At 47.7% G+C, this 1,153,433-nt stretch overlaps 2 protein-coding genes and 1 pseudogene across 11 annotated transcripts in view; 2 read left to right on the top strand and 1 right to left on the bottom strand.

The window, feature by feature from the left end:
• The window catches only part of ERC1 (ELKS/RAB6-interacting/CAST family member 1), a 2,866,486-nt gene extending 2,474,882 nt beyond the window's left edge, over window positions 1-391,604 (bottom strand). For 4 of the 8 annotated variants that reach the window (XM_069628613.1, XM_069628618.1, XM_069628615.1 and 1 more), the window contains exons 1-3: window positions 391,151-391,604; window positions 150,296-151,112; window positions 28,870-29,286 (exon numbers count right to left, since the gene is read on the bottom strand). In XM_069628613.1, the coding sequence (XP_069484714.1) occupies window positions 28,870-29,286; window positions 150,296-150,964 (1,086 nt within the window). In that variant the 5' untranslated portion in view covers window positions 150,965-151,112; window positions 391,151-391,604. The remainder of the gene's footprint in view (window positions 1-28,869; window positions 29,287-150,295; window positions 151,113-391,150) is intronic. The other 4 variants (XM_069628616.1, XM_069628617.1, XM_069628620.1 and 1 more) reach the window with 2 other exon arrangements.
• Window positions 391,605-394,738: 3,134 nt separating this feature from the next.
• Window positions 394,739-394,884, top strand: LOC138514893 (5.8S ribosomal RNA; annotated as a pseudogene).
• Window positions 394,885-511,068: 116,184 nt separating this feature from the next.
• Window positions 511,069-1,143,761, top strand: RAD52 (RAD52 homolog, DNA repair protein). 3 transcript variants are annotated; one of them, XM_069628612.1, is made up of 12 exons: window positions 511,069-511,138; window positions 659,071-659,176; window positions 688,013-688,114; window positions 826,029-826,122; window positions 901,164-901,231; window positions 949,559-949,677; window positions 954,676-954,751; window positions 970,464-970,681; window positions 974,752-974,915; window positions 1,074,886-1,074,978; window positions 1,105,443-1,105,688; window positions 1,141,801-1,143,761. In XM_069628612.1, the coding sequence occupies exons 2-12, from the start codon at window positions 659,090-659,092 to the stop codon at window positions 1,141,866-1,141,868; spliced, it is 1,335 nt and encodes a 444-aa protein (XP_069484713.1). In that variant the 5' UTR covers window positions 511,069-511,138; window positions 659,071-659,089; the 3' UTR covers window positions 1,141,869-1,143,761. The 3 variants fall into 3 exon arrangements, with proteins under 3 accessions (XP_069484713.1, XP_069484711.1, XP_069484712.1); XM_069628610.1 differs by having other exon boundaries at window positions 1,074,880-1,074,978; XM_069628611.1 differs by having other exon boundaries at window positions 511,096-511,138; window positions 659,078-659,176; window positions 1,074,880-1,074,978.
• Window positions 1,143,762-1,153,433: the final 9,672 nt, after the last annotated feature.

The following is a 1,153,433-nucleotide window of genomic DNA, read 5'->3' as shown; positions in this document are numbered from 1 at the left end:
GCCATGAGCCTCGCTCTCCACAGTCAGCATGGAGGGCGTGGCATGCTTGGCATGTCTGGACAGTGTTAGTGCATTTGTGGAATGCAGCCCACGATTGCAATGAGCAATCTTCTGAGGCCGTTTGTAAGACCCAGCAGAGCCAAGAACCAACAGTGAGGGAGACCTAGATGGTCCCTCATGTGCGAGTTCTTCAGGGACAGTAAATGTACCCTCTCCCAGGCCGCCGAAGTCTCCCCCTCATCAGTGCCTTAGGACTGTTTGGTCCGAGGACTCTGCCTCCATAGCACTTGCTGTTGACAGCTTCTCCTATTCCATTGAGCCTTAGGATTACATTTCAGACATGCTAGACATTTATCTTCGTCGTGGTCTCTACGAAGCATTCATTACATACTCCACGAGTGTCTTGTGCTCTATACTTGTTTTTGAAGGCAGGGCAACATTTAAAAAAGGCATTATGGTGTTGTGTATGTTGCCAGTGCTGCTAGATGAAATTTGAGGGGGATTAATACCAACCCAAAGCACACTAAGTACAGCAGGTAAGTGACAATGATGAACAAACGACAGGACTGATTTTACATGTCTTGCACCATATACGAAATCTATTCCATATGTTAAGCCAACAGGCTCTGGCATGGTATCCAGTAATATGGTCGCCGAAAAAGGGCAGTTTTTACCAAAAATCGTGGCAAAAAGGACGTGATGTAACCTGGTAAAAGTGTTTCCATTATACCACACAAGGGGAGCAGGGGTTGTGAGGATGTCCCCTGTCACCCTTGTGCAGTATAATGGGTTCGGAGGTTGCAGGGGTGTCCCCTGCATCTATTAAATGGATTGCGAGGGCCACACCACAGCCTCTTTGCCACGATTCTTTTAAAAAACAACTGTCGACCACATCCCAGTCTACTGACTGGGATGCGTTCTCGTCTGGTACTCTAAGAAATGTATTCATTCCATCACCTTGTGCAGGTGATGAGGATACCACAACAGACATGTAGTACGCAAAAATCACTAAACAGTCATCCATAGAGTGTTGCTTAGAAACCATGGCTGTGGGTATCTGGACACACAAAGCGTGGTATTTTGTGTTTATGCTAGTTACAAGTATGTAGCTTTGCAACTCAACACCATTTGAAGATCTTTTAGTGTATAAGCAAAAAGAGGGGTGGCAGGGGCGCTACTCTGGGTCCCAGCTGCAATCTGTTCCACAGTCCAAAGGTCATCTCCTTCCAGCGCGCTTTCATGCCTTAGTAATCATCAGGGAGGCTGACTGGATTCAGGTGTTTATGTTTAATAATTTATAACATACACCGAGGTACCTAAAGGCTTAAGGGTGCAGACAAAACAAACACCATGAATACAAACCAATTATACAAGTAACAAAAACAAACAACAAGGTATATAGAACATCCAAAGGAGAAGAACAGGCCAACGCCACAGAAAGAATGATGGACTAAAAGATCAATTATACATACAAATAGCGGCATATGTAAGAGACTCCCTTAACACCAAGGTACGTCAGAGAATCTGATTACAACTAGAGGACCCTCTGGAGAGATATTTACACAATCTTAAGAATGCAGGTAAAGTACTAGACCCACAGCCGACTAGGACACAAACATTATTAGATTGCGAACACCAGTCTTTTAGGTACAACCTACAGAGGATCTTCAAGTCAGATAATCTAACCACACCTGGCCCAGTTCTTTGTCTTAGCCAGGCTAAGACCTTGTAGCACAAGGCTTCTCTCAGCTCCGGACCATCAACCTTACAGATATTAGTGGTGATAACAAAGTTTCTCATCCATAACAAAGTCATGTATACAAGCATCATCTACTTTAGGCATTTGACGCTTTCTTAGACACAGGTTCTGTGAGGATCCCAACTTCAGAATGGCATTCACCAATCTAGGTTGTTTAGTCACTTTTTGACGCAATTTCTGAGCGAATACAGGGAGGGAGGAAAGTGATTCCGGTGCAGGACCAATAGTGTCCATATTTGGAAGTTTCAATCCTTTTGTTAATAGCCATAATAGGCCTAATCGGTGCTGAAAGCTCTCTACAGGGTTGAATCTCTCTGGGAAGTACCACCACTCTTGTTTTGTTTGCACATCTACCTGGAGACTGGGGCTCCAGAGGGGCTGCACCTGGGCTACTCTTGCCTAACTTTGGAGTGCCATACTGATTTTAACTCCCTCCCCCTCCCCACTGAGGGATAACATTGAAAATGGGGGAAGAGTTGGATCCTGGCTGGCTCTACACTACAGTTACCAGAGTTCCCTGCTCCCACTGCCTGGTACATACCAGAGGGCTTCTACAATGCACACCTGCATTCAATCAGCCTCCTTGAAGCTTGCTGAGGCATGAAAGCGCGCTAGGAGGAGAACATCTTTGGACTGTTTGAGCTTCCTGCAGCTGGGACCCAGAGTAGCGCCCCTACAACCCCTCTTGTTTTGTTTGCACATCTTTTAGTGTATATGTGTTTAGGTTTATTTATTTCAGCTAATTCAAATAAAACAAAAAAAAACGTGTTTATTTCCCACTTCTGGTCGAGCACCAATAGCCTCCAATCAAGGGGTTTGGCTCGGTAGTTTTATTTATTTTTCGCATTTGTTATACGCACAAACCCGGGGGTGTCACAGCGTAGGTTACAGAAGGCTTGAAAATCTGGTTACAGAAGAAAGTAAGAGTTGCAGGACAAAAACTGATGAAGCAATACATTTGAGAGCATAGCAAGATAAAGTAAGCTTAGATCACTATTTGCAGTCGGCTGAATATTTTCAGTTCATACTTCCTGAGGGTTGACTAGATGGGCAGTCCGAAGGTGAGTTGGGTTATTAGAATTTGTTAAACAACCAGGTTTTTAATTGACTACTAGTTGACTACCTTTGGCACTTGTACCTGTATAAAAATGTCTTGCTGAATACACCTATGCCAGATCTGCTGAGCAACATGTGACGAAGTCCAAGAATGCCTTCTGCCCTGTTCATTGATGGATGTTTTCAGTCATGAGACGAACACCCATGCCTTATTAGAGTTTGGAAGCTGCAAAAAACTTGTTTTGCTACCAACTGTGCCGGATGAGGAGCAGTTTTGTCTGCTGTGGAGACCACTTGACTATTCACGTCTGGCAGGCAGCTCTCCAACCAAACATTGACACGTCTGTTGTAAAGACGATTTGCACATGCAGATTCACAAATGGATGACCCTTTAACATATTTGTAGGTGTCCAATAATTCAGAGCATGGAGAATCTTTAGCGACGTAACCACTAGATCCTCCAATCACCTGTCAATTCGGACTATTGCACTATATGCCGTTTTTGTGGAGGGCGGATTTGTAGCCGTGCACGTGGTATGAGGAAGATGCAGGTTGCCATCATCATGAAGAGATTCAGGATACTGAGCACTGTCATGGATTGTTGTGGCGAATAAAAAACTTGTGCCTGTACATTTTCCCGTCAAGGCCACGACTAATGCCTTGTTCAATTCAGTCTCCCATTTAATTTTTAAACCCACTGGTGTGCTATATTTACCTTTCGGTGGTGGGGAACATTGTTATCCTGTGCCACTACTGGGGTACCATGGGAGGGAAAATAAGAAGGAAGGGCATTGTTTGGAGGAAACACCTTTGGTAGGTGACCCTTTATCACATCACGTGCCTCCATATTGGGTCTGTTGGAAAGCGCCCTTTGGGGAAGTCTGAGATTGCAGTACCTGTGTGTTGAGTAAATTGAACACACAGGTGAGATGAGGCAGACACGTTTTGGGTTTGACTTTGTTATGTTATGGTATGCAAGCAGTCATAGACCAGCTTTGGGAATAAGGGAGACCTCCTGGACTAAACATTCAAGAGTGTCAAACTATGTCTCTGCCTTCTTCAGAGCTTCGTCTACTTGCTTCCCGAATAAACAGTGTTCCTTAAGAGTTTAGTTGAGCAGGATAGCTTGGGTTTCTGGTTTGAAAACCATGCAGCACAAACGGGCAAATCAATTGTTTACAGCTGCCTTACCAGTTTACCTTCCCCACGTTCTCTTCAGCATTGAGGCAGCTTTTTATAACAACTTTGATGCCAATTGACCCTCCCTGATTATACACTGCACTTGGCTGCAATGGCCTGAGGCATGTCTTTCACTAGTGCTTGAAAATAATTTCACTGCACACTGTGGTAACACGCAACACAGACTGTGGAATTCACAATTCCTAGGGTCTATGACACAGTTGTAGCCATCTTGTTACCAATATGATATAGATTCTTACTCAGTTTGGCGGGCCAGGGGTAAGGCTGGTGCACCACACCTCTTCCTGGCAGTGATAACCAAGGAATATGGTACAATTGCACCTTAACATCATTTGTTTTGGACTTCCAAGATGCCCGCCGACGCAGGGAGACGTGTGTGAGTCTCGCTCCTGCCAGGCTGATAATTAAGCACTTCAAAAAGCATTGATCCCTGAGTTCCAGAAAGACTACACAGCACCCGTAAGCCTCCCAGTTCACCAGACATCTCAGGACACGAGTAGGTGCCCGTGAGCGGCTCCCCAACGCAGTGGCAACGGAGAGGAACACCCCTCCCCCTACCGGAGTAGCAATTCACCGGTGCGCGGTGCGGCAGGGTTAGGAGGGAGGCCCAGACAGGACCTGCGGGAGCGGAAGACACGGCCCGCCAGGTCGCTGGAGCCGAGGGCACATTAACGTGACAGCGGACCGAGGGGAAATTCAGCGCAAGTCCGGCTGACGCCTGCAGGGCAGACAAAGCTGCACTACTAAACCCGGAGATCCCCTGCCCCCCCCCCGCCGGCCGAGGCGCAGGCCGCGCCGCAGAGAGGAGAGGCCGCGGGTGCGGTGTACCCGATCGGGGGGCCCGGCAAGCGGCTCAAAAAGAGAAGAACCCCGGCAGACCTCGATCGGGGGCGGGGAGGACTCTGCTCGCTCCCTGGTGCCGTGGAGCCAGTGAACGAGGCAGCAGGCGAGGGGACCCGGTCGCAGCCCCGGAGCGGGAGAGAGCGCAGGGACTGTAACCAGAGGCTCACTGGGAGCAGCAGTTGAGAGGCCTCCTCCTGCCCCCTCCCCCCCACACTTCCACCTCTCCCACTGCAGAAGAGACTCGTTAGGCCAGGCAGGCCCGGAACCAGCTGGGGGAAGACTCCCCATACCTCTCTGCATACTGAACCTTACAGTGGGGAAGGGGGAACAGGAGTGGTGGAGTACTCTCTCCCATTACCAGCAAAGTGGGCTCACAAGCTGGCAGTTCCTTCAGAGGAGGGAAGGTACCTGCCCAACAAAGAACAAATACAGCGAATCCATACCAAGAAGTAATGTCAAAAGGGCACCACCCTCCATAATAGAAAGTGAGTCGCAGAGGCAAAGTCACAAAGGCATACACCTAACTACAAAGAGTCTACCACTGGGGGGGGCAATGTCTAAAGCAAAGGGAAAAGGGGGCACATCCCAATCAAACCCACAAGCGGCCAAACTAGATTCAAGCATTCTACAAATGTGGGCATCAGACACCCCAGTGCCCACCAGGGGAAGGACACAGGAAGACTCCACAGCAGAAGACATCCCTCCCAAACCAAGCAATCAACCCCCGTCGAAGGAAGACATGCACGCCTGGTTCGTGGAACTGCAGGACAAATTCATGTCAACGGTACAGGACCAATTTGCTACAATGAGAAACAACATGAAGCAAGCTGTCCACGAGATAAAAATAGACGTAGCCAAATTAGAAGAGAGGACAGATACCCTGGAAAAAAATGTCCAAACGTGGAAGATGAAGCATTACAGACAAGCGAAACACAAGAACAATTAGTGTGATTAACCCACAACCTGGAAATCCAATGTGAAGACCTGGAAAATAGGTCCCGCAGATCTAACATCCGCATTAAAAATATGCCTGAGACAGCGTTGGATAGAGATCTCAAGAACGCGGTACAAGAAGTGTTTAGAGACATAATTGAGGCACAGGAAGTGGATGACATAGGAATAGACCGAGTCCATAGAGTGGGTCCGAAACGCACAGGAGCCCCTGGGGAAAGACCCAGGGACGTGCTAGTTGCTGTATCCTCATGCCCACAGAAAGAGAACATACTAAGGAGGGCAAGGCAATTGGATCAAATAAGGATGAATGGGGTAAACATCCAGTTGTATCAAGACCTGACAGCAGCGACACTTCTAAAAAGGAGAGAAATGGCCCCACTCATCAGGGAACTGGTCACAAAAGAAATAAGGTACAAGTGGACTTTCCCATTCGGCCTGCTATTCGAGTGGGAGGGCAAGCAAAGGAGGGTGACAACCTGCGAAGAGGGACTTCATATAATGGACTTGCAGATAGAGGAAGCAGCATGCAGGAATACGAAGGCAAGGGGGGGAAATGCCAAAAAGGCCGAGAGGGTGGGTGGAGGCTCGGCAGAGAAAAAGACGAAATGAAAAGCGGGGTACCAAGCTGGCAACAGTGGAATAGGGCACATGCCAAAGTAAGGTGACGCCAAGGAACAGCCACCATCTGCTGATCCTGGAGAGGCACTCAAAACACTCTTGGAACGAGATCGGAGACAACTCCTCCCACGGCCCAGCCAGGGATCAGGAACAAACACACTAAGGTCCGAGGAAGATGCAGGGTCTAGGACTGTACACGAGTACACTGAGGGCAAGGAGCGATCGGCGCAACGCCATAGCTACCATAGGGACCTGGGCCCTCCGCGGGATCAAAGTTGGGTTATTGTTAAATTGTTGGGGGGGAGTTAGGGAGTTCGGGGGGAGGGTGGGCATCGCCGGAGGAGAGAAGGGACCTCAGCATCTGGGCGCAATTTGTTTCCAATTTGGGCCAGAAACATGGGTAAGACCAGAATACTTACACTAAATGTAAGGGGCCTGAACTCTCCCGTGAAGAGGAAAAAAATAGAGAATATGATTAGGAGGGAGAAAGCGTACATTCTGTTACTCCAGGAAACACACATTAAATAACAGGATAGGGGGGGAGGATTGGTCTTAGAGGGTACAAGGTATTGGTAGAATCTAATGCAGAGGGGAAAAGAGCGGGGGTAATGATAGCAATAAAGGGGGGACAAGACGCAACTCTCTTAGACAAGCAGACCGACAAGGACGGGAGATTTGCATTTGCCAATATCATCCTAGACAGCACCAAACTAACACTAGCATCAATATATGCGCCGAACACGGGTCAAGTTGGATTCCTGCGGGATACAATGGGGAGATTGGAAGGGTTTGCGAAGGGAGAGATAATCATGGGGGGCGATTTGAACATGGCATGGCATGGCATCCACAGTTACATCGGAGTGCAGGGGGGGGGGGCAAAACCAGGGTGCTCCATCCAACCATCTCAAACAAAAAATGGATCAAATGGCGCTTTGCGACGCATGGAGGGAGCTGAAGGGTCAAAACAATGGCTTTACATACTACTCGCACGTTCATAATACGGTGTCGAAAATCGACTACTTCTGGGTGTCGGTGGGGCTGTTAGGCAAGGTCCAGGGGGTAGAACTAGGTCCCATAACTTTGTCAGATCACGCCCCGCTATAGCTAGACATACTGACCCCAGGAAAAGGAGGGGGGCTATGCGGCTGGAAGCTCCCGCGGGACCTTTTGATGGACACGGTCATGGGAGAGGCATTAAAGGAGAAAATAGTTGAATACTTTGAGCAAAACGATACGGGCGACATCCCAATGGGAACAGTATGAGAGGCGTTCAAGGCAGTACTCAGGGGACATATGATCGCCTTAAAGGCCAGCAGGGACAAACAGAGGTATGTTTGGGAAAGAGCTTGAAAATAAACTGACAGACATCCGAGAGGAACTATTGACTCACCCCACCAGAAATCTCAAGAAGGCGCTCAGGCACACGCAGGGACAACTAGAACTCCTCCGAAACAAAAAAGCGGAGAAATCCCTCCTATACCTAAGGCAAAGATATTATATAAAGGCCAACAAAGCGGACAGATATCTAGCAAGGCAGTTATCTACAAAGCAAAAATCTATGACCATTCTAAACATCAAAAACACACAGGAAGAGACCCTTACACGCTCCAAGGACATCGGGGAGACATTCAAGGCATTCTACCAAACATTATACGCAACAGAGCACCCAAACGAGGTCGAACAGAATGTCTTCTTACAGTCCCTCCCCATTCCAAAAATATCTGAAGAAGCCAAACTCGCACTGGAAACCCAGATCACGGAGGAAGAAGTGAAGAAAGCAATAGCAGACCTCCCAAACAACAAGGCACCTGGTCCGGACGGCTACACAGCCCCCTTCTATAAAAAATATGCGGACATCCTCACCCCAATTCTAACGAGACTGCTGAATTCTTTCAAGGAAAGCGCAAATGTAACCCCATCCATGAATGAAGCAAAGGTCCTGGTGTTCCATAAACCGGGTAAGGACCCCTCCCTCCCCGGCTCGTTTAGACCCATAGCACTGATTAACCTGGACTCTAAGATTTACATGAAAATTCGGGCTACTAGACTCTCCCCATTGCTCCCCTCTCTAATCAACCCTGATCAATCAGGCTTTATCCCGGGCAGGCAAACTCACGATAACCTTAGAAGGGTAATCCATCTAATAGAGAAAATAGGCATTACACACATGCCAGCAATTCTACTGTCACTTGATGCCGAAAAGGCTTTTGACCGGGTGGAATGGTCTATTCCATTTAAAACCCTGGAACACATGGGATTCGGAAACCACTACATAAACATGATCAAGGCCAACTACAACTCCCCTTCGATAAGAATAGCAGTAAATGGGGAAGTCACAGAAAGGGTACCGATCACCAGGGGAACTAAACAAGGCTACCCGCTTTCCCCCCTCCTTTATGCTATTTTTTCTGGAACCACTGCTAATCAAATTAAGGGAATCAATCCACATCAAGGGGATAGAAATGGCAGGCAGACAGCACAAGGTCATAGCCTATGCAGACGATATGCTTCTGGCACTCGAGGACCCGAGGAAGACACTGCCTGAGACATTGCAAGTGCTGAAGGCATTTGGGAAAATCTCTGGCCTAAAATAAATAGGAATAAATCGGAAATCCTCCTCTTGGAAGGGGGTAGGGGGGCTATGGAGAGGGAGGCGGGTCGGTTAGGCCTGAAGTTAGCGGAAGAAGGAATCAAATATTTGGGGATAACAATCACACACAGGGTGCACTCTCTATATAAATGGAACTACCCCCCATTACTAACTAGAGTGAAAACAGACCTAGAAAGATGGTGGCGCTAATGATTTCATGGTGGGGAAGAATTCAATCAGTGAAAATGAACACTCTTCCCAAATTGTTGTACTATTTCCACGCTCTCCCGATTTCAATCCCCAACTCGTTCTTCAAGGCGCAATATAAGTCCGTTTCGTCATTCATCTGGAACAGGAAACCCCAAAGGGTTGCAAGAGCCGTCCTCACGACACATCAGAGAGGGGGGACTTTCACTTCCCCACTTCAAACATTACTACCAAGCGGCGCAACTGTGGGTGCTGAAAGAATGGTTGGGGGGTGACCAACAAACAATCTGGGTAACCCAAGACAGGGCGGTAGCGAGAACCCCACTAGAGGATATGCTATGGAAACTCAAGCAACACAGACACCCACATTTCCGCATTAGTGAGATTATGAAATCCACACTGAACGCCTGGGACGAACAAACTAGAAAGGGTACCATGACCACACCTACAGCCCCATTCACGCCTATATCTAGGAACCCCCAATTCCAGCCCGGACAAGAGTAAGGAGCTTTCGAGAAATGGGAAGATGCAGGATGCAGAAAAATAGGGGAAATGTTTCAAGACAACGTAGTAAGAACATTCGCAGAATGCAAAAGGCTGTGGAATCTCTCTACAGCGGATAGGTACAAATATGAACAACTTAAACACTGGATATCAACGCCTGAAATAGCACGGGCAGCCACGAGGGATCTGACCACCTTCGAAAAATTCTTCCTAACCAACTCCGGTGACAAGAAATTAGTCTCCACACTCTACAACTTCATCAACACACAAGAAAAGAAAATAAAGTGGGCCTACATGAAACAATGGGAAAGAACATTGGGGGAGGAAATCCCAATGCACCAATGACAATCGCTTTGGGCGGATATCCCTAAATCAACACGAGCAGTGCAGACTAGGGAAATGTGGATAAAAATAGTGACCCAATGGCACTGCACACCAGAAAGGCTCAACACTATGTACCCCCTAGCGTCAGACTGATGCTGGAGAGGTTGCCCCGAAGACGGCACCTGGAGGCATATATGGTGGGACTGTCAATGGGTCAAAGGATTCTGGAAAGAAATGATATTGGAAATTAAAAAGATGTTCCCTGATGCGGACCAGCTGGGAGAGAAAGTGTCGTCGTGTGGATGGAAAGAGCAACTGGCCAGGAGATACAGTAAAGCACAATGGTGCAGTTTCATGGGCCTGGTCATAGCGGCCTGGGCAACAATTGCACAGAACTGGAAGAAGCGCGAAGCACCACTAATATTCACATGGCTGCAGAAGATCTGGTCTCAAATGGCCATGGAAAAGATAACGCACCTAATACAGGGCTCGAGCGGATTCTTCATGAAGGAATGGGGTGGGGGGAGGGGGGGTTTAGAATACCTGCAATCGGACTATATGGAACAATGGTGCCCGCACAACATTAAACTCACAGACATATTTGTCTCATAATTGGTCCCGTGAACTAAAAGAACAATAAGCTACTCTTCCGGAGAGGGGGTGGGTGGGGTAGGGTGGGGATGGGGGTTGAGGTTTATGAAACTGCATAATGTTTATATTGTAAATCAATAAAAACAAGTTAAAAAAAATTGTTTTAGGGGAAGGCCTGTATTACTAAAGTTCATGAACAGCTAGTAGCTGGCATTTTAAGAGTGACATGGATGTGTCACTTCAGAGATTTCACCAACGGTATACAATGCCCTACCACTGGTTATGGTAGGATATGATATATGGCATTTATAACGCGCCTATACACAAGTGTTTCAAGGCGCGATGAGGTAAGCGAGAGGGAACAAAGGGAAGACAAATAAACAATCTTACTAGGCCAGGAGACATTGAGATCGCCCTAGTGCAGGATGGGGGGGGGGGGGGGGGGTTAAGTGCGGGGGTAGTGGTTGGGGGCAGTGCAATACATAGGATCAACTGTAAAGAGTAAAATAATAAGGCAATAGGTAAAACTGTGGGCAGCTAGTGGCAAGTGCAGGAGTAAGTGCAGACCTCCATTGTCAAGGGCTGGTGAGGCTGTAGGGATACAGAAACAGACCCCAAGTGTAGGGGCTGCCAGGGAGGCAATGCAGGTATGCAGCTGGCGGGGTAGGGGACCTGGGCCAGAAATCAGAGGGTAGCCAGGTGACCAGCGCAGTTTCAGTCAGGAGTTCAGCAGAGGAGACGAGGAGAGAAAGCAGAATCAAAGAGGAAGGTCTTGAGGTGCTTCCGGAACCGGAGATGGTTCTCCTAAAGTTTCAAGGTGGAAGGAAGGCCGCTCCATGGGGGGGTGGGTCCCAGCCGAAGAAAGCTCTACCACCAACTCGTTGCTTGGAGAAGCGACTGACCCTGAGGGAGTTGGAGGCGGATGAGCAAAGAGCTCAAGAGGGAAGATATTTAGGAAGAGAGAGTTGGAGGTAGTGAGGCCCCAGGCCCCAGAAGGCCTTGTGGACAATGCAGAGGGTTTTGAACTTCATCCTCGCAGCCACTGGGAGCCAGTGCAGAGATTTCAGTCCTGGAGAGATACGATCCCTGGGCTTGAGGCCAAGGACAAGTCTTGCAGTCCTGTTCTGGATGAGTTGCAGAGGGCGGGGAATAGAAGCAGGCAGATTTAGAAAGAGGCTTTTGCAGTAGTCCAGCCTAGAGAGAACCAGAGCTCTGGAGACCTTGAGCTTCTGGGGGAAGGAGAGGAAAGGAAGAATACCTCTGAGGAGGTGCAGCTGGTAATTTGACTTCTTAGAGACGTCAGAGATGTGAGGAGAGAAGGAGAGAGTGGAGTCGAAGATGACCCTGAAGTTTTTAGCCTCACACAGGTGGGAGAAGGAAGGTTACTCTAACATACCCAACATTACACTTTTCCGTCTGCTGGACCTCAGTTATAATCCCAAATATAGCAGCAGTTCACCCCCCCCCTCCGCCACCCCCTTTCAATAGAGCAATGATCATCTGCTGGGGGAATTGGAGGTAGGAAGTTTGGTATATCTGGGTAGTCTATTGGCCAATTTATAGACTCCTCTCTATCCAGGGGTTCTTCCCCCTCTCCCTCGAAGTCCTCCTTGTGGTCATCCTAGTGTTTTACATACACCATTCATTGAGGACTTGGCCAAAGGCATTTTTTCAAAGTCTTTATTTTCTTTCTTTTTTGAGACTTACCTAGAAGGATACCTTTTGCTATAGTCTCCTGGAGATATTGCGTTGGTGTACTAGGTATAAAAGGCATTGATTAAGGCACTTCCTCCCCCTCAGAGTAACTTTCTTACAGGTCTTCAATGTGTCAAAGGTTGCTTTAGAACATCAAGCCGTTAACAAGGATATCTGTGCCTATGAGTAATGTCTCTCTTTAGAGTGTTTGGAGGCAGAGGATGTCTTGGTGGAACCCTTGTTCCCTTCCACCTCCCAAAATGTTGTCATTGGGTCTATCCGGGTTCAAGTGGCTTCGACGCTGTTTGCAAGGCTATTTTTCCTTAGCGTGTGAGTGCTCTTGGCCCCTTTGTCCAAAACTTTCAGGCACGTTTTTGACACTGAGCTATTTAGTATTTGTGTTTTATAAGTTTGATGTCTTTGGCACGTGTTTTAATGCACAAGGTGAGCACTTTAAGACTTGCTGCTGATCAGCACCATGTTATGAGCCGCCATCTTTAGGCGTCGACCAGGAGGACCTGGCGGTATGTTTGTTTACAGTTCCTTCAATGCTGGAGTTTTGCTTTACATTATACGCCTATAAGGTTTGCCATGCTTGATGATTTATGCGTGTCTGCAGGGAGCAGGATCATGTTCAATATGAGTGGTCTCCTGAGCACATCTTTTGGACCATGTAGAGCTAGGGACCAACTGCAAAGGACCCCAAGATGATCTATCATCTGGTTGAGGCTCTTTGGGGTCCTTAAAGTTACCCACTGCCTTGCTATCAACATCAACCACATGCCTAGAATCCTTGGATGGGCGGAGGCTTTTGCCGCATTTGCCACCTAATATTTCCCTATCTGTGCCTTCAGAGACTTAGGTTTCAATGTAAAACATGCCTGTCACTTATCTTCTGCATGGTGTAGGGACACGCATCTATTGCACGGACGGTCTATGAATATCTTGGGCCAAGTCTTAGTCTGCAAAACTTAAAGGGAGAATTGTCCATGGGTTGAAGTGAGCCTGGGAAGTTCAGAGAAAATGTCAGTGGCAGGAAGGCAGTCTCACTAGGGTTTGATATCCACTCCCCTCCTCGTCAGTGTACTCAGTACTCATGGGGCAGTCTCCAGTTTTAGCCACTGCTGGTAACCTTGGCATAGTTATTCATTATAAAAACCATGAACTTGGCGAGAAGAGCCATCAATTTTGCACGTTGATTGTCACTCTCGCGACCACACCAATGCCGAAAACACGTTTTATTTTTAAGTTAATGTGTGGCGCATCATGGGTGCACACATGGGATAGGGATAGTGTTGCAACACCACCCATGTGAACGCTCCTTTACTTCGGAAGTAAACCACTTAATACTATGCACCAACCACTATGAGGCAGCCGTTTGCTCAAGGGTTGTGCAATGCGAGGGTTCAGAGTTAAGGTGATGTAACTTACAACACTTGCTGACTTTCAAGGATTTGTCTCTTTAACACCTTAACAACACTGAAGTTTCCCAGAATTTCAAGAGTTTTGTTACGCTGTATTCTCACACCTGTAGTAGGAACGTTTTTTCTTTTCATTTCACAAATTTCATATTCAATGTTATCTGTATGTTTCGAAGCTATTCACTGTGGGGTTTCCACCCATTACATGGCAGTGGTCTACTATACGTTGCCCAGTGGCTACTTTGTGGTGATGGTCCAGATGTGAATATGCACGATAATTGGCATGTTTAAGTAGACATTTTGAAAAGTGCTGGAGTGATCTACCCCCTTGTTCTTCAAAGATTTTCTCGTGGATTATCTAGAGAGAATGATACTTTTCAGTTACGACAAGAATTCATCTCGCGATAAATCGCAACCATGGAAAAAATGTCTGCCCAATCGCGCAAGATTCTCGCAAATATATCAGTGATACTCGTGAAATGTAAACATTTTAAAAAGCAGCATACAAATAAAGTACATCAAGCCCTGCACGTACTCTCACTTCACAAATTATACTCGTTCTCCCACCTCACACCCAATGACCTTCCTGGCAAATAGCTGCTTGCCCACTAATGACAAAATTCAAACACTGCTACTCAAAAAGAAAACCAAATTCTTGTGAGAAAATCACTAATACTAGTGAAAAGTTAAAAACAAAAAGGGAAAGAAAAACTATTCATATTACCCCACAAACTATCAAACTTTCCAATTGCTGCTGTTTCACCCTCCGAAAATCCACCATGAAAGCAAACATCCCTTGAGCTCCTCCGAATGTTTTAAAAAGGTTGAAATGTTATGTTCGAGAATGCTCGCCAGAACGTCTTGAATTGGTAATTAAAAAAAGATATTTTCATTTTTACAAAGCCTCAGTTGCTGCATTGCATCATGGAAGATGTATAAAAGATGTCGGTGTTGCACACCCATCAGACCAACAAAATGAACATTTACACTGCTTGTGTCGCTCCTGTAAAAACATGAAGCAAATCCATCCAACGGTTTAGCCTCTGTCTGTTAAATGGCTGTACATGTTCCCTTTCGGAAAACTAGTGCAATAGTAAAAAAAAAACTAAAACCCACATTTCTGGCTCTATAACCTCTGAACTTTTGGAAGCATTACCACCAAACACTCGTTTTTGCACTTCGGTCAAATAACGTTTTGGAAGAATCTCATACAGATGTGTCAAACGAATCAGAATGTATTAGTCATAGGCTCGAGAGCCCAAGCAAGATGGCTGCAGGCTGACAGAGCTCCTGCAAGAGAATGCATAAACCGTCACTCTATATCCCTTTGGAACGCTCCAATCGCTTAAACGTGATGGAATAAATGGATCGCAACAACCAGAGATTACGAAGACGAAACATGAAGAATAAACGAACACGAGAACCAGCATAAAGAAGCTTGTCACGAATGGAGGAAATACTGCGACAAACCCTGCCTCCCGACAACGAAGACACGCAGCAGCGCACTGGAGACCCTCGCGCATCAGGCAGATATGATAGTTTATTTATATAGCGCCTATACACAATGGGTTTCAAAGCGCTTCAAAGCAAGGGAGGGAACAAGGTAAAATGCAACGACATTCTTACAGGCCATTCTTACAGGCCATGAACAGTAAGGATGTGAAATTAACTATCGTACTCTGCCTGACAACATTTCAGATAGTGCAAGAGCTAAGACATAGATAAGGATGGAAGGGGGAGAGTAGGAAGGAAATGGAAACAGACAGGCGACGACGTACTAGGCCTGATGACATTTCTGGTAGAGCTGGAGAAAAACAAAAAACAAAAAGGTGAGGGAGAGGGGTGCAGAAAAGGAGGGGAGGAACAAAACAAGCGACTATCATAGTAGGCCTGACCGCCATTTCAGATAGTGCTGAAGAGGGCGGGGGGGGGGGGGAACAAGTAATGAGGAGTGGGGGGAGGGACAAGTAAAGGGAGAGGGGCGAGACATACGAGGTTACTTTTATACTAGGTCCAGGGACAATTCTGATACAGAAAGTGCAGAGAAGAAAGCATGGGTAAGAGGGAGGAGATAGGAAAAGGGAGAAAGGGAGCAGTAGGAGAGAACAGAGAGTAAGCAGTCAAAAAGAGTGGAGCAGCAAGAGGAGAGAACGACTATAATTGCAGAAGTCAGTAGTAACACATTATGTTGCAAGCCAGGATACAAGATGAAGATGGGAACAGCATGAATCAGGGCCACCATGAGTACAAGATGCAAAGGAAGTCCAGCATGAGAGTTGAGAAAGGGCGACGCACCGTGAATTCCATAAAAGTCAAATCCAGCATTGGCCACAAGACGGTGAAGGTGAAACCAGAATGCATCAGGACAGACTCCTGTAGAAGTAGGCTGGAGGAGGGTGGGGGGTAGGGTAGAAGAATCAAGCAAAACAGGCAACGTATGAAAGCAACCATCTACGGGGAAAGGACCTGATCGTCCGACCCCAGAACGCATTATACAGACTGAGCCCAGATAATCCCTTGCAACTGACAATTAAGTGAACCGGCCCGTAGAGCACCTCTTACATGCGAGGGGGGCGCGACACCCGCCTCCACACGAACACTAATGCCTGAGCCGGACAGCTCAGGATGGAAGCACGAAAAAGTGTCCCTCAGGGAGCAGCCTGTGCCTGGGATCCACCGGGCATTGTTTAGGCGAACCCCGCCTCCTGACAACAAAGACAAGCAGCAGAGCGCTGGACCAACCCGCGCACCAACGATGAACTCAGGCTACCATCAGCAGGGGAAGACCCGACCCCCCAAACGCAGTATGCAGAATGTAACCCCGTCACCCTTCCGCCACTGACAACCAGGTGAACTGGCCCGTGGAGCACCTCTCCCTTGTGGGGCAGGGAGTGCAAGACATTTGAAGCTGCACTGACCCCATCGCCGGAGCCGGCCAACTCATGAAAACGGTGGTAGTCCAAACAACCCAGTAGGACCGCCCTGCCCGGCGCAAGTACAAGTAAGTCAGCAGCGCAGTGGGGAGCATGAACTACGCAACAGCTGGCCGGCCACACTATCGTGATTCCTAAGACGCGGAAAGGGACTAACCCAATACCAAGAAACTGCTGGTATATACAAAAGGGATCACAGTATCCCCAGGGACACACTGCGAACTGAAGTGGGGCCTCCATATGCAGTAATCAGGGAACCCAGAGGGACGCAGGGAGATTAACAAAGTTACTCACCGTAGTGACTACCGTACTCCTAGTCCATAGTCCCCTTTCCTCCATACTTTGTTTGACATTCCGTCCTTCGGGACGGGACCAGAGCACTTTTGTTAAAAAGCATCAAAATTGAATTTTTGTGTCCTCTTTTTACACAGGGTACGGCATGCGGCTGTAACCCCGCCCTCCTGAGCTCTGCCCCACGCATCACCCTTCAGTTCTTTTATATTGCCCGGTCTGCGACCATTTAAGCAATAATAGAGGATACTTTTTAGAGGCGACAGCGGGCGGGCGTATGGAGGAAAGGGGACTATGGACTAGGAGTAAGGTAGTCACTATGGTGAGTAACTTGGATATAATCCTACGTCCCGTCCCCTTTCCTCCATACTTGTGGGAGACTCCAAAGCACTCCTCATAGGTAATACTGGTGGCTGGAACCTCCTTACTGAAAAAGGTTTTTAAGAACAGCCTGACCGAATTGAGCATCGGCCCTGGAGCTCAGGTCCAAGCAGTAAAGCTTACAAAAAGATGATTGGGAAGCCACACGTAGCTGCCTTGGCAATGATCTCCCATGGTACATATTTTTGGAAGACAACAGCAGCCGCTTTGCCACGTACAAGATGGGCATGAATGCCCTTGGAAGGTTGAAGGCCCTGAATGGTATACGCTTCTGAAATACAGGAGGCAATCCATCGGGAGATATTAGCCTTTGAAGCAGGTTTTCCTTTCGGGTCTCCGAATCTAACAGAGTTGGGAGGAGCTCCCGAGTTCAGTTGTTCTGTCCAGATAGAACTTCAGAGCTCGTCTGACATCTAAATTACTCTCTCGGCATCTGAGGCTGGGTTTGGAAAAAAGACAGGTAATGAGATAGATTGATTCAAATGTAAATCAGTCACCACTTTGGGGAGGAAAGAAGGATGAGTGCAGAGCACAACCTTATCCTTATGGAAGGTAAGGAGCATATGTTCCACGGACAAAGCTTGAAGCTTGCTTACTCGCCTTGCCGAAGTCACTGCAATCAAAAAGGCAACCTTCCATGAAAGGTACTTTAAATCCGCCATAGCCATGGGTTCAAATGGTTTATGGCATAAGGCGGTCAGAACCACATTTAAATCCCACTTTGGATGAGGATTGCGTACAGGTGGAAAAAGATGCAATAAACCTGCGAAATGCCTTTTAATGACTGGGTTCTTCAAAGAAAAGGAACAGCTGTTGGTGGACAGGGTAGGCGGCAATAGCAGACAAGCGAGTCCTACAAGACAAGACATGAATGCCCGAAGCTGCCGGATGAGAAATGAACGAAAGGACAGTGTCAATCATAGCATGTCTGGGGTCCAGCTGCTTAGCTAAACACCAGTGACAAAAACAGAGCCACTTGCTCCTATAATGCGATCTCGTAGAGGGCTTCCTGGCCGCTTGGATAATGCGCATATTGTCCTCGAACAGGTTAAACTGAGCTAAGGATTTGAATTCAGGCACCAGGCCACCAAGATGAATGACTGTGGGGATGGGTGACACATCTGCTGTTCGCACTGGTGAAGCAGGTTGGGAATCAACGGCAGTCTGATCGGAGGACAAAATCGACAGATGCTGAAGTTCCGAGAAACAAAATCTGGCAAGCCACCAAGGAGCTATGAACAGGAGAATGCAATTGGATGTATTCCTGAGCTTGCAGAGTGACGGATGAATCAGAGGAAGAGGCAGGAAGGCATAAGCCTTCATGTTGTGCCACGGAATCTCGAGAGCATCCCCTAGAGAGGAGGCACAGAGACCATTCCTGGATGCATAGCGAGGAAGTTTCCTGTTTGTAGCAGTCGCAAAGAGGTCCACTTCTGCAGTGCCCCCTTGGCAAAAGATGGTGGAGAGGACCTCCATGTTCAGTTCCCACTCGTAGCTGGCCACTGTCTGTCGGCTGAGCGAGTCTGCAGTCGCATTGAATGGCCCCGGAATGTGTACCGCCAGTACCCTAATGCCGTGCTGGATGGCCCATTCCCAAACCTGAATGGCAAGGTCCACAAGAGGTGGTGACTTGGTACCACCCTGCTTGTTCTTATAAAACATCGACACCAAATTGTCCGTGCGAACGCGGACCACCCGGTTCGTGATGGATGGTTGGAAAGCCTTCAGTGCCAGAAATACAGCCACGAGCTCCAAATAATTTATATGAAACTGCCTGTCCTGCGGCATCCATAGATCGAAAACCTGGAGGTGATCCAGCGTCTCACCCCACTCCAAAAGGGAGGAGTCTGTGGTAATCATCACTTGTGGGCAGGACTCCTGAAAGGAGGCCCCCACTGTTAGATTGTTGGTCGAAGACCACAATAGAAGGCCCGTCATCATGCAGGATGGAACTGGGATCATCTTGGAATCTGAGTCCGAAGCCTGACACTAAGAGCTCCCAAGAGCCAGCTACGTACGTCTCATCTTGAGACGCGCAAGAGGAAGAGCTAGTACGCACGAGGCCATGAGGCCCAGAAGCATGTGGAACCACCAAGTCGTCATGTGCTCTGACTGGATGAAGAGCCGACACGTGACGAACCGATCCGCAATCCTGTCCGCCGTCAAATACACCCTGGAGTCGATCTGTGTTCCAACGGAAACCCAGGAAGATCAGGTCTTGGGAGACCGCCATGGAAGATTTCCACCAGTTCACCGACGGCTCAAGACTGAACAGGAGCTGGAGGAGAGACTGGAGATTGCTCAAAGCCATCCATGGACAAGGGCTGCGTAGGAGCCAGTCGTCCAAATACAGATTATACATTAACACTCTGTAGCCGAAGGAAAACTGCGATGACCGACATCTTCGTAAAGACACGCGGCGCTGAGCTGAGGTGAAAAGGGAGCACAAGGAACTGGAAGTGCTCCCCTCCCAGGGAGAACTGCAAATATTTTCGATGCGGCCGTCATATCAGGATGTGTATATTCTCACCCTGAAGGTCCACAACACTGTGCCAGTCACCCTTCCGAAGAGAGGACTTTATTTGGCAAGGTGTGATCATCTTCAATTTCTCTTGGGGAAGAGAAAAGTTGAACTGGGAAAGGTTGAGGATGGTGCGTAGGCCAGCCTGGTTGAGTTTGGACACTGAACAGTCAAGAGTAGAAGCCCTCCCCTTGCTCCCAAAGAGGAACAGGTTCCACCGCCTGAGGTCTAGAAGCTTCTGAACATCGGCTCTGAGGAAGGGTGTCCCGATCTGTTGGGAGGATTGAAGGGTGGGGTAGGGCGGAGGGCAAGCGAAAGCCCCGCCCAAACGATTGACAAAACCCACCGATCATCGGTGATGGTCTGCCACGCCTCCAGATGAGAAAAAACAAAAGAAGAAATCCAATATGGATAGCCACGTCCCCTGCACACTTTCTAGACGGCCAAGATAGGCCTTTTGAACATTTTTTGTAAATTTTTTGCAATACAATATTGATAACTTTCAATCAATTCTGTAGAAAATGTCCATAAATGATTCAGTTGAAACTCTGTTTTATAAAAAACAATTTTTGCTTTTTTTTTGTCTTTTGGTGAGCCCAACACGTTTCGAGTATAAAAAACTCTTCGTCAGGGGTGGCATTTTTCAACAAATTAAAGTCTACAAAAGAAAATACATATATACTTCAATTAGTTAGAACTTAAAGCAGTTTTTACACAATTTTGAAAAACATCATCTAAACTGTGTGCATTCTGATAATTCCCTTGCCAGATAATTTTTTTTGCCATTTAGACGAACACCAGAAAGCACACCCAATAATCTATGGGACTAATAACATTGTTTTTAATTGTTCGTTATGTGCCTAACTCTTTTTTTTACATACCTTCTGATCGTGATTTACATCACCTAGTCTTTACAAATACTGTTCAACTTCATGACCATCCTTAGCACTCAATTCTTTTATGGCTCAAATCCAACCCGGTCCCCTAAAACGTATTTACTTGGTTTGTTTACGTCTTGGTGCGCGTGCCCGGGTGACATCACGCTTTTCGTGACGTTGCACGCACTTGCGCGCGATGACCTCACAGCCTCTTTTCAGTATATAAACAGGGACGCCGAGTGAATACATCACTCTGGTGCGGTTCCCGATCGTACTCGGACTACTCCTGGACGCAGATGGATACTGAACTTGTAAGTTCCTTTTGAGTTAGAAGCTGGACCCTCTCGTTTGCACTTATTATTCCGCTCAGCTGATTTAATAACCGCTTGGTTATACCATTATCCCATTTAGATATCCATACCCATCAAGGCTTCACCAAAGTCTTCTTTCCATGAGATGCACTACATAGTGTCCGCTTGACACCTGGATCAGCTCTGCTAATCTTGGACCACTCCATGAGCCTAATATATGTTCCTGGGTAAGATGGTTGCCCATTTTTTTACATTCCGAATGCTACTATTTGACCCACCTCTCCTAGCCTGTTTCTCTCATCACTTCCTCCGTATACTCACAGTTGCTTAAAATATTATACCACGTTCTCCAATTCTGTGTACCACAACTATGGATACATAAGGCACATTACCCCACATTCGAAATTTAACAAGAAACTATATGCCCATACTAGACTTAGGTCATTTGCATATCAACCTTAATTGTTGATTTTTGACGAAATCCTATAGCTTGTAGCCCTGTGGGAGATGGATTTAAAATAAGTACTGAAAAATGGGATGTTGCCCTATAGACTAGGCTGACTGCCTTGTAAACAATTTATCTGTTAAAATTGATCTAAAAGTTTGATATGATGTTTTTCAAAATTGTGTAAAAACTGCTTTAAGTTCAAACTAATTGAAGTATATATGTATTTTCTTTTGTAGACTTTAATTTGTTGAAAAATGCCGCCCCTGATGAAGAGTTTTTTATACTCGAAACGCGTTGGGCTCACCAAAAGACAAATAAAAAGCAAAAATTGTTTTTTATAAAACAGTCAACTGAATCATTTATGGACATTTTTTTGTACAGAATTGATTCAAAGTTATCAATATTGTATTTAAAATAATTTACAAAAAATGTTCAAAGGCCCATCTTGGCCGTCTAGAAAGTGTGCAGGGGACGTGGCTATCCATATTGGATTTCTTCTTTGTTTTTTGTATATAACCAGCCTAGGTACCAAGGCTGTGTTTTTCTCCCCCGCACCTCGAATTATTTACTAAAGATTACCATTCTGTTTAAACCTAACTAAATTACATTCAAATTGGTGTGCAAGTGTACTTACCTGTGTTGGTTTACGCCTCCAGATGAGACCAGATTCGTCCTCCCACTGGAGGCTCGTGCGACAGACAAATATTTTGCAGATTTGTCGGCAGGGAGACTACCTGTTCCTGAAGAGGAGGCTGAAGGCCACGAGAAAAAACAACCACATTGTTGTTTGATGGGTGCCACTAACCGGAGGGTCAGTTCTGCACGCCCAGCGGTCCTGAAGCCTTCTCAAGCCAGAGAAGGATCGAGACTGAGACCCCGACCTCCGGGTATAAGGGGCCTTCGCTGGGACCTTTGCCAGGACCGACAAGGATTTGGCAATTTGGGTACTCGCCAAACTGCCTTTGTGGGTTCATCAACCATAGAAGAATTAAACAACTCCTTTCCGTCGAAGGGAAGTTCCAGAACTTTATCTTGCAACTCTTTTGAAAACTTCATCGCATGGAGCCATGCCTGGCAGGAGGTGTCAATTCCCACCATCAGGCCTCGAGCTGAATTATCCACATGATGTGCCGCAGCCTCCAGGATATCCTGTGCCAAAACCCTAGCATCTGACAAACCAGCCTTGAAGTCGTCTAGCCTATCCGTAGGAATGCACTCCTGGAAATCAGCCACCTCCTTCCACAGCTTCATATTAGCTGCCACCAGAATCGGCTCAGTATTTGCTTGCCGAAGTTGCAGTGCTGAGTTGGCAAAGATTTTTTTTGCCCAAGGAGTCCAGAATTTTGTCTTCCTTGGAGAGAATCGGAGCTGCAGCTGTAGAGGTTGCAGAGGCTGGCTTGGATTGAAGCGTGGCCACGCTACCACCATCGAGGAAGGGAGCGGACAAGACGCCAAGGCTATCTCCTCGGAGGTGTGAAGCCTGTATTGGGCGTTGTTTCTTTTATTTATATGCAGCCCAGTGTGAGGCTTATCTCAGACTTTACGGGCCTCAGCCAAAACATCCTTCTGGAGGAACAGGCCGGTACGCTCTTGTGGTGACAAGATAAACGCTCCTGAAAGCACCCCTTCCTGCGGAACGGGGGCCTCAGGTACTGGAATGTCAAGGAGGGCAATCATATCCAGAACCGGGTCATGGAATGCTCAGAGCGGGGCTGCTAATCGCTATCCTGATCTACGTGAGGGTCATCCAGCGAATCGGGAGCAGACGGTTGTACCGCCGCAGGTTTTAAAGTGCTATCCCGTTCTACTGGTGTCTTCTCTATGGGAGACAACAGGGTAGGGAGGAAGAGCTGGAGGCGGACCAAGAAGAAGAGGTGGGACCACCGCAGGGGCTGCTGGAGCCACTGGGGTGAAAGGTGGAGCCAGAGGTTCAGGGTAGATTTCTTTGAAAAAAAACCTAAAGTACTCTTTTATAGGGTCAGAATGCATGAGACTCTGAAATTTCCCAAAAAATACATCCTGTGATTAAGCTTTAGGCACTGGGGTAGGCAGAGGCCTCTCATTTGGGGCATACCCCACGATCGAAATGAGGATGGTTGCCAGGAGGGCCCTCCACCAATTGGGTCCGCTTAGACCAAAGGAGCAGAAGTAGGGGAAAGCGAGACAGCGGGATCTGAGCACGCCAGTCATAAAAGGGCGGAACGGATTTTAACATTCCACCGGAGGTGAAAAAGGCTGCTCAGCCCCAAAATTAAGATTCCCAGCACCCGCCGTCGAGAACGTAGGTGTAAGGGAAGAATCCAAAATGGCCACCGTGGACCATGAGGGGTGGGCCGCCATTTTATCGATACCTGAAGAGAACTGCGTTACATGTACAGCTGAGGCAATCTTCTCCACATGCTGGTCAGGGGACTTATGTAACATTTTAGCCTTGACACAAGGATCCTCGGCCGAGCCGGTACTAGGTGGTCTCGGATGTTTGCTTGACATCTTGGAGGTGGCCCCAACATTAGCCTCCAAAGGAGGAATCTCGGCAGAGCTGGTAACAGGAGTTACGGTTCATGACCGCCCTCTTTGCCCCCTGGACAGAACCAGTATCACCGCGATGAGCGTGGGAAAACTGAGGAATCACCCTCACAGACAAGACCTTAGGGACAGTTCTCTCGGTTTTGTCGGTACAGACCTTAGCCTCAAGAAGAGGAACCTCGGGTTTCGTCCCGGTATGTGTAGCTCCCTCGTGAGGAGTCTCAAGCCGTGGCTTGGTACAGAAAGCTCCAGAAAAGGAGGCCTCAGGGCATACCCCAGTGTCTGTGTGGAAAGCTCCAGAAAAGGCCTCGGAGCGAACCCTGGTGTCCAAAGCCTCAGACGAACTGGGCCAACGTTTAGCACCCAACAGGTGAACCTCTGAACGTGTTCCGGTCTTGGCAGGTCCGTCGTGGGAACCCTCAGAGAAAACACTGGTATGCCTATTAGGCCTGCGAGGCACCTCAGGCGAAATCCTGGTGGTAGAGCTACTGGAGCCCATCCCGGACCGAGAAGACCCCGGAAAGGAGTCCCCCGGCTGGGGCTCCCAAAAAATAAGGAACTTACCACACATCTTTTCTTTGATGAAAAGCTGAAGATGAGGCGGAGGAACGCGATGAAACATTTCCTCCCACCGAAGAAGACAACGCTGGAGTGTCCGGACAGAGAGGGAATCGCAGTAGAAGCACGAATATCAGTGATGGTCTGGCCCGAGACACTCCAACCAGAGAGAATGGGGATTCCGCCCTAGCGAAGCGACGTTCGCATGATGAACAGGACACAAATCCCAGACGCTACGACATAGACAGAGGACTAAGCGGCCGCAGAACCGGAGCAGGAGAGAAGGACAACGGGAACAAAAACTCCCGAAGATGCAAGTGCGCCCAGTCCCGACCGCGCAGAGAAAAGGACTGAAGGGCGATGCTTGGGGCGGAGCTCAGGAGGACAGGGTTACGGCCGCATTTGGTACCCCAAGTAAAAAGAGAAGGACACACATTTCAATTTTGATGCTTTGTAATCGAAAGTGCTCCGGTCCTATCCCGAAGGATGGAATGTCCCACAAGTATGGAGGAAAAGGGACGGGACGTAGGAGTAATGTGTTTCCTTATAAAACAGTGGAAGGTTCTCCTCGGACATAGGTGGCAAACATGTGTGCCTGCATTTTACTTTTTCCAAAAATGGTGAATGTTAGCTTAACAAATATATAGACAAAAGTATTTCCCACCTTTGCAAATGAGTAACGCAACTGCTCATTGTGGAATTTGGCTCTTCATATTTACTTATATGAATTACATGGTAAAAACATTTCAAACACCAAATAAAATCCTGAACACCTTAATAATCTATGCTTTGTCTCCATCCTTTGAGTGTTTCAAGGAAGCAAAGAGAATCTACTGCTATTTGTAATATAATTTACACTACTACACCCAATTCATGGTGTGAAAGCAATAGCAGCCATGCAAAGAGAAATAAAGTCCAACACACATACGAACGCATCAGCCATTTCCTAAAAGCACCCAGACCACTCAGCCATATCACAGCTTTCCTGCATCAGTGTGTTTAAATAGTCTAATATGGTGACAGAGAGCCTTGATTTACATTAATCGTTCAGTAAAGTCAATTGACATTTGATTAGTCTACTTTTCCCGCGACATGCATGCAACAGGCCATTCAGTTTCTCTTTAGATGGGGTTGTGACCATTGCATTTATACCACTGGAATAACAGAGCAAAATCTTCAAACCATTCTTCAAAGCTATTTTTAGCTGGTTAATATACATTGTTCATACTGATGATCAAAGTATCAGAGCCAATGGATTAAACTGCGTCTTTTGCCAGCTCAGAGCTATTCGGTTTCCTGGGCTGGTAAAGTACGGTAGCTCCAAAATTCTCTGTCTTCAATATGGAGCGCCTCAAAGCTGTCCTTGCTCTTCTTTTGTACATACACTACCCTCATCGGCTCTCAATCTTTACCATTTCTATGCTGATCACCCAGATTTTTCTTCCCTTCTTTTTGCTTTCTGACTTACTTCACTGTACTCCCTCCATCAGCCTCATCGTTATTCATCCTTGGATGAATACCCATTTTCTTCACTTCAACCCTGCCAAAGGTAAGGTACTACTTTTTCCTTCTGTCCCTCTCCCAATGCCTTACCCTCAGCACTTCTTTCTCTTGATGTGCTTGTAATCTTGGCACCACCTTTGAGTATACTCTCGTCTTTTACTAAAGTGCATGCTCCTGTTGCTTTCACCACTATTTGTAAAGATTGCCCTGTTCTTTCCTTTAATGCTGCTAAACTCCTTATCACTTATTTCTTCACGACTTGACTATTCTACTCTCCTAATAAGACTTCCAGTTTACCAACTCGCTCCACTTTGTTCGGTCTGCAATTTCACTCTGCAAGCTCTTTTTACACCTCTCTAAATTCTCTTTGCAAACTCTTGGCTTCCCTTTGACTCCTTTCTCCTTTGCACTGTACATTAATGTATTAACAGGCTCAATTCACTAGCTTTCTTCTCTGCACTGCAACCAAAGACCTGCTCAATCAGTGCACTCACTCCGAATGCATCTTCGCTGTTACCAAACCCCTTATGGTCAAGCCTGCTCTCACTTTCAACTCCTAAGCACTGGAATAAGTTGCTTCTGTCCATCAGGTGTTCCCCATCTTTTTCAGTCTTTCGTTCTAGTGTTCAAAGTTGCTTCCCTTCTTCTTGGTTATAATTCTTTTTATTATCCTTGAATTTTCCTTGTGACATTTCTTTGCACACCTAATGAAGATTGGGCAGCATTTTGGCTAAACTGCTATATAAATTCAATACAATACCAATGGAAATGTTAGTAATTATTTCTAGAAATCATCCATGGCACAAGTCACAATATAAAACAGAATATCATTACAGAAATAACCCAATGTGGGTATTTATAATAAACACAAAATGTAGCAGTCTTCAACCTCATTTCCTGACATGATTAACTTTACTTTGTCTGCAAAACCATAATCTAAGACATAATTCTGGATGGAAATTAGACTTCTGGCCAGACAAGGAGGCACACATCTTTACCTAGGTGTTCCAATATTTTCCCACAGCAACAAGTATAACTGCAAATATTGGAACTTAACATTCCCAAAATGCATAAAACCATGCATCTTCTTCAGAATGCTACCATTACATTATTATTTCTCACTGGACAGTTAAGCATCTCTTATTCATTCAAATTTGTTTTGATAGCAAAGGGGTTAGCACGCCAGAATGCGTTGGGTGGAACAGGTAGCTAGAGAATGGATCAGAAAAGCGAAAGGATGGGTTTCAAGAAAAGAGGCCTACAAACAGAAGTAAGGCAGATGAAACTGCCTTGACTCAGTTTTGAAAATGAGGTGATGTGGTGGATCCGGATGTCCTTTTTGTACCTTGCTTCAGTGAAAATAAAGACGAGACTCTGATTTTAAAGGTATGCGTTTTGCTCTCACTCAAGAGTCGATGACTCAAAAGAGCAAGGGTGCAGCAGTCTACCATTCAGGCCCGAATAAGTACACAGCCCTTGCAAAGATGTGTTATGAAGATGTCAGCTGGGGCAGTGTTGGCCAACTGGATAAAAAGGCCAAGTTTTAGTGCAAAAGGAGACTATGGGTACTCCATTTCAGGACTTTCTAAACTGAGTGGAGACCTCAGCTTTGACAGGGTTGTAGCTCTGAGACAGAGTTGGTCCTGGGATCAAAAGGCCCTGTTTTCAGTTTGAGTGACGGAGGATGATGCGCCAAACCACAAACTGATTTAGATGGGCAGATCGGGAACAGAGTAACAGAGGTTTCACATAAAGAGGTAGGGCGACTAATGGGGAATATGAAAACACTGGTAATATTTTAACACAGAAAATATCAATCCGCAAAATCACCACAGTTGGTGCTCTATGACATTCCCAGAACTAATAGCTAAAGGGAATACAAATTTAAATAATGCTGATAATTCAGATCAGTAACATCCGTGCATCAGTTTCCCTAACCACTTGTACGAGTTTTATTTAATCTTGAGAACATGTGAATGTTATGCCGATATGTTGCTTTTTTGGTATTTTTAGTAGAAATAACATATCTTACAACAATCTATATAAAATAAGAACAAGCTTATTTATTAGGTACAGAACTATATATATATTTATTTTTTTTAAAGAGGGGATCGGGATCCTATTTTGTGATCAGTAGAGAGGAGATTTATATGAGTACTGAGAGGCAGTGCTCCTGCCAAAACACTCAGTTCATAGTCTTCCACATTCTGGTGCCAATGACGACTAAACCATCCCCCTTAATCTAATACTGCACACTTCTACTGTACTTGAACTGAAAATTGACCCACTAATTTTTCCATTTCTTTGTCTCCAAAACTGCAGTCGGGGTGTGTTAAGACTGCACACATGATACGCTTCCTCAATATAAAAGCAAATCTAGTCTACGATGGTTGCCATTTTTGGTCTTGGATTATGGGGTGGGTATGAATTAATAGGCTAGGTTAGCTTTCTAACTGTGCACAGCAGTTTGATACTTTCTGCAGATAATATACAAAACACATCCCTCAAAGATTTAAAAGCAGGCAAGGCGCACTCAAAACGATAGGTCTTCAACATCAGTTTAAAATAAATAAAGCAACTCAGTTGAAATAAAGGAATTCAAGGTTCTTCACGGTGGCAGAAACAAAGCGTTCATCTCTGCGTACAAATACTTGCAACTGCAAACTAAGCACCGTCCTATTTCAAACCATTGTCAGAATTTCAAGGAATATGGGATTTGAGGCCAGTTTTGCATACAATGGAAAGATAAGAACTAACCTCTCTAAGCATATTGCTTTCCTTCTCCTTTTGATCGAGCAAGCTCTCCAGGTGGTGGACGTGCATTTCAGCCTCTGCCAGGCGCCTGGTCCTCTCATGGTCTTCCTCTGTGGCCTTGGATGACAGTCCTTTGCTCTGCAACATCTCAAGTAGCTTTTTGATGGACTCGTCCCGAGCATTCAACGTCTGTTTCTGTGTCTCAATGCGTAGCTCCATCTCTTCTAGTGTTTTCCGCAGCAGGAAGAGCTCCTTAGCCTGGCGCTCATGCTCAGCATGAAGCCTTTGGAAATTCTCCTCTGTGAGGTCAGCCACAAAGGGCTCATTAGTCCTGCTGTTACTGTCCTGTTGAAAGAGCTGGTTCAAGTCCCGCTGTATCCGCAGCTCATCCTGTAGCGCCTGAATGGTCATCTGCAAGTGCTGCAATCAAAGGGGAAAAATATTAACTTACTTTACTCTAGGACAACAGTATAAAAAATAAAAGAATCTGACAGTAATACACTGGGAGGGCATATTTCAGACCCCATTCACTAAATATACGCCCAAAAATCCTAACGCTAAATGTAAACTTCAAATATGCAGGTTGACTGGATTCACATTCTCTGTATCACAGGCAAAGTCTGAAGACCGCACTAGAGCATGACTTCTTTCGACTTTGTTTAGATGGATAGGTCTATATGCAAATAAACAGTATTTAAATGGATCAAGTCAGAGACAATATAAATATGCAAATATGAAATCACACAATACCCCAATAAAAGTGACAGAAGAAAATGCCAAGATTGTGGCATCAACACACTGACCATTCGCCCGGTATTGCCACTTCTCCTCAAGCGGAAGCCCTTTCCCATGAGGCTAATGAGCCGCTACCCAATAGTCCCTCCAGGGGAGGTTTAATGAAGGAGGACCTCATGGGGAGGGACTCCCCCTCTGGGGATAAGGACGATCACACGAGATACAGCCTGTTGACCAACGTCACACCCCAACCTTCCCTAACGGCCCCCTCCATGCCAAACAACTTGCTTGAGAATAGACCCATGCATTGCTGTAGTGTAGGAGTGACAACAGAAAGTACCAGGATGAAGAAGAGCACAGAAGACTAGAGGATTACTGACTGTGCTAGTACTGGTACGAGGTGGCAGAGGATGCATGAAGATCAATCCATCAAGAACAAAAAAGGACTTTGATAGTCTGCCAGGGCGGGACTGGCCACATCGTATAAGAAAAGAAGGACTAGAGACTTTGTTAAGCCCAGCCGGGAGAGGCAGCAGGTGTAGAACCAGTCCAGTGCAGGAGTTTCAAATCCTGTCGGCCCGGGGATGCCGAAGCAGAGGACGCTGCAAACCGCTGAAGGAGTTCCTCCTGGGTACAGCTGAAACGAACCCGAACAATAAGCAGGAAATGAGCAGAGCAGACCAGTAGATTGTGGAGGCTCTGCAGTGCTGAGGAAACAGAAGAGAGACGCACACCAGTCCCAGGAAGCCCCGGTGGTGTACCGAAGTCCCAAAGAAGGCAACGGGAGGTACAAGAGTCGCAGAGGCGACACAGGGGTTGAAGAGAGGCTTGAACGGCTTTCTGCCTGCCCAGTTGTAACAGTCAAACTATTGGGGAGGGTGGACCGAGCATCTGAGCAGATGTTCCTCGTGGCAGTGGCAGCAACCACCCTAATGACCACCAGAGAAGGGTCTGGGACCCAGACATAAATGTACCAAGCAACTGAGGAAAGCATCCTCGTCACAATGCCAGGGAAAAGTCCACTGAGGTCCCGAGAAGGACTTGGGACTTTGCTAATTCCACAAGAAGGGGGTGAAAGAAATATTAAGTGAAGAGATACGGAGTGAAGCCAGGGGCAGGGAGTCATTCCCCCTGGATTTGTGTCAACTATATTAGAGAAGGTGAATCAATACCAGGAGAAGGAAGACATTCTTCTGGCCCTGAAAGTGGAAGAAACCGAAAGCCTTTTTGATCAAGAGACACCAGGGGAAAGGAGTCTTTCCCCTTGACTTTGGTGTGAACTATATTGAAGTGTGGGAACCAATACCAGGATAAGGGAGTCATTCTCCTAGTTCCGAAAGGTGACCGGTGCAAAGGTTTGTTGGGACCACACCACGGGAAGGGAGTCAATTCGCCTGGCATCCTTTTGCCAAAGAACAATTCTGGGAATACCACCCAAACACCAGGAGAAGGAAGTCACTCTCCTGGGGAAATAACTGTTGAATTATTCTTTAGATACAGTGTGAGGGATAGAAGTAAGTTGTGACACAGGACGGTGGAGTTTGATTTCGACTGACATTATGACAGATCCTTTAGTATTGGTTTGAGGCAGGAAAACCCCTCTTAGAAGATGGGGATAGTGAGTGTTTTCCTTTCTTGATGAATAAAAAGTTTTGCCAATCAGAATGCCACACTTGTGTCAGCATCCTTCTTCAACACCCTGACAACACATACTGAGAACTTACTATGTACATCAGTGATATGTATTGAGAAAATGTGCTTCTACAATTAAGTGCACCATACCAACCCATAATTAGCAGCAATGTTTTGAATCTATCCAGGAGATCGATAGGATTACAAGAAATCCCATAAGCCTCCTCATTCCTAACAAAATATCCCTTTGAAAAGGTGATCACAGGTTATGTCAATCTGCTGTTAGGGATCATCGGGAGTGTAAGAGTAAAGTGCTGTTTAAATGGTGAACAGTTCACTGCTAAAACAGTATGTACTGCAATTGCTGGGAATGCATGAATCTTGGGTAGTAGAGTAGCGCGCCAATCAGCACAAGGCATACATCCACTTTTGCTACAACAAGTACTGAAAGCATTCAAACTCTGCTTTTAGGGGTGGCAAATGATCCTTTTAATGTCAACTCTGGTGTGATGTCCGGCCCTTTATGATAGGCATGGAGCAGACGGACGATTGACTAAACACTTAGGCAGTATAGGTTTTACTGGATGAAAGAACCATTGGTAGGCTTTCTCGCTCCCTTTTATTACCTTGGTCATATGGGCCATCAGGGATACGCTCTCCCGTGTTCCAAGGTCATCTGACCATCACATCCCTCACCAACTCAGATAACAAACACAACTAACTGATTTAACTAGGTAATGTTTTCCAGTCGATCAGCTGGCACCAACTCTCTTACTGTCCCTTCTCCTCTCATCTTCCCAGCCCGCTTGCTCGTAGATGGATCCCATGCAGTATAAATCCATGCAGTAGCGTGGATGGAGCTAGTCGCTGCCGGAGTGAGTAGCGGCTGCTTCATTCCCTCCTCGGGGTGTTTTCCATCTTGGGAGCTGTCGGCTCTTCTCAACTCGGTGTGAGTTTGCAGTGTCTGTCCAGGCGACTTTGCCATGCTGTCCGACTGGGGCTCTTGATCTGGTGGTGTGCGTGTAGTTGGTGTCGGTAGGTTCTCCGGGGCTTCCTCCCAAGTGGTTGCTGGTATTCGTTTGAAATGGGATGCATTCTGTGTCACAAGCTTGGGTCCTCAGGATGCCCTCACCATTCCATGATTCTTGTGGGTGACGATCCACGCTTTTGATTCCTATGGGAGAGCCATCTTCCTGGGAGGGACGCAGTTCTTGACTAATGCTGTGTCTCCCCACTTGTAGCTGGCTGGGCATTGCACGCCTTGCTCTACTCTCCCTTAGGTTGTGTTCCTGTCGTCGCTCGACTCGCTCTCTGTCCACCTGTGGTGGCCTCCAGGGGTGGATAGGGACTCCAAACATGAATGTTGCTGGGCTAAGGTGGAGGAGTGCAGGGTTTGCCTGTATGATCAGAGGAAAACTGTAGAGCTCCAAAATCCAAGGTCGGTCTTTGTGTTTGGCTATCCGCACTACTTTGTTGATAGAGGACATGAACCTTTGAGCGTCCCAGTTAGACTGGGGCCAGTATGGCGTGATGTGATTGTGTCGTAGTACCATGTTGTCGACACCTTGAGTTCTCTGCTCCCAACGGCGGGCCATTGTCACTCTTAATTGAGGATGGCATACCGTGAATGCGAACATCTTTTTCAGTGCTGTTACAGTGGCCGTGCAAGTGGATCTCAAAGGCTTCACTTCTGGGTATCTCGTAAATTTGCCCACGAGGAGATATGTATCGTTTACAATGGTACAAAAGTCTATGCTGACTGTGTCCCATCTCTGTTCACTCTGGGGTGGACTGGCACTTGCGCTTGGTTCCGGGGGCCCTACACAGTGAGCTGCTTGGCATGACGTGCAGGTCTCCAGCAGTGCGATGACCTTTTGCTGAATCTGTGGCATCCACACCCTTGATTTGAGGAATGCTCGTGTTTTTTACTATCCCCTGGTGGCATTCATGCGCTAGCTGGAGTGCTCCGATTTGCAAGCTGACGGGTAATAAAATGCGGTGCCCTTTTAGTATTAGCCCTTCGGGTGACACCGACAGTTCGTGCCTGATTCCGAAAAGGCTCTGCATCAGTTCTTGAGCTTGTGGGGTACGTTGGGCCACCGCTGTGAGGTAGTTCTTCCATTCTCCTGTTAGTATGGCCTCTTTTGTGATCTGGACACAGGTGTCCTTGTCAGTTTCCGTTATTTCGTGCAAGTGCATCGCTTTGGGCTGGGCACAGGCTATTATGTGACAGACATGTTCTTCCGTTTCTTTCACAGCCTCTCACTCCGTCACATTAGCCAGTAAAAAAAAAAAAAAATTTGCATTTATATAGCGCTACGTACCCTCAGGTATCGGAGTGCTGCTTATTATTACCCACGGTGTGTGGTGCTCATTTATCGACCTCGGAAGGATGAAAGGCTGAGTTTGGCCCTGCCGGGATTCAAACCTGCGTTAACAAGCTCTGCACGGATGTCAAAGCGAGCGCTCTAATCGCTGTGCCACTGGACCGGCTTAGGTGTCACAACAGAAAATCAGCCGGTATGTCTACCCCTGCTCGGTATTGCTCTTCCATGTCAAATTGCTGAAGCTGGAGCATCCAGCGTTCCATTCTTGTTGGTGGGTGAGGCGCGGATCCCTTGGATATGGGCAGCAGTGACTTGTGGTCTGTTTGCACCTTGATTGGGTGCCCTATGAAGTAGACATGGAAGTGTCGGCTTCCCCACAGTATGGCTAGTGCTTTTTTTTCAAAGTGTGCGAAGTTCCTTTCTGTCAGTGTGAGGGCCCACTGGCAAATGCAATGGGGTGTATGGTCCCGTGTCAATCTTTTTGCGTCAGCACTGCTCCGAACACGACCGGGCTAGCGTCTACTAGCCGTTCGGTCTTGCAGGACGTATCAAATAAAAACATTCTGGCGTCTCCGGACAGTGAGTCTTATTCGTTGGAATGCCGCCTTGTGTGTCTTGTTCCACTCCCACACGATTTTCGTCTTGGTGAGTTACCGCAGGGATGTGGCTGTGGTGGCCAGGTCAGGGATGAACCTTCCACAATAGGTCACCATCCCGAGGAAGCTGAGGACCTCTGTAGCGCTGGTTGCCGCTCAGACCTTTTTGATGTCCGCCACCTTGCTTGGGTCAGGGATAATCTCTCGTTGAAGACCTACCCGAAGAAGCGGATTGTCGGCTTTACAAATTCACACTTCTATGACTGTAGGGTGAGCCCTGAGTCTTCAAGTCGCTGGAGTACCGCTGCCAGTCATGTTCTTTGTCAGGTTTCCCGTAATCCAGAATGTCGTCTCTCACATTTGTGACCCCAGGCAGATCTTGAACCAACTTCCTTATCTTGTGCTGGAAGACTTACTCCCCGGATGAGATCCCGAAGTTGAGTCCGCGGTATATTTGTAGTCCCAATGGTACTCTCCGGTCTCTGACAGCTCTTGGCTCCACAGTGGGGTCATTGTGCAGCTTGACTGTACGTCCCTTTAGGCATCAAATTCCCTGGAATAATTTCTCGTGCTTTTCCAGTAATCGGTCAATATCTCGTGTGTGTATAGCAAAGGTGACGTGAATGAGCTTCAGTTTCTCTGCTGTTGGGCAGCTGAGTAGCGTTTCAATCCCTGCATCTACTATGTATATGCGTGTTCTGCAGTTTTCTTCCCCATATACGAGTCTCGTTTGGAAGGAACATCTCACAGGTAGCTGTTTCTTACACCCGCAGGCGAAGTTCTTCATATTTGTTGGCCGGCATGACATTCACTGACCCTCTGCATCGTCTACAAGGCTTTCTGGGGCCTGGGACCGCACTACCTCCAAGCTCTCTTCCTAAACATCTCCCTTCTCGAGCTCTCCACTCATCCACCTCGAACTCTGAGGGTTGTCGCCTTTCCAAGCAGAGAGTTTGGGGCAGATCCCTTTCTTCGGCTGGGGCCACCTTCTGGAACAGCCTCCCTGCTTAGCTCAAACTTGAGCAGAGCCACCTCAGGTTCTGGAAGCAACTCAAGACCTTCCTCTTCGCTTCCGGTTTCTCTCTTCCTATCCCATGCTGATGACTCGGTCCTCGCACTGGTCTCCTGGCCACCCTCTGCACTTGGGCCCAGGTCCCTGCATGTCCAGTTGCACCTCACACTGCTTCTTGGCTCCCACAGCACTTGAGGTCTGTACCTGTAACCCTAAAGTCCCCTCTCTCTGCACTTATGAGCCACCCATTGGCTGCCCTTTCTATTACCTGCACTTCTCCCCCCAGCCCCTGCTTGGCACTTCTCCTCCCCCACTTCCCTGAACGTGTGAGATCTGAACGGCAAAAGGCCCAGTAAGATCATTGTATTGTCCTCCTTCTGTTTCCCCCTCCTTGTCTTGTCGCGCCTAGAAACACTGGTGTACAGGCACGTTATAAATGCCATATCATACCGTGGTCCCGGTGTCCATCATCATCATCATCTTCAATGGTGTCTCGTCTGCCATCACTACACAAGTGCGGTGTGACTTGTGCTCCGTGTACCGTTTCCTCTTAATGGTTTGACTGTTGAGATCATGTGCATTCTTGCTCTCCTCGTTCTCTTATGTTGGGGTGTCTGGTCTGGGGAGAAGTCCCTGCTCGACTGTTCACCCTCACAGTTGCTTTCGTCGTCCTCAGCGTCTACTGCTCATGCTCGTAATCACAGTCCGATGTATGTCCTTGTTGATTGTCACTGTGGTTGGGGTTCCTGTTGGCGGGCCAGTGTCTGGGGGTATCTCTGGTGTGTATCTCTCCTCCACTTCCTGGACGTGTCAGGCGTTTGCAGCTCCTTTGGTCCTCAGACACACTGCTGAAAAATGGTTCAATTTCCTGCATTTGTGGCATGTGGTTCTACATGGCTCTTATGTGGTTGTCCTCCGCACCACGGGCAGTTTCCAGGTTTCCCAAGTGCTAGCTTCTCCCTTATCGGAAGACGTTGATGGTGGTCATGCTGTTCCCTGGTTTTCTGTGTCGAGCCACATGCTCGTCGGTTCTTTCTCTCTGGCATCCCATGCCGAGGATTTGTTTGAAGGGTAGGTGTGTCTCAGGTAGTATTGTTCTGCTGAGCTTTTCCGAAAATAAGCCATGGATGACCTGTTGCCGGACGGCAAAATTCTTCATCCAGGAAGTTGCACCCAAATTGCCTTCTCCGAGAGGCGGCTGTGAAAGTAGTTGATGTTCTCATTTGGTTGCTGTTGTGCCTGGCTCATCTTGAATCGCTTGAAGTTTGGACTCTGTTGTGGGTGGACTTTCCTTGTCAACACCATTTTTGCCATGTCGTAATCGTCTTTGGTGCCCCTGTTCAGTAGTGCATTGAAAGATCACAGTGCCATCTTGCCTAGGATAAGCATCAACAATGTCCGCTATTCTTCTGGGTTTAGGACTTTCCTCCATATCATGCCGAGTTCGAATTGCTGAATCCAGAGTTCGCAGCAGAGTGCCGCTCTGTGCCCAAATGGTTCAAACTGCTTCAGGAACGTGCCTTGGATTCTGTCCAGCCAGGTGCTGGTTTCAGGGTTCTGTCCTTGGCCTTGGGCTCTGGCTGGGGACGCAGCTGGGTCAGACGCCATGTTGTCTGTCTGCCTTTCGGTCTGCAACGCTTGCTGAATGAAGTGTCTGTCCTGTGCTCGTCACCCTGCTTTTGGGTGAGGACTAGAGTGAGGTACCCTGGCGTGGTTGCTTTCTTTAGTTATCGCTGCAGCGTCGCACCTTTAGCTCTTGCGTGGTACTCGAAGTGTCCCCTGCAGTGTCCGCGAGGTGCCTGGTCCCTCAGGCTGCTGCTCACGTGCAGGTCAGCAGGGCTTTCTCTGTGTGGGTGGCAGCGCGATGTCGCCCGGAGTAGTGCCGAGTCTGTGCGACTTTGTTCTGGCAGGGTGGTGTTTCCCCTTTCTGCTTGTGCAGGAGGGATTTTTTCTTTTCCCTGTTGGCCATTCCTTCTGCCTTGCTAGGGTGACACAGCCCTTAACTGGCAGGCCCTTTGTTTACAGGCAGGCACTGCAAAGGGATTGGGTGAGATTGGGGCGTGGCTTGGTGCTTCCGCCCGTACTGACACCAGCACTCGTTCCGCATTGCGTCTTCGTTGATGCCTGTTCAGCCCAATGTCTGTGCTTGTAGTATGTGTTAGAGACAAATTTGCATGGATGGTGGCACGTCAAGCTCCAGTCAGCAGCTGCGAGTGCACCGTGTACTGCCGGTATTGGCATGGTGTCGGGTGTCTTCCCCCTCGTTCCTCTCTTGCACCGCAGCCGCACGGTGGCGTGTACTGTCAATGTTGCAGTGAGCGGGTGGTTACAGCATTCACGTCGGCGGGTGCATGCTCACACCGCCTCATCGCCATTGTAATGTCCGGACCTTTATCACGGGCCACAGAGCTGAGGGACGAATGACTAGACACTTAAGCAGTACAGGTTTTACTGAAGGAAAGAACCTTTGGCAGGCTTTCTCACTCCCTTTTATTACCTTGATCACATGGGCAAAAACGGCCATGCTCTCCCATGTTCCAAGGTCACCCGACCATCACATCTGGCTTAGATGTTTCTGCCACTTCAGTACAACCAGAATAAACCCTAAGTTCCCCAAGGTCTGTGTCTGGTACAAGAGGAGATGTATCCCATGCTCCCTTATTTCAACAGCCAAGCATGCATGTCCAAGTTTGGCAGGGGTCTGTTGAGGTGCAAGCTAAAAAGACTGGCACCACTTTTGTGGCAGAAGGACTGATGTTATTACGGTGTGACAAAACCCTGGGTCCCGCCACTGCGCCCAATGGGGAGCCCCTTCCCATGAGGTCAGGGTGGTGAGGTCGCTAACCGACAGTCCCCTGGAGTGGTACTCAGCGGGTGGATCTCATGGGGAGGGAAGTCCTCCAAGGGACCAGGAATGAAAGCCTAGGGAGAACGCAGTATTCACCCCCTCCATTACTGTCCCCTCTGTGATTGGACCCCACTCAGACCCCTCTTGTCCCCCACACCTCTATGTTCTTTAGTAGAGTAGATAACTTCATTAATCATACTGGGACTAGGGAGAGCAAGGCTTACCCAGGTAGAATACAAAGCATCACTGACACAAATAACAGGAAAAGAGACAAAAGTCAGCCGTTGAACCAACATACGCAGTACAGCTTACTAAAGGCAACCTCAATGATAAAAAGCAAGAAAGGACTGCATATTTTGTCAAGCTAGCCCTGGAGAGGAATCAGATGTCGGTACCGTGGCGAGGGACCCAGAGGAAAGAAGCAGAGACGCTGTGTAGGAGGAAAGAGTCTCTCCGGGAGATCCATACCACAGAGACCTGGCAGGTGGCAGGGAGAGAGAACCTGACCGGCGAAGCCTAAAGCGAAAAGGCGGGCAGCGGAGGATGCTAGAGAGACTAATGCTGCGGGGATGCCTAAGACAGGACACTGAATGCAGTAGTAGCACAGGAGCCGCGCTCTACTCCCAGCTTAGCTTGGAGCGTAGCCCCGAACAATGCTTTGCAAAGGTAGGGAAAAGATTCCGGACAGCTACTGGGTCACAGAGGAAGCTAAATAGATTAAAAGGGCACACACAAACACCGCGAGAGGTGAAAAGGGAGCACAGAAGAACTATACAGTTTGAAACCAACTTTGCAAAATATCCTATGTGGAATGGTACCTGGCAGGAGAGTATACCAGGTCTGTTCAATAGGAAAGTGATTGAAGCAGGGGGAGAGAGTCTGGGACCCACGGGAAGCCCCGATAGCACAACATGCCTGGTTCTGGGACCCATATGAAACCGGGCGAAGCCAGCAAAACAAGTACACAAGGGTCAAGGACCCGCACCAACGCGAAGAAACACAATCAATGGGTTGGGGCCCCAAATAGTCAGGGAGATCCCAAGAGAATATTGAGGGGTCTGGGACCCACAGAAGGGAAAAACCAACAGCAGAACAAGTCGGGGAGATCCCTCTGGGCTGGTTTGAGATATACGGTCCAATTAGAAGAGAAAGAAAGGAGCAAGTAACAAGAACAAGGTGTCAGGGACCCTTTGCCTAAGAGAGAAACACTTTTTGGAACTCTAAAATGTACAAATAAATCTGGCAGGATAGTGAACGAGACTTGATGCCACATTAGTGATCTAGGAACATTTGGAAATTGTGTTTAGTGAACAAGAGGTCCACAATGTAGCCTAGCAGGATAGTGAATCAGACTTGGCACTACATTGATGACATGGAGATATTTGGACATTGTGTTTTTTGTGAGCAGAAAGGCTACAGTCAGGCTGGCATAATAGTGAACCAGACCTGATGCTACGTTAAAGAGCTAAAGAAAGGACAGGGGAAGAGGCTCCCTTCTGACATTTGGGAGCTGTGTTTTTCTTTATCTGTGAAAGGACATTCAAGAAAAGAGCTTTTAAGTTAAAGATTAATTCACAAGGTTTTCCTATCAAGACTTCAAAATTTGAGTGTGTACCCAGAACGAGAAGTTCCTCCTTCTTGATCAAGAAGAGACCCAGTTTTCCTTAGTTACTTTAGAGTGTAAGGGACGAAAATAGGTTTTGGACACAGAACTGTGGACATTTTACTTTACGGACATCCTGACAGAGTCCTTAGAATTTCTGTTGCGGTGTGGCAACCCCTCCTAGTAATACAGCAAGATCGTTTTTTTACCTTTTAAAAATACAAGTCTTTGCCAACGAACATACCAGCACTGTGTCAGACTCTTACTTCTGCACCCTTACAATGGGGGTGGGGTTGCAGCCCTCACAAGTAGGTATGGGGCAAAGCCATGCTCAATTCCCCACGTTATAGAACCAGGCTGTTTCTCTGCCCAGCATACCCCACTGTATCTCCCACCCCTACAACGTTTGTGTCCTATGGTTTTAATGATGTAAGAATGATGATGGCAAAAGTGGAGATGATGAAAGTGGGGGTGAAGATGAATGCAATAGAAGTGATGGCCAGGACAGACTACATCCCCTTTTAAAAACTCACTGTTTTACAGCAAGAAACACAGATATTGCATCCAAACCAAGCAGTGACTCAGAGTAAGGGTTAGAGGGACAAAACGCCTGAAAAGGCACCTATCACAATCCTGCATAGGCAGATAATGTAAACCACCACAAGGAACTCACTCTCAACACTCTTTGCAACAATTTAGCGATCCCAAGATAGCAATGATGTACAACAATCAACGGCAGCACCTAACAGGCCATCACAGCAACCATTACCACCTCTAGCACATGCGTGCCTTGCAGAGTGCCATGTTCCCTCTTCTGCCTTTATTCAACAGCCACAGTGAATTGTGCCAAATCCAAGGTATCCGTCCCTTCCCCCCCAGAGGGGAGCCACCGCCTTTGAGTCTAGGGAGGTGAGCCCGCTGCACAAGACCCTCCCTAGGGTCTGGCCAGGTTGAACCACACTGGAAGTGACTTCCCCTTAGGGGACAAGGGCTCTCATTCCCACGAGGACCTCTAGACCACCCACAGTATCAGCATATATGTGACTGCCTTCCATAAAGAAGATCTCTTTAAGAAGAGCTCTGTGTATAACTGGCACGAGTGGATCAGAGGAAAAGGAGTGTACAGTGCGGTGGGGAAGCATCCTGACGTAATCACACCTTGGAGAGGTGGGCCAGGAGGAAGCTGGTTAACCCCAGACAGTTTGAAAAGCGAGGAACGCCAGCTCAAGACACCGGAGGCCCAGGTGAATCAGACAATGGAGAAGCCGCTGTGAGGACATGGAGAGAAAACCTGTCTGATGTGGTGGCGTGACCACGACCATCCCATGGTGAGCCAAACGCACATCTAGCAACACTGAGACCATTGCAGCAGGGAGCACGGTCAACTCCCACCCACTAGCATCCCTCGACCACAGCAGCTGACAGTCACAAGGAACGGAACGTTGGAGAAACCAGAGACCAAGAAAGTGAAGCAGATTACCCGAGCGAGTGCCGAACCCTGCAAAGTCACTCTGGAAAAACAAAGGTACAGGGATGAACAGGAGAGGCAGGAGGCTGCCGGGGCAATCTATTGTTAAGAGAGGAACACGTGAAAGGACTGAGGGTGACACTAACAGTAAACCCAAATAAGTCGCTATATGAGGAACAAATAAAGCGCTTTACAAACAAGGCTGAGTGGGAAACAGAGGAACAGTGGAAACAAATAACCTGGGAAGAGCGAAACAACCACAAGAGCTCAGTGTTAATGAGTGCTGAAGACACTGCATATACAAGTGTAATACGAATTATGATTTGAAACTGCCAAATAAATTGAATAAGCGCCAGAAGCTAGTAGACAAAACCCAGGAGAGGGGGATCCTTACAAAGATAAAATCTTACAAAACCTAAGAAAGGTTGGATCTCAAGAACGTGAGAAACCTGAAAGCAAAGTAAAGACTGAGATAGTATCAGGAGAATCGTTATAAGCATAACACTAAAAAGAGTAAAAGATCGATGAACAGTTGGGATGAGTTACAAGAGCTCATGAAGCAAACACCAAGAGTATCAGAGAAGATCAGTATAAGCAACATATTCCTAAAAGATATTTTTGACAATACATGGAGCCAAGATAAATACCCTGAAAGAAAACTGCAGTCAAGAAGGCACAAAGGGAATCAACCAGGAGATGACATTCTTTTAGCCAACTTTGGTTGTTTGCATTAGTGGCAGGGTCAGGCAGAGTTAGGTTTAGGACTAAGGACATTCACTTTGGATTTCCTGATGACAGATTAGCACCTTTAGTTACTTTACAAAGGCAGGCAACCCCTCTATAAATAGGGGAAAATAGGTATTTTCTTTATAATTTCATTAAAAAGAAAGTCAATATGTCCAGAGTGGGTCAGACTCCACCTTCCGATCGGCCACAGAGTCCACAGCATATCTACAGGGTGAAATTTGTAGTGGGTCCAGAGCAGCATCTTGCCACCTGAACTCTGCGCAGAAAGGTTTTCTCCCATGGGGAGGCAGGGGCACATCGGGGCACATTATTGCTGTAGCATATGAAGGGCCATCATGCACAAGACTGCAACCAACAAATGACATGGCATACCCCAGGAACCAACAAAAGCTTGGCAGCATGCTGATACTGCCCTGCATTTTTAACCCAGGCTTGGAGGTGTGTCATTCCTTCAGCAAAGTGGTGTCTGCCAGCTTCACCAACAGCACCCAAACACAAAGTAGTGGTAAAGGAAAAATGTCTATGCACCAACTCAGAAGCAGCAAGCCATTTAAGCTTAGTCAGAAATACCATCATAACTTCCACATGGCCAGCTGCTCAATGCTAAATTGGCAATAGACTTTGGACCATACACCTTTGTTGAAAACAAAGGTTTCAGAGATCAGGTGACAAGTGCTGAATTCCACTGGGAACTTCCCTGCAAGGCTGTATGCAGTGGCATAACAAAATGTGAGGACCCCCTGCAAGCCCTGCTGAGGGGGGACTCCCCCTACGCTACACAAAGAAACAAAGGGCATGCAACAGACACCAGGGGCCGGCCTGGGCTGCCAGGCATGTGCAAACTACTGTGCTGCTGACGGGAGGTGTTGAGCATTGCACTAGATGAAAGCTGCATTTTTTTAAAAAATCAAACCCTGAATCTTTCAGTTAGTGTAGGAACAATTGGGTGTCAACATCTGTCCCCTGGTGCCCAAAAGTGGCATCCTTCATTGTGCGCAAACCAGTAAAATCATTAAGAGCATGCTAAGGCAGCGGTTTGGTGCCAGGAGGGTGGGCAGATTCCTGAGGACGCACTGGCATTGTAAACCATTCCAAATGTCAGTGGTAGCAGATGAACATTTTTAGTGGCGGGGCATTAACATCTCCTACAAATTAGTGTGAATGACTGAGCGTAGTGAGGAAGCCCTAGTAGTGTAGTAGGTCTGGGGGCGGTTCTCTTGGTTAAACATTTTTTAAATAGCCCATTTTATGGTAACGCTTTTGAAGAAAATGTGGTAAAAAGTTATATTGCATTGTGTTCTGTAGGTTAACATGAAAAGTAGATACTATTTTAACAGCACATGGGAGTATTTTACAAAATGTTCATGACGCCCATGTCCACAAAATGCTCTAGCATTTCCACTTTAAGTCACTTTTATGAAGCTGCAGCCACAATATATCTATGCAAATAACGGACATTGTAAATATCTTTCATATATCTGGAGACAAAATCTATGCCAGTAATGAACATTGTAAATACATTTCATGATGCTATGTCGACTGTAAATTACTCCCATGAATGAGCAGCCACCAACTATGCCAGTGTGGACTGCAAAATCACTTTCATGAACATGCAGAATACAATATATGCTGTTATGGGAACTGTAAATCTTCCATGAAGCTGCAAACACACTCTGCAAGTAACCGCCAATAAAAATCACTTATTTTTTTCAAACTCCTGATAAAAACAGCCAACAGGGCCTTTTAACCTTTTTGTTGAAATGGGCCCCTGATCATCAGTTGGGACCCGTGCAGCTAGGCCATGCTGGCAAACTTATGACCAAATAACATGCCACTTTAATTCAGGACATTAAATCTGCACTTTGCCATCACCTCCCTTGAGCTTCTTGAAGTATCAAGCAACGTTCTTATCACCTAGTTGCCTTTTCACTCGGGTTTCCTGTACATTAAGACCCTGCTGTCAGAAATCAATGAAAAGCTTTTCAGGGGACATTTTTTGCATTTCAGCTCCCAGCTGGCTGCCTGTTACTCCCAAACCATCTCGAGCAGGTAGACTGTTTTTCACCAATGATTAATCAAACACCAATCAAGTGCAATATATATGCGGATGACCTGGTGCTGACTGATATAACACAAATAGGTCTTCAGCGCCTTCTTACAAGTCTGCAGGAATATATGATAGCAAACAAGCTGATAATAAAACACAGCGAAAACAAAAATATCGGTGGGAAACCTGAATTCAAGGAAAGATAAAGCCTTTAGATGGAAAGTTGTGGACATCCAAATCGCCTCTGTCAACTCGATAAGATACTTGGGCATCGAATTTAACAACTCTATTTGTGAACAGCACTGGGTCAAAGAATTAAAAGCAAAAACACTGATGCTTGCACGAAAAGCTGCGAAAATTAATAGGCAATTTGGAAAGTTTTCGCTGGAACCGGTCTTAAGATTTTATCTTCAAAAAGCAGTGCCAGTCATAACGTTCAGCACCGAGGCAGGGTGGAATATAGGTGAAGAAATCTGGCAAATGTGAGAAGGCCTCTTTTGGCGTTATGTATTAAAGCTGCCACAATCAACATCAATAACGATATTGCGTCATGAACTATCTTTAAACTCAATACATGGTAGAGTGGTGTGGAAATCTATCATGTCAATGCGCAAGATGGCCTTGAAGGCTCCAGCACCAGCCTACCAAATCTTCGCCAACAAGTATGACCCCAGTGATAATCTACTCAACTTGTGGTTTAGTAAGCTATTGTCATTCTTGGAAGCTGCAGACATAAGCAACTGAGAGATCATAAATCGCCCGCAATGTGCTAAAAAGAAATTTGATAATTGGGCATGTATGGTGAATCAAGAAAATCGTCAAAAAATTGAATCAATAAAATCTATGAAATGGGCCGCAAAAAAATTGAACAAGCAATCACGCTATCTTATGCTTTGTCCATCTCGGCATCATCATGACCAATTTCTCAGGTTGCTGCTAAACATTCTAAAAAAAAAAGAAATACCTTGGCAAAGGAATGATAAATCCATAAAAGATAACCTCTGCCGCTTTTGTGGAGAATGCACTGAAACCTTAAGACACCTGATCACTGAATGCATCCAGCTAGCAAATCAACGCTCTTTACATCTTGGAAAGTTTTCCCCTGTAGATAACAACATGGCTGAGTGGTGGATAAGCTGTATTTCTGGACATAACACCAAACTCGTCTGTGCACTCGTAAACTATCTGGATATGATTTTGGCAGTGGTTGTTTAATGCAGTATATCATTGGTAAATCTATAATTCTTACTGAATCTTTGAGCTGGGCAGTTCCTGGTGTGAAGCAACTAGAGAGTGAATGTAGGAAATAGGACTTGCCTCTAATTGTTATAAATGTATGTATGATGAACCTCTTGTTTTGAAACAAAAGTTGTGCCTTGTGCATAAACTGTAGTGTATTTCAAATAAAAAATAAAAGAAATGTTTTAAAAAAGTTACTTTATAATCGGCAGCTACTAACTGTCCCTTGCTGCATTCTTTTGACTATTGGAATAAGCATCAGACACGTGCCTCTGTTCTTTTACAGCAGTAGAGAAGGGACCCCCACCCCCAAGGCTATGATATAGCTTACACGTAGACCACTAGAATTCAAACCATGACAGAAATTTAAACGGGGCCAAACTAAGCAGTTCCCTGATTTGTGGGCCTAATAGGGCAACAGGGAGACAACACTATATGAACCCCTCAATCCATACCGCTCCATTGATCTATTATTCAAGACTTCAGAGACCTGATTTAACCATAGGAAGTTTTCTAATTTATCAAGAAAAACAAAGATAGCCTTATGTATATGCGGCTGTGCAGGCGTACGCGTGCACACACACACACACTCTTAGTATTTATTCACATGCATAGCTTTCTAGATCCAGACACATTTGTTTTGCTGATGTTAATTTAGCTGCTTATTGGTGACAGAAATTGTCAAATCAGTGGCAGCTGAGAACTACGAGAGCTTACAACCAGGAAGGTGAGAAGACAGGTTCTGCAAGATTAAGTGCTGCATCCCTTCCCAATATTCATTGGCACATTACAAAGCTACACAGAGAAAGAGGCACCGTTATTACCAGGGTACAAGTCAGGATCATGTCGGTGGACTGCATCTGCCCACTATTTTCAGTAATAAAAAAAATAAAATTCTGCCCATACTTAAAAAGCTGTGTGGCGGGATTCGAACCCAGGTTGTGCGGCTGGGAGGCCAGACACTTAGTGACTCGACCACTCGTACTGCTCATCATGGCTTGTAAAATGTCTTATATTGATATTTTGCACAAAGGACATGTTTTATTCTCCTTCGGAGAGGAGATGCTTTGTTACGGATTCTTTGACAAAAAAAAAAAAGGTATGCACCTTTTATACCTAGCCACAAATGTTATGGGGACATCTGTTCTCTTGGCAAATGCTTGTTTGTCCTGTACGCTTTCTGTAGTTGTGAAAGACAAACTGAAAGAAATGTGCATATTGCACTTTGGGATACATTTAGTTCCCATTGCGTGCAGCACAGTTCTCAGACTTATTTGTTTTTGGGTCTGACAGGAGGAAAAGACCTCTTGTAAAAAAAAGAAACTGCACTATAAAGTTTGATGTAACAGGTTTTCAAACACCAAAACTCAGGTCTTAAGCGTGCACATATATCAAATCTCACATGCACACACTGAAACACATTCAAACACTTGCACATTCTAGAAATACTTTTATACTTAGCGGTGCTCTTCACTTTTACACTATGGTGTTCCTGGTCTCTGGTCTGGGGCCTGGGCAAGCAATGACAGTGTCAGCTGTCAGGCGTGTTACCCTGATTCTCCTGTCGGCCAGCGCATGGGCGGGCCTTGCAACCAAAAGTACGTACAACACTGCTAAGTGAAAGAAAAGTGTGAGCTTTGCACTGCAAAAAAAAAAACCTGAAAAGGTGCATGTAGAGCCTGTGCAAAGCTTGTGCTTTTTTCAGTTTAAGGCAGCGCAGAGCTCGAGCCCTAACTTTGCTTGGGCCCCCTCTCGAGTACAGGACCTGCGGGGCCCCCGCACCGGTGGGATGCAAGGGATCCTGTTACGCCAATGGCTGTATGCTCATTGCATGAGGCAGTAGGTTCTTGCAATGAGAAAGACCTTTGACAGGTCAGAAGGTGGGAAAGTCTACTTCGCTAAGGCTATGTGGACAACTGGGCAAAGCACCGATTACATAGCTATAACCGATGTTCGGGAGCAAGGAAAGTCGTTTGAGCAGCTGCACGTTGTCCACCAACAACCCACTTGTGTATGCAAGGTTTTGATGCCGTGAGCCACACAGCAGCAGACATTGGGGGTAAAGTGGAGGAGGTTGTGGAAGAGTGGGAAAAACGTCAGCAGCTAGCATTGTGCTAGGTGGTAGAGAATGCTTCCAGTGTCATTGCTGCACTTAGTTCGGGAACACATGTGCCATGCTTTGCACATGTTCTCCACCTTATGGAGGCACGTTTTCATCACAGATTGCTCCCCTGTCTGATATTCATTCTGTGGCACACAAGAACCACTCTCATTTCAGCCAGTCATACTTTGCTTCGACACTGTCAACCACGCCATCCTCAAAGAGATTAGAAGGACTAGGGATAACAGCGCCTGCCCTACTATGGATCAAATCCTTCCTAACAAACAGAACAGAAACAATATGGATGAAACCTTGTAAATCCAAACCCAGAGACTCCACGTGCGGAGTACCACAAGGATCATCCTTCTCCCCGCTTCTATTCAACATCTACATGTACCTACTAATCAAACTCATCAAAAAACACGGCCTCACATGCTACAACTACGCAGACGATACTCAAATAATCTTCACCATACAAGACACCCGAGAAGAAAACACCACACTAGAGAACTGCCTTTGTGACATTCAACTGGATGAACCTCAACCATCTCAAAATCAACCCAGGCAAAACAGAGATAATGATTGTTTCAAAAAAGGGAGGAGACATCAACTACATCCCCTGGCCAAGAGAGCTCGGCAGCACACCAGAACCATCATCAACTGTAAAAAACCTAGGGGTCCTCATGGATGATAACCTCACTCTGGAGCCACAAGTAAACTCGGTAATCAAGAAATGTTTCTTCCACCTGCGAGCAGCAAAAACGATCCTACCGTTCCTGTCATTCACCAACAAAACACTTTCCATCATCGCTCTGATCATGTCCAGAGTGGACTATGCCAACAGTCTATACCTGGGCATACCCGAACGACTTGTAAAAAAACTGTAACGCATACAAAATGCAGCAGCCAGACTCCTTCTCAAGCTACCCAGAAGAGAACACATCACACCTGCGCTAAAAATACTACACTGGCTACCACTGAAATAGCGAATAAAGTTCAGGGCCATGTGCATCACGCACAGAGCAATACACAAACAAGGCGCAGAATTCCTAAGCGACAAACTACGCCTACACCAACCGACAAGAACACTAAGATCAAGCACTGACATACACCTGGAACCAAAACCCTACCACAGAAAAAAACTCGGAGGATCGTCTTTCTCTCACCAGGCACCCAAAACCTGGAATGACCTACCCAAGAACATACGGAATACAACAAACCACCAAGCATTCAGAAAACTCCTCAAATCATGGCTCTTCAAGGCATAACCACAACGGAGACGCACTAGAATGCCCAGACATCAAAAATATGATGGAAATAACTCCAACCTCGACCACTCTCAAATCAGACAAACACTCAAACCAAAGAACCAACCACTCGACAGAGCATAAAACATCAGGGAAAATAGCCACAAAGGAAGGCTGCAGAGACTGACCACATACGTAGACCCACACAAAAGCCCAATTGACTCCCCCACTGGTACATACCGGACGAACATAATCAGACCGACAGACGCATCTAGATAGACGTTGGCCTGCGTCGCATCTGGCATCGATTGAAGATTAACATGCCGGCACTTAGAAAAAACGTGAATGCTAACATGTGCCACACCTAGAGTTGTGAATAGCGGCCTATGTGGCGCTCGGATGGAGTTGTGAATGTTAGCATGCCCACAACTGGACGGGTCTCTGGACACTGACCTGCGCTGCATCTGGGTGGGAGTGTTAGTGTTGGCATGACCACGCCAGGATGGAGTGCTGGGCGCTGGCCTGCGCCGCGTCTGGATGGGAATGTGGAGGCCGACAGGTGCCGCACTCGGACAGAGCTGTGAATGTCAGCATGGTAAAGGTCAGGTAACCCACTGACCAATATAAGCTCAAACTCTGCATACTTATCTCACTCAAAAAACTCAACCATCTCTCGCACAACAAGCCGCACGCACTACACAACACTGCAACAACACATAAGCCGGAACAACAGCACACGCGGACTGACTCTGATCCGATACCCGCACCAAAGCTCAGCACCCGGTCTATACCGAGTTGATGCTGCCAACAAAACACCACTCCTCTCACTATCCTACTCCCTTCTTCACCTTACTAACCCATCCCACCTTTATCGTTTACAGATCCGCCGGAGCGCCTGGGGGCCAATTCCGTTGGTGGCAGTGCGCGGTACAAATACCTTTAACATTTAACATTTGCTAGAAATGCTTACAGTGTGTTGTCGGTGCAGCATAAACTCCCACACCACAAGCTAAAAATGTTAGTTTCCACCGGCTGAAATTCAGGTTTGCATATGCTTAACCAGTTGTGTGAGCAAAGCAATACTGTGAGTGACTAAAGTCAGTCGAGCATTGGATGGGGCCTCCTTCACCTGGACTCAGTCACAGCGCATTCATAATACCTGCTGTTTGCTAGGGTCCATTGAGGAAGCCACAGAGTGTGAACCAAAGCTTGTGTGACTGAGTGAGGTACTTCGATTGGTGTACTTGGTCGAAATAAACCAGTTAAAAAGACCAAAGGAACATGATAATACAGGCAAGTCAGATAGTACACAGCTTGTGAAAGAATGGCGGGCAATCTTTCAGAAGGACATAGGTAAAAACACATTAAAGAAAATGTGCAGTGTGTTACCGTGTTGCTGGGAAATTCTCTTTGACTTGTTGCCAGACTGAGGATTGCAGTCTTTCTACAATCACTGGCGCAGAGCGTGTTGCAGTGGGACAGTGGACGGTTGCACTCACAAATTCCAAATAGTGAGTAGTTGCCTGCCAGTTGACCGCTCTTAGTCACCTGCCATTACAACAGTTTGGTTGTTTACAGGCTGCTTGTGGAGCTCTAGGTCTTGCATTGCTTTGTTTGCTTATTTCCAACATAAACAGCTCTTTTTCCCCACTCGCACGTAAAGTGAAGGGGGGTGACTGCGGGCCTTGAGCCTTTGAACCCCCCTAGGGATAGATTGGGGATACTTTCTATATTGATAGAAGAAACAGAGTTTGTATAGGGAGACGACCACAATCTAGCTCGTGGCTGAGGAATTTCCCGGCTAGTGACCGTTTATTCAGGCTGGTGAGGAGGGGGGGTTACTAAGCAAAAACTCTTCACTCATTACAGCAATCGGAATTGGACGCTTCTGTGGCCGCGTCGTTTGCACTGGAATTACCTCTCCCAGCCTCCCCTGTACAAGGTTCTTTGGCCTCGGTTGCTGTAGAGTCGCATCCTGATGCAGGGCAACAAGCGGTTGTGGAAATGGCGGCTATTCCTACACTCCCAAAACATTTCTTAAAAAAGGGAACAAATTTGATAAACTCGTACTTTGCAAAATTGCAGAAGAATAACACCCGATTGCCAAACCCCCTCCACATCAGGGGTTTTGAAGGAACAAATGATTACACTTACAGACCCACAAACAGATGGAAACAGCTGTCTGTTGATCTCGTATCCTGTGAGGACACTGAAGCGGAAGTCCATGGCATGGATAAAGACTTATTTTTCAACATTCCTCCGATATTCTCGGAAGCTCAAGAAACTGATTCAGAGACCGACTCATCCATTACCTCTTATGAGCTAACCCCTGCCCGGCACAGCAACGGAGGTTAACTCTGGCAATTAAAACCTTCGATCACTCTGCACTTGGGGCATCGGACCCTATGTTATTGAAACTAATTCAGGCCCGGAGCTCATAACTATCTTTGAGAATATACAGAGAGGCTCCCATTCGCATGCAGTACTGCTTGATTTAATTTGGGGAAAATTACAAAATCTGTCTGTAACTTAAACTGCTGAGAATCCTACCCAAACCCCTTAGGAGGGCATGAGGTATCCTTGGATAAGCCTCAAGTTGCTCCGGTTTAGGTATTTATTGATAATGACCCCCAAACGGCTATTCTTAAGAAGGTACAGATGGTGAATTCAGGGGGGGCTGATGAAGCATGTTTAAAGGCTGCCCAGAATAAAGCTTAGCCATCTCTCAATCCAAAGGCAAAACCAAAAGTAAATATGGCACAAAAAAAAAAAAAAAAAAAATCTTGAGTGCTCAAAAATCCCGAATTCTATCTCCAAGGCTTTCTTTAAAATCAGTTACCCTCCCTCCGGGGAGACCACCGATGATAAACCCTTTGGGAAATCATGTTAGCATTTTGACGCAAGTAGGGATAACCCAGACATCAGACCCAACCCCTTGAAACTCCCAAAGCTATTGGCAGTGGGATTCCCCTTGTAAATATTAAGATTAGCAGCACTAAATCTGCAGTGCAAACATCTTTTCCTAAGGATAAACCAAAACAGTGCAACTTATCCACCCCCAACGCAGCAGATTATCCCTTGAGGGAGAAGGTAGGAACTACAAGGATAATTTGACAATGGGCTCCTTGAGAAATCACTTGAATGGTGCACATTCGATCTCTCCCCACCCCCTGTAACGTTGTGTAGGGCGTGGGAATTGGGAAAGCAAGACAATATGCCCCACAGGACTGGCAGGGGCTTGAAAGACACCCAAGCAGAACTTTATTGTGTAAACAAATGCTGGACATGGACCGTTGCCACACCCAACCCGTCACTAGACTTTTTATCCACGTTTCATCCAAACCGCAGAGGCCCCTTTTTACAAACTGACCATCAACTACTAGCTACCCATTTTGACACTGTGCATAACCTTGCTTTGCAAAATGATGTGCAGCAAGGCTTAGCGCCTGCTCAGCAGGCACAAGGACAGATAGACGCAGGAGGAGTGCAGATACAAACATTGAAAATTATATAAGGGTCTTGGCCTTGAAGAAATTAGGACATACCAAGGGATATTCTGAAAAGCTAATACAGCCGAAAGCCGCCTATCCCCAGGTTGCACCACAGCATAGGCATAGGGCACTAGCCATGTTCCTTTCATCTGGCTGCACACCGCCTTTAGCGAGCTGTGACAGCTGGATCTCAATTTAGATCTCTCTATATTTACAGCTAATAGGCAGGCCGTTTATCACATCGCTAGCATTAATATTGGCAGGCATTATGGGAACACAGGGCGCTGCTGCTGCCATGAAATTAGGCATGTCCATAGCATCCAATAATTATCAAATGGTTGAGAGCATATTTCTACCCTTATTGAAAGGAGAGTCTGCAAGGTTAGAAGTTCATAGAAAATTGTCCCAGTTAAATGAGCAAGAAAAAAGGGGGAGCAATTTGGGGACATGGTGGCATCTACTTATCAATCATTAGGCAGGGATCAGCTAGGCAGGAGACCTGCAGAGACACAGAACAAGGCAAACAAAGATAGTAAGCCAGACAAGGAGACACCACGAAGGGAAACCCTCAAAAGTGCAGGAATCGTTTCAAGGTAAAAAGGGTGGTAAACCACAGACAGCTTTCACCAACAGAGGAAGAGAGATACCCAGATCATAAGCCAAAGAATGGGAAAGCTACAGGAAATAGAGATGCCCCGCAGTGGCAAGGCACTCACATGGGTAGACGATCTTGGGGTAAGCCTAGGGGGCAGTCCCATTTTAGACCAACCAACTATGATTTCATAGTCAGAAAACACATGAAAAGCCCACAAAAGTATGGAACTGATGAGGGTTCCTCTTTTTCCTCACAGGCAAGGACGCCAGACCGTTCTAAAACTGAGGGGGAAGGACGTGAAAGTTGAGAAAAAACACACAGCAGCCCTACAAGTTTCACAGAATGCAGAGTCCACGCCCTCATCGAATTACTCCTAGGACTACGTGACACACTGATTGGATAGAGTTCCTGTTAGACCATGGGTATCGTATGTCTATATTTTAATTCAGCGACAAGGCACTGTTGGAGCATATAAAGGCACACAGAAGGAACAAGTTGCCTACCTGTAACTGCTGTTCTCCAGCATGGATCTGGCATGGATTCACATGCTCATGAATATAAGAATACATAGCAGTACATACATGCACAACCAACGGGAGGTAGCAAAGGCTCAACATTAAGCATTACATCAACAACTCAACATTAAGCAATTCTTACCTCCTCACAAGGCTCACCTTAGGCAAACAGGTTGAGCAGCACTGCTTGGCCGACCCTGGACTCCTCCATGGAATCCCGGTCGACACAGTAGAATCTCGTGAATGTGTGCGTCGACCTCCACGTAGCAGCCCTGCAGATGTCCAGCAGGGGCACACCAGACAAGAACGCCGTGGTAGCAGCGAAAGCTCTGGTCGAATGGGCTCTCGGACGGCCAGGCAACGGCCGGTTTGCCAACCGATGACAGTGCATGATGCAGCCGGAGAGCCATCTGGAAATGGAAGCCTTCGAGAGAGCCTTCCCTTGGTTCACAGGTCCAAAGTTCACAAACAGCTGTGATGTCTTCCGAAGGGTCTTTGTGCGGTCCACGTAGAACTTCAGCGCTCTAGCGACATCCAGCGAGTGCAAAGTCCTCTCGGCCGGCGACTAAGGCGACGGGAAGAAAACAGGAAACACCAAGGGCTCGTTGAGGTGGAAGTCCGATGGCACCTTGGGCATAAAGGAGGGGTGCGTCCTCAGCACCACTCTCGTGTCGTGAAAAGTCAAGTATGGAGGCTTGCAGGATAGGGCCTGGATCTCTCCCACTCGTCGTGTGGAGGTGATGGCCACAAGAAACGCAGTCTTCCACGACAGGAACTTCAACGGTGCCGAATGCAGGGGCTCGAATGGCGCCCCCATGAGCCTGGTCAGCACCACGTTGAGCTCCCACGCAGGGGCCTTCACCGGCAGGAACGATCGGAACAGTCCCTTCATAAATTCCTTCACCAGGCGATGGGACCACAAGGACGCCTGTCCTGTGGTTCTGTTGTATCGGGAGATCGCAGCCAGATGTATCTTGATGGAGGCGTGAGCCAGTCCAGCCTTGGCCAGCGACAGTAGGTACGGCAGCACTTGAGGGGCCGTAATCCATAGAGGGTTAATCTTCTGTGCACGGCACCAGACAGAGAACCCCTTCCACTTATGTCCGTAGTACTTGAGAGTTGAGAACGCACTGGCCTTTGCAAGAACCTCTCTGCAGTCAGCCGGGATATCGTACCATCCAAACTCTAATGCTGCAGGAGCCAGGCCTGCAAGTTCAGCGACTCCAGGTTGTGATGAAGTATGGCGCTTCCTTCTCTGGAGAGAAGATCCGCGTCCGTCGGCAGCTTGACTGGTGGGGACGCTGACAAGTCTAGAAGGTCTGGGAACCATATCTGCCTCGGCCACGCCGGTGCGATGAGGATCATCCTGCACCGGGACCTCTTGAGCTGGTTGAAGAGTCGGAGCAGCAACGGCAACAGATAGAACGCATATAGGAACAGGCCATCCCAGGGGAACGAGAAAGCATCGCCCATGCTCCTCGGCTGGAGAAACCTGCTGGCGAACCTCTGGCACTTGGAGTTCGTCGCTGTCGTGAACAGGTCGATCTGTGGTTTTCCCCATCGTCAGAAGAGTCGATCCACTTGATCCTGACGTAGTTCCCACTCGTGGCACGAGCGCAGCTCCCTGCTGAGTGAGTCGGCGATGGTGTTCTTTATCCCTGCCAGATGAAAGGGCACCAGAAACATCCCTTGGGCAACGGCCCAATGCCACAGATCCTGGGCTTCCTTGGAGAGGGCTAGAGATCTGGTTCCTTCCTGCTTCCGGATGTAGATCATCGTGGTGGTGTTGTCGGTGAAGATTCTCACCACCTTGCCCTTGAGGGACGGGAGAAAAGACCCGAGGGCCCAGAACACTGCACGAAACTCCAGGATGTTTATGTGGAGTGGCTTCTCCTCCGGGAGCCAAAGTCCTCTCGCGTGAAGTTCTCCGGTGTGTGCTCCCCACCCTTCCAGGGAGGCATCCGTCGTCACCGTTATCTGGTGAGATGTGGTCTGAAAGTCTGTGCCCGCCTTCAGATGAGCGCGGGTGCCCCACCACTGGATCGCTCGTCGGAAGGTCTCGTTGAGCGGGATCCGTTCCTCGAAGCTGCCCGTCGCTTGGATCCAGTGGACGTCGAGGAACACTTGCAGAGGGCGCATCCGAAGCCTGCACAGGCGCACAAGATATATGCAGGAGGACATCCCGAGGAGGGACTTGATGGACCCCACTCTGGCCACATCCGTGGCCAGCAGACGCTGCACCTTGCCCAGGATGGCCTTCGTCCTTTCCTCTGACGGCGAGGCCAGGCGCGCCACTGTGTCGAGCTTGGCTCCCAGAAACAGTGCGACTTGCGACGGGACCAGGTGGGATTTGGGAAAGTTGATGGAGAATCCCAGGTCTGTGAGCAGCTGGATGGTCTTCGCTGTGTGATCTACGGCGAGCTCCCTTGTCCTTGCTCGGATGAGCCAGTCGTCCAGGTAAGGCTAGATGTGGATCCTCTGCAGGTGCACCCGCGCCACCACCGGTGCGAGGCACTTGGTGAACACCCTGGGTGCCGACTTCAATCCGAACGGGAGGGCCTTGAACCGGTAGTGCCGTCCTTGGACCACGATCCCGAGGAACTTTTAGTGTCCTTTTAGATTGGGGATGTGGAAGTATGCATCCTCCAAATCCAACGACAACAGGAAATCGCCCTCCTCCAGCTGTCTGAGCATGTGCTGGAGGGTGACCATCCGGAACTTCTGTGCCTTGATGTATTTGTTCAGTCGTCGCAGGTCCAGGATGGGGCGCCATCCTCCTGTCTTCTTTTTCACGAGGAAGTACCTTGAGTACTTCCTCGTGAGCCCTGGAGCCTCTTCGGGACAAGCTCGATGGCACCTTTTTTGAGCATCGCCCTTACCTCCAATAGCAGTTGAGAGACGTGATTTTCCTTCCTGGCCACGGGTGGAATGCGGGGGCACTTTTTTAGAAATTCGAGGGCGTGCCCCTGGGCCAGGGTGTCCGGCATCCAATGGTCGGTGTAGATGGACTCCCACTTGCTGATGAACTTCGCCAGCCGGCCTCCCACCAGGATGCTCCGGTGGGGGCCTGACACCGCTGTCGATTCAATCTTGCTTGGAGGACGCCTTGCCGCCTTGGCCTCCCTGGCGACGACGGCGGGGTCCACCCGACTTGCCTCGTCCTCTATAGGCTTCCTGCGACGAGGAGCGGGCCACTTGGCGGTACGTAGAGGAGCCACTGCCGAATCCATTGGAGGCACCTTGCTTGCCTCCGGTGCTACGAAAGGACGGCTTTCGTTGCGGGAGAACGCCTAGGGACTTAGCCGTCTCCGTGTCCGCCTTGATGGCTTGGAGGGACTCATCCACTGTTTTCCAAACAGATTGTTCCCGTCGAACGGCATGTCCAAAACCTTAGCTTGTACGTCCTGGCGGATATTCGTCACCTTGAGCCACCCTCGTCTAAGGCAAACGCTTTTGCCTAGCTGACGGAAACCGGTGTCGGCAATGTCCGTTGCCACCGTAATGGAGTGGTCCAACGCCACTTCGCCTTCTTGCAAGCTCTCCAGGGCTTCGGCAATCTTGTCATCCAGTAGGAAGTCCAACAGGGGGGCGATCTTTTACCATAACTCCCTGTCGTAGCGGGCCATGATCGCGAGGGCGTTGGCCGCCTTAATCGTTGTTGCCGCCGACGAGATAACTCGTCGTCCCATTGCGACCAGCTTCTTTCCTTCGCTGTCCGGCGGGGAAGTTGAAGCTGAGGCCGATGCCCTCCCCGCTTTCTTCTTGGCCGCCGCTGAAACGACCAAGTCAGGGGTCAGTTGCGCCCTAGGTCACAAAGGGGCCGCGTCGGGGACCCGGTACTTCTCGTACCGATCCATCTTGGCAGGTGTCGTAGACGGGTTCTTGAGAAGGGTGAGACCCTCGTCCCAGATGTCATCCAGCAGAGGCACGGCGAGGACCGTTTTCCTCTTGGCCTCGCACCGTTGGTAAAGGAAACCTTCCTTCTTCTCTTCAGGGCAGAGCTGAAAAAGCTTGGATGCCCTGGCGATCTTTGCATGGAAGAACAAGTTACTTCTTACCTTGTAACGTTCTTTCGATGGGATGTTCCTCTGACGTATTCCTTATCTTTGATAGATCATCTCCTAGGTTGCTGGCCTCGGAAACATTTTTCAGTAGAGGGTGCTGTCCCTTGACTGCCTCTGTATCGGTGCCAACATCATCACGAGTATAAAAAGACTCACGCAGCGTCCGTTGCTCAGTTCCGTTTGGACATTAACAGTTGTTTTACATGAATTGGTTATTGACCTTGAAGGAGCGTAAGCTGCAACCACAAGGGGAGTATTACTGCGGGGATGGATGGGAGGGGCGATAAGGAATACGTCGGAGGAACATCCCATCGAAAGAACGTTACAAGGTAAGAAGTAACTTGTTCTTCGAAGGGATTGTGTCCTCCGACGTATTCCTTATCTTTGATAGACTCCCATAGCAGTGGTGTGTAATTGGAGGTGGGAGTAAAAACGCCATGTTTCCTTCTAGGAATGAACAGAATGTAATACGGCTTTGCCAAACCTAGTCTCTTGACTAGAGGAGGAATCCAGGTTATAAAATCTTGTGAAGGTATGTGCAGACGACCATGTGGCAGCCGCACATATGTCTCGAACCGGAACCCCTCTTTGGAGGGCCGAGGAGGCTGCGATACCCCTGGTTGAATCAGCCCTAAGATTTTGAGGAGGCTCTTTCCCTGCTAGTTTGTAACATTCCAGAATGGCCAAAAAAACCCATCTGGAAATGGTTTGTTTTGTTATCAGTAGTCCCAATTTGTGCCCCAAGTAACCTACGAACAGTTAGGTCTGCTTGCCTAATCCTAGCAAGTCTGCTGATGTAAAAGCTTAAAGCCCGCCTTGGGTCCAGCCTATGTAGCCTTTCTTCCTCTTTCCCCCGATGGGGAGGCAGATAGAATGAAGGTAAGGTAATTTTCTGAGTGATGTGGAATTCAGAAACCGCCTTAGGGAGGAAATTAGGCTCCACCTGTAGGACAACTTTGTCTTTATGAAAAATTGTATGAGGGGGTTTACAAGATAGAGCTTGTAATTCACTCACCCTTCTAGCAGATGTTAAAGCCACTAATAAGACAGTTTTAAGGGTGAGAAATCTTAGCGAACAAGAGTGGAGTGGTTCGAAAGGAGTACACATCAGGAAATTTAAGACTAAATTTAAGTCCCATAAAGGAACCTGGAACGGTCTTGGAGGGTAGACATTAGTTAATCCCTTTAGAAATTGTACTACTAAGGGTAATTTGAAATACGATGGCTCCTCTGCAGTGCGCTTGAAGATCGATAGCGCTGCGAGATAGCCCTTGATGGTGCCAACTTGAAGGCCTGAATTTGCCATGTAGAGTAGAAAAGATAACACCGTTGGTGTACCACATGAGAAGGGGGTCGATATTCTCTTCTCTACACGAGCTGCACAATTTGTTCCAACGGCAGCAGTATAAACACTTAGTTGCTGGCCTTCTGGACGAAAGCAACACCTCCATGACGTCATCAGGGAGGTCCCAATCCTTATATCTCAACCTTTCAGAAGCCAAGCGTGAAGGTTGAGGGTTCTCATGTCTGGATGGAGAACCTGACCTCCCTTCTGTGAGAGACGATTCTCCTTGAGTGGAAGACTAATTGGAGGGCAGATGGACATGTCCAGAAGGTCCGGGTACCAAGTTCTCCTGGCCCAGTCTGGGGCAATTAGGATCATGGTGCTCCGGAATCTTCTCAACCTCCTGATCATTTGAGGAATGACAGGGACTGGTAGAAACGCTTACAGGAGTGGAAACTCCCAGTCCACTACGAACGCGTCCCCTAGAGCTCCTCTCGGGGGAAATTCCCTTGAACAAAACAGATCACACTTCCTGTTACTGGTGGCAAACAGATCCACTTGAGGGGTTCCCCAAAGGGCGAAGATCTCCTGAAGGACTTCCTGAGCTAGTTCCCACTCGTGGGAGACTGTGCCCTACATGCTCAGAGCGTCCGCCGTCAAGTTCTTCTCTCCGGCTAGGTGAACTGCTGATAGAGAGATTCCTTCTTGAATTGCCCAAAACCAGAGCAGCATTGCCTCTCTGCACAGTGGCAGTGATCCTAGGCCTCCTCTTTTGTTGAGGTAGTGCATGGCCACTGTGTTGTCCGTCATTATCAGGACATTTTTCCCCTGTACAGATGGCAGAAAAGCCTTCAGCGCTAGTCTGATTGCTCTCAGCAATAACAGGTTGATATGTAGTCTGGACTCTGATGGAGACCAATGACCGCTGATGGTCAAGTCGTTGGTATGGGCCCCCGCCCCCGTGAGTGAGGCATCGGTGACTACTGTTATCTCCGGCCATGGTTGCCAAAACAGGTTCCTTCAAGATGTATTCCTGGCAGGCCCACCACTGAAGGTCTCGAGCTACTTTGTCTGGAACCTGAAGGAGGTCTGTCATTCTCCCTGAGAATTGCGACCACTGAGTTCTCAGTGCCCACTGAAGCGATCTCATTCTCAGGCGAGCCTCTGGCACAAGGAAGATGCAGGATGCCATGAGGCCTAGCAACCTCAAAAAGTCGAAGGCTGGGAGACGTTGGGCATTTTGAAACTTGGTGACCATCTGCAGAATATCTTGAGCCCTCACCTCTGGTGGCGAGGCTTTTCCCAGGGAAGTGTCCAGGACCGCTCCAATGAACTGGAGTCTCTGTGATGGTATCATCTGTGACTTCTTTAAATTGAGGGAGAAGCCCAGTTTGTGAAGGAAGTGGCACACATAATCCAGCTGAATCTGAGCTTGTTCCAGAGATACAGCTCTGATCAGCCAATCGTCCAGGTAGGGGTAGACGTGAATTCCTTCTCTCCTTAGACTTGCAGCCACTACCGACATTAGCTTGGTGAAGACCCTCGGGCGGAGGTCAGCCCAAATGGCAGAACTCGAAATTGATAATGAGAGCCGCCAATTGCGAACCTCAGGCATTTCCTGTGTTTGAGATGGATTGGCACATGGAAATAAGCATCCTGGGAGGTCCAGAGATACCAGCCAGTCCTGGAGCTGGAGGGCCTGAAGGATCTGAGAGAGAGTTACCATCTTGAACTTGTCCTTCCTGAGGAACTTGTTCAATTCTCGTAAGTCCAAGATAGGTCTCAGTCCTCAGTCTTTCTTCGGTATGAGAAAGTAGGGGGGGGGGGGGGGGGGGGGGGGGGAGTACCAGCCCTTGTTCCTCTCCGCTACAGGTACCGGTTCTATGGCACCTTTCTCTAGCAGGTCTACAATTTCCTGCAAGAGGAGCGGATCTGGAACTTTCAGAGAGCTGTTCCCCAGTGGATGACTCTGAGGGATGCGTAGAAAAGGCAGGCAGTAACCTTGGGCAACTGTCTCTAAGGCCCAAGCATCTGACGTAATAGCCTGCCATTCTGTCAGATGTGGAGTTAACCTGCCCCATACTGGTGTTTTGTGAGGAGAGTCCTCAGAGCGGTTTGGAGGCGGCTGATGCAGATGCCGAGGGTAAAGAGGCACCTGCTGCTGCTGCGGTGGCTTTTGTATTTTTAGCCCGTCCACCTCGGGTACATTTTTTCTGACCCCTTTGAACCGGCTGTCCTCTGCCTCTTCCAAATGCGGAATAGAAGCAAAAGGACTTACCTCTCCAAGAGGTCCCTGAGGGGCGATATGGTGTCTGACGGATTGCAGCTCCCAGGGATTTTGCTGCTGCCTTTGATGTTTGTAGTTTTTCTAAACTGTCATCTGCCTTCTTACCAAACAAAGAAGAACCGTCAAAGGGCATATTCAAGAGTATGCTTCGCACATCTGGAGCAAAACCAGACTTTCGCAACCAAGCAAATCTCTGGGTTGTTGTACTTGCCGCCATGGCCTGCTGATGCCTTCAGCAGAATCGATGCCAGTTTGAAGGGATTCGCACATAGCATCTTTACCATCCTTGATGATGTTTAGGAACGCTTCCCTTTCTTCTCCTTCCGGGAGGCAGTCAGCCGCTGATTAAGCACACTCCCAAAGTATGTGGCTGAACCTTGCGAGCGTACAAGTAGCATTGATGGATTTCAACGCCCTGCTACATGCAGAAAATACTTTTTTGGCCATAGAGTCATATCTCTCATCATCCCTGTCCTGTGGAACAGTAGGGTAAGCCGATTTACTACCTGATGAAGTAGCTGCCTGAACAACCAGACTCTCCGGAGTTGGGTGTTTGGATAAATATTCAGGGTCAGCAGAAGACACCCTATATTTAGCTGATCATTTTTTGTTAACCGCTGGGATTACCTCAGGTGTTTCCCAGTTTGCCAATATTCTCCTTTGTAATGCCGCATTAAATGGCACCACAGGATCTTCCTGTGGACCTTTGACCAAGATGTCTGTGAGGTCGTCTTGCTGAAGAGCAGGTGAGGGTCTGGGCCACCCCATAAACTCTATTATCCTTGCCATCAAGGTTCTATAAGGGGTTTCAGCATGTTCCCCTGGGTCTGGTCTGGCAAATTCCACTTCTGGGGAAGTGTCCAACCCACTTGCTTCCTGTAAGGATTCTTGGAGGTCTTTCAACCTACCTTCCTCAGAGGTAGGTTCCTCTAGTACAGGAGTTGCAGATCCCTGCAAGTCAAAAGGTCTTTCCTGATCCGAATCCTCCCCTTCTTCATAAATAGATGCTAAGACTCTGGAGTGATCAGGTCTTGAAAATGGTATAAATCCCATTTCCAGAGCAGAAGGGGCCAAATTCGTCATGATTGGCTGAGAAAACTTATACGTCGTCGATGCCGACGTTAAAGGCTTTAAAGCCATCGAAAAAGGAGTTGAGAAAGGTGGTAGAGGCCTCGAACTCGAGAGTATCGGAATTCTACTCGAGGTTGTCGTCGACATTCTCGTGATCGAGGCTCTGGGTATGGCCACTGGCTGTGAGGTGGCCGTGGGTTTGTCCTTTCTTGACGTCGGCGTCAACTCGACTGACCTGTGCGTCGAAGAACCCTTCGATAACGGCGTCGAAGACGCCGATCTATGCGTCAAAGGGATCTTCGACGACGGCGTTGACGACGAAGACGCGACTTTGCCTTTACTCGAGGGTTTGTGACGCTCTCGAGTAGCTTCTTTCGCCGGGTGCTGTGACTCGCAGCGTTTTGATTTTTTGGGTCTTTCACCCAGGGTATCACCCTCAGCAGTCTTCAAGGGGGTCGAGGCCGCTTTCTCGAAGACGCCAAGCATCTTTTTCCTGAATTACCCCCACTCAGCTGGGTTTTGTGGGGCAGGAGACCATTTATGGGGAAGAGGAAGACGAGGAAGGGGATCTTCGAGATCTAAGCATTCAAAAAAGAGACGTCGAAGAGTGATGAGAACTGCTTCGAGACCTAGAACGAGAATGTCTTTTGTGATGGCGAGGAGACGAATGTCTCGACTCTGCCGAGGAAACTTTCGAAGAAGTTTTAACTGCCTTACCTCTCTCAAGATTCCCCTTACGCTCCTTCAAGGCTTTCGCCGTCATGGACATGCAGTCCTCGCACTCCGAACAATGGTGCTCGATTCCCAGGCACCACAAACAGATCCTGTGAGGTTCCGTCAACGACATTTTCTTTCCAGTCTCGACATTTTTTGAAGCCTGACCGTGGAGTCGTCGTTTCGGGTGAGGAAGCCATCGAGTATGAGTCGGTATTCACGAGGAATAATGAAGTATATTTGACTGAAGAACTGAGCAACGATATTCCGAGGCCCCACGAAGCGTGGAAAAATGGAACTGAGCAACAGACGCTGCGCTAGTCTATTTATACGCCTGATGACATTGGCGCCGATACAGAGGCCGTTGAGGGACATCGGCTCGAGGGATGTCGACGCGCAGCGCCCTCTACTGAATTATTCTTTGAGGCCAGCAAGCTGGGCGATGATCTATCAAAGATAAGGAATACGTAGGAGGACACAATCCCTTCGAAAGATCCGATCTCGTCGGGCGGGGAGGCCCGGGCTGGGGCGATGGGAGCTCCGTCCCGTCGTCACCGCCGTCGTCGTCGGTACCCATCGTGGCCGTGTCCGTTCCCGTGTCATCCCCAGGGACGGGGGACGTGGGCAAAGGTTGAGTAGGCCGCGAGGGCATAAAAAGGCAGGGCTGGATGGATCCGTCTTCTCTTGTTCGGGGGGCTTCCCACTGGACCTGGCTCTGGCTCCTCCGTCGAGCCTGGTTCCGGATCCTCCGTCGGTGGTAAGGGCAATCTCGTCTTTATCTCCGAACATAAGGAATGTATCACCAACAAAATGGCCACTGAGTTATCCTGCGGCTCCGGAAGCTACGGGTGACTAGGCCCCTCGCCAGTGCCGCCGTCATTCTCGTCATCACCCTCGTCGGGATCCCTCACGTGGGAACGGGCCTCTTCGGCGCCCTCGTCGAGGGCCTCTAAGACTTCTACCAGCTCCTCCTCCGATGCTGTGTCTGTGTCCAGAATGGCCACCGCCCCCCCCTCTTTTTCCGCTGGGGTCTTCACGGGGGTCTTTTCGATGGGTCTGAAAGAGGCTTCCCTCCGCGGAGGCAGGGTGACTCTGGGCCCCGAGGTCGCCTCCACAGGCTGCGCCAGGGCCGCCGCTACTTCCTCAATAGAGGCCTTGGCCGGGTGAATCAAGGCCTTTACCACCTTGTGTGGGCGTGTGGCCTTCACCTTGGGGGGAGGGTCACCGCCTCGCTCCCCCTTGGCTGGATCCTTCGAGCTCGAACGGGGCCTCTCCAGAAGCTTTGCCGGGTTCTCGGCCTTCCTCTTCCCTGAGCCAGAGCGTTGGCTCGTGGTTGATGGCGCTGGAGAGGGTGCGCCCTGCCTGGCAGCCGAGGAGCCCGACCGTTCGGCGCGCCCGGTGCCTGTAGACTCGTGGTGCTTTGCCTTCTGTTGGGCCCCCGTCGCCGGGGCGCCCTCATAGGACTTAGAAGACCGCTCAGACTTCTTCTCACCTGACGGGCTCTTTCCTTCCAGCCAGTTGAGAGACGAAGGCGTCGGTCCCTGATGGTCCGTTCCGACATGTTCCTGCAAAACGCACAGTCCTTCTCCACGTGCGTTTTGTCCTCATGAAGGCAGTAGAGACATTTCGAGTGCTCGTCCTCCTTGAACACATTCTGCAGTTGGCATCCAGGGCAAACCCTGAACAGCTTTCCAGGCGTTGAGCTTCCTTTCTCCTGGGCCATGTTCGGGTAGGCCGCAGAAACTTCTGGACTCCTACAAGAAGCGTAACTCGACGAAATCTTCACCCTTGAGGGGCGTAGAAAAATCCGACATGGATCCCCGTTACTCGGATGTAGAGACGGTGGAGCTTGAATTTGAAATTCTCCTTGAAAAAGTGCAAAAGCGCAGCAAAAGCTCGAGAGCTAAACACGAGGACTCCCAACACTTGAGCGTGCGGTAAAAATCGGAGGATGGCTGCCAGAGGCGGGATTTAGGGAAAGGGGAGTCATTGGCTGGGGGCAGTATGACCCAGAGACCAGTGATTGGTTACTACTGAGAAAGACAGATCGGAAACGAAACTGATACTGATTTTTTTCTTTACCGAGGATTCCCGGCCTGACGACGGGGAATATTCATGAGAATCTGAATCCATGCCAGACCCCATGCTGGAGAAATGCAAAAATAACTACACCCACTGGGCAGACATTAGCAAATAATGAAATTTATTTTGTAACCATGCAGCTGGAAGGTGAACATCCAAAAGAGATAGAGGCACTGTTTTGGTCACAGTTGCATATCCAATATAAAGGACTTTCAGCATTTCAAGACTGCCCACCATTTTATGTGAGATAAATACCAAGAGGTGAAGAGTAGTGATGCCTGCCTTTTCAAAAGAAGTGAGTGGGGAACTCGTGCAGAAATATGCACAAGACTTGGCAGCACTGGCAACAGTGCAGCTGTTTAAAATCATGCAGGCATGATCTGGAATATCGAGCGCATGTGATTCCAGTACTGAAACCACCCCCCACTGCATATACAGTATCCAGTCAAGCCACAAGCAGTTGCCCACATGTAAACCATAGTGTACCAACTAATGGACCGGGGGGTCATTCTAAAGCAAGCCCACATAACAGTCCAGTGCTCCCGGTTGTAAAGCCTGATGGTACTTATAGTTTTATTGTGGATTTTAGAATTTTGAATGCACATTGTAAGACGGGCAGTCCAAAACCAGCACGGTTCTGGACTTCTAGCCTATTAACAGAGATGCAAATATAAAACAAAACTTGATCTAGGCAATGGGTATTTCACACAACCCTGGAGTGTCGAAAGCCAGAAATGCACTGTATTCACTTTTAAACCAAAGCATTTCCAATTCACTAGAATAATGCAGGGGTATACGAATTTGTCAGCACATTCTCAAGTAGAATACAGAGTTTGCTTGGAGGCATTCCTAACTGTTGGCAATATGTAGATGATATTTACATCATCCATGAGAATCTCAATGAACACTTGCAATAAGTAGATGTAGTCATTCACACATTGGCTGCAAAAGGGTACCTGATTAACTTCAAGAAATCAAGAATAGCTCACAGTGACGTTACCTTCTTAGGATTCACTATTTCAGATGAAGGCAGAGGCTTATCGGCATATTATCTTGAGAAGTGTGCCAGGATACGACCTTCTAACACAGACAATTGCAGGCAATTTAAGGGCTTTTGAATTTTGGCAGATCTTGTGTCTAATTTTGCGGAGTCAGTAGAGGAGGAGATTTATATTGAGTACTGAGAGGCAGTGCTCCTGCCAAAACACTCAGTTCATGGTCTTCCACATTCTGGTGCCAATGACGACTAAACCATCCCCCTTAATCTAATGCTGCACACTTCTAGTCTACTTGAACTGAAAATTGACCCACTAATTTTTCCAAGTCTTTGTCTCCAAAACTGCATTCGGGGTGTGTTAAGACTGCACACATGATATGCTTCCTCAATATAAAAGCACATCTAGTCTACAATGGTTGCCATTTTTGGTCTTGGATTATGGGGTGGCTATGAATTAATAGGCTAGGTTAGCTTTCTAACTGTGCACAGCAGTTTGATACTTTCTGCAGATAATATACAAAACACATCCCTCAAAGATTTTAAGCAGGCAAGGCGCACTCAAAACGATAGGTCTTCAACATCAGTTTAAAATAAATAAAGCAACTCAGTTGAAATCAAGGAATGCATTCAAGGTTCTTTAAGGTGGCAGAAACAAAGCGTCCATCTCTGCGTACAAATACTTGCAACTGCAAACTAAGCACTGTCCTATTTCAAACCATTGCCGGAATTTCAAGGAATATGGGATTTGAGGCCAGTTTTGCATACAATGGAAAGATAAGAACTAACCTCTCTAAGCATATTGCTTTCCTTCTCCTTTTGATCGAGCAAGCTCTCCAGGTGGTGGACGTGCATTTCAGCCTCTGCCAGGCGCCTGGTCCTCTCATGGTCTTCCTCTGTGGCCTTGGATGACAGTCCTTTGCTCTGCAACATCTCAAGTAGCTTTTTGATGGACTCGTCCCGAGCATTCAACGTCTGTTTCTGTGTCTCAATGCGTAGCTCCATCTCTTCTAGTGTTTTCCGCAGCAGGAAGAGCGCCTTAGCCTGGCGCTCATGCTCAGCATGAAGCCTTTGGAAATTCTCCTCTGTAAGGTCAGCCAAAAAGGGCTCATTAGTCCTGCTGCTAATGTCCTGTTGAAAGAGGTAATCCTTTTGGAGGAATAGGCCAGTGCGCTCTTGCGTCGACAGTAAAAGCTCCAGACAGAACTCCTTCATGTGGAGCCAGAGGCTCAGCTATTGGGATGACTAGCAACGCCATCATATCCACAACCCGGTAGTGAAAGACTCCAATAGAGCTGTGCGGGTCGTCTCTGTCCTGGTCCGCTTGGTCCTCATCCAGTGCGGCAGATTGACTGCACCACGGGAGTCTTTAGCACAGGTGACAGTGGAGGCAGTGGGGGTGGGGGTCTCACTGGTAGTGGTTTAGGCGACACAACCAGGACCTGCAGAGGAAGTACCGGAGAAGGGGCAGTTCAGGTGGCTTGGGATACATTTCCTTGAATAAATACTTCACATATGCCTTCATTTGGATGAAAGTACTTAAGCGGCTGAAACTTGCCAAAAGACACATCCTCAGAAGAAGATCTAGGTGCTGTAGTGGGTAGAGGCCGCTCGGAAGGGGCATACCTCCAGGATCACAAACAGGACGGTTGCCAGGATGGCCCTCCACCAACTGGGTCCACGTAAACCAAGGGAGCGGACGTAGGAGGATGCAAGACTGTGTGTGGCAGCGGAGACTGAGCACGCCAATCCATTGGAGAGCAGAACAGGTTCTTATCCATGAATCGTGGAAAAGGCTGCTCAGCCCCAAAAAGAGGCCCCTCCGTACCAGCTGTTGTGAATGTTGGTGTGAGAGGTAGACAAAATGGCCACCGTAGACCGTGGGGGTTGGGCTGCCATTTTGTTAACGCCCGAGGTGAACTGCGTCGCAGGTGTCAGCGAGGCCGTGGTCACCACAGGGGTATCGGAGGACTTATGTTCCATTTTAGCCTTGTGACAAGGAAGCTCGGCAGAGCCGGTGCTAGCAGATCTAGAGTGCTTTTGCAAGCCCTTAGAGACTGCTGATGTATTAACCCCCAGTGAGAGAACCTTGGCAGAGCCAGTGTTGAACCAGCATCTTTGCCCCCTCAGCAGGATTGGTTCTACCACTGGCCTGAGTGTGGGAAGGCTTAGAGTCACCCCCTGCAGCCAGAGCCCTCGAGGGGCCCCTCAATCTTGCTGGTCTTAGACTTAGCCCCAAGATGAGGATCCTCTGGGGTTCCCTGGGATGTTTAGTCATCTTAACAGGAACCTCAAGCCGAGACTAGACAGTTCCAGATTTGGAAACCTCGGGACTGAACTGACAGCAGCCCCAGAAATACTGGGCCCAACTTTAGCCCCCAAAAGGGGAACCTCGGATGAAGATCTGGTCCTGGCAGCCCCTTTGCAGGGTACCTCGGAGGGCAGTACGGAGCGCTGGTTAGATGCCTTCCGGGACACCTCAGGGAGATCCCTGGTAATAGAGCCACTTGAGCCTCTCCCGGACCCCAAAGACGCCAGGAGGGAGTCCCCTGGCCGGGGTGCCCTAAAAAGGAACAAACTTACCGGTTGCTGCATTTTTTTCTTCAATAAACTGCTGTAAATGTGGTGGGGGAATCCGATGGAACACCTGGACGCAGAGGGAGTTGCAGTAGAAGCACAAGGCCCACCGGCATAGACGTAAGAAAGATGACCGTGGAACCGGAGCAGGTAATGTAGGACAAGCGAATAAAAAGAAAAATATTCCCTAAGATGCAAGTGTGTCGACCCCGAGCGCGCAGAGAAAAGGACTGAAGGGCGATGCGTGGGGGGGGGCGCAGTAAGGTGGGGCTGTGGTCACGTGCGTTGGCCCCGCGTAAAAATAAAAGGATAAAAAAGTTAAAAAAATGTTTTCCCAATACATTTTTATTAACCATTTGTAATTCATACAACAAAGAGCAATACCCGGAAGAAAAAAAAAAACACAAACCAACACAGAATCCCCGAAAACCCCATTAACCCACCCCCCCCCCCCCCCCACAGATTCTACAGGTTCTCTAAGCAGCCATGTTCAACAAATAGGAAAACGAAAATAAGCTGCACAGTTCAACCAAGAAGGTCCGATTCATCTTGAGGACTAACTATGCCCAACAGCTCCATCGCCCTGGGGCACCAGGCCCGGCGAGCTCCCGCCTTTAAGAAGGACAACAGGGCGGCCCATTCCGCATGAAACCTCAAGTGCATTCCCTGAAACGCGTAGGTGAGCCACTCCATTGCCACCAAAGATCACAGTTTAGCCACCCACTCGTGTTCTTGAGGCGGGTCCTTCGTATTTCACTTCCTGGCCAGGACCATTGCCGCCGACATCATTATCACATATAGTTTGCGGTCGGCCTTGGTGGACAGTGTGGCAAGTATTCCACCTAGACCCACTATGTCACACCCCCCTACTCCATCCCGCAAAGGACCCAACACCCGAGTTATCGCCTGCCGGACCAAGGACCAAAAAGCAGCCAGTCTCGGGCACTCCCACCAAATGTGAGCCCAGGATCCCACTTCACCACACTCCCTCCAGGAGACCGCCGAGTGCATGGGGTACATCTTGTTTAACTTAAGGGGGGTAAGGTGCCATCTAAGCAGAAGCTTCAGCCACATCTCCCGGATTTGGATAGACCTAGCGAGCTTCGGGATTTGGGACCACAGGCTAAGCCACTCCTGCTCCCCTATCCCAGTCCCTATATTAGACTCCCATTTACTCATACAGGACCTAGAGTGTAGAAGCTCCTCCCTTTTTATAAGCTTATAAATGGACGACATCACCGCCCTGTCCCCCGAGTTTGTATCTAAATACTTTTCAAATTGGGTAAGAGGGCGCGAACCCTGACGTTTCACTGATGGATGGGAGATCCAGTGCCTGAACTGGAGGTATGAGAATCGCTGTTGCTCGCCGACACCAAAATCTTGCTTGCATTGCTCGAAGCTTTTCACCTCGCCCCCGACGAGCAAGTCTCGCAGCATCCTACAGCCCCCTGAGAACCATGGCTTGAAACTCGGCGCGGGGGCGACAGCCGGAGTGAATTGCGGGTTTCCATGCAGGGGAGAATACAGAGAAGGGAAGGTAGTGATCTGAGCCCTACGGACTTCCTGATCCCATGCGTTCCCGGTCGCCGATATTATAGCGCTACAATACATTCTGTGTGGCCTGTCATGCTTCGGTAACCACAAGACACCCTCCATATCTGCACCCACCACCGCTCTATCCATTGGTCTCCAGACTTTGCCCCTGTCGTCCCTCTGCCAGTCCCTAATTACCCTAAGTTGCACAGCTAAATAATAGACTCGAAAGTCTGGCTGCCCTTCACCCCCCCCCCCCCCCCCTTTTAGGCAAGGCTTTCATAATGGGACCCGCCACCCTCGGATGCTTTCCACTCCAACCAAACCGACTGGTTATTTTTTGCAAATCCCTAAAAGTTAATTTTTTAATGCTATTGAAAAGTGCTTCGGTCTCGTCTCGAAGGACAGAATGTCCCACAATTTTGGAGGAAAGGGGACTGGACGTAGGAGTAGGTCTATTCCAACCATAAGGCCCCAAGCAGAAGGATCTACATGATGGGGCGTGGCCTCCAGCAAGTCTTGAGCCAAGACTCTGGCATCGGCTAGGCCCTCTTTAAAATCATCCAACCTGTCTTGTGGGCAACAATCCTGAAATTCGGAAAGCTCCTTCCGCAGCTTGAGATTCGCTGCAGCTAGGGTGACTTCAGCATTCGCCTGTCGCAGCTGGAGACCTAAACTGGAAAACCTTTTTTCCAAAATGCTATCAAGGATTTTGTCCTCCTTGGACAGGACCTGAGAGGCAGCCATGGAGGATGTTGAGAACGACTTGGACTGCAGCGTAGCTGCTGCCACTACCATTGATGAAGGGAGCGGACATGCAGTCAAGGGTTTGTCCTCTACGAGTGTAGCTTGTAGCGTGCGTCTATTTTTCTATTTATATGCCGCCCGGAATGAGGTTTTTCGGGCTTCAGCAAGCACATCACTTTGAAGAAAATTGCCTGTGCACTCCTGTGCACTAAGAGTTAACGCTCCAGACAGAATACCCTCTTGTGGAGCCAGAGGCTCGGGTATTGGAATATCCAGCAACCCCATCATATCCAAGAAACGGTAATGGAAAGCTCTGACACAGTGGGGCAGGTCTTCGCTATCCTGGTCCGCGTGTTCTTCATCAGTTGTGGCGGGAACAGAAAACTGATCTGCGATACTTCAGACCCTCAGGAACTTTTATTTAAGCCAACAGAGCCTTAAGCACTGGTGACAGTGGAGGAATTGGTGGCAGTGCAGGAGTGGGATTCACAGGAAGAGGAGGAGGCACTACAGAAACCTGCTGAGGAGTAGGTGGAGCAGGCTGCGGCTTGAAAGGCTTAGGATAAATTTCTTTGAACAGATCCTTAAAAGTAAGCCTTCATCGGTTCAGAGTGCAGGAGGGCCTGGAATTCACCAAAGAACACGTACTCAGAGGAAGGTCTAGGCAGAGGAGTAGGTAGAGGCCACTTTGTAGGGGCATAACACCAAGATTGTAACGAGGATGGTTGCCAAGATTGCCCTGCTCCAGCAGGATCCACATAACCTAAGGGAGCGGGCGCATGAGTAAGCAAGACTGCTTGTGGCAGTGGAAACCTTGCACGCCAGTCTGTTGGAGGGCAAAAAGGGTTTCTATTGTCCATGTTTTGCAGAAAATGCTGCTCGGCCCGAAGGCAGGCCCCTCTTTACCAGACTTCCTGAACGTTGGTGTGGAAGAGCTAGTCAAAATACCCACCTCAGACCCCGCGGGTTGAACCACCATTTTTTGTCACTGCCCGAAGTGATCTGCATCAAAGATTTCAGTGAGGCCATTGACGCGACAGGAATTACAGCGGTTTTTGGACTAGCCGGTATTAGCAGACCGGGAGCGCTTTTCAGACCTTTTGGTTTCTGCTGAAGAATTAGCCCTTAGTGAGGGATACTGGGCAGGGCTGGTGCTTGAATACTTAAGGCCTTTGCCCCATCAGAAGGAGCAGTATGACCATAAGATTCATTGTGATGAAACTTAGGGTCACGCCCGGTAGCCAGTGCTCCTAATAAGGTGCTCGTCGATGAGGTGGTCTTTGAAATAGCCCCTATCCACGGATCTTCAGGTTTTAACACAGTATTTATAGTCACTTGACAGGAAATCTCGGGACTAGGCTCTGTACGTTTAGTCCCAGACTGGGAAACGTCGGGAATAATCCCTGTTGCAGCAGCCCCAGAAGCGCTGGGCTTAGTCTTAGCCCCTAGATGGGGAACCTCGGAGGAAAAAACAGTCTTTATAGCCCCCTGGCAGGAAGCCTTGGAGAAAACTCCAGAATCCAAATTAGACCCCTTTTGGGACACCTCAGGGAGAACCCTGGTACAAGAGTCCCACTTGGACCCCTCCCAGAACCAGAAGACCCCGGGAAGGAGTCCCCTGTCCGGGGTGCCCTAAAATGAAGGAACTTAACAGTTGTTTCCTTTTTTCGTCGATGTACTGCTGTAAATGTGAAGGAGGAAGCCGCTGGAACACCTCCCAGTTGACGGGCTTATGCTGGAGTGCCCAGACAGTCCCACCAATGTTCCAGGCCCAAGCACTCCAGACAGAGTACCTCATGAGTTGGACTGTAGCCCTTAAATGCGACTAACTGTATTACCTCTGCATTTAAGGGCTGGCCCTAACACGAGTTGGGCGGTAAATGGGTTGTTTTACCTCCAGCTTTTTTCTGGAGATGAAAATCCCATTTACCGCCCTGTTTTACCGCCGGCTGTATTAGCACACGGTATTATCGCTAATATTCCCCGTTGGAGCCAATGGACCCAATGGGGAATGGGGATTTACAATTAACGGCCAACCCTGTGATTTGGCAGGAATACCACCGGACCGGTGGGTGCCAAAGCTATTACAGTGGGGCAGTATTACAGTCGGGATACCACCCAACTCGTGATGAGGCCCAGAGAGAATGGGGATCCGCCCTCATGAAACGACATTCGCACGAAGAACAGGACACGAATCCCTGACGCTCCGGCATAGACGGAGAAGACCGTGGAACCGGAGCAGGAAGATGAAGGACCAGTGGGAAAAAAGAAGAAAATCCCCACGGTGCAAATGCTTCCAACCCTGAGCACGTGGAGAAACGGACTGAAGGGCACTGCACAAGGCGGAGCTCAGGATGGCAGGGCTGTTGAACCAGACGAGAAATCATCCAATACAGTGATGGCTAGAACATCAGTTCATTCCTACTGACCCTAAATCAGCTACCTTTTTTCTGTTGAAGCCCATATTTAACACTACACTTACGATTATCTACAAGTTTATTTTCTTGCTAATGTAATGGAGTTTGCATTTGCTCCTTGGCCGATGGACTTTCGAGAATCAACTAAAGCTAGGATCCTATTCAGGTGGGTTTCCACCCCTCTTGGAACATGGGATCTGTCCTGGTGCCTGCCAGGAATGACCGCCGCCTCCCTGCTGGTGTCCAAAGCGTCTACGCTCTCATTTTAGTAGATCAGTCAGGAGGGTATGACCCACCAACCATTCCATAATCCACAGAGGTTTACTGCATTGGAGTGGCCATCCTTGGTTGGTCTGCTCCTTTTTGGAGTACCTTAAACCTAGAAAGGCACCTTTCTTTTCTACTTCCTTCAGCCATTGCTTTGGGGGGCCTTGGTGTTCTGAACTTTTACGTCTCCCATTTATTATCAATCTTTCTCCTTCCAAGTCTTATCCATGCTCATGCTTTTCATTTCTTTTCTTATGCTGGGGAAACCTAGATCATAATCGGTCGGCACTGGGTGACTACATAGCATCCTATCGGTCTACACTCTAGGCAGAGAAGATAGAGGTGATGGTAGAGCTCTGCAGAACTCCATTTCGGCTTTCTGAGATCGGTGCTCTACCCTCTGGTGCCTGTTGTGAACAACCTTGGTTTCAAAAACTTCAGATTGGGGCAATGACTAGTAATTTTCTTTGTGCTTATAACCCTTAATAACATGGTTGCTTTTCTTCACACTGAACTCGATTACTGTGTCCACTTTTCTCTATGCGGCCCTGGCCTTTGGAAATGCACTGCCTGGGAATGCCCAAGTACCTAATTTGGTGTCTCCAGATAGTAGAGAAAGCCATGGCTAGATTGGCTATTTTTGGACTCTGGTGTCCACAGAGCATCCCCCTATCTTTGTGAAATGATCTCTTGACAGTGCTCTCAAAACAGGTCTCTTTCCATGCTAGGGAAAGCTTGCTTTTTTCCACTTATTAGGAACCGCATTTTGTGTGTGTGTGTGCAACTAGCGCCGTGTCACTAGGTGACAGAGCGCTATATAAAACCCTCAAACAATATCTTGTACTGAAAGTCTTAAATAGACAGGGGTTCAACATTTTACAGATAAAAAGGTAACAGATTGTTCAAGGATTGGAGTTCGTATGTAAACCCATCAGTTTTTTTGGCCGGAAAAAAAAGCAAGCATTAGGAGTACAGCTACAGTTTACATTCTTTTATAACATACAATGATAAAGAAGATAAAGGGTGCAGGAAAATATGCTAAACAATCCAGTTCTAAAACGAACAAAAACATTACTAAATCAAAATCTTTCCTTGGACCCATATGCTTTTTTTTACTATCTTGAAACACACGATCTTGAGCTCCCCAGGTGGCAATTTCTGATCTCCGATGCCTGTCCGTGGGCAGACATGTCTGCTGGACCAACCGTGCCAGGGAAATGCAGCCCAAGCATGAAGAGAACATGGAGCCTTTCTGCCACTGGCTGGCAAGCAAATCAAAAGCAAACCGTGCCTCGAGCGCCGATATTCTGACACTCCTCCACGCTCCGCATGCCCGACTGCCTTCTGTCAGATCAATATTGACAGGAACCCGGTTCACTTTTCGCTCAACGCTTGGGGGCTAGCATGAGCCTTCAGAAAGGAACGCATTTAATATGAGCGCAACACGTGGGTCAGACTTTCCGATTTCTAAATGTCAGCACTAAAAAAAATAAAACAATCGTCGCCGTTAATACGTTAAAACATCCGTTTTAAAAAAAAATCAAAAAAATTATTATCCCAGCAGAGCAGTAATTTGATAGCATGAGCAGATTCAATTCCCTGCAATAGTTCACAGCTAAGGGTTTTAGACCCGTGTGATTCTCGTGTAGGCTTGGACACTTTCCTTTTTCAAATGGACTGGTGCAGCTTCTAATTGTTGGCAGCGAGAGTGAGGAGATAATCCATGCACACCAGCCACCTCAAATGTAAAACTTGCTGCTGCCAAATCCCCAAATGGAGTCCATTTTGTGCATTTCTCCTGGCAGACGATTGCTGGAGAACAAGCTGTTCGGTTTCACTCCATTCAGGTGGTATTCAATTCCACTGGTCAGTTCGTCTCGACTGTGCGGACCCTTTCCTCAACTCATGGGGCAGTGCTGTGCTATAGGTTTGTAGCTAGCGAGGGCCAAGCATGGGATGCAAGAGAAAGGGTAGGTATTGAGTGATGCGACAGAGACCGGATTAGTGACACTTCGAAATCAAAAGCAGAGTCGCTGAGCGGAGTTGGTGGCTGGATACAAAAGAAATCAGGTGGTTCTGCTATGATGTGCGGAAACAAGTAAGGGATACTCCTGGGGCTCTTCTCCTATGTGAGGAAGGAGCACCCCCATATGACATGTGCTCCTTCATTTTATGGTTTCCAGTTTCTCTGATCTTCCTCTCAAGAGGGAGAACGCATGGGGTTAGCCCCTGGCAAATTTCTGGCACCAGGAAACTGGGACTAAGGCTGCACAGGCTGACTTGTAGTTCAGGAGAGAGCAGTAGACAAGGTCTGTTTCGATGGCAGGGGACTCAAACATTTTATACAGACACTTAATGGTACATCTAGGTCCACAGAGGGGACGGATATGAGTGGAATCACAAAGCATTCCCTCATTCAAGTAGGTCCACAGGGGGGTTGCAGTTTTAAGTAGACCATCAAAGCATCCCAGTCAGTGGTGTGCTTTGTTGATGGTGTGGGTCCAGCAGCACCTTCAGTTTCCCAGTTTTCCTTTATTTTATGTGTGTATCATGATTGGTTCTCAGATTATAGTTTTGCCAACTGCCTCATAGCTCCCTATACTTTGCCAGACTGCCTCACTGGTGCTGAAATTATATTAAGCATTTTTCTCTGATAAAGCGCCACACAGTTGCTCGATGTACAGTCTTGTGAAGGTCTGTGTTTAGGCGCTACACAAATGCGGATTCCAAAAGGAACGCAACAGGGTCCACTCAAGTGTTTCCCTCTTACCAGGGAAGACCGACATAGAAAGACATACGACAGAGGCTGAGCAGCTCACAGCTAGACTAGAATCCATGGCATATCAGAGTTTTTGATAGGTATGGGGTCCCTTTTACAGGTTTTAGTGTTGCTATAGCATTGCACACGTACATTTTAATAGTGTTCAGTATGTGAGTTCTAAATTGATGGTTGCCCACCTGAACCGGCAGAATACAGGCTCAATATATTTTAGAGAGCAGCTAAGAGAGACAGTTTATTGCAATGCAACGCAAGGACAAACCACAAAATCCCTCATACCTTCAAGCAGCAATCTAACCTCCACTGTGCAAGACCTTCACATTTATAGTAAGCCAATCAGCAACGAATTAAAGCAAACTTTGGGAGGACACCAGGAGGCGCGTGGATGCACGACTCCTGAACGTGTTCCTCCGTCACCCAGGCCCCTAAAAAGTAAGTGCACCCCCACTTATGGCCCCCAATGTGGCGACAGTGCCAGATATGGACGGCTGAACTGAAGATAGACCGAAGCCTGGAGGAAATTGGTGTGGGAGAACCAAAGAACCAGCCCTCTGTTTAAAAACAGTGAAAGTGCAAGGTGAAGGCCCTGAGCGGCCACTGCCCGCTGAGGGCAGAGATGTTAGAGGGAGAGCCCAACCAGCCCGACGTTGAAGCGGTTGTTCCAGCTACCGCCCCCTCTCAGGATCGCACGTATTTAAAGTGTGGAGGGAGACTATGTGCCCCTCTAGCCTATGGGGGATCGGTGGTGCACCGCTCCCTGTTGTTGCGGCCACACTGTAGGGTCCTGGCCCAGCCTTGGAGACCCCTGGAGAAGAGAGGAGACCATTGGCAGCCCGGCCTGGGCATTGGTACGGGGAGGTGTGGTCCGTCCACGCCGGGAAGTGGAGAGGAGCCACTGCGGCGGTCGGCAGCTCCCGGTACCAGTAGTACGGGCTGCTGTGGATGAGCCCGGGCCCCAGTGACTGAGGAGGCTGCCTGATGGGGACTGGAGAGCGCTGCCTGAAAGGTGAGGGCCCCCTCTTTAGTGCCAGCCCATAAGAGTTGCTGGTGAAGTCGGGGAGGTGGGGGGAGGGAGACAAAAGCACCCAGGAGCGGTGACTCACCCAGAGCCCGGAATCCGGCAGGGGAAGTGACCCGCAGACACTCCGGGCTGAGCAGCAACTCCTGAGGGAGTCTTGAACGGGAGGCGAGGACCCCAGGACTGGGGTGTGTCCCTGTGCTCCAGGACCTGGACAAGGGTACGAGGTGACAAAGGAGACAGATTCTGTCCTTGTGCTCTTGGCCCCATTACGACCTCTGAGGTTAGGAGGCAGCAGACTGGGGTAGAAGGAATCCCTGAAATCTGTGGTAGTGGCCAACTGGGTCTACATTGGGCAAGGGGCCGTAGTGAATGTGTGTGGACCCCGAACTCAGGGAGTGTGCTCACCTGCTCAAGCCTCGCCACAGAGGACGCAAGACCCATGGGGAAAGGGTCTGGTGGATTCCTAAGGGTGTGGACATCATCCTAGACACTTATTCAGCCCAGCATACCCCAACAGGCCCTGAGGAACCAGTCTGGAGAAAACCCACCCCCAACTGCTACGTGCTCCGGGGACGCCGGGCAACTTTCTGCCGTTTTTTTTTTTTTACAGGGGTGGTCAACCCGTGGGATGCCTACTCCAGGGTGGTGCTCCACCTAGGTACGGTGTTGTATTTGTATTTATTTTTGTTATGCGCCGTAGCCCACAGGCATCAGGACGCGAACATAAAGACAGAGGACTACGAGTAAGACAGGACGGGAACGTATGATCTAGCTCAAGATATTAGGTAACTTTATTTAAAGAGCAATGTTTTTAATTTCTTTTTGAAAATCTGAAAGTTGGTTTCTAGTCAGAGCGTGGTTGGCAGGCTATTTCATTTTATGGATGCTTTAGCTGGAAAAGAGCATCCCATTCCATTCACTTTCTTTGTCCGGGTGACCTTAACTAGACCTTGGTTTTTTGATCTCGGGGATCTTCCTGGTTCGTACAAGGATATTTGTTCCCTTAGATATGTAGGGGCAGAGCCATAGAGGCAGTGATGGACGATTGAGGCCACTTTGAATGTAATACGGTCATCTACCGCCGGCCAATGTAAGGCTTTCCGGTCTTCTGTAATGTGATTGTGTCGGAGTTTCTTTTTTATAGCTCTCACTGCGTCATTCTGAATGAGTTGACACTGGTCGATGCAACCCTTGCTTGTTCCCAATAGCAGGGCATTACCATAGTCCAGTCTTGAGAGGATAACGGCTCTAGCAATGGTTGTGCTGTTTTCTTCATTTAAGAAGGGTCTTATGTGCCTGAGTAGTTTATGGTAATATCTCCAGTTCCTGTATGGAACCCAGATCACGGTTGACTGAATTTGCATAAGGAAAGCAACAAAGAGAAGGCGATGGCAGCAGGTGGCGAGGACTCAAAGACAACGAAGGACATCGCCTCGCTAATGGAGGAAATCCGGGGCATGCGGGCTGACATTGGTGGAAAAGTTGACAAGATCAACATTAGACTTCATAATAATAATAATAATAATAATTTAGCATTTATATAGCGTTACGAACCCTCAGGTATCTGAGCGCTGCTTATTATTACCCACGGTGTGTTGTGCTCATTTATCGACCTCGGAAGGATGAAAGGCTGAGTTTGGCCCTGCCGGGATTCAAACCTGCGTCAGCAGGCTCTGCAAAGATGTCAACACGAGCGCTCTACTCGCTGTGCTATCAGACCGGCTTGATAAAATGGAGGGGAGGTTACAAGAGGTGGAACACAACCAATTCACCCTGAATACCATGGCGTTCTCAAATGGACTCAAGGATGGGCGACAGAGAAGGGAAGCTGAGGTGGTGTTAAAGACGGACGATTTTAAGAATCGCGAGAGAAGAAACAACCTCTGGTTCTTTTTGGGTGTTGGAAAAGGAGGGTGAGACCGAAAGGGATCTCAGGAGAAATCACAAAACTCCTCTTAGAGGACGACTCACTTGACAAAACGAAAACTGAAAGCGTCCATAGGGCCGGTGGTCCGTCCGGAGGTCCGAAATCAGAGACACTGAGGCTGCCTAAGGGAACCTTATGTACGGTGTGAACCCCTGGGGCACCTCAGAGGAAAAAGGCGAGCACAGTCTGTATTTTATGGAGTGCAAACGTGCTAAAAGGTTCGGTCTGGGGTTAAAAAAGTTTACAAAATGTTTGGTTGGTACTGTGTTGGAGTTTGGAGGGCTGGGGTGGGGACATCCGATTTTGAGGTGCACAGAGCTGAGGCCTGAGTTTCGGGTTTGTTTGGTGGTTCAGACTCGCCTAGTGATGGTAACTGGGATGGACTTGGGGGGAGTGGGGAGGGAGAGGTAGGGTAGGGGCAAAGGTGTAATGGGGGTTAGGTTAGGTGTGATGGTTCTTGTTATGTTCACCAGGGTAACTGAGCTTTTACCGATCAGAGGGGCTCACTTTTTCCCTGGAGATTCACGTTAGGCATAGGACTTGCTAATGGCTGTGAAAGGTGGAGCCGGAAAGGGTGACAGTCTATGGATGTACGCTGAATGTTAAGGGGCTCAACTCCCCCACAAAGAGGTCTCTGGTTGCCAGAGTTTTTTTTAAAATTTGTTTTATTATTTTCCACAAAAAAACACAAACAAAACCATAACACTCCTTAATCATATGACATATCAATTAGTCACATCTTCGTAACATGCCATAACCCCTACTCGCTCGGCCCACCCAGTTCCTCCCGCACCCTCCCGTCTCCCACTCTCCGGTTTGCCTGCATTCCATTCATACTAACTCCTTCTTGGATTCCGACTGGTGTGATAACACCACATGCGCTCACTCAGGTCCATTCGATCCAACGTCTTCAGTGGGCGCCTTGGCAAACAAAGTTAGTAATAAGCCTTCCCATTCTCCAATTCCTCCGGAGACCTCTACATAGTCTTGCTGCGCCGTGTCTTTCCATGCACGGTTTCTGCCCCTCGCAACATGTGCAGGTCCCTCCATCACTCCTCTATGCTTGGGCCTTTGGCCGATTTCCATGATATAGCTATCCTGCGTTTAGCCAGAATACATGCCAGGTCTTAACTTAGCGACATGACCGCGGCCCCTGGGGCGTGAAAAACAGCCCAGCAAACATACACCCGGAGAAAGCACATCCAGTTCTACCCCCCCTCTCCGTAAGCTATCTGGCAACTCCCACCAGTAAAGTTCTGCCACTGGGCATGCCCAAAACATATGCAACATTCCAGCTTCCATTGCATTACAACTCTGGCATCTTTGTTTCGGTCGCCCTAGGAAATCTAGAAATCGCTGGGGAGTCATGTATGCTATATACGTAATGAACAGTTGTATGAGCTGCAATCTTGCGTTTCTCGACACCTTCTTTTGGTACCCAGTACCCTCCCCTACTGTGCATCAGCAAAGGAGACTCCCAGATCCGATCCCATTTACTCCTGATCACTAGAGGGGAAGCCGACCCATTGGTCAGCAGGACATCATATATTCGTGAGATTGTATGCCCTCCCTCAGCCACATCATACAGGACGTCCACTATCAAGCGTTTCTCCATCAGTGCACTATATGCTAGCCATCGGGGTGTTATCTACCTCTCCATGGCACCATGTAGCATGTATGGGCCTGTGTTTATATTGGTCTGCATTGCCATATCTGGGAAGGGTACGAAACCCGTGTCCTGCAACACATTCCCTATGGTGGCCACCCCACTGGTTTCCCAATATCGCCATATACCCTTAAGCGCCTGTGGTTAGACGACATCACTGAAATCAAAGGAGTTTGTACCGATATTGGGTCCGTCCGTCCCATCAGTGCCATGGCTCTATCCCACACGCTTACCCCCAAAGATACTAAGTGCGACCTGTGGTGGCCCCCTAAATTTCGCCATCCACAATAACTCTTAAATAAACCCACAACTCTGTAGTTTGCAGCATCGGTGTGTCCGGGGTGGGTTGTTCGGCCAACCAATCCACTACAAATTGCATTTGCCCAGCTACGTAATATAATTCGAAGTGTGGGACTAATACCTCCTTCCTCATGCCGTCTTTATAGAAGCGCCAGCACTTTTCTACTTCGCCCGTTCTGCCACAGGAAGCCCCTGCTAACACTCCAGTTTTCTGAAAAAGGGTCTAGAGGTATGAAGAATGGGACTTCACAAAAAAATCTAATAGTCTAGGCAATACCACCATCTTCAACATGGCTGCCCTCCCAATGATTGACAGTGGCAATTTCATCCAAAACTTCATGGAGTTCTTGATAACCTGCAGTGCCTGTAGCATGCTCTGTGCATGCTCCTCTGCCAGATCATGATACACATTTACCCCCAAGTACCTAAACGTGCGCTCATTCCACTGGCTGGCCAACACTGGCAGCGCCCCTCGCTTTGTTTTGCGCAATCCTGCAATCGGAAATAATGCGGATTTGTCCATACTTCTAGCAATCCCGACAGGTTCTCAAAAAGGGTCTTCGCCTCAAGCAACAGTTCCAAATTGTCCTCTGGATTCTGTATATACAATAAAGTATCATACATGTACATGGATATCAGGTGTCTAGCCCCATCTATTTCAATACCGGTGTCCCTGTATTCTGTTCTGAGGTACTGAGCAATCGGCTCCATTGCAAGGACATAACGCAGTGGTGATAGGGGGCAGACCTGCCTAGTGCCTTTACCCAGCTCCCACCCGTTTTAACCTTAGCCATCGGATTAGTGTACACTAGTTGGACCCACTTGATATATGCCGGCCCGAATCTCAGCCTACGCAAAACTGCATAAAGCCACTCCCAGCTCAGTGAATCAAACGCTTTTACTGCCCCAAACATGGCTATGGCACACAGGGTGTCCCAAGACGCTGTCCTGTCTATTACGTGGTGCAATCTCCTCAGGTTCCAAGCCATATTGCATTAGCTTATGTATCACTCTTCATCTTAGATGCCAGTATGGACGTCAATATCTTATTATCTTGATTTAACATCAAGAGATGTAGATAGGAACCACAATCCGTCAGGTTTTTTCCAGGTTTCAGTTGAGGTATTATAATAAATTCCCTCCGACTTAGTGGGAGCAGCCCTGCCTCATAAGAATCTTTGAATGTATTGAGCAGATGGAGGGCCAATTCTTGTACATAATCCTTTATAGAATTCCCTGTGTAGCCCATCTGACCCTGGGGTCTTACATGTCGGCAAACCCCTAATCATGCATTCAATATCTTCCAGAGTAATGGGCTCTTCCAGGTAATCTGTCTTCGAGTCAATCCGGGGAGCTCCATCTCATTCAACACTTCCGTTAAGTGGGTGCCTATGACAGAGGCGCCCCTGCTGGTATAGTGGGTGGTAGAATTCTCTGAACGCCTCATTAACCCCCTTCTGAGTATGGCATCATTTACCCTGCCCCAAGTCTATCGAATGTATGGGTCTCCTCTCTTCATTCTTATATAGCCATGCTAGAAACCAGCCCGGTTTATCCCCCTCCCTATGTTGCTTCTTGGTGTGCTCGGCAAAACTGTGCTTACCCAGTCTCTCCCAACATTCCATGCATTTTGACTTCAGTTCCCTAGTTTTCTCGTTGCAGTCTGGGCAATGCACCCGTGTCTGCTCCACTTCCCTCAATTCTTCCTCAGCAGAAGTCAATTCACCGATTATGGATGCCTGGAGCCCTCTCGACCATGCCATAGCGGCCCCCCTAACCACCACCTTTAGTGCTTCCCAGAAGGTGCCAGCTCGCGGTACGCTGCCTAGGTTATGTTCTATGTAATCCCCTATACAATTTCGAATGCGTGGGTATTGGGACCCTATGGGGCACGTATTGCCATTTTAATCTAGGTAGGGCACGGTCCGACAATACTCTTTCATACTGGGCATGTGTGATTTGATTAACCTGTTCTTTCAACAAAGAAGTAATCTATCTTTGTGTGTACTGCATGTGGCGCAGAGAAATGAGAGTAGTGTTTGACCTTTGGGTGGAGAACTCTCCAAGCGTCTAATGTGAAAGAATCTAGAAGCGTCACTAGAGTCCTAGCGGGAGGAGCGGGCCTGGTATATTTGGCATCTGACCTGTCCAAGAAAGGATTTAGCATGCAATTGAAGTCTCCTCCCCATATTATGTAACTGTCCCTGTAGGGAGCTAATCGTGGGTATAAGGTCTGGAAAAACATAGCAGTGTTATTGTTAGGAGCATATGTGTTAACTAAACATGTATCTACCTGTTCCAAGAGGCCTTGTACTAGCACCATCCTGCCCTCATTATCCGTCCTGGTATGCGTAACTTTAAAGGGTACAGAAGGTGCTATCCAAATCAATACTGCTTGTGTGTAAGCCGAAATGCATGCCCCTTCCATTTACTCATTAATAGTCCCTGCTTAATGGTCCCTGTTTTTCAGCCGTGAGGAGTTTCCTGGAGGAAGGCGATAACCACCTTCCTTCTTATGAGATATGTAAATACTCTCTTGACATATGCATTCAGCCCCCTCATATTCCAGGTGAGCACCGTTAGGGTTCCTGCCATTTGCTCCTGTTCCCCTTCGATCGGCCACCCTCACACGCATCCACCTCCGACCACTTAGCGCTCCATCACAAAATTCTGTGCTTTTCACCCCATTCAACATACATGCAGGCAACCCGTTACCCCCACCCCCAGAACTTCCCAACATCCCCTACTGGAAACAACTATCTAGCTTTGTTGCCCTTGCTCAGGCTTGTCTGCCTCCCGCACCCCTTCACCCCCCCGCCCAAGCTATCCAGCCTGGGGCTAGTGCACAACAACTGGGCACAAAAACAAGTGCCCCAATCAACAACAAAAAAAAACAGTTGACGGGCGTGGCGGGCGCAGCCATGGGTATCCGCTCCTCCTCGTTATTACTTAGCATAGCTGCCCCAACGCCCCCGCCATGTACAGGATCTCCTTTTCCAAGCGTCTAGGACATCTGCTTGGTACCAAGCCCACGCTCCGAGCCCTCTGCAACAGGATATCCGACTTTCGTCAGTTAGACTAGGCTCTCCCATGTACAGTCCCACTACCAAAGTATCTCATTGATCTCCCACCTCCGGTTGGGTCATGCTTTCTTTGCGTCTTCCTCGATCATCTTCTCCCCCCTTTTCACCCATTTCAATCTTCTCTCCGTCCATCCATGATTGTGCATCTTCCGGGAGATCGAAAAACCACAACCTGTTTTTATATATAACCTTAAGTCGTGCAGGATACGTCAACATATAGTCTTGACTACTGTAAATTGTGCCCTGCTTTTCTGCACTTGAAACGTGTAGTCTAGATAGACTGCCAGGTCAGCAGAGGCTCTCTTCAATTCTCCTCCTTGTCTGGAATACACCAAGATCTTTTCACAGTCCTTATAATTCAGAACCTTAGCAAATAATCGGTCTCTAGGGCGCTCCCAGAGGGGGCCGCCTAGTTGGCACCCTCTCGATGGTGAAGCCCTGCGTAAAGTTCCCAGGCCCAATCTCTTGGAGCAGCAGATTTTCCACATATGCCGTCGTGTCCACTCCTTCGCCTTCAGGCAGGCCTAGTATGCAAATGTTATTCCTCCGGGCCCGTCCCTCCGCATCTTCCACTCTTGTCTCCAGTAGCCCAACCTTTTGTTGCAGAACGTGGACTTGCAAATGTGCATCTCGCCGCCCCCAGTATTCTCCTTCACTTGTATCTCCAGCGTAGTAGTACGCTGTTAGGTTCTGCACATCCTGGCGCAACAGGCACACGTCCAATTGCACCGCTGCTATTTGCGTTCCCAGCGCAGCTTTCGAATCTGCTATAGCCAGCATCACTTGATTGTGCATGTCTTTGGGGCCCTCTTCAGTCTCCTGGGCTGATTCCATTTTCCCTTTTGGATCTTGCTGCTTGGGTGTAGTAAACTTGTCAATGGGTGGCTGGTTTGTCCTGGCCTTACTTGACTTGGGCGGCATTGATATCGCCTTCTTCTGCCGCAACTACTTTTGGCTCCTGATGGAGTGCCTACCACATAGGCGCAACAGGCACCACACAGCGGGGTTCCCCCCTGGTCCTGCCACTGCCCGGTCCGGGGTGCTGTAAAATGTCTCCCAGTAGTTCTTATCTTGATGCCTAGTCGCGCTGTCCAGTCAAAGTTTCGAAACAATAGTTTCGAATGCCAAAAGTTCTGACACAAAAGTGCCGAAAAAAAAGTTTCAAATGTATTTTTTTTATATTAAAGGGCTTATTGTAATTTCATATTGTAAAATAAGTGTTAAAAAAAAATTAAAACAAATTTGAAAGTCCCCCACCTCTTTCCCCCCAACACTTTTGTGTTGGAACTTTTGGCATTTGAAACTATTGTTAGAAACTATCACTAGGAACCCTAGTCGCACCTTGTATTGTGCCTGTGTCCCAGTCAATCAAGGGCCCTCGCTTACGATCCCCTCAGCGGCCCAGGTCCTACAATGCCTCTACGGACTTCCCAGCAGTTCTACTTGTAGGTGCTTTTGTCACCTTACTTCTTAGACACTGTCCCTTTAATCAGGGGCCGATGTGCAGTTACTGAGGCCCTTGCTTCGGCAAGCTCAGGTCAGGCCAGGCCAGGCTTGGTGAGAGCACAGGTTCCTTCTTTCCCTCGAGCCAAGTTTCACCCCTGCCTCCATGTGTGGCTCGTCACACCGGCCAACCTCTCTTCACTTTCACAGGCGCTGCAGGCTTAGCGCTGCAAGGGGTCACGTTCTTATTTACCCCACACAGTGCGGGTTTGTGCGCTCACTTCCTTGACTCCTGACACCCCCTGCAGCCCATCTTCCTTCGTTTGATCCCTGGAGAGTTCCCTCAATACAGTGCTCCCTTATGGTTTCCTTTCCAGCTCTGGCTCCAGCAACCATATCGTTGCAGTGGCCATTTCCCGTCAGCCTCTCGGCTCTGTGTCCAAAGCACAGTTTGTATGCAGCAATAACAGGACCTAAATGCCCCCACTCAGCTCTGGACCACTCTTCCCAGCCACGTGCCCATTCACCTTTGCCTCACTTACTGTGTCCCGGCCGGCGAATCAGCGTATTTCTCTGCACTCAGCCCCGGCGTAGACTTCTGGCTCCTTGTGTGCAGCGGCCGACTCACGCTTCGGTATGCAGCCCTCCGTTATTCCTCCTTTGCGGGGAAAGCCACACACCCCAGGGGGGATGCAGGCCTTGCCTTGCAGCAGCCGCGTCGTGCAAGGGTGCAGGTGGTTCGCCACAGACTACCTGCTCACGCTCCATCCTCACTGGGTCTCACATGGGCTGCAGCTCTTCCTCTCCACCGCTCAAAGCCCAGCAACAGTTAGAGAGCTCATCCACCAATTGTCCCTCACTTGGACTTTCCGACGTCGTCCCTCACTTGGGCACACCCAACCTTCGAATCCTCTTGGGCACTTCTCTCAGCTCTGCTACTTTCTTTGTCCTGCGGGCACCATCTTCATTTCAGATGCCTCGCTGTCCTCTGCATTCCGTATCAAATATCTTTTCAGCAGGCAACCCGGCGCTCTCAGTCTCTTCGCTCCGTGCAGCCAAGTCGTTCATGCTCTGATTCCCACCATTCGTAGGCGATATCTGCAGCTTATATGTAGTTTGTTTGGTGGATCTTTCAGGATCTGGCGGGTGCCTTCTATAAAGCCGACCCACTCCATCGGCCGCAAGCCTCGCTCCCTTGGTTGCCAGAGAGTTTAAAAGATCAGGGATTGATGTCCTATCCCTACAGGAAACTATATATCAGAGGGGCAATGAACAAAAGATCCCCTCTGGCCTTATTGGGGGTGAACACTGGGGGTCAGGAATCTTTAGAGGGGTAGGGATTCTGATACGGAAAGGGCTATAGATGGAAGTGACAAAGAAATGGTCCGATGCGGAGGGGAGGGGAGGGCCCTGTTGATCTCAGGCCTGATCAAGAAAATAAGGGTTACCTTTGCAATGATATATGCCCCGAACCAGGGTCAGAAGAGATTCCTGCAAAGAACCTTAGAGAAAATAATGGGAGAGGGTCAGGGGCATGTTATACTTGCCGGTGACTTCAATGTCAGAATGGAGGTGAATCCGAACAGGCCAGCCAGACATGAAGGAGAAGGGGAACCTCAGAAACAGGGTGATAATAATAATAATGCAGAGTTTAGAACGGCCATGGAGCTCTATGGGCTGAGGGACATATGGCGGCACTTTCACCCACAGGCGAGGGGATTCACTTTTTATTCCACCCCACATGGTACTCCCACGAGAATAGACAATCTGTATATATCAAGGGACCTATGCGAAGTGACAAGGGACTCGGGGATTCACCCGATCTCATAGTCAGACCACGATATGGTGTCTAGACATAAATTGGGAGGGATTGTGCCCCAGAAACTCCAAGTGGAGATATAATTAATTGTTGTGGAAGGACCCGTGTTTTGAAAAAATGAATGAATAGAATCAGACTTTTTTTGCCATCAATGATTTGGGTGAGGTGAGAAAGGTTATGGTATGGGATGCAGCAAAGGCCACATGGAGGAGCCTGTTGATTGGTGATGGGGCCCGCAACAAAAGGGAACGCATGCTCAGAGAAAGGGCTAAGGGAAAAAATAGGAGCCATAGAAAGGCTCACTGAGTCACCCACAGATAGGAAGGACCGATTTTGGAAGACAGACGCCAGAGAGAGGAGGTAATATTGCTGGAAGATAGTCAATAACCAACAGTTTCTTAAACAGATATTTTATGAGAAAGGAGATAAGGCTGACTCTTCTAGCCACGATATTACGTGGACCACAGGCCAAGAGATGGGTCACAGAGGTTGAGGGAGTGGGGGCAGGAGTGGGCACGGCAGAAGGGATCCAGGAAGATTTCACCTCATTCTACAAGGTTCTATATAGGAGTGAAGGGAAGGCTCCCACGGGTGAGAAAAGGAAGGACCCACCTCCCTTCTCTACTGGGGGGCAAATCAGGGCCTTGGATGCCCCAATTACAAGGGGGGAAATTAACGCTATAGAGCGCTTCTGGCTTGGGAAGGCACCGGGTGATGGCGGTTTCACCCTGGGATTCTATAAAACCTTCTCGACGGTCCTGCTTCCCTTCTTGATGTTACTGTAACAATATTATGGAGACAGGAAGAGCACCGAACTCTTTGTCCAAGCCCTCACTGCGGTGATACCCACAAAGGGCAGGGACCCTAGATCATGTGGCTCTTTCGCCCAATTTCACTTCTACACAGATGCCAAGATGTATTCTAGGGTCCTAGGGGCAAGATTGGAGGTTCATTTACCGAAATTGGTTCACTCTGACCAAGTGGGATTTGTGGGGGGTTAGGGGGGCATCAGGGAAAGGACACCATGAGAAAGACATTGCATTTGATAAACGAGGCCCAAGGGATGCAGGGGGACCGCACTCTTCACTTTGGATGCGGAGAAGGCTTTTGACAGGGTGGAATGGGATTTCCTAGAAGCGGTCGTCACTAAAATCGGGCTTGGCAAGAGATTTCTGCTTGGAATTATGGCAATTTACTCCTGTGTTTCGGTTAATGGGTGATACTCAAGGTGGTTTTTCCTGGGGAGGGGGGACGACGCAGGTTTGCCCACTTTCCCCTGCTGTTTTAGTGCTTTCACTGGAACCCCTTGCTCATGGAGCGAGACGGGACACGCAGGTGGAGGGGGTTGTGGTTGGAGGGAAGACTTACAAATTGGGCCTGTATGCAAATTACATGCTACTCCATGTGGTGAACCCGCTGACCTTGGTCCCTGCCGCAGGTGTGATTGAGGAATATGGTTGTATGGCGGGGTTCAAAATAAACACAGTGAAATCGGTCCTTTTCCCATTGGATAAAAGCAGGGACGGAGATGAGGGGGGATTCTCATTTCTGGGCATGAAGGTCAGCCTAGGAACACTGCAGTATCTGGGCATCAATGTCACAAGAGAATTAAAATGGCCTATATGAGGCAAATCCCCCCCCCCCCCCGATGACTGGAGTTGAGAAAGACCTAGGGAAATGGAACAAGCTGACCTTCTCTTGGATGGGGCGACTGAACGCGATTAAAATGGTTGTTCTCCCCAAGATTCTCCATCTGTTACAGATGCTCCCCATACGGATCCCAGACTCCTACTTCAAAGCAACCAGGGGTACTCTCTCACGATTCCTCTGGCAGGGGAAGAAACCCAGGGTCTCCAACATGACATTGAGTCTCCCAAAGAACAGTGGGGGGACTCCCGGACATACATTTGTGTTATAAAACCACTCATCTTAGGGTCCTAATCCCCCATCTCAGACTGCGGAAAGACTTCAACCACAACCTGTGGCCAGCCACGTTTGGCGATGGCAATGGGTTCCCAGGTCGAAGCTACTGCGTAGGATAAGGGAGCGCCCCATTCTGGGCACCATTTGGGGCATTTAGCGACAGAGAATGGGACTGGCTGGTGTTACAACTTGGCCATCCCCACTGGGTCATCTTTCGGTCCTGGGGATCAGGGACGCTATCCCAAATCTGGAGAGGTTCCAAACCTGCTATGAAGTGGGTCTGGAAACGGTAGGACAGTTGTGGAGAGACTGCAGCTTCATTACAATAAAGGAGTTGGATGAGGCATTGGCCTAGAGTCGCTCTCCATCTTCTCATGCCTACAGTTGAAGGGGTGATGATGAGGGAGGCCTGGAAAGCAATTACAGAGGGAACTTACACCCTTCGCGAATATCTTAGACACCGGGTCGGGTTCCAAGGGATTCATTGGTGCATTATATAGATCTTTAGTGGAGATGAAAAGGGGATTGTCAGACAGGTGAGGCAGCGCTGGAAGGGGGGTCTCAGGGTGAAGCTTTCCCCTCGGAATTGGGAGAGGATGTGGAAGTGGCCTCCCGCGCATCCATTTCCTGCCAGTACAAACTGCATGCTATGAAACTCTTGCACAGGTGGCAGGATGACCCGGTCAGGCTTTCTAAGATGGTCCAAAGTGTGAGCCCATGTGCTGTCATGATTGTGGATCGAGAGCAGACTACTGGCATATGTGGTGGGGATGTGAGGTGGTCCAGTCCTACTATGATGAGGTCCCTAGTTGGATTAAGGGCCTGGGTGGGATTACGAGGGGGAAAACGATGCTGATACTATTTGGCCTGCAAGAGCAGGAAGGAGAATACAAATCACTACAATGGTATGACACTAGTACATAGATGATGCAGAACACAGTTTTAGAGAATGAGTCACTAGTCACGTGTGTTTCAAGCAACCTCAGCTACAGACAGTACCATGACAAAGTTTTTAAACTGAGTTATCCTTTTAAGTAGATATGTACGTGTTCCTTTGCCCAACACCTAACGTGTGGATTAATTGTGGCTACGGTCATGTCTCATCGCTTGTTCGCTTTGCAGCAAAAAGGTGTGTAACGTTGCCAATGACTCACTGCAAAGTTCCCTCCATCGCAGAACACCATCTGTGAGCTTGATTCTTGCTGTGCCATCCTTTCACTCGGAACTTCGCTCCTTCCCATCACGCATTAGTATGCAATAAAAACCTTACATTTATACGAGTGCCAGCCTTACAGGGTTCTCGGCTACCAAATGGCTTTGTTTGCATTACACGTTCATATTGTTTTGGTCCGTTCAATAATGGGAATTACAAAACCAACCTACACCGTGCCCAAAAAGGGATGGGGGAAAAGTCACGCCTCCAACGATGGAAAAATGAATGGTTAGTACAAGCAAGGGTAAAACACAAATGTGATTTCCAATTTCTGGTATTCGGGGTGAGCTTCCAATGGTCAGGTATGCAAGTGTTTTTCTTTGGAGAGGAAGCACATGCCGGCTTTCCAAGACCTGCAAACCTCGGTCTGGCGCCCGCCCTTCTAGACTAAAGGTAATGGTGACAGTCTTCACCTTTACACAGGTGGAAGCTGCAGAGTGCTTGAAGGGCTTACTTTTTTTTTTTTTAAAGTATTATCTGAGGTAGTGGGTAGTCTTGTGAGATCCCTGGTCGGTGGGTTGTCCACACTGCCATGAAGCCGTGTTATGCTGCTATTTTGGAGCTGAAGTGGGAGGGGTTCATTTATAGGAGTAACCTTGTTCAAAATAGCATTGTTATGCTACAGTTCTCGCACTTCTCCCCCTTTCTCTTCAACCTGTAAAAGGAGCAGACATCCGTGCTGGTTTTAAAGAGAATGCGTATACGTTTTTGCTCATAGAAAATATTACTTTCCTTAAAAACACAAAATGCTACATATGTTAAATTAAAAGATGTGTGAAAACATTTTACAAAGAGTCAGGATTGCGCAAGTGTTCCCATTTTAAATACAATAAGAGTATATTTGAAATTAAAAAGTAAACGGGTCTGAAAAGGCAACTAGACCGAGTGAGCACAGCCAGTCGCGAGCACCACTGGTTATCAACTAGGGGGGGCCTATTGCCACAATAGGTCACTGCAGTGTTGCGTTTCGCGCAACTCATGTATGTCCCTCAGAACGCACACTCTTGAAAGTTCACAACTCTAATTTGAGCCGTAGCTTGTGAGGAACTGACCCCGCGACATGCTACACATGCATCCAAACCATTATTAATGAAGCTGCCATTACTTTGATCTTACCACTTTGGTTCTGTTCGTCTCCATGTGCCTTAACCTGATAAATTAAAATATCGATTTTTTACTGCAAGGTAGAAAACCTCGAATTTATAACAATGCATTTTAGCTAAATTAAATGCGGGGGGGACCCTGCAGGCTCACATCCCTCCACTTTAATAAATACCCCAACCCCCTCACCAGCCCCCGCCCAATCTATTTTTTCATCTAAATTAGTTTTCTTCAATTTTAGGCTTTCTACCTTCCAGTAATGAGCCTGCAATACTTTGTAGTGATACCCCTTAAACTGTTTCAGACTCTGCCTCAGCTACAGCTCCAACTCTGTCACTGTTCTCGTTTCCTTCTCAACTACATAGCCTCTCTTGGCACAACTAGTGTTTTCTGCTCCACACAGAGCAAGGATCCTCTCGGTGGCACCTGCCACCAGGCTAGTAAGTAGCTCTATATGCCGACCCCCTCCTTACATTCCTAGCTCGTTCTGGGCACCCCTATTCTTCCCTGCTTGGGGATGACGAACATCCTACAAAGATGATAATTGCCTGCACAAAGGACTACAAGCAAAGGACTTGAAACAAATGGCTCCTCGTGCTTTCGTTATGGGAGGTGTAGCCTTGATCTATAGAAGGTAATTCCTAACTCTGTGATATTGCACCAAAGTGTTAGCCCTAGTCTCACCCTTGAATCAATGCCCCATGTCCTGAATTCGTTGCCATTTATATTGTCTAGCCGTTTGTCCCAGCAGCAACTCTTTCGCCTCACCCGAGGCTTAGATTGCCTCCTGCTTTGGGCTGTGGCACCTTCCTGACATTCTTACTCACGTTGGACCTAAGCAGTTTCACTGTTTGATTATAAGTAACGTGCAGTGCACACTGGCCAACTATTAATGCAGGCCTTACTCACTGTACATATGTTGATCTTTAAACGGTCACCCAAAAAAGCAGGTCTTTTTATACCCATTATTGGACTAACTGGAAATATGCATGGATGGAATAATGTATTCACTTTTGAAGAATTAGAGACTTCATCATATAGTGGAGTGAAGAGATTTGAAAATAAACATCCCAATTCATTTTCCAATCAAAGAGGAAAAAAAAAAGCTTTATCAACTCCCGGCCTAAATTGACACCTGCACGAAAGAGGGATCTACTGTGTATATGACATCCGACTTAATACACACTTAAATATGGAAAATAGTTTAGCTGGTAGGTCGTTTCCTTTGACAAGCTTCCTATGTTGGATAGGCAGAGAACAAACATTACCCGGTTTCAACAATAGATCCTCTCCAAGTTGGGTGATGGCTCGGTCCATCAATCTGAACCTTGTTACCAGACGTCAGGAGCACGGGAAAACCAACGAAAGGACAAGATGCTCCCAGTTCACCGATTCTTCAAATAATTTACTGGCAATACATCAATAAACTAGTCGTCTTCAAGACCCTGCTTGCCTCATCCACACTGACACCAAATGGATAGCCCAAGAATTCCTTGGCCATAAAGCGTTACAGCCCCCTGGCCGATGACTAAAACTAAGAAAGCATCACCTCTTCCGAACACACTGCAGTTGAAAAGGACAGCTCTTGGAGCTCACAACGGGGCTCTGGCTAAGTGTGCCGTGTGCACTGGGGGATGGTTGGTCTAGAAGTACTTGGAGAATACATATCCCTGAGTTAGTCGTCCAAAGGGGAGGCCAGGAAAGTTTGCCTGTGGTGACCACACTGACTGTCTGCCCACCTAAAGTATGAATGGTGTGCGTGTGAACCCTTAACTGGTGAACTGCTGAGCTTCAATCCTTAAAACACTGAGAAGGGCATGAAAGATGCTGCTGCATCTTACCCAGACGGCAAAGCTCTGCTCTTCCAGCGACCAGAGGGAACCAATTCCGGTGAACCCTCCCCATGATCATGTGAGACCAGTCCGATCATGTCATCTGCTTAGCGTTTGTGCTCCACTGGCAATGCCCGTTTTGCCCTTCACAGGAGAGGGAGCATCATTTTCCTCAAAGGCACCGCCTTGGCAGTTTCAAGACATCGTCGTCTGGAATAAATAAATTGTTCCACTCCTCTGGCATAGGGCTTTCAGGTGGGTTGCCCCACAGCTTTTGAACTGTACAGCAACCATTGCAGACATGACTTGGGGCAATATACTGCAAAGTGCCAATGATATTGTACAATGCCTTAAATGTCCAGGAGATGATCTTTGACGTCCTCAACTTCATCTGGTATCTTTGGTGCATTTCTTTGGCTTTTGAGTCTCCAGCTGCAGACCCCTACACTTCTGATGACAACCCCAACTTGTGCAGGTGCTGAATCTGGACACCACTTTGCAAACTCAACACACTGTCAAAGTATCTTCTTTGGGGTCCACTAATTCCAACGTTGTTCTTGGTTCAATTCTTCCAAGGCAGGCATGGGGTCTTCAGTTGCAGATCCTCAATCTCTGGCATTGAACAGTGTGACATGTGCTGACGCTACTTCTGTCCCTCACTCTGCAATCACGAAGTGGCGCTACTAGGACTGATCTTTAGTGTCTGGACCATCTCCTTGGGGCCCTCCTCAAGGTCTTCATTTTGTTTCCCTGACACGGAGGGCTCCGACTGCAGATCACGAGTCTTCACCCATAGGGTAACACTGGAGTCAGACATGGCTGCAGCCTGCTCAACTGAACAATGCACTGCTATTCTGAATGCTATTTCTGGAAGCTTTTTAGGGATAGCCCATCTATTACGCTTAGAATTATATGAAGGTAGCCCATCTATTGCACTTAGAGGTTTAAAGTCACCAAAGGAATTGCACAGAGAAGACACATGCAGGTAGCCGTGTACTGCATTCAGAAGATTGCTGATGGTAACCGGTCTATAGCAATTAGACATGTATAGGCACTTCCAGCCTAGAAGGTATAAGATGACAGACTGTTAATAGCACTTGACTATTTGTGAAGACAGCCTGTCTATTGTGCTTATAAGATGCATTAGGAAAGCCTGCCCATTGCACTTAGCTTTGGTACTGCACCTACCAGATGCCCTACCTAGACTGTGAGACAAATAGTCTACCATGCTTAGAAGATGCATTATGATAGTGGGTTCATGATGCTTACAAGACCTATTATGGCAATCCGGCTAGTGCACCTAAAGTATCCTTTCAAACAGACAACCTGATCAAACAGAGGTGACAAAAACAAAGCTCCATCTGAGCCTCAAGGTACGTATAAACACACAACTTCGGTGGACATCTCCCGCATACATGGCTACCCACACATGAGGATCGAGCAACAACTTACGACAAATTCGGTCTAGATGGGCACAATGTTTTTGCCTCCTTAAACCAGATCAAGACTCAACACCTCTGCCATCAGAATAAAGGGACAACCTACGACAAACATTTGGCCCAGATGGACACAAAGTCTCTTGCACTCACGCACTCTCCTGACCTCCCTCAGCACCCGCCCACATGCCTGATCTCTTGGGTTGCTTATTGGAGCCCAGCCAGCCCACCCAATTCCTTATTTTGGCCAAGTGCATACACGCATTCCAAACCCTTTCTGTGAATGTTCCCATACTCTGGACTTCGGTCCCCGAGGACGTTCCCACCACAGGCCCATTGAGACCTTAATAGGAAAAGGTGCTATATAAAAATTACTATTACATATACCTTAATGCAGTATGGATAAAAATGGCTAATACAGAATGTCCCTAAGGAGCAAAAACATGAGAGAGAATAGAAAAAGTGAGATGGGGAGAGAAGCATGGTGATTATCCAACTCAAGTTTGGTTATCTATAAAAATACAGATTTGAGAAGCATGCTACTCGTATGGGGAGAATGGAAGTAGTAATAGTAGAAAATAAATTATTTAAAACAAATCAATGGTGGGTACTGGTAAGGTACGTCTGTCACAGGGATGAAGGGATTTCGATGTAGGCAGGCTTATTTAGGAGAATAGCATCAGATTTCTTCCAAATCTTTCGGTGGGGATCTTTGAGTGAGCCCATTATATGCTAATTCTACGCAATTGTGTGCGACACACCCATGCCAAACGGTGATATGTGGTGTGCCTACATCCTTCCAGTTGCGCTCTCCAAGACCTGCTATAGTCCTCCTGCTGATATGTACTAAGGCAGTTTCTTATAATTCTAGTCCTGTTAGAAATCTCTTGCTTCAAGTCCAAATTATCTGGACAGAGGTTTTGCTTCTGGGTGCTGCAGACATCCCTATTCGAGAGCACTTGGTTCACAAGACTCTCTCAAGTTTTGGCAGAGTGCCTTATGAGAAGGGAAGGCCATTCCTCCTCTCTAAGCAAAAAGCTTATATCAAGGCAAGACCAGTGCTTAACACCACCTCCTAGTCAATGGGGTATTAGGAACTACTGCTGTAATAACTGTTCAAACCAGTACAGTTTACTTGCAGCTCTGCAAAGATTTAGGTATTCTCACTCTTGAGTGGAAATAAAGGAGTTCAGAACAAAGTAAGCAAAACATTGAAATTTCAAAAATAACGAGAACAAAAAATCTTCAAAGTCTTTACATTTGCCTTGGAGACTGTTGTATAGGTTAAAGGAGGAAGTGGGGCCAGTGGGCTGTCACAGGCAAACGCGTGTCATTGTTGCTACTCTACCTTTGCACCCAAAATACTAACTAGACCATTCTGAGAAGAGTGGGTTAAAGGGACCAAAAGGTTAGACATTCCAACATCAATAGGGAGCAGCAAAGAAGCAATATCGACACAAGAGCGCCCCCACGCCAAATCCCTAAAGCCAATGAACACATGAAGCATGTAATTGGTAGTGCCACAATATGAGCACCAAGCTGGAGTTACAAACTTCATCTTCACTGCTGCTGATAGGATAAGTAGGCAGCCCCATTTGCGGCACCAACAACTTCTAAGGATGGTCTCCATGTGCTTTGAGCACCTGAAAGAAGGCAACAAGGGCTGCATCTGGTAAAGACAAGCATCGCAGAACAGAAGAGCAGGCCAGTAGGAGTGAAGGACCAGTAAGCTGCAGCAGGATATGAAAGTCCACGGGAACGAAGGCAGAGCCTCCCGAGGGGGTGCCAAGCTGGCTAATGTTGAACAGTACGCAGAACGCTTGCCAGAAAACACGTAAGGAACTTAGCCCAAGGCAGCAATCCTCCTCGGGGTAGCACGGAAGGAAGACACTTAGTGTAGGGGACAAGCAGCTGACAGAGCCCAGTGTAAGACAGTAGGAGCCATGATCAGCCAGGGGCTATACTCCTGTAGGCCTGGCACAGAACAGAGTAAGCAGGATTTGCTCCCATTTTCCCTCCCGCCCGAGTCTTCCGTGGTGATGCCACACAGACTGCTCAGGCTGGAGGGTGCACGCTATGGGTAGTGGAGTAGGTCTTCACCCTGAAGCAGTACATCTTCAGACCAATGGCACAGTGAGGTCAACCCACTAATCGCCAACAGAGATGTGCTCTGAAATGTCACTGGCATATTATCAGGTTGCATATGCAGGATTGCATCCCTCCCCCCTTATGCTGAGATCATGACAAGAAAGATGCACCTGCCCAAACATGAGTTGGTCACTTTGGGGTTGCACGGGGGAGATGGTGGGGGGGCGTGTAGGAAGCACAAAAGGTGAACGGGTTGCTTCTGACCAGGCATCCACAAGGGAAGAAACACCACCCCAGACATTCCCTCTTACCAAACTAGACTTAATGAAGGGTAGAATACCGTGAAGAAGGTTATCAGACTCAAGACTGAAGAGGAAATGCAGATACCCACAGGGGGGAATAATTAAATCCATAGGCAAAATAAAGCAACAAGTGGTGACTGAGGGAAAGTCTAGGAAGTGAACACGCAATACAAGACCTGCATTATAAGCTTCATCGCAAAAATTATCTTGACACCAAGGCGGGAGAAAAGCTGCAGGCCCTTTAAAATCCCCATTGGTGCAATTCCTTGGGTGCAGCAACTCTTCAGCAATGTTGCACTTGACCTGCATCCTGCTGATTTAGCCTTGGGCAAGGTAGAGTGCCCCTACTCCCTCCACCTCCAGAAGGGGTAAAAGGCAGATACCCTGTGATGTCATACGCAATTCCACTATCAAATATAGAACCTATCCAAACTATGTCCTTGCAGATTCTACAATGCATAAATCTTGGTTTCATTCATAAAAACAATTTCATCATAAAATGCTAAACAGGAATTGGTACACTCACAAAAAACAGCAATATGTCTTCTGCTAAGCAGAATGTGCATCTCCTCTAGATAAGTGTGACGTACACTAGGAACATATCAAAACAATGTAAAACACAAAGGTTCTCGACAAAAGGTTGCACAACAGTATTGAACGCAGGTTATTGTGGAAATTACAAGTTACCACCGTAGTGGCCAACCTAGTCCTAGTCCATAGGCCCCTTTCCTCCATACTGCATGGGGCGTCCCTGGCTAAAGATGGGAACGAAACCTTTTTCACACAAAAAAGCCTTTCCCCATTAAATGCATCTCTGCGCGGGGCGTGGTAACAGGAGCATGCAGTCCCTTGACTATGCCCTCCGGCACCACACCTAAATCCCATTTTACGCATCTGCCAGATTATTTCTGCCCACTACTTTTTTTTTTAGCAAAATGGATTGGGGGTTGTATGGAGGAAGGAGGACTACAGACTAAGAGTATGTTAGTCGCTACAGTGAGTAACTTGTAATTACTCCTACATTCCATCCCCTTTGCTCCATACTGCATGGGCGATTATCATTGATTAGTAGCCCTTAGGAAGGGGAAGAGGTCTATAAACTTAAGAGAACAGATTATTTAGCACTGCTTGCCAAAGGCTGCGTCTGAGCGTGCACTGCTGTCTAGACAATAATGGTTGCAGAAGGGAGAGCGGGTAACCCTGTAGCCGCCCTGCTGATGGTCTGCAAAGGCACATGCCTTTGGAATGCCACTATGCATGAAGATATTCAGGTAATTCCTTGTTTTGCCCTGTGTATGTCTCCTGAATGGCTGTCATCATCCGCCTTACTATTGAAGTGTTAAAAGCCTGGCAGCCCGGTTTTGACACGCGAAATATAACGAACAATGTGTCTGATTCGCGAAAACCCTTAGTCCTGTCAAGATGGAACTTCTAGGCACTTTTGACATCCAAACAATGCAAGACCTTTTCTGCCTCCAACTGTGGATTGGGAATGAAAGCCAGTAGGACAATGTCCACATTCAGATGAAAGGAAGATGCCACATTCGGTAAGAACTGTTGTGCCAATAACCACACCAGCATAGTTTAAGTGGTTTATTGGCAAGTTGCAAGATATAGGTAAAAGACCCCCAACCTGCACAGCAGCCCACATCAACTGATTAACTTTGAGCAACAACAACAGGATGGAGGTTCCAACTCCAGAACACTCTGACATAATATGCTCAGCCTGGCACCAAGCATTCTACAAGACATAGCTTACAATATGATGAATACAACAAGCATTTACATAACACACCCCCCTCCCTTAACAAAACAAAATAACTAAACAAGATTTACATAAGTATTTTCTGATTGATTTGAAAAATATTATGATGAAACCTTAATGTGGAACAATACAGTACACATATACATTTCCCTTACCTTTTCACTTTCGCAACTCTAGACAAGTTCCATACTTGCCCGCTCTCCAATCTTACGGCATTATCGAATACCTGAGTGACCCTTACCGGATCTGAACACAGGGGATCACCTTTCTTAGGTATCACAGCTCTCCTTATCCTAATGAGATCCCCTACTTCGACCTTGGTTATTTTTATAGGAAACATCTCATTCACCCCTTTTACCCATCTGTCTTCTCAGGCATCCATCCTTTTTCTCACATCATCCACAATAATATCAGTCTCTCTTGCCCTACCCAGCCAAGCAGGCGATAATAATGTGTTACTTCTGCGACCTCTCATAAGTTCGAAAGGACTAACTCCAGTTTCTATACACGGCGCCATCCGCAAAGCATACAATCATTCCTTCACTGCCACCTTCTTATCGCAGCCACATGCACTTGCATCTCTGATGGCGTCCATTATGGATCGATTAACTCTTTCAATCATACCATTACCTTGTGGGTAGTATAGCGCAGATCTTTTGTGCTTTATCCCACACTTTAATAGATATTCTTCAAATAATCTTCCAGCAAATTGTAGACCGTTATCTGTAAGCAAACTCCTCGGTAGTCCCTCCCTCTCAAAAACACTTGACAAAAAATACACGACATGCTGACATGTTATTTCTCTTAGTATTTTAAATTCAGTCCATCTCGAAAATGTGTCTACCAAAGCAAGAATAAATATTCCTCGCCCCATTCCTAGATCAACCGGTTCCAAAATATCTATTGCTATATCTTGCCACACACCCCTGGGTGGCTGAACCTTCGTCATGGGCTGAGAGACAGCTGACAAATGTTTTCCCGACTTAATACAATCAACACAATCTCCAACCATTTTCTCAATTTCGCAATCTAGGCCTGGCCACCAGTAATCCGCTTTAATCATTTCTTTAGTTTTGTACACACCTATATGACCTTGATGTGCAATCCTTACTAGCCTTTCCCTCAAACACCACGGAACAACCAACTTGTCCCAACGATACACTAACCCATCCTTTACAGACAATTCGAACCTCACTTCCCATAAAGCTCTTTCTTCACCAGACAGCAACCTCTTCTCCGGCCATTCCCCCTTAACAAAATTCACTACCCGTTTCCACATTTCATCAGACAAACACTTGTGTCCACTCATCCTTCTGTAAAATACCTTCCACAGTTGCAAATACCATATTTCCCATCTCAACATGCATCTCTCCCGCTTCACCATTATCCTCTTCCATCCTCACTCTAGATGCATGATCAGCCTGTACATTTTCTTTACCTGGAACAACTTCTATAATGAATTTGTGACATTGTAACCTGGTCACCCAACAAGCAACCCTTCTTGACACTTTACCCAAGCCCTTGGTTTGAAATATAGCCTTCAGAGGTTTATGGTCAGTTCTCAGCGTAAATTCTTGTCCCCACACAAAGTTTCTAAGCTTCTCTATACCCCAATGACATGCCAGGGCTTCTTTCTCTAGGACCGAATAGTTGAGCTCCGCATCTTTTAACATGCATGAAGCATGTAACACAAATACTTCACTTCCATCCGCTTCCAATTGTGACATAATGACCCCTATACCTGTACCACTAGCATCCACAGCAAGAATAGTTCTTCTAGTGTCAAACATAGCTAAGGGCTTTGCCATGTCTATTTTCTCTTTAATACTACAAAACTCCTGCTCACACTTTTCACTCCACACAAATTCTGCTCCTTTCTTCAAGATTGCCCTTAAATTGGTCACACTATCAGCGTAGTGTTCTACAAAACGGTGGTAAAATTCAATTGTTCCCAAGAACGATCTCAACTCCGCTTTATTCTTCGGTGGTCGCATTTTCACAATACCGTCCACCAAATTTCTTTTAGGCCTCAAACCATCCTCTGAAATTTCATGACCCAAATATTCTACCACACTGGTTGAGAAAACACATTTTTCACCTCACAACGTTATACCTCTTGTCTTGAAGATATTTAACACAATCTCAACTCTTTCTTTCAATTCCTCCTCACTCCTCCCGCAGATCGGAACGTCATCCTGAAAACACCATACTCCACTTAGATTTTTTAATAATTTATCCATGACCTTTTGGAAAACGGAGGACACTGAAATCAGTCCAAAGGGCATGCGGCGAAACTGGTAAATTCCCTCATATGTAATGAAAGCGGTGAGTTTTCTAGATTCCACATCCAAATTTATCTGATAAGCGCTCGCCATATCTAATTTGGCGAAGAACTTTGTATTACCAATATGGCTTAAGAGTTCTCCCACATTTGGAAGGGGGTGTCGATCAGCTACCACACAACGATTAAATTCTCTCAAGTCGACACACACTCTCAAATCACCATTTGCTTTTTTCACCACTACAACTGGGGAAATCCATTCGACAGCTTTGGCAGGTTCAATTATACCTTCTTCTAATTTGCACAATTCTTCACGCACCGCACTGCGCATTGATAGAGGCAAGAGCCTGAGTTTAGCTGCAACCGGCACACTTCCCTCTTTTATCACTATTTTGTGCACCATCCCTTTGAGACATCCTACACCTTTACTAAAAACTTCAGGATATTTTGCAATCATGTTATGGTCCTTGAGGGCACTCTTCTCGAATACAGACGTATTGGCTACATTCAAAACCTGTTCTTTACTATTGGGATCAAGTTTGATACACAACCCCCTCTGCTCTCTCCACCCAAGTAAAGTCTCAGCCTTTTTGGTAACCTACATTTTCCCATGAGTTACCCTACCCTTGAACTTAAATTGAGCCTTACAACATCCTAGTACCTCAATTCTACTTCCATTGTACCCTCCGGTATTCTCATCAGAAGGGATCAGATCCTCCATGCATCCCCCCAATTATGTTTTCATAAACCATCTTAGACATCAGGGTGATTTTCGAACAAGAATCAGCCAACAGCTTCACTCGATGTCCATTGACTTCCACCCAAGCAGAAGGGTGTTCGCACTCATCATACCCAGAACATTGTACCATATTTACTGTAACAATTTCATTTTCTGACATTTCTTCTTCTTCTGATGAGACTGCATCATTTTCGTCAACCAACATTGTACCTTTTCCACCACCTATGCGGTAATTCTTGCAGCAATTTTCAAAATGACCCCACCTCTTGCAAATGCTGCAGTTGACACGTCTTCCGGGACAAAGGGGAGACGTGGACAAATGTCATGAACTACCACAACGAAAACACAATCTATCATCCCTCTTGACACTTCCTTGCATACCATCCTTCTGAGGCTGTTTAGTACCCAGATCACCCCCACTACCTTTACTTTGATTATGGTTGTACTGCTTAACTGGTTTAGCTTTATGTCTCTTTTTCTCTTTCATATCATCTTTCTTTTTGTCACCCACTCTTAAAACTTCTGTGGATTGGACCGATTTAGTTACATTGACAGATAGCTTAGCGACACATTTCAAAGTATGTCCTATTCTCTTGGCCATACCAATTACTTCCTCTAAATTGGGATCATCTTTGAGCCACACCTCCTCACGGATTTTGTCATTAGAACAGTGTAGCATAAATTGGTCCCTTATGTGTTCATCTAACGTCCCACCAAATTTACAATTCAGCGACAAAATGGTATCTCTCAAGTACGGTGCTTACTTTGGTTTCAAAGTGCTTATCTAACTTAGCCAGTGCCACATCAAAAATCACTTGCTCCATCTTCCAAATCTAGTTCTGCAGCATCAGGAAGGGTATCGTAGATTCTCTGGCCTTCATATCCAAGAAAGTGCATCAGCATAGCCACCTTACGTTCCACGGACATGCCATTCCCGCATGTGGCTTTAACATAATGCAAGAATCCCTTTTTCCAGGGAGCCCACTTGATTCTAAGTGGACCTGGTGCGGGCATGAATACTTGCGGGCCAGGTACTCCTGATAGAGCCATTTCCTTGACAGTAGTGAAGTGGCTGCTACTTTCACTGTTCCCTTGGATGCTTTTAAGTAATATCCACTAGGAAGTAATAGTCAAATAAGTGGAAATGTCGCTTTTCACTTTTTCTCAACAGGATAATGTCTGTAATGTGAGAAATGACACATGCAGCACTCGACACAAACAAAAAAAAACGTTTCCTTTTTCTCACCTGTGATTCAGAAACTGTTGCTCTGAATGTCTCTATATGCAGCTTCACAGTTCGCTCGCGTTCGCACTGCCTTCCCGTTAGGGCCCTGGGCGGGTGTTTCAGCACGACGCCTTCCTAGGCTCAACAACAAGCATCTTTTGGAATAAGGAGCAGCTAAACACTTGGGCGTGCTTCCCAAACACCGCTTCCGGATCGCATTGACTAGTGAATGCGTCTGACACAGGCGGCGGCGGTCACGTGACTCCGTTCACGTGACTGTCAGAGAGAAGAGAGAGGCGGGGGCAATCACTCCCTCTCAACCCAATTAGGCCCTCCCGTACCGAAAACAGCACGACTACATTTGTAAGTCGTTACGGTCCACTCCTCCCTCGAAGCAGGGAGAGAAAGGATCCGATCCTTTTCGGCTCTCCGTCTGAGGGCTTGGCTGTCTGGTCGCTGCCGCAGATGCGATCAGGACTGCTTCAGCTTTCCGACTGAAGGTCTGGGCGTCTGCAGGTCGCGGCCTCCCGACCACGCTTCGGTGCGGAAAAGTCACTCGCTCGGGGGGGGGGGGGCCGGGGTGGACAGCTCACCTCCTTCTCGCACGGCGACTTGAAAACAAAACGAGCGACACAGCTGCTATCTTCAACGGTAGGCGGTACGCACTCCTCGCCTTCTGATCGGGGGTCCTGGGGACTCAAACTGATCCCAGATGGGTGATTCTGACGTTACCATCCCATCCTCGTCGCCAATGTTGTGCCAATAACCACACCAGCATAGTTTCTTAAGTGGTTTATTGGCAAGTTGCAAGATATAGGTAAAAGACCCCCAACCTGCACAGCAGCTCACATCAACTGATTAACTTTGAGCAACAACAACAGGATGGAGGTTTCAACTCCAGAACACTCTGACATAATATGCTCAGCCTGGCACCAAGCATTCTACAAGACATAGCTTACAATATGATGAATACAACAAGCATTTACATAACAAGAACGTTGGGTGAGCATGGAGCACAACCTTGTCTCTATGGAATGTGGTGTAAGGTTTCAAGGCAATCAGGGGCCTGAATCTCACGACCATGCGCTCCAATGTGAACCCCACTATGAAGGCGGTCTTAATGGTGACCAGTCTTATGTCTGTCGTTGCCATGGGCTCAAATGGTTTCTGCACCAGCGCCCCCAGTACCACACTGAGGTCCCAAACTGGGTGCAGACACTTCACAGGAGGATATAATCTGGTTAAACCCGTAAGGACCACCGGGTTGGAAGGGGGAAACGACATACTGTCAGGTTGCTGTAAGCCTCCGTGGCTGCCAGGTACGTACGGCACATGTTGACCTGCACTCCTGACTCCGCAAGGTGTGCTGAAAATGTAACATGACCGAGGGTGCAGGCCATAGGGTCTATGTCTCTGTCCCTCGCCCAGTGACAAAACCTAGTCCATTTGCTCCTATATTGACTCCTAGTGGAGTCATTTCTTGCCTTCTGCATAATCGTCAAATGTTCCTGGGACAACTGCAGGTGCTGCAGAGTTACGTTCTCAGGAACCAGGCTGCTAGGGCTAATTTATCTGGAGCCCATTGAACCCTCCCCCGCCACTCCCCGCTGAGTCAGTCGGTGAAGTCCCTTGACTGGAAGAGGAATGGGCCCCTATACAGCCAGCCTCACAAGCTCCAAATAGCAAGGTCTGGCTGGCCACTACAGTGTAATCAAAATAAGCTGTAGTCCCTGAGCCTCCCTGACCTTGCAGGTGACCTTGTGAATCAGCAGAGTCAGTGGGAACGCATATGCCCACAGACTGTCCCATTGCAATTGTAGTGCGTCTCCCAGCGATTCTCTGCCCCTGCTCATCCAGGAAGCGAACCAATGGCACCACCTGTTCAGCTCTATGGCAAAAAGGACTACCTCCGGATGGGCCCAAGTCTGAAAGATCTCCAATCAGGAACTGTGAGCATAGCTGGCACTCATAGTTGTCCACACCCAGCCTGCCGAGTCAGTCCAACTCTACAGTGGACTCTCCCGGCACGTCGATCGCTGACAGACTGCTATTGTGTGCTATGGCCTACTCCCGAATCAGGGCGGTATGACGGCACAGGGGAGGTGACCTGGTACGCCCCTTGCTGGTAGCACATGCACATGGAGCTGTGCACCTGAATGCAGATTACGCTGTCCTTGACCACATGTAGAAACGCCCGCAGCGCTAGCTGTATGGCCATCAGCTCGAGCAGGTTGATATGGTGTGCCTTGTCCTCAGCTGACCGCATCCGCGCACATAGTGGACGCCCAGGTTGCCCCCCCAACCCTACCGAGAGAAGTCGGTTGTGATAGGACATACCAACCGTTAGATTCCCTTCCTGCCTCCACTACAGCAAGTCCTGATGGAGTTATGCCGGAATGGAGATAGTCTCTACCTGGGAATCAGTTTCCCGGTTCCAGGAGGCTGCTAGGTGCAACTGGATCCTCATCTTGAGCCTCGTATGCGTAACAGTCAGCAGACATTGGTGTCCCGATCTGAGGGAGGAGCAGAGAGATGAGTGGGGCTGGGGGAAAGAGGGAGGCGAAATCCCTGGGAGACCACCAAGATAATCCTGCCTGCCCCCCACTGGACAACTGTGTACCTTGATGCAAACTTCATTGCGTCTATCCATCCGAGGCAGGTGCCTGGGAGGGGACTGGTAAAAAACATTGTTTGAGGTCCTTTGTTGTTTAAGACTGTGCAGGCTGGGGTACCTGTCCGGTTGGGTGTGTTCTAAACTCCGGAAACCCCGGAACATCCTCTCCTTGTCAGACCGTGCCTGACCCTGCCCGTAAGACTTTGCAGCTGATTTAGCCAGTGACTTGCAAGCTGTTCTTTTTCTTGTTCAACTCGACTGTCAAGGAATGGAACAAATCCCCACCGTCGGAGGGGAGATCCAGGATGCATTCCTGGACATCTGGGCTGAACATGGTGGCTCTCAGCCAAGCCAACCTTCGCATATCAGTTGCAATGCATATGGCTCTGCCCGCCGTGTCTATATGGGCCACGGTGGACTCCATTATGTCCTATGCCACCAATTTGACCTCAGCTAATCCAGACTTGAAGGCCGCCTGCTTGTGTCCTGTCAGATCTGGAAGCAACTCAGTAATTTCCTTTCAGAGCCTTTGATTGGCTGTGGCCAGCATCACATCCGCGTTTGCCTGCATCAGGTAAAGCCCTGCGTTTGAATAGATCTTTTTTCCGTAGGCATCCAAAACATGTTCCTCTTTACCCAGCAGAGCTGAAGTTGTGGTGGTAGACGTGGAAGCCTGCAGTTTGGCATACATTGATGTCGTCACTATGACCGAGGAATGCGGACCAATAGCAGCAGGGTATCTGCCTGCGCCTGCAGGAATTTTCCATCAACGCGCTTGCTGCCGAGTTGCGTGCAGTAGGCCTTGACCCATCCTTTCTTGGCTAGTGCCTCTAGGTCCTTTTGCAAAGTAATGCCCAACCTGGTGGATGACCCAGTTACTCAGCGAGGCCTGCCAACCTGTCATGGAAGGCCCAGGCTGAAGTGTCAGCATCATCATCATCCTTGTCTTTGTCAGCCTGATCCATAGCCACCTGTCCTCTGGAGAGGGGGTTTGCAATTCCGTTCCACGCTGTCTCCCGGTGGGGGTCACAGGCAGTATCTCAAGGAACTGTGGCATGGGAAGTGGCAGAGACTGGACCGGAAGGGTGGGTTGCGCCAGTGCTAGTCTCGGCTTGAGTAGCACAGAGGAGACCGAGTGAACACCGGGGACCAGGGGCTTCACCGGAGTAGGCGCAGACGCAGGCTGCAGCAGTACCGGGACCAAAGATTGAGTCGGTGCAGGCGGCACTGGAGGAATCATTTCCTTCATTATGCCGTTCAAAATGGCTGCCATTTGTGGAGACTTCATTAGCGTCATGAATTTGTCAAAGAAGCACTGCTTGCATGCAAGAGTGGCACGCTCTTGAGGCACCAGTGTCAAAGGGGTGGCTGGGGAGCAGGCTGAGATCTGCCCATGCCATGCCTGGACTGCGTATATCTTGCCTTGGTGTAGCGCACCAACAAGGATGGAACCAGGTAGGCTGTACACCATAGCATCTGGGGCGTATGCATGCGTGAGCATTCTACTCATAGAGCAAACTCTTGTCTGGGTGCTGGAGGCACGACCCCCTGACAGCCTTCTCGCTGGGCAGGGCGTGCCTTGGTGCGCAGCACCATTTTGTCTTGGACTGGCAAGCACAGGAACTGTGCGTCTACTGAGGTACTTGCACGTGCCTCCACAGGTTTGCCTTCAAGCGTAGGTTCAGGCCCCATCTGTACCTCAGGTGTAGACCAGGGAGGCTTACTGCCCTCGGTCATAGACCCGTTAGTGCTCCTGCATGTAGGTGCCTCCTCAGGCATAGACCCAGTATCGGAGCTAAGCCCCTCAGGAGATTTCCCGGTATGGGAGCCCTTGGGCCCCTCGGTCCTGGGTCCAGGAGAATCCTTGGGTCCCTTGGTTGGTAGATCGGTAGCTCTGTGCAATCCCTCCCACTCAGGGTCTTCCCAGGGAAGGAATCGCCCTTGCAGGGTGCTTTCGGGAAGGGTTTACTTACTTTTGGCCTTGATTTCCTGTGTATGTACTCCTTGAGGTGTTCAGGAAGGGGGCGGGGGGAGGAGGGACCTGGAGAAGAGCTCCCTCCACCTCACGAGACGGTTCTCAAGTGACCAAGGTGTAAGTGTGTCACACAACGAACAGTCCTCGCAGCCGTGATCTTGGCCGAGGTACAGCAGTCACAGCATGCGCGGGTCCGACAACGGAAAGGATCGTTTGCAGGTGGGGCACCTACTGATGTCCACCGGGGCCGACATGCCGGAGGACGGTGTAGAAAGGTAATGGAAAACATAAAATAATTACAAATAAACACTGGATCCCAGGGGAAGGTCAAGCATCTGGAATTAGGAGGAAAAAGGCCTCAACCACCAGCTCAGGTCTGCCCCCCGTCACCACGGAAAAGAGGACTGCGGTGTGGCGCCAGAGGGCGGAGTCAGGGCAGCGCATGCTCCTGATACCACCCCCATGCTCAGATACATTAACAGGGGAAAGGCTTTGTGTGAGAAGGCTTCCGTTCCCAGCCCTAGTAAGAGACGCCCCATGCAGTAAACGAGGAAAGGGGACGAGACGTAGGAGTATGAAATACATAACTGTGGTGTTTGAACATATCCTTGGAATTGATTCCATATAGAGGAGATGGAAAAAGTGACTCACTGTAGTGACCAACTTACTCCTAGTGCAAAGTCCCTTTTCCTCCATACTTGTGGGATATTCCGCCCTTTGGGACAGGACCAGAGCACTTTTTGGTAGTAGCCAAAAAACATTGTCTTTATTTTTATGCGGCGCCAGCACGCGTATGGCTCTAGCCCCGCCTTCCTGAGCCCTGCCCAGCATTTTCGCCCTTCAGTCCTTTTCTATCACCAAGGTCGGTAGACATAAAAGCAATTAAAAGGGAGCATTTTATAGGGGATGGTGGGCGTATGGAGGAGAGGTGACTAAGAGTATGTTAGCCACAATGGCAACTTTCTTACTCCTACATCCCGTCGCCTTTTCTCCATACTGCTGGGAGATTTGCATGTATAAACAATGGGTGGTTGGATTAAACTCCCATAATTAAAGAGGTTTCCTGAGGAACGCTTGACCAAACGGAGCAGCAGCTCTAGAGCCGAAGAGGAGACAATGTTTCTAGAATGCTGAAAGGAAGGCCCAAGTAGCCGCCTTGGTGATTGTTTTCCAAGGAACATACTCTTGGAAAGCCACAGAGGACGTTTTACCCCACAATAGATATATGATATGGCATTCATAACGCGCCTATACACAAGTGTTTCAAGGCGCGACGAGGCAAGAGATGGGGAACAGAGGGAAGACAGACAGCGATCTTACAAGGCCAAGTGTCATTCAGATTGCTCAAGTGCAAAGGAAGGGGGAGGAAGAAAAGTGCAGGGGGTCCGGGGGGAAGTGCAGTGCAAGGGATAATAGAATAACAAGATAAATAAACAGCCAGCAGGTGGCGAGTGCTGGGTGAGTGCAGACATAAGTGCTAGTTGGGGGACTGTAGGGATACAGAAAACAGTCCCCAGGTGCAGGGGTTGCCAGGGAGGCAGTGCAGGCGTGCATCTGACAGGGCTAGGGCCCGAGATCAGATGGTTGGCCAGGTAACCTGCAGTCTCAGTAACAGCCAGGACTTTAGCAGGGGAGGCCTCGGAGGCCTTTGATCCTTTGTTTGCATTTCCGAATGTCACGAAAAGATGAGAAGAGGTTCTAAAGTCCTTTGTCCTATCAAGATAGAACTTCTGACATCAAGACTGTGTAGAATCCGCTGTGCATCGGACAAGGGGTGCGGAAAAAAAACGGTCAAGGTGACGATTGGTTAATATGAAATGCCAAAACAATTTTAGTAAGGAAAGATGGGGGTGTGTGCGAAGCACCACTCTTGCCCTATGGAAGGACAAAGGGTTCTTCAATGCAGAGGGCCTGCAGCTCACCAGTCCTTGTTGCTGAAGTGATGGCAAAGAGTAAGGCCACCTTCCAGGTGAGCAATTTTAAGTCCACCGTTACCATGGGCTCAAACGGCTTATGGCAGAGGGCGTTGAGCAGCACATTGAGGTCCATATTCGCTTGGAGAGGATTGACGGGATGAAAGATGTAGAAGACCTGTGAAATTACATTTATGACTGGGTTTCAGATTGAAAAAAAAAAGAATCCGTATTGAGCATACCCCGATAGCAGATAGGCATGGATGGCACGACTGCATGTGAATACACGTGGATCTAAGGTCTGAGATAAAGGAGAAGAGACAATCCACTGAAACTTGACAAGGATGGATCAGTTTCTCTAAGCACCAGTGACGGAAGAAGACCCCTTTGCTTTTGTACTGTGCCCACAAAGGGGTTCTGCACTGCCTGGATAACGTGCATACTATCATTGGAAAGGTTTAACTGTGCTGACCGAATTTCAGGAACCAGGCTGCTAAGTTGAGAGATTGTGTGGAGGGGTGCCACACTCTGAAAACCAACACCTGGCTGGTGTAAGGACATATATAGCATTTCTTTTTGCCAGTATAACATATAACATTGTTGGTGGCATGCAAAGTACAGGATTTACAACACAGCCAGGCCCAACTTGAAAATTTCAGATATTCAGAGCACACATAGAAAAACTTAATGTGCTGCCAGGTTCAAATAATCAAGTGCACGATGTATTTTGGATACTTCATGTATGGATATTGCATTATAATATATAACATTATTAACATTACTAAAATGCAAATTCTAACTTTTCTAACATTAAAATGCATTCTTCTATGCAAAATGAGGTGAAACCATGTTTTGGTGGCACTACAGAGATTCATTTTAAATGCACACTGGCGTTTTCTTCAGTTTGTGAAGAGCAGAAAAAACGCAGGCAGCAGGAAACACAGTAAAACAGTAACAGGGAGGCCTAAAGCTTTCATTTTTCTGAAAATGAGGGCTGATACAGAGCACATTTTTTTTACTATGATTGGTGGAAATTATAGACAGACGAGCCACGCCAATAAGGGGATGGATAGGGAACAAGTTACTTACCTGTAACTGTTGTTCTCCAGCATGGGGTCTGGCATGGATTCACATGCTCATGAATATTCCCCGTCGTCAGGCTGGGAATCCTCGGTAAAGAAAAAATCAGTATCAGTTTCGTTTCTGATCTGTCTTTCGTAGTAGTAACCAATCACTGATCTCTGCGTCATACTGACCACAGCCAATGACTGCCCTCTACCTAAGCCCCGCCTCTGGCAGCCATCTTCAGATTTGGTAGCACGTGAAGTGGCAGTATGACCAAGTGAAGAGCCGCAGAGGGGTAGGCGGGAGGGTTCGCATGTGAATCCATGCCAGACCCATGCTGGAGAACAACAGTTACAGGTAAGTAACTTGTTCCTTCTCCAGCATGGGGTCTGGCATGGATTCACATGCTCATGAATAAAAAATACATAGCAGTACACACATGCACAACCACTGGAGGTGGCAAAGGCTCAACATTAAGCATTACATCAACTCAACATTAAGCAATTCTTGCCTCCTCACCAGGCTCACCTTAGGCGAACAGGTTGCGCAGCACTGCTTGGCCGACCCTGGACTCCTCCCTGGAATCCCGATCGACGCAGTAGAATTTCGTGAAGGTGTGCGTCGACCTCCACGTAGCAGCCCTGCAGATGTCCAGCAAGGGCACACCAGATAGGAACGCTGTGGTAGCTGCGATCACTATGGTGGAATGGGCTCTCGGACGGCCAGGCAGCGGTCGGTTTGCCAACCGATGACAGTACATGATACAGCCGGAGAGCCATCTGGAAATGGAGGCCTTCGAGAGCCTTCCACTGATTGACAGGTCCAAAGTTCACAAAAAGTTGTGACGTCTTCCGAAAACACTTCGTGCGGTCCACGTAGAACTTCAGCGCTCTAGCCACATCCAGCGAGTGCAAAGTCCTTTCAGCCGGCGACGGGAAGAAAACAGGCAACACCAAGGGTTCGTTGAGGTGGAAGTCCGACGGTACCTTGGGCATGAAGGAGGGGTGCGTCCTGAGCACTACCCTTGTGTCATGAAAAGTCAAGTACGGGGGCTTGCAGGAAAGGGCCTGGATCCCTCCCACCCGTCGTGTGGAGGTGATGGCCACAAGAAATGCTGTTTTCCACGACAAGAACTTCAACGGAGCCGAGTGCAGAGGCTCGAACGGAGGTCCTATGAGCTTGGTCAGCACGACGTTGAGCTCCCACGCCAGGGCCGGAGCCTTCACCGGAGGGAACGATCTGAAAAGTCCCTTCATGAATTCTTTCACCAGACGATGAGACCACAAAGACGTCCGCCCCGTGGATCTGGTGTATCGGGAGATCGCAGCAAGATGAATCTTGATGGACGCGTGCGCCAGTCCAGCCCTGGCCAGCGTCAGAAGGTACGGCAGTACCTGGGGAGCCTTAATCCATAGAGGGTTAATCTTCTGTGCGTGGCACCAGACAGAGAACCTCTTCCATTTGTGTCCATAGCATTTAAGAGTTGAGGACGCCCTGGCCTTTGCAAGAACCTCTCTGCAGTCGGCCGGTATGTCGTAGCCTCCAAACTCTAACGCTGCAGGAGCCAGGCCTGCAAGTTCAGCGACTTCGGGTCGTGATGGAGGATGGCGCCTCCTTCCCTGGAGAGAAGATCCGCGTCCACTGGTAGCTTGATTGACGGGGACGCTGACAAGTCCAGAAGGTCCGGGAACCATATCTGTCTCGGCCACGCAGGTGCGACGAGGATCATCCTGCACCGTGACCTCTTGAGCTGGTTGATGAGCCGGATCAGCAACGGCAATGGAGGGAACGCGCATAGAAACAGGCCCTCCCAGGGGAACGAGAAAGCATCGCCCATGCTCCTCAGCTGGGGAAACCTGCTGGCGAACCTCCGGCACTTGGAGTTTGTCGCCGTCGCGAACAGATCGATCTGGGGTGTGCCCCACCGTCGGAAGAGGCGGTCCACTAGATCCTGTCGTAGTTCCCCACTCGTGACACGAGCGCAGCTCTCTGCTGAGCGAGTCGGCGATGGTGTTTTTTATCCCTGCCAGATGAAACGGCACCAGAAACATCCCTTGGGTGACGGCCCAACGCCACAGATCCTGCGCCTCCTTGGACAGGGCTGGGGATCTGGTACCGCCTTGCTTCCTGATGTAGAACATGGTGGTGGTGTTGTCGGTGAAGATCCTCACCACCTTGCCCTTGAGGGACGGAAGAAAGGACCCGAGGGCTCAAAACACTGCACGGAGCTCCAGGACGTTGATATGGAGGGACTTCTCCGTCGGAAGCCAAAGGCCTCTCGCATGCAGATTTTCGGTGTGCGCTCCTCACCCTTCCAGGGAGGCATCCGTGGTCACTGTCTCCTGGTGGCCGGGGGTCTGGAAGTCCTTGCCCGCCGTCAGATGTGCGCGGGTGCCCCACCACCGGATCGCTCGTCGGAAACTCTCGTCGAGTGTGATCCTCTCCTCAAAGCTGCCCGTCGTCTGGATGCAGCGCGCGTCCAGGAACTCCTGCAACAGGCGCATCCGGAGCCTGCACAGGCGGATGAGATAAATGCAAAAAGACATCATTCCGAGGAGGGACTTGATGGACCTCACCCTGGCCGCGTCCGCCACCAGCATCCGCTGCACCTTGCCCAAGATGGCCCTCGTCCTTTCCTCCGACGGAGAGGCCAGAAGCGACACTGTCGAGCTTCGCTCCCAGAAACAGTGCGTCTTGCGCGGGCACCAGGTGGGACTTGGCGTAGTTTATGGAGAATCCCAGGTCCATGAGTAGTTGGACGGTCCTTGCCGTGTGCTCCACGGCGAGCTCCTTTGTCTTTCCTCGGATGAGCCAGTCGTCCAGGTAGGGGTAGATGTGGATCCCCTCTCGGCGCAGCTGCGCCGCCACCGGTGCGAGGCACTTGGTGAACACCCTGGGTGCCGACCTCAATCCGAAGGGAAGGGCTCTGAACTGGTAGTGACGCCCTTGGACCACGAACCTGAGAAACTTTCGGTGTCCCTTTAGGATGGGAATATGGAAGTAGGCATCCTCCAAATCCAACGACGACAGGAAATCGCCCTCCTCCAGTTGACCCAGGACGTGTTGGAGGGTGACCATCCGGAACTTCTGTGCCTTGATGAATTTGTTCAGTCGTCGTAGGTCCAGGATGGGACGCCATCCTCCCGTCTTCTTCTTCACGAGGAAGTATCTTGAGTAAACTCCGCAGCCCCGAAGCCTCTTTGGGACGAGCTCGATGGCGCCCTTCTCGAGCATCGCCTTTACCTCCAAGAGAAGTTGAGGGACGTGATGTTCTCTCCTGGCCACAGGGGGGGACGCGCGGGCACCTCTTTAGAAACTCGAGCGCGTGACCCTGAGCCAGGGCGTCCAGCACCCAACGGTCGGTGGAGATGGACTCCCACGCGCTGACGAAGCTCGCCAGCCGGCCTCCCACTGGGGTGCTTCGGTGGGGGCCCAACCCCACGGCCGGTTCAGTCCTGCTTCGACGAGGCTTTGCCGCCTTGTCCTCCTTGGCGACGACGGCGGGGTCCACCTGACTTGCCTCGTCCCCTGTAAGCTTCCTGGGACGACAAACGGGCCGCTTGACGGTAGGTGGAAAATCCGCCGCTGGAACCTTTGGAGGCACCCCGTTTGCCTCCGCCGCTCCGAAAGGGCGGCCGCCGTTGCTGGAGAACCCCAAGAGCCCGGGCCGTCTCCGTGTCCGCCTTGATGGCTTGAAGGGAATCGTCCACTGTTTTCCCAAACAGGTTGTTTCCGTCGAACGGCATGTCCAAGACTCTGGTCTGCACGTCCTGACGGAAGTCAGTAGCCTTGAGCCATCCACGCCGCCTAAGGCACACGCCATTGCCCAACTGGCGAAATCCAGTGTCAGCGATGTCCGTCGCAATCGTAATGGCGTGGTCCGACGCCACCTCTCCTTCCTGCAAGATCTCTAGGGCTTCCGCCCTCTTGTCTGGTAGGAAGTCCAGCAGGGGGGCCAGTTTGTACCACAACTCCCTGTCGTAGCGGGCTACGATAGCCAAGGCGTTGGCCGCCTTAATCGTTGTCACTGCCGACGAGATGACTCTGCGTCCCATCGTGTCTAATTTCTTTCCCTCGCCGTCCGGCGGGGAGGTTGGCGTAGAGGCCGCGCCCCCCCCGCTTTCTTCCTGGCCGCCGCAGAGACGACCGAGTCCGGGGTCGGCTGTGCCCAAAGGCACAAGGGGGCCGCGTCCGGGACCCGGTACTTCTTCTCATACCGATCCCTTCTAGCCGGCGTCGTGGATGGGTTCTTGAGGAGGGCGAGGCCCTCATCCCAAATATCGTCTAGTAGAGGTACAGCGAGGACCGTCTTCCTCTTGGTCTCGCGCCGTTGATAAAGGAAACTTTCCTTCTTCTTCTCTTCCGGGCAGAGCTGGAAAAGCTCGGATATCCTGGCGATCATGGAGTGAAACGATCCAATCTCGTCGGGCGTGGAAGCCCGGGTGGGAGGTGACGACGGGAGATCCTCGTCGTAAACCTTGTCGTCTGTACCCGTCGCGGCCGTGTCAGTCCCCGTATCATCCCCACGTGTCATGGACGGGGAGGAGGGCTGAGCAGGGCGCGATGGCTGAAAAGGAGGTGGAGGATGAATCCTTCTTCTCTTAGGGGGAGGGCTCCCAGAAGGGCCTGGTTCCGGGTCCCCCGTCGGGAGCGGTTCCTCCGTTGGTGGTAACGGCAGTCTCGTCCTTATCTCCGAGCATAAGGACTGTATAGCCAACAAAATGGCCGCCGAATTGTCTTGCGGCACTGGTTGAGGGAGTTCCAACGGGCGATCAGGAGCCCCGTCGGCACCCTCAACGCCCTCGTCGTCTTCCACGTCAGGGTCCCTCCCGACAGGATGGCCTTCTTCCACGCCAGAGCCGTGGCCTAAGACTTCGATCAGCTCCTCCTCAGAGGTTGAGGCCGAGTCCACGACGACCTCCTGCCCCCCCTTTTTCTTCTCCGTCGGAGGTTTCACGGGGGTCCTGTCGATGGGCATGAAAGAGGACTCCCTCCGCGGTGGCAGGGAGATTCTGGGCCCCGGGGTCGCCACCACTGGTGTAGCCTCCACAGGCTGAGCCAGGGCCGCCGCGACTGTCTCGATAGAGGCCTTGGCCGGATGGATCAAGGCTTTCACCACCTTAGGTGCGCTCACCGCCTTCTCCTTGCGCTCACCACCTCGCTCCCCCTCCGATGGGGCCTTCGAGCACGATCGGGGTCTCTCCAGGAGTTTTGCCGGGTGCTCGGCCTTCCTCTTACCCGAGCCAGAGCGTTGGCTCGTGGTTGATGGCGCCGGGGAGGATGCGCCCTGCCTGGCGCCCGTAGAGCCCGACCGTACGGCACTCCCGGTGCCAACGGACTCGCGGTGCTTGGCCTTCTGTTGGACCCCCGTCGCCGGGGCGCCCTCAAAGGTCTTAGAAGACCGCTCGGACTTCTTTCCTTCCAGCCAGTTGGTGAGACGTTGATGGCGGTCCTTCATGGTCCGCTCCGACATATTGCCGCAAAACGCACAGTTCTTCTCCATGTGCGTCTTGTCCTCATGCAGGCAGTAAAGGCAAAGGGAGTGTTCGTCCTCCTTAAAGACATTCTGAAGCTGGCATCCAGGGCAGACCTTGAACAGCTTTCCGGGCGTCGAGCTTCCCTTCTCCTGGGTCATGCTCGAGAAGGGCCTGAGAAACTTCTGGAATCCTCCAAAAGCGTGCTCGACGAAATCTTCACCCTTGAGGGGCATAGACGAATCCGACACGGGTCCCCGTGGATCGGATGAAGAAACGGTGGAGCTTGAGGCTCTTTTGACCGAAAAAAGAGAAATTTTTCTGAGAAAAAACGCGAAAAAAAGCACTAACGCTCGAGAGCAATAGCACGAGGATCCCAACACTTGAACGTGCGGTAAAAATCTGAAGATGGCTGCCAGAGGCGGGGCTTAGGTAGAGGGCAGTCATTGGCTGTGCTCAGTATGACGCAGAGATCAGTGATTGGTTACTACTACGAAAGACAGATCAGAAACGAAACTGATACTGATTTTTTCTTTACCGAGGATTCCCAGCCTGACGACGGGGAATATTCATGAGCATGTGAATCCATGCCAGACCCCATGCTGGAGAAGAGTTTTTTTAGTAACAAGAAATGAGAAAAGCAGTTAGTTCATGCTGGGCTGAGAAGACTGACGAAGATTCCGAGGGGTAGAGCGCTAGCTATGGGACATTGATAAGCTGCCGCTCACCACACAAGATTGTTGAAGAATTTCGCGCGGACACTGGGTCTGCAATTGCGAACATAGCAAGGTCGTGTGGGGGACTTCAAAGAAATACCAATCTTGGTAAGATAAGTGCTAAGTGTGGACCATGTGAAATGCCGTATGTGTGACTAAGATTTATTGCAGTGTAGGGAAGTTAGGAAATCATTGCATGTTTATTTTTCTTCAATTTCAGAATGTGTGAACATTAATCCATGTTTCAAAAATACCTGCTTGTTCTGTTTTATTCTCTTGTATTACAGATGGTGCTGTAATTTAACTCATGGCAAGACTTGGTGACTTGTAAATAAGAAAATACTTTTTGTATTTATAGAAACCAATGGGATTTTGTGTCATTCATGCATCTGTTTATTTACATACGTGATGTATAAAGGGGAGGCTCATATCAGTGCAGTAGTGCATTCGCCAGTTTACCAAAGCAAGTAAAATAGCAAACAAGAAAAAGCTAGCAATAAACAGTTATAAAGCAGTGGTTTGTGTGCAGTGTGATGAATGTTTCCTTCCTTGCATGCTGAGGGGAAGGCGTCTGAACTGATACATAGATTACTGGATGTACCTAAGCCAGTAATGTCTTATGGCACATAGATTACTGGATGTACATAAGCCAGTAGTACCAGCCACAAACTGTAGGTGGCGCTCTGAATAAAATCATTGGGTTCTGACGGTGCACAAGTCTGGGGTTCTCTGCAGACAGCTAAGAGGTATTCTAATAGAAAGGAAAGGTTTGTTTTATGTGGGGTTATAGTATAAAAAGAAAACCATGCTCACCGCTATACCACAGGTATAAATACCGCAAAACAAGATACCACTAAAATTACCACCACTAAAATTACCACCAATATAAGCTAACAAGTTATGGTCACTAAAATAGTGTGATACCAAACCCAATATAAATGCAAGACTAATTTACCACCAAATTACTGCCAATATTTTAACGGTAAGAAAATACTGCCAAATCCCGAATTTACCCCAATGAAACAAGTTCTCTTACACTGGCCACCAAGGTGTTCTAAATTAAAAAGTTAATCACCGTAGTGACTAGAGTTCTTATAGTCCATAGTCCCCTTTCCTCCATCCTTGTGGGGCGTCCCCCAACATGAGGATGGTACCAGAACCTTTGGCAGCGAAAAACTGAGCTTCCCCTTTAAATTTAGTATAGCGTGCCGGGGGCAGAGGGGGGTAGACGCCCCAGAGAGGCCCCGCTCTCCGGAGCCTCACCACAGTCCTCTTTGAACACATCGGACACTTAGATACCTGGCTACTCTTAGTACATATTAGCCCTTGGCATACTAGTGGGGGAAGGTGGGTGGGATGTATGGAGGAAAGGGGACTATGGACTATGAGTCACTAGGGTGAGTAACTTTAATTACTCACACGTTCCGTCCCCTTTCATCCATACTTGTGTGTGATTCCACTGAACAAGAACATAGAGTGGAGCGGTAATAACCTGCCTCATATCTTAGATGGAGCAAAACGTTTCTTCAGAACCGCCTGACCAAACTCTGTATGGCGCCTGGAACTGGTGTCCACTGAGTAGTGCTTACACGACGGAGTGGTCCAAATAGACGCCTTGATGATATCCAGCATGAAGAAGCAAGTCTCTGAAACTCGACAGATGTGGCCTTGCCTCTGACCGCATGGGCATGAATCCCCTCAGGTACAGGTTTGCCCATGGCTGTGTACGCCTCAGAGATAGCCTGAACCAGCCTAAACCAGCTATCCAACTTCTTGTGCATCTGGGCGTTGGCCCTGGGCTTCTCCCAGACCTTTCCTGCCACCTGCAGAACATTGTCTGGAGAGGGATGCCAGACCGGATCGTGGTGCGCTTCCCCAAGACCTCTGCTAGCACTACTTGGGTGCTTCTTCAGGCAGAGGGACCCCAAAGAATTCTGCCAGGCCCTGAATGCGGTCATCAAAGGCCTTACCGGATGCCAAGGGTTCATCGTCCTGGGCATCCTCGTCCTCATCGTCACCCCCTCCCAAACCCTGCCCCTTTTTCACAGACTTTGGGGAATCCGGGCCCTGGGACACAGAGGCTAGTGGGGTCCCCCTAAATCCAGAGCCGCAGATAGGTCCAACGGATGTTGAGGGGGAGGCATTGGAGGTACTGGGGTCAGAACAACTGGTAGGGCCTGGACCGGAGGAGGAACCAGTACTGGAACCGGCAGTGCTCGAGAAACGGGAGTGCTCGAGAAACGGGAGGAGTACAAAGAGGAGGAAGCCGGGGGTGGCACTACCAGTAGGATAACGTCTACAATGTCCTTTCACGAGCCCCTTCATCAGAGGGGAATGCATGAGGAAGAGTTAGAAGAAGTGGTCCTCGCAAGTCACTGGGTCCCTGCCCTCAGAGTCTGTGCTCCAGTCCCATTCTGAAAAGACGGAATATCCTACAAGTATGGAGGAAAGGGGACGGAAGTGGGAGTAACAGTTACTTACTAAAAAGGTCTTTGGAAGGCATATACCTTTAATATTGGTACATGATATTGTTACTTATTAAATACATGATAAACCAACTTGCTAAAAAGGGGACATGTCAGCAGCTTTTACTGTTTGAATGGGTGTCCTAGACATGGGTGACCTAGACAATATCATTAAGTAGGTCAAAGGCTACACTTGTCGTAATTGAACTGTGCCCCGGTGACTGCTCTGGCTATTGATGCAAGGTGACTTGCCTGGAAAAATTAACATATTTCCTTAGAAAAAAAAACTAGTATAGTAACTAAAAGCTTACTATAGAGTTTACAGGAGCAGTCTAATATGAGTGAAAGTAAACCAAAGGATATTGCTTTAGGTAAAACCAACAGTGTCTGTACATTTAAAAAGGAGGCTAAAGGGAGGGGCACCTGATTAATGGCTGCAGTACCATGGAGAGTTGGGCTCAGGCACCTTTCAGACTTAACCAATTATTCATTCTGATAGTCCTCAACCACTCAACTCCTCTTTCTGGGAGACTTCAACATCCACCTTGATGCCTCCTGCCCCCTCCACCCCCTGGACTCTTTTGCGACCTCCGCGACTCTCTCTCACTCTCTATTCTCCCGTCTGGGCCGACTCATTCTGCAGGGCACACTCTTGATGCTCTGATCTCTTCCGACCGTCCCCTCTCTGTCCCTCTCTCCAATCCTCTCTCCTGGAGTGATCACTTTCTCCTATTCTCCCACCTCACCTTCCCTACCCCTCAGGCAAAGCCACCTTCATCACTGCCACCCTCCTTCTCGGTCATCCGACCCATGAAGCGCATGTCGGTTGAGGCTTTCGCCGCCACCTTCTCGCCTCCCCTCCCCCTTCGGCTGACTCCCACCCTGACACAGCCCCCTCCACTCTCCACTCTGCTATATCTGATACTCTTGATATCCTGGCCCCTGTCATGAGAATCTGCCTGAAGCCCAAAGCCAAATATAATTCCCTGTATTACTCGGATCTCGTCACCCTAAAACGCAAGTGCAGGGGGGCAGAGAGGAAATGGCGTGCTTCATGTTCGACAAAACTGGTCTGCCGCCTGCTCCAAAGGGAGCAGCCCTGGTCAGGAAGAGAGCCCTTATCCAAGTCCGCATCCATGCGGCATCTAACAATTCGGCCGAACTCTTTAAAATCGGCAAGGAGTTGGCCAACCCTGCTGCGGTCTCTACCTCTCCTGTCCCCTCCCAGGCCCTCTGCACAGCACTGGCCTCTCACTTCATTTCAAAAACTCAGGACATCCTGTCCTCACCCTCCTCCTATCACCTCTCCCCCTCTATTCCCTGCTCTTCCTCTGTCCCTTCTGCAGCCACCCCTCCTCCCTCTTTCTCCGTCTTTCCCCTTTTTTCTGCTGACAAAGTTTCCAGACAAGTCTGATCTATGAAAGTCTCGTCAAAACAGGTCCACCCCTGTTTCTCCAAAACCATCAAGGACCAAATCGACTCCCTGGCTCCTGCCCTGGCTGACTTCTGCAATCACTCCCTCGCCTCTGGAGTCTTCCTATCCCCCCTTAAGCACTCCCTTGTGCACCCTCTTCTTAAGAAACCCTCTTCCGACCCCTCCTGCCCGGCTAACTATCGCCCAATCTCCATCACTCTCTTCCTGGGCAAGCTCCTGGAGAAACTGGCCATCTCCCAGCTTAATCTCCATGCTGAATCTGTTGGCAGTCTTCATGACCATCAGTCTGGCTTCAGAGCTACCAGAAGCACAGAAACCGCTCTCCTGAACATCCGTGAGGACCTGCTCTCGAACCTTGACTCGAACACTCTGTGTGCTCTCATTTTACTCAATCTCTCTTCTGCCTTTGATACAGTCAACCATGCCATCCTGCTCAACCGTCTCCGTGATAACCTGTGTATCACTGGTCAGGCACTGGCATCGCTGACCTCTTTCCTCTCCAATCGACCCTCCCAGGTCCAACTGGGGTCCTTCCTCTCTGACATCTTTTTCTCTACCTGTGGTGTCCCCCAGGGATCTAACCTCTCTCCCTGGCTGTTCAACAAGTATCTGGCACTCCTTACCCACCGCATCGCCGCTCTCTGCCCTAACTTTCAGTGCTATGCGGATGATACCCAGCTCATTTTCAGGCTACCCTCGGCCTCCTCTTCTCCTTCCCTCATCTCAGACTGTCTTTCTGCTATCCAGGAATGGTGCGCCGACAATGACCTTTGCCTTAATGCCAGTAAGACTGAGATTCTACTCATCAGCACACCCACTCCGTCCTTCCATGCAGCTCTCTGGCCGGCCTCTCTTGGCCCTCTTCCTGCTCCTACCTGCAAGGCAAAAAACCTCGACTCCACCAACTCCTTCTCTCCTCACATATCCAACGACTCTAAGAAGTCACACTACCAGTTGCATCTCCTCAGAGGTATCCTTCCTTTCCTCTCCTTCCCCCAGAAGCTCACTATCTCCAGAGCCCTGATTCTCTCGAAGCTCGACTACTGTAACAGCCTCTATCTAAATCTGCCTGCCTCAACTCTCCGCCCTCTGCAACTCATCCAGAACAGGACTGCGAGACTTGACCTTGGCCTCAAGCCCAGGGACCATATCTCTCCAGGACTGAAATCGCTACACTGGCTCCCAGTGGCTGCAAGGATTAAGTTCAAAACCCTCTGCATTGTCTACAAGGCCTTCTGGGGCCTGGGGCCAAAGTTCCTTCAACTGCCTGTTCCTAAATTTCTTCCTTCTTAAGCTCTTCGCTCATCCGCCTCCAACTCCCTCAGGGTCAGCCGCTTCTCCAAGCAACGAGTTGGGGGTGGATCTCTGTCCGCAGCAGGGGCCTCCCTCTGGAACAGCCTTCCTGCTTCCCTGAAACTTGAGGAGAACCATCTCCGGTTCCGGAAGCACCTCAAAACCTTCCTCTTTGCTTCGGCTTTCTCTCCCCCTCTCCCCTGCTAATTTACTGAAACTGCACTGAATCTGCAACTGGGCCACTCACCGATCTTGGTCCTTGGCCCAGCCACTCTCCCCTGCACTGCCTCCCTGGCAACCCCTGCACTGCGGGACTGTCTATGTATCCCTACAGCCCCCCTTCCCAGCACTTTTCTGCACTTACCTTGCACTTGCCACCAGCTGGCCCTTATTATTTTATCTTCCCCTCTCCCTTTCCCCCTTGCACTTTTCCCTTCCCCTCTACCCATGCACTTGCGCGATCTGAATGACACCTGGCTTAGTAGGATCGTTGTCTGTCTCCCCTTGCCCCCCCCCCTGCCTCGTCGCGCCTTGAAACACTTGTGTATAGGCGCGTTACAAATGCCATATCAAGTCATATATCATCATTTGAAACTGGGCTGTGAATAATCTGCAGAACAGCAGTAACCCACTCCCAAATCTAACATGCGGTTGTGAGCGGAGAGGACGGACGGATTCATGGAGGCTACAGCAAACTATTTAATAAAGTTCAATCACCAAAAAATGAATGGCAACACTGATGTGACAACTGGACTATAACTAAGCGAAACAATGGCAAAGCTTTATCACACGCTTTGGCCATAAAATGCAGTTCCAGCATAATCTGATGGTCTAGAGTGGCAATGCTGGTGGATGAATCAAGCACATTACGAAGTTTATCAAGATGTTAGAGTAGTTGTGTAATCTCATGTCCCAACCTGGGAGGAAAACTGAAGCTCATACATTTTAATAAAATATTGAAGCGGACTGGTTACTGTTATTTCCAAAAACATTGCTAAGAAAACAAATTGCAATTAGCCGATAAATAGCAGACATATCCAGATCCACAGAGTGGCTTTTGTGTAGTAGGTGGGTAATACAAGGAAGATGCAAGTATCCTTTTGGGTCCTCTTACTAAGGGAAAGAAATACAATCTTTAATGAGGACGAATATCTCCTTAATTTAAAAAAAAAATGTATTCTTGGTTTAAACACGAATGTGGTTTTTACAAGATAAATCAAGCAGACTTTTGTTTAATTCCCTGCCTCGTTTGGGTTTTCTTTGTCTTTATCTCCTTAATGCATTTTTTTTATCATAGGAGTGGGGTAGGGATTTTCTGGGAAGGTGGTTAGATTACTTTTGGGAATCTTATCCCTCATTATATCTTTGGTTACTTTATGGACATTAAAGATAGGAAATTGGAATTCCTTTATGCAGTGTTGACACTACAACTTAAGTGAGATAGGATAGCATTATTTAAGAAGGTGTATTTGTGTTTGGAAAGCGTTAGATGTTTTATTGCCATCACAAATGTTAATTGTGTTGCCTAGAGAAATGCATATTTCACGCATCCAATCCATAGTAACTGTCCTTGAAGGTGAAGTATTGGGGTCTGTTTGAGATGTCTTAGGATATAGAAGATATATTTGTATTTATTACTGTCAACACCAAATTAATTATAATAGATTTGTTTGCTTTCATTATTGGAAATATCCACTGCAGTCTGGTTTCGCAGTGTAAGATTTTGTTCTGCAATATTCTCTTATTAATCCATGATCTTTGTGCTTTTGTCATGCAAGGGAGGATGATCAGGAGGTACTGAGTACACCAAAACATATCCGCAGTTTTCTAGCCCCATTTCATTCAAGGGGGCTAAAGTAACCCATTTCCAAACACATACCTTAGATTAACACTCTAGGAGTAACACTGAAACGGTTGACTGTTCAGGAAGGCCTTCCATACAAGGGGCAGAAAATGTGATCATTTTGCAGTGTTTTTTTTTTTTTTAGGAAGATGTCGAGGAGGGAGGAGAGGAAGGTGAAAGCAAAGATACTATTGCAAAATGAATACACTAATGGTCCGATCAATTTAGTGACGTTGATGAATCCTGCAAGAAGCATATTTTTTTCAAAGTAAGGAGTGTGGTCGGGGAGGGGAGTGGTCTAATAATCCTTCAAAGCTCAATATTTTCCTGTGGTAATCAGGATGTATACATGTGTCTTAAGGTGCTTGAATCTCACTGTCTCTATCTGGTAGACTAAATAAGTGATAAATGGGTAATTCATATTAACTGCTCAGAGGATCATGTCAGCCAGGATGAGTTAATGTTCAGACATAGCAGCCAGAGGAAGGAGCATCTCACTAATTTCCACTGAAAAATCAATTGTCTGTACATAAGGAGTATGAGTTTTATTTTGGCGTCATTTTGAGTAGGTCTATGATAATGTGGTGGATGTTAAGTATGCGCTTAGACAATCAACATGAAAAGGCAAATAAACAGGAGGGGTAAGCAGCAATCTTGAGGGCTGTGACAGATCAATTAGATAAGTTCCTGCTATAAGAAGGATTTCAATATTGTTATCTAACACGAAATCCTTAGAATCTGCTGCATTAAAATCTAATCTAACATTGGTCACGGATCATTTTAAACATTTATTTTGCTATATAGTACAAGGCTTTTTTTATTTGGTGCTTTATAAATGGACACCGATGACTGGAGAATACTAGGTCAATGCATTTGAGTTGAACTTCAATTGTATCAAGGTGGATTTTATCTAGAGTTGTTTACGAAAGGCTTTATAAAAAATGATTTCACAGAGTAAGCTCTCGTTTCAAATAGACCAAGGGTTGCGCCATGTCCATTCTGTATATTCTACGGAGACATGTCCAGTACCTATGATATGTAACCTAATATTAGATGTATGCACTATAGTCTGTGGTCTTAGCAACTGATGGAAGAGGTGCGACACCAGCTAAAAGGGACCCATAGCAAGCAAATGTCCTCTTGAGGGTCCTGAAGTAAAAAAAGGCAGCCTTCCTGGCCAACCCTCAGCCGGTTTCCAGAGGGAGCAGGAGCTCTCTCTGCATCAGCAGTACCAGCATGGACCCTCGCCACTGGAGCAATGAAAATGCTCACTCTTCCGCTCTGCCCTAAGGCATCCAGCTTGAGGTAAGGGCAGATTTACCTAAGCGTGCCCACACTGCAATATTCTTCGAACGAAACCTCCCGGAGGAGACTACAGCTGATTCACAATGATTCACAGCCTGCACCTAAAATGGCCACCTGCGCCTCTACCAAAAGAAGCGTCATGTCCCCTAGCAACGCAACGGGGATTTAAATCCCTCCTTCTCAAATCCCTCTTCCCGCCGGCAGGCGGAAGCCGGCCCGCATCCGGCAAGGTCCGCATTGATAAGGCCCTGTTGTGCGCCTGTTATGCGCTTGAATGTGCACCGTTTCCATCGTCGACGACCGTACAAGGTATGAACTCTAGCCCCACATTGACTCTTTGTCCTGCTTCTTGCGCCCGCTCCTCCAATGTACTATCGCACTCAAGATTGTGAACTGGCTAGTCACCTCAGCCCACTGTCTCCCTACCAAACCACTCACTTCCTAGCTGCAAACTATAACAATTAATGTGCAGATACGAACACCCCTCCTCTTGTCCAGGCACCCTTTTGCCCACACTGCAACCTGGACTACAAGGCTAACCAGCGAACTATTCACCCAGCTCCCATCCGACTCCAGCGAAACCGCCCCTACCAGCCCGTGCAACTAGATACTATCAACCTGTGTATAACCAGATAGTTGCCCTCTTAACCCAATACGGGCATATATATTCAACTGTCTTATGCCTGCCTATGCGTATTACTACCTACCCATGCAATCTTGATACTAGCCTACATGTGCAATTGTTACTAGCCTTATTCTAGCCTACATGTACAATTGATACTAGCCTACATATGCAATTGATACAAGCTGTGCAATTGATACTAGCCTATTCTAGCCTACATGTGCAATTGACACTAGCCTACATGTGCAATTGACACTAGCCTACCTGTGCAATTGATACTAGCCATATTCTAGCCTACATGTGCAATTGATACTAGCCTACATGTGCAATTGATACTAGCCTACTCTAGCCTACACGTGCAATTGATACTAGCCTACCTGTGCAATTGACACTAGCCTACCTGTGCAATTGATACTAGCCATATTCTAGCCTACCTGTGCAATTGATACTAGCCTACCTGTGCAATTGACACTAGCCTATCCTAGCCTACATGTGCAATTGATACTAGCCTACCTGTGCAATTGATATTAGCCCTAGCTATACCGCCTTTAATATCAACAACAATCTCATCAAGGTGATGCCGGTGATCAAGACACTAGGCTTCTATCTTGACGCCACTCTCTCCCTCAAGAAACAAGTCAATTCACTTGCATCCTCAACAGCTTACACCTGCAAGCGCATCCAAGCATGTAGACCATTCCTCTCTACCTCAAGTTGCATCACCTTGGCCAATGCCCTCGTAATGTCTATACTAGACTATTGTAATGCCCTCTACTCGGGTGCCAATAAATATGTCACTGACAAAATTCAAAGAATGCAAAATAATGCCCTAAGAGCAGTGCTGAATATCCCCATGAGAGAACACATCTCTGATGCTAGAAGAGAGGTTCATTGGTTAAAGATGGACAGAATTCTCTTTAAAACAGTCTCCCTTACCTCCAAATGTTTTAACAACCTAGCTCCACCCTACCTTGCCGAAAGGATAAACGGAAGATCTTCCACTCGTCCAACGAGAGCAGCCAATGCCCACACTCTTGAGAAGCCTAGATTTAAACGTGTCACAGCTGGTGGATCTATCTTCCCAGTTATTGCATCACAAACTTAGAATGCACTACTGCATGACCTCAGAAAGGAACAACCGTATCCTAAATTTAGACTTAATGTACTTAAATGGCTACGAACGAATGACCGTTAGCTTACCCTATCGGTACCTTGCACTGATTTCTTTATGTCTCTAACCTTGCCTCCTTATGTACCATGCCACTGTAACCAACCTGGCAGCAACTCTTTTCCATCTGTTTTGTGTGTATATGTGTATATATATATATATATATATATATATATATATATATATATATATATATATATATATATATTTTTTTTTTTTTTTTTTGTCTTGACCTACTGCGCCCGGCTACCCAAGGGTTTGGCGCACAATACCAAATAAACAAACAAACAAATCAGGAGCAAACAGACTTCACACTTATGGTAGCATTATGCATGAAGTTGTTCTAACACACAAGAGCAACAGAGAATGCTGAGAAATAGATTTTTTTGACCCAGCGAGAGCTCACTGAAGCAGATTAATGTACTGTGGATGAAAATATTAGATGTGCCCACAAGTCCGAAGCAGGGGTGTGGCTAGGTCTGCAAAAGATCTGGGGCTGCACTAATGCCGGGATTGTCGGGACTCAGGGCTAGCTAGACTTTTGGTTGTAGACCCTGAGATTCTATCCCGGGCTACAACCAAAAGACCCGGGGCTATAGCCCTCTAAGCCCCCCTCACCCCCAGAGCAACGCCTCTGGTCAGAGACCCTCAAAGTTACGTGGATTGCATAAGTTTAAGACACGAAAGGCCAACAGTACACATTTTAAGGTGTGATGCACGGTTTAGTGAATAGCTGCTAGGCCAAGTACAGTTGCGTACATGTTTTCACATACAGTGCAAGTTAAATGGTTTTTATTCATTAAAACAGCACATTATTTAAAATATATACCAGTATTCATGTAGTACTATTTAAACAACTATGTAACCTTATAGCCCATTTGAAGTGTAAATGACAGACCAGCTATAAATCTCACAATTATTTTGGCAAGCAGCTCAAATCAATAGTCATTCTGACATGGAACATGGAGCTTGATGAGAACTCCATAAGCTTTGCACTTAAGGAAGTCATTTAAGCAGAATTTCACCACAGAGTGAGCGAACATGTGTCAGCAACAGGGGAAGCTGTGAAATCTCGTATTTTTCAGCAAGTTTCCCACAGACCTACCTGTTAAACAAATTACTGAAATGTAATTTCAGGAACCTAGCGATCAGAGTACATGAATTGACTGAGGCAGTATTTGAGAGTCAAAGCAATCTCAGATTCTGAAGCATGCAAACAACCCATAGATGTTATGTATTGTTATCCTGGAAGCCCCAGGACCCAAATCTAATAATCAGTTGTGATCAAACTGGCTGGCTGATGCACAATCGCACAAACCCAGCTACATTTACTATTGAGGTAGAAAAATCATAAAACAGGATAATTTGCCAACGGAGGAAGAATCTGGAAGACTAAAGTGGACTAAACCTACGTATAAGTCGGTTTCAAACGATCAGGATGGCTGTAATAATTAAGGGGGCAATTACTTCAGTGAGGGAGAGAGAAGGGTAGAATAACTGTAGCAGGGATAGAGCATGTTCTTTGTTGCCCATTATCTTTGAGAAACGGTCCCCGACCCTAACCAAGTACTCTTATTGAGAATCTAACTATCGCAGGATGAAATCTAAACAGTCAATTTTAATGTTTGGATTAACCAATTTTCTATTATGTTTTCAAGTTGTACAATTTTAAAAGCTTTCAGTTGATGGGTACTCTTACTTTGGCTGTCCAGCGTTGCAAGATCCCAATGGTCGAAAAGAGTTCACTCACTTCAATTACGAATAGGTTTAGGATTATGGCGACAATAGGTAATCCTGCCAATTGTAATATGTGGATATATCACTTACTGACAAAAGTGACTTTTGTGAGGCAAGACAATAGCTACTCAATAACAATTGTTTACTTTCTTCCAGATGGAGAAGGAATTGGTAAACTGACTTCAGTCCACTTTCTGGATTTCCCACGTCTGGCAATTGGCTGAAAACATTTCAGGGATTTGATGGTTTTTAGAACTGTCTCTGGGTTGGAAACTGACCAACTGACACATTTTTACTTTGTTACTGATGCTCAGCAAGAAGAAAGGGGATAAGTATTTTTGGCTCACAATGGAATAACCACATTACTGCAATTCTTGACACTTCTAGAAGTTCTGAGTTGATGGCAGCATGCACAGGCATTACAATAAAGGCAGCAGGCAAACATTCAAGTTGCAAGCTACTAAGCAGCCATAAAAAGTCACTTGCCACCTAAATTCAATATACACACAGGGCACACCATTTGTTACTTGCCAAAAGTAAAATATCACTAGCCAAGTCTGATCCATGTAAAGGAGACTGAAACATGGAAAACATGTTGCATCCTAGAGAAGTAATGTTGTGAGGGGTTTGGAAAAAAAAATATTTAAATCATTAATGGTCATATCTCTGAAAATTAGTGGTTTGAAACAAAAGTAAGAAAAGTTAATTCCTTACTGGAAGGCTATTGAACCTTTGAACAGTTAAGTCTGAGCAGGTTATCAAACTGAAGCTGAAATGTAGAAATGATAGAATAACAAGTTACTTACCCCTGGTAACGTACTTTCAACTGGATGTTCCTCCCACGTATTCCTCATCTTTTGATATTCCGATCTTCATCTTTCCTGCTTTGGAACAAAATAATTCCACACCAGAGGGCACTGCGCTCGATGTCGCAGTGTTGATGTCCCTCGAGGGTGTCGACGTCAACAGTAGTACAAATAGCTTGAGCCGCACCCGTTGGCTTCAGTTCTGTTTTTTCGTCCCATCAAACAAGGGATTGACCAGGCGTACCCCAAGACCACAAGATCTCAGAAAGAGCAGAGTGCAAAACACGTAAATTATACAGCGGGTAGGCTGTGAGGGGCGATGAGGAATATGTGAGAGGAACATCCAGTTGAAAGAACGCTACCAGGGGTAAGTAACATGTTCTTCGAATGGATTGTGTCCCCCCACGTATTCCTCATCTTTTGATAGACTCCAAAGCAGTGTTTACATTTTTGGAGGAGGGAGTACAAATTAATTTAGTCATGGACTGTATGAAGAATGGCCTTTGCCAAAAGACCATCTTGAGACGCGGTCAAGTCTAAACAGGAGTGCTTTACAAATGTATGCATAGTCGTCCCATCAAACAAGGGATTGACCAGGCGTACCCCAAGACCACAAGATCTCAGAAAGAGCAGAGTGCAAAACACGTAAATTATACAGCGGGTAGGCTGTGAGGGGCGATGAGGAATATGTGAGAGGAACATCCAGTTGAAAGAACGCTACCAGGGGTAAGTAACATGTTCTTCGAATGGATTGTGTCCCCCCACGTATTCCTCATCTTTTGATAGACTCCAAAGCAGTGTTTACATTTTTGGAGGAGGGAGTACAAATTAATTTAGTCATGGACTGTATGAAGAATGGCCTTTGCCAAAAGACCATCTTGAGACGCGGTCAAGTCTAAACAGGAGTGCTTTACAAATGTATGCATAGACGACCAGGTGGCCGCTGCACAGATATCTTTCACCGGAACACCCCTTTGCAGAGCCACAGAAGTTGCCATGCCCCTAGTTGAATGAGCCCTTAGCCCATCTGGAGGTTCTTTACCCGCCAGTCTGTAACATTCTCCAATTGCTAAAATTATCCATCTGGATATAGTCGGTTTAGTAACTGAGAGGGCCAATTTATGGCCGGTATACCAAATGAAGAGTTGATCATCTTGTCGAAATTTAGCAAGTCTTGAAATCTAAAAGCTTAGAGCCCTTTTTGGGTCTAGCCTGTGAAGCCTTTCTTCCTCCTTGCCTGCATGACGGGGGGGGGGGGGATAAAACGTTGGTAGTGTTATCTTCTGCAACAAATGGAAGTCAGACTACCGAGGCTTAAAAAAGACTAACTCACTGTAACTCACTCAACCTGCGGGCTGAAGTTAAAGCCACTAGTAGAACTGTTTTCAATGGAAGGAGCCTTAGAGGACATGAATGTAATGGCTCGAATGGAATGCATGTGAGAAATTGTAATACCAAATTTAAATCCCAAACCGGCACATGAAATGGGACTGGAGGGTACACGTTAGTGTGACCCTTTAGAAATTGCACAATCAAGGGTATCTTGAAATACGCAACCTCTTCAGGAGGAGCGCTTAAAAATGAAAAGCTCAACCAGGTATCCTTTTATTGTTCCAATGCTAAGCACCAGATTGGCTAAATGTAACAGGAAAGAAAGCACCATAGGTGTGCTACATAGGAAAGGGTCCACATTCTTATCCTTGCACCAATTACTGAACTTATTCCAACGGCACTGGTATAAGGATTTGGTTGCTGGCCTTCTGCCCAAGATCTCCATTACTTCGTCCAGGAGGTCCCAATCCTTATATCTCGGCCTCTCAGAAGCCATGCGTGAAGGCTGAGTGTCTTGACCTCTAGATGGAGAACCCAACCTTCCTCTTGCAAGAGAAGATTCTCTCTTTGTGGAAGACGTATTGGAGGGCAGATGGACATGTCCAGAAGGTCCGGGTACAGCGTCCTCCTGGCCCAATCCGGAGCAATTAGGATCATGGATTTCCTGAACTTTCTCAACCTGATCACGTGAGGAATGACGGGGATTGGAGAAACGGGTAGAGAAGCAGAAATTCCCAGTCCACTACGAACGCGTCCCCTAGAGCTCCTCTCGGAGGAAATTCCCTTGAACAATATCTTTCGCACTTCCTATTGACCTCAGTTGCAAACAGATCCACTTGAAGGGTTCCCCAAAGGGTGATCTCTTGAAGGACTTCCTGAGCTAGTTCCCACTCGTGGGAGACTGTACTCTGCCTGCTCAAAGCGTCCACCGCCGTGTGCCGCTCTCCGGCTAGGTGAACTGCCGACTGCTTCCTTCTTGAATTGCCCAGAACCAGAGCCACATTGCCTCTGCACAGTGGTAGTGACCCTACACCTCCTCTCTTGTTGAGGTAGTACATGGCCACTGTGTTGTCCGTCATTATCAGGACATTCTTTCCCCGTACAAATGGCAGGAAGGCCTTCAGCGCTAGTCTGATTGCCCTTCGCTCCAAGAGGTTGATGTGTAGTTTTGACTCCAATGGAGACCAACGACCGCTGATCGTCAGTTTGTTGGTGTGGGCTCACCACCCCGTGAGTGAGGCATTCGTCACTACCGTTATCTCCGGCCATGGTTGCCAAAAAGTTTGTCCCTTCAGAATGTGGTCCTCGCAAGCCCACCAAATCAGGTCTTGAACAACTCTGTCCGAACTTGCAGTAGATCTGACATATTCCCTGAAAATTGGGACCACTGAGTCCTGAGGGCCCATTGAAGGGATCTCATTCTCAACCGGGCTTCTGGCACTAGAAAAATGCAGGATGCTATGAGGCCGAGCAACCTCAGAAAATAAAAGGCCGGCAGATGCTGGGCATTTTGGAATTTTGTTACCATCTGCAGAATAGGTCGAGCTCTCACCTAGGGAGGCAATGCTTTCCCAGAGGAAGTATCCAGGACTGCGCTGATGAATTGGAGTCTTTGGAATGGTATCATATGGGACTTCTTGTAATTGAGGGAGAAGAACAGTCTGTGTAGGGAGTTGCAGGTGATTCAGAGATTTTCCTGGGCCTGTTCGGGGGATCGAGCACTGATCAACCAATCATCCAGGTAGGGGTAGACGTGAACCCCCGCTCCTCTCCGGAGACTCGCTGCCACTACCGCCATCAGTTTGTTGAAAACCCTCGGGCGGAGGTCAGCCTGAATGGCAGAACTCGAAACAAATGAGAACCGCAAACCTCAGTTACTTTCTGTGCTTGAGATGGGTTGGCATATGAAAGTGCTGTCACAATGACTGCCCCCACACATCAGGAGCGGACCAGTCCGCCCAGAGTATTAGCACCCATGGGGACCTGTAAGGCCACAAGGGATTTTTTAAGGGCTTCTTGAAAACAGTCGTGGCGCCGTTGGCGCCAGGCTCATATTGCCTCATTCAGGCAAACCAGGTCATCTTGTGGAGAGAACATGTACAGGCCACCTTGAGGCCTTTTTGAAGGGATTACTTTATTCAAGGGACTATTTCTTTGGGTGTGGTACTGAGACTACTTTACCTGGGAACTACTTTTGAGTGGCTATTTAAACCACGCCCAGAGAACAGAACACGCTTCGCGTTATTCTGCACTCCTGCAGCGTAACGCTCACCGTGCCTGCAGCGCCAGTATCCAGTCCTCAGCCACGCCCGTCTTGTTCTTCGCGATCCGAACCTGCAAATGGGAAAAAGAAAGCAGATTAGAACAGGAGCCTTCCATTTGTCATTGCAAGCATCCGGGAGTCGCCGCACCCGCAGAAAAGGAATACCAGTTTCCGCGCTATACAGCCAGCATCAGCGCCGCAGGATACTCACTGATACTCATTTCATCCATGCGATCCAGCGAGACACTCTGACGGGATCGCCGTCCGGGACATCCGCATCTGCAAAAAGATAAGAAAAGTTAAGAGGTGAGCTGCGCCTCGCTAAAAAGACATTTAGACCTCGCATCATCAGATACTTACCGAGGTAATACTCACTCTAGGTCCGGCGAGTTTCCACCATACGTTCTTCGCTCCAAGGGAACGCCGCACCTGCAGAATAAAGAGAGGACAATTGATTAATCACATTAATGAACAACATCGCATACTAAGACTGTTTTTTTATTGCACATACCGAATCTTACCTTGGCGCTACCTCGTTTCTTTCGAAGAAGAGACACCTGTCTTGGGCAATCTACAAGAGGAAGAAACAAAGAAAAGGCACAAGAGTGAACAATAAGACAACTTGAACTCTAAAGCATTACATGCTACCTTGGACTAGCATAAGACTTACCTTTGAGTCATTGTTGTCCGGAACTCTGCCATAAAATTACAGGATCAGTGAAGTTAACTGGATCCCCAAGTTCAACGTACCCCTGCATTCCGACGCAGGATGGAGAGCCCATCCTTCTTAACAATAAGGTGAGACATATAAGGGGGAACACCAGGTGGTTACGGAAGCAGAAGTCAAAACCCCCTTCCACCGGTCAACTAATTTTCCATTTTTACCACTCTAGGAAAATCCTCCTACATGCCAGACAGACAAAACTCAGTGGGCAAGCGCAATCACTCATCACTACACTACGAGTCGCATTGGTGGAGACCGTTTCAGTCCAGCTTCGCTCGGCGCCCCAGTGGAACCCAGGTGAGCGTAACAAGTAAGCATCCTGAGGGTCCAATGATACCAACCAGTCTTGGAGTTGGAGAGCCTGAAGGATCTGAGAAAGGGTTACCATCTTGAACTTGTCCTTCCTGAGGAACTTGTTCAAGTTTCTTAAGTCCAAGATGGGTCTCAATCCTGTCCTTCTTGGGCAGGAGAAAGTAGGGGGAATACTAACCCTTGTTCCTCTCCGCTACAGGTACATGTTCTACTGCACCTTTCTCTAGCAGGGTTAAAGTTTCCTGCACAAGGAGCGGATCTGGAATTTTGACAGAGTTGGCTCCTGATGGATGATCTTGAGGCCTTATTTGAAAAGGAAGGCAGTAACCTTGGGCTACGGTTTCCAGTGCCCAAGCATCTGAAGTAATGCCCTGCCATTTGTTCAGATGTTGATAGATTCTGCCTTCCACCAGGGTCTTGTGGGTCAAGGCCTCAGAGTGGTTTAGAAGCGGCTGCAGCAGCAGCTGAGGGTAAAGATGCCACTGCTGTGGCCGATTTAGCACCCCTTCCTAGTCCACCACGAGGGAATCTTTTCTGTCCCCTTTGTCCAGTCTGTCCGCTTCCCTTTCCAAATGAGGAATAGAAATTGTTTGTTTATTGAATTTATATAGCGCTTTAAGCCAAAGTGCTTTACAATATAACAGGTACAAAGTGAGAGAAGCATATTTACAAACATGAACAGGCCATTAGAACAATAAGTAGAACTATTTACAAGGGGGGGTAGAAGGGTAGAAGAGGGGGTAGGTGATAGGAGTTACGGTGTAGGATTTGAGGTAGGGTGAGAGGGAGGGAGGGGGGAGGTAAGGGGGGAAGATAAGGGTGAGTGGTCTGGTGTCCTCATTGACCTTAAGTAATATTTGTTACCAATTTAAGGTCATGGGGAAGTGAAAAGGATGACCCCTCCAGGAAGATGAACCTGAATAGGGTTGTTGTTAAGGTTGACCTATTGAGGCGCTAAGTGATTTAGCCGCCGCCTTGGTAGTCTGCAGCTTCTCCAGAATCGTATCCGCCTTCCTGCCGAACAACCTCGAGCCGCCAAAGGGCATCTTTGCTTTAGTGGTACCATTCATCATGATAGACCTCTTCCCCGCCCCCCCAATTAGCGTTTTAAAATCCCTTAAAGCCTTCAGTGTCTGCTGTAAGGATACCCCTATCACAACCAGCTTTTTAAAATCCAAGATTATGGGTTTTGGCAAATGGAAGAAACATTTTTCTTTTTTTTCTCCCCTAGAAGTCAGAGTTCAAGAAAGTTGAAGAGGTAGTGTATGGAGTGATACAAATTGATGAACAACTGAAAAGGGAAAGTGCATTCTCCTTTGAAAGAAGGGTGGACATGACCAGCAACACTAAAGGCTACGCAAAGGCCCCTATTTTTTTTTTTAAAGAAATGTTTTCTTAGATCACGCTTCATGTGTACTTGAGACCAAGCGCGGGACCGAGAATCAAACCTATGCTACTCAATGTAGACTTGTTTCCAAGAGAAGCACACAGATATTCTTCCGGAGGCATACAACATTAAAGTCCTTGCATTCCCTATGTGGATAGAATCGTGTTCCCCAATATTCATAATTTATGTATCTCAGGGGGAAAGGGGGACTGGCAAAGGCACCATTTACTACCAGATGATGTTACAACTCTAACTTTACTAGGCATTTCTACTAAAAACAAGCTAGTCGAGGGTGTGGTAAGATGGTGGGCCGTGTGGACGAACCCTGAGACAACTAGGTCTCCCACCAAGCAGGTAATGGCCAATATACGTCCTTGGTGGGTGATTTGGCTACACCCAGATGACAGGGGATTAATTATGCAAAAAAGTGATGCTTTGCTAGTGTTCAGATTGAGGTTGCAGAAACCTTAAGCAGGCGACAGGAGGAAACTAAGATGGCAACCGCTATCACAGTAGCGAGCGTCCCCTAGAACAAGAGGAGGCCTACTAGTGGTAAGGTCAGAAATAAAAACAAGTGACAACACAGACTAGGTGGATGTAAAGGAAATGAGTCGCACTAGCGCAGAGACTCACGGAGTGGAGGTGCCACTCAGCAGAGATTGTTAGGGTCAACAGGTAAAAACAGGCCGTGGACCTTGAGAGCGGCACTGCACCAACAAGCTCTGAGAAGCTGGTGCATTTTGACCCCCGATCCAGAAAGCAGGGTAAGATAAGCCATGCGAGCATCGCGTGGAGAAGCTCCCGTGCAGTGCGCGCTGGAGTGTGCAGAGCCAGAACGCGAGAAAAATCAGAGGCTGTCACTTAATAACGGAGTGACCATAAGGGGCGCCTAAAGTACAATTTCTCCAAAAAAGCAAGCAGATACATCAAATTTTAGTAAAAGGAAACAATGACACCAGATACTGGGACTGTATAGGCATGTGTTAAAACACGCACTTTCAGAGGGAGCCAGGAAGATGTTGCAGAAAAGCAATACAGTCTTCAATTAGCAGGTTTCAAAGCACTAAAGCAAGGCAGACAATTCATTGATTCAAAGATCTTGAGTGATTTTAGCAGTCTCTTTTAGGAGTGCCAGTCAAATTCTGACCTGCAATCTTTGGAGAGTTAATATTGATATATGCTGCTGACGAAAAGTCAAATGTCCTTAAAAAAATAAGTAAAAAAAATAAGAGGCCAAACATCGGACAAGTGAGGCGGGGACACCAAACATCTGACACCGAATGGGAAGCTGAACTACATCACATGGACGAGGTAGGCAGTGGTTGGTCACATGGCAGGTGGCAGACCAGTCATTCTGAAGCACAAGAATGGAGCAAAAAGAACCAGTCTAGAATGCCATTTCCAATGTGATACACTCATCAAACCGAGAAATACATTAATTGGCATATACCGGTGACATTTTGACCCAGGACTTACTGGTACAAACAATACTAGTTTTGAAAGAGTAAATGTGGGAAAGTCAAATCTGAAACTACTAAATGCACTATCTGAAAATAAAAAGGAGATCGCTTGCTTGAAAACACAAATTGACCTGGTAGAAATGGCTGTCGCAGTGATTGAAGATAAAATGCTAAAGATGACAGATGAAACAAAGGAGCTTAAATACAGAACTGCGACAATGCAAAACAAAAATGAAATGAGGTCCTAGAAAATGACAGATCGCGCCCTCAAAGCAGGAAAGCAACACAAATATACGCCAGGGCTGCAAAGAGATAGTGTAGTAAAATTGCATGATTTCCTAACCAGGGAGGCTAGCCTCAAAGATCCTCAACAGAGGCAAATAACTGAATTCAGGACTATGAAACCGATTAGAAAACAACTCCCAATAACGTAGGCACAAATGGACATACCCACACCATGCTCCCATTTAAACTGGACAAGAAAGTTGGAACCGTTTTTACAGCCATTGAAAGGGCCTGGGTACCAAACCTTTCTGAGCAGTTTTCAACTCTCGACAATGAAAAAAACAAATGGCTATTCAAAACTCTGGCAACCAAAGTTGTCAAGAGGCACAAAGACGGCAGTACCCCTGGATGGTAACAGCGAAGACAAGTGGGCAAAAGAGCAAGTGAAGAAAGGGGAAAAGGCAGAACATAGAACCTTTTTCTCAGTTTATGTGCATACTGAGATATTTGAAGCAGACTATGTTAAGCACGGAAGTGCTTAGTACCAAAGCCTGTCCTGAGCAGACCAATACGGTCTGAAAATGTTATTACTGAGGAGTTCCAACTAGAGTGATCAACAGTGAATTAACCGTAAAGTCAGAAACTTTGCTAAGTTATTTCTATTGTTAACTATTGTATTTATTTAAATAGCGCCGCAGCCTGCAGGCATCAGGGCGCATTAAATTGAGACTATGGTTTAGGTGCTCTTGTTCAGAAGGGAATTTCCATAGCATTTTGGTGCTGGACTGACCATGTGGGCGGGACAAAGACTGATATGCAAATGGATATTTCCAATCTGTGAACAGTACAATGAGCTAAAGTGTGGCTGCAGACTCTAGAGTGGGTACCTTCCCAAAGAACAGGCCATTTTTGTCGTGTTGGTTCTCATAGAGGGGCACCGAGGACTAATTTCTTGTTTAGGTACACCCTGAACGTACAGAAGGATTTCAGACTTTATAGCACGTTTATTTGAACAGGAGGGTCTTCAATATTTTTCTAAATTGCAAGTAGTTTGGTTCTAGCCTTAGGTGGGCAGGAAGTTCATTCCATTGGGACGCTGCTTTGATGGGAAAGGCCCGGCCAAGTCCATTTGCCCTTTTTGGTTGTGTGGCTTTCACCAGCCCTTGGGTTTTTCATCTTGGTCAGAGCTAGGTTCATATGGGGTGATTTGTTTGTTTTAGATAGGTGATGGACGAAGGACAGGGATTTAAAGATAATGCGGTCTTCCAATGCCAACCAGTGCAGGGACCTTCTCTCCTCAGTGATGTGTTGCCTTCTGCATTTACGGCTAGCCCCCGATCATCAATGTGTTCCCATAATCCAGTCTGGACAGGATTGTGGCTCTGGCGATGATAGCACCATTTTGTTTGCTCAGTAGGAGCTGGATTTGTCTAAGCAGTCTCCGATGGTTTTGGCAAGATTGTTTGAGGTGTGTAACATGAGCGTAGACATATGATGCTCTAATTATTCTGGCAATGTGGTGAATCTAGGGGAGAAAGGCGTAGTGAAATGATTTAACAAGATGATTCCCCTTCTGAGGAAGCTATATGAATAGGCAGGAGGAAGATGTTGAATCCGTCGTGCCAGAGTGAAGACATGAATTATGTCATTGCAGTGAAAGAATGTGGAGATGGCAGAAAGGGGTGCAAGGAGTAAAAGGTTTAAGTGGGTGTTGAAAGAATGATCAACATTATTCAATACAGAATGGTTGATGATGGGCTCGATATGAGCAGTACAGCAGGTGCAGAGGGTAGACAAAGTAGGATGAAACCTAAAAGGGACACATGCTGGGGTGCAAGATACGGTCCGTAAATGTGAGGTGGCTTAATCCACACAAAGTTCACAGGTACATAATTCAAATTGCAAGTGAATACAGCATCACTTCAAGGAACCCATCTGATGATGGAAGACCAGATACGTTTCAAACCAAAATCACACTTTACAGTTTTACCCCTCCAAAAGAATGAAAAAAGCAGGGTAGCTCTCTTGATAAACAAGAATTTTCCCTTTATATAGGAAGGTAAAAATGATAAGGAGGGGAGATTTATAATGCTACAAGTGGATTTGGACAACCAACTATATTCAGTAGCGATTTTACAATCGCTAAACTAAGGCTGGGTTCTTCCTCATTTTCTGGAGGAACCTCAGCTTTTTGGAGAGAACACTCTTATTAGCAGGACATTTTAACTAAGCAAATAATTAAGCTATGGATAGTTTGAAACAAAGAGCAAACTGGGATGGAGGAAGTTTCCAAAAATTAAAATTAAAGGCAAAACTAGAGATGCCCAACTTAGTTGACATATGTGAACATACCCTCCTCATGATAAATTACTAGTTACTGACCGTAGTGATTAACAGTCTTAGTCCTTAGTCCACTTTCCTCCATACTGCATGGGCGTCCCTCGCTAGGGACAGGAGATGGAACCTTTTTCACCAGAAAAACCTTCTTCCCCTTTAAATTTAGAGGCACGCAGGGGCATGGCCCTGGGACCATGCGCTCACCTTACTCTGGCCACCGGCACCCCTCCTAAGTCTCCATTGACGTGTCGACAATATTTAACATTGCCTAATGACACCAGTATGATTAGGGGAGGAGGATGGGACGTATGGAGGAAAGGGGACAAAGAGTAAGTTAGTCACTACAGTGAGTAACTAGTAATTACTCTTACATCCTGTCCCCTTTCCTCCATACTGCATGGGTGATTACAACTGAATGTAGCCCCACGGTGGAGAATATACCTTCCTTATGCAAATAGGTTCCTTAGAACCGCCTGTCCGAAGGTCGAGTCTGACTTGGAGCCGACGTCCAAACAGTAATGCCTACAGAAAGCCAAAGGGGTGGCCTAGGTGGCCGCCCTGCTGATGACCTGCCACGGAACCTGCCGTTGGAATGCAATGGCCTTTGCCTTGGCTCGGACAGCGTGAGCATGCATGTTAGCTGGCAGTGGCTTGTGCTGCCCCTCGTAGGCTTCCCCGATGGCTGCAACCATCCACCGTGCAAAAGAGGCCTTGGATGCTTGATAACCGGGCTGTGGATCCCCCGAAGGTGACAAACAAAGGTAAGCCTATTCACTCATTTAGATGGAAAGCAGAGGGTACTTTAGGTAGGAACGCAGGGTGAGTCTGCAGGACTACCTTATCCCTGTGGAAAGTGGTATAGGGTTCTGAGGCCACTAGAGCCTGGATTTCACTGACTCTGCGAGCGGAGGCGAGGCCCACTAACAGAGCTGTTTTAATGGTGACCAGCCTGACGGTCGTGGACGCCATTGGCTTGAAGGGTTTGTGTGCCAAAGCGCCCAACACCACATTGAGGTCCCACACTGGGTGTGGCTTCTTGATGGGCGGGTAGAGCCTGGACAGGCCCACCAAATGTTTCTCGACTATCGGGTTGGAAGGGGAGAAACCTCCTCCTCCGAATTTCTGTAGGCACCTATGACTGCCAGATACGTGCAGCATGTGCCCACTTGTTCGCCCGAGTACGCAAGGTGTGCCGAGAAGGAGAGCACATCATCCAGCGTGCACGTAAGGGGGTCGATTTCCTTAGAGTCCGCCCAATGACAGAGCCTAGTCCATTTACCCTTGTATTGGCTCCTGGTAGCCTTGCTCCTGGCGCCCTGAATGATCTCCAAAGAAATGTTTTAAGGAGGGATGACCATGAGGAAACTAAAAGGTGGACAGAGCATAAATCCAGTATACGAACAGGGAATGAAAGAGCTCTGGTAGCATTACACTTTGTACACAAGAGACGACATTCCATTAATTACAACTTGTTATCTTAGAACAGGTGACGTTTCCAAGAAGAGGGTGTAATCTATGAGGACTACTAGCAAGAAGAGAGATTTTCTGTGATAAGTAAAATGGATGTTTTGCAACTGAGAGGAGTCAATATTGAATGGGGCTTATCTTGATACCTTTGAATAAGTTTGAGATTTAGGATGATGGTTTTTAAACAATGATATTGACGTAGTTACACCAATAGATTCAAATAATACAGCTACTGACTTAGTTCCCAGTCTAATGGATTTAATCATAGAATTTACTTAAGTATTTGAACATATGTGAATCATTCTAGCATATATATAATTATTGACTGGATTAAGGGATTTTAATAACACCGTTCAGTGATTGCTAATGACAGAAAACTTCAATATGGTGGCATGATAGGCACGATGCATGGAGGACGTCATACATCACACTGTTTTGGATTGCATATACACAGCGCTTTACCTAGTAATTTGAAACACACAGGATCTGTTTATGAAGATATTCGATTGACCTAGTTGGGTGAAAGATAATTGGTGTGGGGAGAGAATGCTTAAACACAAATGATCATTAGAAAGAAGAACAAGTTACTTACCAACTCATAACGTTCTTTCGACTGGAGGTTCCTACAACATATTCCACATCTTTGACATGTAATGTCCACAGCTGTGCACTTCAGAAACTTTTTCGGCAGAGAGCGTCCTGCGTCGATGACGTCAGGTCGATGTTCTTCGAAGGACTCCGTCGAGGGCAACGTCACTGGATGTTATAAATAGGATGCACGGCGCCCGTAGCCTCAGTTTATGTTTTTTTCCCCCAGAACGTGTGGCACCAGTCTCATGCCTGCTGGACTGCACATAGCCTTGCGGAAATGTAAGCTGCAATTGCATAGGAAATTCTCCAGAGGGGCAGGCTGGGAGGACAATGTGGAATACGTTAGAGGAACATCCAGTTGAAAGAACGTTACCAGTTGGTAAGTAACTTGTTCTTCGAATGGATTGTGTCCTCCAACGTATTCCACATCTTTAACAGACTCCCAAAGCAGTACCAGAAAATGGAGAGGGGAATAAAGAAACACCTTACCAATGGCCATATCCGGACCATGGATTGTATTCAGGGAGTAATGCTTAACAAAAGGTGTGGAGCGAAGCCCATGTAGCGGCATCACAAATATTCTGAATATTTGTGATGCCGCTACATAGGAACACCCTGCTGAAGGGCGGTGGAAGTAGCCACGCCCCTAGCGGAATGAGCTTGCAACCCCTCAGGAGGGTCCTTACCCGCCAAACGCTAACATTCCGTAATGGTGAGGATAATCCACCTGGAAAAGGTCTGTTTGGTAACAGCATGGCCCAATCAGTGTCCAGCATATCCTACAAAGAGATGATTGTCCACTCAGTCCCTGGACATCCTAGAAATGTAAAAGCTCGGAGCTCTCCTAGGATCCAACCTATGGAGTCACTCCTCTTCCTTATCAGGATGAGGAGGTGGTTAAAAAGAAGGAAGAACCACCTTCTGACTCAAATGAAATTCAGATACTACCTTAGATAGAAAGGACGGACGTACCCCAAGTACTACCCTGTCCTTGTGGAACACAGTAAAGGATGGCTTAGAGGAAAGTGCCTGCAATTAACTCTGCAAGCGGAAGTAACCGCGACAAAGAACACTGTTTTGAAGGACAATAACCTCAAAGGACAAGCGTGCAAAGGTTCAAACGGAGCACCCATGAGAAATTTGAAAACCAGATTTAAATCCCAAACCGGCAACTGGAAAGGGCACGGCAGGAACACATTAGTCAGTCCTTTAAGAAATTGAGAAATCAAAAGGAATCTTAAAGTAAGAACATTCTTCTGACGAGCACTTAAATATAGACAGCGCCACCAGGTAACCCTTAATGGTACCTACTTGAAGGCCCCTGTGGGCCAAAGAAAGTGAAAAAGACAAAATCATAGGAATGGAGCACTGAAAAGTATCCACATTGTGACCTCTGCACCAGTTGCAGAACTTACGCCAACGGTACAGGAATTTTGTTGCAGGCCTCCTGGCTGAAAGCAACACCTCTATCACGTCATCAGGGAGTTCCCAATCCTTATACCTCAACCTTTCAGATACCAACCTGGACACCCCACCCCCCCCTTCCTTGAGAGAGAAGGGAGGAGGAGAAGGGAGGAGGAGAAGGGAGGAGGAGAAGGGAGGAGGAGAAGGGAGGAGGAGAAGGGAGGAGAAGGGAGGAGGAGAAGGGAGGAGGAGAAGGGAGGAGGAGAAGGGAGGAGGAGAAGGGAGGAGGAGAAGGGAGGAGGTGAAGGGAGGAGGTGAAGGGAGGAGGTGAAGGGAGGAGGTGAAGGGAGGAGGTGAAGGGAGGAGGTGGGAGGAGAAGGGAGGAGAAGGGAGGAGAAGGGAGGAGAAGGGAGACAGCGCACGCAAGGCCAGATCCTCTCGGTAGGGAAGACTGCGTGGAGGGCAGATAGACATTTCTAGAAGGTCCGGGTACAACGCTCTCCTGGCCCAATCCAGAGCAATGAGGATCATGTGGGAACCGAACCTCCGCAACACTTGAGGAATGACGGGGACTGGAGGAAATGCGTACAGCAGTGGGAATGACCAATCCACTACAAACACATCTCCTAAGGCTCCTCTTGGAGGAAATTCCCTCGAGCAGAATCTCTCGCACTTCCGGTTGACACTGGTGGCAAAGAGATCCACTTGCGGGCTCTCCAATGGGCGAAGATCTCCTGAAGGACTTCCTGAGCTAACTCCCACTCGTGAGATATCGTGCTCTGACTGCTCAGAGCGTCCGCCACCGCATTTTCATCTCCGGCCAGATGAACTGCCAAGACCGAAATTCCCTGCTGGATGGCCCAGAACCAGAGCTGCATTGCCTCTCTGCACAACGGGAGTGACCCTACCCACATCCCTTTTTGTTGAGGTAATGCATGGCCACTGTGTTGTCTGTCATGATCAGGACACTCTTGGTCGGAATGAGCTCCCCATCCTGTGAGGGAAGCATCGGTCACTACAGTCACCTCCGGCCATGGTTACCAAAACGGCTCCCCCTTCATCAGGTTCCCTTCGTTGGCCCACCACAGAATATCCTGGGAGACCGTGAATGGAATCTGAACGGGATCCGACATCTTGCCTGAGAACTGCGACCACTGCATCTTGAGGAACCATTGCAGGAATCTCATCCTCAGCCTGGCCTCTGGCACCAGAAAAATGCAGGATGTCATGAGGTAGAGCAACCTTAAGAATTTGAAAGCTGGGAGACCCTGGGCATGCTGAAACTTGTCCACCATCTGCACAATGCGATGAGCCCTCACCTTGGGAGGTGAGCACTTCCAATGACGTGTCTAATACAGCCCCGATGTACTGGAGCGTTTGGGAACGTGTCAGATGTGACTTCTTGAAATTGAGGGAGAAGCCCAGCCTGTGGAGGGAGCGGCAGGTGCAACTGAGGTGATCCAATGCTTGCTCGGGAGAGTGCATCCGGATCCACCAGTCGTCCAGGTAGGGGTAGACGTGAATCCGCCCCCCCTCGCCTGAGGTACGCTGCCACCACCACCATTAGCTTGATGAAGAGACCCTCGGGCGGAGGTCAATCCGAATGGCATGACCCAAAACTGAAAGTGCTAGTCTCCAGCCACAAACCTCGGGTACTTTCTGTGCTTGGGATGAATCAGCACATGAAAGTAAGCATCCTGTAGGTCCAGAGACACCAACCAGTCCTGAAGTTGAAGGGCCTGGAGGACTTGAGAAAGAGTAACCATCTTGAACTTGTCCTTCCTGAGAAGTTTGTTCAACCAACGCAAGTCCAAGATGGGTCTCAATACCCAGTCTTTCTTTGGGATCAAAAAGTAAGGGGAATACCATCCCTTGTTCCTCTCCGCTACAGGCACCAGTTCTATAGCGCCTTTCTCCAGCAGGGTTAAGATTTCCTGCGCAAGGAGCGGATCTGGAAGCTTCAAAGAGTTTCCCCAGTGGATTGTCGTGAGGCCGCTTTAGGGAGGGAAGGCAGTAGCCGTGGGCCATCGTATCCAGAAGCCACGCATCCAAAGTAATGGCTTGCCACTCTTCGAGATGCTGAGAAAGCTGGCCCCCAACTGGCAATGGGGCATGGCCTCATGACTGTTTTGGAGCGGCTGCAGCAGTGTCTGAAGGCAAAGAGGCAGCTGCCTGAGCGGCTTTGGCACCTCCACCTCCCCGACCACCACTGGTACGTTTTCGCTGGCCCCTTTGACTGGCGGCCCCTCTCATTCTACCAAAGGAGGAGTAGTAACTAAAAGAACATCCCCTCCACTGCTGTCCCCTAGGACGAAAAGGCGGAGGTTGGAGCACAGCAGCGCTTAAAGATTTTGCTGCAGCTTTCGAGGTCTGCAACCTCTCAAGGCTCTCGTCAGCCTTGTTGCCAAACAAATGTGTGCCATCAAAGGGCATATTCAGAAGACGGGCTTGACATCCAGAGCAAACCCCGACTTCTGCAACCACGCAAACCTGAGTATAGCGGTGCTCGCAGCCATGAACCGGCTAACCCTGTCAGCCGTATCCAAACCCGACTGAAGGTATTTGCACATGGCATCCTTGCCGTCTTGCACGAGAGCAAGGAATCCATCCCTTTCTTCCCCCTTGGGAATATGCTCAGCCGCTAAAGAAACAGTTCCACAGACTGTGTGAGAACCTTGCTAGGGCACAAGTGGAGCTGGCCGATTTCAATGCCATGCTCCCCGCAGAAAATACCTTCCGAGCCCATCCATCGAAGCGTTTGTCGTCCATATCAGGAGGGATGGTAGGGTACGCCGACTGCCGCGAGGTGGCCATTGCCACCTGAACCACAAAACTCTCGGGAGTGGGTTGAGTGCATAAATAGCTGGGGTCGCTAACGGAAGGGCGGTACTTTTTTGTCAAAGATTTATTAGCAGCCGGAAGGGATTCCTGTGACTGCCAAGCAGCTGCCACCCTTTTCTGTAAGGTGAGATGAAACGGTAATACCGGGTCAGAGGACGGACCTTGATCTAAAATGTCCGTTAGATCATCCTGCACAAAGTCTTCATGAGGACTGGACCAGCCCAGATACTCCGAGACCCTAGTTATGAGCCGCCTGTATGAAGACTCAGCATGAGCCCCAGGCTCAGGCGTACCAAATTCCACTTCCGGAGAAGTGTCCAATCCACTGGCATCATGAAGGGTTTGCCTCAACTCCTCCAATTGACTGTCTGCACAGCACCGACCGAGTCAACGCCGGCTTCAAGCCCTTAGCAGATTGCAGCAGTCTCGCTGGAGACGAGGACCGAGACCTGGAAGCACGTCTCTTGCAACTATCCAAAGCCTTGTCCGAACGGGACCTTGAAGGTTCCCTGTGCGAATCGCGTCACGGCCCCGAGCCCGGAGGCGTGCGAGCCACGATACGAGACCGTTCCTTGCCGGCTTTGTTAGAAGGTGCAACCGAAACTGTGCCCTGCGATTGAAATATCGCTAACATTTGCTCCTTAAAGGCAGCCCATTTCTCCTGAGTCGGGGACTTTGTCGGGCATGCCACTTTCCTCGCAGCACCATCCTCCGAGGACAACGGGGAAGGCGACTGGTGATGGCGCTTCCGAGAATGCCACGACGAGGAAGGAGAATCGCGGGAACCACTCCGGGACCGAGAACCCCGGGCATCCTCCCAACGCGGAGAGTCGCCCCTTGAATCATCGGTGGACACCCCTTTTGTTTTCGATTTAGAAGTACGGGACTTACTGGGTTTAGAACCCCTATCTACATGGAGCTTCCCCTTACGCTCCTGTAAGGCCTTGGCAGTCAGCGACTGGCATTTTTAACAGTCGGTGTCGCGACTCTCGCCCAAGTACCACAAACAAATGCGATGCGGGTCGGTGATCGACATTTTCGACTTGCAGTCCCGACAAGTCTTGAAGCCAGACCGCGGATTCGGAGGAGTCGTAGAAAAAGACATCACTGCGATGAAACGCGAGTTCTTGAAGCAAACAGGTTTGAGGAAAAAACAGAACTGAGGCTACGGGCACTGTGTGTCCTATTTATAACATCCGGTGATGTTGCACTCAAAGGAGGCCTTCGAGGGACATCAACTCGACATCATCGACGCAGGACGCCCTCTGCCGAAAATGGTTCCGAAGTGCACAGCTGTGGACACTACATGTCAAAGATGTGGAATACGTTGGACACAATGCATTCGAACCCTATTTTTAATATTATAATTGCATAGGATAGAAATAAATTATACCGAGGCAAAATGTATATAACAAGGACATATTGAAACAAAGAATACATACATATTTCAAAGATTAGGTTAAGTCATGCATTTTACATGTCACTTGAATGAATAATTCTATAGGCTATGATCTGGAATGCTACATAGATTCATTGTATATTATTCCAGCACATGTCCTGGTGACATGAGAAAAAAGCCACTACAAGCTTTAGAAGAGGTTAATGAGCTTTCATTATAATTGAATTAACACAAATCTAAGGAATCTCTCTAAAAGGCCTTAGGTTATTTTATAGGAAAACAGATCAGAGGGTCTCCTGATGAAGGATAATGTACCCGAAACATGTAGATTTTAGAAGATATTTCTGCCAACGGCTTTGATCTGTCAAGGACCGCACAAAATGGATTGAATTTTCATGTAGCTGTGTATTATCTAAAAAGATCAATTTATGTTGATGAAAACTGTGTACATGAAAAGAAGGTTTTTTGATAAACTATTTCATACCGGCAAATTGTAGGTAAAAAAAATAAAATAATGGATGTATGTATTTTGACAGAAAATTTTGGAGAAGTATTTGAAATTATGCGTTTACAGTGTTTTTTTTTTAATGTTCTGTATTATAAGAACTTTATATTAGCAAGTTTAGAGTGGTTAATACAGTTGGGCAGCGTCTTAACCAGATTGGACTGTGATGTGGATCCCCATAGGTTAATATGGGGTTTGATATGTTCCAGTATAGTTATCTGAGTAGCCAACCGATCTCATCCAGGCACACCAAAAGTGGACTGAATTTAAGTAGAGAAAGTGTATTAGTTCAGGAGAACTAGAGGGAGTCTGCACCCTACTCTTAATAGTACTGTTTTACTGGGCCACAATGGGTATAGACTCATTGGTTGTAGGTCGTTTTTTACATTTTACAAGTGAATTGACAAATAGGATGCTAGGTATCTTACTCAACTACTTTATTGCTAATATCAGGACCTGTATGTTGCTTGACTATCCATTTTTGAATGCTCAGATGTCATCTCTACAAGGGAACAAATGTATGTAAATACTAACCAAGAGTGAGAACATTATTATTGTGTTTCTATTTGGGAGTATAAAAGACACTATGTTGCAAGTGGAAACCCTTATTTGGATCAAAACTGTGGATACATCCAGGAGGTAGAACCACCACAATAGTGCTGTCCAATAGTAAGCCTGTCAGGTGCTCAGGTAGTAGTTTCTCTTGCACTGAAGCTCAAAAGACCCAACTTTTTCCAGAGCCTTCCTTTGGGTACAGCTTTCTCTGCCACAAAAAACCTGCCATAGGTGGACCTTTAGACAACATTTGGGGTGGACGTTAGGCTATGGCATGCACGGTATGGTGTAAATCATGATGAAAGGGGTACTCTTGCACCCAAATTAAAATGGAAACTATCCAGTTTCTCCTTTGCAAATCCTAAAACCGATCTGGACCAAGGACCTGGCATGCTTTAGACGCTGCAAAAAAATTCTAATTTTTCCATTGATAGAAACATCTGGACATTGACCATCTACATCATCTGAAATTAGACTAACCCTTACATACCTTAGCAATAAGCTTCAAAGATCCCTAGTAGCAATGATAGGCAATGTTGTCCAGCTATGAAAGGACAACGATAGGTACCATCTTTGTATCTTGTAGGTGAATCCTGCTTCCCAATTAATGCCTGAAACCCAGGATCATCTTTTATTTCTTGATGATCAAATCTTTATTTCAATCCCTTCGTGGTCAAAGAAACACCAAAACCCAACAAGCTTCAAATGTAACCAGTCAGTGCTCCAGATAAGATCTGGAAGTGGGAGTATTATACTCCATATTTGTTTTTAAGTTGGGAGAAAATATGATTTTTAGGGAGTAAAAATGTAATTCCAATTCCCAATGAGAGTATTTTATAAGAGTAAAAACATGTTTTAATTGAAATACTGAAAGTATTTTGTAATATTTATTCCTTTGCACCAAGCTATTTGTGCACATTATAAGATACATGTTTACTTCTAACAATCAGGCAGTTAAAATTGTATTTCTTCCGTAGCACTACATGTACTACTGGTCCAAACATATCCAAGGAGCTGTGAAGGTGAAAGCCGGGGCACACGATTCTACTGTCTTAACTATTTTTTGTTTGGAGTATTTGTACTCCCTATTTTTATTTTTTAGGACTACTTGCCAATTGTTAGGGAGTAAATGTGGTACACCACTTATCTGTAGGGCTGGAAACAGTACTTTTACTGTATTCCCGCTTCTCTTCCTATAAAGCATCAGCCATTAAAGCTAAAGGGAATTGGAATTTGGCTGTGACTGCCACAGAAAACAAAATAATTGTTGATTGCATAGCACTGTTAGTATTTCTATGACAGCCACTTTGCAAAGTGACTAAACATTTGCCAAGCCAGTCAAACGGAAGTGCTAACTTCACCAAAAGTGATCAAGCAAAACAGTTTAAGGAACAAATATTCCATGAAACATTCCTGTTGTAACAAAAAAGGTTAATCTCAGCAGAAGCAGACACATCTGGGCAGATTTATTATCTGCCATACACAGTCCTTCATTAAAGTCCTTCTCCCCAGTAAGAGGTAAACATTCACCTACTAGCAACATCATGCTGCTTCATAAAGAAGTTCTCACATGTTGGTATTTCAACAAAGGGTGTGTCTAATATGCTGACCACAATGTAACCGTTCAAGCGCCTGGATGCCCCAGGGCCAGGCGGTGCTTTACAACTAATAAACTAAACTTAACATGTGCTTTGTAATCACCTTATTAACATTCATGATAAAGTTTCTGCTTAAACCTTGCAATCATGCACAACTTAAAAAGTGAAGAGTGTTGTAAATGAACTTCAGGATGGAGGACTTTAGAAAAACTCTGCTTGCCAAGAAAACTATTGTGTCTCGGCAACCAGATAAAAAAAATAAAAAAATTTAAAAAAGACAGTCAGCTAAAATGACAACGAAATGATATTCAATGCTCCAAATCCAGAAAAGGAAATCTCGCAAAACGTATTAATAGCTCCAACCATCCTGATCCAGTCTAAAGTATTAAACAAGCTATTATCTCAAGCACTCACCTGGTTCTCATCTTGAACAACTCGATATTGCTCCTTCCAGATGGTTATTTTGGAGGCTTCGTCCTTGCGTAATGCACGCTCCTTTTTCAACTCAGGACTCCAGAAAGTTTTAATGCTATTCATAGAAGAGCTAAGTTTACTTTCTTTTACCTCCACATCTCTACGTAGAAAGTCATTCTCTCGAAGCACTTCCTTCAGCTGAGACTGCAGGTCCATGATGGTGTTATCCCTTGCCTGGCGAAGGGAGTGGGGCACAGTAGAAGCCATGCTTACAGGTGGAAGGTGGTGTTCACCAAATGCAATCGTATCGCTAGCAACTCCGCTACTCGCAATATTGGGGCTGCTCCCCATGGCAGTCGTTCTAACCCCATAAGGTAGTCTTCCTCCTGACCGCCCAAGGGTCATGGTGCTTTTTGGGGTTTCCACTCCTATGTTTTCATGGTCACTCAGGTACATGGGGCCGGATGTGGCATAAGCTGCATTTAAGGATTGTATGTTTTCCATAGAAAGGGTTTTGCCGCTTCCACCTCCTACTCCACTTCCACCACTCCCACCAGTGCTATTGGTCCGGCGGTGCCCCAAGCGCGGAGATCGTGGCAGCCTTGGTGAACGTCCAGGACTCTGACTACTTGGTTCCACCTTACCCACTGATCGAGCACTTCCGTACATGACTTAAATGTTGTGTATGGTGGGGGTAGGTTCGAGAAAGCTGGGTGGGTCTTCCTGTGCAGTTTTGTTAAATGGCGTTATGGTTTTTGACAGCTCAAAACAATGCTAGCACTTTCCATCTTGTTGTTCTCATCATTGCTCGTTTTACCTGCAAGTAGTAAAGGGGAGAACAATTATTAGATTTTCAATAGCTGCCGAGCTGTCAATCCATTTTTCATTAGCCACTCCCCAGCAATCATTTGAATATGGCCACTTTAACACCATCTTTTAGGGAGGAAATACCACATTTATCTTATTTCATAGAAAGATTCCTAAATTGTTGAAAATACAAACGTTATGCTTTTGCCATCAGCATAGATTTCATTATCATAAGGGGACAGCTTTATCATCAATTGGGGAGCTATAGTTTTCATATTCAAGATATTTTGACTGTGAGCAGACAAGACCAATTGAGGTTTTTAAAGACAAGTTAAGCTAGATTAAAGGATTACAATTCTAAATCATGTTTGGAGTTCTAAAACAAAAAGTAATGAAAACGGATTTATCAAAGTCAATATACGCAGCGTTGGTTGTAATGTTCTTGGTTTACAATGCTCGGAACATGTTTGCAGTATGTACAGCAGTCACAGTCCATCTAGGCCAGCCCTCATAAAATCAAGAAGTCTGAAATTTGCGCTTTCCATTCTGCATTGCACAGAATCCTCAATCTACGTTAAAATAACATACAAAAGGTACTTCAATGTGTAACTGGGTTTTACAGAACATACCAGACATGCAACAGATTCTCGGGTCACCATGAGCAAAGGTATTGCTAACCTCTAGCAAATTGGTGGTAAGCCAGGCAGGCATCTCATTGATTTATCAAATGCTTGGATCAAGTCTAGTTTGAAGGTCACATCTGTCCTGGCATATAGGGCAGAAGTGTACACCTCGGAGAGACACAGTTGCAACCCTTCTCATTTTACTACAGGTAATATGTGATATATTCTAAACAAAAACAGTGGATGTTAAAATCACCCAGGGTCAATTACTTCTGCGTATACAAAAAGCTATTCCATCAGACAATTTAGAAATCAAATTTGAGCAATTCAGGAATGATGAAAGAGGAATCTTCGGCAATAGATTTCACACAAAAAAAAAATAGATGGCGGGACATGTTATGTTCCAATTGCGCACCTCGGATTGTAAGTTTATTATTGTGGAAGATCACATAGAAATGAAAGTTATCACAACATGGGAAGGGGCAGGTCTGTGAGCAACTTGACGAAAGAAAACAAGGCATTGCTATTTTTCCTTAAATCCCAGCATACTCTTGATTAGGACATCCCGACTGTATTACCACCAGATGATGCTGGTTGCCACCACGCTAGAATGCGCAGATGCAATAAAACCACAGACTCTGAACAATTTGTCAGGTCCCGGTTCAGTGGGACAACGCCACTGACTCAGTGCCAATGGATCCTGCTGGTATAGACTGGTTTCCACAATAGAACTGTTCATCTACACCAGAGTCCGAGGCAGAGCGCAATGCTGCTCGCCTAAGTACGCTGTCACTGGAAATTCATCACAGTTGCCATGTTTTACCGAGTCAGGTGATTCCTTTGGACATGCACATACATGATGGACAAATCCCAGCAGACAATGGGAGTAATTGTTCTAGACAAGGCAGCAAAAGTGGACAGGAAGGCCGGTAAATGTAGTAGGGTCAGCTGTTGTAAACGCACAAAAGGAGCTTATCTGGATGGTTGGGCGGGTAAGTTGGGAACGGGTTAATTAATGCTAGGAGGCGGTCTGTCTTGAAAGACCGAACTGTAATAAAAAGAAATTAAAAAACGCTTTTATACAAATCGCCTCGCGCTTGGTTGCAAGCTTGCATTTAGAGCCCATCACGGAACTGGCAGCAAATCTACCTTCTATATCGCAACACATAGCACAAGTTTCTGAAGGAATGAAGTTCAAACCACAAACAGCCAAAAAAAGAATGCAGTGTTATTTAAATAAACAAAAAATGGTCTAACACGCAGGTTTCACACATTTTTGAAGCAAACTCATCCACAAAAATACACCTTGGACATATCCCATTTCCCTCTAAAAAGCAATTCTGGGTTAAAACCAACCATTGAATTCCTTATTGTAAATCGTAGGGAACCTAAAGAAAAGCTCCCTGTAACGTTTGTAATAAATGAATAAGAAGTTACTCACCGTAGTGACCATTGTAAAATCCCCTTTCCTCCACACTTTTAGGACATTCCTTCCTATGGGGCAGCACAGGACATTTTGGCAGCACCATGCAAAAACAAAATAGGAGTACTTTGCCCAGCCAAAAGCCTGTGCCTCCCGTAGCCTTTTCAAACCACATAAGTCAGCTACGGACTGAAAGCTAAAGCATTTTAGGGGGATGGTGTGGAGGAAAGGAGACTTTGGACTACGACTACAGTCACTATGGTGAATAACTTGCTTATTCCTACATTTCCTCCACACTTCTTGGAGAGTCACACGCACCTACTGGTGGAAAGTCCCGTTCCCATTTTAACTGAAGAAGTTCCTAAGGAATGCCTGTCCAAATTTAGCATCCACCCTCTTAATCATGTCAAGACAATAGTGCTTGAAGAAGGCCAACAAAGAAGCCCAGGTGGCAGCTTTTGCAGGGGAGTATGAGGGGATGTGCGTTTGAAACGCAACCAAAACCGCCTTGGCTTTGACTAGGTGAGCATGAAGACCTTTAGGCTGTGGTAATTTCTGCAAAGTGTAGCTCTCCTAGATGCATCCCACAATCCAGGATGAAATAGTCACCTTAGAGGCAGAATAACTCTTATTTGTACCCCAAAAGGTTACAGATAACAGGATTGTCTTAGGTCTTTGGGTCCTCTCCAAATAAAACCTTATGGTCCTAATGACCAACAAATGAAGCACACATTCAGGCTCAGAGTCCTGGTTCGGCAAAAATACTCCAAGTGATCTGATTAATATGGAACTCCAACACTACCTTCGGGAAGAAGGATGGACGACTGCAAAGAACCTCAAATCAAAAGGCTGTAACCAATTCATCAGCAGATAAGCGTCTGAAGTGCGCTAACCCTTTTGGCAGACATAACAGCCACCGGGAAGGCGGTTTTCCAGGAAACCAGTCCCAGGCCAGATGTCGCCATTGATTGAATTGTCCTGTGACATATAGTGGTGACAAGCACATTCAGGTCCCATTTGAGATGCAGAGGCTTGACTGTGGGTAGTAACATCAATATGTTACTTTTCCACTGGATTCAAGATCGTGAAACATTGCTCATATGAACTGAGGTATGGGCCTACAGCTGATTGATACATTTTTCAAGTTCAGGCTCGAAATAAAGGTAAGCACATTCTCCTATGAGGCAGTGAGAGGAATGTGTTTATTCAATGTCCAGGGGAAAAAGCTAAGCCACTTACTTTTGTATTGGGTTTTAGTCCAATTTTTCCTGCCATCTTAAGAATTTGCAGGTTATCCTCTGAATGCCCCAAATGGCCTATGGACTTGACCTCAGGTACCATGCTGCCAAGTAAATCTATCCTGGGGACAGGGGGGGGGGCTGGATCTTACACAACCAAGTCCCGTAGATCTGGAAGGAAGTTGGGGGGACTTCCTGGATGGGGTCACAGATTTCAGAACCAGAACCGGGCAGGCCACCAAAGGGGCGCAAAAAATTAGGGAGCAGGACTCTGCTTCCCGCAACCTCCAAAGGGCTTGATTATTCAGTGGTAGGAGGAGAAGAGGTATAGGCAGCATTCCCTCCCATTGGATCCCCAGAGCATTTGCTAGAGAATCGGCTTCCTATCCCTCTCTGGATGCATAGGCAGGACACAATTTGTTAAATATAGTGGCAAAAAGATCCCCTTGAGCAATCCCACACATGGTGAATGGGGGCGAGACCACCTGGTGATGCAATTTCCACTCGTGATTGGCTTTCGTTAGGTGGCTCAAATGATCCGCTTCTGTGCTCACAGCCCCCAGTAGATGAAGCATGTGTGGCCATATCCCATGATGGAGTTCTCATTCCCGTATCTGCAAGGTTAGAAGGATGCCCCGAGGCGATATGGTTCCCTCTAGATCATTTATGTAGAACATCAAAAATGAGTTGTCTATTCTTATGGAGACAGACTTGTTCTGCATATTGGGCAGGAAAGTGGCTTCCGGGTCAAAGAAATTCATGGAGGTGTCCGGTCTTCCGTTGACCCTATGTCAAATATCTGTGGATCATGCACGTTTGCCCACCATCAGGGAGGAATCCATAGTGTGAACAGCCCGAGGAGAGGGGTCCCAGAAAGGAACACCTTGTATCAGATTTTGGGGATTGGACCACCAAATTAAATTCCAGATGGAACTCCTAAGGAATCTGTATTTGTGCGATTGAAGATCTGGTGCTTGAGACGAAGACTGTCTCAGCACAAATTGAGCTCTGTGCATCTTTAATCTGGCAAGAACTGCCTGTACACACAACACCAGAGACGCAGCAGTCTCTAAAACCACCAGATGACCTGATGTAACTGTAAATACATTGTCCATTTAAATGTAAATATTTTTGTACTGCAACTGTAAGTAATGTGCCCAGATGCCTCCGGGCTCGGCGCGCTATATAAATACAATACAATACCAGGTGCTTGTGCTGTCAGAGCTAAGAAACCAGCAGTAAAGGAGGATTTTTCTAAGTTTACAAATAGGTGAACACCACCCCAAACCCCCGGCCTTGTAGTGCCCAGTCCTCCCTACACAGAACTGGAGATGTGGAGGAAGTTGGCTCAGAAAACATGGTTGCACCAACTCTTTGTGTGTAAAGTGTTTTTCTAAACAGAGGCTAGGTGGTTGATCCCTTTCCTCCGTTGGCTCCCTCTGCGCCTTCAGCAGGACTTTCTTAAATTCTGGAAGCTCCTCAAGAGTTTCCTCATTACCTCCTCCTTCCCTTCTTCTCGTCTCTGCTATTCCCACAGTTGATGTGATTGGTGTTTGGGGCCCTTATGCATCATCGGGGCCCCTGACCTCCCACACCTATTCGGCTTAGCTTCTGTCTATCCTCAGCACTAGCCTTGGCACACCCTCCACCCTGGAGGTTCATACTTCCACCCAACGTTGCCCCTGGCCATGTAGCAATCAATAACCCAAGCACTTAATCTATGGCTCACACATGAGCCTAGACTCCCCAGCACTTACGCCCTCTGCCCTCATCCTTGCTGCACTTACACATTCTGAATACTCACAAGGCATAATAGGTTTGTCCTTCCACCTTTTCCCTCCTCTACTCCTTTATTAAATATTGTGTTTAGTAATTTATTTCACTCCCTTGTTCGCTCCCCTCGCCCTGTGGGTACTTTGAAACTGTATTTTACTTGCTGTATAAGCACCTAACAAGCAAACAAATAAAATAACCAACGAAGATGACCGAGGCCAAGATGCAAAGGTTACTTTTTCAGACTGCAGCAGCTTGTACCTGAAGTCAATCATTTCATTTGTTGCCTTTCTAGAATGAGGGTTTGCCCAAAATTCTCTCATCTGAGCCAAGACATCTTTTTGCAAATCTAAACCAAATCTTTCCTATGTTTTTATGCAGAGAGCCCCTGAGAGAACTTCCACCACGTTTGGTGGAGGCTCCGGAATAGGATCTCAAGAAACCCCATAAGGTCCACGAGCCTATTCTGAAAGGCTCGCCGAAGAAGGAATCTCCTCCTCGCCTTTCATTGGCTGCCCGTCAGGGACTGTGGGATCTCCTGTGGGGGCCACTTTATCCGTTGCAGTATTTGGAAAGGGTGGTCGTGGATCCGGTGGCACTTCAGGTGCTCTAGGCAGCTGAGGAGGTAAAGCAGTCAGGAGGCTTCATTGGTTTCTGTGGTGTTGGTATAAGGTCTCAAAAGAGACCCATGAAGCACTCCTTCATAGGATCAGAGTACATTAGTGCCTGAAACCTGGTGAAGGCGTTTTCGAAATGCTTGCCGAGTCTTCCCTTGACATCCACGGGTCCACTTAGTATAGCAGAGATAATGTGGAAGGGAGCAACAGAGATGGTGGCATGGACAGTGCTGAACAGTCTACCCTAGGCGCAAAAACATTGCGCCCCAGAGTAGCGCTAGGCATGGACTTTGGGTGCGTCTCCATAGAGGAAACTGCTGAAGAGTTGGGAGCCTTGGCTGACGAGGAAAACTGTTCCATTCCAAGTGGTAGCAAGGCCGCAATAATTCCAATTGCGTCAGCTCAGGGCGTGGGCTGTGACTTTGATGCCGATTGGTTACGAGCCTTTGACTAAACCGTAGCAAAATTAGCCGTGGAGGTGGGAACCTCGGCTGTGCCGGTGATCGATTTAATGTTCACTGAGGGAGCCTTTGGAGAAGTCTGTAGTTGTAGCCCCTTTACAGTGAACTTCGGCAATGCCCATAATTCACGTAGACCTTAGGGGTGACACTGGTGATTTTAGCCTCCAAAAGGGGGAACCAATGTCTGGAAGGTGTGTGGATTAGCCTCTGAGCAGGGAACCACTACGGGAATCTGAAACGGTCTCCAATTTGGCAGTCTTGGGACGAGCCCAGTCAGCGCTACGACATAAGTGGAGGCTTCTGAGACCGACTGAGGAGAAACCTCTAGTCTGGGGTATCCTGTAAAAGGTTTGCTTACCGGTCAAAGCTTCTTCTCCTTGAGAAAATCTTAAATGTGCTTCGGCACTGGATGTCAAAAGATCTCCTCCCAATGTAGGAGCCATCCAGCGAGAGTGAGACTGGAATGTGTGTCACAAAAGTAGCACACGTCCCCACCTTTGGTCAGGTCTTAGGCACTAAGAGTGAATGAGGGTCCTACACGGTTTAGTTTCAACTTCAAGAAAGATCAGAAACAAAGCCTTTTGTTCACGGCACAGACAGTAAGAAAATGGCAATGCCAGAGACGAGGGGATAGAAATTAAGGAAAAAAAAAACCTGCAGAAACAAACTCACCGGTCCCACACGCACCAAAAACTGACCGCACAGAGAAATGGACTGAAGGCGGGGCCCAAAGGCATGGTGAAGCAGTGCCTGTGGCTGTGCATGGACCAGGCCCACCTAAAAACAAAAAGGACAAACATTTTTTGAAGGGTGCTACAAAAGGCTCCAGTTCAATCCCGTTGGACAGAATGTTCCAGAAGTAAGGAGGAAAGGGGACGGAACGTACGGATATATGAATTATTTTTGAATGCCTTTTCTTATAAAAAAAATTAATTAAATCATTAAGATCTCTTAGTACACTGGATGATTGCGAGGTGCACGCCAGATTTGTCATTATAAACTAAGGCCCTTTTCTTTTTATCCAAACTTTTCAGATAGGATGGTCAGAGAAACATTAATGGAGATATTGTCATTACTTACATTCTCAAAGTTACAACATTTCAACTCTGATCAACTCTGAACGGGATGGCTAACATTAAAGAGCACAATGTAGAATCAAACTTTGGTCTAGAAGAAATATCTTTAAGAGAAGCAAACAAAGAATAAAAACCATTGTACAAACAGATGTTTGGGGATTTTGTTAAAGTGTGCGAACTTTTCTTCAGTGGAAGTAAATTCATATCTTTGGTTTCAGGTTATTTAAAAACACATTTGTATTTTAACCAGAGTAACAGTTGTGGCAACCAGTTAAGCTACATCCAATTAAAGAGATGAACTAGTTACTTACCAATTGGTAACATTCTTTCGAATGGATGTTCCTCCAACGTATTCCACATCTTCGACATGTAATGTCCACAGCTGTGCTGCTTCGGAATATTTTCCAGAAGAGGGCGTCCTGCGTCGAAAGCCTCCGTCGAGGGTGACATCACCAGATGTTATAAATAGAACACACAGCGCCCCTAGCCTCAGTTTATGTTTTTCCCTCCATAATGTGTAACATGCTCGTACACAACGACTGCTTGACTGCACCTAGCCTTGCGGGAACGCAAGCTGCAATAGCATAGGAAATTCTTCAGAGGGGTAGGCTGGGAGGGCGATGTGGAATACGCTGGAGGAACATCCAGTCGAAAGAATGTTACCAGTTGGTAAGTAACTAGTTCTTCGAATGGATTGTGTCCTCCAACGTATTCCGCACCTATGACAGACTCCCAAAGCAGTATCAGTGAATGGAGGAGGCAAAAGAATAATAAAGTTACTCACCGTAGTGACTACCTTACTCCTAGTCCGCAGTCCCATTTCCTCATACTTATGGGACATTCCGTCCTGTGGCAGGGTACCGGAGCACTTTTGTAAAAAAGCATCACATTTTCCAAAAATGTGTCCCGCACATGGCCATAACCTCGCCCTCCTTAGCTCCACCCAGCGCATCGCCCATCAGTCCTTTTCTATCGCCAGGTCTGAGACCTTTAAGCAATAACAGAGGAAACTTATTAGAGGGGATGGCGGGCAGGCGTATGGAGGAAAGGGGACTATGGACTACGAGTAAGGTAGTCACTATGGTGAATAACTTTATTATACTCCTACGTCCCGTCCCCTTTCCTCCATACTTATGGGAGATTCCCATGCACTCCTCACAGGAATTACAGGAGGATGGAAAATCCTTACTGAAACAGGTTCCTAAGCAGAGCTTGATCGAACTGAGCATCAGTCCTGGAGCTCAGGTCCAGACAGCAATGCTTACAAAAAGCTGATGGGGAGGCCCACGTAGTGGCTTTTGCAATGGTCTCCCAGGGAACATATTTTTGGAAGGCAACGGGCCCACACAAGATGAGCATGAATTCCCTTTGGGGCCCGAAGATCCGGAATGGTATAAGCCTCAAAAATACAGGCAGCAATCCACCGGGAGATGGTTGCTTTCGAGGCTGGCTTTCCTTGCAGATTTCCGAAGGTCACAAAAAGCTTCTAAGAGTTCCTACGCTCAGATGTTCTGTCCAGATAGAACTTAAGGGCTCTTCTAACATCTAGGCAGTGCAGAACCCTTTCGGCCTCTGAGGCCGGGTCTGGAAAAAAGACAGGCAATGAAATTGATTCAAATGAAAATCAGAGACCACCTTTGGATGAAAGGGGGGATTCGTCCGCAGGACAACTTTATCCTTATGAAAAGTAAGGAAAGGATGCTCTACCGACAAGGCCTGAAGCTCACTTACACGTCTTACCGAAGTCACAGCAATCAAAAAGGACACTTTCCACGGAAAGTACTTAAAATCGACAGTAGCCATAGGCTCAAAAGGCTTACGACACAGGGCCGTAAGGACCACATTCAGATCCCAACTTGGATGCAGGCTGCCAACAGGAGGATAAAGATGTAATAGACCCGCAAAGTGTCTTTTTATGACCGGATTAGTCAGTGAAAAAGAGCAGTGGACAGGTAAGCAGCCGACAAATAAGTCCTGCAAGATAAGACATGAATGCCCGATTCCGCCAGATGTGAGACAAACGACAGGACCATGTCGATAGTAGCCTCCCTGGGGTCCAGTTGCCTAGCTTAACACCAGTGGCAGAACCGTAGCCATTTACTCCTATACTGAGGTTTAAGGTTTCCTGGCCGCCTGAATAAAGAGCATGTTATCCGCAGACAAATTGAAACGCCTTTAAAGATCTGAACTCAGGCACCAGGCCGCCAAGTTGAACGATTGTGGGGAGGGGTGCCACAACTGCTGATCGCTCTGGTGAAGCAGATCAGAACCAACAGAAGCATGAGCAGCGGGCACACCGATAGATGCTGAGGCTCCAAAAACCAAAACCTGGCCAGCCACCAAGGGGCTATGAACAGGAGGGAGCAATTCACTGTGTTCCTTAGCTCGCACAGCGCCTGATTCATCAGAGGAAAAGGCGGAAAAGCGTAGGCCCTCATGTTGTGCCATGGAATTTTGAGAGCATCTCCCAGAGAGGAGGCTCCGAGGCCGTTCCTGGGGGAAGCTTCCTGTTTGTCGATGTCACAAAGAGGTCCACTTCTGGAGTGCCCCAACAGCGAAAAATATCCAAGAGGATCTCCATGTTCAGTTCCCACTCGTATCTGACCACTGCTCGTCAGCTAAGGGCATCTGCAGTGATATTCAGCAGGCCCGGGATGTGTACTAATCTGAACGGCAAGATCCACAAAAGGAGACCTGGTACCCCCCTGTTTGCGTATATAGAACATGGACACCGCATTGTCCGTGCGGACACGGACCACCTTGTTGACAATGCCTGGTTTGAATGCTTTCAGCACCAGGAATATCGTCAGGAGCTCCAGATAATTTATATGAAGCTGTGTGTCCTGTGGCGACCAAAGATCGAAAACCTGAATATGATCCAACGTCGCACCCCAACCCAGAAGGGAGGAATCCGTTGTGACAGTAAATAGTGGGCAAGGTGGAAAGGAGCGCCCACCGACAGATTGCTGAGACGACCACCACAAGAGGTCCGTCCTCATGAAAAGTGGAACCGGTATCATTTTGGAATCTGGATCCACTGCTTGAAGCTATGAGCGCCGAAGAGCCACCTGCGTCCGCCTCATCTTGAGATGAGAAAGAGCCAGCACACACAAAGCCATGAGGCCCAGAAGCCTCTGGAACCACCAGGCCGACATGCTCTCCGGCTGGATAAACACCTGACACGTTGCCAACAGATTCCCCATTCTTTCCCCAGTCAGGTACACTCTGCAATTGATCGTGTTCCAATGAAAACCCAGGAAAATCAAGTCCTGAGAGACCGTCAGGGAGGATTTCCGCCAGTTCACCGACAGCCGAAGGTGAAGGTGAAACAGGAGCTGGAGGAGAGACTGAAGGTTTGCTCGAGGCTTTCAGTGGACAAGGACTGCGCAGCAGCCAGTCCAAATACGGATACACATGGATACCCTGTAGCCGAAGAAAAGCTGCGATGACCGACATCTTCATAAAGACATGCAGTGCCGAGCTGAGACCAAACGGGAGCACGCGAAACTGCAAATTCTCGTCCCCCATAGAAAACCACAGGTATTTCCGATGCGGACTCCAATTGAGGATATGCATATACGCATCCTGAAGGTCCACCACGCTGTGCCAATCGCCCTTCTGTAAAGAGGACTTTATCTGACCGGACGTGATCATCTTGAATTTCCCTTGGAGAAGAGAAAGGTTCAACTGGGAAAGGTCTAGGATGGTGCGCAGGCCAGTGTGCTTGGGTTTGGGCACCGTAAACAGACGGGAGTAGAAGCCCTCCCCTCACTCCCCTAGAGCAACGGGTTCCACCGCCTTGAGATCCAGAAGCTTCTGGACTTCGGCTCTGAGGGGGGGGCGTTCCCGACTGCTGGAATGGAGATTGATGGGTGGGGTAGGGAGAAGGGGTAAGTGGAAGCCCGCCTGAGCAATGGGCAAGACCCACCGATCCTCGGTGATGGTCCGCCACACCTCTCAGTGAGACGCAATGCGCCCTCCAACTGGGGTCTCGCGCGAGCGTGAAAATCATTTAGCGGACTTCTCGGCAGAGAGACCACTTGATCCTGAAGAGGAAGCAGAGGACCGAGAGGAATAATTGGCCTCGCTGCTGTTTCCGACGAGAGTTCCCAGATGGAGGATCGACCCTGCTTGTCCTCAGATCCAGAAACCCTCGAAAACCAGAGGACCGAGGCCGAGATTACGTTCTTTGAGCTTTGAACGGCGGCTTCACCAACACAGACAGGGACAGGGACTTGGCTGTTTGAGTGCTGTCTTAGTCAGCTCCACATCCGTTGATGAGTGGAACAGCTCCTTGCCGTCAAACGGCAGGTCCAGAACCTTATCCTGGACTTCCTTAGAAAACTTTGTGGCATGAAGCCAAGCCGGACGAGAGGTGTCAACACCAAGCATGAGGCCCCAAGCCGAGGTGTCAAGATGATGGCCGTGGCCTCGCGCATATCCTGCGCCAGAAACCTGGCATCCGACAAGCCACCTTTAAAATCATCCAGCTTGTCCGCAGGAATGAACTCCTCAAATTCAGATAGACCTTTCCACATTTTCATATTTGCTGCTGCTAAGATAAGCACTGCGTTCGCCTGGCGCAACTGCAGGGCAGAAATAGCAAAGATCTTTCTCCCCAAGGAGTCAAGCAACTTGTACTCCTTGGACAGAACCTGAGCTGCCGCTGTAGAAGACGCGGAAGCCAGTCTGGATTGTAGCGTGGCTGCCGCCACCAATGGAGGAAGGGAGCGGGCAAGACGCTAAGGCTACCTCTTCCGAAGTGTGCATCCTATAACGAGCATCAATCTACTTGTTAACGTGAAGTCCAGAGTGTGGCTTATCCCAGACCTTGAGGACCTTGGCCAAAACGTCCCTCTGGAGGAACAACTCGGTACGCTCCTGAGGTGCCTCTTGGGGAGCGGATGCCTCAGGCACTGGTACATCCAGAAGAGATGTCCAGAACCCGGTCATGGAACGCTCTAACAGAGCGGGGCTGGCCCTCGCTACCCTGATCCCCCTGCATGTCATCCGACGCGACCGGATCAACCAGCATCACATCTGGCTCTGCCAAAGACTTGTCTGTTGGAAACAAGGGGGCAGGGGCGGAAGGATTGGAGGTGGGCCAACCGGTAGAAGGGGAACAGCTGCCGGATCCACCGGTGCCACGGCTGGAACCATCAGCACAGGAGTAGGCGCTGGAGAGCAGATTTCCCTAAAAAGACCTCTGAAATATTTCTTCATGGGGTCAGAGTGCATGAACCTCTGAAACTTCCCAAAAAAGGAATCCTCCGCCTAATGCTTAGGCATTGGAGTGGGGAGAGGCCGCTCGTGAGAGGGGTAACTCCAAGGCCGTAATGGAGAGGGCTGCCAAGAAGGACTGCCTTAAGCCGTATCAACATACATCAAGGGGGCCGATGTAGCAGGCAGCAAGACCGTGTGCGGTAATGGCATCCGAGCATTCCAGTCATAATCTGGAAGAAACTGATTCACCCCAGGAACTCGGTGTTCACCTAAAAACACATTCCCAGCACCCAATGCTGATGGCGTAGGTGTAAGGGAGGAATCCAAAATGGCCACCGTAGTTCGCACGGGAACGGGCGCCATTTTGTCAGCACCTGAAGATAACTGCGTCACATGTGTGAGTAAGGCAAGAGTCTCCACAGACGGGTCAGAGGCCTTGACTTTAGCCTTGACACAAGGAACCTCAGCAGAGTTGGTACTGTGTGGCCTAAGATGTTTCTGAGACATATTAACCAAATTAGCCTCTAGAAGAGGAAACTCGGCAGAGCCGGTAACAGAGGATTTACGGTCAGGGACCTCACTCTGTGCCCCCCTCAACAGAACCGGTATCACTGCAAAGACGGGAACGTTGAGGAATCCACCTCACAGACAAGACCTTGACAGGTCTCTCAGTTCCGTCGGTCACCTTAGCCTCTGAAAGAGGAACCTCGGAACAGAGTCCGGTAGCAGCTCCCTCAAGAGAGGCCTCAAACCTTGGTTCGGTACAGAAAGCCTCTACAGAGGCCTAAGGGCGAACGCCGGTGTCTGTATGGGAAGCTCCAGACAAGGAGACCTCGAAGCAAGCTCCGGTACCCACCACCTCAGTAGAACTGGGCTGTCGATTAGCACCCACGGGAGGGGCCTCGGATTGTAATCCGGTGTTGGCAGGCCCCTTACGGAAGCCCTCGGAGAAAACCCTGGTATCTTTTTTAGGCCTGGAAGGCAAGTCAGGGGGCACCCCGGTAATAGAGCTTATGAAGCCCCTCCTGCACCGGGAAGGAGTCCCCCGGGTTGGGGTGCCCTAAAAACTAAAGAACTTACCGGGCATTTCTTTTCGTCGATGAAACTCTGAAAGTGCGGAGGAGGAGCGCACTGAAACAACTCCTCCCACCGCTCCAGACGACCTTGAAGTGCCCTGACCAAGAGGGAATTGCAGTAAAAACACGAATCCCACCGATGATCCAGATCCAAACACTCGAAACAAAGAGGATCGGGATCCGCCCTAGCGAAGCGTCGCTCGCAAGAAGAACAAGAAGGAAATTTGAATTGAACCGGCATAGACGGACTACTACGCGACCGCCAAACCGGAGCAGGAGATAAGGACACTGGAAGGAAAAAAATCGTCCAAAGATGCAAGTGCGTCCAGCCCCGACCGCACGGAGAAAAGGACTGATGGGCGATGTGCTGGGCAGAGCTAAGGAGGGCGGGGTTACTGCCACGTGCGGTACCCCGCGTAAAAAGAGAAGGACACATTTTTGGAAAATGTTATGTTTTTTTTTTTTTTTTTACAAAAGTGCTCCGGTCCCGTCCCACAGGACGGAATGTCCCCTAAGTATGTAGGAAAGGGGACGGGACAGAGTATTTAGAATACCCAATCAGATGGCAGAATAAAGCACCGCTTTACCAAAGGCCATATCCTGACCATGGAGCGTATCCAGGGAGTAATGCTTGACAAAGGTGTGGATAGAAGACCACGTTGCTGCGTCACAAATATTCTTAATAGGAATCCCATCTTTAGGGCAGTGGATGTAGCCATGCCCCTAGTGGAGTGGGCTCTCAACCCCTCCGCAGGGTCCTTTCTCACCAATCTGTAACATTCAGTAATGGTGAGGATAATCCACCTGGACAAGGTCTGTTTAGTAACAGCCTGGCCCAATCGGTGTCCAGTGTATCCCATAAAAAGCTGGTTGTCCACTCTGACCCTGGACATCCTAGAGATCTAAAAGCTCAAAGCTCTCCTAGGGTCCAACCTAGGAATTCTCCTCCTCCTTACCAGGATGAGGGGGGAGGATAGAAAGCAGGAAACTTTCTGGCTCAGCTGAAACTCAGACACTACCTTAGGTAGGAAGGATGGACGTGCCCCTCAGTACAGCCCTATCCTTGTGGAACACAGTAAAGGGTGGCTTAGATGAAAGTGCCTACAATTCACTCACTCTGCGAGCAGATGTAAATGCAACCAAGAAAACCGTCTTGAAAGACAACAATCTCAAAGGACAAGAGTGCAGAGGTTCAAACGGAGCACCCATCAGGAATTTCAAGACCAAATTCAGATCCCAAACCGGCACCTGAAATGGGGGATGGCGGGAACACATTCATGAGCCCTTTTAGAAATTGGGAAATCAAAGGAATCTTAAAATAAGAACATTCTTCAGACGAGCGCTTGAAAATAGACGGCGCCACCAGGTAACCTTTAATGGTACCCACTGGAAGACCCCTGTGGGCCAAAGAAAGCAAAAAAGAAAGAACCATCGGAATGGATCACTGAAAAGGATCGATATTGTTTCCTCTGCACTAATCGCAAAACTTGGGGCAATGGTACAGGGTTTTGGTGTCCGGCCGCCTGGCCAAAAGCAGCACGATATACATATCATGAGGATCACGTGGTATCCGAACCTCTGCAACCGCCTTAGGACCTGAGGAATGATGGGGACCAGAGGAAACACGTACAGAAGTGGGCATGACCAATCCACGACCAATGCGTCCCCTAAGGCTCCTCTCAGAGGAAATTCCCTTGAGCTAAATCTTTTGCACTTCCGGTTGCCACTGGTCACGAACAGATCCACTCGAGGGGTTCCCCAAAGGGCGAAGATCTCCAGAAGGACTTCCTGAGCCAACTCCCACTCGTGGGAGACCATGCTCTGCCTGCTCAGACCGCCGACCGCCGCATTCTCCTCTCCGGCTAGATGAACTGTCAAGTGAGATTCCATGTTGTATCACCCAGAACCAGAGCTGCATCGCCTCCCAGCATAGCTGGAGTGACCCTACTCCCCCCTTTTGTGTTGAGGTAATGCATGGCCACTGTGTTGTCCGTCATGATCAGGACACTTCACCCGCACAGTCTTCAGAAAAGCCTTCAGGGCCTGCCTGATGGCCCTCAGCTCCAACAGGTTGATGTGGAGTTTGGACTCTGACAGAGACCAACGACTGCTGGTGCTCAGATCGTTGGCATGAGCTCCCCATCCTGTGAGGGAAGCGTCCGTCACCACTGTCACCTCCGGCCACAGTTGCCAAAACAGCTCACCCTTCATCAAATTCCCTTTGCAGGCCCACCACAGAAGATCCTGCAAGACCGAGAGTGGAATCTGAACGGGATCAGACATCTTGCCTGCGAATTGCGACCACTGCATCATGAGAACCCATTGAAGGGATCTCATTCTCACTCTGGCCTTAGGCACCAGAAAAATGCAGGATGCCATGAGTCCGAGCAACCTTAAGAATTCAAAAGCCGGAAGACTCTGGGCACATTGAAATATGTTGAACATCTGTACAATGTGCTGAGCCCTCACCTTGGGAGGCGAGCACTTCCAAGGACGTGTCCAACACAGCCCGATGTACTGGAGCTGTTGGGAAGGTATCATATGCGACTTCTTGAAATTGAGGGAGAAGCTCAGCTTTTGAAGCGAGTGGCAGGTGAGGTTGAGATGATCCAAAGCTTGTTCGGGAAAACGCGGCCAGACCTACCAATCATCCAGGTAGGGGTAGACGTGAACCCTCCCTCTCCCGGGATACGCTGCACCCCTACCATTAGCTTGGTGAAGACTTTCGGGCGGAGGTCAATCCAAGTGGCAGGACCAGAAACTGAAAGTGCAAGTTAGCAGCTGCAAACCTCAGGTATTTTCTGTGCTTTGGATGAATCGGCACATGAAAATAAGCATCCGTGTAGGTCCAGAGACACCAGCCAATCCTGAAGTCGCAGGGCCTGAAGGACCTGAGAAAGAGTGACCATCTTGAACTTGTTCTTCTTGAGGAACTTGTACAACCAACACAAGTCCAAGATGGGTCTCAGTCACCAGTCTTTCTTTGGAATAAATAAATATGGGGAATACCATCCCGTGTTCCTCTCCGCCACAGGCACCAGTTCTATAGCGCCTTTCTCCGGCAGGGTCAAGACTTCCTGCACAAGGAGCGGTTCCAGAAGCTTCAAAGAGATTCCCCGGTGGACTGTCTTGAGCCGCCGTAGGAAGCGAAGGCAGTAGCCGTGGGCTATTGTATCCAGAACCCACGCATCCAAAGTAATAGCTCGCCATTCTTCGAGATGCTGAGACAGTCTGCCCCCAACCGGCAAACAATGGAACATGGCTTCATAGCTTTTTTGGAGCAGAGGCTGCTGCTTGAGCGGCTTTGGCACCTCTAGTACCCAGTCCACCACAGGTACCTTTATGGTGACCCCTTTGATTAGTGGCTCCTCTTGTTCTACCAAAAGAGGAGTAGTAACGAAAAGGAACCCCCCCCTCCACTGTTATCCCCTAGGACGAAAAGGCAGAGGTTGACACAGCTGCGCCCAAAGATATAGCAGCAGCTTTTGAGGTCTGCAACCTCTCAAGGCTCTCGTCAGCCTTGCTGCCAAACAAATGAGAGCCATCAAAGGGCATGTTCAGAAGACTGGCTTGCACATCCGGAGCAAAACCCGACTTCCGCAACCACGCAAACCTGCGTATCACGGTGCTCGCAACCATCGACCGGCTAACACTATCCGCCTTGTCCAACTCAGACTTAAGGGATTCACACATGGCATCCTTGCCATCCTGCACAAGAGCAAGGAACCCATCCCTTTCTTCCACCTCGGGAATATGCTCAGCCGCTAGAGGCACAATTCCACAAAGTGTGTGAAAATCTTGCCAAGGCACAGGTGGAGTTGGCCAACTTCAGTGCCATACTCCCAGCAGAAAATACCTTGCATGCCCAACTACCGAAGCGCTTGTCCTCCCTATCGGGAGGGATGGTAGGGTTAGCCGCCTGCCTCGAGGTGGCCATAGCCGCCTCAACCACCAAACTCTCCGGAGTGGGGTGAGTGGATAGGTAGCTGGGGTCGCTACCGGATGGGCGCTATTTCTTAGTCAACAACTTGTTGACCCCCGGAAGAGATTTCAGGGTCTGCCAAGTAGCCGCCACCCTTTTTTGCAATGCCAAATGAAAAGGCAACACTGGGTCAGTGGACGGACCCTGATCCAAAACATCAGTCAGGTCATCCTGATCGAATGCAACCGGAGGACCGGACCACCCGAGAAACTCTGAAACTCTCGACATCAACCTCCTATAGGAGTATTCAGCATGAGCACCAGGCTCTGGCCTACCAAACTCCAGCTCAGGAGATGTGTCAAGGCCACTGGCATCATGCAACGATTGACGCAACTTGTCCAACTGACTGTCTTCAGAAAAGACCATGTCAGGAGCCTCATGAGTTTCAACATGCTCCAACTCCATATCTGACCTCTCCTCATCCTCATAAATATCATGCAGAGAATGAAAGAACTCCTTCCTAGGGACAGGAGTGTCCCGGGAGTCCACTACAGGCCTCAAAGTCTTGGATAAAGCCTTTCTCAGAGGATCCACAGTACCAGAGGCCTCCCCTGGCAAATTCCGGCCAAATTGCCCCAAAGGAGTCAAGGGCGCAGATGGCTTCGGCGTCGACAAAGGCTGGATCGAAGGCAAATCTCTGACAGCCGCACTCGACGGACACGGCGCTGACGCCAACGTCGAGCCATTTCCAGATTTCTGAGGCTTCACTGGGGACGAAGACCGAGACCTGGATCTGGCACGTCTCTGGTGATCCACCAGAGCCTTGTCCGAACGGTCTGAGACAGCTCCCGATGTTTATCGTGCCGAGTGCCTGGGTCCGAAGGCATGCAAGCATCGGACCGAGAACATTCCCTGCCAGCTTCTACCGAAGGCACAGACGGAACTGTGCCCTGGGATTGAAAAATTTGCCAGCATTTGCTCCCTGAATGCCTCCCATTCCTCAGGAGTCGAGGGTTTGGTGGGACAAGCCACTTTCCTTGCGGAGCCATCATCCGACGAGGACGGGGAAGTCGACCAGTGATGCCGCTTCTGAGAGTGCCGAGATGAGGAGAACGAGTGGCGAGACCCACTCTGGGACCGAGATCCCCGGAATTCCTTCCAACCAGGAGTCACCCCTCGAATCATCGGTGGAAATACCCATAGGTTTTTGGGATTTACAAGGTTTAGAAACCCGACCTACGTGCAACTTCCCCTTACGCTCCTGCAAGGCCTTGGCAGTCAACGACTGGCACTCCGAGCAGTCGTCGGTATCATGACTTTCACCCAGACACCACAAGCAGATGCGTTACGGCTCCGTAATCAATATTTTGGATTTACAGTCCTGGCATGTCTTAAACCCAGACTGCAGTGTCGGATGGGTAGAAGATGAAGACATTTTCTTCGAAGAAGATAACATGAGGTGCGCCGTGTTCTCGAAGCAAACACGTTTGCGGAAAAAACAGAACTGAGGCTAGGGGCACCGTGCGTCCTATTTATAACATCCAGTGACGTCACCCTCGACGGAGGCCTTCGAGGTACATCGACCCAACGCCATCGACGCAGGACGCCCTCTGCCGAAAACATTTCCGAAGCAGCACAGCTGTGGACATTACATGTCAAAGATGTGGAATACGTTGGAGGTCACAATCCATTCGAAGGTGACTGACCTCAATGAAGCAGCAATAGAGAGGTACTTGGGAAAGCGCTTATAATGATCGCATTCAACGTTTTTGTCCTATGCGTAGTCCTGGATAAAGGCAGAGCTTGTGAGCAAGCAAAAAAACAGGCTGCCACGCGAACTCTGGTCGCGTGGCCCAAAGGGCTATCCCTTCACCACGAGTCCCGTTTAAAGAGCATGGCCATCTTAAATGCACAGGACGCGTTTGCCTCCTTCACAGGACAGCTAGTCATACGAATGCCATCCTAATACAGCAAACATACCCTTTTCAGAAGAATTATTCGACTGAAAAGGGTTTATTTGCTGTATTAGAATGGCACTCATAGGACTGGCTGTCGTGTGAACAACTATGTGTTCCAATTCTCTGCTCCAAGAGTAGTAACAAGCGCAAACTCTAAAGAGGGGACTTGTGCTTTATTATTGCTGGCAGAGCATTGAATTATAGATCGCTTACACTGTATCTGGACACAAAATGGGAACCTCCTAGTATTTTAAAAGCAGGACGTTGCTGCTTATTTTACATAGGAACTTATTTTTTTTAAATGTGTATATATATTTATTATGGACAATATTTTTAAACGTTAAATATTTTTATATAACTTCCCCTTTGACTAGCATTTTAAAAAGGACTTATTATTAGCCAGCAATATCCACTGCACTAGCAGCGTTTAAGCGTGCACCGACATCTTGGGCAAGCCCTCCACCCCCTTCTATTAAACCATTGTTTCACACAGGGAAATTAATCTAACCAACCACCCACCAATAATCCATCACAATTCTGTAAAAATAAATTGTATTTTAGCCACGAGCTGACCACCTTACCTACAGGCTAATTTCCCATTCTAGGTAAGGAAGGCATGGATGGTGACTGGAGGAGAATAACCACTGGCTGTAAATGCAGGGGGAGTTGGTCCTGGCAAAGGGGTAAGGGATTTTGGGTGGCTGTTGTACCAGTGGTTGGCTCTGTCCTACAAATAAAACGAACAGAAGGAGGCATGAAGGGAGCCAGCAACCCAGATCTAACGATGACAAGCAGATGTTTGCAAAGGGGCCTTCCAGACAGCATAAATTAGTTGGCGTGGTATAGCAACCTGTGGATCAAGAACCAGATTTGGAACGGACAGAAAGGGGCAGTGGACAAAGACTTAAAGCAAGGCAAGAAGAAATAAGACAGTCAAATGCGGTTGCATTGGGGACAATGAATGCAGTCCAAAAACAATGTTTTGCATGCATTGTGTTAATTCTTATGGCTGTAGGCTATAGAACATTTTAGCATACTATCCAAATGGAGTCAGCAATGGCGTGGTGGGGTGTTTGTGCAAGTCATCTCAATTTAAGCCCCTAGTAAGCACAGGGCGGATGCCGGTAGATACTACTGGTATAAAGGGTCCAAATTGGCAGATTGATTGTTCTGCAGGTTTGTGTTTAGACCGATGCAGCCGTCCACCCAACATGCTGATACTGTATCCTATAAAGTAAACAAGGGCAAGAGGCCTCCAAGTACTGTAACAAAGACGAAATGGAGAGTTAAAAATACCAGACAGGCCAGGGGCATGTAGAAGTAGAAAAGGGGGGCAGACAGACCAGGGTAAGGTGGGCTAAAGGGCAGAAGGGTTCTAACAACCTGGGAGGTTACTGCGCTGGAGAAGAAACGGAGACCTACTACGTATCGAGAAGACAAGGTAGTATACATGAGGCTGCTTTGACTATTTTGAGGGAAATAGTGGGAGGAGGGGTGGTTGGGAGAAGGTGTTCCAACCTTCCTAGTTGTGAATTTTGTGCAGCAGGGTATTTAGCATTTGTGTATTGGAATAAGGCAAGGGGCTAGGGGCATAGCCAGAAAGGTATGCAACAGCACCTAAAACAGAGGAAATAGTATAAGGACTATGATGGGCAGAGAAGTAAGCATACAGGTATGCAACGTCCAATTTGGGCAAAGAGGATTGGCGTAATGCTAGTAGCTAACACAGCCACAAAATGCATACATCCAGAGTTGAGAGCAGGGGTGCATCAATGCTAAAGACAAGTTGTATTGTGATTCTGATTTGGGAAAATCCTTACTACTCGATAGGCTTATTAAAGGATGTATGTGTTTAGCAGATAATTGTTTCAAATTGGTTTCCTCTCAGGTGAAGGCAGACTTAAAATCAATTTTGACCATATCGCATCATGTCTTGAACTCTGAGAAAAACCTCATGTCCAAGTCCTGGAAGTATTTTCAGGACAAAATTACCACCAAGCTTAATAAGTGTAATAGTCTGTGATTTCAGAGTATGGCTTGAACATGGAGAAATCTGTTAAGAGACACCATTTGTTCAAAACAGAAAAATGCTGCCAAACACCCCCAAGCACTACCGGTGGCACATTTGGTCACTGATAAAGTGAATAGTTTTTGTAAAAACTGACTCAACTTTGGAGAATCCTAATAATTATTCACAAATCACATTGGGTATGTCTGCATGTTTGCATTGCATCGTAATGCCGGCAGTGAAGGTTGCTTCTACTCATACAGCCATTATAAGAAATGAGTCTCCACAGTCTACCAACATTGTATCTCCCGCTATTGCTAAAAAAAGTAGAGAACAAAAGTAGAGATGTGTCTGGCTGGTATGACTGGGTCTGTGGAAACCAGCCCTCCAAAAAGGCTCATTTACAAAATCTGCGTCTAAGAAAGTCCTATATGACACTGCCTAAGGATGGTTCTTTCAGAGACCCGGTCACAGACCATAGGAAATTCATAATCACCAATGTTAAAGAGCCATGTCAGAGAGAACGAAGGGAAGCATTACGAAATAAAGTACTGCCATGGCTTTGTCCAGGAACAGGTCCAGGGGTAGTTAAATTCCGATTTGAAGTTTCTATGTAGAGTAAACATTGATGACTGGTGTACCCTAAAAAACAGGGACTGCGTTTTGTGGGGTGTGGAACCAGTAATCTCCCTGGGTTTTTAAGTATTTGTAAATATCGTCCCATGGGTTCCTCGAATCTAAGACTTGCAGTTTGATACTTGACCTTTGTTAACTGATTTGTAATGCTGGCCAAACCCGGAGGTAGCTGGGCGCCAAAGCATATGAAAACAAGTATACATTAGGCTTAAGTTACATTATTACAGTTGATGTATCAAGTTGCATAGTTATATCGATGCGAGATAGACACAGGTATGTACAAAAAATGTTACAAGATGTGAAAATCAAGAACATGGAATTGGATTCGAGATCTAAGATGCATAACCTGAGACTCATTAGTCTTCCTGAGAATGTGACAAAAGATAATCAGATAGAAGATGTTTTATTACGAGTCCTCTCTGACGCTTATGGCCATGGGGTGTTACTCCCTAAGGATTTGGACTTTGCCTTCAGAGTTGGGAAGCCTATTACCAATAGACCCAGACAAATCCTATTGGTTTTTACAAAGACACGTGCAAGAGAAAGAGTATTAAAGGCTGACCATGAAAAAGGTCTTACTTTTTAAGAAAAATCACAAATTGCCATATTCCCAGATTACCCAAAGGAAATGGTAGAAAAAAGGAAGGCAGTCACGGACGCTAAGAAACAAGCAAGAGATAAAAACTTAAGGCACCATTGGTCAAGTCAGCAATTTCTAAACTTCATTTATCAGAAGGGATTAGGTCCACAGAAAACCCAGAGGAAGCCCTAGATTGGATTAAACATAGTGCGGCACAGAGGATGTAACTACACACACGTTCCGTACTGTTTATAGTGAGAAGTGTGAGGCAGTTTCTGTTTGATTGAGTTTCAATTTAGCTGACTGGAGAGTTATAGGATGTTATGAGTGTTTGTGGGTACGTAACTTACACTTTTACACATTAGAATTCAAACAAACATTAGTTATAATTGGGTAAAATGGCGCACAGTAACGGTCGTGCTTATGTTCGAACTTCTTTTAAGGTTTAAGTTTTCCCCTTGTTCGATCTCCCAACGTAGTGTTCGATTGTATGTTGCTGCAGGGCATCTACCATGCAAATTGAAGGTGCCTTCCTCTAAAGGTTGTGGAACGTTAGATTTAGGAAATGGGTTGTGTGAATTTGGGGAATTGCGATTGTTGAAGCACAATGCATAGTCCTTCATTAATAGATTCCTGTCCCAGACCGATGTCTCCAGCCTACTGCCGCTGAATCCCGCCACATGCCTGTACCTGGCCAACAGTGCTCAGGTTCTTATCTGCAAGTGGAATCGCATCAACCATTCAGTGCAGTGCATCAGAGCACAGTCACTTCTGGTATGCGCCTCAACCTGTGATTAGTCATATAATATCTTAAACAAATTTTAAGAACAGGGGAGGTTTGGCATCCTTAACTTGTTTTGTAATACATATACAGTAATATTTAACAATACAGATCATAAGATATTTGTCTAATACAACGCAAGGTGAATACTAACCAGTACCTAGACTATGGAACACATATGCAATAACACTATGCATGCTGAACTGCTTATATGCAATCGAAGTGCAGTTTCTATGGATACTGTACAGTTAGGGACAAACATATACAACAATGTTTTTCACCCGTAATGCACACACTTATGTGCTCTGAAGCACCCTGTAAATTTACATTATTAAAGGGCATGAGGGATTAATCGTCGGGAACATTGTTGCTGTACCGTTAGCTGCAGCAATGTGATTAAGGAGCTGCTTTAAGCGTATGATCGCACAAGTGACAGTTTGAAAGTTGACTATGACAAGTTTGTGGGGCAGGTTTCTCATATATAAGGGGAATTTATGGGTACAGGGAACGGAGAGCTTAACAACTGTTCAATTTGCAACTGTTAGGTTGCTAGCTCCTCGGTTTTGTTCCAAGGTGTGGTAGGACTTAAGTTATTGTTTTTTTGTTATTTCTTACTTGATTGTGTTCAATTTGTCAGCAGTGTTCAATCCACTGTTCTTGCAAGCCATTCACGAAATGGCAGGCTCTGTATTAAGTGACGCTGACTGTAAAAATTGTGTCATGGAATGTGAATGGATTGACTAACCCGATAGAGAAAAAAGGTGCTTTCAAATCTGCAGCATTTGAAGACTGATATTGCATTGTTACAAGAGACATGTTTGGTTGAAAGAGGAGCAGAAGAATTATGCAAAGGTTGGGTTGGTCAAGTCTTTCATTCCTCTTATTCGACAGCATCATGTGGTGTTTTGATTTTAATAAAGACATTTTTTCCAGGAACAGTATTAAATTCAAAAGCAGATAAGGAGGGTCATTTGATTTCTATATCCATGGGTGTTCAGAATATTGAAATGACAATATGTAATGTTTATGCTCCAATTATGAACAGTGATCCTTTTTTTAGTAAAGTGGGTCGACATTTGCTCGACACAAAAGCGGAAAACGTTTTGGGAGGCGATTTTAATGTTACCCTTGACCCTGTTATGGATAGGAGTAGCCTGAGGCTTAGAGATGGCAAGAACAAAGATAGCGATACGTTAGGTCTGCTCATGAAAGACTATGGTCTACCAGATGTTTGGAGATTGGAACACCCCACAGACGGGGAACATACTTTCCATTCTGGGGCACATGAAAATTACTCCGATAATATCATGACTTCTGGAAGGGTGACAGAGCATTTTAAGAAATGTAGTATTGAGAGTACAATAATTTTGGATCATGCACCCATTACATTTAGTTTTGCTCTGAATTTTGCAATGGACAGAACACAGACTTGGAGAATGAATACTGCAATCCTAAAGGATGATGTTATGAGGGAGGCTTTGATTAAGGAAGCGCTGGAATATGTCACACATAATTTAAATGGTGAGGTGGAACTTGACACGATATGGGAAGGTTTCAAGTGTGTGATGAGGGGAGTAGTTGTGTGACTATCAGCGATTCAGAAGAAAGAAAAAGATAAAGAGCGGCTAACCCGGAGCACGAATGTGAAGTATTTGGAAAAGGAAGTTATGAGTTCACCAGATGCTGGGAAAAAACAAACTTTAAAGAATTAAATATGATTGAAACAAAAACTTGAGTGAAAAAGCTGAACGTGCTCCTTTTAGAGTAAGATGTAATTATTATGAGTGTGAGGAGAGGTGTGGTTGATTACTGGCACATCGTTTGCATGTGCGAGCGATTGAAAGACCGAGGATGTGTGACCTATACCCCTCAGGAAATTAATGAAGTCTTCAGAGAATATGAAAATCTGTATAGCGAGATGCAGCTTTCAAATTCTACACAGATTGAAGAATTTCTAGTGAGTCAGTTGCTAGAATGCCTATCTGTGGAGGAAAATGTGAAATTGGAAAGGGAGATCACGATGGATGAGATTAGAAGTCTGTGTTTGGCTTGAATGTAGGGAGATGTCCAGAACCAGACGGTTTGCCTGTTGAATTTGACAGAGAACTGCCCTTGGAAATGATGGGTTTGCTTAAGGATACTTTAAGGAATTGTAGAGACAAAGGCAGGCTACCTCCCACACTTCGACATGCTGTAATTCCATTAATTTTAAAACCTGGAAGACCCCCACTGAATCCAGGCAGTTTCAGACCAATCAGTCTGATTAACTCAAATTGTAAAATTCTTTCAAAGATCCTGGCATATCTGATAGAGCGTGTATTGACTAAGCTAGTTCACCCAACTCAAGCTGGCTTTATAAAAAGGTAGAGTATCAGCAACAAACACGAGGAAACTTATTGACAATATCAGAATCTAAAATATAGGGAATGGAATCAGTGGCCTTAGGCCTTCGATCAAGTACGGTGGGAGTTTCTATTTAAGACAATGGAAAGAATTACTTTTGGTCCTGAATTCATCAACTGGGTGAAATTGCTCTACTCTAATCCATCTGCAGAGGTGACAATTAATGGCAAGAATTTAACAAAATTCGAATTACATCATGGGACAAGAGAGGGTTGTCCATCGTCACCCTTGCTTTTTGTGATCTCCTTGGAACCGTTGGCAGTGGCCATTAGATCAGAAGAGAGGATTGCAAGAGTTAAATAGAATTACACAGAAACCTTGAAAACTACAAAATGAATTGGTCCAATGCCTTGCAGTGCTCAGATTTATGTAATGGTTCTTTGCTGAAAGACCTGGTTTTCAAGTGGTGCACAGAGAAAATGAAATACTTGGGTATATGGATTACAAAAGACTTAAAAGATATGATGAAGGTGAACCTGAGGTTGTCATTGGATAAACTGGTGCAGATTTTCAACGCTGGGATTCTTTAAATTTGTCAATCGGTGGAAGGGTAAATGCAATCCAAATGACAACGGCACCTAAAATGTATGTCATGAGTATGATTCCACTTCCTATTCAAAGGTCTTTGCTAAAAAAAAAAGCTAGACAGTATGATCCAATCCTTCCTTTGGGAGCATAAAAAGCCAAGATTGAAGTTGTGGAAATTGCAACTCCAGAATGAGAAAGGGGGTTCGAGTATCCCTAATTTTGAAAGATATGAGATTAATGGGCTGTTGCCGAGTCTGGATTGTCTGGCCAGTTACACCCATCAGCTGTCATGTAGACGACTAGAAAATGTTTGGGCAAGAAGTCTACATTGACTGACTTATTGAGATTAACCTGGCCTGGAATAGCCTCTCCCTCAATATGTCTCCAGGATTGATGGGGTCTTTGTCAATTTGGTTTTATTCTGCGATCAAAATCGACAAGAAAACATTATTCTGGCCTGACTGGTTTCTGGCCAGGATTGAGATAATCGATATCTATTTGGAGAGGGGTCATTGCTATCTTTTCAAGGATTAAAGGCAAAATTCAGCATTGGAATTTGTCGATATGGAGACCACAGGAAACTCAAGACTACTGTGAACCTGGAAAAACTAGATTCCACTGATCTGTTGAACTAGATGAAAGCCATAGGAGGTCAGGAACATTTGGCTTCAAAAGGTGTATCATTTTCTACATGCAAATTCAAAAAGGAAATGACAAGCTGTTACAATCCTGGTCATTATATCTGGAGGAAGAGAGGACACCTCAGCGTTGGGAAGCATTATGCAAATATATCCCAAGAATGTCCATAAACATTGGTGAAATAGCAGGGCAAGTAAACATTTTAAACAGTTTTCTGGACACCAGGCCGCTTATATAATCAAGGCCTGAGTTCAACTGATGCATGCTGGGGTTGTAGTCACTCGAGAAGCAGTCTTGAACATATGCTTTGGGAGTGCCGCAGAGTAAGAACATGGTGGTCTGGGGTTGTGGAAGTGATGAACAAGGTACTGGATGACCAAAGAGAATTTAGTTTTGAAACAATGATTCTGTGAGAAGATTCAGATATTTGGGGTTGGGGGTGGGATCTGCCGTATCAACAAGTGTCTTGAATGTTGAAGGCATCGTTGGCAGCAAAAAAGTGAATCCTGCACAGCTGAAAATCTACTGATGCACGGAGGAAAGACTTGTGGATGCCAGAAATGTACTAAATCTGCAATGTTGAAAGAGTTATGTTGAACATGCAAAAAAAGGAAAGTTGATTGATAAACTCTTCTTAAATATGGTTTGAAAACCTCAGAAGCCAAGTTACACTAGAGTCCATTCCAAGAAATTAAGATAAGTCTGCAATTTATATTGATGTTTTAATTATATTGTTTTTACATTGCATTTTTTTACATTTATTTCATGTCTTATGATGTATGCTGAATTTATTATTGGTCTTTCCCCTTTGTTTTTTAATTTTTTTAGATCATATAATTATATTTACTGTTTTTGCTTTCAATGGTCTTAGCTTTCGTGACGGTATATCGAAGAAAATATATAAATATTAAATACAGTTGGGGGTGGGAAGGAACCTACTATGCCTTGTGAGTTTCAGAACGTGCAAGTGCAGAAGGGTGGGAGAACGGGAGATGTGCTGGCGTGCTCATGGGAGAGCAACAGGTGAAGTGCAATCTAAGGTAAGTGTGAGCCTTCAGGGTGGAGGGTGAGCCGTGGCAAGTGCCAAGGATAGACAGAAGCTGGGGCGATTCGGTGTGGGAGGTCAGGACCCCCGAGGATGCATAAGGGCCCTGAACACCAAACAAGCAAGCAGGGGAGAGAGGGAGGGAAGGAGGAGGTAAAGAGGAAAGTCTTGAGGAGCTTCCGGAATTTAAGAAAGTCAAGCCCAAGAGGAAGAGGGAGGGGGAGGGGGAAGCTGTTCCAAAGAAGGGAGCCAGCTGAGGAAAGCGACCGACCTCCTGCCCTCTAAAACGCTTTACACACAAATAGTTGGTGCCAGAGGAGCGCAGAGCTCTATAGGGGGAATATTAGCAAGAGTTTCAGATAATGTGGTCCCTAGCCCCAGACTGCCTTGTGGATGATAGAGGGATTTGAATTTAATCTGTGATGCAACAGGGAGCCAGTGAAGACTTTTTAGGGCAGGAGAGGTTTGGTCCCTGGACTTGAGGCCAAAAATAAGTCTTGCTGCCCTATTCTAGATTAGCTGGCGGAGGCCATTGCAATCGTCAAGCCTAGAGAGAACCAGGGCTCGGGTAACATTGAGCTTCTGAGGGAAGGTGAGAAAACGTAGAATTCCTTTGAGAAGGAAGAGCTGAAGGTGGAACGTCTTGGCAATGTCCTGAGTGTGAGGGAGGAAGGAGAGAGAGGATTCGAATATGACTCTGGGGTTTCTGGCTTCAGAAGAGGGAGCCACCGGACAGTCCATGGAAGAAGGCCAGAGAGAGGTGAAGAAGTTGGGAGCAGGTGTCCCAATGGGAAGGATCTCTGTTTTGCTGGCATTGAGGCAGGGGGTTCGGCGTACATTCATCACCCGTTTTTTTTTCCGCTGCACTTTTTGCCGAAAGAAGTCTGCTGAAAAAAAAACGAAAAGAATGGGGCGTGGGGATATCTAAGGAGTAGGGTGGGGTGGGGTGGTGTATAGGGAATAAATAATAGGGGAAGGGGGACCGCCCCCAAATAAAATACAAATCTAATGGTTTTTTTCAGCAAAACATTTTCAGCAAAAAGTGCTGCGAAAAGAAAACGGGCGACGAATGAACATAGAACCGAGGCAGAGATCATCGGAACTGCACCAGGCCTGGCTGCCAGAAAGGCAGTCAGGGATGATGCAAGGTGCAAGAGGGTCAGCAGGAAGTTTGAAGAAGAGTTGTGTGTCGTCAGTGTAACACTGGAAGTTGGGGGAGAAAGATAAGATGAGGAGTGCCAGCTGAGTAAGGTAGATATTAAAGAGCCAAGACGAGAGGATAGAGCCCTTGGTGGAGAAGGAAGTCGGAGATGAGAAGGTGCCCAGGATGACGTGGGAAGAGCGAACAGTTAGGAAGGAGGTCAGCCAGTCCAGTTCCCGTTCTGAGATACCAAGGCTGTCGTGGAGCCTTTGCATGAAGATGGAGTGGTTGACCATGTCAAATGCAGAGGAGAGATCAAAAAGGAGGAGGACAGCAGGCGAGTTGGAAGGGAGTAGTTTCTTACCTGTAACTCCATTTCTCCAGCATTGGTATCTTTCATGGATTCACATGCTTAGAATATTCCCCGTCGTCAGACTGGGAACCCTCGGTACACATATATATAGTCATTTCCAATAGGAAAAACTTCTGCCCTATCCCCGTCTGCGTCCTCTACGGGGCCGCCCACGTACGCCCCGTTGGACGTGATGGTATATAAGCCCCGCCCCCGCGGGTCCCTTCAGATTTCGACCCCTCCAAGATAACGGGGGGAAAACTTGCTTACATACCAATCTTCCACATTGCAGTCCGGGGAGGCCGGAGGGCGCATGTGAATCCATGAAAGATACCAATGCTGGAGAAATGGAGTTACAGGTAAGAAACTACTCCCTTCTCCAGCATTGGATCTTTCATGGATTCACATGCTTAGAATAGATTGTAAAGCAGTAACATCAAGAAGGAGGTGAGAGTGCAATGTAACTTACATTCGTAGAGACACCCCCAAACACTACCGTTTACACCATGTATGTAAGCAACAACTTATTATACTGATACGAAACGGATTTCCGCCATACAATGCAATGTCATATGACTCAGTATGCACCCCTTGCGCACATATCTACCCAACCACTTATGTTTAGGTCAATAAACTATGCACATTCATGTATACACTCTGAAAAACCAGCTGAGGCCAAATAATAATAGGCAGCATTCTTCTTGAAACTTTGGCTTACCTCATTGAAAAAGGTGGCGAAGCACTGCCCTTCCCATTTGTACCTCATCCGCGTGCTGCTTTTCCAGGCAGTAGTGGCGCGTAAACGTGTGCGGAACAGACCATGCCGCCGCCTGGCAGATGTCCGTCAGCGGAATTCCTGCCCATAGAGCCACGGAGGAAGATGTCGATCTCGTGGAATGAGCTCTGGGACGATGTAGTAGAGGTCTCCCGGCCTTGGAATGACACAGGGTAATCGCCGAGGAGACCCAGCGAGCCAGACCTTGTTTGGAGATAGCCTTACCCCTAGCCGAGGGGCCGTAGGCGACGAATAGCTGTCTGGTGGCTCTGATATCTTGCGTTTTTTGCAGGTAAAATTTTAGCGCCCTTTTGACGTCCAGAGTGTGAAGAGCCTTCTCCGCCGTCGACGAAGGAGATGCAAAGAAAGTAGGGAGTACCAGGGTCGAGTGCTTATGATAGACCGACGGTACTTTTGGGATGAATGAAGGGTTAGTTGATAAAATAACTTTGTCCTTAAAGAACCTCAGATATGGAGGGTCTATGACCAGTGCCTGTAGTTCCGACATTCTTCTAGCCGAAGTGATGGCAACTAGGAACGCGAGTTTCCAAGATAGAAATTGTAGAGATGAAGAGGACATTGGCTCAAAGGGAGGCTTCATTAAGGCAGCTAGAACCGTGTTCAGACTCCACGACGGTGGGAACCGTTTTTCCGGAGGGAAGGTTCTAAACAGACCCTTCATGAAATGCTTCACTAGCCTGTCACTGAATAGTGGAGGGGACTGTCTTCTTCTGGTAAATCTCGAAACAGCCGCCAGGTGTACTTTGATTGACGATGATGACAGTCCGCTTTCCGCAAGATGAAGAAGATACGGGAGGATTTGCTCCGGAGTTACTTCCAAAGGTTGTATATTTTGTTGTGTTTGACACCATATACAGAACCTTTTCCATTTGCTTACATATGATTTGTTCGTGGACGGGGCTCTGGCCGCCTGCAGAATCCTTCGGCAATCAGTCGAGACTTTTAGGTTCCCGAACTCCGAGAAGTCAGGAGCCATGCAGTTAAGTTCAGGCTGTCCGGATTGTGGTGCCACACGGTCCCCTCGTCCCTGGACAGGAGGTTCGGTACTTTCCTGAATGGTATCGGCTGATCCAGCGACAGATGAAGGAGGTCTGAGAACCATGGTTGCCTCGGCCAGCGCGGGGCCACTAGGATGACCCGGCAATTGTACCTGTGGATCCCCTGGATCGTCCTCCGTATGAGGGGAAATGGAGGGAAGGCGTAGAGGAACTTGCCTGTCCACGGAAACGAGAACGCTTCCCCCAGGGAGCCTGTTTGGGGCCATCTGCTCGCGAACTGAGCACATTTTCGGTTTCTTTCCGTGGCGAAGAGATCGATCGACGGGGTCCCCCATCTTTCGAAGATTTCCCCGAGTTGAGTGGAGTCCAGCTCCCACTCGTGTATTTGTGACATAGTCCTGCTCAGGGAATCCGCCTGTAAGTTCTTCGCTCCCGGTAGGTGGTATGCCACTAGGGAGATGTGGTGTTTTAAAGCCCAATGCCAGATCTTTTGAGCTTCCTTCGAGAGGGTCCTGGATCTGGTGCCACCCTGTTTTATCAGGTAGAACATAGCTGTCGTATTGTCCGTGAGCACTCTTACTTTTGACCCCTTGATGTGTGGGAGGAAAGATTTCAGGGCCCATCTCACCGCCCTTAGCTCCAGGACGTTGATATGTAGGCGAGATTCGGTCGACGACCACCTGCCTTGGGTTTGGTGACGTGACATGTGTGCTCCCCAGCCCGACAGAGAGGCGTCTGTAATGATGGTGTTCTGAAATTCCGGCTCCTGCAGGGGGACCCCTCTGTCCAGGTTGCGCGCCACTTTCCACCATCGGATGGCTTTGATAACTCGTTCGTCGTCGACTATTATCTTGTCCGACCAGCGGCCTGTGGCCTGCTTCCATCTGTCTGATAGGAACTCCTGTAGAGGTCTCATGAACAACCGGCAGTTCGCGACTAGGTGGATGCACGATGCCATGGAGCCGAGGAGAGCCGCATATTTTCTTACTGACAACCTTCTCTGTAAACGAAGTTGGCTTGTCAGGTGTTTGATCTTCAACAACCTTTCCAGGGATGGTTTCACTAGTCCCGTGTGGGTGTCGAATTGAGCACCTAGGAACTTCAAGCTCTTCGAGGGCTTTAGTGAAGACTTTTCGTAGTTCACTGCAAATCCCAGACACTGTAGCAGTCGCAAGGTGGTCAATAGGCTGTCGTTGGTCGACGCTGGGGAGGATCCCCTCACGAGCCAGTCGTCGAGGTACGGGTAAACGTGATGCCCTTCCTTCCGCAGCCAGGCTGCTACGGGTGCTAGGCACTTTGTAAAGGTTCTTGGGGAGGACTTCAGGCCGAAAGGGAGCACAGTAAATTGGTAGTGTGTTTGGCCGACTAGGAACCTCAGGAACCTCCTGTGGTGAGTGCGCACCGGAATGTGAAAATACGCATCTTGGAGGTCCAGAGACGCCAGGAAATCGTTCTTTTGGACCGATCTGATTACCTCCTGTAGAGTAAGCATCTTGAACTTTTGACTCAGCAGGGTTTTGTTGAGGTCCCGTAGGTCGAGGATGGGGCGCCACTTCCCGTTTGGTTTCTTTACTACGAAGCAGCGTGAGTAAACCCCTAAGCCTCTCTGTGAAGCAGGGACCAACTCGATGGCGCCTTTTTTTAGCATGAGCGCAACCTCTCGACGCAAGACGCTTAGGTGTGGTTGAGACAGGCGTATCGGTGGACGTCTTGGAGGTCTGGATTTGAATCTTAGGGAATGTCCCAGTCTCACCGTGTCCAGAACCCACCGATCCGTCGTAATTGACTCCCATTCCTCGACGCAACTTGACACTCTCCCTCCTAGAACGTCATTGTTGATCTTTTTGTTTTCCCGTCGACGACGAGTAAGTGGGACGTCTCTTAGAGGCCTGGAAATTTCTGCGTCGGGTCGAGGACTGTGAGGCGCGTCTATAGCCTTGGGACGGATATGAAGACCTCCCGAATGCTCTATCCCTGGATCCCGCAAATCGTGCGTTTCCCGTAGCTCCTCTAAAGGGGCGAAAGGAACGAAAGGGCTTACCGCTTTGGAGAGAGCCCAGCGAGCGCGCCGTCTCAGAGTCCTCCTTCATTCCTTTCAAGGCCTCATCCACCTTTTCGCCAAACAGGTGGTCACCTTCGAAAGGCATGTCGACGACCTTATATTGCACCTCGGGTCTAAAGTTGGTGCACTTGAGCCAGGCCTGGCGTCGTAGAACCACTCCGTTGTTAATTTGTTTGAACCCCGAGTCTGCCAGGTCCACCGCTATATTGATAGCATGGTTCGAGGCTTCTTCTCCTTCACGAACCAGGGACATAGCTGATTTTCTGTGTTCTTCTGGGAGGTGGTCCAAAATGGGTGCCAGTCTGTGCCACATCTCCCTGTCATACCTGGCCATGATTGCCAGGGAGTTCGCTGCTTTCACACTGACAGGATCTTCTTACCGAAAGCGTCTTGGCGTCTAGCTTCGGAGTCCGGCGGGGTAGAGCACTTATGCTGGGCCTTTGCCTTTCTCGTCGCCGCCGCCGATACCACCGAGTCAGGCGTGGGTTGCGCAGAGAGGCATTTTGGCGTCGAATCTGGAACTTTAAATTTTTTCTCTACGCGGCCTTTGACCGCAGGTTCCGAGAATGGATGCCGCATGGTTTGGACGCCCTCTTTCCATACGTGGTCCAGTATCGGTATCGAAAAAACGGAACGCCTATTCTTGCCCATGTGGTCAAAGAGGAAGCAGTCCTTCTTTTCTTCTTGTTGGGTCAAACCGAACTCCTTGCAGGCTTTTTCCATCATGGAATGGAAGGCCCCTATGTCATCCGGTGGAGATGGGTGAATGGGACTTTTCGGAGGATCCACCTCCACATCCGAAACCCATGACGGGTCTCTCGACGGCGAGAGGGAGATATTAGAAGCTGACCCCTGTTCAGAGAGGGAGTCCGAGAGCTCACCTTCTTCCTGGACTGTTGGAGCAGTTGGGCCCACGACCGATCTAGTCGGGCGGTGTGAAGGTCCGGGCTCGTCGACGAGGGGAGTCGTCGGAACAGGCGGGAGCCTTTCGTCCAGGGACTTCAAGAGCGAGTGTAAGGAGGAAAGTACCTCCATGGAGAGAGTAGCCTGGGCGTTTGGAGGCTGGGTGAAAACTTGAGAGCAGGTTGCACCAGAAGGAAATCTGGGCCGTAGCCCCAGGTCTTCCGGGCTCACTATTCTGAAGCCGTCGTCTTCTTTGGAGGCGATCGAAACTGCCTGTTCTTGTAGCAGTGTGTCAGGTAGCCCCATGTCGAACGTTTCTGGCCTCCAGGCCTGGAACTCCGTCGACGAGGGAATCGTCGTCGACGATGAGCCCGTTTGAAAGGCGGGGGACTGTGACGGAGTGGGCACTTGGATCGTCGCCGTCGTCGTCGTCGACGGAGGGCCTGCAGGTGGCTTAGGCGGTCCCGCCTTCGCGGAGCTCTCCCTGCGTTTATCCGCCTCTCTACTCGTAGCTGATCTTTTCTGATCGCTCGAGGAGGATTTTGGCCTGTCCTTATCTTTCTTCGACGAAGAAGAAGAGGAAGATGATTTCTTCGTCGATTCTTTCGATGAGGCCTTAGAGGAATGACTTCGAGGCACGTCCTTCTCCGTAGGTCGTGATTTTTTGGCCGGAGGTTCCGACGGATGTGAGCGTCGGGAGGCTTCTGATGTTTTCGCTGAGGCGATACTGCGCACCGATCCTACCTCCGACTGAGGGTACGCTCCAGCGCCGTCGTTCAGCCACGAGACCAGTCGCCGATTCCGGTCCTTCAGGGTTTTTTGGGAAAACCCCTTGCAGATATCACATTGGTCCACCGAGTGGTGGGGGTGAAGGCAGTAGATGCAGTCAAGATGGCCATCCCCTTCATAAACCTTCTTTAGACCGCACGTGGCACACGGGCGGAAAAGAGGCTTACCCGACATTATTGCCAGACCAACTAACAAAACTCGTAGGAGTTGGAAGCGGACCAAACAGACAAACTCGCAGGAGTTAGAAACAATCGATAAGTATTTGAAGAAAATACACGAGGAGATCCCACTATCTTTGGAGACGGTTGAAATCTGAAGGGACCCGCGGGGGCGGGGCTTATATACCATCACGTCCAACGGGGCGTACGTGGGCGGCCCCGTAGAGGACGCAGACGGGGATAGGGCAGAAGTTTTTCCTATTGGAAATGACTATATATATGTGTACCGAGGGTTCCCAGTCTGACGACGGGGAATATTCTAAGCATGTGAATCCATGAAAGATCCAATGCTGGAGAATCCAGGGATGCAAGCAGTTCTTCACGGGTGTTCAGAAGAGCAGTTTCCGTGCCTCTGGATGCTCAGAATCCAGATTGATGGTCGTGGATACCACCAACAAGTTCAGTGTGAGTTGAGTTGGGACAGGGTCAATTTGTCCAGCAGTTTTCCCAACAGGGGGTGATGGAGATAGCACGGTAATTGGCTGGACAGGTAGGGTCTGCTGATGTTTTTTTTTAAGCAGGGGGCACACAAGGGAGTGCTTGAGGGAGGAGGGGAAAGAACCAGTAGCAAAGGAGTGACTACAGAGATCAGCAAGTGAGGGGCAAGAAAGGCAATGTTTTCGTTAATGGTTCTAGATGAGCAAGGGGAAACCTGTTTGGAAGAGACCTTCATGGAGCGGACAACTCTGGCGACTTCCTCCGGTAAGACAAGGGCGAAGGAGGAGGAGGAGGAGGGTGAGTGGCCAAAGGAGGCAAGGGGGGTGAATGATAGCTTGGGAGATTGAGTGACAAAGCTGTTCAGAATTTCCTGAGTTTTGGTGGTGAAGTGAGTGGCGAGTGCGTTCGAAGGAATAGGGGAGGAGGATACTGCGAAAGGTTGGCTAGTTCCCTGCAGATTCTGTACAGTTCAGCCGTGTTGTTGGAAGCGCCAAATACCTGTACTTTTATTGGCACAGATAGAGAGTCTTATTGCCTTTGGAGCAGGCGGCAAGCCAGTTTATCAGAGAATGAGCCTGAGGTTTGCCACTTCCGTTCTGTAGCTCTGCACTTTCGTTTTAGGTCTGCAAGTTCGGAGTCGTACCAAGTGTTGCGCTTAGAGGCAGGTTTCAAGTGGATTTTCATGACTGGGGCAAGAATGTCAAGGGTCTTGGTAATGGACAGATGGAAGTGGTAGAGTCCGAGTTGGGGGGGCTAAAGGTGGAAATGAAAGCAGCAGCTGACACTCGTTTCATCGGACGGATATTTGTGTATGAAGTTGGCAGGGCTTTTGGAGGAGTGGTCACAGGCCATAGGGAATCAGGTGGAAGGAGAGACGAGTGTTCAGACCAAGAGAGGGGTGACCAGGAGAGATGAGAGAGGGAGGTCCGAGTGGATGAGGGTATCCAGAGTGTGTCCAGCAGAGTGGGTTAAACCAGAAGGGAAAATGGAGAGGGATAGAGAGGTCAATGAAATAAAAGAGTGAATGCTGTGCCAGGAGAGTCCAATTGGAAGTTAAAGGCACCCAGGAGCAGCAGGTTGGAGGTGGTTGAGTGTAAGGAGAAACAGAAATCAGCCAATTCAGAGAGGAACAGGGAGGTAGCTTCTGGAGGGCGGTAAATGGTAGCAATGTTCAGGGTGGCGGAGGGAGAGAACCAATTTGCATACCAGGCTCTCAAAGTAAGAGTAGAGCCGAGTGGGTAAAATGGAAGAAGGAACCCACTCATGGAAGATTAAGGCACCCCGCCCCCAGCATGGTGAGGTCAAGGCTTGGAAATGATCTTCAAGCAGTCAGGTCTGAGGGAGTCAAAAGCAGTGACTGAGATGGCATTGAACCATGTCTCCTTAAGAGCGAGACGGTCAAGGTCAGTGTCTTCAAGAAGGTGGCAGATGTCAGCAGGGTGTTTGTTGGCTGAGCGGGCGTTAAGAGTCGCCAGGTGGAGACGATCTATGCCTTTGAAGGTTTTCTGAGGTGGAGTACAGGGACATGGTACTTCAGTCAGAGGTGGGGGAAGTAGGAGGAGAGGCAGGAGAAGGAAGTGAGTTAATGAGGGATGGCAGGAGCCGGTCAAAGAGAAGGCGGTTGAACAGAGGACCCTGAACCAGGACAGTGCCAGTGTGGTAGACATTAACGATGCAGCGTGATGAGAAGAAGCCTGCCAAGAGGACTTCCCACTTGGTGCCCCATTAATGAGAGGATGAGAAAGGGGAGAGAGTAGAGATTAGAGGTCCATAGGTCTGGAGAGGGGACAGAGAAGAGGATATCAGTGAAGATGTCTCTGGATGATGCACGGACATAGGTGTCTGCGACGGGAAGGGCAGGATTTACATCCAGGATGACTTTTTTGTGCTTTTTTCTCCAGATTTTGAGAGACAGTGTAGTTAGAAAAGATTGGAGAGGTGGAGAGTGCCAGCTCAGCGTCAGAGGATAGATGCGAGAAGGGAAGAGAAAGAAAAGGGGGCTGCAATGCAGAGTCCTGGCCCTAACTCGCAGGCGGCCTAGTAGTTAAGGAGGGCACAATACAAATGCAGAGCAATAGGTGGGGTGCAGGAATAATTTATTTTAAAAGGAATGCACTGCAGTACAAAGGATGCAAGATGTGAAAGCACACCCACCTAAATTCGAGTTTAAAAAAAGGAATACAATGCAGTGTACACAAGGATCCGAGCGGTAAGGAGAAAATAAAATAAAACATGAGATGTATTTATCAAATGTAGAACACAGGGTGCAGTGTTGTAAAGAGAGGGTCCAAGGAGAGGCAGAATAGGACTGGAAAAGTTACAGTTCTAGGAGATAGCTGGAGGAGGCAATCAAAGTTCAGCCATCACTCACGTTTTTCTACAAAAGGGGGGCCATGGTCCAAGTTCAGGAGCAAGACGTGCAGAGTAGGCTGCTGCATTGTTTGTGGGGCGGCAATAAGGTGGGGGCCCATCCAAGCATTGACAGGCTCAGACAGGAGCCTTAAATTAGGGCCTTCAGTTGTGAGCAGTCTTTCCAGCCTGCAGTCTTGTGATTGGCTGGTTTTGCAGGGAGACCAGCCAATCAGGTCTTGCCCTGGTGTCGAAGAGGCACTCCGGTACCTGTTTATTGCAGAAAGCTCAGGCATGTTCGAAGGGGTGATTAGCCACAGCACAATGGATGCCCCCACTGAGCCACAAAGGCCCCCCCCAGGTTGGAGTTGGTACAGCGGGCGCAAACAGAACCAATCCCCGCGTGCAATGGTTTCAGTGCACAAAAAGCACTCGGAAAGGTCTTCTGTGAGTGCCGCCCCAATAAAGCAACACAGTTAAGATCAATAAAGCCCTTCAGGAATTACCTTGCTGGGCACTCAGGGAATTCACACCATCTTTGTGTGCAGGCCACGAGAGTAGGCTCCTGTCGGTGTTCTTTGCTCCAGATGGGGAGAGATTTTAAAGCCAAATGGGCCACATTGATTGGTGTAAGCGAAGCCTACCTTAATCACCAGAAAAGGTAATGAGGTGAAAACATGTGATACTAAGTCCCACCCATATTCCTGTCTGTTGTGGATCAAAGCGTCTCTCTGGTTAATAGAGCTCTATGTGGTTCCTGATTAAAGTGGCAGGTCTCCCTTGAAGCTGCAGCGAGACTCTCTGGTTCCTGCAAAATACATTTTCGTTCCTTATGAAAGTGGTCCCCCTGCGGGGTGTACTACTGTATACACGTAGTCCTCGACTTGACAGTTCACTGCAGTCAATACTGAGGGAGGGAGCTAGGTTCAGGTTGGCACAGTTGCATATGAAAGGTTGTTGGGGTTTCCGGTCTGCTTTGTTAACCTCTACTTCAAACAGGCCCACATGGGGCCTGTGTGCACACTATTCATATGATAATTGCTGCCACCAGCTGCAGGGCCCAACAAAAGAACAGCGTGGATCCATGGAGCCTTTGTTAGTTAATCAGGCTGGCCATCGATTGTGGGTGGGGTGTGGAGGTTTGGTCCTCCCCCTTCTGGAGATGCATCGTGTACTCCTGCTGTCAGATCCCAACTAAATATGTCAGAGCGTACTGTGCATAGCTGTGTCCACCCAGAGCAACCAGGTTTATGAGTTTGCTGTCCTGTGAGCATAGGAAAATGTGTGTGGTTTAGACCCACACATTTTCCAGAGGTTGATCTACCATCATTCAATTTCATTAAGCATATTTAAAAAAAGCCCAGGCGAGTGCAGACCCACTGTGCAGATGGTCAAATTCCTCACACCATTTCCAAATCCAAACCGCTAAGAGTACTAGAGGCAACCGAGTTGTCCATCCTGATACAGTTTTGTTGTGGATATTGGGTTGAAAAGCGTTCAAGGCAAGAAAAAAACAAAACAAATGAAGAAACAAATAAATAAATAAGCAAACAAACAATCGCCTGAAGTTAAGGTAGTTGATAGTTGATGATGACCTTTGTCCATGGGGAGGCCACGAGTCAAACACCTCCAAATGGCTCAACATTGCTTTCCAGCCGCAGAAAGAGGAGTAGTTTAACGTGACCTGTGGGGACGGATATACAAATGGAGTTCCTACTGGAAGATTGGTGAAGTCCGACCACCAGAGGTCAGCTGCCATTTCCAGAGAGAAAAATTAATTGAGAGTCCGAGTCGGTCATCTGGGACAAGGCCTATCTGAGCGTTAATTGGGTACATCTCATCTTCAACCTCGCTAATATGCAGGATGCCATAAGGCCCAGAAGCCTCTGTCAGGATTGTGGGGGCTTGCTATTGTGGCAGTAGCCATCAAGGGCGTGCTAATAAGCCCTGGCGTTGCGTCTCTTTAGGCCCCTGGACTACATAACCCAGAAGTCTGGGTGCCCATGTACAGTGCCATATGGGCTTATAGGGCCCGTCTCCGCCCGTGCTAGGTGGTGGTGATTGACAGGCAGAGTCAAGGGCGGAGGCGGACACACGAGAATCCCGATTTCCCCAGACTGCGGCCGTGAACTTAATGCAACCCAGATACTGCAGTGATCACTTGGGCAGCAAGGCCGTGCCGGCAGGCTGCGTAGCTGAACACCATTAGGCGGTGACTTGACACCAGCAGGCGAACGCAGTCAGACTGCTTTCCTGAGCTGCGACGGTGATCCATTCCAGCTCCAGCCGTGGCGGTGAACCCTACGGCACACAATCGGGCTGAGTCAACGCTGCACATTCGCACGGGAAGCCCCACAAGGCGACCGGGCTTCAGTTAAGTAACTCGAGAGCTGAATGAAAGAATTGCACAGTTTCAGGAGGAGATAAATGGAGTGTTTGCCACATACTACGAGACATTTTCAAGAGGAGACAGGGTGCCAAACCGACATTGGTGATGCTCTGTCACAGATTACATTACGAAAATTCGATGGAACACACAGGGAAATGGCTAGACGCCCATTGTCAGTAGAACTACAGGAGGTCATAGGAGCATAACCAACTGGTAAAACCCCGGGAGCAGATGGATTACCCAGTGAGTTTTATAAAGAATACTTTCAGCGCTCAAAATATTGGAAATACTGGAAGAAGCCTATGGGTTGGGAGTGCTGCCACAGAGCCTACGGGAATCCATCATTGTACCAATAATAAAGCGAGGAAAGCCTCCATTGGAGTGCAGATCTTACAGACCCATCTCAATGGTGAACACAGACTGCAAAATCCTCACGGCAGTACTGGCCAATAGACTGAAAGCAGTTATAGGCCTGTTGATCCTCTCGGAACAAACCGGGTATGTCACCGAGCAGGAGTACCTCAGAGAACCTTAAACGACTGCATTACATTATAGATGGCACTAATCATATGCGTGAGGACTGCACGGTCACCTCTTTAGATGAAATAAATGCTTTTTATTCAGTCAGATGGGAATGGTTGTATGAAGCGCCAATACGTTTTGGTATTGGTCCGGGCTTCCTAAGATGGGTGCGATTGCTATACACTAGACCAGTAGCGATAGTGCGAACGGGGAGATATATTTCCAAGAGTTGGGAACTGTGAAGAGGGACGAACCAAGGATGCCCACTGTCTCCCATGTTGTACATTTTAGCGCTTGAGCCGCTTGCAGCGTTCTTGAGACAGGAATACGGGGACGCAGAGATCAAGATACGGGGGGAAATCAGTCATGTCATCTCGCTGTACGCGGCCGACATTCTGCTTTATATAAGCCAGCCAAACGTCAACCTTCCATATGAGCTGGATGTTCCAGACAGGTTTGCAGAGCTGTCAAGAATCAGAATTAGTCAGGAAAAATCCTGCTTGGTCCCGCTGGGAGACATGAAAGTTCAGGGGAGACCAGCTACCAGAATTGGAGAGGTGGAGGAATCTGCAGACGTTCAGGTACCTAGGGGTAAACATCTGGCATGACGTTACTACGGAGCATGAACAGAACACACAAAAGCCGCTGGATGGGTTTGAGAGATCCATGCTTTTTTGGACAAAGCTGACGTTATGGATGGCTAGCAGAGCAGCCTTGATGAAGATGGCAGTGTTGCCCTGATTACTATATCATTTGGTGAACATCCCATATAATATACCAAGAAAGTTCTTCCGGCGAGTAGAAGAGATAACCAGGTAGTTCTTGTGGGGAGGTAAGAGGAACAGAATAGCACTGAAAACGCTGCAGGGGGACTACATAAGAAGTGGGGATTAGGCTGACAAATTTCAAATTATATTATGTGGCAGGACTACTACAGTTTGTGGTGAACTGGTTGGCGAACGAGATTTTGCTGGAAACGCAGCTCCTGCCACCCTGGGCGGAACCCCACTACTAAAATGAAGTACTATGGATCGAGGGTGCGGATCTCCCAAGATTACTGCAACTTTTAATACATCAGAAGAAGTTATGGCACAGAGTTTGGAAGCTCCTGGGAGAGACTCTTTCTCCACACACATTCCCTTAGAAGCGATAATAGGAGCACACCCGGAAAGGATTAGGAATATCAGACTGTGCTGGGAGGAAAATGGGGTGGCCCCAGTAGGAGACTTGATGACACTGGTGCAAGATAGCAGCATTTGGGCGAGACAATTTTTGGCTCATATGTGCCTGGTACAGACGATCACAGAAACATGGCCCAGAACTATATCGGGGATCGGGGATAATCAGGCATTAGGAAATCTGTATAATATGTTAGAAGGGGGTCATGTGGTATTACGACTCAACTATTCCTGAGCCAGTGTGGGATGGCCCGGGACATAGGAGCGGCATCTAGGGTACAAGCGAGCTGAGAAGCAGACTTGGGGATGGAATTCACCAATGAGGAATGGGCAAGAGTCCTCCTATACGAAAAGAAGGTTTCTAGGAATGCCAGATTTAAACTGGTGCAATTATACTTGACACACCGCACATATATGGTACTGCACAGGATATTGAAGTTCAAAGTAGCCGGTAGGCAGGGATGCCCAAGATGGGACAGTGAGGGACCAGGATTATTGCACATGTTCCCATCATGCCCAGTGGTTACTAGGCTTTGGGGACTAATTGTGAAGTGGCCAGGGGTGGGTTGGAGATGCAGGGTTAGTCCCCTGAAAACTGCTTGCAGGGCATGTTCCCCCTTGGACGGAGGAGAGGTAGAGACCACAACTCGGTGCATCTATCAAAAATGAAGGACCTTATCTGTGTGCTGTTGAAGCGCAGGATAGCCATGGCATGGACGTGGGAGGCGGGCCCTAGCATAGATGCATGGTGTAGAGATTTGCAGAAATGGACAGTAGCAGAGACTTTGGTCCGACACCGGGAGGTATACAGGGGGCTAAGAGACGAGTGATGATGTGGCATCCTTGAATTAGCTGACCATGGCAATGTTTGGCGCCATACCTAGTAAACAACACGGAGGGGAAAGTTGAGGGGGGACAGTTAGGTGAATAAGTGAGTGAAGTGTACGGGGAGGCCCCTTGAGAGCAATTTGCGAACTCCGACTTGACCCTGATAGCAGAGGCCTTCTGGGCATGCCAGTGGTGATAACCTATAGGCATGGCCACCCCACCGGCCAGACGACGATCTGAAGAGACTAAACTTGCAGTGGAACTGGGCACAAGATCATAATGGAGATACTATATGTATTGCAAAAGTGCCTGTGTGGCCTTGGATCACTTTAGGAATACACACTACAGGCAGTCTAAGGGTAATGAGGTCACTGATTGAAAAGCGACCTCTTGCGAACTGGAGCTATTGCTGAGAGACTGAAAAACACTTAATGTATTTGATGCACCCTGAGGGGAGGGGGGATGCCGGGATGGGTGGCTATGCAGGGCTTGGAAGGATTCTTATTTCTGTTATGCTAAAAACAACTAAAAAAAGAAAAAGAACTGCACAGTTTATGAGTATATTATGTGCAAAGTTTTGGTCGCGTAACTCGCATTGTTTGTCCTTGTGCCCATATTCTGTTGTCTTCATTTCATGCTGTCATTTGTGCTCATCATTTCATGTGTTGTCATGTTCATGTTGCTTGTACTCCGAAACCCATGTCTCATGCCATATTTGTTTGGGGCAATTGCCCGAGTTCAGATTGGAGTTCAGGACTCAACAAATATCGAGATGCTTAGGTCAGGGGGTAAACTGTTATGTGTGAAGGTAGAGTCAGCAGGGAAAACAGGTTGCAGGTGGAACAGAATAGGTTACGCAGGAATGATGCAGGAGAGTGTGTATGTGTGCGTAGTCACAATTAAGAGTGGCAACATGTACAGAGATGTTTCCCTAAACTCCCTGACCCTATCCAATTACGTACACGAACACTCTTTCTGGTTTCCCTTAAACCCCCATAACTAGCCACAACCTCTCCCTAATCCCCCCCCCCCCGCCCTCCCCATTGGCTGCTGGGGGGCACCTGTAACTAAAAAAAACAGAACCCCGTCTCAACCAAGGTTGGAGGAGTCGGCCCATTCGGCTTCTGTGGTTCGGGAGGGGGGGGGGCGTCGATATGCCTCCCTGGGTTGTGACAAACACGAGTGCGATAGGTCCCTCATTCAGTTGCTGGTTAGAAAAACCCTGGCATGGACTGCGTTCCATCAAAACCCCAAGAAGATCAGGTCCTGTGAGACAGTCATTGACTATTTTTGCCAGTTCATCCCAGCCTGAATAGCAGCTGGAGTAGTAAGTGCATGTGAGAAGCTGCTGTATGAGGACAGTGACTGAGGAGCCAGTCGTCCAAATATGGATAGACGTGAACTCCTTGAAGCCTGAGAAATGCTGTAATCACAGCCATCACCTTCGTGAAAACTCAGCGGCAAGCTGAGGCGAAAGGGAGAACTCGGCACTGAAAACGTTTGCCCCCTAGCGAAAAACGAAGGCATTTGTGGTGCTGGAGTCAAGTGAGCATATGTAGGTATGCATCTTGAAGATCCAACACAGAGCCAATCATCCTTCGCAAGGGAGGTTCAGATTTGCGAGGGCATGATCATCTTGAATCTTTCTTTGGGAATGTGCAGATTAAATTGGACACGTCTAAAATAGGTGCACAGGCCAGCATGGTTGGATTTTGGCACTATATAAATGCGGGAGTAGAAACCCACACCCTCTTCCGCAGGAAGGACTTTCTCTACCACCCTCAAGCACAGAAGCTTCGGAACCTTGGTGTGGTGAGAGGGAGATCCTGTCTGTTGCAGTGGAGGATGGGATGGAGAATTGGTGGCAGGGGAAGGCGGAAACCTGAACGGGCTACCGACAGCATCCACAGATCTTTGGTGATGATCCGCCACACATCCAGGTATAAGGAAGGTATAAGGAGAGGCTTCCCCTCCTTCCCCCACCAGATTCGTAAGGAACCATTCCAAACATGAAATTGGTATTTTTGTCAGAGGAGGGTGCAATAATCCTAGAGGTAGGTAGAGGCTGCTGACTGGGAGAAAAAACAGCCTCTGGGTTTCGGCACTTCGCCTAGGGCTGCTTAGGGTACTGTCCGACTGATGCATTTTTCAATCTTGGTAACCCAGAACAGGACCAAGATCGATAATCAATCTTTTGAGGGTAAGAGGACTTTGCAGCCAGCTACATTGTTAGGACAGAAAAGACTGATGTTAAGGTGCTTGCCTTGGTTTTTCGCTAACTCGTCGTCAGTAGAACTGTGGAAAAGGTCTTTACCTTCGCGCCTTGAAACACTTGTGTATAGGCGCGTTATGAATGCCATATCATACCATCGAAAGAAGGTCTAGAACCTTCTCCTGCACCTCTTTTGTAAATTTGGTTGCGTGCAACCACGCCTGCAGGGTAACGTCAATGCCCAACATAAGCCCTCAGGCAGAAATATCCATGTGATGTGCCGTGGATTCAAATATGTGCTGAACTAGGACTCTAGCGTCTGACAAGCTGGACTTGAAGTCATCAAGTCTGTTCTGAGGGATTAACTGTTTGAATTCTAACAGTTCCCTCCATAGCTTTAGATTAGCTGCCACTAGCACTACCTCAGTATTTGCCTGATGAAGCTGTAGGCCAGATTTGGCAGAGACTTTCTACCCCACCACCTCCAAGGCTTCCTCTTCCTTTGAGAGCACCTGTGCTGCAGAGGAAGAAGTAGCTGAGGACTTGGAGTGTAGAGACGGAAGAGGACATGTGGATACGGGAAAATCTTCAGATGCTGGCAATCTGTACCAGGCGTCCATTTTTTTGTTTACGTGGTGGACTGTGAGTGGCTTCTTCCACATACTGCAGGCTTCTGCCAAAAAGTATTTTGAAGAAAGAGACATTAACGTAAGAACCCCCAACAACACTCAGATTTGCTGCGCGGAAGGGGAGGTTCAGGAGTTGAATGTCCAAGAACAGCATAAGATTCAAGACCCAATCATGAAAGGCTTTGACTGAAGACAGAGCATTGTCGTCTTCATCAAGCCCCTCTGGTGTAGCCATTTTGGTGACATTATCATTAGGCGGTGAAGAGCATAGAGCAGGAGACGCAGTAAAGGCAGAGCTTCCGTTGGAGGTGGTGGTAGAGACTCCTGAGGTTTGGGGACAATTTCCCTGAAGAGGTCCTTAAAGTATGCCCTCCTTGGATTAGAGTGCATTAGGTTTTGGAAAAGGCAAAAGTGCTTCCTCTGAAGATGGTCTTGGCCATGGTGACAGAACTGGTCTATCAAACGGGCTGCGATGCCATGACTCTGTTGAGACTGGCTGCCGAGAAGGACCTCTGAAGTATGGATCCACGTAGTGTAATGGAGCGGATGCAGGAGGCAGTGATATAGTTGGTGGATGGGGCATTGTCAGAGTATACAGCAAATTTGTATGAAAAGGATTTGAGCCCCTGGATCGAGGTGGCAATAAATTGGGCCTGGCATCTGTACCCGTTGCCATTAGAGGTGCAGACAAAATCGAAGAAGCCCCTCCACCCCCTCCCCCATCCCCCCCCACTCCCTCCCCCGCCCCTCCTCCCCCCAGGGCCCTACAAAATGGTGAACACTAGTGATGCTGGCTGAGCCACCATTTTGAGTCCTTCTGAGGTAACCTGCATCACAGGTTTGTCAGAGGCCATGGTTGTTTTGGCTGCTTCAACAGGACCTTCAAGCAATGGTTTAGCCCTTTTTGCGGGATCCTCAGCAGAGCCGGTGGGTAAGGACTTTGGATGTTTGTCTGTCCTGTGCGCCTCTTCAGGCTGGCCGATACAATGTTTAGCTCCTTTGAGGGGAAACCGAGGTTAATTCGGTCGTATTAGCCCCAGGATGGGGATCCTCAGCCTTGCTGGAAGTTTTAGCCCCTTTGCAAGGAACCTCAAAAGTGACCCCGGTACGTTTAGCCCCCTGTGGGGGAACCTCGGAGTGCGCACCGGTACCAGTTAAGACCTTGAATGAGGTACTCAGGGCGAGCCCTGGTAATGCTAGAGTCAGTCTGACCCTTCCCAGAACCGGATGACCTCGGGAAGAACTCCCCCAGGCAGGGTGCCCTAAAAAGTAAAGGCGTTTTCTTTTTTCATCTTTGAAACTCCGAAGATGGGTTAGAGAACAAGTGAAAGAACTCCTCTGTAATGCTTACCTTAACCTCTGCGGGAACACCACTTCTGACAACTACTTCTACTCTTCTCAGGGTGCGTAGTTCTCTCCCTACTGCTACTGTTCTTCAATTCTAAGGAATATACAAGAAGCTTGTCACCCTATGCTCTACTGAGAATAAGGATTAGGACTTCTATATCTATTACACCACCCCTACCCTCCTTACCTCAATTTTTGTTATAATGAGCTCTCCATCCTGCTTCTACGCAGGGGCGCATGTTCTGTAGATGGAAGCTTCTGGGAAGGGCTGGGATTCCTACTGTGCAAGGAACAACAGCAACAACAATTGAGGGGATGCTGAAAACTCCCAGCAAGGTTGCTATGCTAGAGAATAGGGAACAATCTCCACAAAATGCTGGAAGACGTATACAAACCATCTCTCTATTCACTAATGAAATAAACCTAAGTACCTAAAAACGAAAATATAACATTTTAGAGTCTGAAGAGATTGAAGTCATCTCTATTACTCTGCGAAAGGAGCAATGCTGTTACCCAAAGAATTGAATACATTAAAATCCTCTACTATGTATACACACGCACACAACTATATGCAATGAAATGTGACTGGGTGTTCATTTGCTGTAGTGAAAGAAAATGAAAACTCTCTAATAATGACTTTTCTAAAGCAACACTGACAGAAACCATGCGCGCACTTATTTTACATGGGATTGAAATTCCTCACACACTAACTCCAAAGCACACACGCGCTCAACTAAACGTGCCAAAATGAAAAAATAAACGTTCCAGAAATAACCCTACGCACTCTTCCGCCGAGGAAATGTTACAATAACCAAATGATAACTGAAAGCAATACTTGCAGTGCGCCTTCAGAGAGATACTAAGTATCCAAACGAATTCGAGCCTGAGAGCGCTGGAACTCTTCACAACGTACGTGACAGGGAAACTACGGAATGGGTCACGGAAAACTAATGCTCAATGGAATTTGGAAAACAATAGGAGAAGGCAGGGAATACTGAACTATGGATTTTCTTTTTCTGAGAGAAATAATTCTGTGGAATTCTGAAGTGACAGACGAACCGCGGTAAGCGTCCTCTGCAATAGCAGAAAAAGACACAAAGCGTGGGTAAGCAAAGGGGAGGGGTTTAAGTAGTCGAAGGGCAGCAACAACTAAACTGCACCACTGTACTCAGGAAGATGCAACCCAGCGGACATGTTGTGCGAGTCTTCAGTAGTCCATCAAGTTCTATCTGCCCTTTGACCAGGCATGGTATGCCATCAACCAGGAAACCTTTGGTACAATTCTAAGTGGAAAACCAGAGGTCATGACATCCTCCCACCCGACGAGCCTTCGTTCGAGCGCGCGCGCCGAGAGGAAGTAAGGAACAAGTTACTTACCTGTAACTGTTGTTCTCCAGCATGGGTCTGGCATGGATTCACATGCTCATGAATATTACCCGTCGTCAGACTGGGAATCCTCGGTAAAGAAAAAATCAGTATCAGTTTCGTTTCTGATCGGTCTTTCGTAGTAGTAACCAATCACTGATCTCTGCGTCATACTGACCACAGCCAATGACTGCCCTCTACCTAAGCCCCGCCTCTGGCAGCCATCTTCAGATTTGGTAGCACGTGAAGTGGCAGTATGACCAAGTGAAGAGCCGCAGAGGGGTAGGCGGGAGGGTTCGCATGTGAATCCATGCCAGACCCATGCTGGAGAACAACAGTTACACGTAAGAAACTTGTTCCTTCTCCAGCATGGGGTCTGGCATGGATTCACATGCTCATGAATAAAGAATACATAGCAGTACACACATGCACAACCACGGGAGGTGGCAAAGGCTCAACATTAAGCATTACATCAAACTCAATATTAAGCAATTCTTACCTCCTCACCAGGCTCACCTTAGGCGAACAGGTTGCGCAGCACTGCTTGGCCGACCCTGGACTCCTCCCTGGAATCCCGATCGACGCAGTAGAATTTCGTGAAGGTGTGCGTCGACCTCCACGTAGCAGCCCTGCAGATGTCCAGCAAGCGCACACCAGATAGGAACGCAGTGGTAGCTGCGATCGCTCTGGTGGAATGGGCTCTCGGACGGCCAGGCAGCGGTCGGTTTGCCAACCGATGACAGTACATGATACAGCCGGAGAGCCATCTGGAAATGGAAGCCTTCGAGAGAGCCTTCCCCTGATTGACAGGTCCAAAGTTCACAAAGAGTTGCAACGTGTTCCGAAAACACTTCGTGCGGTCCACGTAGAACTTCAGCGCTCTAGCCACATCCAGCGAGTGCAAAGTCCTTTCAGCCGGCGACGAAGGCGACGGGAAGAAAACAGGCAACACCAAGGGTTCGTTGAGGTGGAAGTCCGACGGCACCTTGGGCATGAAGGAGGGGTGCGTCCTGAGCACTACCCTCGTGTCGTGAAAATTCAAGTACGGGGCCTTGCAGGAAAGGGCCTGGATCTCTCCCACCCATCGTGCGGAGGTGATGGCCACAAGAAACGGTGTTTTCCACGACAAGAACTTCAACGGAGCCGAGTGCAGAGGCTCGAACGGAGGTCCCATGAGCTTGGTCAGCACCGAGCTCCCACGCCGGGGCCGGAGCCTTCACCGGCGGGAACGATCTGAACAGTCCCTTCATGAACTCTTTCACCAGACGATGAGACCACAAAGACGGCCGCCATGTGGTTCTGGTATATCAGGAGATCGCAGCAAGATGAATCTTGATGGACGCGTGCGCCAGTCCAGCTTTGGCCAGCGTCAGTAGGTACGGCGGTACTTGGGGAGCCGTAATCCGTAGAGGGTTAATCTTCTGTGCGTGGCACCAGACAGAGAACCTCTTCCATTTGTGTCCGTAGCATTTAAGAGTTGAGGACGCCCTGGCCTTTGCAAGAACCTCTCTGCAGTCGGCCGGTATGTCGTATCCTCCAAACTCTAACGCTGCAGGAGCCAGGCCTGCAAGTTCAGCGACTTCGGGTCGTGATGGAGGATGGCGCCTCCTTCCCTGGAGAGAAGATCTGCGTCCACTGGCAGCTTGATTGACGGGGACGCTGACAAGTCCAGAAGGTCCGGGAACCATATCTGCCTCGGCCACGCAGGTGCGACGAGGATCATCATGCACCGTGACCTCTTGAGCTGGTTGATTAGCCGGATCAGCAATGGCAATGGAGGGAACGCGTATAGAAACAGTCCCTCCCAGGGGAACGAGAAAGCATCGCCCATGCTCCTCGGCTGGGAAAACCTGCTGGCGAACCTCCGGCACTTGGAGTTCGTCGCCGTCGCGAACAGATTGATCTGGGGTGTGCCCCACCGTCGGAAGAGGCGGTCCACTAGATCCTGTCGTAGTTCCCACTCGTGGCACGAGCGCAGCTCCCTGCTGAGTGAGTCGGCGATGGTGTTTTTTATCCCTGCCAGATGAAACGGCACCAGAAACATCCCTTGGGCGACGGCCCAATGCCACAGATCCTGCGCCTCCATGGACAGGGCTGGGGACCTGGTTCCGCCCTGTTTCCTGATGTAGAACATGGTGGTGGTGTTGTCGGTGAAGATCCTCACCACCTTGCCCCTGAGGGACGGAAGAAAGGACCTGAGGGCCCAAAACACTGCACGGAGCTCCAGGACGTTGATATGGAGGGACTTCTCCGTCGGGAGCCAAAGGCCTCTTGCGTGCAGATTTTCGGTGTGCGCTCCCCACCCTTCCAGGGAGGCATCCGTGGTCACTGTCTCCTGGTGGCCGGGGGTCTGGAAGTCCATGCCCGCCGTCAGATGTGTGCGGGTGCCCCACCACCGGATCGCTCGTCGTAAACTCTCGTCGAGTGTGATCCTCTCCTCGAAGCTGCCCGTCGTCTGGATCCAGCGCGCGTCCAGGAACTCCTGCAACGGGCGCATCCGGAGTCTGCACAGGCGGATGAGGTAAATGCAAGAAGACATCATTCCGAGGAGGGACTTGATGGACCTCACTCTGGCCGCGTCCGCAACCAGCATCCGCTGCACCTTGCCCAAGATGGCCCTCGTCCTTTCCTCCGACGGAGAGGCCAGAAGCGACACTGTGTCGAGCTTCGCTCCCAGAAACAGTGGCCCTCATTACGACCCTGGCGGATTTTTTCCGCCATCGACGGACTTTCCGGCCATGGCGTAAAGTCCGTTTACGCCATGGCGGATGGTGGACTTACCGCCCCATTCCGAGGTCGGCGGGGCAGTAAGTCCCCATTGACCCATTTACCCTTCCCCATTCCCATTTCGGCCCCATAGGGTATAATGGGAGTGGGGAAGGAGTTAATTACGCCACCGTAAATTACGGTGGCGTAATTAACACCAAGGTCCCATAGCGCCATGGATTTTTACGCCCGCAAAAAGCGGGCGGAAAAATGACCATGGCGCTATGGGAACTCGTAGTTGGCGGTAAGGGGTCGGCGCAGCTAACGCTGGCGCAAACCCCTTACCGCCAGGGTCCTAATGAGGCCCAGTGCGTCTTGCGCGGGCACCAGGTGGGACTTGGCGTAGTTTTTGGAGAATCCCAGGTCCGTGAGAAGTTGGACGGTCCTTGCCGTGTGCTCCACGGCGAGCTCCTTTGTCTTCGCTCGGATGAGCCAGTCATCCAGGTAGGGGTAGACGTGGATCCCCTCTCGGCGCAGCTGCGCCGCCACCGGTGCGAGGCACTTGGTGAACACCCTGGGTGCCGACCTCAGTCCGAAGGGAAGGGCTCTGAACTGGTAGGGACGCCCTTGGACCACGAACCTGAGAAACCTTCGGTGTCCCTTTAGGATGGGAATATGGAAGTAGGCATCCTCCAAATCCAACGACGACAGGAAATTGCCCTCCTCCAGCTGACCCAGAACGTGTTGGAGGGTGACCATCCGGAACTTCTGTGCCTTGATGAATTTGTTCAGTCGTCGTAGGTCCAGGATGGGACGCCATCCTCCCGTCTTCTTCTTCACGAGGAAGTATCTTGAGTAAACTCCGGAGCCCCGAAGCCTCTTTGGGACGAGCTCGATGGCGCCCTTCTTGAGCATCGCCTTTACCTCCAAGAGAAGTTGAGGGACCTGATGTTCTTTCCTACCCACAGGGGGGACGCACGGGCACCTCTTTAGAAACTCGAGCGCGTGACCCTGAGCTAGGGCGTCCAGCACCCAACGGTCGGTCGGTGGAGATGGACTCCCACACGCTGACGAAGCTCGCCAGCCGGCCTCCCACCGGGGTGCTTCGGTGGGGGCCCGCTCCCACGGCCGGTTCAGTCCTGCTTCGACGAGGCTTTGCCGCCTTGTCCTCCTTGGCGACGACGGTGGGGTCCGCCTGACTTGCCTCGTCCTTTGAAAGCTTCCTGCGACGAACGGGCCGCTTGATGGTAGGTGGAAAATCCACCGCCGGAACCTTTGGAGGCACCCTGTTTGCCTCCGCCGCTCCGAAAGGGCGGCCGCCGTTGCTGGAGAACCCCAAGAGCCCGGGCCGTCTCCGTGTCTGCCTTGATGGCTTGAAGGGAATCGTCCACTGTTTTCCCAAACAGGTTGTTTCAGTCGAACGGCATGTCCAAGACTCTGGTCTGCACGTCCTGACGGAAGTCAGTAGCCTTGAGTCATCCACACCGCCTAAGGCACACGCCGTTGCCCAACTGGCGAAATCCAGTGTCAGCGATGTCCCTCGCAATCGTAATGGCGTGGTCCGACGCCACCTCTCCTTCCTGCAAGATCTCTAGGGCTTCTGCCCTCTTGTCGTCCGGTAGGAGGTCCAGCAGGGGGGCCAGTTTGTACCACAACTCCCTGTCGTAGCGGGCTACGATAACCAAGGCGTTGGCCGCCTTAATCGTCGTCGCTGCAGACGAGATGACTCTGCGTCCCATCGTATCTAATTTCTTTCCCTCGCCGTCCGGCGGGGAGGTCGACGTAGAGGCCGCACCCCCCCCCGCTTTCTTCCTGGCCGCCGCGGAGACGACCGAGTCCGGGGTCGGCTGTGCCCGAAGGCACAAGGGGGCCGCGTCCGGGACCCGGTACTTCTTCTCGTACCGATCCCTTCTAGCCGGCGTCGTGGATGGGTTCTTGAGGAGGGCGAGGCCCTCATCCCAAATATCGTCCAGTAGAGGTACAGAGAGGACCGTCTTCCTCTTGGCCTCGCGCCGTTGATAAAGGAAACCTACCTTCTTCTCTTCCGGGCAGAGCTGGAAAAGCTTGGATGCCCTGGCGATCATGGAGTGAAACGATCCAATCTCGTCGGGCGGGGAAGCCCGGGTGGGAGGTGACGACGGCAGATCCTTGTCGTAAACCTCGTCGTCCGTACCCGTCGCGGCCGTGTCAGTCCCCGTATCATCCCCACGAGTCGTGGACGGGGAGGAGGGCTGAACAGGGCGCGATAGCTGAAAAGGAGGTGGAGGATGAATTCTTCTCTTAGGGGGAGGGCTCCCAGAAGGGCCTGGCTCCGGGTCCACCGTCGGGAGCGGTTCCTCCGCTGATGGTAACGGCAGTCTCTTCCTTATCTCCGAGCATAAGGACTGTATAGCCAACAAAATGGCCGCCGAGTTGTCTTGCGGCACTGGTTGAGGGGAGTCCGACGGGCGGTCAGGGGCCCCGTCGGCAGCCTCGACGTTATCGTCGTCTCCTACGTCGGGGTCCCTCCCGACGGGCTGGTCTTCTTCCACACCAACGCCGTGGCTTAAGACTTCAATCAGCTCTTCCTCAGAGGTTGAGGCCGAATCCACGATGACCTCCTGCCCCCCCTTTTTCTTCTCCGTCGGAGGTTTCACGGGGGTCCTGTCGATGGGCATAAAAGAGGACTCCCTCTGCGGTGGCAGGGAGACTCTGAGCCCCGAGGTCGCCACCACTGGTGTAGCCTCCACAGGCTGAGCCAGGGCCGCCGCGACTGTCTCGATAGAGGCCTTGGCCGGATGGATTAAGGCTTTCACCACCTTAGGTGCGCTCACCGCCTTCTCCTTGGGGGGAGGGTCACTGCTTCGCTCCCACTCCGATGGGGCCTTCGAGCTCGACCGGGGTCTCTCCAGGAGCTTCGCCGGGTGCTCGGCCTTCCTCTTACCCGAACCAGAGCATTGGCTTGTGGTTGATGGCGCCGGGGAGGATGCGCCCTGCCTGGCGCCCGTAGAGCCCGACCGTTCGGCACTCCCGGTGCCAGCGGACTCGCGATGCTTGGCCTTGTGTTGGACCCCCGTCGCCGGGGCATCCTCAAAGTTCTTAGAAGACCGCTCGAACAACTTCTTCTCGCCTGACGGGCTCTTCCCTTCCAGCCAGTTGGCGAGACGTTGATGGCGGTCCTTCATGGTCCGCTCCGACATATTGCCGCAAAACGCACAGTCCTTCTCCACGTGCGTCTTGTCCTCATGTAGGCAGTAAAGACAAAGGGAGTGTTCGTCCTCCTTAAAGACATTCTGAAGCTGGCATCCAGGGCAGACCCTGAACAGCTTTCCGGGCGTCGAGCTTCCCTTCTCCTGGGCCCTGTCCGAGATGGGCCTGAGAAACTTCTGGAGTCCTCCAAAAGCGTGGCTCGACGAAATCTTCACCCTTGAGGTGCGTAGACGAATCCGACACGGGTCCCCGTTGATCGGATGAAGAAACGGTGGAGCTTGAGGCTCTTTTGACTGAAAAATAGAAGTTTTTTGAGAAAAAACGTGAAAAAATAGCACTAACGCTCGAGAGCAATAGCACGAGGATCCCAACACTTGAACGTGCGGTAAAAATCTGAAGATGGCTGCCAGAGGCAGGGCTTAGGTAGAGGGCAGTCATTGGCTGTGGTCAGTATGACGCAGAGATCAGTGATTGGTTACTACTACGAAAGACAGATCAGAAACAAAACTGATACTGATTTTTTCTTTACCGAGGATTCCCAGCCTGACGACGGGGAATATTCATGAGCATGTGAATCCATGCCAGACCCCATGCTGGAGAACAGTAGAAACACGAGTCACAACAATGGTCCGGGCCAAGGCACTCTAGGCAAAGAATGTGAGGGTCTGCAACCACATAATGACATCCGCAGGAAGAACAGAAGGCGAAACCCTTATTTTCCGGCACAGGCAGAGGAAAGAACTGACTGCAGTACCGAGGCAGGAAGAGTAATAAACAGCAAAGCGGGAAGAAAAAAAACCTGCAATGCCAAGTGTGCCCGACTTCGAGGAGAAAAGGGCTGTAGGGCAATGCTCCGGATGGGGCTCAGGAAGGCGGGGCTAAAGCCACACACACTGGCTCTGCGTGAAAATAAAAAAATTGACAATATTTTTTTCTTTTGATAGCATCAAAAAGTGCTCTGTTCCCATCCCTACGATGGAATATTCCACACTCATGGAGGAAAGGAGACGGGATCTAGGAGTAAATGGATTTACAGTCTGGAATGTACAAAGGAAATGCTGCTTGGATTCCGAGATGCTCTATGTGCCACAGCTATGCCACCACTTCTTCCTCTTTTGCGGTTTGCCTGTATGAATTTTAAGGTGGTTGGGTGGAATTTGTGTGCAACTACTTTGTAATCGTCGGTTCACTTCCATGACAAATGATAAATTGGTGCATCCTTCACTGAGGATCTTGTGGATCTCCCTGCAGTGTTTGGACACGGAAGAGGATGTTAAGGCTGCAGTGTATCTGTGTGTTGATTCTCCTTCTTGCTAGCATGTTTGCCGGCAGGCTTCGCTTACCCCTTATGTTACTCTGTAAATCCTGGATATCGTCTGAGGGTGCATCCTCTGCTAGTCCAGGCTCATCGTTGAGGAGTTTAAGCAGGTTGCATGAAGTGGCAGCGATTCTTAAGAGTGTCTGAGTAAAAAGATTGCAGCAATTGAGGCATTAATGGTGGCGCCCAATACAGTAACTGTACGTTGTCAGGTTAAGCATGCAGCCTGCTATGGAAGACATAGGGCTAATGCCGACAGGCCTATGGCCCATGCTCAAATTGGAGAAGTGCTACTTTGCGTGAAAGCAGGATTCTCTTATTGGAACAAGTGTTGGATGCAAAACTTAAACTAATAACCGCAGAAAATGTCTATAAGCGACCTTCCTTTACATTCTTTTAGCCTGTCTGTATCAGAGAACCATATAAATAAAAGGGACAGTCCTGCCAAAATAGACCTCCCTGCACTTTTGTAATGCACCACAAGCAACGCCCGACAAGTTTCAGCCTCAGGAGTCTTTATCAGAGAGGTGGCGCTTTGTACCGTAGGAACAGCGAGCTTGGAACTCAGGTCTGGGCATAACCCTGAAATATAAGTGTTTGGGCACTTCCTGAATGAAAATAAATGTGATGATTAAATGCTCTGACTCATAACTGCCGGCGATTGCTCTGGGCAGCATTCCAGTCCTGTAGGCTGTCTGTGCAATACAGAGCGACAAAAATGATATGCGAAACACGATCTTGCTTATTTTTCACTTTGAAGATGCCAACAAAACACCCAGATGCACGTATAGCCCGAAAAATACAAACAGAACGAAACTAAATTTCAGAAAAAAATGAAAACTGAAGCTAAAACTGTCGAGACCAATAACATCTTTGCAGCTAGCGGTTTCCTAAAGTGCAGGTAATTCGCTTAGGAATGCAAGTCAGGCATTCCAGACAGTTACAGCACTGGCAAGGAAAGCTCCATTTCTGGTCATGTATTTCACCTGGGGTCTTCCAGCCACAACACACATCAGCGCTGTCTATCAGCCCGCCTATCTATGCATTACAGAATGTGAAGCCCACATGTAAATCAGACTTCCATTTCATCCATTGGGATGCGACCCAGGCTGCTATGGATATGTGCTTTCCCTTTCTGTAATAGGCACAGGCTAGAAAACGATGGAATGGAGGGGCTGCCCAAAGCAAGGGCCATTACTTCTTGATTCAAAACGCAACATCCACCTACTTGTAACAAAAAATTGCAGTTAGCTGCTGTGACTGCGAGAATGGTATACACAAGACAGCCAGAGAGGCGAGAGAGAATGAGACCTGAGACAAGGGAGAAAGAGCGGAGGGAGGTCAGCAATTGGGGGGTCAGCAAGAGCGAGAAGACAGCGAGAGAGATGAGAGCAGCAAGAGAAGAAGTTAGTTACCCCAGTAACGTTTTTTCAACTAGATGTTTCTCCCACATATTCCTAATCTTTGACCTGTAATGTCCAGCTTCAGCTGCTTCGGAAAAAGAAATTTGGCAGAGGGCGCTGTGTGTCGATGGCGTAGAGTCTATGTCCCTCAAAGGCCTCTGTAGGGGGTGATGTAATCAAAGGGCATATATAGCACGCACAGCGCCCATTGGCCTCAGTTCTGTTTTTTCTCCTCTTGCAGCAGGGATACCCATAAATACAGGCGTGACCGTACTTGGCTTTGTTGGATCAGAAGCTGTAATAGCACGGGAAATTCTACTGGGGGGTAGGTTGGGAGGGTGATGAGAAATAACTTGAGTGTAACATCCAGTCGAAAGAACTTTACCAGTGGTAAATAGCTTGTTCTTCGAATGGATTGTGTCCTCCCCCGTATTCCTCATCTTTGACAGACTCCCAAAGCAGTATTATGTTTGGAGGAGGATGTAGAATTACAATTTATACATTTTCACAGACAGAGAAAAGTACTGCTTTGCCAAAAGCTGCATACTGACCATGGGAAGAATCCAGGCAATAATGTTTAGTGAACGTGTGGATGGAAGGCCACGTTGCAGCATCACAGATATTTCTAATTGGAACACCACTTTGAAGGGCTGTAGATGTAGCCATGCCACTGGTGGAATGAGCTCGCAAACCTTCAGGAGGGTCTTTCCCTGCCAGCCTGTAGAATTCTGATATTGCCAGAATGATCCACCTAGATAAGGTCGGTTTGGTAACTGCCTGGCCTAGTTTGTTTTTCTGTATATTGTATTGTTTGTTTATTTGTAGAGCGCACCTGGCCGTTAATATTAGGTTACAGTTACATAAATATCTTATAATTACATACAGATTATCAGTTACAATTGAAGTTATGTTAATAATAACAAGGAGAGACAGCTCGAGGCATCGCTGAGCGGTGGAGCCAGGTCATTCAGAGGTAAAGTGTCAGCAGTCGTTAGAGAGTAGTCAGAGTTTAGCATTGGTTTTGAACACGTGAAAGGAGGGAGTGGCTCTTAGAGAATCCGGGATAGAGTTCCATATTTGAGCTGCCCATACTGGGAAACTTGAGCCTCCAGATCATTTCAGAATGACGTTGGGGATTCTGATACTGTTGGTTTGGGCCTTTCTGATGGGGCGTCCCGATATATGCTTAGTGAATTTTTCTGAGAGATATACGGGTGCTTTATTATCGAGACAGTTGTGTGTAATGTTCAGGGTTTTAAGTTTGATTCGGTCATTGGTGGCCAGCCAGTTGGCAGCTCTTCTTTGGTCAGATGTGTTGTCCTTTAGGAATGCCTAATGCTGTTCTAAGGGCGTTGTTTTGCAGGGTTTGGAGTTTATTAGTATTGTGTTTACTGGTGCCCAAATAAAGTGCGTTGCAATAGTCTAGTTTGGATAGGATAAGGGCACGTGCAATGGTAATGCAACTGTCTGTAGACAGAAAAGGTTTGCAGCATGAATTAGTTTGCAAGTGTAACTGGTTGCTGACGCTGTGGTGTTTACTTGGTTGTCAAGGTTGAGAGCTGAGTCTAAGTAGAATCCTAAGGTTTTAACTTCCTTAGCTACATTGATTTTGATACAGTCAATGGTTATAGATGTGTACATGTGGGATAGTTTGTTTAGTTTATTGGTGGAACCAATGATTAAAAGCTTGGTTTTATCGTCGTTAAGACATAGGCCATGTGTGGCCATCCAGGTTTGAATGATTTGGTTTATGAGGTTGGTGTCTTTGTCATAGTCTCCTTGGATTGGGATAAGGATCTGGGTGTCGTCAGCATAATTAGTTAATGAGACACCCAGTTTGTCCAAGATATCGAAGAGTGGCTTTGCAAAAATATTATACAAAGTAGGGGAGACACATGACCCCTGAGGAACACCACAGGTGATGGGGACTGGGTCAGCAGCTGATGTGGGCGAGAAGACTCTTATGGTTCTGTTATTCAGGAATTAATTTATCCATGCAGTGGCCTTAGTAGAGAAGTTGACAGCCGATTTGATATGGTTACATAATACTTTGTGACCTACCAAGTCAAAAGCGGCTGATAGACTAGGAGAAGAAGAATGGAGTTGTCTCCTCTATCTTTCCGCTCATCTAGTTGGTTTTTGAGATCAAGGAGAGCCGCCTCGGTTCCGTGTCTTGGTCTGAATCCAGATTGTCTTGTGCCCAGTAGGTTATTAATCTCCAAGTAGGATTGGATCTGTAGATAGGCTGCTTTATCTAAGATTTTAAGGAGGAACGGAACTGTCGTTATGGGCCTGTAGTTCGTTGGGACATTAGGGTCTAGATTGGCTTTTTTAAGAGTGGTAATATACAGGCATCTTTAAGGTTGGTGGGCACGGAGCATGATTTAAAGGAGGAGTTGATAAAGGAGGTGACGAACGGGGCTAGTTCTTGTGCAGCTTCTTTGATAGTTGGTGCTGGACAGGTGTTGCCAAGACAACAAGGTTTAAGAGATGTAATGATGTTCTTAGCTTCTACAATGGAGATGGCTCTGAAGTTAAATTGGTTAAGTGGTTTAGTTTGATTGACGGCAAGTTCCTGTAGGATGGCTTCTTGAGTAGAGAGCGATGTTGTGAAAGGGATACTTCTTTAGCTGATATTTTGTTTTATAGCATGGTGATTTTATTGCATAGGGCATTTTGAATGTTGGTGCACCAGACTTTATCTTTGGTGCAGGAGTCTACAGGTGCGATAGGGGATTCTAATTCTCTGAGATTGGAGAAGATTTCCCTAGTGCTGGAGTTTGCTTTTTTGATTCTGTCATTAAAGGTTTCTTTTTTTGCCTGAATGATTCGTTTCTTGTAATTGTTAGTGAGGGCAGTGAGGAGATTTTTATTCTGCAGAGAAGGGTTTTTTTTTCCAGCAGGCTTCCGCTTGTCTTTTTTCTTTACGTAGGGCTTTAAGGCTTGGGGTGAACCACGTGTTGAGATGAGCAAGAGGTTTAGATTTGCTTAGTTTCAACGGTGCAATGGCATCTATAGCTAAGTTGATGGTGGTGTTGTACAAGTCAACCAAATCATTTGGATTAGTGATCAAATTGGAATGATTAGTGATAGGCTGAATCAGAGGGATGAGATTCGTAACTGTTATATTCTTTTTGCATTGGGTGAGGGCTGGAGGTGCCGGTAGTTTGGTTGTCTTAGATTGAGTTAAGTCTGAGATGGTCAGCCAGATCAGGTAATGATCGGTCCATATGCACGGTTCGATAGCCGTTATATGGGAGGCGCAGTTGATATCTGCCACCCAATCCAGTGTAAGACTTTGGCATGCGTGCGGCTGTTATTCCGGATGGTGAGGCCTGCTTCCAATATTGTGTTGGCTAGGATAGAGGCATTGGTGTCTTTAGGGTCATTATGGCACAGATTAAAGTTGCCAAGTAGGATGATTTGTGTCCCCGGTTTGGCATTAGTGTTAAGAAGGATTGTTATGTCTTCTTCAAAGGTGCCTAGTGGGCCTGTAAATATCCGATGTAAAGCTGATTGATTCGTTATTTGAACATTCTCGAAATGTAAAAGCTTAGCGCTCTTCTAGGATATAATCTATGAAGTCTTTTCTCCTCCTTACCAGGGTGAGGTGGGGGATAGAAGGTAGAATAATTGTATAACTCAAATGAAAATCCAAAATGATTTTGGGCAAAAAAGAAGATGGTAAAAGGTGGCTTGGATGACAGTGCCTGCAACTCGCTCACTCTACGGGCTGAGCTACCAAAATGATGGTTTTAAAAGTTATTAACCTTAGAGGACGTGTGCAGGGGTCCAAAGGGTGCACACATTTGGAATTTTAAAAACAGATTTAGGTCCCAAACTGGAACCCGGAAAGAAGACGGAGAGTACACATTAGTGAGCCTTTCCAGAAACAGAGTCACCAGTGCGATTTTGAAATAGGAAGATTCCTCTGACGAGCGCTTAAAAAGGGACAGAGCTGCCAAATAGCCTTTAATGGTACCAATCTGGAGCCCCAGATTGGCCAAGGATAGAAGGAAGGATAACACATCTGGTGTTTTACACAGAAAAGGATCTACAGTCTTCTCTCGCACCAGTTGCAAAACTTATTCCAACGCCACAAAGATTTTGTTGCGGTCCTTCTGGCCGAAAGCAAGACCTTCATAACGTCATCCGGGAGGTTCCAATCCTTATATCTTAGCCTTTCAGAAACGAAGCGTGAAGATTGAGAGTGTTGACCTCTGCAAGGAGAACCCAACCCTCCTCTTGCGAGAGAAGATCCTCTCTGTGGAAGACTTATTGGAGGACAGATGGACATGTCCAGAAGGTCCGGGGTACCATGTCCTCCCGGCCCAATCCGGGGCAATTAGGATCATGCGTTTCCCAAACGTTCCCAACCTCCTGATTACATGAGGAATGACAGGGACTGGAGATAACGCATACAGGAGCGGAAATTCCCAGTCCACTATGCACAAGTCTCTTAGAGTTCCTCTTGGGGGAAAGTCCCTTGAGCAATAGCTTTCGCACTTCCAATTGATGTCGGTTGCGAACTGATCTACTTGTGGGGTTCCCCAAAGGGTGAAGATCTATTGAAGAACTTCCTGAGCTAGTTCCCACTTGTTGGAGACTGATCTGCCTGCTCAGAGTGTCTGCCGCTGTGTTCTACTTTCCGGCTAGGTGAGCTCCCGATGGGGAGATTCCTTCTTGAATTGCCCAGTACCAGAACTGCATTGCCCTGCTGCACAGTGGAAGTGACCCTAAACCTCTTGTTGAGGTAGTACATGGCCACTGTGTTGTCTGTCATTATCAGGACATTCTTTCCCCGTACAGAGGGCAAAAAAGACATCAGTGCCAGTCTGATTGCTCTCAGCTCCAAAAGATTGATGTGTAGTTTGGACTCCGATGGAGATAAACGACCGCCGACTGTCAGATCGTTGGCGTGGACTCCCCACCCCATGAGTGAGGCCTCTGTCACTACCGTAATCTCCGGCCATGGTTGCCAAAAAGGTTCCCCCTTCGTAACATTTTCCTCACAGTACCACCACAGATAATACTGTGGGACCCTGGTTGGAATCTGAACTCGGTCCGACATCTTTCCTGAGAATTGGGGCCATTGTCTTTTTGGAGCCCATTGGAGGGATCTCATTCTCAAGCGGGCCTCTGGCACCAGAAAAATGCAGGATGCCATGAGGCAGAGCAACCTCAAAAGAACTGAAGGCCGGAAGACTCTGGGCACCCTTCTAACCACATGAAGAATGTCTTGAGGCCTCACCTCGGATGGCGAGCTCTTTCCCAAGGATGTATCTACCACAGCTCTGATGTACTGGAGCTTTTGGGAAGATGTCATATGGGACTTCTTGTAATTGAGGGAGAAGCCCAGTCTATGAAGAGAGTGGCAGGCGACTGAGATGATGCAGGACTTGTTCAGGAGAACGCACCCCGATCACCCAATTGTCCAGGTAGGGGTAGACAGGAATTCCCCCCCATTCCCCCTTTCCCGAGATTCGCTGCCACTACCGCCATCGGTTGGTGAGAACCCTCTGGGCGGAGGTCCGTCCAAATGGCAGGACTCAAAATTGTTCGAGAACCACCAACTGCGAAGTTCACGTATTTTCTGTGCATGAGATGAATTGGCACAAGAAAATAAGCATCCTGAATGTCCAATAACACCAACCAATCATGGAGTTGGAGGGCCTGAAGGATCTGAGAAAGTGTGACCATCTTGAACTTGCCCTTCCTGAGGAACTTGTTCAAGTATCTAAAGTCTAAGATGTGTCTCAGTCCTCCGTCCTTGTTGGGCATCAAAAAATATGGGGAGTACCATCTCTTGTTCCTCTCTGCTGCAGGCACTGTTTCTATAGCACCTTTCTCTAGCAGGGTTAAAATTTCCTGCACAAGGAGCAGATCCAGAATCCTCAAAGAGCGGTTCACCAGTGGATTGTTCTGAGGTCTTATAAAAGGAAGGAAGTAACCATGGGCTATGGATTCCAAAGCCCAAGCATCCCCCCCACTGGTGAACTGTGACTCAAGACCTCAAGTGGTTTTGTGGTGGCTGCGGCAGTGGCTGTTGGTAAGGATGTCCCTGCTTGAGTGGGCTTTGCACCTCTCCCTCGTCCACCACAAGGAAATCTTCTCTGGCCTCTTTGACTGGTCATTCCTCTCGCCCTTCCAACTGAGTAGTAGCGAAAAGATCTACCCCTCCAAGGATGGCCACTAGGACGAAAAGGCTGAGATTGCCCAAGAGCAACGCCTAAAGATTTGGCTGCTGCCTTTGAGGTCTGAAACTTCTGAAGGCTCTCGTCGGCCTTGTTGAAAGAAACACGAGACCCGTCAAACGGCATTTTGAGGAGTGTGGATTGCACATCCGGCACAAATCCGACTTCAACCACACAAATCTGCATATTACGGTGCTTGTTGCTATGGCTCTGCTGATGCGGTCAGCAGAATACACACCCAATTGAAGAGACTCACACATAGTTCCTTGCCGTCTCTAACAATAGCCAAGAACCAGTCTCTCTCCTCCCCCTCAGGAATGTGCTCTGCCGCCATGGAAATACTGTCCCATAGAGTGAATAAACATTTTGCAAGGGGACACATGGTGTTGGCTGATTTAAGAGCCATGCTCCCTGCAGAAATTACTTTTCTTGCCCATCCATCTACTCTCTTTTCATCCCTATCTGAAAGGACAGTTGGATAAGCTGCCTGCTTGGAAGTTGCGGTAGCTGACTGCATCACCAGTCACTCTAGAGTGGGGTGCTTAGACAGGTAGTCGGGGTCACTACTGGAAGGGCGGTATTTCTTGGTCAGGCTTTTTTGTTTACTGTCGGAGGCATCTCCCAATTTGACGCCACCCTTTTTTTGGAAAGCGATATGAAATGGTAAAATAGGATCCATTTGCAGACCCTTAGCAAAGATGTCAGCCAGATCATCCTGTTCAAAGGGAAGGGGAGGCCATCTCCACCCCATACAGTCTACAACTTTAGACATTAGCTGTCTATATGAAGCGTCTGCGCGCTCACCAGCTTCAGGTCTACCACAATCCAGCTTTGGTGAGGTGCCTACCCCACTGGCCGTTTTTAAATTGCCAAAGATATTTCAATCTAGACTCTTTCGAAATAAAGCCCTACGGCACATTTGGTGTACCAAATTGAAGACCAAAAGGCGCATCATTGTCTGATGGCTCATTTTCCTCATAAATTGAGGGGAGAGATTTGAAATAATCTTTCCTTGGCAAAGGAATATAGTTCTTGTCTGGGATAGGAATCAAAGGCTTAATTATCTGAACTCTATGCTCAAGGAGTTGTTGAAATCTTTTTCAGCTTCGATGGTGCCATTGGTTTAGCACGGTTGATGTTGACGGTACGGCTGGTGTAGAGGGCGCAGCCGGTGATGGCACAGCTGGTGTCAATTTGACCGCCAATGTCGAGGGCGTAGCGGGCGTCGAGGGCGCAGCTGGCATCGATGTCCTCGACTTAAGTATGGACTTATGGCTCTAAGGATCCTTCGATGACCTGTCATCGCGTCGAGGCCTCGACAGCCCTCGCTGAGGATCTGGCCTTCGTCCTGGGCTCGAGGGCACGCAGGATTTTGCTCGAGCCCTTTTGTTACCAGCTTCTTTGGAAGGCCTGGTAGGAGCCTGGCTTGCCAAATGTTTTTGAAATATTTTTAGAATTTCAGATCTAAATGCTTCCCATTCGGCAGGTGTGGAGCTTTTCGTGGGACAAGATACCCTTTCAGGGGAGGTGTCCGACGAAGTCTAAGAAGGCTACCTGTGGTGCCTCTTTTTCGACAATGAGGAGGAGGGTTGGGAGCCACTGTTCGATCTTGATCTTTTAACATTCTTCCTTCGAGGAGAGTCGCCCCTCTGCTCGTCGGATGAAGGCTTCTTCGACAGGTTAGTCGATGGGGATTTTACCGACCGCCAATTTCCCCTTTTGCTCCTTAAGAGCGTTTCCAGGCATTAACAGGCACTTCGAGCAGGCCAAGGTCTTCTGCTCCACCCTGAGACATCACAAACTCACTCGGTGTGGGTCGGTTAACGACATCTTAGAATCACAATCTCAACACTTCTTGAACCCAGGCTTCGGGGTACTAGGTGTTGAGGAAGAATACATTATTGCGAAGAACAAAGGAAGCGCTCCGTAGTTTCTCGAAGCATTAGCTTATGCAGAAAAACGGAACTGAAGCCAACGGGAGCTGCACTTGCTAAACATGCCTTTGATGACATCCTTGAGATGGAGGCCCTCGAGGGACATTAAATTGACTGCATCGATGCACAGCGCCCTCTGCCGAAAACAAATTCTGAAGCAGCTGAAGCTGGATTTCGTATATGAAAGATGAGGAATACGTGGGATGACGATCCATTTGAAGCATCTTTCACCCTCAGACGAAGCTAAGTCTGGCAAATCCTGGGGCTGCCACAGATATTTTTCCTCCTTCTCGCATTACTGTAGAGGGGTATGCATAGCTATGTGCGGTACTGTTCATGTTTATTTTTTTTTAACTTATATTGTGCCGGAGCTCACAGGCATCAGGGGGGCCTGTGGGGTTCTGCTTCTCTGACATGGTGAGGGACACAGAGGGGAGGGCATTAATCCGCTCTATGGTGGTGCAAGGTCAAGGTTTTACATGGCAACTACTAAGGCCCCAACGTTGATGCATTACAGTTTATCTAAACACATTTTAGGAGATATCCAAAAAATTTAATCTGGGCTGGCAACGTCAATGCGGTTAGGAGTTCCGACCTAGACAGGGTGGGGGGGGGGTGCCAGATCAATCCCTCAAGCAACACTTAAACTCTAACAGTTTTGCGCGTCACTGGGGAACTTGTGGACATTTGGAGAGATCACCACCGGCAGCAGAGGGGGTATACGTTCAGATCTATGGTGCCTCACAGCGTCTAGACTGGACTATATATTGCAAAATATATTGGGGGCAACCAGACGTGGACTCCCTGCTCACTGTGCTCAGAGTGGCACAGCTTCACCTCACTAATGAGGCCCACAAGGCTGAAGCACGTGTATGGGGTTGCTGTTGGTACTCTTGTTCAGAGAGGAATTGCCATAGCATTTCGGTGCTGGACTGCCCATGTGGGAGGGACAAAGCCGATATGCAATCTCAGAACAGGTTATCATGCCATGTTCTTTCTGGAGAGGAGCGTCTGCTACCTTTTTTGGCATATATATTGGTTTTCGCTTAGGGGAATCAGGTGGGTGTCAGACTGTAGTATACATGCGCATACATTATCAAATCATGCACCAGTAGTTGTACCATGGTTATTCCTGGCAGGAGGCGAGGCAGTAATGCTGTTTTTTTTTTTAAAGAATGTGTGCCTCACTGACAAGGCATTTCATGAAGGTATCTAGGAGCAGATGCTTAATTATTTCTGGGAAAACAAAGGGACGGTGACCTCTAGCTCTGTACTGTGGGAGGCCTTTAAATGTGCGATTCGAGAGGTTTGTATTGCCAAGGAAGCGGGGATTCTTAGGACTATACGGGCTGAGCTGGCCGATAGTGTGTCTCTCCTGGGAGACATGTAGTCAGAGGAGGGGTTTCTTAACGATCCTGGGTTGCAGGCGAGATTCTATACTGAGCTGGGGTGGTTCAGAAAGATAGCGGAGAGGGAGATAAAGTTTTTACACATACGTACGGCGGTGCAGTGCGACAGGCCTGGTAGGCTGCTGGTGCATGCAGTAAGGGTGGAGACATCAGGATCCAACATTTCTGCCATTCGGTCCACTGCTGGGACCCTCCTCCGATATTGACGAGGAAATCTCTGGGGCTCTCGTAGACTATTACAGAATGCTGTACTCATCCAAAACCTCGCCAAGCACATCTGGCGTGGACGATTTCTATTCGCAGGTCGGATTGTACTGGCTGTCACAAGAGGAAAGGGACTTGTTGGGCAGCCCGCTTTCTTCGCAGGAGATTGATGTCGCCATTAAGTCCCCTCCTTCATGTAAAGCACCGGGCCCAGACGGGTTCTCTGCTGATTTTTATAAGGAGTTTGCCACAATTCTGGTTCCTCACATGCTGAACGTGAATCAGCAGGCGTTAATGGATGTGAGTCTACCTATATCGATGCGTGTGGCTGTTAACTTACTTTTGAAGCCTGGTCATATAGACCGACTTCTCTTATAAACCTGAACAAAATACTGGCAAGGGTTCCCGCCACTTGAGTTTGGGCAATATTCTGGGCTTAATATTAACCCTGGAAAATCAGTGCTGTTCCCCTTGACTGACTGGCGAGGTATCGTGGGGGTTTAAACTTCCAGTGACATGAGAACAATACTCGTTATCTAGGGTGGTGATTGCGCGATCTCCCGAGTTGCTGTATCAAGAGAATTATATTGTGAAACATACTCAAGCGGAGTCAACTCTTGAAAGGTGGAGGCATCTTCTGTTGTACGGTCAGATATATTTGATTAAAATTGTAATCCTCCCTAGATTTCTGTATACTTTCCTAAAGGTGCCGATAGCGGTTCACTCGACTTTTTTCAAGAAAGTGAAGTCATTGGTCTCTGGATTTATACGACAGGGTAAACCAACCATGAATACGCTGGAGCAAGTTGGTGGCATCATTGGACAGGGGCGGGTTGTCGCTTCCGGATATGGAATCTTATTGGACTGCTGCAAAGCATCATTCATCGCCTATTGGTATGACCCTAGGCCTGACAGGTCGCATGTCCAGATTGAAAAGGCACTCGCATCACCTGCACTCTTGCATGCAGTGAGAATGACCTCCCTGCGATGCGTGAATAAGGCCAAAGACATGGTTGAGATTACCTGCAAAACCTGGTGCACATTGAGGGTTGGTCATGGCAGAAAGTGTTGTGTACCCAACCCCCTCCTACCGGTTATACGTGTTACCCGGGATCCCACTGACTAGTGAGGTGGTTTATGTAAAATGCATGGCTAAAATGGGCGTCGCTTGCTGGCAGGATGTCGTTCCTGGGGGGCAATTACTCACGATTGATGTTCAGAAACTGGGGTGGCACCTCAGCATCAGCATTGGTTGTGTGCTTGTACTTCAGATTACATAATGTGCTGAAAGAATGGTTTCCCTCCTTTCCTACGGCGCCCTCTACTGCCCCCATTTTGCATGGAGTGATCAGGGCTGGAAGGTTGGTATCTGGGCTGTATGCATAAGTAGATGCTGGGCCGATGACTCCCATGAGAAATGGGAAAATTCCCTTGGTATCCCGGTCCCCGATGACACTTGGCATTACTTCTGTGCCAAAAGAAAAAAGGTTGCATTGAATGGTGGATTCAAGCGGATTCACTTCCTTGGAGTGAAATAAAACGGGTGCAGGGAGCGAGAAAGAGGGGTAACGAGGGGGGAACGAGAGAGAGAAAGCGAAAGCGAAAACAAGCCCTAGAGAGAGGGCAAGCAAAACACACAACCCCTAAAGATAGAAAGCGAAACACACAAGCCCTAGATAAAGAGAACCACACAATCCCTAGAGAGAAAGAGAACCACTCAAGCCCTAGAGAGGGAGAAAGAGAAACACACAAGGCCTAGAGAGAGAAAGAGCAACACACAAGCCCTCGAGAGAAAGAGCAACACACATGCCTTAGAGAAAGCACAAGAGAACGAAATAACGAGAGAGAGGCCAGGCCCTTAACAACGAGAGAGAGAGAGAAGCTCAAGATACAAACGGAAACGAGAATCACACAGACACGAGAATCACACAGACGGTTTACATATTTATTTATTTTAATATATTTTTGTGTGGATCTATGACCATCTCCCTTCTCTGTCATCTAAAAAGCACCACCCTCCCGACTCCAGGGTTAGGATATACAGCAGATTTCACCCCACAATCTCAGTTCTTCCTTGTACTAGGTGTGAAGACCTAAAGGTCAGGTTACCTTCTCTAGCCGATTTCCCCAAGGGACTACCTAACTTTTCCTCCACTGTCCAGGGGTTACTGCTCTGAAGTGGTCATTGGAATGTGCCATACGTCTGCCCAATTCAGTCTCTTCTCTCTCACAAACCAAATCCTCTCACATTCACATCCTGATGGTCTTTCCTCACTACTCTCCTCCCATGTTGACCCACCTTCCTCGGTCTACTCCATTCTCCTTCCTTTGCCATCCCTCCAAAGTCCCGCACGCCTTTTCGAAAACCTGCCTCCACTCTGATAACTCCACAGCACTCTGCTACACTGTACAACACAACTACCTGCCAGCCGCCTCCTAAACAAGCTTGTTTCACTCATACAATCACTCCACATACACTTCCTTTCTTCTAACCACACTTTCATGCACTCAACGCAGTATCACATGCACTCACTAATCAATACCATCTCAAGAAATCCCCTCCACATGCCAATGCTCCTTCCTTCCTCCTGCTGATCTCTTGGTTTGCAACATCCTCCTCCAACCTCACCTGAACAACCCATACATCCTGTATCCTGCTGTCCTATTTATGCACCTCCTCCCTCCATTGGACTACTTGCCCAGGCCAATCTTTCGCCGCCAGAGAGGTGATAGAAACAGCCCAATTTAGAAATTGCGGGTTAAGCCCACCAACTTTCATTGCATGGTTCTGCTGCGGAATAGAGATGGCTGCCCAGGAAGCTGATTGTCCCAGTTCATGTTAGGGGGCTGTAGTAGTGTCTCCCGAAGGAATGCTTTTTTGGGGGGTTTTCTCTCCCCCAGGTTATTCCCCTGGTGGTCTATTGGCTCTGCTGCTGGCGGATTGTACCGTAGCTGCCGCACATGCAATTTAACGCCGGGTCCCTCCCTCCTTCCCCCCTCTCTCTCTCTCTCTCTCCCTCTCTCTCTCTCTCCCTCCCTCCCTCCCTCCCTCCCTCCCTCCCTCCCGCCTCCCGCAAAATCGACTAGATTGAGGGGGACCCTGGATGTTTCTCCTCTCCAGGCTCGATTTGGACATTCCTTGACTCTTGCAGATAGCGTGGGCTAGAAGGAGGTGGTTGTGCTCCTGGTACAGTTGGTCCTTATTCATTTCAGGCATGCAGACTCTAGAAAAGAGTATGACAAGCATTTGTTTCCGAGGCATGGCATGAGATAAAGCAGTATTGCGCAAGTGGAGAGGCAGGGAGAGAAAGTGGGTCAACTCAACTGCCACCGTATTCAGGGTTAGGACTGGACTGCTCCCTGGTAGGCCACCACCTGCACAGAGGGGTTCGTATTCTCTCTTGACATGGCCATGGTACTGTCCTGGGCAGAGAGAGACACAGACGTGTGTGTGCTGAAGGAAATAGGACTGGCTTGGCTGAAGTGACTGTAGTTGCTCACACATTCCTCAATCTGTGATTCCATAACTCAATACAGTGATGGAATAGTTAGACTGCCTAAAAATACTAAATCAGACCATTCAGCTTATTGCGATTTTATGTTCTAATAAAAAAAACGTTACATTTACAAATGTGCTGCAAAATGTTTGAAAGGATACTAAAAATAAGCAAAATATGGTCTACCCATCTACCACATATTATAATTAATCCATCAACAACTTCATGCCAATTTATGATATCCAGTGTCCACAACGGAGTGTTAGAACAGGTCTGTTCTTCAATATACAACCAACACAGACTGTAGCGTACTTCATCCATTTAGCACAGCGAAGCAAGGGATTGAAATCAAAGAAAAATGTCACTTTCCAAGATGAATCATTGTGCAAGCGTGTGCAGCTAGAACAAAGCTGAATTGTATAGCAAACGCATGCACTGGAAGCGGCTCGAAAACGGACATTGTGCAATTTTGAACTCTGGCCTAGGCAAAGCTCTCCAATTGATTTCATTCCACCACATTGTGCCATCAGTATAAAATGAACTCCGAACAAAACTGGTTTCAAGACATACGATAACCCAAAAAGGAAAGCAAGAACGATTACGGTTATGCAATGTAGTATGCCATTATGATAGAACCAAAATAACAAATGTTATATTTACAAACCCATTCTTTAAAAAGATAAAGGGCCACCTCAAGAAGTCGCAAAACAATATTTCGGCTGGGATCCGAGGAGTGCATGTTGCACCCTAATACGTGTGAGAAACTAAGGAACCGTTAAAAGGCGGTGTGAACAATGCTCCATTATGTTACTGTTTTTATCCTTTGCTTTATAACCTACAGTGGTGATTTGCCAATCAGAAAAAGGAAATTCTAAGGGGAATCTGAGAGGATGGGGTAACTAAAGCAGCAGCTGAATATACAAGTCATTAGACAATAGACATGGCTTGAAAGAGAAACATGTATCAACACGTATCTAATTAATCAATAGTCAAAAAGATACAACAAAAAACGTATGAACAGAAAGCTAATTATAATAGAGCAACACATGTGGCAATCCGAACAGATTATCTTAGTATGTGCAAATGTCTGCTCCAGAGATATGCTTGTAAGGTGAAGGGCATAACTGACCATCCAACATGGCTAAAGCGGTTCATGTATATGTGGCAGAGATCCTGCATAACACGAAGCACCCATTTACCACCATCAGAAGAGGTGTGGCCCTGCAGATAGTCACTATTCCAGTCCAGGAATCACCAAATCTCGATATACTCTTCCGCTCATAAAGTGTAAAAAAGTACTCTGTCAAAAGGAGGAAGGCTCGTTTTAACAAAGCAGAGGTTTCCATCCAGCATTCATCCAATTGTAAATATCTCAAAGCATTGAAGCTTAAACTCTGCCACAGCACGGTCGACATGTGGAAAGAGTAGTGCAACGGGGAGACATGTGCTCCGAGCCATGGTAGGGGCCGACATTAAGGCCATCTAAAACCCTGCCCGGGACACTTGGTCACTTAACTCCATCTGTTACCTGAACTGGTACAGACTAGAAACCTCTTAATGAAGAGCGTGGTACTGGGAGGTTTCTTTTCCCCCCTACAGACATTCTAGGAAATTTTATGACGGAAATTGTTGACTGCAACATGCATGAAAAAGCCATGACCGTATCCAGTGATAGGGTCGCCGTGAAAAAAACCGTGGCAAAAAAAGGTACATCTTTAAATTTTTTTGTGCACTTTTCATATATATATATATTTGCAGGCACCATATCACATACAACCGCCATGACATCCTTTTGTATGGGGATGCCAGATTTCACGTTAGACCATGAGATCAGCCGCCCTGCCAACACCCTAATCTCCACCAGTGGGCTCTCTGGTATGGGGTTGTCTAGGAATTACAGTAATCCTATTACTCCAAAAAAAAAAAACTTCTCTGGGTCACTGTCTGCGTCCCCCAAATCTGCAGAGTCGCTGGTGGCGGCCTAAGAACCATGGTGGGGCACAGTGGAGGGGGGGCTACATAAGAGCCGGCGGCAAGGGGGGGCCAGAGGTGCTTGCCCACTTATGTAATCATATCACAAATCACAGTCAATCAATGAAACAGTAATCATGAAACACATCCAATAAAGCATTAAATGGATTCTCACCCAAAAGGATTTTGACAACATTGTTCGAAATCTATAAAGGGAATTAAGAAGAAGTCACAAAAACTCAGTATGACCATTATTCAATAAAACAAATTCACCCTGATTGAACACCAAGATGGGACAGTGGCTACATAGGTTTCAAAGTAACTAAGGTAGCTCCTTTCTGGCTTCCCAACGTCTTCCACAGGACATCAATTTCTATGGTCGAACCGCTGCTCACAGTTTGTTGGATTCTGAATTGTTTAACACTGTATTGCACTTCGCCTCGCTGGTGTGTATGAAAGGGATATGATCACCAGTCAAGTCATCCAAATTTAGTATGTGTGGCAGGTGCATTGCAACAGCTCTTCAAAAAAAAATAAGGCCTATAAGAACTATTAAAATCTCTCTAATTTGCCATGGTTGGGTTAATTAATGGCTCAACCTTAGAGTGTGTTGGGGAGGAGCTAGTGCCTAGGCCAGCGCCTTTCCGTCCCCCCACCCACCCAGCGCTTTACAATTAGGCAAGACTAAATGAAGATAGTGTTTAAATATAAGGTGCATATAACCATTAGTTGAATACACTTGTAAATGTTATTCTGTTATTCTATGTAGTTTTAAAATCTCAAAACACGGTGAATGCAGCCTGTGCTTAAAACAGACTACAGGCATTGCCTGGTGTCGGCTAGATCTGGCAGAGCACACAAAGTGGCTGAGCAGCCGTTGCCTGTCCATCAAAACACCCAGGCAGGCTGGGGCTCATATACACAATGTAACAGTATGGAAACCCAATGTTTTAAGGAGAATTACTGGATCAGATGAAATAGGAGTATATTCAGTAAAGTGTTGAGAGTATGGCAGGAAGGTGTGTTTATATATAAATGTTTATAATCTAGCAAATAATGATGAACAGGAGCTACAATGTAGTCCTGCATAGGCAGCAGTATGTTGTTTGTAACCTGGCCATGCAAGAAGGAAGACTGCAGCATCCCTTGTAAGGCAAGAACAGTTTTGGATGACCTATGCCAGTATCCAGTAACCAAGTTGAACAGTATATAATGCGCCTGCTTAGCATCAGTATGGGGGAACCGGCCACGGAAAAAGGACAGAATGCTGGTGGGGAGGGGGGGGGGGGGGGGCTGGGGGGTAGGCCAGAGTTCTTTGCTCCCCATCCTCATTTTTTTTTTACAGATTAAATGGTTACCCTTGAAAGACAAGACTCTTGGCCTCAATTGCCTAGAGGGATGAACGTTAATCTGGTGCGAGCGTGATAAGGGGTTCCCCAATATATTTAAGGGGTACCCCTGTAAGTATGGGCTACCTTTCAGTGGTGACCCCGACGTGACCTCAGTCTTGCCCCATACTTTGCGAAGCCCAGGCCACGTCACCAGGGAGAAGACACGCCCATCTACAGAGATCGGTCCCGAAATCAAAAACCCCCATGTATATTGAGCAACTTTAGTAGGAGCCATTTTAAAAAGAAATCCTCCCTGTTCAATGAAGCAGGGCGTGGCTCCAGAAAGACAGGCCAGCTCCGTAACGGAGGAAATTCGAGTGAACAACGCCCATGTGAGTATACTCCTGCAAGTGATATCAACATGGGAACATTAGTGTATGATATGGTGATGTGAATGATACTATGGTGATATGGAGGATGTACGAGGTCAAAGGAATAGATGGAATAGGACTTTTTGGTGATGTATGATGGAATAGGACTTTTGGTGATGCATTATGGAATAAGATTTCAGGTGATGCGTTAAGGATTAGATTGGATAGAAGGTGGGTTATATAATGAAATTGACACGTATTTCTGTTTTCCTACTTTTTATAATGGAAAAGGGAACCTCTGCATATAAAAAACTGCGACGAAAGGGATCTTCAGCATATAAAATATTGAGATGAAAGGGAGCCTCAGATTAAAAGGACTGGGAGGTAAGGGATCCTCAGCCATTACAGGTTGAGAAGGTAGTACCATGCATTTTTCTTTTATGACTATAAAAGCAATAAGTAGTATTACAAAGGATATAAGGAAAACCAGTAGTGGCTCGTTATAAGGAAAGGGCCTGGATTTCAGCAAATTATTTTTGTATATTTTCTCTTGCTGTCTTTTGTGGTTAAAAAAAGGAAGTAAGGTGGATTTGTCGCTGTGTGTGTGTGAATGTGTGAAATCAAAGCGGAAAATGTGTGAAATCAAAGTGGAAAAAGTGTAAAGGGGTGGGGAAAAAAGTGGGTTCATCTATATCTTTGTGTAAAAAGCTGAAGCATGCAATAGGGTCTAAGTGAAGTATTAGGGACGTGCGCAACATTATGGAGGAAGAAACTCCAATTAAACACATGCAGAGGGTTCTGCCACTGTATTGTGACAGAATAAATAAACAATGGATAGTAGAAACAAAGGAAGGGGGGACGTCCTGCTCCTGGCCAGAGCAGGGCTCCAATAATAGAAACATGCTAGAAAAAATGTCCATCTTTTTATCTGCAAATATAAAGGGAACAAGTCCCAAAAAATAAAAGATGTTAGATCACTGGGAATTATTCAAGGTTATGGAAGATCAGGAAGGTGAAAAAGAGATCCAATGTAAGGGGATATACCCCGTAACGCCTAAACCTGCAGTAGGGTATACAAACCCAAGCCTCCAGGAGAGAGGGTCAATAGGATTATCAGGATTAGCAACTAGGGTGGGGGACTAAAGAGCTTTTGCGCCTCCATATAGCCCATCCACAAGCGCGGATATGCCCCTATCATTGGTGTACCAAGAGGGTCCACAACGAGTTAAGAGCATTGCGGGAAAGGTTAGTCAGGTTACAAGAACCTGAACAAGTATCACCAGAAATAAGGGTACGAGTGCAGAAGAACAAGTTACTTACAAACTGTAACGTTCTTTCGACTGGATGTTCCTCCCACTTATTCCTCATCTTAGATCTTCGATACCTTGTCTCCCAACTCTGCTGGTTCAGAAACATTTTTCACCAGAGGGCGCTGTGCTCGGAGCCGCAGAGTTGAAGTCCCTTGAGGGCCGCCATAGAGCTTCAACGTCATCTGCAGTATAAAGGGCTTGAGCCGCGCCCGTTACCTCAGTTCTGTTTTTAAGGTGTTAATGGTCGCATCAGTTGATCAGGCTTTCATAGTCCCTTTGCTCTTAAGGAAGTTCAAGTGCAACTGGCGTGAACTGTACGGAGGTGTAGGTTGAGAGGGTCGATGAGTAATACGTGGGAAGAACCTTACAGTTGGTAAGTAACTTGTTCTTCAAATGGATTGTCTCCTCCCACGTATTCTTCATCTTAGATAGGCTCCCAAAGCAGTAAGAATTTGGAGGCGGGAGTACCAGAAATTTCCATCATGGACTGAATGAAGGACGGCTTTTGCAAATAAGCCGCCTTGATATGGTGTAGAGTCCAAGCAGTAATGCTTCACAAAAGTGTGCATTTACGACCAGGTGGCCGCAGCACAAAGATCCTGCACCGGAACACCCCTCTGAAGAGCCATAGAAGTTGCCATGCCCATGGTTGAATGAGCTCTTAGCCCATCTGGAGCCTCTTTCCCAACCAATTTGTAGCACTCTGAGATTGCTATAATTATCCATCTGGCTAGAGTTTGCTTAGACACTCCAAGGCCCAATTTGTGTCCTGTATATCCAACAAATAGTTGGTCACATTGTCGTAAATTTGTCAGTGTAGAAATATAGAAACAGAGCCCTTTTTGGGTCCAGTCTGTGCAATCTCTCCTCCTCTTTACTTACATGTGGAGGAGGGTAAAAAGAAGGTAAGGTAATCTTCTGTGACAGGTGGAAATCAGAAACTATTTTAGGTAAGAAGGACGGTTCGACCTTTAGAATTACCTTGTCCCTATGGAAAATGGTGAGAGGAGGTTTACAAGAGTGCCTGCAACTCACTCAACCTGCGGGCTGATGTTATAGCCACTAGCAAAATTGTTTTCAAAGTGAGAAGCCTTAACGGGCAAGAATGTAGAGGCTCAAAAGGGGCACACATTAGACATTTTAAAACTAAATTTACATCCCAGGTAGGAACCTGAAAAGGCGTTGGAGGGTACACATTTGTCAGTTCTTTTAGAAACTGGGTAACTAAAGGCATTTTAAAATAAGAAACCTCTTCCGAGGAGCGCTTAAAGATAGATAGTGCTGCTAAGTATCCTTTAATAGTGCCAACTTGGAGCCCCAAATTGACCAAGTGTAAAAGGAAAGACAGTACTGTCGGAGTATTACATAAGAATGGGTCCACATTCTTATCCCTGCACCAGATACTGAACCTGTTCCAACAACACCGATACAGAGATTTTGTTGCTGGCCCCCTGGCCGAAAGCAAAATCTCCATTACGTCATCAGGGAGGTCCAAATCCTTATATCTCAGCCTCTCAGAAACCATGCGTGAAGGCTGAATGTCTTGACCTATGGATGGAGAACCCAACCTTCCTCTTGCGAGAGAAGATCCTCTCTTTGTGGAAGACGTATTGGAGGGCAGATGGACATGTCCAGAAGGTCCGGGTACCATGTCCTCCTGGCCCAATCCGGGGCAATTAGGATCATGGTTTTCCTGAACTTTCTCAACCTCCCGATTACATGAGGAATCACAGGGACTGGAGGAAACTTTTATAGGAGTGGAAATACTGCATCCCCTAGAGCTCCTCTTGGGGGAAATTCTCTTGAGCAGTACAGTTCGCACTTCCTGTTGACACTGGTCGCGAACAGATCTACTTGAGGGGTTCCCCAAAGGGCGAAGATCTCTTGAAGGACTTCCTAAGCTAGTTCCCACTCGTGAGAGACTGTGCTCTGCCTGCTCAGAGCATCCGCCGCCGTGATCTGCTCCCCGGCTAGGTGAACTGCTGACAGAGAGATTCCTTCTTGCATTGCCCAGAACCAGAGCTGCATGGCCTCCATGCACGGTGGTAGTTAACCTACGCCTCCTCTTTTGTTGAGGTAGTACATGGCCACTATGATGGCTTCAGCGCTAGTCTGATTGCACTCCGCTCCAAAAGGCGGATGTGTAGTTTGGACTCCGATGGAGACCAAATTGATTGTCAGATCGTTGGTGTGGTCTCCCCACACCGTGATTGAGGCGTCCGTCACTACCGTTACCTCCGGCGATGGTTGCCAAAAAAGGTTCTCCCTTGAGGATATTTTCCTTGCAAGCCCACCATAGAAGATCTTGAGCCACTCTGGCCGGGACTTGCGGAAGATCTGACATCTCCCCCACAAAAATTGGGACCATTGAGTCCTGCGGGCCCATTGAAGGGATCTCATCCTCAATCTTGCCTCTGGCACCAGAAAAATGCAGGATGCCATGAGGCTTAGCAACCTTAGAAAATCGAAGGCCGGCAGATGTTGGGCATTTTTAAACTTAGTTACCATCTGCAGAATGTGGTGAGCTCTCTCCTCAGGAGGCGAGGCTTTCCCTGAGGAAGTATCCAGGACTGCTCCGATGAATTGGAGTCTTCGGCTTGGAATCATTTGTGGCTTCTTGTAATTGAGGGAGAAGCCCAGTCTGTGTAAGAAGTGGCAGGTCATGGCCAGATGTTCCTGGGCTCATTCGGATGAACTTGCCCCGATTCGCCAATAGTCCAAGTAAGGGTAGACGTGAATCCCCCCCCTCTCCTGAGACTCGCTGACACTTCCGCCATCAGCTTGGTGAAAACCCTTGGGGCGGAGGTCAGCCCAAATGGCAGATCCAGAAACTGATAGTGAGAACCGCCACCACAAACCTCAGATACTTTCTGTGCTTGAGATGGATTGGCACATGAAAGTAAGCATCCTGACGGTCCAACGAAACCAGCCAGTCCTGAAGCTGTAGAGCCTGAAGGATCTGAGAAAGGGTCACCATCTTGAACTTGTCCTTCCTGAGGAATTTCTCAATCCTCAGTCCTTTTTGGGAATGAGGAAATACAGAGAGTACCAACCGTTGTTCATCTCCGCTACAGGTACATGTTCTATTGCACCTTTCTCTAGCAGGGTTGAAATCTCCTGCATAAGGAGCAGGTCTGGAATTTTGACAGAATTGGCTCCCGGTGGATGATCTTGAGGTCTTTGTTGAAAAGGAAGGCAGTAACCAGGGGTCACCATCTCTAGCCCCCAGGCATCTGACGTAACGCCCCACCATTCGTTCAGATACAGAGTGATCCTGCCTCCCACCAGGGTCTTGTGGGTGAAGACCTCAGAGTGGCTTTGCAGTGGTGGAGGAAGTAGCCGCTGCTAGGGCTGATCTAGCGCCTTTCCCTCTCCCACCACGAAAGAGTTTTTTCTGATGGCCTCTTTGACTGGCCTGTCCCCTCCCTCTTCCAAAAGAAGAGTAGAAACGAAAGGGGCGGCTCCTCCAGGAAGATGACCCTGCGTAGGAGTGTCACTGAGGCTGTCTTATAGCGACGCTGGGTGATTTCGCTGCCGCTTTCTAAGTCTGCAGCTTCTCCAAGCTCTCGTCCGCCTTGCTGACAAAAAGCCTCAAGCCGTCAAAGGGCATATTGAGTAATCTGGACTGCACATCAGTTGCAAAGCCAGATTCTCAGCCATGCAAATCTGCGTAGGACCGCGCTAGATGCCACGGACCTGCTTCCACTATCAGCATTGTCCAATCCTGACTGGAGGCATTCCTCCATAGCCTCTTTTCCATCTTTCACTATCGCCAGGAAACCATTTCGTTCCTCACCCTCCGGGAAGTGTTCAGCCGCTGATGTCATACAGTCCCACAGGGTGTATGCAAATCTTGCCAAAATGCAAGTTACATTTGTGGATTTAAGGGCCATGCTGCCCGAAGAGAAGACTTTCTGGGCTCCAGCATAGACTTTTTTGTCATCCCCGTCAGGTGGTATTGAAGGATAAACTGACTGCATATTGGAGGTTGAAGCCTGTACCACCAAGCTCTCTGGTGAGGGATGCTCAGATAGGTGCTCAGGATCCGATGAGGATGGCCTGTACTTTCCCACAAACTTTTTATTATCTGCTTGCCCAGAATCTGGGGTATTCCAAGTTGCCATCACCCTCTTTTGCAGTGCCTTATGAGGTCCCTCATTAAGTATGTCGGTCATATCGTCCTGATCGAAATTTGGGGAAGCTGTTTTCCATCCCATGAAGTCATTGACTCTTCCCATTGAATTTCTTTACCCAGGGTTTGCATGATCTGCAGGGTCTGGTCTCTCATACTCTACTTCAGGGGAAGTATCTAGGCCACTGGCTGACTAAACAGTCATATAGATCAGCCATTTTAGAATTTAGATCTACTAGTTCCTCAAGAACCTCTTTGGTTCCAGATTTAACCCCAGCTGAAATAACATCTTCTTCAGAGGACTGTTCCTCAAAGATAGAGGACATAAATCTGAAAAATTCTTGCCCGAGTTGAGGCTGGAAGATTTTTTCTGGTAAAGGGGGTGGCATTGACCTAGTTTTAGACATATGCGTCGATTTTGGCATTGGGATTAAAGAATGCCCCGACAAAGGCATCGATGGTATGGACGATGGCTTTGACATTTTCAAAGGAAGCTTCAACGTCGTCGAGGGAGGCCTTGACACTGTTGTGGAAGGTATCGACGCCATCTTCGATGGCGGCCTTGACGCTGTCATCGAAGGCTGCGTCGAGTCGATATCCGACTTCGACTTTGATGTCGACGCCATTTTGACCTCCGTTGCCCCCGATTTATGCACCAGTTGTTTTATTCTTTTTTCATGAGGTGCCGGAGAACTTTCCTCCGATTACACCCTCGACTTTTTGTCGGATCTCGCGTGTTTAGTTTTTGATAGGAAATAACCCTTCTCTCAGACGAAGAGGAGGAAGAAGAACTATGATGTTGTTCCTTCAATTTTATTTGGACGAAGACAAGGAGGATTTCCTCGAGCAACTCTTGGACCTCGATCTCCTCGACCCGTGTCGAGACTTTCCACTAGACCATCCTGAATCTCTTTGTCTTTTCGAAGACTTATTAGATCCCTCCCCCCTCCCCCATTGCCAGCTTACCTTTCAGTTCCTTAAGAGCCTTAATGGACATAGCCTGACAGGAACAGGAACCACATTCGTCGACCCAATGGTCAGGGCTCAAACACCAAAGGCAATTGCGATGAGGGTCAGTAATCGACATTTTTCTACCACAATTCAGAAATCTTTTAAAACCAGTCTTGGGTGTGGTTGGAGTTGATGACGAGGTCATTTCGTCGAAGAAAAACTGATGCGCCATTTTGTGACACAAAGCAGTGCTCGGAAAAACGGAACTGAGGTAACGGCCGCGGCTCAAGCCCTTTATACTGCGGATGACGTCGATGGCGGCCCTCAAGGGACTTCAACTCCACGACTACGAGCACAGCGCCCTCTGGTGAAAATTTTTTCCGAAGCAGCAGAGCTGGGAGACAAGATATCTAAGATGAGGAATACATGGGAGGACACGATCCATTCGAAAATAGGGGATTGGAAGTCAGGAGATTTTTTGGTTAGATTCAACCATGGGGCAATAAGAAATGTTTGCGTTGAAAAAGATGATGGGCAGAGGGTATGGACGGTCCTGGGACAAGAAGTAGAACAAGCAAGGGATAATGGAGGAGAAGATCAAGGTGGTAGAAATAATGAAGAGGCAGGGCAAGAAGGAAATCAAGGAGAGGAGGTGGCAAGAAACCTGTCCCTGCCACAAGAGGCAGTGAGGAGGGACAGACCAAGAAATAGACCAGATTTAATGGTGGTAGTACAAGATCAGAAGAAAAAAGTGGTAGAAGACAAAATAGATATGCAGATGTCTCATACATAAATGAGTAGGGATAACGCAGTATGTGCCATGGTCTTAAATGGTCAAACATAATTTGATGAAAGCTCTCCCCCATCTTATAGCCGGAGCTAGTAAATGGATCTATGAATATGAAGAACAAAAAGCAGGGGTAGCCTTAGCACTAGGAGATCAAGAGTCTACTGGTCACCATAGCTCGGGATCAGGCAGGGGACATATGGGCAAGGGCGCGGTACTCTGGGGTAAGTCTTTCAGATAATGAACATGATGGAGCAGCCTTTAATGAGGTAAGGGCAAGTGTATGGTATGCCCTACGAAGGATGTACCCAGATACCCCACACTTACATTCTTTAATGCAGTGCACAATGGGTGATGATGAGGACCCAGTGAGGTGTATTCTTAAGTTACAGGAAATGTGGAGAGTTGAGACAGTACCATTTTTCTATTTTATCGTAAAGAGGGGATTACCAGAGAGGTCCAGAATGTACTAGATAAAATTGTGGGAATTGAAGCCAAACGGTGGGCAGAGATACAACGTATAATAGTCCATCAATGTAAGAGAATCAAGGAGCGGGACAGGAAGACAGCCCAGAAGCAGCAAATCGACGAGGCAAAACTAGTGGAAAAGAAACTAAGTAAGGTTGTCGTCTAAGCACCAGTGATGGCACCGGCTCAGTGGGGAAAAGACAGGAGACACTCAACAAATTGGGAATGCCACAATTTCAGCACTATGGGGTGAAGGAGGACAGGGACAATGGGGTGGGGTGGGGTGGGGGACAATGCCTCAACCCACAGTGGCAGTATGAAGGAGCACCAAGGGGAAAAGGAGGATTTTGAGGAACAAGAGCAGGAGGCTTTGGGAGGATAGGGCCTCGGGGAAGAGGACTGGGAACATCACAGTGCTGGTATTGCAGGAAATGGGGCATTTCGCAAGGGAATGCAGGAACAGGCCTGGGATGGGATTTAATTATGGGCCGTCACCTCCAAGTCAGGCATTCCAAGGGCCTCAAGGAATGGGACAACAGCAATTTGGGGGAGGGGATACAAATCAGTTCCCTTATGGGACTGACGGGCAAGGGCAACATGGGCAACAACTACAGCAGGGTGAGGGAACACAGTTTAACAGTATGGCCGGGGGAACAAGTGCCCCATTCCAAGGGGTTGCAATGGCGGGGCAGCCCTTTTTAGTCCCCGGGACAAATACATATTCTGATTAGGACAGCCCACAGAGAGCACTCGCATGTCCAATCCTATTGATAACCGCACACCCTGAAAAGGAGCCCTTGGTGGAGGAGGAAATGGGAAACAAGCAATTTATATTTATGGTAGATTCAGGTGCAACTAAATCATGCATCATGGAGGGGAACTTTCCATTATCAGGTAAATCTCTTTACATGCAGGGATTTTCTCTGGGGCTATTTCTACGGTTCCATACACCGCGGAGCTGGAGATAAAGTGGGAGGGGAGGTAGTACGAGCCCCCTTGCTATTTTCAGAGAGTTCCCCTGTGAACTTGTTGGGTAGGGATCTGCTCAGTAAACTAAATATAACTATATCATTTACACATCAAGGAGTTGTGTGTTCCAATCCAGGGATGTGTGTAGCTCGAGCAATGGTAATAATCAATGCAATAGCATTATTAGTAAGGACTTCCAAGATGGCCACCGAGCAGGGAAGACTTGCGTGAGGGGGCCCTCCCAAGCTGCAGACAACCGGCAGGGTGACACCGCTTCCTTCCTCAGGAGACGAGCCAGAGGGCGTACCAAGGCAGACTAATGCACGGGGAGCCGTGAGTCCGGGAGAAGCGGAGGGCTCGACCCAAGCGCATCCACGAGCAGGCACCCGCCCGTGGCATGCAGGAGTCCCGCACCCAAGGAGCAGCCCAGGGCAAGGAGAAACACCCACGGAGGCAACAGAGGACCCGGGAAAACATTGGCAGCCAGGCCCCAAGAGAAGCCCTAGCGACAGAGGAGACGATCCCAACAAAACGCCCAGGAGGGGGGAGAGAGGAGCGCACGAAATTGGAAACACAACGTAGCGAGGTAACATCCTAACCCCCCTAGGAGGACTAGCAGGCGAAGCACAGGCCGGGGCCCAAGACTGCAAAAAGAGGGGACGCGAGGCCCACGGGGGAACCAGACCCCACCCCCCTGCAACAACTGCCACACGCAGCAAACGGGCCCGAGTAATATTGGAGCCAGAGGAGCGGCGGACGACCCAGCCAGCGGGCCCAGAGCCCAACGAAGCAATGGAACAGGCCCCACAGAGGGGAGAAAGAGCAGGCCAGCTCCAGATGCGCACAAGAGCGCCAACCCACGATCCTCATACGGGACCATTAGAGGTGAGGAGGCACGTATAAGGGCTCCCCCGGGGGAATGACACGCCAGGAGAAATATATACACTGCATCAGAGAGGGCCTCTGGGACAACATAGCAGAATGCAACCTCCCGGACCCACCCGAAGCGCCATAAGGGGACAAGAGAAGGGACCCACCAGCTTAGAAGGCCCCCAGAACTCCCCAGGAAGAAAGTATAAGAGACATAGCACCCGAGAGAGCCCCCCCGGGACTCCAAAGATGGGAGTAACCTCCCAGACCCCCCAGAAGCGGCACATGGGAACAGGAGAAGGGGCACACCACCATTGAAGGCCCCCCCGGACCCTTCGCCCTGGAAGAAGGCACAAGAGAACCGGGGAAACCAAAGGAAACAAGCAAAAGGGGGGACGGAGAGGATCAGCACACATGCCACAACAAAAGGCGTAAAAATAAGCAGAGTGCGCGGAACACACTGGTCACCCCCCCCTCAAGAGAACAGGTCGGAGGGTCACAGACGGCATAACAAGAGGCGCAACTTGGAGGAGGAGTACGCAAACAATCACCACAACATACCAGACCCAAATTAAGGGTGCAGGGACAACTAACATGTTTCACAGGCCACGTTCAGGGCCGGGATAGCACACATGTCCAAATCCAGGGGCCAGCAGTCACAGGCTACAAACACAAAAGGGAAACAGGACCAGAATCTGGGACAAGTGTGGGGAGCGGACCCGCAAGGGATCCCAAAAACCTCAACCCAAAAGGACAAGGAAGAGAACGCACACGTGGCGAAAGAAAGAGCTGACACGACCACCAAAGAAGATATGAGAGATTGGTTTAAGGAGTTCCAAGAACAATTTATGGCCTCCATGCATACACAATTCGAGACAACGAATGGTGAGATGAAACAAGTCGTTCAAGAACTGAAAGTGGATGTAGGAAAACTGGAAGAGAGGACCGACATCCTAGAGAGAACAGTGATGAGGAAGCGCAACACTACGAGGAAATTCAAGAACGCCTGGCCAGAATATCCCACAACCTAGAGATACAATGCAAGGACCTAGAAAACAGGTCCCACAGATCAAATATAAGAATTAAAAATATGGTCGAGTTGATTGAAGAAAAAGACCTCAAAACCGGAGTTCAACAGGTAATTCAGAGACATTGTGGAGGAGGAAGAACAAACGGAGAAACGCATAGAGTGGGCCTGCGCCTCTCAGAAGAACCAGGAACTCGCCCTAGAGATGTGCTAGTCGCAATGACTTCGTACACACAGAAAGAGCAGATACTACGGAAAGCGAGGACGATGGAACAGATAAGGATGAATGGGGTAAATATACACCTTTTTCAGGACTTGGCACAAACAAGCGCAGGGAAATGGCACCAATCACAAAAGAATTTATAGCAAGACAAATCCGATATAAATGGACGTTCCCATTCGGCCTTCTATTTACATGGCAGTGCAACCAACAGAGAGTCACCACATGCGAGGAAGGGATGCGAATCATGAACATACAAGAAGCTGCAGGGGGGGGGGAAACAGCCTGTCCTAGAGAATCCACACTAGGACAGAGAGCCCCGAGAGGATCGCAAACTATAAACTTCAAAGATAAGCACCCCTCCAAGAACCAGGAAACCAAGTAGACACCACCCTAGATGTGAGGAGAAAAACAGGAAGGAATCCACCGGAAAACCGATGCAAAAACCTAAAAGACGTAGAAGTGACCGACGGCAAACACAGAGACGGAGAGAGCTGGGAATCGTAAAAGTATTTCCAGAGACCTTTAAGTGGGGTTGAGTACTCCCCACAACCTAGTTTATTTATTTATCTGAATTTGTTGAGCGTGCAGCAGCCCGGAGGCATCGTGGTGCTGGTTACAGACAGATTACTTAGTTACATAGGTGATAACAATTGCAGTGCATTAGTATTTACAAAGAGGAGGAAATAACCGGGCATAGATGGGGATGTGGCAGAACATACAGGGGGTCAAATGAAGAGGAAGGTTTTGAGTTTTTTGCGGAAGGTGAGGATAGAGTTTCCTGATCTGATGTCTGTGGGTAGTGTATTGCATAGCTTTGGGGCGAAATAGGGGAAGCCAAGTCCTCCCCTTTGGATCTGTAGATGTGGGGAGTGAGTAGTTAATTGGAGTGATGGGTCCTGATCGGTCTGGAGTGCGCAGGTTTGGCTATGGTTTGCGTCAAATATGAAGGTGCTGTGAGGCTTAGACATTTATGTGTGAGTGTGAGGATCTTGAAACTGATGCGTTCTTTGACAGGGAGCCAGTGCACTGCCTGTCTAGCCTTGGAGATACATTCTCTTTTAGAAAGGCTTAGTGTGGCTCTGAGCGCATTATTTTGGGTAATTTGAAGTCTTTTGAGGTTGATTTTAGATGTACTTGCTAGAAGGGCATTGCAGTAGTCCAGTTTAGCCCAGATAGTTGCTCTGGCTATGGTAAGGCAGTTGGGCTTGGACAAGTATGGTTTTACTGCATTTATGAGTTTGGTTGTGTGGGCTGAGGAAGAGGGGATGGCGCTAACCTGTCTCGACATGGACAGTGTGGAGTCTAAATAAACGCCTAGGGTCTTAACTGAGGCGGATACATGGATGATGGTGTTAATGGTGAAGTTAGAGTACAAATTGTCTAGTTTGGCTAATGTCGTTTTTAGGATGATGATGATGACGATTGTTGATGATTGATGATGATGATGATGATTTCGGTCTTGTCCCCGTTAAGGCAGAGGCCGTTGGCTGCCATCCAAGCCTGGATGGTGGAGTATATTGTGTGACGTGCTTCTGCGTCTCTGGTGTATGAGTCAGTAAGAGGTAGAAGTACTTGGGTATCATCAGCGTAATTTGTGTACGGGATACCTAGGGCGTCAAGCTTGTCGAAGAGGGGCTTTGTGAAGTTGTAGAGGGTGGGTGCAGTGCATGATCCCTATGGGTTTCCACAGTGGATAGTGGTTGGGGCAGCACTAGCTATGTCTGAGAACACTTTCACTGCCCTGCCTTCTAAGACGGAAGTGACCCAAAGTGATGCTTCACTGGAGAAGTTGGCTGAGTGGGTAAGGTGTGAGGTAAGCGTCTTGTGATCTACAAGATCGAAAGCAGCTCAGAGGCCTAGGAGTAGCAGTAGGGCTGGCTTGCCCTTGTCCATGATTTAGTTATCTGGCTTTTTAAGTCTACCAGTGCTGTTTCCGTGCCATGTCCTTTGCGAAACCCTGACTGCCTTTCTCCGGGAATGGAGTGGGTTTCAAGGAATTGTTGAATTTGGCAGTGATCGGCTTTGTCCAGGACTTTGAGGAGGAAAGGCACTGTAGTTATGAGTCTGTAGTTATTTGGTTGGGCGGGGTTAAGGGTGGGCTTTTTTTAGAAGGGGGCAAACCCATGCTTCTTTGAGGCTGTCGGGGATAGTTCCTGTTCCGAAGGAGACATTAATGAATGCTGTTACAAGTGGGGAAAGAATGTCCGCACAGTCCTTGATGAGTTTTTGGGGACAGATGTCTCCTTTACACAGAGGATTTAAGATTTCTGAGGAGATTAGTGACTTCCAGTTCTGTGATGTCATTAAACGCAAAGAGTGGTTTGGTGTTAGTTGAGGGGGAAGAGGGGACTGGTTTGTAGGTCCTGGAGTTTTTGATGAGGCTTTGCGATGACCCTGAATTTTATTTTGTAGGAGTGCAATTTTGTTTAGCATGGCAGTTTGGATACCTGTGCACCAGGCTTCGTCTTTGATGATCCCATCCGGTGTGTTAGGTGGCGAGATGAGTTCTTTGAAGATAGCAAAGATTTCTTTGGAATGAGATTTTGCATTAGTAATACGTACATTGAAGGATTTAGCTTTGGCTTTAGTAATGGCATCTTTATACTGGCGGGAGATTTGGTTGAAGCAGTTTTTTCTGTTATCGCTAGGGTGAGCTATGCAGTTTTTTTGCACCTCCCTTTTGCTGGAGCGTAGGGACTGTAATTCATCAGTGAACCAGGAGTTCATGTGTAGGTTTTTTTTTTTTACCTTTTTTGGATTCAAGTGGCGCAATGGAGTTGATAGCTTTGGATAGCGCATCACTGTAGATGTCCGCTAGAGTGTTTGGGTCATTGGAGAAGGGTGGTGCTAGAGCTGGGATGTTAAGATGTGGGCGAAGGCTGTCCTCTAAGTTTTTCGGAGCTTCTTACTTGAGCTGGAGGGGCTAGGGTAAGGATTTTAGTGCTGGAGGAAGTTGGTAAACTGAACTCGATACAATAGTGATTGGTCCAAGGCAGCACTGAGTTAGCGGTAATGGAGGAGTGGCAGCTGTGGTGGGCGACCCAGTCTAGGGTGCAGCCTTTGGTATGTGTGGGGCCGGAGACTATTTGTGTGAAACTCAGATCATTTAGTTCCTTGGTGAGGGTAATGGCAGCTTTATCTTTAGGGTCATTAGAACCGAGGTTTAAGTCTCCAAGAAGTAAGGTCTTGATGGATCCTTTGAATTTGTCACTGAGTAGATGCAGGAAGTGACCCTGAAAATCTGATGGGAGGCCAGGGGGGCGGTAGAAGATGTGAATGTTGATGTTACTATTAGGGGATATTGCAAGTTTGACAGATAGAATGTCTGAGTTGCTGTCCCAGGGGTGATTAACGGGTCTAAGTGAGAGTGTTTCTTTGGAGATGAAAGCTCCTCCGCCTCCTATGCGTGCTGGTCTGTCTTGTCTGTGGATGGTGTAGCCTGGCGGGAGTGCGAGAGCAACAGAGGGACCTGATGCGTCGTGTAGCCAGGTTTCAGTGATAGCCAATATGTCCAGGTTAAGGGTGTCTAAGAGATCATAGATTTCTAGTGCATGCGCCGAGAGAGATCGTACATTAAGAAGGGTGCATTTCATGAGTGGTGTAGGAGAGCATTTGGTCTTGGAGGAGGTATGGCGGTTGGCAGTTTTCACGGTTATGGGTGGAGGGGGTGGATGGGTCTAGATGGCTGAGGTGAGGGTGAACTTATAAGTGTGGGTGTATGTTGAATGTGTGGAGAGCTAATGAAGGTAGTGTGTGATCCTAGATGTAGATTACGGGATGTAGTAGTTGTGGGGTGGCAGCTGATTACTAGTGGAAGGGTGCGAGTTCTAAGTCTAGTGCGTCTGAGGTGAAGTGCGCAGGGGGAGGCTTTATGTGAGTGGGTAGGTTTGAGTGTGTGAAGGAGCGTGGCATGGGTGCAGGTGGGTGGAGAGCACAGATTGTGAGTGGAAGGAGAGGTGTGATGAGAGGTGGTGGTGGGGGAGTGCAGGTGATGTTGGTGTGAGTCTTTATGGGGTAGTGAACGGACAGTGAGGACGAGAGCAAGTATAGAAATTATGGTGTATGATAGAGAGCAAGCGAACCTGTGGAGGATCTGCATGACTCGAGTGGAGGTGTAGAAAGAAAATGGTGAACAGAGTGGTGCGGTTAGATATGTAGGAGAGTGTGGGAAGATACAAGAACAGTATGGTCGGTAACACTTTTCAGCAGTAAATCTTATACCAACGTAATCCACAATTGTGTGACTGTAGGCCAGGTAATCGTGGAGCGGCCAATCAGTTGCTAAGCAGCATAGTGGCAACAATAAAAATCACGGGATATGGGCACCGCCATTTTGACTTCCTCATGGCGCTCGTAGCCCGCAGTTGCAGTGGGCTGGTTAATGAGGAAGTCGGGTGGGCAGAGCAAGTGAAGGTTAGCACTGATAATGTGCAAAGGGAAGCATAGAGAGCTTCAAACTTACCCCCAAAGCTACGGAGGGTGACGCAGACTCAGCTGATCCTCCTGGATTCGGCGCATGCAGCAGCAGGGGCTTCTGCCCTCGGTGGCTGCGACGGTGGAATGGACAGGCAATGACAGGCGCGCTGTCCTTTGTGGTGGTCCTTCGTGGGTGGACCTCGGCTCTTGCCTTCCGGTGCTAGTGGAGGCCAGATGTAGGCGAGGTAATCATGGAGCGGCCAACGATCAAGGGGGAATGTTGGGGGAAAGTTGGGAAGGAGGGAGGGAGGGGAGGAAAGTTATGGGACAATGATAAGAGGGAGAAGGGAAAACCACCAGCTTCCACGACCATCACTGCAAACCAACCCGAAAGAGATACGAAAGATATGAGGTACACAGGACAGGATGGGGCTGAAAATATTAACACATTATGTCAGAGGACTAAACTCCCAGGTCAAAAGAAAAAAAAGTGGAACACTTTCTACAGAAGGAGAAGTATGACATAATAATGCTTCAGGAAACACATATAAAGAAACAAGGAAAAGAGAAGCTTCACTTGGAAGGATATAACCAGATACTACAAGCCAACAACGGGGAGAAGAAAAAAGGGAGTCCTGATTGCATTTGCCAACTCACTCAATGTGCAAATTCAAGAAACATTATCAGACAAACAAGGACCATATTTATTTACGAAAATACAGATCCAGGACCGCCCACTGACACTTGCAACAATATATGCCCCAAATACAGGCCAGGACGTATTCATAAACAACACTATAAACAAATTAGAAAACTTCACCAAAGAGGACGTAATATTAGCCAGAGATTTCAACCTGCTGTGGAACCCCATGGAAGACCACTCAAATCCCAAGCATTCACAACAGGGGATCCCGACACAATCCCTAAAAAATACTATGCAAAAACTGGCACTAGAAGATGTATGGCTGAGAATCAGAGGCTCGACCCCGGGATACACATCATTCTCTTGTAAACGGCACAAGTTCTAGAAAATACTGAATATGGGCATCGGTGAGCCCGCTAGGAGAGATTGAGAATGCGGAGGTGGCCCCCATATCGCTATCAGACCATGCCCCCCTATGGATGACACATCCCACTCTCCGCAAACAACCTAGCGATGGATCTTACCAAGAGAAATCATACAAGATCCCGTCATGCGAAAGACAATTGGAGAACAGATAGCCATAACAACAGACCAGAAATGACAAAAACCACAATAGCCTTCAAGGTGGTATTACAGGGACAGATAATAACGCTTAATGCACAGAAGGATAGACGATCCAGAAAATGGGAAAATTAACTAGAAAACAACCTAGCAGAGATAAGAGAGGAAATGTCCAACAACCACTCCCTAAAATTAAAGAGAGCCTATCAGCACGTACAGGGTCAGCTATAAGCCATCCGAACCAAAAGAGGAGAGAATCAACCGATTCATCTGAAACACTGGTACACAATGAAAGCAAATAAAGCGGACAAACTCCTGGCAAGACAAATAAAAGGGAAACAGCAAAGTCAAACAGTAAAGGCACTGAAAGACAAATGCGATCAGATGAAAACGCAAATCGAAAGACATAAAAGAAATATTTAGAGACTATTACCAAAGACTATATACATCAGACAAACCAAAGGAAGAGGAACAGACACCCTACCCGAGAGATATAACACTCCCAACCATAACACTAGAGGAGAAACAATTACTTGACGAACCAATAACAATGGAAGAGGTAACAAGAGCAATCAGAGAACTACCGAAAAACAAAGCTCCAGGACCGGACGGCTACACGGCTGCATTTTATAAAGCCTACGCGGGATACCCCTCTCCTATATTAACAGACCTCTTTAATACCTTCAGAGACACAGCCAACATTACAAACTCGATGACCGAAGCAAAGGTACTGGTCTTCCACAAGAAAGGGAAAGACCCGGAGAGCCCGAGCTCATTTCGTCCCATAGCATTAATAAATCTAGGTGCCAAACTCTATACTAAAATACTAGCCAACAGACTTACACCGCTACTCCCCAAGACGATACATCAGGAACAATCAGGATTAATCTCTAACAGAACAACACATGACAACATCAGACGAATCACACATCCGATTGAAAAGGTGGGCATCACCAACACCCCAGCAGCAATATTAGCGATAGATGCGGAAAAGGCATTCAACCGAGTGGAATGGTCAATGTTGTTCGACACAATGGGGAAAATGGGCATGGGTGAAAGATATATCAACATGATACGCGCCAACTACAAGGCACCCACGGCCAGGATCGCAGTGAATGGAGAACTATCAGATACAATCAGAATTGAAAGAGGCACAAAACAGGGGTGCCCCCTCTCCTCGCTCCTGTACGCAATCTTCCTGGAGCCACTGCTAGCGGAAATCAGAGAAACACCCAACATTAAAGGCATAGCTATGGGAGGGATATCACATAAAACAGCGGCATATGCGGACGACATGATGACGACCCTGGCGGACCCGGTAAGAACATTACCCATCCTCATGCAAGAAATAGATTAATTTGGATCCATCTCAGGATTGAATTGAAAATAAATAGGCAAAAATCAATGGTAATAGTCCTGGTGGGAGACAAAATAGAAATCCACAAGCGGGCAGAGGAACTACACCGGAGGGTAGAGGAAGAAGGGGTAAAATACCTCTGCGTCACCATGACCCGCAAGATCAAAGGTTTCTACGCAGGGAACTATCCAAACCTTCTAGAACAGGTGAAAAGTGACCTGGAAAGTTGGAAACCACTTTCAATTACATGGTGGGGCAGAATAACAGTCATCAAAATGACAATCTTACACAGATTGCTTTACTACTTCCAGGCGCTCCTCATCCGGATCCCATCCACGTTTTTCAAAACACTCACCAAAATGATATCTAAATACATATGGCAGAACAAAACACAGACTCTCAAAGCTAGCGCTTACGACACAAAAATCAATGGGAGGCATGGCACTCCCTCACTTTCGGAAATATGAGGCAGCCCAGCTGCGGGTTTTGAAGGAATGGACCCCAAATACATCAGAAAAACTATGGGAAACACAGGACAGGGCAGTGGCAAGAACAAACCTGCTGCATTTACTCTGGCTAAGCTCGAAACATAGAAACCCGAATGTTCGGATAAGCGAAATCATGAGCACCACCTTGGAAGTATAGAATAATGCAACCAAAAAAGAGACACTGACAAAAGACCCGGACCCCTTCATGCCTTTATTCGAGAACCCAGAATTCCCACCAGGCACGGAGATAGGAGCATTCCAGAGATGGCTAGAAGCGGATTGCACAAAAGGTGGGGGAAATGTACGTAGGCCAGCGCATCAGAACGTACATAGAATGCAGCAAACTCCTCAGCCTCACAGAAAAGGACAGATTCAAATATGAACAATTCCATCACTGGCAATCCACCCCAAGAATACACTACCCCATTCGAATCATATATCATGACATAGCCAGGGACAAAGAAAATTGGCTCAACCATGTATAAATTCCTAAACGCCCAAACAAAAGAAACAAAATGGCATTATATGAAGAGATGGGAAACAACACTAGGAAGAGAAATCACGAGAGAACAGTGGACCTATATCTGGCAGATCATCCCAAAATGGACGAAGGCGATACAGACAAGAGAAGCATGGACACAAATAATGATCCAATGGCACTACACTCCGGAAAGGATACACAGTATGTAAAACACCACACAAAATACATGCTGGAGGGGCTGTAACGCGGTGGGCAACCGGAGACCTATGGTGGGACTGCCCAAAATTACAAAACTTCTGGACGGAGGTAAAGGCCCAAATATAGGAAATGTTTAAAAGGCACAGAAGACCTAGCAGAAGAGGTATGCATGTGCAGTATGTGGGATCCCAGGGATAGGACAATGACAAAAACACAAACGAGAAATTTCATGGGTCTCCTTACAGCCACCAGGCTAGCTATAGCCCAAAAATGGAAGCAGAAGTCGCCTCTGTCCAATCTGGAATGGTTGCAGAGAGTATGGTCATATATATCGATGGAGCGCATCACATATAACATACAGGGGCCCGCCAAAACTTCATATCTGACTGGGGGATGGAGATAGAATACCTACAAAGTGACTACATGTTGCAGTGGTGGCCACATCGAATACGAATTTTGGACATGTTTACATGATGAGACAAGGACTCTAAGGGCGCACCATTGGAACTTGAAGAACGTAACTGCCGTTGCGGGGGGTGGGGAGGGGAGAAGGGACGATGTCAAAAGTCCCAATGTTTAGGTTTATGAAAATGCAAATAAAAAACATGTTTATAAAACTTTTTTTTTTTAAAAAAGGTATTAGTAAAACGAATGCCTCCAATTGCGACAAAGTGTTAGCAAGTGCCTACAGATTTTATTTTCCAACCCATTGTGCCACCCGAGATGGTGGCAGGGACAATATGGTCATTCGATTTATAAGGACAAGTAGTATCAGACAAAAGAGTAGTCCTGATCGAACAGACCAGGACGGGTGCGAGTGGCGCATAATATTATGTATAGACCCGACAGTACAATTAAAAGGAAATGACGGATAAGGAGTTATTTGAGGACGGTGAGCAAAATGGGGAGATTATTTTGGGAAACTGCATCCCCTGTGATAGCATGAAGCAGTATAGGAAGGTACAGTGCCGCGCGATGGCAGTGGTGACCCAGATGTTTTTATTGTTTTGAGGAGGACATGCGATATGTGCCAGCACAATTACGGACTGTTAATCCACATGATGTTGGGTTACTGAGAGATGCGACCACAGTACAAGATTACATGAAGTAAGGTGCTGAGCACAATCATGCAGTATGAGTAATCGGTTGGTATGTAGTGAAAAGGAGGGATTCTGTTGCATTATTGCAATTGCTGGCTCACAAACGGTACACGACAGATAAAAAGAAGCTATAATACAGCCAACAGGAGGTACTATACTTGGGACAACTCATTTTTGCAATGGGGTAAAAAGATTACCAGATAGGGCGGCAGCAGTATGCGCCGCCACTAGGCCCAGTACTGTAAACGAAATGTAGCAGTTTTTTGGGCTTAGATAATGTTAAGACGGATTTCTGAACTCTGACCTGGCGGGCAGAGGTTCAGAAGGCCAGCCTAGTTTCTTCGAACAGGGTATCTTTCTGGACAAACCAGACCAATCGGCAGTCAAGAGTAGGTCTCAGGAGGGGTGAGGGTGACAAAGACCTCAACGAGCACACAGAGTATATATATATTCTCTCTTTAGCTATCATCAGGGAATCACCCGTACAACAGGGTCAACTACAACTAGGACTCAATTGTGACTACCTCACACTTAAAATTAACCTGTCTCACACTTGCACCATCAGTATGCACATTGTATACCGACCTCCCGGCTCCTGCGCTGACATCTAAGACTCTCTCGCCCATGCCTTATCAGAAAATATCAAAAGAACCTCCCAAATCATCCTCCTGGGCGATCTCAACTTGGGCCTAAACGACCCTAAAGATCCTCATGCCAAAGCCCTTAACAAAGCCCTTACAACCCTTGGCTTTGCACCCACCATCTCTGAACCTACGCACATCAAAGGACGTACGCTGGATTGGATCAACCAGCACAATTGCTCCATTCTGGTTACTGACAATATCCCCCCTCCCATGGTCCGACCACCACTATATCCAGTTCAACCTCACCGCTAAGCGAAAGCACACCGTCCCAAACACCCCTTGCCGAGCGGCATTCGCCAGGAGCTCACGTAAACTTACAGTACAAAACCTGGTGCCATTTCTAATGACTCCCGAGCTTCAGACGCCCTCCTCCAGCAATCCTGATATCCTCGCTAGCACCTTCAAAAACATTATCACCAATGCTATAGACACCATTGCTCCCCTGACCCTCAAGAAAGCCAAGAAAATCAAGCACTCCAACACTTGATTCTCCAATGAGCTGCTCAAACAACGCTCAGAAAAACACTCCGCCCTCTCTACCTGGAAAGCTAACCCCTCAGATTCTAACAAGGAGGCCTTCAAAACCATCTCCAAGTCATACAAAAAAAATGTCATCAAAGCCAAGGCATTCTCATTTAACTCTAGGATTAATGTAACGCTCACCTGATTCCCGCAGAGGCGCCGGTCTTGACTGGGTGAATGCCGTATCTTCAAAGGTGATGTGTAACACACGGTTGGCTCTTTGGGCTGGACCTCTGTGCACTGTATGTCTGACTCGAAGAGTAAGATGTCTGCAGATAGAAAATATGGGATTAATGAACTGGGGTTATTGGGTGCCTCTCTCCTCTTCCCCTTCTCTTCTCCTGTAGAACCCCAAAGGTTAACGCCCTCACCTTAGGTAAGTGAACGCCGAGCTCTCCATCTGCCTCGGGGCAGGGTGCCGTAACCAGTTTCTTCACTGGATAAGGGTGCAGGCCTCTTGACCTCAGAGGACTGCTGTCCGTCGTTAACTGCACGAACGGCAAGTTCTGGGCACTTCAAATGTCTTAAAAGTCTTTTGTAATGATATCTCTTGTTTTGCAGGGTTCCGGCGATGGCGGATGGCGGGCTGATGAGAGTTGAGGATCGAACCCGCGTGAGGAATAGAAGCGCCTGGAAGCACGTAAGTAAGCGCTTGTAGCCTGCTTCACGATGTGCACTAACTGTCCCTTTTATCTTGCAGGTACAAGTTCGGAGCTTTAGAGAAGCTGAAGGGTGCTGGAATACCCACTGGATTCGGCGTGGGAAGGAGTAATGGCACGTGAGTAATAAAGTTGCCCAATGTCTTTAAACGCACCTTCTTTTGTCTTTCAGATGCGGGATGCAGCGCCGAAGGCCTCCGGAGCGTGCGAAGAGCTGGTAAGCTTTTGTCTTTCAGATGCCGGAATGCAGTGCGAAGACCTCCGGAGCATGCGAAGAGTAGGTAAGCCTTTGTCTTTCAGATGCCGGAATGCAGCGCGAGGGGTTGGTGACAGCCGATGGACCAGGTAAGAGATGCGCTGCCACTGAAGACCGTAGTGCTAACCTGTTCTTTCTTTGTCTTTACAGGTGCTGCTGAAGACTGGATTCCAGGATGGTAAGCCTTTGTTCCCTTAGGCCCAGGATCAGAAGCAGAAGACACGATGAGCGTTCTGCTGCAGAGAATGCAGAATAACGCAAAGCAAGATTCATCCATCGGGTGTGGTTTAAATAGCCTCCTGTAGTGCTTAGGTGTCTCCTTCCACAGCCACGCCTAGGTAAGAAAAGAGTTCCTGCTTTCCAGAAGAGTTCCAGTGTTCTGAACCTAGGGAGTGGCTCCTCCCCCACCCAACAGGAAAAGTAGTCCCAAACAGAAGAGGATCAGGGGTTCAACTGGCAGGTAAGTAAGCAGCATGGTCTGCTGCAGGTAAGTCCACCCAAGCATTATGAGCCCGGCGCTTCCAGCGCTGGGACTGGGCATCTTTATGAGCCTGGTGCCACTGGCGCCAGGACAGGGTCCAAAAGGTCCCAATTGGGACTGGCTGGCACTCGGAACCGGGGTTATGGGTCTGCTTCCAAGGGAGTCGGGCAAGTCCTGATCTTTTGGAAGCAGAGATCATGACAATTAATGACGCCAAATCCAACTCCAAAGAAATATTCTGTATCTTCAGAGAATTAGAAAAACCCTCCACCCCCCCCGCCACACTCCCACACTCATTAAGGATGCAGACTGGTGCAACAGCATTCAGTCAGCTATGCTAGACAAGCTCAACACACTTCAATCCAAAATCACTGGCCACCAAAAAGTGCTTGAAAAGCTAATGGCTAGCCAACACAGCGAATCGCCCACACCACCTGCGTAGAATCTCCCTCCCCCCTTCGAATTCAAAGACATCACGGAATCGGAAGTCATCACCCTGCTCAAATCCATTAAACCTTCCAACTGCAAAGGTGATGCCTGTCCAGCCCAACTCATCAAAGACTCTGCACCTACATTGGCTCCTTTTCTCACTGCCTTTATTAACGCCTCCTTCAGGACAGGTCTTGTTCCCAAAGATCTCAAAGAAGCCTGGGTACGCCCATTAATAAAAAAAGCCCTCTCTCGATCCCACCATTCCCGGGACCTACAGGCCCATCACCACGGTCCCATTCCTGTAGAAAATTCTCAACAAGGCTGCATATGTGCAAGTACAAAAGTACCTGGAAGAAAACCAACTCTTAGGCCTACGGCAATCAGGCTTCCGCCCACGACATGGCACTGAATCAGCCCTCCTCGATTTAAAGAACCAAACGAATGACGAGAGATGTAGGCAAACCTGCACTCCTCCTGCTACTTGACCTAGCAGCTTTCGACCTGGTTGACCCCAACATCCTGTGCCGTCACCTTGCCTCTGCAGCTAACTTCTCCCCTAAAGCATGCGACTGGATTACCTCCTTTCTACAAGACAGGGCTATGAAAGTCTTTTCTGAATTAGCCTCTGCCACCCCCAACATCCTCAAATGTTGAGTCCCACAAGGATCATGCATTGCACCAACACTTTATAACCTCTTCACAAGGCCACTGTTTAGCCTCCTGGATTCCTTGGGCATCTCATACACCAATTATGCGGATGATACGCAGGTGTTAATCACTCACAGGTGACTACAAAACTGATATGTCTAAACTCACTGCCATTTACTCAACCATCCAATCCTGGATGGCTGACAACTGGCTCTGCTTAAACAGTAAAAAAAGGAACTCCTACTTATCGGTTCACCCACCACTCTGGGTAACCTCAGTCAGGAATACTCCTCCTTCACTATCGACAACACACCCATCAAGGTATCTGACCATGTCAAAACACTTGGCGTATACCTGGAATCGAACCTCACCATGGACAGACAAGTGAATGCTATCTCCACCTCCTCAGCCTACTACGCCAAAATCATGAATGCTTCTAGACCATTCCTCTCCCAACAGAACTGTCTCACAATAGCCAGAGCCATTATAGGCTCCAGACTAGACTATTGCAACGCCCTACTATGCGGGACGTCATGCAAGAACCTCTCAAAACTACAACTAGCGCAAAATAATGCCCCGAGAGCAGCCACGGGGACCTCCAGGAAAGAGCATATCTCCGATATCAGGAGACAGGTCCACTGGCTCCCAGTTAAACAGAGAATCATTTTTAAAACTCTCTCCTTGGCACACAAATGCCTCCATGATGGTGCCCCTCCGTACCTTGTACAGAGGATGGTCACACACACTTCCACAAGACCTCTTAGGGAAGGCTACTCCAACCTTATCCTTGTGCCCAAAACCAAAAAGGCTTGTGCAGGAGGATCCAGCTTCCCCACGATTGCTGCCACACAATGGAATGCCCTCCCACCGAACCGAAGAATGATTCAATCCCATACAGCCTTCCGTAAAGCACTCAAAACACAACTATTCATGTAACTAATCAGCTGTTTTTCCTGTGATACATAAACTGTATTAGTAATGTCAGTCTTGTAATGAGTAATGTATGAAGACTAACTGTGACCAAGAGACCTCGCGGTCACATGTAACCTGGCCTATTGAAACTGCATGTAAAAATTCTTGTAACAAGCGCCACGATGCCTCTGGGCTGTAGGTGCGCTCTACAAATGAAATAAATAATATATATCAAAAATACAAATACATTTATTCCAATGCAATTCAAAACAAAGTAACAAAATCACAGCTATACTAACAAATACAATCCGATCTATACACATATATACAAGACCAATGTGGTCTAAAGGATGACTGCACCAAGTGGGTCCAAAACCGAAACAGGGAAGGAAGCAAGCAGTGCGAATAGTCTTTAGGCCCTTCTGCATCAAACACAGTCCTAACTGAAAGGCAGTCCAATCCCTAAAATGAGGGGAGCCTAATGCTCAAATATACTTGCGAAGCTGGCGCACGCGGTAGTTCAAATGGACAAAGCAGGGTCTTTTGTAGGGGCTGTAGCAGCCCAGGAAGGTACGTGAGGTGATGCCGAATAGGTTCCCACTATTCGAGGAGGGCCTCCACTTGAGGGCACAGTTGATTCCAAGAGTTGGGAATAGTTTGCACTAGCAGTGGAAAGGAGAAGATTCCTCAGGGGCCACTCGTGCGTAAAATTGGATGGATGCGCTAGGGGCCACCGGTTAGGGTTGCAATTACTCACAGACACCCGGCGCACTCCAGACCAAACTCCGGCAGTCGAGTCCACTTCGGTTGCAGGTTCAAATGCGGCAATCTCACGGCTCTGCAGCTTTCAGCGATGAAGATAACACGTTAATTCCCCTACGGGACTGTGGCGATTTCTCTGCTCCTGCTGGATCAGGCCAGTTCCGCTGTAGCAGGCATCAGGGCACAGAGGACCACAGCTGCAATGAACTTGCAAAGTTCGTCACCACGGCTGGGCGACACGATAACCGCGTGTGCTCCGGTTCGGACGCACTCCCTTTACTCCAGACCTGGGAACGCCAAGTGTACGAAATTCGATGTGAGTGCTCTGAACACGAAGCTTGCAATGTACCAAGTTACAATAGCCTCCTGGAAATGGCAGCTGTATCAGGGCAAAAATCCGGTGCAACCTGGTCAGCCCACTGGTTGGCCCAGGGACACTTCCGAAAAGGCTTACTTGCAGGATTTGATGAAGGTGCAGAGAATAGTTGGTCCCAAAAGTTCCAATGGGTAGAAGAGCCTTTGCAGACTTTCTAGGACAACCAGATGCAGAGGGTCCCACGGGACGACAGCGGGCTCAGGGTGCCAAACCTTCCAGCAGGTCACCAGCGGTTCCTCGACTCGGCTTCTTAGTTTCAGGATACTTGGATCCTACTTTTAGTCACTTGAAAGAAAATCTCGAGACTAGGCTCGGTAAGTCTAGTCCCAGTCAGAAAAATCTCAGGAATCACCTCAGTTCAAGCAGCCCCAGAAGCATTGGGCTTAGTCTTAGTTCCCAGATGGGGAACCTCGGAGGAAAATCTAGTCTTTGTGGTCCCATTTGATTTTCTGTGATGGTATGCCACCCCTCAAGATGAGACGATATACGTCCTCCAACCAGAGTCTTGTGTGACCAAAGTAAAACATAATTTGGATGATTTATCGGCGGCAAGACCTCCTGTTCGAGAAGAGGAGGCCGATGAAAGAGAAAAAACATACACTTTGCCTTTTGCTGCTCGCGTTGAGGTGCACCAAAGGAACCTTCTGCCCAGTGTGCAAGACACTCCTGGAACCCTCTAAAATCTGAGAAGGACCTTGTCTGGGTCACCAACCTCTGCATATAAGCCGCCTTAGCTGGGGGTTTTGCAAGGACCGACAGATTTAGCCATTTGCATGCTTGCCTTTGTTTTATTGAGTTCCTAATCGGTGGAGGAGTGGAACAGCTCTTTACCTTCGAAGGGAAGGTAGAGAACTTTGTCCTGAACCTCTTTCGAGAATTTTGTAGCGCGAAGACACGCTTGACGGGAAAGGTCTACCCCAACCATAAGACCCCGAACAGAAGTATCCACATGATGGGCCGTGACCTCCAACAGGTCCTGAGCCAGAACTCTAGGCATCAGATAAGCCCTCTTTAAAATATTCCAGTCCTGTGGGATACATTCCTGAAATTCAGAAAGCTCCTTCCACAGCAGATGAATATCCGGTCCCGACAGCCCCTTGACAGGGGGCCTCGGAGAAAACTCTGGAATCCAGGTTATATCCCATTCAGTACACCTCAGGGAGAAACCTGGTACCAGAGCCACTTGGGCCCCTCCCAGAACCACAAGACCCTGGGAAGGAGCCCCCTGGCCAGGCACTTCCTTTTTCGATTATTAACTGCTGTAAATGTGGAGGAGGAAGCCGTTGGACACCTCCTCCCACCGGACAAGTCTATGCTGCAGTGCCCGGACGGAGAGGGAGTCACAGTAGAAGCAAGAGTCCCACCAATGTTCCGAGCCCAAGCACTCCAGACAGACAATAGGGATCCGCCCTCGCGAAACGACATTCACACAAAGAACAGGACACGAACCCCAGACACTACGGCATAGACAGAGGAAAGAAGACCGTGGAACCGGAGCAGGAAGATGAAGGACAAGGGAACAAAAAAAGAAAATTCCCTACAATGCAAGTGCAAAGGGTGAGGGATGAGGTGCAGGGCGGAGCTCAGGAACGTGGGCTAAGGTCACTTGCAGTGGCCCTGCGTAAAAATAAAAGGACAACGTTATTTTTGATGCTTCAAAAGTGCTCTGGTCACATCCCGATGGACGGAATGTCCCACAAGTATGGAGGAAAGGGGACGGGACATAGGCATATGGAGGAAAGGGGATCGGACATAGGCATATATTGAATTCCTTCTTTATATTTTCTGTTTCCAGGAGCAGAGTTAGCCTAAATATTTGGGTTAGTCGCCATCAGTGCTTCATTAATTCCATCTGTGAGGAGTTTGCACTGCAAATGCAATTGAAGGTTCCAGTTCTATGTGGGTGATGCTCCCACTGCTGTGGTTATGCTGTTCGTATTATATGCAAGAGGAGCTTGGATAGCTGAGCACATGCTGGGCATGCTATTTGTGCCAACACCCTTAATTAAGCTGTTCAGTGGGGGTGCTTCCCCCTGCTCCATCCCATGCAGTTTTTTCTCTATGTGAGAGGATCTACTACTGTTGTGACCCGCAACTTACCTGTTCTATATGTGGTAATCTTGAACGGTTGGGTCCCATGACATACCAATTCTATGTGAGGAAATCATAATGTACTGAGGGTCATGGCATACTTTTGCCATATTAGGAAGGGAGTGTGCACTCCTGAACCCTATATTACACCCGTTCCATGCGAGGGAGCTGCTACTGCAGGGACCCATTCCTTATCTGTTCAACTTGTGGGAATATTCTACCCTTGCTTTACCTGCCACTCATCCACTCTGCCTGTTGTACATGATGAAAGCTTGCATTGCTGTTGTCCTGGTTCGCCTTGCCGGTTTGTGTGAGGGAAGGCTGCATGGCTCATACTCAAGCTGACTGGTTATGCTTGAGCGAGCGATAAAAAGATTATACTACTTTTGTGCCTACGTTTTGCATGCAAAAGAAGCTCAAACCATTAGGGCTCATTATTTCCATCAGCAGGAGGGTGCTTGTGCTACTGTGCACTGTGTTTTATCTTTTAATTGCGAGAAACCTACTTTTCGATTACAAAGACGACGACTGCTGCATGATGATGATTTAAAATACACATTTTACATTTTTCCCCCGCGTCTGCTGGATGTCGCACACTTTTTGCTCTTGCAAAGAAGAAAGCCTCTTTTACTCCCTTGAAATAGCATTTTGTCTCAACGTTTAGAAACTGGGAGTAAAATACTCACACCTCAAAAACCTATCTGGAGCATTGGCCACACCATATGCACCTTAGGCAACCATTTATTCTAAATATATCTATGGGATGGGCACTGTTAGAGTGTGCCGTCTCTGCTGTTAGAAGCCAGGGGTTGTAGATGCAGCTGCTGCCCACATTCTGTAATGTGCTTAGTGCCATGTGTGGAATACTTGGAATGCTAATATTGTGTCTGCTGTCAGGAGTCGTCCAAGTACACTTATCCCCCTAGATTGAATGGACTGGCAGAATGCAGTTGCATTTGCCCTGCTTCCACCAAACGGTGGTACACTCTGGTGTTAAATCTCATGACCTGTCCGTGTTTCAGCCAGTCCGATAGTCCGAAACAATGCACTAACTCTTCCATGAGCCATAGAATGGATTACTGCATGTTCGCATTCTCTGCTTCCTTTCCAGAGGGCGGAAAATAATTCATAGAAACGTTATCCCACTTAACCTAGGGCAGGGAACATAAAACCACATCTATGCACCACATTTTTACCACATTGTTTTAAGCTAGATGCTAGCTTAAAACAGCTCCGATGGGAGCAATTGTGCCCCCGCTCTGCATCAGCCCACATCCATTACTACAAACTGGCAGCAAGAGAAGAAAAGCTACTGTTGCTAAAAAGTCGAGTATCCATCTGCAAGAAATGTAGATAGAACGTTTGGATCCTAGATTAGATATTAGCAGGTTTCATTAACGATCTGTAAGCAGAAATCCAAACAACTTGGGTGAATTGATTTCACACTATCAGAGATAGAGGATCTTTCACAAAGGCTACTTTGTGAGAAGTTAAAGAAAATATACGCATGTCACAAAGCAGACAGATATTGTCAGTTGAACTTTTAGAGAATATCCACTTAAATGAAGCTGTGACAGGGACCGGCTACTCCAAATTTCAGGAGTAGCCAATGGTTTAGTCGTGAATATGCGCTCCAGTGGATGAAAACTAACATTTGGTACTTCACTTCAGCTTATAGGCTTCTTAGTGATATAAAGACATTTATTGGTGACACAGCAAGTAATCTGATTAGGAATCAATCGTCGGGAAGGAAGACATTTGAGTTTGTATGTTACACACATGATATGTATGATGTTTAAGTAATATAACTGTACACATCTTTAGAGCCCTGAAGAAAAGACTTTGCCCGAAACATTTGTTGATTCAAGGAAGGTTCAAGGAAATAAGCAAACATTTATGATTACATTCTAATCATAAATTCATTTATTTACTTGTCTTCAGTTTTGAAATACAGGATTTTCTTAGAATAGGGTTGAACACATTGTTCAAACCTAATCACCTTTAATTTGTCTAATTTATGGGATACGAGGGAAGTAGCCCGCACTCTAGGTTTTTCTGCGACACCTGAAATCGTAGACATCTGTGGGCTACATTGACCCACTGAACAGAATTTCTCCATAACCAAGCTGCGCTTCAGCAGAAACAGCAAAATGGCTGCGCTGGATCCCGTGAGCACCATGGCCTCAAAACTGCGTTTTGCAGTGACAAAAAGATGGCTGCACTGTTTTGCCAAGCGCCATTGGGAAAGATGGAACAGGAAGCACACAGAGAAAGGCTACTAGGGTATGTTCTTGTTTATCTTAAAGAAATGGAGTGAAAAAGCAGCACAGCTCTGCTGCAAGCCCAAACTTCCCATTGAAAAAGGGAATGTCGCCTCTAAAATCATTGCCGCTCTGATGCAATTTTTCCCTGTTTTCACCAAACTGATTTTATCAAAAAGACCCCGTCACGCCCAGCCATATTCACATTGTGCTCCATCAGAAAAGAGCCTTATTCCTGAATGACAGGCTGTGCCAGCCAAACCTGAAAAAATCAACAAAAGTTTTCCTTCAGCTTCATGGGAAACACTTAAATTGTGCTACAATATGTCAAAAATCACTGCTGGAAAAGAAAATCAGAGCTTTCTGTGCACATGTCAATTTCATGGAGACCTTTGTTTGGTACAGACTGTTGTGTAAAACAAGCTGGCTACAGCTACAGAACCATATTGGAACTGCAGATGCAAAAACCGAATTTGAACGGAATAGGCCCGCTATCACCACATGTGTCAAAATGGGCCTTTGCAAACTAAAGAAGAAAATGTCTGTTGGAAGGTACTAATCTTGAACAAAAACTTCTCCCTGCCTAGCAATGTGAAAGGGGATTGTGCTGTGAAAATGCATGTGAGATGGTTCTATTCAGCAGGTTTTCTTCCAATTCAAAGCAAAAATAAATACAATTAGATCAAACTACAGTGGCTGCATGGGGGGGGGGGTCAGCCCAAAAACAGGTTTCTGCTGAGAGGATACCAGAAACAAAAGGCCCCTCACAGTAGATACGGGCACACAAGTGATAATTACTAGGTTGGACAGACTGTTGTCTGTGCTCCAGCCTTGTATAAAAGAATTCTAGGACACCAAAGTGTGAAGTGAAGTATCACACCTATTCGTGACTTCCACCAGAAGCTTCAAAGGAAATCATTGTGACAACCCTGGGGTGAGGAGGTAGCCTTGGAAATGAGTGCCCATATATGGAGAACAACACTGACATTTGCCTCCAAGGACTGTTATTAATGAAAATGTTAAGACTTTTATCTTTGCCGCAGGACTTGGCAAAAATGTGAAAATGTAGCAGTTTAAATGAGATTTGTGGACTTTAATTTAAGACATTGTAGCTTGGGAATAGAAAGGGCAGAGAATTGGGTATTATAAGACAAGTATCCATGATGGCATTGCAAATTTTATACTTACATGCCTAATGATAATCCACACCCATGGATACATTTATATCATTTTAAGCAATTTAATTCTCACTGAGAAGCACGAAAAACTGGTAGAAGGGCAAAACAATATCTCACAGATGGCCGAGTTGGACTGGAATGGTCTGCATAAAATATGTAACCTTTTCATGTAATTTGTTAAGATACTTCAACTGTATAAATGTACCATTTGTGGCAAAATTGTATTTTAGCTAAAGTAACTGTGGGAGGTTTTGAACATTATAAAACACGCACCATAAATCTGGCATTCTGCCCTTGAAATCCAACCAGCTGAGATTGAGGCGGGGACTAACACCCCTGACCAATCCATTGGTTTAGAGGCATGTTTAGCTAAGCCTGCCCAGCCATATACTTCATGATGTCACTGTGCATTATAAATAAGAGTCCATGACAGAGCTCCACACCGACACGCTCTCCTGAATTTCCTGCGCTGGCGTTCCTGATCTCCATTCATCTTGCTGAGTCCAGATTTTCCCTACAAGGCAAAAAAATTGCTGATGCTACTCCAGCAAGTCCATTGATCTAGAAAAAAACCACCAATATCCCATTAACAAAAAGGGGAACGCAGCGGTACCTTTTGCATCCTGAAATCAGACCGGCTTGCAGCCCAATAACTGCATGCCTGCTGCAATCCTGCCATCGAGCTGTCCATAGCGTCCGGTGACCAGACCTTGCCCAGCTGTCTTTTGCCAGGAGAGTCTGCTACCTGGTGACCTGAGACCAGAACCTGTTCACTGTCCAAAAATACCAAAAACTGGACTGCGAATGTAATCCCCACCCCACAGAAACAAATAGCTTACCTTGCTTTGCCTTGCCTTGCCCTTATCCCACTCTCTAAGCAGTAATATTTATACCCTGGTAACTGGTTGAAACTGTTAGAATAATCAGTTTACCTGTCCTTGACTTTCTAAAGTGCTAGCGCCATCTCTATTAATATTGTCTTGTGTGAATCCTAAACCCTTAGTCATATTTTGAGCGATCAGACTAGTTTCCACTTAGGGTTGGACGCTGGGCTGATAAGGTTGAAGTTGTGAATCAACCTTGGATCTTACTGTGTCCCCCTTTGGCAGTGTAGTCTAAATAGTCCAGTTTAAAGTAAACCTGTTCTTGTCTCAACTGATACTTTCCAATTTCACAGCTTCATTTTACTCAAATTGACCTTTCTATCTTGCACATCTCATCCAGTTTTTTAGCTAGAGACCTCCTTTCACTTTTGTCTTGCCTCTGTGATATATATCTTTCCCCCAGCCCAAAAGCCGCACTCCCAATCAGAGTATTTCACCCGTTTTTATTAAAAACCGCTTGGGTAATTTAAAGCGGGAATTAAGAAAATTGCAAGTTTTCCAACGTGTCATTTGGCTGCAGCATGCTCTAAACTTTCCACTCATTTTAGATTTGTATGCCTTTTGCTGATCCATTGCCTTGCGATTGCCAGTGATATAACATACATGCTATTGTGATAAAACCTATGTATATTATAATTTAACCACACATTAATTATTTGTAAAATGTGAGTGTTATTTTAGGTCTTTGCTAAGGGTTTAAAGTCTTTGCCTCTTATTCTGTGAGTCGGATTTTGTTCTGTTGATTCCGTTCTGCCTCCTATCCCCGACTACCTGCTGCTTCTTTCTATCCACTCAGAATTCGATTATGTGTGGGTTGAGGGAACATTGGAGGGGGAAAGCTTAACTTAGGTGCTATCTATCCTAATCCCAAAAGTGCTCCTTTTCACGTGTGCTTTATATATGTTCTATGACAAGGTTAACCAAGTGCATTGCTTCCATTTTCATCGTAAATATCACCCTATTGGTGATTGCTGCCCCATATTAAAAATGGTATGATTTCTTTTGAATTTGAAAAATAAATATTGTATTTTCACCAACTGGCCTGGTTCGTGGTCCATTGTGACCCGGGGTATTTGAAAAAGGGGGTGTGATACGAGTTGTGTACCATCTCAAATTGAATTTGCATGAAATAAAGAGAAAGGCATATCAATTGAGCGCTACCATCCTAGGCTGAGACCAAGGTGTGTGTCGCCTGATTGACATTCTTTACACATCTAGCAACCAGCGCATTTGTTTGGCAAACCAATTTCTTTTGTTTTCCTTTTAATAAACAAGTGTTTCTATTCAAAAGAACATTGGTAAATTGGTAGTTAGCCAAGCCTTTTTTCATGTACAGTTCATAACCATTCCATATTTCTACCTGTCCTCTCCGTAAAAGGCATCAGTACATTCCCAAACCAGGTGAAATATGCCTTAAGCGGGGGGGCGTGGCCAACCGCCATGTGAGGAAGCCGTACCTTGGAGGAGCTCGGTGTAATATGCTCAATGATCCGCCGCCAACTAAAGATACAGATTGCAAAAACGCTTGAAAATAGTCTCATCGGACCGTGAATGCCCGGGGAACTTGCAGCTGCGGCTTGGAGCGGCTACGTTCCCTCATTTCGACACTGCGACGCATGAGAGGGGAGAGACGCCGAGGCTGGAAAATGACGGCCACATAGATATCCGCCGCTCTGTGGATACCAGCGGCCTGAATCGAGCCGCCACCAGACCCGGGGAGCCCGGCCTTTGCCGCGAGGAGCGGGTGTCGAGAGAACCGAGGGAGGAGCGTGGAGCCAGCCCAGCGCTCCCCTGATCGCCCAGCACCCCGGGACGGGGCTCCGGGAGGCGTTTCGGAGCGACTGAGAGGCCCGGAGGCGGGAAGAGCCGCTTGCGCTGGCCGGGATGCCCCGCCACTGGATGACCCGGCGGCGTCCCCCGCTGAGCGCCGCGGCTCTACAACAAGGTCCCTGACCAATAGCAGGAGGAGACAGCGGAACGACTGAAGAAGGGCGGTAAGGAGTCGGAGGGGAGGAGCGGAGATATCTATCCCCCCAGCTTCCAAAACCGAGAGCCCTGCCCCTCACGGCCCCCGGACCCGTAGGGCCTGGCACCAGGAGGCGGAGCGGTGCGCTGGCGTGGGACGCCAATAGGGACCAGCGTGGTGGGCCCCAGCATAAACAGTGGCCTACACAGAGTATGGGCTCCCCCGGTGACCGGAGCGGGGCGACCAGCTAAACGGAAACAAACGTGAACCCCTGGGGTGCCGAACCTTGGGCGCTACCTGGCGGCTGCCCCGGGCTGAAGCGGAGGGACAAGACACCGCGACAAACCATACCCCAGATAAGACACCAGCCGAACTAGGCATCGGTGGGCCGTTTCCCCCGGACTTGATACCCAAGCTTAACCCCTGAACGTCTCCTTAAACCAGCCTGCAGAGGCCTCCGCGCCACAAGCGCCCTCACGCCCCGGCTTTGCCTCGGATCGCCCCAACCCCCTGCAGCAGCCCTTAAGGATAGTGGGCAACGCACTCGGCCATATAACGCAACGCTGCGCTCCCACGAGACAGATCACCCCGACTACCACCCAGGGCCAACAGAGTACTCGGCAGGCCGCCACACCACTTAAGCCATGTCGGTTAAAAACGCCAGAGGCAAACATAGACAGACCACTATGGAATCCTTTGCCGCCTCTGGGGCACCCGGCCCGGACGCCACCCACGCCAGCAATGAGGCACCAAATGCAGAAGCGCCTGAACCATCGAATTCGCAACTTCTGGAGGCCATCATGACACTCCAGAAAACCATGGAAAATAAGATAGACGCTGTGGCCATAGACTTGAATCTGCTACGGCAAGATGTGCGATCCATTGCCAATAGAACAGACATCCTAGAAACCCAAATAAAGGAACACTATGAGTCCAAAGCTAAGCTCTCAAAGGAAGTGGACGTCCTTGTACAGAAGGTAAAGAACCTCGAAGATAGAGCCGAGGAGGCAGAGGGAAGGGCCCGCAGGAACAACATCAGAATCATCGGCCTACCCGAGGGAATCAAAGGCAATGACCCCACGAACTACGTCGAAAACCTACTTCTACACGAGATTGGCGCGGGGAAGCTGTCTCAAGGCTTTACTATTGAGAGAGCCCACCGATCCCTAGCCAGACGGCCACCACCTGGAAATCCGCCCATGCCCATAATAACCAAAGTACTGAATTACAAAGACAGGGAAGCAATCCTGGCCTTCTCCAGGCTGGGCGGTTCCATACAGAGAGACTCCGCCAAGGTCACCATCTACCCCGACTACACCCTACAGGTCCAAAGAAGCAGGGCTATGTTCAACCACACCAAAGCCAGACTAAAAAATGCAGGATTACGATACATGCTCCTATATCCGGCCAGATTAAAGGTCCTTCACAACAACAAAGCCCATTTATTCGATACTCCCGCTGAAGCGACCGAATGGATGGACAGAGCACAGATCCCTGATTGGGAACCGAAACAGCCCAAGCCTAAACCGCCCGATTCATGTGATCGCTCATACCATCCCCAAGCAGCATCTAGCACATACTCAGAACTACTAGATAAAGAGCGGCAACCCAGATGCAACCGGAGCCACACTGACCACGGAAATACTTTGCACTTGTTACAATCAGGAGGTGAAGCCACACCCCCCCCTAGAACTCTCTCTTTTTTGGCTAATTACCCGCCCGTAGGGCACCTAGGGACTTAGGTCCATGGGGCGGAAACGGGAATGTCAGAACGGGGGATACCCCGCTAGACGAGTTATGTTACAAGTTCAGTTAACAGTTAATGTTTATGGGGACAAAGAAGATCAAGACCAACGAATACACCGCAAACCACTAAAACACGCAAAGACGTCAATGGAACTGACCAGATTCACTCGCCACATGACAGGCCGCCGAACCAAGAGCCAGGCCACGCCGGGCAGCCCACCCAGGTACTCTCACCCACACCACATTCATGGCTAATGCGATTAGAGTAATGACATGGAATGTTAGAGGGTTGAACAGTTATATTAAGCAACACAGAGTCTACACCTTCCTTAAACGCCACAAGATAGGCATTGCCTTATTACAAGAGACCCACCTGAACGCACAGAAATTAGCAGCGCTGGCTGGGGTGTGGAGGGGGACCCTAATAGGCACCAAGTACTCCAGCTACGCCAGGGGGGTGCTAATATGGATAGCCCCTAACATTCCCATCAAGGTGACGCACACTAACATCGATGACGAAGGTAGAATGGTCCAGATACGTTGCACCATAGAAGGCAAGGAACTATGCTTGGTCAACACTTATGCCCCCAACCACGACGCCACGGTCTTCTTTAGATCATTGTATACCCGACTGAGCCCAAGCCGAAATGGCACGGTTATATGGGGGGGGGGTGATCACAATTGTACTCTAGATCCATGCATGGATAGATCAGACAGTAAACATTCTCAGCCCTCCCCGCCCGCAAAAATATTAAAGGCCCTTACACAACAATATGCCCTATGCGACCTCTGGAGAGCACAGCACGCCGAAGGTAGAGCCTACTCCTTTTATTCACCACTGCATGCAGTACACACTAGAATAGATAGCATACTGGTTAGCGATGAACACCTAGACGCGTTTGAAGACACTCAATACCTGGCTAGAGTGCTGTCGGACCACTCCCCTCTGATGACCACATGGTCCCTAACTGCGCCCAGACCTCCTATACCCACATGGAGGCTCCGGAGTGAAGCGTTACTAGACAAGGCATTCTGTGAACCAATAGGGCAATGCACATCCGCCTACTGGCAAATAAATATAGACAGTGTCCAGCACATCAACACTGCCTGGGAGGCATACAAAGTAGTGATAAGGGGGGACATGATAGCCGCTGCAGGGGGCGCCCAAAAATCCATCACTTCCCAGATGACGCGTGCAGAAGACGAGCTACAACACCTAGAGGCTGCAGCCTCATCGGACCACGCCCAAATATGCAGAGCAGTCGAACTAAAGCAGGCCTGCCTGCTGCACTGGGAGGCGCTCAGGAGGCTCAGCTATGCCAAACACATTGAAAGAAGCCATGCCCTAGGCGACAAACCTGGGAAGTTGCTAGCGTGGCTATATAAACGAGAGGCCCCTAGACAACCCATCTGCCAAATCCAGGATGCAGCAGGGCTAGACACATACTCACAAATGGATATCAACCGCACTTTTGCAGAATACAACCAGAAGCTCTATACTGACCCCTCACCCCCCACTGACATGGCAATAGAGGATGTGTTAGACATCATTAGGCTACCACACCTCGAGGAACAAATGGCAGTGTCCCTGGAAGGCCCTGTCACCCCCGAGGAGGTAGCGACCGCCATCAGATCGCTGCCCTCCGGGAAAGCACCGGGACTAGACGGACTCCCAGGAGAGTTCTATATGACCTACGAAGATACACAGGCCCTGTTATTGTCCTAGGTGTTCAATGAGGTGTATGAATTAGGCCACCTCCCGGACACCATGAGAGAAGCAACCATCATCCCACTGTTAAAGCCCAACAGGGATGCCACAGACTGTGGGTCATACAGGCCCTTGTCCCTATTAAATGTGGACAGCAAGATTCTGACGGCAATACTGGCCATGAGGTTGCGCAGAGCCATTCCGATCCTAATCCACCAAGACCAGACAGGGTACGTGCCAGGCAGAACCATCACGGAAAACTTGCGTAAACTACACCATGTCATTTACAGTACCGAGGGTAGACAAGAGAAATGCGCAGTGGCGTCTCTAGACGCCTCAAAAGCGTTTGACTCGGTTCGCTGGAGGTGGCTTCTAGCTACCTTGTCCAAAATGGGGATGGGGTCTAGCTTTATTAAATGGGTTACACTCATTTACACTAACCCAGAGGCCAGAGTGCGCACCAACAAAATTTATTCGGACAAATGGAGGTTATCCCGAGGTACTAGACAAGGTTGCCCTCTGTCCCCCATGTTATACATCCTCGCCATCGAATCTGTTGCAGCATACCTCAGACAGGAATATGGAGACGTAGGCATCGAGATAGACGGTGTATCCCATTTGCTCTCTATGTACGCAGACGATATGCTCCTCTATCTGAAGAACCCTGAACACACACTGCCCTACATTCTAGAGACCCTGGAGGGGTTTCACAGAGTCACTGGCATTCACATCAACCATAGCAAATCCTGCTTGTTCCCCCTGGCGGCCTTGAGCGGGCTTGAAGCCAACAAGCTCCCTACACTAGAATTGAAATGGGAACCCACCTCCTTTAAATACCTGGGCATCATGATCCACAGAGACCCTAAGACGGAGCACATCCTTAACACAGTCAGGGCAAAGGAAGGCCTAGCGAAATCAATGAACTTTTGGGGCAGGCTGCCGCTTTCGGTGGCTGGCAGGGTGGGGCTGCTCAAGATGGTAGCATTACCCAGGCTTCTTTACCATTTTACCAACGTGCCATACAACATCCCACATCAATTCTTTAATGACCTACATAAGCTCTGCAGAAAATTCCTGTGGCAAGAAGGAAGGCACAGAGTGGCCCTGGGCACGATGCAAAGACCCTATGACAAGGGAGGCCGGAGGGTCCCCAACTTTGAACTTTACTATTTGGCCGGACAGCTAAAACACGTGATCCAGTGGATGGCGGATGGCGCTTCTACAGACACCCGCCTGCTGCAGCCAAGCATCGCCCAATCGCTACTGAGAGACCTGCTGTGGGTCGAGCCATGCCAAAAACACCAATACCCATACTTAGTCCAACTTGGAACTCAGATCTGGAAAAGAGCCAGCAAATCCATGAGCCTCAAGGACCCCTACTCCCCACAGATCCCGATAGCTGCACTCATGGTAAACAGACCGGGGAGTCGGAAAATAATAAGAGACACATGGGAGCTGTGCGGCGTTGCCACCCTGGGGGACCTAGTGGATGACCAAGGCATCCTGACATTTGCCGAACTGCAGGAAATCTCTGGATTACACATGGGTCAATTCCTTCTGCACAATGCTGTAGTGAAGAGGGTTGCTGCCCGCTGGCCATCTGTAGAAAACTTGGACACAGGACATGAAAGGATGGAGAGCCTCCTGTCGTGGGTGGAAGGGGGCCACGAGACCTCCAGGGTTTACGAAACGTTGCTAGACAGTACTACCCAGCACAGCCTCAAGTGCAAGGCAAAGTGGGAAACGGAACTTGGACAGCAATTTGAAGACGCTGAGTGGGAATCCATTACAAGATACCACAAAAAGGTATCTAGAAACGCCAGATTTCAGCTTATACAGTTCTACATAACGAACAGAGCATACCTCACCCCAGCAATCATTTCCAGATTCACTGAAGCCAACAGCAGGGGATGCCCCAAGTGTAACGAACCCCACGCAGATATGACCCACATGTTCTGGGGGTGCCCCGCAATACAAACCTTTTTGACACTAATCAAAACCAAAGTGGCTGAGGCTGACGTCACCCTGGAGGTGCATACGCCCACAGCATGCATTCTGGGAAGATACCCCAGGAACCGGAAGAATAAGCCACTAAATAAGCTAAAAGACCTAATGTACATACTTACAAAACTACGCATCGCTATGTGTTGGAAACGCCCCCAGGCCCCGTGCTTAGTAACATGGTGGGAAGACCTCCGGAGATGGAAACAGGCCGAAACAGGGGCCTGTGAGTACGCCCGAAGCCAGCAAAGACTGGACACCTCTGTCGACCTACTCTAATGGGTGGAGCTCACGGTGACGCTATTCAGCCCTAAGATGGTGGACTCATCGAGTGAAAGTATGATCACTGTGGAATAAAGCAGAAAAGGACCTTGCGGTGCAGAGCGAAATTGTCTTGCAAGTTGGGAGGGAGGGAGGGCGGTACGGGGAGGGAGGGGTGGTTCAAAAGGTGTTGTATGCGGCCAGTTCAAGGCCCTGCTCGTTGTATATTTAACTAAATGTAATAAACAAATACAAAAAAAAAAATATATATGCCTTAAGCAGACACTGAAAGAATTAAAGAGAAACAGCAGAGGTTTACAAGGGTAATGCTGTGCAACACAAATGGAGTCTTTCCTCTTCTTCGCCATGTAAGAAGGAACAAGCCAATCTTAGGTATGTGGCAGATTTCTAGCAGCAAATCAGGGTTGCATGGTGCATGTGGTCCAACCATTTCACAGTCAATGTGAATCAGAAAAGAAATCCTAAACGCAACAAATATGTTTAACATAGTACTCTTGTTTTGAGATATGCTTTTGCAATATCACTTTGTCAACATTTGCTTCTACCGCCTGTGACTAATTACGAGGGATCCTCTCCTGCCTCTCCTTTACACACGGTACCCTCACAATCATCTCCTTAGTATCATCAAGAATAGACTACGCAAACAGCCTCTGCATTGGAATGCCAGAACGGCTCGCTTAAAAATAAAAAAAAATAAAAGACTAAATCGAAGAGACCACACCAGCCCTGAGAAGTCTACACTAGCATGCAGTAAAAAAACACTAAAAAAACAAACACACACAAACACACAACATTAACTCACAGCCCTCTTCATCGCTCACAAATCATTACACAGACAAGGAACCAAAATCCTCCAAGCCAAAATCAACCGCTACCAACCAGGAAGAAACCCAAGAACAAGCAACAACCTCCAAATTGGAGAAGCTGCATTCTCCAGTCTAATAGCTAATCTATGGAAGGCAATCCTGAAGGAAAGGAGAATGACAGAAAATCACCCGACCTGTAGAAAATGACTGAAAACCTGGCTATTCAACAAAGATCAAAACAAGCACCTCCCACAATATCAATGCGAACCCAAGACAAGTACGGATCCTGCAACCAACAATAAAACAACTGCACTGTACTAACCACCCCTGCTCCTCACTCCTCTCCAGCATAACCCTCTGTGCACCATATTTCCCCTCCCCCACCCCTTCTCTTCCTCTCAATGCCCTTCATATTGCACACATTCCTATCTGTACTCCGTGTTTCTCTTGCTCCCTGCATTTCTTCTCTGTGCCACGCACTTTGAGCTCTTGTGAGGAGCAACAATGTGTAGCGCGAAGCTTGCAAAGACATCAATTGCACCATTTCAGGAATTCACCACACAACTAATGATCCTAAATGATTTAACAAAGAATTGACTAACATGTTTTCGCTATTCTGGAAGGGTCACTCACAATTAGTCTACGCAGCTGGTTCTAGTATCAACCTCCCCCACCTTTGCAGGTCACATTCGGAGTGCTTCGGCAGTTTATACCATCAACAATTCTCCACTTCTATAGGATGGCACGAGAGCACCTCCACGCCAGTACTGTAATGGCACCCAGGCATAGCAAGGTTTCATTGTTAGAGAATGCCACCACCTGTGAAACTGAAAATCGTCAAAGCTTGGACATGTGAGGCACAACTTAAACCCAACCAGAAGAAACAGTCTACCCTTTCTCTTCTGCAAAATCTGCTAGTTCAATGTGGATTTGGGTTATCAACAAATTAATGGTACTCATGTTTTTATTATACCTGTGTTAATCCTTTCTCCTCCCACTAACTTTAATGAGGCTTTCCGTTCTCCATGCCCCCGTTACCTCCTACATGACCCCACAATAAATAAACACTATTTCTAGTTTTTGTGGCAAACCAGAAGACTCCTACCAGGGGACACAGTTCTTAACTTAAAAGAAAACACCTATCTGTGCCTACTGCTAAAAGGGGATACCCTTCCTAAGAAACCTAAAACTAAGGTAGCCCTACCACTAGAGTAAAACAAACAAAATAAAGAAACAGGTTTTCATCCTGGGGTTGTGTCAACTCCCATCATGCCCCCTCAGCGTCAGACAATCTTCAAAATAAATGTTCCTCCCAGGACACTGTTCCTGGCCTTGGTCACTGCCACAGTGCTCAGAAACAGAAAATCCAGATCTTTCTCAGTTCCTCGGATGAAAATGTACAAAGTCACTCAGTCCTTACGAAATTCAATGCATGTAAGTTCTCAATACTTTTATCCTGTGGGAATTGTGGGATAGTCAACACATTTCCCTCCAACAATGTCTTATCTTGAAGCCCACTTCGCTCCTTTGAGATTTCCCACTCCGGACTAGCATGGGCGTCACACTTTGCACTTCAATATCAAAGTTCTGTAGCATCTCAATATCATCAGTTCCTGCGTCCATCTGGAACTCCTCACCTCTGCCGTAGGCTATGTTCAGACTACCTGCCCCCTGGACCGCTCTTGTAGCTTTCTGGCAGAGATTGTGTCTCTTTCGCTTGTTGGGACTTGGCAATCTGCTTCTTGAGACTTTCTACACTTGTACCTTGTTTTATCTAATTTGGGACTCTCTACTCCCCGATTCAGACGGCTTCCAGACAGGGTTTGCCTCCCCTTCTCTAGGGACTTGCAAATATTCTCTTACCTTTCTCTACTTTACAAGTACAAGAATAAGTGAAGAATACACAGCCTACTCATCCCAGTACAGTAATGTGTCCCCAAATATTCGTCACTTATTCTTGTACTGGGACGAGTAGGCTGTGTCCCCAAGTATTCTTCACTTATTTTTCTACTACCTGCTTGGTTGCCCCCACATTCGCTGGCACAGAGATGATTATTCTTGTTATTCTCTTCGTTTATATTTCTTAATTCCTTATCATGGGTATTTCGGCCTTTGGAATTCAAGAGTAATCCGTTGGTGTCCCGGTGTCCCAATCAGCTTATTCAGTGAGACAAGTTGGTTTTACATGTTCATTAATTCCGACATCCCTCCCGGGTCTGCCGCCATCCCAGTTACCTTCTCTCCAGGGGTTTGGCGTCGACAGGATGGAAATTCTTCTCCTTGTAAGGTTGGTTTTGCAGTCTTCTCCAACCCTCTTGCTCTCTAGACACTCGCTCCATGTAGTTCTGGTCGTGAAGGTCTCGGTACTGTTCACGGACGGCACTGTCCACCCTTCTTGGGTTGCGCCACCACTCATGACATGCTATCTGGGGTATTGGGGTTTTCTTCCCCTTCCTCCTCCTGGTTCCAGCTCCCTCAGTACTTCCTCCGTATACCAGCTGGTTGCTTTCACTGGGCACAAGACTTCCTTGCTTCGCTCTGCATATCCTACAACACAGGTTTGAAAATCCCATGCTTCTCCCTCCTGGTGTGTACTCTCTTGAAAAGAGTGCTCCTCATCTTTTTAAGCAGCTTAGTTGGGCCATCCCCAGCAGAGGATCATAGTCCTCTTTCAATGTCCATGAAGTATTATTCATCACTCTACTATTCTTACTCTTCACAGTATTATACATTTTCAATGGTGGAGTCATCAGCATTACTCCTCTATTATTCTTCTTCACAGTATGATAGATTTTCATTTGAGTGCTAGAAGGTATCTGGTCTTTCCATCGAAACCCTTTCCAACGAAAACTTTGCATCAAATGTACATTCTTTTGCATCAAATGCATACATGGATTGGGTAAAGGGTTAATTTTCTTTGGGGTGGGGGCCCAAGGATAAAAAACTGCGTTTGGGGGGACCCCTCCAAAAAATGCAAAAAATGCAAATACATTTGATGGAAAATTTTCATTGGAAAGGGTTTTGATGGAAACCCTTTCGATGGAAAGTACATAAACCGTGCTAGAAGTGTCACAATAGCAAACAGTGGTTTGTTCAAGTTAGATTACCAGAGGCCCGGATGGTGTGAGGGGCTCACGATAGAGGGTTAGGGATTGACGGAACGGAAGTCCTTGTCCTCAAGAAGGAAGTTTCTCTGTGTGAGGTCCCGCCTCCCCGAGGGGGGGGAATATTGCATTGCGGGATCACCTCACTAGCCTCACAAGGAAGGGCTCCAGTCTGGGGAGAAGCAACAAAATTCTGCGATTCTTCACAAGGCCCATGCAGACGATCCCACTTCCGTTAGGTAACTATAGGGAGATCTACAATAAGGTTGGATATGGTGCATCACCTCCTCCTTCCCACCCAGCGATGTCCCCAAAAATAGGGGATTCTAATGGAACATTCTACCTTAATCAGAAGTCATAATATGTGCCCAAATGCAAATTTATAGAAAGATGTTTTCATTTGTCTTGTGGGAAACCGATGTTTGCAAGACAAAAAAGTCAGACCAAAGGTCTTTCAGCTGACACATGCCCTACTGCAGTTAAAACACATTGGTATCTGCAACTCCCTAGAGGCTTTGCTACCAACTTTCGAGAAACGTATCATCACTCCTATAGAAAAGGAGGTAAAAGACTGATATTCCTCCCGAGTATACATCTGTACACTATTTGCACCTACATCTTCAGCTCTTCTAACCAATTAATAGCCTACTCTGGCGCTCACACACACTCATTCGCTATGACCAAGCACAAAGTAAAAAATTAAACAATCTTATAACGTCTGGCAGGGTTTATAGTGATTTTCGAATGCCACATTTTCAAAATGCTATTTTTTCGACCGAAAATTGCCTAATATTTTTTATTTTTTCGAATGCTTTTTTTAATTTGATTTTTTTAAATGGGGGGTTCCCCCCAACGTCCTGTTTTTTTTATTTTATTGACACCTTTTTTTACTAACGAAAAAAACAAAATTTTTTAAAAAAAACATTCCGCATCGTTTGACAAAATGGCATTTCGAAAATATGTTTTAGAAAAATTGACTGGGTACCATCTAGCAGGCCTTTCCATTAGGGTATTTATTAAGTGCGGATCTAGCTTGGGGAAGCAGAGTTCTGTTTAAGTCAATGGGGAGGGCACAGTGAGGAAAGCAGAGATAGAGGAGGGTGGAGCCAACAACCGGGGTAGGGCAGGCATTTAGGCAGCAAGAGAGCTACAAGCAACTACGAGAGAAAACAGGAGGGAGCAGATCACCCAGTATCAGGTTAGGTGGTGGGTGGAGTGTGTGTGGACCTAGGTGTTAGGGAGGAGCCATTCATTGAAGATGATAGTTTTGAAGTCCTTATTGAAATGTAGAAGGGTCGAGTCTGGTGTTCACAGAGAGGAGGTTCTAAGAGATTGGGGCATAGACAGAGGAGTCCTGCCTTCTGGTTCTTTCCTTCCTGCACCAGAGTTCGAGTCTGCACATGTCTAATTCTGGTGGAAGGAACCGTTAATGGTTTGTAAAGGACATTTAACACAATCCTGGCACAGTGACTTGCCATAACATTTGCAGAGCTCAAATTCAACAGATATAATATTGGATACATTTATAACTAAGTTTAAATTTAAAAATGTGGAGGTTAGCATTTGTTTAGAAACATGCAAATAAGCATGTACATCAGAAAAAGAAGAGGGAGAAAGGCTACGACAGTTACAACTTCCAAAGAGTCAATTCTAGCAGAAGGAAACACTTTAATTCCACTGGCTACCTGGAAGCAGGACTGTCATACATCATACCTGCTAGAATATGACCGCGGTCATCCTGGTTAAAAGCCCAAAGTACGACTTCCATCCATTTTTGGCAACTTGGAAGACCAAAGATAAGGTAAATGTGTTCGACATGATCATATCATGGCCAAGGTGGCCAATTACTACTCAAACTCTTTATCCTTCCCTCTAAGGATTCCCCAAATAGGACCTTACACCCAAAAAGAGACTGGGCACACCCTTCTTTACCAACAGCCTTGATTACTTCTGGGAAACATGTGTTCTTCTGAATTGGATCTACCCAGGATTTAAAAGCTATGCAGAGAGTCTGTAACCGGTTAGGTTTGCTAAATTGGGCACTGTAGAGCAACGTGAATAACAAAAGTGAAGATAGTATAAGGTGCACTTTATCAGATAGCAACGTCTTGTGAAAGCATCAAGTTTCTGGATTCAACTAGATGCTCTTATTTTCTTCCGATACATCGGCCCCCGCTTACCGGTCTAGGATGGAGGCTACTTGTGCTAAACCTGGTATTACCTAGCGCTGCGTCAGTCACACTGGTAATGCTGAGGACACACTCCAGTGCAGAGATTAACTACCAGCAACTGACTCCTGTCGCAGTATAGTTGGAGTAACAGGGATGAGAGGCCCAGTGGTCCATGGGAAGGGGAATGGTGTGTGAGAGAGTATTAGACTAGACAGGCTTCTGAGGAGGCGGAGGGGTGGGGGGGGTCAACATCTGTGGCCTGTAACCGAGTAGGGCACAGCATGAAACAGAATGTCGATATATTTTTGATATTGGGGACTGGTACACAGTAAGACACTAATGTTGAATGTATATGAGGTAAAAGCACTAACACATCTTTCACGCTCTAGGTCCTCTCTGGTCCTCTATTTGGAAAAAGGTTAAATATCTATCTGTCAACGTCTGCTAATATTTGCCAAACTATCTTTTTCTTTACGCATAGAGCTTACATGTTATCCAAGTCAAGCGCAACAGAAGATGGGAAATGTTAGTCAGGTCGTGTACAAATTGGCTCATTTTAGCACGTTTTTTTGAATGTGTATACATGAACGCATTTTGGTTACAAGTATAGCAGTCGCTCCATCGTATTTTCAAAGTGTTTACTCCTCTATCACTATCCAATATTTTACTAGGTTGCCTTTCTCTAAATGTAAATGATAGTAACAACTCCATTATTTATGATCTGTTTATTATATTAGCTATTAGGTTAATAACCACTAACTGAAAACAAGTTAGTAAAATTAGTATTAATGGTTGGTGGAATAACCGCTGTAGCATCCATAGACTACAAAAATGTGGCAACACACCTGGTCTCTTAGCAAAATATTAAATTAAATGGCATTTTTTTACTATTGACAAAGTTACTCACTGTAGTGACTACCTTACTCCTATTCCATAGTCCCCTTTCCTCTATACTTGTGGGACATTCCATCCTTCGGGACGGAACCGGAGCACTTTAAAGCATCAAAAAATGTGTTCTTTTATTTTTACGCTGGGCCACCGCACGTGACCATAGCCCCGCTTTCCTGATCTCTGCCCAGTGCATCGCCCTTCAGTCCTTTTCTATCGCCAGGTGCAGGACAATTTAGCAATAATAGAGGATACTTATTAGAGGGGAGGGCGGGTGTATGGAGGAAAGGGGACTATAAACTAGGAGTAAGGTAGTCACTATGGTGAGTAACTTTGTAATACTCCTACGTCATGTCCCCTTCCTCCATATTTGTGGGGGATTCCCAAGCACCGACCATAGGTATTTACGGACAGATGGACATTGCCCTTATTGGAACACATTCTTAAGAACTGCCTGGCCTAATTGGGCATCAGCCCAGGAGCTCAGGTCAAGACCGTAATGTCTGCAAAAGGCCGATGGGGAGGCCCACGTAGCCGCCTTGGCAATAGACCCCCAAGGGATGTATTTTTGGAAGGCAACAGCAGCCACTTTCTCACGGAGCAGATGTGCATGAATGCCCTTTGGTGGTTGAAGGCCATGAATCTTGTAGGCCTCGGAAATACATGAAGCTATCCAACGGGAGATTGACGCTTTCGAGGCCGATTTCCCTTTTGATACACCAAACTTAACAGAGTTGTGAAGAACTTTCAAGTTCGCTCGTTCTGTCGAGGTAAAACTTCAGAGCATATCTGATGTCTAAGTTGTGCAAAACCCTCTCAGCATTGGAGAGCGGATTTGGGAAAAAGATCGGTAAAGCTATTGACTGGTTTAAATGGAATTCAGAAACCACTTTAGGAAGGAAGGACGGAAGGAAGGGCGAGTGCGGAGTACAACCTTATCAGTACAAAGTTAGGAACGGATGTTCCACAGAAAGAGCTTGAAGCTCATTTCGTCGTCTGGCAGATGTTACTGCAATCAAAAAGGCCACCTTCCAAGAAAGGTACTTGAGCTCGGTAGTGGCCATAGGTTCAAAAGGCCTATGACAAAGCAGTGAGGACCACATTCATATCCCATTTGGGGTGAGGGGACCAAACCGGCGGAAAACAATGAAGACCTGCAAAGTGTCTTTTGAGGACTGGATTAGCCATTGAAAAAGAATAACTGTCTGTAGACAGGTATGCCACAATGGCGGATGAATATGTCCTGCATGATAAGACATGGATGCCAGAGGCTGCAAGATCAGGGTCAAAAGACAAGACATTGTCAGTAGAAGCATGCCTTGGATCACGCCGTTTGGCTAGACACCAATGGTAAAAACTGAGCCACTTGCTCCTGTACTGAGCTCTCAGAGGGCTTTCATGCCGCTTGAAATATACGCATGTTGTCCTCAGAGAGGTTGAACTGCACTAATGATCGGAACTCAGGCACCAGGCAGGGTGTCACAACAGGTGATTGCTCTGGTGAATAGGGTCGGGAATCTGCTGCAACCTGATCGGATAGGACACAGACAGGTTCTGCAGCTCCGAAAACCAGAACCTGGCTGGCCACCAAGGAGCTATGAAGAGGAGTGTGCAGTTCGATGCAATCCTGAGTTTCCAGAGTGACTGATGAATCAGTGGAAAAGTAGGGAAAGCGCAAGCTTTCATGTTGTCCCACTGGATCTCGAGGGCGTCCAAGGAAGACACTCAAGAGCCCGTCCCCGGAAGCACAAAGAGGAAGTTTCCTGTTTGGTGATGTTGCAAAGAGGTCCAGCGCTGGAGTACCCCATTGCTGGAAGATCTTGGTGAGAACATCAGTGTTCATCTCCCACTCATAACTCGTCACAGATTGGCGGCTGAGGAAGTCTGCAGCCACATTGACATTACCCGGAATGTGCACAGCTTGAAGCCTAAGATTGTGTTGGATAGCCCAATTTAAAATTTGGATAGCAAGGTCCACCAGGAGGGGAGACTTGGTGCCCCCCTGTTTGTTGATGTAGAACATTGCTACGGAATTGTCCGTGCGAATTCGAACCACACTGTTGGTGATAGAGGGTTGAAAAGCATTGAGCGCCAGAAAAACTGCCAGGTAATCGATATGGAACCGCCTGTCCTCAGGGGTTCAGAAGTCGTACACCACGAGGTGACCCAGTGTCGCGCTCCACCCCAGAATGGAGGAGTCTGTAGTAACCGTTGCTTGTGGGCAGGACTCCTGGAAGGAGGTCCCCACTGAAAGGTTGCTGGCGGATGGCCACCATTGAAGATCCTCCGTCATGCAGGATGGGACTGGAATCATCTTGGATTCCAGTTCTGTAGCTTGGGAGCAGCAGCTCCGAAGAGCAAGCTGAGTGCGCCTCATTTTCAGGCGTGCAAGAGGTAGAGCTAACACGCCAGAGGCCAGGTGGCCCAGGAGTCTCTGGAACCACCAAGCCGACCTGTGGGAGGACTGCAGGAAGAGCTGGAACGAGGTCGAAAGGTTTGCAATTCTGGCCTCCATCAAGAACACTCTGTTACTAACGGTATCCCAAAGGAAACCCAGAAAGATCAGGTCTTGATGATTTCCACCAGTTCACCGACAGCCCAAGATGGAACAGGAGCTGAAGGAGTGACTGAAGATTGTCCGTAGTGGCCTGTGCACAAGGACTGCACAGGAGCCAATCGTCCAAATATGGATCTAAATGAACCCCCTGCAGTCTGAGGAATGCTGCAATGACCAGCATCTTCGTAAATACATGCATTGCCGAGCTGAGACCAAATGGAAGCACGCGATACTGGAAGATTTCCGTTCCCGCAGAGACCCGCAGATATTTTGTATGCGGGCTCCAGATTAGAATATGCATCCTGAAGGTCTACCACCCTGAGTCAAATCGCATTTCCGGAGCAAGAACTTTATCTGGCAGGGCGTAATCATCTTGAATTTATCTTGGGGTAGAAAGAGATTGAACTTTGAGAGGTCGAAGATAGTATGCAGGCCAGCCTGGTTGGGTTTGGGCACTATAAACAGACTGAGTAACAGCCCTCCCCTTGCTCTCGCAAGGGAACAGTTTCCACTGCTCTGAGGTCTAGATGTTTCTGTACCTCGGATCTGATGGAGGGCGATCCAGTCTGCTGGAGAGGAGGGTGAGGGGGTGGGGTAGGGTAGGGGCCCGCAGAAGCCCGCCCGGGCAACTGACAAAACCCATTGGTCTTCTGTGATGGTCCGCCACGCCTCCATACAAGACATTCATCCTCCCTCCGGAGTCTCACGTGACCGATGGAAAATATCATTTAGATGTTTTATCGGTGGAGAGACCACCCGTTGCTGAAGAGGAGGCTGTTGGGCGAGAGAAAAACTGGCCACCTTGCCATTGCCTTTTCCGGCAGGGGCCACCAGCTGGAGCTTCTGTGCGGCGCACAGAGGTCCTGAAAGCCTCTGAAACCAGAGAAGGATCTTCTTTGAGTCCCTGACCTTTGAGAAGAAGGTGCCTTTGCTGGGGTTTTCGCAAGGACTGACAATGACTTGGCAGTTTGAGTGCCTTCCTTGGTCTTTGCGAGTTCCTCATCTGTGGAGGAGTGGAACAGTTCTTTACCCTCGCACCGGAGATCAAGCACCTTGTCCTGAACTTCCTTCGAAAAATTCATAGCATGCAGCCACACTTGGCGGGAGATGTCTACTCGGACCATAAGGCGTCAAGCGGATGTATCTAAATGATGGGCTGCAGCCTCAAGTAGATCCTGCGCCAGAACCCCAGCATCGGATAAGCAGCCCTTAAAGTCTTTGAGCCCATCAGTAGGAATACATCCCTGAAACTCGGCGAGCTCCTTCCACAGTTTGACATTAGCAGCCACTAGGATAAGTTCGGTATTAGCCTGACGCAGCTGAAGAGCCAAATTGGAAAACCCCTTTTTCCCCAATGGCATCAAGAAGCTTGTCCTCTTTGGAATGGATCTGAGACGCTGCCGTGGAGGATGTAGAGGCCGGCTTCGACTGGAGTGTAGCTTTTGCCACCACTGTCGATGAGGGGAGTGGACATGCAGACAAGGATATGCCCTCAGACGCGTGTAGCTGGTAGCGAGTGTCAATTTTTTTGTTTAGGTGTTGCCCGGAATGAGGTTTTTCCCCAGACCTTACGGGCCTCGGCCAGGACGTCCTTCTGAAGGAACAGGCCAGTGTGCTCCTGTATCGACAGAGTGAAGGTTCCAGAAAGTAGCCCCTCTTGTGGAGCCGGAGGCTCGAGTATTGGGATGTCTAGAAATACCATCATATCCACAAAACGGTTGTGAAAGGCTCTAACAGAGCGGGGCGGGTCATCGCTGTCCTGGTCCTCATCCAATGAGGCGGGAGCAGAAGTCTGATCCGCTGCAGGTGGCGCCTCAGGCCTCGAAGGCACGGTTGACTGGGCGACCAAAGTCTTTTCCACAGGGAAAGTGGAGGCAGAGGAGGAGGCCTCACAGAAGTGAAGGAGGTGACACTACCGGGACCTGCATAGGGATTGCCGGAGCAGGGGCCGGCTCAGGCGGATTAGGATACATTTCCTTAAATAAATCCTTAAAGTGCGCCTTCATGGGATCAGAAGGCATAAGACAAAGGTCTAGGCTCTGGAGTTGGTAGAGGCCACTCGGAAGGGGCATAAACCCAGGATCCCAAAGAGCATGGTTGCCAGAGTGATCCCCCCACCAACTGGATCCACGTAAATCAAAGGCACAGACGTAGGAGGGAGCAAGACTGTATGCAGCAGCAGAGTCTGAGCACGCCAATCCATTGGAGGGTGGAACAGGTTCTTATTACCCATAAAACGTGCAAAAGGCTGCTCTGCCCCAAAAACAGGCCCCTCAGCACCAGCAGTGGTGAACGTTGGAGTAAGAGAGGTAGTCAAAATGGCCACCGTGGATCGCAGGGGCTGGACCTCCATTTACACATGAGAACTGGGTCACAGGTGTAAGTGAGGCTGTGGTCACCACACGGGAGTCAGGGGTCTTATGTTCCATTTTAGCCTTGTGACAAGGAACCTCGGCAGAGCCGGTGCTAGCAGATCTAGAGTGTTTCTGAGACACCTTAGAGACTGCTGATGAATTGGCCCCAAGTGAGGGAACCTTGGCGGAGGATCGGTTCCACCACAGGTCTGAGTGTGGGAAGGCTTAGAGCAAGGTTGTCCAACATACGGCCCGCGGGCCACAATGCAGCTCTCCAAGCCATTTCAAGTGGCCCACGAGGCTGTACAGACAACATTGAACAAATAAAGAAATACACCGGGCCATGGTGGAGGACTGTTACTGCCTCTGGTGCCCCCTAAAAGGGGGGAGAGGGCACCAGAGGCAGTAACAGGCCATGCCCGGTTTATTTATTTATTTGCTCAATGTTTGTCGGGTCCGTGGACCCGATTAATTTATTTATTTCTGCAAATATCGGGTCCAAGGACCCGACAAACATTGAACAAATAAATAAATAAAGCAGGCCGTGGCGGAGGACTGTTACTGCCTCTGCCACGGCCCGGTTTATTTATTTGTTCAATGTTTGTCGGGTCCGTGGACCCAAATTAATCGGGTCCACGGACCGGACAAACATTGAACAAATAAATAAATAAACCGGGCTGTGGTCTGTAACTGCCTCTGGTGCCCCCAGCACCAGAGGCAGTTACAGGCCACGGCCCAGTTTCAGGGGCGCAGAGTATGCGGGTGCTCCGGCCCCCCAGGCCGGAGAGAAGAGACGCAGTATGGATGGTCCTTTGTTCCATCCATACTGTGTGTCTCTCTGGCGGCCCGGGTAAAAGCCGGGTAAAAAACAATGTTTAAAAATTGTGGGACGGATGCAAAGCAAGATGCTCTTGTTTTGCATCTGTCCCTCAATTTCTAAAAATCGTTTTGGTTCGGGTATACTTCTACATCTGTGTGCACGGATGTAGAAGTACACCCAACCCAAAACGATTTTTAGAAATGGAGTCACAGATGCAAAGCAAGTCTGTCCCTCAATTTCTAAAAATCGTTTTGGGTTGGATGTATTTGTACATCTGTGCACCCCGCTTGGCAAGAGGGGTGCACAGATGTAGAAGTACACCCAACCCAAAACGATTTTTAGAAATGGAGGCACAGATGCAAAGCAAGTCTGTCCTCCAATTTCTAAAAAATCGTTTTGGGTTGGGTGTATTTGTACATCTGTGCACCCCTCTTGGCAAGAGGGGTGCACGGATGTAGAGGTACGCCCAACCCAAAACGATTTTTACAAATGGAGGCACAGATGCAAAGCAAGTCTGTCCCCCAATTTCTAAAAAATCGTTTGGGTTGGGTGTATTTGTACATCTGTGCCCCCTGCTTGGCAAGAGGGGTGCACGGATGTAGAAGTACACCCAACCCAAAACGATTTTTAGAAATGGAGGCACAGATGCAAAGCAAGTCTGTCCCCCAATTTCTAAAAAATCGTTTTGGGTTGGGTGTAGTTGTACATCTGTGCACCCCTCTTGGCAAGAGGGGTGCACGGATGTAGAGGTACACCCAACCCAAAACGATTTTTAGAAATGGAGGCACAGATGCAAAGCAAGTCTGTCCCCCAATTTCTAAAAAATCGTTTTGGGTTGGGTGTATTTGTACATCTGTGCACCCCTCTTGGTAAGAGGGGTGCACCGATGTAGAGGTATAATGTACCCAGCGGGATCAAACCTGTGTTGCTCCTGAGCTATCCTCCCGAGACTCCGAAGATCTGAAGTACATTTAATGATACAGAACCAGAACTATTGAGCAAGTCTAACATCATCTTCATCATCATCATCAGAATAAATCAACACTGTTGTGGTTATACAAGAGCTAATATATTTAAAGGGATGGAATTACTCCGAATGTAGCAGCACTATTCAATAACCCAAAGTGCTTAAGCATAGTTAATGTGAAAATATGACACTTCTCACCATTGGGACAGTACTGCCTTGGACAGAGTTTCACAGTGAAGAAGTGAGCAAGTGATCCGGGGTCTGCAGCCCACACACACGCATGGCATTCCTATGCACCCACTTGCGCGAATTGCACCAAATTAGTGAGATTGTGCTCCAAGGCACACGCACAGTCTTTGCTCTGAGGTTTGACACACTCACAGGATGGGATGGCATTTCGTTCTCCTATCCTAGTTGTGTTGCTCTGCCTTTTGAGGGCTACTACAACCTGGATGATTATAGAGGGGTGGAGTAGGGGCAGTATTGGCCTACTGGGATGCAACTGGAAGGCTTAAACCTCCTTCTTACTTGCCTTTAGTATATGCAATACATGCTAGCCAATGTTTCCACTGTTCTGCACCCCCCCGTCCCCCTCGCACCAAGTTGGCGACTATGTGCAAATGCGGTCATATAAGTGCTGGTTATGTCACTTCCTATATTTGGGCACCACCCGGGAAATTCATAAGTCGGCTCCCCTGCCCGATTTATTTATTCAATGTTTGTCGGGTCCGTGGACACAATTAATTGATTTCTGCAATGTTGGGTCCGACCAATAAACCGGGCCGTGGCGGAGGACTTTTACTGCCTCAGGTGCCCCCTGGAATTGGATTATGCTTCTTTCATTACCACAGAAGTAATGAATGTGTATTACAGAGATAAGCTGGCATATGTATTGGGCACACTGCACATGCTCAGGCAGCATCAATCATGCTTTGTAGAGGACAATGCTGGCCTAAATTGGTAACAGCCAGCACAGACATGTTGCTACAGAGGCATATTTTGGGCACAACCAGCATGTCAATGTGTTACATCAGTGACAGTGCTGTCTTACACTGCGGACACATTGATCATTAAGATGTGTTGTGTTCTACAATGTTCTTGTCTGCTGTTAGTGACATGGAATTTACATGTTCCCCTTTAGAACTGATTGTAAACGTATGGCTTCTTGGTCACTTTTCCTGCTGTAAAATGCACAATTTCAGCCCCATATTTGGAAAAAAAATCTTATGGGGGGGACCCCCCCAAACCCTCCCTATATTGTTATAGCTCCCTCGCTACGCTCGGTCGCACCCACTATTTCCGAGAAATATCAACACATACACACTGGAAGAAATCACAAGAAACTAACCTTTCATCACTGCCCCCGACACCAAAAGCTATCTTTGGGACTGCATGGCTATGCTTTTGATGCTATTGTGTGAAAGGTCTCACACCATCGCTTTTGAATATACTGCTTTGGGACAGGGTGTTCACTTTTGGCTCGCCGGCCCTTCGGGTGACAAAAAGTGAATGCTTCGGCCCCACATTCAAAAAGGTTGGACAAGCGTGGCTTAGAGTCACCCCCTGAAGCCAGAACCCTTGAAGGGGGCCCCTCAATCTTGTTGCTCTTAGATATAGCCCCAAGAAGGGGAACATCAGGGATAACCCTGGTACATTTAGTCACCTTGAGAGGACCACGAGCCGAGACTTGGTACACTTCGTTGCAGATGTGGAAACCTCTGGGCTGACCCCGGTGACAACAGCCCCAGAAGTACTGGGCCCAACTTTAGCCCCCAAAAGGGGAACCTCAGAAGATTTGGTTTTGGCAGACCCTTTGCAGGGGTCCTCGCAGGAAACTCTGAAGTGCTGGTTAGATTCCTTTCGGGACACCTCAGAGAGATCACTGGTAGCAGAGCCGCTTGAGCGCCTCCTAGACCCAGAAGACCACGGGAAAGAGTCCCCTGGCCGGGGTGCCCTAGAAAGAAACAAACTTGCCGGCTATTTCCTTTTTTCTTCAATGAAATGTGGTAGAGGAACACGTTGAAACACCTCTTCCCACCTGGCAGGACGACGCTAGAGTGCCCGGACGGAGAGGGAGTGGCAGTGGAAGCACGATTCCCAACAGTGTTCCGGGCCTCAGCACTCCAGGCAAAGAGTGCAGATCAGCCCTCGCGAAACAACATTTGCACGATGAACAGAACACAAATCCCAGACACTCTGGCATACACGGAGGAAAGATGACCGTGGAACTGGAGCAGGAATGAAGGACAAGGGAACAAAAAGAAAAATATTCCGTGATGAAAGTGCGTCCGACCCCAACCGCACAGAGAAAAGGACTGAAGGGCGATGTGCGGGGTGGAGCTCAGAAAGGCGAGGCTATGGTCACGTGCGATGGCCCCGCGTAAAAATAAAAGAAGCACAACATTTTGATGCTTTAAAGTGCTCCAGTCCCGTCCCGAAGGACGGAATGTCCCACAAGTATAGAGGAAAGAGGACGGGACGTAGGAGTATTATTTTATTATACATCTGCGAATTGAAGCTTTTTAGATTAATGTACATTGGCCTGTATCCACCTACATGAATTTCTCCCTTCACTATCTGTGAACCTCCCTGTAAGGAACTCATGGTGGCAACAGTAAAGACAGACAAGTGATCACAGTTCAAGGGTGTTTATTAAACTGTAAATCCAGGGTGGGAGAACGCCTTACCTAAAACTAAATCTAAGATGGGGCCAAGCTTCGACCATCAAATGAAAATAAGGCAGTCCATGTGGCATCGTGGCAAAATAAAAGGGCCTATACCAAGAAAACCCAATTGCCAATCCTTACACTAAATACAAAAAGAAGTTTGGGATAATGGTCTCAATAAAGGAAAAAGTGTTCACAAATAATAAGTCCGGATGTGATTGCCATCCCCACGTTTTGAACTCGGGACAAGGTGGATCTCCTGAGCACAGCACACTCGAGCCTTCCCAGCACTAGTTGACAGTTCCGATGCTTAAGTCTCTTTTCAATAAAAGTCTCTGCGCAATCACAAACACAAAAGGTCTGTTATATATATATATATATATATACACACACACACACATGACTTTTCACCACTGGATCTCCCTCGGCTGGGATCAGCCCCAACTGACAAGGGGGACAATTCACTTCCCCTGGTCTTCCAATACTTCTTGCATTCACAAATCTTAATGTCTTTTTAAACAGGTCTTCAGGCTTTGCCCCTGGTTGTCGGCTTCCCACTGCCGGGTTCACTCTCGCCAACTTTTATAGGCAGTTCACTGTATTTCGGGGACATTAGACTTTGTCCTCTCGTGTTAGCATCCCTCCACGGGTTCACTCTTGGCAACCTTTACAACACACAGTTCATACACTAGTTTCACCACACAGGACTCCTCTCCCTTTCCTTCATCAACATCAATACCTGTCAGTCAAAGACTTCACAAGTCTTAATGTCTTTTCAAACAATGCTTTGTGGACATATCTCCGTCGGGTTCATTCTTGTCACACTGTTCATAAGACTTCAGACTTCACCATGCGAGATTCGTTCCCTTAGCTTTCACAATCTGTCGGTCAAAGACTTTTATCCAGTACAGAGGATTTTACTAAACCCCTGTATGACCGTTTTGACCTCACTTTTTCTCTTCCCAATGCTTTCTGGTTATGGTAGTCTCTACCATCAGGTAATCACCCATAGTCTCCTGCATGAGCACCCACATGGTGCCAGATGCACCTGTTGCGGGGGCTTTCCCCCCCTTCCATCAATAGTGTATTTAACCTTTTAAAAGTTCAATTTAGCTGTTGGCTACTTTTCGTTCAACACAGTTCGGTTTCTTATCGACTCTCCCCTCGACTCACGGCTGTGAGGAACCGCCTTCCTTTCTTCTCTTTCAAGGTAGGTACCACCGAGACAAGTGTCTCCCCAGCCTGGTACTCAGCGGAGGAGGGTCTCGTATACCGTTGGCATCTGCTGCAATACACGCTGGCTATTGTTTACGGTCTTATGTTCCCATCTGCAGAGGTTTCACTGGCCTTGGTAGGAAAGGGCAAGGTCGCTTCTCTCCTTGTCACCCTCTCGGTATGCGCAGTCTTTCACCTCCTCTTGAACTGCTGTGCTGAGTTAGCTCTCACGTCGTGTGGTCTGCCATGCTCGTCCTGTGCTCTCGTGCTCCACCTTTTATCCCTGTGGGGAAGGGAAAGGGCGGTCAGGTGTGTGATTCTGGTCAATTGCCTGACCCTTGTACTGGGACATGTCAGGTAAACGGCTCTGGTGTTAGTCCGTTGACTTGTGTTGTGCGAAAGTGTTAGTGTCGGAAAAAGGGGAGTGTTTTGGAATATCCTCGAAAGAAGGGCGATACCGCATCTCACCAGTCTGTGTCCCACTCCCACAAGACCTCCCATCCAGGTGATCCTCCCTCACTGGTCCACCCCCAGGAACTGGATCCAATAGCGATGGCTGTGTTCTGGCCACCTGGATGACAGATTCCCGGGACTAACTAGGGAGAGACCGATAGGTTTCGCCCTCTCTGCTTAGATCTGTGTTTGTATTTTATATTAAATTATATTATTTATCCTTATACCCCCTATTTATGTCCTGCTGACATCATTTTGACAACCTGAACACGATTTTTCTACCATAATGGAGTTATATTTGTCAAACGTATCTACATTACAATTTTCTTGTTCACTATACTGACTGAGTTTAACCTATACCTGACTATTAACTCATTAAGATTGGTTGTAGCAATACTGTGCTCAACATAAATGTTTACTTGTTATGTCAAAAAATGTATAAAAATTAACTAAATCAATGAAAGTAACTAAATAAAATTTAAAAAAGATGGATCACATACTTAAACAAAACACAACATTCAAGACAAATGAGTGTGAGCACAGAGTTAACTTGCCGGTCAGACTGTCGCAGGGAGAAATTAATAGCCCATAAATTCATAAATAATTCAAATGGACCATTAGTCACATAGGTCGGGGGAAGAGTCCTGGTGCGGGTGACATGGGGAACAAGTCATGGGATTTTAAGTTTTAATCTTGTCATAAGTAAACAGAAAAAAAACATCCACTGTAACATCCAAACCTACCCAACACAAATATATTTTGTAAAACCCTCGTAATAACAAAGTATAAGGCATCACTAGAAGCAGGGCAGACAACAAATTAAATTGACGGGCAGCATTCTAGACTTTCTCAGAGGTCACCCCATTTTACCTTGTTCCAAAAATCTCTCACGAGTGAAGGATAACGACCTGTAAGGTAAAACCAGAAAGGGGAACAAAAATCAAGCTCAGGGTCTGACTAACTCATGGGAATTCCTCCCTGTAGAACAGGGGACTGCAATCTTTATACCCCTGATACTTTGGACTACAACTCACATCAGCCGTAGCCAGCATGTTAAAGTGGGTAGGGAACACGAGAGTCCAAAAGATATGGAGAGCCACAGTATTCAGACCCCTGCTGTAGGCCACCGTTAAAAGAGCTTCCCCAACTACCAAATATGGGCTGGTAGTAGCCCAAGGGAGCAGTGCCTGAAAGTGAAGGGTCCACCTTCTCTCACAAAAAAATACTATGACAAAAATAAATTCAAGAAAATGAAGCCATGACAAACACATGACCACATTCCTAACTGGCACCATGAATTGTCTATAAAGTCAGTATTTAAAACGCACCAACCAGTGATAGAAACAAAAGATCTTTTGAATGGGAGGCCAGTGCTTTCAACTAGGTAACAGGACACCAACTTTAATTTCCCTCCACCTAGTTGGCTAGCAAAAGGAAACCTGATGTGCCTGCACCACCCGGTCAGAAGGTAGTGCAAGCACCTCACAACTACTTAAACTGAGCCAGCACATGCATTTAGAGGCATTGCGCCAGTATTGAGTGGGGACTCGGAGTGTTACCGCTTCTAACTGCGTAAACCCGACACAAATGAAACGGGGCACCTGCACAGCACCTTTGAATCCCTGTGATAAAACCAAAAAAGTAATCTCTGGGGCATTTGTACGCTAATACTCAAAACTATTTGGGGGCACAAGCGGTGCATTACAGATTTAGATCAGAAAAACCACCAGCCCCATCAGAATTTGAAAAGACGTGTGTTGGGGCTGCGAGAAGCCTCACTCGCAGTCTCCAACTCTCAGCAGGGAGCTGCGCTCTTGCCACGAGTGGGAACTTCGGCAGGACCAAGTGGATCACCTGTTCGGCAGATGGGCCAATTCCCAGATCCATTTGTTTGCGACGTCGACGAACACCTATTTCTTGAGCGCGTGGGGCGGACTGGAGCACGCGGGACGGACTGGAGCGCGCAGGGCGGACTGGAGTGCATGAGTGAGTCGAGCGGACAGGAGTTTGTGGAGCAGACTGGGATGCATGGAGTGGATAGGAGTGCATGGAACGGACTGGAGCGCATAGAATTGTGTAACGTATACAGTATGGTTTGGAATACAGGGAACGTTTGAAAGAGCTTATAACCCATCATATCACACCACCATGCTTACTCTCTCCTTTGCACCACCACTCAACTAGAACACAGAGATACTATGACACCATTCGATATAACTGTTCTCATACCAACATCCGCCACACACTTCCCATCATTCTAAGTAAACACTGCTGGTTACACAACCCCCAGCCAGGCGTTCTCCTCAGGCCTAACGCAGCCACATTCGCCAGAACGAACACATATTCCTGATCTCTCAACCACCACACCTACCGCTAAGAAGCAGCTAATACACGAAGACCGCACCAGCTGCACACATACCCGGTGCTCACACGCACCTTTGACTCTCTCCACTCTACTGATCTGAACTTTGGTTCCCAAGGGCGTTCAACCTACCAGCGCCTTCAGACCATACCAATGGTATATAAGGCGCTATATAAATGCAAAATAACATAACACAACATAACTCGCCGAGCACATGAATGAATGAGAGATTGTTAAGAAGGCTATGGAATGCTCACACTCTGGATACATAAACAAGTGTGTGCTTTGGCAATAGCGATCCCTCGCCCTTTGAGAGCATCTAGGGCTTGACCCCAAATTCAAGCGGAACTTCACTACCGTTGCCTCTACTGTACAACCCATTTACATATCAGGTCTTCTGCCCCTTATCAGCATGTTCTGTCACAACACACAGTAACCTGGCACCAAAACCCTGCCAGAGCCACTATCTGACCTGCCCCTCAGTCAGTCTCCCTCTTTGGTGACTTATCTCGAGATACTGGGAGGCACATAATGCAGCACAAGTCCGTCATTTTCTGGTGGGAGGCTCACTTTCCACCACGGAAGAGCCTAACAGTCAATCCCAACTTTGAAATTGATCACTGCCACCAACGTCCTTTGTTCTAAACTCCTGTAACTCACTGTCTCTTAACATTGGATCCTCGCCTCTTAAACAATTCCTGGACATCAAGCTGCCGTGTAAGGGGAGGAATCGTTCACTGCAGTGTAGGCAGGCAAATGATGCCACAGCAAGGACAACCTGAAGTCTAAACATTCAATCAAATTAACTTATGTCACACAGTTCACAACTGCACACGGATAAACACGAAGTGACGCTGCTTGCCCCAAAAGAAACAGCAGGCTGGACAGAGATTTAGACATCGAAGAAAGTCATTGAAATTTCATAAGCACATTTTACACTGATGCTAGTCACAATGAAAAGAGTAGGTATTTTGGGCTGCTCCTATATGAAGTAAAGGTAAACTGATCATGCAGAACATTCTCATCCCCTGCTGTATGGAGCGGTCGACAGCATATAAACGGACTTCCATTAGGGATCTGCAGTCCCCTCCGAATTACATCATTGGTTTACTGGTTAATGCTTACTATCCTTTTACTGTGCACCGGACCGTGATTGTTTGTAGTAGTTTCTCGTTAGGGACCACAGACAATGATCATTGGTAAATAATTCAATTTCTCTTGTACAGGAATTTGAGGACATGCAGTAGTAAAAGCATGGAAGAGGGGGATTGCGGCTGAGCTAGCCACCAGTTGTAACGTATGAGAGTGTAGTTATATGCAGCCCTACAGATTAGTTAACCTGTGCACCAGATGCTTCATCCCTAACAGTTTGCAAATGCTCTCCAAAAATGAAATAAAATAATTGGGAGTCAAATATCAGCAGAGCCGTGCCATAGGAAGGTGCTCCAATATTAGTGAAGTCTGATCCAAAGAGGAACTTTAAAGGTAAAAGGCGTCTTTTCATTTTCAAGAGTTGTTAGGTGTAAGAACTACGAGTTACAAAAACAGATCAAGGAGTAGGGCCGACAGAAATGTCGTATGAGGAAAGCATGCCGACTTGTAGGGAGGACCCGAGACACGTCTCAAACTGAAGAGTCCCATGTAGAAAAATACAAGGCCCCCTGAAAGAAGGGCATCTGTGTTTGCACTTGGAAAGACTGATAGATCGAGAAGAGTGCTCAATATTTAACAGAGGAAACGTTCTGGCCTTGTTTAACGGTCTACCAAGCCTGCGCCTAATACGTTCAGAAGATATGCAGTTGATTGAATTTGTGGACGAGGTTCGCAAGGATGCTCTTTTCCTCCACATCTCATCAGCAGTAGTGAAACACACTTTGTAGGCAGCAAGCTGGAGCTTCTGTATGTTGGGTTTTGATTTAACCACACTGGTAGAAGCCGGGTTCGAAAACAACACTGTCAAACAGGGGCTTCTTGAGTGCTAGAGCCTTGGATTTCACAAGGGGGTGGAGGGTATGTTTACTCCCTTTGTAATGAACAGGTCCCCATCTTTCCAGGAGGAGGATGGATTGCAACCAGAAACATGATAGCAGGGTGTGAAGGGGTGTCCCACTCTGTGGTCCCGGACGTCATGGAACACTAGGGGCTTTTCTCACCTATTCAAAGAGGGTGAGATTTCTTTGCGCAGCTTTCATTTCATTTGTCTGCAAGAGACTTGGCTTCATAGTAAACCCACTTTAGACGGCTTTCCTGTGGTATTGAATCCGGCTGTCAGAGGTTTAAAAGGAAGGCCAACATCGGGCTTACTGGTGGCAGTAAGAAATGGCATAGGGCTGGAAATAACTGGGGCAGCAAAGCCAAATGTCTTAATGCAGAGAGTATTCATGCGAAGGGAATCCCAAAGACCAGATCTAAAAAAGGGATGGGGGCCGGTTGGTGTCCACAATAAATCTTTACTGGAACCCCATGGTCATGACAACTGAGGATTTTGTGGGTCAGGAATTAATCCTCATAGATGAGGCAAGTAGTGAGGGTGGCTTTGCGATAATTTGTGGAGACTTGAATAATATGCCTAGATAAAATGGGGTCCATCAACAGAGTCGATAGAACCAACTTAACACAATCAGAGATAAGGGTGTTGGCATGGACTAGATTGATTGACTCAAGAGACTTCTCCTCAATGGCCGTATCCCAGGAGACACTCCATGCAGGCCGACATGGAAGAGGAGCACCCAGTCGACAACAATTGACATCTCAGGATTTGCTCTTGAAGTTGAAGGATTTTGAGGTGGTGGAAAGCTCAGCTAGTGATCATAACTTGTTGAATGTGCAATAGTGGGAGGAGGTGAAGAAGGATGGGAAGTGGGTGGCCGTGGATATTGATCCAGTTAACGGTGGCTGCAGAGTTAGGATGTCCGAACAGAACTTGGAGTCCCTTTTGAGCAAGAACCTAGTAGCATTAAATCAACTAAAAGGGACTACTTGCCGATCTTACAGTCTTACGTGGTGTAGAACGGTGATATAACAACTCAAGTAAAACATTTCCACGTATATGACAAAATGGCGATTAGCGAAAAGAAGGAAATTAAAAAAGGCCATTAAGAAAGTGGAGGGTTCAGCCTCATATACATCAGCCACAAAATGACACCGGCTGAAACACACTCATCAAAACCGGCTGCAGGGATATAAACTTACGATGCTGCAGCAAAATGCAGAAGAGACGCTTAGGATTATTAGCAAAAAGAACACAGGACAAACCTGGAGGCTAATTAAATCTGGTTACCAGACCCAAGACGCTTTACAGGCAAACTGAGTCTCAGAATCCTCCTGGGTCTGACACTTTGCTGACATTTTGAAAATCTTAATCCGCCCAGAAGTGTTGGGGAAAATGAGGCTAGCCTCAAGCCTGCATCCCCATGGTGAATACAACAAACCAGTAATGATATAGTGAAACAAATTAAAAGGGCAAGCTCCTCCGGTGCCCCAGGCTCAGGCGGGCTCTCAAATGTAATCCTTAAGCAAGCAAGAACCTGAGCTTTGGGCCCACTTCCTGCAAATAGTATTCCAGAGGATTGAGCGAGATCGGGCAGTTCCCCCATCATGGACACAAGCAACTATTGTTGTCTCGATTTTCAAGAGTGGTAGTAGGGACGATTCTGGCAACTACTGCCCTATTGCCGTCCTGCACGTCTTGGGCAAAATATATGGAAGATGTCTACTGAAAAGGGTGAATGATTGGATAGATGGGACGTGCCATCAGGATCCTTTCCAGAGAGGTTTTGTGAAGGACTTGGTACTGGCCCCAATATAGCCATGTTCTCTAGTCTGAAAAACAAGGCGCTGGCAGGAAGACGGAAGATGTGTGGCTTTTGTGGATTTGACCCAGGCCTTTGACAACATAAGTAGGCCAAGGCTTTGAGGGTAAATTGAAGAAATGCGGCTGTCCGGAGAATTTACTTTAACAATTGCCAGCACCCCACACTGGAACCACTTTGAGGGTGAGACTGAACAGGGCAGGTTTGCTAACAGGGGAGATTTCGACCTTCAGATGCCTCAAGTAAGGCTGCCCCTTGTCACCTGACCTGTTCAATCTTTAATCTCAGATCTGTGGATGACTCTGGACGAAGGAGTCGCATTTCCACCAAGACTAAACAGGATTCCAGTGGTCCATCTGCACTATGCAGATGACTTGGTACTTATTGGCCATCGGCCTCCATCGTAAAATGAATACGTTGGAGGAGTATGTGAGAAAAAATGAATTGGTCATTAACACCATCAAGACAAAGATCCTGGTCCTAGATAAGCATGAAACTAGAGCGTGAGCACAGTGCCGATGGTACCTTGGCGCATTAAGAGTTGAACAAGTGCAATCATTTAAAAATATGGGTGTTTGCATAAATTCAAGTAAGATCAAGGCTGGGTCAGTGGACCAATTGAGGAATAAGGCTGCAATGTTGGCAGCACAAGCTGGGATCCTCAGCAGACGGTTTTGCCGCTTTCCAATTATTCCCTTGTTGGACTTTTATAAATTAAAGGTTACAGCAGTCCTATCTTCTGGTTCAGAGTACCTGTTTTTCATTCCCAAAACCATCTGGCCGTTGGTGGAAGGCTTATTTTGGAAAAAATGTTTGGGTCTTCCGAAATCAACACCATTTCAAGTGATTGGAAGAGAACTGGGTCTAATCTCTCTAAAATGCATCGTGGAGTGGAAGACATTGTCATCGTTTAGGAAGAGTGCTTTGGAAAATCCTCCTTTAGTGCTCAAACTAAATAAAGATGAAATGACAATGGCAAGGTCAAAGGCTCTTCAGAGATGGGAACTCCATTGTGTGGGGCTCCTAGAAAGAGCCTCTTCCACCAAAGACGACCTATGTCCAACAAAAGTCAAGGAAAACTATGGAGAGCAGATTGGATTGAGACGAAGAGGCAGCAAGCGGCTTTAAGTTATTTTATTACTTAAAACACAAGCCAAAGATTCCAAAATGGCCGCCAGCAGGAGAGCAACATAATTGCAGCTCTCCTGTCCCAACTCTTCTTCATCCTAAAATAAACTCAGAAATCCCCTACTGTTTTAAAAAGAGCAGTGGAGGCAGACCTTGGAGGAGCTGTGCTGGACTCAGGATCGGGGCCGAATTCATGAACACAGAGGTATGACCCACCCGATCTGCTAAACAGTCACTGGAAAAGCAAACAGGCTGGGTTGCTGAAGAGAGGAGGAGCGGACCTGTACAATCTTGGGGAATCGGAGGGACGGTGAGCGAAGGTACCTGGAGTGTGTCATCCTGGCAGGCGGAAGAGTTTGGATGAGGGACAGCCTCTGGGTGTCCCCAGGAGACAAGGACCAGAGGCGAACCAGTTGCAGCTGGAGGGGGACCTCTGCAGAAGATATCGGGCTCCCACAAGAAGGACGCAAGGACCCTCACACGGAACGACAAGGTTGGAAGGGAGAACCGAGGAAGAAGAGGAGCCATGGAGCGGGCATAGTGGGGAGTGCACGCAGAGGAAGCAGAAGGCAAAGGAGGGTGCCACAGGAGAACCAAGACGGAGACGAGGCAAGGCGCTCCGACAAGGTGAGAGGGCGTGGACCAGCCATGGAACCGGACTAAATCAGGAGCCCAGCGTGTGGTGGAGGGAAGCGGCCAGACCAGGATCGAGTAGGCAAGGCACCACTGCGCTCTGCTAAGGGGAGAAGGCCATATTAGAATTTTAAGTCGAGGTGGAGGGGGGGTGAAGACAACCTGCCTAGAAAGCCCAGAGGAGCACTAAGAACCTCAGGGCAAATACGAGGACAAAGAGGGCCTCGTTGTCACCCCTCCCCCTCAATCTCCTTAAGAACTTTGTTGGAATATCAATAGAGCGCCTCCTGCTCCGTCTCCCACCACAAGGAAAAGAGACCCCCTGGAGACCTAACACCTTGGGCACAGTGATCGGGGTAATGTGGAGCAACCTGGAGAAGCAGTGGCCAGACCGCATCAAACAGGATGAGAAGAGAGCCAGTGATGCCCTGATCAGGTCTTTGGGGAAAGTGAAGGGTGCTCCCCAGGGTGTGAGTCTGGAAACGAATCAGAAAACATAACACAAGCTGAGAGGACCAGCCCAGGTAAGAATCCACAAAGAGCCCAATAGCTTGGGGGAGAGATCACTTCAAGACCAGAGATCCAACTACCACGCGAAAGGGCTGAAGTGGAAGATGTCGAAAAATAGGGCAAAGGAGACCCAGTCTTTGGCAAAAAGTACAAAGAAACCTCCAGAAGGTACGATATGAAAGTTGTGGAGAATGGACACAGGATCCCTGGTTGGAGAGGAAGGTAGCCCGGAAAGACAGGAACTCATGGGGGCCAAGGCGAAGACCACAAGGTTACACAGGATAACTTGAAACAATATTTCCAGGACTTTGGGGATAAAATTGCAAGGACAGTTCAAGCACAACTGGACAAGACGTGCAAGGATCTGGCTTCAACCTTGCAGGAGATAAAAGGTGATGTCAACAAACTGGAGGAAAGAGTGGACTCTAATGATTCTGCACTGTAGGAACTCGCAGAAGATGCACGGACAACAGACGAGCTAGTAGAATACCTAGCTCAGGCAACACACAACCTGGATCTACAGACTGAGAACCTTGAAAACCAGTCCAGGAGATCGAATATTAGGTTAAAGGTCCTGTTTGAAGAAGTACAAGACAAGGACCTTAAGGAGGCAATTTTGCAAATATTTACTGACTTGGCAGATCCGAAAGATAGAGCTGATCTGAGACTAGACCAGGTTCATAGAGTCGGCCCGTTGAGGATAGAACCAGGGGCAAGACCGAGACGTCTTGACGGCCTTAAATGACTACTCCCATAAAGAAGGAATACTGAGGGTAGCAAGGAAGATGAAACAGTTGTCCTACAATGGATCAGATCTTCAACTCTTCCAGGATTTGTCCCAGATAACACCAATCAAGAGGAAAGAAATGGGTCCGGTGGTGAGCTTTCTTCGTGATAAAGACACCAGATATTGCTGGACATTCCCCATCAGTGGTATGGCAGGCAACACAGGATCTCGTCCTGAAGGGAAGGAGCAAATATACTCTGCATAGATGAAGAAGAAACAGGTTCCAGGGCTCCGACAAAAACAGCATGGGACAAAAGGAAGGACTGGGAGTGGACAGCAGTGAAGCAGAAAAACACAAGGAAGAAAGGCGCACTGGGGGATAAGATAGAGCTCCAAGATCGGAGTCCAGAGGACTGAAAGACTGCTCTGAGGAATTTTTCAAGTGCGCTGGTAGAGCCTGCTGCACAACATAGCTTACATAATGCAGCCCGGGGAGTGCAAGAATTGTTAGCATATAAGGGTCGGGTGAGGAGGCAGCGCTCCAGATAATATTTTTGAGGTGGGAGTATTTTACGCATGATTTTTCAAATTAGAGAGTAAATGCAATTTCAAGAGAGTAAAAATGAGTTTTCTCCTCTGCAAGAGAGTAAAACTTATCCAACACATACACCCAATGCATACGTAATATCAGACCCATAGACCAAAAGCATTGTAGATCAAAGTTGTCTGGCTTGTGCAGAGTCCTTCACGCCACATGCAAACGTCACATCCCGTCTGGGCACATAGTAACAGCACATCACTCCACTTGATAATGGCATATATCCTCCCTGAACATGCTAGCTACGCATCTCCTCATCTCCTCTTGACTGATACTAACGAGTACGCCACGGACATGGTAAATGCATATCTACTTTCAGCATTTTCAGAGATGTGCTGTTAGCATTTGAAGAGCAAATTTGTGTCATTTGCATGTGTAAATTGCACCTTTACAATGTGCGCATGCTAACAGCCCATCTCTATGCATATGCTAATGGCAGACATTGTTTTCACGTATTGATAGAACATGTTCTGTTTAGCAAGCCTGATATTTGTGCACGTTAACAGGACATATCTCTACCCATAGTGACCTCCAATCTCTTCTCTGCGCATGCTATTGGCACATCTCTTCTCATCTGCTAATGGTGCATCTTCTCTGCTCACATACTAGTGGGACAACTCTCTGTACATGTGTGATAAATGCGCATATGTGCACAGAGGAGATGTGCATGCTAACGGCATGCCTTCTACGCACATGCTAATGGGACGTATCCTCTCTGCACATGCCAACTGCACATCCTGTGCAGCGACGGGATGTGCAGTTAGCATGTGCAAACTCCACATCCTGTCTATGCAGATGCTAACAGCACATCTCGGCTCTGCATGCCAATTGCCCTTCTGTTCCATGGCACGTGCCAATGACACATCTTTACCAAGTACGTACTATGGGGACATTTCTTCTCTGTGAGTGCTAACGTAGCATCTCCTCTGCCCATGCTATAACAGCACATCTCCTCTCTGCCAGTCTAAACTGCAGGGCTCCCTTCTGCACAGGCTAAAACGTTGCATCCAAAGAAAGGGTGGAAAGCTACTGGGCAGGAGGGCGGCCTGCACTTCCCAAGTTCCAATTACGTGACACAGCCTTGATGGGCGTGGCGCAGAGGGAAGACCGCAGAGGAGTCGCTTCTTTCTTACAAGAAATGCAGTAATGAAGAATGACCGTTCACACAAGTTACTATCAGTGCTGGAAATTGACAAAATGTACTGGGGCCAAATGTACCCGGTTTTCCCCCTCCCCTTTCCTTATTCAGCCTGACTCTAACATGTCCTCGCTAGCCCCCACCACAACGCCCAACAGTGCTCCCCTGGCATTCTGCTGTGTTTTGCTGTAATAAATTAAGTACCATTCAAAATGGGATAATAACCGTTACCAGAGTGCTTAAAAGCAGAAGGAATTAGGCTAAAAGCGCTATGTAAAAACACATACTCCCTTTCGACCCGTTATTGGCATAGCTTCCTTACACATGCAGCAGCACATCTCCTCTCTGCACATGCTAACTGAGCATCTCTTTTCTGCATGCGCCAGTGGCACATGGCCTCCCTGCATGTGCTATTGGCAAATATATTCAGTTCAGGCTAATGGAACTGTTCGTCCCTCCATGGGGTAATGGCCCATCCCTCGTGGTATAGCCCAACAGCAAGCGCACATCTTACTACAGCCAGCATAACTTTATAAATTATACATTACAGAACAGGTTTACTACAGGCAGGAAGCAAAGGAATAATTGCCGATGTGTTGGCTCCCGCCTCTTTATTTTAGCACTTTGAGGGGAGAGGTGGGGGTGGCTGGTGTTCCATAAGCTCACTTAGGTTTGGAGATTCGTCACAAACTTCCAGCGTGTTATGTATGGTTATTAAAGAATATTCAACTTAGGACATCAAAGCAAACTTTACTTTTCAGCATATCAAGCTATTAGATGTTATGGCTATGAACACATTTTAAAAGGGTGCATGCTTTATTGTGTTGCTCGCTTAGCTGTCACAGATTTGGTCTTTCAGTTGGAAATTCACCATCATGTGTAAGAAAGGCTATGCTGCTGACAAAAGAAACACTACAGTGCTATCTAGTGGTGGAAAGTATGTTTGTTTTAAATTAATAAATCAAAGCGTACACGGTACACAGTAGAAAATGAAATCATGTGTATTTGTCATAATTTCATGCGTAAAAAGGCTTAATACGCACGTTATCTGCAAGGCTGGGAGGGGGTAAGGTGGGAGTTGTAATTGAGATATTGGCTCTGCCGAGCCTGCACTAGGGGGAGCTGGGTTCAATTATGGCCTCGATCCCCGGGAAGGCGAATCGGGGGGGCTAGAGGCCATTTGAGTACACCCAGTTAGGGTGGTATGGGGGGGTAGGGAGGGAACAGGTGGGGGGGTTCCCCAATAGAGTTTCCAATGGAAATATAGATATTTTGAGAGCCTGCGTAGGAGATGGCTAGGATGGACAGACTACGAGTCGTGTCTCTGAATATAAATGGGATGAATTCACCACTGAAGAGGAAGAAGTTGGAAAGGTTCCTCCAAAAGGGAAACACCTGATCTCCTGACCTTACAGGAAACACATGTCCAAGCTAGCGACACACATAGAATAAAGATTCAGGGTTACCGACACATTTTCCAGTCAATGTTGGGAACTGGGAAAAAGATACCATGGTGAGATATGTGGCTGTCATTCTGCAAGGGACGGGGGAAACTCTACACTGTGGCCACCTTATACGCACCCAATACGGGTCAGGATGGTTTTATACAGAAAATCTTTGGCAGGGTGGAAAAATTTGCTAAGGGACAATATAGCTTGCCACCCGGAGGCAGACAGGAGTGGTGGAAGGGCGCACCCCATGCAGACCCTCGAGAGAATTAGGGGAGAGAATAGAGAGACTTGCTTTGGTGGAAAAGAGGTGGGATACCAAGGTATATACCTTCTTTGCTCATTTTCACAAGACATCCTCCAGGATCGACTACATTTGGGTGTCGCAGACCTCGTTAGGCCTGCTCCTAGAAATAGAGGTGGGAGCTATATCAATATTGGATCATGCCCCCTTAACCCTGATGGAGGTGAAAAGGAAAAACAAGATGCCCGACTTATGGAAGTGGAAATATCCAGCATATATTTTTAAGGACGAAATATTGAGGGCAGAACTATGAAAGGGCATTGAGGAATTATTTGTCGATAATAAAACAGAAGACACAAACCAGCATGTACGGTGGGATGCTTTGAACGCAACCATTAGAAGGTAGGATTATTGCAATAAAAGTTTGAAGAGACAAAGAAATAAGTGGTTTAGAGGGGGACCTGCAAGATATTTGCTACAGCAGATATGGGAGTGGGGGCTAGTGGGAAAATTCAAAGTGAGTACAGGGCATAAGGGGGCAACTAGACATCTTACAATCTAGGGAAGCAGAACATGCACTGCTGTACCTCAAAAAGAAATACTAAAAGGCAAATACTCAGATAGGCTGCTAGCGAGGTTACTCAGGAAGGAGGAAAAGGCAAGAACATTTAATGAAAATTAAACAGAGTGGGAGGGGAGAGCTCGGAGCTAAATATCCACGAATTTACGTTATACTATACAGAATTATACATATCAGACAATTCCGAAGAGCAGGTGCAACTGAATTACCTGGAGAGATATGACCTTCCAGCAAGAACTGAACAAACCAAAATGAAGTTGGAATAGGATAAAACGATAAAGGGGGTACGTAGTGCTATCATATCACTCCCCACCAATAAACCACCAGGCCGGACAGCTTTTAGGCCGACTTTTCTAGGGAACAATTGCTCTCACATCTGGTCTCAATGTTCAATAACTTCGGGGCAGTGGGAGAAGCAGAATCAGTAGTATTGTTTGAAGCCGTTACCAGGGGGGGTGAGGAGGAAGTGGGCCCCCTGATAGCCTGGCGACAATTAGTGACCTCTATGGTAAACCCCCACCAGGTTAACCATGAAATAGAAGACTCAGACGAGTCTACAAGCACTGTGATTTCCAAAAACGCTCCCGCAGATGACACGGATGAGCCGGCTCATGTTTATGGGGTGGGTGGGGAGAGGACGGAGAATAACACTGTATAATGTGATGGTTTGATATCGATTATGTACGTCCCGAAAAGCTGTATTGTTTGTTGGTTTTGTTTGTTTAAAATAATTTTTTTTTTAAAAAAACTTCGGGGCAGTGGGAAGGATCACCCAGGTAGTGCTGCTTGCGAAACCAGGAAAGGAACTAGCAAGTTGTACTTCCTATAGACCCATTGCACTAATCAACTTAGATGCAAAAATGTACACAAAATCATCAGCTTCCCTGTTAGATCAGCTCCTTCCAAGACTCATTAGCACCGAACAATCAGGGTTTATAAGGGGCAGACAAACTGGGGACAACACTAGGAGAATAATACATCTAATTGAAAAGGTCAATATAAAGAAAATTCCGACCTTATTGATCGCTCTGGACACTGAGAAAGAGTTCTATAGAGTGGAGTGGCAGTTCCTGATCCAAACTATGTCAAAAATGGACTTTGGGTCCAAATGTATGTCAAAAATAAAAGGCAACTATTCGAACCCAACCCTGCGATTGTTGCTTAATTGACAACTATCGGGTGCTTTTAGGGTCTCGACAGGTACTAAACAGGGGTACCCTCTGTCTCCTTTACTCTATGCAATCCACCTAAGCCACAATTAGGGAGTAGACTGACATAGTAGAAGTTCCATTTGGGTGATGCATACATAAGGTAGCCGCATTCACAGATGACCTGTTAGAGAACCGGATAAAAGTGTTAGTCAGTACATTTGAGATGGAAGCAGGATTAAAAATAAATAACTCATAAAAATCGGAGATAATAAACCTTACGGTTCCCGTGGATAAGGAACAGGAACTTAAAAAGTCCAGGAACTCTTGGACCGCCAAGGCTAGATTGTCTAGGGCGGATATCTCAGGGGCAATGTGCTTGCCTTGGAAGCAAGACGACACAGTGCAACCAACACAGGTTTGATAACCCGGGTCCGCGCTTAGAAACCTCTGGGTATTAAGCACGTTATAAATAACCTATCATATCATTTAAGATACTTAGGGATTAATATCACGAAAGACCGACTCGTTATACACAGCAAACTATCCCCCCTAGTAGGTGAAGTCAGAAAAAAAACGACAGGAATGGGGCCCACTGTATCTTGGATCGGTAGGATTAATGTTTTGAAAAAAGGTCATTTTACCGAAATTATTATATTACTTCACAGCACTGCCAATAAAGGTACCCTAGCGAGTGCTTTAACGACTTAAGAACTAGACTGTTTTGCGGGCTACTTAGATAGAAAAAAAAGCTTGACGCCTGAAGAATGGAGGAAGCATTTTCTAAGGGGGAATGTTTCTGAATGATGTTTGCAACAATTTCATTCTTTAAAAAAATCTTTGAGAAATCTTGAGGGGTTTTGTTGTGCGTGAGGATTTTTAATGGGAGTTGAGAATACTTATGATGTAATAAGGAAAGCATGCCTGATGTGTTTGTTTAATGTGTTTGTACTGCTAAAATATCTTGTAAAGCCAGTATTGCAAATAAAAAATAGTTCTATTTTACAGTTTAAAATTATACTGTCTCACAGTGGGGATATTTATTAGGCTAATGGGGACTAAAAACTTTTAAAAAGAAAAAAAAAAAAAATAATAATAATAATAATAATAATAATAATAATAATAATAATAATAATGATTTAGGGCACGCTATTGTACTTCGGACTCGTTCCCCAGACATCGCTGTTGCTTACTGGCTGACGCCAGAAACCCAAGAGCTGCATTTAGCTCACCCTCATCAACTCGCTTGATCTCTGCTTAAGGAAAAGTAAGAAATCAAAAGAAAAACGCAATTGTGCTGTCACGAAGCAATTATTCTACATTCAGCGTTGGCACCTTAGAAATAAACAATAACTGCTCTGAATCATGTCAATAGCAAAACCTGCTACTAAGCATAAGCATATATCCTTAATTGACATCCCCAAAACAATCTTAAAACATCATGGAAAGATCAGTGCAAATAAAACCTCAGTATCAGTAGTAACAGTTCCTTTTGGTTGCTGCACCTTGGGAAAATGTATTCTATACTGCATGGGGTCTCAGCCCCTGCCAGAGCATCCACTTCCTTCCCACTCGTGTCTGCCCAGTTTTCATCTCTTCTAGAGTGGTCTCTAATGACAATTGTTCTACTTTCAATTGCAGCCGGTATCTTCCCCTTACTGGATGTGCTTCTTGCTGCCCCTTGTCTTGGTTTCCAGATCCACTCCTTCATTGCAATGAACCCTCTCTATTCTCTGAAAGAGTCACAAGGTTATAGGGAATCTGACAAGCGGGTGTTTTAATGTTCTTCTGGTAAGGTGGCTGCTAGCGGCATTCAGGGTACATTTGAGCTCCCCAAAATCTTTGAGTGGCTGGGTTCTATGCCCACTTAGCTAAGAAGGACTACATTGGTATCCTGAGAGATTGTGCAGGCACTTGGTGTAGGCCAAAGCTTTTTCCCCTAGGACGGATTCTTAGTGGTGATGGCCCAGTAAATTACCAACGTTCAAAATCTTACCTTGGTCTTCCAACTAGCTCACATTCCACTACTTGCCCAAGATCTTATTGGTAAACGGGAGCTCACAGCCGACCATTTGTTTTGTCACCTGTTGCTACTTTGCATTGCCACAGTACCACAGAAACTTACCAGGATAAAGGTTACTTTGTCATTGCTTTGGCACATGGCCTTCCTGACTTCCTGGAGATCTAGCACGAAACAGGCTGGTTAATTCACTAGTTGCGGGTCAGTTAGCACAGGGTTTCTAGACCTCATTCTACCCACTGTCTATTTTATCGCGTTCTGGTTCTCCTACATGGACAGCCTTTAGCTCATTTGTCCAATTCGGCTCAGTGGCAGTGCCCAGTCACTATAGCAGTCATCCAGCGGAGGCCATGTCCGATCAGGGAATGAAATGTCTCACTGAAAATAACTACATTTCAGTTGTAGAGGCAATTGCTACAGCAAGGAGAACAACGCATCAGCCTAAATACCGAACACCTCAGATGTTAGCTGTAGGAATTTTGTGGGCCCTTCTCCAAGTTGGAGGGATACAAGATGAGGTATAACACTATATAAGCCCAGAGGTAACAGGGTTGAAGTACCAGTTTGACAAATCGGCCTACAGAAATTACACTATTCAATTAAAGCAATGCTTTGGTAAAGTAACTAATGTAACAACCTTAGAAATGAGCAAATGAGTTAAGTTGTACATTTAATGAAAGCATGCGTTGGCTAAGTGAGTAACTTACTTTAACAGAAATTAAAACGCATTTACAGGACGCATGTGTGATGCAGCCCATAAACACTTGCGTGATAATGGGAGGGTTTTCAGCTAAAAGGCTGGACAGTCAGGCAGCTCTCACTGCTGCTGAATTAGCGCGATGTAGGCAGATAAATTATGGTGGCCGAGCCCCGAGCATTGGGAACAGGAGGGAGCACAGTGTTGCTTCGCGCAATCAAATGAAGGACGTGTGAAATCTGGCGGCAAGGTGTCGAACAACAGAAGGAGTGAGCAGCTGGACCAGGGGCAGCATGGGACACACAGGTTAAGCTCCTCTAGCTGCGGCTGGGGAGTCGTGGGTTTATAACGTAGTTTATGCCGACATAACGTGTTACTGCAGCAGTGTCACCCATTGGAAATTGTTACACGTATTTGTTTGCATCGCTATCAATACTTGGTTGCACATTTGAGTTAAAGAAATAAACGTCTGCTTTTATAATTTCTTGATACGTACACCTATTAGGATGCAGTGCCAAAATATAACATGCTAAAAGTTATGGAACGTTTTAAAAGATTCTGTTCCACCCATTCCTATGGGTTAGGAAGCGATCCGCGTCAGAGAGCATACAAAGATTAAAACATAAGTAACGATCAGTGGCATTTTCACTTCACATGAAGGAAGCCAAAGTACACAGCCCAGCAACCTTGTGATATGCTATTGTCAGAAGGGGCTGCAGGAAGGAGGATCCTCCTCAACCCATGCTGCCAAAACTCACGACAGTCATCTGGCCTACTTTCCTTGTGAAACTAACGGCAGGAGTTGCAGGGAGAGGGCAGAATGCCCGATTGCAGTCTCTAGACCACACCCCCTAAAGAACTACATGTACATGGCCGGTACAGAAAGCAGCATCGTGTGTGTTTGCTTGCTTGTTTTTTATTTATATAGCGCTCCTCACCCGGAGGTATCTGGGCGCACTTACGAGAGTATTTGAGTACAAGTTGCATAAAAAGGTTACACACAGTGAAATGGTTGCATTATTTACAACAACAAAAAAAAATGCACGATATTATACAACAGATATATACAATAGGCAGTATACGTGGATACTGTCTTTAGGAGTAGCGGCCTGGAGGGATATGGGTGACAGAGCCCATTGAGGTAAGTGGAGGAGGTTTAGAAGGGTGGTGGCTAATCGGGGTGGGGTGAGTGGGGACTGTGCCCATGCATAGTGACGGAGCTGCGGGGTGGAGCAGGGAATCCCCAAAATTTACAGAGAGAAGGAGGTGGAGGCAAAACAGACCTTGCAGGAGCCATCCTTCCACCAAGTCGGTTGCAGGGTTTAGGACCTGAACTAGAACACCAGGATGCTGCAGAAATGTCGATCTGTAAGTACAGTGTAGCGTGGTTAATAACTTTGCTGTGTGTGATAGAAGTGCACCAAAAAATAGCGAACTCAGCCGGTACCGGAGGGACAGCTCTGCTGTATGATGCCTGCATAATCTGTGTAACCTGAGACAAATTTGCTGTTTCCAATCAGGGCCTCAACATAATTTGTAATGTTACGCACACTCAGAGGCGTTGCTAGGTGGGGGGGGGGGGCTGGCTGAGGGGGCTATAGCCCCAGATGTTTTGGTTGTAGCCCCGGATAGAAGCTCAGGGGCTACAACCAAACGGCTATAGCTAGCCCCGAGTCCTGCCAGTCCTGACATTAGCTTAGCCCCTGATCTTTTCCAGACCTAGCAACACCCCTGCAGCACACTCTAGATTAGGACGCATGAGGCAGCAAAATCTTTGAAACGTGTGAGATCGCTCTGCTGCCCGAGCCTGTAAAATGCACAATGTAGTTGGGCGACATCTTTTCTGACATATACCGCCCGAAAATATACAAAATGTGTAACCATTGAAATAGCACTGCTGTGTCGGCGTCAGCATGAGAGCACCACTATGACCTTGTAAATAGCTCTGAAAAGAGCATTCAAAATAAATAAATAAAGTTTATATATAATCTCACAGGAAGCTCTGACAATCTGATCCGTCTGCTACACGCGAAGTAGGGACACGGCCATCAGTCACTTTTTGGAACCAAATCACACTCTTGATGACTTTAAAATTGCAGTGCTGAACGATAATTTTAGGACAGAAAATGCACGAAAAACAGGAATACAATTGCATGTAGACTTGCAGCTTCATCAGTCATTATCATGAATAACACATTTCCATTCTCAAATTCCTAATGTCCTTTTCACACCAGCCTTCACAAGCCAAAGTGCCAAAACATGACTAAAGGCTCCCCCTCCTTATTGGCTTCAAGAAGGTCAATACTGAAAAGGCGACCAACAGCCTGAATAATTTTCATAATAGAATTGTCCAACAAGTGACTGGCTGCGTTTCTTTTCCCAAGCTTAAATATAGGTGGGCACAGTGAGCAGCAAGCTTAGTGGAGATGTAAACGCAATATTTGCCATCAGTAGGTTTGCACCTGCCGTGACGGACACTACCTCATTTCTGCATGCCTCTTTGAGAGCAGCCTGGCACTTTCTTTCTCTTGCATGTCGTTTTCAGTGCCCCACTTAAATCTTTATGACTTCTGAAGTGTAAGGCTCCCTGTGAAGGAAACCAATCAGAAGCAGAAAAGAACAAATAAGGCATTCCAGAGGTAAATCCTTGAGCTGCCCTGCCATTCCAAAACCCCATTCTCTCCCTAGGCCTTTTGAGGTAATTTAAAGATTATGAAAGCGAGCAAATTAATGACTTTTAGCCTAACTAAGGTAAGCTCTTTTTGTCTTTTTTGGAGCAACACTTTTCATTACCAATGGCTAACACGGTACAAGAAAACTGAAATATATGAGACAAATATTACCCTGCAATCTCCTTTCTTTGGCTTGGATCTGCTTGGTATCATATGCTATGCATAGGCCAACATCCAGTGGATGGTGCATATGTTATGCATAGGCCAACATCCAGTGGATGGTGCAGGGTATTACATTTTGTGCTGTTTTTGAATTTGAAAGGGGTGTCGATAGTGGCGTTCCTGTAACACTGTCCCTGACCTACGAGTACAGTTACACATTCTCCTTTATGTGTCGACATCCTAAGATTATATTTTTCCGCCATTGGTTTGGAAGCAAACACGCAGTTACACACACGTTATATTATACTGTACCTGACCCTGAAGTGTGGGCTCTGCAACTAGTTTTCTTTGGTAATGTCTCTTACCACTTAAAAGTCTAAAAACGATCCATTGTTAACGCAATCCTTTTCTATATAGATCAGCTTCCTTCAACCTTACTGTGAATTATACCTGCCTCACAGTTTAATGTACTTCATAATTTTGGACTCCAGTTCACCGCGTCTCCTATTCCCTTACAACTTACCTCAATAATGTACACGCACAACTCTTGGTGCTGACAAATCTGTCAGCTGGCTTGGCAAAACCAGAGATCTACCCTAATACAGGGAGTGTTTCCTACAAACAGATCTGGTGAACGCCTACACAATAAAAAGGGCCAACTTGAGCTACGCTCAAGACCATCACCAACCATACACAAACTACATCTAGTGCCATGCATTGTCTGGTCTAAATTGTGCCATCACATTAGAGCCTTGGCTTTATGCTGGGTTGCACAGAGACTTAACCAGATTAAAAAGGAACAAGTTACTTACCTGTAACTGTTGTTCTCCAGCATGGGTCTGGCATGGATTCGCATGCTCATTCCCAGTCATCAGGCTGGGAATCCTATGTAAAAGAAAAAACAGTTTCACTTTCGTTTGCAAACTGTCTTTCTCCTATAAACCAATCACTGAGCTCTGGGTCATAATGCCCCCAGCCAATGACTTCCCTCTCCCCAAGCCCCTCTGGCAGCCATCTTCAGATTTGGTAGCACGTAAAGTGGCAGTATGACCAAGAAGAGACGCAGAGGGGCATGAGGGAGGGTTGTTTGCATGTGAATCCATGCCAGACCCATGCTGGAGAATAACAGTTACAGGTAAGTAACTTGTTCCTTCTCCAGCATGGGGTCTGACAGGGATTCACATGCTTATGAATAAAGAATACATAGGAGTATGTACATACATACAAAAATCACGGGAGGTGACAAGGCTCAACAGAAGCAATTACTCTTACCTCCCCACCAGGCTCACTTTCAAGCGAACAGGTTGCCTAGCACTGCTTGGCTGACCCTGGACTCATCTCTGGAATCCCCCGTCTACGCAGCAGAGTTTCGTAAAGGTGTGCCTAGACCTAAACATTGCAGCCCTGCAGATGCTTAGCAGTGGCACACCAGACAGAAACGCCCTCGTCGCAGCGATCGCTCTGGTAGAATGGGCTCTCGGACGGCCAGGCAGCGGTCGGTTTGCCAACCGGTGACAATGAGTGATGCAGCCAGAGAGCCGCCTGGAGATGGAAGCCTTGGACAAGGCCTTCCCATAGTTCACAGGACCAAAGTTCACAAAAAGCTGGGAAGTCTTCCGGAAACTCCTTGTGCGGACCACATAAAACTTCAGCGCTCGAGCCACATCCAGCGAGTGCAAAGACCTTTTAGTCGACGACGAAGGAGTCAGAAAAAAACACAGGCAGCACAAAGGGTTCGCCGAGATGAAATGCCGACAAACTTGGGCATGAAGGAGGGGTGCGTCCGCAGCACCACCCTTGTCTCGTGGAAAGTCAAATAGGGCCGCCTGCAGGACAGGGCATGGATCTCACCCACACTCCTGGCAGAGGTGATGGCCACGAGAAAAGTCATCTTCCAAGAAAGGAGCTTGATGCATAGGCTTGAAGGGGGCCCCTAGTCAGCACCACATGGAGTTCCCACGCCGGGGCACCTTTACTGGCAGAACAGTCCTTTAATGAACTTTTTTACTAGACGGTGTGACCAAAGAGAAGACCGTCCCAGAGACCTGGTGTAGCGGGAGATAGCCACCAGATGCACTTTGATGGGAGCGTGTGCCAGCCCAGACTTAGCCAAAGACAACAAGTACGGAAGGACTTGGGGGGGTGGGGGGGGAGTGGGGTGCCGGGGGGGCGGGGGGGGAGGTGGCCGTGACCCTCAATTGGTTAATCTTCTATGACCGGCACCAAGTCGCGAAAGGCTTCCATTTGTGCCCGTAGCATTTAAGAGTAGATGATGCCCTAGACCTGGCCCTGGACCTGGCAAGGAACTACCTGCAGTCCGCCAGCAGCTCATAAAAACCAAAGTCAAATACTGCAGGAGCCAGGCCTCCAGGTTCGAGCACAATCATGTCCTTGAAAACTCCGGACACCTGGATCCAACAGGCCTCCAGGAATCCCTGGAGGGGTCGCATCCACAACCTGCAGAGCCTGATCAGGTAGATACACAACATCAGGCCGAACAGCGACTTGTTGGTCCCCACTGTGGCGATTTTTAGTGCCAACAGCCGTTTGACCTTGCCCAAAATGGCCGCTATCCTCTCTACCGAGGGGGGCCTGCAGGTAGCAGACCATGTTGAGCCTGGACCCCAGGTACAGTGCGTCCTGTGATGGAACCAAGCAGGACTATGGAAAGTTCACTGAGAAACCCAGATACGTCAGCAGCCGGACGGTACGCTGCGTGTGATCGACGGCAAAGTCCCTTGACTTGGCCTGGATGAGCCAGTCATCGAGGTATGGGTGCACATGAATTCCCTGTAGGCGCAGATGGGCGCCACTGGAGCTAGGCACTTCGTAAAGACTCTGGGTGCCAACTTCAGTCCGAAGGGGAGGGCCTTGAACTGGTAGTGCTTCCCCAGAATGACATAGTGCAGGAACTTGTGATCTGTTTCGTGAATGGGGACGTGGAAGTACGCGTCTTCTACATCCAGCGATGACAGGAAGTCTCCCTCCTCCAGTTGGCCGAGCATGTGCTGCAACGTGACCATCCTGAATTTTTGGGACTTGATGTAGTTGTTGAGTCGTCGTAGATCGAGAATGGGCCTCCAGCCCCCAGTCTTCTTTCTTACTAAGAACTATTTGGAGTAAACTCTGGAGGCCCGGAGTCGCTTCAGAACCAGCTCTAGCGCCAGTTTTTTTTTTTTTTTTAAAAACATAGCCACAGTTGGGGGATGTGTTGTTCCTGCCGGGCCACCAGTGGTATCTGCGGACACTTTCAAAGTGTGATCGTGGGCGAGAGCGTCTAGCACCCATCGATCGGTAGAGATGTTTTCCCACACACTGACGAAGTTCACCAGCCGGCCTCCCATCCAGGTGCAGGGGTAGAGGCCCGACGTCTTGGCAGTTTCAGTCCTGCTTGGAGGCTGGGGCGCCGCCTTGGGAGCCTTGACGACTACCATGGCGGCCACCTCTGAAGGCCTTGGAAGACCCCTGTCAGCTTCTTGGGTCGTGGAATGGGAGGGTTGGCGGTAAGAGGACGATCATCCATCGAAACCCTTCAAAGATCTCCCCGACTTCCCTACTGAGGAAAGAAAGGACGGACGGTGCTGTGTCGGTCTTGATGGCCTGAAGAGATTCATCGATGGCCTTTCCGAAGAGATTGTCTCACTCGAACGGCATGACCAGGACCCCAGTCAGAACTTCTTGCCTAAAGTTGGTGGCCTTCAGTCAGCCACGACGACAGAGGCAACCCCCGTTTCCCATCTGGCAGAACCCTGAGTCTGCGATGTGCAGGGCCACAGTGATGGCGTGGTCCAATGCCACCGCGCCCTCCTGAAGGATCTCCATCGCCTCCATCCATTTGTCCTGTGGGAGGAAATCCAGTAGCAGGGCCATCTAGTACCATAACTCACGGTCATACCTGGCAAGGATAGATAAAGCGTTCGCCACCTTGACAGTCATTGCCGCCGAGTAGATGACCTTTCTACCCACAGAGTCCAACTTCTTCCCTTCGCTGTCTGGGGGAACGGAGGTCGAGGACGACTGGTTTGATGACTTCTTCCGCGCAGCTGCCGAGTCCAGGGATGGCTGTGACCGCAGACACTTGCGTGCAGACTCCGGCTCCCAGTATTTCTTTTCCAGCCGGTCTCTTTTCGCCAGGGCTGAGGTGGGGTTTTTCAGCAGCGCCAGACCCTAATCCCAGACATCGTCCAGGAGGTGCAATGACAGAATGGTTTTCCTTTTCGTGTCCCGGCGTTGATAAAGGAAGCCCTCATTCTTAATCTCCTCCGGTGTGAGCTGGAAGAGCTCTGATGTGCGGGCGACCATGGAATGGAAAGAGCCCACTTTGTCTGGGGGAGAAGCCCTTGGAGGCAGAGATTCCACCGTCTGTCTGTCATCGCTGTGTCCATCCCCGTATCCCTAGGGGGGAGGGCACTAGTAGCTGGAGCAGAGACGTAGGGTGCTGCTTCCTTTTCTTCGGCTGTGGTGGTCCTGGTGTCAACGGGGTTGTCGCTGGTGGTTCCAGTGGTGGTGCTGTCAGCATCCTCTTATGCATCTCTGACACCAGCATGCGAAGGGTCGAGAGAATGTCCTGTGACAGGTCTCTGGGAGGTGGCTGGGTAGTAGTGTTGCTGGGCCCAGCGCCTATGTAGTGGTTGCCCCCTCCGGCGGCAACTACCTCCTCGATGCTTCTGTTGTCATCCCCAACATCTTCCAGGATGGTGTGGACGGAACCCTTGTTTGAAGAAGAAATATCTGTGCCCTGGAGTGCTACCTCCCCTGCCCTTTTTTTGAATCCTGAGTTGTCGGTCTCTGGCTAAGGTACGGCATCCTCTTTTCCGAAACTTTTCCACTGGCTTGGCCGAAGCCTCCCGTCTGGGAAGAAGAGACACCATGGCCGCCGTAGGGGTAGCCTGGACCAGGTCAGCCTCTTTTGCCTTCGAAAGGGCGGCCGCAACCAACTCGATAGATTAGGACGATTTAGCCTGTATGACCTGGGCCTTCACAGGCAGGTCGGACACCTTGTCCTATTGTCTGGCCTTCTCCGGTTTCTCCTGCAGCTTCCCCGGGGTAGCCGACGTTCTTTTCGATGAAGAACTGGAGCAGTGGCTGGAGATTGAGGCCGATGGAGGATGAGCGTGCCCTGGCGTCGAGGTCACTCTTGCGCACAACCCCGAAGGAAACAAACTTGCAGTGTTTGGCCTCGTCTTGGGCCCCTACGGATGGAGCACCCTCTAAGGGCTTAGAAGCCTACTCTCACTGGCCGGGGAAACGGATGAGGCATGCCCTTGTGAACCACACAGGGTAGAGGTATTGGCTTTGAGCCACGCTGCCAGTCTGATGTGCCGATCCTACATAGTGCGCTTGGTAATGCCACGACAGATCTCGCAATACTCCTCCTTGTGCGTCGGGTGAAGACAATAAAGGCCCTGAGAAGGCTTGTCCTCCATGAAAACATTCTTCAAACTGCAGCTGGTGCAGAGCTTGAAGAGGGAAGCCCCGTGCTTCTCCTCTGACACGATCCCTGCGTGCGGTGTAGGCCCGATGGCCTTGTGCAAACTTCGAAGAAGGAAAACTCGACGATTCCGCCCTTGGGGGGCCAGAGAGGCGATGAAAGATGCCGAAAAACGAATCCCCGAGCGAAGCACGAGGACTCCCAACACTTGTACGTGCAGTAAAAATCAGAAGATGGCTACCAGAGGAGAAGCTTAGGGAGAGGGCAGTCATTGTCTGGGGGCAGTATGACCCAGAGAAAAACAGTTTGTAAACGAAAGTGAAACTTTTCTTTTATCGGGGATACCCAGCCCGGCGACAGGGAACGAGCATCTGACTCCATGCCAGACACCATGCTGGAGAAACCATACTACGACACCCGTATCAACTAACCCTCATCCCAAGTGTTTTTAACCTTATTTAATTAGTTTGTCTGCTAGCTAATCCCCCTTTCCTATTCCCTCCCCAATCTTCTTCCCCACAATCCACATGCTAAGGTCAGGCTAAACCTGGAAAGTTTCACAATGTGTCATCAAGGTTTCACAATGTGTTATCTCTGGGACAAGGCCCAGGCACCTGAACACCACTATGCTGGTGATGTATATGGTAGAAAAATTGGATAACAGAATTTTTAAATAACTTATAGGGGAGGGTGGGAGTGAGAACCTCATGCTCTCCCATACCTCACATTGGGCTCCATCACCATGCTCAGTCGCTCAAGCGATCACTGACCTGGACTCATTTACAATGGCAGTTCCGCCTTTAGGAGCTACCTGTCTTTCCGGCACCAAAAGCTGCCTCCACCATTAGCAGGAGTAATTGCACTTAATAATAATGTTAATTATTGCATACTGTGGTGGCTGGTACATTTCAGCGAAAGGGACCACGCATCCCCGATTTCTACGCTAGGTTGAAGACTTTAAAGTTTTATTAAAAAAAACATATCTTTCATCGACTGCATGATCATCATGTGAACTTTGCATGGACTGTGGCCCAGGCTGGTATGGGAAGGTTGTGGTGTTGCCACTGTGCTTCTTTTCAGAAGCGGGGTGCCCCCTAAGCAGGCCCCACAGGAGGAGCCTCATATTTTGTGTTACTCCACTGCTGTGGCTGTGTAAACTTAGTTACAGACACATATGGTGCTCTGTGCACAGTGCTCTCCAGTACCGTGATTGGTAAGAATTTGTGTGTTACACTTTAATTTGACCCAGGGTTTGTGAGAATTTTGTTTTGACATGGCAAGAAAGCCCACAACGGCTGGGACGGGTCCCTCAAAATGGGAGAGGGCAAAATCTCAAGTGCAATCAGCCTTTTTAATAGGCGTTACCCATATTGATCGATTACAAATGATCGTATGGTAAATATGGCCAAATTCGGCCAGTACAATCCGATCGCTTGTGAACGATCAGTTTGGGTAATCACTACCAAACATGGGAAGCAGGAAACACATGGGGAGCGAGGGTTGTCCCCTGCTCCCCATGTTTGGTAGTGATGACTTTTGGGGGTAGCAGGGATGTCACCTGCTTCCAGAGGTTTGGAGGTGGGAACAGGAAGAGAAAAAAAAGTGGATCCTGCGCGTCAGATCCGACCAGCGTAGGAGGCACGGATCCGATGCTGCACGGTTAGAAGATGAGCGTATGGCGAAAAGGTAGTAGGGGGTGGGGGTGTGTATGGGGGTTTTAATTTGGGCAGATTTGGCCGCAGTAAAACTTGCTTTACCGCCAAACAGAATACATAATTTTTATATGTAGATTTGACAGGATAAAAAAAAAAAGGTGCTTTAGCACAATGATCCAGTCCTCCCAAATGGTTGGAATTGGCATCCTGTAGGCCTTTTTTAAGAATGCCAACTTGGCTATTCTTTACAAGCACCAGAAAACAATCCAAATAAGTAAGCTACAGCTAGCAAAGATCCAATGTGAAATTTGAAATGTGAAAATTGTTTTGTGAAATCATTGGCGGCGTGTTAAGGGAAAAGGAAAGTGAATCAATGGGCTCACTGACATGAATTAGTTGCTATCATCCATAAGAAGAGTCTTGAAAAGTATTTTGTAAAGTCAAAGAAAAGAAGCGGCCCCTATCAATGGACAGAATCAAAGATCAATACCGGTGCAGCAGTACAAAACATGACTTCTAGGTACCCAAACAAAGCAAGAATTGAATTAGAGCCAGCAGGGGTTAAGGAAGGGGCAAGCAGGTCATCTCTGAGCCTGCACACGCACCCATCAGACTCTATCATGGAGGATTGTCCATTGTAAGTGGGGGGTACTGTATGACAAGAATCACTCATGATTTTAAGAGGTTTTCTGATGTAGATTCTCACTCTTAAGGCTCAACCAGCTGCATTACAAGCAATTTAATTTCTTGGAGATCTGTTGTCTTTGGTTAAATATAGAGATGGCTGCTTGTGAAGAGGCAGATTCTGTGCCAGCCATGGTTTTTCAGAGCACATACATTTTTTCCAACAAGAATAAAAAAGGTCACAGGCAAATGTACAATGATGTGAACAAGTGGGTTTATATCAAGTGCAAGATGGGCGGTGCCACGGCTTCCATACAGACTTGGCGGATCACTGTAGTACACTACAAGGAGCGCCAATGGCTACAACTATCAAACAATAATAGCCTTGACTAAAAGAAATCTTTTTCAATTCAAGTGCAAATGGAATTCTTCGCAAGTAGTACATGCATAATTCTATTTTGCCACGATATTCTGTTATGCTTTAAACCAGTGTTTCATTTTACCTCTCCCCTTCACTTAAATAACAAACAAAGTCTTAATGATACTCTTATAAAGTCGGTTGAGCATTTTAAAGAATCTCGGGTCGCAATGTTTCCCTTTACGAAGGTCTAAGCTTCATAGTTGACAAGGAAATCGATCACAATCCCGGCACAGTGTCGGAGGTGTCTGGGTTTCAGAGTGGCGTTGCTGCCACAAACTACCTAGTCTCGTTGGCCATGATGCTCCTCATCGAGGGCTTCATAGCGAAGGCGGGAGTCGGCATCTGCATTTCTGTTTATGGCCAACAGCCTTGCAGCGTGGTAAAGCAACCATCTGGTGGGCAGGCGGCTACAAAGGCTGTCCATTCTTACAAGGGATCTATGGCAACACTGTTTTGCAAGAAAGATTACTCTCAGAGCAGAGTTTATTCCTGGTCTAGCTAACAAGAAATCAGACAGACTCACAAGGTTCCAGCAATTAGACTTCATAGCCTGTTTTTCAAACGATTCCACACTATGGAGCCTCATGCTGGTTGCGTATTTCCTTCTCGAGTGCTGCTGCAATTATCGCCCCATTTTATTCAGGACTACATCTGGAGCCGAAAGCAGCCTGGCGTTTTGCTCCAACCCTAGCACCAGGAGGAAACCATGCTTCTCTGCCCACCCAATTGTTAAGATCGGATGTTTCCATTCTGTCAATCTCATGCCAAATACCCAACTTACATGGAGACTGTACACTCTTGCACAGGTCTGCGCACTCTGGGAATTCCAGGATAGCTACATTCCCAGAAGCCACATACTAAAAACAGACGTGTTTGACATTTTTAAAACTGTGGTGAAAGATCTCAGCTTTCTATTTCAATGGTGGGGGGAGGTCATTTAGCACAACCTGTGTTAAAAAGGTCACTGCAAGCAAGATCGTTAAAAGACAGTTTTGCTACATTTGAAGAAACAAAAAGGCATGAATGTATGTTTTTCGCTAGCTTATTTACAAGTGTTTATTTTTTTTTTTTAAACTCCTGTGCACACATTTTCCCAAACTAGAAACGGCTCTCGTTGTAGAACCAACGTGACGCATTTATGCTGGTCGGATAGAACTAGAGAACGTTCTCATTCAAGAGTGGGTCTAAGTGTAGTATCCATTTTATGAATGGTATGTAGCCAATGGCCAGGCGCTCCAAAGGGAATGGAGTACAAGTGACGGGATTTGCCCAGGATCACACTAGTAGAGCGGAAACATTTTTTTGGATGGTGCTAGCATGCAGAAAGAATGTTTAATGGGAATACATGATTATGAAAAACTGGCTATTCTATGCTATAGTTACACCTCAATTGAGCATTTTAATTCGCCATGTTTAATAAGCGAGAATGACTGCGTCCAATACCAGGAGTTATTAGGAGTTCAGAAGCACAGCTTAACAGTCTGAATGAAAGGCAAGGGCAGATAACAAGTCTATTACTGTAATTAGCAGCATCCCGTAGGGACTAAGTGTTGAACATTGGCCCTCAACTTTGCCCTTTACATATAATAAAATACAGAGACGGGCGTGCAAGTGTTTAAAAAATAATAATGTTGAGAAAATTGCAAAAAGCCTTACTAAGATGTCCATCAAGCAAGTGATTCCAAGTGCCTGGGTATCAGTGTTCTTTCATGGTTCCTGAACCCAGAGGGACAAACGTGCGCAAACCAAATAGATGAGACAGTGAAGGAACAGACGACAGGGCACCAATTATGGGGAAGACCCAGAAACGGCTTTGAGGGGCTGCAGAGATCCGACAGTTTCTTGATGCTACAAAAAGCGCATAATACACAGAAACCTCGGATCCCCATTAGCTTGTCAGGATCAGAGCTTATCCAGGTGCTAATTGTAGCTCAGTTTCTTCTTTGCTTCACATACTGGTATTTAGCCTGTTTAAGAGCTCTTCATTTTGGCAGATGAGGAAAATCGGTGTGTGGGAGGCCAGGTGTTCATGCCAGGTCTTCACCCAAGACCAGACTCTACAATTTAGCCAATATAGCTCACAACCTCCCAAGAAGCTTTCGCTGGCGGACCTCTTGAGCAAACAGTGCATTTCCCAAAGGTATAGTAACCCAAAAAAGACAGAAGGGTCAGGGCATAGATGGACACTAGCCAGGTTATCTTGTGCCTAAAAGTGCCAGCACCCTACCTGGCCATTTCAGACAGCCTACTTATCCTCTGTGGGTAAGAGCCAGTTGAATACTTATGGGTGGATACATTACTTGGGTTCTATGGCCGGCTTGCAGCAGCAAGCTAACCCATATAAACATGATGCAGAAAAATTGGCTATATTCCTAATAATCATGTCTGTGTCTAAATCAGGTCTGTGTCTAACGTGTGGTAGGTCTGGTTCTACTGTCTTGAATGTAATTTTTTGTAGAAATTCAAAACGGACATTCCTTACTTTTAAGCACTCCCTATTTGGCAGATATCGACATGCACTCACAGGCAGGCAGGCAAAGAAATGTGCACAGGGTTGCAAACCAACATATGGTCAGTTGAGTGAGCAGGATCAGACACCAGAGTGCCAGAGACAAGGGTCGCCCATTTAGTCACTAAATAAAGATCTGCAAGTCCTATTGGCTTTCTTTATGATCCATTCAGCCCCTGCCTGCCTAAAGGAGCGTTTGCCAGTGAATGGCAGCAAAGGGAAACTGGTCTGTGCACGAATGCTAGTTGGGTTTCATTAAAAAAAAATACTCTGGGTTTTATATCCAGTGACAGCATGCAGAACTAGTCTGTAAACAGGAGATCATACATTTAAGATGTAAGCTACTAATCTGGCTATAAAAAGTCAGTCACCACCTCAAAAATGCACATACAACACACTATTTACCACCATTACTGGCGAGTGCAAAATATGAAAAAACCCGAGAATATTCAAAGAAATGATACTCCAAATGAACATTTCAGGATTAATCGGCCCTCCAACATCAATCAGATCTGGTCCATTAAAGTGCTGTTTATTATCCCATTGTAGGGCTTCCGCAAAAAAAAAAGATTGTAGTTAGAATAGATTGGCTACGTTTGTTTGCAGATCCTTAGCCTTAATGTGAATAATTCTTAGATTGAACTCTGTAGATGGCTCCAACAATACGGCAGATTCACTATTAACGCAACAAGAAGAGGAAGTTGGCAAAATACCAGGGAACAAAGAAAGCAAAAAACAAACATGCCTGTGTTCAAAACCATGCTAAAACCCGCCCAAATAAATATCATGGTTAGACATTCTATATAAACTATATAGGATCCATGAGATTGAGCATAATGTACACAGGCGCTTTCTCATTAAAGATCTAGAAAAAGGGGGGCGTGGCCAATTGGCCATGGAATAGGACGTGCCTGAGAGAGCTGCTCCGTGGATCCGACATTGATTTGTGAGAACATGCACTAAGTATTGACAAGCTGCTTCTGGAATGGAGACACGGCTGTGAAGGGGTCCTCTGCCATAACTATAAAAACCAAGTGAATCGTGCTACGCAACAGAAAAGAAATTGACTTCGAAGCATTCGGCTGCTCCGTAACAAAGTATCCAAAATGGCGGACAACAAAGGAGGTGCAGCCGCAGCAGTGGGAACAACGTTACAGACCCGAGCGCGATGCGGATAAGGGGACACTGTCCCTTGGAGGGCGTGTGGATCTATGCGCCCGGAACGGTGAGCAGGGACTACCAGCGAGGACGCGGATCCACTGTGTGGGACTCGGTGTGACGGGCGAGCCCAGGTCGTGAGACGGAGACTGCATGTGCGGAAAGGTGGGGACCGGCATCTGGAGGCCACGCGGCGCCCCCCAGTAACACAAGACTGTCAGGCCTGCGGATCCACGCCGCCCACGGATGGGTGTGCTTCTGGATAAAGGGGCTCGCGTGATGAGTGGAGGAGTGCAGATGACCCGCGTGGAGACCAGTTACTGGGCGCAAGACCAACAGTTCCATGATCGTGCATCAAGCTCTCTATGAATATATAAAGGCACCCGTGCGTGCGGTACCGGTGCACAGAGGCTTGCTGCCTCGAATAAGTACTGGCAGTCAGACCGAACTGAGTGAGGGATCGGCGTAGCTTGCCGGGCACTTATACATGGTAAGCGAGGTCGGAATGAACAATAGCTGGAACGAAGCGCTGCCAGCATACAAGTGGGTGCGCAACGGCACGGGCCTCATGATAAGGCGCCCCTTGCTCTGTGCACACAATAATGAATATTGATTTGATCACGGCGGAGAGGCACTCGCAACGAATAATAGCTGGGTGCAGGAGCTGTTGATGGTGAAGCCCTGAAGGAATATCGCGAGTCCCCGGGCCCGCGGCTGCAACCACCTGCAGAGCGCTGCCAGGCAGACCACGGCCGCTAAGTACAATTGATGTATGACAAGTCGTGCGGTGTGGGATCCGAGGGAGCTGCACAGTGTGGTTTCAAATTAAGTGAAATCCTGACAAACACGAGTGGCACGCCTACGCAGAATGAAGGAAGGAAGGAAGCACAGTGATTCTGCAAAGTAAAAGCAACATAGGAACTGCGCTGAAGGAGAAGCACTAGCGCGGCCCACTGGAGATACCCTCGCCTATAAGTACGTATGGGACCTGGGACCTGTGTCAAAACACTGACTGTGGCGGCTATCAGCCATTGGAGGTGCCAATTGAGCACCTCTTACAAACAGAACTACACCATAGTACTTACTAGGCAAAAGTGCCAGATGCTAAGGGAAAGGAAAGGCCTTCCCGCTCTGGCTGAGACATAAGCCTGAGTGGCTTCTCCGCCACACGATCCCTGAGGCGTCAAGTAAAGACAGATGGCCCTGAAGAGTGCAATGGCTGCACATTGAGTGCCGAGATTGAAGAGCACAAGGTATAGGGCTGCACTCGGTGGCAGATGGCATGAGAATAACCCCAGCGGACACAGACAGGAGGTGTAGAATATAAGGAGCCCAAGAGACTGATGGTCCAACTGGGACCAGTAGCAATCTACAGGAGGCAGTAAGACCAATCAGGAACGTGGGAGGACATAACCCACCCGAAGTCATAGCTCAGCGCACACGGGTCCACACGGGGCACCCCAAAGGTAACAGCCCGGGCCTGGAGTGACTCACTAGCGTTACGGCGGAACAGAGTAATAGAATTGTCACACCACGGACAAAGTGGCCTTGGACACTTGATCTAGATCACAATATGGCGGGGAGAGTGGTGAAGGCCAAAAGCAAACAACTCACGATGGATGCGTTTGCTAAGACACAGCAGTCTCCAGCGGCGTTGATGCACACTGGTGCAAATGCACCCACGTAAAGTTCCCTGGGGATTGAAAACCACCAGATACCAACGGCCATAACGGAGCTAAGAGACTCATGGGGGATAGCAATGGCAGATCTGCGGACCTCCTTGGAGGCTAAAATCGACGGAGTGGGGATAGAAGTCAACCTGCTGCGACAAGATGTCAGGGCGCTGGCAGAGAGAAAGAGCAACTTGGAAAGTGCGGTCAAAACTAACACGGACACCAGCACTGATAATGCAAAGGAGGTCCACGTACTAAAGCAGCAAGTGGCTAACCTGGACAACCTTGCAGAGGAAGCCGAAGGGAGGACGAGACAGAATAACATTCGTGTGGTTGGCCTGCCGAAAGTAGAAGGAGGCCAGGACACTACGGATGTGGAGAATATGATCCTGCAGGAAATAGGTGCCGATAAACTCTCGCAAGGATTCACAGTGGAGCGAGCGCATAGAGCCCTCATGAGAAAACCAAAGCCTGGAGCCCCTCCCCGCGCAATAATTGCCAAGATACTGAACTATAAAGATCGCGAGAAGATTTCGGAGTACTTTAGAAAAGGGGGAACGATCGAGAGAGCTTCGACCACTCTTACAGCGTATCCTGATTATACAATGCTGGTCCAGCAGCAGAGGTATAGCTATGTGGCGGTGAAGAGGAGGCTGCGCATGGCCAGCATCAAATATATGCTTCGGTACCCTGCAAGATTGAATGTGTTGCACAAAAGTAGAATGTTCTTTTTTGACACCCCAGAGGAAGCTGCTACATGGTTGGACCTACAAGGCTGCCTGAAACAAGCCCAAGAAGGGCAAGATAAGTGACTGGGACGTTCTATATATACTGGTATATCACACTGCGGGGTATCCCAGTAGAGACTTGATAAGACACTGATAGACGTGTAGGGATGGGTAGTGTTGGAGCCAGGTTATGATATCCTTGATTCTGCTGATACATAACGGACTGGAATATAGAGCATTGAATATATGAGTAAATTAAATAGTAGCATGTGGTTGAATTGAAGCAAATAGGAGCGGCAGAACACAGGCACCTTACCACCCCAAGTAATAGTAGAAGTAGCAGGATAGCCACTAGGGCGACCTCACCCTGCTGAGCTTCGAGTAAGGGCTATCGCCCGAAAGAGCTAGATGCGGGGGTGCCTGAGATCCAGGGATGGAGCTGGGCAACAGTTGGGGGGGGGGGGGGAATAGGGGGAGGTGAGTTGGGCAAGGGAGGTGGGAGGGAAAGGTGAAGGGGTGTTTTGGGCGTTTGTAGTTAAGGGAAGTTTGAAATAAGGAACAAGCCTATATAGACTGAGATGGAAGTTGGATCTGGACTGCACCGGTGAGGGGGGTGGGGGGACTCTAATAGGCCATGGGGGACCTTAAAATAATTATGTGTAATGTCAGGGGACTCAATAGTTACCTAAAGAGGAACAAGGTCATGTTGTACCTGCGCAGACAAAAGATAGACATTGCACTGTTGCAGGAGACTCACCGGACGCGAGAAAAGATGGAGATGGTGGCTAAGAAATGGAAAGGGGTTGTGGCGGGCTCGTCATATTCTGCTTATGCTAGGGGAGTGCTCATCTGGGTGGCGCCGCATGTCCCGTTTCAGCTGTTGCAGGAAATGGCGGAGACGGATGGGAGGATGGTCATAATGAGAGGACTGGTAGAGAATACGGAGATACGCTTTGTAAATACATACGCCCCAATCAAAATACGGCGGCATATTTCAGAACCTTGTGTACTAACCTAAGCATGTGTATGGGGAGTGCGGTGATCTGGGGTGGGGACTTTAACTGTTTATTAAACCCTAGGGTGGATAGATCAGATGGGAAGATTGATAGACCCGCCCCAGCTGCTAAAGTGTTACAGACATTTCTAGACGACTTTGGTCTGCAAGATGTGTGGAGGATGAGACACCCCCAAGAAAGGCTATACTCGCACTATTCCGCCCCGCAGTAGTTACATACGAGGCTGGACTATGTCTTTGCTACATCGGAGGTAACGGAGATTACACAAGCGGAATATAAAGCGAGGGTCCTTTCGGACCACTCGCCCCTGATCCTCGGATGGCAATACTGCCCCTGAGAGCAAGGATTCCGACATGGCGCCTCTGGGCGGAAGGACTTGGGGATCCCTTTTTTAGGGAGGATATGAGGGAGGAGATTATAACCTATTTTGAGATGAATACTGGTAGCGTGGACTTGGCGGGAACATTATGGGAAGCCTTCAAGGTTGTGATGAGAGGCATAGCCATTGCAAAATCTAAAGGCCTGCAAGGTGGGATCTTGGCTTACCTACAAGAAACAGAAAGGGAACTGGAAAAGACATTGAGAGGAGGAAGTTACATGAAGGGAGACATGGAGCTGATACTTAAACTGCAGCAGAAATGCGCGGGGCAATGGGAAAGACTGTGTAACCTCAACTATAAAAATATATAGAGAGACAGCATGCAGGAGGGGATAAAACAGGAAGGCTTTTGGCATGGTTATACAAGAGCGAAACCCCCAGACCCACGATTAGAACAATAAAGAGAGAAGATGGTAGTGTAGCTGACACCCAAGAGGGAGTCAATCAGGAGTTTGCAGATTATTATAGGTTACTATATGGGGATGAGGGGGGGGGAAGTAGTCATGAGACGATAAACACTGGAGGACATAGGATTACCTAAAATAAGCGCTGAGGGAAGAGAGGAGCTGGATGCACCGATTACTTTGGAGGAGTTAGCAGAGGTAGTGAGGCAGCTGCCCACTAGTAAGACCCTGGGGGCTAATGGGTTCCCAAGTGAATTTTATAAAGAAGAAGTGCTCCCCCCAAGGTTAGAAATGCTAAATGAAGCGTTTGAGCTGGGACAGCTGCCAGAGTCACTTAGAGAAGCGATTATAATACCGTTTCCCAAGCCCAATAGGCCTGGCATAGCTGTGGCTCCTACAGACCTTTGTCGATGTTGAACCAAGTCAGCAAGATATTGACGGCTGTCTTGGCAAACGACTGTGGAGAGTTATTGGCAAACTAATACACCCCGACCAGACAGGCTATGTCCCGAATAGGAATATAACTCATAATCATAGACGACTCCAACGGATTGTTGAGCTGGGGAGTGGGAACGAGGGCGAAATGGCAATTGTGTCCTTGGACGCAGTAAAGACTTTCGATTCGGTCAAGTGGCCATGGCTGCTGGCGGCCCTAGCAGGCTATGGGATGGGGCCTGGATATATACAGTGGGCGAAGATGTTATATAGTGAACCGTTGGCCAGAGTTAGAACAGGAACAGTGATATCGGAAAGATGGCAACTCCGTACAGGCACCAGACAGGGATGCCCATGGTCCCCAATGCTCAATATACTAGCCCTGGAACCCCTAGCAATATACCTCAGACAACAATACAATACTATAGGCATAGCGGTGGGAGGGGAGCGACATTTGATCTCTTTATATGCGGACGATTTGCTACTGTACTTGAGGCACCCAGAGGAAAATCTCCAGTACATCTTGGAAGTGATGGAAAGATATGTGGGGTTGTCTGGTATAGCGGTGAATCCTCAAAAATCTAGCATTTTCCCGTTAGGCAATTATAGGGGGATTCCTGTGGGACAGTTACTGGTGTTACAAATACCATGGGCGGTTAGTACTTTCCGTTATCTTGAGATAGACGTGTACCATACTATGGAAGAGGAGCACAGGAACATCATGGAGGTAGCCATTAAGAAAATCGAGAATAGTATGACATTCTGGGTGAAGTTGCCCCTCGCAATGATGGGACGTGGGGCAATGCTAAAGATGGTGGTCCTACGTAGGCTCCTGCACTAGTTTGGGAATATACCATACTTGATACCCAAGAAGTTTTTCCACTAAACTGAACAGTATGTTTAGGGATTTCCTGTGGCATGGCACGCGAAATAGAGTGGCAAAATGGAAGCTGCAGAACTTTTATGAAAAAGGGGGGATAAAACTGCCTAATTATGAGGTCTATTATGTGGCGAGCCAACTGCAGTATATTGCCAAATGGCTCTCAGATGAAGTGACCCCCGAATCCAGGTTGTTTGGACATGATTGTGCTCCATTTTACTTGAGAGATGATCTGGCTGCCCAAGACAGAAATGGAAGGGCGCCTCAAGATGATGATGCTTGGGTGGAAGATGTGGGGCCGGGCATGCCGGATGATGGAGAACCCATTCCCATGCTCCCCGCAGTTACCACTAGTTGCACTAGCAGGGGGAGACAAGCAGCTAAGGATGATAATCAGGAACCACTGGGAATCAGTGGTGCTAGTGACTATGGGGGATATCTGGCGAGAGGGGACCTTCTTAGATTTTGGAGCACTGGGGGAAGAAATGGGTTTACATACGGGCCAATACATCACGTATCACAGAATGGTGCAGAGAATTAGAAGAACGTGGCCCGAAACGGTACTGGAAGAAGAACCAGATGCTACCATAGATACAATATATGACATAACGGAAGGGGGGCACGAGCTCTCTAGACTGTACGAGATGATGTCTAAGGTTGGGAAGGAATTAACGCAATTAAGACTAGACTGGTAACCGGAAGTAGTAGCCCCGATAGAGGACGGGATGTGGGAATGTGCCCTGGGGTACCATAAGAAGGTGTGGAGGAATGCGAGATTAAAACAGATACAACTATATATTACGCACAGGGCATATATGACACCCCAGAGGATATCTAGGTTTGCAAATGCAGGACGACAAGCATGTCCCAAATGCGACGAAGAAAAGGCTGGCATGGCACACATGTTTTGGTCATGCCAGGTTATTGAGCGATTCTGGGGTGAAGTAGCACAGAAACTAGCGGAGAAGGGGGTCATAATTATTATAGATACAGTCTGGGCCTGCTTGCTGGGGGGGTTCCCCAGATCGCAGAAACTTAAGCATGTTAGTAATTTGAAAGACCTAGCATACGTGCTCGCAAAAAGGAGGAGTGCCATGGGATGGAAGACATGGCACAGACCACAGGTGAAGGTATGGTGGAAAGAGTTGCAGAAATGGGCGGAGGCAGAAACCATGGTATGGCAAGAGGCGAGCAATGTAGGGGGAGAGGAGGAGGCAGGAACCCTGATGGCCTGGAAATCATTAATAGCGAAATTGTTTGGATCAATACAAGATCTGACAGAACCCATGGAAAGGGAGACCCTGCCACGTGATGCAGAAACAGAGTGTGGGAAGAAATAGGCTCGTAATGGGGGGTGGGATAAGGGGAGCAGTGACCGAAATTAAGCAACGTACAACTGAGCTGTTGATATATGCACTGCATGTTTGGTTTGTATTGTTTTTTGTTTGAATAAATCAATAAAAATGTTTAAAAAATAAAAAAGATAGAAAAAATGATTGGCACCAGGCCCAAAATGAGTTATAAAAGAGGAAAAAACATAGGCGGATTGTTAACAAATCGCAATTACAAAGCTCTTTCCACGCAATCTTGGCTCAATAAATTAACTAGTTATTTCCCTTGTGGTTCCTGCCCAATGAAGATTACCCATGCTGAGAGCGCTGGGAAGTCTTGATTTTATTAAAGACAAAGGAGGGGAGCATTATGCCTTTCTTTCTTAACCTTTTTCAAAACTTACACGAGCCGTTCTGGAGTCTTAACATAAAAAAGGGGGTGTTGTTTTTATTAGGCAGAAACCTGTGCAGTTCCCTCTGGGACCACTGCAAAAGATTTAAGACTACAGGTGTTTGGCAGTAAACCCACTTGGTAGCAGTCTGTAGCACACAGATTCACTTGGTAGCTGTGGCTGAGCAGTCAGACTTGCCTCAAGACGAGTTAAGCTGTATACAGAGTATTCACAATTGGTCAAAAGAACACAGTAGAACAAGCAAACACTGACCAGAGCTTGGTGTAAAAGAGATATAATTATTTATTTAAAATCACATCTAGTAAAACACACAGGCACTAATTGTAAGCAGTTCAGAAAACACAGTCACTAAAAGATATACACTCCCTTAAAAGAATATTAGACAAGTCTTAAGTAAAGCCCCACTTATTTTCAGACAGCGGTGAGCGCTTAACGCAGATGGCACTCTAATAATTCGGATAAAAAGGGAGAGAAAGGCAGAGCATATATTGAAACAGATCCCAACACTTTCAAGAGAACACAGCAAGAGAGGAAGGCAGAGTCAAACCGTGAAGTTAGAGTTCAGAAAGCCGGATCCACTTTAAGAGGATCAGAACGAAATGTGTCCAAGGTCACATGGTTGAAAAGTGCACAAAAGTCTCGAAAAGGTTCAGAAAGAGTTGGACCAAAAGAAAGGGACCAGTTAGATGGGCAAGGCGGCCAGCCCAGTCCAGAAGGTTAAGGGATTATTATTACCTTGTAGCAATCTTTAGAAAGGGAGGCCTGGCGGACACGGTACCTTAAAGTGGTGAGAATACTCCAGCGGGGGCAGTTGTTCCTGGCAGCGGATGCAAGTCGGCGCTTCGTCCGGGGGAAGAGAGGATCCCGTCGGGGAGGAAGACAGGAGTCCGTTGCACTGCCAGGGAAGAAACCAGCCGCGGAGTTCTCAGTTAAAAGGAGCGGTCCTTTTGTTTGCGGTCCAGTGCTAAGTGGCTATCTGGTTGCCGGGGTGCTTGGCACGGGCAATTCGACCACAAGACGTCCTGGGATGCGAGGAAAAAAAGGTAAACTGGTTGTGCCCACCAGTCAGGGGAAGAAGACTCTCCAGCAGGGAGATCTTCTCTGTCGTTCGGAACTGGCGAGTCGGTTCCGCAGAGCTCCACCGGTGTCGTCGTAGCAGGTCGGCTCAGCTTCTCCCTGGTCGGATTCTCAGGTCCTGTGGCGACTTCTGAAGTTCCAGTCCCAAAAGCCCTGCTTTTATGCAGCACACCCCCATTCACTCAGCCTAGCTGTCAATCAAACATGCTAAGTGGTGAGCCGGCCAGCTCACCACTTGGGCCAATCACACAAGAGTGCGACTTCAGTTACCACGGTAACTCAGTCCAGGGTGCCTAAACCCCCTCCCACACTCCCTGTGGTACCCAGACAGAGTGGCACCACTTTTGGAGGCTTCTGTGGAGAAGCCCGCCAAAAGTGGAACAAAGGGCTCAACTTGGGTTGGAGTCACAGAAGAGAACAAACGCCATTTTAGAATCGAGTCCTGGCAAAAAATACCAACCGGCGAATTACCCTTTAAGTGCCAAGGTCCTTCACAGTGCACACGCAGTGCCAAGGACGAGATAGCCCGTCCTTTTCGGCACCTTGTTTTGAACGATCCCTGCAAAGCAGGGATCGCTCAAAACTGTAATCCAACCCCCGGGCTATGTGAGGGGGAGGGCCCCCCTCACTGCCAGCGGGCTGGATTACCTTCAGTTTCACGTCAGCGTGCGTAACGCACGTCGGCGTGAAACTGAAAGTAAATTCCCCGCAGCAGCCATTTTCGGCTGCTGCGGGGAAGAGAGAAGGTAAGAGAACTTCTTTGTCCGCCTCGATCTCCGGCTGTATTTCAAGCCGGAGATCGAGGCGGGTATCGTTGGAAAGGGGAGATTGATTCTTCCCTTTACAACTATACCCATTGTGTGGCATTGCTGCCCGCTGATCGTGCACAGGGCGTGCGATCCGCGGGCAGCAATGCCACCGGATCAATACAGATCCGTTTGTGACGCAGGGGGAGGGGGCGCTGCTTACTAAGTAAGCGGCCCCCGTGGCCCCAAGGTATGGGGCCACAGCGGCAGAGACCCCTGGGGGCAGATGATCACTGCCCCCAGGGGTGGAAAGGAAAAAAAAAAGACAAATTCGAGGGAAGGGGGAGGAGGGAGGGCCCACTAGACCACCAAGGATTTAGCAAAAAGTGGTGTCCTTGGAAAGGGGGGGGTTCTCCCCTTTCCAAGGACACCACATATATGAGGCATTGCTGGTCACGGATCGGCGCAGAGCGCTCGATCCGTGACCAGCAACCCACTAGACCACCATGGATCCGTTTGTGAGGGGGGGGGGGACTGCCTCAAGTAAGCAGCCCTCTCCCCCCTCCCGGCCCCCAAAGCATGGAACCCTGGGGCAGATGGCTGACCATCTGCCCCAGGGGAATGAAAAAAAAAAAAATTGAAATGATGGGGAAAGGGGGTGGGGGAAGGGGTGGGGGGCCACTAACCCACCATGGAGGGTTGCATGAGGTGGGGCCCTCCATTGGGGGTTGGCAGGGGTTTCGGGCCACCCCCGTTGCAGTACATCATTTGCTGCCAATTTAGGGTGCCCCTCAGCCCCCCCTAAAAAGCAGCCTATGAATTTGTATGATTTTTTTTGTTTACCCAACTTCGCTTGGTGCAGATGGCCACATTAGTGTGGCAATCTGCCCCCATGGTGCCCAAACCCTACTGCACCATCTATTGGGGGTCCTGCCCCACCTTTTGTGGTGGCCCTCTCCCCCCCACCCCAAATGGCTGGGGGGGGGGGGGACACCTCATGCTGCCCTCCCTGAGCCTCCTAGGAAGGGCTGCATGATGTGCCCCTCCTCTGTTCGGTGTGGGCGAGTAGAGGGCCGCCACAAATGGTGGGACAGGCCCCCCAGTGGGTGGGGCAGTAAGGTTTGGGCACCCCGGGGCCAGATTGGCACACCAATGTGCCCCTCTGCACCAGGGCAAGTTTCGTAAACAAAGAAAAAATGGAAAATGGTGGAACGCTTTTTAGGGGGGGCTGTGGGGCACCCCAAAGGGTCTGGGAAGTTTCTAATGGGATGGGGCATTGACCCTCTCCCCCCCAACGGCAATGGAGTGGGTGCCATGTCATGCAGCCCTCCCTGGGACCAGATATCTGCTCCTAGGAACGGACGCCTGAGCCCAGGGAGGAGTGCAGGTCAGCCCACCCCCCATTATCTGCCCCTGGGGAGGGCTACATGAGATGGGCCGCCCCTCCAATTTGGCCATGTGTGGGTTCCCACGGGTGTCCTCTTTTGGAAAATGCATGGGGTTCCCCGTTTTCCCTGCTGGCTTCGACAACCTAGGCCCAAATCTGTAGGTTGCCCACCTGAACAAAATGGGCAGCGGCAAAAGGCTTGGGGTGACTAGTGGGTTACCCTTTTCCTTTTGCGCCCCCGGTAGGTGCACCCACACATGTGAGGTACCGTTTTCATCGGGACACCTGTGGGAATGCGAGAAGGTAGGCCATGTGGTGTTGGCGGTGTGTTTCGGTGAGTGGCCAAAGGGAAATGTCTGAGAATTGTCTGCATTTACTGCCAATTTCAGAGACATTTCCCTGTGTCCACTCACCGAAACACGTCGCCACCAACAGATGTCATACCTTCTCGCGTTCTCACAGGTGTCCCGACGAAAAAGGTACCTCACATGTGTGGGGGCACCTACCGGGGGCGCAAAAGGAAAAGGGTAACCCGCTGGTAACCCCAAGCCTTTCGCCACAGCACAATTTGTTCATGTGGGCAACCTACAGATTTGGGCCTAGGGTGTCGAAGCCAGCAAGAAAAACGGGGAACCCCATGCATTTCCCAAAAGAGGACACACGTGGGAATGCGCAGATGTCTGACTTGTGCGAAGCGGCCCAGAATTTTTTACCCAGAACCCCAGACAAAGTGAACATTGTGTTTTTTCCCCCACCAAATATCACACTTTGTCGGGGATTGTGGCTAATAAAAACTGGGGCAATTTGCGCAAGGCAGACCTCTGTGGATTTCCATGGGTGTCCTCTTTTGGGAAATGCATGGGGTTGCCTGTTTTCCCCGGTGGCTTGGACACCCGAGGCCCATATCTGTATGTTGTGCCGGTCGGCAGAATGTCTGAGATTCCGGCATGAAAACAGACTTGGGGTTACTTGTGTTTTAGGCTTTCCCCTTTGCGGCCAGGTAGGTGCACCCACACATGTGAGGTACCGTTTTCATCGGGACACCTGTGGGAACGCGGGACGGTAGGCCATGTGTTGTTGGAGGCGTGCATCCATGGGTGAGCCGAGTGAAATGTGAGGAAAATGCGTTTTTTTCCCCACATTTTGGACTTTGCAGGGGTCTCTGGGTAATAAATTCTGGGGCGATTTGGGCATATCATACCTCTGCGGATTCCCACGGGTGTCCCCTTTTTGGAAATGCATGGAGGTCCCTGTTTTTCTTGGTGGCTGCAACACCCCAGGCCTAAATCTGTAAGTTGCCTCCCCAAACCCTTTGGGGGGGATAGCAGTGGTTTAGCCTTATTCCTTTGCACCCAGGTAGGTGCACCCACACATGTGAGGTACCGATTTCATCAGGACACCTGTGGGAACGCGGGACGGTAGACCATGTGTTGTTGGGGGCATGTTTCGATGGGTGCGCCGAGCGAAATGTGTGGAAAAAGCGTTTTTTCCCCCACATTTTGGACTTTGCGGGGCTGTCGGGGTAATAAATTCTGGGGCGATGTGCGCAAATCATACCTCTGCGGATTCCCACTGGTGTCCTCTTTTCGGAAATGCATGGGGTTCCCTGTTTTCCTCGGTGGCTTGGACACCCGAGGCCCATATCTGTATGTTGTGCCTGTCGGCAGAATGTCTGAGATTCCGCTCTGAAAACAGACTTGGGGTTACTTGTGTTTTAGGCTTTCCCCTTGGCAGCCAGGTAGGTGCACCCACACATGTGAGGTACCGTTTTCATCGGGACACCTGTGGGAACGCGGGACGGTAGGCCATGTGTTGTATTTGTGTGGTTTTCATAACGTTTTGACCCATTTGCTGGTGCCCTTTGTCTCACAACCCTTTCATTTCCCAAATGTGACCAACATTTAGTCGCTGCTTTAGCCACCGTACATTTTTGTAACCTGCACAAGTCACCTACCCTTGAAAAGGTCTGCCTGTGCTCTTTCAAAAAATGTATGCTTGCCATTCCTCACCATATTGGTTTTCCTGACTTACACATGCTAAGTAAGTCTGGTCAGGCCGTGAGCATAAAACACCTGTGTACCATGGCTCAGTGTTTGGCTTGTGGTATTGCTTGTTTTGTAAAACACTACAAAAAATGTGTGCTCTCCTGACTGCAAGAGTCGGGGGAATGTAACGGAGTATTGCTTTTCTCAAAATTCATAGAAGCCATTGCTGTACCAAGCCAACCATGTCCAACACATACCTTTTTTTCAGTCATTTTCCCGCTTTTCCCCCAATCGATGGCAGTTTCCCCTACCTAGTTGTTTCCTGAATCTACGCAAATCACCCCTTCCTAAACTTGGAATTTTGTCTACTTTTCAGAAATATATGCCTTTCTGTCCTCCAATTCGGCTTTCCTGCCCTTTTCTTCCATTCCGTCCATGCATGTCCAATTGGCAAAAATGGCCAAAATCGCCTACCTCTCACAAAACAGTTGATCACATCAAAATAATTTTTTTCCATTTCCACTCAACCTGTTCTTGAAAGCCAGGAAATTGGGGAACTCAGCACAGCAAACCATTTGTTCCTAGCTCTTACAGGGAAAAAACCACAGGCTTCTTTGTACATCATTTTATTGGCATTTTTTGAAAAAACCCAAAATGTTCGCCCTTTTTGCTTATTTTCTCTCACCCCCCTACAGCAACCTGGGATTCCTGGGTGGCGTTACGACCGCCTACATGTGGGAAAAAAAGGAGCCAAATTTGGCCGAGATATCTCATGTAACAAAAAAGTTACAAGCCACTGAATGGCCACATACCGAAATCACCAAAAAAGGCCCTGGCACTGTGGAGAACTACCCATGGCACTTAAAGGGTTAATATTAAATAAATAAACCAGCGGTATGTTCGAGGCTATGGGAATTAAATAATTAAAGTTGATAGCCTCGAACAATGGGAAAATCCCATAGGGATATATTCGCCGTCGAATATAAAAAGTAGTATCCACTGCCACCAGCCAAAACTCGATCAGGGGGGACGGAGACGTGCCCCCTCAACTAACAGACCCCGGGGCAATCAAATTGCCCCGACCAGTACGTCCACAATATGATGGTTTGTACTGGTTTCTGTTCATAATTTGGGACTAGTAAAGCCAATGGTGACTTTACATGCCCTGGGAGACAGTAGTCAGTCCCACGCTATGGAGTCTATGGTGGGGTGTCACTGACACCCTTGTGTCACTGCACGGAGGGTGCTGTGTAACACACAGTAAAAACACACGAGACCCTATGGAGTAAAGGACCCCATAGCCCAGAAAACACATTAACAGTCAAAGGAACACCATAAATCATGTCAAAGAGTGGGAAAAAGAGTCTCACTCTTGGCAGGAGAGAAAAAAAACAAACTCCAGAAATCCAGCAAAGCTGCTGGGGGACTCACTAGGTTGGGAAATTCAGCCTAAACAGAGAATTCTCCCTAACAGTTTTCACTTCAAATTAAAATGTGTCTAAGAAACTACAAAACTCCATAAACCTTTGCTTCCTTGTAGTTCTACCCTGTCCTTTCTGCCCAATCAGGCTCTGGCCATGTCTATAAGAAGCACTCCTTGAAAGCACAACTCCTCTTTCTTTGGTAGCGAACGTCCTTATAACTTGAAATGCCAACAGTCAATTTTAATCAACAGAAAACCGGAACGCTTCCCTCCGACGTCCTGCCAGGGAAACCGTCCCTCTCCGAACTTTACTCGTGGCCTTCCTGTCGCCCATCAGTCAAAATGCCTTCTGCTCATCTCCTTAAACAAACCAGAGAGATCATCATAAGGGTGGGTTCTGCGTATACCTCATGCCAAAACCGTTTCGCAGTACCAAACTTCATATCCCTGGGCGGGAGGGATATAATGCTCGCCTCCTTTGTCTTTAATAGAATCAAGACTTCACGTGCTCTCAGCACGGGTAATCTTCATTCTGTGTCAAGACAGGAGGCGAGCATTATGCTTGTTCAAAGCTATCAATCACCCTACTTGCTACCTGGGAGATGGGCTTAAAATAAAAGGTTTTGAATGTGGATTCATTCGACCTATCAGCAGATTTCATGATATCCTGTAAAGGAACCCCAGCGGAGAATACTATAGAAGCCATTCCGTCTCTCGCTGAACGAGCCCCGAATTGTGATAAATCAACACCTGCCCAGTGCATTACTTCTCCAACCCATCTGGCAGCAATCGTGGCCGTCGCTACTGCATGGAAAGGCTTACTGCGTGCAATTAAAAGCTGTGTGACCCTTCTAGGCCTAAACTGAGCTATGGCTGCCTCGTAGTCTTCGATACATTGTGCTACGCACAGCTTACTATTATTCGGAAAGTGGGTATAAAATAATCATAGAATCTGACTTGGTCCTGTTAGCTACGTTAAAGGCCACTCCCTCCGGGTAGAAGATCTTCCTGTCCACCTCTAAGGGCTTCACGTCCGATACCCTCCTGCAAGCTATGAGGCATGGGAGCATGGGTAACTTCCCTGAAAGTTGGGATCACAAGAGAGCTCTATTATCTGGCAAGGATAGGAACAGATGAAAAACTACTTGCACATCCCAAAGAACAGAGTATTTAGGCTCCGTAGGCTTTCGGACCCAATTCCTTTTAAGAGGCGTAGAATAGCTGGATGTTCTCCTATCGGTTTACCCTCTATCTCATCTTCCCAAGCGTAGATAGCAGATCTGTACATGCCTATCGTCCTGTAGGCACATCCCTCTGCAAATCTTTCTGCTAAGAAGTTAAATACATGCACTATAGGGGCTGAAACGGGATGAACACTGAATCTTGCACAATATGTGCCCCAGCATTTCCACATGGCACCATAACTCCTGATGGTGGAAGGCGCCCAGGAGTCTCCAATACATTCGGCAGCAAGTTGCGAAATGCCTGGCAACTGCCATCTTTGCCCGAAACCCTGCATGCCATCAGGTGTAAGGTGCCCCCCATTACTAGAGGGTGGAGCTGGCCGGTTGGGCCCCGAAGAATTGTCATCCCTGTGAGGAATCACTCTCAGGAAATCTGTGGAAAAGTTCCATCACTACTGGAAACCACGACTGGGACTTTTATATTGGAACTACTAGGACTAATTCTGCTTGTTCCCTGCAAACTTTTGCTAGGACTCTCGTCAACATGATGAACAAGGGAAAGGCGTAGTGGACCGCTCCAGTCCACAGCTGCAGAAATGCATCTGCCCCTGCAGCTGCTGTGTCTATCCTCCAACTGAAAAACTTGGGGGATCTGTGTGTTGAGCCTGGATGCGAACAGGTCGGTGTCTAGGGGACCCAGGAGCTCCTGAAATTGCTCAAAGACGTCTGAGAGGAGCCTCCAATCGCTAGAGTCTACCAAATATCGCAAATTCCAATCCGCTATTATATTCTGTACGCCTGGTAAGTATTCTGCTGATACCGATATCTGTTGACTCAGACAGTGATGCCAAAAATCCGTTGCTAGTTTGGCCAGCATTCTGAAGCATGTCCCTCCTAGCTTGTTGATATACCGGACTGCAGAAATATTGTTCATCTTGAGAAGTACGTAGCACTTGGCTCAGTCTTTGGTAAAAGCCCGTACTGCAAAAGACCCTGCAAGGAGTTCTAAGCAGTTTACGTGGAGGTGCAGCTCCTCCTCAGACCATTTTCTTCCTGTCTCTAAAGAGCTGCATCGCGCTCCCCAGCCTGCTCTGCTTGCGTCCGATTCCATCACCAGATCCGGAGTGTCCCTGAAAATAGCTCTGCCGTTCTAGGCTTCCATGTTTTGCAACCACCAGTTCAGTTCCGTAATGGCTTCCTGGTCTAAGGTCACTAACTGATGATAGCCCAGGCCCCCTTTGAGATGCCCAATTTTCAGCCTCTGAAGAGCCCTGTAGTGTAGTGGGCCCGGAAATATGGCTTGTATGGAGGCTGCTAGATGTCCTACTACTCGAGCTAGATTGCGAAGCAAAATAACTTTCTTTGCTACTACCACTCCCAGTTCCTTCCTTATGGCCTTTATTTTTAGCGTCGGAACCTCTAATGATGCCTTCTTGGTATCTACCACGAAGCCCAAGAACTCTATTCTCTGAGCTGGTCGCAAGTCGGATTTCTCCTTGTTTACGACGAAGCCGAGAGAAGATACTAGCTGGCATACCCATGTTGCCTGTTCCTGTAGGCTAGCGGCGCTCTGTCCTAGGATGAGGATATCTTCTAGGTATAGGATAATCTTGATCCCTCTTTCTCGAATGGCTGCTGCCAGTGGGAGCATAATCTTGGTAAAAGCCCAAGGCGCGGATGCCAGTCTCAAGGGTAGACATGTGAACCTCCAGATCTCTGTTCCCCATCAGAACCGAAGATACTTGCAATGCTCTACTGCTATCGGAATGGTAAGATAAGCGTCCTTGAGATCTAATTGGACGAACCAGTCTCCTGTCCTGAGCAGGTCTCGCGGCAGGTGTATCCCTTCTATCTTGAAGTGACGATACACTACCCATTCATTCAAGCTCTTCAGGTTTATCACCGGCCTGATCTTTTCTCCCCTGTGCACCAAAAACATGTTGCTGAGGAAACCTTTGTCCTCCTGTCTTTCTCTATCGCTCCTTTGTCTGCTAAGCTGCGCAATTCGTTGTCGAGCAGCTGCTGCTCTTCTAGGGGAATATACATCGCTGTTGGCTCTCGCACCTGTGAAGAGTAGCCAAATTCTAGTCACATGCCTGAGACTGCTTGCAACACCCATGCATCGTTGGACAACTCTCGCCATGCATACAAGAACCAGCACGTCCTGCCTCCCACTTTCGCGGGCACAGACCGTAGAGTACTCACCGCCTGTTGTGTTTTGTTGCCTATAGGAAGTGGGCTCTGGCCGGTAAGAAGCGGTCTTGCTAACGACTCTCCCAGTATTGATCTCTGGGTCCTTGAGGTCTTCTATACTATCCAAAACGACCGGACGCCGGACCTCTCTGCCGTAAGGTCCCTGCAAAAACCAGTCCCGGGAACATTCTGGGGATGGAGCTCTGTGCTTTCTCTAGAGCGGAGTAAGTCCCCACAAATTGAGACATCTCCTTGGCGAATGTGTCACCAAACAATAGACCCTTTGCGCTTTTGGCCGCCTCATACAAAGCCAGATTGCTCAGTTTGTTATCAATCTTTAACAACACTTGTCTCCTTTCTGCTGAAAGGGCACAGTTTGCGTTGCCCAACTGGCAAACAGCATGCTGGGCCCAGCTAACCAGGACCATGAAGTCTACTGGCGTACCTGTATCTGCAGCCTTTTCTGCCAGATCCATAATTTTCGCGAGCGGACCCACGAGGTCTAGGACCTTGTCTTGACACCCTTGCAACGCTCTGTCGACACCTTTCCCCGAGGGCTTTCGATGCTTTTGTGACAAATGTCACAATTTTTGGGTCTAATTGTGGGGTGTCTGTTACTTTCCCCGGCAGTACTGGCCTGGGGCATTCCGCCCTCATCTTTGCTCAGACTTCTCTGTCCAGCGGTCTTCGCATGTGGTGTGCCATGTATTGGGCCACTCTGGGCAATAGCACCCATTCTGAGGACCTTCGATGCTTTATAACCTCCGTCTAGCAGGCCTTCATCCTCTTCTTCTTAAGGTTGATTTGTAATCTTAGGCCGGGGCATTTCTACCTCCTCCCCGCATTCATCGTCTGGCGAGTAGCATCCTCTTCCTCCCCATCAATCACCCCAGGGCAAGGGGGTCGCGAGCCCAGCACTGTCGCCCTCATCAAAAAGGATTTCTTAAGCCTACTCACTGGGTCGACTGGCTCTTGGGCGTTAGTTCTACCGCTTCCATGTTGCTCGGGGCGTCAAAGAGGCAGTCCTCTTCTGAGCCTTCTTACAGCCCTGCTCGACCCCTGATTCGGGGGGGTCCTGCTGATGTTCCCTCCCCTGGGCTCAGCACCCTCCTCTTCCTGGACTTTTCATTTCCTGACTTTTGCTTATTTAGCATGGCTTCCAGGTGGTTAAGTCTGGCTAGGGGCATCATACCCTCTGCAACTGCCTGAGACAGAGTCCCCAAAAACTCTCAAAGCTGAGGGAGAGATCCTCTTCTTCTACTTCAGGCTGTTCTCCCCACTCCTCCGAGCTCCATTCTGGGGAGGTACTTTGGGACACTCTGGACTCCTTTTACTGTGCCATAATCTCAATGTGAGCTCACACGAGCTGCTGGAGGGAACTCAGCTGTCAAATGCCCACGGAGTGTATCTCGCACAGACAGACAGAAAGACTATATATATTTTTTTGATAATGTTAAACTGCAATTGAACTGCACGCGTGAGATGAGCTTCGGAGGAGATTTGTTCGTTAGGGCACGATGTATGCTAGGAAAGACCCCCCCCATCCCCTCGCCTGACGGTGTCTGCAGGGTCCTAAAGCCCGCCGGGAGGTAATGTGTATTCCCAAATGCACAATGGAGGAGGCGGGCCAGCTGCCTAATGCGGGCGTGATCACCTGCGGCTCCAGCGCCGACCTCCGATGTGCAATCTATGCGTAACGAAGCTTTAGCTAGCAAACAGGTGAACGCTGACACGCGCTCGCAATAATATTCCAAATGAAGCTTTAGTTAGAAAAAGTAATGCTGACTCGCGCTTACTACCACCGCTACGCGCAACTCCTGCCGGTACCATTCGGTTTTCAGTACCTAAGTGAAATTCAAACGCACATGCATTATACCATATCCTCTATTCGTTCACAATCAAATTACAGTTACATACACACTATAATTTCCAAGTGAGATACTTATCTTTGAAAGCAGCAACAAAGAAAGAGGAGTTGTGCTTTCAAGGGGTGCTTCTTATAGACATGGTCAAAGCCTGATTGGGCAGAAAGGCCAGGACAGAACTACAAGGAAGCAGAGGTTTATGGGGGTTTTGTAGTTTCTTAGATACATTTTAATTTGAAGTGAAAACTACACCCCCTTTTTTGTGTTAAGCCTCCAGAATGGCTCAGAATAAATATACAAAAACATGTTAACTTTTGAAAAAGGTTAAAATGTTTACATTTGAAATTGCTGTGAGGGCAGTAATAAAGAAAGAAAAGCATAATGCTCGCCTCCTGTCTTGACATAGAATCTATAGTAACATTAGAACAAAATGCTTTGAAATGTCTAATGTGAATTGGAAACACTACATCAGAGATCAAATCGACTGCAACTGGGAATTTGGAATATATAGATTGTTATGTCCTTGTCCCAAGTCAGATTCTGTGCGTTACAACATACGAGAGCCATTAAGAATGTTGACAGGATGTATCCGGTAGCCATACACTTTTCAGAAGAACACAATAGTAATCCTAATTTACTCAAATGGGTTGGACTAAGCCATATTACTCCGCACCCCAGAGGAGGCAATCGGAAATAGAAAACTGGACACCAGATCATTAATCAGATTTAGTACTAAAACTCTACATGAATTAAACATCAGGAGGATCTTATCCATTCTTATAAATCGCCTTAACCACTTTTATGCAATAGGTGTTCCATTTTGAAAAAAGTGGAGATCCGATCAATTAGATTTTAGATCGAAATGAAGGCATATTAAATGTTAAGCAACAAATGTTTGTGCTCAACTGTATTTAATGATTATTGTTCACTAATTATTTAACCTAATAGTATTAAGAACGTACTATGAAATTGACAAACAGTATTATCAATGTGCAATTTCCCCTTTTATCTTTGCAGCCCTTTTTATTTTCGTGAAAATATGCTTCCTCACCTGTACTTAAGAAATATATAACTTTGCGCAGGTCACAGGATATTATAGCACTAGGGCTTACAATTAGAATTGGAAGTATAGACACCAGTCAGTACAATAATTATTTTCCACTATGTGAATAACTTTGGTAATGTATTTGTGACTTAAATGAATTTGTATTAATTCAAAAAGCACAATATTTAGCACCTTTCTAACAATAATTGCTCTCTGAATTAGTCCTCTTTCTATGAGCACTGATAGAGGTTGGAAATAAAAGAAAGTTATTTTTCAGTGTTGCTCTTAAAATCTTTTCCTTTTTGGAAAGTCACAACCATGACTAAGCCACAGAGAAAGCAAAACGTTTTGTTATGGAATAAATAAAACGATCTGGCAATATACAACACAGTGATGCTGCCTTCTTTATGAAAAAAAAGCTTAACTGGTGAGTCGGTTTGAGACTAAATGCATAATAGTGCCCGCCCTGCTCATCTGCTGTTATCTTCAATGGCTTTTGGTGGATATTATAAACTGTACAGCTTCCATAAGATCGAGCCTCATGTACACATATGTCAATCTCTCTTTAAACGGGCACTATGAAAATTTTGCAACCTAACTAATGTATGTCTTTTGTATGCTTCTCCTATCCTCTATGGTTTCCTACAACCAACTCTCAATCAATACAGCAAAATGTAATCTTTGTAATACACCAAACAGAGGCAATTACAAAGCCTAGTTTCTGTTGACCATTGCCATTTTATACTTACCAATCTCAAGCCCACATACAATTACTTAAAATCTCACCACATTTATAATCAGAAGTCATACAGCCGAATAGGCATGTCTTCAAAACACTCTTTATGCATCACCTTGGCTGACTAAGTGCTCTAAGCAAAAAACAGTCATCTTTACACACTGTATACAAACGGAAATGCTCCCACATCAGAATACAGATTTCCTATTTCTTACGAAACACAGCAAAATCCTTTACCTTTTTTTGTGGCTTGACGAATTTGATGTCCAATCACTTGTCCTAGTGGCGTTATATTTTAAAAATCAAAAAAGGAACAATAAGGAAACACATTTTAACCTAGATAATACATCTTTGCTCCTTTACATAATGCCTTGTGTGACGAATCCAGAGATGTCGTCATTTCTCCCAGAAAGGGAGGCCCTTCCACGAGGCCAGGGTGGTGAGGCTGCTGCCAGATAGTCCCCCTGGGGGTGGTACTCAGCGGGAGGATCTCTTGTGAAGACAGTTCCCTTCGGAGGACAAGGGAGACCATCTCAGGAGAACGCAGTATACCAACCCTCCACCTACGCCCTATATACCTTCCTATCCCATGAACCTCACCTCCACATTCCATGCGTGTGTGTATGTCTGTAAGGCAACAAGAGTAACATCCACAGAGATGAGGAAGAGAAGGGACTACCCGAGGAGGACTCCCTTGACATATACTGGGACGAGGAGGAAGTGCAGAACAATGAAGAACCATTTGATCTCCGCCCCCTCTCCTTTGTCCTGTCACTTGATGGTCATCCTTGTGTGTAAATGCTCCGGCGCCCCAATACCTGCAGCCTTCAGCACTCTACAAATAAACAAATGAATAAATGGTGAAGACTGGAATAAACAAACATTCTAGTTGTTTTTCCCACAAGTAATAAAAGGAACGAAGGACTAAAAAATATGTCAACCCATCCCTGGAGGAACCATGAGTGTGGAGGCAGTCCAGCGCAGAAGACAGAATAGGCGAATGATCGGAATGCTGGCGAGGAGGCAGAAAAGTCCGTGATCAGTAGGACGTGGAGAGGCCAAACTAAAAGCAGGAAAAGCAGTAGCCTGGCCCGCGGGGAAGTCAGTCTGTGTGGTAAAGCGGAGACGCGCAGACGGTAAGGGATACACGACTGCAGAGCCACTGCAGTATGCCGGAGAGAGAAGGAAGGAAAGGGAAGCCCGAGAAGCATAGCCCGAGACCAACATGAGCACACCGGAAGGAAACCTAAAAAAGGTACCAGTGTTTCCGGGACGGTTGGTGAGTCTATATCAGGGCTGTGGGAGAATAAAGAAAATATAAGAGATCCCAAACCCTCAGTACAGGGGTAATAAGGGAAACACTGTAGGAAAAGAATGCATTCAGAACGCCAAACAGAAATATCAAAACACAGGTCTGGGACCCGCATCCACAAAAGAGATACAAATCATCTTCTACGTGCCAGTGCCCGGCAGGACAGTGAACCGGGTCTGAAGATCACAATAGTAGAAAAACCCAGGTCTTGGAAACCTAAACCATCTTCCTTGTGGCAGTACTTGGCAGGAGAGTGATCCAAGTCTGCCGAAATCCAGATACGAGGAAACATGGGTCTGGGACCCTAAAGTGAGAGAAAAGCCAGGGGAAGGGAGCCATTCCCCCTGGTGTTGTTGAACTGTGCAACCAAGTAGAAAGAGACCAGGGGAAGAGAGTAATTTCCCCTGGTTATATCAAACTTTGAAGACAAGATACCAGGAGAATGGAGTCATTCTCCTGGTAACCAAAGTTGTAAAGACTATCTGATACAGACTGTTGGAAGACAGGCATTGTGTCTCAAGAAGAAGCGCTTGAACCACTGACTTGTGTTGGAGGACAATTTTTTGCCAGGGAAGGGAGCAACTCCCCTAAGAAGAGCTGGCAACAAACTTCTATCCCCAGTCCAAAAGTAGGGATCTGTTCTTCTGGACCAAAGTCTACTTATCTCTAGTTTAGTTTTAAGTGTAATCGACAGAAGAACTAGTTACTTAGCAACTGGTACCGTTCTTTTGACTGGATGTTCCTCCCACATATTCCTCATCTTTGATATTCGTATCTCGCCAGCTTTGCTGCTTCGGAAAAAAATTCTGCCGAGGGCGCTGTGTACGATGTTGTGGCGTTGTGTGGAGAGTCGACATCATCAGTAGTACGAATAGCTTGTGCAGTGCATGTTGGCTACAGTTCTGTTTTTTCGTTCCATCAATCGAGGAACTAACCAGGCGTAACCAAGACCGCAAGCTCTCCAGAAAGGCAGAGTGTAATCCAAGTAAATTGTACTGCGGGGTATGCTGGGAGGGGCGATGAGGAATATGTGGGAGAAACATCCAGTCGAAGGAATGTTACCAGTTGGTAAGTAACTTGTTCTTTCAATGGATTGTGACCTCCCACATATGCCTCATCTTTGATAGTACTCCCTCCTTCAAATTGTCACTGCTTTGGGAGTCTATTTAGATTCATCGTGAATGGAATGAAGGACTGCATTAGCAAAAAGACCTTCTTGAGTGGAAGAGGAGTCTAAGCAGTGATGCTTAACAAAAGTATGAATTGATGTCCAAGTTGCAGCTGAGCAGATGCCAATTACAGGGACACCCCCTTTGAAGAGCCGCAGAAGTTGCCATGCCCCTCGTGGAATGAGCTCAAAGCCCTTAAGGCGGATCCTTTCCAGCCAGTCTGTAGCACTCTCCAATAGCCAGTGTGATCTACCAGGATATGGTTTGTTTATTTACTGCCAGGCCCATATTAGGACCGGTATATCCCACAAAAAGCTGATAATCATGGCGAAATGTTGCCATTCTCGCAATGTAAAAGCTCAGAGCCCTTTTTAGGTCCAGCCTATGCAGCCTATACAGCCTCTCTTCCTCTATGCCCAAATGAGGAGGAGGGTAGAAAGTTGGGAGTGTTATCTTCTGCGACAGATGGAAGTCAGACTACTTTCGGCATGAATGATGGTTTAACTCCAAGTACTACTTTCATAGTATACAGAGGCTTGCATGAAAGAGCCTGCAATGCACTCATCCTGCGGGCTGATGTTAATGCCACAAGAAGTGCAGTTTTCAGAGTTAAGAGCATTAATGGTAAAGAATGTAAAGGCTCTTTCAAAAGGTATACAAGTTAGAAACTTTAATACAAGGTTTAAATCCAGAGCATAGACCTGATATGGGACTGTAGGGTACACATTAGTGAGCCCCTTCAGAAATTGAACAATTAAAAAGGTATCTTGAAACAGGAGACCTCTTCAGAGGAGCTCTTAAAAATTGAAAGCGCCGCCAGGTATCCTTTTATAGTTCCAATTGGGAGTCCCAGATTAGCCAGATGTAACAGAAAAGAAAGCACAATGTGTGCCACATTGAAAAGGGTCCAAATTATTGTCCGTGCACCAGTTACTAAACTTATTCCAAGGACACTGGTACAAGGATTTGGTTGCTGGCCTTGTGGCCGAATGCAAAATCTCCATTACGTCATCCAGGAAGTCCCAATCCTTGTATCTCAGCCTTCACGCTTGGTTTCTGAAAGGCTGAGTGTCTTGACCTCTAGATGGAGAACCGGACCTTCCTCTTCCGAGAGAAGATCCTCTCTTTGTGGAAGACTTATTGGAGGGCAGATGGACATGTCCAGAATGTCTGGGTACCACGTCCTCCTGGCCCAATCCGGGTCAATTAGGATCATGCGTTTCCTGAACTTTTTCAACCCCCCCGATTATGTGAGGAATTACAGGAACTGGAGGAAACGCATACAGGAGTGGAAATTCTCAGTCCACTAAGAACGCATCCCCTAGAGCTCCTCTTGGAGGGAATTCCCTTCAGCATAGCCGGTCGCACTTCTGGTTGACACTGGCCGTGATCAGATCCACCTGAGCTGTTCCCCAAAGGATGAAGATCTTTTCCTGAGCTAGTTCCCATGCGTGGGGGACTGTGCTCTGCCTGCTCAGAGCGTCCGCCGCCATGTTCTGCTCTCTGGCTAGGTGAACTGCTGACAGATTCCTTCTTGTATTGCCCAGAACCAAAGCTGCATTGCCTCTCTGCACAGTGGTAGTGACCCTACACCTCTCTTGTTGAGGTAGTACATGGCCACTGTGTTGTCTGTCATTATCAGGACATTCTTTCCCTGTACCGAGGGCAGGGAGGCCTTCAGTGCTAATCTGATTGCCCTCAGCTCCAAAAGGTTGATGTGTAGTTTGGACTCTGATGGAGACCAACGACTGCTGATTGTCAGTTCGTTAGTGTAGGCTCTCCACCCGGTAAGTGAGGCGTCCGTCACTACCGTCATCTCCGTCCATGGTTGCCAAAATGATTCTCCCTTGATAATGTGGTCCTCGCAATGCCACCAAATAAGGTCTTGAGCAACTCTGCTTGGAACTTGCAGTTGATCCGACATATTCCCTAAAAATTAGGACCACTGAGTTCTGAGAGCCCATTGAAGAGATCTCATTCTCAACCGGGCCTCTGGCACCAGGAAAACGCAGGATGCCATGAGACCAATCCACCTCAGAAAATCAAAGGCCGGAAGATGTTCTGCATTTTGGAATTTTGCTACCATTGGCTGAATGTGTCGAGCTCTCACCTTGGGAGGCGAGGCTTGCCCCGAGGAAGTATCCAAGACCGCTCCAATTAACTGGAGTCTTGGGAATGGTATCATAGGGGACTTCTTATAATTGAGGGAGAAACCCAGTCTGTGTAGGGTGTGGCAGGTGATACTGAGTTTCCTGGGCTTGCTTGGGTGAACGAGCCCTGATCAACCAGTCATCCAGGTAGGGGTAGACTTGAATCCCCCTCTCCTGAGACTTGCTGTCACTACCGCCATCAGCTTGGTGAAAACCCTCGAGCGCAGGTCAGTCTGAATGGCAGAACTTGAAACTCATCGTGAGAACTGCCAACCGCGAACCTCAGGTACTTTCTGTGCTCGAGATGGATTGGCACAAGAAAGTAAGCATCCTGAATGTCCAATAATACCAACCAGTCTTGGAGTTGGAGAGCCTGAAGGATCTGAGAAGGAGTAACCATTTTGAACTTAGCCTTCCTGAGGAACTTTTTCAAGTTTCTGAAGTCCAAGATGGGCCTCAATCTTCCGTCCTTCTTGGGAATGAGAAAGTAGGGGGAATACCAACCCTTGTACCTCTCCGCTACTGGTACATGTTCTATTGCACCTTTATTAGTTGCGTCCCGGTGGATGATGCTGAGGCCTTTTTAGAACAGGAAGGCAGTAACCTTGAGCTACTGTTTCCGGTGCCCAAGCATCTGAAGTAATGCCCCGCCATTCGTTCAGATGCTGAGAGATTCTGCCTCCCACCGGGGTCTTGTGGGTTAAGGCCTCAGAGTGGCTTAGAGGCGGCTGCAGCAGTGGCTGAGGGTAGAAATTCCGCTACTGGGGCGGATTTAGCACCCCCTTCCTCATCCACCACGAGGGAATCTTCTTTGCCCCCTTTGTCCGGCCCGTCCTCTTCCTCTACCAACTGAGGAATAGAAGCGAAAAGAACGACGACCCCTCCAGGAAGATGAGCTCGAGTAGGGATGTTGAGGTTGTCGAATGGAGGCGCTAAAGGACTTAGCTGCCGCCTTGGAGGTCTGCAGCTTCTACAGACTCCTCCGCCTTGCTGACGAACAACCTCGAGCCAAAGGGCATGTTGAGCAGTCTGGCCTGCACGTCCAGTGCAAACCCTGACTTTCTCAACCACGCAAACCTGCGCAGTACGGTGCTTGCAGCCATGGATGATCGGATGCTGTCAGCAGTATCCAATCCTGATTGGAGACATTCTCCCATCGCCTCCTTACCATATTTAACGAAATTCAGGAAGCTGTCCCTTTCCTCGCCTTCCGGAATGTGATCAGCCGCCATGGCAACACAATCCCACAGGGTGTAAGAAAATCTAGCTAATGTACATTTTACGTTAGACTTCAAGGGCACGCTGCCGGGTGAGAAGACCTTACAAGCCCATGCATCAACTTTCTTATCGTCTCTATCCGGGGGATAGAGGGATAGGCAGACTGTTTGGTTGAAGTAGCAGCCTGTACTACTAGACTCTCCGGGGTAGGATGTTTTGTGAGATAGTCTGGATCATTGCTCAACGGTCAGTCTGGATCACTGCTCGAGGGTCATACTTACTAGAGAAATTCCGGTTCACAGCAGGCCCAGATTCTGGAGCTTCCCAATTGTCCACAATCTTCCTCTGAAGGGCCTTGTGGAAGGGTAAGATTGGGTCCTTCTGAGGTCCCTGATGTAGGATGTCCGTCATGTCCTCCTACTCATATTCCGGGGAAGCCCTACTCCACCCTATATACTCCGACTATGTTCATCAAATTTCTGTAACCAGAGTCAGCATGCTCCGATGAGTCAGGCCTGCCAAACTCAAATTCTGGTGAAGTATTAAGTCCACTAGCAGACTGCAGGGAGTCACAGAGGTCTTTCATCTTTGATTGTGGATCAATGAGCTCTTCAGGTAATTTTTTTGTTCCAAGCTGCACCCCAAAAGGTGAAGTCTCCTCATCAAAGGCACTTTCCTCTTCATAAATGGACGACATCGACTTGAAAGTCTTTTTTGGTACAGGTTTAAAGATTTTCTCCTGAACCGATACGGGCCTCGATGAAATCGAAGATTCCGTCAACAATGTCCAAGACAGCTTCGATAAAGGGGTCGATTTGTCAAGAATCACCCTCGAATTTGGGGTCGTAGTAGTCGGCGCTGATGGAGTCGACACAATCGAGGGCTTCGACGATTCAAACTTTTTCGATGGTATCGGGATGGACTCGATGGTTGAGTCGATCCCTTCGACGCCTTTTCGTTGTGTCGAGTTTCTTGATGACAGCCGGCTTACTCGTTTTTGTCAAGGTAGCCTTTGACTTCCCCAAGTCGTCCGAAGGTGCAACCAGGCATTGCTCTTGCGCAACTCTTTTAAGGGGGTTGAGGCTGCATTCTCAAAAATCTGCATCATCTTCACTCTGAAAGCGTTACATTTACTAGGGGAATCTGACCTAGTCAGGCACCTGATAACCTCCGTAGAGGAGGGAGACCTATGGTGTCTCTTTTTTGCCTTCTTCCAAAAAGAAGACGATGACTGCCTCTATCTGCTTCCCAAACGAGACGTCTTCGACAGTTTATGCCGAGTGGAGTCTCTGACTTTCGTTTCCCTCTTCGATAAAGACTTCGAAGCTTCCGTCCCCACCGCCAGTTTACCCCTGCGTTCCCGGTGAGCTTTTTCTGCCATGGACTGACAGGATCCAGAGTCTTCGGTATTGTGCCCAAAGGCAGACACAGTGAGGGTCGGTTATGGACATTTTAGCCCTGCAGTCGTGACATTTTTTTAAATCCTGACTTTGGGTCAATGGTGTTGAATACGACTACATTTTTCCACAGAAAAATTGAGTGCCCCGTTAGTGCTCGAATCGAAAGCTTTCGGAAAAACTGAACTGAAGCCAACAGGCACTGCACAAGCTATTTGTACTACTGATGACGTTGACGCTCCACGGCGGCCATCGAGGGACATCAACGCCACAACATTGTGCACAGCGCCCTCTGCCGAGAAACAATTTTTTCCAATGCAACAAAGCTGGCGAGATACAAATATCAAAGATGAGGAATACGTGAGAGTGTATATAGAAGAAATTTCACCACTAGCTTCCCACCTTCCCAACACATAGAGTACTCATTCCACGGCCTGAGTGATAAGAACTTTCACTCAGCTGTGTCCGTCAACATCAATTCAGGTATCAAAAAACATATTTTGATAGGTATGCACAACAATGTAAAAAAACATGTATTAAAACACATGAGCAAAGGGGGGGTGGAGGCCTAACTAAGGGTCGTTCGCACAATCAGCTTTTTTTTGAAGAGACATAAGAGGAATGCATCACATAAAGATGATTATGGCAGCCCCCCCATACCCTCCCCATCAACGGGAAGGTGGGAAGCTAGTGATGAAATTGCTTCTATATACATTTTTCTCCTCAATCACCCTAGTCCCCGAAAAAAAAGAAGAAACATTTTTGCTCAAAACTTGTAAACTGGAATGCGTGGGAGGACACAATCCACTCCAAGTAGGGATTTTGACACAGGGTGGTGGACTACTACTGATTTACACTGACATTCCGACATGCTGACAGAACCCTAAGCTTTTTAGTTGAGGCAGGAAAACCCTCTAGGAAAACCCTCTAAGAGTTAGGTTTTCTCTTTATTTTCTTGAACAATAAAAGGTTTTTTACAATCACCATGCCACCTGTGCGTCCGTCTCCTCCTTCGGGACCCTTACACTTGTTAGCACATCATTGCAGGCCTCCAGCAAATTAACTTCACACAATTACCACGGAGTGTATTGCTGAGTGAACTGCCGTCTTTGGCAGTCACCCTTTCTGGTTCCAGTGCTTTTTCAAGTCTGCTGTTTTTACTGAATTGTGAGAGGACCACTCTCTCCTTCAAAAGCAGCAATTCACTGCAGAGCGGCTGTGGAGTGGACTGCTGAGTGAACTGCAGTCTTTGGCAGTCCGTACCCTCCGGATCGATGTGCGATATGGAGGAGGAAGGTCAGACACTGCGAAGTGGCCGCCAGCGCACCGCAGACTCAGGTGCACAAGAAACCGCTGTGAAGACATCGGCAGTGGACACTCCTCTCGCTGAAGGTAAGAGAGGGAGCTTGAAGGAAGGGACAGAAGTGGGTAAAACAGCCATTCCAAATCATTGTAAAAGTCCCCATTTAAGTCCTTTAACACGCAACAACACACTGAGGAATGAAAAAATAACCAAGCCCGCCTCAGAAATGCACGCGCTTCCCTTTACGCTCCCCTCACCTGTCGCGCTAGATGCACCTCCTGTGACGGCGAGCGCACGTCCACTGCCCGCGCAAGGAATCCGAAAGTGGGCGGCACGGCCCGTAAAAAGCAGCGAGAACCCCCTGCCGGACAGGAGTAGCACTTTGGGATTGCTTAACGAAAACACCAGTTACTCCCAGACCACATCGCAAAATAAAGTTAAAGATTTGGCTAACCTCCAACAACTGACCACAAGCATTTCTAATCTGCACCAGACTCCAGTGAACTTGACCATAAACATCGATGTACATCCAAGGATTGAAAGAGAGGACCTAACGAGTCCACCAGGAACCGAGCTACACGCAACCATTTCAGAGGGGGAGGAAGGAGGAAATGATGGGGAGGAAGGCGGTATTGACCAAGACCTTCGGACCCCAGAGCCGGGGGAGAAGTGCAAGCAGGTCAATCGGACGCCTCCTGCATTATTTGCTGAACAACTAGCAACGAAAGCAGCAGACTCACAGACCCTGACGCCAATGCTAAAATTCCAGTTCTCGAGTAAATTCTAAAGAGACTAGTAAAGAGAAGGGATTGACCAATGCAAAAAAGAAAACTTCTGAGTCTCACAGAACACAAAACGCGCAACGTAGAGGGAACAAGAACACAAAGAAAGCAGGAAATGCCGTGCCGAGAGCAAAATGGCAACAGAGCAAGGCTCCTCCTTTCTCCGCCCGCCAAAAACCTCTGCTGACAAACTCGCTCCAAAACTTTTTCAAGAAAAAGTTATCAAGTAGTGTCTGCGCAGAGGAAATTTCAGATGCAGAACTCATCGAAGGAGTTGAAGCCTTGAACTCATCCTCAGGACTTAATACACTGATTATATCAGAGCGCCCCTCTGGAGAAGCAGAACCCCGTATAAAAAGCTTAAATAACCTAGAAAAAACATCAATAATGCAAGGAGAGACTTGGTGCACGGTGGATTCCAACAAAAAAAACTCCAGTAACTGAAAGATGGCATTTTGGCAAGCCTCCAGCAAAAGATCGAAGCGAGAGGGCGGATTTGGACCGCTCAGACAACGCAATAGCACCAAGAGACTTGGAGGTCCCTAAAGCATTTCCGACCATTACTAGAACGGTTGAGATGAATGACAAGGGACCAAATTATTAATCTCTAGAGACTCCTGAGATTCTAAACAACAAAATGCAAGAGCTCCGAGAGAAACAACTGTTCCACTCTGGAGAGAGGATGGATCGTGAGCCCAGAGAGTTATGTAGGCAAATCTCATTGCAACGACAAATTGGACAGTCGAGGACAATATCCAGACGTCAATTGACCTCAAAGGATAAATCAACGGCAGCCTCAAGAGAGCCGATGAAAATAAATATTTCAGAGTCTGCTACATCACGATGTAAGCCCAAAGAAACGCTGCCCAGAATAGATGTCCGAGTGAAATCTCAACCCCTATACCGAAGGAATCACCATCTAAGAAACCTGACTTAATGTCTATTGTGGCAACGGTCACAATAGCACTTGCTCCCTTTAGCAAGTTGTATGTGGCGCTGAATGACACTTTGAAGGGCCACACTACTCTTACAGTCCTAATACACACCAAACTGTCCTATCTAAAGGGACATCTTATGGCAAAAACTAGTGACAAACCACAGCTAAGAGACCAATCCACCGTAGGAGAAGATAACGAACGGACAATGCCGCCAACAAAAAAACGAATTGTACATCTTTAACAACTCAATGGAACAGAAAGTGACATGGACAACTCTGGCCAAAGAGACCGCAACGTCAAGAGCAGATCACCATCCAGCCCTCAAAAGGATACACGATCAAATAGTAAATCGATTGGGGAAGGAAAGCAAAACAAGCAGACAGGGAAAACGACAGTCCCCCCGTCAGACACACCAGAACTCTACGGCTAGAGGCAAAGGGAATGGCTCCATACTCTCTACCTTGCCCACTCAGCTCGAGATAGTGGCCATGTATAGCCACGGTCTTATAAAAAGATCGCGATGGGAGAAAAGCACCCCACAAATGGCATCATACGGTATCTTTTCACACAAACTGTACGGAAGCCAAGCGGCAACGAGCGAGAAAGATGGCAATTTAAATTCTCAAGCCAGCCATCCAATAGGATTAACATCACACAACTCCCAAGACAAAGCTGTGGTGGTCTTGAAGACTCAAAATAGGTTACCTCGGAGTGCTCAACAGATAACAACAGACTCATTAGGCTATAAGCGTCAAGACCACGGAAATTATGTAGAGAGAGCTATAGACGAAGAGAAGGAGCAGTCTGTGGACCTAATGAATGTAAGCTGTAGACGGTGGAAGATTCGGAATCAACGCCGGCGCCCTAGTGTGACACATCGGCGCGTGAATGACCCCCTTGCCTACTCTTCACGCCAGGGCAGACTGACTTCTTCCAAAGTGCCTGCCAGAGTCGTGGCTCTCCGCCGCGGTGTGCAGCTTTTTTCAGCTCCCTTTTCCTCTCAGTGGCGACTACCATGGAGAATGGGTACAGCAAGACTGAAAAAAACAACAAGCCAACCTCTGCCTAGAACTCCCAGGAAGCCCGACTATTGTGTCTAGTTTCCAACGTGGATACATGAGCTTTGCTTACGGCGCTCCTCCTCCTTGGTGATTTAACCTACTGCAGCCAGAGGAACGCTGCTTCTGTTTAACGTTGCAGCCGGCATACAAAGTTTCGTCTTCTGTGCTTATTTTTGCCCTTTTTGATATATTGTGTCCCAGACCTTGTTTCTTCAACAGACTACTTTTGGATTCCTCAATTTGCCTGCCCGCCCGTGCACCAGACTTCTGCATTCTCTACGGTCTGCCTTTGTATCTGATCCTTGCACTGTGTACCAGACCCCATCGCCTGTAACACGGTCTGCTTTTGTATCCCGATTTCTGTACTGTTTACTGCCCGCCTGTGTACCAGATCTTGCTGCCCGTCCCTGGATTGCTTTGGTTTGTTGGTTCAGAACGGTGTTTACCACACGTCTGTGTGCCGAACTACAAAACATTTGCCTTCCCACTGGTCTGCCTCATCGTCCATGCTGACACCAATCTTTGAGTAATCATGCCCTACCAATAGTTGGAGAGTTCTTCCGTGTTGTTATTTTCTCAACATTTGGGCTACCAAGACATTACCAAGCATCATTTGTGTAGTCTGCTGCTATACCGCCATCATATGCATCATTGACAACTGTAACCTACCAATTTCGAAGTGCTTTTGTTTTGGATCCTGGCTCTTCTCCATTGTTTCGGAACTATACATTTTCTCACGTGCATGCAGGGACGCTTTGCTGAAAGTGCACCTACCCGTATCTAGTGCGCTCCTCATGCTGCTCGGGTTTAGCATACTTACTAACTTTGCTGTTTATTGTTTTGTACCATTGTTGTGTCCCAGCTTGGATTATTACGACTCTCTTGCTTCCAACTCTGGTAACACATACTTCTCGCTTCATTCCTACACCTGATCTCAAACCGTCGGAATAGTATCTAACTTCCTTTCTGCACCTGCAGGAAGATTCCCGTACGTGTTCCTTTCAAGTACAAGGGGAGAGGGTGGCTCAGGTACTTCCTGTTCTTGTTATTGTTTTGTGGTGGTTATTACTGTCCCGAATTACTTACCGTTTTGTCTTTTCTTTCAGCTGGGTCTGTGGCAGTGCGTTCTCCCCGCTCTTTCGGGTAATCGGTCTCTCTGTCTGATAGAGTACAGCAGGGAGTCATATCATCAAAAAGAGTTTATTACCCTCACAGAGCGGAGGCTCAGGTGGAGGCCCCACCTCAAGCTCTTCAAGCAACCACCCAGTATAGGTGTCCTGGTCGCTTGCCTTGATTACTCGTCGGCCGATGAGTAACACCTAGCAAAAAAAGGAAAGCTGATGACCTGATGGAAGAGGCTTCACTACAAGAACCCAAAAAGAAAACATTGATCTGGGACATGCCGTCCCCGAATTTCCTAACAATGGCTGAGAAACGCAAATTGATAGATGGAGATCAACCAATATTAACATCTGAGGAACACAGAGCCAAGACTAAAGAATCTTGGCAGCATGACAAGACAAACAGCCAGCTGGAAAGCAGAAGAAGGGATCGTGAAAATTATCGAGCCCCTCCAAACGAAGATTCGAAAAAAACAAAAAAAAAGCATCCAAAAGAGTATGCGGAGAACACCGGGAACCGCCAGGAACACCGGGAAACTAACAGGAGAGGAAATCGAAAATATGGTACTCATACAACACCATATCAAAAAAAGACAGGAAGGTGAAAAAATGAACCAGGGAAGGTTAAAACCTTAGGGAGAGATCAGAATGCAAGACACCAAACATTTAAGCTAGAAATAATTTCAAAGAAGCAAGACAATCTGATCTTAAATCGATGAACACTAATGAAACTGTTCGACTGTGTTCGAAGCATGAGACAACTCCACCCCGATGACATAAGGATTGTAGAGCCCATGCAAAAAGAGCAGAGACAACTCATACCTACATATTGATTTGCCCATAGTGAAGCACATGCTACTGAAAGCCACTGAGAATTCTATGTTATGATCTCATAGAAACTCAGAAGGGATCATAAAAAAATCAACAGAAAGGAAATGTAAAAATGACAAATGTAATAATGACGAGAGAAGACCCAAAAAAATAAATAAATAAATAAATAATCACTCGCCAAAAACAACAAGTGAAAGATCGCAAGACGCAATCAGTCACAGGAAAAAAAGACCTCATGATTTAGCGCAAAATCAACGTTGTCCACCCAAGAGAATAGAACAAAAGAGACAAAGCCAAGGGAAGTCTTAAACGAAGATGTGCCATCACACAGAACATGTACTATAGATAATAAGGTATTTCAAGTCAGCAGTAGAGATACCGAGAGAAAGCCAAAAGCTCTGCTCCCTTTATTAAAAATAACTCTTGACCAAGATCTTTCAGTGGTGAGAGGGGCGAAGCAGAGCACTATATGGGACAAATCGTAAGTCAAAGACCGTAAAACAACAACAGTACAAATGGACCTGGAATTCAAGTGCTCATCACTTACAAAAAAACTACTAGCCACTAAACATTGGGAACACAGTAGACCTGAGGCCGGGAAAGAAATTGGAGACCGCTTCATCAGATGACGTCAAAATTACAATTGGCTCTTGTAACACTGGGGGCTTTGGCCACCTGACCACCATTAGCGATGTCAAACTGTGAGCGTTTGACGTGCTATGTCTACAAAAGACCTGGTTGACATCTAAACCGAGCCTCAACGGTAATAAATTGGCCTTTTCGTCAGCAATAAAAAGGACCGAAAGGCCGCCCGTCATCAGGCCTCCTCACAGCCATAAGGTCGGGCAGTGTGCTATACCTGAGGAGTGTCATACTATCAACCGAATTAATACAAGCCTCGCAGGTTGCCTGGCATGCTCCCAACAAGCTGAAAAGAAAAAGAAAAAAAAATCGAAAACCTATTAATAGTGAACACATATTGGAATCCAGCAACAACCACTGAAGAGTCTTATCTAAAGGCAATGGGAAACATCATAGAGGAGGCAAATGAATCTCATCAAATGCACTACACAATAATAAACAGCGACCTAAATGCAGTCTGTATGAACAAAGGGGGACGGGATCCGCCCTTACAAAAATTGCACACTGTCATCCATAAGAGGCTGCAAGTGGAACAAGTTGATGGATTCAAACGGCCTTCATAACTTGCATAAGATGAGGGATAAAGCAAAACCACCAGTTCCGACATGGGAGGGCAACGGCATGGGACTGACACTGGACCATACTTATGTTTCACAGGAACTTCTGGCTCTAAATGAGAGCTTTGAAGTAGTCAGAACGAAACATATTGACCATAATATACTGATCACAACATGGAAAACCTTTTGTACAAAACCCGCTCAAATGTCGGCAGAAGTGGCGAATTGTAACAGCAACTCTCGTCTCAGACTTAACGAAAATGCCATCAAGACCCTCACAGAGAAATACCGGAGACAGATTGCAAAGGTGAACGTGGGAGGGCTACTAAAAATAGATCATCACCCGGTATTGACAGTCTACAAATCAAAGAAGAATCAAGACCCAGTCACTCCTAAAATTAACATCCACGTGTACAACCAGACACTAGTGGATAAAAGGAGATCTTTGAGACAAGTAAAACGATTGGCTAAGAAATGAAAAATTGAGGGGCGACGCAAAAATTGCGGAGAAAACTGATCGAACTTGGCTACGTAATCAACTACACCAACTCTACCAGAAAGATTCGGAGGAAATGCTTCGCACTCTAAGTGGGAAGAAATCAAGAGATTTCTGGGCATTGATAAGGTCATGTGCAAAAGATATAAATTCAGCTCTACAGAATAATGTGGGAGAGCATACATGGATAAACCACTTCATGACTCTTTATAAAAAAAACAGTAAACGAACAACCATCCTGTCAATCCCACCCTGAGTCTGCATGGGAAAATCCCATAGAACAGAGCTGATTGCAGCGAAAATCAGAAAGCTGAACTCCTCAAGAGTTCAAGGCCCGGATGGGATAACAAACTTAAGATTTAAAAAAACATCCAGAAGCATGGACCTCCTTCGTAAGTGAAGTGTTCCAGAATTGCATAAACACGAGAGAAATTCCGCCCTCATGGAGGACCAGCAAATGTGGTTCCCATTTGTTTTTTAAAAAGGTGCAAAAGGGAGATTCCAAGATGGCCGCCGGAGCAAAGAGACGCGATTGAAACGCTCTCCGTCCGGGGCGCGGACAATAAGCACAACGAGCTTAGCAGGGCAGACCAGATTGGTGAGAAAATCCTCCTGCCGACATAAAAACCCACCAGGAGTAATCCCCACGGCCCGGGGCCACTGCAGTGGTCCGCACGGGGTCGGGGAGCGAGCTGCCTCTCCCCCATCGGGAAGCACAGACATCCCACCCGAGCCGCAGACGGGGGAAGCGACCGGAGGAGGCGCCGAGGCCCCGGCGCTGGATTGGGGGGCCTGGCGATCTCCCTTGCGGGACACCGTTGCCCCCGGCTCCAGGGCGGCAGAGGTGCTCGCTACGTGGGGTGGCCCCTCCCCCCTCTGCCGGGGACGTCCAGAACGCCGACGAGGGTGCTGGGGGATGGGTCCGCGCCGGGAGGAAGTCAACGGAGAGCCGCTGTGAACCGCGTGGCCCCTCCAGGCGGAGGTCTCCACAGGGGAGCCGGCGGATGAACCGGAGCCGCCCGTGGGTCCCAACAGCCAGAAGCAGAGGTGAGACCCCTTGGGGACAGGAGATCAAGAAACCGTGAAGCGGTGCTGAGTGCGGGGGCAGAGAAGATCCCCCAGTGCTGGCACTCCAGACAGAGGGATATACCCTGTGGGGGGGAGAGGAGGGGGAATATCCTCAAAACTAACAGCTACCCAGGAGCACAGTAGAGCAGGGGGGCGAAGAGACAGGTCCAGCGAAAATACATTGAAGAGGTGTATCAAAGTAGGCACATAGCTGCTCCGCAACCTCAACAGACCTACAGTCTATAGTAAGCGCACACAGGGAACCCCGAGCAGGAATACAAGAGGAATACCCCCTTCGGAGATTATGCTCAAACAATAGGGGGAAGAAGTGCTTTGGAACAGATCAAGCTTACACCAATCAACAGGAAACAGCCCACATAGAGGAACACGGGAGTGACTGCCTGTACAGCCCCGGCCTCGTTCAAGGACAATACATATTCATAAGAGACTAAATCACCTCAAGAGAGTCTCATACCAGGTCAAAAGCGAAAGGGAAAGGCAACACCGCACTACAGACACCTCAAAACAGGACGCAAGCATCCTGCACATGTGGTCATCGGACAACCCATCACAACCTAAAGGGAAAACCCAGGAAGACCTGCAAGGGGAGGGCGATTCCCTCTCACCTCTTCAACAACTACCCTCGAGAGAGGATACGCAAGCGTGGTTTCAGGATTTACAAGACAAATTCATGTCCACGGTACAGGAACAATTTACAACTATGAAAAATGACATGAAGCAGGTAGTACAGGACATCAAAGTAGGCATGGCTAAATTGGACGAAAGAACTGACATAATTGAAAGAACAATCCAGAGTGTCGAAGAAGAAACTCAACAGGTTAACGAAATGCAAGAACATCTAGTGAGACTCACCCACAACCTGGAAATACAATGTGAGGACCTGGAGAATAGCTCCAGACGGTCCAACATACGCATCAAAAACATGGTGGAATCGGTCCTGGACAAAGACCTCAAGACGGCTGTGAAGGAAGTGTTTAGAGATGTCCTGGGAGCCCAGGAAGCTGAAGAAATTGGAGAAGACCGAGTCCACAGGGTTGGGCCGAAGAGATCGGGTGCACCGGGAGAAAGACCACGGGATGTCCTGGTGGCTCTCTCCTCATATCCACAAAAAGAGCAGATATTGAGGAAAGCAAGAGAAATGGAGCACATAAGAATGAACGGCCAAGAAATACAATTATATCAAGACTTAGCTCTGGTGACCCTGCAAAAAAGGAGGACAATGGCCCCGTTGGTCAAGGCATTGGTGGCGAAAGAAATCCGCTACAAATGGACCTTTCCATTCAGACTGATGTTCACATCGGAGGGGAAACAGAGAAGAGCGACCACATGGGAAGGCGGCCTCAATATAATGGGAATCCAGGAGGGTGAAGCTGAATCGGGAGAGCCTAAACGAAGGGGAGATCAAACGAGACAACCGAGTGGTTGGGAAACGATCAAACAGAGGAGATCAAATGCAGGAAAGGAAGGCCGCAAGAAACTGTCATGATAGCGCCTAAAAACAAGAGGAAACGATGAAGGCATAGGACATAGTGTCAGCAAAATGAAGATCCCACAAGGGGCGGGAGGAATGGATGATATACTACAAGCCACATGGAGACGGCGGCCCGGGAGGGACCCTCCGTCTTGGAATTCGGTAAGGACAGATGGAAATGTGGGGTATAGGATCCCCCACAAAATGTTTTCCCGAGGGTAAGGAGGGCAGAGAGCGATGGGCGTCATGCCCTAGCATCAGTAGGAACCCTCGCCCTACTCTGGGGCAAGTTGTTTGGTTTAAGTTTTCTAGTTGGGGGAAGGGGAAGGGGGGATGGGAGCATGAAACATGAAGAAAAGGCAAGGTCAGGGATCAGAGACCAATGTACGAATACTTAACAAAATGGGGAAGATATGTATCTTAACCTTCAACATTAGGGGTATGAACCACCTAACAAAACGGGCAAAACTGGAGAAGCAGCTCAAAAGGGACGGAGCAGACATTCTTCTGCTCCAAGAGACGCACATCAGAATGAAGGACAAACCGAAAACCCGCATTAAGAGATACAAAATATGGGCGCAAGCAACCACAACCAGAAAAAGAGCGGGTGTCCTGATAGCGATAAGGGAAGGGGGAGAAGCCATATTGGAGGATATTCTTACTGATAAGGAAGGGAGGTATGCCTTTGCCAATGCAGTGATAGAAGGACATCGCATCACCCTAGCATCAGTATATGCACCAAATACGGGGCAAGATGGCTTCCTTAAAGATCTCCTGGGAAGGCTAGAAGGCTTTGCAGAGGGGGAAGTGATCCTGGGGGGTGATCTAAATATGGCATGGAACCCTCAATTAGACAGAAGCACAGGGAATGTGCAAGGTCAAGGGGCACCATCAAAACGAACAACCGATAGACCACATGGCCCTAAACGATGTATGGAGGGAATTGAAGGGGGACCAAAGGAGGTATACTTACTTCTCTCACGTACACAACTCTATGTCTAGGATAGACTACTTCTGGGTTTCAGTGGGACTCATGGGAAAGATACAGAGTATGGAACTGGGAACAATAGCACTCTCGTACCATGCCCCACTGTGGCTAGCGCTGGACTTCCCGGGGGGAAAAAAAATGGGCTCTGGAGGTGGAGGGTGCCCCAAGATTTAATTCAACACCCGATAACAGGGGAATCCATAAAGGAAATGATAGAGGAATATTTCACACAAAAAGATACGGGGGAGGTTTCTTTGGGCACGGTCTGGGAAGCGTTCAAAGCAGTCATCCGGGGGAAAATGGTGGCGATGAAAATCACGAAAGAGAAGCAGAGGTACCAGTGGAAGAAGGAACTAGAGACCTCAATAGCAGAAATACAAGGGAAAATACTGACACACCCCACCAGGGCATTGAAGAAAGCATTGAGACACACACAGGGCCAACTTGATATGCTGCGCACAAAAGGGGCAGAGAGGAATCTGCTCTATTTAAGACAAAGATATTATATAGAAGCAAACAAAGCAGACAGACTCCTTGCAAGGCAACTCGGCGCAAAACAGAAAGACACAACTGTTAAAAACATACGAAACACGGGTGGGGAACTTCTGTCGCGCACACAAGACATTGGGGAGACATTTAGAGAATTCTATCAGAAGCTTTACTCCACGGATCGCCCGGATGAAGAAGCTCAGGACACACCTAAAATCCCTCCCCATCCCTCAGATAACATAAGAAGATAGACAGGCCCTGGAGAGCCCGATAAGGGAGGAGGAAGTTAAGAAAGCAATATTAGAACTCCCAATAAATAAAGCACAGGGTCCCCATGGCTTCACGGCCCTGTTCTATAGGAAATATGCGGATCAGCTGACTCCGGTCTTAACAAGGCTCCTAAACTCATTCAACGATAGTGGCAACGTGACCCCCACAATGAATGAATCAAAGGTGCTTGTCTTCCACAAAAAAGGTAAAGACCCGACATCCCCCGCTTCATATAGACCAATCTCCCTGATAAATTTTGATGCTAAGATACACACAAAAATTCTCGCCGCAAGGCTATCCCCGCTTCTCCCCAAATTAATTAGCTAAGATCAATCGGGTTTCATCCCGGGCAGACAAACCCATGACAACCTCAGGAGGCTTATCCACCTTGTGGAAAAGATAGGCATAACACACACCCCGGCGATACTACTCTCTGTAGACGCCGAAAAGGCCTTCGACGGAGTGGAAAGGTTGATGTTATTTAAAGTTTTAAAATACATGGGATTTGGGGAGCATTATATCGCAAGAGTGACAGCAAACTATAACTCCCCAATATGTAGAGTCGCCATCAACAGGGCGGTAACAGAAAAGGTAATAGTCACAAGGGGAACTAAACAAGGGTGCCCACTCTCCCCATTACTGTACGCTATCTTTCTTGAACCTCTGCTAATGAAGATAAGGGAATCCACTCGCATTAGGGGAATTGAAATGGCAGGAACACAACACAAAGTCATAGCATATGCGGACGATAAGACCCGGGGAGAACAGAACACTAGCGGCAGTGTTGAGGGAGTTGGAAGATTTCGGGCCCATCTCAGGCCTAAAGATTAACAGGAAAAAAGAAAAAAACATTCTTATACTGGCGGGGGATCGGGGAAAAATTGAAAGAGAAGCCAAACTACTCGACCTTAAGATTGCAATGGAGGGCATAAAAAACTTGGGGGATAACCTTAACACATACGGTAGTCCAACTTTATGTGAAAAACTACCCACAGGGAAAGATGGAACCCAATGATGATTTCTTGGTGTGGTAGGATACAGACTGTCAAGATGACCATCCTCCCCAAGCTTCTCTATTACTTCCAGGCACTACCGGTGGGAGTCCCCAACACCTTTTTCAAAACACTATCCAAGGTGATCTCATCCTTTGTATGGAAGGGGAAAACCCCGAGAATAGCAAGAACGGCCCTTACGGCACAAACCAGGGACGGAGGAATGGCGCTCCCTCATTTTAAAAAATACTATCACGCGGCGCAACTAAGGGTGCTTAGGGAATGGATGGGGGATAGCCCTCAGCAGGTTTGGGCAAAACAAGACAGGGCAGTAGCAAGAACACCACTGTTGGAACTACTCTGGAAGCAGAGACATCACAGGCACCCCAATCTAGGTACAAGCGAAATAATGAAGACCACAATGGAGGCGTGGGACAACCAAACAGAAAAAGGTATAATGACCACGTCGCTAGGCCCTTTCACGCCCATCTGTTGGAATCCCCAATTCCCACCGGGGATGGAACAAGGGGCATACGAAAGCAGGGACGAGGCTGGAATCACGAAAATAGGGGAAATGTTTATGGACAGTGAAGTTAGACCACTCGAATCCTGCTTTCCTTGCTCATCACTCTCCAAAAGGGATAAATACAGATATGGACAACTTGGGCACTCGTTAAAATCCCCAGAAACAGTCAAAGCAGCAACTAGAAACCTCACGCCGTTTGAGAAATATGTCATTTCCAACACTGGGGCGAAAAAATGGATATCGACACTCTATTCTTTCATAAACACGCAGGAGGAAGAAGTCAAATGGTCATATATGATCAAGTGGGGTAGGACATTGGGTGAGGAACCGACAAGAAAATAATGGCAGGATGTATGGAATTTGATTCCCAAGATGACGCGCTCAGTACAGACAAGGGAAATGTGGATCAAAATTGTAACACAATGGCACTATACCCCAGAAAGACTGCACGCAATGTTCCCCAAAACATCAAATCAATGCTGGAGAGGCTGTAACGAGGTGGGAACGTGGAAACACATCTGGTGGGAGTCTAAAAAGGTAAAACCCTTCTGGGAGGAGGTGAAGGGAGAGATGGGGAAGATGTTTCCGGATGTGGGACAAATGGGCAAAGGAGTATGGTTGTGTGGGCTGAGAGACGAAATAGCAAGGAAATTCAAAAGGTTGCAGTGGAGAAGCTTTATGGGACTACTCATTGCGGCATGGACAACGATTTCCCAAAATTGGAAAAAGGTAGACACCCCACTGACATTTACGTGGCTTCAAAGGGTATGGGCCCAAATGGCGATGGAAAAGGTCACCCACACAATCCAAGGCACGAGGGACATGTTTACAAAGGAATGGAGAGAGGTTCAAGAATACCTCCAATCAGACTTTACGGAACAGTGGTACCCCCATAACATTAAAGTAGCAGATATATTCAGTGCATAATGCGATCCACGAGATTTGAACAATCATGCCCCCGAGGAGAGGGAGGGGGAGTTACGACCGTTTGTTGTATTATGGATATGTGAAAATCAATAAAGACAAGTTTAAAAAAAAAAGTGCAAAAGACAACCCTCGGCACTATCGACCAATTGCCCAGTTATACACACTTGGCAAAATCTTTGGCTCTTTCGCACTTGACAACTTCCAGGAATGGATTAATCAAACTGAAAACTACGACGCCCTTCAGGTGGCTTTGTCAGCTGCATGGGAACCACAGCAAACATCTTATCACTAAGCGCTTTGAAGGCTACTGTAAAGGAGGGCAAACCACGTGTCTTTCTGATATTCGTTGACCTGGTCCAGGCTTTTGGCTAGGTCAACAGAAAAAACTCTGTGGAGGAAGCTCGACCATCTGAAATGCCCAGGCCCAATTTTGGAGCCAATCCTGGAGCCTATAAAGGCCCTTTACTCCAAGACAATGATGAGAGTAAGACTGAGAAGAGCGGGCCTTCCATCAAAACCTTTGGCCACGGCACGCGGCGTTAAACAGGGCTGCCCTCTAGCACCAGCCCTATGTAACGCATATATAGCAGACTCGGTGGATTACCAGAAGATCAGAGCCTCCCCTCCTACGTTAGATAATCTACAACTTTCAAGACTACTCTGCAGACGACATTATTCTAATAGACCAAACACCAGTGTGTCTACAGAGACAGTTGAACAACCTGATAGCCTACTTGAAAGAAAACCACCTGGAACCAAACAAAGCAAAACAAAAAGTAATGTTGTTCAAAAAGTCAGTGAAAACAAAAGAAAAATCTGAGATGGTTTGCTGAAGGGATACAACTGGAAAAGGTCCAGAGCTTCAAATATCTAGGAATTATTCTAAACAACAGTGTAATTGAAACACCGATGCAAGAGCACCTCTATGTGAAGATCAAAGCACTGGTGGCTCAAACCCAAGCAGTAAATCCTAAGTAAGCTCGTTTTTCATTGATACCAACACTGGATTTCTATAAAGCAAAGGTCCTGCCGGGACTACTTTATGGAGTGGAAGCCATGCCAAATATTCCGACCTATATTTGGCAAAAACTGGAAGGCCTCTTTTGGCGTCAAGTAATAGCTTTGCGACCCCCATGGTCCCAATTCGTCAAGAACCAAGCCTAATGTCCATTAAAGCAATAGCAGAGCGTAATAGCCTAATGCTCTATAGAAAGACCATTCTCCTCTCACCAAACTGAGCTTTGAAATCATAAGAAGATAAATGGATGGGGGGGCGGGGGGAGAACGCAATGCTAACTACACAGAGATCAAAGAACAGACTGCTGGTAGACAACATGGGAAGTTCAGAGGAGGAGCTGATAAAAAATCCAACAAAAGTGAATAAGAAAACATCAGAACTTGATTGGATACAAACACTGGAAGAAGCAGACAGTTACAAGCTCACCAAGGATCTACCGACGAACCCCAAGAAAATTTAGGATGTTTCTTCTTTTTGTAAAAATTGTTTTATACAATTAAATCAAATTAAAAAAATTACCACCCTATGCCCACTTTGCACATCACTGCTAGTTTACATGTTTCACATAATATCCAGTTTGTTTTAGGCCCCACAGAGTGGCCGGTTTACATTATGTCCACGTACCCAACATTACCTGGCTTGAACTGTCTTCTACAAGAATATTTTACCCGTGGTTGCTGGCAAGAACATAGGCCAATGATCCCCAGAGTAATCTCGGGCTTCAACCATCAGCGAGGCTACACTGGTTGTGGCCACAGTAATAAAGTCCCACCTAAAGCAGTGTCTGCCATCAGCTTGAAGGGTGGCTGAGGTGGGCTAAACGTCAGGCCCAGCGCACAACAACAAACCTCCAAGCACAACGGTATGGGTGCAGACTCTGCAGCACTCGTTGCATGTTGATCATTAGGGGAACAGCACATTTGCACTGGTTTTAGGGCATATTTGTACTGGCTTTAGTGCCAGTGCAATTAACATATATGGCCAAGTTTCACACTCGCTCAATATTAGGATTTATACTATGGAAAGCAACAGTGCGAAGACAGCACAACTTGGGTTCGTGCACCTGCATTGCTACTTGTAGCCCTGGCGGAATGATCACCCATTCACAGTCTTACCCATGGTGCAATGCCAGACTTCACCTGGAACGAACAACCAATGGACATCAGGTAATTGGGCAAGCATAAAACTGATTGCTGCGTTAACTTCACAGCAGAAATGTAGGATTGCTCTGAAGAATGACCCGGGCACAGACATCCCACGACCCCTGTAAGGATCACGTTTGTATGCAACAGGTCATGCTAATTTACGTGGCTACATTATGTCATTAAAATAGGTAGAGGTTACTTTTTGGCTGTCTGTACCTGTACATCACTTCATACACCGTTCTGAATGTTTTAGCGTATCCTTTTTATGTGTAGGCATCTGGTCACTACCTGCAAGTCTTTTGAAGAATAGCCCCAAATGCCACTGGGGATCAAAACATGCTAGACAATTCAGCCCTAGATTAGAACATGATCAAATTATTTTTTTTGTGCAGAAAGCAAGAATTATTTTGTTATTCAGCTTAACAAACGTTTTAACCATTTCCATTATATATTCTTCAAACACCCAGTACAATCTAACAAAGTTCTTCAGAGTCCTCCTCAACAACAGATTTGGGACTGCTCCAGTAGCCATTTTACCACCAGTTGTTCTGGACAGTTACATTTCCTGCATCTTCTCCAGTTTAACAAACATTGCTACCAAAAATGTTATCAAGGCGAACACAATATTAGAGATTTGCCCTGAATACAAGCTCTCCCACCAAAGTTCTGCATACAGGACAATATTTTTTTTATTTATTTAAAAAATGTTATTGGCATTTCTTAAACAAAACATTTGCATTGCAAATCAGGAAGCGTGAGAGGTTGGGTACACCATCAGGCAAGCATGCAAAGTTAATGTGTACGTATCGCGGTACGTGTCCAGTTTGGCATTCAGCAGAACAGCGTTTGCTTACCGCTTTCCGTCCCCCTTTACCCTTCTAAATGCCTCTATCCCGTTAGAGTTAGGTTTAACATGAACTTAAAAACATTCAACATTCCAAAACCTCCACAAACCTCCGCCCCCCCCCTAACCAAGAGTTACTCCCCTGTGATTTTGGGAGTTTGATGTTCCGGGCCTTGTGTGCAGGTCCATAGGCCAATTTATCGCTTGTTTGGATGCAAGTCTTGCTTTTAGGTTGTCATAGAACTGTTGGTGAAGGTTTCTGCATCCTAAGGGTCTCGCTCTTACCCTCCCTTATGTGTATGGGTCTGTTAGCGCTCTAAATCAAAGTGCTCTTGCTATTCTTGAGGGGTTTTGGGACTGTTGCCTCCAGAGTGCAACGCATTCCATCATGCATGGTTTCGCCAAGAGTATGCTCTGCTCTGCTGTGGTGGGGGCAAGTTTAGCCTTCCAGTGGGTAATGAGCCGTTTCCTAGCTGTAAACAGGAGTTGTAAACAGGAGTGGGCTTATTAGCTTGCGTGAGAGCCCTTCCTTGTGCCAATTGTCTGCGTCCCCTCCCAGTAGCATTACCTCGGGTGTGAAGGTGACTGTGGCCTCTCTGATTTCGCTTATTTGCTTGTGTACCTCCCTCCAGTATTGGGAGATCAGTGGGCAGTGCCAGAGAATGTGTGCCATGGTGCCTAGGGTGCCGCAGTTTCTCCAGCACTTATCTGAATGAGCTATCCCCATCCTGTGTAACATGAACGGAGAGTAGTACATCTGCTGTACTATTTTAAATGGGATCTCTCTATTCCTGAGATTGGTGGAGGTTATGGGTATGGCAGCTAGGTAGTCGAGGAAGTATGTAGTCTCTATTGGTACCCCGAACATGATAAAATTCTAACATACCAGGACTTCAAGGCGTTAACTGCCCACCAAATTGACTTTTGGGAACCATTTCGTCAGTACCCCCTGACCCTCCCACAGAACCCTGAAGCTCCATAATATGCTTTGATGGGATATACTGAGGGTACAGAAGAGTGCAGGCGAAATGTATTTAGCGTCAAAAGTGCTCAAATTGTTTACAGCATGGTAAAAAAATGTCCACTCGCAATTTCCAAGCGGAAATTGGATTGGGGCGAGTAGAAATACCGAAACCTGGCGATGCATGGAAAATATATGTTCCTTCCTTCCTTCAGCTCTCTGTGGGAGGGTGTGCTCTCCCCCGATTCGCCAGCCGGCACTTGTAAGCATACGTATAAGCGAACTGCAGCATAACGGCCTACTGAACAGGCAAAGCAGGCCCGGCTCTAGCAGGGGAGACAGTGGGGCAAGCCCCCCACCTCCGCCCCCCTCCCCCTCCCAAGGCCACCCTCTGGCTCCCCTAGAAAGTAGGCCATGGGACCTGAGGGAAAATGGGTGTGGAGATGTATTTCATTCTGCACATGCAGAAGCAACCTCAGAGATATTCTAGGAGGCTGAACTGCAGGAGGTCAAACAGGATTTGTTTTCATGCCCTAGACAATGTATGTCCCACAGCCATGACATGACCAGGGAGATGGAGGGCCATTCACACCTATAAGTGAGGTTGCATACCTATTCAAGCTGGCTGCTTACAACTATTTTCTCAAACCTAAAATCACAGTTTTGCTTTCTGTAATTCAAACCATGTTTCTTCATCTTTTGTGGGAATATAGCGGTTTTTCGCATCATGCTTAATAAAATGGTTAACTATATCAAACAATAAACAACAGATGATATTGCTTGAACACAGATTTCTGCAGAAGGTGCCTCATCTGACTGGGGGACCTTACAAATTACATACTAAGTATTTATTCTGCTGAATTAACTACTTGATTAGAAGTAAAAAAGATAAGGTCGATAGTAAAACATATGTAATTCTGGAGTGTAGTAAAATAAAAAGTGATCGATACAAGGCTTTGAATTAAACATTAACACTACCGTTACTCTGCGCAACATTCCATGACATAATTCTGTAGCATGTCTGCGCCATTACAGAAGGGGACAAGCCATTAGCAAATGAATCTTGCTGCTGCCACCAAAAGGTGCAGTCCAAACTCAATTGCTAGGCCATTGCTAGGCCATGACCCCTCTGCACTGGAACACAGCAACCACATGCATTTTTAGGCCTTGTGGTCTAGCAGTTTGGGAAGGGCTTCTCGCTTTGGAGAATGGGCCAAGGCTGATTTGCAAACAATGGTAAAGAAGACTAGCCAGTGCAATGCCAGTAGTTAACATTGATTCTGACTTTTTCCTATCAGGTTCAAGACAGAACTCATGCAGTGGAACACAGATAGGATGGAGATAGAATGTAAGGAGAAACCCACATCCTATGGTGTATTTGGTCATTTACCCACCCAACAACTAGCCGTGGCTATGTTAGAGCCCATGGCATCACCACCAACTACCTGCCTCTCGCTACCAAACCGAAAATTTTCTGGAACTCTTCGAGCAAGCTCTATCACAAAGTAACACCAAACGTGTTGCTATTTAGGGCCTGCCAGTGTTATATCTAAGCATTCTTTTAGTGTTTAATTACTTTAATTAAATTACTTTATTGCCACTGTAAATGAGCTCCTTGTATGATAAAAAAAAATCTGTGTCTTCAGCCAGTTGATTTTATAAGCAATATCTTTGTCAATGCCTCTGCCTGAAGTACTGTTTTAAACAAGAAATCACAAAGCCAAGTTTTGCTTGTGTATAGGTATTAGACATTTGCCAGGCAATGCCCTCATATGCCCAGGTTCTCGCACCATTTTCCAGCTGTTCCATCCTATGGTCAGGTGTTACCCTTATGGCAGTGCCTGGCAAATGCCTATCCATGCCTGATCAAAAGCCCAAGCTGTTCTTTGTCAATGCATGTTTGTTTCAATTTGTCTCCCGAAGTGAACGTGTGTATGCCCAGATGTGAGTGCCTTGCTTGCTACACCTTGGTAATCAAGCTGCACCTGAGTTGGTCCAACAAGGCACAACCTGAAAATGATAAGGCTAGGATGGCAAGTATGGACCACTTTCATATCTTCTCATGCATGCTTAACAGTGGGGCTCCGACCTAAATAGAATGTATCTGTGTCTGTGTGGAAGCCTAGGCTAGTCTGCCAGAACGTTTCATGATTCAAGCTAAGTACCGACTTGATAAGCTTAACAAAGTTTGAATTCCAACAGAATACCTCATGTACATTGCGGGTCTTGTTTGGAAAGTATAATGTAAATCCTGGGTTCTGGGTGTTTAGGACGTGCCGGAATAAATGTTGCGTACAAAGTATAAAAGGTGTACATCTTTTAAAACTAAAAAGCAGTATTTAAATATTTCCTAAAGAGTGCAATCAGAGGTGGATTTAACATTTGGACTTGGGACAAATCCCAATGCCCCCCTGCTCTGCCTTTCTTCCCCAAATACAAATAGCCAGGGCTACACAGGCCCTCCCACTGAGGTCGTATCTTTTTAACATGTCTGAGAGGCAACTTATTTACACCAGGAAGTGATTAACCAAGTAATTACAGATGAGAAAAGGTAACAGGTAGTGACCATTGCTGTGGCACTTTTTCTTTAAATTGTATAGGGTTTTAACAAGCTATTTAAGTGTGATTGTTGGGTGATTAGGGTGCAGAAGAAGCGGTGTGAAACAATGATCTTGTCATGCATTTCATTTCACTTTGTGTCTGTATGAGATTTTTTGTAAACTTTGATTAATGCCTATGCTGGAGCCTATATGCTTCCATTCAGGATGGTGAAAACAAAGCTACAATCATAGGGGGTCATTTTCCAAGCAAAGCAGAGTGCAAGAAGTGGTGGTAAATGCATGTATCTCCACTTTTTATGACCTGCAGGATTTTGTATGATTTGGCATGTGAGGTTGGAGACTAGAGGTCCCCCTGCCAAATCAGATTGGTTTTCCACCAGCATGTATTTTTATGTTGGCAGAAAACCAATGGAATCCTCTTGATCTGTCTGACATTTACAAAAGCAGGCATATTCCAAAGGAATCCATTGTGGTTAGCTCCCACAATCATTCATTTTGGAAGTGATTTACACTTTATCAGACACGTAGTGGAAATCTAAAGAGCAAAGCCGATTTTCGCCTGTGTTTTACACTTTATTTTTCCAGTACTTGGTTGAAACAGTTAAAATTAATGAATTGCCCATTTTGCAAAAAGTGCAAACAGGATTGGTCCCTTCTTGTGCAATTTAGGATTCAAAACAAAACGCCCCTCTTACTCTTTTCATCAACACGTTTCTAGAATGATGAATACATTGTCAGGTTGATTTATCATTTGACTTGTGCATTTTTAAAGTAATCTTTACAGTAATCTGTATAAAATTAAGTATTATTGTAGGTATTCAAAACCAAACTTCAACACATATTTCTACCAAGTTGTGCTTGGAAGATCTCTGGTCAAGTATCCAAATGTCAGGCTAGGATCATATTCTGGCTTTATCACTCAACCAAAGTGTGTGATCCTGTACAAATCATTTAATTTCACTATGTCGTTCCTGCTAAAATTAGGTACCCCTAGAAGTTATCCATTTTGCATTATAAGCTATTTCCAACGCCCCACTCATAGTTTAATACATGGGCAGCACAAGCATTGGAATCCTCCGAGAACACGCGCACACATCTTTCATTAAAAATATCAGGCTGCATTTGTGGAGCAAAATTGTGTTATTCAATAGCAAATCAAAGTAGACACATCAAACAAAAAGTCATCATGGACAATTGCATATTATAACCAGTATGTACCAAACAATGACGTACTGGGGCAAGGCAGGGGAGCAAGGCCCTCTTGTCCCTACCACACCCCACAAGGAGTGATACCAGAAGGCTGGAAACACCTCAGCCTGCACAGTCTGCCTTCTTGTGCAGCTCTCACAGCCCTAGCACTCTCTCCTACATGCTAGCACTCCCTCACACCCTCAACACAATTATAATGTGCTGCAGAAATGCAACGTAATTTTCTAAGAAACACATTCTCCTATTCCTTTCTTCAATATTCTGGGGGGGTCTATCTTTCATATAAGATGGAGGGACCACAAGCACCTCCTCTGGGGCCTCTTGGGAGTAGCCCCAGTGTTCAGGAAGGGATTGTTGGGCGAACACCATCATCTGAGATGGTACAAAGACTGGGGGTCTCACTGTTCAGCCCTCTCAGAGGAGGTGGAGGATGCATCACCATCGATGTTCCTCAGCCAGGCTAGGAAAGACATGATGGGGTCTGGTTAGAGTAGGTGGGAGTGGAGGTAAATGGGAATGGTGATTAGGGGAGCTGAAGGAAGGTGACTGGGGGTGAAAGGTGGAGGAGGATAGGACATAATGGAAAGGGAAGAGCAGATGGGAAGGGGAGATAGGTAGATTGATTTTGCAACACTATTTCCCTTGCTTCTCCTTTTGCTCTGTACTGTTTTTTTATTAGAGGGGTGCAAAGGTATTTTTCCAGATCTGAGAAGAGGTTTTTGCAGAATCACAGATCAGTGAAACTGAATCGAAGTGCGCACTTTCTTTAGGGTTCCCTTAGACCCAAACCTATTGGAATTTGGGCCCCCCTTATCACAAACCTGGCCCACCCAGATGAATTGTCCTGGAGCCGGGCCTGAGGCAAAGCCGAATAACCTGTGTAAAAGTGAACGTGGACAGTGATCGACAGGCGGCAGAGATTGCAGGTGGTTGGTGATCGATACGGTTTTAGCAAACGAGCAGAGAGAGAGCAAATAAACCAGTTGTTTTGCCCCTCAATTGCTCTCACTTTAGATACTTTATTTTGGACCATCACGGATTACCTTGCAGCATTATGTATTTTGCTGTATTATCGATTACCAGTATATTGGAAAACAGTCACTCATTACAAACAAGCTAGCATTCTAGCGCTTCCACTGATCCTACGAAGCATTGCAACTTTAAAATACTAGCTACGCAATTGGTTTCAAATAGTGCCGAGGAGTGCAGTCGTGTGGCAGTCTGGCTGCAGTCTGAAATGGTCGCAACGAGTGCCAAATAACTAGGCTCCCCCAGCGTTATCCATGAAGAACCCGGGGCGGATTCCGCCAGGCAAGGGGTCCGAAAGAACAGAGCGGAAGCCTATGAATGCTCTAGTGAAGTGGTGAGTGATCCAGCACCTAAAGGAGGTCAGAACATAACTGGACGTGGGCTAAAAGCGGCCAGAACCGAGTTTACGAAACCCCTCTAATGCTTGAGAGCGCACCGACTAATGTGCAGCAACCACCACTTGAGTGAAAAAAAGCAGCAGGGGAAAATAACCATCGACGCCCACCACGGAGAGCTGAAAGTGGTGGAGGAATTGCAAGCAATGGGATCGGTGGGAGCAATGGCGGCGAAGGAGATAGTGGCCTGCGAGAACATCATGCTAAGACCTACCACGATCAATGAAATTGGACCACGAGAGAATACTTCTCTCTCTTTCTAGAGTGTGGCAAAGCTCCTTGATGTAAGCCAGACAAGAGCGATAAGCAGCCTACAGAAAACGGGGTGAGCAAACTCGCTACTTATTTTACAAAATTAGCTGCCTGCGCTGGTCCTGGTGTTTTAACTGCCTTGGATGAACACACACGGGTGGGGGAGATGGGGGGGCACACAGAGTGTGGAGCAGTGAATGATGTACTGCTGGAAACTATTGCTAGGGTGGAAGCAGAGCAACATTCACCTGTCCCTTGCACCTCACGCCAGAGTGACTTTAAGAAACTGACAGACTGCGATTACATATCATTGTGGCATAATTTCCACACCCTAAATGGTAAACTAGAAGTCCCAGAATGCAAGGTAATGCCAACCAGAAAAATCTAGTTAACCCCACTGTACATTCATTGATTTAAGAAATGTAATAAAAGATGATAAGTAATTAATAAACAAAGATAGATTCTTTGTCACAATCATCCAGCTCGTTGTTTTTCATGATGTTGAAAACATTTCCTTAGAGAATTTAAGCAACTTTATTGGTTAGCATGTCAAGAGACAGTAGTCATCATGGATATAAACATCTTTATGCGCTTTGTGTTGCTCACTTAACTATCACAGATGTACAGGGTAAGTGGTTAAAAGAAATGTGTTTGCAACCTGAGCACTTTAACCTGAAGAGCCACAGACGCTGTGCGTGTCTGCCCAGCTGAGACTTGGGGAACCCGGCAGTGCTTAAATGTCCGGCTTTAACCGATTCTATATTTGACCCAGCAGAAAGACAAAAATAAAATTAAAAAAACCTGAGCCAAGGACACGTTTCTTGGGCCTTTGAACTAAAAGGTCGTAGGGGCAGGGGTTTTCCCTTTATGCCTGCCTTTGCACACTAAGTCCACTGAGTCCCGATACCTAGGGAGGGATAATAAGGGGTTCTTGGTGTAATCTGTTCATCCCCACATGCCGTTGATGAGATGGTCTTCCTCAGTCCCAGTTCCCATGTTGGCAGCACTAAATGTGAATCATCAAGACACTCCTAGTGGATTATGGAGTAAGGGGCAGGCCGCCTCTGCCTACAGATAAACGCAGGGCCTCTCTATATGCGTCACCTAAGAAGAGCAGGTCCAAAAAGGTCTAAACGGCAACCTGTAAGGCTCTATAAAAAGCAAACCAATTAGTATTATAGCGTGCCAATGATTTATATTACACTTCCATCTCTGCCTGCACACACAGCACAACAATTTCTAGGCAAGCAATGCATGAGGAGTAAAGCAAAGCAGGGCTATTCTGCCCTTTGTCCCTCGTGTGGGACGAGGGATTTGGCCTAGTTAACAGCAGGGCACTGAGGGAAGAGGATGCCTTTTGATTTATGGTAATGGAGCACGTTTGCTGATCACACACCAAGCAGTGCGACGTAGCTCTGTGGTTAAGCAATTCGCTAATAAACCGGAGATCCAGAGTTCAGATTCAGAGTGTATGCTCACCTACGTTCTGTGCATATGTTATGTCCATGTTGTATGCACGTACGCTTATTCAGAGGCCGTTTGTAAATGTGTGTGCCATGCTTGTTGCCAACGCAACACTATTGCTGTAGTTTTGCCGCACATGGGCTCTCTATACGTCATCCACCACATTTTTTTTCACAAATTGGGGCGGCGAGAGGCATGTGTGGCTAGTAGCTCACAAATTGAAATTGTGAACTCTGGTTTACAGTGCAAAGTGCTGGGCCGTGTGGTATTGTTTGTGATAGGTACGCACTTGTATGCATTGTAATGTATTAAAGAAGTTAATAAAAATAGTAATAAATATGTATTATTGAACCAACTGTATTCAGGATTTCATTTTAGTTGAGCAGAGGCCCGTATTTATTGTTTGGAAAGGAGTTCTTTTCACGGTTAGTTGGAGTACACTGTGCACGATTTATGTATCATTTTTAGTAAAGTAGATTAAATTAAAAACAAGATTTTTTTTTTTTTTAAATGGGAGCATTGATGTAAAAATATCACACAAATACAGACACCAGTATTTAAGAGCCAACACACAAAGTTTAGTTTCATATCAAATGTAACCAGGCTTCAAAATGTGCATTTGCTACTAGCCATTGGCTAGTGAAAATTTACTCTTGGCATGAAATGGCATGCTTTCCATATGTGGGAAACTGAGGGGGCAATTGACTATGTCTGTCTAGCAGGTTGCAACTTGACATTTCTATCCCTGATGTATAAAGTAAGCTCCATGTCCGATATCTCACCTAAACTCCCACTTTGATGTTATCGGCAATCTCCAAGTTTGACATTGCCAGTAAGTTCTCAGTTTAAATGTTTCTGTTGTACTGCACTAAATATAAAATCATCCCACAACCATCAAGGAGAGTACGTTGCTATTCAATAAACCTGGCTTGTGCAGCTCAACAACAACAAAAAAAGACAACACATGCCCTTATGCCCCATACAACATAATGAACGGCAAGCAGTGCCAGGAGGCTCAGGAGTCCGGACTCACTACACAGACAAGGCTTTCCAAATGTTCTGGAACAATTACTACTTACAATACCATGAAATGTTAATTTGGCATTCCCGGTAAAATCCATGTAAGATAGACATCCCAGCACACTCAGATTGAAAAAGATTTGCTAAGCAGGATCGAAAATGCAACTCTTGGGTATCAGACCTCTCCCAGTGAGCAGGAGCTTCACTTTGAAAACAAAGAGTTGATGGTTAACATGCTAAAAATTCAGACCACTCCTCGATTTCCCTTTCTTTGATTTTATCTAAAGAAGATGGGGTGTGCCCTCCTTGGCGCTTTAAGCCTGCTGCACTGCAGGATCCAGCGTTTGTTACTACTCTGCGGGAGCATATTGCTACATATTGAACGATGGATTGTTGGGATCTGGTGCAGTATTATGGCAAGCGTTTAAGGCAAATATGCGTGGGATTGTGATCTCCAATGAGTTTGGGGTGTTCAAGACAATAAGAACTGAGATGCGAGCTCTAGAAACTGAGCTCTCTGCATTACAGGTCCAATATGCTCAGTGCCATTCTCTAGCTTTTCAGCATGATACTAAGTCCAGGTTGGATGCATTCCGCGAAGCCAGCGATAAAGAAATACGTTATTTAGGCAGACCTGCCATGGCGAGACGGTACAGGGAAGCGGATAGGCTGGGTAGACTGCTTGCTCGGACAGTATGGAATAAGTCAGGGAATAAATGTATTCCATGCATTGGACGGTACAGTGGCACATGCAGATGGGGATATTAATGCAGTGTTTTATCATTTTCACTTCGTTCTATATATGGTCAAGATCACTGTTACTTCCCCAGAGATAGAATACTTGGATGGGATACAGACGACTCTACTGTCAGAAGAGTCTAGGGAGGCACTTGAAGCCCCATTTATGATTGATGAGATCAGGTTAGCGATTAAGGAGATCTCGTGGGAAATCCCCAGGGTCAGACAGCTTTGGCGTGGAAATTTACAAGGTATTTTGTAGTATTGGCTCCCCAATTACTGCGGGTATGGACAGAGACACTAGAGGAAGGGATATTACACAAAGCGGTCATTATTCTTTTACTGAAGCCGAATAAGATTGCAAGTGCAAGGCACACATACATTATCAAAAATTGATTAGCAGAGTTTGCTCATTAAAATATTTTTGACTAGCAAACAACCTATTTGATTAGCAATATATTACTAATATTTTTAATGTCATCAGAAGTTATTTGTACGCAAGACATAAAATGAGCAACGTTTATGTGCACCACTGAAGTAAGACATTAATGAGAGGAGTCTGCAAATGTAAAGGTTTGCTGCATGATGGACACTGGTTTGCAATTATTTGAAAAAGAAATACTTTAATTGCCTAGCACTCCCACACAGGTCTTTGGCACTTTTGAGACGATTACTGCTGCACTCTCTCTCTCTCCCCATTGGCTCCTTTGAACTTGCATTGAACAGAAAAAAAGAGGCTTGAGAGAGCCCTGAGGGCAAGAGAAGAATGTAGGGTGAGCTGTGCTTTCATTCAACAAGGTCATTTAAATAGCTGCCTTTGCTACACAAGTGTCAATTTAATTAGCAAACCTACATAATTGCATAGTAAATTTCTATGCAATACTGCTTATTGTATGCCTTGGAGTGAGTGGGTCTTATAGATCTTTATCCCTCATTACTGATGCCAAGATATATGCCAAAATGATAGTGATGCGATTGTCCCCTCTGATGCCATATATGGTGCACACCGATCAATCCAGATTTATACCAGGCCGGACGACGGCTTCTAATGTTAGACGCTTTTATGATGTTCACCACAGGTCCCAAGGGATAGCTGAGCAGTGGTATGCAGAAAGCGTTAGATACTGTTGCATGGCCTTTTTTGTTCTGGGTTCTTTAGAATTATGGGTTCGGTCCTCATTTCATTGATCCACTTTTTATATACACAACCGTTAGCTCGGGTGTGTACGAATGGTAGGATGTCACCGACCTTTAGATTAGGTAGTGGGACCAGACAGGGCTGTCCACTCTCTCGCCTTCTGTTCGCTCTGGTTATTGAGCCTCTGGAGAATTTAACCTGGGGTAAATTTCAGGGTGCTGGTATACTTCTGGGGGGAGGGGGTGGAGGAATCCAAAGTTATGGCGCTATAATATTCTATTGCACCTGGGTGACCCAGTGACTCACCTGTCTCCGGTGCTTGCAGCGGTACAAAACTGGCAAGTATTCTGGTCTCGTCCTCAATAATAATAAGTCAGTCTATTTTCCTCTATCAGATGGCATTCAGGGTATGGTCACTACAATGGGTCCGAAATGGGCTGCAAGTGATTGAGCATTAGGGTGGCACATACGGTTTCGAAGACCTTTGACCTGAACTATGGCAGATATTTGGGTGAATTGCGAGTTAAACTTTCGTAAGTGGAGCGATGTGTCTATGGCTGGACGTTTGGCATCAAGAGGATCATTCTACCCAGACATCTCTACTATTTTCATAACATTCTATTGTGGGCAGGGCGTGGGTTCTTCTCGGAACTGGTGGGTTTGTGCTCCTCATTTGTATGGCCGGAAGGTCAGATTTGGATTGGCTGGGATCGACAGGCTAAGCCCTATGAGACAGGAGGTCTATGCGGGCCAGACTTTGAATCATGTTACCTAATGGCGCAATTGTATTATGCAACATTTTGCCGCATGTGAGGTAAGAACGGTTACAGGTGGGTTCCACGCTGGCAATTTTGCTGCTTGCAGGGAATACATACCACAGCAATCACCGTTTAGACATGGTAAAGGCGACGTAGGATGCTTGAATTAGGTTGAATAGTAAGGGTAAGGTGACCATTTATGACACAAGTATTCCCCTTTGGGGCATGAGGAAGGTATAGCCTGCCACCGATAAGGTGTTGAGAGAGGGACTGGGGAAGAGCAAGTATCCAGATGTTAGGCGAGTTGTATATAGAAGGGCAATTTCTCAAGTGGGAGGTAATCAGAGAGCATATTGGAGATACTGCTCTATAATGATTTCAATACTATCGTATGCGGGCAGCAAATCGGAAAGGTTGGCCGGGGTACCCATCAGAACCTATGTCACATCCTTGTTTGTCCTATATTCCTTCGTCCTCTACAGAGAAGAAATCCATCTTGACACTTTACAAAATTACATAATCACTGGTGGCAGTGGAGAGTCCAAATAATGGGGCTAAAATAGAAGAAGGATCTGGGCACGGGATTACAGATTGGAACTGGACACAAATCTGTTGACTAATTAAGGAAGTATCGATTAACTGAAAGTACCAACTTAAACAATTTAAGGTTGTAAATAGTTTATACTGTACGCCTGCGATGGTATCAAGGTTTAGTGTAGCCAACCTTCAGGTATGCCCCAAATGTCGGTGTAAGGTTTATTGCATATATTAGGGTATTGTCCTAAACTGGAGATATGCTGGAGTGAGGTGTGTCTGACATTGGATAAGATTCTTGAGCGACAATTGCAACTATGGTTGAATGTGTTCTGGGGTATACAGGGAGGATGTCAGTCGCTCAGCATAGGTTCTTAAATCTAAATTTGTTAGCCAAGAGGGTTATATTGATGCAGTGGAAACAGCAAAATCCCCTTACAGTGTCCGATTGGTTACATGATGTTACTTGGGCCAATACGAATGAAGAATTGTATGTACAAGCAGTGTCTATCACATGCCGGCCCAAGGACATTTGGGGTGACTTTCGTTGATACTTGGCTAATGCATCAGAGTGAGAATGTATTTATGGTTTCTCTTTGATATGCTGACTGCAGCCTGTGGAACCATGCCTTGTTAAATATGGATATACTGTGATTTTATTGCAATGCATTGTTGTAAATTAAGACCCAAGTGATTAATAAAACAAGTTTTTAAAAAAAGAAAAAAAAATGATGAAAATTATATAGACAAAATACATTAGGTTTTTAATGTCTTCAAGAGGTTGCCGAGCACACAATGCCAAAGACTGAAAAGTTAAGCCGAAATAGGCAGTGGTCCAGACTAACTTTTTGCCTAAGGAGCCACTGGCTCCCAAAGCAAATATCTTAAAAGCCAAATCAAATTCGTAGAAGCTACATTTTTAAAATGATTGCAAATTCAAAATGACAATGCAAATTCAAAATGACAATGCAAGAACACAAGCAAAATTATTTCCTATATTATTTAATAAAAAAGGAACTAGAGCGACATGCCATTTATTCACTTGTATTGCCTTCTGCCCCGCTGCCTAATTAGCATGAGCAGGAGAAATTAAGAGCCTAGCGCTCCCTCATACTTGGATTCTGGTATTCTTAAATGCTATGAAACAAAAAACAAAAATTCCTGCTGAGTGGTGTGCAGAATATTACTTCTGCTGGCTCAGGTTAGGGTGGCTCCATAGAGAAGATGTACACTTTTGGGGATGAGGGCGCATAGAACCTTTTGGAGTCAATGGATAAGGAAGAAGGAAGAAGGGAAAATGTAGCTTGATAAAAGGTGACGGCGAGGGGAACCATGAAGGTGCCAATGGGCAAACGTTTGCTACACTACCCACAGGTCCTGGATGATGTTTTGTTGCTAGCAACATAATAAAAATAAAGTTAAACAAGTCCAACTGTTTATTAAAATATTTGAGCACATTCATCAATATATACACACACCTCATCACATGACTTTTCTTCCATTTTTAGGACCCATTGCTCTCCGTATCTTCCTTGTTACCTCGTCCTTAATGTATATTTTTGACACACATAGTGTCGCCTCACCTCTTGCTCCTCGCTTTCCGTTTTGTCTGGCAATTCTCTCCACAAAAGGATTCATTTTTTTTTTATTCCACCTATTCTCCCAGCTTCCGCCCGTTGATGCAATCCTGCCGGTTATACCGGAATGCATGCAGGTCGTCACAAAAGGTCCTCTTCTTTAGCATCTATGCCTGGCACTTGAGAATACTATCCTTGGGTTGGGAACTTCATTCCAGGTGCATCCATCCTCATGGCAGTTAGTAATGTTCCCTTAGTAGGTACATATGCATGGTGTTTCCTATGTAAGCCTGCTCAGAAGCTTAATCGTATGTAAGGCATGCAAGGTGCCCATGGTGCCCATGGTGAATCTACAGTAGTGTATCTTTAATTGTGTTGTAAATTCATTGCGAGTAATGAAATATTCCCAGCATACCTAGTAATTTCATTTTAAGGCTTTAAAACGTGTGCAAGTCACCATTTGCACACGTGTGAGCAGTAATCGACATAGTGGAAATATGTCCAGGTAGAATTAACTATTTCTATTTATAAAGACCAGCGTGCAAATACAAGCTTGCCAACATTTAAGCTTTGACAAATATTTACTAGATATGCAGAGCATATTTAGGTACGTCTGATGAATTTACTGTTCGTTTTAAGATGGCGAAAGTCCTGTCTCTCAAGAAGCTGTAAATCCACTCTATGTGCCTAAGTATGCCTCCCATATTTAGAAAGCTTAAAAAGGTGCACAAGTAAATATCTGCACACTGTTAGCAATAAACATAGTGAAAATACTTCGGTCCACCGCATGGGCAGAAGTCTTTTTACTAGGTCTACTACAAAAGGACCATGTACAAATACTCATATTTTTAAGCTTTGAAAATAATTACTATATCTGTTGGACACGTAGGTACTTCTAGAAAATGTACATCTCGTTTTAGGACTGGAACTTCCCCCACTCAAAACCTGTTTATTCTTCATAACTACCCAACTATGGTCCGCATACATACTAATTACTTTTCAATCCTAAAAACATACGCAATTGAGTATTTGTGCAATTTTAATAGAAGTAGTAAAAAGACATATGCTCACAGTAGGCAGAAGTCTTTTACTAAGTCGATCACTGTAACGCTCACCTGGTATCCACAGGGACGTCACTCGGCCTGTTCTGACCTCTTAGGACCTCGGACCCTTCCCTGGAGGCTATCCGACTGGAGACTGGGCCTTGTTTTCTTGGATAGTGTGCTCTCCCTCCTGCTTTCAGCGCAGGGGGGCGTTGATTGATACGGGCTCGTTGCTGCCTAGTTACTTCACTGGCAAGAGTCCGACAGGTAAGTATAATGAGCCTTTTGAACAGTTCTCCAACTTCGTTCCTTTCCTTCCTTAGATCATGGCCGGCATACTGCTGAGATGGATAGCGCTGAAGGTAAGTGAGAGCGCGATGCGCGATGCACCCCTTTTGTATTTGTATTGAACTGAGTTATTTTCCTGTGTCTTTTAGTGCCGCGACGTTTTTAGGGTGGATGCCGGTTAAGAAGAACAAATGCGGTGAGTAAGCGCGGTATGCGGCGCCTCTAGATGTTTCCACGTTAACCTGGAGTGTCTTTTCCCTCTTGCAGATGGATGAGAAGTGCCGGAGACAGGGTTCCCCCAGAACGGCTGGGATTCAGGTAAGTGTTTGAAGTTCGTACAGTATTTAAAAATAAGCGAAGATTTGCAGAATGCTTACGAATGCCTTTTTTCTGTTCTTTTCCCTTTTCCTTAGGAAGCGGCGTGCCGGGATGGGAATGACACCGCCAAAGATGCCCGCAGAACTGAAGGAGCGATGAATGATGGGCAGAAGCGCCGCAAGGTAAGGCTGTTCCTAACGGTGTTCCTGTTCTTGCAGGAGCTGAGCGCAGAAGAAAGATGCAGGCCTACTGGAGACCGATCCGAACACGTTGAGTGTCACGCTGCAGGTGCAGAAAACACAAAGCATGTTTCTCAGCCTGGACGTGGCTTAAGTAGTCTCTGGGTATCCCAGGTGTCTCTGGGCTGAATCACACCCAAAAGACTAGACTGCACATGCAGTTCTGGGAACCAAAATATGTGGGGGCATCCATCTTGTCCCCATCCATGCACTACAAGTCCAATCCCCAATGTTATCCTATGGGAGTGAGCGAGTCTGGTGCCACAAGCGCCAAGTCTGACTCCAAGTGGGTCTTTGGAGGGATGGAGAGGCCCTTGAAGGCCATGTAGGTGATCGTGGCTTGGCTCCAGCCTGACATCTTGGAGGGCTGGGGACATGAGGGGCAGGAATCATGACAATCACTAAATGAAAAGTGCATAAACGCTCACTTGCACAGGTTCATTTCTGTAATTTTCCTTTTAAAAGCCAATTACTAGTTATGCTGGACCTATTAAAGTTACTCACCGTAGTGACTATCTTACTCCTAGTCCATAGTCCCCTCTCCTCCATACTTGTGGCGCATTCCGTCCTTTGGGACGGGACCGGAGCACTTTTGTCAAAAAGCATCAAACATTTTTTAATTTTTGTCATCATCCTATTTTTATGCAGGGCCACAGCATGTGGGCGTAACCCCACCCTCCTGAGCTCCGCGCATCGCGTTTCAGTCCTATTCCATCTCATCGCGTTTCAGTCCTATTCTATCGCCAGGTCTAAGACCATTTAAGCAATAATAGAGGATACTTTTTAGAGGGGACGGCGGGCGGGCATATGGAGGACAGGGGACTATGGACTAGGAGTAAGATAGTCACTACGGGGAGAAACTTAGTTTCACTCCTACGTCCCGTCCCCTTTCCTTCATACTTGTGGGAGATTCCCAAGCACAACCAGGGGTAGTAAGGGTGGATGGAAATCCCTTCGCTGAAACAAATTTGTGGACAGCCTGGCCAAATTGGGCATCAGCCCTGGAGCTCAGGTCTAAGCACTAATGCTTGCAGAAAGCTGAATGGGAAGCCCACGTAGCCGCCTTGGCAAAGGACTCTCAAGGAACATACTTTTGGAAGGCAACAGCAGTCACTTTGCCACAGACTAGATGAGCATGGATGCCCCCAGGTGGTTGGAGGCCTGGGATTTTAAAGAGCTCTGAAATGCACAAGGCAATCCAAAGGGAAAGGGATGCTTTGGAAGCTGGTTTCCCTTTAGGGTCACCGAACGTAACAGAGTTGTGAGGAGCTTCGGAGTTCCCCCATTTTATCGAGGTAAAGCTTTAAGGCTTGCCTGACCCCCAAATTGTGTATAACTCTCTCGGCATCAGATGCAGGGTTTGGGAAGAAGAGTGGTAAGGAGATAGACTGATTCAAATGAAAGTCAGGAAGGAAGTCAGTCAGTCAGGAATAGTGTGAAGCACAATTTTATCCTTGTGGAAAGTGAGGAACGGATGTTCCACGGAAAGAGCTTGGAGTTCGCTTACTCGCCTTGCGGATGTAACAGCAATCAGAAAAGCAACCTTCCAAGAAAAGTACTTAAGATCAGTAGTGGCAATGGGTTCAAACGGCTTATGGCATAAAGCAGTGAGGACCACATTTAAATCCCATTTGGGATGAGGAGTGCGTACTGGCGGGAAAAGATGGAGGAGTCCCACAAAATGCCTTTTGAGGACTGGATAAGTCAATGAGAAGGAACAGCTGTCCCTGGACAGGTAGGCCGCAATGGCAGATAAATAAGTTCTGCAAGACAGAACATGAATGCCTGAAGTTGCGTGGTGAGACACAAAGGATAGTACGGCGTCAACCGTAGCGTGTCTGGGTTCAAGCTGCTTAGCTAAGCATCAGTGGCAAAAACTGAGCCATTTGCTCCTATATTGAACCCCCGTAGAAGGTTTCCTGGCCGCTTGGATAATGCGGACAGATTAAACTGCACTCAAAGATCTGAACTCAGGTACCAGGCCGCCAAGCTAAATGATTGTGGGGAGGGGTGCCACAGCTGGTGAAGGTCGGGAATCAGCAGCAATCTGATCGGAGGAAGAATCAGCAGATGCTGAAGTTCCGAAGATGCTGAAGTTGCGAAAACCAGAATTTGGCTGGCCAGCAAGGAGCTATGAACAGCAGAGTGCAATTCGATGCACTCCTGAGTTTACAGAGTGACCGATTAATCAGGGGCAATGGAGGAAAAGCATAAGCCTTCATGTTGTGCCACAGTATCTCAAGGGAGTCTCCTATGGAGGATGCTCAAAGGCCGTCCCTGGATGCATAAAGAGGAAGTTTCCCGTTTGTAGAAGTTGCAAAGAGATCCACTTCTGGATCCATTGGCGAAAAATGTTGGAGAGGACCTCGCTGTTCATTTCCCACTCGTAACTGGCTACCGACTGACGGCTGAGTGAGTCTATGTGACCCAGGATGTGTACAGCCTGGAGCCAGACCTTGTGCTGGACGGCCCAGTCCCAAATTTGCATGGCTAGTTCCATCGGGAGAGGTGACCTGGTGCCACCCTGCTTGTTGAGGTAAAACATTGACACAGAATTGTCAGTGCAAATATGAACTACCTTGTTGGTGATAGATGGTTGGAAAGCTTCGAGCGCCAGGAACACAGTCAGGAATTCCAGATAATTGATAAGGAACTGCCTGTCCTGAGGCATCCATAGGTCGAACACTTCGAAGTGACCCTGCGTCACTCCCCGACCCAGAAGGGAGGAGTCCGTGGTAACCATCACTTGTGGGCAGGGCTCCTGGAAGGAAGCCCCCACTGAAAGGTTGTTGGTCGAAGACCAAAATTGCAGATCCGCTATCATGCAGGATGGAACTGGGATTATCTTGGAATCCAGGTCCGATGCCGGAGACCAGCAGCTTCAAAGAGCTAGCTGACTGCACCTCATCTTCATACGTGCAAGAGGTAGAGCTAGCACACAAGAGGCCATGAGGCCCAGAAGTCTTTGGAAACCAGGCTGTCATGTGCGAGGACTGGAGGAAGAGCCGACACGTCGTTGATAGGTCTGCAATCCTGTCCGTCATTAGGAATACCTTGGTACTTACTGTTTCCAATGGAAACCCAGGAAAATCAGGTCTTGAGAGACAGTCATGGACTATTTCTGCCAATTCATTGACAGCCCAAGATGGAACAGGAGCTGAAGGAGAGACTGAAAATTGTCAACGCCGTCTCTGGGCAAGGACTGCGCCGGAGCCAATCGTCCAAGTACGGATATATATGAACCCCCTGCAGCCTGAGGAAAGCTGCGATGACGGATATCTTCGTAAAGACATGCAGTGCCGAGCTGAGACCAAAAGGGAGCACACGAAACTGGAAGTGTTCCTCTCCCAAGGAGAACCACAGATATTTCTGATGCGGGCTCCAAATGAGAATGTGCATGTATGCATCCTGGAGGACTACTACGCTGAGCCAGTCGCCCTTCCGAAAAGAGGACTTTATTTAGCAAGGCGTGATTATCTTGAATTTCTCTTGGGGAAGAGAAAGATTGAACTGGGAAAGATCTAGGATAGTGCGCAGGCCAGCCTGGTTGGGTTTGGGCACTGAACAGATGGCAGTAGTAGTCCTCCCCATGCTCCTTGAGGGGAACAGGCTCCACAGCTCTGAGGTCTAGACGTTTCTATACCTCGGCTCTGAGGGAGGGCGACCGGATCTTCTGGAAAGTAGGGTTGAAGGGTGAGATGGGGGCAGGGGCAAGCGGAAGCCCGACCGAACGATTGACAAATCCCATCAGTCTTCGTGATGTCTGCCACGCCTCCAGATGAGAAGGAATTCGTCCTCCCACTGGAGTCTCGTGTGACTGACAAAATATATCATTTGGATGATTTGTCAGCAGGGAGACTACCCGTCCCTGTAGAGAAAACCAGCCACCTTGCCGTTGTTGCTTACGGCGGGACCCGCAAACCGGAGCTTCAGATCGGTGCGCACAGCGATCCTGAACCCCCTGAACCCAGAGAAGTACTGAGTTTGGGACCCTGACCTCTGTGTATAAGGGGCCTTAGCTGGAGCTTTCGCCAGGACCAATAAAGACTTGGCGGTTCGAGTACTCGCCTTAGTCTTTGTGAGTTCCTCATCTGTGGAAAAATGGAACACCTCCTTACCAACACAAGGAAGATCCAGCATTTTGTCCTGCACTTCCTTTGAGAACTTCGTCGCATGGAGCCACGCTTGGCGGGAAACGTCAACCCCGACCAGAAGGCCTTGAGCGGAAGTATCTATGTGGTGAGCCGCAGCCTCCAGTAGATCATGTGCCAACACTCTGGCGTCTGACAAACCGGCTAGCCTATCCAAAGGCATACATTCCTGGAAAATCAGCTAGCTCCCTCCGCAGCCTGACACTCGCTGCTGCCAGGATGAGCTCTGTGTTAGCCTGACGTAGTAGGAGCGCCGAATCGGAAAAGACTTTCTTGCCAATAGCATCGAGAAGTTTGTCCTCCTTGGAGAGGATCGGAGCCGCTGCAGTGGAGGATGTAGAGGCCGGTTTGGACTGTAGGGTGGCTGCTGCCACCACCGTTGACGAAGGGAGCAGACAAGCCAACAAGGCTATTTCTTCCGAGGCGTGAAGCTTGTATCGAGCGTCAATCCTCTTGTTGAGATGCTGTCCGCTATGGGGTTTCTCCCAGACCTTGCATGCCTCAGCCAAGACGTCCTTCTGGAGGAACAGGCCGGTACGCTCCTGTGGTGATATTAAAGGCTCCAGAAAGCACCCCCTCCCGTGGAGCGGGGGCCTCGGCACTGGAATATCAAGCAAACCCATCATATCCAGCACCCGCTCATAAAATGCTCTAATACAGCAGGGATGTCCATTGCTGTCCTGGTATGCCTAGCTTTCATCCAGTGAAGCGGGAGCAGGAGACTGATCCGCTGCACGTGGCGCCTCAGGTCTGTAAGTGTTGTCTAGCAGTGCACCCGATGTTTTTTCTATCGGGGATAGCGGAGGCAGAGGAGAAAGTGATGGAGGAGGTCCAGCAGGTAGAGGTGGAGGAAGTGGCACCACCGAGACCTGCGAAGGAGCAGCCGGGGCAGAAGGCAGCACAGGAGGTTCAGGATACATTTCCCTGATAAGACCCCTAAAGTAAGCCCTCATGGGGTCAAAATGCATGAACGACTGAAATGTCCAAAATAACACATCCCCAGACGAAGGTCTAAGCGCTGGAGTGGGCAGAGTCCGCTCGGAAGGGGCATACCCCCATGAACGCAATGAGGATGGTTGCCAGGATGGTGCTCCACCGACTGGGTCCACATAGATCAGGGGTGCAGAACCAGGAGGGAGCGAAACGGTGTGAGGCAGCAGTGCCCGAGCGGGCCAATCCACTGAAGGGCAGAACAGGTTTTTATTATCCACATGGTGTGTAAAAAAACTGCTCAGCCCCAAAAGGAATCCCCCCCAGCACCAGCCTTAGTGAATGTTGGTGTTAGAGAGGTAGACAAAACGGCCACCGTGGAGGTTGAGCCGCCATTTTGTCATCACCTGAGGTGAACTGCGTCACAGGCGAAGGTGAGGCAACGGTCTCCTCAAGGGAGTCGGGGGTCTTGTGACATTTTATCCTTGAAACAACGATCCTCTGCCAAGCTGGTAGTGGCAGGTCTAGGGCGTTTACTGGACATCTTAGAACTGCCCCAGAATTAGCCTCCAATGAAGGAACCTAGGCAGAGCCGGTACTAGAAGGCCTGAGGTGCGTGACCGCCTTCTTTGCCCCCTCGACAGAGATGGTACCACCATGAGGGTGGGAAAGTTGAGTAATGTACCTCACCAGGAATGTACCTCACCGACAGGACTCTCAAAGAGGATCCCTCAACTCTGCCGGTACTGGATTTAGCCCCAAGAAGGGGAACCTCGGGATGCAACCCGTGACATATAGCTCTAAAGGGAGCTTGAGGGAGCTTGAGTGGTAACTTGGTGTGAAAAGCTCCAGAAATGGAGACCTCTGGGCGAACCCCGGTGTCAGTATGGAAAGCTCCAGAAATGGAGACCTCAGTGACGAACCCCGGTATCCAGAGCCGCAGAAGAACTGGGCTGAACTTCAGTAACAAAACAGGGAACCTCGGAAGAATGTCCACCACCAGGCATGTGGGTGCGGATAAAGGTAGCCGATGAGAGCAGTTGGTTTCAAGTTAAAACGCTCCCTACTACTTCAAACCGTGAAGTTGACATGGGTGTGCGCAGACGGATGCGCATTGCGTATATGCAGGGAGATGTGCATGAGGGTGTATGCAAGCAGTGCGTGCGCGCAGGCACGGTTAGGGGCATATAGGGGTGAAGGGCAGGCATCGAGTGTGTGGGCAACAACACGTTAAGTGCGCACCAGAATGTAGGAACAGGGTGAGAATTGTGCAGGAGACAGGGTATTTAGTGTATGCACACGCAGTGTACGTGTAGGAGAGGGTGTATGTATCTGATGTGTAAGTGAACGGGGTGGAGGGTGTGTGTGTATAGGAAGAAGCAGGTGCATGCATGCGTGTAGAGGAATTATTCTTTAAGATGTAACCTGAGGGATTGCTCTGCTCTCTGAACCGTATGCTTTGGGAAACATGGGGGGGGGGCGTTGCAGGATGTAGAACCTGTCCGCTTCAAAGCAAGCCCTACTAAGTCCAAATAAGGCCAAATAAGCCAATAAAGCTTTCCTTCCCAAAGTAGCCTTTTCCTTCTAAAAGTGGATAATTCCCAACCCTCTTAAAACCCCCATGTACATCACAGCGCATGTAGATCTGTGCATCCTAACCAATTGCTGTGCAGTTTTTCAATGAGCATAAATGGGTGCCAGATTTCTACCGAAACAGTGCCTCTTGAAAATAAGTTGCAAAACATGAATGTGGGTCCCTGTTTCAATGGCTGGATCTCTACATAAAGAAACTTTACGCTTCGCGTTTACTATTGGTCTGTATTTTCCATAATAATATACTTGTGCTAGGACAGGCTCTACCTGTAAATACTTGCGTTTAACCTTTGGTCATCTTGCGCTTTTCTTAATTTACAAACGGGGCAAGGGCTTTAGGCCAGGCTGGTCCTTACAGCTGTACATTACATCCCATGCAGTTATGTAAAGTTAAGCAAATAATATAGTCGGCAAAATAACATAGTCGGCAATGGTATTAAACTAGGCAGTGTGGGAAACCCTCCCATAGGGCCCAGATGACATTCTCTACTCCGACTACAAATCCGTGTTTGGAGTGGTATCCTAGCAGAAGGGAGCACTTTGATATCACCAGCCTCAGATTTAACCGTCTTCCATTGTATACCGCAAGGAGATTACAGGAAGGTATGATGCTGGAGTTCGGGATGTTTCCCTTCGGTGTGGATACTCTGGAAACCATTGGGCATTTGTATTCTTCTGTGGAGCTTATACTTTGATATGACAGAGGACATTACAACCACTCAAGAAACAGAGGGCTTTGCCAATTTAAGCCAGCCCCATTATACATAGTAGCTACTTCAGCTCTGGATTTGTTTATTGAGGAGATACTACATATTAGAAAGGTTCTTCATTATGCTAATCCCTGTAAAACAATTTATATCTACTATAACTGTTTTACCCTTTTGTTTCACTCCATTCCCTGGCAAACCCCCCCCCCCCCTCCTCCCCTCCCCATGCAAACAGCACCTGATGCCTGTGGGTTTTGTGCGTTTTATAAATGTAAAAATAAATCAAGATACAGAAACCTTGGATACTTCATCTAATCTAAAAAAAGAAATGCATCCAAGAATATTTAGTGATGTGTTCATTTCAATAAGGCAAGAGTTAAGAGAAAATATCTATGGCATTCTCCAAATTATGATGGGTTATTGCAGAGTTTAAACCCCTGTGCATATTTTCATAGATAATGGTATTGTGAAGCAAAGCAAAAACAAAAAGGTGATGGCTGTAAGGTTTGGCACTCGTTTTAATCCCTGGCATCGCTCCGGGAAATACCAAAGACCATCTTTCTTCAGCATGCCAAGCAATGCTTTGCTATGGCATGTTGATGTGGCATGCACTGCGTTTAGGACGATTCCTGCCGGGACGTAATATGGTGAATAGAACTTGACGGCTTTCTCTTCCAACTTGTAATTTCGTGTTATTTACTTACAATTTTATAGTGAGCGCATCCTGAGACATTGGCATTATTTGGACCATGACTCCCTTGGAAACCCTTTCCACAGTATTCAGACCAACCAGCACCTATTATATGACTTTGTACTTTCCTTAACATCCATTTATATAAACCAGTTCAAATTGATACAGTCCTAAACTGTCACTGTATGGCACGAAACTGACTGAGTACTTGATATCAATATTACATTGTAAACCTATCACAAGTTAAAACTAAACCTTTTTGTACAGCCTGTGAATCAAATTCGTTTTTCTCTAAATGTTGCATGTAATTTGCTCTTAACGTACTCTCTTCTCGGGTTGCACTACTAGAAGAAAACAATACACAGAAATAACAGTCCTTATTGGATAGAGTTTTGTGGTTTCGTGAAAAGCAATCAAGATTAGCACAACCCTTCACATATTTCCAAAAAGATGAATAGCTCTAATCAGTCATTCATACCCAATGGGTGCAAAGAAAGAAGAAAATCAATCCGAAAATGCCAAGCATGAAGTAATTTTTCTATGCCACCATCTCGTGCTGATTCTTTTTGTTTTTCAACAGTACATTTCAATTGTCTTAATGTGTGATTAATTCCATAAAATATTAAGACATACTCAAATGTGTGTTCTGTTGACAGAAATGTGATTCATGTTGTGACCATCTTAAATTCCACCTTACTGCCCCTTAGTTCTTCTCAGTGTCAAAAACATGGTCCTCGCTTTGACAGCAGAAAAGCTGAGGTGCACAAACTTAACTGAATGTATTACAGAATTGATTTACAAAGAACCATACTCTCAATGTCGATTAGGTTAGGACAGGTGTTGCAACCATCCTAGGTCTAACTGACCCTAGTTTATGCAGTCAAGGGAATCACCGCCTTTTTTGTATATCTGATCAGACCTGAACCACCTCACACTCAGCTGTGGTGCCATAGCCAACCAATCAGAACACTCTGCTGAGTCGGGTGCAATAAAACCACCAGATGACCCAAAATCACAGCAATTAATCAACTGGAGGACTAAAATTCCAATTTGACCCTGTACACACAAAGAACATAACCAATTAAAACAAACAATGTGGCATGTAGTGCCGCACAAATAAATACAAATTAACCAACACTTGAGGTCCAAAAATGTAAATAGGCTTGACTTCATCACTTTCGAAACGTTTTGTGGTTTCAGATCTCTCTAGAAAGGGCGTTTGTGTCATCAGAGCATACTGGCATGGGGCCAGGATGAGGGCTCACAGTATTTACATGTGTGTACCAGGCACCACAATGCACATGATTAAAATAGTGCAGTGTTGACAATAAAATTCAAATAAGTTAGTGACATTGTTGCTAGCTACCGATATGCTATTATTGTGTAAAGAATTTACATAGAACTTCTACACACAAGAAGATGAGTGGGTCCACTTTCACACATTTAAACAATTAGTATCTTCCTTCATGCACATATATTTTCCATTGACAGAATAGCAATACATGACTGTATATCATGATCCACTGAATGGCATACCGGGTTTTCTTTCAATGTCTGAACAGATCATGTTTTTCAGAGCAGGGGTCTACAACCTGTGGCTCTCCAGATAACTCCCAAGATCCCTTACTGTATGGGGCTGACAGGAGTTGTAGTCCAAAACATCTAGCAAGCCAAAGGTTGCAGAGCAATATCAAAAGTCAGTTTGGTATCTCAAGCTGAAACATTCCATGTACTTTGCAAAATACAAATCATCCTAATGGTCTACACAGGGGCTAAAACTAATATTTGTTCAGTAGCTTGATTATTGAAAAGTAACAGACTATTTGGTAAAGATACATGCTTTAATCCAACAATACCACCAGCACTGCCTTGCAGCTCTATTGCCCTTCGATACTGGCAATAAAATATCAACAAAAACACACCCACAAAGAAAATGAAATAACAAAAACGTTCATACTCAATAGCATTCTTCATTTTGGCCATTCTGCAATCCAGACCAATAACCGACTCGTGTTCCATGACTGCACCAGGAGCCCATCAGCAACTACTTACTTTTCTGAATGGTGCATCCTTCTACTGTGACGTCATGACAGAGGATTACCGTACTCATAACCAACTGCTGTGACATAACCGCACAGGTAAACAGCAAGTTCTCTGCCCAATATTTTTTCTTATTTTTGAGTTGCAGGTGTGGGAGGAGAGAGAGAGAGAACCTGAAATCTAGGTCCTTCAATGGACGATGCTAGCACCGCCATCGCTGTGTTAGATGTCAAATATCAGATATTAGCAAGCACGCTGGTGTGCGGCCAAGGCTGATTTGCATATGGTCTTTCCCCTTCTGTAATGGCTTGGCAGGCAAAGAACGATGGTCTGGAGGGTTGCCCAGAGCAATGCCAGAGGTTAAGATTAATTCTAAACCTTCCAGCCATCACCTCTTTGTTTTTGCTAAGTCACCCCGAGTGGGACGGGCAGGGCTCCAGATAAGGCGAGTACCAGGCCTTTTTACGCATTAATATCTTGTAAATACGCTAGCTTTATTATTGCAAAGGTCAGGTTACTTGACAGAAACCAGAAGGCTTCTTGTGATTTTTATCTACACGGATGTAATTGCAAGCCACCTCTGAAACAGAATGTATTTCCCTGAAGCCTTTCGAAAAAAATAAACTGCACACTGATAAAAGGAATGGTTTCTTTCCATTCAGCTTCAGAAGCACTGTGCATGTTTTCCTTGAATTTTAGGATTGTATAATTAATAAGATGGAAAACTAAGTTGCAATTGAGAAAAATAAATTGTATTATTATTATTATTTTATTTTTTTAACAAGTTATGCATTTTTCCAGTGAAAGCAAACCAGTAGTGCACAATTGTATTTTTCAGATTTCAGGTGCTGTGTGCCTCATGCAGAGGCAGATCATGTTTACACTTCCCATTTAATTTACAGTCTAATTATAATAACAGTGTGTAAAATGATGACTTTGCACAGTCTAGTTTACATCCATCCAACCTTGCAGTCAATGAGGTACATTACTACAAATGGTCAGTGGCAGCAGAGTCTTTGCTCAAGGGTGAGTAATTGTCATTACACAGATCACAGGTGTTCTAGCCTCTCAAATCTTCAAGGCTACAAATAAAACATCCAAAACCTGACTCTCAAGAAAGCGCGAGCGCTGTTCAAAAACAAATGAAAGTTACATAGGTAATTGAAATAGAAACTCTGCAAAACATGTCCCTGTGATAATCCAGATAGGCATTTAACTTTATGTAGTGCTTCATTAATGGTTCGTCATACATCTAGGTACTCTGATCGTTATACCTCAGTCGATACTCAGTTAACCAACCTCTGAAGGATGTTATCCAATAAGATAGCTCAGCCGGTTGAGCACTTGTTGCTGCAATCTCTGCGTGATCTGTGGGTTGCGGGTTTGAATCCCGGCAAGTCCAACTCAGCCTTTCATCCTTTCGAGGTCGATAAAGGAGTACCAACTTTGGTTTGGTGGTAATTGTGATAAATATGTTCTAAGTACAGCGCTTTGCCAAAAGAGCTATATAAATAACCATTTGACCACTAGATTTGGTATAGAATTTAGCATGGAGTCCCTGCCTCTCTGCACTGTTGTATCATAACATTGGCATACCATTAGGTAGTAATAGCTTCAGGAAATTAGGACTTTCATTAAACATCAAAAGACAATTCTGCTATCGAATCTCAAAACACAATACAAATTCATGTATGCTTTACTATATCATTGGTTACGTTTTTGTGATTTCAACATTTAAATATATACAGGAGAGATCAAATGGGCAGAAATAATGAAAGGTGTATTCTGTCACAATGCAGAAAGATGCTGCATAGTAATGATTTCCATACAGTTTTTTCACACGTCGGATCGATGTTGCATACATTTTACTCTTGCGAAGGAGAAAAGTCATTTTTACGGTTTTAAAATGACATTTACTCTCAAAGTTTAAAAATAGAGAGTAAAATACTCGCACCTCAAAATCTTATCTGAAGCACTGCAGACGGGTATGCCCAGACGTGGGTCCCGTGCCTGCTGGGCCTGGAGACCCAAGCTACTCCTCACTTATGAGGCCCAACAAAGCCGAAACATGTTTGGGGATGCAGGGGGTCTCATGCAGAAGGCATGTGACCTAGCAGTTAGGACTGGACTGCCCCTTTTGGGGTGGGGCCAAGGCTGATTTGCATATGGCCTTTCCCCTTCTGTAATGGCTTGGCAATCGTAGAACGATGGTCTGGAGGGTTGCCCAGAGCAATGCCAGAGGTTAAGATTCATTCTAAACCTTCCAGCCATCACCTCTTTGTTTTTGCTGTGAAAGAAATTCAGCACCAGTGCACACAGAAAGGGTGGGTTGGCACTGCTCTAAACAGCTGTAGGTTGGCTAAGAAGGCTAAGAAAGAGCGTGCCAGGAGTGCACTCCAGCCTTTTGGGGGTGGGGAGGGGAAGTCAGCACACTTCCTCCCTCATGGAGAGCTGAGGTAGGAGGGTGAAAAAATATATACATTTTCAATGCACCATCAGGCTTTGGCATTTCTACTCGTCCCAATCCAAATTTTCACTCTCCAATTGCGAGTTGCAATTTTGCACCCTGCAGGTATACCTTTTTTCTTTAAACGAGCATGCCAAACCCCACGGTTTTGGCTTTGTGTACATCTTTGCTAGGCACTGCCAAAAACTTCCTGGCCATAAGTTTATAGCAACTTGGAAATGGCTTGAGTCCCTGGGCATATGATGGCGCCTGGCAAATACAACTGTATGCTTTGCAAATTCTTGTTTTTAACTGTACTTCACGGCACATAACAAATACACGGATGTTCATACTGCTTGTAAATCAAGTGACTGAAGGCACACTTGGTTCAGACATTTTTTATTCCACCAGTAGTACCACATTTAAAACTGCAAAAAAGCAGTCAACGCTCAGAAGACTGCTCCAAAATAACACTGGCTGGCCATTTCAGTCGTTTTATTTTTTGTTTTATTGAGCATTTGCTAGGCGCCTTATACAACAGAATTTCAAAGCGCCACAAGGCTAAATCGGAAGGAAACAGGGGAAATAACAATGGCAAAACAGTGAAATACAGTCATGGTCCTGCTAGGCGTTGTGGCATTCGGACGTGCAAGTGCAGTGAGGAAAATTGCAGGAGATAGGGAGGGAGGAGCAGAGAGGGAGGAGCAGAGATGTGGACAAGTGCTGGTGGGTCAATACAGTCATAGTTGCTTCTTTAAACATCTCCTCTCCTTCCTATCAGTACTTCAATGCAATAGTTCCAGTTTAGAAGTAGTCCATAGCCACAACTAAAAATCTGATAACTGTGACTGGTCCTCTGAACGCTGAGCTTTGTTTAAAAATGCATCGTTACATATGTGTGTACTGCCGTGTTGCCATTGACATCTCCTTGTAGCGATGTTACTGTCTCCGGAAGAAAGGAGGTAGGGGAGTGGGGGGTTTGGTACATTTTTGACAGTGCATATAAGCCTAGGAAGGATAGCTCAGGGGCAACGCGGTTGTCTTGGAAGCAAGACTACACAACAACACAGGTTCGAATCTCGTTTCGGCACTTAGAACCCACTCCTGGTATTAAGCGCGTTATAAATTAACTATAATATGAAATGTGTTCTGTCGACAGATACATTGCTGTTAAAACGTTTCAGTGTACATGATGGCTAACGCACATCTGTGCATACTGCACAATGTGCATTGTTCATATTTCAAACCACTGGTTTTTTTAATGCAGATGACACTGAATTAACAACCAAAAATTGTACAGCTGGTAGGTGTCAAGACATTGATAGGGATGGAATTGAGCAGCCTCGTAGCCACATCACACATTTGTCTGCTGGCTGACCACAAAAGCCGAGAACCAACCCAGGAAATGGCTTTCAACAGAGTCATCAGACGCATCACACTTATGATTGTATAACCGAATCAAATCGTAAGCAGCTACCAGTACAAAAACAGTGATTACAAATTCTGAGTCTGAGAATCAGGGCACAGAAACGTGCAGCATCCGGCGCCCTGCCATTCCATGTGTAACAGCACGGCCCCAAAGCCGCCTCCATTCCTCCCCCAACACGGCAGCAGATAAGCGACTGAGAAATGTCTCTCTAAAGTACAACATCTGCTGCCAGCAGGAAAGTGGAAGAAAGGGGGCCAGGCGTCAGGAAGAGCATGTACTTCTTTCACGGATCTACATGGGAACAAGCATCCTCGGTTAGAACCTAAATCCCTGTCTTGACAGTTAAAAACCAGGCATAGGGGCTAAAAGACAGGGCCGACAGGACCAGAGAATGCTTGGAATTCTTCGCCTCCAGGGCACCAATAACTGGCCTTTTGTATTAATGCGTCTACTGGTGTGGCTCATTTAGCTAGAAAGGATTGGGGCGGTTTGTCGCGCTAATGCCTTGGGCATTATCATTGATTTGGCGAGAAATTAATGAAACTCGGGTCCCAAATCTACAGCTGTCATCAGGAATCTTCTGCACTTAATGCATTTCCTAGAATTGAATAGAAGGCATGGAGTCAAAGTAGTAGTCTTCTGCATGCAAAGAGGAAGGAGAATAAGTAATAAACATAAGATTACAAACATATTGGTGGGGGTGCACCTTTTGTGCTGGTTTCCCGATGGGCTTCCAGAAAAAAAAGGCGAGTGAGCAATCACTTAAGGTACGGGGAACGTTACATTTGTGAGGCTGCGCGACTTATATGTGAGACTTGTACGGGATAGCGAGAAGAAAATATTTACATTGTTGCCATTATAAAAATGACAGGTTACACAAAACAATTGCACAGATTCCACATAGGTCGGTTCGGGGCAACTGTCAAGCAACTACTGCATTTCAATGGAGACCACCCCCTCCCAAAAATCTAATTGCTGCATCGGTGTGAAGGGACAGTCATTGATGCAGCAACCACCCTTTGAAATGGGTGATGGGGTTGAAATGGCAATCGTTCAGTTCCAGCAAAGCGGTCATTCGGCGTTAAGCTTCTACAAAGGGCATTTGTCTGAGGGGGTGAAGCCTCTAAACTGCTTTTCCTAGACACGCTTCCACGGAGATGGTGACTGGTGGATACACTTGACTGGTATAGGCGGCTGAACTCTGGCGGTAGGTAACGAAAGACCTTTGTGTTGCAGGTTGTCCAGATGCCAGCAATTGGCGTATGGGCTACTATGTGGATACAAATGTCAGTGGCTTGATGTGCCCTTTATTTTCACATACACGAAACATAACAATCCCCTCCTAAGATGCAATACAGGGAATTCAGAATTCCCGTTTACCTCTTGGGAGCTTGTCACACCCTGGGCATCCCTGTGGTGTCCGATCCCATCGCCTTCCGTACCTGTCAATGCCGCGCACCGCCACAGGGTTCCCAACTCCGATGATGCTGTCACTGAGGCCCCTCGCTCTGCTGCAAGGGCGCGAGCGCTCACACCTCAACCCCAAGATCCTCGCCGGTGACGTCCTGAACCGTTAAACGCCCGCGCCCTCCTCCCCTCCACAGCCCACATAGAATGCACCGCACGCGCGCGCTCGTCCAGCTGCCCGTCAGTCTCGCGCCAGCTCAGTGCCCAGCCTGGAACCCGATCCCTCCCCCTCTTTACTACAGCCTAGCTCCAGTTCATAGAGTGTCACAATCAGCCGCTTGCGCCGACGTCAACCAAGTGAAACCATGCCCCCCCTACCCTCCAGTTCTGCTGTGCGTGCGCGACCCCGTCGAAAGTGTTTCTTCAATAGAAACAAACGGCGGACACCCCCTTTTAAGACATACAAAAAGACTAGCTCCCATCCGAGAAAAGGACCATAGCAATGGCCAGCCCACTCTTCTTCACGTGACCTCTGATGTCATCCGTGTGATTTCCGGAGCAGTGAAGCAGTTCCGGAGTACGTTCAGTAAACTGGCTGGGACTGAGCTTTAATTCTGAACGCTCTGGCTGCCGGGGCAAGTGCAACCGGACCCTGCCAGACTTAGGCTGGCAGCGGATGGGGTGGGCATTTTCCTTGGTTTACCGGGAACGTTTCTACGAGATCCTGGAGGATCATGAGCGGCAAGGCTCTGAGCCTGTGGGTGCCAGGTTGCAGGAACAGCAGCAACCCGTATGCTCTTGGCTGGTTGTAAATACAATTTGCATTTTCTTCCGGATACTGTGAAAGTTCCTGCAAACAGCCAATTTTGATAGGGGAGCGGGAAATTACATTTATTTTAAAAATCATGCTCAGCTATTCAACATGAAAGGTATGGAGGACTAAGAAAAGGAACAGGGAGACTGCATAATGGTGTTTAACTGATCAAAGGGGGCTAATAGAGTGATTTAATGTTTCATGAAGGTGTGATTGTTAGGATGGTGGTTTTAGAGGGGGTTAGCTGGGGCTATCTGCATGTGATTCAGGATTGACAAACAGTCATCGATTGCAAGGGGGAAGGGGCATCTTGCTTTTTGGAGGGAGGGATTGGGCATCTTGGTGGGGTCTGAATGGTTGGATAGGGGGATGCTGGTGGGTCTGGCAGGATGGGGCACATTTGTGTGAATCTGGGGAAAGGGGGCACATTGGTGTGGGTCTGGACGGAGGGATAGAACATAGTGGTGTGGGTCTAGGGAGGGATAGGGACAGTTCTGTGGGTTTGGGGGGAGGGTTGGGGTACTTTAGTGGGACGGGGCATCTTGGTGTGGCTCTGGAGGGAGGTGGTGGGGGCACGTTGGTGTGGCTCTGGAGGGAGGTGGTGGGGGCACATTGGTGTTGAATCTGGGCGGAGGGATGGTGCACATGGGTGTGTTTCTGGCGGGAGAGATGGGCACAGTGGGTCTGAAGGGTGGCATGGGTCATCTAGGTGTGGGTTGGGAAGTGGGACGGGGCATCTTGGTGTCTCTCTGGAAGGAGGTGGTGGGGGCACATTGGTGTGGATCTGGGTGGAGGGATGGAGCACATGGGTGTGTTTCTGGAGGGAGAGATGGGCACAGTGGGTCTGGAGGGTAGCATGGGTCATCTAGGTGTGGGTTGGGAAGGTGGACGGGGCATCTTGGTGTGGCTCTGGAGGGCGATGGTGGGGGCACAATGGTGTGTCTCTGGAGGGAGGTGGTGGCACACTGGTGTGGATCTGGAGGGAGGTGGTGGGGCACATTGCTGTGGATCTGGGTGGCGGAATGGTGCAAATGGGTGCGTTTCTGGAGGGAGAGATGGGGCACAGTGGTTCTGGAGGGTGGCATGGGTCATCTAGGTGTGGGTTGGGAAGTGGGACGGGGCATATTGGTGTGGCTCTGAAGGGAGGTGGTGGGGCACATTGCTGTGGATCTGGGTGGCGGAATGGTGCAAATGGGTGCGTTTCTGGAGGGAGAGATGGGGCACAGTAGGTCTGGGGGGTGGCATGGGTCATCTAGGTGTGGGTTGGGAAGTTGGACGGGGCATCTTGGTGTGGCTCTGGAGGGAGGTGGTGGGGGCACTTTGGTGTGGCTCTGGAGGGAGGTGGTGGGGGCACATGGGTGTGGATCTGGGCAGAGGAATGGCGCAAGTGGGTGTGTTTCTGGAGGGAGAGATGAGGCCCAGTAGGTCTGGGGTGGCATGGGTCATCTAGGTGTGGGTTGGGAAGTGGGACGGGGCATCTTGTGCTCTGGAGGGAGGTGGTGGTGGCACATTGGTGTGGCTCTGGAGAGAGGTGGTGGGGGCACATTGGTGTGGATCTGGGTGGAGGGATGGTGCACATGGGTGTGTTTCTGGAGAGAGAGAGATGGGGCACAGTGGGTCTGGAGGGTGGCATGGGTCATCTAGGTGTGGGTTGGGAAATGTGATGGGGCACATCCGCTCGCACAATATCCTGTGCTACAACTACACCGATGAGACACAACTAATCCTAAAACTCCTGAATTCAAAACCCAACTGCCAACCCGACTTCGCTTCCTGCCTCCTCGCCATAGATCACTGGAGACCACAAACCACCTCTTGCTAAACCCCTCCAAAACTGAAATCATGGTATGTGGCAACACCGAACATCTACCACACCCGCTACCCTGGCCATCCACCATGAGAAATTCCCCGACACCCTCAAAGTCCGTAAATAGGGGTCCGCAACGCAGCAGATGGGGATGTCCCCAACCATGCACTGGAAAGGGAGCCCTGCGCAGCACCCTCTCCTCACTGAGCCTGCCTCTGCGCTGGCTGGGGGGGCGCACTCCTCTCTCTGACCTGCCAGCGGGTGGGCATTGGTGGGCACACCCCGGTCAGCAGGGAAGCCCCAAGTTGGGACAGCTGGGAGCTGAGGGAATCCTGACTGCTCTCGAGGGGTGCCTCCCCAGGTAGACGGGGGGCCTGGCACTCCAGGCATGAGCCATGGTGCAACTGGCTTACTCGACGGTGGGTGCCAAGGTGCCAGCCGCCCACATCTGTGGGCGTGCGATGGCCAGGCCCGCTGTCACAGTGGGTGACCTTCCCTCTTGCCCAGGTGCCTGGAGTTGGGCCCTATGCGGCCGGGCTGGGGTTTGAAGACTCTAGCGGTCCCACCCGACCCCCTGTCTGTGCTCTCTCTGGCCCGCCTCGCTGTCCGTCTCCCAGCCCCCCCAGGGAAGCGGAAGGGGTCGGGGAAGGATGAGTGGATTGGGCCGTGTGGATAGGTGGCAGAGCGGCCTACCTCCATCCCCTTGGGAAGCGCTGTGCTGCTGCAGGTGGCAGTCAGGATTCCCAGGCTGAGCACCTGGATTGTTTATTTGTTTATTTTTTGTTTTTGTTTTAAATTATTTTTATTTTAATACCACAATGGTTTTTGGCCGAGCTAGACAGGGCGCTGGGCTGTCCCGCCACAGGCGGCGCTGCCTCTCCCGACCCCTCCTGCACCGGCAGGGTCAGGCGGCGTCTGGGACAAAAAAAAAGTTGCCTATGACTCCTGGCAGTGGATCACTCGCCTCGTGCATCGATGAAGAACGCAGCTAGCTGCGAGAATTAGTGTGAATTGCAGGACACATTGATCAACACTTCGAACGCACCATGTGGCCCTGGGTTTTTCCCTACGCTTGTACATCAATCGCCCTGGGGTTCCCTCCTAGGGGCGTGGCTGGGGCTGTTGCAGGGACCCTATTCCATTCATCCCCCTAAGGTCAGACGACGATCAGCACCGTCGCTGGATCCTTGGATCTGGCGCGCAAGCTCATTGCCGACGCGTCCTGGCCTCCCCAGTTTCCCCGCCTCATGCTGGTTTCGGGAGGGCCGGGTGGCCGGCGTGCCCCAGATGTGGTGGCGGCGGCAGTAGGCTTTAAAAAAGCCTGGCGCACCTTCACCCCACCCCGGCGCTCGGGTCCTGCAGAGAGCCCCAGAGGGTGCGAAGGTTGGCTCAGAGGCAGTCGCGCGGCTCCCCCCCCATTGCCACCCTCCAGCAGGTGCGGCTACCTGGTTGATCCTGCGTGTATGCGTGTCTCAAAAATTAAGCCATGCACGTGTAAGTACAAACGACTGGTACAGTGAAACTGCAAATGGCTCATTAAATCAGTTATGGTTCCTTTAATCGCTCCATCTGTTAGTTGGATAACTGTGGTAATTCTAGAGCTAATACATCCTGACGAGAGCGAACCTCCTGGGATGCATGCACTTATCAGACCAAGACCAATCCCGGCTCGCCCGGCCGCTTTTGTGACTCGTGATAACCATAGGCCGATCGCACATCCATGTGACCGCGACAATGCTGTCAGATATCTGCCCTATCAACTTTCGATGGTACTTTCTGTGCCTACCATGGCGACCACGGGTAATGGGGAATCGGAGGTTCGATTCTGGAGAGGGAGCCTGAGAAACGGCTACAATGCAGCAGGTGTCCAAATTACCCAATCCCGACTCCTGAGGTAGTGACAAAAAATAACAATACAGGACTCTTTTGAGGCACTGTAATTGGAATGAGTACACTTTAAATCCTTTAACGAGTATCCATTGGAGGGCAAGTCTGGTGCCAGCAGCAGTGGTAATTCCAGCTCCGACAGCATATATTAAAGTTGCTGCAGTTAAAAAGCTTGTAGTTGGATCTTGGGATCGAGCTGACGGTCGGCCGCGAGGCGAGCTACCACTGCCTGACCCAGCTCCTGCCTCTTGGTGCCCCCTTGATGCTCTTGACTGAGTGACCTGGGGGTCTGAAGCGTTTACTTTGAAAAAAGTACAGTGTTCAAAGCAGGCCGGTCACCTGAATACTTAAGCTAGGAATAATGGAATAGGACACTGGTTCTATTTTGTTGTTTTTCGGAACTGGGGCCGTGATTAAGAGGGACGGCCGGGGGCATTCGTATTGCGCCGCTAGAGGTGACATTCTTGGACCAGCGCAAGACCAAAGGGAAGGCATTAGCCAATAATGTTTTCATTGTTCTCGGGGGACGCCTCCCCAGGCCGACAGGGGCCCGGCAAGCCCCGAGCCATGGTGCACGCGGAGGTCTAGGTTCCCGCCACCCACATCCGTGGGCGAGCGATGGCCAGGTCTGCCGGCGCAGCGGACGACCTTCCCTCACGCCCAGCATAGCTTCTCCATTTTCTGTCCATATTTGGGGACCAAAGATGGCTTTCATTTCTTTAACCACTTCGCAGAATGGTTTTAGGATGGGGCAGGACCACCAGTCATGGAGCCACGTACCTACTTCTTTGGAGCCCCGCCAACACATCTGTGAAACTGAGGGGTATATTTTATGTAGCTTCTCCGGTGTTGGGTGCCACTGCACTAGTATCCTGGTCCACATTTCCCTGATCTGCACCCCTCTCATAAATTTGGGGATTCCATGCCACACTTCCGACCACTGTTCTTCGGAGATCAGAAGGGGCAACGTGTCTGCCCATTGTTTCTTATAGGGCCACTGGACCTGTGCCTCTGGCATGGTGAATAATTTGTACGTTTTACTAATCATTTGTCTATCACCGGAATTTGTTAGCCAGTACCTTTCTAGCGGAGTTAATTCTCTGGTGATTGATTGTTTCCCATCTCGAGAAGAGAGCCAGTGCCGCAGTTCAGCATATCGATACCTTTCCTCCTCCTGCAAACCCATGGTTTGTTTGCAGAGCTGGAATGACTTAACCTCCTGTCCCTCCATGTCCCTTGCTGCCTGTATCCCCCACCAGGGCTGTAATTTGGCTTCTGTACGTGTTGGAGGGGGGGGGAGGACTGTCCGCTCTTGGGCACCACAGGACCTCGTCTAGGGGCCTTTCCCACCACTGCCCTATCTATCCTTTGTCAGATGCTGTCGGGATTCCCATTGAACCAGTTTCGGATGACCCTCAATTGAGCTGCTCGTTGGTAGTACATTTGAAAGTTTGGAACTCCCATTTCCCATGCCCCCGTGGGAGTGACCATGACTCTCATGGCCACTGTCTTTTCCCTTGCCAGATGTAGTTACGTACTAGTTTATTCAGGGTTTTGAAGAATTTCTGGGGGACCGCCAAGGGGGAGAGTCTGAAAGTAATATAGCGCTCTGGGGAAAATGATCATTTTAATGACAGTGATGCGGCCCATCCATGATATGTTAAGGAGCCTCCTCTCTCCCAGCTAGGTCTTGATAGTTTCCAACAGGTGGGGATAGTTTGCTTGTTAAGTATCCTCTAGGGTACTGGTAATTGTCACCCCAAGGTATCGAAGGGATCCCTCTGCTCGTGCGAATTGCCCTGTATCTGATGTTTCTGAGGGTGCGCTTGAGAAAAGTGTTAAGTGTTTCTGAGTTCCTTCCACTCTAATCACATTTTTAATTTTAGGCAGTGTGAGTTGCTTTTCATGTTATTTTAACACACTGTCCTATAAATCCATATTTTTCTTTTTTTTTTAATAAACTTTTCTTTATTGGCAAAAAAAGTAGTAGCTGGTACATTACAAGTTGCAACAACAACACACATTACATATTTCAAGCGTGAATGACAAAGGACAGGCCCAGCAGTAGGCCACACATGATCATGATTGGGGCTGGTAGCAATAACGGCATTATCATGCAGTGTGATCCGTCCCCGGATCTGGAGACAGAGGAGATGATAGGAGCTCCAGATCCACCTTTCGGTTCAAAAAGCTACAAAACCCTGTCCATATGTTTTTAGGTCGAGCAGTACTAGGCAACATGTTAATGTAGTCTTCTTCACAAGATTGTGTCCAGGTGAGGGCTTTCAGCCACATTTCCAGGGAAGGGGGGGGATCTACATTTCCAACATTGCAGGATACATTTCTTGGCCACAATCGCCGCCACATTCAGAAACCTTGCCTCCCGTTTCGCCTCTGATCCCTCCCACAGCCCAAATAGAAGAGACAAAGGGTCAGGGCAGACAGAGAACCCCACAATCTCGGACAGAGTCTCAAGCACCGCATCCCAGAACGGGGCCAGTGCCCCACAGGACCAGAACATGTGAGCATGGTCCGCATCATTAGATCTACATCTTTGACAGGGATGGGTTTGGTCCCTGGCAAACTTCCCAATCGCACAGGGTGTGTAGTACAGGCGATTAAGTAACTTGTATTGAACACATCTTACTCTGGAGTTAAGAGAAACCTTGCGTGTGTGCATGCACATTTTGGTCCACATATCATCCGTGATGTCTAATCCTAGATCGCGGCACCAAGCATCTTGAACAGTGTGGGGGGGTTCAACAGCTTGCGCCATCAACATTTTGTACAGGGAGGATACAATGCCCTTACCGCCGGCAGAATTGGCAATGTAGCAGACCTCGGGGGACTCCGGGGGTTCGTCCGGATACGAAGGCCACATGTCTTGGACCGCCGCCCTAAGTCAGAAGTATTGCAGCAGCTCCAACGAGGACTTGGAGTGCCCCGGTCTCCAGGTATCAGGGGTAATGAATTTCCCATCGGGGAACAGGTCGGAGAGTGACCTGTATCCCAGGTACGACCAGTGCTGCATAAGGAGCCTATCCTGTGTGGGGGTGAGGCCGGGGAATGACCAAAGGGGAAGCCATTTGTAATACGGGGGGAGCCAGAACCGGGCATCAGGATCTGCCGCCACGCCCTTATGGTGGAGGCCACTGGGACAGCAGGGGCCTCAGAGCGATACGAGTGAAAAAGGATCAAGGACATGACATTTACCTCCTTGGTCGCAAGGATTTCGAGCTTGACATGCGGGGGGGGGTCCTGGTGGTGGTACCAATATGTAGCGTGCTGAGCCTGAGCAGCGGTCCAATACTGGGCGAGATCCGGCGCATTGAAGCCGCCCCTCTCATAAGGCAGGGTCATATGTTGCCACTTTCTGCGCACGGCACCAGAGTGCCACAAGAATCGGGCAAATCCCGCGTGCAGGTACGCAAAGTACTGTCTCCCGGGCCAAAGTGGGACGCTAGCAAATACGTATAGGAGCTTCGGGACTATAATCATTTTTATTAGGGAGAGTCTCCCTGAAAGTGAGAGGGGGAGGTTTCGCCATCTTTCCATCTTGGCATTGGCATATTGCGCGGCAGCCCCGTAGTTATCGGACAATAAGGAGGATTTAGAGAGGGACACCTGAACCCCCAGGTATTTGATGCCCTCAGGGGCCCATTTGAGAGGAAATTCGCATGCAGGTTGGGAAGTTGCGGGCGTGAGGGGAAAGATTTCTGACAGTGTAATTTATGGTGAAGCCCGAGAATGTGCCAATTTTGATAATTTCGCGCATGATCGGGTCAAGGTGAATTGAGGGGTCTCTAATGTATAAAAGCACGTCGTCGGCATACAGTGATATAATTTCGGGGGTGTCCCGCAGGCGAATCCCTTTGCGCCCGTGGTTGTTTCGCACACTATCCGCCATGGGCTCAATGGCCATCGCGAATAACAAGGGAGAAAACGGGCACCCCTGCCGTGTCCCTCTGTGGAGGGAGAAGGGAGCCGACAGATGGAAGTTAACCAGGACCCTGGCCAAGGGGTCAGTGTATAATAGTTTAATGCAGGACATCATGTAGGGGCCGACCCCCATCTTCTCCAGCACCGCCCAAAGGTATTGCCACGAGACCATGTCGAACGCCTTTTTGGCATCAAGCGTCACAGCTATGGCGTTGGCTTGGGGGTCGATTCTAGAGATAACATTAAACAGTCGCCGAATATTCAATGCCGTGGAACGGGCAGGGACAAAGCCGCTCTGGTCAGGATGAATCAGGTATTTTATGATGGGGAGGAACCTATTTGCTATAATTTTAGCAAAGATTTTAGTGTCAGTGTTGATGAGGGACAGGGGTCTATAGGAGCCACATTCATCCAGGGGTTTGCCCGGCTTGGGAAGCACCGTGATGACGGCCTCGCGGAGGGACCGGGGGAGGGTAGAGAGGCGCAGCGACTCCTCCCAAACCTCGTGAAGACGTGGAGCAAGGAGGGCGACATGTTCCTGATAGAACTCGGTGGTTAGGCCATCTGGGCCGGGGGCCTTACCCTTAGGGAGGGCCGAAATTACAGCGGTGATCTCGTCAAGGGTGAAGGGAGACTCTAGTTGTTCTTTGGTGGCTAGGGAAATAAGAGACATTGGGATGCGGTCTAGGAGGTCGTCCAGGTCTGTGGGCAGTGCTCTGGCTGCCGGGCATAAAGGGCGGCATAGAAATCTGCAAAGGTCCCAAGAATGGGGCGATCAGACCAATGCCTCATTCCATCTTTGTCGATGATACTATCAATCCAAGCCCTGCCTCCCTCGGCACGGGCAAGGCGAGCAAGGGTGCTGCCCGGTCTCTCTCCCTCACCATACTTCCGAGCCGCAACGGGTCGGGCAAGGTATTCTATCTCGCTAAGGGCAAAGGACTCGAATGCGTCCAGTTCAGTTCTAATCTGTGCAAGCGTGGGTGGAGAGGGGGTAGTCGCATACTCGCGCTCCAGCTCCTTGAGTCTGGACTCGGAACGGCGCAGAGAGTTTCTAATGTCCTTCAGGACCCCTGCCGCCCTAGAGATACACATGCCCCTGATGAAAACCTTAAAGGCCTCCCATCTCACCCCATCTGTTGTGTCGTGACGTTTGTTGTTATCTAAAAACGAGGAGATATCTGCGAGGATGTCAGCCTTGAAGACAATATCGTGCAGTGCATCTGACTTAAACCGCCAGGTGGAGTGCTGGGGAAGGGCCGGGTGTAAGGCGATGTCCAGTGTGAGTGGGGAATGATCGGATAAAGTGCGTGGCAGGATCTGTGTGGTAAGCATTTTGCCCATGTGCCCCGCGGAGAGAAGAAAAAGATCAATCCTGGAGTGGCTGTCATGGACAGAGGAATAAAATGTGAACTCTTTCGATGATGGGTGAAATACTCTCCAGGCGTCTACCAGCCCAGAAGTGGTCATGTGTGCATGGAGGCGACGAGCGGCTTTGGACAGTGTTCTAGGTGCAGCACCGGATCTGTCCAAGTCGGTGTCGAGGATGAGATTCATGCCCCCCCCAGATAACAGGGACTCCAACATATCCCGAGAGAGTGTTGAGGATGTGGTCAAAAAATTCGGGTGCATCAATGCATGGGGCATTTGTGTTGACCAGGAGGCATTCTGTATTAGCAAGGAAACAGTGGAGGATCACGTATCTACCCTGGTCATCAATGTGGCTGGTCATCAATGTGGCTGGCGCGGAGAGGATTAGGGTGAGGACCCCCCTGGACTGTGAGGAGAACGCTGTATAGTATTTGTTGGAGCCCCATGCAGGGGCAAAGGAGGACGAGAGATGAGCAAGCGCGTGGGTCTCCTGCAAGAGAAGTATTTTGACCCCGTGCCTCTGGGCATAGGCTGTGACCCTGCGTGCCTTGGTGAAGTTGCTGAACCCCCTGATATTCCAAGACATTAGCCTAATGGCCATTCAGCAGCCCTTTAGGGGGGATCCCAGTAATGTGTGACAGGGTATGTTGAACAAGTGCTGGCCACTAATACGGCGGCCCGTTGCATCGTACCAAAAGCTACCGCTTCTCTACCAGTTTTGCCATAGTAACCCAAAACTACTCCCACCCCCACCCTCACTGCCCCCCAAATCACAGCAGTGCCCAAAAGCCCACCCAAAATTCCAAGGCACTTGTGCCAAACCCAACGGGGCAAGGCAAGCCCCCGCGCCCAACAGGGGCGCAAGCAATGAACATAACCAGCCAAACTCGGCATTGCAACTGCAGCGGGGGTCGCTGCTGCCGTGGGCCCGATTGCGGCGGTTGAACAGAGGACTGCACGGAATATAGTGCAGCGGTAACCATAATAAGTTGTTGTGGGAGCACCATGGTAGAGTACAGTAAGCAGAAAGTATAGTAATAGAGGATCCCAGACAGGGTGCCGTGTCCAACAGATCACACACTAGTGACCCAATTTGCGTTTCATGAGACTTCACAGAAAGTTACGACAATCAATAAATGCACAAAAGAAAGAATAAAGGAGTACAAGGAAACTGCACTGACAAGCGTGGCAATGACACCATAAATGATTCAGGTAATGAGTGCAGGGCAGGGCGAATCAACCCTCCTCCACCAGGTCGTCCGCCGGACCAGGGACAGGAATATGAGATTCAATAAATTTCACCGCCTCCTCAGGGACCGTGAAAAAATACATTTTATTATGATGGGTGAGCTTCAGCCTTGCGGGGAACAGCATAGCGTATTCCACTTTCCTTTCTCTAAGCATTTTCTTTACACCATTTGACATTGACCGAAAAGTCGGGGAAGATACGAAGAGTTTGAGTCTCAAATTTCAGTTCCCCTTTTTCGCGGGCTAGGCGTAGGATGTGGTCTCTATCCCGGAAGCTGAGGACCTTGGCTATAATTGGTCTAGGGAAGTCCCCCAGCTTGGGGCGCGGGGAAAGTGAGCGATGGGCGCGCTCAATGGTGAAGAAGGGGGAGAGTTGGGGATCTCCCAGGAGGTCCTTCAGAAGGGTCTCAACAGCGAGTTCCATCTTGCCCTTGAGGGCCGCCTCCGGAACCCCCACAATGTGAATATTGTTCCTGCGGGATCTGGACTCTAAATCGTCGCACTTCGCTTTGACCTGTTTCATATCCCGCACCAGGTCAGAGACCGTGCCCTGGAGCACAAGTACTTCATCCTCTGTGGTCCCAATCCTGGTCTCGGCCTCGACCAGCCTAGCGCCATGTTGGTCCAGTTTGGTGCGTAGTGAGGCTACATTTGCGTTTATGTCATCTAATTTTTCGTGAAATGACGCAGTTTTTGGCCATGGATTCCATAAGTGTCGTGAGATCAGGCTGTGGGGGACATAAGGACACATCTGGGTCTTCTTGTGGGAGGGCAGCCCCACCTTGATCCCGCTTAGCGAGTGATTTAGCAAACTTGTCCATTGCTCCAGCCTTGTTAGCCCCACAAGCCTTGCCGGACATATTTGGAGGCACACCTAGAAGCGCAGGGCAGGTACTGCAGTAGGTTATCCCAGCAGGTATGCTCCAGGGCAGCAGGCCCACCCAGGGGGGCAGACAAGGCGTCCCAGGCGACAGTATATCCTAGGAAGAAAAGCGACAGGCAGCGCTCGTCCCCGAGCCAGGTGAGTACAGGCAACCAGAGCCAGCAGTGAGGGACAGCCCAGTCTGGGGGCGCCTAATGAGCTCAGGGCACAGCAAGTCGTTGCACAGTGTGAGGAGAGGAGGGTGCTGAGGCGCCCAGCGCCGCACCAGCGCAATGCAAATGGTCGGAGGTAAGCCTGCTAGGGGGGGCCCTCAAGGCGCTGGTGCAGCAGTAGTGGGCAGCGCAATTCCGGGTCGCAGTTGAAGGGTTCCGGTAAATAACTGCGTAGTCTAGGCAACCGCAGAGGTGGTCAGGCCATGGATCAGGTGATGGAAAATAGATGGAAGCCCACAGGAGAGGAGCAGCACAACCCCGGACCACCAGGGGGGCCACCAAGTCACATTAGGGTAGTTGCTTATGGGCCTGTAGGCCTCCGGCCACCCAACCGGCCAGGAGCCCACTGCGACTGCAGATATGGAGTGTATGGCCCGTAGTTCCCGGGGGGTACAGTAAACATGAGCCCCAGACCCCCAATCCCTCACCTGCAGATGAGATGTCCCAGGCACCGCCTCAGCAGGGGTCCCAGCCACCAGGCGCCAGGGCGCGGAGGTGGGCGGGTGTGAGGTCAGCACTGTGGCCCCGGCCTGAAGGGGCAGGCGGGGTGCATGGCGCAGTCGGAAGGGCCACGTTGCTCCAGGGAGAGAAGGACCAGCAAGCAGTCCCCAGGGGCGCGAAATCCAGCGGAGAGATCGCCTGGAGAATCGGGCACAGAGACGGGGCGCTCTAGCAGCATGGTGTGGTGTGCAGGGATCCAGCGGTCCCGGGGGGCGCCGCAAGCCTCGAATCAGCACCCCTCCAGGGGGGGCCAGAGAGGACGGGCCAGCGGCCGGCAGCGGCCCACCCGGCCGCAAGGAGAGCCGGAGCGTGGAGGAGGCGTCGGCCCGGAGACGTGCCAAGCAGAGCGGAGAGTGGGCCCGGCGCTCCGGGTAGCAGGGCACAGACGTCAGACCCCGGGCCGGCGGGACTCAGGGGGCCGACCCCCCGCAGCAGTTGTTCGGAGCCAAGTGGGCCTTAGTTGTCAGGCGGCAGCCTCCAGAGAAGAAGAGCTTCACACGGCCCCAAGGTTCCGATTTCCTCCAAAACCCGGATCAGTATGCAGGGCAAGTGTTGTCAAACACGATACGCTCTGTCTCAGCTAAGGATGAAGGAGGATCCCGGTTATTCTGGCGGATTCTAAGCCGTCGGGTCAAGGAGCTAAGAGCTAGGCAGCCATCATGCTGGCTGCTCAACAGCGCCCCCCCTATAAATCCATATTTTGAGTGACATTTTTAACTTGGAAATGTTCTGAGACCTTTAGTTGTATATAGTTTACCTGTACTTGTTCACACTACAGCACCATTATGAAAAGCAAATCATTTATAGATCGATAATTGCGTTACAAACCTCCGGCACTGTGTATCAGCGTGCCCCTGCTGAAGGTGTGACGTTGTGATATCTGTTGAGCCCTTACAGGAAATATTGGGACAAAAGATTGTGAACATTTGCAATAATAAAGTTTACTGTTTCTGTTATCCAGTTCTTGCAGCTATTCATGTGCAGTTATGAGAACTGTTTTTCCATAAATTTTTCACTATTCGGCTTCTTTTTCTTCCAATCCCCCAGGTAAAGCAGGTTCACTCCATATGGATCCACCAATTAGATCTTTGGTTTACACATTCATATGTATTATTTGTTGCTTAACAGTGTACGCACTTGTCATAATAAAAACACTTCAATTACCCAATTGTCTATTTCTTTAAGCTAATGTGTTATGTGTTTAACCCCTTAACTGCCAATACCCCTCTTTCCCCCCTCCCCCGTGCAAAGGCTTTTTTTGGTGGTTTCGGTATGTCGCCATTCAATGCCTTGTAACTTTTATTTTACATGTGATATCTCGCCCAAATTTGGCCCCCTTTCTTCCCACATGTAGGTGATCATAACGCCACCTAGGAATCCTAGTTTGCTGTGTGGGGGGTGAGAGAAAATAACCAAAAAGGGAGCACATTTCGTGTTTTTTCAGAAAATTCCAATAAAATGATGTACCAAGAAGCCTGTGGTTGTTTCCTTGTAAGAGCTAGGAACAAATGGTTTGCTGTGCTGAATTTGCCATTTTCCAGGCTTTCAAGAACAGGTTGAGTGGAAACCAAAAAAATAAGGTTACTGTCAATTTTGTGAGAACTATGTGAGTTTACCCCTTTTTTCCCCCCAATAGTTCATGTGTGGACAGAATGGAAGAGGAGGGTAGGAAAGCTGAAAGGGAAGACAAAGGCATACATTTCTGAAAAGTAGACCAAATTCCAAGTTTAGGAAAGGGTGATTTGCTCAGATCAGGCAACATCTATGTAGGGAAAATGCCCATAGTTTGGGGAAAGATTTGAAAAATGACAGTTAAAAAAGGTATGTACTGGACATGGTTGGACCTGTAAGGTAATGGCTTCTGTGAAGATTGAGAAAAGCAATGCCCCGCTACATTGACTTTTCCAGTTAGGAAATTGCATATTTTTCTTGTATTGTTTCACAAAACGAGCAATACTACAAGCCAAAAACGGAGCCATAGTACACAGGAATTGTATGCTGACGGCCTAAACAGACATACTTAGCATGTGTAAATAAGGAAAATTAACGTGAGAAATGGCAAGCATACAATTTTTGAAAGAGCACAGGCAGACCTTTTGAAGGGTAGGTGACTTGAGCAGGTTACAAAAGCATACAGTGCCTAAATCAGCAACTACATGTAGTTCACATTTAGGAAATTAAAGGGTTGTGTAACAAAGTGCAGTAGCAAATGTATGAAAATGTTAAACCAAGAGAAAACAACAAATGTCCTGACGAAAACTGTACCTCATGTGTCGGTGCACCTACCTGGCTGCAAATGGAAAAGGCTAAACTACTGGTCATCCAAGTGTTTCAGGAGAGCAGACTCCCGTAGGAACTCACAGAGGTCTGACTTGTGCAAATTGCCCTAGAACGTATTACCCAAAATCCCGGCAAAGTCTGAAATTTAGGGAAAATAAACACAATTTTCAGACATTTCCAACCAGGAAACTACTGAAACATACCGCCAACAACACATGGCCTACCTTCCCACAGGTGTCTGGATGAAAACAGTACCTCATGTGTGGGTGTACCTACCTGGGTGAAAAAGAAAAAGTGTTGACCATCCCCAAGTCCAATGGCAGTCCCAAGGAGCACCAGCAGGGTCTCCATCTGTTCCCTGAGGGGAAATTCTGTAATAGCTGCTTCAGTGTGAATGGGCTAGTTCCCATTAGAAGAGAGGACTTTTCTGCCTCTGCAGGTCAGAGGGCCGTTTTCCTAATGGGAAATAGCTGCTTCAGTGTGAATGGGCTAGATCCCATTAGACGAGAGGACCTTTCTGCCTCTGCAGGTCAGAGGGCCGTTGTCATGCCGCCGTCTTTTGGTGGTCGCTGGCGGTTATGGAAGGCTTGGCGTTGGCGGCGCCATTAGGAGTTCCGTGTGTTTTTTCTTTCACTTCCTGGTTTGGCGGTCTAGTCTTTTTCTTCTGTGTGTCTTTCCTTTCACTTCCTGGTTTAACGGTCTAGCCTTTTCTCTTGTTTCCGTATTTAACCACGCCCCTCTCTGGGCTCTGTGCGTTGCAACTTTGTTTCTTTCGCTTTGTTGCCGTGCTACTGTGTTTCCAGTACTTTTGCCTGTTGCCTGATTTACTCAGTACCTAAAGCAGTATTCCTTTCTACTGCTTCTTCCCCTTCCTTGAATTTCCCTGTTTTTTCCGTTCTATCGGTTCCCGTGCATTTCGGGGCTCCTCTATCCCTTCCTGTTTTCCGGATCTCGTTCCGGTATCTGGCAGTGGTGTGTACTTCCATCCCGGTTCCTCGGGCTTCTCCTGCTCCAACTTCTACTATCCCGGACTAATACTACAGCTTTGACCTCATCGGAAAGACTTTCCTGTTTTCACCTGCATTCCGGACTCACCAGTCAACTCTTCCGGCACTGACAACAACATCCGGTGAGAGGTTTTTTTAAGCGGCTGCTTTTTTCCTCTCTTCCTGGCATCTTCGGGACAGGGGCCGGCTGCTTCCCTTTTTATCAGGGAATCAGGGTGGCTTCTTCCCGCGGACGACCGTATCTCTTCACAAAGAAGAAAAGACCAAAGGACAAGTCCTACAGACGAGGAAGTCTTCTGGAAGAGACAGGTGAGGAGAAAGGGGAGGTGGACATAGACTTATCTGATTTGGAGGATTCTCCGTTAGATCCCAGCACTTGTGACAGCCGTTTCTCTAATGGGAAATAGCTGCTTCAGTGTGAATGGGCTAGTTCCAATTAGATGAGAGGAACTTTCTGCCTCTGCAGTTCAGAGGGCCGTGTCTATAATGGGAAATGGCTGCTTCAGTGTGACTGGGCTAGTTCCCATTAGACGAGAGGACCTTTCGGTGGCGCTGTTGAGCAGCCCAAGATGGCTGCATAATCTTCAAGCTCTGTGTGGACACGAAGGAAATCCACTCACATCTGCGGTCTACGCATCCTAATGCCCCAAATACTCGATGGAGGACAGATTATATCTCTCTGCCTGGGTGCTGCGAGTTTGGGCCGTGTTCGGAGATCCGGGACCAATCTACAGCGCTGGATACATCTGCCCGGCGCTGCGGGCGCAACGGCCCTCCCTCGAGCCTGGCCTTCCCTACGCCTAACTTGTCTGGTGCTGCCAACTTATCACCCGCCCCCGGCTCCCCCCGGGCCATCCCGGCTGCGCCTCTGAGGCTCTGCCCCCGCTTGAGTCGCCTGCTGCCTGGCGGGGTGCGGCTCTGGGGAACGGCCCGGCGTCCGGGCCGGATTGAAGCACACCCTTGCCTCGCGGCCCCGCGGGCCGGCCTGTGCCTGGGGGGACGGCGCCGACTCCGGCTGGAGGTGGACAACCATCTGACAAGTGCTTCCTGGGGAGGCGGCACACTTCGAGCCCGCCGGGCGGACTCCCGCTTCTCCCGCCCCCTTGGGTCTGCGGCTGGCTCCCGCACGTCTGCTGCAGCCCCGTCCTGCTAGGTGAACCTCCCGCCGATCCAGACCCCTACGGTGAAGACTATCATCCAGGGCCTGGGGAGGCACACCCCTGGCCTTCCCACACGTACTTGGAGGCGGCGTGGGCTGCGGACCTGGCCCCCCAGCCTTCCGGCCTGCCCGATCCTGCGCTGGAGAGGCCGCATCCCAGGTGAGGAGCGGGGGACGTGTTCAGTTGCCCAGAGGCATTCCCCATGCCTGAAGGCCCCACTGCCAGATAAATCCACCTCGCCTGGCCCACACTTGCGGGGTGCCTAGAGCCTCGCGCGGCGCCCACTACATAACTCACAACTGGCCTGCCCATCTGTCTGCAGACACATGTTTTTTTTGCATGCTGATCCTGGCCGAAAAAAAACCTCATGTTGCTCAGTCACCACAGGCTATAACCAACGCTGTAGCCCATCTCCACCACAGACATTTATTACTTTACTGACCCTCTTCCTGACTGGGCAGGGTTCATTCACTCCTCCTCCGGGGTTGCCAGCGGCAGCGGATTGCCGGGACGCACCGGCGGGGAGAGCTTGTTGCCTACTACCTCTAACCAGGAGGAGTTCGGCCCATTGCCCTGGCCTTCCACTTCATCACTTGCCTGCAGCGGTTCGCCCTCCCAGGGCCCCCCGTGACTTGCTCCTCCACTCTAGCTCTGCTACGGTCATCCCCTACTAAAACTGCCCAGCTGCTTGCTCTCACTGCGGCCCCCGCCCCTTACAGCCTGTTCTAGTCGGTGCTGGTGCCTCCTGCTCACCCCTGGCTCCACTAGCAGACTGCTGCAGTACTCATCCCTTCACCAGCGATACCCAACAGGTCCCGTGGAGCGGGTAAAGGGGGCACCATGGACAAATTCACCACATCTGGCCCTAGAGCTGAAGTGGCCCACACATCGTCCTTGCAGGAGGAGCCTGTGGCCGTCCCACACTCCAACTCCTTAGCACCAGATTTAACCGCAATGATGGAATCAATGGCCAAGAACTTTGCCTCCTTCCACGAGAAACTTGACGACATAAACGCCAATGTTGCCTCACTGAAAACCAGAGTCGACCAGGCTGGGACCAGAATCTCTGCAAATGAAGACGAAATACATTTGCTACAGACCACAGTTAACACTCTTTCTCGGGATATGAAGACCGTAATGGCGAAGTGTGATGACTTGGAGTCTCGCTCGCGCAGGAACAACCTTCGCCTAGTCGGTGTTCCCGAAAACGCTCTCAAAGGTCGCATGGAAGACGCGGTCGAGAATTTACTTAAAGACTTACTTAGTAACCCGGCCTTTATTTATTTTACATGTATTTATTTATTTATTCATTTATTTATTTTTACACCACATTTCACGGTTCAGCGAGCCCATCGGGCCCTGTCGCCGTGGCCTTAACCAGGTGACTTCCCCAGGCCTATCATTGCTCGAATCCTCAACTACCGCGAGTATGGCACCATCATGGGGACCCCATAGCTACTCCACCTCGTACTCCACCCGCACCAGAGGGGTATTGACAATGGTTCACAAATCGCATAAGTTTGTTCTCCACAAGAGCTATATAGACCTGGAGGGAAGATATATTATATTGCACTGCGCGATAGCTAACAGAGAATACCTGTTGGTAAATACCTATGGCCCCAATGTAGACTCCCCCGACTTTGTAGACCTGGTGGTATCCATATTGCTTGGCTATGTGGGAGTGCAGATCATTTGGGGTGGGGGATATGAATTTAATATTGGACACTATGCTAGACAGAACAGGCATGGCCCCTAGACCCCTGTCCGGCGCGGCACGCAGGCAGGCTCCTGGCACATTGCAAAACACTTGATATTTGAGACTAATGGAGGGCACTGCATCCACAATCACGCGAGTACACTCACTACTCTCTGGTTCACGACAGCTCCTCTAGAATTGACATGTTCCTATTGTCAAGTGCAATGCTGGGTAGAGTAGCGGAAGCACAGATACTCGCGCGCACTCTGTCAGATCATTCACCGATCTTGATATCCCTGGAACTAGGTATACTGGCCCCTACCATCCACACATGGCGATTTAAGTCCTCCGCCCTGCAGGACATTGTCTTCAAGACGGACATTCTTGCTGATATCCAGTCTTATTTTGAGTATAATTCGCCCCAGTCCACCACCTTGGGAGTCCGCTGGGATGCCTTTAAAGCCTTTATCAGGGGAATGTCCATCTCTAGAGAGGCGGGAGTCCTCAAAACCATAAGAGCAGCCCTCACCCGCTCCGAAGCCAAACTACGAGAACTAGAGCCAGCGCACCCGACGTCTGCTGACCTTGCTACTCTCTCCCAAATTAGCAAAGAGCTTCAATTTTTCAATGAACAGGCCACTAGGGAAGTGTAGTACTTCAGCCGTCTGCAAGCTGCGCGGAAGTATGGAGAGGGTGATAGACCGGGCAGAACACTGGCCGCCTTGGCAAGGTGTGAGTGTGGCCAAACCCAGATTACTTGTGTCAGGGACTGCCAGGGGGTAGTAAAGTGGTCCGACCAGCAGATCCTGGAGATCTTTACGGACTTCTACTCGGATCTATATTCTCAACCCCCTGAGCATAGTGATTCCCGCATGCGGGGCCCACTCGAACAGATACCTACTACCTGTATCTCCTCCGCAACCAGAGACCAACTTGACGCCCCAATCACATTGGACGAAATAGTTGAGGCCATATCCAGTTTCCCCAAGGGAAAGGCGCCGGGCCCTGACGGGCTAACAGCAGAATTTTACCAGGAGCATGTGGCTCTATTGGCCCCCAGGCTACTGGAAGTATGGAACGAATCGCTTTGTCTAGGGTCCCTTCCCCCAACACTTACGCGAGGCCGTCATAACGGTCCTGCTCAAGCCCAGTGACAAGTGCGGTTCCTACAAGCCCTTCTCGCTAATGAATCTGGACACTAAAATCTTTGGGAAAGTAATTGCCAATCGCTTCCTTCCGGTCATGTCATGTATTGTCCACGATGACCAGTCAGGCTTTGTGCCCGGAAGGTCCACGTCCCATAATATTAGAAGGCTGCTCAATGGTAAGTCGCGAATTGACCAAGCTACGAGTGCAGTTGCAGTCACACTGGATGCCCAGAAAGGCTTCGACATGGTGTCCTGGAAGTACATGTGGCTAGTATTGGAAGCTATGGGCATAGGGCCCAACATGATCGCTTATATCAAGCTCTTATACACCTCCCCTGTGGCTATGGTCCGCGTCAACTCCCAGACGTCCGGCCTGATCCCCGCCTTTTCCGAGGCACCCGACAGGGCTGGCCGTTCTCCCTGATCCTGTTTGCCCTTGCAATCGAGCCAATGGAGGACCATGTCAGGGAGCACCACTTGCGTAAAGGCATACGGCTGCAGGTGCTGCGGAAATTATTTCTCTTTACGCTGATGACGTGTTGTTGTTCATTCGAGACCCCGCGGCTCACCTTGACCCAATCCTGCGTGACATCATCCGCATAGGCACATACTCCGGATTCACTATTAATGACACTAAATCCAAGCTTTTCCCTCTCACCAGCTCCACTTTACAACCTGCTACTGAGTATCCGCTCCGCTGGTCCCCTAACGATATGAAGTACCTAGGAGTTCAGATACGATGCTAACAGACAACTACCTGGCTGCGGCTGAGCAGGCCGAAACCCAAATGGTGCGCTGGCGTTCACTTCCACTATCCCTAGCTGGGAGACTTTCACTTGTAAAGATGATATTGCTCCCCAAACTGCTGTACATATTCACCAACGTACCTATTTGGCATGGTAGGAGATACTTCACAAACCTACATAAACTGTGCGCTCAGTTCCTGTGGCACTCTGGCGCTGTGCGTAAAAAAATGGTCCGATATGACACTCCCCTACGACAAAGGAGGTTTTACTGCACCTGATATGCTGCAGTACTAGGTCACAGCACAGGCACAGTTCGCTTCTTACTGGTACCCTGGGCCCTTTCCACGCCCCCATGTCAAACTGGAAACCCTGGCTGCAGCAGGTACCAACACAATGTCATTAATATTACACCAGCGGTATGAGCCGGTCTCGCCCATCGACCCGGTCTGAACCACTGTGCAAGCCTGGGGTAGGATATTCGAAACATGCGTCGAACAACATCAATATTACAAGTGGCTCCGCGCCTGGCTATTTCCCGGGCTGGCACCCACACATGACAAAGCCCTGGCACGGCATTGGGAGACCTTGGGATGCCTCGCCCTAACCGATTTCTACCCAGATGGGCAGTTCATAACACCACAGACGTGGAAATTGGGTCACTCGGGTTCAGCATTGGAATTACTGCAATTCTATAGACTCCGTGCCGCCTTCCGAAATGCCTGGGCCGACTTCCCCAATGAACCGCCGGACTCCCCTGGGATTACATACAGCGCCAATTTGGGCAGTGGCCGTGGTGTTGTCTCTTCACTCTACAAACTCCTGCAGGCTGCTGCCCCACCCCAATCCTCCAGGGCCCGGGACAACTGGAGCTCACCGACCATCTATGGGTGAAGATGTGCTCTCACACTAACAGAGTCTCCCTAAATTTCTGTTATCGCACCACCCAGTACAAACTGTTGAACAGGCTGTATTACAACCCGCGCAGGATCTCTGAGTTTGTGCGATCTGACCCACGGCTCTGTCCTCGCTGCGGCGCGGAGGGCGCTGATCACTTCCACATGTTCTGGGACTGTCCTAGGCTGGCCGCGTTCTGGGAAAAGATCCTGGAAACACTATCCGAAATCAGTGATGCTGTTATCGACCCCAACCCGATGGGAGTTCTGTTTGGAGTGGCAGACCGAGGGGGCGAAAAACATGGCCAAATTCCTGAATGTGAGCTGCATAATTGCTAAAAAATATATTTTACAGAACTGGAAGTGCTCCTCCCCCCCTCATTCCAGAAATGGTTAAACGTACTCAAATGGTCCCGTAATTGCAAAGAGTAGTTCCTCAATACAATTCCTGCCCACTCCCGCCCCCGAAATATATGGTCTGCCTTTAACAGCTACTTGAATAGATTGGACGAGCACTCTTCTGTTGACAATCCCTCCCAGACCTCTCCATTGAGTGTTGAAATATTAGATGCCCCATGATGTCTTATTCCCCACCTACTGAGGTACTATTGCTTTTGTATACCATTGTACTCATCTTTGTATATATTGAAATTCCTGGTTGCTCTGATTTCTCTGCATGCCTCTGCCAACAAAAATAAAAGTTTAAAAAAATAAAAATAAAAGACGAGAGGACCTTTCTGCCTCTCCAGGTCGGAGGGTGGGTTCTCAAATGGGAAATAGCTGCTTCAGTGTGAATGGGCTAGTTCCCATTAGACGAGATTACCTTTCTGCCTCTCCAGGTCAGAGGGCCGTTTGGGCTAGTTCCCATTAGACGAGATGACCTTTCTTCCTGCCCAGGTCGAAGGGCCGTTTCTCTAATGGGAAATAGCTGCTTCAGTGTGTGTAGGCTAGTTCCCATTAGACCCGATGACCTTTCTGCCTCTCCAGGTCAGAGGGCCATTTCTCTAATGGGAAATAGCTGCTTCAGTGTGAAGGGGCTAGTTCCCATTAGACAAGATGACCTTTCTGCCTCTCCAGGTCAGAGGGCCGTAATTAGACGAGATGCCCTTTCTGCCTCTCCAGGTTGGAGGGTCGTTTCTCTAATGGGAAATAGCTGCTTCAGTGTGAGTGGGCTAGTTCCCATTAGACAAGAGGACCTTTCTGCCTATCCAGGTCGGAGGGCCTTTTCTCTAATGGGAAATAGCTGCTTCAGTGTGAATGGGCTAGTTCCCATTAGATGAGAGGACCTTTCTGCCTATGCAGGTCAGAGGGCCGTTTCTCTAATAAGAAATAATGGCTTCAGTGTGAGTGGGCTAGTTCCCATTAGACGAGAGAACCTTTCTGCCTCTGCAAGTCAGAGGGCCGTTTCTCTAATGGGAAATAGCTGCTTCAGTGTGAGTAGGCTAGTTCCCAACAGAGGAGAGGACCTTTCTGCCTCTGCAGGTCAGAGGGCCGTTTCTCTAATGGGAAATAGCTACTTCAGTGTGAGTGGGCTAGTTCTCATTAGATGAGAGGACCTTTCTGCCTCTGAAGGCCAGAGGACCGTTTCTCTAATGGGAAATAGCTGCTTCAGTGTGAGTGGGCTAGTTCCCATTAGACGACAGGACCTTGCTGCCTCTGCAGGTCCGAGGGCCGTTTCTCTAATGGGAAATAGCTGCTTCAGTGTGAATGGGCTAGTTCCCATTAGAGGAGAGGACCATGCTGCCTCTCGAGGTCGGAGGGTCGTTTCTCTAATGGGAAATAGCTGCTTCAGTGTGAGTGGGCTAGTTTCCATTAGACAAGAGGACCTTTCTGCCTCTGCAGGTCAGAGGGCCATTTCTCTAATGGGAAATAGCTGCCAATGGGCTAGTTCCCATTAGACGAGAGGACCTTTCTGCCTCTCCCTGTCGGAGGGCCGTTTCTCTCATAGGAAATAGCTGCTTCAGTGTGAGTGGGCTAGTTCCCATTAGACGAGAAGACCTTTCTGCCCCTGCCGGTCGGAGGGCCGTTTCTCTAATGGGAAATAGCTGCTTCAGTGTGAATGGGCTAGTTCCCATTAGACGAGAGGACCTTTCTGCCTCTGCAGGTCGGAGGGCCGTTTCTCTAATGGAAAATAGCTGCTTCAGTGTGAATGGGCTAGTTCCCATTAGACGAGGACCTTTCTGCCTCTCCAGGTCGGAGGGTCATTTCTCTAATGGGAAATAGCTACTTCAGTCTGAATGGGCTAATTTCCATTAGACGAGAGGACCTTTCTGCCTCTCCAGGTCGGAGGGCCTTTTCTCTAATGGGAAATAGCTGCTTCAGTGTGAGTAGGCTAGTTCCCATTAGACCAGAGGACCTTTCTGCCTCTGCAGGTCAGAGAGTTGTTTCTCTAATGGGAAATAGCTGCTTCAGTGTGAGTGGGCTAGTTCCCATTAGATGAGAGGACCTTTCTGCCTCTCCAGGTCGGAGGGTCATTTCTCTAATGGGAAATAGCTGCTTCAGTCTGAATGGGCTAGTTCCCATTAGGCAAGAGGACCTTTCTGCCTCTGCAGGTCAGTGGGCCGTTTCTCTATTGGGAACTAGCCTTCTCAGTTTGAGTAGGCTAGTTCCCATTATTATGCAGGACTTGGCCACTAGGGGCAAAACGAGGTATTTCTCTAATGGGAACTAGCCTTCTCAGTGTGAGTAGGCTAGGTCCCATTATTATGCAGTACTTGGCCACTAGGGGAGCAATAAGGGCAATTTCTCTAATGGGAACTAGCCGTCTCTGTGTGAATGGGCTAGTTCCCATTATTATGCAGGACTTGGCCACTAAGGGCAAAAAGGGCCATTTATCTAATGGGAAATAGCATGACTTGGCCACTAGGGGCAAACATGGCCATTTATCTAATGGGAACTAGCCTTCTCAGTGTGAGTGGGCTAGTTACCATTATTATGCAGGACTTGGCCACTAGGGGAGCAAAATGGGCCATTTGTCTAATGGGAACTAGCCTTCTCAGTGTGAGTAGGCTAGTTCCCATTATTATGCAGCACTTGACAACTAGCGGAGCAAAAAGGGCCATTTCTCTAATGGGAACTAGCCTTCTCAGTTTGAGTAGGCTAGTTTCCATTATTATGCAGGACTTGGCCACTAGGGGCAAAAGGGGCCCTTTCTCTAACGGGAACTAGTTTTCTCTGTGTGAGTCGGCTAGTTCCCATTATTATGCAGGACCTGGCCACTAGGGGGCAAAAAAGGGCCATTTCTCTAATGGGAACTAGCCCACTCACACTGAAGCAGCTATTTCCCATCTGAGAAATGGCCCTAACAACCAATGGTCTGTTTCTCGGATGGGAACTAGTATCAACCATAAAAAAAGGGATACTGGAGAAACAAATGAAATACCGACCTGAGCCGCACGGCGGCCACCTTGAAATTATGAATTTCCAGCAAGTTTCACCCGTACTCACCATAATTGCCATTACACAACTGCTTTTCAAGTACTGGTAGTCGCTAAAGATTTTTTAGTAACAGATCCTACAGCTTTTGTGTAAACATCAGACTAACCCATAAGTTGTTAAATTCGTACTCCAAGCTCTTATTATTATTATTAGGGAATTTATTGAGGGCAGACTCTGGTGGCCTGGACAGATCACAGGTCACTGTTGTGGTTTAGTGAGGCGTTTGAAACACCTGAAGTAATTGAATAACAGGGGGTATTTTGTCGAGGGCAGGGATGGTACCGGTACTCACAGTCTGTCTTTCCAGCTCATGCAGTTAACTTCACTGCAAGGCATCAGTCAAGGGTGTTGATATCCCTTAATAGCTAGAGCTCCCAGGAAGCTACCCTCAGCCATGGAATTACTCTCTGCTGGGAAGGGCCTGCATGTGGCAGGCTGCCAGGAGGCTGAGTCTATCAGCCAGAGGAGCGCCCAGACTTGTGTGTGCTCTCATGCCTCTGCTCTGAATTCTGGTGCGGGTCGCACTTTCCTTGCTCTTCCCGTTCCGAAGTCTCGCAAGAACACAGGGACGGGATCTCGCGAGAGGGTGTCTCCACACACCTCCTTTCATGGGAAAAGATGGTTCCTAGTCCATGACGAAGTCTGTGAACCTGGTTGGCTTTCTTCTCTGCCTTTGGGGTCTGTTCTGTTCAGTAGTTGTGAGGGATGTTTCAAATGAGGGGGGGTCCATTGAGGTTGTTTCCCGGTGTGGTTCTCTAGACTGGGGCGCAGAGTCCATGTAGGCATGCTCCGATTGGTTCCTTTCTTCTGTGACGTCCGCCTCTGGTTGTTGAGGGTTGCTTGCCGATCTCCATTGTTCATGGTCGTTACCTGCCTCTTTGGAGGGGTAGGTGGTGGATGCTCTTTTCTGGTACATGGCCACTCTTTCCAGGTTCCACCGTCTTCCGTTGCTGGTGTGGACATGGTTGGTTCCTTTCTGAGTGACTTCTATGGCCTTGCTGTATTTGGAGCCTGTGGTGGCATCTTTGTGGGGTAGGCGTATTTTCACCCAGTCCCCTTCATTGACCTCTGTGCGATGGGCTGCTCTGAGTTTGTTGCCTTGAGATTTCATGATCTCCTTGTTCCTTTGTAATCGGAAGACAATGTTGCTCATGTCGATGTCATCATCCTCTCTGACTTGGTGTAGCCACGGTGGTATGAGCGTGGATGCAGCCCTCTTCTCAACTATTGAAACAGAGATACTCCTGTGACGGCATTTGGCATCAGGCGATATGCTGCAACCGCCTCTTTTACGATCTTGTATGGATTCATGCCTGATGCGCATGCCAGTTGTAAGGTGCCTTTGATGAACCAGTTTGCCCTTTCTACCAGTCCATTGGCTTGTGGGTGGTACAAGCTTGCTCTCAACTGGCGGATATTGTGCCTTTTTAAGAAGCTTTCCATTTCTCTGGAGACTAGCTGCACTCCATTGTTCATTACGATCTCTTTGGGGAGCCCTTCCCTTTGAAAAACGGCACTGAGTACTGTCCTCATGGTGATGTCTGGCACAAATTCAATTTCCACCCACTTGGAGAAGTAGTCCACCATGATTACTCCGTACCTGTGGTCAGTTGACATGCCATCCAGCGGGCCAATGAAGTCCAGTCCTATTTTGTGCCAGACGCTGTGTGGGATTTCTGTGGGTATCATGGGGGCCACCAGTATGCATGAGCTCTGCACAGTATCACTTTGCTGATGCCTCTTGGGGGAATCACGCAGTCGCTTCTCATTATCAGACCGTCCATTACTGCGATTTCATCGCTGACTTTCCAATATGGTCGCAGACCATCCGGTACAGCTCTCTCGTCGGGCCACCCTTTGAGAGCCCATTCTGCTACTCGGCCCAGGGCATCATCATGTTCCATTTCTTCCTGCCAATGTAGCTCGCTCATCTCCATAAAGTCTCTGTTCCTGAGATCCCCTATGGATGCCACTACACATTCGTCTTTGGGTACTTTGATCTAGTAGCCTGCACATGCAGTCTGCTTGGGCATTCTTCCAGCCTGCAATGTGGGCAATCTCATATGTATATTCCTGGAGTTTTGCAGCAATTCTTGCTAGTCGTGGTGTCGCTGTTTTGGTGCCACCAGGGCTCAACATGTGTACCAGGGGTTTGTGGTCGGTGACTACGCAGAATTTAGTTCCCCAAGCGTACGACCTGAAATATTCCACGGCCCAGGCACGTGCCAGTATCTCCTTTTCCACGGTGGAGTAGTTCTTTTCTGAGGTGGACAGTGCTTTGGACGCAAAGGCAACTATGTTTTCTGTGTCTCCCTTCTTTTGGGTTAGGGTGGCGCCCAAGCCGTAAGTGCTGGCATCTATTGTTATGCATGTTTCCCATTTGGGATTAAATGATTTGAGACAGGGTGCATGCAAGATCCTATTTTTGATCTCAGTGAAAGCCTCAGCTTGTTGGGATTGTCATGTGTAAACTGTGTCTTTCTTTAGGAGGTCTCTCAAGGGTGAGGTGGTATCGGAGAATCTGGGAAAGAATTTCACATAATATTCCACGAGACCCAGGAACGACCGGAGTTCATCCTTTGACGTCGGGGCTGGGACATCAACTATGGCTTGCATCAGGTTTTTCTTGGGGCCCACCCCTTCATTCGAGATGCGGTAGCCCAGGTACTCTATGTCACCAACGCCGATTATGCACTTCTCGTGATGTAGGTGGACTCCAGCGCTCTGTAGTTGCTCAACACTTCGCTCAGTACTCTGTCATGGGTTGCTGTGTCCTTGGTGTATACCAAGATGTCGTCTTGGAAATACGACACATTTTCGATTCTGTGCAGCATGGAGCTCATCATTCTCTGGAATGCTGATGCCGCAAATGACATTCCGAATGGCATGCGTGTATATTGATAAGTGCCAAATGGGGTGATGAAAGCTGTGAGCGGGTGTGAGCTCCTTGTGCAGATCTATTTAATGGTAGGTATCTTGCATGTCAAGTTTAGAAAATACGGTAGCTACCTTCATCATGAGTATGATTTAGTTGATGCTGGGCAACGGAAAACTGTCAGTGACTATTTCTAGGTTGAGGCTGCGTAGGTCTATGCACACTCTTAGCTCGTTAGAGGATTTATTTTTTACGAGTACCATTCGGAGGACTCAACTGTCTCTTTGGTTCCTTCTTTAACCATTTTCTGGAGCTGTGATTCGAGTGGTGTTCTCGCTGTCGCTGGAACAGGTCTGACCTTGTGCTTTACCGGTACTGCATTTGGTTTGAGATGGATTTTGTGCATGTCATTTTTTATTTTCCCGGGTGTTTCAGAGAACATTTTGGGGAATGCTTCTTTTAGGCTCAGCTCTCCTCTTGAGGAGACCAGTGGCATTTGTTCTGGGGTGCTGGGGACTAATCGTATGCTCAGCTTATGTTGGCTATCCCACCCCAATACGGCTGGGCCCTGGGACAAAAAGTAAACTTTCGTGGTGGTGCACCTGTCCTTGAATTCAATATTTGCCTTGATATAGCCCAGTAGATCTACAGTGGCTCCCCCAAAGACAGTTAGCTTTTGTTTGGTGCTTCTGATTTTGACCCGGTCACGTCTCATCATATTCTTGTATGTCTGGATGGGGAGGATGTTCAGATCGGACCCAGAGTTGGCCATGACACATGTTTCCAAACCATCCACCCATACCACGCCATGAGGTTTCTTCCTCCTTGCTCGAGGTGAGTTGACAATGATCACCATGGGCTTGTCGTACTGATCATCTTCATCACTCGACACTCTGTCGCTGTCGATGCGAGTGACATTCTTTTCCCGCCACGTACATGCTATAGCCACATGGCCGAAACGCATGCACTTGGAGCATTACTTGTTCCTCATGGGACATTCTCGATTGTTCGCCATAAGTTTGGTGCTGGCACATCTGTAACACTTTGGTGCTTCTCTCGACTTTGGTCCCTTTTCCCTTATAGTATCACGGGGCTGTCTATCCCTGCGCCGCTTCCATTGCCAATTCAAGTGCGGGTGACGGCCCACTGACTTCTCTGTGCCTGCTCGAGGTTTCCTCTTCGGTTCTCTCAATTTGTATGGCTTTATCCAGGTCCAGTTCTTTCTCCTGTATGAATTTGTCTTGGTCTTTGCGGGAATTTGTGTTGACTACTAGCATGTCGCAGATGATTTGTTCCATGTTATTCCCGAATCCGCACAATGCCGCCGGTTCTCTCATCCTGGTGATGTAGTCATCTACCGGTTCAATGCTCTCCTGTTTCCTCGTGTAGAACTTGAGTCTGTGGAGGACCACATTTTCTTTGTTGGAGAATCTTTTGACTATGCAGCGAACCGCCTCCTTGTAGACATCATCGTCATCATTCACAATGGGCACTGCCTTTAACTCTGCAACGATGCGCTGCCAGCAGCATGGCCTTTTTTCTGGCTGGCGAATAGTCTGTGCCACCCAGTGCCTCCAGGTACATGGAAAACAATGGCTTTCATTGCTGCCACAGGGTAGCCGGCGTGCCGGGGGACTGAAGAAAAGCAGGGGGCGGTGCCACACCCTGCATGGTTGCTGCGCGGGTGTTGGCAAGTCCTCGTCGCCAGTTATGTGGTGGCCTGGACAGATCACAGGACACTGTTGTGGTTTAGTGAGGCGATTATTGAGACACCTGAAGTAATTGAATAACAGGGGGTATTTTGTCCAGGGCAGGGATGGTACCAGTACTCACAGTTCTGTCTTTCCAGCTCATGCAGTTAACTTCACTGCATGGAATTACGCTCTGCTGGCAAGGGCCTGGATGTGGCAGGCTGCCAGGAGGCTGAGTCTATCAGCCAGAGGAGTGCTGAGGCTTGTGTGCGCTGTCATGCCTCTGCTCCGAATTTTGGTGCACGTCACGCTTTCCTCACGCTTCCTGTTCCGAAGTCTCGTGAGATCTCAGGGACGGGATCTCGTGAGAGGGAGTCTCCACACAGACCTAGCTTTGGAAGGTAACTAAGCACTTTATAAGTCACATTCCTCTCAACTTTTTGTGTCACTAAGGCGGGAGAAAACACCCCATTTTCTTGGGGTGGGTGAGAGCCCATTGAAATGAATACGCGTATTCGGGTCCTGGTGGTCGAGTCAGCTGATTGCAAGCCGGGTGACACCCCATAAAAGCGTGTGAGTTGAGAATTATGAAATCATGGGGTAAATACACAGCCAGGGAAGCAGAGATAAAAGAGCACAGGAGCCAACAACGGGAGAGGAGGCAATATGGCATAGTTTGAATGGTCTGTGGTCAGTAGCTTGCCGATCACGGAGGCAGGGATCTGGGATGGGCAAAGGCGGCAGCTTGCCCCCATATACGAGAGCTCTCAACCTTTTGTGTTGCCACAGCGAGTGAAAGCAGCCAATTTTGTTTTTGGCGGGTGAGAGCCCATTGAATTATATCGGCGTGCAGGGGGCTTGTCGGGTGAGTTAGCTGATTAGAAGGTGAGTGACGCCTGCCAAAAGCATCTCAGTTGAGAAGTGTGCCAATACGCTTCATTGTGAAGCGTTTTGGAGCAGTACACAACTTTTTTGCCACCTCCTGCATCTGAGAACTACCAGGAGGGCACTGCAAGTGTTAGAAAGTGTCCCTGCAGTTAATCCCACTGGCTTTCTTGGTGGCAAATCCTTCACACTTGTCTTTTTGTTTGCATCACCCTACTAATGTTCACTAATAATTAATGGATGCAGCCTCCAAATGACCCTAATTCTAGGCTGTTGCTGAAGGGAACTGCTCACCTCGTCGTGACCAGGACAAAATGCAAATGATAAACAGCCTCTCAGCATCTTAACAAAGACCTCACAATAACATTTGTAACACATTTCTTTTGTTAGTTGTGCCTTTCTTAAGTGTTAATGTTTAGGCAGTTGGCAATGTGATGGGGCATTACGAATTGAAAAACCCCAAACAGCTCCATTTAGCCACCAAATATGTGCTGGTTACTAAAATAATAAAGTGAGTAACACAACAAATTTCCCTTTTAAAGATTAATATATACACCCATGATGTCTACTAGGTTGCATGCAAAAAATGTTTTGTTTTATGTGGCTATTCAAATGTTCTTAACATGATGCATAACATCAGGCTGCAAGCTTGTGATAATCTCTCTGCACAGACGGCCTTATGACAAAATTTCTTTTATGTTGTGTCTTGAAATACTGACTGCACACTGATGTAAAAAGGTGATTTTTTAGGCTGGCATTATTTTTTTTCAAATAATAATAACACAGTCCTAGTAGAGTCTTGTCAAAATAAAAGGGCCTATACTAATAAACCTATTGCCAATCCTTACTTGTAAATACAAATAGTGTGGGAAACAATGTAATGCTTAGAAAGGATATGTCAGGATATTTGAGTCGTTGGGTCCCCTTCCCCACGTTTTCAGCACGGGACAAGGTGGGACACTCAAGCTTAGCACATACTCTGGATTCTCTGGCACGAGGAGGCAGTTCAAAACCTCAACATCAGGGCGTTCTGACTTGTTTTCCATGCAGGAATTCATGTGGGACTCCTGGCGGTGCGGCTCTTCTTGTATTTGGGTTTGGGAACAGACCCTTGAGATACACTTATGGCACCCATGAGTGGGGGTACGACCCTGTACCCCTAGCGTATGTTTTTGGGCACCTGTGTGTGGTCCACAGAGCAGGGTACAGGCTGTTGGCAGCTCTGTGCTGAATTGACAGATGCCCTGAACGTCCTCCATTTTGGGATGCCCAGGCCCTGTCATGGGAATCAGTGGATTCCGGATGGAGACAAGATGGCCCCTGTGGCCTCTTGCCGTCCATCACCTGTTACCTTGAATTTCCCAAAGTCCCGGGAAGCCTTGACTCTGTCCCTTCCCCCTGACTGGCTGTTGGGTGGAAGTTCCATATATGGTAGTGTGGTGAAGTGCCAACCAGACTGGCTAGAGCTTTCCCAATGACCGTATGTTGTATGTACGCCTGTGGGGTGGGACCTGAGTGAATGGAGTGTGTGACGAATACGCATTCTGTGTTATGGGTGTCTAATATCTGGTGTTTGACACAATGACTTAGACAGCCCTGCCCGAAACTGGTATGAATGCAGTGTGTAGTGCTGAATGCAGAGTACTTGTCCGAATCCACATTCTGTGTTGTGAGTTTCTGGATGAGAAGAATGGCCTGAATGCACTGTGCGCCTGATTGGCTGCCTGACTGCCTGAATGCTCTTCTGAGGGATTGGTTGTCTTAATGTGTGACCCAGCAGAATTAATAGGGGATCAATTAGTGTATCTGGGGGCCGCTCACTGCTAGAAATCGTTCAGAAGCTGAAGTTGATACTTGATGCTTACTCTCGAAGCCGAGCCAGAAGAAGGTGAACCGCTGGCCCCTTCTGTGTAATCTGAAAGTTTCTGTGTCTTCAAGAACTGATCCAAGAGAGGACGTGGTAAGGAAACCTCTTCCTGGGCTACGAGGAACCATCGTGCACCAGCTGATCTTTGCCAAAGCTCCCTGGTAGACAGACCTACGAAAGGCTGCCGACCGGAGAAGGGGACCACCGAGGTGAACGAAGAAAAACACTGGACAGCCGTCCACCGTCGCCGCCCGCCGTCGCCGACCGGAGCCGTCGCCGACCGGAGCCACCGTGCTTCAGTTTGCCTAAGAACATTTGATCCAAGGACTCCCTTGTTCATCATCGTTGACCGCCTTCGTCCTGCCGGAGAAAGTCAAGGCCGCCGACGACTGAGGAGAATCCACCGCTGGGCTTCCCACCACCCGAAGACTTCAGAGACGCTGACGAAGCTACTGAAGCCAGCCGTGGTCACATCCCGCTCGCCGATGCCAGACGCCAACGACTCGACACCCTTGATGGGCCAAAGTTCTTCACTGACTCTTTGCGGCAACAAACCATCGTCGTCGAGGTGCGCCGCACGCCTCCCCTGTTGCAGGACATTTTCGATCACTCATCTACGAGCACCGCAAGGACTGAAGCTGCTGCCTCAATTGACAACGTTCACCCTTTCTTCATCTCGGAAGTTCGACGACCCGTGGCTCCCGCTTGAAAGGGAGCACACTCAAGAAGGGCCCGTCGATTCCCCAACGAAGAACTCTACAACGCAAGGTACATTTGGGTTGCAGAACTATAGAAGATAAGATTCTAATAGACAATACTTGGACTGGGCTTGTACGATATATCTTTATTTACAGGTTGCCCAGGTGTGGGGATCCTCATACAGAACTGTGTCTGGTTGGTAGGGACTCAGTATTCTGCCAATTGTCCAACCAACTTGTCGTCTTCCTAAGTCTATGGTTGATATTGTTTTACTGAGTTGATTCGTATGCTATTTGAACTGAGTACAGTTGATGCATTTTAATGGAATCAGAGTAATAGTGATACCACCTAGAACTGTCTATATATATATATATATATATTTTAATTTATTTGCATTTTTGAAGCGCTCACACAGCCCGGGGGCATCGAGGCGCTGTTACAGGAATATGTCTTAGTTGCGTATTTATAACACGCTTAATACCCAGAGGTTTCTAAGCGCTGACTCAGGGATTGAACCTGTGTTGCTTCGTGTCGTCTTGTTTCCAAGGCGAGCACGTTGCCGCTGAGCTATCCTCCCGTGATGTATATTTACCATTTTAGAATTGTCGGAGCACAAAGTGTATTATCGTTTTCGTGTATATAGCATTGAACCTTATTTATATAAAGACTGTGTTTTAACTAATACAGTGTGTGGACAAGCCTTTGTGGGAGCTTGGGGAATACACTGTACTTAAGAACCAACCTGCATCACCTCCTGAGACGATGGGCCTTGATTGCTCGACCATAGCTACCTTATAGAGAATCTTGGCTGGGGTCTGTGCCTCTCCTCTGCTGTATAGAGAGCAGGAGTACAGACATCCCCCCTCCAGTGCACGTTTTCTTTACACTTGTGGCAGCAGTGGGATGCTTATGGTTTTATGAATCAGTGTATAACCTTGCCACTTACAAAATATATACACTTTGTTGAATTGAGGTTTAGTTGTGTACAAGATAACTACATTACAAGCAATGGAATCTATTGCGAATGGTAAATTGACTCGGATGAGTTTAGAGGCTCTCCAAGGTGCTTGTGAAGCCATGGAATTAGACTTTTTGGCTAAGTCTAGGGCTGGACTGATAGCTGCCCTGGTGGACTACCAGACTGATTGTGAAGCTCTTGAAGGGGGGAATGCAACCAATGAGGACTCCGCCCCTGCGGTTGTTACTGAATCTGATTCTGGGAATGCCACCAATTCTGCTGCCTCTGTTCCAAATCCCAGCACTGCTCTTCAGGGGGAAGCCCTGAAGATTGAACATTTGAAATTGGAGCTAGAACGGGAACAGTTAGCCTTTCAATACAAAACGTTGGCAACAGAAGCTGAATTGAAGAAAGAGGAGATGGCACAACAAGTAGCACTCAATGATAGGGACAGTGAGCACCAGAAAATTCAGCTGGAGAAAGCTAAAGTGGAGACTTCAGCGAAACCAGTTGATAGTGTCAGGTCCCCAGCCTCCAAGTTTATGATAGATTTTGTTGGTGTGTAAGCGGAGGGTTCGGATATCCTCCAATGGATTGAAGCGCTTGAGATGGCTTGTGGAATCCATGATGTTGACTAGAGAGATTGGGCTAAGTGTTTTTTAAGCAGAGTGCCTCGGACTGGATATGACTGTATTCTGAAACTGAATGTGGAAGAAAGGAGTCAGTGTGAGTGCGTGAAGTCTGCTTTAATTGCCAAGTTTGGCAAGACACCTACCCAATACTTTAAAAGTTTCAGGGAATTTAAGAAACGAGAGAATGTGTCTTGGGTTGACTCGGTGAGTGCTGCGCACATGAACATGATGGGGTGTATTGATGGTTACAAAGTGAAAATGTTTGTTGAGCTGACGCACCTTTTGCCCTTTAAGTATTTTTCGGAAGCCTGTTCACAAGAGCTGCGTCAGTATATTGCTGACCAGAACATTTTAGATCCCTTTAAGCTGGCCAGGCTGGCTAACAAGTGGGCCTCCCACCGGGTGTCCCCTAAGGACTGCAGTGGGAAGGATAAGGTCAAAGAAAAGGGGACCTCTCAGAAGTCTGAGGAGTCCAAAAAGCAATCACAGTCGAGTAAACCAAAACCTTCCTCTCCTAAGACCCATAAATCTGGTGGGGATAAGTCTTTTGTGGGTGGGAGTAAGAGTAGTGGTCCGCCTGCTGCAAAGCAGGGTCCCAGTGGTTCCAGTACCGTACCACGCATCCTGGAACTTGTTGGGACTGTGGGGTTCTGGATTACAAAACGGGTGACCCCAAGTGTAAGAGTAAGGCACTTGGAAGTCCAGGCTGTCAGCCTGACCTACCCCTACCTGAGGTGGAGGCCACTGTCCTCCCCTCCTCTACTGGGATCACATTCGGTGCACCAGTAGACATTGCCCTAGTGTCCCTTGGGGCCTGGGACCCATATGCAGAAGTACTGGCGACAATCCCACAGAACACCTGTAAGTTTTTGAGAAGTGTCCTCTTGAATGGCCAGCCTTCTACTGTTTTGAGAGACACTCGGGCAAGCATGACAGTGGTGGACAGGACCCTGCTCAAGCCAGAGGACTATGTAGGTGCTCCTCTGAGAACCACCAGGTTAGCTGGTGGGCCTCCCAAATTATTGCCTGTAGCCTTAGTCAACATTACGATTGGAGATAAGACAGCAAAGCTTCCTGTCCTGGTACAGGACAATGTACCTGCTAACATCTTGTTAGGAAATTATTTGGTAGAATTGGGGATGATCGCGGACGGTCTACCCATGACTGCTGCGGAAGTCACCCGATCACAGGTCACACCGGTCCGGCTGTGAGCCCGGTACCCTCGACAACGAGGAAACCCAAGGCACAACGATGAAGAAAGAGCAAGAAGGTTGCCTCTGCGAAAGGGACCCCTTCTCTTCCTGCTGCTCCCACAGTACCCATTGGGATTCATACTCCGGCCGGGCTGAATCCAATGGGGACTCAAGCCTCAACTCCTGTGGGAGAAGAGCCAGAAGACTCTCCTGTGGGAGAGGTAATCAACCCGGAGGACCACCCTGACCTTCAATGCTTGTTAGCTGAAGGGGACCCACCCGGGCAGACTTCTGTAAGTGTCAGAGAGAGTGCCATTCTCTCGAGGGTCTGAGGAAACGGCCCTGTCCCAGGCACAGGGAGAAGTGCCTAGGACATTCCGGATTTAGTGGGAGGGGGAGCTCCTTGTTAGTGAGCCCACTAAGCCTGAACCTCATGCCCTCAAGAGGTTGATGGTACCCCAGGTTTACAGGCTCTTCCTACTGCAGTTGGCACATGAGGTGCCCCTGACTGGTCATCTTTGTACCAAGAAGACTTAGCAGAGGCTCTCTGCCCATTTCTACTGGCCCCAGATGGGAGTAGAAGTGGAGTCCCACTGCAATACCTGCCTAACTTGTCAGTTGTCTGGCAAGATTGGAGGCAGTGTTATTGCACCGCTGCAGCTGTTTTCAGTGGTTGGAACACTGTTTGAGAGGATGGGCATCGACATTGTTGGTCCCCTTGACCCTCCCACTTCAGGTGGACATCGGTTCATCCTGGTCTTGGTTGATCATGCCGCCAGGTACCCTGAGGCTATACCCCTTCAGATGGTTACGGCCAAGCTGGTTGCCAGGGCGCTCCTGGGCATTTTCACCGTGTTGGATTCCCTAAGGAGGTTGTCTCTGATAGAGGATCCAACTTCATGTCGAGTTACATGAAAACATGTGGAAAGAGTGCAAAGCTACGTTCAAGTTCTCCACCTCTTACCATCCCCAGACCAATGGTCTGGTTGAGAGATTTAATAAAACTCTCAAAGGCATGCTAGGCGCTTTGGAAGAGCCCCTAAGGAGAAAATGGGATCTCCTCCTGCCATGCCTGCTGTTCGCTTACAGAGAGGTACCTCAAGAGGGTGTTGGTTTCAGGCCCTTTGAGTTAAAATTTTGATATCCAGTGAGGAGGCCCCTTGCCTTGATCAGAGAAGGTTTGGAAGCCACCCCTCCTGGTCCTGCCAAGCAAGTGGGGGACTATGTGTTAGGCCTCAGACGGAGGATGACACAGATGATGTGTCAGGTGACAGCAAATCTTAAGGCAAGCCAGGAACTGAACAAATACTGGCATGACCTTAAAGCCTCGCAAGTGGATTGGACTCTAGGACAGGAACTCCTTGTGATGGAGCCTACCAAGCCTCGGGCTTTGGAAGATAAATGGACTGGACCCTTCAGGAGAATCTCCAAGATGGGTGAAGTCAATTATCTGGTTGCCATGGGGGTCCCTGTGGTAGCCCTTCAGGTATTCCATGTTAACAGGCTCAAGCCTTTTCACTGGCAAGCAGACGTCTCATGTCCATTGCTGACTTCAGAGCAAGAAGAGGATGAAAGTGAGCCCCTTCCTGATTTGCTGCATAGCAACCCTCAGGATTGCTCATTGGAGGGAGTGCATCTCTCTCCAGATCTGACGACAGAGCAGCAGAGGGCCTGCAGGGCTTTGCTCCGGCAGTATGCCTCTATGTTTTCACTGACACCAGGCCTGACACCGTGGTGTAGGCACGAAATTGACACTGGTGACAGCGTGCCTGTCAAAAGCAGGTGCTACCGTATGTCCGATACAGTTAAGAACCACATCCAGGCTGAGGTCACCAAGATGTTGGATCTGGGTGTTATTAAACCCTCAACCAGTCCCTGGCCCAGTCCAGTGGTCCTTGTCCCCAAGGCAAGTTCCCAGGCAGGTACCAAGGATTGAAGGTTCTGTGTGGACTACAGAGGAGTCAATGCCGTCACCAAAACTGATGAGCACCCATTGCCCAGGGCTGATGGGCTCGTGGACACCATAGGTGCTGCCAAATGTGTGAGCACCTTCAACTTTACCTCAGGCTATTGGCAAATAGCTATGACAGAGCATGCCAAGAAAAAGACGGCATTTTCAACACCTGAGGGGCTCTACCAGTTTAGAGTCATGCCTTTTGGTTTGAAAAATGCAGTTGCCACTTTCCAACGTTTAGTCAATCATGCACTCAGTGGGCTGGAGGCCTTTTGTGTGGCCTACTTAGACGACATCGCTGTCTACAGTTCCACTTGGGAGGAGCATTTGACTCACTTGGATAAAGTGTTGCAGGCCTTCAAAAGGGCTAAACTCACTATCAAGGCCACCAAGTGCCAGATAGCTCAGGGGAAAGTCACGTATCTTGGTCTTGAGGTAGGAGGGGGTGAAATCCAACCTCTTCCCAGTAAGGTACAGGATGTACATGACTGGGAGACTTCCACTACTCAAACCCAGGTGAGAGCCTTTTTGGGCCTCACTGGGTATTAACGCAACTTCATGGCAGACTATGGGACTATAGCTGCACCCCTGACAGTGCTGACTTAACCCAAACAACCGAGAAAGGTTACTTGGACTGTAGACTGTCAGAGGGCCTTCAATGGCTTGAAGGAAAGTCTGTGTAGGGCACCTGTGTTGTGTGTGCCTGATTACAGCAAGCCCTTTATCGTTCAAACTGACGCCTGCGACACCGGAATTGGAGCAGTCGTGTCCCAGTTAGATGACAAAGGAAGAGAACATTCGAACATATTCATCAGTAGACAACTCAACGGTAGAGAGCTTAGGTGGGCTAATGTTGAAAAGAAATGTTTTAGTATAGTTTGGAGCCTTAGGCGTTTTAGGCCCTACCTTATGGGGTCTACTTTCAAGGTCCAAACAGACCATAAGCCCCTGAAGCGGCTTATGCAGATGAAGGGTGAAAACCCATAACTGCTCAGGTGGTCCATTAGCCTGCAAGGGTTAGACTTCACCATAGAGCATAGACCAGGGAAGAGTCATGATAATGCAGAGTCTGGGGGGGGCGACTGTGATGCTGGAAATGCATCAGAGGGACAGGGCCTCTGAATCCTTGTTGTTTATTGCTTTATCATGTATGTTCCTTATGGCACCCATGGGTAGGAGTACAAGCCTGTACTCCTAGTGAATGTTGTTGGGCACCTGTGTGTGGCCCACAGAGCAGGGTACAGGCTGGTACGGGCTGGTGGCAGCTCAGTGCTGAATGGACAGATGCCCTGAGCGTCCTCCATTTTGGGATGCCCAGGCCTTGTCATTGGAATCAGTGGATTCCGGATGGAGACAAGACGGCCCCTGTAGCCGGGTGCCATCCATCGCCTGTTACCTTGATTTTTCCAAAGTCCCGGGAAGCCCTGACTCTGTCCCTTCCCCCTGACTGGCTGTTAGGTGTAAATTCCATATATGGTAGTGTGGGGAATTGCCGACTGTTAGGGCCCAAGGGCTAAATCCAGTAGTGGTGGCTTGACATGTCGTGATGCAATTGAGTCTTTCTGACAATATACCCCTCAAGAGTACGAAAGGACAGATTGAGGTGAGTATTGCCCGAAAATATTGGTACACCCTGATACTCAGACAGCTGGCTGCAAGAAAAATAAACCAAGTATTAACATTTGGCTAAAGGCAATGTAATCTCAAAACAAGGTGAAGAACTGATACTCACAAGCAAGAAAATCAGAACGGGACTGAATATTTCCAAGCTAGATTGGTGAGTATCCTGAAACAAGAAAGGTAACTGTTACCAGGAGGACAGAAGAGTAAGAAAAATGAAGAACCAAACTGTATGTGCTTACCAATTGAGTGGTCTGGGTAGAAACAGCAGATGTAATTTGGGGAATTAAGTGGTAGTCCGGGAAACACAATGTCCTGTTTCCTATTCCCGCCAGCACGGGGACGCCTAAGGAGTCTGATTGATCCTTGCGCCGTTGCGCTAATGTCCTTTGATCCCTGCGCCGATGCGCAAAATTCTTTCTGTTCCTTAAATTCTTTGGGCGGTAAGAGAGTGAAGACGTAGCACTGATTGTAGTTGGAGCAATCCAAAGGACGTAGGTCTTGGCAAACAGGTAAGACGTGAGGAATGAGACAAGGCAGTCCGTGAACGTTCCGAGGTATGCAATAATCGGGTAAGACGTGAGGAATGAGGCGAATGCAGTCCGAAGCCGTTCCGGGTCTAGCAATGAGCAGGTAAGACTTGTGGGATGAGGCAAATGCAGTCCGTGGCCGTTCCGGGTCTAGCAATGAGCAGGTAAGACTTGAGGAATGAGGTGAATGCAGTCAGTGGCCGTTCCGGGTCTAGCAATTAGCAGGTAAGACTTGAGGGATGAGGCGAATGCCGTCCATGGCCGTTCCGGGTCTGGCAATGAGCGGGTAAGATGAAGGCAATGACAACAACAAGGCAGGAAAGTCACAAAGAAGACCAGGGATTCAAGGAGCCAGAAGACAAGGTAACAAGATGCGTATCTTAGGAAGTTTACAAATTCAGAAGCACCGCCGTGCGCGGGGGCAGGGCTTAAATACCGGTCAGCTGACCGCACGCATACCACAGCATCGTAGGCCTGAAAACCTACGTGAATGCAAAGGGCGCCAGCGTCTCCAAGGCAACCCATAGCGTTTCCTGAAAGGGAGTGGGGAAAAAGACAAACCATGATTCTGAGGAGCTAAAGAGAGTGCCGCTTTGGAGTGAAAACTGTTAACTCTACTGTGGATTCTGGCATGTTTGTTCCTATGTGGGACCAATTTATGATCGGATGAAGAGACATCTAATGGAACCCTGACACCGACCAGACTGGCTGGAGCCTTCCCAACTACCGTATGTTGTAGGTACGCCCGTGGGTTGGGACCTGGGTGAATGGAGTGTGTGTGACGAATACACATTCTGTGTTATGGGTGTCTAGTATCTGGTGTTTGACACAATGACTGAGACAGCCCTGCCCAAAACTGGTATTAATGCAGTGTGTAGTGCTGAATGCAGAGTACTAGTCCAAATCCACATTCTGTGTTGGGAGCGTCTGGACGGAGAAGAATGGCCTGAATGCACCGTGAACCTGATTGACTGCCTGACTGCTTGAATGCCCTTTGAGGGATTGGTTGCCTGAGTGTGACCCAACAGAATGAATGGGAGATCAACTAGTATATCTGGGGGCCTCTCACTGGTAGAAATTGTTCAGAAGCTGTAGTTGATACTTGATACTTGCTCTCCAAGCCGAGCCAGAAGAAGAAGGTGGTCCCTTCCATGTAACCTGAAAGCTGCTGTCTCTTCAAGAACTGATCCAAGAGAGGACCTGGTAAGGAGACCTCTTCCCGAGCTACGAGGGACCATCGTGCACCAGCTGATCTTTGCCAAAGCTCCCTGGTAGACTGTCATCCGCTGTTACGGCCAAAGCCGAGACTGGCGGATACTTCCGCGTTGGAGCTGGCAAAGCAGAGGAAGGGTGATTTAGTCCTTTCTTTGGGTCCTCGCTCGCGGCGCCATTGGTGCAACGCGGTACCGCGGGCTGCTTTTATTTCTCCGCCCCCTGGCATTGCATTGCGTTGCAACCCCTCTACACGGATGCTTCCTGTTCCGGGTTTCCTTGCTCGAACTCCTGACTTCACCTCTGGGACCTGTCAGTAGTTTTCCTTTTTCTCACGTACACTCTGTACGAGCTTTGCTCTTGTTTTCCCGTTTCCTGCTCACGGTCCTCAGCCGTGCGCCATTTTCCTTTTTTCTCCTTCTTCTGTTTCCGTCCAGCTGGACACCGTTGAAAGTTTTCTACGCTCATCCTTAATGGCGGCAATTACTTTCCAAGCTCAAATTTGACTTTCCTTCTGGCTGCTCCATTACATCCACCCTCTTAAATGCATCCAGTCTACACTATGTGGGAACGTGTCAACATTCCATCAAGGGTTTTTTCCCTATTGGGTTTTTCCCTGATTTCGGCTTAGTTCAGAAGGGTGACCCGCAGGGCTGCTGTTTTCCAACGGCTGCTGTGGCTTCGCTCCGTGACAAGCAAGTGCACCATAAAAAAGAAAGAGACTATGTTACCCGGCGACATCTGCAAGAAGCTGACCACTGCAGCAGCTCAGGTGAGGAGAGTGTGCAAGCAAGGGCGGAGGGCTCTAGGGAGGAAACTCCATCACAGATTGCAGCGCCACCAAGTTCCAAGATGTCTGCTGAAGGACAGGTTCAAGAACTGTGGAAGGCTTTCCAAGCTATGTCCCAGGAGTTGCAGGGAGTAAAGACAGAGAATGCACTACTCAAGCAGATGGTAACTGCCAGGGAACCCATTCCCCCGGAATTACTGCCTATGCCACTTTCTTCTGGAAAATTCGAAGGCTCTCCTAAGAAGGTGAAAGAGTTTTTGGAAGCCTGTACGGTTTACTTCACCTTAAGGCCTCGTACCTTCGTTACAGACCACGCCAAAGTGGGATTCTTAATCTCAAATATGACTGGAAACGCACTATCCTGGGCTACTCCATTGGTTACCAGTGGTAATCCCATTCTTCAGGATTTTGCCGGATTCCAGAATCAACTTAAGCAGACTTTTGAACGGCCAGAGTTATCCTTTACCGCCTGTGAGGATTTATTAGACGTGAAACAAGGCTCCCTTGATGGTCTGTTGTATATCTCCACCTTCAAGACATTGGCAGCTGGAGCCGGTTGGCCAGAACCAGCACAATACGCCATCTTTAGGAGAGGTTTGAAGGAGGAGATCAAAGATGAATTAGCTAGATCTCCTCGTTCACCCACTTTCACCGATCTGCTTGCTGCTGCTCTTCACATCGAGTATCGACTTCAAGAGAGAAGATCGGAGCGCCGTAAACAAAGAGGCTATCCCTTGGAGCCTTTTACTCACTCCTCTCCTAGTCGCTCTGCCACTACTCCTCCTGATGAACCGATGCAGATCGGCACCACTAAAGCGCCCCTGTCTGCCGCCGAAAGACGCAGAAGACGCGAGAAGGGACTTTGTGCATACTGCGGTTCAGATCAACATCTTCTCAAGGACTGCACCGAATTACCAGGCAAGAGCTTGGGAAACGGAAACCCTCGGCACCAGTAGGGGCAAGCAACCGAGGGTCTCCAAACTTTCCTCCTCGTCCCTATGTCTCTCTCTCTCTCTCTGTCTCTTCCCCCGAATCTACGGAAGACTCCAGATTTATGGTGATCCCAGTGCATCTAAACCTCGAGGAAAGACAGGTTAAGACCATGGCTCTACTTGATTGCGGAGCAGCAGGAAATTTCGTGGACACTATGTGGGCAGACAAGGTGGGTCTTCGCAGAGTTGCCAGAAAAGAAGGGCAGAAAGTAGAAGGGGTGGATGGTTCGCCCTTGTCATCTGGTCCCATCACCCATACTACAGAGGAGCTCTCTTTGACGATCCATCATCACACGGAGGTCTTGAAGTTCAACATTATCAGGGCTGCTCACTTCCCCATCATACTAGGCATCACATGGCTTCGGAAACACAATCCACGGATAAATTGGACTGAAAATCAGCTGAGCTTCACTTCCCTGTATTGTACCACCCACTGTTTTCCGTTGGAGGACCGGGGAGATTTGCAACCTTTGGAGATCCTCTCTGAGAATCATATTGGCGTTCATGCCTTACCCAGCTATTGTTCTGGGTTCTCGGAGGTGTTTCAAGAGAGTCCTCACGCTAAGCTGCCGCCTCATCGGCCCGAGGACTGTTCCATCGACCTGGAACCAGATGCCCTGGTTCCTTTCGGAAGGATGTTCTCTCTCACTCAGACGGAGAAACAGGTCCTGCGAAGATACTTAGATGTAAATCTATAGAACGGACTCATTCAACCATCTAAATCACCCGCCGGAGCGCCCCTATTTTTCATCAAGAAGAGAGACACCACGGAGCTCCGACCCTGTATAGATTACCGGGGCCTCAACAAGGTTACCATCCGAGATCGGTATCCCATGCCTTTCATCTCCGACATTATCGAGGCTGTACAGGGTGCCAGAGTGTTCACCAAACTCGACCTCCGGAATGTATACCACCTGCTTCGATTTGTCAGAGGAGACGAGTGGAAAACAGCTTTTCCCACCCCTTTTGGCTTATATGAATACCGAATAATACCATTTGGCCTAGTAAATGCACCAGCGGTGTTCCAGAGATTCATGGACAGAATGTTTTCGGACATGCTTTCAATATCAGTCATCATTTATCTTGATGACATTCTGATTCTTTCGCCCAGCATGAAGGTACACATCGAGCAGGTCAGGCAGTTCTTAGATCGCCTTCAGAAGAACAATCTATTGGTTAAGGCGGAGAAGTGCAGATTCGCTGTTCCCAAGGTACACTACCTGGGGTATGTCCTGTCAGAAGAAGGGATCGCCATGGACCAAGACAAAGTCCACGCCATTCTTAATTGGCCAGCCCCTACCTCTGTCCGGGAGGTCCAGCGATTTCTAGGTCTCTCCAATTACTACAGGAGGTCTATTCCAAATTTCTCAGATGTAGTGTATCCTATAACTCGGTTACTCAAGAAGGAAGCTCTCTCGTTCTTCTGGACTGCAGAGGCGGAAGAGAGTTTTTGTCATCTCAAGAGTCTTTCCTGCTCAGAGCCAATTTTACAGCATCCGGATCAGACCCTGCCATTTATTCTGAAAACAGACGCTTCAGCCATCGCCATTGGGGCCGTACTGCTGCAGACTATTCAGGGGGTGGAACACCCAGTGGCATACTTATCTAAAACACTTTCTCCCAGTCAGCTGAACTATTCTGTCCTAGAAAAATAATTGCTTGCCATGAAGCTGGCATGCGAGGAATGGCGACACCTCCTCATGGGGGCCCGGCACAAATTCTTAATCCGTACAGATCACAAGAACCTCAAGGTCTTACAAGACATGGAATGTTCCAACTCCAGACAAGCAAGATGGGTCTACCTCTTCTCGCAGTACGATTTCCAGATCACATATATTCCTGGATCGCTAAATCGGCTAGCTGATGCATTGGGCCTCATTACACGGTAGGCGGTGAGCCATGGCGCTATTAGCGCCATGGCTCATGCCGGTAAAATACCGGCACCGCCTTGGCGGAAAGGGGATTTACCGCCCCATTCCAAGGTTGGAGGGGCGGTAAATCCCCTTTCCGCCATTGCCCTTCCCCATTCCCATTTCTGCCCCATAGGGCTCTATGGGACTGGGGAAGGCACTAATTACGGCACCGCAATTTTGCGGTGCCGTAATTAGCTCCGAGGTCCCTTAGCGGGTTGCATTTTAACGCCTGTAAGAAGCAGGCGTTAAATCCTCCAACCCGCAAAGGGACCTTGTAGTACGGCGGTAAGGGTTAACGGTCACCGTTGCCATTAACGGTGACCGTTAACCCTTACCGCCGTCCGTGTAATGAGGCCCATTGTCTCGCAAGGACTCCCATAAAGAAAGAGCACTGATCAAGGCTGAGCCCATGTTCCACCGGAACCAAATCCTGGCGGTAGTGGGTTCCTTTCTTCAAGACGTGAAGACCGCTACAGCGAAAGATCTACCACGAATCTCTTTACATCCCAATTCTCACTTCCAAGTGAAAGACGGCTGGGTCTTCTATCAGAAGAAGTTGTTCATCCCAGAAGGACCACTCCGAAAAAAGATCCTAAGTTGGGGACATGACTCGCACATGGCGGGTCATAGAGGCAGAGACAAGACCCTAGAACTCCTCTCAAGGTCCTTCCTTTGGCCAGGAATGAGAAAAGAGGTGTACCAGTATGTGAAGACTTGTCCGATCTGCGCCAGAGCCATATATGCGTCAGGGAAGCCGCTAGGTCTGCTGACTCAAGTGGAAATACCGACTCGTCAGTGGGGACTCATCTCCACGGATTTCATTGTGGATCTTCCAGTTTCTGAATCATGCACCTGTATCATGGTGACAGTGGACGCTTTTTCAAAGCTAGCACATTTCTCCCCACTTGCGGGGCTCCCCACAGCAACTAAGATGGCTGAAATCTTTGCACGAGATATCTTCAAACTACATGGCCTACCTGACAAGATAATCTCAGATCGGGGTAGTCAGTATATCTCCAAATTCTGGACAGCATTGTGCTCCAGAATGGGAATAGAGAGAGCTCTTTCTTCAGGATTCCACCGACAAACCAATGGGCAGACAGAAAGACTTAATGCCACTCTAGAACAATATTTAAGATGTTTCATCACTCAACATCAAGACAATTGGGTCTCTCTACTTCCCACGGCAGAGTTCTCCTATAATAACTCAAAGCATTCAGCCACTGGTCTATCACTGTTTTTTTTGTACCTACGGAGTTCATCCACGGTTCATAGTACCCGAGATACCCAGATTCTCCAACTCCCGAGCAGCAGAAGAGGTCATAAGAAATGTTCAGGAGGCCCAGACCACTGCTTTGCAATGCTTGAAGGCCAGCAGGCAACAAAATAAGAGAGAAGCGGACAGACATCGCAAAGAATGTCCTGCCTGGGAGCCTGTTACTCACCGGTATGGGGAGTGTGTAAAAACAGACCGGTCCTGTTGTGCTGGGGATTTTGCTTGGAGAGCTCAGGTTGGAGCCTCCACCCGAGCCTCCTCTCTGTGAGGGAATGAACTCTTTAAACTGATATGACCACCTGCTGAACTATACAGACAAGGGGACCGATCAATCAAAAGAGCGGGGAGAAAACACCGCCACGGACCCAGCTGTAAAGAAAAGACAAGAGATGAATATTTTATCAGATTCAACCCTGGCTTTCCCAAAGACTATTACCCTTAATAGAGTACCTGAGTGAGTTCCCCTTAAGCCACAAAAAAGGACCTGGAGCAACCTATAAAGCAGAAGAGACTTTAGATACTAGCTAAATGTGAAAACTGCCCAATGATGGTAATCGAGGAAATATACTTTACCACCGCTGTGGTCTCGGGAGGATAGCTCAAGGTCAACGTGCTCGCCTTGGAAGCAAGATGACATAGTGCCCCACAGGTTCGATCCCCGGGTCCGCGCTTAGAAACCTCTGGGTATTAAACGCGTTATAAATAACCTATAAGATCATCACAGGTGCAATGACTGGTGGAGGTAAGAGTAGTGCAAAGAATCCTGGGCAACAACGAAAGTATAAAACAAAAACAAGGAAGGTTAGTAGGGTAGCTATCCCCGGACGGAACGAGGGTCGCACTGGTTTCGGGATGGTGCACCACAGCAAAGCGTTCCAAAATGCACTTTAGAAATGAAGCAATGTTATCCAAAGATGAGGTAACAGTTCGATGAAGACAGGATTCCAAAATGAAGAATTGTTCTTACCAGTGTTATTCCCCAGAAAAAACGTAAGCACTGTGAGGAATGGGTTCAAGAGTCTGTGGCCAAGTGAGAGATGGTATTCATACAGGAAGTAGCAGTAGCAAAGTCTTAAACCAGGAGTCCAGGAGCAGGCAAAAGGTCTGGTACACGGGCGGTCAGCAAACACAACAAAATCACAATCCAGGAGTCCAGGAGCAGGCAAGGGGTCTGGTACACGGACAGTCAGCAAACAAAACCAAGACAGGATCAGGAATTAGAAGACCGTGTGCAGGCAAGGTCGGTACACGGGCGGACAGCAAACAATACCAAAGTAGAATCAAGATGTAGGCGTCCGTGTGCAGGCAAGGTCGGTACACAGAGAAAACAGGAGACTTCCGGAATTAAGGTACAGAAAGTAGCACTTCAGAAAATGCCGGTTGTAACTATAAACAGAAGCGGCGTTCTGAAAACCGCTGTGGTTTAAATACAACAAGGAGGCGGGACATAATCGAAAACGAGGCTCCCGCATTAATGCCGGGAACTACAACCCATGGCAGGTTTTCTGGGAAATGTAGTTTGTTGCAGCTATTCTCCATGGCAGCTGCCACCGTGAGAAAAAAGGTGCATGACAGCGCCGTAGCCCCTTATGAAGAGCAACCACTTTCTTGTCCCTCTTTCTGGCCTTACATAGAGCTCCCCAACTGTCCTTGTTAACGCGGGAGACTGAAGAGGCACGGGGCAGACACCGGGGAGTGTGATGCGGCGAAGGTCGGGGTGTAACAGAGCCAGGTGATAAGGTGTGGTTGTCTACAAAATTTCTACCCCGATGGATACGACCATCTAAACTATCTCCTCGATTTCTGGGACCTTTTCCCATCCTTTCGAGAATTAATCCAGTAACTTATCGCCTTCGACTTCCCTCTTCTCTCAAACGCATTCACCATGTTTTCCACTCTTCACTTCTTAAACCTTACTTCCCGGATCCCCATCACAGAACTCTGTCTCGGCATGCTCTGGTCTCCGCACCAAACCTGGAGGAGTACGAGGTTTCAGCCATCAGGGACTCCAGGCATTATCAAGGCCGTTTGGAATACCTTCTATCATGGAAGCGTTACCCGGAGTCGGAGGACTCCTGGGAACCGGCTTCTCAGGTACATGCCCCTCGATTGCTTGCCAAATTCCATCACATGCACCCGGGGAAGCCGGGGTGGTTGCAATCTAAGGGGGGGCATACTGTCATCCGCCGTTACGGCCAAAGCCGAGACTGGCGGATAATTCTGCGTTGGAGCTGGCGAAGTAGAGGAAGGAGGATTTAGTCCTTTCTTTGTGTCCTCTCTCGCGGCGCCATTGGTGCAACGCGGTACCGCAGGCTGTATTTATTTCTCCGCCCCCTGGCATCGCGTTGCGTTGCAACCCCTCTACACGGACGCTTCCTGTTCCGGGTTTCCTCGCTCGAACTCCTGACTTCACCTATGGGACCTGTCAGTAGTTTTCCTTTTTCTCACGTACACTCTGTACGAGCTTTGCTCTTGTTTTCCCGCTCACGGTCCTTGGCCGTGCGCCGTTTTCCTTTTTTCTCCTCCTTCTGTTTCCGTCCCGCTGGACACCGTTGAAAGTTTTCTACGCTCACTCCTTACTGGTGGCAATTACTTTCCAAGCTCAAATTTGACTTTCCTTCTGGCTGCTCCATTACATCCACCCTCTTCACTGCATCCAGTCTACACTAAGTGGGAACGTGTCAACATTCCATCAAGGTTTTTTTCGCTATTGGGTTTTTCCCTGATTTCGGCTTAGTTCCGGAAGGGGAGCCGCAGGGCTGCTGTTTTCCAACGGCCGCTGTGGCTTCTCCGTGTGACAAGCAAGTGCACCATAAAAAAGAAAGAGACTATCTCACCCGGCGACATCTGCAAGAAGCTGACCACTCCAGCAGCTCAGGTGAGGAGAGTGTGCAAGCAAGGGCAGAGGGCTCTAGGGAGGAAACTCCATCGCATAGACAGACCTACGAAAAGCTGCCAACCGGAGAAGGGGACTGCCGAGGAGAACGAAGAAAAGCACCGGACAGCCGTCCACCGTCGCCGACCGCCGTCGCCAACCGGAGCCGCTGTGCTCCTGTTTGCGTAAGAACATTTGATCCAAGGACTCCCTTGTTTATCATCGTCGACTGCTTTCGTCCTGCCGGAGAAAGTCAAGGCCGGTGGCGACTGAGGAGAATCTGCCGGTGGGTTTCCCGCCACCCGAAGACCTCAGAGACACCGAAAAAAAAGCTACTGATGCCAGCTGTGGTCATGTCCCACTCGCCGACGCCAGACGCCGACGACTCGACGCCCTTGCTAGGCCAAAGTTCTTCACTGGCTCTTTGCAGCAACGAACCAGCATCGTCGAGGTGCACCACAGGCCTCCCCTGTTGCAGGACGTTTTCGATCACTCGTCTACAAGCACCGCAAGGACTGAAGCTGCTGCCCCAATGAAAACGTTCCCCCTTTCTTCATCTCGGAAGTTCAACGACCCGTGGCTCCCGATTGAAAGGGAGCACACTCAAGAAGGGCCCGTCGATTCCCCGACGAAGAACTCTACAACGCAAGGTACATTTGGGTTGCAGAACTATGAAAGAAGATAAGATTCTAATAGACAATACATGGACTGGGCTTGTACAATATATCTTTATTTACAGGTTGCCCAGGTGGGGGGATCCTCATACAGAACTGTGTCTGGTTGGTAGGGACTCAGTATTCTGGCAATTGTCCAACCAACCTGTTTTCTTCCTAAGTCTATGGTTTATATTGTTTTACTGTGTTGATTCATATGCTATTTGAACTGAGTACAGTTGATGCATTTTAATGGAATCAGAGTAATAGTGGTACCACATAGAACTGTATATATTTACCATTTTAGAATTGTCGGAGCACAAAGTGCATTATCATGATCGTGTAAATAACATTGAACCTTATGTATATAAAGACTGTGTTTTAACTAATAGTGTGTGGACATTCCTTTGTGGGTGCTTGGGGACTACACTGTACTTAAGAACCAGCCCGCATCACCTCCTGAGAAGCTAGGCCTTGATTGCTCGACCATAGCTACCTTATAGAGAATCTTGGCTGGGGTCCTCTGTGCCTCTCCTTTGCCGTATAGAGAGCAGGAGTAAAGACACCCCCCTCCAGTGCACGTTTTCTTTACACCCAGGTTGTGAGGGGTCCCTCTTCCCACCTGACAGGGTCCTGCCAGGGGCTTTGTGACATACCTCCACTCCTTCATCTTTGTGTCCTCTACCTATCTGGGAATATCCAGGGGTTGAGTTCTCCCTTCGGACTCTGAGGCATTCTAAGACACTGGCCAAAAAGGAGGAAATCTGTCCAGAGGAACATTTTTTCAGGCAACACTAGCATCACAATCATGGGTACTGTCAGAGGTCAGTCTAATAAAGGGATCTTCACCTTGGCCTTTGTATACATGTCCATGTCTCTATGAACACAAATCATTTGAGATAAGTCATCAGTATTAGGGTCTTCCAGGGTCACCAAATCTGCTCTAGTAGCTGTTCTTCCAATCAGGGATTTTACTTATGTCACAGATGGCTTAAGAAATATTCCAAAACACAAAGGTGGTTCAAGATTTATATTGAGAATTCATTGGGCCTTATGGCCATCCCCCAACCTGTGTAAGTTCTTAATAATGCTATGCATGATCAGAACGTCTTCTCTACCTGAGATCCCTCAGTGACTTCCTAACTTGCCCTACTCTATCAAAGGGTTAGGTGTCTAATAGGGGTATGGGAAGTATGACTTACACTCTTCCCAATGTAGTCTCCTTTCCATCACAACCTTGCACTCCTCTACCTCTCACTTCCTGGTGTTCTCTCACTACCCACCTCCTGCCAACGTCACCCTCCTTTACTCCTTCTACTCCCTGTATCTTCTTCCTCTGCCCCTCCGAAATCTCTCACTCCTTCTAAGCCTTGCTTCCTCACTTTGATGCTACTCCGTACTTCACACTACTACTCTCTTCTCCAGACTACTACTCCCTCCTCCAGACTACTACTATCACTCCACCCAACTGTTTACTCAAACACCCTTCTTTCACTCTCACAAACATTTCACATACTCTCTACACTTTCTCTCCTCGCCACACTCATTACCCTTTCACATACACTCAAGACACTGTGGCACTTGCACTTACTAACCACCACCTCAACTACTCCAGAAATTGCCTCCACACTCTGCTTCATCTTCCTTGCTCCTGCTGGGCTTTTGGACTGCCACCTCTTCTTCCTCTAATCTCACCCGAACACTCCACAACTTCCCGCTCCCATTTTTATGCTCCCCTTGCCAGCGATACAGATGTGGGGTATTGTCAAACTCCAATGGCTCTTCCCGCCCTTCCTACTCACTTGTATCTTCTGTCTGACTTTCAGATTGGTCCGTCTTCCTTCTTCTTGTTTCCTTTTTTTCTGCAGACTTCTTCTTGGGTTTCTTTTCGTGCAAATAAGGGCAGGCACTGTCAGAGGCCATGTTGTCTGGATGACCAAACACCCGACCGCGTGTCCCTCTGGGATCCTAGCCCCCAATTAGGGAAAAAGCCTCCTGGCTGAAAAAACCCTAATACGATTTGTTTTTGTGAAGATTAAAGTCCAAATTGGAGTGATAATTCTTGGAGTGAGTGGATCCGGAATGGCATGTAGAAATCTTTGGAAGCTCTGAATTTGGATTACTTCTGGTGCTTGAATAGGAGAATTCAAATTCTGATGGCAGTAATACTCCTTCTGAAGTGGAAAGAGGAAATCCACTTAGAGTAGTCAGAACAAGTTTGGAGATGTTCGAGCGAAATGTAGGCACCGTAGGATACGGTAAAGGACACCGCGGGAGTGCCGTGATAAAGCGACTCGAAATAGGAAGCGAGTAAAAAAAAACGTAAGGGAAATGAGAAGAGAAAAGAATAGATAAAGAAAGCAAGAGGAAGGAAACAAAAGTAATGTAAGTAATAATAAAGAAATATAAGAATCTGTAAGCTGGGTAAGCACTGGAACCGAAAGTATATGGAAAGAAAAGATGACAGAGCCACGGGCGGCGAAAGGAAAACAAAGAGACAGATGAAATATCAAAGAACAGCAAAACACAGAAGAGTAGTGCGTAGGCAAGAGTGTCTCGGGCTTGGATACACCTGAAAACAGAACAAGGGAGGAAAGCCACCGAGAATGGCTAACTGAGAGGAGCGTTAGCTCAAGAAAGAAAGGCAAAAACACTAGTGTTAGACTGCTCTAAACAAACGAGCAAAGGTGCAATGCACCGAACCGCCGTTAACTGCGGTGATAAAAAGGGGTGGTCGCCATGATGGAAAAATAACTAGACCACTTGTTGTTGCTTGTGGCCAGACGCTGTGATGGAACTGCAACAGAGCCTGCATGAGTGCCATAGCTTCCATGGACGGTGCATGACAGTATTCCCCCTTCGTCTCGGGATTCCCCCAGGCTTGCCCGGGTGTAATCTGTGGAATCGTCGGATAAGCAAAGGGGCGTGGATGTGCCTTTTAGGTTCCCAGGAGCGTTCAGCATCTGAATAGCCTTTCCAGTGAATTAAATACTGCAGGGTTCTGTGATGATAACGGGAATTTACTAGATGGGAGACTTTGTATTCTTGAGGAGTCGAAGGAGTTGAGCAACTGAGTGGAGGAACCTTGCGGTGAAAAGAATCAGCAGTGTAGGGCTTCAGGAGCAAAGTGTGAAATACAGGATGTACTCGTCATAGCCAGGCTGGAAGAAACAAATGATAGGCCACAGGATTTACCCTTTTAAGGATCCTAAAGGGACCGATGTATCTAGGTGCAAGCTTTCCTGTATGAACCAATCGGGGGGTGGAATTTGGTGGCCAACCAAACCTTGGATCCTTCTTCCCATCCTGGGTTGGGTGATCTCTTCATGTCGGCCCACCTTTTGTACCTTTGACGGCTGCCAATCAGAGCTAACCTGGCCTGTTTATGAACTATCTTCAAAGAGACAGTTAGCTGTTCAAGGAAAGGAAGTTTGGAAGCACCTGAGATAGAGAGAGGCAGGTGACGGGGATGGTAGCTGTAAGTACAGAAATACAGGCTCATTCGAATGGCTGTATGTGTGGTATTATTGTACGCAAATTCTGCTGTAGATAGAAATGAGCTCCAGTCTTCTTGGCACTGAGTACAAAAACAATGCAGGTGCTGCTCAAGAGTGTAATTGAGTCTTTCGGTCTGCCTGTTGCTTTGTGGATGGAATCCTGAAGAGAGAGCCCGTTGTATACCTAATTGCTTACATAAGGACGCCCAGAACAGAGAGGTAAATTGTGATCCCCAATCAGATAAAATGGTTTCTGGGAGTCCGTGCAATATGACGACATCCCGAAGGAATACCTCTGCTGTAAGTGGAGCAGAAGGAACACCTTTCAAAGCAGAGAAATGAGAGAGCTTGCTGAGGGAGTCCACTGTTACCATCACTACAGTAAACCCCTGAGAGGGGGGGAAGGTCTACGACGAAGTCCATGGAGATATGTATCCAAGGTCTTTCCAGAGGGGTTTCTTGTTGAAGAAGACCTACAGGCTTGGAGGTGAGATATTTGTTTGCGGCACAGGTTGGGCAAGTAGAAACATACAACTTGACATTGTGAACACAAGTAGGCCACCAAAAGTGACGCATCAAAAACTCCAAAGTCGGCTTTTGTCCTTTGTGTCCGGCCAAAGGGGTATCGTGACACCAGGAAATAACCCACTCCTGAAGTCTTTGATTTGGATTGTACAGGGCCGTAAAGAGTAGACCTTCACGTTTCTCCAGACGGGTTCCTGAGGCACTAGGTAGTTCACCAAGGTTTGAGTTAGATCTGACTTCTTGGAGAAAGGTTCTGGCTACAGCCTTGAAGTCCTTGCCAGCCAACAACAGATCATGTTTCAGAACTGGATGCGGGTCTGTCGGTAAACTGCAAGACAACGCATCAGCTAGGATGTTACTCTTCCCAGGGATGTATGTGACCTCGAAATCAAATTGAGCAAAAAAATAAGCCCAACGAGCATGTCTGGCATTTGTACACTCCATCTGTTGTAGAACTCGAATGTTGTTGTGATCTGTGCAGACTGTAAAGCGATGAACTGCACCCTGTAAGAGATGGCGCCATTCCTCACAGGCATGTCTGAGAGCAAGTAACTCCCTTTCGATAACCAAATAATTTAGTTCACTTGAGGTAAATGTCTTGGAAAAGTAGGCCAGAGGGTGTTCTAGGCCGTTGGATCCTTTCTGGAGTAGAGCTGCACCAATTGCCCCACCAGAGGCATCAGCTTCCATGATGAATGGTAGGGTCTGATCGGACTGAACCAACACAGGAGCCGCGGTGAAGACTTGCTTAAGGGAAAGAAAAGCTTGTTCTGCTTCTGGAGACCATTTGAATTTTACCCCTTTCTTTGGGAGACTTGTTATCGGAAGGACCAGAGTTGAATACCCAGCGATGAACTGTCGATAAATGTTTGCGAGTCCAAGAAATCGCTGTGTGTCCTTTACACTTCTTGGTAGCCGTTCCAGAACTTCTCGGACATGTTTATGATGTTCAGTAAGAGAGGATGAGTACACCAAAATGTCCTCCAGGTAGAGAACTACGGTAGAGTACAGGAGATTGGAAAATAACTTGTCAACAAAGCCTTGGAATACTGTGGGAGCATTTTCTAAGCCAAAGGGCATCACCCTATATTCAAAATTACGCAGGGGGTACGAAAGGCGGTCTTCGTAATTCATGTAGTTTCCAACCGCACCACTGTCAACATATGCTTTCAGAGCATATATCTTGGAAGGTTGAAGGTCAATACTTAAGATAGCAGGAACAACAAAATGAGAGATCTGAATTTCCTTCTTCTGGCTCGACAAGTCGACCTCTACATTTGTCGTGTGTTAGAGTTTTCCTTCAATTCATTTCTTACTATATTCCTGTTCGCCTTGTCTACAGCTCCCACTGGTTTCCACAGCAATTTCACTGGACAATTGTGAAGGTGATGACCGGCCGAACCACAATAGAGACATACATTCTGCTCTCTTCTTTTGTCTCTTTCTTCATTCGAAATTGGACCCCGGACACCTCCTAACTGCACTGGCTCAGAGTGACTTTCAGTCACTTGACGAGTTCCACTGTCTCTTGCTTGAACGAACATAGAGTGATCTAGTCTCTGATCTGGCCTGATCGGTGTGCTGGTCCTGCAACCAGTGATCCAGTTGTATAGTTAGGTCAATTAATTCGGCACAGCCTGTAGGAGGGTTCACTACTTGTGCCAATATGTCCTTGAGTTCTCCTCTTAATCCTCGATAAAAGAGTGTTGTTCTCTTCTCCTCAGGCCAATTAGTCTCTGCAACTAGTCGATTAAAGGAAGCTAACAATTCTTGGTTAACTTGGCGTAAAGAGAGCAGCTCATTATCTAAGGCCTGTCGCTGAGCATGATGGGCAAAGAGTTTCTCAAACTCCTGCCGAAAACCAGGGAAGTTTCTTAATAATCGGTCATCTCGATTGACTAAGGCAATGGACCAGTCAGCAGCATGTCCATCCAAATATGATAACACAAATGCCACCTTAGCCTGATGTGAAGGAAAGACCCCGGATCGACACAGGAAGTGTAAATTATATTGGTTCATGAAGACTGCAAAGCGCTTCGGATCCCCCGTAAACCTTTTGGGGGCTGCTAGTGGAATGTTCCCTGGTAGAACCTCCTGTAGAGGAGGACTGGGAGCGGAAACTGGACTCTGTGGGACACCAACTGGAAGTGGTGCTTGTCCTGCTTGGGACTGTAATAATTGGTGACCCAATTCATCAGTGTGCTCTCTGTTAACCACCAACTCTCTCCTGAGAGAATTGGTTTCTGACCTACCTGCATGGACTTCTGCCCTTAATTCCCCCCAAATCTGGGATAAATTGTCTATTTCTGTGTTTTCCATTACGTTCGGGTGGAGTATTTTAAGTACGGCTTTGTGTTCTGTAACGCTCCTGGGGAGTGTAATACCTTCCCAGCCTGGTGATCTGATACGTGGAGCCCTTTAGGATTCTTTTTCTGTTTGAAACAACAAATGACAACAATAGAAATGCTATAACATCTATTAAGTGAGATAATGCTACAGGAAATGTGTATTCCCTTAAATCACTCCCTTCTAAACCGAATTCCCTTCTCACCTGTGTTTTATTATGGTGGAGCTCTCCATCTTGCTTTTCTACAGGGGCGCGTTGAGATGGAGAAACAATGGTAACTTGGGTTGCTGATGAACTCAATAGCTTCTTGCCCTTGAAAAGTCTATTCTTTTAAGATTGAGTCTTTGGGTAAGTAGCACATGAAGATACGGTTATCTTTAAGGGCTTGAATTGATTCCTACGTTGGAGAGATCTCTCTTTCTAATTACTTTTGTTCTTTTTCTCTTTTTTGCAGGTTCTAGGAATTGGGAAAATAATGATGGCTGTGGATGGCTGCGGAGTTACTCAGGATGAGAAAACGTTTTAAAACGTAAGATCGCCAATACAGAGTAACTGCAGCCTTCAAGGTGGAGCGCGATAACAACTGTGAGGTGAAAGCTTCAAGAACCTTCAGGTACCTAACCGCTTATAAAATGTCTTCTCCGTTAAACTGTTAAGTTCGTTTTTTAACTAAATACCTTTTGTGTTGTCTGCAGGTTTTCAGAAAGCTGAGGAAAAACCCTTTGGAAGATACGGCGGCTGCGGAAGAAACTTCTGACTGAAGGTGCGGCGGATGCAGAAGAAACTTCTGACTGAAGATAAGAGCATCAGAGATACTTGTGCCTGGTAAGTCTCTTCTGTGAACTATGGTACTCTGTGGTTTTTTCGTAAAAAACAAATGTCTCTATTCTCTACTTTTTTGACAGGTTCTGTGAGGATAAACGCTGGTAGCATTACCCGCTGTCAGGGGAGCAGACGCGAAGCGCGTGTTCCAGCGGAGGCGGGGCTTAAATAGCTCCTCTGCAAATATGGATAGAACTGTGCTGCAACATGTAAATGGGTTTTGCAGCGGACATGTTAAGTGTATGAAATTACTGTTAATCATCACGGGAGTCTATGGGAGTAGATGCTGTGGATGGTGTAAATGCCATATGTACCAGACTAACAACCACCGTTGACCTGCTGATTGGGATAAAGTTCCCTGCCTAGCCTGGATGCCTGAATGAGGACTATGCTCCCTGACTGGGATCATGACAGTTTTCCCCCCAAGACCCCTCCCAAGGATGGACCCTCTGGCCCTGGCTTAGTGGGGTGATTCTGATGAAACTTCTGAAGCAATTTGGGAGCATCGATATCGGAACTAGGTTCCCAAGTTCTGTCCCGTGGACCAAACCCTTTCCAATACACTAAGTAGAACAATTTCCTTTTGACAATCTTGGAGTCTAAGATTTCTTTCACTAGGAATTCTGGTTCACATTCTATAATCAGGGGTTTGGGTGATGTTGTAGTTTGGTCCCCGGATTCATTGGTTTTAACAAGGAAACATGGAATACAGGATGAATTTGCATGTGAGAGGGTAGGTTTAACCTTACTGCTACAGGGTTGACTATAGCTTCCACAGAGAATGGGCCCAGAAACCTAGGCTGGAATTTAAGTGGGCCCTTAGTGCAATGTGTTTAGAAGACAACCATACCTTGTCTACCACCTTATATTCTGGAGATTTTCTTCGAAGTTTATCTGCAAATTTCTTTTGACTTTCCTTTGCTATAGTTAAATGTCTCAGGACCTCTTTCTGTACCTGGGTAATGTTCTCATGAAGATTCTGTACTGCTGGCATCTCTAAGGATTCTGTTGGATCGAAGGTAGAGATCCGAGGATGTGAACCATTAAGGATGTAAAAAGGGGTATAACCTGTGGAGGCGTGTTCAGAGTTATTGTAAGCATACTCTGCTACCCAAAGGACAGCCACCCAAGAACAATCTAGGAAATCCATGAAGAGGTACAATTTGTCCCTTTATTTCTAAACTTATCAATGCTTCATTTACCACATGTAACATACCGAGCAATCTCATGGAATCTTGAGTCCTCCCTCTCCTTAAGAGGCAACCACTGGACCCAGCTATACTTACAAATGACAGGCCAATCACTACAGTGCAATTTCTACTAGGAATATTAGATAGAGTGGCCTATTTACAAATTCAGGAATTCCTGGAGATGAACCAACTCCTAGGCATTCGGCAATCAGGTTTCAGACCACAGCGTGACACTGAAACAGCACTTATTGATCTTAAGGCCCAGGTCGATGAGCTCAGAGACCAGGGAAAAACTGCCTTACTACTCCTCCTGGATCTCTCAGCAGCGTTTGGCCTGGTGGACCACATGGTACTCTGCAACCACTTAGAATCAGCAGCGCACTTCTCACCCCAAGCCATAGCGTGGATCAAATCATTTTTAAGTGATAGAACCATGAGGGTCTTCTCCACCTGAGCTGCTGCAGACCCCGTTTGTCAAAGGTTTCCCCTGGCTCACCTGAGTTCTCTTCTTGTGGCGTTCCGCGGAGGACTCCTTCTCCCGGCCGGACCGGGACTTGTATAAGTGCGCGCGAGTCGAGTCTGACTCCAGCGCGAGCGTTCAAAGTTCCAGGAAGTCGCGTGTTCCAGGACGTCCAGGAAGAGGATCGAAGAAAGGTAAGAGATACTGGAAACAGGGGAAAGGGAAGGAAGAATAAGGGAGTTGGCCAGGAACTTGGAAGGGTAACGCCGAGCAGCACACACACGTCGAGACACTACCTAGAGATAGCGTTGAGACGCGCGGAGGCGCGGGGGCGTGGCCCATTTATAGAACGTGCCGTGTCCGACGTGCAGGCTAGTACGGAACACGGCACTGGGCACGGCCATGTTGGAAGTATCAAGGAGCACACTCTCCGTCTGGACCAGGACCAGGAAGACCAGAAGGGGCTATGTCCATGGTTCATGACACTGTTCCCTTCACGTGCGGCATACCCCAGGAATGCTGTGTCTCCCCTACCATGTATAACATCTTTACCAAGCCGCTGTTTGATGATTTGGACCATCTAGGTGTCACCTACACTAACTATGCAGATGACACCAAGATTCTCATCCCACTTTCTGGGGATTACAAACAGGATTTGGCCTTGGTGAATAGGATATACCTCATCATCCAGGCATGGATGGCTCTTCACAGTCTGTGCCTGAATGATGACAAAACGTAACTCATCATTCTGGGGACTACACCCAACATTAAGAAACTCAGCCATGACTACACATCCTTTGTCATAGATGGCCATACAATCAAAGTCGCTAAGGAGGTAAAAACACTTTGTTTTTACCCCGATTCCAGCCTACCTTTGGTTAAACTAGTGAACGCTATGGCGTCATCCACAGCCTATATTTGTAAGCTGATTAGATCAGCAAAACCATACCTTTCCACAAACAGTTGCACCACTTTGGCAAGAGCACTCGTGCTGTCCAAATTGTATTACTGTAACGCTCTTTACTTGGGAACCAATAAATGCATTACGAAGAAAATTCAAATACTTCAAAATAACGCCCTTAGAGCAGCCATAGGATTGTCCAACAGAGAACACATATCAACGACTAGGAGACAACAATCCATGAACGAGCGATCGCTATTCCTCCGTGCCAGGAGGCATTGAGACAGTAGTTTGGCTTTGGCTCCCGACCTTTGGTAGATCCCTGGCACTGGGGCGCCCAGAAGTATGGGTTTGGGCTCTAGTGGAAGCATAGTTTGGGTAAACCCTTCGATGGTGGCTAGGCACTGCTTCCAGAATTGTTGGGCTTTTGGGCATGTCCACCACATGTGGAGAAAAGACCCCAGCTGGCCGCATTGTCTCTAGTATGCTGGATCGAGTGCCTGGTTCATATGATGGAGCCTCAGTGGGGTGGTAGTACGCAGGCAGATGATGGGCCTCATTACACAGAAGGCGGTAAGGGTTTACCGGTAAGGGCACCGGTACCGGTAAACCCTTACCGCCTTACTACGAGGTCCCTTTGCGGGTCCTCCCTTAACGCCTGGTTTTTACAGGCGTTAAGTACGGGACCCGCAAAGGGACCTTGGTGCTAATTACGGTACCGCAATTTGCGGTACCGTAATTAGCACCTTCACCATTAACATGGAGCCCTATGGGGCTGACTGGCAATGGTGAAGGGGCAATGGTGGATGGCGGAATTAGTGCCCCCACACACCTTGGAATATGGCGCTAATTCCGCCATCCACCAAGGCGGACCCGGTAAGGTACCGGTGGCAGCCATGGCGCTAATAGCGCCATGGCTTACCGCCTTCCGTGTAATGAGGCCCGATGAGTGGGCGCGAGTCCATATATCCACCCAAGTCTGATCCTCTATGGGGTGGCCTAGGTCTGCCTCCCATTGTGCCATGCATTGGGTTTTGGAGGCGTGGAAGTCTCCCTGGAGACGTCTGTATAGAGGCAAGATCTTACCTCGTGTCGGGAGATCCGTAAGAGTCAGCTCCAAGGCCGTAGGGGGGCGGGATGCTGCCTGGTGGGTTTGTAGGCGGGAACACCACTGGCAGAGATGGATATAGGAGAACCTGTCCTTTTCCTGCAGTCGGAAGGCTTCCTTGCATTGTTCGAAAGTGCAGGGCTGTTACGCTCACCTGGTATCCACGGGGACGCCACCCAGCCCTGGTTGGATGATTTGCACTCTCGAACCCTCTCCCGGTCCCTTGGTCAGGCCTCTGGTTAAAGATGGGTGTACATTATAGGAGAGCTGGATTCAATACCAGATAGTCTTTATGTTTTCCCACCTCCCTTGGCCTCCACTCTTTCCTCCCCCTTGGGACTTCTCCTCACCTTAATATTGTAAAAGGTGGATTCTCCGTCCTGCTCCTCGTGGCAGGGGCACGTAGATGTGGGGGGGAGCAGCGACCAAGATACTTCAATGGTGCAAGCCCCCCTGTGGGAATCCAGGCCTGCTGCGACTCTGTAGGGTTGCTGCTTTACATTCTTTATATGCAGTTCTTATGTTCCCCTTAGTTCGAATAATAATGTCTTGCTTCTTTCCTTTTAGGTATGGAAAGGTATTTTGGTGTTGTCATGCAGTTTGAAGATGAGCATGGGCCGGTAGGCGAAAGCGCGGTGTGCACGATGCTGTCCGGTGATTAATGCGTGATGCGCTGCGCTGTTTCGTCTTTTATATTGCTAACCTGTGTCTTTTCTCTCTTTGCAGGTTGCAATGTTCCTCGCCGAGCGCCGTAATGTTCTAGCAATGATACTGACCAGGAGATGACTACCCAGGTAAGAATTGTGTGGCTTTCTTCATTCGGGAGGAAACGTGAGTCAACGTTTACTAATGCTGTCTTTCTTTCTCCTCTTTCCAGGTTATGGTATTCCAGGATACATGCGGTGCCGGATGATGGAGTTCGTACCTTCAGGTGAGTGGAACTGAAGTCGGCGATGGATTGAATACAGGATACTTACTGCTCCAGGTAAGTTTCGTAGTGTTCTTACCCTCTCTGCAGGTCCTTGGTTTCAGGTAAACAGGCATCAAAGAACTGGACACAGTGAGTGTTACGCTGCCCACAGCAGAATAACGCAAAGCATGTTCTGCTGTTTGGGTGCGGTTTAAATAGTCTCAGGTAAAGTAGTCCAGGTAAAATATTCCCAGACCTGCCACACCTAAAGTAGTCCAGGTAAAGTAGTCCCAGGCCTGCCACACCCAAAAGACTAGACCGCATAGCTCAGTTCCTTGATACTGAGCTATGTGTGTGTCTCCATGTTGGCTGAACCCCCCCAAGTTAAATAGTCCCAAGTAAATAGTCCCATTCTAATGTTGGTCTTCATGATGGTTATGAGCCTGGCGATAAAGGTGCCAGGACTGACTCCAAGAGAGTCTTGGATGAGGTTTTAAGGCCTTTGACCTGGCCCTAACTGGAAGGCTAACTTGCCAGTGAGGGCCAGTGGCAAGGGTCATGACAAGGCTCCCCCCCACAAATAGCTGACCCAGAGACTCCAAGCCCCCCGAGATTCAGTTTCAAAAGTTCTGGGGGTTTGTTCCGGGTGAAAAGGCCGGGTTATGGAACACCAGAGATGAGGGGCTCAATCTCCTAGGGATCCTCTTCTGCTTGCATCAGGGCTCTGTCCCAAGTGTCTATGGTATGCCTGGTAGATAGCAGTAGTTTCTCCCATTTCCGGTGCATCGGGTGTGGGATGTGTAGAAGGAAGCGTAGGGGGAGAGGAAGGCGGGATTGTTCGAGCTCCACCCATTTGGGGAGACCAGTGGATACCTGCCATGCTTCAGGACACGCCAATTGTGCTGCCATCTGGTATCCCTGCAGGTCCGGCACCCCCAGACCGCTTAGTCTTGCATGGTCTTGCATATTTTAAAAAGTGGGGGGAAATTTACGTGATAAACGTTCCTCGGTTTCGCAGGGACTTGGATACCCAGATAGGAGATTGCCTTAGCCTTCCATTGAATAGGACACAGCGGGATCAGAGCTTCCCTTTCAGCAGGGGTTAGGCCAATCCCGAGGGCTGCAGAGATGTTGAAGTTGATAGAGAAGCCAGTGACTCTTCCATAGCTATCCATCTCGGCTAAGGCATGTATCAATGAGGTACAGGGCTTCGAGACAGTGAGCAGGACGTCGTCCGCATACAAGGCGATTTTATGTTTTGAGGGGCCCACTTGGAAACCCTTGATGAGATTATTCAGCCTGATTCTTTGGGCGAAGGGTTCCATGATCAGAGCAAATAGAAGCAGGGATAGTGGGCATCCCTGCCTGGTCCCGCAAGTCAGGAGAATCGGGTCGGAAAGGGTGCCATTGATCCTCAGGAGGGTTTTTGATGACTTGTAATTCGCCAGGACCATGGCTCGGAACTCTGGCCCAAACCCAAAGGCCCCCAGGGTGATATTCATAAAGGTGCAGTCCACCTTATTGAATGCTTTGGTGGCATCAAGGGCCAGAAGTGCTACTCCCTCGGAGTCCTGGGTGGCCAGGTCCACCAAGTCCAGTGCTCTACGGATGTTATCGCCTGTGGACCTGTTCCTGATAAATCTGGTTTGATCAGGATGGATTATGTCAGGCAGTACGTGGGAGTGGCACGTCGCAAGGATCTTAGAGTAGATGTTGGCATCAATGTTCAGCAGGGCAATTGGTCTGTAAGATGTCGGGTTCCTCGGATCCCCCCCCCCAGTTTGGGCAAAAGGACGGTGATAGATTCTTGCATGGAGGGGGTTACCGTAACTGTGTCCCTAAAGGAGATAAAGAGCTTCACTAGTGGAGACAGCAGTTGGGGCCTAAAACTCTTGTAGAATTTGGTGGAGTATCCGTCAGGGCCGGGAGCTCAGGTTTTAGGGCTTTTATGGCTTCCTCTACCTCCTCGGTGTAAAGACTGGTAGGGGGTGGTCTGTACTTCTGCTCTCTATATGGTAGAGGGGAGGCACAGAGGACCCCAGCCTAGATTCTCTATTCGGTAGCTATGGTCGAGCAATCAAGGCCTAGCTTCTCAGGAGGTGATGCAGGCTGGTTCTTAAGTACAGTGTAGTCCCCAAGCCCCCACAAAGGAATGTCCACACACTGTATTGGTTAGAACACAGTCTTTATATAATCAATATTCAAGGTTATGTACACTTATCATAATAACTCACTTTGTACTTAGGAAAATCAACAATGGCAAATATATACAATTCTACAGTGGTACCACCCTTTGTATTAGATCTCATTAAAGTGCATCAACAATACTGTAACAATGTCACACAGATCAATAGAGTGAAACCAGCAATAGAGAGAGGAGAGAAAATAAGATGGTTGAGCAATAGGCAGAATACTGGCCCCTACCACTAGACACAGTTCTGTGTGGAGATCCCCCCACCTGGGCAACCTGTAAAATAAAGATATAGCACAAGCCCAGTCCATATATTGTTCTGCAAGTCGTATTCCCTCCTATAATGTTTTTACCCCCCCAATGTACCTGGTGGAGTTGAGTTCTTCGAAGAGGCGTCGACAGATCCTTCTTGAGCGACCCCCTTTCAAGCGGGAGTCACGGATCGTCGAGAGGCGTCTTGAAGCGTCGAGGAACTCGGCGTTCGGCGGTGGGGAATCGACGGCCCTTCTTGAATGCCTTCCCTTTCAAGCGGGAGACACGGGGCGTCGAATGTCCGTCGAGGAACTCGGCATTCGGCGTCGGGGAATCGACGACCCTTCTTGAATGCCTTCCCTTTCAAGCGGGAGACACGGGGCGTCGAACGTCCGACAACAAACAGGGTAGAACGGCATCGATGAGGCGGCAGCTTCGATCCAAGCGGTGCTCGTCGACGACGGAGCGTTGGCGTCCTGCAAGGCAGAGGCGTGCGGGGCACCTCGATGACAATTGTTCTGGACTGCAAAGATTGTGAAGACGAGGGCCCAGCAAGGGCGTCGAGTCGTTTGAGTCTTTGTGGTCTTCGGGTGGCGGGAAACCCACCGGCAGGTTTCTCGTCGGCGCGTTGGTCGTCCTCGACTTTCTCCGGCAGGATGAAGCGGTCGACGGTGCGGACGAGGGAGTTCTTCGATTCAAATGTTCTTAGGCAAGGAGCGGACGGCTCCGATCGTCGGCGGCACGGCGTCAAGTGGTTCCCACGGCTGGGCAACACAACTTCGACGGGCCTCCAGTGGTTACACAGACCTGCGATCCCTGGTCGACGGCAATGGACTTCGACGGCGGCGATGTCCGGGTGCTTCACTTCGATCTCCTCGGCGGTCCCGTCTCGGGTCGGCAGCCTTTCGAGGGTCTGACTTCCAGGGCGCTTCGTCGAAGATGTAGCGGTGCTCGATGATCCCTCGGAGCACGGGAAGAGGGCGCCTTACCAGGTCCTCTCTCGGGTCAGTCCTCGACAAATTCGGCAGCTTTCAGATCGGTCGAAGCAAGTGCAACAGCAAGTCTTCTTCTTCCAGCTGGGCGTCGAGGATCAGTAGTTCCAGTTACTCTTAGAGTGGAGACTCAGCTTCTGAACGCTTCTGTACAATTACCAGTGGTGAGAGGTCCCCAGATATACTATTCTGTCTCTCATCCACACTGCTGGCACACACTCAGCAGCCAATCATACAGAAGGGCATTCATGCAGTCAGTCAGCCAATCAGGCACACAGTGCATTCAGGCCACACTCCTCCCTTTCAGACACTCACAACAAGGAATGTGGATTGGGACAAGTACCCAGCCATTCAACACTACACACTGCATTCAGGCCAGTTTCGGGCAGGGCTGTCTCAGTCTTTGTCTCTCATGCCAGAAACCAGACAACCACAACAAGGAGTGTATATTGGTCACACACTCCATTCACCCAGGTCCCACCCACAGGAGGTACCCACAACATACAGTCACTGGGAAGGCTCCAGTCAGTCTAGCTGGGCCTTCACAACAACACCATATATGGAACTTCCACCCAACAGCCAGTCAGGGGAAGGGACAGAGTCAGGGCTTCCCAGGACTTTGGGAAAACAAGGTAACAGGCAATAGAAAGCAAGAGTCCACAGGGGCCATCTTGTTTCCTATCAGGAATCAACTGATCCCAATGGCAGGGCCTGGGTATCCCAAAATGGAGGACACCCAGAGCACCTGTCAAATTCAGCATGGAGCTGCCACCAGCCCATACCCTGCTCTGTGGGCCACCCACAGGTGCCCAAAAACATACACTAGGGGCACAGAGTTGTACCCCTACCCATGGGTGCCATAAGGGTATCCCATGGGTCTGTTCACCAAACCAAAAGAGAGAGCTGCACTGCCAGGAGTCCCACATGGACTCCTGGGCAGAAAACACAACAGAACACACGATAAAAAGCAGTAAAGGACAAGGATTCAGAGGCCCTGTCCCTCTGATGCATTTCCAGCATCACACTCGGCTGTGATCGGGAAGTCCAGGATGCCTCGGGTTGAGTCACTTAGCCGAAGAAGGGCTGCTTTCTGCAGGTATTCTGTCTGCTCGTTCAGGTTCTGCGGTGGAGCGGCCATCACTTGCACCAGGTGATTTGTGGCCAGCTGTAGTTTTTCCGGTTCAGAATACTGTATCCTGCCCTCAGAGTCTCGCAGTCCAATAATTGTGTTGCTCCTCTTTATTTTGGCGAGTTTAGCCACCAATAATTTGTTCGCTTCATTGTTTTTGGCATAATAGAATTGTTTGGCTTTTGCCAGTAATTTCAAAGTATGCTCGGCGTAGTGGGCTTCGATCGTTTTCTGTGCCACATGGATGGCTCGTTGTGTTTTTGGGGACCAGCCCTTTTCTTTGTGACTTTCTTCTGCTATTCGGAGTTCTTCTTCAAGGGCCAGACCAGTTTGCCGCCTGCTCCTGTGATATGCCACTCCTCTCGCCATCAACTCTCCTCGGATTACCACTTTCATAGCATCCCAGGTGTTTGCCAGGGAGGTGTCCTTGTTAGGATTCTCTTTGAAGAAGTTTCTGATAGAGGTTGCTATTGCATCTCTTGTCGGCATCTCATTAGGTATCGGGTCGAACAGGGTCCATCTGCGTTGGGTAGCGGGAGTTGGCTCATGTATGCGAATCTCCAGGGTTACCGGGGCGTGGTTGGACAGGATCCTTGATCCTATAGACACCTCATTGGCGTAGGCAAGCACCTGCGGGGCTGTCAAGAGGAGATCGATTCTCGAGAAAGTCCTATGGACATAGGAATAAAAGGTGAAGTCTCTCTCGGTGGGATGAAGCACCCGCCACGAGTCCACCACCTCTAGGGTCCTAAATAGACGTAGCAGACCAAGAGCCAGCATAAAGTCTCCAGGGGAGGGAAGGTATGATTTAGCCTTTACAGGATCTGGGACTCCATTGAAGCCCCCCCATTACCATTTGGCCCTCTATAAAGGGAGACAGAGTGGCGCCTAGGGCCTCATAGAATTTGGTTTGGCCCGTGTTTGGGGTGTACACCGAAATAAAGGTGTATAGCTGGCCCAGCAGTAGGCATTTTACTGCTACAAAACGCCCTTCAGGGCAGAGTTTTGTTTCCACAATTTGGAGGTTTAGCCCCTTCGTAAATAAAACTGCTGTACCCCCTTTCTTGGTGCCACCTGAGGCAAAAAGTTGCTTCAGGAATTGTTGTGAGCGTAGGCGTCCGAAGTCTGCTGGTAATAGGTGCGTTTCCTCGAGCAGGGCCACTGCTGCGTCTTCATCTTGGAGCTTTTGTAAGGTTGATTTGCGCTTGGGGGGTAGTTTAATCCTCTGACGTTGAGAGAAACAAATCTCAAGGTGTGGTGTTCTTGAGCAGGAAGCAAGGTTGCTGCCAGGTTCGCATGGGGGGAGTGGGCTGGGCGTGAATCAGCCATCAATTTGGGGAGTCTGAAGCTGCTCACCATCCTGCTCTTGGGATTTTCGCCCTGGCCTCCAATGGGGAGGCTGGGTTTTAACCAAATGGGAGGCCAGATTTGTGGGTCTGGCATCACCCCAGGCCAACTGGGCCAAGTAAATCCAAAGCTGTGTATTGCTACCCAGCAAGCCCAGATGCACTCAACAGGGACAATAAGTACCCTCTATTTTAAATCAAAATTCATTTAAACATTTGGCGCCAACAGGGCGTAAATTCTACGGTGTACAAACACCGCCTAAGTTTCTCTAGTTTCCAAAAGAAAATGTCATTACAAAATTTAACGGTGTTAATAAGGATAGATTGTAAACACAGGTGTAAAATTAATGGAACAATCACAACCAAGACATTAGAGTTAACTTTGGATTTTAATCCTCTTAATCCAATAAGTCATACATGAATAAACAAAAAGTAGTACGATCAGTGTACTCTATTTACATATGGAAAGAGCACTTGTGGGTGTTCCATATAACACAAGTAGGAACAAACGGCGTAGATAGAAAACAGCTTGTATAGAGCAGCACAATTGCAAATTTGTATAGCAGTGTACATTTTACAAAGCTCTAAATACATAGGTTCAACCATTCAACAATTTACAAATGAAGTCTCATATTTAGATATAACAAAAGAGGCCGACGCATTTCGGCTCAAAGAACCATCTTCAGGGGATAGACTTCATTTTTCATATTCATAACCATTAAGTCATAGCACAGTCTCTGTGGAGTAGTAAAAGAAAGAAGATTTTTCAGTAGAACTCTTCAGTTTGTAAGAAATCCATTATCAAAGTGAAAAGAGTCAAAGTCACTAACCTTGCTGATACAAGAGCTGAGACACAGAAAAGAGATCCAGTCAAAAAGCAATAGGTAGCCGAATGCCACAGATTGCTTGGATATCTGTAGGGATAAGATCAAAAGACCATCCATTTAGAAAAGCCAGATGGCTAATAGTCCATAGTAGAACAATCAAGTAGAAAAGTAAACGGGCGGCAAAAGTACCAAATTAGGGGTGATATAAGTGCAGTAACAAATGAAGGCCCATACATGCAAACCGTAACGAGTAACGGAGGTAGAGACATCAAGTAAGCCACACATGTGGAGAAAGGCGTGAAGTTTAGGGGTAGCTGCACACCAACTCGAAAAGTGTACATCAGAAACGAGCACACTAACACAGTCAGCAACTCTCTTCAGAGCGAGTAACGTGAACCGGGATATTCCGAGTGTGACAAGTAACAGAGGGAAACAGATAGCTTACCTTCGGATGCGTGAGAAAACAGATCATCTCGCCGCAGCTGTGCGCGCAAAGTGACTCTGTTCACACAATCCAAACAAAAGCGTCGCCTTGGTAAACTCGCGCATGCGCGTGAGTGCACCAAGGCGACGTCCATCTTGGTATGGGAAAAAAAAGAGTGTGGCGTAACCATGGAGATAATGTAACAAACTACAGTGACAATGTCACCGAGACAGAGAGGTCAGTGGGCCGGGCAGTATCGTATTGGAGGAAAACAAAGGGACACAAAATAAGTCATCAGGAAGGTATGGAAAGAGTGTAAAGGGAACGCGCGCGTGGGGGCAGCAACTGTAGCTCAGAGGAACTACGGGGTGCCCCCACGGCGCGGAGGTAAACACAGTTCAAAGATCTATCAGCAGCCATCAGCCAGCAAGTGTGAAAGGCAACACATAGGTCTAAGGTCCAACTAGGAACGGAAACAGCAGGAGATACAACTAGTGGGGTCTAAACCCAATAAACAAATCAAGTGGAGCAAAGTAATCACACAATGTATAAAAAGCGTGAAGGGATCCTTAGAAAGGATGGGCGCGGGCAAAGGTACAGCATCCTGACCCGGGAAAAAAAATTAATAAAGAGGATTCTGAGACGGGACTGGGCTAACAAGACAACTAAAGCGAAGGCTAAAAAGATGACTAGACAGGTAACATCAGTCGGGGAGGAACTATGGTCATCGGGCGAGTAAAAATCAACCACAAGAAAGGGCAAAGACAGTCACCTTGAAGCGATGGAATAAGTACAACAGTCCACCATGTGAAAAGTCCATGTTCAGATGGTGCATGTTGTCAGATTTGAGACATAACAATAGTCATGAACAGAAAGGGTAGGCGGTGCTATTAAGATGACATGTTATTGACATGTTATTACAAGCAAAGCATACCAAAAAACTGTTTTCCAAACACATAAATTTACACAAAACACATAAGGTCGAATTCGGTATTCATGCCACGTGGGCTCAACGAGTCCAACAGTTCAATCCACAAAATCTCCCGTTGCAACAGTTTACGCTGCACATCACCTCCCCTGCTTCCTGCTGTGATTTGCTCCAAGATAACACATTTCAATTGTGCAATGGTGTGCCGTGCTTCAGTAAAGTGTAGTGATACGGTGACTTGAGACTCTTAGTATGAATATTCGATTTGTGTTCAGACCATCTAACTTTAACTTTTCTGGTGGTCATGCCTACGTAGTATAACCCACATGGACATTTTAATGCATAAATAACATTTTGAGCATCACATGTGCACGAGTGTTTGAGAAAAATGGGTTTACCAGAGTGGGGGTGTGATATGCTGTTGCCTTTAATGATGTTACCGCAATGTTGGCAATTGTAACATGGAATGGTACCCTAAAACACTTTCTGTGGACTAGAAGATGGAATTTCAGCTTTGACAAGGCTCTCGCGTAATGACCTACTATTCCTGTAGGCAAAAGTTGGAGGTTCATGAAACAGTTGCTGTAATTGTGGATCCATTCTAAACATGCTCCAGTTCTTTTTGATGACCCTCTTTATCTTCATGCTCTGCATGGAATAGGTAGTCACGTAAACCAGTGCTTCGCCTGACTTGGGTGGTTTTGGAGTCAGTAATGTCTCTCTCCCAGTGCTTCTGACTTTGTTTGCGACTTCAGTGATCTTCAGCTGGTCATACCCCCTCGATGAAAATTTAGTTTCCAATAGCCGTGATTGGCGTTCAAACTTGGCAGTCTCCGAGATAATCCTTCTGTAACGCAGAAATTGGCTAAACGGGACGCTATCAACAGTTCTCTTAGGATGAAAGCTTGTGGCAAGCAACAGGCTATTTCTATCTGTCTTCTTGGTGTAGATTCTTGTCTCAAGAGTGTTGTTACTGGCATGTATCTCCACATCCAGAAAGTGGATGGCAGTATTTGTGGATTGAACTGTTGGACTCGTTGAGCCCACGTGGCATGAATACCGAATTCGACCTTATGTGTTTCGTGTAAATTTATGTGTTTGGAAAACTGTTTTTTGGTATGCTTTGCTTGTAATAACATGTCAATAACATGTCATCTTAATAGCACCGCCTACCCTTTCTGTTCATGACTATTGTTATGTCTCAAATCTGACAACATGCACCATCTGAACATGGACTTTTCACATGGCGGACTGTTGTACTTATTCCATCGCTTCAAGGTGACTCTCTTTGTCCTTTCTTGTGGTTGATTTTATCTTTTTACTCGCCCGATGACCATAGTTCCTCCTCGACTGATGTTACCTGTCTAGTCATCTTTTTAGCCTTCGCTTTAGTTGTCTTGTTAGCCCAGTCCCTTCTCAGAATCCTCTTTATTAATTTTTTTTCCCGGGTCAGGATGCTGTACCTTTGTCCGCGCCCATCCTTTCTAAGGATCCCTCACGCTTTTTATACATTATGTGATTACTTTGCTCCGCTTGATTTGTTTATTGGGTTTAGACCCCACTAGTTGTATCTCCTGCTGTTTCCGTTCCTAGTTGGACCTTAGACCTATGTGTTGCCTTTCACACTTGCTGGCTGACGGCTGCTGATAGATCTTTCAACTGTGTTTACCTCCGCGCCGTGGGGGCACCCCGTAGTTCCTCTGAGCTACGGTTGCTGCCCCCACGCGCGCGTTCCCTTTACACTCTTTCCATACCTTCCTGATGACTTATTTTGCATCCCTTTGTTATCCTCCAATGCGATACTGCCCGGCCCACTGACCTCTCTGTCTCGGTGACATTGTCACTGTAGTTTGTTTCATTATCTCCATGGTTACGCCACACTCTTTTTTTTCCCATACCAAGATGGACGTCGCCTTGGTGCACTCACGCGCATGCGCGAGTTTACCAAGGCGACGCTTTTGTTTGGATTGTGTGAACAGAGTCACTTAGCGCGCACGGCTGCGGCGAGATGATCTGTTTTCTCACGCATCCGAAGGTAAGCTATCTGTTTCCCTCTGTTACTTGTCACACTCGGAATATCCCGGTTCACGTTACTCGCTCTGAAGAGAGTTGCTGACTGTGTTAGTGTGCTCGTTTCTGATGTACACTTTTCGAGTTGGTGTGCAGCTACCCCTAAACTTCACGCATTTCTCCACATGTGTGGCTTACTTGATGTCTCTACCTCCTTTACTCGTTACGGTTTGCATGTATGGGCCTTCATTTGTTACTGCACTTATATCACCCCTAATTTGGTACTTTTGCCGCCCGTTTACTTTTTACATGATTGTTCTACTATGGACTATTAGCCATCTGGCTTTTCTAAATGGATGGTCTTTTGATCTTACCCCTACAGATATCCCAGCAATCTGTGGCATTCGGCTACCCATTGCTTTTTGACTGGATCTCTTTTCTGTGTCTCGGCTCTTGTATCAGCAAGGTTAGTGACTTTGACTCTTTTCACTTTGATAATGGATTTCTTACAAACTGAAGAGTTCTACTGAAAAATCTTCTTTCTTTTACTACTCCACAGAGACTGTGCTATGACTTAATGGTTATGAATATGAAAAATGAAGTCTATCCCCTGAAGATGGTTCTTTGAACCGAAACGCGTCGGCCTCTTTTGTTATATCTAAATATGAGACTTCATTTGTAAATTGTTGAATGGTTGAACCTATGCATTTAGAGCTTTGTAAACTGTAAACTGCTATACAGATTTGCAATTGTGCTGCTCTATACAAGCTGTTTTCTATCTACGCCGTTTGTTCCTACTTGTGTTATATGGAACACCCACAAGTGCTCTTTCCATATGTAAATAGAGTACACTGATCGTACTACTTTTTGTTTATTCATGTACGACTTATTGGATTAAGAGGATTAAAATCCAAAGTTAACTCTAATGTCTTGGTTCTGATTGTTCCATTCATTTTACACCTGTGTTTACAATTTATCCTTATTAACACTGTTAAATTGTGTAATGACATTTTCTTTTGGAAACTAGAGAAACTTAGGCGGTGTTTGTACACCGTAGAATTTACGCCCTGTTGGCGCCAAATGTTTAAATGAATTTTGATTTAAAATAGAGGGTACTTATTGTCCCTGTTGAGTGCATCTGGGCTTGCTGGGTAGCAATACACAGGTTTGGATTTGTTTGGTTTTCTCTGTCCCAAGTGGCCTTGTGACGACAGCCCGATTGCACCAGAAGTCTTTGTATAACATTTGCACACTATTTCTTGTTGATACATTCTTATTCACAATCCTTCCACTCTCAAACCTTTATTTAACTTGTCTGTGCACCCCTATACTTCTCCCTTTTGCTTTATCCCAACTGGGCCAAGTAACCATGATCAGCCAACATGGCTGGAACTAGGCGTTTGTTATTCCAAGGACTCATTGATGGATTAAACCTTGGAAATAGGCAGGAACCGTGGGGGGGGGCGCTGCCATGAATGTGATGGGGGTTCCTCTGTTCGTCCGTGGGCGGCGTTCTTTCTTTTGTATTACATCATCTCTTCCTTCTGTATCTTGGGGCTCTAGACCATGGAGTCTGCTTCCCTGTTTGTGGGGCAGCAGAATCTTTGTCTGCTGTGTTTTCAGCAGCCATGGGCGAAGGGCTCCCAGATGGAGTCGGGTGCATGATCTTTTCCGCGTCCTCGAGGTGGCTGATTTTCCATAGGGGCCGTCGGAAAAAGCCACTTATAGCGAATTTAATGGTCTTGAAGGAAGAGGGTCAAGGGCCGGAGGGTCCTCCTTTTTTGCAACGTGAGAAGAGAAAGGTCCTGGTAAATCTGAAGGGGAGAGACCTGAAAGGTCAGTTCTTGTCACACTGCGGCCATGGAAGTTGTGGACAAGATGGAGGCTCTATTAGGACGCTACGGAAGGTCAGTGCCACGCACCAGTCTTTCTTGGCTGCAGGTATTTAGGGAGGCCACGCCCCTAGTGAGTCACATTACAACTCGCTACAGTTGGTCTCTGTGACTTTCTCTTGCGTCGCAGTGCTACCCTCGTGTAATTTTTCCGCTCGGTTTTTACTCTGTTTCCTCCCTCACCTTGCCTCTGCTGCTTTCCTCCTTTTCAGTCCTCTTCTTTGTGCTCTTTCTGACGTTAGTGGTCATCAATTGACTCCTCCTCCTCTACGTTTTCGGTACCGTAGTCGGTACTTCGGTACCGTAGTCGGGCACCGCTCTGTGTTATTCTGTGCCTTTCTCTGTCTGTGGTGTGGGTCTATCTTTGTATTCTTTATTAATTAGGTTGGGGACTTGCTTTCACTTTGCTTCCCTTTTGCTGCGGTGTACTAGGTTTCTTAACGGCACCGTTCGCAACGCTCAGCCTTTCCTCTCTTTCTCTCTCTCTCTATCCCTCTCCCTTCCTCTCTTTCTGTCCCTCTTCCTTTCTCGCTCGCTCTCATTCATTTGCTTGCTCTCATTCACCCACTCCCTCCTACGCTTTCATCCTTTAGTTTCACTCGCACTCTTACACTTATCTGGACTCCCACTTCTACAAGGGTATCGCAGTGGACTTTACTTCATTCTCTTGGATCATCCATCTGGACTCCAGTGTGTTGAAGGTCAACCAGCCTCTTCTACTTCCTGTTCAGTCCTCTGAATACATCCTACGGCCAAACAGGGCTTTTTCTGCCTCAATAGGCTTTTTCCCTGTTTTAAGGGGCAGGCTCCCTTGGGTTCTCCGGACTGTGTGTCCTAACCACAGTCAAGGTGGCCTCGGGTGGAGACCGTCCCTATCTCTATGAAGGCAAGAAAGGGAAGAAGAATTCAAAGACAGAGGATGAATCAGAGAACACCAAGAAAGACAGGAGCAGAAGACAGAAGGCCTCTCTCCAGGACAGTTCCACAGAAGACTCAGGTGAGGAGACTCAGAAAGAAACATTAGACTCTGACAGTTCTTCTCGGGTGCGACTAATTGATGAGATGGCCTCCTTCATGGTAAAGAAGTGCATCCTGGTGATAACATCGAGGGGGAGACTGACTCCACTCCCCGGCACAGACGCAACCTCTAAGTGTGGTCAAGCAGGAGTTGGGATTTGTCCAGATGTGGGAGCAAAGGCTGAAAGAGATCTCCCACGTATTCTTCCAGTTTTTGATCTGGGATTGAGGCAGGGATACTCCGAATCCGCAGGTTATTGCGTCAGGCTCTGTTTTCTAGGTCTTCTTGTTTGAATTCCAGTATTTCACATTTGTCCTGTAAGGATCTAATCGATCGTTGGATTTCGCCCAGGGCTGCCGTGTAATCTTGGGCTTGATCCTTGACCTCCCTCAGTCTTTGTTCTGCTTCTGTCACCCTCTGATCAGTGTGTTCTAATTTTGTGGAAAGTTCGGTCATGCAAGACCTAAATTCGGATTTAATATCAGCCATGAAAGCCAGTAGGTTGTTTCTGGTTGCGAGGGTCCCCATGTCTTCTGGGGTCTTCTGTGGCGTATGGTTGGGGCAGTCTTGTTTCTTCCCCTTGTCCGCTGATAATAGCATTGTGGCTATGTCTGCGTTCTTGTTGGGTTTTGATTGCTTGGCCATGACGTCTCCAATGGTGGGGTGGGAGGTACCGGGGTACCGGTTCTTAACTGTGATCTGGTTTAAGGTACAATAGTGTATGCAAGTACAAAGATCCCCTTCCTTCTTGGGCACGAAGAACAAAGTAGATGCCAAAGGGGACTTAGAAAGCCGAATAAAACCATTGGATACGTAGTTGTCCAAATATGTCTTCAAATTAATATTTTCTTGTTCGGTTAAAGCATAAATTCTACTACATGGGGTTTTGGAACCAGGGATTAAATCAATTTGGCAATCATATGGCCGGTGTGGGGGCAACACGTTGGCCTGTTCTTCTTCATAAAGTCTCTAAAATCTTGATACTCTGGTGGAAGGGTTCCTATTAATCCTAAAGTGGGTTCTTCTCTTGAACTTCTTTTCCAAAGGTTCTGCCTTGAACATAGCAGGAGTGTTTGTAATCCTCTGTAATTACTAAGGTTCTAGCACGGCAATCAATCTGTGGATTATGTTTCTCTAACCATGGAATACCTAAGATTACCTTAAACTGTGGAGCACTGTTTAGGTCAAATGAGATCTTTTCTCGATGTCCCTCCTGGCAAAGCAAAGTGCAAACTTCAGTACACTTCGTCACTGGTCCGGATGTCAGTTGAGTACCATCCACTGCAGTGGCATTTTCCACCACAGCCTTTGGGTGTATACTAATACCCATCTTGCCTGCTAGTTCGTAATCCATGTAGTTTCCAATCGCACCACTGTCCACATGTGCTTCCAGAGCATATATCTCGGAAGGTTGAAGGTCACTACTTAAGATAGCGGGAGCAACGAAATGAGAGATCTGAATTTCCTTCTTCTGGCTCGACAAGTCAACCTCTACACTTGCCGGCGTTGGAGTTTTCCGTCACTTCATTTTTTTATATATTCCTGCATACCTTGTCTACGGCTCCAACTGGTTTCCACTGCGGTTTCACTGGACAATTACGAAGGTGATGACTGGCTGAACCACAATAGAGACATAAATTCTGCTGTCTTCTTTTGTCTCTTTCTTCTGTCGAAATTTGACCCTGAACACCTCGTAACCGCATTGGCTCAGAGTGACTTTCAGTCACTTGATGAGTTCCACTGTCTCTTGAACAAACATAGAGTGATCTAGTCTCTGATCTGGCCCGATCAGTGTGCCGGTCCTGCAACCAGTGATCCAGTTATATTGTTAGGTCAATGAATTCGGCACAACCTGTAGGAGGGTTCACTACTTGCGCCAATATGTCCTTGAATTCTCCTCGTAATCCTCAATAAAAGAGTGTTGTTCTCTTCTCCTCAGGCCAATTAGTCTCTGCTACTAGTTGATTAAACAGAGCTATGTAAGCTAGCAATTCTTTCTTACCTTGGCGTAAAGAGGGCAGCTCATTATCTAAGGCCTGTCCCTGAGCATGACGGGCAAAGAGTTTCTCTTACTCCTGCTGAAAACCAGGGAAGTTTCTTAATAATGGGTCATCTCGATTGACCAAGGGAATGGACCAGTCAGCAGCATGTCCACCCAAATATGATAACACAAACCCCACCTTAGCCTGATCTGAAGGAAAGACCACATGTCGACACAGGAAGTGTAAATTACATTGGTTCATGAAGACTACAAAATGTTTCAGATCTCCTATAAACCTTTCTGGGGCTGCTAGTGGAATGTTCCCTGGTAGAACCACCTATAGAAGAGGACTGGGAGTGGAAACCTGACCCTGTGGGACACCACCTGGAAGTGGTGCTTGTCCTGCTCCGGACCGTAATAATTGGCGACCCAATTCATCAGTGCGCTCTCTGTTAACTACCCACTCTCTCCTGAGAGAATTGGTTTCTGACCTAGCTGCATGGACTTCTGCCCTTAATTCCCCCAAAATCTTGGATAAATTGTCTATTTGTGTGTTTTCCATTATGTTCAAGTGGAGTATTTTAAGTACGGCTTTGCCTTCTGTAATGCTTACCTGGACTCCTTGGGAGCGTAATACCTTCCCAGCCTGTGGACCTGATACTTGGAGCCCTTTAGGATTCTTTTTCTGTTTGAGACAACAAATGACAACAATAGAAATGCTATAACATCTATTAACTGAGAGAATGCTACAGGAAATGTGTATTCCCTTAAATCATTCCCTTCTAAACTGAATTCCCTTCTCACCTGTGTTTTATTATGGTGGAGCTCTCCATCCTGCTTTTCTACAGGGGTGCGTTGAGATGGAGAAACAATGGTAACTTAGGTTGCTGATGAACTTAATAGCTTCTTGCCCTTGAAAAGTCTATTCTTTTAAGATTGAGTCTTTGAGTAAGTATCACGTGAAGATATGGTTATTTTTAAGGGCTTGAATTGATGCCTACGTTTGGAGAGAGCTCTCATTCAAATTACTTTTGTTCTTTTTCTCTTTTTTGCAGATTCTAGGAATTCAGCTAAAGAATTATGGCTGCGGAGTTACTCAGGATGAGAAAATGTTTTAAAATGTAAGTTCGCGAATACAGAGTAACTGCAGCCTTCAAGGTGGAGCGCGATAACAACTGTGAGGTGAAAACTTGAAGAACCTTCAGGTACGTACGCTTATTAAATGTCTTCTCTGTTAAACTGTTAAGTTCATTTTTTAACTAAATACCTCTTGTGTTGTCTCCAGGTTTTCGGAAAGCTGAGGAAAAACCCTTCGGAAGATGTGGCAGCTGCGGAAGAAACTTCTGAGTGGAGAGGCGGCGGCTGCGGAAGAAATTTCTGAGTGAAGAGGCGGTGGCTGCGGAAGAAACATCTGACTGAAGATGCTGCGGCTGTGAGTGAAACTTCTGACTGAAGATAACGGCGTCGGAGATACTTCTACCTGGTAAGTCTCTTCTGTGAACTATGGTACTCTGTGTTTTTTTCGTAAAAAACAAATCTCTATTATCTCCTTTTTTTGCAGGTTCTGTTAGGAGAAACGCCGGTAGCATTGCCTGCTGACAGTGGAGCAGACGCAAAGCGTGCGTTCCAGCAGAGGCGGGGCTTAAATAGCTCCTCTGCAAATATGAATAGAACTGTGCTGCAACTTGTAAATGGGTTTTGCAGTGGCCATGTTATGTATGAAATTACTGTTAATCATCACGGGAGTAGATGCTGTGGATGGTGTAAATGCCAAATGTGCCAGGCTAACACCCACCTTTAACCTGCTGATTGAGATAATGTTCCCTGCCTAGCCTGAATGCCTGAATGAGCACTATTCTCCCTGACTGGGATCATGACAGTTTTCTCCCCCACCAACACCCCTTCCAAGGATGGACCCTACGCCCCTGGTTTAGTGGGGTGATTCTGATGAAACTTCTGAAGCAATTTGGGAGCATGGATATTGGAACTAGGTTCCCAAGTTCTGTCCTGTGGACCAAACCCTTTCCAATCCACTAAGTAGAACTATTTCCTTTTGACAATCTTGGAGTTTAAGATTTCTTTCACTAAGAATTATGGTTCACATTCCATAATCAGGGGTTTGGGTGGTGGTTGTCCCCGGATTCATTGGTTTTAACAAGGAAACATGGAATACAGGATGAATTTGCATGTGAGAGGGTAGGTTTAACCTTACTGCTACAGGGTTGACAATAGCTTCCACAGAGAATGGGCCCAGAAACCTAGGCTTGAATGTAAGTGGGCCCTTAAGTGCAATGTGGTTAGAAGACAACCATACCTTGTCTCCCGCCTTATATTCTGGAAATGTTCATCGAAGTTTTTCTGCAAATTTCTTTTGACTTTCCTTTGCTATAGTTAAATGTCTCAGGACCTCTTTCAGTACCTGGGTAATGTTCTCATGAGGATTCTGTACTGCTGGCATCTCTAAGGATTCTGTTGGATCAAAGGTGGAGATCTGAGGATGTGAACATTTAAGGATGTAAAAAGGGGTATAACCTGTGGAGGTGTGTTCAGAATTATTGTAAGCATACTCTGCTACCCAAAGGACATCCACCCAAGAACAATATATTTGGTGGAGAAGTGGAGAAAACATCCAATGTATTGTTCTAAGGTTTGATTGGTTCTCTCAGTTTGACCGGGAGTTTGTGGGTGGTGGCTAGTAGATAAACGTAGTTCAACTTTAGCTAACTCACAACATGTCCTCCAGAATTGAGAGACATATTGACTCCCTCTATCAGAGATCACTGCTGATGGAAATCCATGAGGACGTACAATTTGTTCTAGGAACACCTTTGCTAAAACTGATGACATGGGAAGTCCCTTAAGGGCGATGAAATGAGCCATTTTGGAAAACAAGTCCATCACTACAAGGATTGTATTATAACCCGAACAAGGAGGTAACTCAGTAACAAAGTCCATAGAAATGGTATGCCATGGTGCTGGTGGAGCAGGTAGCGGTTGAAGAAGTCCTGCTGGTCTCTGCTTTAAGCTTTTGTTTTGTGCACAAATACCACAAGTTTGGATGAAATCTATGATATCCTTGAGCCATGTTGGCCACCAAAAATGTCTTTTCATCTTGGCTATGGTCTTAGCGATTCCAGGGTGACCTTATAGTGTTGCTCCATGGTAATCTGCCATGACCTTCTGTTGTAGCTCCTGATTTGGTAGGTAAAGACGACCCTGAAAATAAGGTAAGCCTTCTTGAATGCAACACTTTGGTCCTTTTGACTTCCAGGCCTCTAACTCTGAAGTGGTCATGCTGAGTAAAATCGGTGACTTTAGGTCTTCTCTGATGATCCAGTGACTCCCAGCACCTTCTCTTCTGGAATGATCATTACTGGATTCGAAGTACTTTGGACCTCTTCTTTCTCTCCAATACGTGACCAGGCATCTGCCTTTCCATTACTTACTCGTGGCCGGTAAGTTATAACATAATTGTATTACACAAAAAACAATGCCCAGCGGAGTTGTCGGGATGATTGAGCATTTGCATTGCGTAAATATTGCAGGTTCCAATGATCTGTGAGAACTGTGACGGTATGCTGGGCCCCCAATAAATGGTGTCTCCATTCCTTGAAAGCGGGTTTTATTGCTAGTAATGCCTTATCTGTGATACTGTAATTTAATTCTGCTGTTGAAAACTTCTTTGACCAGAAGGCTACTGAATGCAGCTGTCCGGTCTCTATCTTTTTGAGATAATACAGCTCCCATTGCAGCACTGGACGCATCAGTTTCTACTACAAATGGTAGCTCAGGTTGTGGGTGTCTCAAAATGGGAGCGGTGGTTAAATGTTTTTTTAAGGTCTGGAAAGCCTCTTCTGCTTCCTCGGTCCAGGAAAATACCTTGTGCTTTCGCAATAACAAAGTTATTGGATGGATTATTTGGGGAAATCCTGCAACAAAGCGTCTATAAAAATTGGCAAATCCTAAAAAACTTTGGATTCCTTTCACTGACGTAGGGGAAGGCCAATTCAAAACTGCTTCCACTTTTCGATTATCCATTTGAATTCCTATTGGTGACAGGATGAATCCCAAAAATTCCACTGAGGTTGCATGAAATGAGCATTTCTCCAGCTTGACAAATAACTTGTGTTGCTGTAGTTTCATAAGTACTGCCCTTACATGAGTTATGTGCTCTTAGACCGAACTTGAATAAATTAGAATGTCTTCAAGGTACACTACGGCACAGACATCTAGCAATTCGTGTAAGACATAATTCATAAAGTTCTGAAAAGCTGCTAAAGCGTTGCATAAGCCGAAAGGCATAACTTGATACTTGTATAAGCCGTATTTTGTGCAGAAGGCTGTTTTCCATTCATCCCCTTCTTGGATTCTCACTAAGTGGTAAACTCCTCGAAGGTCCAGTTTCGTAAAAACGTTGGCATCCTTAACTTGGTCCATTAACACAGGAATGAGTGGAAGGGGGTACTGTGTCAGATCTCTCTGTAAAGTCCTCACTAGAGTTCTGGTCCAGCAGTTGAGCCCGTCATGTAGCCGTAGTTATTTCTGCCAATGTACCTCTCAGGGATGTAGAGGAAATCACCTGAGAAGTCTATTGACCCAAAGATGGATGGACACCACAGGATTCTGCTGACCTGCAAAGGAAGTTCAAGGTTAGAACCACAATGTAAACCGAGAAAGCAATATTCAAAGACAAAAGGCTTAGTACCTTATGCTCAGCGGATGTTTCTCTGTAATTGATTTAGAATCCTGATGTGATGCTAATTGGCGTATCCTATGATAAGGATAACAAAATGATCCGAATATGACTATCTCAATATTGACTATAGTAGTAGCAAAACAATGCAGTAAGTAAAGAAAACACTCTTACCAAAGAACACAGCGTAGAGTTCCATAGATATCGTACCCACCCAGATGTAGATCAATGAAGAAAAAGGTAACAACTACTTCTCCTCAAACCCGCCGGCACGAAGATGCCTAACAATGTTCCAGGATGCAGTCCGAGTTCCAGCAATTATGAGAAAGGATCCAACTAACATCCTTGGATCTAATACTACTTACCATAGAAGAACTGGCTAAATCTTTACATACCATCAATCAGGAGATTGAAGAAGTTTCCACACAACTTACTAAACTGAAATCAGCTTCTGAACTGCACTCTATTCTAGAGGATACTAACAGCAAATTAGAAAGCTACAAACGCGACATAGAGCAACAGAAAATTTGCAAATTTCGCAGAGATACACTAGATTATGCCAAGGAAATTGTGTACACGTGGCAAGAATATTACGGGAATTACAGACCTAGACCTGGTACACCAGGTGCACCAAAGAAAACATCATCTAACAACAACACTGACAGCAGTGAAGTAACTAGTGGAGAACAAGAAGAGCAACCGAATATAAGCTCCGCGAATCTCGGTCAGAATCCAACAGCAACAGACATTCCGGTAACGATACCAAGAGCAACGGATACTCCGATCTTTTCTAATCCAATACAACCTTTTTTAGGCGACGTCTGACCAGACGAGGGCAAAAGAAAGCCACGCCAAAAGAACAAATAAAATCACCCCTGATTGTTAACATCTCTTGTAAACAACTATCAAAAGCTCAAATAGATACATTGAGCCTTGGCATTTCCTTTATACCGACAAATTCAACCAACTTGTTTGAAGAAGAAGTGAACCTGTTTAAGCTAATACACAAAATGGAGTTAAAGATCTTCTTCGATAAACTCGGAGAGACGACCACACCTAAAGAACATGATTACCTCGAGATGAGAAATAAGAGTACGTTCCACCCACAAATTAACAATCCGCTGGTCAATTTGTTTAAAATGAAAACTACAAAAGATTTAAGACGAATTAAATATGATGGACCCATGAAACAAAACATACGTAGACATCAACTCAAAATAATCAGAGATCTTGCCGAGGATAGCTCTTTAACTATCAAACAAGCCGATAAAGGAGGAGCCTTGGTACTAATGGACACTAACTTTTACAATGCTGGTTGTTTGAGACAGACAAACATATCTCCCATTGGATAACGATCCGACTAACAATATATGTATTGGAATAAAACAGGTGGTGGATAAAGCAAGCTCAATGGATTGGATATCCGATAAAACTGAAGAATATTTGATCAAAGCCAACCCAACGATTCCAGTTTTCTATGGATTACCGAAAATTCATAAAGACTTAAACAACCCACCCTTCAGACCAATTGTAGCAGGTACCAATAGCGTTTTCCAACCTTTGGCTCTCTATCTAGACACTGCACTCCAACCACTGGTGCAGACAATACCGACATACCTGAAAAATACAACACACTTCCTACAGACAATAAACTCACTTAAGATTGAATTTCCAAATCCTCTAGTGTTCTCTATGGACGTAAGCAGCCTATATACTTCGATTCTACATAATGAAGGAATAGCTGCCTTAGAATGGTTCCTTCTAAGAAATGATAATATCCAGATTCAGAAAACCTTTGCGATTGAACTCATTAACCTTATCCTATACAATAACTATTTTGGGTTTAATGAGCAATACTACTTACAGATCTCGGGAACCTCCATGGGCTCAGCCGTGGTGTCATGATCTCTGCTTCTAAAAGATCAGGACTTGCCCGACTCCCTTGGAAGCAGACCCATAACCCCGGTTCCGAGTGCCAGCCAGTCCCAATTGGGACCTTTTGGACCCTGTCCTGGCGCCAGTGGCACCAGGCTCATAAAGATTCCCAGTCCCAGCACTGGAAGCGCCGGGCTCATAATGCTTGGGTGGACTTACCTGCAGCAGACCATGCTGCTTACTTACCTGCCAGTTGAACCCCTGATCCTCTTCTGTTTGGGACTACTTTTCCTGTTGGGTGGGGCAGGAGCCACTCCCTAGGTTCAGAACACTGGAACTCTTCTGGAAAGCAGGAACTCTTTTCTTACCTAGGCGTGGCTGTGGAAGGAGACACCTAAGCACTACAGGAGGCTATTTAAACCACAACCGATGGATGAATCTTGCTTTGGTTATTCTGCATTCTCTGCAGCAGAACGCTCATCGTGTCTTCTGCTTCTGATCCTGGGCCTAAGAGAACAAAGGCTTACCATCCTGGAATCCAGTCTTCAGCAGCACCTGTAAAGACAAAGAAAGAACAGGTTAGCACTACGGTCTTCAGTGGCAGCGCATCTCTTACCTGGTCTATCGGCTGTCACCAACGCCTCGCGCTGCATTCCGGCATCTGAAAGACAAAGGCTTACCTACTCTTCGCATGCTCCGGAGGTCTTCGCACTGCATTCCGGCATCTGAAAGACAAAAGCTTACCAGCTCTTCGCACGCTCCGGAGGCCTTCGGCGCTGCATCCCGCATCTGAAAGACAAAAGAAGGTGCGTTTCAAGACATTGGGCAACTTTATTACTCACGTGCCATTACTCCTTCCCACGCCGAATCCAGTGGGTTCCAGCACCCTTCAACTTCTCTAAAGCTCCGAACTTGTACCTGCAAGATAAAAGGGACAGTTAGTGCGCATCGTGAAGCAGGCTACAAGCGCTTTCTTACGTGCTTCCAGGCGCTTCTATTCCTCACGCGGGTTCGATCCTCAACTCTCATCAGCCCGCCATCCGCCATCGCTGGAACCCTGCAAAACAAGAGATATCATTACAAAAGACTTTTAAGACATTTGAAGTGCCCAGAACTTACCGTTCGTGCAGTTAACGACGGACAGCAGTCCTCTGAGGTCAAGAGGCCTGCACCCTTATCCAGTGAAGAAACTGGTTACGGCACCCTGCCCCGAGGCAGATGGAGAGCTTGGCGTTCACTTACCTAAGGTGAGGGTGTTAACCTTTGGGGTTCTACAGGAGAAGAGAAAGGGAAGAGGAGAGAGGCACCCAATAACCCCAGTTCATTAATCCCATATTTTCTATCTCCAGACATCTTACTCTTCGAGTCAGACATACAGTGCACAGAGGTCCAGCCCAAAGAGCCAACCGTGTGTTACACATCACCTTTGAAGATACGGCATTCACCCAGTCAAGACCGGCGCCTCTGCGGGAATCAGGTGAGCGTTACAGAACGCAAAGCCTATCGCAAAACTCCCACCCAGGCGCTATGGAAACCTCGGATACCGACCAGCTAGCCCAGTTACTTGGGGAACTAAGAGCAGAAGTGCATGCAGCCCGTCAGGAAACGAATGCTCTAAGAAGGGAACTGATTATTTCCAAGGAGCGAACAGACGATCTCGCTAGACAATTGCTACAGTCACAAGCCGGACAAACTCCGTTACCCGCATCAGGGGCAAATCTTCCTTCAACATCCTCTACGAACCCAGTGCAGATCAACCTACCTGGGAATGTACCTCTGGCTCCGCCCGAATGATTTTCTGGTGACCCAAAGAGGTTTGCAGTATTTATTAATCAGTGCCGGTTGCACTTCTTATGCCGGCCAGCAGCCTTTCCAACTGATCAAGCTAAGGTAGCTTTCGTGCTTTCGTACCTTAGTGGCAATGCGGCAGACTGGTCGATCCCTCTAGTTAATCAAGATGATCCGGTTCTCCATGATTTTCAAGCTTTTCAGCTCAGTATGGAAAAACTGTTTGCAAGACATTCACAGGGGCAGGCCTTGGACAATGAGCTCCTTTCATTGCGACAGGGTAATCAAGACCTTTTGGCTTATATTGCGTCTTTCAACAGACTGATAGTGGAAACTCGATGGCCTGAGGACAAAAGGATTACGCTGTTTTATAGAGGTCTACGTGGAGAGCTCAAAGATGTGTTAGCCCAAGTAGTGAATCCCCCGCAAGACTGTTCGGACTATATTGACTTAGTCGTTCAAATTGACCACAGACTGCAGAACAGGAAGGCCGATCGTTCCAAGTTTGATGCTCGAGTATTTTCCAAACCACCAACTCCTACCAAAGGAGTAGACTCCGGGGAACCCATGCAAATAGGGGGCCTGAAAGGACCACTAACACAAAAGGAGCGGGAAAGGAGAAAACAGCTGCAATTATGCCTCTATTGCGGAAACTCGGGGCACTTTCTTCGAGACTGTCCGGTGAAACCAGCCAAGAAGGCAGTAGGAGCTGCAGTTACCAGGGTCACAAACTCTGAGCAGGGAAACGACCTCGCCCGACAAGAATAGAGGTCCTCTTGCCGAGCGTTAAAACCAGTTCCGTGACCTCGCATTTCGTGATACCTATGGTCCTCATTAGCCCTGAACATCCGGATCGATTACATGCGATTGAAGCTTACGTCGACAGCGGTGCCGTCGGCAATTATGTGGATCATGAAATGGTTTTGAGGATGAATCTGACTCTTTGTCCAAAGGCTGTAAAGGACGTCATTTCTACGGTGGATGGTACGGAGATAGCCTCCGGACCAGTAACGCATACCACCCAAGAAGTGACGCTAGTAAGTCAAGATGGACACCATGAGAAGATCGTGTTCGATGTGATCAAGGCCCCTCAGTTCCAGATTATTCTAGGAATTCCTTGGTTAGAGAAGCACAATCCTCAGATCGATTGGCGAGCAAGAACGGTTCAGTTTCCAGAATGTGTCTCTACTTGTCACCCTCGACCTGGTGTTGCACTGGCAGCAATTTCCTCGGAGGCTCCTCAGTTACCTCCTGAATACCTAGAATTCCAAGATGTTTTCCGGAAGGATCAGGCTAACTCTCTACCTCCTCATAGGTCTTATGACTGCCAGTTAGACCTGATACCTGGATCTACTCCTCCTTGTAGTAGAATTTATGCCCTCACCGAGCCTGAGAATCTTCACCTCCGACAATACCTGGATCAATACCTAGCGAATGGGTTTATTCGTCCTTCCAAGTCCCCTGCTTCCTCAGCTTTGTTCTTCGTTCCAAAAAAAGAAGGGGACTTTAGAACTTGTATAGATTATCGCGCCCTGAACCAGATCACCATTAAGAATAGATATCCGTTACCTTTGATCCCTGAACTCCTGGACCAAGTCAGAAAAGCATGCATATATACAAAGCTGGATCTTAGAGGAGCCTACCACTTGGTACGAGTAAAAGAGGGCGATGAATGGAAGACGGTCTTCCGCACCAAGTATGGGCTATTTGAATATCAGGTCATGCCCTTCGGACTTTGCAATGCCCCGGCCGCCTTTCAATATTTTATGAACGATGTCCTCAGAGAGCTCATAGATGTGTGTGTTGTTGTTTACATTGACGACATCCTTGTTTATTCTTCATCGGAAACTGAACATCGGAAACACGTGAAAATGGTCCTCGAGAGATTGCGTCAACACAAACTTTTCGCTAAGTTGGAAAAATGTGTTTTCAACGTGACTGAAGTTGAATTCTTGGGATTCATAATATCACCTAGCGGAGTGCGTATGGATTCAAAGAAGGTCGATGCAATTCTCAAATGGCCATCGCCATCCTCCGTGAAAAGGTGTTCAAAGCATGTTAGGCTTCGCTAACTTTTACCGCAGGTTTATCCCCGAATTCTCTCGAATAGTCCTGCCCATCACCGCCTTGTTAAAGAAAAACAAACGTTTTGAATGGTCTACCGAGGCGGAACAAGCTTTCCAGAATTTGAAGACTAGATTTATCTCTGCACCGATCTTAAAACATCCTCGCCCAGAACTCCCCTACATCGTTGAAACTGATGCTTCGAGCCTTGCCATGGGGGCAGTTCTATCGCAAAAGGACCCAGTAACCAATCAGTTGCATCCCGTGGCATTTTGGTCCCGCAAATTCTCGCCTCCTGAAATCAATTACCCTATTACTGATAAGGAACTTCTAGCTATCAAGTCCGCCTTTAAGGCTTGGCGGCATTATCTTCTGGGGGCCCGACACACCGTTACTGTGATCACAGATCACCGAAACCTGCAATATTTGAACACCGCAAAAGCTCAATCCTCTAGGCAACTCCGTTGGGCACTATTCTTTGCCGAGTTTGACTTCATAATTACCTATCGACCTGGTACAAAAAACGGTAAAGCTGATGCCCTTTCTCGGATGGGAGTGGAAGAACATTTGATCAATCCTAAACCTGTACCTATCATTCCCGAACAAAGAATTCTGGGTGTAATCGCCACACAATCCATAGAGGAAGTTAAGGATAAAGCCAGGCTACTGGTAACTCCAGCAGACATACAGAATTGGCATCTGCAGGGAAAGGACTTTACGGTGAAGGACAACCTATTATATTTCCAAGAACGGTTATACCTGCCCAGCACAGATTTACAGAAAAAGGTAATCTCTTGTTATCACGATTCTTTAATGGAAGGACATCCCGGTATGACCAAGACCTCGGAAAAGATCAAGCGCTACTTCTGGTGGCCGTCTTGGAAAAAAGATATCAGAGACTTTATAATGTCCTGTGGAGTATGCGCCCAAAACAAGAGTCAAAAGGAAAAACCAGCCGGTCTCTTACACCCTATTGACATCCCGCCTCGCCCTTGGCATACGCTTTCTATGGACTTCATCACCGATCTACCTCCATGCTCCGGATACAATACGATCCTAGTAATCGTGGACCTATTCTCCAAGATGGCGCATTTCATTCCACTCAAAGGCCTACCAACAGCAGCAACTCTGGCCCGAGAATTTCTCGAAAACATCGTCCGACTGCACGGTTTTCCTTCAGTTCTAATTTCGGATCGAGGTAGTCAATTTATTTCCCATTTTTGGCGAAGTTGCTGTCGGTCGGCTCAAATTGATGTGAGACTTTCAACCAGCCACCACCCTCAAACCGACGGACAAACCGAGAGGACCAATCAAACTCTGGAACAGTATTTGCGCTGCATGCTACAACAAACTGAAAAAACCTGGAAAGATATCCTTTGGATAGCCGAATATGCCTACAATAACTCTGTCCACTCGGGAACTGGGAAGACCCCGTTTTTTCTTTTATACGGTAGTCACCCTCGAACCTCGGAGTTGGATCCACTCCAAGATCTTGGAACACCAGCAGTAGACCACCTGCATTCTACAATCACCCAAGCCTTTAAGGAAGCCGTTTCTCACCTTCAAAGGGCTAAAGAACAATACAAGAAAGGAGCAGACCAACATCGGAAGGAAGCCCCCCAATATCAAGTAGGAGATCAAGTCTGGTTATCCACCCAATATCTACCTCTAAAAGGACCACGCACATTCAACCCAAGATACCTTGGTCCCTATTCCATCACTACCATAGTAAATCCAGTAGCGGTCAAGTTGGACTTGCCCCCTCACATGAAGATACATCCGGTCTTCCACGTCTCTCTATTAAAACCCGTGCAACCTCAAACCCGACTAACTACATCTCCAAAACCTATTCTAGTTGATGGAGAACTCGAGTTTGAAGTCAAAAGCATCCTGGATTCCAAGATCTCCAAATCTAAACTATTTTACCTGATTGACTGGAAAGGCTACGGTCCCCAAGAAAGATCCTGGGAACCTGCAGAATATGTCCACGCGCCTCGTCTAATCAAAAGATTTCATCGAACATTTCCTAACAAGCCCAAACCCCCGGAGAAGCCCGGTTTGGGAGGGGCCTTGGGGGGGGTGCTGTCATGATCTCTGCTTCCAAAAGATCAGGACTTGCCCGACTCCCTTGGAAGCAGACCCATAACCCCGGTTCCGAGTGCCAGCCAGTCCCAATTGGGACCTTTTGGACCCTGTCCTGGCGCCAGTGGCACCAGGCTCATAAAGATTCCCAGTCCCAGCGCCGGAAGCGCCGGGCTCATAATGCTTGGGTGGACTTACCTGCAGCAGACCATGCTGCTTACTTACCTGCCAGTTGAACCCCTGATCCTCTTCTGTTTGGGACTACTTTTCCTGTTGGGTGGGGCAGGAGCCACTCCCTAGGTTCAGAACACTGGAACTCTTCTGGAAAGCAGGAACTCTTTTCTTACCTAGGCGTGGCTGTGGAAGGAGACACCTAAGCACTACAGGAGGCTATTTAAACCACAACCGATGGATGAATCTTGCTTTGGTTATTCTGCATTCTCTGCAGCAGAACGCTCATCGTGTCTTCTGCTTCTGATCCTGGGCCTAAGAGAACAAAGGCTTACCATCCTGGAATCCAGTCTTCAGCAGCACCTGTAAAGACAAAGAAAGAACAGGTTAGCACTACGGTCTTCAGTGGCAGCGCATCTCTTACCTGGTCTATCGGCTGTCACCAACGCCTCGCGCTGCATTCCGGCATCTGAAAGACAAAGGCTTACCTACTCTTCGCATGCTCCGGAGGTCTTCGCACTGCATTCCGGCATCTGAAAGACAAAAGCTTACCAGCTCTTCGCACGCTCCGGAGGCCTTCGGCGCTGCATCCCGCATCTGAAAGACAAAAGAAGGTGCGTTTCAAGACATTGGGCAACTTTATTACTCACGTGCCATTACTCCTTCCCACGCCGAATCCAGTGGGTTCCAGCACCCTTCAACTTCTCTAAAGCTCCGAACTTGTACCTGCAAGATAAAAGGGACAGTTAGTGCGCATCGTGAAGCAGGCTACAAGCGCTTTCTTACGTGCTTCCAGGCGCTTCTATTCCTCACGCGGGTTCAATCCTGAACTCTCATCAGCCCGCCATCCGCCATCGCCGGAGCCCTGCAAAACAAGAGATATCATTACAAAAGACTTTTAAGACATTTGAAGTGCCCAGAACTTACCGTTCGTGCAGTTAACGATGGACAGCAGTCCTCTGAGGTCAAGAGGCCTGCACCCTTATCCAGTGAAGAAACTGGTTACGGCACCCTGCCCCGAGGCAGATGGAGAGCTCGGCGTTCACTTACCTAAGGTGAGGGTGTTAACCTTTGGGGTTCTACAGAAGAAGAGAAAGGGAAGAGGAGAGAGGCACCCAATAACCCCAGTTCATTAATCCCATATTTTCTATCTGCAGACATCTTACTCTTCGAGTCAGACATACAGTGCACAGAGGTCTAGCCCAAAGAGCCAACCGTGTGTTACACATCACCTTTGAAGATACGGCATTCACCCAGTCAAGACCGGCGCCTCTGCGGGAATCAGGTGAGCGTTACACGTGGCTCCCTCTTATGCTAATATCTTTATCTTTTTCTTTGAAAAAACTCATGTTTTGGATCACCCTCATTGGAAAAACAAAATACATTGCTGGATAAGATACATTGACGATATCTTTGGTATCTGGAATGGAACAGAACAAGAATTTACCAGATTTTGGGAATACATCAACCAATGTAATCCTCGTATAAAATTTACGATTGAAATTGGCAGACCTCAGGTTAATTTTTTGGACGTCACTGTGGAATGGAAAAACATGGAATTAACAACATCAATGTACAGAAAACCTACTGATGTTAATAACTCCTTGCAATATAACAGTTTCCACCCAAAGCACCTAGAGGAAAATCTTCCCTACAGTCAGCTCTTACGGGCTAAACGGATTACTTCAAATACTGAAAGACTGCAGACTGAGTTTGAGAATATGCGAGAAAGGTTTTTGAAAAGAGGATTTCCAGAGGAAGGGGTTACACAAGCAATCACAAGGACAGCCGCTAACCCAAGGGAAACTCTACTATCTAAACAGACCAAACAAACGAAATCCAATCTGATCTACACCTTAAAATACTCAGCACAAAGCTTTCAAATTAAGAAGATTATTACCAAAAACTGGGATTTGATCAAATCTGACCCCAATTTGAATCGGCTATTTCCAGCCCCCCCTATGCTAGCATACAAAAGAGGGAAAAACTTTCGAGACACTCTGATCAAAGCAGAAAGAGTAAAGAAACCTATTCAGAGGATACTCACTAAACAAAAAAATGGAACCTTCCCATGTCTTAATTGCCAGCACTGTTCCAACGTTATAAAGGGAGACCACATTAGGCATCCAAACAATGGGAAAAAGATCCCCCTGAAACACTACTCAACCTGTGAATCTAAAAATGTCATCTACACCATCAGATGCCCCTGTGGCAAGTACTATGTGGGCAAGACAAGTAGACGTGCTTAAGAAAGATGGACCGAACATAAGTCCCAGATTAGAACAAAAAACCTCAAATCTCCTGTCTTCCGACATTTCAGGGACAACAACCACAACATCTCACAAATGAGATTTGCAATATTGGAAGTAATACATCCACTCCCAAGGGGTGGGGACCTACCCAAAATACTTTCCCAAAGAGAACTCTATTGGATTCACAAACTTGATGCCATGTCACCTCTTGGCCTCAACGAAGATTATTATTTGGGACCCTTTATATAAGGAAAACAGGTTCTCTCTGTCCTTTTACCTCTCTTCTCTACAAAGTGTTGTACACTTGCTACTTAGACACTTGCTGTACTCTAGATTACCCATCAGAATGTGATCCATGTCCTGGGCAGAAGAATTAACCAATTACTAAATATGGTTCTTTGTTTGACTAGAGTTCTTGACTATTATAAGGTATTACATGTGAAGTACATGGGTGTATCTCCTGATTGTTCCACACTTAACTATTGCAAAATGATCCCCCTAAGTGTACACAAAGTTTTGACTCTTTATTACAGTGAAGGAACCCCTTTTTTCACCTTCAAGTCCATTTGGGTAGTATGTATTTCCCATGAGCTACTCACCAAGGACACCCCCTCTTATGAGACCAGAACTACTGATGAGCTCTTTTGATAGTCTCGAGTACCCCTCTTTTTCCATTATGCCGACTAGTTCCGCCATGATTATTATGTTACCTGGGCACCTTATGTGCTTTTGATCAAGATGATGGACCTCTTGTTAATGTCCTCTTCCTTTTCCACTAATTTCTTTTAACTATCACAGCATTTTCTTTACTCGTGCTTTGTTTACATATGACGTCACTCACGCGCCGGCGTGATGACGTCACTATGTAAACACCACAAAATACAAGTGACTCTCAGTAACTTCTATTATTTAGTACTTACCTTGCTGCAATGATTATGCGCAGCACCCTTCCTCTGAATCCACCTCATGACGGCATTTTTCAACACTTTAAAGATTTCTTTTAACCACTCCACTGCGTCACACGCGCATGTGCGTAGTGACGTCATGATGTGTATTTAAGTCGCCTGAGCGTTGCGAAGGGAATCTGATGTCCTCCCTGGATCTCCTGATTCCTTTGGCAACTCTGGAAGCTGCAGGTAATTTTTTGTTACTTTTCGTACATAGCTCTAAGGAGCTCTTATAACTCTACCTCTTAATAACTAGCCTTTATCTTGACTAGTTTACTTACTTTTTGCAGACTTATCGCTGAACCCCGCCCTGCACTGGAGTTTGGACGAGCTATCCTAGCTTGTCTTTCAGACTGCCCCTACTGGACTCTGCATTTCTGCTTGAAACATCCTTAATTTCTGAGTGAGTCCTAGTATCACCCTTTTATGATTCCTAGATAATTAAAAAATGTTAGATTCAGCTATTACATGACTCCTTACTTTTGTAGAGAGTCTAGTGCCCCGAATTCCTTGAGCACCGTCATCCTGTGTTCCAAGATCTTGAAGATTTCTCTTACACTTCGTGAATCACAGATATATCACAAGGTTAGCATTTCGAACTTTCCTCAGACTTTACTTTCCAGAGTCGATTTATATACCTTCCATAACTGATTCTTATAATCTCTATTCCCAAAATAAACACATTGCTGCAGCTATTGGTATTACCATTAATGTGATTTTTCCTTTTACAACGCTGTTAGACAGTTTTCCATCACTATTAAAGTTGTCCAATAAATAGACAGGGAACCCTACTTCACCGCACTAGTCGTGCATTTTGGCATTTACTAACTCCGGTCTAATGGGATTGAATTTCCCTATTACACTGATGTTGGTCTTGAGTCTTTAACTGAGGTTTTTTGAAGATAATATCTAATAGTACACGGGTATGTTTCACCTAAGGCTGTTGTGTATAAAACTGTTTTTTCAAAATTGTGTTGAATGTAAAACTTTTTGAATGTAAATATTGTATATATATATATTGTTTTCCAGAATTTGTTCTTGCCCCTGATGAAGTGTTACCACTTGAAACGCGTTGGGCCCTCCACAGCTCCACCATCATGAATAAAACGAAGATTTATTCTTGTGATCAAAATTGACTGAATGATCATTATTACAAAAGTGTTCTTTTTCTAATAGATGTAATTTTCTTAAATATGACTTATTCAAAATTATGAATTATTGGTCTGGTATTCCAGACATACAAAAGTGTGCAGGGGACGTGAGTTCCCAAATTGGGAACTCGTTTGTTGTTTTAAAGGATCCAACTAACACCCGCCGGCACGAGGACGCCTAAAAATGTTCCAGGAGGCAATCCGGGTTCCAGCAATGATGTTAAATACTAGTGTCGGGGAGTGGAAAGGAAACGCGGAGTAACTGAAATGCTGATTTACAGGACAACATTGAGTTCAGTAATGCGAGGTTGGGTGGATTGCGGGTCAACAATGCGGGCAGAACAAGGTACAAAATCGGGAGACAAGGCAAGGTAAGGGGCGTTCCAAGAGACGTACGGAGGATTTCCAGAGCAACTGACAGACAAGAAGCAAGAGAATAGGATAATCGAGGTACGTAGCCGGGTCGTAGATCAAGAGAGCAAGACAGTTCACAAGGTTCGGTAAGGCTATAGAAAGTAAATTCAGAAGCAGCAAATTCGAAAACAAGTGGGGCATAAGTAAGAAGGTAGAGAAGTCACATGACAACATGGGAATGGGTCTAACGTGAAAAAACACGTGACCTAATGAACGCGGGAAGGACGGCGTCTCCACGGGAACCCCCAACGCCACCAAAGAAATACACAGAGATTAGCTGTAGGCTTTGGAATACATAGACAAGGTTGACCAAATGCTTTAGTGGGTAAACGGGAGGCTAAAGGAGAGAAAGAATTACTTGCCGGAAAACGCATTTCCGATCTCCCTGAATACCAGAGCTGCCACAGTTTCCTGACATACCGGTTCTTAACTGTGATCTGGTTTAAGGCACAATAGTCTTTGCAAGTATGAAGGTCCCCGTCCTTCGTGGGCACGAAGAATAGAGGAGACGCCATAGGGGACTTAGAAGGCTGAATAAAACCATTGGCTAGGTAGATGTCCAAATATGTCTTCAAATGAATATTTTCTTGTTTGTTTAAAGCATAAATTCTACTACATGGGGTTTTGACAATGATGTGGCCAGTGTGGGGGGCCTGTTCTTTTTCAAAAAGTCTTGAAAATCTTGATACTCTGGTGGAAGGGTTCCTATTAATCCTAAAGCGGGTTGTTCTCTTGAAATCGCTTGAACTTCTTTTCCAATAGTTCTGCCTTGAACATAGCAGGAGTGTTTGCATTCCTCGGTAAAAACTAAGGTTCTAGCACGCCAATCAATCTGTGGATTATGTTTCTCTAAGCATGGAATACCTAAGATTACCTTAAACTGTGGAGCACTGATTAGGTCAAATGAGATCTTTTCTCGATGTCACTCCTGGCAAAGCAAGGCGCAAACTTCAGTACCCTTTGTCACTGGTCCGGATATCAGTTGAGTACCATCCACAGCCTTTGGGTGTATACCAATACCCATCTTGCATGCTAGTTCGTAATCCATGTAGTTTCCACTCGCACCACTTTCTACATATGCTTCCAGAACATATATCTTGGAAGGTTGAAGGTCACTACAAAAAATAGCGGGAACAACGAAATGAGAGAACTGAATTTCCTTCTTCTAGCTCGACAAGTCGATCTCTACACTTGTCGGGCTTTGGACTTTTCCGTCAATTCATTTTTTAATATATTCCTGTCTGCCTTGTCTACGGCTCCCACTGGTTTCCACAGCGGTTTCACTGGATAATTACGAAGGTGATGACCGGCGAACCACAATAGAGACACAAATTCTGCCATCTTCTTTTGTCTCTTTCGAAATTGGACCAAAACACCTCCTAACTGCATTGGCTCAGAGTGACTTTTAGTCACTTGATGAGTTCCACTGTCTCTTGAATGAACATAGAGTGATCTAGTCTCTGATCTGGCCCGATCAGTGCACCGGTCCTGCAACCAGTGATCCAGTTGTACAGTTAGGTCAATGAATTCGGCACAACCTGTAGGAGGGTTCACTACTTGCGCCAATATGTCCTTGAGTTTTCGTCGTAATCCTCGATAAAAGAGGGTTGTTCTCTTCTCCTCAGGCCAATTAGTCTCTGCTACTAGTCGATTAAAGTAAGCTATGTAAGCTAACAATTCTTATCTACCTTGACATAAAGAGAGCAGCTCACTATCTAAGGCCTGTCCATGAGCATGATGGGCATCCTGCTGAAAACCAGGGATGTTTCTTAATAATGGGTCATCTTGATTGACTAAGGGAATGGACCAGTCAGCAGCATGTCTACCCCAATATGATAACACAAATGCCACCTTAGCCTGATCTGAAGGAAAGAGCCCGGGTCGACACAGGAAGTTTAAATTATATTGGTTCATGAAGACTGCAAAACGCTTTGGTTCCCCATAAACCTCTCTGGGGCTGCTAGTGGAATGTTCCTGGGTAGAACCACTTGTAGAGGAGGACTGGGAGCGGAAACTTGACCCTGCGGGATACCACCTGGAAGTGGTGCTTGTCCTGCTTGGGACTGTAATAATTGGTGACCCAATTCATCAGTGCGCTCTCTGTTAACTCTCCTGAGAGAATTGGGTTCTAACCTAGCTGCATGGACTTCTGCCCTTAATTCCCCCAAAATCTGGGATAAATTGTCTGTTTCTGTGTTTTCCATGACATTCAGGTGGAGTATTTTAAGTACGGCTTTGCGTTCTGTAATGCTTACCTGGACTCCTGGGCAGCGTAATACCTACCCAGCCTGTGGACCTGATACTTGGAGCCCTTTAGGATTCTTTTTCTGTTTGAGACAACAAATGACAACAATAGAAATGCTATAACATCTATTAACTGAGATACTGCTTCAGGAAATGTGTATTCCCTTAAATCAATCCCTTCTAAACTGAATTCCCTTCTCACCCGTGTTTTATTATGGTGGAGCTCTCCATCCTGCTTTTCTACAGCGGCACGTTGAAATGGAGAAACCATGGTAACTTGGGTTGCTGATGAACTCAATAGCTTCTTGCCCTTGAAATGTCTATTCTTTTAAGATAGTCTTTGGGTAAGTAGCACGCGAAGATACAGTAATCTGTAAGGTCTTGAATTGATTCCTACGTTGGAGAGATCTCTCTTTCTAATTACTTTTGTTCTTTTTCTCTTTTTCGCAGGTTCTAGGAATTCGGGAAAATAATTATGGCTGCGGATGGCTGCGGAGTTACTCAGTATGAGAAAATATTTTAAAACGTACGTTCGCCAATACGGAGTAAATGCAGCCTTCAAGGTGGAACGCGATAACAACTGTGAGGTGAAAACTTGAAGAACCTTCAGGTAAGTAAACGCTTATGAAATGTCTTCTCTGTTAAACTGTTAAGTTTGTTTTTTAACTAAATTACCTCTTTTGTTGTCTGCAGGTTTTCAGAACGCTGAGGAAAACCCCTTCGAAAGATGCGGCAGCTGCGGAAGAAACCTCTGACTGAAGAAGCGGCGGCTGCGGAAGAAACTTCTAACTGAAGATGCAGCGGCTGCGGAAGAAACTTTTGACTGAAGATGCTGCGGCTGTGAGTGAAACTTCTGACTGAAGATAACAGTGTCGGAGATACTTCTGCCTGGTAACTCTCTTCTGTGAACTATGGTACTCTGTAGTTTTTTCGTAAAACTAATGTCTCTATTATCTCCTTTTTTGACAGGTTCTGTGAAGAGAAACGCCAGTAGCATGATCCGCTGTCAGAGGAGCAGACACGAAGCCCGCATTCCAGCGGAGACAGGGCTTAAATAGCTCCTCTGCAAATATGAATAGAACTGTGCTGCAACTTGTAAATGGGTTTTGCGGCGGCCATGTCAAGTGTATGAAATTACTGTTAATCATTACGGGAGTCTATAGGAGTAGATGCTGTGGATGGTGTAAATGCCATATGTGCCAGGCTAACACCCACCTTTAACCTGCTGATTGAGATAATGTTCCCTGCCTAGCCTGAATGCTGGAATGAGGACTATGCTCCCTGACTGGGATCATGAAACTGTGCTCTTACAAAAAATGTATGCTTGCCCTTCCTCACCACATTTGTTTTCCTTATTTACACATGCGAAGTACGTCTGTTTAGGCCATAAGCATAAAACTCCTGTGTACCATGGCTCTGTTTTTGGCTTGTGGTATTGCTTGTTTTGTGAAACATTACAAAAAATGTGTGATTTCCTAACTGGAAGAGTTGGGGGAGTGTAGCGGAGCATGGTTTTTCTCAAAATTCACAGAAGCCATTGCCTTACCGGGCCAACCATGTCCACCACATACCTTTTTTTCTGTCCTTTGCCTGATTTTTCCCCAAACTATGGAATTCTTTCCTACACAGTTGTTGCCAGACATGCGCAAATCACCCCTTCCTAAACTTGGAATTTTATCTACTTTTCAGAAATGTATGTCTTTCTGTCCTGCCATTCACCTTTCCTACCCTTTTCTTCCATTCCGTCCACGCATGGCCTATTGGAAAAAAAGGCCAAAATCACCTACCTCTCACAAAACGGTTGATAACCATATCAAAATAAGTTTTTATCGTTTCCACTTAACCTGTTCTTGAAAGCCGGGAAATGGGGAATTCAGCACAGCAAACCATTTGTTCCTAGCACTTAGAAGAAAAAAACCACAGGCTTCTTTGTACATCATTTTATTGGCATTTTATGAAAAAAACCAACATTTACTCCCTTTTTGGTTATTGTCTCTCACCCCCCTACAGCAAACAAAGATTCCTGGGTGGAGTTACGACCGCCTACATGTGGGAAAAAAAGGGGGCAAATTTGTCCAAGATATCGAATGTAACAAAAAAGTTACAAGGCATTGAATGGCGACATACCAAAATCACCAAAAAGGCCTTGGCACTGGGGGGAAATAACCATGGCAGTTAAGGGGTTAATATATGCTTTATTAACAATGTTTTTGTTTTTTGTTGTTCTGTCTCAACTTCTCTTGTTATTTTTTGTTCCTTTTGTTTGTGGCATTTATTTTTATTCTTTCATCATTTATAATTTTGTTTGCAACTTTTAAATGGGTCTAGCACTAATTCATGTGTTTAAAGAATTCTACAACTCATGTTATTTTTACTTAAATTGGTTCTTTTGTTTTGGGAATAAACACATTGGCATTTTATTATTTTTGTAAAGGCGCTGCTGGAAACCACAATCCATTTGGAGGTGTTTTACCTTTTATTGGGGACGTTTGGGAAGCATCCCTGACATTTGGTTTCACTGCTGCATCCCACACAACACTTCTAGCAACAAGCGCATCGTTTTAGGTTATTTTCCCACTATCCTCTTCGTAAATTTGAATATGGGGGACTTGTTCTCAGAATTCCGTTATAAATTTAGAACTGCAAGCCCCAGAATGCCCAGTTCAAATCATGGCTGAATTAGCATCTCCGAAATATAATGGGGGTCTGTATGGCTATAAGCAGTGTTAACTTATCACAGAAACATTATACCGTGCATTCGGCTCTTTGATATAGGTAGTAACTATGATGAGAGATTAATTAAATTCCAGCTGGAGCTCATTACTTCCACATCCCTCTTTCTAGTCCCAGTACTTACTTGAGAGGTTGACGACCTCAATCTCAGGAATCCATTCCATCTTCTAACACCCATACCTGCCCCATCCCTCCAGAGAGTACAATACTGCCCTAAACCTGCAACATGTTAGTTTTTATTTTTCCTGCTTACATGTCAGGACCTTCGGTGGGTGGCTGGGTCACCTGCTGCTCCGTTATTTTCTTCTCTCTGCTGAGCTTGGAGGGGCAGCTGGATGTTCCCCTGCACTCCCTGCTGGACTTCAGGCGGCTTGGTGGTTGGGATGTTGTTCTCCCAGTCCACCTTGCTGAACAGGAGGCCTGGTTGAGCTGGCTCCTGCCCAGTGGGCCTGCTGGGGAGCACGATGTGGATGGCCTTGTCTTCATCTGCCCAGGTTGGAGAGGAGTCGGTCTGGGCCCGTGCGTCAGTGAGTGGAGGCGGGCCGCGGGGCCCTTGCTTTCTGACTTCTTTGGCTTCGGGGCCGCTCCGGTCCCATCTCTGCTTTCCGTTGCACCGAGACGTGGCCGGGGGTGGGTCTCTGTTGTGCGCAACCGCTTCTACAGACAGTTGCATCGTTTATGTACCTGGCGGAGATCAATGCAGGGCCTGGTGTCTCTCTGAGGTCCCTGCTTTCCTTGTATACTAAAATAAATGTACAAATATGTACATTTTGATGCTCCGACATGTTTGGATACTCAGTAGGGGGGGTTGTAGGCAGGCACAACACTAGTCAGTCTTGCATGGCTTATTGCCGATGGGTGCTTGCACGCCTGAGGGCTGCCCGACGGGGTCAGCTGGTCACGTGGTGGCCCGGGTGTATGGAAGAGGCAGCCATGGCTTAGGCTGGCCTGCTTGAAAATGGTTGCACCTGGTTGTCCTTGCGGCCATATTTTAAAGGGCTATGTTCATTTGGTTTCTGGACCTTTGCTGTGCTGGTGCCTGGTGCTCTGCTCCTAGTGTCCTGCTGCAGGTTTTGTTGGTCTCTGCTGCTACCTCATGGAGGTTTTTGGGTGGTTTCCTGAAGTTTTTTCTACTTGTAGTACCTGGCTGACATGGCTCCAGGAAAAACGAGGTGTACACTGAAGAATGTGGAGGAGGAGGGCGACATAGCGAGTTCCTCGTCTTCCTCTACGGACTCATCGACATACCTCCTTCAAGCGTAAAAGGGCTTCTGCGTTGTCAGATAGATTGTTTCTGCATTTGCAGGAAGGCCTTCAGGAGGGAGGCTGGTGTGTGGAAGAAGACCAGGCGCTCCAAGACTGTGGTGTGGTCATCAGATTCTTCTTCTGAAGGGGAGTCCTCCTCATCTTCCTCTGTGGTCAGGCCGATAAAGGGGTGTTGGCTGCAGTGTTGCAAGTGGTGAAATTCATGAGGTTTCAGCAACCGCCCCCTTTGCCATCCAGATCCAGGCCTCCTGCATGCCAGTTTAAACATACTATCAGGGCGGGACTGCCATTGTTTCCTTAGATTCAGGAGGAAGTCTTCAAGGAATGGTGGGAGCATGAAAAGGTGGCGAATCCTCACTTCATGGCCAAGCTTTATCCCTTACATGGGAGGAGGGTGCGCTTCCGACGGGGCTTCAGGTGGATACTATCCTATCCAGCCTGACGGGTCGCTCATCGATGGCAGCTGAGATGATGGCTGTTCGGGACTCTGTGGACAAAAAGTTGGATTCAACCCTGAAAAGGTCTTACGCTGGCGCACACATGGCCTTTCGGCTTTCCATATACGCCTCTTACACGGCTGAAACTGCTTAGGCTGGTTTTCAGAAATTGGTTCAGCTTGTGGTGGAAGGGGCGGATTGTGCTCCCCTGTTGCAGGCTATGAAGTCACAGTTGGAACTCCTTTCAGATTTGGCATATGATGGGGTTCATACTGCAGCAGTGACCATGAAGGATGCGGTCTCGGGCTGCGCCACTTGTACCAACGGTACTAACAATCGGATGAACATCAGAAGGCGGTGGCATCGAAGATTCCATCTGAGGGCAAGATATTGCACCTCATTACACGGTAGGCGGTAAATCATGGCGCTATTAGCGCCATGGTTCATGCCGGTACCGCCTTAGAGGAAAGGGGAATTACCGCCCTATTCCAAGGTTGGGAAGGCGGTAATTCCTCCTTCCTCCATTGCCCTTCCCCATTCCCATTTTTGCTCCATAGGGCATAATGGGAATGGGGAAGGCGCTAATTACAGTACCGCAAACTGCGGTACCATAATTAGCTCCCTGGTCCCTTTGCGGGTTTGGTTTTTAACGCCTGCAAAAAGCAGGCGTTAAATTCCCCAACCCGCAAAGGGACCTCGTAGTAAGGCGGTAAGGATTTACCGGTACCGGTAAAATACCGGTACCGGTAAACCCTTACTGCCTACCATGTAATGAGGCCCATTGTTTGGTGATTTCTGGTGGACAGGGTGCATCGTGTTTTCAAAGCAGATAAGCACACTAACAAGCTTTGTTGACGCTCTGAGGTGAAGCCCAGGGCTGGGCCTTCTGGTCGCCGCAAGAAGTTTCTGAGTCATGCTGTGTCCAGGGAGAGTGTTTGCATGCCTCCTGGTGGAAACTGGTCAAAAGGGCAGCAGAAGTCTGGCAAACCCTTTCTTCTGGTGCCTTCGCAAAAGTCCTGACGCCAAATGTGTTGGAGCCAGACTATGCTTTTTCTGGCCAGTTTAGAGGGCTGTATCAGTCAGCCTGTGGGTGAACAGGATTGTTCGATGAGGATACCAGATCTAATTTGTCTCACCTCCTCCGTGCTCGAGAGCATTGGCAACTCCTCTTTCCAGGAGGGCGGAATACGCTCTGGCCAAGACCTAGAGTGTCCTGAAACTATTGGAGAAGGGGGAAATCCAAGTGGTTGCCAGGAAGGAGAGGGCTATGGGGTTCTACTGTGCATATTTGTGGTGCCCAAACCCAATGGCAAGTTCCGTCTGATCATGGACCGCAAGAGGCTGAACATGTTCAGGCAGACTGCATTTCAAGATGGCGAGTCAGCAGAGGATCATCCCATTGATCGAGAATCTGGACTTTTTGTGTCCTTTGATCTCCAGAATGCGTACTTTCACATGCCCATTCAGAGGTTGCATCAGAAGTCTGCGTTTTCTTTCTGGGAGACATTTTCAATTGCAGGAACTTCCCTTCACCTTGAAGACAGCTCCTTCATGACAGTGTTGGGTCCAGTGGTGGCACTCCTTCATGCCAGGGGGATCCAGGTTTTTCCATACCTGGACGACTGGTTGATCAAAGCTTCTTCCAGGGAGCTGTTGCGAGAGCATGTGGCCATCAACTGTGGAGTGCTGAAATCTCTGGGGTTCCTGATCAATTGGGACAAATTTTGTTTGGAACCTTTTCAGGATCTGGAGTATATTGAGGCCTGTTTCTGGACTGAACAGGGCAGGTGCGGCGGCTGTTGGTCTGGACCGTCTGCCTGCAGCGTCTTTTGGGGCTTTTGCTGAGCAAGGATTGGGTTACGGCCTGGGAAGTTCTCCAGGTGCAATGTCACATGTCGGCGTGTGTCTTTGTGGTCCCATGGCCATGTCTGCACATGAAAACGATGGCCTCTCACTTTTACCGCTCTTGGAGGACGGATACCCAGATGTATGAGATATGAGGGTTCAGCTGTGGTGGTGGTGGATAGATTTGGGAAATGTGTTACAGAGTATTCCATTGGTTCAACCCTTACTGACACCAGTGGCCCCTGGTGGGGGGCAGTAGTTGGGGCCAGAGTGCGCAGTGGCGTTGGACGCTGATGCAGGTGTTACAATTGTCAAATTGGGGGTGCTGGTCGTGATCTTCCTTTTCCTGTGCCATCCAGGGGTCGGCTGTTCTGGTCCGGACAGACAATACATCTGCATTGGTGTATGTCAATCAACAAGATGGTATGAGGTCACTTTGCCCGAAGTCTCTAGCGTTCCAGTTGGGAGGGGAGTAACCTGCTGTCTTTGCGAGCAGTTCATGTCTGGGGGGTGGACAACATCCAGGCTGATGGCCTGAGCAGGATTTTCCTGTTGTCCATGCTCCATGCTATGGAGTTTCACAAAGAAGCGTCTGGGGACCAGGTATGGGACATTCACAAAAAAGTGCAAGAGTCTGGGCAGGACAACCATTTTGAGCAGAGCTGCTCTCCCCATCATGGCCAGGGCCAACCTAGTCCAGAACGCCATGCTATTCCTAATGCTCTCAGTCGCTCTCTCTGTATTATGTTTGTGCTCTAACTTTATTTCATGGTAAATGTTAACCCCCAGATACTTGAATGTCATGGTCTGCCAGGGTATCTGCAGGACTGGTAGCCTCACCAAAGGGGTGCTCTTATACCTCCCCAAGGGGAACAAGCAAGACTTCCCGGGGTTCACTGATATACCTGAGAGGGTGGCATAACGATCCATCACCTCAGCACATATTGCAGATTTTCTTCCGGTTAGCGCAGGTAGACAAGCACATCATCTACATACAGTGATATCAGGTGTGTGCCCCCAGTTGTGTGGATCCCCACCTCCCCATATTGTTGCCGCAGGTATATTGCTAGTGGCTCTAATGCCAGGATGTATAACATGGGTGACCAGGGCCAACCCTGTCTGGTCCCCCTGCTGAGTTGCCATTTGTCTGAAATTGTGGGTCCAGTTTTAACTCTTGCTATCGGGGAGCTGTACAGCAACTGGACCCATCTCGTATATCCTGGTCCCATTCCATATCCCTTCAGGGTCGCTTTTAACCACGGCCACCGCACTGAATCAAAGGCCTTTACCGCGTCCAACCACACGATTGCCATCTTGCCCGTGTCTTCCTTAGTTTGGTCAATGATATGGTGCAGCCTCCTGTGGTTATCTGTAATATTTCTACCAGGGACATAACCCGTTTGGTCTGGGTGTATCAGCTTGCCAATTACTCTCTTTAACCTGTTGGCTAGCACAGCCGTGAGTATTTTGCCATCTTGATTGAGCATGGACAAGGGCCTATAGGACCCGCATTCCGTGTCTGGCTTGCCTGGTTTCAATAGCGGAACAATCACTGCCTCTCGGAGGGACGCCGGCAGATCCCCCCGTTCATAGGCTTCATTAAACATGGACAGCAGCGGCTGGAGTAACTCCTGCTCGTATGTTTTGTAAAATTCGCTGGGTAACCCATCCGACCCAGGCGCTTTGCATGTGGGGAGGTGCTTGTTACATACTTGATGGCCGTGCAGAGTATGGGCAACCCCTCTGTCCCCAAGTATCACACTGACAACACCTGAAATACTGTCTGTGTGATCTTTGAAGCCACAGGTGGAAGTCCGTAAGCCTGGGCGTGGGGAACAGCCGGAATAACCCCTTGAGCTCTGCAAGGCAAGGTGCAATGTGGTTAGAATACAGGGCAAGGCAATGTATACTGAATGCAAAATACAAGAGCACGATGTACCTGTGAGGATTTGAGGGTGGTTCCGGAAAGGCCGACGGAGGCGTATACCTTCAGACAGCTGTTGGGCCAGACAGAGGGCAAGGGTAGGTGAACACCTAGTGCAGGACCGAAATCCTAAAGTGGTACGTGATCCGTAGAGGAAATCAAGCAGTCCGTGGTCAAAAACAGGCGATCCAGGTCGAGGTAGATGAAGGGTTAAGAGACAAATACAGTCCGTAGAGCAAAGCGTAGTTCGGCAGCATGTAAATCAAAGTTCCAAATCAAGTGAGGGGTTAAGCACAGAGGAGTCCGTTGGGCAAAGCGTAATAGTCAGCAGGCAATCCAAAGTTCCAAAACAGACAAGGGCTAAGCGTAACAGTCCGTGAAGCAAACCGTGGTCAGGCGAGGGACACAGATCCTTAGAACGAAGAATGAGCGTCACGTGATCCAGACAAAAACAGCTGTGAAGCAACGTCTTCAGTTTCCGGTCTTCCTTTTCCCTTGGGAGAAAACACGTGACCGTAGTCACGTGAGGTGTGGAAACGAAACGCTGCGGCGTTGCTAAGGGACCACGAGTCACGTGATCCGTGACGCGCCGTGACGCGCAGGTTTCCGTGAAAGCCGTATGTCTCGGCGATGAAGGAGTCTCCACTTCGTTTGCCAGCGATGTGAAGGGCGATAAACGCCAGTCCTGCCAATCATGCCATGCCGTGCCCTGCTGTACAGGAACCGAGGAGGCAACGGTACATGTGTCAAGGTGTGTGTGTCGGGTGGCAAGAGGGGTGGAGGCCACAGACGGGGTAGGGCGTGTCTTTGTTTTCATGGGTGCAGCAGGTAGCGTGGGGGGCGGCGTGACAGTGCTGGATCACCGCCTCCAGTTCTTCTACGGTAATGGTGGCATCTAAGTCAGCGCATTCTTGGTCATCTAAGGTGGGCAGCCCGACATTCTCTATTGTTTCTAGTATTTCCTGGCCCATATCCTCTTCCGTGTCCTCATATAATCGTCTGTAGTACTTGAAGAACTCCCCGTTTACTCCTTCCTCTGTGCTATAAATTCAACCTTCCGCATCCCTGATCTCTCTGATCACCGAACGGGGGGGGTCTCATTTTTATATAGCCAGGCCAGTAGTCAACCTGGCTTATCCCCCCCTGCATGTAACCTCTCAGTGTATTTCTTATAATTCAATTTGCTTAGTCTATCCCAGAGTTCACTGCAAGTTGACTGTAAGTCTTTTATCTTAATATTGTTCTCTTGGGAGGTGCCTTTGTTTCGAGTGAGGCCTTCCAGCTCTCTTTCTGTTTTTAGCAGTTCCCGTTCAATACCTCCTTGGAGTCCCTTAGTTTTTGATATGGCTACCCCACGTACCACCACCTTGAATGCCTCCCAAACTGTTCCCATCGAGCCTACACTCTCCGTATTGATTTCAAAGTATTCCTCGATGGCCTCCCTCAGATCTTCGCGAAATTCTGCATTTTGTAGAGCCTCAGTTCTGAGCCTCCATGTAGGGATACACGCTCTGGGGGGTTGATATTGCCACTCAACGACCAAAGGCAAATGGTCGGATAATACCCTGGCCTTGTATTCGGCCCCTACCATTTCTCCCGCTATCTCCGCCGCAGCAAACACATAATCCAACCTTGTGTGCAGGTCGTGTGGCGCTGCATAGTGCGAATACTGCCTGTCCGTTGGATGTAGCCTTCTCCACACATCCTCCAGACCAAGGTCTGTCAATAGGTCTTCAATGCCTTAACTGCAGTTGCTATCTTTTCCAATTTATCATCAGACCTATCTATCCTTGGGTTCAGGGTACAGTTGAAATCCCCTCCCCACACCATTGCGCCACCCATCAGGGGATACATTTTACTATATAGGGACCTGAAATATGCCGCAGTATCATGGTTAGGAGCGTACAGATTTATAGTGCTCACCTCCCTATTTTCCAGGATCCCCGCCACCACCACCAGTCTGCCCTCGGGGTCTATTGTCGAGCTGAGTAACTGAAATGGCACGTGCGGCGCCACCCAGGTGATCATCCCTCTTGCGTATGGCGAGTATGTGGCACCTGTGACACTACCTTTCCACTTCCTTCTGACCATCTCCAGCCTCTCTTTGGTGAGGTGGGTCTCCTGTAACAAAGCTACATCAATGCGCATTCTCTTTAAGTACATCATTACTCTGTTGCATTTTAGGTAACTATTGAGGCCCCGCACGTTCCAGGTCACCACTCTGAGTTTACCCGACGCCATCTAATCGATGTGTTCCCCCTCTACATTCCCCTTCGGTGTCTCCCCTGATGATCCTTTGTCCGACTCTTAGCCTTCCCGCCCTCGACAACCCCCCCTTCCCAAAACTCTACCCCACTGCACACAACGCTTCCCCTCCCCCCTCCCTTCCCTACCCCAACAAATGCCCAGCTCCATCCCTGGATCTCAGGCCCACCCGCGTGTGGTCCTGCCCCGAAGCCGAGGACAAGGACCCTGCAGGGCGTCACCGATCTAACAGTGACCTAACTAAATATACTACTGAGGGGTTCCAAGATTGCCTCCCCGGAGCTCTCACTTGTCTGAATGGGATAATTGCATCCAATGGATCTTGCCCGAGCATATTCCCACAAGCTTTATTTAACCCTATATTCAGAAGTCTTACCGGCATATATTGCTGCAACACATTCCCTGCGTGCTTTATCCAATACTATATTCTAGTCCCAGTGTCCTGCGTCAAAACATTAAGGATGACCAAGCCACATGTTACTTATCTTCTGCGGCTCCCATCTGAATGTCCGGTTCTTGAGGGTGACCCTGTGTGTCCAGCCAGTGCATAGCTTCCTTCGGCGTCTCGAAGAACAGAGTTTTATTCTTGTAAAACACTTTCAATTTGGCCGGGTAGAGCAACATAGATCGGTGACCGGCTTCTCTCAACCTCCTCTTCACCGCTCCGAAGTTCATCCTGCTGCGTTGTACGTGCAAAGTGTAGCCCGGATACGCTGTGATTTTCGCCGACCCTCTTTCTATCGTTCCCCCTTTCCGGAAGAATTCTAATATCTTTTCACGATCCCGATAGTTCAGAATCTTTGCGATCAGTGGCTGCGGGGGGGGGGCCCCGGGGGTGGTCTCCTTGTCAGGGCTCTGTGCGCCCTCTCGACTGCAAACCCCTGGGTCAGTGATCCGCCAGTTATTTCTTGCAGAAGCATGGATTCTACCTATTCTGTTGGGTTGGGCCCCTCCATTCCTTCGGGCAGGTCAACAATGCGAATGTTGTTGCGTCTGCCACGCCCTTCCACCTCCTGCGCCCTGTTCTCCAGGTTGCCCGCTCTCTGCACAAGGGCATGTAGTTCTGATCTATGGGCAGCGCATGCCGTCGTGTTCGGGCCATCTCCTTTTCCAAGTGTCCAGTGCGCTCGGCGAGCGTGCGCACATCCTGTCTCAGCAGGTTGACTTCGTCCTGGACCGCTCCGATTTTGAGATCCAGCCCCACTTTCAATTCGTTCATTGCTAGGCCTAGTTTGGTCTCCCAGGCAATTTTCAAGTCTGCGATCACTGCCAGCACCTCCTGGATTGTGCCCGGTGTCTCCACCTCTGCAGGTGTAGTGTCTTTGCTTTTACCGCTTTCTGAACCTGCATGCGTCTTAGCATATGCCTCCATCGTGGGCTGTTTGCTTTTGGTTCTGACAGTTCTGTTAGACATCATGTAGTGCTGTTCCGGCGTGGGTCAGCAGCGTCCCCCTTCGTGCGAAGGTCCACGCGGCGCCAGGCCGCTCTTTCTGAGTGCGGGGCCATGTCGGCGTGTTCTAGTGTATCTTACCGTCCTTCCCACGCCTGGAGTGGGCCGTGTCCTCCCACGTGTCTGCACTCACATAGCACCGCCTCTCTGGCCCACACTGTTTTCCATTCAATAGTAGGTGGTACCCCACTGCCGCAGACCTACCGCTCTCTCGCTCCAGTGCTCCGTGAGCCCCAAAGTCAAGTGGCCCGCACTCTTGCCTTTGTTGTATACCTCCAGTCCCTTAGCCGTAGAGGCCGCCTGATATTATGCCTTGGGCCAGCAAATGCTCCGGGGTTAGCCATCCCTACTGTTTCGTTCCAGTAGTGGTCAGCGTGGTCTCACCCGGCTCAGACCTTTTTTGCTCTCCTCGGCTCAGACCCTTGCATGGCTTGGGCCTCTTAGTGCTCCATTTTGGGTGCGACCCCACTCTGCTACCAGCTAGGGTGCACTGCCTGAGCACCCTCGTTGTCAGGCTGCGGTTATTGGACTGCCCTGGGTATCCTGCTGCGTGGGGGTCCTGGTTCCAGCTCTCCGCCGCATGTGTTGCCCCTCATTAAAGTACTGCCAAAGGGCTCGGCCATGCCCAGTTAATGATGTCCTGCATGTGTCCGCTCCAATTTCCATAGGCTGCTCAGTGTTTTCATTTGTTTACCATGTCTTCACATGGCCAGCTGGGGCACTCCACAGGGTCTGTCAATCACCTGATAGCTTGGCCATCTCCCATTAGGGTCCGACACCGCCCTCCCGGGCAGTCCGGGTCTTACTGCATTGAGCGATCGATCCGGCAACTCCCAATCGATCACTCCCTTGCATCGGTCCTGCGCTGTCAAATCCTCCCCCAGGGGGCCTGCACCTCCTACCGCGCCTTCCGTCAGGAGCAACCCAGGATGTGTCGATGAGGACGCTTCGGGGTTCCGCCGGGCGCCTCAGGTCCTCAGGCGCAACAGAGCTGCAAATGCCAATCGCCTGTAGTCTAGGCCCCGCACTCCACTGCACTGTAGTCTCGCTGCAGCGCTGCGGCGCTGCCCGCTCCGTGTCCACTCCTCTCCCCTCACTGGGACCACGGGAGCCTTTGCTTCGCCTCGGGCCACCAGGTCGGGTGTCGCCGCCACCCGCTCCAGGCGGTCACGTCACAGATGTGCGACCGCCGTGGTCCACGCTCTACCAGGGCTGCAATACTTCGGCGTTTTAGCCCGTGTTCTTGATTTATGCTCCACACTCTGCCGGGGCCGCAGAACCTCAGCGTTCTCGCTCGTGTCCTTGATTTATGCCAGCACGCCGGCTCCGCAGGGGCCCCGTCTCCGATCAATTCCCGGACCGCTTCAAGCAGGTCGCCCCGCGCTTCGGGCCGCTATTGTGGCGTGGTGTGCACTTTTCTGGCTAACTCTGTCACCGTCAGCCTCGCGGAGCTTTTATGACCCTTTGTTCGGTGACGGCCATTTTGGGCAATGTCCTTTCACGGGCTCGCCTCCTTCTTTAGGCTCCAGTTTACTCAATGTGCACTTCCGTGGGCTGCTTAAGCACTCGTTATGTGCCGCTGGTCTTCACACTCTGCTGAGCTGTGGGCCTGCTCGTAAACCCACAACCATCGTTTTCAGTCAGGATCGACAACGGATCTGCCGGAGCTCCTACGAGAAACGTCCTTTCACGTCGCCATCTGGCCACGCCCCCCCAATCACTAGTCACTTAGCGAGATTCTATGCAAGTAAATGCTCTGTACTAGGGTGATAGACTTTCAGTGGTAGCTCTGCATTATACAAGAATAATGTGTAAATATTGTGAGCTTGAAATGTCCCTATGTGATTGTATTTACAGTTGGTCCCCTGAAGGGGATTGTTCCCAAAACCCGTAGAGCGAGCAAATGAATCTTGAAAATAAAGAAGCTTCACCAGTTACATAGGAATTCCATCTTTACTATTTCTCAATAGATTTCTCTTTGAACATAACTACTGTTTTTGACTTACTGCTTTTAAAATGTTGTTGTTAACTGCATTCACATCATTATGGTGTGCAGTGGACGAGAGCGTCCAGAGATTGGACAACATTATTACCTGTGCACCAAACAGCTGCTTCAGACCCGACTGGTTTCTCAGCTGTAGGCAAGATAGCCCCAAACATTTTGAAATGGGTCCCAGGAGCCCCCATGCATCTTTAGTCGGCCCTTCCGAAAACAATGGCAACTTGCACCACAAAATAGAGAATGGCCCTAATTACAGGTTTGCTGGTCCGGTATCCGGTGTTACCGTGACACCGGTTCCATGACTGCGGAAACAAGGAAGAATTACGGGTTGGCGGCCGCGCGCCTCAGCACAGTGCAGAACCGGTGCCACCGCCATCATGGTAACATCCACGGAGACGGATGCACTGGGAGAAATGCCAGCGGTAAATCTGTATCCGCCACAGCAATGCCGGTATCAGCGGATGCAGAAACACCGGAACCGGAAATACTGTGATCGCGAAAACCAGAAAGCGAGCAGTGGCCATTACATAAATCACAATACATAAATCACAATCCACTGAAATCCTCTGGAACCACAAGGCCCACAGCTCTTGTCACTGCCTAAAATTGAGACTGCATAAAATCCATCAGGAAGATGACATCAAGGATCCCAGCCAGCTGGCAGCGGAAACCCTGGTTCAGTGAGCCTGAACTCACTGTGCTCGTTGAGCACATAGTGGAGAATGCTGCAGAACTATTCAGCGCAGACCAGAGGCGCACCATGCAGCAGAGAAGGAAGGCCATATGGGCTGAGGCTACCCAGAAGGTTTCACCTGTGGCGGTGACTGGGCAGACAGTAAAGGACTGCCATAAGATTTGGGATGACCTACGGCTGTGGGTCAGGGACCTGCTGTCACCCCCAGACAGCAAAGCTGTGCCACAGGAGGGGGACCACATTCCACACTGAAGCTGCAACCGTGGGAGGAGAGGTGCAGCAGCGTGCTGCACCTTGAAGGAATTGAGGGGGTAGGAGAAGCCGAGGCCGGATCAGACAAACCTGGCAAGGCTGGTAAGTACATAGAGTGCAAAGACATGAATGTGAATGAAGGTATACCACCCCCTCCTCCTGGCAAAGCACACAGAGCCACATAGTACAGTCTCCATCACCCCTCCTGCACCCAGCAACCCCAAGACACCCCCCTGAGCAAGGCACACAGAGCCACATATTACAGTCCCCATAAACCCTACCACACCTAGCACCTCCATGACCAACCCAGAGCAAGGCACACAGAGCCACATGGCACAGTCCCCATCAACCCAACCACACACAGCACCCCCATGGGACACCCCCCAACCTCCCAGCAAGGCACACAGAGCCACATAGCACAGTCCCCATCAACCCCACTACACCCAGCACCCCCATGGGACACGACCACCATGACAGCCAGACGGCATGCAACCGAGTGCAACCCCTTAATCACACACCTGAACGCAGCACCCATCAATGCATGTACCTGCAAGTAGATGAAGCATGACGAGTGTGTTGCATGTGATTGCCCCATACACACCCTGTGACACCACTAACGGCATGCCTTACAATCCCCCACAGGATCATCATCCGACAGTGACAGGGGTCAACAGTTGACGCCAAGGGGGACTGCACGTGGCCGTCGTCAGAGACCACAACAGCAAGCCACCGCTAGCACCTCCGGCACCAGTGCTGGACTACGGTGCTGGTGCACCGCCCTCTGGAGACCCCCATCCCAGCACAGCCTATAGACCAGCATGCACCGCTGGCAAATCCCCCTGCTGCCACTCCAACTGCAGGTGCTGCAGCACCACCAATCCAAGAAGAGTCTGATGACGTGGAAAGCGCGCATGACCATCAGGCCACTGAGGCACCAGTGTCTGGGAATGAGGGGTGCAACTCCACACCTGATCAGCTGGGCACATTCAGCCCGACCAGACTGCACAGTCCAATGCGCTCACCCACACCATCCCTTCAGGAGCTTACCATCCGGCTGCAGCATTGAAGAGCGTCAGGACACGGTGACCGGACTCGGGGAGCAACAGCTTCAGGAGTCAAGGCTCCAACGTGAGGAGGCTCGTATGCAGCGGGAGAGCAATGCGACCTCCGTGCGGCACCTATTTATTTATTTTATTTATTACATTTGTTAAACACCCAAACCCTCGGGTGTCACGGTATTCACTTACATTAAATACAAGCATTGGTACAAGAAGTTACATAGGTTAATACATTTCATGGTCACTTACATACTTTACAAATTCTGGTAAAAGTCAAACCTGGGGAGGCATGTAATTAGGCCTACGATAGGTGGGTGTTTCAGTTATATGTAGTGTGACTAGTATTGGTTGAAAAGCCAGGTTTTTTGTAATTTTTTAAAACAATGGAAGGAGTCTTCATTTTTAATGTTTAGTGGGAGCTCATTCCAGAGTTTAGGGGCCATGACTAGGAAGCTACTACCTCCTGATCTATAACTTTTGAAACGAGGGATAACCAGGAGCGACTTGTTATTGGATCTGATCATTCTATTTGAGCCTTTTTTACTTATTGAGTTGTTCAAATAGGTGGGGGCTTTATTGGTGAGGCATGTGTGGGTAACACACAGAGATTTAAAGATGATTCTGGCCTTAATGGGTAGCCAGTGATTCTCCCTCCTAATGTTGGGGGTGTGGTCGGACTTCTTGATTCCTAGAGCCGCTCGTAAAGCTTTGTTTTGCATTAATTCTAATTTCCCTAGGTTGTAAATTGAAGTTAGATGTCCCTAATAGGAGTATGTTACAATAATCCAACTTAGATAGTATTAAGGCTCTGGCTAGGGTGATGCAGTTTCAAGGCGTAAGGTACTGGCGACTCAGGGCGATCAATTTGGAAGTATAAGATGTAGACGACGAAAGAGCGCTTACATGTCTGGTCATTGTAAGATTGCCATCAAGATGAACTCGTAGGGTTTTGACCTGTTTCGATAGTGGGATCCGAAAACCATCAATGTTGATGGTGAATAGTCTGAATGGAGAGTGCGGATTTTAATTTGGGAGCCCACAATGAGAATCTCTGTTTTCTCATCGTTGAGGCAGAGGCTATTCAGGGCCATCCAGTTTTGGATTAATGCATATATCTTATTAATGATCATTGTGTCCTGGACGTAATCCCCTGAGATTGGTATGAGGATCTGGGTGTCATCGGCGAAATTGGTGTACATGACACCCATGGTGTCCAAGGCCGAGATAAGAAACTTAGTTAATGCATTGTATAAGGTAGGTGATATAAAGAACCCTTGGGGTACCACAATGGGGACTGGTATGGGGTTGTCCGCCTCTTTGCCAATGCTTACTCTGGACGTACGTTCAGCTAGAAGAGATTTCACCCAGAGGGTGGCATTTTTGGAGAAGCAGAGGTCAGTGGCTAGAGTGGTGTATAATTTATCATGGTCCACTAAGTCGAATGCTGCAGATAAGCCTAACAGCAATAGTATACAGAGTTTGCCTGGGTTCCTGATGGTGTTTATATGTATTTTCAAGTCCAGGAGAGGCGTTTCTGTATTATGGTTGGGCCTGAATCCGGATTGTCTAGCTCCAAGGAGCTGATTTTGTTCAAGATAGGCTTGAATTCGATTGTAAGCTATTTTGTCAATAATCTTGAGCAGAAACAGTACTGTGGTTATTGGTCGGTAGTTAGTGGGTACTGTTGCATCAAGAGATGTTTTTTTCAGCAGGGGGGTCACCCATGCTTCTTTTATACTTGCCGGGACTGTGTTTGTATTGAATGAGGCATTCACAAAGTTAGTAATAGGAGGGGTGAGGAGTGGGGCGCAGAGTTTAACTAAATGAGCTGGGAAGTTGTCCCGTTTACAATTTGAGGCTTTTAGTTTGGAGATGCTGTCTGCCACTGTGTCTTGGGTAACTGGGGTAAATTGGAATTTTCGGTTCACACTTTCCTTGGTTTCTTTGAAAATGGTGTTTGTTTCATTTTTTTCAGCTAAGATTTTTCTTTTAGTGAGGATTTTCTTTTGGGGTAGCTCGATTTTGGAGGCTAGCGCAATAGGGCATTTTGCCACTACCAACATGGTGTTGTCGAGAAGGGTCAGAGAGGGCAACAACATCCAATCCAACATTGCGGAGACAATGTTGCTGGCCCTGTAGGCCATCATGGGCTGCCTGCCCCCACCAAACCCCGCTTTGCCCTCCGCCGGCAGGCCCAGGAGCAGGTAATCGCAGCTGGCTGGAGCAACTGGAAAGGACAATCATGGGCCGAAGTGTGGGAAAAAATAGGGCATACAGTGTGACACGGAAGTCAAACAGGTCGTGATGCAGTCCTGGTCGGTGGGTGGTACGTTGGGGAGGTGGGGGTGGTCCATAGTGGGGTTTGTTAGTTGGGGACTGGTCGGTGGGTGGGTACGTTGGCGAGGTGGGGGTGGTCCACAGTGGGGTTTGTTAGTTGGGGCCTTGTCGGTGGGTGGGTACGTTGGGGGGTGGGAGGTCACGTGTGCACATTATACCTAATTACACCTGTTCCATATGTTAATTACTTAGTACACTGCTGTGCAAATGCACATTACGAGTGGACAATCTTCTTTCGTGTGTGTAGTAATCATTTAATCTAAGTGTCACAAATTGAAGTACACCATGTGCATGTGAAGTTGATCAGTATAAATTGTCTATGAGTGCTCCCCGTGCATGTAGGCCATCAATGGCACCCGGGCCTGGTTATACACACATATCATCATCATCATCATCATCTTCATCCTCATCTGCTGGCTCTATGTCCGGGGGCAGTGCAATGTTCCCACATATGCACAGATTGTGCAGCATGGCACATGCCAGCACAATTTTTCCTATGTTCACCGGGCTGTACTGCAATGCCCCGCCTGATCGGCTGAGGCAGCAGAACCTGGCCTTCGCAGTCCTAAGGTCTGCTCTATCACGCCACGTGTCTGAATGTGTGCCCAGTTGTAGGCCACCTCATGCATGTTCCGTAGCCGTCAGATTGGCGTCATGAGCCATGGCGTGAGTGCATATCCAGCATCACCTGCATGGGAGTGACAGTAAGGAGACAAGTTAGTGTTTGTACTATTACTGTTTGTATGAGATTGCATGTCTAGACTCTTTGTTTGAAATCAGCACAGGGATCACTACAACCCACAAATGTCCTATTTGCTATTCCTATGTTGTACATTTCTATTCTGCACACTTGTGTCACGCATTCCTACAGAGACAGTTTTGTCTGATGGTTCCATTTGTGAAGTGACGGTAGGCAACTACATGTCTCAATCATTGCGTTGTAAATGTGTTCAGATGTGGTAGTTGGCTCATGTATTGTAAGGTGCTGGGCAGAACTGCATCAGGCAGACGCAGACCACACCAATCAGATGACTTATGCGCACAGCACGTGGTGCACCCAACGTGCACATGGGTGTAGCTACTATTTATTGACCGGGGGAGATACTTGCAACCAAATGTGGCATTGCATGTTGTGCCACTCCATGGCTTTGGGATTCTTAATGATAGCCAGGGAATGTCTTCCCTTGACATGGCATACTGCCATTTGCCAGTTGCAGCAGTAAGCTGGGTGGCCTGTGGTGCTTGTCTAATCCACCCCCCTCCCCAACTACACAGGGGTCATGCATTGGCAAGTCTGCTCACCCAACAGCCTGGGACACTGTGGTGCTTGTTAATCCACACCTCCCCCCCCCCCCAACTACACAAGGGTCATGCATTGGCAGTTGTACTCACCCAACAGCCTGGTCCTTTGTCACGCATAACGTGCCATGTGCCCTGGCAATGTGGAGTTCTGCGTGATGATCTGTTGGGCATCACAGACATCTGCAGATTGAGTGAGTGAAATTGCTTGCAATATACCGCCTCATTTGCATGTCTGACAGTCAACTCCACACGCGTACAGTCTAATGCGCCTATGCAATTGGGTATGCCGGCAAGGGCATAGAAGGCCACTTTGGTGGCATAGACCTGCGCAGGGGTACGGCAATGTGGTCTGACATATGGTGCAGCAGCGCATCCAGTACCTGCAACAGTATCCTGAAAAAACAGGAGTGTGACAGCCCGTGCAGCTCCCCAACAGTGTCCTGATAGTTTCCAGTGCCAAGAAAGTGCAGTACTGAGACTACCTTCAGCAGGGGTGGGATTGCAGTCCGGATGTTGATGAGGCTGCTGATGTCCTCTTCAATGAGGGTGACAATTGATAATATTGTGGCCCTGTCAAACTGGTATAATGTATGTATTTGACTTGGGGTCAGGTTCCAGGGTGAGGCCCTGATGCAGGGTATTGCTGGCTGCCTGCGGGGTGGTAACTGCTGTACATTGATGTTTAGGATGGCCACCGGGTTCATTTGCCGCCTACGACGCCTCCTCCTTTGCGTCAGTGCTGCTTCTATCTCCACTGCTACTTGCAGGTTCCCTGTCAAGATTGCCACAAGACATCCAGCCCAAAGTGTTCGACAACAGGTCTTGCCCATTTTAAGGAAACTCTGTTCCTTTGTTAAAGAGCCAAAATGCCCTTTCCGAACCCGTGCTGCCATGTTGCCATGGCGACTATGGCGTCCTCTCCACAAACAAAACTACCACGAAGTACGAAGGAGGAGGAGCCAAACGAGGTCGCGGCTACCCGTTATAACGCTTCCGGGTAGCCGTACTCGCTGCTTCTGATTTTCCTCTGAATCACAGCAAGCTCTCGTTCCCATGTCTTGACCCCCTTGACTGCACCTGTTCTTTTACTGGCCTTTGACCGCAATCTGTGTTTCTTGAACTCTTTTGCTTCCTTGTTTACCTGCACTTGGATTGTTTACACGTTGCCAAACCCCAGAACGCTAATCAACCTGCCTTTGTCTACTGTTTGTTATCTCCTGAACTGCTTTCAAGTTGCCGGGCTCCGGAACGCTATTTGACCTGCCTTGCCTGCCGTTCTGTTCTGCATTACTGTCCGCACGCTGCCAAACCTCGGAACGCTATTGACCTGCCTTGCCTGCCATTCTGTTCTGCATTGCTGTCCGCACGCTGCCAAACCTCGGAACGCTATTTGACCTACCTTGCCTGCCATTCTGTTCTGCATTTCTGTCCGCACGCTGCCGAATCCCGGAACGTGATCTGAGCTGCTCTGCCTCTACTGTTCGCACCGGTCTTCCAACAAAACCTTTCTTCAACACCTCGGATTCATCACGCCGGCTCCAAAAGGACAACAACCGAATTCTCTACACTGTGACATCATCATCACCTTACCTGAGTAAATCTGCATACCCAAGAGAATAGCGCACGAACTAGAGACTGACACCCTGCGCTCAGGTCGTTAGGCGTCCTTGTTTCGTCGGGATAGTCTGGGACTAGAGACTGCCAAATTTCCGTCTAGGCTTACTCGTTTCATCGTGAGTTAGGGATAGGTTGGGTTTGCAGTGTTTTCTCAGTTGCTCCTTTCCACTGTCTACCCATTGGTAAGTCTCTCTGTCTGTTATTTCTCCATCATAGAAATTCGTTGTCATTTATTGTCACTTCCTGAACTTGTCTTTCCCGCTCTATCTCTTGAATCTTCTGATATACAATGTTTCTCCTACAGCCCATATTCTCAGTGTACGTCAACACCCACTACAGCGTTCCTTGATCGGCTGCATTGTCTACGCTCCACGGTGTCTGTGTCCATCTCCAGCTACGGCAGTAGATCCATCTTTCGACTAATTGGTTCCTTTGTAGTTTTACTTGGAAATACAAAGGGACACATTGGTAGGAAGAACTCAACGGCTACTCTTCGAGTTATTCTACCAGGCCTCCTGATCACGGGTCAGACTAACTTGACATTCCCTATCCCAATTGCTGCTAGGACGACTGACAGCATGGTTGTGTTGGAAGGTGGCTTGGGTGTAGCCCTTTTGTAGGCTCCCAGTGGCCTATGATGTGCAGGTGGCCTAATTGTGCACAACAGGGGCTTGTTGCAGCTCACCTGCCACTCTTTAACGCCTAGTCCGTGGTGCCGGTGTTACAGACAAGGTGTTCACTGTATTAGTGCTACATTTGTGGTGCTGTTTCCGTGTACGTGCATAGCTCTCAACTCACCCACTTTTGGCGGGTGTCACCCGCCTTACAAAGGGCTGACTCACCTGCCAAGTCTCCTGCACGCCCATTCATTTCAATGGGCGTCTCACCCGCCAGAAGCAAAATCGGGTGATTTCACCCGCCTTTGCGAGACAAATGGTTGAGAGCTATGTACGTGGTACTCGTAATGTACCCAGTATTGTGCCTTGCCGGGAATTGGGGGAGCTCGGCCGAGTCGACCAACTGTTTCCAGTCACGGTGCTACTGGGTGTGGTAACACCGTGGGGGTCGCTTTGCAGAGATGGTGTTTCCGATATCGTGGGTCAGAATGTGCTGGTCCGGAAAACGGCACCATTGATTCCAGACAGGCAAACTTGTAATGAGGGCCAATGTTTATCCTACATGATATCCACAAACCTGGTTCCCATAATCCACCACGTGGCAAGTGTGATTTGTCACCCTCCCATGTGTATTACCCTTTTAAGGGGATGTGTCCCTCCCACTGCCCTTTTAAGATGGGCCATCATGGCCCAAACTAATAAAAGGAGCCCCTGCAGGCACATGCAGCAGAACACGGCCCTGGCCTGCAGGTGTGACCACAGCCCTGCAGGTCCCCGTTGGTCTGGCACCCCCCAGACCAACCTGGTGCCCTCGGTCCTAGGATAGACACATTTTTTAGATCCTTTTGCGGGACACCTGCCCTCAAGGCAGTGATGACATCACAGCGTCATTCGTGTTTGGCCCACCCTATTTGTAATTTAATGGCTCTTAACACCTGGCTTAATTGCAATCCAAATGGTTTGTCCTTGGGGGGTTATGGTCAAGTTTTTTTAACTGCAAACATGACCATCACGACCCCAGGAACAAAGCTTTAGCATTGGAATGAAGACAGGTGTCAAAGCGTGAGCAGCAAGCCTGGAACGGCAGCGGCAGCAGCAGCTCGACCTGCAGGCTCAAAAAAGGAGCCGGGCAGCGGAGCCGCCCAGAGAAAAAAAAACTGCAGGCAGCTGCGCCGTGGTGTGTAGAGGCCACTTCAGTTTGCAGAGTGGCTGTGCTGGACGCAGGTTGACCCAACTTGCTGTCTCCCGAGAGTCACACTGCAAGGAACAAAGCAAGTGGGGACAACCTGCGTCCCGCACAGCCACTCTGCAAACTGCGGCACAGAGTCCCCAAATACGGGACGATCCCGCAAAATAAGGGACAGTTGGTCACCCTACTAGGTCCAGCCCAGGCAGCCACCATCCAGAATGCTCTAGCACCTAGGTTGTGCCCCCACAGGGCCCTGGCCTGCAGCTATCTGTAAGTCCGGGTGACTCAGGCACACCAGCATGGTGCTAGGCCCCCGAGCAGCAGTGAGGCCGGCTGCGTGACCGCCGGCGTCCCACACAATAGCAGGTGCAGTGATCAATCAAAGGAACACATTCAAATATATTAAACTATTGGGACTTCTTGGATACGTTTAGAGCACCTGAGCCACCGGTAATACTGTAGTTAGTGTAAACCGCACCCTTCTTGTAACTCGTGGAACCCCACCTGGATCCTCGGCGATCCCATAACCGAATTTAAGGACCGCTGCCTCTAACAATCACAACCTTTGTGAAACATTATCAGTCAGCCCTTCCTCACACAAAGGGCTCCACTAAACTCACCAGGGTACGAACTGTTTTGCAGTGCTAGTTACGTGACGTAAACGTCGCAGTAAAGGCTCTACCTTCCATTCAGAGCCACTGTCACACCTACACAAAGAATATGGTTATTATAGTATTGGAGGACTCCGTGTGCCTACCACGCCCAGAAAGTTCAAGATTTGAAGAGCCCACCCCTTTTCATTCAAAGACGTACATAACATCACGTGAGTACAACAACGTGCTAGTGACGTGACGTAGGTGCCAATTGGCTGCTGCAGACAAGGGAACACGAAGGCGGGTGAGTTTGGAATTGCTCTTGTTTTAGAGTTTCCAACGTTTGCGCCTTATACTGTTTCTGTTGTTGACATTGTAGCAGTGCGGGCCTATCGGGAAGGGAGAAATTAGAGCAAACCCTCTGAAAAGCGTTGGAACTTGGAGCACTGCGTGCGCACTCCTGTTTAAGAAGGAATAGACGTAGTGTACAGGCACTTTTTGCTGTCACGTGTCCGTTATCCATTTCTGTTTTTCTTCTTTTTTTTTTAATTCTGGGATTTGTAGTTTTATATTCTATTATTTACTGGATGCCAAGGACAAGAAACCAGCCTTGGCATGGGAACCTGAGATGTTGCAGATAGAGGAAGTAACGCTAGAGCTTCCCACAGGGTCTTTCTTATGGTGCGTGCTTTTCAGACTTCATGCATTTAAAACATAACATCGCACGGGTTTGTACTTTAACTTTCGTCACCACGTTAAAGCAAAGCGCATATATTTTGCCTGTCTCACAACACAACGTATGCACTAAAGTATGTGACATTGAGGTTGTCCACAAGTAAAGGTGCAAACATAAGAGAAATGACCCATATACAATTCAGCACTGGGCAATATGACAAAAACACACAGATTGTTCAATTTGAAGTACTTCATTACTTATTTATATGCTGCAATGTATTTGAAAATGTACTCAAAATCTTTTTATATCTAATCAACGACCTAATTTCTTCGACCAGGCCAAAAATGTGGTAATACAAACCATTAAACTTTAAAACTCATTTATTGAATGATATTTGTCAAAAAGGTTAAAGGGAATTTCAGGAAAAGCTATTTAATACTAATATATACAAGATGAAGATATTTATTTATTTGGCATTTATAAAGCACACCTAACCTGTAGGTATCTGGGCGCTTGAAATACAGGCTAATAAACATTTACAAGGTTACCACAGGCAACATGCGATAGGGTCATTACATTTACTGGTGTATCTTTACAAAGCTTGCACTATATACAGGTTAATATGCAATTTGCAGTTAATATACAAAATGAGGGTTCTCAGAAGTTAGTTCAGTTACAGTTCTATATGGGTGTATAGTATATATATATACATATACAAATGATTGTCTCCCGGGATACAAGAAAACAAATTAGACAGACAACAAAATAATCAAAATTCAAAAAAGGACAATTTAGAAAGCAGAAATAATTATGCAAGTACAGAACATCACAAAATCATGAATTCATCAGAATAATACTCTATAATCAGGGGAATATCATTCCTAATTAGTCCATTAACAGGACTCGTGGGTCTAAACAAGATCATAAGGTTTATCAACCTCGGTAATCCATAATCAAAACAGTAGTTCCCAGTTAGTCCATTAGCAAAGATCATCTATTTTTAGTGGGATCAACAAAGCTCAACGGTCTTATTGGCATCCACGTAACAACAGTCGAATGATGCCGTAACTTTTTGGAAAGTTTTAATATAATGCCTTCATCAGGACCAACTACGGTGCCTTACTAAATCTGCACCAGAAGGATTTTATTAACTGCCACACTAATGGCCTTTTGTGAAGTAATATTCCTTTAAGTGGAGGATATATTCAGAATGTTCCATTATTTTCTTTAGAATTTCCAGATAATCAATATCTTACCATTTGTCTTCACTGTGTTTATTTGTGTGTGTGTGTGAGGTCAGAGGCTCCCCAGGTAGGTGATCAGTAGAGTAATATGAAGGGTGTGTAGATTCTGCCCAGTCATTTTTGTGGTCGGACTGCCCCCAGATCGTGGTCACAAGGCAGATTGATCGTGTGGGATACAGGACCGGCCTGGGAAGGGTGTGCAGGTTGCAGTGGTCTGGCTACATGGTGTAGACCTCTGTGGCTGAATGGCTATCGTAGACTGCTGAGCACCGAGGGCAGCTTCGATTATTGCCTGAGGCATTAGAAGCGGCAGAAATGGAGGCGCGAACAGCATCACAAAGATAAGATGAGAGCAGGTTCCCATGAATATATTTCCATGGGATGGCTCCAGGAATAAAGTTTGGTCTTCTAAAGGAATTGCTTTGGCAAGTCCAGCAAGCTAAATTATTCCCCTTGACTACTGGGCATGAACACAGTGGACAATATGGGGAACGCTGCAGATGGGACATCTGGATTGTGTCTCATACAGTATTTACTCTTCTGGGATAGAATGAACGGGTCAGACCTTGACTGGGGAAAAAAATAGATTTACCTCCTCTTTCTTCAGCTACATTTTCATCCCATAGTACATCTGATTTAGAGAGGGAAAGGATAAGGGGGAATGGTGATGGGGGCAGGGGGTTAAGGAGGCTGCAAGAGCAGTGGCTTTGTTGTTTCTTGTGAGGGGCTCCTAGTAGAAGCGGTATCTGCTACCACAAGCAGTATCTACGGGTCTTGCCGGTTTAACAGGAATCGGGGTAGGTATTTTAAGGAATTAGCCTAATCCGAAGGAGTGGACAGACAAGCCAGTGCCACTATCGGGAGGAATAGTCTGTGTTGGATTGCACCACATTGATCAATAGGAACGCTGTTGCTCAGTTTATACAATTGGCACACATCACTGAATGGTAGGGATGCAGGAGTTTCTTAGAAAAGAAGTCCTCATTCGGGAGTTAGCTGGCAGGAAAAGGGGTGCAGATTGTGACCAACATGTTTCTTTGGCGGCCCAAAATATACTGGAATGTTTCACCTGGTATTAGATCTCAAAACAGAACATGTATCTTCAGTCGTGGAAACCTTTTAGAGGTTTTCGCAAATCAAGGAGCACCATTTTGGGCATCTCTGGAATAGTAGAATGATTACTTCCACGTTCTGAGTCAATGGAATCTTTAAAGGGGTCACAGTACCATCTTCAGTATCAGTCCTTTGGACTGCAAACTGCACCTCGTGGGCTAAAGAAGATTACCAGCAGGTAATCCCCACAGCCAGCAGGATTACATAAGGGGACGTCAGCATATCTAACTGTGCATGCACCGTGTAGCACCTTGGTTAGAGGGAGCTTCAAATCCTAAATCAAGTAAGCAGTGTTTAAATTCATGGGTGTCAACAGTTCTATCAATGAAGCATCTGAATCTGACAAAAATATGTTGAACGGGTAGGCTCCAGAGGCATAAACAGCGTAGGCCTGAGCGGCCAAGGCCCACCCACAATCTGTAAATGCCCACTCAGCAGTGCTTTGTGGGCATTTACTGATGTTAATGTCACTGCAGTGGGCCCAGCTACCTTAGCTTCAGGCCTCACCTATTAGACAATCCTGGCAACCTACACCATTGGTAGGCCGAGTGTCCGCCATCAGCTGATATATGCGGCCCACATGCATAAGGCATTCTGCTTCAGTACAGGAGCCATGTATGAGGCTTTGCTGCCGACAGTTCAAGGGAATTTTTATAGGACCAGTTATCACCTATATATCATGAACGAGGAAAGGGTTTCAGGTGATGCAAACAAAAAGGGCTAGCATGCTACAACGCAGTTCACATTTCTGGAGAAGGAAGGCGGAAATGACCCATTTCATTTCCTTAAATGGAGTTACTGGTAATTACATGTACATAAAAATCTTGCAAGAACAATGCTTACAGGAAGTGTTTTTCTCCTGTAAAAATCAATATAAAGACGTACATCTGGTATGTTGCTAACATGGTTAGATTCGGAAGAGAAAGTATTGGAATTCTTTTATTTACTGAGCACTAGCTGGGGAAGCCAGGTAACTGAAAGGTAGGGCCGAGCCTGCGGGCCTGGCCTGGCTCTAGGGGCTTAACCCGGGCTGAGCCTAAGCCACATGGTGGCTGTTTGGGAGGTGTGGATGGTGACGCGCAGGGGTATAGTGTTGAACCACCAGTCCAGAGAACAAGGAAATGGTGGTACTTGGGGCAGTGGGGAGGGTTGGGACAGCGCTGATGTTTTGGGGATGACAGGGAAAAGTGGATGGTGGCGCTGGGAGGGGGGCAGGGACAGCATGGTTATTTTTTAGAATGGTGAGAATGGGTGATGAGTTTGGGAGCCGGTGAGGGGATTGAGCGCTGTAGGGGACAGTACTGAAGGCAGGTGATAGAACTCCATTTGCTCTTGACTACCGTTAAAGTTATGTACTACATGATCTTGCCAGGAAGTGCTCCTGGCTGATCCATGCAATCAAGTGGCCGGGGGGACACAGGAAGTCAGGCGGCCCAGGCAGGAAGTTTGGCACCAGGTTCCTTTATGTGCTGCCAGCATGTAGGAAGCATTTGGTTTTTCAAAAGACATTTTTTGGATTACGGGGGAGCAGATGGGACTCTTGTTTAAACAAATAACAAATACACTGTAGGTTCTACCCCGTCTTGAAAGAATGGAGGAAAACATAATGATGAGAATCCAACACAGTGGCAAAAGTTGCATACTGCAAACAACGGTGGTGAGTCAAAAGACCGAAAAAAAATCTCGAATTACAATAATCTCGAAAAAAAAATATCGAAAAAAAAGTCGAATTTTTTATTTATTTAATTATATGCTTTTTTGGTGTCAGGTAAGTAAAAAAAAGGGGTAAAATAAAAAAAAAATGAAAAAAGGAGGATTGGGGGGGAACCCCCCCATTTCGAACAAAAAACGTCATAAAACAACAATTATTTAACTTTAGTGGGAGAGGTACGACAGGCAAGCCTTCGTAACTCTCTCTCCCTCAATGCACATATGATCTCATATTTATACCTTGATTTCCAGACACTTTGTGCAAAGTTGTAGGCATTGCGTGTTGGTCTTATCTTGCTACGTTGGCATGAACGTTGTGTCAAAATCTTGTGTATGGAAATATATTGCACGTTAGCAATATATGTTATTGATACATAATTCATTATTTACAGTTAGTTCAAAATAGCATGCAGTCTGCATAATAGTTCCTTATCCTACAACAGTTTCAAGATTCCCTTGTGAAACGGGAAACCTGTGTCTGGAATTAATTTATGCTTACGCTAACACAGCAGTTATTTAGGGAAACATCTTGACAGCGTTCTGCAAAATGATTTGCATCTACAGTGATTAGGCAAGAAAGGTCAAAAGTTCACATCTTTGCACTACTCATTAGCCAAGTGAGTTTTGCCTGTAGTGTGCATTGTACGCACAGTAATACAGGCAGCATTAGCAGTTAGAATGTAAGGACTTATGGTCATATAACAGAATCACTTTTCCACACTTGGCCGACCCATGCTTTGGGTAGGCACTGACCCGAGAGAAGGGTCAGGACTGAGCACTAGTTTAAGCCCGGGCCGGCCAGCAATAACTAGTTTATGACCGCTTATGAAGTGCAAACCTTGAGAGAATGACATAAAAATGCTGCACCCAAGGTGTTTTCTTGGGTACTATTTTTGCCACTTGTATTATCCAAAATTAAACCCTCTCTGGTACCCTCCCAGAGTTCTTCATTTTGGATGGCAAGGAATCGAACAGTAATCCCAGAAGACAGAGCGGATAGGCTGTAGATTTATTGGCTTCCCTGCTAATAGTGGAATGGGTATCAGTGTGAAAAAATTGTGAGTTCAGGGTCACAAGGCAGCCCATGTCGGGACATGAGCCAGGCCCCGTCGGTTTCCCAGGATTTCCTGGGTATTATAATGGGTACGCAAAGTCAAATGCCGTTCAATTACGCTGCCTAATTCCAACATTTTGCAAATTTCAGAAACGCTTTGCTGTGGCGTCTGTATCTCATCCCTCAGAGAGCAATGGTTGGACATTAAGGCGGTATGGAAAATTTGGCGTCCTAATATAGAGGGTAGATGTTGGTCTTTAAGTGGTAAAATAAATGTGTACAAGAGCTACATCCTGGGCATTGTTCATGCACATTAGGAAATACCAACTTGAGTCAACCTGTAGTTATATAGGCATTGCAGGGTTCGCCATTTAAGCCTCTTCACACCAGCAGGCTAGCTGATTGATGGAAAATCATATCAACCTGCAGAATGGGACCCAGTGGGCATTATTCTCCATGCCTTCTTTCTTACACTTCTCCCCCCAGAAACATTGGTGTTATGATGCAACCCTGAAAATTCACCCCTAAGGTGACCTCATGTTGCAATAGTGCCGGAAGGTGGTAATGCCACAGTTCGTCTACGGCGCACATCTCTGAAGGAAAAGCCCTGATACTTACTGGATGTAATGTCGGCAATTCTATTCTATCTAGAATGAATTCAGGATGGGCAAGTCAGTCAGCCAGATTAGTACCTGGGTGGTTGTTCTCTGTGCAGACGGGGCTCAGTAGCTCCGATTAACAAACGGTTTAGGGAAGCCATTGCTAAGGCTTATAAGGTGTCAGGAGTCCTTTACCTGGCATGATCCGAGGACTATCGGCAAGAGGAAGGGTTGCTGCATTGGCAGAGGTCGTCGGTGTACCTTGGCCTGAAATTGTTCAGACAGTTGAAGAGACCGCCTAACCACATTTGTATGGTTCTGGTCTACACATTCATGCACATGTTGCTATGACTTTGGGAGTGGGGATGTTGGGGACGGTTACTGAACTCTAAGAAGATATTAGGTGTGAGTGACTGCAAGACTTAAGGATGTGTGGCGTTATTGCCCCAGCCATCTGTATGTTAGGATGTGCCTCAGAGAGTAAGTACTGGGAAGAGGAAGAAGGACGTGGAGGAAATGGGAGGGGGATTACTTACCAGTAATCTTCATTACTCTTAGTCCTGTACCTCCTCATCACAGTACTTACCACCCACCTCACAGCCCTCATGTCAATGTCTTGGTCCATAATTGAACTGGGTATGCAACAAGAGGGGGCCAGAGGAGTTAGAGGTACAGGTGGCATACGCAAGGGTGAGGAGCAAGAAAAATGTACAAGAAATAGAAAAAGGGTCCTGGTCACAGAGGTAGGGGCTCATAGTAAGTAATATGACGAGGAAGTACAGGACTATACAGATTACTGGTAAATAATCCCCAGACCCCCATTTAGACACACAGTGCATAAGTCAAACATGGATGTACTTGATACTGCGGCAGGAAGGCCAGACATTCTCCTGGATAATGGGCAGTTTTGGAGAGTTAGACAATTGGTTCTCTTTTCATAATATTTTGGTAAGTGCGCTTCCCCAGTGCTGCCCCATTTTTGAAGCATCAAAAATGATCCTAGTTTGCCAGGTCTTCATATTTTAAGGCACTCACTTCACATGGCTTTTCGAGTCAATCGCTTAAAACTTGAGCACACGTTTGTATCCTTGCCAGGCTGACGCAGAACTTTCTCCTTCTGTGATAAATTAGGTGACAAAACACCTATTGCTTACTGACCTATACCACTGTGTAAGTCATGGTAGAAGCTTACTACGAGATTTTTAAAAGACAATGAAGCTTTCAATAAACCAGTCACATTTCCCCATACAGTTAATGATCAGATTAATTTCTAGTTAATCACCATTACTCCTAATCGTTCTACTCTTCCTCTCAACAGTACTTGCATTTGATGCACCACCGTCCATGACAGGACCACTTCTAATCCAATTAAGTGTCCTGCCCTTCCCTCCTGGAGGTATACTACCTCTCTTCATCTATAATCCATAATTAACCCTTTCCACATAGGATCATGGGCAGTACCGTCCCCGGTTTAGAGTGCGAGGCAGGATGCAAATACTCTTTCAACAAGGATGACCAATAAGTAATCCTAAGCATTCACTCCGTGTCTTTCTTCTTCATCTCAGAAATTTGGTTTTGAGAAATACCAAATACAGCGATGATGGGGCCTAAGAAATACCACACAACACACAATGGGCCTCATCACGACTTGGGCGGTAGCCCTTAAATCTGGCGGTAACTGTATTGGCGCCGCCAATACCGCTTAGCCAGATCACGACTGCAATCCAGCCGGCGCTATTCCAGCTTAGTGCTATTACAGCTAGCTGTAATAGCACCGACTGTAATCGTGCCGACAAGACAATGCGCTATTACAGACCTATCAGAAGTACAGCGTCTGCGCTCCTAGTGCCAGAAAACCAGCGCTAACAGCGCTGAAAATACCCCCGGCCAAATGCTGGAGGTAAAAAAGAAACACGTGAGAGTAACAAAGCCACAGGTCGAAACAATGCACATAAGGGGCCTACAAAAGCACCACCCATGCCCCACACACCCTTCCCAACACCATGTTGGAGCCGGGAGTCTTGCCATGGACCTCTACATGCTGCGCCAGGAGCTACAGAGGCCTGGCAACCAGCCCAGGGCGCAGGGAGCAGAGAGGGGAGGGCGATGAGGAATAGGAGGGGTCAGGCCAACACCCTGGGGTCTGACTGATGGTTAGTTGGTATCCCAGTACAGGGTGGACAGGGCTACCATCACCCAGTTGCTGGACACAATCCAAGGTGACATTGGTAGTAGGATTGCCAGGTGCCTCCACTCTTGAAGCTGGTGTCAATCCTGCAATACCTTGGAACGGGCAGCTTCCAGCACACAGTTGCCATGATGCATGGTATGGCCCAGTCCACATTCGGTGCCATCCTGGGCCAGGTGCTGGATGCACTGCAGCGCCATGTGCACGAACACATTGCATTGCACACCACCCAGGTACAGGTGAACAAATTGAAGGCACAGTTCTATGCCATTGCCCAAGTCCTGAACATGATTCCAGACCTAGACTGCACACATGTTGCACTGGTAGCACCCAGGATCATGAGGCATCCTACAGGAACCTGAAGCATTTCCATTCTCTGAACGGGCAGATGACCTGTAGTCCAGGCCGGACCATCAGCCACTGCTGCGCTTGCTACCCAGGATCCACCCACGATTCCCTGGTGCTGCGCAACAGCACACTGCCAGCCTACACGGAGAGGCACAGAGCCCAACACACATGGATAGTGGGTGAGTACAAACCCTGCCTGAAATACATGCCAAAGTACAAGAAATGTAGGGGGCGGGGGCAGACTCACAGAAAGTCTTGCATGCTACCAGGAGCCGCAGACAGCACAATCACAGCACCAGTTGCATATCCGTGTGGCACACAAGGACACATGCACACTGCCACCACACCTGAACCCACAAAAGGTGATGAGCACACACTTGTCAAAACACCATACCACATGGGAACACAACAACCACAATGCACCTTGTGTTGCAGTGCTTCTATACTCCCTGACACACAAAAGTAACCTCACCCAGGGCACCCCACAGGAATGCAAAGTGAGAGAAATGCAATAACCATCCACAAAACCACTGTAGATGACTCAGATCAAACCCGAACGTGAACATCCCTGAGAGAGGGACCCATGAATGCACATTTACCTGCATGTAAAAATAAATAAAACTGGTGCCATGTAAAGGCCCACCATCCACTGAGACAGCCACAACCAAATACAAACCAACACTGGCCCTGAACAGGCAGTCATGACAGCAGCCTTATCCTGACGTTATGGATGCACCACTGTGGCAAACAAACCCACTTTGCGGTGAATGTAGAAAGTGGGCTACAAGGGACATGGTGCACATTGCTGAGCAAACCTGTGGGATATGAATACACCATAATCAAAGGACAAGTGGTAACATGCCGGTACTTGTTGAGCATGAATGCCCCACACAATCCCATACACACACATAGGTAATCATCCAATGCTGAGAGTCCAGTCAGCCCAAGTGCAGGCAAATGTAATTGCCCGCAGGACAGCCCACTCAATCACACAGGGTGCATGTAGGGGTCAGACGATGCATGTCCTGAAAGATGATGGTTGTATGCCAATCGCATTGCATGTCACTGTTTCACACACAGATGACCATAGTGTATTGATGCTTATTCCTTGCACACCCAGTGAAGTAACCTAGGCCTCATGTACACATTTCATCCCATGCAGGTGAATCTGGATACCCGCAGCTCACATGGCTGATGACCCTTGTGCGTAAGCTACAAACTCCCGACAGAGCTGCCATATAACAATGCACACAGTCGTACCCGCATATGTGTAGAAAGGACATTTGGTTTGTTGAAGGCACGGGTCCGGTGCCTGGACTGCACTGGAGGAGCACAGATGTATGCGCCAGAAAAGTGGCCAAGATTTTACTCACCTGTGCCATGCTGCACAACATCTGCTGTCGTAGGAATGTGCCACTACCCCCTGATGCTGACGGGCAACACCCAGGGGATGGGAGTGACAAGGACCATGTGCCTGTTGCCGTGGCTTATGCATACTGGGATGGGGTGAGGGAGGGGAGGTTGGCCACAGGCATTGATTGATAATTATTTCTGATTTGGTGGATGGGCACATGTCACAGAGATCACTTGTAAAATAAATAACACTTGTACACAATCCATGTGTATCCAAGCTTTCTGTCATGTTTGAACTGGCTTTAGTTAGCATGGAACTAACCTCCCCTCCCCCCACCAAATCCCCAGCACACATCTCCCTCCTCCCACCAACTCCCCAGCATGCATCCCCCCATCCCCCAACACAGTGCATTAGGGGTCCATGTGCCTGGCCCTCAGGCCAACAGTGCATTGTCCAACTAACAAGGACGTTGTCACTTTCCATGCACTCTGCCTTCAGGTGAGCGCCGCTGTGAATGCCGCAGTGACCAACGCCTGTGGGGAGCCATCTGGGGGGTGTTGTGCTGGATGGCACCAATGCAGCCAACTGCAGCTGTTGGCGGAGGAGATCATTTCCCTCGTGCATCTGTTCTGCATGCACAGATTACACCTCGCATAGTTCACATACTCGCTGACCAAACCCTGTGAGTGCTGCAGTACATCCCTCCACAACTTTACACGTGCGGGCATTGTCACGCGCATCTTTTTGGCGGCCCCCCTAATCGCACTGCTAATGGCCTTGATGTGGCAAGTGTGTTCACTGGCCATACATCTATTCTCATCTGGCATGCCTCCATAACATATAGGCGTGCCATGACTGCATTGGCTGGACCTGTTTCTGTATCCTGCGAGGGGCTGCTGTGCCTGGCAGGTCTCCGCGGGGTGGTGGGACTGCTGTTGCTTGTGGTGCTGGGCTGTCTGGTGGGGATGCTGTGGATGGAGGGGCTGCCAGCAGATGACCCATATGCGGGTGTATCCTCATCCGCCACTGGGGGGGGGGTTGTGTGTGTTGTGTGTGTGTGCGCAGTGGCAGTGGCATGCACGGACATGTGGACTGTTGCTGGGAGTCTCCACATGCTATGGGGTCCCTTTGTGTGAGTCCATTTGCTGCACTGGACTGTGTATTGGCGTTATTACAGGTTAAGCATGCTGCTCTTCACCAGATGAGGCACCCTCATCTGGGGTGGTTGCACTCGTGGCAACTTCAACATCCTGTGAGCCCCAGGTGGCTTGGGATGGGCATGTTGAGACGACCCTTGTGGCTTGTGGGCGCTGAGGTGGTGAGCCCCTGCTGGCTTGTGGGCGCCAAGGTGGTGAACACCTGCTGGCTTGTAAGCGCTGAGGTGGCGAGCCACTCGTGCGGTGGGATGGGTCCTCCACCTTGGTGTATCCTGCTAGGCCATTTGCGGGGTGATGGTGGTGGTTGAGGCACGTCTGGGCAGACATCGGGATGGGCATGCCTCCTCACCATGTTGCACTCGGATGATCCCTGCATGCCTATAGGTGACATAGGGTATGGCATGAGGACAGAGCACCTCTAATTATTTTCATTCATTTCGAGGCTTACAGGGGGCGTTGTACAGGACAGTTTCTATCATGCTTGTGCCTGACCTGTTTAGTATTCTTGATGTTGGTATTCCTGAGCCTTTTCATGCATATGATGAAAATGCACAGCTGGCATGCCACAGTCAATGAGGGGGTAGGTACTACACACTCCCACCTGAGGTTGCTGTGCCCCTGCCATGGATGTGTGTGCCATGGTGCTTGCATGTGTCCATTGGCTGCCCTACTCACAACTCTGGATCCCTGGTGTTGCTCAGGTGCACTGGGGGGAAGGGTGCAGTCGTGAATGTCTGTGGTAGATCACACACACTGGACCCCCTCACAGTGCCCGGCTGTCGGACATTCAGACTGAGGATGGAGTGGTGGCCTATTTACAATGCAATGTGCAAGGCAGGGTGACTCCCCTCCAGCCTCCTGGGTGCCAGTGCCTGCCTCTGCTCCTCCCACTCCCTCCATGGATGCCATGTCGATGAGGGTGGTGCACTGCTCCTCCCGTGGTGACCGCTCCAGTGGTGGTGGTGGTGGCCTTCCACTTGGCGCCATGCTCTCCTGTGCTGTGCCAGGAGGCCACGGACACAGACCTGCATGTCGTTAAAGCGCTTGTGGCAGTCCTCTCCATCCCTGGGGACACAGCCCGCAGCAGTCACCTTCTGGCTGATGTCTGTCCAGGTGTGGTTACGCTGCTGTGAGCCTTTTTTTTTTGTTTTTTTGTTGGGGCCATAGAGTTCGTCCTGGTGGGAAATGACTTCCTCCACCAGTATAGTGAGTTCTGAGTTAAAGAACTTCGGTTTGCGAGCCCTGTCCAGGGCAGACTTGCCCCTTACACGCTCCTGCAACATTTCTGTGGTTTATTGGAGTGGATGGCTTCCAGGGGCTCAGATTTTGTGTGGATTGTGATTTCCAAAATGACCCTCGCTTTGTTTCCCGTTCCTGCAGTGATGCATTTCCCGCAGCGCTAGTAGCGCGAGATTCCAGCGGTAACGCTATGTTCGCAGGATTTTCAGATTTTCAGCCACTATTACCGCTGAATGCTATTTGTGTTAAAGCCCGGCCCGTGTGCGCTATCCACCAACTCGTGATGGGGCGTTTTTTGCGCCACAACTCATGGCGTTAACGCACATATGGTATATGCACCTGGATACCACCCAACTTGTGATGAGGCCCAATGTATGCTGTTACTATCACCAACATTACTACCAGACAACTGACACCCACTTCTCTCAATGTGTGCTAGAACTCTGAAAAATTAGCACCTAAGGCACAGGCCGCCTGGCTAGCCATTTTAATCAATAATGTTGTTAATTGCCAGAACGTGTTCTTTCGGCCCTTGGAGCAGCCCTACAAATGTCCTGTAGAGGGACTCTCTGTGCACTCACCCAGGATTTTGCAATGCGCGTGGTCTATCTCTCCTGAACTTTCTCTGGTAGTGGAACCCCTACTATCTTGTAGGCCATAAAAAGGACCATTTGAATCTACTCGCTAAGAGAGACCACTGAGGCTTTCCAGATGTCACAAACACATTGTCCTCTTCCTGAAAAGCTGCAGTTCTCCCATTGTACATGAGTACTACCTTCCTGAAAACCAAATCAGACCAGCTCTCCTCCTTGTAGGAGGAAGTAGTCAGATGGGAAGCCACACACACAATATCCTATGATCTATCTAATTTAGAAGCCAATTTTTTTTTAATTTGTTTATTTATAACACAGCACAGAGGAAACAAGAAATGAACAGTAATTGAGTCTCACAGGTAGGTCAAGCAAAGAGAAAATATATATATACTCGAATCCCCCCCAACCCCCCCAAAGTTCCCGCGTCAGTGGCAGAGGATATCTCATTCGGCCTGAGCAAGCTGGGAGCCCCCCTCCGATGGGGAGAGGGCCCGGTTGATCAAACGTGGTTTGAAAGTCAGCGTCGGGTAGTTCTGGTCGTAGTCCAAAACTGGAGCCCAAGTGTCAGTGAATCGTTGGAGCAGTCCCGCTTTGGCTGCCGTGACTTTTTCGGCTATTAGAATGTCCCACAGTTTAAGCCACCAGAGAGTTATCAGAAGGCCGTCCAGAGACTTCCAAGTGCGAGCCACTGTAATTTTGGCAGCTAGTAAGAGATGGGAGATCAGTGCTGCTCTTCTCCCCGTTCTTGGGTACGAGTCCGGAAGTGGTATCCCCAAAAGAACCTGCTCAGGCGTTAGGGGGATCTCAACCTGGGTGATCTCTCGAATGATGGCCAGGCATTGGGTCCAGAATTCCTTCACTCTGGGGCAAGTACACCACATGTGGAAGTAGGAACCTGGTGAGCCACATTGGCTCCAGCAGTGGGGATCTAGGGTCTGCTGGAAGTGATGGAGACAAGGGGGGGGGGGGTGTAGTACCAGCGCAACAAGAGCTTATGGGCGCATTCCCGATTGGTAATGCACCGGGACGCCGTACGCGTTCTCGTCCAAATGTCTATCCATGTGTGGTCTTCGATCGCTTGACCCAGGTCCGATTCCCATTGGGTCATATAGGAGGGCCTGAAGAGGAGGGGGTCATCCTGCAAAAGTTTGTATAAGGCCGAGATTTTGCCCCAGGCCGGCAAGTCCTTAATCATAAGCTCTAGGGGGGCCAGGGGTCTCGTTGCGACAACTCGAGTTTGCGGGTGAGTGCACCAGTGCCTCAGTTGGGCGTAGGAGAATCTGTCTGCCTCTGTAAGCTGGAAAGTGGTTTTGCATCGTTCAAAAGTGAGAGGGGCATCCATCTCAAAGAGCTGTCCCAAAGTTTCGAGGCCTCCCACCACCCAATTCCTGATGTTTTGCGGGCGGGTTCCCGGGGTGAAAGCAGGGTTAAGAAAAACTGGGGAGGCTGCGCTAAGGGTTCCAGGTACGCCTCCACGTCTGTGGGCCCACTCCCATGCTTTCAACGTCTGCCGGGTGGCAGTCAGTACCCCTGGCCAGTTGCCTCGGAGAGTGGTGGGGATAAACGGGAGGAAGCGGAGGGGAAGAGGAAGGCGAGATTGTTCGATTTCCACCCACTTGGGCGATTAGAGACAAAATCCGAAGCTTGAAATTGGGCCAACTGTGCTGCAATGTGATATTTCTGAAGGTCCGGGACTCCCAACCCTCCCAGTTTCGTGCTAGACATCATTGTTCTCTGGGGGATCCGAGCTTTCTTGCCTTTCCATATAAAGCCAATGATTTTCCTCTGGAGCCGTTGCAGAGGGGGAAGGGGAATTGTGGTTGGGAGGGCAGCACATAAGTAGAGGAAGCAGGGAAGGAGGTTCATTTTGCTTCCCATAATGCGCCCCAGAAGCGAGATCTCTTGGGTCTGCCAACGGGCCAAGTCCTTTTCAAGATCCGCGAAGAGTGGGGGGAAGTTGGCCTGGTAGATCTTCGCAGGGTCAGCGGGGATCTGGACTCCCAGGTACGGGATCGCCTGAGTATTCCATTGGAGTGGACTAAGGTTCTGCAGGGCTTCTCTTTCACCTGGGGACAGGCCCACGCCAAGGGCCACTGACTTGTGGAAATTGATGGCGAATCTCGAGACCTTGCCAAAAGTCTGGATCTCCGCCAGGGCCGCCTTCATAGAGTCTTTGATGTTCATGACGGTCAGAAGCACATCATCCGCGTAGAGGGCAATCTTGTGTTGGGTGGCGCTGATCTTCGGGCCAGAGATGAGGGGGTTCTGGAGAACTCGCTGGGCCAGCGGCTCCATGGCCAGCGCAAAGAGCAAGGGGGATAGCGGACATCCATGTCGCGTGCTGCATGTGAGCGGGAATGGATCCGATAGGCGGCCGTTAACTCTCAGCCGGGTCCTTGGGGCCTGGTAATTTGCCAGGGTCATCCGCATAAACGTTGGTCCAAAGCCAAAGGCCGTCAAGGCGAGGGAGAGGAACGGCCAGTCTGTTTTATCGAAGGCTTTAGTTGCGTCCATGGCAATCAGGGCCAGTTGCTGGGAGCTCTGAGCAGAGACCTCTATTGGGTCTAGAGCCCTGCGGATGTTGTCCTTCGTTGATCTGTGGAGGACGAACCCCGTTTGGTCCGGATCTATAATGCTCGGAAGGACTGGGGCAAAGCGGTTGGCCAGGACTTTGGAGTAGATGTTGGCGTCCAAGTTTAACAAGGAGATTGGTCTATATGAGCTATTTTCCAGGGGGTCTTTTCCAGGCTTGAGAATTAAAACGGTGATGGATTCCTGCATTGATGGGGTGACGGTACCAGAGGTCGCAAACGAATTGAAGAGGCGGGTCATGGGGGCCAGCAGTTGAGAACGGAAGAGTTTATAGAAGCGTGTGGAGAACCCGTCAGGGCCAGGAGCCCTCGGCTTTAGGCTTTTGATGGCTTCCTCCACTTCCTCGGTAGTGATCGGGGACTCCAGTCCCTCACTCGCCTCTGGTTCGAGGGGCGGAAGCGAGGCCTCCCGAATGTAGGCGTGCTGTTCATCTGAGTCCCGCGGGATTGCAGTCATTGTCTCCAACTGGTGGGCAGTCGCCAACCGTAATTTCTCATCTTCCGAATGATAGGTTCTCCCTTGTGCGTCACGCAGGTCCAGGATAAAATTCCTGCTCTTCTCCTTAGCCAGTTTACAGACCAGTAATTTGTTAGCTTTGTTGCTGTGGACGTAGTACCATTGCTTGGTTCTGGTCAACAAATTTGCCGCAGCGTCAGTGCAATGCGCCTCGAGCTTCTTCCCTGCCATTCGTAGGGCCCTGTAGGACTTCGGGGACCAGCCTTTGCGTTTGAGTGGCCTCTGCCTCGCGAACCTCAGTCTCCAGGACAGCTTGTGCCGCCTTCTTTTGTTTGTGATACGCGGCGCCTTGGGCAATCAACTCCCAAGTACTGCCTTCATGGCATCCCAGGTATTGGCTGGGGAGGTGTCCTCGTTGGGGTTTCGTTTTTGATCGTTGTGGCAATCGTGTCCCTTATAGCCATATCTCCCAAAATGGGGTTGTAAGGGCTCCACTGGCGGCGGGGAGGGGGATCCGGACCGTGAGCCCGCAGAGCAAGCGAGACCGGGGCATGATCTGAGAGGATCCAGGAGTCAATCGTGACATTGTTTGTGAAGGACAGAATCTGGGGGGAAACCAACAGCAAATCGATCCTGGAGAAGGTACGGTGAACATATGAATAGAAGGTGAAGTCTCTCTCTTCTGGGGATAGCACTCTCCAGGAGTCAACAACATTCAGCACACGGAATAAGTGAAGCAGAGCTGTGGCCAACTTCAGGTCTCTAGCTGGTGAGGGGTGAGACCTATCCCTGAGTGGGTCCGGGACCCCGTTGAAGTCGCCTCCAATGGCCACCTGCCCTTCGATGAATGGAAGGAGAGAATCCTCTAGGTCCTGGTAGAACCCTTCTTGGTGTTCATTCGGGGCGTAAGCTGAGACGAGTGTGTAAAGTTGACCAAGAACAGTGCATTTGACCGCCACGAAGCGGCCCTCGGGCAACCCAGCGAGTCCTGGATCTGGGGTTTCAGGGTCTTAGCAAATAGGATTGCAGTGCCTCCTTTCTTGGTTCCTCTGGAGGCCAGAAATTGTAGGGGGTAGAGTCTGCTTCGCAAGCGAGAAAAGTTAGTCGGGAGTAGGTGCGTCTCTTGCAGGAATGAGATAGAGGTTCCCTCATTATGCAACCTGTGTAGGATGGACTTCCTTTTCGGGGGGGGTTCAAACCTCTGACATTTAGGGTGGTAAGCTTCAAGGTTAGGTGCGGGGGCTGAAGTTCCAAGTCCACTTGTTGCGAGGGGGGGTGTGGTACGAGTCGAGTCAGCCATAGCCATGAGAGAAGTGCAGCATTGGGGTTTCCTGTGGCTGAAAGTTTTTAACGAAAGTCTCCAACGGGAGACATAAACTACCAACAGTGGCCCTCAACGGGAGGGCCAGGCTGCAACTGGGGGGACCGATTTGTGGTGTCAGCGACATCCCCCGGCCGCACAGGTTATAGAGACTTTCCAGGGGTAAAAAAGGTGACATCCACCCTGGAGGAGGGTATGGACCGCGTTGGGTCCGCGGCGAGCTTACAGAAATTCTGGTGGTTCCATCGTCATGAGTAGTACGGGGTTACCATCTCCTTTTATCTGGGTTTACGGTTCCTCTGCACCCTTGACCATGGGGTCCGCCTCGGCATGGTCGAGGCGGTGTCCCGTCCAGCACTCGTCTGGCTTGAGGAGTGCGGCTCTGTAGTCCCAGGGGAGTCCGGGCGGAGGATGGGCGCCGCGTCATCCAGGTGACTAATGGTGCGGGGAGTGCCCTTGTACGAAAACTGTAGAGCCGTGGGGAACAACCAACGATAGCGGATCTGTTGATCTCGCAGGAAGAGCGAAAGAGGGCGCAGCAGCCGGCGCTTCTGAAGGGTCAAGTAGGAGAGATCCTGGAAGATCTGTAGCGGGGAGCCCTGGAAGGAGAGTTCATCTTTGGAGCGGCCGATCGCTGAGATGGCCTCCTTGGTAGTGTAGAAGTGCACTCTCGTGATGACGTCCGGAGGGGGATCCCCATCCGCTCCCCGGCGGGGGCGCAACCGGTGAGTGCGGTCGAGCAGGAGCCGGGACTCATCCATGTCTGGCAATAGGGATTGAAAGAAGAGGCTTACGTATCCGGGAAGCTCCTTATCAGTGATCGCAGAGGGGACCCCATGGATGCAGAGGCTGTTGCGTCGGGAGCGATTCTCCAAATCCTCCTGCTTAAACTCGAGGATCTCGGTTCTGTCCATTAGTGCCTGAATGGAGCGCTGAACCTCCGTTAATGTATTTGAGTGGTCCGTAGCCAGATCCTCAGACTCCCCTAACCTATGTTCGTTATCGGCGACTCGTTGTTCCGTTTGCTCCAAATTGGTCGTCAATTCGGCCATGCAAGACATGAATTCCGATTTGATGTTGGACATGAAGGCCTGGAAGTCTTCTTTGGTCGTGAGCGATCCCATGTCATCGGAGGGCTTCTGAGGGGTGATTCTGGAGGGGTTGGTTTTCTTCCCCCCTCTCCGGGGCCAGCAGCATGGTGGAGATGTCACCAGTTTTGGTGGTTTTTCAAGGCTCTGGACATAGCTCCAAGAAGTAGGGCGGGCTAGGGAGAATGAGTGGGCCAGGGCACCCCAGGAGGCTGTGCAGACAGACAGGGGTAGGACCCCTCAGTAGAGGTCAAGAACCTAGGTGATGTCTCTCCCAGGGGCCAGGTGATTGCAGGTCCACAGGTCACCCACTGTGGATAAGCCGGGCTGCAGGGGTCGAGGGTCCGTTCCCCACAGCCAAAGGGACGAAGTTAGGCAGTGGTGCCCCAGGAGACAGTGGCGAAGAGTAAGTACTAGAGACTTGGAGACCGGTGTTTCTGCTAATTTATATATTCACAGTATCTCTACAGGCTCACCTTCCGCTGCCTGTTTTCGGTTGCAGGGGTCGCAAGCAGGCCAGATCCGGCTGGTAAGGATGAGAGGTGGGCAGGGGCGCCCCAGGAAGTCGATGGCGCGGGTTAGTCAGGACTCTCCCAACAGCAGGGCCCCCAGATGAAGGATGGCGGCAGGAGGGACCACCACAGAGAGTAGGGGGACCCCGTGCCAGGATCCGAGGGAGGCCGGGCCCCTGAGGCGTTATAAAAGGAGGAGACCAGGGCTCGGACCAGGGAAGATCTGTATCACCGTGTAGCTCTCGGGTGAAAATGCCAGCCTGCTCGAGGATCTCAGCGGTCTGGAATGCTGCAAGAGGGATGGGACAGACAGTCCCAATTCGATCGGCGCTGGAGCCACGGAGCCGGAGTCAGCCAACGCCGTATGAGGGCCCCCCCCCGCCCGGGGGAAGCCCGCCAGCCTCCGAGGAGTGCTCCCAGCCTCAGTGGCCGCGGTGAATCAGCAGGTCAGGCCCAACGGGGCCGAGGCCCAGACCAGGCAGCCGCATCAATGCAGGAAGGAGGGAGGAGCCCAGGCGGGATCCCCCGGGGACTAGAGGCCCCGGCCAAAGGCAGAAGCAGGGGGTCGGCTCCGCGGCCGCAAGATAGTACAGGGCGGCGCAGCCACCGGATGGAGACAGGCAGCTGGAGGTCTGGAGCGGGAGGCCCCGCGGAGGTGCTGGATGGCACTGTCGCGTGAGGCAGCCGGTGGAGAGGGAAAGAAGCCGGAGTGGCTAGGCTGCAAGCAGGCTCGTCTGCGTGGGGGCCCGCCGCGCTGCTGTCGGGGCAAAGGACTCGGACCAGCCGGTGGTGAAGGCGGCCCCCGCCCAGGAGCCAGGCAGTGGCACGCAGTCAGCACGATTTGAAAGGGGTCCAGTCCGTGAAGCTGGGCCCCGGCGGTTAAGATGAGGCTAACAAGCCGTAGGGGGAGGTGCACAGAGTTGCGGTCGCCATCTTGGGGATCTCAGCGCCGGCGCCGAAGAAACGTCTCCGCTGCGTTTCTGCAATTCCAGGGCCGTTGAGCGCCCAGGTTGGAGCAGCCGGTGCAGGAGAGCCTCCAGCGTCTCCGCTCAAGCCGTGCTGACAGAAATCATGGCAGGAACCGGGGAATTATGCTATTGGCCGCGGACCCATGCGGAGGCCATCAAAGGAGCTGCCACATCGCTGGCACTCCAGGCCACGCCCCTCTTAGAAGCCAATTTAAGGAGAAAAGCAGGGTCGCTGTGAAGCACCAAAGCTCCCAAAAGAGGCTTTAAAAAAGGCTCCTAGCATAAAAGAGCCTCAGTCTTCCCCAACCTTCAGTCAGACGTGATAGCAAACAACCATACTGTCTTCAGGGACAATAACTTCACATAAATCTCCAATAGCTCAAAGGACAGACTCTGGATAATCTTCACCACCAGTAGAAAATATGAATGTGAAACCCCAAAATAATGCCTAGAGAGTGAAAAGCTGCACAACAAACAGCCTACCAGATTTTCACCTTCAGCTGTGCCACCCCCCTCGAGCTCTGTCCGTACCGCAGGGCCTAGTGGATTTCTATCACCCCCGGCGGGGATCCCGTGGACAAATCAAGACAGCGGACCCCCAGACCCATGCCGACGATCCTTTCGATGTGTGAGGACTGACGAAGGCACCGTACAGCAGCACAGCGAGAAGTGCTGCGAGGCGGGAGCCGTGCCAGGAAGAGACCCAGAGGCAAGAAAGACCGCTCACAGTATCCCACAGCCCACAGGCAGGAAGGAAGAGGAACCTGACGGCGGGGGCATGCAAATCCCGCTGAGTGCCCAGGCCCAGAATTGGAGTCCTGGCAATAGAGGAACGGACCCGGGGGAGCAGCGGAGTCACACCTGTTGTGGGAAATCCAAACGATGGAGACCGTGGAACCCCGGGCCGGAAACTCTGAAGGGCCGAGTGAGGAGCCAGGAGTACAGCGACCCCAACCCAGGACGGAAGGTAGACTAGATGAGACTATGATAAGATATGATATGGCATTTGTAACGCGCCTATACACAAGTGTGTCAAGGCCAGACTATGGAAGCACCCCATAAGGGATAATCCGGCGCTGAGAGGAACTTCAACGTAACAGGCCCACCCAGTCTCAGAAAAGCAGAGCTGCAACGTGCCAAATGGAGAGGGGCCTCCCCGAAAGTGGAGAAAGAGCTGGAAGCTGGTGGCCCGAAACAGCAGTAACTGGGTGTGGAGGTGCATGGACCCACGCAGAACCCCTACACAGGACTCCAGGTGAGAGGGACCGGAGGGGGAAAGGAGGGGCCTTTAGAGGGTACCGGACTGTGATACGACCCCCGCACCCAGCCGAGGGCAACCTGATCGGCATCACGCATCCCCCCGCCCACTCAGCACGCAGCGCCCGGCATCCACAGACAGTTGGGAAAGGAAAAAGGCCGCAGGGAGGAGCACGGAGGTGGCGGAAGGGTGAGGAACATCGGAGACACCCCCACACAGGCATTTGGGGACTCTGAGACCCCAGCGCAGAGGGACCCCATATAAACACTGCAGCCCTGGGAGGGCCCATAATCCCCATCAAGCCTGTGCGCAGGGACACAGAAGAGAGGGCGCATACCAGCAGCGGATCTCAAAAGGGAGACTCTGGGAAGGAAAACAAAGGCATAAAATAAGGACACCCACCCGTGAGCTGCTCTGGACTTGGGCCGGGGACTCCTGAACCCAAGGTGGGACCCAGGCCCCACTGAGACTACCCCTCGGGCCCTGGGGCATATAGATCAAAATAGAAGAGTGCTGGAGGTAACTGGAGCGAGCCTGCCAACGGAGGCGAGGGGCCAGGACCAAATCATAGCGGCACACACACATAAAACTCAGGAACAACTACAGACGGGCGCCATAAGAGAGCAAAGAACCACTCAAGCAATATTGTCCCTCTAACGCTTCCGAAGGCCATTAACAGCCCCTGAGGAAGGGCCAGGAGTTGCACCAGACAAAATGGCGGCGGGAGATGGCCCATCCCCCTCCTCGGCACTCACTAAAGATGACCTCAAAAACATCCTTCAGGAAATTAAGGCGATTCGTACAGACATTCAGGCCTCAATAGTAGATCTCAGAGGAAGAATGGTTACGCTGGAGGAGAAAATGGAAGGTATGGAGAACAACCATCTCCAGGCAGACCTCCTAGACATGAAATATCAGGCGAGACTAACTGACCTAGAAACAAGGGAGGAGGATATCTTCCTAAAGATGGACGACCTCGAAAATGGAGAGTGCCGAAACAACCTGCGCATCCTAGGGGTGGCACACCAGAGAGGCGAGACGGCAGCGGATGTCTGGAGGAAGGTCCAGGGGATAATAAACCATCTACTCACCCTGGAGGGGGGCAAAGAAGTCCAGCTCGAAAGAGCGCACAGAGGAGGAGGCGGAGGAGGAGGAGGAGGAGTAGGCCCGAGATCCTTTGTGGTGCGATTCATCCACTACAGGGAGAAGAAGGAGGTACACAAGAAGGCGAAGAGAATAGGGAGCTTTACGTTCGAGGGGGACACGATCAGGATCTTTCAAGACCTGTCAGCCTTCACACTAACCCGCAGGAGAACATGTCACCCCTTAACACAATGGCTTACCGAAAAGGACATACGATACAGATAGTCCTACCCGTTTGCCCTTTCATTTGAGTGAGACGGAGTGGACTACCAAGTCGCTGGTGGCAAGGAAGCACTACAGGTGCTGCAAGTCTTGAAAGGAGAGCCCACCCCAGAGGTAAAGGCACAGGATGCATAGACATCCTCACAACACAGGATGGAACCAGAAGGCCCCTGGGCATAAAGAAGAAGAGGAAGGGCAAAAGAAAGTTTAAAAAGCCAAACAATCCAACGCACGACGACGAAGGAAATTAAGAGATCTGAGCAGTTGCACGGGTGAGGGGGAATAAGAATTCGATGGACCCCGGCCAGGGTGACGAGGAGATATGGAGAACTGCAAGGAATGGACGACTCATCCCTTAGTGGCTTGCCCTCTGGCAAGCGTCCTTTTCCTGTGGGGGTGAAGGGGGGGAGGGGGGAACAGAGCAGTAATTACAAATTGCCGGACAAAGCACAGACCAAGCTCCAGGATTGAGCTGGGTAGCCCCGGCTTGGCCAAAAAAGGTCTGAGAATGGCATTGATTGTAGATGGCAGATTCTGAGAAGAGGGGCCGGGTCGAAACACTCAAACTGGGGACACTAAATGTAAAGGGCCTTAACTCCCCAACAAAGCGTTCACTCTTTGGGAAAGAAATGAAAAACATGGGCTTGGATGTTCTCCTAGTACAAGAAACCAGAAAAATGAAAGGAGAAGAGAGGCATATCCCAGGCTCCCATGTGGGCCAGACATTCTGGGCATCGGGCCCTACCAAAAAGGGAGGGGTGGGAATACTGATCCACAGGAAACCTAGGCTCACCGAGGCCACAGTCTGGGGCAGGGTAGATGGGAGGGCAATAGTGGTCTCGGGGAAACCTGGATAACCCCAGAGTCACCATAGCAGCGATATACTGCCCAAATGTGGCTCAGATGCAGTTCCTAAAGGAAGCTCTGGGGGAGGTTCAGGAAAGAGTAGAAGGTCCCCTCATCTCGGGAGGGGGGGTGGTCTTCAACATGTGGGCGGACCATGGTCTAGACCATAGTGGAGAACCCCTCCCACAGGCAGTAGAGGGGGACACCCGGACCTGGGGTTCACTGACCTAATGTGGAATCTGGGATTGGTTGATGTTTGGAGGGAGACACACCCGACCACAAAGGGTTATACATTTCAATCCACAGTCCACGGCTCCAGAACCAGGATAGATTATATATTCCTGGAACACCACCAAGTGAGTAGAATCGCCAAAAGTGAACACAGTCCAGTTAGCTGGTCAGACCACGATATGGTGGTGGCAGACATCACCATGTCAGGACTGAGATCCAGGGAATCAATGTGGAGATGTAACTATTTATTATTGAGAGACACAGTCTTCAAAGAGGAGATGAAGGAGGCTATCAGAGAATATTTTGAGGTAAACCTCACTGGGGAGGTACAGCAGGAGACAGTAGGGGAGGTGGCAAAAGCCACCTGGCGAGGCAGACTCTTAAGTGAAGGGGCAGCTAAAAAAAGAACCAGAACCCTACTGGCCTTCAAACTGAGAAAGGAAATTCAGGAGCTGGAGAAGGTGGAAAGGAGGGGTGAGAAGGAGATAGAACGGGACCTGGAGAGCTCTAAAGGGAAGATGCTGGAATTGAGAAACATTGAGATGGGTAAAGTGGTAGCGGGCCTCCAACACTTGTGGCAACACTATTATGAAAAGGGGATAAAGCTCTGGGGCCAACTGGCGGACAGGTGGGTGGCCAAGATCAAGGGGGAGAAGGCAGGGGGAGCTCTGAGTCCCAAGCAATTGCGGGTGAATTTGCACATTTTTGTGAGACTCTCTATGGGAAAGAAGAGGTCGGGGGGGACTTGGAAACCTACATGAAGGGGGTCACACTCTCAACCCTGGGACATGGGGAAGCCTTAGTCGTAGAGGCACCAATAATTGAAGAAGTCGTCCTCAGGGCAATAGCGGGTTTGAAGCTGGGGATGGCCCTGTGTGAGGATGGGTTCACAGCAGGCTTCTACAAGATGTACGCAGGACAATTGGCGGGTTTCTTGGCGGGTCTGTTTGAAAACATAATGGAAAACGGGAGGGCCCCACCATCCTTTGGAAAGGCATTAATCACAGTGATCCCTAAGGAGGGGAAAGACCATACCGATTGCCGGTCCTACAGTGTCGTGATCTGGTGAAGGTAACAATAAGTTCCCCACAAGAAGGCTGTTAAGCTCCATAACTGTAGAACAGTAGACCGTAGACAGTAAAACCTCCCCCCCCCCCCCCAAGAGCGCAGTCTGCAGGGTAAAAATAAACCTGACAGACCAGGGGCTTGGGTGAAAAGTCAGGAGCAGCAACAGAGCTAAGGGAGAAAAACAAATAACACAAATGCAATGAACAATAATTGTGCCAGCAGTTCCCTGTTGCACCACCCTCAGCAACAACACTCTTACTTGCTGCGATAGTTGTGAAAAGTGGAGAACCTACTTGGTGTGAGGAGTGGGGATGCGACTAAGGAATATTGTCAAACCAAGTCGCAGGAAGCTGATAGCACAAGGGTGCCCCTAATGTTCGTTAGACACAATCCAAGGTAGAGCAGCAGAGCGTCCCAAAGTGTCCAAAATATCAAAAATCCACAAGCAGCAAAGCGTCCCAAAACGAATCCACCTCAACAGTAAATAGTCTCAAAACAAAATCCTCTTTGTGAGTGTAAAGAACCAGTGACCCAGAAGTAAGCAGCAGAAGGTCCAGGTGTCACCTAAGGCATAGAGTGCCCAATGCCAAGGTGACTGTTGTTGACTGAATGTGATGTAAGGACACGGCCAGTACAGGAGTACTGTATTCCGCGGAACGAGTCTTTGTTCTTCACGCAGCGGCTGCACACGGAAAAAGAACAGCTAAGTGTGCCAATGTGCTGCGGTCAGACTCGAATCAAGGAAAGGAAGAACAATGGAATACCGATGAGGGGCAAGGCAGAAGCAGAGTCGGATAGCGTTCCAGGGGTCTGGTAACCAAGGGGGAATGCACGAAGGAGGAGCCGGGCGTCTGGATACAGAAAGGGTAATCCAAGGAGTGGCGTAGCCAGTAGAACAATCCAAGATCAGGAAACTAAGAACAAACACGGTTGCAATAAACGCGACTCAACCCGAAGGCACTTCCAATGGTTAAGGAGCATTGGAACACTGTTCTTCTGCCATTCAAATAACCGCAAAATCGCAGATAACCGGGAAAACGTTACGTGCAAGTCAGGTGATCACTCTGCATTCAGGGACGCCGGGAACTGTAGTTACTGTGACCTTGGCGTTGCGATAAATGCCAAGGCAGCCCCCAAGCCTTCCGCGAAGCAAAATGAAGCGGAGGCGAGCGGGCTCGGGTCACACCATACAGGCCAATTTCCCTCTTGAACGTAGATGCAAAGTTGTTTACAAGGATTATCGCAACACGACTAGAGGGCCTACCGCCAAAGCTCATCCACACTGACCAGGTGGGTTTTATACAGGGGAGGCAGGGAGCAGACACCCTGAGAAAGACCCTCCACCTCATGAGGGAAGCGGCACCCAAGGGGGGAAACCCAGTGTTGGTGGCCATAGACGCTGAAAAGGCCTTTAACAGCGTGGAATGGGGGTTCCTCCACAGAGTATTAGAGAAACTGGGCTTTGGGGAGGGACTCTGCCGAGCAATCGGGGCCTTATATGAAATTCCAACAGCCAGAGTCGCAGTTAATGGGCGTCTGTCACAGGTATTTCGCCTCCAGAGAGGGACCAGACAGGGATGCCCCCCTCTCGCCCTTACTGTTCGCTATGACTATGGAGATACTGGCAGAATACCTTGGAGAAGCTCCCTAAGTAGTTGGAATAGAGGTGGGAGAAAGAACATTTAATCTTTGTCTCTGTGCGGACAATGTACTCCTCCACTTGCAGCACCCAGTCCCGGCGGCTTTGCAGGTGATAGAGGAATTCGGACGCTTCTCAGGCTTCAAGGTGAATGTAGGTAAATACCTGATCTTCCCATTCGCCCCAGACTCCGATAGAAATATTGCAGAGTTAACTCCCTTGGGCCTCCTGATTCAGACGGAAGGGGTGAGATATCTAGGGATAAATATAGTCTGACCAGATCAGGACCTAAGCCAGGCAAACTAGCCCCCCACCCCCTTTGATAAAATATTTAAGGAAATGGAAGGGTGGGAAAAAGGACAGGTGTCGTGGATGGGGAGAGTGAACGCGATAAAAATGAACGTCCTTCCAAGGGTGCTTTATATGTTTCAGATGCTTCCCCTAGACCCCCCGGAAGATTACCTGAGAGAGGCCAAGAGGCACATAGTAAGATTTGTCTGGCAGGGCCAGAAACCTAGAGTAGGATATGACACGCTTATTCTCCCCAAAGAGATGGGTGGAGTGGCCCTCCCCGATCTACAAATATACCACAGGGCCATGCAATTAAGAGCGCGGGTCCCCCACCTTAGAGAGGACGTTAACAAACAGTGGGTCTACTTGGAGAATGTCTATCTGCGCCCAGTAACAGTGGGGGAATGGTTATGGGTCCCACTGACCAAGCTCCCAAAGCTGATAAGGGAACATCCCATCCTCGGGACCATGTGGAGGGCACTACTGGGGACAGGGAAAAAGGACACAGTGACCACCTGGCCCGCGCCACTGAGCCATATTTGGTCACCATCGGTGAGGGAAGCAATACCTGGACACGAGCACTATCGGGCCTGGTTCGAGGCAGGGCTCTGCAGGGTGTGTCAGCTGGTAAAGGGGAACAGTTTCATAACTATTCAAGAACTTGAGCAATCACTGGGCGTTGGTAGACTATCCCCACTCCTATATCTACGGTCAAATGGATATTTATGGCTGATGAATGGAAACCGCTGATACAGAGAGAGCTCACCCCGGTGGAAAAAGTACTGGATATGTGGACACTAAGGGTCTCATTTCACTTTTGTACAGGGCTCTATTGAAACCCAGAGAGGGCAACACCAGTGGGCTCAGAGTAAAGTGGGAGAGGGACCTGGAATGTGGAATTGGATATGGCCTGTGGGTCCAGCTGTGCAGGGGGACATTTAAAACATCAATTTCATGTCAATATAGGATGCATGCATTAAAACTGCTCCATAGGTGGCAGTACGACCCAGATAGGCTCTCCAAGATGTTTCCGGCGGTGGACCCCCACTGCTGGCATGGATGCGGGGAAAGAGCCAACTATTGGCACATGTGGTGGACATGTCATGAGGTCAAAGTGTATTGGACAGAGGTCTTGGGCTGGATCAAGGAAGCGGGAGGGGATTCCTTCCCATTGGACCCAATCCTGGTGCTATTTGGGCTAGAAAGGAAGGATGAACATTGGGACAAGCTCCCGCACCTGGCTCACTTTCTACTTCTGGCTGCTAGAGCCTTTCAAGCCAGGACATTGAAAAGGGCGAGCCTCCCTAGAAGGAAAGAATGGGTGGGAGTGGCTAGGGATATTTACCTCATGGAAAAAATGTCAGCAATACATCGGTGCAGCGCAATGGTGGAAACGGAGTGCCTCCAGTTTTTCAATGTCTTTGGCGCCCCGGACAGAACAGACTGAAGGACAAGAGGGGTGATGACTCGGCCCCGTCGGTACTGCAGTGTCAAGAATATGAACGTACTTTGGGGGTCAGAGTGGAGGCTATTAACAGAGGGGTTTCTATGAGAACTGATGGAGCAATCAGTGACTGTGCTACAAAGAAAGGGGGCGTGGGGGAAGAGAGAGGGAACATTTTCAGGAACTCTTGTTATTGTAAAGATGTTACAGGCACTTGCCTGGCTTTGTGTGCCTGGGGGTTCATGTTACTTTCAAAGAAAAACTCAATAAAATAAATGTACACAAACAATAATAATCCTCAGCACAGCCAGAATGCCACGTGTCAATGTCTGCACACCGTTACTCATGCACCAAGACACAAAATGGTTCCTGTGCCCATTAAAAAATGTTTCATGTGTTGGCCTTCTACATCGCTGACGGGAATGTGACACTTGAGGAATGAGGCCTGTACGCCAACCTCTCCTCTTAACCTCCGAATCTAGCATTGCATAATGGACAACTCAGATTCTGCCTCAATGACCTGAGCCACCTTAAAAGCTTGCAGCACAATCTTCTACATCCAGTTCTGGGAAACTGAAATGTTCCAACTGTGCCTCTTGCGCTTCTTTCCTGAAGAGAATGGGTAATGAGGCGATTCTGACTCAGCAGAATCCATCTTGACATGTTTGTGCTTACAGGTCTGCTTCCTTCCAAAAAAACTAAATTCACCAGCTGAGCCTCCCTGCCACAGAAAACTGACTCATCACCAGAAGCCCCAAGACCATCCACCAGTCAGCCATGCAACAAACGAACTCTGCATCCTAGTACTTTTTTATTTATTTATTTATTTATTTATTTATTTATTTTAAATTGTTTTTTAATTCAATTTTATTGAGTTTTGTTCTGTGGCAGTCATAGTGAAAACAACATTACACATTCAAAAATACAGAACAAAGTCAGAGATTTTCAAAAGTATTATCTAATCATACATTGGTTAAGTATATCCGGCTTCGAACCGTGAATCTTCAGCATGACTTTCCCCTTCTCCCTCCCCCCTTCTTCCTCCCCCTGCACCCCCCCCCCCATGGACCGAGCAGGCATCTTTATTGACATATCTGTGTGTGTCTGAGTGGCCACATCGTGTAGGCAAGGGGACTGCTTCGTTGGGAGGGTCTTTTTGTGCCTACATTCGGTGCTTCTTTGATCACACATGTTTCATTACAGCCCAACGTCTTAGTCAGTTTCGATCTGTCCAGAGAGGGGGAGACCTCCATCTTCCACTCCTCTAATCCTCACTGTGCTGCTCAAGTGTTTACTCATGAAGTCCATCCATAGGGCCTTGCAATGTGAGGCTCTTCCATGAAGGGATGCGGTTATCTTTTCCATTATACATATATTGGAGGCCACATTAATCCATTCACTTTCACTTGGAATCATTCAAGACTTCCATTTTATCACGAGTATTGCACGGGCGGCTAGCAATAACTGTGGGGCCAAATATTGAATCCTTCTCCATTCGTCTTCACTTTTTTCAAGTCCAAACAATACAAGATGGGGATCTGCAGATCTGTGGATGCCATCTATATCTCTAATCCAACCCAGGACCTCGTCCCAATATACCTTTATTCGGGTGCAGCCCCACCACATATGCCAATAGTCGGCAACCCCACCACATTCACGTCAACATTGAGGACTGGCCGTTTGGAACATTCTAGAGAGCCTGAGAGGGTCGTATTGCCATCTGTGTAATAATTTGATAGCGTGTAATTTGTATTGACTCGATATGGATGTTTGCGAGGCTGCACTGCACATTCTTCCCCACATGTCTGGGCTTATATGTTCACCTATGTCCCTCTCCCCTCTCCGTTCTCCCAGCTGCCTCTCAACGGTTCCGTAGTCCTGTCTCCTACCTCCACCAGTTATTTATACATGGCAGATATCAAGCCCTTCATCTCTGTTCTGGTGTCCAATAGTGTTTCAAAGTGGGTAAGGTCGCTCCTCAGCTTGTCCCTCCATTCTGCTTTCATCAGAATGCCTTTTATCTGTAGCTATTGAAAGATGGACAATGTGCCTATCCCCAGGGCTTCCGTCAGTTCCTGGAGTGTTAAGAGTCCTTTTTCAGCAGTTATCCCACTCACTCTAGCCCTGCCTCGTACCATGTTTGAAACCTCACCACATTGGGAATGTGTTTGTTAATTCCAGGGACCATAAGTGGCTCAGTGGGGATGGCCATGTGGAGATCTTTTGCATTCTCGTACCCTTTCTCCAGATCCCCATATAGTGCCCAGTATCGGGTGATTTTTGATCCTGTTATAAAGCTTTTTCCTGGGGGCCCATAGCCACTCTGAAACTGTGGCCGGTGATAGGTAGTGGTTGTCCATGGTGACCCATTGGGGTTCTTTGTGGTTGCATAGATGGGGATCAGGACTCGTAACTGGGCCGCCTCATAATATTTTCTTAAATCCGGGAGACATACCCCCGCCTTTGTCCTTGGGAAGTGTTAGGGTGTCATATGAGATTCTAGCCTTTTTTGCCCTGCCAGAGGAAATTCACCCTGGCTCTCTTGATCTCCACGAAGAAGTTCCCTGGCATCTCAGTGGGGAGCTTTTGGAAGGGGTACAAGAACCGGGGGAGACGCACCATTTTGACGGCGTTGAGTTGCCCAAACCATGAGATCGTCGGTTTTCTCCATTTACTAAGGTGTGCAAGGAACATTTGGAGAAGGGGAGGGAAATTGGCTTCATACAGACCGTTTAGATCTCTAGTGATATGTATGCCTAGGTATTCTAGTTTAAAACGTTCGATCTTGAGACGTAATGAGGAGAATTTGTCCATGTTTGTATCCATTGATCCTTGCAGGGGCAAGAGAATCGACTTGGCTTTGTTCACTTTAAACCCAGAAAGTCGACCATAGTCTTCTAGTAAATGAAGAGCCTGGGGGTTGGATGTCATGGGGCTGGCCATATGTAGAAGTATGTCATCGGCATAGAGGGCCACCTTGTAATCAACTCCTCGCAGTTGCGTTCCCCCTACCCGGGGGTCAGCCCTCATCTTTTGTGCCAGGGGTTCTAGGGAGAGAGCGAAGAGGATTGCTGTGAGAGGGCATCCCTGCCGAGTGCCTCGTTCTAGCTCGAACCATCTGGAGTATTCTCCATTCACAAATATAGAAGCTTTAGGAGATGTGTACACCACCTCTATGTTCTTTTCTGAACCGTGGGCCTATCCCAACCTTACGTATGACTGCTCTCAAAAATCCCCACTCTACCCTGTCAAAGGCCTTCTCTGCATCTATTGAGAGGAGGACAGGGCCATTGGGCATATTCTGGGATGCATGAATAGGATGGAGTGTTTTGCGCATTGTATCAGCCCCCTTTCTCCCCAGTATGAAGCACACCTGATCGGGATGGATGAGTTGAGGCATTAGGGTCTCTAGTCTAGCAGCCAGAACCCTTGTATAGATTTTAGCGTCTAGGTTCAGCAAGGAGATGGAGCGATATGGTCCGCAGGTTTTGGAGTCTCTTCCCTCTTTGGTGATTACGGTAATCCGTGCACGGGTGAAGGAGTCTGGGACTTTGCCTGACTCCAAGATTTCGTTGAAGAGTTCTACAATGAATGGCGTGAGTTGTGCACTGAAGGTTTTATCGAATCCAGCCGTGTAACCATCTTCCCCTGGAGATTTGCCTAAGGTTAGCCTCTTTATTGCGTTTTGGACTTCTTGTACTGTTATGGGGGATTGTAAGAGCTCTGAGTCGGGACCTGATATCTTAGGCATAGTGATAGAGGACAGATAGGTTTCGGTATCTGATTTGTCAGGGTTTGTTTCCGAGGTGTATAGGGTCTCGTAGAAAGTGGCAAAAGATTCTGGGATGGAGGGAGTGATATCGTCTGGAGCAGGGTTGTCCCCAGTTATTTCTAGCACTTTTCGCTCAGTTCTTTGTTCTCTAAGTCTGGCGGCTAACAGTATGTCAGCTTTGTCTCCTTTCTCATAAAATTCCTGTTTCAGGAGTCAGAGCTTGTGCACTATCTGCTCGTGTTCTAATAATCCCAGTTCCTCTCTTTTCCTTTTTGCCTCATTCATTTTGTTGCGGTCATTTTCATCGTCCCTCCTAATTTCCCCTTCCAGCTGACAGATCTCAGTTCTGAGCCTGTTTTTGATAATCTGTCTCTCCCTTTTCTTGCGGGACCGCTCCTTTATTAGGATACCTCTCCAGGTAGCTTTCCCCGCTTCCCAGACAACCTGTTGGGATACCTCGCCGGTGTTGTTTGATTTAAAATATTCACTAATCTCCGTCTCCAATTCTGTCTTAAAGACAGGGTCCTTCCAAAGACATTCATTACATCTCCGTTTTGCTCCTGTGACGGGCAAGTTATCCTACCGGGTGTCAGCTACCGCCCTGTCATGATCGGACCATGTTACTGGGACTATCTCTGATTGTGTTGTGATGTCTGAAAGATCTTTGGATAAACATATGTAGTCGATCTGGGTGAGTGTGTAACCCCGTTCGTTTGGGTGCATATATCTCCCACGTGTCTCATACCATATGTGTCCATCACCTCAGCAAACTCTGTGCGGTCACCCCTATTCTGGTCTCTCACCTCAGGGTTACCGGGCTGCCAATCCATGTTTGGGTCTGCCCATTGGTTAAAGTCCCATCCTAGAATTCTATAACCTGAGGCCCCTAGCATTATTTTTGGGATCGTTTTAGCCAGGAAGCGGGCCTGTCCTGAATTGGGGGAGTAGATTGTGGAAATCGGAACCTTCACTTTTCCAATGGTCCCCGTCACCAGTAGGGAACGCCCTTCTACATCGGACCAGGTCTTGGCGAACTCAAACTCTATTCCTTTTCCAATGAGGATCCCACTCATCCCTTCTTTATTGGACCTGATCCCCAGAACTCAGTACCCATACACCTCCCGAGGATTTGCAGCTCTTCCCCCTTGGCATATTTAGTCTCTTGTAATAGGAGAATATCTATCTTGGCCCTACGGAATTCTCTGGATACCAGTGACCTCTTAGTTGGTGAGTTGAGGCCTTTCACATTGAGTGTCCCTACCCTTAGGGAGTCACTTCCCCTTGCATCAGATGTAGGTGCCATTGGGTACTTTTGTGGGGAATTGGCTTACATTCCGTGACCAATAATTTGTCTGCTTGTCAAATATCACACTATATCCCGCTTTTTGAACCAGTGGAGATGCTGCTTCGGCCCTGTCCCTTTGTCTACCCCCTCCCCTCCCCTTTTACCTCCCTCCTCCTCCCATTATCCAGTTGGTGGCATCCGATCGAGCCAGATTGATGGCATTAGCCCTGCATCGAACCACCAGTGGGGGCCGTTACTTCATGGCCCATGAACTGATAAGAAACCTCAATGTTAATTGAGCCCCTGTTGTGTCCCCCCATCTCCCCAATTCACATGTCGTGGCCGTACTGAAGTTCTTGAGCCTGCCGGTTTAGTAAGTTACATTCCTTACAGTAGAGTGCTTCTTTCTTACCAAGTTTAACGGTACTTAGTTTTCCCCTTCAGAAGAGGAATTGCCTCTGCGATATTTTCTCGAGGCTTTCACCCGCTTTCTTCTGGGACCCTGGATGTGCCATCCGCGTTCCTCCCGTCTCGGTTCTTCTCGATCGTCCCCCTCTTCCCGAGGTCCAATTAGATCAGAGATGCACGCCTTGATTTCTTTTTCCGATCTTACTCGTATCTTTGTTCCTTCATGTTCAAAGGAAATGGAGAAGTGGTAGCCCCACCTGTACTGAATGTTCCGTTCCTTCAACCATTTTGTGAGGGGCCCGCACATCCGCCTGAGGGCGAGTGTCAGTGAGGATAAATATTGGTATATCGATATCTGAGCGCCTCCCAGAGTGATCGATTCGCTGCTTCTTGCCTTCTCAAGCACTCTGGCCTTGTCTTGGAAGCGATGGAATTGGGCGAGGACCGATCTTGGTCGTCCCGGGGGGCCCCTGCTCCGTGAATTCGTTCTGTTTTGGGTTCACCTATTGCATCATCGGCGACCAGGAGCTTGATGATGTCGTGGAGTGTTTTCCTGAGATCGCTTTCAGTTTCTCCTTCTCGTTCCGGAATCCCAAAAATGCACAGGTTATTCAGTCTTTCACGATTTTCCAAATTGTCCATTTTGAGTTTAAAGTCTTCTTCTTGTTGCTCCAAGTCTTTTATCCTATGCTCAAGCTGTGCTTCTAGTGTGTCTATTGATGCTTGATTGTTTTCTACACCTTCCCGTCTCTCTTCCATATTATCTAGGTGCTGGTGATTTTGTCTATTTGGCCTCCGATGCTGGCCCCCATGTTCTTGATTTCACCCAACAGGGCTGCAATGTCTCCTTTCGTGGTGCCGATTAGTTTCCTGTGACATCCATCGCTGCCATTGTGGGGCTGTTAAAGCAAGGAGGTGTCGGAGTGTAAGTAAAAGAGGCTCATTTTTGTCGCACACTCATGTAGACTTATGTAGGCATTTTGGTGCTGGGTAGTGATTACGTTATGAGCAGGTCGGTCCAAATGCTTGATGGAAGTTTTGAGTGAGTGTCAAGCAGTCTCACAGGGCGCTGAGGAGTTGGGCGTTTGGTTATGCCTCTTTCAAGATCTCACCAGTGTTGCTGTCGATAGGGTTTCAGTTATGTGCACCAGTCATTAAGGCAGAGGCAGTTCAGTAACATCCTCTTGGCGTGTGGGGTAGTGCCACATTTTCCCTGCACCACTCTTTCCTCTTTGATTGTTTGTATGGTGTATTTGATTGGTCCCCGTACCACTTTCTTAGAGAGAGGTTGGGCCGTATGTACTTGGTACTCCTAGCGTATATGAGGATGTCTTCAGATTGATTCCAGGAGCAAGCAGCAATGTTGGGGCTTTTGTTAAGTCTGCCTCAGATGTGTCTATCCCAGGGAGTGATTGTCCTCCACTCACTGTCCGCCTTGAGGAAGGAGGGGGTGGTAGTGCTTTTTGCTCCTTACGCTGGGCTCTCCTCCTCTTCTCCTTTCACTCCTTTCGGGATTGCATCCGACGGAGGTCGCTGTGCCGTTCCCCTTTTTACCCAGTTGTGGGAGGATATATGGCTTGCTGAGATACAGGTGTAGGGTGGGCTTGGGACCGATGGGGCCCACTAATGACACGTTGTCAGGGTTCTCAAGTTCACTTTTCCTTATTGCCGTGAGATTGGGAGTTGCAATTGGTCAATTCAGTGCATTAAAGCCTCTGCACTTACGTTATTCGGTTTTTCACTGGTTTCACGTGGTTGGGCAGTTAGCCCTTGGTACACTCTCTGCTCCGCTCTCTGCCCCGCCTGGTATTGTAGCGTCGTGCAGTGGGTCAGGGCCTGCTGCTCACTTATGCAGTCGCTGCCGTTAGGGGTGCCCGACTGTGTGTGTGCTGCTCCAGTGGTTGGTATGGGAGTACGCAGGGTTGTGTATTCCTGGACGCTACGGGCAGTGGGATTGTAGGGGTGAGCAAGTTATCTATTACTCACTTTGCGAATGTCCGCTGCGCTTGCAGGATTCCCCTCGCAGATGCCCGTTGTCCTGGAGTTCCGCACGTCCCCATGGCTCCCAGCACACTTCAGGACAACAAATTTGGGATCTTCTGGGCTGTGGCGCGAGCGGGAAGATGCCTGGGGGCGTTGAATGCGTTCTGTGTGCCTTCGCTTCTGGTCCTCCGTGGGTGGAGGCCTCCGAACTCCCCTGCCATGCAGCCCAATCTCGTGCTCTATGCTCCGGGACACAGGGCAAGGGCACGCTCACCATTGGAGATGGATTTGTTGCACTCCGTCGGTGTAGATATAGGGAGGAGCGGGTCGCGGGCTCCGGAAGGTTGCTCTCCTCTCCGCTGGGTTTGTCCTCTTCGTTTGGCGCTCGGTCACCGGCCTGTGTTCTACAAGCCGTGTACCATTCAGTGCTGGGGTGGGGCTTCACATGGTGGCAAGCTATCCATGGCGCTGCAGGGCGACCATTCAGCAGCACAAAGTCAGTTAGTTCACGTGCGCCTGCTTACTTTCATTTTCACCGGCCCGGGTCCAGCAGGCCGTTGTTATAACTTGAATGTCGTGTAGATATGCGAGACCTCCGTCCCCAAGTGCCGCACAGGGAGAATGATAGATTCACTCCCTATACAACCTTTGAGGCCACAGGTGGAGAAGAATCGGGAACCGCGAAGTACTGGAAGCCCCACAGAAGCTGTAAAGGAAAGCAGCGTTAAGTACCAAGCAAGCAGGGTAATGCACGGGTAACCAAAAAAACAGTAAGGATCTTACCAGGAATTGACAGAAGTAGGGATTCCGGGGCTCAAGTAGGCAAAAGGTCTCGAATAGGAGACACTTACTGGTAGTCACACCAGACCCCACCTGGGGAAGACCTGCAGGCAGGACTGAACCAGATAGTAGGTAAGGGTGGTGATGAGTCGTAGTTCATACAATGCTCAGATTCTTTGAAGAGGGGTAATCCACAAGAAGTCAGTGACAACAATCCAGGGTCTAGAGCCAAGGATAGCAGTCCAAGCTGACGGAACAATGAAGAGCGGGATCCAAAGAGAAGTCCGTGACAACGATCCGAGGTCAAGAGCCAAGTGTATCAGTCCAAGCCGGTAAAGCACAGATATAACGTAATCCACAAAGAGTTCCGAGAAGAGTTAGCCTGGTCCAAGATCAATCATGAAGCAAGGTAAGAATTGCAGGCCAAACAGGGTCTCTGAGAAAACAGCTGTGAAGCGCGGTGCTGAAGCACTCCACTGCTTAAGTACCGTTTGCTTCCTGATCACGTGATCGTGAGTTCCGGGCACGTGATCGTGAGTTCCGGTCACGTGACCACGAGTTCAGGTCACGCGATCGGGTAGACCCAGCAGCACGATGCAAAGAAGCGATCTTGATCTTTTGATGGCTTAATCTCCACGGCAGCTGCCAATGAAGAAACGGTCGCAGTCGTGACTGTGGAGTGGTAGCGTGAAGCTGCTGCTGTAGCTGTGTGCGAGCCGGTCTGGACCGCCAACGTGAGCCCCGGAAGGTAAGTGGGGGGTGTAATCGGGCAGAGGGGGAACTGGGATATCTGGTGGGTCGGATGGAGGGCATGACAGCCGTATTCTTTGGCTGACAATTTCTTGGGGAATTGCATGCCGATTCTCCCCAGGATTTTTGCTTGTGTGGGGGATGTTCACACTGCGGCCGCTCGTTGTTTATCTGCTGGGGGGGGGTCCAAAAGTGGGGGCTCAGTCCTTTTTGGGCCGTAGTAGCGGAGCTCAAACAGAGAGCATGATTGCCTGTGCGCCCCCTGGTGGCCACACCCTAGTACCTTTTAAAACATCAATGGTGTCATACTGCTAAAATGCCACAAGTACCTTGCTGCGTGGCTCTAATAACCAACATCAAAGGCTGGTATGCATTCTTCAGAGCAAGCTCAGAACCTGCGCCCTGTCCCAGGGTGGCACGTCCAGGCTAGTTATTAAATACAACCCTACGTTTGTGCCCCATGCTCTTGCAGCACACTTCCTCTCCACTCCCTGTCAAAAACCTGTCAAGTGTCGAAAGGACAGTCTGGTTAGGACTTCCATTCTCGCTTGCTCAGATTTATGACCCTGACGCCACACATAGCCCTTGAGTGGGAGCATCCAGTCCTCCAACCTGCTCGGCGGATCAGCGCTAGGAGCCACATAATCCTCCTGTCCAAGCAGGACTCGGCCCCCACCTGACTGGACCAAACGCTGCACAGCACGTCCAATACTAAAGTACAGCCAAAAAAAATAAAAATAAATGTGTGGGATAGTACATCCATCTCAGCTTCCACAGCATCCCCAGTCCCTCCTCTGCCTCCTCCCCCTGGTTGCAGAGCAGCTCTCTTGTTTTGGATGGATGCTGGATACTTTTCACCCAAAAAAACAGCTCCTCCTCACTTTGCAGAAACTTCATGGTGCGTTGAGAACACTCAACCAAGATCCTTGTCGTCCTTATACCTTCACCCTGATGTAAGGGATTTGTGATGAACCTTAGGTTCTGCGCCTTTTGAACAACAAGCAAAAATTGCTTACATCCTAAAAACTCACTGGACACCTCACTCAATATGTTTAAATAAAATGACACCAGTAATACATTTGTGTGGTACTGGGATGAGGAGGCCCTAATATGGAGGTGCTATGAAACTGCCAACAACATTCTAGTGGTTGTTCAGTTTTTGAGACATCCTTCCCATAAAAAGAGAAATCGAGAGCAGATCACACAGAAGCAGTACCAGTGGATGTGGGAGTAGTCATAGCAGCAGTAGTGGGAACATACAATGTTTTAGAAGCTGAGAAAGTGTGTTGCATGGTAGCTGGAGATGTGGAAGACGGAAAGAAGAAGGAAACTGGTGCAGCAGAGAGAGAAAAGGAAAAGTAAAGCATCCCATATTTAAGAAGAATGGTGGAAAACCACTACAAAAACCCAAGAGCTGGCAAAAACCAGGGCTTTGCGCAGTGGTGTTACCTCAGTCTTCCAAAGACACCAGAAGACTTTGAACACAAGCAGCATACATGGAAAGCACATGCAGCCATTTGGTGAGGATGGAGCGCAGACGGCTTTCTGCGGTTGCAGCGAGAGAGTGCTTCCTGGCGAGGCTTCATGGTCTGGTGTGAGCGCCGGTGTGCGAGTGCGGGCAGCGTTTGGAGGAGAGCGGGCCACCACCTTGCGAAGAGCAATATTTGAACGTAGCACTAGAAATGTCTAAATATTTAAACCAGGCGCCGTATTCCACTGTGCCGGACAGAAGCCCAAAACACTGCCGCTTAAGTGCAGAGACCATTCAGTGACAAAAGAAAATACAGTATCAGCTGGCAGAATTGTGCAGTAAATAGGGAAAGAATAACAGCGCACAGTCAGCCTTCACTAAACGTACTTGGAGATCACCAGATACAAGCAAAGTGTCTACAAGCGGGGAACTCTGCCCGCTGCACCCCACCCGAAGCCAGTGATTCTGCCACGAATGTCTCCAGTGAGAAAAGTTCATGTGACAGTTCTTTAATTACTTTTGGCAGCAGCGAGCAGGGGAAAGTCAACAGAATCCCTCCTATGTTAAAAGATCTCCCTTCCCAGAACCTGGCCTAAACAGTAAACATTAAATAAAGGTAAGCCTACCCTTTAGCAACAAGTACAACAAGAGGATGGTAAGGGAAGGAAAAGAAAGACTGACAAAATAACATGTGGAGAAGCTGATTACACATTTCCTCGTGTTAGTAAATGGGAGAGGGGCTGATACTCTGGATAGGAATGTGAGTCAACAACATCACCAGGGATAACACCCCCTGCCCCCCACAGTCCAACACAGGGAAAGACAAGGGGAAGTAGATTGTCCCCTCCTGACATTGGTGAGTCTGCTTGAGGGGCAAGACCCCATTCTCCCTACTGATAAGTGGACAACAAGTAAGAGAATCTTACTTGCAACATTGTGAAACTTTGTTTATGGGATTATTTTGAGTGACAGGACTTGCACATTAAAACTTGGTACAACCAAGGGAAGAAAGGCTGCACATTTGTATTGTCCCTTGTAGTAGGTGTTTGGAACATGTAGAGTTTGAGGATCAGATTAGGGGTTTGACACAGGACAGTGAACCTTATTTTGGACATTCTGATAAGGACTGTCTCATTTAGTTTTGTTGCGGCAGGGAGACCCCTCATAGAGTTATGGCTAGTGAGGCATTTTTCCAACCCCTTTTATTATTTAAATAAAAGCATTTTTGGCAAAACCCAACCTTATGCTGTCTCCTTACTCCGACCCCTTCACAGATTGTACTTGCAGGTGTCCCTCAATGTGGCTCCTCAAAGCCCAACAGCGAGAATTTGCAGGTCCCTGTTCTGAGAACAGGAACATTTTAACTCTGATCATGGGTGGAAGGAGTTATTATACCGCCAGAAGGGAGGGAGTGGAACACGTAATTGGATTAGAAAGGTTCCTGTCATGGAAGCTGGTGCTGAACAGTAAGTACTGGGACAGGGAAGAGAGACCTGGAGGTAATGAGAATATCATCCAGGCCCTGTTTTCCCTTTTGCATTGTGATACTGAATTTAAAATGGGGGGGGGGGGATCCAAATTGCATGTCCCAGAATGCAAAGCACAAACCAGCACTAAATCTACTTACTAATGGGACTATTTATTATTTTATTGTTTAAAGCACAGGACTAACCGCGCAAGAGCAGCAGAGCGCCATACAGGGTGTGGGTAGCCAGTGTTTGGGTTGAGGTCTTTTAAGAGTAGTTTAGTGCTGCGAGTTGTGGTTTGTGCATCCATCAGGGGTAGTCATTGGCCAAATATTGATGAAAACCCTATGATTTGAGAGTTTTGCGTAATAGGATAATTGTGTGAGCTGTTCTGAGCTGATAGAGCGATTGAATTCCAAAGGGCAGGGTGTGACAATTGAAGGATTGTTTGCAGGTCCTCTTAATGCGGGCAAATTTTGATTAAAGCTGGTTGGTGGATTTACTGCACAAGGAACGTGTGTCACCAGATATGTAGCGCTTACCTGCCACATATCCCATGTCGTGTCAAGATCAGACTAGCATCGCTTCTTTCGCCTGAGTGAGAGCAATCTGATGAACAGATTAGTAATGTGATCACATGTGGAATATGTTGTTATAGAAAGTTACAATTGTTTAATGCTAACATCTCTAAGTTGACATTACATCAAATGGGATAGAAACTGTCACTTTTGGAACAGTGTCTAATCGCATACATTTACCAATTAGTTTAGGGAAATTATACAAAACTCTAAAGGGAGTGGTTTCTGCTCTATAAAAGTACAAACCCATAGATTCTGGAGACAGACGTTCGTTCACTGATTGATGGTGGGGAAAAATGCGAGAGGGGAGAATTATAACAGAAAGGCTAATGGAATAGATTGTGTGTCCCGCTGGCCTGCTCCGCCCTCCCCATGTGGTCCGGGAGTGACGCTGAAGGATAGGTACGAGGCGGCTTCTCGTTGGGCCTGATTGCAGGCCCGTGATATGCTGAGCTATGTGGTGCCATATGAGCCTTGGAAGAGAAGCCTGCTTCAGTGAAGAGACACCACAGGGAGGTATTGAACTTGCAGACGAGTCCAGACGATCTCATTAGTACACGGGAGCATGAAGCCATCGAGGCCAGAGCAGCTGTTCAACCTCCACCACGTTTAAGCCTCCGAGTTCTGTTCGGTCCATATATGGGTCATGCAGCCCAGGGCACTCTGCAGTGCTTGATCACATACGACTGCTCCTGCCCCTACTGATAGGCACTGCAGCTGCTCATGGCGGTAGCTAGATAATGAGTGTTTGAAGGAGGTGGGTCTTCTCCGCAGGCATATGCAGTGGTTGAATCCGCAGCACGTACAGTGCAAACAGCACTGGAAGGCCGGTACAGACCTATGGTGGGACTCTTGTCCATGTCTGTTATGGACATTGATGTGGGTGGGGGGGGAGTGGGACCTGGGGGCCAAGCTTCGGCATCACAGAGCCAGCACTCCAAAGAGGGGTGCCCAGGGTGGAAAAAACTGGATTTGAAACCTAACCTTGGGGACTAGCGGCTGAGTGCAAATGATTATTTCTTCATGAAAATGGTGTCGCTTATATGCATAATCATGGAACTTACAAGGGCTGGGGAACCCGATTTAAGAGGTGTAGGGTATTGACCTAAGAGACAAAACTGTGGATCTGGCATTCCTTCAGGAGGCATACCTTGGGCTGCGGGGGTGAATCAGACCAGCTGTGCAGAGGCTGGGTGAAACAGGTGTTCATGCACCTCACTACAAAAAAAGGGGGGACATCCATTTTACTCCACAGAAGTTTGCCATTTCATGAATTGGTTACGAAACGAGATGCGGAGGGGTGGTATTTGTTGGTCCATGTGATCTTATATGGCCAACGCACGACGCTGATGAACGTGGATGGGCCGATAGAGGATAACCCAGGCTTCCAGGCTTCTTCACTCATTTATTCATCCTAGCCGCACCCTTCCTGGTTCCTGGGCCAATTGACAATGAGTTGTGGGGGTTGGGGAGGAGGGGAGGGCTGAATGTTGCACTAGTCCCTTGGATGGATAGATGGTCCCGTAGGTTGGAACCCTACCCGATTCCCAAGAAGGTATTGGCACTGACAACACTGCTGGGTGATCTTAGACTACTAGATGTGTGGCTCACAATGCACCCAGCTGCTAAGGACTTTAATTATTACTCATTCCGACATCAAAGTCCTACCAGATTGGACTACAAGGTGCTCCCCTCAAATGTGATACATTGTGTGGACTCCTGCCAGATCCTACTGATGACACTGTCAGACCACGCCCCGGTTCTACTCGAAATAAGCATTCCGAGTAGTGTGAAAAACACCCCGGCATGGAGATTAAACGTAACTACTCTGGAATACTCAGACTTTATAGAAAAGCTATTGGCAGCGGGGGACTCTTTTTGGGAGAACAATCTAAAGGATGACTTTAACAATTAATGATGCTTATAAAGCTTACCTTGGGGGCCAAAAATAATGACTCATGTGCGAGTAAAGTAAAACATTGGTGACAGAGGGAACAGGCTCTCTCTGGTGAACTTGGATCCATTGAACAAAATCATATAAGATCCACTGACCCAGCCCTCATTCAGAAGCTGAATAAGCTCAGAACAGAATTAAAGGGAATCTCGACAGCAATGGCACTAAAATATTTTTCAAAGCAGAAGCAAACCTTCTATGAAGGAGACATGCCACTAAGATTGCTGGTGCTCTCCCAAAGGCCCGAAGTCATTAAGCTATAAAGATAATGAATGGGGAACAGGTGACGGAAACGACAGGCGACAGCCATAAATACCTGTTTCGTGGGAGTTTTATGGGGACCTCTATGACCAACCACCAGTGGTGAAGGAAGACAGTAAAAATGCTTTTTGGGTCAGATTGAGCCTCCAAGAGTCACCTAGAAGAACTGGGAGTATTGAACCTCCCAATTTCTGTAGAGGAGTTGAATAGAGCCAGCACCAAACTAGCAATGACAAAGGCGGCTGGTCCGGATGGGTTTCCCATCGATGTATACAAGGCAATGAAAGACCATTGGGCGCCTAGACTGATGTCGCTTTTCTCAGAAGCTGTAGACATGATGCACCTCCCAACCTCCATGACAGAGGCAAACATAGTGGTATTCCACAAAGCCAGCAAACACCCGACAGTGTGCGGGTCATACAGACCAATCTCACTAATCAAGCCAGTCGCTGAGGGAGTCGCAGTCCTTGCAGTCCCTGCAAGTCCCAGCGAGCAGGGAGGTAGGATGGAATCCTCCCCATTGCTCAATCTGAGGAATCTCCAGTCGGGGGGGGGGGGAAAGACTTCTAAGAAGCTCCAAACCCAGCAACATCTTGAAAAAGGCGCCTAAACCCCCTTCACACTCGCCAAGTTTCCACTCATCCCAATCCTCGCCTGAGCACTGGGCGGCTAACATCACAATCCCGAGTCCAACCTCGGATCAGAGACATGAACGGGAGATTTCCTTTCTTCTCCCCGAGCCGCCCCCGATTGAGCTTCCCCCACCGCCGAGCTGCCAAAGACTTCAAACCACTTTCGATCCCCTGGGGCCGGATCGCAGCAAAATGCCAGCAACCACAACACAGACATGCAGCACTCACCTCTCAGAGCCGGTGATAAACCCGACAGCTCCAACCGTCCAGCTGCACCCCTTGGGGATGCCGGCCATGCCCGGAGACGCGGCCTCCCAACTTCGGCTCGAGCCAGCACTTATAGGCGCGAGCGGCTCCTGTGGCTCGCTGCCGGTGCAGGGCCGGGGGGGGGGTCGCAGAGAGCGGACGACCTCGAGCGCGGTCTTCCGAGCACGGGGCTGAGTGTCCCCCGCGTTGGATGCGCCCTGGGGGCTCCGTCCGCGGCCCCCCCGGGGGCGTCTGTAAGGAGTCCCATCTGCACCTCGAGTGCCTCGGGGCCGCCGCCTCTGCTTGCGGAGCTGAGGGAGTTCGGGTCGTCGGCGGTGGAGGGGGCGGAGGGCCCAGCTCAGGGATTGACAGAAGCAAGAGCAGAAGCAGCTCTCGTAACCACGGCGCTGATCCACGCCTCTCCAGAAGGAGCTCCCCCCACGTCCAGTCCAGGTACTGCGGCTTCAACCATCCACTCAACTGGCCCACTGGGCTCTAACGGCGAGAGAATTTTGACAACAGAAGGGGAATGGGCAGAGATTGAGGAGGTGAACAGCATTCCCTCCCCTACGCCACCCCATATGCGAGGTCACCCGACATTCAAGCAGAGAGCAAAGCTCACCCGACCTTCAACAAAAAAAAAATCCAAGCAAAAAAACACGACATCAAAAAACAATGAAACCACCACAAGCCCATCAACGCACAAGTCCACATTGAACTCCTCGCAACAACAACTACACCAAAAAAAAAAAAACAAACATCAAAGCCAGGCCGAATGGCCCCGTGAAGATAGCACACGGCAAAAATCAGCTGGGTATGACGGTGGTAGACTTCTTTAACCGCTTGGGTAAAAGAAAACTTGCCACTGATGCAGAAATCTCGGACGCGGACATTCTTGAAGCAATCACTGATCCAGCGCCTTCCTCCAAACTGAGGAAAACCGAAGGAAGTATGGGCCTCAGGCAGCCCCCACGGACAGAAACCCAGCCGCTTGGCCGAAACAGCGAGAACCAGCCAATCCCGGGTTCACCTCCACTTGGCGCACCAGAGGACGCATCAACAGGCGGCAACGAACGGGGAGGCCCAGCCCCCCAGCTTTTCAGTGAAACTACCCCAATACCCGCGATTGAGAATCCTGGCGATGCAACCCCGAGCACCCTAAGGAACTCCCCGCCCTCCAGTACTCAGCCCGAGAAAACAGACCCGTCAGTTCTCCTCCCTAACTCTAGCATCCAGGGCGCTAAGAACGATCTACCCCCCCTCCAGAACCAAACACCACAGTCCCCGGGCATCCGGGAAAGGCTGGCCCCCGGATCTACACTGCCCATCTCCGGACTTACAAAGATGCCAACCCAGCCACAACCAAGGCAACGTCGAAAGTCCGCAGCTGGGTTACCGAGGGTAGCATCATGCCAAACCTCAGTGGAACCTCTATCTCAGTCAGAGGGGATAAGTCCAAATCATCGGGCCCCCCTTGACAAAAAACTCCAGGAGGCAGCAAACCAGAAACCGAACAAACATTGCGCCCTCACTCCTCACCAAGTGGCACAACAACTATCGCTGGATGAGATCTTTGCGACACCAATTAAAGCAAGAAGAACCAGCGAGGTGGCTCCACAAAGCAAACTGGAAACTCCTGGCAGGAAACATGATTCCTTAGCTCTCATGTCAGCAATAACAATAGCTCTCGCCCCCTTCTGCAAGCTCTACGAGGCATTGAGCGACTCACTGAAAGATCAGACCACCCTACTCGCAATGACCCACACCAAATTGCTTTTCCTTGAAGGGTATATAACAGCCCTGGAGATCCGCACAAACGAAAAGACCACACCTGTCTCAGAGTGCTCTTCAGTGCTCACGGGACAGGACAGGCAGGTACCAAAGACCCACTTAAGGACAAACACCGCCTCTCAAACAGAACCCCGTTGCCCACCGAGGGGCTCGGCAGAAAACCTGTCCACAACTTTAAAACAAAAGCGGGAAGGGAACTATGCGCTTTTCAGCGCGCCTACAATCAACCCTAAGCCTACTTCGACGTCAACAAAAGCACTGGCACCAACATCGGATAGCTCAATCCCCATAATGGAAGCCGGCAAGGTCCCGGCGGCAAAGGCAACTCGCTCCCTGGGTATCAAGAACAGTACCACAACCCCTGGGTCCAACCCTGCACAAATTGTATTAACTCTCGGAGCCCCGCCAAGCTCAATCTTGGCAATTGAACGGCCCCCCCAAGCGATGACGGCTAAGAACAAAACACCACCGGACACAGCACCTACTTCAAGCAATAAACCGCCTGATAACCAGCCCCCCTCAACATCTCCCAAATCGGTCAAAGACTTTTTGAGGGACAAGGTCGCGATGAACATCTCCCAGCACTTGAACTCAACGGCCGACTCAGACCTTATAGACCTGACATCTGATAAAGTCTATTCTCCCATCCAGCCTCAGACGGGGAGAAACGGGAGCCCGGGACCTCCACACCCCAGGTCGAACCCCCGGGCAAGACCAAACAAAGAGACCCACCCGAAACAGCCTTCCAAACAAAAAACAGTCGCTCCCCGGGTGGAATCATCAAGAACCCGAGCGAAGAGAACCCGGTCGAGGTCCTGGGAAATTCAAAGAGTCCATAGAAGACCGAAAAATACTGACCCCCTAAACAGTCAGTCAGCACAAAGACCAGAACCGCAAACGACGACGTACAAGCTTGAACAGAAAGCCTGGAATAAAGATTTTCAAACTCTGATCAGAAACACCATACTTAGAATCTCCAGTAAAACAAACTCGCTAAAGAACCTGAGGTCAGAAGATCTGGCACTGGTAGAACCGTACCACAAAAAGGCAATAGCTAAAGCATACATACACCTAAAATCGTCCTTCCAGATAAAAGATTTTGAGGAGGTCCAAAGAGAGCTACACAAGCAAGGAATCAGGATACTGGACTGGGTGGAGAACAGAGGTGATGTATCACGGAGGAGAGAAAAGTCCAGAACTCCGCAAACGAGACGCCAACTAACTCCAAATCGGTGGAGACCTCATTCAGACTCCTACTCACGCACCCCCCGATGGAGAGCAAACAAAACAGTTTCTCTGGCAAGTCAACATCACATAACTAACCAAGAGAATACTAACTCAGGACCTTTTTGGAGAAACCCACCCCAAAACGCCCTTGAGAACAATGATTCGAGAGAACGAGTTTCAGATCACAACTCCCACATGGAAGCCAGGGCCAAAGAAGTAAGGGTGGTAACAGCAAAGGCGACAGAGCAAAAGCGGCAGCACTACACCCAAGTCAGAGCTCGAGACTTCAAATCCCAGGACGTGCAACCATCCTCAAAACAAATCAACAAAAGAATCAGAGAACACCCACTGTTACAGGAGGATCAAAACACAAGGACTTCGTTCTGGTCCAGGCTGCCGAACGTTTTTTCACTATCCTCGAAAAAAAAATAGCAACCCGAGGCCCCTGCAGCAGGGCCGGACCGGGCGAACGGAGAAGAATCCCCTGGGGCTGCAGCTAACATCCTCAAACTAGGATCTTGGAACATGTGTGGGTTCAAACATCTGACGCAAAGAGGAGGAATCAACCTAGGGCAGTTTGACATCTCGGCCCTACAAGAAACTTGGCTTACGGAGGTTCCAGCTCTTGATGGCTTTGAAATTGTGCTCTCGCCGGCTGCGAAAAGCCGCCTTGGCAGACCATCATCAGGAATTCTCCTGGCGGCCCGAGCGGGCAGCGGAATCAGCATATCAAAAGTTCTAGTAACCTCGAAACATCACCTGGTCGCCACATTGTCATGGGACAATAAACCAGCACGAGATAAACCAAACAAAGACGCGGGTCTGATGGTTATCCTTGGAATCATCGTGGTGTACTGGAACCCTCAAGTAATTTCGGACGGAAAGTTCCTCAAACTGATCGAAACAGCAATCGACTCCCTCCGTGTGGGTGAAAATAGAGCCCACATAATAATATGCGGAGACTTAAACGCAACCTGCCAGCCAAGAACGGCATGGCCAAGAGCAGCGAACCGAAAGAGCAAATCTGAAGACAGAGGAACCCAATGGAACGACTTGATGGCGTCAAGAGGGCTTCTCAATTTGGCCCAGCTATTTCCCAACCCAAACAGACTCCCGACATGGGAAAGAATGAATAAGTCTGCTACAATAGACTACATCTTCATATCCCCAGAAACTCAGATGGTGATGTCCTCTTTCGACGTGATCGAAACCGAAGCGAGTGACCACAACTTACTTCAAGCCTCCTGGTACTCATTCAGAGGAAAAAACACCTCGACGGGCTACTCGGTCGAAAGCAACAACCAAGGGACCCGCCTCAGACTAACGGAAGAACGCATTGCCCATTTAACATCAAAATATAGAGCAGGCGGTCCATCACCAGACTACCAACCACTCTTAAGCCCCTTCAAAGTCACCTGGAAAGGGACAAAATCCACGGTCGTGACCAAATCCCATAACTTCGACAAACAGGTGGTGGAAAGCAGGGCAGTATTGAGAAGACTAAGAAGGCGGATCAAAACTAACTACTCGGAAGCCATGCAAGAAGAACTGACAGTGGAAACGAAAAAATACAAAGCCTGGATAAAAAACTACCGCATAACCTTATATCAAAACGACTCAGAAGCCATGTTGAAAAAGGGGGCCGGAAAAGATGCCAGAGAATTCTGGAAATTGTTAAACCAAGCGGGCCCTGCATACCAAACAAGCCCCTGCAACGCAGTAAGTGAAGAAAACTGGAAAACTTACTTCACCGATCTGTTTCAGGAACCACCATCAGCATCGTCCTCAATTCAAGCTGAGGCTGAATCAGAGTGGGTCAACGTTTCTGATAAAGAAGACATCCAAGACGCACTCAGAAAACTCAAAGCCTCGCGAGCACCCGGCCCAGACGGGATCACAAACACTGACTTGAAATCCCACGCTGAAAACTGGGTCCCCTTCATCAGCCAGGTGTTCAGCAACTGCTCAACCACTAGAACCATCCCGAGGTCCTGGACTTCTGCCACAGTGGTTCCTATCTACAAAAAGGGAGCGAAGTCCAACCCACAGAACTACCGACCAATCGCACTCCTGGACACAATCGGGAAGATATACGGGTCACTGCTGCTAAAACGATTCCAAAAATGGGCGAGGGCAGCTCCGTGTGCAGACCCATTTCAAGCAGGCTTTAAGAAAAACTCATCCGCCACGGTAAACATTATGCTACTGGGCATTATCAAAAGCAAGACCATTCAATCCACATCGAGAGTCTTTCTCTCGTTTATAGACCTATCGCAAGCATTTGACCTGGTGGATCGAACAAAGCTATGGGAGAAGTTAACAGCATGGGATTGCCCCCCGAGCATCCTCGCCCCAATAAAAGCCCTCCACAAGGCCACCACCATGAGGGTCAAGCTAAACCAGCAGGGCCTACTCTCCGGAGAGATTCCGACCAATCGAGGTGTGAAACAGGGGTGCCCGTTGGCACCAGAACTCTTCATAGCCTTCATTGGTGACCTGAAAGAAATAAACAAGAGTTCCAGATCATTCCCCCCCAAAATAGGCAACGTACCAACAGCACGTTTGCTATATGCCGATGACATCACCTTACTGGACAGAACAGAAATCGGTCTCCAGAGACAAATGACGGACCTGGCTGACTACATCAAGCAGGCAAACCTTCTTATAATCAAAGCAAAAACAAAAGTCCTCGTACTGGAAAAAAACCCCAGCAGACTGAAGCGCTTCAACTGGAGCCTGGAAAAAGTCAACGTCGAAACAGTGCAAAACTTCAGATACCTGGGAATAATAATAGACAGCACTCCTACAGAATCAGCCATGCAAAAAGACCTTTGGAGGAAAGCCAGACTACTGACCTCCCAAGCCCGTCTTCTGGATAAAAGGTTTGGTCGCTTCTCACAGATACCTATGATAAGGTTCTACAAAGCCAAGGTGATACCTGCCTTGACGTATGGAGCGGAGGCGATGCCAGCCATACCAATGACAATATGGAAAAAAACTCTAAGGCTTCTTTTGGAAAGCAGTCCTGAATCTCCCGAACTCCACCCAGATCGAAGCAATCAGGCGTGAACTGGGCCTCTCTTCACCGAGTGCCAAAGTGAACCTAGCAAGCATATTCCTATATAGGAAAACAATCCTTCCTGACGCGCCCCGCCTCTACAACCTAATAGATCTGGAGATCAAAGCAGGCACTTGTAGGCTGATTGTCAAATGGGCCGAGCAGATAGAATCGCAGTTGACCGAAATTGGCTGCTCCAACGAAGACCTTATCAAGAACCCCAATAAAATAAAAATAAAATTGGAAGAAGCAGACTGGATTGACACCAAGAGCGTGCCAAAGGAAACAAAACACTGGCTCTTTTTCCTCATTCCCCAAAGAAGCTAAATCAAACAACTCAACTACTCAGAAGATTCCCAAGCAAACCATTACGGCAATTCCTCTTAAGAGCCCGCTTAAACTTGCTACACACCAATGAAATCCTGTTCTTGAGAGGTCAGTCTCCCTCCAAAACCTGCCGCCTATGCAAAGCTGACACAGAAACAATTAGACATCTGCTACTCCAATACCCTCGATGTTCAGTCCTCGTAGGGACTGAACACGCTCGTCAAGCCTATCTACTCCCTCTCCTGGAAATCCACGTTTTGAGTGAAGAGGAAATATGGTGGGCTCGTCTAATCAGCGGCCAGAAGACAAACTGGTCTATTGCAGGGGCAAAAATCTTACAAGTCGCCTTAGCGCAGTGCTTACAAGGGGCATCTGCCAAAGTCACCGTCTAATCAAAGCAAAATCAAGCATTTGTTAAAATCCAGAAAGATGGATAAACACAATAAAAAAATAAAAAAAAAAACTAATCAATTCTGATGCAAGAATCTTAGTCAAATGCCTAGCAATGCGTCTCGAGTGATTATTTCTCAAGCTGGTAAATCCGGACCAGACTAGGTTCATATTATGGAGACACTCGACCGACAATATATGTAGATTATTAAACGTTATAACTAACCCTTCCGAGCCCTTGGATGCTGTGTTGTCACTTGACGCCGAAAAGGCATTAGACAGAGTTAGGTGGCATTATATGCTTGCTGTATTGAGAAAGTTTGGGATTGATGGATACTTCTGCGAAATGGTGGAACTGCTCTATTGGAGCATCTCAGCCAGGATGATAACCAGAGGATGCACATCATCCTTGTTTAGACTATTACCAGGACGCGCCAAGGGTGCCAATTGTCTCTGCTCTTATATGCATTAGTGATGGAGTACCTAGCCCACCAAATTAGGGAAGAAGGGGAATTTATAGGGATCCCCCTAGAGGGGGAGGAGCAGCGCATATCATTGTGTAACGTGTTATTATATATGCATCATTGCTCTCAAACATTACCAAGAATAATCGAAATACTACATTGGTATAGCCCACTAGCAGGATACAGATTAAATTACGAGAAATCAGAGGTGCTCCCATTACGTCAAGACATACTGTGGGATCCCTGGCGGGTGACCCCTTTCAAATTATAAACTAGAAGTATGAGATATCTGAAGATCATAGTCGGCTCTGAATTAAAAAACCTAATCCCTGATAACTACCCCCTTATAATATCTTGGGTCAAGGCCATCTTAGATAAATGGAATGTTTTTTAGTTGTCATTGTCTGGTCACATTAATGCACTTAATGTGCTCCTATATTTGTTGCAAAGGATACCGACTCCTCCAGCCCTAACCCTATGATACAGGGTCCAGATACACAGGTAAATATATTCCTATGGAAAAAGGCACGAGTGAGCAGTAAAATACTACAGACGAGGGAGATGGTGGGTTGCCTCTTGCTGAATGGAAGGCTTATCATACTGCAGCACCCAAGTATGCTGGATAAAAAGTTGGCAAAATGAAGAAGACCCCTCCAGCTAGCATGTTGCCGAACTGACTGTGATGAAACCAGTTACACCCCAAGACGTTAGCTCTCCCACCTCCGAAGATCCCTACGTATACTCTGAATCATTAGTGGAAACTACTCTGAGAACCTGGCATATAACGATGAGATGCATGGGGATAAACGTAGGAAACTTCTGACCCTGGTGGAGCATTTCAGCAATACAGAAGTTACACAGTAGAGACCGGAAGAGATTTGATTTAGGCAATGTTCCTGAGAACGTTAAAGTGGCAGATCTCTATTTTGACTACACACCCTTCACTGGGTTTGAGACACAGTGGGGCTCACGGGTGGGGGCTGGCTGATGCATAGGGCAATTGTCAAAATGTAGAGCACACTATCTCTGATGATACGCATGATAGAGACTCAGAATTTTACCCTCTATGCATTCCCAATAACCTACAGAGGAATTTCATACTGGTGACATTATGTTCTGAGGATGTGGCGGCGACACTGGGGGGGTGAAGATATTTGAGTTTTTTATAAATTCATTAAAGAAGTGTCTACTTGTCTCAAACGGAGAGATACAATACAAGATTATCCAATTATTGTATTTTACTCAAAGTAAGATGCACGCTATGAAATTGAGAAGCAGCTTGGATTGTTGGTGGAAGTCTCAGAAGGTGGGCACACTCGGACATATTATATGAGCTTGCCCAAAGATCCAACGCTCATGGAACTACGTTTTTGATAAAATCAAATCTACGCTATTAAATTGAGAAGCAGCTTGGATTGTTGGTGGAAGTCTCAGAAAGTGGGCACACTCGGACATATTATATGAGCTTGCCCAAAGATCCAACGCTCATGGAACTACGTTTTTGATAACATCAAATCTATCAGTGGCAGTCCCCTGAATAGGATGCCAGCCCCTTGCTGTTTGGGTACGACGTAGTCATGGCATGATAAGTGGCCGAAAGGAGACTGATCCACATTATACTTTTCGCAGCTTGTAAAACTATCCTGCCTTGCTGGAAGGTGAAAGACCCACCGAAAACACAGTTGTGGGAGTCTTTCATATCACAAATGTGTCATGAGAGATGTGCTTACAGAAATAGGGTTGGCACTCCCAGATTAGAAAGTCTGTGGGAGCTATTTGAGTATTTCATTGCCGACATCTCAGACTCACCTTTCACCGCTCTCATCTATGTGAAATATGGTCTGTATACAATTTCCTTGAACTACTGTTGTCCCTAGATCGAGGAATCAAATCGTACAATAACTAGAAGGGCCCAATGATGCATGGGATCAGCTCCACAAGACCTCTGTTTTACTCCAGGAATGATGGTTTTGTAATCTTTTCTTGTCTTTTTTCTCTCCTCCTTCTTTTATCTTGCTGCCTTCTTGTAATTTAACTCTGAATGTTGTTGGCTGTACCTTTCATCCCGCTATTGTACATGATGTTTGGGATCCGCTGTGAGGTTTCTATATTGGGGAGAATAGGCAATGGTTTTCCCCATGCAGACGCACATCGTGACTCATGAAGCATTGTTGCAGATTCTTGAGGGGTACAGTGTAACAACCTTGCCCCCATAGCAACTTTCAGCAGATTAATATGCAAGACCCTAAAATCTACATACGGACAGTTACACTCTTTCTGTCCTTTGACAGATTAATCGTCATCGGGCTGCATTGTGTCTGTACCATTTCAGACCACATGCAAATACTGCTGAGTGTCTGGCTTCGTGGACCGATGCATTGATTACAGGGCCTGTTGTTTAACCTTTTGGTCAAAGGTTCAAATCCCAGCAAGTCCACTCAAACTTTCATCCTTCCGAGGTAGATATACCATTGCGTTGGGTAACAATAAACCTCTGTTCTCACTCTATAGCATTGAGATGCTCCTTTCGGAGTGAACATCTGCTCTGCAAATACACCTGTTAGTTAATGTTATCTTATATTGTCACATCTATTGAACAATGTGCTTTCATTCCGCATCAGAGATCTTTGTGGCAATTGGACAGCAGTCCATCTAGTCGTCCCCAATTTCAATTTTAAAAATGCTCACACCCTGTAGATTTCCAGCACACTCTAATAGACAGACAAAACTTCACAGTACTAGTAGTCCTCGGCACCCACATTATGCAAGAAGATTGCAAAGAAACCTAGACTAAGTGGTCCTTACTAAGCATCCTACCCCTGAATGCTTGGTGGTTCGGCTTCCAGTGCAATATTTAAACCAAATACTTTCCCCTACATATCACCAGAAAGGGACTCGAAGAAATTGGATTTGTTAGTCTGAGGCATTTTGGAAGGCTGTAACTGAGTATCAATTGCCCTTTGCACCTTTGAAGTATTCCCAAACCTAAAGGGATGATCTTAAAGAGGCTTCCTGTTGTATGCCGAAAGAGATTCAGAAGGTGTTTGTGGTGTCTGATGGAAACAATGCTGCAAGGGGCATTCTGAAATTGGGGCTGTGCACCGCTGATGGCTTTGGCACGCTCATGAACAAAGGCATAGTCAGGCGATGAAACTCGTAGATTAATTTATCTGTTTTTTCAGACAATAGCCAAAATAAACATATGGGCATGCCCTTTCATGGGGAATACCTTTTTGTGAGAAGTTTGACATTTCTCAAGAAATATTCTAAGCCTAAAATCTACGGCCACCACATTTCTGGTGTTGTCATTCCTGGCTATTCGGAAGCATCATATGTACATGTCTTATTCCTTCCCAAGGCATTATTTCGTTGATGCTCTGCAGAAACAGCTAACCCAGCAGTTTCAGTACTTTCATGATGACGGCGGTACAGTATCCTCTTCTGGGTCTACCTCAATTAGTCCTTCTGTGCACTTGGTGACCTTCACAACAACGCCTTTTTAATGAGGAGGTCTGCAGTCATCTGTCGCCTGTGGTGGACAGAATTGTGCAGTTCCCATGGAAGTGGGAGCAGGTTTCCTCAGACCAATGGATCCTAAAGACTAGGTACTGGTTGAGCACATATAATGTACAATGTTTCTCAAAAATGTGTTGAAGTATTTCAGTGTACCAAGCAAATACATTACGAATCACATAGCTGTTAAATGCAAATAAAGCAGGATCTCGTCTTTGACAGGGATCTTAAAAATACAAGAAATACGGGGGCGCTGTTGAGCTGCCTGGAAAATGGCTGCTTAGCTTTGAGCTCTGTGTATTTCAGTGCGCCATCCGACATCAACGGCGGGAGTTGTGCACATCCAGCTGTGTACTATATCCCTGCATGCTGCCAGAGTCGTGGGCTACACCTACGCCCAACCCCGAAGAAAATCGGAGTCCTGGTGCCTTAGAACGACGGTCTGTGTGGGGCCTGCTGGTGACCGAACCGCAGCTGCGGGTGACGTGCTGTGCGGCGGCTGGCACCATCGACCCTCGTCTGGAGGACACTGCTCCCCGTTCACCCTGTGAGGTATCACCAAGCTGCTCCGTCCCATTCAGGCACTGCTGAGCTGCCCCGACCAGTGGTGCCCACCCCCGCCCTCTCTGCCCGCCCAGCTGCGTAATGCTGTACCAGCGTGGGCTGGGAGGCCGCCGCGCTGCTGGCCTGGCCGGGTTCCGTTCCGGATTGCAGCCGAGCCCGGCACAAGTGGACTGCCGATTCTTGCAGGAGCCCCGAACGTCAGTGGGGCTCTCCCAACTCCAGGTGAGCGATAGCGTTGAGACACCACCGGCGGAATCTTGGGCTCCCTCTTGCCGTGGCCATCTGGCCTCCTCCGCTGCTCCCCTCCTCCCCACGCCTCATCGCCCCCACGCCTCATCATATCTGCCTATTTCAGTGCCGAACAGCGATGTGCTCCCCCTCTGCAACCCACCCCATATTAAATGCTCCCAGGCTACATGAGGACTACCAACATTCTTCATTGGCCCTGGACATAAGTGGTGCGTCGTGGATCCAAGTAGGTGACCCAGGTGAACCACCTATAGTGGACATTTGCTCCCTCTCACAACTGCATCTTAGACTCTTCTGGTGCTCCGCACCTCTCTACATCTGCCCAGCCCAGCGCCTAAACCGTGGTGTACTCCCCTTTGTTCTCCATGACATAATAAATGTTTCCAGGGAGGCCTGTGCATGCTGAACATCCCCCCCCATTGCTGGGTGCCTGGGTCCTGGCAACTACTACCAACCTATTACATCAGGGGAGCGGAACTGTGGATGCCCCCATGCACTTGTGATACATAACCTCCGCCGTTTCCACTGAATGCTGTTTAGGACCTCTCCACTCCAACTGGGGATCAATATGTGTGGGCTATAGCTGACTGTGCACACATATGCCCTCTTACGCCATCATTGCCCGCCACACCTGCACTACAGGACTCAAACCAGTTGGTGCTGCCAGTGAGCCGGACTGTACCGTGGGGCTGGGGCCCCTGCCAGCCTGAGTTCGGGCTGCCCCCCATGCAGCTGAACGATCCCTATCCCACTCTTGTGCACATTCAGCTCCTCGATCCCTTGCTGTGGTTCCCAGCCTCTGGCCGGCCGGCCCCACTGTTGACAACCATATTGTATTTTATCAGCGGGTGCCATACACTTGGATTGCAGAGACCTCCGACTACTTAGCTATGTCTAATAGAGCCTGCGGCTCTAGCAAGGTGGGGGCCATGCACACATTTGCAAAGGTGGCCCCCTGCCCTGAATCGGGCCCCTCAACCACCAGCCAGGAAGAACATGACTCATGCCCTGGCACACCAACTCCCGACTTGGCGGTAATGATGGAGTCCATAGCAAAGAATTTTGCTTCCTTTCATGAGGAGCTTGACGACATCAACGCCAATGTCGCATCACTCAAGTCCCAGGTTGACCATGCCGGCACCAGGATCACGGATGCTGAGTCTAGAATCGGCGCCAACGAAGATGATCTGCGCAACCTTCAGGACACGGTAGCATCACTCACACGCGACATGAAGACCGTTAAAGCCAAGTGTGATGATTTGGAATTTAGGTCATGTAGAAATAATGTTCAAATTATTGGTGTACCGGAAAATGCCCTTAAAGGCCACATGGAACTAGCTGTGGAGAACCTGCTTAGAGAGCTGCTGGGTGACCCTGATCTGTCTCCTTTCTTCACAGTCGAACGTGCACATCGGGCTCTCTCCCCTCGCCCAATGCCTGACGATTTTCCTAGTCCTATCATCGCTAGGATCCTCAATTATAGGGATCTCATCGTTCGCCTATCACGAGAAAAGGGCGAGCTGCGCCTCGGTTCCCAAACCATCAGGATCTTTCCTGACTTCTCTGTTGGAGTGCAGCAAGAGAGGCATCAATTCCTCAGTGTTAAAAAAACTCTTGAGGGAGCGCAATGTTCCATACGCCATGCTATTCCCCTCACTTCTCAAATTCACCTTCAGGCACAAATTATACTTTTTTACTGTCCTGGATGAGGCTGTGAAGTTCATTGAAGCACAGATATCCCTTCAGAACCCCACCGAAGACCTCGTGGACAATGACTAAGTCATATCTACTTTGCCCCACGTAGGGCCTGGCCCAGCAATTTTCGCTCGTCAGCCCTTGGGCCAATGACAGCCCGTAGCATCTGCCCCTCACTATAACTGGGCCTTGTGACATATCCTTGTCATGCTGTCATTCTGGGCTGCAAATAACCACCCTTGGGCGACCAATTGGCTACCTTGTCTATCAGCGTTAGACAAGGTCACTTTCCTACCACGCCATTTGTCATTTACAGCACCTATTATTGATGGACACTGTTATTGTTACTTCAATTCTGCTCCTTATATCTGCTAGCACTGGTGTGGTGCCCCTTGTCATGCTACATCCTGCCGATCTATGACCCGGTTTTAATACTTCATTTCTCCTGTTAGTTGAATGCACGGAAACTGCGCACCCCACTGCAGTCGCAATGGTTGAGTTTGAATGTCCTCCAGGTATAGGCCACTGTTGGGCCCCAACTTTGTTGGGATACCGGGGGTTGGGTTGGAAGGGACACTGCTGTCCGCAAGGGGGCGGTGAGTGTGATGGGAGGTTTTGTTGGGTGGGGTTATATTGAAAACGGCAGAGGTGGATCTGCATTGCATGGTGTGCCTATGCACAGCAACGGTAGAGCACCTTCCCATGGATGCACTCTGGGACACGCTACTTGGGATGTTCCTTGAAACAATGTATTGTCCATCACTGTGATGTCTTGGAATGTCCGGGGGTTGAGTAATCGTAACAAGGCATGCAAAATCACGGCCTATGTTCAGAGACATGGTGCTCGAATACTCTTTTTGCAAGAGAAACATTCATGAGGCCACCTTGTACCCAGTGTTGTACCTGCTTGGGGCCCGCACAGATTCTACACCACCTATTCCACGCAAGCCAGAGGTGTACTTACACTGATTCACAAATCCATCAAATTCACACTCCACAAGAGTCATATAGACCCAGATGGCAGATACATTGTGCTCTCTTGTACGATGGTAAATAGAGAGTACCTCCTGGTAAACACTTGGCCCTAATGTCGACTCCCCTGAATTCTTCAAGGCCATTGTTTCCATATTGCTGGGCTATGTTGGGATCCAGATCATCTGGGGAAGCGATATGAATTTGATTCTAGACCCTGGCGTGGATAGGACCGGCACTGCACCCCGGGCCTTGTCTTGCGCTGCACATAGACTACACCAACATCTCCTTATACTTGAGGTAAGAGACACCTGGAGGACACTTCATCCCCTTCAGCGAGAGAATACCTACTATTCGTCGGTTTACGACCGCTCCTCTAGAATAGATCTGTTCCTGGTCTCTAATACCCTGATGGGCAGGATAGATAGGGCACAGATACTTACCCGCACATTCTCCGACCATGCCCCAATCACCCTGTCCGTGGACCTTGGTATTCCCACATCTACGTGCAGCACGTGGCATTTTTAAATCTACTGCTTTACTTGACATTGTATTCAGGGCGATATCAGACATAGACACCTATTTTGCATATAATTCCCTACAGGGCACTACAGGTGGTGTCCGTTGGGACGCCTTTAAAGTGTATATTAGGGGAAATATCCATCTAGAGGGAAGCCGGAGTGTTGAAAACCGTAAGAAACTACCTCGGTAGGTCATAATCTAAGCTGAAAGCTCTGGAAAACGACAATATGGCAGCAACAGACCCTGCCAAACTCGCACTGATCAGCAAAGAATTTAATGTCTTTGAGTCGCATGCCATGAGGGAGGTACAATTCCTTAGTCGCACACAGGCTGCTCAGTGATATGGGGAGGGTGAGAGACTGGGTAAAACACTGGCAAAACTAACCAGAGCAGAGTGGGGGCAGGCCCAGGTCACATCCATTAAGGATTCACACGTTATCCCACAATGGTCAGACCAGCAAATACTCAAAATCTTCACTGATTTCTATACCAACCTATATACTTCGCCCCCAGAACACAGTGAACAACATATGAAGGACCTCCTGAATCCGATCCCCCACTGCAGTCATCTCCCTCTCAACTAGGGACCAATTAGACTCTCCAATTCTCCTAGAGGAGATTGTCAAAGCCATTTCGGACCTACTGAAGGGTAGAGCTCCGGGCCCCGATGGTCTCACGCCTGGATTCTATCAAGAGCATGTGGCCATCCTAGCCCCCAGACTATTGGAGCTCTGGAACAAATCTATCCGTAGCTCTGTCCTCCCTCCGCCCCTGCTTGAAGCGGTCATAACAGTGCTGCTCAAGCCCGATAAGCCTGGCGATGAATGTGGTTTCTATAGGCCCCTCTCCCTCATAAATATTGATACAAAGATTTTCGCCAAGGTGATTGCGAACCGCTTCCTTCCATTTATGACACATCTAGTTCCTGAGGACTAGGGGGGATTTGTACCTGGTAGGTCTACCTCTCAACATCGGGCGGGTCTTCAGAGTGATATCTAGTATCGATCAGGATTTGTGTGCTGTTGCCGTCACATTGGACGCCCATAAGGCTTTCGATATGGTCTCGTGGAAATGCATGTTGCTGGTTCTAGGGACCATGGGTATTGGCCCGAACATGATTGGGTACATCAAATTACTGTACACTGCCCTAGTCACCAGGGTACGGGTCAATTCCCTCACCTCTTCACTACTTACACTCTCCCGGGGCACCCGTCAGGGATGCCCGTTCTCGCCCATTTTGTTTGCGCTTGTCATACAACCCATGGCCGGCTATGTCAGAGAACGTCACATTCATAGAGGGATACGGCTAAAGGACACCCCCGAGATTATTTCTCTTTATGCAGACGATGTACTGCTATATATTAGGGACCCTGTCACCCATCTAGACCCTATCTTGCGGGACATCACATGCGTGGGCACCTTCTTGGGATTCGCAATCAATTACACCAAGTCCGAGATCTTTCCGCTCACTAAGGCCACCCTACAACCTGCCTCGGAATATCCGCTCTGTTGGTCCCCAGGAGGTATTAGATATTTAGGTGTCCGTATGACCCTGTCCAAGGCCACCTTGGTAGCCGACAACTACTTGGCGGAGGCACAGCATGCTGAGTTGAAGATGGCACGGTGGCGCTCTCTCCCACTATCACTCGCTGGGAAGCTCTCCCTCATCAAGATGGTTCTGGTTCCCAAGTTCCTCTAAATTTTTCGGTAACGTGCCCATTTGGCCCAGGAGGCAATACTTCACGAAATTGCACAAATCATGTGCGCCGTTCCTACGGCATGCCGGGGCTGTCAGTAGGAAATGGGCAGACATGGCGCTTCCATATGACGGAGGGGGTTTTACAGCCCCGGATTTAGCGCAGTACTGGGTGGCCTCTCAGGCCCAATACGCCACTTACTGGTACCCGAGTCCCCTTATCCATCTGCATGTTAGGCTGGAGACCCTGGGGGCTGCGGTTACCAACGTCATGACATTGAAATTCCAGTGGGACTATGTACATGATTCTTCTTTCGATCCTGTAGCAGCCACCCTGCTCACCTGGAACTGCCTCCTGCGTACAGCTCCCGAGTCCTGTCCCTACTATAAATGGCTCCCTATTTGGGGGTTACCCGGGCTGGAGCCTGCACATGACACAGCTTTGGCTCGGCGCTGGGGTGCTCGGGGTTATCAGGCGTTAACCGATTTCTTTCCCGATGGGAAATTTATTGATCCGCAGACATGGAAGCCGGGTCACTCTGGTTCGGCACTGGAGATGTTGCAATACTACAGGCTTCGTGCCGCCTTCTGGGCCATGTGGCCCACATTCCCTGACGAACCCCCTGAGACCCTGGAAATCGCCTGCATAGCCAATTCGAGCGGCGCTCGTGGGGTGGTCTCTTAGCTTTACAAAATGCAAATGGCAACTACACACCCTCCCTGCCCCCTAAGTTGCACGCCAAATGGGCGGATGAGCTTGGCCTTGTGATCTCTGACTCCCTATGGAGGAAGATGTGTTCACACACTAGCAAAGTATCCTTAAACTCCCGTCACCGAGTCATGCAGTATAAATTACTGAATAGGCTATATTATACACCCTTTAGAATATCTTAAGTTTGCTCGCACCGGCACACACACCTGCGCCCGCTGCAAAGCCGAAGGTGCTGATCACCTACACATGTTTTGGTCATGTCACATGCTGAAGGGGTTCTGGGATGGTGTCTTGAATGCACTTTCTGATATAACCGATAGTGATCGAACCTGACCTGCTGGGAGTCTTGTTTGGGGTCTGGAATACTGATGACACTAAGAGGTGTGCTAAATTCTCGAACGTTGCTGCATGGTTGCTAAGAAATGTGTGCTTCAGACCTAGAAATGCCCACCGACCTATCAGAAATGGCTTGGTCTGCTCACCTGGTCTCGGACTTGCGAAGAGGAGTATTTAACTATGCTTCCTATTCATTCTCGCCCTAAGAACATCTGGTCCGCATTCAACAGTTATCTTATCAACTTGGCTGACAATATATCTGATGGCAGCTCTACCCCGGCTCCACAAGATTGACCTTTACTGCGGTATTACTATGACATTGATTGTATTTCTCCCCTATACTGTTGATGCATCTTTTTGTTCTTGATATGTAGCACCCTGTGAGTGTATTCAATGCATGCTGTGCCCTGGCCTCTGTGTTTGCTGTATGCCTCTGCCAACAAAAAGAAAAGTAAATAACATAAAAATACAAGAAATACAGTATGGTCCATGTTGAGGCCTTGTTGCAAGGAGTGTAGGGTGGCTATCCATCTAACCTCCTATTCATGTTTTTACTGCCACATTGCAGTGGTACTCGCATGTTTTTACAGGGTGCAGAATTGCACATAATTTTGTTTATTGGGCCATTTTGTAACCTTACTGTAAGTGACTGGATATCTTTTGTATATGTTGTGCATAACTGATATTCCCCAGTCAGATTATTACCATGCTGCCCATGTCAATATGTATAAACAGCTACTCCAGCAAGTATGCTACAAATGATGTTGGACAGTGAATGGCCTTGGTCAGGGATAGAAATTAAGATTGGATAAGCTGTAGCTAAAAGCAGCTTGTGTTTCTTCAGCATTAACCAGTGACCAAGAGCTAGCATTGGGGAAAGAGAATCTAGTAAAAAGGGCTCAGAAATTCTAATCTCCACCTATTTGGGACCCTTGCGCTTAAAATGTCGAATAGATGTGTTGTAAGGAAGGGCTGGTATCAAACAGTGAAGACAGACACAAGTGATCACAGTTCAAGGGTGTTTATTGAACTTCAATGGGTTGGTAGAACACCCATCTAAACCTAAATCTAAGATGGAATCAAGCTACGACCATCACATAATAACGCAGTCCTAGTGGAGTCTGTCAAAATAAAAAGGCCTATACTAATAAACCTATTGCCAATCCTTCTACGTACAAAATGGTGTGGAATAACAATAAAGGAAAAGTGTTCAAGAAATGATATGTCAGGATAGTTGAGCAGTTAGCTTCCCTTCACCACGTTTTCAGCACGGGGCAAGGCGGCACATACGGGCTTCGCACACCCTCTGGCTACTTGGCCACGAGGTAACAGTTCAACACATAGGCATCGGGGCCTTCCGCCAAAGTCCCTCTTGCAATGACAGTCTCTTATTGCAGAGGGCCAGATGTAAAAAACAAAACACAAAAGTTCCTTTCCTTTGTCAGGGTTTTCACTTTCACAAGTTCAAGACTGGCCTCCCTCCTTTGGACTCGGACCACGGGTCCCCCTCGTCTGGGCTCAGACCCTTTTTTTTTTTTCTACAGTATTCACAACTTGGTCTCCCTCGTTTGGGCACGGACCCTGGACCCCCCTCATTCAAGCTCGGATCCCTTCTGATACCAGAATTGAAGACTTTCAAATGTGCGATGGGTTTTGCTTAAACCGTTGCAGGACCATTTCGATGCACTTCACACAACTTACACTTCACAACAACCTGCTACTTTCATTTCTCTTGTCAGGATACCGTACAGAGACCTTCGACTGATCATATTCACAGTGCCGGACCACTCTGTCAACAGTATAATATCTTTCCTTTTTAATGTTCAAATATTCACCAGCAATTTAGCTTCACTCGCGTCTTATATCACATGCGTTTTAACAATGTTCATTTTCACAATGTTGCTGCTTGCAACATTGCCTTCAACACAGACCGGTCTGGCACCGGTCTCCCCAACTCACTGGCTGTATTATCTGTCACTTCTTTGTTCTTGGAGCCAAGGATGATACCACGAAATCTGCTGCTCCTCCCCGCCTTGGTCAATTACTCTGGAAGACCCTTGGTATCTCCAACACACAAAGCAGGATTCTCCAGTCTGATTTCCTGGTCTTATGTTTTCTGCCTTGAAGGTTTCTTGAGAGTAACGGCTTCCTGCCTGAAAGGTCAAGGGTGTTGCCCCTCTCACAAACCTCTCGTGCCTGGCGGTCTTTCTCCCTTCATTCATCTGGCAACTTGAAAGTGCTGTACCTTTGCTTGTTTTTTGTCTCGCTCAGTGTGCTCTCTTACTCCACCTTTTAGCTGTGTGGGGGAAGTGGAACTGAAGTCAGGTGTGAGTGATTGTCAATAATTGCCTGAACGTAGTATTGGAACAAGTCCGGTACACGGCTCGGGTGTGAGTCTCTGTATTCTCCCAGAGCGGGTTGTCAGTGTAAAAGTGTTCATGCAGGAAAAGTGTGGGGTGAGGGTGGAGGGGGGGGGTTGAGTTTCTTAATATCCCATCCGTTAGGATGGGGTGAAGATGGTACAGGGAAGAGAGGGATACCGTGTCTCACCATCCAGTGTCCCACTCCCGAAGACGCCTCACCCAGGTGATCCTCCCGCACTGGTCCACCCCCAGGGTCTGGATCCAAAGGCGATAGCTGTGCCCTGGCCATCTGAGGGAGAGTTCCGTGGGGACTAGCGGGTGAGAAACCTTCTGGTTTCTCAGTGTCCTAAGGTTTATTTATAGATTGTCGTACATGCACAGAGTTAAAGTCAGGAGTGGTTGTTCAGCATATGTTGGCCTGGGGAGCCAAAAGTCGCTCCAAGTGGCTGTTGGTAGCAAGCTAGCCAGGCTCATGTGAGCTACAGGCAGGAGCGAAATAGCTCCTAGCTCCCCTCAATTTTGAAGCCTGATGGTCCTTATTTTGCAAGACCATTTTAATTAGGCCCATGCCAGAGAATGTGTACTTTCTACATTAGTCTGTGCTTTTTGAAATATACCTTCGGTGGCATGTTAGATAGATTGGCTCAACTCAGGACCAAATCAGTCAGGGACAATCCCTGACACCAGAAATGGTTTACCCAAGAACTTGGCCTACTAAAAAAAGAAAAGGGGAAACGCGTAATCTCGATGGCTAAAATGCCACAATGATGCCAACAAAATCCATCGGAAAAAATTGGAAAAGTCTTACAAATCCTCGATCATTGAAACCAAAAAGAACTTCTATAATAAACAGATTGATGAGGCTAAAACAACCAGAGAAAACAGTTTGAGATTCTGAAGCTGTTAGAAAAGTCTAAAGCCCAACTGGTATCTTTTGCTCTAACAAACCAATACTGTACAAAAGCACAGTTAGATTTTGAAGCAAAGGTATCTAAAGCCCGGGACAAGATCGCAAACCGATCTGAGTAATGCCCCTCCAATCAAATCTTCAGTGCCTTTACCACAAGACACTAAAAACCGAGGGAAATCTAAATGTAAATCTATCACCACGCTGCTAGACATGGCCAATACCCTGGCTTCAATGCACCCGGCCTCCTGCCCAGGAAACATGACCCTCCTCCGCCCCCTCCCCCACCCCTGAATGATTCTGGACAATAAAGAAATGTTTGTGGCATTTCTTGCCAAACTTGTTAACTCCACATTTTGTAACAACCAGATCCCCAAAATCATCAAAATTGTGACGGCCTCTCCCCAGGTTAAGAAACCAGTGCTAGATCTGAATGACACACAGAATCTAAGACCCATTACTAATTGCAGCTTTCTTCTGAAGATCTTAAATAAAATTGCTACATCCCAGCTCCAAATCTTTGTGGAAGATATGGGTATCCTGCATCACAGACAGTCTGACTTTAGGCCATCCCATACCACTGAAACGTCCCTCATTGACCTTCAGACTCGCATGCTTGAGATCGTGGATACAGGGAGGACTAGACGACTGATCTTACTGGATTTGTCTGTGGCATTTGACCTCCTCGACCATGAGCGCCTCCTCCAGACCCTGGGAGACATTGGCCATTGTGCACAGGAAACTATCAAGTGGGTCCACTCTTTCTTGATGCACCGGGTAACCAGAGTTTGCTGGGAACAATCCTCCTCAACTCCATCCCCATTGGTTGAAGCATACCACAGGGGGCCTGCATGTCACCCATTCTTTTCAACCTATTATCGGGCCCCTCTGTACCATACTTAAGGAGATGGGGGTCATTTTCACCAACTGTAATGATGACACCTGGCTAATCTTGAAGATCACCGGAGACTATGACCTTTACGCTGCTATCCACGGGCATACTTATAGTACAATTTGAATCCTGGATAACAGCTATTGGATGTGCATATTTGGTGGAAAAACTGAACTGCTAATGTTTGGGTCTTCGCTGGCAAGGGCCACACTTAAGCCTGATTACCAGTCTTTTTCCATCCAGGACTGTTGCATTCCAGTAATAGGAAAGGTCAAAACAGTATGCACCTACCTTGAATCATCCTTGCATGCCAACGCCCATGTGAATTAGGTCTCCCGAAACTGTTCTTACTACCCCTGTTCGTTAAAAAACATCTGTCCCTTCCTCTCTGAGGCTAAATGTGCGTATATAGCTCGGGCTGTTAGACTATCAATGCTCGATTACTGCAATGTCCTCTTGATTGGCGCTAACTAAAAATGTGTGCAAAAAGTTCAAATCGCCCAGTACGCTGCTGTACATATCAACAGGATATCAAGGAGGGAACATGTCTCCTTCAGCAGACCAGCTCTGCACTGGCTTCCTGTCCTGGCTCTTGTACATTTCAAGGTGGCAGTCCTTGCCCGCAGACGTCTTTATGGAAATACTCCAGCTTACCAGAAAACCTTGGTATCCCCATATGAGCAGGCCAGAACTCTGTGATCTTCTAAAAAGGCACTGGTCAACTGGCCCAGTTACCTACCGTCAAGAGGTAGGTCCTTCCCCGTCTGTTGAGCAAAAATCTGGAACTCGCTTGCCCTAGACCTCCGGCAAGAAGGAAATACAAGAAAGTTCAGCCGTCTGCTAAAAACCTCTCTTTAAGTGAACCTACCCCTGACCACAACCCCTTCTACCTTCGGATCCCACCATCATCCTGTTGTTTCTGTTCGTATCCATTTGTTATTGTGCGCCCTGATGCCTGCGGGATTCGGCGCTATATAAATAAATAGATACAAATTGCAGGAGGTTTAGTCCACAGGATTCCAAGTCTGTTTCAACCCATAGTACATTCCCCTGCTTTCAATTGTTCTACAAATATAGGCTTTTTGTAGGAAAAAGTGTAAATATAAGTGTCATTAGAGTTGCTATTTCTGAGTTTGGTTGCAACACATGCATGTAGTTTACTTTGCCTTACAAAGTTCAGTACTGAGAACATTCCAATCAGATTCTCTTCTATTAAACCCTCTGTTTTGTAGAGGTGTGAGCAGTAAAATCAAGTTATATTGTATCCAATCTAAAGAACGCCCACAAACAGAAAGATAGAAAACATGTTTTTATTGTCAATAAGTCAAATAAAATATATTAATTTCAAAGGGGCATTTTTTCTTTTAATCTCCAATAATTGGTCTCCAGATCTCCCTTTGCCCGTTGATTTTGTATTAGCTCCCAGAGGAGAGGCACGGGCCGAAAAGCAGGCAGAATCCTCCAATAAACACATTCCATGGGGGCCACCTGTGCCTCTTTCTGGCCATCATCCCACAACTGAACCCACCACTCACCCTAGCTCACCTGGCTTGCAACGAGGACCTGGTAAAGGTTATTTCCAATCATGGACATTTGTAGTTTGTTTTTAAGGGAAGTATGTTCACAGGAATTGTGCAAAGATTGCTTCCCTTTAAAAACAAAAAAGCATTGGCACCCTGGGGTACAAATCGCAATAAATACCGCTTTTGGGAGCAGATGGGCTTGACCTCTGCACTCGGGCTTACCTGGCTTACTGCTTTCAGGGACAGCTCCTGCCCGCTCCCTCCCCCAAGAAAGCAGTATTTCTTGCTATTTCGGAATCAGTTGATATCAATGACAGGCAAGGGTCATCTTATCTGCCAGAAGTTGTCAATTACCCAGTGTGCGTCAGCCGCCTACTCAATACTTAGTTTCCAGCTTTGACCTTCCTCTAACATTATGAACTTTTCGATTTAAAAAGAAATTCAAATGTCTAATCTGTTTCTTTAACAGCACAAGAAGGCACCCATAAAGTATACAGGGACACTGCCCCGTTGTGAGAAACCTGAACGTGTCTCCCTGACTAATCCCCGGGGATCTGTCATCCAAGTGACCAGGACACAGCCATCGCTATTGGATCCAGTTCCTGGGGGTGGACCCGTGAGGGACAATCACCTGAATGGGGAGGTCCTCGAGGAGTGGAAGTGGGACACCAATGGGTGAAATGCGGTATCCCCCTTCTTATAATACCTTTTCCCCCCCTCCTACCATGTAGGATACTCAAACACTCTACCCCGCCCCCTTTTCCAACATCAACCATTTTGTACACCACGAAAGATGATGGACAAACACCATAGCCGTTTACTTGACCTGTCCCAACACAAGGGTCAGACAGTGAGGCAATCAACCAGCATCACACACACACACACCTGATGGTCCTTTCCCTTCCCCACAGGGATAAAAGGTGCAGCACAAGAGCACAATACGAGCAAGGCTGACCTCACGATGAGAGAGCTAACTCGGCACAGGGGAAAGACAGAGCAAACTGAAGGGTGATAAGGAGAGAAGCGACCTTGCCATTTCCGAGCCAGGCCTGTGAAACCTCCATAGAAGGAATCGTAAGACTGCAAACAATAGCCAGCGTGTGTTGCAGCATATGTCAACGGTACAAATGGCCCTCCTCTGCTAATAACCAAGCTGGGGAGAGATGCTTGCCACCGTCGTACCGGCCTTAACTCCAGCGACAAGAAAAGCCAAGCGGTTCATCATAGCCGGTGAGTTGAGGGGAGAGCTGATAAGAAACCGAACTATGTTGAATAAAAGTAGCAAATGGCTAATTGAAGAAGGTACAAAGAACTGTTAATACGAGAGGGGAAAACCAGCAACAGAAGAGTCGGGCATTACGTGGGTGGTCACTTGGGAACCTCTGACCGATTACCCTATTGTTAAAACTACCATTAACAGAAGGGCTTTGGAAAGGCACGAGAAAGCGGTCAATACATGGGTCTAGTAAAATCCTCTGTACAGTCGAAAGTCTTTGACCGGTAGATGATTATAAAGCTAAGGGAAGTGAATCCCGCACCGTAAGGAAGTAAGAGGAATTGTGTGATTGGCAAAAGTTGGCAAGAGTGACCTGATGGAGGGATGTCGATGAAAATGGGGCGAAGCCTTAAAGAGTAAGTGCGCTCAACAATGTTATTGTCTTAAAAGATGGGCAATAATCAAAAACCTATATTAAACCTCTTTTTAAAGAAAGTTCCTATGTAAAATGTTGAGCAAATAATGTTTAAACCCCTTTAATTTCAAGCACTAGGAGGCATCCATTTTGTGAAATGGATGAGCCTCCTGTGCTTGTTAATCTCTGCCCTTGTAGCACCAATGAAGCAAAAGCCACCTGCTGGTAGCTTTTATTACAGCAGCTTTTGCTTCATTATTGCTGGAGAGCAGAGAGTGCAGGCAGGAAGGCTGCTGCCGGTAAGTGCTTTTATAAATACAATGTTGTTGTATTTATGATTGCCGTGGTTAGAAAACCACGGCAATCATAAATACAACAATGTTGTATTCATAATTGTAGTGGCTTTCCCTTTGAGTCTCCCGGGGTAGCCCGTGAGAGTCAAAGCGGAAGCCACCGCAATCATAAATACAACGTGGTTGTATTTATAAATGCTGTGGTTTTCTTTTTAAGTTTCCTGGGCTCCCCTGGGCTGGAGGAGCCTGGAAAACTTAAAAGAAAACCACAGCATTTATAAATACAACTTTGTTGTATTTATAAATGCTGGTACTTTCTCCAGGGCTCCCTCGGCTCGTGGGAGCCCGGGAGACTCAAAGGGAAAGCCGCTGCAGACATAAATACAACTGTTGTATTTATAATGGCTGTGGTTTTCATAGAAAAAGAAAATAATGAGCACTTACCGCAGTAGCCTTCCTTCCTGCCTGCCTGCCTGCCTGCATTCTCTGCTCTCGGGCAATAATGAAGCAAAAGCCACTGTAATAAAAGCTACCAGCAGGTGGCTTTTGCTTCATTAGTGCTGCGAGGGCAGAGATTAACACAAAAGGGATGCCTCATAGTGCTTGAAATTAAAGGGGTTTAAACATTATTTGCTCAAAATGTTAAATAGGTAATATTTGTTTTTGATTATTGCCCATCTTTTAAGACAATAAAATATGTGCACGCACGTTCCCTTTAAAGCTCCGATAAACGGTGTGTTGACAAGAGTGTACCTGGCAGAGGCATGTCCACAGTGAACTGTTTAAAAAGACATCAAGATTTGTGAATGCCAGAACGGATATTGGTTTGAAAGGATAACATTAGAGAAGGATCTGGTCCCGGAAGAGGGGGACTCAAGGGTGAAGGACATCACCCACCGGCAAAAGCCATAGTGAACCCGACAGAGGGAGGCAAACATACGAGAAGGGTCTGAGCCCGGAAGAGGGGGATGCAGGGGTGGAAAACCATCACCCATCGACAGTTGAATGCAACATAAGAAATCTTTTGAATGCAAGCCAGAGTGAACCTGATGGAGGGAGGCGGATATTCAAGAGGGGTCTGAGCCCTGAAGAGGGGGACCCAGTGGTGGAGACTCATCATCCAAGTGCAAACAGAACCAGAACCTTTGTTTATGATTGAGTAGAAAATGAATCTGAGCCCGGAAGAGGGTGATCCAGTGGTGAATAGGCATCACCCCACGTACAAACTGGAAGGAACTTTTATTATTTTCAGACATATCAGGTCCTCGGAGGCAAGAGACTTTTTGTAGAAAAGGGACTTAACCACTGAAGGTCCTGATATCTGAGAAGCGGTACTGGCGTCTCGTGCTGGAGAAGCTCGAGCGTGTGCTGTGCGCAGCAGTCCCACCTTGTCCCATCCTCAAAACGTGGGTAAGGGAGACCCCCGGCTACCACATCCTGACTTATTATTTACGTACACTTGTTCCTTTCTTACGAACATTATCCCACACTGTTTGCAGTCAGCATAAGGATTGGCAATAGGTTTTTCTTAATATAGGCCCTTATTATTATTTGATGGTCGTATCTTGCTACCATCCTAGATTTAGGTTTAGATTAGGTGTTTTTCCAACCCGCATATACAGTTTAATAAACACCCTTGAACTGTTATCACTTGTGTCTGACTTAACTGTTTTTTTTATAACATATTTTTTATTGATTTATTCAACAATCACAAAGACAACACAAAAGGAAAACATACATCAGGCTATCCGTGAACCCACGATTTAGCCAGGGCTGCAATCCCGAAAATCCCATATGCAAGCATATCTGTGTACTGCTCGGATTCCGCCCAGTCCCGCATCCCTTTCCTCCCTTTGTATGGCTGGAGCTTCTAAGTTTCTCGCTCTTCCCAGTTCCCCCTTATTTTGGAGGCTTTGGCGGGTCAACCTCTTGCATTGTAAATCTGTGTTCCACCATTGCAGAAATGTCCATATCAGCTGCCCATTGGTCCAGTGTCGGAGAGTCTGGGGCACCCCATTTTTGTGCAATGTTTCATTTCATTAGCCCCACTGCTGTGGATAGGAATAATCCCTCCCATCTGGTAGTTGCGTTTTCATCGTGTACAACAAGCAGCAGCACTCTCGGGTCCAACGATATATATCGAGTCAAAACCTTAGTTCGTTGCAACACTTGCTCCAAAAGTTTTGGATCCTGATGCATAAAGGTTCCCTCCTCTGCACTGCAACGGAGACGGTTTGGGGCCCGTTTCCAAGGCTGCAACACAGTCCTGGGGTAATGGATTCAGTGCAAAATGTTTAATTGTACCAGGCGGAGTCTAGAAGAGATAGCAATCTCCCTAGGATGCATCAATACCTGAATCCAGTCTTCCGGGTCTATCGTATCTACATTCTTTTCCCATTTAGTTTTAAGGGTAGTCCACTCAGGAGTGGCAAATGAAGACATAGCATTATACAAAATTGAGGTGCATTTAGTAGGGATGTATGCCGGAAGTATGTCACGTTCTGTGGGTGTACTCTCGGGTATGGTAATGCCTGCCGGAATGTGTATATTTAGTGCGGGAGTCAGTTGTATATAATGGTATTGCCCAGTGCACAGGATTTGGAATTTTAGTCGTAGGGCATCAAACGAGGCTACTTTCCCATCCACAAGGATATCCCCAACTATCGTAATCCCGGCCTCATCCCATCTAGCCCATGGTCCGAGTTTTCCCAATTTGGTCAGGTTAATGTTGTGCCATAGGGGCTGTACAGTGGTTATTTTGTTCTTCCATCCCACAAAAGTGTGTCTGTCCCCAAACCCTAACAGTGTGGTCTGCGGTCATCTGTACCGGGGGCTTGGAAGGAAGTTGATATATCAGATGAAGTGGGTCTATATCGTGAATGGTAGCAAGCTCAGCTCTTATATGTGGCAGGTCCTGGTCCCCGTGGAGCAGCTCGTTGACCCCCGCCAGTTGGGATGCCCAGTAATAGGTTTGTGGTAGGGTCATCATCTTGAAAAATGCAGCCCTACCCCTAAGTGTTAAGGGAAGGAGCTTCCAGTGGCAAACATCGTTAGTGAATCGGTCCGTAATTTGTTGAAGATTGTGAATTGCGTAGTTTGTTAGGTCACTGCATACCCAAATCCCCAGGTATCGGAAGCCGTGTTGTTCAACTTTATATGGACAGTTTTGGGGGATAGCCTGCGTTCCACCTTTTACCGGAAAGAAAATAGATTTTCCCCAGTTGATTCTTAGCCCACTGAACTCACCAGAGCAAATGAGCATCTGCGTCACTATGGGATAGGTCCGGATTGGGTCCCCCAATGTTAGGGAGAATTCTCCTTCTAGGGCTAATTTCCCTCACCTAGTGAGTCCCCCAGCAGCTTCGCTGGATTTCTGGAGTTTATTTTTTCCACCTGGTAAGAGTGTACATCCTTTTTCCACTCTTACATGTGTTTTGACCTATGTGTTTTTACTCATTGTATGATCTTGGGCACTGGAGCACACCACTCCAGGTGCCCCTGTTCTTGTATGGGTTACACAGCACCTTTAGTGCAGTAACCCAGGTTTGTCTTTAAGACTTCCCTCTGACTCCATTTCGCTGGGGCTGACTACTGTCCCCCAGAGAAAGGTAAAGTTGCCATTTACTTTACATAGTAATTTTTACCACAGACCCAGTACACCCCATCTTACATGGAGTACTGGAAAGGGCTAATATGGACCCCTTTTCTGTCTGTACCTCCCTGAGCATTGTTTCGCTCTTTTAACATTTAAACTTGGCTGGTGGCAGTGGTATCTACCCTAACTTTTCTACCGCGTTTATATTAGATCAACGTGGTACTGTTCTTGGCTATTATATTAGCCTCGAACATAAACCCATTTGACCAAATCGTCTTTCTTTTGGCTCCGGTTTGGTTTATTCGCCATTTCTTTTTGTTAAAGTCCTTCTTGTGTTTTACTTTGCATGGCAAACTAGGATCGCCTTATTTGTTCACCGTCTTTTGGAGGGTTCTACAGAGAAGCCCTCCCCAAGGCGCCTGGGTGTCTAGGTGGGCTGAATGTGAGGGAGGGGTCTAGTCACCCCCTGCACAGGGTATCCTAGGAAACCCGAGTCGCTCTTTGCCATGATTGGCTGAGGTGGTTGTCCCGGCTGGACAACCCCCCTGCTGTGTGATTGACAGCCAGGCTGTGTGAATGGGGGTTTTGCGCATAAAAGGCAGGCTCTTGGGCTAGAAGTCAGTCGCCTCTGGAACTACAAGGAACCGAGGAGAAGCAGAGAGAACGACGGCTGCTGCAACTACCCCATCCCAGTGAAGCCCTGCTGCAGTCCTGAGCTATCTATCCTTCGACGACTAAGAGGAGATCCAGTCCGGGGTCTTCTTCCCTTGAGCCTGGTGGGGATAACCAGCTCATCTTCTTCAGCCAGAGATCTTTGCCGTGGTCGAAATCGCTGCACACTGCTCTAGTGGTCCGGATAGCCACCTGCCGAGCCTCTCCTGTTTTTAAGGAGCGCACCTTTTATTCGTTGTCACTGCTGCTGGCTTCATCCCTGTGTGGTGCAGACCCCCTTCAGACGTCCTCCTTCACAATGAAGCTCCAGGAATTGTGGGTCTGCGGGAAACCAACAGGAACAACTGCCAGGGCACCAGCTGCATCCTTGGAATAAGGTACTGTGCTTTACTCGAGGAAACTGGGTGAATCAATTTTTTCTTCATCCTCAAGGCTCGCCCTTGTCTTCCCTCCTTCTTATAACTTTGCTTCCGAACATTGACAATATCAAGGTACTCTTGGCTACACTGAACCGTGAACTGTCTAACGGTGTGATCTTCGGCAACAGGTCTCCGGTGTCACTTAACCCTGGCTCCGACCCTTTGACTTTTGGGCTCCTGTTTCTGAGTGTTTCTCGATACTGTCTGCCTAACCTAAATATTGCCTGTGATTTTTGCCTCCAACTCCCTTTGGGTATCTCAGGTGCTAAGTGTGTTTTTGCCCCAGTAGACCGAACTGTCAAAAAGTGATCGCAACCGTATCCGCGGCATCGTGTTTTGTTCATAACACCGATTCATTCAAAAACAGGGTACTTACCTTGAGACATACTGTACAAAGTGAATTGGTTAGTTGTAGTATATTTAACGTGTGGTTTTGTTTAAAGTTTAATAGAGGTGTTGTGTTTATAACTGATGGTTTAAAAATAAATGTACTTATATTTTTTACCTGAAACCTTGAGTCAGTGTTTGCTTGAGCCACAGTAATTGTGGTCCCTTTGTGTAATCTCTGCTACTGATCATATACTCTAGAGATAAGCCTGGCTGCTCTGCTACTGCTACCACTCTGACATAGTAGTACATGCTTGTACCAAAGGTAAAACTTGTATTGCCACCTGTGGTCTTAATTGTGTCTAGTGGTCCCTAGGGCACTGCACAGGATTCTGCCTAACACCCAAATATATCAAAAGATTGTCAGCATATAGTGACGTCCTATCCTCGTTTCCTTCCGGCCACCTGAACCCCGTCCAAGCCTCGCTCTGTTGTAGGCACAACGCGAGCGGCTCAATCGCGAGAGCAAAGAGGAGGGGGGAAAGGGGTCATCCTTGCTGTGTTCCTTTACTGAGAGGAAAGGGCTCAGAGGGCCACCCATTCACTTTAACTTCTGCATGAGGGTTCGTATAGAGTAGTTGCACCCAGCCCAGAAACGTGTCCCCAACCCCCATACGTCGCACAGTCTCCCAAAGGCTGTCCCACCACACCGAGTCAAATGCCTTCTCAAAGTTAATTGCTAACAATGCAAGATGGGTATTTATGACGGGAGCACGCTCTAACAATAGATGGAGACGTTGTATATTCATACGTGTTGACTTGTGTGGCATGAAGCCACATTGGTCCGGGTGAACCTGGGAAGAGATGACTGATTGAAACCGGTTGGCTAGAAGTGTGCCGAGGACCTTGGCTTCGCTGTTAATTAACGATATGGGCCTGTAAGAGGCACATTGTTCAGGAGGTTTGTCCGGTTTAGGAATAACTACAATTGTGGCCTTGCATACGTCCGGTGGAATGGTGCCTTGTTCTCGGGCCCGGAGGAATATTTTGTTAAGGGGGATGCCATTTTTTTCACCACACAGCTTTTCCTGGTTTCGACCGGGAATCTGTTGGGACCCAGTGTTTTCCCAGATTGCAGTTGTGCTTTAGCCTCAGCGATCTCCGTTTCAGTACGATCTGAGTCCAGCTGTGTTTTCTGTTGTTCTGATAAACACGGTAGTGTAATATCGTTTAAGAGGGAGGGGTTCAATGGGGATGTCGGGGTACGATACAGGTCAGCATAGAAGTTAGCGAAGGCTTCCGCTATTTCACAATCCGATTGGCACTCTTCGTTTTGTGGAGTTAAGATCTCCCTGACATGGTGCTGGCCCTCATCCCTTCTCTCAAGCCAGGCCAACATTTTTCCCGCTTTGTCCTCGTGTTCATAAATCCGAGCTCTAGATTCCCAGTGGGCATGTTTAGTGTTGTCTAGCATCATATTGCGAAGTCGCTCTCTGGCTCTCCTAAGGTAGCCATGGATCTCAGGGGTTGGGTCTAGGATATATTTGGCTTCCCGTTCTCCCATTACCTCTTCAGCCTCCGATTATTTTTTGGAGTCGCTCTTTCTTTTTGTTCGCCGTCCAGGAGATTCTCTCCTCTCAGCACCTTTTTGTAGGCCTCCCATATCGTCACGGGAATGTCAACAGCGTTATTATTTATTTCAAAATATTTATTAGTCGCCTTGGTGAGACGATCAATAAAGTCGGGGAAGCCCAGGTGATAATTATTCAGCTTCCATGTTTTAGGAGGAATTGCACCATGCATACGCAACACCACCATTAGCGGTGAGTGATCCGAGATGCCTCGGGGAAGGAACTCCGCAGCAACCACCCTGTGTGTTTCAGTGCCTGGAAGAAAGAGGTAGTCTAGACTAGACAGGGAGCCGTGGGCTCACGAATGGAACGAATATCCTTTAATCGCAGGGTGGAGGTCTCTCTACACGTCTTGGAAGCCTAAGGCTGACACACATTTGGCCAGTTTCGTGAAGGTATTCGGATTACGATGTCGGATGTGAGTACGGTCCATGGTGTTACACATGGCATCATTGAAGTCGCTTCCTAGAATCCACATGTCTGGTTGATGCTTTGCCATAAGGGTGGTCTGCTCATCAAACAGTTCCTGCCTGGTGTGTCTCAGTTATCAGGGCAACATCAGGGGAGTGTCTGTTCAAAAGATGGGTAACAAGACGCCCCTTGATCCCAGACCCCATTCCGTTTACCTTCCATGTGAGCAGCTTGAGGGACCTAAGCCGTTCAGCAGGTGATGATCAGGGTTGTGTGGGCATCATTCATATCGTGTGATACAGGGTTTGCAGAATCTATTTGGTCTGAGTACAGGGATAGTGTTTGGCCAGTGGTCACTACTGGAATGTGTTGCCGGTAAGCGGCGACATGGAACAGCGTGCAGTAACCAATGCAATTGATTTGCCATGCGAGTATGTGATAGCCTAGGAGCAACAAAAAAACAGTGCAAACGTTTCCGCCCCTCCCTATACTCCACCCCAACATGAAGTACCTGTCGCCCGAACATTGTTGACACTCAGAAACTAGAGCCTCGGCTTAACACAACAGCAATAACTATTCGTCCTCTGCCTAGGCAACACCTACAAGTCCAGCCGGAGGAGCAGGGTCTTAGGTGGTAGCCACACCAGCCGCCGACATTGTAGTGCGGTCATATGACGGGGGGGAAAAAGGGAATACAGACGATCCATTGATCCCAGAAGGGTGTATTTCCCCACTCCGATTCGGTCGGGACCAGGATCAATTAACACTTGCATAGGTGGCGGTGTCCAGAGTCCATATCTCTACTCGGGCCCCAACTCATTAGAGCAGGGTGGTGTGAAGGTTATTGATCTAAGGGTTATCGAAGTGTGTCCCCCGGATCTCAATGTAGTTGACAGCTCGCAGCAATTTGTTTTACGGGTCTGCTCCCTCCGCTGGATCAGGATGTTCCTGTGGCACAAGTTGTCAAGGGGGGCGATCTCTATGTGGTCTGTTACAAGATCTGCCTCTGGGATCCGGAGCGGGTGCCGACCAATCTCCTTCGATGGGAGTCTTGGCCCACTTCCAGGCTTCTTGCGGGTCCATGAAATGCACCGGCGTGCCATTGTGCTGAATCCTCAGCTCGGCCAGAAACAGGAAGCGATACTTAACATTCATGGAGTGCAGCATCCTCTTTAGGTGCTCAAAGGATTGCCTGGCTCTTTGAACTTCCCGGGTGTAATCCGGAAACAATGCAATTTTTGCTCCGTTGTACATGAGTGAATCCTTCGTCCGGGCCATCTGTAGTATTGCATCCCAGTCGCGATAGCTCAGGAGTTTGGCAATGACCGTTCTAGGGGGTGCTCCTGGGATCGGTCGGGTTGTTGGTATATGGTGCACCCTTTCTACCATGAACTTGGAGAGGGATTTAAGGTCAAAGAGCTCTGCCAACCACTGCTCCAGAAAGAGTTCCATACTGGGTCCCTCTTCGTTCTCCGGGAGGCCCAAGATGCGGATGTTGTTTTGGCGTGATCGGCCCTCTCCCTCCTCACCTCGTACCTTCAATGTATTTAAGTGGACCAGTGCTTGCGATAGCTGTTGGCGTACCCCACCGAGATCGTCCTCCACCCCGGACACTCGGTGCTCCAGTTCTGGAGGTGATGGCGGAGGAAGGACACGTCGGGCGAAATGCCATCTATTTCTTTCCCCATCGAGGAGCGGGAGTCGGCGATGGCAGCCATAACATCCTTGAGCGAGAAATAAAGTTGGTACCCTTTAGTGCGCTCCTTGGGAAGAATTACTCAATCACTTGGTTATGTTAATTCCAATTTGTTTATTCAGTATAGGTTCTGGATACTCCATACACTTAAAGTTTCAATAAACAAACTTTGTCTCCCAAATTGTCTCCCAACACGTGTTTCCCCATGACTTTAGCCACGGTTCCTCAGGGGAGATTCCTTGTCATGTTTCTCATAATTCTGATTCAGTATTGATTGGTATTCAATTTTCTCTCTCATCGGCTCTCTATTTGTCTTCCTTTTGTTCTTTTTCCCTTTTTTTTCCTTTTTTTCTTTTTTTCCCTTGTGTGTAGATTCTTGTGGATTCAAAGATGTTCCTTTCTCTCGGTACGATTGCCTCTGTGCATCCGTGGTTCCCGGATGCACAGAGGCAATCGTACCGAGAGAAAGGAACCGTGGCTAAAGTCATGGGGAAACACGTGTTGGGAGACAATTTGGGAGACAAAGTTTGTTTATTGAAACTTTAAGTGTATGGAGTATCCAGAACCTATACTGAATAAACAAATTGGAATTAACATAACCAAGTGATTGAGTAATTCTTCCCAAGGAGCGCACTAAAGGGTACCAACTTTATTTCTCGGAATTGTACATATATTGCTGCAGCCACAATACAGGCACCCCTGGTGCAGACCCTTGGCCATCTGAGAAAGGAACCAGAGAGGCACAAAGGCTTCGCTCTAGATAGGAACTCAAGCCGACATTGGCTGCAACATCTGTTTTTTTCAAAAATAACATCCTTGAGTGTTAAGGTCTCTGGTGGGGAGGTAGGAATTGCTTGCAGATCTGTCTCTGATGTGTGGTTGGTGGTGGCAGTGGTGGTCATGGCAAATTGGTCCAAAGTGCTCTGTGTGGAGACCTTCTTGGCTTTGTCTTTACCCATGTTGTCAATGATACATGCTCTAAGTATGTTGGGGCTACCACCCGACCGTTCCACTTTGCTGTTGGGTCATGAACAAGGCCAATTATCACTAAGATGAATGCAGACAGCCCTAGGTAAGACCTAGAGCCCCGCCAGTACACTGAGGTATAGTGGGCAGTCACACTCTGGCACTGCCCACCTCAAGAGATCAGTGAACCGCTTTGGCAAGCGTACTTCAGGTGTCCCAGATTGTGACGCACAGGAGAGGAGGGGCTCGCCAATTAAATCATCCCAAGCAGGCCCAACAGCCCAATGACAACATCGATGGTACAAAGTATGTCAGAAGCAGAGGGTGTTGTTTGCACCTAGAAGGACTGACACTAGGCACACCAGTAGTCAACAATGGGAGGGGGGAGGCTCATGGGTTGCTGCAAGGGGATTCCAGGCACGGGGTTCATAAGCCATACACCAGCAGGATTGGCAAACCCCAGTGTAACTCTCACTGTCCTCAGAGCGGTGTACGGAGCACCACAATGCAGGGCGGCGGTCGCACCCAGGGCGCGTACGACAACAATGTCCAGTGTGGGTGCACACCGCGTATGGGGTTTTAGAGGCGCCGGTAGGGGGCAACACAACTAGCAGTCCGGGGGTGAGCACTTATCCTCTGCGACACTAAACAGTAGCTGCTGCAAGTGTTCTATAAATTCTCCCTATGGGGGTGTCGTGAGACTATGAATCAGAGGAATGGCACTGTAGGTGAGTCAATCAGCCCCCCACTCGCCGCTCTATTCCATGCAGCACTTCTTCCCTGATGCCAGCCCACTCCGGTCGTGCACTTGAGGGCCTGCGCCTAGTTGTTAGTGCTCTGCCCACCTTATGAGAGCCGGGGGCCCTGTGCTGCAGTCCTGTCCCGCCGCAGCGCATAGGAGTGCCCTTCAGCAGATGGTAGTGTACGCCCATGCCTCGGGGTGGAGGGGGCTCAGCTGGCTCCCCCGGTGCAGCGGGTCCGGAACCCGCGGGCCATCCTTCCCGCCGCTGCATTCCACCTCCTCGATGTGCCAGCCCCGAGGTTCACAGCAAGGGAAAGTGCCTTCGGTTCCCGTCACTCTCGGCAGCCACTGCCGCCGCTGTCCGCTGCACAGGAGGCAGCAAGAGGCTGCACAGCGGGCCATGGGACCGGCGGTATTGTTGTTCAGAGGGCTCGTTGTCGGCAGAGATAGGATGTATAGCTCGAGCTCTCCTCCGTATCTCCAGAGCAGAGAACACCCAATCTTCACAAGTGTTGGTAAAGTTCCTTCAGTCTGCCCTCGTGGACTTAGGGTCTGTGCCGACCGTGCCTGCAGTGCAACGTCCCCACTCCAGCCACTCGTGGGGCATCAATGCAGCTCACAGAGCTGCCACAGCAACACACGGGGAGCGGCCACTCTCTGTTCGGCCCCGATGGAGAGCAGGCGCTGAGGTCTTTCCCCGTTGTGGATTCCAGGCAACTCCGTCAGTTAAGGATGTCGAGGCGGCCATTTTGGAGGCAACTTGGCGGATCTTACGCACATTTACTTTTTCCTGCCATAGCTCCCCTGGGATCAGGATTTTGGGGCTGTGAGTTGCCAGGGAGCTGCTACAGGTGGTCCCTCAGCTATTCCTGCAACCGCAGATCGTTTCATCCCCGCAAACAGGATCATTTCATCAGGATATTGTCGGTGGCCGGAGGAGCTCTCGGGACTCGCGTCCTCTGAGCTCGCATGCTGGCCACACCCTACAGTCTGTCTTTACTGTTGCCACCATGAGTTCCTTACACTGTACAACACTAATCAAGCTGCAAATGGCGTTGTATTGAAAATTGTTTCAGTTCCTTTTTTATCATATTTATTTTCTTTTTTGTCTTTTCATGCAGCAAAAATGTACATTTTCTAGACATTCATCTTGGTAATGCCTTACTTTGGAAGCATATTGAATTGTTGCTCATTTTATGTCATTGATACAAATAACCTTTGTTTAAGGTAAAAACAAATTAGTAAAACATTGCTAATCAAATAAGTTTGCTAATCAAGCACATTTTAATTATTCGAAAACTCTGCTAATCAATTTTCAAAAACAAATTAATGTCTTGAAAGAATGAGACCAGGCTGTGGAGGGAAGCAATCACGGCTTTGCTGACTGATGCCCACTTGATTCCGAGGGGGAAGAGTTAAACCAGTCCTTAAGAGGGTGCCCTCCTGTCTGTGAGACATCCAATTGAAATTCCTATGTTGGTAAAATGCCAAGGGGAAAATACTCCGAAGGGGAATACATTAAATCCTGGACCCTTTCATTTGTAAGTACTGCACGCTAGGAAATTAGCAAACATTTCAAAAGCGTATGTTTTTCAGGAATTCTAGATTTGATCAAAAATATCCTATGGTCTGTGTATGGCAAGATCTCCAGATCTCTTCGCTGTGCAATGCAGAAGCACAGAAAAGTAAAGGACTTCTCACTCTGCTCATACATAGAAAAAATAAAGTAATTGAAGTAATTTCCTTGTTATACCACCATGCAGAGTTCTGTTGCTAGTGCTGATCCATTCAAGAAAGTGGGTAAAGGCTAATAAACTGCCACCTATTTTCCCACCTTTAAGTCGCCCATTGAAGATGGCAAGTTAATACTTTTACATGGTAATTCAATTGAAGGAAATTTGACAAATATATATATTTATTTTGAAGTGGTTTACATTGCGAAAATATTAAGTAGCTTGTCTTGCAATTGAGTATTCTAGAACACGGTTTGAATTTCTGACAGGTTTATTGAGTTGAGGGGGGAAATGTTTATTCACAGTGAATAAGAAGTAGAGCGATTTAGGTAGGCATGGATGTTCTGACGTAATTTGGTTTCCTATAAAAGGACGATTTTATCCCCAACCCTCATACACTGTTCAGCATATGGTTGAAGAGCACTCAGGATAATATAAATGTACATAGGACAACGTATGTGCTTTAAAAGGTAACTTTCATGGGATCCAAGATGGCCGTTGAGGGGAGAGCTGCATGTTGAATGCATTCTCGCCCCCCTGGGGCCTAATATAATAAAGAAATAACAGAGAGCCATCCCCAGGTGTGGATATGAATTTGTGAGCAGCGGAGGAGGGGAGGAGGGGAGGAGGGGAGGAACAAACGGGCCGTGGGTGATCTGCTGTGTATATGGAAACAACCCTGAGTTGGGCGTAGCGGGAGAATCCCAAACGCATAGCAGGCAGCTGGCGCGGGGCAGGCATATCCCACCCGCCAGGAGTGGATGAATCTGGGGAGCACTGTGGTGGCAGACCCTGCGGCGGCAGACCCTGCGGCAAGCATATACAGGGGTTGGCTGGCATCGGAGGACCCCTGAGGCAAAGACCGGTGGCGTAATCGGCCGGGGGTGTTATCGGCCCGCCTGCGGACTCTGGGGCCTTGGTGGAGCCAGGAACAGAGTTCGGAGCGCGAGGCAAGGAGGAGGAGGGACCTGCAGCCTTGCGATGTGGAGGACTGGAGGCCTAGCTGTGCGGTTGTCTTGGCATGTGTCTGTGCAGTGGCTCCTGTGCAAAGAGCAGAGGGAGAAAAGTACTGGGGGTGCTGGCCCCCCTTACAGATGCAATAGCTGCCTCCCCTCCCCTGAACCAGACGAGGAGAGCAGAAGCGGCGTGGGAAGCCCGCTGGGGCCCTCGTCGAGGTGCAGAATGGGGGTGAAGCGCTGGGGCACCCACCCAAGCCCCCCCACCTGAGGGACAAAAAACTTGGGTAAATCAGGGGACAACCCCCTCCAGATAAGCCTTGTGTGGGGGGGGGGGGCAGAGGAGGAAGACAGAGATTCAGGAAGGTGTCGAAGGGAAGGGGAGGAGTGGACAGGCGCCGGCCCGACGAGTCAGTTGGTCACCTGGGAGGAGCGCTACAGAAACCCCGGAATCCCATCGGGGAATACGTGGGAGAGGCGCAATTGGAGGGTGCCCTCACCCCCTGCCATTATCACCAGAGAGGCCCAACAGCAGGGGCAGGGGACCAGGAGGAACGCAGCAAGTGTCCAGAGTGGAACCCTCTAAGTGGACGATAAGATACGAGCAATAGGAGAGGGGAGCCGTCAAAGCGGGGTCCCCAGCGAACGGGGGACTATCAGAGAGGCGACTTGCGGAAGCCTCAGCGGCCTTGGGTCAGTGGCAAAGGGATCCTAAGCAAACGACAGGGGGATTGGAAGAGGGGAGGGGCTCGGACCTCCCCCGCCCCCCTAACCCCCAGCACGTCGGCACTGCTCAAATGTCTGAAAACAAGGGAAAATACCTGCAGATGGCTGACACAGGAGGGAAATGTACAAAAACTCTGGCGCAGGGAAGAAGATGCACCAGGGGCCCGCCGGTCAGGGTGAACCCTGCGATACTGTGGGACCTATGAAAGATAAATATAATGTGGTAAGTCGAGAGGTCCTCCGCTAGTACTTGAAGATTTTGGCGATAAGATTTTAGAAACTATTCAATCCCAGCTAAGCCTGATGCAGGCAGAGATCTCTCACTACCTGCAGGAACTGAAAGGGGATATAACGAAGTTGGAAGAGCAGGCGGATGCAGCGGAGAACGCATTACAAGAAGTGGTGGAGGATACCCACAAAATTGATGAGCTGGTGGACCAGCTTGCAAGGGGCACGACAAAACCTAGAGACCCGGAGTGAGGACCTATAGAACCGATAGAGGAGATCCAATATTCAAATTAAAGGCCTGGGTGAGGCGTGGCAGACAAGGACCTGTGAGCGATGGCAGAACAAGTGTTTGCAGGCCTACTGGAGGAGGAGGACTGGTCTACTATACAGCTGGACTGCATAGACCGAGTGAGTCCTAAGACGGGAGATCCTGGGGACAGACCCAGGGACATAGTGGTTGCCTTACACCAGTACGGGAAAAAGGAAAAGGTCCTGTTGGCCGCCAGAAAGGCTAAAGTAATCAAATACAACAGATCAGAGATTCAATTATTCCAGGACTTAGCCTGAGTCACCCATGTGAAGCAGAGATTGATGGGGCCAGTGGTGCAAGCTCTGGTGCGAGCGGAAGTACAGTATAGGTGGACCTTTCACTTTGGCCTACTATTTGAATGGGAGGGGGAAACAACATCGAGTCACCACATGCAAGGAAGGCTTGAGTGTCCTGTGGATGGAGGAAGAGGGGTCCCTTCGGGGCGAGCAGAGATCAAGGGTTGAACCGGTCAAAAGGAAAAGCTGGGAGTGGACAAAACTTTCAAGGAAAGGCCCTAAACAATCGGCTCCGAGAAGCCCGAGCAAGCCACTCCCTGAGGATGGAGACATGGTGGGGGGCAAGACAGCTGTTCGGACAGGGGATCTAAAGCCCGGAATCTTACAGATACACTGTCCAGCTTTAAGTTGATCACTCTCAATGTTAGGATTCTTAATTCTCGGATAAAGAGGAGGAAAGTGGAGCAATTTTTGGGAAGGGAAAGAGCAGATTGGGTAGCATTTCAGGAGACACATATTCAGAAATCAGATGGGCAAAAACTTTGTCTGAGAGGATACTATTCAGGCTAATGATAAGAGTAAACGTGGCAGGGTTCTCCTGTCCCTCCGCGCGCAGCCGGGCCTGTGGGGTTGCAGAGACAAAGGGGGATTCTGAAGGCAGGTATGTCATGGCAAACATTGAATGGGATGGAGAGGGGTACACCCTGGCAACAGTATATGCACCCAATGCTGGGCAAGATGGGTTCCGGAGGACAGTTTGCGAAGGGTAGGATAGTATTCACAGGGGATTTTAATCTGGGGTGGGATTCAGACAAAGACAGCCCAAGGATTTACCATAGTCGGAGGGCCCCAAGAATCCGAAGGAAGGAAGAAAGGAAGGAAGGAAGGGATGGGGAGGCAATGTCTAGTGGACTCATGGAGAGAATTGAAGGGAGGGATAGAGGATACACTACCTACTCCCATGTCCATAGGTCTTTTTTGAGGATTTATTATGTGTGGGTGCCCCATATTCTTTTGGGTAGGTGGGTGAGAGTTTGGGGCAATTGCGATTTCAGACCACACACCTATCAGCCTCTCCCTGCACAGGAGGAGGGGGGCCTGGGACTATGGAAATGGAGGCTCCCAGTACACAAACTTAATGACCGATGAGCTGAGGGGGTGGGTTATAGACTTCTTTGTGACAAACGGTTCGCAGGGGACTGAAGTACATACTGTATGGGACGCGTTTAAATCCACTGTGAGGGGGAGCTGATAGCTAGAAAGGCGCAGAGAGATAGACAAAGAGACCAATTGCAGAAGGATCTTGAAGACCGGCTTAAGTGGGTAATGACCAGAATGGAGCAAGACGCAGGTGATGCAATTAGTAAGGAATATAGATTGATTAGGGGCCAGTTTGATGTCCTCAAAACCAGGAGGGCAGAGCAGCACCTCCTTTTACCGGCAGCAAAAATATTACATTAAAGCTAGCAGGGCAGATTGATTACTGGCTAGAGAGGTAAGGAAGAAGGAGGCGTCTAGGACCATGATGAGGATTAGAGCTGGGCAGAAAGGTTAGCGTACCTCAAATGAGGACATCCTGGACGCCTTCTGGGATTTTTATTTTAGCCTGTATGCAACGGAATCGCCGGAGGAGGGGGCCCAAAGAGAATACTTGACAAGATCCCCCTTACACAAGATTTCACTGAAGGAAAGGGAAGAGTTGGATGGGGGTATTACCCCTGAGGAGGTGAGGACCGCGATTCTGTCACTGCCGGCGGGTAAGTACCGGGTCCAGACGGCTATTTGGGCAGTTTCTACAAAACCATCAGGAAGTCCTGATTCCGATTTTGGTGTCCTTGTTTAACTCTTTTGGAAGGATCGGACGAATTGCCCAATCTATGGAGGAGGCCAAAGTGCTCCTGCTCCTGAAGCTCAATAAAGATCTGGTGCTGTGCGGGTCATACCGCCCCATAGCCCTAATTCATTTGTAGGCAAAATTATATACCAAGATCTTGGCGGGCTACCTAGAGAGGTTACTTCCGAAGCTGATCGCGGCCAATCAATCCAGGTTTAATCAAAAATAGGCAGGCTTCTGATAACACGCGTAGGGTAAACCACCTCATAGAGAAAGTTACCCTGACCCATTCTCCTGCCGCGATCTTGGCTTTAGATGCGGAGAAGGCTTTCCACCATGTGGGAGTGGTCGTTTCTTTTCCACACTATCGAGGCCATGGGTATTGGAGATAGGTTCATGAGCATGATGAGGGCTAACTATAGGGATCTGATCTTTTGCCTTGCAATTAATGGCTGGCTCTCTAAGGTTATAAAGGTGTCCCAGGGCACGAAACAGAGGTGCCCCCTTTCCCCGCCTCGGAATGCAATCCATTTTGAAGGTATTACCCAAATTGATCGAAAAAATGTGAATGAATGGTATATTTGACTGAATTCAGTCACTACCATTTGTTCACATTTTTTTGATCAATTTGGGTCCGAAAATTCCCGAACATGATGAGCGTGGATGGCAGAGGGTTATGGGGATTCATTATGGCCGAGGAATCCATAAGGTGATCGCCTTCACGGACGATATGTTATTAGCAATTACTTCCCCAGAAACTACAATGCCTGGGATTGGAAGAGAAACCTGAGGATTTTGGCATGGTGGCGGGCTTGAAAACCAATGGCCACCAATTAGAGATGCTTAATCTGACCATGTCGTGGGAGGAAAGGTTCTTCCCGTGAACGTCCCAAATCTTTATTTATTTAATAGCTTCAGTGGCACGTTAGCAGGTTCATTTCGAACAATAGAAAGCCTCAAGTGTCTATGGGGCTGTTGATGGTGCCTACCCACAAAGGAGGCCTGGACGTCCCACATTTGTACCTCTATTACTTGGCTCCCCAGACTAGAGTGTACAGGGTTGAATTCGGGGCAGACCGTGACAAGGTATGGCCAAATATGGACAGGGTGGTTGTGGGAAGGCCCCTAGATGAAGTGCTATGGTGCCCCAAAACAGACAGGCCAAAGAATATGTATAGGAGTCACATTAGTGCTCTAGTGGGGGAGGCATGGGACACCTTGGTTAGTAAGGTAGGATTGACGACCTTTCCATCCCCTTTGACGCCAATATTTGGAAACCAATTTACCCCAGGACGGGAGAAGGGAGCCTTTGGGAGGTGGGAAAAGGCGGGGTGCTGGGTTTTAAGGGACATGATGAAGGGGTGCGGAGGGGGGCCGTTAAATCCTATGAACAATGTAAACGTGACTTTAATTTGGGGGAGGAGGAGAGGTTTAGATATTCCCAATTAGGTATCGGGTAAAGAACCCCCCGTCTTGGGGGCGGTGACAAGGGATCTCACCCTCTTTGAGAAACATGTAACAAGTCACACTGGGGATGCTCATATAATAGCGGTCCTCTACAGGATATTTTCGACCCGTGAGGAAACCGGGAAATGGTCCTTAATGAAACAATGGGAGGACACCCTGGGGCAGGAAATAGTTGAGGGCCAGTGGGAGCACCTGTGGGAAGAGATTCCCCGATTAATCAGAGCGGTGCAAAGCAGGGAAATGTGGATCATGGTCTAATGGCACCTTATCCTGGCAATCTTCATAAATATTATCCAGCGGTATCTGATAGATGCTGGAGAGGGTACGACACCCAGGGTACCTCGGACCGCGTGTGGTGGTCATGTGGGAGGCTATTTCCATTCTGGGAATATGTGTAAAAGGCGATGTCAGAAAGGTTAGCATACATGCCCACAAGGACATTAAAGAGGCCATGCTGGGGCTGGGGGGTCATTTTGGAAACGTTACCAACCAGGGCCCAGAAGAAGGCCTATGTCATCTTTAGCATATTTATTTATTTATTTATTCGCATTTGTTAAGCGCACATGCAGCCCGGAGGGCATCGAGGCGCTTGTTACAGACATGACTTGTTATACATACAATGAAGTCATTACTTAGTTGCAAGAGAGTAGTAAGGAGAAGATAGGGGAGGAAGAGGAGATGTCGTAGGAGGAGCTAGTTGAACAAGGTGGTTTTCAGTTTTTTTCGGAAGGCAGTGAGAGAGGTTTCTGCTCTGAGTGTGCTAGGTAGTGCGTTCCATAGCTTTGGGGCAATGTATGGGAAGCTTATTCCACCTGCTCTAGCTCGTTTGATGCCTGGGACCCTAAGTTGGTTGGTGTGGCATTGTCTGGTTGGTCTAGTGGAGTGCGATCTGACTAGAGTATCAGACAGGTATGAGGGTGCGGATAGGTTAATAAATTTGTGTGCAGTGGTAAGTATTTTGAATGTAATGCGCTCTTTGACAGGTAGCCAATGTGCTGCCTTTCTGGCTTACGCGATGTGGTCCCGTTTAGGTATATTGAGGGCTGCTCTTAGTGCATTATTTTGTGTTGTTTGGAGTTTGAGATTGGTGTTGGAAGTGCCAGCCAATAGCGCATTACAATAATCTATCTTGGCTCCAATGGTGGCTCTGGCAATAGATAAGCAATTATCTTTGGTTAGGAAAGGTTTATTGGCATTAATGAGCTTAGTGCTCAGGGCGGAGGCAGAGACAAAGGAGTTGACTTGCTTGTCCATGGATAGTGATGCGTCAATGTGGACTCCTAGTGTTTTAACAGAAGGTAGAACTGGGATGACGCAATTGTCTATGCAGACGTTTGTGTAGAGTGGGTCGAGGTTCTTGAGAGTGGATTTTTGGCCGAGGATGAGAATTTCGGTCTTATCACCGTTAAGACATAGGCCGTTCGTGGCCATCCATGCTTGGATGGTGGCGTATATATTCTGGAGGGTGGCTGCGTCCTGTGAGCGGGAGGAGTACTTGGGTATTGTCAGCGTAGTTGGTGTATGTGATCCCAAGTGCGTCCAATTTATCAAAGAGAGGTTTGGTAAAAAGATTATAGAGGGTGGAAGCTGTACATGAGCCCTGAGGGACTCCATACCTGATGGTGGTAGGCTCTGCGTTGGCTATATTGGAAAACACTTTCATCACTCTACCTTCGAGGAAGGAGGTAATCCAGTTTGTGGCTTGTTTGGAGAAATGAGAGGCCTGAGTTAGGTGGTTCGTGAGAATGGCATGATCGACTAAATCAAATGCCGCCGAAAGGTCTAGGAGGAGCAAGAGGGCCAGCTTGCCTTTATATAAGATTAGGGTGATTTGATTCTTCAGATCTAGTAAAGCGGTTTCAGTGCCATGGCCTTTACGGAATCCGGACTGCCTTTTACCTAGGACAGAGTTGTTTTCCAGGTAGGCCTGTATCTGCATGTGTGCAGCTTTATCTAGGATTTTTAGGAGAAATGGAACCGTTGTAATGGGCCGGTAATTGTTAGGTTGGGCGGGCTCCAGGGTTGGTTTCTTTAAGAGCGGGCATACCCACGCCTCTTTAAGGCTGTCAGGGACATTACCCGCATTGAATGAGGCATTAATGAATGCTGTGATGATCGGTGCGAGGGGTGCCGCACACTCTTTAATTATGTTGGGGGGGCATATGTCGCCTTTGCATTGAGATGGTTTGAGCTGTTTGAGGATGTGGAGAGTGTCCGACTCGGTGATTGGCGAAAAATTGAATTTTGAGGTGTGCTTATCTTTGGCGGTATTGACGGAGATGGTCTGTTGGGGGTGTAGAGCCTTAAAGTGTTCTGCTATTTTATTTTGGAGAAGGTCTATTTTATTTAATATCGCTGTTTGGATGCTATTGCACCAGGCTTCATCCTTAACAATCTCATCTGTGCAGATTGGGGGGATAGTGAGCTCTTTAAAGATGGCGAAAAGCTCTTTTGAGTGGGAGCTGGCTTCCATGATACGTTTATTGTAGGTTTCTGACTTCGCCTTGAATATGGCATTTTTGTATTTTTTAGAGATACAAAGAAAGTCTACTTTGGTGGCCTCACAGATTGGCCTGCCATGTTTTGAGGGCTTGGCGCTTACATTGGCGAAGATTTAGTAGGTCGTCCGTGAACCATGAGTTAGAGTGAAACGATTTTTTTTCTTTTTTGTTTTCAAGAGGGGCTGCGGTGTTGATGGCCAAGGCGAGGGTGTTTTTGAAGATCTCTGCTAGAGTGTTGTGGTTGGAGGAGAACGGGGGTGCTAGGCAAGGGGTGTTGAGAAAGGGACGTATATTGTCAGCTGTAAGTTTTTTGGCACTTCTGGCTAGCGTGGCCGGTGCATGTTTTAGAGGTTTGGAGTAAGATGATATGGGGATGCAGAATTGGAGGCAGTTGTGATCAGACCATGGAAGGGCTGTGTTAGAGTTGAGAGTGGATCCGCAGTTGTGATCTGCCACCCAGTCTAAGATACGGCCTTTATTATGGGTCGGGCAGTGACTATTTGTGTGAATCCTAGATCTGTGAGGCTTCTTGCGAGAGTGGTAGCTTCTTTGTCAAGTTTATCATTATATCCAAGGTTTAGGTCTCCTAGAAACAGTGTTTTGGAAGTTTGTTTGATGTTTTTTCCAAGAAGATGGTTGACTATGCCTTTGAAGTTATTAGCAGGGCCGGGGGGTCTATATATGACGTGAATGTTTACAGTATTTTTGGGAGAGCATAGGAGCACTATCACTGGTGGCCCAAATAGAAGACTGCAGTTGTCCCCAATGAACAAGACTTGTTGTCCAAGGTTTGGCACTTTGTTGACTTGGAGCGACTTTCTCCTCTTGGGGGCCTTGCAAAGATTTGGGGCCGAGTGGGATGTTGTTTTGTCTTTCCTTTACAGTAACTCAAGAGTTGTTTTCTGCCTTAGAAGATGGAGGGTTCACGATTTGGGTGTGATATTGGGAAAGGTTGTGTTTCAAGAGGGAAATCAGCTGTCACATGGGAATTTAGGGAGGGCAGGGTGGGGGGGTTGTATGTGTTTGAAAATGCTTAATAAAAATCCTTTAAAAAAAAGTTCACTTTCATAAAATAGTCGTCTTGACCATTGAGGTTAGAATTTCATAGATGCATAATTGGTGTATATTTAAATGGATTCAATTATTTCTATTTTATTAATAAACAGAGCTTCTGTGCAACCGATTCTGTGTAATATTTTTGAATATTAAAGGCAGCCTGCAAAAAGACTTATTTCGCTGAATTTGTGTGGCCTTCAATATTATGCCAATATCACAGTTTGGGGTGATGGATCACTCCCCCAAACGCCCCCAGAAACCATGTGCCCAGCTGCCCTCACCCTTAAAATTGGGGGGCTTTCACCCCCCACAGCCCTTTTTGCTCCTCCAGCCCATCCCCGCCATAAACATTCTTGCCCAACCCCCTCTCCCCTCACAGACCCATACACACACACACACACACACACACACAGAAACCCACTTACTTCCCACCCGCTCCCTTCCTTCCACGCAACAAACATTCCTCCTCGACCCACACAAACACACTTACACTTTCTGTTAGGAGAATTCTCTGTTAAGGCTAATTTCCCAAACCTAGTGAGTCCCCCAGCAGCTTTGCTGGATTTTTGGGGTTTAATTTTTTTCTCCTGCTAAGAGTGAGACTCTTTTTCTCCCACTCTTAGACATGATTTGAGATATCCTTTGACTTAGTAATGGGTTTTATGGGCTATGGAGTCTTTTACTCCATAGGGTTTCATGTGGTTTTTGGTAAGTGTGTTACACAGCACACTCAGTGCAGTAACACAGGGGTGTCATAGTGACCCCCAAACATAGACTCCATACCCTGGGACTGACTACTGTCTCCCAGGGCATGTAAAGTCACCATTGACTAGCAAAGTTTTAAATTGTGAACAGAACCACTACAAACCATCATATTGTGGAAGTACTGGTAGGGGTAATTGGATTGCCCCTGGGTCTGTTTTTCGAGGGGGCACAGTGCAGTCCCCCCTCGTCGAGTTTCTGGCTGGTGGCAGTGGTTACTACGCGAAATATTCCACCGGAATATTTCCTATGGGATTTTCCCATTCATTTTAAACGCACCACTTTTTTGGTGCAATGTTAAAGATACCGCCGGGTTATTTATTTACTATTTATTCCCTGGTTTGGTCTTTTTGCCAGGACTCGGTTTTAAAATGGCGTTTGTGTTCGCCTCTGTAACTCCAACCCAAGTCGAGCCCTTTGTTCCACTTTTTGGCGGGCTTCTGCACAGAAGCCTCCAAAAGTGGTGCCACTCTGTCTGGGTCTACAGGATGTGTGGGAGGGGGGGGGTTTAGGCACCCTGGACTGAGTCGCCTTGGCAACTCAAGTCGCACTCTTGTGTGATTGGACCAGTGGTGAGCCGCCCGGCTCACCACTTAGCATGTTTGAGTGACAGCTAGGACTGATGAATGGGGGTTTTCTGCATAAAAGCAGGGCTTTGGGGACTGGAATTTCAGAAGTCGCCACAGGACCAAAGAATCCGAAGAGGGAGAAGCTGAGCCGACCTGCAACGACGACACCACCGGTGGAGCCCTGCTGAACCGTCTCACCACTTCCCAACGACAGAGAAGATCTTCATCCCGGAGAGTCTTCTTCCTCTTAACTGGTGGGGATAACCAGTTCGCCCTCTTTTCGCTTTCCTGGATCGTCTCGTGGTCGAATCGCCTGTGCCAAGCACCCCGGTGGCCGGATAGCCACGCTTCACCACTACCGCGAATAAAAGGGTAGTACCTTTTAACCGGGAAACTCTGCGGCTGGTTTCTTCCCTGGCAGTGCAACAACCTCCAGCTTTCCTCCACGTCGAGATTTTCTCTTCCCCTGGACGAAGCACCGACTTGCACCCGCTGCCAGGAACAACTGCCTCCGCTGGAGCTTTCTCACCATTTCAGGTACTGTGTCCCGCCTGTTCTCCCTTGCAACAGACTGTTCAAGGTGTCCCGTAAATCCTTGACTCTCTATCCTGGGGTGACTTGGGACCTGCTAACTAACTTTTCCTGAACTGATCCAACCCTTTTTGAACTATCTGCAAAGACTTTTTAAAGTATTATTCAACTGTGTGATCTTTGACTCATTCTGCCTTGCTCTCTCCAAGCGTGGGCCTGGCCTATGAACTTTCTTGCTCTAACAGTAGACTCTGCCTTTTTCTGACTTGCTGTGGTTCTTTTAAAAAGTGCTGGTATTGTGCTGTCCTAATTCTACCTTTTCCCTCCCTTTTTAACTAACTTATTGGAGTGCCATCTTAGGTTAAGCGCTCCCCTCTGTCTGCAAATAAGTGGCGTTTTAACTAAGACTTGTTCAATAAGTAATCAGGGATGTATTTATATTGATAGTGACTGTGTTTGAACTTGCTTGCCATATTAGTGTTAGTGTATTTTACAAGTGTGTTTTTAAATAAATAATTATATACTTTTATACCCAAGCTCTGGTCAGTGTTTGCTTGTGCTACTGTATCTCTTTACCTATTTTGTATACTCTATATATTGTCTAACTCTTCTTGAGAGAAGTCTGGCTGCTCAGCCACAGCTACCAGGTAAATCTGGGTGGTACAGACTGCTACCAATTGGGTTTACTGCCAACACCTGTAGTCCTAAGCCTTTTGCAGTAGTCCCTAAGGGAACTGCACAGGTTTCTGCCTAACACTTTTTCTCCCAAAAGCCATCCCCTTCCCTCCACACTGCAGACACCACCCCATCTACAGACCCCCACCCCCCACAATCATACACACTTAACTAATACACTCTCAGCTTCCGTCTTCTGTCCCGGCCGAACCTGTGCGCACTCGTGTGCATCCAGCGTTGTGACTGTTCAATTTAGAAGACCGCTCTGAGCATTCTCAGGGCAGTCGCTCTAAAACTGTCTGTTTTGCTTTTGGAAAAACAAAAGAAATATTTTCACTCTATACCAGAAATATTTTCACCGTGCAACCCTGTGTGTTCCTTGCCCCAAAAGAGGAGGGATGCTGTACGGAATCAATATTGTTAAATTGCTGGTACTAGGTTCATAAAAAGGTCTTTAAACTTAGATGGAACTCTTAACTTGGCATGTGCCACACTTGGATGGAATTCTTATTTATTTTTTCAGTGTAACATTTTATTGGCATTTATAAATAACAGAGGCTTCATTATTCTTTGTGACATGCTTTTGAGTGAAAGATAGTAAACAAGAAAAAGAAAACCTGCCTCAACTGAGGTAAAAAGAAAAAAAAGACAAAACGAAAGGGGAGAAAAGGATGGGGGGGGGGTGAGTTCCGGGGTGGTCTGGGGGAGGGGTCGCGTCAGTCTCAGATCGAAGTTACACGGTATGGGTGCTGTGGTTGCGATAGGGTAGGCAGCCACGTGCGCCGGTCCAGGTGGCCGCTAGGATGTTAGTCCATTTTAGTTAGCCAGCGGAGCGCTGGAGGTTGTCTGGCCACTCCCGGGAATCTTTCCACAGAGTCCAGGAATGGGCCCCAGGTGCTGTGGAACTTGTTCTGGTTGCTCAGGCGTATGGTGGTAATTTTCTCCGCTGCGGCGATGTCACAGCATTTGACCCACCACACGGGGATTGCTGGGCCTTCCTGAAGTTTCCACAGCTTGGAGATTGAAATCTTGGCTGCGGTCAGTAGGTGTGTGCAGAGGTCCGCCAGGTTGCCGGTCATCGGGAACTGTCCTTCTCCCGTGTCTCCCAGCAGGACACGGTATTGATAGGCCTGTGATCTGTCGGATTTGCTCCAGGAGCTCCCTCCAGAACTTCTCTGCCCTGGGGAATTCCCACAGGAGGTGGAACAACGTTCCTGTGTCTGTGCAGCCCCTCCAACAGTGTGGCGGGATAGCAGGGTTGCATTTGTGAACGATTTCTGGTATCATGTACCACCTGTAACTGACTTTAATCGCTCCCTCTTTGTTCGTTACGCATTTAGAGGTCTTGTGGGTTCTTTTCCAGATGCGCTCCCAGCTGGTCCTGTCTAGTTCTCAGCCTAGGTCTCTCTCCCACCGTGTCATGTAGGGTTCCTTAGAGTCAGGGTCTGCCTTGTCCAGCTGCCTGTACAGGGGGGGAGATCTTCCCCCTGGGTGGGGTTGTCGTTAGTGTGAGCTCCAGTGCTGACAGTTCTGTGTCCATGTATTCTTATTGAGTCATGTGACAACCAATGTTAGAGCTGGGTGTAGTGAAACCTCTCAGTTTCCGGTACCTGGAATTTTCTCTTGCAATCCTCGAAGGTGAGTAGAGAGTCTCCTTCGTAGAAGTCCTCTACGCGCTGCAGGCCGCATGCCTTCCACTTAGAAAAAACGTTTTGCCCATGGCCTGGGGTGAAGTTGGGGTTCTCCCAAATCGGAGAGAGTGGACCCACCATGCTCCTGCAGTTGCTCCTCCTTGCCGTCTGTTTCCAGCCGCTTACCGTGTGCGTGGTCGAGAGGGGCCCGGCGTTAGGGGGATTTTTGGCCCATGTGATGTGTGGGAGGGATCCCAGTGGGTATTGGCTCCAGTCCTCCTCCAGCTTTAGCCAGCGGGGCTTGTTGATGCCAGGTTGCCACATGAATGCCGCCGAGAGCTGGGCGGCTAGGCAGTGCCTTTCGACCTCCGGGACTCCCAGACCTCCGGACCCGGGGCTCCTAAGTAAGACTTTTCTGGTTAGTCGAGGCTTCTTGCCCCCCCAAACAAATTTTAGCATATCTGCTTGCAGTTTCTGTTTGGCTTGTTTGGGTATTGCTACCGGGAGGGCTTGGCAGTGGTAGAGCAGTCTAGGGACCAAGTTCATCTTGAGTGCTGCTATTCTTCCTAGCCAGGATATTTCCTGATCTTGTCAGCGGGCCATATCCGACTGTAGGTCCTTCAGCAGGTGTAACGCTCACCTGACTCCCACGGAGACGCTGACTAGGTCTGGGCTGCTGCGGCCTCTTCTAAGGTGATGCGCAGGACTCGGAACATCGACTGGGCCGGACCCCAAAACCTCGCCTGTCTGATGCGTAGGAAGATCTTTCTGTAGATGGGGAAAAGGATTTTAATCACCTGCGGAGTGAGGAGTTGAACCCCTCTTTTCCCTTTTTACTCTCTCTTCAAACCACCTCTGGACCTTGCCATTAACTCTCACCTTAAGATTTGAAATGACGAGCTCTCCATCCTGCTTCTGGTGCAGGGGTGCGGTAGAATCCAGTTACTTCACTGGTTATCGGACGGGCATTCAGGTCCAGTTGCTTCACTGTTTTTTTGGATGAATAAGGCGTTTTCGTAAGTATATGACTTATCAAGTTCAAGGGTTGTTCTCCCTTCCTGTTTGGCCTTTATTTTCAATGGACTGCTTTTAGTCTTTTAGCGCAGGTGCAGAGCGAAGATTCCACATAGATAAGACAATTCGCTGTGGATAATTCAGGTGAGCTTATGTTGGGGTGGTTTTTCTAATGTCTGTATGTTCACCCACTAATGCGCGTGTTCCTTTTTCCCCATAGGGGCCGGGGCACGGTACTGCCAAAAGGCGTGCCGACCCGAGATGAGGAAGGATTCTCCCCCACCAATCGCCAGGTAAGCCTTCTGGCAAATCAGTTTTTTCCCAATGTTTTCTCTGGCTCACCTTTTGTTCTTCTCTTTTCCTTCCTAGGTGCTGGAATGCAGCGGAACGTGCGGATGGTCGTAGGAGTTCGGAATTACTTGTGGATAGGTGAGTTGAGCGCAGCGCTGCAACGAGCAACGCGAGGAATCCAAAAATAATGCCTTTTCCTTTAGGATCGTCGGCGTGTTGGCTCCGGATCCCATGCAATATCAGGTAATGTCCTTTATTCACCTTCTCTTCCTCTCTTCTTCCTTTTAGGTGTTCCAGGACTGAAGCGGGCGTGGCTGGAGTCAGGATGCAGGAGCAGACACGGTGAGCGTCCAGCTGCTAGGAGCAGAGCAACGCGAAGCATGAGCTGCTGTCTGGGCGTGGCTTAAATAGCCTCCAAAGAAGTCCCAGGTTTTTATACTTCTCCAACCAGGTATGTATCCTTCCCTGACCACGCCCGAGTGGCAAAATAGTCCCACAGGTAAAGTAGTTCCTTTCAGGCCTCAAAGAGGTCTGGATCTGGCAGCATGGTCTGCATCAGGTAAGTCTACCAAAAGCACTCCCTTTATGAGCCTGGCGCCTATGGCGCCAGGACTGATGTCGAAAATGAGCCTGGCGCCAAAGGCGCCAGGACTGTGTCCAAAGGGCCCCTATTTGTGGTTGCTGGACCTTCCCTTGGGTACCTGATGTGTGCTTCCGGGGCTGCCGGTCTTGGGCTGGCTCTCCGGGAGTATGCATCATGACAGCACTACCCCCCCTGCCCTCCCCAAGGCCCCTCCCAAGGTCGTTCTCTCCGGGGGTCTCGGTTTGTTTGGGAAATTCCGGTGGAACCTTTTGACTAACCGAGGTGCGTGTACATGGACACTAGGCTCCCAGGATCTTTCTTGAGGCCTGTATCCTTTCCAATCTATTAAATAGTACAATTTGGACTTTGACACCTTGGAATCTAAAATGTTCTTCACCTCGAACTCGGGTTCTCCATGTATTCGGATAGGTTCTGGTGGCTTGATTAGTCGGGTTCCAGGTTGCACCGGTTTCAAAAGTGATACATGAAAAACAGGATGAATACGCATATTAGCTGGTAGGTCGAGTTTGACGGCCACCGGGTTGATGATGGCCGTAACTGAGAGGGGTCCCTTGAGCGATAAGTGTCTGGTTGCTAACCATACTTGGTCTCCTACTTGGTATTGAGGCGCTTCACTTCGATTTTGCAGTAAATGCGCAGTTGCTTCCTTGAAGGCTTGAGTTATTGTAGAATGTAGATGGTTTACAGCGGGCATTTCGAGGCTTTGAGGTGAATCAAGGTCTGAGGTCCGAGGATGATGTCCATATATGGTATAAAAAGGGCTTTGTCCAGTTCCCGAGTGTATCGAATTATTGTATGCGTCTTCAGCAATCCAAAGGATATTTTTCCAATTACTTTCGGATTGATGCAACATACACCGTAGATATTGTTCAAGGGTCTAATTTGTTCTCTCAGTTTGACCATCGGTCTGAGGATGGTGACTGGTCGACAATCTTACGTCAATCTGCGCCAGCTGACCGCACTTTATCCAAAAATGGGAAATTAATTGGCTTCCTCGGTCAGAGACTAGTATGGATGGGAATCCATGAAAACGAACAATGTTTTCCAGAAATTCCTTAGCTAGGACTGAAGCTAAAGGCAAGCCTTTTAATGGAATGAAGTGGGCCATTTTAGAAAATAAATCCACTATAACAAGGATAGAGTTATATCCACAGCAAGGAGGCAGGTCTGTAATAAAATCCAGTGACAAGGTGTGCCAAGGTGCTGGTGGAATGTCTAAGGGTTGAAGAAGACCAGCTGGTCTCCTCTTTTATCCTTTGTTTTGGGCGCAAATACCACATGACATCACAAAAGATTTAATGTCCTTTTGCCAAGAGGGCCACCAGAATTATCGTTTTACCTTTTCTTCCGTTTTGGCAATCCTTGGGTGTCCTTCTCTCAGGGTATCATGATAACGAGAAATAACTAGTTCTTGTAGTTCTTTGTGTGGCAAAAATAGGCGCCCTTGGAAGTAAGGTAGGTCATCCTTAACAGTAAAGTTAGATCCCTTTAAAATCCAATCTTGCAAGGCTGTAGGGTCCAGGAGTTGCTTAACTCTAGTTTGAATGTCCTCCAGAGTTTGTAAGGTAATCATACCCAGAATTTTCTGTTTGGGAATTATTGGTACTGGTTCTGCGCTTGTATCTATTTCGCCCATTCCTATTCGGGAAAGGGCATCAGCTTTACCGTTCTTGCTGCCAGGACGATAGGTGATTACAAATTCGAATTCAGCAAAGAACAAAGCCCATCGGAGCTGACGTGATGACTGAGCTTTGGCAGTTTTCAAATATTGCAAGTTCCGGTGGTCTGTGATCACCGTGATGGTATGTCTTGCGCCAAGAAGATGGTGCCTCCAAGCATTAAAAGCGGATTTAATGGCCAATAACTCCTTATCGGTGATTGCATATTTAACTTCAGGTGCTGAGAATTTTCTGGACCAAAAAGCTACGGGGTGTAGTTGATTAGATTCGGGATCTCTTTGAGACAGAACAGCTCCCATGGCTAAACTGGATGCGTCGGTCTCAAGTATGTATGGAAGATCCGGGCGCGGGTGTTTCAGTACTGGTGCGGAGGTAAATTTGGCTTTCAGCTCCTGAAAAGCCTGTTCGGCTTCCCCAGACCATTCGAAGCATTTATTTTTCTTCAAGAGTGCAGTGATGGGTTGAACGATCCGCGAAAATTCCGGGATAAATCTGCGGTAAAAGTTGGCAAAGCCAAGCATGCTTTGTACGCCTTTCACAGAGCTAGGCGATGGCCATTGGAGGATAGCATCCACTTTTCGTGAATCCATTCGGACTCCTTTAGGTGTCAGGATGAAACCAAGAAACTCGACTTCTGTGGTATGGAAAACACACTTTTCAATTTTCGCAAATAGTTTGTGTTGGCGCAGTTTCTCGAGAACTGCCTTAACATGCCTTATATGTTCAGATTCCGAAGAGGAGTATATCAGAATGTCATCGATATATACGATGACACAAACATCTAGGAGTTCTCGAAGGACATTGTTCATGAAGTTTTGGAAGGCAGCAGGGGCGTTGCACAATCCGGAAGGCATTACTTGGTACTCGAATAGTCCATATTTGGTACGGAAGGCGGTCTTCCATTCGTCGCCTTCTTTTATTCGCACCAGATGGTAAGCCCCCCGGAGATCTAACTTGGTATATATGCAGGCCTCCTTTACTTGGTCAAGAAGTTCGGGGATCAGGGGCAGAGGGTAACGGTTTTTAACAGTTATCTGGTTCAATGCGCGATAGTCGATACAAGTTCTGAGGTCGCCTTCTTTTTTTGGCACGAAGAACAGGGCTGAGGATGCAGGAGACTTTGACGGGCGATGAAACCATTGGCTAGGTACTGATCTAAATATTGTCGCAAATGAAGATTTTCAGGTTCCGTAAGAGCATAAATTCTGCTACACGGGGCTTGCGCACCCGGCATCAGATCGATTTGGCAATTGTATGACCTGTGAGGGGGTAGCGTGTTGGCCTGTTCCTTCTGGAAGACGTCTTGAAACTCCATGTACTCCGGTGGTAGCTGTAAAGTGACGGGGGTTACTGTAGCCAGGCCTATCTTTGGATAACAGGTTTGTGCGCAATCGGGAAAGGTTATCCTATTCGCTCGCCAATCAATTTGAGGATTGTGTGTTTCTAACCAAGGGATTCCTAGAATTACTTGAAACTGCGGGGCCTTGATTACGTCAAACACAACAGCCTCCCGATGCCCGTCCTGACCTACTAGTGTCACCTCTGCAGTGGAATGTGTTACTGGCCCAGAGGCAATTTCGGATCCATCGACTGTGGTGATGACTTCTTTAGTGTTTTTTGGACGAAGAGGGAGGTTGATCCTAGAAGCCAATTCATGATCCACATAGTTCCCAATAGCTCCACTGTCGATGTATGCCTTTATAGCATGCAACTGTCCAGGCTGTTCCGGATTCACAAGGATCATTGGCATGATGAAGTGCGAGGTCTGAGAGTTAGTTTTCAGGCTCGACAAGTGGACCTCTACGCTTGTCGGGCGTGGTCTTTTCCCGAATCCGGTTCCTTATGATTCTTATCCGCAGCTCCTACCGTTTTCTTGGGTGGCTTCACGGGCATTCTCGTAAAAAGTGTCCAGAAGCCCCACAATAAGACACAATTGCATCTGTCGTCTTCTTTCACGTTCCTTTTGAGATAACGGTCCTTTAACCCCTCCTATTTGCATAGGTTTGGTAACATCGGCATTCTTGGGGTTAACGTGGGTCTTGACTAACACGCGAGTCTCAAACTTGGACCGATCTGCTTTTCTATTTTGAAGCCTATGGTCTAATTGGACTAATAAGTCTATATATTCCATACAGTCTTGGGGTGGATTTACAACTTGGGCTAGAACATCTTTAAGTTCCTCACGTAGGCCTCGATGAAATAACGTGATTCTCTTATCCTCTGGCCACCCAGTCTCCACTATCAACCTATTGAAGGTTGCGATATAGGCTAATAGATCCTGGTTACCTTGTCGTAAGGACAGAAGTTCGTTGTCAGGGGCCTGTCCCTGAGAGTGCCGAGCAAATAATCTTTCCATGCGTGTCTGAAAACCTTGAAAGTCTTGGAGTATCGGGTCGTCTTGAGTGACCAGTGGAACCGACCAATCTGCAGCGCAGCTGCTGAGATATGATAATACGAAGGCTACTTTGGTTTGGTCGTTAGGAAAGGCCCCCGATCTGCAAAGGTAGTGTAATCGGCATTGATTCATGAATACAGCAAATCTTCTGGGGTCCCCTGCAAAACGTTCAGGTGGGGCCAATGGCATATTTCCCGGTAGATTAATTTGCACAGGGTTGCTTGAAACCATTGGGGCGGGAATACCCCCCGAACCTGGTAGAGGAGTTTTTCCAGCTTGACCTTGCAACAACTGCCTGGCAAGGTCATCTGTTCGTTCCTTAGATACAATTAGTTCTCTCCTGAGAGCGTTTGTCTCCTGACGTGCGGAATGCACTTCGGCCCGTAATTCCCCCAATAGGTGGGCCAGCTGATCAGTTTCGGAAGTCTCCATAGCGTCCGGGTGGGAAATTGTAGGAAGGCTTTGCATTCTGTAACGCTCACCTGACTCCCACGGAGACGCTGACCAGGTCTGGGCTGCTGCGGCCTCTTCTAAGGTGATGCGCAGGACTCGGAACACCGACTGGGCCGGGCCCCCAAACCTCACCTGTCTGATGCATAGGAAGATCTTTCTGTAGATGGGGGGGGGGGGAAGGATTTTAATCACCTGCGGAGTGACGAGTCGAACCCCTCCTTTCCCCTTTTACTCTCTCTTCAAACCACCTCTGAACCTGCCCATTAATTCTCACCTTAAGATTTGAAATGACGAGCTCTCCATCCTGCTCCTGGTGCAGGGGTGCGGTAGAATCCAGTTACTTCACTGGTTATCGGACGGGCATTCAGGTCCAGTTGCTTCACTGGTTTTTTGGATGAATAAGGCGCTTTCGTAAGTATATGACTTATCAAGTTCAAGGGTTGTTCTCCCTTCCTGTTTGGCCTTTATTTTCAATGGACTGATTTTAGTCTTTTAGCGCAGGTGCAGAGCGAAGATTCCACGTAGAGAAGACAATTCGCTGTGGATAATTCAGGTGAGCTTATGTTGGGGTGGTTTTTCTAATGTCTGCATGTTCACCCACTAATGCGTGTGTTCCTTTTTCCCCATAGGGGCCGGGGCGCGGTACTGCCAAAAGGCCTGCCGACCCGAGATGAGGAAGGATTCTCCCCCACCAATCGCCAGGTAAGCCTTCTGGCAAATCAGTTTTTTCCCAATGTTTTCTCTGGCTCACCTTTTGTTCTTCTCTTTTCCTTCCTAGGTGCTGGAATGCAGCGGAACGTGCGGATGGTCGTACGAGTTCGGAATTCCTTGTGGACAGGTGAGTTGAGCGCAACGCTGCAACGAACAACGCGAGGAATCCAGAAATAATGTCTTTTCCTTTAGGATCGTCGGCGTGTTGGCTCCGGATCCCATGCAATATCAGGTAATGTCCTTTATTCACCTTCTCTTCCTCTCTTCTTCCTTTTAGGTGTTCCACGACTGAAGCGGCGTGGCTGGAGTCAGGATGCAGGAGCAGACACGGTGAGCGTCCAGCTGCTAGGAGCAGAGCAACGCGAAGCGTGAGCTGCTGTCTGGGCGTGGCTTAAATAGCCACCAAAGAAGTCCCAGGTATGTATCCTTCCCCAACCAGGTATGTATCCTTCCCTGACCACGCCCGAGTGGCAAAATAGTCCCACAAGTAAAGTAGTTCCTTTCAGGCCTCAAAGAGGTCTGGATCTGGCAGCATGGTCTGCATCTGGTAAGTCCACCAAAAGCACTCTCTTTATGAGCCTGGCGCTGTGTCCAAAGGGCACCTATTTGGGGTTGCTGGACCTTCCCTTGGGTACCTGATGTGTGCTTCCGGGGCTGCCGGTCTTGGGCTGGCTCTCCAGGAGTATGCATCATGACAGCAGGGGCCGGGAGGTTTAGTTTGTAGGTACGTTCTTCTAGCTTCGGTAGGCGGACGCCTAGGTAATGTGGGATCTGGCCCATGGGATTGGGAGGCAGGCCGCTATAGAGTCCAGCGTTGCTCTTGGAATGTTGATGCCCAGTGCTGTGAACTTCGTGAGGTTGATTGATAACCCTGATGCTGACTTGAAGCTGCTTAGCTCCTCCCATAGCGCAGTGAGGGATGTGCTATGGTGCGTAAGGGTTAGCAGTATATCGTCGGCATGTAGGGCTGCTTTGTAGGTATCGTCCTTGAATTTGAGGCCCAGGATTGTCGGTATCTGCCGGATTCTGGAGGCCCACGGCTCCATTGACTGGGTGAAGACAAGAGGTGACAAGGGGCAGCCTCGGCGTGTGCCTTTAGTGATTTCGATTCTTGGGGATCTGGCGCCGTTGATCCTCAGGGTTGTGGTGGGGTGCTGATAGTTTGCCATCGTCCATTTCAGGAATTTCGTGCCAATTCTGTAGTGACACAGGGTCTCCCTTATATAGCCCCAATCCAGCATGTCGAACCTTGTGTGCGTCGAGCGAGGCCAAGACTAGTTCTTCTCCAGTTCTATTGGCTGTCTCAATGATGTTTAAAGTGCGCCTGATGTTGTCTGAGGTGTTGCGCCCAGAAATGAAACCCGTTTGGTCCGGGTGAGCGAGGTCTGGGAGGAGCCCGGGGAGGCTGCGTGCCAGTAACTTTGAGAAGATTTTGGAGTCTAAATTCAGTAGAGCAATTGGGCGGAATGACATGCAGAGTTCTAGGTTTGCTCCTGGTTTTGGAATGAAAACTGTGACCGATTCCTCTATGGAGGGGGTGGTGGAGCCAGTTTCGAGGAAGGAGTTGAAAAGTGAAGCTAGGTGGGGGGGCCAGGATGTGGTTGTATTTCTTGTAAAATGGTGCGGGCAGCCCATCTGGGCCAGGAGCTGTATTTTTCATGGAGCGGATCACTTCCGACACCACCTCCGAGGATATAGGATCTTCCAGGGTGTCCATCTGTGGGTGGCGGGGTGGCCTTGGGATCGTGCTTAGGTAGGCAGCGTGTGCTGCCGCTTCCGTAGTGTTCCCTGACATTACCTTCCTGTGGTGCTCGGTCATGATGGTCATCTTTTCGGTCTCAGAGCAGCGTGGAGTCCCGCCTTGGTCCTGGAGGACTGCAATGTTGTTCCTGGTGTGTATTTTCTTGAGCTTAGGTGCGAGTAGGCGTTTGGCTTTGTTGCTGTTCAGGTAATAGTACTGCTTCGTGTATGTCAATGCTCGGGCTGTATGGTCTGCCAGGTGCATTTCCAGGGCTACTTTAGCTTTACGTAGCTCGTTCCATAACGTTGTTGATTGGCGTTGTTTGTGGTTTGCCTCTTTCTGTGCTACCTCCGTTTCTAGTTCTTCTGATTTTAGCTGGTGCCGGCGCCTTTGTGCTGCTGTACAGTTCATGGCGACCCCTCGGATCACTGGCTTCATGGCGTCCCACACCATAGCCTCTGTAGGCCCTTTTCCCACTTTCTCTGTGAAGTAGTTAGTGAGGGCTTCCAACAACTCCTGGCTGTCTGCAATATCCGCGAGGAGATAGTCCTGCAGCTTCCAGGCTCTGCTTCGCAGTGTTGGTGGGCCTTCTGTCTGGAGCTGCGCTATGACTGGGGCGTGATCAGAGATCACTCTCAGGCCGATGTGGATGTTCACGATGCTTGGGAACAGCGAGCTTGAGATGAGTAGAAGGTCTATCCTGGAGAGACACCTGTGGACATGCGAAAAGAAAGTGTAGTCGCGAGTCTTGTCGTTCGCCAGCCTCCAGGCGTCGGTTGTCTCTGTCTCTCTTAGGAATTCCGCAAACCCCAGTGCCTTCGTGAAGTCTGTTCCGGTGGGCGGCAAGGTCTTGTCGATGGTTAGGTCCGGGGTGAGGTTGAAGTCCCCTCCGATCAGTAGTTTGCCTTCGGCAAAGGACGATATGACTGGGAGGATCCTACGTAGGAAGCGCTCCTGGGCTTAGTTTGGGCAGTCGATTGCTATGATGGTTATTGGGAGCTCGATCATTAGGAACCTGTCCTCGGGGTCCCATTTGACCGTGACCTTTGTCAGTGCCGCTGATTGACTGAGCAGGACTGCCACCCATCCCCTCTTCTGGCCAGAGGATGTGAAGTATCTTTTAGGGAACCTTTGGTATTTGACTCTCTTTGTCCGTGGCTAGGAGATGGGTTTCTTGTAGAAAGACTACAGCCGCTTCTAGCTGGGTCAGTCGGTGTTCCACAGACTTCCGTTTCCTGGGGGAGTTGAGGCCCTGGACATTCCAGGTGATCATGGTCAGGTTCTTAATGGATGACCCCATTTCGGTGTGGGCAATTTGCAGCTAGTGGGCACCATCATGCTCCTCTTATTGCTGGCCTGTACGGATGGCTGCCATGTGAGCTGGGACCTGTGATGGGGGGTTTTCCCCCCTCGGTGGCCACCCCTCTATTCCCCCCCATTAAATCAAAACTTGGTCAACTGGGCCAGCCTTCGACCAACGGGGGCTCTGGCTGGGCCAATGCCATCCTTTGAGGATGAGACCCTTAGGCCTCTATTTCGTGGCAGTGAAAGCTGTATGTGAGGTTGAAGTGTTGTTTTACTACAGGAATTTGGTGCATGTTCCGTGTTAGTGGCTGGCGTCTTTTTTTTTTGGTGATGCTTGTCGGTTCCGGGGAAACATGGGTGTCGGTGTCGCCCCACCTTAGCCGTCGTTGCTTGGGCGCTTGCCTTTGAGTGGGGGTCCCCTGATTCTTCAACTGCGCCTCTCCACCCGGGACCAGGACCGGTTAGAGTTCTGCCGGTCTTCTTGGTCTGAGGGCACTTACTCATTGTTGGTTTCTCCCCCTGCTGCCGGGTTCAGAAGTTTTTCGGCCTCATGTAATTTGTGTATGTGGCGGGTGCTCCCATTCCATGGGAAAATTGGAGCCGTGGGGAAGCCCCAATGGTATGATACGCCCTTTTCCCTCAGCCATTCCGTCACTGGTTTCAGTGCTTTCCTTTTCAGGAGTGTGGTGGTGGTGAGATCTTGGTAAAGGGAGATTGAGGCATCCCTGAACTGTATTCGCGGGGAGTTCCTAGCCTCCCGCATGATCTCCTCCTTGACCTTGGTAGAGTACTCTTGCCAGGACGTCTGGCGGGGCCGAAGCGTTGGATTTAACTCCAGTTCTGTGGACCCTGTCGTGCACCAGGGGGGAGTCGTCCGGCAGGGTGATTATGAAGCGGAAAAGATCGCTCACATAATGCTCGAGGTCCGCCTCTGGAATGGATGTGGGGATCCCTCTCAGGCAAATGTTGTTGCAGCGGTAGCGGTTCTCGGAGTCCTCCTGCTTGAGTTCGAGTGCTTCGCAGCGGGCTTCAAGTGTGCTCAGCCTGTCTGCCCCATTCTCAGTTTTGAAGCTGTGCTCGCACAGGGTGGTTTCCGCCTCCACTGTTCTTTTCTCCAGTTCTCCCACTCTCGTTTTGAGCGCTATGATGGTGCTCTTTACCTCCTCAGTGCCCTTCTGAAATTCTTTGGTCAATGCTGCTTGGAGGTCCTGGAGGTCAGACTTTGTGACCGCCTGAGTCGGGCCTTCCCGGGGTGGTTCTGTGTGCATGCTCCCAGGGTTGGTTTTCCCTGGTTCTAAGCGGCCCCCCTCCTGGATCTGTCTGTTGCAGGGGTGGATAGGAGAGTTGCAATGTCTGCCTGCTTTGCTGGTTTTTTCAACATGATGGGTGTAGGTCTGAGTCTCCGCTGAGGTGTGATGTGCTGAGGTCGCAGCATAGAGATTTGGGGCTGGTCCGGCAGTCACAGGCTTAGTGATGAGGGGAGTTGTGACTGCTTCGGCTGCGCAGACTCTGGGTCACTCCAGTGTGAAGGGGGAAGCGGGGTGCATGGGACCGCAGTAGTGGCTTCCCAACCAAGCATTTTATTGTCCTGTGGGCCCAGCTCCTGGTTTGACTATGGGGTTCGACCTGGTGTTCGCCAGGGGTTAGCCGCTTTGAGGCTAGGGTGTAGCTGGTGGTGTCTGCCGTCTATGAGGGTGCCTCTGGTGGTGCGCAAGTGCCTTGTGCCTGACTGGCTTTTGCCTGACTTTTGGTCCGGTGATGGGTGTTGGTGCGAGGGGTCGGGGCCCTCCGTGGTCTCTTGGCCAGGTTGTGTTGTGATTCAGCTCCTGGTCCTGTGGGAGGCCCCCCGAGAGAGTTGTTGACCGGGAGGTTCTGTGGCCAGGCTTCCGGGACTGGCTTTGAGGGGCAGCCAGGGGTTCGTCCTCCCGGAAAGGGTCCGCGGTTTTAAGGAAGTCTTCTCTACAGGATGCCCGATGTGTTCACGGACCGGAACGTGCGTTTATAATGCTATGAATGTGCCATTTTCCAGGTTATCTCGCTGTGTGTTCGTGCCTGGAGAGGGAGACGCTGGTTTAGGCTTCCATCGCGTCTGTGCCCCCGGTGGTCCACCGGGAAGTTCGTGTTTTATCTACGTCGTCGCGCTGGTGTACACCTCTGCGCTTTCTCGTCAGGAGTGGTTTAGTTGTAGTGGGCGGGCACACGCCCCAGATTGGGGGCCACATACCCTTTTCTTTGTTTATTGGCGAGTGCACAGTATATCCACACGCTGCCTGAGTCATCCCTTTCTGACTTCTTCAATGTGGTTGTCCAACACAACAGAGGGTGAGGTGACTGGGTGGTCAGGGGGGCTGGTTTGACGTTGTGCCCACCTACCTGAGGCCCCAAATTAACATATGGTTCTTGGTCACTATAAGGGGGTGGCTCTTGTCCGCACAAGGGTGATTGTGCTGGGTGGCTTGCTTGATTCACTTCACCTGGGCTAGGTGGGCCTTTGGGTCCCGTGAAGCGGGCACACGCCTCTCAAGAGAGGGCGTCCACCTCCTGGGTTATGCTCACAGGGCACGGTTTTGTTGGATGTCGAGTCACCGGTCCAGCGCTATCGCAGGCCCACCGCGACGTGAGCGGCCGCAATGTTGGGACGGTATTGAGCCTCTGGGTCTTTTACTCCATGGGTGTTTTGGGGGTATTGCTGAGCTAGTTGGGGGCAGGGGTGAGGATGGGCGTCTCCCCCTTATTCAAAGCTGGAACACATTCTGCTAGTCTGTTGTGCTCCTTACCAGGATAATGGCCTGACCATATGGTGAAAGTCAGCACACGCTCCATTCCCCTGTTCACTGAGCTCCGAGGGCTGTGCTTTTACACTGGGGCGCTGTTCAAGTGGACAATTGGGTGTGCTCTGAGGTGCGGCAGAGTTCCGTGGGCCTTTAGTATTCAATATGATAGGCATGCGTGATCAGCATTTCATTCCGTGGGTAGTGCGCAGCAGGAGTCCCACCAGGAGAGCGAGCCCACCACCTCCCGTTTCTGATGAATTAGTGGCTGAGATGATGGGCCCGGAGGTATGATGTGTGCCGAAGTGTTGGCGAGAGGTGGACTAACCTTTGCTGTTTGAGTCCCGGTCGACTGCGGTTCTCTGTCCTGCGCCTCACAGCGTCTCGTGGTTGTCACAAGTCTTTCCCCTTCTCACCTGTTTCTCTTTGCTTGCGACCTTCTTTGATGTGTTCTTTCGCACGGTCCAGGATTTGTAGAGGCCCGTGTGCAGGTCTTCGGATTCCAGGGTGAGGATTGCAAGTCCTACGCCAAGTAGCATTCAAATATCCAGGACCGGGAACCAGGAAGGAAACAGTATCCTAACTCGGAGGCACGAAACGCTGTGACCCGAGCACAGGAGAAGTCAAGCAAGAAAAGCACGGAAGAGGGTAGTTCAAGGAAAGGGAATGGAAAAGGGAGTGTAATCAAGGAAATGGGAAAGCGGGACTCCGAAGGAGGCCCCGAGCGAACTCCGGCAACACACGTCTGACTACACTAAGCGGTAGCGTTGAGACACGCAGAGCCGCGGTGGCGTGACTGTTTTGTAGGAAGTTGAATGTAGCGCATAAAGGCTGGTAAGCTGTGTTTCGTATTCAACGGCCATGTTGGAAGGATCACAGAATTCAGTCATCTATGGGTCAGGGACCACGATGTCCAGAACGGACGTAATTGGCGGTTCATGACAGCATGCCTCTTCTGAAGCCCAGCACCGCCGGATTTGCCTGGGTGGATAAGATGATATATTTGCATCAGCCGGGGGCATTCATGTTTGAGACGGGTTCCCAAGTGCGCTCACTGGGAGGATACCCGTTCCACTCGACCAACTACTGTAGTTGACCTCGTCGGTTCCTGGAGTCACAAATTCTAGAGACTTCATATTCAAGTTGGTTATTGACTATCACTGAAGTAGATCTTGGAGCAGTTCGAGAGGGCTGCACAATTGGTGTTAACAGAGAAGTGTGGAAGACTGGAGGAATCCTTTTCCATGACTCTGGTAGTCAGAGTCGAAAGGCCACTGGATTAACAATTTCCTTTATAGAAAAAGGTCCGTAATACCTGGGAGCCAATTTATTTGGTCGTAGGTGACGAGGAAGGGGTTTTGAGGACAGCCAAACCTTATCGCCTATTGAATAGGAAGGACCAGGCCTTCTTTTGGAGTCTGCATATTGTTTTACATCACTTTGGGCCTTTTCCAGGTGTTCCTTTGCTTCTTTCTGTACAGTGACCAGAGTTTCAATCCATGAATCGACCGCAGGAACTGGGGTAGGATGTGGGAGAACGGATGGTAGGACTGAAGGGTGAAATCCTTGGCTATAGAAGAAAGGGCTGGTCTTGATAGCTGAATAATCCGAATTGTATGCGAATTCGGCCACAGGTATCAAGAGTGACCAATCATCCTGGACTTTGGTGGCAAAGCAGCGAAGATACTGTTCCAGGGTTTTGTTTACTCATTCAGTAGCTCCATTGGTCTGTGGATGATAGCCCGACGACAAGGCACGTTGGATCCCCACTATCCAACAAAGTTGTTTCCAAAACTGGGATATGTACTGGGGTCCTCTGTCAGAAATGATTTTGGAAGGTAGTCCATGAAGCTGGAATATGTGTTCTAAAAAAATTCCTGCTAGTTCAGATGAGGATGGTAGTTTGTATAGAGGTGTAAAATGAGCCATATGTGTGAACAAATCAATGGTGACCATTATAGTCGTGTAGCCTCTGGAAGAAGGTAATTCCACGATAAAATCCGTGGCAATGATTTCCCAGGGTTTTGTCGGTATTGCTGATTGGTGTAGGAGACCTGCTGGTTTTCTATTGTCATGTTTATTCTGATTACAGACTGTATAGGCCTGGACATAGGTTTTTATATCATCTTTCATCCTTGGCCACCAGAATTGTCTTCGTATAAGACGGAGGGTGTTGGACATGGTGTCCTAAATGGAGGGTATCATGGCATAGGTTTGTGATCTTTTGTCTCAACCCTGGAGTGGGAATGGCTAGCCGAGTATCCTTGAATAGGTATCCGTCTTTTATCTTGAGATTCCACCGATTGTCTCTTTTAAACTCCTTTCAGAGTTCGGAGGACTGAGTGTGGACTCGAATATCCTCCAGGAGAGTAACGGCTTGAGCTACGAATATTGTGTTGGGAAACCTCTTGGGAAAGGTCCGGTCCTCAAGGGGTTCATAATCGGGTCATCTGGATAAGGCATCGGCTATGATGTTATGTGTTCCAAGAAAGTGATGGATTTGAAATTGGTATTGGGCAAAAAAGAAGGCCCAGCGGGCTTGACTGCTGTTTCTGCACTCCAGGGATTGTAGGACTTGAAGATTCCGATGGTCCGTACGGACTTGTACCGGGTGTTTGGCTCCCAGAAGGAGATGAGACCAGCCAGTGAAGGCTTGTCGAATGGCTAGCAACTCCTTCTCCAGGACGGAATAATGAGTTTCACTGTCAAGGTGGGGGAGAGATAGGCAATGGGGTGTTCTATCTTGTCATCAAGTTTCTGTTTCAGAACTGCTCCGATGGCGTAGTTGTATGCATCAATCTGAACAAGGAAAGGAAGGTCTGTGTCGGGTTGAGCCAGGATGGGAGCTTGTGTGAACTCCGACTTTAGCCGTTGAAACGCCGAGTCTTGAGCTGAGGACCACTGAAAGGGGGTGTCTTACTTTAATAGTGTGACAATGGGATGGACAATCTCAGAAAATGCAGGTATGAATTTCCTGTTAAAGTTAGCGAGCCCCAGGAAGGATTGAATTTGTTTCACAGTGGTTGGAACAGGCCAAGGTAGGATGGAATTAACCTTGGAAGAATCCATTCCAATCCGCTTTGGGCTAAGAACAAATCCAAGGTAGTGAACAGTTGATACATGGAAAAGGCATTTTTCAGGTTTGGCCAGGAGCTTATGTTCTCGTAAACGTTGTAAAACTGCCTTAATGTGTTCTTCATGTTCCCGAGGTTCCTTGGAGTAAATCAGTATGTCGTCTAGTTATACAATGACGAAGAGGAACAACCTGTCAGAAAAGACCCGATCCATGAAACGTTGGAAAATTGCGGGGGCATTAGCAAGTCCAAAGGGCATGACCAAATATTTAAAATGGCCAAAGCGTGTTATGAAGGCTGTTTTCCATTCATCACCTTCTTTTATACGAATAAGATGGTAGGCACCCCTGAGATCTAGTTTTGTGAAGTTTACTGCACCTCTCACAGCTTCCAGGATGTCCGAAATAAGAGGCAATGGATAACGGTCCTTGAGGGTGCATTGGTTAAGGCCACGGTAATCCAAACATGGTCTAAGCGCCTTCGAACCCTTCTTAGGAACGAAGAAGAGGGATGCTCCCGCTGGGGACTTGGATGGTCGAATTAGTTCCATTTGCCAAGTTGGTGTCCAGATACTCCCGGAGGGCCCTTTTTTCGGGTTCGGATAGAATGAACATTCTTCCGAAGGGAATCACTGCTGAAGGCTCAGTGTCAATGGCACAATCCTCAGGTCTGTGGGGTGGTAGAGACTGAACAATAGCTGTTGAGAACACATCTGAGTATGCCTGGTAAGCCTGGGGGATCCGGATAATGTTAGAAACAGTTACTGGGAATTGCTGGGTTTCTTGAGAGTCTTCTAAGGAACTTCATAAGGTGGTAGGTGACAAACAATGGGTTATACAATCTTCTGAACCAAGAAACAAGGAGCCTGCTGCCCAATTGATTTAGGGGTTGTGTTTCTGCAGCCAGGGCATGCCTAGAACCATGGGATAGTGGGCAGATCCTATGATGTTAAATCTAATCCTCTCTTGGTGGTGGTTTGTTGAAAGAAGAATCTCTTTGGTTTGGTGGGTTATGGGTCCTGAAGACAAGGGTCTCCCATCAATAGCTTCAACAGGTTGCATTGTCTCTCGTGTTTCGTGGGAACGTTATGACTAATGACCCAATCATGGTCTATGAATATGCCCATGGCTCTGCAGTCCACCAAAGCCAGGATGGGGTAGGATTCTTTCTTAGAAGGTGACAGGAATGCCTGTAGAATCGCAAGATTGTTCTGTCTTGGAGAGTTCAAGGAAGGAATTGGTGAGGAGCAGACCTCTTTCTCCCGAAACTGTGCCCCACTTAGGATTGGGAGCTGGCGTTTCTCGAACGCCAAGGGGGAGCAATAGGGCACTCTCTCACAAGGTGTTTATCAGAGGCACAGTACATGCACAGTCCGGTATGAATCCGACGCATCCTTTCTTGTGGGGTAATGGGTCCTAGGAAGGCTCCTAATTGCATGGGTTCTGGGTCTGGGGTTGGAGATGCAGCATGCTCTGGTTTGTATGGGTGGTCCGTAGTAGCCTTTTGGGATGTTGGCTTAGACTTCCTTTTCTCTGCCTTTCTTTCCTGGATCTGGAAATCGATTTTTAGGGAAAGGTCCATGAGAGCTTGGAAGGAGCTTGGGCGGGCTACCCTGGCTAACTCGTCCTTTATCTCTTCATTTAGGCCTCTTCGAAAGAGGGTGAAGCTGGCGTCTTGGGACCAATCGGCCTCTTTTACTAATTGTTTAAAGCGGGTCACATACGTAAGCATATCCTGGAACCCTTGTTGAAATTCAAGCAGTCTTTCTTGAGCACTGTAAACATGTTCTGGGCGATCAAACATGACCTGTAGGGCTTCCACAAACCCATCATAATCATCCAGGAGTGCGTCGCCCGTATTGACTAGGGGCATTGCCCAGGTCAGGGCATTACCCGTGAGATGTGATATCATGAATCCCACCTTTGCACTTGGGGTGGAAAAGTAGTATGGCTTGAAGGTAAAATGTATCAAACATGAATCAAGGAAGGCACAGAGGGTTTTTGAAGAGCCATTGTATTTGTCCACTACTCCTCCCAACAAGACACTTTCTTTGGCGCAGAGTCACAAGATAAAACTAGCTGCTTTAATGCAGCGTCCTCTGCTTTAAGGTTCTGAACTTCAGTGGTTAGTTCCTGCATACCTCGCATGAGGTCTTGAACCGCGGCTTCATTCTTTGTATTTGATTCGGGTTTAAGGCGTCTCAATCTGTCACAAGTCTCCCCCCTTCTCACCTGTTTCTCTTTGCTTGCGACCTTCTTGGATGTGTTGTTTCGCACGGTCTGGGATTTGTAGAGACCCGTGTGCAGGTCTTCGGATTCCAGCGTGAGGATTGCAAGACCTACGCCAAGTAGAGTTCAAATATCCAGGACCGGGAACCAGGAAGGAAACAGTATCCTAACTCAGAGGGACGGAACGCTGTGACCCGAGCACAGGAGAAGTCCAGGAAGAAAAGCACGGAAGAGGGTAGTTCAAGGAAAGGGAATGGAAAAGGAAAAGGGAGTGTAATCAAGGAAATGGGAAAGCGGCACTCGGAAGGAGGCCCTGAGCGAACTCCGGCAACACCCATCTGACTACACTAAGTGGTAGCGCTGAGACGCGCAGAGCCGCGAGGACGTGACTGCTTTGTAGGCAGTTGAACATAGCGCGTAAAGGCTGGTAAACTGCATTTCGTAATCAACGGCCATGTTGGAAGGATCACGGAATTCAGTCATCTATGGGTCAGGGACCACGATGTCCAGAATGGACGTAATCAGCGGTTCATGACAGTGGTGCTCATGCCACCGGCACCTCGGTCGCGCGCCTGCTCATCATCCGGGATTGGTGGGGGCTTGTAAGTGTCCGATGCCCCTCATACGGGGGTCTGGGTCTGTGTCTGTTTCTGGACGAGTGTTGCTGCTTGCCAGGGTAGTGCGGAAACAGCTTCTTGTATGTGCCTATAATGCCGCAGGGGTCCGTAAGGCACGATCCTTCGGCACCGCAACGTCCAGGTCGGTCAGTGGGGCTGGGGCCGCAGCAGTGCTGAAGTCTTATGCTGCTATCCCAGATGGTAGTATGCCGCCCCGTCGGGGGGGTCCCACCTCGAGTCTTAGATGGAATTCTTAACTTTAGCCTGCGTCGCATCTAGATAGAAATGTGAATGCTAGCATACACCACACTTAGATGGAACTGTGAATGTTAACAAGTGCCACACTAAAATGGAATCGTGATCACTAGCCTGCCTCACATCTCGATAGGATACTGAAGATTAGCAAGTGCCAGACTCGGATGGAGTAGTGAATGATAGCAAGCATCACACCCAGACATTATTGCAGGAACAGCAATGCCAATTGACCAATCCACTAACAATTTCACCCCTCTGCATACACCTCTCAAACTCTAACCAAACACAACCACAAGCCTACAACGTAACAGGTTTCACTACACTGCAATAACAAAACAAACCACACATAGATTCGCACAACAGCACACGACGACTACCGACCGTAAAACACCCCAAGCCCACCCAACAGACCGACCGGCCTGAGGCTGCCAACAGCACATCACTGCTCTCTTGCACTTTTCCAGCTCATTCCCACTAACTCGCCCCCTTCCCTTTTTTCAGAGCACCAGGGGACCACTCCGGTGGTGATAGTGCGTGGTACAAATATGCTTTAACATTAATTGAATAAAAGAAAATTGTGCATTTGGGGTGGGTGGAAAATTCCCCAGAGTAAGATGTCTCCCAATTAAAACATCCTACACGGACCACCAGCGCCTGCACTGGGTCTGGAAGCTCTGCGTTGGGATGATGGATTTAATTTTGAAAAGGGTGGAGATGTGGAGAATTGCATTTGATGGTGAAGCTTAAGGATTTGGCTGACTCTGAGTAATGCTTCTAGGTGCATATCATTGAGTCATTTTTTGAAGAGTTGTTTAGCGGGCGATGAATGAGGACGAATTCGGTCTTGGAGGGGTTAAGTTTGTGGTAGGCAGTCGACATCCAGGGCATATAATTTATTCTTCACTTCAATAGAAGAATCATTGCATGGTTTCAATTTTCTTTTTCTTGTTACGCCAATTTATTGGGAGCCCAGATACATGTCAATGAGGTTGTTTTGCATGCTTCTCGCATCAGTTCCTGATCTTTGAGCAGTGAACCTCCAAAAGACCCTTTAACTGTTCCTGAAAATGATTAAAGTTATTCACAGTCCACCACACTCCCATTCGTTATGACCCTCTTGTGGGAAACATTCTGTGGTGGGCATGTGCTGCTCACACATGACATCAGGCAGCTTGGGATTTCTGTAGTATTTGCTGGTCCTGGTGCAAAGAACAATGAAATCAATGGTGTGGACAACACTAGATTGTGAGTGCTGCATATCCTGTATTGTTTGTTTCCCTTTATTTTGGTGCTTTCTGTTAGAAAGGCAGGACAGCAAGTCACAAGGTGCAAGGAAAGGAGCCAGTGCTGGATATGCTATTAGCCATGAATTGGGTCAGCTTTGTATTTCTGTATAAATTCCTTTGGGTTTCCTTGAAGCAAATAGTAGCTACACTGTCTGGATCTGACCAGGCAAGCCCGGAGGAAGACCGCTCTTCAGGGGGAGACGAGGGAGGGATGCCCATAGAAGAGGTTGTGGAAGGCAGAGGCCTGGGATAGGCTCGGGAAGGGGAAGAGGGTGGGGAGGAGAGAAAACGATATGAAACTGTACCTGAAAATTGAAATGCATATGTGTTGTTACATTGTAAGGTATTATGTTGGAATCAATAATTGTTAAAAAGAAAAAACTCCTTTGGGTTGCATAATTATTTAAATTGTTTGAAAAAATATGAAGCTTGTTACGCATTATTTGAATTACAAGAGGTGGTTCTGCAAAAAAAAGATTTTTTTTGTCAACAAGCAAACAGTTGATACATTTGTAAAATGATTTAGTTTGCCCTTGCACATATTAGCATACTTTAACCCCTTTAGTCTGTGAGGAGGGGGGATTTTGGCTTTAAAATGCATATGTCCCTTCACTTTTAACTGAATGTACATCCAAGACCCATTTGCTTGCTGTCTGGTAGGCAGCCCTTAATTAACAAAGGGCTATAAATAAAGCTTGGAGAAAAACATATGCAATGAACCTATAAATGAGAGCTTGCTAGGAAGCTTTGGCGTACACCTGTTATGGCACCTCTGGTCAACATATAGCAACAGGCATCAAACTATTGTTAAATTGAAACCTAACTTCTTTTGACTACGAACATTTTGTTAATAACTTTTGGCTATTTGTTTGACTTAACTGTATGAACGTTTCCAAAGATCCTTGCTGGCAAATTTGGAAAGTTTGATGCAAATTCTTGCAACTGCTTAATATGTATTTTCACAATTTCCAATGATTTTCCCATTAACGAAAATGTGCATTAATTAAACAGATAAACAGCCTAAACTGTTGGAGAAATGAGCTCTATATTTGAAACAAAGCAGTGCAGAGGTGCCTTGTGTTGGTTTGGTGCAAACCGTCCAGTTTTGTTCCCAATTGGCAAAGAAAGGGGGGTGCCCCTGCACCAAATTATTTATATATTTCCAATGGTGCATCGCAGCAAATGAGGCCTTATTTGTGTTTCTGCGAAAATCGAAAAGGAAATATGCTTAAAATGATATAAGGAGGGCTACTCTACTCCCTGCTCTTTCTCTGACCCTTCTGCAGCCACCTCTCCTCCCTCCTTCTCGGCCTTTCCCCTGTTTTCCGCTGACAAGGTTTCTAGACAAGTCTGATCTATGAAATTCACGTCCAAACAGGTTCACCCCTGTTCCTCCAAAACCATCAATGACCACATCGACTCCCTGGCGCCTGCCCTGACTGACTTCTGCAACAACTCCTTCGCCACTGGAGTCATCCCATCGACCCTGAAGCACTCCCTTGTGCACCCTCTTCTTAAGAAACCCTCAGCCGACCCCTCCTGCCCGGCTAACTATCGCCCAATCTCCATCACTCCCTTCCTGGGCAAACTCATTGAAAAGCTGGCCATCTCCCAGCTCAATCTCCACACTGAATCTGTTGGTTGCCTACGTGACCATCAGTCTGGGTTCAGAGCTGCCAGAAGCACAGAAACTGCTCTCCTGAACATTTGTGAAGACCTGCTCTCTAATCTTGACTCCAACACGCCCTGTGTCCTAATATTGCTTGATCTCTCTTCTGCCTTTGACATGGTCAACCATGTCTTCCTGTTCAAACATCTCTGTGACAACCTGGGTATCACTGGTCAGGCCCTGGCATGGCTGACTTCTTTCACTCGGGTCCTTCCTCTCCGCTATCTTTTTCTCTACCTGTGGTTTCCCCCAGGGGTCTAACCTCTCTCCCTGGCTGTTTAACCAATACCTGGCACTTTTCGCCCACCGCATTGCCGCTCTCTGCCCCAACTTTCAGTGTTATGCAGACAACACTCTGCTCATTTTCAGGCTACCCTCTGCCACCTCCTCCCCGTCTCTCATCACTGACTGTCTGTCTGCCATCCATGAGTGGTGTGCCACCAATGACCTCTGCCTTATGGGCACACCCACTCCCTCCTTTCCTGTCTCTCTCTGGCCGGCCTCTCTTGGCCCTCTTCCTGCTCCCACCTGCGAGTCTAAGAACCTCAGGGTCATTTTCGACTCCACACTTTCCTTCTCTCCTCACATCCCGGACGTCTCTAAGAAGTCACACTACCATCTGCACCTCCTCAGAGGTATTCTTCCTTTCTTCCTCTTCCCCCAGAAGCTCACTGTCTCCAGAGCTCTGGTTCTCTCTAGGCTGGACTATTGCAACAGCCTCTTTCTAAATCTCCCTGCCTCTACTCTCCGCCCTCTGCAAACCATCCAGAACAGGACTGCGAGACTTGTCCTTGGCCTCAAGCCCAGGGATCGTATCTCTCCAGGACTGAAATCTCTTTCCTCAGCTGGGACCTCCCTCTGGAACAGCCTTCCTGCCTCTCTGAAACTTGAGGAGAACCATCACCGGTTCTGGAAGCACCTCAAAACCTTTCTCTTTGCTTCTGCTTTTTCTCCTCCTCTCCCCTGCTGACCTCCTGGCTGAAACTGTACTGGTTACCTGGCCATCCTCTGATCTCTGGCCCAGGTCACCTCTCCTGCCAGTCGCACACCTGCACTGCCTTCCTGGTAAACACTGCTCTTGGGGACTGTTTCTGTATCCCTACAGTGCCACTACCAGCAATTGACACGTGATGCCTGCACTTAACCCTGCACTTGCCACCTGCTGGCCTTACCTTTTACTATTATTTTATTCTTTTATCCCATGTACTGCACTGTCCCCTCCCCTTCCCCCTGAACTTTCCCCTTTCCCCCTCTCCCATGCACTTGCGCGATCTGAATGACACCTGGCCTAGTAGGATCGTTGTCTGTCTTCCCTCTGCTCCCCCTCCCTTGCCTCGTTGCGCCTTGAAACACTTGTGTATAGGCGCGTTATAAATGCCATATCATTTCATAATCATCTTTGTATTCAGTGTGGATGAGGGGTGGGTGAAAGAGTGCCAATTAGTGAGTTTGAGAATTTGGGGAGGGCAAGAGAATACTATTTTGTTCATTTTTTCTTCTTTGTGAGAAAAGTACTGTTCTCATGGTGAATTCATGAGAAACTGTGACTTTTGTGCATCTCGGGAATTACCGTCATTATAATGATAATAGGAGGGGGTGCTGAGTGCACCTTGACTTTTGGGTTGATATCAGGAGACAAAAAAGGGGGATGTGAGCCTGTTTACGCTTGGAGGTGGCCTTGGGAAGAGTTTTATTTTCATGGTGTTTTTTTCTCTTTTCGTGGGCATCGATGACCTACCTGTGAAGAATCCGAGCATGAGGGTGTAATGTATCTGATAAAGATGTCTTGCAGTACGAGTGCCGTGAGCACTCGGGACTCACCAGGATTGATTAAAATAGGGGAACAGGCGATGCAAAATAATGCACAAACTGTATGCAATGTAGTGCCCACTAGAAAACCAAAAACCTGCAAAAAGAAAGTAACGCCACAAGCGATTATGTACGCAAAAAAAAACCTTGTAGAAACGTGTGTGTCATTGGTGAGGATAATGTAAATCTTAGTATTGTGAACCTTGATACTTCGACTTGTGACATCTAATTACCCAGGATGCACAATCACCGAAGCTTGACAGTGTAAGGAGTGGTGTGGAACAATTATCTCATAGCATTCAACTTTTCCGCTATCCAGTGTACGGTCCAACACACAAGGAAATGATAAATGAAGTTACATGGTTGACTTTGCGACTAGGAATGCTGATGGGTGTGCTCGTGTTAGATCTGGTACACAAACCCAAACACAAAAGAAGCGTAATGCAGATTGAGCATTGGAAGATATGCAATGCCTCTACATAGAGGAAAGAGATCCACTCGCATAATCTAGTTAAAAATAGGCAAGAGAAAAAGAAAGTGGTTGGGGAATCGTGAACCATAAGTACTGCATCCCAAATAGGGCCAAATAGACAGGCTAAGATGACTGAGTATCGGAGTGATGATGGTAATGTGCACAACAGAACTATGGCTGATAAGTAGATATTGATCCAAAGGCAGAAATAAATGCCCTACAATTGTGTCTTGTTTCATCCTCTAACTACCAACCACCATTGAATCGGACGACTGTCTTGTGTGTATACTGCACACTGTAGTAGCTCTTCGGGTTATTGCCACAAATGACATAAAGATTGTTGACCAGCTAGAGGACACAGCGATATCTGAGTCTAACATTTGGTTTAGTTCTGGAGCCACATTAGAATATATTTTGAGACATGAAAATGAGTTGTATAGAGTTGGCTATCTTTGCAGAGTTGTAAAAATGACACCATACAAACAGAAGAATACCAAAACAGACAAAAGAGCGATTAGTGTAATGAACCGACTCAATGAAAAACGTGATAGAAAGGCCCAACAAGACAAAGCTGATGAAGGAGTTAGCTATCAGAGAGGATTTGGTGATGTGGGTGTGAAAGACACAAATGGAGAGGAAGTTGAGAGTGGAGAAGGATATTGGCAATGGCGTCCCAAGGTCTTCAAGGCTAATTTTTCATCGATATCTCGATGACCAACATATGATGTGTTCTTGGAATACTAGGAGTTTTACACATTTGTCCGCTGTGAAAAGGCTTATTGACTCACATCCATCTATTCAGTACAATAGCCCTGCAAGAAGCATGGATGACGGATTTGTGTGAATTTGATGGTAGGAGCACTATGCAGATACCAGCCATAAAGGCTCCCATTGGCCTTCCCAAGGGTGGCCTATTGATCAGTGTGCCATCCCTGGCTCCTAAGTCCTGTGAATTGTTCTACCGCAATGGTACAAGTGGTTAAAATTGAATGTATGCAGAGTAAAATGTTTTTGATCTATGTTTATGATCCACCTAATGCTGTGCCCACCAAACAAAACATAAAAACTGTTAAAAAGAATTCTTGATAATATCGATCTTGTTGTCCTGTTGTGGATAGTGGACGACTTTAATGCTAAAATAGGTGCGTGTCATCAGGAATTGTCTGACGTAGGTGATTCTGCTCCCATCAAGCTATCTGCATTGGACCGACAGGGAACTGCATGGGCTACCTTGATATATCAAAACCAATTCAGTAGGTTGAATGGATATTGCCCAGGAGATGCACATAAAGCCTACACGCATGTGAGCAGCAAAAGTGCCTCCACCATTGATTATGTGTTCGCCAATACGGGAGCACTGGCTATGGTGGAGGACATGGTGGTTCTCACGTGCGAAGAAATTGATCATGTGCCCTTGTGTGTTAAATTAAATGTGAAAATGGGCATTAGGGTGCCAGTGATACACAACCTAAATGGAGATATTTACCTGAATACAGTGATGAACTGCATTCCAGTGTATGCGGTTCAACTTGGATAAAGCAAGACACGTAGTTGGAAGGTTGCTTCCTGCGTATATAGAGCGGCATATAGATGGTTGTAGTAGCAGTGAAAATGATATCATTTTCTGTTAGTAACTACAAGTATTAAAGGGACCATGCAACAAAGAAGAAACTACAAAAGTAAACAAGAATTGGAATAGAGTATATAAAAGGGTCAGCGATATGACAGTAGGATCAACGCTGCTATAAAACAATTGCGGATTAACCTCAAGGAGATCCTGCACTCTACCATGGCTATGAACACAGCCAGTGGAATCAGTGAGCGTATTGGAAAAGTAAAAGGTGGCTAAGGGATAATCGATTTAAGTGTGAGATTGAAGTCCGGCAACAGCATGCTAACCATGCAAAAAATGGAAATACTATGGGCATATGGACAGTGATTAGAGGGGCATTCAAAAGGGCTATGCCCATCAATAGTGTGGCTGAAAATGAATGGTTTATGCATATCATGACGACATTGAATTCTAAGCAATCGGTATACATGGAGGTATCCATTCCTTTTGAAACATATAGATGTAAAGCGTCAATAGTGGACATAATCCATATTATAAATAGACTGCACAACTCCCGTGCTGCTGGGCCTGATGGAACCTGCAACAGTCTGATTAAACTTTCTCCTAGACTAGGGGCAGATGCACTGCACTACACTACACATCCTTTTTGTTCACAGTGGGGAACGTGGCATACTCGCTACCCAGAGTGAAAGACACTGCTCAAAGTCTACTCCATCATAGAACTATGGACGGACTCAAACTGGATGTGCTTGAATGGTAAAAAGACCTGAGTTAATGGTATTCGGTTCCCATCAAGCCAGAGCCATCCTTTCCCCTGAATACCGTGCATTCCAGATAGAGAACACCCAAATTCTAGTACATGACAAAGTTAAAACCCTGGGCATGATGCTAGAAGCACCATTGGGTGCAGGCCTTATACATAAAGAAAACCTGTTCATACTACCTTAGACTCCTCAAAGCCATTAGGCCCTACCTCTTGGAGAGCAATTGTGCGACTATGGCCAGAGCAACCATACTTTCACGCCTGGACTACGGCAACGCACTGTTGGCAGGCTCCAATAAAAAAATGCCTCCAAGTATACCAGATTATACAAAACAACGCTGTCAGAATCAACAAGAACAAAACCAAATTCAATCACTTTAATGATTCCAGGAAAGAGCTACACTGGCTAAAAATTGAAAATAGAATCCAGTTCAAGGCCCTGACCCTGGCACACAGATGCATCCGTGGGAAAGCACCTGAATACTTGAAAACCAAAATTCACCCTTACACTCCCAACCGCACGCTTAGATCCTCACACCAAGGTATGATCTCAGTAGCTTCCTAAAAACACAAATTGGGCCTAGGGAAATCCTTCCCTACCATCACGGCAGGGCTATGGAATAAACTACCAGCCAATATAAGAAAGGAAGTTAATTACTTGCGTTTCCGCAAATTGGTGAAGACCCATATCTTCAACTAACTTCCGCACAAAAGGTTCTTGTTCAGCTTTCAGCTTGTTCGTCATGTACATTGTCATTTATGTTCGTACTTTGTGTACTTGTTTCTGCGCCCGAGACTCGCGAGTTACCGGCGAAATAGAAATTAATAAAAGAAAAAAATAAAATACCAGTGTACAAGAAGGGATGCTGGAAATGTCCATCCAACTACAGGATGCTTGCTATGTTGGACATACCCACACAAATATTTGCAAAAGTCTTACTAGTAGAATTGAATCAATGGATCAAAGAAAACAGAATATTACCATCAAACCAAATTGGGATTAGGATGAATGCCTGCACAACGCATAACCTATTGATCCTAGTGTCAGCTGTTGAATATATGTAGACAAGATGAAAAATATCGTCTATGGAGCGTATATAGACTTCAGTGCAGCATTAGACACGGTTATGAGAAATAGGCTGTGGAAATAACTAGCTGCATGGAATATCCTCCCTGGTTTGTTGAATATGATCATGTTGCTACACAAAGATACAAGTATCAGGGTATGTATGGATGGTCCAGGAAAGCTATCTGAGTCATTTCCAACTGGCAGGGGTGTCAAGCAGGGGTGCATAGTGGCATCAACACTATTAAATCTCTATCTTGCTGATTTAGCTGTGGTTCTTGATAGCCTGGATCCATATCCTGTTAAAGTAGGTACCCAGAAAATAAACTGCTTTGGGTATGCTGATGATCTGCCCTTTTTAGCCCATACACCGAAGGGCTTCCTAAATTTTCTTGATGGTCTTGGAAAATACGCAAAACTCAGTGGGTTGCGGGTTAACATCAGTAAAACGAAAATAATGGCATTCACAGAGCAAAGAAAGACAGCCTGCTCAAAATGTGTGGCAGTATGACAATACACCTGTAGAATGTATAATGAGTTATAAATACTTAGGTGTGACTATTGACGATAACTTAAAATGGAATGTACACTGGGATGAAACTAAAAGCAAATATATGAAAATAGTATATGCAAATAGTTCTGTCATAGGGAGAAATTGTGGTTGGTCGATACGAACAATTCTACTATTATACCTGGCAAGAATTGTCCCAGTATTGTTGTATGGTGCGGAAGTTTGGGGACATAACCTGATCAATGAATTGAGTAGATTTGAAGCCAAAATATTGCAGACACTCTTTAAAATGCCCAAAAGGCTTTCAGTGGAATGCCTACGACTAGAGTTTGAGGTTAAAGGTACCAAGGTCTAGTTAATTTGCAGGATGGCAATGTGCTACGAGAAATTGCTGCACCTTGACAATGGAACCATCATGGTCGGTTATTTACCGCCTATTGTCAGAGTAGACAGTTTTGAGTATATGGGAACACTGGATAAGGTATTCAAGACACACAACTCTTGGTTTGCAGGATTTGAAAGAAGTACTAACGGACTGCAGTTGAGGACATGTAAATGCTGGTTAAAACAAAAACTAAGGATTTACAACTTTGAGACCAATTTAGTCCAACCATCAACAAATGGTAATAGTGGTCCCTATATTCACTATAGAGTGGTGCATGAATCACCACCCAAATATGTGGTAGCCTATGCAAACAGTTTCGTTATTAGACAATATTTATTGTTAAATGTAATGTCAGCCAAGCCTTAGAGATAAAGGGTGCGAGCATTGGACTCCTGAGATCGGATCATATATGTCGTCTTTGTGGAGAAAACACCATTGATTCCTTCGAACATATAATGATTCATTGTGAACGCTTGAATATGAGAACTAATCATGTTAAATCATTTAACAGTAGCATGGACTGTGCTGATAAGTCTCTTATGTGGCAAATGTTTATTGAGGGCAATGACACAAACATTTTATATTTTATGATAACATTTTATTTGAAATGCAGTGAAATTTTAGGTGTATTATCACAGGAGATGTTAAACTGAATGTGAATTGATTTTAACTGTATTATGTTGACCGTGCATGTTTTAGTTGAATTATCCCTCGTTTGAATTGTAATTTTATATCATATGAAGTGCAAATGCAGATGTTTTATGTGATTTGATTTTATGTGATGTATAAGTATATACAAAGCCTTGTTGGCTGTGAGTATATTGATGATAAATTAAATAAATAAAGCTAAAGATTTCTTGCAAGAGGTAGTCTGGCGAGAACTGAAGAACCACAATTTAGTTCTTGCGAGACTGGTCAATTCGCAAGGAAACATTTGTGAGTACAAAAGAGAGGGAAACAAAAAACCCTTTTCAAAATGTCTGCTAAACCATCGTAAAAATGAGATTGTTGTGACCCAGGCCATAATTATTGTAAGTGGTCACTGCACAGTCCAGGGTCAGTGGTTCAGTCTTTTACTGCTAGGGTTAGGACTGCTACACACAAAACCCTTGAAATTCAGTGATTTGTAGTTAAGTGACAGTTGAGCCCTGGAAATGTGTTGGAAGCAACCCGACCTTAACTCTGCATCCCCAATCCCACCTCAACTCGGAGTCCCCTTGTTGTTCATCCCTCCCATGATCACACGCATGATATCACAGATGATATCACTCTGGGGACTGTTAAGGTGGCGTTGCTTCGAACAGTTGCCAAATTTCAGTGGTTTTGTTGTGTTGAACCGTTTCTTTTTTTTAATTTTTATTTTAACTTGCAGAGATACATCAACATATCTTCCATTTCCACGTTATACACAGCATCATTGTTTCACATTACATTTCTACTATACTGATAGTACATGTTGTTATGTTGTTTCAGAACCGGTCTCTTCTGCGTTTTTGTCAGAGAGATATTGCCGGAACCTACCCCATATGTCTCTGGGGCGACTCCTGATGGGCAACCGTTCGGTATACATTTCTTCAGTCGTTTGCCCATAGCATGTCTCTCTCCCAGTCGTCTTTTGTGGGCAGCTCCACACTTTTCCACTTCATCAAGATCGCACGTTTTGCAAGTAATGGGCTAAGATTAAGACGTTTACGCCATCCCAGGTTCATTCTTCCAACCTCCCCCAGCAGACACGTTGCAGGGCCCCATTCTATAGGTTGATCAGCCATGGTATCTAATGCCTCACACACTCCCGCCCAATATGCCGATAGACGGGTGCATGTCCACAACATGTGGACCGTATCTGCGTTCTCACTACCGCATCTAGGGCATTTACCATCCATCAGGGGGAATATATTTTTCAGTTTAGCTGGTGTGTAACGCGTTCTGTGTACAATTTTATAATGTATTAATCAATATTGTGAATTGCATGAAATGTTTTTCGTCAGTCCACAGATTCGTGTCCAGTGCGTGTCAGTAATGGTGTGGTCCAAGTCCCGTTCCCACTTCTCTTTTACTCCCTGGGCTGCTGGTCCCCGGTTTGACATCACAATTTTATATAACGTGGAGGACGTTGTTTTGGAGCTCCCTGCAGTGAATATATACCCCAGACCCAAATGTATTGTGGCTTCAGCCAGGAAAGTACCCCAGACCTTTGCCATTCCTGATCTCATGCGCAGGTAATGCAATTTCTGTATCAGTGTTACCTACTATCTCCTTGATATCTTCCCAGAGTATTAATTGCTTATCCGGTACGAGGTCTCCAAAATGATGGATGTCCTTGTTTCTCCAGTGTGTGGCAATTTTTGTATCCTGCATGGGGGGTATGTAAGGTGCCTCACACAGTGGCATATTCGGGTGATATAAAACCTCCTGTCCAGATATCCCTGCTATCCTAGCCCAGGCGGTGCACGTTACCAATGGGGGATCAGTGTTTTGAATATATCTGGGACACAGTGATACTGCTTTATGCAAGAGTTGCACTGGGTCTCTCTTGCGTTTGTCTGTGTATATATGTTGTGCTTGTAGGTTGACAGAGGTCCATTGTGTTGCGTAGTGAGCCTGTGCCGCCAGGTAATATAGTTCAAAATCGGGGGCCGCCAGCCCCTCATTTGGATATTGACAGGAGAGTTTTCGCCAGCCTGTTCTTGACTGACCCTTCCACACAAATGCTGTGCATGCTCCCTGAATTTTCGAGGAGAGATCTGCCCGGCCATACAGGCACAGTACTAAATAGATAAAATAGGTTGGGCAAAATTATCATTTGACCAGTGTGCAAGCCTGAGAGAGATCGGTAGAGATCGCCATCGCTCAAGTTTAGTGCAGAGTGCTACGGCAACTGTCTCATAGTTTAGGGCACGGGTGAGTTGTGCTGTCCTTGCTACTTGTACACCCAGGTATTTCACCCAGTTGGGACTCCACTGCAGACCATGGAGTGCCATGGGTTTCAGGGTGGCTTCTGTCAGAGGAAATATCTCAGATCTGGTGGCATTCAATTTTAGCCCAGAGTACTCCCCAAATTCATTGACAGCATTCAATGCTTTCTCTGTTACGTTCGGGGTTCCTCAAGTATACCATGATATCATCAGCGTATAACGTGATGATTTCAGTTCTGTCTGTGAGCTGGATCCTGAGCCTACTGAATCTGGATCTCAGTAGGTCGGCTAATGGCTCTATAACTAGTGCAAACAAAAAGGGTGTCAACGGACAGCCCTGGCGCGTGCCTCCTGCAAGTTCTATTCTTTCTGATAATTTCCCATTGACACAGACCCTGGCATATGGTTGGGTGTATAACACTCTGACCCATTTTATGAAGTTTGGGCTGAACCCATAATTGTGTAGAACTCTGAATAAGAAGGGCCAGTGGACAGTATCGAAGGCCTTCTGCATGTCTAATGCCATTGCAACCCCTTGCATATTCTTGGGGATCGAATTCAGTATATTAAAACAGCGGCAGATGTTTGTCGCTGTAGATCTACCTAGTATAAACCTGACTTGGTCCTTGTGGACCATGTGGGGCGTCAACCGTGTGGCAAGGATTTTCGCGAAGATTTTCACATCCGTGTTGATCAACGAGAGCGGTCTGTAGGAACCACAGTCTTCGGGACTCTTCCCAGGTTTGAGTAATAGCGTAATAATCGCCTCTCGGGTGGACCCAGGTAACCTAGGGCTTCGGTCCAAACAGCATGGAGTCTGTGTACCAGAGTATTGGCAAATTCTTTATAAAACTTGTCTCCTAGGCCGTCTGAGACTGGTGCTTTACAGTTGGGTAGGGATTTAATAGCTTCTGCAATCTCTTCTTTTGTAATCGGGGCTTCTAATGTTTCTTTCGACCCTGCAGATAGAAGTGTGGTAGGTATATTTGTTAAGTATTCATCTATCCTTCTTCTGTGGCTGCACTTTGGGGAGAGTACATCCAGGAGTAGAAGTCATAAAACACCTTTTCTATCCGTTTTTGGTCTGTCACTATTGACCCATTAGGGCAGGATATGCAGGGGATGAGAGTACTACCCCTTTCCCCTCTCACCATGTGTGCCAGGAGCCGGCCTGGCCGTTCCCGTTCACCATACAGTCTCGCGGTAGCTGGTTTGTCAAAATAACGGACCTCGGGGTCCGCTGCAGTCATGTATTCCTCAAGTTGGGTCTTAATGTCTAGTTTGGTTCGTGGGCTGGGTCTGTTACGTACTTTTCCTGTACGCCAAATTCGGTAGACATAGCAATGCCTCTTACATACACTTTGAAGGCTTGCCACAGTACCTCCTGTGTCTCCACTGTGCCATCATTGTGTTCAAAATACTCATTGATGTCCTGGGTCAGGTTACTTTTAACATACTTGGTCTGCCAGCGCTGTAGCTTTGAACCTCCATGGGTGTCTCTGCGGAGCAACTCTAGGGATTGGCACATGCATCAAGATTGGGGAATGGTATGATAATGTTCTAGGAAGTATAGCAGCTTTGGACACCCACCCCAGTGCCCTCTGTGATAGTAGCCAGATGTCGATCCTCGAGTGCATTTCATGCACAGATGAGTAAAATGTGTTGGTTCGTTGCGTGCCATTCAGTGAGCGCCACACTTCACAGAGTTCCAGATCTGTTATGTGAGTGTGTATTGTGCGGGCTGTGTTAGTAAGTGATCTTGGGGCATCGGATGTGCGGTCCAGTCGAGTGTTTAGAATTGTTTTGAAGTCGCCCCCGCAAATTAACTAGGCTGTGGGGTAGTTGGCACATTTCTTGAACAGCTCAGAGAAAAACATTGGATCGTCTATATTTGGGCCATATAAATTTAAAAGTAGTACCTCTTCTTCCGCTTGTTTCCTGTGTACCAAAACATAGCGTCCCTCTGGGTCACTTTCTGTGTTGTAGTGGGTGAATGGCAGTGCTTTGTGTATCAGTGTGAGCACACCGCGTGCCCTACTGGAGAACGACGTATAATATCGATGTTTAACCCACCCGGGTGTTATCTTTTCGGCTTGATATCCTAATAAGTGGGTCTCCTGAAGATACACAATTTGAGCCCCCAGTCTGTTAATGTGTGCCACTATTGTTCTCCTTTTTACCGGCATCCCCAGGCCTCGTACATTCCAGCTTAGTAATGTGATCCCATTCATGTCGTTCTTAGTCATTTGTAGCCGTGCCATCTAATAGGACTGTGTTGTAGAAATGTCTTGAAGGTTTCTTGTATATGGTTGTGGTCTGTACTTGTGCATTTTGAACTGTAACACCCCTCCGAACATCCCCACCCTCATAGTTCCCCGAACTTCAACTATGCCCTTACCCTCCCACCCCCTTCCTTAATGGTCTGTTTGGTCGATCATCAGGGAACGCTGCCGTGGCAGCCGAGGCCAGAGATCATTGTTCGTTTGCCCTCTTAGCTTTTGTCCTTAGAATTATCCGTTGCTTGAACTCATAATGAAAACAGAGGTTTCCGTTATTCCACGTATCTCGTAGACAGCCTATTAAATTACAGGTATATACTTCCTCAATTGTACTTGTTGACGTCCTCTGTGTCTTTGGTATCATCACTCATGCCCACGCCGGCGAGATCTATTCCCACTACCTTCTGACTGAGTCGGTATCTGTTTTGCCTGTGTGGAGATGTGTGTTTCTATAAAGCTGGCAGCTTCCTCCGGAAAGGTGAAAAAGTATGTCTTATTATTGTGTTGTATTGGAAGCCTAGCATCGCATCGCCAAGCATACAGCATCGCATAGGGGACTTTGCGTTCTCTGAGTATTCTCTTGACACCTGTGAAAGAGTCTCTCTCTTGTTGCACCGCAAGTGTATAATCCGTGAATATTCAAACGATGTTTGAGCCCAATTTCAGTTCTTGCTTGTCTCTAGCGGCCCCTAAAACCAGATCCCTGTCCCAGTAGTTCATTATTCTTGCAATGATTGGTCTTGGATATGTGCCTGGTTTGGGGCACGGTGCCTGGTATCTATGTGATCTTTCCACCACAAACATGGGGGACCAACCTGGGTTTCAAAGCAAATCTTTGAGTAGTTCCTCCACTGCCAACTCCATCGGGGCCTTGAGCACGTCCTCCGGGACCCCAACTATGCGAATATTATTTTGGCATGACCTGGCCTCTAAGTCTTCACACTTAAGTTTCACCCATCCTATGTCCTTTGCCATCTCTGTCACTGTGTTGCGCAGCGCTTCCAGTGTATCTTCAGTCGTACTGATTCGAGCCTCCGTGATACGGCCAGTGGCCTTTTCTAGTTGATGCCTTATGGTCGTCACATTCGAGTTGATCCCGTCTAGTTTATCATTCAGGGCTGCGAACCCTTGCTGCATGGATGCGAACATTGCTTGGGGATCCATAGTCGCCGGGGGAGTAGAGGTGTCCTGGGGCGCCTGCACAGTCCCAGGATCAGCCATAGTGTCTGTTCTGACTACCGCTGTTGAGTATTTGTCAATGGTGCCCTTTCCCTTTTTGGAGCCTATCCCCTTGGGCATTGTTTCCAGCAGCTCCTCAGTCTCTTCCTCTGTTCCTATGTTTCTCCTAAGAACCAATGATGGGATTGCAAGAGTCGTGGTCACCTTCCGCCGTTGTTTTCCGTAACAGAGGACAGGGTCACAGCCAGTAGTAAGGATGCAAGAGTTCTTGGATAACCAGCACAGGATCTCCATGCATGCACCGGCCCTGCCGTCAAGATGTCTTATCCGGTGGCCGACTATCTGTGACCAGCTCCAATAAGTAACTAATAGTCCCCAGGGCACAAAGTTTGTTCTGAGTCTTGTTCCTGGGTTCTAACTCTGTACAGCTCCCTTTCCTCAGTTAACTGGCCCCAACGGTGTCTCAATCTCCGCTCCAGTAGTGGACTTGTGGGGCACTAGCACCTCCGAGGTGTGGAGTCTCGGTGTGGGGTTTTTTGTTGGTGAGTTGTGTTTTAATTGTCTTGTGTAGTGCCCAAGCGTGCGTACCCTGAGTGGGGCAGTGCCGCTCATGCCTCTGTGTCTCCTTATTCCACGTGTCCGTCGTTGTTTATATCTGACGTGCCCTCTTTGCCGTTACCTGTATTCTCGAGGCCTGGGGGCGGTGAGGGACCGTCGGTTGGGCTATTCTGTGCCGGACGTCAAGGTCTGTACGTTATGGTGATGATCAGCACCTCCGGACTGGCAGAGATTCAAAGCTGGGTCGTGTAGCATGATGGAACTCCCGTTGTGGCAACAGTACGTATGCCCTCCCAAGTTATGGCCAATGCCCTGGGCTTTGCGGCTGCATTTACACCCCCCCCCCCCTCATGTCTGGTGCTGTGTAGGCCAAGTCTATAATGCCTGATCTCTGGTGGGACGGCGCTTCGTCTCAGAGCATGTTTAGTTTGTTGTAGATCGTCCTCAGAAGGCGTGTCAGCGGCTATTTATTCAGGTTATGTGTAGTGTTTGTGAGTCTTTAACTATCCACTGCGGCCCTGGAATGCCTGCGTTGTGGGGCTGCAAGTGTGCATGTAAGGGTGCACAGGTTCAGCGGCTCTCCCTTTCCAGCTCCTCCTCATGCGGGCTGCCCAGTGTTGTCCCTCGTCCCACGGCCAAGCACCTTTCTTGCCATCTTCAGCGCTCGCGTAGTTGTCTTTGCTGCTGAGTTCTGTTTCCACGTCTATTTTTGGGGAGCTGCGTTACTTGTACTTGTTGACAAAGGGCATGTTGCTGCTCCCTAATGTGCACGCTGGGACGCGTATTGGTGGTGGCCGAGTTGAAGCTTCACCCTTCGCTGTGTTCGATAGGCTGGCTGTGTCCAGAACAGTGGGTGCAGGGAATCCGGAGTGGGCGATGGGCGCGGCGTGTTTCCTTGCGCCCTCCAGGAGTGTGAGAGCGCTTCCTCGGGGTGGCTTCGACTTCAAACATTGTATTTCTGGTTCTCTACCACCAATCGCTGCGATTTTTCACAGGCCAAAAAAACGAAACTGGATGCAATGATTTAATTTCTAAAGGCTCTTATAGCATGTAGCAGTTCTGCTGACATTAAACCTATACAAAAATAGGCCACTGGGTGTAGTGTGGAAGTATATTTTCACTGCTGTGCTATCACCGTTCCTAAAATCATAGTTTGCATTGACTTCTAACACAAAAATCCATGCAGGAACAGGATACAGTATTACTGGAGCAATGGAAGGGTTGGTTTTAATTTGTGAAATGATAATTGTTTGGAAGAGCAGACATAAGAGACCACTTTCTGTGTGAAGGGTGCGAGAGGAGCTTTGAAAGACCGTCACGTACAAATTGTCTGAAGTCTTTGGAAAAGGCTATGCGGTTTTGGATTTATTTTACAGTGTAGATATGGGCTATTGCATAACTGTGCTGATCTTTTTCTGTGCCCAGGAGGACCCTGGGGCGTGAGAACATAAGTCAAGACATTTCCAGTGTTTACAAAGTTGGATTCACCTTAGCATATCATCTCTGGAAATGTAACTGCCGAAGAACAGTGCCAATATGTAAAAGATGAAGAGCTTCTCTCTTGGTGTGTGTGTGGAAGGGAAGCACATGTGTGTGCCTTCTGTGCAGTACAAAATTATTGTTATGCCGTTTTAACATTTTTTACAGCCACCTTTTTGGTGGACGTGAAAATAGGCTTTGCTGAAAATCCGCCATCAACCTGATGCAATGTTTTGCCTCTTCTGTGAGAATGCCAGTGGGTCTGTGTGCAAGGGTGGGCTGGCCGATAGGGAACTTGGTAGGCCTCTGCATTCTGGGCCACTTTTGTATGGTAACCTATTTGATTTCCAACTTTTCTCATAGGAAAAGGGTTAGGTTTACTGAAAACGTGTAATATGGGGCCACGTCAAAAATGATTTCCTGGGCCTCTTTTGGCCCCCAGTCATTCCACCGCTGTCTTTGTGGCAGTGTGAGAAACCTGAAGGTATTCACCCGAGAAGACTTCGAGAATCCCATATTCAAGGAGCCATGGAAGGGCTGGTGCTCTCAGATCCTAACCATGTGGGTGGACGAATGAGGGAGGATCACCTGGGTAGGGGAGCACAGGGTTGTGCTTTGGGAAATGCCCCAGGTGAGACACAGTATTGTACCGGGGAAGGAGGAGGGGAGGACAGGATCCCTGAGACCTTTGTAGGTTGTACCACATCTGTCTCCTTTCCTGCCAATGAGTCTCTCTTGCCCAGATCGAATGACACCTCTGTATATGAAAGATCCCCTAGGAATCTAAACCCTGTTGCGCTTGTAAACAATCTCTTCCAGAATCCCTGTTTCCCTGTGTCCTACCCAAATGCTCCCAGTCATTCTTCTTCACATCCCACTGATTATTATTTCCCAAACTCCCAATCTGCTTTGACAAAACACCACTGCACCCCCTATTCATTTCACAAACCCTACCAAACTCACCCTTCCGAATTTGTCTACCCCATTAGGACGAAGGATATAATTCTGCATGAATCGTTTTCCCCATCCTGCCCAGTAGGATACTTCAAGACTTTACCTCCATCCCCACCCCTTTTTCGACACAAACACTTTAGCACACCACAGAAGACGACAGACTAACGCCAAAATTGTTTACCTGACATGTCCCGACACAAGGGTCAGGCAAAGTCGGCAACTCGCCAGAACCACACACACCTGGTAACACTTTCCTTTTCCCACATGGACAAAGGGTGGAGCACGAGAGCACACTACGAGCAAGGGCGATAGCTCGACCAGGCAGCTATCCCAATGCGGCAATTCAAGAGGAGGAGAAAGGCGACGAGAACCGAAGGGGTGACAAGGAGAGAAGCGACCATGCCCTTTCCGACCCAGACCCGCGAAGCCTCAGTGGAAGGAATCCTAAAACTGCAAACAATAGCCACCATGTGTTGCAGCAGATGTCAACGGTACACAGAGCACGCCTGCATTGATAATCAGGACAGGGAGAGATGCTTGCTACTGTGGCACCGTCCTTGACTCCAGTGACAAAAAAAGCCAAGCGGTTCATCACAGCCGGTGAGTCGGTCGAGGAGAGAACCGATAAGAAATCGAACTGTGTTGAACGAAAGTGGCAAATGGCAAAATAAGGGAAGTTCAAAGAACTGTTAATGCCTTAGGGGAAAACCAGCTGCAGAGGGGTCTGACACCACATGGGTGCTCAGTCGAGAGACTCTGGTTGACCCTACTGTTTGTTGAAACTATTGATACTAGAAGGCCCTAGGAGAGCCACAAGGAAAAGGTCAAAGTGGTCATACAGGGGTCTAGCAAAACCCCCTGTACAGTTGAAAATCTTTGTTTGACCGGCACGTAATTGGAAAGCTAAGAGAGGAATCCCACATAGTGAGAAATGAAAAGGAACTGTGTGGTTGGCAAGAGTGAACCCGACGGAGGGATGCCAACAATAAGGGGCAAAGCATGATGCCCCAATGAACCTTTTATTGACGAGAGTGAACCCGACAGAGGGATGTCCACAGTCAACTGTCTAAATGGATGTAAAGACTTGTGAATGCGAAAGTAGAAGTCTTTTGGAAATAGCCGTAGTGAACCCAATGGAGGGTGGTTAACATTCAAGAAGGGTCTCAGCCCAGAAGAGGGGGATCCAAGGGTGAAAAGCCATCACCCACCAACACGTGAATATAACAGAGAAAAACATTTAAATACAAGCCAAAGTGAACCCGACGGAGAGAGGCTGATATTCCAGAGGGGTCTGATCCCAGAAGAGGGGGACCCAGGGTGAAGAATCGCCACGCTAACTGCAATCCGAAAGGAACTTTTGTTTGTTATTTTGAACACATCAGGCACTCGTAAGCAAGGGAGTTAACCACCGAAGGTCCTGATAACGCTAAGAACTTTTTGTGAATCTGATCCCAGAAGAGGGGGATTCAGGGGTGAAAAGTCATCATCCAATGCACATCCTGAAAGGAACTTTTTATTTATTTTGAACACATCAGATCCTTGGTATCAAAAGACGTTTTGTAGAAAAGAGACTTAACCACCAGAGGTCTTGATACCTGAGAAAGGAACTGTAGTCTCGTGCTGGGAAAGCTCGAGCGTGTCCTGTGCTCAGGAGTCCCGCCTTGTCCAGTGCTCAACATATGGGGGAGACCCCCAGCTAATACATCCTGACTTTATCATTTGTGAAAACTTAATTCTTTCTTGTGAAAGCTATCCCAAACTATTTTTTTGTATTTAGTTGTAAGGATTGGCAATTGTTTTTTTTTTTTTGTATAGGCCCTTTTATTTCATAAGACGCAACTAGGACTGCCCTATTATTTGATGGTCATAGCTTGCTCCCATCTTAGATTTAGGTTTAGATTAGGCATATTTCCAACTTGCCTATACAGTTTAATAAACGCCCTTGAACTGTCTTTACTGTTGCCACCATGAGTTCCTTACAGCATCCAGTGTTCTCACCTTCATCTCTTCTATTCTGTCGTCTCTTCTGATGTGCCCTCCTCAACTCGGGTGCTTTGCCTCCCTTTCCCTCCCTGAATTGCCCCATGCTTCTGATACAAGTGCCCCCATGACCCGACTTACCAGTTATTGATCAATGTTACCAGCTGCTGCCACTGTTTTTACTGCCTGCAGAATGACACCAGCATAAAGTGCTGGCAGTGTTTCCCCGCTAGCAAAGGCTTTCAGTGGGAGGTCCTGGCTCTTGGGGGGGGGGTGGGGGGGAAGTTGGAGGGGAGCAGGTATGGTTCAGACTGCGATTACTCAATAAAGAATGATTTTACTCTCAATTTGTTAAATATCATAGGGTGTACAATAGTACAATACAGACTTCAAAATCGTACCTGGAGCCCTTGGAGCACAGTAATTACTTTTGAATCTTTCCAGTTCAGTTATTGTTTTAGTGCCTGTCAGTAGCATTACATGAAATAGGTGCATCAATTTCCTTCGAATAATGGGTGGCATCCCAACTGGCCGTGTTTCAGACATGAGTCCTTGCCCATGGAATTACAGGGCATCCATTTAGTTGAATTTAGCCACATGTTATGAGACACTGCATCAAAATTAGCTCATTTTCACATAATGCAAAGGTAAAGTTACTAAATGCTTTTACACACTCAAAGAAAATCAAACCAAATAGTGTCACTCCAGCACTTGTGCATAGGGCCTAATGTCATGGAGCAGTGCAGAATGAGTGGTAAGCAATTAGCACTATGTGCAAATATCTCCTTAAAGTAGAAAAAAGAACAGGAACAACATGCAAATCTCTCCAGAAATGAGTGAGACATGGAGCAAATACCATACAGAAGGCCCCAAAAGACTGCAGCAGGGGTCTGCAACCTGTGTATGTCCAGATGTGTTGGACTATGACTCCCATGATAACTCACCATTGACTATGCTGGCTAAGCCAGATGGAAGTTGTAGTCCAACACATATAGCGAGACAAATATTTAAGATCCTTGGGCTCCTGTAATGAAATGCTTGGAAAAAGTACAGGAATGTTGATGAGCTTGCAAAGCCATTCTCTTTAAGCATAGTCATACTGGTGGCATTCTGATGGTAAAATAGCAAAACATGGGATTTCTTCTAACCGCAAATGTGCTGATGAATTCTGTTAATCTAGTGGATTTTTTGCAAACATTTCAATTTACCAATTTTTTTCATGGACGAACGTGCTTCTGAGAACAGTGAGATGTTTTGTATAAATACTGAGTCTTCCATTTTGGGGTCACTAGGGGTCTCCCTTGCTACCCCTGGCCAAAAAAAGGCCTGTATTGTCACTTGTGGGCGGCATCAAATGACATAACTTCCTGTGATGTCATCAGATGTCCAGGGTGGTGTGATGTCACGTCCGCTACCCCTGGCATTTTGGTGAAATGACATACCTGGTCCTTCCCTGGCTTTTAACTACAGTCTAGTGAGGGCTGAACAAGAAGTCGCCACTGACACCGAAGCGGTCCACAACACAGAGTTCCCCTGCCACATAATACACGGCTCAGTGCTGTCCACACTCCAGGACAATTTATGTTGCAGGTGCTCAGGGCGCCATACCCCACATCACAGCCTGCACCGAAGAGAGGCATTAGAGCAGGCGTTGAAGGCCCCTCCTAACTTGTGTCGCAAAGAGGCCAGCACCAGAAAAACAAAAGATGAATTGCCCTTTATTAAGAACAAAATAAGAACAAAATAAAATACCACTGTTAAAAGAAACGCCATATGTTGCATGTGAACCACAATAAAATGTAGATTCTCAGCATATGGTGCTCCAAAACCATATTGCAATCACCGTAAGTCTGCAGAGAAAACTGCACACCGTAACAAGCAAATTGTACTAGAGGCCAAATGCAAAATACTTATTTGCTGTGACAAGAAGCAACGAAGAAGGAAAAGAGCCTGATTACACAGTCTTTTTTTCTCTGTAATATGACCTGTTATGATTACAGGGTTCATGAAGCGGGCTCATTAAGGAGTTCTATTTCCTTATCTTCGAAAACTGTTTTACTTTAACAATTTCTGGATGTATTTTATTTCCTTTGCTGCTTCATGAGTCAATGTACAATACTGCATAATAGAATGCCTCTTGTCTTGACATAGAATCAGGGCACTAGAATTTTGTTTTACACAAGAGAAGGAGAGTGCAAATGTCACTGGGAGAGCAAATAATACATTTTTGTGTTGTAATACACATGTAAATATTCCCTTTGCTTATATGTAAGCATGAAAACATTGTGTATGTCTGCTTAGTATAGATTTAGAAGTGGTCAAGATTGCTCACTCTTTATTATTTCCAAATGTAATGTGTTGTTTCAAAATGAATCCAAGTATTTAAAGATTTCATTAGCCGTCCTACATGTAAATATTCCAGCTTAATGGCAGCTGCTACTTACTGATTGGCCCCCTAACTGTTTTAAAAGATCCGCTGGGGCGCACAAAAAGCAGGCAGAATTTGCAGCAACATTGTTGCTGATGTACCTGGCGGCCCTTGTGCCCAGGGCCGGCCTTAGAGGCAGCAGCGCCCTAGGTGAATTTGCACCAATCCCCCTGCCCTCGAGGAGCGCCACATTTGTTTGGTCCCTCCCTGTTCCGGCACCTCACAGGGGGTTAATCACTGGAATAGGACACTCATGCATGCTAATGCCTGAGCGCCCTATTCCAATGAAAACCTCCTGGCTCCCTCGTCAGAGCAGGGAGGTAATCCTAATGTGAATAGGGTGCTAATGCTCTGCATCTGCACCCTATTGTTATTAAATGCACCCCACCGCCGCTGGCGCATTTAATAACAAAAGGGCACCTGCCGCACCTTTTCTCACTACACCAACTCGGGGGAGCCCTTAAAAGACTCTCCCGACCTGGCGTGGCGGGGGGGGCTAATGGCACCCTGGAGGGGCATGGCACCCAGGGCGGTAGCCTGACCCCCTCCAACCTCTCTGCTTGTGCCCATGCCCTGCACATGCCTTTCTTCAAATATTTGTATTGATTTTAACAGAGAATATAGCAACAGATATACCTAATCTGTTCACATAGTCAGTACTTGGGATTCAATGTGCGATGTGTTGATTTGTTATTATTACTAAATCTGTAATACATGTGCCATGAGGATGGGATATCTCTAAACAAGAGATCAATTGGAATAATAGTCTATTTTGGTAATACGGTTAGGAGGCTTGACTAAAAATAACTGAGATGTGACTCTTCAGAAGTAAGGGTATGGGATGAGGATGACGCACACATAACCTAGGGTCATGGATTGGTAGCAGTCTTTTAAACATTGATTGTAGGGAGAACCGTGAGCGGGAAGTTCATGTTACCATAGTGATAGCATCTAGGTATCGTGACAGGTTCATGGGTTTGGCCCTGGCTGTCAGGGGGGCTAGGGGTGCCGGGGATCCCTCTCAACCTGGTGTAGGCAATCTACCCAGGTAATGCAAAAGGCAGACCTACCACAGACGTGGTATGAGACAGTTGAGGGGGAGGGCCTGCACCAGCTCCCAAGTATGCCTGCAGCCTCGCATGTGAATTTTTTGGTATATGTTTATAGCGCGCTCAGAACGGACCAAACATATAATTGCGCAAATGATGTTTTATAGTCGAGCTATTAAAGAAAATTAGAATTCATAGAAGTATCCAGGACAAAAATAGCAATCTAACCAATCCCTATGAGTGACATATTATTTAAACCGGAACGTTTTGAGTGCTTTGCGAAAATTAAGCAAAGTGTCCAGGGTCCTGATTTCCAAAGATAAACTATTCCAAAGTCTTGGACCATACACAGAGAATCTTCTATCGCCTTTAGACACAAATGTGGATGACAGAATGATTAGCAGTGCTTGGTCATTTGATCGTAGACATCTGGCCGATTGATAATACCTGAGTTTGTCCTTCAGGTAATCCGGTGCCAAGTTATTCAAACATTTGAATACCAGACAAGCTATTTTAAATTTTATCCGGTCTTCAACTGATAGCCAGTGGAAGGTGCCTCAATCTGTCCCAATGCCATCATGCCTGGCCAGGTCTCTTTTTATATATTTTTTAGATGGTACTCACAAAACTACAGCTACCATCCAGCGTCCGACACCTCAGAAACCTGGGATGGATCCTGTGAAGTAGCACAACATAATGAACTGGGATTACAAGTTCCATAATTCACTTGGGATGAAAACACAAAACCTGGCCTGGTACAGGAGAAATGGACAGATTACCAAAGTGGGAATGGACAAGCCGTCCGCCACCCACCCCCCCTCCCTTTGGAAGCTGAATAGGGGACAGTAGACCTACCCCAGACTGGCTGAAGGGGAGCAGCGAGAGGGCAGCAGCAGAGGAGCTGGATCCATCAGGTAGATGACCAGCACTAGAATAAAACATTTGTAGGCCAAGACTTATTGGGTCGAGGAAGGGAACAACTAACAAACAACCCCAGTCATCAAATGGACCAAATGGCAAAGATGAAAGCTGAAAAGGGGAGGCTAGTCGTAGTTTTGAAGGCTTTGAGGGGATGTCCCGGCTCTCGGGCACGGGTGGGGGGGGGGGGCTTATAGGTCAGACAGTGATTACTTCATAAAGAATGATTTCACTCTAAATTTGTTAAAAAACGGAGTACAATACCCAGACTTCAAAATCGTACCTGGAGCCTTTAGAGCACAGTAAATAATTGTGAATCTTTCTTGTTCACAGTTATTCTTTTAGTGTCGGTCAGTAGCTAGCATTACATGAAATAGGTATTTGTGATTTTGTGTTAGTCTTTAAATACGCTGTATACCAACATTCCCTAGCTCATTGAACGAGATATTGCCCAGTAAATGCAGGCTACTTTTTGTAAAATTCCATAATTCTATCCAGAAGGAATTCATGTTTAGGCAGATAAAAAAAACCTATGTTGCAAGTCGCTTTCTGAGTGCCATGATTTGGGGGAGGAGGCAAGGCATAGCTTATGGAGTTAAGGGGTGAAGAAAAGTAGGTTGAGTAGAAATACATTGATCCATTTGTGTGGTTTGCTCTCCAAGCAGAGTCCCATATGTAATCATCATGCCATTTTATTGGTCGGCTATCTGTTCTGTTTAAGAGACCATTCTTGGCAAAGGGAAGGCATCTGGCACAGGAAATCTGGCTGAGCATTGTTTGCCCTTCTGGTGTGTTTCACAGACGGAGATAATGGATGCTGCTCTACCTTGGAACCCAAATCAAAAGATAACCCCCCCGAGCTCTAGAGTCTACTGCTGGTTTATATAAACCATGGAGGTGGTGGTGTCCATCCTGCTCTGGACCTCCTTTCCCTGGATTAAGGGGAAAAAAGATCTGAAGAGATAGGAAAACGGCCTACATTTGGATGCCCCTGGATTGCTGAGCTGTATATTGTGGCTCCCCAACCACAAGCCTGCCTGCAGGTTTGTTTGCTTCATCCATAATAATAATTGTGTTGAGTTCTGATGGGATCATAATGGGAGTGTTGAAGTTCTGCGATTCTGGTGACCTGTGCTGATTGAGGTCGGACGAAAGAGCATAGAGTTGGAGGCTTTCCTATGAAGTTAACCTCACACATGAGGTCACATGATCATGCATTTGTAACCACTTATCAGGTGTAGACTCTTTTGCTGAAGCAACTTCCAAAGATTGTCTTTGCAATCTGTCTTCCGAAAGAATCACCCTCCTTTAGCTGGACTCAAGCTCAAATGAAGATAAGGTCTTGTGGCGATGAAGGTGTGACATCTTTTGATTCTACTGGAATCTGAGGTGTGTTAGGAAACTTACATGTTCTCTCAACGCCTTCTATCCCCTTTCCAATCACTACTGGCCCAGCCAATTGTCCAAATAGGAAATACCTTCACTGTGAAGAATAGTGACTTTAAGAGCCGGGACATTTTGTAAAAAAAATAAAATGACCTCTGCTATTCTGAATTCAGGAGAATGATGAATTGCACAAATAAGAGAAAGAATGGGGGCGAGAACCTCTTTTTTTGTGAGGGGGCCTGACTCTAGAGGGTTAAACAGGAGTAGCAAAAGTAAGGTTAGAGTCAAAGGCTACCCTAGTCATGGGCGTGAAAGGGGAGGTCACCTAACTGTTGGCCGTGGAGCTAGAGATTAGCTAGCTCAGGTCACGGGTAAAAGATCACCAAAAGTTAAAAGGGCCTCTCTTGTATTGAGAAATAATTGTCACTTATGCTACTAACCCACCATTATGCATATCACAATATATTTCCATATGCATACGAAACGTGCTACCTAAAGGCACTTGCCTATTTATGAATTCATGTCTTTCATGTTATGTTGAATTAAAACTCTTTTCTGTTGAAAAATTGAATCATACTTCCTTTTAACTTTTGGTGATCTTTTACCCGTGACCTGAGCTAGCTAATCTCTAGCTCCACGGCCAACAGTTAGGTGACCTCCCCTTTCACGCCCATGACTAGGGTAGCCTTTGACTCTAACCTTCCTTTTGCTACTCTTGCAAAAACAAGTGTCACTATCTTGTAGAAATAGAAATCTGTGTTCTGGTGGTTTTATCGGAGTATGCACCCAAGTGGTCCAGAGATCGAAGGCAGTCCCCTTTTTAATATGAAGAGAATAACCGCCTGAAGGAACTGCATCTTCTAACAGAATGTTCCGTCATATGTAAAACCAAACAGTAGCCAACTGTCAATTTTGGAACCAATAAACGTTTCCAGACCATTCTAGGCCAATTGTACTCAGGCTGTCGCCCTTTTGTGCTCCCACACGTTTTCCCTGCAAAAGAGCAGCCTCCTAGTTCATCTCTCTTTGCTTAAAGGGTTCTCAATTATCTTGTATGTTGAGGCCTGGAAAACCTCAGGCTTGTATCTCTGTGTTTATGCCCACTTGGGGATAGTTGTAGCCTGTTTTTGTCCTGCTTCTATATTTTTCTCCTGGTACCTTCTACTGTGGAACAAAGGGTTACATTTTGTTCCTTCCTTGTTTTGATCTGTGGCTGTTCTTTGGATATCTTTGACAAATTTGTCCCACAAGGGGTGTGCATTGCTGCCTTTATTAGTGATGTTATAATGGGGTTGCTTGAGGGAGTGATATCTATGCAAGCCAATGGCCAGGGCGCGTAGGTTTAGAATGTTAACATTTGCTACGGCGGCAAATCCCTGTGAGTTTGATAGGATCCTGAGTTCCGATGTTCTTATAAGGGGAGCACAATTGTTGTTCCTTTCAAAATAATTGGGCTCCGTCCGCTTAGCGGGGGCTAGGAGCCCGTCTACATGCAAAGACTATTCCCTGTAGCTGTTTTCCTATGGCTTACTGCACGTAAGGCAGTCCTTCAAGAGGGAGAATACTTTAGGACTGTGCCAGGCATTGCCCCATGCCATATTTAGTACCTGTTTGTAGTGAGTTACTGGCAGCAAGGAGACCGATGAGGACCTGTGTAATAGGGCAAGGGGGAGGTTTTAAAGCCCCATCTCCCCAAATTACCTTTATTCAGAATGGTTTGAGGTTTGAGCGTTTCTGCGTGTTGTGTTTTCTCAATACGCCCCATTCAGCCCTTGGTATTCTATTTCTTACATGACAAAGGGGTTTTAACAGGCAGACACACTCTTATTATCCAGGCAGTTGGCTTAGCAAACCTAGCTATTCAGTATTTTATTCCTTGGAGTGCTATACGGGCTTGTGCCTAAGGGAGCTTTTGTCCTTAAGCGCATCATGGGATAATTTTTACAAAAGTGCAATCCTAGCCTTGTTCCCAGAGTGCCCTTACAGGTGTCCAGGACCCAATTAATTGAAGACTGTTGGGCTTCTCAGCGATGCAATTAGAATGACACACCGGTGCTCTTGAAGGACGAAGATGATGTTGCTATAGAGCTGACCTATTGCCTTTGTTGATGACTTGTATAAATATGATGGTAGTACTCTGATCGCTAAATGGGATTTCACTGGAGCATCATACCAGTGTTCCTTATTTAGAATGATCTTTGATTGTTCAAGGCCTAATCTTTGCTAAGTGAACTGAGAGTCATGTCTCCTGAGGAGTAAATAGTGACCACAGGGCTGTTAGAACTCCTTTACTCTTTCACTAATGAATTATGGAGAAGGGAGTCTGTGTAAATACTATCTTTCAAGAGCAATGGCAATATTTTAAGTGTTCACGTTCATGAGCTCATGAAGATTTAATTGTTCAAGTTAATAAATCATTGACTTTGTTTTTCACGTTTCAGTGAATTCTTTACTTATGGGGCTGCCTTTTACAAGTTGTCCCTTATGGGTAATTACTAGTCCTGTTTTGGTAGACTATGTATTGGAAGGTGGAGGCATGAACCAATTTTAAAAACTATAATCCTTTAATGCCATCTTGGTGACTGACACTGTCTGTTGTTGTCAGTGTATACCAATCCTCAAACCAGGTACTGATATTATTTCCATCTCCTGTTCATGCCACACATTAAAACCTGTGTGCCCTTCAGCTTAATAAGGGCACTTCAATCAAGGTTGGGAATGTTTCATAACACCCAGGATAAAGGGGCTTGCATGTCGATTATCCATTGGTCTATGCTTGACTCACCACACATAACGGAACCTTTTTTCCTGGCTCCTTCTGGGACCATTTCTTCTTCCTCAAAATAGTCAGCAAGGCTGTCTTTCAGGAGAGATGAGAGAGATGAGAGAGATGAGAGAGATGAGAGAGATGAGAGAGAGAGATGAGAGAGAGAGATGAGAGAGAGAGATGAGAGAGAGAGATGAGAGAGAGAGATGAGCGAGAGATGAGCGAGAGATGAGCGAGAGGAAAAAAAAAAAAAATTACTAGCGCCAAATTCCCCAAGAACCCCTTTGCCCTGAGACCTTCTCAAGAATCCCTGGCCCACAGTGATTGTGAAGTCCCAATAAAGACCCTTGGAATTACTGCACGAGTCAGTGTGGTTCTTTGTGGCGGGCTGCCTCATCACATTCTCCAAACAATGAGGAGAGAGAGATGCTCAGTAGAGTAGCAAGCGCCACTGCAAGGAACATTGTGCGCCGTCAGCTGACATGAGCTCAGGCCATGCTCCCCAGCAGCTACAGCAGAGCTCGTGAGACAAGCATGGTATCAAGAGATGACAAAGGTTTAAGTTTTAAACCGTAATCCTCTTTATTTACAGTCAGGATGGCCTAGCTTGCCCTATCTCTAATTTGGGATTTCCCTCAACTGATGCCATTAAGGAAAGTCTAAGTCCAAAACAAAAGTCTGTATGTGTCAAAAACATATGCTTACCCTGACATCTAACTAATCAGAGTGTAGGGATTGTTTTGTTCAACAAAAATAGTGTTCAAAAGTAAAATGCAAAAACAGAGTTCTGCTGGAGCTCATATCTGGTTCCCTTCTCCAAGTTGAAAGCAGATTAGTTCGCAAAGTTCACCGAGGTATCTTAGGGTTCCCTTCTCCAGGCTTTAAAGCACTCTGATTCATAAAAGTCAACAGGCTTCTTAGGGATCCCTTCCCCACGCTCAAAGCCCCCTGGTTTCACAAAGTTCAACAGGTTTTTCAGGGCTCCTTTCCCCAAGCTCTAAATGCCTTCTGGTTAACAATGTTCTGCGGGTTTCTCAAGGGTTCCTTCCCCAAGCTTTAAGTACTTTGATTAACAAGGTTCAACAACTGTTCTCCATCATACAACAGGGCTCTGGGTTCTCTTTCCCAACGTTCAAAGTCTCTTGTCACGCTATTCAGCAGTCTCACTATATTTGACAGTAGCTCTGGATTCCCTTTCCCAAAGCCCATAGCACTTTGAATAGTTCACAATATTCAATAACAAATCTCTTGGTCTCCTTGATTATTTTCATTGTTTGTTGGGACCCTCTGGTCTAGGCGCAGTTGATAGACAACACGGTCCACCCATTACAGGTTGCGCAACCATATGCCCTTCGCTTCCGAAGCTCTCTTCGTTGTGCTTTGTTCAAGTTTTGCTCACGCTTCATTTTGCTCACACTGCTTCATTTTGCTCACACTGCTTCATTTTGCGCACACATCATTTTCCTCACATTTCATTGTGCTCCCCTTCTCTGTTGCTCGTTAATCGTCCTTTATACTTGCAAGGGGTCGCCCATTGTCCAGAGACCTTCCAACACGTATCCTTCCTTGTATACGGTCACTCTGATTCAATGTTTTACACACTTTTTGCTTTCAGGTCATTGTTCACTTCTACACTCGATTGTCCTTTTGCTAAGGCTTCTCGCCTTTGTTCGAAGACTTCTGACTACGTGCCAACTGCACGCGACCACTCCTCTACACTATATCCATTCGGTTCATTGTTCACTTCTACACTTGATTGTCCTCTCCGTTAAGGCTTCTCCCCTTTTGTTTGGAGACTTTCGACAACGTGCTGGCTCTACGCGACCACTCTGCTACACTGTATCCATTCAGTTCACTTTTGCACCATGTTTCTTAACACATGAAACTCGCCGGTCGCTCTGGGAGATCTTGCTGCTTCTTCACTCCCAAGGTTTCTGCCCTTACGCACTCATGGGCCGCTTCTCTACTCAAAGGAACGAGAAGTTTGAAGCCACCAGTAAGGGACCGCCTGCCCACACAGCTTCCTCTTACTCCTGCTGCCGGCTCACCAGAGACTCAATTCTCCTGATACGCTCCTGCAGACAACTTCTCTCTACTTCACCACAGCGTCTTGGCGTCCCGGTTTCTTCCACTGTGCGACATCTCAGCTTGCCTTCCTTTCTGCACCTCTCCCAGCACGTTCTTCTTGCTCCCAGGGGGTTTCTCCTTTTTTATACAGCTTCTAGGCAATAATGGGTTGCTGGTGCAAGGTATCGGACTCAATAGCCTGTTTTTGCCTGATTCTGTTAATGGCAAATATTTGGTTTGATTAATGGTTTTCCTCTATAGCCCTCTTCTTTGTGTCAGTACTTTGCTGGAGTTTCCTAAGGGAGCTCTGCATTACTCTGTGAGGCTTCTTCCCCGCCCAAGCATTTGATGTAAATTCAGAGGGTAGGACAGGATATGTAGGACAGGATATGAATGGCAATATCCTATAATGGCTGAAGGACAGTAGGGTAAATCAGTGTTGGAAAGGGGGGGTACTATGTCTCCCCCTCAAGCACCCTCTCCCCAATCCCCAAGGATCCTCCACTCATGTGATCCTCCCTCGCTTGTCCACCCCCAGGATCGGTATCCAAAAGCGGTGGCCCTTCCCTGACCACCTGAACAGAAGATCCCTGTGGAGTGGAGGTCAGAGTACCTTTAGGTTTCTCACAAGCCCCACAACATCGAATATTACATGCTATCCCCAGAGCGGCTTTCTGACAAAACCAGACACATTTCAAAACTTACCATGGACCTGGCAGTGGATCCCCTAAACAGAATTGCCACTTGGAAATCTGTAGTGAAGTATTCTTTTGAGAAGGTCTGGTGTGCTCATTCCTAAGGTGGGTATGTCTTCTAGTGCAACCACCAAAGTCACCATTAGTGCTGACTGTCTGATGCTTTCTGAAACGAGGTCTAATAACCACTCTGCTTTCTGGTCTATGAGCTTTGGTATGGCTAAATGTTCTGACCCATCATTGATGGAGTACAATTCCTGGAATGTATCAAAGCGTGGTTGCTCAAGTACAATTGCATTACACCTAGCTGCTTTGAGGCTCCCTGATACAAACCCTTTCCAACGTGGGCTCCTGGCACGACGGACCCAGGTGGCAGAAAGAGGCTGGTTGTAGCCACATTTCAATGTATTCTAGCATTTCTAACACCTCCCAGGCAAGGAAGACAGGGTAAGATTGGCCAAGGGAAGTCTACTGGGAGAAGGAGGGGTGGGATAAGAAGGGCACAGGCAACGCAAGGTATGAGTTGTTTTTGGTGAGTTCAGAGGAGAAGGTGGCAGATCAAGAGACCAGGAGGAGGAAGGATGGTGGCTGAGAGTGGAGGTGTTTTGCAGAGAAGGAAGGGGAGATGGACTGTTAGTTGGATAGGAGTACTTGGTCTTGTAAAGGTTATTTTTTAATCTGGCGTAAAACCAGTATAGGCGTTCTTTAATAAATGGTGGTTGGGGCAGCATGAGTGCAGACTAAGACGAGCAAACTTTAAAAGTGACTCAGAAGTGCACTCTACTTTGCAGGATCTGGGGGTCTGCACTGGCAACCAGCCAGTGTCTGCAGGCACAGGCAAACCGTGTATGTCCATTCTTTCGTGTGTGGGCGTGCACAATTTACCCATCCACACATCAGCGCTTGTAGATTAGTTCACCTTTAGATAAATGGTGGTGCAAAAGAAGTCGACCTAAAGAATATTTTGAGGGTGTGACAAAGTCACTCCTACTTGAGAGTTAATATGCGCTTCACAGAGCTATCTTTAATAAATCTGAATCTCATTGGACAAGAGTCACACAATAGGCTACATCCTTGATGCGAGAAACATTGGGTAAACTGAGAAATTTTATGAGTGATCTAAATATGCAAGTTGGGTATATCCCTTTTTAAATCTACACAATCTCTACCTTCTGGGCGTTCCTATGCTTGTTAAATCAAATTCTAGAAGCAGGCAAAAGTTAGAACCCAATTTCAGGAGAATCAAAATGAACTAGTATGCCAGCTAATGAGGGTTCAGTATGAGAACCGAGTTCAACTTTCTCATATTGAGACAAAAATGTGAATGTCTTATGGCATCATTGATTTTTTAAATTGATTTTCTTCTTTTTATTTTTACATCTTAAATCTCAAATTTTGATTTACAAACACTGGTGGTTGAACTCGTCCAAAAATTAAACATGAAGAAGCACTTGAAGAGTTAAACAGACATAGGTTAGGGTAAACCTTAAATGCATTTTATAATGATGAATCCAAAAGTTAACAATTGTTGAAGATGTGATGACACTGAATTATTGTAGAACACCTCATTATTACATGTGCAACTTATTCAAAACAAAGAACGAGTTACTTTCTGTAGTTTGCATTCTGCATACCCCAACATTTACTTAATCAATGGTTTAGTCGCACTTTCACACCCAGTGTAAGGTGCCTTTAATTGGCTGTAGTGCTGCTAACTGCGTCATCAAAAATGTATAAGGTTAAGGCTCTTGTATACCTAAAGTGTCACATTTCTGTCTCTGAGAATAATGGAGCTGTAAGGATATGTGGTAAAATGAAAGCTTAGTAACTGCACACTGTGATGAATTGCTGTGGGCTGTTGAGTTTGGGAACAGGAAAGGCTGACCTGTTTGAAATGTTGTGTGATTCAAAGGTTGGATAGAAATGAAAGTTAGGGATGAGGGCTTTTCACTGAAAGTTTTCTTTTTACTTGTATTTATATGCTGACAAACTCCATAGTGCCCTCCCTGTGCCTCTGCTATTAAAGGTATATTTGAAATAACGTATTTCAAGTTCTTTCCACAAAACATCTATTGCCCTGAGATTGATGAGAGTTATTAATAATCAGTGTTTGTAAATCTGGATTTAATGCTCCATATTTAACACTTCATAATTTTCTTTTTTCTTTCTAGAGTGAAGGTCAGAGCCAGCATGTCCAGTGGTGGCAACCACTCAAACAAGAACACTTCCTCCAACGGCACAAGTAGCAGCAGTGTCTCCAATGTGTATTTTGGCCAGGTCTGTCTTGAGCACCATCATATCTGGAAAAGATTGTGCAGTGTTTGATTCCTTTTTGTTTACTTCTATTTTTGTTTCTCAGAGTTTGTACACCAAAACATACCATTTTATCACGACTAGATTGATCCCGATATTGATGTTGCACCCAGCGCTCCCTTTTTATCTTTTTTTATTTATCTTAAATGAACTGCAGTAAAACATGTCTGTTCAGTCACTGGGCCCACCGTTGGGATGTGGCTTTGTTTCTCATTCTACGACATTTCCAACTGTTTAAACATTTTATGGCATTGCTTCAAATTATATCTACATTTATTGAACAATAAAATTACTTGTTTCATTAATCTTTAGCTGCAACATCTTTATATTCATATCATTTTCTTTTGATTCCCATTTTGTATCCTATCCTGGGTGAATGTGATGGCCAGGGGCTCACGGGATCCCTCGTTTACTGTTTTTCGGTTCACCATCGCGGGGCGGGCAGCCCACCCCAGCACCCAGAGTCTTTGGAACATCTTCCTGAAGTGGCTCACTTTTCATACTACCCCTCTGTTTGGAAGGTGCTTTGGAAACTGAAGTCTTTCTGGAGCAGGAGAGCCTCCTCTGCTCTCTTGGTGCCTGTACTGGCCTGATACGTAGAATCACCCCAAGAGAACAGTCTGTGTTCGTTCTTTAAGAGATGTCTCCTGAATGCATGTGAGTCCCAGAGTCGGTTCTCTAATCTCTCTAAAACGCTTATGAGTTTTGGTCAGTGTCAGAGGGATTCAACATCTGTGAAGACTGGTTAGACCTTTGCACTGATGCCCAGAAGTCATTTTCGCATGAGTTATCTTTGTTGCCCACAATTCCATTTCCCTTTTGTTGTCTTTAATTTCTTGCCTGAGGTCTGCACAGAAGTTACCCATTTCTTTTTAGATGATAGTAGTAACTTCCTCTTTGAACAGAAGGAGGGAACCTTCAAAGACTTGTCGTGTCTGCATGTCCTTGGTCCTCATAGATGTGTTAGGTGGTACAGAAGTTTCTCTTTGGGTTTGGCACTTCAGTGGTCATATCTGTGGAATTATCCTTATTCTCCCTAATAGACATTGGTCACACATACATCATCACACCCCAGGAAGAGGGGGCAAAGGTGGTTCGCTGGTGATCACCCCTTGACACACGTCATAAATTCTGGGTTTGATAGGAGGCAGAATAAAAATTGGTAGAGGGTGGACACCACTCATTTCCTTAAATGTTCTAGTGTCTAAACTAGTGCATACTCTTCGAAATGCATAATCAATTTAAGGAGCACCTTGGTAAACAAAACCTGTGGCACAAGGATATAAAATATATGCATAAGGTTCAAAGTTGCCCTTGGACCAACCAGGTGCTCACTATGTACCCTAATAGACATTGGTCACACATACATCATCACACCCCAGGAAGAGTGGGCAAAGGTGGTTCGCTGGTGATCACCCCTTGACACGCGTCATAAATTCTGGGTTTGATAGGGGGGCAGAACAAAAATTGGTAGAGGGTGGACACCACTCATTTCCTTAAATGTTCTAGTGTCTAAACTAGTGCATACTCTTCGAAATGCATAATCAATTTAAGGAGCACCTTGGTAAACAACCTGTGGCACAAGGATATAAAATATATGCATAAGGTTCAAAGTTGCCCTTGGACCAACCAGGTGCTCACTATGTCCCCTAATCACAGGTTGAATCAAAATTCATATCAATATTTCAATAATTCCAATGCATATTTAAATGATGTCTCCCATAAACATTATTTTGATGATTTGGGGTTGATTTACCGAAGCGGAAATGTTCGAGGGAGAAAAGACCGAAGATTATTTTTTCAAAATAATCTTCGGTCTTTTCTCCCCTGAACAGTACTGAGTTACCCCTACCCAGACCCCCACCCAGACCCCCAACAAACCTCTCCCCACACGCCCACCCCCTACTTACCTTGCATTCCGTCTCGCTCTGTCCCTGCAACGCCTGTTATCTTTCTTCCTTGATTGGGAACCGGCACTGCAGGGTCCTTTCCTTTCCTTTCCTTTTTGCTTTTCTCTTTATTTCTTTATGTCGGGTCAGCTGCGGGGTGTCACTATACTGTATAGTATAGTGAGCTGGGGGTTGTGGGGAACTCCCCTGCAGCCTTTTTTTTTTTTTTAGACTGCAGGACAGCAGTGGGGGACACCCCTACAAACCCTGCTCACAGTATAGTGAGCAGGGTTTGCGGGGGACACCTCCGCTGCCCTAGACCAAATTGAAAAAACCTACCCAACCAAAAGTCGACCTTTTTAGAAGGTAGAACATTTGGTAATTGTAAAGACTGGAGGGGGGTATCTGTACTCCTGCTCTCTATATGGCAGAGTAAAAGCACAGAGCACCCCAGCCAAGATTCTCTATTTGGTAACGTTGGACGAGCATTCAATGCTTAAGCTCTCAGGAGGTGATGCAGGTTGGTTCTTAAGTACAGTGTATTCCCCAAGCCCCCACAAAGGAATGTCCACCCACTATTTTACTAATAACACAGTTATTTATATAAATAAGGTTCAAGTTATATACACACAATAACACACTTTGTGCTCGGGCAATACTATAATAATAAATATGTACAATAGCTATGTCGTACCACAGTTAACTCTTGATTCCATTAAAATGAACAACTTTTGACAGTCTCAATGGCATACAAATGAAATAGTAAAGTGAATCAACAACAGACATAAGAGGGAAGACTAGTTGGATTAAACAACTGGCAGAATACTGGGTCCCAACCAAAGACACAGCTCTGTGTGGGGATCCCCCCCACCTGAGAAATCTGTAAATCATATATTAAAGAAGCTCAGTCCATATATTGCTTAGCAGAGTCTGATTTCCTTCTACAAATGTACTACTACCTCAATACCTGGTTTAGCAGAGTTCGACGCTGTGTCGTCGACGGATCCTTCTTGAGTGAACTCCCTTTAAGGCAGGAGCCATGGATCACCGAGATTCCTTGAAGAAAAGGTGAACAACTTTGTCAGGACGGCAGCTTTGGCCTTTGCGGTGCCTGTGGGCGATCGATCGTGGATGTCCTGCGAAGATGAGGCATGTGGTGTGCCTCAACAACGATAGTTTGTTGCTGCAAAGAGTCAATGAAGAACATAGGCCCAGCAAGGGCGTTGGGTTGTCGGCGTCTGGTGTCGGCGATCGGGACTCGACCACGGCTGGCTTTCCGATCTTCGTCAGCGTCTTTGAGGACTTTGGGTGGTGGGAAACCCACTGGCGGATTCTCCTCGGTTCGGCGGCGAACCTTTACTTTCTCCGGCAGGAAAAAGCAGTCGACCGCGATGAGCAAAGGAGTCCTGGATTCAATGTCTAAGGTAATGGCGCGTTGTGGCATCGGTCGGCGATGATGGTCGTCGACGGTGGTGGACTTCAATGTCCGGGTGCTTCGCTTAAGATTACTAGGTTGCCGACCGGAGACGGGGACCGCCGTTCCATGACTGACTTCCGGGGAGTCTTGGTGAAGGTTAGCTGGTGCATGGTGTTCCCCCGTAGCTCGGGAAGAAGTCTCCTAGCCAGGTTCTCTCTTGGATCAGTTCTTGGAGACACGTCTGCTTTCGGATTGCGGCGAAGGAAAGCAGCAGCAATGCCTTCTTCTTCTAGACAGGTAAGTGTAAAGTTTCGACTTCAGCTTCTGAATGATATCCGTGAGTGAGAGGTCCCCAGATATACTGTTCGGTCTCTCGTTCACTCTTCTGGGTCACACTCACGCAACCAATCATTCAGAAGGGCATACTGGCAGCCATGCAGGCAGCCAATCAGGCTCACAGTGCACTTAGGCCATTCTTCTCCATCCAGACACTCACAACACGGAATGTAGATTCGGACAACCCAGCCATTCAGCACTCCACACTGCATTCATGCTAGTTTCGGGCAGGACTGTCTCATTCATTGTGTCACACACTAGAAGCCAGACACCCATAACATGAAATGCATATTGGTCACACACTCCATTCACCCAGGACCCACCCCAAGGGTGTACCCACAACATATAGTCATGAGGAAGGCTCCAGCCAGTCTGGCCTGGGCTTCCCCACAATACCATATATGGAACTTCCACCCAACAGCCAGTCAGGGGAAGGGACACATTCAGGGCTTCGAGGACCTTGGGAAAACAAGGTAACCAGCAATAGAAAGCAAGAGGCCACAGGGGCCATCTTGTCTCCTATCAGGAATCGACTGATTCCAATGGCAGGGCCTGGGTATCCCAAAATGGAGGATACTCGGAGCACCTGTCAAATTCAGCATGGAGCCCTGCTCCGTGGGCCGCGCACAGGTGCCCAAAAACATACACTAGGGGGAAAAGGATTGTACCCCCACCCATGGGTGCCATAAGGGTATCCCAATGGTCTGTTCACCAAACCAAAAAGAGGAAGAGCTGCACTGCCAGGAGTCCTGCATTGGGCTCCTGGGCAGAAAATAACACAGAACACACATGATAAAAGGACTAGAGGACAAGGAGGCCCTGTCCCTCCAATGCATTTCCAGCATCACAGTTGTACCTTCGTTAGGACTTTTGGTTGGGTAGGGCTTTTCAACTCAGTCTTTTTGGCCAAAACCATTTTGATGACTGTCAATTTATTGCTTCATAGAAGGCAGTATAAATTCTGACACTGCGTCGTAAGGCCAATGAATTTTGGATATTAATCAGTTTTCAGGGCTAAACGCTATTCAGGTAAACCAACAATTAACATATCATTAGGTCCAAAATTGTGCAGTCGGGAGATTGACACACACAACATAAGATAAATATTTTAAAAAGACGAAACCTCAAGAAAAAAATAACAAAACATTGGTTAGCATGTTGTGTATTTCACAGTCATTGAAATATATTATTGTAAATGTTTAAATCACTGACTTATTACCTGCATAAAAAAATTGGTTCGGGCTTCACTGTGAAAAGAGAACGGCAACTTGTGTCCACAAGTTAGCTTCATTATATTATGTTATGACACATAGTTAATCCCCAACATTCTTTTATGGTATAGAGTCTTTCTTGTAACCTCTTGGAGTTTAATGGTCATGTTCCACTGTACAGTCCAGATCAAGTTGCCAAGAGGAAAGGAGTTACCCAGAGGAAAGGTTCCCCAAAAGAGAAAGGTTAAATATAATTGAGGATCCCTGGTGGACTACATAAACCTTCCATTCTTTAACAATTCCAGCCAGCTTGCCTGCGAGATTCTGTAAAAGCTCCAAACGAGACGGCAATCTCTGGGCTGCCCCGCTGTGCTCCTACCCAGCGCAGCCTTACCTGTATATCCTTAGTTCTCGTCGCAGGCGGTGTGATGTCATGAATGTGCCCACGTTGTGATGTCACAACTGCCCGCGTCCCACACACATGCCTTTCAATAATTTAATTGCTGACATCAAAAGTGTTTGAAAATCCATCAGGAGTGGAATATAATTTAAAATTACAATGATGCAAGCAAATATATGATCTTATGGGAAAGTATGTGGTATCCATTGAATGGGGGTCTGGCACTGTGACGTACATTATAAAAGTATCTTGTGTGCGGTCTTGGGAAGGCTGCTATTTATCCATTTGTACTGGGAAAACTACATAAACTGGAGGTCCTATAATTGTGTCGTCACAAAGGGACAAGCTGTCCTTAATCCATCTATATTCTAACCTTCAAAGAGCAGAACATGAGCTCTCATGGTCGCAATATGTTTGACGGTATGTGTATGCCATTTATTAAGTATCTTCCCGGAAGTGCCTGGAAGTGCTGTTTGGGCTGAGACGCTGTGCCCTGATCAGCCTCTTGAACCCTTTCACTGAGGACTCGCATATTGGACTTTTGGACTTGCCGTCGGCAAGAGGAAGTTCGGCGTTCTGAAAGCATCACCCCGGAAGGGCCTGGAAGTGCTGTTTGGGCGGAGACGCTGTGCCCTGACCAGCCTCTTGCGCCCTTTCACTGAGGACTTGCATATTGGACTTTTGGACTTCACTAACTCGCCGTCGGCAAGAGGAAGTTCAGCGTTCTGAAAGCGTCCATAACGCTAGCAGAAGCAAGTAAATATCTCCTTTGTGCTTGAACGTTGTGTAAGGGACTTTAGCACAATTGACTTTTTTCACTGTCCTTATTGCTCTGTGGGCCAGTATCTTGCCAGTATTTTGCTTAGTGAAGACGACTACCGTTTTCTTTACTGGCAACTTTGTTTCTCTGATCACGTACTTATACGCCCCTTTTGCTCTCTCCCTATAGGAACTGTCACTCACCACTGGAACCCCCCCTCTACGCCCGCCCATCGAACTTCCTACAACAAGGCATGGGTCTGCGCACCTGCGTGCGCACCCCGGAAGTGCCTGGAAGTGCTGTTTGGGATGTTCGGGCATGGAGGGTGGTGAGGTGGCCCCGAGCCCTTCCTCCCTCTCCCCCTTGCTCTTCTTTAAAATCAAGTGCATATGTAAAAGGGAGATGTGTGCGTGCTGTTGACAAGGTGAGCTACTGGTCTGCATGAGAAATTGCAACAATTGCTAACGAGAAAAGATAGATACTATCATACTTGATTAACATAACACGTGACGTATATTTGTCCGCGGGACAGTAAGGCAGCTAAAATATTATCCGTATCACACGTAACTGATAGGAAAGCATGGCCAGTGGGCTAAGAAACATGAAGAGAAGATACCAAAACCCGCACCTCCCACCGCAGAAGAAAATACACAAATTCTGTTAGAACGAAACACTGGCAATGCAATAAAGGGCAACCCTGTAATAGTAAATGTAGAAGTACACACACCAGATACACATCCACACGGAATAGTTCTGAGTATGCGGGAAGATCCACATACCAAACCATCCAGCAGTGGGGCAGGTGGCCTTTTGAAACGGGGTATATCTGATGAATCTATGCTTGCCCCAACCATAATGGCGGAGTTGAGGAAAAAGAGTACGCATGTCATTAGGGCCTTCGACTCCCGCAAATCCGAGACATGGAACCATTGAAGAAGTACATCTCTTTGGAGCGAGCTGCATTAACACAGATCGCCCCCTAGTCCCTGCAATAGGACTTCATGATTCAGATCTAACCTCAATGGAAACATCTGTACCTGTTAATAGTAATAATTTCCAAAACTATGAGCTTAATCAAAGCACTGCTCAACATTCCCTGTAATAACCAGAATACTGAATCTGCTAGATAAGGGCATGAGTTTACCCATCTGGAAATTAGAGAACTCAAACAAACAGCCAAAGAAACCCTCAGCAAAATAAGCAAAATAGAGGGCTATCTGAGCAAAAAATTTGACCACAGGAAAGGAAACTCAAGTTACTTCCCTGGCCACACAAACCGAAGTACCTTTACTGCACTCTAAAACGGCGCAAACAAACCTTTCAGAAAAACCATTTGTGATTTCATCAAGATCATATGCCAAAGTGCTGGAGAAAAAAAACGATGTTGACCAAAAGCACAAATGCAGAGTGTTCCTTAGAAACATCATTAGATATTGACACAATGCATACCAAATTAGATATGCTGGATTCCAAATTAACTCTGTTAACAAGAGTCTCACTCAGTCTAGAGTGTGGATCGGAAAGCCCTCCATCTATCTGTCCTTCAATTTGTAGAGAGAAGAATGACAGTCCGTCTCTCCTGCTTGAACTAATTGAGAAGGATAAAACAGAATTAAATGAGGAAACCGTGTCCAACATGATAAATGAGGCTCCCTCTAGAGGTAATAAGGGATTCTCATTGTGTCCCTACATGTCACGAAGACAAAAGCGTATGCACATATGTCAGTTAAAAAGGAATCTACGACCTAAAAAAGAGACAAAAATGACAGAAACTACACAATCAGTGGTTATGTCCCAGGCTGCTGATAAAGGTGTAGTCATGGAAGACATCCAGGAAATCACATCAGGGGAGGAAGGTGTGCTGGATCTAGAACAGCTAGATGATGAAAGTAAAAAAGCCCTACGAATAGAAAAAAACAAAGTGACAAAGAAAAAGGAAGCAGATAACGGAATAAAGAGTGTAACAAAAAACTAAAAAATAAATAAGATAAAAAAGGTAACACAAATGGGCACAATTGAAACTCAAACAACGAATACAGCAATTCACAAAATTGGAGAGACAAAAGTACCCCCTCATATTTGCACTGTAGGAATTTCGGCTGTCGAGCCGAAAACATCTAAGCAACTACAACTCTCTGCTTTCTTTCCAGCTAAGGGCAGTAATAAACTATCAAACACCAACTCAAAAGTGCAGCCCAATCTGAAATTGAAAGATAAAAAAGCACCCACAGGAAAGAAGGAAGCAGTACAATCAGCATGTCCCATCATCGGCACAGAAAAACTTGAACTCCCCAACATGGAATTGAGCAGCAATATAAGCTCTAACTTACCGCCCTCTATCGTGGAAGAGAGCGAAGAGGAACAAAGCTCTGATCGCCAAACTGAAATGCCACCTAATAATACCAGTGAGCTAGATAGGGAAATGGAGAATATTATAGGATGGCAGAGCGATGAAGATGTTAATGGCAAGAAACTGATCAATCGCTCACACCTACTGCACATTTTTAACCTCTTACCATCGCTAAGAAATCTGAAATCAGAGGATATTAAGTGGGTGGAATTGTACAACTCTAATAACAATAGAATGGTATGTAAAACACACTCCTTAATAATCACGAATTTGCTGCTTGAACACTGTATGGACTTTGAGTTACTGGGACTCAAACTTTTTCAATTCGAATCTCATGAAGTAGCTAGAGATTTCTTGCAATTCCAACCGCCAAAACACTCCACGGTTGACACACAAGCGGACAGTAATCAAGCTCTCAGAGATACAGAAATATCAGCACTCACCCAATTGGCCAATTTAACTGCTACAGTTAAAGATTGGTCATGGCTAATTCCTCTAGCAAAGACGCTAAATGAAGTAAAACCAGTAGCACATCCGTCATAGTAACAACAAATTATCCATTTGCTCTTGGAACTCTTGTGGACTCAAAAACTTCACAAAATGGCAGGATCATTTTCCTGCTTACTCTCAGATATCGATAATCCTAGTACAGGAGACTATGAATACACGAGATCTTGTAATAAATGGTTTCACTACATATCACACTAAAGCCAAGATTGGTAGGGGAGGGCGTCCGGCTGGAGAGTTGGCCATCTGTATTAATAACAGTCTAAATGTGAATTCAGAGATGATTCAGAGCACAGAGTATATGTTGGTAGTTCAACTTTCATACAGCAACGATTCTTGGCAACCACTTTACATAATGGACATATATTGGAACCCAGCTAGAATGTCGCTAGATATCATGTTGGAACAGCTAAACTCAATTTTGGAGGATATTTACTCACGCCATCCTTCGAATTTTATAATTATTTGAGGTGATTTCAATGCATGCTGTATTGGGCATATGACTGAAAATGCGACACATGGAATGTCTGCATATCAATTACAATCACAGGAGAATGGCAATAGATGGAGATACTTCTTAGAAAGTTGGGACATTTATCTGATAGAATTTGACATTACTGCGCTGCAGTACACATGGCGGAGAGACAAAAGTAACTCCAGAATTGATTTTTTGGCTGCCTCACAAACCTTGCTACATTTGACATCACCTGTATACACTGTGGATGCACAATTGGGGATCACATAATTATTGGCACAAACATCAGCATGAATGTATCAGTAGGACCCAGGGCTGGAATATGTTGAGATTGAGCGCCCGGACATATCCATGAAATGGAATGCCCAATTATGTTGCAAAAGCAAACAAAGCGCTTAAAGCCTTTCTTCCAGCTTTGTATAATTCTAGTTGGCATTCACATGATATACTGGGCTTAGAGATGTGGGTTACTGAGACGATTACAGCCACTGTGTTAGAATTAGGTAGGGACGCTGATAGACTAAAATCGCAGCCCCACATACCAGGGGATGGCGAGATTCATAAACTAAAATGTGTTAGAAACAGAACCCTACGAAAATTAAAGAAAAGTTGCCCCAATGTTGAAGACTATCTAAAACAGAAAAAGAAAACCTGCAAATACTTCTCCAACAAATGCCACAATATCAAATGGAGCGCAAAAATTAGAAACCCAAATATGGTTCTGTTTCTCTGCACAAACAACAGGAGATCTATATGGTCCATGCTCCGTAGTAGTGTAGATAAAAAAAACAGAAGCAATGAAATCTCCAATTTCTGCATTAACTTGGATGACCTTCATAAATAAGAAATATCAACTCCCTTCCGGGTTCCAGAAACCGGAATTCTGTTCTATGAACCGGACAACAGCTTTAGCCTGTCCATGGTCAGAACTAGATATTGAATGGGCGATAAACAACCTGAAATATGCAAAGGCCCCGGGTCCCGACGGCATACCGGCATGCGTGATGAAACAAGATCCTGGTTTCTGGGCCCGGATATGTAAAATAAAATATGACAACATTTTTAAATCGCAAACAATACCTACATCGTAGAACACTGCTATAGTAGTGCCCATTTGGAAAAAAGGTAGTCGCGAAGACCCTGCTAGCTACAGAGCCATCGCTCTCCTAGATACTTAAGAAAAACTATTCTCCATTTTTATCTTGAAAGAGCTGGAACTTCACATGAAATGCAAAAATATGTTGTCAAGATTTCAAGTGGGTTTTCGCCGTGCAATGGGAACCCTATTGAATGCCACTATCCTATCGCACCTACTGACAAAATCAAAACACGGAGAATTCGGCCCCATATATATGGCCTCGTTGGACCTAACTTCTGCGTTTGATAAAGTCATACGATCACTGCTATGGTCCAAGTTAAATAAGTCAGGGTTTGAGCCGATGTTATTACATATGCTAGTCCTACTCCATGAAAAGACCAAAGTGCGAATCTGTATCAACCAACATACATCCAGATTTCTGGAGACCAGGCAATCTAACTGACGCAATTCCAACGTACATTGGCGTAAGGCAGGGATGCAATTTAGCATCCACCTTGTTTAATGCTTATTTAAGTGATATGGACAACATGTGGCAGGGCACTTCCATCTATCACGCTAAGCTTGGGGGGTTGCGTATACAGTGGTTGGCATTTGCGGATGACATTTTACTGTCCGACCTTACCCCATCTGGTCTGCAAGCCAAATTAGAGATGTTTGCAATATATGCTCACTCCCACAACTTGAGTGCAGATGCAACAAAATCAAATATCATCATATTTAACAACTCCAGGAAAAAATATGTTAAATATAAATGGTCATTGAATGATGTTCGAGTCGAACGCATACCCTCAGTGAAATATCTTGGATATAACTTATCCAATAATGAGTCTACAATCATGTGGAAAGCCCAAATACAAGACCAGATCAAACCGTTATATGCACAAATGAAAATCATATTCAATAGATATTGCGAGTATTCCATGACTCCACTTTTTGAATACTTTACGCTAAAGGTGGAAGCAATAGTGCTATACAGTCTGGATATGTGTCTGATAAATATTGGACTAGAGCTAAATCAAGCTCAAGCCTTGATATGGAAAAAAAAACGCTGAGGGTCTCTAACGCCATTCCAAGTGCAGTGCTTCGACATGAGCTTGGTCTTATATCACTTTCTGCTCGTCTTGACTGGAGGCGATTTAACAACTTCTCCAAAATGCTTACTCCCCCACAAAATTCTCTATATGAAAATGTATCAACTATGATTATAGAGAAATCTCCGAAATCTATAAAAAAATATTATGGGGAAATGTTGAGTCCATTAACAAATATTGACGCAACAATTGATGACTTACAGCTGTGCCCAGTATATGTTAAAAAAAAGTTATATGAACATGACTGGAGAATTACCCTTGAGACTCTTCCGATGCTGAAAGAGAACACGGAAATTGCACAGTTTATTACCAAGTACACACCAAGAGCTAGTTACTTGATGCAATTCCCGGGTAAATGTGACCGGGACACACATTTACGATTTAAGTTAAATCAGTATCCGACTATGGAAAAAATCCAACATTGGAGAATTATGCCGGCGGGGATCGTACATGGTGGATGTCGATACTGTGGTGATAATTATATAAAGGAAACATTAAAGCATCTTACTGTTTACTGCAGGCATTTTGAAACGCAGCGTAACACCATATTTGGCAAAAACAACACCAGTATTACGACACAAGGGGTAGAATGGTTGTGGATCCGGTGCATGTGGGGCACAAATGTAACGCTGATTTTGTCATTGACAAGGTTCTTGCGTATTATTAACGCAGAACTTCAACAAAAATTAGTTGAATATAATGCACGGTTGAGTTCAGACCTGTAAATGTTGTTCTGAGGGTTATACTGAAAAATGATGCAGGACAGCGATGATCTGGTCAATGTTTTTGCACTCTCTTCAATGCGATGAGGCCAATTGTAACAAATATGGTCCTTTGTAAAAGGATCCAGTAAACTTATTACTTGACCACATGTGGAAAAATTTAAGAAAGGTCTTTCAAATGAATGAAACTCCAACAATGCAAAGAGGAGCTGCGTAATGCAGCATACTAATTGAAATTGGGAAGACCGAGTGTGTGTGCACATGTAAAAAATACAATGAAAGGTTGGCTCCAAAGGAAATAGTACATATGCAACATGTTTTGTGTGAAGTAATGGCTTAACTGTAATGAATTGTAAATATGATTTTAGATTCTTTTTATATGTAGTGTAAATGATGTATGAACTATTAGGGAATGATGTACAAAGAAAAGTTAAATGGAAAAATATACTGTGGAAAGAAAATATATGAAGGAAATTGTTGTAAAAGTTTGTAAAACAAACTAAACACAACAAATAAACGTTATAATAAAATAAAAGTATCTTGTCTGCGGTCTTGGGAAGGCTGCTATTTATCCAACTGACTCAACCTGTGATAAGGGGACATAGAGAGAACCTTTAATGGATGATAAGAAAAGATAAACGTCATGACCCATGTAAAGTGACATTTTACATTATTTATGTCAAAACTCTTTTGCATGTAAAGTTAAATGTTGGAGACCTGTCAATTGTTTTCTTATGCCTAAAATGGGATATTTATTTTCTCTTGCTAATGTACTTGCGTTATGTATTATCCATGCAACTTTGCTGATTTACGTGAAGAGTGTAATCTGGGTTGCCTATGCACTAGAAAAGAAAAGTAAACAAACTCTTCTATTTTGTTCTACCTAATAACATTCCTTGTGTGGGGAAACAAATTGGTGTTTTTGGTGGCATTTTGTACAGGGGGATCTCTGTGTCCCTGAGAAGAAGACTCAGATATAAAATGATTTTGACAGACTGCACCCCTGCCAGGAGTGCAGATATGGTATTACCCTGTTAACAGAAAAGCCTGCGTTTTCTCTCTGAGGAGCAAGTCCAAAGGCAATCTGAAGGGAGGGAGGATCCTACACCTCAGTTGGGTTTGTCAGCACATGGGAGGCCTGCAAAGGCCTTGTCAGGATTGTGTAGATCTGTCATCCCAACCTCATGGGGTGCTGTGAAGTCTGTGTATGTGAGTCTTCAAAAGCTATGAAACCTGACAGACGGTAAGATACGGTAAAAGATAAAAAGAGGGCGACCATCGCAAATGTATTGCTCTAAGCCTTGGGCTGAAGACGTTATCAGCCAGACCCAGGTGAAGGTGGAGATTTCCAGGAGTATGCCCCTCAGTCACTCCTGGTGAAGGCACTTACCATTTAATAGATGGGAGTAAGCAGTACTTGCCCGCAGCTCAGCCAAAAGCACATGTGCGCGGTAAGGTGTGTGTCCATCTTCTGCTCACCTACAGGTCATGATATTCTAGGGGGGGCAAGAGGCAGAATCATTGTACACTTTTGGAGGCACTGCTGACATCCGGGGGTAACACAATTCCTAGAGTGATTCCTATTCCACGCAAAAGTCAGTGTAGCCTACTCTCACACCCACAACAGTATGGCACAGGAATATGTATTATATTGGGTGCAAACTGAAGGCCTTGGTCCTGAGGTTTGTTTCATAGTGTGAGAGGTCCTGCTTTATGCCACCACTGATGCGATTCTTGCCATGACAGGTCCATTGGAACCCATCACAGGTAAAGCAAACATTTAGGGTGCCTTCCTGTCCACCTGGCCAGGACAATAAATGCTATATGCTGTGTTATGGACAGCACCCCAGGGCTTTATCAGGAAACTTCAGCGATTCAGTGCTGGCACTTCTGCGACAAGCCGGTCTTCTCCGAACACGCTGCACACACGCTCCATTACCTTCACTCCCCAAACCTAGCAAGTGTCCTTATTGCTACATTATCATACTGCTGCACCCCTCTTCCATTTCTCTTCATTGACCCTTGTGCTCTCTATTGGCTGCTTCCGCGCACTGGCCTCTCTCTAGTCATGCGTGGTTACTACCTGAGTCTTCACCTACCCATTAGCTCCACTTCCCAGTCGCCCCTTATTATACTTGACATTGTTTCTCTCTCAACCCTATCTGTTACTAACCCTCTCGAACTTTAGTAAACCGATCGCAGAGGTCTCTGGTGAAACCTCTCTTGCCCTTAAACTACTCTTAAACCTGTTGGTTCTACAACCCAACTGTCTTTATATTATGGGCTACACAAATGAACCAAATCTCTTGCTGGCAGCCCAGAAAGCCACTCGTATGGCTATTGTTAAAAAATACCTTCTGATGAGATTGGACAGTGCCTCCCCATTCACACTCGAACTCCACGTACATGCTCAAGCTCATATGCAACAAGGTCCTTTAGACTGTGTCGACCAACTTGTATCTGTTCCACCCAGCCACACTTGATACTGATGTTGATGCAGCTGCTCTGGAAACTACTATCCTTACTGAGGACCACACACCTGCCTTTGCTTTGAAGAACACTCTACTCCACGAACTCGGCCACCAAACGGAGATTCCACCGTCTGTTGACAATTATGGTCTGGATAACAAGACATGGCCAGATGTCAATACTGACATCACAAGATTATCAGCTATTGAAAACAGTTTGGATCAAAACCCCTCTTTGAGACGAAAATGTTGATAACAAACAGTCTGACACCACTGACAGTCAAACTCCATACCCCAGATGATCACCACTGAACAAAGCACAAGATACAGATACAAAAAAGCATGATCCCAAATCCTCTTCATCTAATCTGACTGACTTAAAAAACATCAAATTCGCACTGTTTAGATCACTTAACAAACATGTGATCGATATACATGACTACATCATCAACAATGACCTTGATATTCTGTGCCGAACAGAAACCTTGCTTATGGACTTTAGTGGACCCATGATAAAATCTTGCTACACCTGAGGGATACCCCATCTCCTGTGTAAAAACCGGGAAATGGACCATGGGGAAGGAGTAGCCATCCTTGCTTAGAAAACTTTTCCCTAGTCACTGCAACCATTGTGAGATTCTTCACTTAAAATTCAATCCAACACACTACAGTTGCGTGAACTTTGTCCTGCTTTATCGAACTCCAGAAGATATGGCAATTTTTGATGAGGATATTATACAAATGTTGAGGTCACTGAATTGACGTAACGGTGCCACCCTGTTTCTAGGCGAGCTCAGCCGCTGGTGCAACAATATCACTGATAAAGATGCTATCTCACTAGAACAATGCCTCAACAATATTGATTATTCTGTCCACAACAACAACCCTACCTCTAATAAAGGGAATATTCTAGACTAGGTGGTCTCCAGAAATCTGGATGTATGTATCAAAAATACCAACCCATGTATCTGGTCTGATCATTTTATTATTGGTTTCCATATTCAGCTCCCTGACATCCCAGAGAGACAAACGCACTAAAAAGTGTCACTGGTCGTAACTATAAAAAGGTACAAATCTCTGACTGAGGTATTCCTCAATTAAATCATGACCTCTACTTCTGGCCTTGAGTCTCCCAACCTACTGGTATCCACATATTCTCCGGCATGGGGTCTGGCATGGATTCACATGCTCATGAATATTCCCCGTCGTCAGGCTGGGAATCCTCGGTAAAGAAAAAACCAGTATCAGTTTCGTTTCTGATCTGTCTTTCGTAGTAATAACCAATCACTGGTCTCTGCGTCATACTGACCACAGCCAATGACTGCCCTCTACCTAAGCACCGCCTCTGGCAGCCATCTTCAGATTTTTACTGCACGTTCATGTGTTGGGATCCTCGTGCTATTGTTCTCGAGCGTTAGTGCTATTTTTTCACGTTTTTTCTCAAAACTTAGTTTTTTTCGGTCAAAAGAGCCTCAAGCTCCACCGACTCTCCATCCGATCAACGGGGACCCGTGTCGGATTCGTCTGCGACCCTCAAGGGTGAAGATTTCGTCGAGCTACGCTTTTGGAGGACTCCAGAAGTTTCTCAGGCCCGGACATGGCCCAGGAGAAGGGAAGCTCGACGCCCGGAAAGCTGTTCAGGGTCTGCCCTGGATGCCAGCTGCAGAACGTCTTTATGGAGGACGAACACTCCTTTTGCCTCTACTGCTTACATGAGGACAAGACGCACGTGGAGAAGGACTGTGCGTTTTGCGGCAATATGTCGGAGCGGACCATGAAGGACCGCCATCAACGTCTCGCCAACTGGCTGGAAGGGAAGAGCCCGTCAGGCGAGAAGAAATCCGAGCGGTCTTCTAAGACCTTTGAGGACGCCCCGGCGACGGGGGTCCAACACAAGGCCAAGCACCGCGAGTCCGCTGGCACCGGGAGCGCCGAACGGTCGGGCTCTACGGGCGCCAGGCAGGGCGCACCCTCCCCGGCACCTTCAGCCACGAGCCAACGCTCTGGGTCGGGTAAGAGGAAGGGCGAGCACCCGGCGAAGCTCCTGGAGAGGCCCCGGTCGAGCTCGAAGGCCCCATCGGAGGGGGAGCGAGGCAGTGTCCCCCCCCTCAAGGATAAGGCGGTGAGCGCACCTAAGGTGGTGAAGGCCTTAATCCATCCGGCCAAGCCCTCTATCGATACTGTCGCGGCGGCCCTGGCTCAGCCTGTGGAGGCTACACCAGTGGTGGCGACCTCGTGGCTCAGAGTCTCCCTGCCACCTCGGAGGGAGTCCTCTTTTGTGCCCATCGATAGGACCCCCGTGAAACCCCCGGCGGGGAAGAAAAAGGGGGGGCAGGGCGTCGTCGTAGATTCGGCCTCAACCTCAGAGGAAGAGCTGATTGAGGTCTTAAGCCACGGCCTTGGCGTGGAAGAAGACCGGCCTGTCGGGATGGATCCCGACGCAGGTGACGACGACATCGTCGAGGGTGCCGACGGGGCTCCTGATCGCCCGTCGGATTCCCCTCTGCCAGTGCCGCAAGACAACTCGGCGGCCATTTTGTTGGCTATACAGTCCTTATGTTCAGAGATAAGGACGAGACTACCGTTGCCGACGGAGGAACCTCTCCCGTCGGGGGATCCTGAACCGGGAGCTTTGGGTGCTCCCCCTCCCAAGAAAAGAAGGATTCACCCTCCACCTCCTTTTCAGCCGTCGCGCCCCGTCCAGACCTCCTCCCCGTCCACCCGAGGGGATGATACGGGGTCTGACACGGCAGCGACGGGTACGGACGACGAGGTATACGACGAGGATCTACCGTCGTCACCTCCCACCAGGGTTTCTCCGCCCGACGAGATTGGATCGTTCCACTCCATGATCGCCAGGGCATCCGAGCTTTTCCAACTCTGCCCTGAAGAGAAGAAAAAGGAAGGATTCCTTTATCAACGGCGCAAGGCCAAGAGGAAGACGGTCCTCGCGGTGCCTCTACTGGACGACATTTGGGATGAGGGCCTCGCCCTCCTCAAGAACCCTTCCACGACGCCAGCTAGAAGAGACCGGTACGAGAAGAAGTACCGGGTCCCGGACGCGGCCCCCCTGTGCCTCCGGGCGCAGCCTACCCCGGACTCCGTCGTCTCCGCGGCGGCCAGGAAGAAAGCGGGGGGGTGCGGCCTCCACATCGACTTCCCCACCGGACGGCGAGGGAAAGAAATTGGACGCTATGGGACGCAGGGTCATCTCGTCGGCAGCGACGACGATTAAAGCGGCCAACGCCTTGGCTATCGTGGCCCGCTACGACAGGGAGTTATGGTACAAACTGGCTCCCCTGCTGGACTTCCTGCCGGACGACAAGAGGACGGATGCCCTGGAGATCCTACAGGAAGGCGAGGTGGCGTCGGACCACGCCATCACTATTGCGACGGACATCGCCGACACTGGGTTTCGCCAGTTGGGCAACGGCGTGTGCCTTAGGCGGCGTGGATGGCTCAAGGCTACGGACTTGCTTCAAGACGTACAGACCAGAGTCCTGGACATGCCTTTCGATGGGAACAACCTGTTTGGGAAAACAGTGGACGATTCCCTTCAGGCCATTAAAGCGGACACTGAGACGGCCCGGGCCCTTGGGGTTCTGCAGCAACGACGGACGCCCTTTTGGAGCAGCGGAGGCAAGGGCGCCTCCAAAGGTTCCGGCGGCGGTTTCTCCACCTACCGTCAAGCGGCCCGCTCGTCGTCTCAGGAGGCCTACAGAGGACTAGGCAAGTCTGACGGACCCCGCCGTCATCGCCAAGGAGGTCAAGACGGCAAAGCCTCGACGAAACAGGATTGAACCGGCCGTGGGGTCGGGCCCCCACCGAAGCACCCCGGTGGGAGGCCGGCTGGCAAGCTTCGTCAGCGTGTGGGAGTCCATCTCCACCGACCGTTGGGTGCTGGATGCCTTAGCCCGGGGCCACGCGCTTGAGTTTCAAAGAAGGCGCCCGCGCGTCCCCCCCCGTGGCCAGGAAAGAGCTTCACGTCCCTCAGCTTCTCCTGGAGGTAAAAGCGATGCTCAGGAAGGGCGTCATCGAACTCGTCCCAAAGAGGCTTCGGGGCTCCGGAGTTTACTCGAGATACTTCCTCTTGAAGAAGAAGACGGGAGGATGGCGCCCCATCCTAGACCTGCGACGTCTGAACAAGTTCATCAAGGTGCAGAAGTTCCGGATGGTCACCCTCCAGCACGTCCTGGGGCAGCTGGAGGAAGGAGACTTCCTGTTGTCGTTGGATTTGGAGGATGCCTACTTCCACATTCCCATCCTAAAGGGGCACCGAAAATTCCTCAGGTTTGTGGTCCAAGGGCGTCACTACCAGTTCAAAGCCCTCCCCTTCGGACTACGGTCGGCACCCAGGGTATTCACCAAGTGCCTTGCACCGGTGGCGGCGCAGCTGCGCCGCGAGGGGATCCACGTCTACCCCTACCTGGACAACTGGCTCATCCGAGCCAAGACGAGGGAACTCGCCGTGGAGCACACGGCAAGGACCGTCCAACTTCTCACGGACCTGGGATTCTCTGTGAACTACGCCAAGTCCCACCTGGTACCCGCGCAAAACGCACTGTTTCTGGGAGCGAAGCTCGACACAGTGTCCCTTCTGGCCTCCCCGTCGGAGGAAAGGACCAGGTCCATCCTGGGCAAGGTACAGTGGATGTTGGTTTCCGACGCGGCCAAGGTGAGGTCCATCAAGTCCCTCCTCGGAATGATGTCTTCTTGCATCTACCTCATTCCCATGTGCAGGCTCCGGATGCGCCCGTTGCAGGAGTTCCGCGCTGGATCCAAACGACGGGCGGCTTCGAGGAGAGGATCACACTCGACAAGTGTTTCCGCCGAGCGGTCTGGTGGTGGGGCACCCGCGCGCATCTGACGGCGGGCATGGACTTCCAGACCCCAGACCACCAGGAGACAGTGACCACGAATGCCTCCCTGGAAGGGTGGGGAGCGCACACCGCAAATCTGCACGCGAGAGGCCTCTGGCTCCCGACGGAGAAGTCCCTTCATATCAACGTCCTGGAGCTCCGTGCAGTGTTCTGGGCCCTCAGGTCCTTCCTTCCGTCCCTCAAGGGCAAGGTGGTGAGGATCTTCACCGACAACACCACCACCATGTTTTACATCAGGAAACAGGGCGGAACCAGGTCCCCAGCACTGTCCAAGGAGGCGCAGGACCTGTGGCATTGGGCAGTCGCCCAAAGGATGTTTCTGGTGCCGTTTCATCTGGCAGGGATAAAAAACACCATCGCCGACTCACTCAGCAGGGAGCTGCGCTCGTGCCACGAGTGGGAACTACGGCAGGATCTAGTGGATCGCCTCTTCCGACGGTGGGGCACACCACCGATCGACCTGTTCGCGACGGCGACGAACTCCAAGTGCCGGAGGTTCGCCAGCAGGTTTCCCCAGGCGAGGAGCATGGGCGATGCTTTCTCGTTCCCCTGGGAGGGCCTGTTCCTCTACGCGTTCCCTCCTTTGCCACTGCTAATCCGGCTCGTCAACCAGCTCAAGAGGTCACGGTGCAGGATGATCCTCGTCGCACTTGCGTGGCCGAGGCAGATATGGTTCCCGGACCTTCTGGACTTGTCAGCGTCCCCGCCAATCAAGCTGCCGGTGGACGCGGATCTACTCTCCAGGGAAGGAGGCGCCATCCTCCACCACGACCCGAAATCGCTGAACTTGCAGGCCTGGCTCCTGCAGCGCTAGAGTTTGGAGGATACGACATACCGGCCGACTGCAGAGAGGTTCTTGCAAAGGCCAGGGCGTCCTCGACTCTTAAATGCTACGGACACAAATGGAAGAGGTTCTCTGTCTGGTGCCACGCACAGAAGATTAACCCTCTACGGATTACGGCTCCCCAAGTACTGCCGTACCTGCTGACGCTGGCCAAAGCTGGACTGGCACATGCGTCCATCAAGATTCATCTTGCTGCGATCTCCCGATACACCAGAACCACGGGCCGGACGTCCCTGTGGTCTCATCGTCTGGTGAAAGAGTTCATGAAGGGACTGTTCAGATCGTTCCCGCCGGTGAAGGCGCCGTCCCCGGCGTGGGAGCTCAACGTGGTGCTGACCAAGCTCATGGGACCTCCGTTCGAGCCTCTGTACTCGGCCCCGTTGAAGTTTCTGTCGTGGAAAACAGCGTTTCTTGTGGCCATCACCTCCGCACGACGGGTGGGAGAGATCCAGGCCCTTTCCTGCAAGGCCCCGTACTTGACTTTTCACGACACGAGGGTAGTGCTCAGGACGCACCCCTCCTTCATGCCCAAGGTACCGTCGGACTTCCATCTCAACGAACCCTTGGTGTTGCCTGTGTTCTTCCCGTCGCCTTCGTCGCCGGCTGAGAGGACTTTGCACTCGCTGGATGTGGCTAGAGCGCTGAAGTTCTACGTGGACCGTACAAAGTGTTTTCGGAAGACGTCACAACTCTTTGTGAACTTTGGACCTGTCAATCAGGGGAAGGCTCTCTCGAAGGCTTCCATTTCCAGGTGGCTCTCCGGCTGTATCATGTACTGTCATCGGTTGGCAAACCGACTGCTGCCTGGCCGTCCGAGAGCCCACTCCACCAGAGCGATCGCAGCTACCACGGCGTTCCTTTCTGGTGTGCCCCTGCTGGACATATGCAGGGCTGCTACGTGGAGGTCGACGCACACCTTCACGAAATTCTACTGCGTCGATCGGGATTACAGGGAGGATTCCAGGGTCGGCCAAGCAGTGCTGCGCAACCTGTTCGCCTGAGGTGAGCCTGGTGAGGAGGTAAGATGCTTAATGTTGAGTTTGATGTAATGCTTAATGTTGAGCCTTTGCCACCTCCCGTGGTTGTGCATGTGTGTACTGCTATGTATTCTTTATTCATGAGCATGTGAATCCATGCCAGACCCCATGCTGGAGAAGGAACAAGTTACTTACCTGTAACTGTTGTTCTCCAGCATGGGTCTGGCATGGATTCACATGCGAACCCTCCCGCCTACCCCTCTGCGGCTCTTCACTTGGTCATACTGCCACTTCACGTGCTTCCAAATCTGAAGAGGGCTGCCAGAGGCGGTGCTTAGGTAGAGGGCAGTCATTGGCTGTGGACAGTATGACGCAGAGACCAGTGATTGGTTATTACTACGAAAGACAGATCAGAAACGAAACTGATACTGGTTTTTTCTTTACCGAGGATTCCCAGCCTGACGACGGGGAATATTCATGAGCACAGCTCGTCTCTGGCCCCATGCCAAAGGAGTAATTCACGCCATCTCAACCCACCCCCCCAGGCTCGAGAAAGTAAGCTGATGGAGCCCTCACCCCCATCCGCCCAGGAAGCGAAGACCCAAGTGTATTTGAAGACTTTGGGTGAGTTTGAGCAGATCCCGTGAGAAGCGGAACTACGGGAGGTGTCGGATGGGGCACCACCCATTAGGACATATCAGCAAGGTGGCGGATCACTGCTAGACAAAGCGGCACTCACGGGTGAATACCGAGGAGTAGTAGGGGAACTCTGGGCATAGTTAGAAGAGGCACTCTTGCCCCAAGCAACCAGGGGGAGGAGCCATGCAACTGGCACACAATAAAGGAGGAGATGCTGCACATTGAGAAGCTATTCCCCCTGGTGACTGTAAATGGACATCTTGAATGTAAAAAGAGGGCTAGGCACGGCGCCCCTGAAGTGAAGACCTAATTATCTGACACCGGTGACAATCAAACACTGAAAAAGGGCAGAGTCTCATCCCGCTTGCACTAAGGAATGGCAAGTAATTATAGAAGCCAAGGCCTGCTGTGACACAGCGAGTGGAACAAGTGAGGAGGAGCGGGCCTGGGAGAACATAAGTGGTAGTACCGAGGACCATCCCTGGGGTATGGTGACTTGAAGGATTGAACACTGGCATAGAGATCATGTGCCCCCCCCCACCACCCTGAAGCATACAATTAAAGAGCGAATCTTACAATAATTCACAAGAAGGTGAGGTCAGTATATGTGGGAAACAAGATCCCTAAAGGTGTAAAAGAGACCTTAACTGCTGGGAACATGTGGGGATTGTCAACATTGTGATATACATGGTCCCTTTTGGATTAAGAGACTAAGAACAGAAGGCCATGAGCAAAGACTATAGCAAAGATTGATCTGAAGATTGGAGATAGTCATCACTGGCGATGTACATGGAAATGATAGTCAGTGAGCGCTATAAAGTAATCAGAAGTGGGTAAACCCAAGGCTTCAGCTAACAGACGATCAGTCAGTGGGCTCCTAAGTGGGAAAAGACTAACAAAGCATATGTCTAATGTTAAAGGGAGAGGACGTCCCAAAGGCACTTCGGCACCATCTACGGCAAACATTTGAGGGGCAGAAGGGACAATACTGAAGTGTTACCAATCAGAGGTGAAAGGTTCTCCAGGTGGGACTAGTTCCCCAAGACAACAATCACCAGATTTAGTGTCTACAGAAAAAGGAGGAACAATGGCAATTTCAAAAGAGGAGTTCATGCAATGTTTGGCCAATCGCCAACAGCGCCTAAGGGAAACAATCCAGAAGTCTTTTCAGGAACAAATCACCACAGTAAGAGCCGATATAAAAACAGCTGTCCAAGAAATAAAAGGGGCGATTACAAAACTAGTTGAATGTTTAGACCCTGCAGAACGCGCTCTACAAGAATTGGCAGAAGATTCACGGAAAAATTATGAAACTCTGGAACAGTTCACGCGGATGACGCACAATCTAGAAATTCAGTGTGAAGACTTGGAGACTAGGTCAGGGTGATCTAATATTCACATCAAGAATGTTGCAGAGGAAATTGCACATAAAGATCTTAAACACTCAATACAAACTCTGTGTGCAGACTTACTCCTAGAAATTACGTTGGATGATGTTCTCTTGGACCGCATTCATAGAGTGGGACCTCTCAGCTAAGAACCGGGGGTCCAACCCCGGGACGTGTTGGCCGCATTTACATCATATGGACAGAAGGGAGTCTTGAGAGTGGCACAGAAAGGATCGATTCTAACTATCAATGGCTCTGAATTAGAGCTCTATCAAGATTTGGCACTTTCCACCCTGTTCAAAAGAAGGCAGATGAATCCGGTCACTGGCATCCTCCACCGGAAGAAGGTGAGGTATAGGGGGACTTTCCCTTTTGCAATGCTATTTTCTTGGAAGGGAAGGCAATTCGAGTCACAACATGTGAAGAAGGGCTGGATGTGATAGCGCCAGAAAGTAGAGATCGAACTGGGACGTCGGATGCGGGAGGAGGAACCATTCAGCAAGGTTAACGATGGGAATGGTCCAAGGAAAAACGTGACGATAGAATCACTCGAACTTTGAAAGGCTGGGACAATGGGAAGGACACGCCACAGTCGGAGGGGTGAAGGTGGTAGGGACCAGATAAATCATGTACACCAAAAATCAGGGATGGGACGTATGGAAATAACTTGGGGAGGGCGATCAGATTTGGTGATGGAAGGTCGAGACGAGAAATGGGGATGAAATGGGGGTCCAAATTAGGATGTCTTGGAGAGGATTAGTGTATTTCTCCGCAGTTGGTTGTTCCCAGGAAGATTACTGGCACCCGAACAGGCACTCCCGTGGTTGTCACTAGGACACATGTACCGGCCTTGGTCAAAGTTTGGGGTGAAGAGGATGGGGTGGGGGGAGTTGGACGCAAGGGGGGTGGAGGGGAGTGTGGGAAGGCTTGGGGGGGGGGGGGGTTACCAACAACAGCAGGATGATCCGGAAGATATGGTTTGAGGAGGTGGACAGGGGAAGAAGTCTACAGCTCCCAAGAATTGGGTGGCGATCTCTCCATCTTAAACTCCAGAAAAAGAAGGGGTTCACGTAAAGCTTGGTGGTAGTATGTTGGGCATAGAGATTAAGGTGCAATGGAAAGGTAAAAGATTGGTCAGATATTGTATTTACTATGGGTTTTAACCCCTTAACTGCCAAGGGTGAGGTATCTCGTCCTTGGGGATTACCTCCCTGTTGCCAAGGATGAGACACCTCGTCCTTGGCACTTAAGGGGTTAATGAAACAGAAAATTTTAGAAGGCATTGAATGCCGAAATACCAAAATCTCCAAAAAAGGCCTTGGCACTGAGAGAGGACGGAGGGGGGGGGGCCCATGGCAGTTAAAAGTGCTTACATAGAATATTCGAGGGTTAAACTCTCCTGCAAAACGATGTAAGCTGGTATCATTCCGGAGGCACAAGAAACTGGACTTTCTTGCGCTTCAAGAAACACATATTTGTAGAAAAGACAGCCAAATTTGGACCCCGTTGATAGTTATTCCTGGATGGGACCTTGCTGCACAGAGTATATCTTCCTTCATTGTGTATGAAGCTAGGGCCACTAAGACATCCCTTGGCCTTGTCCCTGGACCCTGTCGCCTGGGGCCCACCATATGCACCCTATCCTCACATCTTCTGTTGTCTCTGTCAGGAGGCTTCCAAAACATTGTTGCATAGCATCCCTGAAATCAGTGTTGAGAATTGTCTCAATCAAGCCTTTCACTCGAATGTTTGACCTGTGAGAGCTATTTTCCAGGTTTTCTGATCACACCTCGAGGTTGTGAGTGGTCCTGGTTATTTGTTCCAAGAGATCACTGTTCTGACTGACTTCCTCTGCTATTTCTGACAGACGCCATTCAGTGATATCCACTCTGGCACCAAGGTCATTAATTTCTTTCCGGACCTCCTGGAGTGAACCCTGCAGAACCTCCTTCATTTTAGTAAATTGGTCTTGGCGTGAGTTCATAATGCTATCCTCATTGCCTTTAACGCACTCCTATAGATTTTCTTTATTGAGGGCCATGGCGTGAGAGTCCCCCTCTTTAGCTCCACTCTTTGATTGTCTCCCTGAACCTGTTACTGATGCTTCTTCTGGCTGCTGACGCCAGCACCATTCCAGATGTCCCCCTTGCGGGTCAGCTGACTCTTTAGGGGTGGTTTTCTCCTTGGTCCCTGGCATTTGTGGAAGGCTCTCCTTCAACCTTCCTCCCTTTACTGCTCTGCCTGTAGTGCCATAGCTCTATTGGTCCTTCCTGTCTCCTCCTCCTTGGATTTCCACTCTTGGCGGGATGAATCAGCAATGCACCGTGGCAGAGGGGGGAAGAAACACCCAGGTTATTTTATCTGCCCACTCCAAACATCACAGTGATATGCGCCTAGTTCTTCCAATAGATTGACCAAGTCTGCTCCTCTCAATTTCAATGCAATGTCATAGCCAAGTACAGCTTTTAAGGTGCACAGACAACAATAGCCCACTTGATGTACTCCATACTGATATGCGCAGATGTCCACTTTCCGCTCTATGACCACTAGGCAACAGTTCCCTCTTAGCAGTGCTCCTGTATTCGTGTTCCAGGTCCCTCCAAAATATACTGCTGTGGGCAGAGGAAGATCAAAAGAAGGCACCTCCAGGCCCCCACTCCAATGCTTTTCTCCAGTTCTTGCCTTCCCTAGACCACTGGGTTTCGGCTGCTGCTCACAGACATTTCCCCCTCAGCTTACTCCCAGCGCTTGCAGATGTTGTTTGTAGCTGCGCATTGGGGGCATTCGAGGGCACATTCCAACGACTCCTCTCCCCTATATCTCCTCCTCTCCAATGTCCAGATTCAATCTCTCTCGCTATTCCTGAAGTGCAGACTCCCCTCGCTAGCCTTCCTCCACTCACCGTTCCACAGGTCGTGGGGGCTCGGCTCCTCTCTCTGCGCCCGCCACAGGTGGCAGAGAGGGGAATCCATGATCTGACCCTCTGTCCCTTGCAAACCTCTCTTCCTACTGCGGCACCAGCGAGGATCCCCAAAACGTGGCACTCGCTCCCACTGCTCTGCAATCCAAACAACGCCAGCCAATCCCTAGCCAACACTTGTTGGGCACGCCCCTCCCTGCCACGATGGCCACCCCACTGTCCACAGGAGAGACTCCTTTTTTAGCGCGTCTCGAAGCACATAGCCATAGAGCATGAGTTGCGGGTTTCTCCGAGGCTGATGTCGACACTCAGGAGTCCAGCTTCCCAGGTTAACGGGGGTCACTTTAGAAGCCCATCCCTTCATTTGTTAGGCCACAGCCCTGCTAATATGGGCCGCAGACGGAGGACAAACTATCACGTCCTTTCACGTCAGCGGCTATCTTGGAATCCTCACCCACTCCTTTTAACTACATCTATGGACCAACCTTGCCAATCTGATGGAATTCCCTTTTCCAATTCCACTTGTCAATCGAGCATAACTGACTCTCCAGCAGAACCTTCTACAATTGCTTATTCAAATTCCTTAAGTCAGGTGCCACCAATGGACTTCGGTTCCCAGAATCCTCCAAGTAGTGGGACAAAGAAGAGAGAATGGAGCTCAGTGGATTGCAAGCTGAACAAGCGCTCTAGTATTTTCTGGCACACACCTGTGCCTGGGAAATTTAAGCAACCAAAGATCATGGACAGCTGCTGTGGTGACTGGCGAGCAAGAACTGCACCTCTCTGCGAGGGGCAGAGAACCGAAGAGCTGCGACCAGCGTGGTGGTGTCAAGCGACTCGCCGACAGAGAAAGAAGCTGCTGAAAGAGAAATTCTGCAGGGATGCCAGCTGCCGGTGAGCGAGTCCTGGGCATTCACAGACAAAGAAAAGCAGCATTTTGCTTACCGGAACCAAAGTTAAACCGGCGTGGCAAGCGGAAGCCACAGAGGACGGCGAGTGAAGAGAAGGCGGCCACAAGGAGAAAGCAGACGGGAGTCCTTTAGCTGCAGACTGCGAGAGAGTGTACCAACGCCAGCAAAGTCCGCCCAGAAGGAAAGGGGACAACAGGGCATTTCAGCGAGCACGCTGCGTGCCGATATTTGAAAACTACTTAACGGAGAAAGAAGCATGAGATGGACATATTGAAAAGGGGGTGCTTAAATCACTAATAGCCCCTCTTCTTATGGATGAATGTATGCATTGCAAATACTTAAGGTGCAAAGAAATAATAACATATCAAAGGCATACGTTCTCTAACCTTATATATTAGAAACTTTGGGAGTGGGCGAAAACCTCGAGTGAATAGAAGTCCAGGCGGGAGAGTATACCAGGCAGTCACAAGTGTGTGGACATTAGAAGCCCTGGCAGGACAGTATACCAGGCAATTTCAAGTGTGTGAAATGGAAGTCCTAACCGAGGAGTCTACCATACAATTGAAAAGGATTGTGTTAAACAAGAAAGAAGAAACCAAGATTGTGAAGCCAAACAATTGTTGGTGTGCAAATGTGATATTTGGCCTAGGGAAGCCCAAATTATCTATAGTCTATACAAGCTTCAAGAAGTAAGGAAGAATCCAGGGGAAGGGAACTACCCTCTGGAACCAAAAATCTTCCTTCCTAAAGAATTTTTTTGTTTGAATCATTTATTCTTTGTGAACACCTTTCTAAACATTCCAAGGTTAAAGAGATTTTCCCTTTTCACCTTATAGTTTGATCTGTAGGGTGAGGGGCAGAATAGAACTTTGGACACAGGACAGTTTTGTTTTTTGGCATCCTGACATGGACAGATCCTTAGTTTTGGTTTAGGTCGGGAAATTCCTCTTAGAGTCTGGTCAGAGAGACCTTTTTCCAACCCCTTTTATTTTCATTAAAGGTCTATAACCAAAATCATGATACACCTGTGTCCTACTTTCATTCCTCACTCCTCACATTTCAATGTTAGGGTTCTTGGGTATTAATCTCCCTCTCCTGCACTCCTGTCACACTTTGACCATGTACCTTTTTCTCACTCTTTTCTCAACCTGCCATTGAATGCATATGAAAAGTGGCTTGTAAGATATACTAAGAACTTCATTTGTAGCTGTATGTCTGTTGATATAAACAGTGTTGGGTAATTTATGTTCTCAGTGTGTCTAAAATAATTCAAACTTTTCAAGGGTGTCGTACCTCTTCTATAGTACATAATCCATTACAGTTTCTTTGCACATTCCTTTGTTATGATGGACAAAGGGCAAGTTTTAAAAGTACTGAATGACAAAAGCCTCTTCCCTTTTTGGGAGCAGTTGTCCATCAATGGATTGAGTCTAATGCTTCGTTTGTTGTCTGCCTTAAGACTTTGAAAGGCATTTTTAAACTTTATTATTGACTTCATTTGCTTCTCATATTTAAGCACCAGTACACGGCAGATGAATACCAAGCAGTTCAGAATGCTCTGCGACAGAAACTGGGACCAGAGTACATCAGCAGCCGGCAGGCCGGTGGAGGACAGAAGGTAAGATCGCAAAGAAACTCTGGGAATGTTGTAGAAGGAGCTGCACATTTAGTTGCTGAAGCCAAGACATGCGATCATATTTTAGTGATTTTCTTGCTTCTTTATGTTTGCTCCCTTTTGCCTCAATAATTAATTTAAAACTCTGGCTTTAAGCTTATTTAAACAAATGAAATATGTATTGATTTCTGTGACTACATAAGATCTACACTGACCAGTATTGCTAACATCTGAGGTAAAGAAATTGGCTATTGGTTAACGGCATTCGACCCGTACTAGGCAATGGATAGATAATCTGATTTTTAAGGTGATAGTGGTCAACTAATGGATGCATTGTGTTATGCATATTTTATCATTGTTGTTATTAGCAAAATGTAAGAAAATAATTTTGAGACATGCTAATTTTGTAACCATTTTAAATGAATAATTTCGGTTGTGCTATGGTTTGTTCAAACCAAAATTTACTTTAGCTATAAAACCTATTTCAAAGACCAGCACATCCTGCAGAAAAACATTGTAATTGCAGGTGGATGTCATAGGACACACAGTAAAAGCATGAGATCTGTGAATGCTCCAAGCGAATTAAATCCAGGTGCTTAAAACTGCCCTTTCTGATTCCAAGATGGCAACCTCATGGGGGAGGATGTACTAGACACAGCTTGTCCCCGTCCCATTACTAAAGGTGATAATTAGCAGCGAATGACCCCCCATCCCCTGTGAACTGGCACACAAAGAGCATGCCCCGTGGCCCCCATCGGCCCCACCCCAGCAGTAGCTGGGACTGCAAAAAGCCATCTGTAGCCCTGGGCGGAGGGGCCGCGGTGCGGCGACACTGCAGGCGAGAAGCGAAATGCAGAGCAGAGGATGCAGAGGCCAGCGCCGGGGAACACATTTGCTGGGCTCTGCTGGAAAGGGATGCAGAGAGCGGTGCAGGCAACATAGGAGCAGGTGGGGGCCAGGTGAAGACTCGGTGCGAGCCCCGAAGGAAAGCTCTCCTCATCCGCCTGACTCGGTGGAAGGCTGCGGTACAGCACTCAGGGAGGCCCTCCGGCAGCGAGGGGCGAATGGTGGGACCGTGACCCCTTCCCACTGCAGTGACATTGTGGCGGCAGTCCGGCTGGGGCACAATAAAGTAACGCAGTGACTGGGGAGAGGTGGCGGCTCTCTTGGCATGAGCCGCGCAGGCCACTACAGTGTGGGTGAAGGCTAAAGGAGCACAGTGGGGAGCCCAAGAAGGTGCAGGGAAGGCTTCCAATGAGAGGAGACACCAGGGAGAGGTGAGGAGTGGTTGGGGGAAGCCCTGATCACTGCAGTTAAGACAAGAAGGAAGAAGTCCGTGGAGAAGGGGCGCCCCACTAACAGGTGCTCTCCTGCCCTATTGACATGCCGTGGAGATTACAGCCCTGGGAGAGCCAGGTAGAGACCAAGTAGTGCTGCTCATAGACTGGAAGGAGCCCCCGCCATGGGACGGTTGGCACTGGGCCGGTTGGCACTGGGCAGTTGGAATTTTCAAAGCAGCCCCCCCTGGTGAAGTGAACAGGGGGCTGGGGATCTGGAGTACCCCCCATATCACCACAAAGAAGCCAGGATCCGCCCAGGGGTAAGAGTGCCAGGCACCCAAGGTGTACAGACTCTGTGTGATCTGCGGTGAGAGGATCTATGGTTTGATCTGAAAGGTGGTGTGAGAGAGCAGGGACCGGGCCACTGCGGCCATCAAGGGTGCAAACCCCGGTACCACTGTGCAAGGAACCCAGGCTTTGGAAACCTCCAGCAGGGCACATGTCTCAAAATAAGAGCAAAGGAAGGAACAATGAGGCTCCAGCTCACTCAACACGGTCCACCAGGGGGCACAGGGCACGCTAAACAGGTGCTAGCAGTTGGACACACAGAAAATACCAAGGCCCACGCTGCCCTTGGTGTAGGCCGCAAATGAAGGCGGGACCACTTCATCAACGAGCCCTATGGCAGTCAATAGGGAGGATCTGGTGCAGTGCCTAGCTGACCTCCAGACTAGGATCACGGAGTCCTTTCAAGAACAGTACACCGCCCTTAAGTCTGACTTCAAAGGAACAGTGCAAGAGATAAAGGGGGAGATTTCAAAGCTAGGGGAATGCATGGGCATGAATGAGCTAGCTCTCCAAGAACCAGCTAAGGATTTGAGGAAAGCCGACGAAGCACTAGAACAACTTGCTTGGTTGTCGCACAACCTGGAACGTCAGTGCGAGGACCTCAAGAACAGGTCACAGCCCTCAAATATACGCCTTAAGAATGTCCAGAGGAGATCATGGATGGAGACCTTAAGGCTACAACTCAATCTTTTTTTTTTTTTGTAGAACTGCTCCTCGAGGTCCCTCTGGATAGGGTCTGCCTCGGCAGAATCAGCAAGAAGGGACGAGGGGCCCGTCCGAGTGACGTCCTGGCTGCTTTCGCATCTTACTGAAGGCTGCCCGCACAGCCACTTCCCTGAAGATTAGCGGGACTGAGGTCAAATTATATTAGGACTTGGCACAATCCTCATTGATTAAGAGGAAACCGATGGGACCAGTAGTCAAAATCCTCAACCAAGAGAAAATCTGATACAAGTGGACTTTTCCGTTTGGCTTGTTAATCACTTGGAATGGGAGGCAATGCAGGGTGACGCATTACGAGGAAGGGCTCAGCGTGGTCTCACCCAAGAGCTGTGATGGGGATATCCCCTGGAGGACGCATGCTTCAGTGTTCAGAGGAGGCAGCAGTGGAAGTGGACAACGGTGGCGAGTGGGAACAAGCGGCCTTGTGCACCGAAAGGCTGGAGCGGGTCCAAGGATAAGCCGCACAAGGGGTGAAGATGAGGAAAGGAAACCAGAAGTTGGCTGCTGTGACTGCAGGGAGAGTCGGGCAGGTGGAGATGGGGGAGGAGGGGCCAGTAATTTGGAGAACCAAAGCTGTGACCTGGGGGAATACAGCAGGGAGTACGCCAATGGGCGGGAACCACTGGTGGGATGGGGGGGGAGTTAGCTTAGGGAAGTAAGTTTGCTCTCGGAATCTTATGAAGAGGCGTAGTGATGACTCTCCGCAGTTCTTAAACTCAGGTGGTTTACCAGTACATGGTCGGGTTTGTCCCGAGGTTGTCATTTATGAAGGTGCAGATGATGATTATCTCGGTCCGCAGGTCTCTGATCAATTGAGAGCAGACAGTATGCCCATAGGTGCCAAGCACTGTATGGGGGTTGTGCAAAGGTTCATAACCACAAGACAAAGATTCAGCAGAGATTGGTCCAGCTTAGTGGGAACCACGGTATGTTTCCTAGGTATTGAAGGTTTGGGCACCTCATGGCAGGGTCAGAGTCTGGTCCCTTTGGGTTGTGACCAGCAGCTGGACTTGGGGGAGGAATTGGATTTTTCAAACCACCCTCCAGGCACATCAAGCTGCAATGTACAGAGCAGAGCTCTGGGGGAAGATGAATACACATACCCTGGCAGTTGAAAATAAGTATCTGAAAAACCTATTGGGATTGCTAATCTTCTCCACGAGCACACCAGTATGCTTAGAAACTGGCATGCAGGGAATAGAATCAATTTGCCAACTACACCCAGTCCTCTATCGGGTCTGGTTGCGGACCAACACAAACCTCCTTAAATACAGAGAAGCATTGCAGGATGTGTTGTCTCAGCAAGGAGGCATGAACTTGAAGTGGGCATCCCATGTAAGGGGGCGCTTTGGGGACTTGGGTCTTGGTGGCTATTGGAGTGACCTGCATGCTATTACTGCTAACTGTAAAACCAAGGTTAAAACTGAGGCAGGTTTTGAGCCATACCTGGATTATATTAGCCCCAAGTTTGAAAGGTCTCTGTACTCGAAATTCCAAATGGGGATTTTGCCTACAGCAGAGTTGATGCACTGTCACACGCCTGGGTAACTGGCACTTGTGGAACCAATGGAGGATTCGCCTCCATTGATCCATTACGGCTTCTCCGCTTCTCTGCAAGCAGTCTAGTCATTTCCATATGGCCGCCGCCAGAAGGTACATATTCCCATTCCTCCCGGCGGTCGGCGCGTTGCACTCCAGGTAGTTTTCCTCTTTGGTTGCTTTCGCGCTTAGTTTTCCTCTTTCTGCTGTTTTTTACCGTTCCCTCTTGCTTTATCGTTAACTTTTCTTTTCCCCTCTCGCCCCTTGCGGCTGCTCTCCCTCTCGTTTCCCTGTTCTCTGCTCGCTGGTGCTCTCGCTCTGTCTTTCTCCCACGGCTCTCGCCGGGCTTCCGCCTTTTCGGGGGCCTTGCTTTCTCTCTCGCTGCTTACTTTTTCCCTCTCGCTCACTGCACTGCAGCACTTCCCTCTCGCTCAGCACTTTTTCTCTCGCTGGACTCCCTTACCTTCTTGCTGGTTCCCGCTACATCACCTTGTGTGTTTTTCCACGGCTCTTGCCATGGCTGCGCAAACTCTAATTTCCTCAATCTTATTGGATTTCCAGGCTTTCTCCGGTTGTGTGACTTTGTCCTGTGGGTTTTCCTGTGGTTGTCATCCCTGGAAACCAAACTGCCTCTGGACCAGTCAGCGACTACAATCTAATCTGGAATCGTCCTGGAACACTTCCTGTTGCTCAAGACTTCAACTGTCAGGGTTTTATTTATGCCTAAGGAGGCTTTTGCCTCTATTCTGGATATCCCGGGAGTGAGGTCACAGGCCTGCTAGATTTACCTCTGGTCACTGTGGCTTCCTTATGAGGTAGACCATACCTACATTAAAAAAAGGACTACAGGATCCGAGGAGGGAAGAAGTTGCCTAAACCAAGTTCCAGGAGTTCAGATGAGGAGGAAGAGGGGTCCTTTGAAACAGACTCTGAACAGGCCAAGTTTGACATGCACATCTGGGAGCGCAATGTTTCCCCTATATGTATGTTATGTATGAAAGGAATAGAGGACCTGAATCATTTGATACTTTTCTGCTCAGTGACATTGCCCCTGAGGGGGCACTTTTGAAAAACATATTTTCCTGGAGGCGTGGGTGAGGATCCATGGTGATGGCAATCTGCTTAAATTCAGCTGACACTCCGGCAGTGTTTGCGATTAGTCTATATTTGAAGTGGGCCTGATTTTGATTTTGGATATTTCTAACGCGCACCAAACAGACTGAACTATATACAGGCACAGATGTCAACTATTAAACAACATTTCAGAGTATGACTTAATTATGTATTCTGTGGAGCTGACAAATTATCTGAATAGGAAGATGTTCAACCTTTTTGTAAACAGTATGAGAAATTTGCATGTTCTAATCTCTGGCGACAACTGATCCCATAATTTTGGCCCGAATACTCCAAACCTTCTGTCTCCCCTGGAGACCCAGTTAGCACTTGGCACACAAATCAGGAGTTTGTCTCCAGAACGGAGATCTCTACGTGGACAGTACCGGACGATCTTATCCACAAAGTATTCAGGGACAAGCCCATTCAAACACTTATACGGAGAATACGCATCAAAAAAGCGCCTTGAATCACTTGTGTATAGGCGCGTTATAAATGCCATATCATATATGGATTGCATTAACAACCAATTCTGAAACCTAAGTTTGTATTTTATCCTTATTATGATGTTCCATGTGTTTTATGTATTTTCTTGATGTGTGAAGGTATGTGCACTGTATGCCTTGCTTGTCGAATTAAAGATTACAAAGAGAATCTTATGGAGAGGCGTAGTGATGACTCTCAGCAGTTATTTAGCTAAGGTGGTTTACCGGTACATGGTCAGGGGTTTGTCCTGAGGTTGTCGCTAGGACCTATGGACCGGCTTGGGTTGTTGGCGGGATGGGGAGTGGACGGGTGGGTATTACAGGGTATGGGGGAGGGGGCTGCAGTGCACTGCCTGGCTTTCAGCGATGGATGAGGGGGTCAAGGGGAGGGGAGGGGAGGGGACAGCATATGCGCATCAATCACAACACACAAAGGGGTTGGCCGAGGGTTGCCGGTGGAGACCAGGAGAAAAGATACAGGGGGGACTGAGGACGGGGGCGGTAGGCTCAAACGATGGGTTCAAGTTTCTCACATATAATATCAGGGTATTGAATTCCCCAGTAAAACGGTGCAAGGTGGACCATTTCTTAAGGCGGGAGAAACCTGACTTTCTCACGCTCCAAGAGACACACGTTTGTAAATGTTATAAATTGAGGCTCTGCTTACAGATGTTCCCACAGATATTTCAGTCCAATGTGGCAGACAAAACAGCGGGGGTCCTAATAGCCTTCAAGAATATTCTCATCCTGGTGCTATTCGACTCAAAGGGGCATGGGTTTGGGCGGTTCCTGAGCATCAAATTTCGTATCAACACTGACCCATTCACCCCAGCGACAGTATACGCGCCAAATACTTGGTAAGATGGGTTTCTCAGGAAAACATTGGCTGAGCTTAAAGAGATGGCTGAGGGATACGTAATCTCGTTGGGTGACCTGAATATAGCATGGGATCCAGGGAGGACCATAGTGAAAAGGGACACACAATCCAGGGGACGCCGTCTCAGAAGTTCAAAGGGTTGGGGCTAGTGGACGTCTGTCTCACATACATGGGCGCAGAGTAGGGCAGGCGTGCTATTCACATGTCCACAGAACACTGTCCCGCAAAGACTATATCTGGGTGTCTGCTCAATTAGCGGGGCGAGTTTGGGTGGTATCCCTGAGTGTGATTGCATTATCAGATCGCACGCCCTTGGGCGCAACGGTCGATATGCAGCATGGCCAGAAGAGGCTCTGGCAATGGTCCTTGCCGGAATGGATCCTGGCAGATGCATCCTGGTGGCAACAGTGGGGGAAAGAATCCAGATGTATTTTTGGGACAACACCATGTCCTTCATCTCCCTGGGGAATTGGTGGGACGCCTTCAAGGCAGTAATTAGGGGTGAGCTGATTGCTCTCAAGGCATGTAGGAACAAACAGACTAGGAGAATGGAAGAAGATTTAGAAACACTACTTAAAAACATTATGCCTACTATCGGTAAATTGCCCAGCAAAAGCCATGCAGAAAAATGATAGGGCAGTTAGGGGCCAGCTATACATGTTGAGGGCCAAGAGGGCAGAGAGGAGCCTCCTATATGCGAAGCAGAAATTCTATGTGGGGGGGCACAGAGCGGATAAGCTACTAGCAAGGCAGCTGAGACATGGGGGAGCAGTCCAGACAATCCTGAAAATTCTACATGGAGAGGGGGGGGGGCGCAGTAGAAATGGAGGGAATTCTATGGTGCTCTCTACGTCTTTCATAGGCCTCCGGGGGACCGTAGAAAGAATGAGTGCACTGGAGTTACCATTGTTGTCAGAGGCAGACAGAGAGGCACGAGAAGGGGATATAATAGAGGAGGAGATCCGCTTGGCCATAGGGAAACTCTCGCCGCACAGTCACGGCCGCCTTTTGCAAAAAATAGTGATATATCTTTGCCTCGCACCTAGTACGGTTATATAATTCATTCGAGGAAAGAGGCACATTATGGAGTACATTGACAAAGCTAAATTAGTGGTGTTTCCCAAGACTGGCAAACACCCAATGCACTGTGGCTCATACTGCCCCATTGCGCTGATCAATTCCAAAGCCAACCTCTATACTAAGATCCTGGCAAGTAAACTAGAAGGCCTACTTCTAGATCTTCTACATCCTGACCAGCAGGGGTTCATTAGGTGCCGCCAGACTTTTGACAACACAAGGCAGGTGTGCCATATAATGGAGAATGTGACGAAATGAGGTATCCCAGCAGTCCTGCTTGCCTTGGACACGGAGAAAGCATTCGATGGCGTGGAGTGGTTGTTTCTCTTTCACACAATGGCACTCATGGGATTTGGGGAGCAGTTCCTTAGACGAGTGCAAGCGAGTGATCAAACACCTACTCTATGCCTGTCGATAAACTGGCAGCTATCGCGTCCCATAAAGCTAGAGCGGGACACCAAGCAGAGCTGCCCGTTATCACACTTGCTATATGCGATTTTATTGGAATCCTTTCTGCAGTGTCTGAGGAAAACCCCTGAGGTGAAGGGCGTTCCATTTGGGGGTGGTCCCTAAGACAATGGCATTCGTTGATGACCTGCTTCTGGCTCCCTCGGTGGCCTCAAAGATTGTGTCCTTCTGGAGGGTGTCGGTGTTAAAGTTCAATGTGCATAAGTCTGAGGTGCTAAACCTCACAGTGCCAAGGGTGGCCCTGGCAGAGGCTCTGGGGAGCACCCCGTTCCAATGGGCAAAGGAGAGGCTCCATATCATGAGAACTTTGGATGCCCTCTACGAAATGAATTACCCCAGTCTGCTTACCGTTCTGAAAGCAGACTTGATGCGCTGGAACCCCCTTTATATCTCCTGGATGGGGCGGCTGGCCTTTATCAGGATGGTGACCCTTACACAATTTCTCTGCTATTTCCAGACCCTGCAATCCCTCTCCAGCAGAGTTTCTTTCAGTTGCTCAATCTGCTCCTCTCCACTTTCATTTGGAGTAGAAAAAGACCACGGGTGGCGCTGTGGGTACTTATGGCTCCGAGGAGCAATTGGGGCCTGGCGCTGCTAGACTTTAGGTAATATTACCAAGGCGCTCAGCTATGGGTGTTAAAGCAGTGGTTGTCGGGGGAGGATAAAAAAACTATGGGTGCAGATGGATAGAGCGGTGGTCAGGGCCCCCCTGAAAGAGGTGTTGTGGCTGGTTAAGCCAGATCGGCCTTGTAGCATGAGGGCGTCCCAAATCACGGCACTGGTTGGGGAGGTGTGGGATGACTTAGTTAAACAAGGGGGGATCTCATCAGTGCCGGGTCCATTCACGCCACTATTTGGGAACCCACAGTTCATGCCAGGGATGGAAGGCGGCGCATTTGAGAAGTGGAAGGCGGCGGGGTGTACGAGACTTGGAGATATCATGCAGGGACAAGACATTAAGTCCTTTGAGCAATGCAAACAGACCTTTGGTCTGTCTAAGGGAGACCAGCTTTGATACTACCAGCTCTGGCACTGGGTATCCGGTCATATTTCCGAAAAAATATTTTCGAATTACCATTTAGTCAAACATTTAGCCGAAATGTTTTTGTCTCGAATGTATTATATATATATATATATATATATATATATATTTTTTTTTTTTTGAAGTAAAAAAAGTGTTAAAAAAAACAGGGATTTGGGGGTGGAACCCTCCCATTTAAAAAATAAAATGAAAAAAAAATGGAAAAAAAAAACTTCCGGCAATTTGGTGCCGACAAAATGCCATTTCGAAAATATGGTATTCGAAAAAATCACTTTAAACCCTGCCACTGGGTGATGCACCCAGATAACAAGCTGGCCACGAGCAGACATTACAGAACATCTGAAAAGTATATCCCATCCCATTCAGGGGACTTGCACTTAATCTCTGCACTTTATGCCATAATTACCGAGGGGGTAGTGAAGGGGGCATGGTCCTACATGGGGAAATGGGAGCCTCAACTAAGAGAGGTGTGGTATAAGGTGCTCACCCAATGGGACTACACCCCAGAAAGGCTTTGATCCATGTTCCCGGCGCATCGTCAGATTGCTGGAGAGGCTGCAAGGGGAAGGGCAACTGGGCCCACATCTGGTGGTCGTGCCTGGCCTTATAACCCTTCTGGGAGCCGCTGCAGAAGTCTGTCAAAGAAATGTTGAACATAAACCCAGAGCTGGGGATGGGGACGTGCACACTGAGCTTATGGGAAAGGGAAAAGGCCCTGCAAGGGAGAGCACATTTCAAGGCATGTATGTTTATGGTATTGTCTGCGTTACTGGTGGTGGCTCCGAAATAGAAAAGCAGGGCATCCCTGACATTCCATCAGTGGCTATTCAAGATTTGGCACGTCCTAGCAATGGAGTGGGTCAACTACAACATCCAGGGTGACTTCTCAAAATTCAGGGAGTACTGGCAGATGGGACTACCATACCTCCGGGAGGACTACCAGTTGCAAATGTGCCTGCAGAATATAAGGATTCTGGACATTGTTTGATGTTCCCATCGAGGCAGTGACTGAAGGGGCATATTTTGGCACATTGAGTGTACGGGGGTGGTAGCTCTAGGGGTGAGGGAAGGATGGGGGAGGGATGGGGGAATTGTATGTTTGTTACTTATAGCAAAATGCTAATAAACCCATTTTTTTAACTGCCTTTTCTCATGGTTTTTTAAATGGTTGTAACCCTCCCAATTGTCCTCTGACTTTCACAATTCTTAGTGTTTTGTGAGCAATTAAAAACATTCCTTCTTTCCGAAATAGCAAGATATGTTTTAGTTGTACTAGTCTATTAGTTGTACTAGTCTATTAGCTGTACTAGTTGTGAGGAGCCAGAAATGAGACACAGACACAGATGACTCATGGTTTTTGGTTGTAAACTGTTATTCAAATCAAGAAGGGGTTGAAAAATGCCTCACTATCCCTAACCTAGGAGGAATTTCCCTACCTCAACCAAAAACGAAGGGGTCTGTCCTTTGTCAAGATGTCCAAAGCAAAATATGTCCTGTGTCCGTAATCCTATTCTGGCCCTCCCAATCTAAACTAACTCTAAAGTGCAAAGGATATTGTCTCTGATTCTCAAAAGTGTTCACATGTTTTAATCCAACATAAGGGTATAATTCAAAACAAAAAGTTCCAAATGGATAATGTTCAAAGTTCCAGGGAATGGCTCATTTTCCCAGATTCATTTCTACCAATATGCAAAAAGTTCAAACAAAGAATAACCAGCTTCCTTGTAATTTAAGAGGGCAACTCCCTCCTTTTGGTATCCCCACAATTCCAGGGAATGGCTCCCCTTCCCAGGTTTCCTTCTTCCTCCAAAATAAAAAAATGTGCCAAGTTCTCTGTAACCTAAATAGGGTAACTCCCTCCTCTGGGTGTGCTTGTGGTTCCTGGGAATGGCTCCCTTCCCCAGATTCCTCCTTATATTCCAGACCACTCAAAATCCCAAAGGCATGAATCCTCCTTGGGTTTCTCTTTCCAATATTTGCAGTTTGCTTGTGGGTCTCAGAGTCGCAGGCCACCTGGTATACTCCCCTGCCAGGCGTTCTCTCCACCTTGAAAACAACTCACAATCTCAAGAGCATGGGTCCTCCTTGAGATTCTCCTCCACTGTTTATTACACAACTTGTCTTTTTCTGGTACACTCTCCTGCCAGGATTTCAACGCTTGACCTTGCCTGATATACTCTCCTGCTAGGACTTATATGCAGTTATCTTTGCTTCTGCCCACAAAGTGATGTTTTCCCACTGTTGGCTTATCACTTCGGTTTCCCAAAATTTGTTTCAACATTCATACTTGTATTTGTTGTATTTCCTCTTCACAGGTATGGGCCCAGTGACCTGTTTGTGGTATGGTTTAAGACCACGTTAAACCCTTCACAGGTTTCATTCAGCATTTCTCTCGTTACTTTCATGGAGCGGCATGGGTATCTGGTCTTTCCATCCAATGCCATTGCATCTAATGCCATTCCATCAACTTTTTTCCATCTAAAAACTTTGCATCTAATGCATTTTTGGGGGGGAGTGGGGGTAAAGGGTTCATTTTTGTTTAGGTGCATTATAAAGGGTAAACAAACGGGTTGGGGGGGAGCCCAAAAGAATTCTTTTTTTTAGATGGAAGAAATTCTATGGAATGGCATTAGATGGAAAGACCATAAACCAGCGGTATGCCTTCTTAGACGCCCCAGTAACCCGTCCGTCTTCCCTGGACTTACTGGGTGCCTTGAATGCTTCTCGCGTCTCTTCGTTTTTTCTCTGTGCAGCTTGTTGCCTGAGCGTGCATCCTGTCAGCTGCTGTAACTTCGGCGCATTCGGTTCCGCTCTGCGCAGCTCCCGCTGCCTCTCTGACACAGGCGGTGAGCCCTCTGTTAATTGGTTTCCCCTCACGCTGTTAGGGTTCGCTTCAGCTTCGCTTCCCACAGCGTGCTCACCTGTAGCGTGTTGTCCGGTCTCTCTGTGGCTTGCGGCATTACCGCGCTTTTGAACTTTTCCTGCATGCTGCCTGTCAGCTGCCATGAAATTAAAGTTCCCGGCAGAATGACTAGACGGCTGAGTTTGCCCATCGGTCCCAGTCATCTTCATTGTTCTGTTTCTCGTCTCAGTTGTGGTCAGTGTTTTTAGTATAATGTTGAGGAAGCTCACAATGGATTCCACTAGGAGTAATCTCTACTTCTCCCTGCCTCTTCCTCGTCTCGGTTATTAACATATTACTTCCTATCTGATGTTGGGGACTGTTTGAAGACCGGGCAAGGGCTTGTGGGAGAGGGTTACAATATGCCATGAGGACGAGAAAGAGTGTCCCTAAAAAGGAATGGTGGACATGTGATTGGTTCCAGTGACGCTGTGTCATTCCCCGAGGGTCACCTCACCCAGGTGGTCCTCCCTCCTATAACCGCCCACAGGGTCAGAATCGGGTAGCGACTGCTGTTCCTGGCCCCATGAGCAGAGGCTACCTCAGGGAAAGGAGTGATGACGACATTGAAATAATCACATAGTCTATTAGTTGTACTAGTCTATTAGTTTGTATGTTTGGATCAAAACGTGATTTTACTTGTACATCACTCTATTTCGTGGTGCTATATTAATCCATCTATACGTATATGATTTTTGTTTTTTTCGTCTTATTTAAGATGGATAATGTGATGTTTCACATTTTGCATTTACATCTGAGGGACCGGTTGTATACGAATTGTTCGTTTTACAACTGTTCGAATTACAATTGACCTTTTCACAATTGACAGAATTGTGAAGGTCAATTGTAACATATATGTGGGGGGAAATCCCCCACAACCCCCCACCCAACGCCAAACCCCCCAAAACCCATACTTTTGCTAAAAATTTAAAATTATAATCTATTGTCATCCTTCCCCACCCCAACGTCGAACTTCGACACTCGACGCCGGCTGGAGAAGAAATCGACTGTCGGCTGCTGCATGATGGATTTGGGCCTCGGAAGGCCGCTGGCCTCGGCCCGGGCCTTGGAAGGCCTCTGGCCTTGGCCCTGCAAGTAGGGAGAGTGGGGGGTGGTACATACTCTACACTCTTGGTATATAGGTACACCTTATACATTTCCTACACTTAACAGCCCGCTGCCTCAAGGTGCGTATGGAGGGTACCCCTTTTCAATTCTGCCCCAAGTGCAATCGCAAATACCCTTGGGTCGACAGGCACGCCACGTGCAATCTCTGCTTGCCGAGGGACCACCCCGAAGCGAACTGCAGAGCGTGTAGTAGGTTTAAACCTAAGACACTTAAGGACCGTTCGACGAAGCGTTGGGCCCACCACGCCAGGCAGGCGGCCATCGCAGCGGAGGGCGCCTTCAGCGACGGCAGCAACGCCGTACTTTCGGACGGCGAGGGCATTACGGCGTCGAAAGACAGCCGAGCGCAGGTCCCCGACCTCGGAAGGTCGTCCGGCAGGGCGGCTATGGGGAAGACCCCCGGCGACACAAGCGCTTCACATACTACACACACTAAGTCCAACCGAGACTCTTCAACGTCAAGTTCTCGGAAAGAGGCACAAACAGAACGGTCCGATTCGGTGTCCTCTGGGCGCTCTCGATCAAGATCGCCACATGACTCCAGGCAATCATCCACTCTTGCCAAGAGTGCCTCGCTCCCTAGGCTAACAGACGTTCGATCGTCGGGAGATGAAGACGACTTCCACCCTCAGGCTCGCTCCAGGAGTCGGAGCCCGCAGTTAAAACCAGCGAGGCCCCACGCTCGAAGGATAGGGACACCACCCCCGATCCTCGACGCCAGGCGTCGAAAACCTCCGGAGCCACTAAAGGACAGGGAAAACATTTTTCCACTCGCGGGGAGGGGGGAAAACAGCAGAAGAAACAACCTTTGCACTCTTCCACACCTGTGAAACACACCTCTCCCGCTAAACAGACAGACAAAACCAGGTCTGCTGATATGTCTAAAACCAGCAAAGCTACTAAAAAAAAATCCCATAGACTTGCTGAGAGGGTCATCCCCAGTTCCAAAAAATGGTCCAGTGAAGACATAGATAGGGTCATGTCAAGAATGTCTTCTTTGGCAGATTTTTATGATAAAAATCCAGAACATTTCCTCTCGTATGATCCACAGGGGGCGACACTCTCAGGCTCTACCGATCCTATCCCCCCCGAGTAAGAAGCCCGGTTTGAAACTCCGATGAGGTCAGAACCCTTCGAGGTGCAACCTTATGCAAGACCATACTCACTGTATCAAGGAGAGGCTTCCTTTTGAGAGGACCAAGAATTTGGTATGATAGAAGAGCAAACTGGGACGGGCTACTATGGGGATGATGAGGACCAGGAAGAGGAGGACCCAGAAACATACAGAGGAGATTCCCCGGTAGAGAACGAAGCCCCGGTTACCGACTCCCCGGTCGATAACCAACCCCTCCTAAACGAGGTTCTCGCACGCGCAGCAGAACATTTCCACATTGACACCCACGGTGTCCAGGAGGAAAGGGACTTCGCAGAAGAGTTAGTGGGAGAAAGGAGGCCTGTTGCCCAGACCATCCCTATCCTTAAGTCCATTCAGCGGAGAAGAGATCCGTCCCTGGTGAACCCGAACCTCACCAGAGCAGTCAATCCCAGGGTTGAAAAACTTTTCAGGGCGGCCCAGTCTGACCCTCTCTATATAAGAGGACATCTGAAGCCAGACTCCCTAGTTGTCACCAACACTCGTAAAAGGGCTGGAACACCCTTGTCATCGTCCGAAGCTCCTCCCGACAAGGAGAGCAAAAAACTATACGGTTTCGGCAGGAAAGTAGCCTCAACGTCCGCCCATCAAGCAAGGATTGCAAACTCCACCACCCTGTTGGCCAGCTACAACTGCCATCAGTGGGAAGAAGTCGCGGCACTCATAGCCTCTGCTCCTGAACCTTTAAAGGGCCAGTTAGCTCGGATTTCCGCAGAGGGTAGAGCCGTATCCGGTTGCATTTTGAAAGCAACCTTCGACGCCGCGGACAACGCAGGCAGATTGATAGCGGAAGGCACTGTTATCAAAAGACATGCGTGGTTACGGCAGTCTGGTTTTACGGCAGAAACCCAGGCATCATTGTTGGACAAACCGGTGGAGACCGATCTGTTGTTTGGTAAGGCGGTCGAAGACGCACTGAAGAATGCCAAGGACGAATACGAAACACTCAAGTCCCTTGGCCAGTTAACCAACAAACCCCCTAACCAGAGAGGGAATAGTAATTTTCGTTGCCCACGCGGCCAACATTCCCAGAGAGAATCTACCTATTCCCAGGGGCAGGGTACACAGTGGAACAACCAACAGTCTACCCAGGGTTGCGGCAGGGGTAATAGGGGAGGTCGTGGTAAAGGCAGAGGCAGCCCCAACAAGGGAGGCGGCACGCCCCCACCAAAGCAGTGACGCTCAGTTCAGGGTCCCTTCTCATGCAACCCCAGTAGGGGGACGCATTTCCAACTTCACCCCGGCTTGGGAAGGGATCACATCAGACAGATGGGTGCTGTCAACAGTATCCACAGGATATTGTATAGAACTACTGCAGCGTCCCCGGAACCATCCTCCACGACAAAGAGTACACTCTTTAGAACATCAGAAGATTCTCCTCGAGGAGATCGCCGTTCTGCTAGAAAAGGACGCGATAGAACTCGTCCCGGGACACCAGTTAAACAAGGGTATTTATTCAACTTACTTCCTTGTGCCAAAGAAAGATTTGACAATGCGCCCAGTATTGGATTTACGGCCTGCCAACAAGTATGCCAAGCACCAAAAATTTCGTATGACCACGCTACAAGAGGTAATCTCCCTCCTAAAAAAGGGGGTTTACATGGCAACCTTGGATATGAAAGATGCTTATTTTCATATTTCCATGTTCCCAGCGCACAGAAAGTATTTGCGCTTCAAGGTGGACAGTCGACAATACCAATTCAAGGTACTGCCCTTCGGGATAGCTACGGCACCAAGGGTATTCACCAAGGTACTGGCGGTGGCGGCTGCACACCTATGCAGGGAGGCAATCCCAGTGTACCCTTATCTGGACGACTGGCTCATAAAGGGGGAAACCCCAGGAATTTGCAGGTTAAACATTCAAAGGACTATCAACCACCTCCACGAGTTAGGCTTCTCAATCAACGAGAAAAAGTCAAGTCTGGTGCCAAGCACCTCCAAACAATTCCTAGGAGCAATCCGAGATACTCAAGAGGGGTTGACCTTTCCTTCAGAAGAAAGAATCGGAATATACTACTGCAAATTCTGCATTATCAGTCCGGTCAACAAATAACGGTACGCAAAGCAATGCGTTTACTGGGCATGATGGCGTCATGTATTTACCTGGTCCCCCACGCGCGCCTGTGCATGCATCCCATGCAGGAATGGTTGGCCAAACATTGGTCTCAGGCAAGTGGTCAGTGGGACGATCTAGTGGTCGTTTCGCCAACACTGGTACAAAGCCTTCACTGGTGGACAAGAGAGAATCTCGCACAGGGGAAACCCCTTTACGATCCCGAAGTACAGGCAGTAGTCACTACAGATGCATGTCTGACGGGGTGGGGAGCTCACCATCTCCACCACACAGCTCAGGGTCTCTGGTCTCACTCAGTGGCCAAGAACCACATCAACCTGCTAGAGCTTCTGGCAGTATTCAGAGCGCTTCAGGCGTCCGAGCCCCACCTACTAAACCTGTCAGTGTAAATCCGGACGGACAGCACAACAGCCATGTTCTACCTGAACAAGCAAGGAGGGACTCGCTCGCCAAATCTGTCCAAGCTTGCCCAGAAAATCTGGATATGGGCACTCAGACGGAACATCTATCTATCATCACAACATGTTCCAGGGGAGCTCAATTCCCTAGCGGATGCTCTGAGCAGAGACTCCCTCCCAGAGGAACACGAATGGGTTCTACACAGAGAGGTCGTAGAAGATATCTTCTCTCAGTGGGGTTTCCCCACTATAGACTTATTCGCCACAAGCGAAAACAGACAATGCCCAGGATTTGCATCCAGGTTCCCCCAACCAGACTCCCAGGGGAACGCCCTGTGGATGAACTGGTCAGGGATGTTTGCGTACGCTTTTCCACCAACTCCTCATCAGGAAAGTGGTGAACAAGATGAACAGAGAGTCGATGACGCTCGTCCTAGTTGCTCCCATGTGGGCAAGACAACCGTGGTTCCCACACCTACGCAGGATGGCGGTGTGCGAACCCATCAAACTTCCAGCCTGGTACAACCTATTGTCCCAGCACCAAGGTCAAACAGTGCACCAGCAACCCAACTCAATGAACCTGGCAGCATGGCTCCTGAAGTCATAGCGTTTGGAAATCTCAATTTGCCACAGAGGTGTATGGACATCCTAAAGGAATCTAGGAAACCAAATACAAGGCACTGTTACTTTGACAAGTGGAACAGGTTCGTTATCAGGTGCCAGAGTAGATCAATCAACCCCGTTGATTGCACTCCTTCCACTATCGTTACATACATGCTCCACCTGCTGGATGCAGGATTGGTTTTTAACTCACTGAAAGTACACCTGGCAGCCCTGTCGGCTTACACCACTTCCCATAGCAAGGTTTCGTGGTGGAAAGTACCAGTAGTTAAAGCCTTCAAGGAAGGAGTAAAGAGACTTCACCGTCCTATTTCAAACCCACCACCAGGGTGGGACCTTAATGTGGTGCTAGCCAAGCTCATGGGCCCCCCTTTCGAACCCATGCATAAAAGCAGTCTCAAACACCTGACTTATAAAACGGCCTTCTTAGTAGCTATTATTTCTATAAGAAGGGTCAGTGAAATTCAGGCTCTGTCAGTGCAGGATCCCTTCTTTACTGTCCATAAAGACAAACTGGTTTTACGCACACACCCTAGGTTCTCACCTAAATTTATATCTAAATTCCATCGAGCTTCCGGCTTTCTTCCAGGACCCGCAAAGCTCGGCTGAGATGAAACTACACACCCTAGATGTGCGTAGGGCGGTCCTCTACTATGTAAATAAAACCAGACCGCTAAGAAAAACAGATCAACTGTTTGTCTCCGTAGCTACAGGCAGAGAGGGGGATCGCGTCTCTAAAGGTGCCATCTCGAAGTGGATTATTAACTGTATCCAGCTGTGTTACTCACTCTCTGAAAGAACTCTGCCTTTCACGCCAAGAGCCCACTCTACTAGAGGCATTGGGGCCACTCTGGCTTTCATTGCAAATGTACCCCTTGACACCATTTGCAAAGCAGTTACTTGGAGCTCTATTCACACTTTTACTCAGCATTACTGCATTGACACCCATTCCAAGGCAGATACACAAGTGGGACAAGCGGTTCTAAGACACTTATTTGCTCATGACCCTTCTCACATCCCACCTCCTTCAGGTACTGCTCGCTAATCTATGCACAGCATGTGATCTAAGCAGATTCCACAAACCTCAGAAGGGATACATTACTCACCGTAATCGTATTTCTGATGCTTGTATCTGCTTAGATTCACATGCGACCCACCCTTCCTCCCCTCTGAGAGAAGGCGCATGATGGCTTGTAGTCTTACCTTTCTGTCTATCTGCCTGGATTATCTGTACTCACGCTACTCCTCATGCTACCTCATGTCAGAAAAAATACAATTTGAGGATCCTAGACGCGTGAGGGATCTTGGGTACAGTGGACGTCACACTAGGGATAGTATTACTGGCACGCCCTGTGTCGACGCCCATTTTCGAGTTTTGAAAAACAAACTGTAATACTCCGCAGCTTCCACTAGATGTCGGCCTATGCACAGCATGTGAATCTAAGCAGATACAAGCATCAGAAATACGATTACGGTGAGTAATGTATCATATATATATATATTTCCTAACCCAGGTCGGGCATTCCTCAGGGGCCATTGTACCGGCTGCTGGAGAAGAATCATTACACCTCCAGCCAGACACCCAATGGCTTACCTTGCTACAACTCTACTCCCGAGGTGATGGCTCTTAGGGCAGGACAGGTGCGCTCCTGGCGTCGGTGGAGCAGTGTTGGCCAGATGGGCATGGAGGGCTTGAGCCAAGGCTCTCAGCGCTGTAGAGGCTCCTACATGTTGTTTCCATGCGGGAGAAGCCCAGGTGGGCCTGGCAGAAGCGCTCTCCGCTCCAGGGTCCGCAAGGCGCCACCGGCCGGATCTGCTGTTGACAACCGCCAGGCATGAGTCGAGGCTCCCAAGTCCATGGGAGATCCTGCGCGCTGCAGGGGGATAACGAGTCAGGCAGCCCGACTCTGTCACCGGCAGAATCCGATGTCAAAATGCAGGGTGCCCACTGTTCCAACAGCTCTCCACACCAGTCCGCAGCATCAGCCAGGCGGACCCACATCTTATTGTGATTAGGCTGCTCAACCAGGGCCCTGCAGCCTGGAGGGCACATCCATCAGCCGATCTGGGTTTTTCCCCCTACAGGCGAAAGCTGTGGCTCCTTCGGTGGCCTGGGCCCTCATGAGTGTTACAGGGCCGCAGAGCTGGGATCCGAGTGCTACATAAAGGGCTTGCTGCTCAAACTGAGCACGCCCCTCAGGGCCTCACAGGGATGCAGCCGTCATATTAGCCATGCCCCCCATGCTGATGATATTTTATTGTTTGTGAGGAATCCTCAGAAGAATTTGGAACCCATAATGAAAAACATTGTACGATAAAGTACCAACACTGGGCTTTGGATCAACCAGGCCAAGTTGGAAAGGTTTCCACTTACTGAAGTAACAGAGCTCATCCAGAATACAAGTGAGTTTACATGGTCACTACTAGTCGATTAAATATTTGGGTATAGTCATATTTAGAACTCACAAGCTACTCTTTAGTAAGAATCTTGGAAACAATACCTCTCAAATGTCAAACTGAATAAATGGTTGTGTGTTCCCTTGTCAATTGCTGGAAATATTGCTCCAATCAAAATGACTGATTTGCCTAATTTATTATATTGTTTTCAGATTATTTAGATATGGCCTGGTGTCCGAGATGGCCTGGTGTCAGAGATGGCCTCAAGAATATGACAACTCCCAGAGATAAGCTCAATGGTCTTCATTTTTATATTTGCAGAAAAGGGTTGTAAGGGTTATCCTCTCTCTAGGAATGGGTAGTCTCACCCTAACCCATGTGAGACTGAACCCCAGGATGATATTAGAGACTGGTAACCCTTCTATCTAAAAGCCATCTGCCTTCTTTTGATGGCTTAAAGGCAAACACCTTAACTAGGTAGACTTCATCAGGGAACAATCTAGGGGCGTCCTACTCAAAGACCGGCCAAGTATGTGATTCAAGGTCTGTGTCTTCCGGACACTCAGATCTCACTCTCCCTTGTTTTTCCGTGCCCTTGTGTTCCTTTCCCTTTATCTATCAGTCCCTCTCCCTCCCTCTTCTCTGACCCTCCTCCACCACCCATCTCTCTTCTCTCTTTCCCTGGCTCTTCCTTCTCTGTCTCTCCGATGCTCGTCTACTATCTACCACAACCCTCGAGCTTACTTCCTGCCACTCGTTATCCCCTCTCCACACTACCATTACTCTCCTCTCTCCACACTACAATTAGTCTCCCAGGGGTTGAAATTATGATTGGATAAGAAGAAGGTAAAAGCAGCTCTTGGGTATCGAGCATTAACTAGTGACCAGGAGCTAATATAGCAGGACACTGAGCTAGCACATAGCGTTCCTCAAACTTCAACATAAGATGCAAACATATAATTGTGTTAATTATGAATGACCTCTCATGCTTTAAATGTTGTATAGATGTGTTGTATTATTCAAACATACGCTGTTAAGGTGTAAACAGACGAGAGCCACCTGGTCATTCGAGGAGAGAAGAGGGAATAGACTGCATTGCAAATATCTGTTCTCCTTTTTTAAAGGCATTTATGCCAATAAAAATAATAAAAAAAAAAAAAAAAAAAAAAAAAAATGTATTATTTATTTATAGATTGTCCCAAATTCACATAAGTGTCTGTTCTGCATAAATTGGCCAGGGGAGATAAAAGTACCTGCTGGTTGCTGCTGGCATCAAGCTAACCAGGCTCTTCTAGGGTACAAGCAGGAGCTAAATAGCTTCCAGTTCCCCTCAATTTTGAACCATGCTCTCCCTTCTCTACACTACTACTGCTCTTCTCACACTGCTACTACTCCACCCACACCCTCTCTCTCAATCACACACCCTTTCACTCTGTCCCTACTGTTTGCTACCATACCACTCACACATATGCTCATGCAACCTCAAATACTACTTTGTATCACCAACCAATACATCACCTTGGACACTAAATGAATAATCCTTCTACACGACTCTCTGCACAGCTCCACCGCTGTCTGGTCTTCTGGTCTACATCTCTGCCTCCTCTGACGGTTCACCCGAACAACTAACAACTTTTTGTTTCCTAGGTCTCTTTTTATCCTCCCCACTTGCTATCCTCCCGTGTGGGTTCCCAGGCCAATCTTTCCATGTTCGTCCCTCCCAGGAGGTGGTACAATCAGTAAGACATAAAAGGGTCTAAGCCCTGCCCCTTTCTCGTATGTGGGTCAGGCTGGGATTTGCAATGGCGGCCTGCGGTAGCGAGTAATGCAGTTCAAGTCTGAGTTTGTGCGAGGGCCTTGCAGGCTCGTTAGCCCGTTGATTTGGCTAGGGTGCCATTCTGTTGCTCTGCAACAGGTGTGCTTAATGCCCTTAGGCAGTGGCCTTCATTGTGGTCTGCTGCATCACATACCCAATTCCCTTCAGCCTTCAGAGCATTGTCTGCGTAAATGCTTGGCCCCACTGAAGAGTGTTGATTTGGCTGGTCTCTCGGTTTTCTACTGCTTGTAATGCTGGGGCAGGTAGTTCCCTGAAAAAGACAGAAAAACTGGCCAGTATTGCGTAAGATCGATACGGGGTGATTGACAGTACTACTCTGTACAACCTTATTGGCACTATAAGAAGGGAAATGGATTGGAGCCCTTCCAACTACCACCTTCCCCTTCTGGGGTAGGACTGCCTCGGGCTTCCACCCAGGTAGGCCTCCCACCCCAGACAGACAGGGGTACCCATCCCTTTGTGATGGGGTCAGACTGCTGACCCCGTCACATTGGTGAGGAGTTCTCTGCTGAGCTACACAAGGACAGATCTAATTTATTGTGGCATTCCAATGCAGCCCACATTAAATGGCCAAACGTTGCTAAACCTTATGAATGTGGAGGATTTAAAGCTTCTTGGCTTTGAATGCATTATTTAGCCGCACAGATGCAGTTCGCTTTATATTGGTTACCCAGCGATCAACTTAAACCTTATGTCAAAAATCAAAATGCAGGCTGTTGAACAACAGGATCTCCTTTTACTGTTACTCAATAATAAAAATACTGACTTGCTTATTTGACCCAGTTAAGAGTACCTTGGAAGGATGGCAGAAGATATTCCATGAAACAGGAACTTCACTGCCATATGGTAGAGATTTTCCATTATGGAATTTCCCCAGATAGCTTCCTACCATTTGACAAGGCAATTCAGATAAATTGGGGAAAGCCAGAATTTGATGATTTTGGCGATATGCATTTTAATGATGCTTTTTGTGTATGTTTGATTAGAAGATGGTATGGTGGGGGAAAATATGTCTCTATGGACATTACAATATTGTAGACTGCATGCTTCATTTTGGATATATGGCCGTAATTTCCCTTAGAACAACCCCTAACCACCCTGTTTTATTAAACATAAGTAATTTGTGCAGATGTCGCGGACTTGCTTCTTCATTATAGAAGCTCATCCAAGACCACTTGTCTGTAATATTATCTACAGCATGGGATAAATGTTCTTTGCATATGGAGTAGAAATAACCAATAATGGGAACTTTTATGTATAATGACTGGCAAAGGTCTCTCTTAATTCTAGATTTGAACTGATTCAATTTAAAATATTGAATAGATACACTACAGCAAAGCCACAACTGTGTGCACAAGCCAATGTGAGAGATGTAATGCAAGCAATGCAGATTACCTACACATGTTGACACTTGGTGGGATTTTAGAAACTACCAGGAACCCAGACAATTCTGCATGAAGCATAATGTGTATGGAAAGGCTCATAGCTGTTCCCTTTTATTGTTGCTATTTTTCCACTTTTGCTAATGATAATGGGCCACAAACGTAATCAATCAATCAAATAGCTTTTATTCGACTTTTAACTCATTCGCCATAAGCAAACATGCACATAAAAATCACAATAAAATCATAGGAAGTTAATAAAAACGTCATATGCAACACAATACGAACAAAAATAGCAAGACAGAAATAGTAATTCATCATTGGGTTCAGAATGGATAAAAATAAATGTCAATGATAGAATGTTGAACTATTAAAATGATCTCCCTATTAAAGTACGAGGAATTAATCACTTGTTTCATTACACCAATTAAAACATGATTGGGTTAAAAGGTCATGGACTTAATTAAAAAATGTAATTATTTCATTAGTGGCAATTAGATTGGCCCGCTCGCACACAGCTATCAATGCAGTTTAGCTAGCACACCCGAGGCCAATAGACCCATTTTCATTAATTTTGCTCTTTTGCGCCATGCCAGGTCTAGATAATTGGCTACGCAGTAATCCACTTTAGGTTCGTCACATGTTTTAAAGAGTCAGAGGGCTTGCCTTATGTGCCATGTTCCATATGTGTTACAAATGGTTTTTAAGAACTTATTGTGCCTCCCGGTAGCTCTATCAAAAAAACCCAAGAAATGGCTCAAGGTGTCTCTGTGGGCACATTTCATTTCCATTCAAAAAACATTTCTTAGATGGCGATGCCAGGAGCAGTTGGTTGAGCCTAAATTTAATGTACAGCGTGTGGGCCAGCGGGGGCCTGACATAGTTTAAATAATTCTCAAAGCCCCTGGTTATCTTGCTTGACAAGTAAAATGTACCCATCGCATGTTTCGTGCAATCATTAACCAGCTCAGCCTCTATTGGACTCTATGCCCTAGTTTTGGCTTTGCCTATGTCTTTGGGAGTTGCCCCCTGTGGGTTGAGCCATAAGTCGCCCAGCTCCAGCCTCGTCAAAAGTTTTTTGACATGTTGGAGCCAGGGCAGGGCTCTACCTCCCGCAGTCTCCATGACATGTACGGTGGCCTCCCGATATACCTGCAACTCCCGCACAGACCACAATCTCAACCAATACTGCACCAGTTTAAAAATAATCTTACTCTCAATCGGTCTGAGGCCCAGTTCTAGGTAAATGGCTGCACTCGGGCTTGATTTCGGAAGGACTAAAAGTTTTTTCAGGAAAGATCAATATACCCTACCCAAGTTCTTAATGTCCGAGTGTCCCCAAATTTCGGCCCCATATGTTGCTGCAGCCATAGCCTGGACTCGGTAAATTGTGACTGCTGGTGTAACTGGTCCTTGCTCATGTGAATAAAAAACCTTAGGATTCCCCCTCCATATTTTTCCAAGGAAAAACAGGATTTCACCGTCTGTAGGGCCCAATTTCCTTAGTCGTTAAAACTCACGCCCAAGTAATCATATTGTTGTACCAGTTCCGTGGGGGTGTGGTTTATGGCCATCCTATATTTTTTTAATGTCAGAATCGTAAAGGGCATGAGAGGTGATGATGAGACTGAAACTGTGATAGACCGCTCTGCCATAGGTCCTGTAATGAGTGATCCACACAGAAACTTTGGGAGTCCTGTGGAAGGACAGATCCACCATGTTAAGCCCACATAGGACAAAACAGTTACAAAGATGCTGTGAGCCGACAAAGGTGCAGCTGGACCCCTGGTGACGTTACCAGGACACTAATCCAGCGAGCCGAGCTGTGAGCAGCAGGAATGTGGTTGCTCTGCAAGGCGAAGAATGAGAAGCGAAGAGCCAGGCCACTGTGGCAGCAGTGCTATGCAACATGACCCTTGTATAGGCAGATGCTGTCTTCTGAGATTAGGCTGTGGTCCCATGGCAGAGGACACACAGTGTACCGGGAGATAGTCAAGGCAAGGATTAAGACCAGCAGTTCGCACTCAGTGTGGTTGACTTCCCTATAATTTTATATTGTGCACCCAATGTTATCTTTGACATCCTTGTGACGTCACTCCGGGCCGTGGGCACTCCCCTGTTTGGTTGCCATTGTCAAACTTACAAAAGGAATTACACCCTTATAATCAAACCATTATCTCTCCACTGGGGTGCTGGCTGAAAGGCCTTGAAAAGCATAACCTAATGCTATATGGTGACAATCAGGGGAAACATTGCCACATAATTGGTTACTTTACTATAGGAATGGCCTTCCAAGATGAAATCTATAAAGCAAATGTGAAAGAGCAGGATAGAAGAGACTGAATTTTTTTAACCTCTAGAAAACCAAATCCAAACAGCGCATCCTCACAAGGGGGCTCCCTCAGCCTCTAAAAACAGAACCGGTTATTTATTTTATTTGAATTTGTTTCCAGTACTGGCTTTACCCAGAGGGTCTCAGATTATGGAAATTGTATGTAGAACTGAATCATACATACCCAGATTGGAGAGGAAAGTCAATAAGTGTAACAGCAGGGTTACCTCTCTTGAGGTAAAGACAAAATCCTTGGAGAGGGAGGAGGAGGAGGAGGCAAGAGAGATTGATGCAAAGGTTGCACAAACCTGCACTCTACTGACAAAGCTACACAAGAAGGTATACACAATTATAAAAGAAAACAGTGCGTTTTTCTTCACAACGGAATATGTGGAAAACCTGATAAGAGCGAAACTGGTCAGTATCCTAGGGTTGCCACCTTGTGGGGAAGAGCCCATTTACTTCATTGCCAAAGAGGGAATTGCTAGGCTTAGGCATTGAGGAAGAACAATATATGTGGATACATGTTTGTTAGGGAGAATTCTCATTCTATGGCTAATTTCCCTTACCTATAGAGTCCCCAGCAGCTTTGCTGGATTTGTCGGGTTTGTTTCTTTTTGCCTGCTAAGAGTGAGACTCTTTTTCCCACTCTTAGGCATTTTTGCTATGTGTGTTCTAGGCTATTTTTGTGTTTAATTCCTATGGGATTTTCTCAACCCCATAGGAACCATCTTTATTCACGTGTTACACAGCACCCTCAGTGCAGTGACACAGGGGTGTCGTAAAGACCCCCAAACATAGACTCCATACCCTGGGACTGACTACTGTCTCCCAGGGCATGTTAAGTCCCAATCGACTTTACTAGTCAATTTCTAGGAACTAAACCAGTACAACCCATCTTACTATGGAGGTACTGGAAAGGGTTAATAGTTTTTCCCTTATGTTCATTTTCGAGAGGGTACCGTACAGTCCCTCTCTCAAAGGTTTCTGGCTGGTGGCAGTGGTTACTACCATAAATATTCAACCGCGATTATTTCCCTATGGGATTTTCCCATTGTTCGAGGCTACCACTTTTTCTGACGGCCTCTAACATACCGCCGGTGCGTTTTAATATTAACTTGACTCCGGTAGGTTTTATTTGCCAGAACTTTAATATAACTTCTTTCTCGTGTCTTTCTCTAAACTGCTAACCCAGGTCGGGGATCCTTTGTTCGTCCTTTTGACAGGCCTCTGCAAAGAAGCACTCCTTTCGGCACCACTGAGTCTGGGGTGGGTCCTTTGTGTGGGAGGGGGAGTAGGACCGCTGGACAGGGTTGCCTCAGCAACCCATGTCGCACTCTATCCTGATAGGCTGGAGGGTCTCCCGCCAAGATGACCACTCCACTGTGTGAGCGACAGCTAGCTGTATGAATGGGGATCTTTTTGCATAAAAGCAGGGTCCTGAGGACTGGAAGAGCAAGACGTCGCCACTGGAACTAAGAAGCCGAAGAGGAGAGAAGCCAAAAACATCTGCAATGACTGAACCACCGGTGAAGCCCTGCTGCAGCGTCTCACCACTTTTCTCCACACGATGAGAAAAGATTTTCATCTGCAAGAGCCTTCTTCCCTTGAACTGGTGGGGCCAACCAGTTTGGCAATCGCCTTCCCGGACCTGCCGTGGTTGAATCTCCTGCACCCTGTACCCTATACTCGGAGGCCGGATAGCCAGGCACCAGTCCACCCGGACCGCGATTTAAAGGAGCGTACCTTTTATTCGTCGGGCAGCACCACGGCTGGTTTCATCCCTGGGTAGTGCAGTAACTCGAACCTTCCTCCATGACGAGAGCCTCACTTCCTCAGCTGGATCACCCGAACTGCAGGAACTACCAGGAATAACCGCCAACGCAGGAGCCACTTCTTCATTTAAAGGTGCATTGTTCCGCCAGGCCGCCCTTTCTTCGCGATAGCACTAAAGGGGTTTTAAATCCTTTACCTACCTGTTGGGTTGGCCGCCCCTCTCTCTTAACATTGTCTTTTCAACTTCTGCATCCACCTTCAACTTCTGCATCCACCTTTTCAAATTCGTTAACCAAAGACTTGACTGCAGCTACAAGAACATTTTGCTCCTGGGCCCTTGCCCTGTACCACTGACCCTGGCACAGGCCTACTGCCTCTGGCTACATTTGTTAGATCTGCCTTCTTTAGATTGATTCTCAGCTAGAATTGTGTTGGTGCACCTATTTCTTATAACTACCCTTTCCTTCCCCTTTCAAAACCTTGTGAAATGGCATTTTGCTCAGTTTTCATTTAAGTATTGCCTATACTGATGCACTGTCTTGCTTAAACTGGTTCACAAACTTAAGGGAAGTATTGCTAGGGTGTGTAAGAGACTATTTCTATATAACTTGTGCTTTCCCTCCCTTGTGAGGAATTGATAGAGTATCCCTTGTGTGTGGTTTGCAGTGTGCCGTTTTGCTCAGTTTTCACTCTGGTTCACTTGGTCTACAATTTAAACTTGGGAGTGTGTATATTTTTCCTTTGACTTACTTTAACTTGCTTGATGACTGTGATAAATGTGTTTTACTAGAAGTGTATAAAATAAATATATATATACTTTTTAATACAAAGCTTTGGTCAGTGTTTCCTTGCGCCATAGTACTGTAGGTCTATTGTGTAAACCCTGAATACTGCTCATCTCCCTCTTGAGATAAGTCTGACTGCTCAGCCATGGCTTCCAACTAAATCTTTGTGGTACAGACTGATACCAAAGGGGATTTATTGCTCTCACATGTAGTCTTAATCTTATGTAGTGCTCCCTAAGGGAACTGCACAGAATTCTGCCTAACAATGTTTTACGATAACTACGTATACAGGTAATTCAGAACAAGGCCCTGATTCAGGGTCCACTCTAATCCTGTGGATGGTGGTTGAACTAAGGGACAACTAAGGAGAGGGAAAAAGGGGGTCTCTTGAATATGAAATGTGCACGATACTTCTTTTCCTGGATCTGGTGCCAGAAACAATGAAGAAAAGAAAACTTCAATGGCATAAAAGCCGATTCATCGTCAAGGGAGTGAATGTGGGTGTCCTACAACCTGTAAACAGGAGTGTGACATGGGATTGCGATTTGTATGCTATGGGAGAAACATCAGGGGGAATTCCACTCAGTCACTGTGGAGGCAATTAATTCAACGTGTGAAGTGGGAGAGAAGGGTCCCTCAGAAACGTTAAGATGGATGTAGTCTAGAGTTTAGTCTGTTTGGCAAAAAAGAAAATGTGTGTATATATATATATGTATATATTTTTTTTTTTTAATTTAATATAACTTCTTTCACGTGTCTTTCTCTAAACTCCTAACCCAGGTCCAGGCCACCGCAGGAGCCACAGCTTTCGCCTGGAGGGGGAAAAACCCGGATCGGCTGATGGATGTGGACTCCAGGCTGCAGCGCCCGGGTTGAGCAGCCTAATCACAATAAGATGTGGGTCCGCCTGGCTGATGCTGCGGACTGGTGTGGAGAGCTGTTGGAACAGTAGGCACCCTGCATTTTGACATCGGATTCTTCCGGTGACAGAGTCGGGCTGCCTGACTCATTATCCCCCTGCAGCGCGCAGGATCTCCCATGGACTTGGGAGCCTCGACTCATGCCTGGCAGTTGCCAACAGCAGATCTGGCCGGTGGCGCCTTGCGGACCCTGGAGCGGAGAGCGCTTCTGCCAGGCCCACCTGGGCTTCTCCCGCATTGGAAACAACACATAGGAGCCTCTTAAGCGCTGAGAGCCTTGGCTCAAGCCCTCCATGCCCATCTGGCCAACACTGTTCCACCGACGCCAGGAGCGCACCTGTCCTGCCCTAAGAGCCATCACCTCGGGAGTAGAGTTGTAGCAAGGCAAGCCATTGGGTGTCTGGCTGGAGGTGTGATGATTCTTCTCCAGCAGCCGGTACAATGGCCCCTGAGGAATGCCCAAGGTGGGAGGCTTTCCAGAGTCCGGGCTAGGCAAGTAGGATCATGACAGCCTGATTCCATATCTTTACATCTCTCTGCCTGTCATTTTTCCTCCAGTTACACCACATCCAGGCTGCGGCCAAACAGGGACAAAACAGAACAAGCCCACTGATATCATTTCCATGATGAATGCCACACCTGAAAAAAGGAAAGGGGAATGAGCATAGAATCAAGGCGCAGGTGCACACACCAGACCATCAGTCCCGCCAGATCGAGACGCTTGCCACCAAACAAGATCTCACACTACTTCTGCAAGAGATTAAAAATGAGATCCATTCCAGCACTGCAGAACTGAGCCAGAAAATGCCTGCACTGGACAATCGGGTCATTGGCCTGGAATATCTAATCAATGACTTTGAGGACTTATCCTGCGAGCAGTACTTTGAACTAGAGGGACTCAGCAAGCGAGTGGAATCTCTGGAATCATCAGCTGAACAACTTCAAGCGAAACACACAGACCTGGAGAACTGAACCAGGAGGAATAATATTTGTATCGGAGGCATCCCAGACGCAGATCTTGAAGACTTCATCCTAGGCCTCTGCAGATCAATCCTGTCCCTCCCGGACGATGAGCAGGTAGCGCTGGACCACACCCACAGGGTGTACTCCTTCTTCCAGAAATCTAAAAACCTTGTTCTTGACGTCCTTACCAGGGTACACTATTTCAAGGTAAAGGAGGAAATCTTGAAACTTTCACGTTACAAGGGGGAACAGTTTCACAAAGACATTGGGATCCAATTATTCCCGGACTTGGGGGGGAGGGGGGACCCTCCACACTGGCAATGTGCCATACTTTCAACAAGTAACCGCCTGGTTTAAGGAAAGAGACATTAAATACCGCTGGGGCTTTGCTTGGTTCCTTCTTTTCACTTGGAACAACAAGTAATGGACTTTTACCGGACCCAAGCGAAGCAACGTTTCTACAGAACCCCGACTGGCTGACTTTACTGGAGCCTCCAGACCAAGACACAGATGCTTCAGTCCAGACCCTGAGTGCCTGCAAACCCTGGGTGGTCCCCAGGTCTCTCGAAAAATCACCTGTCGCAGAGCCATGGGCCAGTTCCCTCTTCCCAGGACTCTCGGCTATCGTGCCACTCCATCCACCATATTTCTCCTGTTCAGGTTGGCCACCCAGGTTCCTGGGGGGTCACCAGAACTCCCTCACTGTTAAAGTGCTCTGTAAACTTAGTTAGTCATCTAAAGTGCACCTTAACAAATGCCACTCTCACTTATTGTGAAGCTGCAATGGTTAACCTTTGACCAGACATGGGCCTACCAGTCCCTAAGGATTTACGGGTCAAGTTTATCGGGTGCATTTTCTTGTATTGTTTATTCTCCCTCCCCTGCCAAGAAACTCGCTCGCGCGAGGTCCATGTCAGCAGGCATCGCGCTTGCATAGCTTCCGCATGCATCTCTATGACCACGATAGCTGACCCAGGGAACCCCTCCTCTATCCCAATAACCACTCAAAATGTCCATGGTCTCAATTCGCCCAGGAAGAGGAAAGCGATCCTTCTGCTGCTTTGCCAAATAGCTGGAGGTATCGTCCTTATCCAGGAAATGCACTTGCTACGGAAAGACTAACCCTGCCTTAGGCACCCCCTGATCTCTCAACAATTCTTTGCATCCAACAACTACAAAGAAATAGGGGTTGCAATCCTTTCCAAGGAGCACCCCTTCACCAAGCACTCAATTTGCAGGGAACTGGTTGGTGATACCTTCCCCTTAAACGAAACCGTGGTGGGCACATGGTTACCCTTGTCTCAGTCTAATGAACTGCAAGATTCCTTCTTTAAAGACCTAAACCCGATCATTTGTGAGTTTGCGGATGGTCAGATAATTGTGGGTGGGGACTTCAATGCCACTCCAGACCCAACCCTTGATGTATCCTCACCCCCAACCCAGTCAGACTACTATAATGCCCTCGCCCTTCTGCACCTTTTTTCCGCAAGGTAAACGTGGGTGACGTCTGGTGGATCCAACATCCCGGGGAACTGGACTTCTTCCTTTCCACATACACAAGGGCCATTGGTGTCTTGATTTGCCTCGTGTGTGCCCGTCTCTGATGCCCTCTCTTACAGGGGTCAAAATTTAGATTAGGCACCCGTCGGACCATTGCCCCGTCTATGCAGATTTACTGGTACACCGACTCTCGCCCATCTTCAGACCTCCCTGGCAGTTGAAGGACATCCTTCTCCATTACCCCCCCATTCGTGTTGAAGTGGGTTCCCTTATTCCCCAATGCGTCGCAGACAATGCTACCCCCGGTATGTCCTGGAACACCATATGGGATGCCTTTAAACCTCCCCTCCAGGGCAACAAGGTTTACAGATTACAGGCCGCCAGACTTGCAGGCCTCAAAGCCAAAGGCAGGATCTCTAGACTGGCCAAGACTTTGGGGGCACACTACTGTATGGCGACTCATGACAGTGACTCACTGGGATGAGGTCGCTCAACATGCATAAATTGAGAGAGCTGCTAGCCTGTGCCTGTCAGATGCTGACCAAACTGCTTTAGATGTGCCGATTTCCTAGATGAGGCCCTCTCCTCGCTTCCCCCCCCCCAGTACAGTGCCCAGACCAGATGGTTTCACAACTTGCTTCTACAAGCTATTCAAACGTCAGTTGCTGTCCCCCTTGACCCACCTCTCCAACTCACTCCTAACCTCTAAAGCTATCACTCAGATGATTGCAGATTTTTAGAGGATTCTCTTTCTCCAGCCCTGGAAGCCATATTTCGACTGCGATTCGTACCACCCCATTGCGCTGTTCAATGTTGACTCCAAAATCTTCAGGAATATCCTTGCCACCAGACTCTCGCGGGTTCTTCCCCTTCTTATAAACCCAATCAGTTGGGGCTTTGTTGTCAACAGGTACACACATGACAACATACAGAGAACTTTGAATACAGCTGGGGAGACTCAATAAACTAAAATTCTTCAAGGCTCTTGACGCGAACAAAGCATTACACCGGCTGGAATGGAGCTTCCTGGAGAGGCCTTCGAATAGGGTCCAATTTCAGGTCCTGGATCGCAGCCACCCTGGAGGCACCCTTCACGAGAATTGGGATACACAACCACACCACTCAGCCAATTTACCTAAATGGAACACACCTGCGCTGCCCTCTTCCCCCAACCCCTTTTGTTCGCCATGGCTATTGAATCCTTTGCTCTCAACATCAGGGTAGATGTAAACATCCAAGGGATCTTAACAGGCCCCTCATCCCAGAAAATAGCGCTATATGCTGATGATGCCCCCCCTGTTCCTTAGCCAACACAATGAATCTCTCCCTGCCGCGATACAGAAACTTAATCCGCTGATTTAAAGATTACATTCCACCAGAGTTGGTCACTAAAATCCCTCGACTATCTGGGGATTAAGATCACCCCACGTAGCAAAGATCTTTAGAAGGCCAATATATTAGCCCTGCTAAAATCACTGGCTGACCAATCTGTCCCAGTAACTTTCTTTGGAGTTTTCCTGGGTGGGGAGAATCCACTCAGTGAAAATTAACATTCTCCCACGACCGCTTTATAAGTTCATCAGCCTCCCAATTCTCATACATAAACCAGCTTTTGCAGGCATTCAAAAATCCATATTCAACTTCATAATGGGGGGGCAATAAGGGTGTAAACATCTCAGAGTATCCCAGAAGGTGCTGTTTCACCCTGTGACACAGGGAGACTAGGGGGTTCCTAATGGCTGGTGATACCTCCTTGCTGCCCAATTGACACACTTGAGAAAATGGGATAGGGACTCCACCCGGTTTGACCGGCCGCAGCTTGAACAGCACTGCTCATGCCTCCCCCTGAAATTACTCATCAGCGACTCATCAGAGCAAAAATAAAATAACCCAAATATATAGGTTGCTGGATAGATCCGACCCAGACGAAAACATTCATTTTTATGCATGCGTGTGAGCTATGCCTTCAATTGGAAATCCTCCCCGACTCCTGGTTGCGGATCTGGTGGAGTGCCCAAAAAAGTTCCAAGTGCACTGTCCTGAAATAAAATTCTGACAAGGTTATGCTGCAGTGGTACCCACCCCAAAACCCCCTCGGCTCCATAAACTCGTCCCGGGTCACTCGCCTTTGTGATGGAAGGATTTGCGGCAAGGTTGGCACCCTTGAGCACATGTGGTGGTCTTGTCGCCACTTACAGTTCTATTGGAAAAAGATCCTTTCCAGGATAAGGGACATTACCAGGCTCAATCTCCAATTAAACGCGCACTCACCAGTCCTGGAAGTTCTGATCAGGAGGGAGGATAGGGCTTGAATGGAGAGGCGGTACTCCTAGTCACTCAGTTACTAATCACGGCCCACTTCACCCTCGCTCAATCCTGGAAATCCCCTGAAGGCCATGTTCTCAATTTATGGTGGCATAAGATATGGGAGACATCGGAGGCCGAAAAGATCACTGCGACTCTAAACGAATTGCTGCCCAAATTTGCCAGAATCTAGCTCCCCTGGGTGACCTATTGCAGGGGCATACTGGATGCCCCGCCTAAGCTCATCACCCTGCGTCAACTGTCATCTGGGAGTGGGAGGAACGAGGCTTGGGCCAATTTTCTCTCGGGTCTCCCCAGTGACCCTGATCCCCAACATGCTTCTTGCCCCTCCCTTACACTTAGGGCCATCTTTGCCCGCTAAACTGTGCTTGGCAATGCTACGATGTTTTTTATATTGGTTTTTACATGTCTCTTCTACATGACTCGGGACTTGTTGTTGCATTTTAATTAGGTCTGCCAGAGGTTTGATTACTGAAGCAAGTATAAGGCGATGGGGCACCCCTGTCGTGTGTCCCTAACCATTTTAATAGATGGTGGGAAAGTGTTGTTCATATGCACTTTGGCAGTAGGTGATGTATACAACAATTTGACATATGATATGAACTGAAGTCCAAACTTACATTTTGTTAATACTAAAAATAACAATGTCCATGAAACCGTATCAAAGGCATTCTGGGCATCAAGGGCGGCTGCTACAGTGTGCACTTCATGGTTAACTTGTGACATGATTTCAAATACTCTATGCAATTATAGCAGAAGAAGTAAACACATGCTTTAGCTCAGTCAACAAAACCGCCAATATAGCACAAGTCTCACGTATAGGCACGCTAGACACAGCTCCTACCATCCCTGCACACCAACTTATTTCAGCCAGATCCGCTAACACCCCTACCATCAGCTATCCTACCGCCCCATGCCGAGGATCCATATGCCAATTGTGCCTAAGAGCAAGAACCCCAGCTCACACTCCACTTCCCACAAGACCAATATTAGGAGCAACCAGGAGATTCAGACTCTCCTCACGCTCCTACCAGTGCATGTCCGATACCAGAGAACAGAGTAGCCCATCAGCTAAACGCCCCCAGACCACTAACAACTACCCACTCAGGACACGCGCTACCACTACTCGAAAGTTAACTACGTTGACCACGTCAGGCCAACCCAACTCCAAGCTGTCCCACCCCACAGTAGAACCTACCAACACATTACTCGCAGATTCACCCCTCTCTCCTTGCCCACACAACTCCACTCCTAACACTCACCTGAAAGGAGGACTACTGAATGTACAATCCCTACGTGCACATGCCATTGATGTACATGACCTCATACTTCCCTGTATTGACGGAAACCTGGCTCCATCCAGCCTCAGGTCCATTACTGACACTAGTCATCCCGCCGGACTACACCATCCTCAGAACCAACCATCATGATACCTCAGGAGGAGGAGCAATTATTGCAAAATCCTCCTTACAACTCAGAGCTAGCAACATAGACAGTATAGATGGCTATGAGCGCCTAGCCCTTAAACTAACCAATGACCATAAAACTACCCTTAATTTCCTCTTATTCTACAGAGGACCTGGCCCTTCCAATCATCCAGATATAGACATCCCGCTACTCATTAACCCCCTGCACAAACCTAAAACAAAATTCGTACTATTAGGAGAGATAAACCTGGGCTTCAACGACACCTATGATCATAAAGCCACAGCCTTCCACACTGCATTACAAAAAATGCTATTCTCCCAAATTGTCAATGCTCCCACCCACAACATAAACAGAATCCTAGATTGGATTTTAACCTTGAACACTAAAGTATCCCTTGAAGACATCATAAAAATCTCCCGGTCAGACAATTTCTTAGTTTGCTTTAATGCAGGTTACTACTAAACCCTATGGATTACCCACACCACCACCTTTGCCAATATTGGTGAGAAACTCGCGTAAGCTCACTCCAGAAATCCTGGCCCCATCCTCAAAAAACTATTTGAGGCACATCCTAAAATGATCCCCAACCCAGTTAGCATATCCCACTGCTATCATTCCTGCTTGAAAACCGTGATCAATGAAGCAACCCCACTCAAATCTAAACTACCCAGATTTAAACGCAGTAACTCTTGGTTCAATGACAAGCTCATTTAACTCAGAAGAAATAAAAGAGCACTAGAACATCTCACAAGAAAAAACCCTTCCAATGAGTGCAAAAAAGAACTCCAGCTATTATCTCACAAATATAAACTCACAGTCATCACTCACAAAGCTAGTACCCTGAACTCCCATATTACCAATGCTGCGTCAAATAGCAAAGAACTGTTTACAATCCTTAGAGAATTGTAAACACATATCCCTCCCCCGAGCCCAGCTATTGCTAGTAAAGCATGGTGCACTGCCATACAGAATGCACTAGCCACCAAAATCAAATCCCTACAAGACAAAATTATCACAAAAAATAAAATTACTCGTCCAGAGTGCTGACACTGCACCCGCTGTCTTGACTGAGGATTTAGATTCAACAATTTAGATTCAACAACCCAGTTTGACTTCTCCCCGGTCACCCAAGACCAAGTTATTAAGACCATCGCCTCCCTCAAACCTTCACACTGTAAAGGTGATAGCTTTCCTGCTAAACTAGTCAAGTCTTGCATGCCAACGTTAGCTCCCATCATCACCAATTTCATCAACGCCTCCTTCAGTACCAATTCGGTCCCATCAGACATTGAAGAAGCTTGTGTCATGCCTCTATTGAAAAAAAACCACCAACTATAGACCCATTACCACAGTGCCATTCCTCCTTAAAATAATTGACACAATTGCTTACACCCAAGTACAAACGCATTTAGAAAACAACCACCTACTAGGCAACAGGCAATCTGGCTTTTGTCCCAAACACAGCATGGAGACAGCATTACTTGATTTAAAAAATCAGATGGACGCTGTGAATGACTGGCAATCTATGCATCTTACTACTACTCAACCTATCCGCCGCGTTATATTTAGTGGACCACAACAAATTATGCCTAGCATTATCTAATAACTTTCAATTTTCGCAAAACGCAACCTCTTGGATCAAATCGTTTCTATCAGATCGCCCTTCCAGAGTAGCCATAGGCGAGGAGGTGGCAGATCTGATACCAGTCCCCATAGGTGTACCACAAGGATCGTGTCTTTCCCCCATGCTCTATAATGCGTATACAAAACCTCTGTTCGCAGCTCCAGATGCCATGGGAGTTATCTATACCAATTTAGCAGTTTATACACAGTTACTCATCCCATTCACTGGTAATCAAGCACAAGACACCTTTCTCATAAACAAAATATACTCGCTCATCCAGAACTGGATGGCAACAAACAGCCTTTGCCTGAACGGCGAAAAGACAGAGATTCTCATTGTAGGATCTCCAGCCCAACTGAAAAAACTGCATCAGAATTACACCTCTATTGTCATAGAAGTTACTCCTATTCCCATCTCCAACCAAGTGAAGACCTTAGGACTCTATCTAGATTCTAGCCTACCTTCAGCAAACACATCAACTTGCTTGCCTCCTCCACAGCCTACACAGCAAAACTAATTTCCTGCAGTTGACAATTTCTTACTATACAGAATTGCATCACACTTGCAAGAGCTCTCATCATGTCTAAATTAGACTACTGCAATATACTTTTGCTAGGCACCACCGAGAAAAATGTGTCTAAACTACAATTACTGCAAAATAAAGCTCTTAGAGCAGCTCTAAGGATCAAAAAAGGGACCATCAATAAGAGAGGTACACTGGCAACCCATACAAGCTAGAATACTGTCAAAACTCTTACCATCGCACATAAATGCATCACCCAAAATGCTCCCACCTACCTGAATGATTGTCTCATTCAAAAAACATTGACCAGACCCTTTGGTCCAACACTAGTTCTCATCTACTCATCCCCTGCTTCAAGAACTCTAGAACAGGAGTATCCAGTTTCCCTGTAGCAGCTCCCAGACTATGGAGTTCACCCCCTGCAAACATAAGCAATGAGCCGTCTCATTCCCACTTCAAAAAATGTCTACAAGCATGGTTGTTAAATAAATTCTAACCTACCTGTACTCGGCTTGCCTATAACCACAAGATTGATATAACTGTTTTCTGATGTAACTCTAACTGCATAACTGTGCAACTGCAAATGTTCAAACCCTGCTAATATGTCTGTCTTCTCCGTAACTATAATGTCAGTGCTCTGTTATTTTAAGGATCTGCATCCTGGTCTGTAACCAGCAGGTACTGCCATAATCCTGTAACCTACACCGTGATACCGCTGGGTTTGGGTGTATTAACAAATGCAATAAATTAATAAATAAGAAATCAACCTGGCATCATACCTAATTGATCCAAGTGAATTATACAACCCAGGTATGGTAACACGCTATTTGCAAGTATTATTTGCACATTTTTTTAGTATCAACCTCAATCGGTGGGAGAGGCCATTATGAGACACTTTCCTCAGCAGGCTTCAGTATTAAAATTATAATAGCTTTTCACAGCATAGATGGCGGGATCTTTTGTGATAGAGATTCCTCCCACATCTTGAGTCGATGTGGCGCCAAAATAGAAAGAAATGTTTTTATAAGATTCTGCACCAAAGGCCATCGGATCTGGGGTTTTTACCCTCAGACAGACCATTTATCACCAATAATATCTCCCCAAGAGAAACCAGGAGTTCTGATTGAGCTCTCGTTTCATCAGATAGTAGTAGCATGATACAGAGTTCATCCAAAAACGAATGTACATCCTCCTCAGATTTGTAATCTATTACTCTGAACTTTACAGACCACATATAAGATCTTTTTTACTTCATCACTTCCATAAACGTTTGCCCCCCTTCTGATTATGGTCTATTGGAATGTATTTCCAATTTGAACAATTGTGACAAACTCCTGTCAGGGTGATCCACACTTCACCGGAGCATCTAGCAGCTACCAAGGCTGCCATACATTTTTATTCTCTCTTGGTAGCAGTGTTGAACTTATCTAAGGCAAGCTTGATTTTAGCTAAACCGCTTTCTGTAGGGGAACCAAAACAATCTCGTTCAAGCTTATGCATGGCCCTCTCAGCCATTATATCCTTCAGAATAGCCTTAAACACAGCAAATTATGTAAACATAGCTATTTCCCTTATAAAAGCTTTACATGCTTGCCATGAAGCATCAGGCAAAGCAACAGATCCATTTTTTAGCTCAAAATATTGCATTATATGTTCACTTAGTAACATAGGCTCTAAGTAACCAGAATCAAATCCAACTGCTAACTCTCAATGCTCGCATTCAGGGTCCACCTAAGACTAACAGACCATGCAGGATTCCCCTCAGAAAATATAGACTCTGCTCCAGACTTCCTAAACTATTCAAACCTCTCGCCAGGTCATTGACCAATACAAATACTAGGAAAAAATGCCAACTAATTAAACAAACTAACATAAACATAAATGCGAACAATCTCACTCCATCATTACCAACGAAGGAGAATTACCAACAGAACAAACCCTTCGTTGCGTTACTTGATGACGAAAACAAATAACCAGTTTCAACCAAAACCATTGACAAATAAAAATGTTCCGCACCTCAAGGGGGCTTTAATAAATGCCCGATCTTTAGTTGCGCATGCCACGGAGATAGCTGCCCTCATACAGACAGAAATGTTTGACTTCCTAGCGATCACTGAATCCTGGCTTCATACTGCGGCCAACCCCGCCCTCATGCTGGTAGCCCCCATCGATTACACAACACTCGGAGCAGACAGATCTGAGGCTCGCAGAGGAGGCATAGCGCTAATAGCCAAGTCCAACGTAGCCATGAGACTAGCCCCTTCCTCTGATGTTAAATCATGCAAATCCTTGACTGCTAAACTACCCATCGCCGGATCCCAAACACTAACTATCAATTTAATTTACAGACCCCCAGGTCCGATTGGGTCCTTTGAGGAAGACTTAACATCCATTCTATTTGATAACCTAATAACACATTGCAAGTACTCTTGCTAGGGGACGTCAACTGGGGTTTAAAGACCCCAAAGACCAGCAAGATACAATAATAGTTGACACCATTACTGAACTTGGCTTCACTCAAAGAGTGACACTTCCTACTCGCAACAAAGGAAGAACAATTGACTGGGTGGCAGATTATAATTACAGTGGCACCATCATGTCGATCACCCCTCAGGTATGGACAGACCACCACTTCCTAGCTTTCTCACTAGCGGCCAAAACACTTACAACTAAAAACAACCCATCAGCCCCTTCTATACTTACCAGGAACAAGAAAAACATTACAGTAGATAAACTATTACCTCTAATATTGTCAGCACTCAATTCTTACCAGAGTCTTCTGATCCTACCATCCTAGTCAATGAATACAACAAAACAATGACCAAAGCCTTAGACCTCATTGCCCCACTAAAAACAAGAAAAAGCAGGAAGAGAGTGAAGCTTTGGAAAGGGATATCTCAGAGGATGAGGTAAGGGAGGCGATAAGAGAGTTGCCCACCCTTAAATCCCTGGGTCCGGACGGCTACGTGGCAGAATTCTATAAGTGCCATAGGGAAGTCCTTACTCCCATACTAACCAATTTATTCAATCAAATGGGTAGGGACAGCGCAATCACTAAATCCATAGAGGAGGCCAAAGTAGTTCTTATTCATAAAAAGGATAAGGACTTAACGGAATGCACCTCCTATCGTCCCATAGAATTAATCAATGTTGATTCTAAAATCCATGCTAAGATTTTAGCTAAGAGGCTAGACCATCTGGTACCGAAACTGTTCCATCAGGACCAATCGGGATTTGTTAGAGGGCGACAAACTAGCGATAACGTTAGGAGGCTGGCCCATCTGCTAGAGAAGGCCCACAAAAGAGAAATCCCTGCTCTCCTCATGGCAATAGAAGCAGAGAAAGCGTGTGATCGGGTGGAGTGGGGATTTCTTTTCGAAAGCTATGCTGCGGATGGGCTTTGGGCCTAAATTCATGGACAGGATCAGAGCTAATTACAGAAGTCCGACCCTCAGACTGGTGAACGGTCACCTGTCAGAGTTAATAACTGTTGAAAGGGGTACCAAATAGGGATGCCCGCTCTCCCCGATACTGTACACGCTCCATCTGGAACCGTTCCTCGAAGCGGTACGTTCTAACCACCTAATAACAGGCATCCCCTTCGCAGGGAAATCGTATAAAATCGCAGCCTCTGCCGACGATGTAATACTCTCTTACCTGTCCAAGCACGGCCATTCCGGCACTTGAGGTGGAACTGGAGCCGTTTGGGAGCGTGGCAGGCCTGAAAGTCAATCCCTCCAAAACAGAAATTCTCAATCTCACCCTATCGACCCCAGCATTAGGCGACTTGAAGGCCACCTCCCCCTATAGATGGGTGGACTGCTTCATTACCTACCTGGGAATAAAATTGACCTCAAAATTGGAATACCTCTATCACGCAAATTACCCGCCCTTACTGGAGAAACTCAAGAATAAGCTAATAGACTGGGGGCCCTTAGCGATCTCATGGTTAGGACGTATCAACACCCTAAAAATGACAGTCCTTCCAAAGCTCTTGTACAATTTCGCCGGCGCATGTTCCCCCATCTTTTTTCACATCTCTGAACAAAATCATTAGCAGGGTTGTGTGGGCTAACAAACCCCCCAAGGATAGCGCTCAGGGTGATACAAACCCATACGGACCGGGGGGGCTTAGGTTTACCCGATTTTAGGTTTTGTTATAGGGCGGCACAGCTGAGGGTACTTCGGGACTGGCAGGAGGCCGATTGGGGTAAAATATGGAGGGCTGTGGATCGGGCGGTATTGGGAGAGGATCTTGATGGAGTCCTCTGGAAGCCGAAGCAGGATAGGCCGAGTAGGATGTACTGTAGTGCGATCCTGGCCCAGGTGGGCCATACCTGGGACGAGGGGGTGCAACAGGCCCATTTAACAACGCATCCATCCCCCTATACACCTCTTTTTGGTAATCCACAGTTTACCCCAGGTCCCAACTCATCCGTGTTTCATGCATGGCACCAGGGGGGATGTAGAGTGGTGCGGGATATGTATGGGGAGGGACAGGTCAAGCCTTTCGACCAGTGCAAAATAGACTTTACTGTGGGAGAGAGGGAAAGATTACGTTACTGCCAATTAACGCACTGGCTCAGTCACTCCAAGGTAAAGCAAGCGGCGACCCGACAACTCACCCCCTTTGAAAAGTTCCTCAGTAGGGAATCGGGAGATAAGCATCTGATCGCAGACTTATACAGGCTTATGAAGGTTGGTGAGGATCTTCCAGCGCGGGCCTACATGAAGGCTTGGGAGTCTGCTACCGGAACTACCCTAGGGGAAGAGGAGTGGGGATGGTTGTGGAGACAGATACCCAGGCTGACTAGATCTCTATAAATAAGGGAGATGTGGATGAAGCTCCTTACCCAGTGGCACTTGACCCCTACCAAGCTTCATAGAATCTACCCGGGGCATCCCCCCTATGCTGGAGAGAATGTGGTGCAGAGGGCTCTTGGGAGCATACATGGTGGGAGTGCCTGGCAATTGTGAAGTATTGGGCTGGGATTCGAGAAACGCTTAATCAGGTATTGGGGCTGGAGCTAGGGAACAACAATGGCCTGGTAATGTTGGGGCTGGGGGGGATCCTTAGCAGCGATTAAGAGCAAGGCGGGGCGTAATCTTTATGTAATTATGGTGATGGCCGCAGCAATGGTGTTGGTCCGCAGGTGGAAAACAAAGGACCCTCCCCACGATCACGAATGGATGGCTAAGCTTTGGAATTTGCTGGCTCTCGAGTAGCTTACTTACTCAATTTAAGGTCAACACCTCAGGTTTAGGGCCGACTGGGCAGTCTTGTTGGAATACCTGTTGGATGGCCCATGGCAGCGTTGGTGCCCTCGGAGCATGAGACTCTTGGGAATTGTAGTGGACGCACCTGGAGAAGTGGACTATTGAGGTATTGAAGGGGTCTATCTATCTAAGTTCCCCCGCACTTTAAGGACATGCTGGGTTGGGGGGGGGGGTGAAAGCCTCTCTGCAGACCAGACTTTGGAACATTTGACTTCTCTCAGACCCGGAGTTGGGGGGGGGGGGGACGTTGGGGTTCAGTGTTATTTGTTATATGTTTAATTGTTTAAGATGAAAATGCCAATAAAATCTAAAATTTTAAAATAAAAAAAAAACAGAAAAAGCAAACCCAAAATGCATTTGAATACCTGGTTCACCCCACACCTCAAAACACTGAGAATGGAAAAAAGAAAATGCGAAAATACATGGAGGCAACTGCCCTCTGATGACAGTAGATCCAATCTTAGCAACGTATCTTCACTCTACAAGAAAGAAATAACTCTTGCCAAACAAGATACCTATAATAAGAGAATCCTGCAAGCTAACTCAAGCATAGAGGAACTCTTCGTAATCCTAAAGGAACCCGAAACACTGATCCCTGTGCCAAACAACTGCACGAAGAGAAAAAATTGGTATACCAATATACAGAAAGCCCTATCTAACAAAGTAGCATCCCTCCAGGATAAGATTGCTAACAAAAAAGCCAACCTTCCCAATATGATCCCACAACTCAGCACCCCCATGCCCTTACACAAACCTAAACTCTGTTTTAGATTCTCTAAAGTCTCCATCCTCGAGGTTTAGAAAGTCATCCTCACCCTCAAACCTTCAAACTGCCAGGGCGACAAATGCCCAGTCAAAATCATCAAAGAGGCTACCAGAGACCTATCATCCTTCATATCAAAGCTAATTAATGCATCTTTCTCCACTGGCACTATACCCAGCAAACTAAAGGATGCCTGGGTTCTCCTACTCCTTAAAAAAACAATCACTCGATCCAACAATACCCACGAACAACAGGCCAATTACCACAGTACCATTCCTGCTCAAAATCTTAGATGGGGTAGCCTACCTCCAAATATAGGAGTACTTAGAACAGAGCCAACTACTAGGAGTTTGTCATTCAGGCTTCAGGCCCCAACATGGGACCGAAACAGCGTTGATAGACTTTAAGGCCCACATCGACGCACTTAAGGACAATCGAAAATCTGCTCTGCAACTTTTACTTGATCTCTCGGCTGCGTTCAATTTGGTGGACCACAGGGTCCTCTGTAACCACTTGGACTCAGCTGCACACTTCTCTCAAGAGGCCATAGGCTGGATACAATCCTTCTTGAATAATAGGACTATGCGAGTCATTTCACCTTCAACATCCGCCAAACCCATTCCCATCACTTGTGGAGTGCCACAGAGTTGATGTGTCTTGCCCACAATGTATAACATATTCACGAAGCCCCGTTTCAATGAGCTGAACGGTCTCGGTATCACCTACACTAACTATGCAGATGATACCCACATCCTCATACCACTTACAGGAGACAATGACAAGGATTTGGCCTTGGTGAATAGGCATGGATGGCGGCCCACGGTCTATGCCTGAATGATGACAAAACAGAGCTCATCATCCTCGGACCTCATCATCCTCGGTACCACCTCAAATCTTAATAAACTTGGCCACAAATACTCCACCTTTAACATCGATGGCAACACCATCAAAGTTGCCAAAGAGGTAAAAACCTTAGGTTTTTATCTAGATGCCACCCTCACCTTTACCAAACAGGTCAAATGTATGGCCTCCACCACTGCTTACACTTGTAAGTTAATTAGAGCTGCCAAGCCATTCCTTTACACGAACAGTTGCACCATTTTGCTCAGAGCACTAATTCTTTCCAAATTGCACTATTGTAACTCCCTATACCTGGGGGCCAATAAGCATATCATTAACAAAATCCAGATTCTACAAAATAACGCCCTTAGAGCAGCGTTGGGCATAGCTAAAAAAGAACATACATCGGAGATAAGGAGACAGTATTACTGGCTCACCACCAACTATAAAATCTTGCTAAAAACTGCTTCCTTAACACACAAGTGCCTAAATAATGCCACCCCACGCTATCTCACAGAAAGATTGAACAGAAAAGCCTCCAATCGGCCAACAAGAACTGCCAACTCTAATTGCCTGATGATACCAAGATTTAAACCCGGCAAAGTTGGAGGATGCAGCTTCCCAGTTAAAGCCGCACAGCTGTGGAACTCCCTGCCCCCTTCCCTGAGGGCAGAACAAACATACCCTCACTTTAGACACAATATCCTCAATTGAATTAAAGAAAATGACCGCTAAAATGGAGGGCGCCTGCCCGCTTGTTTCAACCCCAGTACTCTGCAATGTATATAGCTTTACGCTCTGTAATATCCTGTTGTTATTCTTGCCCGCACTCTGCCTGTAAATAATGTCTGTATATTATATGTCTACTTTATCCTTGCTGTATATATTTCCTGTTGTATAGATTTCTACAGCCCTGTAACCCAAGCTGAAAATAATCCTGTTTCTTCTGTGCCCTGATACCCTTGGGTCTGGTGTGCATTACAAATAATAAAACAAACAAAACAAACTTATGGTGGAAGCAAAAACAGTATCCTGCAATGCCATTGGCTTGAATCTCCAATGAGTTCTTACTGGTACATGTCCCCCTCCACCCTCATTTGAAGCAAAATTTGCAAATGATCCAAATATGCTAGGGAAAGACAATTGATGGAATATGCTTGATGCAACAGTGATATAGACATTAACCACTTGTTTACTGTAAGAACATATTGTGCACTGTCACTGTTGAGTAATACGTGTGTGTGCTCCTTGGGTGTAATGCCTGCCAAGCATCTACTAGATCTAGCTTGTGTGCCTTTTTTGAATTACAGGGGCCGCTTTAGTCAATATTTTAGGAGTTATAGTTGCGTATATCTAGTGTAGTGTTCATATCACATCCCCATATTATTGGTACAGTTGAAATCAATTTAATATACCAAGAACATTCTCAAAAAGCTCTGCATCATTGGTTTTCGGGTCACATCTATTAACTAACATTATTTCAATGCCACCTAACCTCCAGTGCACAACCACATAACATGGAGCAAGGGTAAAAATGTTAAGTTGCACAGTACCATAAAAAGCCACTCACCACCACAAATCTACACATACATACAGCACATAATTTCTTACTCTGCAAGTGTCAGTTATCACTAGACAATGGCTAGTGGCGTGTGCACATTTTGAGCCCTGTCCTAGACGATCAGCAAACGTAACATAGTAGAATTGAATGGATTTATGGATAATGGTCAACATTCCACTTGCTTTAGATGGTATTGTAGGAGATCTATTGCTCTGCGATACTTTGGCAAAGTTCACCTTTAGCCTATTCAAGGCAGTTTCCTGTTAAAAAAAAAAAAAAAAAAAAGAAAAAATCTGATTTGGCATTATAATGCCAGTCACGGATGCGTTTTATGGAATTTCCCATGCCTATGATGTTCCAACTCGAAAATGTCTGTTCAACTACACGCATTCCCATCCAGAATGGTTACTATACAATGGCCGCTTAAATACACTTATCAAATGCAATTTGAAAGAAGTCCAAAGCATGCTAAAACCACCCTAAATTAACCTTGGCAAAGTATTCTTTGTTGGTATATAAACCCAATGGACCCACTCCCTCTCCCTTACTGCCCTCCAAACTCTGGCATTGTTAGTTCACTCTCCAAAATGGAACATTATTCCTAACTGTGAGGGGTAGCTGCACACATCGCATTCCTCTGGCACTGACCCCCTTACTGATATCGTAGAATATGATAGTATTCATCATGCACTGATCAATAAAATGACATAATAGACCTATGCAGCTAGTCAGACATAGGAAACTGACTAGAAGACATAGTTCAACAATTGAGTTTATTAAATAAAACCTCCTCTAATCCTATTTCTTTGAAGGGGGTCCCTACTCTAGAAAATCACAAACCAGTGCTCATCAGGATGTATCACAAATAAACAGTGTCTTCTGTCCAAATTTATTTTAACCTACAATCTGTTCTGAAACTGTGAAAAGAAAGAAAACAGAATCTAATGTTGAGCTTAGGATAAAGTTATGTTCTCTTTTCGATAATTTAGTGGTGGCTGGTTTTCTGACCCACCACCAAAGAGTGCTTCCGGTGTCTCTCGGTTCTTGGTTAAGTATCAAAGTTCCAAAACAAAAATTGCTTTGGCCTATGCTTTCTGGTTGCAACAAGGTCCTCGTCAGATGGTCCAAACAGTCTTTGCTTTATCAAGTCTCCTGGGAAATCTCCTTCAGACTTGGACAGGTCGGTAATCACAAAAGCAACAAAGTTCACTCTTTGTTCTTTCAGAACATTTTACCTTCTTAGCAACCTGTGGGCTTCACCAGCCCTGGTTGGACTCCCTCGTGGGGTGACTGGATTCTCAGCCCCGGGTGGTCTACGCTCCTGTTCAGCTTTACTGTGGTAGTCTCTTCGCTCATCCCCTCTTGAGGGACACCTACTCTGAGCCTGGCATGGCCAATGGGCCGCTTCAGCCCTGTTTGGTAGTTTGTTCCTCTGACCCCCTTCTTGGGTACCTGGGTACTCCGCCTGGTATGAGATAATGGCTTTCTCCACCTTTCTTCTCTTGGTTTCTTCAGCCCTTCATGGAATATTTAGTCTTCCATCTGTGCATGTTGCTTGATTAGCCTTCTTTTTCTCAGTTTCTTCACCCCGTTGTGGGTTATTTGGTCTTGCAACCCTGCCTGGGCTTGTGGCTTGCTCAGCCCCTTCTCCCCTAGCCTGGTTTTGGCATTGCTCTGGCCTCGCCGCCCTCCACCTACTCTTGATACGAGGTTGCATACTGCTCTTCCAGTGGCGGGGTCCATCCGGGGCTTCAGTTCCCCTGGCCGGTGCGGTTCCAGAGCTCCGACCTGGCTTCGGTCTGTGCAACCTTTTTTTCTTGTCTACTTTTCCGTTTCAGGACAGATGGGCTCTGGTCGTCATTTCAGCGGGACTTTACCCTGCTGCTCTTGGTTTGGCTTTTTCTCTTCCTGCTTTGGTGGTCGCCGGCATTCAAAACTCTCTGCCCACCAGGTTAACAATGTGGTTCTTCATTCTGCTTCTTCTCTCCTATGCTGCTGGTATCCAGGTGTATTTGGGTTCCTCCCTGGAAGGAAAGGGAAGATGCCATTGGTCCTGGTCCTCACAATAAATCGGTACCAAATACAGGTCAAATACCAAGCCATCAACTTTAAAGGGGCCATGTATATGATTACCCTGTTGAACCCCATGTAACTAACAAACATTGAAGATTTAGAAGTAAAGGGAGGTGGGTTGGAATCCTTGTTCATTTCTTTATCCCTAGTGGGAGGTCACCCCCAGTTAGGTCCTGCCTGCTCTGTTCCGTAGGGAGTGTATTGTGTAGTGGGCTCATCACCCTAGTCCCAAATGGGGTGGCTCCCCCATTGGGGAGAAGGGACGATTACCTTGGATTTGTCACACATAGAACATGTCCAATTCAGATAGGACCAATCTTGTTCTGAGAGATCTTCACAGTCGCAGCATCTGCTATTTGGTTCAATCCCCCCACATGCCTCCCACGGTCTTGATCCACTTGATGGCAGCAGGATGTTTGGTTCAATGAAGGTCACAACTTCTTCAGGCAATGTAAAAAGATACACCTTGTGTGGCGGGCGAATGGTCTTACTGCACTGATTGGGAGACTGGTGTAGCAATATACCTTTTAACACGACCCACCAACCTCTGCAATCCTGCACTCTAAATCACCCTGGTACACCTTCTCTGGGAAGTTGACGTGGGATGGAAAGGCAAAGGTTAGGATATGATTCCCCAAAACCCCTAAGGAAGAAACACTGGGCTATAATACTTTTTTAGCGGACACAAAAGGAAAGGCAAACAGAATAGCTGAGTTAGACTTTACGTCCTGCACACTAGCTGGGTTTTAAACGCTTTACTAGAAAAAGGGGGATCGCACAACATTATTTACAATATTACCCTTAAAATATATACAAAAGAGTCTCTATACAGTGCACTGTAACATTATTTATTAAAAATCTTACTTGGAAGGCAGTCGGGACAGGGTCCTTGCTGTTGAAGTTTTTTCTTTCCTTTGCTTTATGATGTCTTCAGAAGGCAGAGTGTTCTTCTGTTAGGCAGCAGCGTGTTTGGGGGCCCCAAAGAAGATTTTTTTTTTGGGCTGCATATGTCGGGAGCAGCCAAGCAATCAGCAGCAACAACATGCTGGAGTCCACCTTTATTTTCTCTAGCTGCTTATGTCAGGAGCAGCCTGCCGTTGATCTCAGCATGGACGTGGGAGGCCCCAAAGTAATTTCTCCCAGGCTGCGTCTGTCAACAATGGCCCGGGGAGCACATGTGCTCCTCCTGGCAAGGGGCAGGTCCTTTCATACCTAATGCTACGCTCCCCTACCTCTCACAGGTAGCACCATATATGCGAATAAGCAGCCCGGGAAGGCGGTGATGGAGAAAGGTGCTCTCTGCTTGGTGAACGCCTGTGAGCGGGGACTTGGCAGTGAGCGCTTGGGAGGTGAACGTGATTTTGGGGGCTCACCTCCCTGTCAGGGGAGTGCCACCATATGAACCCGGGCAGTGGCAGTGACTGCAGGCTTCAAAGTTGCAGAGTGCCGTTCAGCCCTCCATAGTGGGGGTTGAAAACAAATAAATAACGGCACTCCGAACCATTTGAAGCTCTTACATTTTTTTTTTTTTGAGTAAAGGATCCTCAGCGTGGCATGACACATGGGGGTCCTTTACTCGTCTTTCTCTTTTTTCGGTTGCCCTCTGTAGGGGACACACTTGTCATTGAAATGAAATCTCATTTTCGGTGGAAACAACATTGTGTAAGTTTAGGAGATCTTTCCAGAGCTATTTTTTGACCCCGACAAAAGATCTGTAGTCTGCCTGCACAGCTGTTGAAAAATCAGGATATAAGTTTATTCTATTGGAGCCTTAACACAATTCACTCTTTTCTCTAGGATGCGCAGCACGTTATCTCAGCACCTCTTGTGGAATATGTGGACGATAATAGGTTGTAGTGCAACTCCTGATTTGGGCTCCAGGGTTAATGAGCGGTTAGCCTTTTCCACAGTGAAATGAGGCAGCACAGATGAGCCATTCAGAATTTTCAGAAGCATTTCTTCCAGAAACTCTTCATGGGGTCATTAATTACATTTTTCGGAACTCCAACAATACGACTATTATTGCGACGAGATTGTGATTCTAAATAGTCGCTTTTCGCCTTATTTGATGTTTTTGGTTAGATAAGACACTGCTGCTTTGAGATGATAAACATCTTCCCCATTGCTATTCTGTTTTCTGCTTCGGTAATCCTAGCAAAGTCTTCACCAACTTAGCTTTTAAAGAAACAGTACTAGTGGGAATGTCATTGAACTTGACATTCTCCTACGAAAACCCTGTTTGCATTCTCTGGAGAATTTGTCTCAGATCTGTGGGTTTGGATTTGACTGGGCTTCACAATCACAAATAATGCTGCCTTCAGCCCCAGTCTTGGGGATCAACCTTGTTAGGAGTATCCATGCTGTCTTGCTGTTTACTCTTGTCATGTTTTTATACAAAGGATGAATATTTATTAGTATCCGGTGGGGGTGTGGCTTCAACCTCCCAGCCAATGAGGAGGCTCAGAACACTTTGATCTTCCTCGGCCTTGGAGCTGGAGGTCACCATCTTCCCCTGCCTGGTAAAAGTAAGTGCACGCTGCCCAGCGTCTCCCTCCCCCTCTCCCCACTTTTTCCACATCTCCTCTCCCACTCCACTTACCTGACCCTGCTATGCCCCTCGCCGGCGCTGGGAACACTAGTGTTCCCAGTGCGTCATCGACCTGGAGCCAATCGCGATGGCCGTGTCCTAGCCACCTGGATGACAGATCCCCGGGGACTAGTTAGGGAGACACTTTCAGGTTTCTCGCATACCCTTCCTCCATGCGATGTAGCCACATTAGTTTCACAGGGGAATCGGGAAAGAAAATCAACATTTCCCTGGTCTTTTCCTTTTCAGTGTTCCACAGTGAAACAATGGGGTTGTAGGTCTAGAAAAAATTGCATGACCCGAAGGTTGGATTCTTTGCGTTGGCTAATCCAAACTAGGGGTGAGTGGTCTGTAACGAGCGTGAATTTACATCTCAATAGGTAGTACCAAAGATGGATAATGGCCTCATCATGGCCAGGGCCTGTAGTTCCAACACAGTCATTCTTTTCACATGGGAACAGTTTGCGACTGGTGAATAATATGTGGTGTACCAATCCATCGCAAACCTGGGACAGGACGTAAGGGAGGCATCCATCTCTAAGACAAACTCTTTAGAGAAGTCGTCTACCTTCAGGATTGTATTCTTTCACAGAGTCTGTTTCAAGGTGTTATAATGTATCTCATCCTTGTCATTCCAATGAACTTTCTGGGGTTCGGCATTCTTAAATTTATCTGTCAGCTGGGCTGTTTTGTCCGAAAAAGAAAAGCTCTAAGATCTCTTTTGGTCTTGTGAGTTGATGTATCTAAGACAGATTTTTACCTTCTCATGTTGGAGCTGTACATTCCCATTTTCTATGAAGAAGCCAAAGTATTCTATGGCTGATTGGACCAATCTGCATTTAGCTGGATTATCAGTTAGGGCAGCATTTCTGAGGACTTTTATGATGGTATAAAGATGGAAGACATGGTCCTCCCAAGTCCTACTATAAATGATATCATCAATATAAGCTCCATAGAAATCAGAATAGGGTTGTAGGATTTTATCCATGAGGCATTGGAAAGTGGTTGGCGTGCCGTGTAGACCAAAGGGAAGGACTTTAAATTGGAATAGTCCTAGTGGCGTTGAAAACACGGTCTTTTCCTTATCTGGCCCAAATAGAGGAATTTGCAAGTATTCTTTGGTTAAATCTAGGGTAGATAGAAAGGTGGCTCCTCCGGGTTTATCAATTAGGTCATCAAAGCGCGGCATAGGTTAGGCATCGAAGTTCGAGATGGCATTAACTTTACGAAGTCTATGCAGAATCTGCAGGAACGGTCAGGTTAAGTGACCAACACGATAGGGGAGGACCATGCACTTGAGGATGGTTCAATAATATTGGCTTTCAAAATCTTGTTGACTTCCTCAATCACTATCTGTTTACAGGCTTCTGGGGGTCTGTATGGTTTTAAATGAACCACTTTACCTTTGGGTGTTATGTACCTTTCACTCTTCCTGTTTTTTCTGAGATAACATTGGGAAATGAGATCACTACCTCTTTTAGATCTTGTTGTTGGATAGATAGTTGGGGAGGAATAGTTATCTATGTCTTCGGTAACCAGGCAGGCTAATACTTTGGCATGGGTGGCTGACGGGTTCTCCTTCCACTCTTTCAGGAGATTTATGTGATACAAATGGACCTTCTGTTTTCTTTCCGGTTGGGCTACTTTAGAAGTATAGGTTCCTGTTCGTTCTACTATGTCATAAGGTCTGTGCCACTTGGAGACAAGTTTGTTTTCTGAGGTGGGTAAGAGGACCATTATTTTCTGTCCTATGGAGAATGATCTTAAATACATTTTCTTTGTCATAAGTGGCATTTTGTTGGCACTGGGCCTTTTCCATATGAGTGCAAACTAGGTCTCGAACCAATTGCATGTGTTCTCGCATTTTGGTGGCGGTTTGCGAGATTGGAATGGGGGCCTCCTGTCTTTCTTCTCAGGTGACTTCTCTGGGCTCTCTTCCATAGAGCAGTTCAAAAGGAGAGAAACCTGTGGAAGCCTGAAGGGTTTTCCACACTGCAAATAGTGCCCATCGGATCATTCGGTCCCTGACTTTCCAGTCCTTGTCTACCAATTTCTGTACAATTAGTTTTAGGGTTTTATTGAATCTTTATACCAAGCCATCGGTTTGGGGATGGTGCACAGAAGTTTGTAAGGTTGTAATGTGGACTAGCTCCTTTACTTCAGCCATAAGCTTAGTCCTAAAATTTGAACCCTAGTCTGTTAGTATTTCCTTGGGAACACCAACCCAGGAGAAATATGGTAGAAGATGTTTAAGGATCTGCTGTGTGGTATTATTTTGCATTGGCAATGCCTCAGTATGTCGGGTCGCATAATCCACGATCACAAGGACATATTTATTGCCTGATCTGGATGTCTCTAGAGGTCCAATTATGACCATACCAATTCTTGAAAAGGTGACTTCTATGATCAGCAACATGTTCAGAGGGGCAGGTAATGGGATGTTCGTGCTGGTCTTTTGACATATTTCACATGTCTGGATGAAAGATTTTATATCGGCGTGGATATCTGGCCAGTAAATCTTCCCACTAATATGCACCTGGGTTTTAGATTGTCCTAAATGCTGCCCGGTAAGATGTGAATGCACAATCTCCAGTACGACCTTTCGGTGGCTCTTGGATATTACCAATTGTGCTTTTACTAAACCTTCCGTAGAGGTTTCTCTGCTGTAAAGCAATCCTTGCTGTAAGAAGAAAAAGGGACTCCCCTACTCTAGATCTCTTCTTCCGGAATTGCTTGTAGAAAAGCTTCAGCGAGAGCTGGATCATTTCACTGGGCGAAGGCTAGGTCGGGATAGATGGTGGGCTCTTCCTCCTTCCTTTCTTCGAAGAGATTCATGAGCTGCCCCTAAGCCTAAGTTACCGCTCTGTTTTATCTGGCTCACTTTCTTTAAACTGAAGAAATGGAGCTCTTTCCAAAATTCCCAGGGCAATTTGATCTCCCCAATTTACCTCAAAAGGGATCTCGCCATGATTTTGTAAGAGCACCTTCACATCTCCCGAAAGTCGGGATCAATAATGCCTGCTAAGACATATATCCTGAAATTCCATGCTAGGCCAGATTTTGGGACCAATCGAATGTAGCAAGCCGCAGGGGGTATCAACACCAAGTCCGTAGGAATCATTCCTCTTTTCCCAGGGGGGATAATAGCTTCCCTACTGCTACAGATATCAAACCCTATTGATTAATTGGTGGTGATGGAAAGGTTAGAGTCTCCCTGACTATGTTTTTGAAATTGTAGGGTTTCCCAATTAATTTCAATTGAGTCACATCCAACTCTGACATAAGGAACTCATGGTGGCAACAGTAAAGACAGACACAAGTGATCACAGTTCAAGGGTGTTTTTTAAACTGGGTATACAGGTTGGAAAAACGCATAATCTAAAACTAAAGCTAAGATGGGAGCAAGCTACGGCCATCAAATGAAAAATAAGGCAGTCCTAGTGGCGTCTTGTCAAATAAGTCTATACTAATAAGACTATTGTCAGTCCTTACAACTAAATACAAAAAGAGTGTGGGATGGGATTCACAAGAAAAGAAAGGAGCGTTCACAAATGATAAATCAGGATGGGGTAACAAGGGGTCTCCCTTCCCCAGGTTTTGAGCACGGGACAAGGTGGGAATCCTGAGCACAGCACACTCTCGAGCTTTCCCAGCATGAGACGACCGTTCCGTTCTCAGCTATCAGGACCCTTGATCGTCCAGTCCCTTTTCTGTTAAGTCTCTTGCCTTCGAGGACCTGATGTATTCAAAAATACCAAAAGTTCCTTTTTAAATGCACGTTGGGTGATGACATCCCCGTCTTTCGGGCCCAGACCCCACTTGAACGTCCGCCTCCCTCCGTCGGGTTCACTATGGCTTTCCTTGCATTCACGAGTCTAAATGTCTTTTTAATCAGTTCACTGTGGACATTCCTCTGTCAGGTTCACCTTTGTCAACACACTGTTCATCGGGACTTTGGGCTTCGCCCCGTTCCATCAGCATCCCTCCGTCGGGTTCACTCTTGCCGACTTTTATCAATCACACAATTTCTTCTACTTTCTTATGATGGAGGATTCACTTCCCTTAGCTTTACAATTTTCTGCTGGTCAAGACTTTCAACTTTTGTGAGAAACCTGAAGGTGTCTCTCTAGCTAGTCCTCGGGGATCTTTCACCAAGGTGACCAGGACACGGCCATCACTATTGGATCCAGTTCATGGGGGTGGACCAATGCGGGAGGATCGCCTGAATGGGGGTCCTTGGGCCGTGGGAGGGGGACATTGACGGATGAGACGCAGTATCCCCCTTCTTTCAACACCTTTTCCCCATCCTACCACGTAGGATATTCCAAAACACTGCCCCCCCATTCCCACACAAACACTTTTGCACAACATGAAAGACAACAGACTAACACCAGAGCTATTTACCTGACATGTCCCAATACAAGGGTTAGGGAAAGTGAGGCAATTGATCAGAATCACACACACCTGATGGCCCATTACCTTCCCCACAGGGATAAAAGGTGGAGCACGAGAGCACAGGATGAGCAAGGCAGACCGCACAAAGTGAGAGCTAACTCAGCAGACCAGTTCAAGAAGAGGAGAAAGACGGTGCAGACCAAGAGGGTGACGAGGAGAGAAGCAACCTCGCTGCCTTTCTCCTACTCTTGAACTGACGTATTTGGATAGCTGAGTTTTTGTGCGGTCTGCCTTGCTCGTACTGTGCTCTCATGCTCCAGCATTTGTGAGAAAACACTGAAAAGCAGTGGGTGGGTCTTGAGAATGGTCTATTTGCGCCCATCACCCTGGGTGAGTGCCTTTGGGTCCCTTTATAGAGCCATGCAGTGTCAAATTAGTGAGTACCCTGTGCTGGCGGTATTATGGTCACTTTGGCGCCCCTCATGAAAAATGCAGGCAGTGACGACGTGGCCAGCCCCGCTTAGCTGTATCTGGGCCACCCCCCCAATTAGAGACTTGCTAAATGATCCAAATCGCTTTCAATCCCAGTATGAGAGTGGTCTGGTTAGAGCCAGGCAGATGTGGAAGGAGGATAACTTTTTTATAATAAAGTCAGAACTAGAAGCAGCACAGCAGGGTCTCGCTATATCACTGCTGCGCTACCTACAGCTAAGAATTGTGCTGTTTGATCCATGCTGGGGAGACACTCTTCAAAGGCCACTTACCCCCTTCGAGTTTGTTTTGAGTCATCGCAGTGATTCAAGGGGATTGATAGCACGATTGTATGTCATGCTGATAACTAGAGGCCACCTACCCCATCCTAATTCGCAGGTTAAATGCGAGAGGGAACTGGGGCTACAGAATTGTCTCGATACCTGGGCAGTGATGGACAGAGCGGTCTGGTCCACATCAATATCGATGCAGTAAAAGATGCATAACGGAAGGTTGCTAATGCTTTGTCATCTAACTCCACAAAGGTTAGCAAAGATGTAGCCAGGGGTCACACCACACTGTTGGGAGGGGTTGCCCAGCAGTCTGTGATAATTGGCACCAAAGGTGGGGCTGTGCAAAAGTGCAGGTGTTTTGGAAAGAGATCCTAGGTTGGGTCCAAGCCATAGATGGCATTCACAGAACCTTGTCCCCGTTGCTCATAATGTTTGGCATTGAGAAGGACGTTGAGGGGACATGCACAGTGCTATCACATATGCCAAGGAATTTGCTCCTTGCCGCCAGGGTATGTCTAACGATCAGATGGAAAAACTGCACGCTACCAACAGAAGGAGAATGGCTGGATGAATCCCATACAATATATGACATGGAAAGCATCACAGCTGCATTGTTAGAGTCGCATGCCCATAAAGATATGATTTGACTCCCCTTCCTTGAATACTATGCCGAGCACAGAAATGTAGGAAAGCAGCTGGTGTAATGTCAGAAGTAAGGTGACCCAAAATGTTGTAAAAAATTACAATATTTGTTGGCCGGAGTAAGCCCTGGTGATGATGTAAGGAATAAGGATATTCTGTGTACTAGTTCTTGATAACATGGAGATGTTGTGTACCAGAGAACACTTTTTTGGATGCACAGATGTGTAGAGGGAATTGGGGAGGGAGGGTCTAGTAAGAGGGAGGGAAGGGTAATATGTTTTTTGTAGTGAGGTTGCCGAAATGAGCATTCAGCCTTTTGGAGTTGGTTAAAGAATGCACTATGCCTACTTATGTGGTTTGGTACACTGACTTTTCTCTTTTTCTTTTTTCGGCACGTGCGCAAAAGGACTATGGGCCTCATTACGGGTCCGGCTATAATCCGGCCAGTAAAACCGGCGGGTCGCCGCCGGACCCGAAAAACATTACCGGTGCCTGACTTTCCAGTGCCACCGGGCTATTCAGAGTCCGGTGGCTGGAAAGTCAGGCGCTGGTAATTTTGTTAGTCCCCATTGGAATGGGGGCATGGGAGCACTGGCACTGTTAACAGTGCCGGTGCTTCCTTGCGAACTATGCGAGCAGGTGCCGTCCCGCCCGGCAGGTCTGACCCTGGCAGGCGGGACATCACCCGGCCGCAGAGTTGTAGTGTGCCGGTCCAGAAACAATGGTGCCAGTAGGCTTACCGGCACCGTTGTTTCTGGACCGGCACACATGTAATGAGCCCCTATGTATTTTTATGTTGTGTATTGAGATTGGTTACCTCATGAAATGTGTTTTTTGTTTTTTTGTAAATGAGCAACAAAATCAATAAAATGCTGTTAAAAAAGGAATAATTAATCAATACATTGCATTAGAACCTCTTAAAATCTACAAACCAGTGGCAATCACAAAAACACGTTTCTTAAAGGTTCCAAGAATTTCCAAAGCCTAAGGTTGCGATGTCTAGAGACGTTGGTGTACCACTCAAACAACTTTTCCAAAACACATCATTATACTCAGTCCACCTTTTACCCTTGAATTTTACAAAATGAAATGTACGTTCTATACATAAGGACTCACAATGCAAAATCAGATGTTCTATTGTTTCTAAAGTGCCCTCTGTGCAACAAAATCGGCAAATGGTCTTTTTGACATGTAACTCCCAGTGTAACCTCATAACTTCTCTAGTTGGAAATTGGTGCCAATTGGAGGCTGGGACATGGGAAGCAAGTGTTCCCAAAATGTTATTTTCAGGAGTCAGATGTCAGATGTTGCATACCCTTCTGTCTGTGAAACCAGTCATACAGAAGTCGTATAATTAGTTGGCTTTCTTAACTTTGTTCGGGGCGCTTACCAGCTCCACTCTGATAACCAATTTCTGTTAACAGGGAATTACAGTATACCCCAATGGCAGGCATCATTTTGCCCCCCCATCAGAGAGATCAAAGGGCCTGTTTGTTGTGTAAAAGAATCCAAAGATTTGTCCTTATTGGGGATGCTAGAAATATAAAAACCCAAGTATGTAAAATCTTGGACTTTCTTCAAAGTTTTACCTTCAAGAGCCCAGGTTCCTCTTTCTGTGGGCCTCCTTGAGGTAAAAGATACAATCTTTGTATTGCTGACATTGATTTTCAATGAGTTCAATTTAACATTGTTTTTTACAGTCCACTAACAAAAAGTCATTGGCGTAGGCGAGCCAAGTGAGCCTTAAATGCCCTATATCAGGGGCCAGGCCAACGCTTTCTAATGATACCCTCGCGTCTGAGACATATAAATGAAATAAGTATGGGGCTAAAAAGCACCCTTGCCTTAATCCATTCTCAACAGGTATCTTTGAGACATGAGTCCGGCCTTATTTAGCCTAACCTGTATCACTGTTGAGTCATGAAGCTGGATGATGAGCATCAATAAGCCAACTGGTATCCCCCAATTATGTAATTTTGACCACAATATGTTTTGGCTGACTAAATCAAACGCCGAACTAAGGTCGATCGTTGCCAAATTAATGGATTTATATCTACCATCCATAACCAGTACTTGACAATATCTCAATAAATATCCATTTAGGGTGGTACCAATACAATTTCCGGAACCCCGTTTGCCACTTAATCAAATGGCCCACGTTCGCTGGCCAGGATTCTAGATGCCTTAGCAAAATTGCTGCGTAGATTTTATCATCTGCATCTAAAATCGATATGGGGTGATCGTTTTTGGGTTCTGAGTGGGGCTCTTGCTTATATATTGGCATTGTAAAGGAAATACTCAAGGAAGCTGGAACTCAACCCCTTGTTTCAATATCCTGGAATAGGAGTGACAAAATAGAAGCCCACCCAGAGGGTCATCCTTAAAGAGCTGATTAGACAGTTTATTTGGACCGGGGGCTCTTGACTGACTTGCGCCATGGATCATTTCCAAAATTGTCTCAGGAGAAAAGTCAATCCGATACTTTATCTGCTTGTTCTAAGAGGTTTGGCATAAGTACATATAATTTGTCTTTGGAGTATAACGTTCCAAAGTGTGGGACCCATTTAGATTCGGATACCGCATTTATCTGTCTACCCATATGTAAATGTTGTGTAATTAACAAGAGACCAAAATCTTGACGCGTTCTTAGATGCTAAACAGTCGAGCATCTGTTCTGTGTCATGCTGTTGTAGTCTAGCTTTTTGCCTCTTCATCCACTTCCTGTATCTCAGGGTGATCTTGGACACTTTCACTCTAGGAAGGGCAAGTTTTCCAGCTGTTCTAATGTTAGGTCTAATATCTCTTTTAATCAGCAATTTTTTGGTCGAAAACGTGTGAATTTGTACATTTTGTGTTAACTGAACATCGGGCCTGCATCTATGACCCAATGCAATAAACAGATTCCAGTTTAAAACTTACTCAAAATTGTCAACCGTAAAATGACCAATTTTGGGTTGGAAGTAAGTAGATTCTAATGCATATTCTAATGCATATTTCATCATAACGTTAAATCTTTTGACAGCCCCCAAATTCCACACAATTCTATTACCCCTCAAAATCAGTTATTTCTTGTGGGAAAATCAGTTATTTCTTGTGGGAAGACACTTCCCCGTTCTTCGAACGGGAAGGACAAGGAGCAGTGTAGTATACAATGGTCACTCCATGAGGTAGGTTCTACAGGTAATTCGGTACCTTTGGAAAAGAGATAGTCATCTAATATAAATTGGATTTCAATTCATAGTTCACAAGTTCATAGTTCAATCGTTTTCAGGGACTTCTCACTGCTCCATTTACTTTATGCAACCCCAGGGAATTCAAGCTTGCAACCCACTTATCCCCATCACAGGAGTTCCTATGTGAGCCTCCGCTAGGCGCATCAGCTTTTCAGAGTCAGACAGGCAGAATTCAGATCACCCAAATAATATGGCCAGATCTCCACCTACTTAGCCAACCCACAATATAAGATCTTAATTGTGTCAAGAACTTGTCTATTGCCTTTACTTACTCATGCCAGTATATATTGATCAATAAAATCCTAGTGGATTCCCCAGGCGTCACCAAATTAAGTTCCACCATTAGGATGTCAGTAGTAAAGGCAAGTACCTTCACTTCCTTAATGCCAGAGCCAATTTTGATTAGGGTCATTAGACCATCTTTAGGACGGCTGACACGCCACTTTTGTGCAGCCGGAAAACACGTTCGGTAACCATCGACACTCAGGCTACTATTCAACTAGTGCTCTTGTAAACATATAATTTTGTGTTGTCTCACAATAAAAATAATTATGGGATTTTTGAAAAAGAGCACTGTGGACTCTTGAGTTCCACGACAATAGACCTACCGACCGATTCATTAGCGACTAAAGGAATTTTGTTCGAACTGTTTGCTTTCTTTCGACCATTAGAACTCCTGAAAGCCAAGACCGGTCATGGCCTCCCTCTCCAACTGGGGTAATGGGTTCAGAAAAGTTAATCACCCTTTCATTTATAGTTTTATTTGGAAGAGTGATAATAATTTTCTTTCCCTTTATGGTGTTACTTGTACCCCGGGTTCACTTCCCTTCTATACATTAGGTGCTGTGCACTCGGACATCTTAAAGCCCAAGATTCTCAGATGGTTCTTCTCGTGCATTATGACCTCAGCCACCATTTTTGATAGTACGTGTATAATTACGATGTCCGTTAGAGCCGGATGACAAAATTCGACTCGTTCAACGTCTTTGGTATTCATTTCATGCACATTTTGTAATTCGGAAAACACCATTGAAATAGCCAACCTATTTAAGACCAAACATTCATCGTCTCTAAATAATCAGGAGCCTGCAAGTATGTTGAAAAAAGTCACTTGACTGCATAATTTGCTTCTCGCCCAAGTAGGCTCCTTATTTGGCCAGGCTTGTGATCCTGTTTCTCATATTGTTTTCCCTGCACCCACTGGCACCTCTCAATACACTAAATACATTTAAGATCACTGCTCTAAACCTTTGGGCTCATTCACAGGGGCTGCTCTAACGGTACACATTTTAGACACCATACTTTTTATTAATGGAGTATAAACCACATTTGGTTCTGTCTGTTGTGAGAAAGTTGAGCACCTTCCATTTTGGCTAGTCGAGTGGACTTCGTTGAATTTATTTTTGTGGCCGACCATCAATTTGGACGGTACGTTTGCCAGACATTGATCCCCCGGCATGTACGAATTCCCTTTATCTGATTGGTAAAAAGCAGTCGAAAAAGATGGCTAATGCAAGAGTCACTGAGTACTGAAGGTGTTAACTCAAGCTAATGCCACAGAGTGAGTCTGAACTTATATGCAGGCTTTCAAAGTAAGGGACACCATGGTTGTTATTTGAAGGTGCCGCCTGAAGACGTAAAATTGCGTCGCATTGGGTAGCGATGGCAATTCTTATTCCAGACTCAGATGGGACTGTGGGCTTGATTGTAGTATTACAAGGAGTCCCTGGAGGTATTTCTGTCACATCCTCTCCCTCTGAAAAACTGTCAATTATGACTTTAGCTGTAGGTTTTTCTGTCCCTTGACTTGTCATGATTTTCTCTTGGTGAGGGGCAGCCTTTGATTTAGCAAAGGCGTGCTAAATCGGCAGGTTTCGCAGGAACTTCTTGGAAGAGCTATTGTTGTTAGAATTAGCCTTGCAATTTTTCGATTTGTTTGTGCAGTTTTCCAGATTCAAACATTTCTGCGTAGCCTTTTTACATATAGGAGGAGGCGCCATGTTGGCGACCTCCGAAGTAAGTGGGGAATTTGGACAGTCATTCAAAGTTTGTGGTGTGTTTTGCAAATTTTGCGAGTCTGCCATTGTTGCAGCATATGTATAGCCTTTGAAAGGTCTGTCATCCGAGGGTACTGCTGTTGAGTTTTAGGAAGGAAAAGGGGCTTCAATTCCGCTTCCCGACTTGTCAATTCCAACTTCGTCCAAGTTGCCTCATGCAAGATGGTGTGTGTTTGCACTTCAGATTTATTACTTTCGTATAAAGATACATACGAAGGATGAGAGAACATAGTTCAGGGCAAAACGCGCCTTCTCTGCATTGGGACTGTGGTTTGAATCCTTGGCAGCGATGAGGTGGAAAGCCTACTTTGTTGTCTTAGTCCTGGAGAGGAAGCGTAGGTAGTGGCAGAGGCCTCACTATCCGTCTCTTCACCTTCACTTTCAGTATATATAAGCAGGGATTCTGACCAGTTTCCTTCTACCAGTATTTCTGCCATTTCTTTGTTGGATGCAGTTATATTCTCCAAGCCCTCGTTTGGCCCCGTGGGGGCAGCCTATTTGAGGCAGTAATGTCAGTTGCCCCCCTTTTCGAGATGTTAATAATTGTTCAACCTTTTCTATTTGGGGGAAATCGGGAGTGGGCAAGTTCCTGGGCATTTCAAACATCGGCTAGGCGATAGTTTGGTCAGAGTGTTTATCATGACTACGGAAAGAGTAAATTGAACTCTTGTTCTCAGGGGAGCAGACAGGAAATAAATATGACCATGACAGCATCACCCACCCTTCCGTACCTGCTCTAGGCACCTTAGTACCTGCGCCGCCTGCTGAACTGTCAAACTGCTTCCACGTGTCTTTCACTTGTTTTGCGCACGCTTGTTTGTTATATTGTTGCAAGAGACAGTCAGTCAAGTGCCGAGCCGAGAACGGCTCCCATGCAGAGGTAGTTGCTCCTGAGCACTGCACTTCACCAGAAATATGCTTTGGTTCACTGCAAGGAAATAAAGAGGGCAATGCGCAGACTATCTGCCAAGTCTGCCAAACTGCTTCCACTTCTCTTTTCATTCAGTGCGCCGGCATGCTGTAAAGGCAAGTAGGGCTCCTTCTCTGATCCAAGCAGTGTTGCTGCTTTTCTTTGCCTCTTTGTGACTGCTGTCGCAAACTGCCCTGCAAGTGAAGGAAGGGATATAAAGGCACTGTGGCATCTAAGACAGTCCTTTGAAAGCCTGCGAGTAACACTGTGGGCTCCACCACAAGTCTCTTCAGCACTCTCTTCACAGAATTGGCGCCAATTCATTTTATATTGGTACTGTGGGGCAGCATCATTGTGATGTTGCCGTCTTGGGTGACTTCGTTTTTTACTTTACCTTCAGGTGTCATGTCGCCCTTCCAGTGGCTGCGATTTCAGGGCAAATGACCATATAGGTTTGACCGTTTCATTTAAAAAAAGAAAAAGTGGTCTGGCTTTTCATCCTCCTACAGAGATTGGTTTACAGAAGGTAAGTAAAAAGTCAAAGCAAGCTGACTGTGCATGTTTTCATACACTTTTTGTTTACAACGAACACTGCTAGTAAGCATACTGATCTACTTTTACATTTTAATTCACGTTCATGAAACATTTTTATTCAATTGTATTATGACCCTAGATATACGTGGGGTTAAACCCTCCCCTACTCGATCTAGTGTCTTTGAGTGTAAGGTATATTATGGCAGTAGGATACCCCCCGTTTTTTGGCTAGGGGGCATAAGGGTCAAGGTATTTTGTTACACAAAAGGAAAGTCACGCACCATAGCTGACAGCAGTGATTGTGCTGTTTTCTGGTGTGGTGGTTGGGGTGAATTAGGTTAAATATATTCCCCCTACAGGTACCTCACACTTTTACCCTGAGCCTCCTAACTGGATCTTCTCATGGGTCGGTTTGATCTTCTACACGTTGAGATGGCACCACCTACAACATGTCGGTCTAGCTTGACACCTAACGATTCTCTTGCCACAGCACATAATCCTCTCCACTCACCACCCATCCACGTGCCTGACCTCATGGGAAGCTTAATGGAGCTTGGTCAGCCCATCTAACTCCTTATATTGGCCAAATTCGACCACGTATTGTAAGCCTTCAGACAATTTTCTCATGCCTTAGAATTCGATCCCCGAGTGCATTCCCACCATAAGCACGTGGAGGCCATATTAATGGGATAAAGGTGCTATATAAATGTAGACTACCACTACTATATAGTTGTGGCTGGTTCAATAGTGTTAGGTTCCAAGTGCATATGTTCCAGTGCATAGTCATCACCCTTAGAGTCTGCCACTTAGAACTCATTCCTTTCTCCTTTTCCATGGTCTGGTGGGTTGTCGGGCTATAGCAGGCTGGAGGTTGTACATATGCATGCCAGTTCGTTCTGGAGACTTCTTCTCTGCGATAAGCATCCTTTTCCTTTTCTATACATGATTCTTAGGGTGGTCCATTCTCTTACATCATGCTGACTTGCTTTTTTGTGGTTTCAGCTTCTGTTGAATTTTCATCCGGACGGTTTTCGGAGCCCATTCTTGTTGGCATGCTTGGGGTTCAATGATCCTCTTTGGATTGACTGGCGCTATTTCCACTGCACCTCTTAAAGCTTGGAGATGGTTACCATTAATTATTTTTGAGATGCAGCTCTTTCCTTCCCCTTTCCGTCGGCAGACTGGTGGGCTAATGGTTAACAAGGTACAGCTGATAGCCTATCCTATTGCATCCTGTTTGCAACATTTCAAGATTGAATTTCAGGGATCAGGGTGGACGAGAAAAACAGTGGTCAGGACCAAAGGGGCAGAGCTACATTAAACATGAAGTTGGACGGCTTGATAAAACGAGCTCAAAGTTCCCATGAGGCAGTGTTTTGGGCTGGGAGGTGCAGCAAGAGGGTGGGAATGGCCACAGGGATTAGCATGTCCGTAGGCAGTCAATGGTGGGCAAATATGCAAACAACTCCTGCAAGCTGTGTGTCCCTCCTCATATGCCATTTCTCCCTATCTGTACTCTAATGCAATAGTTTTGGCTTATAGCTGGCGCTAAAGTGACCCCTAAAGCCCCAAAGTAAATAAGAGCTGGGTGCAGTACTGCTTCCTGGGTGGATGTTTGGTGCCCTTAGTTGCACATAGTTCCACCAAAGCGAAACTCTTGTTTTCCTGCTGTTGCAAATGGGGGGTGTTGTGCTATCTTATGGAGGTGAAAGAATGTGGCCCCGACATCGGGAAACAACAATCTGGCTTTAAAATTAAATGTGAAATAGCAACACTGCTCAGAGTGTCCCGAGTTCTTTTCTTTAGCATTTGGGCAGAGCACCTTGTGAGAGAACCTGTGAATAAAATGTGTCAATAAGTCATGTGCAACTCAAGTGACATTGCATATCTAAAAAACAAAACGCATACGCGATTTGCTTTTGCAAACCTCTGGAGGGATGTTTCCTTTTCTCACAAACTGAATAAGCACAGTGTGTCCCAAACCTGGTCTTTGGATCTGGTATATTTAGCCTGCTTGAGAAACAATTAGGCTATTTGCCTCAAATGGAAATGAAAAAGTAAAGGCGATCACAGAACCCTAGGGAATAAGCAACGCCCTTTATGATCACTCCAATAGATTTTTTTAATAACTTTTTTTATTGGTTTTATTCAACAAACAATCCCCAACCAGTCTTAACTGCAATAGTGTGTTCTTCTAAATATGCTTCCACATGGACTTTATATAAGTTACTGTTCCTGGTCTAATATATTTGCATCTCCCTAGCACAATATGTATGAATACACTTATTCTTATCATTTTTCTAACATATTAGGCATTGGTTCTAATGGTCCTTGATTGGCTGCCTCCGCTAATGCCATTCAGGAGTTCAGTGTCCACTGTGTCAATACATTCCAAGCTTCTATTCCCTCGCTCCCCTTATGCATTCCTTTCTGTAATGTTCCATGCACATAGCAGTCTCTGCCTGTGACCAACATCTCCGGTCTGCCCACCAAACCTCTATACTGGGACCCTCAGTAGATTTCCAGGCCATTGCGATCCTACGTTTTGCCAATATACAAATCAAGTCCTTCATTATTCAAAGGTGAGCAGCCTGTTTCCCTCCCCTCAGGAACAGTCCCAACAAGCAGCACTCTAGAGGCCATGATTGCATCTGGATCCCTCCCCCTTTACCCTCTCCGCCACTTTCTTCCAAAAGCTTGCTATCACTGGGCATGTGTAAGGGTGTTCCTAATTACGCTCACACCAGAATCAATACACCCCTCTAGGGAAATAAGGCAAAACGGCAATCTTTTAAGGATAACAAATTTAATCTTGCAAATGAGGATGGTAGCAAAGGACTCTGCTGCCTGACCGGTCTTCTCCTGTCCCTCTTCCAGTTCCTTCCTGCCAAAGGGGTTTCAAGCAGGGGTTTATATAGGTCCTGGCTTGCCATGGTGATGTCACTGGAGCTGGATCATGACTTCAGCCAAATCCGTCCATTTTCCATAATAGGGATGCTCCAAAGCCATTTTTCTTCATTGTTAGCAGTCGGGGCATGTTCTACATTTTGCTAACTATGCAAAAACACACTGCAGCTATGCAGGCTGTAGTAAACCTTGAGGCCTAGCCCAAGGAAAGCTAAACATTGTTATCTATGTACAAACATGTTCCATTAATTATATCCATATTTTATTATAATTTATCCCATTCTGCACTTTGCCGCACAAAACATGCAAGTCCTATTTTTAACCCGCAAAGGCCCTTGACGGACAGTGGACACCTGGTAAGTCAGTTCATACTGGCCATATTGAAGAATACTGCACAGTAAGATTGTGGTCTATTTAGATCCCATAGGCCGCATTCCATCTGGGGAGGAGGGGGAGTTCGATTCCACTACAGGACTAACTAAGCTTTAAAAATGCCTAGGATCGGACATTACAAATCTATCAACTAATAGTTGATTGCGCCTTATATATATACAATTCCAATTCCAATTGCCCTTCCAATTATAAATGGAATTTACAAAATATCGAGCTAACCATTGTGACAGAATATAAATATCTAGGCATGATTCTCCATTCTTTTTTACATATAAGAAGAAAGTCTGATATTTTCATGGGTGTAATTCACCCCTCTTACCACAACAACAATAGTATCAAATATCACAAAACTTTATTACAATTCCATATATTTCATAAAACAATCATAAAAAATGATCATAGTACATAAGACCATTATGTTTAAAAACCACACAAGTTTTGACACCATAAGTGAGTAATGTTTGTAAATATTCCATAAGGATCTTACACTGTGTGTACATCTCACACTCTGATTCCTGTGCCACACTACTAATGGCCTATTCCCTATCAATGTAATGCAAACTACCCAACTTGTACAAGTTTCTGTCCTTGAACCACAACAATGTCGGACATTCTTCAGGGGACAAATTGTCTTGTGCCGTAATCTAGAACGTTCTTCTTTTCTAGGGGAGAACCCTGTTGATCAAAAATAATGGACACCCTATTAGTAACTTATAACCGAGTATCAATCTCTACTGACATGAAAAACATGTGAAACATGTAAAACATGAACCCTCATCCCTCAAAGGGTGCAGGATATGTCTAAAATCACGTACCTCTGTTCCCAGTAGTGAATCTTGGGCTTTTTCTGTAAAGTATTGTAGATTCCCAATTTCTTCAGGAATTCTTACATATCCTTTCTCGCCCCTGTCTAAAATAGTGTGCAATATAAGCAAAATTAATACGGGATATTGCTGCAAACTCCCGCAATCATCCACTTCCTAGGCTAATCAATACATACATAGGTGCTAGATCTTACCTATTTCAATGTAGCATTATGTTGGAAAATTGTACAACCTCTCAATTCCAAAGACTCCTTTGCACTCTTTCCCATATCCGGGTCAGTGAAACAATTCTCTACTCCCCTTCATGGGTCACCTGTCTGTAAAAAATGAACAGAACTCCCATTCAAATATCACTCCTCTCAATAAAGAAATCTCACAATCACCAAGTCTACAAGCCCCTCTACAGAGACCACCTAGCAGTAGCCCTCTGCTCACTTACATATAAGTGTTGTCTCGTTCATCCTCACTGCCAGCCACAACAAACGAGCTGCCTCTGTGTCCCTGGAGGATCCAAAAGCTCCGCGGAATTCGCGGGTCAGAAAACGCACCCAAAACGCGACGCAGTGACGTCATCACGCATCCAAGACACGCGATGACGTCACTGCTCCGCCGGCGCGTCCGAAAACGCCTATACATGCGCACACCCACGCAATTCTGGGAAATGTAGGCGCCATGATAAAAAATACCCCCAAGCGCCAAAGTTGCAAACAAATCTGTCAACCCCACAGTGGCTGTTATGCCCAATGAAAATCACTCCACAATGACTCGCCTGCAAATTGCCGTCTAGAAATGGAAAGTGGACCGAAAAGCCACTAAACTGGTGTTCAAGAAGGTCAAAGGTCATCTATGATGTAATTCAGAGAGCAGAAATGCACAGCTTACAGCCCTAACCTCAAGTTGCATTTTAAGGTATGTTAATGGCCACATAGCCCTAGTGTGGTACACAGATCTATCCACATAGGAAAAAAACAGCACCAACATACAAATGTTCATACACTAAGAGCCACATATGATTGCATAACGACTCCAACTTCACTCAATAACCCTTAATAGATGGAAACAGTGTAAACGGCAGTACTAAGTATCAGACTTCACAAAGATATAATTTTGTGCCCCAAACAACTCTGCATTACATAAAGAGTGAGAACAGAGTCATTTGTATGTTGACTACCATATTTAGTGCTCGCCTATATCTTTGTGTATGTGATTATGCTTGCATGAGAGAGCCTTCCCAGTGCCTCTCCCCCAGTCCATTATAGTGCCTTAAAGAGATCTTGCCTAACTCTAAAGCGTTTGGGGGTTCGGTAGGACCCTGGTTCCTTCCCAACACATGTCCAGAACATGTACATCATGTCCACACTCTCTTGGGTACATCTCAGGCTGACCTTTTCACTGTTCTTGCATATACGTGACAGCCTACGTGGGGTAGGTACGCCCTGTGCGTCACATATAATTGGGTAAGTTTAAGTCTAGCATTTCAGGAGTCTTTCTTGGTATATAGTAATACTCTCTGCCATTCCATATCTGTGAAAACACTTTCCACATCCAGTTCCCACTAACTACGCACCACCAGTTCCCCAATATCCAGCCCATTTAATAATAGGTAATATAATCTGGAGACCTCGGGTCCCCCTTCCGACACATCATACATTGTATCTAGTACAATATTGGTCTCCTTCTCATCCCTTATGCCCGGCCATCTTCTATCCATCCTACAGACGATGCGTAAATATATCAAAAACTGTCCCTTATGCATTCCATATTCATTGGCAAGGGTTGAGAACTCGAACATCCTCCAAAAGATTACCCACCATAGCAGTTCCTTTGCTCTCCCAGTGATTCCTGAACTGTGTCACTATGCTTTGCTGTATCCCTATAATCCCTGCTATAGGAATATACTTAGAATAAGGGTACAGGCTCCTCAAAAGTGTCAGGCCCTTCCCCACAAGTCCATACCAAGTTTCAGTAGCCCAGAGGGTCTTGGTAACCCCTTGTCTTCCACCCATAACAATTCATTGAAAATATAATGTTCATTGGCTGCAGCAACTAGGTGTCTAGTGTGTCTTCATCTCTGAGCCAATTTACCACGAAATGCAACTGCCCAGCCAGGTAATACAATTTAAATTTGGTTACTCTCATCCCACAACTACTATAATCCCTTTGCCGTATGCGTACAGCAATTCTATTCCACCCCGTTCCCCACAAAAATCCCTGTGCTATTGCATCTAACCGCCTAAAGAATCCTTTAGGTATATTGTAAGGTATATTCGTAAAATGATATAGAAGATGCAGTAGTACCACCATTTTTAACAGCGCATCTCCACCCGGTACACCAAGGTGCAGTCTCTTCCAGAATCTCATAGAGTTGGCCACACCATCCAGGGCTTTCTGTGTATTATTCACGTGTGAGGAGGCACAGTTATGCCACACTTTTATTCTTAAGTATCTAAAGGCTTTCCTTGTCCACCGCAGCTCCAAGTTTGGCAGTTGTTCCTCAGCTAGTCCCTGAAATCCTGCCAATGGGAATAGGCTAGAGTTCTTCCTATTTACCCTGATGATTGAGAGTTTAGTAAACTGGTCAATTATGTCTAAAAATGGTGCAGCAGGTTTTCCTCAGGTTGATTGAAGTACAATAACATATTGTACGCGTATAGGGACACTAAATGTACCACCCCATCAATCTCTATCCCTGCTTCCGCCTACTCTGCTCTAAGGAAGACTGCTAGTGACTCCAGCACCAAAATAAATTATTTTTAACCTCCCATGTTTCTGAAATCTGTTTCCTTGGTCTCAGTCTCACTCTAGGTGCCGTAAAAAGCAATCTTACCCATTTCATAAAAGTGGTGCTGATACCAAACCGCTCCAGTGCCCCCAAAAGCCAGTCCCACCGGACTGAATCAATGGCCTTAGTTGCATCTAGGGAGGGCACTGTGCAGTCTCCCTCTAGGTGGTTCGTAATATCTATTACATGATGTAATCTGGGTAAATTCCATGAGGTGCAACGCCCTAGGACGTACCCAGTTTGGTCCGTGGTAAATTAAGTTTCGTATCACTTTCTTTATTCTGTTAGCCAGTACAGCAGACAAGATTTTACAATCTTGATTCATCATAGAAAATGACGTGTATGATCCACAAGCTTGTGGGGGTTTTCCTGGGTTGAGTATGGGCACGATGATGGACTCTCTCAGGCTACTGGGCAATATTCCTGCTTCGAATGCATCTCTGTAAACCTCCAGGAGTGGAGGCGCCAATACATCTATGTATGCCTTATACAATTCTCCGGAGAGACCATCCGGTCCAAGTGTTTTAGCTGTTGGGAGTTCAGCTATCACTGCACTAATTTCATCTAGCGTCAGAGGTGCCTCCAATGTGGCCACCTGCTCACTCTCCAGCTGTGGTGTGTCTATTTGGGTTAGGGCATCCTTGATCTAAGTCGTCCCCTTTGGCATCCCTTGAACACAGGGATTCATGGAATCTCGAGAATATTTTCTTAATCTCCCCTTGTGTCCTGACAACGATCCCGCCTTCGTCTGCAATGGCGTTTACCAGGTCCCTCGGCTCCTCTTGTCCACATGATCACTACAATAGATAGCACAGTTAATACCCTTTTCCTTTCCCTTGCTTAACAATAACACTTGAATGCCTTTTTTGCACAACACAAAGTGGGTACTATGTACAAATAATGGCAATGCATGCTGGCTCTGGCATAAACAATCTTTCACCCACTATAAGAACTAAACCCTTAAAAAACCAACACAATGCCACAGACCGCTGCAGTCTCCTGTGACTATTTAAACACAAAAAAACAAATGGGTGTTCAAAACTTTTTTTTTAAGTTGGCTTATGTATCTTTAAGGTGGTTTTCTCTCTCCTGCTGATGTTGCAGAGACCGCTGCAAATACCCCTCAGCTTGAGAGTTCTATGCGTCTAGCACAGGACCATCACCGAGCTGTGAGGAGAGCCCTGTTGTGGCCTCACTTCTTCCTCACTTTTATCTTGCAGTGAGTAGCTTCTTTTGCAAAGCGGATCCCCCGACTGGGACACGGGTGGTGCCAGTGTCCCAGGAGAAGTTGTTGCGTCTTGTTTTTTTGTCTCCTCTTCTCTCATGTCTCTGATCCAATCTCCATCTATTAGGGGCCTTAAGAGAAATACACAGCTTCCTTTTGACATCTTGACAGTGAATCAGATGATTTATAATTCTTTTTGTCCCTGCATACCTCTGCAATGGAGTGTCACGAGATGCAGGTAGTTCAGCTTTGGTGTGTGTGTGCTTGTGTGCGTGTGCATAGTGAAAGAACTTTGTTAAAGGGAGACCATGGCTACATTGTGTTAATAAAAACCCGTGAAAGGGACGTTATGGTTGCAGTGCAAAATCGCTGAACATAAGAAATTCATCAGTTTATGGTAAGATATACATACACAAACCATAAAGGCAAAGTGTCGGATCAGAGTGCCAGCAAAACACAAAAAAGTTATTCAAAATCAATTATTCAATCGTAAGAAAGAATTAATTAAAAATGATTCATAATATACTTTACAACAGATGCATGTTGTTCATCAGCAACACATGAAATATTCAATACAATGGGATACAGAATCCACAAAACAGAAGTCCAAACAATACACTTTTTTGTATGTATATAGAGCAGATACTACGCTCTCATGGCAAACATTGTGTACATTGAGCTACCTCTGTCTAACCTATTGAAAATGTTAGAGGTACTTATTTTGTTATATTTTGGTATAACATGACTGCATAAACATACTATGACATCCACCCAACATGTTTCTGTCATCCATGCTTAAATGCCCAACATTCTTCAGGCGTGATCAATAACCAATATGTTGCCTCCTCATGATACAGCCACTTGTATGAAGTACTCATTCATGGCAATCGTGTTCTTCAGTGCACTTATTGACACTTTATTCTATTCAAATGGATTTGTTTCACCGATCTGATAGAAACTCGCACAACTATGGACCAAAACCAAATACACACAATATATAAAAAAGATATAAATAATGATAAAGCACTCTGCTGAAACACATTCAATATTTCCTAAACCCAATCAATGTATAAATCAATACACCTTCAACAAAGAACCATACCTGCACTATTTGTAAGTCGGAAGAGTCTCAATGCCCAAAGTGCATAAAAACACATATAATGTGTCCATTTGATGGGATCGAGGTCAGTCTCGAACAAAATTCTCAGCATTGGAGAAAAATTAAATATGCACTTAATGCGACAAACAAAAAAGCGCGTGGCACCACCACATGCGCCACAGTGACTCACAAAGGCTGTTATACACTCCGAGATCTGTCAGTTAAAAATACAACACAGTTATACCAAAGTCCAATCCATCAGATCTACAAATGCACGGTCCAAACGTAAAAACACCTGTGTGATGCGCAAAGTGGGTATACTGAAAAACCCTCACCTCTCTGAGTGAGATGTAATACATACATAAAGGTCCAAGCTCAATTTACCTAGTCACCACCAAACACTGTGTCACAGGTTCAGCAACCAGTGGTGATGTCATACGTCTCAAGGCAAACCCGTATTGTACTATTCTCTTTGTGTATGTCAATGTACTTCAAACGCTTCCCTGGGAGGAAAAGCCATACAGACTCTTATTAGCAAAAACATCTTAAACCTGTACCAAACATATCATGTTTGTGCACCACAGAGACCACACAGACAAGGGGAGTTTACTCACCACAAGCTTCTATTCTAGATCCACATAGACACTGTGCATCCTGTAGCCTACTGAATTTGTGCCGCTGCATTGGGTACTATGAAACTCCCACAGTAGTATCATGTGACAGCGCACGTAAAGCCTTACCCTCGCGTGTGGCATCCAAAACAACTAGAAAAGCACTAATATCAGAAATCTGGTCATACATAACTATATACAGTTTGGTCTTAATAAACGTAGGACCATTACTGAGTTACGGGGACTGGATCTGAACATCGGTCACCATAGATATGGGTCGTGTTCGGTTTGTGAATTGACCATGGATACACAAAAAGTAGATTTGGGTCTTAAAAAGATGTGACATTTGAAGGAATTTACCAACCATAAATACAAAGCACGTATAATTGAACACATGAGTTGCCTCACAAATGGAATTGAAACTGCCCCATTGGTGAAACATTTCATGGCCAAGGGACACTGGAGACAGACATCTGAGATGGGTGGCACTGATGAAGGAAAAGGACCCTAGTCAGACTACTATTAATCGCAAGTTATTGCAAGTAGAACAGAAATGTATTTTGCTTGCTAAAAGTCACTTTATTGGTCTTAATCAAAATATTGACTGCCACCATGAATAATCGGTGTACAGTGTACCTAGTGGGCTACTTTCAAGATTCTAGTTCATGTGGCTGGGATGGACATCGTGTGGTTAAATATTAAAAAATGACAGCCCACACCTATTTGTGCAGTATATGTTTACTGCACGCACATGGTACTGTCTAATTAACATTGCATGGCTAAATATTAAAAATTAAAAAATGGTTGGCTACACCAATGTGTGCTTGCATGCACAGGGTTCTGTGTAATGTTGCCAACAACCGTCAGATTTGTCCTTCAATAATGGGGTTATCATTTTTTGAATCTGTCATTTTGTGCATAATATATAGGCAATGGTTGTGTCATGTTGTTGTGTTTTTCAGGATTATATGACGTTCCACTCAGTGACTAAGTGTCGATCAACATGCACAATCAATTTATCAGCACCTAGTGGTCGTTGGTGCCCAATCGCTGTTCAAATAGCCAGTTGCATTTGTTTTCTGGCTAATAATGGTAAAAAATGACGTGTTCTACCAATCTGCTTTGTACTGGTTCCTTGCGAGCACACTAAACTGCTAAATGTGGTAAGCCTACATCTGCACTTTGATTTTTCATTTGGTGTCACCACACCATGGGTATGGGTCGGCGACAACATATTTAATGTTTTCATGCGCAAATACTGATTTCTATCCACTAAGTTAAAATGGTACCCTAATTTCTAGCATGAGTGGTTTCACACATTTATTTAAAGGGCAGGTTTTGCCATGTGTTTAATGTGGGTTCGCAGATGATCTGGTGGTTTCCTCGCAAGCCGGTTAGCTTCATAGTTGGGCTTAGACGTCACTCCCACTGATTCCATTATACCTTCTAGTTGTTTTGGCCCCCACACACGCGGGTAAGGCTTTACGTGCGTTGCCACGTGATACTACTGTGGGAGTTTAATTGTACCCAATGCAGCAGTGCCAATTCAATAGGCTACAGGACGCAGTGTTTCTACGCATATCTAGAGTAGAAGCTTGGGGTGAGTAAACTCACCTTGTCTGTGTGGTCTCCGTAGTACACACACAGGATATGTTTGTTACAGATTTAAGAAGTTTTGGCTAATATGAGTCTGTATGGCTTTTCCTTACAGGAAAGCCATTGAAGTACATTGACATACACAAAGGCAACAGTACAATACGGGTTTGCCTTGAGGCGTATGACAGCGCCACTGATTGCTGAATACGTGATAGTGTTTTGGTGGTGGATAGGTAAACTGAGCTTAGACTTTCTGAGAGAGGTGAGGGTTTTTCACGACATCCACTTTGCGCATCACACAGGTGTTTTTCCTTTTGGGCTCTGCGTGTGTAGATCTGGAGGATTGGATTTTGGTACAACTGTGTTGTATTTTTAATTGACACAGTTCTCGCTGTCTATTAAAAGGCTTTGTGAGTCACTGCGGCACATGTGTTGGTGCTACACGCTTTTTCGTTTGTCGCATTAAGTGCGTAATTCATTCTTCTCCATTGCAGAGAATTGTGCTATTTTTTTAGACTGACCTCGATCCTATCAAATGGATATATTACATGTGTTTACGCAATTTGGTCACCTTAGGACTCTCCTGACTTACAACAAGTGCAGGAATGGCTCTTTGTTGAAGGAGTTTTGATTTATACATTGATTGTGGTTTAGGAACTATTGATTGTGTTATTATCATTATTTATATATTTTTTATTTATTGTGTTTATTTGGGGATTTGGGTTATTTTACCGAAGTTGAAAGAATCGTGGCGAAATTGACTGTAGTCGATTTCGCCACAATTCGACTTCAGTAAAACAACCCAAAAATGATAAAACAACCCAAATTCAACCACACCCCCTACTTACCTTCTTGCTGGCTGCTGCCGCTTCTCCTATAACCCTGTGGCCTCTGTTCCATCCCTCTAACGCAGGTCGGATCTAACGCTGCAGGGTCCCTTTTTGTTTTTTGCTCTTTTCCTTGTTTTTTGGGTCCTTCGCTTCCAATGTCAAGGAAGCAGGGGGACAACCCTGCAACCCCTGAAGCTGAAAATATCAAACATAGGGATTGGGGGACACCTCTGCATCCCCCGCTCATGTTCTGTATTTTCATCTTCGTACGAATGGTACTGGCTGAATTCGGTCAAAAGTACCATTCGTACAAAAAATTATTTTGGGTATTTCCTTTATTTGGTTTTGGTCCATAGTTGTGTGAATTTCGATCACTACAAATCAGATCTGTGAAACAGATCCATTCTAATAGAATGAAGTGTAACGTGCATTGAAGTACACGATTGCCATGAAGGAGTACTTCATATGGTGGCTATATCATGAGGAGGAGACATATTGGTTATTTATCACCCCTAAAGAATGTTGGGCATTTAAGCATGAATGACAGACACATGTTGGATGGATGTCATAATATATTTATGCTTTGAAGTCCTGTTATTTATAAGAAAATAACTACCTCTAACATTTTCAACACATTAGAGTGTAGCATCTGTTCTTTATACATACAAATAATTGTATTGGTTTAGACACTTCTGTTTTCTGGATTCTGTGTTATTCAATTGTATTCAATTGTATGTGTTGATGATGAACATATATGAGTTGGAAAGTATATTATGAATTTTTTAAATACATTTTTTATTTCGATTGAATAAATCATTTTGTATAACTTTTTTTGTGTTTTGCTGATTTGACACTTTGCCTTTTTTGGTTGCGTATGCATATCACCCTATGAGTAGGAGGTGTCCTTACACCTTCATTTTTTGGGTTACCTGATCAATTTACATTGCAAGCTATTTAACTATAACTTGAATCCGTGCCATGCACTGTTCAGACCCAATACCCAGGAGTGCAGGGCGGGGGCATGTGGTATGGTTGCACGCACATTGACGTGTGTCACTTTGAGCAATGCATTATGGGGATGCAAGTTATGGCTGAAGTGCCTGGGTCATGAAGTTCGGCCATGCCTCAGACCCCACCAAGCAAACCCACAATAGTCATTGGGTGTAGCATATGGCCTGGTGCAGTGCCGTCCATACCATAATGGGATCTTGGGCCACCGTCCTCACTTGTGGCCACATACCTTGGGGCATGGGCTTCAGCCATATTGCCGCCCTGTGAAGCAACCCGCAGTAGAAAATGGACCTGGCCCTGTGGTTGCTATACCACATTTTTTGGACCGTAGGCCACTGTCCATGACTTGCGGTCATGGTCAGTGGCCACACTCCCTGGAGAATGAGATTCCTTCATGTTGCCTGCCCCACTAATAAACCCAGAGTAGACATTGGCCATGGTCTGCAGCTTGGTCCACGGGCCAAAATACCCCTATAATGGGACCGGGGGCCACTGTCCATTACTTGCAGCTATGGCCAGTCTCCATAATCCATGGGACAAGGGCTTCAGCCATGTTGCAAGCCCTGCTAAGCATCTGAGAGTAGACATTGGCTTTCGCTGAATTGTAGGTCCAGTACCCACTTTAAACCCTCAGCCAGTCCCTCCATTTTGGCACTTTTGAAGGGAAACAAACGGGACAGATTAACGCCAAATTTGTAAAAACATCCTTTTAGCTTCCTTTTTATGAGAAATCCTACTTAACCAGAAGTATAGGGTTGCTAAAACAGACTTGCTCTGGATGATGAGGGGCAGGATCCTTAACACTTACCTGCTTTGACTTGTTTTCTTTCTTTTTTTGTTACCACTTTTTGGTTTGGGATTCAAAACCTGTGGCAAGTCTGTTAAAGGTTTTTTTAAATGTAAAAAAAAAGCGCTGCATCCAATAGGCACACCAAAGCTCCCACCTGGGACACTAAAGGTTGGTTTAAAAAAAAAAGATCTATAAATGGTGCACCGAGCATCTGATGCAACAGCGGGCCAACAACTGTGTGGGAGGCCTAGCAGTACTATGTTCCTCCCCCTGCCACCAAGGACAGGAAACCAGGTCCTTGGAATTGCGTTGAGCTGGAATGCAGTGGCAGTTCTAACACCTCAGGTCAGGCAGCCTTTGGCTCCCTTTTTTCCTATTTTTCCCCTCTTAGTACAGAGCACACATAGTGAGGACACCCCACACTTGGCGGCTCCAGCCCCCTCCCTTCCAGATTACCCCACCTACCTACCACTGCTACTTCTCTTCCCGCACACCCCCACCCCCCCACCCCCATTAATTCTCAGCCACACCATTTTCTGTGGATGATCAAAATGCTAAAGCTGCTTCATTTTGGCGAGATTTAACTAACAGGTGATCCATATTGACGATCCCAGCCGCAGGAACTATGCTGAGCTGAAATCCATTGGTGCACCGTGCTGTCCAGGTAGCACTTGCCTCCCTAAACACCCCTGTTTGCCAATGCTGGCGACGTCCAGCTAACGTTGTTCCCTAATTCCTGTACCCGCTTGGCTTTTCTTACCATCCCCCTTTGTATCGATGACCCTTGCCCCTTGTCATCAGCCTCTCCACCTTTTGTGGCAATCCCTGCTCCTCTCCCTTCTCCAGGTCCCGCCTCCCTTTGTTACATTTACTGTAGCCAGCCTTCCCTTCCCTTGCCTTGATTGCAACGGCAATATTTCCCCTTTTTTCTTCGCCCCAATTTGCCGCTTTCGAAGGGATTGTGTCCTCCGACGTATTCCTTATCTTAGATAGAAATCCTTCAGCTTTGCTGACCTCCTCGGAAAATTTTTTCGCCAGAGGGCGCTGCGCGTCGATGATCGCCAAGTCGATGACCCTCGACGGCCTCCGTGCCGACGTCGACGTCATCCTGCCTATAAAGGCCGCGCGCAGCGTCCGTTGCTCAGTTCCGTTTTTCCGCGCTTCGTTGTGCCTCGGAACACCGTTGCTCAGTTCTCGTCAAAGATAACGTATATAATAACTACTATTTACCTCGATATCGATGGCATCCTCCTCCGACCCGACGACCCCTCGGTCCGGTTTCAAAAAGTGCCGAGACTGCGGGAAGAAAATGTCGTTGACGGACCCTCACAGGGTCTGTTTGTGGTGTCTGGGAATCACGCACCAGAGTTCGGAGTGTGAGGAATGCCTTTCCATGACGGCGAAAGCCTTGAAGGAGCGTAGGGGGAAGCTCGAGAGAGGTAGGTCAACTTTAACTTCCTCGAAAGCTTCTTCGGTAGAGTCGAGACGTTCGTCTCCTCACCATAAAAAACACTCTCGATCTAGATCACGAAGTGGCTCCCACCACTCGTCGACATCGAGACACTCGAAGAAGAGACGTAGGAGATCCCCTTCGTCATCTTCGTCGAGTTCTCCTGAGAGAGTTCATTGCCCCACAAAACGCAGCTCGCAAGCTGAGTGGGAGGAATTCAGGAAAAAGATGCTAAGCGTCTTCGAGAAAGCGGCCTCGTCCCCCTCGAAGACAGCTGAGGGTGATACCCCGGGTAAAAAACCCAAAAAATCTAAACGCCGCGAGTCGCAGTACCCGGCGGAAAAGTCAACCCGAAAGCGCCTCGAGCCATCGGGAGATAAAGCATCATCGACGCCATCGTCGAAAACTCCTTCGAAACAGAGGTCGGCGCCATCGACGCCGTTGTCGAAGGATTCATCGGCGCATCAGTCGATCGAGTCGACGCCGACGTCGACGCCGATATCGACGCCGGTGAAGGAAAGAACCACGGCTACTCCACAGCCAACGGTTAGACAAAAGACCTCCGACTCGACGCCGAGAACGTCGACGTCGTTCTCGAGCAAGACTCCGATCCTTTCGAGTTCTTCGAGGCCTAGTACACATTTCTCGACGCTTTTCACGGCGCCTTCGAGTACTTTCACGTCGGTGTCGACGACATCGACGTTTTCAAGGCCTGTGATGATGGCTCCTTCTGCATTGGAAATGGGGTTTATACCATTCCAAAAACCAATGTATCCCCCTTTAACCTCGATTTTTGAGGAAAGGGAGGATTCAGACCAAGATATTGATTTACAGAGGACCACATCACCAGAGCCAGAGACTTTCGCCTCTGAGGAAGGAAGATTAAAAAATCTTCAGGATGCACTTCAGGAAGCTAGTGGCTTGGACACTTCTCCTGAAGCAGAATTTATCAAACCAGACCCAGGAGAACATGCGGAGACTCCATATAGAGCTCTGATGTCTAGAATCATAGAATTTATGGGTTGGTCTGCACCTTCTCCTGCCTTTCAGCAGGATGACCTCACTGACATACTGGACAAGGGCCCACAGGAGGATCCTGTGGTTCCATTTCACTCTGCTCTACAGAGAAGGATTTTGACAAACTGGGAAACGCCAGAAATTATCCCGGCAGTAAATAAAAAACTGTCAACAAAATACAGGGTGGCTAGTTCTGACCCTGAATATTTGTCAAAACATCCTACTCCTGAGAGCTTGGTTGTACAGGCTGCAACCTCATCAGGCAGCACATCTGCATACCCCACTGCTCCGCAGGATAGGGATGACAAAAAATATGATGCCATGGCTAAGAAGGTTTTTTCTGCCTGTAGCATGGCGTTAAAGTCTATTAACGCGACCTGTACGCTCGCTAGGTTCAGCCATACCCTTTGGGAGTGCGCTTCATCAGCGGCTGACTGCCTCCAAGAAGGAGAGGAAAGGGACGCATTTTTAAACATCATCAGGGATGGTAAAGATGCGATGTGCGAGACCCTACAAACTGGCCTAGATTCTGCTGACAGTATCAGCAGGGCCATGGCGGCAAGTACCACAATCCGCAGGCATGCGTGGTTGAGGAAGTCTGGTTTTGCCTCTGACGTGCAGACCAGGCTTTTGAATATGCCCTTTGACGGTTCTACCCTCTTTGGAAAGAAGGCGGATGACAGTTTGGAGAAACTGCAAACGTCCAAGGCAGCAGCCAAGTCATTGGGAGCTGCTATCCGTCAGAATACCTTTCGTCCTTCGGGATCATCGTGGAGAGGACGGTCCTTTCGTTACTATTCCTCATATGGAAGGGGCAGGGGACGACCGGCTCAAAGAGGCCAAGGAAGATTTACCCGTGGTGGACGGGGTAGGGGAAAGAAAGCCGCACCCGCAGGAGCAGGAGCCACTTTACCTTCGGCAACTGCATCAGCCGCTTCAAAACCACTCTGAGGTCTCCCCTCACAGAACACCAGTAGGGGGCAGGTTAACTCACCATCTGACGGAATGGCAGGCTATTACGTCAGATGCTTGGGCTCTGGAGACAGTAGCCCAAGGTTATTGCCTGCCCTTCCTACATATCCCTCAGAGTCATCCACCGGGGAACAACCCTTTGAAGCTTCCAGATCCGCTCCTCTTGCAGGAGGTTTTAGACCTGCTAGAGAAAGGTGCCATAGAACTGGTACCTGTAGCGGAAAGGAACAAGGGTTGGTACTCCCCCTACTTCATAATACCGAAGAAGGACGGAGGACTGAGACCCATCTTAGACTTACGGGAATTGAACAAATTCCTCCGAAAGGACAAGTTCAAGATGGTGACTCTCTCTCAGATCCTTCAGGCCCTCCAGCTTCAGGACTGGTTGGTATCTCTAGACCTCCAGGACGCTTATTTCCATGTGCCGATCCATCCCAGGCACAGGAGATACCTGAGGTTCGCAATTGGCAGCTCTCATTATCAATTTCGAGTTCTGCCATTTGGGCTAACCTCCGCCCCGAGGGTCTTTACCAAGCTAATGTCGGTTGTGGCTGCAAGTCTAAGGAGGGAAGGGATTCATGTCTACCCTTACCTAGACGATTGGTTGATCAGAACTGTATCTTCGGAACAGGCTCAGAGACAACTAGATTATGTTTGCCACTTCCTTCACAAGCTGGGCTTCTCCCTCAATTTAAAGAAGTCACAGATGATACCATCACAGAGACTCCAATTCATTGGAGCAGTCCTGGACACTTCCCTGGGAAAAGCCTTGCCACCAGAGGTGAGGGCTCGAGATATTCTGCAGATGGTCATCAGATTTCAGAATGCCCAATATCTCCCAGCCTACGACTTTCTGAGGTTGCTAGGCCTCATGGCATCCTGCATATTCCTCGTGCCGGAGGCTCGCCTGAGAATGAGATCCCTCCAGTGGGCACTGAGAACTCAGTGGTCACAGTTCTCAGGAAGGATGACAGATCTCCTTCGGATCCCGGTCAAAGTAGCCCGAGACCTTCAGTGGTGGGCCTGTCGGGAGAACATCCTGAAAGGAGAAATGTTTTGGCAACCATGGCCGGAGATAACAGTAGTCACGGATGCCTCACTCACGGGGTGGGGAGCTCACGCCAACGACTTGACCATCAGCGGTCGTTGGTCTCCATCGGAGTCCAGACTACATATCAACCTGTTGGAGCTGAGAGCCATCAGACTAGCGCTGAAGGCTTTTCTGCCGTCTGTACGGGGAAGAAACGTCCTAATAATGACGGACAATACAGTGGCCATGCACTACCTCAACAAAAGAGGAGGCGTAGGCTCACTACCACTGTGCAGAGAGGCGATGCAGCTCTGGTTTTGGGCAATTCAGGAAGGAATCTCTCTATCGGCAATTCACCTAGCCGGAGAGAAGAACTTGACAGCGGACGCTCTGAGCAGGCAGAGCACAGTCTCTCACGAGTGGGAGATAGCTCAGGAAGTCCTTCAAGAGATCTTCGCCCTTTGGGGAACCCCTCAAGTGGATCTGTTCGCCACCAGTATCAACAGGAAGTGCGACAGATTTTGCTCAAGGGAATTTCCCCCGAGAGGAGCTCTAGGAGATGCGTTCGTAGTGGACTGGGAGTTCCCACTTCTGTACGCGTTCCCTCCGGTCCCTGTCATTCCTCAAATGATCAGGAGGTTGAGAAGGTTTCGGAAGACCATGATCCTAATTGCCCCGGATTGGGCCAGGAGAACGTGGTACCCGGACCTTCTAGACATGTCCATCTGCCCTCCAATTCGACTGCCATACAGAGAGGATCTTCTCTCGCAGAAGGAAGGTCAGGTTCTCCATCCAGCCATCAAGACCCTCAACCTTCACGCTTGGTGTCTGAAAGGTTGAGGTACAAGGATTGGGACCTTCCGGATGATGTTATGGAGGTGTTGCTTTCGGCCAGAAGGCCGGCAACTAAAACTCTATACCGCTGCCGTTGGAACAAATTTTGCAGCTGGTGCAGAGAAAAGAATATTGAACCCTTTTCTTGTGGTACACCTATGGTGTTGTCATTCTTACTTTACCTGGCTAATTCAGGCCTACAGGTTGGCACAATTAAGGGCTATCTCGCAGCGCTATCAATCTTTAAGCGCACTGCAGAGGAGCCTTCATACTTCAAAATTCCATTGGTAATACAATACCTAAAAGGATTAACTAATGTTTATCCCCCGAAACCTTTTCAAGTTCCCTTATGGGATTTAAACCTAATTTTAAACTTCCTAAAGGGTGCCCCTTTTGAACCACTACACTCTTGTTCATTGAAGCTTCTCACCCTCAAAACTGTTTTGCTAATAGCATTGACATCTGCTAGAAGGGTTAGCGAGTTGCAAGCCTTATCGTGTAAACCTCCACATACAATCTTTTACAAGGACAAAGTTGTTCTTCAGGTGAAGCCTAACTTCCTCCCGAAGGTAGTCTCGGAGTTTCACATCACTCAGAAGATTATATTACCTTCTTTCTACCCTCCTCCTCATCCGGGGAAGGAGGAAGAGAGACTGCACAGGCTGGACCCTAAGCGAGCCTTGAGCTTCTATATCAGCAGATTGGCTAAGATCAGACAAGCAGACCAACTCTTTGTAGGTTATGCAGGACATAAGTTGGGCCTTCCAATAACAAAACAAACCATCTCCAGATGGATTATTTTAGCCATTCTGGAGTGCTACAAATTGGCAGGAAAGGAGCCTCCTCAAAATCTAAGGGCTCATTCTACCAGGGGTATCGCAACATCCTCAGCCCTTCAAAGAGGGGTGCCAATTCGAGATATATGTGCGGCTGCCACATGGTCGTCCGCACATACATTTACCAAATTCTATAGCCTGGATTCCTCCTCTAGTCAAGAAACTAGATTCGGCAAGGCTGTGTTACACTCTGTCCATTCTGGAAGGGTAACATAACTTTTATTACTCCCGCCTCCAGTCACAATACCACTGCTATGGGAGTCTATCTAAGATAAGGAATACGTCGGAGGACACAATCCCTTCGAAGAACTAGTTACTCTTACCTTGTAACGTTCTTTCGATGGGATGTTCCTCCGACGTATTCCTTATCGACCCTCCCATCCATCCCCGCAGTATGACTTCCTGTGGGTTTGCAGCCTATGCTCCTTCAAGGTGATTAGTCTAATCCAAAAACATTACTGGGGACTACAAAACGGAACTGAGCAACGGACGCTGCGCGCGGCCTTTATAGGCAGGATGACGTCGACGTCGGCACGGAGGCCGTCGAGGGTCATCGACTTGGCGATCATCGACGCGCAGCGCCCTCTGGCGAAAAAATTTTCCGAGGAGGTCAGCAAAGCTGAAGGATTTCTATCTAAGATAAGGAATACGTCGGAGGAACATCCCATCGAAAGAACGTTACAAGGTAAGAGTAACTAGTTCTTTGCCCCAATGCCTTGTGCCCCATGGGGCATACTGCCCCCCCCCCCAACCCCACGCTTCCCCCTCTCCGATTGCTGGACCCTTTTGGCCGTTACAGACCTATTATCTTTCTATACACCAGGTAACGTTCTACTGTTTTATGTTTTTGTACCAAGTTGTTCAATTGTGCCGCGCTTTGATGTAAAGCGCTATATAAACAAATAAATACAAATACAACTCCGCTGCAGCGCCTCTGAAAGACCTATCAAAAAAAGTGTGTCAGATATTGCATGTAATTTCTGTATTGTCCCCCCATCCTATCCTTATTCTAAGGTGTGGGCGGGAGGTTCGCCCTCTCACCTATGTGAAACTGGAACGAAAGAGGGCTACTCCGCCACTCCGTCTCTTTTATCTGGTCCCTTGGCCTCACGCCACTAACCCACCCGGGACTGGCCCCCACGCCCCCAAGACCTAGTTGCTCCACCACGTCCACCCCTCTCCTCGTGCCCTCCCTCCTTGCCTTTTCATGTACTGCCCTTCCACTTAGCAGGTTGGGGGTCTCCCGTTCTGTGGGGGTCTCGCACTAGGTGGGTGGTTTTACGAGCGGTGCCGCCCCTGGCTCATCTGCCAACTGACCTACGACTCATGGGTTTGGCTGCAATCAAACACTCCAGGCCACAAAGGTGTCAGAAAATCTGCGAGCAGGACATGCTGGGAAACAAGATCATCGCGTTACTAAAAGGATGATTCTTTGAAAAATGCAAAGCATACGTTTTCATCTGCTTACAATAGCTTTGCTGAGGGCGTTTGCTGTAAACACTCACAGGTCTTTGACCTCCTGTGACGACTTCAGCTTTGCAGACTTGTTAGGTATGGGCTTCGCTCTACGGGGTGTGGCGTTGCCCCGTGAGGGGATACGCACGCGGCGGCGTGACGTTGCACGTCGCCGCGTGCGCCTTAAATAAACGGGGCGTTCCCGGCCGCGGGAGAGCGACCGGGGAGCCCGAAGCGTGCAGACGTGTTGGTGTCCCATCTGTGCATGCTGGGGCTCGCGGGCACGCAGCGGGGGCGCCCAGAGACCCCCAACAGTGGCGACGAGTGTCGGATGCCCGGGCCCGGCGGTGAGCGCAATCCCGGAGTAATTTTTCATTTCGAGTGAAACATCCGTGGATGTTTCGCATCACGCCGAGGCCGCGGACCACACGCGGCTGGCGGCCATCTTGCCCACGAGGTGGAGAGTCTTCTAACGGCTCCGGTTTGGAGCAGGAAGACCATCCAAACCTAATTTTTGGATCAACTGACCGCAGGCAGTACAACCTGCAGGCCCATGCCAAGATTTTGTCATTTTGGTGAATTTTCAGGCGGTGACGTCGTGTTGTAGCTGGAAGATGGACTGAGGTGGCTGGGCCTTCTCAGCCCATTCCTTTTATAGCTCAATTTTTGGAGACTTTTGTTCACGGATCCTCTTCAGGACCCTCTTCAACCCCTTCATCATCATCACGTGGGGGATGACGCTCCAGCTTCTGCGGCCCACGTGGACACCAGGCGCCTTGAGGTACTCTCCTTCAACCCTTTCATCATCACGTGGGTGGTGGCAGTGTGGGGAGTGGTGCAAGTTGCGGCCCTTAGAATTGGAACAAGGGTGCCTGTGCGCTTGCGCCTATGAGTGATCCTGGTGCCCTGGAGGGTGCGACTGCCACGGCTTCGGAGGAGTCGCAGGATGAAGATCTAACAGACCTGTTCCAGCAGAACCCCCCACAGCACATCCCACGCTCGACGACGTCTGGACTGCCTGTACAACCGGTGGGTGCAGCCCCCCCTCCAGTCCAACCACCACCCCTGGCCATGGCCCAAGCCAGGGCGCAAGCGGCCTTGCAGCCAATTCCGGAGTTTGATGCTACGGGCCCTCCATCCAGTCTAGGGCCACGATGGAGGAGATGGATCGCAAGGCTAGATATGTACTTTCGGGCCGCCCAAGTCACGGACGACGACAGCATGGTGGCCACAATGCTATACTCCGCAGGGGTGACTGTGCAGGAGATCTTTGAATCTCTGACTCCAGCGGGTAACACATATGATCAGGCCAAAGCAGCCCTCCTGGCGCATTTCATCCCCCTTGCCAACGTGGACTTTGAAAGGTTCGTCATGCTGTCGGCCAAACAGAAGGAAGAGGAGACGCTTGACACTTTCTATGGCCGCCTGCGCCGCCTGTCACAAGGGTGTGCGTGGGGGGATGCGGAGGACATGATAAGGACCATGCTGATCCAGGCGTGCTCGTCAGGCAAGCTGAGGCGACAAGTCCTAAGAGAGCCCGGACTCACTCTGGCCAGGATTCTGGAGCTCGGGAGGTGCCATGAGGTGGCGGAGGCTCGAGCCAACAAAATGGAGGCCGGTTCCCGCCCGGCGAAACCGGAGGAGGTGTGCGCCATCTGGCGGGGTGGCAGAGGGGTGCGAAAACCCGGTATACCTCCCAGAGACAGAGCGGGGAAGCCGGTAGAATCGTGCCAGAAATGCGGATATGATCTTCCCCACTCATCGGAGTGCATGGCCAAAGGAAAAGTTTGTGGACGCTGTGGGGTGCCTGACCACTTCTCGAGGGTGTGCAGGGCGACTCTGCCTGTACTTATCCCGAGAGGGCAGCCCCGTCTATGGGCCCCGCGGCAGTACCGCCCGCCGAGGGTAGCTCAGGTGGAACAGGTGGAACCAGAGGAGGCCCCGGCGGAAGAAGAAGTGGAGGAGGAGGAGGATGAGGAGAACATCTTCTTCGTCTCCAGCATGGAGGTCCTCAAGGGAAGGAGCAGAAGACAGCCGAGGTGTGTCGTGGAGGTTAACTGCTCGCCAGTCCCTGTGCTAGTCGACACGGGAGCCTCTGTAAATGTCATGGCGAGAGGACATTATGCTGCGCTCGACCCAGCCCCGAGACTGGCGACACCAAGGGCCCGTATCTTCGCATTTGGTGGGCGGGAGCCCTTGCCACTCGATGGGGTGTTCGTTGCCAAGGTGGAACACGACGGGTCGAAGATCAGGGCCCGCTTCTATGTGACTCCGGTGAGCAGCAACACCCTGCTCAGCTGTGCGGCAGCGGAGGCCCTTGGTATAGTCAGCTTCGCCTATTCAGTATACTTGGAGGACATCAACGACCTGCTCGACAAGTATGCTGACATCTTCAAAGGGATCGGGAGGATGAACGGCGACCCCGTGAGGCTCCACATCGACGAGTCGGTACAGCCCATAGCCCTGAAGCACAGGCGGATCCCATTCCATCTAAGGGACCAGGTGGACAAGGAACTCGATAACCTGGTGAACCTGGACGTAATTGAAAAGGTGGAGGGCCCCACACCCTGGGTATCCCCCATTGTCGTGGCGAGGAAACCTAAACAACCGGACTCTGTCCGAATCTGTGTGGACATGCGGTTGCCCAACAAGGCTATCAGGAGAGAACGACACCTGACCCCGACGATTGATGACATCATTGCGGAAGTGCAAGGGGCCCGTTTCTTCTCGAAGTTAGACTTACGGGCTGGGTATCACCAGGTTGTTCTCCACCCAGAGTCCCGTTATATAACGACTTTCACCACCCACAGGGGACTCTACAGGTACAAGCGTCTGAGCTTTGGAGTGTCGTCTGCAGCTGAGGTGTTTCAGAACTTAATCCGAGGCGCTCTCGCAGACCTGGAGGGCGTCCTGAACATTAGCGACGACATTCTGGTTTTTGCGAGGACTGAATCAGACCACCTGAAACGCCTAGCCAGGACTCTCGAGAGGCTGCAATCGCTGGGGCTCACCCTCCACAAGGACAAGTGTGAGTTCCTCCGCCCGACCATTGAGTTTTTTGGTTTCATCTTCAAGGAGGGCGGGGTGTCTCCTGACCCCAAGAAGGTTCAAGACATCAAGGCAGCACGACCCCCTGAGTCCGCATCAGAGGTGCGGAGCTTCCTCGGAATGGTGACGTACTGCGGGCGATTCATCAAGAATCTCGCCTCGAGGTCGGAACCTCTGAGGGCTCTGACGAAAAAGGACACTATCTGGCAGTGGGGCCCGCTAGAACAGGCGGCATTCGAGGATATCAAAGGTGCACTAACAGCGGAGGACACCGTGGCTTTCTTTGACCCTGCCTTGGAGTCGGAGATTGTTGTGGACGCCAGCCCGTTTGGCCTTGGGGCGGTCCTCACCCAGGTGGGCAGAGACGGAGGAATGAAGCCCGTGGCCTATGCGAGCAAGGCCCTCTCCGAAACCGAGCAGAGGTACTCTCAGATTGAGCGAGAGGCCCTGGCGGTTCTGTGGGGCTGCCGGCATTTTCGGCTATATGTGCTGGGGAGACCTGTGACAGTGGTAACAGACCATAAACCACTGATCCCAATCATGGCCGGATCCTCCTCCAAACCACCAGCCAGGATCGAGCGATGGATGCTGGCCCTCCTAGAATATGGCGTTAACCTTATCTACAGGCCAGGGGCCAACAATGCGGCGGACTACCTGTCCAGGCATCCGGTGGGCAGGGACGGGCCCGCCCAAGAGTCGTGTGCTGAGGAGGCCGATGATCACGTGAGCATGGTGGTCGAGAGTGCTACCCCCAATGCGATGCCGCTCCCCGAACTGGAGACCGCAGCAGCCAATGACGAATGCTTCCGCATCCTGCGAAGCTCGATGCAATCGGGGTCCTGGAAGACCGTGCTGGAGTTGGTGGCCGGGCTCACGCAGGAGGCCAAGGTGACCCTCGAGCAACTCTGGAAGGTGAGGGATGAACTGTCCTTCACGGAGTCGGGTCTGTTGCTGCGGGGTGATCGCCTGGTGGTGCCGGGCTCCAAGGTCCACGAAGTCATCAACCTGGCGCACCAGGGACACCAAGGGGCCGCCAAAACGAAGGCGAGGTTGAGGCTGAAGGTGTGGTTCCCCGAGCTGGAGAAGAAGGTGGACAACTTCGTAGCGGCCTGTGTATGGTGCCAGGCGGCTTCCCCAGTACAACGGGAGCCTGAGATCGAGGTAATGCCACGGGGGACCCGCCCATGGGAAGTTGTGCATGCGGACTTCGGATCCACGGCCGTGGGTACTCATTTCCTAGCCATCGTCGATGAGTACTCGCGATACCCGGAGGTGGAATTCGTTGAGTCGGTGGCATTCGAGCACGTGGTGGGCGCTGTGGAAAAGATCTTTGCCACCCATGGGTTCCCTGTGACCCTGTGCTCGGACAATGGGTCCCCATTCCAGAGCGCGAGGTTCTCGGAATTCCTCGAGAGCTGCGGAGTGGCCCACCGGAAGGTGTCCCCGTTGTGGCCCCGCGCGAACGGGGACGCAGAGAGGCTGATGAGGACATTAAACAAGACGTTCCGGATAGCTCAGGGACAAGGTCAGCCTCTCCAGCGGGCGCTATACCAGTTCCTAAGAGTGTACCGCACTACCCCACATGCTTCAACTGGGGTGGCCCCGGCTGAGGCTCTGTTCCGCAGGTGCCCCCGAGGTCTCCTCCCGGAGGTGCAGGAGAAGGTACCCGGGGTAATAGACGACCAACGGGTGGAAGCGGAGCGGCTGGCAAGGACCAGTCAGGAAAATCTACGGAGGGGCCTTCGTCCGCAGCGGCTGGAACCGGGCGACGAAGTGTTGATTAGGAACCGGCATCCCCATGGGAAACTCTCGCTTCCATATGAGCCCGAGCCGCTGGACGTAGTGGCGGTGAAGGGGTCGATGGTGACGGCCTCGGATGGGAAGTCGGCCGTCACCCGGAACGTGAGCTTCTTCAAGAAACTGGGGGACTCTCGGACTGAACTCCCGCCTGACCCGGATGAGACGGTCCTCCCGGATGAAGACACCCCCCGGGGGGAATTCGTGGGGTCACCAGCACGAGACACCGGGGCGGCCGGGAGTCCGGCGACTGAGGTAGGTGGGAGGTACCCCCAGAGGGCTGGGCGAGGGAGACCTGCCTACCTCGGAGACTATGTGCTGGGGCCGATTGACTGGGCTCCGGAGTGAAGGGGATCCGGGAGGCTGTTAATAAATGGGGGCCTGGGGGCTTGTGAGTTATACATGCCAGTGTGGGTAGTAATATGTTTGATGTGTTTTGTTGTTATTGTTCCTCCCCGAAAAAGGAGGAGTGTGGCGTTGCCCCGTGAGGGGATACGCACGCGGCGGCGTGACGTTGCACGTCGCCGCGTGCGCCTTAAATAAACGGGGCGTTCCCGGCCGCGGGAGAGCGACCGGGGAGCCCGAAGCGTGCAGACGTGTTGGTGTCCCATCTGTGCATGCTGGGGCTCGCGGGCACGCAGCGGGGGCGCCCAGAGACCCCCAACACGGGGTAACTCGACTCCTGCACACTCCCTTCAAAACTATAAACCGGTGGCTGCTGTGTCTCTAATGCCGCTCCGCCAACTTTGAAATGAATGCCTTGCAAATCACTTGCCTGTCGGCATATTTGAAAAAGCAGCAAGTGCCCTAATGTAGAATATACGTTTGCGTGAGAAAAGCTGATGGGACTTTTGCATTTTGAAGTCCCCATACAGCTCCAGTAGTTGACTGTGGAAATCATCATGGTCCCTCAAGACCCTTAAATGGAGTCACAAATAGACCCCTTTTATATTTTTAATTGTTTAATTTATTTCGATGCTGTCTTGGACAAAAAGTTATTTTTTAAAACAAGATCTTTGATACTTCCCATTATTTTTACATTGTGCATAATTAACAGCTGCAGGTTGGGTTCCCTTAAGGCTTCAAATTAAGTTGCATAACCAGGAGGAAAATTATTAGTTTTACATTATTTAGCATTCCGTTACTTGTATACTTCCACTTTTAATGTGGAAAATGCCACACATTTCTCTTTTTGCTTAATTCTTCAGATTGGTTTAATTATATATTTTTAACAAGCAGAGGGTGGAAAGATATGTGCAGACAAAATGGTGTCCTAATGTTAGGACTCCCCTGTCCCCTGCACACCTTTTTGCTGTAAGCGCATACAAAAATGATGTAACGAATTCCAAATCTCAGTTAAAGACAAAATATTCAAGCTTCCTTTACTAATGTAGAACTGAGCCCCAGGCGTTCCGGGGGAAACCCCCCTTTTTCAGGAGAAAAACTGAAATTACAATAGGTAATTTTGAATTAGTAATAGTCAATTAAATATTTTACAACAGTTTAAACAAATGAACACACAAAAGAACTCGAATGGTATTCAATATATAAAACTCCATGTGATCAGATAAACCATGCCACAATCATCAGTGAATTAGTTACCTAAAGTGCAGATGGTAAAACCGATAAGGGAAATGTTCTTAGTCAAGATATCGCCAGTGTGCATCTCATGCGTAGAAAGTGAAGCATAACTCCCCTTGAACAGGAATAGCAATGTCACCAATATGTTAATCAGAGTCAGGCACCTGTGTAATGAAAAAATCATGACCCAACGTGAGCCCAAAAGATAGGAAAACACAAGTCTATTCTCCCCATTCATTCCAAAAAGATGCCATGCCTTAAAAATAAAAATGGTGTTTTCCGGACGATATAACCAAACACTGAAGTGGCACCTATCCAAGTAAAAAAGAGCCATAGTCCAATAATCCTCATGTGAGATCCAGAGACCATGCCTACGAACAACAAATCGCCAAACATACCTTAGCGGTATTAGTCCTTCAGGTACCCAACCCTTTATTGTAGTAATTGGACTCCAAATAACCCCACAGGTATGGTAAATAAAAAGAGAAGAAAAGAAAATAATTGTTTAGAGAAAACATTACCTTGTCATGGTCCGATCTAGTGATTAACTTGCAATAATGCTTGCCCTTTAATCAAACATTCACGCAATATAACTGTGCCCACAAAATATTTAACACAAAGTAAGCTTTGAGGGGATTGTGTTCTCCGACGTATTCCACATCTTTGACCACAGCTGTGCTGCTTCGGAAAATTTTGCGGCGTAGGCGTCCTGCGTCGATGGCGTCGATACGCTCCCTCGAGGACCTCCTCCGACGGTCGACGTCACCGGATGTTATAAGTAGGACGCACGACGCCCGTAGCCTCAGTTCCGTTTTTTCCGCGAACGTGTTCGCTTAGAAATCTGGGCGCGCCTCGGTTCTCTTGTGAACCGGTTCTTCAAATATCGTTGTGTTAATACGAATATATGTCTTTGTCTTCTGCTACCCCGAAATCGGGCTTCAAGAAGTGCTGGAACTGCGGTTCCAAGATGTCTCTGACGGACCTGCACGACGTCTGCCTTTGGTGCCTCTGTGAGAGCCATGCCACTGATGACTGCGACGAATGCCAGTCTTTGACGTCGAAGGCCTTGCGGGAGGGAAGAAGAAGCTGTCGGCGGGTAGGGTTTCCAAAACCCGTAAATCGAAGTCCGCTGGACTTTCGACCGACGATTCGAGGGGCGACTCTCCGCATCGGCGTAAGTCCAGACGGTCTTGTTCCAGGAGAGGGTCCCGCCATTCCTCAGCCTCTTCGAGGCATGCACAGAAGCGCCGTCATCGGTCGCCTTCCCCGTCTGAGGACTCCGCCACACGGCGGGTTGCTTGTCCCAGCAAAAATTCATCTCCGGCGGAATGGGACGCCTTCCGTAAGGAGATGGTGGTGATTTTTGAGTCACAGGGCACCGTTCTGACCGCGCCTTCGAGAGAAGCCGGCACGGAACACTCTAGAGCCACCGCTCACACGGCTTCGGGCTCAGGCGGTCGGTGCGATCACCGGGAACCTTGGAGGTCCCGGTCGGACAAGGAGGATCGCTATGGTGCCCGCTCCAGGTCCCGGTCCTCGATGCCGTCGAGACCGTTGGAGCCTGTGAGGCCTTCGAAGAAGGCATCAGCCCCATGTCCGTCGAGGGAATTTCCCGGGGCTCCGGCTCCAAGGATGCCATCAACGCCATCGGCGCCAAGGCCGTCAAAGGACACTCTCAGGGCTCCGGCCTTGAAGCATCTGTCGAAGTCGTCGGCGACTCGGTCTGTTCCTCCTCCCAGGGTGGACTTGTTACAACCCTTGGAGTACATTTCAGAGGTTGAGGAAGGGACTGAGGGTGAGGTGCCTGCTGAGGTTCCTGATGACTTGTTGTCTGGACATAGCCAGCTGGAAGACCTGCATCAGTCTTTGCACGACACCAGTGGTCTTGATACCTCCACGGAGGTTGAGTTTGGCAGGCCTGAGCCTGGTACGCATGCTGACTCATCGTACAGGCGCCTCATGTCGAGTGTGACGGAGTATCTGGGGTGGTCTGCTCGACCTGTGGATTTTCTGCAGGATCACCTGACGGGTATCCTTGACCAAGGTCCACCCACTGACCCGGTGTTGCCATTTCATATGGTCTTACATAGAATGGTGGCAGCGGCTTGGACTGCTCCGGAGAGTCTTCCGGCAGTTAATAAGTAATTGCCGAAAAAATACCGTCCAGGCAGTGGTGACCCCTGCTACTTGTGCACGCACCCAACTCCGGAGAGTTTGGTGGTACAGGCGGCTACGGCCCCAGCAAAGCAGGCTGCGTACCCTTCGATCCCTTCCGATAGGGACGACAAATGCTTTGACGGTTGGGCGATGAAGGTATTTTCTTCTGGGGGTATGGCTTTAAAGGCAGCCAACTCCGCTTGTTCCCTGGCAAGATTCACACACACTCTGTGGAATTGTGTGTCGTTGGCGGCTGAACATATTCCCGAAGGGGAGGAACGGGATGGTTTTCTTGCCCTCGTTCAGGATGGCAAGGATGCCATGTGTGAGACCGTTCAGTCAGGTCTGGATGTGGTAGACTGTGTCAGCCGGTCCATGGTGGCGAGCATCGTGATGCGCAGGTTTGCGTGGTTGCGGAAGTCGGGATTTGATCCTGATGTTCAGTCCCGGCTTCTCAACATGCCCTTTGATGGTGTCCATCTTTTCGGCAGCAAGGCTGACGAGAGCCTTGAGAGGTTCCAGACCTCCAAAGCTGCAGCAAAGTCCTTGAGCGCTGCAGTGCGTCAACCTCTGCCTTTTCGGCCTAGGGGACAGCAATGGAGGGGAAGCTCCTTTTGATACTACTCTTCCTTAGTAGATCGAGGGGGGCTGCCAGTCAAAGGGGCCAACGTAGGAGTACCAGAGGTGGAAAACCAGGTACTCGAGGTGCCAATGCCGCTCGGGCAGTTGCCTCTTTGCCCTCAGGCACTGCTGCAGCCACTTCTGCTCAGTCATGAGGCCATGTCCCATGGTTCGCCTTTTGGGGGAAGGCTGGCGCAGCATCTTGTAGAATGGCATGCCATTACTTCAGATGTGTGGGTTCTGGAGATCATAGCCCACGGCTACTGTCTTCCTTTCCGGCAGAGGCCTCACGACATTCCACTGGGGAAGCTCTCTTTGAAGAGTCCGGACCCGCTCCTTGCGCAGGAAATCAAATCCCTGCTGGAGAAAGGCACCATAAAACTGGTGCTTGTAGCAGAGAGGAACAAGGGATGGTATTCCCCATATTTTTTTATCCCGAAAAAAAGACGAAGGATTGAGACCCATCATGGACTTGCATGGTTTTGAACAAGCTCGTCAGGAAGGACAAGTTCAAGATGGTTAATCTTTCTCAAGTCCTCCAGGCCCTTCAACTTCAGGATTGGTTGGTGTCTCACGACCTCAAGGATGCCTACTTTCATGTGCCGATTCATCCCAAGCACAGGAAGTACCTGAGGTTCGCGGTTGGCGACTCGCGTTTTCAGTTTTGGGTCCTGCCTTTCAGATTGACCTCCGCCCGAGGGTCTTCACCAAGCTGATGGTGGTGGTGGCAGCATATCTCAGGAAAGGGGGGATTCACGTCTACCCCTACCTGGACGATTGGTTGATTAGGACATGCTCTCCTGAGCAAGCCCTGGATCATCTGTCCATCACCTGCCACTCCCTTCACAGGCTGGGCTTCTCCCTCAATTTAAAGAAGTCCCATTTAACACCTACCCAGTGGCTCCAGTACATCGGAGCAGTGCTCGATACATCCCTGGGGCAGTGTTCGCCTCCCCAGGTGAGGGCTCACCACATTCTGCAGATGGTGGACAAATTTCAACGTGCCCAGAGTCTTCCGGCGTTCAAGTTCCTGAGGTTGCTCGGCCTCATGGTATCCTGCATTTTACTGGTGCCAGAGGCCAGGCTGCGTATCAGATCTCTGCAGTGGGCAATCAAGATGCAGTCGTCGCAGTTCTCCGGCAGGATGTCGGACCCCATTCAGATTCCGCCCTCGGTCGCCCAGGACCTTCTGTGGTGGGCCGTTGAAGGAAATCTGTTCAAGGGGGCTCCGTTTTGGCAACCATGGCCGGAGGTGACAATCGTGACGGACGCATACCTCACGGGTTTGGGAGCTCATGCCAACGAGCTGACGTCGTTGGTCTCCGTCGGAGTCCAGACTCCACATCAAGAGCTGCGGGCTGTCAGGCTAGCCATGAAGGCTTTTCTGCCGTCTGTACAGGGAAGAATGTCCTCATTATGACGGACAATACAGTGGCCATGCACTACCTCAACAAAAAGGGAATGGCAGGGTCACTCCCACTGTGCAGGGAGGCGATGCAGCTCTGGTTCTGGGCCACCCAGCAGGAAATTTCGATTTCGGCAGTTCATCTGGCCGGAGACGAAAACGCAGCGGCTGACGCTCTGAGCAGGCAGAGCACGGTCTCTCACGAGTGGGAGCTGACTCAGGAAGTTCTTTTGGAGATCTTCGCCCTTTGGGGAACCCCACAAGTGGATCTCTTCGCCACCAGTGTCAACCAGAAGTGCGAAAGGTTCTGCTTGTGGGAATTTCCTCCAAGAGGAGCCTTAGGGGATGTGTTCATAGTGGAGTGGTCCTTCCCACTGCTGTTCGCGTTCCCTCCAGTCCCCAGGTGTTGCGGAGGTTCGGTTCCCGGATGATCCTCATTGCACCGGCATGGGCCAGGAGAGCATGGTACCCGGACCTTCTAGACATGTCCATCTGCCCTCCACGTCGTCTTCCCTACCGAGACGATCTGCTATCACGGGAGGGGGGTCGAGTTCTCCATCCAGAGGTCAAGTCTTCTCAGCCTTAATGTTTGGTATCTGAAAGGCTGAGATATAAGGTTTGGGACCTTCCTGAAGACTTGTTCGAGGTGTTGCTTTCAGCCAGAAGGCCTGCAACGAAATTCCTCTACCGTTGCCATTGGAAGAAGTTCTGCGACTGGTGCAGGGTACAGAATGTGGATCCTTTCCAATGTTCCATTCCTTTGGTTTTGTCTTTTTTTGCTTTCTTTAGCCCACAAGGGCCTGCAAGTGGGTACCATTAAGGGTTACCTGGCGGCACTGTATATATTTAAGTGCTGATCTGAGGAATGTTCTTATTTTAAAATCACTTTGATATCTCAGTTTCTAAAAGGGCTAACTCATGTGTTTCCATTGTCAACTTTCCAGGTGCCGGGATGGGATTTGAATTTGATTCTAAAGTTCCTAATGGGAGCTCCGTTTGAGCCCTTACATTCTTGTCCGTTGAGACTGTTGTCCTTTAAGACTGTATTTTTAGTTGCGGTTACTTCTGCACGCAGAGCGAGTGAGTTGAAGGCACTTTCCGCCAAACATTTTCTAAATTCTTTTCCCACCTCCTTACGTTGGTACTGCTTTGGAAGTCTGTCAAAGCTGTGGAATACGTTTGGAGGACACAATCCCCTTGGAGAACAAGTTACTTTCTTACCTGGTAAAGTTCTTTCGATGGGATGTTCCTCCGAAGTATTCCACATCGTACCCTCCCTACCTGACACTCTACAGAATTTCTTATGCAATTGCAGCTTACGTTTCCGCAAGGCTTTCTGTAGTGATTCTGGCAGAAGATTGGTGCCACACGTTCTGTGGGAAAAAACTACAACTGAGGCTACGGGCGTTGCACATCCTACTTATAACGTCCGGTGATGTCGACCGTAGGAGGAGGTCCTCGAGGGAGCGTATCAACATCATCGACGCAGGGCGCCTACGCCGAAAAAGTTTCCGAAGCAGCATAGGTGTGGTAATTACCTGTCAAAGATGTGGAATACGTTGGAGGAACATCCCATCGAAAGAACGTTACCAGTTAAGAAAGTAACTTGTTCAACTCCAGCGATGGATCCTGAAATCCCGAGACCAAAAGCCTTAAATCCACCGCTGCCTGTGTCCATTCAGAAGCCCAAACGCTATGCCATAAACAAACGAGGGAACATATCAGTCTGAGTCCCCCAAACTCATATTCCATACTGACCATCATATAAACAACTCTGAAGAGAATTACAGTAAATTAGTATCCCGGATGCCTTTTTTAAAATGTATTTGTTTACTTACCTGCTAGCCCCCATTGGTCCTTTTCCGAGCCTTACCGCAGCATTCCTCTGCCGATATTCCGTCTCGCGCCCGACTCAGTTCAACGTTCTTTCCCATTACTACTTTGCCGATCTTCTATTTCGCGGCCACATCCTTTCTCGCATTTCCATGGTGGCCATTTTCTTTGTTTTTATTTTTTCAATGGCTGTCATGGAAAGGGAGAAGGGACTACATGAAGTCCCGTCTCAGTGTTACGTGACGTTTTATTTTTTTATTTCTCCAGCATGGGGTCTGGCATTGATTCATCTGCTCATGAATTTGTATTTGTATTTATTTTATTTGTATAGCACACCAGGCTTAGGGGCAACCGGGCGCATCACTTAGTTACAACATAAGTAAGACAGAATAGAACAATAATTACAAAGTTTACAGGTATGATGCAGAATTAACAGGTGTACTAATAGCAGTGGGGGACAGACAGATTGTATATACATGGGTACGTCTATGTACCAGTTAGCAAAGAACCCAGAGCTGGATGCCTTGGGCGGTAAACCAGGTTTTGGTAAGATGTTTGAATCTTGGGAAGGAAGGTTCAGCTCTGAGCTCATTAGGAAGCGTGTTCCATAGTTTAGCAGGCATGATAGGGAAGCTGGTTCCACCTGATCTTTGGAGATTGAAACGTGGAACGACAAGGCAGTTTGAATGAGCCATTCTGCGGGGTCTGGTGGAGTTGTGGAGGGCAAATCGGTTGGCCAGGTAACAAGGAGCTTGGTTGTGAATGCATTTGTAGGGTAAGAGCCAAGGTTTTCAGAGAGATTCGGTGTGGGATTGAGAGCAGTGAATGTTGCGTCTAGTGTCGGAAATGTGTTGGCGCCTGGGGATGTTGAGGGCCGCTCTAGTCGCATTGTTTTGGACAATTTGTAACTTGTTTAGGTTGCAGCGATTGGTGCCTAGGTAAGGTGCATTGCAGTAATCAATCTTGGATAATACAAGAGTCCTAGCCAAGGTAACAAAATTGGTTGCGGAGAGAAAAGTGCGACAGGCTGTTATAAGCTTGCAGGTATATGCCGCTGCGGATGAGACCGAGTTAGTTTGTCTGGTCAGGGATAGAGTCGAGTCAATGTAGATCCCTAAGGTTTTTGGGTCCTTTGCGGTTGGGATAGTATTCCCATCGCTGATGAAGGACTTAAACGCAGGGTCGAGTTTGCTGAGTTTTTGTGGCGAACCAAGAATGAGGAGCTCTGTCTTTTCATCATTAAGACAGAGTCAGTGTTGAGCCATCCACGCTTGGATGACCTGGTAGATGGCATGGGTGTTGTCAGTGTAATTGGTGTAGATGACACCCAGATAGTCCAAGATATCCAAAAGGGGCTTGGTGAACACGTTATACAACGTGGGTGAAACACAAGATCCTTGTGGCACGCCACAGGAGACCGGTGCAGGTGGGGCGGCTGCTAGTGGAGAGAACACGCGCATTGATCTATTATCTAAAAAGGAGCTAATCCAAGTTGTAGTTTTATCGGAAAAGTGTGCAGCTGATTTAAGGTGGTGGCACAGAATTTCATGATTGACAAGATCAAAGGCCGCTGAGAGGTCCAAAAGGAGTAAAAGGGCAAGTTTGCCTTTGCCTTTGAATATTCCCCGTCACACTGGGAATCCTCAGTAAAGAAAAAATCAGTTTTGTTTCTGAACTGTCTTTCTACTAATAACCAATCACTGGTCTATGGGTCATACTGCCCCCAGCCAATGACTGCCCTCTACCTAAGCCCCTCCTCTGGCAGCCATCTTCAGATTTGTACCGCACGTTCAAGTGTTGGGAGTCCTCGTGCTTAGCTCTCGAGCTTTTACTGCGTGTTGCGTTTTTTAAAGCGTTTATTCTCAATTTTCAGTCAAATTTGAGCCTCAAGCTCCACCGATTCATCTTCCGATTAACGGGGACCCGTTTCGGAAATTTCTATACTCCTCAAGGGCGATTTTTTTGTCGAATCTCACTTCTTGGAGGATACCCGGAAGATCTTTGAGGCCTATCTCGCATGGTTATGGCTCAAGACAAAGGCGACTCGACGCCCGTTGGATCCAAACTGTTCAGGAACTGCCCAGGATGTGGACTACAGAACGTCTTCAAGGAGGATGAGCACTCTGTGTCTCTACTGCCTGCACTCCGACTTGTCGCACGTGGAGGAGAACTGTGCGTTCTGCAAGAACATGTCCGTCTGTACCATGAAAGACCGTCGGAAATGACTGGCTGAAGGCGAAGAGCCCGGCAGCAGGTGAGAAGAAGTCTGAGCGGTCTTCTAAGACCTTTGAGGGCGCCCGGGCAACGGGGTCCCAACAGAAGGCAAAGCACTGCAAGTCCATGGGCACCGGGAGCGCCGTTGGTACGGGCTCCTCGGCTGCCAGGCTAGGCGCAATGTCACCCACGCTATCAACCACGAGCCAACGCTCCGGCTCGGTGAAAAGGAAAGCTTTGGGAGAATCCCGGCGGAGAAAGCCAAGGGAGAGTGAGGCGGTGACCCTCCCCGCCCTCCCTCCTCCTGCATATCCATCTTCTCCCCGTCTCCCCTTCTGAAGTCTCCGCCCTCCTATCTAAAGCCCGCCCCACGTCTGCACTAACTGACCCTCTCCCTTCCCTTCTCATCCCTAAAATGTACCCTCTTCTTGTCCCCTACCTCACCTCCTTCTTCAACATCTGTCTCTCCTCAGCTACCTTTCCCTCTGCCTTTAAACATGCCACGATCATCCCTATCCTAAAGAAACCTTCTGCTGTTCCACTTCTCTCCTCGAATTTCAGACCTATCTCTCTTCTCCCATTCCTCTCCAAGCTTCTAGAGCGCCTTGTCTACTCTCAACTCTCATCCTTTGTCACTAATTCCTCTCTTCTACCAACCTACCAATCAGGCTTCCGTCCTAAACACTCCACTGAAACTGCTCTCACCTCTATTCTTAACTCCCTTCTTACTGCTCGCCATGCCAAACAATCCTCTATCCTTATTCTCCTTGATCTCTCTGCAGCCTTTGACACTGTTGATCACCCCCTCCTCCTTCATACTCTCTCCTCCTTTGACTTCAAAGGCTCCATCCTCAACTGGTTATCCTCTTAACTCTCTTCCCGCTCCTTTACTGTCTCCTGGGGTGGCCGGTCCCCTCCTAACTATCCTCTTGAATATGGCGTACCCCAAGGCTCTGTACTCGGCCCTTTCCTCTTCTCTCTTTACACCTGCCTCATTGCTCCTGTTATCTCCTCGTTTGGCATCTTCCACCACTTCTATGCCGACGACACTCAACTTTTCCTCTCTTTTTCCTTCTCAACTGACCTCCACCTACAACTCTTTTCCTGCCTTACTGCCATTAAGAACTGGATGTCTTCCCGCTTTCTCTCTCTCAACACTGACAAGACAGAAGTCGTATTCTTTCCCTCTAACTCTCTTCCCCCTTCCTCGCCCTCCCCTTTCATTCACTTTCCTCCCTCCAACCTTCCTACCTCTCTTCAAGCTCGTAATCTAGGCGTTCGCTTTGACTCATCTCTCTCCTTCTCCCAACACATCTCACTCACCTCTCGCACCTGTCGCTTTCACCTCTTCAACATTCGCAAAATCCGTCCCTCTCACTTTCCACGCTACCAAACTCTTAATCTCCTCCCTCATCTTCGCCCGCCTCTTCTACTGCTCTTCCTTACTCCTTGGACTTTCTTCTTCTCACCTTGCCCCTCTTAAATCCATCTACCACTCTGCTGTTCGCACCCTCTGTCTCCTTACCTCCCGTGACTCCATCTCTACCTCTCTCTCCTACCTTGTCTGGCTTCCTTTTCACTCCCAACTTAAATTTCAATTTCTCTGCCTTGTCTTCAAATCTCTCCATGGTCTTGCCCCCCCTTATCTCTCCTCCCTTCTCTCCTTCTACACCCCCTCCCGTTCCCTTCGGTCCGCTGACCATTTCCTTCTCACTGCACTCTCACCCCCCTGTGCCTCCTCCCGTTTTCGCTCCTTCCAACTCCTAGCACCTCTACACTGGAACTCCCTTCCTCTTGCTATCTATTTTTCCCCCACCTTCACTTCATTCCGCACTTCCCTTAAATCTCTCCTTCTCCATTCTCCTCCTTGAAACCCCTTCCCCCTTTTGCTTCCCCCCTTACTCTTTTCCCCTGACTTTCTCCTCTCCCCTCTCCTGCCTCCCCTCCTCCACCCTCCCCTCTCCTCCTCCTACTCTTCTCCTCCACTCCCCCCTATCCTGTCCCATCTCCCTTTCCCTCCCTATCCCCTTCAATTAATTGCTCTTCTCATTGTTTTGTTTGATTGATTCATATTGTAATTGCTTCAGCTGTTATATCGTTTGTTTAATGTATTATGTTGTTCCATGTTCAGCCCTTTGGCGTAAGGCGCTTTATAAATCAATAAATACAAATACACCCATGCTGAAGGCCTCCGACGCGCCTCAGGTTGTAAAGGCCCAGATTCACCCGGCTAAGGCCTTGGTCGAGGGAGTCGTGGCGTCCCTGGCAAAGCCCGCAGAGGCGACCTCACTGGAGACAGCCTCCAGGTCTAGAGCTTCCCTGCCATCCCAGAGGGAATCGTCTTTCCAAACAATCAAAAAGACGCCCGTGAAGCCCCAGACCGAGAAGGAGGCGGGGGGCGAGGTAGTCCTAGCGGACTCAGATACCTCATCCCAGGGCGAGCTGTCTCTCATCAAGGCTGCCCTGGACAAGAGGTTCAAGGAGGCAAGGGCCTGCGTGAAGGATCCAGACGAGGCGGACGTAGAGAGCGAGGGTGGAGCCGACGAGGAACAGCAGGTTGAGCGAAATTCGTCAGCGTGTGAGAATCCATCTCCACCGACCATTGGGTGCTGGATACCCTGGCCAACGGGCACACTCTGGAGTTCCAAAGGAAGTGCCCAGACTTTCCACCGGTGGCCAGGAAAGAAAACCACATCCCACAACTACTTCTGGAGGTACGAGCGAAGCTGGCAAAGGGCGCGATAGAACTCGTCTCGTAGAGGCTCCGGTGCTCCGGAGTATACTCACGGTACTTCATCGTCCGAAAGAAGACTGGCGGCTGGCGCCTAATCTGGACCTCCACCACCTCAACAGGTACATAAAATCCCAAAAATTCTGGATGGTCACACTTCAGCACGTGCTGGGACAGCTGGAAGAAGGGGACATCCTGTCGTCACTGGACCTGGAGGATGCATACTTCCACATCCCCATACACAAAGGACATCGAAGGTTTCTACGCTTCGTGGTCCAGTCGCGGCACTACCAGTTCAAGGCACTGCCCTTTGGTTTGAAGTCGGCGCCAAGGGTCTTCACCAAGTGCCTGGGGCCGTGGTGGCGCAACTGCGCCTGCAGGTGATCCACGTCTACCCCTATCTGGACGATTGGCTCATCTGAGCGAAGTCAAGGGAACTCGCCATTGACCACACAACGAGGACCGTCTGCCTGCTCACAGGACTGGGGTTCTCGATCAACTTTGCGAAGTACTGTTTGGTGCCATCGCAGGACGCCCTATTCCTAGGGGCCAGGCTCAACACGGTTGCTGCACTGTCGTTGGAGAGGATAAAGGCCATCCTGGGCAAGATACAATGGCTGTTGACCATGGAAGTAGCCAGGGTGAGGTCCATCAAGTCCCTGCTTGGCATGATGTTGTCATGCATCTACCTTGTGTGTCTGTGCAGGTTATAGATGCAGCCTCTGCAGGAGTTCTACGCCCATTGGATACAAGTGGCAGGAAGCTTCGAGGACAAGATCTCCCGCAACAAGACTTTCCGTCAAGCGCTCTGGTGGTGGAGCACCCGCGTGCATCCCGCGGCGGGCACGGACTTCCAGACCCCAGCGCACCAGGAAACGGTGACGACGGATGCCTCCCTGGAGGGATGGGGCACGCTCAACGGAGATCTCCACGCAAGAGGCCTTTGGCTCCCGGAGGAGAGGTCACTGCACATCAACGTCCTGGAGCTCTGGGCCGTGTTCTGGGCCCTCAGGTCCTTCCTTCCGTCCCTCAAGGGCAAGGTGGTACAGGTCTTCACCAACAACACCCCCACGGTGTTCTACATCCGGAAGCATTGGGGCACCAGACTCCAGCTCTGTCCAAGGAAGCGCAGGATCTGTGGCGCTGGGCCGTTGCCCAGGGGTTGTTCCTGGTACCCTTTCTCCTGGCAGGAGTGAAGAACACTGTCGCCGACTCACTCAGCAGGGAGCTGCACTCTTGCCACGAGTGGGAGCTTCGGCAGGATCAAGTATATCTTCTATTCCGACAGTGGGGCAGTCCCCAGATAGATCTGTTAGCGACGGCGACGAACACCAATTGCCGGAGGCTCGCCAGCAGGTTTCCCCAGTCGGGGAGCATGTGGGATGCATTTTCCTTCCCCTGGGACGACTGTTCCTTAATGCATTCCCACCGTTGCCGCTACTACTGTGACTCATCGGTCAACTCAGACGGTCTGTCATGAATCGTCATCCCTGGAAGTTATGGGAGCAATGGAGGACGGGTTGAGCCATCTCCGCTTCCATGAAAGCATATGCAGCATTCTAGTGTTTCTATTCCATTGAGAATGACATGTTTAATTACGCGTCGGAAGAATCACTCGACGCGTTGCAACCCTGTGTTTTCCTCTGGGTTTACACACTGTTCGAGTGTTCCGTGCTTGCACGCTGTCACTTCCTCCTAGCCCCTTCTTTGTTCGTTCTTCCTTCCTCCCTTTCCCGCTACCTCCATATCCTGCTACCCTCAGTGCTGCCCCTCCCGCGTTGCCTTTGAACGCCTTCGCGTTGCACGGTGTTCGGTAGCCGTCTTGGGTGCTGTGATTCTGTACCTCCCACGTTTCTCAGAGTTCCTTGTCACACGGAGTCATTGCTATCCCCGACTCTGGTATACTATATTTACCTTCCAGGCCTTCTAATGCTTTGCGACTGACTCTCAAGATCCCATGACCAGAGAACTCACCATCCATACATCCCACCTTCTTCCAGTGCATCTTGGGAGCTGTAGTTTCTGCTATCATAAAAGAAAAGGAAAGAAAACCGGAACAATCTGGAATTCAAAATACCATCGTCAGCAGATCCACTTCAGGGTTTTTCAGCAAAGCGTTTCCCTGATTGTGGGGTGGACTCACTGGAGGCCCCCACTGCCGGGCACATTGCTATAAAGCAGGGTGGCTTCCAGAAGAGCTCATCCTAAGAGCTACAAAGAAAAGCCTGACAACACCTGGCGAGAAAGAAGAGAAATATCTTCAGAAGGAACATCAGACAAGGTGTCCACAGGTGAGGAGGAGGAGGCGGGTGAAATTATTTGTGAGCCATCTAATTTACCGGCGAAGTCTGAGACGGTCCCGGTGCAGGATGATCCTTGTCGCACCGGTGTGGCCGAGGCAGATATGGTTCCCGGACCTTCTGGACATGTCAGCGTCTCCTCCAGTCAAGCTTCCGGCGAACACAGATCTTCTCGCCATGGAGGGAGGCGCGATCCTGCATCACGACTCGGGATCGCTGGACCTGCAGTCCTGGCTCCTGCAGCACTAGAGTTCGGAGGCTAAGAAATCCCGGCGGACTGCAAGGAGGTACTTGCCAAGGGCAGAGCATCATCAACTCCTAAGTGCTACAGACATAAGTGGAAGAGGTTCTCTGTCTGGTGCCATGCACAGAAGTTCAACCCTCTATGGATTACGGCCCCTCAAGTGCTGCCGTACTTGCTGTCGCTGGCCAAGATAGGGCTGGTGTCATGATCACTGCATCCAAGGAGTCAGGACCAGCCCAAAGTCCTTAGAAGCAGGCCCCTAACCCTGATCCTAGGCACCATCCGGTCCCCACAGGGACCTTTTGGACCTTGTCCTCGCGCCGGTGGCACCAGGCTCATCAGAAGCATCGGTCCCGGCACTGGAAGCGCCGGGCTCATCATTGGTGTGAAGGTGCTTGGGCGGACTTACCTGTGGCAGACCATGCTGCTTACTTACCAGACTCTTAGAAGTCCTCGGTGAACTGGGACTACTTTCTTACCTGGGTGGGGCAGCTCCACTCCCTGGATACAGCACTGGAACTCTTCTGGAAGCAGGAACTCTTTTCTTACCTAGGCGGGGCCGTCGAAGGAGACGCCTCATCACTCCTAGGCTATTTAAACCACACCTGATTGATGAAATGTGCTTCGCGTTATTCTGCATCTGCAGCAGAACGCTCACGAGTCTGTTCCAGCCTTTCTTCTTTGGATCCTGAACCTGCAAGAATTATACTTACCATTCCTGTACCCGATCAACATCAGCACCTGCAAAAGACCAGAAACAACAGGTTAGCAGAACAAACTTTAACACGCAGTGTTTACTTACCTGATCCATCGGCAGCGGCCGTGTCTCACGCTGCACCTTCGCCTGCAAAGATAAACAGCATTATCATACTTACTGGCACGCTGTGCATTCCAGCTTCTTCACGCTGCATCTTCATCTGCAAAGATAAACAGCATTATCATACTTACTGGCACGCTGTGCATTCCGGCTTCTTCACGCTGCATCTTCACCTGCAAAGATAAACAGCATTATTCTACTTACCAGCACGCTGTGCATTCCGGATTCTTCACGCTGCATCTTCACCTGCAAAGATAAACAGCAGTGTTACACTTACTGGCACGCGGCGAATTCCGGATTTCTTCATTCTGCATCGTCGCCTGCAAAGACAAAGAGACAGTAAGAGCGCTTGCCATACTTATGCAATTCCAGGCGCTTCTCCGCCACGCATAAAAAGACTATAAAGAGTAAAGGTGTCCAGAAACTTACCGGACGTGCAGACAACGACGGTACCCATCCTCTGAAGTCAAGAGGCCAACGTTTCACCAGTGAAGGAACTGGCAACGGCACCCTGCACTAGACGCAGATGGAGAGCCCAGCATTCACCTATCTAAGGTGAGCACGTTGACCTGGGAGGGGGGCTCAACAGTCAGGCTGAGAGGAGAGAGATAGGGACATTCACAACCCAGACCTTTAACCCCCATATTATTTCACCTGCAGAAACCTCACCCTTCGAGTCCGACACACAGTGCGGAGAGGTTCGACCCCAGAAGCCAACCGAATCCTGCACATCACGTTTTGTGTTACAGACACCTTCCTGCCAAGACCCGCGCCTCCGTGGGAATCAGGTGAGCGTTACAGAACGCAAAGCCCACCACAAAACTCCTACCCAGGCGCAATGGAAACCTCAGATACTGATCAACTAGCCCAGTTGCTTGGGGAATTAAGAGCAGAAGTACATGCAGCTCGCCAGGAAACGAGCTCTCTAAGAAGATAACTGATCATTTCTAAGGAGCAAACAGAGGACCTTGCTAGGCAGTTGTTACAATCGCAGGCAGGACAGACACCTTTGCCCGTTCCAGGAGGGAGTTATCCTTCTGCATCAGCTTCAAATCCAGTGCAAATCAATCTGCCCGGTAATGTGCCCTTGGCTCCGCCCGAACGCTTTGCTGGTGATCCAAAGACATTTGCAGTGTTCATCAACCAGTGCCGCCTGCACTTCTTATGTCGACCAGCTGCATTCCCAACAGACCAGGCCAAGGTGGCTTTGGTGCTTTCTTATCTCAGTGGCAGCGCTGCAGATTGGTCGATCCCTTTAGTCACCCAGGATGATCCGGTTTTACACGATTTTCAAGCCTTCCAGTCCAGCATGGAGAAACTGTTCGCAAGACATGCACAAGGGCAGGCCTTGGACAATGAACTTCTCTCATTACGACAGGGTAACCAAGACCTCTTGACTTATATAGCCTCTTTCAATAGACTCATAGTGGAAACACAATGGCCCAAGGACAAGAGAATAACGCTTTTCTACAGAGGCCTGCGTGGGGAGCTCAAGGATGTGCTAGCGCAAGTTGTGAATCCTCCACAAGAATGTTCGGACTATATTGACTTAGTTGTCCAACTGGACCATAGACTACAGAACAGGAAGGCAGATCGTTCCAGATTTGATACCCGAGTGTTTTCTAAACCACAGACCTCGAATAAGGGAGCTGACACTGTGGAACCCATGCAAATAGGGGGCATGAGAGGACCTTTAACCCAGAAAGAGCGGGAAAGAAAAAGGCAGCTGCAATTATGCCTCTATTGCGGTAATTCAGGACACTTTCTTCGGGACTGTCCTGTGAAACCAGCTAAGAAGACTGTAGGAGCCGCGGATACCTGTACCACAAATTCTGAGCAAGGAAACGACCTCACCCGACAAGAGTAGAGGTCCTCTTAAGATCTGTCCCGTGACCTCGCATTTCGTGATACCCATGGTCCTCATTAGTCCTGAACGTCCGGATCGTTTGCATGCAATTGAAGCTTACATTGACAGCGGAGCAATCGGTAACTATGTGGACCGTGAAATGGTATCAAGCATGAATCTACCCCTTGTCCCTAAGGCAGTAAAAGACGTCATCACTACTGTGGATGGCACGGAGATAGCCTCCGGACCAGTAACGCATGCCACCCAAAAAGTGACGTTGTTGAGTCACAATGGACACTGGGAGAGAATAGTGTTCGATGTAATCAAGGCCCCTCAGTTCCAGATCATTCTGGGAATCCCTTGGTTAGAGAAGCACAATCCTCAGATTGATTGGCGAGCAAAGACGGTTCAGTTTCCAGAGTGTTCTACCACTTGTTATCCTCGACCTGATGTTTCAGTAGCAGCGATCTCTTCTGAGGAGATTCTCAAATTACCTCCCGAATACCAGGAGTTCCAAGACGTCTTCCAGAAGGATCAGGCTAACACTCTACCTCCTCATAGGTCTTACGACTGTCAAATAGATCTGATACCTGGAACAACTCCTCCTTGCAGCAGGATCTATGCCCTCACCGAGCCAGAGAACCTTCACCTCAGACAGTACCTGGACCAATACCTAGCTAACGGGTTTATCCGTCCTTCAAAATATCCAGCTTCATCGGCTTTGTTCTTCGTTCCGAAAAAGGAAGGAGACCTTAGGACTTGCATAGATTACCGCGCTCTGAATCAGATCACTGTTAAAAACAGATACCCGTTACCTTTGATCCCTGAACTCCTGGACCAAGTCAAAGATGCATGTATATACACAAAGCTGGATCTCAGAGGAGCCTACCACTTGGTACGGATCAAAGAGGGCGATGAATGGAAAACGGCCTTCCGCACCAAGTACGGGCTATTCGAATATCAAGTGATGCCCTTTGGACTGTGTAATGCTCCTGCTGCTTTCCAATATTTTATGAACGATGTCCTTAGAGAGCTCATTGACGTGTGTGTAGTTGTCTACATTGACGACATCCTCGTATATTCATCATCTGAAGAAGAACATCAGAGACATGTTAAAAAGGTTCTCGAGAGATTTCATCAACATAGTCTTTTTGCTAAGCTTGAGAAATGCGTTTTCAACGCAAAGGAAGTCGAGTTCCTGGGATTCATATTGTCACCTAACGGAGTCCATATGGATTCAAAGAAAGTTGATGCAATTATCAAGTGGCCATCACCAACCTCTGTAAAAGGAGTTCAAAGCATGTTAGGATTCGCTAACTTTTACCGCAGATTCATTCCTGTATTTTCCCGGATAGTCCAGCCCATCACCGCTCTGTTGAAAAAGAACAAACGTTTTGAGTGGTCTTCTGAAGCGGAACAAGCTTTTCAAGACTTAAAAGCTAAATTCATTTCTGCACCTGTTTTAAAACATCCTCGCCCAGAACTTCCTTACATCATGGAAACGGATGCTTCTAGTCTTGCTATGGGAGCAGTGTTATCACAAAGAGATTCGGTCACCAACCAACTACATCCGGTTGCCTTCTGGTCCCGCAGGTTTTCGCCTCCTGAGATCAACTATTCAATTACTGACAAGGAACTTTTGGCCATCAGATCGGCCTTTAAAGCCTGGCGGCATTATCTTCTTGGAGCCAGACACACAGTCACCGTAATGACTGACCACCGCAATTTACAATATCTAAAGACAGCCAAAGCTCAGTCTTCCAGACAGCTTCGCTGGGCTCTGTTCCTAGCAGAATTTGACTTTATAATTACTTATCGACCAGGTAGTAAGAACGGAAAGGCGGATGCCCTCTCCCGGATGGGAGTAGATCAACATTCGATCAATCCAGATCCAATACCCATAATCCCAGAAGAAAGGATTTTGGGTTTGGTCAGCACTCAATCTTTTGAAGACATCAAGACCACGGTGAAATCGCTCCTAACTCCGACCGATTTGCAGGACTGGCAATTAAAGGGAAAAGAATTCTCAGTAGATCAAGACCTACCATATTTCCGAGGACGATTGCACTTGCCCTGTGAGAAACTACAAAAACAAGTAATCGCCGGTTATCATGATTCTCTAACGGAGGGGCACCCTGGCATTACCAAAACCATGGAAAAGATTAAAAGACATTTCTGGTGGCCATCGTGGAAAAGGGATATTAGAGACTTTGTAATCTCCTGCGGTGTGTGTGCCCAGAATAAAAGTCAAAAGCAAAAACCAGCCGGCCTATTACAGCCACTTGACATTCCTCCCTGTCCATGGCATACCCTGTCCATGGATTTTATCACGGACTTACCTCCATGCTTGGGATATACTACCATTTTAGTAGTCGTGGATCTATTCTCGAAAATGGCTCACTTCATACCCTTGAAGGGTCTGCCTTCAGCCTCAGTATTGGCCCGGGAATTCTTGGCAAACATTGTTCGCTTACACGGTTTTCCTTCGGTTTTAGTCTCCGATAGGGGAAGTCAATTCATCTCCCACTTCTGGCGCAGTTGCTGTCGTCTAGCCCAAGTTGATGTAAGACTTTCCACCAGTCACCATCCCCAAACTGACGGACAAACCGAAAGGACAAACCAGACATTAGGACAATATCTACGCTGCATGCTCCAACAAACAGAAAAACCCTGGAAGGACATTCTTTGGATCGCTGAATACGCTTACAACAATTCGGCTCATTCTGGAACCGGGAAGACTCCTTTTTTCCTATTATATGGACACCATCCTAGAACCTCCAACCTGGATCCTCCCCAAGAAATTGAAGCACCTGCTGTGCATCACTTGCATTCGGAGATCACCTGTGCCTTTAAGGAAGCCACTGCCCATCTGCAAAGAGCTAAAGCTCAATTCAAAAAGGCAGCCGATCGGCACCGTAAAGAGGCCCCTCACTACGCTGTAGGAGATCAAGTCTGGTTATCCACTAAGCACCTGCCTTTAAAAGGACCCCGCACTTTCATCCCGAGATACCTTGGGCCCTACCTCATATCTGCCATAATTAATCCGGTGGCTGCCAAATTGGAATTACCTACGCATATGAAAATACATCCAGTATTCCATGTCTCCTTATTAAAACCAGTACAACCAGAAACCCGATTGACTAAACTCCCAGAACCCGTTTTGGTAGACGGAGAACTCGAATTCGAAGTGAAGAACATCCTAGACTCCAAAATTTCCAGGTCTAAATTATACTATCTGGTTGATTGGAAAGGATATGGTCCCCAGGAAAGGTCTTGGGAACCCTCAGAACATGTCCACGCACCTCGTCTGGTCAAGAGATTCCATCTGAATCACCCCGACAAGCCAAAGCCCCCGGGAAAGACACACTTAGGAGGGGCCTTGAGGGGGGATACTGTCATGATCACTGCTTCCAAGGAGTCAGGACCAGCCCAATGTCCTTGGAAGCAGGCTCCTAACCCTGATCCTAGGCACCAGCCGGTCCCCACAGGGACCTTTTGGACCTTGTCCTGGCGCCGGTGGCACCAGGCTCATCAGAAGCATCGGTCCCGGCACTGGAAGCGCCGGGCTCATCATTGGTGTGAAGGTGCTTGGGTGGACTTACCTGTGGCAGACCATGCTGCTTACTTACCAGACTCTTAGAAGTCCTCGGTGAACTGGGACTACTTTCCTACCTGGGTGGGGCAGCTCCACTCCCTGGATACAGCACTGGAACTCTTCTGGAAGCAGGAACTCTTTTCTTACCTAGGCGGGGCCGTGGAAGGAGACGCCTCATCACTCCTAGGCTATTTAAACCACACCCGATTGATGAAATGTGCTTCGCGTTATTCTGCATCTGCAGCAGAACGCTCACCGAGTCTGTTCCAGCCTTCTTTGGATCCTGAACCTGCAAGAATTATACTTACCATTCCTGTACCCGATCAACATCAGCACCTGCAAAAGACCAGAAACAACAGGTTAGCAGAACAAACTTTAACAAGCAGTGTTTACTTACCTGATCCATCGGCAGCGGCCGTGTCTCACGCTGCACCTTCGCCTGCAAAGATAAACAGCACTATCATACTTACTGGCACGCTGTGCATTCCGGCTTCTTCACGCTGCATCTTCATCTGCAAAGATAAACAGCATTATCATACTTACTGGCATGCTGTGCATTCCGGCTTCTTCACGCTGCATCTTCACCTGCAAAGATAAACAGCATTATTCTACTTACCGGCACGCTGTGCATTCCGGATTCTTCACGCTGCATCTTCACCTGCAAAGATAAACAGCAGTGTTACACTTACCGGCACGCGGCGAATTCCGGATTTCTTCATTCTGCATCGTCGCCTGCAAAGACAAAGAAAGAGACAGTAAGAGCGCTTGCCATACTTAAGCAATTCCAGGCGCTTCTCCGCCACGCATAAAAAGACTATAAAGAGTAAAGGTGTCCAGAAACTTACCGGACGTGCAGACAACGACGGTACCCATCCTCTGAAGTCAAGAGGCCAACGTTTCACCAGTGAAGGAACTGGCAACGGCACCCTGCACTAGACGCAGATGGAGAGCCCAGCATTCACCTATCTAAGGTGAGCACGTTGACCTGGGAGGGGGGCTCAACAGTCGGGCTGAGAGGAGAGAGATAGGGACATTCACAACCCAGACCTTTAACCCCCATATTATTTCACCTGCAGAAACCTCACCCTTCGAGTCCGACACACAGTGCGGAGAGGTTCGACCCCAGAAGCCAACCGAATCCTGCACATCACGTTTCGTGTTACAGACAACTTCTGTCAAGACCCGCGCCTCCGTGGGAATCAGGTGAGCGTTACAGCTGGCACATGCCTCCATCAAAATTCATCTGGTGGCTATCTCCCGCTACACCAGAACTCTGGGGCGGTCATCGTTGTGGTCCCACCGCTTGGTGAAGGAGTTCATGAAAGGACTGTTCTGCTTGTTCCTGGCGGTGAAGGCTCCGGCCCCGGCGTGGGACCTCAACGTGGTGCTGACCATGCTCATGGGTCCGCCATTCGAGCCTTTGCATTCGGCACCCCTGAAATTCCTATTGTGGAAGACGGCGTTTCTTGTGGCCATCACCTCCGCACGACAAGTGTGAGAGATCCAGGCCCTCTCCTGTAAACCGCTGTACCTGACATTCCACCAGACGAGGATAGTGCTGACGATGCACCCCTCCTTCATGCCCAAGGTGCCGTCGGACTTCCACCTCAACGAGGCCTTGGTCTCCTTCGTCGCCCGCTGAGAGGAGTTTGAACTTGCTGGATGTGGCTAGAGCGCTGAAGTTCTACGTGGACCGCACAAAGAGTTTTCAGAAGACATCACAGCTGTTTGTGAACTTTGGCCCTGTGAACCAAGGGAAGGCCATCTCCAAGCCTTACATTTCCAGATGGCTCTCTGGCTGCATCATGCACTGTCACTGGTTGGCAAACTGACCTTTGCCCGGCCGTACGAGAGCCCACTCGACCAGTGCGACTGCTGCTACTACGGCGTTCCTGTCTGGTGTGCCCCTGCTCGACATCTGCAGGGCAGCTACGTGGAGGTCAACGCACACCTTCACGAAATTCTACTGCGTCGACCGGGAGTCCAGGGAGGAGTCTGGAGTCGGCCAAGCAGTGCTGTGCAACCTGTTCGCTTAAAGGTGAGCCATGTGAGGAGGTAAGAGATGCTTAATTTTGAGTTGTTGAAATGCTTAATGTTGAGCCTTGCCACCTCCCGTGGTTGTGCATGTGTGTACTTCTATGTATTCTTGTATTCATGAGCATGTGAATCCATGCCAGACCCCACGCTGGAGAAGGAACAAGTTACTTACCTGTAACTGTTGTTCTGCAGCATGGGTCTGTCATGGATTCACAGGCGAACCCTCGCTCCTACCCCTCTGCGACTCTTCTCCTGGTCTTACTGCCATTTTACATGCTACCAAATCTGAAGATGGGTGCCAGAGGAGGAGTTTAGGTAGAGGGCAGTCATTGGCTGGGAGCAGTATGACCCAGAGACCAGTGATTGGTTATTAGTAGAAAGACAGTTCAGAAACTAAACTGAAACTGACTTTTCTTTAATGAGGATTCCCAGCCTAACGACGGGAAATATTCATGAGCATGTGAATAAATGCCAGACCCATGCTGGAGAACAACAGTTACAGGTAAGTAACTTGTTCCTTCTCTCAGTTGCGAAACATTGATGGCATCTCGCAAATGAAAAAAACATTATTAGTACTAGGTAGTGACCCAGGAGCCTTTGGTAAATGGGTCCCGGGGCATTACCTCACACAGTAAGACCCGCCCCGGCTTAGGGATTATTGCCTAATTTGTGCTCACCTCTTCTGAATCACTCTACGAAACGTCCCTTCGAACCTGGTAATAGTAGCTGACATGCCCATTCAACATGGGGAAGATATGTGGTCATTCAGGGGCCTACATTGCAGAATGGACTCAAATGCCAGCTACTCTGATTAGTGTGTGATTTTAGACAAATATTATTTTAATGTACCGAATGTACCAGATTGTTTAGTCTATAGAAACAAACATGCAATTTAATTGACAATCATTTTCAAAAGTTATTAGGACGGCTCAGTTAAAACATATATATAATTTATAAAAATAATAAAATACGTGTGCACTGGGGAACTAGATGTGCAATTGTTTGCAATTTGATGAATTTTGAAATCAGACAAGTGGAATTGCTTCATTACTACATCCATTAAGTAATGATTTTTTAATATGTAAAAAAAGGCACTGATTGTAAACGGAAGAGCTCAGGAATGTCTTGCCCAAGATCACAAAGCACTTCAGTGCAATTCCACTGCTTCTGAATGCTGATTGAAGGGTAACTCAAAATGCAAAGAAGTACACACTTTCATTGAGTGATGTAAATAAAATTAAATGCTTGCCTGTCAAACTAATGGCAAAACACAGTCAACTAATGAATGGTCATCTCTATTGGAACAAATGCACTTCTCTACACTATTGAAAACTATTACAAAAGGTAAATCAAAGTGAACTGTCTTTGTTTTCGATTCTAATGCCTTCAATGTTGCAGGTTCATAGTACATCGTGTCTTTTTTAGGGTGGGGTATACACATTTTTAGAGAGTGGGGCCTGGGAGTGTGGACAACGCACAAATGGCCCTCAAGCCCACTCTACAAATTTGGCATCTATGATTACAGCAGATTGAACATTATTCAAATGTGGCTCTGGGGCAGGCTCCTAAGCATCAGCAAGCTTCTCGCTCCAGCCACCCCCCTTTCTCATGTATCTCAATACTGCGCGACATGCCAAAAGTAGGGGGCAGTGCTCACAAAAGCCACAGAAGTAGCACTCATTGACCCTGGGGAACGCTGCAGTAGGCCGTTAAACCTATATGGCTCTTCTTCCTTGTCATCCGCCATGAGGCACGCTTTGTTTTTATTTCTGTTTTTCTTCTTTCTTTAGTAGTGCAGTGCTGCTTTTTCCCATGTGGTCCTGCAACTGGTGGAAGACGGATAACAACCCTTGTGTGTGGGGATACACCAAGCACAAGCCCCTGTGCTCACGGGAACAGTTGCAGTTTAGTGGTTTACAACACTCCTCTGCTAGTCCCCTATCCGGTTTCCAGGGGAAGGGGGGAGCCGCCTATAGGGAAGATCTCTTTTCAAGGTCTCGTCCCCTAACTTTGGCACCCAAATCCTTTTATGTGTCCAGTCCAAGCCACACCATTGTTACAATCACATTTAAAGGATGACTTGTCAATTGTATCCAAACTTCAAGTGTCCCCCTGAATGGGGATCGCTGAAGAGCAGCAGTTTCGTGGCAAATGAATATTAAGGTAAGCTCCCCAAAGATAAAATGGAATCCCAATTTGTTTTCCTCTAGGATCAAAAGTATTTTCTTTAAAGAATCCACTGGCAAGCTTACAGATCACATTTAACCTTTTACATACAAAATGTAAACCATACAGAGTTCAATGTTCCACTTTTACACGTTTTTTTAAATAACTTTTTGTTTTTTCCCAATGTGTGTATGGTTGTTTAGGCACTTAGTAACCCTAAAGTGGTTGTAAATTATGGGTGACACTTGTTTTAAGAATGGTGGCATTGATTGTATAAGTTCAATTGTGGTGTTATTTAGAAATACATTTAAATTAATGTCTGAAAAGATGCAACTTTAGTCCAAGATAAATCGCTCATTTAGTCAATTTTGTATGAAATGATTTCGTAACACCTAACATTAGACATTAAGAGTTTTTTGGTTAATTGCTATTTAAAAATTCACTTTGGTTGAAACACTATTTTTGGTAACATAAACAATAAAACGCTGTATTCTGACTTGAAATCCGGATGTGTTGTTCATCAAAAAGAATGAATAAAAGAAACCTAGCAGTAAAATATCACACCAATATTTTTGATTTTTGTTATATGGAATGTGTTTACCAAATCTGGAAATTAAGTAACGATAAAGACCTATTTGATTCTCGCTCCAGCTTTGGTCAAATACTTGGCAAACTATTTAGTGTTCAGCCAAATACTAAATCCATTCATGTCTTTTCTTAGATGCTCCTTTCATTTTTATTCATTTAATATTATCCACCTCACTGCTTCCCGTATGCCCTTTTACTATGTGACGTCTGTGTGTTTAATGTGGTTGTTTTGACCCAAGAGGAATCTGCACAGTTAAAGTCTACTGTATAAAGTTGATCCATGGAAAGACGTCACTCCCATTACATGCTATTTTATACAGTTCTACTTTTAGTTTGAATGCACTGCCAAGCACCTTTCTCAACAGAATAGGCAGTTGACTAGAGCAGAATTTCGTTAACACCCTTCTCCAATTTTGGGATGATAGTTCTTTAGATGTGATTTTAGTTCCTTGATTGTGACCATGTGAATAACAAACAATGTTGGATCACTGCTGCCATGGGTTTCAAAGATAAATCTGGACTCTGCTATATTATTTATTAGCATCCCAACAGTGCACCTGAGCCATGCTGTTGGTTCGGAAAGTTATTTGTAGAGTCCTTGGTACTCTACAAATGGACTCGTCATGCTTGTAGCAGCCATCTTGCAGTGTCGAGTTTTGTTTTTTCTACATGAATAAAGGCTCAGGCTTTCTATGCATGATATCTCTCACGTCAAAAATAAATACTTTTACTACCCCGGACAGCTGCAGTGACCTCTCATGTGGCCTTTCCGTGGTGGTAACAGTAGATGGGACCTTGTTAGAGAGCCCTGCTTCACTCAGCACCTTAAACCTGGCCTGCTAGCTGATAGTCTTATGGTGGAGCCTTACAGGAAGTTCTCAGGATCAAGTATTATTGGGAGGTAAATGGGGAGTATATTTATCATAACCAGTTGTAAATAAATCGGCCTCCGCCTGGTGGGGGCTGCACTAGGTTTTATAATTCGGCACCAAGGGTAAAGATATTATGAAACAGCCATGTTCACTGGAGTCTTAAAGGGCAATTATCTTTTCTTTACCCAGAGAAAAAAAGTAAGACTGGCCAGAGGCAGTCTATAATGGGGTGAACAAAGATTTAGTTTTAAAATAAAAAGCATAATAGTCTGCAAATTTAATTCAATTGAAACTATGAAAAGAAAGCTGCAGGAAGGAAATAAATGACAGACAAATAGAAGATGACTATTTTTAATTTCAAAGTTTTAATTAGAACTTTTTTCTATTAAATAATATGTTTAGTGTTTTTATTCACAATAACTTTTCCACAGTATTTTTTTGTCTTCTCTTTTGCTGCTTAAATTCTAGTTTTGGCTTTAAAATATTGAAACCCTACCCAAATTAATTTCCCAACAAAAATCCTTGCAGGTTCCTTTATTCAGCTGCATTTTTGTTTTCTTGACTGATGGCAGTTGTTTTTTACCTTATAAAAAAATGTCTTTCTATTTTGAAAGATGCTGTCACAATGCGGCCATGGAGACTGTGGAAAAGATGGAAGCTCTCTTAGGAAGCTCCATTAGGTCAGCTTAACGCACCAGTCTTTTTTCCTGCAGGCTTTTTAAGGAGGCCATGCCCCCAGCACCTCGCGTTGCAACTCGCATTTGTTTGTTCACTAAATTCTCAATCGCGTCGTAGTGCCGCCCCACTAGTGAAATTCCGCTGGACCTTTCCTTTCTTTTTCTACTCTGTTGTTTGTCACCCTGCTGTGTGTCTATTCCGGTGTTCTCCCGTATCCAGTTTCCGCTCTTTTGTGTGTTCGGTGTTGTTTCCGCTTTTCCGAACTTGCTTTTGTGACTTATCTTATAACTGTGCTGGGTCCCTATCTCTTCTTTGACCTTACTTTCTGATTCGGACAGTGCTTTTCTCTTGTTACCACTTTAGGTAAAGGTGCTTCTTATCCTCGTCGGCACCGTAGTCTTTGGAGGTCCTTTCTTACTCTGTTCCATTCGCTCCAGTTACCTACCTTCTCTTGTCCTCGATTGTTCTCTCCTCCTTACTTCTCTCTCGGTCTCTGTCTCTCTCTCTGTCTCTCTCTCTCTCTCTCTCTCTCTCTTTCCTACGGTTTAAAAGTTCCTCCTGTTTCTATCTTTCCTCCTCCTCACTCATCCCTTTCTTAGTACTTCTGTTTGGCTGGGTCCTTCTTCATTATATATATATGCTCCAATACCCTCCAAGGATCTTTGGCAGCTACCGTTCCTCTTGCACACTTACCTGCAGAGACTTCTGCTTCTTCTAAGGAATCGTTGTGGTTCTGGCCATCATCTCTTGGACTGCTCACCTGTACTATAGCGCTGCCAGTCAATCAGCCTCTCCTACTTCCGGTATTGTTCTGCAATCAATCCTACGCCCAAACAGGGTTTTTAATGCCTCAATAGGCTTTTTCCCTGTTGTAAGGGACTGGCTCCCCTGGGATCCCCTGACTGCTTATCCAAACCACAGTCAAGGTGGCCTCGGGTGGAGACCATTCTTATCTCTACGAACGCAAGAAGGGTAAAAAGATTACAAAGACAGAAGACGAATCAAGAAGATACCAAGAAGGATAGAAGGGGAAGACGGAAGACATCTTGTCAGGATAGCTCCTCTAAAGACTCAGGTGAGGAGACCCAGGGGGAGGTAACATCAGATTCTGACAGATGCCACCATTGTGTGTGTGGAAGCAGGTATTTAGGGTGCACATGTTGCCTCCATATCCCTCTTCTTCATTCTAGCACTTACCTTATGAATTTACTTTATGAAGCTATCCCACCTTCCCAACAGACTTAACCACTAAACATTGTAAACTTGGGTCCCCCCCCAACCCTACCTGCACCCAAAAGGGATAGTCTCCCATCCCAGTTTAAGTTTGTTCTCTGTCCTCACTAGCAGTATTTGACAGGCCTGCTCACGTGGTCTGTTAAGTTAGAGGTACCCTTGCTGCTGAAAAGCAGGGGTGGCGTAGAGGCTGCTTCCCTCGTTCCTCTTCCCCTGGGCCCAAGGAGGCTCTAACTTCTGGCCTGAATAGTCTTTGTATTGACACCTTTATGTTGCATGGACAGGGGAGGCAACAGAAGACTAGAGGGGCGCCCCTCTCCTGTTGAACCAGTGTATATTTCTTAACACCCAGTAAGCTGGGACATCGGTAGGTGGGCTTAGGAGACATTTAGGGGCTTGGGCAGAGAGAAGCTAATGTTTTGCGGTTTGTGCCTGTGCTTCTCCATGTCTCGTGGTGGTGGGGTATAGTACTAAAGGGCTTGGCTTCTGTTTTTCGAAGAATGACCATGTGTGCTGTGAGTCCACGAACACCATGAATCTTGATACTTCCGGTGGTGAGCTACTCGTCCCGGCCTGCCCCTAGAGGGTAGGGTTGAGATGGTCTCTTGGCACAGATGTCTGCGGAGGAAATTTTGGGATGGGCATCCGAAAAGAAAAAAGAGAAAAGGAGATGAGAGGGAAGTATTTAAGAAATATATCCCAGAAGCCACTTGTTCTCCAGCACCAGCACTAACAATTCAGGTTTGTCAGGGGATAGGTCTAGTCAGTCCTGCTACAAGCTGATCATGGGGCAATGGAAAGAAAAAAGGAAGCATCATTCTCCTTCCCTCAGCTCCTCCTCGGACACAGAGTCTCCTCTTAAGCGAAACAAGTTGGTTTGTTCCATGTATGAGGAGAGCATCTTTAAGCTGAGGTTCTAAAGGAGAAATAAACCTATAAGCAGAAGATGGTCCAGGGGCAAGGAGGATCCTCCCTCATCGTCCTCAACCTCCTTGCCTTCTTCTGGGGATAGGGGTAACCCAGAGGGAAATTGCTGGGTCAGAAGGCGGTTCATAAGGTCTTACGTAGAGTTGCAGATTGCATGAAATTCAAGGACCCAACCCTTGGAACAGAGACAGGGGACCCCACAATCCAGCAATTTGAATATGGACCCAAAAAGGGTTTTCCTGTGATTGGGAAGAGAATCCTGAGGGACAGGGGGCAAATGGAGCGCAGAAGAATTGCAGCTACACATATTGTTTAGAGCTACTAGCTAGAACTTTTGCGATCAAAGCATTTACAAAAAGGGAGAGTAAACTCATGCATTCTGCTGAAGATGGACATTTCAGCAGTCAAGTACATCAATCACCTAGGAGGAACAAAGTCCAGGCTCCTGGCAGAACTGGCAAAAGACTTGGCATTGCTGCCTACAGTCAGGGACCTCAGTCATGGCAGAATATCTGCCGGGCACACTCAACATAGTGGCAGAATGGAACTCTCAGTACCTGACGGATTCCAGTGACTGGAAGCTGAACCAAAAGTTATTTCAGCAGCTGAACAGCTATGGGAGTCAGTGCACACAGATTTGTTTGTGTCCCTGCTGAATGTGCAGAAGAGCAGCTATTTCAGCTGGAGACTAGACCCGACATATACCTGCTGCTGCCAATTTGAGATATATGGAGAGTACTCCTTTCAAATCCTGCCCTAAGTGCAACAGGAAGTTTCCCTGGGTAGATAAACACAATACCTGCAACCTCTGTCTCCCACAAGACCATCCCGAGGCTACCTGTGGAGCTTGCAAGCTCTTCAAGCCAAAAACACTTAAGGACTGCTCCACTAAATGCTGGGCCCACTACGGCAAGCAACGAGAGGCCATGGATGCTGAAGGGTCATTTAGCGATGGCAGGAACGCTGCCGTATCGGACAGCGTGGGCAGAGGGGTGACTCCGGACACCCACGCGCAGGTCCCCGACCCCGGAGGACTGGCCGGCGGCCCAGTTATGGGGACAACACCTGGCAGCATAGGAGCGACACACACTAATTCCACTAAACACATCAGCCCCGGTCGTGACTCGACGTGTGTCGAGCGATCGGCAACGGAAGACAGCGAGAGAGCGGTCCAGTGAATCTGTGTCCTCTGGGCGTTCCCGTTCGCCTCATGACAAAGACCAACTGTCCGCTGTTGAAAAAGGTGTCGCACTCCCAATAGTCCCAGAGGCCCGATTGTCAGAAGACGATTCTGACCTCTATCCTCAGGCAAGACGCGTAGCGTCTACTCCCGAGATTCGACGTCCTTCCTCCAAGACCACCTCCTCTAGTCATGGGAAGGGGGATTAACAACACAAAAAACCTTCAGAACACCATGTTCATAAGGAAAAACAGAAGGCCCCTAAATCAGTTGAAAAGGCTAAGGTCCCTGACCCTCCCACTAAAGGTAAAATCATCCCTCCCACTGCCCACGATATGGGCTTGGAGGAGGATACAGAAGATGTTAGGTCTATCCCTAGCTCCAGAGAATGGACTTCAGCTGATATCGATAGGGTTATGAGAAGAATGTCATTTCTGGCAGACTTCTATGAAAAAGACCCTAATTATTTTCATAGTTATGCCATCACACCACTTACCTCTGCCCCTTCGGGATTCAAGGCCTCTCAACCCCCTGCTAAAAGACTCCGCTCTGATGCCCTGGCGCAGGGCTTGGTCACAGACCCTTTGGTCATTGAACCTTACCATCCCGAGTCATACTGTGAGGAAACAGAACCACAGATGCTGGAAGACCAGACGGGGGTCTCTTATTATGGGGATAACGAGGACCAGGGGGAGGAGGAGGAGGAGGATGAGGCTGAGGCTGAAGCCTACAATCTTGACTCCCCAATTCCTAGAGACCCCCCCGGTGCATGACTCACTGGTAGATAATCAACCACTCCTCAACGAGGTACTGCGCATTTTCATATTGACACACAAGGTGTCCAAAAGGACAGGGATTTTGCGGAAGAGATCTTAGGTGACAAAAGAGCCATCACTCAGGCTATCCCTATATTAAAACCTTATCCAGCGTAGAATTTGACCCCTCGCTGGTAACTCCAAATCTTACTTGTGCGGTTAATCCACAAGTTGAAAAATTATTCTGTGCCGCACCCTCCAATCCCCTGTACATTAAGGGTCAATTAAAACCCGACTCCTTGGTAGTAACAACCACCAGAAAGAGGGCAGGTACACCACTTGCTTCTTCTGAAGCACCTCCTGATAAAGAGAACAAAAGACTATATGCTCTGGGCAGGAAAGTTGCCTCCACTTCTTCCTATCATGCACAAATTGCCAATAGTACCACTCTTTGGGCAAGCTACAATTGCCATCAGTGGGAAGAAGTAGCTGCTTTGGTATCCTCCGCACATGAACCACTGAAGAGCCAGTTGGCTCAGCTGGCAGCAGGTGGAAAGTCTGTTTCAGGGTGCATACTGAAAACAAGCTTTGATGCAGCAGAAAATGCTGTAAAATTGATAGCCAAAGGCACTGTAATAAAGCGTCACGCTTGGTTAAGACAGTCCGGGTTGAAACCCGAAACCCAAGCCACTCTTATAGACATGACGGTAGAGCTGAATTTATTATTCGGCAAGGCAGTGGAGGAAGCCTTGAAAACTGCTAAGGACGAGTACGAGACCCTAAAATCTCTCTGACAACTCACAAATAAACCCTGAGGACAGAGTGAAACACTAGTTTTCGTCACATTTGGGGACAAAGATCCCACAGGGGTTCAAATTACTATCAAAATCAAGGAACCTCATTGGGCAACAATCAGTTCCAATCATCTCAGGGCTTCCCCAGAGGGCAGCGCAGAGGCCGCACTAAGGGCCGCATGTAACCCTTAAATGCGGTGGTAACAGTATTACTGCCGCATTTAAGGGCTGGCCCTATCACGAGTTGGATGCTAAATCGGCTGTTTTACCTCCAGCTTTTTTCTGGAGGTGAAAATCCCTGTTTTCCGCGGTATTAGTCGGCTGTATTAGCAACGAAAATTCCCCTTTAGATCCAATGGACCCAATCAGAGTAAATCCCCTTTCCTGAAGGCCCAACCTGTGATTCGTTGGTGATACCACCGGGCTCGTCGGTGCTAGTCAGTGGTATTACAGCCAGGAATACAGCCCAACACGTGATGAGTCCCTAGGGGTAGAGGCAGCCCGCCAGAGGTGTTACACCACCCAATAAACAGACGTTCCGCTTCGGGTCCCCTCCCATGCATCCCCAGTAGGGGGGGGCGCATTTCCACCTTCACCCAAGCATGGGAGGGGATCACTTCGGACAGATGGGTGCAGTCCACAGTGTCTGCAGGATACTGTATAGAGCTACTAGGGCGCTCCTACGACCATCCTCCGAGACAGAAGATACACTCATCGGAACATCAGAAAATCCTCCTCGAGGAAATCGCCATTCTGCTTGCAAAGGACGCCATAGAACTCGTCCCGGGCAGCCAGGTAAACAGGGGTATTTATTCAACCTACTTCCTTGTGCCAAAAAAAATCTGACAATGCGCCCAGTATTAGATATGCGCCCTGCAAAAAAGTATGTCAAGCCACAAAAATTGTGCATGATTACACTAGAAGAGGTAATCCCCCTACTAAAAAGGGGGATTACATGGCAACATTGGATATGAAAGATGCCTATTTTCATATTTCTATGTTCCCAGCGCAAAGAAGATTCTTGCGTTTCAAGATAGACAACCAGCACTACCAGTTCAAGGTGCTGCCCTCCGGAATAACCTTGGCTCCAAGGGTATTCACCAAGGTACTGGCGGTAGTGGTGGCGCACCTACACAGGGAGGCAATCCCAGTGTACCCTTACCTGGACAACTGTCTCATTACAGGGGAATCCCCCCTTAATTTGCAGACTAAACATCCAAAGAACAATCGACCACCTCTTCCAATTGGGCTTCTCAATCAACGAGAAAAAATCAAGCCTGGTGCCAAGCACCTCAAAACAGTTCCTAGGAGCTGTCCTAAACAGCCAAGAGGGGTTGGCCTTTCCATCAGAGGAAAGAATTTGAAATCTGTTGCAGTAAATTCCTCAATATCAGGCCGGTCGCCAGATAAGGGTGCGCAAAGCGATGCGGTTGCTAGGCATGATGGCATCTTGCATTTACCTGCTTCGCCACATGCGCCTGCGCATGCGACCCATGCAGGAATGGTTGGTGAAACAATGGTCTCAAGCAAGTGGTCAGTGGGACGATCTATTGGTCGTTTCGCCAACGCTAGTCAGAGTCTTCGCTGTTGAACAAGAGAGAACCTTTTAAAGGGGAAACCCTTTTACGATCCAGAGATACAGGCCGTTGTCACAACAGACGCCTCCCTAGCAGGGTGGGGAACCCACTACCTTCACCATACAGCTCTGGGTCTCTGGTCTTACACAGTGGCTCAGAACTACATCAATCTGCTAGAACTTCTGGCAGTCTTGAGGAAGAAAAGGCATTCAAACCCCTCCAATCCAACCAGTCAGTGCAGATCCTAACAGACAGCACGACTGCAATGTTTTACCTAAACAAACAAGGGGGCACTCGTTCGCCAAATCTGTCCAAGCTTGCCCAGAAAATTTAGAAATGGGCACTCATACGGAACATTTACCTGTCATCCCAACATGTTCCAGGGGATCTCAACTCGCAAGCAGATGCTCTGAGCAGGGATCCCCTCCCAGAAGAACACGAGTGGAGACTACACGAAGAAGTCGTAGGAGACCTCTTCTCTCAGTGGGGTTTCCCCACTATAGACCTATTCGCCACAAGCGAAAACAGGCAATGCCCAAACTTCGCATCCAGTCTCCCCCAGCCAGGCTCCCCCAGCCAGGCTCCAAGGGAGAACGCCCTATCGATGAATTGGTCAGGAATGTTTGCCTATGCTTTTCCACCAACCCCTCAGATGAGGAAAGTGTTGAACAAGATCCACAGGGAACAGATGACGCTCATCCTGGTTGCTCCTATGTGGGCGAGACAACCATGGTATCCACACCTACGCAAAACTGGCGGTGTGCGACCCCCATCAAACTCCTGCGCCAGTACAACCTACTCTCCCAGCACAAGGGGCTAACAGTGCATCCTCAGCTCAACTCAATGAACTTGGCGGCATGGCTCCGCAAGTCATAGAGTTCGGACATCTCAATTTACCCCAGAGATGTATGGATATCTTAAAAGAGTCAAAAAAACCTAACACGAGACACTGTTACTATGACAAATGGAAACAATTCGTAATTTGGTGCCAAAATAAGCAAATCAACGCAGTTGATTGTACTCCTTCTAATGTTGTCACCTATATGCTCCACCTAGTGGATGCAGGGCTAGTGTTTAACTCACTTAAAGTGCACCTGGTAGCTTTATCAGCCTACACCACTTTCCATAACAAGGTGTCATGGTGGAAAGTGCCAGTCGTCAGAGCATTTATGGAAGGGACAAGAGACTTCACCCTCCAATTTCTAACCCACCACCAGGTTGGGACCTTAATGTGGTACTTGCTTAGCTCATGCGACCTCCCTTTGAGCCCATGCACACATCTAGTCTGAAACATCTGACTTATAAAACTGCCTTGTTAGTAGCCATTACCTCCATAAGAAGGGTCAGTGAAATTCAAGCTCTGTCAGTGCAGGGTCCTTTCTTTACTATTCATATGGATAAACTGGTTTTACGCACTCACCCTAGGTTCTTGCCCAAGTTCATTTCCAAATTCCATGTTAACCAGTCTATTGAGCTACCGGCCTTCTTCCAAGAACCCAGAAGCTCTGCTGAGGTGAAACTCCACACACTAGATGTGAGGAGGGCATTCCTCTACTATGTAGATGAGACCAGACCACTAAGGAAAACAGATCAGCTGTTCGCCTCCATAGCTCCAGGCAGAGAAGGAGATTGTGTCTCTAAGAATGCCATCTCTAGGTGGATAGTCAGATGTATCCAACTGTGCTATTCCCTTTCAGATAAAAACACTGCCTTTTAAGCCAAGGGCTTACTCTACAAGAGGTACTGGAGCCACTCTGGCTTTCATTGCAAATGTACCCCTTGATAGCATTTGCAAAGCAGCTACATGGAGCTCTATTCACACCTTTACTCAGCACTACTGCATTGACTCATTCCAAGACACTCAAGTTGGACAAGCGGTTCTAAGACATTTGTTCGCTGATGACCCTTCTCATATCCCACCTCCTCCTCCTCCTCCTCCTCCTTCTTCTTCTAACACTGCTCGCTAATCTATGCACAGCATGTGATCTAAGCAGATTCCACAAGCCTCAGAAGGCATACATTACTCACCGTAATCGTATTTCTGATGCTTGTATCTGCTTAGATTCACATGCGCCCGCCCTTCCTCCCCTCTGAGAGAAGGCGCATGGATGCTTGTAGTCTTATATGCTTGGATACTCTGTTCTCACGCTACTCCTCATGCTACCTCATGTCAGAAAAAATACAATCTGAGGGTCCTACACGCGTGAGGGATCATGGGTACAGGACGTCACACTAGGGATAGTATTACTGGCATGCCCTTCTTCGACGCCCCTTTTCGAATTTTCAAAAAACAAACTAATACTCTGCAGCTTCCACTAGATTTCGGCCTATGCACAGCATGTGAATCTAAGCAGATACAAGCCTCAGAAATACGATTACTGTGGCTAATGTATCCCATATATATATATATATATATGTGTGTGTGTACTCGTGAGCGGCTCCTGACGTGTGTGCGGGTATTCGTTTTGGCTGGCTCCTGCCGTAGGATACCTGTGGTACCTATACCCAGGTAAATTATGAAGCCTAGTTTCACGTTTAACCAACAGAATAAGACCTTATATTTGATATGATAGTGATGTATGTTATTATTTTATGTAGATTATTGAACGGTTCAAGTTAAGAAGAGATAGGGTAACAGAAGGACTGAAACTACTAGTTATTTTTTTATCAACACCATCTAATGTTAATCAGTTTTGGACTCTCTTTAGGAGTCTAAAAAGGTGAATGTTAGTACACCAATACTAAAACATGGTATTTTCATAATGAATTTCAGATACACAGAATAATGTGAATAATCTATTAGTTTCAAGTTTAAATACATGCCCTGATGATAGATGAGATATCCGAAACGCGTCGGCTAATTGTTGAATGTTTGAACTAGATTAAGACGTTTTATGGTTCCACTACTGGATTAAGGGGAAAGAATCTGGTCTTATAACAAAATGTACACTTAGTAATGTACACCAGAGCTGCAATAACTTTATCTTGTGAAAACTTTGCTTTAGTATGAATATCAATGTAATTTTTGAAGGTGAAATTTAACCACACATTTTAAGACTTTGTTTGCAATTTTGTTTGAAATGTGAGTTTTTTGATGCAAAAGGTGAATTGTGTGATTGTGACAATCGACAATGCTTCCTTTTTGTTGATACACCAAGCAATGTATATGAATTATTGTGCACATTAAAGCAACCCACTCTAGTGAGGTCATTGGACCTCACTAGAGTGGGTTGCCTGTTGGCAACAACAGGTTGCATGGGGTTTTGTTCAAATTGGTCTCCTATGGCCAGGAGACAATACCCCCTTGCACCAGAAGTTACAGAATCTTATTTTTAAGTTAATAAATGCAATAGTTAGAATAGATACATGTATAACTATCGAGAAAGATATACAGGATTGCCCCTCTACGTATAACTGTTATTCCTTCCTTATACTGCCGTTCGCACACGTCTTTCACCATACTGATTGGCAATCTTTTCACTGCCACGCCCAAGTTCGCACAGTATTTCTCTCTGTATGAGACTCGATCACTGCATCACTTGTGCAACGCGCTTTCAATTAGGCCCTGCCCTCGCGAGGGAGGGGGCCGATGTGCTCTTCTCTGCTCGCGGACAGAGAAATGAGCCCCCGGCTGTGTTAGAAATGTGACACAGGCCCCGTTTCTCCTCTGTAGCTCGCTTGCTTTCTGTGCCGCCGTGCGGCCTCTGTGGGATGTTCCTATATCTGCTGCTTGCCCCACGCTGGCGTCTGTCGAGTCGGCGACCATTGCCTCTGTGAGGGAACCTTAATGAACGCACTATGTTCTTTTTTCCTCAACTTATCTTTATCAACTTAGCGCTGCAGTCCTATATTGATACATAAAACATGCATAATAGTCATGTTACAGCGCTTTGAGGTGAAAGGTGTACTCATCTTGCTGACGAGCAGTCAAAGAAGAGGAGGAGTGAAGGACAGGAAGCGACATGTAGACAGAGCAGGGATTACCAAGGACTAAAGCAGTACGGAAAGCAGAGGGAAATGAAGTTCATAAAAAAAAAATGAGTACATGAGTAGTCCTTTTCTGTTATTTTGTTGAAACTGCTGAAGAGTAGTGATAAAGAAGTTGAAGCATAATGCTCGCCTTCGGGCTTGACATAGAATAAAGGTTGACCGCCACCAGATTATGAAGAAGCTGTACACACTGTTGAAGGACGCTAATTTACCTCTTCACTGGCATACTTAACAGGCAGATCATCTATGTCCTCCGAAGAGGTGACGATAAGAGATTCAACAGACTGGAAGGTGGATTCTGCTCTGAAAAAACCATACGAGGTGCCCACCTAGCGTTGCATACTGGGACGTCCGCCTCATGTACTGCCAAATCCCTGTTAAAAGATTTTCAGGCACTTTACAATAGAATGGAGGAGATGCTGATTGTTCAGACTTGATTGTGTTCACGCATCTAAACACTGAATTTCTGTCTAACCTGGCATACGACCAGATTAGGGCAGCTTCTTTGCCCATAGGGACCATGATTGCGGCCAGGAAACATATTTATGCTCCACATTGGAACACTGAGAAAACAGGAAAATCTGTGGCCCTACATCTCCCCTTTCTGGGTTCCAAGTCGTTTGGCGATGACAGTCTTTGGGTGATAAAGATTTTCTGAAAAATTGCAATATACTCCCCTCCTCTCAAAGGGGAAGTGGTTTGCCCAGGTGGATCTCCTTGATACCGAACCTCCCATCCCTATGCACCCCTCGTCCTGGCAATATGAGGTTCACGGTTGACCAAGATTATTTTAATTTAAGGGTTTTTCCCTTAGGGCTATGCTCCTCCTGTCTTCACCAAGGTGTTGACCCAGTTGGTCGGAAAACTGCACGAGAAAGGGACAGGTCTTCCGCAAACGCTGGCTAGGACCACCAACCAGAGGACAGGGTCTTCTCTCTTTAGAAGGGAGTTTTGAAAATGTCAACTTCCTCTGGCCAAAGCCCAATTTTGTTTGAGTTTGCAGGGTCTGATGGCTGCCAGTCTTTGTAACTCGGTGGGCCTGGTTATATCTTTGGCCCCTTCTCTTTAACCTGCACAGACACTGGGCTCCTCAGTCTAGGAATTATGAAACGCTAGTTTATATGTCTCCTTGCCTGGCCAATCAGTTGGGATGATGGCTTATAAAGGAGAACATCACGAGAGAGCAGTGTTGAACTGGCAGACCCTCAGGGACTCTGGACATGGTGGTTGAGGTCTCTCCTCGAACTGCAGGGATTTGGATGCAGTGAGAATGGCCTCTTAAGGACAGATGTTGAAGACTGCAGGATTTTCATCAGGACAGATAGTACTTCGAACTTGTCCTATATCTATCGCCAGGAAATAATCAGGGCCAGCACACTGAACACAATCGCCTTTTCCCTGGCGGCTTGGGTGGAAGCCAATCTCCTCTCTATCAGGGTGGTGCATGTGCTAGGAATAGAAAACTGTCTTGCAGATGCCCTGAGTTGTTCTTTCTCATCTTCAACAGAATGGAGGCTATTGAGAGGGGCTTTGCTTTCTCTTGCCAGTAGTGGTTTTACTAGGGTGTTATGTTTTAATCAGCCAATGATGCCCTTCCCTCAGAGATGGCGCCTGACGAGGCAATACTCTCAGGAACCAGGATGAGGCACACTCCATTCTCTCCAGGATCTAGCCCAAACAAGGGTAGTTAACAGAAGGCAGGAGCGCTACTGTACACACACCTCTATGGATACGAGTCCCCAAGCTGTAGGAAAGAGAAAGACCAGGATTTATGAGTCCCCCCCCCCAAATTCCGTCTCTGAAACATAAAACAGAATGCCCTTTACCTGTAGCACATGAGGACTCGCCTGAGACCAAATTGTGGCGTAGTAGGTATCACTGACCACAGGGTAAGCTGGAATGAAACCAAGTGAATATAACAATAAAAACAGCAAAAGGAAATACCTACAAGGCTTCAAAAAGGGAAGAATCTCTGGCATGGCAGCTAGTCCTTGGTTAAGAGGACCGTTGCAAGAATGTTTTGGTGCCGGATGATCTCCATCTGTAGTGTGGTACAGCGCCACCAGCATCCTCCATGCTGACGAAGGCTTTGAAGTAAGCTTTTAGAACATTTTAATTGTGTAGAATTGTTCGTGCTGCTTGGGTGTGATTTTATTAAATTTTAACTTGTGTTTTTAGGAGGAAGTTTTAATTTGAAACACTGTACCTAATTTGTATTTCTAGAATGCTGTGTTCCCAGTCAGCAGTTGTTCTAGTTTACTCCAGGATTCTAAGTGCCACGACAGCTCACGGGCTATCCAACACTTGAGAACTACAGTTCCAAGGTTTATCTGTAGTTCCAGGCAGTAATTATCATCACGTCAGGTGCATAGGAGCCGGTTTGTTCCGGTTTGTTACAGGATTCAGGGGGAAGGCCCAGCACTCTTGCTTGGAAAGTCATTCTCTGCCTATTATGGGAATTCTCGAAGTCCTACAGGCGATTCCGAAGGCCAGGGAGAGAATTGATGCAAGATGCCCTCCCCAATCTCCAAAACGTAATTCTATGGGTGAGGAGTCCACTTTGAAACCTCATTCTTTAAACTTGTTACCGATAAGTCATATTGCGCCAACAGCAGAGTCTGTATACAAGGACCGGATGGAGGATAACATTGTAGTAGTAGCCCCACTGGTACCATACAGGCTGGCAAAACGAGCACCTAATACACAAAATGTGTGCTTCCAGTCCCTCAGCACCACCACTTCCCTGTGAGGTATCTTTCAAGAACCACGAGGAGATGGGATGTGCTGAAAGGTTTAAATCCAAACAAACGCCTAACTTCTTGCCACAGTCATCTTCCCCTCCAGACAAAATTATACATACTCCAGGTCACGCAGAATAACACCATAAAGGCAGCTCTCAACGTACCCAGGCATTCGCACATCTCCAACACTAGACGCAACTTGCATTGGGTACCTATCACTCATCGCATATCCTCAAAGCACTCGTTCTAACCCACAAGGCCCTGAACAACGCAGCCCCTGCCTATCTATCCACGCGCTTTACACAACATACAGCAACCAGACCCCTGAGATCTGCTCAGGCTCACACACTGACTATTCCCAGTTTCAAGCTACAGATAGCCGGAGGCTCAAGCTTCCCAGTTCTTGCTGCTAAGCTGTGGAACACCCTACTCAATGCTCTTAGAAATGCTCCATATATCCACTCTTTCAAAGCTAAAACCAAACTGTGGCTACATGAACGGGATGCCCTAGCCTCCTCTATATATTCCTTTTACAGCTGTTTATCACCTTACAGACTGCTCACTGTTTATAGATGGTTTATAATGTATACTTCGATTCAGTCCGTGCCTCACTATACGATGTTCTGAACTTTATGTAAATGTGTAAAAATGTATATTGTTTATATTTCTGTAACTTGTAACTGCCTTTTTAAACATGCGCCCAGATGCCCCGGGGCAAGGTGCGCACTACAAATAAAACAAATACAAATACAAATTTACAATTTAAGTCGCCCAATAGTCCCAGGAATCCTAAGATTAATCGAGCCCAGAGCTTACAAGAAGATAATAAGTCAGTTAGATCCTCATCTTGTAGGTTGAAATTTATGTTGCTCAACACAAGGTCACTGCTCAAACATGCTACGGAAGTGTCCACTCTCATTGAGGAACACAATCTGGATATCTGTGCTATCACAGAGACATGGAGTGATGAGGCTGCCGGTCCTATGCTGGCATTAGCAGTCCCAGAAGGGTATTGCATGGTATGGCAGAATAGAAGAGAGGACATGGGAGGGGAGTGGCCTTATTATTAAATCAGAACTCAGAACCTGGGAAAACAAATCTAATGTGGACTCTATTCCAGGAGTGGAATCCGTTTTGGTCAAAGTGGGCATTAGTGCCGAAACCACACTTAACATATTATTGCTCTATAATATGTATTGTCCTTCCTTAAACCCTGTACCACATTGTTATTGTTGGGTGATTTCAATCTTTGGTTAGGCAGTGATGTGGATACCAATGCAGGATTGTTGGAGACCACATTAGACTCTTTGGGCTTTGTCCATTTCATCAGAGAGCCCACACATGTCAAGGGACACACTTACAATTGGTTCTCTAACCATAATCTGACACTGTCTGATAGGGAAATCCATCTTTGCCCTTGGTCTGATCATTTCTGTATATTTCTTCAGACTCATATGGATTATTTCACAAAAAGATTGAAAGAGCCCAGAGTCTCTCAACTGATCAGGAGTCATAAGAAATTGAGATTAGAAAACTTGAATTTGTGGGCCCTATCTTTGGACGCTGAGTTTAGCAACATAGGAAGTCTGGAGTTAATAACCAGAACTTTTGCTAACTCATTCAACACAGTTACAGAAAGGTTAGATCCTGCAAAGGTTAAATTTCAATCCAAACGGACAAGCAATGCATAGTTCAATGACCATCTCACAGAGCTAAAGTCCAGCAAAATTAAATTGTTCTATGCTTAGCGACAATGTCGGGACCCATCTAGTCTAGAAGCTTATAAAAAAAGCCGTTGGCGTTTTTAAATCGGCTATGTTGATAGCAAAAAGAATCCCTGAATGACAGAATGAATAACGCCACGTCAGACACAAAGGAACTCCTTAAGATTCTAAAAGAGCAAAAACATGCAGAGTCCTGCCCAAGATTTGGTTACAAAAAACAATCTTTGGTGCTCAAATATTCGGGAGGCTATGTTCAGCAAATTAGAAAAAATTAAACTCTATTAAAGAGAAAAAAACTATTGAAGAGAAAAAAACTATCTTTTGATAAACGGGCTCTAGAGATCAATGCCCTCTTGCAAGCAACCAAGGATAGGGAGATGAAGACTTTTAATTTCTCTCCCATATCAGAAGTGGAACTTGCAAAAATGATTGCCCAATTATAAAGTACGAGATACAGGGATGATCCCTGCTTGTCTATTATTATTAAGGAATGTGCTCCCATCTTAATCCCTGCTCTCACAACATTTGTGAAGGCCTCTTTTAGTCAACAGAGCATTCCCGATGACATAAAAAATGCATGGATTACGCCTCTACTAAAAAAATCTAACCTTTGCCCCCTACACCCTCAAACTATAGACCGATAACCAACACTGTTTCTCTTGAACATTTTGGATAGAGTAGCATATAATCAGATCTCGCTTTTTCGTAACCATAATCTGATCCTACATAGGTTTCAATCAGGTTTCCGTTAACACCATGGGACAGAGACCGCGCTCTTGGCCTTAAAATACCATCTACATCAAGGCATGGATAAAGGTCATACTGCCTTACCGATCTTGGATCTTTCAGCGGCTTTCACCTGGTGGACCATTCTATTCTTCCACCAAGTTGAGTGCAATCGCCAGTTTCTCGCCTCAAGCCGTCCAATGGATTTCTTCCTTTCTAAGTGGTAGGCAGGTTAGGGTGGCAAGTGATTCGGCAGAGGCTAATCCAGTTCATTTATTATTTGGGGTTCCTCAAAGAGCCTGTGTATCCCCTTGTTTTTACAATATTTTTATGTTTCCATTCTTTTCTATGTTAGAAAAAGAAGGGATCGTTTTTGCCAATTACACCAACGACACGCAATGTGTTATCCCTATTACAGGACTACATTGCGATGATGAGTCTTTCATTAATCAAGTTTATTTGAAAATCCAAAAGTGGATGGTGGCGAATGGCCTGGCACTTCATAGTGCCAAAACGGAACTCATGCTCGTAGACTCTGATATTAAATTGGAAAAGTTAGGCCCTATGTACAAGAATTATTGTGTAGATAATTGTGTCATCGAGGTAAAGAGCAAGGTCAAGACATTAGGCGTCATCCTAGATAAGAACCTCTGTATGAAAGCTCAGGTGAGCAGTCTGGTCTCCTCGTCGTCCTATTCCATTAAATTGATACGACACCTTCGCCCTTATTTCTGAAAAAAACACAGAGACGCTGGCATGAGCTATCATCTGCTCCAAACTGGACTATTGTGGTAGACTGTTGACAGGCATCACAACGACAGATTCCCGTTGTCTTCAGGGGTGGTTCAGAATGGGGCTGTGAGGGTTATTAAAGGACTCCAGCGCAGAGATCATGTGTCAGAGGCACGAAGAAGCTTGCATTGGCTACCTTTACAGGCATGGGTCCGCTTCAGGATCCTGCTCATCACTCTTAAATGTATGAGTGGACACATGGCATCCTACTTAATGGAAGATATTGTCAGGGAATCTAGAACCTGTACTTTAAGATCAGCTAATACGAATCTGTTGAAGACGCTGCGTTGCAAGACCAACAAAGCACACATTGGATCCTTTTCCATTGCGGCCCCCCTCGCTTGGAATGCTAGAGCTCCCGCCCTGAGAAGCACTGTCTCGACAGTAGATTTCAAGAAGAAATTAAAGACCTTTCTTTTTTCTTAAATACTGGTGGCCAACGATCAACCCGATACTGCTGAGGAGTTACGTTTCATGTTATGCTCTCCTGTTTTATGTCTGCGACCTTAAGCCTTTAGGTACCGGGTGCGCAATATAATTTGATAAATAAAAGAACCCTCCTGTGTGACCGACGTCCTCCCTGTTCCACAGACGTTGGTGAGAACGTCACTGAAATGGAAGCTGCGTCCTTGTCAACGTGTCCATGGAGCCGGGGCTATGTGGAACTGGACCTCAGTTTGCTCACCCCAGGAACCAAGGAAAGAGGTGAACAAATGTGAACGCATCATAAAGTATGACACAGACAACAGACTTCAAGTTTAAACAAAAGGTATTTAACTGAAATGTCAGGATGGTTGAAGGCCTAACTTGCCCTATGCCAAGGTGGGTTTTCCCTACCTGAACGAAACTAAGGAAAGTCTGTGTCAAACAGTTCAACTTAAAAGTCTGTCAGTGTCCAAAACCTATCCTTGCCCTCAACTATAATAAACCAATGTGTAGAGATATCATACTCAAAAGAAACAGTGTTCCACTGAAAGTTCTGAGATTCTTCCATCTTATAGCTTTCTTTCAGCTCCCCTTCCCCAAGCATTAGAAAGTTCCATGAAATAAAAGTCTGGAAGGTTACCTTCTCCAGTTCAAGGCAATATAGTTCATGACCAATCCTTGGGGTTCCCTTCCCCAGGTTTTAGGTTGCACAATCCAAAACAAAAAGGGTTTTAGGACTCTGTTCCCAGGAGAGCAAGTACACTTTCTCAAGTCTGAGGATTCCCTTCCCCAAGACTTCACTTGCCTTAGTCTTAAGTGTTGCAGTGGTTTTTTTGAGCTTGTTTCGTGGTGTCCTTAGGCTTCACCATTCATGAACCTCCAGTCTAGGTGCAGTTGTCAGACCACACATTCCACCCATCACAGGTCGCGCAACCAGGATCCCTGATCTCTCATTGGGCTTGTTTCAAGGGGACTTTACCTTTCACCATTCATGGTCCTCTGGTCAAGGTGCAGTTGTCAGACCACATGGTCCACCCACCACAGGTGGTGCAACCACAGTGCTGGACTCCTCAGCCCCAGACACACGTTCCTTGGCACTGGCCCCTGTGCACCAAGTTATTTTCACTTGACTTTTCTGTACTGGCTTCCTGTCTTTATGATGCAATCTTACATTCTTTTGGCTTCTCCTTGGTTGCCTCGTGGCCCTGCCACCATGTATCACAAACCCTTCGCCAAGTTGTTCCCTTGCCACACTGCATTCACTCATTAAAGTTCATTGTTCATGGTTTCTTGAGCCTTTAATGTACTCAACTATAAGGGTAAATACGACTTGTTGTACAACATATGTTTACTATGATTTGGGTTTCATTTCAGAGTTCAAAAGTGTTCCTATGTTGCTTAATTCAATTAGAGTTTTACGGCACACTTGCTTTTATCTCAAAGTTAAAGCGTTTTGAAGTTCGCTATTCAATGTGCTCAGTTACTTCAATGGGCAGTTACCCTGCAATGCAGTGTTCAATAGATATTTGTTTTATTTCAAGGCAAATGTTTCATATAGTTCGGTATTCGGTATATGGACAGGCACTTGCCTGCGGTCTGTTTCGGAGCTCCCCGGTGTCTGCGTGTCCCTCTGACACTCGCCAGTCATCTGCGGCTTCTGCAGCTATATCTGCTCTGCTTCTGAGGTGGGTAACACCACCAATGCGAACCCTGCTCGCCCTTCGGCTTTCTCACGGATGCAGGCGGTGTCCTCTGTGGTCGTGGTCTTCCGGCGGCCTTGTTTGACATCCAGTCCCACCAAGGCTGCTCCCACAAAGAGTGGGTCTCCTGCTGGCCTCTGCCACGCCGGCCTCCCTGCTGCTTCTTTGCGATTTTCTCCTCTCTCTCTCTCTGTCCATTGCCTCTCATTTTATATACCTGCAGCCTTTTAACAGGCTGCAGCTGTGCCTTGTCAATTGGACCTTGCTGACCATAGTTAGGCAGACATGCCTTACCTTCGCAGTGTTCGGGATGCAGCTTCCTTGTCCCAGTACCTAAGTGGTGAAGAGGGGTAACCTTCATCACTCTTAGTTGCCTCTTCTTCGTCTCAGTACTGTTTGGTGTTGTATGTGGAATAAGGAGGGGAACGGGCTTGTAACAGTTTATGAAAGTTGGGGTAGGGTTAGGTTGACTGTCAATCGGAAAAGGGGGATATCATGTCTCGCCCAAGGGCATCCCACTCCCAATCCTCAAGGACCCTCCACCCAGGTGATCCTCCCTGGCTTCTCCACACCCTGGGTCAGGATCCAGAAGTGATGGCCTTTCCCTGGTCACCTGCGTAGAGGATCCAAGGGGAGTAGGAGTGAGAATACCCTCGGGTTTCTCACACATAGTATGCTGGGAAGGGCTGCAATGTCCTAACACTTTCTGTCTTTATTTTGCTTAAGGTTCCTGGAGCAGGGGTCTTGAAGGGTGGGTGGATGCCTGGGCATTTCAGTGTCTGAGGGTGTAAGTCTTTGCCTTACTTGACCCCTCTCTGATCTCCATACTGCAAAGAGTAGTTCTGCTAAGGATCAGGGCAAACAAGGCTCTGGTGGGTTTGGTGGGCCTGGAGGGGGGTGGTTTGCACACTGGGTTCAGATGCAAGCTCTCCACCCATCCTTCTCCCTCCAGTTCATTTTCAGGTTATGGGGGCTTGGCTATTGAATGGGAAGGCTTGCAAGGGCCGGGTCCTAAGGGCAGGGCTTCTTTTCCCATAGAAGATTTTGTCACCCCTCCCACCCTAGCATCATATGCCTGGTATTGGGCTTCCTTTGTCTCATGGTGTAGAGGACAAGGTGTTCTCCCGCGGGAATGAGAGTTAGGGGCTCTTTCACAATTTCTGCAGGAGAGCTTTGATCTAGGGTAAATGCATTCTTCCCTCTTGGCACAATTTGTGGCGATTAATGCCTTTAGGAAAGAGTGGAGGAGGTCTTGCTGCTCCCAATATAGCCCACTTCTGAAAAGGATTTGGTTTTCACGCCCTAAGGTGAGGGCTCCCTCACCCGATCAAGGATCTCTTTCTGGTGCTCTAGGCCTCCCAGGATCCCCCTTTCAAGCCCTAAATTCTGATGAATTGAGCTTTCTTGCACTCAAGGCTTCCTTTTTAGTGGTTATGTCGTCTAGGTGCATTTGGGAACTGGAGGCTCCTATCTGCTCCCTTCCTTACCTAGTGATCTCCGAATTCCATCACATTACGGCAGTGACCCTGCCTTCTGCCCGAAGGTGTTAACTCCTTTTTATTTGTCAGAAGAAATGAATCCCTTCCCTTGGATTTACCTGTAGATGGAGCCAGTGCCCTGGCTCATCTGGATGTTAGGAGTGTACTTGCCTACTTGGAGAGGACTGTTGAATTTCGGCCCATGCACAGTCTATTACGTTTGGGGCCTTAGATAGATGAAGGAAGGCTTCATCCCCTATGATCAGCTGCTTGCTCAAGGAAACAATCACTTTGGCCTATTTCTTTAGCGGGTTTCTGTGTTCCCCGGGGTTATGGGTAGGTCCACCAGGGGGATGGTGGCCTCTTGGGTGGAGGCTAACTGAGCATCTGTTGTGAACATCTGTAAAACAGCTACATGGTTCCCCCTCGGTTATAGATTTATGGATAGGAAGTTCAGTATTTTCCCCACTCAGTTCAGAGTGTTGTTTCTTATTGATCTGTTCCCAGAATTAAAGGGAGGTTTGGTGTGTACCCAATTCTGTAGCCCATGTGATCTTTGTGCCCCTTTGTGTGATGATGGTTCGCATACTTCATAAAGTAAATACTGGGGCGAGGAAGAGGGCCATGGAGGTAATGTCTGGATTACTTACTGGTGCTGAGTCGCATCCTATATTTTGGTATTTCTGGAAATGGGATGGGGGACTGCCACTTTTGGGTGCAGGGAGGGTTAGGCAATAAGGATTAAGTGTTTGAATTTGTAGTAGTTAAGGCTGTCGGCAAGGTGGGACGCCTTCATAAAGTAAGTAATGGGACTACGAAAAGTAGGACCAGAAGCAATGAAGTTATCACGCAGATATTCTAGGCATTCCAGATGTCCATGGCAGACCCAGAGTAACGCCCAATTTATTGGTTGGTGCTCCTACTTGTACACTGGACAATTATGCAGTCCCCAATGAGAATGCTGTATGATGGAACAAAGTCCACATTTAAAATGCTGTGATTTGCCTCTTTATCTCCCGGGCTTAGGTCTGCTACATTGAAGGTCACAGGGTCATCAGCTTGGCGAATGAGCTATTTGGATACAATGGATGGTCCCATTCTGTCACGCAGCAGAATGTTGGTAAGTTACAATCAAGTGGATGTGTGGAGGGTGCAGATACGGTAAATGCATGCAAGCAACAAATATCCTGCAGCCTGCTGTGCAATGGAGACCTGAAGTGATTTGGGAAACAGTTATGTATGTTGTCTCCCACATCTGTTGTTTTAAGAATAACCAATGAAACCAAAAATTTTACAAAATATTTGGGAAAGTTTGTATGCTGATGTAACTGTGTTTTAAGTCAGCTTAACATTCACCTTGATCGGATTTGCATGTGCTGCACAATGGGCACAAATGTGCAGGAGCAGTACCGTTTGGAGGGCTGACTTTTGCAAAGATCTGAAGTTGCCCACTATCGGGTGTGAATAGCTTTTCCACTCCTTTGTTTCTATGTTCTCATTTATGTATTATACTCTTGTTCACACGAGAAAAGCAAAAATTCACATATCAAGATGCAGAGAAAAACTGAGACTTGATGACGTACTGGCACAAGACTTTAGGTTTTGACTTGTGGACAATCTTTTGTCTATAAACCACCCTTGTGTGCATCCATTCGCTGTAGTGGAAGGGTGCAGAAGGGGGAGACTGACGCACAGGTAGCACAGTCAGTTGTTGGCATAAACCTTTATTATACCAGAAATAAATAACTCTAAGAGGGATTTCCCTACCTCAAGTAAAATGCTAAGGATTTGGTCAGGATGTCTGTGTAAACCTAGAGTCCACCATCCTGTGTCAAAAACCTACTCCTGTCCCTTACAGTTATAACAAACTAAATAGGTAGTGGATCTTCTTGGTCCAGAATGATGGCCCCCTTCTTCTAGACAATGGATATGATATGATTGGTTATTTATAACACGCTTAATACCCAGAGGTCGCTAAGTGTGGACCCGAGGATCGAACCTGTGTTGCTCTGTGTCGTCTTGCTTCCAAGACGAGCATGTTGCCCCTGAGCTTCACAGTTCCAATGGTTAGGTGGGATCTTTACCAGATGGAATGACTCCCTTCCCCAGGTCCCAATCCCTTTCCAAGGCACAAAACAAAGTTCCAAGTTGTAATGCTAAAAAGCAGTAAAGTTCTCAGTTCAAACTCTAAGTAAAGTTCCAGATCGAACATCAACTTTCCTTACTGTCCGTGGTTGTTTCTTCACTATTGGGTTCCTGGAGAATTCCTCCCTCCCTTCTCCAGGTATCCTGCTCTGTGTTTTCACAATGCCAGAGGAATTACTCCCTTTTCCTGGCATTCCTTAGCTTGGTTCTTACACTTTCTTGGCTTTTACTTTCACAGTTCATAACACCAGGGGGAATGACTCCCTTCCCCTGGCCTCTTTACAGTTTTGGCACAGTTCACAATACCAGGGGAATGACTCTTTCCCCCCTGGCTTCTTTCTATGATGTGTGCACTTTTCCCCAACATAGACTTGACTTCCAGTCTTGTGGATGTAGGTCCCAGACCCCTAGGATTCTCTGCTGGTAGTGGGGCAGACCTAGTTCAATAACCCGCCAGGTACTGTGACTATGGAGATGACTGAGTAACCTTTCTTCTTGTGGGTGCGGGTCCCAGACCTGTATTGCTTCACATGTTTCTTTCCCGCAGTCTTTTTCCCAGACTATCTTCTCATCCCTTCTTCCCAGGGTATCTCCACCCTGCTTATCTGGACCACTAACCTCTCTTCTGTCCCCACCGGCCTGCCCATGCTGGCGCCTACTTCCAGGAAGCGTTTGTGGGCTCCGGTCAGTCGTGGGACTCTCATTTAGTCCTGGCCTGTCTTCTGCCGACTTTGTTCCTGCCACGGCGGCTCCGCAGCTGCGGGTTCCCTCTGGGCTGCTCTACTGATATGGAGCGTGTAGTTCCTCTTCCTTCGTCGGATAAGTCAATGGCTTTTCAGTAGGGATAAGGTTCTTTCCACTTACGACCCTCAAGAGACCTTTCGGCTTCTCACCCCACGTCCAAATCCACCTTGCTTCTCTCTGCCACACTGCCAACCTGCATGGCGACTCCTTCAGGGAGGGCTGAACTCACTCCTGTTTTCCCTCTTCTGTTTTGAATGTGACTGCCAATAGGAATTCACAAACCACTAGAATGTTCACAAGTGGTTCCAGTAGTGCTCTTCATGCTTCCTCATTGCCTCCGTGTCTCAGTACCTGTCCTGTAGTCCTCCATGGGGGAGACTAGGCCCTTCCTCGTCCCAGTATGTATACTATACTTCTCCCTTGGGTTGACTAGATTCTTCGTCGTCCCATTACTTATGATTTTGGCTGCATGACACATATACATAGGGTTACAAGGCAAGGCAAGGGTGGGGTAGGTGAGGGGGATTGGAGTGGAGTATACTACTTTCCCCTTGTATGGTCATCCCTGCTCCCATGAGTGGTCGGGGGGGGGTCACTCAGCATGAGATCCTCCCACTGAGTACCACCCCCAGAGGGACTATTGGGTAGGGACCTCACCTCCCTGGTCTCATGGGAGGGGGCTACCCCTCTGGGAGAAGTAACGACATCCAAGAGATTGTCACAGTAGTCAGTGTTTTGTAGTGTTTATAGAGTCTGTATGTGTTTGTTTGTGTTGGGTTCTGTCTATAGCACAAACCTAGCTTTGAAGCAACATAATGCTGTACAACAAGGGAAACATTCATGGGCTACAATATTATAACTAGAATTAGAAGGATATGCTGTTAATGGTACACTTGAAGGACAAGGAGAGAGGGGATACAGAGGACTGAAGTTAGAGTGTACACAATGGGGAGGGAAAGGTGGACCTGTTCTACATTAATTTGTTGGTGGATCGGCAGCAATGCGCCAGTCTATACTCTGGTGAGTTTCATATAGTCTGACCTTCCTAACTAAACTGAATCTCTGGGTATGCTTAGGTAACCCTCCTCCTTTACTTCCCTTCTCATAGCAATGAAGAGGATGTGTCAAGTATAGCCCCCACTCCAGTTTCCCCCCTCCCATTGCCTATTGAGTTCACACCAAAGTATGTGACGTATGAAGAACAGTCAAATCAGCAGTGACGTATGAAGAACAGTCAAATCAGCAGAGAGCAGCACATGGGCTCTGCCCAGTACCTATCAGTGTAACAGCACCTATTAATATACCGACACCTAAGAAAACCTGGACAGTAAGGTATCCATTGAGAAAGCCATATCTACATCCTAGACAATGTGACGGTTGTTTGAATGTAATACCCGAAGAAACAAAGAAGATAATGAAGGAAGATGAATGGTGACGTCATAAGAAATCAGACTGACGCACATATAGAAGATATAATGACCTAAGAATACTGACAAGAGACGAAAGATAAATGAGATACCATGTATAAGTGACAGTTTGGGCTCAAGATGAAGAAACATATGCCACATACATGATGAAGATATTTAGTTTATAAGTGTTCAGATGCAAGTAACTGCAAGAGGCAAATCTAGCTTATGCTTAATAGTCAATAGATTGCGGCAAGCGTCAACGTTTACAAGTATGTACCTCAAGAAGCACTTTATGTATGAATGCAAGTCCACTACGCATATGAGCAGAATTGAACAGAGGTTACAAAAGGCCTCAAATTGAGTGTGTCTCAGCTAAGGATGACCATGCCAAGAAGCCAAGGTCTTATCTGGCTGGAATAAGCCGACATTGGATACAATTAAGGCGAGAACAGAGGAATCCCGTTCAGAAAGGGCAAGATAAGCCACAGACATCAGAGAACTGGTAGAATTAAATCAAATATATGAAAAGACACAGAGAAAAGCTGATTTCACAGTGTCCAGTCACGTGGCAAAGGCAGGCTGGAAGAGTGAGACTTTCACACCTACGCTTTGGATCCTGGCCATGCCCATACTCCTTAAAGGTTCTCAGAGCACAGAGCAGACCCAAGGCCAAACTACAAAGAAGTAACTTGCACATGACTACTGAGGTGATGATTGATTATAGCATAATTGGTGGGAAGCTGGGGTGCAGACGAGCTTCTCTGCATCTGGATGTTCTTTTTGCGTGCTGCTAGACGTAGGTGAAAAAGTATGAGTGGGGTTGATGCCAACCCAATCATAGTGGACTATGTAATCTAGGGTCCTATAGTGAGTAGAACCAATGGGACGTCTTACTTTTAGTGATCCCTTCTCCCCGTTAATATACAGATATAGTACCTATATTAAGTTACCTTCCTATAACCAATCACGTTGCATGCTAGGTTTTTAAGGTTGCCACGTAGAATGTCGTTAGTACGTGCACAGGTTGTGACGAGTTTTTGCTATAAATATTGTGTTTTTTCTAAAAGTAAAGGGAGCGAGAAGATCGAACGATTGCTGATGTTCATTGTACTCCCCGTTTTTTTAACTTGTCATTAAACGGACTCACTTTGCCAAACTATTGAGTTGTCTTAATTATTTGATGCATGAGTATGAATCTGCATCCCCATCTATCACGAGGGTACTGCTACGCATCTTAAAAGGCTGTTTGCGATCATCCAGTTCACGTGGTAGCAAAGTTAGATGGTTAGATTAGATAAAGATACACATCGACCGTCAACATAAGTAACTTCGGGTGCAATATCAGACGTCCTTTTCCATCCAGCTGATAGAACGAAAAGCTCCCCGTAGATAGTGGATAGATTAATTGAAAAACCCTGCAGGTTAGGTGTGACGGGTCACTTGCTTTCTCCCAAAATCCCCTTCCACATCTATGAGTAGCGGATCAGACGAGCAGCATGGAGAGGCGGTGATGAAGGCAGTGATCCCGAGTGTCCGTAGATGAAAAACATGCGAACGGTGAGTAAAAAGACGGAACATTTTGGAGGCGGGATAAAATATAACATTCGACTAAGAGTGTAATGTGTATATATAAAGGGAAGGATATTGACTTGAGTGTGGCCGCGATAAGAGTATACGCCCAGTTCCTAGATTTTAAAGAATGCTAGCAGAAGCCCTTATCTAAAGTCCTGTAAATAGGATGACGTAGGAGACCAGATTGATTAAAGACAATCTAAAGAGATAGGCTTTACCTTTTTATAATTGTGTAAATTTGTATATGTTTGTTTTTAGATTGTGCTTAACTTGTTACGGGGGATTTGAAAGAGGTGCCCATCATCTGGAAAGAAATTGTCTGTCCTGAAGAAGGCCGTAAAAAGTATTGGCTGTAGAGACACTAGGGATAGTGTTTCATCTCCATAAAAGGCTGAAACATGTCAACACTTGACAATAGACTTGTAAAACAATATAGTCTTGTATATGTAAACTGCTGAAGTGAAAATAGTGGTTTTCATTAAGGCAATGAACCCCATACAAAGGATACTGTTTTTAAGAATTGAGTGAGAAGATCATGTCTTTTTTTGATGTATTGTGATTAGTATATATGCTGTTGTTCTCGCTCTTTTTTAATTTTTCTAAATTGGTCTTAACACTAAATAAATTGACGTGGACTTATTGAAGAATAATAATGTTGTTAGTGTCTGAATGAGTGGGATGGTTCCATTCCCTTCTACAAAGTATGATACGTTTTGCATGAACCTGGCTTATTTAGTTTGAAGGTGAAAGCAATTGTCACAATCCTGTAGATAACCACGCCTGTCCTGGTTAGACATAGAGTGGGGTAGTCGGTTGTCTTGCTTCAGTATTTTTCTTATAGTGTGCCTCCCGTTTTGAGATACTGGCCCCCCGAAAACAAAACATTTAGGGCGATTACCTTTGTAGAGGTAACCGCTGGGAAATGGATACACGAGTTAGAAAAGATGACGGGAGGTGATACATTGGCTATAGGGGATATCAAGGGACTTTTGATCGTCATACTTGGTGACTGAGCTGACGATTTTTGGACACGTGCAGGTTACCCTGGTGTGACTACAGTCAACACTGCGCATGACAGAGCGCCGTTTAACAATTGCAGAACCGCGGTATGGAAAGCGATTTGAGTGCTATACCCGGACACTTCTGACATGGGAGCTATAATGACGAGATGATCCATTGCTTTACATTCAGATGTTTCAAGAGGCATGGGTACTGGAAACTCGTAAATCTTGGGGAAAATCTATACCCGTGTTTTACCAAATATGTCAAGGGCTGCCAGAACAGGTGGAGAAGTAGCTCAAGACGTTAGTAGGAATCAAAGCTAAGCCATGGTCAGAAATACAACGGACCATTGTGCATTATTGCAGGCTGCTGCAAGAGAAAAATCGCAAGAACAATGATGCAAGGAACGGCGAAGAGGCCAAATTAGTGCAGAAAAATGTGTCAAAATATGCCATTGAAGGGGCAATGTTAACTAGCACAGATGGATCCAATGCGCAGCAGGTCAATAACCAAAGGCAGTTCGAGCAAAAAGCAATAATGGGTTTAGCCCAAGAGAAAGAGGCTACCGAGGAAGGGGATGGCAAAATAATCAGGGAGGCTTTCAGAATATGCAAGGCAGAAATCAGAATATGCAAAATGGGCAAATGATCAGACCTCTGCCAACGTGTTGGACGTGTGGGATGACAGGGCATTTAGCGCGTATGCGCAGGAGTCACGGGATGGTGCAAAATGACCAATTTACAAGAGGTGGGGTGATGAATCCACCTGCGTTTTCGCAGCAGGGTGGAGATGGATTTGCGCAGAATCAAACTGTACAGCAGCAAGCACAGAGAGTGCCGGAAAGCTTACAGCCACAGCAGACTGTGACCAATTTTCTGCAAGGACAGTCTCAACAGTCCCCGGTGCAACTTCAACATACTACAGGCACAGGACAGGTATTGAACTCTAGAGCAGGAAATGCCACTGGTGATGGAAGGAATCCATTCACTAACGGTGGGACGAGATTGTACATGGACTAGGACAGCTCACTGGGAGACCTGATGTGTTCCATTCTATCAGTGACACCAAACCCTTATGAGGAACCAATGGTAGATATCACTATAGGGGGTAAAGAATATTTGTTTCTAGTTGACATTTGTGCGAAGCGTTTGTGTATACGTGAAAGCAAATTTTCTTTATCCGGCGACGCCATGAATACCCAAGGTTTTACAGGAGCTACAAGCCGTGTTCCTTTCACAAAAGAACTTCCAGTTTCTATAGGAGAATGTGACATGAAAGTGCCACTATTATATTCAAGACAGATGCCTGTTAATATATCGGGACGAGATTTGATGACAAAGCTAAATATGACAATCTCGTTCACTGAAGAAGGAATAGTGTGTTCAACTCCAGGAATGCACTATTTAAACATATATGAAATGATCAGAGCATACGTAGGACGAATGGCTATGAGAGGTATTCCAGTAGAACCTGAGATATTCACATATATATGGAGTGCGCATATTAATGTCTTGGCTACCAGGCCTGGCAGATAGAACAATGAGAACCCCAGATGAGCTTCTGTTCAGACCAAGAATACCTTTGCATGAGGAAAAGGGACAAGTGTGTCCCTTAACAATACAAGCAGCCATAGTGCTAGGAGAGATGGCTTTACCTGATGGTTGTGATGATGAAGGCAGACAATGGTGTGCAATAATCGCCATTGGGGAAGGTTACAGATTGACTGACTTCACTGATGATGATCTGTTTGAAGAACAACTCGGTGAGGATGAGATGACATTTGAGTTAAACCTCATTTGTTGGGTGAAAATGATTAAAATTAAAAGAGAGGTGCCCCAGGAATGATACTGGCACAAAAACGTCCTGAATATTTTGATGACGACATGACAAAGGTGCCTGTCGCAGTATGGACTAAAGGCCTATATGATGTAGGCTTACTGAAAGGAGTCGGAGCAGTGAAGATTAAATTGAAACCAGGAGCAATTTTACCAAAAGCACAACAGTATCCAATGTCTAGGGAGGTGGATGAAGGGATTTTTAAGACAATTTCTGCCTTGATAGATCAGGACATCTTTGTGACGTCAGTTGTCATGCAATACTTCGGTTTATCCGATTAAAAAATCAACGGGAGGGTCGTGGCGTTTAATACAAGATCTTCGCCCGATAAACCAGATAGTAGATGCTGAGTTCCCTCTAGTCCCTCACCCGTCTACAATTCTATGTAACATACCTGTTGGGGCACGTTATTTCATGGTGATTGATTTGAAAAATGCATTTTTCTCAATCCCAATGCACGAAGATTCACAGGACTTGACATCTTTTATGTTCAGACAGGTTCGTCTGAAAGCAAAAGTCTGCCTCAAGGGTATTGTGAGTCCCCTTTGATTTTCAGTAGAGTCCTGCAGATGGACTTGAGCAACATTGCAATAGAGTGTTTTGCAATAAATGGATGACATTCTAGTTCACAGCACAACAGAGGAAGAGTGCAGATGCAATTCCATTGAGTTATTGACTATACTTGCTGAGAAAGGATATAAAGTTGACAAAGAAAAGTTACAGTATTGTTAAAAAGAGGTTTTGTACATCGGCCAACTGATTTCACATGAAGGAAAGAAGGTAACCTCTGAAAGAGCTGAAGCTATTTTGAAAACGGCTAGGCCTCACACAATAAAACAGATGCAGAGTTTTCTAGGATTATGTAATTATGTCAGGGCATGGGTCTTTGACTATAGCTCTTATACCAGGCCCTTATTACAAGCCTTAAAGAAAGCACAGGCAACGAAAGAAAAAATCACGTGGCATAAGGCCATGGAGAAAGGGTTTGATGAACTTAAAAAGACCATTTGCATGGCACCAGTTTTAGGGATTCCCAATTATGCAGAGGAATTCTACCTGTTTTCACACACAGATGGTACTGTTATGACAGCAGTCCTTACACAGAAAACCACGTTGTGGTACAAGCCCCTGGCATACTACAGTGGCATTTTAGACCCAGTATTGAGAGGTCATTTTCCGTGCGAACAAAGTTTGGCTGCCGCCGCGTTCGCCATAGAGAAAGCTACAACCATTGTAATGGGGTACCCAATGACTTTATTCGTTGCACATGCATTATTTGCCATTTTAGAGAAACCAAAAGGTGCATTGACATCACAAAGAGCTTCTGCCTATGAAGTGGTCATATCAAATTCAGCGATTAAAATAGTTTGATGCAGAATAGTGAACCCAGCTATGTTTATAGCAGAGCCAGTTACTGAAGGAGAGCCAATACATGATTGCACGAACTATGAAGAATTCTATGATGAGATCCACATAGTAAAAGAAAATGCATTGGCAGAAGGAGAAATTGTCTTCATTGACGGTTCTTCCAGGATCGATCAAAATGATGGACAAAGATGTACAGGTGCTGCTGTGGTGAAGCACACGGCAAATGGGGAATTTCGACTACTCATTAGTGCACGTTTACCCTGCTCGTTACTCGGCACAGTCTACAGAATTAGTGGCATTGATACGCGCAATTGAAGGATATGAACACCGGGAAGTAACGGTGTACAGTGACTCCGCCTATGTGACGTCGACAGTGCACACATGCTTAGCGCGTTGGAAAAGGAGGGGCTACCTCCGAGCAGATGGCACGCCAGTACAGCACACCACCTTATTGGACAGGCTCATTAAAGCACTACAACTCCCAGTGAGCATAGCAGTCGTGAAATACGCAGCCCACACGAAAGGGACAGATTTTATCCCGCTCTGAAATCAAGCAGCAGACGCTGAAGCCAAGCATGTGGCAACTGAAGATGAAATAATGATGGATGTAGGAATGTCTGATGTGCATGAAAAAATCATTTTTGTAAGGAGTGAGCCGGAAGGCTACAGTAATGTGTCAAATTCTCAGTTAATGGAGTTCCAAGGGGAGGCACCGCAGGAAGAAAATAACCTTTGGAAGTGACGAGGGTGTTCTTTAAACCCCTCTGAGGCTTTGTGGTGACAAGACAGCACTGGTAAACCAGTAATGCCTATAGCCTTACTGAAAATAGCACTTGAGCAGTTTTACTATCCAGCGCATGTAACAAGAGAGAATCTAGCATCTTCTAGAATCTAGAATCTTCATTGCTATCATCCAAACTACAACCCTTATCCAACTTTGCTGACTTTGCTGCCTTAGTTAACCACTTGACTCACATCATCAAAGAAGCAGTTAATGACCTTGCTTCTGTGCAAATGAAGGTAATCAAGTCTGAAACCACAAAGAACACATGGTTTTCAGAAGATATTGCCAATGCCAGACAAACCAAAAGAGCTCTAGAAAGATCCTGGAGAAGGGAACCCAACGACGATACTTTGATTGCCTATATAAAATCCACACTGGCATACAAGAAACTTATCATTGATGCCAAAGCCACACATTACAATAAAAGGATCATAAACTGCCAATCCAATGTTGGTGAGCTGTTTAAAATTCTAGCTGAATTTCAGGATCAGCCACCACCATCCAATAATATGACCAAAGATCCCAAAAGGTGCCAAGACATCCACGATGCATTTTTATCTAAAATTGATTCTCACAATTAAAAAATCAAAGATGCCCTTAACAACGTGACACCTATGCCACCTATAAAAAGAACAACCCCTCTCAACAACTTCCATTGTAGAACTCCTCAATTCTCCTTCATTCATTACTCTGAAAAGGAGGTTCTTAAAGTAATACAGGATCTTAAGGCTACATCCTGCCCAGCAGATGACTGTCCCACAAACATCTTCAAGGAATCTACTGATGTACTGATCCCGTGGATTATTAAGCTGATAAACCTATCTTTTGATGAAGGTGTGGTACCCGATGCGCTCAAATCTGCTTGGATAACCCATTTGTTAAAAAAAAGAAAATTTAGATCAAACCAATAAAGATAACTACAGGCCAATAACCAAAGTGCCCTTCATTTTGAAGATATTGGATAAACTAGCTTACATGCAATTGCAGGCTCATGTCAAAGAACATAACATCCTTGGCACTCGACAGTCAGGCTACAGGGGTCGTCTTGGGACTGAGACGGCCATGCTCGACTTAAAGTCCACTCTTGCAGGCATAGCAGACAAAATCAAGCCACGTTGCTGATGCTACTTGACCTCTCTGCAGCCTTCGATCTGGTCGGTCACAGTTTACTAGTGACAAGGCTCGGAGAGGTCGCAAATTGCGCCATGCGAGCATCAAGATGGATAGCCTCCTTGGGCCCTCGAATGGTAATGGTATGCGTGGGAAGCAATCAATCCACTCCCATCTCTCAAACTTGTGGAGTCCCACAGGATTCTTGTCTGTGGCCACTGCTTTTTGATTTGTATTTTCGACTCCTTGATCTTCTTAGCAAGCTTGGAGTTCAATATACAAACTACGCAGACGACACTCAGGTCGTCGTACAACTAAGTGGCTTGTATAAGAACGATGTTGAAACTATCAACAGCATCTACAAAGCCGTCCAGGACTGGATGGCCTTGAACTCCATAGCTCTGAACAACAAAAAAACTGAGCTCATGATAGTGTCCTCTAAGAACACCCGGAACAAACTTGATTCTGACTATGCCAAATTCCTTATTGCAGACAATACCATCACTGTCCAAAGGAAAGTTAAGACCTTGGGAGTTGTTCTTGATGAGGAGCTATCTATGAAGTCTCATGTCTTCAGCATCAGGTTCAGTTGTGGATTGATTAACAAACGAATCAGCCATATTCGACCTTTCATTACATCGGAAAACTTTGCTCTCCTGTCTACTGCATAGATACATTTCAGACTTGACTATTGTAGTAGTCTATTGTCTGGCACTACTGTTGCCAATATTCAATCTTTACAGGTGACTCAGAACAACGCTATGCGCATCATCTTCAATTACTCACGTCACACGCATATCTCCACCTTCAAGATAAAGCTACTTTGGCTTCCTGTAAAACATCGCATAAGACACAAAGTGCTAACGAGAACACACAAGTGCTTGTCCTTCAGCAATCCCACCTATCTGTCTGAACGCATTAGCATCAAGTCCAATGGAAGAAACCTTCGCTCTTCCACTGCCACTCTTCTTGATCCCCCCCCAGAATTAACACAGCTAAATTTGGAGGCACCACCCTTGATGTCCAGGGCCCCCTCCTCTGGAATGCCCTACCAGCTGGGATACGACAGATTCAAAACTATTCCCTGTTTAAGCAAGCCATAAAGTTTCACCTTATCAATCTGGAGTAAACCTACACGGCCTTATCTCACTTCTACTGGTCATGTTGTGTGTTTTGTCTTTGTTTTGTGTGCGCCCTGAGGCCCATGGGCATGTGGCGCGTAATAAGAATTAAAATAAATAACCATTGCCCGAAGACCAAACCTAGCAGAGCATGTTGCATTTTTTATGATCAATTGCATAGTCTGTCAGAAATTCACATCTGGGCATACACTACGTGTGATCGGAGGAGTCATCCCAAGGCCGAATGGTCCTTTTCAGCACTTGCACATTGACTATGTCGATATGATTCAAGTATGTAATGGGTATAGCTATCTAATTGTTGTGGTGTGTCCATTCTCTAGATGGATAGAGGCAGGTTCATGTACACACTTTACATGTGCGGCCAAATTCTTGGTGAGGGAAGTGTTTCCCAGATGGGGAGTTTGTGAAGTGATGAGGTCAGATAACGGTCCTTATTTTGTTAATGCAGTACTTGAACAGATCAGCTTGTTTCTTGGTATAAATCACAAGTGTATCATCTGCAAGGAAATGGAATATGCGAGAAGCTCAAAGACTTGTTAAAGGAAAGGATAACAAGTTGAAGCTTACTCTGAGGAAAGGATGGTTGCACTGCCTTCCACTGGCAATGTATGCACTTAGAAACCAGCCTGGTTCTGACCATCATTTTACGCCACACAAAATTGTGACTGGCAGAAGAATGCGGATGCCTTTAATGCCTCCATCTAGAGCTAGATGGGTTGCTCAACCAACAGGAGAAGTGCTAGGATCGGAAATGCAAAACGATTTGAACTGCATGACATCTAGTTTTTCTGTGATTTCAGGCAGCTGCAGCGACGAGGAGGGTGTAGGGCAGTACAGAACACAGGAGATACTACAACAGATAAGGTTCCGGAGTTACGTGTACCTCAACTATACCCTGGGGATACCATCTTAGTTCGGAATCACACAAGGAAAAGGTGGGACGAGCCAAGGTTCCACGGCCCTTTTATTGTTGAGGACATAACGCCATCTGCAGTTAAGTTACAAAGAAGAGGAGCTTGGATCTTCCTTGGTGACATCAAGCCGTATATCGGAGAGACCCCTCTGCCGCACCCCCACCCGAAAAGGCTACAGACAGCGGGGAAGAACCACAGGACGTGCAGACGAAATCTATGACGAGGAAGAAGGACGCATGACTAGTCAAGTGTAAAAACTAGGAACTTTGTGATAAGGTTGTGACTCAGTTATAAGACATTTCCTTTGAGCAAAATAAGGGAAAAGGACACAATACAAACACTCTGTGCATCCTAGTTGCAGGGTAAAAGAAGAGAATTGCATTCATTGAGCCACAAGTAGCTTGTTGACTTTGGGCTGAGGCACACTGAGCCTTGCTAAGAAAAGCTATGCCGAATTTTGATTGAGGATATATAAACTGGAAGAGAATACAGTATCCTGAGTCATTCAATACAGAATCTTTGTTTGGACTTACTTATGGTGTCACACAATAGTGACCTCAACAGGAACATACTGACCTATTTTGAATTGGTATTGAGGTCCAACCCGTCGTTGGTGGGGAGACTTACAAACATATGTTTTTGCAAGATCCAGACAACGAAAAGACAATATCAAACTTGCTCACAGTTATCACAGAGCAGTTCTTAATATTGCCAGAGTACAGCGAGGACAAGACAAAGGTCCCAATCAGAAGAAGCATTGAATAGGCTTGTCATCGTACCATTCTTTTGCTTAATTGAAGACTGTCCAGATCTTGTGGGGAGACATACCGATGTCCTGACTTTTCTTCGAGATCCAGCGAATACAGAACTTTTGAGCGTGATCCTGAACGCAATCATTATTCAGGTTGCACTTCAAGCTCATCAAAATCACAGAAGCGTGTAGATACTTTCATTCGAGGGACAGATCGTGGAATTGTGTACATGAAATACACTTTTTATGCTGACAGGGAAGCAACATGTCATCTGGAGTGAAGCAGATTCGAGGTATATTCTGGGAACTAGTCTATATGGAACACATACTATAGACTTACCGAGGTCATTGTTCATTATTGGAACATTGCATTGCAAAACTGAACTGTTTCCAGATACCAGAGACAGTCCATTATACAGATTCATTCCAAAAAAGGTAACAGACGTTCCTCTCCAGAAAGAACATGGCATGATAACCTATTCTGCGATGAGAGTTTGCAGCACACGCTTTTTGCTCACTGTACCTTTCACAGATGGGAAATAACCATTTGCATATCAGTCTTTGTCCTGCCCACATGGGCAGTCCAGCACCGAAATGCTATGGCAATTCCCCTCTGAACAAGAGTACCAACAGCATCCCCATAGATGTTTTTCAGCCTTGTTGGGCCTCATCAGTGAGATGAAGCTGTGCATTATCCAGATTCAGAGGACAACTGGTCCAGAACTATTGATCCATGAAGCAGAGACAGCAAAGTCCAGAAAGAAGTGATAATAATGAAAAAGAAAAGTATTAAAGAACCAGTTTTTGCTTCCTTAGATGATCGAGATGGGGAGCCAAAGCAGTAGCATTGTTCTCCCTCTGGAGGAGAGACATTCATATTGCCCAAGAAACAAATGCTGTAAAATGACATATAGATGTATTATCTATCCATGCATTATATTCATAATCATATTGCTGTCCTTGACGATTAGAACCTCATTGTTTATAGGCACAGAAAGTGTTGTTCCCGTGCACCCGCCTGAGGATGTACGCCCTATACCTACAAGAGCACCCAGAGCCTATATAGTCATTCCTATTCCGAGAGAGAATGATAGTGACTGAGCTTGAAATGGACTTGGGAAGCAATGACAGATACACAACACTTGTTTTAGTAAATGAGTTGAAACGCCAGAGACTGGGTCGGCAAAGTAAACCAGATAAAGTATTGATGAAAGTTACACCTACACAGATGAGTACAAACTCGCCTGGTCTAGTATCGATGATTTCGGAATCAAACTCCAGAGAATGGGGGGAGTTTGGACAAACAACGATGAGAAGTTTTATGCCAAAAGAAGTTGAGAACAAATGGAGGAAGCTGAACTTTTAAAGAGACAAAAGGCTTTAGAGAATAAGCAAATGGAGACAACACCTGCAAGCACACCTGATCCTGCGAGGTATGATATCAGGGCATTGCCTGGAAGGAAGACACAGACAGAAATTGAGACATTGTCATGCCCAGTTGGTATGTTGAAAGGATCAAGCGTATTGCACTTTCTCCTACTCGAATAGTACAAGTGGAAACGCCCGGATCATTGATGGAGATGCCTGAGAATCCTCCAGCAAGAAGGAGCTATGCAGACGTACTGCGTGACATGCTTGTGGAAGCTCGTATCAAAGAGCCAGAAGAATCACACAAGAAGACAATAACACATTGAATGATTACCTGGATAGCACAGCACATTTGGGAAACATATGGTAGCAGTACATGAAGGAAGTTGGGAGGCAAACTTCGGATGAGGAATGCTTTGTATGTTCACTTCTGCCCTGCAGCATGGAAAAGTCAAAGATCTTTGTAGCGATTGAGATAGACGTGCAGACAGCACACTGTCTGTCACACATAGCAATGTGCAAGACCAGAGGTCAGTTCATGGGAGGTGATGGTTCTCTCAAATGGGCAACTGAAGAAACAGATCCAAATGAAGATGAATATGTTCAAGACATAAAGACAAACAATGCCAAAACAAAGAATATTGTGATCAGATGCCAGAAACCTGGAATAAAAGGAACAGCGATCAGAAGAGAAGTGAACAGAAATTGGAGACTGCAGGAAAAACTTCATAAGAATCTAGCAGATGGGAGAACAGAGGTGAAATGCAAATCTGGGGAACAGTGCTTTCACCAGAAGGATGGGAGAAAGGAGTAGTGATCTGCAGAGCATGGGTAGTCATCAGTTGTTACAAGGCTACCATTGACATAGTGCAGAATGGATGCAAGCCACTATGGCCGAAGCTTGCTAAACTACTGACATGGGTCGAGGACAGAGGAGGACCCATGCAGATAGTACCATTCGAGAGCCCTAAATTCTGTTTCAGAAATAATGGCACAAGAAAAATGGGAGAGAATCGCAATTGTGGCCAAGTGTTTGATGCTCCAGGAATGATGCATGGTATTGCAGTGATCATGGATCACTATTGGGCGTGTGGATCCCAGGCATACATAAGATTGCTGAAAACTTGGGGAGGTATATGTACATTGGTGAATGTCCATGTTCCAGCGTTGGTGATTCCAAAAAGTGACGTGAACATTGACTGTTTACTAAAAGCAGATGCTCACCTGGGGAAGAAGAGATCCTTGGAGCTTGTGAAGAGGGAACATTATTTCGATGCTATCCCATATGAAAACAGACTGTTCAGTCAGACTTCTTCAGTATTCACCTTAATCCTGATGCCAAGAATTCAGGTTGGAGCAAATACTAAATGGTTGCAGATAACCAGATGGGAGTTACTGCAAACCATCAACACGACCATAAAAGGATTCAGTGCAATCAGAGAAGAGTTGAGAGCAATCAGACTTATGACACCCCAGAACAGATTTGTCTTAGACATGATCACAGCTATGGATGGAGGTGTTTGTGCAAAAATCAGAGAATTATGTTGCACATTTATACCTTCTCATTTATACCTTCTCACGACGACGTGAATGGGACCTTAACAGAGGCCATAGATATGCTGAAAAAACTACAGAATCAGATGATAGATGAAGTTGACGAAGTTGATGATGACAGTTGGTTTGGAGCACTGTTTTCATGGGTTCCACATTGGATGGCAGATGAATTCAAGTTCCTAGGAGCCCTGTTGGTGATGATATTACTTGGTTTCTGTGTGATCAATTTAATAATCTCTCAATGCCAGAAGACTGCAAGAAAAGCCATAGGGATGAAGATCATGATTGATGTCGAGTCGGGATGGAAGCCCAAAGACCTGACTGATGAAGAAATAAGAGACTTTGTGAAGGTCAGCTTTTATGCACCAGAGGGAACACAGTTCCTGTATCCAAGGGATAATAGAAAATATGTGGGAAGATGGATCTATTGCAGTTCAAGTGGAGAATGCCAACTGATGACATGGAACAGGGATGATTATGTGAGAACAGCAGGATGCTTGAAGGGAGTCATAAAGATATGGACCCCAAGGAAGCATTTCTTCATACCAGATTGTCTGGATCCAGAGGACGAAATAAAAGTGAAGGATGAAGAAAAAGTGGATGCAAAGAAAGAAGTGAGAGTGGTCGATGAATCGCTCAGAGGGGGGAGTGAAGAGGAAGTGTCAAGTATAGCCCCCACTCTAGTTGCCCCCCTTCCCATTGCCTATTGAGTTCACACCAAAGTATGTGACGTATGAAGAACAGTTAAATCAGCAGAGAGCAGCACATGGGCTCTGCCCCGTACCTATCAGTGTAACAGCACCTATTTTTTTAAATTTTTTAATTTTGTATTACTTGGATTTTAATCCAAAAGTTTTATTTTTTTATTTTTACAAGAATCGCCGGGTCTAAGAATGTCTCAGTATGTCTTGTGTTCTTTTGTCCTTTGTGGATTTTTGCATTCGAGCATCTTGAAGTCTAGGGGTAGTGGAAACCCCCATAGAAGGAAGGACCTTGGTGGGAAAGCCTTTTACCGATAGACTATTCTTGCTCTTCGACAGGCGTTTGTTGATCGGTATTAGTTGAGCCTATGGTGGCCATCAAAGTATGAGAGCCTACCCCCTCGGGGCCACCTTGGTCTGCGGCCGCCTCCGTCGTCGATTGATTGATCGTTTTGGAGGCTAGTTCTATTAATTTCACCGTGGCCAGTGTCCATCTAGTGGTCTCTCCTGAAATTAACCTGTTCCACTCCGAATCTTTATCCAATGTTACTGCACCTTGCAGGAGAGACTGGAGATAGACGTCTCTGTTTTGTTGTGTTTTAGGGCACGACAACACTAGATGTTTCAGGGTTTCCGCGTGATCTCTATTTTTTTATGGGCGGCAACTGTTGTCTGTCGACCGGGATCGAATCGCCAGGATTTCCTGAGTCATCAACAAGTTGAGTCTTGCTTTCATGAACATGCCTCGCATTAGTTTGTTCGGGAATTTCATACAGTAATTCTGAGGCACTTTGACTTTGTTGAATGTGGGTGGGAGATGAGTCAATAGTTTATTTGCACTTGCTTTGTCAATTGTGGTGATCCTGTCCATAAATTCCATTTTACGTTTCACTCTTTCTGGGTTGTCTTTCAGATCTTCTTCTGAACATGTTATTTGGCTCAGAATTTCTTGTTGCCTTTTAGCCCAATTGTTGAGTGCCTTGCATGTTCCGCTCGCGAGTTCATCGGCGATGATGTTGTAGATTGGGAGGGTATCCGCCATTAGGATTTATTTGTACAATCTCATCGTGCTTTGCTCTACCGATGATGCCAAGGACACCAGACCTAATTCACGTCTAATTGCGGGCATCGATGTAGACTTCGGTAGGCCCAGGACTGCTTTCCAAATGTGGCCTTAATTTCCAGGTTGTTATTTTCCGTATATCTCATCAAATTGGTTAGTTTGCGTTGTAGACCAATTTGTGTTTGGTCTATAATAATTGCGTTGTCCGCATAGAGAAGTCGTGATTTGTTTGCTTTTCCTATTTTTGGTGGGAGCACCCTTATTTTTAATTAATCGTGTTGATAATCTCAGAGGAAGGCAATGAGAGCTGGAGCCAAGGGGCACCCTTGTTTCACGCCACGCTTGACCGGTATCTCCTCTGACAGTGCTCCGTGTCTGTTTAATTCCACCCGAATCTTGGTTTCGGCGTGGAGAGCTTTTATTGGGCCCAAGATCAACGTGGGGCATTTCCAGTTATTTAGTTTGGACCATAGTTTTTCCCAATCTATTTTATCAAAAGCTTTAGATAGATCTAAGAATTCAAGATACAGTCTTGGTGCTCCTTCTCTGACTTTGGCTTTTAAGATGTTTATCAGCAGGATGTTTATGGCGATGCTTCCGTTTCTCTGAAAACCTGTTTGAAAGGTGTCCATGCAAGGAGCATTTTTGGCCCAACTTCTGATATGATCCAGCAGCCGTGTTGCAAAGATTTTGCTGACGATGTCCAGGAGATCTATAGGTCTGTAGCTCTCCGGATCTTCTCTGCTTCCTTTTTTGTACACTGGGACGATTATGGTATTCAACCAAGTTTCTGGAATCATTTTTGTTTTTCCACAGTGAATGAAGATTTTACTGATTACCACTGACCACACTTTCGGCGATTGTTTCAGGTCGAGATTGGTCAGGCCATCCAAGCCAGGGGCTCTCGATGTTTTGAGTTTGCCGATGGCATTTTCGATGTTGTCTACATTCAAGACCTCGACCCATGTCGTGGTGGTGGCTAGTTCTGCACCGGGTATGCTTGACTGAGGAAGGTCAAATTGAGCCGCCAAGTACGATGACCATTTCTGTTCTGAAACGGCGTTTGAGATCTCGGTGGAGGAGGTCGTGGTCATCGTTTTGATTAGAGACCAAAAATCACCTGATTATTTATTTATTTATTTATTATTTATTTAAAATGTATTTATTTTTGTGCTCAGACTTCTCAGCATTTGTTCATAGTCTTGTTGGTAGAGGAGAAGTGTGTGATGTTTTAGCCAGTTGTTATAGGATTTTGTTTCAATTTGCCATTTTTCCCATGTTTCTTTAGTATTTGTTTTTTTAGCTGTTCTCAGTTTCTGCACCACTTTTCTTTTCTTTTCTTTTTTTGACCACCAATTTGTCGTAGGTGTGTTTTGGTCGAGTCGCCTTGGTCTTCTGTCCTGCGACTGGTATTCTATAAGGTAGTAGTAGAGGAAGGTAGTTTGGTCGCTCGTCAACATGGTGAGATGCGTGTGTTTCACCAGGCAGTTCGTATTTAGCGGTTATCTTCAGGACGTCTGCTTCTGTCAGACGTAACCTAGATTGTTGGTTATTTACCTCCATGCTGAACTTGTAGCTCTGTTTGGCTGGATGCTTACCTTGGCATGAACAGATAAGAAGGTTGTGATCACTGTGAGTAGTTCTTTGGTCTTTGAAGGCAAGAATACTTGGTAGGAGACCTTGGCTTGCATAGATGTAGTCTAAAGTGGCTTTAGCATTCAGGCATTCCCAGGTCGGGATGGTGATTTGATGAGGGAACAAAGCTCCGATGTTGTGCAGGTTCCTTGATTTGGTGACAGACATCCAGGCCTTTCCTCGTTCGACTGTGGCTCCTTGTGTCACGCGATCCTTGTCATCGTCGTTGTTAGGGAGAATTCTCATTCAATGGCTAATTTCCCTTACCTAGCAAGTCCCCCAGCAGCTTTGCTGGATCTCTGGAGTTTATTTTTTCCACTTGGTAAGAGTGTACCCCTTTTTCCCACTCTTACTTGTGTTTTGCCATTTGTATTTCATCTGTTTTTGTGATTGTGGACTCTGGAGTACACCCCTTCAGTAGCCCCCTTCTTTTGTGTGTTACACAGTACATTCAGTGCAGTGACACAGGGTTGTCTTTTAGACTTCCCACGACTCCATTTCTGAGGCTGACTACTGTCCCCCAGAAAAGGGTAAAGTTGCCATTAACTTTACTTAGCCATTTAACCACAGATCCAGTACACCCCATCTTACATGGAGTACTGGCAAGGGTTAATCCTTAGCCCTTTTATCTGTACCTCCTAGAGAATTGTTTTGCTCTTTTAACATTTAGACTTGGCTGGTGGCAGTGATATCTACCCTAACTTTTCTACCGCGATTATACTATCTAAACATGGTATTGTTTTAGGCTATTATATTAGCCTTGAACTTAAACCCGCTTGACCAAATACTTTTTCTTTTGGCTCCGGTCGGGTTTATTCGCCATTTCTTTTTGTTAAAGTCCTTCTTGTGTTTTACTTTGCGCGGAAAACCAGGTTTGCCTTCTTTGTTCACTGTCTTTTGGCGGGCTTCTGCCAAGAAGCCCTCCTCTAGGTGCCTGGGTGTCTAGGTGGGCTGAATGAGAGGGAGGGAAGTAGTCACCTCCTGCACAGGGTATCCTAGGAAACCCAAATTGCACTTTGCCATGATTGGCTGAGGTGGTTGTCCGGGCCGGACAACCCCCCTACTGTGTGATTGACAGCCAGGCTTTGTGAATGGGGGATTTTCGCATAAAAGGCAGGTCTCTTGGGCTAGAAGTCAGAGTCGCCACTGGAACTACAAGGAACCGAAGAGAAGCGGAGAAGAAGTCGACTGCTGCAACTATCCCGTCCCGGTGAAGCCCTGCTGCAGTCCTGAACCATCTACCCTTCGACGACCAGAGAAGATCCAGTCCGGAGTCTTCTTCCCTTGAGCTTGGTGGGGATAACCAGCTCATCTTCTACAGCCAGAGGATCCCCTTTGTGGTCTAAATCGCTGCACCCTGCTGAAGTGGTCCGGATAGCCACCTGAAGAGCCTCTCCTGTTTTTAAGGAGCGCACCTTTTATTCACCGGCACTGCTGCCGGCTTCAGCCCTGTGTGGTACAGACCACTCCAGACGCCCTCCTTCGGATCGAGGCTCCAGGAACCGAGGGTCTGCAGGAAACTACCAGAAACAATGGCCGTGGCACCAGCTTCTTCATTGAATAAGGTACTGTGTTCTGCTCGAGGAATTTGGGTGAATCCCTTTTCTTTGCCTACAAGGCTTGCCCTTGTCTTCCCTCCTTCTTATAACTTTTGCTTCCTCTGTTGACAATATCTAAGTACTCCTGGCTACGTTGAATTGTGAACTATCCAACTGTGTGATCCTCGACAACAGGAACCCGGTTCCACTTGACACTGTCTTTGGCCTATTAACTTTTGAATTTCTGTCTAAGAGTGTTTTCTGATTCTGTCTGCCTTGACAAAAGTATTGCCTATGATTTTTGCCCCCAACTCTCTCTAGGTAACTCAGGTGCTAAGTATGTTTTTGCCCCGGTAACATTTCTTGCCGCAGATACGCGTTTCTTTAGTAAGACCGAACTGTCATTACTGTCAAAAAGTGATCGCAAGTGTATTCCCGGTTACGTCGTTTGTTTCATAACACTGGTCCGCTCAAACACAGGGTACTTACCTTGAAGTTATACTGTACAAAGTGAATTGGTTAGTTGTAGTATTTTTATGTGTGGTTTTGAATTAATAGAAGTGTAGTGTTTATAACAAATGGTTTAAAAATAATTAAATGTACTTATATTTTTTACCTGAAACCTTGAGTCATTGTTTGCTTGAGTCACATTAATTGTGGTCCCTTTGTGTAATCTCTGCTACTTCGCATATACTCTTGAGATAAGCCTGGCTGCTCCGCTACTGCTACCACTTTAACATAGTAGTACAGGCTTGTACCAAAGGTAAAACTTGTATTGCCACCTGTAGTCTTGTGTGTAGTTGTCCCTAAGGGCACTGCACAGGATTCTGCATAACAGTCATGGTGCATGTTGCAGTTGGCGTTCAGATCTCTGCACACGATGATGTCGATCTTCTCGTGTTCCCCGTAGATGCAGTCTATTATTTATCCCATTTTTGTGCAGAAGGCTTTTGTGGTGCTGCGTTGGGGATTCCAGTATGTTTTTATTATCGCTAGTTGGGTAGCGTATTCCGGCGGTGGATCTGCGGTTTGGTGGATCCATGTTGTCAGTATGACCAGCATCTTGTACGTTTCCTTCAGCTTTCTCTGTGCGGTTAAGCCTGAACTCATTTTTATAGTTGTCAAGAGACCCGAAGACGGGCGACCGAGGAGGCCCTTTGCTGCTGGAGATGTTTCCACCACAACTCTATCTAGTGTAGGCTTATCCGCCAGCCATGTCTCTTGTAGGCATAGCATGTCATATAGGCTCAGGTCGACATCTCCTAAAGTAGTTAGGTGTGAGTGACCTCTTGTGTTCCACGATCCCAAGGTTTACCTTTCGGTAGATGTGACTTTTGCTGGTTTTGCGATTCCTTTGGGGGCGGATTCTGAGGTCATTTGTCGTTGCTATCTTTCTGTTTTTGGGTTCAGGGTTGATTTGAGCCACGACCACGGTCCTTGTGATGTTATCGTATCTTTTGTTTTGGTTGTCTTTTCGTCTCGAATTTTGTCGATTGTCTGCCTGCGTTCAGTTTTCAAAGGATTAAATGGGGTTTGAGTACAGTAATCCTCTGATTTGGCCCGTGTTGTACGTTCACGTTGTCTGTTCTAATGTCTTTCATACTCTTCCTGTGACTTCTTTCTTTCGTCCTCATTGATGGTCTTGATGAGAGTGATAGTTTGCGGGGTAGGTGACCCTTTCTCCCTGCCCTTTCCCTATTCGGTTGGCTCGATAGAGCCCTTCCATTATAGATGTGTTGCGATGTTTGCGGTCTTCCATATCTTTTGGTTGACGCGCTTTGTCCTCCCTTGATCTTGAGGCTTTTATTTCCGTCAATGTGAAGCCAAGCTGTTCCATTTCTCTGAATGCATTCGAGTTGATTTGTTGAATTCCGACCGCTTTGACATGGAGGTAGGCTTTTGCTATATTCCCTCTATGATATGGTTCGACTAATTTGATGTCTTCTGTTTTGATTCCTTTCAATGCATCTGTTTTGTTCGTTATTGTTAGGATCGTTTTTCTGTCCAGGATTATATAGCCTTCCATTTTTTTTTTATTCTACTTTGAATATGCGTTCCTCTTCTTCTGCTTTTAGACTTTTGCTTTGATGTCCATTTGCTCTTTTCGGCTCTCTTTTACACTGTGGGGTTGCGTGCCCTCTAGATCTTGGCGTATCTTCATTGTCATAGAACTCACTAGTGCGTTGTTTCTTATTTAGGTGATTGGAAGAGTTTTTTTCTTGGATCTCGTTAGCAGAGGAATGCTCCTTTTGGTTCTGGGTTTTTACCAATTTCTTTTCTACTGTTTTCAGCGTGTTGTATTACAGTAGTTTTTATTTTTTTTTAGCTTCCATGACGAAAATCTCCTGGTCCGGTTCATTGGGGTTGATTTCCCAATGTTGAGAGAGGTTCATCAAGTCAGTCTTTCATGAATTTGTCTACTGATCTCGGTGATCTGCTAGTATCAGCCGCCTTTTTGTTTTGCCAAGAGTCTTTGGAGAGCTCTTTATCTTGGCGTTTTTTTTTTATTTGTCTTCTTTATTCCCTGGTTTGTAGCGCTATGTTTTCGTGTCGTCGTGACAACTGGTTCATAGCTTTCTAATTTTAGGACCACCGGTTTTCGTGTAGGTAATTTAATTGTCACTCTCATTTCTAATGATGGAGTGGGACTCGATCTTGATATGTCGCAGATCTTTCCTTTTGCCTCTTGAGGTGCTTCCGGATCTAGCACCGCTTCGCTTTCCTGGCTCTGGCTCTGATTTCTTTTTGCCGTTGCGGTTGGTTTTCCCTTCTCTGCTTGCAGGAATTCTACCAGTTTTTTCCAGATCTTCCATTTTTTTTACCCAACCTTTTTGGTGGTTGCTGTTTCTTTCCTCTAAGGCAGTGATATAGCCTTCTATGTAGGTCATTTTCGAGGTCAAGTTTTCAAGAAACGAGGTGTTGTCTTGGACCCCATCTTTTATTGCCTCGTAGAGTTTACAAAACTAGGGGAATTGTAATAGCCGACATGATTAACATGTCAGGTTTTTTATTTGGTGAGTCTTTTTGGGTTGTTATGGAAATTTCACTTAGCCGTCTGGTCTTCGATGACTGTTGAGTGGTCGCCGGTCTCCTAGGTGTTCGTGGTGCTTCGAACGTCGAGTTGTCCACTGACAGCTTCCACCTTGTTCGTGGTCTGGCATGTTCAATGTTGCCGATCCCTTGCTCGCTTATCCCAGTTGATTCATGGGGCTCTGCTCCCCCTTTTTAGTGGGGGTGAGAGGTTTCTGCCCCGTGCTGAGATGGGCTTTGGTCCAAGCGAGGCAGTGTTCACTTGCTTGAGACTCCTTAGTTCGGTCCACCTGCTTTGCCAGAGGAATTTCATCTCTTGGTGTCTGGTCTAATTGTTTTTTTGCCTCCTCGCCTGGCTTTGTAGTTCTCTCTTCCTGCTGCTGCTATTCACTTTGTTCATTTGTGTTCTTTGGAGATTCGGTCCGTCCCTTTCCTACTGCGTTTTAGGGTTAGTAGCCGGAACGATATTCCCACTTTGAGCTTGGTTCGCGTTTGTTGTTTTTGTTGGTGGACTCTGGGAGGGTCGTGGTTCTTTTGGGGATGAATTTAGTTCAGGACCCCATTCCAGATTGGTTTTGCGATGTTTTGTTTACTGGAATGATTTCTTGGACAGCTTCTAGTATTTCTGCGTCCGATAATTCCGTGTCTGTTGGCCTCATTACACGGTAGGCGGTAAGGGTTTACCGGTAGCGGTATTTTACCGGTACCGGTAAATCCTTACCACCTTACTACGAGGTCCCTTTGCGGGTTGGGGAATTTAACGCCTGTTTTTTTGCAGGTGTTAAAAACCAACCCGCAAAGGTACCAGTGGAGCTAATTACGGTACCGCAATTTGCGGTACCGTAATTAGCGCCTTGCCCATTCCCATAGAGCCCTATGGGGCAAAAATGGGAATGGGGAAGGGCAATGGTGGAAGGGGGAATTACCGCCCCGCCAACCTTGGAATGGGGCGGTTATTCCCCTTTCCACCAAGGTGGTGCCGGTATTTTACCGGCATGAACCATGGCGCTAATAGCGCCATGGTTTTCTGCCTACCGTGTAATGAGGCCCTGTGTCTAATTTCCGTTTTTGGTGTTTGGTGAAAAATGCTTTTAAAGTACCCGACATCAAGGGGGTCGGCAGCCGTTTCGACTTTGCAGCACTTCTTTTGTGTGTTTTTTGGTGCTTGTTTGCTGTTGTTTTGCCCTTTGATGCTTTTGTGTCGCTAATCTCTTGTTTCTTCCTGTTCATTTTGTGGTTAGCATTATTTGTTTGATTTCTTCTTGGTTGCGTGGTTTTGTTGTCGTTTTTCCTTTTTTTCGCTTTTACAGAGGAATGGCTTGCCTCTAAGTCTGGCTCTGAATTTTCTTTCTCATTACCTCCTTCCGAGTTGCTTTCATCTTCCTTCTTGCTATCCTCACTGTCTCCGATAGAAAGAGTGTGCTTAGCATTACTGTCTTTATTGTAACATTTAGAATTTGTTAGTTCTTGTTGGTTCTTTCCTTTATTGAGGCACACTGGTTGTTGCTAACGCTGGGAACCCTGTGTATCATAGCAATAGTGCATGTATTCTTAATTACGGGTTGCAGATCCGGATTTATGTTGGTTAGGTTTGCTGTCTCGTGACGTGCATCAGCGCCACACGCGTCTTCAGTTTCCACTTCGGCTTCGATCACTTCGATCGCTGGCTCAATGCCACTCGATGTACTCCGGCTCCCCTGCCTCTCTGGCTCCCCACCCATTTCAGGCACGCGCTCAGGCTCCAGCGCTGGCCCGGGGAGCTCACGGATTGCAATCACTGGCAGGGAGGCGCCGCTGTCACCCTCCATATTGCTGCAGTACACCCGCACAGGGTCCGGCAGAGGCCGCCCTTTGGCCACCGCCACCGGGGGCCCACTCGCCTCACTGACGGTAGGCGGGGCGCTGCTCGCTTCTCGGAGAGGTAAGCAGCTCGGCTCCCAACTAAGATCTTGTGGTTCTGGAGCTTCATTTCCATAAGTGCTGTCTGTTGCCTGCCCTCGGTTCTCAGTGAGACTCGCATGGTTGCGTATCTTCGCTGTGAGGGTGCTTGTGGTTTGGTAAGATTGGTGTTTTTTTGGTGCTTCTGAGACGGCGGCGGGTCTGGTCCGTGTCAGCGTCTGTGTTGGTGCCGAGATCTTCGATCCGCTCCTTTTTTGCCAACTTCCACTCAGTATGGGTTAAAAACCGTGTGTGTTTCATATTTGGCTCCATTGTTCGCCCGTTCACCTGCGGACTCCAGCAGTCTCCTCCAACTTGCCTCACAACTCCGCTCACCGCTTCACTCTGGGTAGGGGTATTAGAGTCCTCCCCCACACACAGTAGACACAGGAGAAAGACTGTAGAGACTCCAGCAGACTCCTCCAACTCGCCTCACAACTCCGCTCACCGCTTCGCTCTGCGTAGGGGTATTTGAGTCCTCCCCCACACACAGTAGACACAGGAGAAAGACTGTAGAGACTCCAGTAGACTACTCCAACTCGCCTCATAACTCCCAGAACCTATTAATATACTGACACCTAAGAAAACCTGGACAGTAAGGTATCCATTGAGAAAGCCATATCTACATCCAAGACAATATGACGGTTGTTTGAATGAAATACCTGAAGAAACAAAAAGAGATCATTAAGGAAGATGAATGGTGATGTCATAAGATATCGGACTGATGCACATATAGAAGATGTAACGACCTAAGAATACTGACAAGAGACGAAAGATAAAGATACCACAGATAAGCAACAGCTTGGGCTCAAGATGAAGAAACTTATGCCACATACATGATGAAGATATTTCGTTTAAACGTGTACAGATGCAAGTAACTGCAAGAGGCAAAGAAATCGTGAAGCTAGCTTATGCTTAATAGTCAATAGATTGCGGCAAGCGCCAACGTTTACAAGTTTGTACCTCAAGAAGCACTTTATGTATGAATGCAAGCAGAATTGAACAAGCCACAAATGGAGTGTGTCGCAGCAAGAAAATTTAGAATCAAGACAGAGCAAAACTCAGTTTCGATGACCATGCCAAGAAGCCAAGGTCTTATCTGGCTGGAATAAGCTGACATTGGATACAATTAAGGAGAGAAGAGAACAGAGGGTCCCGTTCAGGAACGTCAAGATAAGCCGACGTCCGAGAACTGGTAGAATTAAATCAAATATACAAAAAGACACAGAGAAAAGCCGATTTCACGGTGTCCAGTCACATGACAAAGGCAGGCTGGAAGAGAGACTTTCACACCTCTGCATGGATCCCCGCCATGCCCATACTCCTTAAAAGTTCTCAGAGCACAGAGCATACTCAGGGCCAAACTATAAAGAAGTAATTGACAAATGACTACTGAGGTGATGATTGATTATAGCATAATTGCTGGGAAGGTAGGGTGCAGATAAGCTTCTCTGCACCTGGATGTTCGTTTTGCATGCTGCTAGACGTAGGTGAAAAAGTATGAGTGGGGTTGATGTCAACCCAATCATAGTAGACCATATAATCTAGGGTCCTATAGTGAGTAGAGCCAATGGGACGTAGTACTTTTAGTGACGTTCATAGTGGCCATTTTGAAGGGAGGGCTTAGTTGCCCCACCTGACATTGATTATCCAATCCCCCTCTCCCCTTTACCATATACAGATATAGTACCTATACTAAGTTACCTTCCTATAACCAATCACGTTGCATGTTAGGTTTTTAAGGTTGCCACGTAGAATGACGCAGGTTGTACGTCAGCAATGACACGTTTTTGCTATAAATATTGTGTTTTTTCTAAAACTAAAGGGAGCGAGAAGATCGAGCGATTGCTGATGTTCATTGTACTCCCCGTTATATGAACTTGTCATTAAACAGACTCACTTTGCCAAACTATTGAGTTGTCTTAATTGTTTGATGCACGAGTATGAATCTGCATCCCCATCTATCTCGAGGGTACTGTTACTCATCTTAAAGGGCTGTTTATAGATCATCCAGTCTACTTGGTAGCATAGTTAGATGATTAGATTAGGTAAAGATACCCATCGATCGTCGATATAAGTAACTTCGGGCACTCTGCAATATCAGACGTCCTTTGCCATCTGCCTGATAGAGCGAGAAGCTCCTCTTAGATAGTGGATAGATTAATTGAAAAACCCTGCAGGTTAGGTGTGACGGGTCCCTTGCTTTCTCCCAAAATCCCCTCCCACACCTATGAGTAGCGGATCGTACGAGTGGCACGGAGAGGCGCTGACAAAGGCGGTGATCCAGAGCGTCTGTAGTTGAAAAACATGCGAACGGTGAGTAAAAAAGACGGAATGTTTTGGCAAGGCATGCATGCTTAGAAAACAAGTAAGGAAAGGTCCTGCTACTCATCTTAAAGGGCTATTTGGAGGTCATCCAGTTCAGCACAAGGCAGCAAAGTGTTTTAACGTTTAACTTCCCCCACCCAACCCTGGAAACCCCAACAGTGGCAAGTCGTTAAGCAACATGTTCCATATTCATCCCGCTTTTATGTATAGCAGGGCTCTGCAAACTTTGGCACTCCAGATGGTTTGAACTACATATCTCCGACTAGCCCTACCCAGCATAGTCAATGGTGAAGCATCCATAGGCGCATTTCAGTCTAAAACATCTGGAAAGCCAGAGGTTGCAGACCCCTGATCTATGGCAATGATTATTGGTATTAGAAAGCAACTGTGAATATGCTTTTTCTCTGGTTCTCTCCAGGATTCCACACTTAAAATCAGGATTAAATAAGCATCAAACGAAAAAAGCACATACTGCATTTCGTGGTCCTTTGAATAAAACAATAGCTGTCCAGGTCTTCTGCTAAAGTGGTAGATTGCAGTCTTTCAAGTCTGGTTATAAGGTCATCCAAGGAAAGACTGAAGCAGAAGCCTTCAGTGCTACATCCTCACTTTAAAGGTCAAATGATCACCTCAATTCCAGAAAGTCTTAAGAAAAAAACAATAATATGAAGCAATTTTTGATCTTATATCCAATCAATCTTTAGTAATTACATGAGGTGTAACACAGAAGCAAACCAATACACTCTGGTCAATTCCTTTTGGAATACATCCTTCCTCAGGGTTAATCTGAAATACATAAAGGAAGACAAGAGAGGAAAACAAACTAATTCAGATCCCCCAAATAACAGAGATCTATGACAATCATAAACAAAACTCAAAACAAGTCAAATGTACCATACCTGTCCATCTGGACTATAGAGAAAGCAGCATCTATATAGACAAAATGTATCATAAACAAATATATTCTGGAAACAATATAAAAGATTAGAATGTCAATACTTAGGCAAACAGAGTAAGAACCAGAATAGTATGAAAGAAATGTACCTGTTTAAACAAACCTACTGTGGAAGAATAAGGCAAAAAACAAGTGAAAGTTGGCCCATCTAAGGATCGAAGTCCAATGTTAAAAAAATAGTTAATTATCAAATGAGGACTCAGCGAAGTACCAAAAAAAGTACTGCAAAAACAAAGGGGTCGATGATGGGGACCTGCTAGGGCTTCCCTAATGTACTTGAAACAGCCAGAACTGACGTGTGTCAAGCCACTTAACTGGGGGTTAAGGCAATCCTGCCGCTTTCGGCGTGCCCCATCCTGGCGGATTTATCCGTGCTTTCGCCTGGGGGGTCCTTGGACTTTCATGTCCCCAGGAGCTTCTGGGTTTCCCGTTCGCGTTGGGCTGCGCATGCGCGGGCGACCGTGCCTTGCCCTCCGCGCATTCGCAGTGCACAGGGCGCTTGGGCTGAGGCGGGTTTACAGTCCAAGCCTCACTTTGGGTATACCAACACCTGGGAACTGCACGACCTGCGTTCCAAGCCTCTCAGGTGTTGGATGCCCTTTATAAGGGGCCGGGCCGATGAGGCGCTGTTGCGCTGCAGACCAAGATGGCCGCTACCTGAAAAGCTCCTGCAACGGCGGCCGTAATATTAGCTAAATATCCTGTCTCTCTTCTCAACTCCCTCATTACCCTCGGGGAGAGACGGTTGAGTGCTCCGGCGATTCGAGAGATAAGGTCTGGGACATCCTGCTGCCCCGGTGCTCTCCACTGGAGAAGTGCGTGAAACCACGGAGCTCGAGCGAGGAGTGTGGGGGAGGTGCGGACAGCCACGAATTAGAGGAAGATGTGGAGACTGCGCCGAGCGACCATGTCGCCTACCTTCCCTGCTGTGGTGCGGGGCTGCTGGGGATCGCCGGTGGGGCACGTGAGCTTCTGTTGGTGCGCCCGTCCCAGAGGCGGGGAGGCAGAGTGCGAGACCCGACTCAGCATTCCTGTCCGAGGGCCCTGGGCATCCTGTGGCGGGCTGTCAGCTTGCCCCACGTCGGCGGTTCCCCTCCCTCTCCCGCAGCGACGGAGCGAGCCCGAAACTGTTGGAGGCGGCGTGCCAGATAAGTCGAGTAAGTGCAGCGCTGTGGCCCCCTGATGTAATCTGTTTTTACATGCTAGGCTCCGACTCCAATATTGGTACGCGGTTGAGCTGCCCCCTAGTACATTGAACTGCACTGCTGGAAGGGGAGGCTTGTGGATTGGTGCGGGTTCGTCGGTATGCTCCGCCAAGGCACTGATCTTTCACCCCTGCTGCATGTTTTATCCACGCAACCTGGCCATTAGGGATACAGAGGCCAGAATCCACACAAGCAGTCAGAGCAGGCACTTTACAAGGCACCCTAATCCAGCGAGGGCTGTACTGGTTTAGTACGCAGAGGTAGGGAGCCGCTTTTAAAGCTGGCCGGGCGATACTAGTGGGCGACTGGTGATTTTCAAAGTGCCGGCTGGAGGGAAATAATAAAGACAACATCCTTCTTCAGGTAACCTCAACCCCCAGAGCTTCGACTTACACCTTGGCCGGTGATGCAGTGGCCTATGTGAGGAAGGGGGCAGAAACTGAGACAGACTGTGATGCAACAACACCCTCGAAAACAGAACTTGGAATATCAGGTCTCTGTGAAGGCCCCCTGACCCTGTGGTAGAATGGGCAATCAAAAAAAGCAGGCAAGAATGGAGCAATTTACATGTGCTGACCAGGCGAACAGAGAATTGGAACAACAGAGGATAATGTCGAACTACTGCAATGTGAGGAGTCCAGTCTGCAACAGATGGTCAAAAAGATTGCGGCGAAGAACGAAGATTTGGAGGGCTGCTCAAAGAGAAATAACATTTGCGTCCTGGGGTTCCCAGAATCCAGGAACATGGACAACATGGAAACATTCATAGAGAAACTCCTCGTTGACATACTAGATACCCCTCCGCTGTCAAAATATGTACATAGTGGAGCGAGCTCACCGCTCGTTGGTGACGAGACCACCTCCAGGAGCCCCTGAGCGCCTCATAATTGCCAGAATCTTCTGTTACCGAGAAAGAGACACTATACTGCGTGCGGCACGGGAGAAGAAAGAGTTAAAATGGGGAAGCTCCACTATACGCCTGTATCCGGATTTTAGTCCAGCAGTTCAAGACCAGAGGAAAACTTTTCAAGCTGCGAAAGATATCCTTCGGAAAAAAGGGGTAGCATACGCAATGATGTACCCAGCCAAACTGTGTGTACAGCATGGGGGGTCAACCGTATTCTTTACCGCACCGGAGGCAGCGACACAATATGCCAGAGATTTACCAGAACCAGGAGGCTCACCCGGGCATCCGCCCTGAGCTGTAGATGCTATCCTCTGAATGGAGTACCACGAAAAGGGAGAAAGGGGGCCTGGATTGCCCGGTACCCCTGGAGAAGGAGGGGAGACAAGACACACATGGGCCATTGCCCTATGGAGCACTGGGTCTGCCCTCAGAGCCCCAATAGCCGTAGATACAGCGGCACTGTTTGGTTAAAGTTAAGGGTACGGGAGGGGAGCCGGTAGGTTATAGTTTCTGGTGTGGGTGGGTTAGGGGTGGGGGAGTTATGGGTCGCAGTTAGTATGGCCCGAGTTCTGTGGGATGTTATACCTGGGATTGTAGTATCACAAATCTTCTGGAGCAAGTTCTCTACGTTGGCTCTCCTAGCACTAGGGGCACAACATTGGGTTATGCCTTGGGACACAGACCTTCAACACCCAGCAATTACAGGGTAATATGGCTACACTAAGCTCTCACGGTGTGCGAGCTGGATTGCTTGTAGTGATGACATGGAACATCGGGGGATTCACAAATCAAAAAAGGATGCGCGCAATAGCAAATTTTAGTAAAGCTCATAAGGTTAATGTACTAAGTTTGCAGGAAACACATCTGGCTAGCGGCACTCCTCTCCCCAAACCCCCGGGGTGGGGGGTGCACAGATATTGCTTGTCATACTCTACACATTCTAGAGGGGTTGCCACGTATATTCATAGCTTAGACTACACGAGCAAATAAGGGATGAGGAAGGGCGATGTTTGATTTTAGTGGGGGAGATATATAACACAAAAATATTGCTTATAAATATTTACGCACCTAATACAGACTCACCTGACTCTTTCCATCAATGTGCACGGCATATACATAAATTCCCGTCTTATGAGATTATTTGGGTGGGAGATTTTAACCTTGCTCTTACACTGAAGATGGATAGATCGGCCACGGCACAACAGGCACTTTGTCAAGCAGCGAAGGCATGGACTGGCATATCTGATTATCATAATTTGTACAATGTCTGGAGAGGTGAACACCCTGGGAATAGAGAATTTACTTTTTACTCACGGGTCCATCATAGTTAATCGAGGATTGACTAGATTATGGCAACCTGCTCCATGGCAAGTACGGTTACGTCAGCCACTATACTTCTACGTACCCTCTCGGACCACTCGCTGGAGCTGGCCTGCTTCTCGGGCCTTACGCAAGTGCCTAGACAGCTCTGTTGGCGGTTTAGGGCCTCGGCATTAGATGACGGGCGTTCAGGGAGGGGATAAGGCAAGATATACGTACCTTTTTTTAAACCAATATCGGTTCGGTCCCTGACCAAAACACAATCTGGGAGGCCTTCAAGGCATACATTAGAGGGTGCTGTATATCAAAAGAAGGCGGGGTGCTGAAAGCGATCCGCGAATCCATGAGTAGACTTGAGGGAAGTATTCAGGAGCTGGGGAACGAGCAGGGAAGAGGAGATACCCCCCCGAGCTCCAACGGGAACTGAGGGACCGTAGGGAGGAGTTTAAGCAGTTGGTGGATAGCCAAGAAAAGTTCTTAGGTGACCCTTTGGCTGCGACAAGATATGGTAAGGGGGATAGGCCGAGCAGGACCCTGGCATGGGCCATAAGACAAGAACATCACAGTACTCCCATCATGGAGATTGAGGGACAGGATGGTAGCACTGTTAGAGATCTACAGGGGATAACAGGGAATTCTGGGGTTACTATACTGGTTTATACAAGTCCCGTCACATGAATGGGCATGACATCATGGCACAATATCTTGATGAGGTAGCCCTGGGATGGTTGGAGAGGGATCAGGGAGAGGCGTTAAACGCTGCAATCACTGAGGAGGAAATCCATAAAGCTATTGGGGATCTCCCCAACAGTAAAGCATTGGGTATGGATGGGATAACAAACACATTTTACAAAGAGTGTGCATCTATTCTAATTCCCCAGCTACTACAGATGTATGAAGGGGCTATAGCTAAGGGTATCCTTCCAGAGACTACCAGATCAGCGTTGGTGACAGTACTTCCAAAACCGGGTAAAGATCCGCGACAATTGGCGTCCTATAGACCACTATCTTTAATCAACACTGATAATAAAATCTTAGCAAAAATCCTGGCCGACCGGTTGCTGCCATATATGCCAGCCCTGATATTGCCCGACCAGGCTGGCTTCATCCCGGGTCGATCCACACAGAATAATTTGAGACGCCTGTTCCCCCTAATGCATAATGTGAACCCTGACGTTCCAATAGCAATAGCGGCACTTGACGCAGAAAAGGCCTTTGATTCGGTGGCGTGGCCCTTCCTGTTTGAGGTGCTCTGCTGACCTGCCTAGGTCTCACATATATTAAATGGATAAAATTGCTACATGCAACTCCCAGGGCTATGGTATACACAAACGGGGTGGTCTCAGGCACTATCTATCCCACGCGAGGCACTCGGCAGGGTTGGCCTTTCTCCCCCATTCTATTTGCCCTGGCCATGGAACCATTGGCATGCCACATCCAGGAAATGCACATTCAGAAGGGCATTTGGGTGAATAATTTGCGTACTATTATTTCATTGTACGCAGACGATATTCTGCTATATGTTAAACATCCTAGCAGGAATTTAGGCCCACTGAAACAAGAGGTGGTAAGGTTTGGGGAATTAACCAGACTCAGAATCAATTGGAACAAATCGGAGGTACTTCCTCTGACCCCGGGGGTGTAGCGGGGGGATGTGAACGGGGATTTTCGATGGTGTCCACAAGGCCTTCGGTACCTGGGTATTATGGTGTCCACTCAGGTGGAAACACTCTGCAAGGAAAACTATATTAAGACCCTGGAGGCCATGGAGCAGAGGGTGGAATCATGGATCTGCCTGCCGATCCCGCAGGCTGCCCGGCTGGCCTTGGCCAAGATGGTTATTCTGCCCAAGATGCTGTATATCTTCAACAATGTGCTGCTATGGCCCCCAGGTAGTTTCTGGTACTTTTTCAAGAAAATGATGGTTAGACTAGTGTGGGCGGATAGGCAGCCCGCATCGCCTATGAAACTATGACAGCTGCATATGAGCACGGAGGTCTGGAGTATCCGTACTTGCAGCTATATTACTTGGCAGCTCAGTTACAGTATGTTGCAGGATGGGGCGATGCACAACCTCATGTACCACACGTAAAGGTTGCCGCTGCTGTTTCTTTTCCGAGTAACCTAATGGGCATGCTGTGGGGGAACAGAGCCCAAACTCCGAAAGATGAGGTCCACCCGATCTCTGTGACATGCCGGGCCTAGGTACGCCTTGCACAATTGCTTAAATGTTCTCCGGATTATCATCCTAACCTTCCAAAATATTATATAATTGGTGTCCCGCTCTCTTTTGAGAAGTCATTCAAGGATTATTTTCAGAAGCTAGGGGTATGGAAACTGGGAGATTTGGTGGTGGGTGGGTGTTTTAAACTTTGGGATGAATTGCGGGCTCAAGGGGAGCATAATGCAGTGACTCTGCTTCAGTACTACAGGCTGAGGGGGTTGATGAAGACAAAATGGCCAGACTTTCTGAGAGCTCCCATCCCACATGTAGTGCAACAACATGTTATCCAACCTCTGGTAGACCGGAAGATTGTTGCTACCACATACAAGTTGACCAGGAGCGACAGAGCAACACAGAGGCGGGGGTTGAAGACGTCCTGGGAGTCCTCATTGGGTATGGTGCTGAGTGAGAAACAATGGAGGTTGGTGTGTATGCAAACAAGAACCATTTTCACTCAACGCCAGGCACAGGTTGGTTCATTATAAATTCTTACACCAGGCCCACTATACTCCACAGAAACTCAGCAGATTTTTCCCTGAGGGGGGTCATAGCATACAAAAGATGCGGAGAAGTGGCAGCAGATTTCTACCATATGGCATGGGCATGTCCCCGCATGCGATCCTACTGTGTTGAGATTGAAGGGGCTGTGAAAGAAATGCTCTCTGCGGAGCAGAGCTATTCGCCTGCGCTATGGCTTCTGGCATTAATTGAAGGGGAATCTCGAGCTGATAGGAGACTGTCCGGTATGGCAGCTGGGGTGGCCAGGTATGTTGTGGCTAGAACCTGGGGTAGGAGCACTCCTCCAATTTTTGCAGCCTGACTTGAGAACATGAGAATGTGTGAATTTAAGGAATCCAGATATGCTTCGACACTACCTCCTGCTAGCCGACCATTGGACTATTGGTCCTCTTTCAGAAATACATGGCAAACGAGGCTCGATTGGAGCGGACCTCAGTGGCGAGCGACTAAATTGCACTTTGGGGGGGGGGTTGATGGGTGGGTACCCTTGGTGCTGGGACTGTACGGGGACAGTGAGGAGTGCAAAATTCTATGTCTGAAGATGCTATTTCTTAGAGGAGATTATGCGATATGGACACTTGTAGAGGTGGTGGACGAGCCGTATAGAGGGTAAAGGATGGGCGGGAGGTGGGGTTGGAGGTGGGTTGTTTTTCATGATGTTTATGGTTGTTTTATGTTAAAATCAATAAAGAAAGTTTAAAAAAAAATAAGGGGCCGGGCCACTTGAACAAACGGTGTCTCAACGCGTTTTGTTCTCAGATCGGGTCCTCGCCGGAACTCCCTGAGCTCAAGTTCCTTGCCTCCTGGCCTGTTTCCAGTCCCCTTCTTCCTGATACCTACTCCTGGCTGTCCTGACCTTGACTCTCTGCTTCCTTGTTCCTTGCTCCTGGGGGGGTGGGGGTCCTCCTGTTCCTTTGATTCCTATTTGTCCTGGGGTAGTTCCCCATTCCAGTTCCCTCCAGTGGGTTGGTCTTGCTTCCTCTGTTCCTGGGTTCCCCTTGGTTTTCTTCGCCTGCCTCTTGTCCTGTCTTGGTACTCTGCCTTTTGGACTCATCGTCTCTCCAATCCACATCTATTGCCTGAGGTTCTACTGTCATCTGGATCCAGCTGTTTTCAGAGGGACTATCTACTCGAATCAGGAAACTCTTCCCCTGTCAGTGCTTGCACTGTCCTGATGCCACGTAAATCAGGGGAGAGCGCAACTGTGGCTCTGGGAGTTGGTTCACCTCCAACCCAGTTCTCATTTTGGGTGGGTCGGACCGGTTCCCCGCGTCATTCAATCTCCACTGGACTTCCAGACAGTCTGGCAGCTTCTCCGAGACCATCAACTGGACATACAGGTAGTCAGCGCCCTCGAGACGCTTTTCTTAACAGATTGAGACGCCTGCCTTCAGACTCTGAGATTGATGAGAACCAAGACCTTCGGAATGAGGTACAAGCCCTTTGTGCAGAGATGACCGCGCTACACCAGGAGAATGTAGCGTTATGTCAGATGGTGACAGAGTGTTGGAGCCGCCCCTCAGGCAGAAAGCACCATGGCTCACACAGCACCAATCAAGTTTGATGGTGACCCCAGACGTATGGGCGAATTCTGTAACCATTGTTGGATACATTTCCTCTACAGGTCTACGTATTTCAACAATAAGGCCAAGATTTGTTACATTTTAGGCAATCTATCCGGACACACTCTTGCTTGGGCAACGCCTTTGGTTGTCACCAACAGTCCTATACTCAATGACTTTGTGGCCTTTCAAAAGGCATTCCTGGAAGTCTTTCAGTCTCCTAATTTGGCCTCTGCTGCACAGAACCAACTAATGGCCATCCAACAAGCAAAAGCGATATAATTGCCTATATTGGTAGTTTTCATCAACTGGCAACCGATTCTCAATGGCCTGAAATTACCCAGAAACCTTGTCCCGCAGAGGATTAAGAGAGGAATACAAGGACCAATTGTTACACATTCCTGAGCCCAAAACCCTCCAGCGATTTATTGAAAAAGGTCTTGCGGATTGGCCAGAGATTGGCTGAGCGAAGAGGAGAGAGACAGCGGGTTGAGAGGTTGTATCCCAGACCACCAAGCATACCAACAATGCCTTCGGATTCTACTCCAGTACCTATGCAATTGGGTGCAGTAAAGGGTCCTTTGCCTGAAGACGAAAAACACAGGAGAAGTCTGCGAGTGTGCTTATACTGTGGGGCTGCCGGTCATTATCTGGGTACCTGTCCTCTGCACCCTCCTAAGCGGGGGGGGGGAAATTAGAGGACCTGTCGTGTACAGGAAAGGCTATGACAGGTCCTTCCTTGCTTCCAGTCCTTTCCAGTTCCAGTCCTGAGCTGCAGCCCATGAAACCGGCTGTCATGAGGGTTTTGAAGGTCAAGCTGAGTTGGCTTGATAAAACGGTAGAGATCCATGGTTTATTGGATTGCGGGACTTCCCGAAAATTACTTTGATGAAGAATTTGCCGCAAACAATGGGATACCACTGCTCTCCAGAAGAAACGCTCTGCCGGTGGAGGTCATTGACGGAACACCTCTATCTTCGGGTCCCATACGTCTGCATACCGTAGGTTTGCTACTCCAGATATAGGGACATGGGGAACGGATTGCTCTTGATGTAATCAAGTCACCCTCATACCAGGTGGTTTTGGGGTTACAATGGCTTTTGCGACACAACCCCACTATCAATTGGGAGATCCGAACTCTGGTGTTTACTTCTGCCCTTTGTCTTTGGGATTGTTGTGTGCCCGGCACGTCCCGAGACTCTACAACTTCAGCGCCTCTAGCATTTGGTAAGGACTCACCTGGTTGGTGTTCTTCGTGTCAAATCCCGCAAATATATGCCAACTTTCAGACCGTGTTTTCCGAGCCTGGAGACATACCTCTACCACCTCACAAACCTTTTGATTGTTTGATTGATTTGGTTCCTGGTGCTGTGATTCCACATGGGTAAGTATATGCCTTGACTCAATCTGAAAGACAAGTACTTCAGGACTATTTGGCTGACTGTGTCAAGAAAGGATACATTGTGCCTTCCAAATCCCTTGCGGGATTCCCTCTGTTTTTTGTGAAAAAAAGGAAGGTACCTTACGGCCATGTATTGATTACCGTCAGCTGAATGATATTACACTAAAGGAAGGTACCCCTTGCCTTTGATTCAGAACATCAAGGAATCACTTCGATCAGCCCGACTCTTCACTAAGTTAGATCTCCATGGGGTCTACCATCTGGTTCGGTCAGGAGAAGGTGATGAGTGGAAGACAGCCTTTAAGACTCCAATTGGGCATTACGAATACAGGGTAATGCCATTTGGTTTATGTAATGCCCCGGCCGTCTTCCAACGATTCATGGACAACATCTTCAGTCACCTGATTGGCATCTCTGTGTGGGTCTCGATGATATCCTTATTTTTTCCAACATTCTGGAAGAACAGGTTTCACACATCCGAGAGGTGCTTCAACATCTGTCTCAGAATCCGCTGTTCGCCAAAGCCGAGAAATGTTCTTTTCATTGGAAAGAAATTGAGTTTTTGGGCTATGTGATCAGCAGCGCAGGCATACACACGGATTCCGATAAGGTTCAAGCCATTCGGGACTGGAAACAACCCCACGATCTGAAGTCTCTCCAGTGGTTCTTGGGATTTGCCCATTTTTATCAACGCTTTATTCCCCAATTTCCACTGGTGATGGCCCCGTTAACTCGATTGACCAGCAATAAGATACCATTCCTCTGGGATCCACAGGCTTTCTCAGCTTTTGACTCTTTGAAAACAGCATTCAGTACGAGTACGGCCCCCATTCTGCGTCATCCTAACGACGAGATGCCATACATCGTTGAGGCTGATGCTTCTAACTTCGCTGTTGGCGCCGTTCTCCTACAGAAAGATCCTGGATCTGGCGATCAACATCCTGTGGCTTAATTTTTCCAAAAACTCTCTCCCAGCGAACAGAATTACGCCGTTATTGAGAGGGAACTTCTGGCCATAAAGACTGCGTTTGAGGAATGGAGGTACCATTTGCTTGGGGGACGCTTCCCCGTGGAAGTATGAACAGATCATTGCAACATACAATTCTTGCGGTCTTTACAGTGTCGCACCACTCGTCAAGCCCGATGGGCTTTCTTCTTTTCTCATTACGATTTCCATATCAGGTACGTTCCCAGTGCTTTGAACTTAAAGGCTAATGCTCTGTCTCGCTCCCTGGAGAAAGAAGACGACAGCACCTGTCTGAATACACCACTGATTTCCCCCAAAAATGTTCTGCTCGCGCTTTCTTCGCTTCTCCAGAAGATATTACAAGAGACTCTAGCAGACCCAGGTTGTGTGGATCTCCTGAAACGGCCACAGATCACAGAACGCAATGGTTTACTCTTCTTTCTGAACAGATTGTAAATCCCCACAAGTTATCTTCGGGCTAACATCCTCCACGGATTCCATGATTCTCAAGTTGGTGGTCATCGTGGCATAAGAGCTACCCAGGAACTGGTATCCAGACAGTTTTGGTGGCTGGGTTGGGCCAAAGGAATAAGACAATATGTGGAGAGTTGTCCTGTTTGCGCCCAGACCAAGACACTGAGAAGGAAGCCTCTGGGATTGCTACGTCCCATTGAAACACTGCCCTACCCATGGCACACCATCGCCACCGATTTTATTGTCGAGCTTCCACCATCGGAGGGTTACACCTGCATAATGGTAGTAGTGGATTGTTTCACCAAGACGGCGCTCTTCATTCCGTTTCTCAGGATACCTACCTCATCTCAGATGACCTTGACGTTTTTGCACGATGTCTAACGGTTACATGGGTTACCAGAGAAGATCATCTCCGATCGAGGATCCCAGTTTCTCTCCTCCTTTTGGCGTCAGTTGTGTAGTCATCTCGGGATTCACAGGGCTCTGAGTTTGGGTTACCACCCGCACACCAACGGTCAGACTGAAGGAATAAACCCGACCTTGGAACATTACCTACGATGCTATGCTAATGCCACTCAATCGAACTGGAAAACGCATTTCGACCTGGCTGAGACTGCCTATAACAACGCCGCTCATGCCGCCACGGTGTCAGTCCCTTCTACTATTCCACCGGACAACATCCTAAGCTGGTTCCTTTTCGTCCTGTACAACCCAGTACTGTCCCGTCCGCTGATCAGTTGGTCATCGACATACAGAAACAACACAAATTGGCACGCAGTACCTTGGCAGAGGCACGTGTGCGCATGAAAAGGCAGGCGGATAAAGGCCGGACCCTTAAACCAGACTTTCAAGTGGGGGATTTGGTTTGGCTATCATCAAAGAACCTGCCGGTGCGTAATCTACCCACTAAACTGGCACCCTGATTTTATGGCCCTTTCAAGATTACTAAACACCTGTCCTCGGTGGCCTTTTGTTTACAGTAGCCCCAATCCTGGCGGGTACACCTGGTGTTCCATATCTCCTTTCTGAAACCTTTTGTGGCAGATGTTTTTTGGCGCTCCTGTCCTTGTCCTGCCTCCATTGAAGTGCAAGGGGGTCCCAGAGTTCGAAGTTCAGGAGATCTGTGACTCGCGAATACGTCGGGGTGTGCTCCAGTTCTTGGTGGACTGGAAAGGTTACCCTGCTTGTGATCGCACTTGGGAACCACGCTGTAATGTGCATGCACCCCGTCTTGTTCGACTTTTTTCTTCACTGCTCTTGGAAGCCTGGGGCCCCGGGTCTTTCTGTGAGGGGGCATAGTGTCGCTCCACTTACCTGGGGGTCAAGGCAATCCAACTGCTTTCGTCGTGCCCTATCCTGGTGGATTTATCTGTGCTTTCGCCTGGGGGGTCCTTGGACTTCCATGTGCCCAGGAGCTTCCAGGTTTACCGTTCGCGCTGGGCTGCGCATGCGCGGGCGGCCGTGTCTCGCCCTCCGTGCATGCGCAGTGCACAGGGTGCTCGGGCTGAGGCGGACTTGTGCTCCAAGGCTCACTTTAGGTATACCAACACCTGAGAACTGCACGGCTTGCGTTCCAAGCCTCTCGGGTGTTAGATTCCCTTTATAAGGGCTCGGGCCACTTGAACAAACCGTCTCTCAACGCGGTTTGTTCTCAGATCGTGTCCTCGCCAGAACTCCCTAAGCTCCAGTTCCATCCCTCCTGCCCTGTTTCCAGTTCCCCTTCTTCCTGATACCTACCCCTTGCTGTCCTGACCATGACTCTCTGCCTCCTTGTTCCTTTCTCCTGGGGAGGGGGTCCTCCTGTTGCTTTGATTCCTATTTGTCCTGGGGTGGTTCCCCATTCCAGTTCCCTTCAGTGGGTTGGTCTTGCTTCCTCTGTTCCTGGGTTCCTCTTGCCTTGGTTTTCTTCGCCTGCCTCTTGTCCTGCCTTGGTACTCTGCCTTTTGGACTCATTGGCTCTCCAATCCACATCTATTGGCATATGACCTGGGAATGCTCGATTATCCAAATATACTGGAAAGAGGTTATGGATAGGATCAACACCTGGACTGGTAGTTGGTGCTTAAGTACACCTGAAACGTGTCCATAGGGCATACTATCGGGAAGGAAACACATGAAACCGAAGAGAATAACGGTGGCCTTCCTCCTAGTACTGGCCAAACGCATGATGGCAATCTCCTGGAAACACCCAGAAGGCCCTGCCATTCAACAATGGTTGAAAGATGTATACCGCTGGGGCGCAACAGAGGTAGAAGTACTCAGAAATCAGACCACGACAGAAACAGAGGTAGACAACAATATGGATTGGGGACAAATGCTGAATGACATGATGCCCTCTGCTGATTTGCGACCTCTGTGAAAAAGAAGAGACGGATTAACTGAGGAGGCGTGTCACAAATAGTTCTCTGCGAGACTCTGAATTGGAAGTGAGGAGGACGTTCTGTGTCCGTGATACACAGAGAGAGACCTATACTGGGGCAATGATCAGCGGGAGGGGTTACAGGTTATCTGTTATGAATATCAGTGTTACCATATCCACACTCCCGCCATCCACAGTGTCTGCCTGAGCCTGTAAAATGTGTAATTGATAACAAATATTGGTCTGCGTTTGCTCTGCACAATACTGTTGAAGTGTTGATTTAATATTACCTTGAAACACGTGCTGCAATATGAGAAAGCACAAAAAATGGGAAAAAAACGTGATGTTTTTGAAATGACAATAACAATGTTTGAATTCTGTGAAACAATATACTGCTGGAAGCTGCGTTCATTTATCAATAAATTAAAAAAATAAACATTCTGTGCAATGCGGATGACACTCGACTCATTTTCAGGTTCCCTTTCGCCACTTCTTCTCTCATCTCTGACTGTCTGCTATCAAGGAGTGGTGTGCCGCCAATGATCTCTGCCTTAATGCCAGTAAGACTGAGATGCTCCTTATCTGCACACCTGCTCCCTCCTTTCCTGTCATTCTCTGGCCGGCCTCTCTTGGCCCTCTCCCTGCTTCCACTTGTGAGGCTAAAAACCTTGGTCATCTTTGACTCCACACTCTCCTTCTCTCCTCACATCTCTGACGTCTCTAAGAAGTCGCACTACCAGCTGCACCTCCTCAGAGGTATTCTTCCTTTCCTCTCCTTCCCCCAGAATCTCACTGTCTCCAGAGCGCTGGTTTTCTCTAGGCTGGACTACCGCAACAGCCTCTTTCTAAATTTGCCTGGTTCTACACTCCGCCCTCTGCAACTCATCCAAAACAGTACCGCGAGACTTGTCCTTGGCCTCAAGCCCAGGGATCGTATCTCTCCAGGACTGAAATCTCTGCACTGGCTCCCAGTGGCTGCGGGGATTAAGTTCAAAACCCTCTTCATCGTCCACAAGGCCTTTGGTGGCCTGAAACCTCAATACCTTCAACTCTCTCTTCCTAAATATCTTCCTTCTCGAGCTCTTCGCTCCTCCGCCTCCAACTCCCTCAAGGTCAGCCGCTTCTCCAAGCAACGAGTTGGTGGTAGATCTTTCGTAGGCTGGGGCCTCCTTCTGGAACAGCCTCCCTGCCTCCCTAAAGCTTGAGGAGAACCATCTCCGGTTCCGGAAGCACCTCAAAACCTTCCTCTTTGCTTCTGCTTTCTCTCCTCCTCTCCCATGCTGAACCAGAAACTGCACTGGTTACCTGGCCATACTCTGATCTCGGGGCCCAGGCCCCCTCCCCACCAGTTGCACACCTGCACTGCCTCCCTAACAACCCCCCCCTCCCCCGCTTGGGGACTGTTTTTCTGTGTCTACCTGCACTTGACCCCTGATGTCTTCACTTACCCGTGCACTGTCCACCAGCTGGCCGCACTTTTTACTTATTTCTTTGATTTATTCAATTTTATTTTTTACTGTCGATCCCATGTAATGCACTGTCGCCTCCCTCATCCCCCCCACTTTTCCCCCTTCCCCTGCACTTACGCGATCTCAATGTCACCTGGCCTAGTAAGATCGTTGTCTCCGTCTTCCCTCTGTTGCCCATCCCTTGCCTCATTGTGCAAGATCTCATAGATCTTTAACCTTAAACAAATGTAAGTGCTTGCATTCCCATGTATTATCACAGAGATGCTGTTTAACTCTTATCGGAAATCACAATTGGCACGTGACCTTCCATTGATGTAGTAAGTACTTGTAACAATTGTGAAAGTCAACGTTGCGGTATTCTGAATGTTTTAGCAAGCCTTCCCTCTTTAATTAGGGACACATGACCACTCTGGCAACGTTAACAGTTCAACAATGGGAAATGAAATTCTTTTCTTCATACGCGAGCACTTGGACTTTTACTAGAAGTGTGCGTAATACATTTCCATTGTTGGCAATACTTTCCACAACGACAAACAGTTTATACTTGCTTCCACTCTTACGGGAACCACTTTAGAGCTGGTAACAGTTTCCCGCAAGGAACCTGGACACCAAGCTTCACTCACCGGCTTCAGGAACACTGCAGTTTGCGGGCTGTTTCACCTTCCCGACTTCTTCTACTAAGGCCTTGTGCTCTCTTGGGACCCACCACTCTCTGCAGCATGGGTGTCTCCGGTCCAGCCACGCCAACTGGGAGTCTCCTTTACTCCTTTGTCCCGAGGATTGCTTCTTGTTACGGGCCTCGGGTTGCTCCTGCATGGTCACTGCTGTGCAATTACAGCCACTAGGCGCACCTGAGAAAACCTTCACTCCCAGCACATCTTTCCCAATGTAGCCACGGCAAGGTAGGGGTTGTGGACAAAGGAACCTCTCGGAACTTGCAGGCGAAATCTGCTGTCTCCGTGTCCCGGAGTCCTTTTGGTGATCACACTTCCTCATGAACTGCCAGCCAACCTCGTGCTCTTCTGCTTCTGCTATTACTGCCAGCCTTTCAGCTCATGCTCCAGCTCCTTCCTTCTTCCCTCTCCTGCTTCAGACTTTTATGCCTCATAGCTGGGGCAATTGGTTTTAGGTGCATGTCATTGATGGCAATTGCCTCACCTTTGCAAAGGCTGTTAGGCTGTATTGCCTGTCCTCCACTTCTACATACCTCTTCAGTCCTCTTCTTCGTTTCAGTCCCTATGGAATTCTGGGACATGTAGTTTACTTTATAAACATTAGGTTTTTCTACTTCTTGTGTATTTTTAAGTGTATATTTAATTCCCTTAGTAATTTTAACAGAGACGTTGTAGGTTTTAACTCTATTTGATGAAGATGGTGTAGAGAAGACAATATTTCCGTCATTCCTTGTAGTGTACCTTTTGGTATTGAGGAGGGCATTCGATTTTAAGGTTAAATAGATTTTCTTTTAGTACAATATGTTTGGGTGTTACAACCTTAGGTTTTACCACATTAGATTTAACAGGAGGTTGAGAGATATCAAAGTGGCAATATTCCATAACCTAGTCTGGCATAGTGGTAAGAATATCTGTTTCAGAGACAAATACTGTGTCACCCCACGGAATCTCCCCCTTTCCCTGGGCCATGTCTCCACCCAGGTGATCCTCCCGCAGTACACCACCCCCAGGGTTGGGATCAGTAAGCGTCTGCCTTCCTCTGGCCACCTAGGAGGAGACTTTAGGCAGGGTTTTTGTGAGGGATCCGCAGAATTCTTCACACATTCCTCAACCCAGTCCCCCAGCCTTGCGTTCCAAGGAGAATCATGGACAATCTAGCCAGTTCCGTTCGTGTCCCGAGCAGGGGAGGTGTCATCCTCCTAGCCATCAGTATATAGAGTACTATAGGCTCTAAAAGGGCCCCAATAGTCCAATGGTCTGCTCCGACTTGGGTAAGGATGATGCATATTGTGTCCCGTGCTTCTCACATAGATTCATATGATACAACCATTCCTGGAAAGAAGGTGCCCTGCGTTTCCCCCAGACCCTAGCAGTCAACGTCCGCACCACTATAGATGCCATGTCCAACAATCTTTTCTCAGCACGATACCACAATTCAACCAATGACAGTAACCACAACTCTGGGGGGTTTTGCATTTGATTATGCAGCATCTGGGCAATTGCCACCCCGATCCTGTTTTACATCGGGCAAATTTGTGGACAACCCCACACCACATGAAGGAAATCACTCGGGTTACAAGAACACCTAAGACATTGGGAGGCTCTGTCAGAGTAATACCTACATAGCCGTGCTGGTGAATAATAGACCCGATGTAAGAATTTGAAGTGGGTTAATCGGAAATGAGTATTTAAGGATAGGATATGTGACTGCATACATATTGATTTCCATTGTGCCTCAGTTCCCTCCCCAGTGCGCTATCTATTATGTTCTTATATAGCGCCATTCACCCATAGGCCTCAGTGTGCTCACTTGACAAAGACAAACGAGATCAATGTTGGAAAACGGGAGAGTCAATACCAAGAAAATTGGGTAATTACCTTAGCCCAGCTCAAATAAATGTGTTTTAACAGTTTCTTGAACTGGGTGCTAGACTCGCAGCCCTTAAGAGAAGATGGGAGCTGATTCCAGAGGTCTGGGGCCCAGGCTGAAAACCGGAGCCACCAATCCTCTTCATTAGGGTTTGAGGTTGTTTCAGGAGGATATCTTTGTTGGAATGGAGGGTTCTGCGAAAGGGAAATCTGAGAATTCTAGCTGACAGGCATTTCAGGGCTTTACCTGATAAGGAGTTATGGACCAGCATGATACCTTTAAATCTAATTCTTTGTTTGACTGTCAGCCTGTGTAGTTTTCTGCAAGCATCAGTGATGCGAGTACGTCGTCCGAGGCTGCAAACGGTCCGGGCTGCTCCATTTTGTAACACCTGAAGACTTTTTATATTTGCCTCTGAGGAACCAATAAGCAGGCTTTTGCAGTAGTGCATTTTAGAATTGATAATAGCTGCTGCGATCATAGCACTATTTGTCTCCGATTGGTAGGGGCGAATTTGCCACAAAAGGTGAATAAAGAACGAGCAAGAGGATTTGATGTGAAGGACATGCCTCTTGAATGTGAGGTGTGAGTCAAAGTAAACGTCCAAGGTCTTCACTGATTCAGAGACCTTGGTTGTGTTATCTGCAATGCAAAAGCTAGGGTAAGAGGGATCCATAAGGCTAAGTTTAGTCAGTGTACCCAACATGAGGAGCTTGGTCTACTTATCATTTATGGCCCGAGAGTTTGTGGCCATCCAAATTTGTATTGCATGAAAGATGGTGTTAACCTTCTCTGAGTCCTTAGTATAAAGACCAGTGAGTTTGATCACAATCTGGGTGTCGTCGACATAGTTTGCAAAACGAACACCCACTGCAGAAAGAAGGTCGCACAGAGGCTTAATGTAGATATTAAATAAAAGTGGTGACAGGCAGGATCCCTGAGGAACCCCACAGGTCAAAGTCACCTTAAGGGACTGTGCGCTATCCTTGGTCACGTATGCAGATCTGCCCACCTCAATCAGCCTATCTGCCAAAATCGCATGATCAACCAGATCAAACGCGGCCGATAAATCCAAAAGAAGTAATAGTGTCCAGCCACCCTTGTCAGTGATTTCAACTATTGTTGACTTGAGATCCAATAAGGCAGTCTTGGTTCTGGGATTTACCCGGAAGCCTGACTTGCCAGTAGCGAGAATATTGTGTTGAGTGATAGTCTTGATATTGATTGAGTGCAATCTTATCTAAGATCTTCAACAAGAAGGGACCATTTAGTAATGGGTCTGAAATTCCTGGAGTCCCCTGTGTTGAGATTTTCCTTTTTTTTTTTTTTTAGCAAACAAAAAAATTCTTCCTTGATATTATTGCCTCAGCAAAGGACCGATTTACGAAAGCGGTGACCCAGGGTGTCAAAGAATCTCAAAAATCTTGGAAGAGTGGTGCTGGAAAGCTATCTCCTTTGCAGGATATAGGGTTTAATTTTGATATGACATCACTAACTTCACTTTCTGATACCCTGAGAAACGGATCATTGCTCTCCCATCTTGCCCTGAAAATAATCTGCTTGTCCACTTTCTGCTGTTTAATGATCCTATTCAATGAGGACACTAGCTTGGTGTATCCCTGTGGTTCAGTGATGAACTGGACTGGGTGGGGAAGCAATAGGAGCATCAGGGTAGTTCGGCCACTTTGCCCATAGTACTTCCCACAGTCTGAAATACAGAAACATAGTCAGAGCCGTCCACTCCCCTCTACCCTTAAGAATAGCCCAAGTGACGAATTTGCCATCTTGCATCAAATCTGTGTATGTGCACCTAACTTTTCAAAGTGGATTCAAAAAATCTTTTCACATGTAATAGCCACCCCCATGCCCTGTAAATGGAAAACACCACAGAATAAAGTTCTTCTTACTCCACGAGTCGCCTCGCCCGATCCCAAGCTCCACGTGTGCATTCAACCGGCTGAATCTCAGAACTGTCCCCAGAGTCTAAACTCCCCCGACAGCAGTGCCCTTAAATCGTTTGGGTATGTGGGTGAACCCTCTAAAATGATATCTGGGACTACCGAAGAAGGAGACCACCACCACCACCACCACCAGACAGAGTATTGTAAGTGTGCTGTAAGGTAGTATGTGTACAGGTAAGGGTGCTCAAAGCCCTCTTTCTCGTATGGTTGGGTCAGTACATCATACAATATCCTGGCCTAATTGCCCGCCCACACCAATTGCACCATCAAACATCTCAGGCATGTCTAGAAGCTGCCAGCGGGAGAGACCGGTATGTTATTGAATATATTAAGCAGTTTCGGGAGAACCAGCATCTTGGCCAGAGAAATCTGAGTGGCCTGCGATATTGGGAGGAGGATCCATGCCCCCACTTCATGCTTCGGCTGTTAAAGTACCGCTGCGTAGTTCTCAGCATAGAGCGCAGACGGGGTCGTTGCACCTAGTCTTCCCAGGTAACGGATGCCCTGAGGGCACCATCTGAAGGCATCCACTCACATCTGCTTGCTGCACCCTGGGTGTCTGCGGGAGCACCTCAGATTTAGATCAATTAATCTTTAATCTGGAGAGCTCACCAAAACGGCAAATCTCCCAGACCAACGTTTGGAGGTTTTACATAGGGTTTGTAACGTACAGAAGCAGGTCATCTGCATATAAAGAGATGGTAGAGAAATGCGAATAGATCTTAAACCCTCTATGGGCATGGTAATCCCTACAAGCCAATGGTTCAACTGCAAGGGCAAAAAGGATGGTAGAAGGGGGGGGGGCAGCCCTATCTAGTTCCCCGCGTGGACATGATGTAATCTGACATCACTTTGTTAGTAAGAACCACAGCTTTGGGCACAGTGTAGAGCAGCCGAAGCCATTGGAGTAAAGTCAGCCCCACACCAGAACAGTACAGGACCTTGAAAAGAAAGGGCTGCTCCACAGAGTCAAAGGCCTTTTAAGCATCCAGAGCGGCGACAATAATCATGACTTGGGGGATCCACTTTATGCATATGGCAAAATAGGCACCGTAAATTGTTTTTGGCGGATCTCCCAGGGATGAAACCCACTTGGTCTGGGAGGACCAAGGCTGCCATATAAGGTAGTAGTCTATCCGCCAGTAACTTAACCAGAATTATGTTGTCCATATTGATTAGGGACAATGGTGTGTACAAGGCACATCACTGGGGGGTCTTTATTGGGTTCAGCAGCACCATCACTAGGGTAGTTCTGGTTGACTCAGGCAGAACACCAGATACCATGGCGGATTCATACATATTAAGTAAATGTAGTATGAGCAGGTCAGCTTATTTCTTGTACATTTCCGCTGTTATCCCAACCAGCCCGCGGGCATGGCTGTTGGGAAGAGAGTGTTTCACCCACCAAAGCTCCTCATCGAAGGGGGGCCTCATATAACCGGTCTGCGTGTTCTGGATATAACCATCCCACAGCCACCCTATCCAAATTGTAGAAATCGCCAAAGATGACATTAATCTTTTTGAGGTCTATAGTTGGTATCCCAGCAGGATAAGCGGTGGCCGCAATGGAGCCCCCGGGGAACCTCTCTTCTCTGCTTGCCAACAGTGCAAATTCCTCCCCCTCCTCCCAGAGCCAGACCCTGATGACGCCGGCTCTGCTGAAATTCCTGGTCCTTGATATAATCTTCAGGTGATGCCATAGATCTACGACATACTTTCAGAATACCCCCCTCCTTGGAGATACAGCAACCTCTAAGAAACACTTTAAATGTTTCCCAGACTACCCTGGGGTCCGGAATGGAACCAGCATTCGCCTGAATGTTTTTTGTATGTCCTGCTCGATTTCATCCCGGAAGACAGCGTCCTCCAGAGCACGTCCCCCAAATCAACAATGGAAGAGGCTGGGGGCCCGCACCGGTCCGTGAAGGGAGACTATCACGGGGAGTGGACCGACAGAGGTAGTATTTTAGCCTCTACCACCAATCTGGTGATATCGGCAGAGACCATCACGTAATTGTATCCTAGACGAGCTGCCGTGCATACCAGAGTAGGAGTATCCCCAGGCAGCGTCGTTCATGAGCCGCCATGCGTCCAACAGCCAGTGATAATCCACTATAGCTACCCATCTTGTGCCGGCTCTAGGCAACAAATATTGGGCAGTGGAAGACCGATCCAGATCCAAGGATATAGCAACGTTGAAGTCTCCCGCCCAGATGACCTCATAATTCTGGAACTTATGAAGATAGTTGGCACGTGTCTGAAAGAAATCCAGGCAGTCCACATTCAGAGCATATATATTGAGAAGAAATATCTGCAGTCCCCCTCATTCCCCAGCTAGAATCAAATAGCGCCCCTATTCGTCTCCAATTTGTTCATGCAGCTGGAAGTCTAATGACCGGTGAATATACATGGCAACTCCTCTTGATTGGGAGGAAAAGGAGGAGCGATACCTATGTCTCGCCCCCTGCCCCCCCAGGGTTCTGGGGAGCCTACCGTCCCTAGCCAAATGGGTTTCCTGCACACATAACATGTTCGCCCAATGTTTTTTCGCATGATTCGTATTCAGACTACATTTCTTATTGTTGGTGAACCCCTGTATATTCTAAGACATCACTGTAATGAGCTTGCCTGTCGGCTCATCCAGTGCAGTCGTTGACACTATGCTGCCATACTCTACGGTCACTGGGAGCCCTATTGGCCGCACTGCAAAAATGACATCTCCCACAGGGGGAAGGGAATACCAGGGTTGTCAAATGGAAAAAAAATACAAATAACAGTGCTGCCACACAGTATATAAAAATTCCCCAAATCCCACGCCCCACCCACGCCAGAAACCCAAACATATCAGCAGTAACCTGTACCTCATCACCCATCCCAACCATGCCAACAGAACAACACACTGCGTAACTGAGAGCCGCAGGCAGCTGCACTGGCTGCTAATGATGAAAGCCAGTTTCATAATATTCCCTTTCCAGGTTTGAGCCTGTCGCGGCCGCACCACTGCACCTCACTTCAGGAATCTGCAACCACAAAAGCAATGGGTCACCTCACGTATAGTCATCGAAGGAAGTTCTGGGCGTTAATCAGTAAGGCGAGCCGAAAAGAGAGCCACCAGTAACAGGGAGCCCAGAGGAAAGGCGTTCAGCTGCCTCAGGGCACGTAAATACAGGCTTGCCATTGTATACCACTCTCAACTTCGCCGGGAATAGCATTGCATATCAGACCACCTCTTTTCCTTTCTCCTGCACTCCTGGGCTGAAATCTGTGAACAGACGAATCGTCGCTGTGCCCCAGCGTAGATCGCCCCTATCTCTGGCAGACTCATGCAAAACATCCCTGTCCCTGCAATGAAACATTCTGGCATTGGCACGCTCTAGCGCTCTGGGAGGGGGTCTGGCGGCCAAGGAGCGGTGCGCGCGTTCCACTAAGAACATGTTTGAAACCGGCGAGCCTTCCAGGACATTTAAGAGCAATATCTTGGCAAATGTCTCCATGTTGTCTATTGCAGTGTATTGAGGCACCCCATGAATGTGCAAGTTATTTCTTCTTGACCCGGCCTTCGAGGTTGTCGTTATTCGCCACAAACTTCTTCACTGTCTGCTAGAGAAGCGCCACTTCCCTTTGCAGGGCCGCCACTTTATCTTCCCCATCACTGATCCTTTGTTTAGCCTCGGTAATGGGGCCGCACAGTTTGTCGATTTGCATTGCCAAGACGTCGACCTTGCAGGTAAGGGCATCTATTTTCGCCCCAAAGTTATCTGCTATTTTCTAACCTCATTAATGTGTGGTTAAGGGTGGAGACATCAAGTTGGGAAGGACAGGAGCCTGCAGGGACTGGTACACCCTAGCAAACTGGTCCATCTTGGCTTGCTTCTTGGGGTTGACCATGATTGGATGGGAGCCGGATCCACACAGTAGAATGCCACTTCCTTTCTTCCACCCTGATCCAACGTTACAGACAGGTCACGCCACCTAGCATCCCACCATGGAGCCACCTTACTCTCAGGATATAAGGTGCTGCAAAGTCACTGAACAGGGTTATTGCTTGAGAAGTATCAGCTTGACCACACACCAGGAAGGGCCGGACCCCACCGGGGCTCTCTAGTTCCAATTAAGACTACCACAAGAACCAGGTATCCTTCCGCAGGTATCCATGGCATTGAAGGTGCAGCCACTGCTGGGAGAAGGCACCCCTCTGTCTCTATGAAGGATCACACGATGTAGCTGCACAGTAGGACTGACCCACAACCATGGGAGCACTCACTGAAGGCAGGAACCCACAAAGTCCAGAGACTGTCCCACACCTGTGAAACACCACACAATTAGCACAGCAGCAAGATACCCCTAGGGGTGCACTACTGTGTGCAGAAGTGGCCTGATCCACTGTGGAACGGGCTGCACGCCGCCTCCGAGCAAGAGCAAGGGCTACTGCCTGTAATGTGGGGCTAGCCCGCCGATTGGGAACAATGAGGCAGCTGCAGGGGAGTAAGCAGCGGGCCGGGCCCCATGCCGACCCCCACACCTGGATCGTCTAATGTCTGCAAGGAAGTCTGCCAGGAGATGCAAGCGCAGTGCTCCTCCTCACGGCGCTCATGTTTGTGTATGGGAATCAGGCGCCGCAGGCAGCCTCCCATAGAAGTCTTGAGCCGGAGACCGGGAAGGGGACTTAATTTCACCCGAATGGTGCACTCGTCCTCGGCCCTCTGAGCGACCTGCACCGCTAACTCACTGCATGCAGCCCTGGTACGGCATGCAGCCCGGTCCGGGGCTAATGGATGGATCGGGTCCAGCCTCCGTCCGTTCTTGGAGTTATGAGAGGGAAACCTAGCGTTTAGGCGCCTGCCTCAGCCCAGGTCATCAGGCTGAGCGGCCATGGAGGGCAGTGCCAGGTAACTCTGCGAATCGGCAGTCCCCAGCCACGGGAGTGCAACCGCCTGCTATCGCGACCTTCGGATTTCCAGGGGAAGGTTCTTAGCCATGTAGTCAAACCAAAAGCAAGATAAAATGACAGGAAATGTAAGCCTCAGTCGGAGTGCTTTCAGGCTGCAGCCATATTGCAGCTGCGCAACTGTGCCTCCCAATCGCTTCCTTTTATAAGGCCTGCTGTATGTGGGCTGTTGGAGGGTGGTGTGGTGACTGCTTGTATTTATAATATACCAGCAGGTTAAGGGCAATTTTGTTTACCTTTCTTTTAATAAGATGCTGCTGCTCCAGTGAGGCTGCCAGGGGACATTCTTGGAGACAAGCAAGTATTTTTTTATTTGCTTCTATGTGTATGTTGTGCCTGAGTGCCTATGCAGGAGCAGAGCCCATGGCGCAGCTGCTTCTTTTTTGTGTTGGGCCAGAGCACCAATGCAGGAGTGGGCTCCGGAACATGAGCAAACTGTGGGGACATCACGTGATCGCGGGAGCGTGTTCTCGCGAGATCTCGATACACGGGATCTCGCGAGCCCACGCTCCGCGGGAAAACGTTCCCGCTTCAGAGTTGGCGCCCTGCCAGCTAGAGCGGTCGTACAGGAGCGCTGCTCCTGATTACACAAAAAGGAGAATCAACTCCAGAACCATCACTACAGCTCATAGGGCATAACACCACAGCCACTGGAGGCTTCATGGGGGCCCTATGAGTTTACGGCGTGCCACCGGTGAGCACAACCCTTCCACAGTGAAGTAACTGGGGAAGCACAGGACCTGGTCAGTTTAACAGTGAGTAAGCGCCCTGCGCCACCAGTCCGCCTTAAGACATTCTCCCTTGTTCTCAGTCAATAAAGACTGTCAGAAACCCTACTGCGTCCTGTCATCCATTCAGGCCACAACATAACTGGCGACGAGGATACCTGAAGTCCCACGGACCCACCATGCAAGGCGCCACGCCACCCCCTGCGTTTCTCCCCCTGCCAGGGACACCGGCGATTCCGTGGATGCAATGGGAACCCCTTTTTTCCACCTACTTGGAAGCGGTGGGCGGCACGCGATATGCCCCCATCAGGAAGAGGGCGATGCTGTTGAATGCGCTAGGGGTTGAAGGTCAGCGCATCTTTGCAGGCCTTAAAGAAATACCGGCGGCCGACGAAGACGCCGACGACGTGTACAAAGAAGCCACGCGTCGCATCATGAAGAGGTTCACTAATAAGGAGAATATTGTACTGCATAGGTTGAGATTCTACACTCGCAAACAGGAAGGGAGCGAGACCGTGGATGACTACATCACCAGGATGAGGGAACTCGCTTCTCTGTGCGCCTTCGGAGAAAATGCAGAACAGGTCATCTGCGACATGCTCGTCGTCCACACCAACTCTAGGAAAGTGCAGGACAAATTCATCCAGGAGAAGGAGGTCACCCTCGATAAAGCCATCCAGATTGCCAGGGCGGAGGAAGAAACCTCCAGCAGACGCAAGGAGGCGGGAAGTCACCTGCCTGTGCCCGAAATGGCGGCACTACAATGGAGAGGTCGCAGAGACAAGCAATCCCGCGACGGCCCCAAGGACAAAAGTCCCAGGAAAAAGGAGGCACCGAAATGCTACAGATGCGCCAGTCTCAAGCACATGGCGAACGACCGCGACTGTCCCGCCAGGAATAAAGAATGCTCCAAGTGCGGACGCATTGGCCACGTGGCTCCAGCATGCATGTGGCGGGAGAAAACCGTGTCCCGTGTCGACGGTGACTGCACCTCCACCGATGAGGATGAACTGCTGGACAGACCCATGGTTGTCATGGTCAATGCCCCCCATGCCAGGAGAGAAAAGCCCCACTGCACCATTAAAGTGGACGGAATGGAAACGCGCGTCATGGCTGATTCGGGATCCGACCTCACCATTCTGCCCATCGACACGTACAAGGAGATGATGGGACAAGAAAGAGTGGAGATTAGATCCACCAGGCAAAAACCCACCGTGTTTGGAGGGGCAACGGTCGACCTGTTGGGCTACATCAAGGCCCGCATCGATTTCAAGGGGAGGTCTACCACCACCAAGGTGTATTTTTCCCCCAAAGGTCCAGCCGTGCTGGGGTGGGATGACCAACACAAACTCAGCATGAAACTAGATCCCAGCACTCCGGAACAGGTGCTCATGATCTCGTCAGGAGCAGCGCAAAACTATAAGGAGATCTTTCCAAACCTGTTCTCCGAGAGACCGGGAAAAGTGAGAAACTTCGTACACAAAATTCGACTGAAACCCAACGCCACCCCAGTCAAGCGCAAAGTAAGGGCGGTACCTGCCACCGCAAGACCAGCTTTGGACGCTCACCTGAGGAAGATGGTCGTGGAAGGAACCATTGAAACCGTGGAATCCTCGCAATGGCTGAGTCCGGTGGTACTAGTTAAGAAGAAGTCCAGCAACGACCTCAGGATCTGCATCGACCTGAGAAGCCTGAACTTGGAGGTGATCACGGATAGCTTCCCGCTCCCCAGCATCAATGAGATCGTCCTCATGATGAAAGAGGCGGCCATTTTCTCGAAGCTGGACATGCGTGATGCCTATCACCAGATTCCCCTACACAAGTCCTCCCGCCCCCTGACGGCGTTCATCACTCCTTTCGGCACCTTCCAATACACCCGCATGCCTTTCGGGTTATCGTCCGCAGCATCCGCATTCCAGAGGATGATGAACTCCCTATTGAAAGGCCTCACCAATGTCTCATTCTTCCAAGACGACATTCTGGTATACGCCAAGGACAGCGAGACCCATGACAAGGCGCTCAAGTCAGTCCTAAGCAGACTTCAGGAGGAAGGCATTCACCTACGCCATGAAAAGTGTGTCTTCGGGGTGAACAAAGTAGAGTATCTTGGGTACTGCATCTCGAGTGATGGGGTGAGCCCCAAAAGGAACCTCATGGAGGCCATTACTGAGGCGCCGGCGCCGATGTCTAAAGAGGAACTGCGCTGATTCTTAGGCCTAGCTGAGTACTATGCCAAATTCGTCCCCAGGTTCTCTGAGACCACGTCTCCCATGAGGGAGCTTCTGAAGAAGGGGGCAGCGTACTCTTGGGGCCCAGAACAAGATGAGGCTTTCGGCGAAATCAAGAATAGGATTCTACACGCGCCGTGCCTTAAACCATACAACCCTGAATGGGACACCTACATCACCACTGACGCCAGCGCATACGGCCTAGGGGCCACCTTGACCCAGAAAAAGGGCGACACAGAGAACATTGTGGCGTTTGCATCCAAGGCATTATCCTCATCCGAGAAGAATTACTCTACGGTAGAGAAAGAGATGTTGGCATGCGCTTGGGCCGTCGACTACTTCAGATCATACGTATGGGGGACAAGATTCAAGTTGATCACCGATCACAAGCCGGTAATCCACATGCTGAGCCCGGGCGGCACCAAGACGGCGACCCCCAGACTGGCCAGGATCGCCGCGAAGCTCCAAGAGTATACCTACGAGATACAACACATTGCGGGCTGGAAAAACGCACAAGCGGACTGCATGTCCAGGCTCCTCAACCAAAGCGCCCCCGGCACCACATTCCTGGAAGACGAATGTGTCGTTGCGTCCATCGGCGACCTGAGGAACGTCGAGTACATGGAAATGAGCGAGCGCCACTGGCAAGAAGAGTTCGAGCAGGACTTCGCTCTAAGGCACGTAAGCACCTGGGTTCGAAATGGATGGCCCAACGAGAGAGCGATCCCTGAAGGCCTTCGTCCCTACTGGAAGGTGAATGAGGAAATTACCGCCAAGAACGGTCTCATTCTCAGAGGTGATCAAATCATCCCACCCAGCGGAATCCGTAAAGTCATACTGTGCAGAGCACACTCGGGCCACTTAGGGTGCAACATGACCAGAAGAAGGATACGCGACGCATACTGGTGGCCAGGTATGGACCAAAACGTTCGGCAGATGGTCGATAGGTGCCACGAATGCTCCAACAGCGACAAGCGCCTAGCCGTGAGGCAAGCCCCCATGCTGCCCACCGAAGTCCCCAAAGGGGTGTGGCGAAAACTGGGGCTGGATTTCATAGGGCCGCTGGACAACATGCCCCCTGAGCACAGATACGGGATAGTCTTGGTCGACTACTTTTCCAAATGGGTGGAAGCTGACTTCACCCCGGACATCACTACGGGAACAGTCATTGAAACTCTGACCGCCATATTTCAGCGGGAGGGCCTGCCCGAAGAACTCGTCACGGACAACGGAGTCCAACTAGTATCCAGGGAAATGGAAAAATTTCTCAAGCTTAACAACATCAAACAGCGGAAAGCAAGTCTATACCACCCACAGGCAAATGGCCTAGTCGAGCGGGCCAACCGCTTCATCAAAGGGGCGCTGCAACTGGCCCACGCCTCGGGCCTAGACCCATACAAGACGGTCAAAGAAGCCGTAGCGGCTCACCGTCTCACCCCCAACGCCATCACAAGTGTTTCTCCGTTCCATCTGCTGAGGGGGAGAAGGGCGGCATCCTCACTGGTACCACCATGGCTTCAGCAAGTGAGGGCCGACGAAGACGTCGACATGGCTGACGTAACGTGCCGTATGCAGCGCAACAAAGAAGCAATGAAAGCACAGGGGGACTTGCGCCGAGCCGCTCGACACACACAAGTCAACAAAGGGGATCTGGTGAAGATACGACTTCCCCACAAGGACACCACCACAGGTTCCAGATACAGCAGTCCCATAGAAGTCATGGAGAGAGGGACAAACCACATCCGCACCAGCGATGGCAGGAGATGGAATCTAGAGAGGGTAGCCATGTACCGCAGGAAAGATGATACTGTACACTCCCCTGGAGACACTGGAGGAGATCAGGTCTGCCAAGAGCCATACGAGAACCAGCATCTCCCGAGTGGAGACATCATAGAGCCGCAACATCGCAACGACTTCGCAAGCTCCCTTTTCCCAACCACACCCAGGGGATCACTGCAAGGAGCTGGACAAAGAGATCCCGATTCACCAGCACCCTCCCAAGGACACTTCATCGATCCTGCTACATACCCGGATCCTGGCAGGCCCCAGAGAGAGAGAAGGAAGCCCGGGAAATATGCGGACTTCATCATGGAGTGACCTCCCATTCCTTTTTCCCAGCAGAGGAGGTGTGTGGGGACATCACGTGATCGCGGGAGCGTGTTCTCGCGAGATCTCGATACACGGGATCTCGCGAGCCCACGCTCCGCGGGAAAACGTTCCCGCTTCAGAGTTGGCGCCCTGCCAGCTAGAGCGGTCGTACAGGAGCGCTGCTCCTGATTACACAAAAAGGAGAATCAACTCCAGAACCATCACTACAGCTCATAGGGCATAACACCACAGCCACTGGAGGCTTCATGGGGGCCCTATGAGTTTACGGCGTGCCACCGGTGAGCACAACCCTTCCACAGTGAAGTAACTGGGGAAGCACAGGACCTGGTCAGTTTAACAGTGAGTAAGCGCCCTGCGCCACCAGTCCGCCTTAAGACATTCTCCCTTGTTCTCAGTCAATAAAGACTGTCGGAAACCCTACTGCGTCCTGTCATCCATTCAGGCCACAACACAAACATTGGTTCCTTTTTGTGCTCTCCACTGTGAGCCTGAGGAGCGGGAAGTGCGCCAAAAACACAAATGCCTGCGAAAGGCAACGATAGGAGGGGCCGTGCCAGGCTGTATATAACCTGGCCAGCGTCCTGCTGCAGGAGAATCCAGCTCGAGTAGGACGCCCGCCGTACGGAAAGGACCTGTTTTTCATTTTCTTTTGTTTTGTAGGAGCAGCTGCTGTCGAGCCTGAGCAGTGAGGAGGACGAAGCTGACCCCTGCATAAGCACGAGAAGAGTCGGAGCAGATCCGCGATGTGTGTGCCCTGGGGCCGCCGCATGGAGCTGGTGTGGCGGAGAGCGAGGAGCAACGTCGCTGAGGCAGAAGCTGGCCGTGCAGCTTGGAGCAGGAGAGGCATTTGAGGAAGCAGAGCAGTGTGGCGAGGGAGCCCGAAGTGGAGCCGGTGCCAGCACGAGTGTGGGTAACGTTAGTAAAGGCAGCAAGGAACCGGAGGGCGGAGACGGAGTATCAGACAGCGAGTTCCGGAGTCGGGACCCATTTTTGAGGTGAGCCACCGCACACAGGAGTAAGGGACATAGAGGCCCGAGCCACACAGGGGTGAAATTGGGACTAATGTTTTAGTACGTTTGGTGGGCAGAGGACCCAGGCTGCATTAGGGTGAAAGAGTATTGCAGCCAAGCAAACAGCTCTGTCAATCTGCGAACGTGACTCGTATGGATTTAAAGAATTTTACATTTAACTAACCGGTCTGGGCAAGGTGAAAAAGCAACCAAGTTGCCGGGCTGCATGTGTGAAAAGAACATATTTGGGTGTAGTCAACATTGGCCTACAGTGAGCGCTGCTGAATCCGGCACACATCGGGTTTTGAAAATTTTCCAAGGAAGCAAGTGCATTGGATTACTTACTGTTGGGGCTCAGTGATTAACATAGAACAAGGAATCGATTGGGGAGAACACTGGTATTTATGCCACAGAGGCTAGACCTCATTGATCAAGAGAAACACTGAAAACAGTTGGTGGCTATGGTCATTACCTGAAGGCTGCTGCAATTTTTGCAGTGTGTATGCCTGGGTTTTGAATCGAAGAACATGCGGTAGGCAGTGCATGTGCTAGAAGGCTGCTGCCAAGAAGAAAGCTTCCTCAATACAGGTGGCTGGAGGCTGTTGCTAGCGGAAAGCCAATTTCAGAGTTTGCTGCTAAATAAGACTTTTGTTTCTGCTCTGTGCAGGTGCCAGGAGGCCGCTGCTGAAGAACAATTCCATTGCAGTGCATGTGCCTGGAGGCTGCTACTAAAGAAGATCCCATTCTGCTATGACAAGGAAGATGGCCACACAGGCTCAGGGTATGCCCGGGTTCTGCTGCCCTGAGAAAGCCTGAGAAAGACCTGGAAGCTTTCATATCGATGGCACAGTTGGTAGCTGCCAAGCAAGGGCCAAATTGGTTGCACATGGTGGACACACATCTGGACGACGAAGCAGCTGGGCCAAAGCCAGAGGGCGGATTCACCACTATTGTTCCCTAACTTTTCAGCTGATGAGGCGATGCGCGAGATCCAGGCCATAGAAGATGAAGGAGAAAGCGGGCACAGCGAGGAGGAGGAACCAGCAACCAAAATAAAGAGGACTCTGACTGCTAAAACGGAAGCCAGCAGGCGGAGGAGGCCAAGAAGCGAAAATCAGGAGGGGCTAGAGGAAGGGGTAGAGAGCAGGCGCCCTTACCTGCTGAAGCTCCAAGGAATAGTGGCAGTAGACCCAGTGCTCCTATGGCCAACTCAGCGGTGGTAGCAGCAGAGGGACCTGCATCCTTGGAGCAGGTGAAAGGCATGTTCATGCAATGCTTGCCAGCATGGAGAAATAGGGGTATTAGTAAATTGTTGTGCGGTAATGTAAATGCATTTAATCATGTAGGTAGAAATGCTGAGGCTGTTCGCCAGCAGGGGGAGAATCAGAGGCCGAGGGGCTTGGAGAGGGTACCAAGCCCCAGGGGCACTAGTCAAGCCTCCTCAATTCCCCGTGAAATCCTATCGGAGGGTTGGGGGGGTTGGTCAGTTGCAACAGGTTTTGGCAACACCAGCAGGCTCACAAGGGCAGGGGACGGCGTGGGAGGTTCAGAGGGTGGCACTGTCCCGGGAATCCCCTTTTGGAGGGGGTAGTCAGTTGGTGCAGCCGATACCAATGCCGGCAGCCAGCCAAGTACAGGGTTTTAGTGGGGGGGGGGGGGGGGTGATGCCACGCAGTATGGGAGGGCAATGCCGGGTTTTGCCCCTTTATGAGCAATGGGAATTCAGTAGTTTGGCACATTCCATTGGCCTATAAGAGGATTTGGCAGAAGGAGTTTTTTTAGATCCTTAGCTTGTTGGACATGGAGCTTGTGGGGATGGGCTTGCAGGAGTTATCTGAGAAAGAGACGGAGAAGTATAGGGAGAGGCCCAAGGTGGAGGAGAGCATCCACAATTAGTTGGCGGCTTTTAGGATGCTGGCATCCATTATGATCGAAAAATTCCCACAGGATGCTGGGAATCTGTGTGCTTATGAACAATACATACATACATTGTACTTGACTTATGGCGGCGACGCCTGGCTAAAATATGATAGGGGTTTCAGGCTCAAAATGCAGGTTCGGCACGCAATATCCTGGGGTGAGGTTGATGTGAGGGGGTACATTGAAAAAATATTACCTACAAGGGAGAAGGGGGACAAGGCCCAGGGCGAGAAGCCTCATTTTGTGAAATTCAGAGGGTCTTGCGTGTACTGGGGAAGGGGGTCTGTTCGCGGGCGCTCCTCCTGGAATAGTCATCCCAGTTATCAGGGGGAGCAGGCGATGTGCTGGAATTTTGCAGACGGGTATTGCCCCTTTGACAGAGCATGTAGATTTAAGCACACGGGGCAGAATTTCAGGGGACCACACCTCTCCTTCCGGCGAAGGGAAGCAGAGGAGTAGCGCTAAACCCAAAGAGAAGGCTAAGCGTAATTGTGACCCACTTGCCCACACTGGTACTCCTGCATGAATTGATTCCTTTTCTAAATTCATATCACAACAGTGCGGATGCGAAGTTGCTCTGGGAAGGTTTCAGGTGGGGGTTCAGGATCCCTTACAAAGGGTCGGTGGGGAGCAGGGAAGCTGACAATTTGAAGTCAGCATTGAGAATGCCTAAGGTTGTTGCACAAAAGGTTGCTAAGGGGATCAAGCAGGGGAGGGTGGCGGGCCCATTCACCTCCCTGCCATTGGAAAATTTGGTAGTTTCACCTTTGGGATTGGTACCAAAGAAGGAGGAAGGTCAGTTTCGCCCAATACAGCACCTTTCCTTCCCCGAGGGTGCGTCGGTTAACAACGGCATAGCCGAAGAGATGTGCAGGCTCCACTATGCATCGTTTGATGATGCGGTGGAGCTGTTGAGGTCATCAGGGAGAGGCTTACTAATGGGGAAGGCTGACATTGAGTCTGCGTTTAGGTTACTACAGATTCACAAAGCGAGCTATAATTTGCTGGGCTTCAAGGTGAAAGAGGAATACTTTGGACCGATGCCTACCGATGGGCTGTGCTATTTCATGTGCATACTTTGAAAAGTTTAGTACCTTTTTAGGCATGGTGGAGTAATGCACTATCTTGACAATTTCTTGTTCGTCGGGAAAGAGGGGACAGGGGAGTGCGGGTCGCTCATGAGCATGTTCCATAAATTGATGGAGGAAATGGGGGTCCCGTTGGCCAAGGGTAAGACAGTTGGGCCACTTACAAAGCTTACATTCCTGGGAATCGAGATCGACTCAGTGGCAGGGAGGTGCAGGCTGTCATGGGACAAGGTAATGAAGCTGAAGGAAGTAATCAAGGAGTTGAGGGGTAGAAGTAAGGCTACCTGAGGTAGCTCCAGTCATTGGCGAGTAACCTTAATTTTGCGGGAAAGGTCATCCCTGCGGGCAAGGTGTTCGCCAGGAGTATTGAGCTCAAAACAGTGGGTTTGCAACATACGTCTCAGCATGTGCGGCTGGGGGCCGAGGTGAAAGTGGACCTCAGAATATGGGATGGGTTTCTGGATGAGTTCAACCGAATACTGCTATGGAGGTAGCAGTGGCCCACTAGTGAGAAACTCATCGGGCTCTTGCGATTTCGAGACCATTTTGGGGAGCAACTGGTGTGACCAGGCCTGGCCGTCTACATGGCATCAGGAGGGGATTACCAGGGACATCACATTGCTGGAGCTGTTCCCTTCGTAGTGGCTTTAAAGTTGTGGGGGAAGGAATTAAAAAACAGGAAGGTGGTGCTCTGGTCTGATAACTTGGCAGTGGTCCAGATCATCAATCAGGGGACGTCCAGCAACACAAGGGTATTGAAGCTTCTTAGGGAGCTCACAAAAAGCCTACTTAAATTGAACACGGAAGTTAGAGCTCGACACATTCCGGGGGTAAAAAACGTGGCCGCTGACTCGCTCTCTCGTTTACAGTGGGAGAAATTTCAGGGGAACTGTCCAGAGGCAAGCAAGATGATGACCCCATTCAAGGCGCAATGGTGGGGCTTGATTGGGAGGGATCTGAGTTCTTTAATCCACACAGCTCTGGCCCCCCTGGCCCCCGGCACAGCAAGAAGATACACTGGGGGCTGGGATCGGTTATTGGCCTTTCAAGGTGAAATGTTGACGGAGGGGCAGAGGGGAGCGCCAGTACGCGCTTTTGTCGGATGGGGCTGGCGGTCTGGGAAAACCAGATCCTGGATGTCTTATCATTTGGCAGCAATAGCTCATTATTTCAAACTCGGGGGTGGGAAGGCCGACCCCACCAAGGAGCACTACATTTTGATGGCTATGAAGGGTTGGGCTAAGCAGACGGATAGGAAACCAGATGAAAGGCGGCCCATCGATATTGTAAAGCTGCACAGTTTAATTGAAAGCCTACGGTCGGTTTGCCATAGCAAAAAAGAGAGGGTTTTGTTCACAGCGGCCTTTGCATTGGCCTTCTTTGGAGCCTTTAGAGTAAGCGAGCTGGTGCCTGAAAATAAAGAAGGAAAGGGCCGTGGGTTTTCAAGGTTGGAGGATGTTCAGTTAACAAAAGAACAGGTATGCATTTACCTAAGAAGGTACAAGACCGATCAGAAGGGGATAGGGAGGACGGTCACCCTCTAGAACATCCAGGGAGCTTAGTGTGTCCAGTAGCCGGCTTGACAGCCTACCTCTAGGGAAGGCAGCCGGCGGGTGCGGGGTCCCCCCTTTTCTTACACGGGGACAGGTCGGCCTTGAGCCGTCGTCAATTCAGGAGGGTCATGGACATGGCATTGGATAAGATGGGAGCAACGGGGGGTGTGTTTGGTACCCACTCCTTCAGGATGGGGCAGCCACATCAGTGGCTGAGGTAAATCTGGGCCCGAAAGCAATCATGAGAATCGGGGGATGGAAGTCTGGGTGTTTTAGGAGGTACATCAGCCTGGACAAAACTTAGTGTTAACGACTTCCTTCTCATCTCCTTCCAACTAACAACAGCACGGAGGAGGAGACTGTCCATCTGGGTAGTGGGGCATTCATTTGTGTTTAGGGCCGGAGCAAGCTGGACAGTAGAAAGAGAGGAATTGACCGCTGGCAAGTACCGGATTTGGTTGCACGTGGTGCCCGGAATGAGATGGGCACAGCTGCAAGAGCACATCAACAAATTGCTGGGTAAGCAACACAGGCCTGATGTCTTGATCATACATATAGGCGGCAATGATTTTCCAAGCTTGGGGACGGGGGGGGGGGCTTTAATGAGGGAGATGATACTTTCATTGCAGGAATTGTCCTCACAGTTGGGCGAGACTGAGATCTTGTGGTCTGAGATCATTCCAAGGCAGGAATGGAGGGGTGCTGAGAGTCATTCAGCAGTGGAAAAGTTGAGGAGAAAGTTGAATGGAGCAATGGCAACATTTTGTAGGGGCAGAGGTTTTCCCCAGATCAGGCACAGTCTGATCAATTTGAAATCCCCCGGAATACTACTTGAAGGATGGAGTGTATTTGTCAGCATCGGGCATGGATCTGTTTTACTGGAATTTGTGCACAAAGCTGCTGGAATTATGATGTAGGAAAGGGGGGAGCCGTGGTGGGCGTGAACACACCTACGGCGTGGCGTTTTTTTGGCGACTAGTGGCAAGATACAGACTCCAAATGAGCCGTGGGAAAGCCGGAAGGGTCTTCACTCTTCTCAGGACCAGTGCTTCTTGAGGGCCTAAGCGGCAGGGGCGCTGATGGTAGCAATGAGGGCTCAGCTTCCCCTGAATAAATGGCATTCCCCCAGCCCAGGAACACCTGCAAGGGTAGGCGGGGCTCAGACAAGAATGGTTGGGGGAGCTTTAGCCTACCGTGCACTTGGTTGGGAAAGTGGGAAGGTAGTTTTCGACATGGAGCAGTCGCCGCAACTTCAGAACTATTTTCACAAAGTTTGTTTGCAGTGTTTTGAGTTATGTTGTGAAAATAAATCTGCTGCCTTTTTATGCCAACAAAGAAGACATGTCTCATTCTGCACCTTACTGGGTGGGATACCAAAAGGGGCAAAGAGAATGAGCAAATGTGTTGATACAAATATGGATAAATGCCCAGGTTATGGAGGTAATGACGTAAGAGATGGAGGAGGTGCCCTAATAAAATAGGCAGGGTCCTCCTCCCTGCTTAAGGGGGAGGTGTGCTAGATGCAGCCTGAGGGGCGGGAAGTGCACCACAACCAAGGAAATGCCAGTTGAAAGGCAACAATAGGAGGGGGCGTGCCAGGCTGCATATAAGCCGGCTGGCGTCCTGCTGCAGGAGAATCCAGCTTGAGCAGAAGGACGCCTGCCGCACTGAAAGGACCTGTTGGATGTTGATTTTGCAGAACGGCGAGGCAGTGTTTTGGCGACCAGTGGCAAGGTAGAGACTCAGAATGAGCCGTGGGAAAGCCGGAAGGGTCTTTGCTCTTCTTGGGACCAGCGCTTCTTGTGGGCCTAAGCGCCAGGGGCGCTGGTGGTAGCAATGAGGGCTCAGCTTCCCCTGAATAAACGGCATTCCCCCAGCCCAGGAACACCTGCAAGGGCAGGCGGGGCTCAGACAAGAATGGTTGGGGGAGCTTTGGCCTACTGTGGACTTGGTTGGGAAAGGGGGAAGCAAGTTTTGGACATGGAGCAGTCGCCGCACCTTCAGAACTATTTTCACAAAGTTTGTTTGCAGTGATTTGAGTTTATTATGTTGTGAAAATAAATCTGCAGCCCTTTTATGCCAACAAAGAAGACATGTCTCATTCTGCACCTTACTGGGTGGGATATCAAAAGGGGCAAAGAGAATGAGCAAATGTGTTGGTACAAAGATGGACAAATTCCCAGGTTATCGGGCTGCAGCCATATTGCAGCTGCGCAACTGTGCCTCCCAGTCTCTTCCTTTTATAAGGCCTGCTGTATGCAGGCTGTTGGAGGGTGGTGTGGTGACTGTGTCTATTTATAACATACAAGCAGGTTAAGGGCAATTTTGTTTACCTTTCTTTTAATAAGATGCTGCTGCTCCAGTGAGCCCTCTGTGGACAGGTGGAGTGAGGCTGCCAGGGGACGTCCTTGGAGGCAGGCAGTTATTTTTTTATTTGCTTCTTTGTGTATGTTGTGCCTCAGTGCAGGAGCAGAGCCCATGGCGCAGCTGGTTCTTTTTTTGTGTTGGGCCAGAGCACCAATGCAGGAAGGGGCTCCAGAACATGGGGAAAACATTGGTTCCTTGTCGTGCTCTCCACTGTGTGCCCATGCAGCCCAAGAGCCCAGCCTGAGGGCAATCTTCTATCTGGGTCTCCCCGGGATGTTTCAGCAGGTGTCTCGACACCATACCAATCCATGACCTCTGGCATACCTTTTAGTCTCCTGCCAGTGGGAATAATCTCCCCTCAGTATTTCCCTCCTGGATTTTGGTATCCAAAGTAATTTATATGCTTCCTCCAGACAGCCTTTAAGATAGGTATTTCACTCCCTTACGACCTTCCACCTCTTTGATATAGGTTGGTTGGTCTTTCATTTATCGTTTCATTGTTAGTTCCCATGTGAATCTGTCCCCCTTCCAAAGGAAAATCGGGATGTTTTCAAATGGCCTGCCACCATTTTAAAATCTTTGTACAGACTTCAAGTTGTGACTGATTTGTATATCTTCTGCTTTCCTCATTCAAATGCGACAATGACCGCGGGACGTTAGCACTGTTATCAGCGCTATCTCACATCCCCTTTCTACTCCTCTCAGTAGTATGCATCTCCCCCTTTCTTGCTGTTAAGGCTCTGTTCTGTTCATGTCATGTCCACAGACAGCCAGGCCTGCCAACCCACCTCCACGGTACGCAGACATATGTTTTAAATATTTGCTTGGAAAAGCAAACCTTCACACAGGACCCATAGGATCTACACAACAAAGAGCAAGGCCTAAATTTGGGTTTGCTTCATAACAGACTTGAGATCCAAGTTCCATCTGGGAAGTTGTTCAGGTTGTGGATACTACATAACAATTTTCTCCGATGCTTTGAAAGAGAGTTCCTTTTTTGTAAACTGTAGAAATGAAAAGTAGCTGTGAGCTCTCATAAACGCAGTCACTCCTTTGGTCATGGTGTTGTTGTGACAGAAGTGATCGTTAAACTGTGACTAAAGGCAGCATAAAGGAGCATAAATGGTCTCCTCGATCAAGGAACACTGTGACAAAGCCACATTGTTAAAAAGGTTTGGGCTTCGAGAGGCTCTGGGGACCAGGGATGGCCCACCACCAGGCAATGTACGAACTAGTGTAGGTAAACTGGGGGTTTGCCAAGCATATTTCCTATACCAGTCCCTCGTGGTTACTATCTATGGAAACAGATAATGTACAAAGCCTTCAGTTTAGACTGTTACCATTTATGGAAAGACATTCCTTTTCCCAAAGCCCTATACAAGTTTCCACCTTAATGATACTTGATGCACATGACTGCCTCCCTTCAGGAGCCCCTGCTTGTGCCATCAGCTTCCATGTTCCCATTCATGAGCGCATCACTGAGCTGATTCTCGATTTAGTAACACATGCTTAGTTTGCTTCCCCGATGCTGCACTCCTGCATGGAATCGTTGGGGAGACGTAACCCTTTGCAGTCGAATCTGAGGCTGCCACCACACTTCTGCCTGACTTTTAAATGGCAGACTTGGCGGTTTTAATCCTTCGGCTGCCACTATACCAGCACTAGCTCGGACTCATTTCCAACAGTGTCGTCATGATTAGCCACAGGTGCTATGTTTTAATAAAAGGCAGAGAACAATTAAAAGGGAACACACAGAGGGAAGAGCCAATCATGTTCTGAGAGTAATGCAGGACCATGGACTAACAAATCAAAACCTTTATTAGGTTACCAAGCCAATCAAGAGGTACTCTAAAAGAGTACATGGCTCTGCTGTAGTTGTTGCTGACTGGGTTGCAGACCAGTAGTCAGACTTGGGAGAGGAGTGTGAGTTGGAGAGCAGGTTTGAGCAGACCCTTATGTAGCTCCTTCCCCCTTAAAAGGAAATGTGTTAGTGCCTTAAATGGTACAGGCTGCCCTCCCTGCCTGCCTGCAGATGAACTGTCCCTCACTGTGTGGGACAGTTTAAAATAAGAATGCTTGTTTTAGTATGCCTGGGACAGAACGCCATTTTTACTGTTATACTGGGCCCTCACTACTGAAGGGTCCAGTTGTGGTGCTCAGCTCAGTACTGCCCTGGCTTCCGCACTGCAGGCCCGTTAAATAGCCAAGTACCTGCTTGAGCTAGCCTTTATCCAACATGATGCCCTGTAAACCTGTGGGGGTGCCACTCATTTCACCACCACGACCCGGAACTACATCAACGAAGCAGCAGCCAAGTTGGAGTGATACTGCACAAATCATTGCCGCAGCCCAGAACTGATCTCTGTCAGGCGCTCCCTGGAAAACTGGGAGCACTGCAGGACTTCACTGTAGTGGGGCATGTCCCTTCCTTCCCAGTACCCCTGCACAGCAGCCATATTTCTTGGGTGGCTTCAGCAACATGGCCCAGTGATTAGGCCCCCAGCATTCATGCCTTTGCTTGTGCCACACCTGGCAGACTTGGCCCCTCATACCTTCTGCTGCTGCATCTTCCTCAGGGATGCCCTCCTCACATGGCCCAGACTGGTATCTGTGAGGCCCCATCCTCCTCCTCATCACTCGAGCGTCCCAGCAAAGCGGCCTGGGTTACCTGGACTATGGCCATTTGAGGGGCCGGCTTTTAAGATTGTCTGCACAGCCCACTGCTGCCAAGAGTCTTAAGAGCTGCATAAGGGGAATATCTCCTCATGCAGCCCTCGAAAGGCTTCTTCCCTCCAAGTAAGACTAGAACTCTTTATTCCAAAGATTGTTTTATAAAATGCACACTTTATCTTTTCTATATTTTCAAGATTGCAGCTGCTTATGGTTGGTGTTCTTTTTTTAGTGGTAGATGGGTTTATAGGTATCCGTTAATAGAGACTTGTGTGCTTTTAACCTAGGTTTATAGGTATCTGATAACGGAGCATTTTGTGTTTTTAATCTCTTTAATACCAAGCAACAAAATGCTGGTGTACTGGGAAAGCTTTGCCCGGTTACACCCATGGCAAGGCAGGAAGTCAGGCAAAGTAAAGAGCTCAGTTCACAACAAAAAAGGAGAGCACTGTCTTGTTTGTGTTGCCTCCTGTAAATAATACCTTGATATCCTTTTTTGATACCGTCCTTATTTACCTGTATGAGAAATTGGGACCCTTGTCCTTGCATCCATTCTGCCTGCTACCCTGTGTACCTGGACGCCCCTCCCCCCGCCTCCTCTTTTCCAGTGCAACAACTACAGGTTTATCAGAGCCATAGAGACCGGTAAGAGGCAGCGCGACAGGTGGTAAGAGTATATAAAAGGATAGTAAAAAGCTCTCCCTTGCCCACCTGAGCATGTCCCTGGCACATTGTGCTCAGATACCACCCCCATGCTACCTTTATGCCACCTATGCATGTGTCTACAAGAGGGTTAAGTTAAGGTCTGAAAATCTACCAAGAATAAGCTACCGGACTGCCCTAGGTGGGAGAACATGCCAGAGAGTGAGACTCCCTGGGCATGGCAATTTTGTGTGAAACTAACCACTGTTTGCGCTGAGGGTGACCCCTGACTGTAGGGTGATAACACAGCCTGACAAAAACCACAATGAATGGCTAAGAAGTACTTGCTGGTAAAAGTGTGTTGAAATTATTGGCGTGGCTGAGGGGCGCGGTCTATGGCTTGTGGATGAACATATCTAGGACTGGCAATTACCCTAAGCAAAGGGGAAGATGTTTTTTTGCTGTTAGGACAGTTTCAAGTAGTGGGCAGGACGCTATGTCCCAGAAATAAGACTTATTCTTTTGTTAGGGAGCCCTGGGTAAGACCAGTATTCCCATAGTTAGGCCCTTGCAACACTTTGAGTGAACCTAGCCTTACGCTGTTTCACATTATAACCCTTATTATTTCTAGTTTAATTCCCAAACACCCTATAGGGGTTACTCATCACTCATTTTAAGAGAGAATTACTATTTTGGGGGATTCGAGGGACATTTTTTAGGACCCACAACTTTTTGTTTTTTCCTTCAATGTTTGGGGGATCGTGACTTCTTTTGATGGCCAGAGGTGCTTCTCCTTCTGTCTCTGTTACGCTCACCTGGTATCCAAGGGGACACCACCCAGCCGAATTGGACGCTGGTATCCTTCTCAGTGGTTCCCAGATGTGGACTGTGGAGGAGGTTCTGCCTGAAAATACAGGAGGCGATGTTCAAGACTGGCCAACCGAGGCAATTAGCCTCCCACCACCCCACCCCGTATGACTTCAGCCCTTCTGGGCCCTTTCCTCACCTTATTGTTGAATTAGGTGTGCTCTCCGTCCTGCCTTCTTGGCAGGGGCGCGTTGTCTTTCGTGGGCGAATGCGATCTAGGTACTTCACTGACGCCGGCCCGTTTGATGTCTTTCAGGTAGGTCTTATCGCTGTTTTTGTATTGTGTTGTTATTCCTGCATGCCTTTCTTGGTTTAATAATGTCTCTTTTTCTTCCTTAGATATGCGGAGGTTCAGCGTGGCGTGTTGGCTGAGTTGGGCCTCGCCATTAAATGGTGGCGTGTGATGAGCACTACGATGCAGTAAGTAAGCGCTACGCGCAGCGATATCTTGCCTTTTCTAACCTATTTTCTCTTCTTTTCTCATAGTTCGCAGTGTTCGCCCAGCGTGTGGAATTCCAAGGCGATGCCGGCTGAGGGGCAACCTACCAGGTAAGCCTTTTGGAGCAGTTTGTAATATTGTGCTGTCTCTAATACCTTGCTTCTTTCCTTTTTTCAGATCCTTCGGTCCGGAAGATGCGCTGATCCAAGGAAGCGGTTCGCAAGAGCTGTGGGCGTTTAAAGATGAAGATTGCAGGTAAGATGCTGTTGCTCATGATGTTTCTTTTATCTCCCTGCAGGTTCTGCTTCTCCGAGGTTCGCGGGTATAGCTGGACACAGAGAGCGTCACGTTGCAAGATTGCAAAGTAACGCGAAGTGTGTTATCCAATTTTGGTTTGGTTTAAATAGTTTCAAGAAAGTAGTCCAGGTAAAGTAGTCCCTAGGCTACCACACCCAAAACAGTATACCGCATAGCTTGGTTCCTAGGAGCCAAGCTATGTGGATGCCTCCATGTTGGCTGACAGCTTCAAAATAAGTAGTCCACCTAAGCACATGTCTTTTCACTGTGTATGTGCCTGGCGCCATAGGTGCCAGGACTGGCTCCAAGAGGGCCTAAGAAGTGGATGCCAAGGCTTATAAGAGACCTGAGCCCAGACCTCTCCTGGTGCATGGGCTTGCCAGAGGGGTTTTTGGATGTGGGTCGTGACAGCCTCTCTGCTATTATGACCCTTTTACCTTACCTTTTACTATACGGTATTGGGTTGCCTTTAATGCACCCACTCACAGGTTTGCCAATCAGGTTCCCCATGTTTGTCCTATGTTCATTGTCACCCTACATAGGTTTTATGGAGTAGGTTAGTGGCAGATCTACTTGAGCTTTTTCGTCACTAGGGATGCAAGCCATTTTACTGCATTGGTAGCCTAGTACAGATTTTTGGTAACCATTGGCATGCATTTCTTAAAATCCTGCTCTCAACCATTTTGTAGTTTAAGGCTCCCCTTGCTCAGGGAAATCAGGAGGTGGTCTTAAAATTGGCTATTTGTGAGCCCACAGTGGCAGCCTCCAAACTGGTTTAAACTTGTTTTGGCCAAGTCTAATTCAATGTCTAATTTCGCTACTGTGTCGGAACCTTTGGCTATGTGGCAGTACTACTGATCAACCCAAATGGCTGTTCATCTAACCCTTTGCCCTCTCTAGTCATTGGTTGGCTAGGCTTTGGCCAGCCCATATTTGCAGTGAATGTAAGGCCCTGCCTGGTAACTGCTTCCATTTCTGTTTCCTGTTTTGCTGCTTGAAGAAGCAAGTGTGCTGCCCTGCCTGAGGAGATTTTCCAGCTGTTTAAAGCCCTTAGTTAGTCATACTGGCTGGATACAGTGTATTGGCCATAACCCAGTTTGTTTGTTCAGTAGTAAGGTCCAGTCTGGGCTTCCTGAAGTATCCTGCTCTCCCCACACATATACCGGCTCTAGCTGTCCTCTCTGGAATCATTGTCTGGGCTGTTTACTGCTGTCACACATCGTTTACCGACAGGATCTTCTGCTTGGCTGTGGGCCTATGCCGTTTCCTAGAAAGGGTCTGGGGCACCAATACCATGCACGATCTACTACTTGGGACATCTCAGTGCCTCCAGCCGTTACCTCTATCTGGGAATAAGGAAGTGGAGGTTGGGCACTAGGATAAATAGATCACTGCACTGATCATTTGGACTATGAGTGGGACACTGCTGCCAGTGATGGGGTTCTTAGGAGACAACGCCCCTCCATCTCGAATTGGTTTGTATAAGAGCAAGGTAGAACCTTGTTCACTTAGACGCTGGGTCAATGATTTATTCAATGTTTGGATATTTAAATAAGAATTGGTTCTAGTCAGATGAAGTCGCTCTTGGATGTTGTTTTAATTGAGGTATCAGCCAACACGTGTTTCGACCCTCCTGGGTCTTCAAGGCTTTGAGCAGTAAAATGACACAGTACAATATGTATGGGCATTGGTATTACACCCAAAGTAGTGAATTCCAGAGTAGGAGTTGGTAGTGAGCTGCATCATGTGAGAGGGTTGGCGAGCATTGTCACAACATAATAATACACAGCAATATACGTTATCATGTTACATGATGGGATTGGTGTAGGCAAACATGCAAACCTATATAGCACCCATGATGGGTTCTTGGATATCAATCATATTCACTGAGAGAATGAACCAGCGAAGAAGGAAAGAAAAGGGAGAATTGGAATGGTTAGCTCATTGCAAGAGACTAAGTGTGCTGATAATTACATGTATAATAAATGGTGTGTCAATGTGTTCTTACCGTGTAGTTCGACTTAGGGAGTCGGAGACGATGACGCGAGATTCAGATGAATCTCTGATGATGTGATGCCCTGTCTGGGAAAGTAGGTTGTCAATGGCGAGTGCTAAAGGTAGGTTGTAATGGGGTCATATTTAGGCAGTGGGGTAGTGAGAATCCTTTAAGACAATTACTGATGTTTTTAGAATATGCTGGGTATTGTTTAATGCTGTGTATCATATCTTAAGTACATATTTGACCTGCTAGATTTCTATGGGTGACTTAATACATTTTATTTTTAAAATAATTATTTTCAGTATATCAATGTGGAGTATTTTATTTTAGAGATGTGTGTGGACTTATTGTATGTACCCTTGTATGAGCCTTGTTGTTTTGTCCATGTTAACTACATTTAAGAGAGGTTTGGCTTTCCTTTCATTGCAGGAGTGTTAGCCCCCCGTTAAGGTCAGTGTTTGTAGTGCCATTGGTAGATGGTACAAAACCTGCTTTAACACTTATTCTGACAAATTGAAAAAAAGTGTTGATCTTTAAATTGATGAATCGTGTGTTTTCTGTTGAGCCTCTGTCACAGGGCTCAGAGCTTGTACTTGGGTGACCCTGAGATTTGTCTATTGTGGGGCGTGGTGTCCTGGCATAATCTGTTTCAGCAGCTCTTTGGATGACAGAAGGGTGTTTGTGGCAAGAATGATATTCTTGCATCTAGAGCCACATAACAGTAGCTAAAAGGTCCAGTTTGGTAGGATAAGAGTTAGAACAGAGGAGTCTCATTATAAAGATTTATGCGAGCTTGAATACAATATGCATATTTGGGAGCGGCTGAATGGATAATGCTGCATCCTGCTTGGAGGTTAATGGGAAGCAGAAATGCCCTTTTGTGTGCGCATACCGAAGGACAGAAGCCGCTTTTGTTGTAGTTGTGGATGTGTACAATATAAGAGAAGCAGTAGGAATGCAGTTTAGATTATTTATTGTGAGCAGTTGGGCATCTGGGCTAACGTGAGTAGCACTAGAGAGGCTGCGTTAATTTAAGAGTAAAGTATATGGTATTTTTGTTACCAAGTATTTTGTAAAATGTTGTGCTGCTCAAGGCCGCTTCAAAGCATGCTTTCTATGAGATTCCCTTATCTTTGGTTGCCCTCCCCACAGCAGGCTCCAGTGTTTTAATGTTTCCATTTGGCACCCCTAAAGGGTGTGTATGAATAAGACCTTTAAACAACCAGATCCTTAAAAATGTCCACATACAAATATCAGTTTGACAGATATTACAGAATAGTTGCAAGGCTGCTGACCCCGCTATAAGAGGAATGCAGATACGTCCCAGTGAAGGCAGTATCCAAATGAGCCAGCATTTTACGGGCATACACAATGCATGTGCACTCAATGAAACAAAAGCAGCACATAGCTGAATGCTGTCATTTGAAGCAACTGTACAACTTAAGGTGGACATGTTCAGACCCTGTTCTAAGTGCACTCTTGTTTTCTCATTGCAGATTTTGTTGATCTCAACAACGGAAAGTTCTACGTCGGGGTCTGTGCATTTGTAAAGGTTCAGTTAAAGGTAACCTTGGTTCTCTCCATTATCTGTTTGGCACAGACTGTCTTTGTTTTACTCTTCTGTTGAGTTCCTAAGGGTTGACTTGTCCCTACTCTGGCAGATAGCGATACTAGAGGCATACAGGCGATATTGTGACCAAGCAGCACCTACAAGGGCTGATTGTAGTGCCTGGAACTGATTCAGAAATTTGAACATGTATGTTTAGGATGATGAAGAATCTGCCTCTTTGAAGAGTGACCGTTTTGTATAAATGGGATACCTGTTGGCTATGGAGGGCTGTGGGATTTTGGCATGGATATTGCTCTTAAACGCAGGCCCAGGAAGTGAGCCCCCTCCCCATTTGGTTTGCAGGCAGATTCACATCCACTAGAAGATGCATACGTTACATTGATCTCCTCATCCATGTCTTTGATTATGGACTAGGCCCAATCACCCACGAGAGAATTTCTCTCCTTTATAGGGAGATATGAACTCCAAATTCCACATTTCTTTACTCCTAAGGTTAGTTTATTTGCTCACCTACAGTTCCTGTCCCACACTCCAGTGTTTGGGTTGGGTGCTGAAGCCACTTGGTCCCACTTCACCATCTATTCCATGGCATATAATGTGGCCCTTCATTGTTGAGAGACTGCAAAGGTGTGTTGTTAGCAGAAGGTGAAGCTTTATCCAATCTTAGACACTGAATGTTTACGATTAGCCATTGGCTCACATATCTCTATCTTTATAATAGCGCACAAAACCCACGAAGAGCATCCTAGTGCTACGAGATGTGAGTAACGTTAGAGTAACATTACACATGGTTCTAAAAGGAAGATGATTTGGGCCTTCCTAGATGGTAGCAACAAAGCTCTTCCCCTGAGGCCTTTGGGGTGCTTGTGCCACCATTTGGAAGGCACATGCAAAATGGACATAACCTACACCCTGATGCATTTAGTCTTGGGGTATTACAAGCAGGTCTTTGCTGCCTGTCTTGAGAAGACAATGGGCAATGTGCTGAACGATTTTACTACTTGCTGATGTGACTGCCTTACTACATAGCGATTTATGGGTAACTAGTGGAAAAGCCTGTGCACATGGGCTAATGTTTAAAGGAAGACATTTTCAGAGTATAAATATATTATGTGGTGCATTTTAATGTAATTTAAGTTAATAGAAAACATTTTTTTACAGGGTCTTGCTCCTTTTACGTGGAGGAGTAGTAACTTCAAAATCTCACAGAATCCATTGAAGGTTCGACATAGTACATAAGGCCAATTTGGACTCAAATATATAATGTTGAGGGATGTCGGAGTAATACCATTCACATGCAGCATGATTTGAAGTAGACATGAGATCATAAAATACATTAAATTGAAGTCGTCTTGGGCCTTTTTTGCAGCTAATTGTATGTTTTCATTGTTGAAATACACATTTTGTTCGCCTGGAAGATGAACTTGAAGTCTTATTGTATGCGTAAGGCAGCCGTTCCCTCTAGTGGTGATAACAGGGGACACGGGCATACTCAGCTGATGCAATTTATCAGTGTTAGGTGGCCCTCTGCTGTCCAAATTGCAAAGTGCACCCACTTCAACAACAGCTATCATTTCAACAAACAGAATGAGCACAGTTCTATGCGGTCATCTTCACCTTCCACTGTCGCAAACATTCAGAATAATTTCAAGTTACGTCTTTCCACCGCCGCTACTCTTCACACAGGGCACAGTGGTTCCAGTATCAATGAACAGTTAATTACCGGCTCAATGTGTTTCAGTCTCGACGTTTCAGTCTTTTTTTTATTTTTTCCTGCCGTGATTATAGCGCTGCATCATAGGGCTTCGGGGCTGCTTTTTGCCTCACTGTATGTGCTGCCCTGCACATGGATTAGGTGTTTTCTGATCTCTTCTGTCTACATATCCCTGCACCATGTGGTGCTTCCAACATGGCCGCCTGGGCCTTCTCTCCTCAGGAAGCACTGCTGTTTGAGGTATCTGCCTCCATCCTTCTCCCTGATTGGTGGGAGAGTGTGCTTTTGAGCACCAGTGAGGGACTGGCTGGCTTCAGCCAGCCCACTGCCTCCAAGGCCCACCTCTAAGGCCCCTGTCAGCTTCCCTGTCTGCTTACAGGCCGCTTGATGAGACACCAGCTACAGCCCAACCCTCCCTGATGCTGCTTCCCATGGACTATTGGACTACCATGTCTCTCCTACCATATTCTGGATGGATTAGTTCCCTCCTTCTTGATTCCCCTGTAGTTCCTTTCTCGACGGGAACTTCTCAGCCCTCCCTGTTATGTACTCATTTGAAGCTGTCTCTATACTTAATTTACCATCTGTCTCCCACTTTAAATTCCTTAACTGCTGGGCCCTCATTTAACTTGTAAGCCAAATTTGGGTGTGTCTTGCTTTTGGTGGAAAGTCAAATTTGGGTGTGTTTTGCAATTGAACTTTTGGTCATTGATTTTAACCTGCTAGCCCAGTGACTGCTCTAGACCGCTCTACTTGCTTACTCCTCCCTCTGCCTCCTCTCTTCCCACTCATGGCGCTTTCTGTTTCTCCCATCCATTCTAACTCTCAACTATCCTTCCCTTCTCACTAAGTCTGGTAAGAAGAAGTTTAAAGAGGATATCTTGGCCTCCAACCCCAGTCTCCCTATCGCCGACACCTATACCAGCGCCTCTTCCAGACAGACACTCACCCGACATCCTCTTTGTTGTTTTTACGCCAGATCTATAGACCCCCCATAAGATCTCTGTGCTCTGTCCTGTCTCCTCCTCTCCCATTAATGGTGGCACTCGCTGGGAAGTCCTCATGGCTTCATTCGACTCCTCCAGAGTCATCCTTAATGCCTACCTAAACTGCGCTGTCATGGTTCAAGGTCCTCGGGCCAATCTCCTCCTCCTCTTCGACAGGCAGTTCCCTCACCTCATCAACTTCCTTTCATCACTGGCTGTCCACTCCTCTCATTCCGTGGCTACCTTGCCCACTATTCCCTCCTCCCCTTCCCCTCTTCAGGCTACCTCCACAACTCTGCAGGGTGTACCTCTGATTTGTACCCCTTCCCGGAAGGTCTTTAAGGCCATCAACCTTCATCTTGCCACTCTCAACTCTCGCTCTGCTGTCAAACACTCCTCTGACATCTGCCACCTCCTTGAAGAACTGGACCTTGATGTCCTCGGTTTTACGGAGACATGGTTCACAGCCAGCTCTGTCACAAGCTTTGACACTCTCCTCCCTGATGGCTACAACATCCTCTCCGCACCCAGACCCTCCCGGCCCGGAGGTGGTGTAGCCCTGACCTTTCCTGAGTGGATTCCTGCATCATCCCCACTCATATTTACTCCTCTCTCGAATGCCTTGTCTGCAGGCTTTCAATCTCTCCTAGCCACTCTTACTGTTGCTACTCTCTACCGGCCCCTGGGCAAATCACCTCTTTTCTTTCTGAGTGGGCTGACCTCTCCTCCTTCCTCCTGACCTCTACCACTCAACTCCTCCTCCTTGGTGACCTCAACATCCACCTCGAGTCTCCCTGTCCCTCATCTCTGCTCTTTCGCAACCTTTGCAATTCCCTCTCCCTCTCTATCCTCCCCTCTAGCCCGATGCACTCTGCTGGATACACACTTGATGTCCTTATCTCCTCTGGCCTCCCCCTCTCTAACCCTGCTGACCACTCCTCTCTCCTGGAGTGACCACTGCCTTCTCTCCTCTCATCTCTCACTCTCTTCCCCCCAAGCCAAGCTCACCCCAACACTGCCACCTGCCTTCTCGGACATCCAACCTATGGAGCGTGTGTCAGTTGAGGCTTTCGCTGCCACCTTCTCCCCCCCCCCCCGCCTTCCTCTGGCTGACTCACACCCAGACAAAACTCTGTCCCTTCTCTCCTCTTCCATTTCTAATAGTCTTGATGCTCTTGCCCCTGTCATGAGGATCCACTTGAAGTCCAAAGCCAAGTGTAATTCCTGGTATGATTCCGACCTAGCGACACTTAAACGTAAGTGTTGAGTGGCTGAGAGGAAATGGAGGGCTTCTTGTTCATCCTCTGACAAACTGGCCTGTCGCCTGCTCCAAAGGCAATGTCGACTCTCTGTCCACACCAAGAAGAGAGTCCACATTCAAACCTGTGTATCTGCAGCATCTAACAACTCGGCCAAACTCTTTAAAATCTGCAAGGAGCTTGACAACCCTGCTGCAGTCTCTACCCCTCCTCTTGCCTCCCAGGCTCTCTGCATTGACCTTGCCTTTCACTTTATCTCAAAAACCCAGGACATCTTGTCCACCCTCCCCCCTTCCTATTCTCCCTCAGTCTGAGCTTGTAAACCCCCCTTTAACCACCCCCTCCTTCTCTTCCTTTCCTCTCTTCTCCCTTGATGAGGTCGCTAGACAAGTCTGATCGATGAAAGCCTCGTCAAAACAAGTTCATCCCTGTTCCTCTAAAACCATTAAGGACCACATTGACACCCTTGCTCCGGCTCTTGTCGATTTTTGCAACCTTTCCTTTGCCTCAGGATCCTTCCCCTCCCCTCTGAAGCACTCCCTTGTGCATCCTTTTCTCAAGAAACCCACCGGTGATCCTTGCTGTCTGGCTAACTATCACGCAATCTTCATTACTCCATTTCTGGGAAAACTCCTGGAAAAGCTGGCCATCTCTCAGCTTAATCTTCATTCTGATTCTGTTGGCTGTCTCCATGACCACCAGTCTGGTTTCAGAGCGGCCAGAAGCACGGAAACGGCTCTCCTGAACATCCGTGAAGATCTGCTCTCCAACCTTGACTCTAACATTCCCTCTGTCCTCATCCTACTTGATCTCTCTTCTGCCTTCGACACGGTCAACCACCATACCATCCTGCTCAACCGTCTCTGTGAGAACCTGGGTATCGCTGATCAGGCTCTGGCCTGGCTGACCTCTTTCCTCTCTGATCGACCCTCCCAGGTCCAACTGGGGTCCTTCTTATCATCTGTCTTCCTCTCTACCTGTGGTGTTCCCCAGCGGTCTCTCATCTCTGATTGCCTAACTGCCATTCAAGACTGGTGTGCCGCCAATGATCTTTGTCTGAATGCCAGCAAGACAGAGATTCTCCTCATCGGCACACCTTCTCCATCCTTTCCCCTCTCTCTCTGGGCAGACTCTCTTGGCCCTCCTCCTATCCCCACCAGCGAGGCTAAGAACCTCTGGGTCATCTTTGACTCCACACATTCCTTCTCCGGCCACATCTCTGAGGTCTCTAAAAAGTCAAACTTCCTACTGCACCTCCTCAGAGGTACTCTTCCTTTCCTCTCCTTCCCCCAGAAGCTCACTGTCGCCCAAGCGACAGTGAGCTTCTGGGGGTCCTCTCTAGGTTGGACTATTCCAACAGCCTCTTTCTAAATCTACCTGCCTCTACTCTTCGTCCTCTGCAACTAATCCAGAACAGGACTGCGGGACTTGTCCTTGGCCTCAAGCCCTGGGATCGTATCTCTCCAGCTCTGAAATCTCTCATTGGCTCCCAGTGGATGCAAGGATTACATTTAAAACCCTCTGCATTGTCCAGAAGGCTTTGAGGCCTGCGTCCAAAATACCTTCAGCTATCCCTCTGCAAATACCTCCCCTCTCGAGCTCATCGCTCCTCTACCTCCAACTCCCTCAGGGTCAGTCGTTTTTCAAAGAAGCGAGCTGGGGGTAGATTTATCTTTGGCTGGGACCTCCCTCTGGAACTGCCTCTCTGCCACTCTAAAACGTGAGGAGAACCATCTCTGGTTCTGGAAGCACTTCAAGACCTTCCTCTTTGCATCTGCCTTTGCTCCCCCTCTGCCCTGCTGATCTGCTCTCTTGGCACTGTGCATCTGGCCACCCTCTGTCTCCTAGGCCCAGGTACCTGCTCACCCTGCCACCCTCCTGAACTGCCTCCCGGCCACCCCTTGCACTGGGGACTGCTTCTGTAACCTTACAGTCCCCCAACTCCCCATTTTCTTCTTTTCATTCACTTATCAGACTTACCCATTTCTGCTGCCCTAAAACAGCACTTCCCACTTGCTGGCTGCACTACCCCTGTTTATTGCTATCTATTTATTTGTATTATTATTTATCTGTTTCTCCTCTGCTCCAGACTTTCCACTCTCCCCCTTACATGCACTTTTCTCCTTTCACATGCACTTGCATGTTCTCAATGCCACTGGGCCTATTAAGATCGTGGTTTTTTCCTCCATTTTCCCTTCCCTTGCCATGTCGCGCTCTGAAACACTTGTGTACGAGGGCAATACAAATAAAATATCATATCAAAGAGCGAAACGCTGTCCGACGATTGCCGCCTCACAGGCAAAAACTGAAAGTAGGTGCTCTTATTATGCTACTACACAATCTTATGCCATCACTGGGGCTCTGCAATGGAACAGAGTTGACAATTACGCGTCTACAAAGATACTTCATTGAGGCCCATGTGATCGATGGAACTTGAATTCTGTTCTTATAACATGCATACCTCTCAATCCATCTGATACGTTTAGCCTTTTCAATGACCATTAAGTCACAGGGGCATACGCCCCCTTCCTGGAAGTGATCAGTGGTAATTCCGATACTTGAGAGGGACAGAAGTGACCCTGTGAATTACTGACCAATAAATGACTGACATGAGTGGGATTACCCATGGGTCCAGCAGTACTACTGACATGTCACTAACCCAAATAACTGGGATGTTTTAAGTGACAAGAGCCGTGTTCACAGTTATCGTTTGAACCGGGGGTTGGTTAGGCGGGAGGGAAAGGGGAACCATCATGTGTATGTAACTGATCCTGGAATTTATGCTGTACAAGAAATTGCAGATACATATGACGAAATTAAAAAATGAACTACTGACAAATATTGTCCTTTAAGATATGCTAGAACGGCGTATGTTACGCTGGGAACAGCTATTATAGTATATGATTATTGTGGCTTTAAACATACATCTGGCATTGACGGGAAGCCAATGGGGTCTTCTTCAAATTGGAGTTACATACCCTCTTTTAGATGTGATTGTTACGATTTAATCTGCAATGTTTAGAATTCCTTGCCGCCGAATCCCTGGGAGGCCGTGAGAGCCCAGGGTGAAATGTACAGGTTCTCACAGAAATGTTTTTTCTTTTTAGATTGGAAGAAATGGGCTGGGGCGGCTCACATGGTCGGGCTGAAACATGAAACTGTCTCAGACACCAATGAAAAAGTGGCCGCAGTTGTAAATGGATATTCATTCCTTTAGTCACAGACTGTTTGAATAGCACCCAAGGGGGTGCTTTGTGTTAAGATGCAAGTAAATTGTGATATTTAAAGAATATTTATTCAGCAACCATGGTCAAAATTACTAACTGCGTAGTGAAGTAACTCATCAAACTGGCCCACATTGGCAAAGAAGGTGGCCCATTTTCACAGGCCCACACTAGCATTTTGCATTTTTGGTACAGGCATTGCCCTATAGGCCAGTCTGAGCCTGGCTGCTCAGCCATAATGGTGAAGGGGCGCCCGCCCAGTGGCCCCCTCACCCATTATGGAGGAGCTAAGTAGCCAGCTCAGTGAAACAATGAGCACTCCCTCAGCTGCTTTTTCCAGCTGAGGGAGTGCTCCTGGGTTGGCTGAACTGTCAAAGGGAAACACTATTTCCCGTTGACAGTTCAGTTCCCCAGCCGCACATGCTCACTGAGCCATGCAAGGCTGGGGCGTTTTGCTTCGCCAGCATTGCATAGCTCATTGGAAATGCTGGCTGTGGCACTGCATGTCTGTATGTGCGAGGGGGAGCTCCTGCGCCTCTGCGCAAGACTGAGATTCTTCCTAGCGCGACTCCTGTTCCCTCGTTTTCCCTTCACTCTGTCCACCATCGATGGCTCGCCCGCCTCTCCTTCCTCTGAGACAAGAAACCTGGAAGTTATCTTCGACTCCTCTCTTTCATTCCTCACATCTTGGGCCTTTCCAAGAAGGTCCATTTCCAACTCTACCTTCTCATGGGCATCCTCCCTTTCCTCACTTCCCCCAGAAGCTCAATGTCTCCAGAGCTCTGGTACTTTCCACGCTGGACTACTGCAACAGCCTCTTCCTTAATCTACCTTCTCCTTCTATCCGCCCCCCTGCAGCTAATCCAGAATATTGTTGCGAGACATCCTTGGCCTTAAACCCAGGGACCATATCTCTCCAGCCCTAAAATCTCTCCACTGGCTCCCAGTTGCTGCAAGGATCAAATTTTAATCCCTCTGCATCATCCATAAGGCTGTTTTGGGCCAGGGACCATGGTATCTGCAACTTGCTCTCACCAAATACTCTTTCCAGAGCCCTCCGATCCTCCAGCTCCAACTATCTGCAAAAAACCTTGGGATCATTTTTGACTCCTCTCTCTCTTTATATCCACACATTACAGACCTCCTCAAGAAGTGCAATTTCCAGCTGCATCTCCTCAGGGGCATTCTACATTTCCTCACCTTCCCACAGAAGCGCAACGTTTCTGAGGTCTGGTTCTCTCTAGGCTGGTCTACTGCAAGAGCCCATTCCTCAATCTTCCTCTTTCCTCTCTTCACCCCTTTAAATAATCCAGAATCGGACTGCACGACTTATCCTTGGCCTCAAGCCCAGGAACCTCATCTCTTCAGCCCTTGCATCTCTCCACTGGCTTCCGGTAACATCAAGGATCAAATTGAAGACACTTTGCATCGTCCACACGGCTGTCTGGGCCCTGGGACCTCTCAACATCCAGCTTTCCCTCCCTAAATACCTCCCGGCCAGAGTCCTTCGGTCCGCTGGCTCAATCTCCCTGCTGGTCAATTGTTTCTCCAAGTAGGAAGATAGATCCCTTTCCTCAGCTGGTTCCTCCCTCTGCAATGGCCTCCCCGAACCCAACCCCTTTCAGACTTGAGCCAGATCTTCTTAAGTTCCAGAAACTTCTCAAGACTTTCCTTTTCTTCTCTTCTCTTCCTTTCACTCTCCCTCTCCCGTGCTAACTCTCCCTCTGCTACTGCAAATGGGGCCTGGTCCCTTCAGAGGCCAGACCACCCCATACCAGTCCCCCCAGCACTGGCCTTTGGGCTCCCTTACCCTGACTAGCCCAACCTTGTCATCCCTGTCCACTGCCCTCATCCTCCCTCTCCTCCCTCTTCCCCTTGCACTTGCCACCTTGCACTTTACGGCCCCCACCCTCGGGGCACCCCACTCCTGCACTTGTCCCTCTACCCCAACCCCCTGCACTTACCACCTTTGTCAGGCACTTGCATGGTAGGATTGTCACAAAGCCAATATAAACTTTTTTGTTGTTCTTTTGTGGTACCCTTGTCTCCACCCCCCAATCTTGTCTTGTGGCGCCTGGAAACACTTGTGTATAGGAGCCACACAAATGTCCAATAAATCAAAATAAAATCAATAATGTCAGAATACAAGAAAAACAGCAGTGAAATTTTAATAAAATGAAAAAAACTTCTCAGACACGCAAACACTGAGAAGATGGCTAACCCCAAACCCTCTTATCGCAATGCCCACCTGAAACAGGAAGAACAAAGTCTTCAATGTCATTAAAAACAATCCAACACCCTCCCCCCTCAACGTGATCGAATGCCATTCCCCCAGAACAAATCAACCATATCACATACATTAATTAGCATGACCAGCTATGAGGTAAGCACGTGATAGTCATTAATATACATTCAAAAAACATATATCCCCCAACCTATCCACCCAATATGAGTTCACATACTAAAGTCTTCAGCACATTCCTCATAGGTCTCAAGAAAAAACAAACATAGAAATAGAATAGGGTGTGTGTGTGTGTGTGGGAGTTAGTGTTAAAAAAATCCAAGTTCAGCATGGTATGATGGAACGCATTTATCAGCTACAGGAGTAGCACTGTAAAAGGGGACGGGCTCTTTCTGATATATGTGAAATTAAAAGCTTAATAATGAATCCATAAATGCTGGGGCACTGGTAAGTATAATCATGCGAAGTGGTAGAATGAAATGTTATAAATAGACCATAAGCTTGCATAAGCCTGATTTTGCTTTAAACGTGTGCAAGCATTTTGTTCACGGCAAAGGCCGCTGCAGCTGGTTAACTAGTGCAGAGTTTGCAATCCCATGCCAGCGCTGCGGGAAGAACACAGTGATTAATATTTTTTCAGATCAACAGGTTAGAGCTCACAGGTTCCGCCAGCAAGTAATGAATACATGACCATTTTATAATTCGAAATCATTTATGAATTGTGATTTTCTAATGGTGCCGGCAAGAACCACAGCAGTTTCAAATCACCCCATAGAACGCTTTCCCTGGGAAAAGCGTTCCCTGATATGTAACATTTACGCAGCAGTATGTCCGTGATTCAAGGCTCTGAGATGACATGGTGGGTAGTCATTCTCATGAGAACCAGTATGAGGTGACCAGGGCAGATTTTGTTTTTTACATCTTTTTATTGAGTTTACAACATGTGAAACAAGCCCCAACATTGTCCCCCCCCTTCTCTGCCTCTCCCCACCCCCCCAGGGGCAATCTCAAGTCCTTCCCTATTCCGTATCAGTTTGGGCAATTCCTGAGTGTTCATTGTAAGTCCAGGAGTTTGAGTCGTCGTGGGCACCATACAATACTGTAATCGTCCTTGAGGAAGGTCAGTCTCTCTCCCCAGTCCTCTGCAAATGTTTGCACTTTGTCATTCATGGCGTAGGTGGCCCATGCCCTAGCTACTATTTCCCACACTTTGCATAGCCAGTCCTGAATTGCGGTACATTCGGACTCATACATTTTTGTGCAATTATAGTCATTTCTGCCAGGGTTAGTATCACTCTTGCTTTTTCTCAGGTTTTAGGTTCCCCCTCTACCGCCATTCCCTTGAGACCCAACAGAATTTGTTCTGGGGGTCTACTCTCCCCCCCGAACCCCCAAGTCCCATATGCCTGCTCCTGTGCCTGCTGTATTTCTTTCCAGAAGGGCTCAATTATTGGGCATCCCCACCAGATATGCTCCGCCGTGCCCTCATTCCCGCACCCCCTCCAGCACTCCCCTGATGTCCCCTGGTATATCCTATGCAGGCGGGGTGGTGTGTAGTGCCACCCAAAAATTATTTTGTACCAGGCTTCTTGCACCTGGGACGCTTTTGCTAGCGTGGGGATCTTTCTCCACAATTTCTCCCATTCTTTTTTCTCTGTCCCTTCCCAGTGTTTGCTCCCATCTAGGCATGTACGGACATTGCTGTCTGGGGATGGCGTCATCCAGTATCTTGTAGGATTTGGATATCTGACCCTCAGCCCCTTCATTTGTCATTAGGAATGTTTTGAACTGTCACCTCTCTGGTGGCTGCCTCTTTATTGGCAGGGTGTAGTATCCAATGACGTAATTGGACATATCTAAACCTCTTCCCCCTCCCACACTGAAAATTCAGTTTTGCAAACTATAAAGGTGAGGATCTCTCCTCCTCGAAAAGTATCCCGTAGCGTCCTGCAACCTCCCTTCCGCCAGCTCCTAAATGCGCCTTTCTCTTTCCCAGGCCTGAAGTCCCCATTAATAAAGATGGGTCTGAAGGGGGACGGCAATGTCGTAATTCCCTGGGCTTTCACTAGCCTATCCCAGTTGTCCGCAACTAATTTTGTGATGGAACTCTCATACATGTGTTTTAGTCTGAGCTGCTTTGGTAGCTAGAGTACATCTCTCAGTCCGTGTCTCATCACTGCCCTATCCATTTTGTCCCACTGTTTTTCCTCCCCCTCGCGGAGCCACTCCCTGATTGCCCTTAGCCGGGTGGCCTCCTAGTACTGTTGGAAGTTTGGGAGGGCCAGCCCCCCTCCCTCCTTTGGGCCGTTAGTAATTGCCTATTGATCCTTGCTCTCTTGCCTTCCCATATAAACTCATTTGTCATGGCCCGCACCTTCCTGAAGAAACTTGCTTGGACTGCTTGGGGGATTGCATGGAATAGGTATAGCATGCATGGTAGCGTAACCATTTTCATGGCAGCTAGTCTCCCCAGCCATGAGATTCGGAGGTTCCGCACTTGTGGGGGTGCTTCCTTATTCCCTTCAGCAGGGGGGGTAGTTGGCCGCATACCACCCTGGGAGAGCTGGGGTAATCTGCACTCGCAGGTATTTGATCCCTCCTGGGCTCCACATGAACGGAGTGGCTGCTTTCTGCCTGTTGCAGTCTTCTGTTCCCGGGGTGAGACTCATCAGCTCGGATTTACCAATGTTTATTCGTAGACTCGACACCTCTCCACATTTTTCTAGTAGGTCCCTCTTGCCCTGATATATTCTAGGGGTTTAGTCAAGGTGAGCAACAGGTCATCGGCGAATGCGGCTACTTTATGTTGCTTGCCTCCGAATGGGATGCCTTGTATGTCGTCTAATTCTCGTATTGCTTGTAGGACGGGTTCAAGGTAAATTGCGTATAGCAACGGGGAGAGAGGGCATCCTTTTTTCGTTCCTCTGCCTAGTCTGAATGGATGTGACATTGCTCCATTAACTGTCACCTGTTTCATTGGTTCCTGATAGTTGGCCTGTACTATTTTCAAGTCGTCTTCCCCCCCCCCCCCGACCCATCCTCTCCATGACCTTAAACAGGAAGTACCACAGAAGTAGATCGACCGTTTTTTCAGCATCGAGCGAGAGGAGTACCGCAGGGGTGTTCGTTTTTCACACCTTTTCTAGAAAATGCGCCACCCTCTGTATGTTATCTGCTGTTTGCCTGCCTCTTATAAAGCACGCCTGATCCTGGTGGATCAGGTCCGGGAGTACCCACTCTAGCCTGTTTGTGAGGATTTTAGTGTAAATTTTCGCATCTACGTTGATTAGTGTGATTGGTCTGTAGGATGTTCTCGCTGAGGGATCTTTATTAGGTTTCAAAATTAGGGTCATTTTGGCCTCTTCCATGGATGGGGCTATGTGCCCAGCCTCTTTAAAATTGTTAAAAAGGTGTGTCAATTGTGGGGTTAAAATTGCTGAGAAGGTTTTATAAAATGCCACCATATAGCCGTCTGAGCCCGGGGCCTTCCCCGTGGGCAAGCTCCTGATTACTCTCCTCACCTCATCCTCTGTTATCTCTTGGTGTATGGCATCTCCGGCTTCCCTACTTTTTTTTTGTAGGTTGACCTCCTCCAAGAAGTCCTCCTGCGCTTGGGCAGGAGGATTCTGAGATGTGTTCAGTGTTTCATAGAATTTTGCTAGGATCGCTTGGATGTTTTCAGTGTGTGTGACATGGTCCCCGGTTTCTGTTTTTAGGGCTGTGATCACATTTTTAGCCCCCGTTCCCCTCAGGAGGTGCTCCAGTAGGGTGCCTGCCTTGTTTGCTTTCACGTTGAATTTTTGTCGGATGAAGATTAGTGCCCCCTCCGCTCTCTTTGTGCGTAAGACTCCCAGCTGGCCCACCGCCCGCCTGTACTCCCTCAAGGATGATCTATTGGGTGTTTATCTTGCCTTCTTCCTCGCCGTTTTGACCTCTGCCTCTAGCTGTGTCTCTAGCACCCCTATTTGCCTCTCTCTCTGTGTTTTGGCCACTATGAGTTCCCCCTCTCACCGTGGCTTTAAATGCGTCCCATCTGGTGTCTTCACTTGTATCCCCCCTTTATTATTCCCTCTTTATTATTCTCAAAGAATTCCCTCTTCTTGTCCTCCATATCCCCTCTTCTCGTTGGGTCTCTCAGGAGGGACCTCAGGTATTTCCAGTCCCATACCCCCCTTCTGATATTTCCTAGTTCCAAATGCATTGAGACAATTTTGTGGTCCGTTATTCCAATGGGGCCCACCTTTACTTCCTTGACCCTTCCCAGCATTGCCGCCGTTGCCCATATATCATCTATCATTGATTGTGTTCCGTGCACACTTGAGAGGAAGGTGTAGCCTTCCTTTTCCCCTTTTAATTCTTGCCATTCATCTCTCAGGCCCATCCGTGCCATCCTATCCCTTAATTCCACTGAGGCGGCCGCCCCCCCTCCTTTGTCTTTCCCCCCGACCTATCGCTCCTTCTATCCCAGGCTTTGTTCAAATTTCCCCATTTACAATCTATTGTTTTATTTTTATTTTATTTGTCTATGGTTGTAAACCTTTACAAAACACAGTACAATTGATACCCAAAATATGAAAAGAGATAAAAAGAAAGATACAATAAAAAGAATACACAAATAAGTTTACATGACTCGTGTCCCTCACAATAATTAAGACTCCTTAGTCCTGAAAACCTAAAATTTACCAAAAATAAATGGTACTCATTTTAAAACAATTAAAACAATAAAAATGACTTGATGAATTGCACAAAGATGAGTCTAGCTGGATGTGAAAGGGGCCCCTAGGGGTCCCTCGTGCAATGGAAACAAGGCAATGACTGTACCCGAAAAGATGCGCCAGACACAAGGTTTCAAATTCCCAATGCTAGGGTTTATTGCAAGCAAAAGATAGTATCAATTGGCCAATTCTGATCTCACGCCCCGCGACGTGAGTTTCCTAGACCTCGAGGGACGCAAGAGAGCGAATTACGTACATCAGTTACATATATACAAAATGCATATCATACAATCAGCAAAGTCATGTTCAACACTCCTCTGTATTAAGTTCCTTTGAACTCGGGGTGACGATGGCCATATCCGACGAGTATGACGATTATAATGCTTTTGATGTCTATTCTAGTAACAATGTGCAATTTAGAAAGTGCGGAGGCATCTTTTAGAACACGGTGGTTCTGTTCTTGGAAGCAATCTGTACATGGGGGAAGAGCCACATTCCAAGCTTTGCTATCTATGAGGTACTATTCGTGTCCTGGGAGCCGACACGGTCTAAAGGGTTTTGCGAAGGGGGGCCGTAAGAGAAGCATAATTCAAGCCTTCAACTGTATTATTCTAACATATTCTACCATCATACGAGACTGGCTGGCAGCTGTGAAGTGATTAAATGCCCTGCAGCTTCCTCCCAAGGCTACAGAGTGGGAGCGTGGGCATTCCTCTCTGGGCTACTAATGAGGAGTTTCAGCAAACTCTTCAGTCCCGTGACCTTGTCCTTTCATATTCAGACAACAATGTTAACAGTTAACCAGAGTAAGCAGAATCCGCAAGAATTGCAAGCTGCAAAGCAGTTTTTAGACAGAAATTAATGAGCAATGGTTAACAAGCAAAATGGCGATTCTTGCTACATTTAAAATGGCCGCTCGTCGGTCAAGCATAGCAGTTCATATTTCTCCAATTCGGTGCATAAAACGGTTGGCCCACGGCCATCAAGTTACGTCTATCATTCAAATGAAGGGTATTCATTTTTCCAGATTGACAAACCCTCCTTTTGGCCGTGTGCCAAACGTCTTATTTATTCATTGTATCCTCCTCTTCTGAGGAGGAGTCTGGGTTATCTACATCTGAATCATCTCCATCATTAATGTCTATCGCCATGAATTGTTTTACTATTTTTGTTTCCTCAGTGTCTCTGTTATTCCGGCCATGCGTTTGTTTTCCTCTCAACACCATGTGCATACATCCCTTAGTACATCCATCAGTTATTTCAGTGCATATTATTGGTAAGCATTGTATGCAACAGCAGCATGTTATGAATATCCCGAGTACCATCATTAGTATCGAAATTAACTTCCATCCCCAAGACCGCAATTATCCCCATAACCAGGATTCTATCCCCCAACCCCCTGCTTCATAGAGAGTGTGGAACTTATGACATGTAATTTCCGGATCTCTTTAAATATCGTAGGGGAGTAGTCATCTATATACACACAGCATGCAGTTTTTACGAGCTTGCAAACTCCCCCACAATCAACTAATATTATATCGAGAGCCATCCTGTTTTGAAGTGCCATCAGTCTTATTCCTTTTTCTTCTAACGTTATATTCAATAAAATATCCGTTGTGGAATCTATTGTTTTTTGTAATATTCCAGACAGTTTTCTTATATTCTAAGAGTTTTCTATTTGGGACAAGAACGGTATAAATGATTTGGCTATATCCATTGCTATCATTCCATCCTCACTACTCCTTGGAGTTCTACCTTTTGTTCGTCTGGTACTTCTGCTGTCTCCAAGAGGAACACTCCTGGAAACAGTAGACCTAGGTAGCATGTACCTCCCCAGTTCCTAGGTAACCATGGATATGCTTTTTCTCCACATATAAAATAAACAGGGTCGCCCACGTACACAGGTTCTATTTCATGTTTTAAAACCACTGTGTTCAGGCATTTGCTAAACGTTCCTACTTTATAGGAACCCTTTTTCTGTAGACATAGGGGAGCAGTTTTGGGGCTGTGATCCACTGTATAGGCAGGGGGCACAGCATCTTTGTTCCATTCATCCCTCATCCGAAATGTCATTACTGATGTTCTTTCTGCTGGCGGGGTTGGTCTATTCTGCCTATGTAATCTATCTAGTCTTGTTATTTTTTGTGTATTCTTTCTCACGGGTTCTAGTGCAAATACGTGAGCTTTTTGGAATATGGAACAACCCACAGGTCTCATGATTACTTCCTCAAATTCATTCATATTGGTCTCATCTAGCTGACCCATATTACTCTTGTTCCATTTCTCAAAGAACATTGCACTTAACGTTACTTCACAGGAATAAATCAATGGCAATGGTTGTGCATACCTGCCTATCCCTTTCCCACCGTGCTGTGGCAAATGGGCGCAAACACAGCAATCTTTTTTTTTTTTAACACCGCATGGGTCATGTTCATGATGAGCAACAATGTATTGTTGCCGTAACCTTCTCTGTCTTTCTTCCATTGGGGGCAAAGTACCAGTGATTACATGAACCGGGCTTTCAGTAGCTGTTTTTAGCAAAAGTGTTTCTAATGGGTGTACGTACTCCAGGAACCATAGTGTAATAGCTGTTATTGTTGGTACTATCATACTTAAGAAACATAGGACCAATGTCCAAATCAGTACCTTATTCCTCTTTTCATGCTTTTTCCCTAAATTTACAGTCTCTAAATCTATTATTTTTTTAGCAGGGGTGCAGGAGGAGGCTGAAACCGGTCTTGACTTGTTCTTCATCGTCCTTCTTCTTGCTGGCGAGGTTCGTCGTGAATGTCTCTCGTTCTTGATGCCAGAAAAGTTCAACGAAAAATGTCAGTTCAATTCTCCCAGCCTTTTCACAGCCTGGATCATTTATCCACTCCCGAGCAAGATTAGTTGTTCTTTCTCCCACTGCTCAGACGATTTCTGAACAGTTCTTTATTGATAGAGTACCATGTGCATCCAGCTTGTCCCGCTCTGGCTCCTGACACATGTACTTTATAAGCGCACAGAGGAGCCGTGAGTTTTGAATTGTCCGACTTGCACAATTCTCACACTTCTCTCCTCTATGCCCCTGGTTCCTACTCCGTCCGTGAGTAGAACCAAAGGCCAAAAAGAAAAGCACCAAAGATCTGTGGATCAATTTGCCTGTCGAGGCTGCAGATTATATCGATTCACTCCTGCTGTTGTATGATCTGTGAATAGTGCCCTTGCATTTCCAGTATCAGGCTCAGTGTCAGCCTGTGGCACAATGATGGGCAGCGATGGGCGTCGTGGCAATGATGTAGTTTCTTTCTCTGGCTTTGGTGTATTCGCGAGAAATGGTGGGCGCCAAAGGGGTGCACACGTTGTTTCTGCTCGTGTTTGCAATGCAGGGTTTGTGTCGTTCGGCAGTGATGTTGTTTCCGCTCAGCAACGTTGGGGCACTTTTCGCCCTTCCCCCTTTCTGGCAGCCTCCTCAGACTCTGCTTCGAATTTCACTTCTCGTTTGCGCTTTGTTTCAACTTTCACTTCTCACTCAGGCTGATGCTGTGGCACTGGACTGGCAACAGTTTCTTTCGTTTCCGAGACCGTTGTCTTTTTCTCGTCATCTGGATCAGGCAAAGTTTTTAGTGACGCTGGGAACCTTTTGGCATGGGTAGCATGGATCCATGCATTGCGTCCGTCCACTCGGATGGCCGTCTGTGTTGCCAAAAGTACTTGATGGGGGCCGCGCCACCTGGGTGCTAGTGCTGTCTTCCGTTCAAAGTTTCTGATTAGCACCCAGCTCCCAGGCTCCAGTGAGTGCCCCGTTCCTGTATATCGCATCGGCAACGCCTTCTGCACCTGCTGATGAATCAAACGTAACTTTTGTATTAAAAGTCCACAGTAAGTGCTTAACATAGGATGCTCGACCTCACATAATTTTCTGGGCTGCGGTGCGCACCATACATTTGCTGGTCTCCCCATTATAATCTCATAAGGGGAGAGCCCAGTCTTAGCCTGCACAGACGTGCGCATACACAACACCGCTAGGGGTAATGCATCCACCCAACTCAACTTGCTCCCAGCGCAAATTTTCGCTATCTTTGACTTCAGGATTCCGTTGTGTCTCTCCACAAGCCCGGCAGAACTGGGATGCCTGGAACTGTGGAATCGCTTCTCTATTTGCAGACCTGCACAGATCTGTAGCACTACTGCGCCCACAAAGTGGGGGCCGTTGTCTGACCACAGGACTCGAGGCAACCCAAACCGGTAGAAATACTCCTTCAGCATTACTTTTGCTGTGGACATGGCAGTACAGTCTTTTAAAGGATATGCCTCCACCCACTTGCTGAATGCACAGATTACCACTAACACGTACTTGTAGTTCTGGCACCTTTCCATTTCTATGAAATCAAAATGGACCACCTCAAACGGCATAGAGGGTGGGCCGAAACTACCTGCTGGAGTCACCATCGTTCCCTTTCCTACATTGTGTTGCAGGCACGTGATACAATTCTGCACTAGCCTTTCTGCATTCTTTATGTGCTCATTCTTCCATACTGTGGATAAATGCTGTACCATTTTCTTTGCGCAAATGTGGGTAGGGCTATGCACCATTATAACCATTGCAGTTACGTAACAATTTGGCAACATCCAGTTCTTTGTTTCCTTGTCCACCCAACATCCTTTCAAATCTAACTCAGCAGAGCCCTTAGCCCACCCCTGAATCTCTTCGGTCTTGGCCTCAGCCTGCATTTCTTTGACTGTGGCAACTCCATTCTCTATCATACAAGGTACTTCCTCCGTCTGTACTGTCATCATTTTATTCCCCAAATTTGTGGCTGTTTGCTTTCGCAATCCTGTCTGCAAACGCGTTTCCCTCTCCCACTCTGCATGTTACTTTCTTATGCGCCTCGCACTTTACTATAGCTAGGCGCTTTGGAAACGTGAGCGCAAACAACAATCGCACAATCAAAGGGCCATGCTGAATCCTGGCCCCATGTGATGTCAAGAAACCCCTCTCAGCCCAAAGTCGGCCAAAATTGTGAACCACGCCAAAGGTGTACTGGCTGTCAATATAAATATTTACGTTCAGATTCTCAGAGTTCACAGGCTCGGGTCAGTGCTATTATTTCTGCGGCTTGTGCCGAATTGTGGGGGATCCTTCTGCTCTCTACAACTCTCTTTAGGGTAGTAATTGCATATGCAGCCGTTGATGTGCCATCAGGTAATTCAAAACAAGAGCCATCGCAAAATAACTCCCCATCTGGCTCTTTTTGTGGGATATCGCTCAAATCAATCCTTCCCTTTGTTTCTTCTTCAGTGATCATTAAACAATCATGGGGTGGTGATTCGTTGTCACCAATTTCTGCTATGGGCAGTGGCATTAATTATGCAGGATTCAATGCGCTACACCTCATAATTTGGATGTGGGGTGCAAACAAGATGAGCTCATATCTCGTCAGTCTAGCTGAGGTGAGGTGTTGCGTCTGCGTCCTATTTAATAGAACATCTATAGCATGTGGCACCATCAGAATTAAAGTGTGCCCCAATACCATTCCTTCCATTTGTTTCACTGACGCAGCAGCCGCTGCGACGGATCACAAACATCGTGGTAGTGCGCGCGCTACAGGGTCCAACGCGCAAGAAAAATAGCCGCACGCCCTATTTCTTCCACCTTGTTCCTGTGTCAAAACCGCCAATGCACATCCTTCACTCTCACTCACAAATAGTCTGAAGATCTTTTTATAGTTAGGAGTGCCTAAAACTGGTGCAGCACACAATGCAACTTTCAATTGCTCAAACGCTTTCTGACATTCCTCATCCCACTGTAAAGGCATCTCTGCATCCTTTTTAGTCAATTTTATCATCGGCTTCACAATCAACGCAAAATTACTGGTCCACTGCCGACAAAAAGAGGCCATGCCTATTACAGCTCTCACTCCTTTTTCAGTTTTTGGAATAGGCATACTAGAAATACTTTTTATGCGTTCTGGTGTTAATCTTCTCCCTTCTTTCGAAAGTAGCTATCCCAAATAAGACACCTCCTTTTGATTATACTGGAATTTCTTCAAACTTGCCTTATGACCATGGGTCGCTAAATGTGTCAACAGTAATACAGTACTTTCTTTGCAGATCTCTTCCGTGTCAGCAGCTAATAACAAGTCATCTATGTACTGCAAGAGTACGCAACCTGCGGGTAGTTCTAGCATGTCTAGCTGCTCTTTTAGCGCTCTGCTGTAAATGCTCGGGCTTTCTGTATATCCTTGTGGAATGCGTGTGAATGTGAATGATCGACCTCCTAGAGTGAACGCGAACAGATATCTACTACTTTTATCCACTGGGATGCTAAAGAATGCGTTCTTCAAATCGACTACACTAAAGTATTCTGCAGTGGCCGGTATCATTGTCAGTAGTGTTGTGACATCTGGGACCAAAGGGAATTGTGGGTCTACCACTTTGTTTAATGCGCGCAGATCAATTATGAAACAATAGGGTACTTCATTGCCTCCTTTCTTGTAAACTGGAAGAAATCGGGCTGTTGCACGTGCACCCTGCAATTTCCTCAACCACCCCCAATCTCACCAGGTCAGTAACAATGATTTTCAATCCCTTCTCATCTTCAACAGAAATTGTATACTGGGGAATTCGTGGTAGTGTTACACCTTCTTTCAAAGTTATTTTTGCTGGCTCTATTTTCAAGCATCCTACATCATTATCATGCATTGCCCACAGACAGGTTGGTACTCTATTTAGCTCTCCTGGCAACTCTTTTGACATAAATTCCATCACCGGTGCATCGTGGGGCCACATTGTGAGGAACACCCCGTCTGCCGTACAATGTATGACTGCCCCCAATTTTCTCAACAAATTTAATCCTAGCAAGTTCTCTCCACAATTCTCTGTCAAAAGAAATGGACACTGATCCATAAATGGTCCTATTGTAATTGTGACAGCTTCAGACATGGGGTTAATTACTGGTGTACCTGCGAACCATACAGAAACATTCTTCTGCCCCGACAGTGGTATCTCCGGAACCAAGTGGTGGTCTATCGAGCACTTCTGTGCCCCTGTATCTACAAGGAAACGGTGCTCCTTATTCCCGACTCTCATTTCTACGTAGGGTCCTCTCTGATTCACGGGAATAGACACTGGTTCCGACCCCTGTCGTGGGCTGTCCTATCGCGAAAATAACACATCGTCCGATGTGTAGTCACCGCTACTGCTATAATACGTGTTTGGTTGTGTATCAAAAATATTCCCATTCCCCCCTCAATGTCCTCCACTCTGGTCATTCCTCTGTTGGCCCTGTCCGCCCTGATTTTGGTTCGAAACACTTTGGTCCAATGTCTGGTTCTGTTGTGCTTGGTTTTGAACATATGATTGGGTTTGAGTACCTCCATTGGTATATCCCTGCTGCTGCTGCATGTTACTTCTGCTTGGGCTGTTCGACCCCTGATGTCCTCTGAGGCCTTCTCTGACCAAACCCACCTCTATTCTGTAGGTGCGGGCATTGCGCTCGCCAGTGTCCTTCCTCCTTACAGTACGCACATTGATTTAATCCCAATGGCACCCCATGCATATTATTCAAATTTCCCCGGCTTGTGCATTACCTCTATTGTATCCAATGCCCTGCTGCAGAAACACCCCTACTATCGTTTGCATCGCTTCCTTTCTCATCTCCAATGGGTACCCATTACATATCTCACTTACTTCTTTTACTGACGTTCTTTTGTTCCACATCCATCGCATTGTTTCCCCTACCCATACCTGCAATCTTTATCGCCTATCTGTCCCGGTACCGGCAAATGCTTTGTACCACCTGGAAAAACTCTTGGCCATGATTTTTTTTTATACTCAACCTTGACGCCTCCTTCCTACCTTTCTTAATAAACTCTCTACTATACTCGTGTGTAGCAAACATTTCAGCATATCTGTCTTCCATTTCATTTTTTACTTCAATCAGTTTGTGCACGTTTTCTTACATCCTCATCTCTTTGCTCACTGCGTGCTAACTTATTCAAATCTAACAACCGCTGTGGCGGTAAATTCCCAAGTATCTTTTTCCATTCTCCCACCAGAATTTCCCCCATGCATTCCAACACTACCTGTCTCTTGTTTCTTCTTCGGTACCCATACAATGAGGCCAATGCTGCCGTCTCATCATTTCCTTCTATGTACATTTCTGCCTCTTGCCGTAATTCAATCTTTCTCTCTTTGCTGATTGTGCTTCGAGTTACCCGTCCAAATCCTGTTCCTTCAGCCCCACCTCTCGCCTCTCCAGTCTCAATCTCGACTTCGGGAGGGGCGGATGGTGCTGAATCTGTCTCTAGAGCGGGAGGTGCGGATGGGACAAGTGACACAGGTGGCATCTGTGAAGGGCCTTGCTGGGTGCTGGGAAATTGTGTGTCCGCTGTGTCCGATATCAAGGAGGGCGATCGGACGATGGTTGGTAACATCCAATCGCCCCCCCTTAAATAAGGGTATGATTATCGCACACTTCCACGAAGAGGGGATGCTTTGCCTCACAAGTATCTCCCTAAACAACCGAAAAAGCAGTTTTGCCCAAGGTGCTGGGTTGTTCTTCAGCAATTGATAGTTAAGGCCATTTGGGCCTGCTGCCTTCGAAGCAGATGCCTTCATAATTCGATCTATCAGGGATTGTTCGTCAAGAAAAAGATTCAACCTGACCCCTTTTGCAACCCTAAAGGTGGACACTCCATTACCCTTAAAATTTGATGACAGGAAATCAACCAACTTCTGTTCAGACATCAAATTGTATTGGTTAGAGTGGGTAACAGTCTCCAGCTGATGCAAGACCATCCAGTAGTTTCTCGAGTCTTTGTTACACACCAGCTTTAGCATCATCTCCCCATCTTGTTGAAGGCGCTACATCCTTCTATCTAGAGACCAACATGTATATTGATGTTTGAGCTCCACTGATTCCCTCTTAAAATATGAATAGTTGACACACCATTTTTAAGGTGTCTCACCTTCCTATTCAAAACCTTCTTTTTTTTTCTCTAGACACCTCATCAAAAACGTGACGATGAACCTGTCTTCTCCCCCCTCCTCCGACACTCGGCGGAAAAACCGACCAGACCAAGTTAACAAACAGGTCTGGCTGGCAGTTGTCGAGCTGAATCCTTTTTGGGATTTCTAGGAGTTTACCATTGAGGGTAGATCCTTCCCATTTATATTTGGGGAGGCAGAATCTGCTCTTTCTGCTCACTAAACACTGAGCATACATTTCCACTGTTTTGGCCATCAAGCCCTGGAATTTTAGCTCTAATCTACAGTGATCGCTACCTCCATCCTACCCCACCCTCAAGGAAACATCCTGGTCAAACAATTCAACTGACATGAAAATATAGTCCAAAATTGAGGAGAGACCCCAATGCCAAGTTTCACATGCAGGAGAATCCCCCACCAAAGCCCCATTCGTCATTTGCAACCAACCCCCCAAGAAATCCACCCATTGTTTCCTCCTATTTGACACACTCCTGCATTTCCCATTTTCCCCTTTCTGCAGGGAGGGATACATTGAGTATTTAGATCCCCCGCAAGGATAATATAGGATCCCACAAATTATATTTTCATTTTTACCAAATCATTATCATTTGACCCCTCGCCCTTTCTTCCAACGTTCCCAAGAATTGCCTCAGAAATGTTTCTTGACCTGCGTTGGGTGGGCATATGAACGCTATTGTGTATGAGGTGTCCCGATGTGTTCCCAGAGCGATTATGCATCTACCCCCCTTGTCTCGCAGGATCTCCTCGCTCTGAAGTCCACTATATTTTTGATAGCCAATGCCACCCCTCCTGTCTTGGTTGCCCCTGAGGCTTGGAATATTTGATTGAATCCGCACAGTCTTAGTCGTGTTTGGTCTTTGTGTAGGAGATGTGTCTCTTGAAGTCCCAGGATGTCTGGCCCTTCCTTTCTCGTACATTTCTGTAGCTTCTTCCTCTTCAAGGGGGGGTTAAGCCCCCTAACATTATGAGTCACCCACTTGAATGGTATATCTTTCTACGTTGCCTATATCTGCTGGTGTTCTTGGGGACTCCCTGCCTTTCACACACCCCAGTCCCTTTCCCCCTTGTTCCTCTTCTGTGTGAATCCCTTTTTTGCTCTCTCCGCTGACCCCTTCATCCTTGCCCCCTTCTCCCCTTTGGTCTAGCCTGGCCCTCTTCTTTGTCTTCCCCCCTGCCCCCCCTTCCTGCCCCACCCACCTCCCCTCCCCCTTACCCCCTCCCTCTGTAGAGAGCCCATCATCTCTCTGTCCCTCCATTTCCCTCCCCTCTGGCCTCTTCGCCCTTACCAACTTCATAATGTTTATTCCCTGCGCCCCTCTACCTTATTTTCCTTTTTGTCCACCTCCCCTTTATCTATTTACCTATTCAGGGTTTTTTTCCCTGTTGGTGTCCTCTTCCTCTTCCGCATTTGCCTCTTCTCCCTTCTCCTTCCATGATGGACCCTATAATGTGGGCCTTCTCTTCCTCCCCTCTCACCGTGGTCCACTCCCATGGCCTGGGTCTCGATCTGTTTCCTGCTTCAGGTGACCTCTCTGGTCTATCTGCTCGGTGCTCCTGTTCCAGATCTAGGTGCAAAATATGTGCTCCTTCTTGCAGCGTGTTTATACGTTTCTGTGAGCCAGCCCACACGAACAGGAGACCGAAGGGGAAGGTCCACTTGTGTCTGATCCCTCATTCCTTGAGTATTGTGAGGATCAGGACCATTTGATGTCGCTTCACTAGGGTACTATTCGCTAGATCTTGATACAACTCAATTTGTTGCCCTTTGTATTTAACCGGTTCACTTTGCCTGGCCGCTTTCAGGACCGCCTCCTTCTGGCCATATCTAGTGAATGCTGCTAGGACATCCCTTGGTCTGGCATTTGGGCTCTTAGTGAAGCGTCCCACTCTATGGACTCTGTCCAGTTCCACTGGGTCCGGGGTTGCTTACCCTAGTAATTTGGCAAAGGTGTCCTGTATGTCCCCTTTCAGCTTTCTGTCCACCACCATTTCTGATAGTAATTTCAACCTTATGTTGACTCTCCTGGATCTGTTTTCCATGTCCTCCATCCTAAGCTTCAGGTTCCATGTTGCCTTGTCCAGTCTTTCAATCGCCTCACTGTTTGCCATTGTTTCTGTCGACTTCTTGTAGGCCATTTTCCAAGAGGTCTGTCCTCTCTCCAAGCTGCCCCACTTCCTGTTTCATTTCCGCCAGGGCCAGGTTAATGTCCGATCTTATCAGCTGGAATTGGTCCTGGAATGTTTTAGCTAAGTTTGTCTGGAGGGAGAGCATTTCTCTCTGGAGATCCTGGCGTGACATTGGGGCCTTTGGGTCCTCTACCTCGGGATGTTGCGCCCTGTTGCCTCTTCTTGAGGGCCCTTGTGCGCCTCGTTGGCTTCTCTAGTCTGCCACATTGTCGTGAGTGTTCTGGGGGGTGTCTCCCTGTGTCTGCCCTCCTTTGTTCGCTCTGCTTTTGTTTTTAGTCAACATGGCTGGGGTGGCCCTGTCGGAGTATGCGTTGTCACTCTCCCCTGGCTCAGGCATTTTGCTCCTGTTCACGTAGTTCCGGTGGGGCCCTCCTTTGTGGGATGGGGCTCCCCTGCTTTCCGCTTCAGACTGTTCGGGCTTGGCCCTGGGATCTATTATATCTCTTAGGTCTGTTGGCCCTTATGTGAGAATTCTTTTAAAGGTGCATCTTAGTTTCTCCACTGCTTTTCCTCCACGGCGAGGTCTCGCCTCTTGGCCCGTAAGCGGGACCTTCCTGGGTTCCCCCGACTTCCTTTTCCCTCCTCTTTCCTGAGGGATTCCTTATTTTGGTCCCTCCTTCTCAGTGGTGGATGGGATAGGTCGTTGGTGCCTCCTCTGCATCTGCTAAATGCTGGGGATCCCCTCCCTCGGTCACCCCCTACTCTCTTGGTGGCCAGCCTTTCTTCCTCAGACTTTTCTCCTATATCTTGTTGCGGTTATTAATGCCCCAGGGGCCTTGCTTACTCTTATGTGGTATGTGTTGGTATGGCCTGAGGCCCTCCTCCCTTGGCCTTCGTGGTGTTTCTTCTCGCTCCTAGTTTCCTCTCTCCTCCACGTATGTTTGGGGTGTTGGGGGGTGATGGCCACTCTCCCCTTGGGGTCTTGTGTCTCCTCCGCTTCCCACTGTGGATACCCTTTTACCTCCTGGTTCGGCAGATCCTGTCCTTTCGGGGGGGATAGGGTGGGTTGCTCCAGTGCCTTTGTCAGTGTCCACTTATGGGCCCCCCTCACCCAAAGTGCATTGGGTAGGGTGTTGCTTCACCGTGCGCTGGGGTGCGTTCGGGGGAGGGAGGGCTCACCTGTTTTCTTTCTTCTGTGGTTCCTCCTCCCAGCAGGTGTCTGGTCTCTGGGTCCACAGTCTTCACCCCCCGATGGCTCCTCGCCTCTTTCTCTTCGCTGCCGTCCCTGCTTGGTCACCCTCACACTGTGTCCGTGGCGATGGGCTGCTGCTTCGTTTCTGCCCGGCCGTTTTGTCTCTCTCTCGGCTTCGCCTCACTACCTTTTCGGGGCCTGCAGCTTGTGTATCGGCTCTACTGCATATCGGGACTCGGGCCGGCGTCACCCCTTTCCTCATTGTTCCCGGAATGGACCCTCTGTGTCCTCTTTGGGTCTGGTGCTTTGTGAAAGGCTTCTGTCCCTCCTTCTGCTCTTGACTTTGTGGGAGCTTTCAGCAGGCATATGGGTGAACCTCGTCTCCTGGGCTTGGTGCGTCTCCCCTCTGTCAATTGGCCAGTCTTGGGGACCGCTATCTCTCCCGTTCTGTTTCTCCCGCCGTGCTGGTTGGACGACAATTTGTTTCCTCTCCCGAGTAAATCCGCCTTGGCGCTGCATCTGCGGGGGGTGCTGGGCGCTGCTAACGTGGCGTGGAGGTTTTGCCTCTGTACGGCCCTGACGCTATCTCTCGCTTGGCCTACCGTTCCCCCTTTTCAGGGCCCACGGCTGGTGTTGCAGCTCTCCTCCGTGTCTGGTCCTGCGGTGACTTCGCTCCTTCCTTCTCCGCTCTCAATGAGGTCTCTCTGCACCCTCCTTGAGGTCCGGTACCCTGTCGGATGTATTTGCTTCAGTTTCTCTTCCTCCTCAGTGCCTATTAAAGCCTTTACGGGGTGTTGGAACCGCGTTTTAATGCTTAAGGGCTCGGGAGCGCCATCGACACGTCTGTCTCATGTTGGCGGCCATCTTGAAATCCCTGGGCAGATTTTTAATGTTCTGCTGGTCGTCTCAAATGTGTCAGTGACTTAACTTTATGATATGATATCATGTGGCATTTATAACGCGCCTATATACCAGTGTTTCAAGGCGCAACGAGGCAAGGGAGGAGAACAAGGGGACATACATCGATCCTACTAGGCCAGGTGTCATTCAGATCTCGCAAGTGCGTGGGCAGGGAGGAAGGGAAAGTGCAGTACATGGGAATAGATAATAATAAATAAATAGCGGCCAGCATGTGGCAAATGCAGGGGTAAGTGCAGGCATCATCTATCGAGGTCTGGCGGGGGGACTGTAGGGATACAGAGCAGTCCCCGAGTGCGGGGGTTGCCAGGTGGGCAGTGCAGGTGTGTGATGCTGGCGGGAGAGGGACCTTGGCCCGGGATCAGAAGGGTTTCCAGGTAGCCAGTGCAGTACTGGTGTTAGCTAGGAGGTCAGCAGAGGAGAGGAGGAGAGAAAGCAGAAGCAAAGAGAAAGGTTTTGAGGTGCTTCCGGAACCGGAGATGGTTCTCCTCAAGTTTAAGGGAGGCAGGGAGGCTGTCCAGAGGGAGGCACCAGCTGAGAAGAGAGATCTACCACCAACTCGTTGCTTGGAGAAGTGACTGACCCTGAGGGAGTTGGAGGCGGATGAGCGAAGAGCTCGAAAAGGAAGATCTTTAGGAAGAGCAAGTTGGAGGTATTGAGGCTCCAGACCCCAGTAGGCCTTGTGGACGATGCAGAGGGTTTTGAACTTAATCCTCGCAGCCCCTGGGAGCCAATGCTGAGATTCCAGTCCTGGAGAGATACGATCCCTAGGCTTGAGGCCAAGGACAAGTCTCGCAGTCCTGTTCTGGATGAGTTTTAGAGGGCAGAGAGTAGAAGCAGGCAGATTTAGAAAGAGGCTGTTTCAATAGTCCAGCCTAGAGAGAACCAGAGCTCTGGAGACAGTGAGCTTCTGGGGGAAGGAGAGAAAAGGAAGAATATCTCTGAGGAGGTGCAGCTGGTAGTGTGACTTCTTGGAGACGTCAGAGATGTGAGGAGAGAAGGAGAGTGTGGAGTCGAAGATGACCCTGAGGTTTTTGGCTTTGCAGACAGGAATGGGAAGAGAAGCAAGAGATGCCGGCCAGAGAGCAACAGGAAAGGAGAGAGCGGGTGTGCCGATGAGGAGAATATCAGTCTTACTGGCATTAAGGCAGAGGTCATTGGCAGTACACCACTCCTGGTTAGCAGACAGACAGACCGAGATGAAGGAAGGAGAGGAGGAGGTAGAGGGTAGCTTGAAAATGAGCTGGGTGTCATCTGCATAACACTGAAAGTTGGGGCAGAGAGCGGCGAGGAGGTGGGCAAGGAGTGCCAGGTATTAGTTGAACAGCCAGGGGGAGAGGTTAGACCCCTGGGGGACACCACAGGTAGAGAAAAAGGTAGCAGAGAGGAAGGACCCAAGTTGGACCTGGGAGGGTCGTCGGAGAGGAAAGAAGTCAGCCACTCCAGAGCCTGACCAGTGATACCCAGGTTATCACGGGGACGGTTGAGCAGGATGGCATGGCTGACGGTGTCAAAGGCAGATGAGATTAAGCAGGATGAGGACACAAGGGGTGTTAGAGTCAAGATTGGAGAGCAGATCTTCACAGATGTTCAGGAGAGCAGTTTCCGTGCTTCTGGCAGCTCTGAAGCCAGACTGATGGTCAGGAAGGCAACCAACAGATTCAGTATGGATATTAAGGTGGGAGATGGCCAGTTTCTCCAGGAGCTTGCCCAGGAAAGGAGTGATGGAGATCGGGCGATAATTAGCCGGACATGAGGGCTCGGCAGAGGGTTTCTTAAGAAGGGGGTGCACAATCGAGTGCTTCAGGGGGGGATGGGAAGACTCCGGTGACGAAGGAATGATTGCAGAAATCAGCCAGGGCAGGAGCCAGGGAGTTGATGTGGTCCTTGATAGTTTTGGAGGAACAGGGGTGAACCTGTTTCGACAAGACTTTCATAGATCGGACTTGTCTAGAAACCTCGTCTGCAGAGAAAAGGGGAAAGGAAGAGAAGGAGTAGGGGAAAGGAGGGGATAGGCGGAGAGTGAGGACAGGATGTCCTGAGTTTTAGAGAAGAAGTGAGAGGCCAGTGCCGTGCAGAGGGCCTGGGAAGGGACAGGGGAGGTAGAGACTGCGGCAGGATTTGCCAGTTCCTTGCAGATTTTTAAGAGTTCAGCCGAGTTGTTAATGCCGCAGAGACGCAGGCTTGGATATGAGCTCTCTTCTTGGTTAGGACAGAGAGCCGGTATTGCCTTTGCAGCAGGCGGCAGGCCAGTTTGTCAGAGGATGCACATGAAGCATGCCATTTCCTCTCTGCCACCCTACACTTAGGTTTTAGGGTGACAAGGTCTGAGTCTTACCAGGAGTTGCACTTGGCTTTGGGCTTCAGGCAGATTCTCATGACAGGGGCAAGGATATAGAGAGTATCAGAGATAGCAGAGTGGAGCATGGAGAGGGCTATGTCAAGGTGAGAGTCAGCCAAAGGGGCAGGGGGGGTGAGAAGGTGGTGGCGAAAGCCTCAGCTGACACTTGCTTCATGGGTCGGATGACCGAGAAGGTAGGTGGCAGGGATGGAGGTGGCTTGGCCTGAGGGGTAGAGAGGCTAAGGTGGGAGGAGAGGAGAAAGTGATCACTCCACGAGAGAGGAGTGGAGAGAGGATCAGAGAGGGGAAGGTCTGAGGAGATCAGAACATCCAGAGTATGCCCTGCAGAGTGAGTCGGGCCAGAGGGGAGAATAGTGAGTGAGAGAGAGTTGCAGAGGTCGCGAAAGAGTACAGAGGAAGGACAGGAGGCATCCAGGTGAATGTTGAAATCTCTGAGAAGGAGAAGTTGAGTGGTCGAGGCCAGGAGTGAGGAGGAGAGGTCCGCCCACTCAGAGAGGAAGGAAGAGATCTGACCAGATGGCCGATAGATAGTAGCAACAGTAAGGGAATGGCTAGGCGAGAGAGAGAGCCTGCAGACGAGGCATTCAAAGGAGGAGTAGGACTGCGTAGGAGTGACAAGAGGCAGGAATCCACTGAGGGAAGATCAGGGCAACACCCCACTCCAGAGCGGTTGGACCTGGGCGCAGAGAGGATCTTGAAGCCGTCGGATAGGAGTGTGTCAAAGCTAGTGACGGAGCTGGCCGTGAACCATGTCTCGGTCAGACTGTGGACATCGAGGTCAAGTTCTTCCAGAAGGTGGCAGATATCAGAGGAGTGTTTGACAGCAGAGCAAGAGTTAAGAGTGGCAATATGGAGAAGGTTGCCATCCTTGAAGGACTTCCGGGGAGGGGTACAGATCAGAGGTATGCCCTTCGGGGGTGTAGAGGGTGCCCGAGAGGGGGCAGAGAGGGAAGGGGGAGGCAAGGTAGCTAAGGAGGTGGCAAAAAGGGGAGGCAAGGAAGCCACGGAAAGGGGGAGAGAGGGGACAACAGGAGAAGAGAGGAAATTTGAGGCGCGGGAAGCGTCTATCAAAGAGTTGAAGGTTGACCTGAGGGCCTTGGACCAAGACGGTCCCGTTCGAGTGAACATTAATGATGACCTTAGAGGAATGGAAGGAGGCCAGGAGGACGTTCCAATGGGTGCCCCCATTAATGGGAGAAGAGGAGAAGGGAGCGAGCACAGAGACCATATGAAGGGTCCATAGGTCTGGCAAAGGAACAACAAAGAGGATGTCGGTGAGAGTTTCCTTAGAGGAGGCACTGGTGTAGGTGTCGGTGGTAGGGAGGCCTGGGTTGGAGACCAGGATGTCCTTTTTAAACTTCTTCCCACCAGATTTAGTGAGGAGAGCAGGATAGTCAATAGAGAAGCAGTTGGAGAAGATAGGAGAGACAGAGAGCACCATAGAGTAGATGGGAGAGGAGAGAGGTGGAGGTACTGGAGGAGGACAATAGAGTAGGCAGACAAGGAGCGAGAGGCAGGCAGGTTGCGCAATAGGACACGATGAAGACACTCAGGCTTACAGAGCTAACATATTGCAGTTATGACAGGAAAGAAGACACACCTAAAATTAGAGAATCCTGAATAGAGGGAGAAATGTCTAGGTTTCACAAGCAATTTTAAATACTGAGACAGTGCATATTATGAATTGAAGTGATGCATTAAATAGACAGGAGAACACAACTAAGTTAGTGGGTCTGCAGGGTGGAGCCGGCAGGCAGGGAGGCTTGGACCAATGAGCAGGGCGACAACTGGCAACAGGCGACCCCTACGGACACCTGCGGACACAACCAGGAGCAGCCCTTTGCCTACAGGGCTTTAGCCATGAGGGGCTGCCTAGCAGGGGCTGCCCGGGGGATGACTGGGATAAGGAAAGAAAAGCCAATCAGGAGGGGTGGGGGATGTGAAGGGAGGCGGACGGGAGGAAGGGAAGGGAAGGAGAGGGAGGGAAAGCGGAAGGGGTGCGGGGACCACGGCACACGGGCCGCTAAAAACAACGAACAAAAGCAATACAATTAGCCTCAGAGGCTCTCACCTGATGGATTGCGCTGTAGCCACCCGCTCTGCCAAGGTGGAAATGGCGAGCAAGGTCTGTGACCAGCGAGGTGGTGCAGTCCTCGCGAACCAGCTATGGAGGAGAAAACCAATCAGGAGGGGTGTGTGCGTGAAGGGAGGAGATCGGGAGGAAGGTAAGGAGATGGCCGCCGGATTGTGATGCCACAGAGCATAATTGAGGGCTCTGTGGCAAGGTCTGCGAACCCAATCATTGCTTGTTATGTATGCTTTTCTATATGAGTACAAAGTGCAAGGTCCAATCAAATTTGTGTGGGGAGATTTTTTCATGTTGCATGATCGCAAATGCTAATTATTTTGTTTCCTATAAAAGTTCTTAGTGTAGGGGCGTTTCTTTGACGGCGCCTTTTCATGCAGTTCTGTTCTGCGATCTCTGGAATTTGCTGTCCCAGCTGACTATGGGGCCCTGAAAATAAATGTCTTACTTTTTGCACCAGCCTACACTTTTGTAATTTATGGTGAGTTCTACGACGCAGCCCCGGATACATTTTTGGAGGCCCTTGCGAGATATCCTTGACGTTCGACCCAGTGCGAGAATTCCAGCCATGCTCTCGGAGGAGTGCGGGACAGCATCTGTTGGCCAGTTCAAAGAGCTCATGCAGAGAGGTCCATGGATGCCACTTCCCAAAGGTCTGCCTGGTCTGGCGCTGCCTTCACTCCAACCCAAAGTGCAGGTCTTTAAAGCGAGACTCTGAGGTCGAAAGAAGTGAAGAATCTCCTAAAAGGATACGTTAGTGTACCCGTGCATGAAAGTGCTAGGAGCGGGAGGGATTCTCTTTTTATGGTTTATAGGACACACCCTCGTTGGTGGTGAAGAGGGTGATTGGCCGTGGTAGTATTAGATATTAGGTCTGCCGTTCCGATAGGGAGAAGGTAGACGGTGGTATATCTTCATTAGAGCAGAAGGTTGAGTAGTAAGTGGCGGACCTTGTTAGACAAGAGTTGCGCGTAGTGTAGGCAATTGTTATAGTTGGGTCATTCTATTTTCATTGAGGAAAAGTTTATTTGAGGTATCTGCGCGCACGTGTTTGTGAGTAGCAGTATTTCGTTTTATGTGGCTGTGGAAGGGATGGAAGATTCGGAGCCAAATTAACTTGTAAAAAGCGCAAAGCCGCATTGCACGAGTTGTTGGTATAGTTGAGCGAGAGGAGTAGTTGCTTTTTCTACTATACTAATATGGGGCTTTGTTGTTAAGGTGGTGGGCCTCTGGAGAAGGCCATTTCTGTGCTAGTACGACATAACAAGGCGGGCCTGTGGAGAAGGCCATTGTGTGCAAGTATTGAGTGCAAGGTGTGAAAGGGCGGTGCATGCGGAGAAGGCCAGAGCAAGTAAAATCAGGGCGATTGAGCGAAGTGGCTAGTATAAAAGTTGAGTAAGTGGGACTGTTTGACAAAGAGAGTGAGAGCTTAAGGGATTCAAATAATAAAGGGAAGGAAATAGGAGAATATTTTAAATAGAGAGGAATAAGGCAGAGATAATGTCATCCTGTTGGTTGGATGCTCCGTTCAACCAAATTTATAAAAAGTTGCCCCAATACCGCGATAAAATAGCAAAGTACCACTTTGAATGGGTGCACGACACAGTGGGCAAGTGTTATAAAGAATGTCCTTCAGAAGGAACATTCAATAAAGATATTATAGAACATATGTACTTGTATTTAGCAGCTCCATACAAAGAAGCAAAACTTAAAAAGAGACGGGACATTTTGGGGCATTGGAAATTATACGAAGAAAAGGAGAAAGAAACAGAGAAAAGGAAAGAGGATGAGGAGCAGGGAAGTGCATCACCACCACCCTATACGATATACCCGCGATTAAAACCAGCCGCAGGGTATACACATCCTAAATGAGTGTCTCAAGATAAGGAAGGAACACATAAAAAGAAAGATTAGGGTGACACGAGCATTATCGGCAAGGACGAGAAAGGGAAATATTTAAATGGCATACAAAAGAACGCACAACAACAACTTGACAGTGTGTTCAAGGAGGCAGAAAGAGCTATGGAAAGGGAAATAGAGGAGAAAGGAAGGGAACACAAGAAGGGAGCCAATGAACAGGGTTGGACAACAGGAAGCATAAAGTTTAAAATGGACAAGTGAGGACAGGACTCTGACTGTAGTGGAACTGCCACGGCAGACGAAAGGCACGCCATATCAGACTGGGAGGATAGTGGTGACAACGATCATGGGAACGACGAGACAGAGACACACAGTCTGACAGACAAGAGAAGGGAAAGAAGAAGCGATGAGAGAGAAAAGAAGGAAAGAGAAGAATCACCGGGTGATTGGGGGACAGGCTCCGAAGCAGGAAACCCAGAATAGCAGTAGTGAAAAGACTGCAATACGGCAATAAACAGAGCACGCACGCAAATGCCCCTTTTACAAAAAGCGAGTGGCAAGGTCCACTACATACCATGGCAGACAATGGACAGGGACAATTTAGTTTACAGTTTACCTTCATTATGATGGAGGGGACGAGCCAGTGCATTTATGTTTCTGAGAAAGAGACAGCAGGAATCCCATTAGCCATAGGAGACATGCAAGGTTTGTTGGCAGTCTTGGTCAGGGAGAGAAGTGACAAAATATGGCAACAGGCCCAATATTACGGAGTAAAATGAAGCTTTTATGTACATGATGGAGCACCCTTTAAAAATTATCGAGTACATGTTTGGAAGGCTCTAAGGGAGCTACATCCTGAAACTTCAGACATGCGGTCTACCTTGGCTCACAAAATGAAGCCTGACAATACATACGGTCCATACAGGAAATGTGGACGCAGCAAAATAAACTGTCATGGGATGAAAAAATACCTTTGTTTTACCACATCCTTGTGATGGGGCTCCACCCGGATGTGCAGGTCTCTTTTGAAAAGATAGTGGGAATTGAGACAAAGGAGTGGCCTGAGATGCAAGCGACAATTGTACCCTATTGCAAAAGGAAGCAGGAGAAGGATAAGGAGACAGTCAATTATGAAACCAAGGCAGAGAACAAATTAGTGCAGAAATAACTGGCGAAAATACACATGGAGGGAGCCGTACTCAGAGAGCCAGTATTGGTTCCAGAAGCACATCAAGGGAGGGGGGGCTTCCAGTGGCCACGGTAATGCAGCCAGGAGGCTACACCCAGTTGCCACCAAACCAGCAGTGGGGAACGGTACAGATGCAGCAGCAACCCGCATTCGTAAACGTGTAGCAGCCAGGAGTTATGCAGGCTATCGGAGGGAATGGGTATATGGGACAGTATCAGACAAGAGCATAGTATGAATGTGGAAGGGGAATGAGATACTGGGGAATGACTCCACATTTCAGAGTACAGTGCTTCGCATGTGGGAATTTTTGACATTTTGCATGAACGTGCCCGCTTATTGCACAGGCAGGACAGCCACAGCAGACACACATGCAGCAGACTCCTCAACAGGTGCAGGTCATGCCACAGCAACAACAGACATACATGCAGAATACTCCAGACAGTAGGTGCCGGTAATGCTGCAGCAACAGCAATTACAGATATAGCCCACACAGGCTCAAGGTACTACCCAGGGATAAGTGCAGGCTACAAAATGGGGAAATGACAGGAACTCAAGGTACAGTGAGCGTACTTCAGGCAACAGCACAGACGCAGATACCCTAAGGGGTAACATTACTGGGACAGAATACCATACCCCAATACACTGGAGTGACGATGGTGGACGGTAACCCATTTGTGCCATCCGCAAACCCTTTTTCCCAATAGGGGTGCCCACGGGGAGTGCAAGTGTGTCTTGTTCTAGCAGTAACTGAAGACCCCAAGGAGGAACCCGGAGGTAGCAGTTCAGATAGGTCAGAGGGGATTTTTCTTTCTTAGAGATACTGGGGCAAGCAGATTGTGCATCAAGGAAGGATTTCCATTATCTAACAAAGGTTTGGACATACAAGGCTTTTCCGGGGACAATTTTGAAAGTTCCCCGACAAGGTCAACAGATTAGAGCTCACAGGTTCCTCCAGCAAGTAATGAATAAATTACCATTTTATCATTCAGTCGTTTATGAAATGTTTGTTTGTTTGTTTATTCATTTGTTATGCGCACCAAACTCGTAAGTAAAAGGGCGCAGCAGTATGGAAATGCAAAGCTTACAAAGTTACAAAATGAGCACAAGATACAGTATTTACATGCTTACAAGGTATACACAATGTACAAAATGGCAAAGAATAGAAATGGCCTATATAATTACAGAAGTAAACAATAAGCACTGTACAAAAACATATGTTACAAAGGTAAGGCCCTTCGTATATCACTTAGGCTCACAAGTAGATTAGATTACGCACAGGAAGACTAGGTTGCACATGGTCTTCAAATGTAATACACTATTAATGCCGGGTAAGAGGTCTCTTCAGATGTGGGCAGGTCCACTGCAGGTACAGGGGGACTAGGGGTCAGTGGCGCTGATGTATTTTACATTTTTCTGAAATTTAGGTAGGGTTGGTCAGCTCTCAGATCTTGAGGCAGTGAGTTCCAGAATTTAGTAGCCTTTACAGTAAAGCTGTTGCCACCAATAGTAGTGAGTTTGTATTTAGGTATGGTCAGACAGTTATCATTCCCTGTTCTGGTAGGTCTGAGAAAGGTTCTTCTCTGGAATTTATCTGTGAGGTAGCTAGGGGCTGCGTTATTAAGGGCTTTGTAGGTCAAGGAGAGGGTTTTTAGTTGTATTTTATTGGATGTAGATAGCCATTTATGCTGGCGTCTCAAAGAGGTGATATGGGTTTTTTTATTTATGCCTAGGGCTGCTCTTAAGGCATTGTTCTGTAGTGTTTGGAGCTTTTGGATGGTAGATTTATTAGCCCCACTGTACAGGGCATTACAGTAGTCAATTCTGGAGAGTATTAGGGCTCTGGACAGGATCAAGCAACTGTTGTCAGAGAGGAAAGGCTTACCAGCTCTGATTAGCTTGCAAGTATAAGCTGTAGAGGAGGTAAGGGATTTGATCTGTTTATCAAAGGACAATGTGGAGTCCAAGTAGAATCCAAGGGTTTTTACCTCCTTAGAGACTTTAATGGTGTTCCCGTCAATATTAAAAGAGGAACATTCTTGGCCTAGTTTTTTAATGTTGGCCTGGGAGCCCAGAATTATTAGCTCAGTCTTATCATCTTTCAAGCACAGTGTGATTTTCTAATGTAGCCGGCAAGAACCACAGCAGTTTCAAATTGTCCCATAGAACTATTTCCCTGGGAAAAGGGTTAGAGTGTCCCTGATATGCAATATTTATGCAGCAGTATGTCTGTGGTTCAAGGCTATGATGGTGACATGGTGGCCAGCCATTCTCATGAGAACTAGTATGAGGCGACCAGTGCAGATTATTAAAGTTCCGCTAGTAGTCTCAAATGTTTCAATGACTTAACTGTGTGCTGTGGGAATTGGGGGTGGATTGTGACGTCATATGGCATAATTGCGGGCAGTGTGGGAAGGTCAGCAAACTTAATTATTGCTTGCAATGTATGCTTTTCTATATGGGTTCAAAGTGCCAGGTTCAATCAAACTTGTGTGGGGATATATTCTCATGTTTCATGATAGCAAATGCTAATCATTTGGTTTTCTATAAAAGTTCTGACTCTATGGGTGTTTCTTTGACAGCGTCTTTTCATGCAGTTCTGTTCCGCAATCTGTTTGAATTTGCTGTACCAGCTGCGTCTGGGGCCCCGAATAAAATTGCATTACGTCTTGCACTGGCAAACACTACTTTTGTTATTTTTGGTAAATTCGACGAGACGACCCCCAATACATGTGCATACAGCGAAGAGCTGCCACTTCCTGATTATGCTGAGTCATGTGAAACATTGCACTGCCGGGTACTCTTCTCAGCACTTCCCTGTTCTTGACCCAAACAAGCCCAGATCCGCTCCACCTGCCCCTCCAAACTCCCCAATCATCTCACCCAGGACTAGGCAGCCTACCTATTGAGGTAATTGGGGGAGGGGGCACTCAATAGTCCAGTGATCTGTGCAAGGCTCCAGATAATACTGCAACTAAATCCTGCACCACGCGCCCCATCTGCTTGTGACACCCTGCCCAAGAAAGCCAGAAGAAAGCCGTTTACTGCAGAGAAATGATGCAAATAACAAGGGGGGTCCTAGGAGACTCTCTTCCAGACATGAGTCCTGGTTACAAGAGCCTTACCGAGAGTCTTTAGCTCACTATCTTTCACAGAGGAGAAATATCCCAAACATATCAGTCTTAGTCCTGCACTGCCATTTTCCCCCATGAAAATCAATAAGTATGTTTTACCAAACTTCAAGATTCTAAATAAAAATAAATACTTATAACAGTTGAGAATAATCCACATGAGAGCTGACAAAGTGCTTATCCTATTGAAGGGTTGTCCTACCAATTCACTGTTGAACATCTGACCATGACCCTTGTTGGATATTTGTTAACCAGAGAACAGTCTCGGAGGCTTCTCCAGTGGCCCGCTCTCCATCCAGCAAAACAGTCTAAAAATTGCAGCCTTATTCAGAATCACTTTGATCCACTTTTCCTTGGCTAGTGCTTTAGGTTGTTTAAAAGACTTCTGTTTATCCAGTACTTCTTTAAGATAATTGGGGTAAACTGATAATGGCTTGCCCCCCCCCCCCAAGTACAAGAACCTTCCCTCTTGCAGCCTTCAAGAGCCGTTCTTTAGTATTAACCTTAGTAAGGGCCAGCAAAATCTGTCAAGGCTTGCCTGGTACTGGTTTCCCCACTCTATAGGCAAAATCCACATGAGAGAGAGTCAGAATATCAGTTCCAAAAACCCCTGTGGACCGCACTGACAACAAAGGCCTCCTTTTTTAAACTTTACTTTACTTTAGTATATGTGTAACGCGCATCCATAAACCCGTGGGTGTGAGGGCGCAGACAAGACAAACAAGACAATTAACATGTAGGAGCCAGGAGGTAAGGGGGTATCCCCCACCAGGTAGAAAGGAAGAAGAATAGGCTACTTATCGAAACAGCCAGGTCTGAGCTCTTTGTTTAAACAGGCTCAGAGACGAAGAACCTCTCAACGATACCGGTAAGGTGATCCATAGTATAGGAGCTGCGCCAAAAAAACGCTCCTCCCTGAACCTTCTTAGTTTTGCATTTAGGAAGGAATAAGAAGTTTTGGTTACTGGATTTCAAACTTCTATAGTTAGTTTTTTCCCTAATGTGATCTTGGAGGTAGGTCGGCATGGTCCCCATTCTACACTTGAATGTGATGACCAGAAGCCTGAAAGTAATTCATGCCTCCACAGGGAGCCAGTGAAGCGCGCGTCGAGAATCTGTTAAATGGGAGAGTAAGGTTAGACCTGTAACGACTCTCACGGCACCATTTTGGGCCACTTGGAGTCTATTGATGGGTGCTTTGCTGGCTTCTGCCAGGAGACTACACTAGTAATCTATTTTTGCACCTATTATTGCTCGCGCAATCGCTTCCGCATTGTCTTGAGAGATTTGTGGTCTCAGGTGAGCTAACAATTTAATATAGGATGTTGCCGAAGCAACGGTGCATCCTACATAAGGTTTCATATTCAGTACCTGGTCAAGAACAGCTCCCAGGATTTTGACCTTAGGGAGTGTGGAGATGTCTACATCCCTCAACTGAAAGTGCTTATAAGCTGGGTCCAGCTTGGAAAGAGTACCTACTGAACGCACAACCATAAGTTCCGTTTTGCCATGATTGAGCGCCAAATTGTTCTGCATCATCCAACGCTCAATAATAGCAAAAATTCTATTCAATTCCATATCGTCTTGGCGGTGACACCCTATGAACGGAATGACACATTGTGTGTCATCTGCATAATTGGAGAATAGGACCCCTTCCTGTTCAAGATGCTCAAAGAAAGGGGCCATAAAGATGTTATAGATGCACAGCGAGGTGCAAGCCCCCTGCGGTACTCCAAAAAGCACGGGGATAGGCGGAGCCATCACGTTATCTGCACTAACCCTACTGACTCTATTGGAAAGGAAGGATAGCATCCATTGAACTGCTGCCGAAGAAAAATGTGTGACTTCCTTCAGCCGCTCGGCCAGGATGGTATGATCGACAACGTGGAAGGCTGCGGATTGATCCAAAGAGTTAAGCAAGGATGCAAGACCTTTGTCCATTCTCTTTAGTAACTTCGATTTTAGGTCTAATAACAGGGTTTCGGTGCCAAAACCCTGTCTAAAACCCGATTGCAGAGGGTTTAAGACAGGGAAAAGGTTAAGGTGCTGAGCAATCTGTGAATAGGCCACTCGATCGAGGATTTTGATAAGGAAGGGAGTGTTAGTTATAGGCCTATAATTAGCGTGAATACCTTGGTCCAGGCCAGGTTTTTTTTAACAGTGGTGTAACCCAAGCCTGTTTCAGCTCGTTGGAAACCATACCAGTTGTAAGGGATGAATTAATTAATTTACAAATGGACTGGACTAAAGTAGGAGGGTAGGTCTTAATGATGGAGGAGCAGGGACCGCCTGTACATTTAGTAGCCTTAAGCTTGGCAATTACCAGAGCGAAGTCCTCCATAGTAATTGGCCTAAACTTAAATATAGGGATAGCCTTGTCTCTAACAAAGGCTTTACAATCCCTAATGTCCCCATTATCGGCAATCGGAGCTTTTTTAATTGAGATACCTTCTCGAATCCCCTCCAGTTTCAGAGATATTGCGTTCTGAATATTGAGACACCACTTATCGTCTTTAATAATAGTGGAAGCTTTCGGTTGGGGTGTAATCCCTTGCTCTTTAAGAATCTTAAACAATTCCCTCGAATCTGAGGTTGCCTGAGAGATTCTTAGATTATGGTACGTCTTCTTAGCTGCCGCTATGGCTGCCTTATAATTCTTAGAGGCGCTTTTAAATTTCATTAGTGCTGATGATGTTTGATTGGCCTTCCAGATATAAAATAGTTTGTGGGAAAAGGCTTTTACGATTTGTAATTCAGGGGAGAACCATGGTTTGCTTCTTTCATAAGTCAAATGCTTAACATTACATACTAATCCAGAGTGTACATATTTCGGCTTAATTTTGGTAGGGAAAGGTACTGTAAAGGAGAAATGCACAAAGGCATGATCTGACCTGGGACAGGGGGGATACCAAGACATCATGACAAGACATATTAGCAACTGATATCCAAGCAAGGGTATGACCTAATATGTGAGTACGATCTTGAATAATTTGACTCAAACCAAGTTCTTTGAGCAATTGTGAAAGCTCTGAGGCCATGATATGATATGATATGGCATTTATAATGCGCCTATACACAAGTGTTTTCTTGGCGCGACGAGGCAAGGGAGGACATACAACGATGCTACTAGGCTAGGTGTCATTCAGATTGCGCAAGTGCGTGGGAAGGGGGCAGGGAGAATGCAGTACATGGGAATAGATAATAACAATAAATAAGTAGCGGCCAGCAAGTGGCAAGTGCAGGGTTAGTGCAGACATCGGGTGTTAAGGGCTGGTAGGGGGACTCTAGGGATACAGAAACAGTCCTCAAGTGCAGGGGTTGCCAGGCGGGCAGTGCAGGTGTGTGACGCTGGCGGGGGGAGGGCCAGCGTAATTCAGGTTACAGCTAGGAGGTCAGCAGAGCAGAGGAGGAGAAAAAGCAGAAGCAACGAGAATAGTTTTGAGGTGCTTCCGGAACCGGAGATGGTTCTGCTCAAGTTTAAGGGAAGCATGGAGGCTGTTCCAGAGGGAGGCACCCGCTGAGGAAAGAGATCTACCACCAACTCGTTGCTTGGAGAAGCGACTGACCCTGAGGGAGTTGGAGGCGGATGAGCGAAGAGTTCGAGATGGAAGATATTTAGGAAGAGAGAGTTGAAGGTATTGAGGCCCCAGGCCACAGAAGGCCTTGTGGACGTTGCAGAGGGGTCATCCGCATGTTCTAGCCAAGAGCGCTAAAGTGAAATTTACCTTACCAGAGTCTAGATCTGTATGTTCATCCAGACTGACCAGGCGCAAGTTCCTACGTCGTGATATCAGGCCCATTCATAGGGCTCTATACTTTGCTTTTGAAAGTTCCAGTTTCAAGTCATTATATGCCCTAAAACCGCCAGTGATTTAAGCACCCAAGCCCCCAGCACCCACCTCTATCTTAGAGGCTTGACCCTGCAGATGATTGACCTTCTGAGTGAATTCAGATAGAGTGGACTTACTCTTACGTCCTGTCCCCTTTCCTCCCTACTATATGGGCGTCCCTCGCGAGGGACGGGAGACCAAACTTTTTTCACCAGAAAAACCTTATTCCCCTTTAAATTTAGAGGCGCACAGGGGCGTGGCCCTGGGAGCCTGCGCTCGCCTGACTCCGTCCACCGGCGCCACTCCTCAGTCCACGTTTCCGCGTCGACTGGTTCGGGCCGATTTCACCAGCGCTCCTGGGTTTGGCTTCGGCCATGTAATACCACGCGCTCTTCCCCGGTTGTTCTTCTATCTTGTTTTTTCTTTTTCTTCTAGATACCTGATCCTCAGCCACGCTCCTCTTCGGCGCATGTCGACTTCAATGGGCTTCAGCAGGTGTCCAGCCTGCGAGGGGCTCTTCCACACATCAGACCTCCACATCCTTTGCCTCCGCTGCCTTGGCCCCGACCACGGCTGGGAAGGTTGCTCAGCGTGCGACCCCTTGACACCTCAGGCACTGAAGAACAGGCTAGCTAGGTGAAGAGAGCTCTTCCAGACTTCACCTCCTAAGGACCTGAAGGACTTTGTCAAACTTCATTCGAGGCCTTAGGTAAGGCCTCTCTCTATTCACCATCGCACCCCGCAAGGGCAACTCCTTTCCAAAGAAGCGCCCGACCGGCAGGGGCCTGTCGGGCTCTAGTACCAGCACACGTACCGAGGCTAGTCCAGCTACCGGCCTCGGTGCTGGCTGAGGGACCGCAAGGTTCTTGTACTGGGGTTACACCCAAGGGGCAATGCCCTAGTTCAGGCATCATGTCTGAGAGGGCACCTTTATGCAGAACTACCAACAGTTCTGCCGAGGGCCCTGTGCCTTCCAGGCCTCGGCCTAAGGTGCGGGATAATCCTTAAGATCCAACACCAAGCATCTTGGACAGGGCTGGTTTCAGCGAGCCAGGCACCACGACTTCGGCACGTGGCATGCAGCTCCACAAAATGGCTGCCGCGCCACACAAAATGGCTGCTCGTCTGATGCGACCTCTAGCAGAGCGGTTCGAGGAACGAGTCAAAAGGTGGGACTGTGGTCAACCAGGTTTGTGGCCTACAGCATATCCATCAGCAGCGCAGGGCAGGTTCCCCCTGCATACCAGACATAGTGCGCCCTGGCCCCAGCAGCCCGTGGCCACTCCATCAATATCTCCTGCCACCTCCTCAGCCTCCGAAGACAGGTTCTTTGAAAGGTTTCTGGCACTGATGTGAATGCCACAGATGGGATATATCCTTCGGGATGCTATCAGTGACATGCTCCCGGTTACCCCACCGGTACCCTAGTCATTCCTCCAGTGGCTCTGGTGCCTCGGGCCCCAGCGCTTCCTTTGCCGGCTCCTGCTCTGGCCCCCATGCCACCAGCAGTACAGGCGGTTCCACAGGCTCCGGTTCCCACACCGCAGCCCACGGCACCCAGTACCCCTCCACCAGTTCTGGATCCTCCGAGCACTCAGGCGGACACAGATGAGGAGGATGACCCCGACACACCATCGTCAGCGAAGGCTTTCCACGAATGCCTTGCGGCCCTGTCAGAATACCTGGGCCTTCCTGAGCCTGAGGTTCAGCAGCCCAAGGAGGGGGTCCTGGCAGAGGTCCTCACGCTAAGGCCCCCCTCCAAGATGGGGATCCTTATGCAGAATGACGTTGTTGCTGTGGCCAAGAAAGGGTGGCTCAAGCCGCATTCAGTCCAAACTGTCTATTGGCGCCTCAATGCCAAGTACAGGCAGGTAGAGAGGGATACACTCTTGCTTTCGGCTCATGCTCAGCCGCACTCCTCTGTGATCGCTGCAGCATCACTCTATTCTAAGCCTCAGTCCTCCTCGGCTACCTCGTCCTCGGCGCTGCTATGCAAATGAGGAGAAGATCTTGGAGGCGTATGGGAAAAAGCTGTACTCCAACGCCTCCCTGCACTTGTGTCTGGCCAATGCTGATGCCATGCTGGCAGCTGCTAACCAAAGGCTCTGGTGGGAAATCGCAGACTTCCTCCCGAAACTTCACCCCAAAGCCAGGCTCGCCTCAAAGCGGGACTATGAGAAGCCAGGCTGGTAGCGTCTGACATCATGGAGTCCTCAGTGGCTGGGCCATCTGCATCGCCACGCACATGAGAAGGATGGCCTGGCTCCGGGCTACGAAGTTCAACCCAGACATCCAGGAACGCATATTGGACCTTCCATTCGAGGGTAGTGACCTTTCACTCCTCCACCGATGAAGAATTAGATAAAAAGAACAGCTCACAGATCGCTAAGTCTTTATCTATTCTTACAAAGGCTACGCCCAAGGCGTACACCCAGTCCAACCCACGCTCCGACAAGGGGCGGGTGCCTGGAGGGTTCTGAGGCTTCCAGGAACAGAGGTCCAGGCAACCTGACTGTTCCCCCGAATCAGCATTGGAGGAAACGACAAAAAGGGGAGGGGGAGCAAGGGGTTTTTCCGATTCCCCCTCCTCCTCAGCAGCCTCAGAGGGAAAAAAGGCATGACACGCCCCTTCGGATCCACGTGTCTCAGGGGGGCAGGCTTGCCTCTCACGTGCAATTTTTGTTTCCAAATTTTTTCAGACCCCTGGATCCTAACTGTAATCTCCACGGGGTACTTCCGACCAGTCCCTTCCTCTCCTCCCTCCTCCCCCCTCCCCTCCTCTCCCACAGATTGGGACAGCAACTCTGTTGGCGGAAGTCCATTTGCTTGTCGAGAGCTGGACAGTGGAAGAAGTGCCAGCCTCCCAGAGATGATTGTGCTTCTATTCCAGGATTTTCGCCATACAGAAGAAGAACCAGGCTGGCCTGAGAGTTGTGTTGGACCTTTCCACCCTCAACCTCTCCCTACCTCTACAAAAATTAAAGATGGTTACGCCAGCTCTCATTGCGGAGACACTGAACAGGGGACACTGGATGTGCTCCCTGGATCTGAAGGACATGTATCTACACGTCCCGATTTGGCAGCCTCATCGGTCCTTTCTGCACTTCAGGATCATGGTCTGCCCTTTCCAGTACGAGGTTCTACCCTTCGGCCTCAACTCAGCCCCCAGGGTATTCACCAGACTGATGAATGAAATGGCGGCTCTCCTCAGGGCCCAGGGCCACCACATCTACCCATATCTCGACTACTGGCTTGTCGGGGACTCCTCTCCGGAGGCGGTTCTTCACACCTCCTCCGCTCTTATGAACACACTCCACGACCTGGGGTTTACTATCAATCTCAAGTCTCAGCTGCAACCCACGCAGAAGCTGACCTTCCCGGGCCTCATCTGGGACGCCGTCTCCGAGACAGTGTTTTCCTCAGAGGACAAGATCACGGCCATCAAGAGAGCTACTATGCACTTCCTCTTTGGGACTGTGACTTTGGCCTGGTGGTACCAACACCCACTGGGCATTATGGCAGTGGTCTTTCTGGCCGTCCCCCATACAAGACTCAGAATGAGGAGGCAGCAGCTGCACTTCGCAGCTTCCTGGAATCAGGAGAGGGGCTCACAATCGGAGCCTGTGGACATTCCCACGTCTCTCCACCCGGACCTCCTCTGGTGGTCAGCGGACTTCAACCTATGGAAGGGCAAGCTCTTCCAGCAGCCTCTCCCTCGGGTCACTGTCAATACAGACTCCTCCCTCAAGAGCTGGGGAGCCACTCTGGACAACCACAGCATCTATGCAGTCTGGACCTGGCAGGAACAGGAGTCCCACATCAACTGGCTAGAGTTGAAGGCCAAATGGCTGGCCCTCAAAGCCTTCCTCCTTCTCATAGTGGGCAAGAGAGTACTTATCCAGACGGACAACTTCACCAGCATGTACTATGTGAACAAGCAGGGTGGTACCAGATCCCCTCCACTTAGCAACCTTGCGATCAGCACGTGGGAGTGGGCCATGGAGAACATAATCTACCTCATGGCTGTCCACCTCCTGGGGGAAGCCAACCTGGAGGCGGACAGACTCAGCAGACTGGGGCAGACAATTACGAGTGGCAATTGAAAGACCTGGTACTGGAGGAAATCTTCCGCAGATGGGGGGGACCTCCAAGTGAATCTATTTGCCTCCCACGTCAACACGAAATGCCCCGGCTCCCTGGGCGATGCCTTCCAGCTACAGTGGAACTACATGAGGGCGTACGCCTTCCCGTCCACCTCCCTGGTCCAGGGTGATCTGCAGTATAAAGCAATCGTGTCATCTCAGCATCATTTTGATAGCTCCTTGGTGGCCAGCGAGACCATGGTTCTCCGAGTTGCTCAGCCTATCAGACTGGCCTCCCATTCACCTCCTACTGGGCCCAGCTCTGCTCCTGACACAGCAGGGGGGCATGGTCCCCCACCCTGCTCCTCACAAGCTAGCCCTTGCAGCGTGGTTCCTGAACAGGTCACTCTGAAACACTTGAACCTATCGCAGGCCAACCTGGAGATCATACAGGGCGCCAGAAGTAAAGCTACCAGGAGCCAATACAAGAGGAAATGGTCTACATTCTGTCATTGGGCCAGCTCTAAGGAGATAGACCCTCTCAAGTGCTCTTTGGATGATGTCCTCTCCTTTTTGGCACACCATACACACTCTGGAGTGCAAGTCGACACATGCCGTACTTACCTGGCAGCCATAGGTGCCTACAGAAATTCAGAGGAGGGTCTATTTTCCTCCTAACCCGGTGGTCAAGCGGCACCTGGCGGGCCTCCACCCACTCTACCTGCGCATAAAGAGGCCTCACCCAGCCTGGGAACTCAACGTGGTATTGGGCGCATTGGTCCACAAACAATTTGAGCCAATGGCATCCGCTGAGATCAAGTGGGTAACCCTAAAGACCGCTCTGCTCGTGGGCCTCACCTTAGCATGCACGGCCAGTGAGATCCAGGCCCTCATGGCCTCAGAGCACTACACCACTTTTCACAAGGACAAGGTGGTCCTCCGGACGCACCCTGCCTTCCTACCCAGGGTCTCATCCGCCTTCCACCTTAATGAGGAGATTGTTCTACCTATTTTCTTCTCTGATGCCAAGGATGAACCTCAGAGTGTTGCATCGCCTCGATGTCAAACGCGCTCTGAAGTATTACTTGGACAGGACCAGGGATTTCCAAAAGTCAAATGCCCTTTTTGTCAATTTCAGAGGTGCAAGGCCAGGGTATCGGGCTTCCAAGGCCTCCAGCTCAGGTGTATGGTTGCAGCCATCAAGGAGGCCTATGAGGGGCAGCACAAGCCAGTTCCGGCTAATTTGAATGCTCATGCTATCAGGGCCAAGAGCATGGCTGTTGCGTTCCAACGCCATGTTCCGTGGCAGGTCATCAGTAGGGCGGCCACCTGGGCCACCCCCTTGGCTTTTGGCAAGCACTACTGTCTGGATGTCGCCTCTAGGTCAAACGCTGCTTTCGGTCGGGGTTTTGAGAAACCCTTTTCCTTAAGGAGGGCCCCTGCTCCACCCTAGGGCTACACTCAGTTGTAAACACCCATACAGTATGGAGGAAAGGGGACGGGACGTAAGAGTAATTAATAGTTACTCATCATAGTGACTAACGTACTCTTAGTCCATAGTCCCCTTTCCTCCATACATCCCACCATCCTTCCCTAATAATACTGGTGTCATTGGGCAATGTTGCATATTGTCGATGCGTCTACGGGGACTGAGGAGTGGCGCCGGTGTGCGGAGTCAGGCGAGCACATGCTCCCAGGGCCGCACGCCTCTAAATTTAAAAGGGAAGAAGGTTTTGCTAGTGAAAAAGGTTCCGTCTCCCGTCCCTCGTGAGGGACACCCATACAGTATGGAGGAAAGGAGACTATGGACTTACGTTAGTCACTACGGTGAGTAACTATTAATTGACTTTACCTACATCTTGGGCTACACTCAACAATAATGTATAGATGTCTTGTATGCCTGGTACATCTCCCATTCTGGCAACAACTTGCTTGGGTTTCTTGGGGGTCAGGTTCTTTGCTGCATCAACACTTTTTGGCATTCATTATCTTCAGAAAAAACCTTTAAAGAGCTGCTGGCTTAGGCTGCTGATCCAGCGGCTGACATTCCAGAATGAACTTGCCATTCCAAGCATACTTAAAGAAAGCGACTGTAAATCCAACCTGTTGCTGCGAGATGAATCCAAAAGAAACTGTAACCAGACCCAATATGCGGTGTGGCTGGAGACCAGACCATCCTGATATCACTGGACCACTTGACAACAAGAAATGTAGTAAAACATACAAAATGCATGCCTAGTCTAATGTCATATTTTGTTGAATCATGACTTCATCTGGGGGCATGCGTCCAGAATCAGAAGATTTGTAGTAATGAGCAGCAATTTGATTGTGGGTTGTTGTCAGATGGCTAAATAACCTACCTTCTCGGTCTACTGATGCTGACAACCATTTTACATGTTTCATCTCCACTTAGGATGGCTCTTATCATGAAGATGTGGGTTACGGTGTCAGCGAGGGGCTGAAATCCAAAGCTCTATCACTTGAAAAGGCACGAAAGGAGGCTGTGACTGATGGACTGAAGAGGGCCCTTAAGTAAGCACTTTATTTTCTGAAAAGCATGGCACCAGTTAATTCCAATCTTAGATACCAGGATATTCTTTTATCTCTTCTTACACCCAGCACAGCTTGCCAACCTCCTGTTTTTTCTCTCTTCAATCTTTATTGGGCTTTGCAAACTGTAGATGACACTCCTTTGTGTACGACTTCCACTTTTTGATCCCGGGTACAGCTCTCACTTGGTTCCACTCTTACCTTTCTTCAGTCCATTTTTCAGTTGTCTGAAAAGATGCATCATCCACCTTTTCTATGGGATTCCACAAGATTCTCTTTTGAGAACTCTTCATTTTGTTAGACACTATCCCTCTTGCCTCATCTCGTAGTGCTCACCAAAAAGTTATTTACCCTACAGTATGCATTTCCTCGCCATCTGCTGCTTTTAGCGCTGGATTTCAATGTAAGCGATCTGCGAATTACCAACTGCAACTTTCTGGTTCATAATGGCAGGAAAGGGTATCTGCGGCAGTTGTTTACTAAATGTATTTTTTAAATTGATTATCCAAACTTGTTCTGTCTTGCCTCCACTGCAACAGTTCATATTAATGTATACTTATCTCGGCTCTACTGATTCTCTACTCCTCAGCACTTACACCATCACTTTCTTTGTCTTGTCGTATTTTTAACCCCCTGTGTTCTCTGGATTTACTCTCATACCTCTTTCTGTCTACTAAGATGTAGTTGGCGTTCATCTGTCAGTCTACTTTATTTTCTGTTTGACCTGCTCAATTGCAATGGCAAGAAATCTAATACCGTTATGCCCAATAGCCTTTAAGAGCTTTGGGTTGTTTTCTGTTTATATGAAATTAGTACCCGACCCGGCAGGGGTTGGGGGATGTCAGCCTCCCAGCCAATGAGGAGACTCTGGACAGGGGGGATTACCAGCAGGTAATCCCGCTGCCCTGAGCCTCCTCCGGGCTGGAGGTTGCCATCTTCCCCATCGGGGAACAAGGTAAGTGCTCCCCATCCACAGATTCTCCCCATTCCCCCACTTACCTTCTTTTGGATACTTTTCAGGAGCAGACGTGTTGGGAACACTATTGTCCCCATCATGTCTTCACCCGATCTGCGACACTCCGCCATGGAAAGGAAGAAGGGACACATGTAGTCCCTTCTCACATTTGATGGTGGCCATTTTGTTTGTTTACTCTGTTTTTAAACTATTTTCAATGGCCACCATGGAAAGGGAGAACAGGATTAGTTTCGCAACTGAAAAAATATATCTTTTAGTATCCTGGTCTTATGGGCGTGGGTACCAATAGCAATAAGCCCTTTGCAGGGAGGGCATTAACTGCTTCAGGTAATGCTCCGGGGCCTGCGTTATGGGCCCTGGATCATTAACTGAAACGGTAATGCCCCCTCTGCGAAGGGCTCATTGCTTAATTAGTACCAGCGCCCATCTTTAGATCTAGGATTAGATGGGCGTTTTTCAAACCTAATTGAAGTTCAATAAACACCCTTGAAGTGTGATCACTTGTGTCTCTCTTACTGTTTGATACCATGCCTTCCTTAAACTAGCCGGTTGTAGTATGGGGGGGTCGTGGTGAGACCTTTGTAACCTTTGCAGCAGTTTCAACAGTGCTCAGTAAGTTGCTCTACTTCCATGTTCATGGCTGGCCATCAGCAATGTTTGCGTTGATGCCATTTTGTGAGCATCATGCTTAGTAGTCCTCATGCACTCTGTCAACTAGTGGTCTTCTCAGAGAAGTTGGAGACATAAAGATGTAATTTTCCACCACCAAGCCAGATTCCATATTTAGTTCTTCCACACATTTCCTATATAGCTGCAGCATGGGCTCTAAATTCTTCTCAATGTTCCATCTGTCCGCAATGTAGACCTTTACTTCTTTATTTATTGGAGTATTGATTTGGCAGGCCGTGGTGCTGCTGTACTATTGATATTCCTTGAAGGCGCAGCCAATAAAAGGAGCATCTCTGAGGGTTGCCATCACACATTCTTGCTTGTCCCAATCGTTGGTGTCAGCTACACACGCACATAAAACATACCGATTTGCCTACATTGCCAAACTGCAAGAGTTGATATTCTTCGTACTGCTTTTACTTTGTGGATTCAGGGGTCTGTCATCAAGTGAAACCTCATAACCCACACATCCATAAGGATGTGTTTTGTGGCCTATGTACTCTCCAGCTGCTCCTTCTCAATTACTTATCATTCTTTTCAGAATTACTGAGGGCTCTAGAAGTGGAACCTTCAGTACCACATACTACTTGTGCGTCTTTCCGCAGCAGGCCCAAAGTCGTTCGTGTTAACAGTCTTTATTCATCCCTCTTCGGGGTATGCATTGTGATTTCATTGTCATCCCTTCTGGTTTGAAGTTCCTTGGGCCCGTCTTCACTTACGTCCCCTGGTGTCTTATCTTCTCTCTCACTGGCTCCCGACGTCTCCGCTTTCGAGGCTTTGATTTCAGTGTCCCCAGCGCTGCGGGTCTCCCTGCTATGGTGGCTGGGGGTTCCAATTTTAAAGGTTGAGGTGTCCCTGGTCCTTCCTCCTGTGGCCACTCTTACTACCGACGCCAGCAGAATGGGTTGGGGGGGTTGACATTTGGGGGGTCCTCTCAGCTCAGGGGTTGTGGGATCTGGGGAGAGCCGCCGATCATCCAATTGGCGAGAGTTGTGTGCCATTCTCTGAGCTCGGGTGTACTTCGAGGGGTTGCTGGAAGGTCGGGCGGTTTTGGTCCGAACGGACCATAAACGGCCTTGGCATATGTCAACCGCCAAGGGGGTTCTGGCCGCTCCTTGGATGCTCTGGCAGCTCAGATAGGCACCTCGGGGGAATCGCATCTGGTGTCTCTGGTGGCCTCACATATCAGGGGGGTGGAAAATGTTCTAGCAGATTTTCTCAGCCGCCGGTTTCCCTCCTCTGCGGAACTGGTCCTGTCGGCCCAGGTCATTGCGGAGATCTGTGTCAGATTAGGGACCCCTGTTCTAGACCTGTTTGCATCCACGGCCTCAGCAAAGGTTCCCCTCTTCTGCTCTCGGTTTCAGGCCGAGGGGATTTGGGGGGTGGATGTCCTCTCTGTACAGTGGCCTTGGGGTTTCCTTTATGCTTTTCCGCCTATTCCCCTTCTGCCCCGTATGGTTCAGCGCATCAGAGTGTCCAGGGTGACTGTGTTGTTGTTAGCTCTGTTCTGGTCCCGCCAGAGTTGGTTCCCCTCTCTGTTGGAGCTTCGGAATCAGCCAAGGTTCCTGGGACCGAAGTGGCCGTGTCCCATTCAAGGGGGATCTGCGGTTGGAAGTCCGCCGGATGCAATGGCAGTGTGGCTATTGCTCGGTCTAGGCTGATATCTCGGGAGTTCTCAGGTCCTGTAGTTGAGTCCATAATGAATGCTCTTAGACTCTCCACTCTGAAGCTGTACAGCAGGCATTGGGGCCATTTCTGAGACAGGTGTGGGCGGTCTGGGATCCCTCCCTTGCATTCTGGCCTCCCCGCTATCCTTCAGTTACTCCTGGAGGGGTTTGACAAGGGCCTGGCGGTTTCCGATGCTTCGCTCTCAGTGGGCCTCCATTAAATTCCTTTTGGGGGACTCTGATGGTCACTTGGATTAGGATGTGTTGGTGGGGTAGCTGCTCCGGGGTTTTTTCTTCTTCCCGTCCTTGTACTTATATAGGGCTCCCTCTTGTTTTACGGTTCCTTCAAGGGTCTCCTTTTGAGCCCATTTCCAAGATTGATATTGAACATCTTACACTGAAGGCTGCCTTTCTTATTGCCATCACTTCTGCCCGTAGGCTTGGGGAGATTGGGGCTCTGTTATGTCGCCCTCTTTTCCTGAGGGTGCTGCCGAACTCCGTGGTGCTGAGGTGTGATCCGAAGTTTCTCCCTAAAGTTGTTTCTAGGTTTTCACACCTCTCAGGATCTGGTTCTCCCTGCCTTCTTTCAAGATTGAAAAAGTCTGAGGGGGGTGTATTGGCATAACATTGATGTCCGACGGGCAGTGTTGGAGTATTTGGCTAGGATTGCTCTTTTCCGCCAATCTGAAAGTCTTCTGATTACTTTTGGCCTTGCTGCGGCTGGGCGTAAGGCATTTGTGGTTTCCATTTGCTAGTGGTTCTGTGTTTTGGTCTCCATGGCCTACGTGGCTTCTGGCCTGCCTGTGCCTGCGCACGTTCAGGGGTGGTCCACCAGGGGTTTGGCGGCTTCCTGGAACGATGCAAGTAGGGTTTCTCTGCAAGAGATTTGTAGGGCTGCCGCCTGGGCTAGTCTAAGCACTTTCATATACCACTATGGGTTGAGTTTCTCCCACTCGGGGGGTTGGTTCCTTCGGGGTTGTTTTGTCTGTGGGGATCTGAATTAAGAGTTATTGTGGGTGTGTGTTTTGCTGCACTGTTTTTGACTCTGTCTCATTGGGACCTTTTCACTGTTGCTTCTTTGGTATACCTCATGAGGTAAGTACTGGGACGGGGAAGAGTGGACGTGGAGGTAATGCTCTGATTACTTACTGGTGATCTTCATTACTCCTCGTCCTACTCTTCCTCGTCACCGTACTGACGACCCACCTCACCCTCCCTGTGGGGAAGGTCCCATGCTCCGGCTTGGTAATATGAAATTGAGTGACGTGGACGTGGGGGATGAGTTATAGGGATTTAAAGAAATAGAAGAAGGTCCTGTGTTGGAGGCAGGGGCCTCATGAGGTAAGTACTGTGACGAGGAAGAGTATGACTAGGCTTAATGAAGATTACTGGTAAGTAATCAGAGCATCTTCAACCTTGCTTCTCCAGATGCTCTGGGCTACGACTCCCTAGGATCTCTCCAAATTGATTTTGCTGACTATGGCCGATGGGAGTTGTAGTCCAAAACATCTCAAGAGCTAAAGCTTGCATTCCCTTTTATATACACTGTATACAACCTTGGAGTTCATTTTTAATTCAAGAAACCGTGAATATGATAAAATAACACAAAATGAATTATTACGTTTTTTCTGACACATCATGACTCAACACCTTGTTTTTCCTCTGCAGGTGCTTTGGGAATGTTCTTGGGAACTGCATTATGGACAAAGATTACCTCCGTTCTGTGAACAAGCTCCCTCGTTTGGTAGGTTGCCTGTATTTACTCAGTAAACAAGGTTTGAAAAGACAGACGTCCTCCCTGATCATCCTCAGGTTAGCTTCAGAGGCTGAGTTTTTGAAAACGTGATCCTGCAGGTTGCTTGACTAGAGAGCAGCGCCCTCATCTGGCCGTATCTGGGGTACACCAGTGCACATATTTGCGCTTTCAACACATTTCGTTATTTCATGCATGTGGGAGTATGCAGCACATTTTTGAGCGTGCAACATTTAATGCGAATGCCCCAACGCATTACTACTTACCATCTGGCAGTGTCCCCATGGCAGAGGTGGTGTCATATGTGAGTTTATCAATTATGCCAACCATGAATGGATTGGTGGTGACTCCTTGAATTAATTTCTTCTCTGCAGCCGTTTCTTTGATAAGGTCACGTCGTTCACATGGTGACATCGAAGTCATTAATCTCCGAATTCTTTCGCAATAAAGCTCCTTGACATAGTATGCTGAAGCTGTACAGAAACTGACAAGCGTGGGGTTTTCATTGTACCAAATGTTCAACTGTACAATTAGGCTTATAAATTAAATAAACTGAACTCGCCTTTTGGGAGAAATAATGAGTTTTCCAAAACTACTTGATTATTGCCGAAACTGGCCCGATAGATTTCTAAACCAAAAAGGGTGACCTGAAATATTACAACACACTCTGTTTGTAGAGTCTTCAGGCATAAATGAGAAACTGGGGGATATGCTAAAAAGCATGAAGATCCCAGGCACTCGCCACTGAGTTTTCCTGTTGCAACAAAGGCTGTTGGTATTTATTTCAGATGTGCATTTGTATTTAGGTCAAGGTCCCACTAGCAGAGATGGGTCAGTTGTTTAAAGGAATGGTCACCCCTTGTACTCCCCCCCCCACAAATCACCGGTACATGTGCTTCACAGCTCATAGCAATGTATTTGTGTGTTTTTCTATGGAGCATCACTTACATTACGATGCACTTAGCATTGCAGCCCACCTGTGTTCACCACTGCCATCTTGTGTTAATGTAAAGTCCAACGTTGCCACGTTAAGCTTGAATAGTCGAGAAGCACATGCCAGAGCACACTCCTCTGCTTGTGATGCCTGTGGCAGCCTTACATTTACACAATCGCGTATCCCCATGGCAAGGTGGAAGATGCTTTGGCCTGTAATGCATCGCCACACAGCCTTTCTCTGTTTAAGCTTTCTTATCTAATCTAAACTAATTGTGTAGCTTTCAGCAAATCGCTTTCTAAATCTTGGTGAAACTACAACGCACTCTAATCTGCTACATTAGCTGGATTAAGTGTTTAATGTTACTTTGCTTTACTGATGCATCATGTCATTTTTCTAGTAATACTACACATCAGCATGTATCTGTTTCAACAATTTTCTACAATGAAAGGATCTTCCACTGCTACGTCTGGATTTCACTTCGCATTCACTGCAGAATCTGTTTATTGTGAAAACATTTTGTTTCTCCACATATGGCTCTCATCTTGTTAGGCTAATAAGCCGTTTGATTACCATTGTTACATCATTTATAATACGTTTTGCAAATACATGTTTCAATTATTTTTGAGCTAATGCATATTTTAACTGTACCCTTTCAAGCAGGCCTCTACTGTTGGCCTTCATCAATATTCCATCTTTCATTTACCAAGTCCATTTCCATTTACAATGGCCGGTCTTCATGCATTAATGTTCGATCCTGAGTACACAGATGAAAAAATGAAAACAAGATGAAGTCAAGAACTAATGGAGCAAGGCAATGATAGTGAGGACATATTCTCTGAACAGAGAATCAGTTGAGTGAGTGACATCTTTACTTGGTGTCAGTGTCATTGTGAACAGATGACCACATTAGCTGAAAACACTTGTAGAGCCTATCTATCCAACGAATGTTCCCTTCAGCAGTGCAGTAAACAGCAATGGGAATTAAAGGGGCAGTTCACTGAAAAATTGTATTGTGTAAAAAGATGTTCCATAACCAAAAATATATATATAACAAATATATATTTTTTGTAAGTTCCTGTGTAGAATCGTTAGGAAATTAGCCGCAAAGTCTTTTTTTTTTAACATTAGGAGGCTGCCATTTTGAGAAATGAAGCAGCCTCCTGTGTTCATGTTAAGCTCTGCTCTCGCAGCAATAATAAAGCAAAAGCCCCTTACTCAGAGCTTTTGGTTATTACTGGTTAGGCTCCTGCCCTGTACTGCTGGTAAGTGAGTGCTGCCACCTCCTGCCCTTCTTTTTGTGTTATTCCTGCTTTACTGGGGTCCCTCGGCCCAGGGGAGCCGGCGAGACTGAAAGCGAAAGTCCGGCAATTATAAAACAGTGCTGCACGCGTTGTATTAATAGCTGCTGCACCTTTATTTTTAAGTCTGCTAGTCCCCCCCGGCCAGGGGACCTCGGGAGACTTAAAGTGAAAATACCAGCAATTATAAATACTAAGCCGCTCGCCAGCTCGCGGCGTAGTATTTATAACTGCTGGTACTATCGTTTTAAGTTTCCTGTGCTCTTGAAACTTAAATAGAAAGTCACAGCAGTTATGAAGATTCCGCTGGTGGCCGGCGAAGTATTTCTAACTGCGTGCCTTTCATTTTACATTTTCTGTGCTCCCCTGGACCTTGGGAGCACAGGAAACCTAAAAAGAAAGTCAAGGCGATAATAAGCACTGTGGCAGCCATCTCTCTTCGTGTTAAGCCATGCTCTCCGGCAGCAGGAAGCAAACGCTCCCAGTAGGGGGCGATTGCTTGATTTATGCAAGAGCAGAGCTTAACATGAATAGAGGAGGCTCCTTCATTTCACAAAATGGATGCCCCATATCATATCAAAACTTTGAGCCACATTTCCCAACAAATTTACATATGAACTTTAAAAAAAATATTGTGTGTGTATATATATATATATATATATATATATATATATATATATATATATATATATATATATATATATATATTTCTGAGGCTTGTGGAATCTGCTTAGATCACATGCTGTGCCTAGGCCGACATCTAGTGGAAGCTGCAGAGTATTACAGTTTGTTTTTCGAAACTCGAAAATGGGCGTCGACACAGGGCGTGCCAGTAATACTATCCCTAGTGTGACGTCCACTGTACCCAAGATCCCTCACGCGTCTAGGATCCTCAGATTGTTTTTTTCCGCCATACTGGTCGGAAGCATTTTGCGGAGTCCCCTGGCCTTAGCCATACTTTTGCTAAAATAATTAATTTACATCCTTCCCCATCCCAGCGTCGAACTTCGACACTCGACGCCGGCTGGAGAAGAAATCGACCATCGGCTGCTGCATGATGGATTTGGGCCTCGGCCCGGGTCTTGGAAGGCCTCTGGCCTCGGCCCTGCAAGTAGGGAGAGTGGGGGGTTGTACATACTCTACACTCTTGGTATATAGGTACACCTTGTACATTTCCTACACTTAACAGCCCGCTGCCTCAAGGTGCGTATGGAGGGTACCCCTTTTCAATTCTGCCCCAAGTGCAATCGCAAATACCCTTGGGTCGACAGGCACGCCACGTGCAATCTCTGCTTGCCGAAGGACCACCCCGAAGCGAACTGCAGAGCGTGTAATAGGTTTAAACCTAAGACACTTAAGGACCGTTCGACGAAGCGTTGGGCCCACCACGCCAGGCAGGCGGCCATGGCAGCAGGGGGCGACTTCAGCGACGCCCTACTTTCAGACGGCGAGGGCATTACGGCGTCGAAAGACAGCCGAGCGCAAGTCCCTGACCTCGGAAGGTCGTCCAGCAGGGCGGCTATGGGAAAGACCCCCGGCGACACAAGCGCTTCACACACCACACACACTAAACACACGAAGTCCAACCGAGACTCGACGATGTCGAGTTCTCGGAAAGAGGCACAAACAGAACGGTCCGATTCGGTGTCCTCTGGGCGTTCTCGATCGAGATTGCCGCATGACTCCAGGCAATCATCCACTCTTGCCAAGAGTGCCTCGCTTCCTAGGCTAACAGAAGTTCGATCGTCGGAGGACGAAGACGACTTCCACCCCCAGGCCGCGCTCCAGGATTCAGAGCCCGCAGACAAGATCAGCGAGGGCCCACGATCGAAGGACAGGGACCCTACCCCCGATCCTCGACGCCATGCGTCGAAAAACTCCGGAGCCACAAAAGGACAGGGAAAACACTTTTCCACTCACTGGGAGGGGGGAAAACAGCAGAAGAGGCAGCCTTTGCACTCTTCCACACCTGTGAAACACACCACTCCCCCTAAACATACAGACAAGACCAGGTCTGCTGATATGTCTAAAACCAGCAAATCTACTCAGGATAAATCCCCTAGACTTGCTGAGAGAGTCATTCCCAGTTCCAAGAAATGGTCCAGTGAAGACATAGATAGGGTCATGTCAAGGATGTCTTCTTTGGCTGATTTTTACGATAAATATCCAGACCATTTCCTTTCGTATCATCCACAAGGGGCGACACCCTCAGGCTCTAATGATCCTATCCCCCCGAGTAAGAAGCCCCGGTTTGAAACACCGATGAGGTCTACAAACCCCTTCGAGGTACAACCATACTCACTGTATCAAGGAGAGGCTTCCTTTGGTGAGGACCAAGAATTTGGCTTAGTAGAAGAACAAACCGGGACGGGCTACTATGGGGATGATGAGGACCAAGAAGAGGAAGAGGAAGACCCTGAAACTACAGAGTAGATTCCCCGGTAGAAAACGAAGCCCCGGTTACCGACTCCCCTGTCGATAACCAACCCCTCCTAAACGAGGTTCTCGCACGTGCAGCAGAACATTTCCATATTGACACCCACGGTGTCCAGGAGGAGAGGGACTTCGCAGAGGAGTTAGTGGGAGAAAGGAGGCCTGTTGCCCAGACCATCCCTATCCTTAAGTCCATTCAGCGAAGAATAGACCCGTCCCTGGTGAACCCGAACCTCACCAGAGCAGTCAATCCCAGGGTTGAAAAAACTTTTCAAGGCAGCCCAGTCTGACCCTCTCTATATAAGAGGACATCTGAAGCCAGACTCCCTAGTTGTCACTAACACTCGTAAGAGGGCTGGAACACCCTTGTCATCGTCCAAAGCTCCTCCCGACAAGGAGAGCAAAAAAGTGCACCAGCAACCCAACTCAATGAACCTGGAAGCATGGCTCCTGAGGTCATAGAGTTTGGACATCTCAATTTACCACAGAGGTGTATGGACATCCTAAAGGAATCTAGGAAACCAAACACAAGGCACTGTTACTTTGACAAGTGGAAGAGGTTCGTTATCTGGCGCCAGAGTAGACCAATCAACCCTGTTGATTGCACTCCTTCCACTATTGTTACATACATGCTCCACCTGCTAGATGCAGGATTGGTTTTTAACTCACTGAAAGTACACCTGGCAGCCCTGTCGGCATACACCACTTCCCATAGCAAGGTCTCGTGGTGGAAAGTACCAGTAGTTAAAGCCTTCATGGAAGGAGTAAAGAGACTTCACCCTCCTATTTCAAACCCACCACCAGGGTGGGACCTTAATGTGGTGCTAGCCAAGCTCATGGGACCCCCTTTTGAGCCCATGCATAAAAGCAGTCTCAAACACCTGACTTATAAAACGGCCTTCTTAGTAGCTATTACTTCTATAAGAAGGGTCAGTGAAATTCAGGCTCTGTCAGTGCAGGATCCCTTCTTTACTGTCCATAAAGACAAACTGGTTTTACGCACACATCCTAGGGTCTCACCTAAGTTTATATCAAAATTCCATGTAAACCAGTCCATCGAGCTTCCGGCTTTCTTCCAGGACCCTCAAAGCTCGGCTGAGGTGAAACTACACACCCTAGATGTGCGTAGGGCGGTCCTCTACTATGTAAATAAAACCAGACTGCTAAGAAAAACAGATCAACTGTTTGTCTCCGTAGCTACAGGCAGAGCGGGGGATCGCGTCTCTAAAGGTGCCATCTCGAAGTGGATTATTAACTGTATCCAGCTGTGTTACTCACTCTCTGAAAGAACTCTGCCTTTCACGCCAAGAGCCCACTCTACTAGAGGCATTGGGGCCACTCTGGCTTTCATTGCAAATGTACCCCTTGACACCATTTGCAAAGCAGCTACTTGGAGCTCTATTCACACTTTTACTCAGCATTACTGCATTGACACCCATTCCAAGGCAGATACACAAGTGGGACAAGCGGTTCTAAGACACTTATTTGCTCATGACCCTTCTCACATCCCACCTCCTTCTTCAGGTACTGCTCGCTAATCTATGCACAGCATGTGATCTAAGCAGATTCCACAAGCCTCAGAAGGGATACATTACTCACCGTAATCGTATTTCTGATGCTTGTATCTGCTTAGATTCACATGCGACCCACCCTTCCTCCCCTCTGAGAGAAGGCGCATGGTTGCTTGTAGTCTTACCTTTCTATCTATCCGCTTGGATTATCTGTACTCACGCTACTCCTCATGCTACCTCATGTCAGAAAAAATACAATCTGAGGATCCTAGACGCGTGAGGGATCTTGGGTACAGTGGACGTCACACTAGGGATAGTATTACTGGCACGCCCTGTGTCGACGCCCATTTTTGAGTTTCGAGAAACAAACTAATACTCCGCAGCTTCCACTAGATGTCGGCCTATGCACAGCATGTGAGTCTAAGCAGATACAAGCATCAGAAATACGATTACGGTGAGTAATGTATCATATATATATATATATATATATATATATATATATATATTTGATTATGGTCCATCTTTTTAAACTATAACATTTTTGAGTGAACTAGCCCTTTAGGAAGCAGGTTTTATTCGTTCTGTTGCTCGTATGCGGATGACCTTGATGCATGAACTTCTGGAGACTGTTCGTCTACATTTCCAAATAAATGAGTCCGTATTGCATGTTTGCCAAACAATATTGCCCCAAACCCAAACATCACTGTCCTTTTACCAGCTCAACAGCATGTATTCTTTTTCACTTTGCGATAGCACTAATGTTCCTTCAACATGTTCCTTCGTCTTAACCTGCATTTCCTATGTCTTACCGAAAACCTGGATCCCTCCTCACAACTTTACTGTCCCTGCTTCTCTCACCACCTCCTCTTCATCCTTCTCTCATATCTCTCTCTTCAGGTTGTGGCGGTGGCATTGGCCTTCTCTTCCACCATAAATACCTTTCTTCTACCTCCTCACAGCCTATACCTACCTTCCCTTCCTTCGAATACCTATACAAATCTTTTACTTCCCCTCACCCTAGCTCCTCTCTAATCATCAATCGGCCTCCTAGCCCCCTTTCTTCCTTCTACGACAACCTTGATCACCTCCTTTCACTTATCTCTCCCTCACCCTCTCCTATAACTGTACTTGGTGACTTTAATCTTCACCTCCCTACTCCCCTCAATCCTCCCCTCTTTTCTCCATCCTTGATCTCCTTTCCCCTCTCCCTTCCTCTCCTACTCACTCTTCTGGCTCCACTCTTCATTTTATCTCCAACTCAACCTACCCCTCTCCTAGAAGGAGCCTTGGAAAATGTGATCTGTGGATGTGGTCCCACTGCTTGTTTAAGATCATCATCAGTGAGTAAAATCGGCCAATGTTTTGACAGAATAGACCGAATACCTTTAGATTGATGATTAAACTTGGTAATAAATCTGATATTCTCCTTTTTTGATATTTTAAAGTGCGCAATGTTCCACCGTAGAAAATCTAACCAACCTGTCCCCGAGTTTTGCTTTGCTGTGTACTTCGCTCTGGACGAGAGAGAGTTTGAATGTCAGGGATTTTGGTATATAAAACAGAATGGCAACAGAACCCCCAGAATGACTTATGCAGAAAAAACATGAAGTCCACATGTAAGATAAAACTCCAAAAGCAGTTGGAACAATCTACACGCATTCTGTGCAACAAAACAGGGTCAGAAGGGGAAATCCACAAGGTGACAAAATTGACATGGAGTAAGGCAGGGCAATTGAGGAAGGTCAGAGTCAAGCAAATATCAGTAAAAACAATTAAACACTAGTCGCAGCCATAAAACCAAACTGAGAAGTGCTGAGCTACAAATTCTTAAGTTCTGGGATGCTGGCAAGACCGCAATGCCATTGGCTGGTGTTCTGGAGGACATGCTGATGTCACGCCATGTCCCTGATGGCTGCAAGGAAAGCGCCGCTAATGTCAACTATCGCCCTGGAACCTGATGAGGAAGGCACTGCATTCCGCTGGCCTGGCCAAGTCACCACAGTAACTGTTAATGCCTTTGTGGCGGAACCGTAAGTAGATGCCTGCGAGTAAAACCTATTCAGATGGATTGTGGCAACAAGGTTCATACGAACTGTGTTGGCTTGATACTGAATGTTTAATAAATAAATCTTAGAAATAGGCCTGGGGGTGACCTTTTTCGTGAGCTGCCACAAGTTTCTTGGGGTACTGACTGAGTATGTAATCTTGTTGCGTTTTAATGCTCGGTGGAAGACATTATTGTGATGAATTTGCAAACAGTACAGCACTGACGGTACAAAATGAATGCTGTAGCCTTGTGGCAGACTTAAGGTTACAAATGTGGGTAAGACGGGCAAAAAGCAGGGTGTCGCTTTTGAAAAGAAAATATCTTTGGTTTAAATGTAGTTTTTACAATAATATCTGCTGGGCAAGTGTACCTTTCCACAAAAACCTGTTAACTAGATGAGGTTCTAATAATCAACGGGCGCACAAATGTCCAGTCAAATATTGTTGCTCACTCTCATCTGTTACTACTTCCGTTATATTGGTTGTCTGTGAGAAACCTGAGGCATTTTTCCCAGCCTATTCCCAGGGATCCTTTGTTCAGGTGGCCAGGGGAGGGCCATCGCTGTTGGATCCCAACCCTGGTGGCGGACGAGCGAGGTAGGATCACCTGGGAAGAGGGTCCTTGGGGACTTTGGGAGACATGCCCTAAGGCGAGACATGGTATTCCTCCCGTTCTGATGCTCCTCTACCCGACATCCCCTCAGTTGTCATGGGATATTGTCAGCAGAGTCCCATCATACCTCAGTACCTTTCTGTAAGAAATAAGGGAAAACGACCAGGGAAATTAAAACCCATTAGAAAATCCATTTACCCATCACAATACATTTACCCCCTTCATCTGGACAAAAACCTACTTTTCTTTTCCATGATCGCCAGGAAAACCTCGAACTCCCACAATCCCTACTTCCATTCTCGAAGTCTAACTACTGGAACGAAGAAGAGGCAGATGGGAGTCTAGAGGATTAACCATAGGAATCAATGGGCAATAGATTCCTATGGCCAGTCTCCATGTTGTCCCGATAATGAAGTCAAGCACAGTCAGGCAGGGAGGGACAACTGCTCACACCTGACTCCAATCAACTCTTTCAAAGAGTATTAAAGGTCAGACACCCCAGAACACTCTGAGCGAGCTGGGGAAGCTGAAGGAACTGTGAAGACCAGAAGGAGAAGTCGGCAGCTGGTCGAACCTTGGGAAGACAGAAGAGGGTCGGACTTCCAAGACACTGAAGACGCTCAGTAGAAAGGGGGCTACAGTGTGGCAGGGGAGCCGCGCACCAGGGAACCAAAACTCCAGCTACACTTTTCTGGTAGTGTTTAAATCAGTGCTTGCTCCCTCAGTGAGTCCAGAAACCCAGGTAGTTTAGGGGCGGATGCTGGGACCCTGACCTCAAGTGAATCCCCCCATTGAAGACCCAATAACACCTCATCACTGAGAGTAAAAGATGGAGACCCTGTGACTTGAGGGAAGCTAAGGCGGGATAACCTGCTGTGTCAAGAACTTTGTGCAAATCCCAAAAGTGCCTGTAACTGGTGAAGTGGGAACAAAACCTTGAATGTGCATTCTGGAACTGGTGGTCCAAAAGAGCGAAGCTCTGGGACAGAAAGAGACTGGGGCGAAAAAGAGCGGCTCTGGTGCAGCAGCAGCAGTGTAAGCTGAAGAAAACGAGGGGTCCAGAGACTGTATGAGAGAAAGAGAAACTACAGGAAAGCCAAGTAGAAAAACCCTGTTTTCCACCCACCAATGAGAAACCTGCTGTATCCTTTATTGAGGCCTTGAGGAAATGTCTGCTCTACTCTCTACGAACAGCTGGATTGAGAAGACACGTAAACATTGAAACTGCGAGTTTGAAGTACAAGAGCCAAATTAATAGACAGGATTCATCCCGACGGAGGGAAGCCACTTAGAATTGTAAAATATTTAATTTTGAACTGTACAAGTAACAAAAGGAACTACAGCTACCAGCAGTCACTGGTAAAAGAAGGTAGTACTGTGAAAGTCAAAGTGGTCCGGTATGGTTTAAGTAAACCCCATGCTGTCTCGAAAGCCTTTGACGATAAAAGCTTGGAGAACGGAAAGCCCAAAGTGCCAAGTAAGAGAAGTCTGTGTTTGAAAAGCAAAGTGAACTTTGTTTGAAGGTGGAGGAAGCCTGTGTTTTAACGAGGTTTTGAGAATCTTTTTTTGTTTGATAAAGACTTTGGTGTGAGACCAGCTGAACCATTGAGGTGTGTCCTCATGCCAAAGAAGCCAGAGTGTGCACGAAGCTCGAGCGTGCTGCCTTGTCCCGTGCTGAAAGCGTGGGGAAGAGAGGCCCACTGCTCAACTGTCCTGACATATGTTTTCTTGAACATCTTTCCTGTTTGCATACACTACTGTCCCACACCATTTTGTATTTAGAAGTAAGGATTGGCAATAGTTTTATTAGCATGGGCCCTTTTATTTTGACAGACTCAACTAGGACTGCTTTATTATTATTTGATGGTTGTAGCTTGCTCCCATCCTTAGATTTAGGTTTAGATGGGTGTTTAACCAACATGTTGAAATTTAAGAAACACCTTTGAACAGTGTTTCATTTGTGTCGGTCTTCATTGATGATACCAAGCCTTTCCTTACGTGGTCCCTGATTTTGAGTGTTCGAAAGATGCCGCAACGTCAGTGCCTCTCTTCTGAAGGTACATCCAGTGTGGCAACTTCTCTTGCGAGATCCATCCGCCATGTTTAAAGTATCACAAACTTTCATACTCCTCTTGTTCGCTTTCCACATGCTACTCAGTATGTAATGTTTGTTTGCTGCCTCTCAATAGACCACTCTGAAACACCTGGTGCACAGTAAAAAATAGACCATAAATAAATACCTACTTCACAGCGATAGCGAGTAACGCACCAGCAACACCACTAACAGTAAATCTCCTTGGGATCTAGATAATTATCTTATCTCACCTTAAACAATTGGCAGAGAGAGGTAGAAACCATGTCATGCTCCAAATACTAGCGAATCCTCTTCAAAACGTGTCAAAAACTCAACTGTTTAGGCAGTTATTCAGGGAGCAGTGTAAAAAGACTGACATGTTTGGCATTTAACCACTTAAGTTCCAAGGACGAGTTATCTGGTCCTTTTTGGCACTGATGTTTGTGCGATCGAGGCAAAGCAGCGATTGCACAAAACCGAAATCCAAGCCCCGGGCTATGTGAGGATGTTCCTCCTCACGGCCCAGGGGTTGGATTTCCTTCAGTGTTACGTCAATGTGCGTAATGCGTGCTGACTGTAAATTTTACCGCCGCAGCCATTCTGGTTGCAGCGGTGACATGGAAAGTGAGTTCCTCCCTCGATCTGTCATTTCTATGCCGTTCTGATCAAGGGAGGTGTCGTTGGAAAGGGGGTCTCTCCCCTTTCCAACAACACCTTCTTTGAAGCATTGCTGGGTGTGGATCGCTCGATCTGCGCCCAGCAAGCAATGCTATTAGACCACAAGAGATCTGTATTCGAAGTGAGGGGGGAGTTAGGGGACCTCTTCCCCTCCCCCCCCGGCCCCGAAAGCATGGGGCAGTACGTCCCCCCCCCAGATGTGCACACTTATGTGGGTTACCATCCCCAAGCACAGCAGCAGTCCCAGGGAGCCCCGGCAGGGATCCCAACCTTTCCCGGAGGAAGAAGCTGTAACGCAGGCCAGCCAGAGCTCCAGGATATTCAGGGGTTATGTCCCCGGTCTTGGGCAGCTGTCTCCCTTATGGGGCAACAGCGTTTCCCCACCAGGTAGGCCCGGCAGTGTGCCAATCTCTCACCGGAGGGAAAAACTGTAAAGCAGACCTGCCAGAACTCCAGGACGCTTAGGGGTGAGGTCCCTGGCCTTGAGCATTTGTTTACCACGTGGGTCTACCGGCCCCAAATACAGAGGCAGACCCTCCATCCCTACTATAACGCAGCCCAACCAAAGCTCCAGTATGGTCAGGGTTGATATCCCTGGCCTTGGGTGGCTGTCTCCCATGTAGGTTGGCCGTCCCCAAGCCCAGCAGCGGTTCCAGGAATCCCTGGCAGGGTCCCTGTCCTTTCCCGGATGGAAAAGCTGTAACACAGGCCAGCCAGAAGTCCATTATGGTCAGAGGTGATGCCTCTGGTGCCTGTCTCCCATGTGGGTCAACCGTCCCCAAGTCCAGCTGCAGTTCCGCGAAGCCCCGGCAGGGACCCCATACCTCCCCGGAGGGAAAATATGTAATGCTGCTCAGCCAGAGGTGCAGCCTGGGCTTGCAGACATTCAACCCACATGGGAGACAGCCGGCCAAGGCCAGAGACATCACCCCTGACAAATCCTGGAGCGCTGGCTGGGCTGTGTTAGAGAATTTCCCTCGGGGAAGGGATGGGCACCCTGCCGGTGCTCCCTGGGACAGCCGCTGCACTTGGGGATGGTCGCCCCATATAGAAGACAGCCACCCAAGGCCAGTGACATTACCCCCCACTATCCTGGAGCTCTGGCTGGCCTGTGTTATCTCTCCGGGAAAGGTCGGGAACCCTGCTGGCAGTGCTGCTGTGACCTACATTTAGTGACTGCTTGAGGCACTGTACACTTTTGTAACCTGCACAAGTCCCCTACCCTTCAAAAGGCCTGCCTGTGCTCTTTCAAAAAATGTATGCTTGCCATTCCTCACCACATTTGTTTTCCTTATTTACACATGCTAATTACGTCTGTTTAGTCCATCAGCATAAAAATCCTGTGTACCGTGGCTCAGTTTTTGGCTTGTGGTATTGCTTGTTTTGTGAAACATTACAAAAAATGTGTGACTTCCTAACTGGAAGAGTCGGGGGGGTGGGGGGAATGTAGTGGGGTATTGCTTTTCTCAATATTCACAGAAACATTCCCTTACAGGTCCAACCATGACCAGCACATATCTTTTTTATCTGTCATATTTCCAATTTTTCCCCATACCATGGGAATTTTCCCCCATGGTTGTAGCCTGACCTTTGCAAATCACCCCTTCCTAAACTTGGAATGTTGTCCACTTTTCAGAAATGTATGCCCTTCTGTATTTCCATTCAGCATTCCTACCCTCCTCTTCCATTCCGTACATGCGTACCTCTCACAAAACTGATGGTTAACTTATAAAAATATGTTTTTTTGGTTTCCACTCAACCTGTTATTCAAAGCCTGGAAAATGGCGAATTCAGCACAACAATCCAAACCAGAGGCTTCTTTGTACATTATTTTATTGGCATTTTCTGAAGAAAACACACAAAACATGCTCCGTTTTTGGTTATTTTCCCTTACCCCCATACATCAAACTAGGATTCCTTGGTGGCGTTATGACCGCCTGAATGTGGGGAGAAAAGGGGCCGAATTTGGCCGAGATATCACATGTAACAAAAAAGTTACAAGGGATTGAATGGTGACATACCGAAATCACCAAAAAAGGGCTTGGCACTGGTGGGGAAACCCATTGGCAGTTAAGGGTTTAATGGTAAGGCTGTTTTTGATTTTTGGAAAAACACTGTGACTGGAATGGAACTGTTACAGAATGATAACTTCTAATAGTAAGGCTAGCTGATTTTCAAAAGTGCTAGAGCTACAATTACGGAGGAAGATCTGAAGTATTAGTAACATAAAACAGCTACTTCAAGCATGTTATCAAACTAATCAATTGATAGACTTCTCAGAATTGTTCATATGAGCTGTATTCCGCCTATACTTAAATATGTATGTGTTAAATAACTTGAGATTGTAGCACTCCAAATAAATATTTTGTAAATATGCGGTTGAATGATCCTAAAATAAAAGAACACATTGAGCACATGCATTTCAACAAAATGGGATACTCTTGTTATGAACAATTTCACCAGTCTGGGTATGACATACATAGCATTCAAATGGTGAATAACTCTAAGTCCATCAGAAATCAAGGTGTGCTCTTTGCCACCCACTACTCCGTCCTCTCACAACCAATGTACTGGCTAAAAGAAGTGCATGTGGATGATGGCACAGATTATACTACTTCTGCCCCACCTTCAAAAATTGTAACCACTTTTAGCACTGTCCAAAACCAGGAGGGCTTCTGTAATATCGTATACACAATTGCTCTAAAGAAAGTTCAAAACTACGCTGCCAATATGGCATAGAGCTTACAGAAAGCCAAGCAAACAACATCAGTCCACAAACTCCCCCGCCCCCTCCCACTGGATGCTTGTCTATGAGAGTATTATCTTTAGAACTTCACATACAACGCCTATTGAAATACCTATAAAGACTTTGCAAACACTGGAAACTAACTAAGAGCAGGACACTGCTCAACCTACGCAACACCAGACTACAGATGTATAGAACAAGAACACCCAGACCAGAGAGACACTTAAAGAATGGTCTTCCAACTTGCCTGCTCACATAAGCAAAATCATCCAAAGTTGGAAAAGAATCGGTAAACCACACTCATTGGGAAAGGCTTACCAGTCCAGTTCTTACCCACCTCATCCACAGTCAAATAGGTGAAAGAAAATCAATTGGCTTTTTTAATAATATATATTTTATTATCTGTATACCATATTTCTACTCAAAGGCTTTTGAAGTAGTGTTTTGCAGCGTGCAGGGCTATACGAAAAAGTGCAGAAAAAGGTTCTATGTGGTTTCTTCAAAATAAATGACCACCTGGTAATTTCCTTTGTGGTTATATACTTGTTTTCATTATTTTAATGGGGGTCCCCCATACACTCCACCATCCCTCTATTACCCATCCTTTCTTACCCCTCCAAACCCACTTTATGTACCTAAATGTGTTTTACCTGTACAAAGTAAATTACTATGTAGAAAATGACCAGGTTTATTTTGTTGAAACAGTACAAGGCAGCAAATAATCAGTATGTGTTGCAACAAAAATACATATGTTAAAATGTAAGTGTGTTTTTACTTGTTCAAAAATATCTCAGCCGCCAAAGAGGACTACTTGTTTACTCACTAAAAATCTGTTTACTGCCAAATTGCAAAGGTAGGGAGTAAAACACTCCCATCTCATAGTTGTGTCTGTAGACAGCTTCGCGGCTGCTTATTGGATGTTAGGAGAGTGCCTGGATCATCCTACCTTTCCCCTCTGCACCATAGCGCTCCAGGTTGGATGCAGCAGCCCCAGCAGTGTCCACTCCTTCATGTTTCATATTTCATATGCGAGAAATGCTCTACTAAACATGTGAACCTTTGTCGCATGTAGCCTTTGTATGCACACCAGGGTTGAAAGGTTTATGGTTGTTTAATAATAGTTACTAATAATGTATTTCTTAATGCCACCATTTCTTTTTGCAAGTACAGAGGTTATACCATATGATTTGAGAAAATTCATTAAATGCCTGTATGATATATTGCATATGAAAGCTGAAGATGTTTTATTTCCTCTGAACCATATTAATAATTTCTTTTTAAACTGCAGTTGTCTTTACAGTGATACTGTTTTTGTACAGTGAAAACTATTTGCTGGTTTAATATGCAATGTTCAAATTATTTTTTAGCCGGCCCCTGAGTTGGACTTGGCACACACAAAAAGAGTGGACTTTGAACCGACCGTTGAGAAGGCAAGGTACAGCAGCTTCCGCCAGGATCAGCATCAATCAGTTCAGCTCAAAGCAGAGTCCCGGCGCTCACGCCCATTACCATTGCAATCATCCCCAGTTAGAGGACAACCACCAGAGTCCTTTCCTAATGATGCAGAATGGGAAGGGAACTGTGGGTAAGTACCTGCACTACCTATGGAACTATGTACTTCTCCAAAGCTGTGGTCACCTTATAACCCCCCGTACCAGTCATCGTAAGTTGTATCCGGATGACTGTTTCCAGTTCCTCTCTGTTCTCTGCATTTGCTGTTGGTATCCTGACGTCTGAATTATCCAGAGATTCTTAAATGACATTGAAGCATAGTGAGATTATGGAGCAAAATAAGGACAGAGACTCCCAGCACTTGCACTCAGTCTCAATTGTTTGTAAAATGGCTGCGGGTGATTAGTATAGTGTGGGTGTATTGCCCTACACTCCACAGTTCAAAAGTACTATCACACGAGATTTATACAATCACACTGCGCCAAACAATAGATTTTTAGAATACATAATTGTGCATGATTGAGTGGTAGATCCGGTCAGCCTGACACGTGTTTCAAGAATGTCTCTTCTTCTGAGGCTGATATAAAATCAATTTATAATTATGCAATCAACATTATAGAGGTTATTTAGACACACAATTAACAACCCATTTGGGCAGCACAAAACAAAGTGTCAAGGGATGGCACAATCCGTGTCATATTGCAGTAATTGTGATACATCAACATAAATACATACCATTTAGATAAGTCAAGAAAAAACAAGAAAGAAAGGAAAAAATAGAAGATGAAAGACCAGTTAGTGTATTTCAAAATTCGTTCACTTCAATGATCATTGTTGCAGTGTCACATCATGTTCATCTTATACTAGTACTAACAAAAAACATAATTACCAATTCCAATAGTCTGATTTCTGATATTATTTCACCACATATGGAAAATAGAAAAATAAACCACTTAGTATCAATTAATTCCCAATCTTCCTTCACAGATCCATTAATACATATTACTAACTCTCACTTAGTTATTAAGGTCGTAACTTGCCACCACCAATCCACAATTGTAACAATCCACAATATCTGTAAATCAAAAAATCAAATTCACTCATAATTAGCACCCGTGCTACAGCATATCGTACTAACTTAAAGCTATATTATGCCAGAACAATTTGTATTACCTTCGACTCTTGTGCATCAGCACCAACTCATTAGTTTCTGTTTGTGTAATGCACCAATGCGCGATTCCACATATTATCCAGGCATACCAATTATGTTCAATTTTGACAATTGTTGCGGATAGCCAGAAAAAGAAAAGAGGAACAAAGACAATTCCCCTAATTACTCATTAATTCAACCATTTACTGTTAAAGTGCTCATAAAGTCTTTCCAGGGACCGTACAGAAACTACCAGCCATCTTACTCACCAGCCTTTCGGCGACTGACACTTTCGCGGGAGAGCTCAATGTCGTGTCTCCCTCCCATGTTATATTAAAGCTAGACTGTTAGCCACTGCACTATTTCCCATTGCAGCGTGTCCGCCATCTTGGGTGACTATCTATACATATCGTCTATTGACTAGACTACCATGCACCATAATTACTGCGCTTCCATTGTTAATCTACAAAAAATCACTCGCCTCATCAAATTAATTGAATTACATACACAATGCATCTGACAAATAGCGCTGAGTTATCTGAGTCAATTATAAAGGTTGTTAGGGAGAATTCTCATTCTATGGCTAATTTCCCTTACCTAGTGAGTCCCTCAGCAGCTTTGCTGGATTTCTAGAGTTTATTCTTTCCACTTGGTAAGAGTGTGAGCTTTTCCCCCCACTCTTACCTGTGTTTCGCCATGTGTATTTCATCTGTTTTTGTGATTGTGGACTCTGGAGTACACCACTTCAGTAGCCCCACTCTTTTGTGTGTTACACAGCACCTCCAGTGCAGTGACGCAGTGACTACTGTCCCCCAGAAAAGGGTAAAGTTGCCATTAACTTTACATAGTCATTTAACCACAGACCCAGTACACCCCATCTTATATGGAGTATTGGAAAGGATTAATTCTTAGCCTTTTTTATCTGTACCTCTTGGAACATTGTTTCGGTCCCTTAACATTAAGACTTGGCTGGTGGCAGTGGTATCTACCCTAATTTTCCTACCACGATTATATTACATAATGTGGTATTGTTTTAGGCTATTTTAGTAGCCTCGAACTTTAAACCCGCTAGCCCAAATACTTTTTATTTCGGCTCCGGTTGGGTTTAATCGCCATTTCTTTTTGTTAACATCCTTCTTGGGTCTTTCTTTGCGCGGAAAACCAGGTTTGTCGCCTTTTGTTCGCCGACCGTTGGCAGGCTTCTCACCAGAAGCCCTCCTTTGGTGTCTCGGTGTCTAGGTGCGCTGAATGTGAGGGTGGGGTGTAGTCACCCCCTGCACAGGGTCTCCTTGGAGACCCAAGTTGCACTTTGTGTTGATTGGCTGAAGTCGTTGTCCTGGCTGGACAACCCCCCCTGCTGACTGATTGACAGCTAGGCTGTGTGAATGGGGGATTTTGGCATAAAAGGCAGGACTCTTGAGCTAGAGGGCAGAGCCGCCCCTGGAACTGCAAGGCACCGAAGAGAAGCGGAGAAGGAGACGGCTGCTGCAACCCCGAGTCCCGGTGCAGTCCTGAGCTAACTACCCCTTCAACGACTAAGAGAAGACCCAGTCCGGAGTCTTCTTCCCTTGAACCTGGTGGGATCAACCAGCTCGTCTTTTCTTCAGTCAGAGAATCCTCTCCTGGGTCAAAATCACTGCTGTGCTGTAGTGGTCCGGATAGCCATCAGAAGAGCCCTCTCCTGATTTAAAGGAGCGCACCTTTTATTCATCGTTGTCTTTTTCGCTGCTGCTGGCCTCAACCCTGGGTAGTGCAGATCGCTCCAGACATCCTCCTTCTTGTCCCTACGACTGAAGCCACAGGAACCGTGAGTCTGCAGGAACTACCAGCAACAACTGCCGTGGCACCAGCTTTTCTCATACGGAATAAGGTACTGTGCACACTTGATCATTCTCTCCGTCTGACCAACCGGAATCGGGGTGAACCCTTTTCCTCCACGACGATTTGTTCTTTCTTCCCTCCCTCTTATAACTTTTCCTTCCATTTGACAATCTTTACGAACTCTTGGCATCTCGAATCTTGAACTGTTCAACGTGTGATCCTCTTCAACTGAGCATCTGCTCCATTGACACTGGCGCAGGCCTATTGACTTTAATCTGTATCTTTGAATAAGTCCTCGAGTCTCCTTGCCTTGAAAAAGTATTGCCTATGATTTTTATTCACTTTTCCCTTGTTTGAAATTCTTAAGTACAAAGTGCGTTTTAACTTCGTGAGCATTTTTATCCGTGGGTACGCGTTAGTATCGCAACACCGTTCTGTCAAATCCTAATGTACTTACCTTGAATTTGCTGGAACAAGTGGAATTGGTTGTGTAGTGTATTTTACGTGTGGTTTTGAATTTATAGAAGTGTTGTGTTTTATAACAGATGGTTTAAAAATAAATGTACTTATATTCTTTACCTGAACCCTTGAGTCACAGTAATTGTGGTCCTTTGTGTAATCTCTACTACTGCTCATTTATTCTTGAGAGAAGTCTGGCTGCTCCGCTACTGCTACCACTTTAACAGTGTAGTACAGGCTTGTACCAAAGGTGAACTTATATTACCACTTGTTGTCTTAATTGTGTGTAGTGGTCCCTAAGGGCACTGCACAGGATTCTGCCTAACAAAGGTCATTCTCAACAAACAAAGAGCTAGGTGTTTACTATGGAAGGGCCGCAACTGCTACTTTGTCTGCATTGTGGCTTCACTTATCTATGTGGCAAACCATGGGAGAGGTTTCTTTAGTTTCCAGACACCGTTTTCACTACGAATTCAGCCCATAGTTGCAATAGTACATAGACTAAATGACCTTATTTGGAGCATCACACCTGCTGCCCTCCCCCCCCAAATAAATCAGCTATGCATTGGGCCAGATAATTAATGGCAATTATTTTGCATTATCCTAAAATTACCATTTAATTGTAGTTGATGATTCCCTTTTTCCTAAAATAGAAACAGATGTGAATAAACGGTTGCCTTCTAAATCTGGAGTTAAAATGTTCTCATAAAACACACGATTTTCAACATAACTTACTTTTGACTTCTCATCAATTATATATTTGTACTTTGCAGTAAAGAGTTGTCTGAGTTTGGTGCTCAGAACTCAGAGCTGGATGCGACCTACATGAGAAAGATGAGACAGAAGCAATTACAACAACAGTTCAGGGAGCAGATGGAGCGAAGGCAGCAGAGCCTAGGTTCTGCAGTGACACCAGTAGCTGGTTCCAGCGGCCCAGGTATGTGATTGAATTAGGGCTCTGACCGCCGGATGAACACCCACATTTTATCAGTCCGTGGGGCTTGGTATTTGCCGAATTACTGTAAGAATAGATCTTTAGCACAAGACGCTTTTTGCTTTAGGTATGAAGATAATGCACCTATTGGGAAAGTCCCATTCTATGCGAGAAAGCAATCTCCTATATATGAACAGTACAGCCTTCGTTCATTTAGTGGTGTTTATTGGATTACTTAATTGTAATCAGCATTACACTCGAGTCCAACTCTTCCTTGTCAGAGTCCCCATTCCATGTGTGTATCCAAACTTCGAATACTGTTATTTTGCAGCCCTTCTCTTTAGTCCATTCCTTTTGGAATTCTGTCATAGAATTAGACTTTTCCTGTGCTGCTTAACACAGCAGTATTTTAAGAGAGGATGAAGCCTAACTGCACAGAAAGAGAGGGTAGAAGGGTCCTCAAGGACTGCTCGTAGGAAGAGGTTTACTCCCTATAAAAACATTTACGAGTAAATGATGAAATCACAACCACTGTTCCTTCTTCTAAGAACCTTGCGAGAGTATACAAAAGCATTGATTCTAACACCTGCCAAAGACCTTTTGGTATGGACACATACATCAGGATGGACAAGTACATTCTGGACACCCGACAAGTGGGGAGTGTATGTTGTCCTAAAGAAATAAACACACACCAAGAACCAGCACAGCAATATCCTTATTTAAGTGTATAAAACTTAAGGCAAGAAGGAAAACCTTTCCGGACATGGCTCTTGTTGAAGGAGAGGCACCAGCTCCCCCACCCGAAGAGCCAAGGTGATATCCACCATAAGAAGAGTATTGGCTGAAATAAATTTCATGACTGCCTTCTGTCCATGCTAATGAGGTGTGTGCTGCAAGTACACAATGTCAGATCAATGGACCATGAAAAAAAGAGGAGAAAAGTGATAGCATGAGTCTGAATGTCAGAGCAACGGGGAAGCAGCACACTTGAGCTGTGAAAACCCATCCTTGCCCTCCCAAAATGCCTTAATGGCAGCCCACTGTACCCTCCATATCGAACCTACCAACCTCGGAAGGAAACCGTATTGGAGAAACTTTTTATCATGCACCTGCTTACAAGTCCTACTATATGCAAGTGTTGCACAGAATCAAAGTAGTAAATCTACTACTGATGGAGTGGAACTAATAATAACACTATTGTAATGAGATCCCCAGTTCCAAATGAAGCCCTTGTCACTGGAATCAAATCATCTCCACCTTCAGGCTATCAGACAAAAGCAGTGGCCCATAGCTATAATTAGTTCAGGGGACATTGGGGTTGGGGGATACAGAAATATTATAATTCATGTTTGGGCCATTGGTAGCCTGTGAAGGAAAGGGACATTGCCATTCTACGCTTTAGAACCTGCGGGAGAGGCACCAACCAATCAGGTGTCCCTTAACGCAGGCTATGTGTGTAAAAACCTTGTATTCTGCCTGTTAAGACATATTTTCTTCATGCAGCTTTTCCTCCATTGATATCAATTGAACCCCAATGTTTTGTTTTGATTTGAATCCTGCCTAGACTTTTAGAGGTAGGTAGTCTTTTTGCTTTTTTCCCCTTGCTTCACTCATCTCTTTTGGGGGGACTGGTCAGCCCATATGGCTACCTGTGTAGGGGGAGGGGGCACATCCACTTTGCGAGAATCCTTTGTTGTTTTACTGCAGCGCACATCACCATTCTGTTAAGTGCTCCAGGATTATTATGTTTCACATTTTCTTTTAGTTATGTTACATTTTTTCATGTGTCCAAGGTGGGCTGGTAGCAGCGAATATTTTTCTACTGTTATTTTTTGCTTTTACCATGTGCAGCTTTTATGCTTTACAGCACAATACCATTTTAAGTTCCATATACTCAAAATGGCTGTGCCATGTGTTTTTCCCCCTTTCCTTTGGCCATCTTGTCCTTTTGGCCATTTTCCTGCCTTCTCATGTGTGATGATTCATGTGATCTTTTGTCACTTCTCCCCAGAGGGGAGCTATTCCCTATGAAGCTAGGGCGGTGAGGCCGCTACCCAATAGTTCCTCTAGGGGTAGTAAAAACCTTATAGGTGAGACTCCCCTCATGGGCATAAGGACTCCCGTCCCGTGAAAGACCTCTCTAAACTCTTGTTGTGAAACATACAGAAAAGTATAAAGTAAAGAACAAAGAAGGACTAGAGGTATTTGGGAGCAGTGAGAGAAGCTGGCGTATGTCCTGCAGGGCCTGGGAAATTCTAACCTGCGCTGCCCCAAACATCGAGAGATAGTCTTGAGAGAAGAAGCTGAAGGGAACTACGTAAGGGGCCGACTCAGAAGCAGGAAGAATGCAGTGGTGGCATGGCCTCTCTGAGGCGGACCCTGTGGTCCAAAAACACAGCAAGATGGGGCAAGCCGAATGGGGTCCAGGGAGCCCAAGGAGTCAAGTATTACTCTGAAGTGGTCTCCTTCATCACAATAGCGATAAGAGAACCAGAGCCAAGTATTACTCTGGAGTGATCTCCCTTGTCACATTAATGATACCCAAAGAACCAAGAGTCAGATATTCCTCAGGATTGATCTCCCTCTTCACAGTAGTGATATCCTGAGAGCCAATGGAGTAAACCCCCTGTCACAGTGGGATACCCAACACATGTGAAAGATACCAAAAGGACAAAAAACTGCCAGAGAGTAATCTCCCCAATAGTCAAGATATACATCCTAACAAAGTAACAGCAATAAGAAGGGTGAATAAAGCCTCAACTCTTTTCGCAATTCCTTGGGAGGAAGTAAAGAGTCTTCAAAAGATGTATACAATGGACAATCGAGGAAGTTGGGGTTCGGTCCCTATACACATTCCGTACAGAGGATGTCTGTTGCTGGGCAGGTGTGGCGCAAGATGTTGTCCATGATTGGGTAGACCTTGCCAGTTTGAATGGTGCAGATCCTTGCCATTGGTGACCTGAGGCAGCCCCTAGCTCAAATATGGTATAAAAGGAGTCCTGCAGCCATTCATGTGGTCATCGTTTAGAGACAAGGCCCCTACAAAGACCCAAACATTTCAGTTGAAGACGACGTATAAACTGCTTTATCTAACTTTATATCCTTTCATGTGCTTTGATTCTGGAATATTTACTTGCCTGCTAACTTTGGCAATACATGCTCGGACTTTCAAGACTGCTAACTCCCTACAACAGGTAGATACCTGGAATGTCACTCTTTCTGAGATGGTAGGTCTGCTTGCCTAGCAGAGAAGGACTTCTTAAGTGATAAGGGACGTAAAGAACATGTTTTATTTGTTTTGGTATGTGTCTTTCACTTTTTTACTGCCTACGATTTCAGTGTTTTACTATTGCTGAACTGTTTTCCTGTTTAGTTTTGTAAAGTGTGGTCGATCTCACTCTGAGATCACCAACTGTGAATTTATGTGTTTATAGATGTATTTTAGGAATAGTTACTTACCTTTGACTTTATCTGCCTAGAGTTTGTCTTGAAGGTCTAATATAGTATTGTGGACCCCAGGCAGGCAGAGCCGTGCTAGGAGTCTGCGGACACCCTGCTCACGGAAGGCTCTAACTCCTTCCCTGGTCCCAAAGAACTCTAGGTCCACACAAGTAGCAAGGTGTCACTGCGGTTTATTACAGCCAACAAACACACAGGTATAACATGTGCGGAGGGAAGTCTGTGCACATCTCAGCGAACTCTGGCTCACAGGCCAGTTTTGATACCTTGTGACATCACATTTTGCGTCACTCGCTAGGCCCATTTTCCAAAACCCATTGCCGGCTCAGGATAGGTCACTGCGTAGTCCTCCCTGTTTGGAACCTATAGAAGAATGAGGTTATTGGACCCTGCTGTGTCAGATGGTGTGCTTGGCTCATCCCCGATAGTTGCTACTCTGAAAATGTTACAGTGAGCAAGCCCTGTGGTTGGTCAGTAGCCCCCGCTATCTGCCCCTAGACCCATGGGTTCTGATTGGTCAGGCTGAGTGCCCCCCAAGCCTAGGACAAACTCTGTTCCCAGCCCACGAGACACCTGGTTGAAATACATGTATACTATGTATCAGCAAGGTGCAGCTATGTGTCAGCGCTTACAATGGTGTGTAGAAGACTAATGCCATAAGAGCGTTCCATTCCCATCGTACAAAAGTAGCTGGAGAGTATCGATTTTGTTGCAGATCGCTGTCTGGTCGTGGGACGGCTGTTCCTTCCCAGCCTCTGAGTCTTGGTCCAGTGTCAGTTCAGCCGGGTCACATCTTCGGAGACCACGCTTGCAAGCTCAATTGCTTCAAATTAATTTGTATTTGCAGGGAATATCCTGTGCTGCAGCTGGTGTCACCTAGTTCATTGTGTGGAATGTCGCTTGCATCATTGTGGCTTTGGCAGTCCCCTCGTTCCTGCCGCGGTAGTTCCGCTTGTACAGCATCTCGTGAGGCTTGAGATTTATCTGAGGTGATCATGGCCTGCTAGGTTTCCTAAGCCATAGTCTGGCTTCTAATACGTTCCTTCCATAGGGTCTATAGGTTAGTGTGTCGTGGCTGCCAGGTCCCTGGAGTGCTCCTGTCATACCATGGGGTTATTTGCATGTAAGTATCTGCAGGCATATACACAAGCGCTTCTTGCGTTGCTGCGATGAGCCTCATGGCAAAATAATAAATGTGCAGACAATACGTATATGTTTCTGTCCTCTAACTCATAAAGCTGTACGCACGTGTTCTTCATGTAATTGGGTGTGTGAGTGTCCCGAATGTGCAGATTACATGTGTGCTTCGTGTCTGACGTAGCTATGCCGTTGTGATGTCTCTAAAGACTTGAGGCATAGCTTCTTGGTGCTTTAGTAATGTCTGTCCATGTAGCTGTTTCCAGCTCTGTCTTGTGTATCGTCATCCACTCTGGGTAAGGGTCGTATTACTGCAGGGTTGTATGGCACGCAGGACGTCATAAGCATTGTTGACGTTATAAATAGCTTTTCAAAATGGAGCCGTGTGCGCGCCACGAGATATACACAGGGATCCATCCCTTCCGATTGAGAATCCACGGGTAAGTGCATCTAAGGGGGACAGTATGCTAACCTCATTACAAGCAGTCCCATATTTCAACCGATTGTAGTATCCAAACTGTACTGATCCATTTGAGGACTGTACAGTAGACTAATTGGGATACTCGTTTCAATTTGTTTTAGGTATGCATACCAACAATTCGAGTGACAATAGGATGCTATTCTAGCAAGGCACACATGCGCCAATTGGCTATAAATGACTTTGAGAATCACTAGCTGATTTGAATATCCATCACTTGTCATGTCTACAGGTAAGGATTTCGCCACTCCACTCATGCTGGTGTTATTACAACACTGTGCATATGCTCCATATTGATTTATATTTATTGGGATTCACAGATTGTAATGAACAGAGCGGTTCTTTAGAAGTACTGACAACGCTAAAGCGGCATTAAAGGAAAGCGGAATACAACTAAAACTCACCAAGAAACGCTGAGTAGAAGAAAACCCATTGAGGAAGGATAAGGTTATATGGTGGCTTTTCTAAAGACCGTAAATTAAAATTGGTCTCCCATCAACGCACAGTGATGATGCATTGGCATCCCATTCTCTTTTACATTATAGAGTTCAGCATAGAAACAGATTCAGTGAGCTGCCAATGGCATAACTTCTATATGGGGTTTTGCATGTTTACACGGGTAACGGTTAGAATTTGGCCACAATTATTGACATTTATCACAGAGCTCCACTGGAATTCTCTGCATGGGCAGTGGTGCCATTAAATCTTTTGATAACACGGATACAATATGTTCTATGAACATGTGGAATATTGTGGCACAATTAAAGCTGGCATTGCACGCTTGCTCACACCTCTATATGGGAGGAAATGTAGTGAATTCTACAATATGAAATTTCAGGAGTAGAACGTTTATGTGAAGTGAAAGTAACAATGGACTGGTACGCAACAATTCTCTAATCTCTTATTTTTACATATTTTATTCTTAATACCCCTGTATCCACTCAACATTCCTGTCATGAACTAAATGGTATGTTAATGTTATAATTTAATGTTGCAATTTATGAAAATTGTGAATTTCTACATCATATTTGTTTCAATTGGTTTCATGATTTTGATTATTATTCTTTGTATGGGGATTTTGTTGACAATCTAACAGCCTTGAAAACGACTGATGGGTCGAAACACGTGTCGGCTGTATCAATACATTAGAATTGTTGGAAACAATATTTTCATGATTTGATAAACCTTTATGTGCTAATTGTAAAAAATTGTTTGCAAGATTAATGACAAGGTCTTTGCGCCGTGTAACAACATACTTTTTTTATTCAATTTAGGGACAGGCCTAAGGGGGCAGTACCTGCTGCACAGGACCACGAAATACAAGTTTAGGGGACTAGCGCATTTCTAACTGTTACTCCCCTTATTCGAGTTTTGACACTACTTTTCATGGTAGTTATCCATCATGGGGGCAGTGGGAATTGATGTGATCGATGTGATCGATGGCCATATTGTCGTTGGTGCTTCTTCCGATTGGGGGGTCTTTCAGGACGCAAGGCATAGTCAGATTTTCCCTCTTCAGTACTTCTGTCAAACTTGATTTGTTAGTGTTTGTGGCTTGCTGTACTATTAAATCACCCCCATACATTCTGAAGCCTTGCCTTACTGCCCAGCTACACTACCATAACCTACCTTGATAGATTGGCTAGACCCAAGTGTCGATTACTTTGCTCATCAATTAGAGGGCTCTCAAAAGCCCCCAGCCCCTCACAGGGCTGTTTCTGAAATTCCATCTCAACACTATTTGTTTTCCTCCCCTGCCTTCCCCCACACCATGGATCTTTGTGTCAACTAATCACTTCACTCGCATACCCGGCCCCCAATTATCTGTATAAAGACCATCTACTCCATCTCCGGTCAGTCTCCCTTTGGCAAACTGTGAGAAACCTAAAGATGTCTCCCTGGCCAGTCCCCAGGGATCTGTCATCCAGGTGGCCAGGACACAGCATTTGCTATTGGATCCAATTCCTGGGGGTGGACCAGTGTGGGGGGAATCACCTGGATAGGGGGTCCTCTGGGAGGGAAAGAGTGACGCTGATGGGTGAGACACAGTAACCCCCTTCTTCTAATACCTTTTCCACATCCTGCTATATGGGAAGCTCAGAAACTCTACCCCCCCTTTTGTTTATTTGTTTATTTAATATGGCGCGCAAAACCCAGAGGTAACGGGGCGCAACAGAGAACAGGAAGAAAAGATTACATAAAAACTTAGTTACAGAGTAAGGAGCAATTGAGTAGAAAGCAGAACATTACATTACGTGCAATCAGTTGAGGGCATATATACAAATATACATACAGTATTTACATTTCCGCAGGTCAGTTTATGTACATATATACAGTTAGGGTGGCTAGGGTCTGTTAATGTGCAGGGCATTGTTCAGTCATGGGGATCGTTGGAACGTAACCAGGTGATAGTGTTTCGCCTAAAGCTGTAGTAGGATTGGTCAGTTCTGATGTTGAGTGGGAGGGCATTGCAGTGTTGGGCTGCCATGACAAGGCAGGTACTGCCGCCTGTTTTCTTTTGTCTGAATTTGGGTACCTGTAGGCATTAAGAGGTGGTCATCCTGGTGGGTCGGGTGGAGGTTATTTTTACTATTCTGGTTGTGAGGTATGGGGGGGGCTGCATTGTTGAAGCATTTGAAGGTGAGTGATGCTGTTTTAAGTGAGATGCGGTCGCAGATTTTGAGCCATTTGTGGTGTTCTCTTCTCTTGTTGGATATGTGTTCCTTGTGTGGTAAGTTAAGGGCTGTTCTGAGTGCGTTGTTTTGCAGGGTTTGAAGTTTGTTATGCATTTGTTGGCTCCTAGGTACATGACATTGCAATAGTCGAGTCTGGACAGTTTTAGGGCATTGGCGATGGTGATGCAGCTAGCTTGGGAGAGGAATGCTCTACTTGCCCTGATACGCTTGCATGTGTAAGCAGTAGAGGATGCTAGTGAGTTAACTTGTTTTTTTAGTGAAAGGGCTGAGTCACTGTGATAGTGTTGCCATCAATGTTAAATGCCTTGTAGTCGGAAGTGAGTTTTTTTAGGTTGGCTTTGGAGCCGAGGAGCAGGATTTCGGTTTTCTCATCATTCAGGCATAGGCTGTGTGTGGCCATCCATGCCTGAATGATGAGGTATATTTTGTTTACCAAGGCAGTATCTGAGTCGAAGTTGCCCGAAAGGGGTATGAGGATCTGGGTGTCATCTGCATAATTAGTGTATGAGACACCCAGTCTGTCCAACTTGTCAAATAGGGGCTTGGTAAAGATGTTGTAGAGGGTAGGGGAGACGCAGGAGCCCTGGGGAACACCGCAAGTTATTTTGATGGGGTCTGCTGAGGCTAATGAGGAGAAGACTCTCATAGTTCGATTGTCCAGGAAAGATTGGATCCAGGCTATGGCCTCTTTTGAGAAGTGGGCAGCCGAGGCCAGGTGTTCGCACAGGATTGTGTGATCTACCAGGTCGAAAGCCGCCGACAGATCGAGGAGGAGAAGCATGGCGGTGTTTCCTTTGTCGTTAATCTCATTAATCTGGGTTTTAAGGTCGATTAAGGCAGACTCTGTGCCGTGCTGCGGTCTGAATCCATATTGGCGGGCACCTAGGAGTTTGTGAGTTTCTAGATTGCTGGATTTGTAAGTATGCTACTCTATCTATTATCTTTAGCAGGAATGGCACCGTGGTGATGGGGCCTGTAGTTAGTGGGGATAGCGGGCTCTAGGGTTTGCTTCTTGAGGAGCGGCAGAACCCAGGATTCTTTGAGATTGCTTGGTATGGTGTTGGAGGAGAAGGATGAGTTGATCATTTTGGTTATAAAGGGAGCTAAGTCCCTAGCAGCATCCTTTATTATCTGGGGTGGGCAGTTGTCGCCTTTGCAGTTGGAAGGTTTGAGTGAAGCGATAACCCTTTCTGTTTCTGGAATGGAGAATTTGGCAAATCTGAAGATTCGGGCCTGGTGGGTTAGCTATTTTGGCATGATTACTAGGAGGTGAATCGTTGGTGGTTAGGGAGTCTTTATTTTGTGCGATTTTGGTTTGGAGAGGTTTAATTTTGTTATTTAGAGCATTTTGGACACTGGTGCACCATTGTTTGTCTTTAGTTATGTTATCTGGGGGGGTATGGGAGATTCAAGTTCCCTTAGGATAGCTAATAGTTCCCTGGTATTGGAGCTGGAGTTTTGAATTCTCCAGCATGGGGTCTGGCATGGATTCACATGCTCATGAATATTCCCCGTCGTCAGGCCGGGAATCCTCGGTATAGAAAAAAATCAGTATCAGTTTTGTTTCTGATCTGTCTTTCTTAGTAGTAACCAATCACTGGTCGCTGGGTCATACTGCCCCCAGCCAATGACTCCCCTCTCCCTAAGCCCCACCTCTGGCAGCCATCCTCAGATTTTTACCGCACATTCAAGTGTTGGGAGTCCTCGTGCTTTAGCTGTCGAGCTTTTGCTGCGTTTTCACGCTTTTTCAGGAGTTTTTTCTCATTTTTCGGTTAAATAGAGCCTCAAGCTCCACCGTTTCTATATCCGATCAACGGGGATCCGTTTCGGAGTTTTCTACGCCCCTCAGTGGTGAAGTTTTCATCGAGTTACACTTGTGGAGGATTCCAGAAGTTCTGAGGCCTACCCCGGACATGGCCCAGGAGAAAGGAAGCTCTACGCCCGGGAAGCTGTTTAGGACCTGCCCTGGATGCCAGCTTCAGAATGTTTTCAATGAGGACGAGCATTCGTTATGCCTCTACTGTCTCCATGAGGACAAGACGCACACGGAGAAGGACTGTGCGTTTTGTGGCAACATGTCGGAGCGGACCATGAAGGATCACCACCTCCGTCTCGCCAACTGGCTGGAAGGGAAGAGCCCGTCAGGCGAGAAGAAGAAAAAGAAGTCGGTCTTCTAAGTCCTGTGAGGGCACCCCGGTGACGGGGGCCCAACAAAAGGCTAAGCACCACGGGCACCGGGAGCGCCGAACGGTTGGGCTCCTTGGCTGCCAGGCAGGGCGCATCCTCCCCGGCGCCATCAACCACGAGCCAACGCTCTGGCTCGGGTAAGAGGAAGTCCGAGAACCCGGCGAAGCTTCTGGAGAGGACCCGGTCGATCTCGAAGATTCCGGCAGAGGGGGAGCGAGGCTCGGACCCTTCCCCCAAGGTGAAGGCCCCAGGCGCCCAGAAGGTGACGATGGCCTTAATTCACCCTGCTAAGACCTCGATTGAGGATGTTGCCGCGGCCCTGGCTCAGCCTGTGGAGGCTACACCAGTGGAGGCGCCCTCAGGACCCAGAGTCTCCCTGTCACCACAGAGGGAGTCGTCTTTCAGGCCCATTGAGAAGACCCCCACAATGTCCTCGTTGGAAAAGGTGGGGGAGGGCTGGTGGCCATCGTGGATACGGACACGACCTCTGAAGAGCTCATCGAAGTCGTGGAAGAGGCCCAGCCCATCGGGAGGGATCCCGACGAGGGCGACAACGAGAGAGACGGTGTCGCCGACAAGGCTCCTCAAGAGCCCTCGCGCCCGTCGTTTCCGACGCCGCAGGACACTTCGGCAGCCATTTTGTCAGTGATTCAGTCCTTATGCTCGGAGATAAGGACAAGGTTGCCCCTTCCCCCGATGGAGGTACCTGAGCCAGACCCGACGGGGGAACCGGAGCCAGGACCTTCGGAAAGTCCACCGCATAAGAGGAGGAGGACGCATCCTACGCCACCTCTCCCACCTCTGCGGCCTGCTCTATCTTCCCCCCGGTCTACTACCCACGGGGATGGTACAGGCACGGACATGGCTACGACAGGTACAGATGACGACGGAGGCAACGACGGGACGTGTCCCCCATCGCCCCCTGCTCGGGCGTCCCCGCCCAACGAGATTGGATCCTTTCATGCCATGATTTCCAGGGCATCCAAGCTTTTCCAGCTCTGCCCAGAAGAGAAGAAGAAAGAAGGGTCCTTTACCAACGGCGCGAGGCTAAAAGGAAGATGGTCCTCGCTGTACCGCTTCTTGATGACATCTGGGATGAGGGGCTCGCCCTGCTCAAGAACCCTGCCACGGCGTCGGCAAAGAGGGACCGGTACGAGAAGAAGTAACGGGTCCCCGACGCTGCCCCCTTGTGCCTTCGGGCACAACCTACCCCGGATTCGGTCGTCTCGGTGGCGGCAAAGAAGAAAGCTGGGGGGGCATCGGCCTCGACATCAACTTCCCCGCCGGACGGCGAGAGCAGGAAGTTGGACACGATGGGATGACGGATCATCTCATCCGCAGCGACGACTATCAAGACGGCCAACCCCCTGGCTATTGTAGCCCGCTACGACAAGGAGTTGTGGTTCAAAATCGCCCTTCTGTTAGACTTCCTTCCGGACGCCAAAAGGGCAGAGGCCCTTGAAATCCTACAGGAGGGTGAGATTGCTTCGGACCACGCCATCACGGTGGCAACGGACATCGCCGACACCGGTTTCCGTCAGTTGGGCAACGGCGTTTGCTTGAGACGACGAGGATGGCTTAAGGCCACGGATTTCCGCCAGGACGTACAAGCCAAGGTTTTGGACATGCCCTTCGAAGGGAACAACCTGTTTGGGAAGGCGGTTGATGAGTCCCTTCAGGGAATCAGACAGACACAGAGACTGCCCGGGCACTGGGAGTGCTCCAACAACGACGGCCGTCCTTTCGGAGCTCCGGAGGCAGACAAGGTGCCTCCAAGGGATCCGGCAGTGGCTCCTCCACGTACCGCCAAGCGGCAAGATCTTCTTCCCAGGAAGCCTACAGGGGACGCAGCAAGCCAGGTGGTGCCCATTGTCGTCGACAGGGAGGTCAAGGAGGCAAGGCGGCCTCCAAACAAGATTGAACCGACCGTGGGGTCGGGCCCCCGCCGAAGCACCCCAGTGGGAGGCTGGCTGGCGAGGTTCGTCAGCGTGTGGGAGTCCATCTCCACCGACCGTTGGTTGCTGGACGACCTGGCCCAAGGGCACGCCCTCGAGTTTCAGAAGAAGTGCCCTCGCGTTCCACCCGTGGCCAGGAAGGAAAATCACGTCCCTCAACTACTGTTGGAAGTAAGGGCGATGCTCAAGAAGGGTGCCATCGAGCTCGTCCCAGAGAGGCTTCGGGGCTCCGGAGTTTACTCAAGGTACTTCCTCGTAAAAAAGAAAAGAGGATGGCGCCCCATCCTGGACCTACGACGACTGAGCAAGTACATCAAGGCGCAGAAGTTCCGTATGGTCACCCTCCAGCACGTGCTGGGACAGCTGGAGGAGGGTGATATCCTGTCGTCGTTGGACTTGGAGGATGCGTACTTCGACATCCCCATTCTAAAAAGACACCAAAAGTTCCTCAGGTTTGTGGTCCAAGGGCAGCACTACCAGTTCAAGGCCCTCCCATTCGGATTGAAGTCGGTACCCACGGTGTTCACCAAATCCTCGCACTGGTGGCGGCGTGGCTGCGCCTACAGGGGATCCACGTCTACCCCTACCTGGACGACTGGCTCATCCGGGCAAGGACGAGGGAGCTCGCCGTGGAGCACACTGCGAAGACCGTCCAGCTGCTCACGGACCTGGGATTCTCCATCAAATTTCCAAAATCCCACCTGGTTCTGTCGCAAGTCGCCCTGTTTCTGGGAGCCAAGCTCAACACAGTGGCGCGGCTGGCCTCACCGTTGGAGGAAAGGACCACGACCATTCTGGGCAAGGTGCAGCGTCTGCTGGCCACGGACATGGCCAGGGTAATATCTATCAAGTCCCTCCTCGGGATGATGTCCTCCTGCATTTATCTGGTGCGCCCTTGCAGGCTTCGGATGCGCCCCTTACAAGAGTTCCTCGACGCCCGCTGGGTCCAGTCGACGGGCAGCTTCGAGGACAGGATCCCTCTCAACGAGACGTTCCGTCGGGCGATCCGGTGGTGGGTTACCCGCTCCCATCTGTCGGCGGGCACGGGCTTTCAGATCCCAGCTCACCAGGTGACGGTGACGATGGACGCCTCCCTGGAAGGTTGGGGAGCATACTCTGGAGATCTTCACGCGAGAGGCCTTTGGCTCCCGGAGGAGAAGTCACTCCACATCAACATTTTGGAGCTCCGCGCAGTGTTCTGGGCCCTCAGGTCCTTTCTGCCGTCCCTCAAGGGCAAGGTGATGAGGATCTTCACCGACAACACCACCACAATGTTCTACATCCGGAAGCAGGGCGGAACCAGGTCCCCGGCCCTATCCAAGGAAGCCCAGGATCTGTGGCATTGGGCCGTCGCCCAACAGATGTTTCTGGTGCCTCTTCATCTGGCAGGAATAAAAAACACGATCGCCGACTCACTCAGCAGGGAGCTGCGCTCGTGCCACGAGTGGGAACTATGCCAGGATCAAGTAGATCGACTCTTCCGACGATGGGGCGAACCCCAAATCGAACTCTTCGCGACGGCGACGAATTCCAAGTGCCGGAGGGTCGCCAGCAGGTTCCCCCAGCCGAGGAGCATGGGCGATGCTTTCTCGTTCCCCTGGGACGGCCTATTTCTTTATGCATTCCCTCCGCTGCCGTTGCTGCTCCGGCTCATCAACCAGCTCAAGAAGTCCCGGTGCAGGATGATCCTCGTCGCACCTGCGTGTCCGAGACAGATCTGGTTCCCAGACCTTCTGGACTTGTCAACGTCCACACCAGTCAAGCTGCTGACGGACGCAGACCACCTCTCCAGAGAAGGAGGCGCCTTTCTTCACACAACCCGGAGTCGCTGAACTTGCAGGCCTGGCTCCTGCAGCACTAGAGTTTGGAGGGTACGACATCCCGGCCGACTGCAGAGAGGTTCTTGCGAAGGCCAGGGCGTCCTCAACTCTCAAGTGCGACGGACATAAATGGAAGAGGTTCTCGGTCTGGTGCCGTGCACAGAAGATTAACCCTCTGCGGATTACGGCCCCTCAAGTACTGCCGTACCTACTGTTGGGCAGAAACCTGTGCAGTTCCCTTTGGGAACACTGCAAAAGATTTAGGACTACAGGTGTTAGCAGTAAACCCACTGGTAGCAGTCTGTACCACCCAGATTTGCCTGGTAGCTGTGGCTGAGCAGTCAGACTTCCCTCAAGAAGAGTTAGGCAGTATGCAAAGTATACACAATAGGCACTCAGATACAACAATACAAGCAAACACTGACCAGAGCTTTGGTATCAAAGTATATAATTATTTATTTAAAACACACTGTTTGAAACACTTCAGCACTCTTATGGTAAAGCACTCTAAACACAATTACTATTATAATATATACAACCCTAGTTCCTTATCAGAGAAGTCTTAGTTAACACCACTTATTTCCATACAGAGGTGAGCGCTTAACTATAGATGGCACTCCAATATGTTTATGAAGAAGGGAGGGAAAAAGACAGAATATGGGAAGGTACACCACTCTAAGGCTTAAGAACACTATTAGCAAGGCAGTAGAGCAAAAGTCACTTGTGAGCCAAAGTCCATAGGCTGGGCTCACTCTTAGGGAGAGCAGAGCACAAATGCGCCCAAGATCACACAGTTACACTAGGCTTAGAAAGTCTTGCAGAGAGTTTGAAAAGAGTTTAGAGAGTCTCAGAAAAGTTTAGCCAGGGCGTCCCATGCTAACCCAGGTTCGAAAGCCGGGGGCTAAATCTACCCCGTACAGTCGGTGGCAAGGGAAGCTGGGCGGGACACGGTACCTTAAGTGGGAAGGATCCTCCAGCGGTGGCAGTTGTTCCTGGCAGCGGGTGCAAGTCTCGTCGTCGTCCAGGGGAAGAGAAGATCTCGACTTGGAGGAAAGATGAAGGTCGGTGCACTGCCAGGGAAGAAACCAGCCGCAGAGTTTTCCGGTTAAAGGTATTACCCTTTAATTTGCGGTCGTGGTAAAACGTGATATCCCGGTTGCCGGGGTGCTTGGCACAGGCAAGGAGGCCACGAGATACGTCGGGAAGGCGAAAAGACAGTGAAACTGGTTATCCCCACCACTCAAAGGAAGAAGACTCTCCAGCGGGAGATCTCCTCTGTCGTTGGGAAAAGTGGTGAGACGGTCCAGCAGGGCTCCACCAGTGGTGTCGTCGTGGCAGGTCGGCTCAGCTTCTCCCTCGTCGGATTCTTAGGTCCTGTGGCGACTTCTGAAGTTCCAGTCCCCAAAGCCCTGCTTTTATGCAGAAAACCCCCATTCACTCAGCCTAGCTGTCACTCAAACATGCTAAGTGGTGAGCCAGCCGGCTCACCACTTGGGCCAATCAGGACGGAGTGCGACTTGAGTTGCCTAGGCAACTCAGTCCAGGCTGCCTAAATCCCCCTCCACCCCTCCTAAGTACCCCAGACAGAGTGGCACCACTTTGGAGGGTTTCTGTGGAGAAGCCCGCCAAAAAAGTGGAGCAAAGGGCTCGACTTGTGTTGGAGTCACAGAAGAGAACACAAATGCCATTTTAGAACTGAGTTTTGGCAAAAAATACCAACCGGAGAATTAATATTAATTAAATAAACCGGCGGTATGTTTGAGGCTATCGTAATTAAATAAATAAAGATAGTAGCCTCGAACAATGGGAAAATCCCATAGAGAAATATTGGCGGTTGAATATAAAAAGTAGTATCCACTGCCACCAGCCAAAACTAGATCAGGGGGGACGGAGACGTGCCCCCTCGACTAACAGACCCCGGGGCAATTGATGGTTTGTACTGGTTCTGTTCAGAATTTAAGACTAGTAAAGTCAATGGTGACTTTACAGCCCCTGGGAGACAGTAGTCAGTCCCAGGGTATGGAGTCTATACTGGGGAGTCACTATGACACGCCTGTGTTACTGCACTGAGGTTGCTGTGTAACACACATCACAAAAACACATGAAGCCCTATGGAGTAAAAGACCCCATTGCCCATTAAACACATCTAGAGTCAAAGAAACGCACTCAAATCATGCCCAAGAGTGAGGGTAAAAGAGTCTCACTCTTGGCAGGAGAAAAAAATAAACCCCAAAAATCCAGCAAAGCTGCTGGGGGACTCACTAGGTTAGGAAATTCAGCCTAAACAAAGAATTCTCCCTAACACCTACTGTCGCTGGCCAAAGCTGGACTGGCTCACGCCTCCATCAAAATACATCTGGCTGCAATCTCCCGATATACCAGGACTAAGGGACGGGCGTCCTTGTGGTTTCATCGCCTGGTGAAAGAATTCATGAAGGGACTATTCCGATCATTTCCGCCGGTGAAGGCACCTCCCCCGGCGTGGGAGCTTAATGTGGTGCTGACCAGGCTCATGGGGGCCCCATTCGAGCCTATGCATTCGGCGCCTCTGAAGTTCCTGTCATGGAAGACAGCTTTCCTCGTGGCCATCACCTCCGCACGAGTGGGAGAGATCCAGGCCCTATCTTGCAGGCCCCCATACTTGACTTTTCATGACACGAGGGTGGTGCTGAGGACGCACCCATCCTTTATGCCGGCCGAGAGGACTTTGCACTCGCTGGATGTAGCTAGACCGCTGAAGTTCTACGTGGACCGCACGAAGAGTTTTCGGAAGACGTCACAGCTGTTTGTGAACTTTGGGACTGGGAATCAAGGGAATCAAGGGAAGGCTCTCTCGAAGACTTCCATTTCCAGATGGCTCTCTGGCTGCATCATGCACTGCATCATGCACTGTCACCGGTTGGCGAACCAACCGCTGTCTGGCCGTCCGAGAGCCCATTCGACCAGAGCGATCGCTGCTACCACAGCGTTCCTATCTGGTGTGCCCCTGCTAGACATCTGCAGGGCTGTGACGTGGAGGTCGATGCACACCTTCACAAGATTCTACTGCGTCAATCGGGACTCCAGGGAGGAATCCAGGGTCGGCCAAGCAGTGCTGTGCAACCTGTTCGCCTAAGGTGAGCCTGGTGAGGAGTTAAGAGATGCTTAATGTTGAGTTGTTGTATTGCTTAATGTTGAGCCTGTTGCCACCTCCCGTGGTTGTGCATGTGTGTCCTTCTATGTATTCTCTTATTCATGAGCATGTGAATCCATGCCAGATCCCATGCTGGAGAAGGAACAAGTTACTTACCTGTAACTGTTGTTCTCCAGCATGGGTCTGGCATGGATTCACATGCAAACCCTCCCTCCTACCCCTCTGCAGCTCTTCACTTGGTCACACTGCCACTTTACGTGCTACCAAATCTGAGGATGGCTGCCAGAGGCGGGTCTTAGGGAGAGGGCAGTCATTGGCTGGGGGCAGTATGACCCAGAGACCAGTGATTGGTTACTACTAAGAAAGAAAGATCAGAAACTAAACTGATACTGATTTTTTTCTATACCGAAGATTCCCGGCCTGACGACGAGGAATATTCATGAGCATGTGAATCCATGCCAGACCCATGCTGGAGAACAACAGTTACAGGTAAGTAACGTGTTCCTTCTTTCATTGAAAAGGTTCTTTTTGGTGAGTAAGATTTGTTATTTGCCAAAAGTTTAAGTTGTAGTTTGTGCTCTTCTGTGGGGGTATTGCGCCATTGAGTTTCTAGTTTCCTTTTTTGCATTCTTAGTTCTTTCAAATGATGGGTGAACCAGGCTTTAAGGTGAGCTTGTTGTTTGCTCTTTTGCAATTTTAGGGGGGCAATGGTGTCTAGTCCTTTCTTCATGGCATTGTTGTAACTTTCTACTAGGCACTCTGGATGTAGGTTGTCGGGGAGAGCATTAAGGGTCGGCAGCAATAGTGGTAGGAGATTGTCAGGAGTTATATTTATTTTTGCTCTAGTGGGCAGTTGTGGTGCCATGGTTTTTTTCCCACCAACATCTTTGTGGAGTGATAATGTGAAGCCAATGAGGTGCTGGTCTGTCCAGTGCTGAGGAGTAGTTTTGGTGATGGTGGTATTTTAGTTCAGTGTGGCGATCCAGTCCAAAGTCCTACCTTTGTTATGGGTAGGGGTGAGCACTTTTTGGATTAGGCCGTGTTCAGCAAGCATGTTGGCTATAGCTTGCGCTGGTTTGTCATCAGGGTCATTCAGACCAAGATTCAGGTCACCAAGTAATAGTATTTGTGAGGTTTCTTTTGTATTGTTGGCTAAGAGGCTGGATAAGTCTGCCTCGAATGAACCAATGGGGCCGGGTGGCCTATAAATCAGGTAGATGGTTAAGGTGCAACAGTTGGAGATAGGCAATTTGGCTGTGAGGAGTTCGCAGGATTTGAGAGGTGATTGAGTCGATAGTCTTAGCTCAAGGTTAGTCTTTGCGCTGATGGCCAGTCCGCCTCCTCTGTTATTGGGTCTGTCCATTCTGATTATTTGGTAGTTTTCAGGGATGGCTTTTGAGAGTGCTGGGCCTGCTGCTTCGTACAGCCATGAGGTCGAGGTTGTTGGTGGATATGGTGTCTGCTATTTTTTGTGGCGTGGGCCACTAGTGATCTGGCGTTGATCAAGGCTCCGGATAGAGTGATTGTGTTAGGTGTGTCCTGGATTGTTATAGGGATGAGTTTGGGTTGGGTGGAGCTATTCCAGTGTGTGGTTAAGTTCGGGCATACTTTAGGGTGTCGTGGGGTAGATCTTAGGATCTTGTTCTGATAGCTGGGCTCGTAGAGACGGGGTAATCTGGCTCGAAGCCTGATGTTTCTTTCTGAGGTCGGACAGGGTGCATTTTCTGCTGGGTACATGGTTAAAGCAGCAGTAGAAATGGTGAGGTGTAATAAGGGTATGAGGAGGTATGGTAGGGTGGCCGTCTGATTCTTGCTAAGGTGCATTGTACAGATTGGGGTGGGCTGAAGGTGGAGCATAGATATCTAGAGAGGCCGCTGGAGGCTGGCAGTGGGCGTGTGTGCTAGATGCGATATTCAGGCGATAGGCAAATTAAGACTAATCCCGCAACAGAGTGGTAGGTGAGCATATGCTAGATGCGGCATTCAGGTAACGGGGCAAATTAGGGCTAGTCCCGCATCAGAGTAGCATTCAAGTAACAGGGCAAAACAGGGCTAGTTCCGCATCAGAGTAGCATTCAAGTAACAGGGCAAAAGCTATGTGTTGTACGAACACTTTCATACATCATGAAAGACGACGGACAAACACCAAAACCGTTTACCTGACATGTCCCAACACAAGGGTCAGGCAAAGTCAGGCCATTGACCAGGATCACACACACCTGACAGCCCTTTCCCTTCCCCAAAGGCATAAAAGGTGGAGCACAAGAGCATAATACTAGCAGGGCAGACCGCACCACGAGAAAGCTATCCAGGCACAACAGTTCAAGAGGAAGAGAAAGGCGGTGAATATCAAAAGGCGGTGAATATTGAAAGGCTGACCATGAGAGAAGCGCTCTTTGCTCTTTCCAACCCAGACTCGCAAGACCTCCGCAGACGGAATCGTAAGACCGTGGACACTAGCTCAAATGTGTTGCAGCAGATGTCAACAGTACACAGAGTGTGCCTACGCTGATAAGCAGGACCGAGGGAGACGCCTGCTACCGTGGTACTGGCCTTGACTCCAGATACAAGGAAAGCCAAGCATTTCATCACAGCTGGTTGTTAAGATGGATTTCTGAACTCTGTCCTGGAGGGGCAGAGGTTCAGAAGGCCAGCCTAGTTTCTTGGAACAGGGTAACCTCTGGACAAGCCAGACCGATCAGGGTAGCGATCGCGGCGGTCAAGACTAGGTCTCAAGAGGGGTGAGGGTGACTGAAAGCCCGCAATGAGCACACAAAGCAAGGACACTTACAAATTACTCCAAGCAGGTGTTATATTAAAAATATATACACATTTATTACAAGGCCTTTGTAACATTGACCGTAGCGAGAAATCACAATAAAACCCAAGTAAACCAACACGTACCAATCCAATACAATATATATACAAATACAAACGAGTCTAACGAGGTAGACGCACCAAATGTGTAGACCACCTAGATGGGGAGGAAAACAGGCAGTGCGAATAATAATTAGACTCAGTCCGCCTTCAGAGGCACCTAACTAAAAGGTAGTCCAAGCCCTACAAAGAGTGGAGCCTTGTGCTCAAAAGTACCGGCACACGCTGGTGCCAACGGGCAAAAGGGGAGTCTCTTTGAGGGAATCAGGCAGTTTAGTTCGATGAACAAATGAAGATGAACAGAGTTCCGCGACTCAAGCGCAGCCTCCACTGGGGGCAGAAGCAGAGCGCGAGTACGGAAAGGCGTGCTGCTACTGCAGGAGGGCAACCAGTTCCTAGCGATGCTACTCACCGGTCCCCGATGCAGGCAGACCCAGGCTTCTCCGCGTCAGTTTCAGTGCTGGCAGGTTCAGATACGAGCAGGGGACATCTCAACGTCGTGTAGATTCTGCAGCAGCAAACGTTGAGTTGAGGATGTCCCAAACGCAGTGAACCCGCACAGTTTGTTACCACAGCAGGGCAACGGAGTGGCCGTGTGTATTTCAGCCCAATGTTCACTACTCACTTCAGACCTGGGAATGCCAAGTGTACGAATCGTGTGAGAGTGACAAGGACTCGTAATACAACACAACCTGATGGCGGTTCCAGAGCAAGACTCCTGGGTAGGCTGGTCAGTCTGCTGGATGGCCCAGAGACACTTCCGAAGGCTAACGTGCAGGAGATGGTGAAGATGCCGAGAATAGTTGTTCCCACTATTCCAAGGGTCGAGGTACCAGTACAGGCCTTCTCGTTCGATCCAAGGTACAAAGGGTTTCACCAAGCGACAGCAGTGCAGAGGAGCAGTCCTTCAGCGGGTCACCAGCGATTCCTCGGTTCAGCCTCGTGGTTGCAGGATACTTGACTCCTGTATTCCTTTGTTCGTGAGAACTCAGGAGATGGACATGGTAGTGGGGTTTCCAGCCCCCTCTTATCCACGGTTCCCTTCGCGCCAAAACAGAGGGGACCCAATGGGAGATCTGCTCATAAAACACTTATACCATACGTGAACCTATCACGGACCACGGGGGTCCCAGGCATTCACACCATCCTAGACTCTCTGGCGCCCAGGATGTGTATTGGGACCAGACATCCCAGCCCACATCCTGGAGGCACACACAAGGCCTGTAGAAGCCCGCGAAAGAATCTGTGTTTCGCGGGAAAGTACATGCCCAAATAAGGAAGGCCCCGGGTCGGCTCGACCTGGGGGAGGTGAAGGGGGCAAGACGGTCAGCAGACAGGACAAAGAGCCTCGTGGTCTGGCCATTTTGGGAGCCAGGCCACCATTTTGGGCGAAGCACGAGAAACGCGCTTAAACACCAAAAGGAGCTCAAAAACACAAGAAACGATCGCTGCCACCAGTCCCATCCGTGATTCACTTGCACCGTTAATTAACAATCCAAAGAGAGTATGTAGGGCCTGTAGAAGACTAGAGACCCAAGAGAGCAGTAACTTAGCTTACAGTGCCCTCTTGTGTCATGTTGCGCGAAAGCTGCAACATGATAAAGAAACTACGGAAAACAACGTTTCCCGGTACTTACTGTCTTAAGGGCATGTCAGTTTCCCCGTAAGAATGGAGCGAAAGCCCAGAGGAGGGCGGCAGAAGGCTGCACTTCTTTGGCAAAGTCTAGATCCTGGTTAAAACAACAGCAAAAAGTTTAGGGGTTGCCACATGGAAGGAAAATTACCCACAATTAAGAAATCTTTCCCAACACCGGTGAGTCGAGGGGAGAACCGATAAGAAACCAAACTATGGTGAAAGAAAGTCATAAAGTGGCACGTTGAGAAAAGTTAAAAGAACTGTAAATTGTTAAGATACGATCCGCTGTGGAGGGAATCAGCACCAGGTGGGTGCTCACTCGAGAGACTATGGTTGATCCCATGTTGAGTGAAACTACTGATACCAGAAGGCCTGACGAGAGCTGCCGAGAAAGGTCAATGTGGTCATACAGGAGTCAAGCAAAATCCCTCTAACTGTCGAAAGTCTTTGATCGACAAATTATTGAGAAAGCCAGGGAAGTGAATCCTGCATCAAGAGAAAGCCAGGGAAGTGAATCCTGCATCAAGAGAAAGCCAGGGAAGTGAATCCTGCATCAAGAGAACGCAAAAGGAGATATGAAGTGGCAATAGTGAACCTGAGGGAGGCATGACAATAAAGAAGGACAAATTCTAAAGTCCCAAGAAACAGTGTGTTGACAAAAGTGGACCCGGCAGAGGGAGATCCAGGCGAAACTGTTTAAAAAGACATTAAGGTGTATGAATGCCAAGGAGAAGGTATCTGTGTAAAAGCCAGAGTGAACCCGAAGGATGCAGGCAAACAGTCGAGAGGGGTTTTCGCCCGGAAGAGGGGGACCCAGTGGTGAAAGCATCACCCAATGTACATTTGGAACAGAACTCCTTTTTATTTGTTATTTGGGAATCCATCAGGTCCGTGGGACAATAGACTTTTTTGTAGAAAAGACACTTAAACATCAAAGGTCCTTATAGCTGAAGCTAGAACTGTTTGTGCTCAGGAGTCCCGTCTTGTCCCATGCTCAAAATGTGCGGAAGGGAGATCCCCAGCTACCACATCCTGACTTATCATTTGTGAACACTTCTTTCTTTCTTGTGAATCTTATGCCACACTCTTTTTGGTATTTAGTTGTAAGGATTGGCAATAGTTGTTTTTAGTATAGGCCCTTAGGACTGCCTTATTTTGATTTGATGGTCGTAGCTTGCTCCCATCTTAGATTTAGGTTTAGATAAGGCGTTTTTCCACCCTACCTATACAGTTTAATAAACACCCTTGAACTATGATCACTTGTGTCTGTCTATTCTTGATACCATGCCTTCCTTACATACCCATATCTATGGACCTAGAAAAGGGGCTTCTTTTCTGTATCCCCTGCTGCTTTCATATTTGTAGATCTATTTTCCAGGGGACCCGTACCTTTCAAGTTTATGCCACACTCTCCCTCTACCCACCATGTTGAAAACTGCATGGAAATCTACAAAAATTGCATACATCCCCGGATTACCTGGTTCTATTGCCCTCCTAATTAGCATATGCATTAATCTCAAGTTATTCATGGTGGGTGGCCCCTTTCTAAACCCTGTCTGGAATGCATCCAGGATAGACAATGCTCCTACCCATGCATTAAGTTCATCCAACAGCTGAGAAGCAAACATTTTCCTGGTAACATCTAGCATGGATAATAACCTGTAATTCAAGGGACTATTGCGGGCTTCATTTTTGTACACAGGGACCAGAATAGCCCTTTTCCATGAAGTAGGAATAGCCCTCTCAGTAAAAACTTTCCTAAAGTGAATCACCAGTACTCCTGCCCAAATATCAGGGTTTTGTTTTAATACTAAATTGGATAGTCTGTTAGGGCCCAGAGCACTGGATCCCTTTAATTTCTTAATTTTATTGATTTTGTTTTCTCCATTTATCAAATCCATGCTGCATGTATCGGCAATCTCATCTTGGTAATCGCATGCTTCTTCATTTACAAAAATGTGTTTCTCTATATGATCGAACCACTGGGAGGCACTTATAGGATTAATGAAACGCTTATCCTTAATCCCCTTGTATCCACCTAACAAACGCCAGACTTCTCTGGTGTTGCCCTTTACCAGAGCTGAGAAAATATTTTGCCAAAGTACATTTCTAGAAGACCTTTTCCACCACTTTGCCCAATTACAATAGGAACTTTAGATTTTTCTTTTATGCTCTCAAATAGTTACAAGGTCTAGTTTACTCCTCCTTAGTGTATGCAGGCTTTTATGCACATGCCGCTTGGCATTCCATATTTATATTTGAAAAGGATGGGGCGCTTCGCAGTTCATTAATACTGTGTAATCAGAATTTTGGAAAGCATTATCGGCCGCTAATCCAGCAAGCCAATCCTCAATTTCACTAGAATGTATATCCTGCAAGAAGGGACCTATTCTTGCCATCATCTTACACATATAGTTATTTACCCTACTCAGACACCTCGTATTCCAAAGGGTTCTATTCCTCCTTGAGTTCAATTCAACCTCCCCAGTTTTATCAGTCCACTCAGCCGTTTTTGTCAAATGGCAGGAAAGAGTTAGCAGCGCTTGATCACTGTAAGGTGTTTGCTGAATAGATAACATATTTTCATTCACGAAGAAATAATCCAGCGTGGCTTTTTTACACCCGCTATTCCACGTATAATTACCATATCCCTTTGTGTGACCATTCAGCATACATAAATCCTATTCATCTAAAAAAGTGAGCCACAATCATCCTTGCTTATTTGTTGTATTCTTAAGCATCTTACTATTACTTCTAAAAACATCAGACTCCGTACATACTTTTTAACAAATACATATTTCATTAAAGTAACCTGCTAGGACAATTTTGTCTCTACTGTCCTCATTGTTTCAATTAACTAGCAATTCCGAAAGGGTATCAAATAATTTCTCAATTTTAAAAATGTCTTTTAAAAATTGAATTAATGCTAATATTACAGATACTTGTGCAACATTCATGAGTTTTTCCCTTGATATTTGTGATAAGACCTGTGAGGTAAAAGATACAAACGGACCAAGATGTTCTATCCTCTGCGATATGAGAGATGGACATTCAATTATCACATTTTAAAGAGTTTCCATACATAGACTTTTACAAAATGTACAAGTTCTTAATTCTCCGGCAATTTTTCATTTAGGTCCGAGCACTTCCAAATTTGGCAGAGTGTTAAAGTGAAATTTCATGTACAGAAATCGAAAATCAGACGAAGGAAATCTCTGTAGGTATGGCCTTGGATCTTTTTTTGTTATACACCACACAGATTTTCCTTTATACAATTTAAGTCTTTGTACATCTTCAGAGTCTGTTATTCTGTCCCAATTTTGCAACTTTTGCTTTGTAACACTGATTGTATCATCATTCTTAAACTCAGCAATTGTATAGACTCAAGGCATCTTCTTCTGAAATTTAAAAAATATTTGTTAAAATCTCCCTTTAACTTCTCTCCCAGAATACTTGCCAAGATAAACACTTCGGCTTCTGTAATCTTTTTATATAAACAGATATACTTGTTTGTGTAAGAGGCCCACCAAGATTGTAAATTCATTATTAAACTTATCACACTTATAGCAACGGATCGAGGGAGCCTTGGTACATCCCACCAAATATATCCCTCTATTATATCAAAAAAATGTTGTATTGGGAAAGTACTGTTATAATACCAATCTCTACCTCTGCTGTCAAGCTACTCCTCACCCTCAGTGTTGGCAGATAGATGGTACAAATCAAAGTGTAGCTTACCTTGTCTTCGGAACTGCTAGAAGTGAAGAGAAGTTCACCAGCCACACTCACCTTGTGCTCACAAATAAAGCACTCGGAGACCACGGCAGGGAAACCCTCAAAAGGGAAAAAACCCTGTGTGGTTTGAGTGCGCTGGTCTGAAGGATCTAGGGAACGTTGCTAGTGAGCGTTGATTTTTCTCTTGGATGTGACTAGAATGAGAAAAGGAGAATTAATAGGGTGATTTCACTGAGGGACTATCAGAAGGGAAAGGGAAATGAAGGTACCTTTCCGGGATGCAGATTTGATGAAAGAAAGAGTAGACTGGCAGGAAGTCTTGCTGTTGGTACACACGCTTGATTCCTTTAAGAACAGAGAAAGGGAAAGGAGAGGTTTCGAAAGCAGTTAGAAAGCTCGACTCTATCACTACTCTGGTAAGGACTTCCGCTTACCTAAGGTGTTAATGATACTGTCCGCGGCTTGAGTGGAAAGAGTTATGGGTAATGTAGTCTTGGTTCCACGGGTCTTCGTTTGTAGCAAGGGAAGCTAACATGAAAGGTGAAGAGTGAATTGACTGCGGGATATCAGCAAGACACAAATTAGATATCAGAGAAATAACAGAACCTACTTTCTGAAAGGAGTCCTGCATTATCTTAGTAACGGCAAGGTTCGCGTCTGTGCTCGGCAGGCACGTAGAAGGGAATTGTCTGGAATCACAAAAGGAAAGGAGGTAAGGAATGAAAGAGGTTGGCGGAAAGGTAAGGATTCGGTAGAAAGTTCATAAACTATTCTTCGATTACTCACGTAACGTAACTACAGTAAGCAGTAGCAACGCACTGCTGTCCTGGCTTCTGGTTCAGATGTACTGTTTCCGGGTATGAGAGCGGAGCCTCCCGTATTCCGTCCTGCAGGTCTAGAATGCAACTCTCAGTATGATGCGCCGTCTTGGGAGTATGGTACGCCATCGTGGTTGTACTCCGATATACTGATGAAATGTGACGCCAGCAATGCCAAATTGACCAGGTTCGCCGGTGATTCATAACAAGTACACAATTTCAGTTCCATATAATATCATGGGAGGTTACTTTCATACAGTAAAAGTCTCAGTGGTTTAAGAGAAAAGGCAAAAAGCCAAAATGTAATAAATTCATTAAAGATATACAAGCTCTAGCTTTGTCTCACATCTTATCTTACTCCATGTTCAAAATATTTATATTTGTACAAAATAAAACCCAAATAACTAAAAAAAAGTCTACTTCTTTCATCGAACTTTCATTAATGCACCAAACAAACTGTCTTTTCCGCTTTTTACAGGTAGCTCTCATTACCACTGATTTTACCGGCTGCATCACCAATTTGTTCTCTCCTAGATAATCTGCAACCCCCTTCAGTGAACGTTGCAGGCAAGCTGGTGTAAGATCTAAGAGAAGTAAATCATCAGCATAAGCTATGTATTCTTTTTCCATTTAATTTTGGAGGATAGGCTCCCCAATTTAGAATATGTTCTCATAGATCAGAGATATGTAGATTAAACAGTGAAGGAGCTATCACACAGCCCTGTTGGACTCCTCTATTGACTGCCATGTTCCTTGACAAATCCCCTTCTGTATTTAGCCTTACCCTCACCTCATTATTCGAATACAACATTTTCAACATATGTAGCAAGCTAGGATTGATCCTCCACCTCCAACTTCCTCCACAAAATTGATCTATCCAAGTTGTTGAAGGCTGAGGCTAGATCCAGGCTTGCCACATACAGTGTACACCCTGTTGCTCTACCCGCCAGAGCCATACATGAATCTACCACCATCCCACTGATCACCGTGCCAATCCCTTTTTTGTGGCCCATTTGGCTTGGTTTGTATGTTTGCACGTTCCGAGCCCATTTGTTAAGATCCTTCAAGATTAAATTAACAAGGATCTTTGAAGAACAATCTAAAAGGGAAATTGGACTGTAACTCATAGGTGAATCCCGTCTTCCTTTTTTTAAAATTGGAATTAGTATTGCATTCTGCCAGGACTCACGGAATCACCATAGTCTCTACAACCTCTCTAAACAAATTAAAAAGAATCTCTGCCCACAGATCTATATTATTGTTAAAAAAGATTAATTGATGTTCCATCAGGGCCACAGCAGCGTGAATTTTTAGAACTTTCTATCACAAATTTGATGTCTTCTACATCAAATTCATACTTAGACGTAACAACCCTTAAAGTACTTAAATGTTCAGGTACTTCATCTCCACTATAAAACCATACCTCCCATCTTGCACCCTAAGATCAAGCACTGCCCTCCTTCTAGTGATTCCAACCTCTAACTCTGTCAGGATTGGAGGGTCCGCCTTCTCAACCTTGGCCCTAATTCTGTGGGACTTGGTTCCCCCACATATGCGACACACCCAAGACTATACGACGTTCCGCAAAGCTCTAAAAATGTGGCTCTTTCTGTAATACCAAACACGACCATCTGAAGCGATTGATCCCTAGCAACCCGATGATTAACGCTCAAGTAGATCCCGAGTAATGTTACCACTGAATATGCTTATTAATTTGCTATTAATCAACCGCACGCCTGAAATCCAGAATATGGATCTCCTTAGATCACAACTCTACCCAAACACTCACCTCCCATATCACCATGCTTACTCTCTACTCTACACCATCACACAATTAGAGTGCAGCTACACCCCTCGATCAATTTCGGCCTAGCTGCTCACATATGAATGTTACCCCATAAACACGTCATCATCCTAATAAAACGCAGCTATATCCCATGACATACCGGCCTAGCTGCACACATAAACGTCCTACAGGCCTAACGTCGCCAGAACCCAGTCTTGGTGTCCTCCCGCCAGACTGCTCACATTCAACTGATATCAATACCACCACACCTAATGCTAGGATGCAGCTACCATCAGGCAATTACATCAGTGGCACACATAACTGGTGCACCCAAGCACCCTACAACACCTTACTCTCTCAACTGACCTGGACTACGGTGCCCAAGGGTGTTCAACCTACCAGCGTTTTGAGGTCATACCAATGATATATAGAGCGCTATATAAATGCCTAATAACATAACTATTCTTAATAAAGACAGCTGAAAAGTGATTGACCCAGTCTACTTCTGCAACACAGGTTGATTGCGTTTTGGATTGGATTTTTCCTTCATTATTTATCTTCTACCATACTGCATGCGCATCATTCTGAACTATGTTTATTAGAAACTCTTGGATTTTCTTTAACATAATTCAATATTTTATAGTTCTTCCATCAATTTTTATGTTTTTGTTCAAGCAAACGTATTTTACTTTTTTTCTTCTCCCAATCCATCTCTAAGATTTTTTTTACTTTCTTAAGATCTTTACTCAGATTTTTCTGATGCATTCTTATGGTGACATTAGAATGCTTCCCCTTATTTTCTGCAAACATTGTTTCCACTTCCTCACAGAGTTTAACCTCCCTTTTAGGAGCGACATGGTGCTAGTTAACTCTTTGGGGGAACAGCTGTGATTTTTCTCACACCGAGATAAAACATTCCACCATGCTTCTAGATCCCGATTTAGTTTACACATTTTTACAAAATTGTATTAACTTATTCCAAGAGTCATTTGTTATTATATTTGTACTTGAAAAGTTAAGACTGTGAGTGTCATCATCCAATCTTGAAAAGCATGCAGTTAAAATAGCATGGTCACTAACCCTAGATTTTTTTATCGCAAAATAAACTATCAGTTATTTCAACATTTGAAAGAAAGATGTAATCTATTGCTAATGATGAGACTATACCAAACCAAGTGTGATGAGGCTGTACGAAACCAAGTGGGGTCGGAGATTTGACCTGGACAAAAGAGGGAGTTCAATTGAATGAACTCCCACCTTGCCAAAAATCGGGCCTAAATGCCTCCATCTGGCATCTTCCTTGCTGTCCCAGATGATTTATAAAAACTTTCCCTGCCTTTGTTTCCTTGAAGGGTTCATCAACTCCAAGACAAATACTATTAAAATCGCCCGCAATTAATCTAGGACTGTCAGTGCAATTCAAAGTAAAAGACTGAGATCAAAGAGAAGCAGTATGGATCTGTTTATTGGACAGTTGCAATTCAGGGTTAAACTTTGACACAGAAATGAACTATTATTTGCGATAGTGTGTACACTGTTGTTCAGATGATATTGTACATACCAATTATTGCACTAGTTCAGTCATCAAAAATAAGCACACCAACATAATCTAAACTGGTTTAACATTTTACACATTATTGACATTACCGTATTTATTTTCAAAGCGGTCATCATGCTGTGAGCGAAAATATTACCCAAATCAATATGGAAGGTGGCGTGATGACGCGAGCGTGGAATTGGAAACGCGACCACGTCATCACGTACACAATAGCAGCCATCTTTGTTTTCACAGCGGTTTTCATGCTGCGAGTGAAAACGCTGTAGCAGAGGAAAGTAGCCACAAGAAAAACAGGTAAGTGTTACTTAGAAATTGAAATTCAGTAAAGGAATAGCATTTATATTAGTTCACTTTGTAAAGTATTTAAGGAACTAAAATAAGCAGCAGTAATTGGATTTTGTTCCACCAAACATTATTAAGAAAGTGAAAAAAACAAGAAAAATGGTTTACCTACTGTAACTCAACAGATATTTGCTGCAGAATATTTAAGAAGCTATTCATTATAGCTAAAGATGTTAAAGTGAGTACTATATGCCCTCGTCTATAAATGTTCATATACACATGTTTAAACCAGTAATAGGTTTGCTTGTTAATTTAGAGAATAAGACAAGAGAAAGTTCCCAAACATTTATACAATCACTTTTATTTTTTCATTTGCAGTTTACAAATCTAGATCTATAAATATGCACCCCTCCTGATGAACCATCTCAAAAATATGGAGAAACACGTGTCGAAGGAATCAAAATAAAGAGGGAATCACTATGAAATGAGATTGAATGTGAAAAGAAAATATAAAAACCACTCAAAGAAGGAAGCACTATGAAATAAGGCACAATGTGAAAGGATATAAAAAGAAATTGATGTACAATGTGTACATGACATATGAAGATAATATGTAGCAGTTGATGTAAAACTGCATGAGAAATGTACAATACAATAAATGTGGGGCGCAAAACCAAGGAAGCTCAAGTTTTCATTTTGTAAAAGACTGAGATCGTTCGCATCAGGACCCCTGCTCCCGCTTTCACTTTCACTTTGGCCGGCCTCCCTTGGCCCTGCGCCCGCACTCCCATGTGAGGCAAAACACCTCTGGGTCATCTTCGACTCCACTCTCTCTTTCGCCTCTCACATCTCTGACATCTCAAAAAAGTCCAACTATCAGCTACACGTCCCCAGTGGTACCTTTTCTCACTTTCCCCCAGCGGCTCACAATCTCTAGAACCCTTGTTCTCTCTAAGCTGGACTATTGCAACAGCCTCTTCCTCAATCTCCCTTCTTCAACCCTTTGCCCTCTGCAACTCATGCAGAACGGAACCGCAAGACTTATCCTTGGCTTCAAGCCCCTGGCCTGCATCTCTCTAGCGCTGAAATCCCTTCACTGGCTTCCCGTGGCTGCAAGGATCAAGTTCAAGACCCTCTGCATTGTGCACAATGCGTTCTGGGGCCTGGGACCTACCTACCTGCAAAGCTGCCTACCTAAAAACTGTCCCTCATGAGCCCTCTGCTCATCTACCTCCAACCTTCTGCAAGTGAGCCGGTTCTCCAAGGAGAGATTTGGAGGGAGATCCCTAGCCTCAGCAGGTGCCTCCCTGCCACCCTCCGTCTTGAGCCTGACCTTCTTAAGTTCCAGAAACTCCTCAAGAACTTCCTCTTCTCCTCTTCCGTCGCTCTCCCTCTACCCTGTTAACCTAGCTCCCTACATCTCTACCTTCTCTCCCTTACTGCTTACTAACTGGCCGCCTGGTGTAACTCAGAGTCTTGCAGGCCCCGGCCACCCCCACCAGTCCTCTCTCGAACTGCCTCAGGGACCTACACCCACCCACCTTCACAGCACTTCGACATAACCCTAGAGTGTGGCTCACTCTGCACTTACCCCAGACTTCACCGACTGGGTGCACGTGTACCTCCCCTACCCTATCACCGTCTGCGCACTTGCCCGATCCAAATGCAATTTGCCTGAAGATCGTCTGTCTGTTCTCCCCTGTCTTCTCCCCTCAATTGCACTGGTAAAACTGCAGAATCACCGTCAGGCCTATTTGCTGTGTCTCAGTTGTTAAACTCTGCCTTTGCAGACCATTATCGTCACAGAAATTCAAGGGCTCTGAGCGACTGTTGTTTTTTCCCCCCTGTTCCCACCCTCCTTGAGCGCTTTGAAACACTTCCTGTGTATAGGCGCTATATAAATAAACAATTACAATATTTTCCAATTCATTAATAACTACATCTATATCATCAGTAATGTGATTAAAATAAACATTAATGATACACATCCTTGATTGCTTTCCCCCATTTTGTGTACAAACACTTGTCTCCAGAACAGCCTCTTTACTACCCTTTCTAGCTAACTTGACGACCAAAAGGAACCCATGAATGGTTGAGATAACATTTAACCAGGTTTACTGTATTAGAACAATGTCAAACTCCAGGAGTGTCGTTCCCATATTAGTATTCAGAAAGCTATTGTGGCCCGAGTTCCAATTCATAATTTAAACAATGTTTATTTAAACCAAGGACGCTTTCCAATGTTGGTGGTAAGGGAGATGGCAAGCCACGCCCAACTTTCAGGTTCTTGATTGAATGTGACAATACATTTTCATATTCATTTTCAGGTCTGACATCCTACAATCGTCAAGCATATCACTTTCTTGATTTTCAATGGGTTTTCATTTATAAGAGGCAAACCCCTTTTTTTAAATATTCTCTGAATTTGCATTGATCACATTTGTTATCAATGGAGAGTAAAAATAAACCGCCTTTTTCCCAACCACTCGTCATCAAATAAATCCACACATTTTAGATCAGTAGACAATATAGACTCCAATTGTGGAATCGTACTAAGAAGTGACAGTATTCTGGGTCTATTTAGAGGTATATTGAAATTTTATTTAGACCAAGTTTCAAATATTAGTGTTAGCGAATTAATATTTGATGTTATACACTTTTGTTTGTATAAGGGATTCCTTCTAGTTTCAACTTTTGTAATCTTGGACCCATCATCTTTATCAACCACCAGTCTATGGGTGTTCATCTGTTTATTATTTTGATGTACGGATGGTGTAACAAAATCCATTACGCTCTTTTCCTCTTGTTTTTCATCATCTAACCTAGTGGAGTCAATCACGTTTTGTTCTAAGGCTTCTTCTTTTGACACAGATTCTGCCACTGTGTCTATACAGAGAAAAACTTTCTCATTCCATTACGTTTTAACCTTCTCAAATTTTTCCTTTTAATGCATCATTTTTTGACTTTTTTAGGGAGCTCCTCAGGTTGTACTTCTAACTCTGACCTCTTTTTCCCAAAGTGTATGCCCTCTTTGTCCTTAGCAACTGTCTCCTTTAATAGTTGAATGTCGTTAATATTCTATCCGGAGCAGTTTGTCCGGCTTTAGCCAGTCTAATCTGTTCACCACAATGTGTTGCACCCAAAATTGTTCTGAGGAATGTCCTTGATCCTTTGCTAGTGTTTTCACAATTCCTTGTAAATTTTTTGATTTCTTTACTGGACTTTCAGTGGCAGATTTCCTCGTTTTCCCTGAATAATTTTGCGCCAAATCATCTTCCAGCTCATTTATAATGCTGTCTGACATAATAGTCTCTTTTGGAGGTTGATTTTGCATTACTTTTGTGTGTTCCAAATACATATTATTTTTTATTGACTCACAAAGTTCATTTAAAATGGATGTATTCTGGACAACCAGAGTATCATATAACCTTATGTAGGATTGCAAACCCACTTCAATGCTGCTAACAAACTGCCTCCCATTTCAGTAGATTCCTGAGAGGAAATATCATTGCAGTGAAAGGGTAGTGAGGAACGATCTTCAAATTGTGTATAATTATGTATCATTTCACTATTTGATGAAATGAGCTGTAATGGGACTGAAACAAGTTCAGCGAAATACTTAGACGTGTTGATGGAACATCTAAAGCTTGAATTTCATCATCCATGCTTAGACACGCTTAAATCAATGTAGTACTTGCTCTCCTTTCCACATCACAAAGAACTGGACCTGAAATGTCTATATATTCTACCATATTATTTGCCATTTCCAATATTGCAATATCAGGAAGTGATTGAGCTACTTGGCTATATGATTGTACTTGCACAGGAAAAAAAAGTTAGTTATTTTTTCCTGCATTGCCGGATTTTCTCTTGCAGTCCTAAATTAGCTGTCATTTCCTTATCCAGGGGTGTGGGTTCCCCCTTCATTAAGTTATATCTCTTAGTTTTGCCACACATAGTGCCTCAACTGGGTGCTAGCAAAACCTTTTTTATATGCTCTACGCATTACTTAACAGTGCTGTTCCTATTGTATTAATAAAACAAACTCCCCAAATGGCACTTTGCAACTATAGTGATAGGTAAATAAATATTTCTTCCTTTAATGTGGCCGTTAAAATATGGTCCCTCCCGAAGGGAAATGCCCCACGGTATCTGACACTCATTTCTTATTATCTTAACATTAAATCCATATTCGGCTAAAAGGGTTTTCAATAGTTAACCCTGCAGTCACCAAACAAACAGCGGCTCAAAGGGAGTCTATCCCCACAGTCACTGCATGGCCTACTAAAGTTTAAGAGATGCAAAACTGCACTGAGGAAAAAGGAATGACTCACACAGGAGCCCACGCAGACGACAAAGAAGCATGTCACAGCCCGTACAAATATCTGTCTGGGCCGCTTACCTTTGCTTTACCTTCAAATCTCCCCCACCCTGATTCTCCATTGTTTGCTCTATGTAAAGTGAGCCCTTAGTGCATTGGAATGAAAGCTGCCGAAGACTGAAATGCTAACTCCACGCCTTTGCAACTCTTCACCCAACTCCACTTGACTCCGCTCCAGTGTTCTCCTCGTTTTGCAGTATTTACTGTTTACTGCTTTTGCAGCATTTCCAGTGTTTACAATGGCCTCTTTTCTACGACCTCTTCTCTGCTTGTCAAGTTATGTTGAAAACTAGAGGAATGAACCTCTCTGCGTTCCACGTTCGACGCATGCTCAATCAGAGACCGTCAAGCCGCAACGCACAGAAATGAAACTCAGTCTACCGGTTGCTTCCAACAGTATTTTGTTCATTATTGCTTCACACTACTCCGAGACATTCCTGCAGAAACACAAACATTCCATTGTCTTCTCCTCCTGAAAAAACCTGATACTCGCTCAGACAACCTGACCAATAACATCAACCATGCATAGCTGACCTCCTCAAGACGCTAGTGAGAGGGAAACACTCTTCCCCACGTCTGACATTAAACCACTTTCTCGCCAACTTCCAGAACAACATCCACCTACAGAGAGGCAGAAGCCACCCGACTGAAAGAAACAGCTCCTTGCATCAAGGTATTAATTACATGTATGTGCACCATTACTCCTGGACCGGCTTTTCACATTCAACATGGTACTTATAGTAGTATGACAAAGGTGGAAGGTTCCCAAGGTGTCAAAAGCTGATTGATATGGCCTAATAATTATTCTGCATTTCTTTCATGTCATCAGTGGCCACAACTTTAATGCCTGCTAAGATTTTGGAACATGAACCACCCTTAAGCAGTACAGAATGTTATTTGTATATTACTCTTATAATGGTCACTGAAGCATACACTTGGTTTGCTATACAAGTCGTACGTGTCACAGAGAGAGGAGGGGATTTGCCGAACATCACAAAATGTTGGTGATTTTTGGAAGCTGCGTTTGGAACCTAGGTACCGTGGTTTGAAATTCTGCACCTCCACCTGCAACTGTTTTGACATAAAAATAAATTGTCAAAGCGAACTAACCCAACACTGAGATTCCCACAAAAATAGATATATTATGCATTTGGTATAACTGATTTTCATTACTAAGACTAGCTGCAAGGCAGTCTTTATTTTGTGTGTCTGACTGGGATCTTGATCTTTTGCTTGTCCCCCACACATCATTAGCTGTTCTTTTAACTGTCTGGCTTTGAAGACCACTCACTCGTGCTCATTCATAAAGTGCTCTTACCACTGCTTCCCCTACCTCTTCCCTGGATTTCCCTCATCCTTGTGATGGGCAGCTCAAGATTAATCAAATGCAGTGCCATTGCTTGAAAAGCATTCAAACTTAAATAGGACCAATACCTCCACTGGCAGAACCCTCTTCAGACGGAGTTTCTGAAAGCGTATCATCCAGGCTTGGATCACTGCATTCCATCAAAGGAAAGATTTTAGTAAAAACCACATGCTTTTTCTACAAGGTTCTGCACAGCAGAGCTCCATAATACCTCTCTGCCTTCTGGACACCAATGTCCAGTACACATAAGAAGCTGACTATTCTTCTGCCCTAATGCATGCTGTTCACCATGTAATCCCTCCATACACAAAGTTCTACCCTCTGGGACACCCTACACTTCAGACCTCATACTGTCAATGAAGCAATTTAAAATGGCTGCAAAGGGGAAGAAGCACTGTTGCAAAACCTTAACGAAAAGAAAAGCAAAACCAATGGCCACCTCCGTTTTCCAGCATGGGGTCTGGCATGGATTCACATGCTCATTAATATTCTCCGTCGTCAGGCTGGGAATCCTCGGTAAAAAAAAAATCAGTTTCAGTTTAGGTTCTGAACTGTCTTTCTACTAGTAACCAATCACTGGTCTCTGGGTCATACTGCCCCAGCCAATGACTGACTTCTACCTAAGCCCCTCCTCCGGCAGCCATCTTCAGATTTTTACCGCACGTTCAAGTGTTGGGAGTCCTCGTGCTATAGCTCTCGAGCTTTTACTGCGATTTTTCAAAGTTTAATCTCATTTTTTCGGTCAATCGAGCCTCAAGCTCCACCGATTCTACAGGGACCCGTTTTGGAATTTCTACGCCCCTCAAGGGCAACATTTTCATGGAGTTTCCCTTCTTGGAGGATTCCGGAAGATCTTTGAGGCCTACCCCGCGTGGACATGGCCCAGGATAAAGGAAACTCGACGCCCGGATCCAAGCTTTTCAGGAGCTGCCCTGGATCGGATTACAAAATGTCTTCAAGGAGGATGAACATTCTTGATGCCTCTACTGCCTTCACGAAGACAAAATGCATGTGGAGAAGGATGTGCGTTTTGCAAGAACATGTCTGAACGGACTATGAAGGATCGTCGTACCCGCCTCACCAACTGGCTGGAAGGGAAGAGCCCAGCAGCAGGTGAGAAGAAGAGGAAGTCCAAGCGGTCTTTGAAGGCGGTCTTTGAGGGGTAAGACCTTTGAGGGCGCCCGGCAACGGGGGCCCATCAAAAGGCAAAGCACCGCGAGTCTGCGGGCACCGGGAGCGCCGATCGGTCGAGCTCCTCGGCTGCCAGGCAGGGCGCATTATCACCGACGCCATCAACCACGAGCCAACGCTCTGGTACTGGGGGGAAAAGGAAGTCGGTGAACCCGGGTAAGCGTCGGGAGAAGCCTCGGTCGATCCCAACGGAGACAACCGAGGGTGAGCGAGGCGGTGACCCTCCCCCCACGGTGAAGGCCTCAGGCGCGCCCAAAGTCGCGAAGGCCCTGATTCACCTGGTTAAGGCCTCTATCGAGGGAGTCGTGGTGGCCCTGGCAGAGGCTACCCCAGTGGAGACAACCTCAGGGCCTAGAGTTTCCCTGCCACCGCAGAGAGAACCCTCTTTTCAGACCATCGATAAGACCCTGTGAAACCCTGGGCGGAAAAAGAGGGGGGCCCTGGTGGCCATTACGGACACAGATTCCACCTCTGAAGAGGAGCTGGCTGGCATTGCAAAGATCCTAAACAAGAAGTTCGAGGAGGTCCGGCCCTACGGGAGGGATCCCTACGAGGCGGACGAAGAAAGCGACGGCAGTGCCAACTGGTAACCGTGTTCCGTGAAGGGTACGGAGGATCCTCAACCGTCGCTTCCGTCCCATCCGGTGCCGACACCACAAGACAACTCAGGAGCGATCTTGATGGCGATTCAGGCCTTGTGTGATGGCGATTCAGGCCTTGTGTTTGGAGATTAGGACAAGGTTGCCCTTACCCCCAACGGACGACCCAGCAGAGCCTGGACCGTCAAAGTCCACCAAGCAAGCGGAGGAGAACTCACCCTCCCCTTTCCAGCCTGCACGGTCTTCACAGCCTTCGTCTTTCCCTGTTCTGAGGGATGAGACAGGAACGGAGACGACGGGGACGGATGACAACAGTGGTGACGACGGGATGGACCTTCCTTCACCACACCCTCGGGCCTCCCCGCTCAACGAAATTGGCTCCTTCCACGCCATGATCGCCAGGGCATCTGAGCTTTTCCAGCTCTGCCCCAAAGAGCAGAAGAAGGAAGGGTTCCTCTACCAACCGGGTGAGGCCAAGAGGAAGACGGTCCTCTCTGTTCCATTACTGGGCGACATCTGGGACGAGGGGCTGACGCTCCTAAAGAACCCGTCCACGTCTCCTGCTAAGAGAGACCGGTACGAGAAGAAGTACCAGGTCCCGGATTCCGCCCCCATGTGCCTTAGGGCTCAGCCGTCCCCGGATTCGGTCGTCTCGGCGGTGGCCAAGAAGAAAGCGGCGGGGGCGACGGCTTCAACTTTGACTTCCCCGCCGGACAGCGAGGGAAAGAAACTGGACGCCATGGGACAGCGGGTCATCTCGTCTGTGGCGATGACGATTAAAGCGGCCAACGCCCTTGCGATTGTGGCACACTATGACAGGGAGCTGTGGTTTAAGATCGCTCCCCTGCTGGACTTCCTCCCGGACGACAAGAGGGCTGAGGCCCTGGAGATCCTACAGGAAGGTGAAGTGGCCTCGGACCACACCATTACGGTGGCCACGGACATTGCTGACACCGGTTTTTGCCAGATGGGCAACAGCGTTTGCCTCCGTCGGCGCGGCTGGCTCAAGGCAAACTCTTTCCACCAGGACGTTCAGACCAGGGTTCTGGACATGCCCTTCGACAGGAACAACCTGTTCGGCAAAACAGTGGACGATTCACTGCAGGCCATCAAGGCAGACACGGAGACTGCTTGGGCCTTAGGTGTCCTTCAACAGCGACGGCCGTCCTTTCGGAACACCGGAAGCAAGCAAGGTGCCTCCAAAGGATTCGGCGGAGGATCCTCGTCGTACCGCCAGGCAGCCCGCTCCTCATCACAGGAGGCCTGCAGAGGACGCGGCAAGACAGGAGGATCTCGCCGTCGTCGTCAAGGAGGCCAAGGCGGCAAGGCCAAGGCCAAGCAGGACCTCCGGTGGGAGGCCGGCTGGCAAGTTTCGACAGCGTGTGGTAGTCCATCACCACCGACCGTTGGGTGCTGGATGCCCAGGCCCGCGGGCACACACTGGAATTTCTAAGGAAGTGCCACCGTATTCCACTTGTGACCAGGAAGGAAAACTTTGTCCCTCAACTGCTGCTGGAGGTACGAGCGATGCTAAAAAAAAAAAAAAAGGGGGGCATCTAACTCGTCCCAAAGAGGCTCCGGGGCTCTGGAGTATACTCTCGCTACTTCCTCATAAGGAAAAAAACCCGCAGATGGTGACTCATCCTGGACCTTCTTCGGCTAAATAAGTACATCAAGTCCCGGAAGTTCCGATTGGTCACCCTCCAGCACGTGCTGGAACAGCTGGAGGAAGGCGACTTCCTATCATCGTTGGATTTGGAGGATGCCTACTTTCACATCCCCATTCTAAAAGGACATCGAAGGTTCCTGCGATTCGTGGTCCAGGGGCGACACGATCAGTTGAAGGCCCTTCCCTTCTGACTGAAGTCGGCGCCCAGGGTGTTTACCAAGTGCCTCGCACCAGTGGCAGCGCGGCTGCACCTGCAGGGGATCCGCTTCTACCCTTACCTGCACGACTGGCTCATATGAGCGAAGACCAGAGAACTCGCCGTCGTGCACGCAGTAAAGACCGTCCAACTGCTCACAGAGCTGGGATTCTCGATCAACTTCGCGAAATCCCACTTGGTACCGTTGCAAGTCGCCCTGTTCCTGGGAGCCAGACTCGACACAGTGGCACGATTGGCTTCTCCGTCGGAGGAAAGGACGAAGGCCATCCTGGGCAAGGTGCAACGGTTGTTGGCCAGGATGCGGTCCATCAAGTCCCTGCTCGGATGCATCTACCTCGTGCGCATGTGCAGGCTCCGGATGCATCCGCTGCCAGAGTTCCTCGATGCCCGTTGGAGGCAAGAAGCGGGCATCTTTGAAGACCGGATCTCCCTCAACAACACCTTCTGCCAAGCGATCGGGTGGTGGGGCACCCGTGCGCATCTGGCGGTGGGCATGGACTTCCAGACCCCGGCGCATCAGGAGACGGTGATGACGGACGCCTCCCTGGAGGGATGGGGAGCGCACACCGGAGATCTCCACGCAAGAGGCCTTTGGCTCCCGGAGGAGAGGTCACTGCACATCAATGTCCTGGAGCTCCGAGCCGTGTTCTGGGCCCTCAGGTCATTCCTTCCGTCCCTCAAGGGCAAGGTGGTAAGGATCTTCACCAACAACACCACCATGATGTTCTACATCCGGAAACAGGGCGGCACCAGATCGCCAGCCCTATCCAAGGAGGCCCAGGATCTGAGGCACTGGGCTGTCGCCCAGCGGATGTTTCTGGTACCCTTCCATCTGGCAGGAATAAAGAACACCATTGCCGACTCACTCAGCAGGGAGCTGCACACGTGCCAAGAGTGGGAACTGCGCCAGGATCAAGTGGATCTCCTATTCCAACGATGGGGCAATCCCCAGATCGACCTTTTCCCCACGGCGACGAACACCATGTGGTTCGCCAGCAGGTTTCCCCAGCTGGGGAGCATGGGCGATGCCTTCTCATTCCCCTGGGACAGCCTGTTCCTGTATGCATTCCCCCCGTTGCCGTTGCTGCTGCGACTCATCTATCAACTCAGATGGTCCCTAGTGCAGGATGATCCTCGTCGCACCGGTGTGGCCGAGGCAGATCTGGTTCCCGGACCTTCTGGACATGTCGGCGCCCCACCCCCTTCTCCCCCCGATCAAACTGCTGACTGACGTGGATCTTCTCGCCAGAGAAGGGGGTGCCATCCTCCACCACGACCCGGGGCCGCTGAACTTGCAGTCCTGGCTCCTGCAGCGCTAGAGTTTGGAGGGTACGATATTCCGGCGGACTGCAAGGAGGTGCTTGCAAAGGCCAGTGCGTCGTCGACTCTCAAGTGCTATGGACACAAATGGAAGAGGTTCTCTGTCTGGTGCCGTGCACAGAAGATTAACCCTCTGCAGATTATGGCCCCTCAAGTGCTGCCATACCTACTGTCGCTGGCCAAGGCGGGCTAGCTCATGCCTCCATCAAGATCCACCTAGCGCCGATCTCCCGTTACACCAGAACTCTGGGGTGGTCATTACTATGGTCCCACCGCCTGGTTAAGGAGTTCATGAAAGGACTGTTCCGGTCATTCCCGCCGGTGAAGGCTACGGCCCCAGCGTGGGAGCTCAACGTGGTGCTGAGCAGGCTCATGGGGCCACCATTTGAGCCGCTGCACTCGGCACCGTGGAAGACAGCATTTCTTGTGGCCATCACCTCCGCATGACGAGTGGGAGAGATCCAGGCCCTCTCCTGTAAACCACCATACCTGACATTCCATGAGACATTCCAAGAGACGAGGGTAGTGCTGAGGACGCACCCCTCCTTCATGCCCAAGGTGCCGTCAGACTTCCATCTCAACAAGCCCTTGGTGTTACCTGTTTTCTTCCCGTCGCCTTTGTCGCCGGCCGAGAGGACTTTGCACTCGCTGGATGTGGCTAGAGCGCTGAAGTTCTACGTGGACCGCACGAAGACCCTTCGGAAGACATCACAGCTGTTTGTGAACTTTGGACCTGTGAACCAAGGGAAGGCCCTCTCAAAGGCTTCCATTTCCAGATGTCTCTCCGGCTGCATCATGCACTGTCATCGGTTGGCAAACCGGCCTTTGCCTGGCCGTCCGAGAGCCCATTCGACCAGAGCATGGATTCACATGCGAACCCTCCCTCCTACCCCTCTGTGGCTCTTCTCTTGGTCCTACTGCCACTTTACGTGCTACCAAATCTGAAGATGGCTGCCGGAGGAGGGGCGTAGGTAGAGGGCAGTCATTGGCTGGGGACAGTATGACCCAGAGACCAGTGATTGGTTACTAGTAGAAAGACAGTTCAGAAACAAAACTGAAACTGATTTTTTCTTTACCGAGGATTCGCAGCCTGACAACGGGGAATATTCATGAGCATGTAAGTCCATGCCAGAACCATGCTGGAGAACAACAGTTACAGGTAAGTAACTTGTTCCTTACAAGGCATCCATTCCGCAGGCTTGTGATTAAAAACAATGGTGCAATACTTCCATTGGAAGAAAAAACTCCTGTGAGGGTGGCAACAGTCTGTCATGCAGGCTCACAATCACAGAGAAGGATGATGAGAGAGCTAGCACAGCAGGAGGGAGGAGTACCTCTGCCCAAAGACTAATCCAGAAAGCAAAATGTGCTAGGTGCTAGCTTCAAATACCCTCTTCCTGCCCTCTCCCGACTGTTTATGTATGGCTAGGTCACTGTGGTGTTTGTCCTGTGATGTGCTGGATAGCATTACATGTAAGAATGTAATGTATTAGATGGATGGGTTGATTCCAGCCTGGTCCTAAACCTCTTTGCTAATGTAATACAGCCTTGCTTCTGTGGGGGAAAAGTATGGAATTGAAATGTTTATGTATTCCCCTTACATATTACTGCATTATAATATTGAGGAGATACTGCAAATTCCCATGTTTAAACAACTGTATCTTGCTTTTGTGAGATGTGTAGCTATGCTTGCCTTCATATCTCTCATTTCTGACATGTTTCCCTTTTTGGCATATGTAAGCGTGTTTTATGCTTTCGCTTTCTTAGGAAAATCAGCCTTAGTAGACAGAAGTCGCACTGTAAGCATTCTCGTCTACCTCGGAGCATGTGTGAATCTTTGAGGAGTATATTGCAATTCATTAAATGTATCGCGTTATGCTGTCCTCACTGATGACACTGGCTAAGATGTAAGAATGCAGCTGGTATCAAAGATTTGTATAGTGGGGCTTTGTTCCCTGCTTGCAGCATTGTTTCAGTATGAATCCTTGCCCTGTCTGGAACACCCCTTCCATTGAAATACATTTGGTCATTTGGGTCATTGAATAGCCACAACAAGACTGTGAGGACCCCTGAGGTAAAGGGCTATATATTTCGGCAAACTGCTGCTATGAAAAAATATTGTGAGAAGAGACTTTTGGCCCTTGGCTATGAAGTCCCCTGAGCTAGGCCACCACTGAAAGAGAAGATGGAAAACCTGAAGTTTCAAATGAAGACTAAACAAAAGCATTACGTATTCGAATAACCCAACAATCTGTAAATCCCTACAGAAACATGTTGAGCCAAAATAATATAATTGGTTTTTTATTTGCATATCCTGAATGGAAACCTCACAAATCCAAAATATTGCAAGTCAAAAATTTCCTATTTTACCCCACTATGTTAGCATTTTGAACCACACTAAAAGGAAATGATTATTGTAGAGATTTTTCTAATTTTGCATGCCAAGCTAGCAGATATTAATGTAAACAAATCTTTAAAATTAGCTTTGTGTTGCTCCATTTAATTGTCTTGTTAGTAGACAAAGAATTTTTAGGTAACTGGATGGGTGGCGAACGGGGAAGTGTCGGTGCCTTTCATTTGGAAATGTCCTATCACTGCCAAATGACTAAACATTCATGCCCAAGAAACACTCTGCTAGCAAAATAAATGTTTTATAGCGATAATACAGAGTCCATTGTTAAGTTGACTTTTGTCATCTGCATTTTGTTGCAACCCATGACAGCTGTGAAGGTGAGCAGGTCCCTTAAGCAATGGTCCAAAATGGTAAATTGTTGTCCATTAGCAGGACCTTGTACGACAAAACAAGTGTGACAAGTTGGCCGCTCACACTTCCTCCAGCAACAGGGCCCTCCGGAAGAAAAAGTTCCAGACTGCTGTGAAATATCCTGGTTTTCTGCACTGTAGATCTGAGTGGGGATTTGGGATGGGGGGGGTTGGTTGGAGCAAGCGGCCCCTGCACCCTGGTCACATAGCTCAAGCTGCCCCCGCTCCCACCACAGTTACTACTGGGTCAAACTGCTGAATTTCTTCCAATTCCTGCACTGCTTTTTAAATTTTATTTTGAGATGCTTAAACTGTGAAAGATGTGCAAATCCAAAAATTGCCGAAACTGTTGGATTTCATTACTTGCCAGGTAAATTGGGAACGCTTCAATGTTGGTGAACTCTGCAATCTTCTCTCTTTTTTTTGTCTCCTGTCTCCTGTTTCATGGCAGTGACTGCATTGTGAACGTCATTGCCACTCATCTGTAGTGCAGCTTCCATTTAAGTGCACAGTTGTCCTGCACGTAAAAAAAATTGAAAGAAAGTCCAGTTATTTCATACAAACTGTTGGGGTTGCTTTAGGTTTTTTCTAGGACCATGATCTAGGTTTCACATGGTGTATGCTGGCAAGGATTCAGAATGGGTTGAACAAATGTTTTAAGCCAAAAAACATGTGCTTCTCTGTAGATGGTTATTGCAGTGATCCGTGTTTGTGTTTTAATCGTCTAAATCTAGACATACGATCAGATTTTTTTTCAAGCCCTGTTGGCTCTCCAAAGAGACCAGTAACGTTTCTGCTGGAACTTATAATCGGGGCATCCACCCCCGTTCAGTCAAAGTCGTCAGACTCCTAATGCGTGAACGCTTCCCTTTTCTCAACAGGCCAGCAGATAGCATGCATAACATGATTTTTTGTTTGCTTAGCTATCTTGCTGAGTGTATGGGTGCACACTTTTTGAAGTTCCATCACTTCAGAAATAAGTCTTTATTCCATCCCTTTCCCTCTAAAAACTAGCTCTGTGAGTTGATCCCTTTGGTTTGTTGGCATCTGCATTTCAGAACAGTAAAGTCGGGCAACGCTAGGTGTTACTCATCACTGAAGGCATAGTGCAGTATTCTGCAAACCGCTATGAGCATAGCCTTGACATCCCACACTTGCGCTCTCCTGCACCCCATCCCCTGCTCAAACCTCCCACAAATGAAGAGCCAAGACTAGTTGATAAAATGGGAAAGTACAATTGCTGCAGCATGCTTTATCAGGCAGGAGTCCTCTTACAGGTGTTCTGTTTCTCCACCAGTGCCGCAGGATTCTGCGGTGGGTGTGGTTTCCTAATCACTCGACCTCCCCGACCGGATGCTGAAGTTCTGGTTGGGTCATCCCCTTGCTCTACATTTCCACCCTCTCTACCCCTTGGCCACATTTATTTTTATTTGTTTTTCAGTTCATTCTAGCCATTCTCCCTGTGAACATGACTCCCTATGGATCCCCTAGTATACACCACAGATCTTCCCATGCTTGCAATTCTAGCCTCCAGCGATCCCTGCCCTCTCGCACGGCATTGCCCCCTCCCATCCTACATTCTAACTTCCTAGCTGTCCACTTCTGATTCTGCCCCATCGCACCCTATGTGGCTTCCCTCTTTCCAACCGCCACAGTCGACTACTGTGTCTACCCCATTTGAACCCTTCTAGTCATCGTCCCACTCAGTCTAATAACACTTCATAACATCCAATATACTCCCCCTTATCCCTCTCCCCTAATCTGCCAAACTACTTTTCCGTACCACACTCCCAGGGCCCCATTCTCCCACTTCAATGTACCAACCCACCCCTTGGTTGTTACCGTCAGCATGCTCCCAAGGCCACACCTTTCTGAGGATCCCCCTGCTAAATCTCTCTTCCTTCTCCCCCTTCCCCCTCTGAGCCTTACCTGTTTGGCATCTCTTATTGTGTTTGCTCTTATTTTCTACCCCTTTCCCCTCTTCACTTTAGATTCTGGCCCATATCCCATCTCCTTCTTGCTCTACTCATTTCAATTCTTAGTACTTTTTAACTTCTTAATGTCCTTTATCCCCCCCACAATCACTCCCCTTTAATTAAAGGACTCCCCAAGTCTTGTACCCCTGAGCGCCCACATTCTAAGCTGTTAGCTGAGCAATAACCTTGTGTTCCTGTCAGTGCTTTCCTAAAGGGATACACCCCGTGACTCTGCCATGGCTTGCTGCCAGTAATTGCTGGAAGTAAGTTCCCCACCCTGTCACATGGTCCCCGCTCTTCCCTGCTTCACAAATTAGGTACACCAATTAAACAGCAGTGGTTATTGACAATAAAATGGAACATAACAAATCCACTCTCAACCGTCTGAGTTTTATGTAATTTTATCGAAAAGAATTAATTGAAGGAGAATTCGTCTATTTGGTTTTTTGTTGTTGTTGCTGGTCGATTATTCCGCAATTATATGGGGGGGGAGAACCCTCCACCCCGCGAGCCGCCCCCTTACACACTCCTACAATTTGTATTAACCTAAACCCACCCCCACATATATTTGGGGCAAAATCCGACCAAATAAATTAGATTAATTCTCCTTCAATGAATTTGCCTGCGGCAACCACTCTTGTTACCATGTCTGGCCGCCTTCCCTGAAAATTGGCGTGTTGAATGTGTGGTTGGATACTAGCTCCCCGGCCTTCACACTAGGAAGGAGGAGGTAGGGGATTCATTGCCGGCAACCTAATTGGATGGATCACTCTTGGCCAATATTGTTGTGAGGTACAATGCAACTTCCCTGTCCTGTCACTTTGAGAAGAACCGTTTGTCTACAACCTAAACCCTCCAGTGTAGCCCTAACATCCATAATCATTATTGCCACCTGTGTATCTGATAAATGCACCCCATCATCCGTGAAGTAATCGGGGATATATAGTGTGATGAGTGGGTGATGGATCCAACCCATACCCATACTCCTTAAGAATGTCCCCAAGTTTACCTTTTAGTCTCCTTCTGGACTCCCCCACACCCTTGTGAGAATACGCCCCCCACCAGCTTTGCCTCGGTATTATTTCTGACCACAGTATCTCTGTGCCCCAAAAATAACTTGTGACATTGGTCCTAGCATGTGATGTAGAAGCTACTTCATCCCCAACACTTTGAAATCCCTGTACCCCAAACTGTACTACCAACACTGCTGCAACTGTGAATTCAGCCCTGTGGCCATTGGGTCAATATCCGTGAAGTTTCGATTTTCTACGGCTGAAACAAACAGTGAGGTTTGCAACTTTCAGATGGCGGCCTTTGCCTGAAACCGGCATACATTCTGTGTACTAGATGTTCCTGCCTCTGTAGCAAGTGACAAGGTGACTGCCAAATCATAGTCAATCGCGGGGCACCGGCAGGCTTTAGCCGGCCCCCATCGAAGGCTCACAAAAATGGCTCCTGAATGAGCCTGCCTGAGCATGTCCAGCTGCTCGAGCAATCTGTGCCCCTCTACCTTGTTAAATCGCTGCAGCGCACTTTTATTCCCAGAGGTCACTGCCACTCACAGCTATGCATTTAAGGTAAGCCAAACCTAGTCACTGCCAAACATTGACCAACCTAGCCTAAGTACTGCCTATGCTGTCCAACTCCTTCACTACTTCCGTTTCTGGTTCCTGAGTCCTGACTATACTGCCGCTGCATCGCTGTGTTTGTCACGTGACTTTACTACATATATGTGTATGACAGCAATGCTATATGTTATTTATAACGCGCTTAATACCCAGAGGTTTCTAAGCGCGGACCCAGGGATCAAACCTGTGTTGCTCCGTGTCGTCTTACTTCCAAGGCGAGCGTGTTGCCGCTGAGCTATCCTCCCATTACTGCTTAACAACCGGAACAATCTCGCCTCATTATCGCATTTAGTCCATCACTGCTCCGCTAGACTTACCGATCTGCCCAGCAGCTCATACCTACACTGGGACTCCTGCGACTGCCTCCATTATTAATCAGACATTGTAGTCATTGCCTAATTGATCCGTCTAGTAGCCCTAACTAACTGTACGCTTGCAATAATACTGGCGTTTTATGTGTTTACCTGTTATGTGCCGCTCCCCGATGCTTGCCCATTGCCATCGATAGCATGCATGTCACTTGTACCTACTGACTCAGCCGTTATGTGCCTGATATTTGCCTAATATGTACCTGATATGTTCTGCCCCCTTTTGTGCTCACCCATATCCGTAGTTAGTCGGATATACTTATTGTACTATTATTGTCAGTCACTGTTCATCATCTACTACCACTGTACGCATAGTGTTGCTGTGTGTATAACACTCCTCTCAGTAGCATGCTCATTGATGTCAATTGCCTTACTCCATTCTCACTTATGTGCACTAGCCGCCTGATATCATTATTCTGCACCACCCGCATACTCTCGCCCTAAAATTTCTACTTCCATTAGTTAAGTAACCAGCCTAACATTGATATACTCATTAATATTTGTTCATCTGCCTATCTACCACCACACACATTTTACTTGCTTAGATAACGTATCATCCACATCTAGCAGCGCTAGCTCCCTCTTTGATCCTCTCTTGCTCTTTAGCATATACCAAGACGCCTGACTCCCAACTCTTAGCTAATAATAAGCACTAATCCACTCCCATGGCGACCTGGGGGGAGTGCCACCTACACCTATTGGAGTGTCCTACAAATCTGATCACTGGCCCTATTGCACCTTATCTCTATCACAGGCTCATTAAGCCTCTGTATGCATTCGCTTGTAATAGCCCAACAGACTCTAGGTACCTTGTACTACAAGTTGAATTCTCATCCCTCCTTGCTCCACAGCCCTACTATGCATGCGTCCGCATATAATACCACTAACCTACCTTGTTCCATCACCTGCAGAAAGAAAAGACTTGGCTCCCACGCCACAACAAAACTCTGCGCACAACAGAAGTCCCAATTTCTCAACTGTTCTAGCATTACCACTAAATATTCACACACTCCCTCATCTCCCCTATCACAAATTCTGACACACAATGCCCTCTCACGTCCACCACAACCAGAAATAACCACTATTAAAGGGGCCCTTATTAATGCTAGGTCATTAATTGTGCATGCCCTAGACATCTCAGACCTTATCACCGCCAATAAATTAGATTTTCTGGCAATCACAGAAATGTGGCTTCACCCAGCTGCAAGCTCTGCTGTCATATTAGCAGTCACAGACAAGTATAACCTTATCAAATCAGATAGAACCACCAAGAGAGGAGGTGGGGTAGCTATCATTGCCAAAAACACACTGGCCATCAGAGAAAGCGACAGCACTTCTTTCCCCACCGGAGAACTCCTCTCCGTAAAACTCTCCCTTTCATCTGAGCGGACATTCCTCATCCACATCCTATACCACCTGGCCAACTAACCTCCTTTGAGGAAGACAAAACTAGCCTCCTCACACAAAACACCAAACCTGGCTCGCTAATCCTGCTTCTACTCGACTTGAATCTCTGCCTTTATGACAACTTATATATTAATGCCTCAGCCATCCAAAACACTATCTCAGAGCTAGGCTTCTCACTGCAAATATCTGACCCTACACAATGCAAAGGCAGAATTCTAGACTGGATAGCAGACTTTAACTGCAATACTAAAACCCTCTCTAATTTGCCATGTGCATAGTCAGACCACGTCATCATTTCCTTTGAAATCCACGATTATAAACACCTGTCACCTAAGGATCTCCAAGCCCCACCAGCTCTAACCAGAAACAACCACCTAATTTCTCTAGAAAGTATACTCCCCTTACTTCAACCTTTCACCCATCAACAGCTGGCCCTCGACTAAGACCCCTCAACAATGGTAGAACTATACAATCTGAACCTACTTAAAACCACCCAACCCCACTCAAATTAAGGAAAGCCAAACCTCTGGCACAACTTAATAAATGGTTCACTACTGAACTGAAATCACTACGTAAAGCTAAAAGACGCAGAAGCGTCTTGGAAGAAAAAAAAACATTGATGCAGAACAAGGATAAATTCATAACTGCCTTGACCACATACAAAACTGCCATCCCTGCCACAAAAAGAGATAATTACAACAATAGAATCACTAGTGTCAAATCTAATACTAACAAGCTCTTCACTATCCTCAAAGAATTGGAATCTCCTATCGCCCCTCCTGACTCCTGTAAGAAAGATGCCCTTTGGTGTACTAACATACAAAAGGTCTTACTCAACAAAATTACACTTCATCAATCTAAAATCGAAGCAAAAAGATCTAGCCCGTTGACCACTGCTAAAACTAGCAACTCGGACAATACACAGCCCAACTTGAGCTCTCAACCCTCTACGCCCCCTAATCAAAACAAGGTCTTTGAATTCACCCGTCACCACGTCAGAGGTTGAGTCCATCATCCAAAGTCTCAAGCCGTCCAAGTGCCAAGGAGACAGATGTCCAGCCTCCATCATAAAAGAAGGAGCCAAAGAATTTGCCCCTTTTATCACATCCTTTATAAACTCTTCATTCGCCTCCTGCACCGTTCCCAAAAATCTCAGACTCCTGGGTCATGCCTCTCATCAAAAACCGAACCTTGATCCCAACATTCCTACCAACTTCAGACCTATCACCACTGTGCCTTTTCTCCTAAAAATCTTAGACAAGGCAGCATATGTCCAGATTCAAAATCACCTCGAGACTAATAATCTCTTACGCCTCAGACGATCTGGTTTCAGACCAAGACACGGGACAGAAACAGCCCTCTTGGATCTGAAAATTCAAATGGATGAGGCAAGGGACAATGGAAAGCCGGCTTTACTCCTCCTATTGGATTTGTTGGCAGCGTTCGATCTAGTCGACCACAATATCTTAACTAACCATCTCACAACCGCTGCCTCGTTCTCCTCCAAAGCTGCAGCATGGGTCCACTCCTTCCTTTCAGACAGGTCTATGAGGGTTTTCTCCCCCACCGCCTCAGCTGATCCCTCCCCCATCACATGTGGATGCCCACAATGCTCTAGTGTCTCCCCTACCCTCAACAACATATTCACAAAAATCCTGTTTGACCATCTAGATGATCTTGGCATATCATATACGAATTACGCAGATGATACGCAAATACTCATCACTCTATCAGGCGACTGTCAAGCAGATTCTGTACTCCTATACGAAATCTACAGTAAAAAACAAGCATGGATGGCCAAACACGGCTTATGTCTTAACGACGATAAAACCGAGCTCCTACTCATTGGATCCAAGTTAAGACTAAACAAGCTAGGGCCCAAATACTCCTCTTTCAATATCGATGGCAACTTCATCAATGTTGATAAGGAAGCAAAAACCGAAGGATTCTATCTAGATTCTGCCTAAACTCTTCAAAGGCAAATCAACGCCACCTCATCCTCAACGGCGTACACATCAAAACTGATAAAAGCCTGCAGACAATTTCTGTCCACTAATACTGCATCACCCTTGCAAGAGCCCTCGTACTGTCCACACTGGATTATTGCAATACTCTCTTACTGGGCACCAGCCAGAGGAACCTTCACAAGCTGCAAGCATTGCAAAACAATGCTCTAAGAACTGCCCTAAATACTCCAAGCTCCAACCACATTTCACAAATCTGACGCAACACCAATTGGCTCCCTATCCAAGACAAGGTCACCTTCAGAACGCTCATGATTACTTACAAGTGCCTAAACAACTCAGCCCGTAATTATCTTATGGACAAATTCTCTAGGAAGGAGTCCAACAGACCCACTAGAACTAAATATGCCCATTGTCTCAACATTCCGAAAATCAAACTCAACAAAGCGGGGGGATCCAGTTTTCCGGTGCTTGCGGCCAAGTCCTGGAACAAGTTGCCACTTGCACTAAGGACAGATCCTATATTCCTCTCATTCCGGAATAAAGTAAAAACATGTCTGTTCTCGCAATCAAACTAACGACCACTATGCACTATCGTGACTCCTAGACCCAGCTACACTCTTGACCACGCCCATAGCTTAAGCATTCTACACCTATTGGCCGCCTAGGCCTATTACAAGCTTGTCCTAAGCTATGTTATGTACCTTTACATTTGTATATTTCCGCACGCTGTATATATTTGTATAGTATTGTATCTACTATTGTATATATTACTGTATCACTTACTTTACCTCGTATAATTTTTGTAACTATGTTGTACCCTAAGAAATGCGCCCAGATACCTTTGGGTTTGTTCGGTGCGCTATGTAACCAAATAAAACAAACAACACGTTCGGCACTCATGGCACTGAATGTTCTTGTTCAGAGATCCCCACAAGTGCTCCCACCACATCCCCTTCTTGCCTGGAAAATCCCAGTTGCCATCCTGTCTTTCTTTCCTGGCTCCCTATGCCGCTCTTGGAACAAATGAATCACTAATGACCCAATGAAGTCTATAATCTTGGAAGTAAGTGAACATGTCTTAACTGGTGATGGCCCATGCCTCTAATGACCTGCACTTTAGACCTCCCTAACCCCTAGGTGTGTCCATAAGTCTACTCTTCACCCTTCCCTCATATCCTTTCTCTTAGTTTGGATACTCCCCTGCCCGCCTCCGCCACCCTGCTTGTCCTTTACTGACTGGATCCACAACCCTGTTGTACCCCTCTGTTCTATGTACAACTTAAACCTGTCAGACTCCAATCTTCCTAAATGTATTATCGCCTCCTCCCCTAGCCCCTCACTGTGTGCTGTGGTGGATGCACCTATGTGCAAGAAGTCTGGAGTTTAGCGGCCAGAGACACGACCTGTCCTTTCTAACCTTGTTTCCATTACCTCCTTAAACTGAAATGATGTAAGCTGTGTTCAATCCTGATGTGAGACCAGATATACTGAGGCTGTCGGCCTATGTCTGAGGATCACCCCCATTGCCAGCACAGGGCAGAACTTATCCTCTCCAAGTCTTCTTAATTCCAGAGACTTCCTCTGGTCTCCCTGATCTTTCTTGTAGAAACTGATAGTCGCGTGCAGAATTCCCTTGCGGATCACCACATCTTCCCTATAAGTGCCCCGAGTTCTAAGTCTGTTCATGTTCTCGGTACCAACTCACTGATGCATAATGCCCCAAAAAATACCACGCAAAGCACACTGTGAACCGTTCGCATTCGTAAAATGAATAACACACCGCTCTCAATAGGGATAACGTACTCTTCACAAGGCTAAATTCAATAGGCTGTCTGCTGTCCTTGTGAACTGGCATAGCTCTGCCCCACCCTCTCAAGGCTTCCCTTATGTGGAAACTCTTTGTGGTGTCTCCCAAACCAGCCAGTTTGCTATGAAAGGCAATAGCGCTCAGGTATTCTGCAACCCACGTTTTGCCTTTGTTGTCCTGTGCCCATAATAGGAATAGCTGAACTGTTTCTCCTTGATTGTTTGTTCCAGCATCCTTATTTCCCTGCATGTATGTCTTAAAGTATGTTATATCTGTCCCTGGTACGTGTGGCTAATGCCTGCTCTGCCAATTCTCTCATACCCCTTTGCAGTGAACTAGTTCCCAAAGTCTTACGTCAAAGTGAGTCCTCTTGTCCCTCACCAGTGGGCAGGCCTTCCTGAAGCTCACAATTTGTGAATGAGAAAGTGCATCGACTGTAACATTAAGCACACTGGGCACATGTCTGACCCTTTTCTCTGTATTTATTTTTAAGCAAATCTTTACTAGCTGTCTGAGCAGGCTCATTGTTACTGTGCATCATGTTGTCTGGTTGTTAACTGATTGAACCACCACCAAGTTATCTGACCATACAACAAGACATTTTTGGACAGTTCCTGTCATGATGCCTACCCCCGGGGACCCAGACCAAGCCCAACAACCCCTGCTAGGGGTTATTTGGGTGCCTATGGCGCCAGGCTCATATGGAGAGTCAGTCCTGGCGCCATAGGCGACAGGCTCATAGATTAAAATTTACCTGATGCAGACCATGCTGCAAACTTACCTGATGCAGACCATGCTGCAAGAGCTCCAAGCCAAAAGAGGCTTGGAAGGGACCACTTTACCTAGGGACTATTTTACTCGGGTGGGGCTGGGGAGGAATACTTACCTGGGACTACTTTGGAGGCTATTTAAACCACGCCCGAAGAGCAGCACACGCTTCGCGTTATTCTGCATCCAGCAGCGTAACGCTCACCGTGCCTGCAAGTCTGCATCCAGTCTTCTGCCACGCCCGCCTCGAGTTTGGAGCTCCTAGAAAAAGGGAGAAAGAAGGAGAAAAGGTTAGAACAAGAGCAATACCTTTTGATCCTTACCTGAATTCCCGATCCATCGGGTCTTCGAGCTGGAAGAAATAAGTTATTTTATGCGCGTCGCCTCGCCTGCTGCAGCGCCACGCTGAACTCGCCGGCCTTCACAGCATCTTCACAATCCACTGCATCCTCCTGCATGTTTCACCGCACTCCGGCACTTAAGGAGAAGACAAGAACAGCAAGGTGAGCCAAGGGAACACACAGAGGAATATTAGTTACCCCCCCATAGACTTACCTGATTTTACCACTTGGGGTATTATTCCTCTTCACGGGTCGGCGCAGCTTCCACTGCATCTTCGCCGAACCCCGGCCCCTAAGGGGAAACAAAAGGACAGCAAGGTGAAAGAAAGGGACTAACAAGGGGAACCCTCCTCACCACAATAGACTTACCTGATTTTACCCCCGGAGGCATTATTCCCCGAGACTTCATACTTTCTCTCAGTGCCTGAATAAGGGAGAAAGCAACAAGTTACATATTGACACTATTTTATCAAACTGTGTTGGATAATACAAATCCTTACCAGAATATTACCGGTTGCCACGAGGAACTCTTCACTAGGGTCAAGCTGCAACCTGCAAGGAATCGGACAAGAGTGAAAGTCAGGCATTTGAACTCTTACGAACTACATACTTATGGCGTCTTGCCGGGAATCACGGAGTCAATATTGTTCTGGAACTCACCAATTCCTTCGAGCCAGTGAAGCAACTGGCTAATCTACACGCCCCTGTGCTCAATGCAGGATGGAGAGCTCATCTTTTCAAACCATCGGGTGAGACTATAAGAGGGGACATCAAAGGTGATCAGTGGGGGGCATTTACGCTCAACTCCACGGGTGGTTAATTCCCTTTCTCCATTTGCAGAAGAATATTGCTACGGGCCAAGCAAACGAAGTTAGGTGGGCCAGTCCGTCATCTCGGCCCTATGCGTCACATTGGTGGAGACCGTAGCTGTCCAGTTCAGATCGACGCCTCTGTGGGAGCCAGGTGAGCCTAACAGTTCCTTTGACCATACATGCAGGGGCTACCAGCACTCGGAACAGCTTGAGCATGTTGATGTTCTTACATCACCCCTTCCTGTTCCATTCATTGTGCCAACTTCCCTGTACCATTCCTACTACAAAGTAGATCCAAAACCATGTCTCCCAGAAGTGTTGGTGAAGAACTCTATTTGTGAGCACTGTACCGAAGATGCTGACCATAAACCGATGCCATTGAATTCAGACAGGGAATTCAGCCACATAGGGAGATCATCCTTCAAGCCTGCGTTCATTTGCAGCAAGTGCCATCCTTTCACGACTCAAGGGAAAGACGTCTGGCAAACACCCTCCCAGCAAGGCCTGAATCTTCATTACGGTGACCCTGCTGCTTGCTAGGGCACAAGTGATATAATTGGCAAAATCCTTTCTTACCCTACAGACCCCTTCCACAGTATCAATCTCAATCCCCAGAAACATTAGTCTAGTATAGAGACCCTATGTTTTCTCAGCCGCCAATGTCACCCCCAAGTCCTTAGCCAGTTTGAGGAATTTACTAAGTAATTATTTGCAAACGCCTGTACCTCCCTCTCCAGTGAACAGAAAGGCATCCAAATAATCAGTCGTCCAGCCCAATCCTCTAGTTCATTCAAGTACCCATTCCAAAAAGTAGCTGAATGCTTCAAAATGCACACCGGAGATGCTGCACCCCATTGGCATGCATTTGTCTGTCTTGTGGTGAACCAGAAGGAGGAGTCGGAATAAGATGTGACATGTTCAAAGGTGTTTATTTAAATAAGATAACACCTATCTAGCCCTACCGCTATGAGGGTAATTCCCTACCTAACAAACTGTTGTAAGGGTGTTTGTCAAATGTTCAAAAGAAACAGTCGTTAGTGCAAAACCTACTAGCTATCTGGTCCTACCACTTAGAAAAATGTAACAAAAAGTAGGCCAGAGCAATAGCCTCTATCGTTGGGCTTTGCTTGGCCCAGTTACTTGGATCTCTTTTCCGAAGAAGATTTTAAAAGTTCATCAGTTTCTCACAATACAGTCCTCCAGCCTCTTTGCAGGTTCTGAATGACGAGTATTGAGTTTTCTCATACAACCAATATGTTCCGCCATTTCTGACTTGATGCTTGATAATTTTCTTGTTTTGGTTTTGAGCACTGGAACCTTCCAGGTTCTCTCTGTTTCCAGTCTTGCGCAATATGTTTTACATTTCCTGGACTCCCCCCAAACTCCTCTGGCCTTCCAATAGGCTTTCTTTAACAGTGCCTCGGTTGGGCATCTGCCCATATCCAGCCTCCGCTGGGTTTCCTGGCTCCCATAACCCTTTTGGCTTCCCCAACCGTGGATATCGATGTCTCTAGGTTTTTCCGGGCTTTCCAAAGCCCTCTTGCCCTCTTATAGGCTTACTTTAGCAGGGCTTTGGTTGGGCGTCTGCACGCTCAGGTTTTTCTGGCTCTTGTAACACTTTTGGGTTTCCCAGCCTCAGACACAAGTGTTCACCCCTCTTTGGGAGAGTTTGCTTCCCTTTCGCTGCCTGTCTTGGCAGCTGATGCACTGCTCATGCAGAGATCGGGGATCCAATCTCTCCACTGCCCTCTTGTGGGGTATTTCAACCCATGCCAATGCGCCCTACTACATCCTTTTTCCAATGGGCGATAGAAACTGCCAAAAATGGAGGCGCTAACCCCTGTGCGCGCCAGATCTGCAAAACTGATCATGGTTCATAAATCACAAGAAGGCTGCATCACCCTGCCAAACACAGGCAAAGTTGATGTCAAAACAAGAACTCCCTGCAGGAGACTGCCAGTGGGTTCTGTTACCTGTCACACGAATCAAGGCCACAAAAGTGGGCTAAAATACAGATTCCTAATCAATGGCAACCTTCAAAGTGCTGTTTTGGTGCTAAATTCAGTCATTTTCCCAGTGAATTATTGAAAAAAAAGTGTGCTGAAATCATAGATTCTCCAGGCAGTTGGAGTAATCCAGGCCTCACTGACTGACAGCTGGATAAGAAGATTAGCTGTCAAACCCAGTTTAAAGTGTTTCTTTTTCCTGAAGAAATTGCAAAATTCACCTATTTAAAGCACGTTTGTGGAGGGCTTAATTCTTTTAAATGTGCAAATCCCTTATAAACCGTGCTTATTTTTATGTGTTAAAGAAAATACTTCATTGTGAATGTTAAAAGCAACCCTGTATTGGAGTTAAGTAACTGCTTAATTCTGATTGGGCAGTGACCAGCCTGGGAAAGTTTGACATTTCAGTTTGACAATCCCTTGATACAGGAAGCCTTAATGGTTCCCGCATATTGACAACAAGGAGCCAATGAGACCTCATTAGACTTTTGTCTGGGGCTGAACCAAGAACAATGGCAAGCTGCCCAACTGATCTCTACAGGGGAGCTTCCCTCTCCAAGAAGGGGCACACCTCCCTGATTAAAGGACTGTGACAGCTGCTGCCTGGGAAGGGGAAGGTACAAAGGAGAACTTTGATGTTTAAATCCTTATTTGTGATTAAGTTAAAAACTCATTAACTGTGCAACCAGAAGAAGGATAAGTCTGAAAATTGGTAGATGTTAACCTAATTTTAGGCTTTTGCTTTGAAGACGTTGATAAAACCTGTACCACTTAAGGAACCAAAGTTACACAAAAACCCTCATCGTAGCAGAAATAGTAATGTTGCAAGCCTAAAATTGTATGTACATGATCCACTGATAAGTGCCCGGAGATGTACCGAATTAGAAATGATTAATCCAAACTGTTATGATTAAAATTGATAAAGTTCCATAGATTGAGAAAGACAGCTTTCACAGAGATGGGGGTTGAAGGGGAATATAGCCCATCAAATATGAAATGTATTTGTCTGATTTTATTAGGAGACATAATTTTAGCAATGTACATGTGTGCAAAAGTTTCAATTGTAAAGATAGAAACAAACTTTCAACTCTCACTGATACCTAAGACCCTTAGCTACACCCACAACCCAAAACCGCATCGCGGAACAGTGTATTTGACCAATTTTTCTCAAATATTGCATAGTGAAATTTTGCTGCGAATTAGCAATTTTCCAAAGTTTACACGTGTATTTTTCCCATTCAAAGTGTTTCTCAACTCCCATCCTGATCTAAAGTGTGTACTGTTGTTTATATTGTAGCTCCTCTGTGTTAGGACCCGTTTAGTGTTGCTTTCCTAAGAATTTTTATCCATTTAAGAATTTTTGACAATTTTGCATTATTTTACAAAGCTATTTTCACAGGTCATTTTAAAAGGGTCAAATTCCAGAAACGGTTTTCTCTCATGTTTGGGGAGGGAAGATTGCATCCAAATTCTAGACATTGTCTTTCATTCCTGAATACCTGCTGATTACTGACATCTGGGTAGGATTGCTCATGTGTGCCTTAAAGTACTTTGCAGGGGGAAATATTAACCTAAAGGCTATCTGTTCACAAACCAATACTGTTCTTTTACCTGTGTTTTACATTCTGCATTATCATAAGTGAATTCAATTGCTTTACTTATTTTGAATTGTATTGTCACCGCTTGGTGATTGCTGCCCCATATATATCTATATATTAATATGTATGTGTGATTTGAATATAAAATAAATAAATAAATAAATATTTACCTTCACAAACTAGCCCGATTTCTGATCCAGTGTGACCTGGGGGTATTTTTATTTTGAAAAGGGTGTGATATGAGTGGTAGATCATTCAGAATATTGAACTTATAGACAGAAACAAATAAGGGTTTCTTTGCGCACCACATGCTAGGCAAGACCTGGGTGTGTGCCTGATTGAAATCCTAAACACTCTGGTCTCGGTGCTGGTTAATGGGCCCCAGGCCCACCAAAGCTTCTATCAGGTCGTGCCACCAGGCGAGACGGCCACTTTACCGACTCTGTCTCTCTCGACTTCAACCACTCAGGATGCCAACCTTCCAGTGTCTTGCTAGCAATCGGCTCACTCCACGCTACCGCCAGCTCTGCAGTCTAGCGTGGCTCCACCTCTCATGGATGTCCTCCCGTCAGACGCTCGCCTCTGCGTAGGATTCGCTCTCCTCCATTCCAAATTCCTCGTTGTTTTTTATATACGTCATCACAAACAAAAGGGGTGTGTCATTCCTCTTTGACTTTGGAGTTGAGGCAGGATCCAGAATTACCTGAAGTCAAAGAGATTGAAGAAATTTCACTATTTGGTGAATACAAAACAGAAGAAACTACAGTCTTTCCGACTGCCATGTAGGCAGACATGGTATTTGGGACAGGGAGTTCCTTACAGGAATGGGAGACCTTGTGCCCAAGCGGGGAGTCACTCCCACTGAGGTCCCAATGTCCCAGAACCCTAGGGAGGGTCTTGCTTAGCAGGCTCACCTCCCTAGCCTCAAAGTGGGTGGCTCCCTTCTGGGGAGAAGGGGTGAATAGTCCACACTTGTCAGTGTATATGCCCATAAACTGGAACCGCAACAGATGAAAGCTTGCTGGGTGCCCCGGGAGCAGTCTAAAAGCAGCTTTGATATCTACCTTGGCAAGCAAAGCTCTCTTTCTGCCATTCTCGCTAAATGTATTGCTTGATCAAATTAACAGTAATTTACAGAACATACTCCTCCATCCAACCAATTATTGACTGAGTCCCCTTAGGACATGACTGATTATGAATTGACATTTTCCTTCCTCCTTTTTCGATACTACCCCAGACATGGGCCTGCCACTCGCCCCTGTCTGAGCGCACCCCCAAGGGATCCTGGTAAGACATCTCAAAACCCATTGTAAACCCTCTGGACAAGATATGGATAATGGGAGAGCCAAGGTAACAACCTTTCCAACCTAATTGGGGATAGCCCCTTAACCAGCAGTTCCGGTCCTACACCTTTTTTCCTCCCCTCCCACGATCCCTGGCAGCCGTAATGAAACCCACCCATCCCTCTTTTGAACATGGGCACATTACATCTGATCCGTTCCTGAATCTTAGACAATCTTTCCCCCCTTTTTACCATCCTGCTGATGAGTTCCTGTCGCAGTCCCTGGGTGAGCTATGCATGGTCTTGTGTTTTATGACAAAGACTCATTGTTCCTTTAAAGAAAACTAAACTTGTATTAGTCATCATACTAGTATAAACATAGTCCTCCAGTTAGGACAGTTGACAAGGTAAAACACACAAAATCTTTTTAACAGGGGTACTTGGCATCCATGGCACAAGAAATATTGTGGTTGGAGGAACTCATGTAAAATGAATGTTCCCTAATTATTCTGAAGACTTGCTTGCAGTGCCTGCCAAGAGTTACCCACTCCTCCCCTGCAGAACTTAGCCAGGTGCCCAAACATGCCACATGATGCACAAGCGTGGCAGTAACGGCAAATCAAGCCCATTGGCATATACCCTTGTTGAAGAACTTGCACAAGTATGAAAAATGCCCAGCAACTTGTGCACCCCACTGCGAGCTTGTGGATCCTCTACCTCTAAAGCCCCCTGCTGTCCCAAAGTGGGTGTCCTCCCCACTCATGCTGATGAGTTGGTAACCCATTTCCCCCCGAGCTTCTCGGCATTATTGACCAACCTCATGCCTGTGTTGAATTAAGGGTTCCTACCCTGCCTGATTAGTACATCACCAGGCTCCTGTTTGATAAGCAGCAGGGTTGCCGTGACCACTTGCTGGCCGTTATGCAATTGCAATGCCATGCTGCAAGTCACTTTTCTGAACAATTTCTCTGAGGTTACCATCCTGGGTTCCAACCACTCTTCCACTTGCTTATGGTGCCACTTCATGAGTGAGTCGGTTTCTAAACGCTTCTGGATTTGCTGGTCTTGCAGAAGCCAGACTGAGCCACCGCTGCTCCTTGATGACCCACTTCCTAGAACTATATAATGCTGGACCCTGGTCTGAATGTTTCTGAACAATTATCTGCACCATAATTTTAAACTCTTCCAACCAGTTCTCCAAATTGTTTTTGGCCTCATCCTTTTAAACAATTGATGTGTTAATCTTCTAGAAATCACTCTGAGACCCCTGGGGTAAACACATTTAACCTTCATGCTAAATTCTACAAAAATAGTTCATCATTGAATTGGGTAAATGCTTCACTCGAGGATACGTTGCCAAGCCCTTAATATTATTTAGTCAATCCAAGTTCAAATGTAATACATGCGGGGGGGAAGGGCGCTCGACAGCCCGAGCAAAGATGGCTGCAGGTTGCTGAAGCTCTGTGTGAGCCCACCATCGTATAATGTAATCTACCCTCTCAGACCCCCAGAAAGTTGGTGACAATGCATCCGCGAGTAGCAGACGCTGAGCGACACAATCTGAGATTCCTGGCTGTTTATACGAAAGCTAAGATACCATCTGAAACGGCTGAAATGGGTCAGACACCGTGGGCCGCACAGAGGCACTCTCCCCAATGCACCCAGACCAGACGGAGGTGAAACGCGGTGAGGCCATGGCTACTCACCCTCTCCGGACTTGTGCAAGACCCGACTCCTGCTGGGGATCGAAGGGGGCGCCTCCATATCGTTATACATCCGGCACTGAAGGAACCAATGTGAAGAGACGCATTACTCTGCGGCTCCCCTGCCAACCAGCAACCCCACAATCGGCCCATACCCCGCTGAACCCAAAGACGCCTGCCCTCGAATACAAGGAAACCGACTCTGGTCGAGCACACTGCTCCAACGCCCGGCACCGGCTTGGAGGGAGTGGACTGGCAGACATGCAAGGTGAGGAGCAGACCCAGGGGTTGACATCACACGGGAAGGGGAGTTAGAACTGGCACAGGGCCTTGGTGGAGGGTCCCCCATTGGGCCTGGGGTGCCCCTCCGACTACAGCTCGACACACCCCCTGCTACGTACGGACCAGGTGGCACAGAAAAGTGCCCACAAGCCTCCCCATTCCAGAACACATCGGCACCTCAGAGGCCAACGATTGCCAGCCGGTAGCTGCTCCAGGCGACCAGACAACATCCGCCTCATGCAAAGTCACAGCCCATGACCTCCCGGTCCTCCCGCCTGCCTGGCCCCGGTGGCCCGTCTCGTGGGGGACAGCCCCAAGAAGATCTGCCCGACACGCCGCTCTGGCGGGGAGGGACCTCCTGGCGAGTAGGACAGGGGGAACCATCCAGGAACAGCATCGGAAAAAAAGCAGTGATTCCTGAGCCCATTGCCTAGAGGTATGGTGTAGAGTGGATGAGGAGCCTCCACAGCAACTGTGCCTCAGCACTAGCCAGTGGCCCCCTCTCTGGCCACTTAGGGGCATAGGCCCCGGAGCCTAGCAATACCGACCCTCAATACCTATAACACACCTTAGGGTAGAACGCTTTGCAGGCCTGGTCAGAGGGCCGACCATAATTAAGGAGCGCTTGCCCCATCTGCCACCAAGGGGCCTGTGACCTCCCTGCGATGAATACCACACCTAACAAGGCAGAGGGAACAGATTCAGCCCAGACCGGGCAGATGGGACCACCACTGCCACCAGCGGCGTATTACTACATCACAACGACATCGAGACCCATGGTATGGAGGCAGACCAGCCGATGACTAGACCTCAGCTGCTGCGACAGCGGGCACAGTGTTTTTGGCTGCTGTGGGGGGTGCGATTTCCCCAAAGCACACATCTATGGGGCAATAGGATCGGCAGGCTACACCCAAAGACGCCTCTGACCCACCATGACGCCGCGCCTCGTAGACCTGCACCCTGCCAACGTCATACAGGCACAGCACTTCGGACCTGTAGCCCTGAGAAGCCCAGTGTCCTACACACGGGAGGGGTAAAAGAATCAATTGGCGGACCTCACTCAACCACCCCTGAGACTCTGGGAACACCTGACCCACACCCACTGGGGCGCAAAGGCATGCATACAACCAACGACAGGTGATGCCTGCAGGGCCATTTTAAAAGGGACCACAGACAAGCAGCAAAGAGCGTCAGGAGAGCCAGACACCGCTGAACCTACATCCAGACGAGACGCAAGGCACCAATGGATATTCCAGCAACACTCCAGGCCATCCTGGCAGAAATGAAGCTCATTGGCCAGCACACCCAAGAGACCAACACTACGTCTAAGATATAAAACGGGACCTTCAGGACGTCCAGGCGAGACTCAACATCCAGGCAGAGAGGACGACAGACAACGAGCAACACATAAGCTTGCTCGAAGACAATCAGGATTCGACGGCGACCAAACTGGACGGCGTCATCAGGGAGGTCCAGCGCCTCGGCGCCAAGATGGAAGACCAGGAAAAGAGGTCCACGCGAAACAACCTTAGGATGATCGGCCTCCCTGAAAACATAGAAGGCCCAGACCTGGAGTCCTTCATGGATAACTTCCTGCTAGACATACCCCACATTGAAAACCCCAGGGACCTAACAATAGAAGGGATCCATAGGGCGCCGATCCCGAAGCCAGCAGCAGGAGAACGCCCGAGACCAATCCCGCTCAGACTCCTAAACTTTCAGCATAAACTGGTGATCTTAAAGGCATACAGAGCGGTCGGGCAGGTGAACATTGAGGTGGTACCCATCCGGATCTTCAATGACTATTCTGCAGATGTCTCTCGCCACCAGAAAGGCTTCAATCCCCTATTCGAAGCACTAAGGGGCCAAGAGGTGAAGCACTACTTGAAATTCCCGGCTGTGTGGTGTGACAAATGGATCGCCAATGGCACTCGTACGTTGACCCAGAGGACGCCTGGCTATTCCTACAACGCCTAAAACCTAGTCTCAACGGACTATCCACAGGAAAGCGACCAAAGGTCGTCGTCATCTCAGGCAACAACATTGTCTGAATTCCGTGCGCCACGGCACAAAGGCAGGAGGCAAAGATCCGGGAGACGCCTGAGGGGGCCAAAATCCTCACACATGCCACGCATGAGTCTCTGTACTTCTTGCTGCGCACAAGGAGGCCCACTGCGAATTTAGGGACAAGACCAAATCCATACATCCAATATGGCACCAGCAACACATCTAATCTCTGATCCGCCATCGCCTACATCTGCAGGGGGAGATGCCTCCAAACCGCCACAAACACTGTTCTGAAGATCGTCTCAACCTATAGGCCGACGCCAACCAAGCCTGGAACGTGCCTGCTGGTCCAACCTCCACACTACTCACAGACATCGCCTCTGAAACTCCCCGGACCAGGCACTCCGGCAGGCACACATGACTCCAGGTCCCAGGCTGAGGGATCTTCGTTATGCATGGGAAAGAGTGCGGCCACAAGAGTTTGTACTCAGAGACACCATGTATGGGCTTTTTTGCCTGTTATTGGTAGTGGGACACCCACTCCCAATGTTATGAGGGAAATGTTACTCCCTACAGTTCAAGTTAAGGTTCAAAGTTTTGGTAATATCTCTGGATCAGTACAGAGATATGGCTGGTCGGAATTAAGGTTGTGTTACTATACCACACCGCTCCTCAGGGGACCCATATACGAGCATACTCCCAGGAAAGGGATGACTGGGAGAGGCCTAACCGATCAATCGCATGGCTAGGAATACATTGATAACCCTGAATGTACAAGGGATGGGCCACTCGATAAAACGCAGGCGAGTCCTGAACCATCTGAGGGACCTCCAAGGGGATATTGTGTTCCTCCACGAAACCCACTTCAGTGAGGTCAACGAGGTGGAATCAAAAAAGCTGGAGACGGGCTGGGTTGGGGCTGCCATTCACGCCCCCTTTCGGGACAAATGGGGGAGTATCCATTCTGGTCCATAGACGAGTGCCCTTTGTGATCCAAAACACTGTCGCTGACAGGGAGGGGAGATACATCTTGGTACAAGGCCTGCTGCATCAACACCTGCTTACTCTCATTAACATATATGCCCAACAACCGATAAACCACCCTACTCTTACTTCCCATCCCCTTTCCTCCATACTGCATGGACGTCCCTTCCAACGGACGTGAGACGGAACCTTTTTCACCAGAAAAGCCTTCTTCTCCTTTAAATTTAGAGGCGCGCGGGGGTGCGGCCCAGGGAGCATGAGCTGCCCTGACTCCGCCCTCCGGTGCCACACCTCAGTCCCCTTTTCTGCATCGATGGGAATGGGCGAATTCACCAGCGCTCCTGGGTTTGGCTTCGGCCATGTAATTCCACACGCGGATACTTCTTCTATGTCTTTTTTGTCTTTCTTATCATTCAGGTACTCGGTCCTCAGGCGTCCCGCTTCTCCCCGGCACATGTCGACTTCCACAGGGTTCAGAAGGTGTCCATCCTGCAACGGGTTCTTCCCAACTTCAGACCCCCACGCCCTCTGCCTACATTGCCTTGGCCCCGCTCCACGGCTGGCAAGCTTGTTCAGCGTTCAACACCGTCATCTAAATCGCTGAAGAACAGACTAGCCAGGTCGAAGGAGCTCTTTCAGAAGCCGACTCCAGAGGACCGGAAGAACTTTGTGAAATATCGAGCCAAGCCTAAGGTAGGGCCTCCATTTTCCATTGCACCCCGCAAGGGAGACTCCTTCCCAAGGACTCACCCGCACGGGAGGGACTGCTGAGGTCTTTGTACCAGCAGGTGCACTGAGGCTACCTCAGCTACCGGCCTACAGGCCGAGGGATCCTTGGATCCTCCCGGTTAAAGTGTTGAGGCACCAAAAGGTTCTTATACCGGCATTATGTCCATGGGGCTATGCCCTATTACCAGCAATACATCCGCGGCAGCGCCTAAATGCAGCTCTACCAACCCCCTGGTCGAAGGTGTCACACCTACTGGGTCTAGGCCCGAGGAGCACAGTAGGCTTCGCGATCCACCCTCAAGAGTCTTAGAGGAGGCTGGGCCCAGCAAGCCGAGCAACAAGACGCAGGCACGTGGGAGGTAGCTCAACAAAATGGCCACTGTGCCAAACATGGGCACCCATCCGACGCCATTCCCGGAGTTCGGCGAAGAACGATTGTCATGGTGGGTCTGGCCTCAAACAGGTACGTGGCCTACAGCCTATGCTTCATTTGCGCAGGGCAGGTTCCCTCTGCGTCCTTACGGGCAGGGTATGCAGTGGCTCCAGCAGCCTCCTGCTACCCCGTCTGTACACCCTACCACCTCTCCGGCCTGTGAAGAGGGGTTCTTCGAGAGGTTCCTCGGGCTCATGAAGTCTCCTCGGATAGGGGTTATGCTCGGGGACGCCATCAGGGACGTACTTCCTACGTTGCTACCAGCACCACAAGCTCCTCAGGCGCAGCCTCTGTCTCCAGCTCCCCAGCCGATTCCCCAGCCGGTTCCATACCAGCCTCCGGCTTCGGTCTCCGTACCCCAGCCTCCGGCGACTCCTCAACCTATGCAGGGTCCTCCTGACCCACAGGATATGGATGAGGAGGAGGATCCTGACACGCCATCCTTGTTAGGGAGAATTCTCATTCTATGGCTAATTTCCCTTATCTATAGAGTCCCCCAGCAGCTTTGCTGGATTTGAAGGGTTTGTTTTTTTCTCCTGCTAAGAGTGAGACTCTTTTTTCCCACTCTTAGGCATTTTTGCTATGTGTGTTCTAGGCTATTTTTTTGTTTAATGTCTATGGGGTTTTTCTCATCCCCATAGGAACCATCTTTATTCACATGTGTTACACAGCACCCTCCGTGCAGTGACACAGGGGTGTCGTAGCGATCGACCACACATAGACTCCATACCCTGGGACTGACTACTGTCTCCCAGGGCATGTAAAGTCCCAATTGACTTTACTAGTCAATTTTTATGAACTAAACCAGTACAAACCACCTTACAATGGAGGTACTGGAAAGGGTTAATAGTTTTTCCCTTATGTTCATTTTCGAGAGGGTACCGTACAGTCCCTCTCTCAAAAGTTTCTAGCTGGTGGCAGAGTTTACTACCGTAAATATTCGACCGCAAATATTTTCCTATGTGATTTTCCCATTTTTCAGGGCTACCACATTTTTTGACAGCCTCTAACATACCGCCGGTGTATTTTAATATTAACTTTACTCCGGTAGGTTTTATTTGCCAGAACTTTAATATAACTTCTTTCTCATTTCTTTCTCTAAACTGCTAACCCAGGTCGGGGATCCTTTGTTCGTCCTTTTGGCGGGCTTCTGCCAAGAAGCCCTCCTTTTGGCGCCACTGAGTCTGGGGTGGGTCCATTGTGTGGCAGGGGCAGTAGGACCCCTGGACAGGGTTGCCTTAGCAACCCATGTCGCACTCTATCCTGATAGGCTGGAGGGTCTCCCGCCAAGATGACCACTCCACTGTGTGAGTGACAGCCAGGCTGTATGAATGGGGATCTCTTTGCATAAAAGCAGGGTCCTGAGGACTGGAAGAGCAAGACGTCGCCACTGGAACTAAGAAGCCGAAGAGGAGAGAAGCCAAAGACATCTGCAACGACTGAACCACCGGTGAAGCCCTGCTGCAGCGTCTCACCACTTTTCTCCACACGATGAGAGAAGATCTTCATCTGAAAGAGCCTTCTTCCCTTGAGCTGGTGGGGCCAACCAGTTTGCCAATCGCCTTCCCGGACCTGCCTTGGTCGAATCGGCAGTACCCTGTACTCGGAGGCCGGATAGCCAGGCACCAAGCCACCCGGACCGCGATTTAAAGGAGCGTACCTTTTATTCGTCAAGCAGCACCGCGGCTAGTTTCATCCCTGGGTAGTGCAGTAACTCGACCCTTCCTCCACGACGAAAGCCTCTCTTCCTCTGCTGGATCCCCCGAACTGCAGGAACTACCAGGAACAACCGCTTCCGCAGGAGCCACTTCTTCATTTTAAAGGTACATTGTTCTGCCAGGCCGTCCTTTCTGCGTGGTAGAGCTAAAGGTGTTTTAAATCCTTTACCTACCTGTTGGGTTGGCTGCCCCTCTCTCTTAACATTGTCTTTCACCTTCTGCATCCACCTTTTCAAAATCGTTAACCAAAGACTTGACTGCAGCTACAAGAACATTTTGCTCCTGGGCCCTTGCCCTGTACCACTGGATCTGGCACAGGCGAACTGCCTTCTCTAGATTGCTTCTCAACTAGAACTGTGTTGGTGCACCTACTTCTTATAACCACCCTTTCCTCCCCACTTCTTAACCTTGTGAAATGCCATTTTGCTCAGTTTTCATTTAAGTATTGTTTATACTGATGCACTGCCTTGCCTAAACTGGTTCACAAACTTATGGAATGTGTTGCTAGGGTGTGTAAGAAGATATTTCTGTATAACTTGTGCTTTCCCTCCCTTCTGAGAAATTGCTAGAGTGCCATTTGTGTGTGGTTTTCACTGTGCCGTTTTGCTCAGTTTTCACTCTTGCTCAAACTTGTCTACAATTTAACTAGGGAGTTGTGTATACTTTCTTTGACCGAATTTAACTTGCTTTAAGAACTGTGATAGTTGTGTTTAACTAGAAGTGTATAAAATAAATATATATATTCTTTTTACTACAAAGCTTTGGTCAGTGTTTCCTTGTTCCATAGCACTGAATGCCTATTGTGTAAACCCTGAATACTGCTCATCTCCCTCTTGAGATAAGTCTGACTGCTCAGCCACAGCTAACAACTAAATCTTTGTGGTACAGACTGATACCAAAGGGGATTTATTGCGCTCACCTGTAGTCCTAATCTTCTGTAGTGCTCCCTAAGGGAACTGTACAGGATTCTGCCTAACAATCCTCAGCCAGGGCCTTGCACAAACGTCTTGCAGGGCTGGCGGAGTACCTGGGCCTACCTCAGCCTGAGGTTGAGCAGCTGGCAGAGGGGGTCCTGGCGGAAGTCCTCACACAAAGCCCCTCTGCCAAAACGGGAATTCCAATGCAGACTGATGTAGTCTCCCTGGCCAAAAAGGGTTGGCTCAAGCTCCACTCTGTCCAGCTGGTCAATCGACGCCTGGACGCCAAGTACAGGCAGATGGATGGGGATACACTCTTGCTATCAGCCACACTCCTCTGTGATTGCTGCAGCATCACTATACTGAAAGCCTCAGCCTCCTCGGCGACACTGCTAGGCAAGGAGGAGAAGATCTTGAAGGCGTACAGGAAGAAGCTGTATTCCAACGTGTCCTTGCATCTTCGCCAGGCCAAGCTGGCGGCGCAGGACCTCATGGAATCCACTGTGGCTCATATTGACGCCTCTGGCCGTGCCATCTGTATCAGCACGGACATGAGAAGGACAGCCTGGCTCCGGGCAACAAAATTGAACCCGGACGTCCAGGAACGCATATTCGATCTGCCATTTGAGGGGGGGGGGGGCCTCTTCCACTCCTCCACGGATGAAAAACCGCTCACAAACGGCCAAGTCTTTACCCATCTTGACAAAGACCATGCCCAAGTCATACACCCAGTCACAGCAGGGAGGGAGATGTGCAGTATTCAGGGTTTACACAATAGGCCTACAAGACTATGGTACAAGGAAACACTGACCAAAGATTTGCATTTAAGAGTAGTTATATATTTATTTTATACACTTCTAATAAAACACATTTATCACAGTCATCAAGCAAGTTAAATTAAGTCAAAGGAAACCTATACACACTCCCAAGTTAAATTGTAGACCAAGTGAACCAGAGTGAAAACTGAGCAAAACGGCACAGTGACAACTACACACAAGGGATCCTCTAACAATTCCTCACAAGGGAGGGAAAGCACAAGTTATATAGAAATAGTCTCTTACACACCCTAGCAACACTTCCCAAAAGTTTGTGAACCACTTTAAGCAAGACAGTGCATCAGTATTGGCAATACTTAAATGAAAACTGAGCAAAATGGCATTTCACAAGGTTTAAAAATGGGACGGAAAGGGTAGTTAAAAGAAATAGGTGCACCAACACAGTTCTCAGTGAGAATCAATCTAAAAAAGGCAGATCTAACACATGTAGCCAGAGTCAGTAGGCCTGTGCCAGAGTCAGTGGTACAGGGCAAGGGCCCAGGAGCAAAATGTTCTTGTAGCTGCAGTCAAGTCTTTGATTAACGAGGTTGAAAAGGTGGATTCAGAAAGCGAAAGGCAATGTTAAGAGAGAGGGGCAGCCAACCCAATAGGTAGGTAAATGATTTAAAACACCTTTAGGGCTACCGCGAAGAAAGGGTGGCCTGGCGGAACAATGTACCTTTAAAATGAAGAAGTTGCTCCTGCGGCGGCGGTAGTTCCTGCAGTTCGGGGGATCCAGCAGAGGAAGAGAGGCTCTCATCGTGGAGGAAGGTTAGAGTTACTGCACTACCCAGGGATGAAACCAGCCGCAGTGCTGCCCGACGAATAAAAGGTACGCTCCTTTAAATCGCAGTCCGGGTGGACTGGTGCCTGGCTATCCGGCCTCCGAGTACAGGGTACTGGCGATTCGACCAAGGCAGGTCCAGGAAGGTGATTGGCAAACTGGTTGGCCCCACCAGCTGAAGGCAAGAAGGCTCTTGCAGATGATCTTCTCTCGTTGTGTGGAGAAAAGTGGTGAGACGCTGCAGCAGTGCTTCACCAGTGGTTCAGTCGTTGCAGATGTCTTTGGCTTCTCTCCTCTTCGGCTTCTTAGTTCCAGTGGCGACGTCTTGCTCTTCCAGTCCTCGGGACCCTGCTTTTATGCAAAAAAATCTCCATTCATACAGCCTAGCTGTCACTCGCACAGTGGAGTTGTCATCTTGGCGGGAGACCCTCCAGCCTATCAGGATAGAGTGCGACATGGGTTGCTGAGGCAACCCTGTTCAGGGGTCCTACTCCCCCTCCCACACAATGAACCCACCCTAGACCCAGTGGCGCCGAAAGGAGGGCTTCTCGGCAGAAGCCTGCCAAAAGGACGAACAAAGGATCCCCGACCTGGGTTAGCAGTTTAGAGAAAGAAATGAGAAAAGTTATATTAAAGTTCTGGCAAATAAAACCTACCGGAGTAAAGTTAATATTAAAATACACCGGCGGTATGTTAGAGGCTGTCAAAAAATGTGGTAGCCCTGAACAATGGGAAAATCCCATAGGAAAATATTTGCGGTCGAATATTTACGGTAGTAAACACTGCCACCAGCTAGAAACTTTTGAGAGAGGGACTGCACAGTACCTTGCGAGCTGGAATTGGAACAGCAGATAGGAACCCACCTGCGCCTCCGCACGTTCTATTCCATGGCCATCCCAAACCATGTGGGGAGGAATTCGGCCCTCGCTGAATCATGGTCACTTGACCTCGATACCCAGATCAAGACGGGAGATATATATCAATACTTCACAGCCATCCCTGGAACTTCACGGAACAAGAGAAATCCAGTATAAAATCATCCAACGCCTTTATTAGACCCTGTACAAAATGCATAAAATGGGTCTGTTGCCCTCCCCTCTCTGCTGGCGTGGGTGCGGGGGGACGGGAACTATGGGGCACTTGCTATGGTCGTGCCTGAGGATCAAACAATACTGGCGAATGGTTGAAGGGCACCTGCACACCTACTTTCCAGAGAAAGACATTACGTTGGCCCCGGAAGACATGCTATTCGGGGTCAACTATAAAGACTGGCAGACCGACCCCTTGGCATGCAAAGTCATGAGTACAGCAGTGTTCGCCGTCTGCAAACTACTAATAGTGAACTGGAAAGTCCGAACGACACCCACCAAGCCACAACTAACTGCTATTCTGGCTAAGATATGCTCCTTGGAGAGAAGCGCACTTAAAAGAATGAACCCGGCCAAAGTGGAATTGACGCATACATTCTGGGATTTGTTTGACTCTCCCCCATACAAGGGTGGGCGACACCACTAAGGTAGTGACTTCTATTACGAGGACGCGCAGCCCCTGACTTGCCTGTCGGTAGTCCCTGGGCATCACCACCCTTACCTGACAGCCATCATATACATACATGAGGCCGGTACACCCACTCTCTGTTACCATCACGAATGGTTCACTTGCAACCAGAGATCTGATCCCGAGCAGTAGTAGTAATAGTTGTTAATAGTTAGAGGGTGGAGGGAGGGGAAGGGCCGGGGTGTTGTGGGAATCGGCCAAAAAGGACACAGACTCTGCACCAAGTCACGCTGGCACATGTCACAACCGGCATTAAAGGACATAGACTACGACCTACGTCCTATCATTTATTCAACAGGGGCGGGGGGAGGTCCCGGGGGGTCTGTTTCGACATGGGCTGGGAAATGCCATTTCGACATGGGCCAGGAAATGTTTTTCTTTAATTGTGAAGGTTGTACTATACGGTTTGTGCAGAAAATCTACCAATAAATAGAAGTTACCAAAAAAAAATGTAATACATGGGAACACATTTCTGGCTTATTAGAAGCCTTTCTATGTGAACGTTTACTGGGTTCTGTCGTTTGTTGTTTTGAAGTACTTCAACAAATGGAGTGCAAGGCTACATTGTTGGATCAATTGTAAATTAATGTGTGAGCGGTGCAATTAGTCCCATTCCCAGTCTTGAGTTGATCAAGTTAATAGTTTTATACATATAGGTACACTCACTCATCCTTTCTTGAGAGCTTTTTCTCTAGATGGGATTTTATGAATATACATGAACAGTTTTAAAGTATTGGCGCTGGAGGCCACCAGGGGGCGCAGGCAATATGGCTGCCTGATCCTGTAGCTCCGACACCAGCCCCGGGAAAACTTGCGGAGAATTTGAGGAGATTGAGTGCCATTCTGCACCAAAAGCTGATGCGTATTCAGAGGAACCGACTATCTGTCCGAGTGTGAAACTCTGGGGTCTGGGGGTGCGCCCTGTCCCGAGTTACGCGGTCGAGACTGCGGGCCCGCCCCTCCCCCACTTAGCGTCCCGCGCCACGCAGAGTCCAGGGCCTGACTGCAACCGACCGCCGAGGTTTCTGCTGGGAGAGAAGTACGCCTGGGGGTCTTACAGAGACAGATGCCGACCCAGCATGTGAGCAGCCGCAGCCACCACCAACAGAGAGCGGATCGACTGGGCGGACGGCCTTCTCTCGCCTCCCAGGCTTCTATTCTGTGGAAATATAGGAGCCAAGTCGGGCACCCCTGCCCCTTGAGTGGGAAGCGCCCCAATCAGGGGCGGACCGCGGGGCCCCAACAGCAGTGAGGAGACTCCGGATCACACACTGTGTGGTCCCCTAACCCAGGCTGCGGCAGACAGAAACGCATGGGGCTCAGGTGTGGGGGAACCACATTGCAACAAGACCTGGAGCAGCTTCGTGCAGAGCTCCAAACCTGAGGTGAGACCAGCCACACAGCAATCGCTCCCCCTCCACCGGCCTCCGCGCCCAGCAGTGCCGGTTGATAGCACCACAACATATTTGGGGAACGGGGTACCCTGGAACCCTCTGGGCCGCCCCTCCATTAACAAAGACTGCATTCGGATACCCCCGGGGGGTCAACACCCGAATAACACGTTGACCACCACGAACTCCTAATAAGGAACCACCGGGGCCCTCACGTATAACCCCAGGGGAGTGACTTGGAGGCCTTATTCCGAGAAGGCCCCAGAGGGGCAGAGATATCACCTATAAGACGCATATGGGGACCGGATGAGCGCCTCTTGACTGCCCCACGCTGGGGTTCGTCTTTGGGAGTGTGCAGCGGAGGAACACGCAGTGGGCCCGCCAAGGACACTGGGACAGAGATACTGTTCAGAAGGATTTCTGAACTCTGTCCAGGAGGGGCAGAGGTTCAGAAGTCCTACCTAGTTTCTTGGAACAGGGTAACCTCTGGACAAGCCAGACCAATCAGGGTAGCTATGGCAGGCGGTCAAGACTGTCTCAGGAGGGGTGAGGGTGAGGGTGACTGAAGGACCTGAATGAGCACAAAGAGCAAGGACACTTACAAATTACGTCAGGCAGGTGTTATATTAAACATATAGACACATTTATTACAAGGCCTTTGTAACATAGACCATAGCAAAGAATCACACTAACACTAAGTAAACCAATACATCACATTCAATACAATATATGTACAAGACCAGGGGGTTCTAAAGGGAGGACTGCACGAAATATGTTAACAACCTAGAGGGGAAGGTAACGGGCAGTGCAGTTAATCTTTAGTCCCAATTCAACATCAGTTATTCACCTAACTAAGAGGCACTCCAAACCCTAAGAAGAGGAGAGCCTTGTGCTCAATAGTACATGTATGCCAATGCACACGGTTGTTCCAATGGGCAAACAGGGTATTTTCAGGGGTCTCTAGCAGCTCGGGAAGGTGGATAAGGCGATGAAGAATAAGTTCCCACTATTCAAGAAGGACCTCCACGAAGGCAGAGGCAGTTCGGGATGGAGTCGCTATGTTGCAATAGCAGTGGACAGGAGAGGGGCCCCCAGGGGCCACTTGTGCGTAAAGTTGGGCTCTGGCACTAGGGGCCACCGGTTGGGGTAAAGATTACGCACCGGTCCCTGAGGCAAGGAGACCCAAACTTCGGCAGATTAGTCCAATTCGGTTGAAGGTTTGACGGCGGCAAAAAGGACGTCTCGGCACCTTTTAGTTCCTGAATTCCAGCGAGGATTTCCAAATGGGACAGTGGCGATTTCTCCACTCCGGGTGCAGCAGGCTTCAGGGGCAAGAGGGTAATAAATGCAGCGGACTTGCAAAGGACATTGCCGCAGCAGGGCAACACGGTAACCGCGTTTACTCCGGTCCGGGCGCACTCGTCTCACTTCAGACCTGGGAATGCCAAGTGTACGAAATTCGATGCGAGGATGCCGTGGAAACAGAGCTAGCAGTATACCAAGTTTCGAGGGCCTCCTCGAAACAACGGCAGAGACAGAGCAAAGGTCCCGCGTAAGCTGGTCATCCCACTGGTTGGCCCAGGGACACTTCCGAGAAAGCTTACTTGCAGGTTTTGGTGACAGTGCCGTGAATAGTTGGTCCCACTATTCCAATGGGTCGAAGAGTCTTCGCAGACCTTCTAGGACGACCAGATGCAGAGGGGTCCCACAGGACGACAGCAGGCTCAGGGTGCCAAACCTTCCAGCAGGTCACCAGCGGTTCCTCGACTCAGCTTCGTAGTTGCAGAATACTTGGATCTTATCCCTTGTTCAGTGAGAACTCAGGAGCTCGACCTGGTGTTAGGCAGAATCCCGTGCAGTGCCTTTAGGGACCACTACACACAATTAAGACTACAGGTGGCAATACAAGTTTTACCTTTGGTACAAGCCTGTACTACTAAGTTATAGTGGTAGCAGTAGCAGAGCAGCCAGTCTTATCTCAAGAGTACATGAGCAGTAGCAGAGATTACACAAAGGGACCACAATTACTGTGACTCCAGCAGCAAACACTGACTCAAGGTTTCAGGTAGAAAAATATAAAGACATTTATTTTTAAACCATTCGTTATAAACACAACACTTCTATTAAACTTAAATAAAAACCAGACGTTAAATATACAACAACTAACCAATTCACTTTGTACAGTAAGTCTCAAGGTAAGTACCCTGCGTTGAATGCACTGGTGTTAAGAACAAAATATGTTACCGCAATCACTTTTTGACAGGTCGGTCTACTAACTAAACGCGTATCCGTGACGTGAAATGCTACCGGGATAAAAACACACTTAGCAATTGAGATACCCAGAGGGAGTTGGAGGCAAAAATCGCAGGTAATATTTTGGTTAGGCAGGCAGAATCAAGAAACACTCAAAGACAGGAGTTCGAAAGTCAAAGGGCCGGAGCCAGGGGTGAGAGACACTGGGGCCTGTTGCTGAGGATCACACAGTCAGATAGTTTGAGATTCAACGTAGCCAAAAGTACTTCGATATTGTCAATGTTCGGAAGCAAAAGTTATAAGAAGGAGGGAAGTCAAGGGCAAGCCTTGGAAATGAAGAAAAGGGATTTACCCAGTTTCCTCAAGCAGAAGACAGTAGCCTGTTCCAACGGTGCAGCTGGTGCCCGGGCAGTTGTTCCTAGTGGTTTCCCGCAGACCCACGATTCCTGGAGCTTCGTTGTGAAGGAGGACGTCTGAAGGGGGTCTGCACCACACAGGGATGAGGCTGGCAGCAGCAACACAGAATAAAAGGTTCGCTCCTTAAAAACAGGAGAGGCTCTTCAGGTGGCTATCCGGACCACTACAGCAGTGTGCAGCGATTTCGACCAAGGAAGAGGATCCTCTAGCTGTGGAAGATGAGCTGGTTATCCCCACCAAGCTCAAGGGAAGAAGGCTCCGGACTGGATCTTCTGAGTCGTTGAAGGTAGATAGCTCAGGACTGCAGCAGGGTTTCACCGGGACGGGGTAGTTGCAGCAGCCGTCGTTCTCTCCGCTTCTCGTCGGTTCCTTGTAGTTCCAGTAGCGACTCTCTCTGACTTCTAACCCAAGAGACCTGCCTTTTATGTGCAAAACCCCCATTCACACAGCCTGTCTGTCAATCACACAGCAGGGGGTTTGTCCAGCCCGGACAACCACCTTGACCAATCGTAACAAAGTGCGACTTGGGTTTCCTAAGATACCTTGTGCAGGGGGTGACTACACTCCTCCCTCACATTCAGCACACCTAGACACCCAGGCGCCTTCAGGAGGGATTCTAGGAAGAAGCCTGCCAAAAGACAGCGAACAAAGAAGGCAAACCTGGTTTGCCGCGCAAAGAAAAACACAAGAAGGAGTTTAACAAAAAGAAATGGAGAATAAACCGCACCAGAGCCAAAAGGAAAAGGATTTGGTCAAGCGGGTTTAAGTTCTAGGCTAATACAATAGCCTACAATATTACCACGGTTATATAAGATAACCGCGGTAGAAAGTTAGGGTAGATACCACTGCCACCAGCCATGTCTAAATGTTAAAAGAGCGAAACAATGCTCTAAGAGGTACAGATGAAAAGGGATACAAATTAACCCTTTCCAGTACTCCATGGAAGCTGGGGTGTACTGGATCTGTGGTAGATTGACTAAGTAAAGTTAATGGTAACTTTACCCTTTTCTGAGGGACAGTAGTCACCTCAGAAATGGAGTCGGTGGGAGTCTGAACGACAACCCGGTGCCACTGCACAAAAGGTGCTGTGCGACACACACAAGAAGGAGGCTACTGATGTGGTGTCCTTCAGAGCCCACAATCACAAACAGGTGGAAACACATAGCAAAACACAAGTAAGAGTGGGGGACAAGCTCTCACTCTTACCAAGTGGAAAAAAATAAACTCCAGAAGTCCAGCAGAGCTGCTGGGGGACTCACTAGGTGAGGGAAATTAGCCATAGATGAGAATTCTCCCTAACACTCCCCCCCCCCCCCCCCCGACTAAGGGACAAGAGGATTTAATCCACTCCTGGATGGACCTCATACCTCTAGTCGGTTACAAACATCCTAGAGAGACCATCAGCATTTTGGGGGTGACTTCCTGCTCTGTGCTCAATGGAAAAATCAAATCCGTGTAGGCAGCTTGACCATCTGAGTAATTTTGGGTTTTCCCCTTTCATTTGCATCAGCCATCTCAAGTGTTGGTGGTCAGTCTGAATAGTGAAGGTAGATCCATACAAGTATGGTGTAAACCTCTTCAGTGCCCACAAAATAGCAAAGCATTCTCTTTCTATTGTTGCCCACCTTGTTTCAGGATCCTTTAACTTCCTGCTGATGAAACAAATAGGGTGTTCCCTACCTTTCTAATCTAGTTGACTAAGGACTGCACCTATACCTGCATTAGAAGCATCAGTTTGTACAATGAAGGGTTGGTGATAGTCAGGAGCTCTTAGGACTGGAGCTTGACAAAGGGCTTTCTTTTAGTCCTTCAAAGGCTTGATTGCACTCCTCATTCCAGATGACTTTTTTAGGAAATTTGGGAGAGGAGATGACATTCAAGCTATGGTCCCATAGTTCTCTATGAAGTTCCTATAATACCCAGTGAGACCCTCACTTGGGTTTGAGTAGTAGGGGTGGCCCAGTTCCCTCACATGCATGAATAATTTTAAGTGGCCTAATGCATGTAAAGCGGTGCTCGTATGGTGACTACAGCAAGAGTACGTAGAAATATGGAACATGGACCTACCAACGCGTGAGGCGTACAAATCCGATTGTTTGACATCTAAACATCACGGGACGCAACATAGAATTCAGATTGGTTTCATTGCGCCGACACGCCTTTCACCACGTGATAAATCACATGATGTAGGCGCTCCTATCGCTATAGGAACGTAGTGACACTTTCCGTACTTAAACAAGCATAGGATGTGCTTGAATGCATGCATCCAGCCACGCCTACATTTGCATCGGAGAGACGGCGCCGAACGAGGAGAGGAGAGACTGCGTTAAGGTAAACGGCGGCTTCCAGCCACAAGATTTTGAGCTTAAGGGCATTTAGTTAGCTCGGAGGTAACCCGATTTTCTCTGCCTATTTTCCTCCAGCGTTTCGTTATCATAATACCTCTGCGCACGATAGACCGTGCAGTAAGAAGCACGAGGAGAGGAACAGCCTTTGGCTTTAGGGATTCCCGTGCAAACATCCGATCCTGCACGGAGGTAATCCGTGCACATCCAAACGAGAATTTTTTTGTTCTTAGGTAATCGCCTAGCAGTCTTTGAAGAGTAATGGAAGCCCTGTGTTTACTTTCAGACTAGACCTAATGCGGTGCTGCATGTTTTTATTCTGTTTTTCAGAATAATATATCGCTCCCCACATGGGGTTCGGGTGGACTAATAGCCCGCCGTGAGGACTCGAACACTCTGCATCTCCTTGCCCTCTGAGCAGTTTTGGTGATCTGGCCTTTTTGGACCTCCTGGACCATCCTATGGATGGTAAGCAAATGTATGTGTTAATTGGCAACACGCAAACACCATTTAATTGTGCTAAGTTCCGCCGAAGAGGGACAGAGACTAGTTCTTAGGAGCTATGAGTTGATTTAGCTATAGATAGGGGAGGATAAGTTGTTTTTGGACCCCTGAGTCTGCTTTTATGCTGGCTTTATGTGTTGATTCAAAGGACACGTTGAAATTAGCCAAATGGAGTTAGCTATTGCACTCGCTACTGGTAAATTGTATACTGGTATATGTTGGCCAGGACATTAGGACAATTGTTCTAATCGTCCCTTCTTGTTTTTTCTTTTTCCATAGGTATCAAGTGGATTCAACTAAATGGTTGTTTTTTTAGATGCATATTCCATTGAAATACTATAAGTGGCACATTGATTTCACTCCATTTTGTATATTTCTGTGTAGATAGAGCTAAAATATTAGAGACCCAATTAATGTGTTGGTCTTTGTGTTTTAACTTAAATAGCGCCTTGAGACGTTGTACAGTGCACTATCTGTAGACATTGACGCGACAGTTCCCTGACAAATTTCCCTTGACTGTGTTTTCACCCCTTTTTTTGGTGTGTTTGACGGAATTAAACATGTTGGATGATTGTATGTTGAGAAGGGTGTGTGTGTAAAATGTTGAATGATAGAATGCCATTTTGTTTGAGTTAACCCTGTGTTGCCAAAATCATTGCGTATTTTGCACTTGCACTAAGACACTGAGTACAAAATACCTCAAATTTTGGAGGACAGTTACCCTGCTCTGCCCCCCACACCCTAGACTAACTGGTTGTTGTTGTTTTTTCTATGTTGTTGCACTGATATTCTTCCTCTATTTTTATCATTGTTGATTGTCTTTGCATATATATTTTTATGATTGACTTTTCTCTTATCAATAAAAAAGTATTTATATCTTTTCTAGAAACTGCCTGCTAATTTAATGAACTTGGGCAGTTCACAACCACTTTGTTGATCCTATGGTTATCTATATGGAAAACAAACAAGATGCCTTTTTGACCTCATTGTAAAGTACTAAATGTTGTTGACCTTCATGAGGGTGGTCAATTACGGGATTCTCTTCCCTTCTACCTCTTGTGATTGTGGTGGCCCAGTTTTGTACAGCTTGTACTTTGCTAGGCAATGGCCTTATTTCGCCTCCTCCTACCTCATGCCCAAGGTAGACCACTGAACTCTGACCAATTTGACATTTGCTTGCCTTTATGGTCAGATGGGCCTGTTCAAGAGCCTGCAATACATAACCTAGGTGCCCAACATGTTCTTTCCATGTAGGGCTGAACACTGCAATGTCATCCAAGTATGCCATGCAGAAGTCCTCCATCCCATTCAGAACTTGATTGACCATCCTCTGAAATGTAGCAGGTGCATTCTTTAATCCAAAAGGCATTACCTTGAATTGGTAGAGGCCAGCTGGGGTGGAGAATGCAGTTTTCTCCTTGGCATGGTTTGTCAGGGCTATTTGCCAATAGCCTGACGTTAGGTCAACGTGCTGAGGTAGTTGGCTGCATCAAGTTTGTCCACCAGCTCATCTGTCCTAGGCAAAGGATGGGCATCAGTCGTGGTGACTGCATTTAGAGCTCTATAGTCCACGCAGAATCTCAACTCCTTGGATCCTGCCTTTGGTACAAGCACAACTGGGCTAGACCATGGGCTAGTAGAGGGTTCTATTACCCAGAGTTCAAGCATCTTGTTGACCTCATTCCTTATTTGGGATCTGACATTCTGTACCCTCTGCTTTTGACAGGCAAACAGTCACCAGTGTGTATATCATGCTGGCCCCAAGGGGTCAAGCTTGGTGAAAGTGAGAACAGGGAGGCAAACTGATTTAACAGAAACTTCCACTCATCCTGTTGGTCAGATGTGAGACTGGAAGAGAGATTAACTCCTCCCACTTGCTCATCTAAAGGTAAGCCTCTGAGGAGGTCAGGCAGAGGTTCACTCTCCTCCTCCTGAGCTGAAGCTAGAAGCAAACCTCCTATGTCCTTTTTTTTTTTAATGTTTGATTTTACAAACTTTTCATTTTTGTGTTACAAAAGTATTACATTATTAAGAAAAAAAGAACATCAATCACAAATCATTAAATGCTTGCATTTCACTCATTCATTTTGTTTTTCTTTGGTGATTTCTAACCAAAATTTAATTATTGTCAAAATTAGGCGTTTGTCTTGTCCTCTTAATAAATTGTCCCATCTTTCTTGAGTTGTCAATTGTTTGTGTGATATCCCGAAATAGTCTCTATACAAGGATCTTTGCTCCTTCAGTGCTGGGCAGATCATAATCAAATGAAATGGAGTTTCCTTGATGTTTGTATCTTTACAAAAGCGGCAATCAGGAGTTATTTTGTTTGATTTGTCCATCATAGATTGATATTCCCGAGTCGGTAGGATGTTAAGCCGAAAGAGTAGAAACAGATCACGTATGTTGCGATCCGGGAAGTAAATTATGCAGTTTCACATTTTAGATATCGTTTGTATTTGTTTTGATCAGCGATGGTTTTGATCCAGTCATTGGTCTGTATTTTACGCTTTGCATACTGTGGTCTATTAATCAACATTTCCTCAGAGATATCTTCAGCTTGCATTTTCAGTTTGATTTCCGAAGACCATTTGGTCAGTGCTGTGATATGAACTGCTGAATTCTTTTCTCTCAGGATTTCCAACCATGGGATCTTGTCTTTGGAGATTATTTTCCTGAGGAGATCCATCTGCTTCCAAAGAACTATTGATTTAATGGATTGGATGGCTAATTCATAGCGGATTCTCGGCATCGGAAAAGACCTTGGAAGAGATAGTTTTCCTCCAAAATAATGCTTCATACCTGGGCCAGTTCATTGTTTGTTGATTGATCAGAGATTTGGTTGCATACGTGAAGATCGGGATTACTTTTTGTTTACACGGCTGTTGTGGCTTTTATTGAATACGTTACGTATTTTCTGTGGAAAAGACAGCCTTGTCTAGCCAGGGATCTGGCTTTTCCCTCAATATGGTTCTTCCACTCTTGTTCATTTAAAGAAGGATTAATCATTACACCCAGATATTTCATTGCCTTGGTTATTACGATCTCTTCTCTTTCTAGGTATATCTTTAAGGTATGTTGGTTTTTATTATTTTTTCGCGATGCAAGTTTCATTACCTTAGTTTTGTTGCTGTTTATCAACAGGTCATTTTCGAGCATGTAATTTTGAGCTTTGTCAAGAGATTTTTGTAGACCCGATACAGTTTTGTCCAAAATAATGAAGTCATCGGCGTATATTAGCGTCTGTATAGGCTCGTTGTTGATCTTTGATGGGTTAGCCGCTAAATTTTGGATTTTTTCGCTGAAGTTGTAAGTATACAGATTGTAAAGACAGGCTGCCAAGGGGCATCCTTGCTTTAAGCCGTAACAGGTAGGAATGGGGTTTGTCACCATCCCGTCATTGGTTAACCGGACTCTGACAGAGGTGTTTGAGTAAAGTTGTTTGATCGGGTTCATAATAGAAGATGGACATCCCCAGGCTGTGAGTTTGGACCAAAGCTTTTGCCTGTTAACCAAGTCAAATGCCATCTTTAAGTCTATAAAGATGGCATACACTTGGTGTTTCTTGCTTATTGCCTCATATTTTATCAAGTTCAATAACAGGAGGTTGACATTTGTTCCCATTTCTTGACAAAACCAGTTTGCCTTTTTTCTTGTCTTGCATTCTCCTCTGCCCAGTTAAGTTTTTTTTTACCAGATAACCCGCAAATAGTTTCCCTAAGGGATCGCTATAGGTCTGTAATTTACCAGGCTTTTACGATCGCCAGCTTTAAAGATTGGGATCAAAACAGCCAGCGTCCAACTATGAGGGATTTCTTTTGTATTTTCGATAAGCTGAAGAAGTGTGAAGAAGGCTGCCCATTCATTTGGACTTGCTTTGAGGTCAGCATTTCATAATCCATTGGGTCCAGGGGCTCGAGAGGGGTTCAGGGCATTGATGGTATTTCTTACATCTTCTAAGTCCCCTTGAGATTCCAGGCACCCTTTTCTTGAACTAAATCAGTTACAGGGACATCGGGATTTGGGTTATAGAGAGTTGTGAAATGATTAATCCATTCCTGAGCTTCTACTTCTTGGATCATGAAAGTTGTTTTTGGTGAATCATTTAGCAATGACCATATTTGCCTCGTGTTCTTCTGTTTGAGTGCAGCTAGAATTGCTTCTGCATCATTCTGTTGCATTAGGGCCTTAATAACTTTGATTGCATTTGAGTGTTTTTGTTTTTCTTTTTTTATTTTAGTTTCAAAATAGGTTCTTTCTTTTTTTTTTAACTGCCTTGTTCGCTTTTGGAGAAGTTTTTTCTTCAATGCAATTTCTGGGTTGAATTGATGTCTATGTGCGTTTTTTTATTTGTTGCTCTTGTGCCATGGTTGATGATATTTCTCCAGTAACCATCCATAGTTCAGTTTTAATTGATAATGAAGCAAGGACTCCTTAAATGTTGATAATAAACCAGGTATTTGATGACTTTTGATGCAGAGTTTATGAAGGCCATTATTGATCTCCAAGGCTGGCAAGGTTAGTCGTGGATACTTTGTTTTTACTGCGTCCCATGTAATTGATATTTGGTGGTGATCACTGGTAGACTGTGGAACATTAGCAGTGGAAGTAATTAGGTTTCTTATACCTTCAGATGTAAAGATATAATCGATGATTGAAGTCGTTTTTTCTCGCGACCATGTCGGAAGAGGCACACCTTTATTATTCACTGCAGGCTCTATTAATGATATGTTACGGATGGATAATTCTTTAACCCATTTTTTGGCTCTGGCTGACAATGCATTGGAATCAAATTTTTGTCCTTCTCTGCTAAATAAATGGATGTTAAAGTCTCCTGCGATGATAAATTCAGCTCCGTTGTTGGAGGAGGCAATATTATCAATTTCATCATATATGGAATCTAGGAACTTATTGTCATTCATCGCAGTCGGGTTCCAATAGATATTGAAGATGGTTACAAAGATGTATTTTGTGCATTGATCTGGATCTTTGTTAGGGGTCGGTATGAGTATGGTCATATATTGCGCCCAAGAGTGAATGTTCTTCCTTGATATAATTGTCCAGAAAGGAGTGATTTTTACGAGGATCAACATTCCTGATGCCGGTCTGCCTTGCTGTGAAGTAATTGCAGAGTTCATCAAGGTTATGAAACCTTCACAGACTACCTCTTCCTTTAACCAAGTTTCCTGTAAGCAAATTATGTCAGTTCCTGCAAGAGCTAGTGAGCCTTCATTGAAGAGGTGTTTGTGACCTCTAGTGTTCCAAGAGCATGGCGACACTAGGCTCAATTGGGTAGTTGTTCCTGTTGGTTGTTATAGATAGGTTTTCCTGTTCTGACTCCATTGTTCGTCTCTCGTATCGGATCTTAATTTGGTTTCAGGTTTCCATTCTTGGTCGCGCCATATCCCTCGTCTCTTCACAGCATCGTTTGTGTATGGCGAATAGTTTTCCCCATCAGTGTGTCGCAACTTGGAAGCCGAGTCGTTAGAATTCTTCTGTATCTTTTGTGGCAATTTCTGTTTGTTCGTTTTATTATTATGATAAGAATCAAACATCGCAAGTTTATTGCTGCATTTTTCCCGAGCCACTAAACTCGAAACAAAGATTTCTTCAGCTTCAAAACCCAGCATCTCCAATTGCTGCTTATTAGAAAGTACGCGGTGCATTATTTCTTTACAATAGAAGTCAATCTGTACTGTTTCCATTTGTTCTTTGTTGAGGAAAAGGATCACATCAATGTCTTGGGGACCAATCTGAGCCAATTGTGGGATTGCATTTAGTAGGCGTAGTACATTGGCTCTATTCAATGTTACAGGCTCATCGATATTCGTCGCAACTGGAGTTAGAGAGATTCTAAAAGCATAGGATGTTTTCGTTGGATTGAGAAAAGTTGGTCTGACCAGAGGTGGATCTATTTGGGGGGGTTGGGTCACATTGATCTTTGGTTTCTTTTTCGTTTCTAAAGGTGATCATAATTCGTCATTTGACACCCCTGAATATCCCAAAGAAATGTTGTTTATTGAATCCTGAGTGGAAGAACTCCTATGTGAAGATTCTAAAGATGATTCTTTGCATTCATCAAGGACAATCGGTGCATCGCCTTGAGGATCAGTAAGGATGGAGTCATCATCGATTAAGTCGTCCTCGGTACCACTCTCAATCACTGACGATGCTTTGGTCGCTTTAAGAGGGCTATCTTAATTGATTACCGCCAGCAAAGCATCTAGTGGTTCATGCTGAGTGTGCTCATCATGTTTAATTGTCGTGCTCACTATATTAACAGTTGGAGTAATTGTGACAACAGCTACCGGACTTGGGGTCTTTACCGTCGTTTTTGATGCATTTTTAGTTGTGTTCTCTAGCAAAGATTTTTGCACAGATTGCCTTTTTCTTAGAAATGCCCGTGAGCCTGTTTGAGGTTTTTTTGAGTTTTTTCTTATATTTGTTTTGGGCTGAGGTTTCTTTCCCACTAGGCCTCGTTTGGTCAGATCAGAAATATCGAACGGGATGCATATTGCCGATTCATCATTAGAGGTAGTCATTGTTTGAACAGGTTCCATTATTCTACTGTTGTATGGTTGCATTTCATATTGAGTCCACTGATCTATTTTGAGGACATTTGTTTGCACTGTACTAGTTGCAGTTTGGGTTTGTTTTGTTGTCCAAGAAGATTTTGGCAGCACCTGACACTGTTTTTTGATTTCTTTCGTCCATCATTTTCTTAATAATTAAAGATACAGTCTCCATCAAGTTTTGTTTTTCGGCACTGTCGACTCTCGCAACTTCCGCCAGTCGACTTTGCCATCATCTTGATGCATCTGCTTCATATTTCAAGCGTTCCTGAAGGGTTCCAATGAAGCTTTCTAAATGGGTTTGCTTTGTCATGATCATGGCTAGCAAAGTAGCTTGATCCTTAGTCAAGTCCATCATTGCTTCTTATATTTTAAGAAAAGGGATCATAGCTACAGATAGTACAGCTACTAGCGAGTTTTGGAGATCCAGCTTCGTAGTTGGTAATCTTTCCGGTAGCTCTGGGGAGTCATTTAATAGTTCAGAGATCTTATGTGAAGGAAACGATTCGCCCTCCACTAGTTCTTGGGTGGACTTTGAGGAATTATTTAGGGACGCCTGAGATCCTTTCGGTGCAATAGGTGTCGATGTATTGATTTTTTGAATTGTAGTATAATTGAGGGTTGCTCCAAATACTTCCTCCCTTTTCTCCTGAGAATCCATAATCTCATCAATCTCGGTTATATCGAGTGAAGGATGCATGATGCGAACTGATAGAGGTTTGGAATTTTCCCTATTAGACAAATTTATCGGTTGACATGTCGATTGCCATTGTTGTTTGGCTGCTTTTGCTCGTTCCCGAAGGGTTGGTGTGTAACAAGCGTCCTCTGGATTGGATTTACACTCTTATTTCAGTAAATTGACGAGGAAGCAATGTGGAGAGACGGGATCGTTTAATGGAAGCCGATGGTGTAGGTTCATGAAGGATATCAGGTGTTGGTCTATACACCTTGTCTTGGGTAATCGGTTTCGTTTCTGTCTGAGGAAATTCCGTAGGAGTTGTAAATGTAAACAAATTTGAAATGGGGGTAGGGAAGGCGTGGGGGGAAGGGCATGATTTGTTTGAGGTGGCGGGGAAGGGGACTTGGGCTCAATGATTTGCGATGTAGGCACTGATGGTAATATGTGTACAGGTACTTGTAAAATTTCTAATGGTTGCAGTGCCTGAATTTCAGACTGGTGTATTTCTGTCATCATAAATACCTGAGGATTAGAGTTTAGTTTGGGCGTTTGCTTTCCTTTTATCTCTGTTTGAATCAGGCTTTTGTTTGCCCTGGCAACCGTTTCTTCTAGTTTCCCTTGAAGTCGGGTACGCGGTTTTGTGAGTTCCATTTGGTGATTATTCAAACAAAGACAGGTACAGTGATAGAGAAATGTATTGTTTGAATGTACTGCTGAGATAGAGTAGACAGCACTTACCGCCAAACCCAGCCGCAAACAGCAGTAAACAGCCGCACCCTTGTCTCCACCGCAGGCTTCTCGCCGCAAGGGTCATGGAGTACTGCTAATGAAGGCACTTCCAGTGGGCGTAACTCAGAGAAAGTCAGGTGACGCTTGTCACGTTATGAGGAAGCGAACCGCTCACTTCAACTGCTATCGGCTCCTGCCAGTAGACTGATGCGAGTTGGGGTGGCGCTTCCCAGTAAGTACAGTTCAGGCAAATCCAAACAGAGATGGCCACCCAGCCGCACAGCAGTAAACAGCCACGCCCTTGTCTCCACCGCAGGCTTCTCCTATGTCAGGTCTGGAGACATAAGCCTTTAGACGGTTGGTGTGAAAGACTCTGGGAGCCTCCTTAGGATTGCCTAAATCCACCAGATAGCTCACCTCTCCAAGTTTACCCACAACCTTGAAGGGTCCTATCCATTTGTCCTGCAAGGCCCTCTGCCTTGTAGGAACCATAACAAGAACAAGCAGGTCTTGAGTAAACTCAACCATGTTAGCCTTCTGGTCATGCCAATGTTTGACCAGCCATCAAGTTATCACTTGCTTCTGCCATCATGTGTGACATTCTCCTCTGGAGACCTATCACATAGTCAGTCACTCTGACTGGCTTGGGGGGGGGGGGAAGAGCACTCTCCAACCCCTCATTAATCGGGGCCAATGGACATCTGACTGTATGGCCATAGAGAAGTTCAAAGGGACTAAATCCTACTCCCTCCTGAGGGACTTCTCTATATGCAAAGAGAAGGCATGGCAGTAGAAGGTCCCACTTTCTTCTAAGGGGTTCTTCTAAAGCACCTATCATGCTCTTCATAGTTCTGTTAAACCTCTCTACCAATCCATTGGTTTGGGGGTGGTAGGCAGCTGAGAACTTGTGGGTGACTCCACAGGTTTTCCACATGGTTTGCATGTAGTAGGACATAAAATTTGATCCTCTGTCAGATATCACCTCCTTAGGAAAACCTACTCTGGTAAAAATACCAAGTAGGGCCTTAGCCACAGCCAGAGCCGTAACAGGTATGGCTTCAGGAAATCTAGTGGCATGGTCCACTACAACCAGGATAAACCTGTTGCCTAAAGTTGTGGGAGGATCAAGAGGACCAACAATGTCAATCCCGACCCTCTCAAATGGAATTCCCACTACTGGGTGAGGCAATAAGGGTGCCACATTCTTGGTTCCACTCTTGCCAGAGGTTTAGCAAGTGTGGCAGCTTCTGCAGAATGTATCTACTTCTGTACCCATCTTAGGCCAGTAGAAGTGTAGAGATAGCCTTTCTTTGGTCTTCTTAAAGCTTAAGTGACCAGCCAAAGGTACCTCATGGGCTAACTGCAGAAACTGGAGTCGGTTCACTAGAGGTACTACAAGTCTTCTGTAGTCTCCAGGGGTTGACTCAGTTGGTTCACTGTAGAAGAGGCCATCTTCCCAGTGTAACCTATACTTCCCAGGCTCAGTCCCATTGAGCTGAGAAGCTGCCTGTTGGCAAAGACATTCCAAGGTAGGACACTCTCTTTGTCCCTTACTGAAATCTTCTCTGTTGGGTCCACCTTCTGCCAGTAACGACTGCAGCTCAGGATGGTCAACAGGGTCAAGATCTCCTACCAAGGTAAGATCCTCTTCTAGATCTGATGCCTCAGTATCTAGTTTGACCATACAGGGTTGAACCTCACACTCAGCCTCAGCTGGTGTGGGAGTCACAGGTGTGACTTTGGACAGTCTCGGAGATGTCCCTCTGGGCACAGGAGTGCTTGCTGTTTTCTTGCTGGCAGACTAAGGTTTCCCCTTTGTCTTTTCTTGTCCTGCAATGGCAGGAAGTCTGTCCTGTGGACTTGGGGTGATGGTTTCCTCTATCATGTCCCCAGGAAAGCCTCTTAAGGTTCTCTCCCTTGCAGACCTTGTGACCTCCTGCTTCCTTCTGCTAGGGGGTCTGGGGGTGCTGGACACAACTCCAAGAGTTTTAAGGTCATTACCCAACAGGACCCTCCCAGGTACGTTATTCTGCACACTTACAGGTATTCTGACATTCATGTCATTACACTGGATGAGAGCTGGTAACTGGGGAACCATTTGCACAGGGCCTCCAGCTAACTTGGTTAAGTGTTTGGGTGCCTTAGCAACATCCTCCACTTTGAAGAAACATTCATCAACCACAGTTATGCTGGCTCCAGTGTCTCTGATGGCAGGGGTTTCCTGTCCATTCACAAGAACACCATCTCTATAATACTCTTTAGTATTATCTGGGATTGAGTTATAGACATCTACGTTCTTTTGTTCCCAAAGACCTAAGGATACTAAAGAAAGACTAGCTGAGACTCTCATGGGCTCATCAGCTAGTAGCTGAAAGTTTCCACATGTCATAGGTACTTCACCCACCTGGGAGAAGGCACCCACCTGGGAGAGGGCTAAGGAGACAGTGTTGATCCCTGAAGGTTTACCCTTACACTTGGGATCTCCTTTCACAACAAAAATAGACTCCAACATTACAAGATTCCTTAAACCTTCATAAGTGTTTACTTTGTAACCCTTAACCCAACCATCTAAGTTTTTCAAACATTCACACACCCAGGTAGCCCAAGGGGTCCCAGCATGCTTTTTGAGGGTTCTAAACCTCTTGAGGTACTGGGAAGGGGTCTTCCCAAACCTAGCTATTAATGTTAGTTTCACACACTCATAATCCCGTTTATCCACCTCCCCCAATTCCATTACAGCATCACTTGAAACAGGGGGATCCTAGAGAAAAGCCAAGGAATCAACTCATTCCCTGATATACCTTGAATCCCATGATTGTACTCAAACATTGCTAACCAATCCAAAACATCAAGTTTAGTCTCATACATACCAATAATTTCCTTTGGCATACAGGGTCTCTTAGGGCTGTAAGACCTAGAAGACTCGGCGAGAGAAGCATTTTCTAGAGGCAGTTTCTTCATTTCTAGTTCATGGTTCAGCTCCATTTCTCTGAGTCTTAACTCTTGATGTTTCATGGCAGTTTGTGCATCAATATGTTTCACTTCTAATTCAAGTCTCATTTTCTCAAGTGCAATAAAGTCAGGAGTAAGTGTAGGACCTGTGGGGGTCCCTGTGGACAGAGGTTGTGCCTTCTGAGCAGGCAACGGAGTTGCAGGGTTTCCTAGCAAGGACTTATCTACTTCTTCACAATTAACACTCTCGGAATCAGAAACGTCAAAATCCACATTTGCTGGAGTGGTAGGTCCTTCTGACCCATTTCCAGACTTTTTCCCATTAACTTTGCAATCAGTTCAGATTTCTTTCCTTTACCAGAGATATTCTTATCCCTAGACATGGTTCTCAGAACCTCAGCAGTATAGAGTAAAAGACTCTCTTCAGTGTATTTACCCATATTTGACATGATTTCTTAGTTAAATAGAATTTCTGGTGTTTGCCTTGTGGTTAGTTGAAGCCAAGCAATAGCAGCACTCTAAGTGTAATCGCTCTACTTCCAAATCCTCACCGCTGTACACCAGTGTTAGGCAGAATCCTGTGCAGTTCCCTTAGGGACCACTACACACACGATTAAGACTATAGGTGGCAATACAAGTTTTACCTTTGGTACAAGCCTGTACTACTAAGTTATAGTGGTAGCAGTAGCAGAGCAGCCAGGCTTATCTCAAGAGTATATGAGCAGTACCAGAGATTACACAAAGGGACCACAATTACTGTGACTCCAGCAAACACTGACTCAAGGTTTCAGGTAGAGAAATATAAATACATTTATTTTTAAACCATTTGTTATAAACACAACACTTCTATTAAACTTAAATAAAAACCACAGGTTAAATATACTACAACTAACCAATTTACTTTGTACAGTAAGTCTCAAGGTAAGTACCCTGTGTTGAATGCACAGTGTTAAGAACAAAACACGTTGCCGCAAATACAATTGCGATCACTTTTTGACAGGTCGGTCTACTAACTAAACGGGTATACGTGACATGAAATGCTACCGGGGTAAAAACACACTTAGCAATTGAGATACCCAGAGGGAGTTGGAGGTTAAAATCACAGGCAATATTTTGGTTAGGCAGGCAGAATCAAGAAACACTCAAAGACAGTTCAAAAGTCAAAGGGCCAGAGCCAGGGTTGAGAGACACCGGGGCCTGTTGCCGAGGATCACACAGTCAGATAGTTCGAGATTCAACGTAGCCAAAAGTACTTCGATATTGTCAATGTTCGGAAGCAAAAGTTATAAGAAGGAGGGAAGACAAGGGCAAACCTTGGAAATGAAGGAAAGGAATTCACCCAGTTTCCTCAAGCAGAACACAGTACCTTGTTCCAACGGTGCAGCTGGTGCCCTGGCAGTTGTTCCTAGTGGTTTCCCGCAGACCCACGATTCCTGGAGCTTCGTTGTGAAGGAGGACGTCTGAAGGGGGTCTGCACCACACAGGGATGAGGCCGGCAGCAGCGACACGGATTAAAAGGTGCGTCCTTGTTTGTTTGTTTATTCATTTATATTGCGCGCTAGACCCGAAGGTATGAGGGCGCAGGAGCAGCAAGGTTTTTCTCAGCTTGGTTACAGTGCTGTACAGTAATTTACAGTGTGTACATAGGTTGATACAGTTGCGATGGATGCAGTAATATACAGTTTACAGGTATACATGGTTACATGATTAGTGAAGGCGAGGTCAGTTATTGGTCATTATTCTTTAACCACTGAATGTAGCTACGCCTAAAGTGGGGATAGGTTTGAGGTGTCCTAAGGGAGGGTGGTAAAGAGTTCCAGTGTTGGGCTGCTTTCACTTGGAAGCTGTTGCCGCCCATTTTGGTTTGATTGAATCTGGGAACTGTAAGTAAGTTAGCATTGGTGGATCTGGTGGGCCTGTTAGGGGTGTATCTTTTTATTCTGTCGGCTAAGTAGCGGAGGGCTGCATTATTGAGGCATTTGTGTGTTAAGGAGGCTACTTTGAGCAGGATTTTGTCGGTGGTGGTAAGCCAATTGTGAGTTCTCCTTATGTTAGAGATGTGTTCTCTCTTGGGGATGCTGAGTGCTGCTCTGAGAGCATTGTTTTGTAGGGTCTGGATTTTATTGGTACCTGTTTGTTGGCTCCTACGTAGAGGGCGTTACAATAGTCCAGTTTTGATAATACAAGGGCTCTGGCTAAGGTAATGCAGTTCTGAGTGGATAGGAAAGGTTTGGCTGCTCTTATGAGCTTACATGTGTAGTCTGTGGAGGTGGCCATAGAACTAACCTGCTTATGGAAGGAGAGGGCAGAGTGTAGGTAGATTCCTAGGGTTTTCACTTCTTTAGATACCTTGATGGGATTGCCGTCTATAATAAAGCTGGTGTAGTTATGGTCCAATTTATTTAGATTAGTGGTGGATCCGAGGATGATGAGTTCAGTCTTGTCATCATTCAGGCATAGACTGTGGGAGGCCATCCATGCCTGGATGATGAGGTATACCCTGTTCACCACGGCCAAATCCTTGTTGTAGTCTCCCGTCAACGGGATGAGGATCTGGGTATCATCGGCGGAATTAGTGTAGGTGATACCCAGACCGTCAAGATCATCAAACAGGGGCTTTGTGAACACGTTATACAGTGTGGGGGAGACGCATGAACCCCGAGGGACCCCATTTGTGATGGAGATGGGATCGGCCGAAGCTCCTTAGACAGGAGAGGCTCTTCAGGTGGCTATCCGGACCGCTACAGCAGTGTGCAGCGATTTCGACCAAGGAAGAGGATCCTATAGATGTGGAAGATGAGCTTGTTATCCCCACCAAGCTCAAGGGAAGAAGACTCCGGACTGGATCTTCTCTGAGTCGTTGAAGGTAGATAGCTCAGGACTGCAGCAGGGCTTCACCGGGATGGGGTAGTTGCAGCAGCCGCCGTTCTCACCGCTTCTCGTCGGTTCCTTGTAGTTCCAGTGGTGACTCTCTGACTTCTAGCCCAAGAGACCTGCCTTTTATGCGCAAAACCCCCATTCACACAACCTGGCTGTCAATCACCCAGCAGGGGGGTTGTCCAGCCCGGACAACCACCTTGACCAATCTTGACAAAGTGCAACTTTGGTTTCCTAGGATACCCTGTGCAGGGGGTGACTCCACCCCTCGCTCACATTCAGCCCACCTAGACACCCAGGCGCCTTGAGGAGGGCTTCTAGGTAGAAGCCCGCCAAAAGACAGGGAACAAAGAAGGCAAACCTGGTTTGCCGCGCGAAGCAAAACACAAGAAGGAGTTTAACAAAGAGAAATGGTGAATTAACCGCACCGGAGCCAAAAGGAAAAGGATTTGGTCAAGCGGGTTTAAGTTCTAGGCTAATACAATAGCCTACAATATTACCACGGTTATATAAGATAACCGCGGCAGAACGTTAGAGTAGATAGCACTGCCACCAGCCATGTCACAGGTAAGAGTGGGGGAAAAGCTCTCACTCTTAACAAGTGAAAAAAAATAAACTCCAAAAGTCCAGCAAAGCTGCTGGGGGTCTCACTAGGTGAGGGAAATTAGCCATAGATGAGAATTCTCCCTAACACCTGATAGTGGTGTTTCCAGCCTCCTCTTATCCAAAGTTCCCTTCGCGCCAAAACGGAGAGGACCCAATGGGAGATCTGCTCACAAACACATAATCCATACGTGGACCAATCACAGACCACGGTGGTCTCAGGCATTCAGGACACTCCAGACTCTCTGGCACCCAGGATGTGTATTGGGACCAGACATCCCAGCCCACATCCTGGAGGCACACACACAAGGCATGCAGAAGCCTGCGAAAGCATTGGGATTCGTGGGAAAATGCATAACCAAATAAGGACCTGCCTGGGTCGACTCGACCTGGGGAAGGTGAAGGGGCAAGATGGCCAAAGGACAGGACAAAGAACCTCGTGGCATGGCCATTTTGGAGCCAGGCCACCTATTTGTGCCAAACGCGGTTAACGCAGTTAACATGGCGGGAAAGGGTTAAAAAGAATGCAAAACGATTGCTGCCACCAGTCCTGTCCATGAGACATCTGCACAGTTCATAAAAAGTCCAGCAAGAGTATCTAGGGCCTTTGGAAATGACTATAGGCCCAAGGGTGCTGTATGGTAGGATACATTGCACACTTGTTACATGTTGCACAAAAGTTGCAACATGAGGAAAGCACTAAGGGAAACAGTCTCCCAGTACTGACTGTCTTAAGGGCATGTCAGTTTCCCCATAAAAAGTGAGCGAAAGCCCAGAGGAGTGCAGCTGAAGGCTGTGCTTCTCTGGCAAAGTCAGTCAATGGTGTCTAAACAGCAGCAAAAAGTTTGGGGGTTGACACATGGAGGGAAAATTACATACACATATGAAATCTTTCCGAACAGATACATTGGGGTTCCATTCTGGAGCTAGAGAGGCGCCCACTGTGACGAGTGGAGGCAGTGGGCCTGGTGCCTTGAGACCCCAGGGAGGGTGAGGTACCTGGGATCCTGGCTCTTCTGGAAGCATGTGGAGCATGTAAGGTGAACTGAATACGCTCACAACACGGCAGCTCATGAGCTGGAAACTCACATTGGCCAAAATTCAAAACATGACTAGAGACATGGAGACGGACCTCGGGGCCTCCCACACACCAACACCAGACATGAACGCCATGCAGAGCAACATTCAGATGATCCTTGACGAAATAAGGGGGATGAAAACTGATATGGGGGCAAAACTGGCTGACCTTACAGCTAAGGTAGCCACCCTGCAGGACCGGGTCAAAGGGGTGGAGAACAATCAAGTGTCCACCGACCTCCTGGAGACGCAGATGGAGGCAAGGTTTGCAGAAATGCAATGCCACGAAGGGGAGTTCCGCTACAAGGTGGACGATCTGGAAAACAGGGAGAGGAGGAACAACCTCCGGGTCTTTGGCCTGGTGGAGACGGAGGGCGAAACCCATATGGGGTTGGAGGACAAGGTCTAGGACATCAGGATCGTCCTGGGTAAAGACTCAGGAGAATCGGTGGTGATCGACAGAGTACACCGGCCTGGTGGGGGTGGGAGGGGCCCCCGCTCGGTCTTAGCGAGGCTGCACTACTTCCGAGACAAGGCCAGGATACTGGAAAGGGCAACGAACCTCAGAGAGATACAGTACTGCAACTCCAGAGTGGCCATCTTTCAAGACCTCTCGGCCCTCACCCTACAGATGAGAAAGAAATGTGGCGCCCTCACCAGATGGTTGCAAGACAAAGGGGTCCGGTACCCCTGGGGGCACCCATTCTACCTGGCCTTCGAATGGCAAGGGGAGAAACATCACCTTGTGACTGAGGAGGATAGCCAGAGGGCCACAGATGATCTCCTTGGCCCACGGCCTGGGAGCTCCGTGGATCGAGCTGAGGCAGAAAGGGCCCCCGAGCGGTTCCCAGGGGCCCAGATTTGTCAGATAGTAAACACAAGGTGAAAGGGACCCGTAAATTCAGGAAAACCACGCATCCCCCGACGGATGAAGGAAGGCCCCTATAGGAGTAACTAGACTTCCAAGAGTATTTTCTGTTTTGGAAACCTTACCACATTCCATATGGAACCTACCTGGGGGCTTGAGACGTATGTGGGCCTGTTGCCCCTCTGAGGTTGCTTAGTTCTGGTGGGGTTGATATCTCCGGGGCTGAGGGACCGGTCCGATTGCTGGGGACTCCGTGAAACAAGGAACCTTGGACGGATCATAGGGCAATGCCCCCGTGCGGGAGGTGGGGGGTGCCCATCAAAAGACAGCCAGAAGATAGATGTCCTTATTGAGTTACGATGTTAACGAGTTGGTTTTATGGTAGCAGAAATGGGTCTTCCCACTAGATGGATGACCCGAGGTGGTGTAACGAGCCCCTGATGGTTCACTGGCCAAGCCCAGCGTCGCTGGGGGATGGGGGTGAACGCCTCAATGAAGTGGATTGGAGGGTGGGGAGTGAGGGAAGGGTGGGAGAGGGAAGGGGCACCATGAGTGAATGGTTAGCACAGGGAGGGGTTGGGGGAGGGGAAAGGGGGGAGGGATATGGGAACACAAAGCCATGGATCTATAGGCCGATCGAAGTTGTGGAGCAAGGGGGGATACACTGGAATCTTAATGGGCGGGGATAGCAATGACCTTGGTTGAAGGTCGGATAGGCACACTCAATGTCAAGGGCCTACATTCACAGAACAAACGCTCTCTCACAAGCAAAATGTTCCGCAAACAAAAATTGATGGTCCTCTTTTTACAAAAAACACACTACAGGATGGTGGCCGAGTCGACAATACAATAGAAGGGAAGGAGATGGGCAGGAACTTTTGGGCCCCACACAAATCCTCCAAGAAGGAGGGAGTGGGTAACCTCCTGGGGAAAGTCCATGCATTTTACAGTGGTCGAGACAAAGATGGGCTTCGGCGGTAGATTTCTCGGGGTCAAAGGGCTATCTCAGGGCACAGGAGTTACACTGGCCACTCTCTATGCGCCCAATGTGAGTCCGATCAAATTTATCCGGAAGGTGTCCAAGGCCATGGATGACTGGGCGGAAGGGCCTATGGTCTTGGGTGGGGATTTCAACCTCATCACAGACCCCGGATTAGAGTGGTGGTCTGCAAAAGGGGCAGGGTCAAGGGAACCTACGAAGGACAACCTCAATATGATGGACCTCCTGCAGGAATACTTCTGGGAGGATGTATGGCGAAAGTTTTGGCAAGGTCCCGGCGGCTACATGTTCTTTTCTCACCTACATCAAACCTATACTAGAATTGACTTGATACCGGTATTAGAGGAGGGGAGATAGGGACCCTGACAGTGGAGACTGTCACCTGGTCGGACCACAAGCTCCTCAGGGTGGACTGGCGATTGCAGGGTACCGCGAAGTCATACAGGTGGCATCGTAATGACACCCTTCTGAGAGATCATGTGTTTAAAGAGTTCCTGCGGAAGGAAATGGAAGCTTACTTCGAGATAAATGACACAGGAGAAACGACAATGGTTACAGTATGGGAGGTGCAAAGGCCACCTTCCGAGGTCTTCTTATCGCGGAAGGTTCAAGGAGGAAGCGAGAGAGGGCGTTAATAGAAACCAAACTCTGCAATGATCTACGGGCCATGAGGGCATGACTCACCAAGGGGGAAGTGGACCTGCAAGGTCCTCCTGGGCGAAATGAAGGAAAGGAGACCAGCTTTGCACACAGTCCTAATAGGAGAAGTGGTCAAAAAGATGCGGTACACAAAGCAGAGATGCTATGAAAAGGGAGACAAGGTTGGGACCTTACTGGCGCATAGAATAAGAGGGAATAGAGCGGAGAGACGGGTTAAGGGTATCCGGGATAAAGCGGGCAATATACACACGAAGACTGAAAACATAAGTCTTTTGCAGGGTTCTATAGGGAACTATATGCTAAACAAGAGGGTGAATCTCCAGACGATATCCGAAAATATCTTGAGGACTATCCTCTTCCCAAACTCACATAATCAGAAAGGGAGGCCATGGAAGGGGAAATATCAGAAGAGGCAGAGGGGGACATCAAGAGGTTAAAGGTGGGCAAGACCCCGGGTGGAGATGGCTATACGGCTGACTTTTTCAAACAATATCACTTGGTCTTGATACAACCACTGACCAAGCTATTTAATCAAATTAGGAACCCAGAGACTATCCCGCTGACATTCCTACATGCTCTGATCGCGGTGATACCCAAACCTGGGAAGGATCTGGCAGAATGTGGTTCGTATAGGCCCATCTCACTTCTAAACGTGGATGCAAAGATCTTTACCAGGATCTTGGCAACCCGCTTGGAAAGATGTCTCCCCCGATTGGTCCACCCAGACCAGGCAGGTTTTGTGTTGAACAGACAGGGGGCTGACAGCATGTGTAAAACTATACATATATTAAGCTCAAGGGGAGTCGGGATGGAGGGCGCCCTTCTCCTATCCTTGGACGCGGAGAAAGCTTTTGATAGGGTGAGCTGGTCCTTCATGAGTGAGGCATTATCATCCCTGGGAATGGGGCCAAAGTGGTTGGGATGGATCTCGGCCCTCAACTCTGACCCCTCGGCAAAGGTAGTAGTCAACTGTGGTGAGTCAGTAACATTCCCATTGGAGAGGGGTACGAGACAGGGGTGTTCTCTCTCTCCCCCGTTATATACGCATTAGTGATGGAACCTTGGGCGATAGCGATTCGGGGGAACAAGGTGATCAAGGTCATAAGGGTAGGGGAAATGAACTGCAAGATCAGCCTGTTTGCTGACGATGTGTTGCTTTACCTCGCCAATCCATCCCAATCTGTCCCGGGGGTACTGAATAGCTTGGAACGATACAGGGCCCTCTCGGGTTACAAGGTTCACCAAGGGAAATCGGTTGCATTTATGGCGGGACACGTCCGGGAGGCAGAAAGGCGATATGTAGAAGGTCTCCCGTTCTGTACACAGGCAGATGGGTTTTGTTACTTGGGGGTTCAAGTGCCACAATATCTGGGCGATCTTTTTGCTGCTAACTTCCCACCCCTGTGGTCGGCAATTAAACGGGGCATAGAACGATGGGCGAAATCTGGCCTGTCATGGATAGCATGCCTCAACTCAATTAAAATGGTGATCCTCCCCAAATTTCTATATCTATTTCAGATGTTACCGACACAAATACCCAAAACATTCCTACTAGAGGTCCGGCGGGCCCTCCTGCGCACCTCTGGGTGGGAAAGTGCCACAGAATCTCCTATGATGTACTGACGAGGCCCAAAGAAGAGGGTGGTGTAGGTTTCCCAGATTTAGACACATACTACAGGGCATCTCAACTACAAATCCTGGTAGACCACTTCGCAACGGGCACAAGGAAACAGTGGGTTGCAATGGACAACAAGCTTTTCTCCCCAGTCACGCTTGACGAATGGTTGTGGGTTCCCAAAGCACGCATCCCGAGGAGAATTGAGTCATCCGGTCATGGGTGTACTATGGTCTATATGGAAAGAGGGGGGTTATTTTAGATGGCTCACAACATGGCCCTCACCCCTGAGCTGTATCTGGGCTCTTCCACTCAGGGATGGAATTGACGAACCACTAGCCTTCCAACAATGGCACGAAGCAGGTCTTAGCAGGGCGGGGCAGCTCTGGGTCGGCGGCGAATTCATATCCTTAGGGGAATTGAAAGAGGCCCTGGGGTTGGACAACCTTTCACCTTTTCGATATCTGCAACTAAAGGGGGTCCTCACTGAAAACAGATGGGGAGACACTCTCAGGAGGGACCTAACAGACTTTGAGAAGTTCCTGATGACATACAAGGGAACCAGGGGAGTGATATCCAGGCTATATAGTCTTTTGTTACTAGCAAACCCGCGAGATCCCCCCCCACCCCAATGCCCAGGTGCAATGGGGAAAAGACCTAGGCATACCCATCACAGATAAGAGATGGACCACCATGTGCAGGCAGGCCAACCACTCAACGGCCTGGCCCCAATACCGCCATCAGGCCTTGGAATTGATCCACAGATGGCACTACCCCCCGCAAAGGATAGCCAGGATGAGGAAGGGATACGATCCACATTGCTGGAAATGCCGTACTAATAGGGGGGGTACATACACATGTGGTGGAAATGTCAAGTGGTGCAAACCTATTGGAGCTAGGTCCTGTCCTGGATAAAGGGGGTGGATGGCATTGAGAGGACCCTATCCCCGTGGTTACTGTTGTTTGGAATTGAGACGGAGGGAGGCCCACGTGTAGCACATGACCACATGCTACAGGTCATGTTGGTCACGGCCAGGTGTTGGTGGGACCAAAATTGGAAAGCCTCCCGAAGGCCGGGGGAAAAGGAATGGGTTACTAAGCTGCAAGCAATATATGACATGGAATTCCTTACCCACTTAATAGATGAATCGAAGACCAGTATTGAAGGGTTATGGCTTCCCTTCTTTGATAAATACGGGAGAGCTGCCTGTGGATACTGGAACACCTATGCTAGGACACCGAACTTGACCACTGACCCCCATAGGGGTGCGCTCTATGGCTCATAAATATTCAAGGATTGGAGGGCTAGGTGCCAGAGAGCAGGGACCTACGTTTTGAGCACACATCCGCGAGCTACCCTGTGTTCGGAGTGTATTGAACCACACTTTGTCCGACCCTTGTCCCAACTATTGTTGCTTGATCCATGGCTGGGAAAGGGGAGGGGGAGTGGTGGAACGTTATGACCCCAGCCAAATATACTATTGTGGTTGTCATGTTTTTCTGTTATTGTCATAACCTAACATTTTCAATAAAACTCAATTATTTAAAAAAAAAGGGCGCACAGAATGATATCCAATTTTTGAATAGTACTATCTGTGTTAATCTAGTAGCAAATTCTAGACATATTTCACTCTGTGCAGTAGGATGGAAAGATGTATGCATGTAGACAAATCAATCTAATGTAAGCTTTTTGTACAACCTTAAATACCCTAAACATAATGAATCTTTAAAACTGGTGCGGACCACACGTAAAGTTCACTGGTCATCACAAGACTTGCCTTTTCACAGCATTATGATTTGATCATGACTAAATCCCTTTAGACATTAGGGTATTGATGCTGTTCAGGGAAATATGTACGTATTTAAAAATGACACGTTGATGCAATTTACTCGGCTGCAGAGTTTCTGTTCTCCAAAAATTGCAAGTTGAAGCAAACTTCTTAGTCGTGAATATTGGTATACACTTTATATACTTTATATACAGAAAAGAGCCGCAAGTAACATGTTCTGTGTTGCAATGTCTCTCTGTCTCTGTCTGTCTCTCTTTCTCTCTCTTTCTCTCTCTCTTTCTCTCTCTCTTTCTCTCTCTCTCTCTTTCTCTCTCTCTTTCTCTCTCTCTTTCTCTCTCTCTTTCTCTCTCTCTTTCTCTCTCTCTTTCTCTCTCTCTTTCTCTCTCTCATTCTCTCTCTCTTTCTCTCTCTCTCCATTGTAAATCATTAGGATGGATGAAGACCGATTCACAGATTTGGATTTACTTTCCCCGGATGTTTCACTCCTCCCCTCCCTTCCCACATTCTCTTCTCCTTATGTTGTACTGTGGATGGATGTCTTCTACTAGAGGAGGAATACTGCACTTTAAATAAAACAAGATGATTTATTTCTAGAGTGTTGTTCTCCGTGAAATGGTTATCTGTCAGGTTGTTTTGTTTCAGCTTGCACATAATTGATAGTCTTTCCATCTTTCCTTCTTATCAAGGGCCAGAGGAAGCAGCAGGAATGCATGATCCTAAACTGGACAAACGTACTCCCACAGTGCACTGCCTTCCTTCTGTAACAGAGGATGAATTTCTGGCAGGTAAGAACAGAGAAGAAGAAAAAAGAAAAACAATTAATTCAGTATTCAGTGTCAAACATTCCACCTGCCTTTGAACATTTATTAATCAACCCAGTAAACTTGGAGAATTAATTAAATAAATGCAGAAGTTTTAGACTGATGTCTGATATGCATAGGTTTGTATTGTTCATTGGAGATTGTGAAAAGGCTGCATAGCCCTTGTTTTAGGGCTATGGACTCGTTTCTTATGAGAGCATCAGAAACCACCATAAGGTATGCATGCTGTTTTGAAGGCAGACCAGGTCCTAGCACATGTTTTAATGAAATAGAGATTGTTGGGCATGAGCCTGTTTCATTTTTAACATTCGGTTACATCATCCTCATCTTGCATTTTTAGTAGATACTGGAATATTGAGAGAGAGTGTGAGCCAATCATCCTGGATATATCTCCTTGTAGTTAAAGGGAGCTGTGGCGAATCAGTGGAATTCGTCCCTTCTCCCAAGGGGTAGCCACCGACTTTGAGGCTACGGAGGTGAGCCTGCTCCGTAAGACTTTCCCTAGGTGTCTGGGCAAGTGTGACCTCACTGGGAGTGATTCCCGCTTAGGGGACAAGGACTCCCTTTCTTGTGAGGAACGCCCTGGATGAGCCACACTATCAGCATACATGAGACTGCCGACTGGGAAGAAGAATGGAACATCCTTATATATGATTGCAGGCAATGCTGACGGAAAACTATCCGAAAAGGTAAAAGATGTCCCTTTTAAGAATCTTGCACTTAACTGAGATGAATAGAGTAGAGGGGGAGAGAGTATTGGATGCAGGGAAAGCCCCCTGATGTTATCGCACCAAGAAGGGGTGGAGTCGAGACTACCTGCGGAGCCTGCGAGTTGCGAACAGGCAAGGATCGTCGAAGCGAGTCACTGGGAGACAGTGAGCAAGGCACCGGGGAAACCGCTGCCCGAGGTAGAAGAGGTGTCCAGGACCTGTTGGTGGCATGACCACAAGCGAATCATGGTGGGCAAAGCGCCCGCACAACTATGCTGAGACCATCACTGCTGGGAAGCGAGCAGAGCTCTCTGTCGTACGCGTCTGAAGAAGGCAGCAGCCCGAGGGGAAGCCGATGGGATGCCAGCAAAAGCTGAGCTGGAGGAAGCGGAGTACCAAAAAGAAGAGCGAGTGCCGAGACCTGCAAGGTTCCCATATTAACGCATCGGGCTGAATGTGTGGGAGGGGTGTAGTCACCCCCTGCACAGGTTATCCTAGGAAACCCAAGTCACACTTTGACATGATCGGACAAGGTGGTTGTCCGGGCTGGACAACCCCCCTGCTGGGTGATTGACAGCCAGGCTGTGTGAATGGGGGTTTTGTGCATAAAAGGCGGGTCTCTTGGGCTGGAAGTCAGAGATTCGCAACTGGAACTACAAGGAACTGACGAGAAGTGGAGGAGAGGTCGACTGCTGCAACTACCCTGTACCAGTGAGGCCCTGCTGCAGTCCTGAGCCATCTACCCTTCGGCAACTAAGAGGAGATCCAGTCCGGAGTCTTCTTCGCTTGAGCCTGGTGGGGATAACCAGCTCATCTTCTTCAGCCTGAGGTCGCCTTCGTGGTCGAAATCACTGCACACTGCTGTAGTCGTCCGGATAGCCACCTGAAGAACCTCTCCTGTTTTTAAGGAGCGCACCTTTTATTCATTGTTGCTGCTGCCGGCCTCATCCCTGTGTGGTGCGTTCCCCCTCATCGTCCTTCTTCGTGCTGAAGCTGCAGGAAAGCGTGGGTCTGTGGGAAACCAACAGGAACAACTGCTGTGGTACCAGCTTCGTTCTTTGAGAAAGGTACTGTGTCCTGTTTGAGGAATTTTGGATGAAATCCCTATTTTTCTACTTTAAGGCTTGTCCTTACTTTTCCCTCCTTCTTATAACTTTTGCTTCAGAACATTGACAATATCAAAGTATTCTTGGCAACGTTGAATCTCGAACTGTCCGACTGTGCGATCCTCGACAACAGGCACCCGGTGTCACTTGACTTTGGCTCCGGCCCCTTAACTCTTGAAATCCTGTCTGTGTGTTCTTCGATTCTGTCTGCCTAACCAACATATTGCCTGTGGTTTTTGCCCCCAACTCTCTCTGGGTATTTCGGGTTCTAAGTGTGTTTTTACCCCGGTAGCATTTCTTGCCGCGGATATGCGTTTATCTAGTAGACCGAACTGTTAAAAAAGTGATCGCAATTGTATTCACGGTACCGTGTTCTGTTTCATAACACCGGTCCATTCAAACACAGGGTACTTACCTCGTAAAATACTGTACAAAGTGAATTGGTTAGTTGTAGTATATTTTACGTGTGGTTTTTGAATTAATAGAAGTGTTATGTTAATAACAAATGGTTTAAAAATAAATGTACTTACATTTTTTACCTAAAACCTTGAGTCAGTGTTTGCTTGAGTCACAGTAATTGTGGTCCCTTTGTGTAATCTCTACTACTGCTCATATACTCTTGAGATAAGCCTGGCTGCTCCGCTACTGCTACCACTATAACCTAGTAGTACAGGCTTGTACCAAAGGTAGAACTTGAATTGCCACCTGTAGTCTTAATTATGTGTAGTGGTCCCTAAGGGCACTGCACAGAATTCTGCCTAACAGGTCTTAGTCCTCACCCTATGACCCCCTACCAAAATGGGTATCCCGATGCAGAAGGACATTGTTGCATTGGCCAAGAAGGGGTGGCTCAAGCCACACTCGGCCCAACCTGTCAATCAGCGCCTCAATGCCAAGTATAGACAGATGGAGGGGGATCCACTCTTGCTGTCGGCGCACCCTCAACCGCACTCTTCAGTGATTGCTGCAGCATCACTCTACTCGAAGCCTCAGTCATCCTCAGCCACCTCGTCCTCAGAGGAGAAGATCTTGGAGGCATACAGGAAGAAGCTGTACTCCAATGCTTTGCTGCAACTGCGTCAGTCCAACGCAGATGCCATGCTGGCAGCCGCTAACCATAGGCTTTGATGGGAAATAGCAGACTTCCTTCCGGAGCTTCCGGTGCAGAGCCAGGCACGCTTCAAAGCGGGTCTAGGAGAAGCCCAGTTGGTAGCGCAGGATATCATGGAGTTCACTGTGGCCCACATTGATACATCTGGCTGGGCCATTTCAATCGCCACGGACATGAGAAGGGTGGCCTGGCTTCGAGCTACTAAATTTAACTCTGATGACCAGGAATGCATATTGGACCTTCCGTTCGAGGGTAGCAACCTCTTTCACTCTACCACCGATAAGGAATTAGATAAAAAGAACAACAACTCGCAAACTGCGATGTCTTTATCTATCTTAAGGAAGGCCACGCCCAAGTCGTACACCCAGTCGCATCAACGCTCCGAAAGGGGGTGGTCATCGGCGGATTCCGGGGCTTCCAGGAATGGAGGGCGAGACAACCTGACCGCTCGCCCACTCAGCGCAAGCAATAAAAAGGGGAGGGCAGGGGGGAGCAAGGTCTTCTTCCAGTCCCCCTCCTCAGCAACAGCCTCCGAAGAAAAGAAAGCATGATGCATCTCTTCGGGCCCACGTGTCTCCAGTGGGGGGCAGGTTTGCCTTCCACGTGCAATTTTGGTGCCAGAACTTTGCTGACCCCTGGATCCTCTCTGTAGTATCCGCGGGGTACCGCCTACCAGTCTCCTCTTCTTCTCCTCCTCCTTCCTCCCCTCCACTCCCACTGATTGGGACGGCAACTCTGTTGGCGGAGATCTGGTCACTCGTCGAGAGCCAGGCTGTCAAAGAAGTCCAAGCCTCCCAGAGAGGATTGGGCTTTTTTTCCAGGATTTTCGCCATGCAAAAGAAGAATCCGGCTGGCCTGAGAGTACTACTGGACCTATCCACCCTCAACCTCCCCATCCCCCTCCCTCTTCAGAAACTCAAGATGGTTACGCCAGCACTCATTGCGGAGACACTAGACAAGGGAGACTGGATGTGCTCCCTGGATCTGAAGAATGCTTATTTACACATCCCGATTTGGAAACCACATCGCTCCTTCCGGTGCTTCAGGGTCATGGGCTGCCATTTCCAGTACCAAGTGCAACCGTTTGGCCTCAACTCAGCCCCCAGGGTATTTACCAGACTTATGAATGCAGTGTCAGCCCTCCTCAGGGCCACCATATCTACCTGTACCTGGCTGACTGGCTCGTCAGGGCGAGATCTCCGGAGGGGGTTACGCACACCTCCTCCGTACTTACGAGCACTCTCCACGACCTGGGGTTTACTATCCACTTCAAGAAGTCTCAGCTGCAGCCCACGCAGAGCCTCACCTTCGTGGGCCTCAACGGGGATACAAGCTCCAAGAAGGTCTTTCGCTTGGAGGACAAGGTTACGGCCATCATAAGGGCCACTACGCACTTCCTTACCAGAGCAGCGACCTCAGCCTGGTGGTACCAACCCTTACTGGGTATCATGGCAGCGGTCCTCCTGGCCGTGCCACACACAAGACTCAGACTGAGGAGGTTACAACTGCACTTCGCAGCCTCATGGAATTAGGAGAAGGGCTCCCAAGTGGAGCTTATCAACCTACCTCCTTCTCTCCACTCGGACCTCACATGGTGGCCCAGGGACTGCAACCTGCGGATGGGCAAGCCCTTCCGGCAGCCATCTCCACAGGTCACCATCACTACGGACTCCTCCCTAGAAGTCTAGGGAGTCATTCTGGACAGCCACAGCACCCATGGAGTCTGGACCCGCAGGAGCAGGAGTCACACATCAACTGGTTGGATTTCAGGGCCATCTGGCTAGCTCTCAGACCTTTCCTTCCGCTCATTGAGGACAAGACCGTCCGTATCCAGACCTACAACACCAACAGCATGTACTATGTCAACAAGCAGGGCGGTACCAGGTCCCCTTTGCTGTGCACCCTATCGGTCAGCATGTGGGAATGAGCCCTGAAGAACAACATCTACATCACGGCTGTTCACCTCCCGGGGGTGGCCAACTTGGAAGCGGACAGGCTCCGCAGACTGGGAGCGGACAATTACGAATGGCAATTGAAACGACCAGGTGCTGCTGGAGATCTTCAGCAGATGGGGCACCCTCAGGTGGATCTGTTTGCCTCCTGAATGAACAGGAAGTGCCATCAGTTCGTGTCTTGGCAGGGGCAGGGCCCCGGCTCCCCCAGCGACGCATAACTGATTTGGTGGAAAGACATAACAGCCTATAACTTTCCTCCCACACCCCTGGTCCACAGGGTAATCCGCAAGATAAAGGAAGCTTGTCACTGCAGCATCATTTTGACAACTCTGTGGTGGCCGGCGAGACCGTTTTTCTCCGAAGTGCCTAGCTTCACGGACAGACCACCCATTCACCTTCCGCTGGGGCCAGCTCATCTCTTGTCCCAGCTGGGGGGCAAGTTCATCCACCCCGCTCCACATAGGTTAGCCCTCGCAGCGTAGTTCCTGAGCAGGTCACCCTCTGGCAATTTAGCCTCTCTCAGGCTAAATTAGAGATCATTCAGGGCGCCAGGAGCAAGGCTACCAGGAGCTAATACAAGAATAAATGGACTAGGTTCTGTCACTGGGCAGCCTCTAAGGAGATCGACGCCCTTACGTGCACACTGGATGACGTACTCAGCTTCTCGGCACACCTCGCTCACTCAGGCGTACAGGTGGATATATGTCGCACCTAGCTGCAGCCATAGGGGCCTACAGAAAATCAGAGGAGGAAGTCTTCTTGTCATCCAACCTGAAAGTCAAGTAACATCTGGCGGGCTTGTCCAGGCTCTACCCGGCCATCAATAGGCCACACCCTGTGTGGGACCTCAATGTGGCATTGGGCACCTTGGCGCACAAACCTTTCTAGCCAATGGCGTCCGTGGACATCAGGTTGGTCACCATCAAGACAGCGTTGTTAGTGGCACTCACCTCTGCTTGCAGAGTCAGCGAGATCCAGGCTCTGGTGGCCTCAGAACCCTATACCACTTTCCGCAGGGATAAGGTGGTCCTGGGGACTGACCCGTCGTACCTACCTAAGGTACCCTCTGCCTTCCATCTAAACGAGGAAATAATCTTGCCTACGTTCTTCGCTGACCCCAAGGACGAGGCTCAGAGTGTCTTGCACTGTCTGGATGTCAGACGCGCTCTGAAATTCTATGTAGACAGGACCAAGGGCTTCCCCAAGTCAGACACACTTTTTGTCACCTTTGGGGGCTGCAGACCTGGGTATCAAGCCTCCAAGGCTTCTATTGCACGGTGGATGGTTACAGCTATTGAGGAGGCCTATGAGGGCAGCACAAGCCGCTGCCAGCGAACATGCACGCTCACGCTGTCGGAGCCACGGCCATTGCATTCCAGCGGCAGGTTCTTTGGCAAGTCATAAGCAGGGCGGCCACCTGGGCCACCCCTTTGGCTTTCTGTAAGCATTGCTATTTGGACGCCAGCTCCAAGTCAGATGCTGCCTTCGGACAGGCGGTTCAAAGGAACTTATTTGCTTAAGGAGGGTCTACTCTCCACCGTTGGGCTACATTCAGTTGTAATGGCCCATGCAGTATGGAGGAAAGAGGAATGGACGTAAGAGTAATTTGTTACTCACCGTAGTGAATAAAGTATTCTTAGTCCTCAGTCCCCTTTCCTCCGTGCGTCCTACCATATTTCCCCCCCTAATAATACTGCCGTCATTAGGCAATGTAAAATATTGTCGACGCGTCAATGGGGACTGAGGTGTGGCGTCGGTAGGCGCAGTCAGGGTAGCACATGGGGCCCAGCGCGACTCTAAATTTAAAGGGGAAGAAGGTTTTTGGTTGAAAAGTAAAAGTACATTTATTTCTAGACCATCTGATTGCAAAACACTTCACTTCTATTAAATTAAAACCACACGTAAAATACACTAAACACAACCAATTCACTTTGTGCAGCACAATTTAAAGTAAGTACCTTTGGTTTTGACAGACCAGTGTTGTGAAACGAAGACGTTACCGGGGGACAAATGAGATCACTTTTTGACAGTAATAAGAGTTCGGTCTTACTAAACATACACGTACCCACGGAAAGAAATATCACCGGAGTTAAAACAAACTAAGCACATGAATTAACACAAGAGATTTGGGCATCAAAATCATAGGCGATACTTTTGTCAAGGCAGATAGAATCAGAGGACACTTCCCTACAAGTGAATAATAGTCAATAGGCCTGTGCCAGTGTCAAGTGGAACAGGGTTCCTGTTGTCGAGGATCACACGGTTAGTACAGTTCACGATTCGAGATTGCCAGGAGTACTTGGATATTGTCACAAGAGGAAGCAAAAGTTATAAGAGGGAAGGAAGATGAGGACAAGCCTTTGGTGAGGAGAAAAGGGATTCACCCTAGTTCCCTGAAGTCTGAAACAGTACCTTTTTCAAGTGAAGAAGAGCTGGTGCCACTGCAGTTGTTTCTGCAGACTCACGGTTCCCGTGACTTCAGTCGTGGGGACAAGAAGGATGACGTCTGGAGCGATCTGCACTACCCAGGGATGAGGCCAGCAGCAGCAAAAGCAACAGTGAATAAAAGGTGTGCTCCTTTAAAACAGGAGAGGCTCTTCAGGTGGCTATCTGGACCACTACAGCTGTGTTCAGTGATTTCGACCAAGAAGAGGATCCTCTGCCTGTGGAAGATGAGCTGGTTAATCCCACCAAGCTCAAGGGAAGAAGACTCTGGATTGGATCTTCTCTTTTTTTTTATTTATTTAAATAACTTATTATTTTATCAACAAAAACTCCAAACATTACAAACTTGGAGGACCTCCACATTTGCGTTTCACATCATTATATTTCTAATTAAACATTTCGGTCCCCCCCCCCCTCCCGTCCCTTTAACTCAAGCCCCTGCTTACATGTCGCTGTTTTACTCATCTCTAGGCGTGACTTCTTCAGTTATCTCTTCCACATCATCCTCACTATGGTCGGCCTGGGAGGGCTCCATCATCAAGGCCACCAGTTGTCTCCATGCCATCAGGGGTCCCACCTCCTCCTCCCCCGCCCCTGCTGACTGCTTCATACCAAGCAGCCGTTTCTGCCTCTGCCCATTTCATGAGGTCCGCCCACCACATCTCCATTCTAGGTCGTTGGGCCGCCTTCCAGCCCATTACAATTCTCCGTTTGGCCAGAATATAAGCCAGGTCTTTTATCTTACTGATGTGCTTTAAGTTACGCGGTCTGGTGAAAATCCCCAGCATGCATGCCCAAGCTGACTCCACCTCCAAAGTAATTCCCTTTTCCGCAAGGCGTGTCTTCAGCTCTATCCAAAACCTCCCCACCTCTGGGCAAGCCCAAAACATGTGCAGCATACCCGCCCCCTCCTCCCCACACCGTGGGCATTGCTGTGCTATCGGGCTCCAAACTTGGCGATTTTACTGGGGGTCATGTATGCCCTATGAGTGACATACAATTGAATCTGCTGCAGCCTCGTATTTCGGGACACCTTCTTTTGATACCTTTGGGCTCTGTCCCATTGCCCATCCCACATGAGTTCTCCCACTTCCTCCTCCCAGTCTCCACTCAGTTGGAGTGGCTCCTTCCCCACCCTAGTCCCCAGTAGCTCATATAGACGGGATATTTCGTGTCCACCCTCCGAGATGTCATACATCGTCTCTATGGTTGCATCAGGTTGTTCCATGAGCACTGCCTCAAGCCAACATTCTCGCACCCTTCTAATAATTTTAGTATAAGTAATGTGTTGGCCTTTATGCACCCCAGTGTCCTCCACTAACCTCTGAAAGTCCAGTGGCACCCCCTCCTGCCATACATCCCCGAGGGTTGCCAGGCCCACCGGTTCCCAGTATCTGCAGATCCCTTTTATCATTTGGGGGTCATCCCCACATAGCGTCACTAGCGTCACATGCACTGAGAATGGGGTTGGGTTTCCCATCACTCGCCATGCCCTGCGCCACATTTCCCAGCCTAGCCCCAGCAGCCTCGCCATTCCTAGCATCTTTGGTTTCGGCAGCCACACTCTCTCTCTAAGGAAGAAGGGGGTGGGGTCCCTACACAACAGCCTGGTCTCAGCCGTCTCCTCTTCAGACAACCACCTGGCCATATATTGCAACTGTCCCGCCAAGTAATATAACTCAAAGTTCGGCAGGTTTATACCCCCCCTATCACACAGGTTCTGCAGTTTCCACAGGGCCACCCTGTTCCTGGAGTTGTGCCATAAGAAACCCCTGCACAAGCTGTGGAGTTGAACGAAAAAACTTTTGGGGATCGCATACGGAATATTTACAAAACAATGCAACAGTCTGGCAAGGACTACCATCTTAATTAAAGCTGCTCTACCCATCATGGCCAAGGGCAGTCTGGACCAAAACCCCATACTATTCTTAATACCGTCCACTGCCTTTACTGTGTTGTGTTTGTGTTCCTGCTCAGTCGAATGATATATATTGATTCCTAGATACATGAGCGTCTCAGTCCGCCAGGGTATTGGCAAGACCAGTAGGTTCCTAGGCAGGGTGCGTCTGTACCTCCCCAAGGGGAACATGCTAGATTTTTGAGGGTTCACTGCTATGCCCGAGAGGGTGGCATAACGTTCCATCACCTCCAGGACATATTGTAGGTTTTCCTCTGGGAAGCGCAGATATAAGAGGATATCATCAGCGTACAATGATATAAGATACGAACCCCCCGCAGTATGGATCCCTATCTCCCCGTATTGTTGTCTGAGGCAGATTGCCAGTTGCTCCAACGCAAGGATATACAGCATGGGCGACCAGGGGCAGCCCTGTCTGGTGCCCCTGCTGAGTTGCCATTTATCTGAGATTGTAGTGCCCGTTTTGACCCTGGCAATAGGGGAGCTGTATAGCATTGTAACCCACCTCAGGTATCCCGGCCTCATCCCGTATTCTCTGAGTCGCCATCAACCAGGGCCATCTCACTGAGTCGAAAGCCTTTACGGCATCCAGCAAGACTATTACCAGTTCGCCTGGGTCCTTCTCAGTTTGGTCAATGATGTGGTGGAGTCTTCTATGGTTGCCGGTTATGTTCCTGCAAGGAACATAGCCTGTTTGATCAGGGTGTATCCATTTGCTAATGACTCGCTTAAGCCTGTTCACTAGCGCTGCTGTGAGGATTTTGCTGTCCTGATTAAGCATCAATAGGGGTCTGTATGACCCGCAGTCTTTACTTGCCTTACCCGGTTTTAAGAGCGGGATGACCACCGCCTCCCGTAGGGTCTCCGGCAACCTGCCGTGCTCAAACGCCGAATTAAGCATATCCAACAGCGGGGGGAGCACCTCTTGTTTGTAAGTTTTATAGAATTCGCTGGGGAGCCCGTCCGACCCCGGGGCTTTGCACGTGGGCAGGTGATGAACCACTACCTCCAATTCTTCTAACGTGATTGGGGCGTCCAGGTCCTCTTGATCGTCTAATTTGGGCAGGCCAATGTCCTCTAGTGTTTCCTGGATCTCTTGAGCCATCTCGTCCCCTACGTCTTCATAAAGGCGCTTATAATGGTTTATAGTCATAATGTCGACAACAAAAATGTCGAAAAAAAAAATGTCGACTTTTTTTTTCAATGCATTTTTTTTTTTAAATGGGGGGTTCCCCCCCAACCCCCCTTTTTTAATTTTTTTTTTTATTTTTCCCTTTTTTTTAACTCCCGAACCCCTAAAATAAATATATAATTTAAAAAAACGAAAGTCGACATTTTTTTCGACATTTTTTTTTCTATATTATGACTGTCCACCGCTTATAATATCTAAGGAATCCCTCATTTACTCCCTCTTGGGTGTCCCAGCACTGGCCTTCCTCCCCTCTAATTTCTCTGATGGCTGGCCGTGGTGTTTCATTTTTATATAACCAGGCCAATAGCCTGCCTGGCTTGTCTCCACTCGCGAGTTGCTTTTCGACTTATTTCTTGTAACTCAGCTTGCATAGTCTATCCCAGTGCTTGCTGCTGGCCTGGTTTTAACAGCTTTGTCCTTTCCACATCCTCCTGTGAGGTGCCCCCCTTACGCATTATGTCTTCCAGCTCCCTCTCTGTTTCTTGCAACTCTCGCTCTATGCCCCCTTGGAGCCCTCTAGATTTTTTTATGGCCACACCCCGTATTACTACTTTGAATGCCTTCCACAAGGTTCCCACCGATTGAACACTACCTGTGTTGGTGTCAAAATACTCAGTGATCACCTCCCTCAAGTCCTCCCGGAATCCCAAGTCCTGCAGGGCCTCAGGTCTGAGCTTCCATGTTGGGATTCTCGCTCTAGGGGGTTGGTGTCGCCACTCCAGAACCAAGGGGGAGTGGTCTTAGAGGGTGTCCAGATATTTGGTCGACCTAAAACTGGTCGAATGACATTTGGTCGACGCAATTTGGTCGAAAACCAAATGGTCGAATTTTTTTTTTTAATTATATATTTATTTTTCGGGTTTTCGTTTTTTACAAAAATGGGTTTTTAGAAAGAAAAAGGGGTTGGGGGGACCCCCCCCCCCCCCCCCAAAAAAACAAAAAAAAAGGAGTGAAAATAAAAAAATAAAAAATTCGACCATTTGGTTTTCGACCAAATTGGTTCGACCATTTGTCTGGTCGACCAATTTTTTTCGACCAAATGTCTGGTAACCGTCTGAGAGCACGCTGGCCCTGTATTCCGCACCAGTCATCTCGCCTACCAGCTTCAAAGCGGCGAAAAAGTAATCCAGCCTCGTATGCAGGTTATGTGGGGCCGCATAGTGCAAATACTGCCTATCTGCTGGGTGTAACTGTCTCCAGACTTCTTCGAGTCCCAAGTCTCTCAGTAGGGCCTGTAATGCCTTTGCAGCCGGAATGGGTCTGCCTGGTTTACCATCTCATCTGTCCATTTTAGGCTTTGATGTACAATTAAAGTTCCCTTCCCATATACTTGCACTGCCCAACAGGGGGCCAATTTTGCCATACAGGGTCCGAAAGTAGGCCGCTGTGTCTTGGTTAGGGGCGTACAAATTTATAATGCTCACTTCCCTGTTTTCCAGCATCCCCCTCACCACCATCATTCTACCTTCTGGGTCTGTCGTGGTCTGAAGCAGTTGAAATGGTACATGCGGTGCCACCCACGTGATGACCCTCCTCGCATATGCTGAGTATGTGGCTCCCGTAGTACACCCTCTCCACTTTCTCTGGACCACCTCCAGCTTCTCCCTAGTGAGATGGGTTTCCTGTAATAGTGCTACGTCAATCTTTAGCCGTCTTAGGTACATCATTACTTTATTCCGCTTCAAATAGCTATTAAGGCCCCTCACGTTCCGGGTAACCACTCTAAGGCTACCCAACGCCATCTGTGGGTCGTTCCGTCTCCCCTCCCAGTTTCCCCTTCCCGCCTGATTTAACACAAGATTGGGCTCGTTCCCCTCCCACTCCCAACAAAAACTCCCCAACTAACCCCCCCCTCCTCCCTGCCCTGCTACCAACACTGCACACAACCCCTTCCCTCCCTCCACCCTACCCAGCCCCAACAAGTGCCCAGCTCCATCCCTGGATCTCAGGCTCCCCTGTGTTTGGTCCAGCTTTGGAATGCCGAGAGCAGGACTCGGCAGGGTGTCACCGGTCTACTGGTGACCCTACTAATATATTCAATGTGGGGGTATGAGGACTAGTTCCGTTGGGCTCCTACACCATTAGCTAGGTTCCTCGTGCTCGAGGATCATACGTATATGTGTTGCCCTAATCACATGCCTCCATCAGGCTATATCCCTTACTATATTCAAGTCCCAGTGTCTTATACTGCGACACTCTAGGTGCCGCAGTCACGTGTTACTTATCTGCGCCATCTTCCTTCTGGATGCCCGATTCCTGGGGGCAGCTTTGCATGTCTAGCCATTCCATGGCATCTTCAGGGGTGTCAAAAAACAATGTTCTGCTCTTATGGATCACTTTCAGTTTCGCCGGGTAGAGCAGCATTTATTTGTGGCCTGCTTCACGCAGTCTTCTTTTCACGCCCCAAAGTTCATGCGTTGCCGTTGCACCTGCAGGGTGTAGTCTGGGTATGCCGTTATATTTGCCGACGCCCTTCGTATCGTCCCGCCCTTCCGGAAATGGTCTAGGATTCTCTCCCGGTTATGGTAGTTCAAGATCTTGCCTATCACCGGTCTGGGGTTGGTTCCCGGGGGTGGCTTCCTCATCAGGGCCCTGTGCGCCCTTTCCACGGCAAACCCCCTGGGACAACACTCCCCCCGGTTATCTCCTGCAGCAGCATTGATTCAACATATTCCGTAGGGTTAGGTCCCTCAGCTCCTTCAGGCAGTTCCACGATGCGTATATTATTTCTTCGGGCACGTCACTCTGCCTCTTCCGTCCTACTTTCCATGTTGCCCACTCGTTGTACTAGAACATGAAGTTCGGATTTGTGGGCTGCGCATGCCGCTGTGTTCGGGGCCACCTCTTTCTCTAGGTCACCTGTGCGTTCAGCCATCGTGCTGACATCTTGCCGGAGGAGGTTCACCTCCTCTTGTAGTGCCCCGACTTTGAGCTCTAGTGCCGCCTTCAGCTCGTTCATGGCCAGTCCCAGTTTGGTTTCCCAAGCCACTTTTAGGTCGGCGATCGCAGCAAGGATCTCCTGGTATCTGCCCATAGTGTCCTTGCTCCCGGAGGGGGCTTTGTCTTTGCTCCTGGCCCCTTCTGCCCCTGGGGATGTTATAGCATATTTATCCAGCGTGGGCTGCTTGCCCTTCGCTCTGGGCAGTTTGGTGGACATCTCTGTGTATCAAGGCTGTGCACACAAGCCCGACAGCGTGTGGTCTCTGGCTTCCGCTAGGCTAGACTGCTTCTGGTGCCCGGGCCCTGGCAAGCGGTATTAGAAGATCCCTTGTACAGCCCGATCTGCTCCTGAAGTGGGCTGTGTCCTCCCACTTATTGTTCTTGGGCAAGTCAGTCCGCTTTGGCTGCCAGTCCAGGCCACCGCTGGACCAGGCCCACGGGCGCACACCCCAGTGCCTCTGGGTCTATTTCAGTGCGAGCACTGGCCCAACGTGTGCGACCCTGCTTCCTGCCAAGACCCCTTTGCCTCCTGCTCCTGGGTAATAGTTGAGGAGCTCAGCGCCCGGCGCACTTCTCTGTGCTTCCCTGTTCGCTTACTGTTTAGGCTAGGTGGTGTCTCCTTCCCCCCCTGCCTATATAACAATTGTGCACTATTCATAATCCCTAGGGGCTGTCAGCGGTGTTCAACTGTTTAGTGTGGGCACCTTACTTGCACCCCAGTGCTCCAGTGCTGCTCCAGCTTGCCCATAGGGCTGGATTCCTCTCTGTGCGTGTGAAACAGTTCCACATTTCGATCAGGTCTTATAGACCTGCACGCTCCCAGCTGCGTGCAGGCGAAGTTCCACGCCGCGGTGCTCTGTTCCTCACGCCGCAATGGGGTGGCCTGGATACATATGTAGCGGCCGCTCCTCGTTCTTCTTGGCGGCCTCCCCTCCCGGCGCGTGTCTCTTACAGTGCGCTCGCCGGGCCTGTAATGACGGAGACAATGTTGCACTCCGAGTAGGCCCGGCTTCTTCAGTCCTCGCGAAGCGCCCGTCACCCGGGCGGACCTCATACTGTTCTCACAGGCGCTCGCTGGCTTCCCTGGCACAGTATTAGCATGCCGTACTGCAGGACCAGCCACGGGCCCCAGCTCCGGGTGCCCGGCTCTCCCCATGCTCCCTCGGCGCAGTCCTCCCACAGGCCAGTCCCTCCTTTGTTCGTCGGCGGGTCAGGCGGTGGCCATTTTCCCCTTCATGTTTCGCGAACACCCGCGTTACAAAGCAGGCTCCGGTTGCCTTTTCGACGCCGGCGATCCACGTATTATCTTCGCAAAGTATGCTCTGCTGCTTCCCCTGCACGGGCATATGTTTTATGGGTTGAATGATAACAATGTAGCACGAATTGCGAAGGATATTGTTCGGATCAGCCGGAGCCCAGGTCGGACACGTCCTTATACGTCTGGTGTTAGTCCGTTGTCTTTCGTGTTGTGCGAAAGTGTTTGCCTGGGAAAAGGGGGGGCAGTGTTTTGGAATATCCTACGTGGTAGAATAGGGAAAAGGTGTTGAAAGAAGGGGGATACTGCATCTCACCTGCCGGTGTCCCACTCCCCAAGGACCCCCCCATCCAAGTGATCCTCCCCCACTGGACCACCCCCAAGAACTGGATCCAATAGTGATGGCCGTGTACTGGCCTCCTGGATGACAGATCCCCGGGGACTAGCTAGGGAGACCCCTTCAGGTTTCTCAGGTAGGGACAGGCAGAGTTAGATTTGGATCGAGGACATTTTTATTTTAGGACATCTTGACGACCGACAAGCACCCTTAGTTCTTTTATATATGTAGGCCATATCTACATAATTTCATTAAAACCCACTAAAATGCCCTTAAAGTGTCAAGACTCCTTCTTCGGACCCATCACAGAGCAAATTAACTGTGCTATTGTGTTGTTTTCCCACAGTGTGCCATACGAATATGTGAATGCGGCATAGCGGCAGAAAATGTCAAAAATAAAATGCTGAATGTGCAAAAAAGGAGCATTTGACATGGTAAAAAAATAACGAATCCCATTATATCGAACAGGGGTGTCCCCCCGCCTCCTAATGGAGTGTGGAGAGGAACATTAACTTTTAAAAAAAAAATAATCACTACCCATTTTAGGGGTAGAGTACATATATTGCCAGGGGGAAGGCGCGAGAGGAGGATCGTCCAAGAGTGAAGGTAAGTGGCAATAACTAAAGTAACTTCGGAGTGCGAATCGTGGGTAGAGGGAAAGTGAGATCGATCATTTTGGTGTGCAAGTTTTCTGCTTCGCATAATTGCGCTGCGTTCATTTGCAATACGGTTGTATCATGTATATTTAAATGCGGTGCATGTGTGGTTGATTCTTGTGTATTGGTAAAAAATGGTGTTTCCACTCAATTTAAGTGATTGTCGCTGAAGTAACAATGTGCCATTATGATAGATGACTAGAATGCCTTGGTGGGTTATCTTTGACGGGACTGTTTGAATTAAAACCTTGTACCTTGTCCCCACTTACAAAAGTGAGAAACAGATCAACCGGTTGCTCTGGCATTCCTACGTGGGCCCGTATTTATAGGTCTTTAGATAAACAAAAAGCACAATATAAGAGAATAAACCCAAAGAAAATAAATCTGTATAGTGCAAAGACTTAAAGATTTTATTAGTAAGTGCTAAAATCAACTCCCGAGCCTCCGGCATCTCCCAATGAGTAGGCGCCTACCTCTCGGGAATGAGAGACTGGTGCAAATTATGCTCAGAATCTAACTGCAGCATGAGATGCAAACTATAACTTTTTGTCCGGTAAATATGACTGCTTGTGATTTAAATGTCTTCTTGATGTTTCCTAGTGCTCCTTTATATGTATTCTCCAGCACACAGAATTAATGTCAAATAAGCATGCTTGTATTCCCCCCATACGTCCTGAGGAGTAAAAAGTATCTTCTGATCGCTGTTTGTGTCAGGATAGGCCAGGCTCTTATAGGCTACAAGCTGCAGTTATATGGCTCCCAACAATTTTGATATCTGATAACAGTAGATAATGTCTCCCTTCCTTCAGACTTCTGGGGTATCTGTTCCCTCTGCATCAAGAATGGACTAACATTTGCAAAGAATAGAAAAGGCAATAGAAGCTTAGAATAGAAACTTAGAATGGAAGCTTGTGTGCAGATGTGGCTTCACCCTCATGCACTCTCTGCCCTCCTTTTCCTGCACCCGCTTCCATAACTGAGACACTTTCTCCAAACTGGATTGTATTGAATGCCTCTTGCAGAGCAGTGTATTTCTTTCTATAAATGTGAGCATTTCAAACCTTTGGGCGCTCTCCATAAGCAGGGATTCACTCCCTCAAGGTTCACCAGCTTTCTCATGTGGGCCTTTTTTAACTTTTTATGTGGACCAGTGTAGGGGAGGGCTGGTCGTTGGGACCCCCCTCTAGCCTACATCTTCTACCCAGGTGAAGACTCATGACTCGTTGGCAGCCCCCGCCCCCGCACACCATGGCCCGGGAGGCGAGGTGGCTGCAGATCGACACGTGAGGCTGCACGACTACAGTATAAGACATAGCATAGACCCCATTTTGTATTAAGACAACTCCATTTTGTGTAGAAAGGCGCTAAAATCCAGTCCATACAAAGTTGCTCGCACACTCACACACGCACAGAAAGATGCAGCCTGACCCCTGCTCGACTGCGCTCACATGAGCATACACTCCCCCCAGCCTCCACCCCATGGTAGATCCGCTGAAGGCCTGTTCTCACGAGCAACCAGACACAAACAAACAACAAAATAAACACTATCACTTGGCCTTCCGCAGTACATCATTTGCCCCAGCCATGACCGGGCTTGTTAGAAGATAACTGAAACCAGCCCAACCCTGCCTGACCTGACCCTGCACCCTGTAGGTTTATTACGTTAGTATAGCATCTGGTGGGTTGTTACTACCGCCACAGTGATGTAGCATTAACGCTTACATATAAGGTAAGTTCAGCAACACAAAAAGAAGCCGAGTTGATTCATGCTATACTAACGTAATAAACCTACTGACATATAATTAAATATGCTATTTATTTTATCTTGATAGTTGACTTAAAGTTCCAAGCACACTGCAAAAACAAAAGGATTGACTCCTCTGTATAAAATCTATAAGAAGATTGACACATCGAAGAACCCTCAACTTCTTAATGGCTCCTATTTATTAGGTAAGCCACAATATAATTGAACACGTTGCCACAGTCGTCCACTGTGATATAGCCCAGTCATATTTACAGCAGTTTATATAAACTATGCAAATTTATATTGCAGGCCGCATACGACTGAATATAGAGTCATTAGCGGACCCCAAGGACTAATCCCTGCTTCACCCAGGATAAGACCCCTTCGAATACACTCTAAATCACTGGACTAGGTAACTATTCGCCCCAGCCCAGTATGATATAAGATAATATTATATGAAGAACTTAAGCAATTATAGCTCACCTTCATTGTTTTTATGCTTAATACCAACAGCTGCAGTCTGAACACGAAAAGTCTGATGTTTGAAACTACAAACAAGAATAACGACTGATGGCAACTATTGTTTTTACAACATTCTTTTCGTTACTGTATTATTTAAAAATACAGTGACATACCTCCTGAAGAAAGTTCCAAAATCATTGTATGAGAACTGAAACATGTCGAGTGCCCATCTCTAGATAAGAAATTACTAGATGAATTACGCACTTTAAGAATAAAAGCTGAGAGTGGTCTAAGACGGCTAATGTCCCTACACCACTCAAACAATCTCTCTAACGTTTATTACAAATATGTTACCTAACTTTATTTAGGCCCATATGTCACGATTATATTGTCGGGTTTTAGACAGTGTTTTAGTCTTTATTGCGATCTAGCGAAAGTGACTATACTCTCGATTTTTACTGAATGAACTGTGTTTTTGTTTAACTATTGCTATTAATAAATTTTTTGAATATGTAATAATGACAGTATTGATTTAATGATTGTTTTTACTGTTAGCTGTTGGTATTTGCTAACTACCTCTATTGTCTAAAAAGTGGCTTGATGATGGCCAGCCGACTCCAAACAACACACTGATCACTGTGGAAGAGATTGCCAATGCAATAACAGACCTGAACTCCGGTAGAGCGACTAGCCCCAATGGCCTACCTGATGTATTCTTCAAAGAATTTGTGTGAGTGCCTACTCCAAAGCTTTTGGAATATACCCAGAATCACTGGTCAAGGGATATAACCCAGTACCACTAGAGAGGCACTTAACATTGTCCTACCTAAGCCAAACAAAAAAATAGGTATTATTAAGCATATCGCCTGTTGTCAATGTTAAATCTTGATTAAAAGATACTCGCAAAAATCCTAGTCCACAGCTTAGAACATCTCATTCCCGGCAGGTCTCTATCGGCAATTTATGAAAATGATTTGAATATAAATGCTACCATTTCCAATGCTGCAAATGCATTCAGATCCCTAGAGTGGGTCGTAATGCTTACTATCCTGCAATGGATGGGGGTGGGATTTTACTACTTTGTGCTTGTATATTTTCTGTAGTCCTCTCCTGTTTCTAGAGTATACACCAACGGAAGGGTGTCGGAACAGTTTCCACTGTTTAGAGGGATCAGACAAGGGTGCCCTCTATCCCCTCCGTCCTTTTTGCCCTTTCACTGGAACCCCTTGCATCTATCCTCCACAAATTCCATTCCCGTAGGGGACTGTTGTTTTATGGACAAATTACCCTGGCTCCACTATATGTAGAAGACCTCTAACTTTTCATTAAAAAATCCCAAAGATAACCTACCACAAATAATGCAAGAAATACAAGAATCTTTTGGTGCCGCTTACTTGCTCTTTTATTTCAATACCTTTACAAGCATGCCCTTAAGCGGACAATTTTGGTAGCTTGACCAGCCTCCTTTTCCAAGCTCTCAAGAAATAATTGCCCATAGAGTGAACTGCCAGGCTATCGTGTGAGTGACTGCATAGTATCATTGCTGTCACTGTTGTTCTAACAGTTCTAACTCTGAAGAGTGGTCTTAGGTATTTTCTTCTAAGATCAAGATGGTGCGGGAAAATCAATACGAAATGGGTGGTAGTTTCAGTACGATCAGGGCAGGATGGGCATGTTGCACTAGCACTGTTATTCCACTTGTTACATAAACTTCCAACAGGTAGGATTCACAGTCCTAGCTTAATATAAAGCAATCTCATTTCCTTTGGGCATATGCTATCTAGGTAGGCTTCATTACCAAAAGTTTGTTTTAGTACCCAATACCTTGTTAACTGAGTGGATTGTCCTAGTTTAATCAGGACTTCTGATTCCCTCTTAACTGTAAAAGCATCCTTCATGATCAGTTTGGTTTTTCCAGCCATGCTGGCAGGCCTAAACCAATAATCACTCAGCCCAATATCAAGGAGCTCCTTCTTAAAACGCGCAAACCAAGGCAGTGCCCTGCTGCCCTTCAGTGCCATAATATCCTTAAGGGCCTCCCTATATTTGCCCAACCCTTTGATAGACCAGGTTCTTCCCCACTAACATACTGGACTAGCCTTGCAGGTTGATTCAATTCTCTGTACATTGGTTTCTAGGCAAATAGGAATATTTGGGGCCTGATTCATGGAAGTGTTTTATAATGGCGCAATCCCATAGGAAAACGTTCCATGAATCAGTGTCTTAGTGTGTTGTATGGCAAACCAATAATGTTCTTCAAATATTTGTTCTCAGTGACCGAAAGGTTTGGGCAATTGGTAGCTCCCCATATTTTGGCTCCATACGGGGCTGCTTGTCTCCCCTGGGTCTTGTATGTTTCCAGAGAAACAATCACCACCCCGTTCCCATGTTCCCCCCCTGAAGCTTGTTTCGGCCCCATTATATCAGGCCAAAGTGACGCCTGCCCTAGCTTATTCCTGTCCCATCTGCAGTCTTCTTTAAACCTCAAATATAGATAGTCAAACAGATCACCTTGCTCAAAGGGCCCTTCATTCAGCTCAGGTTTTATAGGCATTTATTTCCGTCTGTTACCTCTAAAGACCAGGCGCTTTGATTTTGAGACATTGATGATTACTCAATTCGACACATAGAACTGTGAAAGCAGTAAGTGGGATCTAAGTACTGAAACCGTAAGAGATAAAAGCACTGCATCATCAGCAAACATGAGAATGGGGACCCTATTGTTGCCTAATACAGGGGCGTCTGACAGAAGTTCTAACAATTTCTCTAAGGCTCCATTTATAAAGACACAAAACAACTTTGGAGCCAAGATGCACCCCTGGCGTACTGCCATCTCAATACCCACCGGTGGTATAGGGCTCCCATCAATGCCCCATTTTATGGCTGCCTCATTCCCAGTATATAGACTTTGAATGCACCTTAGCAATGTGGTCAGAATATTAAGCTTTACAAGGATGTCCCATAGCCTAGACCTTTGGATAAATCCGAGATCTTCCTGCCAACGAGCTCAGCGGTTGGGTCAACAGACCCAGAGGGTCTCAAATCTATAAATTTGAGTCAGTTTTGTATCTGACAATTAAGGCAGCCAGAACTCCACATCTGCTATATGACCTAAAATTCATATCAATTTCATCCAACATTCTACATAAACTGGAAAAATGGTGCAAGCTTCCTCTCGCTCTACCTGCGAGAATATCATTAATTAAAATGGCCATTCTTCCTTAAGTACTTATATTTATTTATCAACATTCCAATCCAACTCCCTCAGATAACATTTTCTGAGCTAAAATCCACTCTTATGTCCTTCAACTCTGGTGGGAAACCGCCATTGCTTGCCTGGAACATACTTGTGCTCCAAACATGGAGGACTGGGTGTCCCAGACATTGAGGCCTATGCACTTGTCGCCACCACGCAACTCTCTAGGGCCTGGTGCTACCCTTCTCAATCTAATCCTATTGTATGCATGGAAAAAATTATAGCGACCCCTAACGCATGTACTGTACTTTTTCAACAATGTGCACTGCTATGTTAAGGCGTCCTTTTTCCGCTCCTTGGAAGTGCTGCGCTGAGATTTCTTGTGGGGCGCTAACCGCCATAGACTCTCACTAGCAACACTATACTTACAAGGTGGGGTGAAATTGCTAAACCTCGAGAGGTACTAGCTGGGAGCCCAACTCGGTCACGTAATTAAATGGCTGGCCGACGAGCCTACCTCAGAAACAGACTTACTGCAACACCTGGTGGCCCCATCAAACTAAAAGAAATACTGTGGGTGACACAAGAGGACCCGAAACACATCCCACTGGTGGTGGAACTGGGTAAGAAGGTATGGAGGAGAGCACAAACCTTGCTCAAACTAGTAAACCCCTACTCACCGGAGGTGCTGATAGCGGCGGACACATGCAAGGGTAGCACGGACATGGTAGTGGTGAGAAAATGGGAGGGGAATGGGATATACACATGATGAGAGGTATATGAAGACAGGGTCTTTAGGGAATTCGGTTCAATGCAAGAAAAAGAGGAGCTGCCGAGCGTGCAATTTCTCTGGTATCACAGGGTCCGAGAAGTGGCCAAAGAAAGGTGGGAGGGTTGGCCAGAGGAACCACAGGCAGACCCATTGCTGACCCTGATGTACAATTTAAACGACGGCTGGAGGCCCATTTCTCTTCTGTACAGCATGCTGATGGACACGCCTAACCATAAGAGCATAGCACTGAAAGAGCAATGGGAGAAAGATCTAGGTGCAGACATAACAGAGAAAGAGTGGGAGAGAATACATAGCTTTCCCAAAGCAGTATCGAGGAACCATTGCTTCAAACTAATACAACTGAATGTGCTGTATTGCACATACATGACCCCGCACAGGAGTGCTACGTTTAACAAGGAAGTAAGCTCACAATGCCCGTGGTGCAAAGGCAAGGATGCTGACCTGTTGCACATGTTCTGGGGGTGTGTGCGTGTGAGACGTTTTTGGGCACGCATAGAGCAAGCTTGCAGGGAGGCGGGAGTAACAAGGTATGATTGGTCACTGAAGAATCCCTACCCCAGAATTAGCAAACACAAACATTTAATCAGGTTTATGGATCTGGCATGCATGCTAGCCAAGAGAACTATCGCCATGTCCTGGAAAACGGCTGCAGAGCCACAATATGGAAAATGGCACAAGGAATTTGAAAGGTGGGCAGAGGCGGAGACCGATGTGCGGGTGGAGGGAGCAAACAGAACAGAACCTGATAGTAACCGCACGTGAAGCCGCATTCAGACAGAGGAGCGCAGAGAAACTGCATGCAGAACGCCCCGTAAGAAGAGAGAAGATAAATGTATCAAGCATTGTCTCCTACTCCGTTCTTCTCGCTGTAAACTTGTGAAACACGAAGGAAATACAAATACAAAAGCTACACGGGAGTATCTCACATCCACCATGGAAAGTGTTTCAAACACACAGTACCGTGAACCAGATGAAGGACTGGGATTCCTTCATCTAAGAATATGCCCCCTGACCACGAATTGGATGTCTACATAGAAGACACTACTACTCCACTGAAGAACGGCAATTAAAGGCCTCGTTTTATGGAGTTCAGAAGATCCTCTCATTCTTGGAATTGTTCAAGATACAAAAGAACGTTATAACTCATCAACTACAGAGTCAAGTGTGTTTTCCCCTGAAGAAGTTCTCATGAAATTGTTAATGGCAAAGAAAGAACGAAACATGTTGGGTATCACGACACTGTAAAACAAACAGGGTTTTATAAAATGTGCAAAAGTAGCAATATAGGAACCTAGCTGTAATAATCAGCAGGATTCACGAAGCAAGACTAATAAGCAGTGTTAGTACCCAGCGAGAGTCAAGCAGAATGCAACATGCATTCTGATTGGCTCTCCCCGGGTCCTTACCCGGCCTTGAATCCTTCGATTCTCAGCCGGGACTCCAGCTGCCTTGTCCTCGGTGGGGGGGCGTGGCAGCCCCTCAGCCAATGAGGCTCGAAGCAGGGCCATCCTCGCTCCGAGCCTCCCCATGGCTGAGAGGCTGCCTCTGCCCCCCGCTGGGGAATCGGTTAAGCTTTTTTTTTTTTTCTTTTTCTTCCCTCCCTCCTCCCTACCCCACCCCACTTACCTTCTTGCTCCTGCGTCCATGGTGGGGGATGAAGGCAGCCTCCAGCAGCTTGGAGACTCCGCGCCTCCACACAGCTGGAGGCTTCCATCGTCCCCTGGCAGGGACGAAGGTACTTTTTTTTTTCTCCCCCATTCTCCTCCCCTCACCCCTTCCCTCCCGCCTCCCAACCCCACTTACCTTCTGCTTATTTTTTTTCAGGAGCGGACGCACTGGGAACACTTGTGTTCCCAGCACGTCCGCTCGCGAAGGCCGCCATGGAAAGAGAAAACGGACTCCCGTTTTCCCTTTCCCGGTGGCCATTTTCTTGGTCGTTTTTTTTATTTATTTTTTTTCTGTCCCGAAAGCTGTGGCTTTTCGGGACAGAAAAAAATGCTTTTAGTGCCCCGGTCACGCATATAATGCGGGCTGGGGTACTAAAAGCAATATGACCCTCGCGGCGGGGGCATTACCGACTCAGGTAATGCCCCAGGGCCTTCGCTATCATAACTATGGTCCCCGGGGCATTACCTGAGTCGGTAATGCCCCCGCCGCTCGGGTCATATTGCTTAATTAACGATCACTCCCAAATTATTGGTTGATGATTTTATATACCTGACTTTAGTTATGATTAAGTTGATATTGAAGTAGGACATCTGATTAGATGAATTGTACAGAAGAAGAATGATATGCAACTATGTGCTACATTGTACTGTTCTGATCTGCGATTAATTGTTCTATATTTTACACTTTTCTACTTTTTCTTAAATTGTTTTTAAACTGTGATATGATATTTTTGATTAACTATGTAGTCAGATTGACTTAATAAAATGTTGTAATTTTTTATAAAACACTTTTTGGTTTATATTTACACCGTTAGATATTTGATTAAATATACTGTTTTGAGGGGTCTCTGACCAAAGGTACCATAACACACAGGCAGAAGTGATTCCTAAAGTTGAGAAATGATAAGTGCGCAGCATGGAAAGCATTGATCTGGGACATGTTTCGCCCGTCTGACGACAAACCCCCATGGGCGCACCAGTTAAGGCAGGACCCACCCATTATGAGCCCAGTTACTCACCCTACAGCACTCAAGTGACAATGGCCAACCGGAGGACAAGAAGAGTATAAAGAGGAGTAGAGCCCCAGACACTGTGGCGTTTGCCCCCAACTGATGTTATAAATCAACACATGGCACGTGTAGGAAGTTGTTTGTTAGTTGTTATTTAACTAAACACAGGCATGAAAAATTGAGATGTTGAATTGCACGACTGTAACTATACAAATGCCAATAAAAACATGTAAAAATAGATACAAGTTCGGCGGGCATGCCTGTGTAATGTATTGTTACTATTCCTAACACACACCCACACCCCCCATCGCCCCCCCAGATTCACCCCTGCAGCCCCCCACACTCCCTCCCCCACACACACTCTGTGGAAATACTGCTAGTAGAAATATGCACAGCATGTCATTCTAAAACAGAATCACAAGCTACAAAAGATAATGTACTTACCAGTAAGTCTTTTTTCACCTTTGATCTTTTTTGGTGTCACATGTTACCAACCCAACCTCCCCACTGTAGATTACACAAAAGAAAAAGAGGGAAAATAATTTGCATTGCTTAAACACAATTACAAGGGATCATATAAATTTCACTAACAGGTTTGTAGTGGAGATTAGAATAGAGCAATACGATTAAAATGGGTGAACCGCAGTCATAACAGGTGAATATACTTCTGAGGCACAAGCTACCAAGGGTTTACATGCAGGTGCAAAATAAGATGTGCAGATGGATTTGACTGGAAAAACATTAGCGAAGTCTTTACAAATAATACAGGCATACTATAACAGCAGCACGCCTGCCAATACAAAACTTTAAACTTGGTAAACAAGTTGTAATTATCTGGCCCAACCATCAGAGGACGAGCTTTCCATGGCACAGGGATCGAAATTAAAATTGGACGAGTAAGAGCTAAAAGGAGCTCCTGGTTATCCAGCATTAACCTGTGTCCAGGAGCTACCACTGTGGTACAAGGAGCTAGTACATAGCGCTCCGCAAACCTACCTTCCACACAAGATGCAAACGTATGTCTGTGTGTCTGGTCTCAAAAGGATTAAATACTTCATTTCAAATCTGGGCTGACTTATCACAATGTTGCTCAAGATAAAATAAATATTCCCTGTGCATGGAAAGGAGTTATCAGAGTCTAAATTTGAACTGAGGTTATAATGGCAGCCTGTGCCAAGCAGCTTGCGCTAGCAGACCATTACTGTTGCGTACAATATACTGTGGTTGCCATTATCACCATTAGCAAACATGGCTGCATGGCAAGGGGAGGGTGAACAAAGAAAAACAAATATAGGAATTTCAGAAGGGATGCATGAGACATCAAAACACAGAGGAGGGAGCCAATGTGTAGAAAGCAGGGAGCACTTCAGTAAGGAACAAGCTGAATGATAAGGAGGGCGCCGTAACAAACCCTAGGGTACCCCCGCCTGCCAAATGGAGAAATAAAGAAAAATCAAGCGGGAGGAGAAAAGGTAAGACTGCACAGAGAGATACGAAGTGGTGAGAGATGGGGTGTGAGGGAGCAGAGAGCCAATTTCAGGAACGGAAGAACCACAACAAGGGGAGGGAGCCGAAAGCCCCCAAGCTACCAGTGCACCCTTGCCTGCCAAAAGTGATATGCAGTTCCTGCTAGGGAAGCTACACTGAGTGAGGGGTAGGAAAATGGAGGCCAAGTGATAATGCGTCAGAGCAGGGTCCGTCAGGGTTTCCTGCTGGATTTAGACCATGTTCTCTGCTACCTGATTGGATGGGGGCCAGGAGCCGGGTGCTTAAGTAGCAAAGTGGTAGATGTGGTTTATTGAAGAATTCATTACAGTGCAAGGTGAGTTGCAATAAAGTGATAAGTGCACAAGAATTATTGTGGAAGTTAATACAAATTCAGCTGCAGTAAATTGGCACCTATGCATGAAAGATTAGAAAAGGTGTTATTCTTTAAGATTAATATCAGTATTGTGGCATTTAGACATGGTAAGTAAAGTCCTGAGCAGAACTACCATCTTATAATACATGATCAATGAGGATCACTGATGAAATTAACTTGCTTATTGGGAGTAAGATGGTGAACCCCTTGGGTGTCTGAATGAGTGATGATTTATTAATTTACAGAAATAGTATATAGCACTTTTATCCAAAGCGCTTAACAAAAGAGACAATTACAGTACAATCAACGCAAATGAGAAAAGCAGGCTCACAAGCCAATACAGCAACAAAGTTACATATATAATTAAGAAACAGATTGAAGAAGATGGAGTTTTAGACCTAGTTCAAATTGAGAAAGATTAGAAATAGAGCGAATTGGAAGAGAGTTCCACAGAGAAGGTACGAGCAGTTGGAAAGGAGGCAACCGGGAGGCAGCACAAAGGGGCTGCAGAACAGAAAGACGAAACTGGGAAGCAGAACATACATTCCTAGAGGGTTGGTAGATAGAAACCAAAGAACATAAATATGGGTGAGCCAAAGCATGAATACATTTGAAAACTAAACACAAAATGTGGAGCTCCAGACATTGGGCCTCATCACGGGTTTGGCGGTAACCTTTAAATCCGGCGGTTGCGCTATTACCGCCGGATTTAAGGGTCCGCCAAATCAGGGCTTCGGCAGATTTCTCCCCAGCTCTGAGTTGGGGGGAAATCTGCTGAAAATTTGCACTATTACCGCCGGCGGGAAATCCACCGGCGGTAAGAGCGTGAAAATTCCCCATTGAGCCAAATGGGGAATGGGGGATTCCCGAATGGGCTCAGTGGGGAACGGGGAATCCCACTACCGCCAAACCCGTGATCCGGTGCTAATAGCGCCAAGGGGTTTGGCGGTAGGGTGAATACCGCTGGTGGTAATACCGCCAGCGTTACCGCCCAACTCGTGATGAGGCCCATTGCTTAATTGGGAGCCAATGGAGCCATGCTAGATAGGGAGAAATGCTGGCCGACCAGGGAAGACGAAACAGAATACTAACCAAAGAATGGAGTGCGGAGGGAGAGGAGCAAAATCAGGTAAGCCAACATAGAGGGTGCAGCAGTAGTTAAGATAAGACAACACGATAGATTGAAGAAGAGATTTGGTGGAAGAAAAAGTTAATAGAGGCCTAATTTTCGTAATATTAAACACATAAACATGTCATGAATGAACAATGCAAGCAATTTGGGTTTGTAAAGAAAAGTAGGAATTAAAAAAAACACCTATGTTGCGCGCCTGGTGGCTAACCAAAGCTGCAGAGGAGGAAAAGGAATAGATGGAGAGCCGGGAAATATAAGATTTCCAACGTTTTTGGATTGAGGCAGAGAAACCTAGAAGTCATCCACGATTCAGCATTGGAGAGACGAGAAGAAAGGCGAGAATGAACAGTGTCAGTGAAAGGAGGAAAAGAGAGAATGATCTTTGTGTCGTCGGCATATAGATGTACTTGGAAACCGAAGTCGAGGATCACTGAGGCAAGGGGAGAGGTGTACAGACAAAAAAGGAGAGGACCAAGAACAGAGACTTGGTGGGGGGGGCATAGGAGAGAGGAAGTGACTGAGGAAAAAGAAACTTCCAGAGAGACAGTAAATGGACATGCATACAAGTAAAAGCAATGGAGAGAATAGTCAGAAAAACCAAAGGAAGCGACTATGGGCACTGCCACAGTGTGTTGAAGGCAGCGCTTAAATCAAGAAGAACAAGAATGGAAGAGAGTTTGAGATGCGAGAATAGAGCTGGATACAGATGGAAGTGCAGTCTCAGTAGAAAAACATGGCAACAGCCAAGTTGAGGGGGGGGAAGAAGATTGCAAGCAGGATTAAGGGGAGGTTTTTTGGTAAGAGGAACAATCGTCACAACTAGAAGGATAGCTACCAGAAGAAAGGGACAGATTGAAAAGAGCAGTCAGAAAAGGAATAAACAAAGGATACATTTATTTGACTAGAGAAGCGGGGAGAGGGTCCGAAGGGACGGCAAAGTATGAAATTACCATTGCAACTTTGATCTCAGAAATCACGGAAAAAGAGAAAGAAGAATGGTCAGGAGGTAGCGCAGTGGAAAAAACGATAAAAGGCAAAGGTGGACCAGAAAGTGACCGAACATGAAGCGAGGATCTAATTTTCTCGATTTATGAGCAAAAGAAGGTAGCAAGATCCGAGGCAGTGAGAGACGAAAAGCTTTGGGGACCGGAAGAAAGAGGGGCAAGAAGTTTATTAATAGTAGACTGCAAAAGGTTTTGGCGATGAACTTTGTGCTTGAGTCAACAAAATAGTTTGCTTTAGCTGGTCTGAGAAGCTGATAAAAGGATTACAAAAGCACAGAGAAAAAAGAGAAGTTAGAAATGGAGCTAGATTTGAGCCAGCAACGCTTAGCCCTGTGAAGCTGGACCCTCAGTAACTTAAGGGACTCAGAAATGCAGGGGGTGAGGGAGATTTACTTTGGGTTTAAATGTGGACATGGGACAGGGAGCATCAAGAGATGAAGTAATGGCATGATGCAAATCATCATCAGCGCCATCAATGCTAAGGTAGCAAGGAACCGAAGAGCAAGGAAGATGAGGAAATTGAATTAATAAATTCAGAATGATCAAGATTCTGGATGTTGCAACGAAAAAAGGTAGGTAGCAGAAAATGGCGGAGAAATAGGAAGAGGAGGCAATGAAATTGAAAAAGATAAGAGGAAAAGGTATGCAGAAGGGATGATGTGGAAATTGATAGAATTGCAGAGAGAACAATCTGCCGAGATAAAGATCCAGTGAAGAACCCCACCCCTGACATGGGCGGGCAGGGAAGAAAGCAAGTTTAAATTATAGACCAGGGATGAGTAGATCAGAGGACAAGAAGTGTCAACTGATGGCATGTGGATGTTAAAGTCGCTAAAAGGTGTAGCAAGGTTAGAGAGGTTGTAAAGCAGGCAGTCAGTCATCTTAAAAGTAACCAAGTGGACCTGTGGCCAATAAATAAATAAAACAGTAAACGGAGAGGGCGCAGAGAAGGCGAGAGTATGAAATTCAAAAGATGAGAGGAAGCGAAGAAAAACAGGGAAAGGAGCAATGACGCAGTGATGGTGGAAAGGAAGACCAGTCCCCCTCCAGAGCAAGAAGGACGTGGATTATGTGAAAAAGAAGAAACAGATGAACTAAGAGGAGCAATTTGAGTAGTTTTATAGAACCGACAGATCCCGGTCTCCGTAATACCAAAAAAGTTAAAGTTGTGTGTAAGAAATGGTTCAAGAACAAGATCCGTTTTTGACACCCATCGAACAAGCATTCCAAAGGCCACAGTGAATAGGAGAAAGGAAAGAGGTATGAAGGTCAGGATAAATCGGATTTAAAGGTTGAGGTAGACTCAAACGGTGATGCTGGCGTGTACATTAACCTTGTTCTCCAATGTGGGTAGTAAGTGGGTTCATAATTAAAATCTCACTATTTGTGTACATTATAGATACCGTCTCTATTAATTTGTGTTCATCTTTGCAGACAGGCATAGAATAGTTCCATCAAAGATTTCATGCTTTATAAATGCAAGCATTTTATTTTATATATATTTTTTACCCGTTGTTTATTCTGCTCCTCGTAACCGTCCATCGGTTGTGCACATTCTGCATATTTTATCTCCTGGAGGTATGTAGTATTTGTACAGTATTATTTCCACACCATATGCCTTGTAATATCCCAGTGCACAGTTGCCACTTTGATTTGTGTGCCGCTGTAAAGCATATATTGAATCTTGATTATGTTGTACACTACTTATCACACAATGCCCCTCTGTCTTGTTATTTCTCTGGGTTGCTTGAACTCCCAATGCCATACCTCATAATTCTCCTGCTGTTGATTTCAATTACTTTTCCTTTTATTCCCATTGCGCTTTCCCTTATGGACTGATTACCGTTACTGTAATAAAGTACAACGACATTTTATCATAGGCTGGCTAACTCGTCCGCATATCACTTAAAGGCTGTTTTTCTACCTTCTGACAGATGACCCAGAACTTTGGGATATCCCCTTGGATCCTGGTGATGCTGACCTCACTCCCAATGGCAATCAACATTCTCTAACATATCTGCCAGAAGCCCCCAACACTCCTTGTGGATCACATCAGATGATGACACGCAGCAAGACGCCCCAAAGAGAAAATCAACCAAGAGCCCCAATGAGGCCAGTACAGTTGCAGCCAGTGCAACCCAATCATGGGACGAGCCACCACACAAACCAACACAGGCCAGGTACATGCGGCTAGGGAAAACAACATTTATGAGTGCTTTATGCAACATTGTTCACTGTGTTCTATGTAGTTAAGCTGTGGGAAATTCTCAGTAAGACCATTATAGAAATGGATGTCTAAACTTAAACCTAGAGCCAGCTTCACAAATAACATCACAAAACATTTGTCGCAGCAAGAGTACAGATTGCATCGATATACCCTTTTGCCAGAAGAGAGTTGTGCAGGCAGCACTACACACATTTTTTCACAAAGGCCTGGGACATACCTGATATGATATGGCATTTAAAATGCGCCTGTACACAAGTGTTTCTAGGCGCGACGAGACAGGGGAGGGAAGACAGAGGGAGGACAAGACAATCCATCTTACTAGGCCTTGTGTCATTCAGATTGTGCAAGTGCAACAATGCAAAGTGTAGGAGGAAGGGAGAGGGGGAAGTGCAATCAGGGCATCAATTACTCTGAGTAAGAGCGGCAGGGCAGCGTGGCAAGGAAACGGGGGACTGTAGAGGTTACACTTACAACCCTAAGTGTGGGGTAGGCCTTGAGGCAGTGCAGGGGAGACTGGTCATGGAGGAGCCTTATACCCAATGAGACTGTGAGTTTAACCAAGCAACCAGTCGTCACAGCAAACAAGTAGGTCGGCAGGGGAGGGAGAGAGAGAGAGAGAAAGCACAGGAGAAACGGAAGGTATTGAGCTGCTTCTGGAACTTCAGGTGGTCCAGCTCAAGCTTGAGAGGGGCAGGGAAGCCATTCCAGAGGGAGGCACCTGCAGAGGAGAGGGATCTACCCCCCATGCCCCACTCTCTGCCTGGAGAAGCGTCTGACCCTCCGAGAGTTGGAGGTGGCAGAGCGAAGGGCTGAGAGAGTAAAATAATGGAAATCAAACCTAAAGCTGGAGACATGATGGATCTGTGCATTGGGTAGGCAAGAAAGCAGATAGACTGCAGCTCATAAACATCAGTGGGAAAGACATGTCCATCTAAAATATGTCAGAAAAGAATCTTACTATGCATCAGAATTAAAATGTGTACAGCATATTTCTTTGCTCAACTTTAAAAGAAAAACAATATATTAATTCAACTAATCAGCTTTCATTGATTGACTATGTACTAGTGTGCTTACTTGAAATCATTATGCTTTGTTCACCAACCTTTTACAATGATGCACCGTCTTCAATGATCAGCAGAACAACACTAGATATGCCATTTAGAGCACTCCAATCGACCATGTGTTAGCTCCTCACTGTTCAACGTTTCAAAAAGTCTTCATTTTGATTGTGTGCTCAACAGTGGAAATAAATTACTATGGCGGCTAGGCAGGTCAGTGACTTCTTAGTTTTGATAAGACTGTTCCAACTGTCAGTGTGCCATGCAGAGCAAGTAATCTATTGGTTCTAATTATGATGCCCTGAAGCCACCCCTTTAGCAAATGTCAACCACAAGCCAATTCATTGCTTTCAGTGCGGAACATATCCTAGCGTCCTAATCTCAGGAACAGTCCCATCACCATTGTTGTGCAGAAAAAAAGATATCTCCATAGTCCGGCAAGGGTTTGCAAAGCTTAGAAAGTGTTACTTTCCACCCCATGCTGATGAATATGACTACATTAACTTGGGTTGCTGGGTTGCAATTTACCTTAAATAATTTGCATGCAGTGATCCACCTGCAAGGGCAGAAAAGTTGCATTCCTTGGAGCAATTTGAATAGTTTATAACCTGGCTAAACTCACTCCTACTTATGATCCAACCTCTTTCAGTGGGGCTCTCATAGATGTATCTTAAAAAGAAAAAAAGAACATTTTGAAGGTATGTTCTGTAAGATGGGTGGGGTACTGAAATGTCCCACTCTGTTGCTATCATTATTCAGTGGGGATCGCAGAAGATTATCAAAGTTTCAGACACTCTATGGATTAAATTTCCAAGACCGCTTTTAAAAAGTCACACTTATTATTTCTATTGTGGAGGGGGGGTTCTGTGGTGTGTGCCACACATTTTGTCTTACAAAGTAATCTCCCATGGAAAGTTGATGCTGCCATTGGTTAATAATATTGGTTAAGGTTTGAGAAATACTGAAACCCCAAGACAAGGAAATGGAATTACTGATAATCAAGCAAAGTACCTGCAAATCTACCTCATATAGCACGTTTCAAGTAATGAACTAAAGTGATCCAGCGGTCAAAAACATCAGTGTTGACTGCATTTCATCAACGGTTGCAGGCAGAGGGGGAAGATGCCCCAGCTATAAAAATTCCTTTTCCCGCTGAAGAGTTAGTTTTAATTGAGTTAATTTTGAAACTGACCAGCGATTGATCTGAAAAACATCAGAAGCAAGCTAAAACAATAGAAGTGTCTGGTTTTGGGAAAGACCTATTCAATTGAAGACATTTACAGCGTTCCCTGTAAGCCATATTGAAAAGAGGAATTGTTTGTCTTGTGGAGAGGGACATTTTATAGGTAGTTGGTTACTTCTAAAGTAAGTGTTAATGGTAATAAGGGCAGGCTTTTGAGTCGAGATGGTATTGTTGGTTGCTTTGTGTGAAGCCATACAATGTATCTCCTCCTATTTCTTCATTGTGTAAAGGCTGAGATATTTATTTCTGTCACCCTTGGTTGCCATTGTGCATAGAACATTTGAGTGTGTGTGTCATTTGGTCTGTTATGTATAGAACATTAAGAGCATATCAAATGTATGCTCCATTTCAAGATCCTCCTGAAAACCTATTTGAGTTTTCTGTCCACTCCCGCAGAACAGTTGCATACTGTGTCTTCAATAGTTTTCTTTGATCTAGCAATGCCTCAAGAGCAAATTCTTCACAGATGGCAAGTTTAACTATTTTGTCAGGTATTCCTTGAACCGAACCATTGTTACCAAAAGTACTTTTGAAATCAGTATGTTGGCTACATGGAATATCTTCTATGGAGTTTGGCAGACTCAGAAGATATTTCTCAGACACTCTGCAGTCACAACACTCATAAATATGTATTACATTCACATCCACCCCTTCGTAGAGAGCAGACTACCATGGGCTCACATACAGCATTCCAAACTTACTACATGATGTTGCATTCATAGGGTAATGGAAATAAATGTAATCTGACCCATTGTAAAGCCCTTTCTTAAAGCTTCCAGCAATGTAATGAAGACCGTAGTCTATTCTTGAGTGATGGGACTTCCCTCTGTTGGGAACACATTTCTCTCAATTTTGGATGTTTGTACATCTTATCCTACTCAGGCTTTACCTACAACATTTTGAAGATCACCTGTTTGGTTGTAATGTTTTAATTGTGACCAACCAGTTGTGTTCCCTTTCCTGTTGCCCAACTACCCTCCCACCCTTCTCTCACACCTCCCAATACCTTACCCCCTACATATCTGATTAGTCGTGGTGATCGAAATGTCACAATCACAAAGTCCTCCTTCAAAAGGTTATGGGTGAAACAACTGCAGTAATTTGCTGCAATGGTATCTGAGTGCACTTGGTTCCTTGGGCATTACCAAACTCCTGCCCACTGCAGAAAATGTTTCCCTAACCAATTGATTGAGAAGAAAAGGGTTTGAGAGGACTTGGTGTAACACATTAAACAAAGGATTGTAAAAAAACGTTCAAACCGCCAACCCCCCCAAATATAACTATTGGTATGGGTGCTTTGCTTGTATGACTCCTGTGTAAAGAATGAGGGCACAGCGAAACTGGATGCTACATGCCTCACATGAATGTTAACTTTGCCCCAAATTGTGACTTTAGATCTTTTCCCAAGGAACAACATAGAAGATTGATCATATCCGTTGAAAAGCAAAAATGGCACATCTTCATGTTCTGCTACCCGCAGAAACAGTTAAGAGAGTCTGCGTTTTGCATGTCACCTAAATACATGCATTCTCCACCAATTTCCTAGGTTGCTCAAATCATTCTAAAGACGCGCACTAAAAACATACCTTGCTACTTCTTGCATCAACCTGGTCCCTCAACCATGATTCACACAAGTCTTGGACATACGGGGGGGCCTTGCAGATTAAGTTTCCTATCTCCAAGCACCTCCTAAACAGATTTAGGGGGAGAAATATACAGTAGCCCAAAACTGGTGACTCTCAATGTGGCACCATGGCACACCGGATCATAAACATTGGTACCTGCAACCATTCTTTAATCACATTGAAATGGTCACACAAGCTGGAAGGCCAAGCATGGGAAACCTAACACAAACAACGAGCCATGTTGTTCATACTTGAATACCTGCTACACTTGATGCATAATGTGCTTATTTGCTCCTCCATCTGGGCACACCTGGCCATACCTAGTCAGTATCTGTATTGTATAGAGCTCTATACTTCAATAAGTCTGTTCCTTTGTCGGCATGCAAAGGTAAATGAGGTTTATATGGGCCATGAATTGACAGATGCTGAATGGAAGAGGGCCTATTTGTCAGTGAAGCAGCTATCTCTTAACTCCTCTTACATCCTCCTGCCTCTTCCTTCTCCTTTTTAACCACATCTCTCACCCTTGCTACCCTTCATCTCTATCTCCCTCTATTCCTCCCTGTCTGTCTACCTATCTCTCTCCTTTCTCCCTACCCTCTCTTTCTTTTCTCTCTATCTCTCCCTCCCCTGGAACTACTTTGGGCACTATGGAGTTTATTCTCTGCTCACCACTCTTTCCCTTTCCATTCTCAACCTTCATAACCTCGATTCCTTTTTCGCCTTTGTTGCTTCTCTGACCACCCTACGTCTTACTTTCAACTTCTACTTATTCTCGCCTTTGGGCACAACCCTCCTGCACATATCTTTCTAGGATTTCTAGGACATTTCCTGCTTCTGGGAACCTTCTTCATCCCGATGGCCACTGCCCTCTTTCTGTCTTCCTACCTTCTTAATACCTTCTTAATGGTCTTTAGATCTCCCTCACCTTATACTCCTATCTGGGCACTTTTGTCACCCCTCAGGGCATCACCTTCTTTCCCAATAACTTCACACTCTTTAGACTCAATTTTCCGTCTCCTTAATTCTTAGCTCTTGACTCCTTGGACGGTATCTGGGTCTCTCTCCAGCTCCCAGTATTGCCAATCCTCCTGGACCTCTCCGTCAGTCTACTGGGTCTGGCTCAGTCAATTGGTCTCTTTTGCAGCCTTCCCCAAACACATTCCTGTCTCTGCTGTCTGTTTTCCAGCTCCTATTCTAAATGCAAACTCTGCAGACAGAGCTTTTGGATTTAATGAGGCTTTGGCCTCACCTTTCAGCCTGTTAAACAGGGACTCTGGCATGTTAGCTGGGATGGGGATTGACTGTCATGCCCTGCCCTTGAGGATGGCTTACTCCGCTGTATCAATTGGGATTGGCTCGTCCTTCCCCTGGGACCTCTTTATGCCTGCCACCCACATGCAAGCATTCCCAACTCTCTCTGTGGTAAGGTAAATCGTGTGTTTCTCTTTAGACAACTCTTGCTGGGATTCGTTGGAGATCCCCTTCCCTGAAGATGTCTTCCAGTTCTGATTAGAGGCTTGGAGATGACTAGTCCTTCGGCATGGGTAGTCCTTGCTCGTTCTTCCTCCTTACCCCGGGGTAAACTCCCTTAGCATCTGTTCTTTACTGTATGAGAGTGGAGGCCTTATGCAATGGCTGACGGGCTGACTATGGATTTTCCCATCTTAATTCAGGTCCCTCTTTCCCTCTGTAGATTGATAAGGGATTTCAGCAAGGGTAGCTGAACACCCAGGTGCTGTCGCTTCTGTTGGTCTGCTATTTCTCGATTCCCTTAGAGGGTCAGGGGCTTTTGTGGTTCCAATGTGACTGTCCCTTGCCTTAACGTGGGACCTAAGTGGGGGTTACCAATGAACTCTCCTCTTATCACCCCTTGTACCCATCATCTGCTCGCTTAGGTAGACCTGAGCTTCCTTGGTCACGCCCACTGGAGGTCTCCGAAGGAGACCAGGTTCTTTGTCGTGTACAGCTTAGTTTAACTAAGGCTATTATTATTAACAAAGTCTTAGATTGCTGGAAATATGAAATGGCTCAAACTAAAAGGTTTGGTATATGCAATAATTAATTTTAAATAGGAAAGCTATAGATTGAGGAACATTTAAAATTGCTGCACTCTGTCAAAGAGGTGAGATCACTCAATTTAGGGCGAATAGCATACTTTGCTGGCAGTGACACTGAGATGGGAAAATAAAGCACCCTCTGAATATCTGTGCCACTATGAAGCATAATCAATCATAGGCTTAATGCAGTGCATATTTTTTTTATTTACCCTTCTCATAATAATTTGTAATATCTCAGAGTTGTAATAACTAGTGTTAATACCTAATTTAATTGTAGTCACTTTATTGACCTCAGAAGGTTGAAGGCTGAGTCATCTGTGATGAATCTGATGGTGTCATTACTCCTTTCCCCGCAGTGACCTCTCCCCATGTGGCTAGAGGACAGCAGCCGCTACCTGATCCTGACCCTGGGTGCGGCTATATGACAGAGGATCACATGCAGAGACAACCTCCAGGAGAATATTATGGCACCATCAGACGAGACATGCTATCCCCCTTCTTCTTTTGAGGATACCCCTTCCCTGCTGAAGGCCTTAATGGCATACTATTATACTTTCCCCTCAACCACCTAGGAAGGATACTGAAGGCCTTGTCACAAGATCTGTGTGTAAGCCATCAAAGTCTGACTTACCTTTTAAGACTCATAAAACCACCTTCTCAGACTCTACGTAAAAGTCATCCAGAGCTGACTTGCCCTTTAAGCTCACTAAAACACTCACCAGACTTTACATGCAAGTTGTCAGGAATGTACTTCCATTCCCATAACTACCAGGAAGATGAACAGAGTAATCCAGATCAAGGAAGACCAGGAACATAGGCTGTACTCTAGTTGTTGCAAGCACATACCTGTGACCTGGAAATTTAAGTAAGCTAAGCAGCTGGAGGGAGAACGCGGCTCCTCTCGTTACAGACTGAGAATCCGTGAGGCTGGAGAGAGTTCCATGGACCAAAGAAAGACACGCTGCAGAAACGCCAGAAGCCATTAGAGATCCCCTCAGCGTTTGCAGGTGTTGGGAGACAGCCTTCACCTTACCGAAGCCGGAAGACATGAAGCAGAAAAGCCCAGCAGGGACCGCAAAAGGCATAAAAGCTGAGAATCGGATGCAGCAACAGAGAAGGAAACGCCGGCCGACTGCTACCGGCCTGCCGCAGGAGATGTAGAATATGCCAGCCAGAGCCAGTGAGTCCCCCTGAGGGAAGCGGGGAGGCCGGGGCGTATGGGCAGCCATGCCGAAACTGAATAAGTATTACTGAAGCATATGAGAGAGAAAGAGTGAGAGTGCATTTCTTTAAAGGGGCGAACTGAACATAAAAACAAGACTCAAGTTTGTGAGAGTATGCAATACACATGTAAGAGAGGTCCTGGCAGGATAATACCAGGCTGTTATAATATCAGAATTTATGAGAGGAAGATATGGTTATGATCACATTAGGACGCTGATTGACATTATGGGTCTACCAAAGATGCAAACCCGGGACACCTTATTAATATTTATGGATGCGGAGAAGGCCTTTGACAGGGTCAACTGGTCCTTTCTGTATCAAACTCTTAAGAGAATGGGATTCAGTGACATGTTCATTAAAACCATTAAAACATTGAACTCTGATATTAGTGCAAAGGTGTGGGTGAATGGTTTCATGTCTTCCTCATTCTTGCTGTCTAGGGGGACTAGGCAGGGATGCCCATTATCTCCATACCTGTTTAATCTGGCATTGGAACCCCTCATTATATACCTTAAACTGGAACATAGTCTTCATGGCCTTCGATTTGGGGATAGTGAGGTAAAAGTTTTGTTACGCCGATGTCATGACTATTGTTTTATCTAATCTAGCGGAGGAATGTGAGACCAGGATCTTTGTCATGTACAGCTTAGTTTAACTAAGGCTATTATTATTAACAAAGTCTTAGATTGCTGGAAATATGAAATGGCTCAAACTAAAAGGTTTTGTATATGCAATAATTAATTTTTAATAGGAAAGCTATAGATTGAGGAACATTTAAAATTGCTGCACTCTGTCAAAGAAGTGAGATCATTCAATTTAGGGTGAATAGCATACTTTGCTAAATGTATGTTTGAGGGGGTGGGTCAGTTATCGGGCCACAAGATTAATTGGGGAAAAACAGTAGTCTTCCCTCTGGATGCTAGTAGTCCACGAAATGTTCTGGGCACCTGGAACTGTCACTGGGAAATGGGGGCAGCAAAGTATCTGGGCATTTACTTGGTTCGGGACTTGAAAAGGATGGTTGAGTTTAGTGTATCGAGAATATTGGAGGTTATAAAAAGGGACATATTAAAGTGGGGCTAATTCAAGATGGGGGTATGGGCCAAGGTTAATGCCATAAAAATGATACTTTTGCCAAAGATTCTCTGTCATACAATCCATCCCTCTGAAACTCACAAAAAAGGCAATTTCTCCTGTTGACAAAGTCTTTCAAGAATTTCTTTGGGGAGAGGGACCTAGGCCGAAGGTACCTAAATACATTTTGACATGTCCGGTGAAGGACGGGGGGTTTGGGTATCCAACCTGATAAATTATTGCACTGGTTTTGTTCTGAAAAAGTCGATTTATTACTTCTCTGAAGTGGACAATTATGTTCCCAATTGGCGTATTATTGAGAGTGCCCAATTTTCACCTTGTGCTCTTAGAGATATGTACTCTATGACAAAAATACCGAATTCGGGGACGAGACTACCCACTATGTGCGCTACTAGGGAGGCGTTACACTGCTTTATGCAGAATACTGGGGACAGTATCTGGATGCATTATGAGGCATCTTTGTGGCATAATGTAGGGTTGCAATTGGGGAATAGACCCTTATGCTGGAAAAGTTGGATAAGTAGGGGCATACTTAAAATGTGTGATGTGTGGCAAAATTATCACATGATTCCCTTTGACGGATTGAGAGCGTCTTTTGGGATTGGGGCTAGGGAAAGAGAACGCTGTGAGACTTTGAAAACCCTTTTGATGGAAAGGACAAGAAAGTTGGATGAGGTAATAAAAGAGAGGCCTTCAGTGTGTGAGATTCTTCGCTCTGCCCCGTGTGCTGTTTCCAAGTACATGAGGTTGATGCCGATGGGAGGAATGGATGTGGAGGCATGGAATAAGCTTTGCCAGGCTTGGATGAATGATCTTGGTACTGATATTCCTGTGAAGGAATGGAACTTTTTACTTTGTGTAGGGGATTTACGGCTGCGATAGATCAGGCAAAGGATTCTTTACAGATTATATTGGACACTGTCTAAAATGGCTGGATTAGGGCTTTTAGATACCGACTCTTGTTGGGGTTGTGGATGTCGCAGAGGATCCTTGATGCATATGCTGTGGGAATGCTCAAGAGTGTCTGATTTTTGGTCTGATGTATTGGATAGATTGGATATTGTGGTGGTGGAGAAGCGTCCACGTACTTTATCCTCGACAATCTTATTATCTAATGGAGGTAGGGGGGATAGGGCCAGGGGTAAAACAGATTGGATCAATATAGTTTTAGTATTTTGTATTTGTATTTATTGATTTATAAAGCGCTTTACACCAAAGCGCTGCACAATTGAACGACTTAATACATAAAACATAAACAATATAACGGTAGAAGCAAATCACAGTATGAATCAATCAACAAAACAGTAAGAAGAACAATTAACTGAAGGGAATATGGAGAATAGTGGAGTAGGACTGGGTGAGGGAGGTGATGAAGAGTAGGAGGAGGGAAGGGGAAAGGTGAGAGTGGGGAGGTAGGGGAGCGGATGGAGATAGTCGAGGGGAAAGATAAAGGAGGGAGGGAAGGCAGGAAGGGGAAGGGGTTTCAAGGAGGAGAGTGGAGAAGGAGAGTTTTAAGGGAGGTGCGGAATGAGAAGGTGGGGGTAGAGCTGATTGCAAGAGGTAGGAAGTTCCAGTGCAGGGGGGCTAGGAGTTGGAAGAAGCGGAAGCGGGAGGGGGCACAGGGGGACGGAGGTACAGTGAGAAGGAAATGGTCAGCAGACCGAAAGGAACGGGATGGAGAGTAGAAAGAGAGGAGGGAGGAGAGATAAGGGGGAGCAAGACCATGGAGCGATTTGAAGACAAGGCAGAGAAAGTGAAATTTAAGTTGGGAGTGAAATGGAAGCCAGCCAAGGGAAGAGAGGGAAGTAGAGATGGAGTCGCAGGAGGTAAGGAGACAGAGGGTACAAACAGCAGAATGGCAGATAGATTTGAGGGGGGCAAGATGAGAAGTAGGTAGTCCAAAGAATAAGGAAGAGCAGTAGAAGAGGCGGGAGAAGATGAGGGAGGGGATTAAGAGTTTGGTAGCATGGAAGGAGAGAGAGGGACGGATTTTGCGAATGTTGAAGAGGTGGTAGCGACAGGTGTGAAAATTGAGAGAGATATGGTGGGAGAAGAAGAGAGAGAAGTCAAAGTGAATGCCTAAATTACGAGCATGGAGAGAGATAGGGAGATTAGAGGGAGGAAATTATTATTAGTATTAGCGGCAAAGCAAATATTACGTGTCTGGAAATCAAGAAAGAAACCAAGTGTGGAGGAGTGGTTATTGGATGTGCAAACCTTGTCGAACTATGAGAAAGGTTTGTTATCCAGACAGGGAAGAGAGGGTCATTACTCTCGGATTTGGGGACCTTTTAATGATTTATACTGTTAGAAAGCACGGTGTCAGATATTCGATTGTCTGATACTTTGGGTGGGGTGGGGGGTATCTTTATGGAGGTTTTGAGCTGTGGGTTTTGCGTTTTATTATTGTTTTGTCTTGTTTGTTGTGTGTTATGGATTAATTACATGATTGTAAAATAGTGCTCTGCATTGGTTGTTCTATATTTTTATGAATTTTACCAGATTTCTGTATTTTTCTTAGTAATGTAATGAATTTTGCAATCTGATTGTAATGTTACGTTACGGTGATGGAACAGTTGTTCTGTTTTAAACAATAAATAAAATGATTTAAAAAAAAAAGAAAAAGCAAAAACAAGAGACTATAAAGTTTGAAGGGTTGTGCAGAGCCCACATGAGAAGTATACAAGGCAAATTAAAGGTGTAAGAAAGATATACATATATATGAAAGCCCTGGCAGGAGAGTATACCAGACAGTTGCAAATGTGTCTATATGAGAAAAACCTGGCGGGAGAGTATACCAGGCATTTTCAAGTGTGTGCATAAATGCAAGTCCTGGTTGGTAAGTACACCAGGCAAGGACAAGCTGAACATTGTATAAGAAATACATAATTTAAAGAGGTCCTGAGAATGACATATAAGGACTAGCAAAAGGCTGTGCAAGAGAAGAGGAGTGATAACCTGACAGGAGAGTACACCAGGTATCCAAACAAGACAAAGACAGAGCCAAGTTGTTTTGTATACCAGTTGTGTTATTAATAAAGAGAAACCCAAGGAACTGAAATTGTTGAATAAACAACCAAGGGAAGAGAACTCCAGGGGAAGGGAACAAAGAACTCTATCCCTCTGAAACCTTTGTGTTGGTGTTATGGATTTTCCCTTTTGAACATTTCTAAGCCACTCAAGGCCAAAGACATTACCCTTTTCACCTTAGATTTTATTTTGTTCGAATGTGAGGGCCAGAATAGAACTTTGGACACAGGACTGTTTTTTGCTTTGCACAGTCTGACATTGATAGGCCCTTAGTTGTGGTTTTAGGTAGGGAAAAACCTCTTAGAGCATGGACAGAGAGACATGTTCCCACCCCCTTTTTATTTTAATAAAGGTCTTTGACCAAAACCATGACTACCTTTTGTCTGAGTCTCATTCCTGGCTCCTCACGCCCTGCTGAGGGATTAGACCTTCCAATGTGCAAGCAGGCCCCACGTCAGAGACTAACGCTTAACTCGTAAGCTATCCATCTGGAAAATAATATAAGGACAGTCAGACAAAACTTATAATCATGCCCTCAAGACATTGTATTTGTCAATGTTGGCATGCTTTCTTCTATGTACAACTCATTCTTGATAAATTGGTAACCTGCCCATGATAACAATTATATTGCACACACTACTAATTAGTGAGTGCATGACATTTGTATTCTTCAAATGTATAGTAGGTTACTCTTCCTATTGGACAACTATGTTTGTTTTTAGAATTATTATTGTGGATTCTATAAAGCATTGACTACTAATGAGCAAAATGTGTATTCAATGCTTTTATGGTAATCTAATTCACTTCCGTAATAAACTTGTGGATTATTCAAACTACTTTGTGAGTGAAGCCTGTGGGCTGCAAATGGAATATGAGCAAAATCATTGAGGAAAAAGGACGGGTATTATGGTGCAACAACTCGTCGTTGAGAAGGTGGTGTGCAAAATGATTACTCCATTTGTACGTATAGTATGATAAGTCATTTATAACGTGCCTGCACATAAGTGTTTCTAGGCATGATAAGACAAGGAAGGGTAGACGGAGGAAGGACAAAACAAACAATCTTACTAGGCCTTGGGTGATTCAGATCGCGCAAGTGCAAGGGGGAGGGAAGCGAAGTGCCAAGGGGTAGAGAGAGAAAGGGGGTGTGCAATTGCAAGACTCAGTAAGTGCTGCCAGGGTGGTGGCACAAGTAAGTGTTGAGTGGCAGATGACTGTAGGGTTGCAGATACACTCCTACGTGGGTAGGAGGACCGGAGGCAGTGTCAGGGGCTACTGGTCGTGCAGGAGTCTGGTGCCCATGAGGTACAGTGGGTGGCCAGGTAACCAGTTAGCGCAGCAGACCGGAGCATCAGCAGGGGGAGAGAGAGAGAAAGCAGAAGCAAAAAGGAAGGTCTTGAGTTGCTTCCGGAACCTTAGGTGGTCCTACTCGGAATCGTACAAAAATGTCGACCTGGGAATTGCGACAACCGAAAATGCTGACTTTTCTTTTTTTTTTTTTTTTTTTTACCCCCCCTTACACCACATATATATGTGGGGGGGTTTAGAGTATAATATTAATATGGGTGGGGGGTGCGCATATATATTTGGTGTAAAGGGTTAAAAAATTAACAGGCCGATTCATGAAATAATTAGCGCGGCGCAAGTGGGCAAAAACGTGCGAATCGCAGTGGAATAGCGAAAATCGCAGTGCAAGTGCGAAAATCGCACGAAAAGCAGCGCACATCGATTCATGGAAGGCCGTGCGCGAGAAAACCAGCGGATGTGCGATAAAAAAGTGCGCGGCGCACGTTGGCGCACGTTGGCGCACAGGCCAACAAACAGCGTGCGCCAGGTCACAGCGAAAATCGCACAGGCCACAGCGAAATTCGCACATAGCGCGGCGCACGCAACAAAAGTAGGCGGAACACGGGCGTAACACTCGGAATGGGGAACAACTTGCAAAAACGTGGGCGTCACGGGGGAAGCACAGGGCACAAGTTCGCGGAACGCCCACACGCTCGCCTACAACACGTATTCATGGAATAGAATAGGGCAAAAAAGCGCACGCTCAAACCAGCGCACAGGCACAAACACGACCGCCACAAGAAAGCAGGCGGTAGCGTCTCTGCGGCTGTAAGAAATGTGCGCCAAAAGGTGCGCCAACAAATAGCACCCATATACTGCCATGATGAATGTCCTATAGTGTGGCCCTCCAGGACAAATGACGTGCAAAGGGGTACCCACAAACACGGACACGCTGACAAAAAATACGTGTGCGTGTATACCGGGGTGCGCGGGAAGTCTCACACGCGATTACATCAGGGTAGGTGTATTTCAGGGGTGCGCGGGAAGTCCCACACGCGATTACAGCAGGGTACGTGTATTTCAGGGGTGCGCGGGAACTTCCACACGCGAATAGCCTGGGCGCGTGTATTTCAGGGGTGCGCGGGAATTTCCACACGCGAATAGCCTGGGCGCGTGTATTTCAGGGGTGCGCGGGAATTTCCACACGCGAATAGCCTGGGCGCGTGTATTTCAGGGGTTCGCGGGAAGTTCCACACGCGAATAGCCTGGGCGCGTGTATTTCAGGGGTGCGCGGGAATTTCCACACGCGAATAGCCTGGGCGCGTGTATTTCAGGGGTGCGCGGGAATTTCCACACGCGAATAGCCTGGGCGCGTGTATTTCAGGGGTGCGCTGGAATTTCCACACGCGAATAGCCTGGGCGCGTGTATTTCAGGGGTGCGCGGGAAGTTCCACACACGAATAGCCTGGGCGCGTGTATTTCAGGGGTGCGCGGGAATTTCCACACGCGAATAGCCTGGGCGCGTGTATTTCAGAGGTGCGCGGGAAGTTCCACACGCGATTACAGCAGGGTACGTGTATTTCAGGGGTGCGCGGGAATTTCCACACGCGAATAGGCTGGGCGCGTGTATTTCAGGGGTGCGCGGGAAGTCCCACACGCGATTACAGCAGGGTACGTGTATTTCAGGGGTGCGCGGGAATTTCCACACGCGAATAGCCTGGGCGCGTGTATTTCAGGGGTGCGCGGGAATTATCACACGCGATTTGGCTTGGTACGTGTATTACAGGGGTGCGTGGGAAGTTACACACGCGATTAGGCTGGGTGGGTCCTCACAGGTGTTCCCTGTACACCCTCCACGGCCCCTGCAGGCAGCCCACAAAACAGGGGACTACCCTGCACACCTGCTCATGTCCCCTTGCACCCCCACCCCCCAGCAGTGCAGGGGCAGCCTCCACCAGGCCCCCACCCATGTCTCCCACCACCCCACCCCCCACCATCCAGGGTCAGCCTCCACCAGGCCCCCACTCATGTCTCCCACCACCCCCACCCCCCACCATCCAGGGTCAGCCTCCACCAGGCCTCCACTCATGTCTCCCACCACCCCCACCCCCCACCATCCAGGGGCAGCCTCCACCAGGCCCCCACCCATGTCTCCCACCACCCCCACCCCCCAGCAGTGCAGGGTCAGCCTCCACCAGGCCCCCACTCATGTCTCCCACCACCCCCACCCCCCAGCAGTGCAGGGGCAACCTCCACCAGGCCCCCACTCATGTCCCCTATCACCCCCACCCCCCACCATCCAGGGGCACCCTCCACCAGGCCCCCACTCATGTCTCCCACCACCCCCACCCCCCACCATCCAGGGGCAGCCCCCACCAGGCCCCCACTCATGTCTCCCACCCCCCACCATCCAGGGTCAGCCTCCACCAGGCCCCCACCCATGTCTCCCACCACCCCCACCCCCCAGCAGTGCAGGGGCAACCTCCACCAGGCCCCCACTCATGTCCCCTATCACCCCCACCATCCAGGGTCAGCCTCCACCAGGCCCCCACTCATGTCTCCCACCACCCCCACCCCCCACCATCCAGGGTCAGCCTCCACCAGGCCCCCACTCATGTCTCCCACCACCCCCACCCCCCAGCAGTGCAGGGGCAACCTCCACCAGGCCCCCACTCATGTCCCCTATCACCCCCACCATCCAGGGGCACCCTCCACCAGGCCCCCACTCATGTCCCCTATCACCCCCACCCCCCACCATCCAGGGGCAGCCTCCACCAGGCCCCCACTCATGTCTCCCACCACCCCACCCCCCACCATCCAGGGGCAGCCTCCACCAGGCCCCCACCCATGTCTCCCACCACCCCCACCCCCCAGCAGTGCAGGGTCAGCCTCCACCAGGCCCCCACTCATGTCTCCCACCACCCCCACCCCCCAGCAGTGCAGGGGCAACCTCCACCAGGCCCCCACTCATGTCCCCTATCACCCCCACCCCCCACCATCCAGGGGCACCCTCCACCAGGCCCCCACTCATGTCTCCCACCACCCCCACCATCCAGGGTCAGCCTCCACCAGGCCCCCACTCATGTCTCCCACCACCCCCACCCCCCACCATCCAGGGTCAGCCTCCACCAGGCCCCCACCCATGTCTCCCACCACCCCCACCCCCCAGCAGTGCAGGGGCAACCTCCACCAGGCCCCCACTCATGTCCCCTATCACCCCCACCCCCCACCATCCAGGGTCAGCCTCCACCAGGCCCCCACTCATGTCTCCCACCACCCCCACCATCCAGGGTCAGCCTCCACCAGGCCCCCACTCATGTCTCCCACCACCCCCACCCCCCAGCAGTGCAGGGGCAACCTCCACCAGGCCCCCACTCATGTCCCCTATCACCCCCACCCCCCACCATCCAGGGGCACCCTCCACCAGGCCCCCACTCATGTCCCCTATCACCCCCACCCCCCACCATCCAGGGGCAGCCTCCACCAGGCCCCCACTCATGTCTCCCACCACCCCCACCCCCCACCATCCAGGGGCACCCTCCACCAGGCCCCCACCCATGTCTCCCACCACCCCCACCCCCCAGCAGTGCAGGGTCAGCCTCCACCAGGCCCCCACTCATGTCTCCCACCACCCCCACCCCCCAGCAGTGCAGGGGCAACCTCCACCAGGCCCCCACTCATGTCCCCTATCACCCCCACCCCCCACCATCCAGGGGCACCCTCCACCAGGCCCCCACTCATGTCCCCTATCACCCCCACCCCCCACCATCCAGGGGCAGCCTCCACCAGGCCCCCACTCATGTCTCCCACCACCCCCAGCAGTGCAGGGGCAACCTCCACCAGGCACCCACACATGTCCCCCTGGCCCCAGGTCCTGACGATACACAATCATGGCAGTAATGGGCAGCATACCCAGCACAAACACCCAGGCAAGGATAGCATCCACCCACATAGTGAATGCAATTACATGATACAACCCCAATGGCAACAATGTAAATGGACACATGCCCGACACACACACATACACAATGGGTGCAAGTGAATGTCAAAACACATATCATGACATGTATGAAACCAATGAGAAAATAACACGTGAAAGTAAAAATAAAAAATGTATTATAGATTAAAAATAAGTAAACAAATCAAACATACAACTATGTGGATAAGCAAATGAATGGTCCATGTCCGAGAACAAAAGTCATAATCAAAAAAACAAAGGAATAAAAAAAAATTGTCGTCCAAAGCAATATCATGTAGTATGAAAAAATATGAAAAACCATTTCCTCATGGTGAACACAATAAGAAATGAAAAAGAAGTATCTACAAAAAGCAAACTATATACAGGAATGTTCCAGGGTCCATGAGCCCAACACCATAAATGAAACCTACTACTACCTAATCAAAAAAATATATACAAAAAAGTGGCCATTGTCCGAGCGGTCCAAAATAATAAAACAAAATAAAGGAAACCTAACACTAACTAACTAAATAACTATATACAAAGGCAGCGGGCAAGTCCTGCGGCTCACTTGTTGATGTTGCTGGCCAGGGCATCATCGAACTCCATGTCGATGTCCTGGAGGCAGGACTCTGTCCTGGCCCCGAGGTCTCGCAGGGATAACCCCATGTTCAGCTCAAACTCCCTGCGAGCTTCCTCGAGGCACTCAGCCCGCCTCAATGCCCGACGCATGGAGAACTCCGCCCTGACCATGGCGAGCCGCTCCTCTTCCGCCCGCTGCCGCTCCACACCTATCCGCTGGACCAACTCCTCCCACACGGAAGACACCACCATCCCAGGGTTGCCCTGCCCTCCGGCCGATGGCTGCCCCTCTGATCTTGATGGCCCCGAGCCATTATGCCTCCCACGTCGAGCCCGCTGCTGCCTCCGACGCCACTGCCTCTGCCAGCACGACGGCATCCAGGCTGATGGAAACCACCGACGCCGTCGTGCACGTGCCCTGCCTGATGATGCTGTCACATCTTCCATCTGCTGGGGTCCAGTTGCAGTGTTGTCCACCCCTGCTGGACCTCCGACTCCCAACTGTGGCAGGGATGGGATCCCCACCGAGCTGGCTGCATTGGTCGGGGCAGGTCCACAGGGGGCCCTGGTGGCATCTGGCCCGGAAGACGGCAAGGAGAACGACTGGTGGATAGCCTGCACAGAGGAGGAGAGGGCCGCCACATTGGTCAACACATGCAGGAAACCCCCGAACATGGCCGATCCCAATTGGGCCACGTCGGCACGGTGCACTTCGTGATGACGTGCGTGCTCCTCCCGGGAAGCACGCACAGCATCACGAATCACAGCCGTGCGCATCGCGACCCCAATCAGGACCTTCTCCACACGGCCAGGGGTTCCCACGTCCGCAGGTGGAGGGGAGTCAGGTGACATGGACATCCCCACTACCTGCGGACGGGCCTGGGACGGGGCATCCCTGCTGGTGCATGGTGGTGCACTCACAGGGTCAGGGACAGCGACATGCACAGGCCCCTCCACGGTGACCTGTGTTGCCTCCTGCCCCTGGCCCTGGACTGCACCACTTGCACCAGCAGGGATGCCCCCACCAGGCCCCATGTGTGCCCCAGTGGCGGCCTCCTCCTCCTCTGTGCAAACCACCAACCTGGATGGCTCCTCACCGTCTCCCGCCGTAGCAGGCCCCTGTGGGGGCTCACCCACCCCTTCCGCTGCAGCCGTGGGTGCATCCCCGCCGCCTTGCTCCACAGCGCCGTCTCCGCCCTCTTCTTCACTAGCCGCTGCGTAGAGGGAGACAAAGAACACAAGCATCAGGGTACTGCACAATGGTCCCCTAGACAGGAAGCAATAGCAGATGAGCACCACTGTCAAAGTACACTTCCATCATGTCCCTCCACAACACATGGGTCAGTCCAGGCAAAACACACACAGTAACAGGCATGCTGCATGCCATGGATCTTTCCATGCATGTCCAATGGACTCTTGAAACATTCAATGATATGCAACTCACATGCATCATGGCTCATGCATATCACATGCACACACTTCACCTCAGTCACATCCATCTGGCCCCAAACACAGCCAAAACAAGGGTAAGTTGGCTGCTTCACTGAATCTCTATATTGTCACACACATGTGTCATGCATCCATGGCATGCACAAGTCACAGACACGCAGGTCAGGCACACAGACATGGCTACCATATATGTACCTGGCATCAGCACCCATCCCTCACCCCCACCCATGTCCAGGTACAGAGACTGGCATGCTCTCATGTTCAAAATCTGCATAGGGCTCCCCATGCCGCATTTGGACACATGCAACAACCACGTGGGTCACACATCACTGGTCGCACATGCATTACCATGATGTCCCTGCACACATACATGCATACATGGCCTATGGCACACATACAGGCAAGTATCATAGAACCAGCACACCGCAACATGCCCTGTCTCACACAGTAATGCTTGGACACTCAACTCCAGACGGGCCTCCCTCTCAAGGATCTGGGCGTGGAGCGCTGGGCGTACGCGTTCCAGGACCCTCTTCTGGATGGAACTCATGTGGCCCCGGCCCCCCTCCACGAGGCGCCGGGCCTTCACAAGGGTCCTGGACCTCAAGTCCTCCCAGCGCTTCTTGATCTTCTGGACGTTGCGGGTTGCCACCCCCTCCGCGTTGATGGCAACCACACAGTCGGCCCAGATCCTCTCCCGTCCTTCCTTGCTGGCGCGGGACGATCCAAAGAGGGCATCATACTGCCCCAGGACATGCTCCACCAGGACACCAACTTCGGTGGCAGTGAAGCTGGTGCCCCTCTGCCCCTCTGGCCTGGGGTTGCCACTGGTGCCAGATGTGGAAGTGCCCGACATGGCAACCCCAGAGGCAGGTGTGGGTGGGCAACTGGGTCCTGGGGCTGGGCTGTGGAGCGATGTAATCCCAGTTGGGAGTCTTCAGTTCCAGCAGGGGTGGACACAGCAACTGGACCCCTGCAGATGGCTGATGTGCAGGCACCAAATGGCAGGGCACGGTGGCAGCAGGCAGGCAGGCAGGCAGGCAGCAGCAGATGGCACGTGGGAGGCTGCTCGGGGCACTGGGGGGCAGTAACTCGGCCTTCTGGGCAGGAGCGTGTTCTTTCGGGTGGCCAGCTTGATACGGAGTGATTTGGCACGTGAAAATCCTGCACGTCAGCGTGAAATCCGAGGAAAGGCCCTTAGCGCGTCAGCACGCATACGCGATTCTATTGGACCAGAGTCCCTCAGCGCGTAAGCGCGTCTGTGACGTGACCCGCACGGGTGTTCCCCACTCAGCACGTGATGACGGAGCACACGTGAAAATACTGCACGTCCGAGTGTCATCGCGTGTAATTGGACAAAAGTGCGCTTACACGCGATTGGCCTATGTACGTGTATTTCAGGGGTGCGCGGGCACTTACACACGCAAGTACGTCAGCGCACCTGTATCCCGTGGTGCGTGGGAATTTCCACACGCTATTGGACTGGGAACTAGATTCCAGGGGTGCGCGGGTCACACGCTCGCCTAGTACACGCGCAAAGCATTAATTTGCGCACTTATCAAATGACAAGCCAGATGCCAGGATGAACATACCGTTCCTAGCAGCAGTGGCAGTGGGCTACCAAAGGAGGAGGAGGAGGAGAGTCAGGGCCAGAATATTCACACCCAGAACCAGCCTGTTCGGGATGCCTGATGACCAGGTGTATGGAAGGTACAGGTTTCCACCACACATAATACTGGACCTGGTGAGTGAGTGGGAGGATGACCTCACATCACCCACCCTGTGCTCCCAAGCACTCAGCCCCCTGGAGAAGGTCCTCAATGTACTGCACTTCTTAGCCACTGGATCATTTCAGCGGACAAGTGCCATAGTGGGTGGGGTGTCACAGGCCACCCAGTCACGCTGCCTACACCAGGTCTTGGACATCATCACTGCACGCCCATCAGTCCGCAGGCACATATACCTGCCCAGAACACCTGCAGAAAGGCATGCTGCGGCCCAGGATTTTTACGGTGTGGCACGATTCCCCAAAGTGCTAGGTGCCATCGACTGCACCCATGTGGCTCTACGTCCCCCCAGGGCATCTGAGCACATCTATAGGAACCGCAAGCACTGGCATTCCATCAACGTGCAGGTAGTATGTAATGCCAAGGGAATCATCACCTCAGTATATGCCAACTATCCCGGGTCCACCCACGACAGCTTCATTTACCGAATGTCCACCCTATGCCGGGACATAGATGCTGGGCGGCATGGCGATAAATGGATGCTTGGTGAGTATGTATGCCACTGCACATGCATGCATGTTGGATACTGAGCAAGGTCACAACCCCACCAATGATACCAATCACCACCTCCACAGGGGACAGTGCCTACCCTCTCAGCCCCCACATGATGACGCCAATTCGGAACCCCACCACGCCACCCCAGGTAAGATATAACACAGCCCACATTACAACCCGGGGCATAGTGGAGCGCACATTCGGAGTGCTAAAGTCACGCTTTCGCTCCCTTGACCGTTCTGGCGGGCAGCTGTTATACGCTCCCCCAGTAGTGTGCAGGATCATAGTGGCAGCATGTGTCCTGCACAACGGTGCAACACGCCGGGGCCTGGCCGTGGACATGGTGGTGGCCCCACATCCCCAACCACATGCACAGCCGCTGCGCATGGGAGGGGAAAGGGCACGGGGGGAGGCAGCCCGTACACAGCTAGTGGCTAATTACTTCACATAGTATTCACTCCCCTGTGGAGTGCACACTGGCCTGGCACATTCCATCTGACAGTCAATGATGACTCAACCTGACACTGATCCTGAATGTCTGGAGATTCAACCGTGAAAAGCATATCAGCCTGAGATTGTTCACCTGGAAGTGTTACAATGTGTGCATCCCTACCCACACACAACACCAATGCAGTTTTGTGAAGAAACACATTCAAGCAGCCAAAATGAATACCCACTTGCTAAATGCAACAAGAGGACAGTGCCATGTCACCCAACCCATCCCCAGCACCGCCACACAACACACCGTGCCATGTCATGCTATGTGCAGGTAAACAAAGTAATCCCCACAACATGACAAGTGTTGCAATGTACAGTGTCCCCAATTGAAACTTCCTACACCTGAAATGCTCACTGTAATGCAGGACCAACAACAAACTTGAGCAGGTACTACCATTAACATGACTTCAGTAATGTGATAAATCAGTTGTCTCACCACCTGCATATGCCTGCACTCCCACCACTTCCAACTGAACAGTGTTGGTGCCATGTAGAGTTGTAGGTGCACTGCTGCCAACAAGGACCCCATCTCCAGACTAGAGGGCCTTGTGTAGACATGAGGAAGGGACCTGCAAATTGGGAGGCAGACACAGATGATGAGTTACACATCAATGCAACATGCAGTGTACAACACAACAGCAATATGCACTAGGAATGTATACACAGTATTGACTAGACTACCCACACATGTAGTGGGAGTCCAATGTCACCATGTACTTCAATGTCACTTGGGCACCACACCCTTTGCAAGCCCATGGAAACGGGAAGCAGGAGGGGTGTGTGTGACTCAAACCCAGGCATCTGAACCTAATACATGACAAGCCTGCATGTGCCCAGCCACAATGCAGCGTATGCCCACAGGAACCACGGAAGCCAACAAATTGTCCCAAAAAAATTGGGAAAAATATAAAAATAAAAATAAAAAAAAATCAAAAATGGCCATTAAAGGGCCCGGGGGGGTTGGGGAGGCCACCCAGGAGGTCCGAGGTCAGGGTGCACACCAGAAACCACCTGTGTGGATCCTGGGAAAAAAAAACACCTCCATGGGCTCATGGCCCACACGGCTACCCTATTGTGGGAGTATCACTGCTGTCGCTATTATCACCCTGTGCAGCTGCATCCGGAGGTGGTTGCACTATGGGAGGCAGCCCACGCAAGGCCCTACTCTGTTCCTCCATGGCTGCAAGCATGCGGGTGTGGTAGGTCTGGTTCTGGAGGATGAGGGTGCGGAGGTCCCCATGCAACAACTCACGGGATGCCCGGACCTCCGCCCTCGTTGCTTGCATCTCAGCTGAGAGCGTACGGGTGAGACGCTCCAGCTGCTGTTCTGTCCTTTGGTGTGTTGAAGCCTCAAGCTCAACTAGAGTCGTCCTGAGTTGATGTAGCTCCTGCCTCAGGGCTTCCCTGTGGCCCTGGGACTCTATGGAGATGGCCCCCTGCAGAGTCGCCAGTGCCACCCGCCTGTCCCTGTTGGACGCCAACATGTCCTCCCTGTGTGACTGGCAGATGGAGTCGGTTGCCTGCTCTAGTCGCTCCATCAGCCTTTCAGGGGGGACAATGGAAGTGGCCACCCTATCCATGGCCTGAGCCATCATCTCGGATGATGCTGCCTGTTGGGTAGCCATACCGTAAATGGATTGCTCCCATGCGGTATTGCCAGGTGGCGTACGGCCACCATGTCGGCGGGCACCACACCTGTCTGGGGCAAGGCGGACTGCGCCTTGCTGTGCCGGCACTGCCTGAGGCTGCAGGACTGCATTCCCCCTCTGATCTGCTGGCCCAGGAACAGGATCAGATGTCGCGGAGTGTGACCCTGCATCCGTAACCACCAAAGGCCTAGCTGCCAACACTGACATCCCCATTGAGGGTTCTGACCCTGGTGCAGGTGGGTGGGACAGAACAGATTCCCTCCCTGGAACACTCACCTGCGACGGCACGTAGGTCTCATCATCCGCGTCAACAGCTGAGTACAGCTCGGGGGAGGTGCAGCCAGAGACACCCCTTGAGAGCACAACCTGTAGCACTTGTGGGTTTTCACCCACCAGCACACCACGTCCCTCACTGGTGGTTGGTCGGCCCTCGGACCCCTCCTGGCTCTGCACCATCTCCACAACCCCAGCAGTATCAGGTGCGTCTTCCCCTGCAATGACATAATAACAAAGAAATGGAAACCCGCATTAGCACCATGGCACACAATGAGGGCTGAGAAGCAAGAGAACCAGTACTTGATTGACACATGTCCCACATGACTAAGACCCTCCCATGCATGCACCCTCACTGCGTATGAAGGGCAGGCAAATGGCACACACTCATTACACAAAGATGGAAGATGAACACATTTTCTGCATGCTGCCTGGCAGTGGCATCACACATTGCCCTGTGATTGCCAGGTGACACACACATGCCATCACACAGATGGCATGTGCCATTGCTATTGAGTGTAGATGGAGAGGAGGGCAGCACTTATTCATTCTGTCCAGTTCCCACATGCAATAGCTTTTCTAATTGAAACAGGTCTGCTTTATCACCTGGAGCTGCCAGTCCAATATGGTCCAATTGCACAGGGACATGTGTGAACATATGATATCCAGGTAACAAAGTCACTCCACTTTACCATGGCCATGCCAGACATGTGACTAGAGGACTGAGGAATGCCTAGTATAAGTGGTGGAATGCATACAATCTGTCTGATTGAACATAGGAAAATAAGCAACAATGTTGTGGCAAGGTGACACTTCAAGGGCAACTGGGGTGCTGTTGGGCTAGATGTCTACTGTTGGCAGAAGGGATACTGCAATGGCCAATTGCAGCTGTGCAGGATGTATTGCATGAAGCACATGGCTGACACATTCGACTCAGGCGCACACACTCTCACCTGGCACACAAACAGATGCCCTCACACACACACCATGCACATGGATGACACAGACATGCATGTGCACTCACCGGACAATGCCTCGTAATCAGGCAGATCTCCCACGCCTTGGATCTGTTCCTCCGTGACGTAGGTCCCAGCGACTGACTCATGTGGAGTGAGTTCCATGTCTTCTACTGGAGACCCACCTCCAGTCACTAGAGTTGCGGCATGACTTGAGGCCAGCTTCTTCTTTGCCCTGCGCTTTAGGTCATTCCAGCGCTTGTAGCAATCATTGGCTGTGCGCCTCACGATTCCAAGGGCACTTACGATGTCCGCAACGGTCTGCCAGTGTGCCTGGCGTTGTGCAGGTGTGGTCTTTGATCCTGCAACAATGACCATCTCGTTATCATGTCCGGACACATACTCGACAAGTGCATTCAGTTCGTCATCCGTGAAGCTGGGCTTCCTCGACGGACCGGACTGTGTAGCCGTGTCTGGGGCATCAGCCTGTGCCGGACGAGCACTCTTCCTCTTCCGCTTGGAAGGTGGTGGTGATCCTGAGTGTCCTGCGCCGCTCTGGACACTAGGGGCAGGAGCCCTGGTGGGCTCTGTATCAGGTGTGTGGGATTGCACACTCAGCATGGGAGTTGGTGCAGGCATTGGCTCAAGTATAATGGTGTCATGGGGAATGTCAGCAGAATGGACTAGGACGGACACTGTCCTGGCTGGGTGTGAGAGAGCTGGGGTGGATGGAGCCGCAGCTGCCCCTGCAGCCTCTCCACCCTGCCTACTTGGGGCAGCAGATGACCTTGCTGCCCCAGATCCACGTGGCATGATGGCATCAACGTGCACCAGCGCACGTGTGGTAGCCCTGCTGACCTGGAAGTCAGCCATGGAGTCAGCCAGGTGTGGTGCCACAATGGGCTGGTCCAACAAGGGCTGAGCATGGATGGTGTCAGCCACATCAGCCTCAACGGGAGGGGGGGGAGGGGAGGGGGGGTGGATAATGGGTGCCCTTGACTGGTCCTCCGCACATGGGGGGACAGGCTCACCCTGCAAGTTACGACCATGTCCCCTACCGGATCCACCACGGCCACCACTTGTGGCTCTTCCACCTTTGCCACCCTTACGGAATCCTCGCCTCCCAGCCATGGCACTGATATTAATGTGCGTATGGGAGTGGCTGTAGACTATAGTCCTGGGCAATTGGGGGTCAAAGGGGTTGGGTACCAGATGGTAATTGTACCCTAGTGCTCTAGCAAGGCTGATTGTAACCCCTGGGGAAAGATGACGGGTCACGCAACGCACAGGAGGCCCAAAAAAGGGAGATGAAGTGCACGCAACCCCTCCTAGACAACGTGTGCAGAAAGAAAAACCTGCACTACGCTGTGGCACCCAGTAACACAAGAATGAACGTATGCGTGTCACACGCAGCCTAGAATGACCTCTGAAGGGGTAGGCTACACACGGGGCAAGCACAGAAGTTAGATACGTGCGTGACTCACCGTCTGCCAGGTAAAAGAGCGTGAAAAATGAGCGCGTTTGGTTGGCAACACCCCCGCCAAAAGAAGATATGTACACTGTCTGAGGAGACAGGACAACAGTAGAAGGGGACACTGTTTGAGGGAACAGGCCCAGGTAAACCAGTACGAGAGAAAAAAGAGAAAAAGCTGTCAGAGGTAACAGGGAGTACGAACTGGAAACGCTGTGAAGTAAATCGCGTGTGAAACGACAAGAAGTACAGAATTCACCCACTCGCTCTCCACGAAAAGCACGTACAAGGAAATGGTGTTCTACACGTACCTTATATACAGGCCCACACGTACAGCGTCACTTACGCGGCGTGTACGTGCTAGGCCCATTTTCACCAATCACACGCTTTGTCACTTCTGCGTGTAGATCCATTTTCACCAATCACATGCTTTGTCACTTCTGCGTGTAGATCCATATTCACCAATCACACGCTTTGTCACTTCTGCGTGTAGGTCCATTTTAACCATTTACACGCTTTGTGACTTCTGCGTGTAGGTCTATTTTCTCCAATCACACGCTTTGACACTCGGACGTGTCACGCAACATTTTCCTGCACGTGCACGTGACTTCATGGACGCGCATATGCTGTTGATGGGTTTACGCGCTAAGGGCCTTTCTTCGATTCACACGCAGACGTGTGGGATTTTCACGTGCAAAATCACTCCCTATCAGGCTGTCCACGCGTAAGCACACGGAAGACCACGCTCCTGCCCAGGAGGCCAAATTACTGCCCCCCAGAGCCCTGAGCACGCTCCCACTTGCCATCTGCTGCTGCCTGACTGCCTGCTGGCCACGTGCCCTGCCATTTGCTGCCTGCACATCAGCCAGGGGTGCTGTTGCTGTGACCACCCCTGCTGGAACCAAAGGCTCCCGACTGTCACCCCACAGCCCAGCACCAGGACCCAGTTGCCCACCCACTCCTGCCTCTGGGGTTGCCATGTCGGGCACTACGACATCTGGCACCAGTGGCAACCCCCGGCCAAGGAGGCAGAGGGGCACCAGCTTCAGTGCCAGGGAAGTTGTTGTCCTGGTGGAGCATGTCGTGGGGCAGTATGATGCCCTCTTGGGAAGGTTGCGCGCCGATGGACGTCGTGACTGCCATCAACGCGGAGGAGGTGGCAGTCCGCGACTACTAATGTGTCAGGAAGCGCTGGGAGGACTTCAGGTCCAGCACCCTCAACAAGGCCCGGCGCCTCATGATGGCAGCAGATGCTAAGGGGCGGGCGGGGCCACTTGTCGGAAGATCAGATGAGGGTCCTGGAACGCATATCCCCTGCGCTCCACATCCATGTCCTTGAGAAGCAGACCCGTCTGGAGTCGAGCGGTAAGTGTACATGCATACTGATAGTAAGTTGTGCGTGTGGTGGTGTGCCAGGAGTGTGCAGGTTGAACATGTATTTTTATGTGGCCAAGTAGGGGGGGTGTACAGGGCTGTGAGGGTGACACATGCAAGGGGTCTCATGTGTGACACATGGATGGTGCTTGTGTGTGTGGGCTTGCATGGCACAGGATGTGGAGGAATGATTGTCAGGTGTGACATGGATGTCGATGGAGACACTGCGACAGTTGGCGGAGGTGTACACATGCATGCAGGTTTGGTGTTGTGTGTGCATGTGTAGTGTACTCCCTATGTTGCATGTGATGTGTGGATGACCTTTGGCTGCACATGCTGTTGTATGTGAATGGATGGTGCTGGCTGTTGCATCATGGCTGTGGTATGGCTCATGTGTGCAAGTTGAAATGACATGTGTGTTGGGGATTGTGATGCCATGTCTGAGGTTTACCTATGCCACTCATGTATAACTGTCATGTGTGTATGAGTCCATTTTACAGTGCCCTGATGCCTGTGTTTTCTTTCTCCCTGTCTGCACCGTCAACTGATGAAGAGGACGGAGCAGGTGCTGTGGAGCACAGCGGCAGGGGTCGCACCACCAGCCGGAGACGCAAGGGCCAGATCCCCTCCCAAGTTGTGATCTCGTCGGGGAGTGAGGAGTCTGGTGCCGCGTCCCAGGCCGCAGCTGGCAAGGGGAGGTCCAAGAGGCGGAGGTCGGAGTTGGACTCCTCAGCAGCAGAAGAGGCAGCTGGGACCCCACAGGGCCCAACGAGGGGAGATGGCACGGAGTCATCCAGGTTGGTGGGGTGTATGGTGGTGGGTGCCCCTGCACTGCTGGGGGGTGGGGGTGGTGGGAGACATGAGTGGGGGCCTGGTGGTGGGTGCCCCTGCACTGCTGGGGGGTGGGGGTGGTGGGAGACATGGGTGCGGGCCTGGTGGTGGGTGCCCCTGCACTGCTGGGGGGTGGGGGTAGTGGGAGACATGGGTGCGGGCCTGGTGGAGGCTGCCCCTGCACTGCTGGGGGGTGGGGTGGTGGGAGACATGGGTGGGGGCCTGGTGGAGGCTGCCCCTGCACTGCTGGGGGGTGGGGGTGGTGGGAGACATGGGTGCGGGCCTGGTGGTGGGTGCCCCTGCACTGCTGGGGGGTGGGGTGGTGGGAGACATGGGTGCGGGCCTGGTGGTGGGTGCCCCTGGTGGCTGGGGGGTGGGGGTGGTGGGAGACATGAGTGGGGGCCTGGTGGTGGGTGCCCCTGGTGGCTAGGGGGTGGGGGTGGTGGGAGACATGAGTGGGGGCCTGGTGGTGGGTGCCCCTGCACTGCTGGGGGTTGGGGGTGGTGGGAGACATGGGTGCGGGCCTGGTGGTGGGTGCCCCTGCACTGCTGGGGGGTGGGGTGGTGGGAGACATGGGTGCGGGCCTGGTGGTGGGTGCCCCTGGTGGCTGGGGGGTGGGGGTGGTGGGAGACATGAGTGGGGGCCTGGTGGTGGGTGCCCCTGCACTGCTGGGGGTTGGGGGTGGTGGGAGACATGGGTGGGGGCCTGGTGGAGGCTGCCCCTGCACTGCTGGGGGGTGGGGTGGTGGGAGACATGGGTGCGGGCCTGGTGGTGGGTGCCCCTGGTGGCTGGGGGGTGGGGGTGGTGGGAGACATGAGTGGGGGCCTGGTGGTGGGTGCCCCTGGTGGCTGGGGGGTGGGGGTGATAGGGGACATGGGTGGGGGCCTGGTGGAGGGTGCCCCTGCACTGCTGGGGGGTGGGGGTGCAGGGGGACATGAGCAGGTGTGCAGGGTAGTCCCCTGTGGTGTGGGCGGCCTGCAGGGGCCGTGGAGGGTGTACAGGGTACACCTGTGAGGATCCACCCAGCCTAATCGCGTGTTTAACTTCCCACGCACCCCTGTAATACACGTACCCAGCCAAATTGCGTGTGGTAATTCCCGCGCACCCCTGTAATACACGTACCTGGCCAAATCGCGTGTGATTATTCCCGTGCACCCCTGTAATACACGTACCCAGCCAAATCGCGTGTAAAACTTCCCGTATACCCCTGTAATACACGTACCCAGCCAAATCGCGTGTGATAATTGCCGCGTACCCCTGTAATACACGTGCCCTGGCTAATCGCATGTAAAACTTCACGCGTACCCCTGTAATACACGTACCCTGGCCAATCGCGTGTTGAACTTCCCGCGTACCCCTGTAATACACGTACCCTGGCTAATCGCGTGTAAAACTTCCCGCGTACCCCTGATATGAACGTTACCCGCTTTGCGTTCCTTGTTTGGCAGCCCTGTAAACTGGTCCAAGGTTAGCGCAGCCCTTTGCGATGATTTTGCGATTTTGATGGCTTTTCCTTGCGCGAGGGCGTTCTTGGGGGCGTTACTGGCGCTGCTGCAGGGTCGCTGCGATACTCTGCGCCACGGCTGGTTTGGGAGCCTAGAATCCATGAATACGCTGTGCGCGGAAATCGGTTTTAGCGCACGTGCCTGGCGCAGACAATCGCACGCGGACACTCTGCGCCAGACGCTTGCGACACTTTTCTGCGAAATTCTATGAATTACCCTGTAAATGTCAGCATTTTCGGCCATCGCAATAATCACATAGATCTGTCCCACTCAAGTTTGAGAGAGGCAGGGAGGCTGTTCCAGGGGGAGGCCCCAGCCGAAGACAGAGATCTAACCCCACTCTCTGCCTGGAGAAGTGTCTGACCCTCAGAGAGTTGGAGGTGAATGAACAGAGGACTCAAGAAGTAAGAAGCCTAGAAATAGAGAGTTGGATGTAGTGTGGTCCCGGCCCCAGAAAGTCTTGTGGATGATGCAAAGGGTCTTGAACTTGATCCTTGCAGCCACCGGGAGCCAGTGGAGAGATTTCAGGGCTGGAGAGATACAATCCCTGGGCTTGAGGACAAGGACACGTCTCACAGTCCTGTTCTGGATTAGTTACAGAGGGCGAAGAGCAAAGGCAGGCAGATTTAGAAAGAGGCTGTTGGAATAGTCCAGCCTAGAGAGAACCAGGGCTCTGGAGACAATGAGCTTCTGGGGGAAAGTGAGAAAAGGAAAGAATACTTCTGAGGACAGAGGTGAGGATGGAGGGCCCAGGGTGGGAGGCCAGAGGGCTAGTGGGAAAGCAGGAGCTGGGGTCCCAATGAGAATGATCTCAGTCTTACTGGCAGTAAGGCAGAGATTGTTGGAGGCACACCATTCCTGAATCGCGGATAGACGTCAGGAATGAGACAGAGATCAGAGGAGGCTGAGGGGAGCCTGAAGGAGAGCTGAGTGTTGTCCGCACAACACTGAAAGTTATAACAGAAGGTAGAGATGAAGTGGGCCAAAGGAGCCAAGTAATGGTTGAAGAGCCAGGGTGAGAGGTTATAACCCTGGTAACACCACATGTAGGGAGAACGGTGGGAGAGAGAAAGGACCCAAGTTGGACCTGGGAGGGTCGATGGGATAGAAAGGAGGTCAACCATAATAGGGCCTGACCTGTGATGCCCAGGTTGTCACGGTAGCGACTGATCAGAATGGCGTGGTTGACCGTATCGAAAGCAGAGGATAGATCAACAAGAATGAGGACAGAAGTAAGATTAAAGTTGAGATTTGAGAGCATGTCTTCGTGAGGGTTCAGGAGAGCAGTTTCCATGCTTCTGGCTGCTCTAAAGCCAGAGTAAGATGGGAGATGGCCAGCTTTTCCAAGAGTTTGCCCATGAAAGGAGTGATAGAGATTGGGCAGTAGTTTGCCGGAGAGAAGGGATCAGCAGAGGATTTCTTGAGGAAGGGGTCACAAGGGAGTGCTTTAGGGGGTAAGGGAAGGTTCCAGTTGCAAAAGAGTGATTGCAGAAATCGGCCAAGGCTGAAGAGATGGTGTCAATGTGGTCCTTGATGGTTCTGGAGGAGCAGTGGAGCACCTGCTTTGACAAAACTTTCATAGATCAGACTTGTCTAGAAACATCGTCGGGAGTGAACACAGGGAAGGAGGAGAAAGGAGGAGGAGAGACAGCCAGAGAGGGGCCAGGAGTGGTAGAGGAAGAGGAGAGAGTGGACAGGATGTCCTGAGTTTTAGTGGTGAAATGAAAAGCTAGTGCCGTGCAAAGGGCCTGGGAGGGAACAGGAGAGGTGGAGACTGCAACAGGATTGGCCAGCTCCTTGCAAATTTTGAAGAGTTTGGCTGAGTTGCTAGAGGCTGCAGAGATGCGTCCTTGGGTGTAGGCTCTCTTCTTGGACAGGACAAAGAGTCTATATTGCCTTTGGAGCAGCCGCCAGGCCATTTTGTCAGAGGATGAGCCTGATGCCCTCCACTTCCTCTCAGCCACCCTACACTTACATTTAAGGGTGTCGAAATCAGAATCATACCAAACATTGCGCTTGGATGTGGGCTTCAGATGGATCCTCATGACAGGGGCAAGGACATCAAGAGTGTTAGAGATTGAGCGATGCAAGTTGGAGAGGGCTGTGTCGGAGTGCGTCAGCTGCAGGTGAAAGCGGAGAGAAAATAGCAGCAAAGGCCTCCACTGATGCACGCTTCATGGGCCGGATGACGGAGAAGGTGGGTGGCAGTGCTGGGGTCCCCTTGCCTGCTGGACCGAGAGCGACCGGTGAGAGGAGAGAAGAAAGTGGTCAGTACAAGAGAGAGGAGTGGTTAGAAGGTTGGAGAGGGGGATGGTTGATGAGATAACATACAGTGTGTGCCCGGCAGAGTGTGTCGGGCCAGAGGGAAGAATAGAAAGAGCGAGAGAGAGTCACACAGATTGCAAAAGAGCCCATAGGAGGGGCTAGAGGCATCCAAATGGACAGTGAGGTCTCTGAGGAGGAGAAGTTGACAGGTAGAGGCAAGAATGGAGGAGGAGAGGTCAGCCCACTCGGAGGAAGAGGGTGACCCGGCCAGGTGGCCTGTAGATGGTGGCCACAGTAAGAGAGAAGCCAGGAGAGATAGAGAGCCTACAGACCAGGCATTCAAAGGAGGAGTAGACCTGCGTGGGAATGACAGCAGCAGGGATCCACTCCGGTAAGATCAGGGCTACTCCACCTCATGGACGGTTGGTTCTGACTTCGGAGAGGATCTTGTAGCCATCAGTGAGGAGAGTGTCGAAGCTTGTGACAGAGCTGGCCGTAACCATGTCTCGGTGAGACCGAGGACATCCAGATCAAGTTCTTCGAGCAGTCGGCAGATGTCAGAGGAGTGTTTGACAGCAGAGTGAGAGTTAAGGGTAGCGACGTGGAGCAGATTGCCACATTTGAAAGACTTCCACGAAGGGGTACAGGCATGAGGATGCCCTGCAGAGGTGTTAGAGGTGCCTGAGATTGGGCAGAGGAGAAAGATGGAGATGGCCGAGTAGTCGGAGAGGAAGAAGAGGGTGCCAGAGGGGTGGTGGTGGAGAAGGCAGAGCAGCCAGAGAAGTAGAGGAGGGTGCCAGAGAGGTAGCAGTAGAGGAAGGTGGCGAAGTAGCCAGAGAGGTATATGTAGGGGTAATAGGAGAAGGGAGGAAGTTGATAAGATGCAGGAAGTGTCTATCGAAATGGAGGAGATTGAGCTGAGAGCCCTGGACGAAAACGGTACCATTCAGATAGACATTAATAATAGTCTTGGAGGAGTGGAAGGGGGCCAGGTGTGAGAGGAGGAGAAAGAAGGTGAGAGAACAGAGACCATATGTGGGGTCCATGGGCCTGGTGAGGGTCTGTCTGGAGGAAGCACTGGTGTGGGTATCAGCTATAGGGAGGCCTGGGTTGGAGACCAGTATGTCCCTTTTGAACTTCTTCCTACCAGACTTAGTGAGAGGGATAAGATAGGAGATTGAGTGGCAGTTAGAGAAGATAGACGAGACAGAAACCACCATTGAGGGGTGCGAGGCAGATAGCAAGAGAAGGCAGCCCAAGCAGGAGATGTTGGGGGGGGGGGACACTAGGGGCACACAAAGGGGGAAGGCAGTGAGAGGGGAAATGCAATACAGTACTGAATACGCAGAACACTAGTAAACCTGGGGGACCTAGAGGAGTAAGAAGAGAAATGCACAACACCACAAAAATACAATAGTCACAAAACAATATAGAGTGAGAAGGGAATGCAAATACAGTACAATATACGCAAGACACTGGAACCCTGGGGGGCCTAGAGAAGAGTAAGATAATGCACACAATACAGCAAATATACAATAAATAGTAACACTTTGGGGGGGACCTGAAAGGGGAAGGAGGAGAGGGTGAGAAGGACCCAAGAACGTGTGGAAAGCACACATGGAGACAGGAAGGACACGCAAGGCAGGGGAAGCAGAGCCTGAGTTACGGGTATAAAGTGCAAAAGGAGATGGAAAGAGAGAGGCGGGACATTCAAGGCCAGGAGAGCGGAGCCTGAGTTACGGGTGGAAAGCGCACATGGAGACTGGACGAGTGGGGAGGGATGCGCAAGGCCGGGAGAGCAGAGCCTGAGTTGTAGGTGGAAAGTGCACGTGGAGACGGGAAGAGAGAGGAGGGAAACTCAAGGCTGGGAGAGTGGAGCCTGAGTTGTGTGTGGAAGGCGCACGTGGAGTCAGGAAGATAGGAGAAGGACGCGCAAGGGAGGGAAGTTGCGTGGAATGCAGCAGTGCTTCTCTCCCTCCCCTCACCTTCATACCTTACAGACGCGGATGGACGGAGTGACGTCAGTGCTTGCAGTCTCCGCCAGTACCACTTTTCCACCAAACACCTGCATCGCACAACACTGCAGCCTTGTCCTGAGAGGACTTTGCCACAGAGGGTCCTATCCTCAGTTCTTAAAGGCTTGGAAGCATGGAAGTTGCGTTGCGTGCTCCGTGTCATTGGGCAGCGTCTCCTGCATACCTGTGTCACAATGCACTGCGTCCTTGTCCTTCGAAGGCTTTGCTGCAGAGGGTCCAATCCTCAGTTCTTAAGGGCTTGGAAGCGTGGAAGTTGCATTGCATGCTACGTGTCGTCTGGCAGCGTCTCCTGCGTACCTGCATCGCACAACACTGTGGCGTTGTCCTGCAAGGGCGTTGCAGCAGAGGATCCAATCCTCGGTACTTAGAGGGTCAGAAGCGTGGAAGTTGCGTTGCATACTACTTGTCATCAGGCAGCATCTCCTGCGTTCCTGGGTCGCACAACACCGTAATACCTAAACTTATTAACTGAACAAGTAACTTTTCTCAGCTCACTAGTATGTTTTTATTGATGCATAGGATGTACTACGTTTGACTAAACTGCCTGGCCAATTGGGAACAGTGTAAACTCATTGGTCTGCTATGCAGCAAAACATATGGAGTGTGGAATCATCCCAAGAAATCTACTCTAAGTACAAACTAGTGTTCGAGACATACTTGACTGAGATAAACAATTAAAGGATGCATCATGGGATCTTCTGTCATAAGACGACAGCTTTGGTTGTGTTGTGATGCATGTTTGAATGAGACTTCGGTTCATTTGTTTCAAAATCTTTGCTAAATTGCTGTTCAGTGGAATAATTGTAATTAAAAAGCAACCAATTTCTCACTTGCAGTATAAAGTCTTAATAGATGTCCAGCATAAGACCCTGCTCAGAGGATCTAGGTATAATTCCTTAATTTGTGGGAATGCAAATATTAAATGTAGTTTACACATGTAAATTCTTATTGCGTAAATGCATACAATTGCTGCATTAAAATCAAACATGGAGGAATCCACAAAAACATACTTTTAGTACTAACTGCTTGTATTGTTTAAGCAGCGATGATCTCTTTCATTCACAGACTTTCTGCTGAAGTTCCTTGCGCTTTCTCTGAATGGCAAGGTTATTTTTCCTACTGATCCAAATTTTATTCCATAAAGTGGTGTCATACTTACACCTTACTGTGTAGTTTTTCAATCATTTCACTATTTGTTCAACATTGCTTCATGTCGCTTAAACATATTAATAGGGTTGGGTGCGAGAATAAACAATGACAGACTGGTCTAGGAGGCACAATTGGTAAAGGATAACTAATCAAATTGTATACAGATGTCTCCATGGTTTACTGTGCCCTAGGTATGTTCGCCTAATCTCATTTTTGATCAATGGTTAGTGTATAGTGAGGGCCCTCTAAGATTCTCTTTTCTGCTTCTAAATCTACTGTGTGGATCTGCAACAGTGAGGTTTACTTGCTTGCAATAGCACATTATTGTGGAGTTGTCCTTTGCGAATGTGTGCACACTATACCCCAATGGACCTTTCAAACTAATTAATAAATTAACTGGGAACTTGTAATGCATGCACACATACTAAATATCATCTAGGCACATATATCTCTAGTCGGTGGATGTAATATGTATGGCCCTGGATTTTTGAGAAACAGGATATTTTTGCGTTCATTTTTGCTTTAGGTAGGAGCAAAAGCTCTCACCCCTTAGGAAGAAGCATCTGTGTCCTTTTCTTCATTGTGGTTGGTTGCATGTGTGTCAAGTAGGAAAGAGTTGACAAAGTTTACATTATTGGCACGAGCATGTTTGTGGAACTCGCTGCAAAAGTAGGAAGGGCCAGTCTTACACATGGCTATCAGTAATGCCAATAATGAATGAAATTGGTGTTTGAACCACTGAGCACAGTTATCTGTGGGGGTGTATTCTTATTTTAAATTGCAAATATGTTTCGTATTGCACTGCTGCAACAATGGAACTGCCCAGATCCTCCATGTAACTTCCATCCTCATAGCAGACAACCAAACTCTGACACTTAACCTACAGCTGTTTGTTCAGGAACTGATTCTACACCCTTATCCAGCAAAGGTCCTTCTTTGTTTCTCAGGAAGAGGATGGAAGTAAATTGGGTAGTTCTTCACAATGTTTATGTAGACAGTCGTCAGTGGTCACAGAGTAATCACCTATTTCCCTTTATCAAAAGTCCTGAGATGGGTAGAAAGTATGTTCAAATGATCCATCAGTATCCACTGAGCGATTACTATGGTTAGGGACTTGCAGAGAAGTGAAACATTTTATGGCTGATAACGTCTTTCTCTTTTCCAGGGGATCCAAGTCCTTACAACAGAAATGTTGGCCTGGTAATGAAGAAGCGGAGACTGGAGCCCTGCTAACTAGTGAAGATCTCCAGCAGATTGTGCCTTTTCCCCAATTCACCTTGTTGATCATTGGCATATAACTTGCTCAGGTAGTCCAGAAACATGCTTTTTGCCGTCCACAAATCAATGCGATGGTTGCTGCAAACTTTGCTTTGACATTACTCAAGGATGAGGATGCTTTTCTAGACCCAGACCAAGTTTGGTTCCAGTAAACCTTGCCCAGGTTTGTAGTTTTGCTGCAAAGTCTACATGTGGTCTCCTTTGTGAACAAAAACAAGTAATTTCTGTGGATTGCTCGAAGAAGATGTTACGTCTGTCTTTGTGATAGGGAGAGACTAAAGGAAGAGCACATTGTAGCGTCCTCAGTGTTTGATCTTAATTACCTGAGTATCCGTACCAAAAGACTCAAACGACAAATAATGAACGAGGATGATTCAGGGTGATGGAACGAGAAATTCAGTATTTGAAAGAAGGCAAATCTCAGAGCATTGGCCACACAGTTACAATATTTCATATGAGTAGAATGTTGCTGTTTTGTTGTTTTATCACATGCCCATTTATCTATAATTCTCCATTGTAGAGTTGTTTGGCAGACCAGAAGATCCAGGAGCAGTTTTGCTTAAACAGATCTTTCCTTTTAAGATTGGTGTTTTATCTTGGATATTGTGGTCGGTCACCAGAGAATGCGGTCTTATACAGAATTTTGACAGTATTTTAAAAAGAAGAATACATGAGTATGTAATTTTATAATTCCATGCTGACATTCAAAACCAGACGCTCACTTTAAACCACATTAGGTTTTCTGGCCTGGATAAAATTAAAGTAGTGCAGTGGAATATTGACATCAGCTTGTGAGGCTGATGCTAATGTTTTCTAAACAAAGACTCATATATTTGGGAGCAGGTACTTAAGGGTTCAATTCCCAATCTTCTGCTTGCAAATATAGTTGATGATGGCACCCTGAGACACGATGCAGGCAAAATAGATAAGTGATTTGTGTTTCAGGACCTGCAGTCGTTTACAACCACACTCACTAGAACATGATTGAATGTGGTGCCTAGTCAGAACTCCTGTTGTGGTCAAACACTAGGTGAAAGCCAGGTGCTTAGTGGCTACGTCACACTTTGCAAATGTGGGTGGGACCAGATTTTGGTGACCAGGTACAACATGCAACCGTACACCAATTTATGAAAACCAGATGCTTTTAGCCTTTGTAGTACTTTGGTATGGCTTAGCCTTTTTGCATACTGCTAACTTATCAAAGAACCCTGGCAATGGAACAAGAGACACATTTGTTGGAAGAGTAAAGTATGAGTTCTCAAGTGGTCACTTGTCAGGTGTGAGTAGTTCAACTAGTTGGGTTTTTTGCTTTCATTCTGGTAATCGTAGTCCTGCTTTTGCATTACAAATTCAGGACAGCAAATGCCAGATCACAAAGAAAAAAGGCCTGTGGAAGAACTGTTCCCACCTGGAATGGAACAATTTGAGATTTCTGAATAATTCAGCATCCTCTCTGCACTCTTCTTGAATAGTTGTAGGAGAGATTTTGAAAGGTTTTTCATAATGACTTAACCTCCAACACTGCCCAAAAATATGGTGCCTAAGAAGGGCAAACTAAAATCTGTGCATCTTGTTCTTTCGTTTGGCAGCACTTAAAATGTTACATTTCTCTCAAAGCCTGCCATCTTACTGAGGTGAGGTAAACCTGTATTTGGATGTATTACTGCACAATCTAGCCTATGACGTGTGATGTATTCAACATTAGTCATCACAGTGTGAATACATGTTTAATCTTTTATTTATTTCCTTCGGTCGTGTGATTTTAGCATCATGTTTTTATTGTCAATTTTATATTTTTATTATTCACAATTAAATAAAAATGTATCCATGTGGAATTCTGTTGTTAAACTGTTCACGTTGTGTTTTTTTGGCAATGCCTGGTTTAGTATAACTCTTGGGAAACCTTGATTGTATTTGAAGAGGGAGAGAGAAAAAGGGCAAATTGGACACATTTTAATTCATGATATGAACATAAATCAAAAGATAGCACAGTCTTTGCTCGGTTTGTTTGAGTGTGTGGCTCTTCCTGCTCCCCCATGACACCTTGGGCACTTTAGGCACTCAGACACAAATAATACACAGAGAAGTGGCTCTGCATATTTCCGAGAAATATGTAGAGCCATTTCACCCATAAAACAGCATGTATAATGCACGTTGGGTCCATTTCAGAGTGTAGCCTACAGTTGCGAAAAGCTTGCACTGTCCTATCTATGAGGCAGCCTCTGGCCTTGGGATTAGCGCCAGCAGTACCGTCAGCTCTGTACTTCTCAGGAGGGGCCTGAATGGCCTGGGCAGCCTGAAGCATCGTGCATTCCACAGCTCAGCTCTGCTCTGCAACCTCGCTTGGCATGGGTGTTCAGATGTAGACCAGCCCCATTGCATCCAATGTGCCTCAAATAAACCAAAAGAAAATTCAGTATCAGAGTTGGTAACATGCTCGATTTTCTTTCATCTCCTTATTATATCTATGAACCACAATAATTGCTGTCCAAAGCCTTGCACTACATCTACATAAAGTACACTGCAATGAACCTGTTCTGATATATACATACTCAATAAGGAAGCAAAAAAATAAAAAACATTTTTGAAACAAGACAACTAATTCATGTCCTAACTTCTCTAAAGCCATTTATTCACTGTACTGCATAAACACCCCTCACTATCATCATCGGCCATTTTCTAAGATGTGGCTAAAACAACAAAAACAGTCATAGTTACAAGTCCCTCCCTTTCCAGCTTGGAGTATCCCTGTCACTCTGAAATTCAGCACCACCTCCTTCATGTGTCTGTTATGTTCTTGTGTACTGTCCAAGTCAATAGTTGTCTTACATTCCAGTATATAGTCAGCCTCTAGTACCTCCCAGTCCCTGGGGGCACCCACAGTCAGTATCAGCAACAACTTGCCAGTGCTTGGCATATTTCTCTCAAAAGGCATCTCGCATGGTGAATACTTGGTCTATGAGCGCTCTCTCTCCTTCATAGGCCACGGAGAACAAACTACAACCAATCTTCCCACTGTGTTCCTTTTCACATCCATCTGTTTGAACAGCTCCTTCTTTGGCTCCTCTTTCTTTTTTTTCTTCCAATAAGTCACACAATTGTCTGAATTGTTGTAGGTGAATTCAGCTACCGGAATCAATAGTGACCAATCAACCTGGGCCTTGCTAGCAAAACAGCAGAGATATTGCTCTAAAGTCTGGTTGGTTCTTTCTGTGATCCCGTTGGTTTGAGGATGATATCCTGAAGACAATGCTAGCTGAATATCTAGTATTTGACAGAGGTGTTTCCAGAACTGGGATATGTACTGGGGACCTCTGTCAGAGATGATCTTGGATGGTAATCCATGAAGTCTGAATATGTGTTCAATAAATATCCCGGCAAGTTCAAGTGAAGAGGGCAATTTGAACAGTGGTGTGAAATGAGCTGTATGGGTAAACAAGTCAATTGCAACCATTATGGTTGTATATCCCCGGGAGGGTGGTAATTCCACAATAAAATCTGTAGCGATGAACTCCCAAGGACGTGTTGGTAATGTAGGTTGTTGCAGAAGACCGGCAGGTTTTCTATTGTCATGTTTGTTTTGATTGTACACAGCACAGGATTGAATGTAGTCCTTTATGTCTGTGATCATTCTTGGCCACCAAAATTGCCTCTGTATGAGCTGAAGGGTAGTAGTGATGCCTCGATGTCCTGAATGAAAGGTATCCTGACAGAGATTCATGACTTTATTTCTCAGTCCTTGTGTAGGGATGACCAGTCATTGATCCTTGAAGAGATAACCATCCTTAGTATTCAAGTTCCAATGATTATTCTGGGTGTATTCCTAACAGAGATCCGAGGAAGAAGTATGGGCATGGATGTCTTCCAGTAGGCAATTAGCTTGTGCCACAAACAGTTTTTGGAAACATCTTGGGAAATGCCCCGACCTCCACAGATTCATAGTCTGGGCATCTGGACAAGGCGTCAGCAACGATGTTATTGATTCCGGGAAGGTGGTTGATCTGAAACTAGTACTGCGCAAAAAAGAAGGCCCAACGGGCCTGGCGACTGTTTCTGCACTCCAGGGATTGTAATACTTGTAAATTCCGATGATCTGTTCGTACTTGCACTGGATATTTAGCTCCCAGGAGTAAATGACGCCAATCATTGAATGCTTGTCAGATGGCCAAAAGCTCTTTCTCCAGGACCGAGTAATGACATTCAATTGGGGTCAAGGTACGGGATAGATGAGCAATTGGATGTTCCATCTTGTCCTCAAATTCTTGTTTTAGGACTGCCCCAATAGCATAGTCAGAAGCATCGGTTTCCACCAGGAAGATTCGATCTATGTCGGGCTGGGCAGGGCTAGGATAGGACCTGCAGTGAACTTTCTCTTTAGAAAGGAAGGCCTTCGCTTGTTCTGTAGACTTCTTTAAAAGAGCCACGATGGGTTGTACAATTGCAGAAAATGTAGGAATGAATTTTCTGTAAAAGTTTGCAAGTCCCAAGAAGGATTGTATTTGCTTCACAGTGGTAGGCGCCGGCCACGAGAGTATGGATCTATCTTGCCAGGGTCCATTCTAATTCCTTTAGGACTGAGCACAAAATCCAGGTAGTGAACGGTTTGAGTATGGAATAAACATTTTTCAGGTTTGGCCAGGAGTTTGTTTTCTCGTAATCGCTGTAGAACTGCCTTAACATGCTCTTCGTGAATCTGAGGGTCTTTAGAATAAATCAATATGTCATCCAGGTATACGATGACAAAAAGGAACAACATATCCGAGAACACTCTGTCCATGAATCGTTGGAATACCGCAGGAGCGTTGGCCAGACCGAAGGGCATGACCAAATACTCGAAGTGGTCGAAGGGAGTTCTAAAGGCCATCTTCCATTCATCACCCTCCTTAATTCTAATGAGATGGTAAGCACCCCTAAGGTCGGGTTTGGTGAATATAACAGCTCCTCGAACGGCCTCCAGAATATCTGAAATGAGTGATAAGGGATAACAGTCCCTGAGGGTACATTGATTAAGACCACGTTAATCCAAACAAGGTTGTGACTCCCTTGTGTTTTTCTTTGGAACAAAAAACAAGGACGCGCTTGCTGGAGACTTTGAAGTCCGGATGGTTCCATTTGCTAAATTGGTATCCAGGTACTCATGTAGGGCCTTCTTTTCAGGCTCGGATAATATAAATATTCTCCCGAATTGAATCACAGCGGAAGAGTCTGTTTCAATGGCGCAATCCTCAGGTCTGTGGGGGGGGGAGCTTGAACAATGTCTGTTGAAAACACATCAGAAAATGCCTGGTAAATTTCCAGTACTTGGATAATGTTGGACACCTCAGGGAGGATGGTTCATGGTTCTGAGAGTTTACTAGAGAGATCTGGGATGTGTCCTGACATAAACAGTGTGACATACAAAACTCAGAGCCAAGGAACAAGGAACCCGCTGTCCAATTCATGTTAAGGATTGTGCTTCTGTAACCAGGGCATGCCTAGTACCATGGGATAGTGGGCAGCCTTTATGATGTCAAACCGTGTTCTTTCCTGGTGGTTGCTTATTGACAATTGTAGTTCCCTTGTTTGGTGAGTAATAGGACCTGAAGACAAAAGTCTTCCGTCGATTCCCTCCACGGGTTGTATCACTTCTTTGAGCTCTCTCGGAATCCCATGAGCGGTGGCCCATTCATGATCAATGAAGATCCCCATGGCACCGCAGTCCACGAGAGCCAGGATGGGAAAGGATTCATTCTCTGTAGTTGTCAGTACAGTTTGTAGAAGTACTAAGGTGTTCTGTCCTGGAGTATTCACAGAAGGAATGGATGCGGAGCAGGCATTTCTCTCCCGGAGCTGTGCTCCATTTAGGATCGGGAGCTGGCGTTTCCCGAACTCCAGGGTGGTGCTATATGACATTCTCTAACCAAATGTTTGTCCGAGGCACATTATATGCAGAGACCAGTATCGATTCTGCGGAGCCTTTCTTGTGGAGAAATTGGCCCCCTAAAGGCACCTAGTTGCATGGGTTCCGGATCAGGGGTTCGTGGAGCAACGGTCTCTTTGGTAGTTAAGTATTCAGTAGCTGTCTTTGGGGAGGTTTTTGCCTTTCTTTTCTCAGCCTTTCTCTCCTGGATCCTGAAATCTATCTGCAAGGAAAGATCCATAAGGGCCTGGAAGGTTCCTTGGCGAGCCACTCTGGCTAGCTCATCCTTAACTTCATCGTTTAAACCTCTTCTGAAGAGAGTGAAACTGGCTTCTTGCAACCAATGTGCTTCTTTGGCTAGCTGCTTGAAGCGAGTGACGTAAGAGAGCATATCCTGGCTCCCTTGTTTGAATTCAAGACGTCTTTCTTGTGCGCTGTAGACGAGCTCAGGTCGATCGAACATGGCTTTTAGGGCATCCACAAATCCTTCGTAGTCATCCAAAAGCTGATCTCCAGAATTAACCAAGGGAGTAGCCCAGGTTAATGAATTAACCGTTAAGTGGGATATCATGAATCCAACCTTTGCTCGTGGTGTAGAAAAATAGTAGGGTTTGAAAGTGAAGTGCACTAAGCATGAATCAAGGAAGGAACGTAGGGACCTAGAAGATCCATCATACTTATCCACAACTCCACCAAGCAGAACGCTTTCCTTGACTGCAGAATCCCGGGATAGGACCAGCTGTTTTCAGGCTGCATTTTCGGCCTTAAGATTTTGAACCTCGTTAGTTAATTCTTGCATAACTCTCATGAGGTCTTGAACTACCGCTTCCATATCAGTTTCCGTATAAGGTTCCGGGCGTCCCAATCTGTCAGAAGCTCCCTTCTTTCTCACCTTTTTATCCTTGTTGGCATGTGGCTTCTTTCTTTTTCACCGACCGTGACTTGTATAAGCTGGAACGCAAGTCCTCGGTTTCCAGCATGGAAGCCGGCTGCCAAGCCGGTAGCGTTCGAATATCCAGGAACAATGTCAATTAATCCAGGAAGGAAGATGCCGAAAGGTAAGGAATAGAAGGGGATTTGGGGGGGTTCCAGGAGAGAAGGAAGGTAGAATGCACGATAAATGGAGAGCGAGCTCAAACACGTCTAGTAACTCGTAGGGGTAGAGTTGAGACGCGTGGAGCCGCGGGGGCGTGCCGGTTTTCTAGGAAGCCGGCGAGTGCACGCAAAGGCTAGACTGCCGCAGCTCTGTGTCGGCGGCCATTTTGGATGGGTTGCAGAATTAATGCCGTGGTGCATCAAGGACCATGAAGTCCAGAAAGGTCGAACCCGGCCATTCATGACATACTCTACATAAAGGATTAATTGTCTTAGACACAGTCATTAAAACACATACTTCTTTGAGTGCGAGGGGCTGCTGGCTGTTACTATTACTTGGAATCTGTCATTTGTGTTGCTGCAGACACAGAGTCATGGCAAGTCGCAAAATGAAGGGCCTTGAAGCAACTCGTTTCTGGTACAGAGCAGAACTGTGCAGACGTCTTGGATACAAACAGTGTGTTCAATTTCAAAAACATATCATTCTGTCATTGATCAGGAAGAAGTCTATGGTAGCAGCTATTGGCAGATGCAGAGTGTGCGCCAAGGAATCACTTCTTGCCAACAACGTGGGAGTCAAAGTCTTATCAGCCAGACTTGCACTGTGGCGTAACAGACTTGCCAAAACATTTTCTGTGCACAGAGACGTTTGCGGAATACAGAGGTGCATCCTGCAAGTATTCTACTGTGATTTCATTGACCCCCACCCCGCCCGGGAAGCCATGCCTCGCCGTGGGAACATGCCAGGGCAGAATAAACTGCTAAGGGAACGAAGAAAGCGACTCCCGACTATTGCCAAATGCACCCACTGCGACCGACACCACAGCCAAGGAAACACCTGGACCTCCAATCGGAAAACCTGACTTATGCCAACCCTAAATGCCAGGGCCCTTACACAGGCGAGACACATGATGGATTCCTCTGGTTCCAGGAGTACATGACATAAGGAAATTATGCCCAGGTCCATTCAGAATGACGACATGCAAATGTTGTTCCCTTTGCCACTTTGCTGCCTGACACACATTAAAAGAAGATTTGCAGGGAACCCTGAGTTCAGGAAGCCTGAAATCTTGCGAAATCCACTGATGCTGGCATCACAGTCAGGGTCCACAGAACTGAAAATATACTGCATTATACCTCAAGATGCAAGTTTGAGTGCACAGCATACATACGAATTGGATGACCTCTACTTGCAAATCACTGCGGGTAACAAAGGCACTCACATATTGGTTTATTTTAAAGGACACTGATTCAAACTATAGACACTTTACACATGTGATCACATGCTCAAGGTCACACAGTTGAAGGCGCTTTGGGTCAAGAAGCTAGGACCCAAGCTATGCTGGTTGTTAATTGCTAATGGATTCTCAAAGGATCCCTTGTCTTACTGTGAAACCATTGCCAGTAATGAGTTTGTTATCCTAAATAACTCACATTAAATAGATGCATTCATCCATGTATCCTTAGCTAGGTCCAGTTACAATATATTGGACTCATTCTAAATACCTCACTCTTAAATACATGTATTAATTTATGATTGTGTTTGCAATTATTGCCAACTGTTTGAAATGTGATGCAGCCACTGATTTTCATTGTGTATAGCACCTATATATTCTGCTTCTTGGCGCTCATCAATTTATCAAGCAGCTCATGTTACTTTTGCATGCAGTAATTATTTGCTGAGATGTGAATGCTTACATTTTGTATTGCCACCAGTATAGACAATCTTTTTTTATGTAAATGTAGATCCTAGTAGGTGTATAGACGACTTCACAGGGCTACAAATCTTTGATCTGTGACAAATTGCCTTGAGTGGGGTGTTACGGATAATGACCCTGGTAAGACAACTTGTCATGTCAAGTGACTTGCAGGTGAAACATGTTCGTTTAATATTATGCACATGCTTTCGACAGAGAGCAGATGCGGACACTCCCTTCAGAAAATATATTTCGAATGGATTGTGTCCTCCCACGTATTCCTCATTTTAGATATATCCTTACCTTCAGCTTGCTGCTTCGGAAAAAGATGTTCTTCTCTCCACCAGAGGGTGCTCCTCTCGAGGCCGCGGCATTGATGTCCCTCGGCGGCATCCGTTGAGCACCGACGTCATCCACTGTATAAGAGCCTTGAGTGTGCCCGTTGGCTTCCGTTCCATTTTTCCGTTAGCTTCGCTTTGGATCGTTTCAAACGGCGCTTCAATCTTTTGTGAAAAAAGCAATATCGTAAAAAAACATAGGTCGGGGAGTAGATCGAGAAAGTCGTCTTCTTCGTCATCCAAGAAGGCGAAAAAAAGATGGCATCGATCTCCCTCTTCTTCCTCAACGTCTTCGGAGGAGGTGATTGCATCCCTGAGTAAATGGGGAACCTTTCAAGTTTCCATGCTAAAGATTTTTCAGAACGTGGCCCAGACACCCTCAAAAAAGGCTAAAGAAGACCACCTGCTCACGAAAAATGTGACAGAGGAAGATCCAAAACAAGGAAAGCTGACAAAAAGTCATCGAGGATGTCATCTAGGGACTCTTCCCGATCACCTTGTGAAAAAGACCTTCCGGTGCATAAATCGAAGGTAGAGGGAAACAAAATGGTGTCGAAACATCATACACCATCGAAGTCGACATCGACGCCATTGAAGACTTCGAAGGCTCTCGAGTCGACAACTCTTTCGAAGGAAGTTACATTGAGTTCACGATCGATAACTTCAAAAGCTCCTTTGAGAATTTCCACAACTCCCTCGACGATTATATCGAGGTCATCGAAGGTTCCCTCGACGACATCGATGGCTGTGGTAACGGCATCGACACCATTGATGTTTTCGTCGACGCCCAAGCCTTTAATAAGGGAAAAACCTACATTAGCAGAAAAGGTTTTTCAACCTGAGGGTAGACATGATTTTGTTTAGAACCATGTCATCTATCTATGATGGAGAATCATCAGAAGAGGAAGAGGTCACCTCTGCTGGTGTTAAATTTGGCACAAGATCTGTTCCAGAGGAATTAATCAATCCTCAGTCAAAAATTCAAGATTTACAAGAATGTCTGCAAACAGCAAGTGGTCTGGACACTTCCCCAGAATACGAATTTGATAGGCCAGACCCATCAGAGCAGGCTGATGCGGGTTGCAGAAAACTTATGAATAGAGTTACAGAATTTATGGGGTGGGGTAGAAATTCACCAGTCTGTCAGGATGATGACATGACTGATATTCTATTCTATCAGGAACACCTCAACAAAGAAGGGTTAATTCTGCATGGGAAAACCCTGAAGCCACCCCGGCAGTAAATACAAAATTTGTGTCTAAATATAGACCCTGCAATTCTGATCCAGAATACCTGAGCAAACGCCCAACTCCAGAAAGTCTGTTAGTACAAGCAGCCACTTCCACAAGAAATGCTGCATACCCTACAATCCCTCCAGATAGGGACGATAAAAAGGTGGATGCATGGTCTAGGAAGATTTTTACATCCGGGAGTATGGCTTTGAAGTCTACTAATGTAACCTGTACCTTGGCAAGGTTCACGTATACCCTGTGGGACTGCATGTCAACGGCAGCTGAACACATCCCAGAAGTTGAAGAGCATGATGGCTTTCTAGCCATAATAAGGGATGGAAAGGAGGCTTTGGGAGAATGCCTTCAATCAGGTTTGGACAGTATCAGTAGGTCCATGGCAACTAGCAGGGTGCTACGTAGATTTGCGTGGCCAAGAATGTCTGGTTTGGCACCAGATGTGCAATCCAGGCTTCTTAATATGCCTTTTGACGGCTCGAGGTTGTTTGGCAGCAAGGCGGATGAAAGTTTGGAGAAGCTGCAGACCTCCAAAGCGGCGGCTAAGTCTCTCAGTGCTGCTATAAGACAACCTCAGCAACACCCCTACACAGGCTCATCTTTCTGGAGGGGTCATCCTTTTCGTTATTATTCCTCAATTGGAAAAGGAAGAGGACAGGCCAGCCAGAGACGTCAAAGAAAATTTCCTCGGGGCGAGGAAAAGGTGCTAGATCTGCCCCAGCAGCGGCATCTGTCCCTTTAGCTGCTGCTGCAGCTGCCGCAAAACCACTCTGAGGTTTTGACCCACAAGACCCCAGTGGGAGGCAGGATCTCACAGCATCTAGAAAAATGGCGGGGCATTACTGAGATGCTTGGGCACTGGAAACAGTATCCCAAGGTTACTGCCTTCCTTTTCTAAGGAAACCTCAGAATCACCCTCCGGGATACAACTCTGTCAAACTTCCAGATCCGCTCCTGTTGCAGGAAATCTTAACCCTGCCACAGAAAAGTGCAATAGAACATGTACCTGTAGCGGAAGAGGAACAAGGGTTGGTATTCCGCATATTGCCTCATCCCAAAGAAAGACGGAGGACTGAGACCCATCTTGGACTTGAGAAACTTCAACAAGTTCCCAAGGAAGGACAAGTTCAAGATGGTCACCCTTTCTCAGATCCTTCAGGCTCTCCAACTCCAGGATTGGTTGGTATCATTGGACCTTCAGGATGCTTACTTTCATGTGCCAATCCATCTCAAGCACAGAAAGT

The sequence above is a fragment of the Ambystoma mexicanum genome, chromosome 12, assembly GCF_040938575.1.
Source record: "Ambystoma mexicanum isolate Mex_15411 chromosome 12, UKY_AmexF1_1, whole genome shotgun sequence".
Lineage (NCBI taxonomy): Eukaryota > Metazoa > Chordata > Amphibia > Caudata > Ambystomatidae > Ambystoma > Ambystoma mexicanum.
Note: the sequence above shows the minus strand (reverse complement) of the source record. Positions and strands in the feature narration are given on the sequence as shown.

Excerpts from the sequence above, each read along its gene's own strand:
- RAD52 (XM_069628610.1), top strand. The coding sequence starts at position 659,090 with ATGTCCAGTGGTGGCAACCACTCAAACAAGAACACTTCCTCCAACGGC. Across the intron at positions 688,115-826,028 it reads AGGCCGGTGGAGGACAGAAG|GTCTGCTACATTGAAGGTCA; the intron begins GTAAGATCGCAA and ends TCCCGGGCTTAG. Across the intron at positions 901,232-949,558 it reads TTGTAAAGGTTCAGTTAAAG|GATGGCTCTTATCATGAAGA; the intron begins GTAACCTTGGTT and ends ATCTCCACTTAG.